The sequence below is a fragment of the Mesoplodon mirus genome (genome assembly GCF_964341445.2).
Source record: "Mesoplodon mirus genome assembly, chromosome: 9".
NCBI lineage: Eukaryota > Metazoa > Chordata > Mammalia > Artiodactyla > Ziphiidae > Mesoplodon > Mesoplodon mirus.
This window is the reverse complement of record NC_138985.1, coordinates 95,972,288-97,125,720: the sequence shown is the minus strand read 5'-3', so window position 1 is coordinate 97,125,720 and position 1,153,433 is coordinate 95,972,288. Positions and strand designations below refer to the sequence as shown.

At 39.7% G+C, this 1,153,433-nt stretch overlaps 3 protein-coding genes and 1 pseudogene across 5 annotated transcripts; 1 reads left to right on the top strand and 3 right to left on the bottom strand.

The window, feature by feature from the left end:
- The first annotated feature begins 25,525 nt into the window (after positions 1–25,525).
- SLC35B4 (solute carrier family 35 member B4) lies at positions 25,526–64,319 on the top strand. Its single transcript, XM_082632958.1, has 10 exons — positions 25,526–25,901; positions 48,792–48,905; positions 51,730–51,832; positions 53,011–53,060; positions 55,660–55,741; positions 55,956–56,016; positions 57,531–57,640; positions 58,995–59,070; positions 62,437–62,512; positions 63,360–64,319. Exons 1-10 carry the CDS (start codon positions 25,825–25,827, stop codon positions 63,604–63,606), a joined length of 996 nt encoding a protein of 331 aa, XP_082489084.1. The 5' UTR covers positions 25,526–25,824; the 3' UTR covers positions 63,607–64,319.
- A 47,333-nt stretch (positions 64,320–111,652) lies between these two features.
- On the bottom strand, positions 111,653–230,597 carry LRGUK (leucine rich repeats and guanylate kinase domain containing). Of its 2 annotated transcripts, none has more exons than XM_082632944.1 (20): positions 230,253–230,597; positions 224,552–224,659; positions 220,453–220,534; positions 209,446–209,546; positions 205,733–205,814; positions 195,957–196,081; positions 187,431–187,574; positions 182,002–182,082; positions 179,501–179,587; positions 178,054–178,160; positions 172,956–173,075; positions 160,773–160,869; positions 156,351–156,464; positions 154,120–154,321; positions 153,397–153,492; positions 132,914–133,056; positions 124,918–125,006; positions 122,954–123,073; positions 117,407–117,555; positions 111,653–112,563 (listed from the first exon to the last, which is right to left on the bottom strand). In XM_082632944.1, exons 1-20 carry the CDS (start codon positions 230,571–230,573, stop codon positions 112,433–112,435), a joined length of 2,499 nt encoding a protein of 832 aa, XP_082489070.1. In that variant the 5' UTR covers positions 230,574–230,597; the 3' UTR covers positions 111,653–112,432. The 2 variants fall into 2 exon arrangements, with proteins under 2 accessions (XP_082489070.1, XP_082489071.1); XM_082632945.1 differs by having other exon boundaries at positions 132,914–133,053.
- Positions 230,598–263,209: 32,612 nt separating this feature from the next.
- On the bottom strand, positions 263,210–1,078,984 carry EXOC4 (exocyst complex component 4). Its single transcript, XM_082632942.1, has 18 exons — positions 1,078,858–1,078,984; positions 1,059,229–1,059,418; positions 1,047,854–1,048,048; positions 1,026,664–1,026,848; positions 1,015,608–1,015,717; positions 990,845–991,088; positions 969,108–969,282; positions 851,286–851,431; positions 845,301–845,389; positions 705,250–705,346; positions 502,011–502,230; positions 431,806–431,942; positions 406,292–406,447; positions 378,245–378,423; positions 334,680–334,821; positions 325,388–325,566; positions 322,091–322,250; positions 263,210–264,665 (listed from the first exon to the last, which is right to left on the bottom strand). The coding sequence occupies exons 1-18, from the start codon at positions 1,078,941–1,078,943 to the stop codon at positions 264,428–264,430; spliced, it is 2,928 nt and encodes a 975-aa protein (XP_082489068.1). The 5' UTR covers positions 1,078,944–1,078,984; the 3' UTR covers positions 263,210–264,427.
- LOC309810346 (large ribosomal subunit protein P1-like) lies at positions 982,176–982,548 on the bottom strand (annotated as a pseudogene). Its single transcript has one exon. The product of its transcript is annotated as a large ribosomal subunit protein P1-like (transcript).
- Positions 1,078,985–1,153,433: the final 74,449 nt, after the last annotated feature.

Here is a 1,153,433-nt window from a genome sequence, read left to right as displayed (position 1 = left end):
GTCATAAAAGATGCTTGATATGATTTCAATTTTCTTAAATCTACCAAGACTTGATTTGTGACCCAAGATGTGATCTATCCTGGAAAATGTTCCGTGCGCACTTGAGAAGAAAGTGTAATCTGCTGTTTTTGGATGCAATGTGCTATAAGTATCAATTAAATCTCTCTGGTCTATTGTGTCATTTAAAGCTTCTGTTTCCTTATTTATTTTCATTTTGGGTGATGTGTCCATTGGTGTAAGTGTGGTGTTAAAGTCCCCCACTATTATTGTGTTACTGTCGATTTTCTCTTTTATAGCTGTTAGCAGTTTCCTTATGTATTAATGTGCTCCTATGTTGAGTGCATATATATTTATAATTGTTATATCTTCTTCTTGGATTGATCCCTTGATCATTATGTAGTGTGCTTCCTTGTCTCTTCTAACATTCTTCATTTTAAAGTCTATTTTACCTGGTACGAGTATAGCTACTCCAGCTTTCTTTTGATTTCCATTTGCATGGAATATCTTTTTCCATCCCCTCACTTTCAGTCTGTATGTGTCCCTAGGTCTGAAGTGGGTCTCTTGTAGGCAGCATATATATGGGTCTTGTTTTTGTATCCATTCAGCAAGCCTGTGTCTTTTGATTGGAGCATTTAATCCATTCACATTTAAGGTAATTATCAATATGTATGTTCCTTTGACCATTTTCTTAATTGTTTTTGGTTTATTTTTGTAGGTCCTTTTCTTCTCTTGTGTTTCCCACTTAGAGAAGTTCCTTTAGCATTTGTTTTAGAGCTGGTTTGGTGGTGCCGAATTCTCTTAGCTTTTGCTTGTCTGTAAAGCTTTTGATTTCTCCATCCAATCTGAAAGAGATCCTTGCTGGGTAGAGTAATCTTGGTTGTAGGTTCCTCCCTTCTATCACTTTAAGTATATCATGCCCCTCCCTTCTGGCTTGTAGAGTTTCTGCTGAGAAATCAGCTGTTAACCTTATGGGAGTTCCGTTGTATGTTATTTGTCATTTTTCCCTTGCTGCTTTCAATAATTTTTCTTTGTCTTTAATTTTTGCCAATTTCATTCCTATGTATCTCCGCGTGTTTCTCCTTGGGTTTATCCTGTATTGGACTCACTGTGCTTCCTGCACTTGGGTGGCTATTTCCTTTCCCATGTTAGGGAAATTTTTGACTATAATCTCTTCAAATATTTTCTCTGGTCCTTTCTCTCTCTGTTCTCCTTCTGGGACCCCTATAATGCGAATGTTGTTGTGTTTAATGTTGTCCTAGAGGTCTCTTAGGCTGTCTTCATTTCTTTTCATTCTTTTTTCTTTATTCTGTTCTGCAGCAGTGAATTCCACCATTCTGTCTTCCAGGTCATTTATCCGTTCTTCTGCCTCATTTATTCTGCTATTGACTCCTTCTAGTGTATTTTTCATTTCAGTTATTGTATTGTTTATCTCTGTTTGTTTGTTCTTTAATTCTCCTAGGTCTTTGTTAAACATTTCTTGCATCTTCTCGATCTTTGCCTCCATTCTTTTTCCGAGGACCTGGATCATCTTCACTATCATTATTCTGAATTCTTTTTCTGAAAGGTTGCCTATCTCCACTTCATTTAGTTGTTTTTCTGGGGTTTTATCTTGTTCCTTCATCTGGTATATAGCCCTCTGTCTTTTCATCTTGTCTATCTTTCTGTGAATGTGGTTTTTGTTCCACAGGCTGCAGGATTGTAGTTCTTCTTGGTTCTGCTCTCTGCCCTCTGGTGGATGAGGCTATCTAAGAAGCTTGTGTATGTTTCCTAATGGGAGGGACTGGTGGTTAGTAGAGCTGACTGTTGCTCTGGTGGGCAGAGTTCAGTAAAACTTTAATCCACTTGACTGTTGATGGGTGGGGCTGGGTTCCCTCCCTGTTGGTTGTTTGGCCTGAAGCAACCCAACACTGGAGCCTACCTGGGCTCTTTGGTGGGGCTAATGACAGACTCTGGGAGGGCTCACACCAAGGATTACTTCCCAGAACTTCTGCTGCCAGTGCCCTTGTCCCCACAGTGAGCCACAGCCACCCCCCACCTCTGCAGGAGACCCTCCAACACTAGCATGTAGGTCTGGTTCAGTTTTCCCTGGGGTCACTGCCCCTTCCCCTGGGTCCCGATGCACACACTACTTTGTGTGTGCCCTCCAAAAGTGGAGTCTCTGTTTCCCCCAGTCCTGTCAAAGTCCTGCAATCAATTCCCACTAGGCTTCAAAGTCTGATTCTCTAGGAATTCCTCCTCCCGTTGCCGGACCGCCAGGTTGGGAAGCCCGACGTGCGGCTCAGAACCTTCACTCCAGTGGGTGGACTTCTGTGGTATAAGTGTTCTCCAGTCTGTGAGTCACCCACCCAGCAGTTAAGGGATTTGATTTTACTGTGATTGCACCCCTCCTACCATCTCACTGTGGCTTCTCCTTTGTCTTTGGATGTGGGGTATCTTTTTTGGTGGGTTCCAGTGTCTTCGTGTCAATGATTGTCCAGCAGCTAGTTATGATTCTGGTGTTCTCGCAGGAGGAAGTGAGAGCATGTCCTTCTACTCCGCCACCTTGTTTCCTCCTGTGTGAGAATTGCTCTTTTTTCTTACAGAACGATGTTATGGAAAAACCCGAATGAACTTTTTGGCCAACCCAGTATAATTAAGAGAGAGCCGGGCTCCCCAGCCAGTCTGGTTACATCCCTCCCTCCCCTGAATCCCACTTTTTATTCAAAGACCCCACCTCTCTACCTCTCATAAATCCTCCTCACACACCCCAGCCCCCCTGGCTCTCATGCTTTCCTCTTTACTTCCAAACCACCTCCAGCTCACCCCAGGCCACTTTCCTGCAACTAGGAAATCTCCTACAGGGGCGTCCTGAGTTGGTTTTAAGCCATGCTAGACACGTATCAGCATTTCTAAGGACTGTGGAGGCCATTAGCTTAAGGGAAGTGATTTTTCCCATTTGTATTGAACAAGACTTGATTGTAAGCAGAAAAATCTCTAGGAGAATCCGAAAGGATGGAGGAGAAAGCAGGAGAAAGTGGAAGGCAAAGTTCTCCCCTGCTTCGCAAGACAGAATGACACCTGTCCTGCCAAGGCAGGGAGGGCATAACTGCTCAGTACATTCACTCAGGAGGAAAGAAGTGTCACAGGTCACGGGGGATAGGAGTGGCTTGTATTCCAGTCCTCCGCAGAACCTGTGGTTACTCCCCAGCAGCACCACGAGAGCAAGGCTTCCTGCAGGAGTTCTGAGAATGCCATTGAGCACCCCACACCTCTCTCTTCTCTGGGAGCCAAGGTGGAAGTGCACGTGCCTGACCAGGCAGCAAGCATGGAAGAGAGGCGTGTTTGGTCGCTTCACTGATCATCCAGGCTCCCCATGCCCAGGTGAGGCTGACTTCCCCAAGGTCATATCACACCTCCAAAGAGGAATGAAGCATTAAAGGATCTGGATTCTAAACGGAGCTGGTGTGCAGTGAGCAGCTGCCCAGAGCCCCCTGGGGGCCCCGAAGCCTCCTGAGGCTGTGGGTTTGATCTGGCCACCGTGAGACCCGGTGCCTGGAGGCACAATCAGCAACAGCTGTCTCACGCAGGAAACAGAGACTTCTCCATTAACCTTGGCTGTGCCTTTCATCTGATGCATCTTAAGGTGGACAGAGGGTGGAAAGAGGTTAAAGTTAATTGAGTGCATCCCATGTGCTGGGAGCATTACGTATATAATATCACTGAATTCTCGGGCTTATAATAGATGATATGATTCCCTTTTACTGGTGAAGAAACAGAAGCTGCAGGTTTTTAAACAACTTGCATAAGGTCACAACATCTAATAAGAAGCCGAGTCAGGGTTTGAAGCCAGCATCTGATTCCAAATATGTGGTTACTTTTCCCATAACTCCACACAGTTTCCCCTTCTTCAGTGTTTTATGTTAAAATTAGAGCCCATTAACTCTTATAGACCAACTCTACGTTCTTAAATTAAAGCTTGGTAGAGCTTTCATAGATAGAGCTTGATAGCCTCAAAAAAATCATTTGCACACACACAAAAATTACACATACTGAACTCAATTAAAATTACCCCTCCACCCAATGCTCAGAATGCTGCCCACATCCTGCCACTTTCATCTCTGGATTTATTTACCTCTGTGCATGTTCAGCATGACATCTGACTGTGACATCTGACATATGAGTCAGATAGAATTTCTCCGCAAATGGAGCAGGACATTCTCTTTTAGGGAACTTTATGGTCCAGGTTTCACCTCAGCACAGGCTCACCTAGGCAGCCACAATGCCCAAATCACACTGAACTTTCAACTCTGTCATTCACCATTTCGGGAGCCAAAATAAACCTATCTGTGTAATTTTTTCCCATAAAATGTAGCCTCAAACAGCAAATAGACCTAATTGCTTCCCTTTTAAAGCACATTGCCCAATGGGCTCCCTTTGGCCACCCGGTTAATGAACTCTCCGCACTGCCAGGTGAAGAACCAAAAAGGAAAAAGGAGATCTTTGATTAAAAAGAAAGAAGAGGGCTCCCTTCATCATTACCCACCTAGTGTGGAAAGTCTGCACAAAGCATCTGAGGTGGCTCCATTAATGCTTTCTTTCAGAAAAGGTACTTCTTAACTGGCACCTGGCTTTTTTGGTCTTGTATTTCTCCAATAACATCTGGGTCTGTAAGAAGATGGCGGGGGGGGGGCGGGGGGGGCTTCCTCAAAGAGAAGGAATAATTTGCAAATCAAGGGAAGTTAATGGGCTCCAGAAACTTTGTTCTTTTATCATTTCTTCTCTCCCTTGTAAGTGGGACCAAGGGGTCTTCCCTTGCTTGCCGAGCTGTTGGACAGAGAAAACCTTCTGCAAAAATGAAGCGGAGTATCAACTCTCTGAATATCCAAGGCAGTGTTCAGGATATGGGGAGAAAAAGCCAAACCCAAATGTCCTCTCTGTCACACAGCCTCACAGCATGTCCCTGGAGGTTTTGTGTCTGAGACTGGTCCACCCCCCTCCCCTATCACTTCCTGGCCACCCACAGCATATGCTCAGTAAATATTAGCAAAGTGAGCTTACTTGATGTATCTCTTTGGTGTCTCAGAATAAGGGAACCTTATACATTGCACATGTAGTTTATGTCTGCAGCATGTTTTTAATCTCTTAAAATTCTTACCCTTACAATAGTCCTATGGGATACACTAGTGAACTTCTCTCCAATTTACAGATAGGAACACTGAGGCACAAGATTACAACTCGAGGAAACTTCGCATTGCAGGAACCAGATTTAAAGCTAGAGCTCCTGAAATTTTAGAACTATCTTGGGACCCATGGTCATCTCCTACCGGAGTCCAAGTTTTATGTCTATAAGCTCCTTGCCTTCTACTTTACATAAACTTGTAGAAAGTTGTAAAGGGATTATAAAGAAACTTCGCATGCAGAATTGGATATATGTATAAAGTAACGATCTCATCCTAGGGAAATCTGTAAATCCAGGTCAACTCCCCTCTGCTGATGATCACAGCCACCTGAAGTCTCTGGCACAGGCTGTTTGCACAATGTATACTTCGACTGGCTGTATGTCTCGCTGTTCCAAGTAGCCAGGAGAGTGGAAGAGGTGCTTTGCTGCTGTGCTTTTTCTGCCTTCCACCTGGTTAAGAATCTTAATGGCTGGTAATGTGTTTTCCAACCTAAGTTTTCAATGATTGTCCTCAACCTGTAAGTTGCCGAAGCCTCAAGAGGATTCAGAGGTTTCTCCCCTTTGGTTCCTTTATTGGCAGGTGTCAGCATCCTTTTCATTTATTGTCCTTAATGCAGAGTCAACAGTATGCCAGGTAGCGATATGGGAACCTGGAGGAGGCGGACACCATCCTTGGTGGGGGCCTCGCGAGAGCTGCATAGGAGATTTGAGAAGCAGAACAAGCAAGTGACTTGTTGTCTTGGGAGATGAGGCCACCATATGCTACTCGTCATGTGGGAAGCCTCTGAAACCACTTCATTTAATCAAGGGTGGAGCAGCCAGAGACACAAAACCTCCAGGGACACGCTGTGAGGCCGTGTGACAGAAAGGCCATTTGGCCTTGGCTTTTTCTCCCTGTCTCCTGAGCACTGCCTCAGATAGTCAGAGAGGTGATGCTCAGCTTCGTTTTTGCAGAAGGCTTTTCTCTGCACAACAGCTCAGCAAGTAAGGGCAGACCTCTTGGTCCCATTTACAAGGGGCAGAAGAAGTGATAAAAGAACAAAGTTTCTGGAGCCTATGACTTCCCTCAATTTGCAATTATTCCTTCTCTTTGAGACCCTCCCTCCCCCTCTCTCCTTATAGATCCCGATGTCATTTGGAAAGGTCAAATCATTTTGGGAAGGTTAAGTGTAACATCCAATGACATTACTGCTGCTGGTGATGCCACAGTGGATGGAACAGGTAAGCCCCTTGCCCAAAGGAACTTACGTTCTAGTCAAAAGAGACATAAAATATGTGATATATGATATGATATGATATGATATATGATATATTTCGAGTGTTGATAAATACGCCTTAAAAATAATGAAGGTAAGGGGCTGGAGGGTAACGAAGTGGCGAGGGTACTGCTTTTGTAGAAGGGTCGCCAGATGCAGTCTGTCTACAATTTGGCATTTAAGCAGAAAGCTGAATGCAATGAGGAAGTAAGTCATGTGGATATTGGAGGAAGGAATATTCTAGGCAGAGGGAACAGCAAAAGGCAAGTCTCAGCACTGCTCAGCATCACCTTCAGAAAAGGAACAGAGATTTGCCTCCTCCAGTGAAGGCTGAGAAAGCTGAGGTCCAGAGAGAGAGGCAAGGGACCCTGCCCAATTCCTAAGGTTCCAGGGTCTGGAGGGGAGCAGGGTAGAGACCCAGAGGTCTGGCTGTGGTCCCTGGTCCCTGCCGCTCAGGCAGGTAGCTGACAACCTGAGCCTGTGTTCAGAGCTGAGCTGTAGCAGCCTCTGTGGTTTTCTGAGACCTGTATTTCTCGGACTAGGAAGGTTTTCTTTTGTCTGTAAAACAGGGTTGAATTGTGTGTGTCTCTGAAAATGGCAGCGGAAAACTTGGTAAGTGGTCTTACTTATACAAAGTAATCCTCTCGTCCACCTCCACTCTGCCCGTGAGTAGGCAGCAGGCAAAACATAACCAGGGCTCTGCACTTCATACACAAAGTGCCCATTACCCTCTCACTAAATATTATTTTTTTGCAAAAGCTTTAGCTAAATTACAAGCCGCTTTATAGCCTCGATACACCCCACTGTAGGGTATATATTATACTGAGCTATAAAATGTGTTGAGGTTTCTTGGGATGGGAATAGGTATAAAATTACAGTCTATTATTATTATATATTTCTTTTCATTACTCGTTGTTGTATTTCTTAGGTCTAACCAAAATAATTCTTACTCTGCTGACAGTTGGCGACCGTCAGATATGAGTAGATGGTCCCTGAGTTCCCCCAGATCATCATTTACGGGTCTCCACCATTCAGCTCTTTTAATCTTTCTTCATAAATCCAGTTTTATAAGTCCTCCATCACTCTTGTATCTTTCCTCCCAACACTCACCCCATTTATTGGTACCCGGCTGGTAATTAGATGCTCAGAGCTGAGCACAGTCTTCCAGGTGGGGTCTCAGCAGGGTCGTCTGTTACTCCAAGTATTGCTTTGCAAATCCATTTCTTTTTTTCCCCGAGCCTCACATTTCACTCCAGACAGGATAAGCCAAAGAGAGCACAAAGGAGAAAAGCACAAATATTATCCAGACCCACTGAATGGGTCCAGGGAGGGAAGATGACAAAGCTGGGCTGAGTTCTACTTAGAGCCCGGAAGCAGTCACAGGAAGATGGTATAAGGAGAGCAGGGATCCATTTTCTCCTCCATCTTCAGCAGCAGAGACATTTTGTCTTAAATGTCATTAAACTCTGAATGGGGCTGAGCTTTCTGAGGTCTCTCCTTCCAGAAGTTACCAGAAGCCTCCCCTACAGTGAGGTGAGATGCAGGGAGGAAGGTCCCATCCCACAAGCACGCTGAGGACACCACTCAGCGTTGTCCACACCCCTGACCACCTCCTTCCTCTCCCAAGGCACCTCAAGGGCACTTTCCTAGCTACTCGCTCACCATGATCTGGGATTCATTCATTTTTTCATCAGCAGGAGAGAAAACCACAACAGCAGATAGCCTGGATGAGTTCGTATGAATCAATCACACCTCTCTGGCAATTTTTTTAGCTCTGTTTTTCCTCTTCTTGGGTGCCTACCACAGCCCCGTATGTAAAATTTATCACAGAGGAGGTATCTGACAGACACTTGGGAGATGGCCCAAAACAGTGGATTAGAATGTGGTTTTTTTTGTTTGTTTGTTTGTTTTGCAGTACGGACCCAGCTGCTCCGCGACATGTGGGATCTTCCCGGACCGGGGCACGAACCCATGTACCCCGCACTGGCGGGCGGACTCTCAACCACTGCGCCACCAGGGAAGCCCTAGAATGTGTTTTTAAACCAGACAGCACTGGGCTTGTTGCCTCATCCTCCTATCAGCCATGTGATTTGAAGTAGGTTACTTCACCATCCAGGCCTCAGTTTCCTCATGGATAAGACAGAAGCAAGCATCTCACTGGGATTCTACGAGATGTGAGAGGACATAAGTAAAGCCCCTGATATATAACTGCCATTTATACAATTTTAGCTTCTCTTCCCTGGAGGGAAACCCGATAACAGTGGCTGGATCTTGTAGACCTCACAATTCCTCACGCTTACAAAATTTCTGTAATCATCTCTACTTTAGGGAAAGTTAGTGTTTGGAAAGGAAAAAAAATTCAAAGAATGCAGTTAGTCTAATCCATTAGCAAGACAGCACAGAAGTTCATAACCTAGCTTTGATCTGCAATTTGGAGGAAGGAGTTTCCAAATACTTAAGGGATCATTTCTCCTCCTTGATGTGATGTTGGAATTTAACTCCCATTAACCATTACAGGCTTAATGAGTCTCATCCAGGGGAAACATACCTTCTAGTGCTTAATGAACACAAAATAAAACATTTCCTTTTATCTTTGACATCTACCAGAGGCATTTGAATAATGATATTCATATTCATGATGCTTAAGACCCTTCCATCAGCTCAGAATTGTCACTAAGGCTTCTATAGAATGCCAGTAAGGACGCCAAGATCTTTTTGATGATACTGTGGTGTGGAAGCTGTTGCTGCAGATGAATCATGGGGTCCCAGGTCAATAGAAGGTAAAAAACATTCTACAGTAGCTGTGTCTTTCCAATCAAACCAATGGAATTTGGTGGCCTTGAAATGATAACCTCCAAATAGAGCCCAAATCACCTTTAATCCAGCAGGGACGCTCTACCACCTGATAAGATAAAAACAGGACAGTGGCAATAGTGAAGGCCATTCCTCAAGCATGAGGTTCTGCAGTTTGCCCAGCTGGGACTAGAAGGGGCAGGCTTGGGGGTTTAAAAAGGACTGGGGAGGGACCAGCACAAGTAAAGACACAGAGGTGGTACAGGAAGTGGGGGTAGATGGTTCTAGAACAGTGCTGTCCAATAGAACTTTCTGTTCTGTTCTAATATTCTGACAACGAAAATGTTCTCTAAGTCTCTCCAACATGGTAACCACAAGCCACACATTTCTACTGAGTACTTGCAATGTGGCTAATGTTACTAAGAAGTGAGTTTTCCATTTTATTTATTTTTAAAGTCTTTAAATTTACATAGCCACACAGGGCTAGTAGCTACCAAATTGGTCAATGCAGTTCTAGAAGAAAAAGTGAGGGGAAACGTTCACAGCAAGAGGGCCACAGATCTGATGCTATGCTTTGGACATTATTCTGTGGGTGATGGGAAGCCACTGAGGAGTGTTAGTCTCGAAAGGACTAGTGGTCAGATTTGCGCAGCACTGTGCAGGACACAATGCACACAAAGCACGGGGTGCCACAGGGGCTTTTAAGCCAGAGTCCCAACTCAGGATGAGGTCGGGGGAACTGCCTGGAAGATGAGGTCGCACCTGAGCAGAATTGAAGAAATGAGCAGACATTTGCCAGGTGGTTCTAAAGCGAGGGCTTTGGAGACAGAAATAACAGATGCAAAGCAGCAAGGCTGGACAAAGGTGGACAGTGCATGCTGGTGGGGGGCCCAGGTGCTTCTCGTAACCCAGGCCCCAGTGCATGGGATGGAGAGTATGAAATGAGGCTGGGAAGATAGGGTGAGAAGGGCCCTGGAAGGAAGTTTGGTTTTGTTTTCTGTAAAGATATAGGAGATCAATGAAGGCTTTTAAATAGAGAAATGAATCTTAGGTAAGTAACCTTGGGTTAACTATCAACCTCTCTGAGCTTCTATGTCACTGTTTGGGGATTGCAAAACTACGGATAATGAGATCCACCTCAAGGGTCTGTCTGTGTAAGGACTGCCTGCAGCCAAGTAGTTTCACATAGACACTAGTTTCCTAGAATCCCCCAGCTGCCTTGTCAACACGTGGCATCTCGGGATGAGCTGCAGCCTCCTTTCTCAGCTGTTGCCCCCACAGGCCTGATGCTGAGCAGACTAGAACTTGCTCTTTTCAAATCCACCCACCCCCCGTACCACCCTCCACCCTGTTGCATGAAACTGTGGGTGTTGGGGGTCTGGGGGAGAAAACCAATGCTGACTCTATAACAATAACAAAAAGAGCATCTGTATTGTTACAGGGTTTGTTAATAACGAAATGCCGAAACTTTTATTTTTAACAAAAACCCAGACTACCACATTGGTGCCTCAGGGTAAACAGAGCTGATATTAATTCTGGGTTGTTTTGATTTTGCATGAAAGAACTGCCTTCCCTCACCCTTCCCCTTAAGACCAAGCTAAAGCAAGTGGGGTAGGTTTGTTAAAGACGGAATCTTCCAGGTCCACATTCAGAGAATAATTATTCTCCAGCAGGAGATCAGGGACCAATGCTCCACTTTCCAAGGGCATGATGCAACTTTCAGCAATCAGAGCAGTGTGAGGAAAGCAGGATGCAAAAACCACACTTGGAAAAAACACCCGTTGACACATCATCGAAAACTTTGGAAAATATTCTGCGTAGGAACAAGCTTTCATTGTATTAAAGAGGTGGGTAGGAACAAAAACCCTCCTCTGCCTTGGAGGTCCTCTGGCCACTCTCCTCTCCTCGTTAGTGCTCACAGAGTTATTTGTTCTTGATAAGCCATCTGTCGTGGCTGAAATAAAAAGTAGAGCAATCTAAAGCATCCTGGAGGAAATCGGTCCTGGACAAGCAGCTGTCCCATGTGCTGACCCTGGTGAGGCTGTGCCGTTGACTTTAGGCTGACATTAGGCTTAAAGCTCATCTTCCAGTTACCTTCTCTGTACTGTTAGAACTTGTTGAAGTCAGTGCAAAATGGAAGAGAAAACTACTTTCTGCTAACAGTTTAAGAGATATAGACTGTAGCTCTGCTGGAAAAATAAGCCTGGGGAGAATGAACTCTCAGGACATGATTCATAGTGGGAAAGAGCATGTTCACATGCCAGCTCAGCCAGTAACTGCCCTGGTGCAGGTTATTCAACCTCTCTAAATTTCGCTTTCCTTGTCTGTACCTATAAAGTGAGAACAGGTGGGGTCAGCAGATGCTCTGAGATGGGAGCAGGAATGGGAACGTCAGCATCAGGCCCAGCGGCTGGAGGCCAGACTCACCATACACACCACTCTCTTTTGAAAGCTGTGTGGCTGACAGGGTCTTGGTGCTCTGGCCTGGTGTCAGGCCTGAGCCTCTGAGGTGGGAGAGCCGAGTTCAGGACATCGGACAACCAGAGACCTCCTGGCTCCATGTAGTATCAGTTGGCAAGAGCTCTCCCAGAGATCTCCGTCTCAATGCTAAGACCCAGCTCCACCCAACGGCCAGCAAACTCCAGAGCTGGACGCCCCATACCAAACAACTAGCAAGACAGGAACACAACCCCACTCATTAGCAGACAGGCTACCTAAAATCATACTAAGTACACAGACACCTCAGAAAACACCACCACATGTGGCCCTGCCCACCAGAAAGACAAGATCCAGCCTCACCCTCCAGAACACAGGCACCAGTCCCCTCCACCAGGAAGCCTACACAAACTCACTGAACCAAACTTACCCACTGGGGACAGACACCAAAAATAACGGGAACTACGAACCTTCAGTCTGTGAAAAGGAGACCCCAAACACAGTAAGTTAAACAAAATGAGAAGACAGAGAAACACACAGCAGATGAAGGAGCAAGGTAAAAACCCACCAGACCAAACAAATGAAGAGGAAATAGGCAGTCTACCTGAAAAAGAATTCAGAGTAATGATAGTAAAGATGATCAAAAATCTTGGAAATAGAATGGAGAAAATACAAGAAACGTTTAACAAGGACCTAGAAGAACTAAAGAGCAAACAATGATGAACAACACAATAAATGAAATTTAAAATTCTCTAAAAGGAATCAATAGCAGAATAGCTGAGGCAGAAGAACGGATAAGTGACCTGGAAGATAAAATAGTGGAAATAACTACTGCAGAGCACAATAAAGAAAAAAGAATGAAAAGAACTGAGGACAGTCTCAGAGACCTCTGGGACAACATTAAACGCACCAACATTCAAATTATAGGGGTCCCAGAAGAAGAAGAGAAAAAGAAAGGGGCTGAGAAAATATTTGAAGAGATTATAGTCGAGAACTTCCCTAACCTGGGAAAGGAAATAGTCAATCAAGTCCAGGAAGTGCAGAGAGTCCCATACAGGATAAATCCAAGGAGAAACACGCCAAGACACATATTAATCAAACTATCAAAAATTAAATACACGCAAAAAAAAATTAAAAACAGCAAGGGAAATGCAACAAATAATATACAAGGTAATCCCCATAAGGTTAACAGCTGATCTTTCAGCAGAAACTCTGCAAGCCAGAAGGGAATGGCAGGACATATTTAAAGTGATGAAAGGGAAGAACCTAAAACCAAGATTAATCTACCCAGCAAGGATCTCATTCAGATTCGACAGAGAAATTAAAACCTTTACAGACAAGCAAAAGCTAAGAGAATTCAGCACCACCAAACCAGCTCTACAACAAATGTTAAAGGAACTTCTCTAGGCAGGAAACACAAGAGAAGAAAAAGACCTACAAAAACAAACCCAAAACACTTAAGAAAATGGTAATAGGGACATACATATCGATAATTTCCTGAAATGTAAATGGATTAAATGCTCCAACCAAAAGACATAGACTAGCTGAATAGACACAAAAACAAGACCTGTACATATGCTGTCTACAAGAGACCAACTTCAGACCTAGGGACACATACAGACTGAAAGTGAGAGGATGGAAAAAGATATTCCATGCAAATGGAAATCAAAAGAAAGCCAGAGTAGCAATTCTCATATCACACAAAATAGACTTTAAAGTAAAGACAAGAGACAAAGAAGGACACTACATAATGATCAAGAGATCACTCCAAGAAGAAGATACAACAGTTGTAAAAATGTATGTACCCAACATAGGAGCACCTCAATACATAAGGCAAATGCTAACAGCTATAAAAGAGGAAATCGACAGTAACACCATAATAGTAGGGGACTTTAACACTCTACTTTCACCAATGGACAGATCATCCAAAATGAAAATAAATAAGGAATCACAAGCTTTAAATGATACATTAAACAAGATGGACTTAATTGATATTTCTAGGACATTCCATCCAAAAACAACAGAATACACTTTCTTCTCAAGTGCTCATGGAACATTCCCCAGGATAGACCATATCTTGGGTCACAAATCAAGCCTTGGTAAATTTAAGAAAACTGAAATTGTATCAAGTATCATTTCCAACCACAACACTATGAGACTAGATATCAATTACAGGAAAAAACTGTAAAAAATACAAACACATGGGGCTTTCCTGGTGGTGCAGTGGTTAAGAGTCCGCCTGCCAATGCAGGGGACGCGGGTTTATGCCTCGGTCCGGGAGGATCCCACATGCCATGGAGCAGCTGGGCCCATGAGCCATGGGAAAAAAACATGGAAGCTAAACAATAAGCTACTAAATAACCAAGAGATCACTGAAGAAATCAAAGAGGAGATTAAAAAATACCTAGAAACAAATGACAATGAAAACACGATGACCCAAAACCTATGGGATGCAACAAAAGCAGTTCTAAGAGGGAATTTTATAGCTATACAAGCCTACCTCAAGAAACAAGAAACATCTCAAATAAACAACCTAACCTTACACCTAAATTAATTAGAGAAAGAAGAACAAAAAACCCCCAAAGTTAGCAGAAGGAAGGAAATCATAAATTTCAGATCAGATATAAATGAAAAAGAAATGAAGGAAATGATAACAAAGATCAATAAAACTAAAAGCTGATTCCTTGAGAAGATAAATGAAATTGATAAACCATTAGCCAGACTCATCAAGAAAAAAAGGGAAAAGACACAAAACAACAGAATTAGCAATGAAAAAGGAGAAGTAACAACTGACCCTGCAGAAATACAAAGAATCATGAGAGATTACTACAAGCAACTATATGCCAATAAAATGGAAAACCTGGAAGAAATGGACAAATTCTTAGAACAGCACAACCTTCCGAGACTGAACCAGGAAGAAATAGATAATATAAACAGACCAATCACAAGCACTGAAATTGAAACTGTGATTAAAAATCTTCCAACAAACAAAAGCCCATGACCAGATGGCTTCACAGGCGAATTCTTTCAAACATGGCCATCATCAAAACATCTACAAACAAGAAATGTTGGAGAGGGTGTGGAGAAAAGGGAACCCTCTTGCACTGTTGGTGGGCATGTAAATTGATACAGCCACTATGGAGAACAGCACAGAGGTTCCTTAAAAAACTAAAAATAGAACTACCATATGACCCAGCAATCCCACTACTGGGCATATACCCTGAGAAAACCATAATTCAAAAAGAGTCATGTACCACAGTGTTCATTGCAGCTCTATTTACAATAGCCAGGATATGGAAGCAACCTAAGTGTCCATTGACAGATGAATGGATAAAGAAGATGTGGCACATATACAGTGGAATATTACTCAGCCATAAAAAGAAATGAAATTGAACTCTGTAGTGAGGTGGATGGAGTCTGTCATACAGAGTGAAGTAAGTTAGAAAGAGAAGAACAAATATCATATACCTGGCACAGAACTGCTGTTTAATACTTGCCAATTATCTTAAAGGATAATTATCTTAATGGTCTTCATTCATTTGACAGGTATATTAAGTGCTACTATGTACCAGGCCCTGTTCTCATTGCTGGAGGTGTACACAAAGTCCCTGGCTTCCTGGAGTCTGCTATCTAGTGGAAGACACCGAAAATAAAAAATAAATCTATAAAGAGGTAATTACCATCATGTTAGGTAATGGTAAAATAAAGAAAATAGAGCAGGGCAGGGCCAGATAGAATGTCAGAATGTCTGAGGAAGTACCATTGAAGCACAAAACTGAATGAAATGAGGAAGAAAGCCATGGATGTATCTGGGGGAAGAGTGTTCCAGGCAGAAGGAATAGCAAGTGCAAAGGCCCTGGGGCAGGAATGTGCTCAGCATCCTGCAAAAAAAGCAAGGAGCCCAGAGTGGCTGGAGAACAGATACACCGGGAAGAGTGGTAGATGAGCAGAGGAGAGGTACCAGGGGCTGGGATATATCTGGAGTGTTCTGAGACGCCTTGGTGGTTTCATGTGTGTTTATCTTGTCTCTCTGATGAAACTGAAAACCTCGTGGGTCACTGGAGCAGAGAAGTTATGACTCTGGTCTCTAGTATCAGACAGGTCTGGGTGTTAACCAAGTGCACAACTTTATATCACCTTGGAAATCTCTCTTAATCTCTCTAAGCCTCAATTGCTTCCCCTAGAAAGTGGAGATCATAATAGTGCCTACGCCTATCTCATTGGATTTTTATGAAGATTAAACGAGATAATTTGGGAAAGGTGCCCGGCATTCAGTAAGTGCTCCATATGTTAGCTATTATTATTGAGGGCAGCAGACCCATTCTCTGCACTTGTCCTTTATCCATCAACAGATCTGTATGAAGCTCTTATCATGGGCAAGCCTTGTGATGTATAATCCCATAATTCCTAGCATTGTGTTGACCACATAACCCAACGCCTACTGAATTTTTGTAGACTTACAAAACAGCAATAGCTTTCTAACCCAGCAACCAGCTGACTGACAACTCTATTCGGAACCCAAGAACCAGAAGGAAAACAAAATATGTCTTTAAATTCCCAAAACACCTGTTAGAAAGATTATGCGCTAAAGCTATAAACTTGAATCATGCAGAGCTCTCTATTTCTAACTTGTTTTTAAACCCAATCACGTGGCCAGTCAGTCGGGTTTCTTAGGTTAGAGAGAGTTGGAAGGGACAGTGGCCACCCCAACATGCTTAATGTAGCTTAATGTATACAGAGCAACAGTGCAAAAGAAGATCAAATTAAAACCATAAAAAGCAGGGAGGAGAACTCAAAAAAAGGAATACAGGAATCTATTCACTCCTTCATTCGTTTATTCAATAATTCATTCACTCAACAAATATTTATGGGTGGCTATTGTTGGCGAGGCACTATTGTTGAGAGCTGGGTGCACAAAAGCGGCAAGAACCTCCTACTTGCCTCACAGAGCTTGCGGTGTGGCGCGGGAAGATAGGCAAGGAAACAATTTCAATAGTGTTTAGTGATAGACAAGGGCGAGCACAGGCCACTAGAGGGCGCCGGAGGAGCATCGATCAGCCTTCATCGGGCAGAGTTCGTTTCCTGGAGAAAATCGGAGGCCATTTAGTATCAGGGCGCTCAGAGGCCGTGGTTCACCCAGTGACTCAGTAAGAATCACCACACTGCAATAATGGATGCTCGAAACCACAATGTTCACTGCACAAGATAAGGACAGTCAATGCTCCCTGTATTAAATGTGATAAAGCAGGGAATAACATGAAGATTTCCATTAAAAATTATTTCAGTACAATTTTCAGTTCTAAAATTGATGCATTATCTGGAAATTTGCTTAGCTGGAATCTTGCCCTTGTGGCACTAACATTTATTTCCTAGTGATATTATACCTATGAGGAATTATTGTTAGGCCATAGTTTTAAAGACAATGTGTATGAAGCATACTATATAATATTTTGTCTTGTACATAAATATTAGATAAAATATCTACTTTGTTTTTGTTTTTTTCACTATCTAGTTATGGGAAAGGGTTTAGGAAGAAGTATCCTTTGGTATGGGAGTCCTGTGAAAGCTTGGCGCTATTTTTCTCTTTCAATGTTTTTCTTGTGGTAAAAAATAACATTTTAATGCAATATTTCAAAAAATCAAAATCAATGCAGAAAAATCCACAATGAATAAAATAACTGTTTTAAATATAGGCAGGTGGGTGAGGTGAATGTGCAAATTGAGGGTTGGATCCTGGTGTTTTGTTTTGTTTTTATTGAGGTACAATTGATATAAAATGTTATATTAGTTTCAGGTGTGCAACATAGTGATTCCTTTGTATACATTGAGAACTGATCACCATAATAAGTCTAGTTGCCACATGTCATCATACAAAATTACTACAATATTACTGACTATATTCCCCATGCTGTACTGTACATCCCCATGACGTTAATTTTATAACCGGAAGCTTGTGCTTTTTGATCCCCTTCACCCATTTTGCACCACCCTCCCAACTTCCCTCCCCTCTAGAAACCACCAATCTGTTCTCTGTACCTATGAGTCTGGGTTTGGTTTGGTTTTGTATGTTTCTTCGCTTTGTTTTTTTAGATTATACATGTAAGTGAAATCATGTAGTATTTGCCTTTCTCTGACTTATTTCACTTAGCATAATACCCTCGAGGTCCATCTATGTTGTTGAAAATGGCAAGAACTCATTCTCTTTTACAGCTGAGTAGTGTTCCACTGTGTGTGTGTGTATGTGTGTGTGTGTGTGTGTGTGTATATATAAACATCTTCTTTCATCCATTGATGGGAATTTAGGTTATTTCCATATCTTGACTGTTGTAAATAATGCTGCATTGAAAAAGCTTGGTACTATTAATCCTACCAATCTAAAACATGAATCTGAAACATGACATGAGTCAGTCAGTTAACTGGACTATGTTTCGTAGCTAAGTCATGACCAATTGTCCACTTCTTCAGTTTACTCAATAATACATGCCATTGATAGTCAGTGAAGTGCTGTTTGTTAGAGCAAAATATTGGAAACAACCTAAAGATCCAACAACAGGGAACTGGTGAAATAAAAGACAGCACATCCATAAATAGAATATTATGCAGTCATTAAAAAGAACAATACAACACTAAAATGGAACGTTCTCCAAGATGTATTATTAAAGAAAAAAAATGGTGTCTGAGTGAGAAAAAAACCTACATATTTTGTAGTAAATGGAAGAATGCACAAAGCATTAGTGACAATGGTAGCCTCAAAGCAGGGGTGCTGGGTGACGGAGGTTCAGGAAAGGGAAGGAAGTTGTTTTACACTGGGATCCTTTGTGCCTTTTGAATTTTGTACCATGTGCATGTGTTACAAATTCAAAAATAAATCTACAAAAAAATTTTTTAAATGAAGAAAAAGTAAGAAGTGTCATCAATCGCAAAGGGAACCTATTTGGGTGAGATGGTGGAGCAGATTGCGCAGGTGCAAGATGCAGGCTGGACAAGGACTGCCTCCTTCTCGTCCTGGCTCTGTTGCTTAGGGCGTGCTCCGGGGTCAGAAGCCATCAGCCCGCAGAAAGAACCTGGCTCAAAATTCCATGCTTTAAAAATGTGAATTCGAAGGTCTTGAATGCACCTTTCTCCAAAGCAGATATACAGATGGCTCATGAGCACACGAAAAGATGCTCAGTGTCACTAATCATTAGAGACTTGCAAATCAAAACCACCATAAGATACAACCTCACCACCCACTAGGATGGCTACCATTTTTAAAGAAAAAAAAAGGAAAAGAAAAGAAACCAGAAAATAAGTGCTGGCGAGGAGACAGAATACAGGGAATCTCTGTGTGCTGTTGGTAGAAACAGAAAATGGTGTGGCTGCTGTGGAAAATAGTATGATGGTTTCTTAAAAAATTAAGGATAGAATTACCATCCGACACAGCAATTCCATTTCTGAGTATACTCCCAAAAGAGCTGAAAGCAGGGTCTCAAAGAAAAATTTGTACACCCATGTTCATAGCAGCATTACTGACAACAGCCAAAAGATGGAAGCAACTCAAGTGTCCGTCAACTAATAAATGGATAAACAAATTGTGATGTATACAGACAGTGGAATATTATTCACCCTTAAAAGAGAAGGAAATTCTGACACCTGCTACAACATGGATGAACCTTGAGGACCTTATGCTAAGTGAAATACACCTGTCATAAATAGATAAATACTGTGTGATTCTATTTCCATGAAGTACCTAGAGTAGTCAAATTCATAGAAACAGAAACTAGAATGGTGGTTGCCAGGGGCTGGGGGGGGGGGGAGAAAGTAAGGCTGAATGATTGTTTAATAGCTACAGAGTTTCAGTTTTGCAAGATGCAAAAAGTTCTGGGGATGATGGTGGTGATAGTTGCACAACAATGTAAATGTATTTAATACCAGGGAACTGTGCACTTAAAAACAGTTAAGATGGTAAACTGTTTGTAATATACATGTTACCACAATTAAAAATTAAATTAAAAAAATTTGAATTTGAATGTACCCAGACATGGATTACACCTTCCGATTCCCCAAAAAACTCAATACGTTCTGCACAGTTTCACCATTTACCTCGAAAATCAGTTTCACGTTGACCTCACCTGCCTAGTCCCACATGCATTCAAATTTGTGAGCCTTAGCAAATATATTTAAACATTTTGACCCTCAGATTTTCTCATAGGAATACTAATCCCCATCTACCTCACATAATTGATGGAGGGGTAGATGGGCTCTGTGCAGAAGCATTTAGAAACTGAAACAGTCACTGCGATGTGCTGTGTTCACCCCTGGGGAATAGCAGATCAAAGCGTGTTTCAGCAGGTGGGTTAGTAACATAGCTTAATGCCTGAGATGGGGAAAAGGTGATGGAACCAGGGTAGGAAAATCAAAATGAAATGACCCCATGGGTTCGTTTTATTCTCTTAAAATATGATCAGTTTTCCTAGGATTGGGGAAGGTGAAAGCATAGTAAGTAACTTAGAGACACGTCATACCTGATACAAACACTTGATTTTCTGAAATCATTTTTTTCCTAAAAGTGGTTTAACAGTATCTTTTCCTCATAGTGAGATTTGCCACCTCAATTCAATAATACAATTTAACAAACATCAATTCAGCAACAATGAAGGGGAAAACTGGGAGGCACACAGTCCAAGTAGACATAGTTCTTACCATCAGGAGCTCACCCATAGCCCTGAGCACTCAGGATTATTTCTTCAGGTGTTTAACCTGCTTAGTAGTTTCTACCATAGCAGGTACCCTTTTCAACCCCTCACCGGTTTTGCGTATGAGTTTCTTAAATAGGAGCTGGTTTTCCTAAAGGTCCTTCATTCTCCCTCGCTCCCTCCCTCTCTCTCTCCCTCACTGCGTCCCTCCATCCCTCCGTCCCTCCATTCCTTTCTTCCTTCCATCCAAACTCAGTGAGCATCTGCTATGAGCCAAACGCCATAGAGATATAGAGGGTACCGTGGCTAATAAGACAAAGTCCTTGACCTCATTACCACTAACATTCTGGTCAAGAAAATTTCCTTCCTGGCCAAAGCTCCATGTGCCTTAACTACAGTACTCTGAAAAAGGTCATCTGTCTTTGAATAACATCCCTGAAGAAGCTAGATTACATAAATCTGTCAACACACTGGGGCATTGCTTGAATCTGACCTGTGAAACAAGTAACAAAAATATTTGACTTTATAAATAATACCTCACGTATATTTATAGTGTGCCTTCCCCGTGCACAGCTCCAAGCATCTCAAGATTTATGTGATAGAGGAGAAAATCATCCTCACATAATAGATATGAAAACGTTTTTTTTTTTTAATCAAGTGACAGATCTCTGTAGGAGTGTCAACTTGAGGACACTTGTCAAGCAGTATCCCACAGGAGTCATCTTACTTAATTTTTTGTCAACACCTTGGTTAAGTGGATTTAATAAATGATTCAAAATATGTCTGAGTGGCTGGAGCTAGAAGCAAAAATGGCTTTTAAGACAACCTTGACAGCTTTTTCCTGCTGACAACACAGGAGCAAAGATGATGAACATTCCCAAAGCAATAGGTCCTTCCACACAAGGGAAGCGGATTGTGCGAAGGTTTAAACACGTTGAGCCCAGCTGCTGTCTAAGATGTCGCTATTCATTCAAAGATGCTAGAAGTTTGAACTCAGAGGGGAAAGCAGAAAAAAGCCTGGGAGATGAAGCCTTGCCTGCACTTTGTAACTTTGGTTTTACGATGAAACAATTAAAATATGGACGTTGAAATGACCCTAACGCCCCCCACCCCCACCCCATGGGAGTCTCAGTTGTCGATTTACAGCCTCCCAGCTCAAAATCCACCCCTCACGGCCCTGCTTGTGATGCTGGAGCTGGATCCTCTGGACATTTCCCCTCTGCCAGGTGGCACAGTGTGGACCTTCATCATGACGGCACTGCAGGAACACAGCGGGAGGAGGGGCCTTGTCTTCCTGGCTCTGGTGCTTTTTCCTTTCTTCTTGTTCCTGCAGCATATAGGACATCCCGTGGCACTCGCCTCAGTGGATTCAGTGGTACCCTTCCAGGAGGTTACCAGGAAGTTTTCCAGAGCCCCAGCCAGCTTCCTGGAAAGTACAACACCCGATGACTTGGCCAGTGCCCCAGCCGGACCCCAGAGGGTGGTTCACGGCTAGTTTTATCATCATCTTATGGAACTTCTCTGCTAGTTAGTGGGCTATAGCTATGCCCTCTTCGGTAAAGCCTGAGTCTCAATTTGCAAGAGAGAAGGCCCTCTTCCAAATTTGTTCCTTCCTTGAATAGTCTGCTTCATTCCTAGGTTGTAGTTACTATTCCTATAATCTTGGGAGTTCCTTAACCCATTATGTTAACTAATCCTCTGTTACTGTTAACAATTCTTTATATTAAACTTTCCTTGTTCGTTACTGTATGATTTCTGTTTCTTGACTAAGGACCTTGATTAATCCACTGATATCCAACAGAAATGTGTGTTGATGTTCACCACAAGTTATGTACAAGAAATTTCATAGTTGCTCTCTTCACAATGCCCAAAATGTCCATCACCAGGAGAAGAGATAAATTGTGGTACATTCATACAAGGGAATGTTATCCAGCAATGAGAATACATGAACTACAAGCACATGCAGCAACTCACATGAACTGACCAACATGTTGAGTGAAAGAAGCAGAAACAAAAGAAAATATTTTGTATGATTCCATTTATGTCAAGTCGAAAACCAGGCAAAACTAATCTTTGTTGCTAGAAAGTAAAAATCGGGGTTATTCCTGGAGGGGATTAGTGATTTGAAGGGGGCACAGGGATCTTTTGGGGTGCTGGTAATGTTCTGTTTCCTGGCCAGGGTGTTGATTATACATCATTGTTTATGCAAATTATTGAGCAGTATATTCTTGATGTGTACATTTTAGAAATGAGTCAAGCTGAAAAATATTATATATTTATTGAATTTATGAGGTGTGAATTATTTGACTCAAATAATGAAGTCAAGCTCACTCATTCATTCATTCAACAAAAAACGTATGTACATATGATATACCAGTCATGTATATAATGCTAAGGATCTAGAGATGAATTAGTTATTCTTGGTTTCTGTCCACAAAGGGGCATGGTCTAAAGGGGGAGACCAACATGAACATGTATAACTGCAATACAACATGATTCATGGACTGGTTTATGTATGGATGGGGTGCTAGAGATATAGAGGAGGGAACTGTGAATGGTGCTTTGAAAAACTACACACAGAAAGGTGATGTCTGAGCAGGGACCTTAACCCTGTACAGTGTAGAAGTATCTACTCACTCCTGTGTCCCCCATTGCCATAAAAGGATGAGTAGGAGATGGCCAAAAAGAAAAGGGTTTTCAGAGCAAGCAGAACAGCATGTGCACAGATGCGAATTTTGAAAGTCACTATAAAGTCAGAGAACAGAGCATTTAATGTGGCAGGAGTCCAGGTAGCACTGGAAAGAATGGCAGGAGAGGAAATTACAAAGGTAAACTGAGGCTTGATGGTGACATGTTTGCATGCCTTCTACAGAGTGTGAATTTCAAACAAGGAGCCAAGAAACATTGTATAGCTAGTCTCCAAAGATGCCCTTCCCCCACACACAGATGATGCCTTTGCTAGTCCCCTCCCACAATGAATCTGGGTTGGCCAATGGAACTAATAGAATTTGGTGCAAGTGACACTGTGTGGCAGTGTCACACACTGAGGCCACTACAGCTTTTGACTTGATCTTTTGGAATGCTTGTTCTAGGGGGAGCTAGTCATCTTGTAAGAAGTCTGGCTAACCTGAGTCCACAATATTGTGAGGAAACACAGCCTAAGAGAGGCCATGAGGAGAGAGCCATTCATCAGCCCAGTGACGCCTTCGGAAGGCTCCAGCCTTAGCTGGCATCTGACCACAACGGCATCCGAAACTCCAACGGAGAACGGACTAGGTATATGTCGAACGTTGTCAACATACAGAACTGTGTGAGAGAGAGAACATCTTTTTGTTCTATACTACATTTTTTTTTTTTTTTTTTTGCGGTGCGCGGGCCTCTCACTGTTGTGGCCTCTCCCATTGTGGAGCACAGGCTCCAGACATGCAGGCTCAGTAGTTGTGGCTTACGGGCCCAGCCGCTCCGCGGCATGTGGGATCTTCCCGGACCGGGGCACAAACCCACGTCCCCTGAATCGGCAGGCAGACTCTCAACCACTGCGCCACCAGGGAAGCCCTATACTATATTTTGAATCACCACATTTTGGGGTGGTTTGTTACACCGTACTAGTAATTGGAACAGACGTCTTGGAATAGCAGCGTGACATAAAGAGTTTGAGTTTGTTTTTGGAAACAGTGTGGCGACAGCATGGAGGATGAGTTGAAGAGGGAAGAGGCTGAAGGCACCAAGATATGTTAGGAGGATACGTAGACATCGATGTAAACTGAAAGGAGAGGCTGGAATCTAGAGATACTCGTGAGGCAGAACTGACAGAATGTAGAGATAAAATAAATGTGTGATGGGAAGGCAAGGAAGACTGTGAATATCTTTTAGGTTTTTGCCCACAGAGAACAGATGGTGGATAATGTCCTTAGTAGAAATAAGGGCCCTATGTGGGAGGGTAGATAATGAACTGTGTATATGCTGTTGTTGAGGGGTTTACAGGGATTTATTGGTGAAAATGTCAAATAAGCAGTTGGAAACTTTGATTTAAGGCACACAGGAGATTGGGGCTGTACATACACGTAAGATCTCAGTTACATATGGTGATGGTTGAAGGTATGGAGATGAGATCACCAATAGAAAGTGTTCAGGGAAACGAGGAGGGACAAATGATGGAGCTCTGTTAGGAAGAACTCAGTGGGCAGAGGAGGAAAAGCCCAAAGAGAAAACTGAAAAAGATAAGTCAGAGAAGTAGAAAGAGAAACAGGATGCTCGTGTCTTATGAGCAGAGGGACAAGAGAATGCCAAGAGGATGGAGCTTTCATTGTCGAAAGCTGTGGCAAGATCAAGTAAGGCGAGCCTGTGGTATTTGGTTTGGACCATTGAGAGGTCATTAGGGCTCTAAATGAGACTACTTTCAATAACCTGGCTTTGCTGAGAGTAAAAAGCAGAGACCGTGAATATAGATTACTCTCGAAAGATATTCAGTGTTAAAGTGAAGGAGGACAAGTTAGTTTGTTTGAGCCTGACTGTAGGCTACAGGGAAAGAGGAGCCTGGGTGGCTGGTTGGCTGGCCCAGAGTCCCTGAGCCAATGAGACGGCTGGGATGGAAAGGTCTCCAGAGTCAGCTGGTTTATAGGCATGTGCTCTTCAAAGTGTGGTTGAGAAATCTGTAGCATCACTGACACCTGGTAACTTGTTGGAAGTGCAGAACCTCAGGCCCTACAGCAGGTCTAGTGAATCAGAACCTGCATTTTAACAAGATCCCCAGGTGATCATAGCTTTTAATCCTCACAACAGCCAGGTAGATGGGCATTACTGTTCCCATCTTTACCTATGATGAGAAAGCAGTTGCCTGAGATAGCTGAGCTGATTAGTGGCTAAGCCAAGATTCAATCCCAGAACTTCCCGAGTCCAATGTTCTTTTCAAAAGGTAGAGAAGGAAGTTCAGAGAATTTCTACTTTCTCCCAATTCAGGAGAATTTTCAGATACTAGAATACTTCTAACGATCAAGCAGTCTCAGGTGTGTACCTCTAGTGCCGTCAGCTGTGAGTTTACCGTGAAAGTGCTGGACGAATCCCTTTCAGAGCCCTTGGCGGCCTCTTAAGAAACAACATTAACAGCGTTAGAACTTCACTTCCCAGCAAGCCCCGCGGCTTGCTACCGCGCGAGGCATGACGGGCGCCTCGCCTGTCTCTCCTCTCCGGTGGGGCTGCCGGGCAGAGGCGAGTTACGACGCAGCCGGACGTACGGGCGCGCAGCATTCTGGGAACTGTAGTCTGGCCCGGACTCGGACATCCCTTCGGATGAATGGGGCCCCGGCTGACGGCTAACTACAGCTCCTCACCGGCAGCGTTGGTGGCGGCCGCCGGGAAAAGGGAGACAGCAACGGCCCCGGGACAGCAGCACTCCGGGACGGTGGTGATGTTCAGTGCTGCGGCGAGGCGGCAGCCGGGTTTCCTGGGGTAGCAGTCTAGGCGGGCGCTTCCTCTGCGCGCTCGCTCCCCTTACCCTGCCCCGGCCATGCGCCCTGCCTTCGCGGTGGGCCTGGTTTTTGCAGGCTGCTGCAGTAACGTGATCTTCCTAGAGCTCCTGGCCCGGTGAGTGAACCCCGCCTGTCGCACTAAAGAAACCGGAGGAGGGGCGCCCCCACGCGCAGTACCCCCCCCCACCCCGAGCCGGGCGGGTCCCAGGGTGGGACCGCCTGCGCCCAGTGTCTGCCCTGGGCTGCTTGGGACCCCGTTGAGTCGGCTGCACCGTCATCCTGCGCACCGTCCGCTCTCCCGCCCAATAGTTTCTCAGCATCCCTCGAGGGGAACACTGGGGGTGTTTGCTGTCGTCACCCTCTTTTCACACTCTGGGGGGATTGAAGCCTGGAGAGTTTTTTTCCCAAGGTCGGCAGGGAGCTCGTGGCGGAACCCAAGGTTCCTCCAGCTCTTTTCTCGATCCTGCTAACGCCATATATATGACGTGAGCAAAGCTTGGACTTAAAAAGCAGTCTGATTTGGTACACGCTGCAAAGAAAGTTTCAGTTGTTTTAAGTAGCCTGCAAAGAAGTTCTTTTATTGGTCTTAGAGATGGTTGTGAGTACTTTGCCCAATATACCTCTCGCGGATGTAGTAGAACGAATTCTTATGCTGAAGGTCGGTCGAATTCACCGGGGATAGCCTTTCCAGCATTAAGATATTACATCAGGAAGCTTGCATTTTGAGGTGTAGCTTTATAAATCAAGAATGGTTATGACACTTTCCTAAAGGGATACCAGGGTAGTTTTATTGAGGTGGCGCGCAAATAATGTTGAGTAATAATGTGCAAAGTTCATTGAGTAGAAGCTGTTAGAGAAAAGACAACAGGTGGACTCTAAAAGCTCAGGACTGAAAATCTCAGGGGTTTCCGTCTTCGGCTCTGTCATCCCCTGGCTGTGTGACGTTTTCAAGTTATTTAGCCTCTCTGGGCTTCCTTTTTCCATCTATAAAATAATATCTATGGTGCTGTTTAGCACCATGTTTTTAAATCTGCACATTATCTCCATTGACCATCAGAACAATCTTGTGTACAAGATAGGTCAAGAATTATATTCTCTGTTTTACTGAAAGTGAAACATGTCCCAGGAAGTTAGGTCGGCTCTTACTACTTGTAAGTGGCAGAACCAGAAGTGGAATCCAGGAATCTAAACTCCTAGTCCAATACCTTTTTCAACTTTCCTGTTATTTTTGAGCTTGAGAGCCCTGAGGCTTTTTTTTTTTTTTTTTTTTTTTTTTGCGGTACGCCGGCCCCTCACTGCTGTGGCCTCTCCCGTTGCGGAGCACAGGCTCCGGACGCTCAGGCTCAGCGGCCATGGCTCACGGGCCCAGCCGCTCCGCGGCACGTGGGATCCTCCCGGACCGGGGCACGAACCCGCGTCCCCCGCATCGGCAGGCGGACTCCCAACCACTGCGCCACCAGGGAAGCCCAGCCCTGAGGCTTTGGTCACCCAATTCCTCCTGTGGTGCCTGCTAGAAATGTATTTTATTTTCATGATAACATTGATTAAGTCACTCTGAAGCAACCAGTTTGCTTAAGGTAAACTCTGTGGGATTAATTTTTGCGATTACAGAGCTTGAAATGTTAATGTGCAAAAAGTGTTGATTAAAATCTTTCATTTGTCATTCTCTGGAGTAGGCAGTGAGGGATGTGAAAATGAAAAAAAGATGTATCCTGTCATTTACAGTACATTCACAGCTGTACCAGCTGTCAGCTGGTACACTTCAAAGAAAGGTCACTTTGGAAATTGGTTTAAAAATATAAAAATGTGATAAAATCAGGCCAGCCATGGAAATGAAGGTCAGAGAATAATAGTGTAATGTTTGTGTTGAATATGCCATTGAATTAAACCTTGCCAAAGGCTGTATGACATCAGAATATGTTATGTTAGTAACTTAGGGCCTTTTTAAATTTCTTTTTTAACCAGTTGTGAGCCCTTAGCTAAATTACTTGGTCTCCCTGAGTCTGTTTTCTTAGCTGTGAAAGGGCAGTGATTGCTTTGCCAGCTTCACAGGGTTTTGAAGGATTAAATGAGATGCAGGTGCAAAGCCTGAAGCTCGTAATAGGTTCCCCTTCTAACAACTTTTGTTTCAATATACATATACCCTGTTTTATGAGCTGTTCCTGAAAAGTTGTGGGTAAATCTAACTTTACAGGATGTTCTTCTGCATTATTGGATCTTCTATTTAGAATACTTCGAATAATTTGTTTTAAAAAAAACCCCCAAAACCATCATTCCTTATCTTTCTTTCTTTTTTTTTTTTTTTGCGGTACGCAGGCCTCTCACTGCTGTGGCCCCTCCCGCCGCGGAGCACAGGCTCCGGACGCGCAGGCTCAGCGGCCATGGCTCACGGGCCCAGCCGCTCCGCAGCATGTGGGATCTTCCCAGACTGGGGCACGAACCCGTGTCCCCTGCATTGGCAGGCGGACTCTCAACCACTGCACCACCAGGGAAGCCCTCCTTATCTTTCTTGTACATCTGAATGTTTGCATACAACAATGGGTTTTCCATAATGTGGTAAGGGGTACATTTGTTAGTTTAATGAGTGGTACCCCAAACTGAATAGCGGCTTTGTCCTGATTTGCTTGGGCAACTCCAACTTATCATATTTCAGATAAAGAAAATAAGAGCTGGCTGGACCAGATGGTCTTCGAAGGTTTTTTGTAGATTTGGCTTTCTCATAATTTGTGACTTTATCTTGGGACATCACAGTGGAACGCTAATAAATTTTTATAGAGCAGGAACTGTGCTTCTTATATAGCTTCCTTGGAACACTAAGTATGAATTGAAATGCTAAACTGACTTGTAGGGAGAAGTGAGCATTTTTAACCATTTCCCCCCAAGTTGGAGAACAAATTTAGGTTTTTCTTTCTGATTTCATACTTATAATTGGGACCTATAATAAAATATAAAGCGCCCATGCAGTGTACAGGGCAGATGTGAAGTAATGAATGAGTGCCTTGATCTCCCTTCTGAGAGAGTTTACATTCTACCTTGGAAACAAGATACACATCAGCTCACTAACTAGGCGAGGTGTCTTATGTCAGGAAAACAATCTGAAACATTTTCTTTTTCGCATTTTATTTTTTCATCAAGTGCCTAATGTTGAATCAAATAAGGAAGTTTTCTAAATCTAGAATAAGAAATACAGAAGCCATAAACTATCTGCCTAATTCTTTCTCTTCAGAGTTGCTTCTTTTTTAAAAAAAGTAAAAAGTTGGATTCTTGCCAAAGAGAATTCAAAGAGAAGCTGTTTGCAGTTAGTGATTATAATACCTGAGGAATAAAGTTCAAGAAAACACAGCTACTGAGCCTGCGTGTCTGGAGCCTGTGGTCCGCAACAAGAGAGGCTGCGATAGAGAGGCCCGCGCACTGTGATGAAGACTGGCCCCTGCTCGCCACACTAGAGAAAGCCCTCGCACAGAAACGAAGACCCAACACAGCCAAAAATAAATAAATAAATTTATTTAAAAAAAAGAATTATTATTTTTTAAAAAAAAGGGGGCTTCCCTGGTGGTGCAGTGGTTGAGAGTCCGCCTGCCGATGCAGGGGACATGGGTTCGTGCCCCGGTCTGGGAGGATCCCGCATGCCGTGGAGCGGCTGGTCCGTGAGCCATGGCCGCTGAGCCTGCGCTTCCGGAGCCTGTGCTCCGCAACGGGAGAGGCCACAACAGTGAGAGGCCCGCGTACCAAAAAAAGAAAGAAAGAAAACAAGCAATTCAGGGGAAAAAGATCTAGGTTTGTACTCTGAAGTTTTAAAGTGACTTATTCAAGTTAAAATAAATAGTTCTATTGGTAACTATACAGCATTGTGTTCTTTAAAAGCTCTGTAAGTTGATTTTTTAAAAAATTATGTGAGTACATTAGGGAGATATAAAAATCCTATGGAAATAGAAACAAAGTAGATTAGAATTGTCAAGGGGAGGGGGAAATGGGGAGTGATTCCTAATGGGTATGGGATTACTTTTGGAAGTGTCCTAAAATTAAATGATGGTAATGACTGTACAACTCTAAATATAATACTAAAAACCACTGAATTGTTAAAAAAAATAAGAAGAAGAATGATAATAATAAGGAGGTCTGCAAACACCATTTATTTGCCAGGTGGCCCTGGGAGACTTACCTAATTCTGTGCCATTTGGCCCCCAGTGTCTTAGCAATGAAATGGGCATAATAATAGCTACCTCCATAAATAAAGATAAAATTAAAAATTATTATGATGCCTTTTATTTTTTATTTTAATTTTTTTTTTTTTGCTATACGCGGGCCTCTCACTGTTGTGGCCTCTCCCGTTGCGGAGCACAGGCTCCGGACGCACAGGCCCAGCGGCCATGGCTCACGGGCCCAGCCGCTCCGCGGCATCTGGGATCTTCCCGGACCGGGGCACGAACCCGTGTCCCCCGCATCGGCAGGCGGACTCTCAACCACTGCGCCACCAGGGAAGCCCTATTTTAATTTTTTTAATGTTTTCAATAGCTTTAACTTTTTTATACCTTTGTTGAAGTATATTCATAAATAAAGGTTGGACACATTTAATGTATACAAATTGATGAGTATGCATACACTTATGAAACCATCATCATAATCAAGGTAATAAACATATCCATCACCTCCAAAATTTCCTTGTGCTCCCTTTTTTTTATGGTAAGAACACTGAGCATGAAATGTACCCTCTTAACAAATTCTTAAGTGTGCATTACTGAATTGTTAACCATATGCACTACGATTTTCAGAGATCTTTTGAACTTATTCACCTTGTATAACTGAAAACTTATACCCATTGAGCAAGTCCCCATTTTCCCTTCCCCCACTGACCCTGGCAATCCCCATTCTATTGTCTGCTTCTGTAAGTTTGACTGTTTTAGATGCTTCATGTAAGAGGAATCATGCAGTCCTTTTGTCCTTTTGTGACTGACTGACTTCATTTAGCATGCCTTCCATGTTGTTGCAAATGGTGTCATTTCCCTCTTCTTTAAGGCTGAATAATATTTATTGTATGTTTATACTGCATTTTCTGTATACATTCCTCTGTCCATGGACATTTCAGTTGTTTCTGTATCTTCACTAGATATTGCAAATAGTGCTGCAATGAATATGGGGACGTAGCTATCACTTCAAGATCCTGATTTCAATTATTTATTTTTAACACTTTTTAAAAAATTGAAGTATAGTTGATTTACAATGCTGTGCCAATCTCTGCTGTACAGCAAAGTGACTCAGTTGTACACATATAGACATTCTTTTTCATATTCTTTTCCATTATGGTTTATCCCAAGAGATTGAATATAGTTCCCTGTGCTATACAGTAGGACCTTGTTGTTTGTCCATCCTAAATGTAATAGCTTGCATCTACCAACCCCAAACTCCCAGTCCATCCTTATCCCTCCCTACCCACCTTGGCAACCACAAGTCTGATCTCTATGTCTGTGAGTCTGTTTCTGTTTCATAGATAGTTTCATTTATGCCATATTTTAGATTCCATATGTAGGTGGTATCATATGGCATTTGTCTTTCTCTTTCTGACTTACTTCACTTAGTATGATAATCTTTAGTTGCATCCATGTTGCTGCAAATGGCATTATTTCATTCTTTGTTATGGCTGAGTAGTATTCCATTGTATATATCACATCTTCTTTATCCATTCATCCATTGATGGACACTTAGGTTATTTCCATGTTTCGGTTATTGTGAATAGTGCTGCTATGAACATAGGGGTGCATGTATCTTTTTTTTTCACACACACACACACACACACTGTATTCTATTTTTACAAGAGATAAACTGACACCAAGCATTGTAAACAGATGACCACAACAAAAGCAGCAATGATTGCAATTACCAAACACGAAACACACTCACACTATGTCATAATATTGACATTCAGTCCAGTATTCCTCCACTGTAACAGCTCCTTTACTTTGCAGTGAAAATTGATTTGTATATTTTTTGCCTCTGAGTCCTTGTGGGATTTTTTTTTTTCAAACAGAAAGTCACAAAAATTATAATCATCCTCATCAGTTCACTCAGTCCCATGTAATTAATTTTTTTTATCTTGATCTTTTCTTAGCACTTTCATGAATTCATCAGTTTTCCATTAGAGTTCTGAAAATGCTTATTCATTCAGTTCAGCAGTAGAGTCAGTTACCAGAAACCTGTACTTGTCAGAGTCTTTTCCATGAATTCCTTGAAGATGAAACCCTTTTATAGGAACATTTTTGCAAAAGCATCAGAGTACACCCAGAACTGTCTGTAAATGACAAAAGACTTAAAAATGACCACGGTTAAAGATTTGATGAAAGTTCATAATAATGCAGTTGACAAGGAAATTTAGTTATTTCTGAGATATACATTTTAAAGTAATAACTAGAATTATGACTTATAACATTATACCAGAACATATAAGATTTTTAGAAATTTCATGTAACGTCTGAAACATATTAACATATTTCCATACAAATAACGCAAAGAAAGTTTAGTATTAGTTGCTTTGTTTGTTTGTTTGTTTATACTGCAGGTTCTTATTAGTCATCAGTTTTATACACATCAGTGTATACATGTCAATCCCAATCGCCCAATTCAGCACACCACCATCCCCACCCCACCATGGTTTCCCCCCCTTGGTGTCCATACGTTCTCTACATCTGTGTCTCAACTTCCGCCCTGCAAACTGGTTCATCTGTACCATTTTTCTAGGTTCCACATACATGCATTAATATACGATATTTGTTTTTCTCTTTCTGACTTACTTCACTCTGTATGACAGTCTCTAGATCCATCCACATCTCAACAAATGACTCAATTTTGTTCCTTTTTATGGCTGAGTAATATTCCATTGTATATATGTGCCACAACTTCTTTATCCATTCGTCTGTCAGTGGGCATTTAGGTTGCTTCCATGACCTGGCTATTGTAAATAGTGCTGCAATGAACATTGGGGTGCATGTGTCTTTTTGAATTATGCTTTTCTCTGGGTATATGCCCAGTGTGGGATTGCTGGGTCATATGGTAATGCTATTTTTAGTTTTTTAAGGAACCTCCATACTGTCCTCCATAGTGGCTGTATCAATTTACATTCCCACCAACAGTGTAAGAGGGTTCCCTTTCCTCCACACCCTCTCCAGCATTTGTTGTTTGTAGATTTTCTGATGATGCCCATTCTAACTGGTGTGAGGTGATACCTCATTGTAGTTTTGATTTGCATTTCTCTAATAATTAGTGATGTTGAGCAGTTTTTCATGTGCTTCTTGGCCATCAGTATGTCTTCTTTGGAGAAATGTCTATTTAGGTCTTCTGCAAATTTTTGGATTGGATTGTTTGTTTTTTTAATATTGAGGTGCATGAGCTGTTTATATATTTTGGAGATTAATCCTTTGTCCATTGATTCGTTTGCCAATATTTTCTCCCATTCTGAGGGTTGTCTTTTCATCTTGTTTATGGTTTCCTTTGCTGTGCAAAAGCTTTGAAGTTTCATTAGGTCCCATTTGTTTATTTTTGTTTTTATTTCCATTACTCTAGGAGGTGGATCAAAAAAGATCTTGCTGTGATTTTCATCAAAGAGTGTTCTTCCTATGTTTTCCTCTAAGAGTTTTATAGTGTCTGGTCACACATTTAGGTCTCTAATCCATTTTGAGTTTATTTTTAGTATGGTGTTAAGGAGTGTTCTAATTTCATTCTTTTACATGTAGCTGTCCAGTTTTCCCAGCACCACTTATTGAAGAGACTGTCTTTTCTCCATTGTATATCTTTGCCTCCTTTGTCATAGATTCGTTGACCATAGGTGCATGGGTTTATCTCTGGGCTTTCTATCTTGTTCCATTGATATCTATGTTTCTGTTTTTGTGCCGGTACCATATTGTCTTGATTACTGTAGCTTTGTAGTACATAGTCTGAAGTCAGGGAGTCTGATTCCTCCAGCTCCGTTTTTTTCCCTCAAGACTGCTTTGGCTATTCGGGGTCTTTTGTGTCTCCATACAAATTTTAAGACGATTTGTCCTATTTCTGTAAAAAATGCCATTGGTAATTTGATAGGGATTGCATTGAATCTGTAGATTGCTTTGGGTAGTATAGTCATTTTCACAATATTGATTCTTCCAGTCCAGGAACATGGTATATCTCTCCATCTGTTGGTATCATCTTTAATTTCTTTCATCAGTGTCTTTTAGTTTTCTGCATACAGGTCTTTTGTCTCCCTGGGTAGGTTTATTCCTAGGTATTTTATTCTTTTTGTTGCAGTGATAAATGGGAGTGTTGCCATAATTTCTCTTTCAGATTTTTCATCATTAGTGTATAGGAATGCAAGAGACTTCTGTGCATTAATTTTGTATCCTGCAATGTTACCAAATTCATTGATTAGCTCTAGTAGTTTTCTGGTGGCATTTTTAGCATTCTCTATGTATAGTATCATGTCATCTGCAAACAGTGACAGTTTTACTACTTCTTTTCTAATTTGTATTCCTTTTATTTCTTTTTCTTCTCTGATTTCCGTGGCTAGGACTTCCAAAACTATGTTGAATAATCGTGGTGAGAGTGGACATCCTTGTGTCATTCCTGATCTTAGAGGAAATGCTTTCAGTTTTTCACCATTGAGAATGATGTTTGCTGTGGGTTTGTCATATATGGCCTTTATTATGTTGAAGTAGTTTCCCTCTATGCCCACTTTCTGGAGAGTTTTTATCATAAATGGGTGTTGAATTTTGTCAAAGCTTTTTCTGCATGTATTGAGATGATCGTATGATTTTTATTCTTCAATTTGTTAAAATGGTGTATCACATTGATTGATTTGCATATATTGAAGAATCCTTGCATCCCTGGGATAAATCCCACTTGAACATGGTGTATGATCCTTTTAATGTGTTGTTGGATTCTGCTTGCTAGTATTTTGTTGAGGATTTTTGCATCTATATTCATCAGTGATATTGGTCTGTAATTTTCTTTTTTTGTAGTATCTTTGTCTGGTTTTGGTATCAGGGTCATGGTGGCCTCATAGAATGAGTTTGGGAGTGTTCCTTCCTCTGCAATTTTTTGGAAGAGTTTGAGAAGGATGCGAGCTAGCTCTTCTCTAAATGTTTGATAGAGTTCACCTGTGAAGCCATGTGGTCCTGGACTTTTGTTTCTTGGAAGATTTTAAATCACAGTTTCAATTTAATTACTTGTGATTGGTCTGTTCATATTTTCTGTTTCTTCCTGGTTCAGTCTGGGGAGGTTATAACTTTCTAATAATTTGTCCATTTCTTCCAGGTTTCCATTTTATTGGCATAGAGTTGCTTGTAGTAGTCTCTTAGGATGCTTTGTATTTCTGCAGTGTCTGTTGTAACTTCTCCTTTTTCATTTCTAATTTTATTGATTTGAGTCCTCTCCCTCTTTTTCTTTTTTTTTTTTTTTTTTTTTTTCTTTTTGCGGTATGCGGGCCTCTCACTGTTGTGGCCTCTCCCGTTGCGGAGCACAGGCTCCGGACGCGCAGGCCCAGCGGCCATGGCTCACGGGCCCAGCCGCTCCGCGGCATATGGGATCCTCCCAGACCGGGGCACGAACCCGTATCCCCTGCATCGGCAGGCGGACTCTCAACCACTGCGCCACCAGGGAGGCCCTCCCTCTTTTTCTTGATGAGTGTGGCTAATGGTTTATCAATTTTATTTATCTTCTCAAAGAACCAGGTTTTAGTTTTATTGATCTTTGCTATTGTTTTCTTTGTTTCTATTTCATTTATTTCTGCTCTGATCTTTATGATTTCTTTCCTTCTGCTAACTTTGGGTTTTGTTTGTTCTTCTTTCTCTAGTTCCTTTAGGTGTAAGGTTTGGTTGTTTACTTGAGATTTTTCTTGTTTCTTGAGGTAGGCTTGTATAGCTATAAACTTCACCCTTAGAACTGCTTTTGCTGCATCCCATAGGTTTTGGATCATCGTGTTTTCATTGTCATTTGTCTCTAGGTATTTTTTGATTTCCTCTTTGATTTCTTCAGTGATCTCTGGGTTATTTAGTAACGTATTGTTTAGCCTCCATGTATTGTGTTTTTTTACATTTTCTTTCGTGTAGTTCATTTCTAATCTCATAGCATTGTGGTCAGAAAAGATGCTTTATATGATTTCAATTTTCTTAAATTTACCAAGGCTTGATTTGTGACCCAAGATGTGATATATCCTGGAAAATGTTCTGTGCGCACTTGAGAGAAAGTGTAATCTGCTGTTTTTGGATGCAATGTGCTATAAGTATCAATTAAATCTCTCTGGTCTATTGTGTCATTTAAAGCTTCTGTTTCCTTATTTATTTTCATTTTCGGTGATCTGTCCATTGGTGTAAGTGAGGTGTTAAAGTCTTGCACTATTTTTTTTTTTTTTTTTTTTTTTTAAATTCTAAGACTAAATTGTTATTACAATGTCTTCAAAAAATTATTAATAGAATGCTTTCATAATTATCTCACATAAATATTTAGGTAAATAGCTATGAAATAGCTGAATTTTCTCAAACTGTTAAAATATTATTTCTAAAGGTATATTTCAGGTTAAGAAGGATTAAGCTGCAGAGATATAACGTTTAATGATATTTCTCAAGTGATAAGAACTTACTATCAGAAGCATGTAATATATTAGTACCCTCATTATGAAGTTCAGATTCTCCAGCAGAAAATGCTCAGGGAATATGTGAGTGATGATAATTTTTTTTCTATGTCTATATTCCTATAGCATTTCTTATCATGATGTCATTGTGTAACTGCATTTAAAGTGGGCTCTTAGGGACTTCCCTGGTGGCACAGTGGTTAAGAATCTGCCTGTCAATGCGGGGGACACAGGTTCGAGCCCTGGTCCTGGAGGATCCCACATGCCGTGGAGCAACTAAGCCCATGCACCACAACTACTGAGCCCGTGTGCCACAACTAGTGATGCCCACGTGCCGAGAGCCCGTGCTCTGCAACAAGAGAAGGCACCTCAATGAGAAGCCCACGCACCGCAACGAAGAGTAGCCCCCACTCCCCGCAACTAGAGAAAGTCCGCGTGCAGCAACCTAAAGTCTTGCACTATTATTGTGTTACTGTCGATTTCCTCTTTTATAGCTGTTAGCAGTTTCCTTATGTATTGAGGTGCTCCTGTGTTGGGTGCATATATATATATATTTTTTTAATTTTTATTTATTTTTTGCTCTCTGCGGGCCTCTCACTGTTGTGGCCTCTCCCGTTGCGGAGCACAGGCCACGGACGCGCAGGCTCAGCAGCCATGGCTCACGGGCCCAGCCGCTCCGCAGCATGTGGGATCTTCCCGGACCGGGGCACGAACCCGTGTCCCCTGCATCGGCAGGTGGACTCTCAACCACTGCGCCACCAGGGAAGCCCTGCATATATATTTATAATTGTTATATCTTCTTCTTGGATTGATCCCTTGATCATTATGTAGTGTTCTTCCTTGTCTCTTCTAACATTCTTCTTGTTTTTTTTTGGCGGGGGGGGTACGTGGTCCTCTCACTGCCGTGGCCTCTCCCGCCGTGGAGCACAGGCCCCGGACGCACAGGCTCAGCGGCCATGGCTCACGGTAGCTGCTCCACAGCATGTGGGAACGCCCCGGACCGGGGCACGAACCCGTGTCCCCTGAATCAGCAGGCGGACTCCCAACCACTGTGCCACCAAGGAAACCCCATTCTTCATTTTAAAGTCTATTTTACCTAGTGTGAGTATAGCTACTCCAGCTTTCTTTTGATTTCCATTTGCATGGAATATCTTTTTCCATCCCCTCACTTTCAGTCTCTCTGTGTCCCTAGGTCTGAAGTGGGTCTCTTGTAGGCAGCATATATATGGGACTTGTTTTTGTATCCATTCAGCAAGCCTGTGTCTTTTGAATGGAGCATTTAATCCATTCACGTTTAAGGTAATTATCAATATGTTTGTTCCTTTGACCATTTTCTTAGTTGTTTTGGGTTTGTTTTTGTAGGTCCGTTTCTTCTCTTGTGTTTCCCACTTAGAGAAGTTCCTTTAGCATTTGTTGTAGCGGTGGTTTGGTGGTGCCGAATTCTCTTAGCTTTTGCTTGTCTGTAAAGCTTTTGATTTCTCCATCAAATCTGAATGAGATCCCTGCCATGTCGAGTAATCTTTGTTGTAGGTTCTTCCCTTCCATCATATAAGTATATCATGCCCCTCCCTTCTGACTTGTAGAGTTTCTGCTGAGAAATCAGCTGTTAACCTTATGGGAGTTCCGTTGTATGTTATTTGTCGTTTTTCCCTTGCTGCTTTCAATAATTTTTCTTTGTCTTTAATTTTTGCCAATTTGATTCCTATGTGTCTCAGCGTGTTTCTCCTTGGGTTTATCCTGTATGGGACTCACTGCGCTTCCTGGACTTGGGTGGCTGTTTCCTTTCCTATGTTAGGGGAATTTTCAACTATAATCTCTTCAAATATTTTCTCTGGTCCTTTCTCTCTCTGTTCTCCTTCTGGGACCCCTATAATGCGAATGTTGTTGTGTTTAATGTTGTCCTAGAGGTCTCTTAGGCTGTCTTCATTTCTTTTCATTCTTTTTTCTTTATTCTGTTCTACAGCAGTGAATTCCACCATTCTGTCTTCCAGGTCACTTACCTGTTCTTCTGCCTCAGTTATTCTGCTATTGATTCCTTCTATTGTATTTTTCATTTCAGTTATTGTATTGTTCATCTCTGTTTGTTTGTTCTTTAATTCTTCTAGGTCTTTGTTAAACACTTCTTGCATCTTCTCGATCTTTGCCTCCATTCTTTTTCCGAGGTCCTGGATCATCTTCACTCTCATTATTCTGAATTCTTTTTCTGGAAGGTTGCCTATGTCCACTTCATTTAGTTGTTTTTCTGGGGTTTTATCTTGTTCCTTCATCTGGTACATAGCCCTCTGCCTTTTCATCTTGTCTATCTTTCTGTGAATGTCAGGCTGCAGGAGTGTAGTTCTTCTTGGTTCTGCTCTCTGCCCTCTGGTGGATGAGGCTATCTAAGAAGCATGATGGGAGGGACTGGTGGTTAGTAGAGCTGACTGTTGCTCTGGTGGGCAGAGCTCAGTAAAAGTTTAATCCACTTTACTGTTGATGGGTGGGGCTGGGTTCCCTCCCTGTTGGTTGTTTGGCCTGAAGCAACCCAACACTGGAGCCTACCTGGGCTCTTTGGTGGGGCTAATGACAGACTCTGGGAGGGCTCATGCCAAGGAGTACTTCCCAGAACTTCTGCTGCTGGTGTCCTTGTCCCCACGGTGAAACAGAGCCACCCCCTGCCTCTGCAGGAGACCCTCCAACACTAGCAGGTAGGTCTGGTTCAGTGTCCCCTGAGGTCACTGCCCCTTCCCCTGGGTCCCAATGCGCACACTAGTTTGTGTGTGCCCTCCAAGAGTGGAGTCTCTGTTTTCCCCAAACCTGTCGGAGTCCTGCAATCAATTCCCACTAGGCTTCAATATCTGATTCTCTAGGAATTTTTCCTCCTGTTGCTGGATCCCCAGGTTGGGAAGCCTGACATGGGGCTCAGAACCATCACTCCAGTGGGTGGACTTCTGTGGCCTAAGTGTTTGCCAGTCTGTGAGTCACCCACCCACCAGTTATGGGATTTGATTTTACTGTGATTGCGCCCCTCCTACCATCTCACTGTGGCTTCTCCTTTGTCTTTGGATGTGGGGTATCTTCTTTGGTGGGTTCCAGTGTCTTCCTGTCGATGATTGTCCAGCAGCTAGTTGTGATTCTGGTGTTCTCACAAGAGGGAGTGAGAGCACGTCCTTCTACTCCGCCATCTTGGTTCTTCTTCCGATCTTCTGACACATTAATGTTGATCACTCTCTTGAGTTCCTCTGCAGATATTCCAGTTTTTTGCTGTGTTCAGTGTGCTCTGAAAACTCTGGAGCACCACACTCCAGAGGCCCCCCTTTCCACATGCTGCCTCTCCCCTTCTTCACAGGTCCTACGCATGTATCATTTTGAATTATAGCTTTGTCCAAGTATTTGCCCAGGAGTGGGATTGCTGGATCATATGGTAATTCTATTTTTAGTTTTCTGAGGAACCTCCATACTGTTTTCCATAGTGACTGCACCAATTTACATTCCCAGCAACAGTGTAGGAGGGTTCCCTTTTCTCTACACCCTCTCCAGCATTTGTTATTGGTAGACTTTTTAATGATGGCCATCTGACCGGTGTGAGGTGGTACCTCATTGTAGTTTTGATTTGCATTTCTCTAATAATTAGTGATGCTGAGCGTCTTTTCATGTGCCTACTGGCCATGTGTATGTCTTCTTTGGAGAATTGTCTATTAAGGTCTTCTGCCCATTTTTCAATTGGGTTGTTTTGTTGTTGTTGTTGAGTTGTATGAGCTGTTTGTATACTTTGGAGATTAAGCCCTTGTTAGTTGCATAATTTGCAGATATTTTTTCCCATTCCATAGGTTGTCTTTTCATAGTTTTGTTTTGTTTTGTTTTGCTTTTATGGTTTCCTCTGCTATGCAAAAGCTTGTAAGTTTGATTAGGTCCCATTTGTTTATTTTGTTTTTACTTCTGTTGCCTTGGGAGGCTAACCTATGAAAACATTGGTATGATATATTACAGAGAATGATTTGCCTATGCTCTCTTCTACGAATTTTATGGTGTCATGTCTTATGTTTAAGTCTTTTTTTTTTTTTTTTTTTTTTGGCTGTGTTCTTCGTTGCTGCACGCGGGCTTTCTCTAGTTGCAGCGAGTAGGGGCTACTCTCTTTTGTGGTGTGCAGGCTTCTCATTGCAGTGGCTTCTCTTGTAGCAGAGCACGGGCTCTAGGCACATGGGCTTCAGTAGTTGTGGCACGTGGGCTCAGTAGTTGTGGCTTGAGGGCTCTAGAGCGCAGGCTCAGTAGTTGTGGTGGACAGGCTTAGTTGCTCCGGTGCATGTGGGATCTTCCTGGACCAGGGATTGAACCCATGTCCCCTCCACTGGCAGGCAGATTCTCAACCACTGCGCCACCAGTGAAGTCCCTTTATTAATGTTTTATAGTTCTCAACGTATAAGTCTTTCACCTCCTTGGTCAGTTTTATTCCTTGGGGTTTTGTGTGTGTGTGTGTGTGATTTTTGAAAGGTATTGCTTTTTTACATTCCCTTTCTGATATTTTATTGTTAGCATAAAGAAATGCAACTGATTTCTGAATGTTAATCTTGTATCCTGCTACTTTGTTGAATTCATTTATTAGATCTAGTAGTTTTTGTGTGGAGTCCTTAAGGTTTTCTATATATAGTATCATGTCATCTGCATATAGTGATAATTTTACCTCTTTCCTTCCAATTTGAATACGTTTTATTTCTTTTTCTTGTCTGGTTGCTATGGTTAAGACTTCCAATACTGTGTTGAATAGAAGTGAGAATGGGCATCCTTCTCAGATTTTAAGCAGGAAGGCTTTCAGCTTTTCACCATTGAGTATTATATTGGCTATGGGTTTGTCATAAATGTCTGTTATTATGTTGAGATATGTTCCTTCTATACCCACTTTGGTAAGAGTTTTTATCATGAATGGATGTTGAATTTTGTCAAATGCTTTTTCTGCATCTGTTGAGATGATTATTTGGTTTTTGACTTTTCTTTTGTTAATGTGGTGTATTACATTGATTGATTTGCCTGTGTTGAACCATCCTTGTGAACTTGGGATGAATCCCACTTGGTTGTGGTGTATGATCTTTTTTATGTGTTGTTGGAATCAATTTGCTAATATTTTGTTGAGAATTTTTGCATCTATATTCATCAAAGACATTGGCATGTAATTTTCTTTTTTTGGTGGTATCTTTGGTTTTGATATCAGGGTGATGGTGGCTTCATAAAATGTCTGTGGGAGTGTTCCCTCCTCTTCAATCCTTTGGAAGAGTTTGAGAACGATCAGTATAAATTCTTTGTATGTTTGGTAGAATTTGCCTGTGAAGACATCTGGTTCTGGACTTTTGTTTGTAGGGAGTTTTTTTGTTTTTAAGGTTTTTTTGATATGGACCATTTTTAAAGTCTTACTGAATTCATTACAATATTTCTTTCTGTTTTGTATTTTGGTTTCTTGGCCATGAGGCGTGTGGGATCTTAGCTCCCTGAGCAGGGATCGAACCCACACCCTCTGCATTGGAAGGTGAAGTCTTAACCACTGGGCCACCAAGGAAGTCCCTGTAGGGTGTATTTTTATTTTATTTTATTTTAATTTAATTTATTTTTTTGTGTGTGTGTGGTACGTGGGCCTCTCACTGTTGTGGCCTCTCCAGTTGCGGAGCACAGGCTCCGGACACGTAGGCTCAGTGGCCATGGCTCATGGGCCCAGCTGCTCCGTGGCATGTGGGATCTTCCCAGACTGGGGCACGAACCCGTGTCCCCTGCATCAGCAGGTGGACTCTAAACCACTGCGCCACCAGGGAAGCCCCGTGGGCATATTTTTACATTGCAGATTCTGTTTTGCTTCTAGTGATTGGTCTGTTCAAATTATGTATTTCTTCTTGATTCAGTTTGGTGGGCTGTATGTTTCTAGAAAGTTGTCCATTTATTCTAGGTTGTCAAATTTGTTTGCATATAATTGTTTATAGTATTCTCTTATGTTTTTTTTGTATTTTTGTGGTATCATTTGAGCTTTCTCCTTTTTCATTTCTTATTTTGTTTATTTTGGGTTCTCTCTCTTTTCTTCTTGGTGAGCCTGGCCAGAGATTTGTCAGTTTTGTTTACCCTTTCAAAGAACTAGCTCTTGGTTTTATTGATTTTTTTCTATTGTCTTTTTACTCTCTATCTTATTTATTTCCTCCCCAATCTTTATTATTTCCTTCCTTCTGCTGACTTTAGGTTTTATTTGTTCTTCTTTTTCTGATTCTTTTAGGTGGTAGGTTAGATTGTTTCTTTGAAATTTTTCATATTTTTTGAGGAAGGCCTGTATTGCTATGAACTTCCCTCTAAAACTGCTTTTGCTGCATCCCATAGATTTTGTATGGTTGTGTTTTCATTGTCATTTGTATCAAGGTAATTTTTTAATTTCCTTTTTGATTTCCTCGTTGACCCATTGGTTTTTTAGTAGGATGTTGCTTAGTCCCCATGTAATAGTTTTTTTTTTGTTTGTTTGTTTTTTTTTTTGCGGTATGCGGGCCTCTCACTGTTGTGGCCTCTTCCATTGTGGAGCACAGGCTCCGGATGTGCAGGCTCAGTGGCCATGACACACGGGCCTAGCCACTCCGCGGCATGTGGGATCTTCCCGGACTGGGGCACGAACCCGTGTCCCCTGCATCGGCAGGCGGACTCTCAACCACTGCGCCACCAGGGAAGCCCGTAATCGTTTTTTTAATTCTCCCTCAGTTCTTTTTCCGGTGGTTGATTTCTAGTTTCATACTGCTGTGGTCAGAGAAGATGCTTGAAATAATTTCTATACTCTTAAATTTGTTGTGGTGAATCTTGTGCCCTAGTATGTGGTCATTCCTAGAGAATGTTCCATGTGCACTTGAAAAGAATGTGTGTTCTGGGATTTTTTTGGATGTAATGTCCTGCAAATATCAATTAAATATAACTGTTCTGTTGTATCATTTAGCATCTCTGTCCATTGATGTGAGCAGGGTGTTAAAGTCTCCTACTATTATTGTATTCCCATCAATTTCTCCCTTTATGTTTATTAGTATTTGTTTTATGTATTTGGGTGCTCCTATATTAGGTATATATATGTTGACAAGTGTAAAATCCTTTTCTTGTATTGATCCTTTTATCATTATATAGCGTCCCTCTTTATTTTTTTTTATAGCTTTTGCTTTAAAGTCTATTTTGTCTATGAGTATTGCAGCTCCTGCTTTCTTGTCATTTCTGTTTGCATGAAATATCTTTTTCCATCCCCTCACTTTCAATCCATGTGTGTCCTTTGCCCTAAGGTGGGTCTCTTGTAGGCAGCATATTGTAGGCTCTTGTTTATTTAATCCAGTCTGCCACTCTATGTGTTTTTTTTGTTTGTTTGTTTGTTGTTTTTTTTTTTTTGCTGTACGCGGGCCTCTCACTGCTGTGGCCTCTCCCGTTGCGGAGCACAGGCTCCGGACACACAGGCTCCGCGGCCATGGCTCGCGGGCCCAGCCGCTCCGCGGCATGTGGGATCTTCCGGGATCGGGGCACGAACCCGTGTCCCCTGCATCGGCAGGCGGACTCTCAACCACTGCGCCACCAGGGAAGCCCCACTCTATGTGTTTTGATTGGAGCATTCAGTTCATTGACATTTAAGGTAATTATTGATACATATGTATTTATTGCCATTTAAAATTTTGTTTTGCAGTTGATTCTTTGTATCTTCTTTGTTTTTCTTTTTGTGGTTTGATGCTTTCCTTTTATGCTTGTGTTCTTTTTGGTTTTTGTGAATCTATTGTATGTTTTTGATTTGTGGTTGCCCTGTTATTCAAGTATGTTAACCCCCCTTCCTGTATCTGCTTGCTTTAGATGGATAGTCATATAGGCTCAAGCATATTCTAAAAAAAAAAAAAAAAAAAAGAATCTGCATTTTCTTACACTCCTTCCCCACATTTTATGATTTTGACGTCTTTTTTACATCTTCATGTTTATCCTTTTGCTGTTCCTTGTGTTTATCATCACTTTCACAAGTAGGTTTTGTTTTTTCTTTTTGATCTGTATTTAAGTGAGTTACTTTCCAGTTGTGATTTCCTCCTTCCTGTATCTTCTTGCTTCTTTTCTGTTTAGAACAGACCTTTCAATATGTCTTTTAGGATAGCTTTAGAGTTGCTGTATTCTTTTAGTTTTTGCTTGTCTGAGAAATTCTTTATTTCTCCTCCTATTCTAAATGATTATCTTGCTGGGTAGAATATTCTGGGCTGCAGATCTTTCCCTTTCAAGACTTTGAATATATTTTGCTACTCCCTTCTGGCCCTCAGTGTTTCTGTAGAGAAATCAGCTGATAGCCTTATGGGGGTTCCCTTGTAATTAACTCTTCATTTTTCTCTTGCTGTCTTTAGAATCCTCTCTTTAACTTTTGCCATTTTTATTATATGTCTTGGTGAAGGTCTGTTTGGATTCATCTTGTTTGGGACCCTCTGTGCTTCCTGTAACTGGGTATCTGTTTCCTTCTTTAGGTTTGGGAAGCTTTTAGCCATAATTTCTTCAAATACATTTTTAACCCCCTTTTCTCTTTATTCTCCTTCTGGAATCCCTGTTATATGTAGATTGGCATGCTTTATATTATCCCACAGGTCTCTTTTATTGCTTTCATTTTTTCTTTTTTTCATTTGGCTTTCTGTCTGCTGTTTTGATTGGGTAATTTCCATTATTCTATCTTCCAGATCACTTATTCTTTTTTCTGTATTATTCATTCTATTCATTGCCTTTACCTCAGCTTTTGTCTTGGCAAACGAATTTTTAAATTTTTCTTGGCTCCTCCTTATAGTTTCTAGTTCCTTTTTACAGTAATTTGCATTTCTGTCAATAGCCTTTCTTAATTCTTTCAGTATTTTCATTACCTGTTTTTTGAACTTGGTGTCTATTAGACTGATGAGGTCTGTTTCATTGTTTGTTCCTTCATGGGGATTCTCTTGGTCTTTTTTTTTTTTTTTTTTTTTTTTTTTTTTGCGGTACGCAGGCCTCTCACTGTTGTGGCCTCTCCCGTTGCGGAGCACAGGCTCCGGACGCGCAGGCTCAGCGGCCGTGGCTCACGGGCCCAGCCGCTCCGTGGCACGCGGAATCCTCCTGGACCGGGGCACGAACCCGTGTCCCCTGCATCAGCAGGTGGACTCTCAACCACTGTGCCACCAGGGAAGCCCTCTCTTGGTCTTTTAACTGGGAGTAGTTCCTCTGCTTCTTCATTTTGCTTGTATTTCTCTTACTGTGTGAGTTTAGGAGAAACAATTATCTACTGTGGTCTTGGAGGGCCATTTATATGCGGGAGTGTCCCTGCGTAGCTTGTGTGGGTTTAATTTTTTTTTGGCGTGCGGGCAGTTTTTGGTTTGGGTATTTGCTGTCTCTTTCCTCAGCGTGTGCTGGCTTTGTCCACACAGCCAACCCCAGTCCTCTCCCCGGGGTCTGACCTCTGAAGCCTGAGCCTCAGCACCCAACCCTGACTCTCCCCAGTGGACAAGCGACCCAAGCTGGGGAGTGCTGGCAGCACTGACCTTCTACGCAGGTCTCTCTCCGCAAACAGGGTGCTGCACTCTCCTCCGAGGCTCTGAAGCTCCTCCTCTGTCCCAGCTGATTTTGCCGCCCGTGAGGGGACTTCCCCGGGTGCAGGAACCTTTCCTCCTTCACAGCTCCCCAAAAGGGGTGCAGATCCCATCCGGATTCCTTTCTCTTTTTTTCTTTTTTCTTTTGCCCTACTCAGTTATGTGGAGATTTTCTTGCCCTTTTGGGAGCCTGAGGTCTTCTGCCAGCGTTCAGTAGATATTCTGTGAGAATTGTTCCACACGTAGAGGTATTTTTGATGCATTTGTGGGAGAAGGTGAGCTCCGTGTCCTACTCCTCTGCCACCTTGATACAATCCTATTATGATGCCTTTTACAACATCCTATGAAGAATACACTTTAAAAGTGAATCATTTTTCGAAATAGTTTATTTTTAACTTTCATACAGTCCTCATATTCTAGATCATGTTTGCTTAAAGTGAGGCCTCCCACATTCATTCAGTTGCTTGGGTGAAAGCCAGACTCGGTGCCCAGAGGTTGTTGGTGTGAAGATGAATTGGACGGTCCTCTAACCATCCCCACAGGGCACTGGGTTCCTACTGTCGCATATTCCGTGTGTGGCAGGGATCAGGTCTCATTCAATTGGCAGCTCCCTCTCAGCCAGCACCTACCTGCACACACAATAGGTTCTTGATAATTACTCTTTAATTGAATTGTCCTAAGCTTTCAGGAAAGAGAAAATGGAAAGGAAAACAAGAAGTATAATGAGCTCTTTTTGGACTAAGTCTTGTGCTTGGCGATTTATGTATATTTTCTCATTGAATCCTCACTATGACATTAAAAACACATCACTTCTATTTTACAGGTGAGAAAAATTGCTCAACATAAATGTCTTTAAAAGGGTTCCTATACTTAGATTGAAGGTATCCTAGTGTTTTAGTTTTTGCCTTTTTCCCTCTGTTAAGTGCATTTCAGGGACTGGCTTATTTACTCTACAATAAACCAATGAGATAGGCCCTAATACTGTTCCCATTTTAAAGATAAGAAAACTAAACTTAGGGTAATAAACTTCTACTGTCATAAGGTTAGCAGCATAGCTGGATATCCTGCATGTCATTGTGTGCTTTTAAGCACTGTGGACTGGCTCTCAACCCTGTGACAGCAGGTAAGAATTACCTGTGCATCTTAAACACACACACACACACACACACACACACACACACACACACCCCTACCTTTCCCCAGACCTACACTAGTGGTTTTCAACTCTGGATGCACATTAGGATCTACTGGGAAGCTTTCAAATCCAGAGCCCCACCCCACCTGGGAGGGTGAGGCTTCTCAGGCTTATGGTTATTACAGAGCAGCCTAGCCAGGGTTGAAAAGCACTGTGCTAGGAACTATCTGGAACTAAGATTCCCTCTCCTGTCACTCATACTTAGGCTAATGGTTTTGATTAGCTCCTAGAATGAGAGAAATGTCTTACATGGTTGTTTATGGATTCCTGCAATGTTTAGCCCTGTCCCTCACACATAAGGAGTGCTAAAAGAAAACGTTGAATTGGATATAGAGCAGTAGTTTTCAAGGAAACCTTCATAGGTAGTAGAGCCTAAAGTGGAACTCTTGTTCCGCTTCCGATGGTAAGCACAGCTCTGTACGGGAATGGCTTAGGCTTAGCATTGTTTATTTTTATACCTGATGGGAGTATTTAAGAATGTGATCCTTGGCATTGCTGTTTAATATTAATACCACCAATAGAGAATGGAGTTGTTTTTAATAAATAGCATTATAGTAATATATAATAATACAATTAAATCCCTCTAATCACTAGGTTTGGGTAAATGTCTTTGGTTAAGATGAAAATGCAGAACAGGGCGCTATATTTCGTAATATGGGATCATTGGTAATGTGGGAACTCTGGAGGCCTCAGGAGAACAAAGACAACCGCTCACTTTGTCCTTCTTCCAGTGATTGGGCAGTGCCTCATGGAGGACAAGCTCAAGAAAACCACAACATTTGAAGTAACCAACTTTCAGAGTGCCTCAAGAGGGATTGATATCAGAGGAACTTTTTTACCTTGTAGATTTGCTCGTAACAGTCACTGTGGAAGATTCCCCAACCCTTAAGTAGACCACTGAAGAGGTGCCATTGAATTCCACGAACGTTTGTTGAGTCCCTGATGCGTTTGTGTTAAGGGTGGTGGAGACTAGTAAGACAGCAGCGGTGCTCCTCAGTCTTGTCTTCATTATTGCCCCTCCCCCGGCCCCCTCCAAAGACCCTTTGTAGACATTTTTTCCTAATCATCCCTCTGCAGGTACACTGTATATGGACTTATGTCCTGTACATATAACCCTTGCTTTATACTTAGAAAAATAGTAGGATTCCGCCCCCAGCCCCCCACCATTGTTGCCCCCATGGGGATTCTGTCTAAGGTAACATCCCTGTCATTACCACTGGGTAGGAGTCTTTGATTGACAGCAGTCTTGGAGATATCCTGGTTGGGAGGATATGTAAACATTACAGGAGATCTGAGCATGTTTCTCTCCTTGGGCCTTGTGCCCAAGCTGACAAGGATCTGGACTAAAGCCCTCTTGGTTAAGTGAGGATCTCAACGAGAACCTATGACCAACTTCCTACAGTTTACTGGGAAAATTGTATCATAGTTCTAGGAATGAGCGTTATCATTCTTACTCATGGCCTGCTCTACCTGTGGAAGAGTAAAGGGAGAAAGCTGACGTTCTTCTCTGTGGGTCTGTTGCTAAGTGTGTGTGATCCGTGGGATATGAAAACGGAGATAAAGAAGGACAATGGGTAACAGAAATCCATCTTCCCTGTTATTCTGAACTATGAATAAAACAATTCTTAGTGCTCTTTATCTCAGTTTTCTGTGTCTTTTTTTTTCTTTTTATTATTCACTACACAGGAAGCATCCAGGATGCGGGAACATCGTGACATTTGCACAATTTTTATTTATCGCTGTGGAAGGCTTCCTCTTTGAAGCTGATTTGGGAAGGAAGCATCCAACTATCCCAATAAGGTATGGCACATTGAAGTCTCATTTTAGCCTTTTTTTTTTTTTTTTAAGTTAAGAGCTTTTCTGGTACCTATACAAAAGGAATATGAGGCATCGTTTTATAAGATTGGTATCAACTATATCAGTAGAATAATTCATTTTCTGAATTTAATACATTGTGACACTGCAGGGAGCCTATTCTTAGAATAAAATTCCTGCCACGACACTTAAAGTAACTCTCATGGAAGCAACTATATATATGTGTGTGTGTGTCTGTCTGTATCTGTCTGGTATATGGTCAAAGGCCTGGTGTGACAACCAATTTTTAACCAGTTATGCATATTTTCCTCTTGTTGGTAAAGTTATCACATATGTTAAGAGTGGTATCGTTGTTACTTTTAAAAGACTAATGGCTTTTGGAGATAGAGGTAGTAGTTACACAACACTGTAAATGTACTAAATACCACCGAATTGTTCACTTTAAAGTGGTGGATTTTATGTTATGTGACTTTCATCTCAATCAAAAGAAAATGAACGGCAAGCTAAGGTAAAATTGTTGCTTCCAGACCTGCATCCATTAGTCCAAATTTGCATAACTATACTCATGGGGCCAAACAGAAAACAGGGCAGATCTTATAACGAACAGTGTATTGAAAACAGCATTCTTGCTGTGAGAGACTAGAAATCAAAGTGTATTTTTTTTTTTTTTTTTTTTTTTTGTGTGTGGTACGCGGGCCTCTCACTGTTGTGGCCTCTCCCGTTGCTGAGCACAGGCAGCACAGTTTTATGCTAGATATCCTGCATAAAACTTTCTGCTCCCAAGACCAGCATTGATATCAGAGTAGGAACCCCAGCATTTTTTGATTCCTCTGGCCCTTTCCCTCCTCCTTCCACTATTTCTTTCTTCTCTGGCTGCCACTAGCGTAGTTCAGGAACGTATTCACTCTCGCCATGACTTCTATAGTAATAGCCTGGTCGGCTGACCTCCTGCCTCTCACCTCTTCATCCCTCCATTTCCGCTTCCTACCATTGTATCATGACACCCACTCCACATGCACTCAGGTCACCATTAGATTCAAAGTGAAGCCCAAACTCCCTAACCTGCCCTTGGAGGCTCCCCATGAACCTTCCCTAACAACCATGCTCCCTTGTGTGCAATTCGTGCCGGCTATTTTATTTTCTATCTGGGAAGCCCTAATCAAAATCTTGGTTCGTGTCATTCATCCCCATGAGCGATTTCTAGGCAATACTATGTAGGCAGCGATGTGGAATAGTTGGAATTAATTATCCTGAAAGAACTTGATGACCTCTATCTCCAGATGGCATCTTTTCAAGGTGGAACTAGGAAAATTGGGCAAGAAAGCTTATGAAATCACCAGTAGTATATTATTTATAAGCTGTGAAGTAGCTCTCACCAGTAACTTTGCATGTGTGTATTACTGTGTTCTGCGTTCATTGTAAAGCTCTTCAGACTTTGCAGACTGCGTTCATTTAGCCCTGGTGTGGCTGCCTGTGAGGGCAGATAGCCCCCTACCTAGCCCTGGTGTGGCTGCCTGTGAGGGCACATAGCCCCCTACCTCACCAGGAACACAGAATTGGTTCTTGTCAGGGAAGATAACTTGAGACTCAGTGCTGTCACCTTCTCCAGATGTGCAGAGGTGGAAAGGATGGGGATCTGTGCTCAAAGACTTCCGACATTTCCTGAAGAATATGGAACCACTTATTCACCTTTGCCATGCATTCTTTTTTTTTTTTTTTTTTTGTGGTACGCGGGCCTCTCACTGCTGTGGCCTCTCCCGTTGCGGAGCACAGGCTCTGGACGCGCAGGCTCAGCGGCCATGGCTCACAGGCCCAGCCGCTCCGTGGCATGTGGGATCCTCCCGGACCGGGGCACGAACCCGTGTCCCCTGCATCGGCAGGCGGACTCTCAACCACTGCGCCACCAGGGAAGCCCCTGCCCTGCATTCTTTAGCCATGTAATTCAAATATTATTTTTCCCTTTTTGAATGTATTAGGTTGAATCATATGAAATTGCTGATGTTCAACCCCTTTTGACCTACCAAAAATGGCATTTTAAGTGGTTTAAGCTGATATGTATGAAAGGCATCTTAAAAATTAATTAATTTATTTATAACTTGTTATTTGTGTTCATCCCTTTATCTTTCTAAATGATTAGAGTTCCTGGATTTCTTTTAGTTTTTGCTTTTTATTATTATTTAAAGACCTATACATTCTCAAAAAACAGGGGTCCTAATTTTAAATACAAATCTATGCAAGTCAAATGATGCCCTCATTAATTTGGAGGCCACTGGTTCAAAAGGTGGGATAATTTTAACAGTTGCTAGGGTGAAAGTAACCCTTGACTTAGCACATCTTTTCTTTAGAAACAGTGAAAATTAATAGTATAAACAAGTGTATAGAGGAAATATTTGAGAGAGTTGAACAATTTTTAAGTTCTTTAGAGCTACATGAAAATTATATACAAAGAACTGATACAATAATAAAAATTATCCATTGTGGATAAAAAACCTATTGCTGTCTATCAGGTAACTCTTTTCGAAGCCTCATTTATAGTTGCTGTACGTACTAGAAAAATATTAAAATAGTGTTTCTTGGAACACATTCTTTTAGCCATAATTTCTTCAAACTTTTTCCATGTTATTCTGGCTTTGTGAAGTATTTCCATATGTACTTGGTGCTTGACTTCACATTATAATAGTGACACGACCTTTCAATCCAGAGGAAATAAGCACAATAGTTTTTTAACCAAAAATATGTATTTCCTTCTCTACTTGATTTTCTTGAAATCGTGGCTGCTGTGTGATGAGCTGTTGTCTCTGCCTCTCAGGTACTACGCCGTAATGGTGACCATGTTCTTCACTGTCAGTGTGGTGAACAACTACGCCCTGAATCTCAACATTGCCATGCCCCTGCACATGATATTTCGATCTGTAAGTCTGCCGGCTCCTGTGTCATGTTCCTCTGGAAGGTGCAGCAAAGTGGGTCCATTAAACACATGACAAAAGTAGAAAGGGCCTATAAGGAGTAAAGTCTAGGGTGTAAGAATAGGTCTCATGGATGAATAAGCAGAGGCTGGCTTTCTCTGAGAAGTAGGGCAAAGAGAGAAATATGAAAGTGGATGGTTTACTTTTACTTATCAGAGGTCTTACAGGTGATTAATAAAAGGAAAGTTAAAATTTCCCTGGATAACAGATTTTACCTTTAATTTTCTTCATCTGGTGAGTTTTATATTCGTTCTTGCTATGAATGTTATTTAACTTATTTCTCATCACTTTTTGTTTCTTCCATGAAATTACGTTTACTTCTAGTACATGATATAGATACTTCTCTTTTCTGATTTTTTTTGAAAATAGAGACTTCAGATAATTACGTAAAAGGAAATTCTTGATGAAGGTAGGGTTTCTCCCAAAGCAGCAGAGGTTTTCATCTTTGCCTCATGCATGGGAGAGCTAGTTTGTATATAAATAAGAACAGAGTGTTCCCTGAAGAACAGGAAAGAAACTCAAGAGGGAATATAGTTAGGATTGCAGAAGAATGCAAAATGGGTAAAAATTGGAATTACAGCTTTTCTGTGTGGCCTGAGATTTTTGTGAGATGGAATGTGCTATCCCTAAAGCCACTTTCCAGAGCTGATTATAATGACTAAGATGACCTTCAGAGCACTGATCCCAGAATAGACTTTCAGTAGACACTTGCTGATTGATTGACAACTTTCCAGACAAGAGACAGATCCCTGCACAACTTCATTCAGTCAGACTGTGGGTGAGGAGAAGCTTATTAAAGGCTCCTATAAATTAGATGGGAAATTTGACAAAAATAAGCCTATAACATACTTCATCCCTGGTAGCCCAGCTTCAGCTTTGACCCCTTATTGAGAATTGATCATTTTTATTCTCATTGTCAACTTGAAAATGTTGTATTATTTTACGTGTAGATTGTTATGGTTTGTAACTTCTGCCATCCTAGCAACATGGTGTACCTCACTGATCATTCATCCTGACCTCCTCCTTTCCAGCTATTTCCCCCACCTTGCCCCTGTTCATACTTATCTTGAATTGTGTTATCTTCTTTCCCTAGTGCACTAAAACTCCATTGTCTCTTTTCACAGGGTTCTCTAATTGCCAACATGATTCTAGGAATTATCATTTTGAAGAAAAGGTAAACAATACTCTTTTATATTTTGTGTATAGGAGGGATAAGCTGAGCCCCAGCCATAAGCTCATCTGGATTCCTTTTCTCATAGTGATGATAAGTTTGTACTTGGCCATCTGCCTTGTTTCTTACTTCTGTCTGTGACAGTGGTGCTCATTCCTGAGGCAGTGGACCAGGTAAGAGGCCCCACCTGTGGCTCTGGAGCAGCATATTCTCTGTGTAGAATTAATAAACTCTTGTCATTGTTGAATCTTTAGTACCATACTAATCTACGAAGCCAACTGATCTAGAACTTCACTGTGGTCACCACTGTCTACATGTGACTATTTACATTTAAATTTAAATATTAAAAAGTAAATAAAATTAAATATATAGCTTCTCCATCTCACTAGTCACATTTTAAGTGCTCAGTAGCCACATGTGGCTAGTGGTGACCATCTTGGAGAGCCCAGATGTGGAACATTGCCAGCTTCACTGAAGTTCTGTGGGACAGTGCTGTCCTAGGAAGTGTACAACATAATGAGCTAAGAAATAGTCATACATATTATAAAGAAAATTCCTAACAGAGGCCCAAGTGGCCAAACAAGATGCAATGAAAAGTTTCAGGACCGTTCTTTGTAGCTGTCACCAGTGGCTCTCTCTGGGTACGGTTCGGAAATATCAGAAGTATCTGGGATGCTCTTTCCAAGCATTTGTCTCTCACCTTCATTCGGAGCCTCACTCCCAGGGAGGAGAGGTGTGGGGCAGAGACAGCCCACGCAGTCTGGAACACTTCTCAGGGGGAAGTTCATCCTCACTGTTCAGACCAAAATCGTGCAAGTTGGTGCCTGCTTTTCAATGTATTCAGTACCCAGCCCGAAGTATTAAAACTCTCTGTACCAGCTTGGAAAGTAGGTGTCAATTCAGTGTGGGAAGCTAGAGTTTTTAAGTAATAAGGGCTGTGTCATGAAAAGGCTCCTTATCATGAGTTCTTTGTCTCCTGAGGCTTACGTATTCCCCAGATAAGCACCATTGTAGTTGATTTCTAGGTTCTCTCTATTCAAGCACACGGAGGTAATGGTCAGGTTCATTATCTCTGAAGTGACCCCTGTGCTTCTTGGTAATGCAAAGTTCACATTGGGACAGACCCGTGGTCTTTCCAACCTTTGATTTTGGCGCATAGCAGGGATACAAAAGAACTTATTATAAAAGGAATGTATTCTCCTGACATACCCCAAATGTCGGGGGCCTTAAACATTGCAGTTTTCCTTAAGAGCTTGTTTTTTTGTTTTTTTGTTTTTTTGTTTGCTGTATGGGGCCTCTCACTGTTGTGGCCTCTCCAGTTGCTTGTGGAGCACAGGCTCCAGACGCGCAGGCTCAGCGGCCATGGCTCACGGGCCCAGCCGCTCCGCGGCATGTGGGATCTTCCCGGACCGGGGCACGAACCCACGTCCCCTGCATCGGCAGGCGGACTCTCAACCACTGTGCCACCAGGGAAGCCCAAGAGCTTGTTTTTAGTCTGTCATCTTGAATCTCTCTAAGTCTTTTTTGACTCTCTCCAGTCTATATCACCCAGAGAACAGGAATTTCCCTAAGCCAACTGTCTAATATCATGGATTAGTAATTATCTCCTTTTGTTTATCTTGAGTAGCACCCGTCACGTTTATAGTGTGTTCCCTTCTCCAGGATTTGAAGACCAAATCTATATTCACCTTAACCATGCCCTTCATTATTGTTTAGGCCTGAATTCTAGACCTCTCTCTCTGACCTTTGCAGACTGAAGAGTTCCCTTACGTTTCTACCTGCCTGCAGCAGTGCCTGTGTCCTCGGCCGCCCCTCTTCTCTAGCGTGGTGCTCTTGGCCCCTTGCTCGGCCCCTCAGCCAGTTCCGCTGGCCTTTTTCTGAGGCGCTGTGACCAGAACTATACAAAGTATTTGGGTAGAAAACTTCAGATGTAAGGTTTTAACTTCTTTTCATTCCTGCCTGAGGCCTTTTGCTTTATCACCAAGAGCCTGAGAGGGATGTTAATTGATACTATTTTAGTTAATGTGAAATGCCACTGTTATTACTGCTAATAGTCCTATTAGGTTAATATTACTTGCTTTATCCAACTATGCCAACATTTAAAAACAATATTTAAAAGACATAAAAACAATACCCTCCCCTGAAAAGGGACAGTTGAATTCTTTTCTGCATGTGGAGTCCTGCGGCTTGTCCCTGGTATTCCTTCCGTCCTTCCTCTGCGTGCTGTGTCTCCACACTCAGGTCTGGGCCCCAGAAGCCAGGAAAAGCAACAGGCATCCCTTAAGATCTATCAGGCTTTCATCTGGACTCGAGAGCAGGATGGGCTGTCATGTCTGGCCTGTCTTTGTTTTCTGATGAAACAATCTATTGGTGCACAAACTATGGGAAACAAACCGTCTTAAACACCACCAGAAAGGGCGTTGTTTAGAAACTAGTCAGCATCCTGATTCTTTCACGCAGAGACTTACGTGGACTCTGCTGGGAAGTGATCCCCTTGATTGTGCTTTGGTGATTTGTACTCTCAGGAACCATCTGACTGTCAACATCATGTGGAAATTTGTATCTGTGCTTTCCTGAGGTGCTCTTTTTCTTATTTTTGCAGATACAGTATATTCAAATATACCTCCATTGCCCTGGTGTCTGTGGGGATATTTATTTGCACTTTCATGTCAGCAAAGCAGGTGGTAAGAATCTGTTCACAAATGATTTCTATTCACTACTTGCCTTGGGGGCCCAGGTACTTATTAATGATATAATAAATGTAAATGCTCATGTAATCCAAGAATTTAAATCTCTGAAAGAGAAGAGGGAAATGGGTAACATAAATATTTCCCTTGTATCGAGGCCCCTTGAATGTAGTTCTGGTCTCTGTACCTCGTATTTTTTCTTATTTCCTAGACTTCCCAGTCGAGCTCGAGTGAGAATGATGGATTCCAGGCATTTGCATGGTGGTTGCTAGGCAAGTACAGTAATTACAATAAAGCTAATTGCCTCTGCAGTTCTGTTTTCAGAGGTTTCTCCTAAGGGATATGTTTCTTGGCAAGAAGCTTCAGCTAAACAAATTATGCCATAGAAGAGAGAGGCATCTGGGATTATATATCTCTGAACCTTAGTGTTCAAGAAACGAAAAAAAAAAAAGTCTGTATTCATGGTACCGTGTTCTACAGCATGGATGCTTTCTTGGTTGCCACTGGTGTAGAAAGAAAAGTCTGTGTCTAGTTGCCCGTCACACTCTTTGAGAGTGGAGTATCATCCATTTCTTTATGATCTGTCTGCTGAGCAGAAGCTTCTACAAAAGGAGGGCACATTACAGCAGTTGACTCTAAATTTCCAAGGGACCCATCTCTAAATCTTAGATTTATTTTCCTCATAAGCTGTTCCACATGGCAATAATGTTCCCAAACCTGACGGATCATCACAATCTCCTGGGGAGTTTTTAAAAATACAAATATCTCTTTGTTGAATTAATTAAACAACTCCTATAGAGCTTTGCCCTTGCTGCGTATGATAGAGAGGGGAAAGTTAGTGATGGCAATAAGATATTGAGACTGACCAAATGGAAGAAAAGTAGCAATGAAAGAACTGTATTCTCCTCGCCTCTTGACTTTGAAACTTTATCTCTTTAGGTTGTTGTTCTTAACATAGAAAGCTCTTTATCAGCTATTAGAAAGATACCTTATCCAATAAGAACTTGCACAAGATATGAACACACAATTCATGGGGACACAATTAATGTTCAGTAAACTTACGTTCAGCCTTGCTAGTCTAGTAATCAAAGAAATGCAAATTGAAACCAAAATGCAGTACCTTTTAATTTTGGTCTCTTATGTTGGCAAGATAATAAATGATTATTCTCATGGCTGCTGAGGATGCAGTAAGGCAACCATTTCCATATAAACTGTTTATGGTAAATTGACACAGCCTTTCTGGGAAAAAAAGTATGTGTATGTATTGAGTTTTTAAAATGTCTACAACCTTTGACTCAGTAATCCCCCTTATGAGAGTTTATCCTAAGGAAATAATCAACATTTTGTTTAAAGATTTATGTACTAGGATGTACATTGATTTTAATGATGAAATAATTGGAAGTAATCTAACCATTCTCCTATTATAAGACATTTAGGTATGGTACATCCACATGATAGAATAATATGCAGCCATGCTTTTGAAAAAATTTTAATGAATGACCTGATGGAAAATCCAGGAAAAAGGTCGTGAAGAAAGCAAGATATAAAATTATATATTCATTATGATCCTGTCTCAGCATAAAATGTCTACCTAAGTATATATACAGAGAGAGATAGCAAACTGTTTAGGACTGGATGGTAATATTGTGGTTGATTTTTATTTCTTTTTAAATTTTGTACATGTTCCACATTTAGTGTGTAATGTTTGTAGAACTTAATGTTCTTTAAGAAAAGATCTGGAAGTTAGCAAATGCAGGCATCTTGTAACTTGATGTTTGCTTTTTAGGTATCGGGGCGCTGACTTTCGCTCTTCTGATGTCAGCAAGGATGGGTATTTTCCAAGAGACTCTGTACAAACAATTTGGGAAACACTCCAAGGAGGCTTTGTTTTATAATGTAAGCAATTTCTTGAACCCAGGGAAGATGAAAATTATTGAGTTGTTATTGTTACTGTAATATGTTGTTTCAAATGTGATATGTCATCCTTCTCATGTAGTTGAAGGATCAATTTATTATCCAATAAACTGTTTGGGGGCGCACAGACTTTGGCACTTTTAATAGGCTGTCACAGTTCTCTACATGAGGGGCTCATCCTCAGTCAGCGTGGACAGAACATGTCTGCCAGCCAGGAACAACCCCAAGGGGCAAGGAACCCAATGTTCCTATAGATGAAATCAAGTTAAAACCAATATGGAAACCTAGAAAGGGAATAGAAGTTTCAGAAACCCCATGCCAAGGAGAATATGTGCGGGCAGGCGTTTGGGAGAGTTGGGGAAGATGGGATTTGAGGAGTAAGTCCCTCAGATGGGCTTTAGTCCTTTGATGGAGAGATTTTTAATTAGTTAATTATATATGCTTTCGCTTCTTGTTTGAAACTGCTGATCTAGAGCCACCTCCTCTAACTTTCCTCTTTCTCGTTCGTCTTTTCTGTTGAAATAATGCCGGGCTCCTCAAGGTCATGGTGATATCATTGCCTCCAGATTCAGTAATCTCAGGGATTCCTTCCCTGCCAACCGTTTGTACTGAAGTGGCAGACAAGCAATTTGAGATATTTACTTAGAACTAGAGTATGCGGCTGAGAACTTAAAAAATAAAGGGACATTCCGTTTGGTTTCCATGTTTCTTTTAGCATGGTACCTGGTGTATAGTTAACTGCTTGGTAAATGTTTACTGTGATTCCTTCTTATTGCGGTGGTAGTAGTGGTGGATTGTTGTCAAGCACCTTATCTTTGCTTACCTATTGTTTCCCCTTCCTCTTCAATCTCTTTTTATTCTTGTCTTCATTTCTTTATCCCTCACTTCATATTGTCCTCCAATCTCTTTTCCCACTAGTTTCCTGAACTCCCTAAAATCTGCCTGCACATTCCATATAATGTTTAAATCCGTTTTATTTGTTGAACCGTTCTCAAAAATAGTAAAAATGTAGCAGATCCTTCGGGCAGAATGACTGTGTGTTTCAATTTTCCATTCCCTTTTGTTGAGGAAAGGATGCTGGCTCTATTTTTTTGTTTTGTGTGTAATGACCATCAGACTTCAAAGGGCAAGAACTGTAATTTGGGGGTTGATATCATGCCCTACAATGTAAGTGGTCAGTAGCACTGGATACTTTTAACTTAATAAATAAGTCTGACTTGCTTTTCTTGATATTGCTTGTTAAACAACTTGTAAAACTTTCAGTCATTGTAAAGATACTCTAATTCTTCTATAATGTTTTTGCATTTAAATTTACATGAAATGTTTCTTCCCCTAGCATGCCCTTCCACTTCCTGGTTTCATCTTCCTGGCTTCTGACATTTATGACCATGCAGTTCTGTTCAATAATTCTGGTGAGTTTGGGGTTATCTAGTAGAATTACCTAACAGTTTCAGAGGCAGCGTCTTCATTTTACTCTCGACTTGACCACTGCTTTTTTCATGATCTTATCCAAATCATCTGTCACCCCGGAAACAGTCCCCTTTCCACCTTCCTGGAATATAGTGCCATTAATCAGTGGTTGCAGCAGCAAAAGCCTTTATAGGCACTTCTCAGTTATTTGCAAATGAAGCAAGACAGTATCTTCAAATTTTCTGTTTTGCTGTGGAATTTGTGTTTGCATTTGAATGTGGAATGTATGATGTTCTGAGAATGCAAACAAACAGTAATAATACTGCAGTGACTGGAGCCGTGAGAAGTTGGGCAGCAGTCCAGCTTTTTTACTCCTGTTCATCCGTCTCTGCTGGGAAAGGCAGTCTGCTCACAGATCCAGGCCGAGCTGCCTCTGAGCAAGGAGGAACAAAAATGATGACAGGGCTTTTTCCTAGTTACAGGGCAGATAGGCAGCAGGAGTGAACAAAATTAGTTCAAATGTCTACAGTGTAAGTTAGCTATTACTTTTTTTTTATTTTGCGGTACGCAGGCCTCTCACTGCTGTGGCCTCTCCCATTGCGGAGCACAGGCTCCGGACGTGCAGACTTAGCGGCCATGGCTCACGGGCCCAGCCGCTCCGTGGCATGTGGGATCTTCCCGGACCGGGGCACGAACCCGTGTCCCCTGCATCAGCAGGCGGACTCTCAACCACTGCGCCACCAGGGAAGCCCCTAGCTATTACTTTTTAAAGTATTTAATAAATTAGCTAATAATTGCCAGTTAACTTGAAATAAATTACTGATATAATCCTATTATCTACCAAAAGACATAGCTTGTTATTACAGACAAATGAATACACAAGGAACAAATACACATTTTTAAAATTAAGTCTTCGTGTTGCTCAGACCTAAAATGGTAAGTGTATTTTGTAGAATGACAGTAGGTGCTGAGTAAACATTTGTTTGCTATCTGGTCACAAGTTGTGAAGTTGTGACTGTTCTCTGTTTGAGTTTGCAGAATTGCCTGTCCCGTTTGCCTGCAAAAAAGTGTGTGATGGTGGCAGCGTGTAAGAAAGTTTTTAAGGCTCTGAATTACTCAGTAATTTCTGACTTTTTTATTGAGGTATAATTGACATATAGCTGATTTTTGATGCAGTGGTTTTTAAGGTCTCTTAGAGTCCCCACATAGCAAAGGGCTATGGAAATAAACACATTATCAAATTCCTTAGGATTGATATTGATTTAGTTACTAGAATGCTCCTTCTAAAAGTCACAGGGATGGGTATTTTTATAAAAATTTTTTTAAGGTCTGCTTTCAAAAAATTGAATCTTTAGAATCATTCCTAAGTGAAGTCTACATTTTTTTCTCTTGCTTAAGTGTCTCAGATGAACGTGTTGTCCTTGAATATTCTAAGGGAACTGTACATCTGTCTAAATACTTTATGTCATACTGATTGTCTTTCCTCAGCAAATTGATACAGTGAATCTCTGGGGTTATTAAACAGTAATAACATTTGTTAACTTTCTTTTCAGTTCAATACTTGCTAAGTGTTTCAAAGACAATAGAATACCAAATTATGGGGATTTCCCACTAATCCAGACATATAATTTTAATAAATTATTTATATATATGAATTTTTATTTTTTGCAAAAGAAAATTAATGTTCATTTACTGACCAGATCTCAACATCACTTTGTTACACTTTCCTCAGTTATGCTGTATAATTCAAGCCCCACAAACAATTTAGCAATATAAAAAAAACTGACCCTTCGAGGATTACTATGTCCTTATTCTCTGATTTTGGATATTTTATTTCCTCCCACATATTTAGTGTGCAAGTCTCAGGATATAAAACTAACATAAGAATGTATTTAAAGGAAGGAAAGTTACAGTTCATCACCCTACACGTGAGCTAATTTCATTTTACCAGTTTCCTTCCTGACTCTATTCGCATACATTCTTACATAGTCGTAATCCTTGTGTAGATATAACTTTATACTTGCTTTTTCACTTTCATTCTGTGTTTTTTATATGACTATATATAATCTTTACGATTTTTTTTTGTCAAGTATATAATGCCTCACCTAGTTTGCTTACCTTAGCTTACATAGTCCTTGCTCTATCATTGGACCTTTAGATGGATTCAGAGTTTTTCCTTATTATAAATATGACTGCAAAATATATAAAACTTTTTTCTTTTGAATTAACTAGGATTGATTCCTAAGAATAAGAAGCAATACTTTTTTTTTTTTTTTTTTTGCAGTACGTGGGCCTCTCACTGTTGTGGCCTCTCCCATTGCGGAGCACAGGCTCTGGATGTGCAGGCTCAGTGGCCATGGCTCACGGGCCTAGCCGCTCCGCGGCATGTGGGAGCCTCCCGGACCTGTGCACGAACTTGTGTCCCCTGCGTCGGCAGGCAGACTCTCAACCACTGCACCACCAGGGAAGCCCAGAAGCGATACTTTTATGGCTCCTTAATACATATTGTGAAATTGATTTTTAAAATAACACCAGGGCTTCCATGGTGGTGCAGTGGTTAAGAGTCCACCTGCCAATGCAGGGGACACAGGTTCGAACCCTGGTCCGGGAAGATCCCACATGCTGCGGAACAACTAAGCCCGTGCGCCACAACTACTGAAGTCTGTGCGCCTAGAGCCTGTGCTCCGCAACAAGAGAAGCCACCGCAATGAGAAGCCTGCACACCGCAACGAAGAGTAGCCCCCGCTCGCCGCAGCTAGAGAGAAAAGCCCACGCACAGCAACGAAGACCCAACACAGCCAAAAATAAATAAATAAATTTATAACAAAACAAACCAAAACAAAAAACACCAATTTATACTATCACCCACTGAATGGCTGCTAGTTCCACTACCACCTTGCCAGATTAGGATATTATTTATAAATGTTTAATTGCTAACTTAATAGATATAGAATGGTACAGCCTTGTATAATTTAGAATTCTTTGATTAAGGATTGAACATATTTCCAAATGGCATTTAGTTATGGGTTATCTTACCTCTTGTGTTAACTGTCAGTTAAGACCACATCATTTTGAACCTCTCTGTGTTTCACACTCTTTCTCTGTAAAGTGGGGTCCTATTCAGGTGAACGGTAAAGTTTATTTTAAAAGTAAAATAAATTATAATTTGTTTTAAGAAACCAATGTAATGACTCTTGAGGCTGGTGTAGCCTTGAATCAAGGCAAGTAAGTGGTGTATGATCCAAATGTATTTGCAAGAGAAATAACGCTTCTATTTCTATTATGTTCATCTGTGTTACTTTGTTCAAAAAGATGAAAACATAAGCTGTCCGAAGTGATACAACTCTCTCTTCTCTTCATCTTTGCAGAATTATATCAGGTTCCAGTCGTTGGTGTGATAGTGCCCGTCATGTGGTTCTACCTCCTCATGAATGTCATCACCCAGTATCCTTTGCACCCCTCTGCCACATGGCCTTTGCTGTGGTATTTTGGCATAGGAATGTTTATTCTTTTCTTCTAATGGTGCAGTGCCATGAGTTCTGTTTTTGCCTTGATCTCTTCTGCGGTAAGCAGGAGACAGACAGGCCCATCCAGTGAGCTCCTTTGTTGCGGGAAGAGGTGGGGGAAGAGATGCTGGTGGTGTGGAGGGTCAGTAGGCCCCAGGGCACCAGGAAGGAAAAGCTCTGGTTGGAGGTGTAGAAATCAATGGGTAATTAAGGATTAGTATATGACAGAAATGTGCTGTGATTTCTACATGGAGTTTTCCAGTGTCCTAGGATATTTCACAAGCTGCCACAAAATCCTGCAAGAAATTTCAAATTAACTAAAACCTAATTTTTAAAATGGCTCTTTGGAAACCACTGTTAAGTCCATTATAAAAATCATTGAGTCTTTGAAACAATGAAACAGATTGAGATTGACCTCATTCCTCTGAAGTCACCTCATTCGTTTGCCCTACAGAGTTCTTTTTGGGAGGAGGTGTGACCACCTTTATGGAGAGTGTTACCTTCTGTCATTACTGGGGAGGTGACTTCTCTAAACTCTGGCAAGAATCCAGGATGAGAATAATAGGAGGCTTTCAGGCAGTTTCAAGTTAGGATCCACAAATGGAATGGCAGGCCAGGAATTCTGCAGGATATTCTATCAAGGAAGAGTCTCAGGGCAGCTGTAGCCAAGCCCCATGTTTTTTGGGTCCTAGAACATGAATGTTGAAGCCAAGAACCATGCCAGAAGGTTCTCCCACTGATCTCTGGGTTGTCTACAGAAAACCACCTTAACCCTGCCCCTCCAGGTACGTGTGCATCCGGGGCGTCTTCATCCTGACCACAGAATGCGCCTCCCTCACCGTTACCCTCGTCGTGACTCTACGCAAGTTTGTGAGCCTCATCTTTTCCATCTTGTACTTCCAGAACCCTTTCACTCGGTGGCATTGGCTGGGCACCTTGTTTGTCTTCATTGGGACCCTAATGTACACAGAGGTGTGGAACACCCTGGGAACAACCAAAGGCCAGCCTCACAAGGAGGCCAAGAAGAACTGAGGCCTTCCTGGAGTAGAGAGACCAGAGGCTAGTGAGCCAGGGGCTGGCCACCATTTCACCTTGGTTAATGCTGAATCACCCCCCATGTGCCAGAGAATCCTCAGAGGGATGGACTTCTCAGATTTCTCATGCCTATACAGACCAACATTTGTGGACCCTGAATAGGAGCCCCCAACCCTGAAATAGGAAAAAAGAACAGTTCTCCACTGTTGAACAGCCTTTCCATTTGTTGTTTCTACCAAAATTTCAGCACTGTACTTGCTTATTGAAATCTGAGTCCCCAGAGCTAGTAGTTTTACATCCACGGTCTTGGACAAGGTTAACCCTGTCCTGATGATTCTCTGCTGTAACAGTCTTTATCCTCCTGTGGCCTTTCCCCTTATTCCATCACCCTGCCACCCACAGCAGCACTTTTCAGGCAGATGCTCCAGGCACCCCCCCCCACAACCAGGAACAACCGAGTGGCCGGGTGAACCGACGCACTGGGATGCTGGGGCTGGGATTTCTCCCGTGTGTTGGGAAAGAAGCAGGTGTCCCTGGGCACCCTGGTGACCCTGGGGCAGGACTGGTGGGAATCCTTTCCCACTTTATTCCTTTTTTTGTTTCTATGGAAAAGTCATATGCTTTCACACCTTTTGCTTTCTGTACTTAGAACAAACCTGCGGCATCTCTGTATGGCACAGTGTTAATAAGAAAGAAAGGTTGTGTATGAATTGGGAAAGAGAGACTTTTTCTGTCTTCTCTCAGTTTTCTGGTTCATTAGCCTCGAGCTGAGATGGTGACGCCAGGATGGCCCAGGAGAAGCTGGCTGTGGGGGCAGGGGCACCCAGAGAGCACAGACAGGCACTGAGGGTGGGCTCCACGTGGGGGAGGTTAAGCCTTTGAAATGCTTCTCAACCAGAGAGGGTCAGCTCCACCAGGCAACCCTGATAGTTATGACCAGCCAGGCTAATGAGTGAACCAATATATTCAGTGGGTGTGGTGTATCAGTCAGGCCAAATCACAACTAAAATGGAAATTTTTTGGGGGGGGGATGTCATCTTAATGTTCTTGATCGGTATGGGAGTGTGTATGTTTTATCATATGTATTAATAGAAACATGCCCCCCTTTTGCTAATCATTTCAAAGGTCTGGTTTTCCTCCCGTGGGATAACTTTGAGAAAGAAGAACAGTGTCAGGATGGCACATGTAGGTGTGTGTGTGCTCTCGTGTGGTTTGTGATCACTTGGGAGAAGAGGAAAGCGTGACAGTGTTTTTATTTCCTTCTCCTTCACTCAGTTCGGACCTTCATTGTCTCACCCAGGTACGTGCTCTGGAGGCCGTCAGACTTACCAGCCCATCTTTTTGCACACAGACAGAGGCCTCTCCTTCTGCGCTGGGTTCAGGTTGTGTTCTTATATCGAGATTTGGCTCTCAGGGCCTCTTGAGCTCACCCAGGATGTGGTGTGTTTATTCTACTATCTGGAGCTATTCTCTGATGGGTCTGTGATAAGTGTCCTAGGACCACCGGGTTGCTTTGGGGAAGTCACTTAGGCTGCTCGGGTTTTTTGTCACATAAAATGTGGATGCTGTTTCTCCACCGAAGTCACAGGGTGTTCAGATCAATTTGTCGTTCTGGACATTGACAGCTGTCCAGTGCCAGTGAAGGTCTATACTAAAAGGTGTGGAATTAGGTGTGAACTTGTTCATGGACTCAAAAGGTACTGTAGATTTCCTCAGACTGACGGTGCTATAAATACCATGTGTTAGATATCCTCTTAAAAACAAGAACAACAAAAGCTACTTTTCTTATTGTTTAATAGAAGAACCTGTCCCCAGGGGCTATTTGATTGCTGCATATCTGGAGTCTTGACAGGATAACTCCTAACAGGATAGAGCCTTACATGACGTAGTATCACTCTTTTTATGTTGATGGGAAATATTACAATTTTTAGTTACTGAAACAGTGTTGATGTACACAGACAGCATGTAACTGGGTCCACGAGGTTTTAGATTCTGGCTTTAGAGTGTGTGTGTTCCTCAGTCTGAACACCTCTGCTGGTCTTATTAACAGGAGGATATGTATGGACAGATTAAAGCACTCATACAGTGAAATAAGCGCATGTAAGAACAGAATGTCTGAAATGCCCTGGGAATTGGTTTTTTTCTCTAGTATTTGGTTATAAGGAAATAAATCTAATAGACACTAGTTAATACTTTTTTAAACAATTTATTCCCCTTGGTTAACTTATTTTTCAATCCAAGTTGAAACTGATTTCAATCCCTGTTAAAAGAGCAAATAGACCATTTTATAGAGGGTCAGACTCATCCCTAATTGGAGGAGAAATGTCTATTAAATGCCTTTCATCTTTCTCTGGGTCAAGACCATGTAATTTTGTGCCCCAGAGATAGAGGGTTTAGTTTGTTTACAAGAGAGATTGGTGTTTAAGGCATCCAAAACTCTACCCTTAGAACAAAGATCAAATAGCAAATGACCAGCCAGAAAATACAGTGAGTGAGAGAGAGAGAGAGAGAGAGAGAGAGAGAGAGAGAGAGAGAGAGAGAGAGTGTGTGTGTGTGTGTGTGTGTGTGTGTGTGTGTGTGTGTGTGTGTGTGTGTGTGTGTGTGTGTGTATACACCTGTATACTTACTTCACAGCTTGACCAGAGTCGTGAGGTACCAGGAGAATATGGCGGATACTTGAATTATTTTATTTAATGTGTACAGAACCTTTACCACAGTTCTATTGTCATATGATAAATGCTTTTTCATTTTTTATTAGGAATTTATTTTTGATCCTTTCTTTTCTTTTTCATCCAACTAAAACCATTAATGCATTTGATAAGTTTCTATCTAGTTCTAAAGTATTTAGACACAATCCAAATAGTTTTTTCCTTCTTCGTGTCCAGTTATGCAAAATGAATATGGTACTTTAATTGGGTCATTGTGTCGAGTGAAGAAAAACCACGAAAGCTGAGCTGATCTGTGCCACCCCTACCAAACCCCTTCCATTCTTCTGGGAAGGTCACCTGATAATTTTTAAGGATTCTAATAAATATCTCGCGGTCATTCCCTGAGCACGTTTCCTCCCTTCTGCATATTTTTTTCACTTCTGATCCCCCACTTCCAGTTTCTTCAGCAACCTCTGGTCACTCGCGTAGTTTTCTACTGAGCAACACCTATAATCTTGTATCTGTTTATGCCTCTATTCTTTGGGGGCCTCTGGGTGTTTCTCTGTGGGTTTTTTACAGGGTATACATATCTGTGTAGCATGTATCTTATACATTGTTACAAGCATTGATACTAGGGGGGTGTGTCCATAAGGATGTGAATATCTGGCAGAGTATGTGAATGTGTGTGTAGATGAATATGAACGGGATGTAATGTAATGTGAAAATATTTATATGTTCTGTTGTAGCTCAAAGTGGGGCTGAGAATCCTTACCACGTTCCTGTCTGTATTTGGAAAGCAGCAGTATCTGTATTTTGCTCATTTGTACCCTGCCTCTAGCTGACTTCTCTCTCAGTGCCAAATGCCTGTGGTGAGGGGAGGTGGAAAGCATTAGGTCAGGAGTAATTGTAAACCAGTGAATTAGCTCTGGGCTGGTGGACATGCTCATTGGTGGACAGCTGGCGTATGAGACAATGTAGCAAAGACCTGAGCATCTCCACAGATGCACACTTGAGAGGACCCCAACGTAGAGATCTGAAATCAAGATCCTACAATTTGTTGTAGTTTGTTTCTCTTTGGCTAGGAGTAAATAGAATTATGAGCATTTTGGTCTCAATAGCTTTATTCTGAAAAACGTGCATGGAATTTACCTGTGGCAGTTCAGTCTTGGGTTGAAAGAACTGTCAATATAGATAAAATCCATTTTTATTACAGATGTGTGACCTTTGAAAACGAGTATAAACAGTGTCAGTAAAATAACTAGTCATAAGCATTGGAATATGTTCAGTGTGTGCCAGGCTGGGGTGGGAGACTCTGTAGTGTGCTCTCTCTTTCTAGCAGCTTCCTCACGGTGGACATTGCAGAGAAGGGAGGGACCAGGGTATGACTTTTGTCCCATGAATAAATAAACCCTTACCAAGATCTCTTATTCCCTCAAGTTCCTGAGAAACCTTCTAATGGTTCCTGATACCCATTCCCACTCTTCATCAGTTGATTAGCAAGAAAACAAATTAGACGAAACATTCCTAAGATTCTAAGCCAGAGAGAGAAGGAGGGAGTTGTGGGTATTCGGCTTTTTGTCCTCCAGTTGCCTGGTGGGAGGAGGGCAGAGCATTACAAATTTAGCACCTTCCATCTATTTGATGCTCAGTGCCAGCAGCTGCCCTCAAGGTACCATTAAAGATGCTTAAAAGTTTTTGTAGTAGGCTGCCTGGGGTGACCCTTACATCTCCAAAGCTGGTATAGTTGGTTTGCATCAGCTGATGCCTAGAGCTCATTGTCTTTTTGTCTCCTCAGTATCATACTGAGACATTCCTCTGAGCTTTACCTACTTAAATCACTAAGATGTTGCAAAATGTCCTCAATTTCAATCAAGTAAGGCAAGCTGTGAGGGTACCAGAGATAGGTGAGGGGAAGAGCTTGGTCTACATTTAGAAGAAATAAGACCCATATTTTTTAAGGGAAAAGTTGTAATAGTTCTTTGGCACATTGGATTATTTATAGTTTTTAAGATGTAAAGAAGATTCCCGTGAACGGAGAGAAGCAGTAGTTATTCCCCAACGTGATAAAAATGTCTTTGTGTATCACTTGCAATCACAAATCATTTCTGTGTTAAGTTGCTTTCATTCCAGAAAATGGCATCATCCTCCAAAGAAAAAGGGGATGATTTTTAAGTAGGATTTCGTAACAGATTATGTGTTGTGGGGCTGGGGAGGGATGATGGGGATTTGATTTATCCAGCCTCCGAGCTCTTCATTCATATTGTGATTTAAGAACAGAGATGGGGGAGGAGGGGACTAGACAGCAGCAGAGTATGTAGAACAGCTAAGACATTAGTGAGTATTCAGATTTTGAGCTGTGTAAATATCAGATGTCGGCTTCCAGTCTTACGAGTTATTTGAGCAGAGTTGAGGAAAGGGACATTTTGTGAATAAAATGTTTTGCCAAACAAATTGAATGAGTCTTTTTACCATGATTTCTTATAAAGAGCTATTTTCTACCTTCAGAAACAACTCATCAGACACCTGGTTTTTTATCTGGAATTGTACAATCATTGCTTTTTAATAAAAGTGATAAATTTCTTGCAGGTGTTTCCAGTCACCATTACCTTTCAAGTGCTTGTGTGCAGTTTCAAAAGCTCTACAATTTTTGCCTTGTATAGTGGTGGGACATTTTACTACAAACGATGGTAAGCAACGTGTCTTCTAATGCCTGGCAGCTGGATCAATCACAAACCACTTCTCAGGCTACAGGTCAGTTTCTATTTAAGAAATTTAAAGAGGATTGGCTTACTTTGGGAGATTTTAGAGGTTCATGGCAGTAAGTTTCTGTAGCAAATCTCTCAAATCCTCTTTGCCTTAATAGAAACGTATTTTTGTAATGTCACAATGGCCGGCTCTCTTTATCTTCCATCTGGTGCCTTTAAATGAATCTTTTTTTTTTTTAAACATCTTTATTGGAGTATAATTGCTTTACAATGGTGTGTTAGTTTCTAAATGAATCTTAATGCAAAAGCAACTTTCAAAGCAGTTTACCACACCCAATCTTTTTTTTTTTTTTTTTTTTTGCTGTATAGTTGATTTACAATAATATATTAGTTTCGGGTGTACAACATAGTGACTCAAAAGTTTTATAGATTATACTCCATTTATGGTTATTACAAAATACTGGCTGTATTCCCTGTGCTGTATATATATCCTTGTAGCTTATTTATTTTATACATAGACGTCTGTATCTCTTAATCCCCTACCCCTATCTTGCCCCTCCCCCTTCCCTCTTACCACTGATAACAGCTGGTTTATATATCTATATATCTGTGAGTCTGTTACTTTTTTGTTATATTCACTAGTTTTATTTTTTAGATTCCATATATAGGAGATAACAAACAGTATTTGTCTTTCTCCGTCTGATTTATTTCACTAAGCGTAATACCCTCCAGGTCCATCCATGTTGTTGCAAATGGCAAACTTTCATTCTTTTGTTTGGCTGAGTACTGTCCCATTGTGTATATACACATCTTTATCCATTCATCAGTCGATGGACACTTAGGTTGCTTCCATGTCTTGGCTACTGTAAATAATGCTGCTATGAACATTGGGGTGCATGTATATTAATGTTTTTGTTTTCTTTGGATATATACCCAGGAGTGAAATTGCTGGATCATAAGGTAGTTCTGGAGCTTTTTTGAGGAACCTCCATGCTGTTTTCCACAGTGGCTGCACCAATTTCCATTCCCACTAACAGTGCATGAGGGTTCCCTTTTCTCCACATCCTCTCCAACATTTGTTTTGTATGGTCTTTTTGATGATAGCCACATTCTTACAAATGTGAAGTAATATCTCATTGGTTTTTTTTTTTAATTAATTTATTTTATTTTTGGCTGTGTTGGGTCTTCATTGCTGCGTGTGGGCTTTCTCTAGTTGTGGTGAGTGGGGGCTACTCTTCGTTGCGGTGTGCAGGCTTCTCATTGCAGTGGCCTCTCGTTGCGGAGCTCGGGCTCTAGGCGCGTGGGCTTCAGTAATTGTGGTGCACAGACTCAGTAGTTGTGGCTCACAGGCTCTAGAACGCAGGCTCAATAGTTGTGGCACACGGGCTTAGTTGCTCTGTGGCATGTGGGATCTTCCCAGACCAGGGCTCGAACCCATGTGCCCTGCATTGGCAGGCAGATTCTTAACCACTGTGCCACCAGGGAAGTCCTCTCATTGAGTTTTGATTTGCATTACTAATCTGGTGATTAGTGATGTTGACTATCTTTTCACATGCCTGTTGGCCATTGTATGTTTTCTTTGGAAAAATGTCCATCAGATCTTCTGCCTGCTTTTTAATTGGGTTGTTTTTCGATATTGAGTTGTATGAGCTGTTTATATTTTTTGGATATTAACCCCTTATCAGTCTTATCATTTGCAAATATCTTCTCCCATTCAGTAGATTGTTTTTTTGTTTTGTTGATGGTTTCCTTTGCTGTGCAAGAGCTTTTAAGTTTAATTTTTGCTTTTGTTTCCTTTGCCTTAGGACACAGATACAAAAAAATATTGCTATGATTGATGTCGAAGAGTGTTCTACCTGTGTTTTCTTTTTGGTTTCCAGTCTTACATTTAGGTCTTTAATCCATTTTGAATTTATTTTTGTATATGGTGTTAGAGAATGTTCTAATTTCATTCTTTTATGTGTAGCTGTCAAGTTTTCACAGCACCACTTATGGAAGACTGTCTTTTCACCACACTTACTGAAAAGACTGTCTTTTCTCCATTATGTATTCTTGCCTCCTTTGTCCTAGATTAATTGTCCAGAAGTGTGTGGGTTTATTTCTGGGCTGTTATGTTCCATTGATCTATGTGTCTGTTTTTCTGCCAGTACTATACTGTTTTGATTATACCTTCATGCCCGTTCTTCTTTCTCAAGATTGTTCTGGCTATTTGGGGGTCTTTTGTGTTTCTGAACAAATTTTAAATTTATTCTAGTTCTGTAAAAAAAATGCCATAGGTATTTTGATAGGGAATGCATTGAATCTGTAGAGTGCCTTGGGTAGTATGGCTATTTTAACAGTATCAGTTCTTTCAATACATGAACATTGTACATCTTTCCATCTGTTTGTGTTTTCACTTTCATCAGAGTCTTATAGTTTTCTGAGTACAAGTCTTTTACCTCCTTAGGTGGGTTTATTTCTAGGTGTTTTATTCTTTTTGATGCAATTATAAATGAGATGGTTTTGTTAATTTTGCTTTCTAATGGTTTGTTTTTAGTGTATAGAAATGCAACAGATTTCTGTATATTAATTACGTATCCTGCAACTTTACTGAAATCATTGATGAGCTCTAGTAGTTTTTTGGTGCTCTCTTTAGGATATCCTATGTATAGTATCATGTCATCTGCAAACAGTGATGGTTTTCCTTTTTCCTTTCCAGTTTGAATTCCTTTTCTTTCTTTTTCTTGTCTGATTGCCATAGCTAGGACTTCCAATACATTGACTAAAAGTTTTGAGAGTGGGCATCCTTATCTCATTCCTGACCTTAGAGGAATAATTTCAGCTTTTCACCATAGAGTATGATGTTAGCTGTAGGCTTATCACATATGGCCTTTATTATGTTGAGGTATGTTCCCTCTATACCCACTTTCTGGAGAATTTTTATCATAAATGGATATTAAATTTTGTCAAAAGCTTTTTTTGCATCTGTCAAGATGATCATATGCTTTTTATTCTTCATATGGCTTTTATTCTTCAATTTTTGTTAATGTGGTATATCACACTGATTTTCTGATACTGAACCATTCTTGCATCCCTGGGATAAATCCCACTTGATCGTGGTGTATGATTCTTTTCATGCATTGTTGGATTTGGTTTGCTAGTATTTTGTTGAGGATTTTTGCACCTGTGTTCATCAGTGATATTGGCCTTTGTTTTCTTTTTTTTCTGGTATCTTTGCCTAATTTTGTTATCACGGTGATGCTAGCCTAGTAGAATGAGTTTGGAAGAGTTCCTTCCTCTGCACTTTTTTGGAATAGTTTCAGAAGGATAGGTGTTAACTCTTTTCTAAATGCTTGGTAGAATTCACCTATGAAGCCATCTGGTGCTGGACTTTCGTTTTGGGAGAGGTTTTTTTTTTTTGATTATTGATTCATTTAATTACTGATACTGTCCATATTTCTAGTTCTTCATGGTTTAGCTTGGGAGATTGTATGTTGCTAGGTATTTGTATGTTTCTTATAGCTTGTCCATTTTATTGGCATATAGTTGTTCACAGTAACCTCTTATCCTTTGTATTTTGTAGTTTTGGTTGTAACTTCTTTTTTCATTTCTGATTTTATTGAGTTGATGAGTATAGTTAGAGGTTTGTTACTTTTGTTTATCTTGTTTATCTTTTCAAAGAACCAGCTCACATTTTCATTGTTCTTTTCTATTGTTTTTTCAGTCTCTATTTCATTTATTTCTGCTCTGATCTTTATGATTTCTTTCCTTCTACTAACTTTGCATTTTGTTTGTTCTTATTTTTCTAGTTCCTTTAGGTATAAAGTTAGGTTGTTTGAGATTTTTCTTGTTTCCTGAGGTAAGCTTGTATTGCTATAAACTTCCCTCTTAGGACTGCTTTTGATGTGTCTCATAGATTTTGGATCTTTGTGTTTTCATTTTCATTTGTCTCCAGGTATTTTTAAATTTCTTCTTTGATTTCTTCAGTGATGCATTGTTTAGTAGCATATTGTTTAACCTCCATGTGTTTGTGTTTTTTGCAGTGTTTTTTCTTGTATTTGGTTTCTAGTATCATAGCATTGTGGTTGGAAAAGATGCCTGATTATTATTTCAGTTTTCTTAAATTTACTGAGGCTGGCTTTGTGGCCTAACGTGATCTTTCCTGGAGAGTGTTCAATGTGCACTTGAAAAGAATGTGTATTCTGCTGCTTTTAGATGGAATGTTCTATATACAGCTGTTAAGTCCATGTGGTCTAATGTGTCATTTAAGGCCAGTATTTCCATGTTGATTTTCTGTCTGGATGACCTGTCCATTGATGTAAGAGGGGTGTGTTACTACCATTACTGTGTTACTGTAAAATTCTCCCTTTATGTCTGTTAATATTTGGTTTATGTATTTAGTTGTCCCGACGTTGGGTGCATATATAATTACAATTGTTATATATTCTTGGATTGATACCTTGATCATCATGTAACATCCTTTTTGTCTCTTTTTACCATCTTTGTTTTAAAGTCTGTTTTGTCTCAGATTAAGTATTGCTACCCCAGTTTTCTTTTGATTTCCATTTGCATGTAATAACATTTTCCATCCCCTTATTTTCAGTCTAATGTGTGTCTTTATATCTAAAGTGAGTCTCTCTTAGGCAGCATATATACAGGTCTTCTTTTTGTGTCCATTCAGTGACTCTATGTTGTGTGATTGGAGCATTTAGTCCATTTACATTTAAGGTAATTATTGATATGTATGTATTTTTGTTCCTTTCTTCTTTTGTTCTCTTCCCTTGTGATGATGACTATCTTCAGTGTTATGTTTGGATTCCTTTCTGTTTGTTTGTGCATGTACTACAGATTTTTGGTTTGTGGTTACCATTAGCTGTATGAATGTAGATATATATATGTATGTGTATATGCATATATGTGTATATACACATATATGCGTATACATATAAATAAATATGATTAAGTTGCTGATTTCTTAATTTTAAACACATTTTAATAACCCTGCCTTTTTACTCTCCTCCCCTCATAATTACTGTTTTGGGCATCATATTTTACATCTGTTTGTTTTGTGTATCCTTTAACTGCTTACTGTGGATATGTTTTCCTATTTTTGTCTTTTACCCTTCCTACTAGCTTTGTATGTGGATGATTTCCTACCTTTACTGTATATTTGCCTTTACCAATAAGCTTTTCCCTTTCATGATTTTCATGCTGCCTTTTCTTTTTTGCTTAGAGAAGTCCCTGTAACGTTTCTTGTAAAGCTGGTTTGGTGGTGCTGAACTCTTTTAGTTTTTGCTTATCTATAAAACTTTTGATCTCTCCATCATATCTGAATGAGAGCCTTGCCAGGTAGAGTATTCCTGGCTGTAGGTTTTTCCCTTTAATCAATCACTTTAAATATATTGTGCCACTCCCTTCTGGCCTACAGAGTTTCTGCTGAAAAGTCAGCTGATATCCTTATGGGAATTCCCTTGTACATAACTTGTTGATTTTCCCTTGCCACTCTTAATAGTCTCTCTTTATCTTTAATTTTTGCCATTTTAATTACAGTGTGTCTTGGTGAGGTCATCTTTGAGTTGATCCTGTTTGGGACTCACTGTGCTTCCTGGACTTGGAGGTCTGTTTCCTAAGTCAGGAATATTTTCAGCTATTATTGCTTAAAATATGTTCTCTGCCTATTCTTGCTCTCTCCTCCTTCTGAGACCTCTATAATGCAAATGGTAGTATGCTGATGTTATCCCAGAGGTCTCTTATCCTCATTTCTTTTTATTCTTTCTGCTGCTCAGCTTCAGTTATTTCCACTACTCTGTCTTCCAGCTCACTGATCCATTCCTCTGTATCATTTAGCCTTCTGTTGATTCCTTCTAGTGTATTTTTCCATTTCAGTTATTGTATGCTTCATCTAGTTCTGTATATTTTCTAACTCTTTCTTTGTTCAAAACTTCTTATAACTTTTCACTCGGTACTCTCAAGTTCTTTGATTATCTTTATGATCCTTACCTTGAACTCTTTCTCAGGTACATTGCTTATCTCTACCTCACTTAGTTCTTCTGGGATTTTTATCTTATTCCTTTGTTTGGAACATGTTACTCTGTCACCTCATTTTGTCCAACTTGCTGTTTTTATTTCAATGTATGGCAGGTTGGTTACATTTCCCAACCTTGGAGAAGTGGCCCTTTGTAGGAGACTTCCTATGAGTCCAAGCAGTGCATGCCTCTCTGGTCACCAGAGCTATGTGCTCTAGCAATGCCCCCTATGAGGGCTGCGTGGGTCCTTCTGTTGTAGTGAGCTGGCTACTGTGAGAAGTATGATAGGCATGGCTTGCCCCCGCTCTGGTTGGTTGCCAGGCCCTGCCTCATGTGGAGGCTGCTGGCCACTGGTTGTTAGGGCCAGATCATGATGCAGCTTGCTGGGAAACCCCTGAGAGCCCCAGGGCTAATGCTGGCACACTGGTGGGTGGATTCGGGGTCCAGGAGATCTTGGGACTGATGCCCATCCACTGGTGGGTGAAGTCAGATCCTGGGGCTAGTTGCAGCCCACTGGTGGGCAGAGCTGGGTCCTGGAGTCTGGCTGTAGAGCTTTGGGTGTCCCAAAGCTCGTGTTGGCCTACTGGTAGGTGGGGCCAGGGCCTAGCAGGTCCCAGAGCTTTTGTCTGCCTTCTGCTGGTAGATGAGACTGGTCCTGAGGCTAGTGGGCAAGGCTAGCGCTCAGCCAGTTCTAAGTCTAGGGCCTGTGCACTTGTGTGTGGGACTGGGTCCTCTGGTGGGCAGGGCTGTGTCCCCTCCCAGTTAGTTGCTTGGCCTGAGGTGTCCCAGTACTGGTGCCTACAGGTTGGTGGGTGGGGGGGTAAGGCTGGATCCTGAGGCTAATAAGCTAGAGGGAGGATTCCAAAATGGTGCTTGCCAGGACCAGTGTCCACATGGTAGTAAGAGCTCCCCAAAATGGCTGCCACCAGTGTCTTTGTACCCAGGGTGTCTCCAGTTGCCTCCTCCCTCTCCAAGATCAGCAGGTATGTCTGCCCCAGGTCCTGGAGCATGTGAGATTTTGTGTGTGCCCTTTAAAAATGAAGTCTATATTTCCCACAGCCCATTGGGTCTCCTGAAAGTAAGCGCCACTGGCCTTCAAATCCAAATGTTCTGGGGACTCATCTTCCCAGTGCAGGACCCCCCAGGGTGTGGAGCCCTCTGTGGGGCTCACATCCCTTGCTCCTTCGGGAGTACCTCTGCAATTGTAATTATTCTCCCATTTGTGGATTGCCTACCCAGGGGTGCGGATCTTAACTATACGGCGACTCCACCCCTCCTATCCATCTGGTTGTTCCTCCTTAATCTCTTTAGTTCTAGATCTTTTCAGGTTCCAGTATTTTTCATTGATAGTTGTTCTGTAAATTGTTTTAACTTTGGTGTACCCATGAGAGGTGAGTTCAGGGTCTTTCTACTCTGCCATCTTGAGCCTGTTCCCCAGTCTATATTTAATTATGTTAGTTAGTGGCCCCTAGGTACAGAACACTAAAAGGATAAAACAAATAGATTTGCACTAAATATAGCATAATTAAAATTCATCTCTTTAAGAATCAGCACAGATGGGGGAGACAAGATGGCAGAGTAGAGGGAGGTGAGCTCAGCTCCTCTCATGAGAACACCAAAACCACAACTAACTGCTGAACAACTATCAACAGGAAAACACTGGAACCTACCCAAAATTATACCGTACATCCAAAGACAAAGGAGAAGCCACATCGAGATAGGATGGATGTATTAGCAATAAAAGCAAATCTCATACCTGCCAGGTGGGCTACCCACAAACTGGAAAATAAATGTATCGCAGAGGTTCTGCCACAGGAGTGAAAGTTCTGAGCCCCACATCAAGCTCCCCAGCCTGAGGGTCTGGTATCAGGAGAAGGAGCCACCAGAGCATCTGGCTTTGAAGACCAGTGGGATTTGATTGCACGAATTCCACAGGACTAGGGGAAACAGAAGCTCCACTCTTGGAGGGTGCACACAGGGTCTCATGCACACCAGGACCCAGGGGAAAAAGCAGTGACCTCAGAAGATCCTGGGCTCAACCTAACTGCTGGTATTTGAGGGTCTCCTGTGGAGGCAGGGGGTGGCTGTGGCTCACTGCAGGGACAAGGACACTGGTGGCGGTAGTTTTGGGAAGTGTTCACTGGCGTGAGCCCTCCTAGAAACCACCATTTTCTCACCAATACCTGGCCCCAGCCTGTAGTCTCCAATGCTGGAACACCAACCAACCAACAGGGTGGGAACACAGCCCCACCCATCAGCAGACAGGCTGCCTAAAGTCGTCCTGAGCCCACAGCTGCTTGCTAAACACCCCTTGACACAGCCCTGCCCACCAGAAGGACAAGACCCAGCTCCACCCACCAGCAGGCAGGAATCCACCCACCAGGAAGCCTGTACAAGCCTCTTAGACCAGCCTTATCCACCAGGGGGCAAACAGCAGAAGCAAAAAGAACTACAACCCTGCAGCCTGCAGAACGGAAACTGCAATCATAGAAAGTTAGACAAAATGAGATGGCAGGGGAATATTTCCCAAAGGAACAGATAAAATCCCAGAACAACAACTAAGTGAAGTGCAGATGATTGATTGATAGGCAATCTACCCAAAAAAGAATTCAGAGTAATGATAGTAAAGATAATCCAAATCTCAGAAAAAGAATGGAGGCACACACTGAGAAGATAGATAAAAGAAATGCTTAACAAAGAGCTACAAGATCTAAAGAACAAACAGAGATGAACAATATATCTGAAACGAAAAATACACTAGAAGGAATCAACAGCAAAATAAAAGGAGGCAGAAGAATGGATAGGTGAGCTGCAAGACAGAATGGTGGAAATCACTGCTGTGGAAGAGAGGAAAGAATGAAAAGAAATGAGGACAGTGTAAGAGACCTCTGGAACTACATTAAATGCACCAACACTTGTATTGTAGGGGTCCCAGAAAGAGAAGAGGGAGAGGAAGGACCTGAGATAGTACTTGAAGAGATAATAGCTGAAAACTTCCCTAACATGGGAAAGGAAATGCTCACCCAAATCCAGGAAGCACAGAGAAACGAAAGGAGGAACACGCCAAGACACACAGTAATCAAATTGACAAAAATTAAAGACAAAGAAACAATATGAAAAGCAACAAGGGAAAAGCAACATATAACATACAAGGAAAATCCCATAAGGTTATCAGCTGATTTTTCAGCAGAAACTCTGCAGGCCAGAAGGGAGTGGCACGATATATTTAAAGTGATGAAAGGGAAGAAACGACAACCAAGAATACTCTACCTGGCAAGGCTCTCATTCAGATTTGACAGAGAAGTCAAAACTTTACAGAGAAGCAAAAGCTAAGAGAATTCAGCACCATCAGACCAGCTTTGCAACAAATGCTAAAGGAACTTCTCTAGGTGGAAAAGAAAAGGCCACAAACAGAAAAAAGAAAATTACGAATGGAAAACTTTACTGGTAAAGGCAAACATACAGTAAAGGTAGGAAATCATCCACACACAAATATGATATCAAAACCAGCATTTGTGCAAAGGGATCTTATAAATGCAGGATATTGGAAATTCATTTGAAATTAAAAGACCAGCAAGTTAAAACAGCCTTGTATACACATAGTCTGCTATATCAAAACCTCATGGTAACCACAAACAGAAAATCTACAGTAGATACACACACACAAAGGAATCTGGACACAACAATAAAGTTAGTTATCTAATCACAAGAGAACAAAAGATGAAGGGGAGAAAAAAGACCTACAAAAGCAAATCCAAAACAATTAACAAAATGGCAATAAGAACATACATATTGATAGTTACCTTAAACATAAATGGATTAATTGTTCCCACCAAAAGACAGACTGGCTGAATGGATACAAAATCAAGATCTGTATATATGCTGTCTACAAGAGACCCACTTCAGATCTAGGGACACATACGGACTGAAAGTGAGGGGATGGTAAAAGGTATTCCTTGCAAATGGAAATCAAAAGAAAGCTGGAGTAGCAATACTACACATCAGACAAAATAGACTTTAAAGAATGTTACAAGAGACAAAGGCACTCATTAATGATCAAGGGATCAATCCAAGAAGAAAATATAACAATTGTAAATATTTATGCACCCAACATAGGAGCCACAAAAGGGAAAATTGAAAGTAACACAATAGTAGTGGCGGACTTTAACACCCCACTTACACCAATGAACAGATTATCCAGACAGAAAATAAATAAGGAAACACAGGCCTTAAATGACCAGATGCACTTAATTGATATTTATAAAGCATTCTATTGAAAAGCAGTAGAATACACATTCTCTTCAAGTGCACATGGAACATTCTCCAGGATTGATCACATGCTGGGCTGCAAAGCTAGCCTCAACAAATTTAAGAAAATTGAAATCATATCAAGCATCTTTCCCAGCCACAACTCTATGAGATTAGAAATCAACTACAAGAAAAAAGAAAAACTGCAAAAAACGTAAGCATGTGGAGGCTAAACAATATGCTACTAAACAACCAGTGGATCACTGAAGAAATCAAAAAATACCTAGATACAAATGAAATGAAAGCACGATGATCCAAAACCTATGGGATGCAGCAAAAGCAGTTCTAAGAGGGAAGTTTATAGCAATACAATCTTACCTCTGGAAACAAACAAACAAATCTCATCAAAAAACCTCACCTTACACCTAAAGCAGCTAGAGAAAAGAACAAACAAAACCCAAAGTTAGTAGAAGGAAAGAAATCATAAAGATCAGAACAGAAATAAATGAAACAAAGAAAACAATAGAAAATATCAATGAAACTAAAAGCTAGTTCTTTGAAAAGATAAACAAAATTGATAAACGTTTAGCCAAGACTTATCAAGAAAAAAGGGCTTAAATAAATAAAATTAGAAATGAAAAAGGAGAAGTTACAGCAGACATCACAGAAGTACAAAGGATCATAAGAGACTACTACAAGCAACTCTATGCCAATAAAATTGGCAACCTAGAAGAAGTGGACAAATTCTTAGGTACAATTACTTAAGACTGAACCAGGAAGAAACAGAAAATATGACTAGACCAATCACAAGTACTGAAATTGAAACTGTGACTAAAAAACTCCCAACAAAAGTCCAGGACCAGATTGCTTCACAGGTGAATTCTATCAAACATTTAGAGAAAAGTTAACACCTATCCTTCTGAAACTATTCCAAAAAATTATAGAGGAAGGAATACTCCCAAACTCATTCTTTGAGGCCACCATCACCCTGATACCAAAACCAGATAAAGATACCACACAAAAAAATTACAGTCCCAAATCACTAATGAACATAGATACAAAAATCCTCAACAAAATACTAGCAATTCGAATCCAACAACACATTAAAAGAATCATACACCATCATCAAGTGGGATTTATCCCAGGGATGCAAGGATTCTTCAATATATGCAAATCAATGTGATACACCATTTTAACAAATTGAAGAATAAAAATCATATGATCATCTCATTACATGCAGAAAAAGCTTCTGACAAAATTCAACACCCATTTATGATAAACACTCTCCAGAGAGTGAGCATAGAGGGAACATACCTCAACATACTAAAGGCTATATATGACAAACCTACAGCTAACATCATACTGAATGGTGAAAAGCTGAAAGCATTTCCTCTAAGATCAGAAACAAGACAAGGATGTCCACTGTCTGTCACCACTTTAATTCAACATAGTTTTGGAAGTCGTAGCCATGGCAATCAGAGACGAAAAAGAAATAAAAGGAATCCAAATTGGAAAAAGAAGTAAAACTGTCACTGTTTGTTTGCAGATGACATACTATACTTGAAAATCCTAAAAATGCTACCAGAAAACTACTAGAGCTCATCAATGAATTTGGTAAAGTTGCAGGATACAAAATTAATACACAGAAATCTGTTCCATTTCTATACACTAACAATGAAAGATCAGAAAGAGAAATTAAAGAAATAAACCCATTTACTAGCTCATCAAAACAAATAAAATACCTAGGAATAAACCTATCTAAGGAGACAAAAACCTATACTCTGAAAACTGTAGGATGCTGATGAAAGAAATCAAAAATGGCACAGATGGTAAGCTATACCATGTTATTGGATTGGAAGAATCAATATTGTCAAAATGACTGTTCTACCCAAGGCAATTAATTTGTGACAAAGGAGGCAAGAATATACAATGGAGAAAATGTGCTAGGAAAACTGGAAAGCTACATGTAAAAGAATGAAATTAGAACATTCTCAAACACCATATACAAAAATACATTCAAAATGGATTAAAGACCTAAATGTAAGACCAGATACTATAAAACTCTTAGAGGAACACAGACAGAACACTCTTTGACATAAATCACAGCAGTATATTTTTCAGTCTCCTAAAATAATATAAATAAAAATAAACAAGTAGGACCTAATTAAAAGCTTTTGCACAGCAAAGGAAACCATAAACAAAATGACACCACACAGAATGGAAGAAAATTTTTGCAAATGATGTGACCAAAAGGGATTAATCTGCAATATTTACAAGCACCTCATGCAGCTCAATATCAAAAAAAACAACCCAATCAAAAAATGGGCAGAAGACCTAAATAGACATTTCTCCAAAGAAGACACACAGATGGCCAAGAGGCACATGAAAAGATGCTCAAAATCGCTAATTATTAGAAAAATGCAAATCAAAACTACAATGAGGTATCAGCCCACACCAGTCAGAATGGCCATCATCAAAAAGTCTAGAAACAATAAATGCTGGAGAAGGTATGGGGAAAAGGGAACCCTCTTACACTGTTGCTGGGAATGTAAATTGGTACAGCCACTATGGAGAACAGTATGGAGGTTCCTTAAAAAGCTAAAAATAGAGCTACCATATGATCCAGCAATCCCACTCCTGGAGATATATCCAGAGAAGATCATGATTCAATAGGATACATGCCCCCAGTGTTCACTGCAGCATTGTTTACAGTAGCCAAGCATTGGAAGCAACCTAAATGTCACTGACAGATGAATGGATAAAGATGATGTGGTACACATATACAGTGGAATGCTACTCAGCCATTAAAAAAGAATGAAATAATGCCATTTGCAGCAACATGGATAAACCTGGAGATTATACCAAGTGAAGTAAGTCAGAGAAAGACAAATATCATGTGATATTGCTTATATGCAGAATCAAAAAAAAGATACAAATGAACTTATTTACAAAACAGAAACAGACTCAGACTTAGAAAACAAATGTATGGTTACCAAAGGGGAAAGGGGGGAGGAGGGATAAATTAAGAATTTGGGATTAACAGATTCACACTACTATATATAAAATAGATAATCAACAAGGACCTACTGTATAGGACGGGGAACTCAATATTCTGTAACAACCTAAATGGGAAAAGAATTTGAAAAAGAACAGGTATATGTATATGTATAATGGAATCACTTTGCTGTACATGTGAAACTAACACAGCAGTGTAAATCAGCTATAGTCCAATATAAAATTTTTTAAAAAGAAATCACACAATTTAAAAAAAAATCAGCACAACTTTATCAGATAGACAGGACTCAATGTTCTTAAACAATACTAAGCCTGTAATTGCATCTTTGGAATGGTCTCAGCTGCTTCTGAAGCCCCTTCACTCTGAAATATAGGCATAGAGGGTGGTAATTCTAAAAAGTTATGAACCACAAGCCTAAAAATAAGTAGCCCTTTGGGAGACTAAATCGTGGTTTAACTCCCCAGCAAAATGTATGATCTCATCAGTGGAGCAGTCTTCTATAGCAGGGGTCCCCAACCCCTGGGGAACTCTATTAGGTTGGGTTAGGGTTAGGAACCCTATTAGGAACCAGGCTGCACAGCAGGAGCTGAGTGGTGGGGAGGCAAGCAAAGCTTCATCTGCTGCTCCCCGTCGCTCACATTACTGCCTGAACCATTGCTTGCATCACCACCTGAACCACCCTGTCCATGGAAAAACTCTTCCATGAAACTGGTCCCTGGTGCCAAAAAGGTTGGGGACCACTGTTCTATAGGGTACCCTGTGATTCCAATGCCAGCAGCAAGACATAACTGCAGATGCTGCAGCAGTGTCTCAGCCTTAGATAGCCCTCATTAATAAGGGCTCAAGCACGCAGGTGGATGTCAGAAAAGATTCAGTTTCTTTGTCCTCGTCTTACATTCGGCATTCAACTATCAGAAATAAACACAGATGAATGAATGGAGTGTGTATCAAAACTTTTCTTTAAAAGAAAAAAAGCACATCTGGCTATACAAGTATTTAACAGTCAAAGGTTTTCAGTGATGTTCTTTATCTGCAAATTAACTTAATAAAATCATCCCATCATCAAAATTATGTTCATGTTTGATTGTTTTTTAATCAGCACTTCAAGAACTTAGCATCTGGCTTTATTATATTGCATGTGACTACATGGTGCACAGATGCTTTCTGAAGCTGAGGGAGCATATGATGATAATTATTGGAGGTTTATTATTTCCTATAATAGCTTCAAGTGAAGTTTACTGCATGAACACACTCCTTTCATGAAGGCCACACATCTATATCAATTTCCCAGAATCTTTAACACTGTTACAATAATGGGTTTCATTCCAACAACTAAATGGCATGAAATAGTAGCAATAGCTAATGTATATTTACCATGTGTGAGGCACCTTGCTCCACTTGTATTAACTGATGTAATCCTCATGACAAATCACTGAAGTTAGAAAATTACCCTAGTTTCTTAGGCACAGAGGAGCTAAGTTGCCTCAGATACTCATATGTGGGATTGGAGTCTGAATTTGAACCCATGAAGACCAAGTCCAGAACCTACACTCTCATCATCACTACACTATGCTAGCTCTAGAATCTTAGTAAGAAACTGACCGAGCTTCCTTTGCCTTATGTCTCTCTGTTTGGTGTTGATCTCTATACGTCAAATGTCAACAATTAGTCTTGAATCTGTTTTCTCACCATTATGTTAACCTGTGTCTTTGAATTCATCTTATTATCTTCTTTTCCTCCCAAGAGTTTATGATCTGTTCTGTGATACAAGCAAGAACAAAGTATTGATACAAAGTATTGATCAGGGGGATCAGAATGGCAGAGTAGGAGGATGTGGGGCTCACCTCCCACCACAAACACATCAAAAATACATCTACCTGTGGAAAAATGCTCACAGAAAACTAACTGGAAACTGGCAGAAGATCTCCCATACAACCAGGGTTGCATGAAAGATTCTCACATAATTGGGAAGGACAGGGAAGAAACATGAGGTGGGGACCTGTACTCCTGGGAGGAGACTAAGAGGAAAAGGGGGATTGCAGGGGTGGACACACGTCCTGGGGAGTAAGCAGGTCAAGCCACAGACTAGGCAGCCCAACCCTGGGGTCCTCTGCAGTGGAGACAAGCCCCTTTGGCTGCTTGGAGAACCCCTCGGACAGGTGGAAAGGCTGAAGGAGCCTAGAGTCCACTTATTGGGAGTGAGTGGGTGCTGACTTGCCACCAGGCAGGGCAGAGAGAGGTCTGCCCTAGCGGCTACCACCTTGCCTTGCTCCCAAATCCAAGGGAAGTGAACACCCCAGCCTATTCATTCCATGTCACAGCCTGGCACTGGATCTAGGGTGGCCAGGTCCTGGGAAAAGATCCAACCTATTGAGGTAAAGGTGGCCCAGGGGCCTGGGGTGTGGTCCAGATGGGGAGGGGGTGGGTATTGTTGGTGCTTACTCAAAGATACAGAAATTAGTGCATTTCTACTAATTTAGAGAAATTTAAAAAACAATCCTGTTTAAAATTGCCTTAAAAAAATACCTAGGAATAAACTTAAACAAGTAGGTAAAAGACCTATATTCTGAAAACTATAAAACATTGATATTGATGAAGGAAATTGAAGATGATTCAAAGAAATGGAAAGATATCTTGTGCTCTTGGATTGGAAATATTAATATTATTAAAATGGTCATACTATCCAAAGCAATCTACAGATTTTAAAAATCCCTGTCAAAATACCCAGAACATTTTTCACAGAACTAGAATAATCCTAAAATTTATATGGGACCACAAATTGCCAAAGCAATCCTGAGACAAAAAGAACAAAGCTGGAGGTATAACCCTTCCAGATTTCAGACTATACTACAAACTACAGTAATCAAAACAGCATGGTACTGGCACAAACACAGTCAAATAGATCAATGGGATAAAACAGAGAGCCCAGAAATAAACCCATGCACCTATGGTCAATATGCAACAAAGGAGAGAAGATTATACAATGGAGTAAAGACAGTTTCTTCATCAAGTGGTGCTGGGAAAGCTGGACAGCCACATGTGAAACAATGAGATTAGAACATTACCTCACACTATATACAAAAATAAACTAAAAATGGTTTAAAGACTTAAATCTAAGATCTGAATCCATAAATCTAGAAGAGAACATAGGCAGAACACTTTTGACGTAAATCATAGCAATATTTTCTTGGATCAGTCTCCAAAGGCAAAATAAAAGCAAAAATAAACAACTGGTACCTAATTAAAAGTTTTTGCACAGCCAAGGAAACCATCAACAAAATGAAAAGACAACCTATGAAATGGGATAAAATATTTTCAAATGATGCAACCAACAAGGGGTTAGCGCCCAAAATATACAAACAGCTTATATAACTCAATATTAAAAAACAAAACAGTCCAATCAAAAAATGGGCAGAAGACATGAATAGACATTTTTCTAAAGAAGCCCTACAGATGGCAAACAGGCATATGAAAAGATGCTCAACATTGCTAATTATTAGAAAAATGCAAGTCAAAACTACAGTGAGGTACCACCTCACACTGGTCAGAATGGTTATCATCAAAAAGCATACAGATTACAAATGTTGGAGATGATGTGGAGAAAAGGGTACCTCGTAAACTGTTGGTGGGAATGTAAATTGGTGTAGCCACTATGGAAAACAGTATGGAGGTTCCTTAAAAAACTGCGAATAGAACCAGCGTATGATCCAGCAATTCCACTCCTGAGTATATACCTGAAAAAAATGAAAACAGTAACTCAAAAAGATACATGCACCCAAGTGTTCATAACAGCCTATTTACAATAGCCAAGAAGTGGAAGCAGCCCAAGTGCCCATCAACAGATGACTGGATTAAGAAGATGTGATACATACACACACACACAGGGATATTACTCAGCCATAAAAAAGAAAATTCTGCCATTTTCAGCAATCGGATGGACCTAGAGAATATTATCCTATTGAAATAAGGCAGAAAGACAAAAACTATATGATATCACTTATGTGGAATATAAAAGATAACACAAATGAATGTATATACAAAACAGAAACAGGTTCACAGGTAGAGAAAACAAACTTGTGGTTACCAAAGGGGAGAGTGAAGTGGGGAGGGACAAATTATGGGTATGGGATTAATAGATGCAAATAACTATTGTTATGTATATAAAACAGATAAGCAACAAGGATATACTGTATAGCACAGGGAATTATACCCATTGTCTTGTAATAACTATAATGGAATATAATCTGCAAAAATAATCACTATCCTGTACACCTGAAACTAACAATATTGTATCAACTATACTTCAATTAAAAAAGAAAAAACCTCTGGGTTTTTTTTGCCATAAAATGCTACTTTGTACACCCAAAGTTGATTTTTGAAATCTTAAAAAATAAAGAAGAAAATAAATACCAGTGAAAACAGGACTCTGAAACAGTTCTGCTTCTTAAATGCTCACATCAGAATGTTCCTGTTATTCCTGGTACCTGAAGCACATGACTTTTGGGTTAATCAACATTATCAAATGTGCAGTATGGAAGCATAGGTAATTAAATCACAAAGCCTTTATCAATGATTTGCCTAAGTAGCTGTAATTTACAAAATGTTTAATGTATGTGTTAATCATTCTTTTAGTTTCTCCAAGTTCTGTCTCAGAAAGCATTTAAATTATGTTATCTCATCTACCTGGATAAATGCCATCCCTGAATTACACTTTGATAATAAACCTTCAACCATTATAAGAGTTTTATAAGATCATTACAAGAGTTTTCATTTTCAGTGATTCAGTATCTCTGGCACAAATGGAGTTTAATGCATTATACATTATCCACTGGATTGCCTAATATCCCCTTTTCAAACAAGAATAAATGTTATAGTATTGCTCAAATTTTAGTACTGGAAAATATTTGTCTCTGCAGATGTGTTTGCATATGTAATTTTGTCAGAAAGTAAAAACTTACCTGTCATCCATTTCATACAAATCTTATCAGAATTAGGTTTAACTACATGTAATAGAAACCCAAACTACAGTAACTTAACCTAATGGTTTATTTTTCACAGGAAGTAGGCAGGTTGGGGCTGGTTCAGCCACTCAAGAAAGTCACCAAGGAAAGCAAGTGGGAGCTTCCATAAAATGGCACGTCTGCAAAAGCCCACATCTGCCTACTGTTACCAGACGAGCAGCTATATGGCTCCTGTTTCATTTCTGCCTTACACATCACACGGGTACATGTCATTAGAGGGATCTGTCCCAGAACACTGTTGGCAAAGATTCTGTGGACTGTAGATTCCAAGACTCCCAAACAGGGGAGCCATTAGGATTAGATGGGGAAACAGCTGAATTGCCAGCAGGCAGGCCAGCACAGTGTGTCCCACGGCTGGACTATTAAACAATAATACTTAACTTCCAGACCAACAATTCGAGTAAAACAGCATGCCTCTGCCTAATAAGATGCAACATCCCTCACACAAATGGACATGTGCTCATTCTTTCCCTTTAAGTCCCCAGATCCATTTCTAGTTTGGTCGAAATTCCCCTTTGATATCCTGTAACCTAAAGCCAAAATTTAAAGTTAACCACCACATGTCTTATGTAAAATGAAACAGGTTGAGGGCTGGGGATTTGTTGCTGAAAATAAAACTAATTTGCTAATGTTAATACACTAACATATTCTTAACAATGCAAGGAGCAATATAGGCAGGCTGTTAGTCCTCATTTTAGCTACTGTTTGTGAGGCCATCATTGGTATTTATAACTTTTTATTCTACTCCTTATGCTGTGTTCCCTTTGGTCAAGGGTCTTTACCTTGTGGAATGACCCAAACCTTCATTCCTGAAGGGTCTGAGCCAGTTGCTGCCTCCACTGGTGGTGTCTTCCATTAACTTGTACCTCTGGGCATGTAAACACTAAGAAAGTTTCCCAGAGGATGCCTTGAGTCGCAAACATTTTTTATCTCCATGATGTGGCAGGACCTCTGTTTCCCCTTCATAATCAGGCTCAATACCCACCCTGTCATCCCCCACCAGCAGCGATAACAATCCCCTACTTTGCCTATGGCTTCAGTGACATTAACAAGTCAAAAGTGACCAGATGGCAGTTTCAACTCAACTGAATCTGTTGCATTCCTTGGCAACGGCATTCCTCCCTTGGGACCTAAAACTTGTAGACCGACAGCACTTAAAGTTGTGAGAACACAAAACACACATTTTACAAGTGTCTGGTTAGGGGTAATGGTGTGAAACCACTTCACATCTACCTCCTAATTCTTGGACCCATGTTTTCTCTCTGTGGGTGGAAAGGGAAGGTGTATTGGTTGCTGGTTTAAGCAGATACTTGCAGGACAGCAGGTTTTAATTGCTCTTGTAATCAGCCCACATTGAGATTGAACCAAACGCAAACCAGAGCCTTTTTTTTTCTAGCTGTCACACAAGCAGCCAGGGCTCAGGTGTTTGTTCTGGTTTAGAACAGCTTGAGTGACATGGAGTTGGCCTAGCTTAATCTGTCTGTCTCTGCATCTTCCTCAAATGCTACTTAAACACATGCAAATGAAACACACACTATTTACAGTGTTTCTGGTGTAAAAAATCCTGAAAGTGACATTTTTTCTTTTTCTTTTGAAGGCTCCCCGGTCCCCCCAACCCCCTCTCTTTCTTTGGTGGGCCCATTTTAAATGTGTTAAATCTAGGAAAAGATGTCATCAAAAGGAAGAAAACAGGTGGGGAAGAAAGAGATGAAAACACTCTTTGACAGTTCACTTCTGTTTTGCAGCTGTGAGAGCCGCAGATTTGAATTGTTACCTCCCTCACCAAGCTAATTAATTCTCTTAAAAAAAAAAAAAACAACAACCCACATCTCCTTCCTTCAATCAATGTCAACAGCCAATTACAATCTTTCATCACCCGAAGTGCAATAACACGAACGTTATCAAGGAAGGAAACAGTTGGACCGACAAGATGAGCAATTCACTCCTTTCTTAGTCTTGTAATCACATGGTCGGCAGCAGTTTACAATAATATACACCCAAGTTTGCCAGTAAATTACTCTAGAAAGGCCTAGTGTAAATTCCCTGTCATTGTCATGTCTACTTTTGGCACGGAAGCACGTGTCTTCCTACAGGAGGCACAGGATGCATTAAGATCAACTCCTTAGAGAGCTTCTTCCTCATCCATTAACCACTGCAGAAGGTTGTTAATCACGTAAAGAGGGGCACCCTTGGTGGAATATAGAATCATGAATGGCATTTAGGGGCATCAGAAAACCAAGACAGCTGACGGTGACAGAAGGTATTTCACCGATGCTAAGACTAGCACTTTGCTGTCACGTGCTGGACGACAGAAGGCTTCCTGCCTTATGGGGATCAAGTATTTGTGGATGTGATTTGGGTTTTTTCCCTAACGACTTTGGGAAGCCCAACTTCGTTATCGGTGCTCAAAAACCACACTCCCCACCATCCCAGGGGGTGTGAGTGTAATGGGTATGAATTTTAGATCAGAAGCGGGATTGTGAAAGCAATGTCACATATAATTGATACAAAGAAATGGACTTAAAGAACCGATTCCCAGCCCCCATCCTGCCAGGCTGGTGGGAGTCGCAAGTTGTCTTTGCCATGGCTCCCACATCTCCCTGGGGTTGAACAAAGACCCAGGAGGCTCATGTGATGTTTAGAAAATGAATGGGGGGGGGTGTTTCTGAATTTCTGGTCATTCTTAATGGTGAGGTCCCTGAAGCCTGGTGACCTTGCATCTCCAGTACCTGCCCTGGAAACCCTGTCTTGGTGTCCCCTTGGCTGTGTTACTCTTAGCATTTCTGTGGGTCCAAATGCCTGACTTACCTCAGGTGCAGGAGCACAGAGGCTCTGGAGGGGGAATTAGAGCCAGGCAAAGGCTTTTAATGGAGGAAAAGAATGGAGAGGCAGAGGCAGATCAGGGCTCAGAGAAACAATGTGTGCAACTGTAGATCTTGTTCCTCCTGCCTTGGGAAGAAGGAACGGGGGCTCAGTTTAGAGCCTTCTGTCTGCCTGGAATTCTTCTAGCTTCCAAGAGGACTTGACCACCCTGCCATTAACTCCCCCTCCCCCAGACTGGGGATGGTGCAGCTGGTGCCCAGTGGGGTCTGGGGGGCCCCTGGCATCTGCTGATGCATCCACGCCAATTCCTTGATTCTAGATCCTGAAGGAGGATTTCTCCTTCCTGAGTGGCTACAGGAATTTCGGCCAATCTTAGAAGAGCTTATCTGAGAGCGATCACAGATCTGTTTTCAGAGTCGCTCTACTGTGGAAACTGGAACACACTTCTTACTTTCCTAAAGCCCTCTTCATCATTTCTGCCAGGGCTCCTCAACAGCCCTCATGCCAAGAGGACTGTGATCCTAGAACTGAATAGCCCAGGAAGACATGAAGATCAGGCCTAACATTAACCAATGCTGGAGTCACACACTTTTGATACAGGATCAGATCTTGACAGTTAACAGGTAAGTCAACGAAATCAGAATATTTCTTAATGAAAACATATATCCCAAATATCTGAATCATCCATAAGTAGCCAAAATATAACCACTGTAGACAATTTATGGAAGACACGAATTATCTGAGCTCAGCATGCTTAGTGCCTTGTGCTTGACAATCTCCCACCAAGAGTGAATGAAAATACATCTATTTCAAATCAAAGATGTACACACTCTGCTGTGGATACTGCATGTTGAGTTCATTTCACATAGCTAAAGCATAGATTCCACAAACACGCTTCACTGAAACAGTTCACAGGCATTCAAAGGTGCTGGTGACAAATCTGTGCCTCTGCCATTTCCAGTACCCAGACTGCCTTGGTGGATGTGGCTGGCGGGGCATGCCAACTGCTTGTTTTGCAGGCAGGAATATATGACGATAACGGAAGCTTAAAAATACACGATCAGGGCTTCCCTGGTGGCACAGTGGTTAAGAATCCGCCTGCCAATGCAGGGGACACGGGTTCGAGCCCTGGTCCGGGAAGATCCCACATGCCACGGAGCAACTAAGCCCATGCACCACAACTACTGAGCCTGCGCTCTAGAGCCCGTGAGCCACAACTACTGAGCCCGCGTACCACAAGTACTGAAGCTTGCGCACCTAGAGCCCGTGCTCTGCAACAAGAGAAGCCACTGCAATGAGAAGCCCGCTGCAACGAAGAGTAGCCCCCACTTGCCACAACTAGAGAAAGCCTGCGCACAGCAACAAAGACCCAACGCAGCCAAAAATTAATTAATTAAAAAATACACAATCAACAAGTTATTGATAATGGACTATGAAGGATTAAGAATTCTCACTAATGTGTACTAAAGTGTACTATAATATAATCAATTATATTCTAATTGATTGTTGACTGTCAACAATTCACAAGTGCTGCACCAAACTATAAAAATACCAACCTGGAAAACCTTGGAACTAATTTCAAGGCACTTACAGTCTAACGTGGCAGTTATACTTATTGGTGGTCCCCATCACCCATAGACAACTACTGAAAAATATTGGTATATTTCTTTCTAACGTTTTCTATGCCTAGATACCATATACCAAAATTCAGATAATTAAATATACAGTTTTATGTCCATCCTATTTACTTCCCACCATTTTGTATGCAGTTCTTATATTCTTTCAAAATCTGCAGTTCTTATATTCTTTGAAAATGGGAGTTTTAATGACTTCATGTCATTCTATTATGTAGATGCTCCATAACTGAACAAATTCATTATTGTTGAATATTTAACAATAGTTAACAATAGTTTCCAAAGTTACTTTATTATAAATAGTGATGAACACCCTTGTATATAAATCTGTCTGCCTTCATCAGATTCCTTTCTTAGAATACATACCTCGAAGTAGATTTATTGGTCCATAGGCTGTGAACATTTCTATTATAGATTCGTAAAGACATATGGCCAAGTTTTAGTGGCTCTGTAATTCACATAATTCATTAGGCAAGTATTTTTTGAGCAAGCTACTAATGTGCAAGGTATGGTGCTCCACCACTAGGAGAATATTGGTGAGCAAAATCAACGGAATCCCTACCCTTACAGAACTTATAATCAACTGAGAGTCTAGACCTAACCTGAGAACAAGAATCTTTGTAAATTTAATGTTAAGTTTCATGCAGAATTAAGAGCTTTGGAGAAGGTAAAAAATAACATAATGAAAACTTTGGCTCTCAAAATGCCATTTATGCAAATAATTCCAACAAATTAAAATTTGCTAAGCGCTATAGCAGCTGTCAGATTACTCATAAATTATGTAATTACCCATAAATTATGTGTTCAGTTGGTTAAGGTTATGGAGGAATATTAGAAATTGGTTCAACTCCAAAGGATGCAAGGAGAAATGAAAAAAATTATTATTGTACTTTCACAATTTAAACATGAAAATGACTAACTCATATGTCAAAGGAGTTGTCTATCTTTCCAAAAAGTTATCTAGGAAAAATTGCCCAAAATGCTAGTAATGGGAAAATTTTAAAGGAAGGGTCTATTGGAAATTTCTATATAATGTGATGGGTTGAGCTGACATGGATGGGTCCCCCCCTGTTCCAAACCCATAGATATTCTGGGGGAAAGTGTAACAAGGAAGGGAGGGAGGAAGGAGAGAGGAAAGGAGAAACGTTAAGCTATGAAATAGGAGAACATATTTGTTATATATGTATATCCTTTATATATATATAAAATAAAGACTATCCAGCATTTATAAAGAACTCCTAAAGTAAATAAGGAAAAGACAAACAACAGAACAGAACAGGAAAAAAAGATACAAACAGTATTTCACAGAATAAAAAACATCCATTGGCCTCTAAACATGAAAGGATGCTCAATCTCATTAATAATTAGGGAAATACATCCTAAAACCAGAGTGATGTATCATGTTACAGTCATCAGATTGGCCAACACTTAAAAGTCAGAAAATGGCGTGTGGACAAGAAGTATATCAACAGGAACTTTTAATATACTGATGTGGAGTGTAAATTGGTACAACTGACTTGGAAAAGAATTTGATGTTATCTTTTAAAGCTGAAAACATGTCTGTCCTGGGACCCAGAAATTCCACTCCTGGCTCTACTCAATGAGAAGCTCTTGTACAGGTGTACCAGCTGACAAATCCAAGACTGTTCATAATAGTGCTGCTTGCTTTGCAAAATAAAAATAAATAAATAAATGGAAAAGACCAAAATTGTCATTGACAAGAGAATGAGAAAATGGAAAAGTAATGAATGAATGAACTGTAGCTTTACCCATCAACAAAGATGAATCTTGAAGACATACTGTTGAATGAGAAAAGCAAATCTCAGAAGATGACAAAGTGAATGATAGTATTTTCATAGCAACATCAAACAATATGTACTATGAAAAAAACACAAGGTAATGGGAAACTGAAAATTGAGGATCGTGGTTATCTCTGCCTCCTGGGGCTTACATTTAATAAGGGGAAATATACAATAAACAAGATAAATAATGAAAATGAATGTTAGATGGTGAGAGTGCTGGGGAGACAAATGAAGCAGGGAAAGGGGGTGAGGGGATGGGGGCTTTAGACAGATTTTACATGGGTTGATCAGAAAGACCTAAGACAGTGATGTCTGAGCAAAGACCTGGAAAGGTGAGGGAGCGAGCCGTGTGGTTATCTGGGGGAAGAGTGTCTGAGATAGGGTTACAGCAAGTTCTCAGCAGTAGCTTAACTTCATATGTGCGTTAGAACCAACCAGCATCCTTCACCTTAAAGCTACCTTGCCTTTCTGTTTTTCCTTCTTTTGTCTAGCTTTCTGAATCATATATTGACTGGGTTTTTAAGGACCTGCCCCCCAAACAAGCAGAGTTATTATTTAGGTAAAATTATTGGCCCAAGAAAAAAATCTTTATTTGGCAGAATTCATAGTTAGATCAGGAATTCTGCTACAATTTACAAGTACTGTAATTTCAGGAAGAATAAATGGGATCTCTGTACCTAAGCTCAATGATCCAGTAAATAAAGAATTTAAATATTCCACAGTGGCAGTTGAGAATACTTCTGATTTTACAATTGGTAGGAAGTACTATAACTTATAGGAGTTAGAGAATTAGAGGTATGTATTAGATAATAGGATTTTCAAGAGAACATTATAAACTAGGGTGAAAATTAGATTTGGGGCTTTAGTATCTGGGATTCTAATTTAACATGCTGTGAAATTCACCTCATCAAATTGCTGAACTAATCTCTCATGCCAACAACTGCCCAGGTTAACAAAAAACCTGGAGCTTTTCACATGTTAATAAATAGGAGAAAATATAAAACTGCAGACCTTTCTCCTCCTTAAATGCAAGCAGGAAGTACGTGACCTTAGCTGAGTCACTTTGATTGCAGGGAGGCATTCTAATTAGTGAATCAAATTGCTCTCATCTTTCATAGTTCTTGTTCAACACAACTTGCTGCATATGCTTTTTAGAAGCAGTGATACCACAGATTCTGTCTTGGTGCTCGGCTAATTATCATATCGAGGAGCTGTTATTTATGTGTTGATTTCATCATCTTTCTAAACAACACCTTTTGCTATCAATACAGTTTGGGATTGAGATGTTTTCATTAATCAGGTACTTCAGGGAAGAGATTTTACACGTGACCACTTCTCCAAAAAGTATGAACATGATATTATATGATGCTTATGCACTTGGAGATCTGAGTGGCAAAAATGCAGCATCTCACCAACATTGCCATAAGTCTTTGTGTAGGGGGTTTGATATGGTTTGGGAGAAGAGGGTCAGGTCATTCTCTGGGTGCCCTCACACTTCCTGCCCCCCACAGGGACTCTGCTTGAGTCCCGTACTGAGAGAAAGCACCTGAGTGCAGAATTCTAGGTGGTGTTGGTGTTCAGTGGCTTTCAGTCACAGCCCAGGTTTCATTTTTTCCCCTCATTTCTCTTTTAGTTTTTGGCTTATTTGTTTTATTAAGGAGATAAATACTGTGTGTATATAAAACTATTCCATAAATATAAGCCTGTATGTGTGTATTATATACAGAGATATGTATTATTTTAGTGAGTTTTTCTCTATTTGTATTGTTTTGTTTATATTCTTATCCTATTTTGCAGTTTATTTAATCTCTGTGTTCTATATTTTGTCTTTTAAAATATATTATTACACGTCCTAATGTAACACTTCTAAAATACTTATTTTGAGCTTTTAGTTTAAAATAGTTGTTTCACTTTCTCAAATGTTTTTCATTTAACAAGCCCATGGAGAAAAGTCCATATGGACTTTTTACTATGGATTTTTTTTTTCTTATTTGAGTTTTTATTTTTTATTTCTTGATTTTTAAATTCTTGTTCTTAAGCTTTTATGTATCTCACTAATTCAATTTTTAATCTTTCTATATTTAAATTATTTTATTTCTCACATTGTATGAATAGAAGTGGAAAGACTGACCCCACATGACCTACACATAGCGTGAGCACATCAATTATTATCTACATTAGGAGGCTTTTGAGAACGAAAGGAAGCCCTGTTAAGAATTTTGCTGGCACAACAGGTATAAACTGTGACAGCCCCAAGCAAACTGGGAATTCCCGTAAGGGAATTTTTAGGTCCTCCCCCACCTCAGCATTCCTAGGCACCATGAAACACAGCAGCATTTCTGGTTTTCCCTAATAGATTCTTCATATCTTCCAAACGTGTTGCCAAAAGTACTTATAAAAATAAAAACAGCTAAGATTTATTGAGCATTTATCATTCGACAAGCACTTTATATGAACACTTCTGGGGGGAAGAGGGTGTGAACTTCCCCTGAAGGTAGATGTAGTTTCTTCCCAAACTGGGATGGTGTAGCTATTCACAGTATGCCCTTCCTGTGCTGATGTGAGTTTCTGAATGCTCAAACACAGTGGTCTCTGATATCCTTCCCAGGGGATTTGGGGTCAGCCTTGCCAACAACATGCTACCACACAAGAGGGAAAAGTCAGAGGGATGGTCTACTGGCAATGATCGCTCAACAGTCGGGGCTGACTTGGTGAAATAATACATAACCATAGGGAGGTGGCCCCAGAGGGGCCCCTTGCAGGCTGTCCACTTACTCTGTACCTTTTTCTAATTACGTATCCTTATGCTTCTTTGTAGTTTGACTATTCTCCCTGTTGACAAAAGGAATTTCCTGGTACATGCAGTTTTTTCCTCTCATTATAAGGCACCTGGGGAAGATGGCTAATGCAAGGGTTAGCCCTAGTGGGGCTTCTTTTTAAAATGGGAGAACCAGGGACTTCCCTGGAGATGCAGTGGTTAAGAATCCGCCTCCCAATGCAGGGGATGTGGGTTCGATCCCTGGTCAGGGAACTAGATCCACATGCATGCCACAACTAAGAGTTCACAGGTCACAACTAAGGAGCTCGCCGGCCACAACTAAGGAGCACACATGCCACAACTAAGGAGCCAGTGAGCTGCAACTAAGGAGCCTGTGAGCCGCAACTAAGGAGCCCACCTACCACAACTAAGACCTTGCACAACCAAAAAAACAAAATTAAAAAAAAAAGGGAGAACCATATATCTGCTGACCACCTTCTCAGACAGAGCCCTAACTGGACAGCCATGGCCCTCTTAAGATTGCCAGAAGTTTAGAGGAATCCATCCTACTCCCAAAAACAGACCTTAGTTGCCCCTGAGGAAAAGCTGGTCTCTTGCAATAATTATCACTATCATATTTTATGGAATCTAAGATGTTACAAATTATACACCATCATTTTATATTCCACCAAGAAAGAAAAACAATGCTGCCAATTTGGCTATGGCATGCCATCAGTTTAAAAATGTGCCCTTAGTTTTAAAATATTAAAATATTTAATATTGAATTAGTCAATTCTAATTTATCAGTTAGAATTGAGGAAACACTTTCTTTTTCCTTCAGTTTTCTACCACTTGATTATTAATTCTCCTCCAAGACCCAACACAGAGGGTTGGAGACTTGAGGCTGGAGACCACATTCATTACAGCGGGGTTCATTACAGCCCCTACACCGCTACCCCACCCCCAGGTCTGTGAAATTACATCTCCATCAGTCCCTCCATGACTGAGCCCGGCGGTGGAAGAGACGGAGACTTGAATGAGTTGCCTAAGGTCACACTCCAAGCTAATGGCTGAATCAGGGTTTGAACTCAGGAATTCTGACAGCAGCCTCACATAGCTAATAACCATTATATCATAGCACCTCTCCACATATTTAGACAGGGCCTCTCAAAAAATTGCTTTTTTGGGGATGGGATGAGGTGGGTAGGGATTGTGATTTTATATTACACAGTCTACATTGCAGGACATTATAAGAGATAGCTGTGTCAAACTCAAGACTCTTCAAGGCCTGTAAGGTATGGAGAATGTGGTCCACATGTTCAGACAGCACCCCCTTTGGGAAAACTAGGAAAGAAATGTCCCCCAAGTCTCATTACCAAGAAAGGCTGTGCTTGTGGTACTGGCACAAAAACAGAAAGATAGATCAATGGAACAGGATAGAAAGTCCAGAGATAAACCCACGCACATATGGTCACCTTATCTTTGATAAAGGAGGCAAGAATATACAGTGGAAAAAGGACAGCCTCTTCAATAAGTGGTGCTGGGAAAACTGGACAGGGACATGTAAAAGAATGAGACTAGATCACTCCCTAACACCATACACAAAAATAAGCTCAAAATGGATTAAAGACCTAAATGTAAGGCCAGACACTATCAAACTCTTAGAGGAAAACATAGGCAGAACACTCTATGACATAAATCACAGCAAGATCCTTTTGGACCCACCTACTAGAGAAATGGAATTAAAACCAAAAATAAACAAATGGGACCTAATGAAACTTCAAAGCTTTTGCACAGCAAAGGAAACCATAAACAAGACCAAAAGACAACCCTCAGAACGGGAGAAAATATTTGCAAATGAAGCAACTGACAAAGGATTAATCTCCAAAATTTATAAGCAGCTCATGCAGCTCAACAGCAAAAAAACCAACCCAATCCAAAAATGGGCAGAAGACCTAAATAGACATTTCTCCAAAGAAGATGTACAGACTGCCAACAAACACATGAAAGGATGCTCAACATCTTTACTCATTAGAGAAATGCAAATCAAAACTACAGTGAGCTATCATCTCACACCAGTCAGAATGGCCATCATCAAAAAATCTAGAAACAATAAATGCTGGAGAGGGTGTGGAGAAAAGGGAACACTCTTGCACTGCTGGTGGGAATGTGAATTGGCACAGCCTCTATGGAGAACAGTATGGAGGTTCCTTAAAAAACTACAAATAGAACTACCATATGACCCAGCAATCCCACTACTAGGCATATACCCTGAGAAAACCATAATTCAAAAAGAGACATGTACCAAAATGTCATTGCAGCTCTATTTACAATAGCCTGGAGATGGAAACAACCTAAGTGTCCATCATCGGATGAATGGATAAAGAAGATGTGACACATATATACAATGGAATATTACTCAGCCATAAAAAGAAACGAAATTGAGCTATTTGTAATGAGGTGGATAGACCTAGAGTCTGTCATACAGAGTGAAGTAAGTCAGAAAGAGAAAGACAAATACCGTATGCTAACACATATATATGGAATTTAAGAAAAAAAAAAGTCATGAAGAACCTAGGGGTAAAACAGGAATAAAGACACAGACCTACTTGAGAATGGACTTGAGGATATGGGGCGGGGGAAGGGTAAGCTGTTACAAAGCGAAAGAGAGGCATGGACATATATACAGTACCAAACGTAAGGTAGATAGATAGTGGGAAGCAGCCGCATAGCACAGGGAGATCAGCTCGGTGCTTTGTGACCACCTGGAGGGGTGGGATAGGGAGGGGGGGAGGGAGGGAGACGCAAGAGGGAAGGGATATGGGAACAGATGTATATGTATGACTGATTCACTTTGTTATAAAGCAGAAACTAATAAAAAATAAATAAATTGTAAAAAAAAAAAGCAAACCCATTAAAAAAAAAAAAAGGCTGTGCTGTTTCTGGGCAACGACTTGTCTTTATCTTAAGGTCACCATGAATCTTGAACCTGTGGAACTGCTCGTGCTTCCTTCTTTACTGTGACTACTAGGAAGCTTAATTTTGTGACCCTCCTCCAGCAATTAGGGCTTGCACTTGACGTATTAAAGCATCATCTTCTTTCTCTTTGCCTCAATATCCTTACTTTTTCATGTGTTATCTGATTGAATTGAATGCACCACTGTACACGTCCTCAAACCTTTTTGGAATGCAGTGGTAGACCATATATAAGTACATACATACATATGTTCATCTTTATGAACTCTTGAAAATTTTGTGCTTCCTGGAAATTGAAACATACATGTCCAGGTTAATATGGCAGCATATTACCAGCTACCTATCCTAACTTCCCATTCAATAAATAATGAAACACACTGCCCTTATAAAATCCAAACAAAATAACAGTAACAAAAGTAACTGGTACTAGGAATGAAATCTAAAGTTAAGTTCATATAGAAAGTCTTGGAATATTTATTGAGTGCAGGATCCTGGGAGAGTAGAAAGAAAATATATCCTGGGAAAAGCAGAATAAATATTTTAAAATGTAAAAAGAGTTCCATCCGCTCTCACCTCTTATTTTTCCTACTAGAATACAGAAATAAGATTACTCCATTACTGTAGGACTATTTTCTGAAATGCTTCCCTTCCCTCACTCTCCCTTCAGGCTTTTAGATTAAGAATTTGACAATAAGAAAGTAATCATATAAAAGAATTGGTAGTAAATATTGACATGACTGAAAAGTCCAGAGAGAAATAAAATAACATTAAGTATTGAGTATAAAGCCAAAACATCTCTTAAAGATTTATTTGGGGAAAATAGAAAGAGGGGTGAGGGTCTATAAACTGAGTCTACAATTCCTAATTAAATTTATAACTGTGGGAATGGAAAAGGCAGGGAGAATTACAAACATGTTAAATTCCATGATATACATCAGGGTAGGGAAAAATATACCTTCCAAATTACTATAAATGAAAAGAACAAAAAAATATATAGCAAAAGACATAAACCAATAAGTGAAATGGTCATAAAAGAGTCTCAAACTGTCAAAATTTAAGATGAAACGATAGAAAAAGGACTGAGCTCATCGGTATTAAAAAGAAATAAAAATAGTTTTGCTCCACAACTGAAGTAAAAGGCAGAAACCCAGACTGAGTTAAAAAAGAACATCCAACTGCATGTTTCTTACAACAGTGAGACCAAAATCAAATCACATGGAAAGAATAAGAGTAAGAGGATAGAACAAAATGTATCAGGCAAACAGAAATAAGCAGAGGTGACACTGATATTATCAAAGGAAAGTTCAAAGCAAAAAGGATTCGATGAAACAAAAAGGACTCTTTTAGGAACCTTTTATATTGAAACAAGGTGAAATCCATAATTATGAAATAACAGCCCTGAGCATTTATGAGCTGGTTAACATAACATCAAAATCTAAATAGCAAGAAAACTTAAAAACTATAAAAAAGCAAACAAAATAAAAACATTTTTATAGCGAAAAACTATTTGATATGTAAGAAGAGACAGAAACATAACTACAGTGAGATACTATAATACCAAGATCGTTTACGACAGAGCAAGTTGATAAAAATAAGAGGATATATTTACTCAGCCATAAAAAGGAACGAAATTGTGCCATTTGCAGAGATGTGGAGAGACCTAGAGACTGTCATACAGAGTGAAGTAAGTCAGAAAGAGAAAAACAAATATTGTATAATATCGCTTAAATGTGGAATCTAGAAAAATTTCCATCATCACCAAAAGCTCTATTGGACAAGCACTGCTTTTAGAGAATAGATTTCATGATCATACATAAGCAAAAGCTTTATAAGAAAACACAGTTAAAATCTCTATTTAAAATAAATCTTCTCTATTTAAAATAAATACAGACCAATGACAAATTGGGATGGATATTTAAAACAAATGGAGACCCCATAGTTAATATTTAATAGACAAAGCTCTCACAAAAATATAAAACACTGACATCCCAGGATAAAAATGTAACAAAGATATGAACCAACAGTTCACTAAGACAGAAATACTAATAAAAAATAAGCATGTGAGAAATATTAAACCTAATCAATAAAATAGCATTTTTCAACTATCAAATTAGTAATGATAAACAATTATGTGGGAATGTAAACTGGTGCAGCCACTATGCAGAACAGTATGGAGGTTTCTTAAAAAACTAAAAATAGAGTTACCATGTTATCCATCAATCCCACTCCTGGGCATATACATGGAGAAAACTCTAATTCAAAAAGAAAAGATTCAAAAAGATCAACAGATGAATGGATAAAGATGTGGTACGTACATACAATGGAATACTACTCAGCCACAAAGAAATGAAATTTGCAGCAACGTGGATGGACCTATAGAGATTATTGTAGTACGTGAAGTAAGTCAAAGACAAATATCATATGATATAATTTATATGTGGAATCTAAAAAAAATGATACAAATGAACTTATTTACAAAACAGAAATAGACTCAGACATAGAAAACAAATTTATGGTTACCAAAGGGGAAAGTTGGGGGGTGGGATAAATTTGGAATTTGGGATTAACAGATACATACTACTATATATAAAAGAAATGAGGAGGACCTACCATATAGCACAGGGAACTATATTCAATATCTTGTAATGACCTATAATAGAAAAGAATCTGAGAAAGAATACATATATTTTTATACATATGTACAACTGAATCACTTTGCTGCACACCTAAAACATTGTAAATCAACTATACTTCAATAAAATAAAAATTTAAAAATATAAACATTAAAAAATTATAATATAGTTTATGCTAATAAGAATGTGGTGAGATGGTCAGTCATCTGCTGAAGACAACAAAAAAATTGATACAATCATTCTAGAAAAGCCCCCACTCTATCTTCCGGGAGCAGTGGTTCTCGATCCTGGCTATCCAATTGAATCACTCTGGGAACTTTAAAAAAATACAATGCCTTAGCCCCCATCCCCACAGATCCTATTTAATTGGCCTGGGATGGAGCCTGGACACTGGTGTTTTTTAAACTTATGGAGAGAGTGACTTGCCAATCCAGTTGAGAACCATTACTCCACAGATAACTTCAAGGTCTAGGATACAATAGAAATCCTACTTGAATGTGGGACCTGAAGAGCAGGGGTCCACTGTTTGGCTTCCCATATAGAGCTCTACCAGGCAGCCAGCTGACTGAGCTCCCAATATATCCATGTTCTGGGAACTCAGCAAAGAAAGAAGACTGCAAGGGTGTCAAGGCAGAGGGGGCCTAAGACAGACCCCTTGACCCAGATTGGCACAGCAGAGCAGTTGGTTTCTTATGTGCTTTCACAAAGAGAATCAAAGTTACATTAAAAAAAAAAAAGTCAACATACCTGGAATGGTCAAAATAATAGGGATGTGTCAGCAGCTATAGGCATGGTCTCTGGAGAGTAGGCAAGACCCAAGAATTTCTCATTAATGCAGGAACCAGATGCCTCCCGCTGATGCCTTAAAACTCCATAAACCCTTAGAAGTTGGATGAAATCCCAGGTTAAAAGCAAGAGAGAAGCAACAGAATTGATTGAGATTGCCCTGAATTGATAGGGAATAAGATTAAATTTCTTTCACTTTGGATTTGAGCTTAAAATTAAGAGTTTGTGGCCTGAGGTATTTGTACTCACTACACACACACATCATCCAGCTTAATCATCAAAAAAAATCCTAACAGGCAATCCTGTTATAATCCTAGGTTTATGGATGAGAGCACTTTCAGATAGAAAGCAATTTACATTTCTAACATTTTTTTGCTTTATATACTTTGATGTTATATGACCCAATTCCTAAGCGTTCATGACTGTTATACCTTTGTAATGGGATGCACCTGTTTTAATGTAAAAGGGTGTTTTATGTATCGTTTAATGATTTTCATCTTGACCTCTTATTTTGTCTGATTATAAAATCACTACCCTACTGCTTTTTAAAAAATTTGTGTGATGTTTACTTTTGATGCTTCTGTAAGCATGCTTTTTTTTTTTTTTTTTTTTTTTGCTGCATTGGGTCTTCATTGCAGTGCGCGGGCTTCTCATTGCGGTGGCTTCTCTTGTTGCAGAGCACGGGCTCTGAGGTGCACAGGCTTCCGTAGTTGTGGTGCATGGTCTCAGTAGTTGTGGCTCGTGGGCTCTAGAGGGCAGGCTCAGTAGTTGTGGTGCACGGGCTTAGCTGCTCCGCGGCATGTGGGATCTTCCCAGACCAGGGCTCGAACCCGTGTCCCCTGCATTGGCAGGTGGATTCTTAACCATTGCACCACCAGGGAAGTCCCGGTAAGCATGTTTTTTATTTACCACTAACTTTTCCACGGTCAGCAAGTAATCTGGGAAGGGAGGGAGGAAGGAGAAAGAAGAAAGGAAAGAAGGAAAGGAAAGGGAAGGGAAGGGGAGGGGAGGAGAGGGGAGGGGAGGGAAACCCAATCATAGTGAGAGGGTGTTTTTTTTAACATTTCAGTATGAGTAAGTAGGAAAAAAAAAAAACACTAAGAAAATAACAGTTCGGGGACTTCCCTGGTGGCACAGTGGTTAAAAATCCACCTGCCGGGCCTCCCTGGTGGCGCAGTGGTTGAGAGTCCGCCTGCCGATGCAGGGGATACGGGTTCGTGCCCCGGTCTGGGAGGATCCCATATGCCGCGGAGCGGCTGGGCCCGTGAGCCATGGCCGCTGGGCCTGCGTGTCCGGAGCCTGTGCTCCGCAACGGGAGGGGCCACAACAGTGAGAGGCCCGCATACAGCAAAAAAAAAGAAAAAAAAAAAAAATCCACCTGCCAATGCAGGGGACATGGGTTCGAGCCCTGGTCCGGGAAGATCCCACATGCCGCGGAGAAACTAAGCCCATGCGCCACAACTACTGAGCCTGCGCTCTAGAGCCCGTGAGCCACAACTACTGAAGCCCCTGCTCAGCAACAAGAGAAGCCACCACAATGAGCCTGCGCTCCGCAACGAAGAGTAGCCCCCGCTCACCGCAACTAAAGAAAGCCCACGGGCCTCCCTGGTGGCGCAGTGGTTGAGAGTCCGCCTGCCGATGCAGGGGATACGGGTTCGTGCCCCGGTCTGGGAGGATCCCATATGCCGCGGAGCGGCTGGGCCCGTGAGCCATGGCCGCTGGGCCTGCGCATCCGGAGCCTGTGCTCCGCAACGGGAGAGGCCACAACAGTGAGAGGCCCGCATACCGCAAAAAGAAAAAAAAAAAAAAAAAGAAAGCCCACGTGCAGCAACAAAGACCCAGCGCAGACAAAAATAAATAAATTTTAAAAAAATGAAAATAACAGTTCAAATAATACAATTAATATGACTGAATTAATATATACCTCAAATTTTTGTACCCTACAAAGAAAACACCTTCCTTTCAATACTCTTTCATGGTAAAACTCATGGTAAGCCAGGAATTAAATGAGAATTTTTTCCAATTTTTTTCCCAATTTTTATCTGCCAAAAATCTACAGCAAATTTCACACTTAATAGTGAAACATTCGAAGTATTCTTTTTAAAATCAAAAGTGAGACAAGGATGTCCTCTATCACTGTTTCTACTCAACATTGTATTGGAGGTTCTCTCCAGGGAAGTTTTTAAAAGAAAAAATAATGACATGAAATTATAAAAACAGAATAATAATAGGAATGTAAAGAAAGGGGAAGAATTGTCATTTTGTATGATATCTGCATGGAATCCTGAAATAATCTGCAAATATATTGTCAGAATATATAATACACATGATAATTATAGAAATGAATTGCATTCCATACACCAGTCACAGAAAATATAATCTTAAAGAATACTCCACTTAAAATAACCAAAATAAAAGGTACCTAGGAATAAACCTCACTAAAGATACATATATACTTTATGGAGAAAAGTATATAAATTTATTAAAGGAATTAAAGAAAACGTACAAAAGGGAGCATGTTTAGAGAAGGGGAGATTCAATATCATAAAGAAAACAAACCTCCTCAAATTTATGAACTAAATGTAATTCTAACTAACTTCAAATAAGGCATTTGCAAGTTTGATAATGTCTAAAATTACTTGGAAAGCAAAATGTGAAGAATAGTCAAGATAATTTTAAAGAAAATCAAAGTGCATAACTTGTCCTACCAGGTTGTAAGTCTTATTATAAATGTATAGTAAATAAAACAGTAACATAGAGCAGAGAGCCCAGAAACAGACCCAAACATTTATAGAAATAATATGAGAGACAAGGTCTTACAGATTAGAGAGAAAAAGAGGTGGAACTAGAAAAAAATTAAGTCCTACCTCAGAGCATACACAAAACTCTATTGCAGGTAGAGTATAGACCTAAATTGGGAAGGCAAAACTTTTTTGAAAAAAGCATTTAGAATAATATCTAAGAGTCTATAGTTACGACTATGGCATAGGGAAGGAACACATAAGACATAAAAAAGCACAAGCTATCAAGAAAAAGTTTGAAAAATTTGGCCATATTAATAACTTTTACTCATTAAAATATAATCTTTTTAAAAGGTGAAAAGATAAGATACAGCCTTTGAAAAGATGTGCAATTCATATAACTAAAGGATTAATAAACAGAATATATAAATAAATCCTGCAAATTGGTAAGAAAAAGATAATAACCCAATTTAAAACTAGACAAAACATATAAATAGGCAACTCACAGAAGATGAGCCATAAATGGCCACTAATCTTATAAAAAATGTTCAACTTTGGAGAAATCCAAAGTACCACAATGAGTTTACATTAACACCTATTGGATTAGCAATAAAAAGATTGTCAATTCCACTCATTGCTGAAGATGTAGAAAAATAAAAACTCTTACATATTTGTGAGGGCATAGTAGAGTAACCAATGTCTGGTAAAGTTAAAGATTTGTATACCTATAACCCAGCAATTCCATTCCCATAGAAGAATTTTTTCAGCTGCACCTTTTATAGTAGAAAAAAAAAGTGAAAACAAATTTAGCATTCATCAACAGGAAAGTGGATAAATTGTGGTATATTCTTACAGTGGAATAGTACACAGCAGTGAGAAACCTTAAAACTAAACCAACACAATGTTCATGGATTAAATCCATAAACATAAAGTTGAGAAAAAGTTAATTGATGAATATATACAGTATAAAATAAAGTTTAAAGTCATGGTGAACAAAAGTGTATATTGCTTAGGGTTAGAGGCATATACCAAAGTCTTTATCAAATAGAAGAAAGTCTCTATTCCTAGATTTTTATCATGAATGGGTGTTAAACTTTGTTAAATGCTTTTTCTGCATTAATTGATCTGATCATGTAAATTTTTCTTGTTTAGCCTGTTATTATGGTAGATTACATTGGTTGATTTCAACTAGTGAATCAGCATCCCTGGGTTAAACTCTACTTGGTCATGGTGTGTAATTCATTTTATGCAGTGCTGAATTTTATTTGCTGAAATTTTTAAAGGATTTTTTGCATCTATTCATGAGTGATATTGGTTTGCAGTTTTCTTTTTTTGTACCATCTGTCTGACTTTGGTATCAGAGTAATATTTGCCTCAGAAAATAAGTTGGGAACTGTTCCTTCCTTTTTCATTTTCTAAAAGAGATTATGTAGAATTGGTATGAATTCTTTTGTAAACATTTGGTAAAATTCTCCAGTGAAAGCATCTGGGCCTGGAGATTTCTTTTTCATAATTATGAATTCTTTAATTCAATTTAATTATTCAATTCCTATATCAATATTTATAGGGTTACTCAAATGATCTATCTCATACTGTGTGAGTTGTGGTAGTTTGTTTTTGAGGAATTGGTCCATTCCATCTAAGTTGTCAAATTTATGTGTGTAGAATTGTTTGTAGTATTCCCTATTATCCTTTTGATGTCTGCAGAATCTGAAGTTTCATCCCATTTCACTTATAATATTGGTAATTTGTGTCTTCTCTCTTTTTTCTGTCAGTTTAACCAGAGAAAGGTTGTCAATTTTATTGATCTTTCCTAAGAACTAGCTTTTTGTTTTACTGCTTTTTCTCTATTACTTTTATGTTTTCATTTTCAATGATTTTTGCTCTTTGTTTCTTTCTGCTTATTTTGGGTTTATTTTTATTTCCCAGTTTCTTGAGGTAGGAGCTTATTGATTTAAGAATCCTCCTCTTCAGTTTCTTTTTTTTTTTAACATCTTTATTGGAGTATAATTGCTCTACAATGGTGTGTTAGTTTCTGCTTTATAACAAAGTGAATCAGCTATATGCATACATATATCCCCATATCCCCTCCCTCCTGAGCCTCCCTCCCACCCTCCCTACCCCACCCCTCTAGGTGGTCACAAAGCACCGAGCTGATCTCCCTGTGCTATGCAGCTGCTTCCCACTAGCTATCTATTGTACATTTGGTAGTGTATATGTCCATGACACTCTCTCACTTTGTCCCAGCTTACCCTTCCCCCTCCCTGTGTCCTCAAGTCCATTTTCTAGTAGGTCTGCATCTTTATTCCCATTCTGCCCCTAGGTTCTTCATGACCTTTTTTTGTTTGTTTTTTAGATTCCATATATATGTGTTAGCATACGGTATTTGTTTTTCTCTTTCTGACTTACTTCACTCTGTATGACAGACTCTAGGCCCATCCACCTCACTACAAATAACTCAATTTTGTTTCTTTTTATAGCTGAGTAATAAATAGAACTACCATATAGTTCCATGTATTTTTTAATTCCCTTGAGACCATAGATCTCTCTTTAATTCTCCTAGGCCCATAGATTATTTAAGACTGTGTTGTTTCATTTCCAGATGTTTGGAGACTTTTCTATTATCTGTTATTAATTTCTAGTTTGATTCCATTGTGGTCAGAGAACATACTTTGTATGATTTGAATTCTTTCAAATTTGTTAGGTTTCTTTCATGGTCCAGGGTATGGTCTGTCTTGGCAAATGTTCCATGAGAACATTCATGAAACACTCTTGAAAAGAGTGTTTACTGGGTTGTCACTGGAATGGAACGTTCTATAAATGTCAATTAAATCCTACTGGTTGATGATGTTGTTGAATTATTATATACTCTTGGAGATTTTGTCTAATTGTTCTATCAACTGTTGAGAAAGAGATGTTGAAATATACAACTGTTTCTCCTTTCGGTTCTGTCAGTTTTTGCTTCACATGTTTTGTAGTTCTGTTCTTTAGTGCATACATAGTTAATCACGTTATGTTTTCTTTGTGGATTGACCCTTTTATCCTTATATAATGTATCTCTATATCTCGTAATTTTTTTTCTCTGAAGCCTACTTTATCTGATACAAATATTACCACTCTTCCTTTCTTTTGATAATGGTTGCATGATATACGCAAACACTTTTCCATTCTTTTATTTTCAACCTATGTTGTTAAGTTTCAAGTGAATTTCTTGTAGACATGATATAACTTGGTCATGTTTTTTTTTAATCCCCTCTACCAACCATTGCCTTTTAATTGGTGTATCTAGACCATTTACTCTAATGTAACTGTTGGTATGGTAGAGCTTAAGGCTGCTTTTGGTATTTTGTTTAGTTTTTTGGTTCTCTGTTTTCTATTTCCTGACTTCCTGTGTGTCACTTGAACATTTTTAAAATTCCATTTTTATTTATCTATAGTGCTCTTGAGTGTATCTCACAAAGTAGCTTTTTTAGTGGTATCCTAGGTATTACATTATTCATATGTGACTTATCACTGTCTCCCGGTGTTGACATTTTAACCATTTGAGTGAAATGTAGAAAGCTTACCTCCTTTTAAGTCCCTTTACTCCTGCTTATAATTGCCTTAAATTATATATATCTTCTACATATATTGAGAACCACATCAGACAACGTTATAATTTTTGCTCAACCATCAAACATAATTTAGAGAACTCAAGATGAGGAGGAACTTCTATTGTATTTATCCATATTTTCACTATTTCCACTGTTCTTTTTTTCTTTATGTTTCAAATTACCTTCTTTTATCATTTTCATTCTGTTTCAAGAATTTTTTTTTTTTTGGCCATTCTTTTAGGCTAGGTCTGCTGTCAATATATTCTCTTAGTCTTCCTTCACCTGAGAATGTCTTGATTTCCTCCTTCATTCCTGAAGGACATTTTTACTGAATAGAGAATTCTAGATTGACAGGGTTTTTTCTCTTAACACTAGAAAATGTTGTTCCATTTCTGTGGTTTCTGGCAGTACTATAGTTTCTGAAGAGAAATATGCTATCACTTGATTTGTTTTTTCCTTATAATTAAGATATTGTTTCTCTCTTGCTGCTTTGAGATATTTTTCTTTGTCTTTTTGACAAAGTTTGATTATGTGTCTTGTTGCAGATTTATTTGGGTTTTCCCTATCTGGGATTCATCATCTTCTTGAATTTGTAGGGTTTTGGCTTTTGCAAAATTGGGGCAATTTTCAGTACTAATTTTTTAGCCCCATACTCTTTTTTGTTCTTCTGGATCTCTAATGACATAAGCATTAGATCTTTTCATGTAGTCATACATGTCCTTGGAGCTCATTTTATTTTTCAGTCTATTTTCTCTCTGTTCAGCCTGGGTAACTAAAACTGCTCTGTCTTCAAGTTCACTGATTTTTTTCTTCTGTCCTCTCTGTTTTACTGTTGAGTCCATCCAATAAGTTTTAAAATTTCAGTTATTGCATTTTCAGTTCTAAGAGTTCCATTTGTTTCTTCTGTATGTCTTCTATTTCTTTTCAAGACTTTGCTAAGATTGTCTCTCTTTTTCAGTTGTTTCAGTCATGTGCATAATTGCTTGTTGCAACATCTTCATCACAGCTGCTTTAAAATCCTTGTCAGATAATTCCAAGACCTGTTTCACCTCTGTGTTGGCATATGTTGATTGACTTTTCTCATTTAAGTTAAGGTTTTCCTGATTCTCGATAAGTATTTTTTTATTATTATATCTTAGACATTTTGGATAGTATGAGACTCTGGATCTTATTTAAACCTTCTGTTTAGTTGACTTTCTCTGACACCATGCCAGTTGGGGAGAGAGCACTGAGTCATTACTGCCAGGTGGAGGTAGAAGTCTAAGTTCTCCACTTGGCTTCTCTTGACACTTAGGGTGGGAAAAGTGGGAATGATGCCGTATTAATGCTGAGCGGGTGTGGAAGTCTAGGTCCTCACATGGCCTCCATTGACACTGCAAGGAGATGGGTCAGTGGTGAAGGTGCTGGACCTCCACAAGACCTTCTCTGACACCACCTGATGGGAAGAGGAAAAGGTGCGTCATTACTACCAGGTGAGGAATGGCAGTCTAGGTCCCTAAGTGGCCTTCAATGATACTCTGAGAGGGGGTTCTTATTAACACTGGGTGGTGGTAAACATCCTGGCTCTCCACAAAAATTTCCCTGATACTATCACAGCAGGGAAGAGAAGGGGAACATTGTTACAGCTAGAAAAGTGTGGAAGCCTTTGCTAACAAGGGTGAGAAAAAGGATGGGGCCAGAATTTTATTCACAGTATTTAGCTGGAGTAAAGCAGTCCTTGTCTAAAAGGTTTCTGTGTTGCTAGTCTGCTCCTTTCCTAGTTTTTTAGCTAGAAAGAGCAGGCTCTTTGTTGGAAATTTTGTTGTATCATTAGTGTTTTGGGGTTGTAGCTTCTCTAGCACCCATTTTAGGACAACTAAGGCAAAAGGAAACCCAGGGAAATTACCATTATGTCATTATTCAGGTCCCAGGGTCCTCAGGTGGTCTGCCTTCTTCCTTCTAAATCTCAATCTTACCTTTGTTTTATATATAATTTCTATGCTTTTAGCTGTGCTTAGTAGGAGAAATTTTTTTAAAAAGCATCTCTTCCATATTGTTTGAAATTGAAACTATTATTTTTATATCTTCCAGCATGTCTGAAATATTTCATAATAACTTTTAAAAAGATTAGATGATGCTGGTGAATCCCTGGGGCACAGCGACCCACTCTCTGCACCCCTACTTTTCCAGAGAGCATTGCCTCCCTTCTCTGGCTCAGCCTTGTACTCTCCTCCACGTTCCCCCTCCCAGCCTCTCCCACCCCAAGAAAAGAACTTTAACCAGCTCCTGTTGAGAACAGGGCTAGGTGGAAGATAGGAGTTAATAGCAAATCGTGTTACACCCAAAGTTGAGTTACGGGAAAGGGGATTATCAAAGGAGGTTTTGATATTTTTTAAAAAGGAAAGCATTAGAGGATTTTGATATTTAAAATATTTAACAATTAGTGCCGTACTATGGGAAGGCTCTTGTTCCCAAGAATCACCATGCACAGAGGATTCAGAGGAAAGACGATTTACCCATCCAAAGGGGTGCATTTCAGTGTTTTAACAACCAGCATAGTCTTGCTCACACAAATCAGCCGAATACCAGCCTCGCCTATAACTGCTCAATTTTTCTTCTGCAGATGGCAGGAAGTGAAACCACAAAGACAATGAAAATTGCTTATAAACCTTTCATAATCAGAGTCAAAAAAGGGTGAAATAAAAGAAATACCTGGGCTTCCCTGGTGGTGCAGTGGTTGAGAGTCCACCTGCCGATGCAGGGGACACGGGTTCGTGCCCCGGTCCGGGAAGATCCCACATGCAGTGGAGTGGCTGGGCCCATGAGCCATGGCCACTGAGCCTGCGCATCCGGAGCCTGTGCTCCACAATGGGAGGGGCCACAACAGTGAGAGGCCCGCGAACCGCAAAAAAAAAAAAAAAAAAAAAAAAAAAGAAATACCTGATACTCTTTATTCCTTCATATTGCTAAAGGAAGTTGAGGTATCATGTTGGTCAGAAGTTAAATGGAACTCTATAATTTTTTCATAATGAGAAGAACAAAATATTTCAATCCTGTAAAGTATACACTAATGTTATAAATGGACACATTGAAATTTTAAGAGCACAATCTTCATTGGCTTTATCCCACAATCACTATGCATATAGCAAGGCAGAGATCTTGGGAGACTTTGCCATCTGATATTTCAGAGCAGGAAGCAGCTAGAAAATTCATTCATAGCTGTGGGAAAAACTGAAATTCCATTTATAAAAGCTAAGAATAACTTACATTTTAAAAAAGATAGACACTATTCAAAGAATCACAAAAGAAACTGAGAGAATTAAGGCATATAGAACATTCTTTTGTAGGTAGTTGGTTGAGTGAGGAATAGCCAGGCTCCATGGCCAGGTGAGACAAAGGGACTGGACATGATCAGAGCAAGTTTTCCATGTTAAGATCAAACGTCAGATACGGGTCTACTTGCGGCCCTGAGGGATTGGAGGCAGGGTGGGTTTGGTGTTGGAACCTGGGCGACTGATGCCTGAGATCGTGTGTCTTCTGTGTTGGAGAGACCCTTTTTCACATGGAAATACCTGTTCATGTAGTGCTGTAAAACATTAAGCAAAAAAAGATACAGTATGTATAGTTAACCCCTTGGTACACTAAGCAAAGAAAATAAACATTGCATGATGTAAGAACCAGAATAACTTTTAGAATTCATTCATAACAAACTATAAGAAATAAATGACACCCAAATAAGAAAAATAAGGGATGAGGTTGAGAATATATCATGTGCGTGGCTGGACAAACCTTGGGCTGGGTAGCCTTGCCCAACGACCAGAAGGTTGCTACAGCAAGCAATTCCTATGCTACTCTTCTACCCTGCTCATTCATACCCTCTGTAATAATGCCCTGCACGATATTCCTTTTCAGTCATATGTGAGTAGACTTAGCACAGACACACACACACACCCTGAAGTCCTTCCTAGAGATACCTCATCTAATGCCCTTTAAGATTGGCTTGTTCACCAAGGAGGAAGACACCAAGGATGAACCACAGAGCTAGGTTCCTCTGGGGACTGTGGAAGCAAGAGGAGTTTGGAAGGTAGAGACTGAAGGTGGAAGCATAGTGGCCACAGAGGAAGCCGAATTCTCAGTGGGGAGAAAGCAGTGTAGGAGGGATTGAGAGAGTGAGGCAGAGGATTCTACAGGAAGTGAGCAAAATGGCGTGACCTATAATAAAGATCGGGAAGACGCAGCGTATTAAACAAACCAATGCAATCCAAAATGTGAAAGGCAAAATGGACCTTTTTAAGGTATATTTAGAGCAAAAATGGCATACTCCTTGAGAAGATGATATCCCATTCACAGAGGACAAAAAAAGATAAAAGGGGCTTCCCTGGTGGTCCAGTGGTTATGACTCCACGCTTCCACTGCAGGGGGCATGGGTTCAAACCCTGGTTGGGGAACTAAGATCCCCACATGCGGCGCGGCCAAAAAAAAAAAGAAAAAAGAAAAGGCTCCTCCTTATTTTCTACTTGTTTTTCATCACAGAGATATTTTTTTAAGCTGGAAAGGGTAACAAAAACATCTTAAGCAAATAAAGGCCCCAAAGAAGAAAGAAGACAGTAGAAGAGCAGGCCTCCCTTCCACATCAGTTCCCTTGTCCACACCCAGGTAAGCTACCTCCCAGGGTGCTGAAATAACTGACAGAAGTAATCTTAGAGTGTCTGGTCTTTGAGAATTCATTGCAATGAGAAAAGTACTGGAGGCAAATATTGCCATTTAAAAAATGGAAATAAAGATCTACAAACCAGCACACCTGACTTTAAATCTCAGCAAATTCCAGTTTATTAAAGAAATGGTTTGTGCATTCAGAAAGAACTGTAGTGAGTGATAAGTGTTGGAAGGGATTTGCAAAGAAAAATTATTTCAAATTAACTTAATTTCCCTTTTACTTAGGGAGGGGTCAACAATCTATAGCCCATAGGACAAATCTGGTCTGCAGCCCATTTTAGTAAATAAAGTTTAATGGAAACCAGCCCATGCCCATTCATTTACATATTGTCTATGGCTGTTCTCACACTGCAATGGTAGGGTTGAGTAGTTGCAAAAAAGTCTATATTGTCCACAAAGCCAAAAGCATTTACTGTCTGGTTCTTTACAGAAAGCTTGCTGACCTCTGAGTTAGAAAATACGACTGATATAACGCAAGGCATGCATCGCAGTTTCTTGTGTGAATGCACTAGAGAGACGTGAGTAAGCGTCACAAAGCAGGTAGACTCTCCCTGGAAGTCAGTGTCCAGAGACTTGTCACAGGATGTTTCTCTTAGCCAAGTCCTGGGTCCCAATGTTGACAGCAACAATGACAAAGGCATAGGTGGCATGTTTGCTAGCTGAATAGAAATCTATAAAGTAGTAAAATACGGAAGATGAATCAAGACCCCAAATGATCTAATCAAGTTGGAACATGGGGCTGAAACCAAAAGGATAAAAAGCTGAAGATAAAAGTTGCATTTATGTAAAAAAAAAAAAAAATCAACAGCACATATACTGGATGATATAAACTTGGTTTGGCAGTTCGTATAAAAAAAAAAAAATGAGGGTTTAACTGACCCAGAGCCAGTAGTGTGATATGATTTCTGAGAAAATCACCACAGAAAGATGTTGGCAAGATGGCAGGTTAGGAAGCTCCAGGCCCTTGTTCTCCCAGGGAAACATTAAAAGAAAAGCTAGAGACTAGCTAAAATAACTTTATAGGAGCTCTGAAAATCAGTCAGTGATCTACAGCAACAAAGTGAACGCCCAACCATGAAAAAACCTCATTAGCAACGGTAAGAAATCTCATGAAGTTTTTACTCACCTTTGCCCCTCCCCCTCCCAAGGGGTTGAGGTACAGTTTGGGGGAAGAGAGGCCTGGCTCCCAGTTCCCTCCTGAGAGCCCATCTAGGGGCAGCCTGATTGGCCTCTGTGTCACCTAACTCATAGCCCAGATGGCTAGAAGTGGCACAGCTGGGATCTCAGGCTAGAGGAAGCCATAGGAAGCAGTGGGCAGAGCTCCTGGAAAACCCTGAGGGGGCACAGACCTAAAGACGCCTGGGACAAGAGATTCTTACTTGAGGAACACCATAGAACAGCTAAGGCCCCAAGAAAAAGCAGGAGAAAGATGCTTAGGGAAATTAATACATTCATTTCAAAGCATCTGTGTATACTGGGGAACTGGGGAAAAGCACACACAGAGGTCAGGGAAAGGGCATGCCTGGAAAGGGACTGAAAAGACCTTGAGCCTTCACACTGGACTGATCCTGGGCTCAGAACATGCCCACCAATCAGTGACGGGCGTCCCCTGCACGGAGCCAGTCTACGTCCTGGGAGAGGTAGCTGCTTTTTCAAATGCCCAATTTTCAACACAAGATCACAATGCATATAAAGAAACAGGAAAACCTGGCCCATTCACATGAAATAAATCTCCAGAAACTATCCCAGCAGAAAACAACCACAATCTTTTATGTGTATAAAAATTTACAATCATAATACCTAGCAGATATCTAGCACTTTACTTCTTACTTACACCATACCCCACCTTGCTGGTCCTGTATTATTATATTATGTATTACATTATAATATATATATATTACAGTAATATAGGATATTACTATACTATTGTGGGACGGATATTATTGCTAAGGCTCAGACATTAATTGATTTTCCCAACACTGCACAGCCAGACAATAGTAGAAATGGAACCAAAACCCAGGTCTTCTGATTCCTAATGCAATGCTCTTTCCACAGCCCTGCCCCATGGGTAACAGCCCCCCTTTGCTCTGGCCAGACTGTTTGGAATGTAGTTTTCAACTCTAAGTATCCCATTTATAAGGAAGGATACAGGCAGAGGAGAGAAAATGAGATGGGAAAGGTCTGGGAACACGACCTGTGGGAAGCCAGAACCATGATGAGCTTTGGGGACATGTCTGTTCCAGGGCTCCTGGGTTCCCTCAGGCTCTGAAGTGGCAGCTCACAGCCTTTAAAAGGGTTCCCAGAACACTTCACACATCCTGTGAGATGACATAGTATGTCTACTTGAGAATTGGGGATTATATCCTAGAACTTGAGTCTTGGGACTTGTAAAAAATTAATAAAACAGAAACCTCCATGAAATGGAGCTGGGAGACCAGAAGGGGGAGCCTCTCATGCCCTGCGACCATAGCAGAGCCCCAAAGGAAGACGTCTCCTCTTTCCTGGCAAGGCCTCAGTCAATGAAAAGCCATGGACTCTTGGTTTACTAAAGCTCTCCCAATTCCCTTTCCCTCTCTATAAGAAGCTTTCTCCTTCCTTTGCCCTGTGGGGCCTTGCATGTGGCTCACTGTGGTTGTAAGACCCCGAAGTGATCACTAATCAACCCATCTTGGCTGGAGAAACACCTGGCGGTCTGTTGATTTCAGGCCAACAGATTCTAATGTATTGCTTCTGTCCTCCCTTCTGAGGAAGATGCTGGAAAATGCCCTATCTCGGTCGGCTGTCCTGAATACAGCTACACCTGAAGAGGGAGCCCACCTCTGAAAGGGTTAGAAGGTGCCTGATTCAGGACCTTCCTTCTGGAGATGCCACCTACTGTGTCCTCTTGTCCCTGGCGACCTAACACGTCTGTACTCTCTTTCTGGCTCCTGTGGTCACCTGAGCAAGCAGGGGATCCTCAAGTCTTCTTCCGGTCTCAGGCAGACCACCCCACCCCCCACAGGCTACTAATGGTGGCTCCTCTTAGCCTCCAGGTCCTAGAGAAGTCCCCCCAATTTATTCATTCCTCTATCAGTTGCTCACAGAGCCCCATAATGGGTTACTCTCTCCCTTTTCCATTTTCACCTCTAGCCCCTCAGTCTCCCCACACTGTTTAAGGTCTTTACTCAATGTTCTTTGTGAACATTGCCAGAGACAAAAATGCAATGGCCATGTTGTCTGTGCCAGGAGACATGCATTCACAAGTCTGTTGGGGAGCAAGGTGTAAAAAGGAGGTGAAGAGGAGGGGCTGGCCTGATTCTTCAAACCCCAAACCGCCAGGATTCTGCCAGACCCTCAAAGCAGGAGACTGGTCAGTGATATGAAAACTTCCCTGCGTTTCTTCGCCTTCACTGAATGCAGCCCAAGTTGCTAAAACCTCCTTTCGAGAGCACGTGCCCCTCATCCCAGAAAACCCCTGCAGGCAGTGTGGTCAGATGGGCAGAGCAGCAGTCCACTCTAAGTAGCTAAGTAACCTTGGGCACATTCCTGATCTTTTTTAACTTTGTTTCTCGTCTATTACCATGGGGGATAAATAACCCATCCTGCCTCAAAGGAGAGATTCTCACTTTAAACACTCATTTAATTTAAAAAAATCAGAAACAGAAAGACAGTGGGAAATAGATATAGTTATAATATTAATATTTATATGAGAACAATATGTAAATGACTCATACCTTTTAGGGCCTGATCCTCAATATCACCTATTGTTGATTCTGGGTGTGAATAAATTCTGTCTTCTGGAGGCCGAAAAGGCAAGTCTTTTGACCACGGACAAGACTCAAATAATGCAGAGTATTTCATGGAATCACTGGACTCCATGCCACTGAAAAATGAAAAATGAATATATCTTTGAGATGAAATACCATTAATGGCCATATGATCATTGGGTTATCTTTGTCAAATCATTCAGTAGTTTGCGAACATATCTCTGTTGAGCTAAAGTTTTCAATGATACATAGGTACCAAGACCTATTAGCAGCTGATATGTTAAGTACTGTACATATTAGCATAAACTTCTCATCCATTATACAAAACATCACTGAATATCTTCTAAGAGCAAGGCATCCTGCGAGGTGCTGGAGTCTATAAAACAAGATGAGCCAGGCATTGATCCTAATTCCTAGGACTTCAGAAACAAGTGCAGTTTATATAGGGCAGTCCTTGCTATTTCAAGGACAGAGAAAAATGAAAGCGTGTTGGGGGCCTGATCTGGACCACATATTGGGCATACCTAAGGCTAGTTTTTTGTCCTCCTTTTTAGGACAAGGTTGGGGTGTGACCTGGGTGCCTGAAGTCTCTGCATCTGGGCCAGTGGGCTTCCTACCAGTTGGCTGCTCTCCTTTGGGCTCCACCTGCTTCCTGGCTTCCTCTGGAGGAAGCAGCTCCACTGAGGCAAAGCTCATCCTGCAGAGGGAGCACTGTGAACAGCTGAGCTTTGTTCATGGCAAGATTACACGTTATTTCTTGTATTCATTAATTAGCTTTTGTGAACTATTTACCTCTTTTCTTCATTTCTCTTTTGAGGATCTAAATGTTTTCCATATCAATTTGTGTGAATATATATGTTATAATATATTATATATTGAATTGAATATATTACATATTGAATTATATATTATAAATTGAATATATAACATATATGAATATTATATTCAATATATTATATATGTTAGATGTTACATATACTATATATCATATATAGTGTCCTATATGAGTTATTAATATATATTTTATATAGCTTCCTGTTTTCCTTTTTAATTTGTTTTGGACCTAGAGCAACTTAAAATGTTTATATAATCAAAATATATTCATCTTTTCTTCTGCGATTTTACTCATTTCTTTAAAAACATTTCATTAACACTTTAATCAGCCTACTAAATACATATAGTTAGAATTAAGTCATATAGAAGGGCTTAAAATAGAAAGTAACAGTGACCCCAATTTCATTCTCCTGAGAGCCAACCATTCTTAAATGTTTTTAGATATTCTGACAATAAACTTTTTATTTCTAAATAACATGTCACTGACTTTTATTGACTTGCCAGTTTTAAACATATATTTGATAGAGGTTTCTGCTATGATCAGAAAGGATTTAGCTAACTTAATAACCTCCCCCCGTTTTTCTCCCCACAAACAGTTCTATCACTATTTTCAGTTCCTACATTGGTCAGATCTACATCTTCATGTATCATATTTAAAAATCCCCATTTCTTGTTCCATCAACAGCAGATGATATATACTCACTTGCCATCTCCACCTCCTAAACTTTGTCACTGGAAATTTTTACTGTCAAAATTGATTGTATTAAGTTTTTTTTAAAAAATTATTTATTTAATTATTTATTTATTTTTGGCTGTGTTGGGTCTTCGTTTCTGTGTGAGGGCTTTCTCTAGTTGTGGCAAGCTGGTGCCACTCTTCATCGTGGTGTGCGGGCCTTTCACTGTCGCGGCCTCTCTTGTTGCGGAGCACAGGCTCCAGATGTGCAGGATAAGTAGTTGTGGCTCACGGGCCTAGTTGCTCCGCGGCATGTGGGATCTTCCCAGACCAGGGCTCCAACCCGTGTCCACTGCATTGGCAGGCAGACTCTCAACCACTGCACCACCAGGGAAGCCCTGTATTAAGTTTTGTATTCATAGTTATGTCTTTTCATAATTTAGCTAAAGGTTGATTTAAAATGTTGAAAATCAATAGATAATTGTTTACTGCAAAGCCTAGTAGTTGGCTATGATTATGCTTTCTTCTCTGTATCTCCAACGTAATGATTCCCATCTCAGCAAAGAAGTATGAGTCTAGGATCAATTTCAAGTTGACCTCCACTTGTTCACATTCCACATTTAACTTCAGTTCATACGTAGCAGTAGCAAAGGCTGATCCAAATTGGGTCTATGCAAGATAAAGCCTGTCATTTAAGTGAGGGTGTCCACATCTTACCAGGATGATGTTATGACTACCAGAGATGTAAAGGGTAGAAGCAAGTCTCAATGAGGTGTTCCCAGGAGCTCTACCACTGGAAACACAGTACAATTAGCTCTCTGGGCCTGTCCTTGACCCAGGATGAAATACAGTGGGTGGTGTAGGCATACTAAGGGGACACGTCCAATGTGTCTGAATGGCAAGCAGAGGCTGCAGCTCTTGGGTGGTAGTTCATGGCTGGAATCCAGAACCAGTGCTCCTGGAAAGCTTCCATATTGCTGAGCATGGACATGGGCTGCTCGCTGGACCTAAGCTTCCTATCAACTACAGCCAGGAACGGATGGCACCAACATTCCCAGGCAGGGATACTCCAGGCCCAGCTGCTCCACGGCACATGGGATCCTCCCGGACCGGGGCACGAACCCGTGTCCCCTGTATCGGCAGGTGGACTCTCAACCACTGCACCACCAGGGAAGCCCTGGAAGCCGTAACAAAGTACCGAGGACTGAATGGTTGAAAGTCATTGTCTCACAATTCTGGAGTCTAAAAGCCCAAGATCAATGTCAGCAGGGTTGGTTCCTTCTGAGGCTGCGAGGGAGAGTCTGTTCCAGGTCTCTCTACTAGCTTCTCGTGTTTTGCTGGCAATCTTTGATCATCCTTGGCTTCTGCATCACCCAAGCTCCCTTGCTGTGTGTGTGTGTCTATGTCCAAATTTCTCCTTTGTATATGGACACCAATCATATTGGATTAAAGGTTCACCCTTCCCAAGTCTGACCTCATCTTAACTAAATGCATCTGTAATGACCCTACTTCCAAATAAGGTCACACACTGAGGTCCTGGGATTAGGACTCCAATATGTACATTTGTGGGGAGTTGAATTATGTACACAATTCAACCCAAAACACATATGTTTTGGTCTCTTATTTTTGGAAAAGAATACCTCTTCATTTAAAACACACACCAAAAAAGGGATCACAGAGCAAGTTCTGCCTTTCAAACAATTACTTTTTTTTTGTATCAAAGGAAGTATTAAGAGTAAATGAAAATGCTTTGAAAGTCAGGAGTCAAAAAGTGGCTGGGTTGAAAGGCACATGTGTTACCATGAGGGAAGGGTCAGACTTGAGCGAACGTCTGACCCACCCTTTTCACTGTGGGAACAGATGATAAATAAGCCCACTGCAGCCTAGTAGGCATTTTTAAATTTTTTTTTAAAATTCTGCTATGGACTGAATGTATGTGTCCCTACCCCGTCCTGCCCAAATTTATATATTGGAATCCTAACCCCCAATATGATGGTATAAGGAGGTGAGACCTTTGAGAGGTAATTAGGTCAGGAGGTGAAGCCATCATGAATGGGATTAGTGCCCTTATAAGAAAAGACTAAAGACACCTTGCTTCCTCTCTCTGTTTTCCACCATGTGGGGACACAGCAAGAAGCCAGCCATCTGCAAACCAGGAAGAGGACCCTCGTCAGAACCTGGCCACGCTGGCCCCCTGATCTAGACTTCTCAGCCTCCAGAAGTGTGAGAAAGAACTGTTTGCTGGTTAAGCCACTCAGCCTACAGTAATTTGTTATAACAGCCTAAACTAAGATATTCTTTCTCTCACTGTACTCCTATCAAGCTACCTAACTGTACTAAAAATCCAGAGTGTGAATAAATCCTCAGAGATCTACAATTTCAACACTGTCATTATAATTCGTTAACTAACTATAATCTAGAGTCTCTAGTATCCAGTGAGATGTGCAGACTTGGGTGGCCATTTAGTGGGGCCTGTTGTTTTTCATCATCAAATTTATGAAAGGAAACCCAAAGTGTTACAATAATACAAAAACTCAGAAATAAAGGAAAGCATTACTCCTTTTTTAAATTGACATTCTCATTATGACACATCACCCTCATAAAACATCTCTTTGCTGTGGCAGACTTTTTAAATGACATATTAATATTTTAAAGTTATATGAATACTTCAAAAATTATAAAATGCTCATTGTTGAAAATATCGGGAAGAACAAAGAAAATAAAAATCGGCCACAATCCCACCACTAGAAGATAATAACTGATACTATTTTGGTATATATCTTTTTAGTGTTTTTTTCTATACATACACATGAATATATTTAAACCTATATTATGCTGGATATACATGTGCACCTGACTTTTAACACACCATTTATATTATAAGCATTGATTTGTATTTAACTCTTCATAATTTATCTAAAATTTGTTTTAACATATAGAGTGATGTAAGAAACTTAATTGTACCTATAGGACCAATTTTTCCCATTTACTGAATATTTATCAAATTCTCATGGATTTTTAATAATTTTTTAGGATAAAAAAATAAAACATATATATCCTGTGCAGACGATTTAGAAGTTACAGAAAAAAAGATAAAGAAAAAAATAAAAATAACTGATAAATCTAGAGGAAGAGTGCTTCCAGTCACTCTTGTCTATTTTGTTGCCATGCATTCAGAGAGACCAAACCCACAGACCCCTTCTAAAGAGTTCTTTACTTGATTCTCTGTCACTGCTCTGGCCACAGATGATTGGATAAAGGATGGTTGCTTGACCTAAGGGCAACAAATCTATAGACCAGCCTGTTACCTATGAGGGCTCTGGCTAGAGATTCTAGTCAAGAGTGGCACCCGTAGCAGATAGTGATTGACTCAACCAGCCAGATCTTTGCTTGGGAAGTGTGGATTCAAGACCTACAGAGACGTAGTCAATGGTAGTGGCAGAAACAGCTGAAGTAGAAATGGAATGTAATAGAATACCCACAAAAGCCAAGCACTAAAATCAGTGGTGAAGGGTCTGATCTGGTCTATAAGGGGTTTAAATATCAAAAAGGGAGTTATTGAAAAGCTATTTGGTAGTTTATAGATTTAATGGAAAACTAGAGAACCAAGTTTTTAAACCTGGCAAGAGCAAAGGTAAGCTAGGTGCCAAGAACACAGCCAAGTTGCAATACAGGAAGAGACTGGTAGACACCATTGCTTGCGCTCCACAATGGATTCTTGATTCTTCCACCACTGATGACTTGAATGATCTCTAACTGCCCCTGCATCAGTGTGTCACTCCCTCAAGTTTCGAAGTCCCAAAGAGAAGCTTCTTAGGTTCCAGTGAACCTAGGTTATAAGCCTGTGCCCTCCCTAGAGGGCCAGGATCTATTCTATTCAAATTCCATAGTGGGAGTTGGGGCCCTGCTTCCCAGCTTTAGGAATTCCCTGAAGTCTAAGGATGAGTGCCATCATTTTAACTAACCAGCAGAAAATAAATTATTCTATCCAATAAAACTCAACTCACCTCTTTTCAGAAGGTCCAAAGGGAGTTTTAAAGTAATCTCCATCAAGCTCAAAACTTTTCTTTAGTTCTAAAGCTGTAAAATAACGTAGACTGTTGATGATGGGTGCTGGTACTAGACCCCTGAAATTGGAAATTAAAAAAAAGATCCACAGAATTTTGTAATAATACCAAGCATACACACATGTAATACCTAAATACTGACCTTTACACGTCCCAAGTAAATGCAGATGCCAATAAAACCTATTTGGAATAATGTAATATATACACTCATAAGCATTCACTTCAGAGCTTGCCTTAAACACTGGCATTATTACATTCTGATTTGTAGATTAAGCAAATTTGTATTTTTCTGAATATTCCTTATCAATTAAGACGTTAATATAGGCAGATTTTCTTCCTAGTGATTAGTACATATTCAATTATAAACGCTCATTCATTTGTTATGTGAAGTCTAGCAATATATCAACTGCTATAAAAACTGAAATAGATATTTTCCAGTTTTGTTTATAATCTAATGCTTTGAAATAATACCAGAATAAAATATTTTTAAAATTCTAATATTGTACTTTCAACTGAACTCTAGCATAAAATATCTATTTTTCATCTATACTAGCCTGTTTCCCCAGAGTGACTTGAAAAGAATCATTAACTATTTTTAGTGAATATATCCTACTGCTATTCACTCTAGACTTGCTAAGTAGAGTTGCTATGTGCAAAGTAACCCGACTGCATATAAATGCATGAAAATTCAAAGCATCCTTCTGCCCTAGTATAACCCATTTGGAGCTCAGATTTAAAACAGCTTAGTGTCCACAGTGTTTCAATAGGCATGGCCGCTCTGCTGGTGAGAAGTCACACAGGCCCCAGCTTTAGCTGCTCTGGGGGACAGTGCCCATCTCCTGGCTACCACCCTCCCATCCCCCCAGTAGAACTTTGTATATTCCACACAGCCTGCCTTTTGAATCAGACTATCCAAAGATAGCTTGCCAATGTGGAGAAAATTAACCACACTTTTTTTGCTATATAGCAGACAAAGACAAAATTTATATTGGTTAAAGATTTTTAACAGATAGCTTAATATTGCAGACAATAAAGAGAAGTGAAATTGAAAAACATTTTTAAATGGCTTTTTTATTCTGCTTCCTCAACTCACCGCACTTTAAAAATTTCTTTAAAACACTATAATTAAGGTCTTGTCAGTGCTCTTAGTGACTTTCTGAAAACAGGGATTTCACTTTATTACTCAAATTTTCTAAAAGGTCACACAGAAAAGAGAATTCAGAATACTGAAGCCTATAACATTCATGAGAAAATAAAACACAAACATTTCATAAACATTGTGGTTATTCATTTTGAGTGAATCTTAAAGTCTAAATGTGCCTCTTCACATGTAATAATTAATAGTACAATAATTATTATAGCCACTAATATCTATGAAGCCTCTACTATGCATCAGGGACTAAGTGAAACATTGTATATTAAGGACTAAGAATTCATGGCTTAATAAAGATAAATGGTCCCCATCCTAATGGAATTTACAGTTTAATGTGGAAAGGAGACATTAAACAAATGATCCCACAAATCATTAACTACTATTTTTTGAGATTCATGAAGGACAAGTATAGGATATTCAACAGGATATAATTAACCTTCCATCATCAAAGCCTTGGCAAAGGCTGATATTTATATTCAAACACTACCAGAAATATCACTCTTTGCAGTCTTCGAAGACTGCAAAAAATCATCAGTTTCTAGTAGCTGTTGAGTATATTGTGCCTTTAAAAATATATATAAATGAAAGGGAAATACAACTTCTAGTACTATGTTTACTATTGAACCACTGGGTCCATTTTAGTACAAAGGTCCCTGTTTGTGTTGATGATTTAAGATTCATTTGGTATATTTGGATACTAAAAAATCAATTTAAAGATGCCCAGGTGTAAATAAATGTGATAAATCAATACCTTTGAAATAGGAATGTGTGATGAGGAGGTGTCTTTCCCATTAGGGCCTGCCGGGCTGTCTCATACTGTCTCGCCATAGACTCTCTTTCCTAGGCAAGAAATATGATTTAAAATTATATTGATGTTAAAAATACGTCAGATGATTAAAATAGCTATAATCATTGTCTTCTTGCTAGAGACTGCCAAATGTGTGGAAAGAAAAAGGGAAAAAACATAGGCCTAAAAAACAATATTTGTTCAGTGGAAAGAAAGAAAACTTTATAAATAAAATAGAAATATTTTTATGAAGACTACAATTTAATATGTAAACTTTTATCTGACATCTAAATAATAATGAGGCAATTTTTATTAAGATATCATGTTTATATATATATTTTTATCTTTCTAATGAGATTATCCCTCAAGGATACAGACTATTATTGTCTTTTTAGTTTTACCAGATCTTAGCACACCTAGTAAGTAACTGATTGAATATATCCAACAATGTTAAGTATGATCCTGAAATAGGACAGACTGGGAGGTCTTCCTCCCGTGTTTCACCAACACCCCATCACCATCACTAAATACTTGGCGAGCATTTGATTATGGGGATACAAAGATACAAAAAACATAGTCTTGGGACTTCCCTGGTCGTCCAGTGGTACAGAATCCACCTTCCAATGCAGGGGATACGGGTTCGATCCCTGGCCAGGGAACTAAGATCCCACATGCTGCAGGGCAACTAAGCCTGTGGGCCATGGCTAGAGAGCCCTCATACCACAAATACTGAGCCTGTGCACCTCAACAAGAGAGACCATGTGCCACAACTACAGAGCCCACATGCTCTGGAGCCCGCACGCCACAACTAGAGAGAGAAAACCCACATGCCACAACTAGAGAGACACCTGTGCACCACAACAAAAAATCCTGCATGCTGCAACTAAGACCTGATGCAGCCAAAAAAAAAAAAAAAAAAAAAGAAAAGAAAAAAGAAAGAAAAGAAAAGAAAGAAACATAGTCTCTGCATTCAAAAGGTTTATAATCTGGTGTCAAAAGGCAACTGAATAGAGGAAAAAACCAAACATAGCACATGCTGTTTTATAACTATACATGCTGTTGAGAAATTCTAGGTCAAGCTTTTGAAATTGTTCCTTAGACACATGACACAAGAGCTAACATGCAGACTCATTAAACACAGTCTCTCAGGTGGATATTTGATTGCCAAGACCACTTTACTGTTCCCCTGACCATTATCTCTGTGGTTCTGTGTAAGCATAATGAGGAGAAAATGTCTGCTGGGTAGGAGGGAGGGGATTTATAATGGGATAAGAAAGGAAGAAACAAACTCTACTTACATTTTACCACTTAAAAACTGTATTTTAAATAGCTCCATAAACACATCTAAATTGTCTCATATTACTATAAATGTACTATGTATCAACTAAATCCACTGTCTTATTCTCATGTTGATTTGTTATTATTTTTCCCCCAAATCACTCTATACTAGTATATACATTTTCTATTGTGATTTTACTTTATACCATCCTTATTTTTTTCCTATATTGATCCTTGATCTATATTATATCATGACTGGGAAGATGACAGTGGTAGTGGAAGCACAGTTTTTGGACCTTCCAGAATTTCCACATAAAAACAGATATAGCAACTAAATAGCAAAATGAAAACATATCAAACATTTACAAGAAAACTAGGTGACAAGCTCCCCTCAAACCCCCCAATACAGGTGACAATAACCACAACACCTGCATGGTATCAGTGTCTATGTAAGAGGAAGCCAAAGAAAGAAACAGGGTGACTAAAAGACCTGAGAACAGGAGAGCCCCAAGATAGCTAAGAAGTATTCACTAGGAAGCATAGCAGGACAATTTGGAAACCACGGCTGAAACATAGGAGGGGTTGTTTCCATTCTAATAGTAGGTAAGAATAAGGGGTCCACAGTAAGTTCTGCAGGAGCTGGATCAACTGTGAATTCTTGAAACTAATCCACTAGGGCTCCCTTCTAAGAAAGGGTTTTACACTAAAAAAAAGGCTGATGGAGGTGGAATAAAAATTAATTGGGAAAGAGCAAACAGAGACATAGGAAAGAGGAAATCTAGACCAAAGCGGGAGAGTGGAACAGAGCCAGGAAATCTCAGAAGGGAAACTGCCATATACCTTACTATTTGAAAAAACCACCTTCCTTCTAAATGTTTGAGAAAATGAATTTCACATAAAAATGAGAAATTTTCCAGTCAAATCCAATGCAAAGTTATTAATAAGAAATAAGAGGAAAAGGAGAATCACATCTCTGTACACAATGAAGGGGAAACAGATAAAATCTGTAATCTACTATTTCAAAATAAACTAAAAGACATTAAGAAAATGACACAAAACATTAAGGAACAAATAAATTACAATTTTACAAACTCACAAATGAGGTGCTGGAACTCAGGAAAGAATTAGAATATACGGGAAAAAGTTGCTTAGGAAATGAAAACTAAACTAGAAGAAATACAGGAGTGAATAAACACAACAAATAATGACTTGAGAGAAATAGAAAATGAAGGAAAAATTTTAACCTCAAAAAGAAATGAAGAAAGAGGTAAAAAGATTCAAGAGAAAATGACAAATATTTAAGATAGACAAAGAAGATCCAACATATCAACAATAAGAGATCTTGATAAAGTAAACCCAAACAAAGAAACAGGATAGATACTAAAAACTACAATTCAAGTGTAAAGTGTAACAGACTGTTATCAACAGGCAAGAATGCAGGAAATATTTTTCCCACAGCCCTTTCTGTATCTAGTAGAGAATAAGTTTAAGCAATAAAACAACTAGAGAGACACTGACCTGAGGTCTAATGATGAGTATTAAGTATGAAGGTATTTGATAACTAAGACAAAATAAGAGTTAAAAGGGAGAGAGGATATGAGGGCACACTCTGATAGTATAGTTATAACATAATCACAAACAATGGTGGGAGGAACATTTGTAAAAAAACTTTTTGATAAACTGTTTTCAGTTTTTATAATGGGTGCTGGTAGTATTTAGTATTGTTATTCTGAGACTCTTCTGTGTGTAATGTGGTTAAAACAAACGAGAAATTTAGTAAGATATTATAATTCTATCATCGCCTCTATCTTTGAGAAGCAGGACTCTCAGTGTGGAGAAAAGAAAAAATATGTAACAGAGAAGGAGTTAAGTAAAAATCCTGAAGTCTTGAATCCAAATTGGAAATATTAACTTGAACTCATGAAATATTTTATCTATCCACAGAATAGGCCTAGAAACAATGGCCACCCCAAGAGCAATGAGCATTCCTAGCAACCATGATGTGTTCTTTCTTGTACAACTATCTCTCACGTGAAGAAACCAAGACTTCTTGGACAAAAGACTGATTCCAGGTCTAGGACAGGTAATGAACAAAAGAGCATAGAATATCTTGTCATACCAACCAGCAAGATGGGTCATGTTAAAAGGACACAGGTGTCAACCTGCAGAAGCTCTAGCTGGCCAAAGGTAGAATAATTTGAGTTTCGATAAGGATAAAAAATGCAGTGGGTGGATAGCTTTCAATATGCACAAATCAAAATCACAATGATTACAAATAAATGATATTTAAAAATTAGTTGGTCACCTTCAGAGAATAACAGGAAACCAATTCATTATCTTGAAAAAGGCACTTGGACTGCTGATCCTACATGAACTGTACGACCTGGTAACTAGGTGGCAGATAAGAGAAGTATCTCTTTATAGTGTTATTCCAGATAATAAATATAGTGTTGAACACCATGCCTTGAAAAGTGTACTGAGGAGAAGAAAGCACTTTTCTTTTGGAGTCGAAATAGACACTTCTAAGCTGTGTTACCTCTGACAAGCTCCCTGAGCTGACCCGCCCCACAGGAGTGAAAGAAAATAGTGCTTAGTAGATGTAGGGCCCAGTATTTTGTCATTACAGGTCCACTTTCTCACTGGCCTTCGTATCTTTGGGTGCTTTTTGATTGCACTGGCCTTATCTGCCACACACATATATTCACTAAATTGGCTTTGAATGAATTGGTCATTCAGCAATTTGTTTTCTAGAAAATTGGCTTTCAGTAACTTAGCCTGCCTCAGGAGTAAGGCTGTCCCCTAAGGAGATCAGAGGAGCTGGTTGGGGAAACAGATACAATTGAAGTTCTGAAAATCAAGCTTCTCCTAGAAGGCAAAGACCTACTCACAATAATTCCACAGCAAAAAATCTTCACACAAACACACACATAAATATACACTTACCCAACCAGTTATGACATGTGGCTATGTGACTACCCAGGAAGAGGGCTGGTTTTCAGAAGACACATACAAAACCAGCTCTGTTATTTTGTAATCACACCTTGACATGCACGTGGTGACAAACCACACACAAGGAAAGAGTAGAATATTAGAATAGAGGGGGTAAACTGAAAGACCTCACATACGCAGTAAGTTTAAGGTAGGTTTCAGGAAGAACGCAGTGTTCAACATAAGTGGAAAGGGTGCTTTTGAAAGAAACAGGACCAAAAAAGCATTGACAATGGGAATTCTTATTTAGTCCATCACTGTCAAATGGCTCTCTTGATACTTTCTACAGGTAAATATGAACACATTAAATCTACAGTTAAGACCCCAAAAAAGCACAAACATTTCTATCTTTTTTTTTGGAAGATTTATGATATAGGTTTTTGACAGAGATAGTTGCAATTACTTTCCTCAATCCACCATAAAGTTCCAAAAATACATAGGGATTTATGTTGGGAAAGTAAATGAATAACAACATCTCCTAAGGGTTGCTATAAGTGGTACATGAGATAATTTACACAAAAGCCCTTTCCAAACTATAAGTGACGTATAAAGGCTATTTATGGCCTCCAATATAATCATAATATCTCATTAAAGCTTCTGTGGTGATGATCTTAAAAAGGTTTTGCTCATTTTGCAGCATTATAATGGCTAGGCAAGAGGTTAATAACTTACGAAATATCTTAAAATTTGATAAATACTTAAAATTTCAAAATAGCATTGAATTCATAATCTTTACAAGAAAACGAGGTACTAAAAATAATCTTAGGCAAGTTCACCCCACATATACGACAGTGGCAATTAAGTACTACCTTTGCTCTAATTTTTGAGGGGTGAATCTGTTGGTTCTTGGGGGATTTGATTTGCTTTTCTATGAAACTACTCTGTTACATTATACCTCCACCAGTACTGGCAGGCAAAATTACCAGAACCTCAGGCTGCAAGGGGTTTGAGCGCTGTTGCCATCATGGATGAGAAACTGCCCACCCTTTAACACAGGACACAGTAGGTTTCTACACTAGGCTCTAGATGCCCTGGATTATGGGGGCTGAACAGTTTCTCAGGGAGGTGACTACAGGTAAGGAGTGGCACGGGACATGTCAAAATTTCATGAGAATTTTTGACAACACGTGGTCCACATACCTGCTCCCCTCCCGCCACCAAGGTGGCCCCTCTACTCTCGCATTGCCTTTTTATCATACCCTCCACTCTCCAGTTCCCCCATACTGTTCATTAGTTTTATATTGAGATGTCGGAGATGAATTACAGCTGAGAACCCACTGTGTGCGTGTTGTGTGTTTTTCATCTGTTCCTCTGTTCTTGCTCCTGGGTACCTGAGTGCCCTTGACCATAGAAAAGCTATCTTTAGGGACTTCCCTAGCAGTCCAGTAGTTAAGACTTCACCTTCCAATGCAGGGGGTGTGGGTTCCATCCCTGGTTCGGGAGCTAAGATCCCACTTGCCTCGCAACCAAAAAAACCAAAACATAAAACATAAGCAATATTGTAACAAATTCAATACTTTAAAAAAAATGGTCCACATAAAAAAAAATCTTAAAAAAAAAAGAAAAGCTACCTTTAATTAGGCCTGAAAATTTTCTAACAGGTAATATTCAGATTTGTCATATTTAAATAAATCATGGATACCCACTAACAGGCAGAGGGTGTGACTCAACGGTGTGTTTCTCATCGGTGTGTGTGATGTTGTGCGACAGGACAGTCTAACTGGGACATGAGCTGGCTCTGGTTGTCAAGACACAGACTTATCATTAAAGAATAAAGGTGGCCAAGGATGTGTGCTCTGGAGTTTTTACATTCTGGATATGCCATGTCCTGGGAGATTAAAAGAAGACCTTATATTTGAAAGTCTAAGCTCCAAGAAGCATAAAGCTGTACAGGACAGCAGGTGCAGAGAGAAAGTGGTAGACTGACTTGAAAAGAGCTGGGTTTCCCAGGAATGCAAGGACAGAGGCTGACGGGCTCCATGTCGAGTGTGCTCCCAGGGTGTGGCGAGATCTTGGGGGTCGGCACTGGGTGAACATACGAGCAGGAGAGGATCTGGAGAATACCAGAGCCCCTGGCTCAGAATGGAACTCAGGGTTTCAGACAAGGAACATCTCCATGGTACCCATGATAGTCTGGAGACCAGAGGCCCTTCCCTAAGTTTCTAGGATGACATAAACCTCAGGATGCTTGAACTTAATCCAAAGAATGGGAGTGATCCCCACTCCTAATGACTGATATCTGATTTCCCACAGATCCTGGTAGGTGGGAACAATTCCAGATTTAATTTATTTTGGATAAATAAATAGGGCATTTCCTGTACTCCAGTATCATGATACAAATTTATATTATTTTTAGATGTTTAGAGTGCACCCATCCCCTGCTGCTTCTAAGAAGCCAGAATCTGTATCAAGTGGCCCTGCCTTTTGCCCTGCCACAGGTGACAGGACAAGCAGTTTAATTTGATCTGTGTGGTATGGCTAAGAAGTCCAGCTGTGCCAATTAGACTGCTTTGCTTTCCACAATATGAATTAAAGAGACAGAGAGAAGTGGCCAGGAATTGTGGGCATAGAGCCACAGGCAGAGAGCCATGGTGAGTCAGGGCTGGCACGTGTACAAATGACTTCAAATTATGTGGGAGGGAAGCTGAGTGAGTGGAGGAGGCCAACCAGGAGAGAGAGGACAACAGAGCATGGGAAAAATAGAAGCAGAGATGAGAGGAACTTGATGCCTTTGGGATGCACCTTCCAATCCTATTTCTGGTTCCTGTGAGATCTGTACTTCATCCCTGCTCACGATGCACTGTGAATCCACTCATCATATTTTTTTTAATAACGGAACTACCTCTTACTTAAGCTGACTTTAACGGGTATCTGTTCCTTGTACTTCAAACATCCCATTCTTGTGACTTAATCAGAGCAGAATGTATAGCTATGCCCATGTACACCACGGCCCTAGACTTTTCATCTGAAGTAACCAGTCTGATTCTCGTGACCACGGCCTATGGTTCTGACTTTAGAAGACAATGTGATTATTTGCTTAGAACAGGCAAGGCTTAGGGAAACACGACCAAGGAGTTGACAACCAAATCGGAAGTTCTGTCACTTCTGAGGCAATGGCAACGATTTAGGTCTCTGTGTTCCCAGACCATCACAGAAAAAACATTACAAACAGAAAAGAGCATGACCTAATATGAAGGTAGGCCAACTTCCGCATATCCTGACTTCTCTGAGTTCTCAAAGAACAGGATCCAAAATAAGTCACAGGATGGGTCTAAGTACTGCAAGGTTATAAGACATGGACTCTTTGAGTGGATTCACTTTGAAGGCTCAGCATAAGAATACTCAAGATTATATCCCAACAGTGAAGCAAGTTTTCCCTTGAAATACATATTCTACAGTATCAATTCTATGTAGATCTTTTCTATGCTTGTTAAATAGGAGAACTGAGCGTCAGAACTTCCACTAGGAGCCTGGGGGAAAGGTACTCAAAAAAATCTACACTGTATATTCTGTTTTTAGAACCCATGCCTATTCTTAGAGGTGTAGAAAGAGGGGGAAAAAACTTGTCTTCAGCTGACACCAGTCAGAGGACAGTTTTGGTGGAACTTATTAGTCTTGAAATATCCAATGCCCTTTTTGTCTGACTTTTGTAATGCTCAGTTACAGCTTCCCTCACCCCTTTATCCCTTCTTACCGTTGGCATGTTTTTGCCTGAAAGTTTGGCCCATAATTTCACAAAGTAGTTTCTGTCTGAAAAATCCAGGGACTCAAATTCACTTGAAGCTGTAAACTTCTCAGAAGTCTTTTCAGGTTTCAGCTGAGGTTTCTTAATATCTGCTAGGGAAAAAAGTAAAGTTTAAAATAAAAGGCATAAAATTGGATAAAGCAACTTTCTGAAGTAAGAGAATGTTTTATATCTGGATTTGCCCAAACACAACAAAGTGTATACTTAAAGTCTGTGCCTTTCAACTTGAAAGTAAGATAACTAAAACTTTATGTCTCAGAACACGATAACAATAATAATTATTATTGAAAATTATAAAGTCAGCCTGCAGCACCTAGTAGACATGTCCCGGGAGTACCCTTAGTGTTCAAATAATACAGACTTATGAATGGAATTAAAGGAAGTAAAACTTAACAAAAACAATGGCTTTCAGATACTTAAGTGAAAAGTCCCCTTTATAATTACTTTCCATTTGACAAAATTGTCCTAAAAGGCTAAAATCATCATCATCATCATCATCATCATGCAACACTAAGAAAAAACTTTTTAAAAGAATGGAGTGGATGATGAGGTAAGTATTTAACAAAATTTACAAATGTCCAGAGACCTAGAATATAAAGAATCTAAATTTCTATCACTGCTCATGTATAGCGGGCCCAGGTGTACATACATTTGGATTTATTAGGAACATCAACACTTTCAGTATTGCTATAAAAATGCCAAAATAAATAATCTCCACATCTACGCTAGCCTATATGGCTGACTGAGCAGATGTGGGAAGCTATCCCCACCCAAGACAAAATAAACAGTGGATAATATATAACAGAAATTTGTTTTTATCACATAGCATAACTGAAACCAAGCAAGAAAAATTTCCAGGTGCTGGAAGTGAAGTGAAGATTCCAAGTCAGAGGAGTGGAAATTGATGCCAAGAGGTCAGAGAGTGCCTCAGGGGCTGAGGTTTCTGGATTGAGAGGCAAGGCCAGTCCCTGTGTGCTTAATGTACGAGACCTGGCTCTCTATTAGGCGAGATGTTGGAAAGGGAGAGTCTGGAAATCTCAGCCCACAGACCTCAGGACTTAGCCTGGGCACAGTCTCACCTGGACTGAGGGTGGAGACACCCGTGGGAAATCAGACCTCTACTCCTGGGCTGTGTGCTGGTATGGAATCTGAAATTGAACTCCTACCAAATTGTGTGGCAATCCCCAGCTGATAAAAAGAAGGTACAGGGCTTCCCTGGTGGCGCAGTGGTTGAGAGTCCGCCTGCTGATGCAGGGGACACGGGTTCGTGCCCCAGTCTGGGAAGATCCCACATGCCGTGGAGCAGCTGGGCCCGTGAGCCATGGCCGCTGAGCCTGCGTGTCTGGAGCCTGTGCTCTGCAACGGGAGAGGCCACAACAGTGAGAGGCCCGCGTACCGCAAAAAAAAAAAAAAAAGGTACAAGTCGGACTTCCCTGGTGGTCCAGTGGGTAAGAATCCACCTGCCCTTGCAGGGGACACGGGTTCAATCCCTGGTTTGGGAAGATCCCAAATGCTGCAGAGCAACTAAGCCCATGCACCACAACTACTGAAGCCCACATGCTCTAGAGCCTGCGTGCCACAACTACTGAGCCCACGCACCACGACTACTGAAGCCTACACACTCTAGAGTCTGCGCACCACAATTACTGAACCCATATACTGCAACTACTGAAGCCCGCATGCTCTAGGGCCCGTGTGCTGCAACTACCAAAGCCCGCACACCTAGAGCCTGTGCTCTGCAACAAGAGAAGCCACCGCAGTGAGAAGCCTGTGCACCTCAACGAAGAGTAGCCCCCACTTGCCGTAACTAGAGAAAGCCTTCATGCAGCAACGAAGACCCAGCACAGCCATAAACAAAAAACAACAACAACAAAAAAAAAGTAGGTAAAAGATATTGCAGACAAGTAGAAGTATTGAACCATGGTAGGGAAGCCTAAAGCTCCACAACCCAGCACCAGTCTTGAGAGAGGGGGAGAGACTCAGAAGATGCAACAAATGGGCGAATCCACAGCCAAGGAATTCCAGGTGATAGAGTATTCTGGAAAGGAACATTGAAGTAATTATGTTCATAACAATCACAGAGGTAATAGGACATGTTTATTATGTGGAAACATACTCTGCTAAATCTTCATAATGGAAAAGCCATTCAACCCGTATCGGTTGAGCACCTACTATGTGCCAGACAGCACTCTGGGTGTTGGGACAGAGCAGTAAATAAAATGTCCTTGACCTGTGGGACTTGCATTCGAATGTTGGAGACAGACAATAACACCAGATAATGTCAGGTAGTAGTGATAAGTGCGATGAAGGACCAGGCAGGCAGATAAGGAGACAGAGTGAGAGACTCCTCTAGCCAAAGGAAGTCCTCCCTAAGATGGTGACGTCTGCACAGTGATCTAAAGTCATAAAGAAGGAAAGCATTCAAATATCTGGGGCAAAAGCATATCAGGCAGAGAGTGTGGCTTTGTATAAAGACCCAGAAGCATGCTTAACACAACTGAATTACAGTAAAGAATTCAGCATGGCTGAAACAAGGCAAACAAACAAACTAACAACCAAAAAAAGAGATGGAAGGGCTGAATCTTATGCTCATTAACAAACAAACAAACAAACAAAACCAAAACACTTGTCCTCTTGATGGGACTCTAAGAACAGAGCATTGTGAAAAAGACCAGATGAATTTGAAAAAAAAAGATGAAATGTAAAGAAACAGAAGCTATATTTATATAATTTCCATAGAAATGACCCTCTCTATGTATAAAAGCTTATTTAAAATATAGTATATACTTGTGTCAGGGTTCCTTCTCCCAGCTTTCTCAGACGTAAGCCAATTGTACTATGATGTAAACAAACCAAGTTCTATCTGATGATACAACGCAGCTGTAATTCAACAGTTTAATGTCTTAATGGTTTCTCAGCAACAAAACAATTTGGGTAAAAATAATGTGTTTAGATTACTATTAAACTACATTGTAATGCTACCACTTTAGGGACTCGGACTCCTATAATAAAGAGTTTCATACAGTTCTTAATATAGTTTCAAATGTCTTAATACATTAATGAACAAGAGATCTTACTTCTCAATTAAAAAAAACAACCCAGTTACCAGTGTTATAATACCCTGCAACCAAGTTTCTTAAAGTAATCTTATTCAAAGTATCTAAAAGTCAACCTTGAGGCAACATTAAATTATATATATAAGTTACTGTACAGTCCACAAAAATTACCAAGTTCTTCAGTGTATAAGCTAGTTACATTTACTTAAACACTTACAATGAAGCATAAGTGAATTTAATGATGCATGACAGATTTTCAAGTTATTTTATGGATTGGTATCATTACCAAATGTAAGAAAATATAAATGAAATATCTGGAACAACCAGAACTACACCTCAAATTAATTCAAAATAACTTAGACCTTTTGTTTAGAATTATATCTCTTTGCAGTCAAGTGAATTAAAATAATATTCGTATAAAACATTTTAAAAGAATAACCACAGAATCCAACCAAAATAACAAATGCAGTAGAAGCCATGCACCTAAGATAAAACATTTGTGTATATTTCATAACACATTATGACACAGACTATATAGGGCCCTTTACTGCAAAAAAGAAAGGAGAAAAGAAAAGATGCTGATGATCTGATATTACAGGCACACAGCCATTTCAATAACTAGTAATAAAATTAGAATTTGGGGGTCAGATTGTGTATATTTTGAAAAACAAAAATCCCTATTTTGATAACCAATTTTTCTACAGCAGTAAGGTTACTTGTAGAGCAAAGCAACTAAGTCAATCTCCTGTCTAAAAACATGAGATCAAATTAATATTTAAATAAAACTTTGCCAAAAAAAAAAAAATCAGCACCAGCATTTGCCTCTCTTTGAAAACACTTAGAAATGTATGACTTGGAAGTAGGCTTTAATTTTCATACAAAAGTTCTCAGATAGCCAGAATCATTCAGTTTTTCCCACTCAAATGGGGCTTAAAAAACGTTTATTTTGGTAGTAGTGAGATTTTTTTAAATTAGCAAGAGTAATTTATACTACCCTGATTAAATACATATACATATGTAAAATGTAAACAGCTATAAAAATCCCTGTAAAAGTCTCAATGCTGAAATATGTAACCATAAAAAGGACCAAAAGCAACTTAAAGCATAATAATCTGCTACACAATTTAAAATATTTATTTATTTTTAATAGGATAGTTACATAATTCACAGTAAGGGAAACGCTCAGTTCATTAGAAAGTATTATCACAAAACTGAAGGTGCCAAAAGAAGCCATTTTTTCCAGGACAGAATTAAATCTTATAAGTCTTGACTATGTGTGCTTCTGAGAAAGGAATAATAGCAACTAGAAAAATAATCATTTCCATAATATCCATAAAAATTTTCCATAGCAAAATAAGCTTTTATAGTAGAAAGCTATCATATAGTAATAATGTTCATGCTAAAAATGAATGCACATACTAAACTATTCTAACAGTAAAGTGCTATATTCTTGAGTGTCCGATCAAAGGAATAATCAGCTATTTAAACAGAGAACAGATTCTACATCAGGACAAAGGAAGCATGTGAATGTGCCTTCTCACACCGAAAGAATGAGGTACAAAAAGAATGCTTTTTTCCATTGAACTTCATACTTTGAAATGTCTTCAGTAGAGCTGAACTAATGGGTTAAATATTTGGACACTGCATAGAGGATGTCCTAAATAAAACATATAACAATAGTACCCTGAATTTCAGGGTTTTTTTTAAATGAATGAGTTTATCATGAAGTAGTTAATTGACACTTTGAAGGAGAGAGGATGTGGGTCAGATGAATTTCAAAAGTGGAGATTTGATGCATAAGATCTGGATGTGTAGAGAATTCGGGATAAGGAGAGAAGGGAAGGGTAGCTATGGCTGACGGAAAATAGGACAGAAACATTCAGGCAGCTGGAACACAAACTAAAGGCTTCCCCTCCTTTGAGCGGTATGTTTGATAACTAAATTTCCGATGTGACTTCCACCCAACCCTACAGCCCCACCTCTGCTAAGTGTAGTTTTCATCTGCAAGAGCTCAACCTTCAAGAATGACATTTTCAAAGATGTTGTTTCATTGGTCACTTCTCAAGCAAAGACATCTTTTGTCTTTCTTCCCTTTGCTATCTTTGTCCTTGGAAACCAAGGGTCTTTAGATCTGGTAGCATGTAGAAGCCAGTCTCTGTTTCAACCTACCACAAAGAGAAAACAAAATGCCCGCTATCTGGTAGTTTATTCCTGAGTCAGGTAACTTGATGCCCTTTACCATTTAACCAAGATGAAACACAGAATGTAAATGCCTTTGATATTATCAATGACATAAGAACAATAAAAATAACAGATAACATTTACTGAGCATACTATGTTCTAGGTGCTATTACAAGTCTCTTCCATGTGTATCACATGTCAATTTCATAATAACCTCGGAACTGATGTCTCCTCACTCAATTCTCCAAGCAGCAATGCTACCTGTGAATGTGTGTGAAAGAATCTCTTGATCTCAGTAACATTTTCCTGAACTGCAATTTCTTTCCAATAGAATCCTAATTCTGTTTAAGGCCCTTTATTCAATTAAGGTTGTCAAAATTTTTAAAGGATTTTCAGAGAAGACTGCACCATTTGCCAAATATTTCCACCAGTCCTTTCCAATTAAGGATAAAACGCTACTGGGACTTCCCTGGCGGTCCAATGGTTAGGACTTCGCCTTCCAATGCGGGGGGGGGAGGGGCGGCGGTGCGGGTTCGATTCCTGATCAGGGAGCTGAGATCCCAACATGCCTCGTGGCCAAGGAACCAAGACATAAAGCAGAAGCAATGTTGTAACAAATTCAATAAAGACTTTAAGAATGGTCTACATCAACAACAAACAAACAAAAATCTTTAAAAAAAAAAAGGATAAAATGCTATTTAAAAATTTTTTTTTTTACTGCTTACATGTTAATGCTAACAAACAGTCATATAAGTACTTAGTATGTGCCAGACATTGTTCTGGGTGTTTTTCAATATATTAACTCATTTAATCCTCACAATAATCTTTTTTTTTTTTTTTTTTTTTTTTTTTTTTTTTGCTGTATGCGGGCCTCTCACTGTTGTGGCCTCTCCCGTTGCGGAGCACAGGCTCCGGATGCGCAGGCCCAGCGGCCATGGCTCACGGGCCCAGCCGCTCCGCGGCATATGGGATCCTCCCAGACCGGGGCACGAACCCGTATCCCCTGCATCGGCAGGCGGACTCTCAACCACTGCGCCACCAGGGAGGCCCCTCACAATAATCTTGAGGCAGGTACTACTATTATCTCCATTTTATATTACATGAGACCTTTGTAAACTGCTCAAGGTCACACAGCTAGATTGTACTGGAACTGGAATTTCCAATGAAAATTTTGACTCAGTGTTATCTGAAATCATGAATTTCTAAGGTTAAAAACTTTTTAAAAAAGGTCTCCAGCTTTTGCTAATCAGGACTGCTCCCTCATCATCACCTTTGAGATGAAAGATTTGGTGGTCTAACATTATTTATCATCAACACAAAGAAACAGTCTCTTCTTATTCTCTTTTCTGAATGCCTGGTCAATAAAGAAATGTGATTTCTAGAATGATGTCTTTAAATTCATTTATGGACAGACTGTGATTTGTAGGCACCTTTATAGTAACGAGGTGATTTTCAGTGTTGTCGTGGAACAAAAGGAAAGGGAACCAGCTAAGGACTTAGTGGTTAAGACACTATCGATCAAGACTGTTTTTTTTTAGCTTTACATAAGAACTTTATACTATGCATAAAAATTTTCAATATACCTTATCCAGAGTCCTAACACTGACAAAGAGCTTAACTGTTAATACACTGAATCCTTCTATTGTCACAGAAAATAATTCAGTATAAATCACGTCAATCCATCACACCTCACTTGAAGGCAACCTGAGCAGGGTAGTACCTGGTCAGTAGGCCTCTAAGAACAGAACCATAGCAAAGCTCCAGCGCACTCAGTACAGGGTTTTTCAAAAACTGCAGGCTGCAGACTAAATTGTGAAATCAGTTTAATAGGTCATGACCAGTGTGTTAAAGAATTAAGATTGAATAGAATAGAAAGTATCAGAATTTATCACCACAGTGAAGGTATTTCATTATATCTTTGTTTCCTATGCGTGTAGGTCTGTGTGTAGGTCATGATATTATGAGCTGTATCCCTAGTTACGGATTTTGGACTAGAAAGTTTCAAAGCCACTGATCTAATGAGTACTAACTCTGCAATTTTCTAGTACTAGGCTCTCTATTTAATAAAATAGGCTGCCGGGTTCTTCAGAGCAAGCCAGTAGAGCTAGTTGTAGTGAACAGATCACAGATTATAAAAGGAACCTTAAATTTCAGCCAGTCCAACTAATCACCCAACCTAAGGAGACTTTCTGTGAGATTCCCATCACAGAGCATCTAAGTTATGGGGAGAGCCTGTCTGCTCCTCTGTCCATGACTCTGATTCCTAGAAAGTTCTCATTAAGCCAAATCGAAATAGAATATTAGGGTGCTGCTTCCACAGGACAGCTTTTCATATGTGGAAATTTACTTCTATATAACTTTTGATGAATAAACACAGGCTTGTTGTAGAAAATTTACAAAATACTAAAAAGCATAAAAGAGAAAATAAAAATTACCCATAATCTAACAACCCAGAGCTGACAACTGGAACCATACTAGCTGTACCTCCTTAACCTGCTTTCTTCTTAATAAGTAACAAATATTTTCCTCTTCCAAAATTCTACAACATGATTATAATGGCAATATACAGCTGAACCAGAACTTTTGGCCCATAACTTATTTTTGAAATCCTATTAGCTGGCTTAGTTATTTCCAGTTTTTATTACAAAGACATTAATATGAACACCCTTGTACATACCTTATTTCCTTATAATTGTTGGATTAGAATTGCTAGGTTAAAGACATGCAATATTTGAAGGCTTTGACAGGTACTGTAAAGCTGTCCCCAGAAAAGCTGTGCTCATTTACCTTCTCAATGATGACAGAGAAAGTGCATTGACCCTCAGCCTCACCAAGAATAGGTATTTGTTTTCCATCTTTGCCACTCTGGTACCCAAAAAAGTCTATTCTGTTTTGACTTACAGTGATAGTGAAACTTAAATACTTTTTGACATATTTTTTGGCCATTTTTACTTCCCCTTTTGTAAATTACTACCAAATTACCCTTTGTCCAATTATCTTTTGAGGTTTGAAAAGAATTGATTTAGCTCTTTAAATATTTGAAGAAGGCTCTTGCACCCAGTGGAGTTATCATCTCTGTTGATTCGAATACTAAATGCCAGACTTCTTTTAAAAAGCTGAAGACTGTATTGGCTAATAGAATGACTAAAGTCCACAACGTTCTTTTTTCTTCCCATAAAGATCACTTTGCTGAGGCACATAGCATATGAAAGTGATATGAACTTTGTTTGTAAATGTAGATGGAAAATGACAATTTTTAAATATTTATATTCTACAATTAAAAAGCAGAAGTTCCCCTTATACCGAGAAAAATCAATAATAGCTGTTAAAAACCTCTCACCAAGGGAGGAGTTGGTCATCTTTTCTATTCCTTTCCTTGAACAACAAACAAAATGTCCAGCTGCACTGAATCTGAGACGTTTATACGACCAAAACACAAACACGAACCTGACACCATCATGGACCCCAGGGAAGGGCGTTAGAACTTCTTCCAAGTCAAAAGGGAAATTTGGCATCTCACTTTGCATTAGAACCCTAATGAAAATGCGGCCCCAAATGCCTTAAGGAGCCTCAGAAACAGCTGCCCGAGGAGGAGACCAAGGAAATTTCTAAAGTGTTTCCCCTAAGTGAGGTGGTAGTGCCTCTAAAGTGCCCCCCACACAGGTCATAAAGGTGGGTGGGTACCCTGATTGTCCTCCTCTTCCACAGTCTGCACTCCCCCTACATCCAGTCCAAATATCTCGAGTCTGCCCGTTCCTGCCACAACGCCTTATTTCAGGCCCTTACCTTCCTGTCAGGACTAATGCAATAGCTCCCCAGCATTCCTGCTGCCGTCTAAATTGCCCTCTTTAAAGTGATCCCCTACGATGACTCGAAACAGATGCCCCTAAGATAGAAAAAATTTCACCATTCAATGGCTCCCCATTGTCAGAAGATCAAGTTTCCAATCTCATGAGCACAGCACAATGTGCCCTCTGGAGCTACGTACACCTACCGCTCTCCTGACACCTCGGTCCGGAAGATGCTATGCCTGCTCTTCCCTCCACGCTTAGGCATATGCCATTCCCTCTTCTGAGACCTTCCCTTCCCTCCCATCAGTCTGCTGACTGCTCTGCAACCTTGAGGACTTGGCTGAAAGGATGACTTCCTCTTGGAAGCGTATTCTGATCTAGTTCTCACATCCCGGCCTGAATTCAGTGTCCTTTCTCAGTATTCTTATCTTTCTGGAAAAGTTAATAAATGAGTTTCCTTCTCTATTTGATGCGAACCCTATCCTAGCGTGCTGTGGGGCCTCCAGCTGCCCTGATCACATGTAATGAACCCTCCTATCCGTCTCTCTTGAGAAGAGAGAGCTCCTTGAAGTGTCCTCACCATCTTACTCTATGTAGAAACTATCACAGTGTCTGGCATATATGAAGTACTCAATCAATGCTTGTTGGAGGACTTGAACTAACTTAAGAAAAATAAGTTCTGAGATGTTAAAAAATTCACCTTATTCATTTCGTCTTGGACAGACCAAACAAATCAGAGGGAAATTATTAGTATAACATAGGCTCTTCATTATACAAGAAGAGTCCTGCATCCTGGATTGTAAAAATATCCATTTCCTCTACTGCACTTGAAATAACACTTGACATACACACAATTTTTGTGGACACATGCTCTTTGTGTAAGATAAGACACATTTATACAGGCATGTAGTCATCAGTTACATTTTTAAAATACAGGATGCCAAACCCAGCTTAACATGTTCACATAGTAAGTACTCAATAAATATCTTGTAAATTCTTGAGAGCCGAATATTAAACTGGTTGCTTTGCTTATGGTTATTCTCTTTTATGTGAATGCTAGGGTTCACAGGATTGAACCCAATGAGTATATCTACATGTGCCCTGTCCCCAGCCAGAGTAAATGGGCTGCAGGATGGGCATCTGACCCACGCTGGGCCAATCAGAGTCTTTCCCTGAATAGAACTGTTTAAATCTTAGGACCAAGGAGCATGTGAGTTAACCCCTTTCTGGTAGTGGGAGGTGCCAGATATAAAACCAAATGTAAAATTTAAGAGCTACTGATGGTCATATTCCCTGCCATGTGCAGAAACTGATATATAGTCATTTATATCATAGAGATGAAGTCAACACGGAGCAAAAAACAGAGATGAGAAATGATAAGAGTCTTGGAGATGACAAGATTCTAGGAGATGACAAGGGTCCAGTAGATGATGAAAATACTGGAGATGCTGACAGTTCTGGTTATGTTCAGAGATGGTCCCCAATCTCTCTGAGGCTCTGCTGCCCCTCTGCCCTCCCCAGAGTTTGGCTGAGTGACATACTCCCCTCTCCCTTCTAAAAGATCCACATAAGCTGGCTCAGGTTGGATTCCTGCCACTTGCCAGCAAAAGAATCCTGATGGTATGAATAGATAAATAAAAAATGGATTCGCTTCAGTTTTCTCCCTAGTAATTCTTTTAACCAGCTGGTTTGGTAGAACGAAGGCATGAGCTAATTTACGTGAGGTTCCCCTTCAAAGAGAGAAGGAAGGTGTCCATTTCAAACAAAGTAAGTTTCAGGCAGGATAAGCCAACGCAAATCTGAAGCCCTCAGATCACATGTCATGGGCGTAAAAAACCTGTCCTCTTCCCACAAATTAACTGTGGGTTTGGAATGTTTGTGGGAGAGACCAAGACCCAGAAACTGCAAAGGATTCCTTTCTCAGAGTTCTTTTTGCTTCTGGACCCCTTGATAACGCAAGAAGCATGAGAGAATTTTCTAATCTAAAAGTGAATCTTCCTAATGAATAAAAGAAAGCTTAATGGCAATTCAGCACTGCTTCAGCCAGAGCCTGAAGTCATGTTGGAATGTGTCCAAGTCTGGCCACAAAGCCTCCTTGCTGGCACCAACCTTTCAGACCAGCTCTCTCTGCTGGAGCAGGGGCACCACTTGCTGGTGTACCCCACCCCAGGGCTGCTCTTCCAGGCTGTGAGGGTGAGCCACAAAAGAGGCACACATGTGCAAAGATTAACTGCCTTCTAATAATCCAATGGGGTGCCTCCCATCTATGCTGACTAGGGGTTGCAGAGGGAAGCCAGTGTACAGACCATAACGCCCTGGCCATAGCTTTCCATTCTGGATGGCACTGCTTTAGAGGGCACAGACGTTCATGACCTGGTGGCCCCGGGACGGCTTACACCTTGGTGCTCTGACTGCCCCGAGCTCACAGCCTTCCCTTCCAGTTGCCCTGCTCCCCAGCAGATGCCTGATTCTGGGGTGCTCCCCTGTTTCCGGGTGCCTCTCTCTTTGGCTTGCTGCCTGGAAGCACCGTCCCCTTGAACAGAGCTCTCTCTGGTCTGACTGGTCCCCTGATGGGCTTGAGTCTCTTTGACAGGCTGCTGGGCGGGGGCCACACCATGCTGCTCTGGGGGATCCGAAGCAGCCTCTCCCTTCTGAGACCTTCCCCTTCTATGAACCTCTTTTTCTTCACCTTGGATGCTCCCTGGCAGCAGAAGCATCCGGTGCTGACTCTGCAGAGGCCCCCTCACTCTGGAGAGGTCTTCTTTGTGGGGGATGAGCCCCTGGAGTTGGTTGATCACCGCTGAGGGTAGTTGTATTTTCTTGAGATAATCCTCCAGAATTGTCTCTTTTCAAAGATGGTCCTTTCTTGGACATGGCTACTTTCTGAACCAGGTCATTTGCGAGGAGGTTGGCATGGGCCTTTCTTCTGGAATAATGTACCTTTCCCCTTCTCTCTTCCTGTATCTGGGCATATTTAGGCAATGGTTCAGCGTGGGATGGTTCAGGAATGGCTGGCATATGGACTTTTCCTCTCCAGTCCCCCTGAGGGCTCTGAGGAGGGCTGCAGTTAGGGTGGCTGGGGGCCTCTGGGGGAGCCGGCTTACTCTGGGATTCTGGCTGCAAGGATGCCTCATGGCCTCCAGGTGGCACTCTTTTCAGCTGTGAGGGCCTTTTAGCTGTCTCTGTGGATAGGGTTTTTTCTTTTCCTAGCTCCTGTCTGCTGTACTGGCTCTTGGTTTGGGGGCAAGGCCTGTACATCTGGAATCTTCTTGCTGGAGGAGTAGCCTGCCTTGGGAGCTTGCCTCTCCTTTGCAGGCCTCAAATCATGAGGAGCGGCCCCTGTGTTCTGAGGCAGCTGTTCTGAGAAGGGAGCGGGAATTCAAGGGAGCTTGACTGCCTGAACCTCCCCTTCCTCGGGCGGATCGGGGGCGGCCTGTGGCGCCAGCTCCTGCACCGGGGGGCTGATAAGGGGAAGCTTCACCTCCCTTTCTCTTCCTGGACTTGCTGGGGACTGTGGCCCAGATGGGGGCTCAGGTTGTGTGGCTCTTTGGAATGGGGGTTGCTGGTGGGAGGAAGTTTACTGGGGTCTCCTTCCTGAGCTAGCGGGGGCCTGGGAGAGGGAGTCATAGTCTGATCAGAGGCTGTTCCGAGAGCCTCCTGTCTGCTGGGTGAGGAGAGTTTGGGTGTGCGCCTCCGACTCTGGAGAGGAGCGAGGACCCGGGGCTGGGGCAGCCTGGTGGGAGCCAGCCGGCTTCTGGGAGGCAAAGCCACCGGGTCTCCCCTGTCCTGGGTCTGTGTGGTATTGGTTGCGTCCTGGGGATGTGGCAATTCTGGGTAAGGAGCATCAACCCGAACAACTTCTGCTTTGGGGATTCCCTCCTCCAGAGGCTGTTGAGAATCTCCCAGAGGTGGTCCAAGCTTCTTGGCCTCGTCGGGACCAGAAGGATCTCTTGGAGGATCGTGATGGGAACTGCTGGGTGGAAGACTGGCTGACCCCGTTTCCTCATCCTGGGTTCTCTGGAGGCTAAGGGATGTTGGGTCAGATCCCTGTGGAAGTTCAGAGCGGAGAGGGCCAGCGGGGGTTACCTTGGCCTCCCCTGATTCTTCATCCTGGTCCAGCTGAGGGCCGTGGGCTGATGGTAGGTCTGGGTGCTGAGAAGGCCCTTGGGAAGGGGTGATGGCAGACTGCCCCCCTTCACCTGCTTTCACCTCTGATGTCCGGGCCTCATTCCCAGGGAGATCTGTGGTTACTGTTTTTGAAGAAAGATCTGATTGTGGAGCATCCGCTTCCGTCCAGTTTGGGGATAAGTCTTGGGCCTGCTGGGGAATACCAAGCACTGACGAGCTGGGCTGCAGCGGAGGCACAGCGCTGACCTGGCTATTGGGAGAGAGCTCTTTTTGATGGGTTGCTCCCTCCTGAGTCAGCTCCTGGTTCTGGGAGGGAGCTAGGCTCTGACTTTCAGGGACCTTTGCAGGAATCTGCATTCCAGAGAGATGCTCTGTTATCTGGCCATCTGCTTGCAGTTTCGCCAAGCGCCTTGGGGATGGAACCAGGTGTGCTGGCACCCCAGAGGCAGTGTTCTTGCTAGAGGCAGCTCCTGCTTTAATATAAAAAGAAGTTAGCTAAAAACATCTTAACAAATATGACGATGTAACTTCAGAAATTAATAACCAAAAAGATCTTTTCTTTTTTTTGATGCACCTGGGATCTTGAAAAGAATAAAATTACACATACCGAAGAATTTAACCGTTCCTTCTCCGTGGGGATACTAGTGCCTATAATTCACTTATTTAGTGGAATTAGAGCAATTTTTAGTCAACTGAAAACAGAAACTTTTATGAATAAACACAGAGAGGCTTCTTCACAGAGCCAAAGTTTATATCTAGGTCTGAGAGTGGCCAGAAAATTTTCTAAGTGAATGAGATTTAAAATTTCACCACCTTAGGGGTCAATGCTGCTTTTCATGGTAGAAACTAGAGGATGGATAGCTAAGCCAGATGAAGTCCCATTTGTTTCCTTGTTTACTGGCCTTTTTCCTTTTCCCATAAAGAAACTGCGAGCTCTGTGAGGAGTCATGCCAGTTTACCAGTACCTAGCAAGGTGCAGAAGCTCAGCAGGCACTCAGTAAATAAGTGATGAATGGAGGAAGGAAGGAAAGAATAGATCTGATGGAATCACAAGGCACCATGGCTCAGGGAAGCTGCTCCTGAGGATCCACCATCCAAGCTGCTACCCCACCCCACCCCCAGGGCAACCGCTTCTCTCCAAGTACTACCCAGGCTTCAAAAATGGGTCTCAGGGGCTTCCCTGGTGGCGCAGTGGTTAAGAATCCACCTGCCAATGCAGGGGACACAGCTTTGAGCCCTGGTCCCGGAAGATCCCACATGCCGCAGAGCAACAAAGCCCGTGTGCCACAACTACTGAGACTGCACTCTAGAGCCCGTGAGCCACAACTACTGAAGCCCACATGCCACAACTACTAGAGCCCGTGAGCCACAACTACTGAAGCCCATGCGCCTAGAGCCCGTGCTCCACAACAAGAGAAGCCACCGCAATGAGAAGCCCGCGCGCCGCAACAAAGAGTAGCCCCCGCTCGCCACAACTAGAGAAAGTCTGTGCCCAGAGGCAGAGACCCAACGCCGCCATAAACAAACAAACAAACAAATAAATAAAGTTATAGAAAAAAAGAAATGGCTCTCAGAGGCCACTAGCCATGCCAGTGTTGCAGAAGGGGGTTGCTTCCTTTAGTCACCACCACGGGAGCACGTTCTTAGAGTGATTCTGGTCTCCTGACACAGTCGCCCCAGCAGGCACTTGTTTAGGGTAGAAGCCCTGGTATATTCTGGTGACCCGTATATCATCGTAACCCAGTCCTTAGGACACAGCTCTGAAATGCTAGTGGTCACTTCAGAGGCGGCACACCAGTCTGGAACAGCCTTGAGGAAACTAGTCTCAGCTTACTCTGGGGGAGACCTGATACTCAGAGAGTCCAAACCGCATTAGATCTCTGCAGTGAGCCCAGGGTGATCTATCCCCAGAAGCCAGCCAGGCTCCTGGCCACCAGCCCTTCTCTCCCCAGAAAGCAGGAGGTGCTCGGACTACTCCGGGTTCTTCCTGAACCTCCTAGCCTGGGAGTGTACCCCGAGCACCCAGTCAAGCCAGATGTCTCCAGGGACCAGGAGGAGAGGGGGAGAAAGGAAAACCTTACCACTTGGTGGGGTTTCTGAGAGGCTGACCTGTCCGCCATTCGGATCGCACAGTTTACAACAGTTATAAATTCAAACACAAACTTAGTCAAGAAACAAGGTTAAAATAAAATGTGAGAACAGTAAAAATATCTAGACTAGGCAAGTTCACAGAGACAGAAAGTAGATTAGAGGTCACCGGGGGGGCTGGCCGGGGGTGGGGCGGGGTGGGTGTTGGTTATTTTGCTCAATGGGTATAGAGTTTCTGTTTGGAGTGGTAACAAATATTTAAAATAGGCAGTGAATATAATTAATGCCTTTCAGGTGTACATCTAGAATGGCTAAAATGGAAAATTTTATGGTTTTTTTTACCACAATAAGAATGTATTTATTTTAAAAAATAGAAAAATATAAGAATAGTGAAATCCAATGCTGAAGGTTCTTTCCATCTAAGCCCTCCTGGTTTCCTCTAATCAGACACGAGTTTTTCCCCCCACTTTTGCAATTTAACAATTCACATAATTTGCCAAATGATACCATGACCTTTGTTAGGGACAAAGGCACCACTTTATGGACTAGTAAATTGCTCAATTTTCCCCTATTTGACTCATCATCACCATCATCATTTTTCTCTATCATTAGTCAGAATTCTAAACAATGATTTTCAAATAAAATTTTATTTTATGATCTCTATAGCGAGAACTCAGAGTGGTGGTTGGATCAGCTTTTTAAAAGCTTTGCAGGAAGTACTATTCCAGAAATCTGTTGTAAAGAGACAAATGGAGAGTAAAGGCATGCCACAGACTGAGTTCTGAATATAGTGAGTTTTTCCTTATTTTATAGACATAATATTGTTTACTCAGGATTGTTTTAAATCTTCCTGCTTTAGAAATGAATATTACCTGCATTGTTATAGGGGGAAAAAAGACAATTCTGTACCTTAATTGATATACATTTTTAATTAACGGTAGATCTTGAGGGTTTATAATCACTCTGTACCCAAAGATCCTGAGGGTTTATAATCACTCTGTACCCAAAGTTACTATTTTATACACGTATCTAATGGAAATTTAATTAGTCTCTCCTCTGGTGAAGGTGTGCACTTCTGGGTCCAGGCTGATGGGCCACTGTACTCAAATCTGGATAAACATTGGGCTTTCTTTCTTCACTTTATTCCACTCTCATCATTAAGAGGAGAATTTAAAATTGCAGTCTCAGTTACAAATTAGTAACATGAAATTACTAAAGATAAAGCTATGTATTATTACTTCAAATGTCTGGCAATCATTTTCAGTTTTCACTGACACAGGATTACTGCTTCTATGAAAACAACGCCACTGTCCATCAGATTTCTCTCTGTACTGAAGCTGAATATACAGATGGACGGTCTAGCCTAATGAGGGAAAACCTCAACTCTGGAAGATCAGATTCTAGAATGTTCCATAATATTATATATAGTTGTTTGGGTTTTGTTTCTCAGAAATGGGAGTTCAAGTGATTTCTCTAATCAAGTTAATGATTATTGATGAAAGTTAGAATGCAAAAGTAAGGCTTCCCATTTCCAGTCCAGTTTTTTAATTGCTCAGACAAAAAAACTGGCTTTCATAGAATTGTAAATATTTTTGATTTCAATTTCTTACCTTTGACAGCTTAGTTATACATAAAACTTATTCCAGTATACTAAAATTATGGATTTTTGCTTCTAGGGATCCCATTTACATTTATGTAAGTTATACAAGTCTTTATGTAGATATAGCTAAACCACAGAACCTAAAATCAGAGTGACCCAGCTCAGAGGGGAGGCCAAGAGTTGAGAGCCGGCCAGGCCTGTGGCAGTGACCCTCTGGGGCTCTGGGCCCTCCTCAGGGAGTCACGAGATTCATTTTGAGGTGATTATGGTTGGGCTCTGCTCTCCGGCAGTGCACCTGTTAACATCTGGCCCGCGTGTACCTCACAGCCCCGAGACTCAGAGGGGCCGCTGGCTCTACCCCTGGGCCACCAGAGACACTTACAAGTTTATTAATAAGGACTATGTTAATTACAATTTTAAAATACTTGCATAATATCTGGCCTCCAGAAAAATCACCTTATGTGCAAATTTATCCTTAAACTATCAACTGAAAAAAAGTAACTTCCTCCACAGATGAACTGTATAAATAAAATAAAGTGTTTGGCTTCTTAAGAAAACACATTAGTTTACAAACAGTAAACTTGTCAGAAAAACTGGTGTCTATTGAGGCCAATGATTTGATATTTTAAGTACAAACCTGCCCATCTACTTTTAAAAGCTGGGATTCAATTAGGCAGTAACTGGATGGACCAGTTTCAGGTATTAAATGTATCTGAGAATGAGAACACTCTTACTTACAAATTCCATAATTCATACTTTTCATTAAATCAGACAGGTCTAACCTAATTAGTCCAAATAAATGAAGCTTCATAAAACCCTTCAAAACAGGAGTCTATTTTCCTATGCGCACATTATCTGGTCTGTTAATTTGCCAAATGGCAGCTACAACCAGTACTCAAGTGTTCCTGATGGTTGCAGAGTAAGACAAGCTGGGGGCCGCACCCCGCTGCCGTGGAGGCTGAGTCTTGCTCAAGAACCACAGTTCAGAGGTGCCCTCAGTGCTGCTGATGGAAAACCATGCTTGTCTCAGTTGCTCGGAACTGCTCAGGCTCAGGGGACTGACTCAGGTTTCTCCAGACCCCCGAGGGGCTGGTTTAAAAGCCATGGCACCAACTTATTAATTTACAATGGGAGATGGGCCTGGCACAGGGATGCGGCAGGCTGCTCTCACCTAGGGGACAGCCCCATGGGAACAGGTCCATGCAGGGGACCAAATTAAACATCAGAGGTTGCCGGGCTAGCAAAGATTTAAAGCAAAGGGAGCCAGAATTCCTCAAGAGAAACTTCCATGGAGCTTCCATGGAAGCCTCATTAGATACACTGCGCAACTGGACAGGCTCAGCTTTCTAAAGAACAGACCTGACATGGAGGAGGAGGCCGTGTGGGATGAACACCGCCCAACACTCACTGGACGTCCCCCTCCGCGACACAGCACAGCCCTCCCTCCGCCAGAGGGGCCCACTTTCACAGCACGCCCTTTCTTCCGGTACTTTCTGGTTACTTGTCTCCTAGGAGACGCATCTGGAAGGAAAACCTCGGTCATTATCTGTTGGTTGTTACCATTTTCACACCGACGTCATTCCAGAATTCCATGGGCACCTGATCTGGAGAAAGTGTGTAGAACTGCAAAGCAGCACCATTAGTTTGAACTCCGGCAAAACCATGACCGGGCCTGCTTCTGCCTGGTCAGGATGCAACGTGGCCAGCAAGATCCTACGTGGGCAGAGTCACAAAGGCTAAACCACACGTACACACAAAGCTGTGGAGTATCTGCACAGCAGCGGCACAGCAGCAAGAGTCTTACGTTATATTCTACATTATGTGATATGTGAATGCAGTTCAGTCCACTGGGGGGACATGCTTTTTATTATTATGATACTGGTGGTAAAATACATGTAACAAAATTTGTCATCTTAACCATTTTTAAGTGTATGGTTCAATAGTGATAAGCACACTCACATTGCTCTGCAACCAATTCCCAGAACCCTTTCCGTCTTGCAAAACGGAAACTCTGGGCTTCCCTGGTGGCGCAGTGGTTGAGAATCTGCCTGCTAATGCAGGGGACACGGGTTCGAGCCCTGGTCTGGGAGGATCCCACATGCCGCCGAGGGGCTAGGCCCGTGAGCCACAACTACTGAGCCTGCGCGTCTGGAGCCTGTGCTCCTCAACAAGAGAGGCCGCGACAGTGAGAGGCCCGCGCACCGCAATGAAGAGTGGCCCCCGCTTGCCACAACTAGAGAAAGCCCTCGCACAGAAACGAAGGCCCAACACAGCAAAAATTAATTAATTAATAAACTCCTACCCCCAACATCTTCTTTAAAAAAAACAAAACAAAACAAAAAAAACGGAAACTCTGCCACTATTAAACAATGTCCCTGTTTCTCTGTCCCCCAGCCCCTGGTAACCACCCTCCTTCCTTCTGTCTCTATGAATTTGCCTACTCTGGGTACCTCATATAATTAGAATCATGCAGTATATGTGTTTTTGGTTATTTCACTTAGCAGAATGTTCTCAAGGTTTATCCATGTTGTAGCGGGTGTCAGAATTTCCTTCCTTTTTAAGGCTGAATACTATTCCCTTGTACATATAAACCATATTTTGTTTATCCATTCATCTGTCAATGACTGCTTGGTTACTTCCACCTTTTGGCTACTGTATTGTGAATAATGCTGCTGTGAACGTGGGTGTACAAAGGCTGTGCAACACCTTGCTTTCAGTTCTTTCGGGTATATAACCAGCAGTGGAATCACTGGATCATACGGTAATCCTATTTATAATTGTTTTGAGGAACCACCATACTGTTTTCCATAGCAGCCACACCATTTTACATTTCTAATTTCTCCACATCCTTGCCAGCACATTTTCTATTTTTTGTTTTGTTTTGCTTTTTCATAGTAGCCATCCTAAGGGGTGTGAGGTGGATTTGGGGGGAAAACTGTTAAATACATCTCAAAATACTCATGTACTGAAATTCTAGTTTAGGGCTTTAGAATTCCTAGATTCCAAGGAGATGCACGCATATATCCCATGTCATTTGCTGTGCATGATTCATGAGGCAGGTGGGGAGCATTAATGCCATCTAACAAGACAGAAGCTCAGAACAGCTAAGCAGCCTGTCCCAGCGGGCAGCAGGGCCAGGACCAGGCTCACATCCCCTGACCAGTGCTCTTCCATTATACTCTATAGTGCAACATTTTGAGGACTATGGAAATGCAAAGAAAGGGGGAGAGAATCTCTTGGATTGGGACAATGGTGTCAAGCAGAACACCACCTCAGCCCCCTTAGAAGCCAAACTTCCAGAAGGTGGAGTTCTGAACTGTGGGGATGACCCATACCTACTATGAGTAGGTACTCCAAGGTACTGCCCAGCGTGTCCTTAAAGGACAGTCTTGTGAGGTCCATTATGCTCACCTTGACAAGCAGAGGGACTGGTCCAGAGGGATGATTCATGCAGCTTATTTGTGGGGACCAGAGGAAGTACAGGGATTAAAGAGTCAGAACCAGCTTTAGCCTAGTTGATGAGTCCCCAAATAACAACCCACAGATTTGTTTTCCTTTCCATGACAAACAAAAGGGAGAGAGCAGTACCTGTGGTTGGAGCCAAACTCTTGGCAGTTGCCTCAGACAATCCAAGGTATTCTCTAATGAGCTGACTCAGATTTTGGTAGGCAACATCCAGATCATCTACAGTAAAGAAGAGAATGTATGTTAAAGCAACAGGATTATATCAACATAGAGCCAATCTGTGGTGATGATTTTTTAACTAGATCTACTTTTATGAATACTGTGGTAGGCAGAATTCTAAGACCCGATGACACTTCACCCTTGTATAATCACCCACCCCGGCCCTACTTGAGTGTGGGCAGAAGCTATGAACACGATGAGCTACGACTCCTGTGATTACGTTAGGTTATGTGGCAAAGGGATTTTCACAAATGTAATTAAGGTTACTTATCAACTGAGTTTGGGCTAATCAAAAAGGAGATTATCTAGGTGGGCCTACTCTAATCACATGATCCCCATAAAAGGAGGTTTTCTGGTTGCAGAAGAGGAAGGCGGAGACTCGAAGCATGAGTAGGATTTGATGGGCTATTGCTGGCCTAAAGATGGAGGGGGCCATGTGGGTAGGACCTGAGAGCAGCCTCAAAAAACTGAGGGTCACCCTTGGCAGATAGCCAGCCAGCAATCAGGGACCTCAGTCCTACAACCACAAGAAACTGCATTCAGCCAACAATAAGAAGGTACTTTAGAGCAGATTTTTCCCCAGTAACCTTACACTTCAAAAATAAAACTTTGCTGAAAGTTACTGACCTGCATTGACTACTGCATCAAAATATCCTGGATATTTCTGATTAATTTTAATATAAAGGTCTACTCTGGAGACAGCAAATTCAATCTCTAGACGACTGAATAATCCTTTTCTCCTCAAGTAGCCCTCATATTTTTTCTTGTCCATGGGTACCACCAGGATGTATCGAGGCTCAAAATAGGAGTGTTTTAAACTTCTTACACCCTATGCATTTAAAGAAAAGATAATCAGTTGGAAACAGAGACCAATTTAGAAATCATTTAGGAGATACGTGACAACATGGGTATACTACGTAGTGCTGTACTGAGGAAGTTAGTTTACCTGTATAATGAGCTATTAGTTTCCTACAAATATCCCAGGATTAGGTTACTTCTCTCTGCTCATCAAATATCACATTATCGCTGGAAAAATAAGAATTGGTCCTACCTGGGTATCCTCTAACTAATCATTCTAATGCATATGACTCTTAAAAGAGAAAACTGCTAGAGACAAATAGGTATGCTCACTGCCTCTTTATTACTGAAAAGTAATTTCAATTCTACATTTCAAAAGGCATCCTTGCAGCCCCAGGAGATAGAGATCTTACCATAGAGAAAGGCTCCTCTGTTACCCTTTTGTCATCAACTTGGGCCCTTCCTGTTCCTAAACCAGCAACCTGGTTGGCTGGTTCCTATCATATCTCACAGCCTGTACCCAGAGCATGGGAAGGCCAAGCTCATGATACCCTGCTAATCAGGAGCCCACACAGCCAGGGAAGCAGTGGCAGGTAGTGCTCTGAGGATCTGGAGGGCTGGGTCAGGACTGCAGCTCTCCAGCTTCTGTGACTCTGTGCAAATCCCTCAAGCTCCCTGAGTAATCAGGGTCCTCATCTGTGAAATGGAAGAGCTACTCCAAATGGACTCTAAAGTTTCTTCCATCTCAATCCTACCATCAATAATTTAATTCAGTGTTCAAAATCTTTGTTTTTGAAAATTCAGGGGGAAGAAATACAGGCTCTTTTCAAAAACAATGTCTACAAGAGTCAATGACAAGGACAGTTGGGAAAAATGGTTTAGCTGGGAAGAGTCAGGAACAAAGCCTGGTTTATGGACTCAACCTCTTGGAAATGAGTAGGAGAAAGCTCTCAGGAAGGAAAAAAGTAAAACAGGAGCCAGAACTCAGAACCATTAAACTGGAAAAAGTTAAACACAGGAGCTGGTGAGTTTCTGCACTCAAAGTTGCATTAATTTTTGTTTCTGCCTTGTCCAAGGAAGACATTTTAGGGAAAAGGTCTTTTTTTTTGGCTAATTAGCATAGAAACAAGGTAAACCTTCTTAAGGATGTACAACCAGTCAACTGCAGAATGATAAGAATTGCAGGATTTTGAAGTTAGGAAAATTAATGAACTGGAAGAAACGTGACCAGTTTCACTGAAGCAAGGCAACACTTAGACCAATACAAAGGGCCAAAAAGGAATCCCAGTCTCCTGCTCTTCGAAGTCAGAGAGGAAAAAAGTTTTAAGGGAGATTCAAGTCGATAGTAAAGGAATACCAAAAAACCAATCAACTGTCTTTGAAGATCTCAAACAGTTAACAAAGCCACATATTTTTAAAACAAATGAGTAGGAAATTTCTGGTTTTACTCTGGAGTTGATTTTGGAGAGACTTCTGTATATTCTAATTACAGAAGATCACTGGGGGAAGATACTGAGGAAGAGAGAAAGATCTCCTGAAATCTGCAAGTCTAAATTGCTCAAAGTATGAAAAGATAGTAACCAGTGAGCAGCTGGAATCAAATGGCAGCAAGGCCCATGCATCTTCCCTGGAGAAGAAAGGGACAAGGTCAATGGCAGGGCCCTGCCACTGTCCTGCGTGGACAGGGAACCAGTGCTACACCCTGTAGGAGACATTTTATCTGATATCACTTATACAGAGACCAGTGCTCTAAAAAGAAAAACGGATAATTTAGTGAGGAAATAACTTAGAAAATAAATCCTGAGTGGCAGTTTTACTCCATAGCATTTGGGTGATGTCTAGTATTGTAATCTAACTCCTGTCATTTGAATTATTTATATCTTGCTTCCCCTAAGCTAATTACAAACTTAAAATCTCACACATCTGTATGCATTCCTCTTGGGCCCAGCAGTGTGTGGCCTACACATTGTAGATCCACACACTGTAGCCCCTTCCCCAATCGCAAATATATATACACATTTATGCATTAAAAAGAAATCGATTGAATGGAAAGGACTTACTTCTATTTCCATATGAACACAGCTTGCTAAACCATCTCTTGCGATACCTTCTATGGTGTCCCTACTTAATCCATACTTGTGATTACCATAATTAAAGGTTAGAATGAATTTCCCCTGCAATGTAAGAAGTACAAAGATTTTCCTATAACAGCTGCCATCATGGAATTTAATATAAATAAAATGATTTGATGTCTTACTTTTATATGATTCCATAAAACGTATAAATATTAGCAATTGTATAAGGATGACAATGGGTTGATGAAACTTAATACCAAACTGTGATACAGAAATTCATTCAGAATTCCCAGCTGGCCAAAAAATATGAGGCTTTTGGAAGTAATCAGCTGACCAAATGTTAGAGCAGAGTGAAGGCAGTGAAGCTTATGATAAACAGATCATTTTGCTTACTTACCCACTTCGTGCCAAACCTGCACTATAAACCTTCATTACTGAGAAAGCAAAACTAATAGCTCACCCTTTGCCTCAGCTATTTAGGCTATTCCAGTACACCAGGTCTCCCCCAAAAGCTTCCATTCTCAAGTGCTTTGCATTCCCAGATAAGCCTGAAGGCCATGAATTACAGCGACATCCATAAACCTTTGCATCCTGAGATAAGCGATGAAAAACAGACCCATCCTGCTTTTCCTTATAAACACAGCTTTTTGCTGAAACTGCCCCAAATGTATTCAGCATCAGTACTGTGTGCCCTCTAGTCATCTGAGGTACAAATACTGCCTTCTGTCTGTATTCTGGAAGCCCAGTTCTTCCTGAAACTGTAGTCTTGGGCAAAAAAAAAAAAAAAGAAAAGCAAGTAGAAACGCATCTCTCAAAATCGTTTGAACTGGACTTCCCTGGTGGTGCAGTGGTTAAGAATTCACCTGTCAGTGCAGGGGACACGGGTTCGAGCCCTGGTCTGGGAAGATCCCACATGCCGCGGAGCAACTAAGCCCGTGCGCCTCAACTACTGAGCCTGCGCTCTAGAGCCCACGAGCCACAACTACTGAAGCCCGCGCACCTAGAGCCCGTGCTCTGCCACAAGAGAAGCCACCGCAATGAGAAGCCCGCGCACAGCAACAAAGACTAGACCCCGCTCGCCGCAACTAGAGAAAGCCCGCACGCAGGAATGAAGACCCAACGCAGCCAAAAATAAATAAATGTATTAGAAAAAATTGTCTGACTTTTCCTTTGATGATACTATATTTATTAAACAACAAGATTTAATCTAAACTGGGACGCTGATGACAACAGAAGGAATAAAAATGTGGACATCCTTGGCCACCGTGACTCCTCAGATAACATGATTTTGAAATAAATAATGAAGTGAAAACTCCCAAGGCCGAATCCCATCAATTGAAGCCCAGCAAAAGGCAGCGCCATCATTAAAAACAGTAGCAGTCAGGGGTCTTTGATACTGCCCTGTGCCTCCTGGCCCAGACGTTCCGGAGATTTGTGTGTGTGGCTGGGGGGCGGGCTGCCTGGCGGGGGGTGTTAGAAGGCCAGGAGACATACGGTGTCCCTCAGGAGGGTGGGTCTCCGGGGGATGTGTCTGTTGCGGGTGATGAAGAAAACCCCCATCCACCATAATCAGAAGACATTTATGTCATATATTCTATAAGTTAAAGGCCCAGCAATAAATATCCTTTTACTTTACTCCCTCAAGGTCATACTGTGTTCTTTGGGACAATACTGTGACTCCTTTCCTTTTACTATCTATACTATATCTATATAGATAGACACCTGAATCTCCCGTCAGGTATGACATAGTTTATCTTGTTTACTGTGACTCACTCTGTTTTCATAATGTATATTTGAATCACTTTTCAGATATATACTATGAGTTCGTTTACTTGCGTGTACAAGGGCCTCCCTCTGTGGATCCCAAAAACATCTTCTGGAAGGATGTAAGTTTGGGAGAAATCTTGCACTGTACTTGTGTATATACAACAGGCCTTGTTCAACTGATTTGTTAAGAATTGAGATGAGTGGCCCCCAGCTTCTGGAGGGTGATACTCCTTTCACCCCTTCCTGCCTGTGGATTCCTTAATAAACAGCAACAATCATATCTCAGAGACCTCCAGATCTGTGATCTTATTGCCACAAGAATAGAAGAGTCTCTGCAGGTAAGTGACTGTGTATGTGGCCTTAAGAAGGGTTCACGTGTCTGTGGGCACATGGGGGGATGATCTTTGTTTTGGGGGGGGTGTGGAGTGTATATGGAAGCATGTGCTAGTCTATGTGTACCTGTCAGAGTGGAGAGGTGTGACTGTCCACAGCAGGCATGCCGGGGTGGGGTGTGCCCGGGCTGTCTCTCAAAGGGTACTGTGACTTGGGAGGGGGCAGGCTGGCTAGGGGAGTGTGCGTGGAGAGGGGCTGTGTGTACAGAGGCTGAGTGTGTGGGCGTGGGTGGCTCAGCTGACAATGTGTCATGAGTTTCTAATCTCTAGGTTGGTCTCTCTTCACGAAACTGCCTCAAGCTCACTTGAAAGAAAAGAAGATCTGAAGCAAAATTCCAGTTGAATATGATGATGCCCTCACAGTGAAGTAATATATGTTAGCAGAAGCAGGAAAAATGAGTACTTCTCAAACACACAAGCACTCCCATAGAGGGTGTAAAACTAGAAGACTAAATATAGTACAAAAGTACAGTGATTTCTCAGACTAGGAACTGAACCAGACTTACTTGATTACAGATATGATAAGGTATGAAACATCAGAGGAGCACATGGGTCATTGAGAACAGTGGAACTAAATCAAGAAAAAATGCCCCCGACTCTAACAAGAGAAATTAACATCAATTTTGGGAACCAGTTGTCTTTCAACCCGAAGAGTCCTAAGAGAATGCTTCTTACTAATATCAAGATAACTCCTCAGGTTTCTCTTAATGGCTTTTAGAAATATAAAGTCTCAGAGTACCCTTGGTACATAAAACCGAACTTCTAAGACATAGCCCTAGGAGAGAAACTCATAAAGAATTTCCAAGATGTTCTTTTGACAAGATTAAAGGGAAAATGGCCTAGGGATTATAAGGTTTTTTCACTTGGGTTTCTCTGTGAATGCAAGAGAAAATACGCACCATGTGTAAAGCTGGTCATTCAAAATTAAACTCGTGGCAACTGCAGAGCCTATGCTTAAATGCTCCACAGTTATGAGCACTGAGGTATAAGCCAGGTCCATTATTTGGGGATGGGGCAGAAAAAGGATGGAGGATGGAGAAGGGGAGGGAGGGGAGCAGGGATGTAGCTGTAAGAGTATCACTGGTTGGGGCTTCCCTGGTGGCGCAGTGGTTGAGAGTCCGCCTGCCGATGCAGGGGATGCAGGTTCGTGCCCCGGTCCGGGAAGATCCCACATGCCGCGGAGTGGCTGGGCCCGTGAGCCATGGCCGCCACTGAGCCTGTGCGTCCGGAGCCTGTGCTCCGCAACGGGAGAGGCCACAGCAGTGAGAGGCCCGGGTACCGCAAAAAAAAAAAAAGAGTATCACTGGTTGGATGGTCATCTTTCAAAAGCAGAAGCATAGACTAGTCCTTAATCCCATCCTTCAGGAAGCTTCAGGGAAAAAAAAAAAAAGAGTGGTGTAGGATTCATTTGGTGATAGAAAAAATGATAATATAAACAAAAATAAGGCCCACGGTGAAGAGAAAATAAAAGGCTTACAGATTCATCGGTAGTGATGAAGATAAGAGATGTTCTTTCTGTTTAACTGAAGTCATGGGTGAATAAGGTTGCCCAGAGCTCCAGTGAAATGGACTAGGGCAGGGTAGTTATCCTCACCTAGGAAAGACACAGACCTCAAAGAAATGAGGAAACTTCTCCTGTCTACTGTCCAGAGCTTCCACATGCATTAATGACCTCCAGGACTTAGGACTTCTCACACAGGGATGTTATGGTGGAAGGTCAAGTCTGTGTATGTGTCCAGGGAAGACCAACTGGCTGGGACACACCAGTGTGAAATGGTGTTTAGGGTCACAACAATTAGAAAGCACCAGTGATAACAAACAGAGGGAGGGGTCTCTGGACAGAACACGCCAACCCTGGTAAGTGCTCAATTCACAAGCTTGCTGCATCACATCAAGTCTTTGGGAATTGTTTATCTTGAGTAAAATCTGATCAACAGAGCAGCACCTGATAAACACAGATCTCAAGATCTTTTCACGGTGCTCTTTCTTCCATTCTCTTAAAACGTCGATTTATTCAGTGTCATTGGAAATTTACAATATTTTCAGTGTCATTGGAAATTTACAAGATCATAAAATAAAGCAGCATGTGAACAATGATGTATCAAATGGTTTAAGAAAAAAAACAACTCAATAAGAACACATCTCTCAGGAAAAACACAGATATAATTCTCTTTCTTATCACTATTTCCTAATATTTCTACCAGATAACATATATTTCTTGTGCATTAAATATAAAAAGCAGTCTTACCATGTTTAGCATTTCATCAAAAACTTCTTGAGAGATAAAATGATAATCAACCCGATCCCCTTCTCCAAAGTAAGGCAGTCTTGTGGTGTGACAGGCCCTGAAAACAGAATGTAGATAACCTCGTCTCTTTCTACTAATTTGAAATTCAAAATGGAAAAGGTTTTGGTGTAAAGTATGTTTTTAAAAATTAAAATTGATCCACAAAACATAAAGTAACATCATTCTGAACACCCTGAGTTCTGGCAGTGTTAGCCTACATTCACTTGCTATACTTCATAGGGATTATAAAACCTTTTGGATTATCGACACCAAATTTTCACTCATGGTTCTTTATCACCTTCTGAATCACCACCTCTGACATCACATCATAATACTTTAAGAAGTATAACGGTATTTATTATCCATACACTTTCCACCCAAGTGCTTTCATGCTCTCTCTGATCTATGGGGTTTTTCTGTAACGCGTCCCTCCCCGTTCCTCTGCCAGGTTAGCCCACTTGTCTTCAGGACTCAACTTAAGGGTCACCCCCAAAAGGCCTTTCCTGACCCCCTGTGGCTGGGTTCTGCACCTCTTCTTTACCCACCCGGAGCCTCAGTGCCTGCCACCAACTCCTCCCAGCCCCTTATTCAGGGCCCCATCTCCTCCACTGCTTGAGGGCAGAGACCAGCTTATTCCTCATTCCTGCCACACTTATCAGTACTGTGTGCGAGCCTCCCACGGGAAGCCATGATTCCAACACTGAAGGCATTCTCAGCTCAACCAGAGAGGCCTTTTCTACCCGCTACCTGAAATAGCATCCCTACCCCAGCCCACCACGCCCCCAATTACTCTCCATCACCCAAATTGCCTTCTCTTATCTATTTTTTCCCTATCTTCTCCAGCAGGACATACAATTCATGAGGAGAGGACTTTATCTTGTTGATCTTATTGGCCACTGCATTCCCAATGCCTGGCCCACAGTAGGCATTTACTAAATATTTGTGACATGAATGAATTAATCGAACATGTGAAGTGGATGGCAGCTGTGATGAGCTCCATTTTAAGATGACTATAAAAATGACTTGCCCGAGGCCACAGAGCAGGCCAGCATCGGTCCCAGAACTAGACTATGGGGCTCCCATCTAGCCCAGGACTGTTGATTTCAGACCATGCTGACTTCCCAATGTTAAGTTCTGGGAACGCAAACTGATTTTTAGATTACCCTATGGTTTTAAAACAGGAGATGCAAGTAGCTAGACACTTGACATGCTATTTCATTGACTCCTCACAAAAAGACATGAGGTAGGTGCTACTGTTTTTATTTTACAGATGATGAAACTGAGGCACAGCAGTAAAGTAACGTGACTAAGTAACAACCACAGGATGACACCAAAGTCAAGTCCTTTTAGTATCACACTAAGAGGGTAAACTCACAACCTCAGAATCTTCTCCACGTCAAAGTCAAAGACAGACAAACTTTTCTAATTCATACCGCTGTTCCCCTTCCTTAAAATCAAGAATTAGCTATACTATAAATGTAAAGGTCTTAACATTACATTTAAATTGTATACACAGGAAAGAGCACATTTTAAGAGAAGGCTGTCAAAACACCATGACGTTTGTTGTGCTGTTTGCATGCACTGGAATTTCTTTATACCCCTTGGCAGGGACCTGAGACTTTCTGTCTACTGGTGTCCTTGACAGTCAGGACAGATAACTCGCTGACTTGGCATCCTGTACCACACACCCTTAGCATAGCCTATACACGCTGCACTGAATTTGCATTTTCCAACAAAGGAACTGAGTAGCAGGGATTTTTTCAGAATTTCTAAAAGGAAGACAAAGCAAAGAAGCAATCTGAAGCTTCTAGGCAGGTAAATAAAGAGATGGCTTCACTGACATGGAGAAAGCTATGACAGAACCAGCATCCACTAGGGAACTTTCTATTAAGAAGGACCTAAGATGACCTGCTGTTTTTTGAATCTGTCATCCAATTTTCACATATGGAAATGTTCGCTGTGTAGTATGCTGCCCAAATATGAATGTCTTAAAAAGGAAATACTTCATAGTGAAAGCAATGTTTCATTAAACTCAGAAAAACATGACGCCAGATTTTAAACGAAGAAATTTGCTCGGGCCCTCACCTTCAACATTGTTCCTCTCTCCTGTCTAAATATAATTTCAATTGTAATTTACATTTCCATGAGTTTATTATTTACCAGTTAAATCATGGTAAATTAATTAAATCATGGTTTGTAATGGGAGCCATACTCCCTGTTAGTTTCATTTAACAGACAAAAGAGCTGTGTTAGCGATTAACCCCAGAAACAACACAGGCACTGAAAGTCTAAGGGTGAGTCAGACATTCTTAAAGGCCAAGTCACTGGCCAGCTGTCATTGAGGATCCTAACAAACCAAGTCCATGGAGAGGAGCAGATGATCAGGAGGGAAAGGAATCTGGAAGGCCAGGCCAAATAATGAAATATTACTAAATCCAGGAAAATGTAAGAGGAAGAAGAAACAATGTCTAAGAAGAGCTAGCAGGCAGCTGAGGAAGTAGAAATGTTTTCAGTGTGATTCAGAAGCATGCAGATTTAGAATCTCAACTCTGGACCAGATTGCTTCAAGAAATAATGAACTTGTTACTGCAGATATTTAGGCAGAGGCTTGGCTGTGAGCACATCCAAATCCAAGCACATTTATAGCATGCCATATTGTTAGTAAGGGAACTCTTTCACTGGGTGTCCACAAAAGCCCAGGTATTCCTAGGGCATTTGGTAGGCAAATTAAATTGGTCCCAATGCCCAATGCAAACATATGTCAATAAATTGCTGGACACAATTTAAGAGATCACAAACAGAGAAGATTCCAGCACGTACTGTGTCTGAGTATCAAATTCCAGGAAGCCACTACTCTGTCCACTTTCCAGTAACTGCATACCACTTTCTAATTCATGCCATTATCACCTGTCACTATATCCTAACCAGTCTCCTCATCTCCAGCCTTCCCTCCCCAAGCCCCCTCCCAAACTGCCCACAGGGGACACTTTCTAAAATGCAGTGTGATCATGACACTCCCCTGCTTAGAGACCCCTTATGATCAGACCCCTGTCTGTTTTTCTGGTCTTCTGCCATCTTCCTCCATGCTTCAAGCTTAGCCACACTACAGTGTACTTTCCATTAATCAAATGTGCCAGGCTTCCCTGGTGGCGCAGTGGTTAAGAATCTGTGCCAATGCAGGGGACACGGGTTTGAGCCCTGGTCCAGAAAGATCCCACATGCCGTGGAGCAACTAAGCCCATGTGCCACAACTACTGAGGCTGTGTGCCACAACTACTGAAGCCGGCGTGCCTAGAGCCCATGCTCCACAACAAGAGAAGCCACCACAATGAGAAGCCTGTGCACCACAACGAAAGAGTAGCCCCTGCTTGCCTCAACTAGAGAAAGCCTGTGCGCAGCAACAAAAACCCAACGCAGCCAAAAAACTCAAATGTGCCTGTTGTTCTTTCTGCCTGGATCTCAGGCACCCATCCCCCCCGTCTCAAATCTCACATCCCACTTATCTTTAGTTTCTCCTGTCACAGAGGCTCTTTACTTCCCTCATCATAGCACCCATCAAACTGTCTTGTTAGCATTTACTTATCTAATCTCACAGTAGAGTGTAAGCTGCCAGGAGGGCAAGACTCATGTCTGCTTGTTTTACAGTTTTATCACTGGTACAATGCACATGGATGGTGCTCAAGAAACACTGACTGAAGGAATAAATAAACCATTCTACTCGTCTGTCACACCTGTATAAAGAGACATTAGATTAGATGGCACTTGGGGAGCTATAGCTCATACCATGTCATTTAGCTAAATAGCGGCAGGCTTTTACTTTACCGTATTATAGTGCTAAAAATAAAATATAGTTAGTGGTCAAGATCATGAAAAAGGTTACACAAATAGAGATTGCTATAAAATAGAGATCTAAGGAAGAAGTATACTGTTTTGCTTTCGTGACTATTCAGATCACTTTCAAGGCCTTAAATCTGGAAGATAAACAGGCGTGCTGGTATTGTTTTCTGTTCTCTCATTACCCAGAACTTTTCTAGGAAGCCACTGATTTGTATGGTACTATTAAGATTGGAAATAAATGGAGAGACTCCGAAGGCAGAAAATGCCTATCTCTAGGCCACTTATAACTAATACAAGTAAAGAAAGAACATCCAACCTATTTCTAAAACCAAGAACAAATAGTAAAATCAGATCCTTGGACAAGAGCACAATCTCTCAGCCACTCCAATATTTGTTATACCACCGAGCCATGTTTCTAATACTTACACATCGGATATGCAACTTAGCATGTGAAAATTGCATTGAATGTCTTGGTCTTGGGTGAATGCAATTTAAAAAGGAAAACAAAATGCTTGGAGAAAACAAGATAAATAGGAGGGAAAGAAAAGATTCAAGGAAATGGCAGAGAAATGAGACTGTATTCAGGCCTTTTTTTCCATTTAATTAAATATCAATAAAATATATGTTGGGTAAAGAATAAAACAAAAGATAATTTAAACAAGAGCAATCACCAGTCCCTCACATCAGGAAACTTGCACAAGCCTCTTAGATAGCCTCATCCACCAGAGGGCAGAGAGCAGAAGCAAGAAGAACTACAATCCTGCAGCCTGTGGAACAAAAACCACATTCATATAAAGATAGACAAGATGAAAAGGCAGAGGACTAGGTACCAGATGAAGGAACAAGATAGAACCCCAGAAAAACAACTAAATGAAGTGGAGATAGGCAACCTTCCAGAAAAAGAATTCAGAATAATGATAGTGAAGATGATCCAGGACCTTGGAAAAAGAATGGAGGCAAAGATCGAGAAGATGTAAGAATGTTTAACAGAGACCTAGAAGAATTAAAGAACAAACAAACAGAGATGAACAATACAATAACTGAAATGAAAAATACACTAGAAGGAATCAACAGCAGAATAACTGAGGCAGAAGAACAGATAAGTGACCTGGAAGACAGAATGGTGGAGTTCACTGCTGTGGAACAGAATAAAGAAAAAAGAATGAAAAGAAATGAAAACAGCCTAAGAGACCTCTGGGACAACATTAAACGCAACAACATTCGCATTATAGGGGTCCCAGAAGGAGAAGAGAGAGAGAAAGGACCTGAGAAAATATTTGAAGAGATTATAGTTGAAAAATTCCCTAACGTGGGAAAGGAAATAGCCACCCAAGTCCAGGAAGCACAGGGAGTCCCATACAGGATAAACCCAAGGAGAAACATGCCGAGACACATGGTAATCAAACTGGCAAAATTTAAAGACAAAGAAAAATTATTGAAAGCAGCAAGGAAGTGAAAAGTGACAAATAACATACAAGGGAACTCCCATAAGGTTCACAGCTGATTCTCAGCAGAAACTCTACAAGCCAGAGGGGAGTGGCATGATATTCTTAAAGTGATGAAAGGGAAGAACCTACAACCAAGATTACTCTACCCAGCAAGGATCTCATTCAGATTCGATGGAGAAATCAAAAGCTTTACAGAGAAGCAAAAGCTAAGAGAATTCGGCACCACCAAACCAGCTCTACAACAAATGCTAAAGGAACTTCCCTAGGCAGGAAACACAAAAGAAGAAAAAGACGTACAGTAACAAACCCAAAACAATTAAGAAAATGGTCATAGGAACATACATATCGATAATTACCTTAAACATGAATGGATTAAATGCTCCAACCAAAAGACACAGGCTTGCTGAATGGATACAAAAAGAAGACCCATATATATGCTGTCTACAAGAGACCCACTTCAGACCTAGGGACACATACAGACTGAAAGTGAGGGGATGGAAAAAGATATTCCATGCAAATGGAAATCAAAAGAAAGCTGGAGTAGCAATACTCATACCAGATAAAATAGACTTTAAAATAAAGAGTGTTATAAAAGACAAGGAAGGACACTACATAATGATCAAGGGATCAATCCAAGAAGAAGATGTAACAATTATAAATATATATGCACCCAACATAGGAGCACCTCAACACATAAGGCAACTGCTAACAGCTATAAAAGAGGAAATCGACAGTGACACAGTAATAGTGGGGGACTTTAACACCTCATTTACACCAACGGACAGATCATCTAAACAGAAAATTAATAAGGAAACACAAGCTTTAAATGACACAGTAGAACAGATAGATTTGATTGATATTTATATGACATTCCATCCCAAAACAGATTACACCTACTTCTCAAGTGTGCACGGAACATTTTCCAGGAAAGATCACATCTTTGGTCACAAATCACGCCTCAATAAATTTAAGAAAATTGAAATCATATCAAGCATCTTTTCTGACCACAATGCTATGAGATTAGAAATGAATTACACGCAAAAAAACGTAAACAAACACAATCACATGGAGGCTAAACAATACATTACTAAATACCCAAGCGATCACTGAAGAAATCAAAGAGGAAGTCAAAAAATACCTAGAGACAAATGACAATGAAAACATGACCATCCAAAACCTATGGGACGCAGCACAAGCAGTTCTAAGAGGGGAATTTATAACAATAAAATCCTACTTCAGGAAACAAGAAAAATCTCAAGTAAACAATCTAACCTCACACCTAAAGGAACTAGAGAAGAAAAACAAATAAAACCCAAAGTTAGCAGGAGGAAAGAAATCATAAAGATCAGAGCAGAAATAAATGAAATAGAAACAAAGAAAACAATAGCAAAGATCAATAAAACTAAAACCTGGTTCTTTGACAACATAAATAAAATTGATAAACCATTAGCCAGACTCATCAAGAAAAAGAGGGAGGGGACTCAAATCAATAAAATTAGAAATGAAAAACGAGAAGTTACAACAGACACCACAGAAATACAAAGCATCCTAAGAGACTACTACAAGCAACTCTATGCCAATAAAATGGACAACCTGGAAGAAATGGACAAATGCTTAGAAAGGTATAACCTCCCAAGACTGAACCAGGAAGAAAGAGAAAATATGAACAGACCAATCACAAGTAATGACATTGAAACTGTGATTAACAATCTTCCAACAAACGAAAGTGCAGGACCAGATGGCTTCACAGGTGCATTCTATCAAACATTTAGAGAAGAGCTAACACCCATCCTTCTCAAACTCTTCCAAAAAACTGCGGAGGAAGGAACACTCCCAAACTCATTCTATGAGGCCACCATCACCGTGATACCAAAATCAGACAAAGATACTACAAAAAAAGAAAATTACAGACCAATATCACTGATGAATATGATGCAAACATCCTCAACAAAATACTAGCAAACAGAATCCAACAACACATTAAAAGGATCATACACCAGGATCACATGGGGTTTATCCCAGGGATGCAAGGATTCTTCAGTAATGCAAATCAATCAATGTGATACACCATATTAACAAATTGAAGAATAAAAACCATATGATCATCTCGATAGATGCAGAAAAAGCTTTTGACAAAATTCAACACCAATTTATGATAAAACTCTCAAGAAAGTGGGCGTAGAGGGAACTTACCTCAACATAATAAAGGCCATATATGACAAACCCACAGCAAACATCATTCTCAATGGTGAAAAACTGAAAGCATTTCCTCTAAGATCAGGAAAAAGACAAGTATGTCCACTCTCACCACTATTATTCAACATAGTTTTGGAAGTCCTAGCAATGGCAATCAGAGAAGAAAAAGAAATAAAAGCAATACAAATTGGAAAAGAAGAAGTAAAATTGTCACTGTTTGCAGAAGACATGATACTATACACAGAGGATCCTAAAGATGCCACCAGAAAACTACTAGAGCTAATCAATGAATTTAGTAAAGTTGCAGGATACAAAATTAATGCACAGAAATCTCTTGCATTCCTATACACCAATGATGAAAAACCTGAAAGAGAAATTAAGGAAACACTCCCATTTACCACTGCAACAAAACGAATAAAATACCTAGGAATAAAGCTACCTAGGGAGACAAAAGACCTGTATGCAGAAAACTATAAGACACTAAAGAAAGAAATTAAAGATGATACAAACAGATGGAGAGATACACCATGTTCTTGGATTAGAAGAATCAATATTGTGAAATGACTATACTGCCCAAATGCAATCCTTATCAAATTACCAATGTCATTTTTTACAGAACTAGAACAAAAAATCTTAAAATTTGTATGGAGACACAAAAGACCCCGAATAGCCAAAGCAGTCTTGAGGGGAAAAAATGGAGCTGGAGGAATCAGACTCCCTGACTTCAGACTATACTACAAAGCTACAGTAATCAAGACAGTATGGTACTGGCACAAAAACAGAAACACAGATCAATGGAACAAGATAGAAAGCCCAGAGATAAACCCACGCACCTATGGTCAACTAATCTATGACAAAGGAGGCAAGGATATACAATGGAGAAAAGACAGTCTCTTCAATAAGTGGTGCTGGGAAAACTGGACAGCTACGTGTAAAAGAATGAAATTAGAACACTCCCTAACACCATACACAAAAATAAACTCAAAATGGATTTGAGACCTAAATGGAAGACTGGACACTATAAAACTCTTAGAGGAAAACATAGGAAGAACACTCTTTGACATAAATCACAGCAAGATCTTTTTTGATCCACCTCCTAAAGTAATGGAAATAAAAAGAAAAATAAACAAATGGGACCTAATGAAACTTCAAAACTTTTGCACAGCAAAGGAAACCATAAACAAGATGAAAAGACAACCCTCAGAATGGGAGAAAATATTTGCAAACGAATCAATGGACAAAGGATTAATCTCCAAAATATATAAACAGCTCATGCAGCTCAATAGTAAAGAAACAAACAACCTATTCCAAAAATGGGCAGAAGACCTAAATAGTCATTTCTCCAAAGACATACAGATGGCCAAGAAGCACATGAAAAGCTGCTCAACATCACTAATTATTAGAGAAATGCAAATCAAAACTACAATGAGGTGCCACCTCACACCAGTTAGAATGGGCATCATCAGAAAATCTACAAACAACAAATGCTGGAGAGGGTGTGGAGAAAAGGGAACCCTCTTGCACTGTTGATGGGAATGTAAATTGATACAGCCACTATGGAGAACAGTATGGAGGTTCCTTAAAGAACTAAAAATAGAATTACCATATGACCCAGCAATCCCACTACTGGGCATATACCCCAAGAAAACCATAATTCAAAAAAAGTCCTGTACCAAAATGTTCATTTACAATAGCCAGGTCATGGAAGCAACCTAAGTGCCCATCGACAGATGAATGGATAAAGAAGATGCAGTATATACAATAGAATATTACTCAGCCATAAAAAGGAATGAAATTGGGTCATTTGTAGAGACGTGGATGGATCTAGAGACTGTCATACAGAGTGAAGTAAATCAGAAAGAGAAAAACAAATATCGTATGTTAACGCATATATGTGGAACCTAGAAAAATGGTACAGATGAACCAGTTTGCAGGACAGAAATTGAGACACAGATGTAGAGAACAAACGTATGGACACTAATGGGGGAAAGTGGCAGGGGGGTGGGGTGGTGGTGGTGTGATGAATTGGGAGATTGGGATTTTCATGTATACAGTGATGTGTATAAAATGGATGACTAATAAGAACCTGCTGTATAAAAAAATTAAATAAAATTAAATTCAAAAAATAAATAAATAAAATAAGCAAGAGCAATGACTTGCCCCTGAGGATGTGCTCTGGTTTTACCATTTGTTTTAATTAGAAAGTTGCTGCCTATAATAGTAGTACTATCTGACTTTCTCAATGCTTGAAATTACTAGCTCCTTAATACCTTTTCTTATCCAGTGATATGCTCTCTGATCCTTGCTTTGGTGAATGATGTTCTATTGAACAAGCCCTGACCTCTGCCCCCATGAGGGTGCCCGTGCATGGTTAGGCAAGGCTCCTGAGCCTGTGAGGGCAGTGGATGCATGAGTGTGGGGTATTTATGGGTGTCTTTCCCCTTGCCGCTAATCCCATCCAGAGAAGAAAAACAGCAGTGGCAACAGTGACAGTATAGGAGCAGGAAGCTAATTTTAGGATTATGTTTTGTCATCTTGTGCCTCCACACAAACTGCATATGATGCTAACTGAGGTCTGAGTCCCCGACCAGATTACAAGTTTCATTAAGGCAAGGGCCTCACCGATCTTGTTCCCACTGTATCTTCAGGAGCTATCACATGGGAAGAACTCAATAAATATTTATTGAAAGAATGGATGAACAAATGAATGAATCCCTTCAGCTCTCCATGTATCCATCAGTGGAGGTTGGGAAAAACCACCTATGCTTCTTACCACAGTTACTTCCCACTAAATTTTGCATATAATACCATTAATTCATTCATCCATCCATTCAATCACTTAGTCTTTCATTTAGCAAATATTTCTCATGCATTTATTAAGTTCCTAGCCTTCTGCTGAACAATGAGAACTCAGTGGTGAGCAAAGCTGACATTGGTCCCCACCCTCACTGGGCTTACAGTCGAGCAGGGGAAACAGGCATTAAATACATCATCCCAAGCATGACGGATAGACATTCTAATAGGGGTAAAGCAGGATTTAATGAAAATGAACATTGAGGGGGCCTATCCAGGTGAGAATGTTGAGGCCACTGGATCAGAATCTTGATGATGAGTTAATAAACACCCTTAAGAGCACATCTGGCCCAGCGTGCCTCAGAGCGCATATCAAAAACAAATATGAAGGATAGGCTATGAACCATTTGCAACAGAATTGGTGTCAGAGATGTGAAAGGACTTCTAACCAGGGAAAGCTTTGGTTTATGTAAGTCTTTATGCAACCAAAGTCTTCAGCAAAGCTTTGGTTTGCTGAAAGGTTCCAGGTTTACACATTAGCACGATAGTCAGGATACACCTTTTTGCCCTAATTTGATCGTCCATTCACTGTGCTCCACTTATCTTTTGAAACAGGTTCAGTACCGCTGTATGAGCATAATGACACTCTGTACTTTTTAATTCTGATATTAAGTTTTAATTTATTTTGGTTGCTTCAGGGTGTTTAGAATATATTAATGAGTAAATTATTCTATAGTATTTGTATTCTAGAGTTGTTCGAATGAGGGATGTAATTTTAGATCTCTAGATAACTGGACCTGTTTAAAATAGTATTTACATTGTTTGAATATGTGTAGCTTAAGGGAAGGAACCTGTATGCAACAGCATTAGAAAATAATTCGCATTTCTTTTTCTTGCTGTCCTATATATCTTTGCAGTCACATTCTCAGCTCACTGACAAACATCACTTATCTAACAGTAATGTCTTTGCCATACATAAAAAAATAAAAGAGGAAACCAGTTTAAAAGGTCACAGCAATAACTAAATCTGAGACCCAGACACCTTTAAAAAGTCTGTAAATCCAGCTGAAGATTTTCTAGGATGGTTCTAGTCTTTTGGATATATTCTGCTATTTTAACTGAGTCATTAGGGAACCACACAGCAAAATATCTGCTCCAGAAAACTGAAAGTGTATTGAATGCTAACCTGAGGGAAAGGAAAAGGAAATCTTTTGCTGCCATTTCTCTTTCCTTCCTTCTGAAATATGCCTCAAAAGAGAAAGATCCGCGTGGAAATAAAGCAGCTGACATGCTGGCAGCGTGAGCTCCAACAGAGATTAGGAGAGGCTGTCACCGGTGCGCAGACCCACCCACCATCATCACAACATTGTGATTCATGCTGTCACACCACATGGCAAGAGGAGGTGCCCGTGTTCCAACACCACAATGCTTGATTACGACCACGTGTATTTTCAAACCTTGGAGCGTGATTTCGGCTGTCACTGAATTAAGTAAAACATTTGGAGGATTAAAGTAAAAAAAAAAAAATAGGGCCTCCCTGGTGGCGCAGTGGTTGAGAGTCCGCCTGCCGATGCAGGGGATACGGGTTCGTGCCCCGGTCTGGGAGGATCCCATATGCCGCGGAGCGGCTGGGCCCGTGAGCCATGGCCGCTGGGCCTGCGCATCCGGAGCCTGTGCTCTGCAACGGGAGAGGCCACAACAGTGAGAGGCCCGCATACCGCAAAAAGAAAAAAAAAAAAAAAAAAAATACAGTGAATATCACAGTGTAATAACTGGCAAAGAAGCTCATAAGCCTTCTATGTACATTTTAATGGCCAACATTAGCAATATCCGACATTTTACAGCCTTACCAGCCAATAAAGAAACTTACCCGTATCTGAAGTAAGCACTGAACTGTCTGCAGAGGCGGTGAGCGAGTTCTCGTTGACCACATGCTTGAGGACCAGCTAATACCAACATGGGATAAGGGGCGTCCAGACTAGGAAGGGTGCTGCAACAGGGCAGAGCAGACATGCATATTAATGCATCCAGTGTGTAAAGTGTCCATGTCACAATCACAATTAATCCAGTAATCCAGCATTTGCTATATGTAGACACTCTATGGAAGGATGGTCCTACTTTCAGAAGCAAGTCGACTGCAAAATAGCAAAAAAATTTACCTTAACAGGATTTTTTAAAGAAAAAATATGGTAAGAGATATTAATTCTTGGTTGATAAAGTATTCCCCGCAAGAACTTCAAAATGAAAGAAATAAGACTGCCCTCTGAGAGGTAAACTTTAACATCTGTATCTATCGAATTAGAACACAGATGTGAAACTAACACAACATTGTAAAGCAATTATACTCCAATAAAAAAAAAGAATACTCATGTGTAAAGAAAACAGTAATCACACTGAAATTTACCTGAGCAATTACTATATGCCAGGTGCTATTCTAGGCATCTTACATGCATTACCTCATTTAATTATCACAGGAAGCTAATGAAGATGATTCTATCATTATCCCCACTTAACACATAAAGAAACTGAAGTACAGAGAGGTTAATTAACTTGCTCAAAGTAACAACTAATAAGTAAGAGCTGATACATGAATCTCGGCATGGCTTCTGGTCTAAAAGACCAAAGGACTAATTTATATAAAATCTCTTGCAACATGCAGAGCTGAAGTGTTTGGGTTCCACTCAAGACACAAATTCTAGAAATATGCAATAAAATATAATATTTTGAAAAAAATCATGGTTGAGGTATAGATTCTGTGAAGAATGGGGGCAATGCAGCATAATTTTTCAATCTCTCTGAATACTCACAGGAAAACAGAAAAACTTGAGAACAAAAGCCCATGGAAAACGTGGATAACAAACCAGATGAAAAGCCACAAACCCGCAAGACTTTTATGGCACTGGAAGCTGGGCAAGAGGAAGAAGGAGGAAGCAATGGGCAGCGTCAGAGAACAAGGGAACCCCAAAACAATGGGTATCCAGCAGAAAGCAGGCAGGCTGAAACTGCAATGTCCAAAAGCCTACACGTGAATGCTCATAAAAGCTGTATTTGTAGCAGTCAAAAACTGGAATCACCCCAGATGTCCTTCAATGGTTGGTTAAACTAATTGCGGTGCATTCATACCAAGGAATACTACTCAGCAATACAAAGGAATGAACCATTGATATATTCGACAGAGGCTAAGTTAAAAAAAAAAAAAAAAAAAGTCAACCCCAAAAGGTTATACATATACTCTATGATTCCATTTATATAGCCTTCTTGAAATGACAGCATTACAGAAAAGGGGAACAGATTATTGGTTGCCAAATGTTAGGGAAGATGAGCAGGAGGGAGGTGGCTGTAGCTATAAAAGGGAAGCAAAGGGTTCCATGTGACAAAACTCCTGTATCTTGACTGGAGTCATGCTCATATGAATCTACACATGTGATAAAATCGCATAGAACTAAATGTACACAGGAGTACATGCAAAACTGGTGAAACTTGGGCTTCCCTGGTGGCGCAGTGGTTGAGAGTCCGCCTGCCAATGCAGGGGACACGGGTTCGTGTCCCGGTCCGGGAAGATCCCACATGCTGTGGAGCAGCTGGGCCCGTGAGCCATGGCCGCTGAGCCTGCGCGTCCGGAGCCTGTGCTCCGCAACGGGAGAGGCCACAACAGTGAGAGGCTCGTGTACCGAAAAAAAGAAAAAAAAAACTGATGAAACTTGATAAGGTTGGTGGCTTGTATCAATGTCAGCTTCCTGGTTTTGATATTCTACTTTAGCTAAGCAAGATATTACCACTGGAGGAAACTGGGTGAAAGATATCTAGAATTTCTCTGTATTATTTCTTACAACTGCGTGTGAATCTAAAATTACCTCGAAATAATTTTTTTAAGTAATTAAAGGAAAAAATTTTGAGAGAAAGTGACAAATATTGAGGATAGGCAAAGGAGACCTTCCTGAAGAAGAAAACCAAAGCTAAGGAACAAATATTAAAGACTGTCATTCAAGAAAACCTTTCTGAAATTAAAAAAAAATAATAACACTATACAACATACCTGAGAATATTAGCCTAGAACAACTGGGCTATAAATGTTGTAACAATAATACCAAGACATAGTCTAGTAAAATTACTGGACTTAAAAAAAGCTGGGGGGATTATTCATCTAGAAAAAGAGAACACATGATTTATAAGGGGAAGAAAATTAAATTGTCACCAGTTTTTTGACAGCAATATTTTGCACTAAAAGAAAATGGAGAAACCCTTATAATATTCTCAAGGGAAAAAGTGTGAGCCATGGACTTTGCATATAGCAAAAATGACTTCCAAGTGTAAAGGGCAGAGAATATTATCAACATGCAAGATTTCAAGAGATACTGATTCCACAGCTCTTCCTAAGGAATCTGCTAGAGAACAAGCTTCATACAACCAAAATGACTCAAGAGGAGGCATCAGTTGTAAGGGCTGGCAGTGAGCAATAAATATGCCATTACCCAGAAAACTAAGACTAAATGACAGCAAAGGAGAAAGTATAGTGTGTGATGGATATATGTTCTGACAATATAAATACAGTACACTATTTTTGAAATGGAGTGATTGATGCTTATATAAAATATATACAGTAGGCAAATTCATAGAGACAGAAAGTACACTGGAAGTGACCAGAGACTGGGAGTAGCAGGAAATGGGGAGTTACTGCCTAATGTTTACAGAGCTTCTGTTCAGGCTGATGAAAAAGTTTTGGAAACAGATGGTGGTGATGGTTGCACAACATTGTGAATATAATTAATGCCATTGAACTGTACACTTTAAAGTGGTTAAATTGGCAAATTTTATGTGTTTTATATATATATATTTTTTACCACAATAAAAAACAATGGGGGAATGGTTAATGGGAGGAACATAGACAAAATATGTTTTTCATGTTTTCAGTAATTATTACTTCTGGTATTCTGATACTGTTGTGCTGTAATATGGGACTTTAAAAAAGAGCAATTACGGGATATTCTAATTCCATCTTCCTCTGTGTCTTTGGTGAGGGAGAAAAGGAGATATAGATGTAACAGAGATGAGATTAAGTAAAAGCTCAACTATAGTCTTGAAATTGAATCGTACCAATACGAATTCAGGAGGTGTTTTACCATCTGTCTATAGATGGATCTATCTAGATACAGATTAGATAGATATAAAAAATTGAACAGATGTAATAGGTAGGTACAAAGAGGCAAGATGGGTGGATGGATAGATAGAAAGAATAGATAGATGGATCAATGAATGGAGGGAAGGAAGGAAGGAAAGAAGGAGGGGAGGGAGGGAAGGGAGGGAAAGGAGGGAAAGGAGGGGGAGTAGGAGGGAGGGAGGGAGGGAGGGAAGGAAATATATTCCTAGCTCTGTCCACTAAAAGACCTGGAAACAATGATCAACCCAGTGCCACGTTTGTCTCTAGCACCCACATTATGATTGGGAAATACCATTCCTCACTGAAACAAACCAGGGCTTCTTGGAGAAATGGCCGATTCCAGAGTTTGGACAGGGCTTGTACAAGATCAGCCCGGAGAACCCTGTCATAGGTGAGAGCAAGAAAGCTATCACTGACTACCAGGCCAGAGTCAAGGTTCTGCCGTGTCATTTCAATATTGGATCCTCACCCCAATCCCGCCAGAAGAGGGGACAGTGATTCCCCAATATCACAGCCTAAAAGTCCCAAGACCAAGAGTTAGGGTTCCTGACTCCTGGGGCTGCCAGGGAGCTGTGTCCTGACCCAGAGTGGGCAGGGCATGGCACCCCTGCTCCTGCCTCCATGAGCTTTTCAGAGTGAGCCCTGCTCTATCCCGGAGCATCTGGGGCTGCTTGGCCATTTGCTCTTCTCTGCCTGACAGCCAGAAATGATCCAGAAATACGTGTTTATCAGACATTGCTGTAAATTTCTTTGATACATATTTTTATATAAATGTACCCTAAATCATGAAACAACTAGCAATCTCATAAACTAGAAAAGAAATACAATGAGGACATAAATGCCCTTCTTTTAAATCAAATGTGCTTTTCCAGATGTATGCAAATAAATGATAAATCATTTCACCTAGAGAGCTACCATAAATATATAAAACTGTCAACGTCTACATTATTAAATTACATGTAAAAAATCATACCCTGGATGCAAAATAAAACATTTTCTCTCTGTGGGAAACCAACCGTGTGAAGTACAGGAGCAGACCACATGAAGAAGAGAAGCCATTTATAACCAAGAGATTTTACAAGGAATTTTAAAACGCCTTTGGGCATTGATAGAATTTCTGTATTATACTTATAGCGTAAATGGCCATCTGCTCCAACAGACTGTTTAAAAAGATATGGAGAAATCCTGGTAAATCTGTCTTCGAACTCAGAGGTGAGAGATTCTGTTCCTGTGTTCAACCAAGCTGGGTGACTTCTCCCTGCTAGGCTGCCTGGGGCTCAGGGCAATCACTGTAAAGACTGTTTCGGGTTTCCCTTAGGTGAAGAGGGCCTCCTTCTAGGGATCTCTAACGTAGAACCTGCGGTCTTGGGCGCTCTTTGGCAGGGGTATCTAGCATTCACGCACAGCTAAGGAGAAACTGACAATGGATAGAGATCATCACAATTCTCTGTTAATGAGTCTAAGGTCTGTGGTTCTATCCTACAGCAGAAAAGTTAGCAAACTTTTTTTCTTTTTCATTTCACCATCCTATGTTACAGGCTAGCCACCATTCAAGGGTCCAGATGAAAGAGGGAAGTTGAATCTACTCATCGCCACACTTGGGAAAATGCCAACAAGTGAGCCCCATATTCAAACCTGTGATGATAATATATGCTATATCTGAGACTACACAGCCTGTTAAATAAAGACCTGATCCCCTCCCTCAGAGAGGTGAGAAAGGAATGGGTCACAAAATAGAGGGCTAGGGAAATGATGAGGTTGTCCTGTGCTGGCTACCCCGAGTTCTACGCAAAGGGTCCCTAAGGAATACCTGTCAAAGATCCTCTGTGGCTGCATCATGCTGTTGAAAACATGGGTCATGTGATCTTGGGCCGCGACCACTTCTGGGGGAGGGTTGTATTTATTCACTGCCGTGACCTTTTCCGGAATTAGAAATGCAAAGGGAAAAGAAAAAAATTCGTTTTAAAAGGAAGACAAGCCTTAGATTTTCTTTAATGAAATGTCCTAGACATGCGACCAGGAATCTGTGTTCTGTCTTCATGTCTACTCTAACTTTCCTAAAACCTAAAGAATAATAATTATTTTAAAGTGTTGAGCTGCAGCCCCTTGGTCACCTATTTCTTTATACTCCCTGGTTTGAAAGGAAAAAAGCAAAACCAAAATCAAAACCTCTAAAGTCTAAGATGACCTTTAATATAGTAAACATTTCAACTTTTAGTATGAAAAGAAATAAAATTCGTAGTTCTAGATTCCAGGTAGTTGTTACTGCAGAATTTTTCCTCATGCCATCATGCCAAGAACTATTCCTACGGTCTCAAATTCTACTAAACCTCCCCCTCTTTTAGTGTAACTTTCTCTTTTCAAAGATATGGGCCTTTTCCCCACAATGGACAGTTCTCCGTCCCCCAGCTTTGTCATCCCACTAAATACACTATTCTTGTCTACCGTACCTTTATCTAATGCGTGGTTTTAAATGTTATTCCCTTCGCACAATGTTAAAGGGAAAGAGAAATCTAATAAGTGCCTTTGAGTGAGAGAATGATAACAGACATCTGCATCTGTAACTATTTTTTAACCAAGATTTCAGAAAGGCATTTATGAACTGGAATATCTGCCTCTTTGCATATTTATACCTGCTTTTTCATTCCCATCTCAAATTTGCATCCAGTGTAAGAAACCCCTCGTTAGTGGAGATTTCAGCTGACACCAGTCATGACAGCATGACAAATTAGCTTCCACAGGTATGGAAGGGGCTGGCAAGTGCTAGCATTCAACGTCTGGTTACTCTCAACTTGTGTCCAGAAGAATCATTATCTTAAAGAGTAGAATAAAGGATTTAAAAATCAGAGTATTGATTTGAGTCCTTTTCGATGATGTGGTAGAATGACATTATAATTCACTTCATTATTAAGTGAACTTTTAGAGTAACACAGATAGGATCACACACCCTCCAAATATGATAGCTATCATCCAAACTAACAGTCGGCTATACTGTTGCCAGCCTATGTACACGGAGGCTGCTTCTGTTTCCCACAGCCAGTCTCCTCTCTGTACCAAGAGCAGGGCTTTCACTGCATGTGTGTTGACGCTCAGCTCTGCAGAGGGTTAAACAGATCCTAGGACAAGGAAACGCCCCCTAAATAATGAATGTACATACTGTTATGTAATCATTTATGGATTGTATTGGTCTTGCAGCAGGCAGCATGAGCTTTTGAGCCTATCAACTCATAAACACAGGAAATGATACGATTACATACCTTTTCTTCCACTTTTATCTTCTTCTGATCTAATTCTGTTAATCGAAGTAGCATAAAGATTACGAAGGAACAATAGTCAGATTTTTCCTGTTTAAAATGTCAAGAGGGTTAGTCAGTTACCTTCCTTTTCCACTAGCAGTCTACTTTCATGAGCTTAGGGCTTTCACCTACAAACGCTGTCATTCACTCATTCACACACACACACACACACACACACACACACACACACACACACACACCCTGCATAGGTCTTTAGGGCTTTCACCTACTAACGCTGTCATTCACACACATACACACACACACACACCCTGCATAGGTCTTTAGGGCTTTCACCTACTAATGCTGTCTCACACACACACACACACACACACACACACACACACACACACACACCCTGCATAGGTCTTTAGGGCTTTCACCTACTAACGCTGTCATTCACACACATACACACACACACACACCCTGCATAGGTCTTTAGGGCTTTCACCTACTAATGCTGTCACACACACACACACACACACACACACACACACACACACCCTGCATAGGTCTTTAGGGCTTTCACCTACTAACGCTGTCATTCACACACATACACACACACACACCCCCTGCATAGGTCTTTAGGGCTTTCACCTACTAATGCTGTCTCACACACACACACACACACACACACACACACACACACACACACACACACACACACACACACACACACACACACACACACACACACACACACACACACACACACACACACACACACACACACACACACACACACACACACACACACACACACACACACACACACACACACACACACACACCCCTGAATAGGTCTTTACATTTTCAGCTTACAAGTCCCCTTATATTACAACTCAAATGCAGACTGTGCCTTGTAACTTATAAGGCTTTTCAAATGGGTGATCTTATTAATCTCCCTGTGAGATAAGCAGGACAGTTCTGATTATCTTCATTTCTAAAGAGAAAAACAACTAAGGCTCGGAGAGGTGAAGTATTTCATCTAAGGTTCTATGGCCAGTGATCCAAACCCTATCGTCTAATTCCAAAGAGTTTCATTAACTTCTCATTATTTATTACTTTGTATTGTTTTATATTAATTTGTATCATTAATTATGAATTAGTTTTACAATAATAAAATATTCATTTATAGAACAACCTCCATATTACTCCCTATCATCTTCTGTGTTAGGATTACCTGCCTTTTAGAAATATAATTACAGTTATTTTGTATTAAGAAGCTACATCTCGGGCTTCCCTGGTGGCTCAGTGGTTGAGAGTCCTCCTGCCGATGCTGGGGACACGGGTTCATACCCCGGTCTGGGAAGATCCCACATGCCGCGGAGCGGCTGGGCCCGTGAGCCATGGCCGCTGAGCCTGCGCATCCGGAGCCTGTGCTCCACAATGGGAGAAGCCACAACAGTGAGAGGCCCGCGTACTGCAAAAAAAAAAAAAAAAAAAAAAAAAAAGAAGCTACATCTCTTTGAAGGGAGAGATATTAAGTGGGTGATGCGTTTTGAGGATGAGAATATACATGAAATGAATATACAATGGTACCTTTTGTGTACTTCAAACTGCAAATGTGGGGGAAGTTTATATATAAATGAGTTAATATGTGAAAGGGTTTGTGCTATTTATTTATGCAAACACCTAGATGCTTTTTTATGGATCTGGAACTGGGAGGGATGGCCACTTTAAACCCTTTCTTTCCCGGGGATGCTTTTAAACTGCCTGCCACTATTCTCATACCAAACATTGTTTTTATTTTTAGATCTTATTTTTCATTTTTGATTTTGATTTTTTGCCGGCCCGGACACGTTTCTCAAGACACACACAAAAAGAAAGGTACTCAGAGATACATACAAATTCAAGAGTCTATGGAAAGGCGAGTGAAGGATATAGATAGAAAGGGGAATGAATGACATATGCACAAAGAGGGAGGGACAGAGTTGAGGAGAAAGGATCTATCACTAGGGGAAAAAAAAAAGAGAATCCTGAAAAATTCTGAAAGTTTGATATCCACAGGTGAAGAACCAGTAGGAAATATATGATTTTTTTCTATAATCATTTTACAATGCCAATTTTACAACAATCCCCAGGTGAATTTCTTTAAGTGTCTAATCTTAGACTTTCCCGTTATAAAGTAGGAACCACGTTCCATCTACACCTCAGGCATTGTGCATTCGTTCACGTAAAAGGACGTTGCTCTACAATCTCAATAGTTCCTGCCTGAAAATCTTTATTACCACCCAGATGAGTCCCAAATGACCACACAGAGTAGGCAACCAGTATTCAATTTCAGGCTGTACATACACCTATGGTGGTACATAGGTGCGACTTTGCTTACACCTTCGAAGAGAGAATGAAGATAAACACACCTTATTCACATTCCTGATGTTCTATCAAAAGCACTTCATAAAGAAGAATTTCAAGAAAGTCCTCATCCCACTCCCCTGCCCCCAACATAAAGGATGTCTCACCCGAATTGGATTTCTTAGAAGACTGAGAACTCGAAGGAGACGTAGGTTTTCAATGTATTCTATTTCACCCAGCTCAGCAATCTGTTGAATCCAAAAACAAACACACACACACACAATATAATCAACAGACTAAATGCACCAAGACAACAGAGAACATAATATAAGAGGAGCTACTTTGGATCCTTTAAACTCAACTTGTTTTAAAATTTTCTCTTGTGACTATCCAGCTTTTTAATGAGAACTCCACAAAGCTACACAGGACAAGGGAATTATTGCATGTTCCTTCAGTAAATGAAAACTCACAGCCACATTTTCTTTTTTCCTCTCTGGATAGAGAACAGTGAGGTAGATGTTCCTCATCTCACCCACGTTTATCTTAAGGCAGAAATAAGATAATACAAAGAATCAGAGAAACTGCAAAAAATGCACGCAAGGGCTACATGCTTCTCCCCATCACTATTCTGCCTAGGCTCCAGCTCCCCGATCTCCCTCCCCAGCACTGCTTCTGCTGGTTACTGTGGTTATCTGTGACAGGGGAAGCCTTCTTACTGCATGTACATGTGTAGCTCTATCATTTTTTCAGTGAGATAATTGTTTTACAAAAAGGTGAACATGGGAGATTGTATGACATATTTTTCTTTTTTTTTCTTTTTTTTTTTTTGGCGGTACGCGGGCCTCTCACTGTTGTGGCCTCTCCCGTTGCGGAGCACAGGCTCCGGACGCACAGGCTCAGCGGCCATGGCTCACAGGCCCAGCCGCTCTGTGGCATGATGGGATCTTCCCGGACCGGGGCACGAACCCGTGTCCCCTGCATCGGCAGGCGGGCTCTCAACCACTGCACCACCAGGGAAGCCCTGTATGACATATTTCTTGATGTGAATGTTACATGACTATTCACCTTAAAATTCTTTGCTAAACTGTACGTTTATGTGTTATACACTTTTTTTGTATAGGTAATGTTTCACGACGTTAAAAAGTAAGAGGGAAAAAGGTTGCTTGATAGTTCCTTAATTTGAGCAGGGATAGAGCTTGGGTAGCAGCAGGCCTGAATTCTCCACTAAACTAAAGACAAACAGTTTTCCTTAAATGTCCTGTAATTCGCATAATTATAATCTTATTTCAGATGGAGATGCTGAACTTTTACAAAAAATTAATAATCACTTTTTCATTTCTATTTCTCCCCAAGTCATTTCTGCATGCATGGTAAGATCACTCCAATAGCAGAGTCACTAATAGTTCCTGAGTTATCCAACCACAAAATGCAGTTGAAATGTAAGCTATTCCCAAAGCTAAATCAGGGGAGGAACACATGTGCCATGTTCTAAGGATGCCATTTTCAAAGACATAATATGAAAGGCCAATTCCGAGTTACAATATACAACCTGCACACATTAATCTGGTTACAGCCATGTTATGCTTTTTCCATAAGATGACTAGACTCTCCATTAAACTGCCATTTGGATCATCTACAAGAGAAAAGGATCAATTTTTAAATATTGTGCTGTTTGGGAAGGTGGAAGAGTCACTTTGGTTCACAGTGCTCAATCAATCAATCGATTGATTCCCCTCTAGCCTACAGCTCTTGTGTTTGGACCTAACACAAATATTAGGAGGAGATGTTTCCTCGCAGCCAACACGTCTCACCAACGCATCCTGGCCACGTGCACTTGCAGACATCGCTGGTGGGAGTGGATGTGTTACACATGCATAAGCTATAAACCAGCTATCCCACTTCAGGAGGTTTATACTGAAAAGATCATCAAACAGACAAAAATTAGATACGTGAGCATTTGGTCTAACGTTTTTGGTAAAAGTTTAAAATTTTCTCAATTCTGAAAAATTCCATCATTATGTGATTAAATGAGTCATGGCACAGTCCCACAATAGGAACATTAGGCAACCGTTTTAGAAGATGGTAACATCGATGGTGCTTAACATGGAAAGAGCTTGTAAATGCTGCGAACACTATGAATAGAATAATCACAGACTATGTAGAATATTATCACTAAGATGTCCGGTGGGATGAGCCAGTCTTTTAAGAGTCAAATGAGAGGGATCCAGCTCCCCTCCCAGTCCTTTCAAAGGTAGGATGAAGTGGGCAAGGGCAGAGGGGAACACACGTGGAGGCACCTGGCTGCCAGTGCCCACCTCTGCTGAACTGGTGAAGTGCACCAGGCACGGACCATCCTGCGTGCGCCACCCACCCCGTCCTGCAGACCTCACCCGGCAGCAGACCCACCCTCACGTCTTCTCTCTTCAAATGCCAAGACCCAAGGCTGTGTGTGTCACAGGCAATCACAAAAGGTGTACAGACACAACACCCCCAAACCACCTGAAGTGAAACACTGCCAGAAAGATTATATTCTGAAAGGAACTTCAGCCATCTGATGCCGAGAATGTCATACCAGCAGCGCTGACCCCCGGATTCCGGTCTACCCTTCTTCCCTGACCTCCTCTGCCCCTGTTGGCTACTCCCCACCAAGCAGAAGCCTCTCAACTTCCACTATGTCGGGAGAAGTTGGCTCCCCCTTCTTTGACATTTCCTTTTAAGCCATGCTCTCCAAGCCTAACCATCCAGACCTAAAGAGGCCTGTTAAGTTTTTTTTTTTAAATACATGCTAGAGGGCTTCCCTGGTGGTGCAGTGGTTGAGAGTCCGCCTGCCGATGCAGGGGACGCAGCTTCGTGCCCTGGTCCGGGAAGATCCCACATGCCGCGGAGCAGCTGGGCCCGTGAGCCATGGCCGCTGAGCCTGCGCGTCGGAGCCTGTGCTCCGCAACGGGAGAGGCCACAGCAGTGAGAGGCCCACGTACCGCAAAAAAAAAAAAAAAAAATACATGCTAGATAGATAGAGAGATGAAATAATGACACTAAGTAAGACTCAGAAGTAAAACAGCAGTCTCTATGTAACTCCCAGACCAATATTTTGCTTCTAGAAGAAAAGGCTGAGGTTGTGATAGAGTTAACGTTTTGGGGGATAAGTTTTAAATGATAGAAATGACTTAAAATCTAACAAGGATTGTAGAATGGAGAGTGACAAAGGCCCCCAAATCACCAGCTCATGATGAATTTGCAAAAAAACTTAAAAGAGATGTTCAAATGATCATGTGAAGCGACGACAATGTTTCAACAGCTTATACCAAGTAAATAATACTGATAAAAGTGCTCCCAATAAGATAATATTCCTAACATCAAGTTAATCATATGAGAAGCAATAGCTATGTTATGTTTCTCTTAAATGATAAATTTTCCATCCTTGATATACAGTATTCTCAGTAGTGCTAGAGAAATCTCTGAGGAAATCTTTGGATGGCTCGGCTTACAGAATATTTCACATACTGTTGGTTGTTCCCCAACCTTCCCAGCGGGGAGTAAGGGAATTGTGCCATTGTTATGGACCCAATCGTTGCCAAAGGATCCCTCCTTTGGAACGTGTGGCCACTTTTTTCTTTTTTAATGGAGTCTCTTCAACATTTGAAAATTATAAACTCTGTTCTTCCCTAATGATCCCCCTTTTTTTCTTCAACTATTTCAAATGTAATTTGAAAAGTCTCCTGGAATGGAAGAGAACACCATACTATTCATGAGGTCTTTCTAGACCTGTGCTACCCAATATGGGAGTTACTAGCCCTATGTGGCTACTTACCACTGGGAATATGGCTAGGATAAATTCAAATGTACTGTAAGTGCAAAATACACAATAGATGTCCAAAACATAGTATGAAACAACAGAATATCTCATCAATAATTTTTATAAACATTACATGTTGAAATGACAATATTTTGGATATATTGGGCTAAATAAAGCAAAAAACTAATTTCACCTGTTTCTTTTTACCTTTTTATTGTGGCTACTAGAAAATTTAAAATGACACATGAGGCTCACGTTATATTTAAGCCAGAAAGCACTCTTCTAGATCATGACAACACCACACACTTTTCTGAAGGGAGGGCCATTAGCATTTCATTTAATGTATTAGCCTGCAGGGTTAAGAACACTGACTCTGGAGGCAAATCATTCTGTTTGAACCCTGGCTCTGCTATTCGCTGGATATGGTATAACTTTGGACAAGTTACTTAACATCTCTTTACTCCAGTTTCTTCATCTGTAGAATAGCAATAATAATAGGGTTATAATGAGTATTAAATGAGATGATATATGCAAAGTGCTTAAAACAGTGCCTTGTGCATAAATACGCAATGCAAATCTCTGCATTATTTTATGACTGTAATTGTCATTATTATTACCATTACTCCTTTTCCTAAATCCTGAGATGCACTGAGTTGAAATGTAATGAGTGCATTCTGCCGTTTGAACACCACCTGTATGTATCTGCAAACCATTTTAATGGTCATTTCATGAAAAAGACACTAAAACCATATGAGACAGAGATTGTGCTGACTTCATAAGACAGGTGGGACTGTGAACAAAAGTCACCCACTAGAATTAACCTTAGGAGTTAACAAACAATTTAATATGCAAGTCAAGTGAAAATGAGGAGGAACAGTTTTTGCCTGTGATTAAAAATCCACTTCTTCCCAGACCTAAAGATTGCCTCCTTTTCTTGATTTTTAGAAATCTAACAGCTAATGGAAGCTCATTGGAGAAAGAGTCATCAGACCCAGCTGTTAAGCACCAACACAGCCGAACAGAGAAATATCTCCACAGGAACGCATCTCACTCCAGCTAGGATCTATGTCTCTTTCAGGGTTAGCCAAAATTTTCATTTTCAAGAAGAAATAACCATTCGTCTTCCTTATGAAATCTTTCCCCAAAATATGAAAAAGTATTCGAGATGAATAAAATCACAATGTAGATCTGATTGCATAAGAGGTGAGTTATAGGTACCAACTTAATACACCATGATTAGGAGCACAAATGCTTTATTAAAAATAAATGTGATTAAGAGTGAAAGCCAATTGATATAATTGGTGAAGCAATGTGTACATTAAGCCAGATAGGGTAATTTGAGTAAGTCCAATCCCCAACTCATTCGGGTTGGGAACGTACCCTATTGTTACAAATAGGACATAAGAATTCGCTTCCTGTGTCTCTTCTCATTAAATGGGGCACAGGCAACACCAGCCTGAACACCAGCCTGAGGCTACTCTCTTGTCTCTAATTTCCCTCCTCTGACACGTCAGACATTCCTAATGCCATCTTTCTACCCCAAATTTCACACGAGTATATCTACTTCACAAAGTCATGTGCACCTGGTTGCAGTTTAAACCTTCAAAACAATGTAATTAGGAATCTTCAAAAATTAAGAATTAGTACTTATTTAAAAAAAAAAAAAAAAAGCAGTCCTTCAACAGTTGCTCCAGGAGGTTTTCTAGAATAACTTTTCTGAGCTGGCACTGAATGTGACAGCACTTGAGAAATAATCATAGACACTAAAACCAAGACATATAAAGTATAATATGACATTACCTTATTATCCTCGAGGTTGATCACTTCCAAGAAGTCGTGACTCTCTAAGCCTTGGAGGCTACTGATCTGATTGTGGCTCAGATCCAGGATCTGCAGGACCCTTAGGTCATCCAAACCTGTGATCTTCTCAATCTGGTTATTGCTCTGAAATTGATAAAATACACTTAATGTCCTAAAGGGAAAAGTGTAATGACAAGTTTTCATCCTGGATACTGCCCCAAACCTCTTAAAATCAGTAAGACATTCTTGTCCCCCTTCCCATTCCCATCTTTCACCTCCCTAAACACATATACATACACCCCAGAAAGAAATCCCAGTCTTTCAGCTGGAAGACTCAGAACATAATATTTTCACTAGAGGTAAAGCAGATGAATGTTTGAATCAATAGGAAAGACAAAAGCTAGGTAGTATAAGCTTTTGACATTGCTAACCTCAAGCTTAATGGCAGCATAGCTCCAAGCTTATCTTTAGAAATGTAAATTTAATGCAATTCTTTCATCACCATCACAGAAAACCACTTGAATACTGTAACTCCCACATACACTCTGTTTTCAGAAATATTCTGAATATAATCACCTCATATCATGAGGACTGTAGTAGTCTGGTACATGCCTCGACTTATTCACGCTCTTGTACAGTTTCCACCTCTTGAATCCAGGATAGACCTATGACCTGCCTTAACCAAAAGAATATGGCAGAAGTGTCCCGGTTCCAAATCTAAGACTTAGGAAGGCCTGGCAGCATCTCCTCTTGTGTCTTGGAGCCCTAAGCTGCCATGTAAGAACTCTAGCCACTCTGTTGGAGAGAATCTATGGAGAGGTCACCTGGAGAGGAGCCCTGAGACTAAACAGAGAGGAGAAACCCAGCCATTGCAGCATCCTGGCTGAGCCCAGCCCCCAGCCAATCTGCTAGCTGGACGTGGCAAGACCAGCAGAACCACCCAGCTGGGCCCAGCTCAGATTACAGAACTGCTAGCTAATAAATGGTTAACTAATAGAATTTCTCCACACCACTACACTTGGGGTGGCATGTTCTACAACAACAGATACATAAAAAAAGTTCTTAAATAATTCACGCTTAAGCATCTTCTTAGACAATACCATGAAACAGAGAAAGATAATAAGACTTAAACACTGTTCTTTTTCCCAACACCCCTGTACCCATAACAACAATTTATAGTGATAACAATAATTTGTATTTTCTTTTTTTTTTTTTTTTTGCGGTAGGCGGGCCTCTCACTGTTGTGGCCTCTCCCGTTGCGGAGCACAGGCTCCCGATGCGCAAGCTCAGCGGCCATGGCTCATGGGCTTAGCCGCTCCAGGGCATGTGGGATATTCCCGGACCAGGGCACGAACCTGTGTCCCCTGCATCAGCAGGCGGACCCTCAACCACTGTGCCACCAGGGAAGCCCAATAATTTGTATTTTCTTGTACATTTCCCAACATTCTCAAAATTCCTTGGGTTCTTTAGCCTTTGAGGTATAAAACTATGCCACAGTAAAGTTAAACTTTGAGAATCACAGTAAAGTGTAATTTTGAGGTTTCAATTAATGCCACATTATACCCATCCTTAAACATTTTTTTTGGCCACACTGCGCACGCAAGATCCCAGGTCCCTGACCAGGGATCGAACCTGTTTCCCTGCAGTGGAAGTGTGCAGTCCTAACCACTGGACCACCACGGAATTCCCCCATCCTTAAACTTTTAAAACTTTTACTAAGCATTTTAGAACTAAAAAATTAAATTATAGTATTCTCTACCATCTATAATATTTTTCCTGGTACATGTTCCCAATGTATTTAATGGTAAGAGTTCATTTTCACTCAACTTTTCATAAGATTTCACTTCAATAATGAGCAGGGTTTATGTTCATTAGTATAATTCTATGGCTGTTTAAAATATATTAATAGAATATTGATAATCTATAAAACTGAATGATAGTACATGGGGGTTCATTAAACTATTCCTTTTATTTTTATATATGTCTGAAAAATTCCATAATAAGCAAAAATACTCATAACTCCATTTGCCTAAGTCAAATTTCCTACGGTTCAAAAAAGTTCTAGAAAGTGTAATAGAAAGGGGAAAGAAAAAAACTACAGTAAACTGAACATAATATCCTTATTAATTTAACTTATTGAAATAAGACCTCAATATCCTATTTAAAATATACCCACAGATCAAATTTATGTATAATACACCTCTTCCCCAAAGACCTTTGAAGTGCTGTACATGTGGAAGATGAACTGTAATTCTTCTTTAGAGCGTCCCTTATGGCTTTCAAAGTGGTAGATGCACAAGAGCAGATTGAGGCATAGAAAAGTTTTATTAGATAATCTATGGTCAAAAAAGAAAGCAGAACCGAGAAATATTACGAATCAGAATTTCCGAGTCAAAGTTATCTAGTAAAACCCTTTATCCAATGATGAAAAACTGATACATCTCTTCTCAAAGTGCACGTCTACTGCCTGCATGAACAGTTCTTCTTGCTTGTTCTATCATGATTAGCAGGGAAAAGGGGGCCTTTAGAAACTAAAATGAAATGAGAAATATTCTCAATCTCCCAAGTTGGGAGGGAAAAAGAAAATGGCTTTTACTAAGACAAAATGATTTTTGAAGTTTGGAATGTATTGTCCTTACTTGCTAAAGGAGGTGGTTGACAGAGCAGACCATAAGTGAACCACATTTCCCCCTAATATTTATGGTAAAAGTTGATGGAAGAGGGACTCCCCTGTTGGCACAGTGGTTAAGAATCTGCCTGCCAATGCAGGGGACATGGGTTCGAGCCCTGGACCAGGAAGATCCCACATGCCGTGGAGCAACTAAGCCCGTGTGCCACAACTACTGAGCCCGTGCTCTAGAGGCCGCAAGCCACAACTACTGAGCCTGTGTGCCACAACTACTGAAGCCTGCGTGCCTAGAGCCCTCTTGTTGCTTTGCAACAAGCGAAGCCACCACAATGAGAAGCCCGTGCACCGCAACTAGAGAAAGCCTGCACGCAGCCACGAAGACCCAACACAGCCAAAAATAAATACATTTATTAAAAAAAAAAAAGTTGATGGAAGAGAATTAACAATTGGTTTGTATAGTGAATTGTTCTTTTTTCTCTAAATTGTAAAGTGAATTACTTTCAGTAGTAAACCAACTGGATTACTGATACCACAAATCTTTTAAAAAGTATTAAAAACTGCTGAAACAAATGAGTATCATTTTATTTTATGAATTTTATTAATATATGGAAAAGAAAACCTTCTTATTCTCAAAAAGTTTAAGGAAAATGAATGATGGCATATTCTGTATTTTCTAGTTCATCTTGGGTGAGGAGGGTGGGGGTTGGGAACAATCCACCTAATCTACCTGGAGGAAAAATAAGTCTTTTATGCCTCTTCTAAAAGCTACTTGAGATGAAATTATCAACACAGATTATTTATTTAGTTATTGAAACAAAGTCTTAGGATGAAAGTGCTATGTGATGTCATTCTTAATAATCAGTTCAATTCTCATTCCCTTAAGCACACCCCCAATCTCTTTCCACATATCATGCTCCACTTAACGTTAATGGGAATGCCAATGCAAAAAGATATGTAAATAAAAGGATAAGGTTCTAAGAAGCTGCAAATTGAATAGAATATCCTGCCAATAATCCTTCAAATTATCATAATTTTAAAATGTGACTTTCTTTTATAATTTTTAAATTTGCAATTCAGCCTACCAAATTCATTTTCATTTATGCTTTGCTTACATGGCTTAGTGGACAGAAAACAGAAAAACTCAGGGAAATTATTAAACCTTTCCATGCTTCATTTCCAACCTCAGTACTGGGAACCAGTACTTTACCCTCACCTAACTTATTGTAAGAAGTGAAGGTTCTTGAAAAAGCACTTCAGGCTTAACACATAGCTAACCTTCAGCTGTCTGTGGTTAATAAGACAGGAATTGTACATTGTATATGTCAAAAATTTGCAGATAACCCGAGATGTCATTTCAAACAACAATGTTCAACACTCACCTGTGGGATAGTTCACGTAAAAAATTAATAAGCTACTAGCCTCACGGCTTAAAATCCCCCCTGTCCACCTCATGACAGATATAATAAAGAACCCCAAAGCCATCCAAGGGTAAGAAGTGAGAAGGAGAAGGAAAGGAAAAAGAAAGAATCCTAGACAATCTACAAACTATATAATCACCCCAAAATTAATGAGCTAGACTGTTATTTCAAAAATAGTGTATATATCTTTGGAACAACTATGATCCTGCTGATTTTAAAATAAATTGTCTGTATTTTCATTCAGTCAGAGTCACACTGTCATACAGCTTAAGAAGCATGCTCTTTATGGGAAAAACATTAAAAATTTTAACTTCTTGATGGGAATTGTTCATTTATTCTCAGCACTAATTCTGGTTTTCTAGAATGGGAAACTGGCACATAGTGATATAAAAGGACTGCCAAATTCAGTGCCCGGTGGTTCATTTGAGAGCAATGAAGTTTTAACTGCAATAAATATTATGCTTAAATATGTTTAAATGTTATTTCATCAATAAGACATTAAAATATATTCTATTTTTTAACATCTTTAGTGGAGTACAATTGCTTTACAATGGTGTGTTAGTTTCTGCTTTATAACAGTGAATCAGCTATACGTATACATATAGCCCCACATCTCCTCCCTCTTGTGTCTCCCTGCCACCCTCCCTATCCCAGTCCCCTAGGTGGTCACAAAGCACCGAGCTGATCTCCCTGTGCTAAGCAGCTGCTTCCCACTAGCTATCTATTTTACATTTGGTAGTGTATATAAGTCCATGCCACTCCCTCACTTCGTCCCAGCCTATCTACCCACACCCCACGTCCTCAAGTCCATTCTCTATGTCTGAGTCTTTATTGCTGTCCTGCCCCTAGGTTCTGCAGAACCATTTTTTTTTTTTTTTTAGATTCCATGTATATGTGTTAGCATGCAGTATTTGTTTTTCTCTTTCTGACTTACTTCACTCTGCATAACAGACTCTAGGTCCATCCACCACACTACAAATAACTCAATTTCGTTTCTTTCTATGGCTGAGTAATATTGCATTGTATGTATGTGTCACATCTTCTTTATCCATTCGTCTATCGATGGACACTTAGGTTGCTTCCATGTCCTGGCTATTGTAAATAGAGATGCAATGAACATTGTGGTACATGACTCTTGCTGAATTATGGTTTTCTCAGTGCATACACCCAGTAGTGGGATTTCTGGGTCATAGGGTAGTTCTATTTTGAGTTTTTTAAGGGAACTCCATACTGCTCTCCATAGTGGCTGTATCAATTTACATTCCCACCAACAATGCAAGAGGGTTCCCTTTTCTCCACACCCTTTCCAGCATTTATTGTTTGTAGATTTTTTGATGATGGCCATTCTAACTGGTGTGAGGTGATACCTCACTGTAGTTTTGATTTGCATTTCTCTAATGATTAGTGATGTTGAGCATCCTTTCATGTGTTTGTTGGCAATCTGTATATCTTCTTTGGAGAAATGTCTATTTAGGTCTTCTGCCCATTTTTGGATTGGGTTCTTCATTTTTTTGATATTGAGCTGCATGAGCTGCTTGTAAATTTGGAGATTAATCCTTTGCCAGTTGCTTCACTTGCAAATATTTTCTCCCATTCTGAGGGTTGTCTTTTTGTCTTGTTTATATGTTTTCCTTTGCTGTGCAAAAGCTTTTAAATTTCATTAGGTCCCATTTGTTTGTTTTTGTTTTTATTTCCATTTCTCTAGGAGGTGGCTCAAAATGGATCTTGCTTTGACTTATGTCATAGAGTGTTCTGCCTATGTTTTCATCTAAGAGTTTTATAGTGCCTGGCCTTACATTAAGGTCTTTAATCCATTTTGAGTTTATTTTTGTGTATAGTGTTGGTGTTAGGGAGTGTTCTAATTTCATTCTTTCACATGTAGCTGTCCAGTTTTCCCAGCAACACTTACTGAAGAGGCTGTCTTTTCCCCATTGTATATTCTTGCCTCCTTTACCAAAGATAAGGTGGTCATATGTGCACGGGTTTATCTCTGGGCTTTCTATCCTGTTCCATTGATCTATATTTCTGTTTTTGTGCCAGTACCATACTGTCTTGATTACTGTAGCTTTGTAGTATAGTCTGTAGGCAGGGAGCGTGATTCCTCCAGCTCCGTTTTTCGTTCTCAAGATTGCTTTGGCTATTTGGGGTCTTTTATGTTTCCATACAAATTGTGAAATTTTTTGTTCTCGTTCTGTGTAAAATGCCATTTGTAGTTTGATAGGGGATTGTACTGAATCTGTAGATTGCTTTGGGTAGTAGAGTCATTTTCACAATGTTGATTCTTCCAATCCAAGAACATGGTATATCTCTCCATCTGTTTGTATCATCTTTAATTTCTTTCATCAGTGTCTTACAGTTTTCTGCATACAGGTCTTTTGTCTCCTTAGGTAGGTTTATTCCTAAGTATTTTATTCTTTTTGTTGCAATGGTAAATGGCAGTGTTTCCTTAATTTCTCTTTCAGATTTTTCATCATTGGTATATACGAATGCAAGAGATTTCTGTGCATTAATTTTGTGTCCTGCTACTTTACCAAATTCATTGATTAGCTCTAGTAGTTTTCTGGTAGCGTCTTTAGGATTCTCTATGTATAGTATCATGTCATCTGCAAACAGTGACAGCTTTACTACGTCTTTTCCAATTTAGATTGCTTTTATTTCTTTTTCTTTTCTGATTGCTGCGGCTAAAACTTCCAAAACGTATGTTGAGTAATAGTGGTGAGAGTGGGCAACCTTGTTTTGTTCCTGATCTTAGTGGAAATGGTTTCAGTTTTTCACCATTGAGAACGATGTTGGCTGTGGGTTTGTCATATATGGGCTTTATTATGTTGAGGTTAAGTTCCCTCTATGCCTACTTTCTGCAGGGTTTTTATCATAAATTTGTGTTGAATTTTGTCGAAAGCTTTTTCTGCATCTATTGAGATGATCGTATAGTTTTTATCCTTCAATTTGTTAATATGGTGTATCACATTGATTGATTTGTATATATTGAAGAATCCTTGCATTCCTGGGATAAACCCCATTTGATCATGGTGTATGATCCTTTTAATGTGCTGTTGGACTCTGTTTGCTAGTATTTTGTTGAGGATTTTTGCATCTATGTTCATCAGTGATATTGGCCTGTAGTTTTCTTTCTTTGTGACATCCTTGCCTGGTTTTGGTATCAAGGTGATGGTGGCCTCATAGAATGAGTTTGGGAGTGTTCCTCCCTCTGCTATATTTTGGAAGAGTTTGAGAAGGATAGGTGTTAGCTCTTCTCTAATGCTTGACAGAATTCACCTGTGAAGCCATCTGGTCCTGGGCTTTTGTTTGTTGGAAGATTTTTAATCACAGTCTCAATTGCAGGGCTTCTGACTGGTCTGTTTATATTTTCTATTTCTTCTTGGTTCAGTCTCAGAAGGTTGTGCTTTTCTAAGAATTTGTCCATTTCTTCCAGGTTGTCCATTTTATTGGCATATAGTTGCTTGTACTAATCTCTCATGATCCTTTGTATTTCTGCAGGGTCAGTTTTTACTTCTCCTTTTTCATTTCTAATTCTGTTGATATGAGTCTTCTCCTTTTTTTTCTTGATGAGTCTGGCTAATGGTTTATCAATTTTGTTTATCTTCTCAAAGACCCAGCTTTTAGTTTTATTGATATTTGCTACTGTTTCCTTCATTTGTTTTTCATTTTTTTCTGATGTGATCTTTATGATTTCTCTCCTTCTGCTAACTTTGGGGTTTTTTTGTTCTTTCTCTAATTGCTTTAGGTGTAAGGTTAGGTTGTTTATTTGAGATGTTTCTTGTTTCTTGAGGTTGGATTGTATTGGTATAAACTTCCCTCTTAGAACTGCTTTTGCTGCATCCCATGGGTTTTCGGACATCATGTTTTCATTGTCATTTGTTTCTAGGTATTTTTTAATTTCCTCTTTGATTTCTTCAGTGATCTCTTGGTTATTATAAAAATATTCTTAATAGTTGCTAAAAGTATGCCTTCCTTTCTCAGTGTTAAAGTCAATCTTTTTTTTTTTTTTTTTTTTTTTTGCGGTACACGGGCCTCCCACCATTGTGGCCTCTGCTGTTGCAGAGCACAGGCTCTGGACGTGCAGGCTCAGTGGCCATGGCTCACGGGCCCGGCCGCTCCGCGGCATGTGGGATCTTCCTGGACTGGGGCACGAACCTGTGTCCCCTGCATCGGCAGGCAGACTCTCAACCACTGCACCACCAGGGAAGCCCAAAGTCAATCTTTTAAAAAATGAAATTTGTGTACCACATTAGGAAATCATTTTACTTTAGCATGAATTATTCATCACACACACACACGCGCACACACACACACACACAGCCACCCCAGATATGGAAAGGAGCAAACAGAACTAAAGACAATGACATTTCATGAAGGAATTAGCTCTTTATAAAACTGAAAAATCGTAACTATCATTAATATATTTGCTAAGACATTAACTAGTACTTCTATAAAGAATAACACTTTTTTTAGACTCACCAGACAAAGTATTTTGATCGGTAACATTCCTAAGCCATTAATGGTTGTGATCTTATTCTTGGCCAAACTAAGGTGGGTAAGACTGCTGCACAGCTCTAGTCCGTTGATTTCAGCTATCTCATTGCCTATACACGACTATGTTTAAGGAAAATGGTATTAGAAACATTTGGAAGAAAAAATGAATTAGTGTCAAATCATCATTAGAAAAATCAGGCAACAGCATAAATAAAAAAGTACTCTATGCTAATATAGGATGAATGCTATATCTTAAAATGATATTTTTTTCATATAGAAGTTAATAGTGCACCAGGTAAAATTAGTTTGTTTTTTTTAAAGGCATAGCTTTTGAGTGTGCTCAGTTGCCTTTGTGTTCATATGTGACTCATTTAATCAGTGAGGAAAAACACTTCAGAGTGGTCCAACGCTGCCACCTTGGCAGTGTTTTTTCCTTGGTTCCTTAATGGTCTCCATGAGAAACGCTTGTACTTTTCCACAGGCAGAACTGAATCCAGGGTTGCCCTGGAGAGGCACATGCACTTTATCATCCCCATAACCAGGGAAACAGCCCGGGAGGTGTCATCTGCAGAAAATGGGTGATACTGAGAGGAATAGCCTTTTCTTCTATCTGTATTGGCTTCTCTTCTCTTTATAATAAATGAGGCCTAAACTCAGCCTTCTTTTCCTCATCTGTTGATTTTCTATTTATTTTAAAATTTAACTCTTACGTTTTGTTTTCCATCCTTATAGTCACCTAAAAGTGCAAACTCAAAGTCACCAATTCTACTTACCTCTCTCTATCCTCAATCTTTCTGGCAAATTTCTAGGATTTAATATCACTTCTCCACCCAAGCTCAGTTTTCCCTCCCAAGTAGCATAAAATATCACCATTTTCTCAGCCACTTGTAATCTTCAGGGCGTCCAATCATCACCAAAACCTGGCATTTTTGCTTTAAAACATTTCTTCAAATATGTCCTTCCTTTTCATTCACCCCTCTGCCAACTTAATTCAGCTTTAGCACCAATGGATACCTCTAACATCCATTTCTTCCTGCCCTCAAGTCACCTTACACACTGTAGTCAGGTTAATTTTTTTCAAAATATTGACTGGATATCATGCTTCAATTAAAAAATTCTCACAGGACAAATTCCAAATTCTTCACTCTGGCATTTAAGGCCCTTTACTTTAAGCAAAACCTATTTATCGAATTTCATCCCCATAATAATCCAGTGAGAATGCTCCAATTCTGCCAGGTCAATCTTCTCAATAGTTCTGGAATATACCCCTTGACTTTCTTAATTTTTTTAAATACTGCTTTCCTACTTATTTCTAAACCCTACCCATTCTTCAGGACTTAATTTGAAATTCCACTTTTTAAAGTTTTTTCTCTTTTTTAACATTTGCATTAAACCAACATCTTAAGTATTTCTTTTTGACAACCTCATTTCCCTACTTCTATTAGTTTTTAATTACATAAGTAAATACAGGTGACAGATTGGGAGAATATATTCACAACATATATAGTATACAAAGAATTACTATCTAGAAAACATAAAGAATGACAATAACCCAATAGAAAATGGGGTAAGAATATATCCAGGAAATTCCCAGAAGAGCAAATCCTAGCAGCTAACATAATAAACATATGAAAAGACACTCTGCTTCACCTGTAGTAGGGAGAAAGCAAATTAAGATGCTATCCTTTGCCTACTAGTTTGGCAAACATTTTCAAGCTTTTGAAGAACAGATTCTTTCATACTACTGGGTGAGAGGGTTCATTATGGTATAGCCTCTCTGGAGGCAATTTGGCAGTGACTATTATAATTGTAAATATCAGATCAATTCCAATTCTTGGTATCAGCTCGAGACAAACTCTTTCTTCCTCAAAGCCTTTTCTGGTCAACTTCTAACACCCCACCTATAGAGATTAATCACAGAATCAACAAATTTTTTGGGGGGGAAAGGAAGGGACTGTAAGTATCACAGAAACATACATTTTGACTCACAATTATTTGCAGTTATCCTAACTCTACTACTTACTAGTTATGTGATGTAATTTCTCTCTGCTCAGATTTTTCATCTGTAAAATGGAGACAACATCAGGCTGCCGTGAAGGCCAAAAGTTACATCATGAGAAAAAATTTAGAAAATGTATGTAAGTGAGTTGTACAAGTACCTCACAATTATAAGGCATTGTTATCGTTACTAAATTACAAGCAAATGAGCCCAAGGAATCACATCCTCTGCCTCTTGGCCAGCAGCACAAAAAGGAGGATTCAGGCCAGGACTGATTCTGAAAGAACAAAGCCAGAGACAGAGTTTAATTAAGAAACTAAAAGCAATGATGAGAAAATATTGCCAAATGAACCAGAAATTCCTTGATTTTCCTCACTGGTTCCAGATTCAATCCTTGGGCTGAAGCATAGCTCGGCTTGTTGTCAACATGCATTTCAAAACCACTTTCATAAAGCTTCCTGCCAGACTAGCTCTACAAATAGACACTTATGCTCACAAACATGATTCTTCTTTCTGCTTCCATTTTCTTTGGGCTATTTAAACAATCACTCTATAGATGAAATAAAATATCCTCAGTGTAGCAATCTTTGGTAAGAAAAATTAAGCACGGAAAACTTCAAATGGCCATTTGTCTTAATCCAGCAGAGGAAGCAACAGTCTTTAAGTCCTATTTCAGGAGCACTAGTGTCTTGGTAGCTCAGCTTCAACAGAAACGAAGATACTCTGAATTATGACAGAGAGTAAAACAAATGCTTGTGGGTGGCTGAGTCAGGAAGCACTCCCATGGGAAGCAGGCAAGGATTAGAAAACTAGAAAACAGGAATCTGGACACTGTCAAGAGATAATGGGAACTGAAAAGGAAAGCCTGTTGACTGTGTATACAGTAATTTTCCAAGACATTAGAGGCCATTCCCTTGGTGCATCCAGCTTACTCTCTAGCTTTGACTAGTAGGGCAAGTCATGTTTTATGAAATTAGTATTGCAAGGGCCAAAAGGAGGAGGAATACAGATGCCCCCCTGCAGTCATGGCCATGGCTTCTGCAGCTGCCACTGCCATCGCGCACAGCACTGGGGCAAAGGGTAAGGAGCTGACTGAACATCTCTGCTGAGAAATAGGTTCATTTCACCAAAACTGTCTCCTATTTCCCAACTCTTCACTCTCCTTTAAATTTCAAGGAATTTTAGGCACTATAAATTACAGGTGACCCTTGACAAACAGGTCTGAAATGTATGGGTCCACTTATACATGGATTTTTTTTTTCACTAAATACATACTACAGTGGTACACCATCTGTAGAGGTTGGTTGAATCCACTGGTGCACAACCGTGGATACAAAGGGCTTACTGAAAAGTTATGTGTGGCTATCCGATTGCTCTGGGATCAGTCCCCTAACCCCCACCATTATTCAAGGGTCAACCGCAATCAAGCTCGTAAGAGTACTTTTCACAGTGGCACAACGGCTTTCCCTGCTAATTACTCCCACGGTCACATCATATGTGACTGCCAGCAATGCCAACAGTCAATATGAAGGACTGGTCCATCCAGAGCTCTAAGTTCAGGAATACCTTTATCTCTCCAATCTCCCATTTTCTTAAGAACTTTCATGAAATGCTACTTGCCCTTCCTCCTAACATTATTCTTTCATGTTCTTTCATAAGTCTTGGGACTTTCCGATAAGAAGAAATATAATTAGATAAGCCACTAAACTATTACAATGAATTAGCTTATTGAGTTAATCCTCTTAGGTATAGTTTAATTTTAAAAGGCTACTATCAGGAGAAAGAGACTCAAAGAATACAAGATCATCATACTGCATTCCAGCTCTAAAATTTTATGATTCTATGAATAAATCTTTTACAGTGGAATGTTAGATCCTCATGGAAACTGAGTGAAGGAATCCAAAGGCACATAAGCATAACTTTACAGCTAGGGAAAACCCCAACAATATATTTTTACATTTTGGCGATGCTGTCAGCAGTTCACAGTGCTTGACATGAATTATTCACTAGTCAGCATTTGCTCTTATTCATTTGTCTACAACCGTAAAATATGGGCCGGGTGTACAGAAAACAGTTACTAAGAAATAAATAGGAAATCCATCACAATTCTCTTAGTGGAAAGAACCACAATGATGACTTTAATCAAAACTAATCCTGAAGGATCTATATCACCTTACCAGTGAAAAATGTTCTTCACTATGGGAGTGAATATCTTTAAGAAATGAAACATGCATACACTTCAAATGGCTATGTGATAAAAGTAGTAATTATTCAATGAATTGCAACATGAGAAGAACAATGGAATGCAGAAGACTAGTCTCAGCTCAACCATTTGCCAAATAATATCGGACGTTTCCCTGAGTCTCAGGCTCCTCTCCCATAAAATAACAGCACTAGATGATCCCTAAAGTCCTGTCTGGATTTAAAATTTCAATAAATCACTTTTTAAAAACTTCATGATTCTATAATCATGGAATAAATTCCAATGATCAATTAATATTTATAGGTAAAAAATAAACTGCATCCTTTCTTAAGACTAAATAAATATACTAATCCTCAGCAAAATTTATCCTCTTTCAATTTGGGGTGATTATCAATTAATCATCAGTTGCCCACCTACAGAAGGAAAAAATAGCATAATAAGATTAACTTAAAAAGTTGATACTTTATAGCTAAAGCTTCATTCTAAGGTATTAACATAATCTACTACAGCCACATTGCCAGCACTACTAGCTTGATTAACTGATTTGTTTTTCATTTTCAATAACTGCTTTCAATATTGATAATTATACTTCTCGTTTAATTTTATTTTAAACAAACGTGCCATTTTTTTTCCCTCAAATAGAAAACACAGATGCTCACAAAGGAAAGCTTGAGTAAATACAAAAAGTTTAAAGAAAGGTAACAGCCAAATTTCTAAAGCATTTAAAAAAGGACAAATGGAATGGCAGCAGATGAGAAAAGCATGACATTCAAGATATAACAGACAGGACTGATTAGCTTAGAGCTGTGGATCTCAAAGTGTGGTCCTCAGACCAGCAATGCCAGCCAGCATCATCCAGGAACTTGTTAGATACGCAAGTTCTCAGGTACCACCCCAGACCTACTTAACCAAAAGCTCTGGAGGGTGGGGACCAGAAATAGGTGTTTTAACAAGCCCTCCAGGGAATTCTGATAGAGCTGGACTTTGACATTTGGTAACTAACTGTTTTCAAGGAAATTAATTTCTAAGTTTCAAATTTTAAAAAATGTTAATGAAGACAGGCACATCATTGGCCATACATGGCCTGCTTTTATTAACTTTTAAAACTCTGATGAATATTCTTGAAACCACCACCATTCCCAGCCCAAGAAGTAGAACATTAGCAGTAAGTTACATCTACCTCTGCACACCTCTCCTGTCATGTCTTGACGGCTCCCTCTCAGAGATAACCCCTAGGCTGAATTGCCTATTTCTTCTTCCCTTTCCCCTTTGGTTTTATATCTAAATTATATTTGGTTTGGAATTCCCTGGTGGTGCACTGGTGAAGAATCCGCCTGCCAGTGCCGGGGACACGGATTCGATCCCTGGTCCGGGAAGATCCCACATACCACGGAGCAACTAAGCCTGCGTGCCACAACTACTGAGCCTGTGCTCTAGAGCCCACGAGCCACAACTACTGAGCCCACACACCGCAACTACTGAAGCCGGCACGCCTAGAGCCCGTGCTCCACAACAAGAGAAGCCACCGCAATGAGAAGCCCGCGCACCGCAAGAAAGAGTAACCCCCGCTCGCCGCAACTAGAGAAAGCCCGCGTGCAGCAACGAAGACCCAACGCAGCCAAAAATTAAAAACATTTTTTAACTAAAATTTTTTTTTTAATTTTAAAAAATTTAAAAAAATTATATTTGGTTGTATTAACAGTCAACTTTACTGGTGCATGGAGATATATACAGTTCATTCATTTTCACGACTATATATATGATAATGCTATTGTATCAGTATACCATAATTTATTTATGCTCTCTTATCAAGGAATATTTGGGCTATTTCCAATTTTTGCTATTACAAGCCTCCAGGTACACGTATACTAAACTTCCTGTATATAGGAATGAAAGTGCTAGATCATAGAAAACGTGGATGTTCAACTTTACAAGATTGCACAAAATTGTTTTCCAAAGTGGTTGAACTAGTTTCACACCCATAAGGAAGAAAAATAGAGATCCTCTTGACCTATGTGTTCTCCAACACATGGTATTTTTAGATTTCTTACATTCTGTCAACTGAATGGATATGATATAGTATATTGTGAGCTTGACTTGCATTTCTCTGAATACAAATGAGGTTGACATGTCTTCGTATGTTTGTTAGCCTTTCTGATTCATTTTCTATAAAATTATATTTACACATCTTCTCCCATCTTCATATCCAGGAACATGCTATAATATATTTCCCTTTAATTAGGTCTTTAATACCCTTCAATAAAGTTTTATTATGTTCCCCCGACAGGTCTTATTCATCTTTAATAAGATAAATATTTTTGTAAATGGCGTTTCAAGGTTGTGTTTTCTGGTTGCTTGTTTGTGGTGCAGAGTAATGCAATCGATTTCTGTTTATTGAAGTCATATCCAACTACCTTGTTGAACTCTCAAAACTCTATTATTTCTAGTAGTTTATTGCAAGTTCTTTTTTATATTCTGTAGACAATCATATCATTTGCAAGAAATGACTTTTTCTCCTTATCAATCTTTATACTTTGCTTTCATTTCTTTCTCTTATGATGCTGAGTAGGACCTCTTAAACAATGACGGTTAGAAGTGGCAAAGGCGGTTATCTTGTCTTGTATCCTTGATTTTAAAGAGTGCTTAGAACATGTCCCCAGTTAGGATAAAGTTTGTTTCAAATATTTTTGTTGACATTCTTATCAAGTTGAGGAAATTCCCTATTACTAGTTTACTAAGAGTTTTTATTGTGAATGAAGAATGGATTCTATTAAATTTTTTGCATCTATTGAGCTTCTATATCTATTTATCATATGATTTATTTCCCTTAATCTGTTCATGTCATTAATGACATTTTAAATTTTTCTGAAGTTAAACTATCCTTACATTCATGAGATAAACCTAACTTGGTCATGGTATATTATCTTTTTCATATACTGTCAGATTCAGTTTGCTAATATTTTGTTTAGGATTTTTACATCTATGTCACAAGTGAAATAAGCCTGTCATTTTCTTTTCTCTTACTGTTCCTTGTCTGGTTTGGGTAACAAAGTAACCTCATTAAAATGAATTGTGAATATGCCTTCTATTTTAAATCTTTGAAAGAATTTGTTCATTTTTTAAAGGTTTGTTCTTGAAAGTTGGGGGGTTTTGTATGCAGATTTTTAATTTAATTGATTTTAATTTGTAATGAACTAGTTTTATAGTTGTAGGACTACTCAGGGTTTCTATCTCCAAGTCAGTGCTTTGGTGTATAACATTTTTCTAGGGATTTATCCATTTCACCTAAGTTTTTAAATGTTCTGGCATTAAAAAGTTGTTTAGAAATTCTTTTTTATCTCAAAGCTTTTAAGTCTTTTCAAAACTCTAATTACATAATTATACACAATATGATATGCCTGAACGGAACAAAAGAAAGAGGCATAGTTAGTACTGTTTAAAAATTAGCCTACTCTCTTTTCAAAACTGTAAGCCATCTAAGAAGTAGTTTATGAAGGGGAGCTAGTTCTGGGTATTTGTCTTTGCATTTTTAAAAACAAAGATGAGGAATTGTGCCACGGTATTTACATTCTAATTATGTGTCTACGTTCTGAATTCCAATCGGTTCTGATGTAATAAAACTTTTTACACTTTGGAGATAAGACTCCATTGTTACATCTAAAGTCAAGTTTAAAAAACCCTGATTCCTTCCTCCATTGACATTTACAAAGTCACAACAGTTCAGCTTTTTACATGGAAAGATAAATTTATGTAGAAATTAAGACTTTCATGATAGAAATGTTTTAAAATGCATCCTCCATTTTCAGTCCAAAATACTGTGGAGTTGTTTTCTCTGGCAATTCCATGCTTGCACATAGAGTATTTTCTGGGAGATAGAACTCCAAACTTCTGTGTCACCATTCTGACTCAGGGTACACTGAAGAACAGAAGGAGCTCTGGATGCTCAATCCCTTTTGTCTGGTTGGAGTTTAGGGGGGCAGCTGACGTCTAGACCAGTGCTCCTCAAGCTTTAGTATGAACTCACATCACCTGGGGGTCTTGTTAAAAATGCAGATTCTGATTTCAGAGGTCTGGGGTAGCATCCAAGAGTCTGCATTTCTAAAAAGTTCCAGGCAATGCTGACACTGCTGGTGGTCCCTGGGGAGCATTCTTCTAGATGGCCTGAGATGAGTAGATCTCTGAGCCAGACAGCTTCTGGGCCGTCAGACTCTATCTCTTTCCAAATGCAATATATGCAACAGTCAAGCAGAAAGTGCAGGTTCTATGGACGGGTGCCGCTAATGTGTACTTTTAGTTTGTCATCAAAACATTTCATTTTGATCATTTTCTCATTCGGCTACGTTCAAGAAAACTTGCTCATTTCAAGAGCACCCTCTAAATGTCCACTAATTGCTCATTTTCACACACAAGTTCTAAAGAGAGTGATGTGATGCTTTAAGCTTTCCATCATATACAAATAAAGCATTTTTCCTACAAAATATGTCTTCAAGGAAACGTACCTTCTGTTCTCCCCACATCTCGAGAGCCTCATTACTAGTGTGTACTAGCTGCTGCCACATCCCTGGAATGAGGCACCCGAGGGCAACCAATTCATTCTCCACTCTGCCCTGAAAAATCCTCAGGGGGGGTAGAAAGATACTGAGAAAGAGAAGGCGCTGCTCCCTTATCACCCAGAGAACACTGGTCTCTAGGGTAAGGAAGAGATTCAAGCTCATTAAACTCACAGATCCCCAGTCAACCCCTTAGGGTCCAGAAGCTGGAGTGTGTCTATGTTAAGGTAGGTGCTCTGTTTGCACAGGAGCCTGGCTCATGAAACAGATATGTTCTTGAAGTTGGCTGCAAATCAAAAATTGTTGGTTTTACTTTTTTAAAATTTTTATGAAAGCATCATTTGAGATACACTAGAGAGGACTGCTAGTTAAAGGGAGCTTAGTGTGAATTCTTTTTTTTTTTTTTTTTGCAGTACGCGGGCCTCTCACTGTTGTGGCCTCTCCCGTTGCGGAGCACAGGCTCCAGACGCGCAGGCTCAGCGGCCATGGCTCACGGGCCTAGCCGCTCCGCGGCATGTGGGATCTTCCCGGACCGGGGCACGAACTCGTGTCCCCTGCATCGGCAGGCGGACTCCCAACCACTGCGCCACCAGGGAAGCCCAGTGTGAATTCTTTTGTAAAATAAATAATCACTAATTTTGGCCGTATCTGGATTTTCTGATACTGAATTTACATAAAATAGGGCCCCAGTTTAAGCAAATTTGAAGAAAGGAGTTGGGTAAAACAGAACTTCTTATCTGGTTCTAGAATTAAAAATAAGCCTATGTTTATCAGAGAATGACTGTCTTCTTAGCTTTTCAGGTGTAAGATGTTCTTGGCAAGCTCTGATTTGCACTCTTACTCCTTGGTCAGTAAAATATCCTCATTTTGTGAATATCAATTCTTAACCGTTTAAATGAGTCACACATCTCTAGTAAATTGCCTATTCGGCACTATTCCAGGTCATCCAGTACACATGTATTAATGGGCCTCTTAATCAAACTTTCCCCTTTAATCATTCAAAGGATACTGTCCAAAATTAGTTTCGTGAGAGAGTCATATGCCGACAAATCACACATTTCCGAAATTTGGTTGTAGGAAAAATCCACCTTCTGATAAGAGAAAGAGAGCAGGATGTTATACTTTATTTCTCATTCATCTTAACCACACAATTACTTGCACAACAAGTATGTATGTTCTGATGAGGGGTTACAATTCATAGTTGAAAATACACGCAGGCTAACGTACTTCCTTTGTGTTTAATCGTTTCCTAGCTGGGACCCTCGTCTGCCCATTTTGAGAGGTACTAAGGGGGAGACCCTTCCCCATGGCTGGCGCGGACAGCTGCGCAACAGAAACGCTTTCTGTTTCTTCAGTCACTCTCCCCATTTTCAGCACTTATTTTAAACTTTCTTGATCTTCCTTCAGAGCTTACCTCAGTTTCACCCTTACTAACCACCATGTCTTCATTTTCACTGACGCCCAATAGCCTGTGTTCATTTAGTTTATATGCACACCTTGCTTCCTGCTTCTTTGCCTTCTCTGTTTCTGGCTCAATTTACTCTCCTGTGTCACCCCCTAAAGGCTAGAAAAGTCTTTCTTATTCATCCCTCAGGCCATACCTCATCCACTCAGCACCCTTTCTCAAACTTGACTATCTTAGGAAAGCATTTTCAACAATATTGGTTGTTCCTACTCAAAAATATGAGAAAGAAAAACAACATTAAATAACTTTAATTATTCACCTACTGGCAAAAGATTAAAAAAAATTTTTTTAAACACTGCATCAATGTGCTAGGCACATGGTAAGCATTTTCTGGAAAACTATCAAGCAATTATAAAATAAGTACTATTATTATCTTCTTGTGCCCTTTAAAGCAGTAATTTTACCTCCCCCCACCCATGCACTAAGATTATTTTTATCCATGTATTAAATACTTTAAATACTAAAAACTTTAAATACTGGACACTAAAAAAAACTTTGAAAACAGCTCAAGTGGCAAGTGTAGAAAATTGGTTAAGTTGATTACAATACAGCAACAAGACTGCATAGTAAGTAAAATACAAGTATGTGAATTATGTGAAGAAATAGAAATGTGCAAACAAAATCCTGTTAAAAAAAATCAGAAACAAAATTTTATGCATATACAAATTGCAACTATGTAAAATGCATTCCATGACTTAATTAAAAAGTCAGTTTGGCATGATAAAATGAAATTACTTATTTGCTTTCTTCTTCTATATAATAATGATGGGCTAGAAATAAACTTATAATTATCTAGGTTTACTTATAGCTGACATTTTTCCATCAACACCTTTCATTCTTGTGCCACAGCTTGTGTGTGCTTATGATACCTATCTAACTACACACCTGTTGGGACTATATGCCAATTCTGTGCCCTCCATGCACTTATGATACTGGGCTTGTTGAGAGACCTTAAAAGGGTTATGATATTGCCCCGACTCTCACTGGGAGTTCCACTGGAACCCAGAGCTTGTAAGAAGTGCCCATCAATCAAACGAACCTTCTTCACCTACTAAGAGCAAAATCATTCTAGGAAATACAAAAAGGGTACAAGTATAAGCTCCTGCTCTTTGGGACATGTATGCTTTCTTTGGTTGGTGGCACAAGGCACATAGATAATAAATGAAACATAAGCAGAACTTTCCAAGAGGGTGAGACATTATATACAAGCGCGATTTACTGGAAAAATGGGCTTTGGGTCTCAGACACGGGGTTCAATGCCAGCCCTGTGACCTCCCAGCAAAGGTTAAGTAAGTTATTTAACCTTTCTGTGCTTCTGCACACTCATCTGTAAAATGGGACCATCCCAGCTGCCTCACAGTTCTATTGGGAGGATTTAGTAAGATCCTGCATTGAAAACATTGGAAGGCCTCAATCATTCCCCTCCCAGGTTCACAAAGGGTTCACTTAGGGTTCACACAGGGTTCAAGTACCTCGTCAGGGGCACTCTGGCACTTTGCAAGCACCTTCCTAAAGTTACCAATACATTTGCTCTTAATTCTCTAGGAACTTAAACATTGAGGTATCTGCCATAACGATGGAAACACATCATTATACATTTGTCCAAACCCACAGAACGTACAACACCAAGAGTGAATCCTAATGTAAACTGTGGACTTCAGATGATTATGATGTGTCAGTGTAGGTTTGAGTGTAACAAATGTCCCACTCTGGTGGGGGATGTTGATAATGGGGAGGCTGTGCATTTGTGGGGGCAGGAGATATATGGGAAATCTCTGCACTTTCTCCTCAATTTTGCTATGAATCTAAAACTGCTCTTAAAAAAAAGATGGGGTACCTGATTTGTTTTTGTTTACTTGTGCAGTCTTTTGGGGAGGGGGTGAGGCAAGGTTGTGAATGAAAGAAACTCCAGGCAAGTTTTTCCCAAAGAAACGGGTCACGCTCTTGCCATGGCTGATTTCACTGGGGCTTAGGGCAAGGCAGAAGGGGACAGCAAAGGAGGGAGAATCAAGACAGCTCTGCAAGAACAATTCCTGATGACCTGGAGACCACAAGGCCCCATACTAAGGACAAATAGGCACCTTGTGTGGCTTTTCTGGATAAAGGAATGTCACCACAGCAATAACTGTAATTTCAAAGGGAAAAAACTCACTACTGATAAAAATGTAGCAATGTGAAATAACAGAAGAAAAATTAAGAAAGCTGTCTCACTGACAGTATGGAGGATGTCAGATTCTTGATTTCAAAGACTCATATTTGTGCAAGCTCCAGCACAATACCTTGGATCTACATTAATTTGGCTTGTAAACAAAATTAAATAGGTAATAAAAGGAAATCATTGATGTTCACTCCTTAAAACAACTTTTTAATGAAATATTTGAGTCCAATAGAAAAATACTCATCCCAAGCTGTGGCAATGGTTCCCAAATTTGTCAGCATGTTAGAGCCACCTGGGCAGGGTCTTTTAGAAATTCCCACACCCAGGCCTTACTCTGGACCACTTGAACCAGAATATCTGGCAGTGGGATCCAGGCATCAGTAGTCTTTAAAACTCTCCAGGTGATTCCAGTGTGCAGAAAATCAGAGTACCATTAATCTATGACCTCTCTGCTTACATGTGGTCCATGGACCAGCAGCAATGGCTCATCAGGAAGGTTGTTAGAAAGCAGAGCCTAAGGCCCACCTCAAACCTACTGGATCAGAATCTCATTTTCACAAGAACGCCACATGACCTACACACACATTAAAGTATGAGACTCAGTGCTCCACAGCAGAGTAAGCTGCTCCATCAACCACCATTCACAGAGTTTCATTCTGCCTCAGAAATGCAAAAGCAAGTACAGAGAAGCAAGAATGAAGATCTGAAATCACTGCTTTCTAAACAAAAGTAAAGGTTGGATCAATAAAGAAGGCAAAATTTAAGCCCCCAGGAAATTTTTACAGAATTTTCAGGTATAAAATTGTTCTGCTATAATAAAAATACACAAACAATAACTAGTATTTAAATGAAGCAGAGAAAAGGGAAAGAAGTTAGTTCATTGGTTTGGACATTAGGTTTTAGCAAAGCTTCTGAAAAAGATAATCTCTTGAAAGACCATCTCCCTTTTCTAAAATAAATGATACACAAATCCTTCTCCTTTTTTATTTCATTTCTCCTCTGTCTTATTCTCTCTGAATTCTCTTTTAGTGCTGTTTTGCTCATTAATGTATTTCACAAACCAGTTAACACATGTAATTAGTGTATTAATAAAATCTACCTTGAGATTTTTGGGTGGCTTGAAATTGAAGAATGTCGTCAGTTTATTCTGAGAAGCATTAAGTTCTAGAAGATAAGGCATACAGCTCACACAAGACAAATCTGAGGGGTAAAATGAATAAAGAATAAGGTAAGTCAATAAAATAAAACTTAGACAAAGTCATTAAAAACAGCATACACTATATCAGAACATTTTAAAACTATACCAGTTGCAAGCACATCTTAATTATTCCAGATGAGTGAAATAAAAATAGGAATATGCAAAACACACACACACACACACACACACACACACACCATAGAAAATGCACCATGAGCCCACAATTTAACCTTCTTTTCCAGGGCCCCCCACTGGTCCCATCCCCATCCTCCATCACAACCAGGAAAGAAATGACCGAGGCTTCCTTATGGCCCAGCTCACTCTCCCCTGAGGTGCTAACAGTCAATGCTTCAAAAATGCCAGCCTTGGGGGAGACCTGCAAGATGGTGGAGGAGTTAGACGCAGAGACCTTCCTCCTGACAAATACATCAGAAACACATCTACAGAACACCTACTGAACGCTGGCAGAAGACCTCAGACCTCCCAAAAGGCAAGAAACTCCCCACGTACCTGGGTAGGGCAAAAGAAAAAAGAAAAAACAGAGACAAAAGAAAAGGGACTGGACATGCACCAGTGGGAGGGAGCTGGGGAGGAGGAAAGGTTTCCACACATTAGGAAGCCCCTTCGCGGGCGGAGACGGAGGGTGTGTGGGGGGAAGCTTCAGAGCCACGGAGGAGAGCACAGCAATAGGGGTGCAGAGGGCAAAGCGGAGGATTCCCACACAGAGGATCGGTGCCGACCGGCACTCAGCCTGAGAGGCTTGTCTGCTCACCCACCGGGGTGGGCGGGGGCCGGGAACTGAGGCTCGGGCTTCGGTTGGATAGTAGGGAGAGGACTGGGGTAGTGGTGTGAACACAGCCTGAAGGGATTAGTGCGCCACGGCTGGCCGGGAGGGAGTCCGGGGAAAGGTCTGGAGCTGCCGAAGAGGCAAGAGACTTTTTCTTCCCTCTTTGTTTCCTGGTGCTCGAGGAGAGGGGATTCAGAGCACCGCTTAAAGGAGCTCCAGAGATGGGTGCGAGCCGCGGCTATCAGCGCGGACCCCAGAGACGGGCGTGGGACGCTGGGGCTACTGCTGCTGCCACCAATAAGCCTGTGTGTGAGCACAGGACACTATCCACACCTCCCCTCCTGGGAGCCTGTGCAGCCCGCCACTGCCAGGGTCCCGTGATCCAGTCACAACTTCCCCATGAGAACACATGGTGCACCTCAGGCTGTTGCAACGTCACGCTGGCCTCTGCTGCCGCAGGCTCGCCCCGCACTCCATACCTCTCCCTCCCTCCGGCCTGAGTGAGCCAGAGTCCCCGAATCGACTGCTCCTTTAACCCTGTCCTGTCTGGGTGGGAACAGATGCCCTCAGGCAACCTACACACGGAGGTGGGGCCAAATCCAAAGCTGAACGGGGGGGGGGGGTGGGGGGGTGGGGGTGGGGAGCTGTGCAAACAAAGAGATAAGGGAAATCTCTCCCAGCAGCCTCAGGAGCAGTGGATTAACCTCCACAATCAACTTGATGTAACCTGCATCTCTGGAATACCTGAATAAACAATGTATCATCCCAAATTGAGGTGGTAGCTTTGGAAGCAATTATATATATATATTTTTCCATTTTCTCTTTGTGAGTGTATGTGTGTATGCTTCTTTGTGTGATTTTGTCTGTATAGCTTTGCTTTTACCGTTTGTCCTAGGGTTCTGTCTGTCCAGTTTCTGTTACTTTTCTTTTTTGGGATAGTTTTTAGCACTTCTTAAAATGGTGGATTTGCTTTTTGGTTTGGTTGCTCTCTTTTTTTAATTTTTAATAATTATTTTTTATTTTAATTATTTTATTTTTTTCTTTCTTTCTTTCTTTTTTTCTCCCTTTTCTTCTGAGCCATGTGGCTGACAGGGTCTTGGTGCTGCAGCCGGGTGTCAGGCTTGTGCCACTGAGGTAGGAGAGCCGAGTTCAGGACATTGGTCCACCAGAGACCTTCCGGCACCAGGTAATATCAAATGGCGAAAGCTCTCCCAGAGACCTCCATCTCAATGCTAACACTCAGCTCCACTCAACAACCAGCAAGCTACAGTGCTGGACACCCTATGCCAAACAACTAGCAAGACAGGAACACAACCCCGCCCATTAGCAGAGAGGATGCCTAAAATCATAATAAGGTCACAGAAACCCCAAACACACCACCAGACATGGTCCTATCCACCAGAAAGACAAGATCCAGCCTCATCCTCCAGAATACAGGCACCAGTCCCCTCCACCAGGAAGCCTACACAACACACTGAACCAATCTTAGCCACTGGGGACAGACACCAAAAACAACGGAAACTACGAACCTGCAGCCTGTAAAAAGGAGACCCCAAACACAATAAGTTAAGCAAAATGAGAAGACAGAAAAACACAAAGCAGATGAAGGAGCAATGTAAAAACCCACCAGACCAAACAAATGAAGAGGAAATAGGGAGTCTACCTGATAAAGAATTCAGAGTAAAGATAGAAATGATGATCCAAAATCTTGGAAATAGAATGGAAAAAATACAAGAAACAGTTAACAAGGATCTGGAAGAACTAAAGAGCAAACAAACAATGATGAACAACACAATAAATGTAATTTAAAATTCTCTAGAAGGAATCAATAGCAGAATAACTGAGGCAGAAGAACGGATAAGTGACCTGGAAGATAAAATAGTGGAAATAACTACTGCAGAGCAGATTAAAGAAAAAAGAATGAAAAGAATTGAGGACAGTCCCAGAGACCTCTGGGACAACATTAAATGCACCAACATTTGAATTATAGGGGTCCCAGAGAAGAAGAGAAAAAGAAAGGGACTGAGAAAATATTTGAAGAGATTATAGTTGCAAACTTCCCTAATATGGGAAAAGAAATAGTTAATCAAGTCCAGGAAGCATGGAGAGTCCCATACAGGATAAATCCACGGAGAAACACACCAAGACACATACTAATTAAACAATCAAAAAATAAATACAAAGAAAAAATATTAAAAGCAGCAAGGGAAAAATAACAAATAACACACAAGGGAATCCCCATAAGGTTAACAGCTGATCTTTCAGCAGAAACTCTACAAAACAGAAGGGAGTGGCAGGACATATTTAAAGCGATGAAAGGGAAGAAACTACAACCAAGATTACTCTACCCAGCAAGGATCTCGTTCAGATTCAATGGAGAAATTAAAACCTTTACAGACAAGCAAAAGCTAAGAGAATTCAGCACCACCAAACCAGCTTTACATCAAATGCTAAAGGAACTTCTCTAGGCAGGAAACACAAAAGAAGAAAAAGACCTACAATAACAAACCCAAAACAATTAAGAAAATGGTAATAGGAACATACATATCAACAATTACCTTAAATGTAAATGGATTAAATGCTCCAACCAAAAGACATAGACTAGCTGAATGGATACAAAAACAAGACCCATATATATGCTGTCTACAAGAGACCCACTTCTGACCTAGGGACACATAGAGACTGAAAGTGAGGGGATGGAAGAAGATATTCCATGCAAATGGAAATCAAAAGAAAGCTGGAGTAGCAATTCTCATATCACACAAAATAGACTTTAAAATAAAGACTATTACAAGACGCAGAGAAGGACACTACATAATGATCAAGGGATCAATCCAAGAGGAAGATATAACAATTGTAAATATATATGCACCCAACATAGGAGCACCTCAATACATAAGGCAAATGCTAACAGCCATAAAAGGGGAAATCGACAGTAACACAATCATGGTAGGGGACTTTAACACCCCACTTTCACCAATGGACAGACCATCCAAAATGAAAATAAATAAGGAAACACGAGCTTTAAATGACACATTAAACAAGATGGACTTAACTGATATTTATAGGACATTTCATCCAAAAACAACAGAATACATTTTCTTCCCAAGTGCTCATGGAACATTCTCCAGGATAGATCATATCTTGGGTCACAAATCAAGCCTTGGTAAATTTAAGAAAATGGAAATGGTATCAAGTATCTTTTTCGACCACAACACTATGAGACTAGATATCAATTATAAGAAAAAAATCTGTAAGAAATACAAATCCATGGAGGCTAAACAATATACTACTTAATAACCAAGAGATCACTGAAGAAATCAAAGAGGGAATAAAAAAATACCTAGAAAGAAATGACAATGAAAACACGATGACCCAAAACCTATAGGATGCAGCAAAAGCAGTTCTAAGAGGGAACTTTACAGCAATACAGTCCTACCTCAAGAAACAAGAAATATCTCAGTAAACAACCTAACATTACACCTAAAGCAATTAGAGAAAGAAGAACAAAAAATTTCCAAATTTAGCAGAAGGAAACAAATCATAAAGATCAGATCAGAAATAAATGAAAAAGAAATGAAGGAAACAATAGCAGAGATCAATAAAACTAAAAGCTGTTCTTTGAGAACATAAAATTGATAAACTATTAGCCAGATTCATCAAGAAAAAAGGGAAAAGACTCAAATCAATAGAACTAGCAATGAAAAAGGAGAAGTAACAATTGACACTGAAGAAATACAAAGGATCATGAGAGATTACTACAAGCAACTATATGTCAATAAAATGGACAACTTGGAAGAAACAGACACATCCTAAGAGAAGCACAACCTTCTGAGACTGAACCAGGAAGAAATAGAAAATATAAACAGACCAATCACAAACACTGAAATTGAGACTGTGATTAAAAACCTTCCAACAGGGCTTCCCTGGTGGCGCAGTGGTTGAGAGTCTGCCTGCTGATGCAGGGGACACGGGTTCGTGCCCTGGTCTGGGAAGATCCCATATGCCACGGAGCGGCTGGGCCCATGAGCCATGGCCGCTGAGCCTGCACATCCGGAGCCTGTGCTCTGCAACGGGACAGGCCACAACAGTGAGAGGCCCATGTACCGCAAAAAAAAAAAATAAAAATCTTCCAACAAACAAAAGGCCAGGGCCAGACGGCTTCAAAAGCGAATTCTATCAAACATTTAGAGAAGAGCTAACACCTATCCTTCTCAAACTCTTCCAAAATATAGCAGAGGGAGGAACACTCCCTAACTCATTCTATGAGGCCACTATCACCCTGATACCAAAACCAAACAAAGATATCACAAAGAAAGAAAACTACAGGCCAATATCACTGATGAACACAGACCCAAAAATCCTCAAAAAAATACTAGCAAACAAAATCCAACAGCACATTAAAAGCATCAACCACCAGGCTTCCATTGTGGCACAGTGGTTGGGAGTCCACCTGCCGATGCAGGGGACACAAGTTCGTGCCCTGGTCCAGGAGGATCCCACATGCCGTGGAGCAGGTGGGCCCGTGAGCCATGGCCACTGAGCCTGCACATCCAGGGCCTGTGCTCTGCAGTGGGAGAGACCACAGCGATGAGGGGCCCGCGTTCCGCAAAAAAAAAAAAAAAAAAAAAGCATCATACACCATGATCAAGTGAGGTTTATTCAAGGAATGAAAGGATTCTTCAATATATGCAAATCAATCAATGTGATACATTATATTAACAAATTGAAGGAAAAAAAACGTATGATCATCTCAAATATATGCAGAAAAAGGTTTTGACAAAATTCAACACCCATTTATGATAAAAAAACCTCCAGAAAGTAGGCATAGAGGGAACTTAACCTCAACATAATAAAGGCTATATATGACAAACCCACAGCCAACATTGTACTCTATGGTGAAAAACTGAAACCATTTCCACTAAGATCAGGAACAAGACAGGTTGCCCACTCTCACCACTATTATTCAACATAGTTTTGGAAGTTTTAGCCACAGCAATCAGAGAAGAAAAAGAAATAAAAGGAATCCAAATCGGAAAAGACTGTCGCTGTTTGCAGATGACATGATACTATACATAGAGAATCCTAAAGACACTACCAGAAAACTACTAGAGCTAATCAATGAATTTGGTAAAGTAGCAGGATACAAAATTAATGCACAGAAATCTCTTGCATTCCTATACACCAATGATGAAAAATCTGAAAGAGAAATTAAGGAAACACTGCCATTTACCATTGCAACAAAAAGAATAAAATACCTAGGAATAAACCTACCTAAGGAGACAAAAGACCTGTAGGCAGAAAACTATAAGACACTGATGAAAGAAATTAAAGATACAAATAGGTGGAGAGATATACCATGTTCTTGGATTGGAAGAATCAATATTGTGAAAATGACTATAGAACCCAAAGCAATCTACAGATTCAGTGCAATCCCTATCAAACTACAAATGGCATTTTTCACAGAACTAGAACAAAAAATTTCACAATTTGTATGGAAACATAAAAGACCCCAAAGAGCCAAAGCAGTCTTGAGAAAGAAAAACGGAGCTGGAGGAATCAGCCTCCTGGGCTTCAGACTATACTACAAAGCTACAGTAATCAAGACAGTATGGTACCGGCACAAAAACAGAAATATAGGTCAATGGAACAGTAGAGAAAGCCCAGAGATAAACCCAAACACATATGGTCACCTTATTTTTGATAAAGGAGGAAAGAATATACAATGGAGAAAAGACAGCCTCTTCAATAGGTGGTGCTGGGAAAAATGGACAGCTACATGTAAAAGAATGAAATTAGAACACTCCCTAACACCATACACAAAAATAAACTCAAAATGGATTAAAGACCTAAATGTAAGGCCAGACACTATAAAACTCTTACAGGAAACATAGGCAGAACACTCTATGACATAAATCACAGCAAGATCCTTTTTGACCCACCTCCTAGAGAAATGGAAATAAAGATAAAAATAAACAAATGGGACCTAATGAAACTTAAAAGCTTTTGCACAGCAAAGGAAACCATAAAGAAGACGAAAAGACAACCCTCAGAATGGGAGAAAATATTTGCAAATGAAGCAACTGACAAAGGACTAATCTCCAAAATTCACAAGCAGCTCATGCAGCTCAATATCAAAAAAATGAAGAACCCAATCCAAAAATGGGCAGAAGACCTAAACAGATACTTCTCCAAAGAAGATATACAGACAGCCAACAAACACATGAAAGAATGCTCAACATCACTAATCGTTAGAGAAATGTAAATCAAAACTACAATGAGGTATCACCTCACACCAGTCAGAATGGCCATCGTCAAAAAATCTACAAACAATAAATGCTGGAGAGGGTGTGGAGAAAAGGGAACACTCTTGCATTGTTGGTGGGAATGTAAATTGATACAGCTACTACGGAGAACAGTAGGGAGGTTCCTTAAACATCTAAAAATAGAACTACCATACGACCCAGCAAACCCACTACTGGGCATTTACCCTGAGAAAACCATAAGTCAAAAAGAGTCGTGTACCAGAATGTTCATTGCAGCTCTATTTACAACAGCCAGGACATGGAAGTAACCTAAGTGTCCATCGACAGATGAATGGATAAAGAAGATGTGGTACATATACACAATGGAATATTACCCCACCCTAAAAAGAAACGAAATTGAGTTATTTGTAGTGCAGTGGATGGACCTAGAGTCTGTCATACAGAGTGAAGTGAGAAAGAGAAAAACAAATACTGTATGCTAACACATATATATGGAATATATAAAAAAAAAAGGTTATCGAGAACCTAGGGGCAGGACAGGAATAATAATGCAGACATAGAGAATGGACTTCAGGACACGGGGAGCGGGAAGGGGAAGCTGGGACGAAGTGAGAGAGTGGCATGGACTTATATACACTACCAAATGTAAAACAGATAGCTAGTGGGAAGCAGCCACATAGCACAGGGAGATCAGCTCGGTGCTTTGTGACCACCTAGAGGGGTGGAATAGGGAGGGTGGGAGGAAGACGCAAGAGGGAGGGGATATGGGGATATATGTGTATGTATAATTGATTCACTTTGTTATAAAGCAGAAACTAACACACCGTTGTAAAGCAATTATACTCCAATAAAGGTATTTAAAAAAAAAAAAAAAGCCAGCCTTGGAGGAACTAAAGCCTGAGATAATCCTCTTGATAATTAGCCCATAAATAACTGCATTAGGTGTTTTCAGAAAGACTAAAAATGCCATAATTCGTTCTTTTTTATAAATTAAGTTTTGTTTTAGATGGACTGAATCTTAAATCTCATTAATTATTTGAAGCGGTTTAAATTATTGCTATTATTTTACTTTGATTTTGGGCTGCTTAAAAAGTATGTCTGAGTTTTGCATTTTATCCCAAGCCAATATTCTGAACCTAGAATACTAAGTCAAGGACTATTGTTAATACTCGCCTCTAATGAAATTATATACACGACATAAAAATAGTGAAGCATTATGTTACTTTGTCCTGCGACTTTACAGCAGACGGACTTTGGGACAGCAGGAGGATTAGGGAAAGGCTCAGGAAGAATCACATGACAAGGATTTACAGCCCCATCTCTACCTGTAACTTCCTTCTCCATCCGCCTTTTTTTTTTTTTTTAATTTTATTTATTTGGTTGCACTGAGTCTCAGTTGCGGCAGCGGCTCCTTAGTTGTGGCATGCGAACTCTTAGTTGCAGCATGCATGTAGGATCTAGCTCCCTGACCAGGGACCGAACCCGAGCCCCCTGCATTGGGAGCGTGGAGTCCCGTCCACTGCGCCACCAGGGAAGTCCCTCCACCTGCCTTTTAACTCTAGATCACACAACCAGCGATCAAAGCCCCTCAGAACATGGCCTCTGGAGGAGAACAGAGCCTCCACACCTGGAGCCCAGCAAAGTGCTTCTACCCTTCACCAGGTGACAAAGTCACCCCCAGGCCAGGAGAAGGAAGCACAGCTGAGTACTGGGGCCCTGCCCTGGAGTAGGTAGAGCCAGAAAGGTGAGGGCCCCCTGACCCCATCCCCCCAATAGCTTTCCTTCTCAGGGTCGCGGAAGCCAGAAGATCTCCACCAATTTGCACTTTATTTCTCTGGTCTAAACCACAGCCTTCTTTAGCCTGTCTTTTTTATGATATTGTTCTAGGAGGGCCAGAACACTGAGACATCAACACTTTGGTGGGAATTCATGAGCAAATCCAGAAAGGCTGCCTGTGAGAGGAAAGCTAAGAAGAAACTGTAATTGCTTTACAAGTTTTGCCTATTTGTCCCATCTGAGCTCAGCTCCATATCTGTCAATGGTGATCTCAACCCTCTTAATTTCCACGGGCCCCCATCCCCCCTTGGAGCTGATCTTTCTGTGGGCAGGTAAGTGCTGTACCATGGAGCTCTGTCTTGAAGCAAAAGCAGCAGCTACCACTTGGATGGTGAGTACATTTCACACTTTGTAGATGCTCGATGCTTTCGAATCACTTTGATAGGAAAAATCCACCTTCTGGGTTGCTGGGCTTCTAACGCTCCCTACTTGGTGTAGTGACCTCCTTGTCCACCAGATGGCAGGAGCTCCTCATGTCTACAACTGTGGTTCTCAAAGTATGGTCCTGTACTGGCTTCCAGGGAAACTAATCAGAAATGGAAATTTTCAAGTCCCACCCCAGATCTACGGAATCAGAAAGTCTGAGGATGGGGCATAGGCATCTATGTTTTAACAGGTCCCCTCCCGGTGATTCTGATGCAAGTTGAAATCTGGTCCATATCAGGTCATCAATAAAGCTGTTCTCTTGAAAAGAAAAATATATACTGTGCCTTACACACAATAAGTTCTCGAACACTTGATGAGTTAATAAAGGAGGACATAAAAGACTGAAGGAGACTGATCTGAAGAGGAAAGCTTCACTTGCTACCGGGGACTGCTTGCTCAAGGGGCAAGGGTGTGAAGCCACATCTCTTTCCCCTTCGCCGAGCACAAAAGATTGCTGGAGTCTCCCCAACCCTGCAATCCCTTAACCAGTAAATGAAACCAATCTTGGAGGTATGGGGTGTGGGGAGAGCGCCTGCCAGTAACACTAAAAATTCTTTCCGATGATAACATATCTGGCATTTGCCTTAAATAACCCTGGGAAGGATGGATGAAGCAAGATGGGCCATGGGCTGATAATTGTTGAACCTGAATATTCATTACAAACCTCTCTACTTGTGCACGTTTGTAATTTTCCATAAAAAAGTTTTATGAAACTAGAAAAAAAATGAACAAAAAGCCTTTTAAAACAGTAGCATTTTAAGAATTAAAATATGCTAGAATGCTTCTTAGCCATTGAAAAGAGTGAATTTTAATTATTGCAGTCAGATGGGAGGAAGAAATCAGAGAAGACCATATCAGCAACACTTAATCGTCTTCAAAAAAGCTAAAGGGAACAGAAAGGTGATCAGTGAAGAAAGAAGCAGGTCAGAAATTTCAAATAGGGTCAGAAAATTAGAAACGAGGATCAAGCTTTGGAGAAAATGTGACTAATTTCATTCAATGTGAGCAAGGTATCACAACAGATACCTTATATGGAACCACAGATGGCAGTTAGACTTGTAAGAACCCACTAACTATATGGAGACAGCAAAGAGAGGGGGAAAAAATAAATTTCTGAAACTCTGGTGTTCAAATAAGAACAGAAGTAGCTAGCCAGGCTTAAGATGTAGATGCAAATGCAAAATAAAGAAAAGCATCCATTAAAGGGGGAAAAAAGAACTAATTCATCTACACTGAATAAACTAAAAGAGGGAAGGAAATGGGAATCATCAAATATTCAGGAGGCATTAAAGAAGTAATGATCCATCTCTTGAAAGGAAAAAGCAAAGCAAACATTCCATCTGATGCGCTTTAACATCACTGAGTGGGTCTCAACCATCGCATAATGTAGCATGTTTGCTGACCTCTGCCTTTTTCTTTTCTCACCAGTTACAGGTGCTTTTTTTCCATGGAAGACAGAGGATCAATGTGTAAAGTGATCCACAATAGCGCTTATATCAAGTTTGGTAGTATTAAAGTATATTACATTCTGCAAAGCTTAAATTTTGAAATAATTCAGCAATCCACTGACTTACTAGAATGACAATTACATACCTTCAATTTTATTTACTGAAAGATCCAACTTCTGCAGGTGAATGTATCCACAGAGGATGCTAATGTCAATTAAATCAAGGTCCTGAGAAAATAAAAGGTAAAAGATTTAATGTTGCTTTAACAGATGAGTACTCAGGCTTCTCAAGACATCTGGAAATAGAAGTTGACAGAAAGAAATTCAGAATTTCCTTTGAAAGTACAGTAGAAGTGAGAGCATAAAATCTGAAGCCTACTACCAATAGGGTCTCAAAACAGACTACAAACCCCATCAAAAAATGCATTCTTCTGAAGGAAATAATAGCTTGGAAAATTAGTGTTAGCAAGAACATAGACAACATGAAAAGGCAAATTAAAGCAGTGTTTATGAAGACCTTTAGAGCAGAGTTTTATATTTTAAAAAAAACACACACATAAAAGCAATAAAGCCAAAGCCTTTATGTAGTAGAAGAAAAGAAAAAGCAAATGCCTAGAATTCAAATGAAATGTTAGAATAGTTCACACCTAATCGAGTGATCATTAATAACAATACTTCTTACGCCTCCTCAGGCTTCAAAGCTCTCTCCCAATAATCTCATCTGATCAAACAAACCTGTGAGATCTGTAGGGCAGATTATCCCCAGTGTAGGGATGAGGAATGTGAGGTACAAAGAGGTAGGTAAATAGCCTAAAATCACTTAGCAAGTTAGCAATACAAAAGCAGCTCCAAGTCTCCTGAATCTTTGTCCGAGATCCCTTCCATGAAATCTTCCATCGAGTGAACATCACGAGGGGCTGGAGGGGAATTTGGTCCCTTGGAACAAAGACTCATGTCACTGGTTTATGCTGTGATGTCAGAGTCAGAAAAAGCCAACCAATAAAGTGTCATGATAAGCAAGTTCTCAAATATAAGAATGATAAGAATTTTCATAAAGGCCTCTAGAACAGTAATAAGTAAATTACTGATGACCTACTACATACAAGGCATTAAGCTTGGCATGATGAGAAACACGTACAATGCTGGACTAGAGCTATATTTTGCCTTTAAGAAACTTACGACTTTGGGTAGGAGAGAAACGGTGTACACGAGTAATTAGAGAAAGTTAGAAAATTATGTGTAACATAAGTAAGACATAAGGTGTGAAAAATCACTAACCTGGCCAACCCTAAGAAAGTGTATTCAGTAAGACAGGTTATTAGGGCAAAGTAATTCAACATGTAATATCTCAAATGTAAGGAGGTCAGTGCCAAAGTAAGAAGCTTCGGTCCATCTAGCTGAAATAAGATTTAAAGGATTGTGCTTTGTTGTAGATCAATTTAAGGCGTAGCACTACGTATATACGTAAGGGTACTGATTGAAAAGGACTTGTCTACAGATGTACCGCTACTGGAATTATCTTCCATTCCAAAGCCTAACATGGTGCAATGCGCACAGGGTGCTCCCTGTACATTACTGCCTGACTGGCTGAGTCATCCATAAAATGCTGCAAAGTAAAAATAGTAAAAGATTAGATCCTTTGTATGCTGTTCTCAAAGGACATGCTATGAAACCAGCATGGGTAAAAAGGGCTTAACATTTTTTGGACAGTTTACTAGTTCAAATACAAGATAAAACAGCCTTGCTATGAATTATATACGCTTGAGGCAAATTAGGGTGCTGTAGCAAAATTTCAGTGTGTTTTTTTCACCTACATATCTGCTTTTACTCTGTGGACCTCCAAGGAGTAGTTAATGCTTTACAATACAAGAAAGCAAAAGAAATAAATTATTTTTCTAGGACTATAAAGAAACAAAATGAGGAAAGAAGCTGAAATACTCTGAGTACTCTGCTCTTACAGCTTCTCTTATAATGAAGTTAGAGTCAAGATTCTGTGCTGGACCTACTAGAGAATGGACTTGAGGATATGGGGAGGGGGAATGGTAAGCTGTGACAAAGTGAGAGAGTGGCATGGACATATATACACTACCAAACGTAAAATAGCTAGTGGGAAGCAGCCGCATAGCACAGGGAGATCAGCTCGGTGGTTTGTGACCACCTAGAGGCGTGGGATACGGAGGGTGGGAGGAAGGGAGATGCAAGAGGGAAGAGATATGGGAACATATGTATATGTATAACTGATTCACTTTGTTATAAAGCAGAAACTAACACACCATTGTAAAGCAATTATACTCCAATAAAGATGTTAAAAAATAATAATAATTCAAAATTGATAATACACTTAAGTGTGGAAGATAAAACATTAAGCCCTCTAGAAGAAACTAAAGGGAAATATATTTATGATACTTCTATAGGCAAAGATTTTTAAAATTGGACACAGAAAGCACTAATCATAAAAGAAAAAATATTGATGTCACTCAAATTTAAGAAATTCTTTTCATTAAGAGATATCATTAAGAGAGTCAAAAACCAAGCCACTGGGAGAAGATAATGTGTACATCTGACAAAGGATACATATCCAGAATATATATCCACAAATTAATAAAGATGGACAATCCAATAAACATATGGGCAATAGACTACAACAGGCATTTAGCAAATCTAAATGGCCAATAACATACAAAAAGGTACTGCAATAAAATACCACTATACTCCCAAATATTCTTTTGCCACTGGTTTCATCAAAAAAGGATACAGGGCTTCCCTGGTGGTGCAGTGGTTGAGAGTCCGCCTGCCGATGCAGGGGACACGGGTTCGTGCCCCGGTCTGGGAAGATCCCACATGACACGGAGTGGCTGGGCCCGTGAGCCATGGCCGCTGAGCCTGCGCGTCCGGAGCCTGTGCTCTGCAACGGGAGAGGCCACAGCAGTGAGAGGCCCGTGTACTGCCAAAAAAAAAAAAAAAAAAAAAAAAAAGGATACAAACAGGGACTTCCCTGGTGGCAGAGTGGTTAAGAATCCATCTGCCAATGCGGGGAATGCAGGTTCGATCCCTGGTCCAGGAAGATCCCACATGCCGCAGAGCAACTAAGCCCATGCACCACAACTACTGAGCCTGCGCTCTAGAGCCTGCGTGCCACAACTACTGAGGCCCATGTGCCTAGAACCCATGCTCTGCAACAAGAAGAAGCCACTGCAATGAGAAGCCCACGCACCGCGACAAAGAGCAGCCCCAGTTCGCCGCAACTAGAAAGCCCACGCGCAGCAACGAAGACCCAATGCAGCCAAAAATAATTTTTTTTTTTTTTTTTTTTTTTTTGCTGTACGCGGGCCTCTCACTGTTGTGGCCTCTCCCGTTGCGGAGCACAGGCTCTGGACACACAGGCTTAGCGGCCATGGCTCACGGGCCCAGCCGCTCCGCGGCATATGGGATCCTCCCAGACCGGGGCATGAACCTGTATCCCCTGCATCGGCAGGCGGACTCTCAACCACTGCGCCACCAGGGAGGCCCCAAAAATAAATTTTTTAAAAAAAGGATCCCCCCCAAAAAAGAAATTTACAGTAAAGAATATATCAATATACCATATTTTAGTTAAAGAGAACTAAAGAGAAACATTTCAGAATAATTTGGAAAAAATACATGTTTTCAACTTCATGTCATATATAAATGTAAACAAAATAGATAATATTGATAAAGAAATACACAAAAAAAGATTCTGTGCTGGTATCAAAATCTTGAAAATTGATGAATAACAACACATTTTTCTCTTTCATAATAGGTACCTTATAGAAAGTGAGCTATAGCTCACAGCTACTGATTTCTTGACATATTTAGGGAGGAAAAGTCAATACAAAAATATTTTGTTCCCTTGGATTCAGATATAAATTGTAGTCCTGGCACTGATCAGAAAGAAAATTCTTCAAGAGTTTTTGATTGGTTTTACAGAATCAAATTCAACCTCCTGGAAGGAAAGCATTGATTACAATAAAACAGACTGCTTAAGATGAAAGAAATAGACCGTGAAGGAAATGAAAACAAAGGAACTTGGCGGGGGGCAAGGGGGCTGATTATTGGACTGGCCAGGGCTCTTTGATGTCAAACATAAATAACTCATCGCCACTCTCCATCACATGCAAGACTCTGAGATTTGGGGGCCACCAAAAAAGCTATGAGTACCAGAGAAAATGGATGTGGTCCCACCAGTGTCGAGATGTAGCCAGCCAATGGTGACCTTCTCATACTCACTGATAAGGTCAGACTGAGGTAGACCTGCTCAGTCCCAGAGCCTGAGCGCCCCAGTTCGCAGAGTTTCTCAGCCACGACCTCCTCTCTCAGGACCCCATCAAATTCTCCCTGAAAAAAAACCAGAGAGGTGGACAAAGAAAGGACTTCCATTAGAAAAGAAGTAATCCACCTCATCATATCCAGCACTTATTTACTATATTACATATCTGGGAGCTGAGTCTTCCAAAATTTACCCCCCCCCCAAAAAAAACTGTGTTGTTGGGACTTCCCTGGTGGTGCAGTGGTTAAGAATCCGCCTGCCAATGCAGGGGACAAGGGTTCGATCCCTGGTCCGGGAAGATCCCACATGTCACAGAGCAACTAAGCCCATGCACCACAACTACTGAGCCTGTGCGCCTGCGAGCCACAACTACTGAGCCCGTGTGCCACAACTACTGAAGTCCATGTGCCTAGAGCCCGTGCTCCACAACAAGAGAAGCCATTGCAATGAGAAGCCCGTGCACTGCAACGAAGAGTAGCCCCCTCTCGCTGCAACTAGAGAAAGCCTGTGCACAGCAACGAAGACCCAACACAGCCATAAATAAATAAATAAAGGAAATGGTAATTTAAAAAAAAAACTGTGTTGAAGACCTATACATATTACATATGATTAAGAAAATATCGATCAAATCAATGTATTGCTGCTGAACTTGCAGATGGTTGCTTGTATTAGGTATTCAAAGCAGAATTCACACAGTAGCAGTAGAAGCGTCAATATTAGTGATGATAGCTACGTTGATTTAGTGCTTCTGTTCTGGGCACTGTGCTAAGAGCTCTCAATGGGTCCACTCATTTAATCCTCCTGACAATCCTGAGCGAGGTACATTTAGCTCCATTTTACAAATGAAGAAACTAAGGCTCACAGAAGTTAACTTGCCTGAAACCACATAGCTAGTATGTGACAGAGCCAGAATACAAATCCGAATCTGTCTGACTCCAGGGCAGTTCTAACCACTACACTTGACTGCTTGCCCACAACCCAAAGGATGATTACATTAAATTAAGGCAATTACTTCTCTACATCTGGTATTCCTGTTGGAAAAGACAGGTCCTCAGTTCACTTTGGACTGGCTAATTTTGCTGGATTCATACAATTTACAAGATTAATTAAAAGGGTAATATCATTTGTAGAAGGAGGTTGGCCCTTAGTGTATAGACACCATGGACCAGTGGTGGCCCAACACACCCCTCCCCCAATAATGACAGCTAGAACAGATAATAGATGGACTAGTGCTGTGTTTGTGCTGCCTTCAGCTCCACTATGACCAAGACACTAACATCAGCATGAGGACACAAAATACAAGTAACCACATCAGTCACGCCAATATTACTAACCAATGTAACTGGTATATGGACTATGATGGCAAAATACTCTTTCAGGTCTTCTGTATTAATTCAAGAACCAATGATGCTGCTCAGGCTTCTAGTACTAAGGACATAAGTATGCAGGCTTGTGCTACTGTAAAGAGTTTTCTTTCCTCCCCAATTTCCACTATCCCAGAGAAGCAAATATCACTCACATGGAGATATTGCACAGCTGCTTTGAACCCCAGATCCGCCATTTTGGATATATGACTTTGGGAGATAAAGTTTTCTCTGAGACTCATAATTTTTCATCTATAAATAGGATATGTTATTACTTTTTCTTAATGTTTTGGAGAGAATGAAAGATAATTGTGAACATAAAGCTCTTAGCATGGTGCCTAGAACACAGCAAGTATCCCCAATAAATGGCAGCTGTTAGCACAAATTGGTGAGTTCAGAAATTCCACATCTTAATGTTTCATTCATCCATACCAATCAACCTGCTCTCAAAATGGGGGAAAGAGACCTACTTTTCTAAACAAAGTTGCAATTTTTTATAGTAGGCCTGGGAAGGAATAGAGGTGAGAGAATATTACCTTCCCTCCCAAACTTTCCATGTGGCCCACCCCCTCCATTTCCTGGAAACGAGAAACTACAGAATCCCTTATTTACAGTAGGTGGACATCTGTTTTTCAACACAGCCACTGATACAGAGACTGGACACACTGTCAGCACTGTCCCAAAGCCCCAAGGCAAGACTCCTCACGGCCTCCCCCTCACACATCCTTTGAGGTTCCTGCCATTTGTCAGGGTCATGACTCTCCCTTCTGGACTTTGGTCATCTTCAGACCTTGACCAGCCCTATCTGTATCTTGGGTGGTTTCAGAATCCCTAAGGAGGGCCACTCAACACCCCGACCATTCCAAGTACATGCACACATACATGTTCCTTTATTTTCTCAACTCCAGACACCTTAAAATTGATCTCTTGAATGCACAGCTCCACCTGTCCCTGTTTCCCACGGTGGTTAGTGGCCCTAATATTTCCCCCAGAACATGCCACAGACCTAGCAGTCACCCTAGACTTCCAATATTCAATTAGTGTTTCATCTTAAATATTTTAAATACGTATTTCTCTCTAGCTTCCTTTCCATTCCCATTGCCTTAATCCAGACTCTTCTCTCTTCCCCAGAGATACTGCTCCTCTTTGCACTGATCTCCCTGCCTCCAGGTTTACCATCTTCTTACCTAATCTCCCTCGGCCACAAGAGCAGTTCCCTGCTGCTTAGAGTCAAGTCCACAGTCCCTACAACAGCACAGAGCTCTCCCCAGTCTGGCCCCCACCTCATCTGCCTTTCTGCTCTCACCTATAACCCACCACTTGGAAAAGCTGCCGTCTGCCTGCCCACATACCACCTCTGCGCCCAAGTAAGGGTTTACTTCCCTTCCAGTCTTCTGCCATGCCTGCAACCCGGCTATCATCTGTACACATCTCTTCATAGGATGAACACTCACTCTTCTCTCACCTTGAGACCTGGGACCATGTATGTCCTCCGTCACACTCTCCTCTTTTTCTACCATTACTGTAGCTATTATGTATTACATCTTTAATTTTTTGAGAGCCTGCACTGTATCAGACACTATGTTGAGAACTTTAACATAGACTTTCCCATTAAATTTGATGTTCATAACTATCCAATGAGCAGGCATTATCATCCACATAAAGTTACTGGCAAAGAGTGGTTTTCATGCAGCAGAAACATATCACAGGCCCAGACATTTCTTCTGCCCTGTTTAGTCAGAGTACTTCCTATATAGTAATCATTTGTGAATGTCTGTTCAAAGAAGGCTAAATTAATGAAGTCACTTGATGGGCTGTAGTTAGTAGACAAGAACAGGTAAGTTACTACTTGTATTAGTAACAGTATAAATAATATATTGTGCTAAGTAGTTTACACATAGGATCTCATTACATTTTCACAGCTCTCCATGAGGTAGACAGTATTATAATTCCTGTAGTGCAGATGAGACACAGAGACTATGAGTAACTTGCTCAAAATCTCACAACAAACAAAAGGCTTTATACAAATTCCCTCTTTTCTGCCTTTGAATTCCAAAGGCAATATTCTGAACAGCTGGTCTGCCCTAACTCCCTCAAGTTCATTGAGGCTAATTACATTACAAGCACTTAATAATCATTTTGACCATCAGAGCATTATAAGTCTTAATCAGGCTAGGATATGGAAAATAAATCACTGAACATAAAAGTCCAAATGTTTCCTCTTAAAACTTTTCGGTTTATTCAGCATATCAAAACATATGAGACACTATAAAAAGGTAAAAGAGAATGTGAGAACACAAAACAAATATTAATTTTAGACTATAAATAGAAGAAATCATAAACTTTTTCCACACAAAAGCCTACAAGCCAAAAAGGATTAACTAGTTCAAGTCAACCCCCTCCCTCTATGGTTTGTTAATGGCATACTGAAGACAGATTAACAATGGTACTAATGAACCCCACAGCTGAAGAACATGCATTAATTATAATAATCTGGTGATTCATTTGTTAATTCCTCTGGGGTGGAAGCCATATAAACATCTCAAAGTTGTAAAAACATCGCTACAGTTTTCCAGTAGTCACTGTTAAGCATGGCAAAGTAAATCAACAAAAGATGAACAAAATAAGTAATAATTTTCTGTGGCCCACTTTAAGCAAAACTGATGTGTAACTAGGCCATGTAGAAGGAGGTAGAAGAAGACAAAATGGGGGATGAGGGTGGAAAAAAATGGGCCAAATGTGGAAAGTGAACAAAAGGACATTACAAAAGAAGGGAACCCAAGTGGAGACACAATGTAAGTAGTCAATGGCAGAATCAGAGTAACAGAAGACACTGCAAGTTACAGAGCGGAGAACAAGAAAAAAATAAGGCAAATGAGGAAAGGGGATGGTGAAAGAGAGCAGGCATAACAAAGAGAAACCTGTTTGGTCTCAAGGGGGAAAGAAAGGTAATTAGGACAAGGTGCAATGATGCAGAGGGGATGCCAGAAGAATATCACAGAACAGGATGTTGGAAACTTTTTATTTCTCTGTATTATATCTACTTCTGAAAAGAGTTTTAAGCAATTTATACTGTGAAGGAGGAGGAAAGGGAAGAGAAAAACCTAATCTAAAGAAAAACTACTGAAATTAAGAAAATACTGAATTAAGAAAAAAAGCTATGTTTCCTGGCAGGCAAGACAAAGAGGAAAACCTAACAGTTTATCAAAAGAAAGCAAATCAAAAGAGTGGATATATGTATAACTGATTCACTTTGTTGTACACCTGAAACTAACACAACATTGTAAATCGACTATACTCCAATAAAATTTTTCTTTAAAAAGAAATAATGTATTAGAAAGCCAAGAGAAAGAAGTGACATGATGTGAAGTGGAAAGGGATAAGAAGGCAGGCAACGGCTAAGGAAGGAACAGGATGCTAATAAGTGTAAGAAGTGGAATTGGGTCATGTTTAGAAGAGGTATTGTAGAAAAGAGGGAATCTGTATTGGTGTGAAAGGCCAAGCTGCCAACGAGGCATTACAGGTGGGATGGTACTAATGAACCCCACAGCTGAATAACATGCATTAATTAGAATAATAATCTGGTGATTCATTTGTTAATTCCTCTGGGGTGGAAGCCATACAAACACCTCAAAGTTGTAAAAACATCGCTACAGTTTTCCAGTAGTCACTGTTAAGCATGGCAAAGTAAATCAATACAGGTGGCATTACAGGTGGGAATGTTGGGCACATTCCCCACATCCTGAAATACTCTCACAGTGAGCAGTGTGTGTTGTTTGTATAATGCATCATATACCCCTGGCAGAAGTAATATATAAAAACTTTCAAGTCACTTGGTCTTTGAGGAAGCACTTAGATTATTTCAAAAGGGTAATTTTTTTTTTCCTAGAGGAAGGAGGATGAAGGGATTCCTTCATCGGGGAGAGTGTTCGAGTAGTTCACAGTCATGAGGAAAAGGTGCAGGGGGTGCAGAAGTAGAAGTCTGTCTATTCACAACACTGTCAAGCCATAACTCCCACACAAATAGATACTTTTCCTCAACGATGCTGTGTAACTTGACTCTTAAGAAATCAAATGTGCTAACGAAAAATAAAGGATATACTTGAAGATACTTCAGGCAAAGGGTGAGGAAACCGGGTAAGAGAAATGGGAAGGAGAGAGGGGGAGTCTCAGAGCAGTAAGGAAGAGGCGTTCCTGGAGGCAAGGAGCCCTAGGAACAGGCTCAGCCAGCAGGCTGGTGAGGGGTCCGACCGCTGAAGAAGGAAGTGAGGGGGTAAGGGGTGGGGGGAACGCACACCTCAAAATTCACCATTTCGGACTCTGAAGACTCCTCGGACTCCACTTTGCCCTCGCCCTCTCCCTCGCCCTCTTCCTGGTCTTCGTAATCTCTGTCCACGTCCGACTCTTGATAGCGGTGAATGAGCTGCTGGAGTAGGTAGGAGGAGGCTTTGCGGAAAGTATTTTTCGGTCTCTGCCCCATGGGAAAAGGAGACCAGCAAGACTGACGTTCCTCTTCTGAGTGCAGCAGTTTCGACTGGGCTCCAGTTCGTGAACTGCTCACGCCTCCCTGGAGACAGGAAGGCTTCGGCAACTGGGGATCCCTCCCGGAGGTCGCCATCTTGTTTACCGGGATTGCCTAGGAGACTGACGCCAGGTGAGGAGGCGCCGCAGGGGATTTTGGGGGCTGTAGTCTCCGCCCCTCCCTGCGTCCTCGCTTTCAGCTTGCGCTGCCATTGGTGCACGACTTTCCTTTCCTTTTTGTCCGTTCAATCGCTGGCTTTTTTTTTTTTTTGCTTGTCTTTCTCGTTTTTCACCTTTTTTCTCTGCACCCCCTTTTTTGTGTTCAACTGTTTTCTCTCAACCTCGAGGTCCCTCTTAGATATTTTTCATCCCGCCCTGAGATCACCGGTGAGCACCCTATCCTACTTCATTCACGGAGGCTCTTTACGCAGAGTTAGTGTTAGATGTCTCTAAAGCTGTCTGTCGGAAAGCTAATAACACTGAAATTTTACTCTATGCAGAGTGCAGTGCGCATAAATGAAATAGAAGGCATGGTTCCTGTCCATATTGCGGATAATAAAGAGAAACTACCAGACAACGACTGAGAGTTGGTTGGCAATTAACTTACAGTTTTACACCTGAATGATAAGCCATGTCCTTAGGTAGAAAAACTGGCAGTGGTCTAACAATCCAAACAGAGAGAAAAACAAACGACTGTCTAACTGACACTGTATCTGAAAGCCTCTGTAAAGCTATTAGCATCGCATAAATAATTGCATGTCAATGACCTGCATTGGTAATTAATTTTATCTTGTTGCATAGGTTCTCTTTGCAGTTTTCTAAAATACTCTTGCAAGATTTCAAAGCATGATTTTATGCTAGCGTGATTCCATGTGACCCAAATCCCATAGCCTTGAGCTCCACAAAGTAGACACTATAGAAAAGCAGGATGAAAATTATAGTAACTATTATTGCCATAGTGATGACAATAGAGATCCTTGTGGGGAAGTCACCCTCATCCTCCTGGCCTTACAGGGCCTTTTCTCCATGCTTCAGTGACAGCAGTTGCAAATACAAAATGATCCTGTCAGTAGCTGTCAGGGGAGAAGGAGAAAAAAATTCTTATGGACACCATCCATTGACTGTTATCTTTCTCAGTGCTTGAGGGCCCATTAAAACTGACAGAAAGCTTTCAGAATTACCTTCCTTCATTATCTTGCTAGTCATAAATGTAAAAAGGCCATAATGAAAGTATCTCTTTCTGCTAGGCTCATCTTACTGCTTGCCTGCTTTTTTCCCAGTGGATTAAAAACTCCTCCAAGGGATTTTTCTCTACCCTCACCCCCATAGGACCTGGCTAGCTAACTGACATAAGGACGAAGGGGGCAGAAAGTATAAAAATGGAAACCCAGTGTGTTTTTTGTAGTTTTCAATAACGTAATCAGCATTTTCAGCAAAGCAAGCTTTGCCAGTGTCATTCTATTGAGAAAAGTGTCTTAAGGCAGAGTTAGTTAGGACCTGTTAAAGAGTAAATTTCAAAAAGTTAAAAAGATGATTATCATACAAAAATAGAAACACGTGTGAAAGATTTTATTCAACACGTTAATTTATGAGGGAACCAGTAAGATGTTAACAGGGTATTCAGAGTCCACAAACAGAGACATTCTGAAATAAGTCCACTAGGTTAGAGATGAAACTGGTTTATGCCCTACAGGACATTAAACTATAGCCTCTGGAGTTATTTCTAAATGTTTCTCTCTTTTTTCTAAATGTTTCTAAATGTTTCTCTCTTTTCATCTGCACATCTACTCTCTGTCTATCCCCATTCAACAGATGAGGTAACTGAGGCCCAAAGAATTTAAATAACTAGGCCCAACGACAAGCAGTGGTGCTGAAATCCAAACCTAGAATGACCAACGCCACTGTCTACCTTCAACTACTGCTTTTGCAGGTGGAAAATGTGAGGCAAGATAAAGGTACACAAGATGTCTCAGAAAAAAAAATGTTATCAGCTAATGTTCTTAAACATAAATAAAAGAACTCAGAGAATAACCCTCTCATATAGAATCATAGCATGTCAGAACTAGAAAGAACTTAAAAGCCCACCTTATCCCAACTCTCCCTTTTATAAAAGAAGAAACTGATGGCCCTCCAAGGATAATGACTTGCCCAAACTCAGCTGACTTGTTAGCAGCCAAGCAGGAATTAAAGTCAACACCTCTCCTTGCTCAATCTTTGCTGTCGCTAGTTCACCAAAATGCCCGCTATGCTGGAACTGTATGAATAGAATCCCCTAATTTAGAATTCTGGGCATCAAAACAGAAGGCATTCTCTCTATAAAAGTTACTTTACCAGGTAGAGAAGACAGAATTAGGCAGAGGGAGGGAGGTGAGGAGAGGGAATATTTTGTCAACAGTCTTCCTATTAGCATAAGACATCAATAATTGCTTCTATTTATTCATTGCTTACTGTAAACCAGGCCTGTGCTAAATGCTGTAGATATGTCTCAGTTAATTATTCCAACTTCTCTCCAAAATAGGAATTGATATCCCCATTTTACAAAGGAAACGAATGATGCTCAAAAAATGCTAAGCAAGTTGCTTAGTCACAAAATTTGTATCCAAACCAAAATTCCAACACAAGTCTTCCCGGATCCAAAGCCCCTGATCTTAACCATTAATACTCTGCTTCCTCCAGAAGTATGAATTAGTTTCTCAGGAAGTAATTGTGAGGCACAGAGAGTCTGGCCCCGGTGAGGTACTAAAGATATGTGTGTCTGTCTGTCTGTCTGTCGGGGGCCAGGCAGGAAGACCCGAAGTTTCTGAAGCTAGGGAAGTACAACGGGGGTGGGCAAAGGCAATGGGATATGATAATCTAGGAGAGCAGGGTCTTCTGTGGTAGTTCTGGATCCTTACCCACTCAGGTGAGAGGACAGAGAAAGTGGAAGAGTATGACCATGACACTCAAGAGCTCCTCTCTTGAGAGGACATCCAAGACAGGCTATTGAAAGGGGAGAATCAAAGGGGTAAAAAGCTTAAGTTTAAAGGAGGGTGCTAACTACCAGCTGCAGCTACTTGGTAGATTTACCCTGGCAGTATTATTTACCCTAACCCCTAACTTTTCTATGTAGAACAAGGCTCTCCCCCAAACTGGAGCCAACACCCTGATGTAAGACCTTACTTTATTGAGAATGAAAAGAAAAGGCAGGGATGAACCCTTTGTTTCCTGTATCTGGGAAGAGGATCTTCCCAGGAGTATAGACCATGGGCAAAGCAAATAATGTATACCCCGTCCCCAATTCTGTGAGAGAAAAAAAAGGTTGAACAGTACTTCTCAGGTATGTTGAGACGGCAGCACCTTGAACTCATGGTGTTTTTGATAGAACACTTAAATTTGCACAGAGTATCATGAAATGCGGCGAGCAGATAGGCCACAGAAGGCACCACTGATATGATGACAATGAAAATAGAACCACAACTAACATTTATGAATAGTAACTATGTGCTGGGCACCCTTATAAATACTCTACATAGATTAACTCATTTTATCCCTACAAGGACCCTACAAGGTAGAGGTTAATATTATCCCCATATTATAGATGAGAAAAAATAGGTATAGAGAGGTCATGCAAACCACTCAACTCATTTTGTCACACAGTGGCAAAGCTAGAACTCAAATGGAGAGTCTGGTTTCCAGCCCACATCCTTAATCGAAACACTGTGCTTCACTCAATCGCTTTAGTAAAACTTTATGGGGGACATTACGGACTGAATTTGTGTGTCCCCCTCCCCCAAAAGTCATACGTTGAAATCCAATCCCCAGTGTGATGATATGAGGAAGTGGGGCCTCTGGGAGATAATTGGGTCATGCGGATAGACTCGCATCAATGGGATAAGAAGAGGCCAGAAAGATAGCTCCCTCTTTCCACCATGTGAGGATACAAGGAGAAGGTGGCTTCTGCAACCTGGAAGAAGGGTTTCACCAGAACCTGACCTTGGACTTCCAGCCTCTAGAACTGTGAGAAGTAAAGTTTTGTTGTCTATAAAATCAGTCCATATACTCTCCTATAGCAGTCCAAACTGACTAAGGGAGGACCTTAAATTCGATGCATTAATGTCATATCCTTTTACATTCTGTTATTCCTTTCTATGAAGAAGGGATGATTATTCATAAGGAAGGAAGTTTATTATCTAATAACAACTTAGTGAGTCTACAGACACTAGGCAGATAATTATATAAATAATCATTTATTTCAATTGCCATAAGGGCTAAGAAGGGAAAATACAGGAGGCATGAGAGCATCACCTGCAGCCGCCTTGACTCAGTATGGTGTGGACAGATCCTTCAAACTGTCAGACAGACACTTGGAGCCCTGTGATGATTATCAAAAAAGTTGGGGAAAGACAGTACAACAAATGAGAAGCTTCATTTGTCATCTTTGCAGAAATCAGCTGTCTTCAGATTATGATGATAGAAATGAATTGGACTGGTAGGGCCTGATAAAGTCCAGGGAGGACTTGACTGAGCCAAATTGTATCTGTTCTAGCAAATATCAAGTATTTTGGGGGGTGTCCTACTAATAGATACCCTGGGGATCAGACACTTGTGTTGAGATCAAAGACAAAAATTGCAGTCTAGGAAGAGATGATCTTAAAAGCTCATAGACAAAGGTAGAAAAATCAAGCCAATGAAGAATTCTTTGCAAAGGAATTGCAAGCATGGGGTTATGAATAAAATCTGAACAGAGGACTAGGTAAGGATTACTGAGAATTTCTAGCTCAGATTACATTCACAGACAGAAAGGTGGATTTCATCAGGGAAGTCACAACAACTTAAGATCAAAATGGTTAAAATGATGACCAGAAGGGACTATATACAGTCTTTTGGAAGAAGATATGAGGATGTGAGGATGTTATGCTAGGACATTCAGAAGAAGATCAAAGAAGACCAGAAGGAATTCAGGAAGAAATCATCACAGAAGGGATAGAAAGGAAAGGGCGTCTGAGAGACATGAGGTTTAATAACCAAAGCCTCCCAATGGCACTAAATAATGAAAACAGAAGGAAGGGCAAACAGAAGTCAGGTGAATGAACTGTGCGAGAAATGCCACCACAGCCATACACTTCAAAAAGCACAACATACTTCATCTAGTTAAGAGCAAGTTTGCAATGGTGGCGCTTTGTGGGAAAGCAAACCATGCAGGCTGTGATGTAAAACACAGGAAATACCCAGATCATTATTATCAGCAATTAAATTATACAACCTATGTAAGAGGGGTCTGTTTCAGGTGCTGGGGATATAAAAGTTAAAGTCTGTATCTCTTTAATCAAGAGATTTGCATTATTGTTGGGGCAGCAGGATACAGAGATTTTCTAAATGAATTAAAAGTACACAGGAGAGGGCTTCCCTGGTGGCACAGTGGATTAGAGTCCACCTGCCAATGCAGGGGACACGGGTTCGTGCCCCAGTCCAGAAAGATCCCACATGCCACGGAGCGGTTGGGCCCGTGAGCCATGGCCGCTGAGCCTGCGCATCCGGAGCCTGTGCTCTGCAACGGGAGAGGCCACAACAGTGAGAGGCCCGCGTACAGCAAAAAAAAAAAAAAAAGTACACAGGAGAAAGAAAGTCCTACCTGACTGATTTCTAGTTAATGTTATAGGCCCTCAGGGAGGGACTGAGTTGGAGGCAACATGACCACCACTTTCCCTTTACCACTCTTGGAAAATAGGACTCACTCCATGAGGTGGATAAAGCAGGGCCCCAGGCTGGTCCATGGGAGTGGTCCTTTGAGATCAAATCTGTGTCCCAAGACAGGGATGCTCAGAAGCTTCATAGATGAGGTAAGAGTTGAGTTAGGTCTTCAAGAAAGGAGGAGAAACACAGGAAGAGGTTCTGGACAGTCCCAAAATGGGAAGTGGCATAAACAGAGGCAAAGAGGCTGGCCTGGATGTTTCAGGAAGAATCTCTGAGAAGTCACTGAAATTGAAATAAAACCTGCTCACAGGAAGTTGGAAAGATGGGGGAGGGTGCTGCCTTCCTGGGAGAAATGGAGCATGAGTGAAGAAGTGGATGAAACTGCCTCATGTGTCAAAATGTCTTAGCAGAACCTAGGCGATAACACTTTAAAAGAGGGGGAGAAAAGATGGGCCTGGTGAGAGATTCTGACAGCCATGAGGGGAACGCAGGAACCTTATAATTCATGTAATGGACAATTTCACATAGATGATGCTTTCCCATGAGATTAATAGGAGACTCTGTTGGTCTCTGATATACTGTGTATTTTGGGTACTTTACACAACATATATCTACACCTTATGGCCAAACTTTCTTAGTTACCTCTCTTCACTGAGGGTCCCTCCTTTCCTTGCAAAAAGTGCCTTGTCCATAGTAGATGCTTTATAAACATATATTGACTACACAAAAGCTTGGCTTTACAGTGAGAATGTGGAATGTAGCTGCCACTTCATTCCTCCTGAGTGAAATCACATCTGTGTAACTGAGTCTTTGGAATTAAAACAGCAGGATGCCTGTCTCAGAACAGAGTATCTGGACTCTGAAACTGCCAAAGAAATAAAAAGACACAAACCAGCATTCAAAGGGTCTAATAGGACTTCTTTAGAGTCAGACCTGGCTAATCAAAGCCAGTCCTCATGCCTGCCTCCCAAGGTTACAGGGAGAGTTAAATGAGATGAGTGTGAAATTGGCTGACTCACATTCAGCCAATGGTGTGAGTGGTAGATTGTGGTGGATTGCAAATATGGCCACCAATTCTTCTTATCCCTGTACACAACCCTTGCAGTGTGACTTGAGCCCCTCCCATCAAGTGGTAGAGTCTACTTCTCCACTCCTAGAATCTGGGCTTGGCCATGTAACTCGCTTTGGCCAACAGAATAGTAGCAAATGTGGCACCAGCAGAGACTTGGAAGTGCTTGGGCTTTGGGATGCTGTGATCACCCTGTGAAGAAGCCAGAGCCAGCCTAGTGGATAATGAGAAGTAATAGCCTAGCTCTCTGGGGCCTTGGCCAGCTACTCCCATTGCCAGACATGCAAATGAAGCCAGCCTCGGTCATCCAGTACCAGCCACCGACCTGCCAACTGATCTAAGATTCCTGAGGGAACCCAGCAAAAACCAGACCAGAAGAACTGCTCAGTCAACTCAAAAAATCATGAATTAAATAAATGGTCATTTTAAGCCACTAATATCTGGGATGGTTTGAAAAGGCAGCAAAAGTTAATATGCAGTGCATGAATTGCCTACACTCTCACCCAACTGGTTAGTGACAGATTGAATTTAGAATCTTTATCTTTGACTCTCATTCAAGTGATTATTTTCATATTGGCCTTTGCTACTGTCAGTATTATCTTCCATCAAAAACAAATATTTGCTGCTATAAAGCCCAAAGGAGAAGCTGCAAATCTTTCCAACAATGCAGGTATATTAGTTAGGGTTCTCCAGAGAAACAAAACCAATAGGATATTTATATAATATTTACAATAAGGAATTGCCTCACATGATTAGAGAGGCTAGAAGTCCCAAGAACGGAAGTTGGCAAGCTGAGACTCAGCAGAGCTGATGATATAAATTCCAGTCCAAGAGTAGAAGAAGACAGATGTCCCAGCTCAACAGTCAGACAAGCAGAGTTCCCTCTTATTCAGTCTCTTTGTTCTGTTCGGGTCATTAACTGATTGAACGAGACTCACCCACGTTAGGGAAGGCAATGTGCTTTACCCAGTCTATTGATTCAGATGTTAATCTCAGCGAGAAACACTCTCACAAATGTATCCAGAATAATGTTTGACCAAATGTCTGGGCACCACATGGCCCAGTCAAGTTGACATGTAAAATTAACCATCATAGAAGGTGACACTTATGGGTGGTTTCTAAGTAAGGTATGGAAAGAAAGTCCTTTGGAGTCTGTGAAAAGGAACAAATCTCACATCTTTTACTGTCTTTGTACCAACCACCCTGTCCAGCCAAGTGGGCTTGAACATCAGCCTCCACTTCATGCCCCACTGTACGGGGAGCACTCTTGCTCTCCTTAAGATCTATGATGATGCAAACCACTAAGCGTATTAAAAAGTCTAGGATGTACACAGAAATGACAGCAACAACAATAATAAAGCCACACTTGCATGAAAAAGTACAAGTAGATAAGAGGTAGCTTTGGAATACTTTTCCCTTCAAATGAAACATTATATATTCAACAGTAGAAAGAAGATGGTAAAGAGAAATCATACCTTGAGTCATGCCACAGGGCCTTTTAGTGAGTCATGGGACTCCGTAAAGAGTCTTGCAGACACAAACAGCTCTGAATACGCATAGTATTTTCATGATAAATAAATGGAGGCTTAGGGCATTTTTCAAAGTTCATTAATTAGTGAGTTCCCCTCAAGCAGCTCTCACTCTGTCATTTTTTTTTTTTTTTTGCGGTACGCGGGCCTCTCACTGTTGCGGTCTCTCCCATTGCGGAGCACAGGCTCCGGACACGCAGGCTCAGCGGCCATGGCTCACGGGCCCAGCCACTCTGTGGCATGTGGGACTTCCTGGACTGAGGCACAAACCCGTGTCCCCTGCATCGGCAGGCGGACTCTCAACCACTATGCCACCAGGGAAGCCCTGTCATGTTTTGATTTTTGTTCCTGACCAAGTCACGTTACTCAAGAGTCCATCTTGACTGTGAATTCATTCAGAAAGTGATTTATGGGTTTTATAAAACTCTTTTGCATAAAAATCATCTTGGAGAAATCTGACTTTAACTATTTAGTTACTGAGTTACTTTTTATATTATGCCTTTTAAAAAACTGTGGTAAAATACAGATAACATAAAATTCACCATCATAACCATTTTTTTTTTTTTTTGCAGTATGTGGACATCTCACTGCTGTGGCCTCTCCCGTTGCGGAGCACAGGCTCCGGACGCGCAGACTCAGCGGCCATGGCTCACGGGCCTAACAGCTCCACGGCATATGGGATCTTCCTGGACCGGGACACGAACCCGTGTCCCTGCATCGGCAGGCAGACTCTCAACCACTGCGCCACCAGGGAAGCCCCATAACCATTTTTAAGTGTACAGTTCAGTAGCATTAAGTATATTCACACTGTCGTACAATCATCACCATCATCCATCCCCAGAATTCTTTTCATTGTGCAAAACTGAAACTCTATACCCATTAAATAGTAACTTCCTATTTGCCCCTTACCTCAGCCCTTGGAAATCACCATTCTACCTTCTGTCTCTATGAATTTGACTAGTCTAGGTACCTCATATAAAGTACAATCATACAGAGGATATGGGGAGGGGGAAGGGTAAGCTGTGACAAAGCGAAAGAGAGGCATGGACATATATACACTACCAAACGTAAGGTAGATAGCTAGTGGGAAGCAGCCGCATAGCATAGGGAGATCAGCTCCGTGCTTTGTGACCGCCTGGAGGGGTGGGATGGGGAGGGTGGGAGGGAGGGAGATGCATGAGGGAAGGGATGTGGGAACAGATGTATATGTATGACTGATTCACTTTGTTATAAAGCAGAAACTAAAAAAAAAAAAAAAAAAAAAAAGTACAATCATACAGTATATGCCTTTTTGTGACTGGCTTATTTCACATAGCATAATGTCCTAAAGGTTTATCCATGTTGTACCATGTGTCAAAATTTTCTTCCTCTTTAAGGCTGAATCATATTTCACTGTATGTATAGACCACATTTTGCTTATCCATTTATCTGTCAGGGGACACTTGGGTTGCTTCCAGCTTTTGGCTCCTGTGAATAATGCTGCTATGAACATAGGTGTGCAGAGACCCTGCATCCAATTCTTTTGGGTATATACCTAGAAGTGAAATTGCTGGATCATAAGATAATTCTATTTTACTTTGTCATGAACTGCCATACTGTTTTCCATAGCAGCTGTACATTTTACATTCCCACCAAAAGAGCACAAGTTTTCCAATTTCTCCATATCCTCACCAACACTTGTTATTTTCTGTTTTTGTGTGTGTTTGTTTTGTTTTGTGTGAAGGTAGCCACCCTAATTGGTGTGAAGTTGTATCTTCTTGGGCTTTGGTTTGCATTTCTCTAATGATTAGTGACACTGAGCATCTTTTCATGTGATTATTGGTCATCTCTATATCTTCTCTGGAGAAATATCTACTCAAGCCCTCTGCCCATTTAAAAATCATGTTGCTCGTTTTTCTGTTGTGGAGTTGTAGGAGTTCTTCATATACTCTGGATACTAATCTTTCATCAGATATATGATTTGCAAATACTTTCAATATTTCCTCTCATTCTAAGGGCTGCATTCGCACTCTGTTGATTATATACTTTGATGCACAGTTTTTAATTTTGATTTTAGTCCAATTTATTTATTTTTACTTTTGTTATCTGTGCTTTTGGTGTCATATCTGAGAAACCACTGCCAAATCCAATGTCATGAAGCTTTTGTCCTATGTTTTCTTCTAGTAGTTTTATAGCTTTAGGCCTTATGGTTTGGGCTTTGATTCATTTTGAGTTAACTTTTATATATGGTGTAAGGCAAGGGTCCAGCTTCATCGGCATGTGGACATCCACTTTTCCCAACATCATTTGTTGAAAAGACACTACTACTTCTAAAAATATTTTCAATTCTTAAAAAAAACAAAAAACAAAAAAAACCTGGGGCTTCCCTGGTGGCGCAGTAGTTGAGAGTCTGCCTGCTGATGCAGGGGATGCGGGTTCGTGCCCCGGTCCGGGAGGATCCCACATGACGCGGGGCGGCTGGGCCTGTGGGCCATGGCCGCTGAGCCTGCGCGTCCGGAGCTTGTGCTCCGCAATGGGAGAGGCCACGGTGGTGAGAGGCCCGCGTACCGCAAAAAAAAAAACAACACAAAACACAACCCCAAGATTGTCTCTTCAGGCAGAGAGCATTAACACTATAACACTATACAAGATGGGACTGACAATAGGGTATGCACTACTGAGCACCTGATCAGTATTAATTTAATAATCTGTAAGACATAGACACTGGTTAGTTTCCCTTTCTCCCTGTCCCTTCTGTTTCCTTCCAATCTTTGTATCCCTGGAGGGGCTTACTCCTGCAGACAGTATCACCTGGATCCCTTGCCCTCTGTCTTTTAATTGATTTTGCCCAATGGAAGGTAGAGGATAGGGGACAGGCGAGAGAATGGTCAGAATTTCCCTCACACCTGTATCGCTCTGTGACCGTGGTTCCTGTCCGAAGGTCCCTTTTCATGGCTTCAACTAAGCCATTGTTTATATACCATTCAGCCATAGAGCTATGTTTACAGTTTGAGCATAGAAGTAAACCCAGGGGTGGATTACATTAAGCAATAATTTATATCAGAGGCTAACAAGAGATGGCACAAATCTGGGACTATCCAAGTATTCTATTCCTTTAAATCTTGCTCCTTTAAGTCATCTCTCAAAGGAATCATGTCTTCCCTTGTCTCATTTCTCTTCTATGCATTTGAATCTAACTGATGGGCAAACACAATCCACACCAAAGCCTGCCTCAGTTATTGAACTAGTCTGACTGGTCCGGAAAGGACCTCTACTATCTAGCTATCTACTTGAATTAAATCATTCTGTAAACCACCCCTAGAATTTTATAATTTAGGGGTGAATCTTACGCACATGTAGTCAGTATAGCATTTCCCACACCTACCATCTACCATTATTGCTGATTCAATTCATAAGACAATGCTTCTGTACTTACAGATATCCCCAGCTACCTCCGGCCAGCAGCTATCAGGATTACACCTTGGAAGAGAATAATCAGCGCTCTACTTGTGGGATATTTTGTAAACCCAACCTATTCCAAGGATGACAGTCTTCACAACTTACCAGGTTACAAGGCTAATTCTTAGTCCTCTGCCATCTCAAAAACTACTCTTTATGTTAACATTTTAAAGAAATAAATGGATATGGATCATAGTTATAAATATAGGTGGAGAGATCTCCTCCATGCCCAATCAGTTCATACTTATTCAAATAACGACTAGGAAGCTAGGAGACAGGACTTCCAAATTTGATTCCTATCTCCCCATCCAACCATTTCTCAAAGAAGCTACCAAGCCTTCTTAGACAAACCCTAAACAATATTTTATATTTTCATTATGCTTGTTTTAAAAAATGAAAGTAAAAAGACAAAGTATTTTTCACCCTGGCAATAAACCTGCACAAGCAGAGAATTAGATGTCAGAATCTTTAGTAGCAGCTGCATTATTTAGCTGATGAATTAATAGGAATTTGTAGGAGAAGAGGTAGGATTTAAAGTTAAAGCTGAATAACAATTAGGTTTTAGTGTCATTAAAATTCTACTTTCAGCTGCTACTAATTTTCTTTTTGACCACAAAAGACATTAGTTTTTCTGAGTAAAGAGGAAAAAAATCTATATTGTTTTACAACACTACCCACTGAAGAGGCTGCCACTGTAGTAAGAGGAAGTCGTTTGAATTGTGTAGACAGGAATAGATGAACAGAAGACAGGAAGATTGAGAAAGGAAAGAATGTGCTGAGATGCTTGCAAATTTAGAAAGCATGAGCAAACTTAGAATGGAAACAGTAATACTGTTTCTAGTGGTAGGAAAACAGATGAAGGAGAGTAAGAAGAAATAGCACCTGGATCCCTACCTTGACATAGGGGGCAGAGAATACTGGACACCAAGGTGTCCATTATTGAGAAAAGGATCAGGTGCTTCGAAAGGGAAGATTGGGGGTGTCATGTGAGGCCAAAGACAAGTCCAGTTAATGACAAATTACAGTGTGGCTATTGGTTTTAAGCCTTAAGCAAATTTCCATCATTCAGATACTGGTTGGTATTTGGTACTTACTTGGGGAGAAGGACTTGGATTTATAGCATGGTTATGTTTTACCACCCTTCCTCCCCCCCCCAAAAAAATGCTGGTATACTATTCATGTTGCCATGACTATCCCCCCACCTAACTCCTGATTAGCAATATTAAATATGGAAATGAAATACATTTCATTGTTAAGCAGGTCCATTAATGTATTAATTGAGAGAAAAAGAGCATAAGCATTTTAATTATGTGACTGACTGTAGAATCTGGGCTGTAAGCTGTCAAAATTACGATTCTGAGCTCAACCATTCAAACACCGAACCATCTAAAGAGAGGACACACCATAGCATGAGTAATGTGTGGAAATCCCAAAACAGGGACTAGGTTTACTGCCAAACCTCAATCAAGACTGTTTAAAAAACTGGACATTCTTCTTGAAGGAAGTCTGGTAAACACACAGCTCCTGAAGAAAAGCAGCAAATTGAAGAGAGCTGACTCCATACATTTTGATCCACTCTACTAGAATAGAGGAACAAGGACTCCCTCTCAAGGAGCAGCAGTTAAAAACAGAGCTGCCAAGAGAGGCTGAGATAAGAAAGGAATGACTCAGCAGGAAGATGGCAGCCGCTTCAAAATTAAATGTGGGTCAGAGCCTCATTCCTTCCTACCCTTCCTAAGGGCTCCTCTGAGGGCAGTTCTGTTAGCTTTGCAGTCACCCCTTAAAGACAAAAATGAACATTCCATGACCACACCAGAGCATTAAAAGGGGTCACAAGTCAGTTAGCAAATGGCAGTCTCTCTTCAGAATTTACATTCTAAACAGAAGCTTTTGTTCCTGGAATTTCTCTTAGGGAGACAAGATAAATAAGAAAAGGTGCCTATGCTAACCCTTGGTCTAGTAGGAGAAACTGAACTAAGTACAGATGATTCATCAAGATGGGTGAGGGTTTTTTTTTTGTTTTTGTTTTTGTTTTGCGGTATGCGGGCCTCTCACTGTTGCGGCTTCTCCTGTTGCGGAGCACAGGCTCCGGATGCGCAGGCTCAGCGGCCATGGCTCACGGGCCCAGCCGCTTCGTGGCATGTGGGATCTTCCAGGACCAGGGCACGAACCCGTGTCCCCTGCATCGGCAGGCGGACTCTCAACCACTGCGCCATCAGGGAAGCCCAGTGGGTGAGTTTTGTAATACAATGTGAGATGGGTGAGTTTTGTAATACAATGTGAGAGATGCTAATGATGGAGCCATGGACCAAGAGCTACGGAAAGCAGAGTGGGCTGTGGCTACCTGAGCCCTTTTAGAACCCAGCCATTCTCACTATCGTAGGCTAGTGAACAAGCAACAGTGTCAAATCGAGTGAGGAGAGAAAGGGCATGCCCATGTTTTCCCTTTTGTTTGGGTCCCCTAATTCGCTAGACTGATTCTAGACGCCTCCCTTCCTCAGTATTTATGAAAAATACCTCATTGCCCCTGTTTCTCAGGAGACCCTGTGGAACTGTAAGTTATTTCATGTGTTTCCCCTGAAAACAAATCTAGGATGTCACCCCCACCCCTGGCAAATTAACAAGTAGCTGGCCCACCCAGTATTGCCACCATTTCTAACACAGATAAAGGAATTTCACAAGAAGGGCACCTGGTATGTGGCAGGCATTATGCTAGGTTCTTTACATACTCTCTGTTTTCTTAATATTCACAACAATGGGAATTTCTATTCCCATTTTACAAACCAGAAGACAGAGTTTAAGAGGTTAGGTGACTTGCTTAAGAGTGCATATGGCCAGGAGGTGGAAGAGCAAAAAACATAAACCTAGGTCTCTGACCCCAAAGCCTAGGCTCTTTCTACCACATTCTGTGCATCCCATGGAAAACGGAAGTATAATTAAGTACCAGTGAAATCTCTTAAGAGGAAAAAAAGCTGATTAGTTGAACAAGTAGAATTAAAAACTGATACCCAGGTTGGAGCATACCCTATTTGCAGACCTAGCATCTATCACCCCCAACCTCTGCTGCACCCCTCCTTCCTAATAGCACTTCAACCTCCTCCAGGAGCCCTGCCTTCCAGAAGCCAAGTGCTGCTTCCAGGAGGCTGGCCCCATCCAGCGGCAGCCCCTGCTGAGGGCCTTGATTCATTTCAGTCAATCAGAGTGTCCTGTTCCTTGCTGGTGACTGATTTAGGTTGATCACATGGCACTTGTCTGGCCAATGGTATGTCTCTACTGGAGGGGCTTCTGGGTTTCCTCTAAAAAAAAAAAAATGGTTCAGAGGCAGAGATGGTCTCTTCTTACGTGGATTGGTGACACTCCCACATAGGGCTCTTGGAACTGTGTTAGTATAATATCACCAACCTTTGTAGTGGTGGGATGGGGTCAGAGGGAGCCTGGGTTTCCTAAAATGGCCACCTTCTGCCCAGGCCAAGGACCACCTTGTGTCTTTCATTATTTCCCTTGAGGACGGAACTCACTCTTGAATGTTTCCAATGGTTAACCCGTTACTTGAGCTATTTAGTGCTTTTTTTTTTCCTTTTGGTAGAATCTGGGGCAGTTAATAACTTCCCATTCATTTCTGTTTTGTAGTTTAGAGAGCTTTCTCTGTGAAATGCAGAGCAATTTCGCAGAAGCCGTAGGAAACTTCTCTCCCCATGTTCTTTTATAAGATCAAACAGGTATCTGTCAACAAAGGGCAGTCAACTTGGGCTCGAGCTCTTTAATGTGATAATGAGATAATGCCGGGTCTCTGATTTCTCTGGGGCTCTTCAAGGGTCTGCCGACTGCACCCCACATGCACCTCTTCTCCCAATTTGGTCTCCTCCCACGTGTCTCTGTCAAATTCAAATGAATTTCTCAATATTCTCTGTGTTCTTTATACTCTTAAATTTTCACACTACAACTTTATGCTCATAGGGTGCCCCAGATTTTTATCCTTAAATTAAGGATACAGTACACTTAAGCCAAGTACAAGCCAAGTACAGTTTGGTGATGAGATCGTATGAGCTCTGTTCACTTTTACTTGCTTAAGTATTCCTGAATACTTAAGCAAAGGAGTTACGTATGGTCAGGTATGAGTTAAGTATATGCTTCTACTACGCCTTACTGTTGAATTTAACCAAGGCTTTTCTTACTCTGTTTTAAAGAAAGTACTTTTTCATTCTGGTGCTAAAAGCATCCAAGGAGTCTTCTTCCCAGATGCTGCTTCTTTTGTCTCTTTCTCCTGATGCACCAGTTAAGAATACTTTGATGACCAGAGCTTCCTCTGTCAGAAAGCTCAGTCCTCACCAACTAATTAACTCTCCAAAGAAAGCCAAGCTGCTGTGTCTGTCTTTGCTTTCGTACTCTCTTGGTGGCTCTATTTCTGCTTCCTCTTTCCTGCTGTGGCCCAAAGAGCAAAGCAGGGAGATCACCCTCAGGGGCTGCAGGGCCTCAGGCTTGAGTTCATGCTTTTGTTTTTCCAGTTGGTAGAGACCTTCCTTGATAAACAGCTATTTATTTCATTACTTCAGCCTTCCACAGGGAGGGATGACATTGCTAGAAGCAAGCTTCAGGCAGTTTTTTCCACTAAATGTTTTCTTTGTTAATAGTACTTTAAAGAAAAACAACCCATATTTGAATATATTAGAACAACCTTCAAATGGATTAACACTGTTTTTTTTCACATTTCATTTCTTGTATAGTAGAACTGTTATTTTTCAGCTGGCTTCAAAATTTCAGTTCTCTTATCTAGGTGAATGATGCCATATTTTCTTCCAAGTTCAACTGGCTCCTGGACTCCTCTGCTTGGGGCCCTCACAGTCACCCCAAACTCAGTGTGTACAAAGGAACTGAAACCGAACAGGACCCGTGGGGCCTTTCTGTCCCCCCGTTTCTTGACTCCAGCCTCCACGATCTTCCAGGAGTCCCAAAGGGCAGATTCCAACAGTTGCTAATCCAGGAAGGGAAGGGATGCAAAGAAAAAGGAGGGGCAGACAGAAAACAATAGTGCAGCCTTGGTTCCACCTCAAGGGATACACGTGACAATGTCTTTAAGCCCTTCATAGAATTAAAACCCAGAAAATGGAAGAGGTCAGCATTCTCCATACTAGAGAAGACCACCTGGGGCCACACTAAAGGAACCAGAGAAGCTCATCAAGAAGATCACCTGAGACCAGATTAAAGGAGTACAGCCCCCCACCACCACCACACACATACCCTAATCTTATCAGCAATCCCACCCTTGAACCCTTGCTATAAAACTCTTCACCAAACTCCCCTGGGTGGGACACATACTTTCCGAGTGCAGGAGCCCACCGTGTCCCCCTTGCCTGGCAAAGCAATAAAGCTATTCTTTTGTACTTCACCCAAAACTCTATCTCCGAGAGTCGATTCGGTACCGGTGTACAGAGGCTGAGCTTTCGGCATCAGAACCCCTCAACTCCCCCCACACTGGAAGGAAGTTCCTCACTAAATGTGTAAATGGCACTACTGTCCTCCCAGTCACCAAGCTCGGAATGTTGACAACATCATGGTCAATTCCTCCCTCTCCCTTCCGCTCCACTCACGAACATTTGCCAGGTCAACATAGACTTTTACCTTCTTACTTCATCCCCTGTTCTCTTCTGCTGCCACTTGCTTGTCTCAGTCCTTCTTTTCTTCTTTTTCAGATGATCGGCGCAGCTTCTTACCGAGGTTGCTGCTTGACTCTCATTTCCCTAAGGAGGTGTGGCCAAGTTCATTTTCCCATGGAGGCTCCAATCAAGTCACTTGGCAGCACACGACCTGGTTCCCCATGACCTACGGACTAAAGGCAGACGCCACAAATCACTTCCTGCCCAAGTGGATGTAAAACAAATATAAACACAACATACATCAGCTGAGAAGCAAACTCCCCCGGATAAAAAGTTTCCTGGCATTCCAAACTCTCTATGCCTGACTCTAATATAGCTTCCCCCCACCCCCCGCCGGCTCCAGACTCTTGGTTCCAGTAAAACTGAACTGTAGGATGCTCCCGAGGTGCGAGCACATTCTCAACGGAATGAGCTTGTGCTCTTTTCTCCACCCAAGTTTCTCCTCTCCCATGTCTAAAAATATCGTCCTACAAATCTGTGTTGGTTTGCTAGGGCTGCCATAACAAAGTGCCACAAACTGGGTGGCTTCTTAGAACAACAGAAACTTATTGGGTCACAGTTCTGGAGGCCAGTCCAAAATCAAGGTGTCAGCAGGGCCATGTTACCTCTGAAGGCACTAAGGAAGGGTTTGTTCCAGGCCTCTCTCTTAGCTTCTGGTTAAGTTCCTTGGCTTGTGTCAGCATAATTCCAATTTTCATATATATATATATATATATATATATATATATAGAGAGAGAGAGAGAGAGAGAGAGAGAGAGAGAGAGAGAGTGTGTGTGTGTGTGTGTGTGTGTACTTTTCCAAATTTCCCTTTTTTTTTTTTTTGCAGTACGCAGGCCCCTCACTGTTGTGGCCTCTCCCGTTGCGGAGCACAGGCTCCAGACGCGCAGGCTCAGTGGCCGTGGCTCACGGGTGCAGCCGCTCCACGGCATGTGGGATCTTCCCGGACCGGGGCACAAACCCGTGTCCCCTGCATCGGCAGGCGGACTCTCAACCACTGCGCCACCAGGGAAGCCCCAAATTTCCCCTTCTTTAAGGACACCACTCACATTGGATTAAGGGCTCACTTTACTCCAGTATTACCTTATCTTAGCTATTTACATCTACAATGACCCTTTTCCAAATAAAGTCACATTCTGCCGTACTGGGGGGTTAGGACTTCCTCATATGAATTTTGAGGTGATACGATTCAACCCAAAACATCATACTTATAGCCAAGCTCAGATGTCACCTCCTTATGGAAGCATCCTGGATGTACTCTCCATCTCCCTATCCAAGCTTGACATAATCTCTATGCCTCTTTGATGGCCTTTGCCCTAAGTAACCCCTATAACTTTTCTGTGCTTTATGACATGAGCACTGGCTTTGCATCTGGTTCAGGTACTTGAATGGGCTCCAAGCTATATTTTGAAGGGAATGTTGACACTGCTTGCAGGGTCTCTAGTTCCCACATCCATTTCTCATCTCCCTCGGAAGAGGCAAGAGAAGCATATGTACTTCAAAGAGGGCTCTCCTTGGCCCTGGGAACCTGCTGTGTGTGATAAGGGGGTGTCCCAGTGGCAATTCCCTGCCATGACAGTTGTCCCCAAAACCAGTGCTGGAGTTTTTTATTTTGGCTGCGTTGGGTCTTTGTTGCTGCGTGCGGTCTTTCTCTAGTTGTGGCGAGCAGGGGCTACTCTGTTGTGGTGCGTGGGCTTCTCATTGCAGTGGCTTCTCTTGTTGAAGAGAACGGGCTCTAGGCATGTGGGCTTCAGTAGTTGTGGCATGTGGGCTCAGTAGTTGTGGCGCACGGGCTTAGTTGCTCCACGGCATGTGGGATCTTCCCGGACCAGGGCTCGAACCCGTGTCCCCTGCATTGGCAGGCGGATTCTTAACCACTGTGCCACCAGGGAAGTCCCAGTGCTGGAGTTCTGAAGACAGTACAAGCTCAAGGTTGTACTTGCAGCTGCTCCCAAGAAAAACTGAGCTTGCTCTGAACCATGCCCGCCTGCCAGCAGCTCTCCCAACCAGAGCAGTTAATTTGCTATTTAAGATGCACATCTTGATTTCTCTCCACAGCCTGCCCAGCCACATTTTGCAGTTTTGATTAGGAGATAGCGCCCTGTGTGCAAGAATTGGGCCGGGTCACACCATTTAATAAAGTCATCATGACTGATGTGAGCACTACACACAAAAGGAAACAGGAGTCACACAGCTGTACTCTTTGTGGCATGAGATCATGCAGCTTCCACTTGGGTAGAGACCTTTTTGATGTCACAGGGTGAGGGATTAAGTCATAATTATGTAGATCTAAATTACTTTCCAGCAAACCCACTGGAGCTTCTTCATTAGCATCCCAGCAGGCTTTAATTCCAGCATAAGACTGATCACCCTTCAGCTGCCCGACATCCAGCCTGCAGAATATGTTTGGAATTAAGCAGGGACTTTGGTTGCAAAGAAAATCAGGTGCTGTTTCTCTACTTTTGTCTCGGACTTGATTTCGATGAATAACTGTACAGCCTCCTTTCATGATAGTGCTGGGGATGCATGTTTGCCGGGTTCTACACATTTGACTTCACTGCCTCAGGCTCACAGCACTGGAATCTGAGAATGCAGTAGTTATTAGGACCTTGGATATCCCGGATCACCTGAATTTTCATTTGGAAGGCAGTACAATTCCAAGTCAGATTTCTTCCAGAACCTTTTATGACTAAGGTGGCCAACTGATATGATCATGAACATTGTCTAGGCCCAGTCAGACTCAGAATCAGAGCTGTAACATCTTAGTGTCTTTTTCAGGGGCACTGAAATAACCAGGAGGAGAGACTTAAGGATTACAGGTATCTGCTAGGAACTTGGATGTTTCCATCCCATATCAGGTTGTGGCAGGTGATCCCTGGTCAAAGTGCAGGATGCCTTGGGATTGGTGAGTTGACCCTTGTCTTGTGTCACCCAGGAGCTTGTTTTAGCAAGGATGGCCTATGAGCCAAAACCACTTCCTGCACCTTCCACTGGGGGGAACCAAGGAGACTACCTCCCAATGTTAGCAAGATTCAATAGCCTTGTTTTTCGGTTTTTCTGTTTGTTTGTTTTTTTTGCGGTATGCGGGCCCCTCACTGTTGTGGCCTCTCCCGTTGCAGAGAGGGAAGCCCTCAATAGCCTTGTCTGAGGAGACTTCAAGGTGGTCCCTGGAAGATATGGACAGTGAGATCTGCTTTTCTCCATTCAGGAGGGAGCTAGGCTTTCTCATACTCACCTTAAGGGATCCATTACAAATCAGTTACAGTGCAACACCTTAAGGTGTTACAGATACATTTTTTTCTATCTGTAACAGGGAATATTCTTCAGTTTACCTTAACTTGGGTAATGTTTAGCCCCTAAGAGAAGCATAGAGGAGATGACAGAGTTGGGAGGAACATTCCAGGCCAGTAGATCCTCCAACCAGAATTAGCTAGTGGGCTTAAAAAAGGAACATACTGCCAGGTCCCACTCTACACCTACTGAGTCAACATCTCCAGGGGTTGGGAGTTGGATTTCTTCTTCTTTAAGCTTCTATCAGGCTTAATTTTGATTGCAATACTTTTCCTAATTCTTCTATGTGGTTTCTGGTTTCTGCTTTTTGTTTTTATCTTAGCTTGTTTATGTATGCATGTCATAATTCCAGAGTGCTTCAAATTCTTTCTGGAAAACAGATGGCAGTGGTAGTGATGGGTGCCAAATTCTAAGTAAAATTGAAAACAGAGGTCATTCACAAAAATCATCTACCCACTGGAGAAGGAAACCACATTCATCACCTATGATAAGTGGCCATCTATCTTTGGTTGAAAACTTTAAGTGACAAGCAGCTCACTAATTTAAAATGTGACCTGTTCCACTGTGGGCTGCTCTCACTGTAGAAAGTTCTTCCCTGTTTTAAAACAAAATTAGCCCCCTGGTAACATTTCTCTAATGACCTTAGTTCTTTTCTTTGATTATTTTAGAGGACTTTTCCTCTCAGCATGTATTAGTTACTACTTGGGACATAACAAATCATCCCCAAACTTAGCTACTTAAAACAACAATTTGTGTGAGACACACAGTTTCTGAGGGTCAGGAATCCAAGAGCAAATTACCTGGATGGTTCTAGCTCAGGGTCTCTCATGAGTTATTTGGATGTCAGCTGGTGTATTTACAGTCAACTCAAGGCTTGACTGGAGCTTCTGATTTGCTTCCAAGGTGACCCACTCACACGGTTGCTGGCAGGAGGCCTCAGTTCCTTGCCATGTGGCTCTCCCCATGGGGCTGTTTGAGGGTCCTCATGACGTGGCAGCTGGCTTCCCCCAGAGCAAGTGATCCAAGAGAGCAAGGCAGAGCCTCAGTATTTATAGGACCTCATATGGTCACACACCATCACTTCTGCCATTGTCTACTCAGTAGAGTTGAGTTGCTTACTGCAGCCCAACCCAAGGGGAGTGGAATTAAACTCTGCCTCTTTTAAAAAAACAATTTCTCTCTCTTTATGGATGTTCTCTACTTGGTGAGACATTATTCTTATTCTTCCCTTTAGTTCGTTACACATGGTTTTCTTTAGTTCTTTGAACATATAGCTGATTGAAAGTCTTTATATAGTTAAGTCCAACATCCAGGCTTCCTCAGGGATAATGTCTATTGACTGCTCCCTTTCCTGTGTATGGGCCATACCTTCCTGTTTCTCTCATAATTTCTTTGTTGAAAAGCGGACACTTTTGTCCTAAAAAAGTTTTTTTATTGAGATATATACCATAATATTCATACTTTTAATGTGTACGACTTCAATGGATTTTAGTATACAGGCATTCTTGGGTGATACTGTGGGTTCAGTTGCAGACCACCGCAACAAAGCGAATATAGCGATAAAGGCAGTCACACAAAATTTTTGGTTTTCCAGTGCATATAAAAATTATGTTTATACTATACTATGGTTATTAAGTATGCAATAGCATTATGTCTAAAAAAATGTACATATCTTCATTAAAAAATACTGCTAAAAAATGCTAACCATCATCTGAGCCTTCAGCAGGTTGTAGTATAGCATCAAAGATAATTGATCACAGATCACTATAATAAAATAATAATGAAAAAGTTTGAAATATTTGAGAATTACCAAAATGTGACATAGAGACATGAAGTGAGCAAATGCTGTTGAAAAAAAATGGCACCAACAGACTTGCTTGATGCAGGGGTGCCACAAACCTTCAATTTGTAAAAAATGCTGTATCTGTGAAGAGCAATAAAGCGAAGCATCATCTTCCTCCTGGATTATATTAGTCTCCCTGTCATCCACCTTCCAATTCATTATTCATCTTCTTCCCAGGGTAATATATCTCCAGTCAAAACCTGATCCCAATTTATTGCTTAAAATCCCTTAGTGGTTACCCCGCATTCCTCAATGAAAACACTAAAAACACATTCATATCTCCTACGTGCCCCCAAGTCCCCCTCCAACCGCATGTCCCCCAAGTCCCCGCTAACAGCCATAGCTACTTCTCGTTCCTTCAGTAAGCATGGTGCTGAACTTTTTAAAACCTTCTTAAGCTCCTCTCTTCTCATTCCACAAAGAAAATAATGGGATTTTATTTTTGTTGGTGGTTCCTTTTTATTTGGATTTGAGGTGCATTTTAGAGAACTTGGCTCCCTTTAAAAGAGCCATTCATTAAGAAAGGGTAGGCTTGGGGACAGGATGAAACTTTCTAATCAGTAAGATAAGAGCTAATCATGCAAATGAGGGACCTTTGTAGCTTTACTAAGTCAGAGCCTGCAGCTGTACATTATTAATAAGCTATGGGCTGGTGGCATGGCCCTAGATATTAACAGGATAAGTTAGATGGACTTTAATTTGGGCATGATAAGGGTATAAAGCTCTACGCCCCTAGACAGGGAGCCGGTTTGCACCAGCAGTAGGGGTTAGGTTTGGGGGGCTCTCTCTACTAGTTCATGGTTCCTAACTGTAGGCGGCTACAGTGGAGCACTTAGTGGGTCAGAAAAGCACCATATCACTGGGGTTGAGCCCAGCCTTGTTTTCTGTGGACCTAGTTAGTGTCTTTGTGCTCTGAGGCAGGTTGGGACTAAAGCCTGGCTCCTGCCTTGCAAATTCGAGTTTTAGGTCCCAAGGTCATACGGACCACTCAGAGCAAAGTCACGTCCACAACTAGGAAAATGACAATCAGTAGATGTCCTATTGTGGGGAATTAGAAACTGACACTAACGCAGCATCTGCAGGGCGAGATATTAATGAGGGGCAGGATAGCCCGAGCAGGTGGCTCCCTGAGGAATGCTGTTCCTCAAGGCCAGACCCCAGGGCATCCTTCCAGAATCTGTTCTCCAGAGATGGCTGTGGCAAACTTTTTAAGTCCTGCCATCTAAATCTGACCAGTACCAGAAGGTTGGTTAATTACCAAGAGAGGGGCTAGAAGTGAGTGGTGAGATGTGTTCAAGACATTAGCTTGGCTGCTGAGACTTCATAGGCTTTACCGCCTTCTCATGAATGAATTGAAAAATAAGTAAGCCTAGTACTTGACAGCTGTGGACTTTGGACCCAGTACTTTGGGTCCTCGATCCCCCTTAATTATGGAGAACTATGCCTCCAGATCTGACTAGAAGGTGATTCTGATCCTGCTGTCAAAACGTTGCGCTTGCCTGAAGTGAACATTCCAACAATGGTGGTGGTCAGAGAGGAGGGACAGAGGGTGGGGACGTTGCTGAACTTACAGAGCACGTTGAAAGACAACTTTTGTCCTTGCTTGCTAAATGCTGTCTGTGGCCTGCTTACTTCGTAGCATACCACCTGCTAGCAAAGCCATGGGGAGGAGGTATGCTGCTCCTACTTACTTCTTATGGTTGAAGGCTACTAATGTGTACCAAAGGAAGCTGACAAATAGGAATATCAAATTGGTTTAGATCCATGCCATGGCCTGAATGTTTGTGTTCTCCCCAAATTTATATATTAAAATCCCAATCTCTAAGTGATGGTATTAGAAGGTGCTTAGGTCATGAGGGTGGAGCCCTCATAAATAGGATCAGTGCCCTTATAAAAGAGACCTCACAGAGCTCCCTAGCCCCTTTCACCACGTAAGGACATGGTAAGAAGGTGCCATCCATGAACCAGAAAGTGGGCCCTTACTAGACACCAAATCTGCTGGTGCCTTGATCTTGGACATTAGCAGCCTCCAGAACTGTGAAAACTAAATTTCTGTTGCTTATAACCTACCAAGACTCTGGTATTTTAGCAAGTCTCAGCCAGAAGGGACTAACATAATCAGTCCTCAATCGACGTGTGGAACATGGGGCAAATTACTTAGATACTCTTTCTTGCCTTCTAAACTCTGAGTAGGGTTTGGGACAGTGTGTAACCATCACAGGGGTCTGCTGGGGCATGACCTGCACCACAACTAACTGTATCTAGGAAATAAGGAAAGGTAAATGCAAGAAAATTATAACAGTTAATAAAACTGCAAAACTTAAGGACTTCTATAACCTCTGTGAAAATACCTTAACATTTGCTATATTGTAGATGAGTGAATTGCAGCTCTTTAAGTGCCAAAAAGCCTAGTACCTTGTGCTTTATTAGTCTCTTAAAACTGGCTGAGTTGACAGCATCTCAGTGTTATGTTTTCTCTTTTCAAATTGCAACTTCATACCTCCTTCAAAACCATTAACATTTACTTCCACTGGGACACCAGAGGAATATAAGGAACTCTGTGCTATTGGAGAAGAGGGTAGAAAAACAGAACATGCTGGTGCAAACCAGCTCCCTGTCCAGGGGTGTAGAACTTTGTACCCTTATCATGCCCAAATTAAAGTCCATCTAACTTATCCTGTTAATATCTAGGGCCATGCCACCAGCCCATAGCTTATTAATAGTGTACAGCTGTAGGCTCTGACTTAGTAAAGCTACAAAGGTCCCTCATTTGCATTTTTGGTGAATGGACCTGTTGCTGTCAGAGGATAAAAGCTCAATGCTGGGGACTGGCGCTGAATGGCACTGCTATGGAAAGCTTCCAAAGACAAAAGGGTCTGGTCCATTGAGATGATTAGACCCCAGTGAAAGTGCAGAGGTTTCAAGCTTTAATAACTGTTAATTATAACAGATACTAATTTTTCCTCTTTATGTACTGAATATAGAAGCTTTCCTATGAATAGTTAGAAACACTGAACTAAGACCTATGTACATGGCGTACTAATATTACAGGAGTGAAAATAAAGGAAGGAGGCAGAAAAAGCAAAAGACATAAATAAACTGGGGGCTCTAGGGTCACTCCTTGAGCGAAAAACACATCCTTGTTGCCTCCATCTCTAGGACAAATGTGCTGACTGAGCACCTGACATTGGCAAAGCACCACCTCTTCTCCCTTGAGCCTCCGAACTTGGCTCCTGTGCCCATCACTCCACTCAAACAGTCCTCTTTGATGTAATAACTTCACTAAATCTTTGATATCATCCTTCATTAAAACTCCCTTGATCTTCCCGTTCTCATCTTTGTTATGTGCATTATTCAGGATAGGCAAGGTTATGATGCAGTAACAAACACTCCCCAAATCTCAATGGCTTAAAACAAGAAAGATTCATTTCAGGCTTACATCACATGTCCACTGCAGGTCAAATGGAGCTCTTCATCTTCCTCCCTCTGGGACCCAAGCACACTGAGTGGTCACCATCTAGAATGTTGCTAGATGCTGTGGCAGAGGGGGCAGTGCTGTGGAGGCTTGCACACAGGTAATTAAATGCTTGGGCTGGGAAGTGACACACCTCTACTCACAATTCATTGGCCACCTAATCTTATGGTTCCAGCCAAACACAAAGGAGCCAGGAAATGCAATCCTACCATATTCCTAGAAGGTGGAGAACAGGAAACATTGAGAGTCTAATTAAAAATATCAGACTTTTATCTCATATAATGCAGTAATAAACCTTCCCTCCAAATGCTGCATCCATGTAATCCCAAGAGATTCAAAGATCCCACGTATCCACTGACTCCCAGCAAGGTTTAGAATAAATTAAAGAACATCCAATGTGCTGGGCCTCCTCCCTGACTAGTTTTCCCTCTTGACTAGTTTTCATAACGATACTCTGCTGATCCTTCTTATATTTCTGAGAGTTTTCTTTTTTGCTTAATTTTCTTTGCTTTCTTCCAAACTGTAGCATTTGTCAAAATGTACCCCTTCACCTCAAGTCACCCCATCACTACCCTAACTCTACACTTTCCTCAAGACCATAGTCCAGCTCCTACCCCTCCATGAAGTTGTATCCGGCTAACAGTAGTCTATAATGTTATTATTTTTTCTGAATTCCTCAAGTACTTAGCCTAAACCACATAATGAGCTTTCAGCACCACGCTGGCTTGCAATATTCCACAGTTGAGTCCTGTCTGTTGCCCTGTTCTTTCCACGTGACGGTCCCGTGTTTGAAGGCAGGGCCTTGCCTTCTACTTCTTCGCGTGGCAGCCTAATAGGGTGGGGGCACATTTGGGCTCTAAATGCAGGCTCTCTGGAACTGGCAGTCAAAAGACCTGGGTGCTGGCCCTGCCTCAGGCACTAAGCGTCTCTCCTCTGTTCCTTAGCACTCCTCCCCTGACCCCTCAGAAAACTGAGATGGTTGGGACAAAAGTTCTCCAAAGTTCTATCCAGGTCTTACAAATCCACAACTGGGCAAGTTACTGAGAAATCAGTTGACGTCATCTCCTCATCCCCAACTAGAATGGATACTCCCTCCCTCTGCCGCCCTATGGGAAGGTTATCTGGAGCCTGTTCCTGGAGCCCAGCAGGACAGAAAAGAGGGAAGCGGGTGGAACTCCCTCAAGCAGGCTATTGTTTTGAAAGGTTTAAGCCTTGGGAAAGGACCTTGGATCTCCCAGTGGCAGAAAGGAGAAGAGATTCTGGCATTTGGAAGAGAGAGGGGAGAACTGTCCAACCTGGAATGTTGAATCCCCCAAAGCGGAGTAGAGAAACAGGGGCCGTAGATTCCATGGTGGCTCCAACCTGCGCCCAGCTCAGTGCCTCCCAGTGGGCAGGACGTGGGTGGGGCTGACGGTGGGGGGATCACGCGTGGAGGCTGGTCACTGCAGCCTCAGAACACTGGAGGGGACCTCCACATTCGGAGCTGCGGCACCCGAGGGCAGCTGGCATCCAGAGCAGCAGTGACGAAGAGATCAGGACACACTGATGACCATATTGTCTTCATGAAAGCCTCCCCTTCCCCTCCCCAGGAAGAAACCACAATAAATTACTGCGGTTGGACTTCTGCTAAGAATGGTAAGTGAGAGCTCAGAGCCGGATTTGATTTTTAAAAGTGACCCTTTTCTCACCTCGATTTCACAGACCAGTTTGTGAACTTAGAGATCCAGGATCCGACATTCCTCAGCATAGGTGGGCAGAGTGACAGACAGCAACGTCAAAGCCCAGGCAGGCCATTTCCTCTGTTAAGGCCTGGTCCCTAAACGGTACTGGAGCCTTCAGAGTTTAATGAGATGCGCATAATACTTTGGTGGGCAACCAGATGCAAACTCACTAATAGCTGTTGATAAAAAGGAAGCAGGCTTGAGAACCAGACACCAAGGGCAGTTGTCCTGCGTGGGAGAGGGGGCTGAAACAGTGGAGTAACAAAATCAGGAATGACTGTTGGGGGGTGGGAGGGTGGCTTTTCAGGCTTCCAAATCCTGGTCTCCACCTGGCAAAACCAAGGCCTTTCTAAAAACAGGGCCTGTCAGGGTGGCTGTACCCGTATGCCACATCAACAGGGCAGGTTTTCTAGATGTTGAGTCAATAGCACCTCAAAGAGACAAGATAATATTATTATTAGAATATTATTGATCCTGTATATGTAATACTTATTATGTGCCAGGTATTGAACACCCACATTCTTTTCTAAAACATCTTTTACTTTACAGAGCAACAGTGTTGGATAGGAGCTGTTATTATTATTATTATCCCATTTCACACATGAGGAAACTGAGGCTTGGGACATTTAATAACTTGTACAATAGCAAACCACTTGTAAAAGGCCGAGGTGACCTTCTGAGCCAAGGTAGAGCAGATTCTAAAATCTGAGCGTTTAGCTCTCACCCTCCTGGTCACTCCATCACTTGGCCGAGGTGTGGGTCCTCTCCCATCTCCAGCTGGCTGGGCTCAGCCCCTGGGCCAAATGGTTTTGTTTCCAAGAGTTATGTTGATATACTGGCCGAAGGGGTGGCCTCAGGCAGTCGGGGGCTGAGGAGAAGCAGGGGAGAGAGACAGGTGGCCCCAAATTCAGTCCAGGAATGTGGCTCCCTCTAGAGGCCACAGGAGAGGACAGAACAAATGGAGGCATCAAACTACCAGAAAATGTCATTTGGAACTCAAATACAGCACGTGAAGTACCCTCCCTTTGCTACACGGGATGAGGGGGTTCGGTTCAGGATAGAGAAGAGAGGGGTTCCAAACATGGACTCTGGCGTCAGCATCTGTCTGGGGTCAAGTCCTTAATCTGAGCCTCTGTTTCCTTACCTCTGTAAAGCAGGGATGATCATAATACCTACCTCATAGGATTATTGTGAGGATTAAATGGAAGTACGCGTTAAAGCATTCAGCACAGCACCTGACACATATTCAGTCTTCAATAAGTGGTATCTAAAATAACATAATAGCAACCATAAAATAAAAACAGTAACAAAAAACAGGTACTAAGGGTTTCCTGCTCTCTCACAGCAAATAAATCCTTGTGGAAGAAAACTCAGCTTGGTAGGTAATTAAATAAGTTTGGGATGAGGAGATTGCCAATTTTTCTCCTCCTAGACTATCTATTTGCAAAGTCAGCAGGAATCTGAGGCCACATTTCTAAATGAGATTGAATATAATGGGAACTCCACTCACCCGACAGCACCTGACTTTCTTTTCAGTTGTATGTACATAAATAAACTGTATATACATGAATAAAATACATGTGCTGCTTTTACAGCTCATTGCGTTCTCTCTTGGGTTCCTAGGGACCCCTGTTCCAGGTGTGTGAAAGTTCTGGTGATATTTTTAAATTACAGACATAAGTCTGTGGCCCAGGTATGTGAAAGCAAGTCCTCAAATCACACACATTTCCCTTTGAAAGAAATTTCCAGCTCAATTCCAGGGGCTTCTGCATCTCTTGATAATTAACTCTCTCTCATTACACCCCAGCCCAGTTGGAATAGGCCAAGCTGTTTTCAGATGTGAAGCTGTGGTGGGTTTCCCACTACGCTCCTCAAAATTCCAGGCAGGTCTTGAGCCTCAGCCAAATTAGGGCAGCCACCTCCAGCTGTGTATATCTCATTACAACTTCCATCTCAGGAAGAATCTTGGCTGTATTTCACATCTGGTCATCCGCTTATTAATTATGTACTTCTTAGAACAACTGTGCCTAATTAGGACAGAGTCAAGACCTTTGCTGAGTCCAGTCATTCTTTGTTTTCTTGTTCTCGGCATCTCATTTCTCTCCCTCCAAATTATGCCCAATTTGTTTTCCATCCCTGCCACATGAAGACAATTGCTCTCAGGTGTGTGTATTACCGCACACGCTCTGCTTTTCAAAGCTCCTTGTTTTCACATCCTGCTCGAAGGACGGCCACTTCGCTGGTTTTCTCATTGCATGTATCTCCAATGGAGTGAGTCTAGCTTGTGCTTGTGGGACCCTGGTTACCCTCTGTTGTTTACTGTGAATTTTCTGTGCCCTGGTCCTGGGGAAGCAGCCACAGCTACGTCTCTGAGCAAGAATCCTGAACGCAATGGCACTGGTACATTCATGGAAGCTGTGAAGCAGGAATCCATTTGTTCCATCAACTTCCACGCTCTTTGCTGGTTAAGGAGGGAAGAGTGAATAGTGAGATACAGCCCAGGGCTTCCAGAAGGGCAAAGCTCAGAGAGAGTAGAAGAGGGTCGGGCTGAAGATTTCAGTCCTCAGTCCTACCAGATGTCTTCCTAAACGAAAGGGGAGCCTTGGGATATATGGACTCTGACGAGGGCAAGATTAGAGTGGAAGTCCCAGCGCCATGTCACAAGGGACTGTCTCTTTTGCTTGCCATTGCATGAATCCGTATCAGGATTTGTTATTGCTGTAACCGGCAATCATGTCCTTTTGACCGACAATGAATGCCTTAGCGCTAAGACATTCATGGATATGACTTGACAGTAAGAATGATCAGGCTTTGGTTGCCAGTTCAACTTGGCTGTATTTGAGGTTTTCTTCTGAAGCTATTTGAAACATAAATTAATGACTGTCAGGCCGAGAAAACATTCAGGCAAGAACTATGTCCTGGAGAGAGGCTGGGGCTTCTGTGAGTGAGGTCACTCTGCCCAGGGCTGTAATTCCAGGTGGAGAGTCCCCGCCAGATCCTGCATGACTGGCTGTCTCAAGGGTCTGGGCTGTGGGAGCTTAGGCCTGGTCCTACGACTGAAGTTGAGCTGATTTGCCTACTCGGAAATGAACTTGTCTTTCAGAGCCTGGAAGCAGGGGTCCTCTTCGGCCAAGGGCTCCACGAGGAACGTATATCCTTGTTCCTCATCTGATCAGCAGAGATGTAATCACGTGTGAGAGGGAAGCAGTTCTACTTGGGCAATACGACTAAAAACACCTCATGGTGAAGTAGGAATAAAAACACTGTACAAGGATGAAAGTCCCTGAGAGAAACTGTAACCATAGCACAGGTGTACATGAGGGCTCATGGGGTGAACGGCACACTATTATCCAGAGTATTGTTTACAGATTAAGAGGTGTACTGATAAGTGATAATAAGATAATCAAAAGTAACAAAACACTGCAGAAGAAGAAACCACTATCAGCAGTTCTGGGAACACGGATTTACCAAAATCTATCAAGAGTTGGACCCTATCCTTTGATTGAGTACCTCTTCTTCAAGGAATTTATTCTAAGGGAGGCTGAGTTGGGAGAGACTCCTTTAGTATTTTCCAATCCCTTGAAAGAAAGTAGTACTGGCGACATGGTTGTGGGACAGCATGCTCAGTACCAGAGAGTAGGTGACAGTGACCGTAAGAGAAGGAAGCTCTCTCTGGGGCTGCTCTTGCTTGTGGAGCTGGTTCTCTGATGACCGGGCTGGATCTCACCTCAGGGTCCTCCTTCCTCGTGCTCTTGTCTGTTGTCCACCTCCAGACCCTGCCTCATGAGCCCTCTCCATGGTGCTGACAGTGGTATAGACAGTATCCCACGCTTGTCCATCCCATTTGTCACTTTGTAGAAGAGCGAGATAACAGTTTGCTTTGGCTTAGTGCCCTCTCTGGGGAGGCCTTTTTAGCTGCAAAAGCACATTTATGGAGTGGTCTTCATGGCTGGAAACAAACTCTTGTGGCTACATATCAGTGTCAGTTGATGCTGGACCTTGCCTTTGGCAGACCCTGGCTCTCTCTAGTGGTGTCCGATCATGGCTGTGAACAACACAAAAGCAGTCTCACAAAACATCCCCAGAGTAGGACCATAGCAAGTAGAAATCTTCACTGTGTCCCAAAAGGGGGTAGGTCTTGAGGTAGCTGTGCCATCTCCATCTGCATCCATGTGACCATCCACCGAGTGTGTCACTGGCTATCCTTGACCTGTTGAAGAATAATGACTGATGCACCATCTTGCATAGAAATTCGGGACAAAGAACCCTAGATCGCTTTTTCTGTGCAGAATTGACATTTTTCAATCTTATCATCATTGTAAGCAAAGCAGGGATTTCACTTTTCTAAATGCTCCTCCGAAGCAGCTCATGTGGCCATTTGTCTGCTGGTTCTCAGTGGGTTTGGCATTCTACTCTGTCCAACCCATGTCCCTTCCCACATCCAATCAAATGATCCTAAGCACTCCCTCATCCCACCCTGGCTCTTCTGGCCTCCCTATCACCACTCCAAGGTTCTTTGTCTAGAGTGGACCGGAAGGGGAAGAAAAGGCACAGGAGCTCTGTGGGCAGGCCACGGCCACTAAGGGGAGGCTTGCAAACCACAGTGATCAGCTCTGATCTCCCCTGGTCTCCCTCTTCCCACCCCCACTTCTCGGGGAGACTACTTCCAGTGATGTTGTTTAGGGACAGTACATTTTTCCATGGTCATCGCCCATATAGATTCAACTTCTTCCCAATTGGGCCTCTGAAGCTACACAGATTTACAACATTCCGTCCAGAATCTCCTGGAAGACCGTCTTCCAGCTGCCTGCTGAGTTCCCTTCACAGCCGCCCCACTGGCCCGATTTCTAACCCAGCCCCGAGTGCACATCTCTTACGATTTTGGTTACAGTCCGATTCCCATCGCGTCTTAGAGGTAGGTAACAAGGGTGTCCTCATTACTAAGGACCTGCCCCCCTGTCCAGCAGCATTTGGTACATGTTAGGCTCTCAGGGAATGTTTGCTGAATAAATACAAGAAAAACAATACTCAACATTTAAGCTTCTCAAACCATTTTTTAATTTTCTGCTTTTCCCAACAAGACCTAAGTTGTACAAACAGGTGTAAAATTCTGAACCATCAGGGCATAAGGCATGACCTCATGTGGTCCAAGTCCTTTCCACTCTCCTTTCCACGTGTTTTCAAGTTGTGTCCCGCTCAGGGCATTGCTTTCTTCTGTGATATATGAGCTATAGGCAGGAAGAGATCTTGGAGACATGGGGACAGTGGGGAAGGCGAGTGTGCCAGAAGCAGCGAGCTCCCACACCAGCTGAGAGCACTTCAGAAACAGCCTCAGCTGGTGGGTGCACAGAGGAGGAATGTTATGGCTGTTCCGGCTTCCTTGCACTCAGCTGGCAGGCCTGGGCTACTTTCTAAGATGAGAAAGACCTAGGGGCTCCCAAGGAGAGTAAGCATTGAAGAATCATTCACACCCAGACAATGTTTCAAGTGTAAAAAAATTCTCTAACCATCATTTTCTCTTGGAGAACAGAGGAGAAAAATCAAGAAGAGGGTTGAATCGCCTTTCCTTCTTTCATTTACGTCATTAATTTGATGGTGCTTGGTGTTGATACAGCAGAAAAAAAAAAAAAGGCATCAAACCAACCTATCACCTGAGTCCAGGCTACTGCATACAAAACTCTCCCAAGGATTGAGATAAAAGGATTTTTTCTCCCAAGCCCTGAAGAGGTCCTGTTTCGGTCAGGGAAATTTGTTGAAAACCGCAGCTGAGAAGCCATTGGCAATAGAGACAGAAAGCAATGCACATACACTTATCTCATCGAACTGTAAACTGACAAGGTCAAGACAGTAAAAATCCTACTGTTTATGTAATAGAACCCTATTAAGTGATTTTAGGGAGGGACTAGAACTTAGGAACAATCTACTTACCAAAGATTGCTGGGCATTAGTCCTTCATGCATTCATTTTTTGCAGAGTTCAATTCGACCCAACCTTCCACCCCGTCCCACCCTAGGCCCTTTGGAATTGACTGCATCAAAGTTAAATGTTCAATCCAAACATTCTGTACTGTGCAGTCCCTTTACAGTTTATATGAAAAACCAAAACTAAAGAGAAAAGAACCCTTACAACTTCTCTCCACTCAAGCATCAGTGTAGAGGAAACTAAGTCAGCTCAGAGTATACAAAATAACATACCAAAGAAAGGAGTATGACCAAGGAAACACAATGACCAGTCCCCCGCCCCCTCCCGTGGTGCACCCCATTACACCGTAGTTATTTTCTTATCCTTGGTGGCTTGCTTGATGGCCGCCTGCTCGCAGATGATCTCCTTGAGCCGCTGCAGCCGCATGTTCTGGGTGGTCTGGTCTCCCACCCCCGTCTGGCTGCGGTGTAGCAACGTCAGGGCGTGGATGTACTCCAGCTCCGTGTACTTCACGCCCTGGTCCACTACCAGGTTCAGGAGTTCATCGGCCGTGTTGTACAGCATCTCGTAGTACTGCCTGAGAAAGCAAGACACAACACTGCTCACTGGCTCCGTGGTCAGCAATCTATGTGGTTTCAGTGGTAATGAATGTGCTATTTATAAACTACTTAGTTTATCTATTCAATAAACATTTATTGATCGCTAACATTGTTCTAAGCCCTATGAATGTGATGGAGAGCAAGACAGACATGATCTCCATCCTCCTGGAGCTCACTTCATGAGAAGTCTAAATGAAGACCCAGGGAGACCTCTCATCAAGGTCTCAGTTCACTCAAGACTTTCTCCTAATTCTGCATTTGCCTCAGGAGATCAAAAGAAAGGGAAGTTGGGGTACAGAAGCAAGAGAGAGAAATAACCATCTGGCAGGCATTGCTAGTAGTTTCTGTCTCATTCAATCCCTCATTCATTGACTCATTCATTGGAGGCTCTGTGAAATATATGGTTTTCTCCATAAAGTGGGATAATAATAGTATCTCTGAAGTTACAGTACCTCCTAGGTTATTGGGAGAACTAGTTAATCCATATGAAGTACTTAGAATGGTGCCTGACACAATTCTACCTGCTCCATAAACATTAACTATTATTACTGGAAATATATTTATAATAATATATTAATAGTAATGTAATAAAAGTAATAGTAGTATATACTGATGAGCAGGACACAGCCCCTTTCCTCAGATAGCTCAGAGACAAGCAGGAAAAGGTAGTGAAAAGCACAGAAAACTGCTAGCAAAGTTCACTTCCATGTACTGTGTCATGTAACCCTCACTACACCTAGGGCGCTATTACTCCCTTTTCTCAGATAAGAAAACTGAGGCCCAGGGAAGTTATAAGACTTGCCCAACGTCACAAAGACATTTGTGGCTGTGACAGGATGAACCCAGGTTTCTGACTCTGAAGTCCAATACTCTTCTTCACGGACAAAGACAAGAATATTCCAAGTGCCCGGAGTGAGGTATCAATGCTATGAATTTCCAGCAGAGGAAGGAGGAATCACACCATGTTGAAGGGAGGTGAAGGATCAAGGAAGACTTCAAATGGGGTAGGATACTGTCAGGCAGGGCTTCCAGGAAGGAAATTCTAGATTAAAGGAAAAGAGAAGAGATGAGCACAGACAGGGAAGAGTAATCTGGTTAGCCTGGGGAGTGCAGCTGAAGAGCGGAGAGTCATGGGAGAAGGCAGTGAAGGACAGAGGTAGAGGGTCTAACGTCAGGATAGTTAAGTCAATAAAGCACCCCCATCTGGGGCCCCAAGGTCTGCTGAGAACAGAGGCACCGTTCCAAGCTGTGCTTCCGGAAGGTTGACGTGACAGCGGTATGCAGGATGGTTTGGGAGAGGACCCGGTACAATTCTAGCAAAAAGGAAGGGACTTGAGAGCCATCCGGCTCAACGCCATTGGCCCAGGTGACGGAGAGAAGAGTAGTGCCTTCTAATGTAAGGGAAGCAGGCATCAGAGTGAACGTGCCGTGCAGAGAAAACATGAAGCTGGGAGCCAAGGACGGAGAGGGCTGCCACCTGCCAATCTGAACACCGACATGATGCCACTACAGTCCTCCCTGAGTCTACTGGGCTCTGAGGCCATGACTTGCCCAGCTACTACAAATGCCCCGGGAGGTAGAGTTCAGTGCAGGCTCTGAGCCAGTGATGCTATCATAGCCAAAGGCAGTTTACTTCCTCCTCTCCTCCTCACAGAATAGGTAGCTCTTCCAGGATTGAGGGGACAGAAAAAGGCAGTTTGCCCAAGGCAACTTGGGGGGGGGGGGCGGGTGAAGGGACCTTTCAGGATCACTCGCTCAAAAATCTTGTACTATTGGACTTGGGAGCCTTGGGATCTTGGATTTCTTCTTCATCAGGAACATCCTGAAAAAAAGAATATCCTATGGGAGAACTAAGCCATCTTGATGGTAAGGAATACATTCTGGGAGCTTGGTAATTTCAAGAGTACTTTATAAACTGCTGCTACAGTGGGAAAGTGGTAAGAGCGCGGGCATCTTTTCACGTGGCTGGTTCATTTTCCTGCGTTGCTAAGCCGCCTTTTCCAATTAACACTCTTTTTAAATGGGGGAAATAATACTCTTTTATGACTGCTTCCTAAATGGTGGCAGGAATAGCAGGTGCTCGTCTTAAAGTGGAGAGTTTTTGAGTTACTCCTGGCAGCAAATAGCTCAACATCCTTGTGTAAAGGGTCTTCTTGGGGCTAGTCTTCTGTAGTGGTTTCAAACGAGTGTTCACTCTAACCTCATGGGACCACATATTTAGGAATCACTGGTCAACGGTAACTTGAACATAGACAGAGGTACTTCTGAAAGAATAAGTGAATGAACTCTAACTTCCAGAGGTCTTGAAGCCCAACATTGGCTACAGTCAAGAATTGTTTTGAAGCTTTATGTTAGCATAAAACTCATGTGAACTATTCCTCCTCCACAATACCTCTGCTGTAACAAAAAAGATACTATTTTTAGGGAAAACTTGCTGCTGTAGGAGAGTGCATCACATTTATCCCATGGCTTCACATGTCCCCTGGCACACCTTGGCTTCCTCCCCCATACCAGCCCCAGTTTTCAGAAACGAGGTCCTACATCCTCTAATTCTTCTTATCTTAGATGCACAGTTGAGGGAGAGAGCTGTCCACTTAGGAAACTACCTAAGCAAATGTTCAAAACATTGTTCAAGAAAAATACATGTTTGAATCTAGAATTGCCACATGGAATGAGAGAGAACTGGGGGCTCATGGTTCTTTCAAAGCTAGAAGGGACTTGATAGCTGCAGTTCCAGAATGGTGATTCTTGAACTATAGAGTTACTGGGAACTTATGAAAAGTACAGATTCCTGAGGCCCCATCCCCAGATACTGTGATTCGCAAAGGTTTGGAACCAGCCAGGACTCTGAGCCAGAGTCTGTTTGATGGAGGAATAGTTACAGACCCATTCTCATCTGCTTGAGCCAAGGATCTAAAAGCATTAGGGAAGAAGACGGAAGCAGTAAGTGGGGTTGTGATGCTTTTCGCTGAGATTAAACCCAAAGAATTGGGTTTCTTTGTATTATGATGTTGATATTTTCATCTTTCATTTTAACAAGTAACACTGAACCCATTAGACCAAATGAAATTGGATTTCTTTTGAAAAATCTGATGAATTGTTTCCAGGGATACTGGCTGGTTTTCTACAGAGACCGCTGTTCCATGCTGGGAGCAGACAACAAAACAAAGATGCCTGGATTTCTAGTCCTGGAGCCTCCAGCGTGATAAGTGATAAAGGGCATGCCACTTAAGTTCTTAATGTTTCAATATCCTCTGTGCAATGAAGACCTTTATAAATCCCAGAATGACACTCTGAAGTGGACTGAGAGACTAAAAGAGTCCTCAAGAGCCTCAGATGAACAGTACCCCAGAATTGCAAGGCTGAGTTATTAAACAAAATTGACAGGTAACTGATGGTGTATTTTCTATAGTTAGGGGGAAAAATCCCCATAACCATGATGATATATTAGATCATCAAGAAACATAGGTATTTAAGACAGAATGGAATCCATTCATCTTTCAGAATAGTACCTCAGAGCAAAGACTATACTAAATCAGCATAGCAAGAGTTGTACTTGGAGGTGGAGAAAGGGTGCTACAAGGTGCTCTAAGGAGAAAATATTTAGGAACATGCCTCAAACTACACAATTAGAATGAGCTTCCATGGTAAACACTGACACACTGAAATGAACATGTAACCCAACCGGAATAAATAATCTATCAGGTCCCAGGGAAATGAAAGCTTGATCTTTATCATCACAAATTAAAGCAGCAGCCATGGCTTCCAGGGCACCACATTTTATATGAGATAGCACTTGACTTAGCTGCCTGGATGGGACCAGTGAACACATATTTGATTTAAACCTTTCTTGGCTCATGCCTTGTAGAGCAAGTTTCTTCATAGCCTGTGATATTCAGGGTCCCGTTGCTAGATGTGGACCAAATATCCCATTCCAGAAACCAGAGATCCACGTCCCCCTTAGGGATGGAAAATTCTGTGAGGAGGTGGTTCTTCCCTGTGGTTTCTCTCTCCCTTTGCTGTGGGCCTTTGGGCAGAGTTCCCGAAGTGGAGAGGGAGGGGAGTGCAGAGACAGCAAAGTGATGTCACATAGACTGGTCTCACAGTCTATAACATGACAACGTTTAAATTTTGTTCAGGTCCAAACAGATAATTTCCTCATATCTTCCTCACGTTTCCTTTATCCACAGACTGTTCTTCCTTGTGTTTTTTTCTTCTTATTTTACTTTAATGGTATTGCACTGCAACTTTTTCTCCCCAGTGATTCTATCTGAAAACATTCATACCAGTAAGGGTATGAAGGGCATTTTGATAAGTTGGGCAGATCTTCTTTTTAAAGCGTACAAATAAAGTTTATTTTGCTTTTCTGTGATTGGAAAATTAATACATGTGCCACATAAGATATACAGACTCTACAGAAAGATTAAGTGGAAAAAAAATTACTCATATCATTCCATCATAAAGACATACCACATTTTGGCATTTCCTTCTAGATTTTTTTCCCCACATGTAGTATCCTACCAATTTCTTTCTTATAGTTGAAATATTTAGGCTGACACACTATTGGACACTTCGGTTTTTTCCAATTTAAAAAACTTTCTTTCCTGAGGACAGGTTTCCAAAGCAGAATTAGTGAAAAGGTAAGTATATTTTTTTAGGACTTTGGCAACGTCACCAAATTGCTTTCTAAAAAAGTTGTATCAGGCTTCCCTGGTGGTGCAGTGGTTGAGAGTCCACCTGCCGATGCAGGGGACATGGGTTCGTGCCCCGGTCCAGGAAGATCCCACATGCCACGGAACGGCTGGGCCTGTGAGCCGTGGCCGCTGAGCCTGCGCGTCTGGAGCCTGTGCTCCACAACGGGAGAGGCCACAACAGTGAGAGGCCCGCGTACCGCAAAAAAAAAAAAAAAAAAAAAAAAAAAAAGTTGTATCAATTTATCTTCGTACCAACAGCATATGACAGCACCTGGCCCCTCATATTCTTTTTTTGTTAATTAATTAATTAATTTTGGGCTGTGTTGGGTCTTCGTTGCTGCGTGCGGGCTTTCTCTAGTTGCGGCGAGCGGGGGCTATTCTTCGTTGTGGTGCGCGGGCTTCTCATTGCAGTGGCTTCTCTTGTTGCGGAGCACCAGCTCTAGGCGCATGGGCTTCAGTAATTGTGGCACGCAGGCTCAGTAGTTGTGGCTCGTGGGCTCTAGAGCGCAGGCTCAGTAGTTGTGGCACATGGGCTTAGTTGCTCCACAGCATGTGGGATCTTCCCAGACCAGGGATTGAACCCATGTCCCCTGTATTGGCAGGCAGATTCTTAACCACTGTGCCACCAGGGAAGTCCCCCCTCACATTCTTTTAATTTATATGAGGTTGAAAAATTTTTTATCTATGTATCAGTTTTTAACGTACATGGGTATGCACACACATGTATAAGCAAATTGTCGATATCTTCGTATCTTTTGCGTATAGTGTTTTTCTTCTATTTCAGAGCGCTTCATAAATTTTTACAGGTATGAAGCAAGGAGCGTTCTAGTCTCTCATCCCTGGTTCTCCCTCCCGCTTTGCCATACTCAAAGTTATCACTGTATCTCTAAAAGCTACTGGAAACAGATTCAGTTCTCTTTGTCAAGTGAGGGAAGAAAGCCCTAATAAGACCAGTTATTCCCTAGCCAGGCACGCCTCATTCCTATAGCTGTAGGAGGTGCATAAAGTCTGCGTGTGGGGATGAAAGGAAGGCACTGACTGGGGGACTGTCCACAGCTCCACCATCTGCCCCCTTCTACTGGATGGTGTTCAGATTCCTAGATCCCCAAATGGAAACTACATTTTCCACAGATATACAGCTATGTCACAGGCTGGGTTTTAGAATTCGTCTTGATCGTAGTAATAGTTAACAGTAATGTTGAACTTTTAGATGCATTAACATATTCAACCCTTTGAAGTAGCTTCTGAGATCACCCACATTTTACCGATAAGCAAACTGAGCTATAGAGAGTGTGAGTGATTTGTTTAAGGTTTCAAAATGAAGGACTCTGAACCCTATACTTGCTTTAAAGTCACTGTAATACAGAAATATTTGAACCTGTAAAGAGCAAAAGTACTAATTACAAAGGATACTTGTCTAGCTAATTCATTTTTAGTCAGGATTTAGGAAATATGAATTAAATAAAATTCACATTCAACTCTGCCTTCCACTGTAATGGAACAAACTAGTATTGTGGCAGTTCAAAATTCATTTATACAATTCACAGTAATATTTGAATAACACTGGATTTGATCTGGGAATTCACTCTAAACCAAATAATGAAGTCATGCTGTATATTCAGCATTCAAGAGTTACAAGAAAGGGCTTCCCTGGTGGCGCAGTGGTTGAGAGTCCGCCTGCCGATGCAGGGGACACGGGTTCGTGCCCCGGTCTGGGAAGATCCCACATGCCGTGGAGCGGCTGGGCCCGTGAGCCATGGCCGCTGGGCCTGCGCGTCCGGAGCCTGTGCTCCGCAATGAGAGAAGCCACAACAGTGAGAGGCCCGCGTGCCGCAAAAAAAAAGAGTTACAGGAAAGACTTCTGGCTTCCTCATTCTGTCACCTCTCTCTACTCCTCCCTTTGTGCCCCTCCAATCCGGTAATGGACAAGGTGCCCTTTTTTTCCAAAAGTTGGCTGCCTTTCTGATTCATTACTTCCTCGAGGAAGGGGGATAATTAAGTCATTTCATTGTGAAGACTTTCTCATCTAGTCCTTCCCAAGATAACGATAGTATTAATGTCAATAAGAGAATTAGGCTCTGAAGCTGACTTAAAATGTAAGTTTCAAAGGAAGAAACATTTACGTGAATATAACTTAGCATCGACTGTAGCCCCCCAAATTCTTTTTAGCCAATAGTTGCAACATTATGAGCAATTTAATAAAAACCCAGGAGTTGATGGGTCACTAAATTGTCAGGTAAAAACATTCAACTCCGGGCCTCCCTGGTGGCGCAGTGGTTGAGAGTCCGCCTGCCGATGCAGGGGATACGGGTTCGTGCCCCGGTCTGGGAGGATCCCATATGCCGCGGAGCGGCTGGGCCCGTGAGCCATGGCCGCTGGGCCTGCGCGTCCGGAGCCTGTGCTCCGCAACGGGAGAGGCCACAACAGTGAGAGGCCCGCATACCGCAAAAAAAAAAAAAAGAAAAAAAAAAACATTCAACTCCTGTTTTCTCTACTCACTCAATGGTATACATGGTAATAAGCAGGGAGACGGAAAGAGAAAAGAAAGGAACTGAATAATCCATAAACTAGATAATCATCCCATGAATAACTGAGAGGTAGTTATAGCAGAAAGACTTAGAGAAGTAAATACTCAAGAGATCAACTAAGCTCAGATTCTGGTTAAGTCTTTCATTCCTCCCTAACTAGCTGTGTGACCTTGGACAATTGCTGTCAGCTTTTCGAATCTCTGCTTCCCACGTGAAAAACAAAGAGGTTACAGCAGATGCTATTTAAGCACTGGCATTAAAACCTTTACAGCATCCTCTGCTTAGTCTTTTTTTTTTTTTTGCTGTACGCGGGCCTCTCACTGTTGTGGCCTCTCCCGTTGCGGAGCACAGGCTCCGGACGCGCAGGCTCAGCGGCCATGGCTCACGGGCCCAGCCGCTCCGCAGCATGTGGGATCCTCCTGGACCGGGGCACGAACCCATGTCCCCTGCATCGGCAGGTGGACTCCCAACCACTGCGCCACCAGGGAAGCCCTGCTTAGTCCTTTAAAATCACGGGCTTCTAGCAGAATTAGCTGATGCTGATTTTCCCTAAGCTATGAGAAGCAAGAAGCAGTAGTGATTGAGTCGAAAACATTCTGAACAAGTGTAAACTTAGCTCAGAGGTACTTTCCAGACCAGTAATAAATGGATGGTAATTCTGTGTGTCAGAAGAATAAATTAGTTTATTAAAAAATATAACATAATTGCTCTCATTTGTCTTCCCCTTAAAAGAGCTTAGAGTTTATTACAGACATGATTGAAAATTCTAATTTGAAAGAGTTGAAGTTATTTCCATTTCAGGAGTGAGAAAACTAAGGTAGAGAAAAGCGAAATCATTTTCAGAGCGTCAGTGGCAGAATTAGATCTGTACTCTATAGGGGGATAAGTTATTAACACTCCTTACAAGAAGTTGTGCAGTTTTTTTGTTCTCACCAGGACAACCTGAAGAGAGGTAAAGAAAGGCAAAGGTAAAGAGGGGTGAAGAGAGGTAAAGAATGGTCTTTAGGAAAAAACTGCATAAATTCCCTCAGCTGGTGGCAGCAGAAACCCATTCAAGAGGTAAAGAGAGCCCAGGAGTCTGCTGCTTGTAAGGCTTGCAGAGGCTTCTTTGATGGGTCGTCCACCTACATTTTCTCTGTATAATGAGGCACACACACCACTGCCTCCATCAATGGCACCCATGCTTAAACGGCGGTTATCTATTGGCCTAGTTCTGATAACCGGCCGTGCTTCAGCAGGACGAGGGGCGGGGTGGCAGTGTCTCTCCAGGGGAGATCTTAAAATGTAAAGTCATCTATCTGCCTTCATTCCTCTCAGTAACGGACCCTGCTATTTTTGATAGCAGTGGCCAGAGACCTGCTTTATTTCTCTTCAGAAAATACAACCACTCAAAGGAATTCCTCTGAGAACCAGCCCTTTTTGTGATGATGACCCTCTCTCCCGAGCTCAGTTACACTTGCTGATACGGGAAGAAAATGTCTTTTTGTTTTCTTCGCTGGAAATGCTGTTCCCCACCTTTGGAACACATTCTGAATTTATAAGTATCTGCGGTTAGAATTTTCTCTTCGACAACTTAAGGATTCACATGTCACTCTCTGCTACATCAGATAATTTTTTAAATTAAGTTTCCTACAACAGGGCTAGAGGAAGAGCTGCATTTTAAATTCAGTACAATTAAAACTGGGTCTCTTTGGTCTGGCACTGCCTTTGGTCAAACCCCATTTGTATGAATAATTATTCAGTCCATTAAGAAGTCTGCTCAACTACTTCTCCCATTTTGAAGGTTTTAATACATAGTGATCGGGCACATTTCTGTTTGCACTTGCCAAAGCAATTCTGATGGAGTCATCTTCTGATGTTATCAAATAATGAAATATGAAAGAGTGAACAGAATTATCCTCCTGTTCTGTGATTTTTTTATTTAGGTCCTTCATTTTACTTTCATAAGTGTGTTTGTCTCATGCTCCTGTGAATGCTCTTCTGATTATCAAAAGGTGAGTCCAGGTTAAGGAGAGCTATGCTGTGATGAATATCACTGAAGAGAGTCTTTTCCATTAAAAAAAATATAATTTATTGAATATCACGTTAGAGTCTTCTCAATTAAAATAATAATTTATCTAATATCATAGGTGGATAAAAGGGCATAGTATTATGTACTTTGGTGGCCTCAACACTACAAACTGTACCAATTAGCACAAGGCCCTTGTATTGGATATTATCTATATTTCTCAGATTAGCAATCCGGGAAATAACTGCTGAGATATGCTGAATAAAAATAATTCAAAGGCCCTATGGGTTTTTCAGTTTTAAGTAATGAAATGGAATGATCAACTTTTCAATAAATAATGCAAAGGATCTCTTCAAAGGAAAACCCAGTATTATTATTACTAATGCTTAGGAAGCTCTAATAACATTTTAAATGCTAATATAATATACAAAGGTATAGTCCTTGGTTTCAAGAAGCTTTTTTTTTTTTTATCTACACTTAAAAAAAAAAATCCAATCCAGGCCCAGACCAAAGGTCTCTAAGACACCACGCAAATGTTTTAATTTAAAGTAAAATAAGTCCTGGTCTTGCTAGCCAGCCTGCCTGCTAATTGTGCTACTCTCTTTCGGTACATGAGAAAGAAGAGTTGAAGGGCCCTAGACAAGGTACAGAAACCAAGGTTTCTGCTTCAAGTGACGGAGAAGTGAAGCGGTAACAGGTGCTGGGTTACTGTATTTATAGATGGAGATTCTTCTCTACCTGTAGTGCTTGGGGAGAAAGGTCAGTGAGGATAGGCATGGACTGTGTGGTCTGATGGGAGAACATGCCCATTAGACTATTAAGCCCATGAGGCCAGGATGATGGACTGATTCTGGTAAGTGCCAGTTAGTTGTATTCTTTAGCTACTGACTCTGCCCCTAGCCAGCTACCTCACCAGTGTGTTAAGACAAAAACTCGGTGAAGCTGAATGGACAGTTCACTCAAGCCAGTATCCCTGCTGGGGGTTTAAGATGCAAAGATTGCTATTCAGCCAGCAGTCCACTGAGTTACTCAAACCCTGACTCCTTACCCTTTGGTCCTAGGCAGAGACCCTACTATGCCGCTCACTTTTGTTACAGGAAGTTTCTCTACTTTGCCAAGACAAAAGACTGTATCTTTTAGGACTGAAAGGCCAGAAGGGAAAACGGTTTTGGCAGAGGGACCAAAAAATCAGGGGATTATTTGAACATATGAGCATATGCCAATCAGTAGGTCCCAACGGCAAACACTCGAGGGGGTATTCACTAAACCCTTAGGTTATTTACGAAAGGGAGAAAAGCTAAACAAACCAAAGCTACAAAATGGGCCACCTGAGATTCACGGACATGTGACTCAGAACGGATGTCAATTAGAAAAATAACAGACTAAATCAGAAGGAGCTAATGGAAATATGTACCATAACCAGCAGGGTTTAATTAAAGACCCAAATACTCCGACAAACGTGATGGATAGCTTTGGATAGCAATATGAATTTGGTGGATGTAAAGACCACTGTGGCTGATATATATTTGGATGTCAGTGAACCATTTTATACAGTGCCTCTAAAAAACTGTAACTAGCAAAATGAATTTATTCTGAATGGCTACCCCTGATAGGACACAGACTGAAAAACAAACAAAGGGTAACAATGAAGGCAAATCAAATTCAGAAGAGAAAGCATCTACTGAATGCTAAGGACACTGCCTTATAACAGTGATCTCACCTAATACTTTAATTAATGTGCAAGAACTACAAAGAGTGCTGAAAAGGTCAAATGCTACTAAATGGGGAAAGGCCGGGAACAGCAACAAAGTAATAGAAATAATGTAAAGGACACCAGAGAATTTAGAATTATGGGCAGCTAATAACGAAAGGAGATTTATCTTCGAAAAACCCAAGTGAATATGTCTGGAAGAAATTATGATCTCCTATATTCAATAGTTGGGAGAAACTTTAGAACAGGACTGGTAAAAATGGTCCATGAGGGTGTGCGGGGGTCAGGGCCTTGAACCAGGGCATTTTTTTACTTACTATTAAAAAAGTACCCGTTATAGGGCAAGAAGGTGATGATAATCCCTGTCTTTGTTGTAATTCATAGTTCTGTGTTGCTTTATACTATAATCCACTTGAAATAAAATCAGAAAAGAGTATCAAATGGGATTAAAGGGACTGAAGACTGGAGGAAAAGAGAAGATTAGAAGAGATTCAGTCCAATTTTTGCTCAAATGTCAGCTTATCAGTAAGTGAGGTTTTCCCTGACCACCTTAGGTAAAATGATAGCTGCCCCATCCTCGTCAAGCTTTGTCCTTTTACTTAGCTTCTCTTCTTTTTAGCCTGCATCCCCATCAAAAGATATATATATTTCCAAAATATAGTTTTAACATATATGTGGTATATTTTAAAAATATGTGCATACACACACACACACAATTAGAGACACAGCATAATACAGTGGTTAAGCTCATGGACTCAGGAGTCAGGGGCCTGGGTTTGAATCTCAGTTTTGCCTCTTACTATTTGTATGTTCTTGGGCAATTTATGAACCTCTCTGTGCCTTATTTTCTTCATCTGAGAAAGGAAAAAGTACATGGGGTTGTTACAAGGATCAAATAATGAAGAACAGTGGCTGGAACAGAGTAAATGTCATGTAAGTATTTATTACATAAATTAATGTCTGCCTCCCATCCTAGAATGCAGGCTCTCTGAGGGCAGGGTTGGATTCTGTACCATTCGTTGTTACCCCCTGGGCATCTAGTGAGTGGTGAATAAATGAAAAGGAAAGAATGAATGAGAGAGCTAACAGTCAGTAAATTTCATTAAGTGATAGAGCACAAGGTAAAAAAGCAGTCCATGATTCTTTGACCTTGGGAAGGGAAGAACTATGAATAACACAGGTGCTCTGTGTAACAGGTTGAGGGGTATTATTCTGATGTAATTCTGAGAGGGTGATGTGGATGTTTGCAATGAAAACAGATTGCAGGTGAAAAAGGGGAGGGCACAGAGGGAAAACATCTGTTTTTGGCGAGTCATCTGCAATTCTCCCCAACTATTCTTTCATTCGCTGGCAGAATTAGACATGAATCTCGTATCATTTACTTAACCTGTTTGACCTAAGAAATTTCTTAGCCTGTCTGAACTTCAATTTCTTCATTTATGCAATACAGTAAATAATATAACATCACAGGGTAGGTTTGAGGATTAAATCAAACAACAGGGTAGAATACCTGCTCTGTAAAAATGGTAAAAAAAAAAAAAAAAAAAAAAAAAAGCAAAAACAAAAACAACAAAAAAACCCCAGGTAACTTTTATTGTACCAGCCACATATATATTATCTCTTTGGAGCGTACTTTACCATAATTGTGTGAGGCATCCTATCCTCCACATTGAAATGATTTTTTATTAATCTTTTCCTGTCGACTCTTGGCTCAAAAGAGGGGTTTCTTTTCTAGCCCTTTTTCCCCTTTCTTTCTAAGATTGGTCTTATGCTTTTAATCCCAATCCCTCCCATTGCCTTTAGGATCTTGCTGGGGTTTTGTTTTCAGCTCCTGTATCTAGTATCTACCCCTTTCACAGGTTCTTTTATGTCTGCCTTCAGATATCCTTGTTTCTCATATTTGGACAAAAACAAAACCAAACAACAAGCTCTAAGCCCTTCATGCAATCCTGTGTCCACTCTATATCTCATCTCGTCTCTGTTCTCCCTTTCATTGTCAAATTTCTCAAAAAAAATAATTTGTATTCGCTATCCTTCAAAAGCCTCCACTTTGTCTGAAACTATATTCAAAAAGGTCACTGATGACATCCTAGTAGACACAGTGGTCTTTCCCCTCGACAGTTTCCATCCTGGACTCACCGTTCTTGGAGCCAAGTGGTTCAGGCTCCTCCCCCAACTCCCTGAGCTCCTTCCTTCCCTTTAACGGCTCCTACTGTCTGCCCACTGCAGGCCTTCCTCCCAGTCAGGGGCTCGCCCTGCTCTTTGTCCTTCTCTCTCTGCTTCCCAAAGTCTGTATATGAGATGGTTTCTCTCTCATGATCTGGTCTCTGAATAGATCAAAGCTTCATTTTCACTGATTTGCAGACATTTCTATCAGGTGCCCTTATCAGGTGGCCTCCCTAAATTGCAAGTTTTGCTTCACAGCACTATAGTTCGCAAAACCTCTGGATGTCAGTGTCACTTTTGAGTCTTCGCTCTTTCTTTGCCTGATGATCACTGGGTCTATCAGTGCAACATCTTATATATTCATTTCTTCTTACCAATCTCATTATCATAGATCTTAACTATTTTACGCTCCTACCTGAGTCTCTCACAATCACTAACTCCTCCTAGGTTAATCTTCTCCAGTTCTACCTGCATCAGATCACTATTCTGTGTTAAAACAACAACTTGTGTATTCACTAGTGCCAATAGGATAAAGTCCGAACTCCTAACACTGACATCCAAAGCCTTGGATTTGGTGCCAATCCCACCTTTTTCCCCCACTTTTTTCCTCTATCAACCTTCTATTGAAGCCAGACTGAGCCATCAATGCCCCTTGAACATATTTAGTTCTTCTGGGCTCTGGGTTTGTGTATTCAAAGCCTAACCTTCAAGACTGCTGAAACCCCTATCCTCTATGAAGCTACCCTGAGCAATTTCTTCCTTCTCTGTTACTTACGGATGCGTCACCCATTTAACATGTATCATCCACAGTAGGATCTGTTTATTTAAAGTACAAAACAAAACAGAGCAACTAAGATTCTTCTGGAACTAGAGATGCAATTTTTTAAAAAGGTGTCAGGGTATTTAGTTACTACCTGTGTGAACTTGCACAAGTTACCTCTCTGGGCTTCAGTTTCCTCAACCATGAAATAAAGATACTGACAATATCCACCTCATAGGGTTGTCAGGAGGATTAAACTAGTTAATATCTGTAAAGTGCACATAATACATAAGCGTTTGTTAAATAAACAAAATAAAAGGGACAAAAAGCGTACAGTGCAAAGTCTCTCTCCTACTCCTGTCCCTTAGCCATCCACCCGGTTTCCTTTCCTGGAGACAATCGCTGTTAGAAAGTTTCCAGGGTATCCTTTCAAATACATTTTATATTCATTACATATACAAGCATAGTTGTGTGTGAGTGCGCATGCACGTGTATGTATGTGTGTGTGAACTGTGTGTGAGCATGCGTGTGTAGGTACCCACACACAGCACACATATTTAAAGAGAAGTGGTGTTTACATGCTCTTCTACAACTTGCTTTTTCCACTTAATGTATCTTAGATGTGGTTCCATTTCAGTACGTATCAACCTGCCTCATTCTTCTTAATAGCTGCAGAGGATTCAATTATATGGATGTACCGTAATATATATTTATTATCTTTTCCCAGAATGCAGCCTTCTTGATGACAAAGACTATGTCTTAAGACAAAGACTATGTCTTATGACTCCCTGTAGCATCCTCAGTGCTTATACAGTACCTTTCAAAATTCTTTTTTTGTTTATTTGCTCAACAAATATTTAAGCATCAATGATGCACCAGGTAGTATGTTGTAGGTACTGTGGATGCAGAAATGAGTAAAGCACAGTCCTTGCTCTCCGGAGATGCAGTCTGGTGTGACACTGGCCACGTATTTACAGTAATATGACAGCAGCTGTAATAAAGGTACAAATGAGACGATCTAAGATGACCAACAGGAAGGGCTGTGTACTTCTTAGATCAGTCAGGGAAGGCTTTTTTGAGGAGACGTTACGAGGAGGCAAACATGAGGGAAGGAAAGAACTCTTAGAAGTGAGGGAGGCAGAATGTGTGAAGTGGGTGGGAAGGTAGGAAGAATATGGTATTTGGGGGGAACTACAAATGGTTTATCCCTCCCCAGAGGGCAACGGGTGTGTGGAGGGGGAAGGAGGGATGAGAGGTTAGCAAGGTAAGCTAGAGCCAGATGACAGCGGACCTTGTGTGTCACAGTAAAGACTGGACTTCGTGGGTGGACCAAAGAAAGGGATGCAGGGTGTGACTGTTTTAGAGTTGTTAGCCTTTTGTTTTGCCCAGGTTATTAAGACAGAACTATTATCATCTATTATTACCAGGACTCAATAAAAGAAGGTATTTTAATACTCCTCAAGCAGGAAAGAAAAAATCTCAGAACAAAAGGGACATGTTTTCTTTTATGAGAGACTCACAAACTCACTAGACTGTCATTATTTTTCTCATTTTCCTAAGGAAGACAATGACGGTCTAGCTTCAGTTCCCACGCTGACATTTGGGAACCAAAGCTGTAGTTGATGGGGAGGAATCTGAAGAGAGGATTTTTGGAAGAAGTCAGACATGATGACAACTGGGTTTTAGAAAGACCTCTCCAGGTCTTTCTGTAGGTGGAAGATGGACAGTTGGAGAAGCTAGAGAGCCTTCAGGCCGTCGGACTACCCAGCTTCTCCTTGGTTTGCTCAGATTCTCCTCTATCAGGCCATATCCATCTTCTAGGTTTCCTCACAACTCCTGTTCCCAAGCTTGTAGCTGAACAAAATCAACCTCAAAGAGAGAGAAGGGCGCCAATATCTTGATAGGAAAATCCAGGCCCTCACCTCTAGTAGCTTTTGTTCAGGTCACGACTGGCATGAACTATTACAACACCCACTGCCGGGCTGAGATGAGGCAGAGAGGAAAGGGAAGACAGGCAGTAACAACAGAAGAAAGCAGGAGGGGTACCGTTTACCAGAAGCTACCTTCTATCCCTACTCCTCCACTGGTCTGGTTGAGGGAGCTCAATGTGAGGGAGAGAGGATTTAAGACACTTACAATTACATATAAAATCATAAATTAGGAGGAAGGTCACTATCTTGTTTAATCTCTTGACAACCACACACGTTAGGCTTGATAACCTTAGTTGGCAGATAAATAGAGGGTCTGAGAAGAAGGTCAAGTTCTTCGTGAGACTGACCGTAGATTCAGACCCTGGCCCTTTGGATTCTCTACTGCAGTTATGGGGAGCTTCTGGGGACACTGATACTGGGAGCCTCATATTACGTAGCAAGAATTGTGGCACCAGATTCTTAGTTTATCATCGGGATTTGAGTTCCTAGAGGGTGTCTGGAGACATAATAGGATAAAATTAACCATAGGAAAATTCATTCTTAGAGTCAGCAGAGAAAATCAGGCCTTGAGGGATGGAATAGCAATTTTTTTAAACTGACCCTTTCCATTAAAAAGACTAATAGTAAGACTGATGAACAATGCCTTTCTCCTAAGTCTGTATGTACAAAGAAAAGGGCCTTTGATGGGGAAAATACATATAGCATTTGCATTCCTTTTTTAGGAAGAAAAAAGTATCAGATTTGAAAAACCTCCCAGAAAGGGCAAGTTCTGAGAGAAAGGTCTTTGAGTGTGCTTAATACTTCTATTTAAATGCTAATGCTAACCTATAGCCCTGGACCACACAGAAACTAAAGTTTGCAAAGAGCAGAAAGTGAATTTAAAATGAAAACTTAATTTCTGGAATAAAAGATTTTCTTAAAATTTCTGCAGAGAAGCTAACACACAGAGTTTCGTGACAGGAATACCCCTCTGATCAGAATGGAAACCAGCCGATGACACAGCAGGTGAGTTTAGTGGCCGAGTGAGGGCTGCCTCCATTGTAAATGGGAGTCTCCCCTCAAAAGGTTTGCCTTTGCAGGTCAACGTCTGTCACAAACTGTGCCTGCCCAGAGGTGGTGCTTTTTTCCCCTCCCTTGTAATGGCCCATGCTAAAGGGAGTGCTGGTGTTTGCAAGGGAAGCTGGAGACCAAGAGAGGAGAAAAATGAGGCCTGGGGTCAGGTGGCCCAGAATAGCCGGGAGGACACAGAGTGCACAGAGATGGGCTCCTGAGAGGTTCAGTATTGCTTTACTTCCCATGGGAACTAACAGTAGTGAATGCAGTGACTGAGGCCCTGAGTGCTGAGGAAATGTCTGTTCTGAGATCAGAGTTCGCAGAGGCTGGGACACCCACATGGCTGCATGGCGGCTGTGCAGGGAACCGAACGCAGAAAAATAAAATCAACCAAAATCAGGAAATACCTGTCCTGGGGGTAGTGACTAAGAAAGGGGTACAAGGAGGTTTCTGGGGTGATTCTAATATTCTCTGCTTTTATCTCAGTGATGGTTATCTGAGTGTATTCACTTTGTAAAAAGTAATCAAGGGCTTCCCTGGTGGCTCAGTGGTTGAGAGTCCGCCTGCCGATGCAGGGGACACGGGTTCGTGCCCCGGTCCAGGAAGATCCCACATGCCGCGGAGTGGCTGGGCCCAGTGAGCCATGGCCGCTGAGCCTGCGCGTCCGGAGCCTGTGCTCCGCAACGGGAGAGGCCACAACAGTAAGAGGCCCGCGTACCACACACACAAAAAAATAATAATAATAATCAAGCTGTATAGTTAAGATTTGTAAAGTTTACTGTATGTATATTATACTTCAATAAAAACATATTACCTTCCTTTTCTCGCTTCTCTCCCTACTCCAAACAAAAAAGAAAAGACAAAGAGAGCAGGCGATAGGCCAAGTGTTGGAGTGGGTACCTGGGTTTTTAATTCAGTCTCATATCCTAACATTAAGACAACTGCTAACTTTATGAACCGTGAAAACATCCTAACTAAAAGAAGCTCATCACAAAAGATCACATGCTGTATTTATATGGTATATCCAGATTAGGCAAATCCACAGGGGCAGGAAGTAGATTAGTGGTTGCCAGGGGTGGGGTGGGGGGATGGGAGTGACTGCTTGTGGGTACTGGGTTTGTTTTTGGGGTAATGAAAATGTTCTAAAATTAGCTAGTGATGATGGCTATACATCTATGGCTATATTAAAAAAAGTGAATTTCACACTTTAAAAGGGTTAGTTAATATTTGTGGTATGCAAATTCTATCTCAATAAAGCTATTATAAAAATGCTAATTTTATGAACTAGAACCTTGACTTTTTAAAAAAATATTTTAAAAAAATTAATTTATCTATTTTTGGCTGCATTGGTCTTTGTTGCTGCACGTGGGTTTTCTCTAGTTGTGGTGAGCTGGGGCTACTCTTTGTTGCGTTGCGTGGGCTTCTCACTGCGGTGGCTTCTCTTGTTGCAGAACACGGGCTCTAGGTGCGCGGGCTTCAGTAGTTGTGGCTCGCGGGCTCTAGAGCGCAGGCTCAGCAGTTGTGGCGCACTGGGCTTAGTTGCTCTGTGGCATGTGGGATCTTCGTGGACCAGGGCTCGAACCTGTGTCGCCTGCACTGGCAGGCAGATTCGTAACCACTGTGCCTCCAGGGAAGTCCTAGAACCCTGTCTTAACTCTACAGAAGACGTACATCCACAGCCAATACTGTTGTGATGACTGATCCATTAATCAAGACATTTGCTGCAGTTCCATGGTCTTCTGTGACATTTGCAGAAAAGATTCTATAAGCTGCCAGATACAGAAACGTTTTCACCAGCTCACATTTTCATTAAGTGTCCCGAAATGAACTAAAGCCATTTCTCAGGGTTCCACACTTTTGTAGGTTCTGTGACTCCCCAGCATCTTGGCACTAAATGCCTTTGAACTCCCTCCATCCCCATTCTCAAGAAAAATTTATGACAACTCATAATAAATAACCTCCACTAGAAAAACAGGTTAGAATTGGGAACAATTCTATGTGTATGATTACAGAGTAATAGAAATATAATTGAGTCAAAGATCCACTAATGATTATACTAATGTTTTTATTAAGGGGAACAATGACTACTTATTTAACACTTGCTATATGCCAAATGCTTTAAGGTTTACCTGATTTCATCCTCACAATCGAGCATCACAAGGGCTAAATACCTAAGGTCAGCAGGCTGGTTAACAACAGCCAGATCCCTATCCTACCTCCCCCAGATCATTCCAGAAAAACTCTGAGTTGGGCCACGAGAAAACAAGTTACAGCCAGAATCAAGCTTTGGAAGACAAAAATGTTTACTCATAATCAAGAGACTCATTATGATCCTATTTGTGACAGCCCTATATAAACTGTAAAGGGCTAATGCAAATACACATATCTGGCAAGAATACATGAATATTATTTTAGCCTGGGCATCAGATGGGGGAAAAAAATAGAAGCAGAGGTGCAGATGACTGCTCTGTGAAATAAAATTCGTATTTTATGGCAAGACAAGAAAACTTTAAACATAAAAATTCTCTGCCCTCTGGCTTCCCCCCTCCCCCGCTCCACTGTGCATTGTGTATCTGTATTATGTATTGTCCAGACCTCCCCCGTCAAGCAGGAATACCTGCTCAACCATAAAGAGCAACGTTCTCCCATCACCAAGACAACTCCTTGAAAGATACCATTCCTTCTTGAGCTTGTGAGGGGTCACAGGTCGCACCATGATGACACTTAGATCTGGATTATGTAAACTGTCAAAAATACATCATTTTATGTACAGCCCTCTGTCTCAAAAAACTTATATAACTGTGCCTTGACTTCTAATGGGTGTAACAGTTCACAGAGCTTTCTGAGATGCTCTTCTCAGGTTATAATCCTCAAATTTGGCTCAAATAAGATTTTCCATTTCTTTCTCAGATCGACTGATTAATTTTCTGTCCATGGCTCAAAGTGTGACTGTTGTGCTACCTTATGCTAAATTAAAGTGAAATTTGAGACTTCTTGCACTCATCTGCTTTTTCACACAGCTGACCTTCAGATCTTTATTCCTGGTAATGAGTGACTCCTCAGGGTTGAGCTGAGGCTGTACTAGAAAGGAAGGTGTACGCTGGGATGGGGACAGATTTTACAGAAAAAGTATGTTGATCTATAATGAGAAAAGTTGAAAGTTATTTTAAAAAGCAGCAAGAATAGCCTGGACTCCTGAACCCAGTTTTCCACAAATACTGTAGAATAAAGTGGTAGGAAAGAGTGAGAGGGCTCATTCCATTTCCTCCCATCTGCTACCTTCAGAATTAGTGTCTCATAATTTCCAGGGCTTTCAAAAATCTAATGAACTTCCACAGTGCTTCACATACAGTCTAGGGGGGCTCTGTCAGCAAGCAGGATGGGGCCTATGATTATTCTCCCGTGGCCCCAGGGAAATGCTGCTTTCGAGACCTGGGATCAGTATAGGAAACGAAAGGAGAGGAAGGTGGCAGAGGGGAGTGAAATCAAGTCCCCCTAAAACTGAATTCCCCTAGTGGGTTTATGATGAACCTCTTTTTTGTTTGTTTGTTTTCGGCCGTACCATGTGGCACACAGGATCCTAGTTCCTCGACCGGGGATCCAACCTGCGCCTCCTGCAGTGGAAGCAGGAGTCTTAACCACTGGACTGCCAGGGAGGTCCCTATGATGAACCTCTTCATCTAAAATTTTATTCCCTTTCTTGTTCCGTCCCTGTTCCCCTCAGGACTGAGGAGTATCAAAGAAAAGGGGGGACTGAAACCCAGCAGGGCTCTATGGGGTCCTCCTGGGTACAAAAGCCCCTCCGTATACTCTGTTTCCTGTTTGTAGAAAAAGGGTTTGGTTTCCTAGACCTTCCCTGAGGTCCAAAGAGCAGACTAAAGCAGTTATCAGTTAGGGAAGTGAGGGAACACAGAAGCAAAGGAAAAGCAGTCAAGCAAGAGTAATGATAGTTTAAACAATAGTTCAGCGATAAAACAGAGTCCTAGCTCCTCAAGGGATATACATAACAATCTGACACATATCTTTGAGTTGTTCTGTAGAAACAAGGACCCCCACCCCGGTAGATAGAGGAAGGTGACTACATGCTGACCACTAGCACGTAGACTCCAGACTGGACAGAACCAGAGGTTGCTGATTAAGATTCACAAAACATCACCCTATTACCCCACCACCAACCAATCAGAAGAAAGTCTAGGAACTGCAACCCTCACTCCAAATACTGCCTTTAAAAACTCTTTCCTGGGGGCTTCCCTGGTGGCGCAGTGGTTGAGAGTCCGCCTGCCGATGCAGGGGACATGGGTTCGTGCCCCGGTCTGGGAGGATCCCACATGCTGTGGAGCGGCTGGGCCCATGAGCCTTGGCCGCTGAGCCTGCGCGTCCGGAGCCTGTGCTCCGCAACAGGAGAGGCCACAACAGTGAGAGGCCCGCGTACCGCAAAAAAAAAAAAACAAAAAAACCCCTCTTTCCTGAAGAGGAGTTTGGGTCTTCTGAGCACAAGCTGCCCATTCTCCTTGCTTGGGGCCCTACGATAAACGTTGTAGTTTCCTTCATCACAACCCGGTGGCAGTAGACGGGCTTTGCTGCGTCGCAGGTGAGCGGACCAAAGTTTGGTTCGGTAACAGGATTATTTGAGGTAATCCACAAGTCAGAAGTAGAGTTAGGATTATGCCCCCTCTGCCTGGACCCCCAAGTTACTGATCTAGTCACTAGTCCATGCTCCGTCATTGATCAGGCCAGTGCTACTCACCAAGGTTAACCTAGATACCCTGCTTGAAACCAGCACTACAGTGTTGAAGCTGCGCACTCAGCAGGGTAGGGTGGTAAAAAATAAGGGAGAAACAAGTAAGCCGGCAGTCTGTCCTTTCTACAGTGAGACTTTCTGGCCAGTTTTCTGCCTCTTCTCTCCTCACTTCCCCTTCAACACCTTGTCTAAATTCACAGGCACAGGTGGGAACTAACCTGCTTACCCACACCCCTTCCCCCCAACAGAAAACCCTCACCTAACCTGTAGCACTTCTTCATGTACCTATTACACTTCAAAACCAAAGGATGTCACAGTCTAAGGTTGTGCTGGGAGATGCTGCACATTCCTTCTGGGCCTGGAAGGAACTGCTGTGCCTGGAGGTCCCTGAATGTCCCAAACCAGGTAGCTGGGAGTGTCCCTCCCACTCCAGGCTTACACTTCTGTTGAGAATCCGCTTTACTGGCACGATTTCTAATGTTTTCAAAGGGAAACATTTCAAGTGTGTGTGTGTGGGGGGGGTGAAACAAACATTGGTTTGTGACCCAAATGTTCCTGCAAATGTTTTCTCAGACTGGGAGGTGCAAATGTTTACAAACCATTTGGGCAGGGAAACTGCAGTGACGTGTTTCAGAAATAGTTGCTAGGGGAAAAAAAACTGAGTGCTACCAAGTGCAGCCAGGATGTCCCTAAGAAAAATGCCCATGTGGGGGACTTCTCTGGTGGTCCAGCAGTTAAGACTCCAGGCTCCCAATGCAGGGGGCCCGGGTTCGATCCCTGGTCAGGGAACTAGTTCCTGCACGCCGCAACTAAGAGCCCGTATGCCGCAACTAAGACCCGGCACAGCCAAATAAATTTTTAAAAAAGAAAGAAAGAAAATGCCCATGTGTTCTTTTATAGTCCATGTGACAGTGCAGACCTGATCTCAGAGGTATCTATTCCAATCCTGGCCCTGCCACTAGCTCACCAGTGATCATGATCATACCACTTAATCCCACTGTACCTCAGTTTCTGTATCTGGAAAACTAAATGGATTAAAACTAGAATAGATGACATTTAAAAACCATCCCAATCCATGAGGGAGACTGAAGTAGGCAGCAGGGGCAGCATTATTAATATTATTTCCATTTTCTAGGGAAAGAAATTTAGGCGTGGAAAGATTAGGCCCCAGGTCACACAGCTAATCAACAGCAGAGCTTTAAATCGGTTTCTCCTAAGCCCAAAGCCTGGAACTTTTCTATCACACCACACAGGCCCTCAACAGTTTTTCTGGCTCGCTGGCTTCCTGGGTGTCTCTATGCTGAACGACAGTGTGCCCAGTCATAGATGGCCTACATTTGTTATTTGTCCTCTCACTTTCTTTTTTCCTTTTTTTTTTTTTTTTTTTTTTTAAACCATGCATTGTGTCACTCAATCTGCACTGGAAAAAAAAAAAATGTGCTTTTTGACAAGAGCACTGAGCACCCTGGGAGTGCGGTAGCACGGTGCGGCTTTATTTCAGTGCATACTCAGTGGAAAGTAATAGTGGCTTCATTGTAGTAAAAGGCTTTATTGTGCTTTGTAATGAAGACACAAAGCACTTAGTTGAAATCAGTCTTTTAAATAATCTGCTTTATATTCTATAGCGGAGTCGCAGATACAAGGGAATTCAAAGTGATTTCTACAAACCAATTTATTCAAAGAAGCCATACTCGGGAACCTCAGTTTTGCCCAGGGACTTTCTCCTGGGTCAGGGTTTCTTATCTTCTCCCTTTTCCTACTGTGTTTATGGTGGGCATTCTCTGATCTTTCTCAGTGTTTATCCTACTTGTGAGAACTGGTAGATTTCCCCATACAAACCATTACATATTACATGATCTCAATCAGGGTTTAAAAATCCTATACCATCTACCTGTGTATACATACACACACACACACACACTCACACTCACATGTGCACAACAGAATACAAGACAGTTAGCTCAGTGGGAGGAGAAGATTTTAAAGTCTTTAAACAAAGATTATAACTGTTGTTGGACTGCACAAAGATACAGAGTAATTAAAAAGCTCTTCAAAGAATGGAATAAGTCCATTAAATCCAGTTAAATAATTTTTCAGAAACACTGCAAGAAACACTTCTTGCTGTTTCGTTCTCTCACAATGAACTGAAGGAAGAATATCTCATTTTCTAAATGGAACTTTATGGAGTTTTCAATAAGTCCCCTCAGCACTTATCTAAATCTTTAATTAGTTCTATAATATACTGATGATATCGAGCCTAATTAAATTTATATAGATAAGGCGCAATGAAATTCTAACCAAGTGAGCTGGAAAGCATATATTAAATAGTAAATTTAATGGTTCAAGCTGATAACTACAATTTTATATCAAAAAATTAAATTCAATTTACATGTTGTATTCAAATTGATTTTGAGTGTGCAAATTATTGGAAAAATCTCTTGAATATATCAGTAAAATTGCTAATCCAGCCTGCTTAAATATCAGTTATTAATGTCTGCATTTGCAAATAAGCCACACACATTTGCATTTTTACTGCATATAGTAAAAAAATTATCTAAACCTTATGCCATTTCATTAAGAATACTAAGTGGTTTTTCTTTTGGCTGCATGTATAAATTAAGGAGGCAAAGAAATGACTATTGGCTCTAAAGAAGAGAGAGTCAGCTATTTATAATACAGCAAGGCAAAGATGATATATATATTTTGCTGACTAAAGCAGTTTATGTTAACCTTTGGGAATAGCAATTAAGATGGTAAAATTCTTCCTTATACAGGATCAACTGGAATGGAACTGTACACAAACGTCTGACACCATAATCACAGGTAGGGGTGGATGTATACAAATTTAGTGGTGTTTTCCATCAGTTTGGGGAAGGGAAATGCCTTATGTTTATCAGAGGGTAAAGGTATATACCAGCTGATCTCATTTCACAGTTCAGCCAAGGAATATGCTTGGGAAGCTGTATTAAATATTCACTTGACTGGTCAAAGAGACGGCCCAGTTACCTATACCATATGCATTGATTGATGATAGTACCATTCTTGGTTTCCATGGGTGACTGGCTACCCCTTAGAAGCATCAGCATTAAACATGCATAAGACATACAAGTATATTGAAGATATGACAGATAATGTTACTTGAGTCTCAGTGACCTCAGAATTAGCTGTATATTTGTAAAAATGTGTGCAGTAATTACTCTGGACCAGCCATTATCTGCTTTTCCCAAATATACCTTTTTATTATTATTAGATTCCATTGGTTAGAAAGCTATCCTTGAAATAATCAAATATTTACTAAATATCTATTATATGTCATGTGCTTGCATTACGGGAGATACAAATAATATGCCAATGACTGTAGAGAACAGAAAAATGAGTGTCAACTGGAGCAGTCAATCATTCCAAAACAGGTGTGGGAGGGTGATGCATTTTGAAGAGGAGGAAGTTTAAGAATAAGTAACGACAGCCAGAACAAAGGCATGGAGACTGGACTATGAATCACATGTAAGGAGGACTGTGGGATCAGTGGGAACAGAAGATTCTGGAATAAATAATGGGAGAAGAAGCTGGCCAGTTAAGAAAGGACAGTGATTAGCAGAATTTTTATTCACACCTGAAAAGTCTGTGCTGGATAGACTATTTACCAAAAAAAGTCACTCTAAGGATTGAGCAAAAAATTAATTTCAGGGAGCAGTATCACAAAGGATGACGGAAGGGAAGAGACTAAAAGACATAAACATCAGCTGCAGGATTGTTGCTTTATTCCAGATGTGATATGGTAGTGATGGTGGGAACAGCAAAAGAGGAATCAAACTGAGCACCATTTAGAGGAAGAAAGAGTCAACACGGACGTGAACGCTTGACATGAGAGATGGATGAGCCATGGTGAGGTGTTAGACATTTCTGTAATGTAAACTCTAAGGTTCAGGGATGGGGAGCAGAATTAAGGTTCGGATTTGGCACACTGTGAGCCTGCTCTTAGAACCAAATCCAAAGTGAATGAACCAATTATTAATATCTGAAAACTTGGAGGAAGAATTGCTAGGACCAGAAAAGAGTGATGAAAGAGAATTAGGAGCCAATGACTAACCGGATTTGCCTCCTGAATGGAGAATGCTGTCAGGTTTAGGAACGGGAGCTTGCTTTATGAAAGAAGATGAGCTCTTTTCGAACGTAAACGCTTCAACTAAGTGAAAGCCTGTGTATTCTGAGACTCTATGCCCATGGTCATTCATTCTATTGGGACAGCTAAGCAAAGCAATATGAATATCTGGGGAGGGGTTGTCAGTTCTGAATGGAGGACCATGGTGGTGGGCAGTGAAGAGGGAGACAACATTCTCAGGCCTGGGCAAGTTTGTATCATTTCATCATTAGCATGATTGTCTGTTCCGATCCCTAACTTTCTGTTCAGGATGTTCCAAGGATGACAGAGGGCCGAAGAGAAAGGATTTAGAATTTCATAGCGCCTTTCGAAAATTTGGTAAAACCATGGACTATCTTGCCAGAGAAAATTGACATCCACATAAACACAGATTTTGCACATAATTTAGGGGTGTTTATGGACCTCCTGAAGCTCCATCATGTACTTCAAGTTAGGATTATATCGTTTATACTCTGAATACCACACATACACACAAACATCTATATCTAGAGAGACACTCACCTCTTCTACACGAACACGCACCATACTCATGTGCATGCGTATCTATCTACGTATCTATTAATATGGCTGCATGTAGCTCTCTTTCACCCATTTCTACTTCTGATTAATCAGGATCTCTATTCAGACCAGATGGAAGCAAAAGAGTGGGGCAATGGAAAGGTGGGTGGATCTTTCCATGTTGTAGCAAAGAAAATGAAGGAAGAAATCTCAGTATCACCAGAAGTAGCAACACAGGTTATGGGATTTATTTTATGGACACATATATGGATATCTTTCCATGTGCACCTGGAGTGCTTTGAGGCTGCTGGGTAAGCAAATGTTCATTTATCTTGATTCTTAGGGTCCTGACCTAGAGCCAGTCAAGCTCTAGAGAGGTCCTGGTTCAAACATATAGCCCAGGGATCTTACAAAAGCCCCTCATTATTGCTGCTGGTGACACAGACAGGTTGGTAGTGTCCTGTGTTGTGCCTACTCTGCTTGGTACAGGCTTCTCGCTACTTACTATCTGGGAAGATGAGGGCTTAGGGGCCCTGGAGAACAGCAAAGGAACATAAGGCAAGAAACAGTGAAAGAAGTAAAACAGAGATGAGAAGGCAGAGATAGGGAGAGGTGCAGAATCAGAATGTTTTGCAACTGATTTCTCAAAAAAGATTAATTTACCCACATAATTTAGCTCAGCACTCTAAGACAAGTTAAAAGATATGGAAGACAAATTAGAGAGGCCAACAACTTCTGAAGAACTGACTACATGCAGTGGTTCTCAAAAAGCAAAAATGCAAATACAGATGCCTACAGTATCAATAGAGCACTTGGGGAAAATATTTTTATGCCACAGAGCTGGAATTAATAAAGGCTTAGATCTTTCTATGTGTTCACTGGATCTCCACGGGAGAAGTCTCAGGTTGCTACATCTTGGGCTGCACATTAAAATCCTAAATCTGACATGTGAAAGTTCAGCAATGTCAGTCCACCTGGTGCAGATGAATGAGTTCAGACAGTCCCCATCTGCCAGATATGCTAATTCTTACACAATCAATACTGCAACTCCTTAGCCTCATAGTTCTCAGACAGGTCTCAGAAAATGTGATGTCTGTTCCACTGTGCAGCCCACAGTGGGTGAAGGAGGCTGATATTGCAGTGGATTTTGTTCTCATCTTGACCTTTTAAAAGTAGGTAGTGGAAAGACAAGTTAACATATTTTAGTTTCTTGTTATTCATGGTGCTAGGAATTTTGAAAAGAACTCCCTAGGTTCAGAATCAGTTGGTCAGTAGTAAGACGCTGAGGATTACTCTTTTATAATTGGAATACTGGAAACAAAAACATGTGCTTTTTCAAGAACACCTGGGCTATAGGCAGGGAATAACAATGTGTAGAAAGTCACAGGAAGTCTTCAGTTTATTTGGTTGTGACATTTCATTCAACTAGAGCAACGGCTCTAAGGGCATCCAGAGATGAAACAAGAAAGATGACGCCTCCCCTCAGGACCAACAAAGCCCCCGAGGAGGGATGGGGATAATCTACTTCCACATTGTGCCTAAAATGTTCACGGCAAAGTATATAAAGCCACGATGCTAAAGCTATAGGAACACTGTTCTGCCTCGTTGCCTTAGTCTACAATGTGAAGAGCAGAAAGTTAAACACCAGGCCTTCATCGCCATTGACTGATGACTGACACATGTTGTAACTCATTGAGATGATACATTTGAACTTTTTTGAGTTTCTCCACCAGGGAAAACACTCCAGACATTCAATTATTATTGAATTGTAATCCTATAATGTATTTTAACCATCATCTCATGCTTTTTGATTATCTGAACCTGATTTCTTTTTGTAATTCAAAGTGAAGAAATAAACTTACCCCAGTCTCCTTCTGTGAGGAAGCCATTCCACTGAAATTCCCTTCAATGGAGCTCCCTAGGATCCAGCTCAGGTCAATGTGATAGCAGCTTGCTGTCTTTGATTGGGGAAACTTGGTCAAAACCACTGATATCTTCTTTCTTTGGTCTTTATCCTTGCTACCTTTCATCTCTCCCCTTGTTACTATATTCACATTTCAAATGAGAATTAAATTCCTCTACCGTGCCCCCTAATTTGATTCCCTTTTCAGTCATGTCTACCAACTCTCAAACATAAAAACTGGGAAACCAGGCACTGGCTACCCTTTTGCATGTTGCACTAGGAAGAAAAAGAATTAACAGTTGCCCATATCCTCCTCATATTTATACTAGGTACTTCTATTTGCAGTTTCATTTAATCCTTAAAATCACCCTAAAATGTAAACAAATCATTTCCATTTTAGAGATAACTAAAGTGTTCAAAGGTTAAGAAACTAGTGGAGGTTATACAGCTACTCGTAAGTGGTAGAGTTGGGATTCAAACCTGGGTTTGCATTTTGTTTCCACTTTACCAAGGTACAAAACATGGAAGTTTTGAGAAGAGATACAGAATCCTTCTCTCTCTGTAGAATCTACATATTATGGAAAAGCTACGGATTATCTAAAGAGAGGAAGGATATTTTAGGATCTATGAATTATATAAAGCTGTTTATTCAAAGGGAAAAAAAACTCACTTAGCCGTTCCAAGGATTCAGATCTGATACATAAACCAGAAAGAAGGAAACTATATATCTATATCTCAAGGGAGGATTGCCAAGGAAGGAAATTAGATTGTCTCTATAGTCTTTTTTTCTGAACTATGTCTATAATTGAACTGAGTACAGAGATAACACAGACAACTTTTCTTAGTCCATTGGTATGAACACTTATCAATTAAGAGAAAGATGAGATTAACAGTTGCCATGCTCAAATCTTAGGTTCATGCTGAGATACAAATTGCCATTTTGAGGGAACTTCTGCCACGTCAAGTCGGCTGACGAGTGGCTGCAGGAAGGCAGCTTTCCATTTTTGTTGCCAATGACTGGTTTAGGGGAGGGTATGTGATGCAGTTGGGGCCAGTGAGACATGAGAGGAAGTCTACTGAGGGACTACTGGAAATGTTTCCTTGGTGACAAACCTAAAGCATAGGAAGGGAAATATTCTTTTCCACTGGATATTTCTATGATGCTTGGAAATGTAGGAACCAGCATAGGACCGCTGAGGGGGCTGTGGAAAATGAAGCCAACACTCCTTGAAGAAGGAAAAGCAAAGAAATGGAAGAACCTGGGTTCTTAATGATGTCAATGGGCCACTGAATTAGCCAACCCTCAAGGCACCCTACCTTGGGACTTCATATGATGGGAGATAAAACATTTTTTTAAATAAATATTTTAAGTCATTTAAGTCAGGGTTTCTTGCTACATGCAGTCAAAAGTATCCTAATAAACCTCTTGATGTGAAAGATAAAGATATAGCTCACCTCTAATACTTCTCTCCTCTTCCTATATTTTATCATTTTAGTGTGAAAATGCTGTTCTATTTATTTATTTATTCATTCATTCATTCTTGGTTGCGTCGGGTCTTAGTTGTGGCACGCGGGATCTTCCTTGCGGCATGCAGGTTCTTTCGTTGCAGCGCAGGGGCTTCTCTCTAGTGGTGGCCTGTGGGTTTCCTCTCCATAGTTGAGGCGCGTGGGCTTAGTTGCCCCACGGCATGTGGGATCTTAGTTCCCTGACCAGGGATCTAACCCGCGTTCCCTGCATTGGAAGGCGGATTCTTTACCACTGGACCACCAGGGAAGTCCCTGAAAATGCTGTTGTTAGTAATTTAAATAAACTACCTAAACCATTATTTTTACTTCTGCTAGTTTCCTGCCTGTGCCCACTTTTTGAGATGAAGCTATTAATGACCCTTTTTAAAACTGTCCTCCCGCTACTATCCCCATACCACCCTTCACTCTACCCCCGTCTTCCATTTCCTCGCAGCTACATTTTTACTGTTGCCTGTGCTGTCCTGCAAACACAATCAAGTCTTTCATGCTTTGTCTACATTATTCATGAAAAACTATAAAAACATTTACATTATTGTGTGTTCTAAGTACTCTTCTGTGCTCGGCTTGGTGCAGTTAGGGATATTTCCTGCTCCACCAGTCGGTCACAGCCCTTGGGCCTCTCAAAGAGGAGCGCTCTAGAAGTTTACTTTGTATTTGGACCATAAATTTCTTGTATAGTTTTTTTTCCCCCTGAAAATTTCCAGTTGACTTTCCTTTTTCTTGCATTACTTGTATTTATCATACTTAGATTTCCCCCCCACTAACTTCTCAATCCTTCTATCTATTTTCTTGAGGCTTTCCCCTCCCCAGAGACCTTTCTGAGGAGTTGTATCTCATTACTGCAACTTGGACTGGTTCTCTGCGCCTGCTTTATGGCTGCCCTTTCACTATTTTTCTGAGTGGGAGCAAATGTTTTTTAAATATTACATTTTTCTAATTTTTTGGTTTATTTACTCTCTTTGCTCAAATATACACTTAATTAGTTCCTCAGGAAGAAGAACATGAGAAACAAACTTTCTGAATCCTTATAAATCTGAAAATGTCTTCATCTTGCCCTCAGAATTGGCTGATACACTCTTTGGATATATACTTCCAGGTCGAGATGGTTCTTTTACAGAACTGAGAAGATACCAGTTCATTATTTGCTAGCACTTAGTGCTGTTGATCGCAAGTCTGAGGCCAGCTGACTTTTTTTCCCTCCTTCTCTCCCTCTGTAGCTTTTAATGACTTTACTTTTGGCCTTCTGATCATTCATGAGGCTGTGTTTAGGTGAGGCTGTTTTTTCATTCACTGCACTGGGCGCCCAATACGCTCTTTTACTATGAAGACTTGTGTCCTTCCTCAGTTTTAGAAAAGCATTTGTACTAATTCTGCAGTACTTCCCCTTCCCCTTCATTTTCTGATCTTTCCCTGGGACTCCAATTAATTGGATACTAGGCCTCTAAGTATAGGTTCTTAAAAAGCCTCTTCTCTGAGTGGGAGGGAGTTCTGCCTTCGAGTTATCATGTGAGTGGTGCAGAAAGTAGTGTTAACAGGTAGGTTTCTCTCTAGGGTAAGCAGGTAGGGTGCCAACTGTCAGGCTGGGGACCTCCTTCTCCGATGCCACGATGAGGAGGGTTTATCCTGGGGTTCCAACATCCACGCCAGAGCCTTGACTTTCCTTAACTATTTCCTAAGATGGCTCTTTCAGGAATAAATTCTGGATGCCACCATGTTGAAAGGGTGAATAAAATAGTGCTATATATGTAATCATTTATAAAATTGTTACTAATCCCTCTGTTCTCAGTTTTTCTTGGCACTTTCACGTTTTTTGGGGGTGTGTGTGGCAGACTGTTGATTATGAGCCTGGAACTTCTCCAAAGCACTCACTGCACTTCCCAGACTGAGGTTTACCCCCACTGGTTTAACCAGTGTCCCATCTTCTTCCCATCTTCCAGAAATCTGTTGACATCATTTGTTCATTGGTAAATCCCTTCCTATTCTTTCTCAATTGTGGATTTATTCCTTTTTGCTTCTCTGGGAAAGTACAGGCGTTGGTCTGCCATCTTGAACCCTACATATTATTTAAACTTCATGAGCTTTGTTAAAAATATTGGAGACGTCATTGGCAGTATAAGAGAGTACTTGTTTTGTCACGCCCTAAAGATGATAAGATCTTTAATCTTTGCCAGTAAGAATGGCATCTCATTTTAAATTTTACTGTTTTTATTACTAATGAAATTGAATGTTTTTCCTAAATAGAAGAGTCATTTGTTTTTTCTTGTTTGTGATTGTTTGTTTATGTCCTTTTCTGGCCAAGTTATGATAATTGTGACATTTATGATTTTTTTCCATTTTCCTAGAAGGATGTATTGGAATGCATAACTTTGAGCATAGTGTCTTCTCACTAATACTTGACTGCATGCCAAATTGGCCTGTATTTGAGGGGAAATCAGATGTGGAAGTGTCAAAGAGAACACACTCGGAGGTCATGATGTGATTTGTTGGTTGTGACAGTCAGCATCTGGGAGGTCAAGTCTACCCAGAGAGTACCCATCCTCCCTCACCCAGACCTTGTGGGCACCCCATCATCACCCTGAATCCTTCCCTGTCCAGGCAGACGTGTTATAACACCTGTTGACAGAGGAATAATAAAAATACAACCTGTTGGCTAATATATATATATATATATATATATATATATATATATATATATATATATATATGAGATGATGCAAAACATTTTAAAATAACTTTTAACGTACGGCATTGAAATTCAGTGTACGGTCAGGGAGCATAGTATTGCTTGGTTTTCAACTTGCTTTCATCTCCAGAAACAAATAAAGAAGAGAGATGCTGGGCTCTAACGTGCTGGCTCTTAAAAGTGCAGGATTCTTTGAGTGCCCAGGGCCAGCCTCACTGAGAGGCCCAGCTGCTTCCACAGGTAGCAAGGTGACTATCACACCCCATTCACCAGTGAAGCGATGGTCTCAGCTGGCATCATTGCTGGGAGGGTGGTAATGAGCAGTGACAGTAAAGGGTGTCAGATGGCTCTGCGCCTGGGGTTGGCGAACAGCTTCTGCCCCTTGATGTGGCACGGAGAGGTGCCCATCAGTCCCATTAGCAGCAGGATGACAGTCGCAAGGGCAACAGCTTGTATGTGATGGTGATGACAGCAGCCACAGTGAGAACAGGCTGGCAGCTGCCACAGACACCCCAGTGGCAGCCACTGGACAGTGACAGCGGCTCCCACTGCAGAAGAAAGTGGTGACAGACATAAGGCAACACATACCCAACACTTGCATGTAATAGATTGAAAATCACTTTCAATGTATAAAAAACTGCTTTCTAGGTAATGCGGGTATGAGAAAAGACTTCAGTATGCTTCAAGATGCCTCTGACAAAAGGTGCCTCTGTTAGAAAGATGCCTCTTTCTAACACCAACGTCAGAGGACCTTATAAAGGGCCTTTGTCACCATCTCTGTATCAAAGATTCTGACTTTCAGCTTGCAAGGGGTTAGTTTGTTTCTAAAGAGGCTTGTGTTTCTAGATGGGCTGTACTCTTTGTTGTCATCAGGTGGCAATAAAGAGTCATAATTTATCATCCCAGACGGTTTGGGTTACTTGGGAGATCAGACGTTTGGTATTTTAAATCACGACTTTGTAACTAAACTCACTGTCAGCTTGTTAAAACAACCTGAACTGAGAGATGCAGTGAGAAACAAAAACGTAGAAAAGACAAAGCTTCATTGCAAAGACAAAACAAAAGAATGCCCTTACATTTCTTTAGCTTTGCTTAACTTAATGGATCTATAATGAAGTCTTAGCTTCATTTGCACAGAAGTTTCTTTCTCTTCATTAGACGCCTCTATTTTAACTTCCGAGCTGTTATTTCTTCTGTAGCTTCTTGTAGCCCAGCTCCTTTGCTATAATAAGAAAGTCTTCTTCCAGCTGGGATGGCAGTATGTATCAGATTTTGAACCAGTAATACCTGTCTCTTCCCTCCCAGTGTGATCTATTCTTTCTCTACCTGGAAGTTCTTTAGTCCTAATTAGCTCCATCTCCAGGACTAATAAAAGCACCCTCTTGCACAGAGGCAGTGTTACAAATTTTGTGTCTGTTTTTCCTTAACCAGAGAGAGAGAGAGAGAGAGATGGGGGGAAGAGAGAGGGAGAGGGAAATAAAAGGGGGGGAGGCTCCCTGTCATTCTATACCATTGCTCTCAATTTTTGTTCTTATTGGGGCTTTTTGGAGAACAGATTTATTGAGATATAATTCACATGCCACATAATTCACCCATTTAAAGTGTACACTGGTCAGAGATATACAGATCCTCCCTGTCTACCTGGCATTTTAAGGCTACTTCTCTACATGATTATACTGAACTCTGGGCTCAGGAGGAGAACCCATGGAGAAATCCTCATTGGAGATGGAAGCCTAGTAGCAGAGTTAGCACTTAACAAGGTAGTAATGACATTCAAATTCTAAGCCTAGGCATCTGCTCTGTGCCTACCGGTTCAGGAGTCCAGCCACCCTCCACACTGGGGTGACCTCAGAACCCCATGTTCTCCTGTTGAGGACTTGACTTTCCACTCCTTAGTAACAGGAGAAGTTCTCCCCCTACAATATCTCCCTCTCATATAATCACAGTTCTTATATTTTGTTTTGACTTAAGAGTTTAGTGGAATTTAGATGGTAACTAACTGTGTTATCATTTCTACTTTAATTTACTTGAGAAAAAAAGATTCAAACTGATGTGGGCAGAGCAGATATTTATAGCTTACAGAGAACATGGCAATATCAATACTAAAAGCTAAGAAAACTAATAACGTTTCTGGGCTGACTTAATAACAAGGACACGAGTATGTGTAGATGATGAACAGAAGTCGTAATTATTATCACATAGTAATTTCTGTTTATAAAGATGTGTCCAGCAGCAATGTTATTCTGGTTAGTCTTAGAGAAGGCAAACATTAAGGGGAGTGGGGTTAGCATGACACCCTTAGAATTTTATCAGAAACTGGGAGGGAGGGAGGGTTCAAACCACAGGATGAGGTCCCTTCTCCTCCGGTTGCCTGTCAACTGCCCTAGGGCATCACGGGTTCCGATGTGAAGGTGACCTTGTGAGTGCTTTTGACAGTAGCCTGCAGGAAGCATCAAGGTCTCCAGGAGGGAGCCCTGAGTGAGAAGTCAGGAAATCTGGGCTCTAGTCCTATCAGGATCATTTACTGGCCAGTTACTACATCTCTCTGAGCCAGTTTCCTATGTGTTAAAGGAAGCGGCCAGGTGATACCATTTTGAAGTCCTACCTAGCGAAGCCTTTGTAGAAAGGTTTCTGGGAAGACAATATGATCTAAGAAGTCTGAGAGCTCATCAGAACTCTTCTTACCAAATTCTATTTCTGTTTTTTTTATTGAAATATAGTTAATTTACAATGCTGTATTACTTTCAAGTGTACAGCGAAGTGATTCAGTTATACATCTATATATATATACACACACACACATATATATGTATTCTTTTTCAGATTCTTTTCCATTATAGGTTACTACAAGATATTGAGTACAGTTCCCTGTGCTATATAGTAGGTCCTTGTTGTTTACCTGTTTTATATATAGTAGTGTGTATATGTTAATCCCAAACTCCTACTTTACCTCTCTCCGCTAACTTACCAAATTCTAAACTTCCCCCTAACCCTCTACTGCTTTCTCTTTTCACCAATCTTATCGAAACTGTAGTCAGTTTAGACAGTTCAGGTTTTGCTACCGTCTCCTCATACTCTTGGTTATCTTTCACTGTCTTTGAGACCTAGACAGGGAGAGAGGGAGCTGGGCTCACTTTCTTTCCTTCCTTTGCACATGAGACAGGAGCTAAATTAATTCACATTCATAGAAACTTTCAACTTCTCAGGAGGACTATAAATGCAGAAATACAGATTACTGTTATTTCTGGTAATTTCAGCATTTATTATTGATCCAAGTGACAGAGGACAACAAATGAATATATATTTTAAAAGATTTTCTTTTCTTTTGATAGCAATCACCTTGTAAGTTTTATTTTTGTATGAACCCCTTAAACACTGAAAACACCCACATGCCACATTCAGGGTTAAAAAAAAATTCTTCCTTAGAACCAACTAAATCTGAAACTATATAGTACAACACACTATAGTAACCAAACTCTCAATTTTCTTAAAGGTATAGTTTAAGGAGAGCAGTAGCATCCCAGAACTATACTTTGTAACCTTCTTTTTTTTTTTTTTTTCTTTTTTTTCAGTACGCGGGCCTCTCACTGTTGCGGCCTCTCCCGTTGCGGAGCACCGGCTCCGGACGCGCAGGCTCAGCGGCCATGGTTCACGGGCCCAGCTGCTCCATGGCATGTGGGATCTTCCCGGACCGGGGCACGAACCCGTGTCCCCTGCATCGGCAGGTGGACTCTCAACCACTGCGCCACCAGGGAAGCCCTGTAACCTTCTTTTTAATAGCTTTTGGTTCTTGACAAAGTAACCCTTCAGCTGTCTATAATATCCTCCCATTCCTTCTATATCTCACCTCTTTCAAAGTACAGCTCAAAAACTGCTTCTTTTGCATTTTTCTCTAATTATTCCAATCCACTCTGAATAATGTCCCAGCAGCACCTCTATCTAACTCTTTCCATAAAATAATTTTTAATTGTCTATCTTCTTTGGCATATGATAAACTCCATACTTTATTGGCCATGCCACTCACTTATTAAATTTCATTCATCCAGCAAACTGCTATTAGATGTAGTAGTTATCTCTTTTTGTTTATCCAGCATCCGTCCCACTTCTTTTGGTAACAGAACCTTTCCTCTTCTCTGGAACCCGTTCTATGAGGTCCAGGTTGGACAGATCAATCCTTCACAATAGGTGTGGATGCGTGATTGGATTGCCCAAGCAGAATGCTCCATTCTCCCAGGCCACAGCAATTGGCTCAGAGATGGATAGGGCCCATCAGAGTCCCTCCAGGAGATTTGCCATATGGATGTTAGAGGAGAGAGGGTATCTCTTTCCCTAAGATTTCCAGCTATGAGTATGATGTAACTTTGGGGCTACTATTTTGCCACATGGGGAGTGAGGCTATACAATAAAAGCCTAGCAGATGCAAACAGCAGCAAGAGTTTGACAGAAAAAATAAAAGATTGAGTCCTGGTTTGAATCCTTGGACAAAATCAAGTCTAAAACCAATCACCCCTTGAATATCCCAGTTTCATGATTCAAAACATTCTCTTTTTTGGCTTAAACTAGTTTGGATTTGGTTTCTGCTCCTTACCACTGAAAGAATCCTGACAAATACATGAGATATTTACTGTACCAAGCGCTGAACATCTAACCTAGGGCCTGAAGTTTCGATACAGTGCTAGCTAAATTTCAAAGATAACCCCTAATGAACCACGCCTTACCATATTCATGTCTTTGCGTAGTCTCCTCCTATACTAAGTCTGGGCTAGGCCAGTGACTTGCTTTAACTAATAGAATGTGGTAGACGAGATACTGCACCAGTCCTGGGTCTAGGTCTTAAAAAGGCCTGGAAGCTTCTACTTTCATGCTTTTGGGAGTCTTCTTACTATGTAAGAAGTATGACTACCCTGATGGAGAAACCACATGGAAAAGCTATATGAAAGGGAGGAATCTCTGAGACTACATGGGGTTGGGGGAGGGATCCAGCCACCTGAGCATCCCAGCTGAGCCCAGCCTTCCAGCTATCCCCACCGGACATATGAGGCAAACTATCTTGGATGTTCCAGCCCCATGTGCCATGAGATTACAGCCATGCAAAACACCCCAGGATGGTCCAGCAGAAGAACTGTACAGCTGAGCCCTAGTCAATCTTGTAAATCAAGAGACCAATATAATGGTGATGGTTCTTGGTACTAAGTCTTGGGATAATTTATTATATAGCACAGGATAACGGAAACAAATGTATAGATCCAGTAATTAAGTTTTCTCAGCTATGGGGAGCCAAGCTTTAGGGCATGCAATCCAGCCAATTTTGTTTTCTTTTTAAAAAAGTAAAATTCTTGATTAAAGTATTCTCTATAATTGATCAAGATAAAGAGATATGATGTATTTTTTTATATCAAAACTTCAATAGTGATGAGTAATAATGTAAGACTCCAAGCTTTACTGAGGATTGACAGGATTAAAAGCTAAAGTTTTTACTATGTATGTATAGAACAATCAAGATTCTAAGTTACAGAGACGGAATTATCGAAGGGATTCTGGGTAAGTCATAGATGATTCAGGAAGACCGAAGAATCAGACTTGGAAAGCGAGCAGGGTAAACAAAGCTAGGCACAGTCGGGTTCGAGGCCAAAATCACTCCAGGATCACTCTTCAAGGACAGTGTCTTGAAGATACCACCACTGCTGCTGCTAAGCGTAGAACACCACGTCTTAACTCTGCTGCCAGCAGAACTGGATGTTGACCGTGCCATGGCCACTGCTGCTGCTGCTATCATGTCACAAGACTCTGTATCACCTCTGCACTCAGAGTCCTGAGCTCCCTGATGAGAGTTTCGAGCAGGTGCATCTGATCGGCCCAGTCAAGGCTGGGTCCCCACCGAGTGACCAAGCCTGGACTCTGGGTTTTTATAATGGAAGATGGGTTCTGCCTCCTTCCAAGGCCACGTTCTGGGGAATTCCCTAAACACAGAAAGAGATGTAGAAGCTAGGTGGTCCACAAATGACAAATATCAAGCATATATCACTGTTTTATTTTCCTTTAAAAATGACTCGGTTTTCTATTGATAGCACAAAAGACGTAACTTCTTGCTTCCCTCTCCTTTCTGAATACATTAAATTCATTTGGAAAGAAACAATAGCTTCTTAAAAGCTATTTCAAGACAATTTCATCAGTCATTGTATTACCATCACACGTAGATGTTTTACTGATACTTTGGGAATTGAGGCTTGCACTTGGCAGTAACCCCTCTCTTCCTGTGCTGTCTGGTCTAGCCTTCCCCCCTGACTTGGACACCCTCTAATGCTGCTGCTGGGCCAGGTCTCTTGGAGGTCCCATCCCCCATCCTGGCCTTGCTGGGCCCAACAATGACTATGATCATTCCTAGACAGGCCTTAGGTGCTGTGCTAAAATCCATTCTCATAGTCTTTCTGGTTTTCTTTTGTTTATCCCTACAGGCCTACACAATAATCTCTCCTTTCATTTTCCTTCAGGGAAGATAAAAAATTGTTACCCTTCCTTCAAAAGCCCTTTCAACCAGGAATACCCCATCATCATTGTTCTAATAGAGTCTACAAGATCATTGAGGCTATGGTATATCTTCTTGAAATACTAATGCATTACATTGTCATGAGCTGTAGAGCACAAGAGCTAAAATGCAGACAGACCTGGCTTTGAATCATGGTTCTGTCATTTACTAGTTGTGTACACCTTGGGTTATTTAATCTTTCAGAGACTCAATTTTCCCATTTGTAAAACGAAAACTAATAGCTAAGCACACTAAGTTATTATAAGGATTAAATAAGATAATGTGTATAAATCACATAAGCAGAGTGCCTTACACAAAGTATGTACTCAATACAATAGTTGTTATTAGTAATAATAACAAGAATAAAATAATAAAAATATTTACTTTAAGCAATTTGTTGTTACTACCTAGTTTTATTTATATGTGGAAAAATGAGATGCTGTGACCAAATTACAGAGCTATAAAAACTTTATGATGCGGCATGAAAAGAAAATGAGGCATTACAGTTAATCAGATATTCTGGCCTATACTGAGAAATCATATTGAATCATCAATTTTTAAAAGCCAGAATACAGTAAAATATACGTAATGCTAAAACTATAGTAAATGCAGTAGTCTTCTTTGATGAGGGACAGGATTTTCTATTCTCAGGGGTAGACATCATTGCACTGAAAAAACACAGAGGTCCCAGGTGGTATGATTTTTCATACAGAAGAATTATCAATAACAAATTCTTAACTGCTCTTCTATCTGGTTCTAAATATAAATAATATTTTAAAGAAAGAGATTAATATGGGAAAGGGAAAAACAAACTTATTGTTCTAAGAAAAGGATAGTCTGATATAGGAGATTAAGCAAACCTTTGAAGTTAGGGTTTATAATGGCTCACTGATCAGGCAGGAATGGACAAGACAGATTAGACAGAATAGAAAGACGTAATATTAATATTAATTATTTGAGTTAAAAAGAACTGTGAACATGTCTAATGTATAGTTCATGGTTTTAGGGGTGAGCCAGCCTTAGCGCCAACAGCAGGATATCTGTGTGTGATCGTTAAGTCACGCTGGCCAGTATCTGCCTGGGCGAAGGATCCCTTTTAAGATAGTGGCCAAAAGGAAATTTGTCTTTCATTCTACAGGTGAGCTAACACAGGGGTGGATATTATCCAAACAGATCTGCACAGGTCCTGTGAGAAGAAAGGGATCTCATGAAAGGAGCTGCAGGTTTATTGGAAAACTGCATTTTTTTCTAACTTAAAAAAAGGAAAAAGAGCTGTTAGAGACTCTTTGGCTTCAGGGCCCAAATTTAAACATACGCCATTGGTGAGAAGCCTCAAAATGCCTGAGAGGACATTCTTTTCCTCTGCACACAACAAAAAGTAAATATTTAAGGCTCATTAGAGGAACTGGCAAATAGCTGATAGCCAATAGCTACAAAATTTAACGAAGGCAATCAGCTCCCCGGCAGACATATGCTTCCCTTGTTCAAATGTTAGTTATGTGTCATTATCACTTCAATACTTTCATCCCTGGAGAACTAGGAAACCAAGAAAGGAAAAAAAAAGCAAAATTTCTGAAAACTGAAAAATAAAAATTCTTCGATGCTATATAATTAAAGTTAACAATAGAAACAGACCCACCGCCACATACATGCAGCGGAGAGAAGCTGAAACTTCAAACGACTGATTTATCACAGCAAGTAATTACTTTATGTTTCTCACAAACATTTGAAACCTATTATTACTTTCACAGTGGCACACATCAACAGAAGACTGTCACCTAAGGGAGAAACGGGGAACTGGGCTGTAATTAATTACTGGTCGAATATATCATGAAGGCTTTAATGTTGTCAATAAAATGCTCTAGCCACTAAAAATCCCCAACCTCTCCCTCCCTCCTCTGTCCCCTGTACCCCAAAATGTTTAATCAGCGTCTTTGTGAAACAGATTGCCAAAAGGAGCATGAGATGCGGTATTAATGCTCGCTGCAAAGTTGAGGCCATTGATCCGCTCCTTCCCTTGACCCAGGTATCAAGAGAGAGACGTCAATCAAGAGCTGGCCTCTCATACCGCCCCCCCCTTCTTTTTTTCATTTGACTCCCATCTCCAATTGAGAAAAACAGAAGGTGTGCAATTCTTTGGAGAAATTTAAACATGTGGATGCCAGGCAATGGAAATCATTACAGCAGCAACTGAAGCTTATATCCTTAAAGGTTAGAACACAAAGATTAAGAGTGCCTCCAGGAAAAAGTGAAATGGCTGATCTGAATAAAACCTTTCCATCAATTGGAAAACCACAGCACAGCAAAGGAGATGAAGAGCTACAGCAGATGTGACATTTATATTTTTGAGTACCTACATGTTTATTTTTTGAGTTATTGTTCAGAGCCTTATATGACCTTTATAGGTCATGCAAAAAACAGTAGCCAGCTTCTCTATCTGTCTAACTCCCCAGTACGTGGGGTGAGCAAATGCTACAACCATGATCTTGACTGTGAAAAGAAACAGGCCTACAATGCTTCTTTCTTCATTCATTCATTTATTCATTCACACACACATGCATTAGTTTGTCCATCCTGTCAACAAACATTAAAGTGCCTACTGTACACTGTATACCTCAGAAATCTTTATAGTATCTTTATGGAATTAGATGGCAGTTAACTACCCTCCTTTTAAAAGCCTTTTCCTCTGATGGTCTCTTTGGAGAGCCAGGAGTCGAGGTGGAGCTCTAGACCCCTGAACCCCATCTCTGGCTGCACATAGTGCAACTTGGGGCAAGTCTTATCTGCAAGATACCCTAGAGTTGATCTTCTAGTCAAACCCTTATTTTATAGATGAGGAAACTTCAGCCAAGAGAGCTCAAGTGACAAGTGCACAAGTTTATGCAAAAATCATGGGTTGAATTTGTTTACCAGCCACCCATTAGATAAAAAAACACTGTTTTGTTCACCCTGAAACTTCCAAGAACACAACGTGACTCTGCCTCAGAATAATAATGGTGACTCCGTAGGGGTTTTAAATGATGATTTAACCTAATCCATAAACGTGCTTTCAGGTAATCTTTACTTTCACTGTCTGCAGCAGGAGAAGAAAAAAGAGTAATGGGGACTGAAGGAGAATAAGAGGCTGAAAGAAAAATGGCCTGGATATTGTAGAGTCTCAAAGACCATGAGGTTAGGCCAGTATTCCTCCAAGAGTGCCCCAAACTACCTGCATCAGGATCCCCTGGGCGCTTGTTAAACAAACTGCAGATGCCCGGGCCCCACCTTCAACCTTCTAAGTTGTAATTTTTAGGAATGGAATCAAAGAATTCCACCTAAACCAAGTTCCCTAGGAAATTCTTATACCCTCTAGCTTTTGAGAACTGGTTAATCGGCTTGGTGTTTTAAGAGTACAGGCGTATGTACTTGGGATTTATGATAGAGTTTACCAGTGATATGAATCGTGTACTGGTTCTAAGTTGCGGTATGGTTCCAAGAGCATGGTCTTGGGCGTCCAGTGCTATTGCTCCAGGACGGGTGTTTGGAAAGCGGGCAGACGACCAACAAGCAGCACCAAGGACCTAATGGCTGAGCAAAACCAGCCCCAACACATTCCAGCATAAGAGGGATCTGCAGAGTCCTCCAGTGACACTGCTAATTAAAGCTAATTACATCTGCCAAGACCAGAGCTCAATGGAGACACACAACCAGAAAAAATAAAGGAAAAGAAAATGTTTGAAAGATGAGAGCCTAATTGAAAAATAAAATCATATTTTAATTAAACGAAGCAAAACAGAAACCCAGTATTTACCAGATGACAGCCCTGATTTCACATGGTTAAGAACATTCAGAGACTTTGGGGTTGGACTGACCTACGTTTGAACCCTGAATCTTATTATTCTGTAAACTGGGAATTTACTTAGCCTCTTCAGGCTTTAGTTTTTTTCAACTACATATATAGTTTCAGGGAGGATTCTGTGAACTAATGTAGGTAAAGCATTTCTTATGGTTCGTGTCATTTACTGAGTTCGATTATATAATAGTAACAATAATTACCCTTTCATTAAAATGGTAATATATCATCATCGTCACTGGGAGAAACTAACTAATTTAGGCCTCTAGGTGATTTACACTAAAGGTACTTGATTTCTAGAAGCTCTCTTTGCTTTAGTGAAAGTTAGTCTGGAGTCAAAGGTTTACAAGGCTAGGTACATGTTTATTTCTTGGTAACCTATCTGTAATTAGCTATGGATGCTCTCTGATACGTGCACGGAAATTCATATTCATCAAACATACCTGAAAACTCAAATGACATTTTTGAACACTTCAGATTGCTTACTATTACGAAGAAGTAAAGGAAAATGAAACCAAAATTCAGAAACCAAAAGCAAGCAAAATAAATCATGGCAACTAGTCACAGGAACTTTATAATGAAGTGGGGAGGAAGAACACATTAATAAAAAGTAGAGCAATAAAATATTAAATGATGGGTACAAATGAAGAACCATATTGATATAATGAGGTATTAATTACAGAGTACAGAAAATCGAGGTGGGGGAGGAAAGAGATTATAAAGTGAGAAATCGATATGGACCTGGCTGTTAGGGGGTCTGAGAGAGCAAAAGGGCCTGGCTGGGTGCTGACCACTGAGCTCACTGTGGCCACCTGGCCTCCTTTCAGCACTGTGGTCTTATTCTCTTAGACTGGCAAATGGTGTTAGGCAAAGCAGGGGTTGGGAATGGAGAGAAAGGCTTTTTGTAAAAGATGGAACAAGAAAGGGAGTGCAGGGCTTCCCTGGTGGCGCAGTGGTTGAGAGTCCGCCTGCCGATGCAGGGGACACAGGTTCGTGCCCCGGTTCCAGAAGATCCCACATGCTGCGGAGCGGCTGGGCCCGTGAGCCATGGCCGCTGAGCCTGCACGTCTGGAGCCTGTGCTCCACAACGGGAGAGGCCACAACAGCGAGAGGCCCACGTACTGCAAAAAGAAAGGGGGTGCAGAAGGAAGTCTGGCCTTGATATGGTTTGTAAGGGGTTGTAGCTCTGCTTTTACCACTACTGCAATTGTGCCTGTTTCCTACTTTTAAGCATCAAAATTAAACACTCCATCTTAATTTATAAAACAAGACAGGTCAGCTTTCAGCCTCAAGTTTTTCAGTAAGAATTCTAATAGAGTCAATAAATGGTCATTCATGGGCTTTAGTCACAGAATAAGCTTAATGCCTTTCTAGAACAATGCAATCTTTTCCTGGTAGAAAATGGTCTCACTGGGTGAATTAATTTAATTTCCGCACTATGATGACTACAGAGGTAGTGCAGGGGATATAAATAGCACAATTTGATGACAGATTCTGGACAAGTCACTTCTGATTTCTGTTCCTTGGGATCTTTACTGGAAATAATAACACCTGTCATCTATGCTAATCTCTGAATCATTCCAATGCACGACCACTGGCTGCCAATAATCTCGAGGAACCCTAAATTACACATTGACATTACATATGTACAAGGTATGGTGACATTAATTGAGCGTAATCAAAAGAAATCTTACTTAATCAAGGCCTCACACATCAGATAGTTTATGAGAAATCAAACACCAGTACTGACAGGTATTACTTTCTGAGAGCCTTCTGAGTACTCATTGCTTTATGGGGCTCTCGGGGGATATGAAGACCACTAGGCATATCCACTTGCCTTCAGAGAGCCCTAATCAAGCAATTGATTATCAATTAATTGTTAGAATGTATGGAACCTACTATAAGTGCAATAAACATAGAAAAAGGAGATCAGTAGAAAGTGGTATGGTTAGAAATAGGTATGGTCAGAAACAAAGTCAAATAAACTTTAATTAGGGGGATGTAATGCTATTTAAATCTACTCAAAGATATTTACGAAAATTTGCTCAGAGATCATGCCATACACATTTTTGTTTTGTTACTAAATTTTATTAACTGGCATACTTCCTTAAAGCTATTTAGCCCATTATATTTCCCAATTTACTTGGGTACTTGGGAAAGTCAGGGCTAGTTTTGCATCACCATTAAATTCAAGAGGTATAACAGAATTTTTAGTGGCATCATCATTAAAAGAATTTTGGTAGCAGACTAATCTCTCCTACAAAATCAATCACAAATCCACATGGTTAATGATCTTGAGTCAAAAATCTGGAGTATTGCAGGTAAAGGGTGGAAAAGGTATAGGTTACCCCCAAATCAGAAAGGCAGTTAAGACTAATGGCACAATAAAGTTGGGGGAAAATGTGAAAATGATGTGAAAAAAAATTTTTTTTTTTTTAGAAACAAAGTTGCTCTTCAAGCAAGGCAAGCAAAGAAACTTTTACAAAATGCGGGGGTGTTTCATATTTTCAGCTGAGTCACCTCTGAAGCTTACCCCCCCCTCCTGACTCATCAGAGTGACAGGGAGTTAGGGGACCACAGGTCTGTCGAGATGTCTGTGGGTGCTTCCAGCAGATGGCAGCATGTCATCGCTAATCCTTATCCGTCAAAAAAATGCCCTGGTCACTCCAAATAGGAAAACCCATAACTCTTCCTGCAGAAAACCAAAATAATGTTCCTGGTACAACAGGTTTGTAGGAAGCAAGTGTACCTAAGCAGCTCCCATGGAAGGAATTCAATATTCTGAGCTACGCCACAGGTCATTCCTGGCCTTAGAGAAAGTACAAGGTCAAGGATAAAGCCGGGATCCAAAACTGATACATTTAAGCTGGCTTTGTCACTTGCTCTGTCACCTTGAGGAAAGCACCTGAACAGTTTACCTCAAAGAGGAGTTGGAGAAATTAAAATGAGAAGATGCTTTCATTTACTGAGAAGAAAGATGCTGTATCCATTTGTGGGTAAAGTACTATTGCAGTGCAGGCAGCCCTTTCACACGCTGTCCTTTTCCGGCTCTTGTACTGTGGGACCATTCCTTCCCTATCCTCTTCAGGGCTTCCTCTTCCTTCTCATGCCCTTTACATGCTGGTGTTCCGCAGGAGATGGTTCGCCATCTCCTCTAATAGTTTTAAACAACAATCCCATGCTGATGATTCCCCAAACTGTTCAACCCAGGCCCCTCCCGTCCTTCACTCTCCTCCAAGCTTCTAGCTTACACATCCTGTTGCACATGAGCCACCTCCACTCGGAAATCTCACAGGCATCTTACACTTGTCACGTCCACTGATGATCTTCCTTCCACAAAGCCTATTCCTCCCTCTTCCTGTAGGCGTATCTTATTTGATGGTACTGGGACCCAGCTAGAGAGCCGTGTCAGAGAGTGGAGGGTCATCCCTGACTCATTTTTCTTTATCTTCACCATTCAATCGCTCTTTAAATCCTGCACATTTTAGCTCGTTCATACGTCTCATATCTGTCTCCTCCATCCCCACCAGGACTGATCTGGTTCAGGCCCTACACACCTCTCTCTTTACAATCACCTTCCAACTGGTCAGCAAGGCCTCCAGTTTTATTGCCCTCAAGTCCATTTCCTATACAGCTACTGAACTAATTTTCTTAGAATACAAATCTGACCATCTCACTCTTCTGCTTAAAGCCCTTTAGGTCACCAACAGAATAAAGTTATCACTCCACAAATATTTATTGAATGCCTACTACATGCCAGGTATTGTTCTTAGCCCCGGGGCTACAGAAGTGAACAAGAGTCCTTGCCTTCTGGAGCTCACAGACAGACAAGGAACAAATAAACAAGTAAATATAAAATATATTAGATGGTGATACATGCTGCAACATAAATCAGGGTAAGGAATATAGGGAGTGCTGGTGGGAGAAGAAGGAATGATTTGAAACTGTAGAGAGAAAGCCTCTGATAGGGTGGGGCTTATCCTGAGCTAGTTCTGATTTCTCCTCAGGTCTCATATTTTATCACTCGCTTCCCTTGAGCATCTGCTCCAGTCACTCTGAACTGCCCTTTCTGTTCCAAATGGCTCTCTCGCTACCCTAGAGAATTTCATTTAAGATTAGTATTAAGTATCACCTCCTCCAAAAATTAATTCTGCCTCCATCTCCTCTCTCTCCAGATGGGTTAGGGAAACTCAAAAAAGCGTTAGATATTTCCTTTATGAAGTTCCCCATTAATGTGAGTAAAAAACTTGGGCTACTTACTTCCTATGACTTAACATTTAGGACTTTCAAAGCTTTAGAGCTCAACCTTTAAAAAAAATTGAGGTATAATTGACATATAACATTATATTAGTTTTTCTTTTCTAGAAAAAAAACCCAGCTTTATTGAGATGTAATTCACATACCATACAATTCACTCATTTAAAGTGTACAATTAAATGTCTTTTAGTATATTTACAAGGTTGTGCAACTGTCAGCACAATCTATCTTAGAACATTTTCATCACCCCAAAAGGAAACCTTGTACCCATGTCCCCATTTCCTTCCAACCCACCTCCTCTAAGTCACCACTACTTACTCTCCTTTCTATCTCTATAACTTTGGCTACTTGGGGCATTTCATATGAATGGAGTTAAACAATATATGGTCTTTTGTAACTGGCTTCTTTCACTTGACATAAAGTTTTCAGGGTTCATCCATGTTGTATCATACATCAGTACTTTAGTTTTTAGTTGAATGATACCAATTGTATGTATGGATTTATCACATTTTATTTATCAGTTGATGGTTACCTAGCTTGTTTCCACTCTTTGGCTTTTATGAATAATGCTGCCATGAAAATTTGTGTACAAATTTTTGTGGAGATGTAAGTTTTCATTTCTCTTGGGTATATGTCTAGAAGTAGAATTGCTGGGTCATGTGGTAACTCTATGTTTAATTTTTTGAGGAACTGATGAATTGTTTTCCAAAGCAGCTGCACCATTTTATATTCCTATCAGCAATGTATGAATGTTCCAGTTTCTCCACATCCTCTCTGACACTTGCTATTGTCTCTTTTTGATTATAGCAATCCTAGTGGGTGTAATGTGGTAACTTATTTTGATTTGCATTTCCCTAGTAACAAATAATGTTGAGTATCTTTTCATGTGTATATTAGCCATCTATATATCTTCTTTGGAGAAATGTCTATTCAAATCCTTTGCCTATTCTTTTTATTAATAATTTTATTTTTCCCCAGTAGTTTTAGATTTACAGAAAAATTAAGAAGATAGAACAGAGATTTCCCATATAACTTACCCCCAGATTCCCTATTATTAACATCTTACATTAGTATGATACATTTATCACAACTGATGAACCAATATTGATACATTATTAACAACTAAAGTCCATAGTTTATTCACATTTTCTTAGTTTTTACCTAACATCCTTTCTCTGTTTCAGAATCCTATCCAGGATACTACATTACACGTAGTTGTCATGTCTTCTTAGGTTCCTCTTGGCTACAATAGTTGGTCAGATTTTCCTTGTTTTTGATAACCCTGACAGTTTTGAGGAGTACTGGACAGGTATTTTGTACGATGTTCATGTATTCGAATTTATTTGATATTTTTTCTCTTTATTATATTCATGATTTATGCATGTTGATGCTGACCTTGACTGCCTGGCTGAAATACTATGTGTCAGATTTCTCCAGTATAAAGTTACTCTCCCCCATTCCATATGTACTCTCTGGAAGGAAGTCACTATGTGAAACCTACCTTAAGAAGTGGAATGTTTGGCTCCCCTACCTTTATTTTTTATAAGTTTACTTATTTATTTATTTATTTATTTATTTAGGCTGCATTGGGTCTTCGTTGCTGTGGGTGGGGTTTCTCTAGTTGCAGCGAGTGGGGGCTACTCTTTTTTTTTTTTTTTTTTTTTTATTTATTTTTATTATTATTTTTTTTTTGCGGTATGCGGGCCTCTCACTGTTGTGGCCTCCCCCGTTGCGGAGCACAGGCTCCGGATGCGCAGGCCCAGCGGCCATGGCTCACGGGCCCAGCCGCTCCGCGGCATATGGGATCCTCCCAGACCGGGGCACGAACCCGTATCCCCTGCATCGGCAGGCGGACTCTCAACCACTGCGCCACCAGGGAGGCCCAGGGGGTTACTCTTTGTTGAGGCGCACGGGCTTCTCATTGTGGTGGCTTCTCTTGTTGCACAGCACTGGCTCTAGGCCCACGGGCTTCAGCAGTTGTGGCACACGGGCTCAGTAGTTGTGGCACGTGGCTCAGTAGTTGTGGCTTGCAGGCTCTAGAGCGCAGGCTCAGTAGTTGTGGCACACGGGCTTAATTGCTCCGCGGCATGTGGGATCTTCCCGGACCAGGGCTCGAACCCGTGTCCCCTACACTGGCAGGTGGATTCTTAACCACTGTGCCACCAGAGAAGTCCCTCCCCTACCTTTAGAGTATGGTAGCTACATAATCTATTTGGAATGCCTCTGCACAGATTTGTCTCTTCCTTGTTTACCAATGTATTCAATCATTTATATCAGTATGGACTTATGGATATTTATTTTATACTTTGGGTTATAATTCAGTACTACTTTATTTATTTTCTTACTCAGATTATGCCAACTTTGCCATTGGGAGCTCTTTCTGTTGGTTCCTGTGCCTCTTTGACACAATGTGTTATGTGTGTGCATGTTTTTAGTGCTTCCTTACTTTCTGGTACTACAAGATGCTCCAGGCTCATCTTGTATATTTCCTGCTCCAGTCCTACAATCAGCCATTTCCCCCAAGATCCCTGCTTTCTTTTTTTGAAGAATAGTACTTAGAAACCAGATTCGGGTTACTAGGTATGCTCATTGCTACTGAGATATCTTTATCTAGTCTTTAATTAGATTATTTGTTTTTGTATTATTGAGTTGTAAGAATTTTTTATATATTCTGGATATGAGTCCCTTATCAGATATATGATATCCAAATATTTCCTCCCACTCTATTGGCTGTCTTTCACTTTCTTGATTCAATCTCTTATTGAGTTAAACAAATACTGGTGTATTGTACTTCTCCATATAAACCTATGTTCAGAGGCGGCAGTTCAGGTAAGATTTTTTCTCTCTTTTGGTCCCCAGGTACCAAATGGTTCCTTCTCTACCAGTGAGATTTTTCTGGTGTCTTCTATGGAGATGCTCCTGCTTCACAGTATGGGCACTATACATGGGAGATATAGAGCTTCACTGGTTAAGTCAGCATATATAGAACAGCTTCAAAGCTAACCTGGAGCTGCTGGAAGAGGGACTGGGGCTAGAGAGGGGTGGGGCACCTAGAAGCAGAGAGTGCCCATCATTAGAAACAAAATCACTTGGTTAGTATCCCTCTAAGAGTGATCACAACTCTGCTACATCATGGGAAATAGATGATGAGTACCTATGCTGGGAAGAGCAGGGCTTTCTTAGTGACCATTCAATGAGAAAAGAGAGGCTGCCAATTTGGTCTTTTATACCTCACACTAGAATCACTCTAATTGCATTTTTGTTTCCTCTGAATGCTTCAAACCCTACCATGGAATTGAGGAGTGAGCAGCTTTTCCCAAATACATTTGAAGCTTGTTCCTACACTAGGTAAGTTGTATAGGGCAGATAAAGGAATGCAGGTCTCCAAATATGCTTAGAGGTTTCAGTATGTCTATTCACTATCCAACAACAAGGATATAAGAGATTATAATTTTGATTTAATGTGAAAATGGGAAGTGGTAGATAGGGGACTACAAATCAAGTACCATTTATTTAGGGAATGAAGAAAAATTTAATACACTTTGATATTCATTGACAGCTTACAAATTAATTTTCCAAATCCAATATCATCTGTTCCTGAGTTCCATTAAGGTAGGCAGTGCAATTTTCATCAGAGAAGTTCAGTGATTTACCTAAAGTAACACAGCTCCAAGCTAGGACTCTAGCACCTTAAGAGTGGTTTGACTCCCTCCACTGTGTTCTTGCTAACATACTACTACCTAAGTGCCCCAGAATTGTTTGGAGTACTTTGTTTTCTGGAATAAAAAAGAAATTTTAAAAAATGAAATAAGTGGAGGGCTTTGAGGTTTTAAGAAATGATTTCCTGTAGCACTTTCAACAGAAACTGTATAGGCAGAGTGCAAAGAGGAAACCAAAACTGGAAAAAGAATCTTAAAAGGTCGAATGGTTTAAGAGGGCAGCCAAGGAAGCCATCTCAATTTTAGTGTGTTCTTGATATATGGATCTAAACACAATCTGAAAAGACTAACCTAATATATTTTTGACCCAGAGTTGACCCAAACCCAATCCTAACTTGCAGAAGGAAGAAAGCTGAAGTTAAAGGCTTGAGGCCATCAATCTTGTGGCATATCTTAGATGGAAAACGTCGGCAAACTAGCCAAGAAAAGGATTACTGACCAAAAGTGAAGGAAAACAGCTAACAGGTAGGAGTATTCTAGATGTACATAAAAGAGTGTGAGTTTAAATATAATGAAGATCCTTTACATTGGAAAAATTCTCTGTATATGAACTGCCTATGTTTATACACACACACACACACACACACACACACACACACACACACACACAGTAATATCTTTTTTTTTTTCCAACCAAGATATTCTGAAATTTACGTGGAAAACCAGTGCAGGAAACACTGGAACACGGAAAACAATGGAATATTGAGGAATGGCCAAACTTCTCTCATGAGGAATCTAAAAATACAAAATGTGACTGCCTGTATTCTTCAGCATTCTCCAGAGAAACAGAACTAAATGGATGTGTGTACATAAAACTGTATTACGTATATACACATACATCTATATCTATATATATATAGAGAGTGATTTTTTATTGGGGTTATAATTGACATATAACATTATATTAAGTTTCAGGTGTACAACACGAGTCAATATTTGTACATACTGTGAAATGATCACCACAATAAATCTAATTAACATCCAGGAAAGAAAAAAAAGGAATGCAGGTCTCTTATCAAGTCCACTAGGGGCTGATTTTCCATCCTGAGCTAATTTAACCAACCAGCAGCATTTGACACAGATGAAGACCCTCTCCTCTTAAAACATTTTCTTCACTTCTGGGACACAAACCTCTCCTGGTTATTTTCCTACTTCACTGTCTGCTCCTTTTCAGGTTCCTTTGCTGGCTCTTCTCCAGTATTCCAACATCTACACAGTGGAGGACCCAAGGACCAACTCTTGGTCAGCCTTTCTTTTCCCTCTGCTTGTGTTCTCATTGAGATCTCACCTCTCACTCTGTCTCATGGCTTTAAAATCCCATCTATATGCTAACAAATCCCAAACTCCTATTTCCAGCCTACACCTCTTTCCTGAGCTCTAGATTTGTATATCCATCTCTCTCTTCTTTACCTCTATTTAGGTGTTTAATAGGTATCTCAAACATCGTATTTCTAAATCCAAACTCTTGATAGCCCCTTCGTATTTGCCCCCTCAGCCCACCCCCTCAACTCAACCTGCCTTTCCATGGTCTGGCTCAATTTCAATAAATGAAAATTCCATCCTTTGAACTGCTCAGAACAAAAACCTTGGGGGCATTTATTCACTTCAATCCCTCAGCAAATCCTGTCATCTTTACTTTTTGGCTCTAGATGCGCAGGCTCAGCGGCCATGGCTCACAGGCCCAGCCGCTCCGCGGCATGTGGGATCCTCCCAGACTGGGGAACGAACCCTCGTCCCCTGCATCGGCAGGCGGACTCTCAACCGCTGCGCCACCAGGGAAGCCCCATCTTTACTTTTAAAATATATCCTAATCTGACGATTTCTCATCCTCTCCACTCCTACCATCTTAGTCTGAATCACCAATATCTTTCACCCAGATTACTGCAATAGTTTTCTAACAGATCCTTCTGTTTTTGCCCTTGTCTGTAACCTCCCCTCTTCAGGAGAAATGGAAAATCGTCTATTTTCAACATAGCAGCCAGAGCGATTCTTTTATGCTATAAGTCATATTATGGCATTCTTCTGTCCTCACCCCTCTAACAGCTTCCTACCTCACTCAGAGTAAAGGTCAGTGTTATTATAATGGTCTTCGAGATCTCAGCTTCTTAGATTAAACCTCTGACTTCAACTCCTACCTTTTCCTTGTTCATTCACTTCAGCCATACTGGCCTTTCTACTGTTCTTTAAATGCTTAATATATGCCTCCCTCTGGTTCTTTGCTCCTAGAGCTCCCTTCCTCGTAAGCTCATCTAGATATCCACATGGCTTGCTCCTACTCTTCCTTTAGGCCTTTCCTCAAATGCTACCATCTCATTAAGGACTTCCATGAACACTTGAAAATCACAGGTTACCTTCATTATACCCTGGCACACTCTATTGTCCTTCTTATGTCTAATTTTTCACCATAGCACGTATCATCGTCTGACATACTTTGTATTTTACTTATTTGTTTGTCTGTCTTGCCCACAATAATGTAAGTTCCACAAGGGCAGGACCTAGAGAGAATGCACGCTCAATACATATTTGTTGAATGAATGAATGAATAAAAGGATGAGGAAGCTTTCTTATGTGTTAGAACCTTACCACTTCCTGAACCTTAGCTTTCATTTCCTTATCTGTGTCAGATTAAAGAATGAGAGATACCAGTCTAAAGAAAACCAAAAGGACCACAAAATCAAGGAGAGATAATAGAGGCAACAGGAGAGAGAAAGGAGAAAAGAGAGGCAACTGTAATGAGAGAGATAGATACAAAAGGGAGAATGGGGGAAGAGATGGAAGTACTAGGAAGAGAACTCTGGGATTTATTTTTTTGTTCAATAATGGCTTCACTTGAACTATAGAGACTGCCAGATCTACCCTGGGGATTTCAGTGCCCATTCAGACTTCTCCCATTACTGCTGGACTCCTGGGTTGCTTCGAAGCACAAGACAGCTCAGGGTAAGATGATCTCTGATGAAGGCAACTAAAGAGCACACTCTTAGAGGCCTTCTACTTTCTAGTTAGTCTGTAGTGATTTTCCAGGACAAAGCCTCTTTTTGAGTCTGAAAAATCAGCGGTTGGGTCAAAAGGGTCAAAACCATAGCAGAGAAAATTACCATAGGGGTCAGGGTCTCTCTGCAATTCTGGTCATGTTATAGGTTATCTTGATCCTTTGCTTATCCAAGATTTATCCCTATTAGAGATTAGCTGGAGCAAAGGTGTGTCTGAAGAAAGAGACAACTCAACAATACCACTGAGTAGTGGTTTACCACTACTCAACAATACCGCTGAGCAAAAGAGTCAGCATAAATGGAATCAGTCCAGATCTCTCATTTCTTTATTACGGAAGGGGTGTTCTATGTTCCACTGGCCAGGAAGGCTATGAAAGTAAAAAAACTACAAGAGCCTTGCAACTTCTTGTTAAATAAGTTTTCTGACACGTGGCAACTAGTGATTAATTACTGTGTTAGAAGATAACATTCCTATAGAGATTTGCTGGAAATACAGATGCTGTCTATGCTTGACTGGACATTGCTTAAGGAATGCTGAGACACACTGCTGCTACAGTCTATTATTTCTGGCTATTTTGGTATCGCTGTTATATTTATTTTACATAGCTTCACATTCAGTAGAACTGATAGAGCCCATTTCATAAAACCTGTCCCTACCAAAAACAAGAACAGAAAAAAATAAGGCTATGAAGTGTGTTTATGTATATATGTATGTATGGGAGTGAGAGAAAATGAAGGAGAAAGAGACTATGAACAGTAGGGACGTAGTACTCCTTTTTGTGACACTTTCTCTCTACAAAGAAAGAATTGCAAGGGAGATGCTCTGTTTCTCATAAGCCAATAAGAAAACTGACCCACGTCAGCTGGTTAAAACCTTCAGGGCATTAAAGATAAACTAAACTTCGTCATTATCCAAATTCTTTACCACAGAAAGAAGTCTTGATTTGATACCTAGTCATTCATCCAATACACAAAATGAGCACTTACTCTGGTCCATGCACCTAGGAAACAGAAAAAATCTGGGCTTCCTGGAGCTTACAAGTCTGGTAAAGATGTGTCTTTTGGGGCTTCCCTGTTGGCGCAGTGGTTAGGAGTCCACCTGCCAATGCAGGGGACACGGGTTCGAGTCCTGGTCCAGGAGGATCCCACATGCCGCGGAGCAACTAGGCCCGTGTGCCACAACTACTGAGCCCGCGTGCCTAGAGCCCGTGCTCCACAACAAGAGAAGCCACCGCAATGAGAAGCCTGCACACCACAACAGAGTAGCCCCCTCTCGCCACAACAAGAGAAAGCCCGCACGCAGCAACAAAGACCCAACACAGCCAAAAATAAATAAATAAAATAATTAAAAAAAATTTTTTGTGTCTTTTGAGCTGAGATCAGGACAGAATCATCCAATGCTATATACTTAAGCTAGCCTATCTCCTCTCATAATCCATTAAGAGTAGTAATAGCAGTACCTCTCCCAAGAGGTCACATTTCAGCTTATACCCACTTCTTTGGATACCACTCCCAAATCCAACTGTGAAAGGCATGGTTTTGCTGAAGAACTGCTTTGCCAGTATATGGCCCATTGATGCCAAACTCAATACTGCCCAGTCAACATTTCATTATTCAGATGCTAGTGTTTTTACATGTGTTCGGGCCCCATACTGTCTGCCAAAAGCTGTGTTAATTTACTTATTTCAGCTAAAAAAAAAAAATCATTTAAAAAAAGGATGATTGAATTTAGGAATTACATTCCTCAGAGAATTAATAATGCTTCTCTGTATCCCTCAGGCCTCCATGTTCTTATCTTACCCTTGTCAATGTTATTATGAATAGACTAATTCAATAATGAGATCCTTCCCCATCAGAGAGACCAAATAAATGCAGCACTCAGTCACACCTGGTTTCCCTAATCTGAGCAAGGAACGCTTTCCAACAAATTTAGCCTAAAATAGGGAATTTAATGAACACACACACAAATAGAAAGAAAGACAGGGAAGGCGGACAGAAAAGCAGAACAACAGGGTAGCAGTGGAACAAATGGAGTGACAGGTTGGAGAAGACAGGTTAAAAGTGAAGATACATGGTTATACGATTTCAACACAGAGATCCTAGCATAGATGTCTTAATAATTGTCCAAGTAATAGAACATTTCATCATCCCCTTCAGTGTCTCAAGAATTATTTCAAATTTTCTTGAACTTCTATAAGAATCAAAAAATCAAGTGAAAAGACACAGAAATACTAAATATTAGGTAGGAGCATTCTGGACTATTAAAAACAAAAGACTTCCTCGCCATAAAGGAGTTCATGGAATAATTCATCTAGGTATAATCGTCAATAAAGCACCAACACCATAATCATTATCCATCCTGTTCAAAACTGAGGTTTTCATTACAGCTCGAAAGGTCCACTGATTTAAAAAAGGTATGGCTAGTGTTGATACCATAGGAAGAGAGAATAAAATTAACTCTTGTATTTGAAAAAGTGTATTATAAGGAAACACTAAAAACTGAGATCAGCAATCCTAGAAAAGAGAAAGTGAAAATGCTATTTAAAAAAGAACCTTCAATTACATAAAGGAACAGTGCGAATAGTGATGAGTAACCATTTTCCCCCCAGTGAAAAAAAGAAGGGGGGATGGGTTTCAACTGGGAAAGATAGAAGAGATGAGGAAACAGATTCATGTAAAAATACATTCAACACGTTATTTAGGATGAGAGAAAATGTAAAAGATCCAAATATCTACAAATCTGCATATACATAGGTAAATAAATTATGGTTTACTTACTCCATGGATCATTTGTTCAGGTGTTAAAAATAATACTTTCAAGGGATATTAATGGATACGGGAAAAACCATGCTTTCACAGATTATTATTGATATAGGAAAATGCAATTAAATGAGTAAGAAACCCATTAACAATTTTGTAAAGAGAAATGATATGCATGCCCATGAGAAAACTCACCTAGACACACAGCACATGTACAAAAACCAGGAGAAAGTATATCAAATATCATAGTCTCTAGATTAAAAGTTTGACTAATGTTTATATATTCTTCTTTATATTTTATGTTACATATTTTATGCAATGAGTATATATTACTTTTACAATTAGAAAATAAAGTTACTAAAGTTCTGTAGTAAAAGAACTTAGGTTAGACAATCGGAAAAATTACCTGTTTAAGAATTGTTAAACATCCAATAGAATTTTAGAGAATTACCTTCTCTACAACCAAAGTACATCTATTTGTTCCATTTTTTTCCTTTTTTTTTGAAATTGACCTATAATTGACATATTAGTTTCAGATGTACAACATAATAATTCAATATATGCATATATTGTGAAATGATCATCACAATAAGTTTAATGAACATCCATCACTTCTGTTTCTTTTTTTTTTTTTTTTTTTTTTTTTTTGCAGTATGTGGGCCTCTCACCGCTGTGGCCTCTCCCGTCGCAGAGCACAGGCTCCGGATGCACAGGCTCAGCGGTCATGGCTCACGGGCCCAGCCGCTCCGCGGCATGTGGGATCTTCCCGGACCGGGGCACGAACCCGTGTCCCCTGAATTGGCAGGCGGACTCTCAACCGCTGCGCCACCAGGGAAGCCCTCATTTTTTTTTAAACTAAGTTTTTAAGTACTAAGAACCCATTTTTAAAAATGACTTGATAGACAATGAGGCCTTGGCTTTGGTACAGGAACTGAGCCCAATCTTTCCTCCTACCTTGCAAAGTCCAGGTCTGCCTCCCGAGACATGGTGATGTTGGTCAAATTCTGCTGAAGGACAAAAATGTTCCTACACATCTTCTTGATGCCAGACTCACTGATGCGCCTGAAGTACTGGGCGCCGTTAATAAGGATGCAGGAGATCAGGTGTCCTAGGCCTGAGGGATCAGCACAGGGCAGTGGGGAGGAAAGAGAAGACGGATTAGTGCCATCTTGCATAAACCGACACAGGATTTCTCTCTTCTACTGATCAGAAAATTTAAATGACCGAGGAAAACTTATTTCTGATGGTTGGACCAGCTGATCTTACAATGATTTCAGAGTATTTACACAGTGCCCAAGTAGTTACAAATGGGGAGACTTTCTGCTCTCAAAAAACCTGGTATATCTGCAGCTCCAGCACTGCCATATACAGTTAAAGCCACCATTCCAGGGCTTAGAGTACATGCCAGGTTGTTTTAAACTATTGAGTGCAAAGAACTCTTGTTTTTCTGTACAGTTATTTTAAAGCGGAGAAGAACACAGGTAAATATGATGATCTGTTTGGTCTCCTTTTCCTCCTACAAAACAGGTAGGGGTGTACTTTTGGCTCAAAAGTTGATTGGCAACCTACATAAGTAAAAATAAGAAAATGGGCTATTGGCATTAATGTTACTACACCTCAACACTGACAATGGAGTGTACTTCTAAAGTAGTAACTGGAGAGAATGCAATCAGAAACAAAGTGCAAAGGAAAAGCATATCATGCAGTAACTGTGGAGCTCCTACAAGACACCTGTGCACTTCTCTGGGGTATCGTAAGTGATTTGTTCTCATCGCCAAAGGACTGTCTTAAGGTCTATGAAATTCAGCAAAGGGCTGGGTAGTACATCAACAAACTAGGAGGTCCCATTCAGGTTATCCTAGGTAATGAAGTTGAGGAATGCTGGTTGAGAACAACCCAAGGCACATGTGGGTTACCATTCTTAGAAGTTAGACTTTAATTCTAAATACTTGGAAATAAGTAAACCTCTCTTCCTTCTTTTTCTCTTATTCTTACAAAGTTGGACTCTGGCAAGATGTTCTCCCCAGAATTCTAAAGTTAGTCTGACTAGTCACAAGCGGTCTACTATTTTTGTCTCAGGGCGTAATTTCAGGGTCAATGGCTCCTTCTGTCTTCAGAATGAGTTTTCCCTTGATTCGGATAAATATAGAAAAAGGACAGGAGAAGGCACTGTCTCTTGCTTCAGCTACACTCACCCAGTGTTGCTTCAAGACCACAAATTCGCGTGTATGTGCTACTATTTGAAAGCGAAGTAAAAAGCTTTTCACTCGAAGGGAAAGAAACACACACATGGATTTTACATTTAAAGCAAGACAGTTTATGTGAACAATCTCTGTAGGTTATTTTGCTGTGATTCTCCTGAGCCCGTAACTTCACGCAGAATTTTGTTCTGCAGTGCTTTAGTGTGGTCTGCCCTACGTGTAGGCTATGAGGCAATGCAATGCTTGTAGAGAATAATAAATAAAGAAATAAATGTATACACCAATTAAGTATAAGCAATTATAATAATAAACCAATTAAAAGTTGGCTGCTTTGTATTATCACTATACATCAGGAATTCGAAAAAATATCTGTGATTAAAATACTCCTTAAAAAAATAATAAAATACTCCTTCTTGACACACCAAGAAGACTGAGACCACTGCCACCTCCCCAACTTGGGAAACTCAATGTTATATCTTTTGAATTTAGAAAGTGATATCACAGAGGGATAGCTAGCTTTTTAAATAGGAATCCTCAAATTTATGATTTTTTTTTATAGTTAAAATCTCTTCTATGTCAGAGGATTATACCTGTTCTCAAGATGTTGCTGCCCAGCAGAATTAGATGTTAAGAAATGTCTGGTCAAAATGAGGAAACCTCTGGGATGTGAATGTTGATATGTGGGGCTTGGAAGAGCCACTGTCAAGAGCCTGAGGGGAATTCTGTGTAGTCAGGAAAGTGATTTCTTAGATGTGCCCTGTACCGTCAAGCTACAGAGTATGGCTGCAGTCTCCAATTCACAGAGCCATGGGGCTAATAGCTAACCTTTTCATACTTTCTGGCTAAAGTCTTTTAGGGATACTCCCCTTCAGAACAGATCTCCATCACTATAATTTAATGGGAAAACAGAATTTTTTTAGGGGGCAAGGGGTCCACATTTGCTAGAACAGAACCATTTCATAAAGCAAGACATGGTCATGCGTTGACACTCTCTTTCCATCTTTAGGCTGCCACAATCCTTTGCACTAAATACCTTCTTAATTGTTTTAAATAACACTGGCTCAATTCTGTGAGATGCCACAGATTCTTCTCGCCCCCAAGTCCACATATAAACCAAGCAGAACAAGAAAAAAAGGGGATATAATTTGAAATCCTAAAAGGGGTCCTTTGGAGGAATTCATCATGAAAATGATTTGGCTGGCAGTGCATTTTTTTCAGTGTTGAAGGTGAATGCCTTTGGAAAGGACTGTCTTTCACACCCTTCCTTACTTGCTTGGCCCTGAAGGCATTTATGGATGCAGCCTTCTTAAAACTGCTGCTCATCAGAGGTTTCTGGTTTTTTTTTTAATTATTTATTGATTTATTTATTGGCTATGTTGGGTCTTCACTGCTGCATGTGGGCCTTCTCTAGCTGTGGAGACCAGGTGCCACTCTTCGTTGCGGTGCGTGGGCTTCTCAGAGCGCAGTCTCAGTAGTTGTGGCACATGGGCTTAGTTACTCCGCGGCATGTGGGATCCTCTGGGACCAGGGCTCAAACCCGTGCCCCCTGCATTGGCAGGCGGGTTCTTAACCACTGCGCCACCAGGGAAGTCCCGAGGTTTCTGTTTTTTCCAGACAACAATTCATTCTCTGAGAGAAAACTTCCCCTTCCAGTGATAATTTTAGCCAATGAGGGGGATCTTTCAGGGTTGTCTCTGTATGGTGTGTGTGTGTTTCTTTATCCTTTATGAGCTCCTCTTGAGTTAATCTGTGGTCCACTCCACACATTTACCCAGCTCTCATGAGCAGCATGTCAAGGGGGCAGCCTGGCTGCCATCTGCCTTATCTCAGATTAAATCTCCTTATGAAGAAGGAGTGGCTGGAAGCCATATTGTTGCCTACCTAGACACACACGCAGAGGCTAGGTACTGCAGCTTTAATCCAAAAGGAAAAACAAACAAAAAATCAACAACCTTTTCCTACAAGTTTTGAACTTCAGTGATAGAGAAAATCAGGAAAACCTTCACCTTTCCTTCCTCCCAAACTCCCAGGGACAGAGGCAGGGTCTGACCTTCAAATATATACTGGAACTTGTGCTGCTGGAGGCTGGCACTCATGGCCTCCTCAATGGCGCTGATGTCTTTGTTGAGCTTGACCACCAGAGGGTCATAATCCATACTTTCCACATTAGCGACAATGGCATAGTTCCCCTCCTTCGCAAGAGGGATGAGATAGTGGAAACAGTGAACCCTGAAAGGGAGAGAGATGGGGAAAGCAGTTAGGAATAACCCTTTCTGATGCAAATAACCATCTTCTTGTGAAGAGCACCCCAAAATTTAAGACAGCAGTGGCCCTGTACATTTTTATGTATCCCTCCCCCTTTTCACCAGAAAGCCTTCTAAGTTATTCTATAGAAAAAGTGAGTGATCTCAAACAAGTCAGCTTCTGAGATCCTCGCTTGTTTAATCCATACATTGGGAGTGCGGAGTAGGTGAGCTCTAAAATCCTTTCCACGACAAGATTGTTTGCCTAGAGTGAAAAGCATTATCTCTTTCAAGCAGATAGTGTTGTAGTGAAAATGAGAGGCAGAGGTCACAGATCTTTGAAACTTTGGTTTCAATTGCCATTTACTAGCTATGTGACTTCAGGCCAGTTACTTTCTCTCTCTAGGCCTCAGTTTCCTTATCTGTAAAATGGGGATGATAACAACACTTACCTCATAGGGTGCTCCAAGGAGCTACTACATAGAAAGAGTATAGAGCACAGGGACTGGCAATATTATATTTATTATTGTTAATCTATTACTTAACCAAAATACTTACTGAACATGTATGAGTGTGTTAGAAATTGTGCTAGGCCCTGGGAATGTAAGACACAGCTTGTGCCATTAAAGACTCCACAGCCTAATGGGGATGACCAAGAAAAAAATGACCAAAAGATGACAGTTTCTCACTCAGAACCATGTGTACCCAGGGTGCCACGGAAGTTTGCAGAGGAAAGGTTCAGAACAGGAGGTGATACCTGTCATAGAGGACATATCTGAGTGAGCTTGAGGAAGGAGTACATTCCTATGTTGAAATGCCCCGAGTCAGTCTGATAATGTAAAACTCTTAGGTTCTTTTTGGTAGTATCACTAACTGCCAAGGAACTCTGAGATGGGTAAGGATTGGCTACTCCATAACCCCTGTATTAAGCTATAATAAAAGACGTTTCAGGCCAAATAATTCTACCATTCATACAGGTATTTATTAAAAACAAACATACAAAACCCCTGCCCCATCCGTCGGCAGGCATAGTTGAAACAGGTTGTTCTGTAAGCTTAGTGATTGTTTTAGGTTCTCTGTCTGATCTTGACATGGAAGGTTGACTGGAAGTAGACATAATGACAATTCAGAGTTAGGATTCTCTTATGCTTAGAGTTGGCATCAGGTAACAAGAAATATTCCTAAACAAACGGCCACAGCCTTGGGCATCATCCCTAATGATGCAACTATAGGCTTAAGCATAATTTTTCTTTTTTTAAGTCAGGTTTATTGACAGATAATTTACAAACAGTAAATTCACCCATTTTATTGTACAGTTTTATGAGTTTTGACAAATGCAACCAGTTGTATAAGCATCAGCATAATCAAATTATGGAACAATACCATCACCTCCAGAATTCCCTTGTGCCACCCTTGAAGTCAACCCCTTCTTATACCCCAAGGCTCTTGCAGCCACAGCTCTATTTTCAGTCCCCACAGTTCTGTCTCTTCCAGAATGCCATATAAATGCAATCATACAGCATGTAGCCTTTGGGGTTTGGCTTCTTTCAATCTGAGATTTATCCATGTTGCTGTTCATTCCTTGTTATTGCTGAGTGGCCTCCTGCATATGGATGTGCTACCATTTAACCCTTCACCAGCTAACATCTGGGTTGTTTCTAGTTTGGGGCGATTATGAATAAAGCTGCTTTGTGTATAGGTTTTTGTGTAAATATAAAATTTCCTTTTTCTTGGGTAAATATCTACAAGTGGGATTGCTGCATCATATGGTAAATATACGTTTAATTTTATAAGAAACTGCCAAACTGTTTTCCAAAGCAGCTGTGCTATTTTGCTTTCCTACTACCAATGTACAAGAGTTCCAGTTGCCCCACATCCTCAAAAGCACTTACTGCTGTCAGTTTTTTTTTTAATTTAAGCTTTATGGAGGTATAATTGACATTAAATTATAAGATATTTAGTGTATGCCATGGTAATTTGATATATGTACACCCTGTGAAAGGATTCCCTTCATCTAGTTAATTAACATACCCATCACCTCACATATTTAGCCTTTTTTTTTTAACATCTTTATTGGAGTATAATTGCTTTACAATGGTGTGTTAGTTTCTGTTTTATAACAATGAGAACATGAAGTACTACTCTCTCAGCAAATTTCAATTATACAGTACAGTGTTATCAACTATAGTCATTCTGGTTTACATTAGATCCTCAGACCTTATTTATCTTAGAGCTGAAATCTGTACCCTTTTACCAGCCACTTCCTATTTCCCTCATTCTCCAGCCACCACTTTTCTACTCTGTTTCTGTGATTTTTTTTTAAAAAAAGATTCCACATATAAGTGATACCATGCAGTAGTTGTCTTTCTTTGTCTAGCTTATTTCTCTTAGGATAATGTCCTCAAGTGCTTATCAATTAAAAAAAAATTTTTAAGTCATTCTAATAGATGTATAGTGGTGTCTCATTGTGGTTTTAATTTGCATTTTCCTAGTGACTAATGATGCTGGACATATTTTCATGTGTTTATTTGCCATCCATACATCTTTTTTTTTTAAAGATTTTTTTTTGATTTGGACCATTTTAAAAGTCTTTACTGAACTTGTTACAATACTGCTTCTGTTTTATGCTTTGTTTTTTTGGCCAAGGGGCATGTGGGATCCCAGCTCCCTGACCAGGGATCGAACCTGCACTCCCTGCATTGGAAGGCGAAGTCCCAACCCACCAGACTGCCAGGGAAGTCCTGCCATCTATATATGTTTGTGTTCACATCATTTGCCTAATTTTTTTATTGACTTGTTTTCTTATTATTGACTTTTGAGAGTTCTTTATATATGCTGGATACAAGTTGACACGCATTTTGTAAACATTTTCTCCCAATCTTTGGCTCGTCTTTTCATCTTAACAATGTCTTCCAAAGAATTGTTTTAAATTTTGATGAAGTTTAATTTATCAGTTTTTTCTTTTATGGGTGGTACTCTGGGGGTCAGCTTTAAGAAATCTTTGCCCAAACAAAGTTACAAAGATTTCTTCCTATACTTGCTTCTAGGAGTTTTATAGTTTGAGGTTTTACATTTAGAGCTATGATCCATTTTAAGCTAAGTTTTACAAAGGATGTGCTATATTTTTATAACCTGCTCATGGAAGGGAATCCAAGTATCTTGACTACTAGTTCATTTTCATGATAGGTGATCACCTTAACAGTTGCTAATCAACTAATGATTAATTTTGCCAATAAAAACTCATTCTGACACTCATGTGCTAATTATTAAAGTATATGGTTTTGATCAGGATACCAGTAATGGCATCAGTTGCAGTCCCCCCAGAATGTGACATTTTTGATATAATGAAAGTTGATCAACCCTGGAATGGGATTCATGCCTAGGGAAATTGATTGCTACTGTGGTTGAAATTTAAACTAAGTAACTCTTAGTTGAAAATAAAATCAAGCCATTAATGCTAAAGTATTTTTACAGTAAATTATAGACATTACAACCTCAGATGATGGGAAGACCATATATCAATACAAAGGCATGAGGGTGTGAATGGAGGACAGTTTTAAGGAATGAACAGAAGTTCCTTTCAGTACATACAGATCACATTACAGAGGCATGAGGTGAGCTTGGGGAGATGGGCAGGGACCAGGTCATCATAAGCTTTGAGGCCATCTAAGGACTCTGGACTTTATGTGAGAAGTCACAGGGAGTCTTAAGAGGATTTTAAGAGGTGAAATTATATAATCAGATATGAACTTTGGCAAGATGACTCTGCACAGTATAAAGGGTGAATTAATGGTGGAGAATGGTAGAAATTAGAAGTAGAGACTACTTAGGAAATTACTATGAATTGGAGGTAAGTGCTTATGAGATCCTGAAGTGAGTGGCAGAGAGGAGAGATAAAAACTGTTTTAAGATATTATCTTCCTCTCCCAAAATGATTAGAGATGAAAAGAAATTAAAATAGTCATTGGCAAATATCAAATTCAGAAAAACGTTTTTTTTCTTTTTTTTTGAACTCTGGCGTGTTGTTGCTGACCTTAACACAACTTTGGCATTACGGTTTTCTGCAAATATTGCTGATTACACAGCGGGATGGTTGATTTTCAGAAAGTGCACACTTAGGATACCAACAGCGACAGGCAGTTACTGTTCAACCCACTTAGAACCCTCCTGATGGTGAGAGAAATCAGCTGATAAAGGTGACATTCTTAGCATCTTAGACTCAAATGGCAACTTAATTTTCTTCTTCTAAAGTTCAAATAGAAAAAAAAAACCTCAACAATTTTTAATGGTCTCACCATGTCTTTCATCTCTTGGGGTTGTCACATGCCTTATGATTCAAACTGTAAAAAAGCACTGCTTAGTGGTTAAATGTGACCTACAGTGACACAGGTAAAATGTCACATGCTCTTTGGATGGGTCCTTCAACACAGAACCTACTGGATTTGAGAACCCTTTTCTTTTCTTTTTCTTTTTTTTTTTTTTAGTGAAACAAATAAAGTGTTTATTAGGAGGAAAAAGAGTATGTGTGGATAGACACACAGGTGGGGAGAACCCTTTTTGGTTTTAACTTTAACAATGTTAAAGAAAAAGATGGGCTATGGATATAAAATATTTGAGGAAATAAGAAAAATTTTGGGGATTTGAAGTTGTTCTGGACTTGCTAGCTTTCCCCATTAATTTTTTTCCATTAAGTTTTTTTTGTCTATTCTATCTGTGCTCTCTTATTATAGTGGCTTCTCAGGTAAAAGTGCTAGAGACAGTGCCTAACTAGCCACTTCTTCATTGTACCAGCTCCTGGACCACAGGGCCTAAGTTCTAATTCTCCTTTACAGCGGGATGGGGACAAAACAAACCTTAGCTGATGATGATGACAAGGATGATGCTGGCCATGCAGTCTTTGTATCTCTTAAATACATGTCATGGACTGCCAAGTGAAAATGATCTCCAAACCAATTCATTTTCTTTTAATGAGCAACAGGTTTTGTTTGGGGAACCCACACTTACTTTATCTGGGTTTGATTTCAAACCAGCTAATTCTCAAGAGTCACTGAGCGCTTATTATGCAGCAGGACTGTTCCAGGTTCTGGAGCCAGAGCAGTGAAGGAGGCACACCTGATTCCTGCCTTCTATGTGCTAATGGTTTCTTCCACAGTCACCCACCGTGGGTGCCCAGAGCACTTAGCCATCTCCTCTATTCTAGCTTTGGACAACTACAGTAATGTTTTATTTGAGATTTTCCTTATTCATTTTCTATCATCAACTGTACAAACAAACAAAAGCTTGTTACTGTGACAAGGAATGAATAAAATGTGTCAACATTCACTATCTGAGCCCTACATGGAGGGTTCTGTCTAGTTTTTTGTACCATACTTGAACAGGAACAAAGACAATCTGGAGCACATTCATAGGAAAGCAACCTGAATGTTGAAACCATGTTAAATGAAGACATAAGGAAATTTAATTTGGAAAAAATAAGCATGTTTAGTGTTTTCATTTAAAGTCAGGGAAAGATAATTCTGCATCCAGGACTCTAAAACTCAGTCTTTTTTTTGTTATTTATTCTTAAAATGATCTTTTTCTGTTTTTAAACTAATGATGAAGGAGATATAGCAATAGGTGTTACAGCATTGAATGGTTTCTTGTAAAGTTAATAAACAATGACTAAAATATGTTCAGCATTATTAAGAACAGTACTGCCAATATGTACAAAAATAGAAAGGGCAGGATAGAGGTCAAGGATTGAAAAGATCTTACTCAAAGACCTTTGAGTAAGGCAAAGATGCCTTGAAAGTATCCCACTTGGAATTAACTACACTACAAGCTGATAATTCCAAATGAAGAACACACCGTGAACCCACACAGCCAATGGTATAAATTCCAGGAGCTGTGATAGTAATTAATTTGATGTTCCCTTGTTTTTCTATGCAACCCAGGTAACAGAGGCATCAGAGTGTTACTGGGTGTTTTTTTTCCCCCATCGATTGCGTTTATCTTATTCACAGAAAATACCCGATTTATTTCACTGTCAGCTTGTAAATAAATAGAAAAGAAATCTAAAACTTATCATAAAACAAATCAGAAATCATAGAGGAAAAGTTTTTATTTCTCAACAACTGAATGTAAGAAATAAGATCAGAAATAATGCTGAGTAAAATAGACTCGAAATCTACCATGCTACTTCAGTTGCCCTACTCAAAGGTCTTCACAAGCAATACAGAAGTAACTCACCGGACAAGATAATGAAGAATGAAAAAAGCAAGCACATACAAAAGAAGTGACATCAACAATACATTATCAAGTAAGCTTTGCCTGAGCACACCTGCAAGATAGCCAAGTTCTAACAGGAGTCCAAACATACGAACCAAAATCCTAATTACATTTTTAGAACCTACATCTACTAAAGACTCGAAACAAAAAGGCAATACTCTATCAACTTTAATAATGTCTCACAGTAATACAGAAGAAAATGTATTACTATACACTTTCTGATCCTGAGGTTTTTGACCCTGATATTTCAAAACTATATATCCAACCGTCTATTTGACATTGGTACCCAGATGTCTAATAAGCATCTCAAACCAAACATCACCAAAATGGAATTCTTGATTTCTACCCCTTCCCCAACCTTTCTCAGTCCCTCAGTCTTTCTCACCTCACTCAATGGTCTTGGCATCCACACAGTTTTGCTCTGTGGTTTCCCTGGAGTCCTGGCCCCAAAGCTGTGGTTTTCCTGGAGTCCTTTCTTTCTCTCACTGCCACCAGTCCTGCACCCAATCCAATCTATCAATATATCAGCTCTACCTTGAGACCATGTCCCAAATCCAACACTTCTCATGCCTTCACCTCTGTCATTCTGGTGCTCATATCTGGTCTTAACTGACCCCTCTGCAACTTTTTTGCATACAACAGCCAGAGTGATCTTTTAAAAATGTGAATAAGTGAATGCATGAATGAATATCTCCCCCTTCTTAAAACCTTCTAATAGCTTCTTGATGCACTTAGAATAAAATATGAACTCATGCTGTACAGCAGAGAATGGCACAACACTGTAAATCAACTACACTTCAATAAAAAAAATAAAACAATCTGAACTCTTCACATGGTCTGTAAGACCCTATAATGAGTCGGGATCCATGACCCCACGTGATCAGGCTCCAGCCCGCCTCTTTACCTTTCCTTCCACTCCTCCCCACCTCCTTATTCACTGGGCTACAGTCATACTGGATTCCTCTCTGTTCCTCAAATCTGCCAGTTTGGTTTTGTCTCAGGACCTCGTGAGTGCCCCTCCCTGCCTGAAACTCTTTTCCACTAGGTCATTGGACAGATGGCTCCTTCTTGGTACCTTGTCACAACTTCCCTGACCATTTTATTTATGAAACAAAATATCAGATCCCCCTTTCTCGTCAACCCTAGCCATTCTCTGCACTGTTCAGTCTAACAATAGCTACACGTGGCCACTGAACACCTGTAATGTGACTAATCCAAATTTTGACAGGCTGTAGTGTAAAAGATGCAGTAGATTTCAAAGGCTTAGGACAAAAAAATGCAAAATAGATCAATAATTTTTATGTTAATTCCATGTTGAAATGATAATATTTTGGATATACCCGGTTGGATAAAATATATTATGATTTACGTGTTTCTATATTTTCAAATGGAACCGTTAGAATATTTAAATTATTTATGTGGTTCACATGTGTAGCTCACTTTATATTTCTATTTGATACCGTGGTTTAATTCCATTCTGCTATTTTATTTTTTTAGTTACACTAAGCTGAAATTTCCCTTTTTATTTACTCACTGGCTGTTCACCCCAATTAGAATGTAGCTCTATGAAAGTAGGGACCTTGAGTGTTTTTGTCATTGTTGTATCCCAATTCTTAGACCACTGTCTGGAACAAAGACGGCACTCAATAAATATTTACTGAATGAATAAATAAATGATTGGAGACTTTCTAGTCTTTTCTTCCTACCATTTCCAGAGGTGTGATAATAGAGTCTACCAAAGCTAATCAGAATATTCTACACTTCAGGGGAAGAAGCAAGAGTCCAAGAATATCATATCTTGGAAACTTCTTGAATTATGATTGAACTTAACGTCTTCAATTGGGTTTTAGGTTTTTTTTTTTTTTTTTTTTTGCGGTATGCGGGCCTCTCACTGTTGTGGCCTCTCCCGTTGCGGAGCACAGGCTCTGGATGCGCAGGCTCAGTGGCCATGGCTCACGGGCCCAGCCGCTCCGCGGCATATGGGATCCTCCCGGACCGGGGCACGAACCCGTATCCCCTGCATCGGCAGGCGGACTCTCAACCACTGCGCCACCAGGGAGGCCCCGGTTCTTTTTTTTTTAATATTTATTTCTTTATTTGGTTGCACAGGGTCTTAGTTGTGGCAGGTGGGCTCCTTAGTTGCAGCTCCAGGGCTCCTTAGTTGCGGCTTGCCAGCTTCTTAGTTGTGACGTGTGAACTCTTAGTAGCAGCATGAATGTGGGATCTAGTTCCCTGACCAGGGATCAAACTTGGGCCCCCTGCATTGGGAGCGTGGAGTCTTATCTACTGCGCCACCAGAGAAGTCCCGGTTTTAGGTTCTTAAAGAAAGGGATCGTGGTTCTGGCATCCGTATACTCTCTTCTTAGTATAGATTAGCATAGTACCTTACTAAAAATATCAATGGCAATAAAGTCATCATAGTTGAAAAGCTACCATATTTTGAGCACTTACTCTGTGGCAGGCATTGTACATATTACTTATCATTTCATTTATAAAATCTCTAAGATAGAAATTACTGTTCCTATTTTTAAGAGGAGGAAACTGAGTTAGTAAAGTTAATTAACTGACTTAAGATGGCCTAGCCATCTGGTCTAGACATTCCACTAGATCATTCTGATGTCATAGGCCATGCAAACTCCAAACCACCATATTCACAATACACGATGTGCTTAAAAACTTTAACAGTGACTAACACTAAAAATCATTTTCAGTGTAAAAAAAGGACATCTATAATACGAGCCAAAAATAATAGTGATACTCTCCAGACATAAGCGAGTGATTTTTGACTCACAGTGCAATTAAATCACAGTCTTGTGCTTGGCTGTGTCATACCTGACTTCCAGGTGTAGGACGAGCAAGCAGCGGTCAGCCATATCCTGGAAAGATTTTGCAAGTTCGCTCAGAGTCTGCACGATCTGCTCTGACACTGGTGGGAGATCCACGTTCACGTGGTTATCTTGAGCAGGAGACAGATCTGAAAGAAGGGGTGAGGACAAAACACCAATCATTTCATTAGATGCCTACAGATATTTTTTGAAATGACATATGATTTTGTTGTTCATCATGTTGTTTTTATCAATTTGGCTAAGGCTAGTGTTGGCAGCATCAGACATCTGAGACATGACAGACTATTTCGGTACTTGATTAAACATAAAAGCCCAGCTGATTGTCTTGCATCAATTCACAGAATGACAGAAACAGGAACTCAGAGTTGGAAGTGAACTTAGTAATCTAGCCCAACCATGTGGTCTATGCTTGTGTTATGTGTACATCTTCAAGTGGCTGTTCAGCTTCTGGTTGCACACCCACACAAATGTTTGTGAAAGGAAACTCAATTCCTCTTGTGGCCCCCATTCCATCTAAGAAAGATACGACCATCTTACATCAAGCCATGTCTGTTGTCATTGACGTCTAATCATTGGCCCTGGATCTGCCAACTTAACAATCACTCCTAACTTGTGTCAGTACTTCAGGTACTAAAGATATCTCTTTTGGCTTCCCTGAAGTCTTCTCCTTTTTGGGCTAAATGTCCCCAGACTTTCAACTATTCTCCAAATAATCCAACTGAGTCATTTTATAATTCTCATAATTCACCAAAAAAAATTCCAATTGCTCTATATTTCCCTTGAAATGTGGGACTTAGGACCAAACATAATAAATACCACAGAGTGGTCTGACCTGTCTAGAAAGAGTGATCAATTCCCTTGTTCTAGAAGCCATGCTCCTTGCGTGTAAGCCTAGAATCTCCTGGGGTGGTGTGGGGCGAGGGAACAGGATGTGCTGCATTCTCCTTAACTCAAACAGAGCTTACTTACAATCGGCTAAAAGCCCTAAAAAGGTCTTTTTGGAAAATTTGATAAACCTACCTTCTCTATCTTTTGCAAGTAATTGATAAAATATTTAATAGCATTTGGCCATTTTCTACAGGAAAATACTAAATAGCAAAAATGTGAACTACATTTCCTTATGTCTAGACTTCTGTTGTGTATCCAGTTCCCCATAATTTCTCAAAGATCATCAACAATAATTTGGCAATTTAATTCAAAAGTTCTTTGAGTTCTCTAGAGCCTCAAAGGCTGGCCTTGAGTCCCGTCTCCACTATTTACTTATTATTGTGACCAAGAGCTAATGACAAATTCTTTCCGCCTCAGTCTCTTCTGTAAAATGGAGATAACATACCTTCAGAAGGTTGTTGGGAACACTGAATAAGTTACAGCTGTTGGGAGTACTGAATGGGTTAATGTAGATAAAATACTTCGGACAATAGCACATAAAACTCACTGAATATTAATATAAATAATAAACACAAGTACTAATTATTCTTTAGCAAGTGATTTGTCCAGGTTAAGAGTCCTAAGCTTAATTATAGCAACAACGTACTTAAAAGATAATTCCATCCACCTTGAGGTTCAATTTCCATTTATTAGTATCTTTTGCTTTCCCATGTGAAAATTCTTCTCCTTCTCAGAGGATGCAGTGTCATTGGATGAAGGGCTCCCTGGACTTAGGGGACATGGGATTTGGCGAGGCACTACTGGCTAACTTGGGAGGTGTCCACCTTACAGAGCAGGGAGTCAACATATGTAGTGGAAGGCGTATCTGCAGTTGTGGGCTTTCAGAGCTGCATCTATTCCTAGACTCAGCCAAGCACAGAGACGAGCCTGGAGAGAACGTCAAGAATTAAAAGGTTAAGTTCTCCTCCGTGGAAACAGACTTCAATAAATTAAAATATCATGGCAAACGCACACAAAAAAAGAATTTTGTTCAAGGGAACTGACGTGTAAGGAGGAAGGAAATATAGTCATGGATTAAACTTATTACCAGCCTTGGCATCGTCCGAGATGTTCGCTAACTCGGTCTGCAGGACTGGATGTAGACACTGCTTTCCTTCTAATGCTATCATTATTCAAGTTGTTTGACTGCAAGGTGAGATTACTGCCTTCATAATGTTTTCTTCTGGCAGACTGGATGAAAGCAACTATAAGTGACACTAGTCTAATATTTCAAGGCATTTCAGCGCTTTTGATTCCTCTGTTGCGTGACACTACCCGTGCCATGAAGAGCAACGTATATATCAATAAAAAAAGGGAAAGGGGCTTCCCTGGTGGCGCAGTGGTTAAGAATCCGCCTGCCAGTGCAGGGGACACGGGTTCGAGCCCTGGTCCCGGAAGATCCCACATGCCGCGGAGCAACTAAGCCTGTGCGCCACAACTACTGAGCCTGCGCTCTAGAGCCTGCGTGCCTCAACTACTGAGCCTGCGCGTTAGAGCCCATGCTCTGCAACAAGAGAAGCCACCGCAATGAGAGGCCCACGCACCGCAACCAAGAGTAGCCCCAGCTCTCCGCAACTAGAGAAAGCCCACACACAGCAACGAAGACCCAGTGCAGCCATAAATAAATAAATAAATAAATTTAAATAAATAAATAAATAAAAAGAGGAAATCAGACCCTAAGGAAACTGGGCTCATGGTCCAAGGTCTAAGGCTATACTAATCTCCCAACCTACCAAAGGCATTTTGGACAAATTTCACCAAGTTAAAAAACATTCCCTTTCTTCTTACAGAAATACGTAATTTCATCATGTGTAGCAGCTGACTGGCCAAACTCTGCAAATTAAAAAAAAAAAAAAAGAATCCAAGTAGAGTAAGTTAATAGCCAGGAAAGCAGTCTACATAAAACTTGCAAGGTAGAGGTGAGGTAGAAGTAGTTTAGAATAGCAGCATGCTGTACATTTAGCTAGACTGTAATCTACAGCAAAAATAACATTTTAGTAAAGCACATGAAAACTGATGCCCAGGGCTCCACTGAAAAGCTGGTCTGAGAATTCCTCAGGGCTCTCTGAAATTTATGTAGTTTTCTTAACAAGAAGGAATATACTGAGAAAAGAAGTGCTGAGCATGGCAAAGCCAACACAAAACAATTACCTAGCTCTCAAATGTCAAATGGAAATTCACAAAAAAGCAATGCTGAGTGAATCTGCTTGGGAGATTATAGTCAAGATAGGAGGTTACTGGACACCCACACACATACACACACACTCTTTCAGAGGTTCATGGCTGTGTATTTATCTCAGGGATTGCTCTTCACATTGGCGAAGCCCACATATATTAGGCTTTAACAATATTAGTACTTGATTATTTTATTAAGATACGCACTTTGAGCTGTTTTTCTACTACTGGGGATGGGGCACATCAGATCATTCAAAGTATCCTTGTTCCTCTTACAACCACTGTATAAAAGCATGCATCTTTGAGATGCCTAACTATTTGTGGCAATGTGACTGTGGCTTTCTGTGCTAAATTGGTGGGTTTATATGAGGATGCTGAACCTTGGTCTCTGGGGCAGACACTGCTTGTTAGCTGAACCAACAGATATGGCCAATGCTCTCTTGTTCACTCCACAGTAGACTATGAGAAGCTAAATGTCTGCATTCCCAGCCTTGCTTGTGGCTGGAGGTGGCCATATGCCAATGCCACTGTCTGGCCAATGACCCTCTAGGTAGATTCTTCTGTGGCAACCTGATCTAATCCTGGGCTAATTCTGCGACTCATCTTTTGACAGGAAAACAGAACAAAGTACAGACTGTTGCCACTAACATTTTCTGGATTGTAATCCCCCAAAAGTCTTCACTACCACCTGTCAATCCTTCACTAGGACTTGGCTAGTTCCTTTCTCTTCCTCAGCAACTTTCCCAAATTCATGCTGTGCTCCCCAGGCCCTTTGTCCTTCCCACTCTCTTAACTCCTCTCTTGAGCAATTCAGATTCTTTTTTTAAAAAAATATTTTATTTATTTATTTATTTATTTTTGGCTGCATTGGGTCTTTGCTGCTGTGCGTGGGCTTTCTCTAGTTGCGGCGAGCAGGGGCTACTCTTGGTTGCGGTGTGCGGGTTTCTCATTGTGGTGGCTTCTCTTGTTGTGGAGCACGGGCTCTAGGCGCGCGGGCTTCAGTAGTTGTGGCACGTGGGCTCAGTAGTTGTGGCTCACGGGCTCTAGAGCGTGCGCTTCAGTAGTTGTGGCACACAGGCTTAATTGCTCCACGGCATGTGGGATCCTCCCGGACCAGGGCTTGAATCCGTGTCCAGTGCATCGGCAGGCAGATTCTTAACCACTGCGCCACCAAGGACATCCCTCAGATTCTTATTAAGGCTTCAAAAGGACTGTCAGCATTTGCTTTCTCCAGAGTCTTGCCTTCCATTAATTCTTTCATGTGCCATAATCTGATTTCTGCTTTCACCTGTTTATTAGATAATTATTCTGATAATAGTCACCAATGGTATCCTAATGGCCAAATCCACTGGGCACTTTTCAATCCTACCCTCCATCCTACCCTCAGAAAGGCTCTCTGCTACATGCCACAGGACTGCCCATTTCCTTCTTGAGATTCTGTTTTCTTTTGGCTTGTAGGCACCACAATTCTCTGGGTGTCCTTTCATCTCTCTGCCGTTGTGTTTTTTTTGTTGTTGTTGTTGCTGTTGTGGTACGTGGGCCTCTCACTGTTGTGGCCTCTCCTGTTGCGGAGCACAGGCTCCGGATGCACAGGCTCAGTGGCCATGGCTCACGGGCCCAGCCACTCTGCGGCATGTGGGATCTGCCCGGACCGGGGCACGAACCCGTGTCCCCTGCATCGGCAGGCGGACTCTCAACCACTGCGCCACCAGGGAAGCCCTCTGCCATTGTTTTAATAATTTCCTTCACTGGATCCTCTTCCTTTAGCGCACCCATAAATGCTGGGGTTCCCAGGGATTTTTTTCTCCATTGGTCTCCCTTGCTTGTCATTCTATATGCTCTCTCTGTGTGAGCTCATCAATTTTCATGGTTTTTTGCTATTATCTTGGAATTGTTGACTCCTAAACTACATTCGATCAACCGTCTGCAAGCTATCTTTACTGTACATCCTGCAGGCCTCTCAAATGCAATGTGTTCAAAACTGAAGTCTATCTTTAGCATCTGCTCTTTATCCTGAATTCTCTTTCTGTTGGTGGTATATAAATCTAGGAAATCTCAGCTGCAAATACTGAGAGTAATCTCCTCTCTCTCCTTTCTCACTCCCCTCAGCAAGGAATAATTTCTGCCAACTTTATTTCCTAAATGTTTTCTTAATATATTTTGTCGTTTCTATATCTGCTCACTTTCTTGGTGGAGCCCTCATCTCTTCCACGGACTACTGCAGTAATCTCCTAACTGATGTCTTTGCCTCAATGCCTGGCCCCTACCTTACTTCAATTTTCCATATTTAGCTAATTAAATATACGTTAAACAGTTATTTATCTAAGACACAAAATTTGACTATGTCAATTACTTGTAAAAACAGTATCAATGTTTCCCATTGCTTATACCATGAACCTCCTTAGCAAGGCTTTCCATGATTTTGGGTTTCTGCCCAACACTTCAGTTTTTCTCCATCTTTCATCACTTTCTCCTTCCTCTCCAACTTCTCTCTTCCGCAACTCTGGGCCCTTTGACCTGCCACCCTTTTAAAGCAAATTCCCTAAACATATTATGGTGTTTTAGGATTCTATACCTTTGATGGCTCTTATTCCTCTTTCTGAACTATTCATGCTTTCTGGCTCAGAAAGTCTTTCTCGATTCTCCAGGCAGGGTCACTTGTTCCTCTGGTTATGTTTTTCACACAGTTCTATTAGTTATCATATTCCATTGATATTACCTGTTTATCAGTATGTATCCCTACCAGATCATTAACTCCTTCAAGTAAGGGATTTTATACACACACAAACACAAATACACACACACACACACACACACACACACGCACCCACATTTTCAGGGCCAGCAGAATAACAGGAGGCATTACAGGAGCTTGATCAAAGCCTTTTTAAACAGAACAAATGATTTAATTGACCAATATAACATGACAAACAATTACTGTTCATATAGTAACAGATTGATAAAGATCAGGCAGGAGAAGGAATGACTTGCCATTTACAACTATAACTTTCACTTTAGTTTCTTGAGTATATCCTAGGGACAGAGTAGGGATAGGGAAGTAATTTATTACAGCTGGTTTCCTGGGCTGTCTAGGAATCTTGCAAAAGTACAATTTAAGACAATTCTGGCCAATCCCTACAGCCTAAGTACTTTTTCTATAAATTGTATTGTCTTTAGAAGTCACCTTGATTTCATGAGTCCACCTTCCTGAAGCCAAGACTTGGGGGTCTCTCTCTTCTATCGAAATAAAATCCCTGGCATATCGAATACTCAGCATCTCTCAAGGAAAGCCATATATTAACTGTCACGGAGAAGCAATCAGCCTAGGACATTAGGATGTCTCAAGTGGTTCCACATCCTAATATTAACCAGACTGAAATCTGTTTAGGTCTTAAAATTAGTCAAAATTGAACTCATTCAGACCCAGAAGAGCATCTGTTTTCAAGGATGCAGCTGCTACGCTTTCAATGGCAACTTACTGTGACTTCTTTATCATAGGAGGATGTCCTTGTGCATCTGCAATATTATCTAAAATTGTTGCAATATTAGCTTACACTAGTATCAGCTGTCATGAAAGTGATAAATTGAAAAAGGGAAGATGGTCATAGCAGGAAAAGTAAGGTTAACTCTGTGAATTCAAACTTTTTAGAAGATGGGAAAAGACAATGAAGAATGATCTCATGAGATTTTCTCACTGGAAAACAGTTTAGAAGATCAAATTTTGGTATAATCGTTATTTCTGACTCCTCTTCCTATTTGTACAGATACCACATAATGATCTCTGCTTGAACCTGCGGTAAAATTGTTTAGTTTTCAATCTTCAGTTTTCCTATTTAGAAAATTGTGGTAATAGGACCTTCCTAACTCCTAGAGCAATGTATTATTAGATTTTGGAAATAATTTTGAGATCCTTTGATGCTGTAATCTGGCACACATTATAAAAAAATAAAATTAAGGATGCTGATTAGCCTGTGACACTAAGAACTCCTGGGGTTTACAGAGTCAATGGGGGCTGTGACAGGAGACCCCCATCTAACCTCTTTTTTCTCCTTAAATACCTATGGGATATGCTACTATCAAGTCCAACACTAGGGTAGGATTTAAAAGTGTCCTACACTATAATACCACAGTTCCAAGTTGGAACTCTAATGCCAGCTAGCTCTATCCTCAGCCTTCTTAACTTCTCTGCACCACTATCCCTACTTTTTATTCATTCCCTTAAATTATTTGCAGCATATGTATGTTAACCTTCCTCCACTCCAGTGCTTTGTACACAGTAGGCACTTATAAGTATTCTTTTTTTTTTTTTTTTTTTTGCTTAAAAATATGGAACGCTTCATGAATTTGTGCATCATCTTTGCACAGGGGCCATGTTAATCTTCTCTGTATCATTCCAATTTTAGTGTATGTGCTGTTGAAGCGAGCACTATAAGTATTCTTAAATAAATTATTTATCTATGAAACCTACCAGCTTCTGGTATGGATAGGTGATCTTCACATGCTAAAGTATCTACTGTCTTATTAGCTTCTAATTTGAATTTTCTTACGATAGAGATGTTCTTCCTCCTTAACTAAGCCAATTACTCCGAGCTAAAATTTCATGGTGACTCTTCTGATCACACTTTCTCTTTCCTGAAACACATTTTTAACACCTAGCTACTCTTTGCCAACAGTCCTAGCTTTAGCCCCTATTATCAAGTCATATAGTCACTCTTTCCCACTCTCCTAACAATTTAGAACCTAGCTTTAAGTTATCTGTACATAAGTATGGGCCTTATCTAAGAAACATGTTTGGTAGGTTCTCTCCATTTTGCTTCCTATTTCAGAAGTAATGGTTCTTCTGTCCCCAAACAGTAACTACCTCTTTTCAGTCCCGATTACTTTAGAAATTTTGGGTTTAAACTAGCAAAGTCAATTGATTTTGAAAACCAAAATGCTGACTCAAATTGCTCCTTGACCTATAAAATTATGCTTGTAAAGTATGGGGACATATTGTGCATTATTCAGATTAGGACCTGTATGTACATGCATACACATGTGTATAACCAGCTCTGGAAATACAGCCTGCTCTATGAAACATCACACCCAACCAACGAATCCTTTTGTATCTCATAGCCATGCATCAAGAATGCTAAGCCTTTTCACTGCTGCTTCTGGAAGGGAGCTCTTTTTTGTCCACCCTTATAGAGGAAGAAGGGCAAATAAAAGAGATTTTTAGAAACTGTAACATGTAAACATGTTACATCTTTTCCCACTATTAATCATAAGACGATGAGCAATATAAATTCTTAGTGTTCTTTGGAACCTCTCCCTATCAGTCCCCTCTCTCTCCTCTGAAATGTCCTCTAGTCTCCTAACTATAGATAGTAACTCTTTGGGGCTGAAAAAATATGCCTGTCCCACTCAGTGCCCAGCCCAATGTCCCAGATGTTCAATAACATTTATTTGGGAATGTATTATTATAAGGCAAAAACAAAAACAAAACAAAACCTACACCAAAAGAACCCGAAGACCAGCTTTTACAAAGAAATTGCACTTTTGCCATTTGCAGCAACATGGATGGACCTAGAGATTATCATACTAAGTGAAGTAAGTCAGAGAGACAAAGACAAATACCATATGATATGACTTATATGTGGGATCTAAAAAAATGATACAAATGAAGTTATTTACAAAACAGAAATAGACTCACAGACACTTAAACTTATGGTTACCAAAGGGGAAAGGGGGGAGGGATAAATTAGGAGTTTGGGATTAACAGATACACACTATTATATATAAAATAGGTAAACAACAAGGTTCTACTGTATAGCACAGGGAACTATAGTCAATATCTTGTAATAACCTATAATGGAAAAGAATCTGAAAAAGAATATATATATATATATATATATATATATATATATATATATATGAATATATATGAATCACTTTGCTGTACACCAGAAACTAACACAACATTGTAAATCAACTATACTTCAATTAAAAAAAATAACTTGCACTTAATTTTATGGATGATGCTTAAGAGTAATTTTCATCTCTGTGAAACCATACTCTTTTCTATTGTTTCCCAAAGGAGTAAAATTTATTCTTCCACTTTTTAATCACCTCTAGAACACATTTCTTAACAACCCCAAGCTTCGTTTTCCTCATCTCTACAACTCGGAGAGTTGTTGTGAGGACCAAATGGGGAAAGTGGTCCCTAACACAGCACCTGCCACAAAGCTAGGGACCGTCCCCTGAACTCTAGTAACTCTCTGCCCCCCATCTTCTGGCCTCACCACTTTCACCTTGCACTGTTATTTGCCTACAGAATCCCTGGTAGATTGTGAGATCCAAGACAACAAAGGCAATAACTTATTCTTCCTAGCGTCTCTCATAGTCTATAGCTCTTCTTTATATATATATAATCAGCAATAATGCCTACTGAATTTAATCTTCAAGTTAAGAACAAACCAAAGAATTTCATAAATTTTTTTCCCATTATATCTTCACAATGCTGTTAACCTATGTTTTCCAAATAGTTTAGTAGCCTGTGACATTATTCTATTTCAGGGTAAGAAACTGAAGCTCCAGAAAGCCTATGAGTGTTTGAAACTGCAGAATTATGCCAAATACTGACCTATATAGGGAAAGCAAAGGAGATTTGTGTCAGGCCCATTGTGAAGAACAAATCAAAAGTAAGAACCAAGGTAAAAAAGGAGAGCTGTTTCCTTAGGCTACCACAGGAGAGAGGCCAATTCTTAGCCAACAGTTTATCCTACACACCGCAGAGTTCCACAGTGGGAAACTCACATCCAGTTACTCACGCAACAGTGCTTGATGGTCACAAGCTTGAGCAGGCCCTGGACCTCCATTACATTTAGCATTAGACTCCTATCTCCATGCAGTGCAAACAGCACACACATGGTTTTTACACCTTGGGAATGTCAGACCTCAGTCTCTTTCAGTCCTGGGGGGAAACATTAAGATGGATTTTTCTTTTATTCCAAATAATCGTCCCTGAGGCTTGGTAAAAACCTAATCGTCTACTAAAAAGGTGTGTGGTATGGCCAATTCAGGTCCTGCCAGATATGAAAGAGAAATGGGGGGAAACGTTAATGAATAGCTCCTGTCCTTCTGTTGAAAGACACTATTGTAGAGCTATCTTAGATTTCCATGGACTTTGTAAGCCTTTTGTATTCCTGTAAAACCCTGCATCAAAGAGCATCTTAAAATGTTAATAAATACTTAACCAGATATTTTGGTGAAAAAATGACACAGATTTAAGTTTTAAGAGAATTTTAGAGGCAAAAATATTATACAGCAAAGTGATAACATTTATGCATGTGTTCAAACAGGATCCTTCCAGCTTTGCACTTGTAAAACTTCCAAAGAGAATAAGGGGATGGCTTATTCACTAGGTAAATTAGAAACATTAGGTCCATTTACAAATGGTAAAACTGAACCAAATGGAAAGAAAGCATGTAACCCAATATGACAGCAAAAAAGTGCCACAAATAAAGATAGAACTAAAGGAGTTAAAATGAAAATCCTATATGTCATCTCTCTTCATTTTAATTTTTTCTTTGCCTCTTTTCCTGAGTTTCCTGCTCAGGCAGCTGCATCATTCATAAATCTGGGCCAAGTTGAGAAATAAACATTACCTTCTCGACTGACAGCAAGTACAACCTCACTTTTATCTTCGTAGCCCCAGCATATAAAGCAGTTTCTGCAACCAGTAGTCAAGTATCAAGTTCAATGAACAAGATGGTACCCTCTGGAGACAGACCTGAGTTCAAATTCTGACTTTCTCATATACCATTTGGGTGAACTTCTCCATCACAGATTCTCCACTTGTAAAAGGAGAATCCTCATACCTACCTCATGGGATTCTGGATATTAAATGAGAAAATATATAAACAGTTAGAATAGCGTCCGGCACACAAGGGCTTAATATATGGCAATTACTATTACTACTACTATTACATATTCAATAACGATGTGTTGAATGAAAAAAAATGACAAAAACCCAGTATTCTTGGGGCTTCCCTGGTGGCGCAGTGGTTGAGAGTCCGCCTGCCGATGCAGGGGACACGGGTTCGTGCCCCGATCCCGGAAGATCCCACATGCCGCGGAGCGGCTGGGCCCGCGAGCCATGGCCGCTGAGCCTGTGTGTCCGGAGCCTGTGCTCCGCAACGGGAGAGGCCACAGCAGTGAGAGGCCCGCGTACAGCAAAAAAAAAAAACAAAAAAAAAAACACCCAGTATTCTTCTCCTTTATCTATAGCTTCAGGTAAAGGAACGATTATACTAGCTTTATGCATTTAATGGCAAAACCTGATGAGCTACTATTACTGCAGAGAAAAACAGGTAGAATTCTAGAAGCACTGGTCACTCTGATCCTATTGCTATGTGGACAACACAGACAACTGACCTAACTGCAAGACAGAGTTGACCCGGCCACCAAGCACACAGACGATCACGGAGACCAGCTGTGTAGTTGGTGACAGCTCCCTTTGAAGCAGGCTGGAGGTAAGAAATATGGAGGGAATTAACTTGCTAACACACAGTGCAGGGTTTGCAGATATAAATCTTGCTAAGAGAATTTCTACTCAGTGAGAACAAGCGTGGCCACCTCTCCAGGATGCAGTGAAAATAACAGTTAAGTAGCTCCCCTTTAATTTCTCTTGGGTCAGATATACCCTGTGCGGGCTAAACTGATGAATGGGTGCCACACACCTATTGACTAATGCCTTGTGAAGGTTCATAATATACAGCCATATTTCTGTCTTTATACATTAGTAACACATGAATACTGTTCACACATCCATTCTGGTCTTGCCATATAATCCCTAGGATAATTAACAGTTCACAGAGATGCTTCCAGAATCAACTATCTAAAAACCAAAAGATTAATAATCTGTTTTTATGTCAGTTAAGGGTAAGCTACATAGAGAAGCAATCATTTATCTATCAGGTGGTTATATAATTTCAGGATATTGCCTGAAATCTAGATAATTTTATTTCCTGAAGTAAAAGAGTATGGTTCTCATATTAATTATGAACCTGATTTTTCTACCTACCACAACATTTCTTTGGGGTTAACTACCTATGTTTAGGTTCAGAAAGTAGTGGTTAAATTCTGACTCAACCACTTGACTCAACTCAACTGAATAACCTTGGGCAAACTGTGAAAACTTTGAATTGGAGCAGTTATCGTTTCAGCCTCCAAAGGTCTGTGTAAGGATTCAATGATATAAAACACAGAAAGCTTTCAGAACAATGTTTAGTACGTAGTAAGGGCTCAGTAAATCTATGCTATTATTGTTGGATCTCCTAGTGGGAACTCTGGAAGAGTGAAACTCCTAGACTCATCTCCTTACTCATCAAAACACCTTGCAAAAAACCAGACAGCTGTGGGCTTAGTTGTTCCTGTGGCTAACGGACAGAAAGGAAATGACATGTTGAGATATTAAGACATTCAAACTGTAAAAACTCATGACATTTTGACCTTAAAATAAGGAACTGCAAAGGTCTGAGAACACTACAGAATTCTCTCAACGTTCAAATCAGTGGAGGCATGCAGGAGGAAAAAAAGGATTCAGGGTGGCAGGCTTAAATTTGCTCTTTTCATCCACAACAAGGGGAGAATGATTTTCTTCAGGGCTGCAAATCCAGTAAAAGAGGGCATTTCAGGCAGGCATGAGGAGGTGGCAGTTTGGTGGGAAAGCAAGGAACGACACTCAAAAGCAGCTTGGGAGGAGAGCAAGTAGTCTTTCTCACCTTATTTTGAGGGAGGAATGACAAGGATCTCTCTTTTCAAGAAAAGGATGTCCCCAGTACTTGCTTCTTTAGCAAAGTGAACTGGGGTGTTATCTTAGGAGTTCAGAAGGATATTCAAAAAAGCTTTGAAATTGTGTTTTTGAGAGATCAGGTCTTCCTTACTCACATAGGGCCGGAAAGGTACTATTTATATTTATATTTTGAATTAGCATTTATTTCATGGTCACAGTTTATTTTCCCTCCTGCCAAAGGCACGATGAGGAGAGAGAAGAAATACACATGAGTATGTGTCCATGTGGTAGAGGTAAGGGAGTAATGATGATGAATCCATATAGACGCTGAAATTTTGACCTGAAATGATAGATATTGCGATTTCACTTGAAGAGACTGAAATTGCGTTATAAATTATTTCAACACGCACATAAAGACACTGACAAGTCAGGTCTTCTATTAAGGCTAAAACAGCTGAATCGGGCTTATTTTGGAAAGATGGTTCCTATATTTACCACCATAGGAGACTTGTTATTTTATTTGCTTTCTTGGGACTATGTTCCCTTTGGTACCACCCTAGATTAAATTTACTGTAGAAAGTGAGATGGGCAAATACACTGTGCCCTTGCCTGCTGTCATCTTGGCATCATCCCCAGCCCCTTTCCTGGAAGCAAAGGAATGACATTTTCCAACTTCTTGCCCGTAGGGTTTGGAGTTTAGATTCTGCCAGTGAGAGGCACTCCCGAAAGATGTGGAAGGCGAAAAGAAAGGCAGGGCATCATTCTCCTCTTGCAGTGGGAGAAAGATGCTCAAGCAGATGGCCAGTAAGAGGCTTGCGGCAGCTTCCAAGAGAGCTTCTGCAACAGCTGCTTCCTGACTGCAGGCGGGTGAAACCACTGGCGCGGTTCCTGTATTTCTTCATTTCCCGGCAAGCCAGCCGCTCGTTTTCCTTGCTCTTTGCTTCCTTCCAACTATTTTCTAAGCCCTTTTAGCAATTTTTAAAACATCCAATTCCTTGTATTCAATTCCCTCTTGCTTGAAATCCCTAAAATGGCTTCTGTTTTCCTGACGCTGAGCCTTGATGAATAAATATAACCTTCTGCTCATGAGATATTTCTGAGCTAAGGCAACTCAGATCTCAGAGCACATTGGGAGCAGAAAGGAGTGGGATGAAGGGTCACCAGGAATCCCCGGGCCACCCTTCCATTCTCTCGGTTTTGCCCTCCTCTGCCTCCATCGGAGAAGCTCCTCTTTCATTTGTTACCCCTTAAGATTTGGCAGATTTTGCTGCTAAAAGAGCTGTTTGCAAACCACTGCCCTTGAAGAGGAAGGATCTGGTCACAAGCAAACAACATCCCACTGTACCGCAACCTCCAAGTACCAGCCAAACATTTAAATTATGGGATAAAGGCCAAACATTTAAATTATGGCACAACTCCTATAGAATGGGGATGAGTGGCAGGAAGAACTATACAAGTAATAAAAATAATATTTACCTGGAAACAAATGACTTGCTTTCCGTTATCATTTTAGTTACACGAACTGTAGGATAATTTTTTGGGTACTTACTGAGTACTGAACAAATTATAAATTGCTTGCATTCTGACTAATGCACGCCAAGATTCCCTGGCAAAGTAGATTCAATCTTCCCTTCAGGAAATGTTTCACAGAACCATTTTGCTGTCTAATTTTTCAGAAAACTGTGCCGTGGGGTTTTCTGCAGTTTTCTAAAGAAATCACAGATTAAAGGTATAGGCTCAACAAAGTAGACTTCTTTATTTTCTTTTATTTATTTATTTTTGTCTTCGTTGGGTCTTCATTGCCGCACACGGGCTTCCTCTAGTTGCAGAGAGCGGGGGGCTACTCCTCGATGTGGTGCACGGGCTTCTCATTGCGGTGGCTTCTCTTGTTGCGGAGCACGGGTCCTAGGCGCCCGGGCTTCAGTAGTTGTGGCACACAGGCTTAGCTGCTCCACGGCATGTGGGATCTTCCCAGACCAGGGATTGAACCCATGTCCCCTGCATTGGTAGGCAGATTCTTAATCACTGCGCCACCAGGGAAGTCCCTAGACTTTTTATCTTAGCGAAGTCACTCAGTTTGGAGCTGCTTTCAATGACTATATAAAAGTTTCGGCTTCATACTGAGGTATCTTCTAAAATATTCCATGTCCGTGGGAACACTAAGCATGTAGCAACTTCTGGGCTCCATGGCTTGGATCACCAGCCCTTTGGCAACCAGGGTAAAGGCCTGAAGTTTAGAAGGAACCATCTAGGTATTGACCCATAAAGGCTTAGATGTCTTGGTTCTTAGGCTATTCATCAGAACACTCACTTTTCAAAAGTGAAGAACATTCTTAATTTTTACATCTTCCTCTGTTGGATTGACTAATAGAATTTAATTTTCAGAGAAAAAACAAGTGATTTTGGTAAATCTTGGTTTGATAAAACATAAGAGCTAAGTTGAAAAACATATTCACATCTATTTGGAAATTAAACATACACATTTGAGATTGTGGCTAGACTTGTCTCTGCCCACTAACTAGACAAATATATGCACAGTGCCCCATTCTCTCCATTATAAATGCTGTCCAGTCTCTTTTGGTGGCTCTTGGGCAGCTATGATGCTTTCCTTTGCCTCCTGTCCGTCATCACATTCTGTTCTAGGTGCCAACAATCATATCAGTTCCAGGGATCATTGTCAAACTTCTGTCTATAGTTTCTAGACTTTCTTCAGCTTTCACTGTTTTACGAATAGGCATATCGGCTGTAATCTGGTGTTCTGTCATATTTTACATGCTCCACATTTCCTCAAATTCAGCAAGTTTCCTTAAACACCCTAAGATAATATATTTGAACTCCACTTTGGAAGACAGATGCCACCTGATGCTTTCCTCACAACTGTTTCTTACCACGAGTTGTCCTACCCTTTCGTTGGAAGAATAGTCCCCTTTCTAAGTAAGACAGAAACAAAAGAGAAATAGAATAGTTGTGCTTTCTGTTAATGACCTTCACTAGTTTACTAATTGTGGGCCTATACATTTCCTGTTTTCTGTGCCTAAATATCCTCAGCATCTCTAATGACCAGCAAGTCATTCTGGGTTTTGCCTCCCTGACTCTTTACCTAAAGGCTCACCTTACATTTCGTGTGCCTGCTATGCACTCATCTATGATTCTTCTATGCGAGCTAATCAGAGAGCTCTCTGGATGCTGTACAACAGTGTGGTGGTTAAAAGTACAGACTGTGGAGGCTTCCCTGGTGGCGCAGTGGTTGAGAGTCTGCCTGCCGGTGCAGGGGACGCGGGTTCGTGCCCCGGTCCGGGAGGATCCCACATGCCGCGGAGTGGCTGTGCCCGTGGGCCATGGCCGCTGAGCCTGCACGTCCGGAGCCTGTGCTCCGCGGCGGGGGAGGCCACAGCAGTGAGAGGCCCGCGTACCGCAAAAAAAAAAGTACAGACTGTGGAGGCATATTGTGGAAGCTCAAATTCTGGTCCACCACTTGATAACTTAATAGCTATGTGTCCTTGGGTAAGTAATTTTACCTCTGCGCCTCAGTTTCCTGGTATGTAAAAAATGGAAATAACTACGGTATCTACTTCATGGGTTATTGTGAGGATTAAGTGTGTGTGTATATGAGTGTGTGTGTGTGTGTGTGTGTGTATTTTAAAAATACACCTTGGCACAGAGTGTGTTTGATACTATTTTTTGTTGAAATTACTTAGCATTATATGGTTCAAATTTTACACTGTATAATCTCTCACCCCTCAATCATGAACTATATTTATATTCCCTTTGATAGGTTCTAACCATTGGATCACATCTATATATTTTTTTCCAAATCTCTGAAAATGTATTTCACTTTCTTTGCTGTGTGAACTCTGATTTGGTAAAATTCTCCAAAAACTATTATAATCTTTACTTTTTAAATTTTCTTCTTTTTGGTCAGAATTAAGTACAGAATATTTAGTCTCCATATTTTTCCCTCTTGAGAAGGAAAATCTTCTAAAAGACAAGTGGAGAACTTACATCTCAGCCTATTTTAGTTGAATTAGACTTCTGAAAACATCAAGCTAATTGAAACCTCCCATCACGACTATCAGCATATCGATGTCACAATTATATCAAGAAAGCATCATCCATAGTCTGTATCTCACCGAGTGGTCTGTAGTATACTTTTATAACAATATTACTTGCTGCTTCTTTTTATGTTTCTTTCACTCTTCAACTGAATGTTATTTCTAACCTCTCCTCAGAGAGGTGAATTTTCATAAAATATTTCTCTCATGTTACCTATTAGCAAGGATGGTTGCTAAACAATTGTGATAACTTCCATGTGAGATACAGAACTCAAAATAGATGTAGAAGAATTTCTACAGGGTTTTAATTTCCTTGGGCACCACAAATGGTCCATTTTGTACTGTGCCATTATTTTACATGAAAGCACTGTACATACAGCAAAGATGTTTATAAGTAATTGCAAAATCAGTAGTAGAGTCAATTCCCAATGAAACTTATACAGGATGCCACATTTTAATTTTAGTTGGTAGCATTAATCTCCTCCTTCATTAAGCCATTCACAAGAACTTTTGTTGTGATACCAACAATACTAAGTTGAGTTACTTCAGATATACAGGTTGCCAACAAACACATGAAAGGATGCTCAACATCACTAATCATTAGAGAAATGCAAATCAAAACTACAATGAGGTATCACCTCACACCAGACAGAATGGTCATCATCAAAAAATCTATAAACAATAAATGCGGGAGAGGGTGTGGAGAAAAGGAACCCTCTTGCACTGTTGGTGGGAATATAAATTGACACAGCCACTATGGAAAACAGTATGCAGGTTCCCTCAAAAACTAAAAATAGAACTACCATACGACCCAGCAATCCCACTACTGGGCATATACCCTGAGAAAACCATAATTCCAAGAGAGTCATGTACCACAATGTTCATTGAAGCACTATTTACAACGGCCAGGACATGGAAGCAACCTAAGTGTCCATCATCGGATGAATGGATAAAGAAGATGTGGCACATATATACAATGGAATATTACTCAGCTATAAAAAGATACAAAATTGAGTTATTTGTAGTGAGGTGGATGGACCTAGAGTCTGTCATACAGAGTGAAATAAGTCAGAAAAACGAATACCGTATGCTAACACATATATATGGAAGCTTAAAAATAAATAAATAAAGGTTCTGATGAACCTAAGGGAAGGACAGGAATAAAGATGCAGACGTACAGAATGGACCTGAGGACACGGGGAGGGGGGAAGGGTAAGCTGGGATGAAGTGAGAGAGTAACACTGACATATATACACTACCAAATATAAAACAGATAGCTAGTGGGAAGCAGCCGCACAGCACAGGGAGATCAGCTCAGTGCTTTGTGACCACCTAGTGGGGTGGGAAAGGGAGGGTTGGAGGGAGGCACAAGAGGGAGGGGATATGGGGATCTATGTATACATACAGCTGATTCACTTTGTTATACAGTAGAAACTAAGAAAATATTGTAAAGCAATTATACTCCAATAAAGATGTAAATAAATAAATAAAAGAAAAAACATGCTTTGAACTTAAGCAATTCTGATATTTCAGGTTTGTTAAAATGTCATTATACTTCTTTTATTAGGTAAGGAAGCAACTTAAATGATAAGAAAGAGAAATAAAGGACTTTCTAATTCAGAAATTAGAACACATGTCCAAGACTCACCAAAATGGATTTTTTAGAAGGAAATAAAGCACTACAGATGAATGATTGGTAAAAAAAAAAATCTTTCATATGAGGAAGAGGAAATCACAGATGGACAGACTCGTCATGTACAATGAGGGGTGCTGAAGAATGAGAAGTACAGAATTTGAGAAGAAATCAGTTAGAGAAGCAGAGTAAAATGTCCTTTTAGTTTAATGAAAAGTAATGTGGCTCCGAGATCAATACCCTAGCTCTGTCACTGGCTAAGCATAGTGCACACTGTTTTGCTTCAGGTTTTCCATCTGTAAAATGGGAATAAAGATGTTGCTTTCTAATTAGCTCAGAACATGGCTGTGGGGATTAACCAATGGATGACTGCAGTGTAAGTTACAAATGTGTAGTGCTAGAGAGGTTCTGCTGGGGACACAGAAAGAAGTCAAAGAGAAAGGAAGAAAAGTTTTAAATACACAGAGTAACTCAGAGCTTCTTTGGTACCCCTGGCCTGCTCACTTCAACAAAGACAGGGGAGATGCCCAAGGAAGCTCAGAGAGTGGCGTAAACTCACTGAGATGAGCTGTGATCAGCAGGCCTGACCACACTCCCCCCAGCTTAGCAGACACTAATGTGGGAGAGGCTCCCTCCAGCTCAGCAGACACTAACGTGGGAGAGGCTCCCCCCAGCTCAGCAGACACTAATGCGGGAGAGGGCACAGTTGCCACTGGTGAGGAGGAGCCAGCTGAACACTTAACTAGTTTTTCATTTTGTGAATTAACAGCCTTCATGGTGTGTGTACTCCAAACAGTAAGAAACTGTCTCCTTAGAACTGCCTGGGGTACTCCTCTCTGCCTCTGCAAGAAGGCATACGTTTCACATGGAAATTATAGCACTTTTAAGGAGGCAGTAACTCTTCCAAAAAAGGTTTGTTTCCAATTAGTTTGTGCAAACATCGTGCCTTAAGAAAACGTACTCCCTTCCTCCTTCTTTCCTTCCTCTCTTTCTCCATCTTACAAAAACAATTCTCCATAAGATTGTATAGATAGATATATCTGATTTATATAAGAGCCCAGATATGAGCCGGGAATATTTTTTAAAAACCAACAACTCTGAAGCCCTATTAGTCCTCTACAACAATAAAGAGAAATCAATCTTTTACGAGTCAAGCCTTGCACATTAACCCTGATGATCAGGTTTCTCCATTTGCCAAGGTCCTCGAAACCTTATCTCCCCTGCAGAATTCCAAAGCCAGGCCTGGGCCTCTGAGGCCCATCATCGTATTTCATTTCTCTGGGGTTTGTAACCACTGTAGTTCACAAAGGACTACACAGTTAGGGCCTAGGTTCTCTTTTCAGCCTTTAACCAGCCTCTCCACAGGTGGTTCCTAAGAAAGATGGGTCTGGGGAAGGCCATTTAGAAACTAGAGTCTTCCTTCTGGTGGTGGTTGTTTGCTCTATGGCTGATAATCTTGAACCAGTGAAGTGTAGACTGATAAAACTAAGTTTAAAAGCCTGAGAGAAAAATATGGCTGTTTCTTCAACTTAGCTGGCTTTCTGTTTTAATATAAAAAGTTAGTATCAGGGAGACTGTATTGTATACTGTCGTAAAGAACTAGATGAGGAGCCAGAAGACCTGAGTTCTACGACTGGTTCTTTTACCGATTTTTCTAAGGGAGTTTTGGATTAATTTTCTTCCCCCAAGATTTATATACTGCCGATTTTCCTAAGAACTTGTTCTTTCTCATATATTCTCTCATATTAGAGTTGCAGATTTTAATTGAAAAGATTTCACAGGGGAGTACATACATAATAGAAACAATCTCATAAAATATATAAGACAGGCTGCTATTTCTAAACTTACTCTTAACATTCATCTCTTCAAGTCGAGCTACCCCTTTCTTCTTTTCTCCATAATCTTCGATATTTCCTAGGTGGCTGTGTTAAAAATAAAACCTCTGCGTAATTGAACCATGTATCTGCATTCACGTCTTATGTAGATAATGGCCCCACTAGGCGCTAAGGCCCCAAATGGCCTGCATCCCGGATCTTCTGTTCACCACTGAATACCCTTCCCCAGGCCTGGGCACAGACTGAAGGGACAGGCAGGTTGGTGTCAATTTCATCCTCCTCTTTCCCTTCATGGGAATTCTCATCTCTTTCTTTTTTGATACTTAAATATCATGGATTCCTCTCTAAGAATTTAAGTATAAAATCGGTCTTTTCCCCAAATCCTTGACACTAATTATCCCCGTTTGGTGCCCACGGCCTCCACTATTTGTCACTTACTTTAAACTCCTTGCCTTACTTGTAAGAAATGCTTCTGAGCGCTGGCACTTCTTTTGCCCCTGGACTGTCTGTAGTCTGAAGAGAAGTTCCTAAGAGTTCCAAATTCCTGTGTTCCACTATGGACCATAGTTTGTAGTTTATTATAGCACAACAGTATATAAGGGAGGCTGATGGTTTTCTTGTTGGTCAACTGGCATTTATTAAACACTGAGAGTACACTGTAAAATGTGCTCTAAACCTGAAAGGCATTCCCAGAGCTGGTCTTTTTTTTTTTTTTTAAAGTCTGAGCCTTTTAAATACTGAAGGACCCACTCCCCCACAAAACAGGAGCCCCATGACAACCTTTTGGGGATATCTGATGTAGGGGAGTCAGATGAGGCACAAGGGCAGGGAGTAATTAGCTGGGGCCACCTGGAGGAACCAGGTGGAGGAACCAGGGGAAGTGGCCACAGGCTGTGGTGCTGGCTCCTCACGGAATCATCTCTTTGTTTGTATGATGCCTGCCACCCTAGCATCGCAAAGCCATTCCTACATGTACCGCATGTGAAAACATATTGAAAGCCTCTTTGGATCACAATACATCTGTTCTAAGAGGCTGAATGAGTGATGCCAGGGGAACATTAACTCAGAATTTCCTAACTCGAGTGCAATTAAAATCTCAGCCACAGTACGGAATTAATGTAGCCCTTTGCATTTTAAATACATATTTTAATTAAATGACACCCATCTGTAGAATATGAGACTGCATTTTTATTGAAGATTTCAAATGATATAATCTGTTCCTATGAAGCGTAAATGGCTTGGTTCATGTTTCCAGAAACCTCCAAAGAATTACATAGATCTGGCATAAGCACATGTGGTAACACTCAATTTTGCTTAAATTTAAATGTTTAACTTGTGTTATGTGTTGTTTGTGTGATAAGATTTAGATTATGTACAAAAGTGACAGAAAATAAGAGCACAGCCCTTTCAACGTCTTGGACCATTTCTCTGGAGAGTCTGTCAAAGGAGACACAGGGTCAAGGGCGGTGCCTCTCAGCCCCAGCTAGAGCTATGCAGTCAGGGTGATCATCTTTTAACTCATTTAACCTAATGAGAAGCTTCACCTAGGTAAAAGATAGGTTAATGAGCCTAACTACTAAATTACAGACAGGACAGCTACCTGGGAGCTGCACAATTATTTGTGACAGAAATGATTTGGGGTAGGTGTAAAGTTTCTCAGGAAACTGAACCGCACCAACAAGAAGTAGAGGGCAAATGCACCCTTTTCTCTCTAGAGTATGTTTGTTTCAGATTTCTTTTTTTTTTTTTTCCTACCTGTATTTCCACATTAAGTACATTCTTCAAGAAGATGAAGCCCTAGAGGAGGCAGGAGGTAACCTGGGTTCTACATCTGGCTGTGGCTCCACGTTGACTGGTGACGACGCAAGAGTCAGCCAGCTGGCACTCAGTTTCCTTGTCCATCAACTACAAGCGGATGGCGAAGTGGTGTTGAGATGAAGAGTGGGGGTACCCGGGTCTGATGGTACAGATTTAATCGTGCCTCCATCACCCTCTGTTGCCTCTCTCAGCCTCAACGTTGTCCTGTAGGAAGTGAGGGTAACTACCACCTCCCTCACAGGTTGCTGTACGGACTAGATGCGAGAGCACCGTGGAGACCTTAGGACAGGGCCTGCCTCAGTCTTGGCTGGTGTTGAATCAACGACAGCTACAGCTGCAAGCGAACTGTCAGGACTCACTCTTGGGAAGCCTGGGAATCACACTGTCCTAGGTTCCAGTCCTGGCTTTGCCACTTACTACCCCTGCATGCTTGTAGAGACGTTACTCAATCTTTTGAGCCTTATTTTTAGCATCTTCAAAATAGAGACAACGATGCTTACTATATTAGTTTCCTATTGCTACTGTGACAAGTTACGACAAATGCAGTAGTTTAAAACAACACAGATTTATTATCTTCCAATTCCAGAGATTAGAAATCTAACATGGGTCTCGCTGGGCTAAAACTGAGGTGTCAGAGGCTCTAGGGGTGAATTTGGTTCCTTGCCTTAGCTAGCTTCTAGAGGCTGTCCACATTCCTTGGCTTGTGGCCCCCTTCCTCCATCTTTAAAGCCAGCAATGCAGGGTCGTCTTTCTCTCACTGCATCCCTCTGGCCTACTCACCTGTCTCCCTCTTCCACTTTTAAGGACCCCTGTAATTACACTGGGCCCACCTGGATTACCCAGGATAATTTCCCTACCTTATTTAAGGTGAGCTGACAAGCAAGCCTAAGCCCATCTGCAAACTTAATTCCCCTTTGCTGAACATCTTCACAGGTTCTGGGGATTAAGACATTGACACCTTTAAGGGGGGTGATATTCTGCCTACCACACTTACCGCCACAGCATTAAGAAAGTTAGAAATAATATTCTAAAACTCCCAGTACAGGTAAATGTTTTGCTAAGTTTTACGTTTTGATCATAAAGAAGTAGGCTTCAAGTTCTGATCATATACCTATAAACACTTGTCTGTTAATAGCCAGAATATTATTACAGCACAGTACCTGGCTGGCTCTCTGGGTTAATCTGTTGGTAGCAATTGGAGGTAAGTAAAATCTTCTAGCATGATTATTATACTACACAGGGATTTGCCTCAAAATCTCTGTCATATGGTTTGTGGAAATATCTTAACAATACTGAATTATATATAATATTACTTATGGGGTATAATGTTATATCTCTAAATATTAAACATACTTGAATTACTTTACCAATTTTTCTCGTGCATTTATTTATGCATGCATGCACGCACATATAACATAAGGGCTTAAATTTTTTCATTGTATCTAAAAAAAAAAACCTAAATCAAATTATCAGGGTTCTACTATTTCCCATGGAATTATTGCTGATAAACAGAATCTAGCTCGACCTAGTCTATGTCAGGCATCCTATTACTTTTAGCTATCTAATAGTCCTTATGAAACCAGAAAACATCTTGGTCAAGATAGTGTATCCACAAGCAAGGCAGAATGTAGAAGCAGCCTCCTGGGATCTTATTACATATAGATAGTAGAGCAATTATTATCTCACCCAAACCCAAGCAAATACTTTTGGTAAAATTTGGGTTTGGTGGAGAGTACTAGGAACAAGGGCAGATTACATAGTTTCCATAAACTTCACAGGAGAAATCGTGGAAGCCCAGATTCCAAATGACATTTGGAAGGTCTGTTTTTCTCTAGTTTTTGGATCTCAGGAAGACTGACTGAAACTTTGTGGACAATACGCTCTTCTTAGATTGGGTCTACCTAACATGTTCATATAGTAAATTATTCATTAGAATTGATTAAAACTTAAAAATGAGGGCCCAGGGACTTCCCTGGTGGCGCAGTGGTTAAGAATCCGCCTGCCAATGCAGGGGACATGGGTTCCATCCCTGGTCCGGGACGATCCCGCATGCCGCAGAGCAGCTAAGCCCGTGCGCCACAACTGCTGAGCCTGCGCTCTGGAGCCCACGTGCCAAAACTACTGAGCCCAAGTGCCACAGCTACTGAGGCCCGGCGGGTGCCTGGAGCCCGTGCTCTGCAACAAGAGAGGTCACTGCAATGAGAGGCCCATGCACCGCAACGAAGGGTGGCCCCCGCTCACCGCAACTAGAGAAAGCCCACACGCAGCAACGAAGACCCAACACAGCCAAAAAAAAAATACATAAAAAAATACATAAATAAATAAATTTTAAAAAAAATGAGGGCCCAGCGAGGACCTTTACTACTGTAATCTTTTTTTTTTTTCCCTGTGGTACGCGGACCTCTCACTGTTGTGGCCTCTCCCGTTGCGGAGCACAGGCTCCGGACACGCAGGCTCAGCAGCCATGGCTCACGGGCCCAACCACTCCGCAGCATGTGGGATCTTCCCGGACCGGGGCACGAACCCGTGTCCCCTGCATCGGCAGGTGGACTCTCAACCATTGCGCCACCAGGGAAGCCCTGTAATCCGTTTTTGAGCTCCCTTTTTATTTTAATCAAATCTAGATATGCACATAGATTAAAGAGCCAAGTAGGTTTTATAAGCTTTTTCATTAGGTGACAACTTTCAACTCTTAGTCAGTTTCCTTGGTGCTTATCCCTGTATGGTTAAAGAACTTGTCTACTTTGCTACTTTCTTAATTTTTCAGGTTTAGGTGTTTATTTGTTGCCCTCCCACTAAGAAAGATTAGGGTTTAACTCCCTCCACATATGCACTCTCTTCCCATTACTTTCTCATTCAGTTGTCTCATAACTGTGGTTAGATCAGTATTTCATGTTATTATGACTAGATAAATGCTACTGACATCTAGGGCCATGCAAGATGCCACATTTCCCCCTGCACAATAGGTTTGTTTTCTCTGGTGCTTATAACAGCCTTGTTATTTGTTTGCTTAGTTTTTTTGTACTTGAGAGATCGTTCAACCTCAAACACTTCTCTCTCAATAAATCCAAACACATTGGGTTTTCTAGCAACATCACCTTCCTGAACAAACCTCTCCTGTGACCTTCTGAATCATTCCTCTGGGGTCTAGTTACTCCCTATCTATGCCTGTTGCCATATTGGCACCTCCTGCCATGATCATTTTTTGGGGGTTCTCTCTCTGTGTTGGAATCTCCATTACTTGTATACTATGCCTTCCTAATTTTAGGTAAACTCTTTCAGTTTGGTAGATTCTGAGGAAGATTGCATGGAAAGTAAGTTTTTTGAGACTTCGTGTGCCTGAAAAGGTTTTCTTTTTCCCTCACACTGAACTGATAGTGTGGTTAGGTATATAATTCTAGGTTGGAAATACTTTTTCTTAAAAATCTAAAAGGTATTTTTCTATTGTCTTCTAGCTTCCAGTGTTACCTTTGAGGAGTTATTGCTTTTCTGCTTCTTGATTCTTTCTATAAAACCTTCCCCCTGCCCCCACACGCCCCCACACCCTGACAGTTGTAGGAGTTTCTTTTTATTCTGAGGGCTCTGCAATTTTGCAGTGATTGACCTGGTGGGAATCTAGGTCTATTTTCATGCACTCTGCTGGGCACTCTGGGCCCTTTCAACTTGAAAATTCATGTTGATCCAGCAATCCCACTCCTGAGCATATATCCAGACAAAACTATAATTCAAAAAGATACACACACCCCTATGTTCATAGCAGCACTATTCACAACAGTCAAGACATGGAAACAACCTAAATGTCCATCAACAGATGAATGGATAAGGAAGATGTGGTACATATATACAATGGAATACTACTCAGCCATAAAAAGGAATGAAATAATGCTATTTGCAGCAACGTGGATGGACCTAGAGATTATCATACGAAGTGAAATAAGTCAGAAAGAGAAAGACAAATACCATATGGTATCACTTATATGTGGAATCTAAAGTATGACGCAAATGAACTTATCAACGAAACAGAAACAGACTCACAGACATAGAGAACAGACCTGTGGCTGCCAAGGAGGAGGTGAGGTCAGGGAGGGATGGATTGGGAGTTTGGGATTAGCAGATGCAAACTACTATATATAGAATGGATAAACAACAAGGTCCTACTGTATAGCACAGGAAACTATATTCAATGTCCTGTGATAAACCATAATGGAAAAGAATATGAAAAAGAATGTATATATGTATAACTGAATCACTTTGCTGTACAGCAGAAATTAACACAACATTGTAAATCAACTATACTTCAATAAAATAAATTTTACAAAATAGGCTTTATTATTATACCTAATTTGTAGATGAGAAAACTGAGACTCAGAGATTAAAAATCATGTCCTGTAGCCCATAACCAGAAATAACAGTGTTTCTATGGGAGAACCACACTCAGAGCTTCTAGCAGTCAATTTACAAAATAACTTCTAGAATATGACACATTCATTAGTCAATGAGTGAGTACTGGTGCCAAAACAAGTACTGAAGGAAAGGTTGTTAAGGAAAGGAATGACAAGTCAGAGTGGAAGGTCAGAAAGAACATTTTCAGTAAATAACATCCACATTTAGCAAGAGAAAATTGATATAGACTTAAATATACTGCTTTAAATAAGGAAGTTAATGGCCAAACATATTGTAGAACTCCAAAGGTCATCATACTGTTTAATCCTAGGGGAAGTTCTTAACAGAGATAAATGGAGGCCTTGGGAGGAACTTTCCTGTGCTATGTGACTGTTGCTATCAGTGCTTGAATTGAGAGGGGAAAGAAAGGGAACGGAGAAAAAGAGCTGGCTCATTTGCAGACACAGATTTACCAGCCAGTTCAGCAAATGGAAGAAGGGTAGCAGGTTTCAGGCCCTCACTGGAAGCACTTTGTTAATTTAATTCAATCTGATGAAACATTTACTGAGTCCCTGCTATGTTCAAGGAGATACGCCTTGAATTGGCTTTATTACTGACACTGATAATTAACACTGCCCTTGTCAACATCTGTATCAACATGAAGTACTACTCACTAGGCCCTGTGCAGCACTCCTGGGTTAGGTGTGATTTCTACCTGGCGCTTTGGTGTATAATCTAAGCCAATATGGAGTACTGATGAGGGAAAGAAGTCTCAGTACTAGCTGATCTGGCAGTGGTGGCAGGCTTGTTAACTAATTCACATGACTAATTCAGTGTGGAAGTAGAAAATTAAGTGAACTGCAACATGGGTAAATGATCCCTATAGAATTTAAGCTAAATAGCTAGTTTCACTATTCTTGCTTCTCATCCTTTCTAAGTATAGTATTGGGATGCATTTCTCAACTGTTTAGATGTTTCAAATGATTCTGCTGAAGTAATAGAAACTCTGTGATAATGAAGTCTTTTTGTTGTTTCACGATGAAAGTGAAACCTTAAGAAGTGATCCTTAGTAAAGGGTTGGTATACAAGGGAAATCATGGAATAATCCATTACCGCAACAGTGGACATAGAAATTACCATATTAGCACTTAAGAATCTTAACTTCTATGAGGTACATATATATAATGGAATACTACTCAGCCATACAAAAGAATAAAATAATGCCATTTGCAGCAACATGGATGGCCCTAGAGATTATCATACTAAGTGAAGTAAGTCAGAAAGAGAAAGACAAATACCATATGATACCACTTATACGTGGAATCTAAAATGTGACACAAAGGAGCCTATGTACAAAACAGAAACAGACTCACAGACATATAGAACAGACTTGTGGTTGCCAAGGGGGAGCGGGGTGGGAAAGGGATGGATTGGGAATCTGAAGTTAGCGGATGTAAACTATTATATATAGAATGGATAAACAACAAGGTTCTACTGTATAGCACAGGGAACTACATTCAATATCCTGTGATAAACCATAATGGAAAAGAATGTGTGTGTGTGCATATACATATATATATATATATATATATATATATACACATATATATGTATTTATAACTGAATCACTTTGCTATACAGCAGAAATTAACACATTGTAAATAAACTATACTTCAATTAAAAAAGAAAATCTTAAATTCTTAATCTAAAGACCAGAATGGCCTGAACTCCTTAGATCCTTATAAGAAAAATCCTACTTTGGACTAAGTCATACTTTGCCATCAGAATTTTACTGAACATTACAGACTATAGCTAATAAAATTTTAGTATGTTAAAGTTATGGCAGATGTTTTAAATTAATGCATATTTATTTCTTATTTTAAAAATTCTACCATTTATGGCATTAGTGAAGTGCCAGTATCCTGTTCACCTTCCTAGGGATATTCAGGGCTATTGAGACATTTAATAGTCTATAGTTATTCTGCTTTTTAAAAAATAAAACAATTTATAAGACATGTAACTGAAAAAAGTCCATAGGAACAATCAACTCAATGAGACATGTTACAAGTTAGTCCCTAATGAACAAAAGAATGCAGCTGAACACAGACAGAATCCTTTGATGCCTCTAAAAGGCCCAAGAGCTTCAGAGCTCCTACTGGCTCTGGAGTTGGATGGTCTATCATTCTTCTTATAGTTTTTACTAAAACCACAGTGCAGAAGTTTCTTCATTTCCATATCTCCTGATACGGAAGTACAAGTATACAGAGAAAGTCATTTTAATGAGAGCTGAGGTTTAACCTTAAGTTTCACTCACTGTGGCCCCGAATAAACACACTCTGTGCCTGTGTTCAAAGGCCACATGGATCTTGGAAGGCTGTTAAACGTTAAGTGCTCAAAGTTGAATTTCAGACGCAATGTACCAATGATCCCTTGGCGGTGAAATTAAATGATCAAGCAGAATGGGCCAGTTATCAACAGGAAGGATAGGAGAAGGGGGGAAACTGGAGGCGGACTTGGGGGTTTCACACTGAGCACCATCATGGGCAAATATGGACAGTAAAATGAAAGAGTCGGAAATGAAATATTCTTAGGATGGTTAAGACTGAGGCAACGAGTTTAAAGAGAGAAGAAACAGAAGGAAAAAAACTACTATTTATTGAGAGATCACTGTATAGTAGGCACTGGACAGGGGTCATGCATACAAGAGTTGACTTGATCCTCAAAGCAATCCTGTGAGGGATTTAGGACACAGACAATATCAGCGATGATATCAAAAGTGCTTTGTGGGGCTTCCCTGGTGGCGCAGTGGTTGAGAGTCCACCTGCCGATGCAGGGGACGCAGGCTCGTGCCCCGGTCCGGGAAGATCCCACATGCCGCGGAGCCGCTGGGCCCGTGAGCCGTGGCCGCTGAGCGCCTGCGCGTCCGGAGCCTGTGCTCCGCAACGGGAGGGGCCACAACAGTGAGAGGCCCGTGTACTGCCAAAAAAAAAAAAAAAGTGCCTTGTGCAAGGCCAAGGCCATGCTCCTCTGTTATGTTGGTGCTGAGGAATAGAAATAAGGCAGGATTGTAACGTTAGATGTCGGTCTTGCCTCAATATTCCATGGGTAGGGCTGGGTCAGGGGAGAGAAAGTCTAGGCATGGTGCTGAAGAAAAGCATCTCTCCCCGCTTGTTTGTGGGAACAGGAGGTGGTGGGAAGAGCTTCTGGCCACTGGTGGCGCTTGTGGCAGCCATCTGTCTGTCAGTGACCCCTGTTGTGCTTCGCAGATAGAGGCAGATCCAGCAGCATATGCAAAACTCTTTTGCGGGGGCATTTCTCTAGCACACTTCCAAGATTTCTGTGAGAAGCCCAAAGGCTGTTGGCTTGAGCAAATGCGTTAATTGGGCTTGTGGTACCTTTAAACAAATAATACGATGGTGGATTTTTTGTCACATTCCCTCTTTCAGAAGTAGACATGACAGAAGTTCTGAACATTTCTCTCTGGGTAAAGTTTGAGCAAATATTTTTCTTCATAAAGCTGATCCTACAGGATGGCCTTTATAATTAGTGTACGAAAAAAGACTCTGATGTTATTTCTGTTTTGATACTTACAATAATAATCCATAAATCTTAAAATTAATATTTCAGTGAGAATTTCTCTCTACACGGTCTTTCTCAGTATGCTGGCACCACTATTTAAAGGCTGTAGCATAAAAGGTCAAAAATCTTGTCATCATTTCTTGAGTGAAGTTCTCTATTTCCCTAAAAATTGTGCAACAGACTCTCTTGGAGAAAATGGACAGGTCCTCACTAGGCCCAAGGAGAGAGTTTCCAATAAAGTCAGAGTGTATGTGGCCACTTTATTCTGATCCTTTGTTCAGGTTGTCTCACCCAAATCTCCCAGAGATTCCTCAGTATAAAGAGAAGAGACTTGATCTTAATTTGAAAATAGAACTATTCCATGAAAGTGGCCAAGATAAAACCTGGGATAAAATGTAAACACCTAAAAGTATGTGTCATGGATCTTTTAAAAATCATTCACTTGGAACCACAGGTAGCTGAATTTTTTCAGACTTAAAATGTTAAGATTCTCAATAATGAGCTATATATAGAAAGAGATATTGTTTGAACTGGCAATCCCCCCCACCCCAGGTGTTAGGCTAATGACTTTATCATTTTCCTTTCAGTAAGTTTCTCATATAAAGACAATCTTTATATACAGAGACCCACGTACATAGCTTATCACCACCTTTCCTGAGGTTCAGGAATACAATAATTCAAATAATACCTTTCCTTCTAGCAACATCAGGCTTCATAACCTCACCTTTGCTGTACACTGTGTGTTTTCGCAGAATGAGGTTCCAAAGAGATACAGAATACACAAATATTGGAAAATAAAAAGAAAGAAAAAGAAGAGAGGAAACCCCAATTGCAATTAAAATGCAGTAGTCTTCCACTGCATATCCCAATGCTAGTTAATACAGACATTTCCAATAACTTTAAGTGGTGATTGTTGAAAAAAAAGAAATCAAGTTTGCGTTTCTTAAAAGACAAGAGGGAAGAAAATGACTTGTCATATCTGGCTGGTTCAGAAATATAAAATCCAATTCTGAAGAAGTAGAGATAAGAAAAGTGCTGTGGAAGTGGCGTCAGCTCAGCAAACACTAAATAATGAACAATGCAGAGACTGTCCAGCATGATAAAATACTCTATTAGAGGGACTGTTTTTAAATGAGTGATAATTGTGGCACATCCACAGTGAAAGGTTACTGAATTTTTATCTGTAGCAAGAAGCTTTTGACAGACTCGCTGAAAAGTCACCTGCAAGTAGCACCTCCTTTAGATGAATTTGACCAAAGGGGTTTTCCAGAATGTAACATCTTTCTGACATTTATAGGATTTTTGCTTCCTTGAAGAATCTGATCAGATTTTCTTGGTTTCTAGAAAAACATTTAGGTTTTTCATTAGTCTTAGAGAAAAGTCATTATTCTTCCTTTCATAAAAATTGGATTACGTTGTTAGTTAAGAACTCCAGTCAAATTCACCTAGGATTCAACGACCAGACCTCAAAGATGTTAGTACACAGAATTCACTGCTATTCATAAACAACACTGTGCCTTGGAGACCTATACCTGATATATTCCTGTACCTCATATGAAGAAGAAGGGAGTTCTACATTTTTATTGTATAGTTTATAAGAGTGGATATAAATTACAATATTGAATTTAGGATAATAAAGTAAATGAGAACCTTTCCCTAAATACACGACTATAAAATTTGGTTTTAAAATAGATCCTTGGCAGGGGGGTGAAGGTTTTCCAGCTTCGGTTTCTTACAGCAGGTGAAGGTCAAGACCACCCCCTTTAAAGTGCATCCAGTGTCATTCATAGACGCATTCGGGGATGCAGCATGCCATTTATCTTGCTGTTGTGATTTTGGCAGACAGCTAAAGAATAGCATTATCCCGGGGAGGGAAACAGAGGTGCGCTAGTTTGGTGTTCTGAGGCACACGAGCAACAGGCGATTATGTTGTTTTTCTAGACACTGTGGTCTGCACTCTGAGAACAGGAGGGTTCAATCTAGATTTTGTCACCGTCTCACTTTGACCTTGGGCCAATGGCCAAACTTCTGTTTCATGATCATGCTTTGTAAAACTGAGAGAATAAAGGCTATTAACTGCAGCTTGAGGCAGGGATAAAGGATTAAGAATGAATGATTATAAAGGTCCTTGAAAAAGTATGAAATGCAGTCTAAATGTTGAGTGCCACTGTCATCGTGGCATCCTCTGGGACTGTCACATGCGCACACATTTGCGCATACCGTCCCTTTGCTACACTTTCCCGGGGGCTGGCAGACTGCAAAGGGTCTTTGTGTGCTACTGATTAATAAGTAAGCTGTCTGAAAAAGCAGATTCAGTTTACATCCAAAAATGTTTTGGAACATTTTTCTAAATCCAATCCCACAAAGCGATAGGGATTTCTTCCATTCAGTCCAGGCCAGCCCTCTATCCTCTTTCTGTTTCCCCCATCAGGATTCATCCTTCCTGGTCCCCTACATTTGTAGTATACCCACGCTTAGTTTCGAGGGTGAAGAAATTAAAAGGCACACTCTTCTTCTAGTGAGAAGTTCACGAAGTCATGGCTTCATGTTGGTAAGGGGGCTTATCTCACATTTTAAAGCACCCAACTATCTGAGGGCTTTTCCAGATAAGGGCTTAGATTTAATAGCACAATCAATGCCTTCAGGTACAATCTTTCACTTACTTCTCATTCATTATAAGAGGGTTTTTTTTTCCTGTGTGGAGGCCAAGTTGGTCCCCTCCGATTTCTCGTTCAAAACCTGCTGCCCTAGTAGCCACTTCCCCACACCTCCGCTCAGGGTGTCAACCCGCGTAATTCTGCATTTCCACCCTCTCCTCCGTCTGGCTCTGCTATTTCAGCATGCTATTATAAAGCCCTCTCTTGCTTTCCACCTTCTTCTGCCTCCCCTTTTCCCCCGAGATTTTCATTCCTATTTCTTCTTCCTGTTTCCATGTTAGAGTTTTGTTTGAAGATACAATCATTCAGCTGGAAGCTCCCAGTCATCACACTTAAGCCATCCATGATATTACCATATTTTCATAAAATATTTCCCTTCTGGATACAAATGTTGGTTGGCATTTTCAAAGAAACAGCCACATAATTCTTTATGAGTAGATACTTAAAACTCCAAAATTACATCAGGATGCCCACAGCACTAGCCCTCCATAGCTTCACAACTGATAATCACCTCCTTGCTGAGGGAGGTAGGGTGTTGTTTTCTAATCAGTACTTGGCACAGGACAATGGACTCGACAGATGACCAGCTGATTGACAAGAAGGAACTGTATTTGGTTCTGGCATGTTTTTTCAACAACATCGGAACCCTCTTTTCATAGTTTTGAAAAACAAAGGACAGATATTAACAGGGTTTTAAAAGAAACCACAAGACTTGAGATAAAAGAGAACCCTGAAGGGGTGGGAGAAGGTGAAGACCCAGTATTCGGGGAACAGTGCAATGAGTGAGAGCCCCAGTGATAGGACTCATAGTAGTAATCCAAGGAACCCCATATTAAGTTCCCACTCTGTGTCTCATGCTTAGAATTCCAAGTTCATCATCTCATGTAATGGTTACACGAACCCAAAGAGGAGGCACCATCATATCTACTCAACAAGTAAGAAGACCTATTTAGTTCAGAAAGGTGAAATAATTTCCCTCTGGTGATACAATAACTTGCCTCATTTGTCCCCAAGTGTACTTGACTTCAAAGTCAAATATGTACTATAAGCCTCCAAGACTAAGGGAGAAGCATGGGAAAGAGTCTATGAATTAAAAGAAGAACACAGAGGTTTAAGAGGGAGGCAAAATGACCATGATCTAGGAGCCATGTGAGTGTATTCAATGAGAGGAAAGGGAAAAAAATAAGAAATGTTTAAAAAAGGGACTTAACCCGTGTTATCAGTACTTAAGATGTACTGAGAAGAAAGGAACATGGGAACCCCATGGGTCAGCCTGAAGCTTGGATGATAATCAGTAGTAACAGTGCAGAGTACATCAATGTGGAGAAGGAGCTGGAGGGGTCCAGATGTTTTTCCTTATAAAGTGAGAGAATAACCAACATCTCCATTGTTTGTAACAACGTGGGTCTCAGAAAGTTCCTAAGAACAACCAGCTGAACACCCTGAGCACAGGGACTTTCCACACAATTCTTTCTTCATGAAGATAAATTTCAATCAGCTTATAAGTAACAATAGAGTACAATTAAGACTGAAAATGAACAAAACTGAATCATCATAAAATTGTCGTTTAGTGTTTTCATTCCTACAAAACATATGATTAATTCGGAAATGGGTACAACATGGAAGTACATTTGCACACTTTTCAAAAAAGCGATAAAGGCTCACACAAAAGTAAAAGTGGTGTCAATTAGATAAGATCAAAACAAATTCCAGATTGGACAGTAGGTGGGAAAGCCCTGAACAAGGTATTATTCCAGTGGTAATGTAATTTTCTTAGTAAACAGTATGCTCATGAAACTAACCAATGACAATGAATTTGGAAGTTGTCACCAACTGAGGAAGATGAATGATAAGAGTGAAACCACAGAATGAGAGTCAGCTGAAGAAAATGACAACGAATAAGACCAAAAAATGATTATGGCAGAGAAAGCCCAACCTCGAAAAGAGGATTCGAGATACTAAATATGTAGAGTTAGGCTAAGCAACTGCTGAGGAAGAGCTGTCTGATAACAGTCTACAAATATTTGAAATGTGTAAATACTGGAGCAGGAGAGAAATTACCATACACGGAGTTTTAATTAAAAATAATCAGATGAAATCATGACAGAAAAATTCTGGCTTAATGGTTTGACAAAAGCAAAGCTGAAACGGGACAATGTCCCAGGAGATCTTGTCTAGGGACATTTTTATTCTCATTTGTGTCAAGGCAGAAAAACAAACAGCAAGGGGAGGGAGTGGGAGTCTGCATTTTTATCTTCCATTTGCCATTAGGGCAGAAAAAGCCCATGATAGAGAGCTCTATTCATATTCAATTCCTATTCCATCTTCTAGAAAATGTTAAATCATAGTTGGCAATGTATAAAGGCCTCCTAGTTGGCGAAAAAACCATATACTCGAGGGATGGGGGGTGTACAGACACCTGGACCTTGTCCATCTTTACTCTCAGTGATATAATTGACTTGTAAACACTTCTACATTCATTCAATTGGTTTGGCAATCACAGCCTTTTGTGTTAAGAGAGACACTGATTCCTGTGCCTTTCTCATTTCACTGATTTGAAAAAGGTAAGAGGAAGGTTTTTATTTTTAATCAGACCTGGGGGACAGTTTGGCTAACTAGGAACTGCTAAGCAGAAGTGGGCAGCTGTCCTGACTCTAGTATAGACACGAATTACAACACTCTGAGCCTGGTGTTCTTGTCTGTAAAATGGGAAGTCATGCTAACCCCAAACTTTTGAGACTAGAACTGGCAAAATAACTATAAAGCATTTCCCAAATATAAGAGCTCTAGAAATTAAAGAAGAAATTCTGGAGGGCTCAAAAATCAGTGGGTCTCCACCTTGGCTGTTTGTTGAAATTGCCTGAGGAGACTTTTGAAAGCACGGCTCTGGGCATCTCCCGCAGAGAGTCTGACCGGAAGCTCAATCAATAGGTCATCCTAATATAAGCCAAGGATGAGAACCAATCCTTTAGGACAGTGGTTCTCAACCTCTGATGTGAATGGTTTGGGGATGCCCAGGCCACACCTTGGAACAATTAAATGAAAATCTTTGAGAGTGGGGCCCAGCATCAGTATTTTTTAAAACTTCCCAACTGGGCTTCCCTGGTGGCGCAGTGGTTGAGAGTCCACCTGCTGATGCAGGGGACGTGGGTTCGTGCCCCGGTCTGGGAAGATCCCACATGCTGCGGAGCGGCTAGGCCCGTGAGCCATGGCAGCTGAGCCTGCGCGTCCGGAGCCTGTGCTCCGCAACGGGAGAGGCCACAACAGTGAGAGGCCCACGTACCGAAAAAAAACCCCAAAAAACTCCCCAACTGATTACAATTGACATGCAGCTAACTTTAAGAATTGGACTCTAAAAGGACATTTGTCAGGAAATAAGTTTCACTTGTAAGTGGGTTTTGAGTCAACACTGCACATTAGAAGGACCTAATGTAAATGGGTTAAAATAAAACTTTATTTTCGGTGAAGAAAAATTCAGATAGCTCTTTTAATCTCAGCATGGCTTTGTCTGAAATTAATATGTTTGTATTACATTTACTAAGGATTGTTTAGCACATGCGGCAACTAAGAAGTAGCTGCAGGCCTGAATCGAGTGGCTCAGGGCAGAAAAAACATCTCCTTCGGTAGGCCTTTCAGACCCACAAGATTATAATCTTTATCAACTGCATAATTGTTTAAGGTGGAGGACGACTATTTTTTTAAGCAGCTATTCAACTTGTCCAAACATTGGGCTTATAATAGATGCATTCATTATGTTAAAAAATGGTCACTAGAAAGAGAGACAAAAGCAGTTTGTGGTGGGAAAGTGTAAAGTCGATCTAGAGTTCAGAAAGAACTGTCTAGAGGGGACTACATGAATTGGAGGCATAAAAATCAATCCCAGAACAATGTGACTAGTGATAAGTCACATTGATAGGAGTTATCCTTGATAGATGCGATGAGAATGTTTCTATCTTTGTGGTTTTCCTTCCCCAAACCCACGAGCCCTGTCTAATCATGAAAAGCGATTAGACAAACCCATATTGAAGGACATTCTGCAAAATATCTGACCAGTATTCCTTTAAACTGTTAAGGTCATCATAAAGAAGGAAAGTCTAGGAAACTTTCACAGTCTGAATGAGCCTAAAGAGACAATGACTAAATGTATTATGGTATCCTAGAGATGGGATCTTGGAACAGAAAAAGGACATCAGATAAAAACAAAGGAAATCTGAATATAGACCTTAGTTAATAATAATGTATCAATATTGGTTCATCTGTTGCAGCAAATGTAAGATGTTAACAGCTGGGAAAACTGGGTATGAGATACATAGGAATTCTGTATTACCTTTGCAACTTTACTCAAAATCTGGAAGTATTCTAAATTAAAATTTTTCTTTAAAAAATCCATCTCTGGACATATTAACATTCATCAGTGAACTGAGGTGTGGAATTACATTAGTAGCTGGAATCTTTGAGAATTGTGAGGGAAGTGTAATGATTGGACAGCAGCCAGGTTTGAAACAAGCAAAAAAGAAGCCATAGTCATTTCATATTGGTTGACTTGAACATTTCTAAAAATAATTCAATCAAGTAATAAAATAACCAAATTGCAACAGAAGTCATCTGATGGTGTGCAAATCTGCCAATAATATGAAATTACATTCCTGCAGTAGTGAAGCATATGCCCTATCTTGTGCCTATGCTGTGAGAAATAAACGATTCTGAACAAATTATATAAATATAGCATAGGACAGTGTTTACCAGTTGTTCCATAAAAGAAAAGTTCTGTAAGATGCTCTGGGGTGAGAGAATTCCATTGATAAAGAAGTTTGGGAAACACTGCATTGCTGTAATTACTCCGTTGACATAAAAAGACTTTAAAAGTTTTACTGTATGCAGGAACTATATTTAATGTTCTTTAACCTAATGTGTCTCACTCAAGTGTATTTGACCACTAAACTCTTTTCTCTTTAGCATCAATAGAAAAAATTTTGGACAAAGCCAGGCCTAACACATACTTCTCTGTCAGGGGATTTGGAGACTGAACAAGTGAAGTATTTATCCATGTCTTGATATAACTAGATGGACATTTCAAGTATGTTTCAAAAAGCTAACTGTATGAACTGGCATTATTTTAGAACTTTATCAGTAGTGACCTAAGTGTTGATCTATAGCACAATCCAACAGAACTTTCTGTGATGATGGAAATGTTCTACAACCTTGCTAATACAGTGGCCACTGAACATCTGAAATGTGGCTAGTGTGACTAAGCAAATGAATTTTATATTTCAGTTAGTTTTAATTAATTTAAATGTAAATAGCCACACAAGGTTAGTGGCTGCTGCCATAGGAGAGTGCAGTAGCTAGAAGACATTCTGTTAACATGATCACAAGACAGGTAGAGTTTCTAACTTCGATAATATTTGTAGAACAAAAAAAGAGGGAGAAAAATTAGTAAGATATTTTGTTACAACTAAGATGAAATTCAAAAAGGGATATGTGCAATAGTTCCATATATTTAAAGCATAGAAAGTCTGGTTACACACAAGACGATGATCAGAAATGATCACAAGTTGACTGTAGGAATTAAAGTGCTTTCATTAAAAAAAAAATATGATGACCTTCCTGGATGGTTTAATAGGAATAGGGTATGAATGGAACCGTTATCACTGCCAGTACTTAACCTTGGTAATGGTCAAGACAATGATGTAGTAGAGAGAAAATTAAAGTGGCAGTTTGAGGGCTTGTTTCCATACCAGTTCAGGCAGAGACATGCAGAGTGACCATTCTGAAGCCTTGATTCCTCCATGTGCAAAATATCTGAGTTAGACCAAATGATTTCTAAGATCCCTAGTAATAGTTCTGCTTTAAGAAAGAAGTATAATTTGCACACTTATGTGTCACTGCAGCATTATTCACAATAGCCAAGAAGTGGGTGAAATCTGAATGTCCACTGACAGATGCCTGGATAAAGAAAATGTCGTATATCCATACAACAGAATATTATTCAGCCTTAAAAAAGAAGGGAATCCAGTCATATGCTATAACACTTTGAGGACACTAGGCTACATGAAATAAGCCAGTCACAAAAAGACAAATACTGCATGATTCCACTTATAAGGGGGCATCTAAAAGTAGTCAAACTCATAGAAATGGAAAGTGGAAAGTGATTACCAGGGATTGGGGGAGAGGGGGAAATAGGGTATTTACTGTTCAGTGGGTACAGGGATTCAGTTATGTGAGATGAAAAAGTTCCAGAGATCTGTTGCATAGTAATAAATACAGAGTTCACACGACTCTACTGTACTGCACACTTAAAAACAGTTAAAATGGTACGTTTGATGTTATGTATATCTTACCACAATAAAAAAAAAAAGAAGTATATAAATAACCGCATAACTAATACTGCAATTCATGAACCTATTCCAGGAACCAAAATTATGAGATTTATTTGACCCTGTGGTTTTGCAAAAAAAAAAAAAAAAAAGATTACAGTATGACTTTTTATTATCAATGCACGTGGGCACAGCAAGAACTGCGGTCACAGGAGCTGAGGGAGCCAGAAGGGGATACAACTGGTGTTGAAGGAACTTGCAACATGGGCCACATTCACAAAGGCTAACAGTCAAACCACCATTCGAAACAGTATAAGCGAACTTGGGCCTGATCTGGGCTCCTACTTCTGCTAGATTTGGTTGCCCTGGACTCAGAGACTGGGTGGGACCCTCAGGCCAAAAGTTTTTAATATCCAGAGATGGGCAGGTAGAGACCAGGGAAATGTTTTCAGAAACATTAAAGTATTTCACAGAAAAAATACTCAACATTTAATTTCTGAAGAATAGGACAGAAGAAAGAGGTTTAGACTGAAGCAAAGGGACTTGAATAAAAAACAGATGACCTCCTCGATGGTAAGGTTACTTAAAGAGCAGAATATATAATCAAGGGAGTTTTAGATTCTCTAATCCTGGAGAGTTTTTTTTTTTTTTTTTTTTACAGAATCCGAGAAAGAGAGGAGGCGCCCCCTTGAGGAAGCAAATGCAGTCAAAACAAGCTCTGGAGCCCCCTTCAAGTTCTCTGTACTCTATTCTTAAAGGCAACACATCCTTAAAACAAAAGGATAAAATATAAAGAAAATCATTAGTGTTCCAATTGAATACACTCTTAATTTTTATCTAGGTCACAATTTGCTGAGAATTTTCTTAACCATAACAGTTAATCTCAGACTTCTTACTTAGGATTGTTACAAACAGCAGATATTACAGAGACTATTCTGTGCCTTTACTACAAGGTTGAAATTGTGATCAATGAGAGAAGATATGTATAAACCTAGATCCTGAATGCCCAGTGCTACATATGATCCTGTTCAACTTCCCTGCACTGAAAGCATATTTGTTAAAACAGACCCTGAACATAAAGAGATTCTAGAAGTGGGAGTGGGAGACTGAGTCGTGAGTTGTGGGCAAAGAGTCAGAAAACTAGGCATATACAGAGAGAACCTGAGAGACCCATGAGAGGAGGTCAAGTCAAGTCTTCTCTAGGACTGTTTCAGGAGCTGTTGGTAAAAATGCTCTTTTTGTCTGGGATCAAATAATCTTGGGGCTGCTGGTAGCCAAGGATGTTGCCATACGAAAAGGTCTTACCTGAGATGGAAAGCAATAAAGGGAATACACCAGAAATAGAGAAAGTGGGGGAGAGAGAGCAGGTGTGTAAACATGTCTGTTACATGGTGTTATCTTGTGAACCTCTGGATCCAGCCAGACCTGAAGTCTTTTGATTTACCAGTTTTATAAATCGATGCATTCTTTTTCTTTTAATTGGGCTGTGACTTTCAACAGAAAGAATCCTAAGTAGAACAGGTTTAAGGAAGGCTGGGCAGGGGAATACCAGGAGAAATGGAGCAGGAACCATGGACTGTGAAAGTAAGAGCAGTGCCTCTGGTGTAGTCAGGATCTACATGAGGTGAGGAGACTCTTTTAAATGTAAAGAACACAGGGTGATGCTTAGGCAAATACTAAAAGAGATGGAAAAACTGTCTTTGAAAAAATGGTCAACTCTTATCTCCTGGGCAAGTGGCCAGCCATGCTCTGCCACTAAAATGCAATACTCTCTTCACTATGACATGAACTATTTCAGGTGGAGGAGAATACTGCTATTAATATCTAAAGAGATTTTCTACTATGAAAATAATTTTCTGCAAACTTCCTCCATTCCATTCTATTAGTAGCTTCTTAATTATAATAAAGCATGGCAGCTACCATACGACATAGTTAAAGGATGTGGACAAAAAAAGAAACTTCTACGCCTCTTTTCCTGACTTGTCCCCATCCTGAGTCTCTATGAGTGCTAGACAAAAGTCTGGCATTTTCTTCATGCTATCGAGTCTCCAGACTTGGCAACACTTTTGTTGAGGTAATCATTTGGTTCACTTTTCAAAATAATAATAAAGAGCTGTCCTTTATTCCCTTTCTAAAGTCACACTGACATGGAGCAGTCAAAGTAACCCATTCCCTGCTTTGTTCAAATTATAAACATCAGTGGGCATCTCTCCTGGGAATTCAAAGACTAGACGCGTGTGGGTGAGCAAGGCATGTTGTTAGCAGAATAAACCAGGTTTGCTGGATGCTCTGTTTTTACAAAGACAACGTGAGTAGTGATTACAGTTCACTTGGGTTTTGCACTGATCGTCAAAATGCTAACAGTCACTTAAATCACTCACTGGCTGGAATAATCACCCTGAAAGGAACTGAGAGGGTACAGCCTATAAAACGGAGCTGAGCACATGAGAGGTATTAATGGGCATGGTACGAGAGGTCCTTGTCAGAATAACAGAGGTGCTGGAAGACACGAATTAGACATCAGCTGTACTAGGGACTCTCAGTGATGTGAACGTAACAGGTAAATGGTGCAATTACAAAGTTGACCATAATTCAGAGAGCATCTTTCTCTTTCTGAGAACAGCTGAAGCCAGATTAGACTGTGAATCACTCAGTGGCTTGCTGTGGAGGCTGTGTCCTACTTTGCCTTGTGGAGCTCTTTTAGGATGGACAGAACAGAAATGTGGGAGGCTATGCTGCCAAAATCAGAGACTGCATTATGAAATACTGGACTTTGATGGCCACCGAACGAGAGGACTCCTTCCCATCATCACTAACAAACCAACCCAAGCAGCCCTACATTTGCAAGAGTCAAAGGAAACTAGGAAAAGAGGCATCTGGTCCCTTTCAGAGCTGTTTATTTTGCAACTAGCAAAAGGGAGTCAGCTCTTGTTGACTTTTTTTTGGTGGAGTCGGGTCAGTCTGGGAGATAAAATGGCTAATTCTGACTACTATTTGTGACAGGTTCCCTGATATGAGGTCGTTATAAAGTTGAAAACCTCTCAAGGATACCTACTTAGGCACAGTCTGCTCAGACCTGATACTGAGTCCAAACTATCCTTAGTAGGTGAATACATTTCTAAGAATAAACATGTACAATTTTATCATCAGCTAAAAGTACGATTTTAAATACTAAAAAGTGCAAAAATAAGAGTATAAATAAAAAGTAATATTTTAAGAAGATTTCTAAAGCAGAATACATAATCTCAGAAGCCCCCTCCTTCCATCTGCTTTCCTCACCCACTGTTGACCCCCAGAACAGCTACACAATCAGCATGAGATCATAAGTAAGTGAACATTCAAAGGTCTCCTAGACTCTGCCCATGGGGCCTGTGTTTCAGGGCATAATTTACTCTGGTTTATTTCATCCACATCTTCTCCCTCTCTGGGCTGGAAATCATGGTTAATCAAGCAATAATAACTTTTCAAGAGACAATGATAAAAAATAACTTTCTTTGAAGTTCACAGTCCAAATAATACAAGCTTTTTCCTTCTAATAATCTTCTAACAGTTCACTCTAATACTAACTTCAGAGCTGATTCCGTTTCTTTCATGTTCTTGCTGTTACTTTGCTTTTTTCTATCCTGTTTTCTGTCCCTCCATTCATGCATTCAAATCTCCCATCTCCTTTATTCCTTCTTCATATCATTTTTTCTTTACCTTTAACTGTTTAACACTTCTGAACTAATGCTTTTAAAAAACATTTGTGCTATACTTATTGAATAAAGTTTGTGTCCCAAAGTTTTCAAATTATTTTTGAAATAATTGGTCATTGGTCCTTGATAGAAAAAGGTTTCCCATTTTTACTTCAGACCCTATTCCTTAATCTCCTTGAAATGTATAATGAGGTTATGTTTCAGCCATCTCTTTTCCAGAATAAATGTGTTTCTCATTGTCTCTGTTTTCTAGCAACTTGATCACTTCTATTATTCTCTTTTTAGATACTTTTTCACTCATTTTCTATCAGTTAAAATGAAAACATCAACCGCGTGCTCAGCTTTGAGCTCTGAGACACAGTTTCTACCCTTGAGAAGTTGTAAGAAGGACAAAATGTATTGCTTTCTGTTCTAAGACACGGTGGTTCAATCTTACACAATCCAGTGTTTCTAAGGTTTAATGTCAAGCTACGTTAACATGGACCTTTTTGGCTTCCCACGCCCCACATGGGGAAGCTGAGATGACTTCCTTTCACAGAATGACAAAGTACCAGAGGCTCAGCACAAGCAGAATTCTTGCACAGATCTTCCAACAACTCGGACATGTCTCCTTATGGCGATGTGTAGACACACTCGCATTTCAAATGAAAGTATTCAGTCTAGTTCCTCAGCTGTCCCCACAGGAACCACCCTGCTGGTACTTACTCTGGGATGTAGAAAGGTTGGAGAAAGCCGACTTTGTTCGACCTGCTAACCATTCCAAGCTCTCATGCATGTTGGCCAAGGCTTTGAGGTCGCTGACATCACGGAGGATGTCCTGTGGAGGGATTAATTTATCACCCAGGTTCCCAATAAGAACTTCTGACTCCTTGCCAAAGGCTGCTCTGCAAGACAAATCAGAAACACACTTTACTTATAGCATGGAAAAGATAGGGGTGGACAAGACATTCTAAGGCATGTCTAGCAAAATGGTTGGTATCATCACTATATTACAGCGTGCTATTTTTTTTTTTTTTTTTTTTTTTTTGCGGTACGCGGGCCTCTCACTGTTGCGGCCTCTCCTGCTGCGGAGCACAGGCTCCGGACGCGCAGGCTCAGAGGCCATGGCTCACGGGCCCAGCTGCTCCGCGGCACGTGGGATCCCCCCAGACCGGGGCACGAACCCACGTCCCCTGCATCGGCAGGCGGACTCCCAACCACTGCGCCACCAGGGAAGCCCCAGCATGCTATTTTTCCTAGGTTTAATTTTGTGAGAACATTATCTTATACATAAACTGGCTTAAAATTACTCTTGTAGGAGAAAGAGTTCATGGAAGAAGAATGAAGTGACTCTGATGCTTGTACCTTCAACCAGCATGGGCCTGACCTATACAGTGATGGTTCCTGGGGACGGCTTTGGTGCCTGCTCTTTTGTAGGTTTTTCCCTTACCTCTTCTGCTATGGAAGTTGAAGAACAGCTTAGGGTGTTAAGTATATACATGGTCTGAAGGTGATTATAATGTATAAAACAAACACATTCACCTGGCAGCTTGAAAATCTTTTCAGCTGTTCAAAAGCAGAGGGCACAGCCTCTTTGAGAAAGCAGATTATAGTTGAGATGGATGACAGGCCTCATTCATTCATTCATTCATTTACTTGTTCTAACAAGGATCTGAGGCAAGGAAGCTACACAGCGTTAAGGCATTCATTATTCGGACAGAGAAACGAGTATGAATCAATGAGGGATCCTTTTACTGCTGAAAAAACATAATCAAGTAGATTTCACATACAGTCCAGTGTCTTCATAATGTTTTATGTTTTGGGGGGCTTGAAAAATCACGTTATGTGGGGTTAGAGAAGAATGACTTTGGAAGGGAGCCTAAAGACCATATGGCACAGCCAAGGCACAGATGGAGACATGGAGGCTGATGTTCTGCCTACATGACACACAAGAACTAACCCATAGTTCTCTTTCTTTCAAAAACAGGGCTGAAATGATACAAGATGACTGAAGATGTTAGGGAGAAAAATCATGTCTTTTCAGCAAAGTTATACAGAGGTGGGTAAGCAGAGATGATGCTGCCGGAAGGTAGAACAGGTAGCTGAAGAGTTTTCTGTAAGTCCCAAAACTTTTAAAACTCACCACACCTTACGTTAATAGAAGCAAGGGCGTTATTTCAATAGAACAAACCAAACCAAGTTTCAAGCAAGCAGTGATTATTAGCAGCTGACACATAGTCAGAATGATGCTTAACTGACACATAGGCATTTAGTGCTCAGCACTACAGCGCTCAAGGCTGAAAGAGGTTAACTGCTCTGAATTAAATGCCTATTCAATTATTATTAAATGCTACCAAGTAGTGACTCATGATAAGGCTTCTTGCTTCAACAGAGGGTAACATTTTTTATGGGAAACTCACGATTGAGTTGGTTAAGTTGTGGCTACGAAGGCAATAACAGTGCATTGGACAGAGCATGGGAACCCCGGGTGTGCAAACAAACCTTATTCGGGGGTCCTGTGATAGGGCTTGGGTGGAGCCTGAAAATCTACACTTCTGACGAGGTTTAGTCTCCTTATCCGGGAAACATGCTTTCTTTGAATAATAAGGGTTAGAGCACAGGCTCCTAAGTCAGGCAGACCTGGGTTGGAATCCTAAATCTGCCACGCACTCACTGTGTGAGGCTGCTTAACTGCCCTGAGCGCTGTTAGCTGGGGGTCATAGTACCGACCTCATATGAAATCATGTAAGATGTAGATGAGGTGATTTAAAGATCTTTACTGGGAAAATTTCCGTTATGACAAAAGGAGAGAGAAGAGTATATAAATAATAACAAACTTCCATATAGCCATTGCTCAGCTTCAGTTATTAGCAACTCATGGTGAGTATTATTTCATTTATCCATACCTACTCCCCATCCCTCTTGGAGTATTTTGAAGCAAACCATTCAGGTGATGTGAAGTGCATAACACAGTGCATGGAACTGGGTAAAAGCTAGTAAGTTGTAGTTATTATTATCCTTAGGTCTGCTGAGACGGCTGGTTTATTTAGCATCAACCCAGGGTAGGCTGTGACAAATAAACTGAAATAGATGAGTGATGAGAAGTAAATAAATTAGATCGCAAGGGCTAGTTTTACAAATGGAACATCATAGCAAATGTCACTGTGTCTCAGAGTCCAGACTTCTCAGAATCTTTAAGAGGTAAGTCATTGTGACAGAAACCACCAGTTGCCTACCCGGCAGCCATGTTCCCATGCCTTCTCAGTCAAAGGACCTTCATATTGCTGTGGTAAGCAAGGTACCCAATGTAAAAACAAAATCAACCAAACCAAAAACCCTGCTCAATTTCCCAGCCCCTCTTGTTGATGCAGTGGGTCAATAAGATATAAACTGGAATCAGGAAGTGGGCTTCCGAGAAAGTTCTTCCAAGCAGTCTTAGTTGGCAGGGACCCCTTTTGCCTTCCCCTTTCTGGAATTCAGCCAAGGTAAGTGAAGCTGTGGTAGCTCTTCTACAAATACCAGGTGACCTTGAGTATGAATATCATGCTGGGAATAATGGCGCCAAAGACAGGAGGGCATGGGGGCACCGATGACATCATGGAACTGCCACACGGCCCCAGACGAGACATTTCTGGGCTTCATGTTATAGGAGAGAAAATGAAACCTTATTTGTTTAAGCCACTGCCATTCCAAGTTTCTGCTAGTAAGCAGTGAAATGTAATTTCAACTGACACAATTATCTAATTAGCATAAGTGATGTCATCTTCAGAAAACTTTCTCTGAATTTAGATATCCCTAAAATTGAGTTACTGGGGAAAGCAAAACAATATCTCTTCCATGATTTGAGCCCAGCAGACAGTTATAGTATCTTCCCCTTGGCTATCACTCAGTCAAGTTGTAAATATTTAGTTTTCTTAATCTGTCCTTATATATCAACTCTCCCAGCCCCTTAATCATCTTTGATAGCTATAACACAAAAAATGCCTGTGAGCTGGGTGGTTAAAAAGCAACAAGGGAGGCAAACTGCCTTTGAAAAACAGGCTTGGAGCCATTTTTATGCATGTAGGTGTAACCCTGGGTGGAATGTGACAATCAAGACAAATGTATTTATGTAGCAGTCTAATCTACTTATGTGGGATCTCTGGGACCCGGGCATGTCTGCCGTGTGCTGCCAGCACTAGACGTCTATCCCATTCCCCTTTGGCTCACAGAGATTTGCTTAACTTCCTCCGACGGGAAGGCAATAGATGGAGAAAAATACAAACTGCCTCGTGTTGAATACATAGTAGACATCTCATTTGACAGGAATCCATAATCACCCCCTAAAAACCTGGAGAGAGCACCAGAACCATGACGTGGAGAATAAATGATTGACAGCAATAACCATTTCACACGAAAAACCATTCCTTCGAGGATTTGTGTATGTCAAAGAGTTTGGTGGACGGGTTTTATGTGTTACAATAACCTTAAGGGGATGGCTCTAGCTGCTCAACTACAGATTTTTTCCTAAACCCTCTAATTTATTAAATAAATTATGGCATATCCACACTGTGGAGAACTATGCAGTCATTAGAAATTACATAGTAGAAAATATTTGATACCATAGAAAAAATGTTTGATATAGTTTATTTTTAGCCATAATATGAAGTTGAGTAAAAAAAACTGTAGGCACTCTATATTTAAAAAGAACATAATTATATATCTATATGAACTGAAAAAAGATTGGATATCTATATACCAAAATGTTAACTGTGTGACTGGATCATGCTTTGTGTTTCTCTGTATTTTCTATACTTTCTCCAATGAACATGTTTACCAAAAACCTGAAAGCCCTACCACAAATGAGAAAACCTTCCAGATGGACGCATCAAGCATTTTAACCTGGAAAATTGGAGGACACGGGTATTACAGTTACTTGAGCCAAACTGGAGGCAATGGTTGGTTGGTCTAAAAGCTGGTTTAGACCGTGGCTTCAGGCTTGCTCAAGATGCAGTTAGAAGGGAACCCTCCTGCACTGTTGGTGGGAATGTAAATTGGTGCAGCCACTATGGAGAACAGTTTGGAGGTTCCTTAAAAAACTAAAAATAGAGTTACCATATGATCCAGCAATCTCACTCCTGGGCATACATCCAGACAAAACTATAATTTGAAAAGGTACATGTACCCCAGTGCTCACAGCAGCACTATTTACAATAGCCAAGACATGGAAGCAACCTAAATGTCCACTGACAGATGAATGGATGAAGGTATGGTGTGTGTGTGTGTGTGTGTGTGTGTGCGCGTGTATACACACAATGGAATACTACCTAGACATAAAAAAGAATGAAATAATGCCATTAGCAGCAACATGGATGGACCTAGAGATTATCATACTAAGTGAAGTAAGGCAGACAGAGAAAGACAAATATATGATATTATTTATATGTGGAATCTAAAAAAATGATACAAATGAACTTATTTACAAAACAGAAATAGACTCACAGACATAGAAGACAAACTTATGGTTACCAAAGGGGGAAGGGGGGTAGGGATAAACTAGGAATTTGGGACTAACAGACACATACTACTATACATAAAATAGATAAACAAGGACCTACTCTATAGCACATGGAACTATATTCAGTACCTTGTAATAACCTATAATGGAAAAGAATCTGAAAAAGAATAGATATATATGTATTTGTATAGTCGAATCACTGTGCTGTACACCTGAAACACTGTAAATCAACTATACTTCAATTTTTAAAAAATGTTCTCAAAAAAACCAAAAGAACAGATGGCAGTCAGTGTGCACTGTGGAGGTCTCATGGCTAGAATGACTACCCCCCAGCATCTGGGTTAGTACTGTTTCTTCTTTCTAGATCTGAATTTTCACTTAGCCCTTCATCTGCTGCTTATTACGAAAGCACATTATTTAATGAAGATATTCAATATGTTTATGTGAAATGGGCAGCAGAATAATCATTATCTGGAGAAGGTGAAATAAAAGGCATTCAGTCATGGCCTAAAGATTATCTATATACCCAGGAACAGACATCAGAGACCAAAACTTGTATGTTTCAGGCACTGAACCTATGTGAGAAGTCACCTTTATTATCAGTAGGCCAACATGCTCACGTAGAAGCCTAAAACACTGAAGGAGTGTGTGAAACCTGTTGAGTTTAATTTTACCACACAATTATAATCTTTAAAGAGCTTGAATCTGACAAGAAATCATTTAAGAGAACTTTGCCAAGAGTGTAAAACCTGTTTAACTTAATTTTGCCACACAATTATAATCTTTAAAGAGGTCGATCTGACAATTCATTTAAGAGAAGTTTGCCAAAGATGTGAAAACTGCCTCCATTTAGTCTTTAAATAATTCTGTTATTCCCTGAAATCTTAGGAAGGAAAAAAAAAAGTGCACTTTCAGCAGACTAAATGCACTTATGAAAGAAACATCACAAACAGTTTCAAAGTGACTGATTTGCAGATCTGGGTTACATTTGACCATAACATACATGCTCAGACACTGTCCCTCTCCCCAAATCTTCTACTACTACTTCCCATTGCTGTCCCGCTGTAAGATAACTGCCCCAAGAGCCAGGAAACACTGTACAAAGGGCAGTCCCCTATGATCCAGAACAGAGCAGGGGAAAGACACGGGCTGGCTCAGGTGGAGAAGCAGATGACCAGATGCCTTGTGTCCTGGAGGGGGCAGTGCTGTGCCCACTCTGAGTACGGAATTGCTTTCCTTGCCTGAAATGTCTCCAGGAGAACCACTACCAGGAGATTTATTCAAGCTCTTATTCGCAATCATGGTATGCTATTCAACAATGTTGCTGGCCAAGAAACTTACTGGGAGAAATGGCTGATGCAGGATTCAGCTATGGTCCAGTTGGGAGACAACATGTACAAGGCTGGAGTGCTGGGGTACTTTGACTCAGGAGACCAATATATAGTGCTGTTATTTATTTGTTTATTTTTCCAGTAACAAGAAAGTATAGGTCTGGGAATCCAAGGATTAGAAGTAGGAATGGCCCCTCTTCTCATTACTAAAACTACTCATGGAGGTTCTGCTCCTGTTCCTACAACTTTGGTCTAGAGGCACTCAGGAAGGAATGCTTCCACCAGAAAATACAACAATGACTAAATTATATGGGTAAGAGAGATTGTGAACCAGCTATTTTGGGCTTCTCACACTACTGAACCAACAGGCAGAGAAAGGGGTCAATTTGATGGCTGGAAGGACTGACCTCAATTGCCAAGGGCAAAGTGAGTTCCTTCTATGAAGTAAAGGCAGAGAGGACTACGTCGGATTCACTGGAACCCCTTTTAGTATTTCCAGGTCCATAGTAACAGTCATGGAAAAACACCCATAGCAGCCGACTAAAGGAAGAACTGCCAAGAACTCAGCCTTTTTCAGGAACAAAGGCTCAGTTCAACACAAATAGGTAAAACACTCTGAGCTACTGAGTGCTGGCAGAGGGCAAGGGCAACATGGGATGGATGGTAGAAGAAGGAAGTAATAAATGTCACCAATTAGAGAAATGTGACCAGTTATAGAAATGGAGGCTGCAGCAGCCTTGCATTTTTTTTTTTTTTTGCAGTACACGGGCCTCTCACTGTTGTGGCCTCTCCCATTGCGGAGCACAGGCTCCGGACAGGCAGGCTCAGCGGCCATGGCTCACGGGCCCAGCCGCTCCGTGGCATGTGGGATCTTCCCGGACCGGGGCACAAACCCGTGTCCCCTGCATCGGCAGGCGGACTCTCAACCACTGCGCCACCAGGGAAGCCCCGTGCCCTGCATTTTTATGCATATACTAATCAAGGGTTTCTTTTTGTTTTCCACTTCCTTATTTTTTTTTAAATTGAAGTATAGTTGATTACCAATATGTGTTAGTTTCAGGTGTACAGCAAAGTGATTCAGTTGTATATATATATATATATATATATATATATATATATCCTTTTTCAGATTATTTTCCATAAGTTATTACAAGATATTGAATATAGTTCCCTGTCCTTATTGTTTATTTTATATATGGTAGTGTGTATCTGTTAATCCCAAACTCCTAATTTTTGTGGCAAAATATACATAAAACTTACCATTTGAATCATTTCTAAGTGTACAGTTTAACGGCATTAAGTACATTCACAATGTTGTACAACCAACATCACTATTTCCAGAACTTTTCCATCTTCCAAATAGAAACTCTGTACTCATTAAAGAGTAACTTCCCATCCCCTCCTCCTTCCAGTCCCTGGGAACCACTATTCTATAGTTTGCCTCTATGAATTTGCCTATTCCAGGTACCTCAAATAAGTGGAATCATATATGTGCCTTGGTGTCTGGCTTATTTCACTTATAATATTTTCAAAGTTCACCTGTGTTATAGTATGTATCAGAATTTCATTCCTTTTTAAGGCTGTGTATTTCATTGTGTGTACATACCACATATTGTTTATCCTTTCATCTGTGGATGGACATCTGAATTGTTTCCACCTTTTGGCTACTGTGAATAATGCTTCTATGAACATTGGTGCACAAGTATCAGTTTGAATCTCTGCTTTCAATTCTTTTGGGTATATACAGAGAAATGGAATTGCTGGCTTATATGATAATTCTATGTTTAACATTTTGAGGAACCACCAAACTGTTTTCCAGAGCGGCTGCATCATTTTATATTTCCACCAACAATGCATAAGGGTTCCAATTCCTCCACATCCTCATCAAAATCTACTATTTTCCGTTTTATTTTTAATTTTATTTTTTAAAATAATAGTCATCCTGGGGGCTTCTCTGGTGGCACAGTGGTTGAGAGTCCGCCTGCTGATGCAGGGGACACGGGTTCGTGCCCCGGTCCGGGAAGATCCCACACGCCACGGAGTGGCTGGGCCCGTGAGCCATGGCCGCTGGGCCTGCGCGTCCGGAGCCTGTGCTCCGCAATGGGAGAGGCCACAACAGTGAGAGCCCCGCATACCTCAAAAATAATAATAATAATAATAATAGTCATCCTAATGGGTGTGAGGTGCTATTTCTTCTACTATTTTACATGAGGAGCTGGTAGTATTAACTTTTCATTCTAGTTCAGAGGTCACCATATATGAGGAATCACACCTGCCTTGACATGGGACTGCAGAGATCCTAGACTTGAGATGAATTCAATGATGGATGAGGCTGACTCACCCTTGTTGGGGAGAGAGGGAGAATTCCTTTAAATGATGAGTAGTTACCTTGAATTGGGCAGAAGTACCAAGTTTTAATGGATACAGAGTAAAAAAGGGGTGAACCCTGAAAGTCCAGGCTTGTTCGCCCTAAGATCCATTCCTCACCTTTGTTGTGATCTGTATCAGGGGGAGGCAGGGGTTGACTCCTGCCAGCTGTTTTCCAGGTTCTCAGCTGGGTACTGACAATGGGAGGCCCTGATGGGAAACTGAAGGCTAAAGGGAAAGGAGAAGAAGTCAGGGCATTGCTATTCCTCTCCCTCCCACTCTGCCTTGGGTCATGTCTCCAACAGCAGACACACCTCCTTTTTGGCTCTAGCTCCTACCATGACCCAAATTCCTTTGGGTACCTTTGTGCTCCAGTAAATGGCTCTTCCCTTTGGAAAGAGCTAAAGGGAGGCAAGGGCTCCTTGCTGTCGCTAATCTACAGGTTCTCCTAATGTCCTCTGTTTGACACTCAGATCCTCATTGACCTGTAATAACAAATTCCCTACATTTAATTCCCCCTTGAAGGAATTTATGGGAATACTTGAAGTGGTTTCTGTTTTCTGGATCAGACCTTGACTTATACTAGACCTAATAAGATGTCTGACCATATCCACTGCAGCTGGAACTTGATTAAATTCTTTGGCATGGGATTAATTAGTTCTGTTGTATAGACAGAGAAACTGAGACATGTTAAGGTAACCTGTAAAGACCACTTAGCCATTATCTGTCAGAGCTTAAACTGATGAAGGTTATAAAAAGGTCAGGTCACCTACCTAGATTCCTAATAATACCGAGTGATTCTTACTACATGTGACAATGACACTTCCATCTATCACTCCTGCTTTTTACAACTGCTCAATCTTCAACACTTCCAAAACCTAATTTGTCTGTGTCAAAAATAATGGAGGTGGTACCATTCTGATGGGTTCTTTAATCAGGTTTTTAAAAACTTTTTCTAAAATGATCTTGGCTAAACCCTCATAAATAGGAAGAAATAAAATAGTCCAGTTACCTTGATTATAATATTACTTTTTTCTTCCTAGAAACTGCTAAACCTCATCACTAAGTCTACCCTTCAATAGTTTTCATCACACACAATCATGTGAGTAGCTATTTTTCATATTTAATAAGTAATTTCTCCTCTTCAGAAATCTGTCACCTCCTTCAATAATCACAATCAAAGATTTTCATTTGCTTTCTTTGCCTACTGTCTGTCCACGATTTAGAAACTTGCAATACTCTTAATATACTTGCTATATATATATATATACATACATATATATGTATGTATATGTGTGTGTATATATATATATATATATATATATATATATATATATATGTATGTAATGTTGCAGGGGAACTGGGGTTTCTACTCAGAGATGTCAGCCAAAGAAATTAATCATGACTATTATTAAGGTGTGTTGGGGGGTGGCCACCAGCTTGTCCCCTTGTGCTTTTAAATCACCTTGTTCACTGGGACAGGCATAAAACACTAGACTTTTGGATTTACAGTGTGCTGGCACTGAGAAGGATCTCGGTAGTTAGTCTAAACCAGTAGCTATAACCCTGGCTAGACATTAAAAACTTAACTAGAGAAGTTTAAACAAAATACCTGATGCCAAACTCGACCTGCCAAAATTCAATTTTAATTGGCATGGGTGGGGCTCGGTCATGGGCATTTTTTAAAATAATAGCTTTACTGAGATAGAATTCATATACCATAAAATTTACCCACTTAGTATGTGCAGTTCAATGTTTGGTTTTTAGTATAGTTACAGAGTCACACAATCACACAATTAACTTAGAACATTTTTATCTCCTCCAAAAAGAAACCCTGCACCTGTTAGACTTCCCATTTATCCTCAACCCCAGCCCTAGGTCACCACTAATCTACTTTCTGTCTCTATAGATTTCCCTATTCTGGACATTCATATATAATTCCTATTAATATAAATGGAATCACACAATACGTCATCTTTTGTGACTGGCTTCTTTTACTTAACATGGTTTCAAGGTTCATCCATGTTCATGCATACAGTAGTACTTCTTCTATTACCAAATAGTATCGCATTGGATATATCATGGATCTATCCCATTTTGTTTATCTGTTCATCACTTGGTGGATAGTTGGGTTGTTTCCATTTGTTGGCTATTATAAATAATGCTGCTATGAACAATCACATCTAAATTTTTGTGTGGATGTTATGTTTTCATTTCTCTTGGGTATATATACCGAGGAATGGAATTGCTGAGTCATATATGGTAACTCTAACCCTTTGGGAATATGTCAGACTGTTTTCTAAAGTGGGTGCATCATTTTACATTTCCACCAGTAGTACACGAGGGTTCCGATTTCTTCACATCCTTGCCAACACTTGTGATTACCCATCTTTTAAAATTATAGTCATCTTAGTGGATGTGAAGTAGTGTCTCGTGGTTTTGATCTTCATTTCCTTGATGGCTAGTGATACCGAGCATCTATTCGTGTGCTTACTGGCGATTTGTATACCTTCTTTAGAGCAGTGGCAATTCTGACCCTCTGATCTTTCTTTTTTTTTGGCTGCGCCGGGTCTTAGTTGCAGCACGCAGGCTCTTTGTTGTGGCTCACGGGCTCTAGAGCCCGTGAGCTCAGTAGTTGTGGTGCAGTCTTAGTTGCCCCGTGGCACGTGGGATCTTAGTTCCCCGTCCAGGGATCAAACCCACGTCCCTTGCATTGGAAGGCGGATTCTTAACCATTGGACCACCAGGGAATTCCCTTTGATCATTTTTTAATTGGGTTATCTGCCTGTTACTGAGCCATACATTCTTTAGCAGATATTTACTAGGAATCCACCACCCAGGCCCTGTCCTAGTTCCTCTGGGGGGTTCAAAGTCCACTAGAATGATTTTGTAATTTGCTAATACGCCATGACCCACAGTTTGAAAAATGCTGCGTTAAAGTCTGGCTCTGTGAATGTGTTCCTTGATTGTGTCTCCCAAAGATGGCTAACTTCTATCAATCATTTTATAGAGAAACCCCCCCCCCACCTTTCCAATGGGGAAATCTGGCAGTCACTACCTTAAACAAAAAGTCAAGCTTGGCATTGCCAGTAGTAGTAAAGCCAGACTTTATATGAAGTGACATAGAGGAAAGCATGAAACACCACCTACATGAGTATTCCTGACAGATATGTTCAGTCTGGATATAATCACAAAGAAACTTTTAGCTAAATTCAGATCTCTACTTGGTAACTGGCCTAGACTCTTTATCAAAGGATTCCATGTCATGAAAAAGAGAGGGAGCTGATGAGACTGTTATAGATGAGTGGAAACATATTATAATGTGTAAACCTTGACTGGATCCATGACACCTTTTTGGTAATTGGGGAAATTTGACTATAGACTGTATGTTGGATAAACTTTGAATGAAGGCTGGTTTTGTTAGGTGTGGTGTGGTGGTCAGAACAATGGCCCTTCAAAGATGTCTATACCCTCATCTTGGGAACCTATGATTATGTTACTTTATAAGGCAAAAATGATTTTGCAGATATGATTAAGGTTAAGGACATTGAGATGGGGGGATTATCCTGGATTATCTGGGTGGACCAAATCTAATCACAAAGTGAAGAAGCTTTCCTAGCTGTGGTCAGGGAGAGGGATGTGATGATGGAAGAAGGCTCAGAGAGAGGCTAGGTTGCTAGCTTTGAAGATGGAGGAGGAGGCCACAGACCAGAGCATGACGTTGGCCTCCAGAAGCTGGAAAGGCAAGGAAATGGATTTTCCCCTAGAACCTCCAGGAAGGAACGAAGCCCTGCAGACACCTTGATTTTAGCCCAATGAGACTTGTACTGGACTTCTCGCCTACAGAACTGTAAGAAAATGGATCCGTATCGTCTTAAGCCACTGGTAATCTGTTACGGCAGCAACGTAAAGCACATGGTAATAATGCGGGTGAGTAGGAAAATGCCCTTGTTCTTGGGAGTGTCATGCTAAGAATTTAAGACTAAAAAGTCATGATACCTTTAGCCTACTTTTAGATGATATGGCAAGAGGGAAGTGTGTATATATATTTGGAGAGGAAACTGAGAGGGGATGGCAAGATGTTAACAGTCGGTAAATCTAAGTCAGGGTATCTATGCAAGTCATTGGACTGTTATTTCAACTTTTCTATGGGTTTAAAACCTTCCAAATTAAAACAAGTTTAAGTGTAGGGGAAAAAAATCAGAAATGAGAAATAGATGGAAAATTGATGCACGTTTCAAAATCAGTATCTCCCCTGCCCAGAATAGTTCCTAGAACAGCAGTCTCCTAGGAAGTGCTTCCTAACTGGATCTCTTGACAGTACTCTTTAAGTTTCTTCCCAGTGTGCTGAGTTTCGGGAAACAAAGGTTTTGTACGAGGTACAGCATAACTTGTATGGTGAGAATTTAATGCACTAAATTAAAAACGTAAACAATATGACTAAAACAGTCAGAGCTCTTGAAAACTGTTCACGCTGTTTTCCTTTCAGATCTGGAGAGAGAAAATTCAGCATGACAGCCAGTTGTGCTCTGACATGTTCAATCCACGTAGGCATAAGCGCAGAATTTCTTCGGTCATTTCATCTTTCTGTCCTTGTATAGGAATTCTGGAGTAGTTTATGTGCTACGTTCTCATGGGTGAGCACAGAAAAGCTATCATGCTCAAAGAAGTCTCTTCTAGAAAAGAAAGGCTGGAGGTTTACCAAGGTGGTGGCAGGGCAAAGGTCTAGAGACTGAAGCTCAGGCACCATTCTGCTACAGGCAGTTTTACCTCTACCTGGGTTCCCTGCCTGACAGACACAAAAACATCACCCTTTTTATCAAAAGCCTGTATAGGCTGGGCTGGTGGCAAAACATCAGGGTTCAAACAGTGAGCCTCCAATGAAAGGCCAAGATTTTAATCACAGGTCAACAGAAGACGACTAGGTGATAAGTTCAAATACTACATTACAGGAGATTCATTATGTAGAAAAAACAACCCTGTTCCTATTTGACTCAGAACTGCATAACTCATTTGACAAGAAATGCTTTAAATTTTCTCTACAATCATAGTTTTAATTTAAGTTGCCATTTTTCTTCCTGGGAAGCATAACTTTTGTCCCTTTGCCTGTATTAGTAGTAACATATTCTATACATTAAACAGTTAGCCTTTTTATTTGACTAACTTCCAATCATTAATGTAAAATTACAGCTCAGACTGTAACAGGCAAAGGTAAACAGTTAAGTATCTTCACCTTGCTATGAACTGAGATGTAGTCCCCCAAATTCATATGTTGAGGGTCCCAACCCCAAAACGATGGTATTTAGAGATGGGATCTTTCGGAGGTAATTAAGTCATGATGAAGGTGGAGCCTTCATGATGGGATCAGTACCTTTTTTTTTTTTTTTTTTTTTGCAGTACGTGGGCCTCTCACTGTTGTGGCCTCTCCCATTGCGGAGCACAGGCTCCGGACGCGCAGGCTCAATGGCCATGGCTCACGGGCCTAGCCGCTCCAGGGCATGTGGGATCCTCCCAGACTGGGGCACGAACCCATGTCCCCTGCATAGGCAGGCGAACTCTCAACCACTGTGCCACCAGGGAAGCCCGGATCAGTACCTTTATAAGAAGAAACCCGAGAGAAATCTCTTGTTCTCTCCTTGACCTGTGAGTTCACAGCAAGAAAACAGGCCTCTGCAAGCCCGGAAGAGAGCCTTTATCGGGAACTGAATTGGCCAGCACCTTGATCTTGGACTTCCCAGCCTCTAGGACAGTGAGAAATAAATTTCTGTTGTGTAAACCACCCAGTCCAGGGTATTTTGATAAGGCAGCCCGAGCAGACTAATACACACCCTATACTCTAAGACTCCTTCTATGCTATCCTTACTCTTATTTAACTCCTTTACTTGTATATCAAGGAGTACATGAGTACAGACGTACAGTCTCCAAGCATTTATTGAGACACACTGTTGTGTGTCTCACTCTAGGCCTGACATTCAACAACAAAATTCTAAAGCAATGATGCTAGAAGCATGCTTGTCATTAACCCTACTCCTTTGATAGTGCTGAATCCTGATCTGATCAAGGACCCTGGTTTCAAAAGCCTTTACAGGCACTTTCTGCTTTTATGACGATGTTTTTCTGGAAAACAATAATCATCAAGGAATTGACCAAGGTTTCTTATCAAAACAGCTTTATAATTGAAAGTTGTGATTCTGAGATATCAAAGAACTGATGAATGCTTACCAAAAATATGCCAAAAATGTAAACATACTAAAACCAGAACCCTTAGTAGCTAAAAAAATAGAAAAAGTATATTCAAAATTCTATAAAATGGGCAGAATGTACTAAGTGTACTGATTATATAAAGGGTTCCAACCTATTCTAAAGTGTAAATACACAACATAAAAACACAACTTTACTGGACATACAATATGACCTAATATGCTAGTTAAAGCGTGGGTGTGGGTGTGCGTGCACACCCACACACACTCACAAAACCAGCCTGTTTGAGAATCAAAGGTTGTCATTTACACAAGGGCTTAATCTCCAAAATATACAAACAGCTAATACAACTCAATAACAAAAAAACAAACAACCGAATTGAAAAATGGGCAGAAGACCTAAACAGACATTTCACCAAAGAAGACATCCAGATGGCCAATAGGCACATGAAAAGATGCTCAACATCACTGATTATTAGAGAAATGCAAATCAAAGCTACAATGAGGTCTCACCGCACACCAGTCAGAATGGCCATCATTAAAAAGTCTACACATAACAAATGCTGGAGAGGGTGTGGAGAGAAGGGAACCCTCTTACACTGTTGGTGGGAATGTAAGTTGGTACACCCACTACGGAGAACAGTATGGAGGTTCCTCAGAAAACTAAAAATGAATTACCATATGATCCAGCAATCCCACTCCTGGGCATATACCCAGACAAAACTATAATTCAAAAAGATACATGTACCCCTATGTTCACAGCAGCACTATTCACAATAGCCAGGACATGGAAGCAACCTAAATGTCCACCGACAGATGAATGGATAAAGATGTAGTACATATATACAATGGAATACTACTCAGCCATAAAAAGGAATGAAATAATGCCATTTGCAGCAACATGGATGGACCTAGAGATTATCAGACTCAGTGAAGTAAGTCAGAAAGAGAAAGACACATGCCATATATCACTTATATGTGGAATCTAAAATATCACACAAGTGAACTTATCTGTGAAACAGACTCACAGACACAGAGGACAGACCTGTGGTTGCCAAAGGGCAGAGTGGGGGAGGGGTGGATTGGGAGTTTGGGATTAGCAGATGCAAACTATTATATATAGAATGGATAAACAACAAGGTCCTACTGTAGAGCACAGGGAACTATATTCAATAACCTGTGATAAACCATAATGGAAAAGAATATGAAAAAGGAAGTCCCACCTCTGCTGGGACTTTCAGAGCTGTGCAGTTTTTCTGCCAGGAGCCACTGTATATATATGCATAACTGCATCACTTTGCTGTACAGCAAAAATTAACACAACCTTGTAAATCGACTATACTTGAATAAAATAAAATTTTTAAAAAAGGTTGTTGTTTACAGATGAGGGATGGAGATGCAGAAGAGTGAGGGAACCTGGCTAAAGACACATGGAGAATTAGGGGTGGGTGGGGTAGGAGCTCAGGGCTCAGTCTCAGGGTTTTCTCCACATTCTGTGCCTCCCTTTTTGGTACCAAGTAGATGAGTACACTGATACACCTGTATGTAAGTACAGTGAAAAGTTCCATGAAAATCGATACTAGGTAACAACAAGCAAAGAGCGAATTGGGAAGCAGCACATTATTTTCAGGCTGATGGCACTGCTCAGAGTTCTGATTCAGATTCAACTTGGAATAATGTTGCACTTGAAATGCTCCGTTAGCTTGGAACATGAATGCATCTTTCTTTAGCCAAGCCACTCAAATAAGCCTGGCTACTTTGTAGGATGTTGTCCAGCAACACAGGATATAAACAATAAGGTACCAGGTTTTTTTTCCTGTAGGTGCTGGGACTTTCAGAGGTGCGCAATTTTTCTGCCAGGAGCCACTGTAAGTTATGCATTCCTAGAAATAGCAATAGTTTTCTATAAAGAACATTTCTTAAGCTTCAAAACAGATTATCAACATATAGGATTAAAATAACCAATAGTTACTTACTATAAGCTAAACATATACTTTGGTTTTTCAACTACCAAGAGTTATTATAGATTTCAAAGTCAAAATTTATACAGCACTGAACTTCCTCAGAGACTATTCCAGTTTATTGAAGATTCTGGTTATTTCTCAAATTGCCATACAATTTCCTTTTGAGAATTTTAAATCTATTCAGAGCAGACACTAAACAACTGATCTCAAGCAATGGCAATAATTCTGAAACTGAGCAACTAAGTGTCATGTCTTCAAGGTAGCTCTCTGGGGAAGGGATTGAGCAATTGGTGGGGGGTCTTAGGAGGAAGACAAAGAAAGATATGGGAATCTCTGGGGCAAAGTATACTACAGAGAGGAGTAAATGCTTCACATAAAATTGGCAGAAAACTAAAGATGGCTTAAAATTAAGATTTTTTCAGGGATTAAAAAAATGTTAGAATGATAGTGTATTTGTGAACAATTGGTGAACTGGCAGTGAATACTAACAGGGTTTGAGAACATGTGGAAGACTTTTTAAGCAAGTAAAAATTTAAAAGCTAAGTACTAATTACTCATGGTTAAATAACCGATAATGATGAACAGTGATCCCCTGTCCCACCCCCCGGCCTCACCTCAGTCTTATGCCCCAGAAAGAAGCACCTACAACTTTTAAAAAAAAACAATTTCTGTTTCTAATTCTTCCAGTGGTTATATCCACCACTGTATATAATCTGTGGAAACTGCTATGCATTGCTACATTCATTTTAGAATTTTTATACTGACCTCCTGCTCCGTGGATGGGTGAGGAATTAGCTTACTTATGTCCCCTCTTCCCACGCCCCAATCATATCAATTTCCCCTTCTCATTGTCGTTACATTATTATTTTTCATTTTTCTACTGGTCTCTTTTTAACATATTTACATATTATCTTTACCTCTAGCAGTAGTACCCACCCTGCTCTAAGTTGCTCATTTGCTTAACTCCCCCAAAGGCTGTGAGCTCCTAACCCAGGAGGGAAGCAGGGTGAGATGCAGAAAGGGAGAGGGTTATGGGGAGGAGATGCTGGAGGAGTTGATACCTGAGCTGTATCCTGAGAGCCGAACTGGATAGGTACAGGAGGCAGGGGTGGGATGAGCAGAGGGCATCAGGAAGAGGAAAGGGCATGGGCAAACACATAGAGGGAGGAAAGAGTATGGTAGACTGGGAACAGGAGAAGGTTTAGTGAGATAGGGGTGAGAAGGCAAGGGGTCCTTCATCATCTGGCAGGGAAGTAAGCCTGCAGCAGGGAGCAGCTACCAGTAGAGATGGCATTAGGGAGAGAAGAGCAGGCATGGGACTTTTCAGTGGTGGGTGTGCACTGTCTCGTGTCTGCCCCTGTCTTAGGAACACCTCTTCTTGCTCCTACCGCAGACAGATGACAGGTATCCTTGCCACCATCACAATGGCACAGAACATCATTCTCAACCGCACTTTCTGAAGGGCTGAGTAGGACTAAATTAGAGGGATTCATTTTTTCTTTTATTGAGACTCCAAATGAGAGAAAGAGGAATGGTACTGAATGTACATCTAAGTTAAAGAAAAATAAATAAATAATTCCACGATCTAAAATTAAACAAAAAATAAAATGTAGAAAATACTATATTAGTGAGTTCTTAATGATACTAATAGATAACTATAATCCTCAAATAACCGTCTCAGTAGGCTAGCATTTATGCACTGTATAGAGGAAATTTACATTTTTTTTCATTTATTGCCAATTGTATGCTAACAAGTCATATCATTTTGATATAATAACAAAGTGCCTAATTCAATCATCTTGAACATTAATTGATATGTTTGTAGCTGAGTCTCCAGTTAATTACCTGTCTTTCTTGTTTAATTTTGAGATTTAAATCTACTTCTCATCCAGTCTTGCCTGTCAGTGTCCTACATACGTCTATGACCTTCATCTTGTGTAACTGAGGGGAAAAAAAACATCTTAGCAAAGCATTTGCTACTCCTGTACTTATTTAATATATTCATATTTTCTGATTCATCTTTCCTTTTATAATTATATTGTTAAAGTCACATTAAGCCTGCAGACGTAGTGGAATAAATGTCTCTATTCTAATAAACATTTGTTCAAGTGAGCTAAAGTCTTTTTTTTTCCTGCATCAGATCTTTTACTTATTCCTTCAAATTTTTCTAAAGATTCTTCAATGGCTGTAGCTATCTAGAACGTTTTAACAGTCATTGCTTATATTGTTTTGAGATGCTTTAAATTTCCAAGTGGAATTTGCTGAAAATTATCTGTGCTCTACTTTCCTTCCTTCCTTCCTTTCTTTTTTCTTTCTTTCTGGCTGTGTTGGGTCTTCGTTTCTGTGTGAGGGCTTTCTCTAGTTGCAGCAAGCGGGGGCCACTCTTCATCGCAGTACGCAGGCCTCTCACTACCACGGCCTCTCTTGTTGCGGAGCACAGGCTCCAGACACGCAGGCTCAGTAGTTGTGGCTCACGGGCCCAGTTTCTCCGCGGCATGTGGGATCTTCCCAAACCAGGGCTCAAACCCGTGTCCCCTGTATTGGCAGGCGGATTCTCAACCACTGCGCCACCAGGGAAGCCCGATTTTTATTTTTGTAATGTTTATTGTTTTTTATTGAGGTGATTTTTAAAAATAAATAAATTTATTTATTTATTTTTGGCTGTGTTGGGTCTTCGTTGCTGTGCACAGGCTTTCTCTAGTTGCAGCGAGCAGGAGCTACTCTTCGTTGCGGTACACGGGCTTCTCACTGTGGTGGCTTCTCTTGTTGAGGAGCACAGGCTCTAGGCGTGTGGGCTTCAGTAGTTGTGGCACATGGGTTCAGTAGTTGTGGCTCGAGGGCTCTAGAGCGCAGGCTCAGTAGTTGTGGCACACGGGCTTAGTTGCTCCGCGGCATGTGGGATCTTCCCGGATCAGGGCTCGAACCTGTGTCCCCTGCATTGGCAGGTGGATTCTTAACCACTGCGCCACCAGGGAATCCCCTGTGCTCTACTTTATTAGTACTACGTTTACATTGAAATACATTCCCAGGCTTACTAGATTTCTACTTCTCTTGTTTAATCTCAGCTGGATGAAGAAATTTAAGAGGTGTAAAGACCAACCAAAGGCAAAAACAAAACAAAACAAAAGAGATTAATTAATGGCAGTGCTGAGGACTAGAACTCAGGCCTGTGAGCTTCCAAAAGGAACATGCTACTCTCCATGTAACTTTCAGGGAGGCCACTGAAAGCATTTTCTTCCAATTAAGGCATTTGGCTCACCACTCTTTATATTTTAGGTTTTTTCATTTGAAGAGTGAATGATCCTTCCTATTTTTAAATTCAATTTCATTCAGTCAACATTTATTGAAGGTCTTTGATGCACTACTAGGGTCCACGGAAGGTTAAAGTACAAACCTGCTTTCTGCTTCTATTCTGACTCTTTTTATTAAACATCTAATATAGAACTCATGCCAAACAAAGTCTTGGGAATTGCCGTGCTCTTTGAAAGTTCTTTAAGTACTCTGAGTTCATAGTTTTGTAAAGTGACAAAAATCAGTCTTAACATATCACTCATTTGATCCTCCAGATGAAATAAACAGTTCTCTTCTAAATAACTAAAAATGTTGTTTAGTTTCTCTTCCTTATTCAGGTGTGTATCACATACTATCTAAAACCTACATAATTTGTTTTATATCATTTTTATATTTTCATCCCTTTTGTATCCTTCTTTCTTTTTTCAACAATGATTGTTTTTTCTTTTCTTTGATTAGGCAAACATAAAGCTCAGAGGAAAGATGAAGAAAGAAAGAAAAGAAAGAAAGACAATCAGTTTTTTAAAATTTAATTTAATTATTTTTTATACAGCAGGTTCTTATTAGTTGTCTATTTTATATATATTAATGTATATATGTCAATCCCAATCTCCCAATTCATACAAGACAATCAGTTTTAAAGCACTGTACATTCCTGGTTTCAAAACAGTCTTTCCCTCAAATATCTGGATTTCTGTTACCAACCTGTTACTGGAAGGGAAAGAATGGGCAACAATATAATACATGAAATATAATACAATTAATTCTAATAATAACACACTAAACCTAGGGTAAAAGCACCTGTGTGGTAACTTTCTGCAACATTATCAAATTATGATTAAAATATCAGTCAAGAGTATGATGATCAATGAAAATAAAGGCATAACTCAAATATCCAAAAGTACAAATTCCTCACCTAATTTAAGGCTGGATGGTCACTCTGAGCTAGCTCTAGGAGCCAGACTACTTGGGCTCAAATTCTAGCTCTGTCAACTTAGAGGCTCTGTGAATTTGGGGCAGTTATTTAAGTTCTCTGCACCTCAGTTTCCTTATCTGTTGAATGGGAATAATAGTGCCTGAAACCACACAATGTTGCCATCAAATATGGGCACTGTCAACTTTGATTGTAATAGATTACACAATCTTTCCAGAAAACTTGATTCTTTAACATTCATCTTTCTTCATGCTGGAGCTCAAGACTAATTTGTAAGTTTTATATATTCTTTGGCTTTTATCACCTGAATACTCTTGTCCTGGTCTTGCCAATCACATCTATCCACTTCAGGATTTTCAAACCTGGCTCTAGGGAAATGACTCTTATTCTTCCAAATTCTGGGGCCTTGAGTGAAATGGGGGTAACAGATTTGGGGGAATAGTCTCTAATGCACAGGGCCTCTCCACCCCCTTTACTTCTTCCAACACCTTATCTCTTCTGTTAATTACATGACCAGAAAACAGGACTGCTTTTATCAGTGGATATTCATTGATTTCAAAAGGATAACTACACACATATATATGACAGGTGCAAAGATAATGGGCTAGAAAGCCTGCTTTCAGCTTCTTTGGGAACAAAAGGATATTTGCTATTTTTCTATTAAAGTCCTGGCCTGACCTATTTTTTTCCCTTTATTCGAAGTTAAGCCAGGAAATAATACATTTTATTTTTTAGTTAAAAAACAAGAATAGAAAAGGGCCTCGTTTAGTAATGAAGGGAGCATAACCTTTATTCAATGCAAAGGACACTGGATTCTATATTCATCTGGGCGCCAAATAGCTCTCTAAGCTTTCAAAACTAATTACAGGAAGACAGTGTGATTTTTCAGTCTTTTTAGCTCATGCCATGCTCTGTGGTACTCTAATGTGTGAAAATCAAGGCTCTGTAACTCTACCACATTGGAATATCAATGAAGAGTCTTCCCCTCTACTTACCTTTGCTTTCAGGATAGAGAATATGACAGATTAAGAGAAAAGAATCAATCACATACAAAACAAAATAGATCTAAAAATTATTTTTCTTCTCTTAAAGCAAATAGAATTTGTTTTCAAACCATGTCTGTTCGCATGCAAAAACGTGGACAATTATCTCAGTCATAATGTTCAGCAAAATAAACCGGATACTATGGTGAAATTTATATAAAATTCAAGGACAGTCAAAACTAAACTATGGTGATAAAAGTCAGAATAGTGGTTACCTTGAGGTAACCTTCTGGGGCGCAAGAAAAGTTCTGTATTTTGATTGGGGAGGTGGTTACATTAGTAAAATCACACATGACATTTCTTTGAGTTATATACCTAAGATTGCATCTTACTTCATGGATATAGTAATTCACCAAAAAATTTTAAAACTATGTTTAATTTGCTTTGCCTTCAAATTTAAGATGGAAGGTGATAATGCAGTGAGCAAAAAGGAAATAAAGAAAGCCAAGAACTTAATTCTAGCTCTTCTAAATCAGAAGCATGAGGTGGTATACAGACATTCATCTCTGGATTAACTTTCTCTTTTCTGAAATAGGGCTAGAAACCCTTCCTCTTAACTCTAAGCTATTGAAGATAACTAATAAAACTGATTGAAAATCTCTTTGCAGGCATAAAAGACAATAAGCCTAGGAACAACAGGAAGAAGACTTACTTTCAGTCAAAGTAACCTGAAAAGTTGGGGGAAAATAATTATCCTCCAGAAGTTACTTCTAATACAATTACTCAGGTTATAGATGTATTAAATAAGTACACTTAAAGATCAATAGTGGGACTATGCTTACCCAGACCTCTTAGAAATCTAGCAGCAGGAAAACATGATGGTAACATGGCCTGACTCTCCCCTAAGGTCAGTTTGATTATTCCTAGTTGGCACTCTAATTATGTCTCAATAATTCTTTACCTCTTCTGACAGAAAAAATCATGAGGCTACTCTCTGCTACTATTGCTATGACAACATGATCTAAATTAAGAAGTGTAGAGAGCAGGGATAGGAAATATAATTTTAAGAGTGTGTAACTTATTTCATACGCTAGGGAAAAACATACTCATCACAGTACAAGTTTTAAAGAAAAACATCTCTGTGACTTTGGCATAAGAAAGGATTTCTAAATAGGAAACAAAATGTCCTATCTGTTAAAGAAATAAATTTGACTTATTAAAATTTTAAGTCTGTTTATTAAAAGACACCATTAAGAGAGTGAAAAGGAAATTTGTAAAGTGGGGGAAGATGACATTATCTATCTAACTATCTACCTACCTACCTACTACCTATCCATCACAAAGGAGTTACATCCAGATATATGAAGAATTCCTACAAATCAATAGGGAAAAGACAGACAACCTAATTAAAAACTGGGCAGTAGATCTGAACAAATATGTTGTGAAAGCGGATATTCAAATGGCCAATAAATACAGTAAAAGTACATTAAAATACGCTCAACTGTATTAGTCATGAGAGAAATGCATATTAAACCACACTGCGACAGCTCTACAAATCTACTAGGAGGTCAAAATTAAAAAGATGGAAAATATCAAATATAGATGAGATACAGAGCAATTGGAACTTTCGTACACTGTTATGAGAGTGCAAACTCTTACTACCAGTTTGGGAAACTATTCGGCAGTGTGCACTACAACTCAACATATGGATATGCTATAAGCCGGCAATTTGACTCCTAGAATGTAAGCAATAGAAATATATACATATGATTACCAAGAAATATATAGTAGAATATACAAAGCAGCACTATTTGAAAGTTTTAAATTAGAAAGTACCCAGGTACCCAACAGGAGTAAAATAAATGAATGCATATATACACACATAAACATTCAAATAATACAATATTAAAAAATATCTGGGGTGTACCCATATAATGGAATACAATATAAAGTACAGAGTAATAAGGACCTATACACAAGAATATGGATGAATCTTGTCCATATAATGTGGAACAAATGAAGCCAGTCATAAAAGAATATATAAGTGCATGATTCCATTTTAAAAGAATCCAAAAAAAGATTAAACTAATCTATGTATTTAAAGGTCAGATACGGGTAATTTTCAGAGAGGAAAATGGTGACCATAAGGAAGCACGAGAAGGCTCACTATTGCTTTGTTCTGTTTCTTATTGCTATTATTCTGTTTCTTGAACTGGATACTGTTACACAATGAAAAGTATGAAAATTTGCCAAGCTGTGCCTTTGACATGTGCACATGTAAACTACAGGTAACATAAGCAGAGAGATGGAAACTCTAAGAAAGAATCAAAAGGAAATGCTAGAAATCAAACATGCCATAACAGAAATGAAGAATGTCTTTGACGGACTTATTTAATAGACTGGGCATAACCAAGGAAAGAATGAGTAAGCTTGAAGAAACATCAATAAAAATTTCCAAAATCGAAATCCAAAGAGAAAAAAGAATGAAAAGAGAACAGAATATCCAAGAACTGAGGAACAAATTCAAAAAGTTATAATGTATGTATAATGGGCATACCAGAAGGAGAAGAAAGAGAGAAGGAAACACAAATATTTGAAGCAATAATGACTGAGAATTTCCCAAAACTAGTGACAGACACCAAATCACAGATCCAGGGAGCTCAGTGATCACCAAGCATGAAACAAACACACACACACACACACACACACACACACACACACACACACACACACACACACACACACACACACACACACACACACACACACACACACACACACACACACACACACACACACACACACACACACACACACACCCTATACCCAGGCATACAATACTCAAATGGCACAAAATCAAAAACAAAGGAACTTTGCAAGAAGCCATAGGAAAAAATTACCTTACCTATAGAAAAACAAGAATAAAAATTACATTGGACTTTTCTTCAAAAACCATGGAAGCAAGAATAGCAAAGTGAGATACTTAACGTGTTAGAACAATCATCAGCCTAGAATTTTGAACCCTATGAAATTACTCTTCAAAAGTAAGGGAAAAATGAACACTTTCTCCAACAAAAATTGAAGGAATTTGTCTTCAATAGACGTGCCTTACAAGAAATGTTAAAGAAGTTCTTTAGGGAGACTAGGACCTACATTAAAAAAGGAAGAGAATTAAAGAAAGAATCATTGAAGGTAAATAAAATCTTCTATATCTCTTATTCTTAATTGATCTAACAGGTAACAATTTGTTCAAAATAATAACAGCAACATTATGTACAGTGATTATAGCTTATGGATAAATGCAGTGAATGGCAGCACTGTTATACGGGATGGGAGGAAAGAATTGGGACTACTTTGTTATAAGGTACTTGCATTAGTTATAAACGTATGTTGCAAATTCTAGGGCAACCACTAAAAAAAGAAGTTAAGAAAAAAGAAATATAATATATATACTAAGAGAGGAGAAAAAGTGGAACTATACAAAACACTCCGTTAAAACCAGACGGCAGAAAAGCACGATCCATTGTTTTAAAAATCATTAAGACTGCCTCCATTAAAATTAAAAACTTCTGCTCTACGAAAGACTCTGTGAAGAGAATCAAAAGACAAGGCATACACTGGGAGAAAATTTTTGTAAAACGCCTATCAATTAAAGGACTGGTATCCAAAATATACAAAGGACTTTTAAAGCTCAACAATAAGAAAACACATGACCCAATTTAAAAATGGTAAAAGATCTGAACAGATATCTCACCAAAAAAATATATATAGTTATTAAATAAGCATATGAAAAGATGCTTAACATCATATGTCATTAGGGAAATACAAATTAAAACAATGAGATCACTACACACCTATTAGAATGTACCAAATCCAAAACACTGACAACACCACATGCTATCAAGGAGGTGGAGCAGCAGGAACTCTCGTTCACTGTTGGTGGGAATGCAAAATGGTACGACCACTTTGGAATACAGGTTGGCAATTTCTACAAAAACTAAATATACTCTTGACATACATCAATGTGATCTAGCAATCACATTCCTTGGTATTTACCCAAGTGAGCTGAAAACTTACATCCACAAAAAACCCTGAACACGAATGTTTATAGCAGCTTTATTTATAATTGCCAAAACTTGGACGCAACCAAGAAATCCTACAGTAGGTGAACGAATAAACAAATTATGGTATGTCCATACAATGGAATGTTATTCAGAGATTAAAAAAGAGCTACCAAGCCACCAAAAGACATGGAGGAACCTTAAGCGCGTACGGCAAGGCAAAAGAAGCGAATCCGAAAAGGTTATGTATTGTATGATGCCAACTATATGACATTTAGGAAAAGGCAAAACTAGGGAGACAGTAAAAAAAAAAATAATAATAATGGTTGCCAGGGGTTGGAGGAGAGGAAGCCTGGGGTGAATAGGAGGAGCACAGAGGATTTTTAGGGCAGTGAAACTATTATTCTGCGTGATACTGGAATGGTTACCTTCACTGTAACTAATGAATGGGTACACTCATTATACATTTCTCAAAACTCATAGAATGTACAACCCAAAGAGTGAACCCTAATGTAAACTACAGAGTTAGTTAATAATAACGTATCCATATTAGCTTACCAATTTTAACTAACATACCACATTACTGTAAGATATTAAAAATAGAGGAAATTGGGCTTCCCTGGTGGCGCGGTGGTTGGGAGTCCGCCTGCCGATGCAGGGGACATGGGTTCGTGCCCCGGTCCAGGAGGATCCCACGTGCCGCAGAGCGGCTGGGCCCGTGAGCCATGGCCGCTGAGCCTGTGCGTCTAGAGCCTGTGCTCCACAACGGGAGAGGCCACAACAGTAGGAGGCCCTCGTACCGCAAAAAAAAAAAAAAAAAATAGAGGAAATTGGGGGTGGGGGTGAGGGTGAGTGACGGTATATATGGGAACTCTGTGTTTTTCACTCAATATTTTCTGTAAATCTAAAACTGCTACCTCATGCAAATAAAGCCTACTAATTAAAAAATAAATTATGCACATATAATAGTTTTCTTATAACAATATAACTAGCTGACAAGTTTTTCTGAGATAATGTGAATGATGAGGAAGAAACCATAAATTGGAAGACTTGAGGTTAAATTACAGGTGAACTTTTAAGTCTCATGATTTTGAGAAAGTTTTAAACGGCACTATAGCAATTTTTCATAATAAAATGTTGGTAAAAATATGGCACCATAGTGTACGGATATGGTTAACTTTGTGAACAGTAAAGACCTATTTATCTATAGCTGCAACCCACATTCTGAGAGAGATGAGCCCACAGTTCTATGATGACTTAAAAGTAAAATATTGGTCACTATTTCTTTTATTCTTTTTCTGGTCTTTGCTTCCTTAAAGTGCTTTTACTTTATTTCTCTCTTTTTTTTTTTTTTTTTTTTTACTATTTATTCATTCACTTGGATAGCAAAAGACAATAAGAATAAACCTATTTTTAATGTGACAAAATATTACCTCCACTTTTCCCCCCTACTTCACACAGCTCTAAAATGACAGAGGTGAAAATATTTCACTGTGGCAAGCGAGCCATGTGAAAATGAGTAGCTTCATCAAATTAGGCTACATTTTCATGGCTAAGTAAAAAATTTAAATTGTGCAAAGGTAAAAGTTGAGTGATAAAGTGGAAAGCGAGACCTTACTTTTGTCAAAATAAGTAGAAAACAATTGGATACACTATACATGAACAAACGTGGGAAGCACATATATATTTCCGGAAAGTTCAACTAACAGTTCTATGAACTAAAAGAACATGCTAAGATCAATTGTAACACACTTATGGGCAGGAACTTTACATTATTAATGGTCATGTTTCCAAGGTATGGCACAGAACAAGGGCCATACAGCTTTGTTGAATAAATAAATGAATTAATGACTAAACTATGAGCTTCCCTAAGAAGGGATAATGACCTACAAAGTAAAAAATATTTTAACTTGATTTAGCAATGCTCCAAATTTGATTCACATCAATCCATTCCTTCTAAAGTTTTGAGCACAAGCCATACTTGCACAGGAAATGGGGCGTAGTACAATAGAAATGGACTTTACTAAGTTCAGTTTATTGCTGTCTGATATTTAGAAATGGCCAAAATTTCATGTAGGAAAGAATTAGCTAAATGGATATTTTTCTTCCCACATTTAGTACAACTTAGAAAATAGACCATTTTACCTTATGAAATCTTCTTCCTCTTCTCTCTTTGGCCTCAGCTGTTTGGGTTGAGCCATGTTAATCCAGTTTGGTAGAGATTTCAAGAGCCTGCTGATATCATCATCTTTTGCCCAAGATGCACTGATGACAAGTTTTTCTTCTGACTGGACAATGCCCCTAAACATGACCAACAGAAAAGACACACTTCAGGACACTGCCTGGCTTCCAGTTAGCATTTTCCATCCACCTTTGCTGTGGAAAAAAAGATACTATGCCCACCTCTCCTATTAAGATAATCCATTACCTAGTTGGAAGCATGACATCCGTGAATAGGCCACTTTGTGGAAAACATCATTCCTAGATTCCATTTTTAGTTTCTTCATTGTTGAGTAATTGTGAAACTAATAATATTAATTAGTTCCCCTTATCATAGTTAATCCCTTAGAATAAATGAAAGTGTATGGTAGGTTTGGGGGGTGGGGGAAGGTAGGGATTCTTTCGAGAAAGATGTTGAACAAATAAAAAGTGGGTTAGGGCTTCCCTGGTGGCGCAGTGGTTGAGAGTCCGCCTGCCGATGCAGGGGACACGGGGTCGTGCCCCAGTCTGGGGAGATCCCACATGCCGCGGAGCGGCTAGGCCCGTGAGCCATGGCCACTGAGCCTGCGCATCTGGAGCCTGTGCTCCGCAACAGGAGAGGCCACACCAGTGAGAGGCCCGCATACCGCAAAAAAAAAAAAAAAAAAAAAAAAAAAAAAGTGGGTTAACCATACAAAAGAGTGCAATTAAACAACAACATAAATGATACCTGAAAGGTGATGGAAGTGTTACAAAAAGTTGTTCTCTGACCTCTTGGTTTAAACTACCAATTAGCTCTACTTGAAGGTGTTTTTTGAACCATGGATACCCCTCTATTCAAAGTAAATCTACCATCACAGAGAAATCTTCTGCCCCTGATGTCAGGCAGAAAAGTCTTTGATTATTGCTCTCTCCAGTGGGCTTTGACAAATGACCTAGAGTGACAGGCTTCAACTCCTTTAATAGGGCCCATGGGTGAGCTATTAACACGGCTCTTTCCAAAATGTACCTGTAAATTCACTGTAAACGTTCAATTTCAACTTAACTAAGAAGCTTCCCTTTCTGTTCAACATTTCTGTCACTATAACTAATTTCAATGGTCTAAATATTCCCCTCAGCAATTCTAGGTGACAGAATGACATTTATTTATGAAGGGATTGCTAATTAGCTGGCTAGTCTTCTGAAGTTGACCAAGACTATAGGAGCTTTTCCCCTCCATCACAGGCAGGAATTTATGTTGGTATAAGGGTTATACTGAAGAACATGCTGTGCTTCTAAATATACAATATATACACGGTGTATATGCTTGGATGTATGGTAAAATCTCCTTTACCCAACAGACAATTAATGTTTGTAGACAGAAGTTGTTGATGCTTAAAAACCTTGACTCATGACAACCTAACTTGAGGTAACAAGATTTCATGATGTAGGGAGCAATACTACCCTGGTAATCTGAAAATAAGCTAGAATAAATAAGAGAACCATAGTTGAATTCTTCTAACTCACTACAAGCAAAAGTCTTCTAATAGTAACTATGGTCAGCAACACAAAAATTAGACTACAGAACCTTCTTCCCTGTGATCTCTCAAATTACTCTGACTGATATCTTCAATTTCTGTTTTGTCTTTGTTATTTTCTTGCATCTTTTCTGCAATATTTATGGATTAATCCCACAATATAATTTTTACACTCTTATATGTGGGGTGCCGGATTCAGTCTTACAGAATGGTACCATCTAAAATTTATGCTATTCCACAGCAGAAGAATCCTCAACATTCTTTGGGCATTCTTTTTACCTGTCTCTGATCGACCTCCTCTCTCATTTGCTCTATGGCTATTTTTTTTAATATATACATATTTTTTGAATTTTATTTATTTTTTTATACAGCAGGTTCTTATTATCTATTTTACACATATTAGTGTATATATGTCAATCCCAATCTCCCAATTCATCACACACACCCCACACCAGCTTTTCCCCCTTGGTGTCTAGAAAAGGCAACCCTCTTCACTGTTGGTGGGAATGTAAAGTGATACAGCCACTATGGAGAACAGTACGGAGGTTCCTTAAAAACTAAAAATAGAACTACCATACGACCTAGCAATCCCACTACTGGGCATATACCCAGAGAAAACCATAATTCAAAAAGACACTTGTAGGACTTCCCTGGTGGCGCAGTGGTTAAGAATCCGCCTGCCAATGCAGGGGACACAGGTTCGAGCCCTGCTCCGGGAAGATCCCACATGCCGCGGAGCAACTAAGCCCCTGCGCCACAATTACTGAGCCTGCGCGACTGGAGCCTGTGCTCCGCAACAAGAGAGGCTGCGATAGTGAGAGGCCCGTGCACCACGATGAGGAGTGGCCCCCGCTTGCCGCAACTAGAGAAAGCCCTCACACAGAAACAAAGAGCCAACACAGCCATAAATAAAAATAAAAAATGAAAAGAGGCAAAATTCCTCAAAAAAAAAAAAAAAAAAGAGAGAGATCCCACAGAGTTCCCTAGCCCCTTCCGCCAGGTGATAATGCAATGAGCAGTCTGCAACCTGACTCTTCCAGCACTATGATCTTGGACTCCAGCCTCCAGAACTGTGAGAAATAAAATTCTGTTGTTTATTAGCCACCCAATCTTTGGTATTTAGTTATAGCAGCCCAAACAGACAAAGACAACCTCTATATGTGGTCCTGATACCTTTGTGGGCCTCTCAACTTCAACATTTGCTTGTTGCTATGGCTTTTAGTTCCTCCTTCATTTGAGGCATGTGGAAAATTTCCTTTCTTTTGAATTTGGCTACATATTTAAAATATATTCTTAAAGATACATATTTTTATCTGGACTTTCTATGTATTAGGACTTTCTATGTATTAGGAGTAGGAAAAGGGTTTCCTAAATCTCTCCACTCCACACTTCTAACTGAAGTCAAAATTCAGTATTAAATCAATTGCAGTCAGGGTTCTAGAACCACTGTTTCCCTGACACTGCTGTACCAATTTGTGGCTATTTTTTTTTTACCTTATACTCTGATTATTCAGAAGCATCTGATACTTTTGACTATTCCCTCCTTAAAATATTACTCCTCTGGTAACCACATCATCATCTTCTCCTAGGCTCTTTCTTAGCCGAACTGAGGGTTCTTTTCCTCTGTCCACACTTTACATGTTGGTATTCCACAGCATTCTGCATGTCTCACTTGGGCAATCTAATCTTCTTGCCAGACATGACCCACCTGTATTCCAAAGACTCCCAAATTAATATCTTCAGGGCTGCCCTCTCTTCTAAGTCTCGGATCTGCATATACAAAGGTTAACGGGAGAACTGAACTTGGAAGTCCTACCAGCTATTTAAATTAGAGTCAAAGGAGCTCATTTATTATCCACCTTTCCGTCTCCCACTGAACATCTAGTATTCCCTATTTTGGTCAACAGTTCAACCATCCATCCTGTTATTTAAGTCAGGAACTCGGAGTCATCCTCATTACCCATAGATACCATAACCTCCCAATTCCATCTGCTTAGTAACTTATAAATCTGTTGTTTCCTGTCCAGGTTCACTGCCCTTAGCCTGTATTTAGACCCTCATCATTTTTCACTTGGACTTGGCAGTAACCTTATAAGTGGGTGTCTTGCCTGGAGCTTCAAGACCATCAGTCCAACTCACCAAATTAGTTGGAAGAATCATTTTTCTAAAATTGTACAAATGCAGTCATGTTTTTTCCTTCTTAGAATTCCTCACTGATTCCTAATTCTAAGACCAAGTCCAAACCTAGCAAAGCATGAACATCTACCTTTTAAACTTCATCTCCTGCTACTGCTTTCCTCTTTTGTCTCTGTTCACTACTCCCAGTCAAATCCCTGCCTGTGTTGGCTGAACACCCTATCCGCAGTGAGTATTCTAATGGTTTTTGAAGGGGATATACTGTTTCCTGCTTGTATGTATTATCTCTGCCCAGAGAGCCTTTTTCCATCTTCCTTGTTTGCCTCTACTGATCAAACATTACCTTGGCTCTTCCCTTGGGACAGCTGAGTCTTTTCTTTTGTACCATATCACCCTTGACCTGAGGTTTTCAATCTTGACTGCACCTGGAGAGCTTAAAAAAAAACAAAAAAATACTGGATGCCCAGGCCACTTCTAAGACCTAGTAAATCAGAATCTCTGGGGATGGGACCCAGGCATCAGAATTTTTAAAAGTTTCCCAGGTGATTCCAATGTACACTCAAAGGTGAGAACCACTGCCTTGCACATACCTCTGCTTTCAGTGGTCCTAACACACTTCTTTACAAGTTGGCATCCCCTACTAGATGATGAGTTCTCTGAGGACAGAGTTGATTTCTCATTAGCTTTTGGGGTCCTAGCGCCTAGCACAATACCTGGCATTTGGAAAGTGTATAAGAACTGAACTGGACATAAAAATAAGCCCTCTTCAGTTTTAGGAGACTGGGTAACTAATTAGCTAAAACCATTTTAGTGGTTTTCCTTTACTATTTCTCTGCACTGAACGACTCAGGTGAGCCATCAAGCCATCTGACATTTTGACCAAATTACAGATCACTTTGCCATGGTCTCTCCATACCTGTCTGAATACAGTACAAGTCAGAATAATGAATACAGGTGTGTCCCCTTCTGGAAAAAAAAGAGTCCAACATAAAAAAGTCCTGACTCAAGACAAATGAACCAAGGAGTGATTATTGTCAAACCTTCCCCTTCACTTATTCATAGGTGGCCTATTACTGGACAGTCTCCTCAAAACCTCACTTCCTCTGGGAGGACTCTGTTGACTATGTCAGCCTACACTAATCTTCCCCTTTGGAAAGCAAATGAATAAAAGCCTTCCTTTTATACTTACTGTTTATAACCTCATAATTAGGACTCTGTCCAACACAATGGGTTGGACAAACTATGGCCTGTCTGTCAAATCTGCCCCATTAGCTTACTTTGTATGTGTTGTAAGCTATGAATAGGGTTGACATTTTTTAATGTTTTTTTTAATCAAAAGAAGAATATTTTGTGACATGTGAAAATTATATAAAAGTTAAATTTCAGTGTCCATAATTACAAAGAACTGTGGCTGACCAGTTCAATTCCTCTTATACCCACACTACAAGTCAAATTCTGCCCCACAGAGTTAGAAGTCCAAACCCAACTCAGTTTTTTTTGAGCCCATCCATCCTGGCCCCCATCTGCCCCAGGGTTCAGGAAACAGTTTGGGTCTGTACGTGTGAGATGGTACTGTACGTTTTTGGGATCTAGAATTTTTCATTTTAGCACTCGCTGGAATGAAAAAATTAGCTTAGCGGGATACTGTGTTAAAGGTACTCACATCATTTACTTATGTATTTTTTTAAGACTGGTTTAATTCAATAATATGGTATTATATTACTGCCTTCACTAATATTCATAAATCCTGTCTTATTAAAAAATAGTAATCCAAATTAACTAGCATGCTGCCTACCTATATATTGCCCTCAACAATAAATTCATATTGTAATGAACATCAATCCCAAAAGCAATTCCAAATATTCTGATTTGAAATATTAGCATTGATTAGCAACATACGATTACCCTAAAGGGAATTTTTCATTCAAATGGCAAAGCTCCCCATCCTAACTAATTGCATTTATTAGTTTATAATTTTGAGATAAATGGGATTATGTGGGTTACAAAATTCCAGGATATATCTAGATAGCCTCAAAAAAGGAGAACTAAATCTACAATAATTATTCCACAAGAGGAGTAGGGTCAATCACCACTACCAGGACCATAATCTACTAATTAATTCACAGCTCAATGGGCCACAGACAAAGCCATCTGTGAAACTATTTGTACCTGTTCCCAGGAGGAAGAGGAAAATAGGTATACCCCTTGGAACAAGTGATAAGGCTGCTATGGGAAGAGTCCATCCTCTAGACACAGCTGAGTGAACTTCATTCAGAAAACATCTGCTGGTGTCGACTGGCTCTGATGTGCACTGCTTCCTCTCTGGAACAGCTGGGAAATCCAAGTGTGCCTGGTCCCTGGATACAGCTGGGGTGCTGAGTCTTTCATTAGGTAAACAACCAGGGGCAGGTGGGGCTAACTGGATTCAACTGTTTGGTGGCAGCCTGGGCATGATGTTTACTTTCCCAGACTGAATCTTTCAGACACTTCAAAAACTAGGAGCCAAGCCAGATAAACAAACCCCAGACAAGGCTGGTCCAAATTAAGCTACTGTAGTCAATTTTCAACTGTGAACGACTGGACCTGTAGCTGGCCAAACTGCAGTGCAACGTCCAGCAACACCGTGATCATGACAATGACGGATACAGAAATCAAAGCTGGTACTATGCTGCTGATTAAAACAAAACAAACACAAAAACAAAACTAAAAAATCTCTTAAGATAAGATGGAGCAGAATAAATAGGAAGAGCAACGAAACATCAGGTTGTCTTTCACATCACACTCATCCTAAAGAGAGCTTTATGATGCTATGTATTTCTACCTTGGAATCACAACTTAAGAAACATCTGATAACTCTGGAGATAGTTGATGGGAAACAGAAACAATTCAAGAGGACCCAGGGAAAAGGACTTGGAATTTCAGAGCTTACAGGAGGTAACCTTTGGGGATAATTTAATAACAACCTTTAAATAGAGAAGCTCTCATATGAAGGGTCATAATTGTTTGATATTTAAAAAACCAAGAAGAAAATAATTATAGCAGAGTGGATCAAGAATGTAAAATTTCTGAGAAATTTATTTTGTTTGATACTTGATTATTTTCTATTAATGAGTGTAAAAATCCATTAAGGCAGGACGTTGCTTAGTTTATTCACTTCTGGACTCTTAGCTCTAGAGTAACGATGGACTCCAGAAATGCTTAATAAATAATTACTGAATAGATAAAGTAACAGACTGAATGAATGAATGACTGATATTACTGAAGCACAAAATAGCAGGGATGTAACAGATGGCATAAAAATACTTTTTCGCCATCTTCTTAGGAAATATCAACAATATTATCAATGAATTAATTTAAAAGTAAATAATAACAAGAACACCACTTACAGAAGCAACAATAAATAACATTGGCTGAGACTTATTAAGTATTTACCACGAACTAGGCATTCTTCTAAGCACTTTACATATACTAACTCTTTCAATCCTGATTACAGCCCTGTGTGGTAGGCACTGTTATTATTCCCACTTGACAGATGATATACCAAGTTACAGAGATTAAGTAACTTGCCCATGTCTAGTGGCTGATGAGGGTAAAGCCTGAACTGAGCCTACAGTGACTGTTCTGGAGTCTGTGCTCCAATTATAATGTCTCTCTGAACGATTTGAAACTTTGCTTGAGTTTCCCATTTCCTCTTTAATTCCACTGTCTCTTCTTTGGGCTTCAGAGCCAGACTTAGCTCCTCAGGCACGTACAGCCATCTGCATACTCTGTGACCTGCATACCCTGTGTTCATACATAAATGGTATGAACCTTGCTGAACCTCTGCTTTCTCATTTGTAAGGTTGGGAGAATCTAACCTGCAGAAGTGTTGTGACTGACGAGATTGAATCGATGACTATAAAGTCCCTTGCACAGTGACCATGTACTTTCCAGAGTGCGTATTTCCATTCTAGTCCAGTTTGCTTTGCTTCAAACTGACTGCAACCGGCTCCTTGCTGATCACGGCAGACTGAGTTAGGTGCGGGGAAATTAAGACTGGCTGTTGCTAGGGAATTCGTGGGACACCTGGTTGGGTGGGCAGCATCTGTATTTGGCAGGAAGGCAGTTGATGGGCACTAGAAAAGGAAAGCTATTCACTTGATCAATAAACATGAAGGAAAGGCCTGAATGCAGATATCATGCTAAATGTTGGGACAATTATGTGGAAAACGACATAGTAACTTCCTTCTAGAGCCCCAGAGTTGAGATCAGTAACACATACGAGAATCACTTTGGGGACATTTTTGAACTACTCTTGCCCAGGCCCAGGGCTCTGTGGGCCTAGCTAGTGTGGGAAATCCAGGTTGTGTGTTTTAAGATCTCCCCAAATAACTCTGATGTGAGTCCACAGTTGAAAAACGGTGTTTGAGAGAGAAAGACATGTAAACCAACAACTGGTCAAATAACACATAATAAAGAAATGTTAAATTGCAATACACTGGGATAAATATCAAAATAGTTACGGGTAATAAGTTACAGGAGCACACAGTAAAAGCTCTCATTTGCTGAGTGTTCTCTATGAACCAGATACTGTACATATTTTATAAATGTTCTTTTGTATCTCTTCACTATTTAATAAAAATGAATGTATCAGTGGTAGGTGAACCAAGAGAGTGGGTTGGTTCAGTTTGGTTCCTACAGCACAGTTTCAAGAGGCAAACCGGAAGACAGGCTGGCATGGAGCTTGCAGAGGGTTTCTCTGGCATATGCCCTTGGCTCTTCTGAGGTTCAAAGGTATTTAGCTGGCAAGGATAGCAAGGCCAGCTCAACTAGACTCTCATTCATTCAGGATCCTGGTCTCTGTCTACACAGGAAACCCAAAGGGCTTCACAAGCCTTCACAGCCTACAGTGTCTAGTCTCTGCTCTTTGGCACAATGGTGCCGCTGAGACCTTTTAAAGATACCACTCTGATGACAGACGAGGTAGGTCATCTTCCTTCCCAAGACCTATGATGGTGCTCCTGTACTTAATATGGGAAGTTAAAAAAAAAAAAAAAAACAACTCTTTTCTGCTTATTCTTACCCAACTACATTGTCCACCCCAGTCATTTTCATTTCTCAACCCCTCCCCCACACATCATGTCCCTACTGCTTGTTCATCCTCTTTGGTCTGTCAAGAATTTCCTCCTTCACTCAGTAAACATGTTGAGGGCCAACAAGGTGTCCAGCCCTGTGCCAGATCTGGTTTCTGCCATGGCTGATCACAAGTTTATCTCCACGTCGCTCTTCCTTCATGCCCTGGCATGAGTTCTCAGGCCTCTTTGGAGAAGTAGTAAAACGTGGACCCTGGGGATGGTTACACCTTCCCCTAATAAAAACATGTTTGTGTCTTATATCAACTGAGCCTCTAAGATTAGAAGATGTTTTATTTGTATTTCCTACCAGGCCCAACACAATGCAGGAAGGCAAAAAAAAAAAAAAAAAATTGATTAATGAACTGATGCTAAATTGGAACAGACAGAAACTTAAAAAAAACCTGTGATTTTCCATTGTCAAATGACTATTCTGGGACACATAAGCTGCTGCTCGTACCTCAGGACAAAGAGGACGACAAAGGGAGAGAAGCACTCAGCCTGGAAGTAGCAGACCAACAGACCAACTGCCTGATCACTAATGTGGACCTCCACAGAATTCACAGCTGAGTTCTCCTTTAAGCCCCAAGGGGTGTGACTAATTAAGAAAAAGACTTCTAGTCCTCACCTCACTTTTAGGAAACCTCTCTTTATCCAAAGCATGTAACATGACATCATGATATAGAACAGGCTTTCTCTCCAGAGTGAGGGGCTCAGAGAAAGGTGAGATGTTTTTGACCTTTCCTCAGATCTCCAAAGTCCCAGGGGACACTCAGGTTCTCATGGTAAACTTGGAAAACATGCCAGCTCTCAGCAGAGGGCATTGTGAGCTTATGGACTGGATCCTTCCAGTAAAAGATATCTGCTGAGAAAGAATCAGATTGCAATGTTTCCCTGCTGCCTTCCTCCTTCCTCAGTGTTACAGCATTTTGGATCATTTGAATTGTATATGGATTTCTATTTAAGTCAGTCATTTGCTGGCAGCAAAACTGGAACATTTCCTGTTTTTCCTGTCACTGTAATCAGGATTTGGCTGTCCAAATTAGGACTGCCCTAATTACTCCTCAGCAGGTGCCAATCTGGGGGAGGGCAACAAATGGGAAGAGAGGAAGTAAGGACACTTTGCATCTTCAGACTCATACAATGAGGAAACACTTTCTTCCGAGCCTGGAAAACCTGATTAAGTAATAGGTAAAAGGCACCATGGGGTTATATGTTGTGTGCGTGCGCACGCTGTTGTGTAACAACTACGTAAATGATTTTCTATTTAATTCCCTTCAAAGCTTCACAGAATTACTTTTCCCAGCCCTGAGATACATTCATCCAGGGCCTGTAATTCAGCAACTGTGGGAGACTACTACAGATGATACCCTGTATAAGGAATGATGTGATAAGTGGGCACCAATAAGTGGACATCATTCCAGAGAATTTGGCCATGAGGGATACCAAAGTGGTATAGTCTCTTCAGGGAAGGGTCATGACACTTGATGACCACAATATACCAAGAACCAAAAGCAATGGGTATTTTCCAAGAAAAAGTAGTATAATAGAGACAGGTGCATTGTTTGGACAAAATGGTGAAATATAAATGACCGAGAAATAACTCAATTCCTGTGAGAAGGACAGAGCATGGTGAACAGACCACCTGTGCTCCTGCCTAAAGCCAGTTACTACACTTGTTGCATTGCATCCCACCCTCAAACACAATTTCAGCAATTTGCCCTTTCTTTCCGACATCAATAATTTTCCCTTTCTCCTAAACAATTTCCTTCAAATATAAACATGCACTATTTCTATTTAAGCTAACACACAAAACAATTAAAAAAAAATCCTTCATGTGGCCTCAGTTCACCAGCTACTACCCCATTTCTCTGTTCCCCTTCGCAGCAAAACCCACTGTGAAAGTTCTGCCTACATTTACAAGTTCTCTACTCCTAGATTCTTTTTGTAAGCCCATGTCAATCCAGGCTTCCTGCTTACTAGTCCATAGAAATAACTCTTGTGACAATCACAGTGACCTCCACGTTGTTCAATTTATCACTCAATCAATGCTCAGTTCTAATGCTTGACTGAATAGCAGCACTGGGACCGGGGATCCCTTCATCCCTTTACTTGGTTTCCAGGACTCCACATTCTCTTCATCTTCCTCCTACTTCACTGACTGTTGCTTTCCAGTCTCCTTTGCTGGTTTCTCCTCATCTTGCAAACTTCTTAAAGTCCATAGTCCTCTTCTCTGTCATATTTATATTCAATCCCGTAGAGATTTCATGCAGTCCATGGTTTTAAATACCATATATATACACTCTTTATATGTTGATGGCTACCAAATACATATCTCCAGGGCAGACTTCTCCCCTTTTGATGCGCATATCCAACTACCTACCCCATATCTCCATGTGGATGTCTAAAAGACACTCCAAATTTAAATCCTGATCCATTGCCCCCAGACCTTCAGTGTCCTCCATCTCCATCGCTGACAACTCCAACTTTTCACCATTCAAATGAAAAATCCTGAGTCTTTTTGATACCATTCTTTCTCTCACACTCTGTATCCAATCTGGCAGGAATTCTGTCGCCTGGCCCTTCCAAATACAGTTGATCCTTGAGCAACGTGGGAGTTAGGGGTGCAGACCCTCCTGCACAGTTGAAAATCCACAAACTGCTATCTCTCCCTCCAAAACAAAGGATTGATAAGTGACTCACCCAAGGGCAGGAAGCTGAAAACAGTTTGGACAGAATCAGGAGCCAAACCCTAGTTCTTTTGATTCCACATGTTCTTTCTTTTTTATTGGAGTAAATTGCTTTACAATGTTCCGTTAGCCTCTGCTGTACAACGAAATGAATCAGCTACATGCATACCTATAGCCCCTCCCTCTTGAATCTCCCTCCCCTGCCCCCATCTAGGTCATCACAGAGCACTGAGCTGAGCTCCCTGTGCTATACAGCCGGTTCCCACTAGCTATCTGTTTTACACATGGTAGTGTGTTTATGTCAAACTTAATCGCCCAATTCGTCCCACCCTCCCCTTCCCCCTGTGTCCACATGTCCGTTCTCTATGTCTACGTCTCTATTCCTGCCCTACAAATAGGTTCATCTGTACCATTTTTCTAGATTCCACATATATACGTTAATATACGATATTTGTCTTTCTCTTTCTGGATTCCACATGTTCTGATCTCTAATCAAACACAAACTTTTCCCCACACTTAGTTAATTTAAAGATGTGTAAAATGAAAATACAGGGCTTCCCTGGTGGCACAGCGGTTAGGAATCCGCCTGCCAATGCAGAGGACATGGTTCGAGCCCTAGTCTGAGAAGATCCCACATGCCACGGAGCAACTAAGCCCATGTGCCACAACTACTGAGCCTGCGCTCTAGAGCTCATGAGCCTCAACTACTGAAGTCCGTAAGCCTAGAGCCCATGCTCTGCAACAAGAGAAGCCACTGCGATCAGTGAACTATGCGCTGCAACAAAGAGTAGCCTCTGCTTGCCGCAACTAGAGAAAGCCCATGCGCAGCAACAAAGACCCAACTCAGCCAAAAATAAATTAATTAATTAAAAAAAAAGAAAATATAGGTACTATATTTATTGAAAAAAAATCTGGGTATTAGTGGACCCATGAAGTTCAAAGCTGGGTTGTTCAAGGGTCAACCATATATTCAGAATTCAATCAGTTCTCACCACCTGTGCTGCTACCAACCAGTATGAGCTGTCTTCATTTCTCACCTGGATCACTACAACAGGCCTTCATCAGTCTCCCTGCTTCTATCCTTATCCTCCCACAGCCTAGTCTCAATACTTATATTTTAAAATAAAAGTTAGATCATACTGCTTGTAAGCATAATTTCTGCAATGGCTCCTATTTCAGTGAGAGTAGAACTCAACATCCCTAAAGTGGCCTACAAGGCCCTACATGGTCTGGCCTTCTGTTCCCTTTCAGACATCCTTCTAGTACCCTTCTTGCTCACTTTACCCCAAACACACTGGCTGCCTTGCTGGTCCTGAAAAGTGTCATGCAAAGTCTTGCCTTAGGGCCTTTGCCCTCTGCCAGGGCACTCTTTTCAGATATCTTCTCTAACTCCCAAAACTCCTTGAAGTCTTTTCTAAAACCTCAACTTTACAGGGCTTCCTGGGGCACCCTATTGAAGATTGCAACCTCCTTCTCCTACACTCCAGACTCTATTCACCCTACTCCATTTTTCCCTGTAGTACTTCTAAAATTCTTTGTAGGTTTATGTATTATATTTACTGTCTATCTCCTCTGTCCCATCTCCAACAGAGTGTAAACCCCATGAAAGCAGTATTCTGTTTGGTTCATTGCTATATCACAACCTCTGGTTTAAGTACTCAATAAACATTTGTTAAATGAATGAAATTCTAGAAGCCAAGTAAATGAATGTTTACTTGTTTTAGGATGGAGTAATTAACTGTGTCAAAAGTAACTGAGATGATATAATATTCTGACAGGTTTAATAAATTTAGGCAAGAACTTTGGGGTACAGAAATAATTCAGAGCATAGAATTACCGAACCACTGCCGATAACCTTAGAGGTAACCTGGCAGATGGAAAAAAATGCCTGAGAGCAAATGCCCTGATGTACATAAAAGAAAAGAAGGTAAATTACAGAAACTGGGTGAGTTTAGAACTATAGGCAAAATTCTAGAAAAGACTATTAATGATGGTTTTTGAACAATTAGGAAGTGGTACTCACTGGGAGCCAGGAAGACCTCACAATGAACAAGTCATATGACTTTGTTTCTTTCCTAACTGGGTAACTCACTGACTTGAAAGAAGAAATCGTAGATTTGGCTCAAGGTCAAGAGACCCTGTTTCCAAGGGTAATTTGTAAGCTGCCTAAGACAAGAGTTCTTAACAAAGAGTTTGGCAGAGCAGGGAGCAGCGGGTCCTAAAAGTGAAGGGATGAGAGGATTCCAGAACAAATAACTACGTATTGTCCACTGCTGGCTTGTACATGCCCAATTTGGGGAGACATAAGAAAGGGTTAGCGGCATTAAAATGATCAGAACTGGGAGAACACCAGTAAGAAATCTAAGTCTCTTATAGAGTGAATGATGCAATATAGGGTGTGGTCATAGATGGTAGTAAAGGTAATCTCTGTCATCATCATCATTGTCATTATCAAAATAGCAGCTAATCATTTGGGAGGTGGGGCTTAATATTTTGTTAAAACAGTTCTAAAAGGTTGACATTTTCAAAACAATCCTATGAGGGAAAAACTATTATTATCTTTTTTCACAGATGAGAAAACTAAGGCACAGAGAGGCTGAGTGACTGTTCAAGGTCATATAACTAATAGGTGAAAAAGCTGGTATTCAAATTTAGGCCCCAGAGACTGCTCTTGAACTAGAGTCCGGATTTATTGTTAGAAAAACACATGAGATCTTTAGTTGAGTGTCCTGTGAGGAGCAGCTTCAGTGCACGTCCGAAGCTGAGGTGTCGGCTGAGCCATTTCACGAGGAGCTCTGGTCTGAAGGGCCGGGACGAGGCCTCTGCACGGGGCCTGCTATGAGCAAGTGAAACAGACTAAGCACAAAGAGAAAAAAGGTGGATGGGCTAGGCCTGGAGTGAGACTGCCAGATTTATGTCCTTTCCACATGAAATGTGGATCCTCTAGCAACAGGAGTAATGGAAGATTTCCCTAAATCTGCCTTCAAGCTTTTCCTTGATGGATCTGTGTGAAGAGAGAGGACCTTCAAGATGGTGGAGGAGTAAGACATGGAGATCACCTTCTTCCCCACAACTACATCAGAAATACAGCTACATGTGGAACAACGCCTACAGAGCAACTACTGAATGCTGGCAGAAGACCTCAGACATCCCAAAAGCAATGTGGCTGACAGGGTCTTGGTGCTCCAGCCAGCTGTCAGGCCTGAGCCTCTGAGGTGAGAGAGCTGAGCTCAGGACACTGGACCACCAGAGACTTCCCGGGCCCATGTAATATCAATCAGCGAGAGCTCTCCCAGAGAACTCCACCTGAACGCTAAGACCCAGCTCCACTCAATGACAGGTAAGCTCCAGTGCTGGACACCCCATGCCAAACAACGAGCAAGACAGGAACACAACCCAACACATTAGCAGAGAGGCTGCCTAAAATCATAATAAGTTCACAGACACCCCAGAACACACCACCAAATGCGGTCCTGCCCACCAGAAAGACAAGATCCAGCCTCATCTATCAGAAAACAGGCACCAGTCCCTTCCACCAGGAAGCCTACATAACCCACTGAACGAACCTTAGCCACTGGGGGCAGACACCAAAAACAACGGGAACTACAAATCTGCAGCATGCGAAAAGGAGACCCCAAAAACAGTAAGTTAAGCAGAATGAGAAGACAGAGAAATACACAGCAGATCAAGGAGCAAGGTAAAAACCCACCAGACCAAAAAATGAAGAGGAAATAGGCAGTCTACCTGAAAAAGAATTCAGAGTAATGACAGTAAAGATGATCCAAAATCTTGGAAATAGAATGGAGAAAATACAAGAAACGTTTCATAAGGACATAGAAGAACTAAAGAGCAAACAATAGTGAACAACACAATAAATGAAATGAAAAATTCTCCAGAAGGAATCAATAGCAGAATAACTGAGGCAGATGAATGGATAAGTGACCTGGAAGATAAAACAGTGGAAATAACTACCACAAAGCAGAAAAAAGGAAAAAGAATGAAAAGAATTGAGGACAGTCTCAGAGACCTCTGGGACAACATTAAATGCACCAACATTTGAACTATGGGATCCCAGAAGAAGAAGAGAAAAAGAAAGGGACTGAGAAAATATTTGAAGAGATTATAGTTGAAAACTTCCCTAATATGGGAAAGGAAATAGTTAATCAAGTCCAGGAAGCACAGAGAGTCCCACACAGGATAAATTCAAAGAGTAACACAGCAAGACATATATTAATCAAACTATCAAAAATTAAGTACGAAGAACACATATTAAAAGCAGCAAGGGGGGCTTCCCTGGTGGCGCAGTGGTTGAGAGTCCGCCTGCCGATGCAGGGGACACGAGTTCGTGCCCCGGTCCGGGAAGATCCCACATGCCGCGGAGCGGCTGGGCCCGTAAGCCATGGACGCTGGGCCTCCACATTGGGAGCCTGTGCTCCGCAACGGGAGAGGCCACAGCAGTGAGAAGCCCTCGTACTGAAAAAAAAAAAAAAAGGCAGCAAGGGAAAAGGAAAAAACAACACACAAGGGAATCCCCATAAGGTTAACAGATGATCTTTCAGCAGAAATGCTGCAAGCCAGAAGGGAGTGGCAGGACATATTTAAAGTGATGAAAGGGAAAAACCTACAACCAAGATCTCTACCCAGCAAGGATCTCATTAGGATTCAACAGAGAAATTAAAACCTTTACAAACAAGCAAAAGCTAAGAGAATTCAGCTCCACCAAACTTCTCTAGGGAGGAAACACAAAGGAGGAAAAGACCTACAATAACAAACCCAAAATGATTAACAAAATGGTAATAGAAACATACATATCGATAATTACCTTAAATGTAAATGGATTAAATGCTCCAACCAAAAGACATAGACTGGCTGAATGGATACAAAAATAAGACCCGTATATATGCGGTCTACAAGAAACCCACTTCAGACCTAGGGACACATACAGACTGAAACTGAGGGGATGGAAAAAGATATTCCATGCAAATGGAAATCAAAAGAAAGCTGGAGTAGCAATACTCATATCAGACAAAATAGACTTTAAAATAAAGACTATTACAAGAGACCAAGAAGGACACTACATAATGATCAAGGGATCAATCCAAGAAGATATAACAGTTGTAAATATTTATGCATCCAACATAGGAGCACCTCAATACATAAGGCAAATGCTAATAGCCATAAAGGGGGAAATCAACAGTAACACAATCATAGTAGGGGACTTTAACACCCCACTTTCACCAATGCACAGATCATCCAAAATGAAAATAAATAAGGAAACACAAGCTTTAAATGACACATTAAACAAGATGGATTTAATTGATATTTCTAGGACATTCCATCCAAAAACAACAGAATACACTTTCTTCTCAAGTGCTCATGGAACATTCTCCAGTATAGATCATATCTTGGGTCACAAATCAAGCCCTGGTAAATTTAAGAAAATTGATATCATATCAAGTATCTTTTCCAACCACAATGTTATGAGACTAGATATCAACTACAGGAAAAACTGTAAAAGATACAAACACATGGAAGCTAAACAATACACTACTAAATAACCAAGTTACCACTGAAGAAATCAAAGTGGAAATCAAAAAACTGCCTAGAAACAAATGACAATGAAAACACGACAACCCAAAACCTATGGGAGGCAGCAAAAGCATGTCTAAGGAAGTTTATAGCAATAAAATCCTACCTCAAGAAACAAATAAAACCTAAAATAAACAACCTAACCTTACATCAAAGCAATTAGAGAAAGAAGAACAAAAAAACCCCAAAGTTAGCAGAAGGAAAGAAATCGTGAAGATCAGAGCAGAAATAAATGAAAAACAAATGAAGGAAACAATAGCAAAGATCAATAAAATTGAAAGCTGGTTTTTTGAGAAGATAAACAAAATTGATAAACGATTAGCCAGACTCATCAGAAGAAAAGGGAGAAGACTCAAATCAATAGAATTAGAAATGAAAAAGGAGAAGTAAAAACTGACCCTGAAGAAATACAAAAGATCATGAGAGATTACTACAAGCAACGCTATGCCAATAAAATGGACAACCTGGAAGAAATGGACAAATTCTTACAAAAGCACAAACTTCCAAGACTGAACCAGGAAGAAATAGAACATATAAACAGACCAATCACAAGCACTGAAATTGAGACTGTGATTAAAAATCTTCCAAAAACAAAAGCCCAAGACCAGATGGCTTCACAGGAGAATTCTATCAAGCATTTAGAGAAGAGCTAACACCTATCCTTCTCAAACTCTTCCAAAATATGGCAGAGAGAGGAACACTCCCAAACTCATTCTACGAGGCCACCATCACCCTGATACCAAAACCAGACAAAGATGTCACAAAAAAAGAAAACTACAGGCCAATATCACTGATGAACACAGATGCAAAAATTCTCAACAAAATACTAGTAAACAGAATCCAAAGCACATTAAAAGCATCATACACCATGATCACGTAGGGTTTATCCAAGGAATGCAAGGATTCTTCAGTATATGCAAATACATCAATGTGATACACCGTATTAACAAACTGAAGGAGAAAAACCATATGATCATCTCAGTAGATGCAGAAAAAGATTTGACAAAATTCAATACCCATTTATGATAAAAACTATCCAGAAAGCAGGCATAGAGGGAACTTACCTCAACATAATAAAGGCCATATATTACAAACCCACAGCCAACATAATTCTCAATGGTGAAAAACTGAAACCATTTCCACTATGATCAAGAACAAGACAAGGCTGTCCACTCTCACCACATATTATTCAACATAATTTTGGAAGTTTTAGCCACAGCAATCAGAGAAGAAAAAGAAATAAAAGGAATCCAAATCAGAAAAGAAGAAATAAAACTGTCACTGTTTGCAGAAGACATGACACTATACATAGAGAATCCTAAAGATGCTACCAGAAAACTACTAGAGCTAATCAATGAATTTGGTAAAGTAGCAGGACACAAAATTAATGCACAGAAATCTCTTGCATTCCTTCACACTAATGATGAAAAATCTGAAAGAGAAATTAAGGAAACACTCCCATTTACCACCGCAACAAAAAGAATAAAATACCTAGGAATAAACCTACCTAAGGAGACAAAAGACCTGTATGCAGAAAACTATAAGACACTGATGAGAGAAATTAAAGATGATACAAACAGATGGAGAGATATACCATGTTCTTGGATTGGAAGAATCAACATTGTGAAAATGACTCTACTACCCAAAGCAATCTACAGATTCAGTGCAAACCCTATCAAACTACCAATGGCATTTTTCACAGAAGTAGAACAAAAGAAGTTCACAATTTGTATGGAAACACAAAAGATCCCGAATAGCTAAAGTAATCTGGAGAAAGAAAAACGGAGCTGGAGGAATCAGGCTCCTGGACTTCAGTCTATACTACAAAGCTACAGTAATGAAGACAGTATGGTACCGGCACAAAAACAGAAATATAGGTCAATGGAACAGGAGAGAAAACCCAGAGATAAACCCACACACGTATGGTCACCTTATCTTTGATAAAGGAGGCAAGAATATGCAATGGAGAAAAGACAGCCTCTTCAATAAGTGGTGCTGGGAAAACTGGACATCTACATGTAAAAGAATGAAATTAGAACACTCCCTAACACCATACATAAAAATAAACTCAAAATGGATTGAAGACCTAAGTGTAAGGCCAGACCCTATAAAACTCTTAGAGGAAAACATAGCAGAACACTCTATGATATAAATCACTGCAAGATCCTTTTTGACCCACCTCCTAGAGAAATGGAAATAAAAACAAAAATAAACAAATGAGACCTAATGAAACTTAAAACCTTTTGCACAGCAAAGGAAACCATAAACAAGATGAAAAGACAACCCTCAGAATGGGAGGAAATATTTGCAAACAAAGCAACTGACAAAGGATTAATCTCCAAAATATATAATCAGCTCATGCAGCTCAATATCAAAAAAACAAACAACCTAATCCAAAAATGGGCAGAAGACCTAAGTAGATATTTTTCCAAAGAAGATATACAGATTGCCGACAAACGCATGAAAGGATGCTCAACATGACTAATCATTAGAGAAATGCAAATCAAAACCACAATGAGGTATCACCTCACACCAGTCTGAGTGGCCATCATAAAAAATCTACAAACAATAAATGCTGGAGAGGGTGTGGAGAAAAGGGAACTCTCCTACACTGTTGGTGGGAATGTAAATCGACACAGCCACTATGGAGAACAGTATGGAAGTTCCTTAAAAAACTAAAAATAGAACTACCATATGACCCACCAATCTCACTACTGGGCATATACCCTGAGAAAACCATAATTCAAAAAGAGACATGTATCACAATGTTCACTGCAGTACTATTTACAACAGCCAGGACATGGAAGCAACCTAAGTGTCCATAGACAGATGAATGGATAAAGAAAATGTGGCACATATATACAATGGAGTATTACTCAGCCATAAAAAGGAATGAAATTGAGTCATTTGTTGAGACGTGGATGGACCTAGAGACTGTCATACAGAGTGAAGTAAGTCAGAAAGAGAAAAACAAATATCGTATATTAACGCATGTATGTGGAACCCAGAAAAATGGTACAGGTGAACCGGTTTGCAGGGCAGAAGTTGAGACACAGATGTAGAGAACAAACGTATGGACATCAAGGGAGGAAAACCGCGGTGGGGTGGGGGTGGGGGTGTGCTGAACTGGGCGATTGGGATTGACATGTATACACTGATGTGTATAAAATTGATGACTAATAAGAACCTGCAGTATAAAAAAACAAACAAACAAACAAAAAACTAATACTAAACTTTCTTTGGGTTATTTGTATGGAAATATGTTAATATAAATGTTTCAGACATTACATGAAATTTATAAAAATCTTTTATGTTGTGGTATAATGTTATAAGTCATAATTCTAGTTATTACTTTAAAATGTACATCTCAGAAAGAACTAAATTTCCTTGTCAATTGCATTACTATGAACTTTCACCAAATCTTTAACTGTGGTCATTTTCAAGTCTTTTGTCATTTACAGACAGTTCTGGGTGTACTCTGATGGTTCTGCAAAAATGTTCCTATAAAACGGTTTCATCTTCAAGGAATTCATGGAAAAGACTGACAAGTACAGGTTTCTGGTAACTGACTATACTGCTGAACTGAATGAATAAGCATTTTCAGAACTCTAATGGAAAACTGATGAATTCATAAAAGTGCTAACAAAAGATCAAGATGAAAAAAAATTAATTACATGGGACTGAGTGAACTGATGAGGATGGTCATAATTTTTGTGACTTTCTGTTTGAATAAAAAAAAATCCCACAAGGACTCAGAGGCAAAAAATATACAAATCAATTTTCACTGCAAAGTAAAGGACATGTTACAGTGGAGGATTACTGGACTGAATGTCAATATTATGACATAGCATGAGTGTGTTTCATGTTTGGTAATTGCAATCATTGCTGCTTTTGTTGTGGTCATCCATTTACAATGCTTGGTGTCAGTTTATCTCTTATAAAAATAGAATACAGTGTGTGTGTGCGGGGTGGGGGAAGAGACATGTATCACAATGTTCACTGCAGCACTATTCACAATAACCGAAACATGGAAATAACCTAAGTGTCCATCAATGGATGAATGGATAAAGAAGATGTGATATATACAATGGAATATTACTGAGCCATAGAAAGAAACGAAATTGAGTTATTTGTAGTGATGTGGATGGACCCAGAGTCTGTCATACAGAATGAAGTCAGAAAGAGAAAAACAAATACCGTATGGTAACATATATATATGGAATCTAAAAAAAAAAATGGTTCTGAAGAACCTAGGGGCAGGACAGGAATAAAGATGCACACGTAGAGAGTGGACTTGAGGACATGGGGAGGCGGAAGGGTAAGCTGGGATGAAGTGAGAGACTGGCATGGACGTATATACACTACCAAATGTAAAACAGATAGTTAGCGGGAAGCAGCCGCATAGCACAGGGAGATCAGCTCAGTGATTTGTGTCCTCCTAGAGGGGTGGGATAGGGAGGGTGGTAGGGAGACGCAACAGGGAGGAGATATGGTAATATATGTATACGTATAGCTGATTCACTTTGTTATAAGGCAGCAACTAACACAACAATGTAAAGCGATTATACTCCAGTAAAGATGTTAAAAAATATACTAAAAGTTATGGAGTGGAAAAAAAACAAAAAAAAGAAAAACATATGAACCCCTGAAGTACTGAGGAATATATGGTCATCAATCTCAAAGGAAGTCTCAAGAGGTATGCCCCCCAAAATTCTCAACTTAGCCCTGTCCTGTTGAACATTTAAAAAAATGACATACACAAAGAAACTAAAAGATTGCTAATAAAATGAAGAATGACATGGAATCTGGAGGGATAGCTATGATTTTTTGATGACAATGAGGATTCAAAAATATCTCAATAGACTGAAATGATGAGCTAAAAATAACATTAAATTTAATGGCTACATGTGAGATCTTGAATTTAAGTTAAAAAAATAATCCCTACAAATATAGCTTAGAAAAGATAAGGTTAATTTCAGTGACTATTTCTTCTTATATCTCCTTATTCCTTACAGCCAACCAGTGTCCATGTCCTACAAATTTACCCCCTTAATTTAAGTTTCTTGGTCTGCCCCTTCCCCTCCGTTTCCCCGGCCTCTCCTCTAATTCAGGCACTCTCTGCCTCTCTTCCCTCCACCTCCACACTCTGGCCTTTCCAATCCATCTTACACAAAGCTCAGAAAAATCTCCCTAAAGCACAGGTCTTTCCTGGCATTCCCTGTTTACTGACCTTCAGTGGTTCCCACTACCGAACTTTAAAAGGTCACGTTCCTTGAGCCTGGCATTCAAAAGACTCCATTTTGGCTTAGCCATCTTTTCCAAAACCCAAACATTCATCACTTGCTCATCCTTTTCCTGCTCTTCCCCACCTCCTTGACATTGTTGTGGTTCCTTCACTCCTTTAGCTCCTTCAGTTTAAATCCTCTCTAAGTCCTCCTCATTCTTCACAAACTCTAGGTTTGTAACCTTCACCAAACCTCTCTTGTCCTCTTTAAGTAATTTCTTCCTCTTAGAGCATGTCATCATTACCTATCTTACCATATTTCCTGTCATAAATTGATGCTGTGGATACACGTCTGATTTCTTTGTCCCCTATTTTCCTTTCTATCCTCAACCAAGGACGTAGCTCATTAAAGGTATAATCTGTAACTGATGGACTTCTTTATTCCTACACACTCACATGCAATGATGTGTGTCTGGCATTGCGTCCTGCACAAAGAAGGCAGTGGTTTTGCTGAAGAACAAGAGCACACTTGCAACACTGGGCTCAGAGTGGAGTACTCCTTTTTAAAGATAGATACTACCAGACTAATGGCAACAGAGAAAGAAGAGTGGGATGGTTTGCAGACCCAGGACGTATCAGAAACCAAGGATGTTCTGTCTAGGGGAAAAGAAAAACAAAACAAAACTACTAAATGGACCATGATAGCCATCTTCACATATTTGAAGGGTTTTCATGTGTAAGGGTGAAACTGATTTGGAATCACTACAGAAATAAGAACTATGTCCAATCTGAATATTGTTTCAAAACAAGAAACTGTTCAACGGTGACCACTCCGCTTTGTGGAATTAGTAAGCTTCCTATCACTTGACTTGTGAGGCAGGATCATAAATGAGGAAAAGGTCACCTACAATAAATAAGGTGCCAAGCTATACAAACTTTTAAAAAGATTTCTTTCAAAATAACAAGAACAATAATATATAAATGACCATCAGTGAGTCTATTGTCAATTTTGCCATATCTTGGGCAGGTTAGGTAACATCTCCATTATAATTAATACTCACTGGCATTATTATTTGTTAGAAATTATGGGTTGCCCTTAATGAAATATAAGAAAAAGAAGACATGCCTTGCTTTAAAAAAAAAAAAAAAAAAAGAAGCTTAAAATTCAATGCAGCTTAAAGTAAAAGTAAATTTTTAAAGTATGTTATTTGACTGTCATTTGGTAGATGTGACATTGGTACAACCATTTTGGAGTTAACTCTGTGGCCCAGAAATTCCACTCTTAGACAACTAACACAAGGGCAATGGCTTTTTAAATTTTCGTTTGGGTATCTCTTAAAGGAATTTTGAAAAACTGTATTCTCTTCCCCACATTTTAAAATTGAAATTTAGTTTTTTTTTAGCATGAGTTTAATGGTTACAAAATATTAAATTTTGGCACATTATAAATATTGACTCTTTAAATCACTATTTTAAGTGTAACCAATAGAATCTCAATACCGTAGGGATTTGAAATCTACCATAATACATTTAAAATATACAAAAATAAGCTCTTTTTTAATGGCTAGATATTTTTCATTTTTCTCTTTGAGTTATTATTTCTATTTCATTTCCTCACCAAGTTTTATCCTAATGGAATATATCTTTATGCTTGAAAGTACTTTACCATTACTCTACTTGTAGTTTTCTGCAAAAAATAAATTATTTGTACAAATTAAAATCTAAAAAATTTAAATTAAAATTTTCTTTACCAAAAGACTAAATGTTAACATATTTTTTGTTTGAAGTGCCATTAGAATGATCATTTGGTACACAACTGCATATAGCATACTTGTTGATTATATGTATGCTTTTAACCTAAAAGTATTATCATTCTTGATGAAGAATTATTGAACAAAAAAAGTAAAATATTATTGGGAGTGCATCTCTCTGGGTTTCTTTTATTTATTTGGTTCTTGTAACTGTGGGTAAATATTACTTATTGCAGGAGTGAAGGAGGTTAAGCATTAATCTATGTTGTATTCCTTGGCCAGATTAATCTTCCCTGAACACTGCTCCCTGGTTTACTTATAATGGCTCCTTATCATCTACTAGTCAACATCTAAATTTCCAGGTCTTATTTTTTAAGATCCTTTGTTATATGGTCTTACTTTTCCTATTCAACATTACTTCCTACTACCTTCTCCTAGGAACTCTGTTCAATTCAAACCTCCTCCTCCTTTACTCTCCCTCTGAATATCAGGCAACTACGTTTGTGCTTCCTCTTCATCCCTGCAATGACCCTGTTTATTCTTTCCACCTCCCTAAATCTCACCCATCTTTCTAAGGTCCAGAACCTAACTCACGTTCTGTGAGATCTTTCCTGACTCCAATCAGCCTGTCACTCTTTTTCGTGTTTTATTCCTTCTGCTCTTATAGTCTGTATTGTACAAGTAGTACCTGATGATATACTATACTGTACCCATCTATCCTTAATTATACATCACATAAAATTTAGTATTTTATTATACATTCTTTTCTTCTCTAATTGTTTCATGTCTTGTCAACCAGACCATAATTTCTTCCTATGATTACCTTTTTACAAGAAGTCTATGATCTTTTCCACAAGCTCAAAGAGATTTGTGAACTCAGAGAAAAGAAATCAGAGCGAAAACTAAACGTTTTCAAGTTCATAACAATGATTTTTCATTTCCATTGATGCTAAACAGGGTAACCATCCTTTCATGACAGTAGGAAGGCTATAGGTCAAACATCAGGAGGCATATGTTTGGACAGACTAAAAAGGAATCATATTATAGATTATTAAGGGTTACTAAGAGTTCAAAATTGCTTTACTTTAAAGATCTTTTAGAATCACAAGAGGGGCTAATCAAGATCCAGAATTTCCTTGAGGAAGACACATCTTATGATTCTAGGCTTTCATAAAAATCAAGGCTGACACTTCATCTAAGCCACCCAAAGGCAGTCCTAAGTGGCTTTGTCCCTTTGTACCTTCCATTCCCTCTGCTGGTATGACTATACATGTGTCTAGGAGACTATTTCTTTGGTACATGTTCTCATCAGGCCTCTTGACAAACTCAAGGATGGTCCTTTTCTATAATGATGGAAAGTTAGGCTATAAAGGCAGTATCAGCCACCACTCCAAAGGTCAAGTTCTAAATTGACGTTGCTTAGCTTCCAACAGAAGCTCTACCTGTAGGCTGCAGTGCAGGTGTCCTTGTACTCCTGTAGCTTCACGCATACCATGTTGAGGAACTGATCCGAATAGGCACTCAAGTCATGCATCAGGTTCATGAGGTCTTGCACTGTCTTCTCTACAATGATTGTGCTCTGGAAAAGAACACAGAGAGGACACAGAAACTCATGAGTGTTTTGACTCAAGTAATGTTCACGACAAGGAAGGGCTACTGAAAGGATGTGATCACTTAAGACACTTGAGCTTTCCTAGAAGGATGTGACATTTAAAAATACTCCTGAAAAACAACAACAAAATAAATATCTTACATAGTGCTGATCTTCCAAAGACCTGAGAAAGTGTTTTTTATGGAAGGACACAGGACAGGGAATTTCATATTGATTTCATGGAATTCTTGGCATCTACAAGATATTTATGTGGCTTTTAAGAAAGAAAATGCATATTCAGTTGGAGCCTGATTTATCACCCCCAGGGTTATACTTTGAGATTAGGGACTCATGACAGGCAGCATAAAGAAAAAGCCTTCTAGGATTTGTTTTTTAAAGTTTCAAAACCATCAATCTATTAAGAATAACAACTAACATTTGTATTGTGCCTTACAGCTTGTAGAATGTTTTCACATATACAGCATATGTTACCTCACTTGAAACTCACAGAATAATCATGATAATCGTGAACACTTATTAGATTCTTACAAGTGTGAAGCTGAGCTAGGCACTCTACATGCTTGTCATTTAATCCTCTCAACACACCTACCTATCTGCTGAATCCCTTAATCATCCCCACTGTAAAGAGGAGGAAACAGGCTTAGAAAAAGAAAGAAACAAAGCAAGGGCTCCAGACTTTGCTCTTTTAACTATACCCTTCTGCCTCAAACTTTTTCTCATGAGATCATAGTATTTCCTGTTGTCTTTGTCACTGTAGAAGCAGTGTCCAAAGTGACTCAGACATGTTTTTAAACTGAATTAAAGAATATCCAAGGGTAAAATAAGCCCATCTTAGACACTGATAGTACTGTGCATTAAATTGGTGTTATATCTGAAAAGAGGCATAGTCAATAAATTCTAAATCTTTGGTTAAGAAAAGACAGAGTTGTTTAAACCATTACTTCATGCCTCTTTTGAAAGAAGCACAATTACACTGGAGTAAATATTAATCACATGCTTGGAAGCTTGGAATCCTTTGGTCAATAACTGGTTTGCTGAATATGTATTTATTTATATAGAATTCCATAAGCTATGTAGACTTAGCCATAAAAGTAAACATAAAAAAATTTTTTTCCAGCCTGACACTAACCTTTGAAATAATCAAAGGCATTTTATTATGCTTAAATACAGACTATGGGGTACAGGGTTTGGGTTAGCTTTTTTTTTTTCTTCTAAAAATAAAAAGAATGGATAAACGTGTACAGCTTTTCTCAACACAACAGAGGATCAGTCTGAGCTATGAGCTTACATATGCATATGCTTACTCAGGACTATTTGGTTCTAGAGGTTTCTTCTTTCCTTCTCCTCTCCCCACACTCCAAGTGAAATAATCAGAAGGTGAAAAGGAAGGAGCAGTTACACTGTGTAAGGCAACTTCATAGGAAACCAAGTTACAGTCTCTATAGAATCCCCACAAGTTCAACTTCCTTTTCTGTATTGATTTTAAGATTAAAGCACTGCAGCTTCACCCTGATCCATAATCCTGTTCCTCTGTGTTTGTGTGTGAGTGACAGGAATTGATTCTGCTTAGCTACATGTCCCCATGCTGCTAAGAAGAATCAAAAATCCTCATCCTGATTAAGAACACAGGATATCCTGCAACACATGGACAGCAATTAATAAGGGAGAGTAGAGTGCAGCCATCCTAACAAAAGCCGTTTGAAATCTGACAAACACTGCAGGGAAGATGAGCACAAGGAAATTGCTCAGATTATTGAGAGAAAGGGCCTGGTTCTATTCCCAATTAGGCTACTGATAATCAACTCTGGGGCAGTTTTGGGTAGCCCCTTCCTTTCTGATGGCTCCATCTAGCCTTCTGGTAACCAAGGATAATTTGATGGCTCCTCTATTCTACTGGCGCTCATTGCTCAGTTGGTGTCTTGGTGCTTGCAGACTTGGGGAATACTGTGTAACTGTTCCAGGTCATCTTAGGTGTGTTTGTTCTTCCTGATTAGATGATCAACTTCTCAAAAGTGAGACGGGTGTTCTTATTTTCTAAAACCTTCCCATCCTTCCCTTCCTTTGCTTGTTTTATAATTTCTTAGGATCTTTAGGACAATACTACTAATCAAAGAAACAGGACTAATAATGTCGACCCATATAAATAATGTGAGGGATGTCATATATGTGAGGGATACGAGAGACAGGCATCTTTGCATTTGGAAGTCTCTTTGGGTAGTTCAGATTGGTCTGTATTTATGCCCGTGTTTTTGGGTGATGAGAACTGTGCTGATGACAGACGGAGAGGAAGGGGAGATTGTAGGCACAGAGGAATATCCCCTGGAGATAAAGGTTTTGGGGGTAAACAGGAAGTACCTGCAGGGAATGATTAGCCTATGTGATGCTATATGATTATATACAATGTTCCAGCTATTTGGTTGGTTTACCTTGTCACGGTAGCACTCTGGATCATCAATCACTACATTCTCTTCAAGGGAAATGACACTGTAGTTTGCCAAATGATGCATATTTTTTACAGGGGAAAAAAGATTCCATTTTCCAAGAATTTACAACAATTTCCAAATCAGTGGCTCTGACAGATAAATACTGAAAATATCAAATTTCTAACAAGGTCAATCCTGTTTTTATTTATTTGATCCCTCTGGCATCACAAATGATTTATTGTCTCATTATTAATTTGGGGAATTACCAATGTTGACTATAATGACTTCATAATAAGTAAAACCCTGATTTTATTCATTATAATTTCTATTAAACATATCACAAATGATTGATATTTGTTTAAAAATAACTCAATTCTCATTTCTTGCAACCTATTACCAGGTAATAAGTCTGAGAATGACATGAAAAATGAGAAAAGGAAAAAAAAAATCCCAGGATAGCTGAGGCAATTAAAAAAAAAAAAAACCCACTGCTATGAAAAATAAACAACTGAAGTTTCTTACAGGGATATATCAGCAATCTAAAATAAGAGGACAGTATATAAGGACCAGCTCTTTGGTTCTGAACTTAAAAATTTTAATGAATGAATGAATGAAGATGATTGGACACTGAAGACCTTGTCCATTTAGCCCAAGCCCTAATGGGGTATGGCAACCACTGGTTCACTTCTTTATTTACAGTCTCTTCTGTCACACTACAAAATCCTTTTGATCAGTGACTATACCTTCATATCTCTACTGCCTAGTAGCAAGGTATCTGGCACACTGAAGGCGCTCAAAAGATGTTTATTAGATGAATTAATGCACATTCAGAACACAGTGAAAAGACAGATTTAGAGTATAATTTTAATGTAAAATAGTGGGTCAAAAGCCTGATTTGGTAAAGTGGAATCAGACCATGGCCTCTTTGTTACTACATTACTGTACCTTAATTCCCATGGTTCTAAAGACTGAACATTTATTACAACTAAAAGTCTTAGACTTTGCTACCAAAACATCCCTAATTTCACTTGACTGTATTATTTTCTATAATGGCAATCCATAAATATATATACACACACAACTTAGGAAGTACAAACTCATAAAACTTTAGTTTGGAAAATGCAGTCTCTGTATGTGTGCTGTTTTAGCCCTTGAATCAGGGATGGTTCAGAGACGCTGCAGAGAACCTAGGGTCCTGGAAAACTACTTTAGGAAGAATTTGAAAGAAAACATAGAGTAAATCCATTCGTCACTTGAGACACACCCCACTACACCATACATATACACCAGCAACTGTGGAGGGAGAGGGCTTCACGAATGTCTGACGATGACAACAATGTTTCTGCTTATGGGGACATATCCAACTACAAGTCACCAAAACTTGTCATTCCATATTGTCCTTCCAATTACCATCAGCTCTAAGTTGTGGTTGGCCATAAATGATAACAACTACAATTGAGTTATTTTAAACTACAATGACAGTAATGACAGAAATCAAAAGGAAATTTTGCTGTTTTTTTATCTATATTTTGATTTGCGTGATGTTTAAAATATTCTGAATGGGTTTGCTCCTTTAATAAGCTAACTGGTAAAAGACTATGCATCCAGGGAGTTGGTGACTGAGGAAACTGCCACGTCTATGCTCTTCCTAATCATCCTCCACCTCAAAAGCTGAGTAATCTTTTAAAAAGTTATGTCTGGGCTTCCCTGGTGACCCAGTGGTTAAGAATTCGCCTGCCAATGCAGGGGACACAGGTTCGAGCCCTGGTCCGGGAAGATCCCACATGCCGCATAGCAACTAAGTCCGTGCGCCACAACTACTGAGCCTGAGCTTTAGAGCCCACAAGCCACAACTACTGAGTCCACGTGCCACAACTACTGAAGCCCGCACGCCTAGAGCCCATGCTCTGCAACAAGAGAAGCCACCTCAATGAGAAGCCTGCACACCACAACAGAGTAGCCCCCGCTCAACGCAACTAGAGAAAGACCGCGTGCAGCAACGAAGACCCAGTGCAGCCAAAAATTAAAAAAAAAAAAAAAACCTTAAGAAAAAATGAATCTTCCAAAAAAAAAAAAGTTATGTCTCCCACAAAAATGAGTGCTTATGTCCATCAAAAAAACATGAACACAAGTCCTCATAGCAGTTCTACTTATAATAGCTTAAAAAAGTAATAAAAGTGGTCCTTATGTCCATCAATAGTTTATGGGCAAACGAACTGTGGTATATTCATACAACGGAATACTGCAGAGCAAGGAAAAAAGGATGAACTATTACTACACGTGACATGGACGTGCATGCTGAGCGAAAGTATTCAGACACAAAGCAGCACAACTGTACGGTTTTGTCATTACTATAGTTCAAAAACAGGCAAAAAGTAATCTCTGGTGATAGGAGTCATAACAGTGGCTACCCTTGGAGGCGGTGGGTCCTGAATGGGAAGGAGAGAACCTTCCAGGTGATGGAAATACCTTGAGTGGGTAGCTATTGCACGAGTAAAAACATGTGTAAAATTTTTTTGCACTTGAGATTGGTGCACTTCACAGTTTGTAAATTTAACATCAAAAGAAAAAATTTAAAGTTCTACCTGATTATGTCTCTACCAACTTAAAGCTCTTTAATGCACTAGGTCCCATATTCTTCATATAACCCATAGGGCCCTTCATGGCATGGCTTCTGGCTACCCCTCTAGCCTCACTATCTGCCATTTTCCTCTTGCTTGTCTAACATCTGGCTATGTGGCATTGCCTCAGTTCTTCATTCTCATTCCAGGGTTTTGCGCTTGCCTGCAAAGTCCTGTCCCTTGTCTTCCTTTCCTGGAGTACTTTTTCTTATCTTTCAGGTCTCATCTAAAAACTCCTTTGTGTGGGAAGACTCTCCCTAACCTTCATTAGGTCCTCCTGTTAGAAACACCTAGAACATATCTATCTATCTAGCCATCTCCCCCAGAGATGGTTCTGTTTCACTTGAGAACCCAGATTAATACCCACTGCAAGGGAGGAGGGGGGAATACTGACTGGGAGGGACATCTGGTCGGTGGTTACATGCACACATGTTAAATCTCAATTTTAAACAATTTATGTCCAACCATCACACAAATGAATAGGCACCCCTTCAAAAATTTGTCTGAGACTACCATCTGTGAGTGTGTAAGTCCTCTATTATAATGGTTTTCACTTAGGGTATATTTTTAAAATGTGAACATGTAGCAGTATTGTTGGCAATATTACCATAGACCACTGCTATAGATGAGAACTGTTGAGAAGGCTTGGATGTTTTATGGGGAAAGAGCTGGGAATTTAATGAATTGACTAAATAGATACATATTTATTAAGCAAATATTTCCTCTATGCCGAATACTAGGCTAACTTAGGAGATCAAAAGCCAGATGAGACAAGTTTCCTGACCTCCTGCCATCTTAGATATTAGTAGCAGAAGACACACGAGTTCACAAGCAAGGACAATAAAGGCTCATAGGTGCTGCTACCTTGGGCATCTGTATATTGAGCAATAGAATCTCGGAGGAGGAAAGAGTTAATTGAACTGGGGTCGAAGGGGTGGAGGGGGTCCTGAGAAAGAGGAAGTTACAACTGAACTGAGTCCAGAAAGATACATAGCAACTTGTCGATTGACAAAGATTGGGGAGGGAAGCACTTCTGGTAGATGGAGCAGCATGAACATGAAGTGGTGTGGGATTCGGGGAATTGCACGTGGTTCTTCACGGCTGGGGACGAAGGGTGTGCATGTGTCTGTGTAGACAGGGTGGGTAGGCTCCGAGAAGCAGTACGAAGCTAGATCCTCAGAGTCTTTTGACAACATATACATACATGACACCTAAATATTTCGAATATCCCTTCCCCACCAAGAAAATACAACAAATTAATCCAATCCGATGTCACTAATCACTAGATGATCCACTCCAAGTGTAGGAAGATAATTTCAAAAGGTTCCATTCTACCATTCAGAAAAAGACAAACAGACTTATATAACCAACTGGGAAATACATTCGGAGCTCTGGCAGCCTCAAGCGTTAGGTAGAATTTGTAAGTAGGCTTCAACAAAGAAAATATGAGGTCAAATTTTGGGCAATCAGAAAAACTATATCCCTTTAGAATGCACAAAAGTGGTCATAAAATTTATTTGCCAAGTGAAAACTTGGAAAATACATATGATGTAAATTACAAATAGTATTTATTTTTAACATTTTGAGTAGAGGATCATTTATGGTTGAATAAAATCTGTGCCTAACATATCTTATAAGTACAGCTGGCTTTTTATGAGGTTTATTTAGGAGGTTGTGACTTCATATTCAGAACAAAACAAAATAGCAGGGAAGGGGAAAGAAGTATACAACGGTTGTGCTTAATTAGACTACGAAATCCCAAGGGCATCTTTGCTTCCCAAGCTAAAACTAAATAATAAAGGAATGTTTGTTGACTTACATACATCAAATCAATATAACTCTATGGACAGGTTATCAGTTCCCTTTGATATGTAATGGAACCCAGAGAGGAGAAATAAATCAACGAATAGGTGAGCATTAGCACTTGTAAGAAATATCTCCAACTCCACCCTTCCGCCCCCCATACACACACATACCACACACATAATTCAAAAGCACTTTAAGGTTACTATCCTGCAAACGACATAGTGTTACATGTTAGGAGGGAGACAGAAGTATATTAGCAACAAAATTAGCAGCTACAGTACTTCATTTCTTGCCAAGCAATGTTCTTGGTATAAAGCATGGCCTCTTTTCCCAGGGGATGATGATAATCTAGTTGGGATAACATCATTCAGAACAAGAAGCAAGTGGTTTTCCAAGAGATGAAAGTGCAAAAGACAATGGAGGAGAATAGGAGTTGGGGAGCCTGAACTGGGATCTGGAGGAGGGGTTAGGTTTGGATACATGGAAAGGAAGGGACAAGGTATTTCAGGCTAGAGAAAAGAGGTAGGCAAAGCCTGGGGATGAGGAGTGAGCTGGTCACAAATAGCAAAGAGAAGTCAAGGGTGGTTGGAGGATGAGAAAGGGTTGACTGGACAGTGGGGAACCAGCTTGTGGAAGGCCTGAGTGACAAAGCTGAGAGCTTTTTCCTGCAGATGGAGAGAAGCAGCGCAGTGTATTAGGTAGTGGAGCTCAGAATCCTAATTCCAGAGCTGAAAGCAACTTGCTATCCACAGTCAAATTCTCTTAAGCCACGTAACAATTATGGTCCTAGATGGAACACTAGTTTGGACAAACCAGTTGTGAAGAACATTTCTGCAACATTTGGGAAATTTCAAAATGGACTAGATATTACATGATATTAAGAACTTACTGCTAACATTGGTAACAGTGATAATGTTATTTTGATAAGGAAATGCTCTTGTTCTGCAGAGAAGTAATACTAAAGTATTTTGGTATAAAATAGCTTGAGGTCTTGGTTTACACAAGAGGAGATATATGAAGCAATAGTTTTCAGACACTGGAGAAGGAAAATAAATGAAGCGAGCCCTATGGATGCCCCAGCTGGTGTTTCCAGGCCATAATGCAGGAAGGTGATACTTAAACAGTGCCTGGAAGCCTTGCTGAGCTGAGACAGAACTTGGAGTTTTGGAACATTAAGGTAGCTAGAGTTTTATGAGGTAAAATAGTGGGGAGGAGGGAGCTGCACAAAGAAAGGGGAGAAGGAGGAGGGAGGGAGGAGAGAAGGAGGGAGAAGGAGAGAGATCCAGGGAGGGACAGAGATCTCTGTAGATCATCAAGAGTCCCCTCAAATCTTTGGCTGAGTTCTGATCTGTGCCTGTGTAGCTGAAACGCGCAAGGCTGGTGAAAGTACTACCTGGAAAGAGCAGGTGGAATTCCCAGAGTTCACACAGGGGCAGGAATGGTTCATGTTCCCACCAGCTAGAGTGGGACGCCCAATAGATCTGCTGGAGTCCTCAGAAAGGTACTGGCACCATAGTGAGGCCAAGTTAACCTTGGACTAAAGATTGTCCTGGACATGTTGACATGTCTAACAAATCCTAGAAGGAAACCTTGAAATAAATGCCATAATTCTAAGTCACTAAAATGTGTCCGAAACAAAGCTCAGCAATATTTAAAAGACTACAACAGAATCCAGTATCCAATGCTGTACCCAAATTACATGTCCAGCACCCAAATAAGAGAAACAGACCCAGAAAGAACACAGAGAATAGAATTAGTAGACAAGGAGGCTAAAATAACCATTACTAATATGCTCCTATGTTCAAGAACACAGAGGAAAACATGAACATGACAAGAAGAGAAATGGAAGGCATGGCAATAGGAACTATCCAACATAAAACACAGAGGAAAGATGAAAATGATGGAATAGAGAGTCAGTGAACTGTGGGACAACATCAAGCAACCTAGTATACGTGCAACTGATGTTCCCAAAGCAGGTGGGGGGGGGGGCAGAAAAAAATGATGGCAGAAAAAGTCCCAAATCTGATGACAACTATAAGCCCACAGATCCAAGGAGCTCAACAGATCTCAAATAGAAGATGACAAAAACTACAGTGAGACACATTATAATCAAATTGCTAAAAACCAAGGATAAATAGAAAAATCTTAAAAACACCAAGAAAAAAAAAGCAATGAGATTTGAAAGGAAAAAAGAAGAATTCAGGTCTTCTGATTCCCATTTCAATGTTCTCTTTACTACCCCATACTGTGCCTTCTCCCGGCAAAAATGGTGTCAGGTGAAGATGGACCTGGCTGGCACATGGGGGTTGACGGAGGTACTAGAAACAAGTACTAGAAAAGCTAAGGGAGAAGAGCTTCAAGTAAGAGAGGTAGTGTAAGGGCTTCCGACTTTTAAGAAATAAACCAGCCACTCACAAATCCTCCGATGGAGAAATAAGAACCTCCAATGGAAGACTTACTCCAGGTCATAGTCTCCCCAGGAATTTTATTTCCCAGTTGTATATTCTGAAACATTCTCTTTCTGTTCAAAGGACCCAATATTATTCCATGCTCTACAGTCGATATACATTAAAAAAGAAAAAACCCAAACTTTCTTTTCCTTAACCCAACCAATACAAGTTTTTTTTTAAGGTAATTTACTCAAAGAAAAAATTAATAACAGGAAGCCACATAACAGTAAAAAGGCACGAAAAAGAACAAATATAGATAAGCTTATAGAAAACATACATTCAAAGATAATCAAATTCTAGCCCTTTCTTGACTTGATTAACAAAGGTAAAATACTCAAATACTGTACCCTGGTTTCCTGTCTTATTTTGGATATACCAGCAAATATAAATAGCATGTATATTATAATATAAATGTGAACATTAGAATGAGCTACCTACCCATCATCCATCTGTCAATCTATCCAACATTTACTGAACACCTACTATGCATTACCTCATTTAACTCCCTAATACATTTTATTTATATAATATGTATTTACTATCTATAAGATGGCTACTACTATTCCTATTTGATAGTTGGGGAAACCCAAATACTAAGAAATGAAAGAGTTGTTCAAGGTCACACAACTAGAAAGCTGTAGTTCCAGCCAGGATTTGAACTCAGGCAGCCTGAATTTTTAGTTGCTTCCAGAAAAAACACAGAAGTGCTAAGTGATGAGTTAATTTTTCCAGGCATTCCACAGTGCCCGGTGCAGCACAGTCAAGGTGAATGAGGACTGATTCTGGAAGGTTACTGTGACCTTCAGATGACAGTTTCAGCGTTGCGACTGGTGAGACCAGAACCAGGTTTACAGGAAGCTGTGAAGGAGCTCAGCAAGTGGATGGGATGGAGTTAGGGCAGGAAGTAAAGACTGGACCCTCCTGGTCCTAGGCTCTCCGGGATGACCAGCCATCTGGAGGCACAGGTCACTCCAATGCCAGCAGCCAAGAGACTCTTCAGTGACAGTTTTAAGCCAGCAAGGGCTCTAATCTCTTCACACTTTCCTGATACCCTGCCCTCTTAAACCACCCAGAACTGATACCTAAGACAAAAGGTTTGGACATAAGGACATGAGACTGCCAGACAGGCTCAGGCTAATAATTCAAACTGTCTCAAACTTATCTTTCTGAAATTATATTTTCGCAAAATTTTCCATGCCCTGCCAACATCATCACCAGTGCATTTTCTAACACCCTTCTTCCTGAGAACTCAGAGTACTTCATAAATATCTCAATCAATATCCCAACAGATTGTGAGAAAGTAGAGCAGTCATTATCCCTATTTTTTAGCAAGTCTAACATTTAAAGCAATTTCAAGCAACAAGTATAACAGTTCGAAAGAGGTTTTTAAAGAACTCGAGAACACCAAGCTGCCACCAAAGGTGGTCTTAAATGCCCGTATTTGTTTATATTTCTCAAGTTCTCATTCAACTCGGACTACTTTCTATCAGGTTGCAAAGCACCGGCATTCACAGAAACCCCTTTCTTGACGTAGCGGTATTATTCAAGCCTATTATATGATTATTTTGTCCTTTTAAAGATCACCTGTCCCCAGTCACTCCATTTAGTGCCAACAGACAAACAAACCTGGAAATTCACAGAGCAGAACCTCTACAATTCTTTTCCCTAGCAAAGGCAAGGTCTCTCCAGCAGGAGGTTCCAAGGACCCACAATGGGGCACAATTCATTAGGGAAGACCTGCAAATATATAAATCAACATGACAGAGGAGGAAGTCCGGCTGAACCCAGTGGGAGATACAGGCTACACACACATTTGTTCCACTCTGTGCAGGCTCACCTGCCTTTGGTGGCTCACACCATATAATCATCAATTATGCTGACAAGTTTGCCTTCAATTCATTTCAGCCTCAGTTACTCAGGCATCTCAGAAGTGAGAGCCGGAGCCCTCTGAGGAGGAGAATGAGGAGGGTGCTTGGCTTCCAGGAAGAGAACATATGGAATTATTTGGGGGGAGAGAGTATGTGAGGAAGCATGCAAGCGTGCAAGCGGAAATTTGTTCAAGGGTAGAGATCCAACCCGGTTATGGCTTATACCGGGAGGGACTCTTTGAGAAGAGCTCATGAATTTCAAAAAGATCTTGTTTTTAACAAAACTGGCTGTTGTAAAACCAGCATTCCAGCTCATTCGATAAAGTTAACCGTTCTACGTGACCTCTGCACGCTGAGCAAAACAGTATCCACCGCTGGGCAAAAATCACATCACCGTCCATCAGGAGACCTGGGCTGCAACACTGACTTGTAACACTGACTGCCTTTGGGGATACTGAACAAGTTACTCTCTTTTCTTCACTTGCAAGGGGGGTGTGATAGTCTTCATGACCCACGGTGGCATCTCCAGCCTGCCCACCGTAAAGTCAATTTGAGCTTTATCTCATTTTCCCAAGTTTAGGAGATGAGTCATTAACACTGATCCTAGATTTTAGTTATCAAAGCACATTATTTGTGCCTATACGAGATTAGAAATGACCAAAATGCATCTGATGAACTCAATGGCATCCTGCCAAAGTTTGCATGAAAGGAATAGTAATAGAACCACCCACACTGCCCAGGGAAGCAGCTTTTCTCCTGAGTCCAAAAAACAGTTAGTGGTTAAAAATCAGAATATCGGAGCTTTGATGTATTTCCTTCTAAGAGAATTTCTTCACACAGGAAACGCCCACGCCACTGGGAAAGATACAGCCAACACTTACATGTACAATAATTTCTAGACTTTAGGATTTCAGCAGCCAGGAAACATAAGTGGATCAACACAGATCCAACTTTTTATGGTGCTAAGTTATGATGCTTAAAACAAAACCAAAACAGATCACCTACACTATCACTGTTTTTACAGAAGTATGATAAAAGTATGAGTATTTTAACACCAAAAACTGGGAGGAAAATAATATCAGAAAAAAAGGACGGTTCTTGCCCCAAAAGTAAACTTAAAGATCTTCTCTCTCTTTCCCTCTCGCTCACACACTCACCTACATCCCATCTCCCCATTACCACCCCCACTACATTGACCTTGCTTTACCCATTATCTGTGGATGCCACTTTGGACTGGCTGACCCAGGTTAGTGGATTGGGCTTTGGGGACCACAGCTCTAGGAGGGAGGTGTTAGGTATCATTAACAGAGTACTTGTTTTACAGGTCACTATGTCTGATGAGCCATAGATGCTAAGGGACATGGTTCAACTGCTGTGACTGTTTTCAGCTTTGGGCTGGCGGGGTGGGCAGTCATCAATCCACCAAACCAGGGTTTTGTATTCATTCTGGAGTCTCTTATGAGACGAAGGAGGAGAACAGAGACAGACTCATGTGTTTTAAAAAGTAGGAGGAATTAAGCACACAAAGATTCAGCTGTCACGGTTTTATCTTTGGGTTGTAGGTATAAAATTTCTTACAATATGAAATGAATACAAAATTCAAAAGTACTAAATGCAATAATAAAATCGTTCAACAGCCTCTTACTGTGGGTAACTTAGGAGGCACTTGAAGAACATACAGATATAATTTGGAAAGAAAACTCTAACGGTTCACAAAATTACCACTGTTCCCATGTAACTGAAAACAATAGAGCCTACCGCAAAATATAGACAGAGCATTCAAATCATTTTAATGGTTTCTCATTTTTTTCTTTTAAACTCTCTGCTCCTTTTATCACTAAGATTTTTTTTTAATGAAAAGTGGAATGTCCCTGCTGCCCATTTTCTTCTTTTATTGTTTCCCTTTTGTTCTAAAAATGAGGGTAAAATTAAATGCTTAGATCACTAGAGATTTCCAGATGGTCAGACAAATGAGTACGGGGCTCCTAGGCTTGCGTTTTTCATAGATATGGACATGTATCTCTCACTCGGTCTCCATGGCTCTTGTTCAATACAAATTTGATTTAGCCTAAGTACCTTCAGTAAGTGACAACCAAATGTCTACCTAGAATGAGGGGCAAAATTGGTTTCACTGCTTAAATTAAAATGGGAAATTTCTATGCATTATAAAGTATCCCTTAATTTTCTTGGTTTGTATATCTAAAATAAAATAGAAAACGTTTATATTTATACACTTTAATCTTTGCAGACTATTGTGAAATGTAACTGTTTTTCTTCCTATTTATTTGTCTCCCTTCCTGATCGCCACCTTTTCTCCAGGTTATTTCATTAACGCTTTTCCCGGTTCCCTGGAGCTACTAATCCTGTGTTATAACCCCAGGCCATTCTTCCTCTTCTTTTATTCTCCTGTGTTCCTTTGCTATTCTCCTTTCTGTCTTAAACTTTCTACCACACAATAAGCCTGTGGGTAAGGGCTGGATAGCAACTGGAACTGTTTATTCTCTTAAATAAATATGCATATATTTCTTATGATATGCCAGGCATTCTTCTAGGTGCTTTTAAAATTATTAACTCATTTAATCACCGTAGTAACTCTATGAGGCAGATAGTACTATGATCTCCACTTGACAGATGATGAAACTAAGGCATAAAGCCCAGGGTAACACAACTAGTGAATGGTGGAGCCAGACTCGAGGCCAGTCAGTCTGGCATCAGAGCCCTTGTTCTTAAGAAGAAGAAGAAGAAGGAGAAGGGGAAGGGAGCTGGAAAACAGAGGGAGAACGAGAGACATGAACAAATGATTCATTGGGAATGAGAAGGATGCAGGGAAGGGCAGCTTAAAAGTAGCTCTGGAGTCATTGTAAAAATCTGGGCTTGATGTTCACACAGGACTCTGGAGCAGAGACACGTATGGCAGGCATGACCATGCTAGTGGAAGGGTGTTGCCGTCTTGAAGATAAATGGTAACTGAAGTGGCTCAAGATCATCAGTGACTGGAACGCTGGCAGCAGGTAGACTAGAACAGCCTGACTGGTCATGTGCTGGTAAATGGTTAGCAACCTGCTCTTCAGGGAGCTGAGGGAGTCCCAATTTGTAATATTTGCTGGTTTCCGTTTGTAAACACTCCCACTACGGCCGATTTCAAATTGCCAGTGTGATGTCACTGAACTCAGAGGTGGGAAGAGATGCACAGTAACACCCCTGGTAATATAGTGTTGCTGCCATCACCTATGATAGGAGCAAAAAACTAATAACAGAGATACTAGTAAAATGTAAAATAATCAAGAAGTGTTGAGTTTGAGTAGTTATTACCTGTGTTTTTAATATTATAGAATTTACTTTTTTTTTTTTTTGCGGTACGCGGGCCTCTCACTGTTGTGGCCTCTCCCATTGCGGAGCACAGGCTCCGGATGCGCAGGCTCAGCGGCCATGGCTCACGGGCCCAGCCGCTCCATGGCATGTGGGATCCTCCCGGACCGGGGCACGAACCCGTGTCCCCTGCATCGGCAGGCGGACTCTCAACCACTGCGCCACCAGGGAAGTCCTAGAATTTACTTTTTAACAATGGCTGTGTTTACTAACTGGCTTACAAGATTTCTGAAAATTTAACAGCCAACTCTCTGGAGCCTACGGGAGCTAGGTCCTGCCCACCACTGAGCGTCACCACCCAAACACATCCATTCTCAAATAAGTGGGTGGATCGTCATCTGGAGACTTGACCTTCACAATGTCCCAGATTTGCCACACCAGGAAATAAATGCAGGAAGAGGGAAACAAACAAAATGAAAGAGCTTTTGAAAAACCAAATAGCCACTCTCATCTGATGCAAGGAGACAGGGGCCAGTGTGAACAAGGGAGTTTGAGAAGGTAAGTTCAGAGAAGGCCTGAGCCTACGTTCTCTAACATGTCATAGGTCATGAGTAGCAAACAAAAGACCATGGTGGAAACCAGCCACCCAGCCTCACACTCTCTAAGTGAGGTCCTGCATCTTCATTCTCTGTTCTACGTAGACGCGTTATTTGCGGGAAACAAGACGTAAAGGAGGAGTAGACTAGGACATTCATGAAATGATAGGCCTTAGGTAAGCAATAATGCTAAACTGTATAAAAAGAAGATTCAGGAACATCACGAATCCTATTTTAGTATTAGAATCTAGATATGGCACTGAGAAAAATGTAAAGCTAGGATACAGAGAGAAGAAAAAGTCAAATATCACAGGGAACTAGCAATCTTTGGAGAAAGCCAGTCTGTTTCACTGACCAAGGTTTCCCCATAGTCAAGCACAGTGCAGTACAGTCATATTCAGTAATTTTTTTCCTCTAAATGAATTTCCATCCTATCTGTTCCACGAGGTGACTGTCTGAAATTCTTGTCACTTGAATACAAAGCGATGCTTGTGTGTGTATGAAAACCGTCTGCTTTTTTCTTTGTTACTCAAGATTCTAGTAATATTTGAAAATTCATGAGCTTACAAAAGAATGCACATTTAAGATGTTGACCTCCAGCTCTTCATATAACCTTACTAGGTGTAGTATGACATAGAATTTTATGTATAAAGTACTTATCAAATGCTTGTCAAATTGGGAAATTAGTGTAAGATCCATCTCATTACTCCGAACTGCCAAATAATGGGCTGTTTTGCTAACTGACACCTGAACATATAATTATAACTGGCAACCCTACATAGCAGAGCAGCTTAGGTCAAAAAATCAGCGAGCTTCCAGATCCCGAGTGGCAAACTGCGGATTGAACTGGAAGTTAGTTAACACAGTTCTCACTTTCATAATTGCTAGGAGGAAGCACAGCTGTAAGCCCCAGGTTGGCTTTGGTAAAGCCAATATTGAGATTAAGGCCCTTTTGGTTTTATTGAATACTGTGCTTTTCCTCCCCCAGCGTCCCCTTACTCAAGCGATAAGGATTTCCTGCTATAAAATTCTAGTTTAGAGAAGAGAGCCCACCTTCCTGCTATAGTTGATGTGGTACAGCTTGGATACAGAAAAACAGAATAACTGTGTTTAATGAAGAAACTTTATCAACTTCTTTTTCCAAAACAATCATTTAGTGAATATTGTTGAGCATCTACCATAAGGAAGACACTATGCTAAGGAGATACGCACATAGAAAGGGAGCGGGGGAGACTAACCTTTAATAAATACCTCCTGTATGCCAGGGATTATGCTAAGCAGGGCCACATGCTTCATCTCATTGAGGCTTCACAGACCTCATATCACAGAAAAGACAGGGAGCTTCAGAAAGGTGAAGTTCCTTTGCCCAAGATAGCAAAGGGTGGGGCCCAGAGCTGCCCTCAGACTGGTCCTACTCCCAAGCCCAGGCCCTTTCCATTATACCACATGGCAACTTAATCATAAATTCTCAGGCAAGGCCCTGGCAGGAGACAGACTACAATTTAGTTTTAAACTTCTTGAGGAGGATGTAAAAGATATATACACAGAGACTGAGCGACTCATAAGAGGGATACATGAATGCTGTTCATCACAGCCTGAGATGCTCTGGAAAGGTTTTACAGAAAAGTTAGCATCCGAGCTGGGCCTCCAGGGAAGGTAGGTAGAAAAGGCAGATCTTAACAGTCTGGGGAGGTAGGAAAGAAGGGGTCTGGGTGTTCCATCTTCCTCCAGTTGCCTGAGAGGAGGAGCAGGGCAGAGCCTTATGAGTAGAGGCATAGGAACAGGGATGAGAAAGATGTACTTAGGGGAGAATTTACTTCTGGGTAAAGAAAGCAGATTGAACATACACATCTATTCTCTCTCCCTCCCAAAATCTCAACGAAATGACAGTAAGGAGATTATTTTTGTCCAAGACACAAGCCTATAAGGATAAAGAAAATAGGAAGGAGAAGACAAAAGCAATGCAATATTAGAAGCTGGAAAGCAGATCAGAGTGGTAAATGCTTCTAACAGGCTCAAGAAAGTGGAATCTTATGTCAGTAGTAGGAAAAGGTGAGAAACAATCCACTCTCTACTGCAACTTCCCGACAGCCCCAGGTCCATCTGGTCATGAGGGCAAAATAGAAGGAGTGACTAATATAAGGGTTAGTTGAAAGTCTACTTAAGAAAGTAGTCAGATCCACAGATTTCCCCTCGCCCCCACTGGGTAATTGTCTATCCTTCACTCTGATAAAAATCTGAAGGTTTATTCCTTGAAAAGAGTAAAACAGAAGGTCTCTGGACTCAGAGGCAGGATGACAATTAAAGATGGAAAAAAACAGGGGAAGTAAGTGAATTTATGCATATCAGATGCCAAGAATCCCCAGCCCTCTTCCATCCTCTTCCTATTTGGTTCTCTGGATGCTGGCAGTGAGGCCTTCAGACAGCAGATCAGAGAATCTTTCTCTGTGGAACCTGGTCCAAGAGAAATGACCTAAAGATACTGTCATTGGAAGTGTCCCAAACAAATGGCCCAGTCAAACCTTCAGGGTTCTATGACCCCAGCCTAAGCCAGGAAGTGAGATTAGAAGAATAAATAAAAGCTAAAGAACTTTAACCCTTAATATTTGAGAAATAGAAAGGATCCCTTTGAACCAAACTCTTTTACTAAATAGAGTTTAAAGTACTTTAATTTACTTATAAAAGGAAATTCTTGTTTTTTACCTTCTGTGTTCTTGGCAATTATCTGATTACCTAATTGATGAAATAAGCTTCAATTCATGCTGCTTTGAAAGAGAAGGCCATTAGCACACATGCTTTCAAGATCCCTGGGAACTATACAGTCAGATAACACACCGAGTGCAGTGCACAAAGTTATAATCTTCCTTTAATTGAGTTAATCAATACACACTTTTTGCCTAGGTTCTACTGAAAGGACCTGGTTTCTTTTAATATGGACACCCATCTCTGAGGCTTCTAAAAATTAGTCTTTGGCAGGTTTAGGTAAGTGATTAGAGTTTTCCACTGCTATCGTACAGGTCAGACTGTGTATCACGTTTAAGTGCATGTGGCAATAATCTTCTGAGAGACTAATTTCTGTGCTGTCACAGGAAACTTGGGGCGGGGGGCACTCTAAGAATATTTTTCTCCTTTTCTGCTCCCACTCGTAAAAGAATAACTGGATCTTTGGTTCCCCGGGAAAGGATTAACAGCTGCCTTTTGCTTCAAGGAATTCCCGAAAAGAAAATCTGCCATCGGGGTCTCTGGGAAACGGAGCTAGACTGCCTCAGTGGGAAAGGGAAGGAGGTTTTGTGTGCTTTGGAAGGATTGGGACAGTGATGGTAATGACAATAACAGTGAACTTTCACTGGGTTCCGACCGGTGCCTTAGAAAGCGTTCATATTAATACTTAAGTGAGAAATTTACACAGTAATTTACTTAATCCTCGCAACAACCCTGTGAAGAAGGTACTGTAACTGCCATTTTATGAAGGAGAAAACTGAGGCACAGAGAGGGCAGGAACTGTGCCCAAAGCCACGCAGCTAGTAAGTGGCAGAACCAGGACTTGAACCCAAGCAGTCTGGCTCAGAGCCCACTGGCTGCGTCACTCACAGTGGAGCCCTGGAGTCTGGGAACGCCTGGACTGGGGAGCCGTAGCTTCCATAAATGGCAGAAGCTGCTGCTATACAGTGCCCTGACAGGCAGCAGGATCACTGATGACATGGAGCCCAAGATTGTGCTATAGACTTGAGAGTCCCAGCACGAGGTCCAATGGTTGAATATGCTTGGCACAGGTAGAGATACTGCAGGGCAAAGAAGAGCCAAACGTTTTCAAATCAGCTTTAGGAGCTTGCAAATGAGCCTCTCAGCAAAGACTAGGATGGACAAAATCCATTTCTGTAGACATAACACGCACATTTCTCTCTTCATTAGAGAAGGCTGCACAATCCTTGCAAAGCTCTAGAACTCAAAGTTTCAGAGCACACATGGGCTTTCCGATCCAGAGATGAAGCAAAATGAGTTCTTCTTTGGAGGGAAGAAGATAAATCATTAACCTGGAAGGTGCTTGTCAGAGCTGAGACTTAGTGGAAGAAGGAAGTAGCAACGTCCCAGATGAACCGACCCCACTGCCCACCCAATACCACCTCACCAGGAATGGTACAGCGGTCTCATCAGCATGGCCTTTCTAGCTGGCATTACCTCTTGCCTTCTTCCCCCATGATCCACAGCTGCACTGAACTCTACACCCCCTGCCACATCAGGGCCTTAGGGCCTCCTCTTCCCAATACCTGAAATGGCCACCTCTCCTGTCTCTGCTTGGTACTCCCCTACTCAATCTGCAAGTTCAAATGTCAGCCCTCTGGCGAAGCCTTTCCGGACTTTTCCTGAGTTGGTCCTTCATTCCTTTGTGCTCCCACAGTGCTTTGGACAACCCAGGACTGTAGAATTGCTTGTTTGCCTATCTCCCAACCATTTCAACAAAACTAGACCTTGAGACACATGAGGCCCTGCATATACTCAGTGGCTAGTCAGCTTCTGGCCCCCACTAAGCCCAATGCCTGAGGGAGGCAGTAGAGGTCCTAGAGCCAGAGGCAAGAGTTAGAAAGACCAGGATTCAGCCCCGACTCTGCCAGTGACTTGCCGTGTGACCTAAAGAAGTCACTTAATTTCTCTCAAGCTCATCACTGTTGCAAAGGTTAAATGAGATCACATCTATGAAAAGCATATTGCTCGAGGCCCCTCTTCATAAATGATAGTATAATGAATGTAAGTTTGCTGAGAAAATATTGAGAAATAAATATATTCTTTTTTTTTTTTTTTTTTTTTTTTGCGGTACGCGGGCCTCTCACTGTTGTGGCCTCTCCCGTTGCGGAGCACAGGCTCCGGATGCGCAGGCTCAGCGGCCGTGGCTCACGGGCCTAGCCGCTCTGCGGCATGTAGGATCTTCCCGGACCGGGGCACGAACCTGTGTCCCCTGCATCGGCAGGCGGACTCTCAACCACTGTGCCACCAGGGAAGCCCAATAAATATATTCTTTATTAAGAAAATACACACAGCCAAATAGATGTCTCCAAGTTCACAATGAGGGGCCAATAATAGAGGTACTGGAATGGAGCAACTAACTAGGATATGAGTATTTCTATAGAGGAATGAACAAAAATAAACATGAAAGTGCAAAACATGGGACGTAATCGGGTCCAATTATATGTTGGGAATATTAACATAAAAGAACCGTTCCTACACTGAACTTATACACATTTCTAAGTAAACTACATGAGAGGACTCTCAAGGTTTTCATCATAAACAAACTACATTTATGTTTTCACCTGTTTGTTTCAATGCATTGACAAAGAATTTCTTAGTCTTCATTTCTACAAATATAAGGTTTCCATTTTTTTAAGGGAATGAAAACAAGAAATTTACAGAAAATAGAAATCTTAGAAATCATCTCAAATCTGTTTGGGCAAATGAAATTAGTCAAGATAATAACTCTGTCCTGTGAAATTTATCTAGGAAAAATGTTGAAGTATTATATAATGGTAAACATCTTTCAAATTACATCCATAATAATCCTTCACTATTCACTTTCATTTTTCAGGAAAAGTTTCTCAAAATCCTAATTCCTAACAGGTGGTTTACTTATTTCAAAATAATATTTAATAAAACAAAATTTCCATACAACCATATACTTTATATAATTTATATAATTTCTTACACTCCCATCTCTGATGCTTTTTAAAAAATATATTCATACATTTCTGTCCATTGGAGAAGACTCCACAGGTCTTAATGTAGCTCCATAATGACACATTACAAATTAATGACTCATTACAAATTAATGTTGCATCACTATTAATATCGACCTTTCGGTTTAGCAATAAAGCCATGTCCTTAAAGGCTATCAAGGCAGGCAAAGCAGTTTTCACTCCATTTAAATGTTTCCAAACCAGCATGTCACTTTATGATTTTATAAAGTTTTTCTTATGGAGATTAGCAGCTATTAAATTTCAAACTTTGAGTAAAAAATAGCAGTAGATTCTTACTGTTCTCAGTTTCTGCAACTGCTAATTTTCTGCTTCTTAAAATAATGTGAACCAGAAAATCAGATAGACAAATTTTTCTAGAATAAATAGGCTTTGACTAAGGGTGTATGGGTAAAGCACATGGGCTTTGGTACCTACCTTTATTATGACTGCTGTTTATGTAACTCGGAAGCTTTCCATTTTGCTTATACTAACCAACTTTTGGTACTTAATTTTCTTAATCAGTCAAGTACTTAGAGGAAACAAAATGCAAGAGCATCACTATCCTTGTCAACAACAGTAATTCAGGTGTGAAAAAATTACATGAGAACTTCGATAAATAAGATAGGATTTATGACAGATATATTTTTCATATACTTGTGTTAAAATTTAAGTTTCTTGAAAGCAAAGCCTGGTCCTAGGCTCTAGGCTCATGGGCTTCAGTAGTTGTGGCACACGGGCTTAGTTGCTCCACGGCACGTGGGATCTTCCCGGACCAGGGTTCGAACCTGTGTCCCCTGCATTGGCAGGTGGATTCTTAACCACTGGACCACCAGGGAAGTCTCCATCTATTTTTGTATATCACACAGTACCTAGTGCTGTGCCCTGTATGTATAGAGTTAGCAATCAATTATTATTTACTTCTTGAAATAACCATAGGAGTAAAAGAGCCTTTGATATTTCATCAAGTGCACCAACTGCCTCCAGTGAGGATGAGAGCAACGCCTGTGGGCACACCTCCCTATCAGAGCACAGAATGGGGAAGTGGGTATAACGACAAGGTAACTGGATGGAGAAACCAGAGGAGCGACTCAGGGCTGGGGAAGATAAGTGCTCCGAGAGGACCTCTCTCTCCACTGTCCCCAGGCCATCAAGTATTATCACAGCATATGAGGACTAGCTGTCCATTCCTTGGGTGTCTGCTCTCAGGGTTCCTGCTCTGAGGAATCTGATCATCGAGCCTCACTCCTGCATTTTTACTTCTTATCATGTAAAACTACTAGATCCAAAAGGCAGGACAACATTTAGGTTTCCACAACTGGTAACCTAACTTACTTACAAAATCCAAAATTCTAGTGACAGGAAATCTGTCTATTGTTCTGGAATTACCTATACTAACCAAACCCCTCTGCCTTTCCTAATCTGAGTTCAAACATCTCAAAGTCCAGAAGAAAAGGATTTGACAATTTATTGCTTACCAATATGCTATGGATTGATATGCAAGTTACTAAATACTAATATTTGTAGGAAAAGTTTGGGAGCTGGTAGAATTACCTAATAATTTCAACTTTTGTAAATTAACAAGACCTCCTAAAACCTTCCTAATCCAGAAGAAGCAGTGCAGTCAAGTGAGGAGAACATGGAATCAGGGTGAGAAGAGGAGATCTGGATATTAGATCCTGACCTACCACTTACTAGCTGTGCTACACTGACGAAGTCATACATTTCCTTGTCTATCAAATGGAAGAAATAAGGTTGTCACGCACATGATACCAAGGCCCTAGGTAAAATGCCATCCAAATATTCACCAATCTCATCAATTTCCATATATAAATCAATGGACCTAGTCAAATCAAGTTTCAGGAACCCATGAACAAATAGCCACACAATGCTCTGATGCATTTCATCACAGCAATTTATGTGAAGTTGCCATCAGAGATTACAGTAGAGATGGCCAGCCATCATCAATAAAGAACTGAAGATGGTGACAGGAGTAAGTCCGAGGCATGAAGAGGAGAAATTCCAGAAACAACATAACTAGATGTAATTACTATTGCTACTAATACCATCCTAAACATGTGCAAGTAGAAAACAACTCAATGGCCACCTAATGCCTTTTGTGAAATCTGTTTACTCATGAAGCTCTGCTTGGCCAGTAGATTCCAGGAGAATTGTTAATTGTCACAACTGTCAGTCACTAGTATGTCAGAGCTTCACAGTTGGGCATTTTTCCAAAAAAGAAAGCCATCCCAAACTAGACGGCATCCTCTAACACAGCCTTTATTTTCTTGGCAAAGTGTTTAAAGGAAATATAATACACAAACAGAAAAGTCCATGAGTAAAAAGCATAGAGCTTGATACATTTTTACAAAGTTCATCCATCCATACAACCACCACCTAATGAACAGGAGAGCACTGCCAGCATTCCAGAAGCCTCCATTATTTACTCTGCCAGCCACTGTCCTTGCCCAAAGATAACCACTGTCCTGACTTGTACTCCCACCCTTTGACTCCTTTGACCTGTTTCTGAACTTTATTTGAGGAAATAATACAGGATATAAACTTTTGTGTATAGTTATTTGGCTCAATACTGTGTCTGTGAGATTCATCCATGTTGTGGTATTTAGCAAGAGTCTGTTCTTTTTCATTGCATTATATTATTCCATTAAATAGACATACCATAAATTATTTATCTATTCTCTTGTTTATAGATATTGGGTTGTTTCGAGTTTGGCTATGAACATTCTAGTTCATGCCTTTTGATGAGCATATGTACACAGTTTTATTGGGTTTACACCTAGGAGTGGAACTGCTGGACAACAGGATATTTATTTATATGATCATCTTTAACAGATACTGCCAAAGAGTTTCCAAAGTAGTTGTGTCAGTCTGTGCTTCTACTCGCAGTGTGTGAGAATTCTAGTTCCCCCATCCTTACTGCATTCAGTATGATAGTGTTTTTTAAGCCATTTTGTTATACGGGCAGTGGTATCTCAATATGGTATTTTATATTTCCCTTAAGAATAATGATGCTAAACATCTTTTCATATGTTTATTGGGAAAGCTTAGTTTCATAAGTGCCTATTCAAATCTTTTGCCCATTTTTTATTGGGTTGTCCATCTTTTTCTTACTAGTTTGTAGAAATTCTGTATATATTCTGGACATGTATCTTTTGCTGGAAGTGTGTAGTACTAATAGCTTCTCTCACTCTATGGCTTGATTTTTTTACTCCCTTAAAGGTGTCTTTTGATGAACAGAAGATCTTAATGAAGCTCAAAATTATCCATCTTTTCTTTCATCACTGTGCTTTTTATGTCTTGTTTAAGAAATCTTTGTCTAAGTCGTGAAGATATTCACCTACAAAGCCTTATTTTTATTTTTTATTTTTAAAAATTTATTTATTTTTGGCTGTGTTGGGTTTTCGTTTCGTGCGAGGGCTTTCTCTAGTTGCAGCAAGCAGGGGCCACTCTTCATTGCGGTGCGCAGGCCTTTCACTATCGCGGCCTCTCTTGTTGCGGGGCCCAGGCTCCAGACACGCAGGCTCAGTAGTTGTGGCTCACGGGGCTAGTTGCTCTGCGGCATGTGGGATCTTCCCAGACCAGGGCTCGAACCCGTGTCCTCTGAATTGGCAGGCAGATTCTCAACCACTGCGCCACCAGGGAAGCCCCAAGCCTTATTTTTAAATTCCAGTTGGATATCTAGTTGATCCAGCACCAACTACTAAGAGGATCACCCTTCCCCCATAGCCCTGCGATGGCACTTTGGTCATAAATCAGGTGTTGGTCTGTTTTTGACCCTCTATTCTGCCTCACTGGTTTCTCTTTAATGTAAAAAAAATTGTGCTGATCTCCTCCTGGGGTTATTTGTAAATACTTTCAATATTCATTGATAAAGAAAATATCTAATGAGCCAAAGATACTATGAATTCAGTAACGCTTATAGATCATATTATATTGTTATTATAGCTTTTATCTGTATTGACAAATAGTTCATTTTTGTCTGAGATGTAATTATTCAGATTCATGATCCTTGTAAAAACTGAGAAACCCTCAGCCTGGTAAATTCTGCTTTAGAAGTTAATTTTTAAAAGCTTTTACTCACAAATCTTTGCCCTAATATAACTTCTCACCATTAACATAAACCTATCACCACCACCAAATGTAAAAAGAAACAGGTATGTGTGTATACATCTATCTATCTGTAGTTTAAGAAGCAACCTGGACTTCTTGTGGAGATCCTTGAAAATCTTAGGAGCAGCCGTCAGTTTCTCAGCTGAAAGCAATGATTTAGCTTACCTAAAGGGAATCTTTTGTGCCGGAACTAGGATTTCAGTTACTTACTCCATCAATCAGTTGAGCAACCCAAGAAATAAAATGGCTCAGTTAATGAAGACTCCAGGAATAAAGTGCTTTTTTTTTTTTTTTTTTTTTTTGCGGTATGCGGGCCTCTCACTGTTGTGGCCTCTCCCGTTGCGGAGCACAGGCTCCGGACGCGCAGGCTCAGCGGCCATGGTTCACGGGCCCAGCCGCTCCGCGGCATGTGGGATCTTCCCGGACCGGGGCACGAACCCGTGTCCCCTGCATCGGCAGGCGGACTCTCAACCACTGCGCCACCAGGGAAGCCCAAAGCTCTTTTTAACAAAGCAGGACAGAGGGAAAAAAAAAAGGACAAAGAAAACTAAAGATATGAACCATGTGGGCCAGTGTTGGTGTGTGCCTTATGGCTGTATCGGAATGTTTCTAAAGTTATGCAAACAACAGCTGATCAAGTTCCCTGTTTCATGACCTTGCCTCCTCTACCCTTCATTATCTTCACATGCCAACTACCTCCCTCCAAACCAGTGTTTCTCAAAGTGTGGTCCAGAAACTTCATCAACATCGCCCTGGAGTGCTTGTTAACGTTGTGGATTCTTGAGCCCCACTCTGGATCTAGAGAATCAGAATCTGTGCGGCGGGGCCCAAGAATTTCAATTTTAAAACAAGGTCCGCAGGCAATTTTGTGCACCCAAATTTGAGAACCACTGTTTCTGGTCCTATTGTAGCTTTTTCTCAGTTCCTGAAAACCACTGAGGATCTCTTCTACAGCTTAGTGCCTACCCTGCCTGAGCACAGGTCTGCTTTAAAGGAATCTTCCCTTTTCATACCTCAATTCCTTTTTTGACTTGAGAATAGATGGAGAGAATTACTCTCAGCTAAAGAGAATCAGGGGTTGCTCGTGAAGGAGATGGCAGTTAAGCTAGTAATATTTGGATAGCTGGAGATGGATGGAAGGACATTCCCAGTAGAGAGAACTGAAGGAATAAGAATGTAAAAGCAAGAATGCTCTCAACCATGCATGGGTGACAGGGAGCAACTGAGTTGAATTATCTCTAGTTACACAGTATAGAGAAAGAAACATACATGTTGACATCATGTGTACTATGCATATAATACATTTAGGTAGATCATGAAAATATATGTATGTGGACACTTTTATAAAAGTTTATAGTGTTTTGTATAGGGTATTATTATTGCATGGACCTAAAAAATTTAAATTCCAGCTCTGAAACCTGGAAATAAAGAGGAAGAAGAGAAACAACATCCATAAGCACCTAAGTATTTTGGCTCTATACTAGACACTTTACCATTTGATCTTCAATTCACCATTTCTCTGAAATATATTTTCCTTCGTATGAAACCAAAACTAGTAGACATTAAGGTATTTGCCCCCGCATAGCCGCTATAAGGGCTATGGTGGAGGTATGGGGGAGGGGGGAGACTTGCTTTTAATTTGTTTTGTATGCTTCCTTCTTCTCTTTCACAAATTGCCAGAATTAAAGTTTTTCATTGTAAGTGGCAGGTTTTTGGAATGAGGAATTGCTGGCTCATTTTCATCACTTTCTTCCTTGGAACTTGTAGTCTGATGATCTCTCATGCTCCGTTAGCTTGACTATATCATATGTTGAAAGGCTGAGGAAAATGAGGCTTAGAAAGGGACAGCGAGCTGTCCAACGTGAGCCCGTCTGTGTAACCAGATGTTCCCCCTCGTGCAGCAGTCCTGAGGCATATTTCTGACTCACACAGCTAACAGCTTGGAGTTGGGCTCCTCTCAAGGACATATGGGCACTGGTCTACAAGCTTTGGATTTTTGTCAAAGGGAAAAACTTATCTATGATGCCGTTGGTCTTCAGAATTCTGTCTAAAGAGCCAGCATTGCATAGGGCGAACCATATGAAATTGCCAATATTTGACCTTGTGTGACCTACAAAAGAGGTGATTTCATAACCTGACAGAAGCATTCCAGATGTGTTCTAAGGAATGTTTTTTCTAGTTGGCTTCTGGCTCTGCTTTCTAGATGATAATACAACTATTTGTTACAAAATTTCTTGCATTTTAAAAAGCTTCAGCATACAAAACAATAGCAACACTGACTATTACATCTTTAAGTGTTCAGAGCAATTTTCATCTAGCATCTTATTTTATCTTCACAATCCTGTACACCAAAGGCACACACAAAAAATCCCATTCTTCTTCAACTCTCAAAACTCCTTCATGAATCTCTTAGGTTAAGCCATTTGTTCTATCTCTGGAAGGATTCTGTGGCTTCACCCTCTTAACAAAATAAAAGCCAACCAAACTCTCCTAAGTGATGGAAGATGGCAGGAAAGCAGCTCACTAGTCCTTGTCTTCAGTATGACTTCCTTCTGGCACTGACGACTGGAAGTCACTACCCTGTGAATAAGCCCATTTAGGTCTCCAACACCAGCTGCAAGTAGGAGATTAAAGTAAATAGAAAGCCAGGCACTGCTGCAGTTCCAGTGTGGGTACGGGATCCAAGAGATACTCATCCATTGACCAAACAGCAGCACTTTCAAACCCAGTGGGAACCTGTGGCTCCCTGCTGAGAAACAGACAGACACTAACTTTGCAAGCAGATAATTCGTCTTTAGATGGTTGTCATATTCAGAAAAGCTCTTCGAGAGAGGTGGTGGGAGGAGTGGAAGGGAAGCTCCTGGCAACATGGCCACATCTAAAAAAAAGCTTATTCAGGAGCCAGGTGGCACTGAAGATTGATGTAGGAAGTCCTGTTACCTTTGGGATGCACGCTTGAAATGTAGCAGTAGCTGGGGTGCCATTTACCTCTAAGAGCAGCTGGGGTCGGGGAGAGGACAGCGCAAACAATGGGTATAGATTTAACTCAACTGAAAAGGATCAATGAGACAAGTGGAATAAGGTCTTTGAGAAACAAATTGGTACCACTGGGTGGGGTTTTGCAAGGTTTCGGGGGAACAAGAGTCAAGGACCCAGAGAATGCCAAAGACGGCAGCAAAGCAAACTGCTGGAGTGGATGGCTGTTCCAAAATAAGCAACTGGAATTTGAAACGCACCCTGGGATTGGACAGCAAGCTGCAACAAGATGTCACTTGCTGTTCAGAACAGATGAAGCATAGAGATGCCTAAGATGGTGACACTCTTCTGACTAACTTGAAAATAATTTAATATTTACAGGGTTTGGAAAGTGCCATGGAGTAAAAATATAGGGAAACTCTCTGATGTTTGTGAACTGAGCAGAACACCATCCCATTTCTGAATCCACATTTCTTGAGCACCTGCACAATGCCCAATCCCTACCCTCAGGGAGTTTCCAAAATGTGTGATTCCAAAAGGCACTCAGCACCTCTTTACCAGAGCCATCTGGCAAATAAAATGAGGTCTGTTTAGTCTCAAGGTATTAGAGGACAATCATCCAGGTAGATCAAGTGGAGATATTATTTTTAAAAGTCTCTATTTCCCCACTGCATTTCTGGCTTTAGATAAGAACCGAGCAAGCAAGGAACTTGAATCAAGAGGTGTTAAGAAGCCTGGAGATGCAGAAGGGAAACAGCGGTCTGTGTTTCACACAATTTACATTAATTGGCCATTCTCCTACCAATTCAAATGTTTGGTTATTTTTATAAATACGAGTGATACTTATAGGGTACAACAGCATAAAGGTATAGCTGATGATAAAAATCATGCATTTATTCATTCAACAGACTTTTTCTGAGCTAATACATGTTAGATACACCACTAGGAGATGCACATGCAGTGAGAAGACAATCTCTATATTCAAGGAATTCACAGACTTGTGGGTGACAGAGAAGTAAATAAGCCATTACAAACAGGTGATGTCACACTGTTGGTAAATGGCAGTGCCAGGAATACGCCTGGGCAGTGTGCCCCAGGTGCTCAACCAATATGATGTTCTCACAACTCTAAGTCGCTACATCATCACATATATATTTTCTCATTTACAATTGCACCAATAACTTAAATCTGTATAGAGCTTACATACACAATGTACTTTGATATGCATTACTCAATTAATCCCCTTGCTGATGCTATAAGGGTCAAGTTAGTATTATTTCCATTTTGTAGATCAGGAAACAAAGGCTTAAGGAAGTTAGGCTTCCTGTCAAAGGCCATACAGCTAGTGAGTGGCAGGTCTGGGATCCGACCCCATGTCTAATTCCAAAGATCATGTTTTTTAACTATGCGGGGCAGATGCTTACAAATCAATATTCATGTACGGTTTCCCTCTACGAAGTGCTTTTGTATGTTCCAGATCATTTAATCTTCCAGACAACACTGTAAGGTAAATATCTCAGATTACAGGCAAGGAAATTGAAGCTCAGAGATATTAAGGCATAGGATCCATTTACACAGCTGATACGTGGTAAAGCTAAAGGCTTACAAGAAGGTGCCAGACTCTAAGTCGATGCTTTTCCCACTAGAGTCTACACATGTGATAACCGTTCACCAACATTGTTGAGTGTGAAGGGAAATGCTCTGACGGACAGAAAACAGGGAGCTGATTTAACGCCTACTGTCCTGTCACTAGTTGCTTCCACCCTCTCCCCAAAGAAAACGGTATAAACTCTGCTTTTCAGAACCGTTCATCATTCTACATTAGGTTGAGTACCAGTACATCACCACTTGGGCACTTGGTGCAGAGAAAATGAACTTGGAGATTTGAAGGTGACAGGCTAAAATATGGATCCCAGGGCCCTAGACACAAAGCTCCTATCTCCTTGTGCTGGTATCTTGAGAATCGAGACCAAGAGTCAGTCCTGCTTGCCCAGTAAGTCAAAGACATGGGTGTGGGTGTTGTTTAATCTTCTTTTCATATCTTACTAGGCAGAAGAAATCTTTTAGGGTACCTGCTGTAGAGGAGCAGTTAAAATTCACAGGCGAAACTAAGTTGGTTTTCTGGCTTAGATTACTAGATTATTCCAGAAAGGATTGAGAAGGGTTGAGAGAGGAGTATAAAGTGGCAGAAAGACTCTCCACTAAATGCCTGGGAAAAGTTGAACATGAGAAGCAACTGTCCACTTCTCTTTGCTGGTAGAAGGAGCTGATCTGCTAGTGCCTTGGTACTAGGAGTGGGGGGTTGGGGCATTTACAAGTCCATTATCAGCTAGAGGGCAGGGCCATGTTATCTCCTTCCTTCAAAGGAGAAAGACGTGGGGACATTACGAGAGTCACAAGAAGTAGGGAAAATATACTGCACAAGTCTCTAGCTGATGGTTTAGATCATAAGGCTTCTTCCTTTTTTAATTAATGCCATCAGGCAAGTTTTTTTTTTCTTTTTTTAAATTTGTTTCTAGGGAGTAAAGGAAAGGGATAGTGAGTAAGGAGGATACATCCAAAAAGCAATGGCTAAGAGGGACTATTGGAAGGTAGGGGTGAGGTGGGAGTTAAGAGGGCTCCAAAGTTTCATATGCCTCAGGGTCCCACACAGTCTCTCCATTTTGCTGATGGCTGTGCTTGTGTTTCAAAAATAAAATATCTGCTGAGTGGATTAAAGGAGTGAATTGAATTCCCGAGGCTCTGATTACCTTTCCCTCTGCCAGCTGTTATCAGCAACGATCAGTAAGACTGTCAGATCTGATGTAAACTTTTTCCCTCTTGCACTCTTTTTAGCTTTAGAGCATATGAAGTACAGGATTAACTTTTTCTCTTTTGAACAGTTGAGCCCAGGAGGAGAACGTGCTGGAAAAACACCTCGTAACCAGAAAACCAATAAGAGGGGGCATGTGTGTGTAAGGGCTGCTGTCCTCAGAGTCTCCAAAGGCACTTCCCTCCATGAATCCCAGGTCCCCACGTGCCTTGTGTCCACACTCAGCTCTACCTGCACTCACCCTGAGAAACAGGAAGCAGGACCACCAGCGTCTAAGAGAGGCAGGTGTGAACTGACACGGCTGGTCTGCCTTTAGGAGGCCTCTCCCTGCAGTCAAATGGGATGGACCGTTTCACACACACGCTCTCCTAGGAACGCTCCTGGTGAGGGCTGTTTCTTCCGCGTGTACCACATCTTCTCGAGGTTCAACATTCTGCCTCCACTAGGCAAACGTACACAGTGTACCCACCAGGGACTGGGGACTGTCAGGACCTGCGAAGGAGAACCTCTGTGCTCACGGACAAGTCAGGAAAAGACTGCAGCTGGAGGCTGAGCTCTCTCCGAGGAGGAGGAGGCTTCTCCCCAGAAGCCTGAGGTTGGGAACAGCGTGTAATTCACACATTCTGCTTGGCTAATATGAACCGGCAGGTTCTTCTGAGGTTAAACCTGGTTAGAAGAGGTGGGGAATATTAGAACAGGATCTCTGTGCCCTCCAGAGATGAATACAAACATAAGCACATGGTAAGAGTTCAATAAATGCTTGTTGAACTGGACCAAATGGAATCAGGATGTCCGGGGAGTAGCAACAGGTGTGAATGCTTTGCTGGGCCTCAGGTACGCCTAAGCCTGATGCTAAGCATCTTAGATATTCGGGCAAAGAAAGATTTTCTTTCCCCACAAAAGAGAGGGGGCATGATTATCAAAACAATGAGGCCTTGACAAAAACAATAGTAAGAAGAAAGAAGCAGACGGCAATAGAACCCAGCTAGCTACATGGAGCAGGTGTCCTGGCTGGTGACTAAGCATGCAGTTATCTTTGGTGTCACGCTAAAGGATGGCATTGTTCCCAATACCTTGATTGCCTAACACACAGCCACATTGCACTTTAATGGGCACTCATCTACCTTAGGCTAGAATCATTTACTGGATTCTGAACATCAGGAGAAAAAGACAGGTAATTGACTAAATCTAGCTTACGGTAATTTAACCACCTCTCAGATATCCCAGACCTTTCAGGAGGACTTAAGAGCAAAGGTACCAGATTGTCTTTTAATTTATTTGTTTACTGTTACATTTTGTGTTCTTAACAAATCATTGGTCCCTAGGTCAATATGAGAGTACTCAATAAATATAAACTTATTTTGTGTGAAGTCATGATGTGCATGGACTTTGGGCAACAACAGATGTTGCTATTCCTGTCTCTTAGAAAGAATGCTTTCCTCAAAGAAGACTCTAAGAGTTTTGCTTGTTCCCTAATCTCCATTCCAAAGACCGGAGTCAGAAAATGCTGAGGGTTTTTTTTTGTTTTTTGTTTTTTTTTTAATGAGAGAGAATATACTTTAGAAAGAATTGATTAAATTTCATCACTTCGCTGTACAGTAGAAACTAACACAACACTGTAAAACAACTATACCCCAGTAAAAAAAATAAATAAATAAAAAATAAAATTAAAATATTTCAGTCATCTTTTGGGTTACGAGCATTTAGAAAAGGAAATGCTGGGCCTCCCTGGTGGCGCAGTGGTTGAGAGTCCGCCTGCCGATGCAGGGGATACGGGTTCGTGCCCCGGTCCGGGAAGATCCCACATGCTGTGGAGTGGCTAGGCCTGTGAGCCATGGCCGCTGAGCCTGTGCATCCGGAGCCTGTGCTCCGCAACGGCAGAGGCCACAACAGTGAGAGGCCCGCGTACAGCAAAAAAAAAAAAAAAAGAAAAGAAAAGAAAAGGAAATGTTATCTAAGAGATATCAGGCATTCACTAAGGTGTTATGTAAATTTTCTTTTCTTATAGGATTACTAGACTGAGTGATCTATATGTCTTCATTTATCTTGAGGTCTATCCTTTTGGTAAAAATATGGGGTGGAAGACAGGTCATGGAGTCAATTATTAGCAGGCAGTTGAAAAGCTATACTGAGAAATGGTTGCTTAGTGGATTCTAAAAGGACATCCATAACAGATTATAGTCCTTGGAAATAACCTGTACAATAATTTTATCGATAACTTTGAGTAAAGGCATATAAGATTTACTTACTAAATTTAAGAAAAACAGAAAACTGAGACTGCTGTTATTACTACTGATGACAAACACAGAATTCAACATCTTTCTGATAAGCAGGACACCAAATCTATGAAATTTAAGAGCAACAAATATTTTTCATTTAGATTCCAAATTACTGGCTTTGTTATTAGCATAAGAAAAAATAAAGATCTGAGGATTTTATCAAAAATCAATAGGAATTAGAAATTTGATCAGATTCTTAGAAAAATAAAAGCAACAACCAAAAATTGTGGGCTGGATTAGCAGCAGTAAAATGTCCTATCAAAAAAGTATTTGTGGGCTTCCCTGGTGGTGCAGTGGTTGAGAGTCCACCTGCCGATGCAGGGGACACGGGTTCGTGCCCCGGTCTGGGAGGATCCCACATGCTGAGGAGCGGCTGGGCCCGTGAGCCATGGCCGCTGAGCCTGCGCGTCCGGAGCCTGTGCTCTGCAGTGGGAGAGGCCACAACAGTGAGAGGCCCACATACTGCAAAAAAAAAAAAAAAAAAAAAAAGTATTTGTTGGGACTTCTCTGGTGGCGTAGTGGTTAAGAACCTGCCTGCCAATGCAGGGGACACGGGTTCGATACCTGGTCCGGGAAGATCCTACATGCCGCGGAGCAAGTAAGCCTGTGCGCCACAACTACTGAGCCTGCGTGCCACAACTACTGAGTCCGCGCACCTAGAGCCCGCACTCCACAAGAGAAGTCACCACAATGAGAAGCCCGCGCACCACAACGAAGAGTAGCCCCCACTCACCGCAACTAGAGAAAGCCCGTGCACAGCAACAAAGACCCAACACAGCCAAAAACAAATAAATAAATAAACTTATTTAAAAACAAAAAAGAAGTATTTGTTGACTAAAAAGTTAAATATTTATGCTTGGCAGACCATAGCACTGTATTTATTTCTAGGTATTGCATTTTGAGAGACATTGGACGTTATCCAGAGGAGAGTAATCAGGATGGTGAGAATTCTAGAAAATTCTTTATATGAGGAAGAGTTGAATAAACTAGAACTGTTCAATTTAAAGAAGAGGAGGCGGGCCTCCCTGGTGGCACAGTGGTTGAGAGTCCACCTGCCGATGCAGGGGACACGGGTTCGTGCCCCGGTCCGGGAAGATCCCACATGCTGCGGAGTGGCTGGGCCCGTGAGCCATGGCCGCTGGGCCTGCGCGTCCGGAGCCTGTGCTCCGCAACGGGAGAGGCCACAACAGTGAGAGGCCCGCGTACCGCAAACAAAAAAGAAGAGGAGGCTAACAGGAGATATGAGTTATCTTGTAGAAAGGAAGCAAACTTGTTTTGCCAATATTTCAGATGGCAAAACTAGAAGTAACGGACAATTTCAAACAGATTTTTGGTTCAATTATAAGGAGGAACTTTGTTTTAAAAACAAAGAAAGGAAAGGAGGCCAGAAATGGAGTGGTGAGTTTCCTGCTAAGGTTGGCATTCAGCAGAGGCTGCATGGCCACCTAGCAGGGCTGATGCAAAATGGATTCTGATACGGAGGTGGGAGTCGGGAGAGGCAGCCTAGATTTCTTTTAAGGGGTCTCAGTTCTCAACATCACATGATTCCATAAGTCTGTTCATTTGTGAGTGTGATATTTCCCAAAAAGTACTCCTTCGAACATCAGGTCCTTGTGATAAAACTCTTGTGAAAAAAATTCTTTGGGAAATAGTATATACTGTAGCCCCCTCTGCAATGTGCTATTATAAAAATTTGATTTAATGTTAAACTAATTTTTTCCCAAGCCCATTTTACCTTGGAACCAGTTATCACACAATACCTATTAATATGCCATGGAACTGGATCCTTTGGAACACATTTTGGGAAATGTTAGCCTACACTATAAGAGTGTATTATTTTCACCTTAGAATACCTTAAAGTGCACAGATATTAGAACTTCTATGTCTGGTCAATGCCAAGCTTTAGACTGAAAATATGGAAGTTATGCAGCATCAAGAGAAAATATTACAATTTTCTGCAAGTTTATAAAGAGAAGTAATGTGCATATCACAGGAACTGGTAGTGTTCTGTTGATTTAGAAGAACACAAACAGATCAAAGAAATTGACATTCTACTGAAAAATAGTTCCTCAACATATTTATATGATAAGTTATTCCTTTGAACACTATGCCCATGAATAACTCACATACCCTTAGTTACAAGATATTGAAAACATTAATATTTCATATGCTGAGGTGCCTAGAGTGAACATTCATAGTAAGTATATTGTCAAAAAAATAAAACATGGTTTTTAGAAAAAGAAACCCTTATCTTTTGTTTCATAGTGTATTAATTTGGAGAGAATGCAAAAGATTGGAATAATTCATTCAGTCAACAAATACCTGAGAACCTACTATGTACTAGGCATTAGCAATGCAATGGTGAGCAAATCAAGACACTGTATGTGCTTTCAGGAACTCATTATTTAGGGAAGAAGGAAGACAAATAAACCATTATGATACATTGTGCTAAGAATAGTGATGGGCTGGAGCTGAGTCCTTTTGGCTCATAAGAGTGAATTGTTAAATTTTTACTACTTTGGCAAAGGAGTTGTTAAACCCAGGCATTACTAAACACATATTATTGCTATTATCCGTGCTCTTGAGGTCATCTGTGTCCATTGTATCCATACAGTAAAAATTCCATACAATGGTGTTCATTTCTTTTCAGCACTGCATTCAGTACCATGTTGGAAGATTAAAACTGGCCAGGGTTAACTCCTGGGCATATATCAGGACAAAACTATAATTTGAAAAGATACATGCACCCCAATGTTGGTGGGAATGTAAATTGATGCAGCCAATATGGAAAACAGTTTGAAGGTTCCTCAAAAAACTAAAATTAGAGCTGTCATATGATTCAGCAATCCCACTCTTGGGCAAATACCTGGATAAAACTATAATTCAAAAAGATACGTGTACCCCTATGTTCACAGCAGCACTATTCACAATAGCCAAGACATGGAAACAACCTAAATGTCCATCAACAGAGAAATGGATAAAGAAGATGTGGTATATATATACAATGGAATACTACTCAGCCATAAAAAAGAATGAAATAATGTCATTTGCAGCACCATGGATGGACACAGAGATTATCATACTAAGTGAAGTAAGCCAGAAAGAGGAAGACAAATACCATATGATATCACTTGTATGTGGAATCTAAAATATGATACAAATGAACCTACCTATGAAACAGACACAGACTCAGACAGAGAACAGACTTGTGGTTGCCATTGGGGAGCGGGTGTGGGGGAGGGATGGACTGGGAGTTTGGCATTAGCAGATGCAAACTACTATATACAGAATGGATAAACAACAAGGTCCTACCATATAGCATGGGGAACTATATTCAATATCCTGTGGTAAACCATAACGGAAAAGAATATGAAAAAGAAGGTATATATATATATATATATATATATATATATATATGTATGTATGTATGTATGACTGAATCACTTTGCTATACAGAAATTAACATAACATTGTAAATCAACTATACTTCGGTTTTTAAAAAATGGCCAGGGTAGGGATAGCTACACCATGGAAATTAACAAAACTACAAATCAGGGCTTGATTTATGGATCTCCCTCCCACTCCCCACTTTTTTCCCCAGAGGGCTGCTTGTTAAATAGTTACCAGGACACCACTGTATAAAAACTACTTTCAAGTCCCCAAGGTTCAGGTTAAAATAGATGAGACCTTCATTAAAAGGAAAAAACTACCAAACAAGGTTTTTGAATCCTGGTATCCTTAGCTTCTGAAAGGCTCTCCTGTAACAAAAAACCCTGACTTTTCCCTGAACATATTTCCACTCAACGAACATGTATTAAACATCACATGTAAGACATTAAGGGGTTAAGAAAATGCCACATATACTTTTGAGGACAGTCACCAGTCTAATTAGAAACTTTATGTTATACAGAATATACCATTCTATCTAAGATACAATTATCTTCCACCGTTGTCCCTTATGAGACATGTTTACAAGCTAGCTGTATTAGTGTAAAAAATATGGAAACTGGGAAAGTTTCAACATAATGTTCTTTGAGTCTAGCAAATCCTACCTGGAAAGTTTAAAATTTTCACATGAGATTTATCTGGAGAAAATGCTAATTTGAAAAGGTACATGCACCCCAAAGTTCACAGCAGCACTATTTACAATAGCCAAGACATGGAAACAACCTAACTGTCCATTGACAGATGAATGGGAAAAGATGTGGTATATATACACAATGGAATATTACTCAGCCATAAAAAATGAAATAATGCCATTTGCAGCAACATGGATGGATCTAGAGATTATCATACTAAGTGAAGTAAGTCAGACAGATAAAGACAAATATATGATACCGCTTATACGTGGAATCTAAAAAAATGATACAAATGAACTTATTTATAAAACAGAAACAGGCTCACAGATATAGAAAACAAATTCAAGGTTACCAAAGGCGAAAGGGGTGGGGAAGGATAAACTAGGAGTTTGGGATTAGCAGATACAAACTACTACATATAAAAATAGAAAAACAACAAGGACCTACTGTATAGCATATGGAACTACATTCAATATTTTGTAGTAATCTATCTGAAAAAGAATATATATATATAAGTATAACTGAATCACTTTGCTGTACGCCAGAAACTAACACAACATTGTAAATCAACTATATTTCAATTAAAAAAGATGTTTTTTTTTCACGTAAGAACACTTAGATGGGAGACCATCCATAATACTGATCACCCCATTGACTGCCAGGGCTGATGTAAAAGACATCAGAGACCACAAGGGCATCATCTCCTCTCTCCTATATGATCTTCCTGAAGCTGGGTACTCAGGCAAAAAGGGCCATTTCTGATTTCTTCCCTTTGCTACGGCGATACATTGCTAGGGTTTCAAACTAGGACCATAAGCCTATGAACATCTCCAGGTGCAGCCTACATCCCAGTGTGGGCTCTCGGACGACTTGTAAGGGTTTTGCTCCCAAACCCGTAAGTTCCAAGGTCCTGTGATACAGTTGTGAGAAATAATAAGTGAATCCTAACCCTCTGCTCCTCCAGGAAAACTACCCTTGCTAATGTTAATAAGAGTCATCAGGAAAAAAGGCTATGTGTACCGTAATTCACAGTGAATAAATCTTATTCATCCATATTACCTCATTTACCTTTCTAAGGGAGGCATGACAAGTGCTAGCCCTACAAAGTTTACAAATAAATATACAAGTGATGAGACCCACTTAAGACCACATTGTGATGATAAAGGTTTTAAGCCTTATGTGAAAACCCAGCTCAAAATCCAGCAATCTTGCCGCTCTGTCAGGGGTCAGTGGTCTAAACTATGGTCTTTGGCACACATTTAGCCTGCCACCTATTTTTTAAACAAAATTTTACTGGAACAGAGCCACATGTGTTCATTTATGTACTATCTGTCCATGGCTACTTTCTTACTACAAAAGCAGAAGAGCATGGACACTTTCAGTCCAACCTATAGTGGAGTGATCCAGAGGTATTGGGTACCAGACAGGGGCTCTCCAGGCCCAAGGTACCAGCAGGGGATGCATGTCACCTACACATCAACCACAACTCAGCTAAGGGTGGTAGGAAGACTGGGCTTACAAGGTACTTGACTAACTTCAGGTTGGCCTTTGATTTCTATTATCAGCATTTTGAGGTTTACACGAAACTGAAGAAAAGAACTGAACAAAAAGATAGAACTGAAGGCTTAAAAGATTAAATGAAAGCCTAAGGTAATGAAGCAAGCAGGTGACAGGACTAGAAATGGATTTTATGAAATTCCAGTCTCAGCTTTCTTCTTGCGTTGTCTTTTTTCAAATTTCCTTTCACTTTATCCCCTATTTCTTTGCTTCATTGAAGACCAACTACATAGATACTGAATAAGTGTGCTGTCTTACTATTTTTTGCTATAAATGACATTTTCCCCTGTGTGTTTACATGTATTCTATGGGGGGAAGTGAGGGGCAATTATCATAGAATTCATTGCAAAGTCTGTTGGTTTACTATGGTGAACAAATGCCTGCCTTTTATGTTCTTTTAAATCCTATAAGGCTGACAAGTTCAGCCAGTCAACCAGAGACACTCCATTCCTCCACCACCACCACCACCATTCCACCCCCCGGAAAAAAGAAGAGTGCAGCATCAGCACTCTGACACCACTGCAGCAAAGACCAGATTACTGAGACCCGTGTTCATGGCATGATTATAAAAATGGACCTTTAATCTGTTAAAGGAAGCAAAGCTTCCTTTACACCTCACTGCATGGCAACCCAAAGTGTGGAGTTTTGTTTCATCCAAGCTCCAAACGGGTACTAAGAAAGATTCGATCTGTTGGGTGACGTGGGTGGGATGTGTGTTAAGTGTCTGTGTCAGGGAGAAAGCCCACCAAGCCCTACCAAGGGTTTTGACTTTCCAAGGGAATCAGACACCAGATGGTCTGGGATGAGTCTAAGCCACAGATCGCTTGAGTCCGTACACTGGGAAGAGGCTATATTACTAACCCAGCTCTCTGTCTCTGCTGGTTGCCCACACTGCGGCCTCAATACATTTTGACCGAATGGAATGGCCCCAGTGGGCCATCTGCCATACGATGACCCAGGCAACAGGATGTGCGTGGATGATGCAAATGCAGCACCCGCACTAGAAAAACAACATAAAGCATATGCCTACCTAGTCAGAGTAGGCCTCCATGTCACCTTTCTAAATAGGTAACGGTTTAGTCACTCTATTTCATATAGAGAAAATGCACAAGCAATAACAAGCTAAGTTCCCATCATGCACAGTCTACTTATACAGATTTCAACTTCAAGATACACGTTTGAATTTACAGTCTTGAGTTAATGAAAGGCCCCCTAAGTTAGAAAAAAAGAAAGAAACCCGTATGAGAAAGAACCAAATCTATTACAATCAAAGTAGAAAATCTAGTGTGGTTTTAAGGTAAACACAGATATTTTCAAGAGTTAGTTTCGAGAGGGCCGATAATGAACTTTTTTAGTCAAAAATGGGCTTCTGAAGGGGATTTTAAGTTCGGTTGTGAAAACTGAGCGGAATCTGAGGAAAAGGATAAAGCAATGTTATTACACCTATAGAAGCAAGGCAGAGAGGTCCGGCCAAGGACACGGAGAAGACAAGTGAGCATTAAGGACTGTGTGTATTCAAACTGGTAAGAAAGGAATGTGTGGTATAATGAAGAATTGGCCAAATTAAACTGGTTAGCTAAAAATGTAAAAGGGAGTGTGTGTATATGTGTGTGTGTGTGTGTGTGTGTGTGTGTGTGTGTGTGTGTGTGTGTGTGTGTGTGTGTGTGTGTGTGTGTGTATATACATATATAGTTTGAGGTGATTGTTGGAATTAATGGAGGTACAGGCAACTGAAGATAGGCAACTGAGCAGTTTCTTGGTAGGATTGTTGTGATATCCTTACCTTAAGAAGTAGTTATGAATAACAACCTTTGTGTAGAGTAAGAATGGGCCTAAGAGGAGAGAAAGCTATAGCAGGAAAGGCCTCGCCAATCATGGATAGTATATTCCCTATCTCAATAAAGGCCATCTTTCTAGTCAACAAATTAAAAAATGTGGGATCACAGTAGACCCTGACTTTCCATCCTCAACTGAATCAGTGGCCGTGTGATTCTACTGCTTAATCTCCTTCCTGGTCTTACATTTCCTACAGCCTAATTTCGGGGATTGATCTTCTCTTTAAAAATCTCTTTTATTGTAAAAAAATATATATATATTTCACAATAACATATATATAAGAATTTTTATAATATGTATGTACACTTTAACCAATAATCATAATGCAAACACCCAATGGAATTACAAACCTGGTAAAGAAACAAAACCTTCCAGAACACCAAGCACTCCCCACCCCAATCAAAACCTTCTCCCTCCCCATCTGAGGTATCTTTTTCTTTTTTTTTTTTTTTGCGGTATGTGGGCCTCTCACTGTTGTGGTCTCTCCCGTTGCGGAGCACAGGCTCCGGACGCGCAGGCTCAGCAGCCATGGCTCAAAGGCCTAGCCACTCCGCGGCATGTGGGATCTTCCCGGACCGGGGCACGAACCAGTGTCCCCTGCATCGGCAGGCGGACTCTCAACCACTGCACCACCAGGGAAGCCCTGAGGTATCTTTTTTTTTTTTGCTATTCTTTATGACTGTACTTCTTAAATATGCATCCCTAAACTGTATAGTACCATTTTGCCTGTTATGAATAGAATAATAATTTACAGTCTTTTGGATCTTAATTTTTTTGAACATTATTTTGTTAGATTCATCCAGGCTATGTATACCATGCAGTCCATTCATTTTCACTGCTGTACAGAATTCCATTACAAGCATACATGACAATGTATCGATATCTATTTCCCTTACTGCGCTGTTCTATTTCATGCCTCCATATCTTTGCTAATGCTTTTTCCTCTATTTTGAAAGTTCTCCCACCTTTCTGTACTCAGCTTAAGTATCATATCCTTTATGAAATCTTTGTTGAATGACCTCTTTCTCCTGAACTCCCAATGTTCCCGGTACATATGTAGATCATGGCAGATGTAACACTGATTTGGTAATACGTCTGCCGCTTCTATTAAACAGTAAACTTGAAGGCAAGTGTAGCTCTGTGTCTTACACCAAGCTGAATGCTGAGTATCCACATGAAGCATGTTGGCTAAATATGTGAAAAAATAGATAACTTTCAAGTATAACACTTCATGTGCTCTACATCAACAAACAGATTAAAAAGGTGAATCAAGTACACTGGCCTGAGGTTCATAAGTTTGGATTCTAATCTTCCCAAAGAGCACCAGTCACTATAAAATTGGGGTACTGGCACAAGTCCTCCATGGCTGATATCCTAAAACTCAACAGTACTCTTAAATGATTACCAGCTTTGCTCTTCATTCTTTGTTGATTTCCAACTCTTGCGTCCATTTCTCCACTACCAGCAGACAAATAGGCAAGTGCTAACCAACCTTGCCAAGGAAAATCCAGTGAAAATGAACTTACTAAGAGCATACATTTTTCACCAGAGCACAATTTTCAAAGCAATATGCTGCACTGTCATTATCTCATTACAGTAATTTCAACACTTGCTCCTATTAACTTATTAAAAAACATTTTAAATCATTTTCTTCATTGCAGGCACAACAAACTATCTCATTACCCAAATATGGATCACTGCCAAATGACATGGCAAGGGATGTGATAAAAGAAACACATACAGGAAAGAGTCATAGTTCTGAAAAAGGTACACATATAACAATATATAACTGCAAACCACTGCTTGCCAAATTAGAAGTGTTTTTTTTAAATTGTTACCATTATGCCACAACAGTGCTAAGACATTATGCCTCTCACGTTATTCTAAGTCCTCTAGAGGGAAAAGATATCTTTATTTGGCTTAATATTTTTTTTTTTTGCATAATATCTTGGTAGAGCACAAATTAACTTCTAACCATTTTATATATGTTCCTAACACTGTAAAACAATCCTATTTAAACATGTGGAAGAAAGCCTTCAAGTTTTAGAAATATATACACATCATTTCAAACACACTGTCTAAAGCAGGGGTTGGCAAACTACAGTCCGCAAGCCAAATCCAGTTGTTGCATTTTTTGGTAAGTAAGGTTTTGTTGGAATACAGCCATGCTCATTTATTTACATATTGTCTAGGGTTGCTTTTATACTACAATGGTACAATTGTTCAAACAGAGACCATATGGCTCACATACCCCCATGGAAATATTTACTATCTGGCCCTTTACAGAAAAAAGCTTACTGATCCCTGGTTCATAGCCTTGTTGCTCAAAGCATGGTTAATGAACCAGCAGCATCAACATTCCCTGAATGCTTATTCAAAATGCAGAATCTCAGGTCTCAACCAGACTACCAGAATCAGAATATGCATTTAAAAAAGATCCCTGGTGATTAACATGAATATTAAAATTTTAGAAGCACTGGTCTAAAGAACACAGTCCTAAAGACAAATAAAATTACTAAAAAGAGAAGGGCTTACTACTAGAGTCACAGCATTTTATTACCAGACAATAGAGGGGAGGGCAGCTTGCAAAGATTTTTATAAAGATAAAGAGAAGGAAAAAGGAGGTAGGTTGTAAATTATGGAAAGCATTAATATTGCATATGAAGGGGAGAGATTTCTAGCATCAGTTTATACCCCTATAGAAGATGGGACAAGAGCAAACTACTTTACCCCAGATGGTTAGGTTTTTTTAATAAAAGAACCATTACTGCTGAAAGCAGGTCTAGGCGCCATGTTACTCTCCCTAGTGCAAAAACAAGTAAATAAGAAACAAATTTGCCGATTTTGACCAAGTCCATCTTGTTGTCATATACATTTCCTTTTTAAATACTCCATTTTCCCTGTGTAACAGGAAAACGGTTTTTCCAATAGGGCAAATGGATTATGATTTGCTCCCTGAAAATAAATATGCTATAAAATCCACTCTAAATTTCTATTTTATCATGTGTTATTTGTGTTCCATTTGTAACAGGCTATATGCTGTCATTTTGGGTTTACTTTATCCAACACTATGAGGATCTGACCAGAGATGAATACCATTTCCTCTTATTTTTTTTTTTTTTTTTTTTCTTTTTGCGGTATGCGGGCCTCTCACTGCTGTGGCCTCCCCCGTTGCGGAGCACAGGCTCCGGATGCGCAGGCCCAGCGGCCATGGCTCACGGGCCCAGCCGCTCCGCGGCATATGGGATCCTCCCAGACCGGGGCACGAACCCGTATCCCCTGCATCGGCAGGCGGACTCTCAACCACTGCGCCACCAGGGAGGCCCCCATTTCCTCTTAAAAGTTACAAAGCCTGATCCATCATTGTGTTTATTCCTATATTCTCCAATTGGAAAGTTTCACCATATCCAAACTACACACTTCCGAAGAGAAAGAACAATACATAAAGAAGCACGAGAACCATTTTGTGACCTTTCCTTCTAGTCAATGGACAGCAAAATTCAGCCCTGTGAAAAACACGTGTTAGAATCAGAATCCTCACTGGAAAAGCAGCTCCATGAGCGAGCAAAGAGATGTCAGGCAGTAATTTGAGAGGGAAAGTTACTGCTCCTTTGATAACAACTTTCAGTTGCTTAGAAACTGTTACCTTCTGCCCCCAAACACACCCTGCTTTGGGCATACTGGACTTAGCAGGTAGAAAGTTTTTTTTTTTTTTTTTAAAAAGGAATCCTTTGTTGAAGAGCTTTGAGGCTGGACCATCTTTGATTTCAGAGGCAACAAACTGACTTCTGTCACAGAAAATTTATACCTTTTACTATGTCCCGATTTTCCAATGAAATCTTACAAAGAAGGAACGTGGCTGCTACTTTATGGTCTTTTTTCAGAGCATCATGGGATGTTATAGCTAGAAGGACATTCTGAAGAGGCACAATATCCTTTATTTAGATGAGAAATTGAGGCCCAGAGAGGTCACTGCTCAAAGTCACAAATTGGGTGGCACATCACCACGATATCCACTCCCGCAGCACTTTTCATTTAAGTCTTTGTACTTCTTAATGCTTATACCAGTCCAGTGCCTGGTATACAGCAGGCATTCAGAAATTGTTTGTTCAGCTGAATAAAGATCCCTGAATTCCAGTCCAAAGTTTTTTCCACTGTACCATGCTTGTTCATGTTTAACAATGGACTAATCTTTTATCTTCCAAAAGAACCAGAAGTCACATTTCAAATTATGCTTTTACACAGATATAATGAAATCTTTAAAAGGTGGGGTGGCAAAGAAATTAGAGGCTACAGCATGACAGACATTTTACAACCTTCAGATGCCAACAGCAGGGGGCCCACCCAATTCCACCCTTTTCCCCCACCGTATAATGGCAATTATATTCCAGGGTGAATAACAGAATTATCTAAATGAAACCAGGAAGGTTTAAAAAAAAAAAAAAAGCATACATCATAAAAGGATTAGCTGCTCAAGGACTTGGGAGTTGGGGGAAGCAGGAAGATGGATCCAGGCTGACAATTTCATAAAGTAGCCATCAATTATTTAAATCATTGTGACTTTTCAGACAGCATGAGAAAAAAAAAAACACTCTGAAATTCTGAAAATGATAAATTAGGAGAGAGATGCTTGTTATTTGGTTTTGGAGTGAAACATGCTCTGCCTTTAGAGGAAGGAGCAAAAGGAAAAGTAAAATCATCCTAAATCGGAGGTGGTTCAAGATGATACTTTTCTGGAAGTTCAGCAGAACAGAGTATTTTTCTTATAGTATAAATGTTGGTGCTGTTAAAAATCCAGTGTAAATAAATTATTCAGTACATGAAAGGGTAGCAAGCTTTAAATAATACTGCAGGTAGAAAAGAAAGAGAAGTGTGGGTCAGCAGGAGAGAGAACTGGATTCTACTGCTAGAGTTACCACTTATTAGATGGGTTTCCTACGATAGGACACTACACCTGTTGAGCTTGACTTCACTCAGAGTTGGATTAAAATTCTAGCTCTAAAATTCTACTGGAGTCTAGTTTTTACATGACAGAGAATACCAACATTAGCTGGGGAATATTCATACTGAAGCTTAACCACACACAATCAGTCATTTACCAAACAGAGTTACGACTTACAAAGAATATTTGTCCCCTGTACATGAGTTTGGTTACAACATTCCTTGTTTGCTTTGTTATATTTCTGTCATCTAAGTAAACCAGCCTATGCCTATTATGTCCAGGACCTGAAAGAAATAAGGAAGTAAAATTCAAATAAACCTAAAATGTTGGCCAGTACTTGAACTATTTGCATTTGCTAAACTAGCTCTAAAGCAGTTGATTATTTCTAGCCAGGTACAAGGTCTGCAATAGGGTTAGTATTCATGAGGTCAACCTGGTCAGTAGTTTCATAAGCTTATTACCTTGGTTTTCCCTCGATATACCTAGTTAACAGTAAAAATAGCTTTGAATCCAGTCACTTACGATTATTTCTATACAACTACTCCATAAGGAAGCAGACATTATAAATATATTACTAATCACATAAATAATGACTGCATTTTAGACAAATATAAGTACTACAGCAAGATTTTTAAAAACAAAGATAAACAAATGGGACCTAATGAAACTTCAAAGCTTTTGCACAGCAAAGGAAACCATAAACAAGACCAAAAGTCAACCCTCAGAATGGGAGAAAATGTTTGCAAATGAAGCAACTGACAAAGGATTAATCTCCAAAATTTATAAACAGCTCATGCAGCTCAATAGCAAAAAAAACCAAACAACCCAATCCAAAAATGGGCAGAAGACTTAAATAGGCATTTCTCCAAAGAAGATATACAGACTGCCAACAAACACATGAAAGAATGCTCAACATCATTAATCATTAGAGAAATGCAAATCAAAACTACAATGAGATATCATCTCACACCAGTCAGAATGGCCATCATCAAGAAATCTAGAAACAATAAATGCTGGAGAGGGTGTGGAGAGAAGGGAACACTCTTGCACTGCTGGTGGGAATGTGAATTGGTACAGCCACTATGGAGAACAGTATGGAGGTTCCTTAAAAAACTACAAATAGAACTACCATATGACCCAGTAATCCCACTACTGGGCATATACCCTGAGAAAACCATAATTCAAAAAGAGACATGTACCAAAATGTTCATAGCAGCCCTATTTACAATAGCCCGGAGATGGAAACAACCTAAGTGTCCATCATCGGATGAATGGGTAAAGAAGATGTGGCACATATATACAATGGAATATTACTCAGCCATAAAAAGAAATGAAATTGAGCTATTTGTAATGAGGTGGATGGACCTAGAGTCTGTCATACAGAGTGAAGTAAGTCAGAAAGAGAAAGACAAATACTGTATGCTGACACATATATATGGAATTTAAGAAAAAAAATGTCATGAAGAACACAGGGGTAAGACAGGAATAAAGACACAGACCTACTAGAGAATGGACTTGAGGATATGGGGAGGGGGAAGGGTAAGCTGTGACAAAGTGAAAGAGCGGCATGGACATATATACCCTACCAAACGTAAGGTAGATAGCTAGTGGGAAGCAGCCGCATAGCACAGGGAGATCAGCTCGGTGCTTTGTGACCGCCTGGAGGGGTGGGATAGGGAGGGCGGGAGGGAGACGCAAAAGGGAGGGGATATGGGAACATATGTATATGTATAACTGATTAAATTTGTTATAAAGCAAAAAAAAAAAAATAAATAAAATTTGAATTAAAAAAAAAAAAAAAAAGAATCCGCCTGCCAATGCAGGGGACACAGGTTCGAGCCCTGGTCCAGGACGATCCCACATGCCACAGAGCAACTAAGCCCGCGCACCACAACTACTGAGCCTGCACTCTAGAGCCCGCGAGCCAAAATTACTGAAGCCTGCGCACCTAGAGCCCGTGCTCCGCAATGAGAAACCACTGCAATGAGAAGCCCGCATGCCACAATGAAGAGTAGCCCCCACTCGCCGCAACTAGAGAAAAGCCCGAGCACAGAAACGAAGACCCAACGCAGCCAAAAATAAAATAAATAATATAAATAAAATAAATAAATTTATAATAAAAAAAAAAAAAGAAGGGAACAATTGCCAAGTTTCACTAATGGGTTGTGGAAAGTACAGACAGAGAAGAAACATAATCCAGTTCAGTTTGCCTCTAACAGACTGTGGAATTTGGGGGCAAATCTCTGACCATAAGAAAATCATCTCCAAGAGGAAGAGAAACAGAGACAGCATCAGCAGTCAGACAACCCCCCTGGCTCAAATGTTGGTCTGAAATTCAAGGTCGTGCCTCTGCTTCCATACCTGGTTTTACTACCATCATATGCTGCTAGCCTACCAGCCAAGGAAACTGATGGAATTTCCTATCCCTGCCACCCCTCTCCATTGCTTTGCTCTATGTATGTATCACAGTTGGTGGTCAATACAATCTCCCCTTGTTACCTCCACTCACACCATGGGCAGAAAACAGCTTTAATTTACAGACACCAGTACCTGAATATTGTGAGCACTAAGGGAAGCCTATCCTTTTTGTCTAAAGTTGTGCTTTGACTGTATACTATATGTTTTTTGAATGGTACAGATTCTGGCACATCAAAGCCAGGAAAAGGATGACAAATATACAAGGTGCCCTAATTGTTTGCTATCTTCATATTTTCATGACTTTTTCAGATTTTAAAGTAAATACCTGGCCATTATGAAAAATATATATATATACTTGGACTCCAGAACAATAAAGAGATGACAATACAAATCACTCATAATCTCCTAACAAAGAAAAAAATACTATTTGTCTTTTAGAATTTTTCATGTGTGCTTGTGTTTATTTACATTATGGCCATTATATTGAATATACATTTTTTTCATTTCCTTTTTTCACTCGACTCTGTATTGTAAATATTTTTGCAAGTGTTCAAATTATTCTTAAATACAACTTTTTATGACTGGCAAAAAAAAAATAGTTACCCAAGGACTAATTAAAATCATTCACCAACTAAATTGTAACATTATAAATTACAACTTCTCTCTGATTGTTGTTTTGTTTTTCACTTAAGGAGAAATCTTTAAATTTCTCTTATGTTCTATGTGTCGACAAGTTTCTGATCACTTGCAGCTTGCAAACTTCTTGTTATCCAGGGTGCTGGAAAAAGTTCTTTCTGTATTTACAACTTGGCCCCTCCACCTACACTCCTTCCTAGTAATTCCTCTAGAAATGAAGAGAACCTGCTCATCGAATCTAGCCTCTGAGCTTGTGTTATATCTTTACTAAATGCAGGTCACTATGCATTCAAGAAGGGTGTGCACGGACCAATTCTTGTGCATTCCATCTCCCAGGCAGTAAACACTCTTTCTCCACCTTCTTCACCACTGACTGGTGAATAAGTCAGGCTCCAAATGGCTCAGTAGAGCCAGCCAGCTAACATTCAAATGTGCACAAGCAGGAAACAAGAGTCCTCCTCGTGGCCCCCTGGCATCTCTTCCTGGAAGCTGAACACAAAAGCTCTTCTTGAAAGACACAGGCTTAGCTCTTGACAAAGCAGGATTCCATTTGCCATGGGGCTAGTTCCTTTGGGTTTAGCTCTTTCTATAAGAAATCTCTGGGGGAGGAACCTCAAATCCCAGAATAAATTTACTTGTTTTTAACTCTGAAGGGCCTGGTGAAAGAATTATATCTGTTCTTTCGTCCTATTAATCCCAGATTTCCAGACAATTAAAAATCCCTATGCCTTTTTTCTTTTTTTTCTCCTGGGTAAGATCTGTTTTTTCACCCTTAAGTGGATTTTCTCCCCTCCTATTAAGTTGTGAAGGAGCCTGCCACCAGTGAATTCCTACGACTCTCTCTTTTTTTTGTAATAGTTTTTTTGGGTTTTTTTGTTTATTTATTTATTTATTTTTGGCGGTGTTGGGTCTTCCTTCATTGCTGCACACGGGCTTTCTCTAGTTGCAGCGAGCAGGGGCTACTCTTTGTTGAGGTGTGCAGGCTTCTCACTGCAGTGGCTTCTCTTGTTGCGGAGCACAGGCTCTAGGTGTGCGGGCTTCAGTAGTTGTGGCTCGCAGGTTCTACAGCGCAGGCTCAGTAGTTGCGGCACACAGGCTTAGTTGCTTCACAGCACGTGGGATCTCCCTGGACCAGGGATCGAACCCGTGTCCCCTGCACTGGCAGGCAGATTCTTAACCACTGCGCCACCAGGGAAGCCCTATGACTGTTTCTTTTCAGACAGAATATTTTGGGCCACCTGACTCATGCTGTAGCTGTAGCAGAATGTCTTCAGCAAGTTGGTTTTATTATTTTTTTGGTGGTGGGGGGAGAGATGGGTGGAACTGGAGGGAGGGTGTTTTCCTGGAAAAGAATGCTAAGTTTTTTTTTTTTAATGGAACTTGAGTACGTTTTAAAATAGAACCTAAGAGTAAATTTAAGTATTTTTACTTTTGCCTTCTTCTTAGATTCAACAGTTTACTTATATTCATACGTTTATTAAAGCACTTACCACATCATGTACTTGTTAATTTGTGAGTCTGTCCTCACCACCATCCACAACCCCCCTCATCCGCACGACTCCTCTACACAGTTAAAAACAATATCCAACTGATCTGCAAACTTATCACCACACAAAAACCTGTATGTGGATGTTTACAGCAGCTTTACTTGTGATGGAAGCAACCAAGATATCCTTCAATAGGTGAAGGGATAAACAAACTGTGGTATTTCTGTATCATATATCACATCCATAATCCATACCATGGAGTATTACTCAGTGATCAAAAGAAATGAGCTGTCAAGCCATGAAAAGCCATGAATGTTACTCAGTGCTAATTTAAAGAAGCCAGTCTGAAAAAGCTAAAAACTGCATGATGCCAATTATATGATTTCTGGAAGATGCAAAACTATAGAGACAGTAAAACGATTAGCGATTGTCAGAGGCATCGGGAGCGGGGACAAATGCTGAGTAGATGAAATAGAGGGAATTTGGGGGGTAGTAAAAATCATTTTGGTGATACTCTAATGGTAAATACATGACATTAAGTGTTTGTCAAAACCCACAGAACTTTAAGGCGCAAAGAATGAACCTTAATACATGCAAATTTGAAAAAATTCATTTAGGAGGCTAAGGGATCCCAGGATGAAGTGCGGAATGTGACAAAACCATGTAACTTTATCACAAATGTATAAAATAACCCTCTTGAAAGGAAGGTGGGAGAAAAAAGTGCCGACCCAAGTAATTTTGGAAATTAGTAGAGTTTGTAAAACTACAGGCAGAAGGAATTGCACATAAGGACTGTGACTGGTTGATAAAGTTGTTTCCCACAGGGCGTGGATTATCGATTCTGATATTTCTATGCATGTAAGCTGGGATCGAACAGTTAGGGAAATGGGTGGTAGGAGCCAGGTTCTTCCACTGTTGGAGAGGAAGGCTACAGATAAGCAAGAGGAAGAGGCTAGAATGATCCATATGGCAACGCATTTGAGTCAGAGACATCAGTATTACCTCAGTTTTAGCTTAATAAGTGGCCACATACAGAAATATATAGATAGATAGATAGATAGATATGGATATATACAAGGGTTAGTACACACAGATTTCCTTTCTCTGTCAGCTGAGAGGGCCTAGAAGTAATGATGCCCAAGCAGCAACAAGCATATCAAATCCCCAGATCTTGGTTGCCAATACTATTCTCTCTAATAACAGGAACTGGAGCTGCTTGGAAAAATGTCTGATTCTAGAACTGGGGCAGGAAATATAAAGATGGAGGTTGGAGCATCTGCGAGTGTCAGAAAATAAGTGCTAAAAAAAAAAAAAAAATCACAAAGATGGTGACACAGGAGCTCCCAATGGCCAAAGCTGGAACAAGTTGAGCAAGAAAATAAAGATAGTATTGGATTATATAATCTACTGTATACAATAAAAATCCATGAGTTCATACTGACATAAATAAATGATTGAATAAATACAAAAAATGGGAGGAATGAGACAAATCTTTCAGGCAGAAGCATTCCAAATCATTTATGCAGATACTCCATCCTCAAGGAGGTGTAGCATAACTCCCCACTTCTTTTCTTTCTCTCCCCACCCCTGAGTGTGTGTGCTGTGCATAATGAATCCCTTCCAAAGAGTAGACTATGGAAAGCAGAGGAAAAGAGTGACTTTCTAGTGGAGAAATCTGACAAAACACAACCTCGGCCAGGCAATCAAGGTTGACAGTGACGGTGATAAGTCAAGCTGATAGCATACACACCTGATGTGACATGATGAGAAAGGCGCTTTACCTCTGTGGTCTTCCTCCCCCAAACACACACCCCTAGTCAAATTATGAGAAAAACGTCAGACTAATCCATATTGCAGGACATTCTACCACATATCTAACCTGCTGTCAATGTCATTTAAAAAAAAGAAAGTCTGAGAAACTGTTACAGCCAAGAGGAGCTGAAAGAGACAATGAAACATAATGTGGTGTCCTGGATGGAGTCCGGGAACAGAAGACATTTAGGTGAAAAACAAGGCAATCTGAATAAAGCATGGACTGTAATTAATAGGAATGTGTCAATATGGGTTCATTAATTGTAACAAATTCACCATACTAACATAAGATACGAATAAGAAGGAAAACTGGGTATGGGGTGTATGGGAACTGTACCATCTTTGCCACTTTTCTGTAAATCTCAAACCTTTCTAAAATAAAATGTTTATTTAAAGAACCCTAAAATTTAAAGCTACTTTCCTTGGCAAACAACATAGGTTTACTTCTGTATACCCTGTACCAACTGTAAGCCAGAGGCCATACTTTAACATAACTGCTGGCAATTTCCATTTAACTCATTCAAGCAATGGGTGCCTACTATGTGCCAGAGATTTCTTTTGGCTCTAAAACAAAACTTGGAAAGGATGGAAGAAAAAGGGATACTTCTTGTTCCAGAGGTAAGAAATCTGCATCCTGTCTAGCCCTCTCTCGCTCAGGCAAGCTGCTCATTCTAGACAAAGCCTTGGAAGCCAGGGGCAAACACAGCAAGCAAGGTCACCAGAGCACTTCTGCAAGCACCTGATAGGCAGCCTTGACCTTGGAACAACCAAGGGGAGAACAAATTAAAAAACGCTTTGTGGAATAAAAAGGAAGAAGCAATTAAGCTCCTGTGGTTGAAGTGGGGCAAAGAGAAGTAGTGTGTGTTGGATGAGGAGAGTACAGAATGGCTATCGTTGAAGTGCAGTTATCTGAATTTGACTTTGTGGCTATTTGCAAGTGAATACCCAGGGTATTCAGGACTCCAGAGATATGACCATCCATCATGGGAATAGCTGTAACTATGGAGGGAAAAAAAGCAGATAAAAATGAGGAAGAAAAAGAAAGGGAAACTAGAAGCCTAGATGGAGTTTTTTTTCCTCCTCAAAAGGCTGTATTTCCAATATGTACAATCCAAAAGAGACATAATGACATAGATAACCCGTAATAAGTTAGCTGTGTGTTGCCTTCTCCCCAAAGCAGGACTTTAACTGACAGAGCTCCTGTGTGTCTAAAAAGGTCATAAGTGAGAAAAGTACAGTCCAGTCTTTAAACAAGTATGAACATGCTGCAGCCAAATGGCTGCTCTTGTGGACAGAGGTGATGAAAGACCCCATCCAGTGGCTGCCGGTGAGGGCTCAGAGAGGAAAACCTGATGACGATTTATGAGCACAACACTTATCCCAGAAAGTAAGCCCATGTGGTGTGTTTGGTCAATCATGACAATCAATCAGAAGAATGACTTCAAATCGGATCAAAAGGTTGAGGTCACCAAACCTCAGGCAGCCATGAGGTTACTACCTGAAGCTTCTGTCTGGAGAGAAATACTCACCGGAAACTGTCTTCCTTTCAGAGCTGGATTACTGGACCCCTGCCTTGGCTGGCCTCTCTGACCCCAGGCTCTCTGCCTTCTAATCTTGACTGTGAACTACCAAAGCCCACTCTGTGTTCTGAAACTTAAAAAAAAAAAAAAAAAAAAAGAGCATCGATGAGAGTGTACCCTTTTGCGGCTCTGTTAGAAAGGAAACAGTTCCGCCAAAGTTTAAGACCTCGGTGGGAGTCCTGTGCCCTGTGAACCTTACTTCTCACTCTCCATTCCTTCACTCAACTAGACTAATCCCATCATCTCATGAACAATCCTTTGGTGTCTTCACTTAGGTTATGTTCCTTGTTTGGGTCACTTTCTACCCCACCTTCTCCATTTCTACATATCCGACAATGTCCCAGTTCAGGATCCACCTCTTGGCTAAAGTTTCTTGGATCCTCCAGCCCTCAGCTGAATCCTCAACTCTTAAACTGCAAATCTTCTGAACCATCACAGTCAGTGTTCAGGTACCAAAGGTCCTCTACTGTTCTCACATCCATAGGTGTGAGGAATTCTGATTCCCCAACTAAACCAGAAGCTCCAGAGAAGTGGGAGCCATGCTTTAAATTTCTTCTGCCTCTCCACATCTCCTTGTCCGGTGATAGCACAAAGCAGGTGTGTAATGAGCAAACATTTATCATTTAGTTGCATTAGAATTTCAACAGTGGAAACTATTCAACTGTGTTGTGTCACTCTTGTTATAGTTGACAGTTGACATGTCAGAATTTCACCAGCCCATCTTAGAGTGTTTAAGCTAAGATAAAGTACACCCAACGTTGTGAGTAGGACAGGTATCCTTGAAAAGCACGAAGAAAAACATCTGCTTTATTTGAACAGTTCATTTTAAAGGGCCATTTAACTTGCAAGCTTAGAGAGTCTTCTTTCTCCCTCTTCCTTTTCTCACTAGAACGTCTCTAAGCAAGAGCTGCACTATCCAGACAGGGCAAAAATGACTTAGGATAAGAACCTCAAAAATTCCCCAAGAACAGCAGTTCTCTGTCTACATTCATCCAGCTCCCACCAGTAATCTTGCCAGATCAGCAATTCTGCTGCTCTCAAGAATGATAACTATCATTTGCTTGGGCTGTCAAGCCAGCCTTTTCTCCCTTCTTGGTATCTTTTGATGGGATGTTTTTCCTCTTCTCTTGTATTTAATGAAAAGAAATAAATCTGAGAATACCTTTGTTAGCAAGTAAAGTCAAATCTATTTCAGGCAAAGGCAGCTCTCTAAAGATCTGAGCGACAGAGTAGTTAATGTAGTTCAGCCCCCGTCAGCAGATCTGTCATAAGCCATTACCTTCTCTCCTGCTTATCCACCAAGGAGTGGACCGAGGCAAGATCAAAGCAGACAGCAGACAATCAAATGTCTCAAAATACTTACCCCAAATAAGCCCTGTTACATAGAACAGTCTAGGTGACAACCAAGATGGCCATTGGTGCCTGCCTTTACTTAGAAAGTAAATTCAGAATCCTCCTTTAAAACCCAAGGCTTATCCCTATATTGATGTCATTCTGAAACAGCCTGGTGCTCAGACAAGTTTCTTAGTACCAAGCAAAGCTGGTAAACAAGTGTCACTAACTGTAATTACTTTCTCATTCAGCAGTCCCTCATGACTCCTCTATCCATGTGGACAAGCCCTTCCAGCCTGTTGGTTTTAAACTGACCTCATAACCCAGATATAATAAATGAATTCTTGAAAAGTTGCATCTAAATTAAAATCTGCCCAAACACATTATGAGAATTGATGGATTGCTGAAGAAAACATCTGGAATTTTAATGGACTTAAAAAAATAAAGACTTCAGATAATTAATGATTCTTATACAATATATGGGGTTGGCTGCAGATGATTTTCTGCAGACAAAAGAAAAATAATTTCTTCGTTTCGAGCCCTTCTGGGCTTTCTCCAAAAGCCTAGCTGGCTATACTATAGAGAAGTTAGTTGAGAGGAAGATGGCGGAAGAGTAAGACGCGGAAATCACCCTCCTCCCCACAGATACATCAGAAATACATCTACACGTGGAACTACTCCTATAGAACACCCACTGAATGCTGGCAGAAGACCTCAGACCTCCCAAAAGGCAAGAAACTCCCCGCGTACCTGGGGAAGGCAAAAGAAAAAACAGAGACAAAAGAATAGGGACGGTACCTGCACCTCTGGGAGGGAGCCGTGAAGGAGGAAAGGTTTCCACACACTAGGAAGACCCTTCAGTGGCGGAGACTGCAGGTGGCGGAGAGGGGGAGCTTCGGAGCCACGGAGGGGAGCGCAGCAACAGGCGTGCGGAGGGCAAAGCGGAGAGATTCCCGCACAGAGGACCGGTGCCGACAGCACTCACCAGGCCGAGAGGCTTGTCTGCTCACCCCCCGGGGAGGGCGGGGACTGGGAGTTGAGGCTCGGGCTTCGGAGGTCGGATCCCAGGGAGAGGACTGGCGGCGTGAACACAGCCTGAAGGGGTTAGTGCGCCACAGCTAGCTGGGAGGGAGTCGGGGAAAAAGTCTGGACCTGCCGAAGAGGCAAGAGACTTTTTCTTCCCTCTTTGTTTCCTGGTGCGCGAGGAGAGGGGATTCAGAGCGCCGCTTAAAGGAGCTCCAGAGACGCGCGCGGGACGCGGCTAAACGCGCGGACCCCAGAGGCGGGCGTGAGACGCTAAGGCCGCTGCTGCTGCCACCAAGAAGCCTGTGTGCGAGCACAGGTCACTCTCCACACCTCCCCTCCTGGGAGCCTGTGCAGCCCGCCACTGCCAGGGTCCCGGGATCCAAGGACGGCTTCCCCGGGATAACGCATGGCGCGCCTCACGCTGGTGCAACGTCACGCCGGCCTCTGCCGGCGCAGGCTCGCCCCGCCTCCGTGCCCCTCCCTCCCCCACGGCCTGAGTGAGCCAGAGCCCCCGAATCACTGGCTCCTTTAACCCCGTCCTGTCTGAGAGAAGAACAGACGCACTCAGGCAGCCTACACGCAGAGGCGGGGCCAAATCCAAAACTGAACCCCCGGAGCTGCTCGAACAAAGAAGAGAAAGGGAAATCTCTCCCAGCAGCCTCAGAAGCAGCGGATTCAATCTCCACACTCAACTTGATGTGCCCTGCATCTGTGGAATACCTGAATAGACAACAAATTATCCCAAATCAAGGAGGTGGACTTTGGGAGCAATATATATTATTTCTTCCCCTTTTCCTCTTTTTGTGAGTGTGTATGTGTATGCTTCTGTGTGAGATTTTGTCTCTATAGCTTTGCTTTCACCATTTGTCCTAGGGTTCTGTCCATCCGTTTTTTTTTTTTTTCCTGTTGTTCTTGTTTTTTTGTTGTGTTTTTTACTTAAAAATTTTTTTTTCTTAATAATTATTTTTTATTTTAATAACTTTATTTTATCTTACTTTATTTTATTTTATTTTATCCTCTTTCTTTTTCTCTTTCTTTCTACTTTTTTTCCCTTTTATTCTGAGCCGTGTGGATGAAAGGCTCTTGGTGCTGCACCAGGAGTCAGTGCTGTGCCTCTGAGGTGGGAGAGCCAACTTCAGGACACTGGCCCACAAGACACCTCCCAGCTCCACGTAATATCAAACGGCGAAAATCTCCCAGAGATCTCCATCTCAACATCAACACCCAGCTTCACTCAACGACCAGCAAGCTAGAGTGCTGGACACCCTATGCCAAACAACTAGCAAGACAGGAACACAACCCCACCCATTAGCACAGAGGCTGCCTAAAATCATAATAAGGCCACAGACACCCCAAAACACACCACCAGACGTGGACCTGCCCACCAGAAAGACAAGATCCAGCCTCATCCACCAGAACACAGGAACTAGTCCCCTCCACCAGGAAGCCTACACAACCCACTGAACCAACCTTAGCCACTGGGGACAGATCCCCAAAACAACGGGAACTACGAACCTGCAGCCTGCAAAAAGGAGACCCCAAACACAGTAAGATAAGCAAAATGAGAAGACAGAAAAACACACAGCGGATGAAGGAGCAAGGTAAAAACCCACCAGACCTAACAAATGAAGAGGAAATAGGCAGTCTACCTGAAAAAGAATTCAGAAAAATGATAGTTAAGATGATCCAAAATCTTGGAAATAGAATAGACAAAATGCAAGAAACATTTAACAAGGACCTAGAAGAACTAAAGAGGAAACAAGCAATGATGAACAACACAATAAATGAAATTAAAAATTCTCTAGAAGGGATTAATAGCAGAATAACTGAGGCAGAAGAACAGATAAGTGACCTGGAAGGTAAAATAATGGAAATAACTACTGCAGAGCAGAATAAAGAAAAAAGAATGAAAAGAACTGAGGACAGTCTCAGAGACCTCTGGGACAACATTAAATGCACTAACATTCGAATTATAGGGGTCCCAGAAGAAGAGAAGAAGAAAGGGACTGAGAAAATACTTGAAAACATTATAGTTGAAAACCCTAATATGAGAAAGGAAATAGTTAATCAAGTCCAGGAAGCACAGAGAGTTCCATACAGGAGAAATCCAAGGAGAAACATGCCAAGACACATATTAATCAAACTATCAAAAATTAAATACAAAGAACACATATTAAAAGCAGCAAGGGGGCTTCCCTGGTGGTGCAGTGGTTGAGAGTCCGCCTGCCGATGCATGGGACACGGGTTCGTGCCCCGGTCTAGGAAGATCCCACATGCCGCGGAGCGGCTGGGCCCGTGAGCCGTGGCCGCTGAGCCTGCGCGTCCGGAGCCTGCGCTCCTCAACGGGAGAGGCCACAACAGTGAGAGGCCCGCGTACCGCAAAAAAAAAAAAAAAGCAGCAAGGGAAAAACAACAAATAACACACAAGGGAATCCCCATAAGGTTAACAGCTGATCTTTCAGCAGAAACTCTGCAAGCCAGAAGGGAGTGGCAGGACATATTTAAAGTGATGAAGGAGAAAAACCTACAACCAAGATTACTCTACCCAGCAAGGATCTCATTCAGATTTGATGGAGAAATTAAAACCTTTACATTCAAGCAAAAGCTGAGAGAGTTCAGCACCACCAAACCAGCTTTACAACAAATGCTAAAGGAACTTCTCTAGACAAGAAACATAAGAGAAGGAAAAGACCTACAATAACAAATCCAAAACAATTAAGAAAATGGGAAAAGGAACATACATATCGATAATTACCTTAAATGTAAATGGATTAAACACTCCCACAAAAAGACACAGACTGGCTGAATGGATAAAAAAACAAGACCCATATATATGCTGTCTACAAGAGACCCACTTCAGACCTAGGGACACATACAGACTTAAAGTGAGGGGATGGAAAAAGATATTCCATGAAAATGGAAATCAAAGGAAAGCTGGAGTAGCAATTCTCATATCAGACAAAATAGGCTTTAAAATAAAGACTATTACAAGAGCCAAAGAAGGACACTACATAATGATCAAGGGATCAATCCAAGAAAAAGATATAACAATTGTAAATATTTATGCACCCAACATAGGAGCACCTCAATACATAAGGCAAATACTAACAGCCATAAAAGGGGAAATTGACAGTAACACAATCACAGTAGGGGACTTTAACACCCCACTTTCACCAATGCACAGATCATCCAAAATGAAAATAAATAAGGAAACACAAGCTTTAAATGTTACATTAAACAAGATGGACTTAATTGATATTTCTAGGACATTCCATCCAAAAACAACAGAATACACATTTTTCTCAAGTGCTCATGGAACATTCTCCAGGATAGATCATATCTTGGGTCACAAATCAAGCCCTGGTAAATTTAAGAAAATTGAAATCGTATCAAGTATCTTTTCCGACCACAACGCTATGTGAGATATCATCTCACACCGGTCTGAATGGCCATCATCAAAAAATCTAGAAACAATAAATGCTGGAGAGGGTGTGGAAAAAAGGGAACACTCTTGCACTACTGGTGGGAATGTAAATTGATACAGCCACTATGGAGAGCAGTATGGAGGTTCCTTAAAAAACTACAAATAGAACTATCACACAACCCAGCAATCCCACTATTGGGCATATACCCTGAGAAAACCATAATTCAAAAAGAGTCATGTACCAAAATGTTCACTGCAGCACTGTTTACAACAGCCAGATCATGGAAGCAACCTAAGTGTCCATTGAGAGATGAATGGATAAAGATGTGGCACATATATATAATGGAATATTACTCAACCATAAAAAGAAACGAAATTGAGATATTTGCCGTGAGGTGGATGGACCTAGAGTCTGTCATACAGAGGGAATAAGTCAGAAAGAGAAAAACAAATACCGTATTCTAACACATATATATGGAATCTAAGAAAAAAAAAGTTATGAAGAACCTAGGAATAAAGACACAGACCTACTAGAGAATGGACTTGAGGATATGGGGAGGTGGAAGGGTAAGCTGTGACAAAGTGAGAGAGTGGCATGGACATATATACACTACCAAACGTAAAACAGATAGCTAGTGGGAAGCAGTGCATAGCACAGGGAGATCAGCTCGGTGGTTTGTGACCACCTAGAGGGGTGGGATAGGGAGGGTGGGAGGGAGGGATAAGCAAGAGGGAAGAGATATGGGAACATATATATATATATGTATAACTGATCCACTTTGTTATAAAGCAGAAACTAACACACCATTGTAAAGCAATTATACTCCAATAAAGATGTTAAAAAAAAAAGAAGTTAGTTGAAATATATATATGTTTTCACACACACACACTTTTTCTATCCTCCTCTTCTTGATTTGCAAAAGGCTACTGATAGAAGTCTGGTTAACCAGGGACTTTCTAAGAAAACCAGCCAACCAGACAAGGTCCTATTTCTTCTCCATCCGGAGATAAGACTATAAAGATATTTGTAAAATTCAAGTTGATCATATTACGTGCTTATTCTGCCTGTAAATAAAAATCATCTCTCATTTGCTCACTTCACAGCCTTTTTCATCAACAGTTATGAGGGCAAGTTCCCTGGTAGCATCATGTCAGTAAAGGCAGTACTTATAGATTAATCACAAGCATGAGTTGGTCAATTGCCTGTTCCATGACAGCATTTAAAGGAAACGTCAGAATGGGTACGTTTAGAAAGTGAACACTCTTAACAAAGCAACTACTTTCCCACTTAATTTATTTCCCTTTATGTTCAGATTTCCTAAGTAAGATATTATAAACCATGGTAAAGTGCTTAGGGAATGATTGGGAATTCATTTCTGGGATGGCTGAAAAAGACTTCAAATTACCAGGTTTGGTTATGCTATGAAACCAATTCAGTAAAGTGTTAACTGTAGAATCCTGATGGTGAGTGTGCGGGTGTTTTTTTTTTTTCCAGTCTTTTTAGATGTTTCAAATATTCTCACGATAAACTGTGGGGAAAAAATTGCTGGATTCTTATGTTGGTTGTCTAATCATGTATGAAACAAGCTATTGGTAAAAACTAGTGAAGCCTTTCATTTAATAGGAAATATTTTTCATTTCTGTAGGTGTAAGCATCATTCCCTTTAATGCTAATGGATTTTCTGAATGATCATGTGGGTGTGTGGACCAATAATAATAACAATTATGAGACAACAACTCAATATGTAGAGCAGTTCAGAAAGCCCTGCTGAATACATGATTTCATTGTACTCCTCACCTGAATCTTATGAGGTTGCTTGAGTTAGCATCATTCTCATTCCATATGAGGGACATGAAGTTCAGGGAAGATAGGTGGCTTGGGCTTGTCTAAGGTCACTGGACTGACAAGGAGACCAGATCCCCATTTTATATGCTTTTCCCACCATGCCATGATGAAATTTACATTTCCTGAATGACTAGGAAGAACCACAACAAAAATTCTACAAAAAATAAAAAGTATTAAACTAGTAATAGAATTAATCATACAAAAAGACCACAACTTGATAAGAATCTGAAGACACAGATGAATGTTATGAGATTCCCAAAGTCCCCATTAGTACTGAAAGACTTAATTTGCTCAGCTATCTCAGAAGTGGACAGGTGAGTGTTGAAAGCCACAGTGACAATCTGAACAACCAAAGACAAGAACAAAGGCATCTTCTACTGCATCTTCCTCAATAAAACCTGAAGCAGGGGCTTCCCTGGTGGTGCAGTGGTTGAGAGTCCGCCTGCCAATGCAGGGGACACGGGTTCGTGCCCCGGTCCAGGAAGATCCCACATGCCGTGGAGCGCCTGGGCCCGTGAGCCATAGCTGCTGAGCCTGCGTGTCCAGAGCCTGTGCTCCGAAATGGGAGAGGCCACAACAGTGAGAGGCCCGCGTACCGCAAAACAAACAAAAAACAAACAAAACAAAACAAAAAAAACCTGAAGCAACCACTAGTTGGTTGGTTACTTGAGGCCTTCATGTGTCATGAAGAACCCAAACAATATTGATGGTGAATATTTTATCTTACTTGTATTTTACCTTTACTAAGTAAAATTCAAAGAAAATCAAACCCCCACACTGTGTTAGTATTTCTTTCAGTTTAGATAAACACTGAAGAATCAGATTAGACCCCAAGGCATCTTGGTTCTAAGACTTATTTTAGCACAGTGAGACCATTAGCACCAACTCTCAGAGCTTACAGGGGAGAAAAAAAAAAATCAGTTGATCAGCTGCCTTTTCCATTTAATGATTTTCATGATGACTTCCTACAGACCTTAAATGGGACTAATCTATTCAGGCTAATAAAAGCTAAATCTATTCTGCACCATGGAGTGCCGTGGCAACAACTGGCCGCAATGCAAATACCACTGAAATCCAACATTCTTCATATTAACATAATTTGATATGATGAAACCATATGCTATTGCTGCTGGCCACACTTCCCTGGGAAACCAACAAGAGGTTACCGGCAGTACCTTGGCTTAGCTGGGGAAATAACAGGCTTGGGCTTCAGTGTAATTATCTCTGGCAAATCATTACACTGTAAGCAGCTGTGTCTACCAACTTTCAGTAAGGCTTAACCAGAGCTCCAGCAATCACTCAACCCACCAAAAACTTTCATTTGGAACCTTCCTGACACCTAAACTTTAGGCCACCTTGGCCCTATTGCCTTAACAGCAATACTTCTACACTGCTTCCTGCCAGAGGGTTTTCAAGGAGAATATAGCAAGTTGAATATGTTGCATTCTATATAATTTGCTTCCAATTATTAGCTGTAGTGGGATGAATAGTGTCCTCCCAACATTCCACACACAATCTCAGAATGTGACCTTACTTGGAAATAGGGTCTTTGTAGATAGAATTAAGGTTAGGGTTGAGGTGAGATCATGCTGGATTAAGGTGAGCCCTAAATCCAATGACAGTGTCTTTATAAGAGCCAGAAATGGAAAAATGGAGAACATGGGAGAAGCCCATGTTAGGATGGAGGCAGAGATCGGAGTTATGCTTCCAGAAGTCAAGAAGTACCAGGACCACCAGAAGATGGAAGAAGCAGGGAAGGGTCTTTCTCTAGAGCCATTGGAGGGAATGTGGCTCCTGGCCTCCATAACTATGAGAACATCAATTTCTGTTTTTTAAGCCACCTAGTTTGTGGTAATTTGTTATGTTTGCCCTAGGAAACGAACATAGTAGCTTTTTTTTTTTTTTTTTTTTTTTTTTTTTTTGCAGTACGCGGGCCTCTCACTGTTGTGGCCTCTCCCATTGCGGAGCAGATGCGCAGGCTCAGCGGCCATGGCTCACGGGCCCAGCCGCTCCGCGGCATGTGGGATCTTCCCAGACCGGGTCATGAACCCGCGTCCCCTGCATCGGCAGGCGGACTCTCAACCACTGCGCCACCAGGGAAGCCTATAGCAGCTTTAATGGTCATAAATACTGCATGCTGCCTCTGCTGCTAACAAATGATCAGCGGGCAAATCCAGGAAAAAGAGAAAGGAAGTGAAACAATACCATCTCCTGCTGTCACTCTAGGGTAGTGGAAACAGAAGTTATAGGTGGGCGCTAGAGCACAAAGAACAGGAGTGAGTAAGCAGCAAGTTAGTGATAAGAGGAGATGCAGGCTGAAATCTACAAAGAGATGGCAGGGGTGCAGAGGCACCGTCAGTACAAATCAGAAGTCTATGAAGGTGAGAGTCAGGGAGCAGGCGGGTAGCCAGTAACAGAGCGGGCAATGCTGAAGTCCAGGTGTCTGTGACACGGGCAACGAAGGTGATGTGTTCTACCACCATTACTCCGCCCACACCTTAGAAATGATGCCTGTGTTCCTAGGACACAGATTTTATTATTCTTGTTTTATAGAGGAGGAAACAGGTATGGAGAGGTTAGCAATTTGGTCCTGATCACAAAATTATCCATTGAAATGTCTGGGGTTTCAATCTATTTGTATCTGATTCTAAGACTTATGGATCAAGCTTGATTCAAAGTATCAAACAGAGCCCTCTGTTACAAACCTAAGTGAATTAAAGAATGCCTGAATTATAATTTTTTTGTACTTCCTCTCAGGGCAATAACTGATTCTATGGAGTAGAAAGATCCAGGCCAGCGGCATTAATTCAGGCTGCATATGTTGGGATCATCTGGGCAGCTTATAACACCTGCATGCCCAGGCCCCACCCCTGACCAACTGAACCAAAGCTCTGGGATGGGATCTAGGTGTGTTCAGAAAGCTCCTAGGTGATTCTAATGGGTATTGTTGAGAACCACACCCCTCCAGGTAGCCGGGGAAAGCACAGGAGGATGAGGAAGAGATGAGAGGGTGGGGTTTGCAGGCCGCCTCTAACCATCTGACTTCTCAGATGTGCTCTGACACATACTGGGGCAATGAGGAAAATGAAAATATGCTTTAAATGTTTTAAGATTGCCTAAAATTTTTGACTTGCACAGCTTATGTTTTTTTTTTCTCTCCAATGATGGGGGAACATAAGCCAAAGCACTAGAAAGCTGTCTCTGTCTCACATTGCCCTACATGAGCCAGAAAACGTAGTCTCATCCTGTGTATAGAAAGAACTCTGCAAAATTCAGCAACGTGCTAGACTAGGAAGCAGCTTCTGCTGCTGCTGCAAATATTGTTTTTACAATTTCTGTGCCTGTATGAAACAAAGCTGAATAGCTTTTTGAAGTTAACTACTGTTGTTTATCTCAAGGCTAAGAGTCCACAGTGTTAGAGCCCCATTTCCTAACCTCCAGCTGGAAACGCTGGTATTAAGGCAATGCTTCTAAAAGTTCTGTCTCTATTAAAATCAACTAGAGGGCTAGTTAGACCAGAGGTTCCTGCGCCCCATCCCGGAGTGGAGTGAGGTTCAGGAATCTGCATTTCTCACAAACTCAGGTGATGTGGATGCTGCCAGTCCATGGATCACACTTCATGTTGCACTGGTACAAGGCCGTGCTTCTCAAAATCTAATGTACATACATATCACCTGGGGATGCCGTACATATGCAGATTCTGACTCAGAGGTCTGATGTTCCTGTCCACAGACCACTAAGTAACAAGGATACCGGGTATTCCACTGGGAGATAGGGGAAAAAACTTTACTTGTATTTTTTGTTCATACAGATGTCCATTCAGCTATGTGATAGGTAAGGGATTAAAAAAACTTAAGCATTAGTCCCCCCTCCCCTTTTTTGGGTGGAGACACTAAGGAAGAATAAATTACATCCCCCAAACAGTGATAAACTAGGGAACTGAGGGAATTTTTCCTCATGTCTAACAAATGAACAGTTGGTAGACGCCTGTTACATATAAGGCATGGGGGAGTATCCACTTCAAACAATCAATTGTTTCCATAGCTCCATGTCCGCAATGCCAGAAGATCTGACTCAAGAGCAATAAGGAATTTCTCTTAATGGATTTCTTTAATTGGAGTCAGTATACTTTGTCTTGCAATGGATGGAGCCATTCTTCAGAAAAAGTGATGGTAATAGAGGACTCGCAGATGGTAACAGCATGAAGTATAGTCCATCCTGCTTCTATCTGGGAGCATCAGAGGCATAAGAACTGTGACATTTTAATTTAAACATTGTCATGAATCTTAAACCCAAGACCATGAATCTGACACCATGGGGGCAAAACACGCACACCCATGCCCCTGTACTAAGGAAGTCATCATTCATTCATTCATTTTCATCCACTCAGCCATTTATTCAACATTGCCTTCTCTATAGCAGGCATGGTTGCAGGAGCTGGGGATTTAGGAGGGAACCATCTGTAACAAGTATCCGAGCTATTCCATCTGTTGGAAAGTGGTTTAGACACTGAGGCAAGAAAGATGCATTGGTTTTACACTTCTACTCCTGTGAGGCAATATACGGATTTAGAGCAGTACATCTCTGGCTGTGGTGAGAGTCTGGTTCCAAACTCTCCCCCCATCCCCCGAGTCTGTCACAGATGGATACTTTTATAAAATGAATTACTAGAAAAAAGAAATTTTTAAAAACCTGGTGATAAAAACACAAGTCCCAATTTTTTACTGTTAGGTTCAACAGACAATGTCAAATTGCTAAAAAAAAAAAAAAAAAAAAAATGCTTCCTCTCAAACTCTGCCCATCTCATAGCAGACTAGTAACAAATAGGTCAGAGCACGGGAGCCAGGGTTAGGTCGCCTGGGTTTGAATTACAGTTCTAGCGTTGCGAGCTAGGTGACTATGGATGGCCAAGTTAGCTAATTTCATTGTTTCTCAGTTTCCTCCTTATAATAAGAATGCCACCTTCACAAAGCTGTTGTCAATGCATATAAAACACTTACAAGTCGGGCTTCCCTGGTGGCGCAGTGGTTGAGAGTCCGCCTGCCGATGCAGGGGACACGGGTTCGTGCCCCCGGTCCGGGAGGATCCCACATGCCGCGGAGCGGCTGGGCCCGTGAGCCATGGCCGCTGAGCCTGCGCGTCCGGAGCCTGTGCTCCGCAGCGGGAGAGGCCACAACAGTGAGAGGCCCGCGTACCGCAAAAAAAAAAAAAAAAACAGAAAAACAAACAACACCAAACAACATTCACAAGTCAATACGTATAAAGCACTCAATAGTGTCTGGCTCACAGTAGATGTATTAAAGCGCTGGTTGTCGCCATCACTACTGTTTAGTATTATGAATGGTAGCATTACCACCATTAGACTTCCACTGTTACTACTAGAACCACGCTGCTCTGTCACTTTGGGTATCTGCACAGTTGTGTCACCTATAAAATGGTGCTTGTAAGTTCTTCCTTCCTATTTCCTTCCTTCCCTCCTATGAATTCGGTGCCTAGAAAGTAAAACTACCAATGCAAAACTACGGTATTGCCCAAGTAAATGCCCCCTTATAACCGACTGTCTATCCTGACCAATGTCATTTCAAAGAGGAAAGGACAAAATGTCCTGGGGTTTTCTGCCTCTGCACCTCATCAGATAAGTAGATGGAAGCAGCACTGAGACAGCTGTCTGTCCACTCTCTCTGGAGAATCCAGTTGGGCTGATGCTTCATGACACTGGGTGGTGCCTCCAGGGAAAGGCACGACCCTTTCCACTCTGTGACCAAACAACAGTCTAGCCGAGGGAATGACTTTGAAGGACACGTAATTGAATACTTAACCCGCCTGCATTTTTCACACATACACATATTTCTTCAAGCTCCCTTCTTAACTATTGTTTTGTACTCTCAGCTAAAATGGTGGAGAATAACTTCTCCATTATTTTTCTTTAGTTACGTATAATTAGCTGAGAATAAAAATATCAAGGTGACACTGAAACACTTTTAAGAGACACTGAAATTTGAGCATGGGAAATTATGTTTGAAAACAATTTACAATCATTATAAAGCAAGAGACTTTCTCAAGATGGGAAAGGAAAATAACCACCTCCTCACTTGCTTTTTTAACCTCATAACTGAGAATATTAAACAAATTTACTGATATGGTCTAACTAATTTGCATTCTCATAAAATTTTTATGAAGAAAGAGAGGACAACAAAATAACAAAATAAGAAAGCAGGTGTTTGGGCTCTGTAAACATATTTGGAGGTTGATAACTTGCATGGCCTTAGTTTTAAGACTTATTCACTTACATATAACTATCATATCTTGACAAGGTCAAAGAGAGAAGAGGTAAAGTTGAAGTTCTTACATAGCCTCAGAACGGAGTAACTGACTTAAAGAACAAGAGGCGTAGTAACATGTACAAATGGCTGGTGATGAGGTTAGGAGTGACTTGACAAGCACATCGGTAGGCTGCCCAGAGATGCCATTTAGCCAGCAGTGTGTGGCCCTGACATGGCCCAGACTGTAGTCAACTAGTGGAGTTTTAATCTGTCTTTGTTACTCAAGTTGAAAATCATCATGTTTAATGAGCCAGCATCTTTAGTTCCCAGATTCACTCTGTAGTGCATTATTTCTTTTAAATTAGTACACTAAGCATATTAAAGTTGCTCTGTACAGCATACGGCATGACACTTAAGGGATATACATACTGAGAGGTTTTCTGATGGAGAGGATGTTAATGATACTGTCAGACATAAGATACATGTAAACAAGTTTTTGTCACTCTCTTTCCCATCTTCCCACTCCGACTCTGCAGTTAAGACTCTCAAAATTTATTCACTGTGTCCATCCACCCACCCACCCACCCACCGACACACATAAACATTCATTCAACAAACTATCGAGTGTCTTCCTACTGTCTGATACTGTACTATACTTTTGGAACTTAATTTCTAGTGGGAAAAGATAGGAAATCAACAAGCTAGAAAATAAATGATTATAATTGTGCTAAGAAGGAAAAAAATTAAAATGTTAAAATAGTGACTAACTGGGGAGATCTATTCATGATCCTAACAAAAACCAGAATTCCATTCAGATGACTAACTGAAGAAATATTAATGAAGAGATGACTGACAGAGGTACGGGCAGCACTGAAAGAAGCAACAAGGGATGCTGAGGCACCCAGAGACCAATAACAGCAGAAAGCTATCATCAAGGGCCAAGGAGGAGAGATGGTATGACCAGTGTCCAGTGAGAGCTGAAGCCATACAGGAGGTGTGCCTGCCAGGACCTCTGGTTACAGAGGGAGGCACCCAAAGCCAAAACTATGATCCAGGGCTTCCCTGGTGGCGCAGTGGTTGAGAGTCTGCCTGCCAATGCAGGGGACGCGGGTTCATGCTCCGGTCCGGGAAGATCCCACGTGCTATGTGGGATGGGCCCGTGAGCCATGGCCACTGAGCCTGCACGTCCGGAGCCTGTGCTCCGCAACGGGAGAGGCCACAGCAGTGAGAGGCCCGCGTACCGCAAAACAAACAAACAAACAAACAAACAAAAAACTATGATCCAAAGTGGAAAGGAAGGAGATAAGAACCCAACATCTTTATCCTTTTACCCTCCAATCTCCTGCTGGTGCTTCCTATTGGCAGAACCTGATCACAAGTCACTTGGCAAGGGAGTTTTGGTGGTAACAGTTCATAGAGTTTGGCTTCAGTGTTGAGAACAGACAGATTGGGAGCAGGAGGTGGGGGCAGGGGGGGGATGGAGAATAACCAAGGAAGGGGACCTACTTAGGTAGGACAGTTAGGAAAAGCTTCCCTGTGGAGGTGACATTTGAACAGGCACCAAGAGAAGAATGCCGGCCATGCAAAGAGCCAGTGGAAGAGTAATTCAGCAGAGGGATGGGATGATGAGCACATGCCTTTGCCATTCTCCCTTCTCTGCATCCCATGCTCAGTACAGATCTTCACTAGGAACACATCCAACATAAACTCAGGCAATGCAAATAAATACTTTCCTAGGTGTGACGCTATTGTTCAAGTTCTGGGAGAAGTGAATGCCTCTATTCTATTTTCTCAATACCATAGAAGAATTTGCTTATAAAAAAAGAATGCTCACAACTAGGACATTCCCCTGTGAAAGGGCCAGCATTTCTATTCATTCTAATGTACAAAGAAGGAAGAATCAAGGAAGACATATATAAAAGCAGGTAAAGGCAGGCAACTGAAGCAACTATGTATATATATCACTTATAGAACTTCTCTTTGAAGATCTCAAGTCTTCTACATTTTGAGATATCCTCATACCATGCAACTTACATAAAACTATGCTATTGTACCCATCATTCTCTTAAGTGAAGAAACACTATAAAGATTCAATTACAGTGTAATAATAATTAACGTATAGCCAGAATTGAAACTCATAGTAATTTTCTTTTAGTCTTATATTTACCTCTAAGTCACTGGCTTAAAGCATATAAAACAAATACCTCAAGTCTATTAATCCACACATCTGAGAAATTATCTTATTTCTGTTGTCCAGAAACCATTTCTTTATACAATGAAAGTAAAATTTTCATATTGAGATGATCATCACTTAAATTAATAAATGATCTGACTTTTAAAAGCCAGTTTTTTGGGTGGGTTCAAATGCACTGTGAGGTAGCCAAGTTATATAGGGTAAGTCAGCCCTCAAATGGTACAGAGGGTTTACTGTTGGTAATTGAGGTTAGGCAGAATAACTTCCTTCCTATAAGTCCTTCTACTCCAGGATGCATTCACCATTGGAAAGAGAGTTCTTTTCAAGGACAAATTCCAGGCCAATAATGAAGAGTTGCCTGAATGTTAATGAGACTCACCATCTCCCATATTCAAAGCTAACCACTTTTTTCTTACAGATCTTCAGGAATTTCCATTATCTCTACACTAGTCCTTAATTTCCCTGGTGCCTGTTTAATTTATCTCCTCTTGTTTTGTCCCTGATGAATATGGAAACAGATGGTAACTCTCCTTCTTTTTTCAATTTGTGACTCTTGCCAAGTCAATGAAAACTGCAGGTAAAAACAGTAAGTTCAAAGGATGTGATTACCTGTAGGAGAGGCCGCTGCACCCCCAGCACTTTCATGGTGTCTGCGTTAGCTAGGATCTTCAGGGGGTCAGATGTTTTCGTGACTCCTTCAATCTCCTTGTTGATCTCGGCCAAGACCTGATTGAGGAAGATGTTTTTGATGTACACGGTGAGAAACTCTCGAAGAGGACACTGTTTGGCTGGGCCAAGTCCCAGGGCGTGCTCTATCTCCTGAATGAATCTGGAAGACAAACAGAGCGCAACCACTGTTAAATGTATCAGAAAGATAGCTACCGAAATATGACCAAACACACATGGGTATCTCTGGCTTTTGCTGCTTCCATGGAGAGATGTGGGGAAATTACCAGAATTCTAAACAAGAGCAGGTCACTCTATTATCCACCTACAGATGAGTTTTTTCTAACACAAGTTATTTCACTTATTCAATAGAAATGGGATGAAACAGAAACAAAAATTCCACACTAGGGGGAAAAAAGGAGAGACAAAAATATTTTTTATTAATTCAAGAAGGAAATAAGAATATAAGAAGCAAAAGAAAGCATGATAAACAAAAAACCAAATTATGATGCAAAGCAAAAAGTACACTGCAAATACTGCATATTTCTTATTAGGATCTTTATACGTGTAGATAGAACTTTTAAAAAGAGAGAAAAAGAAAGGAGAGTATTTAAATTTATGATGCTGTTGGGAGGTTATGAAAGGAAACAGGATGGGAGGTGGGGGCAAAGGAGAACTTTAACCTTATTTGTAATGACCAATTTCCTTTATTAAAAACACTTAAAGCATACATAGCAGAATGTGAACTGTCAAAACTCAGAGATGAGTATGCAGATATTTGTTATGTTATTCTTTGTACTCTTCTACACTGGCAGCTCCTGCTTTCATGGTTCTGATATGCACAAATGGAAGTTACTAAAGTTTAGTGAATAACACCAGTACACCAAGATTTGAATTCCAGTTACCACAGTATGTTAACTGTGAGTAACTGCATGAAGTACAAACTCTAGGGCTTCGATCTAGAAATCTCTATGTAAATAATTAATGTTTATCATAATCAATGATAAAACATGTCACTTCTTTCAAAGTCAAGCAGCGATTGGTCACTGCACATCCGTTACGCAGTTCATGGACAGACAGCAAAGTGTGTAGCTGTGTTGTCTCCTTGTCTCTCAGTGATAGACCCATGTGACAGTTTATAAAAATGGATAACTGAAAAAATGAATTGGTCTAAACACCTAAAAGTACAGGGGAAAAAAAATACCTGAAAGTAACACTGGGAGCGAAATTTGAACTGAATGTAAATGGATTTACAGAAGAAATAACTGACCCTGGGAACATCGACACTGGCCCCATTTGAGAGGTATCTGCAGCCAGAGTAAAGGTGAACTTACTGACCTTAAAAGAGAAAATGGCTGTGATAAAAGAGATGAAGACATCCCAGAGGAAGGGATGTCAGCAAAAAAATGTTACCTTAAAGGAGCCCTTGGAGATGTTTCACGACACTGAAAAGCAAAGAATAAAATGCTGGCAGCTGATCTAAACTGAGAAGGAAGTATGACATTTCACCAACACACAGAAAAGATGCTCACTGTGTATCAGAAAGTACCCAAAAAGAAGAAGGTGGCAAGCACTGTTCAAATTACTCCTGGTAAGATTTATAAAGAAAACACTTTACTTCTCAGTGTTTCTAATGTTACAGTGTATGAATACATATTAGTTCTATTTTTCATTTCTGTATATATTTGTAACTGACAGTAGAGAATTTTTAATGTTTTCACAAAAAATTTTAAAGTCATGAAACAATTGTGATTTTCCCCATTGATGAATATTGCTATGCATGGTGAGTTTTACAGTTCCACAATGCTTTGCAAAGTAAGAGTGGCCTTGTACTTTAAATTTTTCTCAAAAGTGTAAAAGCGAAATAAAATGAAACAGAATCATATGAAATAAAGATGAAAAAATGAACAACTAACTGGGAATATATATGTGCAACTTATGTCACAGATGACAGTCAGTAAAAAAAAAAAACCAAAGAACATAGAAAAATGATCAAAAGACATGAAACGACAATTTACAGTAAGTGACCATTAAACACACCAAAAGTTTTAACTTCATTCATAATCAGAAAAATGAAAAGTAAACTATACTGAGATACCATTTTTTTGGTAATTAATGTATTTTTATTATTTGTTTATTTATTTATTTTTTTAACGTCTTTATCGGAGTATAATTGCTTTACAATGGTGTGTTAGTTTCTGCTTTATAACAAAGTAAATCAGCTATACATATACATATATCCCCATATCTCTTCCCTCTTGTGTCTCCCTCCCTCCCACCCTCCCTATCCCACCACTCTAGGTGGTCACAAAGCACTGAGCTGATCTCCCTGTGCTATGTGCTGCTTCCCACTAGCTATCCATTTTACATTTGGTAGTGTATATATGTCCATGCCACTCTCTCACTTCGTCCCAGCTTACCCTTCCTCCTCCCCATATCCTCAAGTCCGTTCTCTACGTCTGCGTCTTTATTCCTGTCCTACCCCTAGGTTCTTCAGAACCATTTTTTCTTTTTTTAGATTCCATATATAAGTGTTAGCATACAGTATTTGTTTTTCTCTTTCTGACTTCACTCTGTATGACAGACTCTAGGTCCATCCACCTCACTACAAATAACTCAATTTCATTTCTTTTATGGCTGAGTAATATTCCATTGTGAGATACCATTTTTTATACCCATACATCAGCCAGATTCCAAAAGTCTGAAAACACACTGTCGGTTTAAGTGTGGACAAAGAGCCATTCTCATATATTGCTGATGGGAGTGAAAAACATTACAACCCTTATGAAGGGCAAACTGGCACTATCATCCAAAATTACAAATACATTTCCTTTGACCCAGAAATCCCACTTCTGGGAAATTCTTCCGACAGCTGTTATCTAAATATGGATGAGATGATCTATGTACAGGGTACAGAGATCAGTGTAGCACTGTTTTTATGGCAAAAGACTGGAAACAATGTAAAAAATCCATCAATGAGAGATCAGTTAAATAAACTATGGTGAATCTACACATTTTGCAATACTGGGCAGCAGCCCCAACTCTCAAACATGGAAGCTTTTGATGCACCAACATGAAAAGATCTCTAGGATATATATTGTTAAGTGAGAAAAGCAAGGTATTTAGCAGTGTTCATATTTACTATACTAACCTGCATATAAGAATTATATAACCTCAGTTATTTAATTTATTATAAAGACATCCTGGAGGGATTCACAAAAAACTAGTAAAAGTGAGTACCTACAGGAAGCAGGGATGGTGGTGGGGCCTGGCAGAGGACTGGGAATATACCTTTCAATTTTAACTTTTTATAATCATTTGATTGTTTTAAAAACTGTGAATATATTAGCTACTCAAATAAAATTAAATTAGTGTAAAAATTATCGACATTTATCAAAGACTATATTTCATAAATTGCTTTCCAATTAGACCACATTTAAAGTTTGGTGTATAAATGTTCCTTACGTTTAGCCGTTTAACCTAATGAAGAGTTTCCTTTACTTAATAAATAAATACATCATGGTTGTTCTTCCATATCACCAGTGAAACATTCCATTAATCTCTGTGGCATGTGGGGGGGGGGGGAAGGAAGGAGAACACAGGGGATAATCACAGTCACCCAGGAAAGTGGAAATTGAGAAGCCATGACAAACAGCAATGAGGTTTCTTAATTGATGTAATCAACATGGAAAGGGAAATAAAAGCCTGACCCAAAACAAGATATAATAAATCTTTAAGAAGAGAATGAGTAGAAGAAGCCAGGAAAAAAATGAAGAAATAAAGAGTACATAGTTAGTTAACCATGGCTATAATTTTAAGATCTCCAAATACCACATCGTACTATGTGGCCTCCTTCTGATCTCATCTAACCCTCAGAGAAACCATCCACCCAGGGGCATCTTGGTCCCCTTGGTCTGACTCTGAAAGACAACCACTGTTATTAATAACAAGTAAATATACCAATCATCGGAAACCCTATTTATTCTTTTCAATGGGACTTAGAAGAAGAGTTTTCTGAGCAGAAGTACTTTTTGCATTTGCAAAATCTTTACCAGTTATTAGGAGGAGATTTTTAGTAGTTAACCTGCTCCTAAACAAAGTGACAGAGGCTCTAAATTATCCACTTTTTCTTTTTTTCTAGTCCCTTATTTGTCTTTGGTGCCCCTAAAACATGAAACTGCTCTGAGCAGCACGGATGGAGGCGCTCCCATTACTTTCAGCTGAATGATCTCTTTCGAATACAAATCATTTATTCCCTAAAGCACACACATCAGTCTAAAATGACACATTCAGGTTGAAGGTGTCATCTCTAACTTGAGGGGACCCATTCAACATGTTTCCAAATCTGCTTTGGGAGCTGTGAGGGTCCTCACTGTTCAGAAGGCATAAAACATGCAGAAGAGAATGAAAGAGAAAAATAAGGGCTGTCTCACCAGCCTCTTCTTTTCTCTGGAAAAAATGAGAAGCGATCACATTACATGGCAAAATGCCCTTTCTTGGGCAGGAAGGACACAGAGTAAGAACCTTCCTAGGCATCCAGGAGGCGAATCACACTCACAGTCACTGCAGAGAGGAAAGGTTTAGGGAAGTGGAGTGGCCAAGGGCAAGACACGTAAAGTAGGTATTCCTGGGTCTGGATCTTGAATGTATAGTCTTGGGCAGGTTACTTAGCTTCTCTTCATCTTATTTGTGTATTCTGTAAAAATGGATATAACATGCAGGATTTGTTTTGATGACTAAATAAGGAAATAAAAGTTAAGCGCTCAGCACAGAGGTTGACATAAAGTTAACTGCTAATTAAGTCGTGGCTGCTGCTATTTGTATAATTACTCTCAGTACACAAATCCTGATGAGCTTGGAGACTAGAGCAAAGTGTGACGTATTTTGTCATTTTTTTCACTTGCTCCTTTACTTTCCCGTGCAATTATCCATAATTGGCAATATGGGCCATTAGATGATTACTTTGACTATTTCAGCAACACGTGGATGTAGGAATGACCAAAACCCCACGTGGCCAGGGGTCAAGTGTAAATTTCTCACTGACGCATCCTCAGTGCATAATACTAGTCCATGGCTGGTACACAGTAGGTTCTCAGGAAATAAATGGTGAATGAAATAAAATAGAATAATAAAATTGAATAAAATTAATAATATTGAATAAAATTAATAGCTCCTTTAATTTCAACCCATAGTTCCTAAAACTAGGGTGTGACCTCTCCAATAAATAATGCCCTTCTCCCAAGGATGTGGACTGGAGGTCCAAATAAAAGATTCATAGAAAAAGAAAGAAAGAAAACTATCCCATATCGCCACCACAGATGCCTTGGACTGAAAGAGTATTCTCTAGTCCTTGCCCACCTTCTCACATTGTTTTTTGCTTTATGCAATATGGTTGTTCACAATACTTCATATTTGCCCTTTCACAGAGGATAATACTCATAATAGTAAGATTCATTCCATCAATACATTATTAACCCAAACATCTATTAGGAAACATTAATGCTGCTTCCTGGTTTTATTACAGATAATCCTACAGTGAACATCTTCATTTTGCTTCTGTTGAATTATTTCTACAAGTTAAAATACTAGGAGTAGCTCCTCATCATTTTTCATGGGCTAGTCTATATTTTATTTCCCCCAGATTCCCAAAGTATGCTGCATGGATCCGTTCACCTATTAAGAACTGTAAAAGTAATCTGTTGAATGGGAGATGGGAGAGTCAGTCACGGGTATAGAGGAGATTCATCAAAAAGCCCTGTCTTCCAACAATGCTCCTAATCAGCTTTATAGAAGTAAGAAAACATTGAATTTTGAACAGTGGAAAGAATCTCATTAGGAAAGAAAACACTTCAAAGTTAAGATGGAACACAGATGGAACCCTGTCAAAAGGGTATTATCTAATCTTATGAAGTGCTTTCACACTAGGGATATCCTATCCTTGTAAATGATGAGAAGGCAAACAAAGCACAGGTACATCTGTGTATATGGAAAGAGAGAGAATGAGAATCAAAGAGGAGGATCTACATAATGCTATAGGAGGAGTATCTAATTATAGGATTTGAAGAAACTTATTCAGATCAGGCTCCCAAACCTCAAGCTGTAGAGTAGGATAAACCGAAAAACACATAGTGTAGGCAACGTATTTTTACTGCCTTTGAAAGTCTACAGCATGGATCTTATTTCCTAAATTCTAATGTTGCCATTTGTAAACATTTCACCAAAGGTTTTATTTTCAGATTATCATCAACCAGTGGGCCTCCAAAAATCTGTACATATGCAGTACCTATATTTTAAATTTACTCTTCCTTATAGCAAGTATGTGTCCATTGGAATGCATACATGAACACACAGTACCCACACCTGACCCAGTATTTTCAAAATTTTTATACTGATTTGATTTCTATCCAGGAAAATTATACTAATTAAAATTTCATTCAAGCTTCCCAAGCCCATTCCTTAACCCAGACTCCTCATCACAAATTCCATCTTATTGTAAAGCTCCATTTCTTCCATTTCATCTCAGCCAACAATTACGGCTGCCACCAGCTGGAAGTACTCTTGAACAAAGAGGACCTGTACTGTATTTTAGAAGTTGCAATGAGAGCAATATTCAGTTGAATGAAAATACTTGCTCACAGTGTATAAGTATTCCTTATATTCACAGCCTAGTAGTTTAAAAAATTCTACAGCCAACATTATCAGTAATGGGACAAACTGACATCATGTGCCATATGACATGATGCAGAGAAGAATACAGCATCACTTCTCTGCTATTCTTGCCAAAAATGCATAACCTGATTCCAATCAGGGGGAAATAAAGTCTTTCCATAGAACCAAAATACAAAATTAAGGGTACAAATTTCAGAAAACTCAAATTCAGAATTCTGGATTTTGGAGTACAAGGAATTCATTCATGGCTCTCCCACAAACAATGTCACTGTTCATTGATAATTCTGTTTGTTTGGTTTTTTTTTTCTTCAGTGATATCTATTATACTAAGGCTTTATTTATTTATTTATTTATAATAGATCTTTATTGGAGCATAATTGCTTCACAATACTGTGTTAGTTTCTGTTGCACAACAAAGCGTATCAGCCATATGCATACACATGTCCCCATGTCCCCTCCCTCTTGAGCCTCCCTTCCATCCTCCCTATCCCACCCCTCTAGGTCATCACAAAGCAGAGAGCCGATCTCCCCGTGCTATGCTGCTGCTTCACACCAGCCAACTATTTAACATTCGGTGGTGTATATATGTCCATGCTACTCTCACTTCACCCAGCTTTGCCCTCCCACCCCATGTCCTAAAGTCCATTCTCTATGTCTACCTCTATTCCTGCCCTGTTACTAGGTTCATCGGTACCACTTATTTTTTTTTTTAGATTCCATATATATGTGTTAGCATATGGTATTTGTTTTTCTCTTTCTGACTGACTTCACTCTGTATGACAGACTCTAGGTCCATCCACCTCACTACAAATAACTCAATTTCATTTCTTTTCATGGCTGAGTAATATTCCATTGTATATATGTGCCATATCTTCTTTACCCATTCATCTGTCGATGGACATTTAGGTTGGTTCCATGTCCTGGCTATTGTAAATAGTGCTGCAGTGAACATTGTGGTACATGTCTCTTCTTCAATTATGGTTTTCTCAGGGTATATGCCCAGTAGTGGGATTGCTGGGTCATATGGTAGTTCTATTTGTAGTTTTTTAAGGAACCTCCATACTGTTCTCCATCGTGGCTGTATCAATTTACATTCCCACCAACAGTGTAGGAGGGTTCCCTTTTCACCACACCCTTTCCAGTATTTGTTGTTTGTAAATTTTTTGATAATGGCCATTCTGACTGGCATGAGGTGATATCTCATTGTAGTTTTCATTTGTATTTCTCTAATAATTAGCGATGTTGAGCATCTTTTCATGTGCCTCTTGGCCATCTGTATGTCCTCCTTGGTGAAATGTCTATTTAGGTCTTCTGCGCATTTTTTAACTGGATTGTTTGTTTTTTTGATATTGAGCTGCATGAGCTGTTTATATATTTTGGAGATTAATCCTTTGTCTGTTGTTTCATTTGCAAATATTTTCTCCCATTCTGAGGGTTCTCTTTTTGTCTTGTTTATGGTTTCCTTTGCTGGGCCAAAGCTTTTAAGTTTAATTAAGTCCCATTTGTTTATTTTTGTTTTTATTTCCATTACTCTAGGAGATGGATCAAAAAAGATTTTGCTGTGGATTATGCCAAAGAGTGTTTTTCCTATGTCTTCCTCTAAGAGTTTTATAGTGTCTGGTCTTACATTTAAGTCTTTAATCCATTTTTTTAAACATCTTTATTGGAGTATAATTGCTCTTTAATCCATTTTGAGTCTATTTTTGTGTATGGTGTTACGGAGTGTTCTAATTTCATTCTTTTACACGTGGCTGTCCAGTTTTCCCAGCACCACTTATTGAAGAGGCTGTCTTTTCTCCATTGTATGTTCTTGTCTCCTCTGTCATAAATTAGGTGACCAAGTGTGCATGGGTTTATCTCTGGGCTTTCTATCCTGTTCCATTGATCTACATTTCTGTTTTTGTGCCAGTACCACACTGTCTTGATTACTACAGCTTTGTGGTATAGTTTGAAGTTGGGGTGCCTGATTCCTCTAGCTCTGTTTTTCTCTCTCAGGATTGCTTCAGCTATTTGGGGTCTTTTGTGTTTCCATACGAATTGTAAAATATTTTGTTCTAATTCTGTGAAGAGTGCCATTGGTAGTTTGATAGGGGTTGCACTGAATCTGTAGATTGCTTTGGGTAGTATAGTCATTTTCACTATGTTGATTCTTCCAATCCAAGAACATGGTATATCTCTCCATCTGTTTGTATCATCTTTAATTTCTTTCATCAGTGTCTTATAGTTTTCTGAGTACAAGTCTTTTGCCTCCTTATGCAGGTTTATTCCTAGGTATTTTATTATTTTTGCTGCAATGGTAAATGGGAGTGTTTCCTTAATTTCTCTTTCTGAATTCTGTTTTCAATGTATACTTTTGTATATAATGTATATCATTATCTAAAATATTTTAAACATAAAATATTTTAATTCTTTTCACTTTGATTATTCCTGATTTTGTCATATTACCACACACATGTTTTGGTAGTTTGGGCTGAATCATGTACACAAAATATTTACCTGATAGGCCTGGGATTTTTCTCCTGATCCCATGTATTAGAACCAGTAAATATGTGTGATTTATCCCTCTGACCTCCTACATTCTGCAGAATCTTGCAATATATCATTTCCACTAAAGTAACTTCTAATCCAGTCTTGCCTCTCCGCAGAGATGTACCATGCTTACCTCCACCGAGAAGCTCTGAATCTCTCCTACTGTATAATGGCTTTAAAGACATTAAACAAAATCTGAACCATCTCCTCCCTTTCATTTAGTTCAAGGTTTCTATGTGAAAAGTTATGAGACATTTACAGGACTATAGAAGCTCTGCTTAAGTTGTCAAGCATATTCAAAAGTAAGTCCCCATGTCACCATTCTCATGGTCAAGTTTAATATATGTACATTTCATAATGTCCCAGGACACAGATATTTATAAATATCTACATGAAAAACTTAATTAGCAATAAACAGTGATGCACTATTTATGACAGGGATACAAATAAATCATTTTGTTCTTTAAAAGCCAGAATTCTGAATATGAATTTTTTGAAACTGATTTTGTGTTTTGGTTTTATGGAAAGATTGCAAACAACAGCACTAACCACCACCCTATAGCCTGAATGACACATTAGTTATGAGAAGACAAAAAAAAAAAAAGCACATTTTCCCTCAAATCCAATAAACAAATAATCTTCAGAGCCAGAAGGAGAATGAAACATTGACTGCCAAACAAATGCAGAACGTTTCTGGAGAAGTATGGGCCCATGTGAAAAGATGCCAAGCAGCACTCATAAGAGTCCTGTGTGCTCTTCCTTCACATCACTCTAAGGGAAACAGTGGGCTTTTATGAGAACACAGAACTCTCAAAACCCCTACCATCCTTAACCTGTATGAAAACAATCAATCTACAGCCCAGAGTAAAATCCATTCTCGGACACAAGTCCATCCTTGCACAAAGAACTATGTCCAGTTAGCTGTACTCAGGTAAATGGGCCTTTGGAATCAAACTCAAGTGAGGCCAGGCAAAGGCTGGACACAGCTCAGTGCAAAAAGCAGCTGCCCAGCAAGTATGGCTCCTTTACAACATATTTCTTACTTAGTCAATTACTCTCGGATATGACATTTAAGGCACAGAGCAAAGTGAGAATAACTTGAGCCAAGAAGGAAAGAAGCCTCAGAGGAATTGATTGGAGATATATTCAACTGACTCAGATTATCTGACTCGAAAAAGATCATTTAGAAATGATTTACAAGGGACTCATTCAGAAACAGCAGCAACAGGCTATTTAAGAGCATAAATCAGTGGAACATGAAAACCGAAGAAAAATCCATAAAGGTTAATGCACTTTGGAGCACATTTGCCTCTTAATTCATGGGAGTAAGTCACCGGCACATCAGGAAGAATCTCCTTCAACAGTCTGTAATTGTTCATGCTGAGTGTAACTACTTTCTGTGACTTTTGTATCTGAAGATTTTCTGGGTAAAAGTGCAAAATAAGCTCATCATCGCAGAGCCCAATCATGGCCTCAGTCCATACCCCTAGGAGACAATTTGCTGAACTAATGAAATAAAAAGGGATTTGGGTGCTCTATTTGTAACGAGTGAAATTCATGCTTAGGACTAGAGGAGAAAAGAGGTAAAAATCATTAAGTAGAGGGAGAAAAGAATATTATCTACAAAACTTGAGCTCTGCGGGCTTGTAAACAAATTTAACTTTAAAAAATCTTACCATGAGTATATTGCAAGTGATTTGTGACTACATTTAAGTGTTCCCTCCAGACTGAAAAGCACTTTAGGTAGAATGAAGTAAGCCTCTTTATAATGACAGCTATTTATATTTTTTAAGCATATAATTTGGAAATTGAAATAACCCAAATGCTAACTCTTAATATTACGCAATCTTTTTTTAAACAAAAATCATGTAAATAAGGACTACTGATATAAAACTCAGATAAAATGATAACCCTGCTTCTTCCAGTAGGCCTGGAATTCTGTTTTTATGCTTTTCATTTATCTTGTTTACAGTAAAATAACCTTTCCTCTGTATTTTTTAATGGAAGATAAGGCTGTCAGGAAAATTTTCAAGAAAAAAATCTCAACTTATTACAAAGTGTCTATCATATCACCTGGAAACTTATGTGTAACATATTAAATATACTTTATTTTAGGTGGTTCATATCAGTCTGGCAAATTTCCTCCCTGTTGCTACGTGAGTAGAAGCAGTATTAATAACTGATTACATCTATTGAGTTCTCACCATGTCCTAACTGAAGAGCTTTATATGGATTATTTTAGGTAGTTCTCGCAGCAATTCCCAGAAGTCTGCCCTATTATAATAATATCTGTATCTTACATATGATCCATGCAGGACTTCACTCTATCCATTGTACTTTTCTAACATTACTGTCTCCCGGATGTTTGCCCCCGGGGTTAGAACTCTTGAGGAGGACTGGTGAGCGGAACACAATCAATAGAATCCATGCGGAAAACCCTACTAGCGTGTCTGTTGATGTAGTGGATGGAACCTTGTGTGGATTGAGAGGACCATAATATTGCTAAATACAAATATTTGAATATACCAAATTATTTCTCTTGAAATATAATACATCTGATCTCCAGTCCTAACTTCTTTCCCCAAGCTCCTAACCTGCGTTTGTAATCACCTGTTAGATACTTTCTCTGGGTATCCTCTTGTTAACTCAAACAATGTCCAAAATGGAACCTCAGAGCTGCCCTCCCATTATTTCAATCCTCTCTTTCTGTGTTCTCTATTTTTGCACCATCCCCATTCAGCTACCCAGTCTTCTTGCTACTCATGCAAGTCGCCTCCAGGCTTAGAGACATTTTCTTTATATTATTTCTTGATTCACTTCTTTATTCCTTCACTTATTTAAGCAATTTCTATGGAGTGTCTACCTTACGCCATGTACTGTTATAGGGGATAAAGCGTCCACAGTGAAAGCATCCTGCCCAGGGGCTGTTGTGCCCATAGCACATGATATGAATGGTACCACCTCAAAGAGTTCCACGCCAGAACCTGAGAAAACATCCCTGTGTCTCCGTTTGTAACACCTGGCACCATACTTTAGCCTTTCATTAAATTAGATGATGTAGATGAATGGACGGAATTTGATATAAGGTAATTTATTTCCCAGGCCTCCCTAAAACAATCTCCTAAGTGGTTTTTCCATCTTTCATCTCTTCTTCCTTCAATGTAGCTAACATACAGCTACTATATTAATTTCACTAAAGCACAGATTATATAACTACTTGCAGTTTTCACGAACATGCCCTGCTTTCTTACCTCCAGGTCTCTGCCCATGGTGGTCCATTTGCCTAAACACTCTGCCCATACCTCTTTTTTCCAAATGTCATTTGCTCTACAGCCACTAGCTCAGAATTACTTTCTCCAGGAGGACCTGTCCCTCAAGTCTAGGTTGAATGCCTTTCACTTTGCCCCCCCATAGCACCTTAGGTCCACAGAATATTCCTGTTGAGGTGTCTGTATTCCCTCCTAGTTTGTAAACATCCTGAGGAGAGGGGATGTGTCTTGTTCCTGTAGATAGTGTTTAGTACCTAGTAGGTAATCAAGAAATAAGTAACGTATTTCTACTTCCAGTCATTAGCAAACTTTGTTTTCTGTGTCTTCTCCACATTAAAAAAAAAATTCCTTGTCTTTTTTCATGATGCCCATGTGCTCTACTTCTAGTTCATCCAGGCATTTTCTATATTGTGACAAATAAGCTAGAGTGGATGTTTAAAAAACTGTCATTTTCACTATAACCTCCCTTCAAGGACCCATTCAAAGCTCACTCAACTCGAAGTTTTCCCTCATCTCTCTCTCTTTTTTTTTTAGTATAAATTTATTTATTTTTGGCTGCGTTGGGTCTTCGTTGCCGTGCGCGGGCTTTCTCTAGCTGTGGTGAGCGGGGGCTACTCTTCGTTGAGGTGCATGGGCTTCTCATTACGGTGGCTTCTCTTGTTGTGGAGCACAGGGTCTAGGCACGCAGGCTTCAGTAGTTGTGGCGCACGGGCTCAGTAGTTGTGGCTCACGGGCTCTAGCACACAGGCTCAGTAGTTGTGGTGCACGGACTTGGTTGCTCCGTGGCACGTGAGATCTTCCCGGACCAGGGCTCAAATTCATGCCCCCTGCACTGGCAGGTGGATTCTTAACCACTGCGCCACCAGGGAAGCCCTTCCCTGATCTCTTTAAGCCACTTTATTAATTTGAACTCCTTTACTTCATCACATAGCATTAGCCATTCTCCTCCCTATCAGAATTAAGCTCCTTCAGAGCAGCAACTGTGCTTTGTGCATTTCTGAATCATACTCGGAAGCACTTAACACTATGTCAAGTACAGTGGACACAGTCAATAAATGCTTTAAGAAATGATAATATTATGTTTCTGTCACAACTTAGGCTTGTCTGAAAGGCCAGTGCTTTTTTGAAGGGTTAAAATGCACAGGTTACTGTAAGGCTATGTTTTAGGGTATAAATATGGCTGGCTAAACAAGGTGAAAAAAAGAATAGAGAAAGTGAAAGAAAAAAGAAAAGACTGTGAAGTTAAATGATGCATGCATTATGTGAAATCTATTAATATGAGGCCTTTTAAGGCAAACCACTAACAAATCAAATCCTGATCACATTCCTGGTAATGTGAAATCTACTGAATCTGGCCTAAACTGAATACTACTGCTGCATCAATGACAGAAGTCAAAGCTTGGATGTATATCATGTGTCAAAAACATGAACTGTGAGCCTGCTGGGATAAAATTACAGTATATATATATTATTCAAGTTTTCATATCCTCTGTAAGGCTAAATCAGAATTTAAAATTCTGCTCACAAATCTGAGATGCAGAAAAGCAAAGATTATTACATTTTTATGTAAAACAATACAGAAAAAAATAGAGCCTCTTGTCTGCAGATTATTTGTAGGTTAATATCTATCAATTGTAGAGGCATTAAAATGATGGAATACACAACATTTCTGAAGAAAAACTAGACCCTACAGAAGGATTTCGATTACAATATTATCAGTTTCTGCAGAACTGATATTTCTCTGGATTATGCTGATGACAAATATCTAAAACACACAGAAGATAAAAGACCTGTCCAACAGTCAGTGTCTGCAATCAGATTACTCCGTTCACTGAGTTATACTCTTGGGCTGATTATGGCTACTAATTGTAGCTGAATATACCAGAGACAGAAAAAGCCTATGGAGGTAGTTTGAACATTAAGAAAAAAAAAAAGCCAACGTCTGCCCTGGTTTCATCTGAGAAATGCTTCCTGTTTTCAAAGCAATGGAAAAACTGTAATGAAAATATGATTTATCAACGTAAAAATATGCGGTACATCTTATGGAAAAATTAATTTCAGAAAACTACTTTGTTTCATATTAAACTTTTGAAAAAATATCTAGTCCATCAGATTGGCTGCAAATTCCCTCGGCTCTGTGTGTGTGTGTGTATGGATGTAATTTGCTGAAGGTCACACTGCTATCAAGTTTTAAGATTGTGTCTTGTACCTCGATCTGGCTCCTAATTAGTTCATCATTCTTTCTTCTATATCATATCCTAAAAATGGCAAAACCCATATGCATGGAAATTCAGAAGAAAGTAAAATAACTGGTCACAGATTCAATGATTTTAGAAAATTTCCCAATGTGCTCATTTCCAAAGATGGAAAGACATATTTTTCACAACTTAGTTTTAGATATTTTGGTAGTTTTAAAAACATTGGCGAAGTCAAATACATACAAGTTGGGTGGAAAATTGAATGGGCAAAATACATGTATTAAAAAGGAGAGACATGACAGGAACCTCTACTATTGGTGTGCTTCTATAGGAAAGGATTCCAGAATGTGTTGTGACATGGCACCAATGCCATACACAGGCCTGAGGAGCTGCGAGAGATCTGGAATTTTATGAGACTCAATCACAGTGTTAGGCCAAGCACAAAATCTGCGTCTTTTGCCTCTTGGTTCAATGTTCTATTTTTCAATGACAAAAGTGAAAGAGTAATTAGACTATGTGGGTTTCTCTTTAACCTGGTTGGCCATTTCTCCTCACAGCACAATTACCCTGCTAATGAGATTAAATTTGGTTTAACTAGGGGATCATTCCACAGCAGAGCACCCCCCCCAACCCCGCTGACTCCAGTTCCCAAAGGACCCATCGTTTTGAGGTTGCACCCATCTAACATTCATTGGCCTTAATGAAAGCCAGATGGAAGAATCGGGTAGGCACAGTTGCGAAAAAACACAAGGGCTTTTGTTTATATTGAAAAAGAGCCTCATTTAGTCAATCTGAATCTTCCTAATACCCAGTCAAATATTTATTAATGAGTATCAGCCAGAAAGTCTTATTTGCATTCATTTAAACCATAAATAATTCAAAGTAGATTTCATTCCTTAAGTCATGGTTTCAGAAAAAAAAAAATCCTCAACAGCATGCTAAATAAAAAGAAACCATTAGTGAAGTAAAATGGATTAAAAGTTGAGGGTGGTACATGTTTTGCCTACCCTTGGTCTACATGGATTGCTTCTCAATAATACATAAATCATAATCCTGTTATATGCACCTCAATAGAGGGGACCCAATGAGAAACAGGATTATAGGGAATATATCTGTGCTGTCAGGCTGGATTGAAGATCAGTTCTGAGCAGATGTGGGTATCCATTTCTTCACTCACCAAACATTTAGTGTGCTAACTGTACAACAGGCCCCAGATGACAAGAAGGAAAAACGGACAAAACATAGAACCTGCTCTTAAGAGAGCTCAGGCTGAGGCAATGCTGAATCCAAACTGTAATTAACACCAATGTGGGAACATGAAATAAAATTAAAGGATTGCAATCAGCATTGAGAGAGACAGAGTAGAGGGGAGAGGAGGTGGGCTGCACAGGATAGAAAATATCAGAGTGTATTACATATATTAATGGTAAACACTGATTTGTGTAATCTTTATTTTACTTATATGTATATGTGTGTATTTATTTATTTAGTTTTTTTTAACACCCACATGTAGGAGTGTATAAAATACAATTTTTACTGTGAAAAGAAGTATGTAAGCCACTGATCCAGAGAGTAAAGAACTTAAGAATTATACTCTAGACAAGCTAACATCACTCACTGTACCAACCACTTCGTAATTTGCTTACATACCTCATCCCCCTACATGACTCTAGGTTCTTTGAGGTAGGATATTGGTCTATCACTGCATTCCCCTCAGTGCCTAGCATAGCATATTGGCAGAAGCTCAGTGTAAACTTTCCCACATAAAGTGGTGCATGAAACCAGCTCTGAAAATGGCCACAATACATGCCAGCCAACTTAGGTCTGTGATTAACTGAGCATATGTGAAGAAAATGTATATTCATTTGCTATTGGCCAGTGTTTATGATCATTCTATGCTTGTACCTTCTCTACCCATGACAATTAGATCTAACATCATTTGTGCAAGCTCTAATTAATTCATAGTTCTTCCTTTAGGAAGCATTCAGAAATTACAAACAATATTGCTGCTAAGACAAATTGTGCCTCTTATTAGCTGGGTAGGCAGTGGGGTAGGGGGAGGGAAGTAGGCCTACTGATTATTCATAAAGAGCAAATATAACATAACCAACTAGAGAACATAAGCACGAGGGGATGGTAGTAAATAATGTCTATCTCATAGCCAACAAGAAGAAAAGCATTGCCAAATACACTCCATGCCTCTCATCTCATTGCTACCCTTGGAAATTAGCACAGGAATAAATAGCACTGTTAAGAAAGCAATAACAAGTAGAAAGAGAGCCACCTTCATGCTCTTGAGTCACCCTGGCCCCACGTGCCATGCCTTCATCATCTGCCCTCACTATGTTAAAGGATCCGATGGGCGTCTGCCATGCAGGTCGTGGCTCTTGGCCAGTTGTCATGTAACAATTCTTTTTTGCATTTGAAAAAAAGATAAGCTTGATCAACTTTGACCGTAATACTGAGCCATTCTATTCCCCAAGGTAATTTTTGCAAGTTATAACACTGGAAAGGAACAAAAGCATGAGTGATCTTTAAAATTTTATATCTTTCTCTCTGACTTGAGAAGTTGTGCATGATTGACACTTTGTAGTATTTTTACCAGAGGATAGAAGATGCCTGCCTGTTAGGTCTCCACACTGTGAAAAAGAAGTTTTCATTAGATGTCAACACTGTCAGTTACTTGGGTCACCTAAACCTTGAAAGCAATGACCAGGAGATGCCCAAGAAATGTTGAACTTGAAATGAATGAACTTTTTTTGACTATCGATCCCCTAAGACTGTTTGAAATTCTGAAACAAAAGGAAGAAAATCATATCATCAGAGGACTGAAAATTCAGTGCAGGAATATTACCTAATATGACTATTTTTTAATACTGTCTTATGAGGAAAATAAAAGAGATGTTATTAAAAGAGCAAAACTTTTATTTTAAAGTTGTGCCTCTTTCATTCAGAGCATTCTAAAGAGAACCAAAGTGATTATTTTAGGTCTTGAAGAAGAGAAAGAAGACTCCTTTCCTCTTTGATCAGCTAATTTTCTAGTAGAAGGTAAAATGCAGAAGGAATCAGAATAATTAGAAACTGGATCACTGAAGGATGTATTTATTTTCAAATGTACAAAGCAATACATATATCTACCTATCTAATCTAAATATGATATTAAGAGAAGGCAAAAGGGATGAAAACTAAATAATAACCATAATGTTTCAAATCTGTTTCCAGAATTTGAGTCACTTTCATATTCATTACCTAATTTTATGCCACCAACATAGTGTAACACTGGCACTGTTATCTGGGGAAGTAATGTGTTTGTGAGTATAAGTGTAGAGAGGAAGGAAAGAATGTAAGATGGATGGATGGATGGATGAAGTACATTCCAAAAAGCTATAGCTAGCTGATTCAATAATTTCTTTGTATTTAACCTACTCTTTGGAATGTACATCATTCCCTTTAATGAGATCAAGTAAGGAGAAAAGGCAACAAAATCATCTCCGAACAGGTCCCATCTCTATGACTGGTCTATAGTTCTGGTCTATACCCTCTTCTAGACTCTTACAACTGTCTCTGAACCAGTCTTTCCCAGCCCCACTTCACTATCCACCCTACGCTCCACCACCAGATTACTCTACGTTAAAGATCCCTTTCACAGTGATATTCCATTTCTCAAAAACCTTCAATGGCTTTGACTTCCATCACATGAATCTAAAATTCTCTCTCTGGTTTTCAGGGTTGTCCTACCATCTGGCCCCAAGAGGTTCCCACATCTCTGCAGTATATTCATTTGCTCATTATTTCATAAGAACCCAAAATTATTCCTGCCCTGGACTTTTCACTTATGTTTTTCCACTCATTCAGAGCACACCTCATTTCAGTGAAGTTTCAGAATACCCATATTCAATATATATGAAATCGACAATACACGGGTTGAGAGAGAGGGCAATGTAAATACTGTGAGGCATTCAGCCTGCCATTCTACTGGATAAGAATAGGTCCCAGGATAAGCAGGACTGGGAGACACGAATCCAGGTCTCTCAATCCGATTTAGCTCCTGGTTCTTTTGGTGTCAGCATCTAGCCACTCTGAGTGTGACTCTGTAATCTGGTATTTTAAAATTTGTATTTTTAATACACTATGATGCCTATTATTCATAAGATTAATACTTCTTTTGGAGCTTAACCAAAGAGGAAAACAAGACCTGGAGAAAAACCTAGCTGCATTGTCTTTACCATGTTGAGAGACGGTAGTTAATCTATAACTTGCTAAGTGGTTTTCATAGGTAATCATGATGATATCCGATTTTCCCCTTAGGTGCAGGAGTAGATGCTATAGATGCTAACACCCATAGATAACTGAAACTCCATGATATGGCCTACCTAAATTCCACCTGTCTTCTAAAAGCTTAGCTTTGGGCCTATTGTCTCCAGGCTGCATTAATCTCCCTCTCTTCCCTAGCTTTCACAGACTAAGGAACACAATTATGTGTTTATACCTCATCTTTCACTGTCTGCTGTTATTTCTCATGTAATCATCTCTTCCCAACTATATCTTCATTTCTCTGAGTACAGAGACAGTGCTTTTATTTTTTTCTCTATTTCTCATGGTTCCTAACACAATGTGCCACACACGTTAAGAACTCCATGGTATGATCTTTTGGACGACATCATACACAGGGTTGGGGTCAGACACGCCCAGGTTGGAATCTCAGCTCTCCAGGTATTTAACTGGAGGACTTCCCTGACCCCCACGCCCCCAGACCCCTAATCTACAAAATGGGGAAACAATACCTCCTTATTGTAAAGTTGCCAGTGATGTATGTATTGAACTAATGCCTAATATTCACCTTATAATGCATATAAGCAAAGTACCTGAAATATAGTAGCGCTCATTATATGGTAGGTAATGCCTCTAACAATTAATTCATTTGTTTACTTGTTTGCAAATGTGCCTATCAAATAAATGATAGAGTATTTGTATCATGAAAATTCGGCCATCACTGAGTGTCTTTTTTTTTTTTTTTTTTTTGTGGTACGTGGGCCTCTCACTGCCGCGGCCTCTCCCATTGCGGAGCACAGGCTCCGGACACGCAGGCTCAGCGGCCATGGCTCACGGGCCCAGCCACTCCGTGGCATGTGGGATCTTCCTGGACCAGGGCACGAACCCGTGTCCCCTGCATCGGCAGGCGGACTCTCAATCACTGTGCCACCAGGAAAGCCCCCATCACTGAGTCTCTTTTTTTTTTTTTTTTTTTTTTTTTTGTGGTACGCGGGCCTCTTACTGCTGCGGCCTCAACCGTTGCGGAGCACAGGCTCCGGACGCGCAGGTTCAGCGGCCATGGCTCACGGGCCCAGCCGCTCCGCGGCATGTGGGATCTTCCCAGACCGGGGCACGAACCCGCGTCCCCTGCATCGGCAGGCGGACTCTCAACCACTGCGCCACCAGGGAAGCCCACTGAGTCTCTTTAAGTAGGACTTCCTTTGAAACTTTTAAGAACTCAGTTTACAATAATGGAGCTTTCTAGAGTCCACTCGGAGCTTACTAACCATATCCATGTCTGTATAGTGTTTAGAGCTGACAACACCCTTTCATACACATTATCAGTCTTTCCTAACTTGCAAACAAGAAACGCCGGAGACCTTTTTCATGCAAAGCAAACCGGCAGCACCTCGTGTCTATGGACAATAACCCTTCAAATGTACTCCGGGTCTCTGACAGCGCTGGCCCCTCTGCCTGGGCTGCCCTCCTCCAGTCACACAACTCTCTCCCTCACTTCAGCCAGGTCTCTGCACACGTGTCCTTTTCTGAAGAGGTTAAGGAAGGCCTGACATCTACAACAGTTTCCCAACCACTATCTCCTTCAATTGCCTCTTTTTTCTTTTTTTTTTCAGAACTTATCGTAACTGGATACCATATATATCTACTTCCTTATTTGCTTATTCTCCATTTGTCTCACTGCAATGTAAGCCCCAGGAGGGCATGAAGTTAGGTTGGTTTACAGGTAGATACATAGAACTATGTGAGTGGAAAAATGTTGCCTGCTGTATCAGTAGACAAAGGATGTGCAGCCATCAAGCCACTACATTACAGCAGCCCCGACGGTGAGCCCTGAGGAGACTCAGGATGGAAAGAGGATGCCCCCCAACTAGCAGTCAGCCACTGCAGCCACCCCCAACGACTGTACCCTGAAGAGACTCAGGATGAGAAAGCATGGGACGCTGGCCCCAGAGAGCTGATTTCAATGAGCCCAGACACTTGCATCTTCCTGGACGTAGAAAAGCGCTAAATTCCTTAACTTGAGATGTCTGGTTTTCTTTAATTAACAGTAACCTTTTGATGTTTTGACTATCCTGGCTCCTTACCTCTTCAGAACAGTCCCTCAGAGCTATCTGAGAGGCTATGTCCCGGGCCTAAGTCCTCAGCAAATCTGCCAAATAAAACGTAATTCTCAACTTTTCGGTCATGCGTTATTTTTGACAACCATAAAACTGCATAAGACACCGCAGGTGCTCGACACATACTTGTTGAATAAATGGAAACTTGCTGGGTTCTTGTCTAGTTCTAGCTGTGGACTCCAAGAACTAGAAATTCTAGGAGGTGATGGTTCCCCCTGAACCGATCAGTGAATGAATGGAAGCACTATCTCGACCACTTCTCCCCGCCCCCATCAGAGCCATAGCACCCAGTTGTTCCGAGAAGAATAAAGCTGCAGGGCTTATCTGCTGCCCTACTCTCATACTTATTAGCCCATCCTACGTGTCCCCTGACCTTCAGTGGTGCCAGGCAGCAAAACTGAAATCTGTGAAAGAAAAAAAGTGCTTATGCAACATGGTGCTCTAGACCGTGTCACCTTTCTTTCATGACTCTTTAAGACTATTGTTTGATTATCATACCCGAAACGTAAGGAAAGAGCACGGGTCTAATGACATTCCCTGGGCAGAATACCTTAAATTTTTTTTTGGAAAATTATCACCAGTAGCACATTCTTGCATGTTCCAATCCTGCAGCTCTCAATCTGGCCCCCTGTAAAAAGTAACATATGCTCATAATAAATCTTTTAAATGGCTCTATTAATAGAGTGGCTGCAGTGACAGTTTTATAAATGGGCCCCATCTTTATGTAAACTGTGTTTTATTAGATTGCATTATAATGATTTGTAATAAGAATATAGAGATGAATTCTGAGAGCAGGAACTCCAAATGCTCCTAAGCCAGTCAGGGGTTTCAAAGCCCATGAATTCTGTGTGGCAGACTGTGCATTCCGGGAACAACAGACATCATCAGATTAGTTTTGCTACAGTTGTATGCTTCTCCGCCTGCTTTTTCCAATCAGATAATAACAGTCTCATAACTGGCTTTGTGTCAGTCAATCCAATTACTTCCTATTTGGGATGTGCTGACACTCCATTAAATCGGCAGACAGACGACAGTGTCTTTCATTACCCTCCGACTGGATAATTAGCTTCCTCGGTACATAACTAGGGAAGGAGCCCATCTATATAAAGTCAGGTGTCTTCCAAATAAAACCAAAGACACAGATCACTGAAAATGATCTTGTTAGCCTAATGTTATGTCAACGCCATGCCTAAAATAGGCAAAGCCATCTAGTTTGCCCTTCAGCCAACTTAGGAGCCTATCTGGGCAGCCTTGATCAGGAGGGGGGGCTTTCATCATATTTCCACTAGAGCCTTTCCCCCCCAGAAATCGACTGGTATCCACTCCAGGAAAAGTACCACTTTAGTCTGGAATCCAAATGAGATCCCAGGGATCCCAGCATTTCGTCACCTTTGGGAAAGCTAAACTGTTCTTTCATCTGACCTGATTTCATTAAGAAATTAAAGGAGTATGACACTCATTAAAATAAGCTGCTTATGGAGAAAGTTAAGTAGAATTTAACCTAAAACCTTGAAGGCTGAGGACTGGGTAGCTGCAGTAAATTAAAATACAATTTTAAGAATTTTAACGAAGTTATCTTATAAATCTTCATAGGATGCTTACAGTACTATTTTTTTTTCCCCTCCCTTTTGCGTCTCCCTCCCACCCTCCCTATCCCACCTACAGTACTATTAAGAAAAAGAAATTTTAAAGAACCATCGCATATCTTCCATATTCTGCACTCTATCTACCATAATGATCAGCATTTAACAGGTGTCCCATAAACTCTCTATGTATCAACTTAAGGATGTTTTAAAGAAGTTGTTAATACTCATAATTTTCAAAAGGAAAAATCTGATGTAGTTGGTGAAATTAATGCCCCGAAATATCATGAGAGTTTACTACTAAGAACCCACATGGTTGACAAAAAGAGACCCTTTTCCAATCCTTTTCCCTCTTGGAGCAGCTATGACACAAAACTCTATCATGGTCAAATTATAACTAGATATTTGGCATTTCACATCTTCAGTGGGTTAGAACCCCAGGAATGAAAAAGGGAAATTAATATGGAGACAGCACGATGTCATGGAAAGAACATGGCCTGGGAATCCAACTACCTGGATTCCAACCTGGATGCCCAATCTATGACTGTGGAACCCTGGGCCTCAGTTTACCGATGAGATGAACTTCACAGATTCTTCGCATATGGCCCCCACCTTACAAGAGTCAATATGGAATGATGGCGTGATTTGGCCCTTTCCTCAGCTTTCCTAGAACCTAAGAGTAATTCCCTCAGGACCCTAAAAGGGACCTGGAATATCACTGCTATCTCATTATGAATATTCATTTCCAAAGGCCACAAAGACTAATAAACTCCCAGCTGCAGGGAACAGTGGGTCAACATACTAAAAAAGCACTAAAAGCAAGGAGACATTAATGTGTTGAATCACTAAAGCAGACAACTTTATAGCCCTTTAATGAGGATCATATTTTTTCCTGGTTGTGGAAACAACCATGGTTGTGGCTAAAGGGAAAGGCAGGCCCATTAACCATGTTCTCCCCTTTCTAAGTGTCTTCATTCCTTATTTATTGAGGGTAATAGTTATATTCAACAATAGTTATATATGAACTTGCTTGTGTAATACTGATTTTTTTTTAAGTTATTTGAATACACAGTCTCTTTGATTGAACACTTGAAGCACTCATAATGAGTAGCTACTGTGGAAAAACAGAGGGATCAAGAGTGATTAGACTGGGAGATGCTCAGTCAATGGAGCCAAAGAGCTCTGATATTGAAGAAGTGAAGGTGATCAGTGGCAGTTGCTTGTGACACATTCAGGCTGTTATCAACAGCCTGGACAGTGCCCAAGGACACTAATACAATGATGGAAGGATCACCTGGGCTGGAAGCATTGAAACCTGAATGAGTTAAATTCAAGGCAGTGCCCCTCAGGTGCTAAGAGGTGGAATAACGTAGTGACTAAAGTTCAGTATCAAGAAAAAGGTGATTTAATTTTGAGACTTTACAAACACTAAAAATTAAGTAAGAATTCCAAAGCAGAAGAGAGAGGCTCTGCTGCCAGGCTCCCTAGGGAGGCCAGGGTGTGTCAAGGTCTTTAGTAAGGGTGACAAGGGGCTAGGCTGCCAAGGGTTTTCTGAATTAACTCACCACTTAAAATGGGAGAGAAACACTTAGTCTATGACTCATCTGGACAGCAAAGGTGAAAATACCACCCTAAGTACTGAAGTCACCTGAATGTATATGAGATGGTATCTCTAAAGGGTACTGAAATATTTTTAAAGGTAAAGAAGAAAAAGGGTGGGGGTGGGATGGGAGAGAATGCCTCAAGAAAGCCATGTCCACTTTCACCTTTCTGGCGCCAGTCCTGTGGCTGTTCCAAAGGTGAGAACCCTCTGGAAAGACAACTCCCCACATCTGGCGCTCTCTACACTAAGGAGGCCCCCTCCAGACCTACTCAGAGAACCTGAAGTTGACTATTCCTTCAGATACCTCCTCCTGGAGAGCTATAAACACATATTATTTTTATACACTTCTTTTCAGAGCAGCAAAATTGTCTCAGTTTTTACAGCTCCATTTCCATTTGGGGACAAAAATGCACATTCTACAGTAGCTCCACTTATGGCTTCCTCATAGCATAGTAACTTACAGTTTTGTTCCTGTGAACAATTTTCTTCTATAGCAGTTTTTTTTTTCATTTTCCATATTTTCAAAAAAATGAAAATGCCTTAGTTGTAAATAAAATAATCACACTTTCTATGGACAGTGTGAAAGGTACCCTTTGGGGTATTTTAAATGATGAACCGTTATAGGCTGTTTAATTCTGATCTGAGTAGAAGCAAATGTGAAAGCCCCAAAGAGAACATCCAAAACTATGGGAGGGACAAAAGGAACAGCAGCAGATTCCCTCAACCAGGGTCCTTAACCTGGGGTTTGTGAATCGCCCGATGCTGTGTAAAACTGCACAGGTCTGGGCATACAAGTATTTCTCCAGGGTCCACAGCTGTCACCAGATTCTCTAAGGTAGCTGTAACCACCCCTTCCCAAATTCCCCAAACCACAAAATTCCCCTAAATAGAGTCTCATCTGCATGGAAAAAAACAATGTTCAATTTAGTTTCCACGCATCATACATAAGAGTAAGGAAGTAACCAGAGGTAAGTTTTATTTAGAGCCACAGATGTTTGCTTTCTGTATCTTAGACAACATTTTTATTTCATAAAGATGAAACATGTAAAGAAACCTGATCAGCTGTAGAAAATATAGTTGGTGGTGGGAACACTGTGTGGACTGCAGCTCTGGATTCGGACCCTGGTTCTGCAGCAGCCCTGCTGCTCAGCTTGGAGCAAAGCCAATGAGCTTTTCTGGGCCCTGGTTCAGAACTACTGGAAGCAGTTAACCCACCCAAAACTTAATTTACTAACTCACTCTCACTGAGATTGTTTTGAAATATTTTTACAAACCAAACTGCATTTATTAAACAATAATTTGTTTCTCCTTTTAAAAATTAATTCAAATTTATACAACTGCCAACAGAGCTTCTGATCAGTGCTTTGACCCCTTTGTCTAACCATGCAACCAACAAATATTTATTAAGTTCCTAGCATGTGGGAAGCCTTATTTGGGAAGCTAAGTACACATAACTGAACTAGGGTAGACCCAGCCTCCACTTCTATGGAGCCTACAGTAAGTGCTACATCTTGAGCTGATATAACACCAGCCAGGATATAAATAAACCTATTTGTAATTTTGCAGCCATATCATGCGTGCATCCATACTCACGAATATACTGAAAATAACTTGTGAAGCTTATCACCGACTTCACAGACTTCTAGGAGCTGAGAATCCAGGACAGTCAGCTGCTGAATGAGATCAGCTGCCAGCTTCCTGCTAGTTCTAAAACGTTAAGATCTTACCATATACTAAGTGGAGAAGACAGGACCCACAGTTCAATACCAGTCCCTGACTATCCAGCCCTGATAAAAATGATTCTTCAATAATGAAAACATTCCCACATCTCCCCAATCTACATAAATGTCTTTTTTCACTAAAACCTAATTATGTCTATAACTAAAGTAGATATTTATAATGATAATTCAATTTATGTAATGTACATCTTCCTCCATGCTTCAGAGAGTTGAGTTTAAATGCCCTTTTTGATTACTAATTATTTTCTAAGTGAGTTAATGCTGGTGAAAGCTATTGGGACCACATGCTGGAGGATGAACGTTCTGTTTATTTGACAAGCAGGCTCCACAGAGCCCCCCATAGCGTGCACCATGAAGCTCTACTCACAAATCTCAAGCTGGAAAGGCTCCTTTTGTGAAGCTGAGAACGTTTCAGTCATGATCTCTTCCCTGCAGTTACTGGCTAGTTGTAAATCCTAAGTAAAAGAATAACCCAGGGCTCCCCTGGTGGCACAGTGGTTGGGAGTCCGCCTGCTGATGCAGGGGACACGGGTTTGTGCCCCGGTCCAGGAAGATCCCACATGCCACAGAGCGGCTGGGCCCATGAGCCATGGCCGCTGAGCCTGCGCATCCGGAGCCTGTGCTCCGCAGTGGAAGAGGCCATTAGGGGATAAATTATATGAAAAATTTGCCTGATCATTTATTTCAAATGGTATGCATGTGGCCACTCAGAAAATAAAAATGATGTAAAACAGGGCTAACATGTGATAAAGGCAAAGAGCTTCTACATATTTTCTACCCATTGTGTAAGCTGTGTAAGTTCTATCACTTTGGTGCAATTTGAGGTGTTACGGTCATCACCTCCACAGCCCCAGGAAATCGAAGAATGGTTTTTTGCATCATTTGTTTCAGCCTACTCAGTGCTGAGCAACTTGTATAAGTGCCCCCAGTGGGATGGGCAGAGGCTTTAGCAGCTTCAAGCTGTAGGACCTCTAGGCAACCTTAGGTTACCTAAGGGTAAAGACATCTCTCAGACTTTTCCAGTGAAAATCAATTCATCAAACCCCTTTCGTGTCTACACTCCACTGCATGCTCTATTGCTCCTAAAAAAGCTTGATCCTCCTCCACCTGGGGTAACTGCAGTTTGTTCAGCAGGCACTGACTCATTGCCCATATTGCGGACCGTAAAGTAGGCTGACTCTTACTTCTGCTGGGAAGATCACGTTGTGTGAGACATGTGCTCATCACTTACCAGGCTGGAGGCAGCTCTGGCCTTCCTCAGGAGGCACATCGCTCTAATGGCGTCAGGTGGGTTACATGAGAATATGTATTTCTCCTAATTATGTTGTCAGTGGGCTGAAGATCTTGCTGTCCAGAAAACGTAGCAAGTCCCTGGACCCTTTAAACTAGATGATCAATTTGTTGGCTACATCTAAGATGAAGAGTTAGAAACGAAATACAGTAATACGGTTGTGATGGTTCAAATGCACAAGCTTACACATAAAAGCTTTCACTACTTTCAACAACAGTGTATTCTTAGAAACTGAAATATCAATAGAAAGAAAGTCTTTTCTCATTATTCTCCACAACTGACATCAAAGTAACATTTTCCCTTTGAAATGGATAGACTTAGACTGATTAGTAGACCTGCAATTATTATAATGGTAACACAATCCTATAACCAAAGTAAATAACTGAGGTATGGAGTTTCTGTAATTTGACCATGGCTAGATCTAGGTCAACACTGGGCCTAGAACCCAGGACTTTCAAATCCTCTTCTGGTCTTCTTTCCAATACACTGCTTTGTTTTGCTTTATTATTAAATGGTAATCCCATATTGTTAGTGTGGCTGACTATAAAATTATATTAGAAAGTTTGCTGGAAATTAATAATTGAACAAAATTAAGAGATGCAAAAGAAAAATATGTGCCATTTTGTGTCTGGGTGGGGTGAGGTAGGGAGACATGGCATAGAACTGAATCAAGGTCAGCAAAATACAAAGTGGCACAAGGTAGAGAGTTTCTATATAGCCTTAAGTGTGAGGAAAATGCGGTCTCAACCCAGTGTTCCAGAACTTTTTTTTTTTTTTTTTTTTGTGGTACGTGGGCCTCTCACTGTTGTGGCCTCTCCCATTGTGGAGCACAGGCTCCGGACGCGCAGGCTCAGAGGCCATGGCTCACGGGCCCAGCCGCTCCGTGGCACGTGGGATCCTCCCGGACCGGGGCATGAACCCGCGTCCCCTGCATCGGCAGGCGGACTCTCAAGCACTGCACCACCAGGGAAGCCCCAGAACTTTTAAAATAATTTCCTTCCTTCCTTCCTTCCTCCCTCCCTCCCTCCCTTCCTCCAAAGTAGCTTTAATCAAGATATAATTCACATACCATGCAATTCACCCATTTAAGGTTTATAATCCAATGGGTTTTAGTATATTCACAGAGCTGCGCAGCCATCACCATAATCAACTTTAGAACATTTTCATCACCTCCAAAAGAACCCCACACCCATTAGCAGTGATTCTCCATTTCCCCACAACTCCACCCCACCTCCAGCCCTAGGCCACCACCAACCTACTTCCTGTTTCTATACATTTGTCAGTTCCCGGCTTTTCATATAAATGGAATCGTACAATAGGTGTCTTTGTGACTGGCTTCTTTCACTTCGCATAATGCTTTCAGAGTTCATCCATGTTACAGCATGGATCTGTACCTCATCCTTTTTTATTCAGAATAATATTCCACTATATGGATATACTTTGTTTTATTTAACCGTTCATCAGCTGGTGGATGACCTTGCTTTTCAACGTGTTAAAAATCCCTCCTCTGGGCTCTTCCTTAACTTACAGTCCATAGCTAACACTATTTTTATTTTTCATTCATAATCACTAATGGAATAGTGACTGAGGAAACCAAGGCAATCCAAAAATGAACTGAAAGCCAGATTAAAGATAACTGAAAGGTCATGGATTGGTGTGAATAATAATCTAATCAATGGTAAACCAAAAGTGGAATACCAAAAGAAAGCAATGTGGATCTCAGGAACTAGGCCATACATTATCTAGGAATGGGCTGGTGTGTAGGTTCAGTGGCATCACCACCGAATAGTGACTAAACAGAGACAGCGGGTTTCACAGCGCTTTCATTATGATTTCTCAGTAGGTCATTAGCACAAGGCAATGTCACTGTTGGAGCTACTCACTTGCCAGCTCCTGTGTATTACACATCTTTGAACCTCCCCCAAAGCCTAGAATAGCATCTGGTCCAACTGGAGTTAACAAATATTTATTAAATGATCACATATTCCAGCTTCAGGGTTTCCTATGAAAATGCCAGAACCTGCCCCTGCGCTGGGATCTCACAGCAAACTTTCTAAGAGACATCTCTTTCAGGTCACTGCAGAGTATGAAGACATTTGATCTGTGGAATTGTACTTAAAATGACTGATTTGTTTTGTGTTGAATAAACATGTGAACCCAATGGCTCAATCAGTTCACAGGTATTTGCTGCGTATCTACTATGTGGCAGGCGTTGTTCTAGATACTAAGGGCCCAACAGACAGAGATGCTAATGCAGCTTACATTCTGGTTAGAGGAGACAGACATGACACAGACACGTATCAAGTAGTGACTGATACTATGAAGTAAAATAAAGGAGACTCGGAAATGGGAAGTGATGAGCGGTTGCTCGTGTACATAAAATAATCAGGGAAAGCCTCTGGAGAAGGTGACGTTTTAAACAGAGACAAGAAAGTCAAAAGTGATGCATTTTCTGGTGCTACAGCATTCCAGGATGGGGGAAGAGCAAGTGTGAAGAGGAAGAACATATTTTTTGCATTTGAACAACATAAACAGGGCCACTGTGGGTGAAGCAGGAAGAGGGAGAGAGTAAGGAAAGATGACACCTGAGAAGCTGGGCTGGGGGGCAAGTTAAGAGAGCTTTAAAGGCCATTGGAGAAAAAAATCCGATTGAGTGCCACGATCTACCTTGTGTTCTACCAGGATCACTCGAGTGGCTGCCATGTGGACACGGAGTTTAGCAAGCAAGAAAAGTAGTAAAAGCTTCAGACAGTAATCTACTGAAACAACACAGATGAGGGATTACGGTGGCCTGGATCAGGGCGCAAGCAGCAAAGGTGGTGTATGGGCCTCCCTGGTGGCGCAGTGGTTGAGAGTCCGCCTGCCGATGCAGGGGATACGGGTTCGTGCCCCGGTCTGGGAGGATCCCATATGCCGCGGAGCGGCTGGGCCCGTGAGCCATGGCCGCTGGGCCTGCGCATCCGGAGCCTGTGCTCCGCAACGGGAGAGGCCACAACGGTGAGAGGCCCGCATACCGCAAAAAGAAAAAAAAAAAAAAAAAAAAAAAAAAAAAAGGTGGTGTAAAGTAGCTAGATTCTCTATATAGTCTGAAGGCAGAGCACACAAGCTTTGCCAATGTCCTGTTGTGTATGGGGCATAAAAGACAGAGAGGTGTCAAGCATGGCATGAAGAGTGGTGGTCTGAGCCAATGGAAGGATGGGGCTGGTGTTTACTGAGATGAGTAAGACAATGAGAGGAACAAGTTTGGGGAGAAATTAAGAGTTTTGTTTTGGACAAATTTAGTTGAAGATGCCAATTAGACATCTAAGTGGAGAGATCAAGTAGGCAGTTGGATATATGAGTCTAGAGTTGAGAGGAGAGACTGACAGAGCAGATAAAAATTTAGGAAATATTAGTGCATAGTTGGTTTTTAATGGCATGAGATTAGGAAGTGCATCTGAGGAAAAAAGAGGAGAGGTCCGAAGACTGAGCCCTGAGATACCCTAATTTAGAAATGGAAAAGACACGGAAAGGCCACAGCAGAGAGGGAGAGGAAGAACCCACCAAGAACCTAATAATTATAGTGTTTTGAATATATATGAACTTTATTCCCTTTCCACTAGGATATTCCCTAAAATGGTTAAGAATAAGAGCATTGAGAAGAAGTATCAAGGTCATGCCACTACTATCTCTGTGACCTTGAATCAGTTATTTAACTTCTGTGAGCCTGTTGCTTCATCTACAAAACAGTATCACATATATGTTGAGGGATTAAATGACAGAGCCCATAAAAAGTACTCAATATAGGACCTGACAGAAAACACTCAATAAATATTACTTCTCATTATTGTTAGCCATGAATTCTTCCTCTTTTATGTCTAAAGCACTTCCCATCTATATACTGATCATTTGCAATTTATTTACAACCTTGAAGTATAATGGGAACTACTTCTGTGTTTATGTCTTACATTGTCAACTAAAGTGTAAGCTATTTGAATTCAGAAACTGGTTCAACTTCTTTATGTTCTCCACAATTCAGAGCACAATACTCTGAGCACTGCAGAAGCTTGAATATATGTGTGTGTGTGTGTGTGTGTGTGTGATATACATATATATATATATATATACACACACACACACACACTAGTGGACTAATTTCATTATTTTACATTTTTGACAAGGCAAAAAAGAAAATAGGTCTTTGGGGTTTTCTTCTCCATTTGCCTGGATACTTGGAAGGGAAAATTTAACATGCAGCAACTAATATGTTCCTTAGAGATCCATAAACCATAGCCAGGATGATGAAGTCATCACTGTTAAATCTTACCTGGCCTTTTGTTGGATGGGGGAAGAAGCGGCAAACAACTGAATAAAGATCAGCAAAATGTAACATGTAGACCTTCTATGCAGCCTTAAGCCTGAGGAAAAATGCTTTTCCAGATCTAGTGTTCCTAACTTCTCAGGTACTAAAGATGCTCTGAGAGCTTTCATCACATTTCTGCAACAAGTGCTGATCTAAAAGACTCTGACACCTACTTTTTGATTAGCTAAAATGAAGCCTCTGGAAACTTCAATAAGAACATCGATGCTTTGAGGATGGCCCACCCAGTCCCTTTCTCAGGGAAGAATCCATAATCCCCAGAAAGATAGACTCTTTGAAACTAGTTTTTCTGTTGCACGGCCCTGTCTTTACACAAGTTGATTGGCATGGTGTCCAAAGATAGCTGGCAAAGTGGGGTAGCTGGGTCAAGTAACATGCACACTGCAGAGGGAAGACACATAGACTCCTCTTGTTCAGGCCCCCAGAGCTTCCCTGGTTTCTGTCCTTCCAACAGAGACCTTGGATTCTATCAGATACTCTACTTTCCTTCCAAAAAGTTTCCTTTTTTTGGTGTTGGTTTCTTTTACTTACAATTTTTAAAAAACCATCATTAATATACGTGTATATTGGAAAGAGTATGAGATTTGAAGGAAGAAGACTTTTTAGGGTTTCTAAAGTAAAACCAAGATTATAGAACATTTGCTCATTTCCTTCCTCTATCTCTTCCTTTGACCTCTTGATTGGTGATGGAGGTAGTGGCTTTCTCTGGCTGAGGATGGAAGAGGCCAGGCAGTTTTGAGAAAGTAAGTATGTGCTTAGGGAAGAAGGAAGAAATATGGGGTGGTTTTTGTCCAAGTCATCCCAGTTCCTTCCTCTCTTGCCACTCTTCCTATATTACTCAGTAAACAAAGAATAAAATGCCTAAATTATGACACAGTGTAATAAACCAGACATATGGGAAGGAAAAAATCCAGTGAGAAAATTTTTCGATTCTATAGCAGTGCCACAGAAAAGAGTGACTGAAAACCTAAGATTTGGTCAAGTACCTATATTATTTTTTTTAATATTTAAAAGGGAGCATCACAACTGATAACTAAAAATGATTAATGTACAAGTATAAGCTGGTTTTAGCCACAACACTTCTGACACCCAATGTGTCAGATTTTTTCCAGCTCTCCAGACACCAACTGGATGTCAAATGATTCAATTCTGACGCTAACTCCCTAGAGTTAGCACAGATCCCACAAGTTAAAGGCTCAGTCCTAAAAGACTGCTCCCACTTCACAGGCCAGTCACAAGCCCCAGGCCTTTGATGCTTTTCACTGACTAGCTAAATCAGGAGCTAGGCTGTGGGAACAAAGACCTCCCCTTTGGGTTTGATAATTTGCTAGAACAGGTCACAGAATCAGGGAAAACAATTAACTGACTAGTTTATTACAAAGCATATTATAGAGGAACAAATGAAAAAGTACGTAGAGTGAGGTCCAGAAGTGTCCCAAGCACAGGACCTTCTCTCCCAGTGGAGCTGGGGTACAACACCCTCCTCACACGTGGGTGTGTTCACAAACCTGAAGGCTCCATGAATCCTGTTTAGTAGTTTTTTGGAGGCGGGCATGGTTGATAAAATCATTGGCTGTGGGTGATTAACTCAATCTCCAGCCTCCCTTCTCTTTGAGGAGGCCGGGGGAGGGGGTGGGGGGGCTGAAAGCTCCACTAGTCATGCCTTGGTCTTTATGGGCTCCAGCCCCCATCCCGAAGCTACCCAGGGGAACCCGGCCACCAGTCACTTCATTAGCAAAGAAAAGACACTCTGGGGACTTCCCTGGTGGCGCAGTGGTTAAGAATCCGCCTGCCAGTGCAGGGGACATGGGTTCGAGCCCCGGTCCGGGAAGATCCCACATGCCGTGGAGCAACTAAGTCCGTGCGCCACAACTACTGAGCTTGTGCTCTAGAGCCCACGAGCCACAACTACTGAGCCCGCGTGCCACAACTATTGAGACTGCGTGCCACAACTGCTGAAGCCCATGCACCTAGAGCCCGTGCTCCGCGACAAGAGAAACCACTGGAGTGAGAAGACCACACACTGCAACGAAGAGTAGTGCCCACTCACTGCAACTAGAGATAGCCCACCTGCAGCAACAAAGACCCAATGCAGCAAAAAAATAAATAAATAAATTTATGGAAAAAAAAAGAAAAGACATTCTGTCATTCCAGAGAGTCCAAGGGTTTTAAGAGCTTCGTGCCAGGAAGCTGGGACAAAGACCAAATAAATATTTCATATAGTAGCACAAGGAATAATACTAGAATTCTAAAAGTTAATTCTAAAAACTGCTTAGCTAAATAGGCATAGAAGACATAGTTTCATTCTAACAGTGGTGGCATTTGGGGGCTGATCAACAGAGGTTCTTTCTCCAGATCCCCTTTTGCTCTGACGCAGTAATATGGGGGATGTCTAGCTAGGGTTAGAGAGACAGTAACTGGTGATTTAATTTAGTCAAGTTAGTTGGTCCTATGGGAACTAAACTCACAGTCCTGGTCTCAAACTGTGCTCCAGTTAACTACAATATACTATTCTGGGGTCATGTAACTGCTGATAACAGCTTAGAATTGCACAACTGTTCAGAATGAAAACCAGCAGCCACGCAGTTAACTGCATTGGGGAAAGAAAAAAGCATTTTTTTAAAAAATGCCTTCTTTTTTCAAAAGTTAGCCTGAGTGCAGCTGTGATTCTTGAACAGCTTGTTCTGAACCACATGGCCTTCCAGCCTCCTATTCTTCCCACTATGTTCCACAGCTTCCCCGAAGCAACTCTTCAGCATACTAAACTTGGGATTCTTTAACAGCAAGTAACACTTTTCTCTCTTTAATGGGATAATTGAGCCTTCTGACTTCCACAGCAGACGCGTTTAAGATCTAGTGATGTCATTTAATTACAGACTCTGAAGAAACCTGAAAGCATCGTTATAACTAGCCTGTACTGGCAGCTCCCCGATGGAGCCTACCAGCAACGCCATGTACAAGAAGAACAGACTGCAGGGAGGAAAAAAGAAGAGAAAAAGGTACAGGTCAAGGCCTGTGCTCCATCACCTGAATACTGATGTCTAAAGGTCTCCATATATCCATCAAGTTAAATGGAGATAAAAATCAGAAAGGCAAAGACCGAGGGTCCAAATTACAAGGCAAATTAATGATCAGGTCAATATACCTACTGAATTATTATTAAGGTGTATTTTTCTCAATTAGAGTGATCAAATTAAGATATCAAAGGTACATTTTTCTGTCCTCTTAATGGTCTCTCAAAGTCTTAACCACTACAGTTCAATAACTACTATGCACTTGCACTTGACCTTTTGCCTAGTTAAGAGAGGGATGAAGCAGTGAGAAAGTGCTTTAAGAAAAAAATTAAATGGCATAATTAAAAACTTTATTGATTTGAATTAACATAATAACTGTTAATAATATTTTCATTGAAAATGGAAGGATAGATAAAATGGATTTTTTAAACTAATGATTACTATTCTTTAGGAACATAAGGATGGGGATGGGAAGAATTTATCACATTCCTAAGTTGTCCAAAGAAAGCAAATCAAAACAAGTCAAAAATAAATACACATTTCATCTACTGCATGAAACTTTCTCGTGGTACTCACCACCATAAACTAATGAGCTGAAAAATTAAATTGTATAGGAGAGTTTAGCAAAATTTGAAAACATCGTAACCCCAAATCTGTATTACCTCCTGTTACTGAGAACATATATCACTGGCATATCATAAGCAAAGGGAGAAAAATTAAGCTTTCTTAGTTTGTGAAAATCTGAACCTTCCTCCCTTCCAAATAATTTACAATTTTTAAAACCACCTACAAGCAATGATCCTATATACTAACTCTCCACACAGTTCACACTTTATGAACACTTTATTGCATTCACACTGAATGCACACTTCATTATGCTACTTAAATGCAAGAGTTCAAGAGCACAAACATGGATGAGTAACTTGCCAAGGTGAATGAGATGAACACTGGCCTTCCGCCACTAGGAGTCATATAAAATTCACTGTTCATAAAAGCAGTTATGTCCTAGGGGAACTGCAAGTAGGATAATGGCCAGGGCCATGGCTTGATATCATGATGTCACACACAGCAGTGCTTCATATGTAAGCAAAGTCTTCATGGGTATTAGATATGATCCTTTCTTCCATCAGTCAGCCACAGATAATCCCTGGTCTCTGGGTCTCTTCAATCAAAGCTGGTCTTGGCAAAGAGTTTAGGAGCTCTGAAACTTAAGAATGCTGTGACGATGTGGAGGCTCTAACTACCCTATGACTGGGCAGGGGCTAAAAAAGTAAAGTTTTCAAGGGATACAGTGGCTCATATCCATGACAGAAGATAAGAGTTACAGAACGTTCTTTAAAAAAAAATCATTTATTGAATACTGTGAACTATAAAAATTGCTACATACATTCTATATTTTATTTATGTATTACTAACCTTCATAATATTCCCATGAGATAAACATCCTCGTTTTAAAGGTGAAGCACAGTGAAGCAACTTGTCCAAAGTCACTAGGCAAATAAAAATGGCACAGTTGGGATTCAAACCCTAGTCTGTCTTAACACCTGGGTCTTTCCACTTTGTCACCCTCTACTCTCCAATGGCTTGAGCCAGGGACCAGAGCAGGATCCACTGGTGGGTGGCTTTGTAGCCAGAGGGCGGGTCTGTGGAAAGTTATCTTGTCTGTCTGTATACTCCACACAATACCATCAAGTGCTTGACACAACGTCCCTCTCCCCACATGCACAGTATAATTGTAGTTACCTACGTACCCAGGGCCGGGAACATTTAATCTAAACACAATAATCCCTGGCATTCATTTAACTGGATTTCAGTGACAAAAGAAAGTGTTTCAGGGGACCCATTAAAGTGTGGTTTGCCCCAGGCTCCACTTCTACTATGGATGATGCTTTGAAGAAGTTTCCCATGTTGGGATCATTTTTCTGCCCTGATTTGAAACTTATCCTTTGACAGTTTTCAGCCTGCCTGATGTGAGTCTCATCTGTTCAAGTAGATTACTGCAAATGAGACTCCTTGCCTGGTGAGATCAACATGCAGGGAGCATCAGATAATTTCTAACTGAATTTTGCAACACTTTGATTAATGTTAATGCCCTCAAGGCCCCAAGGATGGGTGCGTTTGTGTGATTTGAAATAATCCAACAATTTTATATAAAACCAAGAAGGGATATTTGCTTATTGGTAAGCCTAGAGGCCCAGGTATCTAACTAGTTTAGATCCCAGAATGATTGCATCCCCTCAGAGGTTACATTTATTTTAGTAAACCTAGGTACATATAAATATAACATTTGCTCATGTAATTTTGACAAATAACTGCCGATGTCTGGATTGATGACTTCCTCTGAGCTAAGGAAGCTCACATGTTCTCAGCAAAAGCTTAAAAGAAGTTACGAACACAGACAATATTGCAACCCTTGGCAGGCTTTTCATATTGACCCAACTTGGTTGTATTCTCCCCAAAGATAAATTAGGTGGAAAAACTCATACAGGCTAGGATTACAAAGGAACAATAAAACATATATATATTAGAAGCCACAGGAGAATGAATAAAATTAGAATAGGTTGATTCTGACAAAACAAAAGCTTTTTTTGTGTTGTCACTCATTAAGTGGCATGTCTGGAAGGAGGTATTATTTGTGTTTTATAGCTGGTGAAACTAAATATAAGTTAGACAAGTTGCCCGAAGGAATAAGAGCTGTAAGTTAAGAATACAACTGGGAGTTGAGGTTCTACGTCCCTACCTCTCCACTGATCACAGTCAGGTAATGCTCAGCCCCATATGGGAGACTCATGTAGGTAAAGGAGGCCCACTATAAGACAAATTCTCTGGAGATGTATCAATTTTTCCCACAAGCTTCAGCTATGGGGGTGGCTAGGCTTCCATCATATGGAAAAACACCAGATAGAATCAACAGATTTTAGAATTGAAAAGGGTCTCTGCATTCACTGGTATTTCAGTTCTTTTATTTTGCAGATAAAGAAAGCAACCCAGAAAGACTGAGCTATATGTTGGAGGAAACACAGCTAGTAAGTGGCAGAGGTAGATCCCAAACTCGGGTCTACCAACTCCTGGCCCATTTTCAGAGAACGTCACCACAGAGTGAACAAACCATCTTAGATTTCAGAACCTACAGAAAGCCGATTTATTCTTATAGGGAATCCAGGAACCCCGAGAATTCTGGTCTAATCTAGAGTTTAATGACCCCCCAGGCTGCTAACAAATGAACCAAATAACCTAACACAGCCTTCCAAAGTTTCCAGCTTCCAACAGCCTTTTGCCCAGGCTGTTTTGAATTCTACATTCAGAGAGGGTCTTTTTGCTTCTTGACACTTTATATTTCCCTTATATAAAAAGAAATACTAGCTAAGAGTCATCATTTTCTTTTAGAACCAAAGTGTTAGGGGGAACATACGCAAGATGTTCTACTCTTGTCAGTGTGGCTAAGGCATGGCCAGTGTCGCACGCTTCCAAAAACCAACAGATGATCATCTGCTCATTTTAGCGATGTCATATGTGGAGCCACCATGAAGCAAGGTGTATTCTAGTCAGAGCAATCTTCAGAGGCTCAAGCCTTCAGTGCTTCACACTGCAGGGGGCAAACGTTAATAATTCCTAGTTTTAAAAATACCAACGTGCTAGCAGGGGCTGTGGCAGCCGTGGAAGCGCTCCACTTAGCTCTCCCTCTAAGGGAATGTGCTGTGAGGAGCACAGCTGACTGTAAGCCTTCAGACCCTCTGGGTGTTCATGGCGGCCACGTTCTCCAGAGTTGCTCCCAGCCAGTGAGCGAGCATGGCAGGCATAGCTGAACTGGGCCGTTGCGACCCAGTGCGGGATTCTTTACGAAACTACCCTGCTCCAAAAAGAAAAAAAAAACATTTTTCTTGGGGATTATTAACAATAATTCTGGTAGACAACCAGTAAACCTGGGGGCGTTGCTAAGTCCAATCAAGAAGTTGACTCTATTAACATAAAAGGGCAGTTTGGAAAAAAAAAAAAAAAAAAAAAAATATATATATATATATATATATATATAAAGGAAGAAATTTGTTTGGTGACAAGCTCCTAAACCAACTTATGAGCTCACAAATCCAACATAGCTCGGAGGCTGCTGATACCATTAACGCTTCCCTTTTCCATAGTTACAAAAACAGAACAAATCAAAAAACCTCTCATTGACTTGGTAACACTGTCAAATAAAATGCTAAAAGTGTGGCTTTTTTAGTTCGTAAAAAGGAATCATAGGAAGAAGATATATAAAGAAAAATAAAGAAAATGAAGGATTTTGGGGGGAAAGCATGTTAACTATGAATGTTAAGGCACTTAAGGGTACTGCTTGATGACTAGAAATAGAAACATAACGAGTTGTAAAAAAGACTGTAGTGCGGGCTTCCCTGGTGGCGGAGTGGTTGAGAGTCCGCCTGCCGATACAGGGGACACGGGTTCGTGTCCCAGTCCGGGAAGATCCCACGTGCTGTGGAGCAGCTGGGCCCGTGAGCCATGGCCGCTGGGCCTGCGCGTTCGGAGCCTGTGCTCCACAACGGGAGAGGCCACAACAGTGAGAGGCCCGCGTACCGCAAAAAAAAAAACCAAAAAAAAACCTGTAGTGCCCCATTACTTTTATGATAATATCACTTGCCAAACAAAACCCATCCTTCCGGCATCCAACCCCTGCTCTTCCAACCTACCAGAACACACTGCTCTGCTTCCGCAGTAAATCAGGATACATCCTCCAACCTAGACACCAAGAAATCTAACTGAAATTTCCCAAATGATCCAAAGGCCTAGTGAGTTCTGAAAACTTTCAAGGAATAGAGTTTCTAAAATATTTGTACCTTCTCTTTTTTTCCCTCCACTTTGCTTTTTATTGTATCATAAATCCACACCTTCTCACCTAGCTCTACAGCAAAAATAAGAGTTAGCTGTATTGAGAAAGCCATTTAAGGAAAAAAAAAACCTCATTTTTATAGACAAGGCCATTAAATGCATAGTATTTAAACCTCTCACTTATACAATGAAGATGACAAGTAGACATAAATTTTATAGTATCTAAAAGCAAAACCCTGGGGCCTACCAAAACAAAATTACCTTTCTAATGCAACTTTGCAATGGAAATTTAAACTCCAAAGGTAATTTTGCATCCAGGGTACTTATGGATATATGAATTACACTCAAAGAAATGACTCAATACAATTTGTTTGATTGCTTTATCATTCCTCCATTATATCAGATCTTCTAAGGCAGCAGAAAAGATCATAAGGATGTTTGAGGATTGTTCATTTGAAGATACAGGGGAGGCCAAATCCTATCACACCTATTATGGAAAAGAGCCTGACCATGAAATCTTAATTAACACCGTAGCAATTTACTTAAAAGTCTCTGATGCAGCCCATGCAAGGCTAAATCAGAAGGGAACTGCTGTTGGCATTTTAGAAGAATTAAAAGAAACAAAATCGACACGGCAGAGGCCACATTATAGACTAAAGCAATTATTGCTTGGGTATTGTTTCTGCTATGTGATAGAATGAAGGGAAAATAGCTCTGAAACCTTGGTTAGACTATAACTTTCAGAATTAGTAACGGTGGGACGACAGTAAGTGAACCACATCTTTCTGACTCTATCCCCACCTGAGAAATAGTGGAAAAGTCTTAAATGAGATAATATCTCAAATTAAGTCCTGTTTAAAGTTAATAAGGGAATCATGAGGAACTTGGTTTACATTTTTTCTCATTAATTATCCCCTAAGATCTGAATCAAGAGGTAGGGAGGATTAATGGCAACTTGAGTTAAAACTCTTACTCTATATATTTTGGACCTTTCCTTTGTCTTCATCACAGCATGTCCTAGGAAGAGTGCCTGGAATTCTCATCAATCAAGTATACTTTTATGAGCCTTTCAGGGACACTTTCCTTTTTATAAATAAGTGACAAAATAAAGAATGGATGTTACTAAATATCTAGGCTGCAAATAGCAAAGAGATGTGGGGGAGATTTAGTTCCAGGGAGAACAGAGTATCACCTGGTTAAGGTATGGGACCAAGACAATCTTCATAATGACTCATAATAAAGGTGCTATATATGTCTAGCTATATGCTAGAGACAGTTTTCAGAACTTCACGTGTATTTAACAAGCTTAATCCTTACAAAAATCATTTAAGAAAAGTTCATCATTATCATCCCCATATACCAGATGAGGACTGAAGAACAGAGGTTTAGTGACTTGCTCAAGGTCACACAGCTAATAAATGACTAGGCCAGGATTTGAATCTAGACAGGATATTTTTAAGTCTGCATTCTCAACCATATGCCACATCTCTCATCTATACTACTCATTGGCTTCTTATTGCAATTCCAAATCAGGCCATCCCTGATTCCACCAATAATCATAATACTGCCTTATTCTTCAGAATGGCATTCACTAGGAATGTGAAAGCACTTTTCAGCTCTAGAGTAGCAACGTCTCACATGACCCTCTGCAGGAAGTATTTTTACTATACATTGTGGTCCAAAAGGAGACCTTCAGATTGTCTGAATCAAACCTGGATATACAACTCAGTAATAAGGCTTTCTGATAATTTCTTCCAAAGATATATCTATAAAAGCAAAGTCAACTGACAAAAAAACAAATCTCAGTAGAAATTCCGATAAGCACTATGTTCAAAGAACTCCTTGATAGGGAAAAAGAATCATTAAAGATCCTAGTAAAATCATCTTAAACCTATCATTTTAGCAGACTAAATATAAAAAAATCAATCACAAAAGAAAATTATTTTAAAAAGTCTGAAAATATAAATTAAGTAATTTTCTTGGCCCTCAAGTGGTCCTTTATTTAGGACCACAAAATTAAAGCTTGTGCACTTTTTCATTTTCACTTTAGTTCCTTTCCAGAAGGCTAAAGACGCCTTCCTGTTACAGGACAGTTTTATTTCATATTTTTAATGTGGTAATGAACTACACATAAGTATTCCTAGATACAAAGCAATTAGGAGGACATCAATAAAGCAGGGAACAAATTCATGGCCCATAACTTGGAATAAAGAAACAAAGAAAATCATACTATGTTAAGAACACCCATTTGAAGAGCCAAAGCAATAGGCTTTGGACTTAATCCAAATTATTTGGCATATGAATAGGTCTATTCTGAGCCAAATGTTAGCTCTTGAACATGTAATAACTCTTAAGAAATAATACGTTGATGACTTAAGAGGAAACAAATCAAATATGAATTGAGTTTTTCATACATTACACATGATTTTAAAAATTAGAGAGGAGAGTGAATGAATCTTGTCCATATTCACAGAGGAACCCAATCCATCATTCACATGCTGCAGTCCTTCATTCACAAAGAGGTCAATTAGCCTTCTCTGGTGGTCCCTTTTTCCACATAAAGGAATTGAACTTGGGGCAACAGATGCCAAATGTCTGGAACAAGGGACAAGATGTTCAATTAACTCCTGAAAGATGACTGAATAAATTAATATAGAACTGAAACTAATGTACATTTCCTGTCAGTGCAGCTAGTATTGGAAAGGGAGAGGAAGAGGAGTAGTCTGCAAGGAGGATGCTGCATTGTTGCTTTATTGAGCAACAACGTGACGATACCGCCATTTTTATTCCTAGCCACCAAAGGGTGGAATTAGAAAAGAGAATGTGACAATACAGAAGGAGACAGTAAAAAAAAAAAAAAAAAAAAAAAAGAAATCAAAGAACTCCATTTCCTCAGGCGGCTAACCTATGCCTTAAAATCATACATACTTGCAACTTGAAGTCCCCTCTTCCTTTAGTTTTCTAACCTAGCTAGAGTTATGTCTCTATTTCGCCCTATTTAAGAGTGCTTTTCATCCATAGAATACCCATAAATGTCCAAAGTACCTTAAGTCCACTAAGACCGTAAGCAAAAAGAAGATAGATGTATTTCCTTCAAGAGAACTGATGATATAGTTTTCTTCTAGCACTGAGTCTAATTCTATACTCCCTAGAAATCCTTTTCTGAAGTTTCAAGAATGCCAAATTTCAGTTTTTCTTTTGTGGACACTACAGCATCCCAAATGGTCTATAGCCATGACTTACCCACATTGAGTGAGGGTTCCATACCAGTCCTACTATATCGTATGTATTTATGGACTTAGGACATTCAACAGAAGACTGAATGAATAAGCTTGTGGGATTATGGATGCCTCACAAAAAACATGGACAAGGAAAAGATCTCGTATACTTTCTTGGATATTTTGATGCCTTAACTGTGTCACAGTCCTTTCTATTGTACTAAATCCACAGAATGCTATAAGGGAGAATATATCGCAGAAAACATTAGTGTAGCTATACATATATTCTTCCAGATGCACCTGCTACATATTTGGCAGGTAAAATAAATGTCTTCTTGTCTAACTTCATTAAGGATGACAAACTAAAAGACAAGAGTACAAGGACAATGCTACATTGTGTACCCAGATTAAGGAAGCTCTGTGCTTGCAGATCACCCTGTGGGATTATCAAATTGACTATTTTACTGAATAGCTTAACAAATGGCTGGAAGTCATTTCTCCATGACGCAGGCTAAGAATGATCAATGTACACTCTTCTAATTTATATATATGCTTAACGCATGGAGGCTGTGCATTTCATCTATGCTGATTTCTATTCCTTTTCCCCAATGGATAGGCATATTGCAGATTAAAGAGATTAAGAAACCTTGGCATGCAACACTACATAGTAAAGAATTTAGGAGGGAAATGAAATTCCTCACTTCCTACAAGACAAACTAAGTGAAAAAATCCATGTAAATATTGTCTACCACTTTTTAAAACTGCCACAATTATGATTCCATAAAGAGTTAAATCTTCTTAAAATCCATAGACCTGGGGTTCTGGGGTAAAGGCACTGCTCCACCTTATTGCCATATATCTGAGTCACTGCTGTAGGTAATAGACTTTAGTCAGGTTATCCATATTTTCATCACTATTTAATCAACTAATAACAGGGTAGGGGTAAGCTGAGTGGAGGATTAGAATCCTCAGGGAAAAATATCATAAACTTTGAAAAGACATCATGAGTTACCCATAAGCCTCAGTGATTCCTGAAATTGGCCCAGGGATGAGATTCAAACAGCCCATTTAATTCACCTAAAAACATCTAATTCACTAAAGCCCACTGGAAATATGAACTCAGAACTGTTGTCCATAAGTTAAGGACCATATACTATAATATGCACAAATAGAGTAAGAAGTTAGGCTTGAACTAAGTGGATTTTTAAAATTGCTTCTTTCTAAAAAATTAAGTTAAATGTCCTCAAGTTTCTATGCTTAATATCCATGGTCAATAGGCCACTGACTATCAGCAACAGCTTGAGTTAAAACAGCACTGGCATAAGAATAATAGTAATAACCTCAACAGGAGCTAACATTTATTAAATGCTTACTATGTACAGGGCTCTGTCTAAACTAACTATATATATATTATATATATAATGTTTTATAAAATATATATATAATATTTTATAAATATATACGTATATATATAAAACCTCACTTTTTTTTTTTTTTGCAGTACGCGGGCCTCTCACTGTTGTGGCCTCTCCCGTTGCGGAGCACAGGCTCCGGATGTGCAGGCTCAGCGGCCATGGCTCACGGGCCCAGCCGCTCCGCGGCATGTGGGATCTTCCCGGACCGGGGCACGAACCCGTGTCCCCTGCATCGGCAGGCGGACTCTCAACCACTGTGCCACCAGGGAAGCCCAATCTCACTATCTTTGATTGCCTTCTTTTTCCAACATCTTTATTCAATGTCATTCTACTTCCTACTGGAACATCTTTAAACCTTTACAAACACTAGGAGTCCACAGCTGGTAAGGGGGCTGCATTCATTTAGAAAACAAGTGAACCATTATAGTAACACATATGGAATTGGCTAAGCATACACTTTCTGCTCATGCCTAAGAATAATTCAAGATATTAGTCTGTATCTTCAGGGATGTTGATGGTCTGCACCCCTGCAGCCTTCCCACCTCTGCCCTGGCTGGTGAGCTCATGGGTAGAGAATCATACGATGAGGTCAAGACTGTGTGGCCCAATCTGCTTTCTGATACCACTCAATATCACACACCATTATCCTTAATCCCAACTACGTGTTTTGAAAATAATGTGTCTTTGATCATGAGGGGACCTGATGTAAGAGAGAATGGCTTAATGTAAACTCAGGTCTATTATTGGGATTGTGGGTGTGGGGAGATTAAAACCACCACCGCCACAAAACAAAACAAATCTCAAACTGGTAATGGATGGCAGACCTATCTTCTTCGACACTGCTACCCGCAGTATTGTCCATTTAGGTCGGAAGGGCTGTGGACAGGGTGGTGGTGGAGTTGTGAAGGGACAGCGGGGGTGGCGGCTTTTTTATGTGTGACGATAAGGGCAAGGAAAGGAGAGCCAGCGCCTCCAGGAATTGTATTATCAGCTTACTGCTGACATGTTAACCTCCAAAATGCAAAAGTTAATTAGAACCCACAGAAAAGTATCCAGAGATGTTAGCAGCTGTGGAAGGTAGCACATTTGGGGATCTGATCTGCTTGGGTAAGCAGCATTTCCCCGGCAGTCATCCAGGAAGCTTGAAAAGCAAAAACAAATAAAAGAAAACCTGGTAGATCTACAGATGATCAGGCTCTGTTCCAAACCTACTACGTTAGATCCCTTCTCAAGGGGGGCTGACAGGAGGGTAGAAGTAGCACGGGGAACAGGAATCTGTACTTTTAAGAAACTCTGCAGGGAGTCTTACTTTGTCGTGTTTGGAAAACACCGCTAGCCACATCAGTGATGATACCTCGGGTTGAAAAAGATTGAACTTCCGCACATGACCTGAGTGGCCGTGTCTCTAAAATAGGTAACAGAAACTGAGTGCGTAGCTTGTAAAAGAGTGTTGTTTTCAATCAGAAAGGGGCTGAGAGCCTTCTTACGCTTCTTGGCAGGTGTTGATGAGGCCCAGGCATGCACTGGGGAAAGATGACGTGTGATAAAAGCAATCCGAGGGCAATACAAGATTCCTTGGTGTCCCATAAAGGACCATGGAGTAGCCTCCCCATTTAGGCTCAGTGTAACCCTGAGGTAGCTATTATCCCTATGCTCATTCTACAGATGAGGAAACTCAAGGCCAGAAAAGTCCACTGATTTTCACAGTCACCCAGATAATCAGGCAGGAGGGCAGTGCTATACAGGGAAAGGAGCAAGACTCTAGAAGTCAGGAGAATGAAGTTTCCACGCAGGCTTGCCATGAAATTGCTTTAGCACTCTGGGCCTCAAATGTCCTTATTTGTAAAGTAAAGGGGTTCGATTAGATCATTTCTAAGGTCCTTTAAAATTTTAACCATCTATGATTTTAAGCTATCCCAAGCAGGCTTTCTGCCCCATGGCTTAGTTTCTTTTCCATTATATATATATATATATATATTTTTTTTTTTTTTGCTGTACGCGGGCCTCTCACTGTTGTGGCCTCTCCCGTTGCGGAGCACAGGCTCCGGACGCACAGGCTCAGCGGCCATGGCTCACGGGCCAAGCCGCTCCGCGGCATATGGGATCCTCCCAGACCGGGGCACGAACCTGTATCCCCTGCATCGGCAGGCGGACTCTCAACCACTGCGCCACCAGGGAGGCCCCTTTTCCATTATATTTGACTGCCATGTTTATAATGATATTCCGCAAAAGGGGCATTGAAAATCTAGGTTAGGTTCTACTTCAGGAGCTATCCAAATTTAAGGTTTATGTATGAGAATAAATCATTTTAATTAATGCACAGCAAGTTCTTTAGTAAAGATGGAAGACGGGGTGGGGGGGTAGCTAGAGGTTTGAACTCAAAGTGAGACAAATTCTTTGTGTTCTAACACATAAGCTACAATGATAAGTGGTATGTTCCATGAGACCAGGTGTGTTAGAGGCTGCTATGTGAGATGAGCCTAAATATAACCAGGGCTGCAGTAACAACTCTGTCTGCAAAATGCATGCCCGGCATAGCCTGGGATGCAGAGCACATACTAAGTAGGAAACGTCGATGTGCAGAACGGCTGTATAATTGTTGAACTCGTGCCTCATATATTCAGTTAATTTTGGCAACTGATTTCAGTTATGGGAAGGGGGAAGATGGGGAGGGGGTGACTTCTCCTGTCCTTCAACTTCCCAGAAATGTATTAGAAATGACAGCCTATGATTGCTGCAGACAGTATCTAATTAACTGTCATTATAAAACACATGTCAGAGCCTGGGGCCTATGAGGGATCTGATGTCTAATTTCTCTCTAGAATAATAAGAGTCTCCTTTGAAACAAGCTGGTGAATGAATTTTGTTGTCTTATTAATCAACCGATTTCAATCTGACCCTCTATTTCCCTCCCATACCTTATTCTTTCCCGCTGCCTTCCCCTCCCCTAACTACTTTGGAACTCATATTTTAGACAAGTGATGGATTTAAAACAACTTCTGTCACCTTCTGCCTAAGCAATCTCAATAAAGATCCAGTGCAGAAATATGATATGGAAATGGAAGCTGTTTGTAAAAACTATTAACTCAATAATGAAACAATTATTCCTGAACAACCATGAAAATTACTTACAAGCTTTATTTTCTCTCATTTTGCCATACCGCAGATTGTGATTCTATTTTCATTTCTATTAATTAGAACAAAGAACTTAATCCTTTTCTGCTGCTATTATGCAAAAACAAGCATGGTTATTAGGGAGCTATCTAGTTACCAATTCATTTTATTTAGGAATGAGTTGCAGAGACGGAATCATTACTGATGTCCTCTGACTAGAGGGGTTAAGACGAAATGCGGCCTGAATCAACACAGAAAGTAAATAATTTCCCTCAGTTCAATATTCCATTCACAAGATGACTCACCTGCTTCCCCAAATGGATCCATGACATTCTGCAACTAAGCAAGGAACATTAACAGATGTGGTCGAATGAAACAAGAAAAAAGACTGTCATTTGACAGAAGCTGTGTGAGATCCTGCATATAACACGTCCATGGTAACTCCCACTCACCCCCTACAAAACTGGTACAATGCACATCCACAACCATGGAGAATGTGCTGGGAGTGGAGGCCACATTCTGTACCTGCTTAATATGTGTTACTGATAATGATCAAAGCAGGGTTTTTCAAACTGTATCATAACCAGCATGGAATGGATTGATATCTGAGGGAATAGGATAGAATAAAACAGAAAATATCAGAGTGCATTTTATGTGGTCATATTATCATTATATATATATATATATATATATATATATATATATATATATATATATATGTACGTAAGAATGTATGTATGTATGTCTGTATACTGTTGGTTATGGCCAAACTTTTTGAAAATCCTTGGACCAAGGCTAAGAACTTGGTCAACAAATATTCATTAAATACACAGATGACCTCAAAGTAAATTCAAGTGGCCTCATGCTTGTCAGCTACTTAATTTAACTTCAAACTCTACTCATTAGACATATCTGCTCCCATCTTTCTTCAGTGTGGGAATGATCCTAGTGTCAAAGGTCTAAGGATAAACCCATAACTTCTTAAAGTCAGTTCCAACTTCTATTGAAGAATTAGCCGAGATGTAGGACACTGGTAAATGTTGAAAAGCTCCATTATGTGAATTACTGAAATGTAAAATAAGCCATAATATTTTATCTAGGTGATCATAGCAGATAATTATGTTCTATTTTTAAAATGCTATGCTCTTCACTACACAGTCAGAAGCAGTCACTTAATTGTGACAGAGAGCCAATAAAATCCACTAATCTACCTATACAGCAGATATTTACATCTGCCCATCAGAGTACTAAGTAATTATCGTACTGAAACTCAAATCTGACTTTTCCTACATTAGCTCTGCTGCAATACCTTGTCCAGAGTCTTATGTGGCTCAGGCCTTAGAGGCGGAAAGTGGCCCAGAGGTAAAATAAGGCTAATGGACTTTGTGAACTGGATTGCTGTATACAGAGTCCCCTCAGGACAAAGTACTTCATTTGTCCATACGTCTATCCATCTATCCAACTAGTATTTACTGAGTGATAACTATGGATCGGGCATAATGCTAGGTACTGAGGATATGTAGATAAAACTATGTTTTTGTTCTCCTACAACTTACTATCTAATAGGAGGATATCAACCTGTAAACACATGAGTGCATGAAATATTAGAGATTCTGTGATGCAAATGTATATACCGTGTATGATGGAGAGGAAAGGAAGGAGCAATTAGTTCTCAGGAAGGGCTAATCCGAAGAGAGCTGACTTTAGGTAGGATGGTTGGAGAAGGAGCGGACATAAAACATTTGGTTATGAGTGAGACACAGAAGTAAAGCAGAGCAAAGCAAAATGAGACCCTGCAGACCTGGGGTCAGATCTTGCAAGCTTCCTGAAAGAGTTTGGACTCTACCCAGAAAGTGGGGAAGGGTAGGTAACAAAGTAACTGGCTGGGTGTTTTAGAAATATTGCTCTGGGAGAAAGACTAGAGCCACGACCTAGATGGGTGGGATTGGGGGAGGGAGGTGGGAGGGAGGTCCAAGAGGGACGGGATACAGGTACGCATACAGCTGATTCACTTCACTATCACAGCAGAAACTAACACAGCATTGTAAAGCAATTATACTCCAATAATAATAATAATAAAAAAAAGGTCACTGACTATGAACCTCTCCATTCAGGGTTTATCTCCTCAAAATTATGCAATCTATCGCCCTCCTAATACTCTGAGGTTATTTCCTGTCTAGAATTTATCACCAAAGTACCTTACCTAAGACCACCTTTTAAAAAGGAAAAAAAGGTATTCCTCAAGATTTCCCCTCACTTTTATGTTGGGATAAAAGAAATTTGATGTGAGAACATTTATTTCATACATTCATTATACTTCTATATAACCAAAGCACTGTATAGGATATCCAGAAATAAGACACCTATTTTCTAGATAAAAGAAAATTTAGGTTTGGTGCATGGGTGATATTTCTCATCCTTAACACCCAGCCTAAATGTCTTCTCCGCCAGGGAGTGCACCCTAATCTCTTGGTAACCTTTTAGGGTTGTCTGGAAGATTAATTAAAATGTCTAGTATAGGGCTTCCCTGGTGGTGCAGTGGTTGAGAGTCCGCCTGCGATGCAGGGGACACGGGTTCATACCCCGGTCCGGGAGGATCCCACATGCCACGGAGCAGCTGGGCGCATGAGCCATGGCCGCTCATGAGCCTGCGCGTCCGGAGCCTGTGCTCCCCAATGGGAGAGGCCACAACAGTGAGAGGCCCGCGTACCACAAAAAAAAAAAAAAAAAAAAAAGTCTAGTATAGGCTAGGTATATAGTTTGGGCTCCGAAACTGTTGCCTCCTTGTCCTCCTCCCTTGACAAAGGGCTGGGACCATATCTTTATTTCTTAGAGTGCCTAGGAAGAAGCAATACATTAAATATATGCAACATATACTTGATGGCTGAATGGATAAATGAATGAATGATAAACGAATGAAAACAAAACATTAACAATAAATCTCCAGCAGCAGAGTTCAATTGCATTAATAGACTCAAGGGAGAAAGACTTTTGGACATGGACATGTCCCTGGACCCCCTCATATCAAATCATGGAGATGACAGTCTCATGTCTTTATGGAAGGACAGTTAGGGTTATGACATGGGAAGAGTCAATCATGTGATGTAATTTTGTGGATTTCTTGGAAGTGATGAAACATGTTGCTGATTAGATGGAGAGTCACTGTGAAATATCACGTACAACTGCCTACTGAAGGTGATTTATGAGTTTCAGTCATTACCCACCCTTTCCCCACCAACCACACCACTGTGGTTCTAGAGGTTGCAAACAGCAGCTTCTCTACTTCTGGCTGAGACTTGGTTCTTTAGAGTCAGTTTCCCACAGGGGCCAGGCATGATGCTTTTATATGTAAAAGATGCTAATCTTTCAGGATTTTCATGAGTAATTAATCAATGTAAGACGTCTTGTTTACACATTGCTGGAGAAGATGCATTTAGGCTACCTTCTTTAGCAATACAGGCATACTACAAGACAGAATTTTCTATTAGGAGAAAACAAAGAAATTTTTAAGGAGAATTGCTTCCATAGTACCTTCTATACATAATGATAAACTGTTCCATAAAAGGAAAATCCAAAGCTTCTGGTGAAAGACAAGCAACATTATTTTTGAGATGTGAAGCTACTGAACCCCTTTGTTCCTTTCAGTTTGGGAATTTATTCTTCAAGATCCTCCTCCCACCATCACACTTCACGCCTCACCTAAAAATATGGACATTGCAATTGATATACTATTTTATCATCAAGTGGTGGAAGTTGTTTGGGTCACAGTTGCATACAATTCTTAAACATACATAAATCTATAATGAAACTGCTTAAAAATAAATTAAAAGGTAAGTTCTAATTGGTACTTCACTTACAGATTATTCTTGGTTTCAACCCTAGTCCTAGATTAGAATCCCCATTGGTAATGCATCTGGAATTCACTTCTTCACATCAAATCCATGTGAAGGCTTGTCAGTGGCACCAAAACTTATTTCATCGCAGCTTAAAATAAAAATCTACTCAGTTATTCTCAAATTGCATTGGAAACATATTTAATGGTTATTCTTTAATTCATGCTGTTGGAGACAATGTCTTAGCGACTTAGCTGGTAGGATTCTCTCCTTTATTTACACAGGAAACGAGCAGTGAGCCATAGGTTATAGCTATGCTGAGAATAATTTAATTGCCTCTAACATGTTACTTCAATCAGTTGTTGCCTTTCCAAAGTATCTTGAAAGATGAGCGAACCCTCTGTCTTGTCCACACAAGTTTTTTAGAGCAGTCTGCACTAGTGGTGGGCACTTCCTCGGCCACCTTAATAGCTGTCACACAACACGCTGGCCTGAAAGTGCCAAGCGATCTCTTGACGGTGCGCACACTCTCTGATGATGTCTCCACAGCAGCTGAGAGTATCACCTGACACCCCCGTCATGTAGGGAGGAGACACACTGCCACTCGTCTATTCTTTGCTACTCCTCCATTTTTCTTCTCCACTCCTCTTTAATCTCTTTAGCTTTATTTCTTCCATCTAACCTTAAATATAGGTCACCTGTATTTTTTTCACTTTGTATGCCCACCCTCAATATCATTTACTGTAGTAGCTACAAGTCATCATTAACACCAACGACTAAATACAAAGTTTATGACCAGTACTTCAGACCCCAAATCTCAACTGCCTGCTGCATCTCCACAAGCATGCTATAGAGGAAAGTCAGGTTCAAAATGGACATGATCACTAGGTCCACTAGCCCGTCTCTCCCAATCCAAACCCTTGCTCTTCCTACTGTATTCCACATCCTGGGTGATGGCATTCCCATTTACCCAGATGCTCAAATTAGAAAACCTGGAAGTCAGCTTTGAGGTGTTTTCTTCATTTCTCAAATCCATCTCCCCTCTCTGTCCTTGCTTTAATTACTGCCACTGCCTCGGTTCAAGTTCTCATCATTCTGGACCCTGTTTACTACTAAAGCAACCAAGCTGCAACAAGAGGGAATTCTCCAACACAGAAATCCGATAAGACGACTCCTCTGCTTAAGGCCTTCCCAGGCATCCCCAGGGCTCCGACACAGCGAGAACCAGTGCACACTCCCTGTGGCATGCAAGGCCCTCCGTCATCTGGTGCCAAGTTGTCTCCCGTATATACCTTGTCAGATTCTTTAAGGACTGTAATATCTTTGCCCTTGACTTCTGCTCTGCCAGGACTGCCTTCTACTTTTTGGTAAATTCTATTTTCAGTGCCTGAAGCCCCTCTTCTGTGAATCTAACTCAATCAAGTCAAGCGACCACTCCGTTCTTGGGGCCTCCACATCTCCATTTACTGTATGGGTCCACAATCCCCTCTGCTAAACCCTTATGACCAGATGTATTTCAGAAATGAGAAGTTCAAAATTTAGAAAAAGTTATGCAGGGCATTTACTATCAATTACGTAACAACTCCAAAAGGCCACATAGAGCCTCGTATCAATTCAGGTCAGTTATTAGTGCTAAATGAGCCTCATGCAAAAAACCTTTCATTTTTCAGAGCTTTTTGGAATTTGGAACTCTTGTACATTCTGCCAAATAGATGTGACCTTCTCAAAGTCAAGCGATATCTTTTTTATTTTTCAAACTCCAATGCCTGGTATAATGTTTGGCTTATTATTAGCAAAAACATCCTTGCTAAATAAATATCTTATTAGGCCTGCATTGGCTTCAGCTTGCTTTTAGTGTTTACAAACAAAAATATTAATAAGCTAGTAAGCAGTATCATAAAAGACCAAATTATGCTTTACATTAAGGACTGTCATGTGGAAAGTCTACTTTAGAAGATCTTAGAAGGATTAAAAAGATATAGTAGAGCCTAGTGTTTCAGAGCCTGGGTTCTGGAACCAAACAAGCCTGGGTGTGTATCCCAGCCCTGTCAGCTGTAGAATAATAGGCAAGTTGCTTGACTTCTTGAAGTCTTAGTTTCCTAGATAAACGATATCACATAAGCGTCTACGTGATAGGACCACTGTAAAGATGAATGAGCTAACACATGCTAGGTGCTTCGTATAAGTTACGTGATTAAAAAAATAGTTAACTCATGATTATAATAACATTTACAAGATTTTTAATTGAAATAGCTACATGAGGGATCATGTATAGAAGGCTGTACTTGTTGATTTTACCAAGCTTATTAAAACAGTGATCAACTCTTTCTAAACATATAATTTGGTTACTTTCTTGATGTCTCATCATCTTGGCACAGGTGGACATATTTAAAATATAGATGATGAGGCCAGAAAAACAAAGGCACTTGCTATAACTATATAGAAAATGATTCTGTTCTGGAAAAAAGGGTGGCAGATATAATCGGAGTGGAAGGCTCCCTGTGGTGACTGCTAATAGTCCTTCAAACCTGGAAGCTAATTCTGAAGAAAAATTGGTTCCTTTGGATATTAAACATTCATGATAAAGGGAATAAGGGAAAAGTTCAAAACTGTCTCAGATTTGCTTTGTTATCCTGGAAAGAGGATTGATAGATTGCATTTAGAGATTTCTTTCCTCATTAGAAAATAACCAGAAGTTTCTCTCAAGTAAGTCTCCTTTTTTTCTTAAATGTTAACTATTTCCCTTAGTTGTTAATAAAAAGAAGAATAAAAAGAAATCATTGGTCTTTCTATCTGCTATGTGGCTCAAGGCACCATGTGTGCAGACAGATTTTAAACTTGGAATAAAAACCAGACACAGGGCCTCCCTGGTGGCGTAGTGGTTGAGAGTCCGCCTGCCGATGCAGGGGATACGGGTTCGTGCCCCGGTCTGGGAGGATCCCATATGCCGCGGAGCGGCTGGGCCCGTGAGCCATGGCCGCTAAGCCTGTGCGTCCGGAGCCTGTGCTCCGCAACGGGAGAGGCCACAACAGTGAGAGGCCCGCGTACCGCAAAAAAAAAAAAAGAAAAAGAAAAAAAACAGACACAACCCCAGGACAGGAAGATCTGATGGATCAAAAACGTGCCTGTTCAAAGTCTCTGAGAAAAACGGTACATTAATTGGGAATGAAACTTTCCATTTGACTAGCCTAACCACTGGGTACGTGGTTGGCAAATTCAGCCGCTGTTAAATACCAAAATTTGGCTTTCTTGGCAATGAAAGCCAAATTCTCAGTGTTTACAATCAAACCAACTTATTTTTAAACAACTACGCACCAGGTCTCAGTTCGCCCCTTAATATGCATTCTCACACTTAACATTCTCATCATGTTTTGTGGTAAACACTAAAGTAGACGTGGAAAGTGATGTTCAGATAGGTTAATTAAGTAACTGGCCTGTTTGTGGATCACACAGCCTTGCACGTGGCCGGCCAGTCTCTGGTGTATCCGACAGCAAAGCCCTCGTGTTCTCCACTTGAAGAGAAAGCATATAAGGCCTCCTCCCCAATGTCTTCATCAGCCTAATTCCTCACTGATTCTGAAAGACTCAGTTTAAATGTCACAGCCTCTGATATGACATCCTCTTTTCTATGTTCCCAAACCTCCTCTCTATATTTCTTCTATAGTACTTAACACAATATTCCAAAATTATCCATTTACTGATCTGACTTCTTCATGAGACCTGGGCTCTCTGAGAAGAGAGGCCTTACATTTTTCCTCCTGTACACAGTGAAGTGTCTGGTATATGGTAGTCAATCAAAAAGTATTTGTTGAATTGAACAGCTATCATAAATTCAGCATCACATTTTAGGGAATTCCTCATAGTGTTACCATATAGCTAATAGACACTACCTTCCTGTGAGCCAAATACAAATTTCACATGATAACTAAGACTCCCTCTCAAAAAACCACTGCAGTACTTCCATTTTTGCCAATTATGGTTCATTATCTAGCCTTGGTGATGTTTTCAACTAGATGCTTTACATATGTCGTATCATTTGCCTTTCTCTCTAGCCCGACAAGGCAGAGACACCACTTACAGCCCCGTTTCATAAATAAGAAGCCTGAGGCTCAAAAATTGGCAATTTACCTGAAGAGGTATGTTTAAAACCCATTTCTGTGTGGAGCCAAAGCTAAAACCCTTGAAATAGAAAAGAAAGTTTTTGATGTGAATTAGAATCAACACTAAGAGTATATTGCAAATCTTTCAAGTTGGTATTTTAGAGAGGAAAACTAGTTTTAAACAAAATGAAGGAAAGGAACAGATAAGAATCGAGCCCTCTGAATAGGTGGGAGTGTACATGCAAATGAAAGGGGACAATTACATAAATAAGAGTTCCCAGCTCATCATGAGATAAGTGGTGGAAATTTTTTTTAAAACCATCAAGTGTCTGACAAAGAGTGGGAGGAAGAGGAAACCTATAGAAGAATTGTGAAAATGAGAGGATGAAAAAAATGAAATGGAAAAAACTCAACTCCATTGGGAATCTTACTTTAACTCTAATGAAAGACTTGCAGGCTTGAGAAAGTCTATAAATATACTAAGTATCATGGGTGATCATAACCAAGCCATCTGGGCAGTCTGTTATTAAACAAATGCTTCAGAGAATTTGTGTATTTGAAGGAGAAGTGCCTTTGTTGGGTCTTTGCGAATCACAGTCAAGTATTAATTTTCCCCCTCTTTCCTCTAGAGTAGGTGATAAGAAGGTCCTGAAGGCAGGGAAGGTTTTCCTTAAAGGGTGAAAATGTATTCTTCAGTAGATGAACCATACGTAGCATCGGATGGTGGTTTGGGAATGTTGACCATTATACTCTAAAACTGTATGATTTCCAATTACAGTTTGATATTAAAACAGCTCTGTTAAATTTTAGCCAGTCCAAATTCCACTGAGGTAGATACTTTCCGACTACCATTCTAATGAAACGTCACTACTATTATTTTAGGAAGCATATTAAGTTGAAATTTAATTTAAATAGAGAGCGAGCTGCTTTCCTTTAAAGAATTACACTGTTCCCTGTGTTAAGCAAATAATAATTGACACAAGTACATACAGTTATAATTAGCAGGGAATTTAATTAAACAAATATGGCAACATAACCAGATGCATGACAAAGTAATTGTAATAAGCCTTGCCAATGTATTCTTCCCCATTTCATAGTTCTTACATAGCAATTATAAAGCTATCTCTTTTTTTTATAAGCACAAAAATTCTAAATATGAGCCTCCTAGAAGCCATATTCAAGTAAAAGAAAAATCCTACTGAAGGGGGAGCACTGGAAAATGCAAATGATAATTTCACTCAGAACTCCTGATAAAAGTTCAGGTGATTTTAATTCTTTAGCTCTGTCTGAACTGCACCAGACTTCATCCTTACTTCAGCCTTATGGGGTAGTATCCCTAACCCAGGCAGAGACAGAATTATTATCTATTTTTAAAAGCCTGATTTTACATAATCTCCTAGAGTAAGTTCTCTGTCCTTCGAAAAGAAAGCAAGTCACCCAGAAATCACATTCCAATGTGAGGCCCAAAACAGTCTCAAAAGAGAGAAGGGGTAATAAATTACAAAAGGGAGAGAAACTATGAATCACAGGTAAAGTCTATAAAGCATACATGCTTACTTAACACTGAAGAAAGAAAAATGATAGGTTAATCTGACATTTTCCTTACAGAAAAGATTATAATACAGAGGAAGATGATTAATGCAGAAAAGAGAAAATGCTACACAAAGATCTTAAAATACATTCCCTTTCTTATCTTATACTTACAGAAACATGATGCTTTCAGTGATTAAGAAACAAATGATTTGCCCATGGTAAAAGAGCACATCTAGAGAGACACACACAACTTCTAATTCCGTAGTCTATCCTTGTTAAAAGTATTCCATTAATCTTGGGTTTTCAAAATGAGAATAAGCCACTTTAAAATCCTATCTCCTCTGCATACAAAAAGATTCACCTATTCAGCTTCTAAAATTTTACCTAGCACAGGTTACATGTGATAAATTCAATCAAGAGGCAGGTGCCTCATGACTATATCTGTTAGAGATCTCTTCCATCTAAATACTAAGTCCTGAAATCAAGGAGAAAAAATAGTGATCCTAATTAGACATAACATCCAGTTAAAGTGTTAACTCTCCCAAAACAACAGGATACGCTCATTTTACAGGGAAAAAAACCCCAGACAAAAAAGCCCCAAAACTTATGTTCACAGTGTAACATAAAGACAGCAGCCAATAGCCTAACAAGTCCCACCTACCTTGATGTAAGACTTCATAGGTTATAAAGTTTTCACACATCTTACCTTATCTGCTGATTATAACAACTGCAATTACCTAGTGATTAGTATCTGCTTTTAATAATGCAGCATCTGAGACTGGAGAGGTTACATGTTCTGCTCAAGATCACCTACCTAACAAATGGCACACCCGGGATTCAAAACCAGATCTTTGGGGTTTGAATTTATTGTCTTTCCCACCACTTTGCAGATGTCACACAAAGAAGAAAGGCCTGTATACATGTATAATAAATCTCAACAATCCAGATTAGCAAAAGCTTGATCAATATCAAGCTACTCCCAGCTGGGTGGGAAGAGCAGTGAACTTCTCTTTATCTTTCAGGCAATCTGGGGTCTGCCCTAGCTGTGTCACCCCTACTAGCCATGGGGCGTTCACAGAGTTAACAGCCAATCTATCCATCAGTTCACTCTTGTAAAAAGAGAAGAGCTCTGAAGTCTGTTTCCAGTTTTACATTCTAGGAAGACACTGGCAACTGGCTAATACTAGAGTCAACCTCTTTTCCTTATAACTCTGGCAATAGTACATTTTATCAAGGGAGACTCATAGCAAATCTTTCAAAGTAGGCTCTTAAGCACCCTTAAACTCTCACATACGCTAGAAAATACAAGGCTTTTTATGAGTTTCATGAATCTGTTTCAGATACTTTAGAAGAAAGAGCGTTATCCAAGCTAATTAAATCATTTCATCGTGTGGACCTAAGCAATTGTGATTTTTCCAAAAATGCTCCTTAGGGTATCTTCTGCTTACATTTTGTTCAAAATTTCAGAGGTAAATGTCAACAGAAAACGCTAATCTGGTGCTTCCCTGGTGGTGCAGTGGTGAAAAATCTGCCTGCCAATTCAGGGGACACGGGTTAGAGCCCTGGTCTGGGAAAATTCCACATGCCGCGGAGCAACTAAGCCCATGTGCCACAACTACTGAGCCTGCACTCTAGAGCCCGCGAGCCACAACTACTGAGCCCATGAGCCACAACTACTGAAGCCCGCGTGCCTAGAGCCCATGCTCCACAACAAGAGAAGCCACCGCAATGAGAAGCCCACACACCGCAACGAAGAGTAGCCCCCGCTCAACGCAACTAGAGAAAGCCAGCGTGCAGCAACGAAGACCCAATGCACCCAAAAATAAATAATAAAAATAAGTCTGTAAAAAAAAATGTTTATCTTCCTTTAAAGACTTCTTAATTAGGGAAGGTTGAAGCCCTAGTAGATTTATCATTAATACTAAATTCTTAAATTATCAGTTTGTTTATTACTCTCTCCCTGACTGCAGATATGCTGATGCATGGCAAATTTTGGTGCAGGATTGTGAATCTGCTGTCTTGTTTTTGCCATCAAGTTGTAAAGCTGGGTATGCCAGGTCAAATAATGATAATGGAAAATCCAAAAGATGATACGGCACTGTTTATTCTGTTAGCATTTTGTCGTATCAAATATTTCTCAGAGTAGAGACCATTTCCTAGGCCTTGGAAATATTTTTGTCACACACAACTTTCTGTCATCTAGGAAAAAAGACTTCCTTTAAATCAGCCTTATAAAACATTAGACACATTGTGTGACATTCAAACTTTTTAAGGAAAGACAGTTTTGTGTCAACTGGAGATGAGAGAGGGACGAAAGCCAGGAGATCCAGGTCCTGCCTTTGCTACCAATGTCTTCCCTAAATGAGGCCTAGAATGGTGCAAGGTCAAACCAGCTGGGCAGAATGGAAGTCTGGTGTGGGGTGATATTGGCAAGAGAGGTACCAGCAGCAGAGACTTGTCCTGGAAGACACTGGATTCTAAGATGCATAGAGGACAGGTTGCCAGTGACTGTACAGCCCTCTCTCCCCTCTTCTCCCCCTACTCTAAGAATGGACATTCTATTAAAAGAAAATATTCAGATGGTATATATCCTTCCATATCCCAACACTAAAACAATATTTTGAAAGAGTTTCTGTGTTAGAGTACTACACATATTCAAATGTAGTTCCTGTACAAAGATACTACAAACCTAGCAAGAACAGGGCCTTCTCAGTGCCTCCGTTGTACAAATCTGCTTTGACTCAATACCGTGTGCTGTGTCCACAGGCTCGCGGAAGAGGCTCACTGCACAGAACTGAGCATTACAGCCGGATGTGTAGAAACAGAGGGTACTTCCCAGTGATCTTTCCTGTAAGGGATTTGACTTGTCCTGACATGTTCATCTTTGCTCAGACTGGTGCTGACTTGGACAGGCAATGATTCGTGCTAACCTGTACCCTGCTTCTTCTCATTTTGATTTCTGTGTCATATTCCTCATGAAAAGAAAGAGGATACTTCGAGACTGAACTGGAAAGTGGAAGAAGGCTACCAGGACCTTCCCGCTTTACCTTCCTTCTACTGTGCTCCCTCCTCCCTTCCCCTGCCCTCACCCCACCCCCAAAGTGCAAGGGCTGATGCTCTTTCTCTGCCTCATCCTCATCAGAATTCCAACTCAGCAAGGCCCTTCTTTTGCTTGCTGTCATGATGAAAAGGGGTCAAAGACTCAGTGATTCTAGGCTGTAAGTATCTGATGACAGCTTTATGTGTAGGATTAAACAGTGCTGGTAAAGACAGAGGTAAGTGGCTCTGGAGTCATACTACCTGACTAGTTGTGTGTGTAACCATAAAATGTTATGTAAGCCTGTTAAGCCTATATTTCTTCATCTGTAGAATGAGGAAGCTCATAGAATTGTTGTATTTAAATGAGATAATGCATGTAGAACCACTTTGGATCTGTATGTGGGACACAGTAAATACCCAGGGAAGCCTAGATACTATGTTATTACATCATTAATGTTATCAGCATCATCTCATCATCATTTGTTAGCCTCTCCCAGAGAGCCATTAGAAGATTGCTTAGAGAAATAATATCTTAATCCAATATTCTATGAAAAAAAAGTTCTGTGGTCATATACATTTGGGAAGTGCCGGTGTAACAAAACTAAATGGACTTTTTTTCTTACTGTGGGACTTTTTAGAATCTTTATTGTTCTAAGAAGTAATGAACTACCTAGAATTGGATTAATAACAGTATTTTCCAGTCTTATTCTTATTGGCTTATGGAACTCTTTACTTGCCCAGAACATCTTTCAACATCTTGCAAAACAAGATAATTCTCCAGAACACAATTTAGGGAAAAGTGCCCTAACCTAGAGGATTTTAACGGCATAATTTCAGGCACGTTATTTCATCATATTTAAAACTGCCCACCCTCTGAGTATGCAACTGGCTCTTTTCCTTATGTTTCCTCACCCTCCAGAAATACCTCCAAACTTTAACATTTATTCCTTAAGTACTTGAAACTGCCAATGCACTTTAAGTCTTGATTTTCCCCAATGAACAACATGACCTTTCTGCTCTATAATCTGAAGGTTGAAAAGGCACAATGTATCCCAGAAAAAAAAAAACTATATATAGTAGTTAGATTATCAAATTTCAAAGATTAATAAAGAATCCTTTGGGTATCTGGGAAGAAAAATTAATGCTACATTATACACACTCACACACAAACACACACCACACTTTTCAGTGTATAACTATATAACATTGTATACCATTAGAACTTTATACCATGTTCTGTTTTATTTATTAAAAATGTATATACATACATAACATGGGGCAAAAAGGAAAGAACATGTGTTCATCACCAATGTTCCCACTGCCTTTGTAACATGTTTCACTACAGAAGCTCCCTCAGCCTAAGTGTGCCTGTTGGTTTACACGTCCGCCTCTCCTGCAGAGTGGGACACACCCACAGGTACAGAATCCTGGCCTTTTCATCTTTGTACCCCTAGCGCCCGAAACGGGGCCTTCCATCAATATCCACTCCACTCAATAGATAAATTATGCACTGATTTAATCATTTTATACTAACGTCGTGACGTTCTGCCTGGGTCACAGTCATAAGTGGTACCATTAAAGATATTTCCTAAATAGCTCAGTAATTCAGAATTCTCCTGACTGAACAGAAAATAAAAGCAACCTGAAAAGTAATCCTTCCTTAATCTCTCTGGGTAAGAGAGCAGGCTCTGGAGCCAGACAGCCCGACCTCTGATCCCTGCTTCATCACTTACCTTGCTGTGCCAGGCAAGTTATTTAAAATATTTAAGACTCAGTCTCCTCAAAATGAGAATAAAAATAGTACTATAGTAACCGGAGTTCTCCAGAGAGACAGAACCAATAGGATGTGATATAGATGGTACTGAGGAAGACACTTAGGAAGAGGCATTCAAAAGCAAATTGCTCTGAGGTCACTGAACAAATATTTAGCTAGAATCCAGATCCATGAATACCTGGTCTTTACCAGATCTGCAGTATTCCAAGAATGTTCATATAAAAGACTTTTCCACACATTACACAAGACATCTCATTACAGGATTATTCTTTTTTTTAAATCACACAATGGAATTACATGGCCAAAAAAAGCCTCCCTTAGAAGAATCCATCAAGTAGTTTTGACTCCAAAATCTCTCAGGAAAAAAGCTGTTGATAGTCTTCTTTCCCATCTCAACCTGGGCATTCCCAAAGCTGAAGCATCCTCATGACACTCCTTTAAACATCTGAATCACAAAGTGAACAGAGTCTACATCTTTAAAAAATGAGATGCTTCATATTTTTTTCTAAAATTGCTTTCTTCCCCTATCTTCTTCAGCTCAGCAGAAAAATCCCAAGCAATTTAACTAGAGCCACAAAATGCAACTTATGTTCAATGGCTTACCTTCAACATTACATCACTTCCCCACTACGATCACATTTTAAAGTGAGGATCCACTAACTTCACACAGAAGGAGATGATGCTGGAAGAAAGAGTGGTCTCATCTGTATTAAGGCTGGATGTTAGTATCTGCTTATGCTCTCCTTCCATACAGAAAGCAAAATCTTGAACAACCAACTTCACAGATAGATTTTCTAATACTGTACAGTGAAGCTAGGGGATATATTTAGTCCATCAGCACACATTTTAAAAAAGCAGCCAGACAGGGGCTTCCCTGGTGGCACAGTGGTTGGGAGTCCGCCTGCCGACACAGGGGACGTGGGTTTGTGCCCCGGTCTGGGAGGATCCCGCATGCCGCGGAGCGGCTGGGCCCGTGAGCCATGGCCGCTGAGCCTGCGCGTCCGGAGCCTGTGCTCCGCAACGGGAGAGGCCACAACAGTGAGAGGCCCACGTACCGCAAAAAAACAAACAAACAAACAAAAAAACCCAGCCAGACAGTGGTGATCTTGCCCATTGTTCCCTCTCATTCTAGAAGCCTGAATTCAGTATTTCCATGTATAGCTCTAAGAGTCACCATTTTTTACTACAGTAACAGCGATTCTCCTAAATTAAATAATTAGATCACACCCAAATACTTTAAGCTAATTTTGGTCATTGTTTTTATGTAACTTTACAATGTGTTTTATACATGCTTTTCAGAATTTCTTTCCATTTTCTGCTTTCTGGGTTACACAATGCTAGAGAAAAATCAACCACATCATTTCTCCTAATTCTTGGATATGAAATACTTTCTGAATTCTATGTCATTTCCATATTTTTTTTTCTTTCCTTTGCTTAGAGCAAAAGATTCGTGGTTCCTAGATCATGAAACATTTTCTGTGTTTGCGCATAGTGGCATTTTTTAATGGAGAGGATCCAAAGCTTTCACCATATTCTTAATGGAGTGTAAGCCGAAAAAAAACTAAAGAATTACCAGTGCTATAGAGGTTTATTACATTAAAAGAGTCATAGAGTCACAGACTGGTTATCATGTAAAAGGACTTAGAGATAATCTCAGACACAATCAAGATCAATACCTTCATTCTACAGGTGGGATAATGGAAGTTCAGAGCAGTTAAGTAAATTTCAAAGAAGTTTTTTAAAAAAACTTACATTATAAAAAAAAAAGAAAGCCTGCATTCTAGAGCCCACGAGCCACAACTACTGAGCCCAACGCACCTAGAGCCCCTGCTCCCCAACAAGAGAAGCCACCTCAATGAGAAGCCCGAGCACCACAACGAAGAGTAGCCCCCCGCTCGCTGCAACTAGAGAAAGCCTACGCGCAGCAACAAAGACCCAACGCAGCCAAAAATAAATAATTAAAAAAAAAAAAAAAAAGAATTACAGTAGTTTGTAGTAGTAGTATCTTCATTTTAGTCTCCCTTTCCTCTGACCATTCCTTAAGTGGTTATTAGGGATATTCCCTAAGGTGTCACCCAGTAATTTTCTTAATTAACAAACTCCCTAGTCCATTCAACTACTGTCATGGCTTTAATTACCACACAAATACCACTAACTCCTTTACATTTAAGTTACTGCAAGGTAACTAACTAATGCATCCTTCCAGATATTTCTTCAGGACCAAATGCCACAAGTTCAAACCTAAACTTGACATCTTTCCCCAGAAACCTGCTCCTGCTCTCAAGGTCTCTGTTTCAGAGAAAGGCACTGTCATATCCCCAGCTGCCCAAGGCAGAACTGGCACCCTGTCCTCACCCCCACTCTTTCACCTCCAACAGCCTGTTCAAAATCTGTCAATTCTGCCGCCAAGACTTCCTCACACTAGTCTTACTGAAACAATCTTATTTTAAGACCCCGTCATTTCTCAACCAAACTATTATAATAAGCTGTTCTCACTGTCTTCAGCTTTGCCTGGTTCAAAATATCCTTGATGCCGCTGACACATTACTGTGGGCATTGAAGATGTGAGGACTAAATGAGTTAGTACATGTGAAGAGCGTGGAGTCAAGCTGGTACACTGTAATAACTCATCTCCTCCTCACTCTCCTCCACCTTTTTAAGTTCAAATCTGATCCAATTATTCTTCTGATCTGAACTCCTTCAACACTCCCCAACTCACAAAGTCTAAACTTATTAGCCCTAAACACAAGAAACCCTCAGGTTCCAGTGCATTCACCGAGCCTCCACATACTCCCAGCTCTCCAGGTTCAGTGAGTAACTTGTAGTTCAGCCAAGGTGTGAGCATCTTTCCAACTTTACACAATCCACATGTTAAATTCTCAGGCTAGAGTGTGCTTCTTTCCTTGTTCACCTGGAGAAATCTTTGTCATCCTTTAAGATTCAATATAAATAGTTGCTGTGGTCTGAATGCTTGTGTTCCCCCAACATTCGTATGTTGAAATCCCAGTTCCAAAGGTGATGGTATGAGCAGGTAGGGACTTCGGGAGGTGATTTAGGTCAAAAACAGTACTAGTGCTCTTATAAAAGAGACCCCACAGAGCTCCCAGTCCCTTCCATCATGTGAGGACACAACAAGGAGTCTGCAACCTGGAAGAAAAGGTCTCACCCAAACGCGCTGGCACCCTGAACTCAGATTGCCAGCCTTGAGAACTATAAGAAATAAATTTCTGTTGTTTATTAACTGCCCAGTGTGGTATTTTGTTACAGCAACCTAAATGAACCAGACAGAGGTGTAATGGTCATAGAGCCTTTCTGAGCCTTCTCAGACAGAGGTCATTTAATCCTTCCGTTGCATCTCTGCAGCATGAATGACATCTTGCTGTATCTATTACATATCTCATTTCTAGAGTTTTTGTTTGCTGTTTAGATGTAATCTAAGCTCACCCCTGAATGTTTGTTAATATAATCCTTTACTTAAAAACATCTTGGGCTTCTCTGGTGGCTCAGTGGTTGACAGTCCGTCTGCTGATGCAGGGGACATGGGTTCGTGCCCCGGTCCGGGAAGATCCCACATGCCGCGGAGCAGCTGGGCCCGTGAGCCATGGCCGCTGAGCCTGCGCGTCCGGAGCCCGTGAGGCCACAGCAGTGAGAGGCCCGCGTGCCGCAAAAAACAAAACAAAACAAAAAAAACACATCTTGTTAAGTATCTACCAAGTATCATATGCTTGGGTATCCTAGTGATATAGCAGTAAGTCCCAGGACTGCCTCAGTGAGATTGCCACCACCACTGTAATCTGAAGACTACAGAACTGGTAGTTATTTCAGCTTCTTGGTGTTCGTATTACCACTAGATGAAAGTTTCCTATATTCATAAGTTTAAGCTGAAAAGATACAGAACACACAAAGCAGATTCAGAACACACAAAGCACATTCTAAAGAGATTAAGTTCTTTGATCTTTGAAAGAGATGGTCAACATGGTAGAGAAAAACATCAAGAGTATTCTGCAGGATAGGGATAAGAGGACTGGTGTCAGAGAAGCAGAAGGGACCAAATCCCAGGGAAAAGAAGCAGGCTTCACCTATTCGGGGCAGCACTAGCAAAACATGGGGCCAGATGCAAGCAATTATGTGCAATAATGTCTGACAGAGCAAGCTGAGAGTTCAAAGGTTGAGACAAATTGTAAAACTGAGACTGGTGAAAGATATGCAAAATCTCCTAAGGCCAGCAAAGCGTGGCCTATTTATAGCTCACCTTCCATGGAAACATCCATTAAGTTAACATTTATTTGCTGAGCAAAGCTGTTCATGACTTCTCTCAGCCTCTCTCCCCCATGAAAAACATTAAAAATACTTGGATGACTTCCGCTATAGACTGAATATTTGTGTCCTCCTAAAAACCATATGCTAAAACCTAATCCTCAATGCGATGGTATCTGGAGGTGGGGCTTTTGGGAGGTGATTAGGTCATAAGGGTAGAACCCTCATGAGTGGGATTAGTGCCCTTACAAAAGACCCCCCAGAAAGCTCCCTTACTCCTTCTGTGATGTGAGGATAGATGGCCATCTATGAACTAGGAAGCAGGCTCTCACCAGACACTGAATCTGCCAGTGCCTTGATCTTGCAGTTCCCAGCCTCCAGAACTGTGAGAAATAAATTTCTGTTGTTTAAGCCATTCAGTCTATGGTATTTTGTGTGGCAGCCCAAACGAACTAAAATAGCTTCTCACTGTTTCTACCCTGTCATACTCCTATGGCATTCTGTACTCACTCTTTTTTTTTTTTGTTTTTAAACAGTGGTCATGCTTGTAATTACTTGTTTCATATCCACTTTTCCCACTAGATTGTAGGCATCCTAAGAGCACAGACTATGTCCATCTTGATATCCCTAGCATGTGCATGGTGCTCACCACAGAGTGATTGCTCAATACCTATTCTGAACGAATGAATGAAAGAATGCGCAAACCAAAGAACGTACAAATGAAATAACAAACAACACCCCAGAAAGACAGGTGCTATTGGTCCCATTCTATTATGAGAATATCATCACTCTGAAAAGTTAGATGACCTGACCAAACTCAGAGACGGTGAGCAGCAAAGCCAGCTGTAAACCCAGAATGATTCAGTTTTTACCACCCATGCTCCTTCCCCTTGATCACACAACTTCCCTTAGGTAGCAGTGCAATAAGAGAAAGCAAATGCATTAGCTGAATTCCTAAGCATTGTAGAGACATAAATGAGTCCCCTGGAAAAGGAACACTAACTGGAAGAAAAGATTTTAGATACTGGTCTTAAAGAAAATAAATTAGAAAATTCAGGAGATATAACAGAGTAGCCATTCCATGTGAAAGGAATAGTATATAAGAGAGCAGTGTCAGCTCTCTTGAAACAAGTTAAAATAGAAAATCAGATATAAGTATTTTGCAGTTGTGTTTTAAGATAATACGTAAAAACCAGTGTGACAAAAAACTGTATATGAAACTGTGGTTTTGATGGAAATGAAGAACAACAAAGAACTAACAAACGCTCAGACCAAGATTCTGTTACATATGGAGGTATTTGCTCACTTACATCACCCACCTAACTTTTGCTTTCCTGCTTTAATTCAGTCCCTGAAAACCAATTATACTTGAATGGAATGGAAACCAAGCAGTTTCTTAGAAGATCTAACGCCCTCTCACATGCTGACAAATCAAATTTGGTTGGAGGCAAAGCAGCAGGGAAATTTCAAACTATTTTGGGCTGTGTGTTTTCTCAGGTCTTTCCCTTGCTAGCCCTTCTCACGCCGGATATCTGACTAATTGGAACTCTAGATTTCAAGCAGAAGTCTTGAGCTGCAATTTGGTACACCTGCTTAGAAATGTGACTAGAATCTCAAAGGATTCAATTGTAACATTTGGGAATGGTGAACACTAGTGCAATTACAAATAACTACCAGGGAAATGCTAATACATGTCACTTTGTTGGGAAAGAAGAAAGACAGGATACAACTTCATGGAAGCAATTAAAAGTGCCTTTGTGACCATGAAATACACTGGCCTTCCAAATATTTTTATGGTCTTCAACGAAACAAGAGATTCAAAGGATTTGGTAAACCAGTTGAGGGGAAAAAGCGCTTTCTGTGAGATGCTCCTTCTCAAGGTTAATAGATGTCTGGGTATGAAATACAAATGACTTCTCTCCAAGTGATCTGCCTCCTGCATTTTAGGAAATTTTACATTCTCCAATAATTGATTTCCTGAAGTCTTCTCACTGACAAAGTTCAAAACAAGTTTATAATCCCCTCACACATCCACTACCCACCTCTCAGGTCCTACACTGTCTTATTTAAAAACTGGACTCTCCACAAAATGAAGTACCAGAGGCACTTCTGCTTTACATATGAGATTCATTCCAGAAGAAACCAGTGGTCTACCAATGATGCTCTGGGTCTCCATCCCGGGAAGTGCATACAAAATCAAAATAGCCAAAGACTTCCTGAGAAACTGGAGTTCAGTGGACACATTAGAAAAAGTGTTTTAGGCCAATGATTCTTAAACATATTGGGGTCTAAATATACTTGAAACATAAAACACATTTCCATCCACCACTAATAACAATGGCTCAAAATTAAGGACATAGAGAATCCACAATCTTGGGGGAAAGGAGACAATGGAGGCGGATGCAGGACGGAAATAAAAGCCCATGTGATTTGAATCTCCAGATAACTGTAATATAAAGTCTACCTTCTTTGCTGATGACTAGAAAATCACAACATTAGGCCTTCACTTAAGGAAGTAGCTTTCCTTCACTGCAGATAAATTTCCAGCAATCTCATTTCAGTTCCAGAGGCTTGTCTGTTTAGTATTCATGGCACTAAAATCTACTGGCAAAGAAAAAGCCAACCAACCTCTATGAAGGCCAATGGGGGAAGGGAGAGAGTATATTAAACAAGTGGCTAGAATTCATCTTTTACTGAATCTCAAGGTACTATAAAAGGAGACTCAATTTAGTATGAAAACAAATTGGTCACTGATTTGATGTTAAAATACTAGTTCACACTGGATCCTGCTCAGTGCTAGAACTAGGGAATTTTAGACATAATATTAACCCTGTGAAGTCTGACCAGCTTAGAATTACGTACGACTGAACATTCAAAACAAGTCATAGTTTTAGAGTCCTTCAGTCTGATTATACATAAAGCTTTTTAATATAGGCCATCATCATCAGGATCCAGAGACATGAGTAAAATTGTAAAGTAGGCCATCTGGGGAAATCTCTCCCCCTTCCATCACCTCTTTAGCCTGCACTGAAGTCTATAAGCTAGGGCAGGGAGTCTGGAAAAAGAACAAAAAACAAATTTAAATTTTGGAAGCGTTCTCACCTTTCCCTGATAAAGGTGGTTTACTATGCTTAGACGTTTGTGCAAACAATGTGGTTTGTGCTGAACACCTGCTTTCTTTCTTGTAGTCTGGGATTTGGGGTGCTAGGCAAAGGGTGCCTACATGACCAGGTGGCTAGTCCCTGACCTTGGGCACTGAATCTCTCATACATGTTGCTGCATTTCTGTTGCTGTGATAAGGAGCCCTGAGTGATTTCATGGGGGAGAGAGAGCATAAGGAAGCCAGTCCATGAATTCCTGAAGACTATGTGTGCCTTTTTCCCTTATCAGCCAATTGTGTATCCTGACTACATCACTGTAATAAACCTTAGCCATAGGTACGACTCTATGCCAACTTCCATGAGTCCTACCGAATCTTCAAACATAGGAGTGACCTTGGGGACTCCCAATGGAACGATGAAACGACTTCCCAATCCGGGATTTCATGTGATTCCTCTTGAGACAGGGATTCATTCATTGGTAGGTTTCACAATGCCTCTCCTGAAGCTTGTCATAGATTAGTTATAAGGTATACTAATGAAAAGAATCATTGTAAGTTTCTAGGATCTGAGGTCTTCCTTCAAAAGTGTATCATTTTTAACAAGTACCCTTTTGAAGAAAATATCCTCAGGCTCATTATCTAATCCAAAGTATTAATTCTGGGGTAGAAATCTAAGGCCAGGTAGAAAGATGTTACTTTAATAACTGATCAGTGCAAGAAGTATTTGTGGGGGAATTCCCTGGCGGTCTGGTGGTTAGGACTCTGCTCTTTCACTTCCTAGGGCACAGGTTCAATCCCTGGTAGGGGAAATAAGATCCTGCAAGCTGCGTGGCATGGCCAAAAAAAGGATTTGGGGGAAATACAGGTTTTGTAGTACTTCAGCTCACACTACACCAGCAGTTCCTAGATCTGTCAACAGGGCTGGCCTAGCACAAAGGGGAGGTTTAAAGGACATACCCATAGGAAGAGAAAATCGACTGGTCTCCTAGCCTCTTTGTTTAGATGCTTCTTTTTCAGTATGAGAACAGGAAGCAAAAAGTTAGTGAGCCGTTCTAAGTCTGAAAGACTAAATTTTCAATCAGGATGTAGCTGTTGCAATTATGTGGTGATGGCTGATAGGCAAGAAAATAATTAATATTCTCCCTCGTTGCTGGTTTTTCTTGCTGAATTATACAGATTTTAGACACTGCCTCGGAATAGGAACAATTATGTTGAGCTGGGGGGAAGGGGGGTAATGAAGAGGCTAAGTTAGGCTGCTTGCTCTGTCTGATCCTGTGAAGGGTAAGACAGCTCAAATCATCTTTACTTCTGAACAGAGTAACTCAATACATAAGGGTCTAGAAAGATACATCATCATTTTGCCAACATACATTTCAATGTATGTGAATTTCAAAACCAATTCACAAATTATTTCATCTGACCCTCAGAGCGTATCAATTTCCTGTGTCATTTTAAATAAATCATGTTACTACTAATCCTCTTAGAGTTATTATTACAAGTTAAACATGCCAAATTTATTTCATATAAGAAAAACAAAATAATAACAGCAATATAAATCACCACCACCACTGCCATTAAGAGCAACATGGGGAGTTCCCTGGTGGGTCAGCGGTTAAGAATCCGCCTGTCAATGCAGGGGACACGGGTTTGAGCCCTGGTGTGGGTAGATCCCACATGCTGCGGAGCAACTAAGCCCGTGCGCCACAACTACTGAGCCTGTGCTCTAGAGCCCACGAGCCACAACTACTGAAGTCCACATGCCTAGAGCCAGTGCTCCGCAACAAGAGAAGCCACGGCAATGAGAAGCCTGCGCACTGCAACGAAGAATAGCTCCACTCGCCACAACTAGAGAAAGCCCGTGCGCAGCAAAGAAGGCCCAACACAGCCAAAAGTAAATAAATTAATTTAAAAAACAAGAGCAACATAGCACTTAGCATTTATTCTTTCTACTAAGTATACAGCTGTCTTGATATTCTGGCCTAAGTTACTTTCAATAGCAACTGCTTCTACGTGTGTTCACCGCAATGCATTCCAGTATTATATAATAATTTTAAAAGAATAGGTCTTGGGCTTCCACGGCAGTGCAGTGGTTGAGAGTTTGCCTGCTGATGCAGGCAACACGGGTTCGTGCCCCGGTCTGGGAAGATCCCACAGGCCACGGAGCGGCTAGGCCTGTAAGCTATAGCCACTGAGCCTGAGTGTCCGGAGGCTGTGCTCCACAACAGTGAGAGGCCCGCGTACCGCGAAAAAAAAAAAAAAAAAAAAGAATAGGTCTTAATGTACAGCAATACTACTGGTTTAGAAAACTGAATCAGTAGCAATTTGGAGTCAATCTAACTTAAGGGCTCAGAGGAGAGAAGTCTCAGATCTTCAGAGCAACAAAATGCTACTGGAGAATTCACTACACGCATCCAATTTATATTACTTCTACCACAGATTTGGAGGTGCAGGTGCTATTCTAAGTGCCTCCTGAAACAACATATCTTTTGTCTTGATATATGAGTCCTAACCCTTCCCAGATGTAGTTGTACTGGGGTAATGTCCGTCTTCGGAACCTGTGACTCTCTCTCCTCAACCTATTTTCTCCTCTCCTTCCCTTATTCTCCTTTGGTTTGTCTTTCTCCAAAGTGCTTCAGTGAGACCCTCTTTAGAAGACAGAAAATTGTGTCCTGACTTGCAAGAACCATGGTAGAATTTATTGCCATCAGCCTGGCAGTTGAATGAGGAATTATGGGAAAGATGAGATGCATCTCTGTGACTGTGAAATTTTTAAGCAACAGATGAAAAGATTTCACCATTCTGTTTGAATTCTCTCTGTATGAACCTTTGTCTATTGTTACAATCCGATTTCGCTGAAGTTTCCTCTTCAAAAATGAACACGGAATTTTAGAGCAACCAGAGAACCTTCCAGACCTCAACACTGAATGCCAAGGCCAAGTTTTACTGGAAAGCAAAATATCTGGCACAGAAAAAAGTACTTCCTCTCACTGGCACATGTGCATGTAATTCAGCCTGTGGCAGAGATGTGCTGTGGCTTAGTGGGTCAAAAAGATACTAGGTAGCACTGGGAAAATTTATGATGAGTAAACGAATGAAGGAATCTGTGACTTACTTAGTCAGGCTACCATTTTTTGAGTAAAAAACTGGAATAATATTTCTTCATCTACAATAAGGTTTTAAGGTAATACTTAACTAACAAGATAACGGAAGCTCTCTATATAACTTGGAACTGGCAGTAATCCTAATTTAAAAAGAGCTGTAGTATGTTTAAAACAAAATCCTGCATTGGTGCTCACTGCCTCAGCCTTTTCTTATCTCTGCAAAAGGAGGTCAGCCTTTAATGCAGACTCCCAACTATGGTTGCAGACTCCTGGGCAGCTGGCAGGTTACGGTAAGTGATCTCAAAATCCTAATGCACACCAGATATCATGGCTAAATAAAAAATAGGTCTTGTAAAGATTAAAAAAAAAACAACAGTGGAAAATTAACTACCTAGGATTTTTCTAGATTGATTAAATATCTGAAAAAAAAATTCAAAAAGCTAAAATAGATCCAAAGGAGGGCCTCTGGAGTGTGGAGTTCTGGAGGTTGGACCCGTGTGGCTGACAAGGTCTCGGTGCTCTGACTGGGTATCAGGCCTATGGCTCTGAAGTGGGAGAGGTGAGTTCAGGACATTGGTCCACCAGAGACCTCCTGGCTCCACATAATATCAAACGGTGAAAGCTCTCCCAGAGATCTCCATCTCAATGATAAGACACAGCTCCACTCAATGAACAGCAAGCTACAGTGCTGGACACCCTATGCCAAACAACTAGCAAGACAGGAACACAACCTCACCCATCAACAGAGAGGCTGCCTAAAATCATAATAAGGTCACGGACAGCCTAAAACACACCACTGGATGCAGACATGCCCACCAGAAAGCCAAGATCCAGTCTCATCCTCCAGAACACAGGCACCAGTCCCCTCCAACAGGAAGCCTACAAAACTCACTGAACCAACCCTAGCCACTGGGGGGAACAAAAACAATAGGAATTACGAACCTGCAGCCTGTGAAAAGGAGACCCCAAACACAGTAAGTTAAGCAAAATGAGAAGACAGAGAAACACACAGCAGATGAAAGAGCAAAGTAAAAACTCACCAGACCAAACAAATGAAGAGGAAATAGGCAGTCTACCTGAAAAATAATTCAGAATAATGATAGTAAAGATGATCCAAAATCTTGGAAACAGAATGGAGAAAATACAAGAAACGATTAACAAGGACCTAGCAGAACTAAAGAGCAAACAAACAATGTTAAACAACACAATAAATGAAATTAAAAATTCTCTAGAAGGAATCAATAGCAGAATAACTGAGACAGAAGAATGGATAAGTGACCTGGAAGATAAAATAGTGGAAATAACTACCGCAGAGCAGAAAAAAGAATGAAAATAATTGAGGACAGCCTCAGAGACCTCTGGGACAACATTAAACGCACCAACATTCAAATTACAGGGGTCCCAGAAGAAGAAGAGAAAGAGAAAGGGACTAAGAAAATATTTGAAGAGATTAAAATTGAAAACTTCCCTAATATGGGAAAGGGAATAGTTAATGAAGTCGAGGAACTACATACAGCCCCATACAGGATAAATGCAAGGAAAAACATGCCGAGACACATATTAATCAAACTATCAAAAATTAAATACAAATAAAAAGTATTAAAAGTAGCAAGGGAAAAACAACAAATAACATACAAGGGAATCCCCATAACGTTATTAGCTTATCTTTCAGCAGAAACTCTGCAAGCCAGAAGGGAGCGGCAGGACATATTTAAAGTGATGAAAGGGAAACACCTACAACCAAGATTAGTCTACCCAGGAAGGATCTCATTCAGATTTTACGGAGAAATTAAAACCTCTACAGACAAGCAAAAGCTAAGAGAATTCAGTACCACCAAACCAGCTTTACAACAAATGCTAAAGGAATTTCTCTACGCAGGAAACACAAGAGAAGGAAAAGACCTACAATAACAAATCTAAAACAATTAAGAATATGGCAATAGGAACTTACATATCAATAATTACCTTAAACGTAAATGGATTAAATGCTCTAACCAAAAGACAAAGACTGGCTGAATGGATACAAAAACAAGACCCGTATATATATTGTCTACAAGAGACCCACTTCAGACCTAGGGACACATACAGACTGAAAGGGAGGGGATGGAAAAAGATATTCCATGAAAATGGCTATCAAAAGAAAGCTGGAGTAGCAATTCTCATATCAGAGAAAATAGACTTTAAAATAAAGACTATTACAAGAGACCAAGAAGGACACTACATAACAATAAAGGGATCAATCCAAGAAGAAGATATAACAATTGTAAATATTTATGCACCCAACACAGGAGCACCTCAATACATAAGGCAAATGCTAACAGCCATAAAAGGGGAAATTGACAGTAACACATTCATAGTAGGGGGCTTTATTTAACACCCCACTTTTACCAATGGACACATCATCCAAAATGAAAATAAATAAGGAAATACAAGCTTTAAATGACACATTAAACGAGATGGACTTAATTGATATCTATAGGACATTCCATCCAAAAACAACAGAATATACTTTCTTCTCAAGTGCTCATGGAACATTCTCCAGGATAGATCATATCTTGGGTCACAAATCAAGCCTTGGTAAATTTAAGAAAATTGAAATCATATCAAGCATCTTTTCCGAGCACAACGCTATGAGACTAGATATCAATTACAGGAAAAGATCTGTGAAAAATAAAAAAACATGGAGGCTAAACAATACACTATTTAATAACCAAGAGATCACTGAAGAAATCAAAAAGAGGAAATCAAAAACTACTTAGAAACAAATGACAATGAAAATACGAAGACCCAAACCTATGGGATGCAGCATAAGCAGTTCTAAGAGGGAAGTTTACAGCAATACAGTCCTACCTCAAGAAACAAGAAACATCTCAAATAAACAACCTAACCTTACACCTAAAGCAACTAAAGAAAGAAGAACAAAAAACCCTCAAAGTTAGCAGAAGGAGAAAAATCATAAAGATCAGATCACAAATAAATGAAAAAGAAACAAACAAAACAATATCAATGAACAATAAAACTAAAAGCAGGTTCTTTGAGAACATAAACAAAATTGATAAACTATTAGCCAGACTCATCAGGAAAAAAAGGGAGAAGACTCAGATCAATACGATTAGCAATGAAAAAGGAGAAGTAACAACTGACACTGCAGAAATACAAAGGATCATGAGTGATTACTACAAACAACTATACGGCAATAAAATGGACAACCTGGAAGAAATGGACAAATTCTTAGAAAAGCACAACCTTCCAAGACTGAACCAGGAAGAAATAGAAAATATAAACAGACCAATCACAAGCACTGAAATTGAGACTGTGATTAAAAATCTTCCAACAGGGCTTCGCTGGTGGCGCAGTGGTTGGGAGGCCACCTGCCAATGCAGGGGACACAGGTTCGATCCCTAGTCCAGGAGGATCCCACATGCCATGGAGCAACTAGGCCCGGGAGCCACAAAAACTGAGCCTGCTCAACTACAGCCCGCGCTCTGCAACGATGAGTAGCCCCCACTTGCAGCAACTAGAGAAAGCCCACGAGCAACAACAAAGACCCACTGCAGCCAAAAATAAAATAAATAAATTTATAAAATAAAATAAAAAAAGAATTCCTCAAATTTACCTCCCTCCCTCCAACCTGTCCCAGTTCTTGGGGTTTTCCTTGTTTAAAAAAAAAATTAAAAATCTTCTAACAAACAAAAGCCCAGGATCAGATGGTTTCACAGGTGAATTCTACCACACATTTAGAAAAGAGCTAAAACCTATCCTTCTCAAACTCTTCCAAAATATAGCAGAGGAACACTCCCAAACTCATTCTACTAGGCCACCATCACAGTGACACCAAAAACAGACAAAGATGTCACAAAGAAAGAAAGCTACAGGCCAATATCACTGATGAACATAGATGCAAAAATCCTCAACAAAATACTAGCAAACAGAATCCAACAGCACATTAAAAGGATAATACACCATGATCAAATGGAGTTTATCCCAGGAATGCAAGGATTCTTCAATATACGCAAATCAATCAATGTCACAAACCATATTAACAAATTGAAGGAGAAAAATCATACGATCATCTCAATAGATGCAGACAAAGCTTTCAACAAAATTCAACACACATTTATGATAAAAACCCTGCAGAAAGTAGGCATAGAGGGAAATTTCCTCAACATAATAAAGGCCATATATGACAAACCCACAGCCAACATCATGCTCAATGGTGAAAAACTGAAACCATTTCGACTAAGATCAGGAACAAGACAAGGCTGTCCACTCTCACCACTCTTATTCAACATAGTTTTGGAAGTTTTAGCCACAGCAATCAGAGAAGAAAAAGAAATAAAAGGAATCCAAATCAGGAAAGAAGAAGTAAAGTTGTCACTGTTTGGAGATGACATGATGACATGATACTATACACTGAGAATCCTAATGAAGCCACCAGAAAACTACTAGAGCTAATCAATGAATTTGGTAAAGTTGCAGGATACAAAATTAATGCACAGAAATCTCTGGCATTCCTATACACTAATGATGAAAAATCTGAAAGTGAAATTAAGGAAACACTCCCATTTATCACTGCAACCAAAAGAATAAAATACCTAGGAATACCTACCTAAGGAGACAAAAGACCTGTATGCAGAAAACAATTAGGCACGGATGACAGAAGTTAAAGATGATACGAACAGTTGGAGAGATATACCATGTTCTTGGATTGGAAGAATCAACATTGTGAAAATGACTATACGATCCAAAGCAATCTACAGATTCAATGCAATCCCTATCAAACTACCAATGGCATTTTTCACAGAACTAGAACAAAAAATTGCACAGTTTCTATGGAAACACAAAAAACCCCAAATAGCCAAACCAATATTGAGAAAGAAAAAAGGAGCTGGAGGAATCAGGCTCCCTCACTTCAGACTATACTACAAAGCTACAGTAATCAAGACAGTTTGGTACTGGCACAAAAAGAGAAATACAGATCAATGGAACAGGAGAGAAAGCCCAGAGAAACCCACGCACATAATGTCAGCTTACTTTTGATAAAGGAGGCAAGAATATACAGTGGAGAAAAGACAGCCTCTTCAATAAGTGGTGCTGGGAAAACTGGACAGCTACATGTGAAAGAATGAAATTAGAACACTCCTTAACATCATACACAAAAATAAACTCAAAATGGATTAAAGACCTAAATGTAAGGCAGACACTATAAAACTCTTGGAGGAAACATAGGCAGAACACTCTGACATAAATCACAGCAAGATCCTTTTTGACCCACCTCCTAGAGAAATGGAAACAAAAACAAAAATAAACAAAAGGGACCTAATGAAACTTAAAAGCTTTTGCACCACAAAGGAAACCTTAAACAACACGAAAAGACAACCCTCAGAATGGGAGAAAATATTTGCAAATGAAGCACCTGACAAAGGATTAATCTCCAAAATTTACAAGCAGCTCATGCAGCTCAATATCAAGAAAACAAACAACCCAATCCAAAAAAGGGAAGAAGACCTAAATAGACATTTCTCCAAAGAAGATATACAGATTGCCAACAAACATATGAAAGAATGCTCAACATCACTAATCATCAGAGAAATGCAAATCAAAACTACACTGAGGTATCACCTCACACCAGTCAGAATGGTCATCATCAAAAAATCTACAAACAATAAATGCTGGAGAGGGTACAGAGAAAAGGGAACCCTCTTGCACTGTTGGTGGGAATGTAAGTTGAAACAGCCACTATGGAGAACAGTATGGAGGTTCCTTAAAAAACTAAAAATAGAAGTACCATACGACCCAGCAATCCCACTGCTGGGCATATACCCTGAGAAAACCATAATTCGAAAAGAGTCATGTACCACAATGTTCCTTGCAGCTCTATTTACAATAGCCAGGACATGGAAGCAACCTAAGTGTCCATCAACAGATGAATGGATAAAGATGTGGCACATATATACAATGGAATATTACTCAGCCATAAAAAGAAATGAAATTGAACTATTTGTAGTGAGGTGGATGGACCTAGAGTCTGTCATACAGAGTGAAGTAAGTCAGAAAGAGAAAAACAAATACCATATGCTAACACATATATATGGAATCTACAAAAAAAAAAAAAAAAGGTTCTGAACAATCTAGGGGCCGGACAGGAATAAAGATGCAGACGTAGAGAATGGACTTGAGGAGATGGGGAGGGGGAAGTGTAAGCTGGGACAAAGAGAGTGGCATGGACTTACATATACTACCAAATGTAAAACAGATAGCTAGTGGGAAGCAGCTGCATAGCATAGGGAGATGAGCTCAGTGCTTTGTGACCACCTAGAGGGGTGGGATAGGGAGCCTGGGAGGGAGACACAAGAGGGAGGAGGTATGGGGATATATGTATATGTATAGCTGATTCACTCTGTTATAAAGCAGAAACTAACACACCATTGTAAAGCAATTATACTTCAATACAGATGTTTAAAACAAAACTAAAATAAATAAAGGCTGTGAGTTGGAATGACCGCATCAAAAACAAAAAAGTAAACGTGTAACGTGAGAAACATTTTCTTACTATTTGCTACCTTACCATGAACTACAGAGCAATAATATGCCTTTAGGAGAGCTGACATAATGTTTTTAAAATAGCTATTTTTTCCTATTATAGCAGTTAGAAATTTTCTTTTTTTTTAATTGAATGAAAGATTCTTTAAATTCCACAGTGCTTTACAATTTTCAAAAGTGTCACACGCATGATTTCATAGAATCCCATCATAACCCTTTTTCCCTTGACCCTATATTGCCCCCCCACCCAGTAGCCACTAGTTTGTTCTCTAGCAAATCTATGAGTCTGCTTCTTTTCTGTTTTATTCACTAGTTTGTTGCATTTTTAGACAGAAATTTTCTATTAACATAATTAGAAAACAGAAAAGAAAGAAGTAAACATATTCATTCAAAAAATATTTGTTGAAGGGATATATTCTCTGCCAGATATGTGGCACTGGACATGGGCTAGACACTGGTGGAAAAGACCAGCTTGAATCCTTTCTCATAAAACTTCCATATGAGAGGGAGACAATCAAAACCAAGTAAAGAGATCAATAAAATAATTCTGTACTGTGATAAGTACCTCAAATTTACAAAAATAAATAGATAACAATGAACAGGAGGCAACAGTTCTAAAACAAACCACAATTTTGGTCTATTTTATTCTGGTCTCCTTAAAAACGTTTAAGTGTTTGTTCATAGTTGTAATCATAGAGCACTTTATATCCTATTTCTTTCATTTAAAGCTCTCTCATGAACATTTTCTATATCATTAAACATGCCATGTGACTATAAATGTAGTAATAGTTTTTATTATTAAATGTGCTAACATTTACAGGGCGCTGTATACAAGGCGCTTTCTATAAGCTAGCTCATTTAAGCTTCATAACAAGCCTATAAGATAGGTTCTTCTACTATCCTCATTTTATAGACAAAAAATAAGACAGTAAGTTTAACCAACTTATTAAAGATTACATAGTTAATTTAAAGCACTATCTAAGATTCAAGCCAGGCAGTTGGACTCACATCTAAGCTCCTATCACAGAATTAAACTAAACTGTCTCAACGGCTGCATAATATTCCATCACTCTTATTTGGTACTTGGTGCTCAAACTTTTTGTAGGGTAAAAATGAAAACAAGGTAAAAAAAATATGGAGTGACAATGGAAGCAACAAGAGAGAAAAAAAAAAAAGCAGAGAGGTAGAAAAAAGTTTTCGTTGGGATGTCTAAATAAAATGGGTCAGGAGGGAAGAGGAAAATAAGCTTTCAAAAATTATTCCCTAGGCAAATTTCTGAAAATATTTAATCCAGAAGTAGTTGTGTATTCAGAATCACTTTTTTTAAAGTAAAGAAACAAGGACTTCCCTGGTGGTCCAGTGGGTAAGACTCCACGCTCCCAATGCAGGGGACCTGGGTTCAATCCCTGATCAGGGAACTAGACCCCGCATGCCACAACTAAGAAGTCTGAGTGCTACAACTAAAAGATCCCGCTTGCTGCAACTAAGACCCGGCACAGCCTAAATAAATAAATAAATAAATATTTAAACTAAAGGAACAAATGCTTATTATGTATTACTTTCACGGTGAAAGCATCAGCTAGAGCCTTCCCAACATTTGAGATGGTGGGCAATATTCCGGAAAGTATTCAGCCATCAAATGTGTCCAGGTTTAGCTGCATTTGCAATTCCTTGGCCTCAGCTAATCCAGAGGGTACACAGAATCTTCTGAGGGCCTTCACACAGTCTTATAAGAGTGACAGACCCAAATCAACAATCAGCACTGGTTTTACTTGCTGTAAGTTCTATTATACATGTAGCAGAGATTCACATATGCAAAGGCAACAGTGGTGGAATAATATATAACCGTTTGTAATATTAACAACTATTAATAATAATTCACACCAAAGCTCTAGTTCCACCTGTGACTCCTCATCTTACTGTCCAATGCCCTTGGGTGTATATGTTTTATTCAATACTCTTCCATCCCCACACCCTAGCATCACTATCATTAATTAGATTTGCATTTATTGAGTAAAGATCACACTTCACACATTTCATCTTCCCCTAATCAGTCTTTTTTTTTTTAAGCTTCAAGTAAAAGTGATCCTCTATTAATAGAGTTAAGCGCTTGTGCTTTGAAATCAGACTGTCCTGGATTCAAATCTTGGCTCCATCACTCACTTCTGATTTACAAACCTAGGTGGTGGGGTGGGGGTATGTGCAGAAAGTTTATTATATTATTTCCTGTACCCAGGGAGTCTTCTGTAATGCTCTGTACATAGCAGATGCTCAATAAATATCTGCATATTATATTCCCCCGTATCTAAATTTTCTCTGTATATTTAACCAGATCTAATGCTCTTCTACATTTTTTTTTTCTTTTTGCCTCTAGGAAATATATACCCAGCAGATGTTTAACAGCTACGTACCGGCAGTGAATGAAATGATGTTGGTACATAATTTGGTTCTAAAGTTTATAAAGTGCTTTGACCTGACAGAAATAGTGCAAATGAAGTCTGTAAATGGACATAAAACATGAAATATCTGTCTCACTACCCTATCTTTTTTCCTTAGATTTCTCTCTCTCAAACTAGAAATTCCTCTGTTTTTTTCCTTCCCCTAAAAGGCAGACAATACCAACCTTATACGCAGCAGTCAGGAACGGGGTGGCTCTGATTTATTTAGTACTTCCAGCATCAAGGCACAAAAATGTCAAAGTAGCTCAAAACCAAAGATTAGACTCATTCACCTAATGTGGATAGCTTGTTCATTAAGGCCCGGTAAATGGACAGGGATACCTGTCAATGGTGGCCACGAGGAGCAATGCCCGAATTACGGCACAGCCATACGGTTTTGAGCTGTTTCATGGTTTTGTAAAGGATGGGATCTAATGTCCAAAAAGATCCCATTTCTGAGAGAAGTTCATCCACTACCTTCCTCTGGAGCTTTGATACATGACATGTCACAGTGCTTCTGAGTGGGCTTCAGCCAGCGGTGCAAAAACTGATGACACGAAACAGGTACCAACAATGGCACAGCTGCTAATGGGCGCGTTTAAATCAACGTCTATTCTTCCCATGCCATCAGGCAAAGCCCCTTTTACTGCTCTAAAACAAATACAGCTTAATTTTATTGCCTGCCTGGCTTTGTATAATCTTGACATGTCCTCAGTCAAACACGACCCAGTCCCTCAATCAGGCCCTATTTTTCTGGAGATGGGAAAACTAGAGGAAGCTAAAGTAATTATTGAAAACTCATAAGCAGCAGCTTCAGCCTAATTACCTTGACTTTCTTTTTAAAATTTTTCTATCGATTGTCTCTTGTTAATATACAAGTATTGACCAAGCGGGTAGAGCCTGGTGCTACTGTGATAAGAACAGATGCCGTTGGGAAGCAAAATGTAATTAGGAGACCCAATATTTCTGCTCTTCTTTTTCAGAAGCACACACGTGCAGCACAGACTTTGGTTGGAGACCCTCTTAAGAATCACCAGCAGCATCTACACAGCCAGGATCTTTGTTTGATGCCTTTGCTTGTCTGTTGTGCCTTTGCCACCAGGGGGCAGCTGGGAAAAAGAAAAACAACCCCTTTTTCTTTGTTCCTCTTCTAATGTTAAAATAATGTATTTCCCTTATTTTCAGCACATAATCTACTAGAACTCCCTGGTCAACAACTCCAGGGGGACAAGCAACCCAGGAATGAAGGTGACATCCTTTGGAGATGCGTGTGTTGTCTTTTAAATGCTGTTGTATTGAAAGTGTCGACTTGAAAACACCTAAGTAATATTGGGTGAGCTGCCCTGAATATTAATGTATCATTGACAAATGCTTTTATCAGTTCCTGATTCCTTTGTCAGGGAGAAATGTGAAGTTTTCTTGCTGTAGAATATGAAACTCATTTAAAAAATAATTATTTCTCAAGCACTTTATACTTTTCAATTTCTCATATATCTAAGTTTTCAAGAACATTAATAATGTGTTGTAGGTTGAAAGTCTTAAATTGCTATTGAGGTCTACCTCAATATAAGCAAACACAATTTAGTAACATTGGGTGGAAATCAGTTTTCTTAGGAGACAAGAAAACCCTGATGTATCAGGGTGTCATGTTGCATTCTGCTTTATTTCAGCTTTTAAAGCAACTCTGAGAAAATCAATAAAGCAGGAGCAGTTAGCAATGACAAAGTAATCAGAAATATCTAAAAGGGGCAGTTCTCAAAAAATAAACCTTGGTCACAAATTCTATTACATATTCCAAAAGGAAAGAAGCATTCTTAAAGAAGGCCTGGAAATAGCCATAACAACCAAGTGAGCAGTGCAGAATCCAAGAAGCATGGGTGAAAGTGATAGGAGAAGGCAGCCAATGGATCCAAAGGAAAAAATGAATGAAAGAATCATTAGACTAAGGAAGAGGGTTAAGGACTAGTAGACAACTGAAATGGTGCACTCAACAGCAGAAGCAGTAGCAGAAGCAGCAGAAATAGTTTAGTCCTCATCAAGCATATTACAATAACAACGAAGGTACCTCAACCATAAAGTAAGAAGTTTACAGACTTTGGGGGACAGTTCGTGAAAGGGCAAATGGATTTCTAGTAAAATAACTTCATCAGCCTCTGAGGGCATCACTGTCATCAGCAAGTCACAGGCATAAATATATAATCAATCCAAATCAACAAGAGGCAAGCAATTCATTGGAAGGTGCTGGGAAACAAAGTCATATTACAGTCTGTACAACTGTACTGCATAACAACATCAGATAATATCACAGACGTTCATCCAGGACATAGGTTTCAAACATGCTTTAGTGAAAGATCGGTTCAGGTACTTTCCGTAATATTTAAGATTCAGTAATGAAAGCTGAAAAATATCTTTAGGATTTTGAATGAATGAATTCCAATGAGTAATACTGTAATCTGCATAGAGCAGGATCAGAACACTTAGACAACGTTTCAGCAGATCAGGATATATTTTCTGAGTGCCTACTATGTCCCAGACAGTGGAATTCAAAGGCAGATAGGACCTGGTCTTTCTTTCTATAAAGGTCATTGTCTAGTGGAGAGAAACACTCAAACAATTATGATACAGAGTGACAGGAACGATAATTATCTTAGGAACAAGCTGTTAACTAAGCCAGCCAAAGAAAACAAGGGGGAGGCTTCATTTTAAAAAAAGGTTATATTTAAGGCATATCTTTAAATGTATTTGAAATGACCATCAGAAGAACAGCAGGACTGTAAAGAGAGCAGTGTGTAAAGAGAGGCCTTAGCATCCTTACATCAGCTCGGGCCTCAGGTGGAGAGGGACAAACCAGCGTTGACAAGGGAAAACCTGTATTTAGAAAGACAAGGGTGGGAAGAGATACAGACACTGCTGGGAAGATACTATTGAAGACAAAGGGAAAGGCAGACAAAACGAAAGAAAAAAGCAGAGTCATCTTCCAGAAACTGTCTTAATGACAACCTAGTCAAGGTACAATGGAAAGAGCTATGGATTTGTTGTCACATGACTTGGACAGAGTCCCAGCTCCACTATTTACTATGTATGTGACTGTTTCAACCAGGATTCTTTCAGCTACAAGTAAGAGAAAACTGGCTAAAAGTGGTAAACAGGGTTTTACTGTAAGAAACAGAAACCAGTATAGTTATTTTAAGCAGAAAGGGAGAAATCTGGTACTTGTGGTATCACAGGAAGGGATGGCGGAGCTGGATTGAAGCTGTGTTTCCAGGAATTATTTGAAAGTAACACTAAACAACTGACCCCACCAGGAACTACTAAACCTATCCCTATTAGGAAAGTGAGGAATTAAGAGGCTGCCCAGGGCTTCCCTGGTGGCGCAGTGGTTGAGAGTCCACCTGCTGATGCAGGGGACGTGGGTTTGTGCCCTGGTCCAGGAAGATCCCACATGCTGCGGAGCAGCTGGGCCCGTGAGCCATGGCCGCTGAGCCTGCGCGTCCGGAAAAAAAAAAAAAAAAAAAAAGAGGCTGCCCAGGCTACAATCACCTCTTGATAGCCATGAAACTAGTCAGTGATTTTTAACGTTGTTGCAAAAATACCAACATCTCCATTCTTCCTCCCAGAAAACAGCCAAGCCACAAAAAATAACCTTCACCTCAGTTTCCCCTTCCAAATGTCACATGAATGCACCTAATAGGAAGAACCTAATTCATCCCCTGAATTCTGAGGCAGGGAGATCAGAAATGCACTCCTGAGGGCACACCAAGTGGAGGTGGGAATGTTTTCTGAGTGCCAAAGCACCACGTTCACAAGTAGATTAAACAATAAAAATAACGACTGGAATTCAGGACAAGAATTCCAAAGGCAGGGCATTTTCAGAATTAATTCAGTGTTAATTCAGTGTTAATTCAGTGTCTTTACAATGTCATTAAGGACTCAGGGTCTTTCCATTTTTCTATTCTTTAGCATCAGAGGCTTGTCCCTTTTTGATGGCAAAACGGCTGCTGCAGGTAACACATGCACATTGGACACTGTTGACGGAAACAAATGGGCTTATTTCTTTCTATTATCTTTCAGTCAAACAGAACCTTTCCCCAGATGCCTCCGCAGACTTTCTCTCAGACTTTCTGAACAGAACTGTATTATTTATCCCATGGCCCAGACCATCACTGGTGAAAGAAACAGCATTAACATGACTGGCCTATAGATAAATCATGATGTACCCTGAGAGGCAGGAAAAAAGACCCTTCCCTGAGCATGTGGCCTTGCAAGAGAAGAAAAATTAGCATTTGACAGCTAGCAAGAAGGCGGGTAGGCAATCCTGAGGTGCAGCAATCTGTTTATCTCCAACTCTCATTGTCTTACTTTCCTCAGTTCTAACACAAGGATGTTAATATCTGCCTCCTCATCTAACAGGGCCATCATTCCTATGGTACCTATGCCTATGATTTAACAGGGCCATCATTTCTATGGTAACCTATGCCTATGATTTAACAGGACCAGCATCCCTTATGTACCCTACGCCTATGATCCAAGAGGGCCGTCATTCCTGGAAGATCACATAAAGTGACATATGTAAAACCTCTACAGACAATGTGATAGGTTATCGTCATTAGCACATGCGGGAGTGAAAAAGGAGACTTTTGTTCTCAGAAAGTACCACTCTGTCTGGATAGCGTTAATTGAAAGGGCAAATAACTGTCTTGAGGAAAAGCAGTTTGCTGAGATGAGTGTTTTCCAAGCATTTTATACTGTCATTATGGAAAAGAGGGCTGGATTCTATCTGAAGGAAGACAGTCAATAAACCATGAAACTGCCCAACAGTATTGGAGTGCTTCCAGAGACAGAACTTTTTTGTTGTTTTTACGAGAGATGGTCTTGAGCAGTGTTGCTTGGTTGATGAAGCAACCATGTTTATGAAGCATGTTAAGCATTATACCAGCAGGTAATAATGGATCAAGAGCCTGAAGTTGAGAGGACAGGGCTTATTATTAATACACATGCTAATATCCATGCAGGTTTGATATATAAAATTTGTGGATAATTGCAAATTTCAAAGTCCTAGAGTTTTCAAAGGGTCATACCTGTTGCTTAAAGGGTACAAGCTAATGCATATCAATTCCTCCTATCAAGTTCAAGCTCTTTTTTGTACACTCAGTGGAATTTCATCTCCTATGGTTGGATGAGGGTAGCAAGGATTACTGCCTATTAATATGCTCATAGTATCCTTCTGCTTGCACAAGTTAATTCACTGAATCGAATTACACTATAATATGAAATATTATTATAGAATTGATCTCATAAATTGATGTAACTTTTCAAGGGAATTTCCCTTAATATTCTCATTTATTTACTCTTAATTTTACTGCATTAGAGTCCTACACCCTCAAATACAATGAGCCATTATATAGGTTTCTCAGCCCCACAGTAACATTAAAGATGCAATTATATACACTGGCTATGCCTAGAATTTTGTCATACAGATGTTACGAGGTGAGAAGAAGTTTGACCTGTAGAATATTACCCTCCTGAAATGATAGAGAAGTTGTACAGGAAGGCTAATTTGTTATATGGTAGCTGTGTAATGAGCCAACTTGGCTAGGCTAACCTGCATTTCTCTGAATTCCCTTCCCTATGTGTTTCTGGTTAAAATGGGCTACAAGGGACATTCTTGCTTGAGATTTGAGGGGTGGAAGTGAAGCAGTATTCACTGTGTCTTATAGATTCCAGAGGTTGGGCTCTTAACGCTGATTCTGGTTCAACCCCTTGGCATAGGACACTGTTGGGCCCACAACTCCTCCACCTTCCCCTTGGACCCTCGTACAGCTTCTTTGACTCCTGTGCCAGGTGTGTCTTTAGCTCAGTGATGAAGGGGGCACCTTCTCCTGTAGGACACTCATATCATCAGAGTTGGAGATGGTGAGAACTCACACAAATTCACACAAAGGTTACTTTATAACCCTCTCTCCTCCTTCCTATCGGCCCTGCAGACTTCAAATTACAGTAAGAGTTGTAAAGAAACTGTTTAACCAGAGCCCACAACTGCATAAGATCAAGTCCCTGTAACAAATTTTTTATTACATGTGTGGTTTTATATAATACACACACATACCTACACATGCTTCTGCTTTTCTGATTGAACAGCAGTAATTTAATGCCATAATTAATTTGTTGGAATATCATTTCATGGCATACTGTGCATAAAGATCTTTATTTTGAAGAGAAATGACTAAAGGTAAGCTTTTTTTTCTTAAGTTCCTGCAATCCGGTAGTTGACAGATGTGTGGAACCATTAAGAAATGAAGACCTAAGGCTTAAAGAGGAAAGAAAGATTACTACACATTTAAGAGAGATTTCCATTTGAAAAAGTTCAAAACTAAGTTTTAGCATTAAAAGCTAAACCTCATTATCTGCTAAATTTTGCTTTCAAAACTTCCTATTCTCTCATCATTCTAGAAAGCTTTGGCATTGTAATATTTGAAATGTTGATTTTTTTCAAAACACACACATTAGAGAAAATGATAAAATGAAAATAGCATTAACAATATGTTAAATATATAGATCTCTATAAGGGGGGTTAAGAGCAGCATCTATTGTGCAAAGGGATCAAGTAACAAAAGTCTTCTAAAGAAAAACTAGCTAACACTCATATTTCATATAAAATGAAATTTCACTAAAAGCTCAAGCCAATTTTATGAGTTTTAGATGTAATATTTTACCTCAATAACTATTCTATAGGAAAACTCTATGATTACCTCCTTTGTACTGATGAGGAAACTACGACAAGAGCAAGAACTTTCCTAGGATCCCCTAATAGGAAAGTAGCAGGACAAGGCATTTTGCCAACTCCTGAACTCATACTCTCAGCCAAAATGCCATGCTACAATTTTTAAAAGTTATACAAGATGTTTAGAAATAGAAATACTGCTTATAATAATCAATTACTCAACATGTAATGCCTCTTATCTCAATGTCTTACTCAGATTCCCTAACTAAACCATCTAGTTTAGTCTTCTCTGATCAGAATGTAAGCTTCCTGAGGCCAAGTCCCTACCTTCAAGACACTTCAAGATATTTCAGAGTAACATGCATATAGACATGCCTTTTATGAATCAATGGTTTGTGGTATTTAAGTGCCAACTGGTATAAGCCTCTTGATGGCATATACTTTATCTTCTACTTCCTTGCATCCTCTCAACTACACACAATGCTTTACTCTTCAAAGAGCAGATACTCAGTGAAGTCCTATTAATTTTAACAGTCAACTGCTTTTTTTTTTTTTTTTTTTTTTTTGCGGTACGCAGGCCTCTCACTGTTGTGGAGCACAGGCTCCGGACGCGCAGGCTCAACGGCCATGGCTCACGGGCCCAGCCGCTCCGCAGCATGTGGGATCTTCCCGGATTGGGGCACGAACCCGTGTCCCCTGCATCGGCAGGCGGACTCTCAACCACTGCGCCACCAGGGAATACTCCAGTCAACTGCTTTTTAATCCGGCAACGTAAGGCTGAAGACAAAAACATATTTTTTCACTGAAAAAAAATCTATAAAAATGATATACAGACTCATTCATCAAATTGCTTAACTCTACAACAAAGGCGTCCTATGTTGAAGCTTAAAGGTCATTTCAGAACAAATCCAAGAAAGTATCATAAACAATAGCTAGAAGATGTATAGAACTTGTTTTTGTGACTCAAGGAAGCAATACAGATTCAAAATAATAAAGACTGCAAAAGGGTTTTGATAAATTACAAGTACACATTCATCCTCGAGAAAAAAAGACAAGGTAGGCTGATGTCTCAAAGTTCAATGTTGTCCTTTCACAAAATGTCTTTTGTTGCCCTGTTAGAAAAAGCATAGTCCTGTACTACAATGGGTATTGTTACAAGACAGGAGAGGAGGAGTGTCAGGTCTCAGAGGACCACGTGTAGTTTGCATTTATATTATTCTGTATAGTCTAGATGGCACTTTTAGATCTCAGGTTTTGTTTCAGTCTTCATCTGGACCAGGTAGTTTTGTTCTTTTCCCCACCTACAAACTGTCAAAACAAGCCATATATTTCATAAATGTGTTCCACATATAAAAAGGAAAACTCATCCAGAGTATTTTCATCTCAGTTACGGGGGAAAAATTCAGACGGAATGGAAGTAACAACGTGGAGATGGAAGGCAACTTCCAGGCAGGCTGGCTCAGATGGTGCCTAAGCTCCTTTCTGCAGTATCCCTGGAGACATAAGTAACATTATCTTCAAATCAGAAGAAGCTAATAGTTAAGATAATTTCTAATAATTACTACTTTAGAAAAAGATTTTAAGTCATGTTCTACTACAATGATGTTCTCAAAACACCAAAAATGCATATCCAAAATGATCTATGCGAAACAGGTCATAGTGACTGGAACAGCACAGCTTTCGCAGAAATGCAGAGCCTGTAGTTAATCTCTGCCGAATGCCTTGTAGCAGGAAGCTCAAATAGCAAGAAGTTATCAGTTTGTCATTCCATTATCCACACCTTCAAGTATAAAGCTGATTCTGCTAAGAATTCTTCTTGTCTTTTAAAATGTTGCACTAAGCATTATACTGTTTATATATATATAAATATATAAATATATATAATAATATATATAAATATATAAATATATACTATATATATTACAGTATACATTATACTGTAATGCTAACCACAAAGGTAATGATGCTGTACATTTAATTTTTCCAGCCTTCATGTGTCTGCCAGCATTACAAATGAGTCATTAACAGTCTCAAATAGACTGACATTATTGTTCGCTACTGCTGAGAAATCTCATTTCTTTCAAGACAGCAGGAGGACAGTTTGGGTTTGATAATGGTGATGCACAGAAAGCACCCAGAGTTAAAAGAATCTAAAACTATACTAGCCCAACCTTCTAGGTTATTTATTTTGTCACTGAACTCAAAGGCCGAATGGCATATTTCATCAAAAGGTCCAGGCCGGGAAGATAGGCTCCAGCCTACAGAAAACATGGCAATTGTCTCTAACAACAACAAGAGATTTGAAAAACCTCATCTTTCCCTGGCATGGTTCAAAATACGGAACAATTTGCTAGACAAAGGCCCAGGATGTGCCTGCCATGCATTGCAACTGGCCAGAAAGGCATCTTCGAAGGTACAAACACACTCTGGTTAAATTATATCCAAGCAACCACAAACCTTAAGCTACTTCGATCCATGTTGACTTTGGAAGTCAAATAACATGAGAAGAATCCACGTAGCCTAGAACTTTTATGGCAAAAATCCTCCTTCCAAAGAGCTTCAGAAAAACTTAGTAAGCTTCATAAGGTAGCATATTTATACAAGAAGAGGAATGTCAGAAAAAAGCTTAGCGGTGAGGGAACAGCAAACAGCCCAGTTTAGCTGAAGCATATAATCTTGTGGAAGAGAAATGGGGATAGACTGAAAATGCTGGCAGGGACCTATTATCAAATGCCTAGAGTTTCTTGATAATTGTATTCAATTATAGTCAATAAAGATCTGTAGAAGGTTTAAAAGATAGTGAAAGGATTGGAACTGAGCCTGAAAATGAAAATAACAGCACGGAGTAGGACACAGGAAAGACCAGCTAATGGACTATTGTAATTGTCCATATGCAGCCAGAACAAGATTAATGACTGTGGAAATATTAAAAGAATAGCAAACCAAAGAGCAGGTCCTAGAATAAAATCTATAAGATTTAGATGATAACTGGTAGTGGCAAAAAGAAAGATAAATATTATGCTTGTGGCATCCATGGCTGAAAAAACAGAAGCTAGAAAGAAAAAGAACAATTCCAGAAAGATGAAAAGCTCTTTGGACATAAGTGACAATGGCATATGTAGCTAAAGATGTCTAGAAGGCAGTTTATAATGAGGATTCTGGATTTAGGGAGAGAAAGTAGAGTAATATTACATAAATATAATGGTAAAGCAGGGATATAAGATCTCTGGTCTAGATTATATAGACTGGAAGACCTATTTAGGTTAATACTTCAGGAATAGGAAAGAGAAAGAGAAAATGAGCAGTCACAAAGGCAGGAAATAAATACAGGGCACAGTTCCAACCACGAATATTCATGAGCTTAAAGAAAAGGGTTTTACCTATCTTGAACTAATAAGACAAGGAGAAAACAATGGGGAGAGAACCTGTTGGATTTAACAATTAGGGGGTTATGAGAGTGATCATTAAGACCAGTGGTTCTCAACCCTGGCAGAATCAGAATCTTCCAGGAAGATTTTTAAAAATATCAATAGGGAAGCATATCACTGACGAATTAAATCAGAAATAGTCAGGGTGGTTCCCAGACATTTGTAGTTTTTAAAAGCCATCCAAGATGATTCAAATGCAGCCAGGTTTGAAAACCCCTGTTTTAGACAAAATGATGAAGTAAGAATACATGAAAAGAAAGAGGAGGAGGAGGAAGAGAAGGAGGAAGAGGAAAAGGAAGGGGAAGGTAAAGAGGAAGAGGAGGGAGAAAGAGAAAAGAACAGAGTTGGTGGGTGGTAGAGAAAAGGAGCACAGCCTACTCTATGGATAAACTTGGTGTAGAAAGGAGGGCAGTGTTTTGAGAAGATCTCAAGTCGAGAGGTTTCCTGAGGATCAGGAGAGACTGAGCATGTTTGTAGGTAGAGGGAATGAGACCAGTAGATATAGAGAAAATAAACATCCTATGGGCATGGAGAGAGGGTTGGGCTGGGGTGCAAAGGGAACAATAAAGCAAGATTCTGGAAAATATGAGAGAGAGGAAACAATTAAAAGCACAAATGGAGAGCTAAACTTAGTGGCAAAAGAAGATTTATTTCTCATAGAAAGGAATAAAGGAAGAGAAGTAAGAGGAAGATAAAGAGCAATTTTTGAGGTAGCGTGGAGCAGGGCCATGCTAAGAGAATCCTCTTCAGATGGTCTCAACAGGAAGATTAATAGGGTAGGATTTGGGGATTCAAGTAGAGAAGGACCACAACATCCTAAAAGGTAAAGCGCTTAAGACCCCATTTAACTGAGGCAGGTAAACTATCTTCGAATGCAAGTAATCAGATTTCTTATGAGAAAAGCCAGGAAGATGACTGGATTACATGGAGAGGACTCAGATAAACTTGTGAATCGTCAACAGGGCTCGAATTAGAACTCAGACACCAACTGCTTTGCAAAAATAAGGAAAAAGACTGAATGAACCAAAGTTTCAACTGACATCTACATTAAGTCTCAGGAAAGTTAAAGATTTGATCAAAGTTTGGCGTGATGAGTGGCTTTAAAGCAGTTGACTAACACTAACCTATACTTTTAAGAAATACTGACAATGAATTGAGAATCACAATTCGTTAAATCCCTTAAAATTTCAAAAAGTTGCATGAAATCAATACAGGAAAATTAGAATGTCAAGGAATCTCTGGATTTCTAGAAGGCATACAGAAACTAAAAGAAACTAGAAGACAGAACTCTAAATACAATTTTTCCAATAAATGGAGTCTAACAAAAACAATCAGAGATTATCTAAAGTTTCAACCTGATACCTATGTTGGAAAAAAAAAAAGAATTAACATGAGATAAGTGAACTTCAAAGATTCCACTTACATTCTGCCAGGTCCTGTTTAAATAAAACGGAAAACCAATTTATGACCCATCACCATCTCCCTGCTTAATGTGATAATGACTGCACAGGCTTAAAAGGTTTCATTTTAAATTCTTTCTAGTACTTGGGATGTTCCCATCAATAATTTGAGTTTTTAAGTGTCACCAACTCTCACCCTGGGCTGCTAACGGAAGCTGTCCCCATGATACAATGAAGCTCTCCTGTGGATAACAAACAACCTACCTGTACAAATTTGATCTGCCGTGGGCGCTATTGTCTAGTGCTTGGCAAATGGTTTGTATAAGAATCCATTTATTGAGTTGAGCAGAAATGAAATAAAGCCTGAGAAGTGACAGAATGTCAATTATGGAGTTGGTAAAATAGCCCTTTTAAAAAGTTGTTAACTTCGGCACTTTTTTGACTCTACAAATTTTATTTAAATATCATATTGCTCTGTCACAAGCCATGTCTTGAAAAATAGCAAAAACTATTTGGTGAAGAGGAGAAAAATAATTCTCTTAGGCAATTATTTCTCGGGGCTTCACTAAAAATGAGTTAAAATTTGCATTTCAAATGCTATCTACATGACATGTTTAAAATAGAGGGCAAATAAGCAACAATACCTGCCCCCTCTAATCAAATAACAGGTTACATGTCTCTGTCATTTGCACAGTATCTTGGGGAATTAGAAGAGTCCCAATAGATCACTACAATATATCTACAGATATATGGTGGTTTCCAAACACTGAAAAGGAAGTCACCATAGACTTATAAAAATTAAAGCTTAGGGGGAATTCCCCGGCAGTCCAGGGTGAGGGCTCCACGCTTCCACTGCAGGGGGCACGGGTCTGATCCCTGGTCAGGAACTAAGACCCGGCAAAAGTGCATGGTGCAGCCAAAAAAAAAAAAATTTTTTTTTTTTAATTTAAAACTTAGGGACAATAATAATTAAAAAATGACATTCACATTTGTCAAATGTAATGACAAAACCTCAATGTAGGATACTTAGACTTGGCAAGGAAAGGCAATAAGAGGAAAACACTCAGGTACATGGAATAACAACATGCAAAATGTGAGCTCTGATTTGCAGAATACTTTGATATAATTAACTCCTTGGTTCCTTACAAATATGCTAAGAGGTAGATAAAGCAAGCTTTTTATTTTAATTTTTTTGAGTTTACCCCAATACTTTATTTTTTTTAACTTTTATATTGGAGTATACTTGATTAACAATGTTGTGTTAGTTTCAGGTGTACAAAAAAGTGATTCAGTTATACATATACATGTATCTATTCATTTTCAAATTCTTTTCCCAATTAGGTTGTTACAGAATAATGAGCAGAGTTCCAGGGTGCTATAAAGTAGGTCCTTGTTGGTTATCCAATTTAAGTATAGCAGTGTGTACATGTCAGTCCCAAACTCCCTAACTATCCCTCCCCCCAACCCCATCCCAATACTTAATTATTATTTTTTTAACATCTTTATTGGAGTATAATTGCTTACAATGGTGTGTTAGTTTCTGCTTTATAACAAAGTAAATCAGCTATACGTATACATATGTTCCCATATCTCCTCCCTCTTGCTTCTCTCTCCCAACCTCCCTATCCCACCCCTCTAGGTGGTCACAAACCACCGAGCTGATCTCCCTGTGCTATGCAGCAGCTTCCCACTAGCTATCTATTTTACATTTGGTAGTATATATAAGTCCATGCCACTCTCTCACTTCGTCCCAGCTTACCCTTCCCCCTTCCCATGTCCTCAAGTCCATTCTCTACATCTGTGTCTTTATTCCTGTCCTGCCCCTAGGTTCTTCAGAAAACTTTTTTTTTTTTAGATTCCATATATATGTGTTAGCATATATAATTAAAAAATGACATTCATATTCTGACTTACCTCACTCTGTATGACAGACTCTAGGCCCATCCACCTCACTACAAATAACTCAATTTCATTTCTTTTTATGGCTGAGTAATATTCCATTGTATATATGTGCCACATCTTCTTTATCCAGTCATCTGTCGATGGACACTTAGGTTGCTTCCATGTCCTGGCTATTGTAAATAGAGCTGCAAGGAACATTGTGGTACATGACTCTTTTCGAATTATGGTTTTCTCAGGGTATATGCTCAGTAGTGGCATTGCTGGGTCATATGGTAGTTCTATTTGTAGTTTTTTAAGGAACCTCCATACTGTTCTCCATAGTGGCTGTATCAATTTACTTTCCCATCAACAGTGCAAGAGGGTTCCCTTTTCTCCACACCCTCTCCAGCATTTATTGTTTGTAGATTTTTTGATGATGGCCATTCTGACTGGTGTGAGGTGATACCTCAGTGTAGTTTTGATTTGCATTTCTCTGATGATTAATGATGTTGAGCATTCTTTCATGTGTTTGTTGGCAATCTGTATATCTTCTTTGGAGAAATATCTATTTAGGTCTTCTGCCCATTTTTGGATTGGGTTGTTTGTTTTTTTGATATTGAGCTGCATAAGCTGCTTGTAAATTTTGGAGATTAATCCTTTGTCAGGTGCTTCATTTGCAAATATTTTCTCCCATTCTGAGGGTTGTCTTCTCGTCTTCTTTATGGTTTCCTTTGTGGTGCAAAAGCTTTTAAGTTTCATTAGGTCCCATTTGTTTATTTTTGTTTTTATTTCCATTTCTCTAGGAGGTGGGTCAAAAAGGATCTTGCTGTGATTTATATCATAGAGTGTTCTGCTATGCTTTGCTCTAAGAGTTTTATAGTGTCTGGCCTTACATTTAGGTCTTTAATCCATTTTGAGTTTATTTTTGTGTATGGTGTTAGGGAGTGTTCTAATTTCATTCTTTTATGTGTAGCTGTCCAGTTTTCCCAGCACCACTTATTGAAGAGGCTGTCTTTTCTCCATTGTATATTCTTGCCTCCCTTATGGTCATCATAAGATGACCATATGTGCATGGGTTTATCTCTGGGCTTTCTATCCTGTTCCATTGATCTGTATTTCTGTTTCTGGGCCAGTACCATACTGTTTTGATTACTGTAGCTTTGTAGTATAGACTGAAGCCTGGGAGCCTGATTCTTCCAGCTACTTTTTTCTTTCTCAAGATTGCTTTGGTTATTAGGGGTCTTTGGTGTTTCCATAGAAATTGTGCAATTTTTTGTTCTAGTTCTGTGAAAAATGCCAGTGGTAGTTTCATAGGGATTGCACTGAATCTGTAGATTGCTTTGGATAGTATAGTTGTTTTCACAATGTTGATTTTTCCAATTCAAGAACATGGTATATCTCTCCATCTGTTTGTATCGTCTTTAATTTCTTTCAGCAGCGTCTTATACTTTTCTGCATACATGTCTTTTGTCTCCTTAGGTAGGTTTATTCCTAGATATTTCATTCTTTTTGTTGCAGTGGTAAATAGGAATGTTTCCTTAATTTCTCTTTCAGATTTTTCATCATTAGTGTGAAGGAATGCAAGAGATTTCTGTGCATTAATTTTGGATCCTGCTACTTTACCAAATTCATTGATTAGCTCTAACAGTTTTCCGGTAGCATCTTTAGGATTCTCTATGTATAGAATCATGTCATCTGCAAAAAGTGACAGCTTTACTTCTTCTTTTCTGATTTGGATTCCTTTTACTTCTTTTTCTTCTCTGACTGCTATCGCTAAAACTTCCAAAACCATGTTGAATAACAGTGGTGAGAGTGGACAACCTTGTCTTGTTCCTGATGTTAGAGGAAATGGTTTCAGTTTTTCACCACTGAGAATGATGTTGGCTGTGGGTTTGTCATATATGGCCTTTATTATGTTGAGGTAAGTTCCCTCTATGCCTACTTTCTGGAGGATTTTTATCATAAGTGGGTGTTGAATTTTGTCAAAAGCTTTTTCTGCATCTCTTTAGATGACCATATGGCTTTTCTGCTTCAATTTGTTAACATGGTTTATGACATTGATTGATTTGCACATATTGAAGAATCCCTGCATTCCTGGGATAAACCCCACTTGATCAGGGTGTATGATCCTTTTAATGTGCTGTTGGATTCTGTTTGCTAGTATTTTGCTGAGGATTTTTGCATCTGTGTTCATCAGTGATATTGGCCTGTAGTTTTCTTTCTTTGTGACATCTTTGTCTGGTTTTGGTATCAGGCTGATGGTGGCCTTGTAGAATGAGCTTGGGAGTGTTCCTCCCTCTGCTACATTTTGGAAGAGTTTGAGGATAGGTTTTAGCTCTTTTCTAAATGTTTGACAGAAGTCGCCTGTGAAGCCATCTGGTCCTGGGCTTTAGTTTGTTGGAAGATTTTTAATCACAGTCTCAATTTCAGTGCTTGTTATTGGTCTGTTTATCTTTTCTATTTCTTCCTGGTTCAGTCTTGGAAGGTTGTGCTCTCCTAAGAATGTGGCCATTTCTTCCAGGTTGTCCATTTTATTGGCATATACTTGTTTGTAGTCATCTCTCATGATCCTTTGTATTTGTGCAGTGTCAGTTGTTATTTCTCCTTTTCCATTTCTAATACTGTTGATTTGAATCTTTTCCCTTTTTTTCTTCATGAGTCTGGCTAATGGTTTATCAATTTTGTTTATCTTCTCAAAGAACCGGCTTTTAGTTTTATTGATCTTTGCTACTGTTTTCTTCATTTCCTTTTTATTTTTTTCTGATTTGATATTTATGATTTCTTTCCTTCTGCTAACTTTGGGGTTTTTTTGTACTTCTTTCTCTAATTGCTTTAGGTGTAAGGTTAGGTTGTTTATTTGTGATGTTTCTTGTTTCTTGAGGTAGGACGGTATTGCTATCAGCTTCCCTCTTAGAACTGCATTTGCTGCATCCCACAGGTTTTGGGCTGTTGTGTTTTCATTGTCATTTGTTTCTAGGTATTTTTTGATTTCCTCTTTGATATCTTTAGTGATCTCTTGATTACTTAGTAGTGTATTGCTTAGCCTCCATGTGTTTGTATTTTTCACAGATTTTTTTCCTGTAATTGATATCTAGTCTCATAGTGTTGTGGTTGGAAAAGATACAATTTCCATTTTCTTAAATTTACCAAGGCTTGATTTGTGACCCAAGATATGATCTATCCTGGAGAATGTTCCATGAGCACTTGAGAAGAAAGTGTATTCTGTTTTTTTTGGATGGAATGTCCTATAGATAACAATTAAGTCCATCTCGTTTAATGTGTCATTTAAAGCTTGTGTTTCCTTATTTATTTTCATTTTGGATGATCTGTCCATTGGTGAAAGTGGGGTGTTAAAGTCCCCTATGATTGTGTTACTGTCAATTTCCCCTTTTATGGCTGTTAGCATTTGCCTTATGTATTGAGGTGCTCCTATGTTGGGTGAATAAATATTTACAATTGTTATATCTTCTTCTTGGATTGATCCCTTGATCATTATGTAGGGTCCTTCTTTGTCTCTTGTAATAGTCTTTGTTTTAAAGTCCATTTTGTCTGATATGAGAATTACTACTACAGTTTTCTTTTGATTTCCATTTGCATGGAATATCTTTTTCTATCCTCTCACTTTCAGTCTGTATGTGTCCCTAGGTCTGAAGTGGGTCTCTTGTAGACAGCATATATATGGGTCTTGTTTTTGTATCCATTCAGCCAATCTATGTCTTTTGGTTGGAGCATTTAATCCATTTACATTTAAGGTAATTATCTATATGTATGTTCCTATTACCATTTTCTTAATTGTTTTGGGTTTGTTATTGTAGGTCTTTTCCTTCTCTTGTGTTTCCTGCCTAGAGAAGTTCCTTTAGCATTTGTTGTAAAGCTGGTTTGGTGGTGCTGAATTCTCTTAGCTTTTGTTTGTCTTTAAAGGTTTTAATTTTTCCATCAAATCTGAATGAGATCCTTGCTGGGTAGAGTAATCTTGGTTGTAGGTGTTTCCCTTTCATCACTTTAAATATGTCCTGCCAGTCCCTTCTGGCTTGCAGAGTTTCTGCTGAAAGATCAGCTGTTAACCTTATGGGGATTCCCTTGTATGTTATTTGTTGTTTTTCCCTTGCTGCTTTTAATAGTTGCTTAATATGTGTCTCGGCATGTTTTTCCTTGGATTTATCCTTTATGGGACTCTCTGCACTTCCTGGACTTGTTTAACTATTTCCTTTCCCATATTAGGGAAGTTTTCAACTATAATCTCTTCAAATATTTTCTCAGTCCCTTTCTTTTTCTCTTCTTCTTCTGGGACCCCTATAATTCGAATGTTGGTGCATTTAATGTTGTCCCAGAGGTCTCTGATATTGTTCTCAATTCTTTTCATTCTTTTTTCTTTATTCTGCTCTGCAGTAGTTATTTCTACTATTTTATCTTCCAGGTCACTTATCCGTTCTTGTGCCTCAGTTATTCTGCTATCGATTCCTTCTAGAGAATTTTTAATTTCATTTATTGTGTTGTTCAACATTGTTTGTTTGCTCTTTAGTTCTGCTAGGTCCTTGTTAATCGTTTCTTGTATTTTCTCCATTCTGTTTCCAAGATTTTGGATCATCTTTACTATCATTATTCTGAATTATTTTTCAGGTAGACTGCCTATTTCCTCTTCATTTGTTTGGTCTGGTGAGTTTTTACTTTGCTCTTTCATCTGCTGTGTGTTTCTCTGTCTTCTCATTTTGCTTAACTTACTGTGTTTGGGGTCTCCTTTTCACAGGCTGCAGGTTCGTAATTCCCATTGTTTTCGTTCCCCCCAGTGGCTAAGGTTGGTTCAGTGGGTTGTGTAGGCTTCCTGATGGAGGGGACTGGTGCCTGTGTTCTGGAGGATGAGGCTGGATCTTGTCTTTCTGGTGGGCAGTACCATGTCCAGTGGTGTGTTTTGGGGTGTCTGTGAACTTAGTATGATTTTAGGCAGCCTCTCTGTTGATGGGTGGGGTTGTGTTCCTGTCTTGCTAGTTGTTTGGCATAGGGTGTCCAGCACTGTAGCTTGCTGTTCACTGAGTGGAGCTGGGTCTTAGCGTTGAGATGACGATCTCCGGGAGCGCTTTCACCGTTTGATATTACATGGAGCCGGGAGGTCTCTGGTGGACCAATGTTCTGAACTTGGCTCTCCCACCTCAGAGGCATGGGCCTGACACCCAGCTGGAGCACCAACACCCTGTCAGCCACATGGCTGGAAGGCTTTGGAGTTTCATGAAAACAGTCCTCCCTTCTAATACTTTAAATCTGACTCAGTCTCACTGTGCAGTATACCACGAATAACTCTATGCCCAGAAAATGGACAACTTGGTAATCCCCAGCTCCTTCCAAATCTCTTAAAGGTATTGGTTATTTTGTAGTCCTCCGAAGAAATGGAGCACACGTTTTAGATGGAGAATCCCAAAGCAAGCTTTTATTGTACCCACTCTATAGTTCAGAGAACTCTGGCTCAGAGAGGCTGAGTAACTTGCTCAGAGGTAACTAGAGTAAGTGCTGGAGCCAGGATTGAAACTGAAGTATTCAGTTAACATGCCAAATCCATGCTAGTCCACGATACCAGTGAGTGTTCTATTTCCTAGACAAATTACTATTTTATCTCTTTATCCTCTTTCTCTGCTGTTTTGCAATTTAAGCAGTCCAAGAAGTTTATGATTTTTTTTGATCGTATCAGTCCAGTTAGCACCTATTACTTTACAAAGAGTCCAAGGATAAAGGACTGTTTAAAATTTACGTCCCACATAAACAAAAGCAATAAAAAGGGGAATGGGGGGAGTTAATGCTTAGTGGGCAGGATCTCAGTTTGGGAAGAGGAAAAAGTTCTGGATTTGGGCAGTGGTAATGGCTACACAACAACGTGAATGTACTTAATATCACTGAACTGTACACTTAAAAATGGTTAAGATGGCAAATTTGAGTTATGTATATTTTGTCACAATAATGAAAATAATAAAACATTTCTAAAATCACACTTACACTCTTTGATTAAATTGTTGTAAGAAAAGTAAATAACTATAGGATGAAATCTACTACTGTTTTTCTTTATCTATGTTAAATATGCTGCTCTTCTATTTAAGTGTGACTCATACATTAAGTAAAATCTGAAGTAAAAAGAAAAAACTAAATCTCATTTCTCATTTGAAGAACTAGATTCGCTTTGTAATGATTCTCAAGTACGTCTTGTGAAGTCAAACGAAATCTAAGAGAGAAAAGGAGAATATTTAATCTTACTAAAGGCTTATGTCTTTCATAGCATTAACATGAAATGACTAAAGCTCACCATAATCTGTTAATGTGAGTTAATCCATACAGAACAGGGAAAAAATCAAGAAAGCACATAATTCTAAATCATTTAATATTCAATATTGTTTTTTTTGGACACTTCTTCCAAAATGTTTTGGATTGCAAGCTCCATGAGCATAAGGACTGGTCTTTTTATTCTTTTCTGCATGTTCAGAATTTAGCAAATAACAAAATAAATAAGGTACAAGGATATATTGTACAGCACAGGGAATATAGCCAATATTTTATAATAACTATAAATGGAGTATAATGTTTAAAAATTGTGAATCACTAATTGTACACCTGAAACATATATCATAAATCAACTAAACTTCAATAAATTTCTTAAAACTTTTAATAAATAAAAGAATTTAGCAAAGAACAGTAGGAAGAGAGGGAGGGAAGAGAGGTGAGAGAAGGAAAACTAATGGTTTATAAACACATCCAAACAAGTATCCAGAAAACTTGGGATATGCCAAATCTAAAATACGTGGTAGTTCACCAAGTTGACTTGATTTTATCAAAAAGCTGGGTTTTTTTCCCTTGGAGCCATGCTCAGCAGATACGGCACCATTAATAACATCTTAGCTATCTATCATTTGTCTGAAAGGAAGAACAGAAATTTAGAACAATTCAGTAAAGGGTCATCATAGGCAGGTAATCCTAAAACTCTGTACTTGGGGATTCTTCTTGCTAACCTTTAGGATTTCCCCTATAAGAACCTTGTCCAGGTAGAGAATATAATTTGAAACCCATTTAAAAAGATTCCCATTATTGTTACCAGTAATTGTTACCCTGTTTCCAATCATCTCATTTGTAGTATATACGTCAGAAAGAAGGTCACTAAAAAGATGCTTTATCTGCCTTTAAGATCTATAGTGTGTTTTTTTTTCCTTTTTGCAATTTCTCTTGCTTTATGGTTGTTAGAAATAGCAGCATTCTTAGAATAACAGAAAATCAAAGACATGCTGTTATTTGGTCAAAAGCCTACATCATGTATTCCCTTCACTTAAACCTAAGAAAAGTAATCACAATAGTCAATGATTATTCATTTGAATGCTATAACATTTAATTTCTAGAGGTCAATTACTTTATATCTTCCCCTGGGAGGTTTCCAGATTAAGATTTAATTAATCTTATTCCATTGATCAAGAGACTAAGCTATTTTTAGACCCAGAAAAGGAAATTTTCTTAGTCTTCTGTAGTAAGGGGAGAGCCTATCTCCTGAATTCATGAGAGTATTTAGAAAAGAAGAATCATAAAAGTTGATTTTGTTTCAATTCTTTAAAAAAAATTTTAATAAAAAACATTTGTATGAAGCTAGAAAAAGAAGACTTGTTAAGTCATATATAAGAATCTATAGCTAACTAAAAATAACATAAGGAAAGTCTGCGTAAATCTTACTGCACCCCAAGGGACCAGGAAGATACCCCGTAGGTAAGCACTCCCTTCCAGGCAGGCCAGATAACATCATTTCATTAGGAAGCACGATGAGTCCTTTTCACGACTCCCTAATATGCAGGGAACTGACATTAATGTCTCTTCCTAGCTAAATTAGTATTTACCTCGAAGTATCTTCTATATATTTCTCTCTTCCCCATTCCTTCATACAACAGTCTGCAAGATTTGTCAAGTCCAAATCCATTGATTAGTGATGAAAAGCAAACAGTAGTGCTTTAACAATTATGCAATACACTAGTGCAATTACTGTCTTTTAAAAACAATATTTGTTTTTAATGGCATAGCATATATTTACTCAACAGAAAGTAACCAAGCCACCTGTCAATCATTCCCACATTTCTTTTTATAGCCTGCCCCAAGTTTGTAGTTAGAAATGAAGTTTTTTGCATTTATTATCTGTAACTTCTCTTGAAACTAATTCTAAGGAAAAATAAAGGGAGAAAATTCATCAATAACCAACATTATCTGAGAAACTACAGGGTTTATGGAACTATGTTCTTGTCATCCAAATATCTGAAGGGTTGTTTTGTGGAAGAGGGATTAGACTATTTTCCTTAAAAACCCAAAGGCTAGAACTGCCATGGGCAGGTAAGGCTTTTAGAAGACAGAGTGTTTGCCTTAAAAAAAAAAAAAAAAAGTGCTTTTTAAAAGGCAATTTTACTGAATGATGAAGTAAGTTTCCTCAAAAGGTTGAGAGTTCATATTAATAAAGGTCTAAACATTGGAATGGACAAAATTCAAGATAAAGGGATACCATAGAGCAGATCATATCTTAGAATATCCTCAAGGTTCTTAATAAAATGGCCTGTACATAAAAGTCATTCTTATTATTGTTATAAGCTAAGTAAAAAGAGGGTTAAGAGCCCAGAAGGAGTTTATAGAATAGACACATTTTACATCATGTTATAGGGGGACATAATGTAGGTTACAAACAGCTAGAAGGCAATGAAGTAAGGAAAGTTTGCACCTAATAATATCAAGACAAACTGTCAGAAAATACAACCATTTTTTTCCAAAGACAGAAAACCCAGCTCAAATCTGACAAGGGAAGGTACTCTTTGGTTCATTCAATATAGTCAAAAAGGTTTGAGACAGTATATAACTTCCAATGTCATCTACGTCCTGAAATAAAAAGCTATCTTCAATAAACACTATGTGGCAACATCAATGGAAAGTCTCAGTAAAACTTTCCCCAGTACGTACTGTGGCAGAAACAATTCTTTCAAGACAACTCCCTAGCAAACAGTTATTTTGGGGAAAGAGTAACTATGCTTCTTACTGCTGAAGCTTCACAAAGCCACTAAGCAAAGGTTTAGCTCCCCACGTCACTTTCCCTTTTTCCACCTGATGCACTACCATAAATTTTCAACATAAGACTTTAAGGTCTAATTAAAAGGTTATAAATATTGACTTGAGCTGCAGCTCCTTCTCATTCAGATATGTTCTGTTGATTAACAAGGAAAGTAGCATTTAGGGACAAAGAAAGAATCGGATATTCACATGTTATCAAGTTAATAAACTGTCAAGTGGCAATTATTTAAAGGAACTTCAACAAAGATTGTAAAATAAAAAAAACAAAAAAAAGAGAGACAGAGAGAAAGAATTCACCTGTAATTAACTTAAGGCATAAAAGTTAATGCTTAATCCTTTCGGTGTAAATAATTCAAGAGGAAGTATATACAAGTGAAAGTGATAAACTTTCATTGAGATAACAACAATCTCTTGATGATTTTCCGTTTTAGAAACTTATTTGTTAAATTGTTTCCACTGAAAAAAATTAGCTTTAATCTGACAAAGTGTAAATGCAATAAATGTATAAATTTAATACAACCATCTCATTTAATTCTCAAGAAACTTTATTTATCTAAATTTACAGGTGCAGAAATGGCGCCTCCAAGAATTTAAGTTACTTAGCAAAGTCACAAGCCAGTCACGGAAAAGCTGGTATTTTAAAACAAGTCTGTTTTATACCATTCTTATAATCAGTCTACTCTAGTGCCATGCTCCAGCTTACAGGGAATCTAAAATATCATATGGGAATTAAAACAAACAACTGGAATCAAATGTAAAGCAGAAGGAATGTAAGTAAAGCCAAGACAAAGATTTAAGAATGGGTGAGAAGGGACTTCCCTGGTGGTCCAGTGGTAAAGAATCTGCCTTACAATGCAGGGGACATGGGTTTGACCCCTGGTCAGGGAACTAAGATTCCACATGCTGCGGGGCAGCTAAGCCCACGTGCCACAACTACTGAGCTCGCACGCCTCAACTAGAGCACCTGCGTTCCACAAACTACAAAGCCCACGTGCTCTGGACCCCACGTGCCACAACTATAGAGCCCACGTGCTCTGGAGCCTGCGCACCACCACTAGAGAAGAGAAAACCCGCACACCACAACTAGAGAGAAGCCCGTGTGGCACAACGAAAGATCCCGCGTGCCTCTACAAAGATCCTGCATGCTGCAACTGAGACCCAATGCAGCTAAAGATAAATAAATAAATGAATAAATAAATAAATAATAAATCTTTAAAAAAAAAAAAAAGGATGAGAAGAGAGAGATGGAGGAAGGGGGAGGTATTCATGGAGAGGAGGATATTGGCGTTGGCCCCTAACAGACTGCCAAGATTTCAACAGGTAAGGAGGGACAGAATGGCATTCCAAACATAAAGGAATTTGAACAGAACAAGTAAATAAGGAAATGTAAAATTGCAGGGCTTACCAGAGACCTGTAAAGTGATGTGCAGCTTGGCTCACAGCCATATTGAAATACAAATTCCTGGTCAGGACTTGGACTTGATTTGTGTCAGCAAAGGGGAGCCATTAAAGGCTTCTGAACAGAGGGCTTGTATGTTACAACTCAACAGCTATCAGTATAGAGTGTGGCCAATGATTCCTTGACTCCACAAATAAATACGTGTCTACTATGCCCCAAGAGCATTTGATAAGTATTGATGGATCTCTCTTTGACGTGTTTTTATTTGGTTGCTAGGAAAATCATTTCTAGTGTTTAGACCTATCCCACCATCTACTTTGGTGGGTTCTCCTTATCTGTTTTACCTCTACACACTGGAGTATGCCAGGGATCAGTCCTCAGACATTTTCTCTTCTTTGTCAGACTCTCACTCCAGAAGACCTTGTTCATATCTATGATAAGGTTTAATACCATTATTTTTGATGACTATCAAATTGATCTCTGCAGTCCATCTCTCTCCTCAACCCTAGATACCCCCTGGATGCCTACCAAACATCTAAAACTTAACAAGGCCAAATTGAACTGGGTTTCTCCTTCCAAATCTGCTCCTATCTGAGTCTTCTCCATCTTAGTAAATGGCAACTCGATTTTACCAAATGCAGATGACACTTTCAAGTTAAGAGTCTTCTCTTTCATGCTTCTCATGCAGTCTGCTAATAAACCCTGTCAACTCTACCTTTGAAGTACAGCTTAATCCAAGTCACCACTATCTCCTGTCCACATCAGGGGTTGGCAAACTACAGCCCAGGGGCCAATGACCTAGTAGTAAATAAAGTTTTATCGAAACATACCCATTCTAGTTCATTTATATATTTTTTAAATAATATTTTAAATAAACTTATTTATTTTTAGCTGCATTGGGTCTTCATTGCTGCACGTGGGCTCTCCCCAGTTGCATCGAGAGGGGGCTACTCTCATTGTGTTGCATGGGCTTCTCACTACGATGGCTTCTCTTGTTGCACAGCATGGGCTCCAGGCGCGTGGGCTCAGTAGTTGTGGCGCACGTGCTCAGCTGCTCTGCAGCATGTGGGAACTTCCCGGACCATGGCTTGAACCCGTGTCCCCTGCATTGGTAGGTGGATTCTCAACCACTGCGCCACCAGGCGAGCCCTCATTTATATATTGTCTATGCTGCTTTCATGCTCCCATGATGCACCTGCGTAGTTGCAACAGAGACTGAATGACCTGCAAAACCTAAAGTATTTGCTAATTCCCGGTCTGGATTACTACAATAGCTTCTAAGGCCTTCTCCCTGCTTTTGTCCTTCTGCCTCCCCATACTCCATTCTCCACAAAGCAACCAGTGAAAACGTAAAATCCTGCTGTCCAATATGCTAGCCACTAAGCACGTGTTGATATTCAAATTAAAATGTTATTAAACAAAAAATTCTGTTCCTTAGGTACATGAGCCCCAGTTCAAGTGCTCAAGAGCCACAAGTGGTTAGTGGCTACCTTACTGAACACTGCAGATTTTTAAAAAATTAATTCATTAATTAATTTTTGGCTGCATTGGATCTTCATTGCTGTACGCGGGCTTTCTCTAGTTGTGGCGAGCAGGGGCTACTCTTTGTTGCGGTGCACGGGCTTCTCATTGCAGTGGCTTCTCTTGTTGCAGAACACAGGCTCTAGGCGTGCGGGCTTCAGTAGTTGTGGCACGCAGGCTCAGTAGTTGTGGCTCGCGGGCTTAGTTGCTCCGTGGCGTGTGGGATCTTCCCAGACCAGGGCTCGAATCTGTGTACCCTGCATTGGCAGGCGGATTCTTAACCACTGCACCACCAGGAAAGCCCAACACTGCAGATTTTTGAACATTCCCATCATCACATAAAATTCTGTTGTTCAGCATTGCCTTAAAATCTAAGGTCATTTCCCTCTACTTCTCTAAACCCTCCAGTAATTTCTTTTTTTTTTTTTTTGCGGTACGCGGGCCTCTCACTGTTGTGGCCTCTCCCGTTGCGGAGCACAGGCTCTGGACGCGCAGACTCAGCGGCCATGGCTCACGGGCCCCGCCGCTCCGCGGCATGTGGGATCCTCCCGGACTGGGGCACGAACCCATGTCCCCTGCATCGGCAGGCGGACTCTCAACCACTGCGCCACCAGGGAAGCCCCTCTTTTTTTATTCAATGTCAAAGTCTTGGCTAAGGCCTACTAAGATCATCTCCTACCCCCAGTGCCCAACCACTTCTCTGTCCCCATCTCCTCTCACTCTCTGCCTCACTGTGCTCTAATCATATGGGTCTTCACAGTGCCATCCAAATGCCAAGCATGCACTCGTCTCAGGCACTCTGCCCCCAGTGTTCCCTCTGTCTAAACATCTGTCTCCAAATATCTGCAGGAATCATACCCTGACTTCCCTTGGCCTCTGCTCTGACAGCACTTTCACAGAGATCCCTTTCCTAACTAGCCTATTAGTTCACTTTATCTGTCCTTATGGCATGTGTCACAGCTGACCTATTATATCTATATTTTATGATTCACCAATAAAATGAGACATATTAATAATTATTATTAATATCTGTGTTTCCCCACTAGAGTATGAGCTCCAAAAAGCAGGAATTTTATCTGTTTTGATCTCTGACGTATCCCCAGAGACTAGAACAATGCCAGGTACACAGTAGGAACTCAATAAATATTTATTGAATGAATGAATGAGTGAATGAATAAATGGGAACACCCTGTAGAAGAGGCTCCAGAAGAATTCAGATGTAAGAGGCTCTGCTTTGAAATCTGCCTCACTGACCTATCTTCCAGATGTGGGTTTAAAATTTTGTCTTTAATATGATACCACTTATATGTGGGATCTGAAATATAATACAAGTGAACTTACAAAACAGAAACAAACAGACATAGACAACAAAATTATGATTACCTAAGGGGAAAGGGGGTGGGGGAGGGATAAATTAGGAGTTTGGGATTAGCAGATACAAACTACTATATATATAAACAACAAATCCTACTATATAGCAAAGTGAACTATATTCAATATCCTGTAATTAACCATAATGGAAAAAAATATGAAAAAAAAATATACATATATATACACACACACATATAACTGAATCACTTTGATGTATACCAGAAACTAACACATTGTAAATCAATTATATTTCATTAAAAAATTTTTTTTAATTTTGTCTTTTACTTCCACCAAACCTTAGTTTTGCTGAGATCTCTTTTCAGCTGACTTTGGAATAATTGTTAAAGTGAAATTTTCTCAACAGGTCCAATTGAGTCCTCTCTGCCCCAAGCTGTTCAACAAGAAAGGCTGTAAGACTGGAAATATCAGCTTGGGAAAACCAGATCTGACTTAGCAGCCCAAGGCCTCAGATTAAATTTACCAGCCCAAGGGCAAAATTTAGCATTGTTAAATCTGCCAGCCTAGGTTCATTATTAATCATGATAATGGGGTTTTCAATTCTCACATAAGTTAGATTGACATGACTAGTGATTACATGTAAGATTTTTTTGTTTATATAAGTCAGGGCTTTGTTAATTTTGAATAAGTCATTATGGAAAGAAAGTAAACTTCTTTAGTAGTTCAAGATATTATTATTATATTATTAGCCATAAAGTCATACGGCTACCCAGAGGGAGATACTATTTCTCTTGTTTTAAACTGTGTTCTGCTTCTCCACCCTAACCACCTCCTCCTAGGATTTAATGAAGGAAACACATAAGGGGTGGAAAGGTGAATGCAACTGCTCAAGGTTTAGTGAAAGCTGCTACAGGGCCAGTTGGTACCAGATGCAGCAGGGCTGAATTTGTTACGGACCACCTGGCCTCTTCTCCCTTCTTTTCTGTCCTATAAGACAGACTTTTTTTTTAATCTAAATTTTAATTTTATATTGGAGTATGGTTCATTTATGATGTTGTGTTAGTTTCAGGTGTACAGCAAAGTGATTCAGTTATATACCTACATATATCCATTCTTTTTCAGATTCTTTTCCCAAAGAGGTTATTACAGAATATTAAGTAGCGTTTCCTGTGGTATACAGTAGGTCCTTGTTGATTATCTATTTAATATACAGTAGTGTGTATATGTTAATCTCCAACTCCTGATTTATCCCCCCCACCTTTCCTAAAACAGACTTTTTATTTTTGCCAAAAACCCCAATTCAGCTACTTTAATGGGCAACAGATAAGTAGCACAAATATATTCGCTCATCTGACAGCTTTCATCTTGCTAATCTGCAACAAATGAATTCCAAAGCAGGTAAATAATTTAAGATAACTAATGTAAACAGAGAAGTAACATTTCACTCATAAATAATACTCATAAGGGAAGGAATCTTTATTCTCTGAGGCATACGCATAAAAGCAAATCTATGAGATGATCGCTGACCTAGGAAAAGGTTAAGAACAGCTTAAATAATAAATGCAGAAGTAGAATTCAGACTGACATAAATTTATTTTTCCTGCTACTGCTTCCATATGGCAATAATCCAATCTGAGAAGCTGAATTTATGTGGTCAGGGCATAACTCAAAAGCCTGCTTGTTTAAAAATTCAACAATTTAGGGTAGTTGGGAGTAATGATATTATACACCACTCTGCATTTTGAATGGCAGGGAAATTTTACATTGATTTTCACAGGAGAAACTTAAATGAACACTCTAGTAAAAATTAATGGATTATCTTCCCTTTCCCAGTGACCTTTAAAATGCTTAAAATTCAAGGTGATGTACCTAACGGTTATCACCTCTGCTTACTGCATCAGTTATATTATATCAAAGACCTGAAGTTTCAATAATGTTTCCAAATTGGCTACTGATAGAGACATATAATTGCTCAAAGCAGAATCTAACAATAGCCAGCTTCCTTTTCCTTTTCCATTTATTTCTTTTTTAACATTCCTCATTCTGCAGAATCTTGATTTTCTTCCTAAAGGAGAAAGAAATTAACTATTTTCCTTCATTGAAAGAGCCTCTGATTTCCCCCCTGAAACCTAGATAAAGGTAGAAGCAACAGGAATTTAATGAACTCAGGTAAAGCAGCTGATTATGTGTGGCCAAAGAAACTGTTTTTCTCTAGTTTTTTGGTGTTAACCTCTCAAAATCAAAGTGCATTATCCGTAGATGTCTAACATTTCTGGCAATGCAACAATGATTTTAACACAAGTCTCAAATGGGATAATAGGTAAAGCCTGTTTAGCAAGAAATCGTGAAGTTACCTTTTCTATCTTGAGTTCTGCCCTCTTCTTTTGGGCCAGAACTCACATGAAGTTGCCAATTTCACCAGATGCATAACTTCATCTATGTATCTTACTTCCCAATCAATATGTTCAAACTCTATTCTGTCAAGAACGAGAAGGGTCTGAGTTTTTACCCTACTCACAAGCTAAGAAGTTAGCATGTCATAGTTTCAAGGATGCTGGCCCAAGAAAAAAGCTCCGTGGGTCAGAGACAAAGTACATTTCATTACTTTCAGCAATAATAGGAGCCAGAGTATCATCACTTCTTTGTTCAGGTTCCTTGAGGCCCAAATGCCATGGAGCCATGTGATGAGGGTCAACTAAGTACATGACACATAGCGGGTAACGGGACAACAGGGGAATCCTGAGGTTCTTTATAATGGGCTGCAAGCAAACCTGCCCAATCTTTGCGCCCTGGAGGGAGCCATTATTTTTGATACTGGACAGTAAACAACCATGCCCTTTGCTCCAGAGGAGAGACACTACTTCTTCTTCCAAGGCTGTTCACTGTACAACTGTCCTTGAGAAGATAATCCCCCCAAAAAGGGTGCCATGTTATTCTGTCCACGAGATGTGGAGACACAAAAGAAACCCATGGAAAACTGTCTCCCAGCAAACATCTTACCATGTATACCTTCCCAGTGGTTACAAGTAGGAGAGACACTCGACTCAGTAGGAGGTCAAAAAAAAGACCTGGCTGACTACAAAGGTTCAAAAATTTCCTCCATCTTACATTCAGCATCATATTATGTCTGCTTCTTTCTGTTTCTAAATCTTACAATGGCCTATATACAACGTGATAAAAATTTGGTCTCTGACATAGTAACAAAATTAGGAATAGGAATGAGACCTCTTGACTTGCAAACGTATCAATGTTTGTGCTACACCACACTGCCTCTGTATTAAAAGAGATTCTCTATTTTATTAATGGTTCCAATTATCAGTTTTGATTCCTAGCTCTTTCCCTAAGGATATTATATGAGCCCCAAATAGGTAACACTCAGAAAGTATGCTTGATGATGTTTCAAAGTATTTTTCTCTATAATAAGCTCCTAAGAGTATGGAAAATAGTAAACTGCAAGGTGATGCCACTGCTGATAAATGTGCAAAATATGGTTGTGTTTCTTAATCTTGATGAAAAAATGGAAATGAACCTCCACATTTTCCCATGTCTACCCCAAACCAAGGCCAGTCCATTAAGTTAGTGACAAGAAGAATGAGGTCTCTGAATTTCAAGTTCTCCATTTTCCCTTAATTGGATGTAGATGGTAAATGCAAGGGCGTGTCTACCAGAAGCAAAAGGAACAGAACAAAACACCAACCCTGACATCAAACGCCACTCAGCTGCATATTTACTTAGGAAAATTGAAGGGTCCTATCTAATGCTAAGTTCTATTTTAGCCCCAAATTATTCCTTCTTAAAATTATCAGATAAATTTAAGCCCTGACCAACACTGCATGTTTTGAATGGCAGTCAAGTCAATCTCAAGTTACCCATCCCCTTGCTGGAAAGTTCATTTTTCACATCTCCAAGCCGTCTACATTCTGTTTATCTACCACAGAAATATGGTTTGGTAAACACCACAGCTGGGCTGTCATAAGGATGCAGGGTAAGAAAAATACTGTTCTGATTCTCTTAAAAGTTCTTTTTCTCTGATATTTTAACAGAAAACCACTGAGGCAGGAGTGCAAAATTTACGTCATTGTCAGAGATTACTAGTTTTACAACTCGAAATATCCCCGAGTAACTATTTCTCTTCGTTTTACATGAATAAGAAAATAAAATGGCTCCAAATTCAGACCCTAAGGTGAGCTGGTTTGTGCATCACAGTTTCCTTGTGAAAGTGGTCATTTCCTTACTGACATCTCATTGTTGGGATGGCTCACGGGCATCACTCAGGAGACAAGTCCCTGCATCAGTTGCATATTTAGCAGACTTAATTATTAAAATTCTGAAGTATTTGTATTATATTTCAACCTATCATTTATTAGCAAAATAGGTGTTATACACATTTTTACAGCTAAGGAAACTAAGACTCAGAGATATTAAGTGAGTGGCCCAAGGCCCAGAAATAATCCTTTATTGGTGACGTACTCTCAAAATCCCATAATTAATCCTATTTCAGGGGCAGATTCACTTATTCAAGAAATAATGAAAGACCATCCTAGGCACAGGAGTTAGGAAATGGAGATACAGGGAGAACAAGGGAGGCACAGTCTTGAGTCAAGAGGCCCACGGTCCACTGGTGGTGATGGGGGAAGACACATTAGGCAATCATGCTCCATCAGTCACAGTCCCATACGGTAAAGGCCAATAATTCTGAACTCCATTGCAACCCATCATTTCATTCATTCATTTATCCATCATTTCTTGTTCACTTTCTATCAAGCACTACACTGCGCAGGGTTGGAAAACAGAATGCTAAACTGCAAACTTTTATAAAACTCTGGCTTATTACATTAAAAATAATTATTTCTTGAAAAGGGGAGCATCATTTCTCAGGTTGTCAATTCAATTTAGTGGGAAATCACCAAAATCCACTTCAAAGAAATGCCTTTTTTTTTTTTTTTTTTTTTTTTGCAGTACGCGGGCCTCTCACTGTTGTGGCCTCTCCCTTTGCAGAGCACAGGCTCTGGATGCGCAGGCCCAGCGGTCATGGCTCACGGGCCCAGCCGCTCCATGGCATGTGGGATCTTCCCGGACCGGGGCACGAACCCGTGTCCCCTGCATCGGCAGGCGGACTCTCAACCACTGCGCCACCAGGGAAGCCCAAAGAAATGCCTTTTATATTTATAGTCTTATAGTGTTTTTTTATCTGTTACTGTATCCTATTAAAAATAACTTAGATGACTTTTTAAACCCTTTGTTTTTAAAATGCTAAGCTTCAAACTCTGCACACAAACAACAGCAGCAGATGGACACAGGTTTGAAGGCATATTGCAACTAAGATTACAACTAACCGGAAGAAGGCTGATGGTAAACCAAATGGAAGTCAAAGTTCACACAACTCAAATCTGCAGCTTGCTGGAAAATAAATTACTTCTAACCTACAAGGTCTTCCTGCTTTCAGTTTCTTTACCTTTTAATATACCTGGAATGCCTACCACCACATTATTTTTCTGAAAAATTCCTCGACATATCATGGTTTGACAAGAAAATCTCCAGTGGCTCCAAACTGACTGGAAGATGGTTCTTTAACTTGCATTAAGGGCCCTCCACAAATCCAGTCCTATTCTCCCCAAAATGAGCCTTTTCCCAGACAAAACTGGTCCTCCCACTGTCCCCAGAACACGCCTGCTCCCATACAAACATTCTCACTATTTCCTCCCTTGGAGGATAGTTATCCTTCCTTTTCAGCTAATGTCCACTGAACACTTACTAGGTATTAAATGTCTATTTTATTTAAGTCTCATTACAATACTATGAAGAATGAATTATTATTATCCTAATTTCACATTTCAGCATATTGAGGCTTAGAGAGGTTAAGAACCTACGGTCACGTAGCCAGTAAGTGGGCAAGCAGGGATTTGAATTGAGGTCTTTACTTTTGGGGCCCAAACTATCCAACCACTGCGGTGCAATGAGCAGGATTATCTGATGGTGGCCCCAGCGCTCACACAGTGTCACCTGGAAGACAAACTAGCTGGGGCAAGTGAACACCTTTTTCCCAGCAGAAGGGACTGTACTTCAGATCAGTTATCCACAGCCCTGGTGGCTTCCTCCCTCAGAAGAGGAAACTGAAACTTGCCATGGGTTTGAAAGCATCTAGTCCAGCAGATGGACTTAGACAACTTCTGTAGACAGCTGGGACATCAAAGTGAACTGTCTGGAACCAAGCAGCCTAAGTATTCCTCCAATGCCAAGGCTGCTTTCTCATTCTCACCCTATGGTAAGGCAGAATGACAAGAGAACTCAAACCCACACTGCAGGCTTGCAAAGCCCAAACCCAGTATACATCTCTGTGGCATGATGGGAGAACTGGGGGAACTGTGCCGTCCTTTTTTCTCGTCCTGACTTAGCTGTGTAAGTTTTCCATTTCCCTAGTAAAACCTATTCCTTAACCCATGCTGGGTGAGGTTGCACAATCAGTCTTGAACCCTGCCTGGCACATAATTAATGAAGACCTCGATGGAAGCCACTAGACACAACCACCACCTATGATGCCTTCTGGCATAAACCTTACCCACTCCTTCAAAGCTGAGCTGAAGTTCCATTTATTCTGTGAAGAAGTGCCTGATTCTCCTTAGTGAAGGGGGGATCCTTGGGCCTCCAAGAATCCTATAGCAGAGGTTATCCTTTGGTCTCTGTACAAAGCACACCTTTGACATACATGTTATTAGTTATGGCACCTTTTTCACAAACTCAGGCAGACCTCAGAGATATTAGAGGTTCAGTTCCAGACCACCACAATAAAGCAAGTGTCACTATAAAGTGAGTCTCATGGATATTTTGGTTTCCCAGGGCATATAAAATTTATGTTTACACTACACTGTAATCTAGTAAGCGTGCAGTAGCATTATGTCTTAAAAAACAATGTACATACCTTAATTAAAAAACACTTTATTGCCAAAAGAAAAAACAATACTAAGCATCATCCGAGCCTTCAGCTAGTTGTAATCTTTTTTGCTATAGTAGCATCAAAGATCACTGACCAAAGATCACCATAATGAGTCAATAATAAAGAAAAAGTTTGAAATATAGCAAGAACTACTGAAATAAGACACAGAGACGTGAAGTGAGTGAGCAAATGTTGGAAAAACGGTGCCAATAGACTTGTTAGATGCAGGGTTGGCACAAACCTTCAATTTGTAAAAAACACAGTATCTGCAAAGCATAATAGAACAAGGTATGCTTGTATGCATTTAGATTCCAATGAAATTGTAACCTTTTCCCAAAGGTCGGGGAGGGGCCCTATATATTTAGTACCTTCAACGGGCCCAGTGGCAACCCTATATACAACAGGGATTTAATGCCTATTTGCTGATTGTGTGTGTGTGTGTGTGTAACTATGTTTTGTTCTTCAGAAGGTAACATTTCATTCACTCATTAGATAGATATGAGCACCTACTATATGCCAAGCACTGTGTTGGGCACTGGATTTACAAAGATACTGTTCTGGCAGAGGGAGCTCATAATCTAGCAGAAAGATGGCTATATGAACGATGTGTAATAATAAAATTACACAAAACCATGGGGTGGAGTGGGGAGCAGAACATGCAGAGCTTCACTGACAGGGTGAGGGAGGAGCACACATGCAGAACATGCACATTTTAGTAGGGTCCTGATGAGTAAACCAGACTAAAAAGCAGCAAGCTTCTACAACCAAATGAGAGAAACACAGCAACTCTTTAGTTATTAAATGAATAATACTCATTTAAAAGGAGAGGATCCCTATCATCTGTAAAATTATAAAGCTTACCTAATGATCACAAGTTCTTTCGCCAGTTATTAACCTTGAATTACACACACAAAAGGGTAATTTAACTGATTTCATTCTTTGGCAGCAGTCACCCGAAAGGATAAGAAAGAGCAGTGAAACTTTCAGAAGTTCTAATAATTCATCGTTGTCTGGCCTTTTTTCTTCTGTGTGTGTGTGTGTTTTTAAGAGTAAAGCTGAATCTGTGGAAAATATCAAGTAGAATTACTTGCTAACAAGATTTAAAAAAATGTTAAGTGAATGAAAAAATAATTTGTTTCTTTGTTTATATCTGAGTCTAAGAAACACAGAGCTGGTGTAAATTATAGGCAATTGAAGAAATATACTTTTAAAGAATTTCCAAAATTAATGTAAAACAAACTCTTTAATTATAAAAAACACTCTAGAACAAAGCTCCAATTTGGGGGTATTTTCATTTTTATATCTCATGACAGGAGTCCAGATCTATATTAAAAATCGTTTAAGTCTTCAAGTCAAATAGCCATGGCCAGATGTGAAAAGTGCATGCAGTTGTCCCCAGAATTCGTCCCTTGGATACTTGGTTCTGATACAAAATCCATGGATGCTCAAGTTCCTTATATAAAATGGCATAGTATTTGCATACATCCTAGCCACATCCTCCCATACACTTTAAATCATCTCTGGATTACTTATAATACTAATACAGTCTAAATGCTATGTAAATACAATGTAAATGCTATGCAAATACTTGCCAAGTATGGCAAATTCAAGTTTTGCTTTTTGGAACTTTCTGGAAATTTTATTTTTTTCAAAAATTTTCAATCCATGGTTAGTTGAATCCATGGATGTGGAGGGCTGACTGTATTTTTTCTGAGAACAGGGAGAATTTCTCACACAGATCCTTCTCAACCTGTGTTCTCCTCTCTCAAAATTGTCTAAATCCATGTTTGTAAACAGGTTGTGTTCACATGTAAGTCTCTGCCATACAGAAGTATTTCAAGCTCTATAACGAGCCCTTGCAACTGTTCAATTTGTTTTTCCCACCATGTTGAAAGCCCTTTGATGGTAAGAGTCCCGTGTCAACGTTTTCACGGCTATGTCCCCAGCACTCTGCACACAGTAAGTATTCAATAAATATTTGCTGAATGAATCACTAAATGAATAGAATACATCTAGAAAAAGAGTATTTAACAAGTATCATGCTAGAACAAACTTCTCTGAGGGTAGTAGAGTAACAGTCTTTGAGAACTTGTCTATAATATTTTCAAGCAGAAAAAAATTTCTTGATTGGCACTTGGTATGCTTTCTACTATACAAATGTGACTCAAGGCAATGCTAATTGCTTTAATGATTCTGCATCACCTATAAATGGTTCTCCCCATCTGAACAGGAGTAGTATGCATATTGGATAGTAACTTTCCTATGAAGAAATATGCTTTCTAGAGAGAGAATGTGAGTTACCATGAGAAGTAAACTTCCTAGTTTCATCTGTCTACACTGAAAATACCCTTTCCTCCCCAAGTTCAATAATTAAAGGCACTGGCACCCTAGCACCCACCTTTTTCTTCCCCTCCCCATGCTCTCTCTCTCTCTCTCTGAATGCCCCTAACAGTGAAGAGAAAACAAGTAAGCAAGCAATGTCTCGTGAAACAACACGCAAAATGCAGAAGTAAGAGGGGGTCATCTTCGAATTCAACAAAATTAATTAGGACTGAAAGTCCCTAAGAAGCAGCTTAAGAAGTAAGAGAAAAATGTTGATTACAAAAGAAGACCAGGGACAGGTCAAACATCTTTTTAAAGTCCCTACAATACTCAGTCAAAATATAGGGGTCTTCATGTTTAAGACTCTAAATTACTCCAACTTTTAACTTAGAATTTTTAACCTTGGATATCTCCTGTTTGTTGAACTCCAATATTACTACCTCCCACCCACCCCACCCACCAAAAGTCATTAGAAAACACTAATGATTTCAATGACTACTCCAGGGTCGGAGGGAAATGGTTAGAGACCAGATCCATCTTTGCAGTCTCAGGTGAAGAAAGACCATTTCCATCTGGGAGTGTTCAGGGGTGGCAGCAAGAAACCAGAGGACAATGAGACCTCTGAAGTCCTCAAATAACTGTTTTGGCAGTTCAGAGCCTCAAAGACCCAGCACAATGTTACCCATAATTGTTATTCTCTGCCTTCTAGTCTTCCTCTAGCTCTAAAACCCAGCAAGAAACTGTTGCTCTTTTGTGAAGATCAAGATAATTTTCGGAAAAAAAGTCCGAAATGGAGAAAAAAATTAATGGAATCAGAAGGTTTATACCAGAAAATTTGGAGATGAACAGATACAACCATTCTACGGAGGAGAAAATGAGGCCCAGAGATGGGATGCCTTGCTCGAGATCATGTAGCGACACAGCAGAGGCTTAAGTCCAGAGTCATTTATTCCTTTCTAGTCCAGAATTATTATTTTTTTATTATATTATGACAGTGATTATGATATGAATGGGAAAGAGAGCTAGAGTTGGGTTCCGAAGATGAGGACTCTAATCCTGGCTAAGCCTTAGGTAAGTCACTTCCCCCCTAGATCATTTCCACTCTGTCAGATGCTAGCTAACTGACAAGAGTTATTTCCTAAAGTAACACTATATATTTGAGTGTACAATACAGACCATCCAAGGGGATCTAGCTAACAGTATGCTTTCAGCAGCAAGCGAACACAACAGTACAACAGACAATCTATCTTCTCATACAGCAAGAAGTCCAAAGGCAGGAGTGCATCAGGAATGGGAAAATCAAGGCTCTTGCCCCTGTTGTCTGTGATTCTCTTGGCTCTTCTCTCCTTCCCTGTCAACTTGTCCTTAGGTTACCTTCCCTAAAAATTGCAAAAGAGGGAAAAACCTCTCTCCCAACTGTAGAATAAAAATCCTTCCTTTCAGTCGATTAATAATTTGAAATTTATCCTCTTCTTCACTAGCTGAGCTCTTAAGAGCACCTAAACAAGCAGTGTCAGAAGTAATCAAGGGCCATTATGATGGACCTAATAATAAGCACGTACACCCCAGGCTGACAGTCTGAGTTCTTGAAAATGTACGGGGTCTATCAGTATCTAGCTGAGTCTATTTTCCCTATAAACATCCATGAATTGCGTAATACCATGTACTTTTTATGAGATACTCAAAAGTGATCGTGTGTATCTTATCAGTGGGTTTCAGTCTGTGCATCCTGCTAGAAAAATCCATGAAACCCGCAACTCTGAGTTTCACTAAATCTGTTTCTCTCTCATTTCAGCCTGAGCATTGCAATCGACCTCTATAGGTGGCAAATTGACATGTTTAGTGGCCCAATGCAGACAGATTGAATCTGAAAAGAATACGGCAATAAGAAGGAAGCAAGGCATCAATAGCATACAGTAAAGCTCTCGCCAACGACAGTGATGATGTAGGTGAATGAATGAGCATTTGTTAAACTTCTACCATCGTGAAAATAACCTATTATTTTCCTGGCTGTGCACTGAAACGCCTCCATCACCAACAGAACAAGTCAGTTAAAAATGATACAGTTTTTTTTCTATCACTGTTGTTCTACGTGGACAGTGTGGCATATTGTACTCCCACCCCCTGAACTCCACCTTACCAATAAATAGTGTGCTTAATTTACCCCTCTCCTTCCGTCATTTTGTAACATGTTCGATATACTGGTGGTGGTGGCTTTTCCTTTTTATTTTTTATTTTTCTTGGCTGTTAAAGTTCAGCCTGATAGAGATTAATTTTAAGCCTAACATGACACGGTTGTCTGACTGAGGATTGCTTATAAAAAAGCAAATTAAAAGAATGGGGCAGTCATGTCAAAGTAAAACAAAGGAAAAAGAAATTAGTAGCAGCTGCACTGCAATACACTTCTTTGTCGCTCTGACTGCACAACAAAAAATAGTTGAGGTTACAGGATAGGTCTCACATAGTAGCATTTTGTATCTGCACCTGCCAATTTATATCCCAACTAGTTTCCATGTCTAAATCATCGCACCCATACAAACAGGAGCCACGGCAGCTGCACTGACCCAGGACTATAAGCAAGAAGAGAAGCCACAGGAAGGTGCCTAAAAGATCAGATGATAAGCATATCCCCAAGGTCTGCCCCAACCTTTGAGGTGAGCCCCACCACCACCTGTGCTGGTTCTGCTAAGCTTCTCCCCAAGTGCTGTGGACTAATGGCTTGTGTCCCCCCGAAGTTTGTATGTTGAAGTCCTGATAACCCCCAATGTGATGGTATTTGGAGGTGGGAAATTTAGGAGGTAATTAGGTCACAAAGGTGGAAACTTCATGAATGGGATTACTGCCTTTATACGATGGGCACTGTATCTTGTGAAGATATAGCAAGAAGGTGGCCCCCTGCAAATCATCAAACATGCCCTCATCAGACACTGATCTGCTGACACCCTGATCTTGGATTTCCAGCTTCCAGAACTGTGAGAAATAAATTTCTCTTGTTTAAGCCACCCAGTCAATTGTATTTTTGTTACACCAGCCAGGACTAAGACATCAAATATTCTGTCCTAAATGCCTGACTATAACCACATGCAATGTTTTATTTAATTCACAAGTTCTTTTATGGCTAATATAAATTTCTCAACATTCACAGGCAAAGTACTAAGAATCTAAAAGTAAATGCTCTTGTTCATCTGCCATTTGATGCTAAGAGGATAATGGTGACCAAATTGAATATGCCATGATAATAAGTCTGTAATAATAACAATAACATGAACAATCATAATAACAGTTCACTTAACGCACAGAGTGTTTACCATGGTCCAGGTACTTGTCTAAGTGCTTTACTCAAAAAATTCCTATGAAGTAGGTTCTATCGATATCCCCATTTAACTGATGAGGAAACTGAGTCAATGAGAGATTAAGTCATCCGTCCAAGGTTTTGTAGCTAGGAAGAGATGGGCACCAAGGCTATCTGTTTACGGAGCCAGAGGTTCTTCACTACTACACTAAAATCTCATACTTCCCTAAGAATGAAATAGAAAACAAATTATGATAGTGATTCCATCACAGAAAATCTTCAAAACAATACTAAACTCATATAGGCAATGATTAGATATAATACCCGAGCTACTAATCTGAGGCTTGGCCATACACACATTAAATACGATTATGCCTCCTTCTCTTAAGCCAGATGTAATCAAAACCTTCATCAGACAAGAAACAAGGTGTCTTTACAACTTGGAAAATAACAACTCTAACCTGCTGGGGCAGAGCCTGGTGACAGGCCACTGCTGATAATCAGCAGAACTTTTCCCTGTGGCTTCATCAGTTAACGTGTGAAACTGTCTTCCCCCCTTTTTATTTTTACTTTTTTTCCTCTTGATGTCATCTCCTGAACACTCTTCCTGCCCCAAATCCATATACCTCTATAGCATCCCCCACCAATGTCAGCCTTGGCAGACACTGCCTAATTATAACTGGCTGTCCCTTGCTATTACACCCACTACACGATTAAAGAGGAAATTGCTTATCAGAATCACCACTCTGAAGATACTGCCCATTAAGAACCTTCCTGTTGTTACTGAGGGGAAAGCAGTCACTTGTGATACCACATCAGACTAAACATAACAGATGCAATTTCTTTTGAAGAGGTGATCAAGCCTAATACTACAAAATGACTGCTCTGAAAAAAGGCAACTGAATCATGAGCAAACTTACAGGTTCTAACATTACTAAATGCTGACATTTGGTAACGTATTCTCATAAAGAGTGTGACCATGGGTGATGGTATAGTAGTGGAGCTATGGGGTGAAGGGGTCAGACAGAGCAAGGTTTAACTACTGTTACCAACTCCTATTGCTTACTGGTTGTGTATCTTTTTTTTTTTTTTTGCGGTACACAGGCCTCTCACCACCGCGGCCTCTCCCGTTGCGGAGCACAGGCTCCGGACGCGCAGGCTCAGCGGCCATGGCTCACGGGCCTAGCCACTCCGCGGCATGTGGGATCTTCCCGGACCAGGGCACAAACCCATGTCCCCTGCATTGGCAGGCGGACTCTCAACCACTGCGCCACCAGGAAAGCCCTGGTTGTGTATCTTGAACAACTTACTGGGACTCAGTTTCTTCAACTTCAAATGGGAAATAATGGTAATAACATAGGTTGCTATGGGACTTTTGAGAGAATATAGAAAGCACCTAGTACAGTGCCTGTAATAACATAAAACCTTCTCCCCCACCAGAATTTAAGCTCCAGGATGGCAGAGATTCTTGTCTGTTTCTCTCCAGAACAAAATAAATGCTCAATAAATATTTAATGAATAATAAAAGAATAAACATATTGACTGCTTCTTTCCTTTTAGCCATGTTGATTAATGTCAATTCCTTTTTTTCAGTGATGTACAAAGAAATGTTCTTACTAGGACTGGGTAAGTTACTGAATCCAATCAGTATGTCCCCATGAAGCCATCCAAAATGTTTGTTCTTTCCCAAATTTAGCACTGAAAACTAAAGAAGAGTTTGTGATAAAAAATGCCTTAAACTCTTCATTAATTTTAGTTTCCTATGTCACAAAGAATTCCTTTTTCCTGTATTGACCACCAGTCTACTTTTTTTGTCTTCTTCTTCTTATGATAATTCTTGTACATTGGGAGATTCACCTGCATTGTAACAGAAGAACTAACAGATCTCCAGTGAGAAGTAGGATTGTCTTAACTGACAGCTGTGTGGCCTTGCCCTAAAACTTCTGTGAGACTGAAGGTTTTCATTAGGTTCTATCTTAAGGATTTCAAAAAATCATTTTGTAAATAACATGAACTATAAAGCACCACACAAATTTCAGCTATTATTTCTATTATTCCATTACCTAAGTAACTGACCATTGTCACTTAAGATAATCGGGACTAGTCCAAAAGATGGCAGAAGAGTAAGACGTGAAGATCACCTTCCTCCCCACAAATACATCAGAAATACATCTACATGTGGAACAGCTCCTACAGAACACCTACTGAACTCCGGCAGAAGACCTCAGACCTCCCAAAAGGCAAGAAACTCCCCTACCTGGGTAGGTCAAAAGAAAAAAGAAAAAACAGAGACAAAAGAATAGGGACAGGACCTGCACCTCTGGGAGGAAGCTGTGAAGGAGGAAACGTTTCCACACACTAGGAAGCCCCTTCACTGGCGGAGACGGGGGTGGCGGGGGGAAGCTTCAGAGCCACGGAGGAGAGCGCAGCAACAGGGGTGCAGAGGGCAAAGCGGAGAGGTTCCGCACAGAGGACCGGTGCCGACCGGCACTCACCAGCCCGAGAGGCTTCTCTGCTCACCCGTCGGGGTGGGAGGGGACTGGGAGCTGCGGCTCGGGCTTCGGTCAGAGCGCAGGGAGAGGACTGGCGGCGTGAACACAGCCTGGAGGGGGCTAGTGCGCCACAGCTAGCCAGGAGGGAGTCCGGGAAAAAGTATGGAACTTTAAGAGGCAAGAGACCATTGTTTCGGGGTGCAGGGAGAGGGGATCCCTTCCCTGTCTGCCCATAGAAGGCAGAGCACCACCTAAACGAGCTCCAGAGACGGGTGCGAGCCACGGCTATCGGCGTGGACACCACAGACAGGCATGACACGCTAACACGGCTGCTGCAGCCACCAAGAAGCCTGTGTGCAAGCACAGCTCACTATTCACACCCCCGCCACTGGAAGCCTGTGCAGCCCACCACTGCCAGGGTCCAGTGATCCAGGGACAACTTCCCCGGGAGAACACACAGCATGCCTCAGGCTGTTGCAATGTCACGCTGGCCTCTGCCGCCGCAGGCTCACCCCGCATTCCAATTATAACTATCATACCCCTCCCTCCCCACAGCATGAGTGAGAAAGAGCCCCCTAATCAGCTGCTGCTTTAACCCCCTCCTGTCTGGGAGGGAACAGAAGCCTGAGGGTGACCTACAAGCAGAGGTGGGGCCAAAACCAAAGCTGAACCCCAGGAGCTGTGCGAACAAAGAAGAGAGAGGGAAATCTCTCTCAGCAGCCTCAGGAGCAGCAGATTAAATCTCCACAATCAACTTGAGGTATGCTGCATCTGGGGAAAACCTCAATAGACAACAAATTAACCCAAAATTGAGGCAGTGGAATTTGGGAGAAATTGTAGACTTGGGATTTGCTGTCTGCGACTGACTTGTTTCTGATTTTTATGTTTATCTCAGTATAGTTTTTAGTGCCTGTTATCACTGGTGATTTGTTTACTGGTTTGGTTGCTCTCTCTCTTTTTTTTTTTACTACTTTAAAATTTTTTAATTTTAATAATTAAAAATTTTTTAATTTAAATTATTTTATTTTATTTATTTATTTTCTCCCTTTTCTTCTGAGCTGTGTGGCTGAGAGGGTATTGCTGCTCTGGCCTCATGTCAGGCCTGAGCCTCTGGGGTAGGAGAGCCGAGTTCAGGACACTGGACCACTAGAGACCTCCTGGCTCCATGGAATATCAGTCGGAGAGAGCTCTCCCAGAGATCTCTGTTTCTGCAATAAGACCCAGCTCCATGCAACAGCCAGCAAGCTCCAGTGTTAGACACCCCATGCCAAACAACTAGCAAGACAAGAACACAACCCCACCCATTAGCAGAGAGGCTGCCTAAAAACATACTAAGTTCAGAAACACACCAAAACACACCAAAACACACCGCCAGACGCAGCCCTGCCAACCAGAAAGACAAGATCCAGTCCCACCCACCAGAACACAGGCACCAGGCCCTGCCACAAGCCACTGAATCAACCTTACCCACTGGGGGCAGACACCAAAAACAACAGGAACTATGAACCTGCAGCCTGCAAAAAGGAGACCCCAAACACAGTAAGTTAACCAAAATGGGAAGACAGAAAAATATGCAGCAGATGAAGGAGACAGGTAAAAACCCAGCAGACAAAGCATATGAAGAGGAAATAGGCAGTCTACCTAAAAAGGAATCCAGAGTAATGATAGTAAAGAAGATCCAAAATCTTGGAAATAGAATGGAGAAAATACAAAAAAAGTTTAACAAGGACCTAGAAGAACTAAAGAACAAATAAAAAATGATGAACATCACAATAAATGAATTAGAAATTCTCTACAAGGAATCAATACCAGAATAACTGAGGCAAAAGAATGCATAAGTGACCTGGAAGATAAAAGAGTGGAAATAACTACTGCAGAGCAGAATAAAGAAAAAAGAATGAAAAGAATTGAGGACAGTCACAGAGACCTCTGGGACAACATTAAATGCACCAACATTTGAATCATAGGGATCCCAGAAGAAGAAGAGAAAAAGAAAGCTTCTGAGAAAACATTTGAAGACATTATAGTTGAAAACTTCCTTAACATGGGAAAGGAAACAGTCAATCAAGTTCAGGAAGCACAGAGAGTCCCATACAGGAGAAATCCAAGGAGAAACACGCCAAGACACATATCATTCAAATTATCAAAAATTAAATACAAAGAAAAAATATTAAAAGCAGCAAGGGAAAAACAACAAATAACATACAAGGGAATCCCCATAAGGTTAACAGCTGATCTTTCAGCAGAAACTTTGCAAGCCAGAAGGGAATGGTAGGACACATTTAAAGTGACAAAAGGGAAAAACATATGACCAAGATTACTCTACCCAGCAAGGATCTCATTCAGGTTTGATGGAGAAGTTAAAACCTTTACAGATAAGAAAAAGCTAAGAGAATTCAGCACCACCAAACCAGCTCTACAAAAAATGCTCAAGGAACTTCTCTAAGTGGGAAACACAATAGAAGAAAAGGACCTAAAAAAACAAACCCAAAACAATTAAGAAAATGGTCACAGGAACATACATATCAATAATTACCTTAAACGTGAATGGAATAAATACTCCAACCAAAAGACACAGGCTCGCTAAATGGATACAAAAACAAGACCCATATATATGCTGTCTACAAGAGACCCACTCCAGACATAGGGAAACATACAGACTAAACTGAGGGGATGGAAGAAGATATTCCATGCAAATGGAAATCACAAGAGAGCTGGAGTAGCAATACAAGGAAGGGCACTACATAATGATCAAGGGATCAATCCAAGAAAAAGAGATAACAATTATAAATATATACACACCCAACATAGGAGCACCTCAATACATAAGGCAACTGCTAAACAGCTATAAAAGAGGAAATTGACAATAACACAGTAATAGTTGGGGACTTTAACACCTCACATACACCAATGGACAGATCATCCAAACATAAAATTAATAAGGAAACACAAGCTTTAAATGACACAATAGACCAGATAGATTTAATTGATATTTATAGGACGTTCTATCCAAAAACAGCAGATTACACTTTCTTCTCAAGTGCACACGGAACATTCTCCAGGATAGATCACATCTTGGGTCACAAATCAAGCCTCAGTAAATTTAAGAAAATTGAAATCATATCAAGCATCTTTTCTGAACACAATTCTATGAGACTGGAAATCAATTAGAGAAAAAAACGTAAAAACACAAACACATGGAGGTTAAACAATAAGTTACTAAATAACCAAGAGATCACTGAAGAAATCAAAGAGGAAATCAAAAAATACCTAGAGACAAATGACAATGAAAACATGACAATCCAAAACCTATGGGATGCAGCAAAAGCAGTTCTAACAGGGAAGTTTAAAGCTATACAAGCCTACCTCAAGAAACAAAAAAAATTTCAAATAAACAATCTAACATTACACCTAAAGGAACTAGAGAAAGAAGAACAAACAAAACCTAAAGTTAGCAGAAGGAAAGAAATCATAAAGATCAGAGCAGAAATAAATGAAATAGAAGCAAAGAAAACAATAGCAAAGGTCAATAATACTAAAAGCTGGTTCTTTGAGAAGATAAACAAAATTGATAAACCATTAGCCAGACTCATCAAGAAAAAGAGGGAGGGGACTCAAATCACTAAAATTAGAAATGAAAAGAAAGTTACAACAGACCGCAGAAATACAAAGCATCCTAAGAGACTACTACAAGCAACTCTATGCCGATAAAATGGACAACCTGGAAGAAATGGACAATTCTTAGAAAGGTAGAACCTTCCAAGACTGAACCAGGAAGAAATAGAAAATATGAACTGACCAATCACAAGTAATGAAATTGAAACTGTGATTAAAAATCCTCCAACAAACAGAAGTGCAGGACCAGATGGCTTCAAAGGTGAATTCTATCAAACATTTAGAGAAGAGCTAACACCCATCCTTATCGAACTCTGCCAAAATATTGCAGAGGAAGGAAAACTCCCAAACTCATTCTATGAGGCCACCATCACCCTGATACCAAAACCAGACAAAGATACTACAAAAATAGAAAATTACAGACCATTAGCACTGATGAATATAGATGCAAAAATCCTCAACAAAATACTAGCAAACAGAATCCAACAACACATTAAAAGGATCATACTCCATGATCAAGTGGGATTTATCCCAGGGATGCAAGGAATCTTCAATATACGCGAATCAATCAATGTGATATACCATATTAACAAATTGAAGAATAAAAACGATATGATTATCTCAATAGATGCAGAGAAAGCTTCTGACAAAATTCAACACCCATTTATGGTAAAAAAAAAAAAAAAAAAAAAAAAAAAAAACTCTCCAGAAAGTGGGCACAGAGGGAACCTACTTCAACATAATAAATGCCATATACAACAAACCCACAGCAAACATCATTCTCAATGGTGAAAAACTGAAAGCATTTCCTCTTAGATCAGGAACAAGAGAAGGATGTCCACTCTTGCCACTATTATTCAACATCATTTTAGAAGTCCTATCCAGAGCAATCAGGGAAGAAAAAAAATAAAAGGAATACAAATCAGAAAAGAAGAAGTAAAACTGTCACTCTTTGCAGATGACATGATACTATACATACAGAATCCTAAAGATGCCACCAGAAAACTACTAGAGCTAATCAATGAATTTGGTGAAGCTGCAGGATACAAAATTAATGCACAGAAATCTCTTGCATTCCAATACACTAATGATGAAACATCTGAAAGAGAAATTAAGGAAACACTCCCACTTACCACTGCAACAAAAAGAATAAAATACCTAGGAATAAACCTACCTAAGGTGACAAAAGGCCTGTGTGCAGAAAACTATAAGACACGGATGAAAGAAATTAAAGATGATACAAACAGATGGAGAGATATACCATGTTCTTGGATTGGAAGAATCAATACTGTGAAAATGACTATACTACCCAAAGCAATCTACAGATTCAATGCAATCCCTATCAAATTACTTTACAGAACTAGAACAAAAAATCTTAAAATTTGTATGGAGACACAAAACACCCCGAATAGCCAAAGTAGTCTTGAGGGGAAAAAAGGGAGCTGGAGGAATCAGACTCCCTGACTTCAGACTATACTACAAAGCAATAGGAATCAGGACAATATGGTACTGGCACAAAAACAGAAATATAGATCAAAAGAACAGGATAGAAAGCCCAGGGATAAACCCACGAACCTATGGTCAACGAATCTTTGAGAAACGAGGCAAGAATATACAATGGAGAAAGCACAGTCTCTTCAATAAGCGGTGCTGGGAAAACCGGACAGCTCATGTAAAAGAATGGAATTAGAACACCCCCTAACACCACACACAAAAATAAACTCAAAATGGATTTGAGACCTAAATATAAGACCAGGCACTATAAAACTCTTAGAGGAAAACATAGGAATAACACCCTTTGTCATAAATCACAGCAAGATCTTTTTTGACCCACCTCCTAGAGAAATGGAAATAAAACCAAAAATAAATGGCACCTAATGAAACTTAAATCCTTTTGCATAGTAAAGGAAACCATAAATAAGACGAAAAGACAACCCTCAGAATGAAAGAAAATATTTGCAAACGAAGCAACTGACAAAGGATTAATCTGCAAAATATACAAGGTGCTCATGCAGCTCAATATCACAAAAACAATCCACCCAATCCCCAAATGGGCAGAAGATCTAAAGAGACATTTCTCCAAAGAAGATATACAGATTGCCAACAAACGCATGAAAGGATGCTCAACATCACTAATCATTAGAGAAATGCAAATCAAAACTACAATGAGGTATCACCTCATACGGGTGAGAATGGCCATCATCAAAAAATTTACAAACAATAAATGTTGGAGAGGGTGTGGAGAAAAGGGAACCCTCTTGCACTGTTGGTGGGAATGTAAATGGATACAGCCACTATGGAGGACAGTATGGAGGTTCCTTAAAAACTAAAAGTAGAACTAACATATGACCCAGCAATGCCACTACTGGGCATATACCCTGAGAAAACCATAATTCAAAAAGAGACATGTACCAAAATGTTCACTGCAGCACTATTTACAATAGCCAGGACATGTAAGCAACCTAAGTGTCCATCGACAGATGACTGGATAAAGAAGATGTGGCACATATATACAATGGAATATTACTCAGCCATAAAAGGAAACGAAACTGAGTTATTTGTAGTGAGGTGGATGGACCTAGAGTCTGTCATACAGAGTGAAGTAAGTCAGAAAGAGAAAGACAAATACCATATGCTAACACATATATATGGGATAAAAAAAAAAAGGTTCTGATGAACCTAGGGGCAGGACAGTAATAAAGATGCAGATGTAGAGGATGGACTTGAGGACACAGGGAGGGGGAAGGGTAAGCTGGGACGAAGTGGGACAGTGGCATTGACATATATACACTACCAAATGTAAAACAGACAGCTAGTGGGAAGCGGCTGCATCGCATGGGGAGATCAGCTCGGTGCTCTGTGACTACCTAGAGGGGTGGGACAGGGAGGGTGGGAGGGAGATGCAAGAGGGAGGGGATATATGTATACATATAGGTGATTCACCTTGTTATACAGCAGAAACTAACACAACATTGTAAAGCAATTATACTCCAATAAAGATGTTTAAAGAAAAAAAAAAAGGAGAATCTGAACTTCAGGTTGTCAAATCTGTCAGCAACAAAAATGATAGCAAACATTTTTCAGAAATAAGAATTTGGGAGTTGAGAAAAAAATAAGAGGTTTCTATAATCTACTTTAAAAGAATTGGCTGTGTTGGGTCTTCACCGCTGCGTACGGGCTTTTTCTAGTTGCGGTGAGTGGGGCTTAGTCTTCGTTGTTGTTTAGAGGCTTCTCATTGCAGTGGCTTCTCTTGTTGCAGATCACGGGGTCTAGGCACACGGGCTTCAGTAGTTGTGGCACACGGGCTTCAGTAGTTGTGGCTCGCAGACTCGGCAGTTGTGACTCACAGGCTCAGTAGCTGTGGTGCATGGGCTTAGTTGCTCTGCGGCATGTGGGATCTTCCCAGACCAGGGGTCGAACCCGTGTCCCCTGCATTGGCAGGCGGATTCTTAACCACTGCACCACCGGGGAGGCCCTACACTGGTTTTTAAAAAAGAAAGAAGAGGCAAAGAATGGCCACTGAATGTGTACACACACACACAAAATATTGTAAGAACTCTGGTTTACCAGGAATGGAGAGAGTGAAAGCCTGAGATATGAAAGCAATTCCCGTGTCATGGACTGAATGAATGTACCTCCCCAAATTCATATGTGAAGCCTTAACCCCCAATGTGATGGTATTTGGAAGTGGGGTCTTTGTGATTAGTGTCCGTATAAGAAAAGGAAGAGCCATCAGAGCTTCTCTCTACTGAGGACACAGTAGATAGAGACAGCAAAAAGAGGACACAGCAAAAAGAGAACCAAATGTATAAGCCAGGAAGAGGGAACTCACCAGAACCCAACTAAGCTGGCACCCTGATCTTGGACTTCAGCCTCCAGAAATAAATTTCTGTTGATTAAGCCACCCAGTTTATGGTATTTTATTATGGAGGTCCTAGCTAAGACAACCCCGTCATACTCTGTCTCTATATTCAGTTAATTGGGCCTGAGAGTCTGCAGGTGCAATCTCTTTGGAGAAGCAAACAACTCTGCACCTGCCCTCACAGAAAGCTGGTCCCAGACCTCCACACAAGGAATGTTAATGAAGCTTCCCATCCCTGCAGGGAGGCTTTTCCTCCCCAATCTGAGAAGGAATCAGCAAGGTCTGGACATTTCTGCGATTCTTATCCCCAATCTGAATTTGAAAAATGTTGCTTCTGTCAGCAAAGAAAGAAAAACAATATAGGCATCTCTTTTCCCTGAATCCACAAATACTTAGGAAGCTGTCTTTTTTTCTACACTGTGTTTCTTTTGACCTTCAGTAGTAAAGAAGCAGTGATTACTGGAGAGGCTGTTAAACGATCTATGATTTCATCCTAACTTCATTATCCTCTCCATCCCCATCCTCCTCCCAGCTCACCCTGGTGGCCACAGTGATAAGCATCAAGCTCTGTGCCATCCTGCACAGGAGCCACAAGCCACACGTAGCTAGTAAGCACTTCAAATGCGGAGAGTCCAAACTGAGATGTGCTTTAAGTGTAAAGTACACAGTTCTAAGATTTAGTATGAAAAAAAGAATGTAAAATATATTAATAATTTTTCTGTGGCTTATGGGTTGAAATGATATTTTGGAGGTCTTGGGTGAAATAAAATATATTACTAAAACTTATCTGTTTCTCTAGACTTTTTAAAAATATGATACATACTATATTTCTATTGAAAATAAGTTACATTTGTGGCTCATATTTCTTTTGGAGAGTGCTGATCTGTACGTTCATTAGTCAACCAAAGCCATGTCTAAACTTGACATTCATTAGTCAACCAAAGCCATGTCTAAATTGTATATGTGTATAAATGTAAATAGAAATACAAATATACATGTGTTAATCACCTTTGTAGTATGCTTTTGCAACTGATAAACCCAGTTTGTAAATTCTTATAAAGTACAAGGAAGGTAACATGCTGGAAAATGTTGAACCAGATGTTTTCATCATAATAATTTTATCATATTAAAGCTAATGGAACTAATCAACTTAAAAGGTATACACACATATATATTTTTTCATACACACAGATCTGCATACATACATGCACATGGTGGTCATAAAAGTGGCATTAATTCTAAATAGTTGGTAGGAAAATCCATTCATACACCAATAGAAAGGACAAGTGACTACAACACTTTTATTTAAAATTAAGCTTGATCATTTCTAAAGTTCTAAATGCACTGGAACTTCTAACTAAATGCTATCTTGTAGAAAATATAATTTAATACACAAATAAAAATCACACACAGTCAGCACAGCAAAGCCTCAGTAGCAGCAGACTCTTTACCAGTGCCTAAAAAATGCTTTGATTACTAGCTTTTGATCTTGTTTAATGGTGTTAATATTCTCCTTCATTAAAACCTTTAAGGTGATATTATGCTTCAACTCAGCTCCAATTCAAATTATCCCATCTCAGACTGTGAATTATGCAATTCTATTACACTCTGCACAGAATTTTTTGAGGACGTGTAACAGCTATTCAGATAATGGAACATTTCTAGACTCTAGGACTACATTTTAATTTTAATTACTCGGGGAAAAATTCAACTTGGAAAATTAAGACTTTCTAGGTATTTTTAACCCTTTGGTGTAATACCACTTGCAAATTCAAGATACTATTTTTTTTTTTTTTTTTTTTTTTTTGCGCCACGCAGGCCTCTCACCGCCACGGCCTCTCCCGCCGCGGAGCACAGGCCCCGGACGCGCAGGCTCGGCGGCCATGGCTCACGGGCCCAGCCGCTCCGCGGCATGTGGGATCCTCCCGGACCGGGGCACGAACCCGCGCCCCCCGCATCGGCAGGCGGACTCCCAACCACTGCGCCACCAGGGAAGCCCCAAGATACTATTTATTTTCACTGACATATATCTCTGCATTCTGATTCTCCAATCTACTGCTTACCTGGCCCTTTCTGTTTATTTCACCAGGTAAGAATATGCTGTAAGATAATTGCTATTTTTAATTAACGTAGGAGAATTTAAACATCCAAGTAAGTGTTAGTCTTTCCAAAGTACCTGCCTATGGATGTTAGATATTTACTTCAGAGATGCTGCCACTGTTAAAAATAGTATAGAATTCTATTTTAGGAACTGCCTTAAATAAATTAAACGGTAACTTTTCTTTGTCTGGTATAGAATTTTTGACCATTTAAAATCATTCAAACCTCAGCCTAATGAGTGAAGTAGTAAACAAATTAGGAACTATCATTTGCTGTTTAAAAAATATATTTATTAAAAATATAGGGACTTCCCTGGTGGCACAGTGGTCAAGAATTGGCCTGCCAATGCAGGGCACACGGGTTCGAGCCCTGGTCCAGGAAGATCCCACATGCCACGGAGCAACTAAGCCCATGCATCACAACTACTAAGCCTGCACTCTAGGGCCTGCAAGGCACAACTACTGAACCCGTGTGCCACAACTACCGAAGCCCAGTGCCTAGAGCCCGTGTTCTGCAACAAGAGAAGCCACCACAATGAGAAGCCCACGCACCGCAACAAAGAGTAGTCCAGGCTCGTCACAAGTAGAGAAAGCCTGCGCGCAGCAACAAAGACCCAACACAGCCATAAATAAATAAATAGATAGATAATTTAAAAAATACATATACACACATAAAATATATATAAGTATATATAAAAAATATATATATAAAGCAATTGTACTTAATTTGGGGGTCCTTAAATTTGCTCTAAGGTAATTCCAAAGGAAGATTGTTTTCTTTTAATGTTTGTAACAACGGCAGCATTTTTATATTTAAAAAAAAAAAACTCCTAAAGTATTTTTATGGATAAAATTCAATTAGATTATTAAATCTGGAATATTTTAAAAATCCGTCTATTATCATGTTTCTAACATGTTGACTCAAAAATCAATTGCAATGACAAGTCTACCCTACTTCCTTTTACATTCCTAGCTCAGCATCATAGGATTAGTCATATTAGGTATGACTAATATAAGAACACAATTGTCCCCCTACTATTATGAATTCCACATAGTGCTAGCATTAATACTCCCTTGCACTGATTACCCTAATGGGTTCTTTTTCTCTACAACCAGGGCTGTGGATTCTCTCCCCAAATCTACAATCTCTATTAGCTTTCTGAGGTTTCCTTCTCAAATTACAATATAACTACCTCTAACTGCCCTCTTGCAATTAAACTTTAATTCATGTTAAGTCTAGGATTTGAATTCGATCAAGTTAAATTTTCTAACAACAGATACTATTAAGTTAATATTTAATATTGGAGAAGGGTTTTTTTTTTCCTCTATCAACTAACGAATAAACTAAAACAGAGAGTGGTCCCTGCAATGTTCCCTGGACCACAGTGGATATCTAAGTCTCCATATAAAAAATAATTACCAAGCCACAACCTCTTTCAGGCAATAAAACATAAATTCAGTAAAATAAACACATGTGGACTATTATTATTGTTATAATATGATTTGACACATGCATCTTGGCCAGGACTTATTAGGAAAATAATGACTGTAGGCTCAAAATCACGAATCCAAAGGTTGAGTATTTGACCATGTGTCTCCCCAGAGATTCCCCTTTACCAATGAATAAATGGAAACAATTTCCTGCAATTTTGGAATATGTCAAAGCTCATGGAGTAAATCAGAGACAAATCCAGGAAAAGAGTCCACAACCAATATCTTTCAATTTCTTTTGTTCACATACAAAGTCAAGATGACTTTGACATAAAGAACTTGAATCAACATAATACAGAATTCATTTACTGCAGCTTCTGTAAATTGTATCTTTCAAAAAAAGTCTCTTAAAAGAAGAGTAATTTTAAAAGAGGGGGGGGTTCTGTTAACATATGACTTTGTAAAATACTCCATGTTATAGCAATCTCTTTGGCAATATACACTTCAGCACATTATAGTTCAGAAGAGTCCTGAAGTTTAAAAACAAACAAATAACTCTTAAATTTTATTTAACCAAGGATTTTTTTCCTCCTAAAATTCCATTTTCTCTCTTACTAGCCATGACTCCAGTTATATTTCCTAGGGCACTAGTGTCCTGGGGAGCACAGTTTGGCAAATGCCGGTGTTGAAAAGTATATATGATTGAAAGAGAAATGAACATTGTGCCAGATTAAATTTAAGGAACATTCTATATGACTTTAGCAGCTATTTAGCTACGTTGGACCTCAGTTTTCCTAAAAATAAGTGTCATAATGTATCTAACAACTATACAATGCAAAATTAATTGCTCTAATATATTTTCCATTGCAAAGGCAAATCATAAACTTTATTCCTTAAACCAAAATCCAACACTTAGTGAATGTGTAATGTTTCAGACTCTGCTGGAGCTTCTAGAGACAGTCCTTACATGAAAAAGCTCACATTTAGTTGAGAAGGCATACACTTAGGTAAATCATTACAGGGAGCTATAGAGGAACAAATACTGATTCAGCCTAAAAAGGGTCAGGCACAGAAAGCTCTACTGAGGAGTGGACCTGAGGGATGAATATCAATTTGTTCCAAGGGCTAAAGGGGAAGGGCATCCCAAACAGAGAGGAGTTTAAGAATATGAATCTTTAAACAGCCAAAACGTAAATATATTCCTCTGTAAACACATTTCACACTAGCCTCTTCCATGTATGTTCTAATTTCACCCTTGCAAATATTTATATCCTATCTATCACTGTTGATACTAAACAATAACGGCACTTTTAAAAAGCAAACATGGGTTAGTGCACAGTTTTATAGAAATAATACATGCATGGCATAAGAACTGATAAAACACATGCCTACTTTTATTGACTAATTTATTAATAATGGCCCGATTTTTAATTTCCATATTACAGACACACAACACACACAAGTAAATTAACCATCAACCTCTAAACTTTAACATTCTTTGCAAAATCTCAATACACGGCCTCAAAAACCATCAAGAGAGAAAAACAATGGCCAATATATGTGACATAAGAAAAAACAAGACATTAGATCCTGGTGCAGAGTAATTGTCCACTGAATATAGCTCTTTTCATAAGCTTAAGAGATAGTCTGTACTGCTAAAAATAAAGTTGTACAATATCTCTATGCATCTTAAGTCGCAACTCAAACGTGAAGCCACTCCTTGAAACTAGACACGATTTTTTTTTTTTTTTTTTTTTGTGGTACGCGGGCCTCTCACTGTTGTGGCCTCTCCCGTTGCGGAGCACAGGCTCCAGACGCAGAGGCCCAACGGCCATGGCTCACGGGCCCAGCCGCTCCGCGGCATGTGGGATCCTCCCGGACCAGGGAACAAACCCGTGTCCCCTGCATCGGGAGGCGGTCGTTCAACCACTGTGCCACCAGGGAAGCCCGACACAATGATTTTTTAAAATAGCTTAAGGCTTTGTTTTTCCCCATGGAGAGGCACTGATACACAGAGCAAGAGGGGAAAAAATGAAAGCATAGGTTACAAATGTAAACTTAATCTTTTTTTTCACAGAGCATTTGAGCTTTTTTATGACGCATTAAACTTATTTGCATTGTTCCTTTGTTCTTAGAACACACAGGCAGTTAGCACAACAATTTTTTTTTTTTTTTTGGCCACACCGTGGGGCATGTGGGATCTTAGTTCCCAGACCAAGGATGGAAACTGAGCCCCCTGAAGTGGAAGCATGGAGTCTTAACCACTGGATGGCCAGGGAAGTCCCAGCACAATACATTTTTAAAACAGATAATTTCAGTTTTATGGTATAGCTTGTTATAGTGAGGGAAAAGAAGGCAGGCTCCTGAGTTGCTGAGCTCTGGTTTCTGAACCATAGTTTACCATTAACTAGATGTGTGACCTTAAGTTCTTATAACCTTCAGTGATCTATGGGGGAAGAAAGGGAATAATAATACATTTACTTTACAGAGCTATTTTAAGAGTTAAATGAAATGTTTGTTAAAGTGTCTTCCCATTCCTTAAGCTTAAAAATAAGCCACTTCACCTCCGCATTTGATTTCTTTTGTTTCCATGAATGAGAACAAAGATAAGAACAATAGAAACAAAGATAATGACAAAATATAAGGAAGCCTAACCAGTCTAGGGAAAGGACCATCTTTTCATCTCTCAAACTCTGAGGGTACATTAAAATTACCCTGGGAGCTTCCCAGGTCCCAGGCCTTAACTTACAGTATCAGGCTCGCCAGGAATGGAGCCCAGGAATGTGCACTGGTTTTAAAGTTCCTCGGTAATTCTGATACAGCCAACTCCAGACCTGTGCTTAGAAAAAATTTCCTAAAGCAGGTAACAGTCCTAGCACAAAGTTGGTACTCAATAAATGTTTATTAAATAAATACATTACATGTGATTGACTGATTGAACCATTTGTGACATCATTTAAAAAGAATTTCTGATCACTACACTAATAATGTCCCAGGCACAGGACGCTGACAAATAACAATTTTTGCCTTCAGAGTTTAATAAGGGAGGCTGACATGTAAACAAATAAAATAAAGTTGTGATAAATGCAACAACAGAAACACAGCAAAAAGGAGACTGGGATTAATGTGCTGCTCTAAAGTAGCTACTTTCAAGAAACCAATAGATTATGTTAGTTCAATGTCAACAACAACAACAAAACCTAAAAGATTATATAGAAAAGAGACCAAATTTAAGGGGGACTATCAATTGGTTTTGCATTTACAATGTCATGCTTTTAAATGCTCCTTGATCAATAGTACATTTTAGTGTTTACCTAAGAAACAGTACAAATGTGGAAAATACCCACCCATATTTATGTGTTAATCTTCATATAAGACAGTATTATTTCAAGCAATCCCTAATACAGATGCATTTCAGTATAATAAATGAATCTGAGGGGCTTCCCTGGTGATGCAGTGGTTAAGAATCTGCCTGCAAGTGCAGGGGACACGGGTTTGAGCCCTGGTCCAGGAAGATCCCACATGCTGTGGAGCAACTAAGCCCGTGAGCCACAACTACTGAGCCTGCGCTCTAGAGCCCATGAGCCACAACTACTGAGCCCACATGCCACAACTACTCAAGCCTGCGCACCTAGAGCCCGTGCTCCGCAACAAGAGAAGCCACTGCAACGACAAGCCCGTGCACTGCAACAAAGAGTAGCCCACGCTTACCGCAACTAGAGCAAGCCTGTGCACAGCAATGAGGACCCAGTGCAGACTTTCTCTAGTTGTGGCGAGCAGGGGCTACTCTTCGTTGAAGTGCGCGGGCTTCTCATCGCGGTGCCTTCTCTTGTTGCAAAGCACGGGCTCTACGCACATGGGCTTCCGTAGTTGTGGCGCGTGGGCTTCCGTAGTTGTGGCTCATAGGCTCAGTAGTTGTGGCGCACAGGCTTAGTTGCTCCACGGCACGTGGGATCTTCCCGGACCAGGGCTCAAACCCGTGTCCCCTGCACTTGCAGGCAGATTCTTAACCACTGTGTCACCAGGGAAGTCCAGTCCTTTGGCTTTTACCATAATATGATTGGATGCATGCAACATAATTGGTCAGATAAGCATAATTCAGATACCTCTAGAATTGCATGTCAAACTTTTAAAATGCTGAGACAACGTACTGGACGTCACCAATAATGAAGACCAGAAATGCCGTTGTCACTGACAGTGTAACAATTATCAGCACAGGCTTATGTAAGCTGTTAAGGGCTTGGTTTTGTCCCAGCCATTAAATAATCATTATGGCAGTAAGTCTTCTCAAAGTTGATAGGTTAGCTGGGAGGAGGCTCAGCTCCTGAGGGTAACAGGGTCCCTGTCTTAAAGTAGCTTATAAATGTCATGGGGAGAGACAGATTAACGAACAAGTCAGGTAAAGTGTCCCTGGGGAGGAAACGCTGAAGAATTTAAGGTGCTGAGGTGGGGAAGGGCTTGGCATGTGTGAGAAACTGAAAGGAGGCCAGTGTGGTTAGAGCACAGCTATGGCAAACCATTTATAACATGTGATACAAGGATTCACATGAGTGATATATATGGGCATCTCTGCACCGACCCCTGGAAAGCTCAGACACACATAATGGTCTGCCTGTGACCAGCGGACTAACACCAAGACTGGTTCTACCTGAATTTTTGAGCCACAGTTTCCTTCATTTTCCTATTTCTCATACATTATTAAGTTGAGCTTACGTACTTGTATCTTTATAAGCCACCTTAAATCCTTTGTGTAAAAGGACAGCCTATAAACATATGAATCTGTTTGGTGAGATGAAGCATTTTATTCACCAGAATTCCTTCAAGACAAGGCCTACAGCTGAGAAGGCCAGGCGTCCAAGGAGGCAGGGTTTGCCTGAACAGTGAGAGGAGGAAGAAGAAGGCAATGAGGAAACAGCACGGTGAGATGGGGCCTGGGGACACGTGTTTAGCAGCTCTTGAGACTCTTAACCTTGGGGTTTGGAAAAGCTACATGCAGGAGGTCTTTTTTTTGGGGTAACACAAGAACTTTTTATTTATTTATTTTATTATTATTATTTTTTAGCATCTTTATTGGAGTATAATTGCTTTACAATGGTGTGTTAGTTTCTGCTTTATAACAAAGTGAATCAGCTATACTTATACATACAGCCCCATATCTCTTCCCTCTTGCAGGAGGTCTTTACAAAGTTTTGCTGCAAGATGAATTTTCAACAGTGATTTCTCTCCTCTTCAAGAAAACTGGTGGTAAAGATCTTCATTAATGCACAGGTCTCATGGTTAAAATGGTATAGTAAGACTGGGCCATGAGACTGCTCAGGTTTCTGAATTTTATATGTGGTAGGATAGAGAGATGCAAGAGGAACTGGTTGAACACTAAAGAAGGAAGCTTAAACTGATCAGGGAAAAGTATTTCATTAGGGTCACAATCACACTACTATAAGATTTACTTACCAAGAGGTTGCTGATGTGTTGGCTAGTTTACTTAGAGACTGAAACATAGTTTCAAGACTGGATTTGTTTTCCAAACTACTTGACTTATGTCAATAAATCTGGAGATGAGAAGGACTGAGTTGCATATGAATAAACCATTTAGATAAATAGTAATAGAACAAAATATACATAAGGAAAGAGGGCATTTGAACAATTTCAACATATACACAGAAAATTGTGAATGCTTAACTGGTAGAGGAGATACCACTGACATCTTTTGGTTTCTCAAGGATTCAGAGTGTAATAAAAATGTCAAAACTTTCACAGAGGAACCAATGAAGCATCGCCTGACAAAGAAAAATGGGCCTGGACTGGACCAGGGGGCTATGCCTTCTGAAATGTTTAAAATGACAGACAAGCTAAATTACATTTAAAGGTTTTATTTTTCTAAGGCAGACAAACTACATTTTTACTGATACTGAAAGATAATTTACTTGCTTAAAAAAATATATTCAGGCCTTGTTTTTCTCGTTCCAGAGCTTCCCGTGCCATTTACAACAGAGAATACTAATGACTAATAAAATTGGGCACCATTCCTTTTCTTATCAGTCTCAAAGGAGCAATAATCACCACTGTACTGCCATTTCCAATGTAAAGTAAAATCACTAATCCACTGGGACTCAAAGTAAAAAGCTGCAAGATACTGTTTTATTGCTGCCACTTTTTTCAATATATATTTTCATTTTGTGGAAGACTTCTACTTAATTAAACATATACATTGATCAAAGGAAAAATGCATGTAGATATGTACATAATATAACATCCGTTCTATACACTGTGTGCCTGCACACAGAATTCCATTTTTAGCTGGCTTCACAAAAAGGCCAGCTTTTTCAGAGTTAATCTCGCTGTAAAACATACTACCTACTTCCTGATTTTGGTGAAGATCCCTATAAAATTATGCAAAGGCCTCAGGACATTTCTATGTGCATTACAGGGTGTCTAAATCATGCTTCTAACTCTGAGTTCAATGGCACGTAAAGTGATGCTAAATAGTTCTACTCTGGACAAACTATTTTAAGAGTGCTTTAAGGCAAATATAGATATCCTTTAAGCCTACTCTTAAAAATTTTACATATGAGACTTCCCTGGTGGCACAGTGGTTAAGAATCTGCCTGCCAATGCAGGGGACACGGGTTCGAGCCCTGGTCCGGGAAGACCCCACATGCCATGGAGCAACTAAGCCAGTGTGCCACAACTACTGAGCCTGCGCTCTAGAGCCACAACTACTGAGCCCATGAGCCACAACTACTGAGCCCATGTGCCACAACTACTGAAGCCCGCACGCATAAAGCTTGTGCCCCACAAAAAGAAAAGCCACCGCAATGAGAAGCCTGCGCACCACAACAAAGAGCAGCGCCCGCTCGCTGCAACTAGAGAAAGCCCGTATGCAGCAACGAAGATCCAACACAGCCAAAAATAAATTTAAAAATAAATTAATTTAAAAAATTTACATATGCCTGTACACACAGTTTGCTGGATTCATACACTAGTATCTTAAGATGTAATTAAAATACTTATGTTAAATAAATACCCTTATCCAACAAGTTTTTTTTTAAAGTCATATTTCATGGCAACTAATTAATAAATAGTTAAGATAAAATAATGCACAACTGCTTGAATGTATGTTAAGGCCAGATTGAAAAATTTAACTAGTTTAGAAAAAGGTTAGTACTTGTAATAACAGTCAGATCCTGAGGTGTGGGGAACAAAGGTGCTAAGAGGCAACAGAGAGAGAGGGGCAAGTGCCAATATAGAAATTTAGAACTCAAAATATATGGAACAATAAGGACACCAGAGAAACTCAATTGTTAAACTTAACATGATTCCAAAGCATAACTACTCTTTGCCTAGAGATTTATCAAAAATGTAGGAGCCCAGTCAAATCTCAGTTTGTGCTAGCTGATTAGATGGAAACCATACTCTGCTGACTGTACATAGCTGCATGTATTAATTAGCTCAAGTAACTGCCACAGTCATTGAGGACATCTGCTCCACATATAGTACCTGTTGATGGAGTCAGCCTAGATACCTTGTTCTACTGCTAGACTTCAACCTATCAAGCTATGGCTAATTGTACCAAGGGTAAACATCTTATCCAATGGCAGCCAATCCAAAGGCTGGCTACAAGCTAAGCTCAAATTCCTACTCTCAGTAAGCTGAAATTGAAATGAGGTAGTTAGGGGGAGGGGGAAAAAAAAGGGCAACTAAAGGATTACAATGTAGAGACATACTGGAAATGTCATGATGAGTAAGCTGAATTTTTGAAACTACAATGAGGGAAAAGTAAGCATGAAAGTTAGTTGAGTAATTTACTGGAAGACAATATTTGTGAGCCAGCTAGCATTCAGATTCTTCTGTCTCTTTTTGCTCAGCTTGAAAATGTTTACCGTCATTCTCATTTCCCCTGCATTTTTTAATAACTTCCAAGTACATCACATACATGCCATAACACCTGCAATAACCTGAATGAGTCTCCGTTCTTTGCAAAGAAAAGATCCAACTAAAAGACTGAGCAGAAGTTTTGCCAATGGATTATAAAATTGAGTTAAATCTCTAAGTAAGCCGTCCTCTCCCTCACTGTTCTTATCCATTTGATCAGATTACCCTTGGAGAGAAGAATGAAGACGGTAGTAACAGCCTCACAACCAGCATTCTTAACAATTTTATAATCAGTAACTTCTTCACTTCCCACCTACCTCTCCACAGTCTCCTCCCCAGCCCCACACACTTCCCTTCTCTTTCCCATTCAGACTCACTTAGAAGACTTCACTTACTGTTGACAAATCACAGTGATTGCCAGGTGTTTGAGAAATAAAATATAGTCATCTTCAACAAGATGTTGCAGACTATTTGTCACTACAGATACTCAGAAGATCAGAAGATTTTAAGAATATAAAGATTTTTCAATGGTATCACTAATAATATAAAAGCTCAAATTCCACCGTTGTCATTGTCAACCAACATATCCCATTTCTAACAATTCTGAGACGTCAGCCATAATGTTCCATATCTCCTATTTCACTTCCTCCACTCTTCCCCTCCATCCACCCCCACTACCAAGGCTCCCAATCAAGTAGAACTGATTTTATGCCATGTCTGCTTTTACCTTTTTCCTACGTGATAAACCATTCACTTAAACCAAAAGGTAAATAGGATGTGCTTAATCTCTGTCCTCCAAATCCTTGCAGACTAAATATGTACTAAATATGTACTTCAAGGAGATGTCACACAGCTTTCTATTACTACCATTCATTAAATCTTCATATTCTTGGTCAAATTTTTATTATATAATATTCAAATATAATACTTACAAAAAAGTGTAAAGAATAATGAATACCCATGTAGTTGCTACCCAGTTGAAAAAATAAAACAGTACAGAGTTAAAGCGTTGAGTGTAATTACACTCCTTTTCCTTCTCCACTCCCACACCCAGAAGTAACCATTATATGGACTTTAATGTTTACCATTCAAAATGCCTTTATATTTTATATATGTATGTATTGCTAAAGGGCACAAAGACATATCCACTTGTACAGTTTCTTATGTTTTTCAATTTTATATAAATGCCATTGCACCATATTCTTCTTTACGTTTGGGAGACTGATTCACCTCTATATATAAAGCTCCCATTAATTCCTTCTTACTGCTGGATAGAATGGGTAGTTTTTTATTGCTGTAACATATCAATGTATTTATCAATCCTTCTGCCAATGAATGATTAGGATGTCTCCAGTTTTTTGCTATACTAACTAAGGTAGGTTGTATTCCACTGGTAAGTAATCTATCTGTCTGCTTTTAATATCTTATCTTTGGCTTTGGTGTTCTACAGTTTTATTTTGCTGCATGAAGGCATGGGTTTCTTCTATCTTTCCTGCTTGAAATTCATTATACTTCGGGGATCCAAGGATGTATGTCATTTAAAAATTCTGGAAATTTCTCAACTTCTATTTCCTTAGATATTGCCTCTTTCCCATTCTTTCTATTATCTTCATTTGAAATTTCTTTCAGATATATGTTAGAACTTCTTATCTTGTCCGTTCCATTCCCATACCATTTACAACAGAGAATACTAAGGAAGAAACCACACCAAAACTTAGTAACCACCACCATTCTGTGGTTCGACCATTCACAGGGCAGAGCAGAGTGCACCGTGTTTGTTCCAGGATGTCTGGCATCTTAGCTGGGAATACTCAAACAACTAGTAGTGACCCAAAGAGTTGGGACTGAACTCTCTATATGGTTTGGTATTCCTCAAAACATTGCAGCCACAGGGGAGCTGGGTTTGTTTCCTGTCAGGGTTCCAAGAACAATTATTTCAGCAAACAAGGTAGAAGCTATATAGCCTTTTAGGACTTAAGCCTCTGAAGTTACATAACAGGATTTATGCCACACACTCAGTTCAATCAGTCACAAGCCTGCCCTGTTTCAAGGGCATGGACTCCATCTCAAGATAGGAGTCCAAGATAGCCCAAAATATACAAACAGCTCATGGAGCTCAATATCAAAAAAACAAACAATCCAGTTAAAAAATGGGCTGAAGACCTAAATAGACATTTCACCAAGGAAGACATAACAGATGGCCAAGAGGCACATGAAAAGATGCTCAACATCACTAATTATTAGAGAAATGCAAATCAAAATTACAATGAGGTATCACCTCACACTGGTCAGAATGGCCATTATCAAAAAATCTAGAAACAATAAATACTAGAAAGGGTGTGGTGAAAAGGGAACCCTCCCTGCACTGTTGGTGGGAATGTAAATTGATACAACCACTATGGAGAACAGTATGGAGTTTCCTTAAAAAACTAAAAATAGAACTACCATATGACCCAGCAATCGCACTACTGGGCATGTACCTGAGAAAAGCCATAATTCAAAAAGAGACATGTACCACAGTGTTCAATTGCAGCTCTATTTACAATAGCCAGGACATGGAAGCAACCTAAATGTCTATCGACAGATGAATGGATAAAGAAGATGTGGTGCATATACCCAGTGGAATATTACTCAGCCATAAAATGAAATGAAATTGAGTTATTTGTAGTGAGGTGGATGGACCTAGAGTCTGTCATACAGAGTGAAGTAAGTCAGAAAGAGAAAAACAAATACCATATGCTAATGCAGATATATGGAATCTAAAAAAAATTTTAAATGGTACTGATGAACCTAGTTGCAGGGCAGGAATAAAGAAGTAGACATAGAGAATGGACTTGAGGACATGGGGTGGGAGGGAGCAGCTGGGGCGAAGTGAGAGTAGCATCGACATATATACACCACCGAATGTAAAATAGTTGGCTGGTGGGAAGCAGCAGCATAGCACAGAGATCGGCTTGGTGCTTTGCGATGACCTAGAGGGGTGGGATAGGGAGGATGAGAGGGAGGCTCAAGAGGGAGGGGATATGGGGACATGTGTATGCATACGGCTGATTTGCTTTGTTGTACAACAGAAACTAATACAGTATTATAAAGCAATTATACTCCAATAAAGATCTATTTAGCAAAAAAAATGATAGGAGTAGCATCGAAGAATCTGTGGTCCTTTGTAAAAGGGCCACAGTATCCTACATATTTTAACTGTCTTTCCTATTTTCTAAATCTTTTGTCTTTATACATTGCATTTAAGTAATTTCTTCAGATGTTTTAAATAGTTTGCTAATTATCTCGAGTGTGTCTAATCTAATATTTAAACCATAAATTAAATTCTTAATGCAAAGATTAAAATTTCATCCTTAGAAATCTATTTGGCTCTTTGTTAAGACTGCCTAGTCTTTTTTTGAGAGCGTCTTACTCTGTTATCATGTTTTTGATGCGAATTTTATTTTTTAAACCTTTGAAACATACCCTTTTTATGTTCAACAATTAGTAATTCCACTTCTAAAGTTATTGGGAACTAATTCAACTGCTTATTATCTCTGCTTGACTCCAGCTCATGGTTACCTATTATTTGGGGTTGTGAACTAGGAAATTTTATCCATGGGGAAGAACCAAGGCCTAAGTTAGGCACATTCCTGTAGAGAAGAATTGTTTGCTCTGCCAGGACAAATTTTTTTATCATCTTCCTTTGCTGATGAGTGGATTTTTTCTGTTTTCCCCTTTTACTGAAGGCGTAACCCATCAAAAATTCTAGGCTTTATATGGTGGTTTTAATTCTAAATCCCCTCTTGTATAGGGCCAAGGTCCTGTCTCCAGTAGAGATGCAGCTGTTAAAACTCAAGCCTCTTGGTTAGTGAGACTGACAAATGCCCCCAAGGCAGCTGTAATATCAGTATCAGCTTACTGTTCTGGTTTTTCAGTTTTCTCTTTATTTTCACCCCCAAGGGATCTCTTACTCTCTAACAAGGTCAGCAACACATTTAAAAGAAAGTTTATTACACTATATCCAGCTTTTCTAACTGCTTTGTACTGGCAAAATTTCCAGAGTTTTTAGCCTTCAACCTTGCCAGAAATCAAAGTCCCTTTATTTTATTTTTATGTGGTCATTGTTAATATTTTTTCTCCCCCATTTCCTTTGACCTAGAACCCACACATTTGTCACATATTGTGCAAAACCTTTTTACTTCATCAAACCCAATTATTACAAAGGTGATGTAATTTGGCATTTTTTAAATGACCAATCCTTAAATTGAAAATCAAATAAAAATATGGTAATTTTGTATTAAAATTATTTGTCTTTAAAAGCATATCATATAGAATGGATAAACAACAAGGCCCTACTATATAGCACAGGGAATGATATTCAATATCCTGTGATAAACCATAATGGAAAAAAATATTTTAAAAAATGTATATATATGTATAACTGAATCACTCTGCTGTACAGCAGAAATTAATACAACATTGTAAATCAACTCTACTTCAATTTAAAAAAAGGGTATCAAGTTTACATTTAGTGTAGTTAAACCATAATTTTGCATCATTTGCAAAGTTACAAGAGTGCATGAAAACTCAAAGAATAAAGTTTTCTGGCATTTAAAATAAATTTTAAATTAATGAATGTAAATTTAATACATCATCACGAAAGATGAATATCTTTCATTTGTAAAACACTATTTCATAGTTTACATGTAGTCGTGCCAAAAGGCAGAAAGATGATATGACATTTAGAGACATCTTTTCTGAGCTACAATTTCCTTGTATGTGTGCTAAGTAGTATGCACTAGTTAAGGTTTGTTAAAGCAGCTAATTGGATAAATCATACATGCTAATACTGGCAGAATAATACATCTTTAAAATAGCAAGTGTGATTTGTTGACTTTCTAAATGATCTAGTACAGCTTGCTACACATGTATAAACAAACTTGACTGTGCACTGTGATCATTTGCTTAATATGCTATGTTTCAATAAAAAGGGGGAAATTTCTATTTTCTAGGTATTTTATTTTACATCCTTAGATGTATAGGTAAAATATTCACCACTTTTTCATATCTTGATGTTAATATTTATTACCTGATTTTTATTTCCACATGAAAAAATAGTGTCATACAAGTGACAACTATTTTAACAAAACTGGCAAAACTGCTTTCCTTGGTTCAGAAATGCCTAAAAATCTCATGTGAAGTCCCCAGAGTTGGGTAAAAGAGACAGTATGTCGTGTAGACCAGAAAACTATACTAGGAGTAGGGCTTTTAAATTAGGATTTTTCTGGAAATTATTTTTACAAATTCTAACCTTAAACAATACTTAATGATCAGTGAAAGAAGAATAATCACCACGTTTTCTTTGATTCAAAAGCTACAGATATTAGTTCTAATGGCTCAGATGACCAAATGATAAACCACTCATTCTTCTATTGCCAGTCTCTGAACAGTTTAATATATACGTACATGAGATCATGAGCCCTATCATATGAACAAATGCTGGATATGAAATCAGCACACTGTGAGTGAAATTAACAAGTCAGATGTAGAATAAGCTGCAACCTTGATACTGATCAATTATGCCCCAAGCAGAGCAATCAAGGAGTGCTATCTTTGAAAGTAAGCCTGTTGACCTGAAAGAATGAGAAACAACACTCCGGGTGATTTTACTCCTTCTAATCTGTCTGATAACACTAACAAAATATGTCAGCTGGAATGAGCCATGTAATATAAACACAGGGAATGAGAAGTGAGGCCCCACAAAGACAGGCAGAAAAGAAGAGGAGAGATGACAATCAAAAGAGTCACAGTGCTCAGAAAATCAAGGTGGGGAAAAAAAAAAAAAAGAAAGAAAAGAAAATCAAGGTGGGAAGGGTGGTCTTTCAAAGGGGCTCTCATACTTTCTCCCCCTCTCATATAATGACAAAGTCTCTGCAAGATCAGAACACCAACTCGTTTAAAGAAAAGCATTTCATGGTGTTCAATGCAGAGGGGAAATCCATACAGCCTCTTGTCATCTGGGGACCAACTCCTTTCCTTCAAAAGCACGTAATGGTGCTTGAGAAAATAACAGTGTGCTCCAGGACCCCGCAGGTGTAGCTTCTGAATCATTTTGACTGAGAGCTTCAGACCCTATATGGTGGTAAAAGGGTTTGATCATAAACACTACCTTATATCTGGTACAGGACTAGTACACAATGAAATGATAACATGTGCATGAGAAAGGTGGCTTATGAAATTGTTCAGTGTATACACCTCTTCCATAATGCCACCCGTGGCTACCAGGGTGTTTCTTTAGTAAACATTATGGTATGAACCTAGTAGCATACGAATTCTTAGTAGGGCAAAATGGTTGGTTTTTGTATTGTAAGACACAATGAGCTTTGAGCTTTACCTCTGTGACTCAACTTCTTCATCTACAAAATGAGGATAGTTAACAGTGCCTGCCTCATGGGTCATAAGTTTTAGGTGTAAGGATTAAACAAATGAATATATGTAAAGTGATTAAAACAGTACTAGATTTATACCATTCCATAGTTGTTAGCTATTCCAATGGTATTATTATCTTTACCATGCTTAACAGACTTATTTCTATATCATTTATCCAACTTGTCAATTTTCTTATTTTTTAATGAGCTTCCATCTCAACCATTTGGATATAACATCCCTCCCAAATAGGAAATGGAAAAGTACGTGTTACAATACATGTGTATATTTAAAAATAAACAGATTAATTTTTAATTATACAGATGACATCGATTTTCTCTATTATATACAACTGAATATAGTACCCAGCATATCACTTCTTTTGAATAAAGTTGTTATACACCTGTATGATACTTCTCATGTACTAGACTTTTCTTTAACATTTTATTTTGAAATAACTGTACACTTAGAGGAGAGTTGCAAAGACAATATAGAGAGTTCCTGTATACCCTTATTTAACCATTGTGTAATTGCCAAAACTAAAAAGTCCATCTTTGTATAATACAATACTATAATCTATAGACTTTATTCTGATTTCCCCAGTTTTTCCAAGAATATCCTCTTTCTGTTCCAGGGTCTACTCCTCGATGTTTCATTGAGTTGTCATGTCTTAGTCTCCTCCAGTCTATGATAGTTCCTTGGTCTTTGTCTTTCATGATTTCAAAACTTTTGCAGTATACGTGCTCGTTATTTTGTTTCTTTGATGTTTTCCCAGGATTAGACTGTGGTTATGGATCTTTGGAGAGGATACCACAGAGGTGAAGTGCCCTTTTCATCTTACCACATCAGGGCATACATGATATCAATATGCCTTATTACGAGTGCTGTAAACACTGATCACCTGCAAGGCAGTGTCTATCAAGTTTCCTCACCATAAAATTATTTTTTACCTTTCCAGATACACCACAAAATTATTTTTTACCTTTCCAGATACCCTGGTTGTTAGAAGTGAGTCACTATGTCCATGGCATACTCTAGGGCAAGGGAATTGGCTTTGCCTCCTACTGGAGGGAAGAGTATCAAAGAATTTGTGTATCTATGTTAAAACTGTTGCAGGAGAATGGGGCACAAGAGGATGGTCATGTCCCAGGTCTCCAGTGAGTCCCTGGGACAGGCCGCCAAGTGACAGTCCTTGCCTTTGTGCAGGAACGAATTCAAGAGTGAGCCATAGAAAATTAAAGCAGGTTTATTTAGAGATACACATTCCATAGGCAGAATGGGGTTGTCTCAGAAAGTGAGAGCAGCCCCCAAATAAGGGGTGGTTAGTTTTTATGGGCTGGGTAATTTCATAGGCTAACAAGTGGGAGAATTATTCCATTATATTGGGGAAGGGTCAGGGATTTCCAGGAATTGGGCCACCCTCCACTTTTTTTTTTTTTTTTTTTTTTTTTTTGCGGTACACGGGCCTCTCACTGTTGTGGCCTCTCCCGTTGCGGAGCACAGGCTCCGGATGCGCAGGCTCAGCGGCCATGGCTCACGGGCCCAGCCGCTCCGTGGCATGTGGGATCTTCCCAGACCGGGGCACGAACCCGTGTCCCCTGCACCGGCAGGCGGACTCTCAACAACTGCACCACCAGGGAATCCCCGCACCCTCCACTTTTTGATTTTTTCTGGTCAGCCTTAGAACTGTCATGGCACCTTTGGGCGTGTCATTTAGCATATGTATTACATATGCTAATGTATTACCATAAATGTATAATGAGGCTCAATGTCTACTGAAAGTCGAATCTTCTGCCATCTTGGGCCTAATGGGTTCTAACTAGTTTTCATCCTATCCTGTTTTTCTCAACAGCTATGTCATGCTTTAATGGCTGTGCCCTGCCTTGTTCCCTCCTGTCTCAAAACCACCACAGTAATTAATAAATACTTCGGGAGAGATATTTCAAGGCTATACAAATAACCTATGTCTGTAATTTAGGTGTTTTTCAAAAGCCATTTTTACATATATCATTTTCTTTGACCTTCATAAGAATTCCTTACCTTATGAAGAGATAAGCTGAGCCTGAAAAAGATGGGCTCGGTTCACTATAAGGAAAGGGTAAAATAAATGCCCAAGTTCTTGATAAGACTGTTAATCTACATGGCAGTGCTAATTCTGTTGCTCAGTATCAGCACTGGAAGATTTCACTGTCCAAACAGCAAATGGGGGCAAAAGTAGGCATGCCCGCTCACTGGGATTAACTCCCTTTACTGCATACTAAATAAATTTGAATAACAGGAAGTAAAGCAGGGCAGAAATAGACACACAAATGTAGAGAACAAACATATGGACACCAAGGGGGGGAAACTGGCGGGGGTGGTGGTGGTGGTGGCATGAATTGGGAGATTGGGATTGACATATATACACTAACAGGTATAAAATGGATAACTAATAAGAACCTGCTGTATAAAAAAATTTTTTTAATTCAAATATTCAAAAAAAAAAAAAAGAAAAAGAAAGTAAAGAAGAGGGCTGGGCTGAGACAATTAAATGTTTGATACCAAAGCTATGTGTACACCAAATCGCCATTCCCCTTCCAAATTGAAAGTATTGCTTACTGACCTAAGAATGTCTACTTGATTCTCTTTTGCAATAAACTAGACTCTGAACAACCTAATCAGTTCTTCATAGATATCTGAATCCCAATGGGGGATATAGTTTAGACTGAATCCTAAGATACGAGTTTTAGATAAACCTGTTTTCTAACTATTGAATCAAACTTCATTCATTCTTTCATAACAATTTTAGAAAATATCTTTAGTTAATACCGTTCATACCTGAAAGTTTGTAACGCTGAAATTCTAAACAAAAAAGAAAGCCTAGATAGAATACTTCACAACTTTTAGGTAATATTTATAAAGCACTTTTACATATATTTCCTCATTGCATCCCTTCAACCATCTTGAGATCAACAGAAAAAAATGACCTTATTTCCATTTTCCAGATGATACTTCTAAGGTTTTAAGTCAGTTTCTGGTAGCATAAGGACTTGAAACTAGATAGAACTATATTATGCTGTAATTCTACATTTGCTCTACATGGATGGGTATTCACTCTTTTTATTTATATCTGAATTTGCCTGAGCATACCTGGATGTATCAGATCATTTCTTTTAGAAAAAATGCATTCTTGGATTCTATGTCAGAGCTAGTGAAACTTTTTTAAATCACATTTTTTTCAAATCATAGAACATATGTTCATCTGATTAAAACAGAAAATACAGAAAAAATTAAAAAGAAGAAAGGAAAAATAATACCCAGGGATAACTGCTTGTTATTTGTTTATATTACCTCCTAGTAATATTTAATAGTTAAGATCATACCGTGTCTATAATAACAAATTCACTTGAAACATATATACTTTTTCCTAATAAAGGCTCTCTTCATGGACATTTGTTAGTGTTTACCACTAATAAGAATAGCAAAAAGCTATATGATGCTTATGTGCCAGTCACTGTTCTAAGTGCTTCCCATATATGAACGTATGTAATCTTTATCTCAGCCCTATGAGCTAGGTATTATTATCTCCATTTTAAAGAACAGAAAACTGACTTCATGGCTGTATAATAGAACACTATCTGAAAATACCATAATTTAGTTAGCCTTCCCACTATTCCCTGATGTTCAGGTTGTTCACAATTTATAAAACATGGTTAATGTTAAGTTCTGACCCTGCATGTACTATTAACATAAATGTATGCTGCTTTGGCTCAAACTGTGGATTAAGTAAACTAAGAAGTGAAACATACTCTTTTTATTAGATACTTCTGAGTAAGTGGTACCAAAATAAAAGGTAATAAAAAGCAAGGCAGCCTTTATATTTTCAAATATCTTGGCTTGCCTAAAACACTGATTGTAAGTCTCATGGCCAGAAACCCACTGAATCACATTTTTGCCTGAAAAACAGTCATTATTGGTGATATCACCTTCCCTCCATGATCAAAACATCTGGTGGTACGGTTTAGGTAAAGGAAATTGTGACATGGCAAAGCAAAATTACTCATGTATCGTCAGTTAAAAAAAAGCCAGCTGGATCAGAAAGATCACCTATCTTAAAACTAAATAAAACGTTCTAAAGTCCTTCAGAAATGTTTCTCTAAACTACAGTGGGAGGACCTAAGTCCATATACTAACAATACTGAATGTAAGCTGAGGCCCAGTGAATGGGCACACTTGCCTTGCTACTGACAGTCTGGAATTGTTTATAGGGATAAGGCAGTTGTCCTATTTTGTCATAAACACAGATTTCTTTCTCACTACAGATACAGAGAGAACATTTCTTTTTAACTGAAAAGAAAAGTTTCCCTTCAAAGCAAGTTTCCATCATTCAAAAAGATACTTGGTGCGGAAATGCCCTTTACCTGCTTTATTTACATGAGAAACATGGCAGAAAGAGTCTTGCTCTCCACCATCTAATTTCTCTAAGCTACAGTCATTGATTCTTTGTAAGTTTATTTATTCAAAACAACAGCACAAACAATTCTTTTTTCTTGGGTCAGCAGCTTACTGAATGAACATCAATCATCAAAGGAGACGGGGCTGAAAGGAAGATGGAAGCCCATTTTCTCAGAGATTGATTTTTTAAAGCCAAAACACACAGGCATAAGCAGGAGGCTATTTACCATCAAAAAGGTTCAACTTGAAAGTCACAGCTAAAAACCAGGCACTTGCAGGACTGCCCAGTTTCCTTGAAATCTTAAAGAATTTTTTTAAGTCACATATTTTTTTATGATGGCCTGTGAGAGTTTGATTACTTCACTATATAGAACCCACCTGCATAGCTTAAAACGAGGGGAGGGGAGGTTCCAAAGGAGAGAGAAGTGGATCAATGTTGGTGTTTATTATAATGATTTTCTAATTGCTTTCTCTACTCTCTTATGTTATGTATTTAGAGTGGGGAAAGTTCATCAAAGACCTCTTTGATTAGAAGCTTAAATGTATTTAAATAACTATCTTTTGCATGTTTTAGAGGTGATTTGCTCCATAGGTCCTAGCAAAATTTTTTATTTTATTTAATTTATTTTTTTTACATCTTTATTGGAGTATAATTGCTTTACAATGGTGTGTTCGTTTCTGCTTTATAAAGTCCTAGCAAAATTATCCTTTGAAAACCTTGATTTGCTTCTTGCTAGGAATTCTGCTCAATTATTTTTCCTTCCAAGGTGGAGGTAGAGAGTTCTTGCCTCAAAATGAAGTCAGAAGGGTCAGTATTCCTGAGACTAAAAACTGCAAAAAGTAATTGGTTTATATCCATTTTAGACCCAGTCATGTCAGAGGAATGTGTTTCCTTCCTATAGCTTTTCTGGAGATTTATGTAAGGTAAGGAATGCATTAGACCAAGCATGTATAAACTATTGGCCTCCTATTTCAGTAGAATGTGCTATGCTCTTTATTTTAGATATTTTTAAACATTTGCCATATTGTTAAATCAATTTTAGGAGAAAATGTGAGGTTTTCAGTCCAGGATACAAGCAAATAAAGATGAAAGAAAATCTCATATGCCTGGGTTGGATGGCTGAAAGGACCCTGTGTTATTACTATTTTCTCTCAAACTGAGACAAAATTTATTTCAGTTAAGAATTTGATATCAAAGCTATCAATCACCCTCTTGTCTGAGGAATGAAGTGGGAACATCCATTTGCTCTCCAGATGTAAAACAGAGATTTTTAGCCTCTAATTCACAGGGATTACACTTAGAAATAAAGGTCAGTCCTTGGAAGGGAGAAAAATAATTAATTAATTCATTAAATCAATATGAAGGACTTTTACCTAATTTTTTAAAAACCCCACTACTTAACAATGAGATATGATTTGTTAACCATTCTAAACTTTCTTTTCACTCCCACACTTAGATCATAGACAAATTAGCAAACTCATGTTGTAAGGTATATATTATCATCTACAGCCATTCTGAGTAGTCTTTTAGCATCAACATTCTACAGGATGTTCTGCACTGAGAAAATGAAACATGTAGGAGAAAATAAAGGCCTGCCACAAAGAATGACTGGCAATTTCAACTGCTTATAAAGCATTATAGTTAATATAATGTCTATATTCTGTGAGGATTAGTGCAACTCAAGTGAAGCTAAAAACACTCCTCAGGGCCGGCTCTGGGGCATGCATGATACAGCAGCCTCAGTAGCTGGGAACATCAGGCCGAAGGCTCTGCTCTCAGTGGCTGTGTGGTGGCCATCTGCAGTGAGAAAAAAGCTCAGAGGCCTTCAGAGGTGGGGAGAGGGATATATTAGATCACAATCAGCTACGAGAAGCAGAACTTAAAGACAACACTGTTTGTGAAAATGCTTTGAGACTGAGTAAAAGCGTGATTTGGAACAAAGGTGGCAAAAGGAAGAAAAGGGCTTTGTAAAATTCTAAAAACAAAATGTTCTAAGTGGTGTATTCACATGCAGTATGATGGTCCATCTCCAAAAGAACAATTTATGGGAGAGAAGCATCAGACTTCCAGGGACAGTAGGTGAAAACATGTCCTGCTTGTCCAAGGTTGCGAGCATTGGAAAAAAAAATACTCCAAGGCAAGGGCCTAAGTTATTAACATGTAATAGATAAGAGGTATTTTAAACAAAAGTCCTGAGATTAGTTTGAACATATAAAGAATAACCAGAACAATATAAAAATAGATATCCAAGGGAAAGAAGTAACTTCAGATCAACCAAGCAGGAAGAGTGGGTGGAAGTTATCCAGAGCTGGTTTGGTGACACAATGTGAAAATTTTAAAGGGGAAAAAAACAAAAGGAGAATGAGATCAGGTGTGGGATGAAATTTATGACTCCCCCCCCCCAAATTTTTTTTCAAAATAAACATAACCTTGAGAAATCAGTCACTTTAATAAAGGGGTCAGCATGAGGGAAACAGTTGGGAGTAAATTGCATTAAATTATTTCCCTGTGAGTGAACACACAGAGTAATAAGCTGTGAAGAGCGTAATTCTGTACTTACATCGTGTTTTGCAGGCAAAGTGGGAAATTGAGAATTACTGAACCTTGCTTAAGTTCTTATCCAAATGAGTGTTTCAATTAGTTAACTAAGATTCCATCTAGTTTTAGAACTGGATTTAGTATGTGGAATAAAGCGGCCCATCTATGGTGCTACAAAATGGCCCAGCAAATTTGTTATACATGGGATTAAATCTAACCAAAGAAGCCTATTTGTATTTATACAGCAATATTATTTAGGTAAGATCTTTTAGGTTCCTCCACGTATACATAACGGCTTTAATGAGATATAATTTCCGCACCATTAAGTTCACCCTTATTTTAAGGTTATTCTTAACTTGAACAAAACGGGAGAAAACAGAGCCTTATTAAGACAGTCAATGAAAGTTTAAGAGTACAATTATAGTGATGCATTTTAAGCCCAGTTTACTGTTGAACACATAATAGGACATTAAATAAACATTCTAATTCACTAAGTGATGAAGGCTCTCTAAGAAGTACCTACCAGTGAAAGAAACAAACAAAATACACAAAATGTTTAAGTTAAAACTAACAAGAAAAAAAAAAACCTCAAAAAACCAAAGCATTCTATTTTGATGCCATTCAGCAGAAAGGGGAGGATTTAAGAGTGATTGTTTCCTTGGGTGGCTTTGGAGTGGGAAAAAAGGAATAGAGCTTTCATTTATCTTTGTAACCATCAAGGTGCTTAGCACAGTTTTTTGCACACAGTGATGACTTAAATATTTGCTAAATTAAACTGAAGAATGAAGGAAGCTGGAATATAGAAAGAAAGCAAAAGCCAAAGTAAAAAGCCAGAAAAAAGCAAACTTTCACACACGAGCCTGTAATCCCAAATTGAAGCTTTGGAATTTCATTCTTATGGTTGATAACTTGGATGACAGTCTTTTTTTTTTTTTTTTAATTGCACGCAATACATTTGACCTCCAAAAATCTCTACTATATATCCCTTGTTGGGAGATCAGGATGGAGCTGACAAAGATGAGAAGTGTCTACTGATGAAATCATGGAACAAATCTAGCCCAGTAAATCATCTGGATAAGGTACTCTGATCCATGGATTTGGTAGCAGGCTTGTGCAATGACAAAGACATGGGGATTTGTCATCTGTTCCCATAAACAGCAACGCAACTTAACCGTAACAAAGATGTCAATAAGAATCTTGTAATTCTTTTCTCTAGAACTTAAAAATGAGGAATAAGGGAAACACTAAGATTTACCAAACTAATTAGTTTTGTGTCATGCATAGGAAATAAGGAGTTCAAATAAAACAGAATAATATTCTATAAGGATAAGACAAATATTATCAATATGAAGAAGAATTACCATAAAAAAAAGGAGGCTAGACCACCAAACCTTGGAGACTGATCACTTCGATCTCATTCCCTTTGTCTCTGTTTCTCTCTCTCTCTCACACACAGACACACACGTTTACTATATTTTTGTACCCCCAAATGACAACTGTATATGAATTTTCAAAAAGCTTTCTATAATTATGCATAAGAACTTCCGACTGCAAATAAAAGGTCTTAATCATAGACAATCTTTTCACTAGTGAAAATTATCAGGAAAACAGGAAAGTAAATAGTTCAAGGGCATACATGCTTGGGTATCAGATAGATATTTAACACCCTGTAAATTACTATATTTACTTAATAAAAGAAAAGTAAGGCAACCTTGGGGGAAAAGGAGAAGGCGATAGTTAGTAAGTGCCTTACAGGAAATTAATGAACCACAGAAAGCACAGTACCCTCCCCTTCACTTTGTCTAGATCCCATCCCATCATGAATGCTGTATTCAGTCCTGTTCCTACACATGAAGAGGGACAATACTTTACTGAAAAAGAACCAAAGAAGGGCAATCCAACTATGTAAAAGAAAGAACTGTTAAAATTAGGACTATTTAGCCTGGACATTATGCTAATGTGACATATATTTAATGGCTGTCACAAAAGGATTAGATCTATTCTATGGTGCTCTCCAAGATATGTATAACTAGATCTTCCACTTCTTTAAAAAATAAAATTCTGAGCACATTCTAAATGTAATGTACTATGCTGTGGTAGGTGAGGCAGAAGATACAAAGGTGATCAGACAAGAATCCTACTCTTAAAGAGCAGGTAGTCTAGAAAGTAAATTAAGATACAAAGTTAGAATATGAGTATCATCTTGTATCTGAAACAGTGCCTTGTGTATAATGGGCACTCAATACATTTTTTTTTTTTTTGAATGAATTGCAACTCTCATCCCACTGATCTTGTGACCCTCTGCTTGACTGAGTTGCATTAGCGGATCTGACTCATGTGCTTTGACAAAGCTGCGGGCTCATGGAGTAGGCAACCTTCCCAATGTCACTATTCTTTATTCACGAGACAGGTATAGATAATGCACAAGGCAGAAACTCTCAACTGCCAGAGAAGAGAACCAAATAGTGCTATGTGAATTTAGAGGTTGAAATTAGAAGTAAAAATTACAAGGAGGCAGATTTCATCTCCATCTAATAATTGAAACTGTCCAAAAAAGGAACAAGTATTGAACTCCGGGCTTCCCAAATCAGAATTGTGCCTTCTGAAGGCTCTCATCAGAGGGTTATTTTACACGGTTCCCCACTCCTAAACTGTTATCTGAAAACACAGTCCAGGGCTATTTACCTTAGCAGGGCCATCAGGAATACAGTCTGCTCTAAATCAAAGAGTCTACAAAGTAGGATGATCTATTCACACTGGAAGTAGACAACTAGTAAATCAGCCCTCAGAATCTTCCAGAATAAAGTCAACTCTCCCCTGATCGAGAACCACAGGCTTACACACAGCCTATAATGTATTTCCATAATACACTGCCTGGTTGTTATGGGTAACCTGGGGTTTTCTAAGGTGGTTTAACCTATCCTTAAATAGAACTATGAAGATAAAAAGCCTTCATAGATTGATATGCTATTATAAACGTGTACAAATATACCATTCTAGTTGATGCTAAATAAATTTTTATCTAGAGAAGCAACATTGGATTATAGAGACAGATCAGTATGAACTCTCTTGAATATCATATGATACACAATAAAGTTATGACTTTAGCAAATGACTTGGGATGAAATGAGAAAATCCTTTAACATTTATTTTTGTAAAAAAGGTAAGCTTGCAGTTGATGCCTCTGTTTGGTGTTGACTCTGCTTATCATTTGCTAGTAGCAAAACACAATCACCAAACCACTTGTCTATGACTCTATTACCATAAAGATAAACCTAAGCATATCCCTCTACCATCCATTTATTTCTTAATAAATACTCAATAAAATAAAATTTAATTATATTGATTTTTAAAGGTTGAAAAATAAAAATGCAATATAAACAACACTAAGTATTTCGTGTTTATTGAGTTGTATGTACTCTACTTTGCAATACCTCACTTTATTCAGCACTCTTCTTTTAAAGATGTTAAAAGTTTTAAGTAATTTACTTTCAAGAAAAAGCCCTAGCAATGTATCATGAGGTAAACTGGCATGACCACAGGGAATCAAAATGGAGGCACACTCAAACCAGTAGTGAGTGACTGGAGCTAACAGTTCAGTAGGAGCCTTGATTGTGTAAACATTTTTGGGACCTTATAATTTAAAGCAGAATTATCAAGCTGGCAACCTATGAACCCAAACCAGAGTGCTGACATAGTTGGTATGAGACTCAGTATTTAACTTTAAAAAATTAGATGACAATTGAATATATGAGGATTTCACATGAAAACCAAACATTAGCTGGACCTGAGTACAGGCTGGCCCCTTAAGATGGAACAAGGGTCCTCCAGTGTGCCTAAGTCATTCATTTATCAGTCAAGCTCCCACTGGCGTGTAAATTTGCAACCATTTATTTCAAGGAACGAATGTCTAAAGAAGGAAATAAAAGCAAAGCTAATACAAAAATAACCTGAATAATCTTGGAATATATACACATTTAAACACAGTTTTGAGTATTCATGAGTTAACTCTTTCTGGACTTCAACCATGAAATAGAATAGCTCTACTGACCAATGACCATGTTGAGCGTCTGCCTTGCAGATATTTCACTTATGAATAACTGACAGGGTCATCTTAAAAACCTCCAAATTAATAATAAATTGATAATGAAGGAATTGGGAAACAACGTCCCCCGTCCCTACCCTCCCCCCAAAGTCCAAGAGTTTTCCATGGATGAAGCTGGAGGAAAACACTAACCTGATATTTATTTAGCCCAAGAAATCAGGTGTTATACACTTTTAAGAACAGTTTCTTAATTGAATTGTTAATTTGGAGTTGATATCTTCTAAAATGTTGCTAATATGACTGAGTCTTTTCCCTCTCCCAGTCTCATTACATTCTGATGCCAGTACCAAGCATAATGTTAGGCACTGTAATTCTGCCTTTATTAGATTCAGGTATATAAATGGCATCCCAGTGAGCACAGTGAATTTTGATCACTATTTCTCCACTCAAGTTGTATTCATCTTCCTGCTAAAAGAATGATCACTGAGTTTTACCACAAGCCCAAGGGACCCATTATTTATTATTTTACTTTTTTTTTTTATTTTTATTTTTTTGCAATATGTGGGCCTCTCACTGCTGTGGCTTCTCCCGTTGCGGAACACAGGCTCCAGATGCACAGGCTCAGCGGCCATGGCTCATGAGCCCAGCCGCTCCACGGCATGTGGGATCTTCCCGGACCGGGGCATGAACCCGTGTCCCCTGCATCGGCAGGCAGACTCTCAACCACTGCACCATCAGGGAAGCCCTATTATTTTACTTTTTATGGTGTGGAGTAAATAAATAGCATTAAAGCACTAAATTCATTCACAGAGATGAACTGTATTAATAAACTGGAGAAATTCTTTAAATCAAGCCTCAGTTGCTAATAGGCTCTTCATAAAAATGCAGAAAGCATTCATTGTAACATGGCAGCAATAAACGGAGGCAGCTGGGTTAACAAACAAATATTAGAAGGCAAACATTTTAGGCGAGGCACATAAATGGCATATAACCGAATCATGAGGTTAAACACATAAACCTCACTTAATAATCTGTCATTTTATGTAACTGGATTGTAAAAATTCATACCGTAATGTAATTATCATAATAGAAGAATTCAAAATAAACTAAATGTATGAATGTGTGAAGAATTCAGCAACCCTGACCCCTCCCCTAAGATGTCCCTTAATTACCGTACATTTTGTCTTATTCGGCTTGTCTTCTATTAAAAGCCCATTCAGCAGGGAATGTGTGTGCATTTGTCTTTTGTAGTATATATAATCCACTCTCATTTCCATCTCTGATTTCTAGGGTCTCATGCAATTGCTGTAAAGGATTTTATAGCCACCGATCCTTTGGGATTTTCTTTCCCCATCCCTCACGTGACTTAATCATTTAAGGCAAGCTACGACTCTGCATTTTTCCCTTGGCAGATTTAAACTCAGAGCTTGAGAGTGACACAAATTCCTTGCCCCCATTGGACTTCATTACAGAGGGTCAGTGTGGGTCTCAAGATTCCGGCCCCGGGCCTCCCTGGTGGCGCAGTGGTTGAGAGTCCGCCTGCCGATGCAGGGGATACGGGTTCGTGCCCCGGTCTGGGAGGATCCCATATGCCGCGGAGCGGCTGGGCCCGTGAGCCATGGCCACTGGGCCTGCGCGTCCGGAGCCTGTGCTCCGCAACGGGAGAGGCCACAACAGTGACAGGCCCGCATACCGCAAAAAGAAAAAAAAAAAAAAAAAAAAAAAAAAAAGATTCCGGCCCCTTACTAGCCTAGCATCTGTTCCTCCTTATACAATGCTGCACCGACACTACCCGCGTGGCTGTATCTTAACAATAGGAATGATAATGAATTTTCTGTGCCAATTATAACATTCATTCAGTATTATAAGGTGGTACAATACAGATATAAAGAAAAAAGAAAATGAGTATTAACAGCAAAGTATCACAATAAGTATTTAAAATCATACTGAAGAGGATTACCATAGAAACTATAATCAACATATAAAAGGTGGCAAGGAGAAAGGCATGCCTGTTGTCTCTTTGTTTTTTTGAGATTTCTAAGCCAATCAGAGATGATGGGATGCAGTATAACACACACAGAATGGAACAGAAGGCAGAGCCAGGTGTACAGAATAGAGTCAGAGGTCTGAATACAGGGGAGAACTTCCAAATGGAGGCATATTAGGGTACAGCGAGACAAAGCAATGATGTGTGTGGCTAGCTAGACCAAGTAACAATCTGAGTCAGGGCACAGGAACAATGAATGGAACTTTTCAAAATAAAGGAATAAATGGAGAAAAGGCCAAGGAAAAAACATACACAAGAGAAAAGGCAGGAGAGCCAAAGTCAATTGTCCATAGAGTCTACAAGAACTAAAAGGGAAACTGAGAAAAGAAAAAAGAATTATATGTAAGTATCCCAAGAGTCAATTTAATAAGCCATATCAATGTTTCAGGGATTTGGGGTAAAATCATCTGCTTCTTTCCAGCCATACCCAGTAACTTCTTCATTTGACCCTAAAAGTTGGTACAAACCAAGTGTACACAAAGCTAGAGAGAAAGTCTAGGGCCAGATATTTGGTTCTTTCATGTCAACTGCTAAGATAAGAGGTGCTGACGCTGTCTCTATCCCAGCTTCTCCAAAATCATGTCCTGTTAAAACTAGGGAGGGTGAGATGGTGGAAAGTACTAGTGAGAAAGAAGTAATGAGCACAGTTTGGGATTTCCAAAAGGTAATAGTTCTAAGATTTCAGTGCGCTGACATTAAATTAGGGAGCATATCTCCTGCAAATAAGTTTGTAAAAGCTGACTGAGTGATCCATTCATTTGTTCAACCTTCTTCATTTTGGAATTATAAGGCAATAACAACATGCTAGGCTTGGAGATAAGGACTTGTCTCTCTAAAGACTGCTTAAGTGATTCACTATGATTGAGGGTGATGGACAGCTCAGCAGCATTCGACCCAGTGGCTCACTCTCCTCAAAACACTTTCTTCACTTGGTTTCCTGGGAACCACTTTCTCTTCGCCTTTTGCTTCCTTACCATCTGTTCCTTTTGGAACTTCCTTTGTTGGTAGCTCTGTATCTACCTAACCTCTCTGCACTGTAGGTCTTGATCCTCTGACATCTTTTCTTCTTTACCTATGCTCCCTCCAAGCAGATCTTATCCAGTCTCATGGCCTTACGCAGCACTGTAATGTTGATGACTCAAATTTCTACTTACTGTCTTGCATGCTGACCAATACAGTAGCCTGAACCACCTGTGGCAGTTCAAATTTTAATTTAAGCTCATTAAAATTAAGTAAAATAATATATCAGTTCCTCAGTTGCACTAGCCACATTTTAAGTGCTCAGTAGGCACCCATGGCTAGTGGCTACCATATTGGAGAGTGAAGTTATAAAACATTTCTATCATAACAAAAAGTCCTATTGGACAATGGCTGGTCTAGTTCTCACTTTCTGTCTTTCCAGTCATGTATTCAACTAACTACTCAACATATTCACTTCGCTGTCGGACATCTCAAATTTAGCATTTCCAAAACTGAACTCCATCTTACCCTTCAACTAGCTCTTCCAACAGTCTTCACTCTCTTTGGAAAGCACATCTTCTTCCTTCTTGTTACTTAGGCCAAAAATCTTTGAGATATGCTTGACTCCTCTTCTTTTTCATACCCATATTCAACCCATTGGCAAAGCTTCATAAGACATCCAGAATGTAACCACCTCTCAACTCCACAGCTGTCAACCTAGTTCATTCAGATCATCACCTCTCAGCTGAATGACTGCAATGGCTTTCTACTCTCTGCTACTACTTTTGCCCCCTACAGATATTCTTCATATGGCAGACAAAGCAGTACTTTTAGAAAAGTTAAATGAGATTATGACATTCATCGATTCAAAACTCTCCAACAGCTTTCCACCTCACTCAGGATAAAATCCAAAGTCCTGACCACCATCTACAAGGCCTGAAGTAATTTTGCCCCCAGCATCTCTCTGCCCTCATCTTTGACAAAGTCCTTTCCTTGCTCACTTGTCCTCAGCTACTCTGGTCTCAGGGGTTTTGTGCTTACTCTTTCCTTTGGCTAGAATGCTTTTCTCCCGGATATCTCATGGTTTGTTGCTGAATTTCATTCCAGTCTTTGCTTGGACATGTTCTCTGAGCACCCAATGGAAAGCAGCATGCTATTTTACTCTTTCTTACCCTACTTTTCTTCACAATACTTACCACATCTGGGGTATTTTATACTGGTTTATTGTCTGACTTCTCCCATTAGAATATAAGCTCCATGAGAGCAGGGACTTTCTTTTCTCCATTGCTTGGCAAATAATAGGAGCTAAACAAATACTTGTAAAATCAAAACAAAAAATTCTATCATTGTGATAAATGCCCTAACAGAGGAATGTAGAAAAAGAATGTTCTCCAGATCCATCAACTCAGTCTGCCAGTTGGGATGACCTAAATCAGGCAAATACTATTCACAAATAGAAAGACTCAGGTACAAACATTCAAGAGAGTATCCCACTAATAACAAGTTACATGTGAGGAAGAAGAGACACTTAGGGAATCAAGAAAAGAAAGAAGAAAATTCCAGGGGCTCCTGTTCCTGACAGAGGCAAAGCGGTCTTGCAAGCTGGGTGGCTCAACAAATACCCTCCAGCCAGACTGTGCTGTGGTTTCCCTGTCTGCTTGTTAGCAACAGGCCAAGAGCACAGAGTCAGAAATGGAATCAAACTATAACAATCCAAACATTTGCTGGGCAGCTAGTAAATGCCAGGACCTTTCCCATATATCATTTTAAGTTGACACTTAGAATAACACTGCCAGCTCCTTGTTATTTGCTCCATTTTATAGGTGAGGAAACAAGCTGAGGTGATTAAAGAATTTGCCCGAAGTCACAAAGCTCGCCAGGTGAGAATTTTAACCTAAATGTGACTCCAGAGACTCTGAAAACTGTGGTAAAATAATGCATCTACTGAGGGCAGAGTTCCAAGTAACAAGGTAGGAATCAACCTTTGAACCAGACGCTACAATGACAAACAAGCATCCACTCAAATCAGTTATTTGCAATTTTAATGCTCATCACTAAAACCGATCGTGAACTGTACTACCAGAAGTTGAGATAACTAATCTCCAGGAAGTTACCAAAATTTCATAAGAAACTTCAGTCTTAAAAATAAAATGAGCTTTCCCCAATCTCATAGCTACAAAGCCAAATTAGGTAAAACACAAAACAAAAACCCCAAAACCTATATGAAAATAAAATGTTTCCATAAACAAACATAATAAGAAAGAGGACATTCTTCAGAGTCCTTTCGGGTTCCTCAGAAATGAGAATCTTCTCTCTAGACCTTCAAAAAGCTTCAGTGAGTCAAGGCACGCTCATGGCATTCTTCTCAGACTCTGAAGAATCTTATCTTGTGTGTCAGTCCTTCTATCCTCCCTCTCTTTTCAACCATCCTCTTCTACCTCAAACATACACAATTACATTTTACTGGAAATTTCTCTTTTAAAAATAAAAATATTTAGAAGATTCAGGGTAAAGGAACATACTTGCTTGTGTGTTAAACACAGGCCAATCAGTGAACATGGTTCTTCATTCGGTGTGCTTTGAATGTTTCCTAAAATCCAGTTTTCCACATTAAATTGTCCAGGATTTGTGTCTATGTCATCACAAATTCTTTTTTTATGATTTTTAAAAATTAATTAATTTATTTATTACTTATTTTTGGCTGCATTGGGTCTTCATTGCTGCGCGCGGGCTTTCTCTAGTTGCGGCGAGCGGCAGGTACTCTTCGTTGTGGTGCGTGGGCTTCTCATTGCGGTGGCTTCTCTTGTTGCAAAGCATGGGCTCTAGGCGCATGTGCTTCAGTAGTTGTGGCGCACGGGCTCCGTAGTTGTGGCTCACGGGCTCTAGAGCTCAGGCTCAGTAGTTGTGGCACACTGGCTTAGTTGCTCCGCGGCATGTGGGATCTTCCCGGACTAGGGCTTGAACCCGTGTCCCATGCACTGGCAGGCGGGTTCTTAACCGCTGCGCCACCAGGGAAGCCCTCTATCACAAATTCTGATTCGTCAGAACAGCACTGAGGGCTTCCCTTCAACCCTCCGCCCCCACATGCACACAGGTGCCCCAGCTGTTTGTCTCTCTACACCCCATATTAACCTCTCTCCCCACCTCAACACCAGCCTCCCCAGGCACCGTGATGTGGGAATCCAGACCTGTATTCAGGAAGCCTTGTTACTGACACACCCCAGCTAGGGTGCCACAGAAGCGCCTGTTCCACACCCACTGCCAGAAACATCCTGTTGCACCTCCTTGCACTGTTGCAGGCTCCGTAACCCCAGAGGCAAGTCGAGTTTGATCCTCACCTCTTCCCTCCAGTCACGGCCTCTTTGAGTAAGGGGGGAATCTGTTTTGACCCATGGTAGTGCCAATGTGCAAGAGAAAGATAAATGCCCTCTTACCCAAAGAAAGGGGGTTCACCCAACATGCCTTAATAACTAAGAAGGGCAAGAAGAGAGAGTAGGGTACAAAGAGAGAGGCAAAATGGAGAATGAACGACTCCTTTGTGCCTGTCAAAAAGGGGCCCACATATTCTCTCCCAAGCCATAAAGGCATTTCTGAAATGCATTTATGATAAAAAGGCCTTCTTACAACTTATTTTCCATTCATACATTTAATGGGTTTCACTGCCCTCCCTATATTCACTGCACTTCCTCTGACATAAAAAACCACTCCGAATAACCCACACTGGGCTTCTGTAGTATATCAGATTCAATAGTGAGTCACTATAGTATGTATTTGTGGAGGAGGGAGGAGGAGCCTCACCAGTGCCTAAAACACAACATGGTTCTTTAGGTAAAACACCCTAAACATTATGATGGAAAGGCAGCACATGAGATGACAAAACTATAAAGTAAAAGGGGAATAGCTGACTGATTCAGGTATTTTGTGGGAAAACATTAAAGAAAAGCAGTTGATTGTAAAGGCTATTTTTAGCCTATTTGATGGCAAAGTCTAGTTAGGCAGAAGTTTGTACCAAATGCACTGGTTGTTGGAGTTCCAAGTATTTGAAGTAGAAAACTTCTGATCAGGTATCATCGGAGGCACAGTGTGGCATAATGGAAGAGCCAGGAGACTTGGGTTTTTTTTTTTTTCCCAGGCTCTGCTTTTCACTACTTCTATTATCCCAGGTCAGTCACAAAGCCTTTCTATACTAGCTTCAGTCTCCTCTCAAGTTGAATATAGGGGCTAGACTAGGTGATTGCTAACCTTTTAAGAGTCAATTTCCTGCATAAAAATACCTTCTACAGATCACGCATAAGTGTGAGCAGTGGGGAGGCAGTCTTCTCCTCTTTCACAGGCTGCTGTTCAATTTGGGGGAAAAAACAGCTTTAAAGAGTAACCAGATTACAACCTCAACAGCTGTTCTGGGAAAGCGGGATTGCCTGCCCGTGCTCACTCCTAGTGCTGTCTGGCAAGTGGATAGTGAAAAATGGCCATGTCGTTCGTTCTTTAAGATGTGTCCTAGAGAATACTAACTTCAAAATAGATTTCTTGAGTAACGAGTTTATCGTTCCCATAAGCTTAGAAAATGTCGCATATGCTATTTGCCTCTGGAAATTCACAGTGAACCCTGTAGAGTAAAGGCTCTGAAAAGTTCTGCAATAAAGAGTTCCTCGTTTTAAAATCAAGCGAACAAAAAGTACATTACAGTTGTATGGCAGTAAAAAGGATCAACTAGAATAGAGCTTCTTAGGAACAAGAACTGTGTCTAACACCTTTTAGCCACGGCCCTTAGCACAATAGCTGATATATGACAATGTTCACATTTTTTGAAAAATTGGAAAAACCTGGAGCCTGGAAATATGGCTAATGTTTTTTATTAGGTCTTGTCTAGCTAAGTAAAAAGTAAAATGCATTAAGAAAATGCAAATGTAAAAGTAAAATATACAGCAACAATAGTTTTTCATGAGGACAAAAAAGTAAAATGGAGCCAATAGGTTCCATGGAGTACTTTCCTCAAGCAATAAGGGGGAAAGCCAGAGACAAAATATACTGCACAGGGCTTATAAAAGTATTATGTTCCACAGGGGCTCAATAAACATTAGCTGATGTTTCCCAGCAGTGTCTGTAACTTATTTATCTAGCCACTTAGGTTCTCAATGCCTTGATTTCCCTGTCTATAAAATAAATAAATATTTACTGTAAAGTAAAAACAGCAATCTATACTCACTGAGGACTTAGGAGGCTTAATTTATGCTTCAGAAGCATTTGGGAAAAGGCCGATGATGGATGGGAGTGTCAATCACCATCACCATCACAACTGCTATTGCGGTAAACAGGTTAGAAAGGCAGCGTGCCAGCTCGCCTGGCTCCCGTGCTTCCAGTTGTGGGAGAGGTGTCCTTTTTATAAAACTACACACTGCTCAGGTTCTTAGGGCATAGAGAGAAAGATAAGAATTGCTAAGTCAATAAAACTGGATATAGCTGAATTCTAATGATTTACATTAATCAAGATTTCCTTTATTAATCTATAACAAATATTTTTACCCAAACACTACATATAAATTAAATTATTTCCTAGAAGAACCAAGATATAACAGCTTAAAACATTTTTTAAGGTATAGGTCGAGGCTTTGAACACAGAGTTGAGACAGAAAACAAAAAAAATCACTGATTAGGATCTTGACTGTATACCACGGGTTCCTAATCCATCAGTTTGTAAGTTACTTAAGAACAGAGATTGTGGCAATCACTTTTACAACCCTAGTGACTGGCAGAGTGTCTGGAATACATCAGGTACTGAGAAAAGGTTGAATGAAAGAATGGATGAATGCCCATGCCTCAATGTTTTATTAAGCAATAATCAAAATCTCACCAGCTACGTAAAGGCTCTCATAATGATTCAGTTGTTTGTAAAATGCTTTAAAGAAAAATTTTTAAATTTTACTATCCCCATTAGCATAAGCCTGAAAGGTAGGGGAAGAGAGGGGAAAAAAGACAGCATCTATATATTCTACAAAATGTCCACCAGCTTAATATATGACATGGCTATCAATCTGTACACCAGTCACCCCAATCCATTCTGAAGAAAAATCATTGCTTCCACCATAATACACTAGAACAAATTTATAAATGTTAATAAAATTTTTAAAAGGTCAGGTCACTACTTCCTGTAACATATGTCAGGGGGAACCTAATACATCCCAGTATCAGGTCACTGGCAGGACAACTATGACATTAAAGAACGGAGAAAATGAAATTTTTTCTCTTTTAAAGTTAGTTAACAGGCACATCCGTCTGTTCCCCCCTTGGCTGCCTGGTATGGAGCAAGCATTGTAACAGGAAATTTATTGAAAAATACCATTAAATCAATATGGCAGAGCGCTCTACTTTATATGGGGCTATAAAAGTCATGGCTATGGGAAAGCTGAAGGAAACAAATTGGCACTGAAAATAAGAACAGAAATGTTTTTTAAAAGTAAATGGATTCCTAGAATTTACAAACTTAGTAGATCAGGTAGCAAAACCAGCGTCTTAAAATTTGCCGTGTAACCTTTTCTTCTTAGGCTAAAATTAGAACTAGTCCTCTTATTCAAGAATCTAGCTTGAAAATGACAAACAAAAGTAAGGGTTCTGGCTGAGTTATCAGAAGTTACTTTGGAAGGGGTAATAAAACTGGATTTATAGAAAAGAGTCATAGCAGGGTTTTATTTAGTAACAAATGGAGATGTTATTTTTTGGTAGATCATCCATGAGATTCAGAAGTGAGGAATGAAATGTGTTATCAAATAATTCTGCAGTAGAGCAAAATGTGTTCTGAATATCTGAGAAGCAAATGCTGAAAATACAGTATGTGTACATCATACTGATATTCTGAATAGATTTTTTAAAAAAAAGTCCTAGACCAGGCCTGACTATTCAATATATATATATATCCATGACATATATATAAATAAATTACATATATGTATATATGTAAAACCTATGGTTTCTAAATGTTGCACATAAAATATTTATATTTATATATCCCAATTACCTAAACGCATAGAATATACTAGAAGCACTGCTTTGGGTAGTCTTAGAATAATTTAGTTCTACAATTAAAAGGAGTCTTGGAGATCAACTGGTCTAGTATCCACATTGGCATTATTAACTTAGATGTTTACAGTAGTTTATAATGCATATTTATCCATATATGTATTTGATCCTCAGAAGAATCATGTGCAAGAGAAAAAGTCAACTAATTTACACCAGATCACTCAGCTAACCATGTGCAAGTCCAATGGGAAGGAGAAGGACACATAAGTAAACAAGCTCCTCGCTTAAATTAGAAATGGGAAAGAAATGCACAGAAAATGAAATCAACCCGTTTGGATCACTATGATAAAGGTATAAGTGTCTACGAATAAAAACAACAAGCAGCGAAAAAACTCAATTTAACAATTTGCATGATAATGCACATGCCTCAGAAAAGGAAACAAATGAATTACATCAGGTTGCTATTGGGAATAAAGGGCAGTACATATCTATTTAATACAGCAGAGAGTCCCCCATCACTGTACAACGGCCTATGTACCTTTTATGGTCAAGATGCATGTGCTTACAAAAAGGAAAAACAGAGACACCATGAAAATCACTTTGAACTTGGCCTGCAGGTTGTTTCTCTGCATCTCTTGATGTGGTTTTGTCTTGTTTTTTTCATTACCATTATCAAATAGAAGGAAAAATCCCCAACTTGCATGGCAGCTGAGCCTACAGAGATGCATTTTGTCACAGGCCATTAATGTTCATCATTACACAGCTTAATGCAGTTGTCTGTTCCCTTTAGTGAACTCTGCATAGATTTATCTTTGACTAATGCAGCCGAGGCTAAGGGAAACTACAAAGGTCTCCGGATTTGTTTGTCTTTATGGGATAGCATTTTGAAAACATTCTGGGCCACAGGGACTCTACAGAATTGGAGATGGTAATATGTCTTTCTCCCATCACACTGGCTCTAATAGGTAATGGCTGTTCACAGAGATAAAGATCTGGGTACTCAGAGGCACCTTTGTTCAGAGGTAGAAAATTGTCCTTTTGGGACTGGAGCTCAGAAATCAGGAGAAAAACTGTATTCACGGACACACATTTTCTTACATCCTCTGATTCCACAACCCTATCTAAGGCTCTGAAACTTCATTCATTCATTCATTCCAACAAACATTAACTGAGACCTAGTATGTGTCAGGCACCATTCTAGGTGACAGGGCAGTAACAGTGAACAAAAGAGACAAAAATCCTTGCCCTTGAAGCACAATTTACATTCTTAGTGGGAGGAGACAGGCAATGAACCAGATAAAAGATACAGTACATAGACAGTGAGAAGGGAAATGAAGAGCAAAAAGTAGACCATAGTACAATCTTAAATAGGAGAGCCAGGGAGGGCTTCGCTGGGATGGTAACATCTGAGAAGAGCTCCAAAGGTAGGAAGGTGGTGACTCACATGAATGGCTGGTGGAGGAACCGTGCAAATGTGCTGCTGTTCAAAGGTTCAAGGAAAAGTTCAAGGAGACCACTGCGGCTAGAGGGAGTGATCTACAGAGAGGGCTGTAGAAAATGTACTCAGCATCAACTGGTAGGGGCTGATTATGTAGGGTCTTGTCAGCCATTGTAAAGAATCCTGGTTTTTATTCTGCATGAATTTCCATTGCAGAGTTTTCAGCCAAAAGTGACTTACATTTGTTTGTTTGTTTGTTTGTTTGCGGTACGCGGGCCTCTCACTGTTGTGGCCTCTCCCGTTGCGGAGCACAGGCTCCGGACGCACAGGCTCAGCGGCCATGGCTCACTGGCCCAGCAGCTCCACGGCACGTGGGATCTTCCTGGACCGGCGCGCGAACCCGTGTCCCCTGCATCGGCAGGCGGACTCTCAACCACTGCGCCACCAGGGAAGCCCGTAACTTACATTTTAACAGGATCACTATGGCTAAAAGGGAGGAGAGCAAGAGATCAAGCACGAGACCAGTTAGGCGCCGACTTCACTCATCTCGGCAAGGGATGATGGTGGCATAGACCAGGGTAACTCACGATGGTGGCGAGCATTGGTTAGATTCTGGGTAATTTTAGGGAAAACCAATAGGATATGCTGATGGACGGCTTTCTGGGTGTGAGAGAAAGACATGACTCCTAGATTTTGGGTCTGAACAACTGAAAGAATGGTGTTGCCATTTATCTAAGTGGAGAAGACTAAGGGGCAGCAGTTGGTGAACAGATGGTGCAATATGTTGGGATCTCAGTTTTGGACATGTTAAAGCTGCGATTCCCATATGACACAGAAACAGAAATGTTAAGTAAGCTAAAAAACATAATAAGGCTGGAGTTCACTGGAGCAGCCCAGGCTGGAGATATAAATTTGGGAGTCAACAGCTTTATATGGTATTTTAAGCTCTAGGAGGAGATGAGATCCACAAGGGAAATGAGTGTAGATCAAAAAGAGAAGGTGGCCAAGGACTAAAGCCTGGGTACCATAGGCTAAGAGGTCCGGTGGGTGAGGAAGAAACTCACGAGGAGCCAGTGAGGTGAGAGGAACACCGGAAGGGTGCATTGTCCTGGGAGAGAAGCCAGGAAAGTATTCTGAGGAGGAAGCAGCAATAGCCGCATCAGATACATGGACAGGTTTAGTAATGCGTCAAAGCAGCTGGCCACAACAGTGGAGGCACTTTGTCCTAACCAGCAGGAAAAGTGTAGATCAGGAGAGAATGCACAGAAATGGAAAACTGAGGGTTATATTTATCCCATGCTATCCCTTTTTCGATTTTAATTTCTCTATTACAAAAAAAAAGAGGAAATTAAGAGTCTTACACATGTCATATTTTACTTTTGAGAATTGTGCATGTCTGTGAAATGTTTTGAGGACTTAGTAAAAGGCATAGGAAATCTCACTCTAAATAGAGTCTACTAATACATTTAGCACATCACCTGTTGCCATCTTGTATCTACTCCTTAGTAAGTCTTCCGGAGCAAGATTAAAAAAAAAAAAAAAGAAAGAAAGAAAAAAATTCTGGTATTATACTGCTTTCTCAGTAAGGCAGACATCATGTTACTTTTTCCCCCTTTGTTTTATATATGTACTTATTAATTTATTTTGAAAGAGAGAAGGAATGGGACAAAGAAATGGAGGAAGTGTCAAACAGGCTCTCATTTGCTAAAAAATGTTCAAAACTATTATCCTAGACTAAATAACCGAGGACAATCACTGAGTAAACTAATCCAACCCTTCAAAAATGAATGGCATATTGAGATAGGATTAAATGCCCTGCTCAGAACTGCTCGAGGCAAAGTTCCCAAAGACACATAACCTCTATATCTAGTAATTTCTCTTTCTTCTTTTTGATTTCTCTGCAGCTTTTTAAAATAATTCTCTTCTCCTCTAAACATTCTTGCATGGTTTCCATAACTGGCTTTGTCCTTTGCTGTCTGATCACTTCTCTCATCCTCTGAATGTTCTAAGATTAAACTGACCTCAGCTTTCAACTACCTTCAAGGCTTAAAAATCACCTCTATGCAGAGTACCACAGGGATTAAAGAGCTTGGATTTAAACATTACCAAGATTTCTGTTTGAATCTCACTGTAAAAATTACTAGTTGTGTGACCTACAGCAAACTACAAAAATCTTTTCTGTGCCAGTTTCCACATCTGTAAAATGTGGGTATTAGTATGACCTGCTTCAGAAAGTTTTTGTGAAGTTCTCATGGAGGTTAGATGAGCTAATCCATGAAACGTTCGTCACTGAGATTGGCACAAACTGAGCATGCAAAAATTATTGGCTAGGGCTTCTCTGTTGGCGCAGTGGTTGAGAGTCCGCCTGCTGATGCAGGGGACATGGGTTCGTGCCCTGGTCCGGGAGGATCCCACATGCCGCGGAGCGGCTAGGCTCGTGAACCATGGCCGCTGAGCCTGTGCGTCCGGAGCCTGTGCTCTGCAATGGGAGAGGCCACAACAGTGAGAGGCCCGCGTACCGCAAAAAAAGAAAAAAAAATTATTGGCTATCACTGTGACTCCCAAATACAAATTCCCAGCTCCAGACTCTTTTGATTTCAAGTTTAATTTCTGTGGCCGACTGGAAGTAGTCATTTGACTCCCTCAAACTCTTTGTGAACCAAAGACAAAATAATTAAAGGACATCAGAGGTTAGAGAAGATCTACTGTTGCATCATTAGTGATTCAATTATAGCAAACCATTCAATAAACGTTAGCCTTGGAGAGTGATGACTAAAATGGTCTTTCAGTAATGGAAATGGAACTTGAAATAGTAAGAAGATCTACAAAGTGTTTCACAATCTCTTTAGCCTCTTCCTCATACAACTATATTACTCCATCTTCTTTGCCTCTGGTCAAGTTTCATTCTTACAGCTTTTAGTAACAGTACATTTACTCAATCATCTCCATCCACGTCAAGGATCACTGGTCTAGAAAATGTCATATGGAACTTCAGAACCCCATGTTTCCAAGGCATTTTCCTTTTCTAAAAAACGTGTATATAGTAATATCTTTTAAGTAACAGATCATTTCCATTTCAAATATTTTATCTTATTATTCTAAGAACTGTTTTGGAGGTAATACTAACAGAACACTCAGCACCCAAACCTGTCCCCTTCTCATCTGTAAGAACATTCTAAAGTATGTTGTCACACCAAATGCCTGCTGGACTGGTAGCTTCACTGTGTATTCTTTAATGGATCCTCTGTATTTCTTGTCAAAACATAAACCACCCAATAATTTACTTTTAAATATAACTTCTCACTGCCATCAAAATTCTCTTTTATTTCACAAATATATAGCTCCTAACCATAAACAGCTAATAAAATATATCCATGGGACCAGTAAAATGTGTATTTTACAACTTCTGTGTGAGCTTTCCACATTCTTTGTAGCTATAATCTTTCTACTTTTGCCCGGAATAAGGGGGCAGAATGCCACAATGGCTCAGGTTTTGGAAGTAGTTACTAAACTGTATAGAATTCCTCCTGTATTGCTCAATGACCAAACACAGTAAGATGGGTCTATGGTTCACTGTGATTTTGTGCTTCTTTCCCACCGACAGCAGCTCTTAAAGTAGTAATTCTCAGTGCCTCACTGTGTGAGGCCACAGCTGCTCTGCAAACATGGAGCAACAGAGACTTGAGAACACACATGTGAATTGGGCTGACCTCCGTTCTCCCTCGCTGGGATGCTCCTGAAGCCCTCTCCCCTACAGCAATCTCAGGTGCCCCTCCTAACCACGCCCCCCCAACCCCACAAATAGCCTGGCGGGATTGAATGGTGCACCGGGAAGCAAAGGAAAATTCATGCCAGACAAATGTGAGCTCAAATCTATAATTTACCACGTGGTACTGTGTTCGATGACCTTGAGCCAATCACTCTGCCTCTTTCTCAGATTCCTGATTTTTCAAATCAAATGACTGTTATGAGATTTAAGACAAGACGTGAAAAGTCGTTGGTATACACCAGAAGCTTAAAAAAATGAATCATGGCAGTCCCCTCCCTGCAGGCTGTGTGGCCAGCTTCTGCAGCATACAGATCTACTCCTCCCATCAAAGTCTGCACTCAACGTCAATGAGGTGCTTACTGTGTATCCCCACAGAATAAAACTGGAACTGCGTCTCCACATAAAGGAATCAGAAGGAACAAAGTTAAGAGAAGAAGAAAAAAGAAACAGGAAAACGCTGAATTGCCCTCAAAGGTTTACTATTCTTCTGATAGGATGCTTTTAGAATTTGCAGAGTTCCACCAGGCCCATTCAGTAGGGAATTTATCTTTTCCATGGCTTATAGAGATCAACACAAAACAAAAACAACAGGCATTGAAGTGCTACATGCCTGTAATCAAGAGGTCTTTCACATAATATGGCAGAAACATTATCTTAGAGGGATAGGCATCTGTACGATCATTCCTGCTCCCCTGCCGTTTACTCTTTTTAAAAAATTATTGTAGTAAACATAGGCACACAGATGTCTGTCTCTGTCTCCCTGTTCCCCTTCACCCTAGCTCACAGGCAGTAGTTTTCCCATATTCAACTTTGCTTGGAAAATACTCTGTAAAGAAATGACTGAAAACAAATTAGTCATTCTGCAGTTTATTGATTAAGCCACACTAAATCAGGGTCACACCGGGTGTGCTATGGGGAAGGGAATCAATCAATTCAAGGCTGCGGAAAAAATTAATGAAAACATGTGCAGAAGACTCAGTCCTTTTTTACCTCGTTTTGAACATTCAGGCTGTGAGTCCTGAACATACTGCCCAAGGGCAATAACAAACCCTACAACTGGAAAAGGGAAAGCATGTTATTACCTACATGATACTGAAGGTGGGTAGCAGACAGGTGTTAGCTTCTTGAGTTTTTGAGAAATGGATGCTAGGAAAAGAAGACTTATCCAGAAAGGAAGACAGTTCAGTCATACTTTATTACTTATTTCTGGAAAAATCCATGTAAATGAAAGCTGCAAAACAGGTAAATGGCCATTTCCCCATTTAAAGTAAAGCAAAGAGGGTTTCTCAGGAAGCAAAGTTGTAGAATGCTCATACAATAAAAAGAACAGGAAAGTGACTGCTAGCTTTCCTTAATGTAGCACCAAATGGTATGTCAGTGAGACCACGTGAGCCTATTAGGTTACAATCTTCAGGGTGTGTGTGGGAACCACCTAGAGAGCCTATTTAACACGCGGATCCCCCATGCCATGCCCAGAGTTCTGAGTTAGCAGGTCCAAAGTAAGGACCAAGAATCCACATTTTTAATAAGCTCCTCTGCTGATGTGGATGCAGGTGATTCTCAGAAGTCACTTTGACAAACACTGTAAAATTATGAAATACAACCAAAATAAGCAACAATTTTGCTTTGGAAAAAAAAAAGAGACAAATTCAAATAACAATACAAAAGCATCATTTCCTCTTGGAACAAGGCTAGATGACAAGGCTCTTTGAGCATCCTTAATATTTATTCACTTAGTGAATGAATGAGTAAATATCCTCATAGTTAGGTAATAGTTACCATTTATGGAGTACTTATGTAACCCTCAACTTTGTGAAATAGAAAGATAAAGAAACCAAGATTAAACAACCTGCCCAATGTCACACAATCAAAAAAATTGTGGAGCAAAGTCTACCCTACACCACGGTCTCAGTTCCTATGCACTTTGAAGAGTCAGTGGCTAATGGTTTGAGGGCAGTTTTCCTAAGAGGGGAGAGCACAGTTGCTTCTGTCCTGGAGAAACCAGCCCCGATAATGGCCTTTTGCCCCATGTATCTTAATCAGATAAAAAGCTTCCCAGAATTCTAGACACAGGACAGATGAAGGTAATCTTTGACCCACTGGGATTCTGTAAAGCCCTAGAAATATACTGGGAGGGGTCCTATGGCCTGTGAACAACTGGTTGCACGTTCAAGCCACAGTCATGGAAGAGCAAGGGCCAACGACCAAACAAGTTCATACCAGCACAATCTGGTGACGGTAACATGGAACCCCTGAACTTGACAGTCAAGGTTGTAGACCCACAAGAGTCTTCACAGACGTGTGTGGATCTCTCCCTCTCTCTCACTGCCTTTTGCACGTGCCCTACTCTCTAATAGGAAAGTCCCCCCACCCCAACTCCTGACTAAGTACAATTCATCCTCCAGGTCTTAGTTAGGACATTGCTTCTTTTAGGATGACTTCCCTGACTCTCAAAGAGGGGCGGGAGTGTTAGGCACGTCTGATTTACTCATACTGGCTTGCACAGGCCCAAGCACATGTACCGGTCTCCCTGAAGCAGTTCAAAGTGCCTAAAGGCAAAGACCATGACTTGATTTCTTCTGAAAGCTCAGACCAGTGCAGACCATTAAAAGATGTATTAAAAACCCCACACATCTCTTGGTTTCAAGTTTTTCCATGGAGGCTCAGTACCATTCAGTTATCCCCAAACATTGATTCCACACTCAACCAAGGCAGCGTCCACACTGATGTCTCAAATAATAGTGCTGACTCTTGTTAGATGAGAGGAAACTAACAAAACACACTCCCCCACAATAATATATTCAGGAAATTGAAGATCATTTCTGCTTATAACTGTAATTTATATTAAAAGTATAATGACCCTCTATAGTGAAAATATATTTTCAAATTTGGAACATCACTGAAATTCCATTGTGTTTGTCAAGCGGGTTGGGATAGATTAATATAGAACGTACAGGGATGTTCAAGATCCATGCTAAAAAAAAAAATGCTCTCAGTAACAAAATTCTAAGAACTTCTTAATAGCTATGAACGGCAGTCTCTTCTTAGGGGTGAATGCTAATTATGAGCAGAAAGAAATTGATGTCAGTGACTCTTTTGCTGGACTTCATTCATTATCATTAAGTTAATAAGAAGACAGAAGTGATCAGCAGATATGCAGTTGTGATCTATGCAGTTGGCATGACTTATATTTTTGTTTTTGTTTCTTTTAAGTACGTCAGTTCCTAGAAGAAATGTCATTTTTTAAAATAGATCTTTATTGGAGTATAATTGCTTCATAATACTGTGTTAGTTTCTGTTGCACACCAAAGTGGATCAGCCATATGCATACACATGTCCCCATATCCCCTCCCTCTTGAGCCTCCCTCCCACCCTCCCTATCCCACCCCTCTAGGTCATTGCAAAGCACCAAGCCGATCTCCCTGTGCTATGCTGCTGCTTCCCACCAGCCAACTCTTTTACATTCGGTGGTGTATATATGTCCATGCTACTCTCACTTCGCCCCAGCTTCCCCCTCCCACCCCACGTCCTCAAGTCCATTCTCTATGTCTACGTCTTTATTCCTGCCCTGCAACTAGGTTCATCAGTACCATTTTTTTTTTAAGATTCCATATATATGTGTTAGCATACAGTATTTGTTTTTCTCTTTCTGATTTACTTCACTCTGTATGACAGACTCTAGGTCCATCCACCACCTCACTACAAATGACTCAAAGAAATGTCATTTTAATATCTGCCACTTCTGATGATCTCCTTGGCTGTCTTCGTATCTTCATGGCACATGTTAAGTTATATGAATGAGCTATTTTTTCCCCCTAAATGTCATTTGTTATTTGAAATACTCTTCTGAATTCTTTTCAAGTCCCCAAATCAGAAATTCTCCACCCGCCCCCCCCCCATGATTTAATTCCTAAACCTGGAAATCAAAAGTAAAACACAGGTAAATATTATATAAAACTTTGAAAGAAATCACTAAAAAAAACTGTACTACATAATTTTACAATATTCTAGTTGCTGTTAATTAATTGGGACACCTTATAGAGAGAGTCATGCCTGATTCAATTAGTTCAAGTAACTGTCATTCTTGTTATTTTTGGAAATATTTTCTACTAAAGGTGGAAACATTTTTAAACAGGTAGCTATCTAGAGGCTGCCTCTCTTTTTATTCCATAAGGTTCACTATAGCCCTCACAATGAATTTGTTTAATGTAAATGTGTCTGTAGAGAGTAATTCCATCTATATTCTGCTATCATTTCATTTGCACCATTATTTAAATTAATGGGTCATTCATCATTTTACTAGATGTTTTTTGTATTTCAGGGGGCTACTGTTACCTTCTTAGTGTATGTATTTGGAATTTAAAAATAATTCTCACTATTCCAGTTACATACTTTGGATACTTTTCTACTGTTTCCAATCCCTAATTTCACTATTGTCTCTGCATAGGGAGAAAAGAAAGTAGCATATTCTATGTACTAATATGAAAACTCCCAGAATGTTATCTTTGTCACTAAAGCTTAAAATTCAGCCCTTAATAATTTAAGTGTAGGCAATCTTTCTCCAACTCCTTCCATACTTCAATATAGGAGCCATATATCCTATTACTTTACCATGAATAAACCCCAAGCAACAGGAAAAAGAGTTGCTGGTCCCAGTACAGAGATAAGAAGAAAGGGGCAGATATTCCACACATTCCCCCCACCCCACTTCAGTTTGCTTTAGATAACCAACAGCCTCCAAATGTTACGGCCTCTCAGACCATTAAAAATGGTAATCCATTTAAACGATCAATTTTCAGTTTCTATGACAACAGCCTCTACAAATATCATTTATCCAGACCTTACTGTGTTTCAAGTACAATTCTAAGTAATTTAGGTACATTGGCTTGTTTTCTAACAATCCCACTAAGCTAATGGCATTATTCCTATTTTAAAAATGGAGAAACTGACACTTACTGATGCTCAGTTACTAAAATGGGAATGGAACTTAGATGGCTGAATCTCAACAGTATTTCTGCCTTCAGGGCTAAACTCACTCACAGCTCTCAGAATTCTAATGAACTTAAGACCCTCCTGTAAATTCCTACTAAGGCATATTCTTTCATGCAGGCTTGATTTTTTATAAACCCTTATTCACACATGCATAGAACCAGTGCTGGAATGACAGAGATCGCCCAGTGCACTACTCGATTTCTTATTAAGAAAAAACTCCATATGCTAGAAACCCTATTTTATGAGTCCCAAAGGGGAAAAAAACCCATGTTATGTACAAGGAAATTCATTTCTTCCCATGACTGCCTATATCTTTCCTGACTAGATTCTTAATTACCTCCTATTCACCCTGACCTAACAAAATTGAGTCTCTCCAGCCCTGAATTCTCTTCTGCCCAGGGCACTATGATGCCTTTACTCTCACCCCATGCCAGTATAAAGACAAGAGCTCAGAACAGAGAACACCCCGACTCTCACACATTTCTCGTTTGTTCACTTCAAGTTCTGTGCAGTTCAGAAACAGGGCAGTTGTTTCGAGAGTGACAACAGAAAAATGCTCAGGAAGTTGGGCTTCCTTATTCTTATCTGTCAGAAGAGAGGAAAATGGAGCTATAGAGGGAAGAAAATTCAGCTACACAGGGAAAGGTATTTGCTGAGATTTGGAGAGTTTACAAGCAGTGAGGGGATGTTTGCAGAGCTGAAGACCCTGGGGGGTGGGGTGGGGGGTAAGATTATAGAAGGTATTTGCCCTGTTAACCTGCCAGAGGGGAACGAAAGTTCTAAAAGGTAAATGAATTGCTACGTTTGTGTGCAAACGAAAAACAGTGCCAAAATAGTACAGAGCAGCCTTGTATACACTTCGAAAAATGACTTTGAGACACAATTTTATAAATGAAAGCACATGCTGGTATTAGTGGGCATTTTCAACTGTGACAGGCAAATACACTGAGAAACATTTGATCCTGGTAAAGTGCAGAGTCTTGCCTTGGCCTTTAGAAAAAAAAGCTTCTGAAAGCTGGGTTATGGTTTTGGATTCCAAACCAATTCCATGTAACAGAGAATCTGAAAGCATAGTATCTACCTACAAATATAAAACATTATTATTGTTAATATTAACGTTTTCCTTCCTCTCTGAAGTTTCCATAGAAGACACCCTCGGGCCCATCCAAATCTACAAGAAACACTGCGTACAACTGGTCCATGATAGATGCAAATATATCACTTCAGTTTTCACCACTCTTAAAGGACACAATCTCACTCATTTTGCTCTCTTCCTAAAATGTACTCTAATTAGAAAATTAGAAAATAGTAAGCATTATTAGTTATAGTTTTAAATTTTTCAAGTTTCTTTGCCCTGGAGACTTTTACTCCCTGTTTTTCTTCTTTTCAACCAGGAAAAGCAGAGTTACTGTTTAAGTCCAAAAAGGGTCCACTTTCATACAGTGCCTGGCCTGTGAGTTTTTGAGATAATGTCACGAAAGCTATTTTTATCTTTATATCTGTAAGTGAAAATGAGGATTATGAATGAGAATTTGGAGAACGGAGGGTCACTCAAAATTCTAATTAAAAAAAGTAAAAATAGGGTTTCCCTGGTGGCGCAGTGGTTGGGAGTCCGCCTGCCGATGCAGGGGACACGGGTTCGTGCCCCGGTCCGGGAGAATCCCATATGCCGCGGAGCGGCTGGGCCCGTGACCCATGGCTGTTGAGCCTGCGCGTCCAGAGCCTGTGCTCCGCAATGGGAGAGGCCACAACAGTGAGAGGCCCGCGTACCACAAAACAAAACAAAAACAAAAACAAAAAAAAGTAAAAATAGGCAATTGCTCTGAGGCCAACAGACAATGAGGAACTGAAGGCCATTGGTCCTGGGGCTGCTTTTCCCTTGTCGGCGCCACCGTGTCTCCACTTCTCTCTTGCTACGTCTCCTCCCTGAGCCCTCTCCGGCTCTTCCCCCGCTGTTCCCCCTTCTCTCTGGATCCACGTCACTCTTTCCTTTCTCTTTAATTTCCCTTTGTTACTTTCCACTCCTCCCTTTGCTCCATTCCCTCTAAGTGGCTTAAATGCAACTGCGATGTTTTGGGTTTTTTTTTTAAACAATTGTTGTGTTTATTAAAAAAGTGCTACAATCTCTATATTACGTTGAAGACAAATTTAATAGCTTATATTTCTCTACGAACAAAAAAAGAGAGAAAAACCTGCAGTTTACCCATATGTAGCCTTCAGTTTCTCTGGGAGTAATCAGAAGAAGAAACTCTCCACCATGTGCCACTTATCTTCATTAAAAATACACTGTACCTTTAGGCTGTTTGTGAATGTGATCACAATTCACTCCCTCCCCGTACATATACATTTCACAAAATACATCCTTATATTCTGAGTACTTATGCTGGTAGCTTTTCATCTACACTGAGACCATTAACTGTGGATGTCATAGGGAAAATGGCAGTTATAAATCATCAACATTAGGGCCAAATTACCTAGAAAAGGAAACCAACCAGTTTTTCTGTTTTATCTCTAAGCTAATAATGAGAATTGACTTACCAAATAGCATCTGCCTACTTGAGTTTTGGAGTTACAAAGTAAGGTCCTTGTGGGCAATTCTGGTATCAGACAGAAGTCCTCAGAGTAATATTTAAAATCATCCTATTCAGTGAACAAGCAATCTGTATCTTCATATTATGGTTTAATGCTATGAGGCTAAATCATACTATAAGTGATCCAAAGCCTATTTTTATTAGAGTCAACAATCCCTTTCTTATGATAATGCAATAATTTTTCAGACTAATGAATCATGATGTTTTTCTGAAAATGTTCAATTCAAAACAAACACAGAATCTGTAGTGCTAAGAGACTATAGGTGTTGATTTTTTAATCATTTTGTTTTGATTTTTAATTTTTGGAAGATATATCATCCTTTTCCTCAACATTTATTCAAGTTTGAATGAAAAGTTCTTGCTTCAGTTCAGAGTTTTGATCTTCTTGGCCGTGATGTGTTTCTTGGCCAAAATCCTAATGAGATTAAGTCTCCACGCACACTGTCAATCATCGACATCAAATGCTGGCAGTGAGGAGAAAGTGACTTTTTATTACAGAACTCTGAGGCCCTCTTTGGGGAGAAAAAGGGGGAAACATGGTGAATGACTTCCTTCACTTTTCCTTCTTTCTCACATGGGGAGTACTTAGAACATATTCAAAGAAATTTTTATGGTCATGATAATTAAATCAGCAAAGAAACACCCTCTCTCCTTTTTTTCTTGCTTTGGGGACACATAAGAAATGTCCACTCCAGAAATCAAATGGACCAATCTCAATACTAAGAAAGCTTTATTCATAAGCTAAAATGAGAAACTTCTTCCTACCGTAGGATAAAATAACATAGAAAATAAGAATATGTCTCCTGGCTTTTCTCCCTCTTTGAATTTCTTGTACTACAGTTATTTTACATATTAGAGTCAATTCCCCCAAACAGTAAATATCCAGCAGGGTAGGTTATTGATTATATTTATGATAAGAAAACTATTCCTGACTTGGGGTCCAACACAGTATCATAAGTCAGCCAGAATTATTAGTATAAAATCTTAATATAAGACTCACTTCCCTGTTCCAAGGCATAATTACTGTAGTAAGGGACCTTGAAATGGCCACTCCATTAGTTTTAAGTGGTATTAATTAGGATTTATAATTTAGATCCTGTGTAACACACAGACACAAACATTGACCGGGTAAAGTTTTGGCTCTTTCTCTAAGAAATTACCAATTTGAAGATTAAAAATATGACTAAGTAGTCTTAAAGGGCACATTTTTCATTCTAGAAAGGACATAAGCAACCTCAAGTTGCTGCCAGTGTGAGGAACAACTGAGTTTAAAGCTCCATTTCACAAATTAAATTCTGGCTGCATTTTAACTTCAAGACTTTTTTTTCCTGCACAGTGCCAGAAATACATTCCAGAGCCAATGTTCTCAAGAGAAAACATACAGTATTTAGACAAGCAGTAATTCGCTAGTAATGTTTCCACATAATTATTTCACACACGATTGCTAATCATGCCACGTGAGGGAAATCTCTAAACTAGGGAACATATATTGGCCATAAAATTAAATTATCAAACTGATAAATAAAGGAAAAACAGTCCAATAAAAGACTCATTCTAAGCTGGTTCAGAGTATTAAAAAAGTCTGTTTTAGATACTTACAAGAGGGTAGAAATCTGGAACATTACCAAATCTTAGAAATATAAACACTTCCTTTCTCTTATCCCTGAGATGTTTAGCTAAAATTATTTTTCCCCAAAGTAGTGATATAATATTCAATCATTCCCCAGTCACTTACCATCATAACCTCTAAGGGCTAAGATCTTAAAAAATTATTTAATGAGGTCAGTTCCAATAGTTTCCCCACCAAACTACATTCTCCATCTTAATACCCTCTCATGCCACTAATGGGCAGCGAGGGAGGCAGGTTAGAGCAACACCAGAGCTTCTGAGGGCATCCTCTTGTCGAGAAGCAAGACATTACATTCAAAGCACCTCCACTTCCCACCTCTTGCTCAAAAGGAAAGGCACAGAAGGTGGTGATTCACAGTTACTAGTGAGGTTCACACAGAGGAAAGCCAGAGAAACACTCAGAGCAGGCACACCTCTCCCTGCCTTCTTCAGAAACACAAATGAGCATGGAAGAAGTCAAGTGATAAATAATCTTTAGCGGTAAAAAAGTAATGCTTCACACATGGCAGGATCTGGCAGAGCATGTTATGGAGCCAGCTCGTGAAATGCTTAGCTATGAAATGAATTCCAGTTGGCTGGATATGAACCCTGTCACATATATTGAAAACTAGATGAAACATAACTAAACATAATGATAAAGAGCAATGAAAGTGGCGCTGGAAAAGTAATCATGAAGCTTCAGGCTTGTTTGATGATTTTGTCAATATATGGAGAGGAGGAATTCCACGGAACCAGAAGAAACCTCAGGGGGATTTTTGCAAACATTGGGAAGAAATTATACAAAGGGTTTGCAATATCAGTATTTTGAAAAAGGAGAGAGGGTACTCTTTTAAAATAATAAGCTCAAGAAAATGCTAAGCTAAATTTTAAACCTTAAAATTATTTTCCTTTATGCATGGTATACCGAGACTTACCACACGACAAAAAAAAGTCCGCTCAATATTCACCGCAATCCACCACAGAGAAAAATCACTCATTTCTTTCTCTTCCTGATATTTAAGGCAGGCGATGGAAAGCACAGGTATATTAAGAGAAATGAATTAAGAAAAATTAAATACTTCTATTGTTTTCCTTTCGTAAATTGTTTCTGGCATTGTTTCCCCACAACTTCACGTTTTTAACTGCTCCTTAAGCAAAATAGTTGACTTTTGAACAACCCGGGTTTGAACGGTGCAGGTCCACTTACACGTGGATGTTTTTCAACGGTAAATACTACAGTACTAAATGGTCTGAGGATGGCTGGATCCCAGAAGGCAGAGGAACCTGGATACAGAGGGCTGACTATAAGTTATAGGCAGATTAAACTCCACATTGTTGAAGGGTCAGCTGTGTTCAACCAGCTGTTCACATTCTTTTTAGAAAAGTATAAACACTAAATGAACAAGTGAATTTTAAAAATCTGAAGAAGAATGGATATATGTATATGTATAACTGAATCATTTTGCTGTATACCTGAAACTAACACAACACTGTAAATCAAACATACTCCAATACAAAATAAAAATTAAATTTTTAAAAATTAATAAAGTTTCTGAATCAAACTGCTAATCATTTACTCAAACGTATCCAAATAAACATATAGATGTGTCGACTCTTCCTCATATAAGAGTTAGGGTTAGCAAGATGATACAAACAAATGGTCTGGGTATGTTAGAATTGTTTTCCTCTCCTCTTATGGCTCCTACTCTGTCATTCTGCTTTAAAATAAGGAACAAGGAATGTATCATATACATTAAGAGATATAGGGCTTCCCTGGTGGCGCAGTGATTGAGAGCCCGCCTGCCAATGCAGGGGACGTGGGTTCGAGCTCTGGTCCAGGAAGATCCCACATGCCGCACAGCAGCTGGGCCCGTGCGCCACAGCTGCTGAACCTGGGCTCTAGAGCCCGCGTGCCACAACTACTGAGCCTGTGTGCCACAACTACTGAGCCCGTGTGCCACAACTACTGAGCCCACGTGCTACAACTACTGAAGCCCACGTGCCTAGAGCCCATGCTCTGCAACAAGAGAAGCCACCGCAATGAGAAGCCCGCGCACCACAACGAAGAGTAGCCCCCGCTTGCTGCAACTAGAGAAAGCCCGCAAGCAGCAATGAAGACCCAGTGTAGCCATAAATAAATAAATAAATAAATAAATAAATAAATAAATAAATAAATAAATAAATAAATAAAAGAGATATATGCATTTAAAGTCCATTTGTAATAGCAATATGGAGACTAGAATATTTGAGAATATGATACTTATCATATCTCATTGAAAAAAACAAGAGCTCACAATGGCAGGAGTCACTGGAGAAATAATGTAATGCCATGAAATACATGGAATGCATGCTTTCCAGAAGATAATGCCAACAGAGAATGTTCATAAAGAAGCTATTCCTGTAAGTAGCACAAGGGTTCTTGAAAGTTTTCATTTCACTTCATATCAAGATTCAAAGCTAATAGGGAGATCACAGTGTTCTATTCTAAAAATACCCAAGTGCTAATTCTTTCTTGCAATAGAGACATCCCTAATCTGTGTACAGAAATTTTCTTTCACATAAATTAAATTTTATTTTAAATACGCTTGAAAATTTACCTTGGGTAAATTTATATAATAAAAATTCTTAAGTTATGCAAATAATTACACCTAATTAACCAGTTAAATTCATAAAGTTTTCTTCTAAGTCAGCCCAACTATTTTCAGATGCTTATCTTTTAGAAGCAAAACTAAGAGAAGGGTATAGTGATGAGACTAGACCACCATGACGAAGTACTCTGAGGTTCTGCTCTTGACTTGGCCTGCAATGTCTCTGGGACCCAGAGCTAGTCATATTGTGTCTTTTACTCTTCATTTTTTTTAACAGAAAAATCCTTTTTTCTAAGCCAGCAGGAGAATTATGGTTATGAACTACTTCCGTGGAAAAGTCCTAGAGCCTGAGAAACCTCCTATTTTAAGGGTTTTGAATAGAGGTACACCCTTGAAATACAGAGTAGGAGGTAAGGGCTCTGGGGTACTTTTGCCTAGGCTTTAATCCTGGCCCTTCTATTTGCAATAGGGTGATCTTGGTCAAAACACATCAACTCTCTAGGACTCAGGTTCCTTCCCTATAAAATAAGGATAATAATAATCCCTACAACATAGAGTTGCAGTGAAGAATGAATTCGATATACAGGTTAAAGCATTTAAAACATAGCTGGGTATATCACTAGGGCTCAATAATTTTAGTTATTTTTATTATTATTTACTTGAGACCTTTACGATACACAAGCAGATTGCAAAAGTGATACTCAGAACATATGCTCAGATGATCAATTTCATTCCACATTGCCCTAACATTCCTAGAATTCAGAATGTTTCAAAACTATTATTTACTCTTTTATATAGAACCTGAAATACAAGGATCCAAGATGTATGCTCATTATTCTTCCTGGGTACAAGTAGGAAACAATATTAGTGTTCCAGAAATGCAATGTTTGCATGGCATCAAACTTTTGGTGGCAAGCTGGATATGAGCAATGCTACCAAAATCACTAGGACTGCATCAATAAACTGATTCCTTAGGACTTCAGTAATAGTTTTCTTGGAGTTTGCTGGGATAAGGAGCGTAGACAGCATTGATCCATTAAGGACCACGCCTGCTGCCTTAATGCCTTCCCTCAAGTAATTCAATCATGTTTGTTTGGGAGAGACTTTGAGTTATCTTAGGGACAGTCAAACACCACCTTTCTCAGGATATGCTAATATATTTAAATTACAGAGGGGCTTCCTGATTGCATTAGAAATGCATCCGTCTTCCCCTTCTTGTCTGCGCAGAGGGCATGCCACAGGCTTCATCACAACCAAATGCAAACTTCTTCTAGGCTGGGGTTGCTAATTATATTTAGAAGAGCAACTGGTTTCTTTCTCAGTAGTTATTCACTATCCACCAAATAATATCTGAAACAAGTGTAGCACATATAAACATGTTTCATCCAACCCCCAGGATGTTTAATACAAGAATGGGTTTGGTAGAGAGTCTACAAGACTGAGAAGAAACTAAAAGGAAAAATAAACTGAAAATTTAGAAATATCAAGGCCTATTTTTCAGAGAAAGCAGAAGAAAGGAAATGAGATATAACTAATATTTGGAAGAAAAAATATCTAGTTCCCAGCAGTGCAGTTCACTTAAATTGCTAGAAAGGTTTCAAAATGGCAGCAGAGGCTCCCTTCCTCTCCCCAGTCCAAACTATGAATAAAACTTCCTGCAGACTCTCCAAAGCCTATAACAAAATGCTCCTAACATTTACATCTGTAATGGTTTTTCTCCTCAAGAGAAGAGAAAATATGGAGAAATAAAATTTTGACAGCCTTTGTGATGTTCAGTAAGTTGGAAGGATGTTTGCAAACCTGAGAGGCTTGCTGTCGCACCTTTTCTGACAGGCGACGTTAAACAAATGTCTCACATAGGAAGTACCTGTGGTGTGTGTGCTAGGGTTTGGGGAGGGGAGGAGAGAACACGCTTTATGTGCTGTCATGGGAAATTATTGGTCTACCTTAAGGAGTTTTACAGATGATCATTTTAAATCAAACACAGGCAGCCTCTCAGCTAACAAAAGCACTAAAGATAGCAAAAGAGGTGACTTTCTCTCTGCTTCATCCTCATCTCTACAATGACCTAAATAAGAATAAGTTCTCCTTAAATAACCTTACGACAAAACACATTTGGAAATTTTATAATTTATCTATTCGGATATCAAATAACTATCTAAGCAAAGATCTTAAGTTTGAATACAATGCAACTCCCTTTCTCATCCTTATTCTTCTCCTTCTTCCCAAACATCACTAGTAATTGTAGATGTTACCATTTTCCCACGATAGGGCAGTTATTTTTCTATTCTAACATTTTCACTGGGTGTGGGTATATTAATATCAAAATAAGACTGTGTCCTGCCCTGAGCCATCCCAAGATGATGTGTTAAGTACTGTAATGAAAATATGTCTAAAGCAAGATACCTTAAAAAATTCAAAAGGAAATCTCAAAAAATTCAAAAGGAAACTCAACTCACATCTTGCAAGGGCGGGTGAGTGTTAAGACCAGTAAAAGTGGATAGAGAAGACCAGCCATGACTGAACCTGAAACAATAAAGTGTATGCCAGATAATGAGAATGAGTAGAAGGTTGGCATGGGTGGGTAGATTTTGGATAGAAATAAATAAAGGTGGGTAATAGCATGACAGACCTAGGAAAAGGAAAGGTCTAGCGAGGGTCTAAAGTATAAAAGGTGAGTGTAAGAGCTGCATGGATAAGGTCAAGAAGGACTTACACTCTGCAAAACGTCGTTCCGACTGCAGCAGCAGACAACAGGAAATCACAAAGAAGAGGGAAGCAGCACAATCATTCTGGTAGAGGTATGGAAGACAGATTAGAGAAGTTTAAGTTTAGAGTGATGGGAACCAATTAGAAAGCTGAGAGAGTAAAGCAATGGCAACAGGTATGGGAAGGAGAGAATGGATGTGAGACATAATTATGAAGCAGAAGTGACAAAAAATGGATGACAGTGCATGAGTCAGGTAAGGAGGATAAGAGCTTTCGAAGTGGATGCCAAGATTTTTTTGGTCTGGACCACCAAAGAGCTGGAGGCATCCATCTCTCAGGACAGGCAATACAGGAAGATTAGAAGCAGAAGAAGAGTTGGCATAGGATGTAGGTATGCAGAGGGGAGTAGAGGTTGGGGATGGAACATGTAGACAGATAATTAGTATTAGTTCAGTTTTAGACCTGAACCTGCTTCCCGGACCTTTGGAGACAGTTCAGTTTGGAGGTACCGTTTTGAAAGTTATAGCTAAAAATACTGAATGGGTGAGATAATGGCAGAAAAAGCAAAGAAGAGTCTAGGAGAACATGTGTTGAGTGAGCAGGTAGAGAGAAGGGAAACTTAACAAGCCTGAGAACAATGATATGAAGAGGAACAAGAGGCCACAGAGAGTGGTGCCAGAGAAGCCAAGAAGGAAAAGGTTGAAACACAAAAGCAGGATCAGTTGTGTAAAATAGTAATGAAATCAGGTAAGACAAGGCTGAAAAATACCCTTGAGATTTGGCATTGAGATGGTGACGGGTCTGGGTCAAGAGTGTGCAAATGAATGGGCAGGGAGGGAAGGAAATGAAGAGTACAGCATATACTTGAACAGCTTAGTAGTAAGGAAACAGGAAACTTAAAGTGATAGGTTGGGGATGGGTGTGTGTGTGTGTGTGTGATATGCAGGATTAAGAAAAGAGATTTTATAAAATGGTTGAGCATTTTTATGGGTCCCACGGAAGGAGCCAGTAGGGAGGAAATGACTGAAGACAGAGAAGTGATAGGAAATAACAAAAAGAACAAGATCCCAGAGGGCGTGGAGGGAAATGGGACTAAGACTAGAGGAGAAACTGCCTCTGAAAAAGGAAAGGCCACGCAACGAGATGTACCTCTACAACAAATAAAGGCCTAAGAGTAAATAGGAAAAATTAGGGAAATTTAGCACTGCTGGGATAATGGACTTCTTTGTCATGGATCTTCTTCTATTCTCAAATTACTACAATGCTTTAATAAGGAACAAAGGCAAGGACAATGTCTGGCACACATGAATCGCTCAATAAATATCTGTTGAAAAAAAAGGAGTAAATGAATAAAAAGTAATTAACAGAAAAATCTGATTAAACTGAAGAATTTCCCATGAAATTTCAGTTTATTTTAAGTACATTCAACTCCTAGTGAATGTCGGAGTTGCATCTCGAAAAATCAACACATCAATCAAAAATATGTAAAAGAGAAAATGTAATGAATTAAGGCTTATAAAGAATAGGGCTTCCAACTTTCAGAGAAGGATGTTGGGTCCTTTTTATTCTTCAGTGAAATCCTCATTTCAATTTTCTTGAAAGCGTCAAAATAAGAAAGAAGTGTAGATTCACTCAGATGCACTTTTGAGCATTGATGCACCTCTATCAAACCCGCTCAGCAATTCTAATTTCACTTTAAAGAATCGATTTAGTAGCCTCTTTTCATACAATTTTCTTTGCTATCCTTATTTCCACTCTGACATTTAAAAAAATAAATAAAATATGCAAACGAGATACTGATGGCTTTGCTGATGCCAGCACCCCCAAGCACACCGGGCACAGCAAGAGAGCTGCCCATGGGTGGCAGGCATCTCTGCTGACAGGGAGTTCTCGTGGCCACAGGAGAGGCTGCAGATGGATTAAAACTCAGAAAATAAAGTGGCTATGACGAACATGACTGGACAGAATATACTATATTCTAATAACCGAGTAGCTAAAGTGAAGGCAATGAATAATGGTAATTAACAATAAGCTCAAGATAGTATAAAGAGGTTAAAAACACGTATCTTTTAATAAGCAAGAATTAAAATGCAAGACTCCAAGACCTACTAAAAGAATACTTAATATCCATCAAGTTTATTTTGTGCTTTTAAAACCTGCCTACCCACTTACCAATGACTCATTTGCTCAAAACATTTTTACTGACTGTCCGTTATGGACCAGAACCACATGATTTACCTCCTCACTACAATTATGGTAGAGCCTCTCAGCTGGGCCTCAGCCTGCTCATTGCTTGCTGTGATATTCCTACGTATTAATGTTTGCCTAAGAATGTTGACTTAAGTTGCCAACTATCTTTCTCTGAGAAAGATAATTCTTAATTCTGGGTTATATGACTTTTTACTTTTCTTCGTGTTGAAATTCTTGTTCTTTATTAAAACTGGCAAATTATGTTGGTTCCAATTATTTTTTCACTGACTGACTCATAAATCCCAAAGTCCGGGAAATACAGAGTCAATTAATTTTATCTTCCCAGGCTTTTACTTCCAAGGACACAGTATATATTCATTATCTAAGTAGTCTGGCTTCTGGGCACCCTGGCTCACCACCTAGCCCACCTAGCTAGACCACGCCCCAGCTGTCCCCACAATTTCTTACTTGCGTGGGTGGCTCCTTGGTCCCACAAGATAGGAAAGCAAAAGATTTCTTGAAAAGTTGTTTTGAAGGAGTTTAAATTGTAAGCAGGTCTTCGGACCATAAAATCCTAAAAAGTTCTCATTTACTCCAAAACAATAATTAAACATTGTGTTTTGATAACTGCAGATTTCACTGGTATACTGATACAGTGACTGACATAAAGAAACCAACTACTGCTACTACTTCCAAAAACATGGTAACTGACACAGACATAATGTTACACCAAAGAAGCCAGACACCAAAGAGGACTTATTGTAGTATTCCATTCAGATGAAGTTCAAGCACAGGCAAAACCCATCTATCTACAACCAAAGAAATAAGAATGACTACCTATGAGGGATGGCTATCAACTGTCAACAGGAGGAAATCTTCTGGGGCACCAAACATGATCTATATCAGTGTTTCATATATTGACCTGGGTCATGGTTACATTTTGGGACACAAATGTAAAAATGCATACAAATATATGAAAATATATATGTAAGGATTTGGACACATTAATGTATTAGGTTGGCCAAAAAGTTCGTTCTGGTTTTTCTGTAAGATGTTCAGAAAAACCTGAATGACCTTTTCGGCCAACCCAATTTGTCATATCTCAATAAGAATGAAAAAGGAAAAAAAAAAAAAAAAGAAGATTAGCTTTCAAAATATTTACAGATTTTGAATTCATAGAGCCCAATTAAGTAAAATACTTCAATATTCTTTCACTAAGGAGCAATATCCTAGAAAATTTCTGGCATTACACTTTTTTCTTCTTGCTATGTGTCAAATACTTTCTTACCTATTTACAAGGTGGTAGCTTACAGGAATAGGCTTTAAAGAATACTCAAATGAGTTTAATAATAATAATCACTAAGTAATTAAAATTCTCCCAGAAGTACTGAAAACTACTCACTCGAGGACATCAAAAACTCCAGTATCTATTTCAATTGCAAAAGAAAAGAAAGGACAAACCCAGCATTTCCACGTTCAAATCCAATGCTCTTACCAAAACATTAAATTAAGGTAATTAAAAATTAAACCTTCTCTTATGGTACTTCCACCTTGATTCTTTAAATCTGGTTGTTCTTGCTTCTCTTGCTTGAATCAAAGAACACTCCTTTCTCACTTATTAAATAACAAAGTCTCAAAAAAATACTGTGCTTAGTTTGAGGTTTCTTTGTGTTTGTTTGTTTTTAACTACAAAAGGAAAATTAAAAGGGTTTCTTGACCATGAAATGGAAAATATTTCACTTGCTGTATGACGTGTTTAAAAAAAATAGTAGGCAGTATTAATAATTAAATGTTCAAATGACAATTACTGAATGTAAGAAAGTTGATAATGACCAAGCAAGAGCCCTATAACAAAGTATGCAAAGCAGAAATAAGAGAACAAAATGGATGCGGGGAGGGGGTGTTTTCTGAGAAGCAAAGGGAAGGGTAAAATAATCTTCCAAATGATACAGAGAAACAGTGTATAGCCAACACCCAGAAGGAATATAAGTTATTAAAGGGAGAGACCACGTTTTTCCTCTAGGTATTCCTATGTTATTTTTGATACCAAGTTACATTATCAATTTAGGTTTCAAAATCAGATGTAAATGGGCCTCCAGCTGGATGGAAACATATTTCATTGAATGCTGAATAAGCATATTTTGGCTACTGCAGTCCAAGACAAATACATGTTCAGAATACATAAAAAGCAACACACCAATTATGTAAACATTTTGCTCTGAAAAGAATCTCCTCTACAGTCTTTCATATGTACGCTTCCAATAATTTTAATTGATCATTAGAAAATTTAATTGATAATGAGAAGAAAATCTGCAACTAGAATATCAGCTTAAATCTAGGTCAAAATCATGGCAGCAGTCATGATGATTTTAGGTTTACTTGAAAATATAGTTTTAGTCCCATATTAGCTTTACAGCAGAAGCAAGCATGCCTTCTTTTTGCCTTAAGAGTCACTGTAAGGGTTAACTTATAATCACATGTACCAGTTACTGGCACAAGGAAACAAAAAAAGGAAAATACAAAAACAGGAGCAGAGAAGAAAAAAAGACAGACAGTAGAAGGAACTCCATTGTAGAGAGGGGTGCAGTTTCTCTAATAATTGCTCTATGTACAGTCATGGTCTGAGTGTCTCTTACTCTGTGTCGGAAAGAAGAAAGTCAAAGCTGTAGACACAGCCTTGGTCAACTATAATGCCTTGACCTGGTCAGTGATAATCATGAGCACTAAACTGAAACATAAAAAAGGAACCCATATGAGCAGGATTGGAAGCAACACTTCCATCCAGAGTTCCGAAGCGGCATAGTATATTATAAAGAATTCCAATCATATATTTAAAGAATGTTGACCTCACAATTCAGCATCTTGTTAACTGCATCTTTTGATTAAGCATCTCTAGGAACGATACTGTCTTCCGAGGAAAACTTTCCTATTTTTGAATTGCCTTACTCATTAGAAAATTCTCATTATGTAGAGTCAAATCTCTCTACCATCCAACCAACTAACTAGTTCTAATCCAGATTTAGAAAACAACAAAAAACAAAACCACTTTATTTCTTTTAAGTGGCACATATATTTGAAATTAGGTATCAAATCCTCTGTTTTTCACTAAGATTTTCAGTTCTTCCTACTGTTTCTCATAAGGACCGGCCTACACTTTTCTGCTAACTAGACTGGCTTGTCTTACCTCTCTTGACATTGTTGTTGAAGTGTGCATTGACATGTTGGCTGGAACCGTGACTGACTCTCCAATTTACTCCATTAATATAAAATTGCCAGTTAGTTGCAATCAGTGTTCAGGCATATATCACACAACATATTTTGAAAATACAAAAGTAAGAGAAAGCTTAGAAAAAAAATTTATAATCCCCAAACATTACTTAGTTTGAAGACTAAAAGCATTTAACATTTATTATATAAATTCCAAAGCAGTGACTCAAATGTGGGGTTTGAAATCTAAATATACCACCCCTCAAGTGTTTCACAGGCCTTCACAGGTCAAACAGTCTGAAAAGATAGCAAGATTTTTCATAATTCTGAGGACAAGGAAAAAAACATTGTGTTTCATAAAAATGCAATAAGACAGCAAAATTTCCTCCCATGCGTGAATAATGTATGACCTACAATGTTATTTGCTAGACTGTCTAATCACCAGCATCTTTCAAAATGTCTATATAAGCTTTAGCTCATTAAGAACAAACATGTATCGGTATAAAAATATCACATACCTGTGAACACTCAGAATAATATTCAGCCAAATACCAATGCACACATCAAACTGACATGGGTGGGCTAACTTTTGTGCATTTCTCAAGAATAAAAAATATTGGGAAGGGCCTCCCTGGTGGCGCAGTGGTTGAGAGTCCGCCTGCCGATGCAGGGGATACGGGTTTGTGCCCCGGTCTGGGAGGATCCCATATGCCGCGGAGCGGCTGGGCCCGTGAGCCATGGCCGCTGGGCCTGCGCATCCGGAGCCTGTGCTCCGCAACGGGAGAGGCCACAACAGTGAGAGGCCCGCATACTGCAAAAAGAAAAAAAATATATATATATTGGGAAAAGAAATACAGAATTACTTCACTCTATGACATTCACGCTAACTCCAATAATTAAACACACACACACACGCTATCTACCTATCGATCTATCTACCTATCTATCGATCTATACCTATCTATTGATCTGTCTACCTATCTATCTATCGACCTAACTTTCTAACATCAAGAAAGAATCCAGGGGCTATGGTACCCTTGTAAATAAAGTTTAAAAAAAATCTAACAGAAACAGAAGAAGCTACATAAGAAAGCTTTTAAAGCAAGGTTTCTTCTATTAGAAAAGGTTTTATAATCTTGAAAAGGGCTTCTATAATTCATGAAAGAATAAGGCAAAGCTATTTTATGCAACCATAAGCTTAGAAAAGGTGAAAGGAAAAAGTATCTGTTTCTACTATATAACTGCTATCAATAAAAACAAAATATGAGGCAAAGTTAAAAGAACTGTAGTTTAGGATTAATGCCATAAAAAAAACCAAATTTCTAAATTCACCTCAACATTTCTATATTTCATCCTTTAACAAACACTTTATAGTTACAACAGAGGTAAATCAATGATAAAAAATGTATACCATTTTTAGGTACAAAAGAAAAATTGATCTATTTCAATATCATTACTAAAAAAAAGTCCCTTTATATTTTTACTCATATCTGATAAATTCACTTCAAATCAACAAATATTTGCTAAGCACTTCTATAAGTTACCTATTAATTCTTTAAACACATATTTACTGTGTACCCCATTCATATAGAAGGTAAATCTGAACCACCACTCCCTTTATTGTGGAAGCAGTGTTAGGAAAAGATATGAGAAAGGGAAGATCACAAAGGGCAGAAATCCAGGATATTATAGGAAAGCAGACACGGAGTTCTGAAGACCTAAAACAGTCTTACCAAAGTAGTTCACTTATAAGCAAGTTAGTACCAGAAAAAGTTGAAAAGACCTTTTGTGCTACAGCATGTTTAGACTAATAATGTATATAATTCATAGCTGTTAAGTAATTATTCCTGAATTATTTCCTATAAAAAACAGATTTGTTGGCAAAGCTTATTACAAAAAAACAAAACAAACCACAGGCCTCCTGCAAAGCAGACCATCAAACCATACTACTTCCTTAGGAGAAAACAACAATTTATAGTTCAGCTGCAACTACTGAAAAACTCTCATGTATCTGGAATGTCACACAGGATAAGTCCTTCATAACATGTTGATAGAGTAGCGGCATAACAACATTTGCTCAGTATCTGTGGATAATACTGTCAAATGTGGCTATACATCAGAGAGTTATTTTCCATTTCAGGAGATGTAACTGTTAGGAGGGCCAGAGGACTTTCACTATACCAAACAGAGGAGCTCTAATGGCTTCACCCTTAAAAAGAGGGCTTCCTGAGTGTCCAAACTACAGTAAGATGAAGTCTTAGAAAATAGTTTTTACCTACAGCCATTCTCTCAGGCTTTTAAACAGTTCCCTATACTGCTGCTAACTGGCAGCTTCTACAGCTGACAAGATTAACGTTTAGCAGGTATTCTTCTCCATAATTATGGACAAATATGATTAGACGGTATGATCACAAGTACTTGTTGTTCCTACTGCTGTTTGCCCGAAGAAAGGCACACAGACAACTAGAGAGATACTGGCTATCACCAAAGCCCATGTGACCAGGAAAGTTTCATATCCCTAACTGACCTAAATGCCAGCCTACTCCTTACTGACCAATAAATACTTTTGGTTCTACCCAGGAAGAGTTTCACTGCTGCCTGATTTAATGAAGTGTGGGTGAAAATAAATAGTGAAAAATGCTCACAGCCTGGATATTGAATACTGCAGCTGTGTTCAAAGAGGAAGCATCAGTGACATTTTTGCAACTTTAAATACCATCACCATCCACCATGTCTCCAGCCTCCTACCGCTGCCAAGTCACCCCAAGACTGCAAACATCTGTTCTTTCAATTATCTCATAAGAAAGTACTTCATAAATGCAAAGCGTTCATTATTCTAAAGAGCCAAACGCCTTTTAAAAGCTGGTTGAAGCAAATAAGCAAAAGAAACAATGCACTGTCATTTGGACTTTTCAAATTTTAAATGCCAGGCCTTTGGAGTCCCTAAATATTATAAAAGCATTCCCCCATCACAAAATCACAAAACTTTAAAGACAGAAAACAAAATCCAGACCAACCAACTCCTCTATTTTATAGCTACAGAAAACTAAGACACACAGTGATTTGGCCAACATCAAAAACTAAAAAGTGGTCAATCACTTGTATCCCCTACTCTGCCCACTTTCAGTGGTCTATCTTCTCTATCATGCAATATACATAACTCCTTTTCATTCAAACAATGACTCCAGTGCTAAAAGAATGATTAAATAAGTCATTTAATAAATTAACTTCCCGAGTTCATTCTAATTGCAAAATTTAATGTACCTTCTCTGCAGTAGATAATTAAGGTTAAATGAGATCATGATGGTGAGACCCTAATCCAATAGGGCTAGTGTCCTTGTTAGAAGGGGAAGAGACTATGTGAGAACACAGTGAGAAGACTTGTTTGGACTCCTGTGTTCTCACTTCTGACTTGTCCTGGCTCTAAACACTTGGAATTTTTGTTTCTCAAACCCTGATGGGCTGCATTAAATCCCACCGCCTTTCTTTGATGACTTCACCTTTAAAACTCAAAGCCTGCAGATATGAGATGGTGAGTAGTACAACAGTCAAATACATGACTTTGTTTTCATTAGCAACACATTAGTAACAGTCTTCCCTAATGTGCCTAATTGTTCCAGAATGCATGCAATAATAAATGCATACCGTAAAAAGAGAGAGGTAAAGCTTTAGACTGTTTTCTAAATACTTCAGTTAGATGCCGCAACCATTTAGATTTTTAAGGTAATAATTCTGTTTTCACCCTTTTTTTGCTATATGAAAGAACTGTATTAACAAATCTAAGGCGCAAATAATATTTTTAGGTTTTTAGAGAATAAAGAATAATAAGAAATAAAAAAACATAGGGAAAAATAAATTCTCACTCCCTTCCCTCCCCACAAAATCCCCAAATATAGCAGCCACAAAGTAATTTCAAAGTTCCTGAAATGGCTAGATTATATATTAATTGTAACTAAAAAATATTACTCTATATCAAACTGTGGTTGATACCTCAATAAAATGCACATTTTATTGGTAAAGGTTTATTTACATTTAGATCATGGTTAATAATAACCATGATGTAGTTATTCAAAGATAGAAATTTTTGAAAAAAAAATCTAAATGCATATCAGACCTAGACAAAAGAAAGGAAATATGACATTAAAATTTCAACATTAATGTTAAATTAATCTTCCTTCTGTTCCCCCAATTCAAGGCCTTTAAAATAAAACCCATTTATTACAGTGAATCCATCCATTCCTCTTAAATGTTTCCAGAGAAACTAAAAAATAACAAATATGTCAGTGGGAGCGGCGGGTAGGGGAGCAGGTATTAGTCCTACCATTTTCTAGGTCTATATATTAGTCAAAGTATTTCAGGATCTACCTAGGTATGGCTAGAAATCTTTTTATTTCAATACGCTTTTGTTCATTTTAGACCCACAGGCAGAAAAATTGATTAGATGACCTCTTGTCATTAAAAGCTTACATTAAGGGTTTAATTGCACACAATGTCTTGTTAGACTGAGTAAAGCAAGCAAGATAAAGATTACTGTACCTCATCTTTCTAAAACTTCACTCTCTAAGAGACAAACTGCTGGTTTCTTAACTAGAAAGAGAAAATAGTAAGGAAAAGCATTAAATAAACAAGTCAAGGGGCCAGCAGAGTTAATGGGTAGTGAACCAATTGCAAGTCGGTATATTTGCCTCCAGAATCTGGTATGGTTTCTTAGTGTTGAGACTGCAGTGGTTATGAGAAAAGTACAAGAGTAAGTTTGCAAGGTTACCAGATCTGGGACCTTGTACGATGATTTTATAGGAGGACAGTATAAGTAACTGCTAAGAATATATAAAACAGCATAATGGGAATCTGCTATGTGGTCTTCTTAGCAGGATGATTCAGTTTCCAATACTGAAAACCTTTAGGCTGCAAAGAAGGACTGCCAGTTGAATAAAAATTATGAAAAGAATATTTTAAATAAATGAAGTATAGAAAACCCATACGCAAAGTTTCAGGAAGACAGAGTACAAGATTTGCTAGACAAAGGGGAAGAGCAACAATGAAAAATGAAGGACCCACACACTTGAGGGTTTCTCCCTTCCAATAAAAAACACTTGAGTTTACCAAGAGATAGTGTAAGAAAACAATGACATACTATTTAAATAGATGTTGGCTTGTGATAAAAGCCAACTTGTGATAAGCCCCTTCCAAACTTACTCTCTGAATATGATGTAAGTTATGAATAAAGATTATTATAATCAATTAGAGAAAGAAAAACTGGGATGGAAAAATAATGTGAGTCACTCCATACAAGTAGAAACACATTAGGAGGCAAACTGGGTAACAGGATAGGTAATTGCTCAATAATATCAAACTGGTTTCAAGAGAAGCTGTACCAATTTACACACTGTGTATAAGAGATCCCATTGATCCACATCCTCTCCACTAATTGGTGTTTTCAACCTTCTTAATTTTTGCCACTCACACAGCTACGAAGTGAGCACCTTTAGGCAAGGGTTTGATCTTATTATTATTATTTTTTGGTTCCACAGGACCTGGCATAGAATCAGAGTCCAACAAATAACCTGTGAGTCAAACTGAGGTAAAGGAACCTAGATTTGAACCTAGATAACTTGTTGTGGTTTCCATTTTTAATTTCAAAATTTGTGCTTTTTCTCCATCTTTCAATTCTTCTACACTATCTCTCCCACTATGTTATATTGTCTTTGAAATAATAAAATGCTAAATCACATTCACTTTGAACTAGCATGGAAAAAAAATAAATAAGCAAGGGGCATTCCGAAGGACAGAAAATGATCTCTATACATATTTTATTTAAAGAATATCATAAAAATAAAAGTGACTATTTCTAAACAAGAGTCCATATCTAATTCAGAGAAAAGAACACATCATAAGCATTTAATAAACACTTCAAAAAAGTGTTGATTATGAATAAATGAATGACTATAGGAGAAATGAGAAATGTTTTATGATAACTGTTAAAATGAAACAGTATGATAATGAACACTGATTCTTCTCATTATCAAAATGAAACTTCTAAACTTCATTTATTTGTTTGTTTATTTATTCAATTTTTTGGCTGTGCTGTGTGGTTTGCAGGATCTTAGTTCCCCGACCAGGGATTGAATCCGGGCCATGGCAGTGAAAGCCCAGAATCCTAACCACTAGGCCACCAGGGAACTCTCATAAACTTCTAATCTTTAGAAGAAACAATAAACCCAATAATCAGCCAATGCTGAAGCATAAAAACTAAAAAAACAAAAACAAAGACAAAACTAACAACACTGAAAGATCTTAGTCACTTGAAGTTCCATAATCCCATTATGAGCATTCAGCTGAGGCTCTATAATGGGTCTGAGAAGTAAGGTTAAAATCTGACCCAAAGGCTAATTTAAAGTCTCATAATGATCACCTGCTTAGGAAGGAATTAATTCACCTTGTAGACCACATAATAGTCTTGTGACTTCCTCAACTATTTGCATTATGCCACAAAACTTTCTCCAGTTCTCATCAATAATAAATTAAAATACTGAATGAAAGTAGAGACCAAACTAGTGAGTAAAACTAGTAGGAGTATTATCAAGCCTTAAAACAACTCTCTAGTGAAGCAGCATAAATATAATAGTAAAAAAGAACTGTCAAGAATACATTAAACTCTATCAGTATTTTACCAGAAATGCATTTTATTAAGTGTGAAATAAGTATGTATTTTTTCCATTCTCTTAACTTCGTGTTTAAAAAGATAAAATAAGTTTATGGGAAAAAAATCTCTTGAAAAGTGGTTACTGACAACACTGCTAAAGAAACTTCTAAAGGATTTCTTCCAGAGTTAAAAACAAATGTAAACGTAAGGATTCCATTTATTGAAGACACAGCAAAACTTGGCAGTAAATTATGGCGTTAAATCTAGGTTAGAAGATGCCTATAATGATTAAGCTATCTTTCCATTTTCCTAATAATTAGCAACACTAAGTAGAAATCAATTGTAATTGGAAAAGACAGTAAGTACCAAACTAATTACCGAAGTCAGCTGATATATATGATAGTTGTTAGTTAATTTAGAAATTCTAAATGTTGTAATTTACTTATTATATATTCATATATATACATACACATATATAATGAATTATATACATAAATTCATTGATTTATATATATAAATTGATATATACATATAAATCAACTAAATTTACAGGGGAATAGTTTTAATTCTCTTAATTCCATGATTCTTAACTCACATGAATTTACTTGCTGCTAAAACTTTTTTTTTTTAAGGTTAGTGATGTTTCTTCAAAAATCTCTTATTTTTAATTGTGTGAAAGTCAGATATTTTTGTAGTTCAACTTATACATTTGTGTTTTCACATTTAAAATTAATTGGGTAAAATACTCCAGTATAATTTTTTAAACTGGTTACCTAAATAAGAGATTTGAATTAAACTAGTTCTAATGATGTCAATTTAGTAAGTGTTGGTTAATGAGAAGGTAGGATAATTCCAGCAATAAACTGTTTCTGTTTTGGAAAAGTATATACAGTATTATCTCTGGCCAGTTCAGTAGCATTTGTTTAACTGTTATACCAAATGCCTCAAATATTACACGAGTTACCTAAGAAAGTTAAGGTGATGATCTGAGGTACCTAACTTTTAGTGAGCCCAAGAGTTTCTGGTCCATTGTATGAATATACAGCAAAACTAAACACTGGCTCATTATAGAGAAAACATACAATTAATATTATATTGTATGTCTGTGTCCCCAAAGTACCCTTTTTTGTTGTACTCAAAAACACATAACAGGTAATTTGGGCTTCCCTGGTGGTGCAGTGATTAAGAATCCACCTGCCAGTGCAGGGGACACGGGTTCGAGCCCTGGTCGGGAAGATCCCACATGCTGTGGAGCAACTGAGCCTGTGCACCACAACTACTGAGCCTGCACTCTAGAGCCCACGAGCCACAACTACTGAGCTCATGAGCCTAGAGTCCATGCTTCGCAACAAGAGAAGCCACCACAATGAGAAGCCTGCACACCACAACTAAGAGTAGCCCCCACTCACCGCAACTAGAGAAAGCCCGTGCACAGCAACAAAGACCCAACGCAGCCATAAATAAATAAATTTTAAAAAACACACATGTAATTTACCATTTCTTAACCTTTTTCAGGTGTACAGTACAGAAGTGTGAACTATGTGCATGCACATTATTGTGTAACATCTGTAGGACTTTCTCATCTTATAAAACTGAAACTTTAGATCCACTGAATAACCACACCCCTTCCCTGCGCCCCCCGCAAAAGTACCTTTTTAAAGGTATTTAGGGCTTAGAAGGTTTTTAAATGAAGTATCACATATTCTTATTTTCTTAAATCACAGTATCACAACAAACTGAGCATTTTAATAGATTTCATTCTAATCACTAACAAGTTTTATCCTTCAATATATAAAACCACATATTTGATTGATATAATGCCTTTCAGTTTTTGTAAATCATATTTGTTCAGAGACCTGCCAGTTCTCAAAGGATATCTGAGTCATTAGTTTAAAACAAACAGATCATGGTGCTGCTATTTTTTCCTGTAAAGGGCCAGTAAGTAAATATTTTAGGCTGTGTGAGGCATATGGATTCTGCTGCAAATATTCAACTCTGCAACTAGAGCCCCCAAACTGTTATGGGCAATACATAAATGGATGAGCCTGACTCTGGCGACAAAAATTTATTTACAAAAACAAGGGACAGGCTAGATTTCTCCTGTGGGCCATAGTTTGCCAACCCCTGAAATAGTTAAAGGATAGTGACAAGGAACAGGACAGGGACAGGGAGTAGTTAAGAAAGAAAATCAAATAAATGTATTTATGAAGAATTACTCCTGAGACCAAGTAGCTACTTAGTAGGGTTGACATTAATTTTCTATTGACGAACTTTGATTGTGAGGTCCTATAATATGGAAAAAGTTCTTTTTATGACTTGTTTCAATGCTGACTGACCTACTGGCATTCAGTACATTAGCATAAATAATGAAAATATTGATCTTCAGTAAGTACATAGGACTTGACTTACCTTAATAATGGATGGAATATGACAGTAATATTTCTGGCTCCAGGTTTGCAGACAAATTTTGTTCCTCCACCTTCAATTAAGTTGTCATCAGGACCCCCTTTCAGAAAAAAAATAAAAGACAGATTAGCTTATCAGAACTTTTGCAAAGAAATAAGCCTATCAGATGTATGTTACACTATCACAAGGAAGATCCTCTGTGAAAACAGCTGCCTTTAATATTTACAAAATTATTTTATTTTGAATGACTTGATCCAGTCTTCCTCATTAAATAAGCAATTTCACTCTGGAGTGAGAACGTGGAAGCACAGTAAGAATAACTGTATATTTAAAGAAACAATGCAAGGGTACAACCCAGTTAAGGTTAAAATTTTGATCTGTAATCACCACTGTCAACCTTGTACAGCACGGCACATGAAAACTTCAGGGGAAGGAAGACGTGCCATTCAGACTTGTCTAGGGCTCGAAAGGTTGGAACAGAGGCCCATATGAACCTAACCAAGCATATTTCATCAAATCTAAGACCTCACTAGTTGTCAGATACACTATTGTTGTAAGTAACACTAAGAAAAAAAAATCCTGCTAACTAAAGTATGCAACGCTTCCTTATTATTTGGAATCTCCTTTTTCTCTTATTGAAAAGTTCTTTACAGTTTAAATACACAGAACTAGGTTAAATAATTCATAAATAAGTAAATTTAAGGATTTATTAAGGTTTTTAAGATAAAGAGGTATTTAGCCAAGATCTCTCATACACATATAATGAGGAAACATAAGAAAAGCGGGTTGGTTAAGGTATTCTTAAAACTATGTAATATTCAGAGTCCAGCTCTTCTGAATGGCTCTAGACTTGTCACTATCTTTGTTTTCTAAACAATTTCACTAAGTGGATTTCTTGAAGGAGCACATCCAGTATTTTACTCCAAGCTGCTGATACCAATTCTGCAAGGTTTAATGTTGACATGTTCTTGATACTATTAGGTGTGCTTACAACAACCAAGATTAATACTCTTTTGTCAAATGGTCCTTAAGAGGTTCACTAATTGAAACACTGAAGGGTCATGATGTGAAGAATAACCACTCAGCTCACACGTACTGAGGCAAAAACAACTCATTATGACTATCTTCCGGTCGATAGCCATTAAGATGTCACTGATTTAAGATATATCCTAATTTCAGAGTTTAGAACGGGACAAATGTACATCCTGGGGTGTTGGGAGAAATGTTCCCCTGCCCCCGCTTCATGTTTCTATGCATTAGGATGAAGCTCAATTAAAGTAATCCCTGGCCTCTGTCCATCTTTTACCCACTCAAGGGAAGTGAACTAACTCCTTTGGTAAAATTGAGAAGAAAAAGCTGGGCATGCAGAGCTCAGCAACCCCCTTATTCCACTTTAGAAACCAGAATGCCTGTACAAAGTGAGCATTGTCTCACTAAGTTTAGCAATGAAGGTCCTACCTTGTCAGAGAAGGATAAAGTGGTCCAGTACCTTCTATAAGTGAGTAAGTAAATTTGTCTAATTTTGATGTTCAGTCAGCAAACTCATCTGGCTCTCTTAACTAGGCTACATCTTTCAGTCTAGCTTATATCAACATAAAAGTGGTATTTCATCTTCCACTTACTTACTTATATTATTTCATAACAGTGTCAGAACTCTGACAGGAAAGGTAGATGCTATTTAATAGACTTTCTCAAAACCCTAACAATCTACACTTACAATACTGCATTTAGTTTTGCTAAATTAAAGTTTCTTTTTAATTATAGTTCTCTGCATGATACCAAACATAAATCTCACCTGATATATTATCTGCCTTAATGGTCTCTGAGGTATCTTGGAAATTGACTGATAAAAAACATGTGAAGCTTTAGAAATCCATAGCCTGGGGCTTCCCTGGTGGCGCAGTGGTTGAGAGTCCGCCTGCCGATGCAGGGGACACGGGTTCGTGCCCCGATCCCGGAAGATCCCACATGCCGCGGAGCGGCTGGGCCCGCGAGCCATGGCCGCGGAGCCTGTGTGTCCGGAGCCTGTGCTCCGCAACGGGAGAGGCCACAGCAGTGAGAGGCCCGCGTACAGCAAAAAAAAAAAAAAAAAAAAAAAAAAAGAAATCCATAGCCTGGATCATCAAGACTTCCCAGAGGCATCAGAGTCTAGACAAATCCCATTTGGCTCAGTCATTTCCACCCACTAATCAAAGGATGGTTTTTCTTAAGAAAAACAGAAACTGTAATGGCATGTACAGCTCTAGATTCAAAATCATGAGCTGTTTGTTCTCATTTGGAAAAAAAATCCTCTTGTATTGTTATATTTGCATTGGAGATATCAGTGTTCTGCTAAGTCAGTGATTTTGCTCAGTTAAAAGAAAAGCAAAAGGAGAGCATCAACACTACAACAGGCACGACTCCTTTAATAAAAATCTTCCTCAAAAGGAGACGCAAGAGGGAAGGGATATGGGAACAGATGTATATGTATAACTGATTCACTTTGTTATACAGCAGAAACTAATACACCATTGTGAAGTAATTATACTCCAATAAAGTTGTTAAAAAAAAAGGTCACGTGGTACGGTTACAAACAAAAATTAAGAATAAAAATATCTTCTTTACTAACACTTCTCTTTCTAAGATCGTAAAAATCGAGTCAGAATTGAATCACCAAGGAAACGTGCGCACGTGTCGAAGAAATCAGGTTATATTCTGCACTCCAGGAACAACATAAATGACTTCCTGCAATATAAATAAATCTACACACAAAAAATAATGCAGTAATCTACTCAATATGAGCATTTTTTTTTTTTTGCGGTACGCGGGCCTCTCACTGTTGTGGCCTCTCCTGTTGTGGAGCACAGGCTCCGGACGCGCAGGCTCAGCGGCTATGGCTCATGGGCGCAGCCGCTCCGCAGCATGTGGGATCTTCCCGGACCGGGGCACGAACCCACGTCCCCTGCATCGGCAGGCGGACTCTCAACCACTGTGCCACCAGGGAAGCCCAATATGAGCATATTTTTAAAGGACAAATATGAGTTGGACTGCATGATCTCTAACGGTTTCTAAAAATTCTGAAGTTTTCTGATTTTAGATACTCAATAATTAAATACAGGCCTGATTACCCCAGCTCCAAACTGGCATCTTCATGCACACTGAACACACTGTATGCATGACCACCTCAGTGCCTTGGTCCACACTGGGCTCTATCTGGGGAGACCTCACCCCTCCTACCATTCCTTTAGGACCCAGGTCTAGACCTAAACTGTCAAGTGCCCCTCTCCCAATGTCCAAAACTCCATTAACAGTGACTTTAGAAAATAAACCATATAACCTTAACATAGGTCTTTTCTGTTACTGTCACTTGCTTTCTAGTTCTTAATTTTCCCCAGTTGGAATATAACATCCCAGAAAGTACTTATAAAAATATATATATTTGGTGAATGAAGGAAGGAGAATCGATGACCTAACTCAGTAGAATGTTATTAGAATTAGATGAGAAACTATATGTGCAAGTCCTTGGTGAACTGCCAAGAACCTAACAAATGTCAGCAATGCTCTCTGTATCCCTAAAGGCTTACAGCTAGTAGATGTGCTTCATCAACTTTTGTTGATGACAATCATATGGGGAACACAGATAAAGAAAAATAAAGATGCAATACCAAAAATAAGGCACGACAGCCACTAGAAATGTCAGTGGGAGGAAGATTGGGCTGTGAAAATAAAGGCATGATGACAACGCATCAAGCTAGAAACTAATAGTTTCATTTGTTCTAAATCTGTGTTAGCTACATAAAGGCTATAACCGATTCACACAGTAGGGTTAAACTAATTAAAAAGTAAAGATTGGGCAGACTTATTAAAAAAAAAAGAAAAGAAAGAAAAATTCCCCTCTCTACCTCAACCTACAACCAAAATTCCATCTACAGGAAGCTTGTATGCTTTTCCAAGCCCATTACCAAGTGCCATCAACACTGCATTTGATGTGATTTCCTCTTCACAGACTACAAGTCCAAATCTAGCTAACTAAATTACTAATAAACAGCACCAACCCAGTGAAAATAGTCTTGAAAATGAAGCTGTCAGGACCACAAGTAGAGGTCATGGCCAAAGACTGTATGGTCTGCGAGTCTCCATCCTCTGAGGTTTATTCTAGCTTTTCAATATTCTGCATGAGAAACAAAACTCGCCCCTCCTCACACGCCTTCCGTTAATCAAGTAATCTGGGAGCTGCCGTCATGAATGTTCTCAGGGAACGTGTTGCTCAATCCTGAGATGAGCGGGGGATGGGCCGGTGCACCTCCCTCCCCTTCATTCATTATGTTCACAGTAATCCCTGCTGTCCCAGGCCAGGTAACAGGCACCAGAGAAAATGCTGAATGATGACGGATGGCTGGAAAGAAAGGGGAACTGACAGCCATATTACAAGTAGAATATATACTGTGCAGAAAGGAGGGGACAAAATGCTCCAGTCACATTGCCTGGTCCTAACAAGGAGGACAGTGGCTGACGGGCTCCCTCAGGTGACGGGCAAAAGGCACCAGGGCCACCCAGTGACTGCGGGGATGACAGAATCTTAGTGCACGCAGGCTAGACCCTTCTTTTAGGATTTATTTACTTATAAGTCATTAGCTCCTAAACTTATATATTCCTTGATTCTTCCCAGCTAGAAATTGATGTAGTTTATAATGAACATAGTCATGTTAATAAAACACACAAAAAAAACCAAAGTCTCAGAAAGAAATGGAAAGGAATGTTCTCCCAGAGAGGACTACATACCGTACAGTGGGAAGAATGAAAAAGATTTGTGTCAGACCCCGGATCTCTACTTATTAGTAGTATAAGTATGATAAAAATATTTAAATTCTCTGAGTCTCAACTTTCCCATTTATAAAACACAGATTGCAGTCAAATCTTTCAGAGACTTGTGATGATGTTTAGGTAAGATAATGTACTCCAGGGCATTCAGTACAGAATTTGACACATGGTACATCTCAAATAAGTAACTGTCTACTTTTTCCCTTTAGAATTACCAAGCAGTTAAGGATCTAAATGATCACACATACACACATAAACACATACACATATATCATTGGAACATAAACTGAAAAAACAAAAGGTTCAAATTCAAAAAATGTTATCCTTGCTACTTTAGGCAACATCGTACTAGTCAATATCATTAGTGAGACCAACTAAAACACTTTTGTCTTATTTTAGGGTCAATAGAATTGCAGTGAAATTTTTAAAAATTGCCGAGAATACTTAGAGCCTGACAACAGGAAATTAGTCTTTCTCTTAATTTTTCAGTTAAAAATAATCAATATTAAAGTATAGATGTTAAAATTACGCTTGCTCTGTGCCAGGAGCTTAGATGAAAATAGTACAGAATTTGATGGCCACTTTTGTTGAACCACAGAAAGCAGTATGCCTCATCTGACATTTTGAATGTGTTCTGGATGTAAAGTTGGCCTTTCCACATAAAAAAGAACCACAGTGAAGGTGAACTTTTTTTTTAAACATCTTTATTGAAGTATAATTGCTTTACAATGTTGTGTTAGTTTCTACTGTATAACAAAGCAAATCAGCTATACATATACATATATCCCCATATCCCCTCCCTCTTGCGTTTCACTCCCACCCTCCCTATCCCACGCCTCTAAGTGGTCACAAAGCACCAAGCTGATCTCCCTGTGCTATGCGGCTGCTTCCCACTAGCTATCTATTTTACATTTGGTAGTGTATATATGTTCATGCCACTCTCTCACTTCGTCCCAGCTTACCCTTCCCACTCCCTGTGTCCTCAAGTCCATTCTCTACATCTGTGCTTTATTCCTGTCCTGCCCCTAGGTTCTTTAGAACTTTTTTTTTTTTAGATTCCATGTATATTTGTTAGCATACGGTATTTGTTTTTCTCTTTCTAACTTACTTCGCTAGGTATGACAGTCTTTAGGTCCATCCACCTCACTACAAATAACTCAATTTCATTTCTTTCTTTTTTTTTTTTAAAGAATCAATTTAGTTGTAGAGAGCGGGGGTTACTCTGTTGCGGTGCGCAGGCTTCTCATTGCAGTGGCTTCTCTTGTTGTGGAGCATGGGCTCTAGGTGCACGGGCTTCAGTAGTTGTGGCTCACAGGCTCTAGAGTGCAGGCTCAGTAGTTGTGGCACATGGGCTTAGCTGTTCCACGGCGTGCGGGATCTTCCCGGACCAGGGCTTGAACCCGTGTCCCCTGCACTGGCAGGCAGATTCTTAACCACTGTGCCACCAGGGAAGTCCAATTTTGTTTCTTTTTATGGCTGAGTAATATTCCATTGTATATATGTGCCACATCTTCTTTATCCATTCGTCTGTCAGTGGACACTTAGGTTGCTTCCATGTCCTGGCTATTGTAAATAGCGCTGCAATGAACATTGTGGTACATGACTCTTTGAATTATGGTTTTCCACATAAAAATTAACCACAGTGAAGGTGAACATTTTTTTTGATTAAAGTATAAATAATTTACAATGTTGTGTTAGTTTGAAGTGTACAACAAAGTGATTCAGTTATATATATATATATTCTTTTTCAGATTCTTTTCTATTATAGGTTATTACAAGCTGAGTATAGTCCCTTGTGCTATACAGTAGGTCCTTGCTGTTTACCTATTTTATACATAGTAATGTGTATCTGTTAATCCCAAACTCCTAATTTATCCCCTTGCCCCTCGCCCCCGCTATCCCCTTTGGTAACCATAAGTTTGTTTTCTCTGTTGGTGAGTCTATTTCTGTTTTGTAAATAAGTTCATTTGCATAATTTTTTTAGATTCTACATATAAGTGATATCATATAATATTTGTCTTTGTTTGACTTACTTCACTTTGTATGATAATCTCTAGGTCCATCCATGTTGCTGCAAATGGCATTATTTTATTCGTTTTTACGGCTGGAAGGTGAACTTTTCTATAGCAAATATTCTGCTTCACAAATACTTTCTAAGGATTATGAAAATGCATACAGGACTTCCTTGGTGGCACAGTGGTTAAGAATCTGCCTGCCAATGCAGGGGATGCCTGGTTCGAGCCCTGGTCCGGGAGGATCCCACATGCCACTGAGCAACTAAGCCCGTGCGCCACAACTACTGAAGCCCTCGCACCTAGAGCCTGTGCTCCGCAACAAGAGAAGCCACCGCAATGAGAAGCCTGCACACTGCAATGAAGAGTAGCCCCCGCTCGCCGCACCTAGAGAAAGCCCACACACAGCAACAAAGACCCAATGCAGCCATAAATAAATAAATGTAGAAAAAGAAAATGCATACAGTACAATAAATATGGAATTCCTGATTGCATCAATAAAGAGGGTCTTTAATTCGCTCTAGGAGCCAGCTGAATGGCCTGAGTTCCCTAAATTCACAGCTGTCACCTTGCCAGAGGCATTCATTTAGATTAAGTTCTTTAGCAAATGCCTATCCTTAAAGCACAAATTATCATTATGACTTAATGCTGTTGCTGCTGCTACCAGCAGCACCAAACTTGTAACAAGGGTCTGTACATGAGCTTGGTGCTAGATTAAGAAGAAAACAGGACTTCCCTGGTGGCTCAGTGGTTAAGAATCCGCCTGCCAATGCAGGGGACACTGGTTTGATCCCTGGTCCAGGAAGATCCCGCATGCCATGGAGCAACTAAGCCCATGCACCACAACTACTGAGCCTGCGCTCTAGAGCCTGTGAGCCACAACTACTGAGCCCGTGTGCCACAACTACTGAAGCCTGCGCCACCTAGAGCCTGTGCTCTGTAACAAGAGAAGCTACCACATGAGCAGCCCGTGCACCGCAACGAAGAGTAGACCCCGCTTGCTGCAACTAGAGAAAGCCTGTGTGCAGCAACAAAGACCCAGCACAACTAAAAATAAATAAATTAAAATAAGTAAATTTTTAAAAAAAGAAGAAGAAAACAAAGACAAAATACTTATTCTTACCCTCAAATGACTTACTATTACAGACAAGTCAAGCAAATCAGGATTGGTGATGATATTCTACTGCTACTGGGTCTGGGAAGAAAATCCAGGCAACAAGTCCCTTTGAGCAAAGGATCATCTTTTGGACTCAACTCTTACCTAGTGTATAATTATTATCAACAATACTTTTCACATACTGTTGTTCATAGATGTAACTCTTGTGCCTAGAATAATTTCTGGCACATCATAAGCACTTGGCAGATGTTCATTAAATAAATATATGAATAAGCATGGATAGCACAGGGAACTATATTCAGTATATTATAATAACCTATAATGGAAAATAATCTGAATACATATGTATATAACTGAATCACTTTGCTATATGCCTGCAACTAACACAATATTGTAAATCAACTATACTTCTTTAAAAAATACATGAAGCTGGGATGAAGTGAGAGAGTGGCATGGACTTATATATACTACCAAATGTAAAATAGATAGCTAGTGGGAAGCAGCCACATAGTACAGGGAGATCAGCTCGGTGCTCTGTGACCACCTAGAGGGGTGGGATAGGGAGGGTGGTAGGGAGACGCAAGAGGGAAGAGATACGGGGATATATGTATATGTACAGCTGATTCACTTTGTTATAAAGCAGAAACTAACACACCATTGTAAAGCAATTGTACTCCAATAAAGATGTTTAAAAATTAAAAAAATTTTAAAATACATGAATAAGCAAATGAACAAACAGAAAATGATAAAGAATATCTCTTTTAGACCAATTGAATTCTAAGTACAAACCACACAGGATCAAGCAGTTGTATTTTGCATAGAGTTTGCTCACTGAGGAATCCATGTTTCAATAAAGTGCTGAAAAAGTATATTGATTAAGATGTTATTTGTAGCAGACAATCTTCCAAATAGAAACAAATTAGTTATTCCCACTATAAGTAAATAGCTTGCCTATATTTCAATGCTCAATTATATTTTATTCCTGGATAGCCTAATGTTGTATAATTAAGACAAGTACAAAGTATTACACAGGGAGTAAGAAGAAGGTTAAGAGGGGGGAAGGGGACTGATATTTATTAAACATTGACTAGGAAACTGGTGTTTGTATTCACTTAATCCTAATAATATCCCTGTAATATTATTACCTAACACAGATGAGGAAATGGAGACCTGTGAGGGGCTTAGGGGGATGTGCCTTGCTCAAGGTCCCACACACGGTAGGTTCAGCATTCAAACAATTTTTTCCCAACTGTATATACTACAATGTGCTTAATATCATTTTATGGTCCCAAGAAATTCATAGGGTGAATCAAATGATGTAGATGATGGGTCACAGAGGAAATTTCTAAAATAGGGAGCAGTTAAGCCCTGATTTTACAGTGGTTTGACACGTAAAATGCACTTTCCATGTAATCAACACTAAATACCATGGTTGGTTATCCAAGTCAAGGCACACAAAGCCTCTTTGACCAAAAATGTAGATGAAGCTTAAGAAAAACAATATTCTATGGATAAAACCCTCATGTAGACAATGTTTCTGGAGGAAACACATTTAATGGTCCGAGGCCAAAAATAACACTTTCTAATACAGTCCCAGCAGCAAGAAGCAGAACTCTACTTTTCCCCCTTTCTCCAGACTTGCCAGTAGAGGATATAAGGGGCCCTCTACTGGTGAGGACTCCTTGGAGGTCCAGGAACATGAAGGTAGAAGAACAAGGGTTGGGACCTTCAGGGAGGGAACTCGGATAATCTGCTTGTATTAATACCTAAAACACTGGTATAAGCTGATTTTTATTCTGTTTCTCCTTTTAAGTAAAAAATTCGAATAGCCCTTCTTTGCTTCTTCTTTTACTGTTACTACAGGTCGGTTCTACATGTCTATTCTTTTGAGGCCCATACAGTGTTTTATGTTTTTTTTACTTTAGTAACAAAGGAAAAAGGGAAGATGAGGAAGAATGACTGGAAGTTTGGGATTGTCATGCACACACTGCTATATTTAAAACAGATAACCAACAAGGAGAGCACAGGGAGCTCTGCTCAGTAGTCTGTAATAACCTAAATGGGAATGGAATTTGAAAAAGAATACATACATGTATATGTATAACTGAATCACTTTCCTGTACACTGGAAACTAACACAACATTGTCAATCAACTATACTCCACTATAAAATAAAAATTTTTTAAATAGACAAAATACAGTGATACTATCATGACAAAAAAATGTTTTGAAAAGTCTCAAAGGTCTCACAATAAAATAAGCACTTCTAGTGTGTAAATTTAGTTAATTTTTTTCTTTTAACATAAAACCTTGTCTGTATTTCTTTTTCTTTTCAGCTTTATTGAGGTATAATTAACAAAACTGTAAGATATTTTAAGTTTACATTGTGATAGTTTGATACACATACCCACTGTGAAAGGATTCCTCCCCATCCAAAGTAACACAGCCATAGCTTCATATTTTTTGTAAGAACATTTAAGTTTCATTCTCTTAGCAAATTGCAATTATACTATACCCTTGTCTCTAATAATGTTGTCCTCAGTAATTCTTGAAAACACTGAAGCATGAATTTTGGGCTAATAACTTAATATGAACCCATAACTTAATAAGAACCCATAACTTAATATGAACATGGCAAACCCTGTGAGAAAAGCAAATGATGCCAGTGGGTTCTTTTGGTACTCAAAAATTATAATACAATAGGGATGACATGCATCACTCAAGATACCATTATTCCCTGTCATGAGCATTGTCAGTCATCGCCAACTGAACCAGAATCCATGGGTGTTCTAAGCAGCCACAACAGTTGTTAGGAGTTGAAACTTACCAACCCTTTGAACAAGAAAAACCATGTCTCTTGCTCAACATTCTACCCTCATCAAATCCAAAACTAAACCAAAACAATCAAATAAACAAAATGCTCTCCTGGACGCTGTCACAGTACTTTTATTACACAATATGGGTCTCTTAGGGGTGGTGTGAAAAAGCAAAGAATTAGGGGTTCCTGATGAGTAAATTCATGCTCAATTTCCTTACTGGGGTGGAGGCTTAAGGTGAGTGGGGCTGAAATGAGCTAATCTTTGAAAGGAATGGGAGAAAAAAAAATATTGATGAAGGAGTCCTTGATAATCCTATACTGCTGAGGGCCCAGGTGAGAAGAAATAACTGGAATTTACAGCAACAGCATATAATATGGAACATTCTAGAGCAGAAATAAGTGTGGAGAAGAGAGACTCTGAGAGCCAGAGTTAAGGATTTACCAGCTGGATGTGTGAGAAGGCAATGGGGAAAAAAAGAGTTGAAGGTTCTGGTAAGAAAAACAATTCAGGTGATGAACCACAGATGGGTCAAGGCTTGATAAGAAAAGAAAGGAAGTTTGAAAGAAACTTGAATAAAGTATATGGTAGAAGCTGACACTTGAGGGTCTCTATAAGGTCAAAGAACATTCGAGGCTAGAGTGAGAGGGAGAGATTTGAAAGGAACAGGAGGCCACAGAGAGGGACATACTGAGAATTGTTTTTGTCCTCACTTTCCCTGTGGTCACAATCACAGGAAGCCCTCCCCTGAATTAGAAATGGGGTGGTGAATGTGGGGGGCAGTTAAGTTTGATGTTTGGTAGTTAAAGAATTAGGCGGCAGCAAAGTTTGGGAGTGGGGGTAAAACTCAGTACTGAAAGAAAGAAAGGAAATCCCACGGATCTGAGCCCAGAGGGAAAAGGGAAGTTCCTTTTCGTTCTCCCTAGAGTCACTCATAGGTATAAGGTATAATGTAGGGAAAGACCACCTAAATTAGGGACTGCCCAGCGATGGATCATTGTGAGAAGGACAAACCACATGTGTCTTGAAGCATAAAGAATAGTAGAGTATGTGCATGTGCAGTATCTTATTTTTTGGAAATTTCAATGTGAGCAGGCTGCTAGGAAGCAAATAACTCATCTGAGTTATGTTTCAAGTAAGGCAATCTCTCCTACATTTTCGGTTGAAGACCCTGAATAATTCTTATAAAGAAATAAAAATCGTATCTTGTAGTTCAAGAACTGAACACATTCTAGATCCTAAGTAACAAGTGAAATTTATAACAATCTATTATTTTGGGGGTGATCTCTTGGTTTAAAGAAGAGAAGGAGAAAAAAAAAAAACAGTTCCTTAATTATCTTCCTAACAAATGAGAAGAGGTTTTGGAGGATAGGATGACAAGAAACAAAGAGAAATGAAGCAACAATTTTTAAGGTTAATAATAGCTCATCCTGAGCCATCTGTAAAATGTTCACCTGGAGCTCTTATGAGCATAAGTCAAAAAAAGTTCCATTAGTAACAGTACTGACAGTTTCTGTAATGGAGTCTGAGATGGCATGTTCTGTGAAGAGCATAGCGTGAAGTATGACCAACTGCCACAGGACCCAAAGTCATTGCATGCAGATTTTTAAATCGTTGATCAATAAAGCACCAGGGAACTTTGACCACTGTTGAGGAGCATTCCTACCTTAGGGACATTATCCTCCAACTCACTTTATTTTAAGGCTACGTCAGGAGACTGCATTGATCCTTTTTTCTCTTTCCACTCTTTAACAGATGCCCTAGTTTTAATTATCTTCAATCTATTAAATTTATTTTAGTGGCTAGTTGGGTATATCTAGCTCAGAGATTCTCATATATGTAAGCTGGAGCCTGCAACCTTACTTATCGTGTGCCTGGTTTCCTAGCATAATGTTTTCAAAGTTCATTCATGTTGTAGCATTTATCAGTATAGTACTTCATTTCTTTTTATGGCTGAATAAAATTCCAGTGTATCTACACACCACACTTATCTATTTACCAGGTGATAAAACATTTGGGTAGTTCCACTCTTTGGCTATTATGAACAATGCTACTATGAACACCCATGTATAAGTTTTGTGTGGACATATGTTTCCTCTTCCATATATACCTAGAATTTGCACTGCTGGGTCATATGCTACATCTGTGTTTAACATTTTGAGGAACTAGCAGACTGTTTTCCAAAAAGTCTATGTCTTAATGCTCATTACTGTTTCATTTTTAAATAACTAATTATTTAAGATAAAATCTGAACGTGGGGGGGATGGGGTGCTGCAATGGTCAGCACACAGAGGAAGTATAAGTATCTTGTTCTCCAGAAGAACCCTCTCCCACCAGCCCTAGACCCCCGCCTCCTGACTCCTGTAGGGGTGGCCCTGTCTGTTTCCATCACTAAGGAAGCATTACCAGGTGTCACAGGTGGTGGCTAGGGCAGAAGAAGCATTTGGGCATTGGTACAGCTGGGTAACTATCTGTACTACCTGTATTGTTTCAACTAAGTGTCTGTGCTGGTTCATCACCCACGATTAAAACAGACAATAAGGTTTCTCTCCTCACTCAGTTTTCAGGTTGCAGAAGATTCTACTGTTCACTCAGTCGTCCTTGTTAAAATAAAGCAAGTGATATGAAGGTCGACAGAATGCAGTGAAGTTCTCTAATCAGATGAGCCCATCTCAGTGTTGACCTAACACGTATGTTTGACCAGTCAGGAGCCTTCTGATGATGTCTTGTCAGCTGAGTGGTAGATTTATGGGGCAATTAAGCATCAAGCTGAAAACACACTGAGACCATCAATCTTATTTTGCCTGTGAAATGGCCTACGGTGGAGTCCAGGCCACTGGAAAGGCTTAGCGCAGAAATAGTTCATTTGGAAGAAATGCTATTGTTAAATGCTATCATTGTCTTCACACTCAGAGATATGCTTAAATCTAAGTACTCCCAAAGTTTGAAAGGAATTATTTTGAAGGGCTTGATGTAACAGGTACAAAGAATAATAACCCCAAATGACTTTGAGAAGTAAGAGAGACAAAGGTCTCTTCAAATACAAATTAAGAGTCAAAATACAAGTGGCACAACATGGTAGCATTTAGCTCACTGACAAGGATAATCAGTGCTGGCATCCAAACAGAAACAACATTATTTCATGGCTCATTGGAAGCATCTGGATTACTGAAGCACAGGTGGCTTCAAATATCTTTACCAATCACTGTTTAGGTTTAATCAGCAATAGTCAACCTTCCAGGCACTCTAGGCAACAATTCTTGCAATATTCTCACTGAATCAAAACTGGTCTTCCAAGTCAGCTAAACGTGAGCAGTGACATGATCAACACTCAGAATTAGAGCTGGCACAGTCATTTTTTTTGTCTGTTGCTGTATAAATAGAGCACAATATAGGACTGTGCACACCCAACGTTCAGCCAATAATTGATAAAAAACAATCAGTGTTTTACAACCTATTTAGACTCTCCATTCCTTGCAGGTCTCAATGTCCAATATACTTTTTTACCATAATGGAATACGAGATTGATTAAAAAATGAAATACAGTCCTCTCGTTCATCTACAACTGAAATAATGACAATTATTTTTAAAAATGAGCCCGTTATGTTTGAAATCTTGACCTCTGTCCTTAATTAAATGCAGTAAGTTCAACATCAGCCACCCACCAAAAAGTCGTGAATTTGTAGTGAATTTTTACAATCATATTTGCTCCACATTTTTCTGGCAAACATATCTTGAACTTATTCTCAAATTTTAAATTTTCCATTTGATCAGCTGTGATTGTTGAAAAGCACATACCTTAAGTGTTAATATTTTACACACTCCTTGATCCCAAAATTTCTAGGAATTTCCTCCTAGGCTCAATAGAAAATAATATCATGGGTGAACTTAAGATTTGACAAACTAGGATGTTTATCACAGAACACTATATTAAACTTTAAAAAAATCACTTAAAATGCAAAACAATAATTGATTACACAGATACACACAAATATGCATATGTATAATTGACACAAACATTTACAGATATAGATATCTATTACTGAAATATGTATGATTCAGCTATTAAAAATATACAGGGATTCCCTGGTGGCGCAGTGGTTGGGAGTCCGCCTGCCGATGCAGGGGACGCGGGTTTGTGCCCCGGTCTGGGAGGATCCCACATGCCACGGAGCGGCTGGGCCCGTGAGCCATGGCCGCTGAGCCTGCACGTCCGAAGCCTGTGCTCCGCAACAGGAGAGGCCACAGCAGTGAAAGGCTCACGTACCGCAAAAAATAAAAAATAAATAAAAAATAAAAAATAAATAAAAATATACAGATACTGCAATAAGGCAAGAAAAAGATCTAAAAAGCAGGAGCCCATTATGGCAAAAAGTTATTAATTAAAATAATATTGTGAGATAAGCCTGTATTATGTGTCTCATAATTGCAATACTGGAAGTCTTTGCTGATCTGATTCTCTTTGGCTCTCACCTCTGCTGAATCTTGTTCCTGGATCTTTTTTTCCTGTATATGTTGTGTATTGTGTGTGTGTGTATGTTTCATAAGATCATTCCCTTAGAAATTTACCCTGAGCAATTATTTGAGGCCTGGTTAGAAGGTATGTTCCACTAGAAAATATTAGTGATAGCTTCTACTAGTTTACCCAAGGGAACTACCAACCTGGAACCCATTTTATTTTATTTTATTTAACATCTTTATTGGAGTATAATTGCCTTACAATGGTGTGTGGAACCCATTTTAAACTAACTTCTCACTTTGAAATTTTCTCACGTCACCCAGAGGATGTATATTTTAGCAACAAAACTGGGTTTCTCTAGCAATTTTTCCTCCCTTCAGCCTATGCCAACGTAACCAACTTTCTTTTGGTCCTTTATAGGAGGTGGAGAGATTATGGAAAAGAGATGGTATTTCTAGATGATCCATATCCTCTAGGTGGAGTTTAGGGGTATGTTCTACTAGATACCCTGAGTTGGGTAGGTTCTGGGTTTTGTTTCTCTTCTGTGCCTTGCAAGTTCACTTGGGTTTGGCAAATACCCTCAGAGTGAAAACTAACCTTGATAGTACTTTCTCTAGTATCTCTCTGCAGTCCTTTTATTTTTTTTGCTTCAATTATCCTAACTTTCTTGCCAGCTCATCAAAGCAACTTAACACCTTCTAAGTGTTTTATCCAACATTTAAAATTTTTTCATGGGAAGTTCAGGGAAGGTACCAGTCATACTGCTAGAAAGAGAAGTCTCCACACAATCTACTCTTTTTTTTCTTTTTAAACCCAGACAGAAGCCCCTGCCAGTAATTTTTTTTTTTAAGATGTTGGGGGTAGGAGTTTATTAATTTATTTTTATTTATTTTTGCTGTGTTGGGTCTTCGTTTCTGTGCGAGGGCTTTCTCTAGTTGTGGCAAGTGGGGGTCACTCTTCATCGCAGTGTGCGGGCCTCTCACTATCGCGGCCTTTCTTGTTGCGGAGCACAGGCTCCAGATGCGCAGGCTCAGTAGCTGTGGCTCATGGGCCTAGTTGCTCCGCGGCATGTGGGATCCTCCCAGCCCAGGGCTCAAACCCGTGTCCCCTGCATTAGCAGGCAGATTCTCAACCACTGCGCCACCAGGGAAGCCCCCACAATCTACTCTTTAAAGAACAGTCTACAAATAACTTCCCCTCTGAATTCAGTTACTCCAGGGAAAACACCTTTGGAGTCTATTCAGATATCCCTAGCTCCTGGCTGTTTGTTTTTAATCAATTTTCACAGTTATCCTAAGATAAAAATTACAAGTAATACAAGAAAAACAAAAACAGAATAAAAACAATAAATATAGCTCCGGCCTTAAATGTTATCAATTAACTTTATATAGTGAAATATAATGACATATAATAAAATGCAATTTGATATAGTAAATTATAAGACCAGACAAGGAGAATGAAGTTCTCTTTCCAACTTTGATATCAAGTAATTATACGGCAGTAAGTTGCTTAACCTCTCTGAGCCTTCTGTTTCTCATCAATAAAATAAGGAGAATGAACCACATAGTTTCTTCTTGAAAAAACCCTTCCATCTATGAATTTTTATTTTCTAGATTATAAAATTTCCTTTACATCATATTCTGCACATTGGTTTTATTTACATTTTATGATACTGTATAACATACATACCTTTATCAAGTAGAAATTTATGCCAATTATTGTAATCACTGAGGTATCATATGCAATAATTCTAAATGAAAATGAACTGTATTTTTGCTTTGGGAAATTAGTTACGCTTCAGGAAAAAATAATTAGTATCATTTTGGGCTGACATTTTTATACCATCTAATTATGACTATCTTATGCTCTTTTTCTTTTATAGGAAGCATCTTAGATTCTGCCTTGATTACCACAAGAATTCCCCAATGCAGAGAAATAAAATAGGCAAAATTCATGGCATGTCTGTGCAATTTTAACCTAAAACCTTTCTCAATTTTTCACCCCAAAGCAGATATCAGAACTTTAATCACTATAGTCAATGGTTTTCAAAAAAGCAATTCTGAGGGAAATATATTTAATAGGAAAACACTTTTAAATGAATTCAAGCTATAACAGGAATTACAGCATTTTGTGCCTAGGAGTGAGCTCATGGTGATATAAACCTAACTAAAAGACATAGTTCATGACACCATGTTATGACTGGGCTATAAAAAAGAATACACCAAAAGTTAGAGACAAAGATATTATAAAATACACCAAAAGAATGAAAAACTAGCATTCCAAAAAGAAACAACTATTGCTGTTGAGTTTGTAAACCAATTTAGAGAAACATAATAAAACCCAGGGAAGATATGTGAAGTTGCAGTTGTTTGGCAGAGAAAATATGACATTGTTCCTCTGCAAAGTAGCATGATATTAATAATACGAGAAAACAGATTGGCAAAGATAACATGTAATATAGAACTCCTAATATTGGTATTCAACAAATACTCCATTTGGCTGATCAAAAATAGTGACTCAATCACATAACAAAGGAACTACTTATCAACATTTTCTAAATACATCATATAAAATTATTGCTACAACCTCTTCTTGGAAAAGTTTTCTTTTGTATTTCTTTAAAGACTGGTGAATCTGCTTTTTAAATGTTTTTCCAAAGTCTAAAATATAGACAAGGCTTTTATTAAAATAAAATGCACAGAAGAATGACTTGTCCCTCAGGAGGGAGCAGAGAGGCAGAGGTAGGTTACTAACAAAAAAGCTCTGAAGATGTGAGACAAAGCGACTTAGGTCTAGAAATGGATGGTCCATGGACACAGCTTCAGTGTAAACATTTTTTTATCTCAACAGTCAAGCACCAGTCCAGCAATAGAGAACTCAAGAGAGACTAGAACAAAACAAATGGGAGGTGGATTAAATTCAAATCCATTCAACAAGTATTTATTAAGTACCAAGCATGTACAGGTACCAGGTGAGGTCTTGGCGATAGTAAGAGTATCATCAACCTGTGGCTGCTCATGTCGAAAACCCTGGAGTCATCCTGTCTCTTCTATTTTGTTCATGCCTCTCGTCCAATCAATCCATCAGCCAATCCTGGCCTTCAAAACAGTGAGTCCCAGCACTTCTCACCTCCCTCACTGCTACTACTTTAGACTAAGCCACCACCATATCCCTCCTGATTACTGGTCTCCTAACTGGTCTCCTTGCCTCCATCCTTGCCCCCTTTCAGGAGATTCTCGACATTCAAGCCAGGATGATCCTGTTAAAATACAAGGTCAGTCCAGTTACTCCTCCCTTTAGAATGCTTCCTATCTCATTTGAAGTAAAAGCCCAATTCCTTACAATGACGCAGAAGACTCTACTATCTGCCCCTGCACTTTTCTGAGTTCGTCTCCTACTATTCCTTCCATGTCCCAGTCTGCTCCAGTCATACGGCCCGTCTTACTGTCTGTGAACACACCACGAATGCATCTTCCTCAGGGCCTCTGTCCATCCTGTTCCTTCCACCGGCCAACACTCTTCCCAGATCTACATAGCTCACTCCCTTAGCTCCGTCAGGCCTTTATTCAACTACTTCCTTCTGAGGAAGCCCTTCCCCAGTATGCAAAACGAAAGTAAAATAAAATATGAATTAATTTAAGTAATAAATTTAGTCAGTAGAAGGCACATATTTCTATATACCAGTAACTATAAGCCTATAAAAAACTAAGTTGCTGAAATCTGGCCATGGTGATATAAATCTGAGGACAATACTACACAAGGAATGCCTACTAAAATGACACACTCACACAAGCACACAACTGAAGCATACATATAAAAAATTGAAACCATATATATATAAATGTCTGAGCCAGCTTTCTCCTAACTTTCTAGCCTCAGTATTTTCCCATGTGATTAAATATTCTTCAAGAACATGATTATTAAAGACTGCATAACATTGTAGGGATGCAACAAACATTCACCCTTCAACAATTAGCAGAAAGCCTGCTGCATGCCAGGCACTGTGGTAGGTGCTGCAAAAAAAGAGGGATCAAAAAAGATATAGCCCATGCCCTTATGGATTTAACCATGGGGTTATCAGATAGACGTTAAGCTACCACACAAATAAATATGTAATTACCAATTGTCTTCTATGTTATGAGATCGGAACAGAGTGGCAGGAGAGACCATGATACCTGTATAATATGTCAATAATCTCTATAGTATCTATTAGGGGCTAATTTACTTCAAGGTCAGATGGAGTGACATTTACATAAAGCCTGAAAGATGAGTAGGAGCTGGTCTGTAAATTATGAGCAGAGGAAGGAGTGTTCTAATCAGAGGGAAGAGCATGTGCGAAGGCCCTGGAGCAAGAGCTCAGCACATTCAAGGCACTGAGAGCACTGACCCCAGTGTCAGAAGGCTAGTGAGGAAGAAGAGTAACACGGAGGGAGAAGGAGGCAAAGTCAGATCACACTGGGCCTGGTAGGTCATGCTAAGGAAAAGAGAGTTTTTAAAATTCTAAGCATAATGTGAAGCTGTTAAAGATTTGGGGCAGGAGAGTGATGTGATTTAATGCAAATATAAGAAGATCATGGTTTTTAAAACCCAGATGAATTTCTAACACAACCCTCTCCTTAATTTTTATCCTGCCATAGTCTTGCTTCAAATTGCCTCTTATATCTTCTCCAAAGCAAATTGAAGTCTCCTTCAATTCTCTCTGCCAAGCAGCACACAGAGTCTGCAGCTCCTGGGACCACCATCAACCAAGCTAAGGGTGACAAAACCTCTGGCCATGAGCCCACAGCCTACTGCACCTCTCATTCCTACGTCATTCACCAATCTCCTTGGACAGTAACTATCTATTACCCGCCTGCTCTCCTCCTAATATTCTGAATTCCCTTGCTCCTGGTTCAGATCCTACTTTTCTCCAATCTCCAAAACTCCTCACTATTACCCCTGGTCTTCTCCCATGAACACCATTTCTTCACGGGTCTCTGAAGTGTTGGTTATTTCCTTTCTCACAGGCAGGAGAATTGGTGCTCTAGACTGTGTGGTCCCCCAAATCAGCTTCCAGACCACTGCATCTCCAGCACTTGAATAATAACTTCTTAAAACTTCTGACACTTCTGGGACTTCCCTGGTGGCGCTGTGGTTGGGAATCCGCCTGCCAGTGCAGGGGACACGGGTTCGATCCCTCATCCAGGAAGATCCCACATGCCGCGGAGCGGCTAAGCTCGTGAGCCACAGCTGCTGAGCCTGTGCTCTAGAGCCCGCAAGCCACAACTAGGGAGCCCATGAGCCACAACTACTGAAGCCTGCGCTCTAGAGCCTGTGCTCTGCAACAAGAGAAGCCACCGCAATGAGAAGCTCGCGCACCGCAACGAAGAGTGGCCCCCTCTCGCTGCAACCAGAGGAAGCCCACGTGCAGCAACGAAGACCCAACACAGCCAAAAAAGAAAAAATTTAAAAAAAATTCTGACACTTCGGGGCTCATCCCACTGTGCTGGGTCACCCTACCCTATCCTCTTTCGCTACTATTTAAGAATTTTCGCTCATGATTCATGATCTGCTTCTTACCTGAAGTTCTTCCAATATACAGGATGATGATCTCAACATTCATGTTCACAGCCCATCAAAAACAGGGGCCACTGAGAACTGTGACATTCTCATCTCCAATGACCTCCTTCATTCTACCTCAGCCACTGTGGTGGACACAGATGTGCACTATCGAGCAGACAGGCTCCAGCTGTCAGCCACCTCAGGTCTGCCATTTCAGAGCCTCTCCTCTGGAGGCTCACATCCAGTGACCGAGCTAAGCAAGAATATAAAATCCCAGCTACTTCAGCTCAAGGCAAGACAATTCTCAGGGGCAAAATTCACCCTGTCGATCCCTGCTGTGTTGGCTGAGGCTCTGAGGAGCCTCCAGGTTCACTTTTCCCTCCGCTAAATCCTAATTCCGCCCCAAGCGCTTTCACAGGCGATGACTCCCGTAAGATACCTTGCACCTTTGACTCTGTTTCAGCATCTGCTTCTGGGGAAGCCCACCTGCAACAGCTGCCCACGCCCTCAGTTCCCACCCAGATTCATCACTATCTATTACAGCTCTAACTATAACTTTCTCACTCTGCTCACACATTCTTTAACTCCATCACGACTTCCAATCTAGAGGCCCTTTGTCTTTCTCCCATTTCATCACCTTTTTTAATCTTTCACTTTCCTCCTCATTCAACCAAGATCTCATGATGCATAAAACAAGGACCACTCTTGCTACTGATGTCATCACTCAATCTTCTGTCTTTTCATGAAACCAGCCTGATAAAAGCCAACCATGGAGAAGCCTGATTACCTGCCATCTCTGGGTTTTCACCAACCACTGCCATGGAGAGACACCAAATGAGGTATACTGGCTAACAAAAATGGGCCCTTCAACACTGCTGAGCAAGTCAACTACATTTTTTTTCTGGATAATTCATCTCCCCCTGTCCACAACAATATCAACCCTTCCCCACTCTCAAACCCTCCAACCCACTACTTTCTCCCTCACTCTTACCAGATGACCTTGCTTTTTATTTTACTGAGAAAGTAGATAAACTTGGACATCCTTCATCTTCTCTTTTCCAGAAAAACAAATGTTCCTACATCTATGAGCCACTCTACTTCTTCTAAGCATTTCAGAGTTCTCCCAACCTAAAGCTAACACCTAAGAGTCCTAGAACACTTTTAAGTCTATTACGTACATGAAAATGCAGGCCTACTCAAAATAACCAAAGTGAATTGATAGTACACATTAAATCCTGACAGAAATTCAATTTTATTTATTTATTTATTTATTTATTTATTTTATTCAATATTATTTAGCCAGGTGTGACAATAAAGTAATAAGACAACTTCCATAAATCAGATTTATTTTTTTCAAAATTTATTTTCTTATTGTTTATAAAACAATAAATTATTTCTAAATTTTAAAATGTGAAAAGAATGGAAAGCATAATAAGAGAATACAAAATATGTGTGTGTGTATGCACGTGTGTGTGTGAGAGAGTGAGAGAGAGAGAGAGAGAGGGGCTGGGGGGAGATCCGGTGAGAACTAAAGACTGTCAAATGTTTATTATATACATATTTATATAACACAGCCAGGTGATTCCGCCTAGGGGAAGGCATCTTTGCCCTATGACATGAATCTCAATGAAAGCTGTATCTCTACAAGAAGGAAAGTATTAACGCCAACTCTTTTATTTCTTGAAGATTCTACCTCTAAATAATTTGCTGATGAATCATCTTTCAGAGAAGCAGGGACACAGTGATGACTCTTTACCTTGGTGAGGTCACAAAAGCCTTTCAGAATCTGGACTGAACTATGGATCTTCTCAGAAAAAAACACACATACACATGGAGACAAAATTTTACAAATAATTCCAGGGGGTACACAGACAGCCTCACGACCAGAGACCCCAGGTGTAACAGAATTAGTAGACTTTCTAGAATGAGAAAGATCTGGATTCAAATTCCAATTCCACTACTTCCTCTCTCTGTGTCTGTCCCTGGTCAAGGCATTTCAACTTTTCCAACTTCTATTTACTTATCTATAAACAGCATAATAAAACATTCCTTGCCCTCAAGGACTTATGATAAAGAATAAAATTATGTGTGTGAAGCTCTTTGTAAAATTTTTGTAAAGCACAGTGTAAATGATAATTATTGTAACATGGAATCAGTTACGTGTTTTGCTAATCCCCACGACGAAGAAGCTCCAAGAGTCAAATACTCAGAGGAAAGCAGGTTCAAGTCATAGTTTTATTGTCAGGTATTTTTTTTTTAAAAGGCGGGGGGTAGAAGAAACGGGAAATGTTTAGGTTAGAGGAATGCGAGTGTGGGGAGGAACATGCCTGTTGTCTTCAGATATGTGAAGTGCTACATGATGAAAAAGGTTGTAAAATTGTATTCAGTGGTCCTAGAGACAGTATTAGGACAAACAGAAACATGACGTCTTGCGTTATCCTGCTGGAAGATTATGCGTCTTCTGTTGACTAATTCTGGATACTTTTCGTCGAGTGCTGCTTTCAGTTGGTCTAATTAGGAGCAGTACTTGTTGGAATTAATCCTTTGGTTTTCCAGAAGGAGCTCATAATAGAGGACTCCCTTCCAATCCCACCATATACACAACATCACCTTCTTTGGATGAAGACCGATTGGCCGTTGGTGTGGTTGTTGGTGGTTCATTCTGCTTACCCCACCATGTCTTCCGTTCCACGTTGTTGTACAGTATCCACTTTTCATCGCCCGTCACAATTTGTTTTAAAAACGATTTCATTACATTTCAGCAGAAAATAGCACACGGAAACATGGTCAAGGTTTTTTTCGCTTAACTTATGTGGAACCCAAACACCAAAGTGATTCACATAACCAAGCTGGTGCAAATGATTTTCAACGCTTGATTTGGATATTTTGAGTCTGTCGGTTATCTCCCAAGTGGTATAACATTGATTGTTCTCAATTATTGTTTTGATTCGATCGCTATCAACTTTAACTGGTCTACCCAATCCTGGAGCTTCGTCCAGTGACAAATCTCCAGCACAAAACTTCACTCCACTTTGGACACGTTCGATCAGTCAAAGCACCTTCTCCATACACTGCACAAATCTTTTTGTGCATTTCAGTTGCGTTTTTAACCTTTCTTGAAATAATAATGCATAATATGCCGAAAATGTTGCTTTTTTTCTTCCACCTTCAATATTAAAATGGTTACACAAAAATTCAACAATTTTGATTAAGTCTTTTTTTAAAATGCAAGCTGATATGACAGCTGTCACATACAATCTAACAAAATTGTTTCGAATGAAGTTAAAGATAACTAAGTGCTACTAGAGCCATCTTACGGGAAATAAAAGAACGAACCTTTTGGTCCACCCAGTATCTCTCCTCCGCTGACTTCTACACACTCCCTATGCTTACCACACAACAGACAGAGAGTAGAGTAATTGCTACAGCAATTGCTCTCAGAAAATTATTAAGAGTTTCCAACTCACAGCAGGCACAATATACACATATAAGTGGAATATGCTAAGTTCACAAAAGTGAAAAACCCATTTGGTATAAATTTCTGAACCAAAATCTTGAACAACTATCCGTTCAACTTAAGTATGGAAATATTTCATACCTAAAATAATATGAAGGAGTTCTGTATTTTTATATTGGATTTCATAGAATAAAAATGATTTCTTTTCTACCACATCCTTTTAATGGGTAAACCCTAAATGAGGCAAAATATATAATTTTGAGTTAGAGTTTCCAGAATTTCCATGGAGCTCAGGACAATATTAAACACTTGTCAGAACTGTAGATATTTAAGCAAGTACGTACACTTAGTGTTTAAAGATGCATATTCAGGGCTTCCCTGGTGGCGCAGTGGTTAAGAGTCCGCCTGTCGATGCAAGGGGACATATGGGTTCATGCCCCGGTCCGGGAAGATCCCACATGCCGCAGAGCGGCTGGGCCCGTGATCCATGGCCGCTGAGCCTGCGCATCCAGAGCCTGTGCTCCGCAACGGGAGAGGCCACAACAGTGAGAGGCCCGTGTATCGCAAAAATAAAATAAAATAAAATAAAATAAAGATGCATATTCAGGCATGCAGGAGTAAAATGACATGATGTCTGGGAGTTGCTTGTAAATACTTCAGCAAAGAATTAAAAAGAAAAATATAACAGGAGTTGAAGAAAATAAAGTAAACCGTGATAACTGTTGAATGTGGATGATGATTATACATGGAAGTCATATATACATACATATAAGTATGTATAATGTGTGTATACATACACACAGTACATACATACACACAAACACACACACACACACATTTCCCCAACTTTTGAGTTTGTTTGAAATTCTCCTCCCCCCCAAAAAAAATAAATAAAGCTGCCAGAAGTACACTACAGAGGGTCTCTGACGTAAAATGGTTTGACTTACGTGATTTTTTTACTATGATGGTGCGAAAGCAACAGGCGTTCGATAGCAGCCGTACTTCAATTTTAATTTTGACCTTTTCCCGGGCTAGCTATATGCAGTACGATGCTCCCTTATGATGCCCAGCAGAAGCAGTAAGCTACAGCTCCTAGTCGGCCACACCATCACAAGGTAAACAGCCAACACACAACCATCCTGTACCCAGACAACCATTCTGTTTCTCACTTTCAGTTCAGTATTCGATAAATTACATGAGATATTCAACACTTTATTATAATACAGCCTTTCTGTTAGATGATTTTGTCTAACTGTCAGCTCAGGTTAAGTGTTCTGAGCATGCTTAAGGCAGGCTAGCCCAAGCCGTGATGTTCTGTAGGTTAGGTGTATTAAATTCATTTTCCACGTACAATATTTTCAACTTAAGATGGATTTATAGAGATGTAACCCCATCATAAGTCGAGGAAGATTTATAGGTATATTTAACACAGAAAATGTTTATTAATTTTCCCTGGATCCACTAGAGTTAGTAAACTCCCTCTTAAATCCAGTTTCAGCATGTCTGATTACTACATACATATTTATTATTATTAACAACTGAAGGATACTAACACAATTTAACTACTCAAGCCAAAACTGTGGACAGTACCCTCCAATTCAAAAGTACTTACTTAAAGCCACAGACCTTCCCAGGGTTCTTTTTTAACCTTGCACAGATATCTTCACTGTATTCACAATATTAATTGTTCTATTACAGGAGACTCCCTTGAGGTAAACACCTGCCTTTAGTCATTTTAGATTTCTTTTGTTGAGTGCTGGCCTGGCAAATAGTACACACTCAGGAAGCCATGATTTAGGCAAAGTAGAGGCTTGATAGCATGACACAATGTGTAACATCAGAAGCATTAAGTTTAATAAGAGTTGCTTCAGGGTGGCATTCAATGCTCTCAAAAATACCTAACTAAAGAAACAACCTGACTTAACATATGCTTCCAGTACCCCTCCAAATCATAAGGCAGGCTGAAAGCAAAATATCACAATTGGGTACAAATTTCTTGCAAGTTTCGCATAACTGGAGAAAAGTTTTACAATTCTGGGCCCAGAACAAATGATGGTTCTGCCAAGCTAATCTTATGTATCCCATATTTTATGATTTTATTTCATCTTTATTCTCACTGCGTTTTCAGACAGTTAACTATATTGCTCTCTCTCTCTCCCCAGGAACTGTGGCCATCTTGAAGGCAAGGTCTTTTTATCTCCTAGTTAAGTGTTCAGTAATTGATGAACACAATAAATATAACACCATTTTGAGAATGCAGAAAGCAATGACCACAAACTCAAACGGCATTATCAAACATACTGTTAACCTAGACATCTTTGAGGAATATAAGAGAATTCCTGTCTTTTGCCTCCATTTACCGAACCAAAAACCAGTCCCAGTCTCAGATTAAACTGTTCTATATTAAAGATCTAGAATCTAGCTTAAAACAAACTCCCAGGAAAATTCTGCTATGAAACTTTGAACATCTTCAAGTTGGAGCATATTCTACTAAAAATATCTTACCAAAATAAATCAAAGGAAAATTTCCTGACTCCACTTAAGTCAGTAAAAGATGACTTAAAATTTCTTAAAATCATTCGTGCTTGCTGCCCCTGCCCCACATCCTTACCTAGCAAATAATAAATTCAAACTTCAGAACCATGATTGTTTGCTTTCCTAAAATCTATCTTTCTACTTAAGTTATATGTAGTTTTATGAAATGGCCCATTTTCTATCACTCCGTGAACAAAAGAGATGGCCATACAGCTACATTCCAAGCATAAAGCGAGTTCACAAACACTGATGCAAATCTGTCCATTATGAACATTTGCATTTCTACTGTTAATGCTTTTTTTTTTTTTTTTTTTTTTTTTTTTGCGGTATGCGGGCCTCTCACTGTTGTGGCCTCTCCCGTTGCGGAGCACAGGCTCTGGACGCGCAGGCCCAGCGGCCATGGCTCACGGGCCCAGCCGCTCCGCGGCATATGGGATCCTCCCAGACCGGGGCACGAACCCGTATCCCCTGCATCGGCAGGCGGACTCTCAACCACTGCGCCACCAGGGAGGCCCTGTTAATGCTTTTTATGAGAAGCCTATAAAGTGATTATAGTTTCTGATCTTCTTAAAGCACAATAGAGAAGGAAATATTAGAATGATCAGAGAGAATGCTTGTGGTAATACAATTTCACTCTGATCTCTTTCATGTACAACTCCTCAGAGATCTTGAAGGCTCCTCTTGGCACACTGTAATTATTTATTTACTAAATTTCTGAGCTTGGTGCCATGAAATGGATTTAAATATTGTTATGCAGATGATGCTTAGGTACAACGTCCTTTTGATGCTGCTTAATCTATTTTTACTTCCAGTACTATCTTGTCTAAGATTCAACACCATGTGCTCTGAAATAAGTTGTTCTTCAATGTTTCAAAACCTGATTTATTAGTTGTTCGCATTCCATCTGCCTCCAAAAACTGCAACGTGCCTTTACTTTCGCTGGCTGCACAAAAGGTTGAGGCTCAGTTTTCCTCCACTTCATCATCTGATCAGCATATCTGACACATGTGTTAAGCTCTCCTTTCAACTATATAAATCACTTAAAATTCACACTTTTTTCTCAAGATCACGCCAGTACAGCAGGAGCTTGACTAATGCATTTGTCATCTTCCATATTTACTAATGTTTCAAAAAACTGGTCTCAAGAAACTGTCCTTGCTATTGTAAAAAACTGAAGCCAGGCTGAAACACCGATGCTTGCCCAAACTGGGAAAACAAATTATTATTAGCAAATACGGATTGCATGATCCACAGCTAGGAAAGAAAAGGGACCAATGGTAGGGTCTGTAAATAACTACAACAAGAAATAATAACAGGGGCTTCCCTGGTGGCGCAGTGGTTGAGAGTCCGCCTGCCGATGCAGGGAACGCGGGTTCGTGCCCCGGTCCGGGAAGATCCCACATGCCGCGGAGCGGCTGGGCCCATGAGCCATGGCCGCTGAGCCTGCACGTCCGGAGCCTGTGCTCCGCAACGGGAGAGGCCGCAACAGTGAGAGGCCCACGTACCACAAAAAAGGAAAAAAAAGAAATAATAACAGATGGAATAATCTGAGGGTGTGGGAATTTTTAAGGAGAAGAGAAAGAAAATGGTCTGAAAGAGGCAAGGAAGACACCTATCACATCTATGTGACAGAAAAGAGCCACCATTTAAAACAGCAAGTAGGGGAAGTAGGCTTTCAAGGGTGAGAAGGGTTTTAGTTCTAATTGCTCTAGGAAGAAGGTTAAAAGAACATTCAGGGCTTCCCTGGTGGCGCAGTGGTTGAGAGTCCGCCTGCCGATGCAGGGGACACAGGTTCGTGCCCCAGTCCGGGAAGATCCCACATGCCACGGAGCGGCTGGGCCCGTGAGCCATGGCCACTGAGCCTGCACGTCCGGAGCCTGTGCTCCGCAACAGGAGAGGCCACAACAGTGAGAGGCCCGCGTACCGCATTTAAAAAAAAAAAAAAAAAAAGAACATTCAATAAAGACATCTGAGATACGAAGGATTTGCAATGATGAGACGGGTAAATGTATTGGACGGAGGAGGGAAAGAGAGATGTACAGAGTGGTATTGGGGATAAGGGGCCTGAGAATGTCAGACAACTGGGGACCCTGCGCTTGCTGTGGCAACTGACATGAATGAGATACTGGGCATGACGAGATGGACAGACTGCAGAGATGAGGCAGTAAGAATTGTGGGGGATTAAGGGCCATTGGAAGGAACAGGAATTTACACAGTTGTGAGGCTCTCACCTTCACTCTTTCGATGGTGGTATGGAAGCTACCCTTGTGAAATAGTCTTAGTCAATGAACAATTCTCAATCCTCATCTTTCTTATTGGATCTAGCAGCATCAGTTGGCTCAATTAACCATTCCTTTCTTGAAAGAATTTCTTCACCTAGCTTCCAGGACCTTGATTCTCCTTCTTACCCAGTAGTCAGTCCTCCATTTTCTTGCTGATTCCTCCTCGTCTTCCTGACCTTGTATCACTTGACTACCCCAGGGCTCAACCCTTGAACCCTTCTCTGCTCTAGATACCTGCCATAGAAGATTTCATTTAACCTGGTGGCTTTAAATAACATCTATATGCCAATGACGCCTCAATGCCTATCTCCAGTCCAGACCTCTCTCCTGAGCTCCAGACTGGTATGTCCAAGGGACTCCTCGGTACCTCCACTGGAATGCTAATAGGAATGACGCAAATTTAATACATCCCAAACCAAACTCGGACCAACCTCCCATTCCCTGCTTGCTCCTCCAACAGCCTTCCTTATCTCAGTAAAAAAGAATAAAGTACTGACTCAGTCTACAACATGGATGAACCAGAAAAACGTGATGCTGAGTGACAGAAACAAACACAAAAGGCCACATATTGTATAGTTTCATTGATACTGAATGTTGAGACTAGGCAAATCCACAGAGACAGAAAACAGATGAGTGGTTAGCAGGGGCTGAGAGAAGGAGGGATGGAGAGTTGACTGATGATAGACAGGGATTTCTTTTTTCGGCTGATAACAATGTTCTGGAACTAGACAGTGGTGATGGTTGCGCAACTCTGTGAACACACTAAAAATCACTGAATTGTACACTGTAAAACTGAATATTATGGTATGTGAACTTTAGCTCAATAAACACATTTAAAATAAAATAAAAATAATAAAAGATTACAGGAACTTTGCTTTGTTTGCTCTTATCTTATCTCAAGCGCCTATAAGAACATCTGACAATAGTGGGTATTCAGAAAATATCTGCTGAGCAACTGATGAATTAGTCTCTAAAGTTCATGCACATATATATACACCGACTACTATTTTGCTGTTCTCTCTTCTTCATATCTAATGATGTGTGAAAGAGGAGCAGATGTAAGACCGAAAGTCCATTGATCTATCTTGAAATCAGCCCTAAAAGTTAATGGAAATATGAAAAAAGAGCTAAATAAGAAGTACCAAGTGTGCCAATTCTTTAAGTTCAGAACTCTCTCAAGTTAAGGCAACTCTGATTATTCAGGTATTTGTACAACACTGCATTAAAGGTTTAAAATAATTTTCTGTAGAGCACAAAGGGTAACTTCTAAATAAATCCACAGGTAGCCGTTACAAAACAGTTTTGTGTACAGGACAGTGAGAGAAAACAACAAGTCTAAGATACGGTATCATCAAGGAATGTATAACCTACATGGGTAGAAAATAAATATCCAAGTCCTAAAACTTCCAAAGACAAAAGAACGGCAAATAAAAGAATAAAATTTGGTAGCAATTGAAAAAGAATCTCATATCCAATATTCTTAATTTTTTAAATCTGGCATTTTTTTCCAATGTGGAAAACAACTTATCATCAACTGGGATAGCAATAGATAGTCAATAATTATTTTTGTTTAGATGACTATAACTCCGCAGTACATCTTAAAACCTAGGAAAACACATTTCTTGACAGTCACACACACTTATTATATATTTTTTCTAAACACATAAGAAAGGAGCTCATTTTCCACTTCCCATTAGCAGGCAAAGAGATCATTCCTAATAGCATGGGGTTCCCAAGTGTGCCACTGCCTGCGGCACTCATGCCAAGGCACAGAACACTCCTCTCAAGAAGAAAGGCCCAGTTGAAGCTGAAGTATCTGATTGTCTAGATTTCACCCTGCCATATCCTATTCCTCAGCCTGTTCACCCATAATCTCTTTTAGATGGGTTTCTCTCCCTTCTCATCATGGCAGCATTGTTTCGTCTGAAATTCAATCACAGATGAATTAGACTTTAGGAAACATTCCCATTCTAGCTCTACAGTCACACCAGAAACCCTAGACCCTGTGTTTATTTTGTTACAGCTTTTAGTTCTTGCATTTCAATGCAAAATCACTTTCCCCTGGACAATGCTACTGATATTGGCAAGAGAGCACAAGGGGCTGCCACACAACTCAATTGCCAATAGCAACCAGGGAAACTCAACCCTCAGCAGACATTAGTAATCATGGGAAAAGAGCCAGAACTTTAATCACAATTCTTTCAAAAAGAGCCAGGGATTTCAAAATGCTGTTATTCTAGGATATGACCCTAATACAGTGCTTAATCAAAGCCACTGTCAGGACAAGAATAACCTGCAGACTTTAATAAAAACCAATTTCATAAGAGTCAGTGTGTCGGCATCACGTTGGACCCAATTCAGCAAAATTCTAAAAAGTTTGCATCTATACACATTCTATAGATAAGATTTGTTTATGATACCATAGTGCACTTCTATACTTGAAACTGTGTATTTATATAAATACACACACGTGCACATCCACGTATACACTGCCATTTAGGCACATAGTCACAATTAAGGTTACATAGTCAACAAAAGCAACGCAAATGTGAACCTGGGTAATTGGTGACCAGCTGGGTGGGCAGGTGCAGGATCTGGATTGAATTGCCCTCGTGTCCCAGAGATGATCTAGAGGCTTTCTTCAAACCGGAAATTTGGGACAGAGCATTTCTGGTGCCAAGGCTCTGTTGGCAAGAGACACAAGTCCCAGATGTTCACAAAGCTATGAAGCTTGACTTAACTCTGCCACCAGCTCTATTTTTAGGCTACGTCCCGGTGAAATGGCAAAGGCCATGATCGTACCTTAAGATACAGCAGCTGCCATGATTGCTCCTGTAGAGAGCACAGCAGAGCTGTTCTTTGTCATCAGAGAAGGAAAGAAAAGAGAAGCAGGGCACCGCTAGCCCATCCTGTCTGCTATACTCTAGGGCTTTTCTCTTCTCCCCAACTAGAAGAAACCTGGGAAAAGTAGCAGGGAGTAAGGGGGCATGGAGAGGAAGAGAGAGGTTGCACTGAAATGTTTTGTATATTTATAAAGAGGAGCTCCACCAGGGAATGATTATTCATACATACATACATACATACACACACACACACACACACAAAATGGTGGGATATACGTACAATTCAGAGTGGTTTATAATCTATTAGAATCGAAGGGAATGTGTTCACTCTTAATTCTTAAAAAACATAGGCCCAGGGCTTCCCTGGTGGCGCAGTGGTTGAGAATCTGCCTGCTAATGCAGGAGACACGGGTTCGAGGCCTGGTCTGGGAAGATCCCACATGCCGCGGAGCAACTAGGCCCGTGAGCCACAACTACTGAGCTTGCGCGTCTGGAGCCTGTGCTCCGCAACAACAGAGGCCGCGATAGTGAGAGGCCCGCGCACTGCAATGAAGAGTGGCCCCCGCTTGCCACAATTAGAGAAAGCCCTTGCACAGAAACGAAGACCCAACACAGTCAAAAATAAATAAATTAAAAAAACAAACAAACATAGGCCCATATGTGTGTATGTACATACATGCATACATATATGCATATATATATGCACACATATACACATACAGACATCTCCAACACTTCCACAGACTGCCTTCTATCACGAGATATTTCCACCAGATCTTTCTACTAATAAAAGGGCAGAGATTCCTCGGAATAGAAATAATGTAACTATGAGTGAATATTCCAGGCCAGTGACACCAATAGACATCAAAATCAAGCATTTCGATGAACTGAAAAACCAATCTGAGATTTTTTTACCCCTGAAAAAACACCCCAAACACAAAGAGGTCTCTGATAAAAAAGAAAAGAACATGCCAAATAAATTATTTCTTAATTCAAAAACAAAAGCAGCATATCAACAAGGGAGAGGCTGGGCAAGGGAGTCTACATCTGTCACACTTCTATTCACTGTTACCAGGATAATCTTTAGGGGATTAGTCCCAGGATCCGTGATTCACAGCAAACCTGCTTTCAAATGTGTATTGACAATATTTAATTATATACTTTCATGGCATAATCTGTATGTAGTTGATGCTTCTATAGAAGCTAAGAAAAAGGCTATTTCGCAAATGTCTATTCCTATCTGATCAGACGAAGGTTCGAAATATTAATAAGTCAACCCGATGATTAAGCTAAGACTCTTCACTGGTTGGAGACACAGATGCACTTCTGGCCCACAACGGGCTGTGGAGGAACAAAGGGATAAGATGGCAAAGTTGTAAAGATGCTTATTTTCTTCTGAATCAGACTGAATTTTTTTTTTTGTTTTTTTGCTTTTGTCTCCTGAATTATGAATTCTTGGAACATTGGAGGGACCCACATGTAAATACTGAAATGTTTTCTAAATGATTTTCTAATTATCTGCCTTTTTGGAAAATTTACAACATTGATTCTCTCCATTAGTGCAGATAATAGAGGGTACACAGCACCTAGATGATTGGACAAGTGGGAAACTACAGCACCCTCGTTTCACTGAAGAAAACAAGTTTACACAAATAACAATACTTTAAAATAACATAGTTGCTAAATGTCCAAATTGCTTTTGCAATCACACTCTCATCTGAGCCTCATAGTAGTGTGTTACTAAAGCAATTGATGAGAAAATCAAGATACCAAAGGGTGTAGCACCTTGCCCAAGATCCCTACAGATGGTTAGTGGTTTAAAACAAACAAAAATGCTAGGCTATGCAAGGAACGTTCTCAAAAGTCAAGGGATCTGTCTAGTTTCCAATATCTGTCTTATAATTAGCTAGTAATGTGATATTTAGGGGAAATAATGTCAAGTTGGAAATGGATAACTAACAAGAACCTGATATATAAAAAAATCAAATCAAATCAAATCAAAAAAATGTCAAGTTGGACATGAATTTGTACTTTGTAGAGTAAGAATCATACCACGTTTTCTCCAAATATCTCATCACAGTTACCAAAACAAATGAAATAATAAATAAGAGGTAGGCTTTTGGACACAAGAGAGTCCACATAATTTCAACATTTAACGTCAAGCTGGTTCCCCTTTAAGGTTTCTGGAAACTCTTAGATTCTAAAACTCCTCTCTCAGCTCAGGCTGTGACAGTTTTGCCTCAGTGACACCCAGAATGGTCAATATGACTATCCTTGGTTTGAGGAGAGTCTCTTAATCACTATCCCCCAACTCTACTTGTTGGAAAAATATAACTTATTTTTTATCTCATGTACAGCTAGGTATCACAGGAATTGTTTTGATAAATGCATTTTAAGAAATTACTAAGTTCTACTACATCTTTATGTAACCACATAAAATGTGGATTCTGATAGGAAATTAAAATGCACTTATTCTTGTTTTAATATTTAATCAGAATAAAACAAAACCGGTTTATTTTTGTTTGCTTAATAATTTATTGTATATTGTTTTTAAGATGTATATTTTACTATGTTTGCTCTAATATGCTTGCTCATCTATTACAGAAACACACTGTTACAAGAATTTTGGAAAAGTGAGGTATAGGAGTTGTGACAAGTGGATGTAGAAAGAAAAGAACTGTCTTTTAAAGCCAATCCTTCGATGCATGGGAAACGCAGAACTGAAGAATCTAAAACCAGGAGGGTTGCCTATAATTCAAGAGCTTCCATCCGTACAGATCTTCTCTGATTATATAGATCTGACCACTGAAGTTCATCAGCTATTCTTTTCAATCCTGACTCCCAAAGCTGAGCTGATTCCCATTATATAATTACATACACATTAGTAATTCAAGGAGCAAGACGGCCTATGGCTGAAAGATTTCTAGCTGGATTATCTCAGGCTCTGAAGGTTATGCCTGCTGGGTAAGGATTACCAGAGTTAATTTCAGATAGTGAACTGGAGATACCCAGGCTAAGGAAGAAATGCCAGCGTCTACAACCAGAACAATAAAGCAGCATCTCCAAGCTTGCCTTGACAAATCTCTCCTTGCCTAGATGTTATTCATTCTCCTGCTTCACCTGTACAATACTTACCTATAGCACAGAAGTGGTGATTGTTTAGAAAAAGTGGTACTTTTTCTCTCCTGTGTTTCACAACAAACGAAGGCTGAGAAGAATTACTGAGACCAAAATGAGAGACTTTCCTAATTTTTTGAAGATGTAATCCCTTTGATTAGTAGTAGTAGTTGGATGGATCTTTCAAGGCCTCATTTTTTCCTAATTTTTCGAAGTTGTAATCCCTTTGATTAATATCTATGATTTTTGAAGGACTCTCTAGGAAATCCCAAGTGTGTACATTCCTGCATGCAATATAGTGGCCGAAAGGGAATGCTTTCCAAAGGTTTCTTAGGCTGCAAAGAACTCAAGTCCAGATCTTGATATACTTTTGTTTGGCCAAAGAATAATCCCAGCAGGTGAATTTTAGAGTTTGGAATGGGAAAAATGCCAAAAACTGGTTAGCACACTCAACAGACCCAAGAGACTCAAATTATATTCTCAGGATACAACGTCACTGCCACACATCTTTGTATCTGAATCCACCTTGTTGCCACAGCACAGGGCAAATGAAAGCAAATGAGCCAATTCTCAAATCTATATTCATTAAATCCTCCAAAACCAAGTGTCATCTTTCATAATCCAGTCAGCTGCCAGTTCTGTCCAGCAGTGTACAGATCTAAAAGAACTCATGTCTGCAAACAGTTAAGTAAGCCCCTTAACAAATTCATATCAGCAACTTAGTTCTAGAAGGCGTATTTTTCAAACAAATATATACAGTGTTAAAAATGAAGGAAAAGAGGCAATGTTGCTAGGAAATAATGACTATATATTTTTTAAATTAGTAATTAAAATGGAATTACATCAAAGTAGCTGAAATGGGAGCAGAAAACTGCTAGGCCTTCATTTCCTTTTTATTTGGACCTCTTATTTTATATAAAACAAATAGAAGAGAATGGCAAAAAAAGGCAATCTTTGTTACTGTTTTACTTAATGGCTAATAAATGATTATTCTCCCACACAGAAAGCCATAAATAAGCAAGCCAGAAATACTGAGACAAATGGCATTTTGTTTGTGTTTTAGGATGCTATTTAATATTTTAAAAGGATGGAGTGGGAAGAGTCAGGTAAGGAAAGAGAGAGAAAAGAAAATCATTCATTTTGTGTATGTGGTATTTAATTTCCTTTCTGGATTAAACTGAGGATCTGGGTCTCATGAATCTAAATGCTGCCACATGGCCCAGTTCCTAATGATCGGTCTATTACACTATAGTTGGATTTATTTGAACAATTAAATGGCTTGTCCAAAACAGAAGGCATACCTGCCTTCCAGTAGATAAAATACACTAATTCCCCTAGGGGATGAATATAGGGCAAGAACACAAAGAAGTGTGCCTAACAATGGTAAAAATGTCAGGAAACAGAAAATGTCAAATCCGCAAGGGAAAAACAAGCTCAATCTCTGGTTCGAGTTCAGGTACCACTTTTCTGTGTGATGAAATTATACTCTACAGTCCCCCCGAGGGGAAAACATCGGCTCGAACTAATCAAAGTGTAGTGTTTGGTGAGTTCTCTTTTTTCAAAGTTCAAAACAAAAGCAAAAGCAACAACATAGCTTTCATGTCATTGTTGGCAGGAAATTTAACTCTTCTCAGGATAACTTTTCTTTGGAAAAAACTGAACCAGAAATGAGAGTTGCACATTTCTGAGTCCCTCTTTCTGATTCCAATTTCCTGCCTGGTAGGCTGGAAGCTAAAGAAATATGGAGGAAAATTTAACTGTTAATTACATATTCAAGCCATCATCTGATTTTGCTGATGGGTTCAAACAACGATGCTAAAACTTGGACATTTTACTTGATGATTTTTGTTCAGTCTGACACGTAAACACCTTGTAAAAGACAAATGCTTTGAATAAAATTGTCTGCAGACTCCCCACCTTTCCAAGGCCAGTCTAGATCAGTTTCAGTGTGAGCACTGGAGTTTCACTTAGTTCTCAGGCAGGCAATTTCCCCCAAGAGGTCCAGTTTTCATTATGAAACTCAAAGGCACTGCCAGCCTCATTCAGTCTCCAAAGCACCATAAATAACGCCTGATGGAGGCAACTAGTCTTTATTCTTCTGGTTGATTTTGCAATCATAAGTGTCTGGCCTAATAAAAGTTAGATGAAACAAGTATTAAATATTTAACTTTCATGGAATCCCATCAACCTCCTCTTAGATATGAAGGCCTTGCCTTTTGCACCACTTCCAGTTATATTTTGATATTGCATCAATTCCTTGTCAGGATGATATATTTTCACTGCAATAAAAGTGGGGTGAGGAAAAAAGAGAGCTAATACAAATGTATTTCTCAGTGCAAGGAGGCTGGTAATGGAGCTGAGGTCAAAGCTGGGGTCTAAACACACACTTCTAGGCAAACAACAATGTGTCACAGACTAAGTACTAGGATTTTGTCAAGTGTTTCAGGATTTCTAAAGAGAAAACTTCTCAGAGAGGCCTTCCCCAGCTACCCTAACTAAAATTTCCACCTTCCCCGTTGATATTTCATGTCTCCCTTTTCTTTAATTTTCCTCCTTCACATTTGTCATTATTAAAACATTATACATTTCTTATGTTGTTTCTCATCCATCTCCTCTTCTAGAACATATGCTCCACCACGGAAGGGATTTTTGTCTGTTTTGTTCACTGCAGCATCCTCGCTGCCCAGAGAAGTGCCAAAGAAACTATTTGTTGAATGAATAAATAAATGAATGAAATGAAATGACCCAGAGGGACAAAGATCAGAAATATTAACTACTGTGCTTCACATTTCACTTTATTAATTAAACCCACACAACAGCCTGTTTTACAAATCAGGAATCTGAAATTCAGAAAAATAAGTTGTTCAAAGTTACTCAGATAGTAGGTAGCTGCACAAGGATTTACACAAAGTTCTTTATGCTGCACCACACTGCCTCCTCTTCAAAGAAGAAATGAGACTTGAATTGCTGAGTTGGGCCTTTGTGTGAGTGAGGAGTGAAGGTGGTAATGGAACCAGCATAAGAAAAAGCAGGAATGAAAATTCAGGAGCATCAAATATTGCAGAAAGGCAAAAACCTAGAATTTATGCTGAGATTTATATTCAAAAAGATAAATCAGAGATAGACTCTGCAGGGCCTTAAATGTCAGGACCTGCCTTTTTACAAATGAATACTTTCAAACTTTATTTTTCTTAAACAGTAGAGCTTTTCTTTGTCATTTGAAAGCTTATATAGAAATCTGATATATTAAGTAGATAAAAGTCTGAGAGAAAATTCTAGAGACAAGAAGGCAGGTTAAGGGAAAACTGCAATAGACTACCAACAAAGGCCTGAAAAACAATGATGCAAGTGGAAAACAATAACAAATGCCAGATTTGAAAAGTATTGTAAAAGAGAAAAAAAAGAACTTGGTGACAGATTAGGCAAAGATAATTGCCAGAGAGGACTAGCAATTTTGGATTCCAACTACATTGAGAATGCTGTTATCTTGAGAGAAAAAGGAAATTTAGGAAGAAGCAGGTTTTGAGGACTATGGCTTTAGATGAGTGTGGTCTCCATATATCCCTACATGTCGAGGCCCCCCAGTTTCTGTTCCCCAATTCTCTGTTGTTCTTCTCCTCTCCCTGAACGATCAAATACACAATCACGGTATCAACTACCACCTGAATACTAATAACACCCAAACACATGTATGGTCCTGACCTCTCTCCCAAGCTCCAGACTTCACCTGAGTACCTCATACATTTCAAATTCAACAATCTGAACTCATCTCTACATCTGGCCTTCTTCTGTCAAAGCTAAACCTTCTACTACCCAATTTCCCATGCCAATGGTCATCTCACACTTCTCCCTGTCCTTTATACCTTCTCCTTCCTCCACCCAATCAGTCAAGAGGGAGTGAAGAAGTATTTTCAATTTTACTGTACACTTTTCTGCATTATTTGAGTCTATACAGTAAGTATATGTAACTCAGCTTAAAATCCATACATTTAACAGAAAATAACGTGTTGATGAAGATGTAGAGAAATTGGAACCTGTGTGTGCTACTGATGAGAATGTAAAATGAAAAACAATATAGTGATTCCTCAACAAATTAAAAATAGAATAACCATATGACCCAGTAATTCCTCTTCTGGTATATATCCAAAAGAATTGAAAGCAAGGTCTCAAAGAGATATATGTACAACGATGTTTACAGCAGCATTATTCACAATATCCATATATTATTACTTACATAGCTAAAAGCAGGAAGCAACTCAAGTATCCACCAGATGAATGAATAGGTACACAAAATGTGGCATATACATACAATGGAACATAATGCAGGTTTAAAAAGGGAGAAAATTCTGACACATGCTACATGAATGAAACTTGAGGACACTATCCTAAGTGAAATAAGCCAGTCACAAAAAGACAAGTATTATATTATCCCACTTATAGAGACTAGTCAAATTCACAGAGACAGAAGTTCTACCTTGCCAGTGGCAGGGAGGGGGAGTAATAGGGTGTTACTGTTTAATAGGTACAGAGTTTCAGTTGGGGAAGATGAAAAATTTCAAGAGATGGATGGTGGTGAATGTACTTAATAACATTGTACTACTACACACTGGTTAAGATGATAAATTTTATGTGTATTTTACCACAATTAAAAAATTTTAAATTAAGTCAATGAAGCAACTCAAGAGACCCCAACTATCTAGTAATGATAAATAGTAGTACTTAAAAAAAAAAAAGAGTACTTAAGCACCAAAAGATATTCATACTATGTCTATGCCTTACTCTATACTCAAGAATGGTCTTTTCTTATGCAAAGAAATGATGCATTACAAGAATAAACAAATTATTTACTGTCAGGTCCTACATTTCCATTTCAGAAACAAAAAGCCAACTTATTATACTCTATGCTAAAGCATCCCTTCACTGTTAATCAAGTTTAAATAAAACTACTTATGGATGGCTGGAGACCTAAAAGTGAAGTATCAGTATACCATTAATATTTTAATTGAACCATGAATATTCATAGCCATTTATTTCTTTAAAGAACAAGATAACTAAATTATTCTAATATGCAAATTTCAGTCCTGACAAGATATCTTACCTTCATCTACATTACAAAAACCAGTGCATTTTGAGCCCATTCATTATTTATGTAATCCTAGAGTTTTCTGGGTTATTATGAGCTATTGAACATATGCAGCATTTTCTCAGATGAGGGCAGAGTACTTGTGGTGTTCCAAAGTCATTTTGCCCTAAGCTGCCTGGAAGAGTTGTATTTGCTTTTTTCATGACTCCAAACTAATTTCAGCGCCACCCCCAACACCTGTTCTTCACTAAAAGCCCAAGGGAACAAGGAGAAGGCAATGTTATTAGAGATTTGTTTCTTTGTTTTTTTTCAATGACCTGGGAAACTCCAGCTCTAACATTGCAAAGAATGCTTAGAACTTTGACAGCTACGCCAACGGTCTTATAAACTGACAGTTCATCACTTCACTTTTTAATTATAAAAAAATGTATGCAAGCTGAATGATAATCCCCCAAAGTGAAGCAACTCATTTTGATGCAAAGGTACACACAACCTATTAATCCAAGGAGCTACCCAAAGTACCTCACCATAACAGGATTATATGTATTTTAAATCATGTTTTTATTTCAAGTGAGCCAAGATGGTAAGAAATATAATGGCTATAAGAAATTCTCATTCTAATTTTGAGATATAAAAATATATCCCAAGTTAAAAAACCATGTGACTGGAGAATAATAGTCGCCAGTAAATAATCAGCAACGTGGGAACAGGATTCAAGGATCTGGAGCATCAAATAATGTAAAAAGAGTCCTTTCTAAGGCTAAGAATGGCCAGGTAAATCATGAAAATCCCCCTAAGTAAGTATTTGATGAGAGGTGAAGCTGAGTTCAAAGAAAGAAATATGGCCAAAAGGGGGGATGATACAGAACCACAGCCTTCCCTTTCTTTGAATCCCATGTTACAATCCCATTACAAAAGATAAATACTACAATTTCAACAAATTAAGACAATATAAGAATAACAATATCAAATGTATATACTGTGTTGGGAAAATCTGTACCTATTGGGGGGAATATGACAGGAACACCTGTACTCTTCTGAAACTCTATAATCTCCACCTGCTGATTTGTCTCCAGTGATGAACACATACTTTTGTGATATGATGGCGCTAGTATTTCACCATGCAAGAATGTCCTTCCAAATAAACCAGAGGGATCCATCTTAGTTTCTTCTTCCTATAGTCTGGGGTTTTTTTTTTTTTCCTTTTTTTTGGCCACGTGGCTTGTGGGATCTTAGTTCCCCGACTAGGAATTGAACCTGGGCCCCCAGCAGTGGAAGCACAGAGTCCTAACCATTGGACCACCAGGGAATTCCTTTGGATTTCGCACACATACACATTTTCTGGGGGAAGTCAGAAACTTCTTGACGTTTACAGGCAACTCATCCAGACTGCGAGTGGGGTAGGAAGCAGTATGATTAGAAGCAAGAGTACTGAGTAAAAACAAGGAGATCTGGGTTCTTGTACAGATTCCATGACTTAAGTTGTTGTGCAATCTTAAACCAGGCACTTAACTTTGGGGGGGCGGGGGGCGGGGGGGTCTCAGTTATCTCCTCTATAATGTAGACTAGACTTTGTCCAAGAGACCTTCTAACTTTATAATAATCATTGGAATAATCTGTAGGAACAGCTGGCTTAGGGACAGTTACAAGGTGATCCAGGAAATTACAAAGTGGCATTTTTGTAGTTCAAAAATTTTTCATAAAGAAAAATATTATTAAAGAGGAAAAAAAGACAAATACAAGTTTCTTACTTCATCAATTGTTTCCTAGCTTCCTAAACTCTTATGAATGTATTAAGTAGACTGAATATTTAAGGGTGAGTGGAAGTAATATATTTTACTTTTCTAATCTAAAATATTATCCAAACTTTAACAAAGATGTGTCCCAGCTCCATCATCTGTATAATTTATTCTTTTTGATTATATTTATCTTTAAATTACATTGTGAAAGAGACTGCCAAATCCAAGCTTCTGTGCCTACAAGTATGTGAGCATCTTCCATTTATTAACAAATGAAAATATATATCCAACCTAGAGCATATTATCTTTTTCTCTCTCATTCATGCACTCACATACACACAAATAGTGAATAACAGAACTAGAAAGTAAAAAAAACAAATTAAGGTAATTTACCTTAGCATCTTTTTAGAAGCAGAAATAAATGTCTATTATCAGCATCACAAGAATTAGGTGTGTTACAAGAAGATTGTTGTACAATGCCAATAATTACACAAAGGCTGAATTAATAATTAACGTGACTATGGATATTTTAAAGGTCATCCTCTTATTTGTCATCGCTGAAGTTAAATGCATGGATTAATTTGCCCTAAACCTCAAGGACCTCAATAAACACTTGCTGTGTGATGAAAGGACTCTATGGGTGCTAAGGCCTCAGTTACCTCTCCAACAGGACACTGCAGTCCAACATTCTGTCTCCATGTTGGTAACCAGTCTTCATTGAGACGGTTTCACGGTCTCATTTCTCACTTGTGAATGTTTATTTTTCTACTGAGACTGCCTAAGATCACCTCTAATATTATCAGGGTGGTGACTGTTCCTTCTCCTTAAGAAACCATCTTTAAAGAGCTGGGGTTATTGGGATCTGTTCCTTTGTTCATTTTGATTTTGCTGGCTGTAACTAAACTGGCCAAAGTAAGAGAATGTTTTCAATAATTCACGCTCAACGAACAGATGCCCCCTATAAATGGGTTAAACGAGTTTTTTTAAAAAGGCACAGGAATATACTACATAATGGTAATTTGACTGTGACGGAGACAAGGGATTAAAATTAAAGAGACAAGCCAACCAATCACTTTTCTTAAGGTGTGATCTGCCAATTATCTCAACCAACACAGATCCTAATATTATCATTCTAGGCCATATGTGTAATTCTCAGGCAAAAAATAAATCTTTTAACAAGTCTGTAAGAACTGTTGGCACACATTCATGCCAGCCTGCACTAACATCTTGAGAATTTTCTCTATTCCAAAAAAATATATAATGAGGGGGAAGTAGAAGAGGTGGGAGAGAACCTCACCATAAACGTGATTTAGTGTTAGGTTGAAAAAAGAGGTAAAGATCCAAGTGATTCTTTTTAAATTTGCTAATAGATAGTAAGAAAAATGCTGGCGGTGCTCACCACTCACAAGCTGAAGGAGTGTACGGAGGTCCAGAACACTTTCAATATTCACTGTGCCCATCTGTCAGCAACACAGTCACCGAACAGAACGGGCAATTACCAAAGCCCTTTTCAGTTATCATCTGTCAACCACATCTAGTCTTCCTGCCAAAAGAAATCAGAAGTGAGGAATGCAGAAACAGACTGGCTTTATGGGACTGAGGAGGAGTTCATTTAAGATGAACCTGGAGGTGAAGAAAGGGAGAGGGGAAATTAGAGGACTGTTATAACCACTCCCCAGAATATGTCTGAACTGTACACCACTGGGCATCAAAGCAGTGTGGAAGGAGAGAGGCACCACTATGATATAAACCCACTTTGCTTTACTGTGCTTATTACAACTTCAAATTCAAGAAATTGTCTACTTGGGCTTCCCTGGTGGCACAGTGGTTGAGAGTCCGCCTGCCGATGCAGGGGACACAGGTTCGTGCCCCGGTCCGGGAAGATCCCACATGCCGCGGAGCGGCTGGGCCCGTGAGCCATGGCTGCTGGGCCTGCGCGTCCGGAGCCTGTGCTCCGCAACGGGAGAGGCCACAACAGTGAGAGGCTCGCGTACAGAAAAAAAAAAAAAAAAAAAAAAAAAAATTGTCTACTCATTCCCAGAACTTATTCTTTCTGACACTGAACATACAAGATTGACCTCTCTCTACAGCCGTCCCATTCCTATACCCTACCGCCAAAGCAGTAAAATTTTAAAATCAAGGAAACCATTAATTCACATAAACATGTATTAAATGTTTTCAACATCTGAAGTATTGTATGTGCTATGGCTCCGTAACTATCTTTGAAGGCGAAGGGGACCTCTGTTTAAAGTTAATGCTCTACTACAAGTCAACACCTCTCCTGTCCACTTTGTGATCAAGCTTTCTAGTCTAGATGTAAATAATGTGCCCTGAAAACACAGTACAGAGAATGGATCAGAATTAGAGAAAACAGTAGGTGTACAGTAATGTGAGTGTGAGGTGATGAAGACTTGCACAAGGTGGGAAAAGGGAGATTGGGAAGCCATAAGAGGTAAATCTAAAGCAAAGAGGAAATGACAAGATTTGGTGACAGGTTAGATCTAGGAGATAAAAGAAATGTAGTACCTCTGAAAGTACATATAATGAATACATACTAACTTCCTTTTGGGGGAAAAAAAAATCACTTTAAAACTTCTCAGGCTGAGAATTTTGCACATCTCTTTCTTTTCAACAAATGTGTATGATCATAAATACAAGTATTTGATTTTTGGTGAGCACTTCACTGACCTACAATACGTTTGAATATAATATTCCTTCTAAAAGCTTGCTTCTAACAGATTTCTTATCACCACTGAAGACAAAAGATAATATTTCAATTTCAAGAGGCTCCAAACCTTCAACAAATAGCATCTCTGCAGATGATATCTTTGCAGATGCATTTGGGTGCCAAGGCCAGAGGCAACGTTCTAATAAGGAAAAAATAAGAGCAGCCAGCGTGAGACAAAAGTGCAATATTGACAAGAGTCAGGACTTGGACATTTCAGGGAAGCCATGGTCATGCTGATCACGAGCTTCATCCTTCATGCATGTGAAGAGCAGACATTTCAGAAGAAAGGCAGTGAGCAGCAGTGGCAGGTCAGCAACCGTTTTAGACAAACCGACTGACAACAGAAAGAAAGAGCCCTGACCTTAATTATACTTCAGAAAAAATCGCCACCTTACTTAGTACTAAAACCAGGGCAATCAACAAATATTTTTATTCAGTGTCTATAAGTGAGAGTAACGACATGGTTATTTTAAAATGCCTGCTTTCAAGGAGCTTACGATCTAATTCAAATGATTCTAATCTAAATTGAGCGTAATTCTCTCCCTAAATATATCTTTAAAAGCATGTGTGTGCACGCATTGGTATATGTGTATATAAGTATTGAAATACTGTATTTGTGTACAGTTTTTATCTATGTAAAAATTGTTTATATAATCATATATATGACTATATAATTATATACATATGTATACACACGCATGCAGACACACACACACACTGTGGCGCATTCAGGAGCCAGAGCTACCTCTTCACATGCTACACACTTTCCACTTATTCACATCAGACACTGATTATAGATAATAATGTATAATCACCCACACTATTAATGAGAGCAGTGGCTTATTAGAAGTCTTACCTAATAGCCAATGATATTAAGAAGTACTTTGAAAAACAAAATGTCTTACATGTGCTACATAATAACTCCAATAATTATAACATGTAACCAAAGGTATTTTAAAATTTTCCAAGGCTCAAGATTAGCTTCTCACAGCAGAAGTAAAGTCCCCAGCATCTTTAATTCATAATTAACACAGGAACATACAACCCTGAAGGCTACAAATCAAAACCCAGGTTGGCAGTTAAAGGCCCAGCTCTAAGTCCATGAAGTTCTACAGGACTGTGTGCTCTGGGGTGCATTACCACACTTTCCTGGGTCCCTAATTCCCCACTTATTAGAGTTGCCTCTGATGATTCCTCAACTGGATGGGCCCAAGTAGAGGACCAGAGGTGAGGACTTGCCAGAGGATAAGGCAAGCACCACCCTATCTCCACTATCTGTCACTGAAACTGGTCCTTCCTCCACTTTTCTAAGTAGCTCCATGGCTTATATGGACTGGTGCCAAAAAACCCCCAAATAACTGGACTCCTATTTTTCTCTGTCCATAACTAGTCAATTCCCCGCTCCAGATCTCAGTTTAGAGACACTTTAAAAATGAGGTTCCTTCCAGCTCTAACATTCTCTGTAAACTTTTGAGTATTATATACATCAAAGACTAGTACTGGCTTTCTTTTATTAATCAGAAGCTCTAAAATCAACATATTAACTATATTCAAGATCTAATGTTCATGTATTATGACAGCCACATATGGCCACACTCTTGTTTTCACAATTAGTATAGTTTCAAATTACCCTACATATAGTAAGTGCTTTATCATATGGTCATATCCTTAAATATTATCTTACAATCTGGCTAGGGCTTCATGGTAAATGGAAGATATCTAACTGAAAAACTCAAAAATAATAGGCCGTTTCCCCAAAACATTCCACATCTTCATGGTGAAGAAGTGAGTTTATTAAATTGGAAATTTTCTAGTAGTTATGAATAGGAGGTGGGGTCGCAAGCCATTTTGAGTCACTATAGATCATATTCAGATATCACTATTCTTGGATTATTCATCAGCAATCAAAAGCATGCTGTTTCAGCGGGATGGCATTTAGAGATGTCCCCAAAGTTTCCCCAGACTCCCAACGCCTCTTCAAATCAGTAGTATATCTTCCCTAAAATTTACTATTTTATTTTACTAAAAGTGATTTTTGTGTGCCAGAAGGAATTCCTTTTATTTTTTGTTTGTACTTCATTCTGCCATAACTTTTCAATGGCTAGAAATCTCTCATATACATACACAGAAACTATCAATTCTTCTTGTTTATGTTGTTCAAAGTAAAACGATTATCTAAGCAACTTGGTTGTTTATTATTCTTGATATATTGCTATCTTTATATTGAGTAAGCTTGTACAAGCTTTCTTCCCAATGCTTATTGATTTTTTAGTTCCAGTTGTCTTTTCCAGGCAGGTTCATGTTTGAGCCTATTCAATTATTCACTGCTTTGATTCAGATTTACTGTTTGCATCGCTGCAAATTTGGAACAGAAATTTAGACAGCATTCTAGACAAGAATTTAGGCTTTAATGATGGGGAAACAAAAGAAAATAGACTGGAATGTTGTGTTAAAATACCTTTAAGCACAAACAAGTATGACCATTCGAATAACTTCCTGGTTGCTTTAATATCGCCTGAAAAAGTCTTCATTTGTAAATACTACTGCTTTTTCCATTAGATTCTCTCCATCATCTTCTAGTTCATTTTCAACCAATGGCTCATTAATGCAGAAAATCTCCACATCTACTTTTTTCGGTGAATCCTAGTTTTCCACTGAATTTCCTTCTAAAGGTATTAACTTTTATGAGTAATGTCTATACTCACTGGCTCCCTTCTGTCTGTTGACACTGGTCTGTAGGGAACATCAAAGGGCTTATCTGGTCACTATTCTGAGTCATGCTTGTCTCCTGTGAACCGTTACATGATGCAGAGCCACAAAAGTAATCACTTAATAATCCCTTTAATATTGTACCTTAATTGTTGATATATTTAAGTTGGATCTTCCATAAGTTACTTAAAGGCAGGGTTCTGAAACGATTCTAAATTCTACTGTCTACGCGGGAAAGGCCACCTGGGATACTCAATAGGATAACAATTGGAAAGTGCAAAGAAAACAGTTTTTAAATTAGCTCCTCTAACTAGTTGCAAATTAAATCATTTTTAAACATTAGTTATCATAATCTTATTTCTTTTAAATCCCTATTTAAAGGTGGCTTATACTGGGCAATTTTACTTTGGTGATTAACAAGCCTACGTCCCCGTGAAGCAGAGAATCATGCCGATTTTAGCTGCTTCATAAATCTTGTTCCCAACCACTAGGTGGAATCAGTCACTTCACTTGCCACAACATGAAAACTATACATCAAAAAGATGTGGAGGAGTCAGTAAAAGTCCTGGTTTCATCACTTCCTAGAAGGGAGACATGGCTGTGTAACATCTATGTGCTCCAGCTTCAAGCAGGATGCAGACCACCCACCTCATGGGGTGGCACAAGCACCATCTTCATCTGAGTGGATACTTATTTAAAATGTAGGTTTTAAAATCTACATTTTAAAATGTAGATTCTTAGGCCCAGATACCAGACCTGCCAAAGCAGAATCTGAGGGTGGAGATAAAGAACCTTTTTTTTTTTTTACCAAGTATCACTTGGGGTGCACTGAAAATCAAGAACCACTATGGCAAAGGAGCAACACGTGCTGAACAACAGCAATAAAGCAACTCAGAGAACTTGACTGTTAATCACGTCTCTGCCACCAAATGGGCTGGTACACTCAGAAAAAAAACCTGCTTTAGGTTTTACTCTCATAAACTCTAAAACGTGGCTGAAGTGGATGATCATTAACTGCTGAGGCTGGAAGACCTCAGACTCCCAATCCCCAGTCTAAAGAGACCTGGCAACCTGGTATGAAAAGTCTGCAGAGGTTCTAAATACATGAGGTCATCAGTACTCACACAGTGCCATCAACTATCCATTTCATACCGGGACTAGTAACTTGACTTCTATAGACCAAATTTGAACCGTCAAGTATTTCCACTTAATCCACAGAGGCCCTTTCCTGCCAGCTAACAATTCAAATTCAGCAGCATTGCCATCTTGGTACAGAGGAGTTATACAACTATTTGATATTTTATTGGATTTTGTCATTATCTTATAAAAATAAGTGGTGAAAAGGAAAAAGTGTGTACACTGGTGATCAGCATAGGTCTTATGAACAAATTCGAGTTGAGACAGAGATGTAAAACATTAGTTGTGCAAATCTCTAACAGCTGCCACACGTACGCAGGGAGAAGCCTGGAAACTTGAGGATTCATTTACAAAGGAAAAAAACAGTATTAATCTTCATGCGTGAAATGTAGAAGACTCAAAAAACTGAAGAGTTATTGGATATTTTATACTTCTTTTGGCTTTTGGGAACAAAACTTAATGTCCACCATAATTTCTGTGTGTGTGTGCACACATATATACACACATACACATATATATATTTGAAATATAATCCACATATATTTTGGGGTTTTCCCCCCCAATGTTGAATCTTCCTCATTCTTTATTTTCTTATTAACACTGAGTTAATGCATGTTTAACTACAAAGTTATCTATCTCTACTCTACTTTGAAAACAATTTGGTATCTTCTCCAGTTGAAAATAACTACCTACTGGTGTCTGATATCAAATTTCATTCACCTTTCTGAAGCTTATGTCATTTCTTCCTACTTTCAAAACTTAATCTGTTCTCTTATCTCTTATGCCCTTTAGACGTATCTCATACCTTTGTTGTTCCCTTCATTCAAGTCCTGTAGAGTGACTGAAAACCCACTACTTGCTTTCATCAATTGTACCAAGTGTTAAATATTTCCTCACATGATTAAGCTTCTTTTTCTTTATCACCTCACAAGTCATTCTATCACCTTTCTACTTATCCAAGGCTCTATCTTATTATACTTTGGCCTTTTAAAAACTCTTTATTAATTATTCCTGGTTCTCAAAGGGAGTTCCAAAATCATAAAGTTGGTATGTTATTGTTCTTACATTGCCATCCTCTCCATCTTGAAAACTGGCTCTCTCAAGTTAGTTTCCCTAGTCCTTTTGATTAATTTCTTTTTCCTACACAAAAAAATCACTGGGGATGCCAGACTTATTATAAATGTGAATCATATCATCAATCTATTCACGCCATACACTGAACACTCTTATAACTCAGACTGTACCTGTTCTTCTAAATCAAATTTTCAATAAGCACCTTATAAATATAAATTGTTTTAAGACACTAATCACTTAAAAATTAGTATGGCCTACACATGTCCTTATGAATCCTGTCCTTTCTTATACACACTTAATCACTCTTCTGTTTTGCATTCCCAAACATCTCTACCATTATATTATACCTGTCATGCTTTTTTATGTGTAATTTGTTTTGGCAATCCTATCTACCCTACTAAGCGATAAGATGCTCTATAAGAGGGTATCTAGCAAAGTTCCTTGCACATAAATGGAACTCAAAATAAATTGGTTGAATTAGTGAGGTCACAAAGTCAAAGCAGAAGTCAAGATGTTCTCATAATTTACATTTTATTTCCAAATGCATTAAAAATTTTAATGTAGGGCCTCCCTGGTGGCGCAGTGGTTGAGAGTCCGCCTGCCGATGCAGGGGATACGGGTTCGTGCCCCGGTCTGGGAGGATCCCATATGCCGCGGAGCGGCTGGGCCCGTGAGCCATGGCCGCTGGGCCTGCGCATCCGGAGCCTGTGCTCCGCAACGGGAGAGGCCACAACAGTGAGAGGCCCGCATACCGCAAAAAAAAAATAAATAAATAAATAAAAAATAAAAAAAAATTTTAATGTAAAAAATTATAAAATTAATGAAAGAAATCATGAGAAAATTCCTTGTATTATAACCATATAGTGCATATATATAATTTATATTACATAATTTATAATATAAATTCCTCATATTGTAACCTTATAAGCCAGTAGAAGTCTTTTATAGCTGTGTCACAAAGAACCCATAAGAGAAAAGCTTTAATACATTAAACAAAATAAAAATCAAATATTTCTGATGACAAAAACTATGGTAAGGAAAGTGAAAAGATAAATGGAAAAAAAAATTGGAAACTCATATCTCAAAGTCCTAAATTACCTGATAAAGAATTCCTACAAATCAATAAAAAGGGGAAAATGATACAATTAAAAATTATTCAAAATACAATGAATAGTTCACAAAAAGAGAAATACAGAAAGTTCTTAAATTTATGAAAAAAGTGTTGAACTTCACAAGAAAAAGTCAAATTCAGGGCTTCCCTGGTGGTGCAGTGGTTAAGAATCCAATTGCCAATGCAGGGGACACAGGCTCGAGCCCTGGTCTGGGAAGATCCCACATGCCGCGGAGCAACTAAGCCCATGCACTACAACTACTTAGCCTGTGTTCTAGAGCCCGCAAGCCACAACTACTGAAGCCCATGCACCTAGAGCCCATGCTCCACAAAGACCCAATGCAGCAATAAATAAATAAGAAAGGAACGAAGGAAGAAAGGAAGGAAGGAAAGAAAGAAGGAAGGAAAGAAAGAAAGAAGGAAAGAAAGGAGGAGTCAAATTCAAACTAAAACAAAACGCTTTTTTACATATCAGAATGGGAATGAGTCAAGAGTTTGGTAATATAACGTGCTGATAAGAATGTGAAGAAATAGCATCAAACAGAGCTTAGCTAAAGTTTAAATTGGCCACTGCCACAACAGATGGGCATACTGCCACTACAGTGGGCATGCATTATGGTAGTGCCCGTCAAAATCACAAATGTATATACCAACTGACCCACAAACTCCACTTCCAGGAATTTATCTTTCAGATATATTCACACATGTGCGAAAGGACATTCATATTGCAGCTCTGTTTGTGATGGTAAAGGATTAGAAACAAGCTGAATGCCCATTAATAGAGGATTAGTTACATAAATTATGATACATCAATACAATGAAATAATCTCACCATAAAAAGGAATAAGACAGAAAGCTCCATGATATACTAAATTAAAAAAAAGCAACGTTCAGAACAGTATGTACAATGTGCTACCATTTACGTAAAGTAAGAGAGAAAAGAATATAAATATATTTGCTTATTTATGCAAAAAGTATTTTTGAAATGAAACAGAAGAAGCTTATGATACCAGTTGCCTGTCAGAAAGCTAACAGGGTGGCTGGTGTTAAAGGTTGCAGGGAGATGTTTACCATATACATTTTTAAACTTTGGAATTCTGAGGCATGTGAATTTATTACCTATTTACATTGACTTTTTAAAAATAGAAGTTTGGGTTTTTTTTTAAGGTAGCACAGTATATCAAAAGGTTCAAAAGACAGAGGAAAAAAAGTCAAGTGACTTTATTCTCACATCAGCACTTTAAAAAAAAATGCACAAATATGTAAAAACTTTTCCATTTTTCCTTGACATTCTCTGTATGATTCTATATATAAGCCCAGGTTTGTTGTTTAAAATATTTTAAACCTTTAGTCTAACATAAACCCATAAAAACATAATCTTCCAATATAACAAGATTACCTACAGCTAGCCATAAAATCTTTAAAACATAGTTTATTGAAAATGTTTGCCAATGGCAGTCATTCTTCATTCTTTCCACAAGTATTTATTGAGTGAGTACCTACTATATGGAAGACACTGTTCTAGATAGTAAGGATAAAACAGAAGAAAATAAGCATGGTTCCTGCACTTGTGGAGCTAATCTGGTAGGTAAATAAACCAAGTAACTAAGGTTAAATATGCATCTTTAATCAATGCATATTGATTATGCATCATGACCCAATGATGCTTCTTGGTCAAGAAAACTAAACAAAACTTGATTCTGAGGATTTATTAGCAATAGCTTAAGAATTTATCCACCAAATTGAAGATCTGAGTTTTGTTAATCCTAAGCCCATTTTAGCTGACCTTTAAGTGTTGACTACATGTTAAGCCATGCTGTATGTGTACTCTCATACATCATGCTCACAAGCACCCTATGAGATAGTATTTCCACTATACAGATGAGAAACTGAATCTTGGAAGGGTTAAATAACTGTAACTCTAAAGCTCATGAAATAACTACTCTCACGTACTGCCTCTTGTGTGATTAATTTCTGGTCTCTGACTTAAACAGAAAATATAACGTACAGATGAGTTTAAAGTTTGGCCCTTGGCCCTCTCACTCCAAATCCAAAACATAATTCCTGGCATTAAAAGGCTATAAATCTGAAATTCATGAAGATATGGCTAAATTAAAATCATGCTAAAAAAAATGGAATCTATTATCTTCACTTCATTTAGGCCAACGCATTTACATACCTTCATAAATGATGACTTCATATTCCTTATTTTAAAAAATTACACAGTATATCTATAGCCCCCACTGAATTGTCACTATTTAGATACTAACATTACTGCATTCTATTTTTGATATCTATCCTTTGCACTCGAAGGGAACTTTATCTATATCTTGTGCTACAGTTATTTAAAAACAATTGTCAGCACAGTCCTCGGTTTCACCCAAGGCAGTACTGAGAGGCTCTCAAAGTGTGGTCCTGAACCAGCAGCAGCTGTATCACCTGGGAGGGAACTCATTTAACATGTAAATTCCCAGGCCCGAAGAGACTAGAGTTGCCAGATTTAGCAATATCAAAACAAATGAGATGCCCAGTTAAATTCAAATTTCAGATAAACAACGTATTTCTTTTTCAGTGTAAGCATGCTTCAAATACCACATGTGAAATACGTTAAATATCAACTGCTGTGTATCTGAAATTCAAATTGAACTGGGTATCCTATATTTTATCTGGCAACTCTACACCAGATTTAAAACCTATTCAAAAACTTTGAAGGTGGACCCCAGATTTAAAACCTATTCAAAAACTTTGAAGGTGGACCCCAGCAATCAGTTTTGAAATGTCCTCAAGGTTAATTCTGATGCATGCTTGAAGTTTGAGAACCACTGGCTCAGACGTAACTCCCTCCCTGCGCCATTTCTAACCAAGTCTGTGTCTAAGTTAACTCCTTTGAGTGGGCAGCATCTGTGAACAGCCAACATATTCATTGAACAATATGGCCCAGGCACCATTTTAAGTACTTTCTTAAGGCCCATAAACAACCCCATGAGGTAACTACTATTATTAACTATTATCATTTCACAGATGAGAAAAGTAAGAATAAAAGAGATTAAGCCCAGGATCCAGCAGGCTTGGGAGAGCCACCCAGTTGATGATCTTCCCTATCGACTCTACCACGCGTGCCCAACCCTTGAGATTAGCTTCTCCCTTGCCTCCTAATTAGCTCCAGTTTGCTATGGTTCTGAATGGGGAAAGTCTTTCCCAGGGTCACTAACTGGGATTCTAATTCAAACTAAAAATGGTACAACTGGGCACCCCAATACTACTATTCAGATTAGAGATTTCTATTGCAAGTCCCCACTCACCAGATCAGAACCCTGGGTTACCTGTAGTTGGCTGGGTGAAACCTGAGTTCGTGGAACTCCTTGAATACTGCAATTCAGACAGCTAGAACTGACCTTAGCAACCTCAGCTCACAGGCCTCAACTTGCAGTCCCATAACAACCTGGGGCTCAGCCCTAGGTTAGGATGTAATTCTACTCTCAGTGACTTGCTATAATCTCTTTCCTCTTTGTCCTCACATTATATGTCAAAAGCCTAATACAGTACAAACCTCGAAACATTATTAAATGAATAGTGAAAATCATCCTGTCTGCTACTAGTCACTCACCAAAACTCAGCATTTTGACTGGTCCTGACCTTCAAAATGGGTCATGAAAAGTTGGTTTAGTAAGGTACAGTTCAAAGTACAACATAAAGTGACTAAAACATCTTTATTACATCTGATTTAATTTCTTATTTAAAATAAATGGAGAAAGAGGGCAAAAAGGTGGTGGGCAAATGATCTTTCAATAAAACTCAATTTGAATCATACACAAGTCAACAAAAATAAAACGAATTTTCAGAAACTTCATTTTTTTTCTCACAGTCTCTTTCAATTTCACATGCCATTAAAAATGACCACTAGGGGCCTCCCTGGTGGCGCAGTGGTTGAGAGTCCGCCTGCCGATGCAGGGGATACGGGTTCGTGCCCCGGTTCTGGGAGGATCCCATATGCTGCGGAGCGGCTGGGCCCGTGAGCCATGGCCGCTGGGCCTGCGCATCCGGAGCCTGTGCTCCGCAACGGGAGAGGCCACAACAGTGAGAGGCCCGCATACCGCAAAAAAAAAAAAAAAAAAAATGACCACTAATGCCAGAGTGTGACAACCCACCAGTACAAATCAAACAACTGAAATGTAACTCCATTCTATAGAATTATGCCCCCCAAAAGTAACTCACAAGGAAAATTCAGACGGACAAAGTGGCTGATGTCAAAAGACAGAGGTTTCAATGTGCAATTAATTCAATACCTGGCAATTTTGCAGAAACAAATTTCTGTCATCACCCAATTTTGCATTCATGTTGAAAGTATAAGCAAGTATATTTGAACCACTGTGTCTTAAGGCCCTATTTTGCAAGATCTTCATCTACTATAGGAGTTGCCTCATTTTTTTTCCAACTAACTTAGGCCACCTACTTTTACCAAATCCATTTCCATGAAAATACAGACAAGACAAACCACGTACCAGACACCTCCCATTCAAACCACACACAACTAGGCTCCAGCTGGTGCAGATCCAATTCAACTGTTCACGGGGGTTTGGAGAAAACGGCTTTTAACAGATCAGTGCACTGGTCTTTAGGTTCGTAAAAAGAACTAAAGCCTCTTAATGTTTCTACACAAGCAAACCCATGTGACCCAGGCAACGGGAGAAAAGAGGAAACAGAGTGACATGTGAAATGGAGGATCAGTGGAAGAATAAAACTAGAAACCTCCCAGCCAAGAGCAGCTACAAGGCCATTAAACTCAATGCTTACAGATGTTCATGGGAGAGAATGTGGCCAAGTTGGACTTGCTTTTTGAAAACATACACTTCTTTGGCTTACAAAAAAAAAAAAAAAAGCCCCATTTCATTCTGGACATGTTAATAATTAAAAAACACAGTTTTCCTTCCAACACTTCGTTCGGTCTCTTTCAATTTCATATGCCATTAAAAATGACCACTACGGCCAGAGTGTGACAACCCACCAGGATGGATCAAGCAGCTGAAATACAGCGTGTAGCCTCCTGAACGCCAACCGCAGACTGTCCTCCTTGGCCTGCCACGGCCAATTTAAATTTTCTTTTTTAAAGCGACACTGAATGACCAAAATGATTTCATCCTCTTTCCATGCCTTCGTGAGTCGCCAGTCTATCCCAGCAGACCAGCACACTCCTAAGGAGTCTTTCTATTATTAAAGTTAATTAGTCAAGTATTCAGCTTGACCACAGGGGGGCTATCGATACAAAAATGTGATGACTGGGACTAAAAATTGAAAGCTTTTATTAAGAGGCACGAGGATTACTAAGGAAACATTAAGATCCTTTTATGTTAGATTTCATAAGTAACAAGGTCCCAGTATGATACATGAACCTATAATGCATTAGTTGTATCATTAGAAACTACAATGACCCAATGCCCTCAAACCTTCTTTCAATTTATTGCCTTAGTACAAAACAAGACTATTTCAGCTGTGCTTATCTGAAACTAATTGCAATTTTCCAGCTCTTCACACACTTATGAATACAGCTATGGCTAAAATAAAGCTAATATTTTTCTTGGTAAGAAAGAACTCTCTGCTTGTCAGGGGTCTGTCATTACTGCTGACGCAATGAGACCTAATAACAAGGACACGTCTGGAAGCGAAAGATGAATGGGATTTAGAGGACCACGTGAACCAGCAGTTCACAAGGCAGCAGTTTCAGGAGGCAAAGGAACCTAATGATGTAGAACTCAGGCAACAGAGAAGCACCATGAGTGTCTAGTCTAGAGGTCAGCGTGGCCTTCCTATCATCAGAGCAGAAACCCAGCCCCGGGCCTGGGCAGTCCAGAACAGGACGGCAAAGTTGACCGAAAGAGCAAAAGCACCCTTCACACAAGTTCCACTATTTCTTCACGGTGAAAAGGAAATGGACAAACGCAAATAGAGTCACCACTCCAACTAATGAGGAATGGCCAAGGCAATCCAATATTAAAGAGTCAAAGAATAACATTTAAAACGGATGGAAATGAAACGTAAATAATTTCTAGGGTTTCCGAGACTCTGTCCTGCATGGTACGGGTGACAGACAAGTAGGAAAAATGGCTTCTTAGAAAACCTTGACTTTCCTGTGTCAACTGGATACCCCCCTCCCCAAGGTGGTGCTGGAGGCCTGGGCAGTATGCCTCCTTGTAACGGAAAATGTCCTGTGGTGATAGGCCCAGTGGAGCAATCACCCTTCCAGGGAAGGGGGAATGAATCACACCTTGAGGGTACCCCTGACCCCTCTCAACAACCCTCCCTCCCAGCGTTTAAACTTTGTGCCCTCCTAGGCCTGAAGATATTTTATGCAAAGAGTTCTTGGGCCCCTGAAGTCAGGGAGCGGAGTGCTGACACCTTGGCTTCTGGGACCCCGTCCTCTCCTTGCTCAGCAACCCCTCCAGTTTAGGTCGGGCGAACAGAGGCAGGAGTGGCAGCTGTCCCCTCTCCCCAGGGATGTGCCACCTTTAACGATTGCCTCAGAGCCCCCTCCCAGCCAGGGGAGAGATGGACCCCTCCCTTGCTCAGTGCCTCCTGGGCGGGGCCCTCACCCCAGGGGTCTATATATACATTTGGTAAGCCCACCCCTCCCATGTTGCATGCAGGCTATACTCTAGAGGCAAAGTATAGCCCTTCCCCCTGTAGCCTCTGCCCTGCCCACCCCTGCTGGAGTGGTGGGGGGATGACTGAAGCGTCATCCTAGGTGGATTTTGTGGAGGTGGGAACAGGGGCATTGAAACTCTAAAGCAGTAGACAATCCCCAGATACCATCGGTAGATTTGGAACTGCATTTGTTTTTCATTTTATATGCATATCTTTTAGGGCTGTAGATTTACTTTCCTAATTGGTTTTCCATAGCTTATTCCTGAGCACAAAATGATAATAGTTGATTTACACGTCACCTTTTTGACTTTCCAAAGCCCTTTTACAACTATTGGCATTTACCTCACCCCGGCCTTTGCTGGTAGCGTTACCTTTTCTGAGAGACCAGAGGCCCAGAGAATTCGAGTGTGAGCTAGGACTAGAGAAACTTGGACCTTCCACTGCGAGGCTGGGAGGCAGAAGTTTGGCTGAACGAGTGTTAGTTTCACAAGGGGGAGGGTGGGGGCCGGGGTGGGGGACACTTAAAACCTGCAGTTACTGAATCCCTTCTCCAGGCCGGGTCTTGCCTCAACCACAGGGGAGCTGGCCCTGCTTTGTGGATAAGGGAGCACGGACTATCTAAATCCTCACCTCCCTCTTTTTTCTTTTCTTTGTGTTTGGATGTTTTCACAGGTCTCACTGATACCAAAGGGAAAGAATCTTCATTAAAGTCTATATTTCTTCTAAAAAAAAAAAAAAAAGAAAGGAAACCTTGAGGGAAGAAAATGAATTAATTAAGGGGTATAGGGAAATACGGGCTAAAGAAAATACAGAGGAACAATCATCTATGGTACAAAACTGGGTTTATACAACTTAAAATATTTTCAAGGGTGATTTTTCACCTTATTTGCAAAGACAGATGGTGTTGAATGGCTACCCAAGGCCAATCCAGCCCCACTTCCCAAAATAGAGACTAAAGTGCCAAATGCTTCCTTTTGTCAACCTTATCTGCATAGAGGAATGGTCGTGTCACCAGACATAAGCCGAGGTGACCTGAAAAACCTTTTATGTTTCTGACAAGAGGACAAAATCACACACCCCATCCCTTACCCTCCTGCCTCAAGCATGAATATAATGACTATCACTGCAGCAGCCATCTTGTTACCAGACAAGAAGCAAAAGAATTGTACAGAATCAGCTGATTTCATTGAGTCATTGAACCAACTGCCAATCTTCAGACTTTTTATGTAAATAATAATAAACTCCTGCTGTAAACAGGTTTCCTGTTACTTACAAGTGAATGCATTCCTAACTGACATTTGCTGTACCCTAAAATTTAACCCCTGTGGAAGATGCAGTCCCATCATGTCCCTCAATGTAAATAGTTATCCTTGACTGACAGGATTCTGGGAAATCTTTATTTACTTCCTTCACTCACATGTGTTGTCTAAATTATTATTATTCTATTAAGCATTATTTGGTTAAGCAGAAATTAGGAATGAATATTCAGTTGACACTAATGCAGCCATGTAACATAGTTTAACACAAAAGAAAGATTGAAAAAAAAATAAAAAGATTCCAGTCTCACAATAAGAAGCCAATTCTCAGCTTATAAATCTATACATTCAATATATTCCCAACAAAAGACGATGGGCTATGTAATGGAACTTGACATGCTGACTCTAAACTTCATGTGGAAGAATAAATACCAGCCAGTAGTATTTTTTAAAGAAAAAAATATATGTAGGAGAAGTACTTGTCCTACAGTTTTCTAAGGACTATAGCACACAGCACTGAATCGGCACGGGCATGGGTAAACTGCTAAATTATCATTTCTACAGAGCCCAGAACCAGACCCATATACCTAAGAGTAGGCATCTGAGGAAGTATTAACCTTTTACTAGTCACTGCACCTTTTTCCATATGGTTCTGGTGGGACTGGTTGTGTTTTTATATGACTTCATTTCCAGGACACAATGAGGGGCAGCTGACCCCAACTGAGATTTCTGGACTAGAGGCCAAAAGAGTCCATCTCTCTCCGGGGAGCTGAGAAGCTCAGGAACCAGTTATAAAAAGTCTACAGAGAGAAAGAAGAATAAAGCTGATATGTAGAGACAAGAAGAGATGAGAAATGAACAGAAAGAGAATGAAAACCTGATGGCATTTTTGAGACACTGGTCATAGTTGTTCCCAAGGCTCAGCCACATTTCCTGTTCTGGGGTTCTGAGAGAAAGCCCACTCTCCTAAATAATTACCCCTTTTCTCTTAAGCTCACTAAGCTGGCTCCTTTTCATCTGAAATCAAGAAACCCTAATTATACATGTGGGGACTAGTATACATTTCAAATCACTGGAGAAAGGCCAGGATTGACCAATAAAAGGTGGGGGGGGGTCACTGATTTCACATCTGAAAAAATTAAGTTCTAGGTCACATTTACACAAAAATAAATTCCATATGTATTAATGACCTAGATATAATAAGGAAAAATTTAACTATGGAGTATAGAAAAAAAAGTGTTTTTTTTTAATATTGAGGTAGGGAAGGTTTATTTAAACAAAATTAAAAATTAAGAAGCTGTAAAGAAAAAAAAGACAGTAACTGACAAAAAATTTTAACTTTTGTATAATGACAGAGACTATAAAGGATTAAAAAGTGAGCAGCACACTGGAAGAAAATGATTTTGCCACACTTATGAAAGTGTATATGTAATATATACAAATTAACAAGAAGTACGGAAAAATGGTCAAGGGGTAAGAACAGGCACTTTGGAAAGAAAAAATAGAAATAGAAACATACAGCAAACGCAAACCAAAGTTTGGGGTAATTGGTTTAACTGCTTAAAATCATAGATCTGATAAGCATTTTACATAATTACTGTATATTATATTTCTCCTCCTAAGCCCTTTAGTCTTAAAACAGTACAGAGGGCCAATGAAGCTGGTCATATGATACCCTTGGAGGTACCAGAGCTGAGTGCAGACTTTCCTTCCTCTGTCCCTCACGCTTCTCTTGGAGACAGTCATCAGCAGCATTCCCCTTCTAAGCAACTGAAAGTTTATGAGATGATTTGAAGAAGTATCAACAGTATTAACCGTCAAATATCTTAAACAATCAGGATTCCATTAAACAAAATTTATCTCTCATATCTCTTCAATGAGCATAACCACAGCCTACGGGGACTATCAGAAAAACATAATATATGTTTATTAATTCCTTTAAAATTGAAAAAAGAAAAAAAGGAATAGAAATTTAAAGAATATGTATAACATTTGTAATTGCTAAGATTATTGTTCTACCATTAAAGGGAAGAGGGGTTAGCTTAAACACATTTTTCCCATTAAATTAGCCAATGTTTTACTCCCTGAAAATGCCTCAGGTATTTCATGAACTTAAAAGAGAGCATTATTCATACATTTAATTGAAGAAATTGATTATTATGAAGTTGTACCTAGAAAATGAATGCAAATTAAAATATGCAGTAACTCCTTTAATTTCAAGTTATATCTGAACTCTAAGGAGCCAAAATTCTAATGCTGTTATTAGATTTTCCTTTTATACATTTCCTGGGAATTACATGTATAACAGATTCCAGGGCAAAACTGTTTTTACTAAAAAAAGAAAAAAGAGAACCTAAATGCCAGCTAACACTTCCTTTCAGGAAGCATTTCACTGTGGGTGTTTTAACAGATATATTTTGGCTTTGATCAAGGAATAAAAAGCAGATGAATTAACAAACATATGACAGAGGTCAGAAACAATGCGTGAGGGGAAAACACTTATCATTCTAATTCCCCACGCACGTGCTCTTTTAGGTACAATGAAGAATGAACTGTTGGATTTAGACAGTGTCAGGAGAATTTTCTTTACTATTCAGAGCTCCGTAAAAATCATGCAAGTTTTATGCACCACACACCTGTATCTCAACATCCTGACAGGTTCTAAGAGTATGAATCTAACAACTCTATTTATTCAAAATAAAATTCAATATTTTAAAAGTTCATGAAAAATGGAAAGCTTTGATTTTAAAATCAAATCATTAGCACTGGGCTCATGAAATCCCTAGGCCATTTACAAAATGCATATGGCATGTGTCAGATAATGGGCAAAGAACCAATAAGCAACCTAAGATTTCTGTGTTTGTTTTACTTGGGAAGGAAGAGAGAGGCTAGGTGGTATTTAAAGAAGTGTGATGACTACAGCATTCTAAGAAAGTCAGGCTGAATAAAAGCCATATTATTTATGTCGAACATGGGTATCTGTCTCTATGGTCAAACACCCCAGTTAACTGTTTTAGGTTAGCTACTCTCTTCTGAAGAGATAGATGACCAACACTGAGGTAGAGGCACTTAGAAACTCCAAAGGAGGCCCACCCTCTATAAATCTAACAACACTCCTTTTCTCTGACTTAACTTCATTCACACTCATTCACTCCCTTGCTGCTGAAACAGAGAGGGAAGCTGGACGTGTCTAAGAAAGCCCTGGGTAGGGAAGCTGATCCAGTCCTTGGGTATCAGGAAGGTTTCCTTGCTGGCTTGGCCCCTTTCCTTCTCACTTGCATCACTGCAGATTCCCCCAAGACCAAGACCAAGACCTCAGTCCTCTGCTCTTGAATCCCCCCACTCTTTCAGCATTTCACTCATCATTTCCACCAATACCCACAACAAATACTCCATTAGTGCCTTAACTCCCTCGTGTACAGCCCCATAACTCTTCCCAAAGTGGTTGATTCCTATCATAATACTCCCTTTGTAGGTCTCCACCATTCAAGTAGAAATGCTTCTCTTACACACAAACTCATCCCTACCGTGGTACTTTGTTTCTTTAAAACACTGACACGATATGTCTCATTAGATGTAAAGTTGGGACTTGACTTTTTCTTCCTCGGCAGCATGGGAGTCATGAATTTGGCGGTGACATGGGATTGAAGATGGAGGTGAGCTGTGGGGAGCTAGTCATCTTAAAATGGGGAGAAAAAGGGACGGAAAAAGTAGAGCAAGAAATCTCCTTTCAAAAATAAGAATTAACTCTAGATACGTAGGGAAATTCCATTTAGGATAAGAATCAGCGACAGGAAACAGCCAGAAGGGACTATTTGTACTGAAATACAAGCCATTAACTTGAGTCAAGCTAACAGCAAATGACTGCAGTGGCAACTGCTGGCTGCAGATAATTAGTTTAGAACCTATTTGAACATGAATATTTTATCATGCAGCACAAAACTCGTTATGGAGAAGAATTAGAGAGCCAGGACGTCTGAAGGCTCTGGAGAGGTGATCTGTCAGGTCCCAGTGAAGAGCCCTCCAAGAGAAAGCAGGTTTAGTGATTCAGCGAGACTGGGTTTCATTAAAGTTACAACAATCCATTAAGAACATACCTGGCGACAAGTTGAAGAGCACAGGTACCAAGCTACACTGCAACAACTTAACTATGGGCAACACCTGACAGGAAAAATGAAGTCCATGAAAAATCATGGGATTAGCATTTTCTCAGTGATGCACACACCCCACTTCTATCAGAAACAACCTAATCTGGCCAATTCCGTCATAAGAGCATAACTACCTTATATAGTTACATATAAAAGGTGAATATTCAAAATTCTGAAAGTTCAAAAACGCAATTTTCATGCTATAAAGGAGTATGCCGAACTGGAATTTTTACTTCAAAAAGTTGCATGTGGATTGTATGTTAGAATAGCTAACCATCATTGTTAAGAGTCTTATTTGCATTATCTCATTGAATCCTCAGAATTACCTATGAGGTAGGTACCACTATTGTCTGTATTTTGTAGATGATAAAATAGCAAAGAGATGCTGAAGTAAACTTGTTTAAAATCATGTAGCTGAAGGAGCACAGCCAAAGTTTAAACCCAGGCAGTCTGATTCCAAAGGCTGTGCTCTTTCTCTCTGTATGTACTTCAAGTGACCCCAAGACCTCTAAATATAAGCCTAGATTCTTAGAGGGGCAAGGTTAATGACTTTGAATTTTACTAAAAAAAAAAAAAAAATTAAAAACAGGGGCACATAGGTATTATTCAAAAATATTACTATTATAAAGAAATGTAGCTTAAAAAGAATAAAGTTAGAGGTTATCTTTGAAGATGAGACTTGAAATGTCTTACTTTGGAAAACAGTTAACACATGGCTAATGTACTATACTCAGTGACCAGCAATGAAAAATGGCATTTTAATGATTGCTAGTTTTACAATCTATTTATATGCCTCAGTCTATACACTGTGTTAGAAGAGCCACATCTAACACAGTCCCTTAGGCTGATGGGGATTCAATAAATACTTGTTCATTGTTATTTAGATAAATAACTTGCCCAGACCATTCTGTGTTATAGGAATTAATCCATACCCAAGGGGCATTACGGGCTAGATTCAATTTTTCCAATAATTTTACTTTTTTTAAAAAATTGATTTATTTTTGGTTGCATTTGGTCTTCGTTGCTGCACACGGGCTTTGTCTTAGTTGCAGCAAGCGGGGCTACTCTTCATTGCTGTGGGCAGGCTTCTCATTGCAGTGGCTTCTCTTGTTGCAGAACATGGGCTCTAGGCATGAGGGCTTCAATAGCTGTGGCACATGGGCTGAGTAGCTGTGGCTCGCGGGCTTAGTTGCTCCGCGGCATGTGGGATCTTCCCGGACCAGGGCTCAAACCCATGTCCCCTGCATTGGCAGGCGGATTCTTAACCACTGTGCCACCAGGGAATTCCCTATCCAATCCACTGTTTTCCCAAATATTTTTTCATCCATAGCAGTCTTGTTAGTTTCTATATATTTCATGACATACCACTGTGCCTAAGGGGAATTAGAAGATGAGGAATCTTATGATTGTTAATCCATCTTTTGATTCTACACACACTTCCTGCATGTAAGTTGCAAGGCAAAGGGTTTTAAAAAATTAGTAAGACATGATTCCTGCCCATTAGGGTCTCTCACAGTTGACTTGTGGAAAGAAATAGATAAATAAAAAATTGTAATATAATGTGATGATGGCTAATGTATAAGGAGCTAATGGAATAGGGAAGAGAAGACATTAAACTGTGCCTGAGAGATCAGGTGGAACTCTATTGATAAAAAGTGACATGCAGGATGCTCACCTGTAGCATGACAGGCAGGCCTAGGAAAAGAGCACATTCAGGTACAGTAATGAAGAGGAAATGACAAGGGACACAAAACCCAAAACCTGAAATGAGCCCTGTGATTGGAATTCTGGTTCATGGTAATTTTGTTAGAGGAAAAGCAGTCAATTTGGTTGCATGGTTTGAAGCATAGATCATGCAGGTCAGTGTAGATACTGGCCTAGCACTGGGTGAAGGCTGGAGGACAGAAGCAATGAAATTCTCTAATGGAGATCAATTTATTTTGAAATTGACAAAGATGATAACAATTCTATTTTGGGTGTAAAGAGCTTAGGAACCTAGCATTTAAACGTATTTTTCATGAATCTTATTACTCAAACTTTATTAACAATAAAGACTTCTAGAGAACAGTATTCAATGATTGAGAACTAAAACTTAAAATTTGATCAAGCTGCAATAATACCGTCTCTGAGCATTTTACAGCTTTCAGAAAAAGGCCTGGGCTGCATTCCTACAGACATTACCACTTAGCATGGGATAAAGTATTACTTAAGAAAGGCTAGAGATTATCGTACTAAGTGAAGTCAGACAAAGAGAGACAAATACCATATGATATCACTTATATGTAGAATCTAAAACGATGATACAAATGAACTTATTTACGAAACAGAAACAAACTCACAGACATAGAAAACAAACTTCTGGTTACCAAAGGGAAAAGGCGGGGGGAGGGATAAATTAGGAGTTTTGGATTAACATACACACACTACTACATATAAAATAGATAATTAACAAGGACCTACTGTATAGCACAGGGAATTCCACTCAATATTCTCTAATAACCTACATGGGGAAAAAAAATCTGAAAAAGAATTCATGTATATGTATAACTGAATTACTCTGCTGTACACCTGAAACTAACATAACATTGTAAATCAACTATACTCCAATATAAAATAAAAATTAAATTAAAAGAAAGATAACCTGTGAAATTTTTCAATATACAAAATGAATTTTTACTTTCACACAGCTCACCTCTGTATTCTTCTAAACAGCATGTTTCCTAAAGAACTTACATAAGATTTATTTAAAATTTGTATTATATATATAATATAAAATGGGAATATTTATAGATCTACATGCAATCCACTTATTAGGTAAAGGAAAATTTAAGCACCATAGAAGAGACATGGGTGGGGGCAGGAGGCACTGGTGGGTGACATGCTACACGACAGATAAAAACCTACCAGAACTTCTAATTTTCCAACAGCAAGATAAAACCTGAGATCACCTCTCACTGTGTTGGAAACAACAGAAAATCAGACTGGGCCATACTGCCTCCCATCCCTTATTCCTGGTTCCCATTATCCATGTCATTTCTAGAAAAGAAAATTTGGGTCTGGTAAAGTGGGGGAAATAATTAAAGGTAGAAAATCATATTAGAGGTGGACCTTGAAAGACAGACCAGATTTTACTGAGTAGATACAAATTGGGTTTGGAAGGGAGAAAAGGATTCTAGGTAGAAGTACCAGCACATTCAAAGGCACACAGATGGCAAGTAGGGATGAAGCACAGCAAGTAGTTCAGGGAATGGAATGGGAGGAAAAGGGATAAGAAGAAAACAACAGCTGGCAGAGTAGACAGGTAGCACAGTAAAGAAGTCTCAAAAAGGAAAGTTAACATATTTGGAATAATATTTCAGGACATTCAACACATTCTGTAAAAGCCAGAGATAGCAAATTTATTTAGTGGATAATTAAACATAATCCCAATGTGAGGGAGGAAAAGGCTTGAATTAATTGAGGCACTGGGAATGAAAAAAATAAATGACAGGCACATGGTAATATAACAGTATCTTTTACATGCATCTCACACTTCATAAAATACTTTATATCCAGTATCTTGTTTGATTCTTATAATAATCCTGTAAAGTAAGTAGGATATAAAATGCTGCCCCTACTTTATCAGTCAAGAATCAGTGCCTGAGATACTGTAACTTGCCCAATGTTCCCTACCCGCTGGTCAATGGCAAGAGTAGTATTAGAGCTCAGTGCATGTTAATCCAATATCCTTCAACTACTCAAAAAGCTAATAGATCAGACATGAGGAAGGCTAAATTCTGCTCCTTCCTTTCATAGTTCAAACACATTTTGTTCAAATATTTAATAAAAATTTTAAAAGAGATGAATAAACATAGCACCTTAACGTAAGATGTGCCTGATCTCAGAAACATTTAAATATGAAAAACATGATTTTTTATTATAAAGAAAAGGTGGTGTTTAGTACTTTGCACCAGACACTGTGATACATTCACGCAGGCGGATTGGGCTGGCTGTGTTGATTAGCTGTGTAGGATCACAAGTTGGGGGAACTCTCCCTCCTGTCCACCCCCAATCCAAGCCACCACTGAGATTCAGCAAAAGGAACCTAAAGTAACTGTCCAATCTGCCACATGATCCTAGGAGGAGGCTATGGTGGAAAGGAGGCAATGCCTAATGTATCTGGCTTCTGAAATCATTTCATTTATCAATAATTATGCCTCGGGGGACTTCCCTGGTGGTGCAGTGGTTAACAATCCGCCTGCCAACGCAGGGGACATAGGTTGATCCCTGGTCCGGGAAGATCCCACATGCTGTGGAGCAACTAAGCCCATGCGCCACAACTACTGAGCCTACACTGTACAGCCCGCGAGCCACAACTACTGAGCCCACGTGACACAACTACTAAAACCCACGCGCCTAGAGCCCATGGTCCACAACAAGAGAAGCCACAGCAATGAGAAGCCCACGCACCACGATGCAGAGTAGCCCCACTCGCCGCAACTAGAGAAAGCACGCGCGCAACAACGAAGACCCAATGCAGCCAAAAATAAATAAATAAATATATTTAACAAAATAAAAAATAAAATAATTATGCCTCGGGGCTCCCCTGGTGGCACAGTCAATAAGAATCCACCTGACAATGCAGGGGACACGGGTTCAATCCATGGTCCAGGAAGATCCCACATGCCGTGGAGCAACTAAGCCCGTGTGCCATAACTACTGAGCCTGCGCTCTAGAGCCTGCAAGCCACAGCTACTGAGCCCACATGCCGCAACTACTGAAGCTCGCGTGCCTAGAGCCCATGCTCCGCAACAAGAGAAGCCCACGCACCACAATGAAGAACAGCCCCCACTCGCTGCAACTAGAGAAAGCCTGCAGGCAGCAACAAAGACCCAAATCAGCCAAAAGAATTAAAAAAAAAAAAATTACGTCTCAACTTCCCTAATATGTGGGTATCAATAAAATACGTCTGGTTAAAAGTTTCCAATGTTCACTACCCTGTAAACAAGAAGTACCTTTTTATTTTTACACGACAACAGTAGCACAAAGACATCTTCAATGATTTCTGCCCTAATAAAACAGCCGCTTTGAAGAGAAGCTAAAACATTTAAAATGCAATGTAAAACAATGCAAGCTGACACTTAAACCAATAACTCTGTCTGGAGCTTAGCGAAGAATTTTTGAGGTCTGAAAACCATGGTTCAATGGACCCATGTTTTGGTTTTTTTTGTTTTTTTTTTTTACATTTCTGAAATCAAAGGTTCTTACTGATATAAAACAACTGCAATACCATGCAGTCAGAATGCAACCAGATTTATTACTTTTTATATGCAATAAAAATGCAAAATGGCATTCACAATACCATTATTCCTGAACCATGAAAATATATTTAAATTCATCATTACTTTTAAAGATGCCCCAAATGATCTAATTCTATCTTCAACTGAAGACTCAAGAAAATAAAAAAAATAATTTCCCTCTCCACTCCACAGTCAGAAATGGATACACTGCTCCCCGCTGTTAATGAGGTGACAAAAGGACTACTGCTATAGTACTAATGCACTCAGTTAATGATTTTCCCCCCCATGGTAATTACTACAATAACAGTAACTCATCCCAAACTTCAGCATTTTAACACTGGCATATTATTTCCATTTCCATATTTAGTTTGCTTACCTCTTGGACAACTTTAAATGAATGAAAATCAGCTAGATTACAGGTGGTGAAAAGCCCCAAAGAAACACCATATGGAGATTCCATATGCTTTGGCACTATATCAGCATGTGACAGAATCCTGGAATGTAACTTCAGAGTAACTGACATTCCCTTGTATCAACTCTCTGTACTGGTGCTCTAGTACATTCACATTTAAACCTTGTGCTAACATATTCTATGTCAAACTACTGAATACAGTAAATCAAAATGCACAGCAGTTACTTTTCTCCTTCCAAAAAAAGCAAACAGAGCAATTTCAAAACAACTAAAATTACAAAAACATTATCTCCCTATACTCTAGAGCGGAAAATTACAAGAGGAAACTTCCCTTCTGAAGAAAAACCTGGGAAAAAAAATCAAATGGCAAAGCAGTGAGTAGCTACAGCAGTACAGTTGATGGCAGCTGCACAACTGAAAAGTCTGCAAAGTAGAGGCATTTCTTACATAGCGAGAGTCTTTTATAACCTATAACTCAGGAACAGACTGATGAATTTGCAACCATGCTTTGCACCACACTATTCATTATAAAATTATCAGGAAACACTTCTGTGATAGGGTAATGTATGAGTCATGGTTTAACCAGAGAAACAGAACTAGTAGGAGATACAGATTAAAAGATTACAAGGAACTGGGAACCAGCTAGGGAAGTCCAAGATCCATAGGGCAGGCACTAACCCTCAGGCAGGGGCTGAAGTTGTTGCCACAGATAGACCTTCTCCTTCAAGGAAGCTGCAACTCTGCCTTTAAGACCTTTTGCTGGTAGAATCAGGACCATCCAGATATCTAGGATAATCTCCCACCCAAAGTCACCTGATTACAGGCTTTACTCATATCTACAAAAGACCTTTATAGCAGCACCTAGATTAGTGTATTATTGAATTTAAGCACTGTAGCCTACCTAAACTGACACATCAAAAAGAACATACCAGGTAATTATTTGGAATCTGGCACCATGCCCTCATTTGTGCGGTTAGACAACAGTAGACAGCACTACTGAAGCTGTATCTCAGCTAAGTTTGGGTGCTTCTGCTTTCTTTTTTAATATATATAATTCATAAAAATGTGTGATAAAGTACAAAAACTCTTAAACTAATGATGCTGCTGCTGGTAATAAAAAATAGGAAGGTCGACCAAAGGACAGACAGCAGAAGCAAAAAGAACTACAATCCTGCAGCCTGTGGAACAAAAACCACATTCACAGAAAGATAGACAAGATGAAAGGGCAGAGGGCTATGTACCAGATGAAGGAGCAAGATAAAATCCCAGAAAAACAACTAAATGCAGTGGAGATAGGCAACCTTCCAGAAAAAGAATTCAGAATAATGACAGAGAAGATGATCCAGAACCTCGGAAAAACAATGGAGGCAAAGATGGAGAAGATACAAGAAATGTTTAACAAAGACCTAGAAGAATTACAGAACAAACAGAGATGAACAATACAATAACTGAAGGAAAAACTACACTAGAATGAATCAATAGCAGAATAACTGAGGCAGAAGAACGGATAAGTGACCTGGAAGACAGAATGGTGGAATTCACTGCTACAGAACAAAATAAAGAAAAAAGAATAAAAAGAAATGAAAACGGCCTAAGAGGCCTCGGGGACAACATTAAACGCAACAATGTTCACATTATCGGGGTCCCAGAAGGAGAAGAGAGAGAGAAAGGACCAGAGAAAATATCTGAAGAGATTATAGTCGAAAATTTCCCTAACATGGGAAAGGAAACAGCCACCCAAGTCCAGGAAGCGCAGTGAGTCCCATACAGGATAAACCTAAGGAGAAACACGCTGAGACACACAGTAATCAACTTGGCAAAAATTAAAGACAAAGAAAACTTACTGAAAGCAGCAAGGGAAAAATGAAAAATAACACACAAGGGAACTCCCATAAGGTTAACACCTGATTTCTCAGCAGAAAGTCTACAAGCCAGAAGGGAGTGGCATGATATACTTAAAGTGATGAAAGGGAAGAACCTATAACCAAGATTACTCTACCCGGCAAGGACTCATTCAGATGGAGAAATCAAAAGCATTACAGACAAGCAAAAGCTAAGGGAATTCACCACCACCAAACCAGCTCTACAACAAATGCTAAAGGAACTTCTCTAAGTGGGAAACACAAGAGAAGAAAAGGACCTACAAAAACAAACCCAAAACAATTAAGAAAATGGTCATAGGAACATACTTATCGATAATTACCTTAAACGTGAATGGATTAAATGCTCCAACCAAAAGACACAGGCTTGCTGAATGGATACAAACAGAAGACCCATATATATGCTGTCTACAAGAGACCCACTTCAGATCTAGGGACACATACAGACTGAAAGTGAGGGGATGGAAAAAGATATTCCATGCAAATGGAAATCAAAAGAAAGCTGGAGTAGCAATACTCATATCAGATAAAATAGACTTTAAAATAAAGAATGTTATGAGAGAAAGGAAGGACACTAAATAATGATCAAGGGATCAATCCAAGAAGAAGATATAACAATTATAAATATATATGCATCCAACACAGGAGCACCTCAATACATAAGGAAACTGCTAACAGCCAGAAAAGAGGAAATCGACAGTAACACAATAATAGTGGGGGACTTTAACACCTCACTTACACCAATGGACAGATCATCCAAAATGAAAATAAATAAGGAAACAGAAGCTTTCAATGACACAAAAGACCAGATAGATTTAATTGATATTTATACGACACTCCATCCAAAAACAGCAGATTACACTTTCTTCTCAAGTGCGCACAGAACTTCTCCAGGATAGATCACATCTTGGGTCACAAATCAAGCCTCAGTGAATTTAAGAAAATTGAAATCATATCAAGCATCTTTTCTGACCACAACGCTATGAGATTAGAACTGAATTACAGGAGAAAAAACGTAAAAAACACAAACACATGGAGGCTAAACGATACTTTACTAAATAACCAAGAGATCACTGAAGAAATCAAAGAGGAAATAAAAAAATACCTAGAGACAAATGACAATGAAAACACGACAATCTAACACCTATGGGATGCAGCAAAAGCAGTTCTAAGAGGGAAATTTATAGCTATACAAGCCTACCTCAAGGACAAGAAAAATCTCAAATAAATAAGCTAACCATACACCTAAAGGAACTAGAGAAACAAGAACAAACAAAACCCAAAGTTAGCAGAAGGAAAGAAATCATAAAGATCAGAGCAGAAATAAATGAAATAGAAACAAAACAATAGCAAAGATCAATAATACTAAAAGCTGGTTCTTTGAGAAGATAAACAAAATTGGTAAGCTATTAGCCAGACTCATCAAGAAAAAGAGGGAGAGGACTCAAATCAATAAAATTAGAAATGAAAAAGGAGAAGTTACAACAGACACCACAGAAATACAAAGCATCCTAAGAGACTACTACAAGCAACTCTAAGCCAATAAAATGGACAACCTGGAAGAAATGGACAAATTCTTAGAAAGGTATAATCTTCTAAGACTGAACCAGGAAGAAATAGAAAATATGAATAGACCAATCACAAGTAATGAAATTCAAACTGTGATTTAAAATCTTCTAACAAACAGAAGTCCAGGACCAGATGGCTTCACAGGTGAATTCTATCAAACATTTAGAGAAGATCTAAGACCAATCCTTCTCAAACTCTTCCAAAAAATTGCAGAGGAAGGAATACTCCCAAACTCATTCTACGAGGCCACCATCACCATGATACCAAAACCAGACAAAGATACTACAAAAAAAGAAAATTACAGACCAATAACACTGATGAATATAGATGCAAAAATCTCAACAAAATACTAGCAAACAGAATCCAGCAACACATTAAAAGGATCATACACCATGATCAAGTGGGATTTATCCCAGGTATGCAAGGATTCTTCAATATATGCAAATCAATGTGATACACCATATTAACAAATTGAAGGAGAAAAACCATATGATCATCTCAATAGATGCAGAAAAAGCTTTTGACAAAATTCAACACTCATTTATGATAAAAACTCTCCAGAAAGTGGGCACAGAGGGAACCTACCTCAACAAAATAAAGGCTATATATGACAAACCCACAGTAAACATCATCTCACTGGTGAAAAACTGAAAGCATTTCCTCCAAGATCAGGAACAAGACAAGGATGTCCACTCTCAACACTATTATTCATCATAGTTTTGGAAGTCCCAGCCTCGGCAATCAGAGAAGAAAATGAAAGAAAAGGAATACAACTTGGAAAAGAAAAAGTAAAACTGTCACTCTTTGCAGATGACATGATACTATACACAGAGAATCCTAAAGATGCCATCAGAAAACTACTACAGCTAATCAATGAATTTGGTAAACTTTCAGGATACAAAATTAATGCACAGAAATCTCTTGCATTCCTATACACTAATGATGAAATATCTGAAGGAGAAATTAAGGAAACACTCCCATTTACCACTGCAACAAAAAGAATAAAATACCTAGGAATAAACCTACCTGGGGAGACAAAAGACCTGTATGCAGAAAATTATAAGACACTGATGAAAGAAATTAAAGATGATACCAACAGATGGAGAGATATACCATGTTCTTGGATTGGAAGAATCAATATAGTGAAAATGACTATACTACCCAAAGCAGTCTACAGATCAATGCAATCCCTATCAAATTACCAATGGCATTTTTTACAGAACCAGAACAAAAAATCTTAAAATTTGTATGGAGACACAAAAGACCCCGAATAGTCAAAGCAGTCTTGAGGGAAATAAAACGGAGCTGGAGGAATCAGACTACCTGACTTCAGACTATACTACAAAGCTACATTAATCAAGACAATATGGTACAGGCACAAAAACAGAAACATAGATCAATGGAACAAGATAGAAAGCCCAGAGGTAAACCCACGCACCTATGGTCAACTAATCTATGACAAAGGAGGCAAGGATATACAATGGAGAAAAGACAGTCTCTTCAATAAGTGGTGCTGGGAAAACTGGACAGCTACATGTAAAAGAATGAACTTAGAATACTCGCTAACACTACACACAAAAATAAACTCAAAATGGATTAGAGACCTAAATGTAAGACCAGACACTATAAAACACTTAGAGGAAAACATAGGAAGAACACTCTTTGACATAAATCACAGCAAGAGATTTTTTGATCCACCTCCTAGAGTAATGGAAATAAAAACAAAAATAAACAAATGCGACCTAATGAAACTTCAAAGCTTTTGCACAGCAAAGGAAACCATAAACAAGACGAAAAGACAACCCTCAGAATGGGAGAAAATAACTGCAAATGAATCAACGGACAAAGGATTAATCTCCAAAATATATAAACATCTCATGCAGCTCAGTATTAAAGAAACAAAGAACCCAATCCAAAAATGCGCAGAAGACCTAAATAGACGTTTCTCCAAAGAAGACGTACAGATGACCAAGAAGCACATGAAAAGCTGCTCAACTCACCAATTTTTAGAGAAATGCAAATCAAAACTACAATGAGGTTTCACCTCACACTGGTCAGAATGGGCTTCATCAGAAAATCTACAAACAACAAATGCTGGAGAGGGTGTGGAGAAAAGAGAACCCTCTTGCACTGTTGGTGGGAATGTAAACTGATACAGCCATTATGGAGATCAGTATGGAGGTTCCTTAAAAAACTAAAAATAGAATTACCAGATGATCCAGCAATCCCACTAATGGGCATATACCCAGAGAAAACCACAATTCAAAAAGACACATGCACCCCAATGTTCATTGCAGCACTATTTACAATAGCCAGGTCATGGGAGCAACCTAAATGCCCACCGACATGATGAATGGATAAAGAAGATGTGGTACATATATACAATGGAATATTACTCGGCCATAAAAACGAACGGAATTAGGTCATTTGTTGAGACGTGGATGGATCTAGAGACTGTCATACAGAGTGAAGTAAGTCAGAAAGAGAAAAACAAATATCATATATTAACGCATATATGTGGAACCTAGAAAAATTGTACAGATGAACAGTTTTTCAAGGCAGAAATTGAGACACAGATGTAGAGAAGAAACATGTGGACACCAAGGGGGGAAAGCCGCTAGGGGGTGGGGGTGGTGGTGTGATGAACTGGGCGATTGGGATTGACATGAATACACTGATGTGTATACAATTGATGACTAATAAAAAAAAAATAGGAAGGTCATTACTCTTGCCCAAACACTAGATGTCATCAAACACAAGATTTGCCAAGTGATATAAGTTTAATAATCTCAAACTTAGAACTCTATTTTTTTAATTAATTAATTAATTAATTAACTTATTTCTTGGCTGCATTGGATCTTTGTTGCTGCACGCGGGCTTTCCCTAGTTGCAGCGAGCAGGGGCTACTCTTCATTGTGGTGTGCGGGCTCCTCATTGCGGTGGCTTCTCTTTGTTGCAGAGCATGGGCTCTATGTACGTGGGCTTCAGTAGCTGTGGCGCACGGGCTTAGTTGCTCCGTGGCACATGGAATCTTCTCGGACCAGGGATTGAACCCATGTCCCCTGCACTGGCAGGCAAATTCTTAACCATTGTCCCACCAGGGAAGTCCTAGAACTCTATTTTTAAAAAAACCTTTATCATTTAAATTCATGCAGGAAAAATTACTATTATTATAAATGATGCCCATAAATATATAATAAAACAAGCCTAAAAAGGGACTGGTATTTAATCCGACTGAGCACCGTACATTCTGCTATGAACGGGGTTGGGTCTAGAGTTAAAGATTCTTGTTTAGGGAGCACCTACTATGGGTCTGGCATTCTGCATGATGCTGGGGTCACAGTGGTACACCAGGGAGACATGGTGCCTGCCCTCAGAAAGCTTATTTGGTAAATATGAATAGTTTACTACTTAACCTCTCTTCCTTACCAGGGTAGGGCTGTTTAATACCTAACAAAAGTGACAAGAATTTCCTAAAAAAAAAAACATGGTTTCAATTCAAATATGAAAATGTCGTACAACATACTTCATAAAAGCTTTGATTCACAAGAAAAAGTCAGTTGAGATACAAAATTCATTGGTTTCTTACCACGTATGGCTAATGGAAAATAACAATACACAAATATTTCAAAATTAAAACCATCAAGGAACAGATATGACCGAAGAAACATGAATTGTAACAAACAGTACACCAGATGACAAAGTCATGTTAGCGGGCAGAAAAGGTTACTAGGCTATTATGTAACGGAAATCCAGGATGAAAACTGTGTTCTAGACTTCAGCAAAACATCTGCCAAGATTTCCTGTTCTGGCCTTGGTTAAAATATACATATAAATATAAACAGAACAGTAATGTACTTAGGTAGTTTAATTAAAGTACAACACCAAAAGAGACATAAGTGAATAAATGTCAACCTAAGGTTCTTTAGTGTCAAACAAGCGTTCTGTCTTTGCTCTTGATTTTGGTCAACATTTTTTTTTTCCCCAGTAATACGCAAGAAAAATACAGCCAAAACGCATATCCTATTCATGCAGGTCATGAGCTTGGGAGGACAGAATTAGGATTCCCAAAGATCATCACAGTCTAGACCTATGCACCCAAGCTAAGATGGAGAAAATTTAAAGAATAAAGACCAAGTTCTAAAAGAGAGCAGAAAAATCAGCCATGTGACTATCGAGTGGTATTGAGAAAAGGCAAACTTATAAGGACAGAAAGGCTGCCAGAAGCTGAGAGTAAGGAAGGAGACTGACTATTAAGGGGCACTGGGGAACTTCTGGGAATGACGGAAATGTTCTACATATGGATGGTGGTGATGATTACATGATTGTATGCATTTGCCAAAACTCATCAAATTGTCCACCTAAAAAGAGTGAATTTTACTGTATATATCTCAATAAATTTGATTTTAAAAATAATAAAGCAGACAGATATAGCTGTAAAATAGCACCAGTGAAGAACCTGTTACAGCAAAAATAGAAATGAGACTTTTCTGATAAAAAAGGAAAATAAGGAAACAATGAACAGGCTGGGGAAACAACACAAACAGGCCTGAAAGAGTTAAGCAATCTTGGTTATTCTTTAGCTGTTACTACTAACAAACACTTGTAGCTAGACTTGTCCTTCACAAAGCTGACTACTCTGACTCCATATGAATTACCCTCTGAACCCGGCATTTCTTCTCCCCCTACACTCCCTTGTAGCACTCTTCATTTCAGAAAGAAGGTCACAGCTGATAACTTCAGGGATACCAGACCCAGTTGCTGAGCCACCCGATGCCAGCTTTGGCCAAGAATTTGCAGAAGAAAAGAAATGCAAGACCTTCATCACTTTTGATCCTTATCATATACCCCAGACTGCGAGTCCCACATATAAAATCTTCTCCGATTCCCCAAAGAGAGAGGAATGGTTCTTGAGGCATTAGACTACTGTGCCTTCCCTTTGCCTGGCAAAGAAAATTAAAAGCCTCTCTCTATTTCTTATCTTCCAATTCTCTGTCTCCATATTTTTATTCGGCATCGGTGCACAGGGAGCCAGATTTGGCAACAAACCCTAACAGTCAATATGAATCAACAGAGTGCCTAGCTCTAAAATATATCTAGAGTAATATTAGATTACATTAGCAGATATACAGTATCAAGAACAAGAAAAGTAAATTGTCCATCTCTCCTCTGGACAGGGGCAAATCTTACCTGGCAAAGAGTTTTTTTTGTTTTTTTTTTTTGTTTTTTTTTTTTTTAAAGAGCTACTTGAACCAACAGAAATAGTCAAGAATGTCAAACAGAACGTCAAGGGCACTGGAAACCTAGAAATATAAACTGGAAGCTGAGGGCTTTCACCTGAAAAAGAAGAGGCTCATTGGGACCATGCTGCTAATCCTCATGTATCACAACGGCTGCCATGAGAGACTGGGATTAGACATTCTCTGAGGCTAGATGGGGGTCAAAGCAGGACCAGTAAATTTAAGCAATAGAGACTGTAAAACTCCTTGAAGAAGTAATGCAGAGAGAATTCAAGTATCAGAAGAGTGGTCAAACAAGATGCCTTTTAAGACCCTTCAATATTTATTGAAAATAGTTCAAGTGAGTGATGAAAAAAATCTGAACTGGGGAACCTGTAGCAAATATGGAAAGGAAGATAAAAAAAAACTGCTTGAATGTAAAATCTAAATGATTCTATGACTATGAGAATGTGAAAAAACAAGAGAAAGGGAAGGTAAATCAAGTTATGATATTTAATAGGAAAAATGAAAGAACCTAATAGGTATTAAATGGCTATTTGGTATCAAGTGCTGTCCTAGGTATTTTACACACATCTAATCCTCAGGATAACCCACCGAAGTAGGTATTATTACAAGTCCATCTTTAGAAAAGAGGAATTGAGGCTCAGAGAAGTTCAACAACTTGCTCGACGTCTAGAAACTGGACGAGCTAGGATTCTTACTTGCGTTTGACTCAAACGCCTACACCATGTCCACTGAACACCAATGTAAGTCCCAGAGGTAGAACTTAGTTACCTGGAAAATTAACTTTTGAGAGATACTTTGTTTCTTAATGATGCTAACAAATGAGGCATTATGATACTTTTTTCTCCATAAAGCAGGAGTCCTGACCTAAAGTGTAGAAGAGGGGAAATCTCTCTCTCATTTCTGTGTGTCTGGCAGAGACATAACTGTCACACACAAAAATAGTTTAAGTAGCCTTTTTTGCAGCAACTTTTCAAACATCAAGCATATGTACAGATTCCTTGACTTTTAAAAGTCCAAACTGAAATAGAATTAAAAACAATAATAATAATCAGAACAAAAGGGAAAGAGGTACCCTCCTACTCATTCAAACCTTATCTCCCTCTTAATTTGATGTATGAGATACAAAGCTCTGAAGCATGCTGACCAGGAAAAATAAGGAAGGAAATCTACAAATGGAAGATAACAAGGTCCCGTCCCGTCCCGTCCTGTCCCCCGCCCCCCCCCCCCCGCCACCTCCGGCAGCCAATCAACCCAGCACATCAATATCCTGTTGCTTTAGAAACAACATAAAAGGTCACTGCTTTAATTCCCTTGATTTGGTTAAACCTCACATTTGACAAAATACCATCTAACAAACTTATTGACATGGTCCTGGAGAACAAGAATAGAGGAAAGGGGGGAAAATGACAGTGTAGAGGTTCTAAAATTTCAGTTAAAATGTAGAAGAAAAAGGATTTAGACACTGTGGGGTGACCTAATTTAATTTGTTATAGGACCTGATAAAAATGGGTTCTAAAGTCCTTGATCCTGACTGACAAAGACAATTTCAAAACAAAGATACCTGAATCACATAAGGTAAATCAGTGTCCTACTGGGAAAACAAATGAATGGCGGAAGTTACTGTAAAAGTCACTTTTCCAAAAGGAATTGTACTAGATTTCAATTTAACTTGATCTTTAAATGATTAGGGGTCCAGAAGGAAGACAGATAAAACAATGAAAACATTAGTCCTAGACAGGCTGTGAATATGAACCTTAAGCATGTATTTTTCAGTCTATGTGGGTATAATTTTCAAGTTTGGTTGCAGGCATAGATGATGAAGACTCCTTTGTTCTCTTCAGGAAGTATGTACTGAGTTCTGAACACTTTCATTTTCCCAGAGCACAATTATTTGGATGCTAAAAGCCAGGCAAAAAATATATGTATATAATAATAATAAAAATGTAGCCCCTAGCCTTTACTACTTAACTTTGTTCAGAAAGGTATAATTCAAAATTTTCTAAGTAATGCTATTTCTTGGAGAAATAAGATAAACCTAATTTCATTTACAGGCTAACTAAAGACTGAGGGTCCATTTATCATTTTTAAAATGTTGCTGGCTAGCAGGTAAGATTAGTTTCTGTCACTCACAGCACTGTCAAGATGACTCAATATGATTGCAAATTCAATTTTTATGGCCATATTTGAACAAATAATAAATGTTCCCATAGAGGCTTCAGTCTGAGGATCTCAAAGAATTTGACTGATACAGAGGATAAACGACAAGCACACTTCTAGCAGGAGGTTCATTTTATAATCTCATCCTACTCTTTTCTAAAGAAGATCTAGAAGCCACTAAAATTATTAAAGCCTGGATAAAAGCAGTATAGAAATAAAGCTTAAAGGAAGTGAGATTATTGTAGCTGAAGAAAAGACAGCATAAGGATAATCTAATAATAGTTATTAAATATAGGAAAGCTTATTGTATAAAGGATAGGTGAAGCTGCTCAGGCGAGCAACTCAAGCAAAAATGGGAATGAAGGAATCACCTAAAGAAAGGAGCTCGCCCACAGTATAATCATTAGCTACTGAAAGTTATAAAAATAATCCTCTGAAAATTAACACTAGGGAACAGCAAGTATATAACACCTTGGGTGGAATCAACAGAATTAATTAAATTATATCTGGATAGTCAAGATAATCTACTGAGCTTCCAAAAAAATATACTGAATTAAATAGAAACAATAAATTAAATAGAAACATAAAAAGCTGCTTTAGGGAAATATCTTAAACCATTCAGGATATGCAATTTACATACAAAGTGAATTTTGGAAGAGTTACAAAAAAATCTGATTGCCTGCTTAAGTCATTACCAAAGAGGACTAAATATGAAAAAACAGACTGCAAAGCCAACCAAGAGTTCAAGGACAAATCTAAAAAGCTCAAGTTTCCCAAAACACTCAAGCTGTTATGTCTGTGGTCTAACTAAAAGGAAGGAAAAATTTATTTTTATAACTTTGGTCATTTTATGGCTCTCAACTGGCATATTTCTATTTTAAACACACATAATATTATTAATATTTTTAATCTCTAAATTTTATTTCTGATTCCATCAACAAATTTGAGAAAAACAATTCAAATTTTTCTGAATACATACAAGAAAAATAAAACTGGTACTGATAATCAGACAGAATTTAATGTCATTCATTAAATCAGTTTCAAACCATTTCAAAACATTTTGTGGACAATTTTAAATAGGCATTCTCTGGTTATCCTCAAAAAAAAAACAAGAGATAACAAGTGTTGTTGAGGATATGAAGAAATGCAAATACTTGTGCACTGTTGGTAGGAATGTCAATTGCTGCAGCCACTGTATAGAAAACCATATGGAGACTCCTCAAAAAATTAAAAATAGAAATACTATATGATCCAGCAATTCCTCTTCTGGGTATATATAAAAAGAAAATAAAAACAGGAGAGCAAAGAGATAAATGTACTCCCAAGTTCACTGCAGCATTATTCACAATGTCCAAGACAGGGAAACAACCTAAGTATCCCTCAACAGATTAATGGATAAGAAAAGATGAATGGATAAAGAAGATGTGAGGGGTGTGTATGTATATACATGTGTGTGTATATGTATATACATAAACACACACATACACAATGGAATATAATTCAGTCATGAGAAAGAAGGAAATCCTGCCATTTGCAATAACATGAATAGACCTATGCTAAGTGAGATGAGTCAAACAGAATGTGGAATCTAACAAGGCCAAACTTGTAAAAACCTTGAGTAGAATGGTGATTACCAGAGGCTGGGAGTGGAGAATTTGGGGAGATGCTGTGTAAGGATCTAGTAGATAAGTGAAGTCCTAGATCTAATGCACACCGTAGTGATTTAGTCAACAAAACTGTGGTGGTAATCATATTGTAATACATTAACACATCAAACCAACAGGTTGTACACCTTAAACTTATAGAATGTTGTATGCCAATTATATCTCAATAATAAAAAGGAAAAAATAAATAAATGGGTATTCTCTAAGCAACATATTATCTCAAAGTAATTTTAAAAATAAGTTTATAACTGAGGCCTCCAGCTAGCAGCCATACTCTCCAGCCCCAGTCAAGTCTTAGATGACAACAGTCCTGACCAGCATCTTAATTATAATGTCATGAAGCAGGAGCCACAACCATCTAGCTAAGCCACTCCTGAAGTCCTGACTCATAGCGAGGTAATAAATGTTTGTTGTTTTAAGCTCCCCCCCTCAAAAAAAATTATAAAATGCACTTACACTGTGTATTAAGAGACAAACTGATATGAGAGTTCAGGACCTTGGATTCTCCTAGGAATCAGAAGTGCATGAGCACTACAAGAGAGCCCTGAGCCTCTGCTTTCCTCACTGGTAGCCCTTCACTCACATGATGCAAAAATAATGTCTGGACAAAATTTCTTTCCCCCAAATTACTCCCAATGCTACCTAGAATTTTTTACTCTATCATACTGCTGAAACACCCACCAAGTAAAGGCCCAAGAACAAAGATAATTATTCTTTCAAATACAAATATACCTGGGTGGATGATTCATACCTAAAATTTTACCTATTTATGGGGCATGATGCTTCATTATTCCTAAGTGTTTATGGCCAATAGCTTTCAAATTTATTAGAGAGATGCTAGCCAGTAGTGCCAAAAATTGGAGTAGATAACAGTGATGGACATTCGGACATGGCAAATTAATGCAAGTGTCGTTTGGGCACAGATTCTTAGAGATGGCATACCTAACTTAGGTTTCCTGTGTAGTACACAAATTCTCCATTGTTTGAAAAAGTGGGGAGAATCATTTCCAAAAAGCAAACAAAGACTATCATCAGCTTAATCATGCCAAATTATTTCATGTAGACATAAACATTCAAAACATTCAAAAGAGCCATCGTTTTCCTTATTGTTACCTATTTTAATGTGAAAACTTTCATGTTCCTAGAATTAAAAATATAAATGTTAGTAATGTCAGAGAAAGGGAAATAGCTAGAGAGAAGTGCTTTGATTCATTATGTAAAAATAGCCCATACATCAAGGGATTCCAAATTTCAAAACAATATTTTTTTAAGTTTTTTGATGAGAAGTAAATGGAAAATAAACTGATTCCTGCAACAAAGTCTTTCTCTACTTTATCACGGGAAGCTATCAGCTTTGCAAGCGAAACTGTCCAAGTCCATCAGGTCAATATATTGTCCCATGACATGCAAATTGATAACTGCTGGCAGGAACCTTGCAGAATAAGAGACCCAAAGGTTCTGAATAAGGAAGAAACAGTAATTTACCAGAAAAACACACACATACAGATATACAATGAGCTATGCATTAGTAAATGAAAGCACAGGTTTGGAAATTATGTTTGTAAATTTGAAAGTAAATAAAAAGGCAACTTAGCAATTTAGCAATTGGTTATAAAAATGAAGCCAGGCATGGAAAACTTATTAATGTTCTTTTAATAGTTTTCTGAGGTAACAAGAACTATGATGGGGTAATCAGATGGAGTTACCCTGGTTTTTAATATGTTTTCTTCTCCTGGGCACCCAGTACCATATGTTCCTAAAAAATTTCCATTAGTGGCTCACTGACAAATGGGATAGAAACAGTATTCTAAGGCTGGAGTTTGAAGGAAAAAAAGAAAGCCAGTGGCAACATTTAGATGATGTGTGGTTTACCACAGATGACATAATGACAAAAAGTAGGCATCAGGATAAAATTGCAGCTCCTGTAAGCAATTGCATCAGTGAGGCAGGTGCTACATAAATGATAACAAGTAATGGTAATAGTAATAACAAAAAATGCCTTATGTTTATCTAATGCTTTCCTTTTAAAATACTGAAAACTACTGACAGGAAATGGCTAACCACTCCTCCCAGGGTTTGGAGGTTGCTGATAGTGATTATTTTTAAATACCTGAATTATAGAAAGGTTTATCAAAGAATCATAAAGCAAGAAGGGATTCTGAGAGATTATCTACAGCAAATCCATAGCCTCTAAAGCAGATGTGCCCCTCGGCATGCCTCCTTAGAACTTTCTGGGAAAGAGTCTATAAATTCTCAGGTCTAGGGATTCATAAACTTCATTGAGTGATGAATTTCTTCCAGACAGACAACTGAAAATTTCCATATCCATGATGGGATCTAGGGAAAGTTTTTCTGCTTATGAAACCATATTATAATTTCCTTTCCTATACAGAAAACTATGTCACACACAAAAAAGGAAAAACTCCCAATTATTAAATTGTCACAACTTACACAGATATTATGGTTAGCTTTTAGAGAGAACCTATGTCTGAGACAAATGGCTTTTTCTATTATTGATTAACGGGTACTATGAGAGCCTGTCTTCCCTTAAGTCAGCAAAGAATAGAATGCAACTGAGACCCGGAACTCTGTTAAGAATGAGTTAAGTTCATTTTAAAGTTCAGACATTGGCAGCTATGCAAAATGAAAAAACACAGCCCAGGAGGTAAGGTTAAGGACAAAATGAGATACAGAAGAGATAGCTATTTGTATCAGATACCAGCTGACAACAGTAGAAGAAAAAAGTCTCTTTACCTAATCAAAGCATCACAACTGCTTGAAGTAGGTCAGAATGAAGAATGGGGTGATTCCCATTTCCATGCAGAGTAGGACACTCTGCCACTGCCTTCTTTCCCACTCTTCGTAATTATAAGATGATGAAGGGAGCGTGTGTGTATAAATATAAGATTGTTCTTTCCAGAAGTAATGGAGTAAAGCAAACCATGAGTACAAGGTACATGGGTAGAAGATAAAGACAATTAAGTAAACATTTCCGGAATAGAGGATAACAGAGCAGTATCGGTTTATATTAAAAATGTACTGAATAGGGCTTCCCTGGTGGCGCAGTGGTTGAGAGTCCGCCTGCCGATGCAGGGGACACGGGTTCGTGCCCCGGTCCAGAAGGATCCCACATGCCGCGGAGCGGCTGGGCCTGTGAGCCATGGCCGCTGGGCCTGCGCGTCTGGAGCCTGTGCTCCGCAGCGGGAGAGGCCACAGCAGTGAGAGGCCCGCGTACCGCAAAAAAAAAAAAAAATGCACTGGATAAAGAACACTAAAAGAAGAGAAAAACATACACATGCAGCAATTTCACTGAGACAAGTGTGGCAATGTGACCCTTTCCTGATACATATATTATATATCCCTAAAGAAAATTGAAGTTCCTTGAGAGCATGGACACAATTTTTTAACATATATTATAAATTCGATCATAGAAAAAAAAAAAGGAAAAAAGGACCAAGTGTAAAAGATTTTAAGGAGAGGGAAGGAGATCTTTACTAAGCTATGGATGAGGAGAAAACCGTTTAACAGGAAATAGGGGAAAACAACTCTATTCCAGCTAAACATTTTGGTAGGGTTCTTCCATGAAGGATGATCCATCCATTATCATCCTTTATGGAAGAACAACAACAACAAAAAACCAGCAACAGGGAATTCTGAGAATTCACAATCTGTGCTAAGTGAAAGATTGCACTTATTTTCCAGCTCTTGTACCACAGTGCAAAAGGATTTGGATTCGGACTCAGAAGATCTAGGTCTGAATTTTAGATCTGCTGCTTACTAGTTATATGACCTTGGACAAGTTACCCAACCTCTGAACCCAGTAGCCTCATCTATTAAAAGTACTCTTATGGCCTGTCCATTACAACAAATTATGTGAAAAAAGCAGGGAAAGTTCTTGTAGTTGTTGGTACTAAAGAAAGGGAACATTTATTTATAAAAGAAAACAAAATGAACCAAAAGAATGGCCTACTGTGATCAATATGTAAAACTTTTTATAATTACACCTTCAAAACAGTTCACAATTAAACTTGAGTACTGATATATCTTAAGTATGGACTCTATTTCCACAGATTTAAAAAAATTTTTTATTCTATATTTGAGTAGAGCCTATTAACAATGTTGTGATAGTTTCAGGTGCACAGCAAAGCGACTCAGCCATACATATACATGTAACCATTCTCCCCCAAACTTCCCTCCCATCCAGGCTGCCACAAAACATAGAGCAGAGTTCCCTGTGCTATACAGTAGGTCCTTGTTGGTTATTCATTTTAAAATATAGCAGTGTGTACATGTCCATCCCAAACTCCCAAACTATCCCTTCTCCCTATCCTTCCCCACTGGTAACCATAAGTTTGTCCTCTAAGTCTCCACAGATGTTTTGAGAAAAGTAAACTGGAGAGTTGTACAGCACCATTATTCTGCTTGAAGACAGTATTAAAATCCACATGTTGAATTACTTTCAGAGGAACATGGAGGAAAAAATCCAACATGACATTCTACTAGATCTGCCTGGCTAAGCGTGCAAAGATCATGGTAGCTGATTCATTAGGGAACAAAGAACCTGACTAGTAGAGATACTTTTCTCTTGGTAAGAAAATGAACAAAATAGAGCACAGGTGGTATTCTATTTCCACAGATAATGTAGACTTAAAAAGATAAAGTACAGTACACGAAGAGGGACATGTCCTAGTTTGCCCCTGCCTAATTCCTGACTACTAATACGTAGATGTGAGGGCAAGAGTTCAAGTGCTCATCTTGGACAGACAGGAGACATTAGGGATGGAGCACACGTGATGAAGAGTCTGGGCCCCTGAGGACATCACGGATCAAGGCCACCACGCCAGGACGTCACTGCCAGACTTTTATGTGAAAGAGAAATAAAATTCTATCTTGTTTACACCACTGTTATGTTGAGTCTCTGTTATCTATAGCCAAACCTACTCCTATAGCCAAAAGAAAGATGTTTGGCAGGAAGTCTGTCAACTTGATAAGAAGAGTTTTTAAATGGACTGACAGTAAAATAAAGAAGTAAGCTCATGGGCTTCCCTGGTGGTGCAGTGGTTGAGGGTCCGCCTGCCGATGCAGGGGACGCGGGTTCGTGCCCCGGTCCGGGAAGATCTCACATGCCGCGGAGCAGCTGGGCCTGTGAGCCATGGCCGCTGAGCCTGCGCGTCCAGAGCCTGTGCTCCGCAGCGGGAGAGGCTACAACAGTGAGAGGCCCGCGTACCGCAAAAAAAAAAAAAAAAAAAAAGAAGTAAGCTCAGATAAAATAGTTAAGTAACATGGGAGACAACAGGTGACTGGAAAAGTAGTATGATGAAGTAATACTTCGCTGAAATAAAAAAGCTGGTTAGAAACAATACTGACGACCCTACTTGTCTACGCTAATGACCAGACAGCATAGTCAAAGCAATCTCCCAAGTCGATAAGTGTGATCTCCTAAGAATCACTAACACTTTGGGGTTGTAAACAGAGAGAGAAAGACAAAGAGAGGGGGTGGAAGAGAGAAGGTAACAGAGGGAGGGGGGGAGGAAGGGAGGGAAATATCTAGTAAAAAGTATGGGAAACAGTACTGCATATAAAAGACAATTATAACTTATTGAACACTCACTCTGAGTAAGGGGCCGGTAGCCATTTCTCTTCAGTTGCCCTATATAATCCTCATAACAACCCAACTAACCCCTATTATTATAGATCAGGAGAGTGTGGCTGGAAAGAGTGAGTAACTCAAAACGCTAGTAAGTGGAGAAGCAAGAGTCCTAACTCAGAGGCCTTTGTCTCAAAAGCCCACAAGTTTCCATTCCATGATGCTGCTGCTTCAACGTTCTATTTCTGAACAAAACTAACTGGACTCAAAATAGAAGTAAAACACCCAATTGGGCATAACAGACAAGAGAAATAAATGTGATAGCACTCTATTAATCTGAGGCATTGGGAAAGAAAGAGATAGTGTGATAGTAACAGAAAATTTGGAAAAAACTGAGTATGTTCGGTTTATAACAGCAACAAAATATATGCTGGAAATACTTAAACATGCAGTCACTAATCTTAGAAAAAGATAACAGCATGTTTAGAAGATAGATATATACGATTCCAGGGCTAGAGTCTATAAAAGAAAATAAAAATCTACTAAAAAGTAAAACTAATTTTTTAATCAGATGAAAGAACTGGTATTACGTTACAAATATGCATTACACTGGCTTCCATAAAATAGTACCAGAGTCCTGATCCCCATGCTGTCCTTAGTTTGAATGCAAATCCTACAATCCTCTGAGAGAATGTTGGTGTAAACGCTGGTGTCATCCTTGCTTTCTACCATGTTTCCAATGTTAGTGCTCATCCTAAGTGAAGTTAGAATTCACAATGGCTGTGGTTACTCAGATAGGACTGTAAGCATCAAGGTAGGATGAATTTCTCTTAAATGCAATCCTTAGAACACTATTTGGGATAAACATGAAAAGCTATCCCAACTACCTCATAGTTTTCCAGTTTCCATCCCCAAGGATAGTATATTTTCAGTCAAGCAGTTCTTCAGCTGGATATGAATGACTCAATGAGACCAAAGGTAAATATGCTGTTTCTGTTGGCTGACTTGAAATTGCAAGGGAAGCCATCCTCAAGGTCTGTTTATTTCCTTCCTTTGTTTGATTCAGTCTGACTGACTTTGAATGCTAATGTAACACTACTTCTGTGTGTGTGTGTGTGTGTGTGTGTGCGCTAGTGTATACACATGTTAAAGTAATTCAATACTACAAGGTTAAACTGCAGAGAAAACATTTCTCAGCCCTTGATTAAGGCCTGCATTAAACCATCAGACCCCGTCACAAGCCTTGCTGATGAGTAGCTATTTGGACACACACAGAGCTGTGATTTCCATCCACTTTACTAATCAGCAAGTTCAGATTTGCTGTTAATGTGACACTGATGAACAGGAATGATGCTAATGTGACAGTGATGAACAGAAATGACAGCTCAGGGATGATTAAAATTAGCTAAGGCTCTTCGACCCAGGACAAAATGAAGGGGCTTTGGAAACAACTGCAGCCAAACGTGCATCTCTGAAACAGAAAGGAAACACCAAAAACATATGCTTACTGATTACACATAAATTTGAGCAAATAAACCCTGCAACGTGACATCGTTTAAAATGTAGGCAGTCGCTATTCAAGTCCTACACTAAATCAAAAATGACAATAAAAACATGACTATACAGAACAAAAGTGCTGAGCAAAACAAAAATGTCAAAAGGTAGAGGGTATGGTTTGATTATGAAAATACAGGGCATACTAGAGACACAAACCAAGTGCTTACTGGAGCTGAAATAAAATTCTCTGATCGATGCTAATTTGGGAAAAGCATTCTCAAATGCAATGTGGACTTCACGCACTTATCATTCTCAAACGCTTGGAGTTAGGCATCTCATCTACGGCCTTCAGGACAATGACCTCACCTTCCTTACCTTCCCTTTTCTCACCATATACTCCCCTACCACTAGGCCAGATCAGTATATATGGGAAAACTGAACTGGATTTTTAAGAGTCAAAATGTACTCCTGGCAAAACTGAAGGAACTAGTAAGGTATGTCTATTTTCCAATAGTCTTCTTAATCCATCCACCAATATTTCTAGCAGCACAGTATAGCTTCAAAAAAAGCAAAACTAAACCAGATCTACACAGAGATGGACAGCCGGCTGTGGTATTACTACAGCTTTTTATGGCAAGAAGCTGACCATAAGTAATCCACGCTGTACAGGCTACCCCCAGAGCTAGAGTAGAATAGGATACAGATGTCTTTTTTTTTTTTTAAAGTAAAAGTCCATTAATACATTCTGCCACTGTAAAATTCTAAATAAAGTAACCGGATTCTCATGTTGACAGCATTGAATTTAATTCCTAAAGACAGATTTACTCAAAACATAACCTGCACCAATGAGACGTTCTAAAAGGGTTGGCATGCACAAGCTACAATGCCCTGGCATAGGCCCTCATTCTAGCCCTCAGGATCAAGAAGTATTTCAACACAAACATTCATATATATGAGGTTCTACAAAGAAAAAATAAGTATGTTATCTGTCAAAAACATGAGTCTCAGAATTCTAGTAATATTTAGCTCAGGTTTTATACAATGTTAATATTGCTAGCAATTGAAACAGTCTACTGATAAACACTAAACAGAAATGGTTAAGTGACCTTCTAAGAGTCCAAAAATCTATAGATAAACCAGACACATCTTACAAGCATTTCTGAAAAGAGGTAACAAAGGAGATCAAAGAATAAGATACACTGCTTAGAGCTTCTGTAATCAGATACTGAAAGTCAATCAACACAGGCAAATCTTCAATTACTATATTCCCAGTGGCAATCATTGACAGGGCTGTTTCTGGGTCATACTTCATCCATGTAATTTCACCCTGAAATCTCCGAGAAGAGACTATTTTCAGAGAGAATCTCTCATTTTAAACTCTAACTATAATAACATTACTCCTTTTTTAGTAAACAGTCTTTTCTCACACATAATATAATTGTCCAAATTATCCTTTATTAGAATTCCTTTTCAAAAACAAATTTTCTGAAATTATCTGAATTACCTTATTGCTTCTAAATAAGTCAATTACATATTCCTGCAAACAAATTTATATTGGAGTAAATAATTCATTTTTTTCCCTTCTGCTAAGGTTCAAAATCAAACACGGTTTCCAAACCTAAGAACAGACGATGCCAATTTATATCTTAGCCACACCAAAGTCCCATTTACTTCTAAAAGTAAAGAATACCAAATACAGGCTTTCTCCTAGGTCAATGTTTTCTTCTAGTTTTGGGCTTTGTTTTCTGGCATTAACTTATGACCATAGCATCACGTATGAAAAGCACTCAGCACTCAGGAAAACTAATCACCTACTAAACTAAGCTCTACCTCCTGGTCAGTGTGCTTGGTTTCTTGGCTCCTCTCCGTTTACAGTGGGAGAAGGCAACTGATACTCACTTCCTAAGAGGGCTTTCCCTGAAGCAATTTATCCTAAATCTTGTCATTTTGAACCCATTCCTCCTTTTATTTTTCTAAAATACTGAATTATGATGGGGCATATGCTAATGAATATAGTTAAAGAGTCAAGTTGAGGCTAAGAGAGAGAAAAAGTTCAGATAACTTAGGGCTCCCCAAAATGAGAAATAATAAATACTGGGTACTTGTAGGCCTGCCTGCCACGCCTCTATTGCTCAAAACTAATTTCTAAAAACTGAGTCTAAGGGGTTTTCTTTGTTGTTGTTGTTTTGGATAAAAAAAACTATCACATTACTAAAAGTCAGGTTCACTGAAAAGAAGCAGTACAACTGAATTCTCAACTGCAGCTCCAAGAAGGATCCATATCCTGAGGACTAGTACATTTTTCACATGAAAAAAATTTTTTTCATGTCTTTTTCTTATTGAGGTTGATAGACCTGCTCTCAAGCCTTGCCTTGGTCTCAAAAGAAGTGGTAGTGCCACATGCCCTGACAATAGTCTTTCTTGGTTTTATTACAATGTTTCTTTGTCTCCCCTCCAACTTTCACCTACTTTTCAAATTTAACAAAAGAATACAAATTTAGTTAATGAATCTGTAGTTAGAAGCCAAGTAGACTATACTATAAATCAAAAATGCTAAACATGAAATGGTTTATCACATTAAAACTGATTAAAGATAAAACAAAACATTTTTTTTTAAAACCTGACTAAAGAAGCATGGATACTCTCCAACATGGATGGTTAAGATTCCATTTGTTTACTTTTGTTTTTATTTTCATTACTCTCAGAGGTGGATCAAAAAAGGTCCTGCTATGATTTATGTCAGAGAGTGTTCTGCCTATGTTTTCCTCCAAGAGTTTTACATTTAGGTCTTTAATCCATTTGAGTTTATTTTTGTGTATGGTGTTAGAGAATGTTCTAAACGTAAAAGCTTTCGCACAACAAAGGAAACCATCAACAAAATGAAAAGGAAACCCACAGAATGGGAGAAAATATTTGCAAACAAAGCAGCTGACAGGGATTAATCTCCAAAATAAACAAACAACTCATGCAGCTCAATATCAAAAAAAAACAACCCAATCAAAAAATGAGCCGAAGATCTAGACATTTCTCCAAAGAAGACATACGGATGGCCAAGAGGCACATGAAAAAATGTTCAACATCACCAGTTATGAGAGAAATGCAAATCAAAACTACAATGAGGTTATCACCTCAAACCGGTGAGAATGGCCATCATCAAAAAATCTACAAACAGGGCCTCCCTGGTGGCGCAGTGGTTGAGAGTCCGCCTGCCGATGCAGGGGATACGGGTTCGTGCCCCGGTCTGGGAGGATCCCATATGCCGCGGAGCGGCTGGGCCCGTGAGCCATGGCCGCTGGGCCTGCGCATCCGGAGCCTGTGCTCCGCAACGGGGGAGGCAACAACAGTGAGAGGCCCGCATACCGCAAAAAGAAAAAAAAAAATCTACAAACAATAGGGACTTCCCTGGTGGCACAGTGGTTAAGAATCCGCCTGCCAAAGCAGGGGACCCGGGTTTGAGCCCTAGCCCAGGAAAATCCCACATGCTGCAGAGCAACTACGCCCGTGAGCCACAACTACTGAGTCCGCGTGCCACAACTACTGAAGTCCATGCGCCACAACTACTGAAGTCCACGCGTCTAGAGCCCGTGCTCCGCAACAAGAGAAGCCACTGCAATGAGAAGCCCGCCCCCGACGATGAAGAGTAGCCCACGCTTGCCGCAACTAGAGAAAGCCCGTGCACAGCAAGAAAGACCCAAAGCAGCCAAATAAATAAATAAATAGATTTATTTTTTTTAAATCTGCAAACAATAAATGCTGGAGAGTGTATGAGGAAAAGGGAACCCTCCTACACTGTTGGTGGAAGTGTAAATTGGTCTAAAAATAGAGCTACCATATGACCCAGCAATCCCACTCCTGGGCATATATCCAGAGAAAACCATAATTCGAAAGGATACATGCACCCCTATGTTCACTGCAGCACTATATACAATAGCCAGGACACAGAAGCAACCTAAATGTCCATCAACGGAGGAATGGATAAAGACGATGTGGTACATATATACCACGGAATATTACTCAATCATAAAAAAGAGCAAAATAATGCCAATTGCAGCAACATGTATGGACCTAGATATAGTCATACTGAGTGAAGTAAGTCAGACAGAGAAAGACAAATATCATACAATATCACTTATATGTGGAATCTAAAAAACTGGTATAAATGAACCTATATTTACAAAACAGAAATTGAGTCACAGATGCAGAAAACAGATTTATGGTTACCAAGGGGGACAGGGGGAAGGGATAAACTGGTAGATTGCGATTGATGCATACACACTACTATATATAAAAGATAACTAATAAGAACCTACTGTATAGCCCAGGGAACTCTATTCGGTGCTCTGTAATGACCTATACAGGAATGGAGTCTAGAAGAGAGTGGATATATGTATATGTATGGCTGATTCACTTTGCTGTACACATCAGAAACTAACACAACATTGTAAATCAACTATCCTCAATTAAAAAAAAACTTTTTTTAAATATTCCATAAAACACCAATGGCAGAATCTGTGGTTCAGGAATGAACTTGGGAAAGACCATATAAGTGCATTTACAGTCAATAAAATAAAATAAAGATATCTCCTCATATAAAGATAACATCAGCTATATATTTAAAGGACATGAATAACAATGGATACCATACAACTAATTTTAATTAAAATCTTTTCCTAACTAGAAATTTCCCTTTTCCTACAGTTTTGCTTTGCTACAGAAAATATGTATATTAAGAGGTATCTGCATGTATATGGATACTAAGAACTGTCTATTACTCCACCCAAATGTTCAGTGATTACAGTCTCTACTAGATCCTGCCTCCTTGAGTCTTGCCATGATGGATGTCAGAAAAGTCACATATCCTTTTGTGCTTTAGGAAAAAAGATCAGGGTAAGCCCCTCCACTACACTCAAGGCTATGCAGTTAATATGCCAAAGCACTTGACATCATTCCTGGCTTACTCACAGATGCTGTGCCATGAGAAAGTGAATCAGATTCACATCCCTCATCTCCTTTTACCTTTGACAAAGCTGTATATGTGTCAAACCTGTAGCCTTTCTCTGTCACTGCTTTTAACATTTTTGTTTTCTAAACCCCCAGTTCCCTCCATTTATACCCAACTACTGGGACTTAGAAATCATATAACCAACTTTCTTGGATTAACCAAAAGTATACAAAGTAAACATACATGTACTTTAATTTCTCTTTATGAGATTAGTATTCAAGGAGGAACAAACATACCTCCATTTTCTTAATATTTCTATTTTGTCGATGGCAAAAGAAAATATGCAGGCATTCAAATAATTTACCTCTCTTTTTCTAGGCTATGATATCAACCCACTCTCATGTTTGAAACTGCCACTTCTTGGCAAGGAAGCATAAACTGACATAGTGAGTTCTGGAATCTGATGGCAGCTCTCCCCAGACTGTATACTTGCAGGTTATGTCGGTCACATTGTTTTTTAAGTGCTTTGGCCCTCATTTTCCACATCTATTCCTATACTTCTAGAGGATTAAGTGAAATAATGCATGTACAAGGCTGGCACATTGCAAACTCCAATATATGTTAGCAGAGAAGTTGAAATGTTTCTCTCCAATCACAAAGGAAGCTCCAGATTACTATTCCTGATCATCCCTGCCAATTTCATTGGCAAAGACCGAATAATCCTCCGAATAGAAAAATGATGATCTACATATGAATCTGAATCTCCAGATAAAAGTGGTATTTTTAGCATACTTTCTCTAGTTGTCTTTATTTTTGTTCTGAATAGATAATCATGTCTCATAAGTAAACAATGATGCCACATGGAAAATGAACATTGGCATTTGAATTTATGTATAACTCACCAAAAGTTTGCATAAGTAGTAGACAGAAAAATTACAGAATCAGAAAGTCACAGGTTTGAATCCTTGTTCCACAATTTACTGAGTTATTTTTGATGTTTAGTGCTCCATCTACAAAATGGGATGATAATACTTAAAACTCATGGATTTATTACCACAGTCAAGTGAAGTGATATGACTGAAGCACCTGGCACAAAATAAGCTTACAAAATGTAAGCTCCCTCTCCTGATAAGCATGATGAATTTAAATTGCAACCTCTTCCCCAGCAAAGTTACCTTTCATCCCCAAGGGAGCAAGGATGTTTGAGTGGTAGGGATTTATTTGTGGAAATCTGTTCTTAATATTCTTCTAGTTACATAAACAATTATGTACTAATTACACTGGGGCTTTATTTTTTGAAATAAAAGGTACAACATACACCATAAACACAATAAAAATCCAAAGAAGAGGAAGAAGAGATAATAAGGGAACAGCTGGTATAAACTGTGCACATCATTCAAAGAGGTAATGGGGCCCATAGAGTTTTTCAATAAAAGCAAAGAGAACACTAGGTGGTAAGGAAATGGATACTTTAGATGTGGGGAAGCAAAACATATTCACTACTCTTCAGGATGCCAGGGGAGGCTTGGATAACATCTCCTGTCTTAATAAGCTATACTCCATTCCCAGCTGTTCATAACAATGACAGAGTTCACTGCGGCAGAGAATCCACATACAAAAACTCCATAGTTCCTAGAGCCAGAGGTGCAGGGCAAATGCTAAATCATACATCTGTTGGTGCTTGGATGTATAAATGAAGAGGGATTAAAAAAAACACACACACACAAAAAAAACACCTTACACATCCAGGATCTTTCTTCTCCAATAACTGTCAAACTTATGTATATTTTCTAATCTATTTTTTTTGTTGTTGGCTCTGAGCACTTTTTAAAACATCAATCAACTTTATTTTTTAGGGCAGTTTTAGGCTTAACAGAAAACTAAATAGTATGAAGACTACCCATATATCCTCTCAAGCTGAGCATTTTTAAGGGCCCTGGCTCATTTAAAATAGTCACTCAGAATTTGAATGAACCAGTAAATAAAATGACCAAAGTAGAGAATTTGAGACCCTATTTAGATCTGCATAAACCAAGTGATGGTGACAAACAACCTAAAACCAATATAATGATCAGTCACCAGAAAAAAAAAAAAACAGTACACCTGCAGATTTAACCAAACCTAAACAGGGCATCACTAAAGCCAAACTCACAATCGCAGTAATGAATAAAACATTTAAAGTGTATTTGTGGACTTCCCTGGTGGCACAGTGGTTAAGAATCCGCCTGCCAATGCAGGGGACATGGGTTCGAGCCCTGGTCCATGAAGATCCCACTTACTGTGGAGCAACTAAGCCCGTGCGCCACAACTACTGAGCCTGTACTCTAGAGCCCGCAAGCTACAACTACTGAGCCCACGCACTGCAACTACTGAGCCCGCGTGCTGCAACTACTGAAGCCTGCACGCCTAGAGCCCGTGCTCCACAACAAGAGAAGCCACTGAAATGAGAAGCCCACACACCACAATGAAGAGTAGTCCCCACTCACCGCAACTAGAGAAAGCCCGCACACAGCAACGAAGACCCAGTGCAGCCCAAAAAAATGTATTTGTAACAATCAGAATTTTCACAACCAGTTAACAACATTAACATCTCCTTAACCTCCATATTTGCTAAGACTACAAGTTAACATTTCATAATGGACCTTTCTCCAATCTAAAGGACTCTGAATGTTCCTGAGATCAAGGCTCAGAGCGTCTTATATGTTTATTAGACAGTTTCTTTTAACTATGGAACTGATTCCTCTTGTTTTAATAAGATGAGGTGCTCTATTGGGTCACGCAGATAGATTAAGCAAAAGATTATTTGGAAAGTCATCACTACTGCTAGGAAACAATTACAAGGATAATAAAGTGCAGAGGTCCTCCAAGTGTGGTACCTAACTTGTTAAAAATGCAAATTTTGGGGTCCCACTCCTGACTGGATAATGAATCAGAAACCTTGGGGGGTGGGAGGTACATACCCAGTAGCCTGTGTTTTTAACAAGCCCTCCAGGTGATTTTGATGCAAATAAAGTTTAAGAATGATATAGTCAAGGATGCTTGACCATGGGAAAAAAAAAAAAAAGGAAATGAGAAATGAACAGTAAATATGTGTCCCCACCACCTTTTTTTCCTTTTTCTTCCCTGAAAACAGGAAAGAATTTTGATTATTTTTAGAACAATGTCATGTTTCATTTAGGAATTTGATGACTGACTTGTAGGGCTTGCTACAGTGGCCTACACAACAGAACATTTTCAACTACTACCATTTTCTCAATTGGATGCAATTCACAGTTTTCAGGCATCACAAAATGAAATGAAACCCTTTGCTTTACCTACATACAGTTTTTCCCTTGTATACAATCTGAAATTTATACTAACTAGGGTTTTTAACGTATCTTTTTTCTTTAGTTTTCCAGAGGCTTTCCAACCTTTCCAAAATACCTTCCACTATACTGCCTAAATCTTCTCATTCCTTTACCTATAGCTCTGGATATAATACAGCAGACATTTCTAAGGAAGATCTGAGATAATGGTCTCTATTTGTACGCTTGGGGCCCAGGCCCTTAGTTAACAACATAAAAGGCCCCAACGATCACATGACTTAAATACGTGCTATTTACTTCAAATCAACTAGTTCTATGCAAGAAAAATCCAGTCGATAGGGATGGTTATTATGGCTGTATTATCCCTGTAACTTTGCTCCCTTGTTTATTGTCTTCTCAATCTATTTCCCATTAAGTCTCTCCAGTAAAATTAGTTATATTCTTACTGCTGATTCTACCTAATATGTCCAGAGAAGTGAAAGGCCTTTGTGAACTGATGTGCTCAAGTAGGTAGTCACTATACATTTGTTTGCTGCACCAAGCTATATCCCAGTAAACTCCTCTCTTGAGAAATAGATTGTAGGACCAATGAGAAAAGCTTTATAGAATCTTAGATCATGTGTTTAAAAAAATTCTCTGCACATCAGTTTGATCTTTCCTCTTAGTCCAGTGAATCATTGGTTTATTTCAGGTGACTGAACTTCTACCACAAACAAATTCCTAACCTGGCATCAACTTAAATACAGGAGAAGTGTTCAACATTTATAAATGAGGTTAACTTATTTGAGCAAATTGGAAAGAAAAAAGAGTAGGGACTCTGTCAGACTGATTTGTGCTTTGGTCTACACCACGCCCCCAAAATAAGAAATTTCTCAACAGTTTGGGTAATAAAATGGTATTGGTCTCTCAAGTTAAGAAAGAGCCAATTATCGGGGAAAGGAAAATAATGCACCAAACATATGTCTCTTCTGGCAGAAGAAGCTTAAGAGCCTGAAGTCTTAGCAGCATTATGGGCCTCATCTCTAATGTGTAAGAAGTCAGCCCTTCAGGAGTAAGAGGCAGATAACAGTCTCTCTCTGGAATACTCGCTCAGGAAGAGTACTGATCAGACACGCAGGAATCCCTTTAGAAAAGGAGAGGCCTTCATTTGAGGTCCACGGATAGAATTCAAGGAGTATAATGACCTTGGATGGGGAAAACATATCTGTAACTTACTAACTGCTAATTGAAATTTAGCATTTTCTTCAAGTATGATTTTAGGCAATAACTACAATAATATGAACATATATGTAACACTGTCACCAATAGAAATCAATAACATTTTCATATCATATTACAGTTGTTGCAAGTAGTTAAAAATTACACTAATGCTCGTAACTGTTTTGAAATTATGGTTTTATTAGACTTTGCCATTAGATATTGTTATTTATTACAACTATTTCAATATAGTTGGTTCCTTTTGTACTTCTATGCAATTTTAAGGCATTTATCTCATTCTAAGAAGGGGTTCATGATTCAAAAAAGGCAAAGAATTCTACTTTAAAAAGAAGGAAGTAGGATGGAGAAGAGAGAATACTCCCAAATAGTCCCAGAAATTCCAGCATAAACCCCATCATGAGGAAGAACTTTCCAAGAAAAAACAGATGCATATTGTTCTCTTCTGAAATCCACAAACACATTAGGAAACAATACCAGCTTATTATTCTCACTTGGAAACTACAATAAAACCTTTAAAAGGTTGAGATGTTTTATTTACTCTAAAGAGAAATACGTTTCACCAATCGGTTTGACCTTTATTAACCTAGCAACAGTGGTTGCTCTGGGAAAGGAAAAGGCAGCTCAGGGAGAACTCAGCTAACTCATCTTCAGGAGCCACATTTTCCTCTGTCCAAAATACTATCTACGGTACCACTGAAGTGACACTATCAGGCACTCCAAATATGGCCCTTATGGTATGCAAGTAGAAACTAGCATATAACCTGTGGAGGACAATTAAACTGGCTAAATGTCACACTTAAAAGATGGAACAGGTCAAAGCTCTCTGTTTGTATAAAAAGGATTTCAAATGCCTGACAACAGAATAACTTTCTGAAATCCTAAACAGGACAGTAAAACAATCACAAACCAACATCTTTATAATTATCAAGTATGTTTTTTTTTTTTTTTTTTTCTTTTTGCGGTATGCGGGCCTCTCACTGTTGTGGCCTCTCCCGTTGCGGAGCACAGGCTCCGGATGCGCAGGCCCAGTGGCCATGGCTCACGGGCCCAGCCGCTCCGCGGCATATGGGATCCTCCCAGACCGGGGCACGAACCCGTATCCCCTGCATAGGCAGGCGGACTCTCAACCACTGCGCCACCAGGGAGGCCCTATCAAGTATGTTTTGATAGTTCAATCATCGTGCATAAGGGATATTCCTGAAATAGTGGTTTATAAGTCAGATACTTTCAATATACTAAGAAAGAGGTCGTTATCGAAAGGAATCTTACAGTAAGATTTGAGTGGTCTGGGACCATGCTTAGGAAAAACATGACACTAAACTATCTCAACATTGCATGGATCTACCCAAACTAACTTATAGGGAGCTGTTAACCACTAATATATTTAAATCCTTACTGAATTCAAGATGTAGCATCTGCTTTAACAGAGGTATGCAAGAGCTAACTATCGCCTCCCATTTATGTTACGAGATTCTAAACTTTTCTTTCTGGCATGATGTTTTCCTCTAAATTATGCCCAAAGTGGGTAGTCTCAGGCAATCAGTGCATAAGAAGTTGTGGCACATTATAGTTACTAGCTGGAATTTTAACTAAGGGTAAATAACAATTATCACTACGATGAAGTTTTAGAAGTATTCCTTTGTGGCGTCAGGCAAAAGCAAAACACAAAGTGGAGAGTGAAACCCCAGTAGGCAACCTGACTTGGCTCAGAAATGAAATGCTGCAGACTCCAGTTTATGAATGGTACAGTTTATGAAAAGAGTTGAGAACAAAACATTTGACCATGGCTTTCATATGGCCGTGTCATAGATCATGGGCAGACAGGCTCCTGTTTTACTCTAGTCACTCATAAAATGAAACTACTTAAAATCATGTGTGCGCAAGGCCCTTACAAAGGGATGTATCCGAGACAGATTCTGTGCATTTTTTTTTTTTTTTTTTTTCTTTTTGCGGTACGCGGGCCTCTCACTGTTGTGGCCTCTCCCGTTGCGGAGCACAGGCTCCGGATGCGCAGGCCCAGCGGCCATGGCTCACGGGCCCAGCCGCTCCGCGGCATATGGGATCCTCCCGGACCGGGGCACGAACCCGTGTCCCCTGCATCGGCAGGCGGACTCTCAACCACTGCGCCACCAGGGAGGCCCAGATTCTGTGCATTTAAAATGCTCGGCAGCTGACAAGAAATACCTTTTCCCTTTCTGTTTTCTACAGTACTGTGCCACCTACCTTTTTTTTTAATCTGCACACACAATTATGATTCAGTTGAAAACAAAGATAGTGCCACTATAATTGTGCCCAATGAGCCCAAAATATTAACCTTTTATTTTCAAGTATGGCGTTCATTACTCCCTCCTCCAATGCAGTATATATGATAATGTATTATTTGTTATTCAGAGGGGAAGAGTTCCATATAAAATGAATGACTTCAATTGCCTTATAAATAAATCATTGATAGATGTCTTGGTAAAATAAATTGAAGGAGCATTTCTGTTTGATCACTCCATCATCTTACTGTCTTTGTCTACAAGCAGAAGTTGTTCTTATGTATTTCCTAAAATTCATTATATGTGAAGTCCATAATGGTTGAAACTCAAACAAATCACACATATTAGGCACCTCAGAGAGACTCAAAACACGTTAAAGGCATGAAACTCAGAAAAGATAATGGTGGCCCACACCTGTAGATTGGGGGATTGTTTGTATGTTGGTTTTGGGAAAGCTTTTGCTAGCTTGACTATTTTAAAAATTAAGCTGTAACACATTAGTAAAGGTTGATACTAAACTTCATTTTCACTTCTTAAAATTTACTAAAATGGCTGAAGAGGATGAATATTAGTCCTGATGAAATGTCTTTGCTGATTTTGATTTAATAAATAGGATCATTAGATAAACTATTTAAATCCATTTTTAAGGAAAGCTGAATCCACAGCATTATTATTGCATTGTTAAAGTTACAAATACTATATGAAACAGAACTGGAATGAACAACAAATAATAAACACAGTATATTTTGCTCTGGGGTGTAATTCTAGATTATCCTTCATTTTTCCCATTACTGTTGAAATACCTTGGGGGCAATACAAATTTCTAAAACTATAGAAATAAATAAGGAACGCTGATTGTTTAAGAGAAAGTATTTTTACATAGAAATGACAAAAACTATTTTCATTGAGAAAATCATGAAAGAAAAAGCTTTTTTCTCATGTGCAGAGTGATTTACAAACAAAATCTTAATTACAATCATCATGAAAGATGAGGTAAAATAAAAATCATTTAATTTCTAAGGATTTCAAATTTTCATCTAGTGTTTCTCATAGCAAAAACAGCTCTGGAAGAATGATTAAAATAACAGTAGTAAGTGTATTCAATGCAATAAAAGTTAAAGCCTGGTTCATAAAAATGTCACTGTGCAGACTTATAAACACTGTTATTTCCAGTAGCCAATATTATTTAGGTGGCTCAGTTTACCATCCAAATCATGTAATGAGCACATACTAGCCCTGAAGGGTCAACATTCCACATAAAATCCTTTATTTTATACACCATCACCAACAGTAATCATCCTGCATCTGAAGCTTATTTCCCATCGTACTAGGGCTATCTTCAACACATACTTGGTTAATTTTTATGGCTAAGTGGAGAAAGGCACAAATGAAACTCAAAAACTTCCCTCTCTTGCTGAGCTTGTGGTGGGGAGGGAAAGAGAGTGAGAAAGGGGGGAAGACAAGAAGCAGGGACAGACAGAGAAAAAGATAAAGAAAAAAAGGAGAGAGGTGAAGTAAGACAGGAGGAATGAAGGTAGGACTTTCGGAACTAAAAGGGAGAAGAATTAGCAAGAGCAACAGAAACATCACCCATAATTCATGTAAACTAATAACGTGCTACTTGCATTTAAAATGTAACTTCAATAACCATTCTTCTTCATTGGACTATATATTTTATCTTTTTTAAACATTCTGCACCAAATACTGTATTTGGTGCAAATAAAATTTGTACAATATTTTAACTGAGCACTGTTTTTCCCCTTTTCTCAAAGCAGCTTCATCAATTGACAATTTCATCTGTCAACATTTCACATCTCAGTAAAACAAGGGCCCTGAAATCCAATTCCTTCACACTCAGATGCTACTGAATTCCTTCTACGGGCTAGATTCTGTGCTTGTCCCTGAAAACATCAAAATGAGTAAGTTTCTTTTTATGGCTGAGTAATATTCCATAGGGGTAAGACAGGAATAAAGACACAGACCTACTAGAGAATGGACTTGAGGATATGGGGAGGGGGAAGGGTAAGCTGTGACAAAGTGAAAGAGCGGCATGGACATATATACACTACCAAACGTAAGGCAGATAGCTAGTGGGAAGGAGCCGCATAGCACAGGGAGATCAGCTCGGTGCTTTGTGACCGCCTGGAGGGGTGGGATAGGGAGGGTGGGAGGGAGACGCAAAAGGGAGGGGATATGGAAACATATGTATATGTATAACTGATTAAATTTGTTATAAAGCAAAAAATAAAAAATAAAAAATAAAGATGAAAAAAAAAATGAGTAAGTTACCCCCACTGAATGAGACAGACACAAAAAGGTTAATAAAAAAGAATTTGGTAAGTATATTAAGAGACATCCACAGGTCTTCTGGTGCATCCAAAACAAGCTTGTATCTGGTTAAGAATGAAATTTTGCCATTTGTGACAACATGGATGGACCTGGAGGGTACTATGCTTAGTGAAATAAGTCAGAGAGGAAGAAATATACTGTATATTTTCATTTGTATGTGGAATCTGAAAAATAAAACAAATGAACATATGTAATAAAACAGAAACAGACTCACAGATACAAAGAACAAACTAGTGGTTACAGAGGGTGAGGGGAGGGGCAAAATAGGTGAAGGGGATTAAGAGGTACAAACTATTAGGTATAAATAAGTTACAAGGATGTAATGTGCAGCATAGGGTAGTCAATTAATTATAATAACTTTGTATGGAATATAATCTATTAAAATATGAAATTACTATGTTATATACCTGAAACTAATATAATACCGTAAGTCAACTTTACCTCAATAAACATAAACAAGTAAAATAGATATATATTCAGTTTCTCAAATATTCAGAACTAGCTTTACAATTCTGCTCGTTTCCAATTAATTAAATAAATCTTTCACATATGTTCATTTAAAAATTAAAATAAAAATAAATACAGTGTTAAGCTGTTGGGAAAAAACGCTTTAGCCTTTCTGACATAGTTTTATTTTATTTATTATGGTGATGGTTGTACAACTGTGCACATCCTAAAAACTACTGAATTGTACATTTTAAATGGGTGATTTGTATGGTCATGTGAATTATACCTCAATAAAGCTGTGTTTTAAGAAGTAACAGAAAAAAAGATGCAAAATGTCAAAACAAAAACAAAAAAAGCTCCCTAAAACCTTCTAGTGCTCATAGAGTTGCTGAGACTGTCCTATGACCCATGTCAGAGACAGTAATTGCAGTAGTGATGCATCAAAATCCTTCCAGTATTTTATTTATTTTTTTTAACTTCCAGTATTTTTAAAACACTGCCATTGAGCAATGATTCAATTCAAAGATGTATTGATGAGATGTCAATTAACATCAAAGACAAATTTTCTATACAGACTGATGAAACCACAGTTACAATAAGGCTCTTCAATGGCATATTTTCATTATTTTGATCATGATTTTAAACTGTAAGAAGACATGCTGTTGGCAAATTCTTTAGCAACTGGCTGTAGTAGAGCACCTATTTTTGCTACTATAAAAACCTGCCTTGATGAAAAACAAGTCCCACTGGAAAATTCAGTGTCCTGTGCTACTGATGGAGCAAACTCCACAGTCGGAAGATGTAAGGATCTTATTGCCTGCCTAAAGGAAGTACATTCTGAAGTTCTTGCAACACACTGTATTGTGCATCAATATTAACCAATTGCAAAAAGATATTCATCCAGTTCTTTATCCCTCTCACAGTTTAATAATTAAAACCAACAGTAATATAAAGTCATACCACAAAAAAATGAGCAGCTAGTAATCACAGTAAACTATCTTTAGAGATGTATACAAAAGAAACAACACGCTCTAAAAAATTTATTCTTTTCACAGTGTAATAAGAACTAGAATTTAATACTTGGTTTATCAATCTGAACTTCTCAATAATAAAGAATAAAGTAGGGATGGCAACAAATAAGTTTGGAATATTCTTAGTCTACAACATCAGAGAAAATTTTCTTATACACAGAGAATATATTGAGTAATTTACCATAGTATAATGAACATAAAATACTGAGTCAAAAATAATCCACAACCTCCTGGGGCACCCAAATTTTTCTCATTATAGTGCCAGGTTCTTAAGTCTAAGTCCTCACTTTCACTGCTATCTAATCAACTCAAAAAAGTTAACCTATACCTTGTTACATAGTTCTGTATTTTTCATTACCCTTCTTTTAAGAACTCTGATGCATCTTGTTGCCTCCATGGACAGTTTATAAATCTAGACTAGGTAGCCTCTTATTAATAATTTAGATACTGAAGGAGTTATCTGGTGCTGCACAGAAGTACCTCGTCAAATTTTCTACAACATTCATTGTAAAAGTGAATTTATATGAAGGAAAAAATAGCTACTTGCTTTAAATATACGGATGCTCCTCTGAGTTGAATGTTAGAACTAAATCAATCAAATTGAATTCCACATTAGTAAGAAATTATTATCAATATCATTAATACATGTAAATCACCTAGAGCAATGTCTGGATATAAGAGACACTTAATAAAGGTTATGTATCACACTACATACATAAATTAACAAGCATGATATGGGACACTGGGTCAGCCACAAATGTGCCAGAAAAACACCATTCAATGCAACAACCAATTGTGTCCCCTGCCCAATTACTGTCCAGCAATTTGGAGAACAAAAAGAGCTCACATATACCCAGCAATTTCATGAATCCAGATACTAATCAAGAATTGGAAGTAAACCAAAAAGGCTGCTCAAGGGACAAGGTAGATGTTACAAATTTCATAAGCCTTAGTCCTCACCTCAGGTCTATTTATTTCTACTTTACAGAGAGCAACACAGTCTTATATCCAATTTCTACGTCTCAAGAAAAGAATGAGAACAAAGATGACTAGAAGGAAGTAAGCTAAGAGCAGAAGAAAATATCGACAATAAGAAAAGGAAAGGGAAGGGGAGGGGAAGGGGAGGGGAAAAGGAAGGGGTGAAAATTAAATTAAACTAAACTAAATTAAATTAAATACCAAGAACACAAAGAGCCAGGATGCTGGATGATTTGGATCCAGGACAAATGGACTTAAACCTTTGTATAGTATTCTGTTTGAACTTCATAATAATGACTCGAATTTATCAATAAAAGTTATCTTATACTTAAAATATTCTCTTCAAAAAGACAAGAAAGACATGAAATATTGTAAAAAGCTTTTTTGGGGGGGGGGAAATCTTTTTTTTAATTTTTTTAAATATAGAAATAATACCAAACACAGGGCTAAAAGCTGCCAATACTTTCTCTTCAGTTCTAACTGCCTCCCTAATTAAAATATGTATTTGCACACTGCAATTTAGAACTGTAAGATGGCTCTGACCTGCCAATCCATGTGAACAACCAAACATCACAACTACTGCATCACCAGGAGTATCATAACACAGTCACTACAGCTTCTGCTGTGATTAGTACCACTCTGTCCATAATGCACTTAACAAACTTTGATGACAACACTAATTGGTCATTTGCAGCCCTGTAGGTTGCATGATCACCACCCACAGTGCATTACTGAAAACCACTATAACTGTGTGATTCATTTTAATGTATGCTTTTAAAACAATGCTATTGCTCGTATGCCTCCAGTGTTTAGATTTCTCAGTAAATAATCTCTTATAGTACTTCATTTAATCCTCAGAGCAATTCCACAAGACTATATCATCACCTTTTAGAGATGAGGAAATCACATCTCTTAGAGATGAGCAGTTAGGCAACTTACCTGAGGTCACCAAGCTATTAAGTGGAGGAGCTAAGGTTCAAAGCCAGGTGCACCAAAGCCTTGCAGATCAATGTTCAGAGCAGCAGTATTCAAAATAGCCAGATAGTGGAAACAATCCGAATGTCCATCACTGATGAACAAAATGCAGTATAACCATGTAACAGAATGCTATTCATCAATACAAAGCAATGAACTATTGATGTGTGATATGACACAGGTGAACCTCAAAAAATTAGGCTAACTAAAAGAAGCCAGATACAAAAGACCATATAATTGTAGGATTCTACTTATATGACATGTCCCCAAAGGCAAACCTATAGAGCCAGGAAGTAGATCAGTGATTGAGGTTGGGGTAAGTATTTGCTGTGAACAGACACAAGGGATCTTATTGGGGTGATAAATAATGCTCTAAAATTGGACTGTGATAATATTTGTACAACTCAGTAAATTCATCAAAAATACTGAATGGTACACTTAAAATGGGTGAATTTTATGTTATTTTAATTATGCCTCAATAAAGTTGTTACAAATAAAACAGGTGTATCTGACTCTGAAAGCATGCTATTTCACCAGGAGGAAAGAAGAGGTGTAAGACGACAGGGATCTAGTCATTCATGTGGGATAATTTATAATGAATTTACAGGGTCAACACTGAAAATACCTCATAGGTTTTAAAGATAAGCCCTTCTTTAAAAAGAGAGGAAATGCCACCTCTGACATTAACTGCAAGGTTTACTTGCAAATAGCAAAAAATCCAAGTAAATTGCTTACGCAAAACAGAGGTTTATTTCTCTCTCCAATCTAAAGGTACACAGTCCAGGGCTGGAACGCTGACTCAGGGTCATCAGGGACGGAGGCTCCTTCCTGCTCAACCAGCATTAGTGCTTGGCTCCCGATATCAAGGTGGCCTCAATCCTGGATGGCTGTTGAAACTTCAGCTACCACACCCAAACTTCAAGCAGAGAGAAGGAAGAAGCGTTTATAAATGGGAAACTCCCAGCTGAGTCAGCTCCTCTTAAGGAGTTAGTTGTCCCAAAAGCCCTATCCAACTACCTCTGCTTATATTTCATTGGTCACACCCACTTGCAAAGGACAGTTGGAGATGTGTTTTTTAAGCTATGAACATTACCATCTAGAATACAACCAGAAAGGGGATTTTTTTTTTAGAAAAAGGAGGAGAAGCAGGCAGGTAAATGTATTCTGACTAAGCAACCAGCAGGTTCTGTTAGATTCCCTTTACAATTGCTCAAGACCAAAAATAATCAAAAGAAAGTATGGAATAAAAACTCAACACTAATACACAACTAAACACCTAGCACAAAGACAGTATCTTTGCATAGTATTTTATTCTTCTCAAGAATGTGGTGTTCCTATTATAAGCATCTAAACTGACTATTCATTTTTAATACAAAATTAGAGTCTGCAATCTCTATTGGAATAACAGTTTGAAAGCTAGTCCTTCATCCTTTCCTGAAACATTCTCCCATCTCCAGCTCTGCAATTCATGCATAAACCCAAATGAACGAGACTTCCACAAACACCCAATTATAGAGCCTGGTAATTGTTAATTTGTTACTATAGCTACAGGTTTTATGTCATTTGATGGGAATGTCTCTTTTCAAATTGCTCTAGGCCCAGGGGAAAAAGTATAAGGTTGATGATCTCTTAATGCACGTGCATAATTCTATTAGGTTTGATCTTCTCCAGGGAAAATAAGATAATTCCTAAGTGCTACGGTATTAAAGAGGCAACAAAAGTAGCTGGTCATAGACAATAGGGCTATCCTGATTAGCACCATCTTTTCTTGTTTTATTACCAGGTTTGGAGGAGAGGTTCTCAAAATGAGTTCCCTGGACCATCAGCACCACATAAGAACATATTAGAAATGCAAACTCGCAGACTTCACCCCAGACCTACTGAATCAGAAACTCAGGAAATGGGGTGCAGCAGTCTCTGTTTCAATAAATCCTCCAGGCTTTCTGATGCACCCTAAAGTTGGAAAACGCTGTCTCAGGATACACCCCATATGGCACTTCTTTCGCTGAAAATACATAAGTTTTCAAGGACAAATAAGAAATGTCATTACACATTCAATTAGGTACCTCTGTGGCCATGGATAAAATAACTGTATTTCTTGATTTCGGATTTTAAGAGGAGAGGAATTATAATGTCCTACTTTATACCTTAGTTTATACCTTACTACTAGCTGCTGGTGATGGGGGAAAAGTCACCTAGTCATGCTAGAATTCTTCCAGCCATGCTCAGCTATGGAGATAAGCCACCATGGTGGTAATCATTCATAGAGGTCTTGAGGAATAGAAGACAGGAGTGATTCTGGTGCCTTTTACAGGAAAGACCACAGGTTAGGCCACATATTGCTAGACAAAACAGCTATGCTGTATTGGCATGCCAAACGTATCTTTTCTTGAGAGCACATCTAAACAGAGCGAGATTCTGATTTCTGGTTCTGCTGTGGTACAACCCACAGCAAGTTATTGGACATCTGTTCTTCCCTTCTAAAAAGTGCAGATGCCCACGCACAATCTATCCAGAAGGGATACTGTGATGATCACAGTCTACAAGGCAAACTAATTTTAGGAAGAAAAACTGGAGCCAAGTTGCTACTTAGTAATGAAAAACTTGAAACATTAATTAGAAGACAATAGAATCTTGATATTTTATGTTAAAATCTTTTTAGACTGCTAAGTAAGCTGAACTACTCAAACTAATTGAGGATGTTCATTATTCCTTATTTAATGTTCTTGTAAGTTGAGAAACAAAGTTTATAAGGACTTGAGACATTAGAATAGATTACCCAGTGAAAACTGTAATAACTACTTACTTAAGAATCTTTTAAAAATATCTATCCACCCATCTGAAAGAAGTCATAGCATCAAAAATATTGCTAGTTTAGTGAGTTTAAAATTATTTTTAGAAAAATAATTCTTTCCCCCCAAATTAAACCTTACCTAAGTGTCAGACTATGGAAGAAAAAAAGTATTTATAATCTAGAACATACAAAAAGTATCTAAAAATCATTAAAGAGAAGTAAAAACAGACAACCCAATAAAAAGTAGGAAAGGGATTAAGATCAAAGAGTTTTCAACTCTATAATAATAATAGTAATTCAGTGAAAAAACTACCTTGTCAAATAAACGTAGAAAAAGATATTAAACCTGGCTAGAAAGCAGGTATACACTCCAGTCAAGTTTTGTAAAAATTGATATCAAGTGATGTCAAAGATGTAAAGAAATGGACTTCTGAAGTCAGTGTGAACTGGTAAATTTTTTGGAAAGTAGTTTATTTTTTTAATTAATTTTTTTGGAGTATAGTTGCTTTACAATGTTGTTAGTTTCTACTGTAGAGCAAAGTGAATCAGTCGTATACACACACACACACACACACACACACACACACACACACACCCTCTTTTTTGGATTTCCTACCAATTTAGGTCACCACAGAGAATTGAATAGAGTTCCCTGAGCTATACAATAGGTTCTCATTAGTTATCTATTTTATAGTGTGTATGTGTCAATCCCAATCTCCCAATTCATCCCACCCCCACCAAATGTAGTTTAGTAGTCTACACAAATTCATATTCAAATTCTGAAGAGACTTATCCTCTTACCCAAGAGTTTCCCTTCTAAATACCTATTTTAAAGTATTCAAAAGTGTTCATAAAATTGTTCACTACAACATTTTTGAAATAGCAATTTGGAAAATGTGTATATGTGAGATCACTTGATACATATTATAAACACATAGAACAGGAAGTAGAAGGATAAACACTAAATTCCTTACAGTGGATCGTCTGGGCAGGTGAAAAGGAGAGGTTAAATGGTTTTACTAATGTTTACAACAATTTCATGTATAAAATTCAGTCAACATGAACAACAATTTCACGTATAGAATTCAAAACACACAGAATTTTACAGAGGAACACTTGAAAGAAAAAAAAATCTTACACTGAATCCAAACATATAAAATAAAAAAGCAAAGACCTTAAGCCTCCCTGATTGGAGGTTTCAAGGGAGGACTGAGAATCTTGACTGTCAATTTTCTAAACCTTTCCGGGCATCTAAGTGTTCTAGAACAAACAGTTTTAAAACCACTAAACTCTATTAACTCAGAAGATACTTCCTATTCCCACAGCAGAATATAATGTTTTGAGGGATTTAGTATCACTAAAACCATCCAAATTTCATTTACACACATGACTGTATTTAGATTACTCAATCACTACCATGGAGTTTTACCTTCAACTTAAATCAATCATACATAAATATCAAGAAATGTGTCTTCCTAATCCATTTAGATGTTCTAAGATGTAACCTGTCATCCAATTGCCAAATATAAGGCAACTATCAAGTAAATCAACTTCTATGGAATAAGTATTTTTGAAAATATTTCTTCAGCATTATCTCCCATTTCAAAGAAACTCTATTTGAGGAAGACCATCTGCAAGTATGTAGACATTCATTGAACACACAAAGAAGGGACTTGTTCATTCATCCTGTACTAAATGCCACTGATGGGCAACGACTGCATGGTGAGTAAGCAGGAGACTTCAGCAGTGGTTAATGGCAATTAAGTTGAACACAACCATGAAAACATAGCAATTAGGACCCCCAGAGAGGGACGTGGGAAGTCATCCAAGCTACTAATCATTTATAACAGTTTTTACATTATTTAAGGGAATCCAGCTACAGAACCTCAAGCTTTTGTTATTATACTATCAAGCTTTTGTTATTATACCATCAAGCAATTAGAGAGAAATCTGAAAACATTAATGTGATTTGCAATAGCACTAAATTCTTAAAAGAATCGGAGTGAGTCTGGAGTCCTCTCAGGAACATGGGAGATTCTGCAATTACCTGGGCCTCAAAGAAGTTTCATAAAAGAGATGGAGAGAAATTCTTGGTGTTACCTGTTAGAAAAAGATGGCATTATTTATCCAAAGATTGTATTTCACTGACCAATCACAGTGGTTGCAAAAGTCATACAATTCTAACTTAGAAACCTGCATTCAGGAGCAGACTATTAAATCATTAAAATAAACCCACAGCTTTGGATATATCGGGCTCACAGACAAAGGTATATAATTCTCGAAACTGACAAAAAGGTTTTGTCAGAAAACCTTTTTGTAGAAGCAAAAGCAAACATTTGATTATGGTTATTGGGAGTCATTAAGACCTCATCTATGTGAGTTTTTTAAAAAGCTGATGGAGGAAGATTTTTATACTTATAAACCTTAGTTATCTGTATGTCCACCCTCTCCCTAACTTGTTCGACACTCCTCATGTCTCACGAGCTGTGCTTCTTCAACCAAGACTTAGTCCTGAGCTCTCCTTTGCATTTATCCCTACTTTTCTAAAAAGCCCAGCAACGCCGGATTTTCCGTCTACCACACAAATGACTCAGATACTTCAATTCCTGATCTAATCTCTCCCAGTCCACTGCTTTGAACCCTGAGGGTTCAGCCTTTCATTTCACTGGCCAACACCAACCCTCATGTTCATAAAAATCTAATTTCATAAATTAGATTGATCGGGATCCTAAGAAAATGGATTTCTTTTCCCTACTACTTCTGCTAGAAGAGGATATCCTTATCAAATCAAGTATTTCAATGGGAAATGGGATTAAAGAAGATCAGAAACTCAATAACAATGTAATTTTCCAAGTACAAATTTCAATAATTAGGTATTTACACGTTTAAGTTAAATATTATGTGTACATGTATAATCATAAAAATATACATGAGTCAATCACTATTAAAGATTGTATCATACTTAAAGTGAAAGCCTTCTTTTCTAATCATCGCCAGCAAAGGTTTTTAAGTATTCTTCCAAGTCCATCGTTCACCACTATACACACTGAACACACAGCAAACCAAACGAAGCAGAAATGTTGCCAGTAGAACAGCTGACACCCTCACCCCACCCCTGGGAATTCCAGAATGTAATAAGGTTATTACCAATTGTAAGCCTCTTAAAGCAAATCAAGTTCCTTAAATAACTGATTGAGCTATATCAGACTATAGTTTTTAAAAACCTAACATTAGAGGAAAAAATCCTAGAATCCTCCTGGTTTTTCCACTCCACTAAACAATAATCCTTGCTTTCTTTAAAATGATTCATATTAAATTACTATGCTTTTCTTGATTAATTTTCCCAATTTTTATAAATTTATTTATTTCTGCCTACCTTTGATATTTAAACATTTGAACATAGGTATGTATGTATTTAATTCACACCTGTTACAAAAGGATATCATTTTATGTGCTTTTATTGAAGTTATTTGATTGTTTTCTTCTATAGATAATAAGGCTTAGTTGGGAACTGTATTTTTATATGTACTTGTGAATGTGCATACACACATACACATGATAGTCGTATTTTACAAACCTAATGAAAACTAGGCAACTTCTCCCCACCTTCCCCACAAATCTGCACACACTGATGGGGTCACTGATTCCCTGTAAGCCACCCATGCACCCTTCCCCCAAACCCATGCATCTGCTAATTCATCTGCTTGAATCCCTATGTTATGGATTTGGAAATGTAGAAACATTTTCCAACAACAACAACAAAAGGTCTATAAACATAACACTATAAATTCTTCAGCAAATATTTATTAGACACCAAAAAAGCATATAATCATCAACATCCAAGCACGTGAAGATCAGCATTGAGGCTGACGGCTACAAATCTGACAAGACCAACTCTTCAGCCTCTGACTGGCAGTTTTTCCTCCACCTCTCCCCAAGATTAAACTGCAGCCAATTGTCATCCAGCCAGTGACGGATGCTCTTCACCAAAAAAGGAAGGAGGATTAAGCAAAACTACAAATAAAGCTGAGGGTCCACAGTGGGATTGCAACTAGATCAACAAATCATGTTCCCAAATCAGAGAGGCTTTAGAGAGAAAAATGTAATGACGGAAATCACTGATTATAATAGATGTCACATGGTCTCCTCCATTCATGGTCAGCACAGTCCAGAAATTGCTTATGAAGCTGTTTTTAAAAACAACCCTCAAGAGTCTAACAGAAGCTCCTACCGTCCTCTATGGAAACAGAAAAATCAAATCTGGGAGAACATGAGATAAACCAGATTCACACAGGCCTGTCCACAAATCTTAACCCCCAACCTCCATCCCTGGCCTAGGAAGGGACCCCTTCACCTGTGTTCATCTTAGCACTGGAAGGCAATGGTTGCCATGATGTCAATAAGCAGGCCGTCCATAAATAGTACACATCAACAGCTTCAGATACACAGAGCACCATCATAAGCACAAAAAAACAGTGAAGAGAAGGACTGGGGATTTTAAAATACTGACAAGGTCCCTTTACTTAGGAGTCTTAGGAACTAATGGGTGAAGAAGGGAAAGACAGAAAGCTACCCTGGCAGAGTGAGCTAACACAAAAGATGCGTTGCTCCTCTATTTCTCAACTGAAATTAGATGTCTAAATTAAGAGAAGAGAAGGTGAAAAATATTTTCCAGAATGAATGAATGTTCATTATGTCCTATCTCCTTAGGGAGCACCAATTATGCTGATGACAGAATCCACTTTGGTTTACAGGAGGTCTAGGGTTGCCTTACTTCTTACTAGACACCTAAGCTTGACAAAGGTCACTTACCATTAAATGGTAATCCATGCCTTGAGATAACTCACTACCTCGACTGTGTCTCAAGTGATTTAAAATAATTAAAAACACCAATGAAGATAAATAGACTGCAAAAACAGCAAACCACCATTTAGAAAAGAAACTTCCTTTTCTAATGAAAGAAATTTTGGTTTGTCTCCTACGCATACAAACACTTTAAATATTTGTTCAGCCACTGAATATCTAGAAGAAATTTATTGGAGAAAGATTGAATAAGAAGTAATAACAGAGGAACAAAATAAATTGCTGTGTTTCTAAAACATATTCCAAGCAAACATTTATAATAGATACTCTGCATAGCAAATAGGCCACTAAAGAATCAGGCATTTCAGGTTCTTGCATTTTCAGATTTTTTGTTCTTCCACTTCTCTGAATTTTCCATTGCCTTAATAGCAATCTCAGATTTAAAATCAAAAGACAATTTTTTTTTACATATAATTTCACACTTTCCCACCCCCGCTTTGCTGTCAAGTATCTGACCCTGGTTTGATAATCTCATTTCCTGAGAATCAAAAAGCTGGAAATTTAAGCTTCCTAGAGTGTTAATTGCAGCCCTGCTCCATTGCTAATCAAAAAATTGGATGTTTTGCATGAAAATGCTTCTCTAATTAATTCTCAGTCATAAATAGCCCTGGTTTTAATAACCCCTCCTTGATTGGATAGCCTTTGAAGAGACAGTGCAGCTAATCCGCTAAACTAGAAAAAACACACGCAGAGGAAATGATAAGTGGGCTTACAAGGTATGAACCAGATGATTGCATTAATACTGTCAAACCAAAAAAGTGAGTCTCCTTTCCAGGCCTTTCATGCCTCACCCTGCACCCCAAGTACGATAAACCATGAAACTACGAATCATCAGCAAAGGCAACTGCAAAGAGGTCAGACACCAAAAGTCAAATCTTTTCACCTTCCTTCCATAAAACAGCTATTCCTATCATTTGTGTAAAACAGGTTTCCCTTGACATTTTTTTCCCTAGAAACTGGAGATCCAGTGACGTCCACTTGTCACGTTGCCTATTTTAATCAGCCAGCGTTTTTGCTCCCACCTTTCCCTCTGCTTCTGACTGACAATATATTATCATACATCTCAAAGAGGTGCTGAACTGAATTTTCATTATCCCAAATGTCAAGATTCGTTTTTGTCAGTGGAGAACACAGCTGGTCTACACCAGCAGCCCTCTGAGTAATTCAAATGGAACAAGTCACCTATACATAACTTCATTTTCCCTAGACCAGGTCTTGCATTCTGCAAGTTTTAATTTACAGCTTGTCAGTTTAAGATACCATTTGCTGCCATGGCGGCATGCAAAGAAAAACAGAAAGTCTTAATTAGCAGCACTTTGCATTAGTCCTATGATTACTAATAAGGCAACAACTGGGAATTTTTAGCTTCAGAGCATGACTTATTTAGCACTCACTCACTCCTGTTTAATAATATTACACAAACGTTCAGAAGATGCTGGAACTATATAGATACACAATAATCAGTACTTTTAGTAAGCACTGTTTTTAACATATGAATGAATATAAATATACATGGCTCTACAGTTGACTTGTAAAATAGTTATGTCTATTTTCTCTATACTTAAAAATGCCATAGAGGTAAATATTTTAAAAGTTATTTCAAAAGAAATTGGGCTTCCCTGGTGGCACAGTGGTTGAGAATCTGCCTGCTAATGCAGGGGACACGGGTTCGAGCCCTGGTCTGGGAGGATCCCACATGCCGTGGAGCAACCAGCCCCGTGAGCCACAACTACTGAGCCTGCGCGTCTGGAGCCTGTGCTCCGCAACAGGAGAGGCCCACACACCGCAATGAAGAGTGGCCCCCACTTGCCACAACTAGAGAAAGCCCTCGCACAGAAACGAAGATGCAACACAGCAAAAAAATTAATCAATTAATTAATAAACTCCTACCCCCAACATCTTAAAAAAATAAAGTAAAATAACAGAACAATAGGTCTGGACTAGTTATTAACAAGAGAAAAAAGATTTGAGATGGATTCTAATTTGAATTTAGAATGTTCAAATCCACAGCTACACAATACATCAATAAGCTATTGCATTAAAAATCTACAAGCCACCACAATAAAACACCATTATACACTCATTTGAAAGTCTGAAATTAAAAAGACTGACAAATCCAAGGTTGGCATACACTGCTGGTAGGAATATAAAATGCCATACTCACTTTAGAAAACTGGCATTTTCTTAAAAAGTTAAACACACACCTACCATATGATCTAGCAATCCCACGCTCAAGTATTCCCAAGAGAACTGAAAATATACATCTCACACAAAGACTTATCCATGAAAGTTTAGAGCAGCATTATTTGCAACAAACCAAAACTGGAAACAACTGAAACATACATCAACAGCTGGAAGGATAAATAATGTGATATACCCATACCTACTGTGTATATCCGTACCACAGAGTACTACTCAGCAATAAAAAGGCACAAACTACTGATATATGCAACAATATGAATGACAAAGTTATTATACTGAATGAAAGAAGCCAGGCACAAAATGGTATGATTCCATTCATGTAAAATACAGAAATTGCAAGCTAATCTCTTGCCATAAATCATTTCAATAGCTGCCTGAGGTTGGGAATTGAGGGAGAAACAGACTACAAAAGGGCACAAAGAAACTTTTGAGTGATGAAAATGTCCCGTATCTGTGTACACACCCATCAAAACTCATCAAGTTGTTCATTTTAAATGAATGTAGCTTACTGTACGTAAATTATCTCAATAAAGTAGAGAAAGGCACAAGCCATTTCAAATGCAAGTTATTTTGCAAACTTTATATAATGAAACTCTATTAACTGTTCATCTTTATCATTTATTGGTTTTGCAACTTTGTTCAGGTTAATTAACTTCTATAAGCTGCGGTTTCTTAGCCATAAAAAATTAGAAAACAAGGCCTACTTGACAAAATGATTATGAGAATCAAGTGATAATTATGTATATACTTAAAAATGCCATCTCGGGCTTCCCTGGTGGCACAGTGGTTGAAGAGTCCGCCTGCAGGGGACACGGGTTCATACCCCAGTCTGGCAAGATCCCACATGCCGTGGAGCAGCTGGGCCCGTGAGCCATGGCCGCTGAGCCTGTGCGTCCAGAGCCTGTGCTCCGCAACGGGAGAGGCTGTGACAGTGAGAGGCCCGCGTACCACAAAAAAAAAAAAAAAAAGCCACCTCAATAACTTCACTCTCTTCTCTCAAATAATATTAGTGTCCCTTATCTCCCTTCTTAATATAATCTATGATATATTTGCTCATCTCTCAAGTACTATTAACATACTGGACAAAGCTCTAAACTTGGAGAGAAAAGACCTAAGCTTCTGTCTAGTTCACCATTTGGTTAATGTGTAACATTGAACTTCTTTTCATTTTTAAAAAGCCTGAATAATTATTGGGAACTTACTATATGCCGGACACTGGACTAGAAACTTGGTATGTAAGGTAAACACAACTGACAAGGTTCCTGCCTGTGTAGAACTTTAAAATAAGTAAGTACACATTTCAAACAAACAATAACGAGTAATTAGCTGAATAACTATAAGCGTGCCATGTGCTACAAATAAGGAACCTAACCTTGTCCAGGAAAATTTAAACAAACAAAACAAAACAAGCTTCCTGAAGGAAGTAATAGCTAAGAAGATGAAAGAAGATACTCCATGCAAAATTTTTTAGAATACTGATTTACACATGGTAAATACTTAATAAGTATTATATAAAAATATTTTTATAAAGCAAAGAAGTACCTTAAAGATGACAACTATTTATCAAGGAGAAGGAGAAGATAGGGGCAAACCAATTCCAAGGAAGGAGGCCTCAAGGCCTGAATGAGCTTGGCAAGTTCTGAGAAGTCCAGTAGAAGGTCATGAGAAGTCCAACAAGAAGGCCATGGTGAGGAAAAGGGGACAAGAAGAGGCTGTGTGTAACTGGTGATCAACTCATACATAGTAAGGACATGGGGTTTAGCACAAGGGACATAAGAAATCACTGAATACTTTTAAATCACTCTGGTTCCAGAATAGCCAGTGGTTTGGAAGAATTTAAGGCAGAGGCAGTAACAACCAAGAGGTGATCGCAGTTAGAACCTGGGTAAGGCAAGAGCCATTTATCAAAACAGTAGATGGGTTTGTCACAGTAGATGGGTTTAGGAGGTAGTATCAGTAGGGTCTGGTCACAAACTGTGTAGTACAAAGGTGGAAGACAAGAATGACTTCTGAGTTTAGCAACTGGTAAGTCAACAACGCCATTTAATGAAATCAGGTACACTGAAAGAAGAGCAGGCCTGGGGGTGATGGGGAGAAGGGGAGATCATGAGTTTGATTTGGACATGTTCAGTGTCTGGTGCACGGGAGACAGCCCAGAGAGGGAACAGGTTCTGTACAGCTTGCCTTAGAGGGTTATCATGATGATGTTTTTTATTGTACATATAAAGTATTATAAAATTTTTTTAACCTCATCTCATACTGTAAAGTCTACAGAAACGTATTAGACCTCCATCCTTTCTCAAAGTCCCTCTCAGCTTCTAAGTCACAGAGACCTGGAGGGGCAGGGAATAATTGCAAGACTGACAGCTCAAGTAAATTTGGGGTCAGAAGAAAAAAGGTGGTTCTTTTCCTAGCTTACAGTAAGGGAACTAGTTTAGCAACTTCCATCCATTTGTCTAAGGGAATGTTTGGAAGTCTAAAAGGAAGAATCTTGAAGTATCAAGACTGGGTAGTATATTAATTTTCTATTGATTTCTATTAATTTTCTATTGACAACTTACCACAAATTTAGCAGTTTAAAACAACAACCATTGATCAGCTCACAATTTCTGTGAGTTAGGAGTCCAGGCATGGGTTAGCTGGGTCCTGTGCTCAGGGTCTCACTAGGCTGAATACTAGGTGCTAGCCAGGGTTGCACACTTATCTGAGGCTTGGGGTCTTCTTCCGAGCTCATTCAGTTTGTTGGCAGAATCCAGTTCTTCGTGGTTGTAGGACTGAAGTCCTCGTTTTCCTGCTGTCTGTTGGACAGGGGTCACTCTCAGCTCCTAGAAACCACCTCAGGTCCTTCACATGGCCCACTCTTCTCACAAGAATTACTTCTTCAAGGTTAGGGTCTGTACTGCATCTTGTCTCTTTTAAAGACTCACTTGATTAAGTCAGGCCCACCAAGGGTAATCTCCCTTTTGATTAACTCAAAGATAAATCATTAGGAACTTTAATCCTATCTGCAAAATCCCATTACAGGTGCAGTATGATGTAACCTAATCATGGGAATGATACTCTATCATATTCACAGATCAGGCCCACACACAAGAGGAGGAATTCTAAAGGTCACAGGTCATTGGGGTCAACTTAGAGTTCTGCCTACCACCAGTGAGAATATCAGTAAGATACATGAAATAAAGATGTAATTCAAAATAGAAAGCCACTGACCAAAGAAAAGAAAAAAAAAAGGCAAAGAGAGGAGATATCTTTATATTCCATCAAGTGATGACAGGTTAATAGGTGATTTCTAACAATAAAGGCCACCCAAGAATTCTGGGTAAGACCGTATATACACAATCAGGACTTCCTAGGAAGAACACAGGGTCACATTACTATGAAAAGCTGTAGTACTATAAATCAGTGAATCGGGAAATAGCCTGTAAACTGAATACTCATATTCAGAAGTAGGGAGACCTGAGAGATTTTTTTTGTTTTTTTTTAATAAAGTAGACTACACATCCACCAGAAAAGAGAAAACTTAACAGGCTGATAAAATCACATTAGTGAGAATGTAGAATAATGAAATTCTCATAGAATTTCTCATTAATTTCTGTAACTGTAAAACGCCTGTTAGTATCTTCTAAAGGTAAACACGTGCTTAGCTCATGACCCAGCAATTCCACTCCTATATTAATTCCCAAATGAGTGCATATGTACAAAATTCTTCATAGCATAGTTATGTATCATAGCCCCAAAGTGGAAATGACAAATGTCTATTAACAGGGGGAATGAATAATTTGCCCTACAATCATACAATGGAATATATAGCAATAAAAATAAACTATACCTTCAATAACATGTATGAATCTCCAGACATTATGCTGAGCAAAAGAAGCCAGATACGTAAGACATAGTATGATTCTATTTGTACAAAGTTAAATAGGCAAGACTAAGTGACAGCATTAGTATGAGAATTATCATTACCTTGAGGGGGGTGAGGCTGACTGGGAAATGACATGAGAAAATCTTTTCGGTGCTGGTTATACGATTTATATATATATATGCAAAATTTTAGATGTATATTCAAGATAAGCACACTTCACACTTCATTGTAGGTATATTCTACCTCAATACAAAGTAAAATAGCATGGCAATAATAAAGAAAATAAGGTAGAAAAAAAGGAAGAACAGAAAGGATTCAGTTCCTAGGCTCATATGTTAGAGAAAATTTCTATTTATATAATTTATATCATTACTTCTAAAAACATTTAAGGCAGTGACAAATTTCAAAGTGTAAAATAAAACAATTATGGCTAAAGATGAAGCAAACAGCATCTAAAATTGAGCTAATTATTCCCCTTGGGGCATTATATTTGCCTAAAATTGTCCTAGAAGTGAACGTTAAAAAAAAGAACCATACTGACTGATTCGGGGATAACAAAGGATTTCAATTCCTTAGGAAATAAGACCAAATTCTGTATCTATTCTGAGGAAACTACATCTACTAAGTTAATCGGAGTAAACAGTTTTGAAATGATCGGAGTCAACAGCTCAAATTAGATGCTAAAAGAATTTCTGTAGCAAAAGATCTTCTCTTGAAAATTTTTTTAAATGACTCATGAAATATTTAAGAGTTCAAATTATTGATTCCAACAGATTCCAGAAAGAGCCACAGAATCTACAAAGGGTAGATAATCATAAACGAGTGAATGGTTTGTCCCGTCCACAGCCTCGCTTTGACCAGTCCTCTTTCTGTAGCCACTCTGTGGAGAATAACGTCCACACACAGTTCATTGCTCACCTTCCAGGCTAAGTCAAAAGTTCCCCTTTCAGATTAGCTGTAATTGTTTTTGTTTCTTACTTCATTTCAGTCATACATCGTTTGTTGTTTTTAAGAATTTATGTTGTTTTCAATAGATCATTTCAATTTATTTCCCTTTATGGTACTAATTTGAGCTCTCTGCTACCTCTAGGATTTTTTAGGTTAAAAGTTAGAGTATAACTTCTTTTATTTTTCATTTTCACAAGTAGCAAGGAAATGATTTAAAACTGGAGGAAAGAGGAAGGCAAAACAACAAGGTAAATAAAACATTGCCAAATGCTCAGATGTAGTTAATTCATAAACAGAAGTCATGTCCATTCCACTTTAGCCTCCTCCTTTTTTTTTTTGCCATAAACTAATCATTCTGAATTATTTGTGTAGTAAAGTTCAGAGTTAGTGTGACGAGATCAAAATAACTTTGAAGAGAAATGGCTACTTTCATTATTGCCATGAATATTTATCTCTGGGGAGGATATAAATGGGAAGAACAGATCACTACAGAGTCACTAAGTGCAGCCCTTGTGGTTAGAGATATATGTAAATTCCACCCAGACTACTGCAGTGGATGCCACTTAACACTGTAAGATTGGGAGGATCACTGAAGTAAACATGGTTTCTCAACCCTCTGACTAAAAGGCCTTTTGTCAAAGAAAACAGAAAAGAAGCAAAAGAGTTTCTAAGGACCATTATAGGAGATTCTACTTAAATTTACTTGTCCATTAGCGTGCTTATTCATTAATTTTAAAATAATTTACTGAGTGCCTCCTATGTGTGAAGAATGATGCTAAGTGCTGGGGGTGGGGGATGGGGGGGCAGTCACAAATAAATTAACATTTATTCAGTGCTTAGTATGTTCTAAACACTTTACACATATTAACTCATTTCATCCTCACTATGGCCCTAAGAGATAGGTATATTATATTCACAGTTTATAGAAAATGAAACTGACACACAGAAGGGTTAATTTGCCCAGTCACCCAGATAGGAAACCTGGCTGCAGAGACCACACTCTGAACTACTAAGTAGTCCTCAGACCCAGAACAGAGAGTGACTGATTGGCTGAGACTCAAGAATCTAGAGCTTTGGACAGAATGAAGGTCAGAGAGAACACTGAGCTTCTCTTTACAATTGAGAAAACTGGTAAAGTGACTTGTACAAAATCAAAAAACAAGTTATTACGAAAGATGGATGGTAGCTTGATTTTAATAATAATAAAAATACAGGAGATACCTAGAAATAAAAATTAAAGAATTCATATTCTTCAGAGACTTATTAGGGCACTAAAGTTAACAGATCAAATTCTAGAAAGGAGAAAAGCAGTATTTGCAATTTAAAAATAGAAAGAGGAGGAGGGAGGGGAAAAAACTCTAACTCCAATACTCTGCACTTAGGAAGGGGAATGGTAATGCGTAATCGAACATTGCGGAATGCCTTAATCATGAGGGAGTTGATAATAGATATTCAATAAGTTAGTTTAGCTAATGTTAGATTATATAGATCTAAACAAACCTAGAAGAGAAACATGAAAATATGTACTTTAAAAAGCTACCCTCGCCGCTAACACTCCATAAAAACTACTTCTCTTCTTGCATTTCCTATCTTAAATAACATCATGATCTACCCAAGTCACCAGATTGGAAAACTGGGAACCAAGCCTATCTCTTGCTCAATCTCCACACAGAATGAGTCATCATGTCCAACTGACTCTACCTCGAAATTAGCTTTTGGATCTATTCCCACCTCTCCATCCTCACTGCTATTACCCTCCTAAAAAGCTGGCATATGGGCTTCCCTGGTGGCGCAGTGGTTGAGAGTCTGCCTGCCGATGCAGGGGACACGGGTTCGTGCCCCGGTCCGGGAAGATCCCACATGCCGCGGAGCGGCTGGGCCCGTGAGCCATGGCTGCTGAGCCTGCGCGTCCGGAGCCTGTGCTCCGCAACGGGAGAGGCCACAATAGTGAGAGGCCCGCGTACTGCAGAAAAAAAAAAAAAAAGCTGGCATACTCTTCTATAAGCTTTCACCTGAAACAACAATACAATTTGCCTTCTTGTCTCCAACCTCACTGCATTGATTCTCCTCCGCAAGGCACGAGAATACTTTTACTAAAATACAGATTTGATTATGTGATTCTCCTGCTTTAAATCCTTAGAGGATTCCTTAACATTCACAGGACAGAAACCATGCCTTCTTGCTGTTATACCAGGTCCCCTGAGATCTGCCCACCCATCTCCCTTGACTGGGTCCAATATTTCCTCAAGGCAATACCTACAGTTAGTTCCCTGGAGCTCTCACACAGCTGTGTGTTTTACATCCTCTCCCTACTTGCAGTGAGTGCCCTTCCCCTGGTCAGTATGGTTAACTCATCTTTCCAATTTCAATATAATGATTCCTCCTTTGTAACAGCTTCTATGACTCCCTCGGGAATGTTGTGTTTTCTCCTCCATGCTCCCCCAGGTACTTCTAACATTTATGAAAACTGTCTCTGTTTGCATGTCTTGCCTTCCATGGCACCTAGAACTCTCCCATATGTAAATGTTCCAGGAGCAGTGCCTAGAATATGGTTGGCCTAGAAATGTTGATTGTATGTTGTCAACTCCAATACATCAATTACAAGAACCTTAAGAGGCCGGGTAAGTATCGCTACTTTCACTACAGCAGCTGAGTAACCTGGGGCTCAGAAAGGTAAAGTGACTTGCCTAGTAAAAGCAAGGTGAGTAATAGGTACTCCTCCCACTAAACCACAAAGCTCCCCTAGCTACTCAAAGCACGAACAGCTGCACCAATGTTCCACATATGAACCTCACTAACCAACTAAACAGGGATATGTAAACGAGTTAACTGGTGCGGAAATCAGGCATTAATGTGCAAACAAACAGGGACTTATTTGAGCTAAGTGGGCATGAATATGCAAATGAACTGGCTGCACTTCAGTAGATGTCATCACAATTCTAGGAATGAACATCCTATATTATGACTATTACAGTATTCATGTAGCATTCATACAGACTATCATAAATTACCGTAATACGGGATTTTCAAGTTTAAAACTGTGGTGAAGCCAAAAGTAACTTGATGCGTATTTTCATCCACACCACAGTTACAAGCTGGAAATCCAATGTGAGCACACAGAACTCTGCCATCTCCATACAGAAGCAAGCTGCCATTTGCAGCCTAAGCCGAACAAGGGACTTTGGAATTAGGTTGGGCTGGTCCTTCGCGATCCAGACGCTGCCAATATCTCAAGTTGAAGCTACCACGCACGGCCTGATTTTGATATTGCTACCATAGTTGCATTTAAAAGTTATTTTTCCTATAGGATTTTTAATAATAAGCTGGCAAGGCTATACTGCTTGAACACTGCTCAGAAAATCCAGTGTGATTATATGTAGCTTTCGCTCTAGTATAATCATCTTTTATATTTCTATCATCGCCAATACACCACTGGTTCCTATCAATTCTTCATCTCTTAGCTGTTATGATGCACAATGGCCAAAGCCATTCACAACAGCTTTGGTGTCCTTTCTGTCATCTCTGGTTCCCAAAAGTGACAAATTATAATCAGTAGAGATCAGTATACATGAACTGATTTCCTTAATTAACAGAAAAAGTTACATCCAATTCATGTTATGAAACAAGAAAAGCCTATACTCTCTCACTTCCAAGCATTTATCCCTCCATGCCCACTGCCTGAAATGCCCACCCCTTCTTTCTTTATCTGGAAAGCTTCCTTTCATCCTTTATAAGCAGCTCAAACCTTAAATACTTATGAAAACCTCCCTGCCTTTCCCAGAACTTGTACACACATCTCAGTTACATATATATACAACTCCATCATAGCACATATCACAGGGCTGTGATCACTTACTTGTATGCTGAATTAATTAGAACATAAGTAGGGCTGCAAGTAATAAGAGAATCAAACTACTAGTGACTTAAACAAGACAGTTTCTTCCTCTCTCACAGAGAACTCTGGGATGGGATGGTGGCTCTGGTCATCAGAGTGTGACACTCCACGGTCCCAGAAACCCAAGCTCCCTGTATCCCACTGTTCTACCATCCCTACAGTTCGGCCTCACCTGTGCGGTCTAAGATGACTCGCCACCATGCTTCGTTCACACTGTGTGTATGAACATCTTCACACAGCACACAGGTACCGGGCTGGGAGAGAAGGAGAGCCTTCCCTTTAAATGTAAGACCTGAAGTTATGCATATCACTTTCACTCACATTCTACTGGTTAGAATTATGTGTCCACGGCTGGCTGCAAGGAAAGCTTAGATATGTTTATATTTTGGGGTGGCCATGTGTCCGGCTAAAAACCAGGGGCTCTGTTAATATAGAACAAATGCTGGGAGACAAGTGCCAGGCTCTCTGTGACACATTCATGGTCCCTTTCTATTCTTCTGACTTTCAAATGCAAAAATCAAAACTTGGTTCTGTTCATTACTGTATCCTAAAGGCCAAGTGAAGTGTCCAGTATGAATACATGTGATAAATCTGTACCGATTCAATAAACAACCAGAATTCCTAGAAAATACAGGAAAGAAAAGTAGAATAGCTGTTGACCTCGCTCAAGGCTAGGTTCTGACACCCAGATGGAGGATGAGGGAGAGGAAGGTGTGGGTCAGTGGGGAGGGAGCCCTCCTGACCCTGAGGTTATCTTCTCATGAACTCCTTAAGGTACAGGACTAGTTCAATAATCATTCACAGCTTCGGCAGGGACACAGAGTGTCAGTGGAATGCTGCAGGCCCAAGAACCAAGCCAGAGGTCACAGAAAACTCCAAATTCGGTTTAGACTTCTAAACAGGGGCATTACACTACATATATGGTTTTGTCTCTGGACACTTAGAGGCCCTTTTAAAAATTATTATATTTCTACTTTTAATGAAATGTATTATATATATGAGTATCTATGACATTTGTATGGTTTTAAAAATAATAAAACAAGCAATACCATTTCCATCACTTAGCTTAAGAAACACAACACCACCATTATCCCCTTCAAGCCCCATGTGCTCCTCTCTTTGATCATATCCTCCTGCATCCTCTCTGGAGGAGATCCCTTGCCTGAGTTTTATATTTATGCCCCCATCTTACCTTTCTCACATTTTCATCATATAAGGAAGTACGCCGCAAGAAGATACTATTCAGTTCTGACTGCTTCTGATCTTCATGTAGATGGAACTAGACTATATATATTCCTATGTGATTGCTTTGGAGACTCAACCAAGCTAATATATAGCAGAGTTCATTCATTTTCACTGTTATAAAGTATTCAGCCATGTGGAATCATGGCTATACTGATTTATAATTCCTTTTTCCTGTCTATGGCATTTGAGTTGTTTCCAGTTTTCTGTTATTCAAACAATGCTGCTATGAGCATACTTGTCCGTAGGTTTTGCCTTTCACATCTGAGTTCTAACTCATCAAAAATTTATTTTCCTAATGATATGAGGTTCAAATCTAATGTCTTTTTTTCTTTATGGATAATCAATTGTCTTAACACCCATTATTGATTAGTCTGTCCTATCCCTACAAATCTGTAATGTCATCTCTCTCCCGATATCAAGTTTTCCATTGCGTAGAAGTCTGCTTCTGGGAGTCTGTAGTTTTGTAATGGTGCCTTGGTGCCACACAGAGGAAGGGGAAAGGAGCAAATGGAAGGGGGGGCATCTAAGCAGGTGGGGCTCTGAGCCCCCAACCCCACTTAGTCAAACCATTTGAATTATGAAATAAGACTTAAACAGAAGACAGGTCCTATGATTGAAAAATGAGTTTAAGTCTACGGCCATACCACCCTGAACGCGCCCGATCTCGTCTGAAAAATGAGTTTAAAAGCACTAGATTATGAGTTCTAAAGCACATTCTACCATTAAAATCTATTTTTTCATTTTCTAGACATCATACTATGTGCATGTTTACATCAATTTCTTCTGAATTTTGGTAACAGATCACTTTAGATAAGGTAATCTCTAACTATTAGCCTTCCTGAAGGACCCAACCTTCATTGTGAAAATGTAAAATTACCTTATAAATTGTGTCTTACTGGGACAATGATAAATCTGTTATGTAGCATTCTCACTAGTTTCTAATAATTACTTTCCTCACTATATACTATAAATGTTTGTGGTCTTCTCTATCTTCTAAAGGAGCTCAGGTCAGAATTACTAGTTGCATCATATAAACTACTAAGGTTGCCAAAATATAACTTCTTATGGTCCTAGAGAAAGTCTAAGAAAATAAGGAATAATAGCAAAGCTATCATCTTCACATTATTAAAAAATTAATGTGAACCAAATGATGAAAAATATAAGAGAAGCTAACATTCAAAATTCTCTGTTACATCATGTTAGAAGTTTCTGGTGTTTTTTCATACTTTGGTTTAAAAAAAACCTTTTAATTGAAGTATAATATAGATAGACATGCATACGTATCACTTTTAAAACTCAAATATGTATCTCATTTAGCAGCATTCCCTCTTCTCCCCTATCTCTGTATGGATGAATGAATAAATGGGTAGAACAAAAGTTTTTTAAAAATAAGATGATATATCATCAACTAGTTCTGCACAATGACCAAGGGTCATTTCTCAAGAGTGAGGCTCTTAGACTTTACTAAATAAGGCTGTGTGATGGCCACTTTGTACTCTCATGATCCATTTTCTCATGATCTTCCACATGGTTCAGCTACCAGTGGTTTGTCCACTGGGTAGAAAGGATGTTTTATGAACTAGACTTATTCAGAAAACAAATCCATTTTATATAAACTAAATCCACAAAAGAACATTTTAAAATAAAATAAACATCTATCTGGCATAGATTAAGACTAAGGGCTAGTATGCTCAATAACAATTGTGGCATAGGAACACTTTTATTTCCTATATGATTTGAAATAACGCATTTGCCTGCTCATGACCTGAGGAAACTATATTTATTACTTACTACTTCTTAGGAAAAGATAAAGAAATTAGCACTTATAAAAATTGTATTATAATTTCATATTAAGACATATCTTACATATAAATTATGATCTGTCTTTTAAAAAGCAAGAATATAAATATACAAAAGGAGGGGGAATCAATTTTCATACACTATTTTACAACCTAAAACAGAAGAGATAACTAAGAGATTAAGGTTATTTTGAAACAATTATGTGCAATTTTAACCAAAAAAAAAAGTATTTTTCCCCATGTCGCTTGCATATTGTTACTCAGTTATTAACAAAGTCATTAAGCAAGATTTTAAAGACTACAAAGAATTTTCTAATCAAATTTCATGAATATAAAGCTTTACAAGTGCTTCTTATATATAAGGCTGTGGAACAAAAGGGTGGTATGTGTGAAAAACTGCTGTACCTCACACTTCAGCCAAAATGTCCCTGAAAATGTGTGCATAAGTGAAATCTTGCTTTAAATGCTCCATTATAGAACAGCTTGCTACTTAGGAGACTCCTATACTAAATCCTCCTATAATAAATTCTTCTGTAAAAAGGATAATCAACTCATGCTTAATCTATTTCAAATATTGCCTTACCTTAGGGCAAGCCACCTCCAAGGAGATTAATTACATACGATACTATTAAGTATTCACAACCCCAGTTACCAACAACCCAATAGAGAGAAAAACTCAGAAAATTCAGGTCAGGTCAGTATAAGAGCCCAGTTTTCCCTGATGTCAGTACTTCCATATTTACTATGTAAAGCAAATCCTCTTAGAAAAGTCAATTCTCAAGTGGTTGTAGCTTTACAGACTATTTCAAGTGGTTGGAGCTTTACAGACTATTTCAATGTCAGGGCCATAGAAATGCCACTCATTTAACTAATTGGGATAAAAATGACACTCTTAAAGGTAATATGATTGAGTACAAATAGAAGTACTAAGTAGCCCCAAGACAGAGAAGAAACTAGTCAAAACTGAGTATACATTTCTACTTGGATTGGTGACAATTAATGTACTCTACCTATTAGTGAGTTTGATCACCTTTAAAAATGAGCAAAGGGCTTCCCTGGTGGTGCAGTGGATGGAAGTCCGCCTGCTGAAACAGAGGACACGGGTTCGTGCCCCAGTCCGGGAAGATCCCACATGCTGCGGAGCGGATGGGCCCGTGAACCATGGTCGCTGAGCCTGCGCGTCTGGAGCCTGTGCTCCGCAACGGGAGAGGCCACAACAGTGAGAGGCCCGTGTACCGCAAAAAAAAAAAAAAAAATGAGCAAAGACAAAGTACAGAACTCCTAGTCTGTTTATTAAAGCTCCCGCTAGTGTTTCTCAAATAAGTAGGCCTGTACATGCAAATAAGGAGATATGGAGGAAAGAGGCCTCCTTCATCATATATTTTCGAAGTGCCTAATTCAAGCCAAGTATTGTCCTAGGCACTGGAACGCATTAGTGAGTAAGGCTTGCATTCTGTGTAGAATATTAACAAGTTGACAAGATGTACATATTCTTTTAAGTGTTATGAGGAAAATAAAAAACATGCTGAGGTTAAGAATGATAAGATGTGGGGAGGGGAGATAGGATGCTGGAAGAGATCAGGAAACAATCATGAGATTTGGGCAGGAGACCTAGATCTGCAAGTCATCTGCACCTGGCCCCAAGCAAAGCTTGGTTTTGGCTGAGATCATCAGGGGAGAGTGTACAGAGGGAACACAGGAAAGCTTTCAGGACCAAACCAGGAGACACTCCAAAGAGCCCTTGAGAAGGCTCAGAAAAAACATGAGAAAGAGAAAAGGAAAACAGTTGCTGAATGAGCAAGTGAGATGAACACAGAAAAGCAAACACTGAGTCTGCCAAGATGGAGGTCACCGGTGACCCTGAGGTGAGCCGACCCAGAGAAACAGTGAGAGTGAATGGGAGGAGAAAATGAGAGATAAAGAGAGGGATGCAGCTCTCCTCATTTCACAACGATAAACTTTTTTTAAAGCACCATTTTAATTTCAATCAATTATAGCTATTCTAATTTTTCCAGAGTTTTGATATCTAATTTTACAATCACAATATCCCCTCCTAAAAGAGTCAGAACTGATAACAGCTCTATTTTTCAAATGAGAAAACCGAGGCACAGGGGATTAACCAAAGACCCTGTTTTGGTCATGGGCAGCAGTAAGTATTTTGACTTTTTTTTTTCCAACCCTCATGACACCATGTGTTCATCAGTTACCATATTCTCCTGAAGAATCACACATTAAAACTCAGACACTAGACTGCCACTACCTCTTGCGAGAGCACCGGAATCACAACTAACTGCTAAACAATCATTGACAGGAAGACACTGGAACTAATGACCAAAAAAGATACCCCACACTCAAAGACAAAGGAGAAGCCACAATGGGACAGTAGAAGGGGCACAATCACAATAAAATCAAATCCCATAACTGCTGGGTGGGTGACTCACAAATGGGGGAACACATACCACAGAAGTCCACCCACTGGAGTTAAGGTTCTGAGCCCCATGTCAGGCTTCCCAACCTGGGGGTCTGGCAATGGGAGGAGGAATTTCTAGAGAATCAGATTCTGAGGCTAGCGGGATATGACTGAAGGACTTTGACAGCACTGGGGGAAACAGAGACTCCACTCTTGGAGGGCACACACAACGTACTGTGCACATCAGGGCCTAGGGGAAGGAGCAGTGACCCCATAGGCAACTGAACCAGACCTACCTGCCAGTGTTGCAGGGTCTCCTGCTGAGGCAGGGGGTGGCTCTGTCTCACCATGAGGACAAGGTCACTGGCAGAAGAAGTTCTGGGAAGTACTCCTTGCTGTGAGCCCTCCCAGAGTCCGCCATTAGCCCCACCAAAGAGCCCAGGTGGGCGCAAGTGTTGGGTCGCCTCAGGCCAAACAACCAACAGGGAGGGAACCAAGCCCCATCCACCAGCAGACAAGCAGATTAAAGTTTTACTGAGCTCTGCCTAAAAGACCAACAGCCAGCTCTACCCACCACCAGTCCCTCCCATCAGGACACTTACACAAGCCTCTTGGATAACCTCATCCACCAGAGGGCAGACAGCAGAAGCAAGAAGAAATACAATCCTGCAGCCTGTGGAATGAAAACCACATTCACAAAAAATAGATAAAATGAAAAGGCAGAGGACTATGTACCAGATGAAGGAACAAGATAAAACCCCAGAAAAACAACTAAAACAAATGGAGATAGGCAACCTTCCAGAAAAAGAACTCAGAATACTAGGGGCTTCCCTGGTGGCGCAGTGGTTGGGAGCTCACCTACCAATGCAGGGAACACGGGTTCGTGCCCCGGTCCGGGAAGATCCCACATGCCGCGGAGTGGCTGGGTCCGTGAGCCATGGCCGCTGAGCCTGCGCGTCTGGAGCCTGTGCTCCGCAACGGGAGAGGCCACAACAGTAAGAGGCCCGTGTATCGCAAAAAAACAAAACAAAAAAAAACAACAAAGAACTCAGAATACTGATGGCGAATATGATCCAGGACCTCGGAAAAACAATGGAGGCAAAGATCGAGAAAATGCAAGAAATGTTTAACAAAGACCTAGAAGAATTAAAGAACAAACAAACAGAGATAAACAATACAATAACTGAAATGAAAACTACACTAGAAGGAATTAATAGCAGAATAACTGAGGCAGAAGAACGGATAAGTGACCTGGAAGACAGAATGGTGGAGTTCACTGCTGCGGAACAGAGTAAAGAAAAAAGAATAAAAAGAAATGAAGACAGCCTAAGAGACCTCTGGGACAACATTAAATGCACCAACATTCGCATTATAAGGGTCCCAGAAGGAGAAGAAAGAGAGAAAAGACCCAAGAAAACATTTGAAGAGATTATAGTCAAAACCTTCCCTAACATGGGAAAGGAAATAGCCACCCAAGTCCAGGAAGTGCAGAGAGTCCCAGGCAGGACAAACCCAAGGAGGAACACACCAAGACACATAGTTATCAATTTGACAAAAATTAAAGACAAAGAAAAATTATTGAAAGCAACAAGGGAAAACGACAAATAGCATACAAGGGAACTCCCATAAGGTTAACAGCTGATTTCACAGCAGAAACTCTACAAGCCAGAAGGGAGTGGCATGATATACTTAAAGTGATGAAAGGGAAGAACTTACAACCAAGATTACTCTACCCAGCAAGGATCTCATTCAGATTCAATGGAGAAATCAAAAGCTTTACAGACAAGCAAAAGCTAAGAGAATTCAGCACCACCAAACCAGCTCTACAACAAATGCTAAAGGAACTTATCTAAGTGGGAAACACAAGAGAAGAAAACAACCTACAAAGACACACCCAAAACAATTAACAATATGGTAATAGGAACATACACATCGATAATTACCTTAAATATCAATGGATTAAATGCTCCAACCAAAAGACACAGGCTCGATGAATGGATACAATAAGACCCATATGTATGCTGTCTACCACAATCCCACTTCAGACCTAGGGACACATACAGACTGATAGTGAGGGGATGGAAAAAGATATTCCATGCAAATGGAAATCAAAAGAAAGCTGGAGTAGCAATACTCATATCAGATAAAACAGACTTTAAAATAAAGAATGTTACAAGAGGGCTTCCCTGGTGGCGCAGTGGTTGAGAGTCCGCCTGCCGATGCAGGAGACACGGGTTCGTGCCCCAGTCTGGGAGGATCCCACATGCCGCGGAACGGCTGGGCCCATGAGCCATGGACGCTGAGCCTGCGCGTCCGGAGCCTGTGCTCCACAACAGGAGAGGCCACAACAGTGAGAGGCCCACGTACCACACACAAAAAAAAAGAATGTTACAAGAGACAAGTTAGGACACTATGTAATGATCAAGGGATAAATCTAAAAGCAGACGTAACAATTATAAATATATATGCACCCAACATAGGAGCACCTCAATACATAAGGAAACTGCTAACAGCTTAAAAGAGGAAATCGACAGTAACACAATAATAGTGGGAGACTTTCACAGCTCACTTACACCAATGGACAGATCATCCAAACAGAATATTAATAAAGAAACAGAAGCTTTAAATGACACAATACTCCAGATAGACGTAACTGATATTGATAGGACATTCCATCCTAAAACAGCAGGAAGATCATATCTTGGGTCATATCAAGCCTCACTAAATTTAAGAAAACTGAAATAATATCAAGCATCTTTTCTGACCACAACACTATGAGATTAGAAATCAATTACAGGGAAAACAATGTAAAAAACACAAAAACTTGGAGGCTAAACAATACATTAAATAACCAAGAGATCACTGAAGAAATCAAAGAGGAAATCAAAAATACCTAGAGACAAATGACAATGAAAACACGACGATCCAAAACCTATGGGATACAGGAAAAGCAGTTCTAAGAGGGAAATTTACAGCTATACAAGCCTACCTCAAGAAACAAAAAAAATCTCAAATAAACAATCTAACCTTACACCTAAAGGAACTAGAGAAAGAAGAACAAACAAAACCCAAAGTTAGAAGGAAAGAAATCATAAAGATCAGAGCAGAAATAAATGAAATAGAAATAAGTAAACAATAGCAAAGATCAATAAAACTAAAAGCTGGTTCTTTGAGAAGATAAACAAAATTGATAAACCATTAGCCAGACTCATCAAGAAAAAGGTGAGAGGACTCAAATCAATAAAATTAGAAATGAAAAAGAAGTTACAACAGACACCACAGAAATACAAAGCATCCTAAGAGACTACTACAAGCAACCCTATGCCAATAAAATGGACAACCTGGAAGAATGGACAAATTCTTAGAAAGGTAGAACCTTCTAAGACTGAACCAGGAAGAAATAGAAAATATGAACACACAAATCACAAGTTATGAAATTGACACTGTGATTAAAAATCTTCCAACAAACAAAAGTCCAGGACCAGATGGCTTCACAGGTGAATTCTATCAAACATTTAGAGAAGAGCTAACACCCATCCTTATCGAACTCTTCCAAAAAACTGCAAAGGAAGGAACACTCCCAAACTCATTCTATGAGGCCACCATGACCTTGATACCAAAACCAGACAAAGACACTACAAAGAAAGAAAATTACAGACCAATGTCACTGATGAATATAGATGCAAAAATCCTCAAAAAAAACACTAGCAGAGGCTTCCCTGGTGGCACAGTGGTTGGGAGTCTGCCTGCCAATGCAGGGGACACAGGTTCGAGCCCTGGTCCAGGAAGATCCCACATGCTGCGGAGCAGCTAAGCCTGTGTGCCACAACTTCTGAGCCTGCGCCCTGGAGCCCACAAGCCACAACTACTGAAGCCCACGCGCCTACGGCCTGTGCTCCGCAATAAGAGAAGCCACCGCAATGAGAAGCCCGTGCACCGCAACGAGGAGTAGCCCCTACTCGCCGCAACTAGGGAAAACCCGCGTGCCACAACAAAGACCCAACACAGCCAAAAATAAATAAAATAAATTTATTAAAAAAAAAAAAAAAAACACTAGCAAACAGAATCCAACAGCACATTAAAAGGATCATACTCCATGATCAAGTGGGATTTATCCCAGGGATGGAAGGATTCTTCAATATACACAAATCAATCAATGTGATACACCATATTAACAAATTGAAGAATAAAAACCATATGATCATCTCAATAGATGCAGAAAAAGCTTTTGACAAAATTCAACACCCATTAATGATAAAAGCTCTCCAGAAAGTGGGCACAGAGGGAACCTACCTCAACATAATGAACACCGCATACGACAAATCCACAGCAAACATCATTCTCAGTGGTGAAAAACTGAAAGCATTTCCTCCAAGATCAGGAACAAGACAAGGATGTCCACTCTCAACACTATTATTCAACATAGTTTTGGAAGTCCTAGCCACGGCAATCAGACAAGAAAAAGAAATAAAAGAAATACAAATTGGAAAAGAAAAAGTAAAACAGTCACTGTTTGCAGATGACATGATACTACACATAGAGAATCCTAAAGATGCCACCAGAAAACCAGTAGAGCTAATCAATGAATTTGGTAAACTTTCAGGATACAAAATTAATGCACAGAAATCTCTTGCATTCCCATACACTAATGATGAAAAATCTGTAAGAGAAATTAAGGAAACACTCCCATTTACCATTGCAACAAAAAGAAAAAAATACCTAGGAATAAACCTACCTAGGGAGACAAAAGTCCTGTATGCAGAAAACTAAGACACTGATGAAAGAAATTAAAGATGATACCAACAGATGGAGAGATATACCATGTTCTTGGATTGGAAGAATCAATATTGTGAAAAAGACTATACTACCCAAAGCAATGTACAGATTCAATGCAATCCCTATCAAAGCACCAATGGCATTTTTTACAGAACTGGAACCAAAAATCTTAAAATGGAGACACAAAAGACCCCGAATAGCCAAAGCAGTCTTGAGGGAAAGAAACGGAGCTGGAGGGATCAGACTCCCTGACTTCAGACTATACTACAAAGGTACAGTAATCTAGACAATATGGTACTGGCACAAAAACAGAAATATAGATCAATGGAACAGGATAGAAAGCCCAGAGATAAACCCTCGCACCTATGGTCAACTAATCTATGACAAATGAGGCAAGGATATACAATGGAGAAAAGACAGTCTCTTCAATAAGTGGTGCTGGGAAAACTGGACAGCTACATGTAAAAGAATGAAATTAGAACACTCCCTAACACTATATACAAAAATAAACTCAAAATGGATTTGAGACCTAAATGTAAGACTGGACACTATAAAACACTTCGAGGAAAACATAGGAAGAACACTCTTTGACATAAATCACAGCAAGAGATTTTTTGATCCACCTCCTAGAGTAATGGAAATAAAAACAAAAATAAACAAATGGGACCTAATGAAACTTCAAAGCTTTTGCAAAGCAACGTAAACCATAAACAAGATGAAAAGACAACCCTCAGGATGGGAGAAAATATTTGTAAATGAATTAATGGACAAAGGATTAATCTCCAAAATATATAAACAGCTCATGCAGCTCAATATTAAAAAAACAAACAATCCAATCCAAAAATGGGCAGAAGACCTAAACAGACATTTCTCTAAAGAAGACATACAGATGGCCAAGAAGCACATGAAAAGCTACTCAACATCACTAATTATTAGAGAAATGCAAATCAAAATTACAATGAGGTCTCACCTCACACCAGTTAGAATGGGCATCAACAGAAAATCTACAAACAGCAAATGCTGGAGAGGGTGTGGAGAAAAGGGAACCCTCTTGCACTGTTGGTGGGAATGTAAATTGATAGAGCCACTATGGAGAACAGTATGGAGGTTCCTTAGCAAACTGAAAACAGAATTACCATATGACCCAGCAATCCCACTTTCAGGCATATACCCAGAGAAAACTGCAATTCAAAAAGACACATGCACCCCGATGTTCATTGAAGCACTATTTACAATAGCCAGGACATGGAAGCAACCTAAATGCCCATCAACAGACAAATGGGTAAAGAAGATGTGGTACATATATACAATGGAATATTACCCAGCCATAAAAAGGAACGAAACTGGGTCATTTGTAGAGACGTGGATGGATCTAGAGACTGCCATACAGAGTGAAGTGAGTCAGAAAGAGAAAACAAATATCGTATATTAATGCATATATGTGGAACCTAGAAAAATGGTACAGATGAACCAGTTTGCAGGGCAGAAACTGAGACACAGATGTAGAGAACAAACATATGGACACCAAGCGGGGAAAGCGGCGGTGGGATGAACTGGCAGACTGGGATTGACATATATACACTAATATGTATAAAATAGATAACTAATAAGTACCTGCTGTATAAAAAAATAAAATTCAAAAAAAAAAAACTCAGACACTATATTGAAGCTAAATGTTCTTTAAAATGAGTACCTTTCTAAGCTACCATATGACTTTGTGAGCAGTACAATGAAGCAGTGGAGGGGCTCAGAACAACAGGACATCCGTGATTAACGCAGACACATGAACAAGTTTGACTTCCAGCTGTTGCCCTGCACTCTTGGGAACAGCACCCCGACGTCCTCAGCCCAGCTGCCCACAGCACGCAATGTAATGAACCACCTGTAGACAGTTAGAGCCAACTGAGATGGGTTGATGATACCAAAGAAATCTCATTTTTTCATTCTTTTTTCCCCCTTGTGTGTTGTTAGGTAGAACATTTTTTAATTGTATGATGAATTAGAAGTGTTGACAGGAGCTTAACTTTTGTCAGATGTGAGCCTTTTAATGTTACTTTGATGGTCTATCTTTACCACTCTCCTACCACAGAAGGAAGAGCTGACCTCACGAACCAAACCACTGGGAAGCGAAGCCTGCAGCTTCGTGGCTCTAAGAGAAGAGATGAAAATCTCCTGCCAATCTCTTATGATGTGACTGAACTATTTAACTATGCCTTTTCAGGATAAGGTGAAATGCAGATCTCACTGTGGTCCTCGGACCAGTCAGATTAATAGAATAACTGAAAAAGAATGACCGTTTTTTATGGAAAAAAGATGTGATTCCCCCCCAGCTCCTTTTTTCCTGCTGCAATATTAAAAGCATTCATCAGAGAAACTTTGGTTCCTGAATGAAACTCCATGAAACTTGCACAAAAACTGGTCAGCTGATACAGCCTCTCACCAAGCACGTGATGTGTCAGCTCAGCTCAATTATTTTTGATGATTATTATGAACATGATATGTTTGCTAGCTACTTTCTCCCCTCCAACCAGAGATAAATGCTCCTATTTTGCTCAACACTGGTACGTACAATAGCCTGTTGCTTGAAAGTTCCATATTTCAACTAACTTTTTGAAGGATGGTAAAGTTCCTAGATTACAATGATTCTTCGATTAACCATTCTCACAGAATGAGAGTCCTCTGTAACTTAGTTGGATTTTTCAAAGTTTTTCAATTATATACAGCAATGTTGTCCTAGGCCAGACAGCTCAAGGGCAACATTTCTATTTAATAAAGCCATGTATAACTGCAAAGAACAAAAATGCATCTACGTATAGGCTCTACTTCGGCTTAAACTTAAAAGCTAATGCAAACCTCTGAAGCTGATAATGGCTGTCAGTGGCCCGATCTCCTTTGGGGCCTCCTTCCTAACCTGTCACCTAATAAGCTGTCCACCCTACTTTAGACCTCTGCCATCCTCATTCCTTCTGTCAGTGAGTCCATCAGTATTTACTGAACATTTACTATACCAGGCACTGTACTAAGCACAGGGGATAAAACAGTATGTCCCTCATGGAGCTCATAGCTCTGTGGCAGATCCACAATCCAGTGTGGAGAACGACATAAGAAAGGGAACAGTAAAGATGTGCACACACAGCAGGGGCCACGAGCCCGGAGAGAGAGAGAAGGAAAGAGAGACAGAGAGTGTGTGCTTTGTTTTGTTTTTTTTTTTGGAGGCGGTATGTTAGGGAGAGGAGACACCAGCGGGGAGGGCTCATCACAGTGACCAACTGAAGTTGGAGAGCTGAGCAGGGTTTCGCCCAACGAGGAGACAAACAGAATGTATACGAAAACTCTGAAGTGACAAAACTAGAGATAACAACATTTGGAGAGAAGGAGGAACGCATAACATTTACTGCGTGAGGTCCTTTTCGCAGCACTTTTCATAGCTTACTCCCCTAACGTTCACAACAACCTCTTGGGGGTAGGCACTGTTTAGAGATACGCCCATTTAGAGATAAGGAGGCACGGAGCTTCTGAAGCTAGGAAATGGGGAGCTAGGTTTTAAACGTAGGCAGTACGGGCCCAGAACCCTCTGCTCTTCACTGATTGGCTGTACCGTCTGTCTCTCAAGAGGTCATGGACCACGGGTGGGGTTGGGGATGGGGCACAGCTACAGCAAAGCGCAGAGTGCTCACTCACCGTGCTCACTGGCTACTAAACAAAGAGGACTCTGGTATCTGTCATTTATCCTCGTTCAGTAACGAGGCTGGAATACGAGTGAATGACAAGTTGCACTGCTGTCCCATTAGTTACGTGGTCTACCTTTTCATCTCTCAGCGTCAAGTGAACAGCTTTACTGCGGTGCAGGCTGCCTGCTGCAAGTCGGGGAGGCTGTGTACACGTATGTAGGGACGGGGCTGTTCTCTGTACTTCCCACTCAGTTCTGCTGTGAACCTAAAACTGCTCTAAAAAATTAAAATTTTTAATGAATAAAAAAGGAAGTGATCAGGATTCAAGCTAAAAAAGAAGAAGAAAGGCTCTGTGTGTCCTCACGAAAGGAATTTCATATACTAGAAGCCAGGTGGAGAGAAATTTTGGAGGTAAACTTAAACTACTCCTTAGGTCAATTCTGAATTTATAAGTAGGACACTGTGCAGTCTATTTATCGCTTGTAAAAATAAAATACAGAGTGTGTGTGTGTGTGTGTGTGTGTGTGTGTGTGTGTGTGTGTGTGTGAAAAAACCTGTGGGGTTTTGGGAAACCAGAAAAAAAATAAAAATAAGTAGGACACTGTGATGGAACGTGGAGATATGGAAGAGCTCTCCAAACCTAGGTAATTTTCTACACCCCCTAAGTGTCAGTTCAAGTATGATCAGTCCTACAAGAATGTGTGTTCCAAGACTATCATTTCCTTCCAAGCCTTGCAGTCCACCCTATACTGCCAGGAGGTAGTTCCCTGCAGAAGCCCAGGTCACCCTCCTCTTTCCCTCCTTGTCTGACTGACCATACAGTGGCTCTCTCCTTCATCTGTTCCAAGCCTAACTACGCTCTGTACTCCTCCACTTCAAGACTCCAAGACACACACTTCATGTTTTCTAGAACATACAGCAATACTTTAATATTAAATAAAATGCTTGTAAGCTAATTCCCTTTCCCTTATATCTTCAAATGTATTTCTAGGCTTTTAATTCTGGTAACTTTATGTCTGAGCTGTGGAATTATTACTGTGATATAACTATGAGACAGCATAGCAGAGTCTTTGGAAAAATCTACAGGTATTTACTGATAGATTAATAATGAAGGTGAAGGTAGGAATGACGAGGCGATAATCTTTTAACTCTAAAAGGCTGGCTAGTTGCTTCCTGATATTCTATTGTAGAATCATGATGAGTCTTAAAAACTAAATATTTAATTGTCTAGGCTAATCACTACAAAATATCCCAAGTGCCTGCAATGCATCAAAGACAGTGAAAGTGTTCCTCTCCATCCCTCATGGAGAAAGTCCATAGTTCTAAAATAATTTAAAGAATCTCTCCCCTCTCAACTCCTCTAGCAATTTTATCCATACCATCCACTTAGTTGTTACCACTGACTGCCTTATATTGTTATTGATATTCATTCCTTACTTTCATAACTGGATCTTAAGGTTTTTCTCTTTTATTTCCCTGTACTCAACAACTTCCATCCCTTCCAGTGCTTGGATGTCTTGCACTTAGCAGACCTTCACAAATCTTTCTTAACTGATCACATTTACCATGATTAGCACCCTTTTGGTCACAGGAAAAAATGTTATTAGTGTGATTTTTTTAATTTAAATAAATTTACTTATAGTTTATTTTCTTAATTATTTTCTTCTTCAGATTCCAACATTTTAGTAACCACACATGAACATCAAATATCTTGCGTGTCAAAGTTATGTTGATCAGAACGTACTGTTTAAAGGCATCCTTCTTCCCTTAAGTAACAACAGAGACTGCATCTGTACTTTTCCAAATCTCAAGTACCCCTGCCATATTCCAGAAAGTACTGAAAACAATAATTAAAATAACAGTGGCAGCCACAGAAGACTGGCATTCCCTTAGACTGTGACTGGAATCACGTCTGCCACCTCTAAGCAAAAAGGAACTGCCCTCATTTCTTTTCACACTGAGTTCCCACTTGAATGGTAGCAGGTCTATAAATCCTGAGGCCACAGTAATAGTTTTAGCTGCTTGGCAGCTGATGCTGGGAAATGATAGAAGAAACAGATTACCAGGTCTTTCCATCTTTGCTATCTTGAAAGAATCCTGTGAATGCAGACCTCAAATTCACATGCTATAAACACTTCAGATCTTCCTCCAGAAAACTAATTTTTCTGGAGGTCGATTACCCACCTTGAAGCTCTCCACTCCGACTGTACAGCTCCCTTCTCTGTTCTCGCAAATAGGCACTCATACTGATGGCATGGGAGGATGACTCGAACCTGCAACGAAACGCAGCATAAACAGACGATTAGGTAGTAACCAAACAGGTGGTGTCCAGCTCTGTATATTCCGACAGTATTCTACTCCAGCCCATGTGACGCTCCCTAGTGTTCCACGACCAAGACGTTCTGGCTGTTCCAGGCCAGGGCAGGCTGCCATGGACCTTGATTTGTGAATGATATTCCTGCCTAAACACTCCTCCATGACGGTATTTGGACATTCTGCTCCTTCTCTATTTCAACTGATACACTCGATCTTGCAACTTTCTTTTCCCTCCAGATCCCTTGCCAGGATCCCTACACACACAGCAACAGCCGTATCCTCTAATGGCATTCTGATTTCGCTCCTAGGCAGCTCAAAAGACCTCAGTGTCTGCCAGCTGCCACCACAGAAATACGGGCTCCTCAGAGCTGACCCCTGGCCTTTCTAACTCCCCCAGTGAGAGGACTAGCACAATGGGTTGTGAGAAATGATGTTAAATAACTATACCAGAGAAACAAGGCATCTATGGTCTCTCCTTAAAGGTCCTCAAAAACAATATACTTTCTAAACGGCTGCCAGGATTCTTACCGGCCACCTGTAATTCTTAGAAGGATTTCTCCTGTCAGCCTGTTATCCTGACAGAAAATCTCAGGTTTGAAATGTAATTGCTTACCACATCAAAGGATTTACGGTTTGATACAGTCATAATTTTGCCTGTTTTTTTTTTTTGGTTGTTGCTGTATTTTACCACATAAAATGCTTTCAAAAATACCAAGCTACAAAATGTTGTTCACACCTCCCCAGGGACTGCTTCAGAGGTTAGAAACATGGGGGATGGGTTCATGATACAGAACATGGCTTTAAAAGCTAGGGCCTCCCTGGTGGCGCAGTGGTTGAGAGTCCGCCTGCCGATGCAGGGGATACGGGTTCGTGCCCCGGTCTGGGAGGATCCCATATGCCGCGGAGCGGCTGGGCTCGTGAGCCATGGCCGCTGAGCCTGTGCGTCCGGAGCCTGTGCTCCGCAACGGGAGAGGCCACAACAGTGAGAGGCCCGCGTACAGCAAAAAAAAAAAAAAAAAAAAAGCTAAAACAATGACTACAAAATAGAAAAAAACAACAACAAATCACAGTCTTAAAAGTAACTTGCGGGCCTCCCTGGTGGCGCAGTGGTTGAGAGTCCGCCTGCCGATGCAGGGGATGCGGGTTCGTGCCCCGGTCTGGGAGGATCCCATATGCCGCGGAGCGGCTGGGCCCGTGAGCCATGGCCGCTGGGCCTGCGCATCCGGAGCCTGTGCTCCGCAACGGGAGAGGCCACAGCAGTGAGAGGCCCGCATACAGCAAAAAAGAAAAAAAAAAAAGTAACTTGCAGGTAAGGAAGAACAACAAGAACCAAAAAAAACAGGTAAAATTACGACTGTATCATCAAACTGTAAATCCTTTGATGTGCTAAGAAATTCCATTTCAAACCTGAGATTTTCAAAGTCAGGATAACAGACTGACAGGAGAAATCCTTCTAAGAATTACAGCCACTAAGGGGTAAACAGCAACACAGTGAAAGAGCAACAGTGATAATGGGATAGATTTCTGGCCACAAGGAAGGAGCACCACCGTTTTCTTAATTATGCCTTCTTTATCGGTTCTTTGACAAGGAAGATGAATACCAAGATGAATGTCAGTCTGAGGGAAACAGCTGAGTTACTTGATCCTTTCTCTGCACCCTGCCAAGAACTAAGAGGGCACAAACAGCCAGAAGAAAGGCAAAGCGTGCAGTACTTCAAAAGTGTCACCTGCCAGTCAAGTGCTGATGAGAAGCCACTGACCTCCAAAAAGCACGCTGACAGCTATTGATCAGAAACAGCAAGAGAAAAAATAAACTCTTGAGCAAAGAACAGAGAGGCACACCATATACAATAAGAAAGAGCTTAAACACACTTAATTAACCTTGGCTAGGGACAATTAAAGAGAGTAATAAGGTTCTTCACAGATGTGACAGAAACAGATGACAGCTTGCCAAAATCTGAATCCTTTATGACCTGAGGCATTTTCACTACTCAGGAATCCTTTCTGCGTTTGCAACAAGTCACAGATGGATAGAATTTTACAGCAAAAGAGGCATGAGGGATTAGCCAGTCTCACCTCCCCACTTTACAGCCAAAGGCACCGAGGCCACTGAGACAAGAGAACTGCCCTGACTCATATGGCTCATTAATGGTGGAACCAAGCCTAGAAATGGGCAAATTTCTAAGAGTGGCCTAATTCTGTGCAGGTGATGAGTTTTTATTACTATGTAATAATAACAAATGTGGAACAATTACTTATGTTCACTTATTCATTTCCAGTAACTTATGTTTTCCAACACCGCAATTTCAGGATTGGCTAAATGTCTGAAAATGTTTATGTGGTCTCAGGTTGCAAGTTAGGGGTGAGGACTGACAGCATGAAATCTAAACACCCCGAAACCTGCTTTCTGCAATAGGCATAGACTGAGAACGGTCAGTTGAGCTTGAAGAGGGTTGGGTAGGACCGGAACGGGTGGAGGGAGGAAGGGAGGGGAGAGGGGAAAGAAAAGGCCTAACCGTAGGCCTTAGGCAGTATCTGAGGCAGTCTTAGTTGCCGCCATCAAACACCTTTCCTCCCACTATCTGTCTTGTTCGCTGGCACAGGCCCGATTCTATCTGGGCGTCTGCGTCCTTGCTCCCTCTCACTAGGCAGGGTGCTCAGGAGAGGGGGCTCCCTCTCCAGCTGCAGACCTATCACTGGAGATGAACTCTGACTGGTTTAAGACTATCACCATGGTCTACTTCCCCTTGCCAGTGACTGGTTTAGGAATGGGCCTCAGACCCAGGTCCTATTAGTTTTCTTGAGAAAAACTTGCAGAGGGGCTTTGTGACTGGCAAAAAATATTAATAGATGGATAATTAATCATTAATAAAAACAGATTTGTAATGATATAGTCATTTTGGAACACAGTATGGCAGTGTCTTACACAGTTAAATATAGTCCTACCATATGATCTAGTAATCATGCTCCCGGGTATTTATCCAAATGAGTCAAATACTGACACTGACACAAAAACCTGCACATGAATGTTTATTGCCGCTTTATTCATAACTGCCAGAAGCTGGAAGCAATCAAGATGTCTTTCAATAGCTGAATGGAAAAACAAGTGTGGTACATCCACACAACTAGTATTACTTAGCGATACAAAGGATTCCACAAAAAGCCACAGAAAGACATGGATGAACCTTAAATGCATACTGCTAAGTGAAAGAAACCAGTCTGAAAAAGCTACGTACTGTATGATTCCAACTTTAAGACATTCTGGAAAGGGCAAACTATAGAGACAGTAAAAAAGATCAGTCATTTCAAGGGGGTAAGGAAAAGAAGGAGGAATGAATAAGTGGAAAACCGGATGTTTGGGGCAGTGAAACTATTCTGTAAGATACTATAATGGTGGATATATGACATTGTGCATTTCTCCAAACCCACAGAACTATACAAAGAGTGAACCCTAATGTAAACAATGGGCTTTAACTAATAATGGTGTATCAATATTGGTTCATCAATTGTAAATAATATGCCACACTAATAATAAGAGGAGAAACTATGGTGTTAATAAGAGGAGAAACTATGGTGTAAAGGGACATAAGTGAAATCTCTGTACTGTCAGCTTAATTTTTCTGTAAACCTAAAATGGATAAAAATAAAGCCTACTAATTAAAAAAAAAAGGGATTTGCAGGATGAATCACACACTATTTCCTGGGAACCACCATTTTTATTGGAGTGGGACTGAATGCAGAGAAATGGAAAGGGCTGAGTCCTTGATGATACTGTACCGGTGAATTAAAGAATCCTCTCTATTTATTCTTATGTATGAGATAATAACTTTCTATAGGTTAATCTATTCATTTGGGGTTCCATGCTACTTGCAGACTAAAGCCTTTTAACTGATACTGCATCCAAGCTCTGAATAAAACTGTTTAAAAAAAAAGAGAACGCATCCAATAAACAGAATGGATTTCACTGCAGTGTGGGCACAGTAAATCTCCTCTCCTCTAGACCACAAGATAAATGAACTGTTGAAACTTTCCTTAATGATTAAGAACTCTATGAATCCTTGACAGAAAACAAATCTCAAAAGTGCCAAGATTTAAATCCTATTTCTACCACTTGCTAGCCGTGTGAATTTGCATAATTTCCTTAACCTCTTGTGCCTTGATTTAAAAAAAAAAATTTTTTAAAACAAATTTTATTTTGAAATCATTAAGTTTATAGAAAAGATGCAAAATAGTACAGGGAGTTCCTGTATACCTTTCACCCAAATCTCTCCCTAATGTTAATGTCTTACATAATCGTGGTACATTTTGTTGCATCTAAGTAATTAACACTGGTATGACACAAAACAACAGACTTTATTTGGATTTCACAAAATTTTCCACTAATATCCTTTTTCTGTTCCAGGATACCACATTGCATTTAGATCACACGTAATTCTGATAAATAGATTGGGGTTTCCAATGAGCTTTTTCTGTGCCATGTATGTGATCCAATAATCCCCTCTGACGAGTGCTGAGGAGAGAAAGTCATTGACCATGAGAATCAACAATACCCAATACTGCATAGGTAGTGTTTGGTAGCCTTTGATTCCCGAGGCACTGTTAACTCAGTAGACTCTGTAGTTGGCTTTGCTCCCAGGAGGGTAGTGTGAAGTTTCCTGAGAAGCTTAAGAGCTGATCCTGATTGAGAGTCCCTTCCTAACCTCCACTAATACCATGTGCTCATCTCACACATTTTACTACATGGAACTATCATCAATTATTTACTTGTCTGTCTTCTTTTCTGAATTATGTTTCTGTGCATGTGCCTCAATTTTTTTTAATGTCTAATAGAGGATGAAAAATAGAACCTATACCCATTAGATTGTTAGAATGAATAAATACATGAGACAATTCATGAAAATGGCTTTATGCCTTGGCTAGCACTTAGTAAGGACTCAGTAGGCATTACCACTACCCTGCTGCCCAAATTTGGTATAATCTGAATCAAATTATGTTTGATTGAGATTCTTCTGAGAAACTCATTTACTACAGTGCCTGGTACATAGTAAGCACTCAAGCAATGGTAGCTGTTATCGTTATTATTATTAATGTTAATAATAATATTAACTGTTAGCTGTTACCAAGTGACATATACTTAGGGTATGTGGCCAGGTGAGTGTAGCTAATCGTAATTCGAAAAAAACAAGTTCCGGGCTTCCCTGGTGGCACAGTGGTTGGGGGGGTCCGCCTGCCGATGTGGGGGATGCAGGTTCGTGCCCTGGTCCAGGAGGATCCCGCGTGCTGCGGAGCGGCTGGGCCCATGAGCCATGGCCGCTGAGCCTGCGTGTCCAGAGCCTGTGCTCCGCAGCGGGAGAGGCCGCAGAAGTGAGAGGCCCACGTACGGCAAAAAAAAAAAAAAAAAAAAAAAAAAGAATTTCCACATTGTTCTTTTACTAAATCAAGTAAAACCCAATACTACTTAGCTAGAGAGATTTGTGTGACTTTATTAACAAAGGTTCTTTCTTGGCACTTGGGGCTTTCCAAAGGCTGAAATATTTCATTTCCTTTCATTTCATATAAAATTCCCCAGAAACAAGGGGAAAATTTCATTTCTCTTCATTTTATATGACTCCCCAGAAACAAATTCCAGAATTATTTATTAAAAGTTCTAGATAGTCCAGTAACCATATTCCAAAATAGTCACCTCCCTTACAGAAAACGGAAGTATAGAAAGTTGAATATATAGTCACTTCCTATCAATTATTTCAAATCAACTTTAAATGGGTGAAGTAATGGCTGTCAATAAAGTGGAAAACCGTTCTACTGGGATCTAACACATCTTGACACCTATCTTACCAGCAGGGAGATACTTACTTGAAAAGAGAATTTTTGGGCCTTTGAGGTTTCTTCTTGGCAAAAAAGGCTGCACACTCGCGCCCAGTGCTGGCATAACTTAGTTGAGCTGAGGGTTCAGAGGCTGCACGAGTATTTTTCATATCCAAGTACTCAGTCAACAGCATCTGTACAAGCAGACAAACAGCTTAACACACACATTTATGATGTGCTATTAAGAAAAAGCAATTTTAAAACCATGAAGACCTAATTCTAAAACCTCCTTGACATTCAGAAGGATATTAACCTAGCTATTCATATTTCTAGTTGTAGACCTAAGGGAAGATTCATTATAGCCAGAAAGTCAGCAATTTGCTACCTACTCCTAAAACTGGGAACAGTGTATAGTGAGCATTTATACATGGGGGTAAAGGGAACATTTTTACTGAGGGTCTACTGTGTGTCAGGCACTGGGCTGGGTGACTTAATCAACATACTCCTTTAGTCATAATTTAATCCTTATTATTCCAAATTGCAACAGCAGAAGCAGCGATGCCGTGACATTTACTGAGGGCTTACTATACTGCAGGCAAGGGGCTAATCCATTTAGATATTTTACCTCATTGAAAGCACAAAACTTTATCAGGAAAATCCGTTCTCAGGTCATAGACAAGGAACTGGACCCGCACTCTAACAAACCGGCCAACCAGGTTAGCGTAGCCCACAGCAGACTAAGTGGTCCTGACCTGCAAATTATTTCTAGGGCCCACTACTCATCTTCAGAGTTTCAAAGCAACAAAAGCAACAGCTTTTTTGATCACTACTGCCAGCAGGTCCTGTTTATAAAAATCAATCCACTTTAGAGCCTCAGGGGTTTGGGGGCCTGGGCTAGAATCAGTTGTACTATTTCTAAGACAAGTGTAAAAAGTTCCCACTGTTGTGAAAGAAAATAGCAGATCTGGAACAGAAATCACCATGGTTCCTAAGATGGTCTAACCCAGGACTAAAGTGTATCAACTCAACTCATTTCTATAATCACTTGCCACATTTAAAATTTTAAGATAACCAAGTGGTATACAGTACATGTAGACAAACAATTCTACCCATGACTGAAGTGAAAGCTTTTCAGAATCAGGGTCCCATATAACTATTATTCTTGCATATATGTATATAATCATTCATTCATTCAATAGAGATGTGAGGGCCATATCAAGCATTATCATCAAAACATTTATGAAGCACACCTGTGAATATATTGCTCCAAGTAAGTTTTAAAGCCAATTATGTCTATATTATAAGCACATACACATTACTGAATACTTATCAAATATCAGACATTTTAAAAACATGACCTTACTCAATCCTCAAATCTATGAAGTAAGTATTACTAATTGTAATTTAGAGATGAAGAGACTGAAAATTAGTGGTATTAAGAAACGAGCCTATACGCATGTGTGGAGGCAGGAGCTAATGGGAAATCCCTGTACTCTCCCCCTCAATTTTGCTTTGAACCTTAAAATGCTCTTTAAAAAAACTCCAAAGACAGGGGGAGGGGGGAGGGAGGGAGGGAGGGGAGGGGGGAGGGAGGGAGGGAGGGGGAGGGGAGGGGGGAGGGAGGGACTAGCCTAAGGCCTTATAATTACACAATAACAGGCCAGGATTTCAACTCAGGTTTAGTTGACTCCACAGTCTGTTCTCTTCCCCATGACACTCCATTCTCACTAAAAGCATAAAAACTATCAATGAGAATGACTATGGGTGGCAGTAAATGGACTTTATTTCATTTTCTGTACAATAAAGAGTTCGCTGGGAAAGCATAAAACATGTTAAGAGATTCGTCAATGTTTTTTTATTTATTTACGAGGCCACTGGAGTATTACTCAGCAAGCTGATGAAGTAATATAATGACAAGTACTATCTCTGTTACTATATCACCGAAACTGCACAATAGTCAGGGAGAATACTGAATTGGGTCTCTACTTTAGTAACAATTCCAGTGATGGACTCAATTATTTTGTAGATTTGGCACTGATGCTAATAAAGTTTGCAGGAATCTGTGATCAAAAGAAGGCTAGTAAATCAGAAAAGAATTTCAAATTGTTGATATCTTTCAAATTTCAACACAGAAAGATGTCTACAAATGCCCTGGTTTCACTCAAATGGTGGTTATTACACCAATATGACAGAAGTATGTTTCTACCAAAGCTTGAAGACACACTCACTACACCAAGTAATTCTGTCGAGGTAATTATTGTCCTAAAATTCAATGACTGCCCTTTTACAATAAAATATTGACTGACCAGGACCTAACTAAGCAGCATCCTTATATCCAGGTATTTTACGATCACTGTTCCTTTTTCTCCACATCAATGAAATCCCCTTAATTATTAGCTCTCAGGATTCTTAGTCCATTTCTATTCACCAGCTTCTCCCTTTCCATCTACACAAATGTACTATTTCTACCCTCTCCACAAAAATCTTGCTTTGGTCCTCACGATCTATAATCTTATTTCCTTTTTATCTTTCGGTTCTAAACTTTAAAAAGCAGCCTCCACATATATTATTTCTCTTACCATGATGTGGTTTTTACCCCTCATTTCTCTCCCAAGCTCCAGTCCCACATCTGTGACTGCATGCCTGACCTATTCACCTATTTCACAGATAAAATCAACCCTAAATTCTGAAACCTAGATCATCTTCCCATAACATCAGTAATTCCTTCTGCCAACTTTGTTTTTTAGTATTTTCTTAATCTCACTGATCTCCAGGTTTAAAACTTCAGAACTGTCTTTAATACATTTCCTTATTCTTTGTATCCACAAAGGAGTTAGCGTCCAAGTTCATTCATCACTCTCCCTCAACTCTATGAGTTTGCCCATTCTGGTCCATTCTGACAGCCACCACCTTAGTTCGCCTCACGCAGTGTTCCTCATTTAGTTTTCTGCCTCCCATCTCTTACTCTTCTGATCCTCCTACATCCTCAACAGAGTGATATTCCTAAAACACAGCTGCTCCAAAAAAAGGGGTACAAATGAATTTATCTACAAAATAGTTACAGATGTAGAAAACAAACTTATGGTTACTAGGGGGTAAGGGGGGGAGGATAAATTGGAAGATTGGGATTGGCATATACACACTACTATATATAAAATAGATAGCTAATAAGGACAGATATAATAGATAACTAATAAGGACCTACTGTATAAGGGAACTCTACTCTATACTGTGTAATGGCCTATATGGGAAAAGAATCTAAAAAACAGTGGGTATCTTGATATGTATATGTATAACAGCTTCACGTCGCTGTACACCTAAAAGTAACACAACATTGTAAATCAACTACACTCCAATAAAAATTAAAAACAAGAAATAAACAAAAGAAAAAACACAGTTGCTGCCACCATCACAAGGCTCCTCATCATCTACAACTATCTGACCTCAACACTCCAATCATATCTTATTCTCCCTAACATGAACCCAACACTCCAATCAAGATCACCTAGTTAACTCTCCCCTGAATATGCCAGGGCCCCCTCCTTTCTGGAAGGCCTACCCTAGATTACCCTCTCTCCTAACTCCTAACAGACCCTTCCAAAAAACCAGTTCCAGGGCTTCCCTGGTGGCGCAGTGGTTGAGAGTCCGCCTGCCGATGCAGGGGACACGGGTTTGTGCCCCGGTTCGGGAGGATCCCACGTGCCACGGAGTGGCTGGGCCCGTGAGCCATGGCCACTGAGCCTGTGCGTTCGGAGCCTGTGCTCTACAACGGGAGAGGCCACAGCAGTGAGAGGCCCGCGTACCGCAAAAAAAAAAAAAAAAAGTCTTTAAAATTATTCCTCCCAAACTGCCTAAAATTATTAGCTATTATTTAATGAAAAGACACCTCACCATTGATAAACATGAGGATTTTTTTATATTCCTTAAAACGTTGTATTTCTTCATTTCCACCAGAGCCATGCAACATATCAGTGAATCAAAAAATATAGGGAACCACTGAATTTTAAAAAGCATGGGAGGGCCTCCCTGGTGGCGCAGTGGTTGAGAGTCCGCCTGCCGATGCAGGGGATACGGGTTCGTGCCCCGGTCTGGGAGGATCCCATATGCCGCGGAGCGGCTGGGCCCGTGAGCCATGGCCGCTGGGCCTGCGCATCCGGAGCCTGTGCTCCGCAACGGGAGAGGCCACGACAGTGAGAGGCCCGCATACCGCAAAAAGAAAAAAAAAAAAAAAAAAAAGCATGGGAGAAGAAGCCTTGATGTATATATCGTTATATGCAAATTAGAGACAGTCTCCAAAGTAGAAAGAGTCCAGAGTACAAAAATCTACCCTGTGAGTAAAGTAAAAAAAGGGACGGCTGCAATTTTAACCACAGGCTTTGCAATGTTTGTTTCCTTCATTGTGTTTGCCTCTTTTCCCTAATAACATTCACCACCAGTTGAAAAATACTGCTTTAAAACAGGTAAAGTTTTATGTTGACACTCAAATTGGTAAAAGTGCATTTTTTAATATCTCAAAGAACAAATAAGCCCCTACTTCTAAGATGCCTGAAATGTGTTTGAATTGTGTTTGAATTACGCTAAATCATCTACTACGAAGTCTTGACACAAACACCAGATGCCTGAAATTAAAATATAACCATATCATTTCTTGGTGATTCTACATCATTGTGGATAATGTACTGCATCTTCCAAATTGTACATAAATATCCTAAGCACTCACGGATGAGTTCAAATTTCCATTTTTATGAAAAGAAATAAGCTAGACAGCTTGTCTTTTGCCTGGGGGAAATCACCCAAGATTGGAATTCTGGGGCAAAGGGCATTACATATAATACCAAATACATTCTGCCCACAGAAAATCTGTAGAAGATAATGCCGTATGTGTTCTTGCTGCCTCTAAACTCCTTCATATCTCATTCATTTCTTTCTCTTTTTAAGTACCAGGAATTGCTATTTCTTGTTCATCAAGAGTTCAAAAAATTAAAAGTCATAGTTTGTGTTTTAAGTTTAACTTAAAAGGTATTTGTAAAACTGAAGATAAGAAACATGAAAACACAGTTGAAAAGCACCTGAAAACTCTATATACACCAGTGATATCATGATTCACTGTATTTTTTGAGTATTGGTATGTTAGATGGTTCTGTGGCAGAAGCAAAGAAATATGATGCTTTAATAGAGCATACAAATTGGAGTGGTCAGGCATCTCTTCTGCTATAAGACTGATTAGCAGTTGCTAAGATGATAGTCAGTAATCCCATGATATATAAAGCAAAGCCAAGATTTTGAGATTTATAACATGCTCTGACATTGGTAATATCATTCTGAATTGACCCCTCATTTACCATTTAATCCTCTTTATTTAACATATTGCCTATGGCTGCTTGTGGTTATACACATAGAATTTTCTAAAAATACATGTGGGATTTACAGACTTAGAATTAACACATTTCCTGTCTTCAGCCTCTGCATTTATCCAAGTAGCTACTCACTGAAACACCCAGATCCTTCTAGATACTTAATGTGGTAGATCCTTTTAGTATCTTCCCAGCTTCCAAAATCTTCGCCTCATCTAAGGACGGTTCCCCAACCACACAATGGACTTGGGTAGCCAGGCCTGGGATCCCACCCTCTAGGTCACAGTCTGCTTCACCAGGGAAACAGCCAACCCTCAATTAGCCAATCAGATTCTCTCTCCCAGGAACGTGTTAGTGGGATATGGTCTGTGCTCGTCAATGTAAGTGAGGAGATGTAAATACTTTGGGGCAACCACCTTTTTACCATGTGGATGAAAAATCAAAGACAGCCAATCTGCAGAGAGAGAATAAAGAATGAACCAGATGACCAGAGAGAAAGGGGAGACCCACAGGAGAGAGATTCAAGGGTTGCAACCTTAAGTTATCCATAGTGCAAAGGTCTCAAATCCAGTCGCTGATAAGGTCTTAGATTCTCTACCCTTGGGTTCTACAATATATCCTTATAGCCTTTAGTATTTTTTCCTTATGATAACTTGAATGAGTTTTTGTTTCTTCACTAAGCTATCTATGGATAAACAATTATATACTAATATGCATCCAGTGACATTTGTATCACAAATACTATTTTTGTAAAACACTGGTATCTTATAAAAACGGGAGTAGTGGTTTGCACAGATTTCAATCTCTGCAACTAGGAAACCAATTCTCCTGACTACTACCTTCAAATGTTTGATGATTTACAGCAAAGCCATACTGTGTATGTGTCCCCCTACCTGCACCCACCCCCCACCATGAATCTGAGAACTAGACTGCTTCATGACAGGAGCAATTCTAAGGTGAAAAAAAAACCCCTTGAGCTCCCAATATGAAGTAAGGCTCAACTTTCTTGTGCAATATCTTGACTGTGCCTACAATAAATATTGTAATTTTTAATAATTTGCTCTTTTAAAATACAGATGCCCAGGAGTTTTTCTCCCAGGAACAGCAAAGTAGCTTCCTTGGACTATCCCTCATACTGATGATAATTAGAACAGCTGAAAAAACATATTAAAAGAATAAGAATTTGAAGGCCTTGGAGAGGAGCCAAATTAGGCAGAAACTGGTGGCTATGACCCCTGAGAGAAGAAAGGAAGCACACTAGTTCCTCTGGATTCTTCCCAGAGAACCCTTTCCAGCACCCATGGAGCAAGAGTAGAACCAAGCAGAAACTAGTCTCACTGGATGGTGGAGGCAAGGCCTGGCAAAGGGAGACCAGGAGGCCCAGAATTTGAAAAGAGAGATCCAGAGGTGGAGGAGGAGAAAAAGCAGGGTAATATACCCCTCAAACTATCAACTTGATTCCAGAAAATATTAAAGAATAACACTGAAACAAAGCAACAGTATTTTCTAAAACTAGGACCACCATTTAAAACTATTACAAACTATCAGATTTCCCCCGTAAGGTTGCTAATGGATGAAATATTAGTGACAAAGAAAAAACAAAAGAAGTTATCTTTTGAAAATAGCAGTCTCATTTCCCCATTGTATAAGGACTAAAGTATTCTGCAGTAAGAAAACCAAAAGAAAAATAAACAGTCATTCTGCAAATGGAATGGCTGCCTGCTTCATTATACTCATTATCAATGGCTATTGTATCATTAAAACTACTATGTATGGTCTTGTGAATAGTTCCTTAGTGTTCAAAGTAAAACAGATGATAAAATTCCAAGACTACACAAGTATTTCCTGGTCCCCTGTCAAAGCCCTGACAAGCAGAGTCTCAAAGAGCTCACACTTACCTCCCCCCACACTCCCAACAGAAGAGCTTTTAACAAAGAAACCCCGGTTTTAGATAGCTTTCAAAAGAAACTTTTCATTTATTTTAAATTAAACGTATTTACTTAATATGTAAAATATGCAAGGTATTATCCTGGATATAAAAACAAGACTAAAAAAAAAATCCTTCCCTAATATTAAAACAAGTGAATTTTACTATATATAAATTAAAAATTTAAGTGAATTAAAAGCCAAATCAATCAATCCATCAATCCTTCCCTCAATGTGCTTATACAGACAAACATGAATGACTACAATACATGGGAGAAAGTGGGAAGCATCAGGTCAAAGAAACTGTTGTGAGCATTTATAGAAGGACAAGATTGATCCCAAGTAGGACAATAAAAGAGTTTCAAGATCATAGGACATAAATAAAATCTTATAATGTGTAAAAGGCCAAAAAAATGGTAGAAAGAACAGAATAAATAAACAGTGCTGGGGAAATTCCGGGTGTCTTCAGTGAACTGCAAATAGTTCAGGTAGCATAAAAATGAAGTCTGAGAGGTAAGCCTGGAAAGGTGGTAAATGCACCAACTTCTCAGGGCCTCTAACACCAGGCTCAGGTACTGAAGTCAAGTACAGAATGAGGAGTGCAGTAAAAACCTTTCAATAGGTAAATAAAATGTTGATAAACACACTCTAAGTAAATTAATCTGCTGGCATATACAATAATAGATTAGAAGGCAATGGGATTTGGGGAAAAATGAATGATTAAGGTAATAAACTAAAGGGAGGAGGACAAGAAAAAAAACTACCATGATAGTTGAAATTAAAAAAAAAAAAGATTTTAAACTACAGTAGTGGTAATGAGATTTTACAATTAGGGATACATTTGTGAGTTGATGCAGAGGAAAAAAATGAAAAAATTTAAGCAGGTATTCTACTAAGGAAAGAAGAGAAATTTTAAAATGCTAAAAGATTGCACATGTGAGGGACTAAAACACTGTGGTTCAAGAACAATGATCAGGAATGCAGGAAAAATGAGCTTGATAGGGACAATAAATTTAGTTTGGAATATAATCCCTTGTGAAGCATATGAATATTCATGCATACCCTCAAATATATAATTGTGAAAGGGGAAATAATGTTGATGAGATTTCCATGATTTATACACTAATTAACTTCCATTAGGACTGTTAAGTGTTTTTCTACAAGTTCTCTGAAGGATACTGTGAAGGACATATATCTTCGAATATTTGTAATCTGATTTTATCCCATAATATTTTTAAAATAGCTTTGTTGAGGTACAACTTATATACCATAAAATTCACCTAATGTCCTGTATGGCTGAACAGCTTTTAAGTAAATGTATACAGTTGTGTAACCATCACTACAATCATTACAGAACACCTCTAACACTTCAGAAAGTTCCCTTATGACGTTACCTGCAGGCTTTTCACAGGGACTTTTATCAGACAGAGAAAGTTCCTTTCTAGTTCTAGTTTGCTGAAGGTTTTTGCTTTTGTTTTGTTTTTTTTAGTCATCAATGGGGTCAAGTGCTTTCCTGTGTCTATTGAGATAATTATGAAGGTTTTTCCTTTATTCTATGAATGTAGTATATTACATTCATTGATTTTTTTTTTTTTTCAGTACGCGGGCCTCCCACTGCTGTGGCCTCTCCCGTCACAGAGCACAGGCTCTGGACACGCAGGCCCAGCGGCCACGGCTCATGGGCCCACCCGCTCCGCGGCATGTGGGATCTTCCCGGACCGGGGCACGAACCCGCGTCCCCTGCATCAGCAGGCGGACTCCCAACCACCGCACCACCAGGGAAGCCCTGATATTTTTTTTAATAAATCCCACTTAATTGTGGTATGTAACACATACCACATACATTCATACATGTGGTATGAATCCACATGTTGATGGATTCAATTTACTAGTATTTCGTTTGAGATTTTTGCATCTGTGTTCACAAAGGACAGTGCTCTATAGTTTCCTCTGCTATCTCGAATGTTTATCAGGCTAATAATGGACTCAGATGTGTTGAAAAGTGTTTCTCATCTCTGTTTTCTGAAAGAGGTTGCAAAGGATTGATACTACTACTTCTTCAAATGTTTGATAAAACAGTTGTGTACTTATGTATGTGTAGGAAATTTTTACATTATTTAATTTATAGGCAAAATTTGAAGATATTGTGGGTTCGGTTCCAGACCATTCCAATAAAGTGAGTATCGTAATAAAGCGAGTCACATGAATTTTTTTGGTTTCACGGCGCATGTAAAACCTATGTTTACACTATACATGTGCAAGAGCATTATGTCTGAAAAAGTGTACAAACCCTAACTTAAAAACTATGCTGTTGAACGTACAGCACTGATAGACTTGCTCAGCACTGGGTTGCCACAAACCTCCAATTTTTAAAAAATGCAGTATCTGCAAAGCTCAACCAAGCAAACTGCTGTAAAATGAGGTATGCCTGTATTTGTTACAGGACAATTTAGATTTTCTATTTCTTCTTGAACCAGTTTTGAAATTTTGTTTCTTTCTAGGAATTTGTCCACTTCATCTAAGTGGTCTAACTGGCATAATTGTGGTCTCATTGGCATAAAGTTAGTCATTATACTCTTTTTAACATCTATATGGTCTACAGTGATGTCTCCTCTTTCATTCCTGATTTCGGCATTTTTTGAGATTTCTCTCCTTTTTAATTTATAAGTCTAGCTAAAGATTTATCAACTTTTTATCTTTTCAAAGAACCAACTTTTAGTTTCATTACTTTTTTGTACTGTTCCTCTGATTTTTATTTGATTCTTCACTCTAATCTTTATCATTTTTTCCTTCTGCTTGCTTTGGGTTTGATTTTTTTTTTCCCCTCCTTTTTCTAGCTCTTAGGGTGGAAACTTTGATTGTTGATCTTAGGTCTTTCTTCTTACACCCATGGTGTATTCAGAAGTTTGTTGTTTTACTTCTAAATATTTGAGAAGTGCCAAAATATCTTCCTGTTGTTTATTTAATTCTGTTATGTATGGAGAACATACTTTGTGTGATTTCAATCCTTTTAAATGTATTGAGACTTAACTTCATAGTCTAGTATATGATCTATCATGGAGTATATTTGACGGACATGAAAGAATCTGTATTCTGATGGTGTTAAGTAGGGTGTACCATCTATGTCACTTTAAGTCATGGTGCTTGATAGTGTAGCTCATGTTTTGTATGTTTTCTGTCCAGCTGTTCCATTAATTATTTTAAAGGAATATTGAAATCTCCAACTATAAGTGTTGAATTTTCCACTTACTTCAATTCTCTGTTTTCCCTCCATGCATTTGGGACCCCACAGTATTTTCATGATTTTTTATTTATAGCTTACCCACAGAAAATAGAAGACAATAAGACCATGCCAAGGGAAGACACAGAAGTGGTCTCAGTGCCCAAAGGCACATTCCTAACTGCGGCTTCATTCTCTGCCCATTTCACTAAAAACGTATTTTAAAGTTCATTCTACATATTTACGCCTCTTTCTCCCCTTTTCTCATCAAAGTTGACACAACCTCCATGGTTTTCTTACACCATTACAAAAATGTTAGCTGCTGCTACAGTTTTACTCTGTACTACGACTTGCAATTTTCATCAGAATATATTAATGACTCCTTTTTACCATTACACAGTCTTTCTCGGTCTTCTCAATCCCAATGACCTCTATTACTCTTTGACATTCTTTCTCCGTTGGAAATACTCCATCTCCAACGTCTCTAATTCTGAATTCTCCTCTCTGACCACAGTGTTTTACCTCCTCCCAAAAAATACATACACCTCTTCCTTCTTAGTTTGTGCTAAAATTCTAGAAAGACTGGTCTATACATAGGAATCACTTGGAGAACTATTTTAAAATAAAGATTCACGCACCCCACCTTAGAAGAGCAAATTGAGAGGACAATTCAGAAACACAAAAAGTCTGTACTTAAAACCAGTTCTACCACTTACTAGCAATGTGACCTTGGCAAGTTACTTAATCTTGCTAAACTGTATCTCCCTCAACTGTGAAATACGGGTAATAGAATCTACTTCACAGAACTAATATGAAAACTAAAATAAACAACATACATAAAATGCTTGGCTCGTAACAGGCTATTATTATCTCTGAGAATAAGGCTCAGAAATTTGTTGTTTTTTTAAAATGTATCCCAGGAACCAGGTAACTAAGATATTACCTCTCTGTGCCTGAGAACCTTGGTTCCTCATCATTAAAACAGGAATAATATTACCTACTCCCACAGAACTATCATCAGGATTAAATGAGTTAATGCTGTAAATCACTTGGAACATAACCTGGGGCACAGCAAACACTTTATAAATGGTATTAAATAAATAAATAAAATTATCTCTATATCCTCCTCATCTTCTCACTGATATCATTCTTCTCCTTCTTCTTTCCTCCTCCCCTTCTCTCTACAGTAAAGATCTCAATCACTAAATTCAGGCTCCTGCTAATATTCATCTCTAAACTTTAGAAATTTCTTCTTTCACTTCCCTGAGATTGACGACCACATTTTTCTTCTTAACTATCTGAAGTTCGATATCCTTACTCTTGCTCTTGTTCTCCTCCATTTGAGTTATATCTTCATTTCAGATGATTCCCAAATCTCCCTCTACCATCATACTTTCTCCCAAGCACCAGAGATGCACTGTCATTGCCTGCACGCGTGTCTTATCACAGTAAGAAAGTGAAAACAGCACAACAGATATTGAGAGTACCAGGGCATGGGGTCAACAAACATCCTGACCAAGCAAACTCTTTATTATCACCTCTCTTCAAAAGGAGGAAGAGGGGGAAAGAAGGAAGAAAGAAAGGTCCTCTTAGTTTCCCTCTTTGTTACCACCACCGTCATTTCTTGGACCTCCCAGGATCACAATCTGTAGTTCGCTGACTCTTCTCAGGCTTGTTCTCCAAATCAACTGCCAAGTCCTATATTATACCACACATCTTAGGTCCATTTCCTCTTTTAAATGTTTTCATTCCTACCCTCATGTCTTTAAATCTGATCCTCATTATCCTTCACACAGCTTAGTACAGCAGCCTCCCAAACGCTCAGCCCACCTTACACCTCTCATGACAATCTATCCCACAACCCACTACGCTCCCTAACACAGAGCTCAATGTCATCATTCTGCTCAAATCCTTCAATGGTGTCCTCCTTGCAAGCAAAAGAAACCTGTATATCCTCCTGTCATTCAGCACCTTCCACAACCCAACTGACTTCTGCAGCCTTATTTCCTCTTAGTTGTTTTTACTTAATTACCATTTAGTTAACCTAGATAATTTCCTGTTCCATAAATAAGTCCCAAGGGTTTTTGTCATGTCTGAGTTTATCCTTTTTTCCCCCTGCTTGTAACTACCTCTATCATTAATCAAGCATGGGAGAATGAGTTCAAGAAAGTGAATTTAAGCATTAACTTGATTGATTTTTAACAAATTACACGTTCACCATCCACATGTTACTAATCACAACCCACATGCTCAATGGAGATGCCAACCCCAGGCATGAGGAAGCAGAGGCTGGCGTTACACCTTGGAAGTTTTATCTTCTTATGGTGTTATCTCTACCTTCTTTTCTCCCACAGTGGTTTTTTATGTTACTTACCCTTAGTCTTATGATAACAACTAGCTGCCTCTATCTTCACAACAGATATAAATGTGTAACGGGCTGGCAGGTAGAACAGACTTTTCTTAGCCTCTTTACTACCTGAAGGTCAATATTCCATCAGTAGGCTGACAGACAAATTGAGACGATCAGACAGACAATCAGGGAGCATATCTCCAAAAGATGCTGGCTTTTTCTCTGGTTTTCACATCTTTACCATATTCATTTTAGATTAACACCAGACATTAATAATTCGTATCTCACAGGGGGGAAAAAAAGTACATGTGTGAAAATTGTGGGGGAGAAAAAAAAAGCTTCTGATTGATCCAGCTCATATTTTACCATTATATGTGTGTATGTATATATATTTAACTTTCCCTCTGTTTATCTCCTAAACTCCCAACAGAGAGAATAAATATGAATAAGCACACTGTGTGAACAAGCCACGGTCCCTACCTTCTGGGAGGTTACCATCTATCTTACCTGTTAACTATGGTATCTCTCTCCCATTAAAACCCACACTGTAGTTTGTATCTCTCAAGGATTTTATCTTGTGGTTATTTGCCTTCTCTCCTGCCTCTCAGTGCAAGCCATGCCTTTTCTTTGTGTCTCTGTTAACATCTAGCACAGTGCCTTGAACAAAGTAGATGCTCCCTAGTAGGTTACCTAAATTGAAAGTAAGATGTTTGAAAGGGCAGCTACTTATTGATGTTTTACATTCACAGACGAGCTCCTTGGAGTAGAACTGTAACACCCATGGTGAAACTTCAGGCTTTTTGGGGTACATTAATTTACTCACATCACAGGAATACCATTTATTAAATTTCTGCTCCAGTGAGATAAGTGCTACCCTAATGACCTGAAAGAGTTAATGCATCTTGGAAAAGGCCCAAATTGCTCTCTGGAGACAGTTTATTCAATTAAGTGGCTACAACCCAGAATTTTCAATTAGCAGTTCAGTTACTAGAGACTCCTTCATACTGGTTATCTCTTATCTGTGAACAATGACACACCTACAAAAAAGCAGTGTTTGCTTATAGTTCATTCAAAATGGATTATTTAGGAATAACAAGTGCAGATTCAGACTTGATTAACACTTATTTTGTACCTACTGAGTGCCAGGAACTACGTTAAGTACATTTCCCTTAGGATTTGAGGGGAATATTGTTAAGACTGGGAGATAATGAGATTGAGGCACTGAGAATACAAAGCACAAGGACAAAGCAGTTCCTTTCTTTAAGGAGTCCACAAAGATGATTTCAACTGGATTCATCTAAGGCTCTTCAGAATCTGGTTTCTGTCTATCTGATCCCATTTTACACCCCTCTGTACAAATTGTGTATATGGTAAATTCAGTAAGGTACTCACTGTTGGCATACATGCCTGTTATAGCTACCTAGAATGATCTGCCCACTCGCCTGAAGTCTAGCCTTCCTTAAAGAGCCAGCTCCTACCAAATACACAAAACCTTCCCTGACCAATCTATTAAGTCATCTCTCTAAATTCCTACAGGACCCACAGGTGAACCCAGATTTGGCAATTAATCATATACTGCTGGATAGTTAACTTTACCCCTACTTATCTCAAACTCCCAACATGACTTGATGAGAAGGCACTTTGTCTGATACTTCCCTGTATTACCATAGATTCATGCCACACTGGAATACCTTAACTAAAATCCTTTAAAACTGAAGGAGCAACTTAATATCACTCATTTCTATACTTAACTCTTGCATCTACAATAAAGATTCCATCTATAAAATAAGCAAAAGTCTTGTATCTGAAAATGATGAAATTATATATATATATATATATATATATATATATATATATATTTCCCTTAAGTAAGATACTAAACTGATTAAAAAAAAAAAACTGTTGACAGTTTGGTTAAACAAAAGTAATCCTGTTTTATCAGTTTTGTGGCCAGAAAACAAATTTCCAAATCCATAAGAGGCCTGTGATTATTATATGCTATTTCTACTGAAATATTTTATGTTAATTCAAAACATGGGACTAAGCCATTTCATTTACCTACTACATTTGAGGTTAGCCTATAATTTAAAAGAGTAACCAATTAACTGCACTGCTGGTTTAAGTAAGTAAGTAAACATAGAAACTCTAGGGTCCAAAAATGGAGAACTACTTCATCGATACTTCTGGCGTCGAATTTAATTATTTCAGATCAATTTTTCTATTTAAATTTATTTTTCCCACATACTACTTTGTTTTATTTTTATCTTTTATTTAAAAGCAATATATGCTCATAAAAATTTTACCTGGTATGGAAACATGTAAAGATTCAAGTATTCTTTAATAATACTGTTCTATACAATATATTTTAAAGATTTGCCTTTGTTGATACTTTCATTATTTTCTCCTGTCATTCCTCTAAATGCTAATAAGCAGTGTTCTGCACAAAGTACCTATGAAATGCATTATATGCATCTATCAGAGAGCCCAATTCTACAGGCAAGTGAATAAAACCTGACAGATTGGCAGCATATGGTCCAATAGGATCCTTTAAGCTTTTAACTATTTACTTCCCATTTTCCATACATCATAGCACATCTCAATTTGTTGATTATGCTACACTGACCTGCTCCAACACATTTACCTCTTCCCTTCTGTCCTCACAACCCAAGGGCACTATCTCAATAGCTGAAACGCATGAAAGTTTAGAAAGAAGTTGCATACCTGAAAAATTTCTCTCTCCAAAGTGTACATCTTTTCATTTTAACTCTCAAAAAGACTACCAGGGCTTCCCTGGTGGCGCAGTGGTTGAGAGTCTGCCTGCCGATGCAGGGGACACGGGTTCGTGCCCCGATCCCGGAAGATCCCACATGCCGCGGAGCGGCTGGGCCCGCGAGCCATGGCCGCGGAGCCTGTGTGTCCGGAGCCTGTGCTCCGCAACGGGAGAGGCCACAGCAGTGAGAGGCCCGCGTACAGCAAAAAAAAAAAAAAAAAAAAAAAAGACTACCACACCCCGTAGAAGAATGCAATTTAAAAAAATGCATATACTCTATGCTTTCACTTATATGTGGAATCTAAAATAGAAAACAAATGAGTAAATATAACAAACAGAAACAGAATCACAGATACAGAGAACAGACTGGTGGTTGCCAGAAGGGAGGGGATGAGGGGCAGGAGCAAAATGGGTAAGCAGGATTAAGAGGTACAAACTACTAGGTATAAAATAGGTAAGTTACAAGGATGTAATGTACAGCACAGGGTATATAGCCAGAATTTTATAATAACTTTACACAGCATATAATCCATAAAACTATCAAATTACTAGGTTGCACACCTGAAAAAAACATAATATTGTAAGTCAACTATATACTTCAAAAAAAATGCATTGTGGTAGGATGATTAACCTGATTCCTTACAACCTGAGAATGAATGTTTGTAAACATGACTTCAGAACATCAGAGAGAGGGAGGAGCCTAGCTCTCCTAGTTATGCAAATTGCTACAGCTCCACCTAATTTATCCTTAGCCCTATTCTACCACTGGGTAACTAGCTCATACCATTTAGCAAATCATAGGAAAGAAAAAGACAGCATGCTATTTAAATACCAACCACGTTAACTCAGAAGCAATACAATACAATTCATGTACCTCATGTTCTCTGCTAATTGCTTAAGACATCCAGCTATGGAGAAGACAGCAACAGTAGCCAGGCCCTAGTCTTCTGTAAATGCCAGCTCTTAATAACAAACTCCAAAAAGGTCTTAATCGCATTTACCAAGAGCTCATGAACTTTAAAAGTTGTTAATCAGATTTCCATGTAAATGGAATGACGATTAAAGGTTAAGTACAGATTTCTGAAATTTCAGAAGTTAGAATATATTGTCCTTCACAGGGGAAAAAAAAAAAAAAACGATCAGTCTTGACAGGAACTAAACATCTTAATTAAACGTGCAGAAGTACCATGCTTATTTTTACATGAAGTTCTATTTTCAAATGTCAAAGTTAATCATGCACTTGACTAAAAACGTGCAATATTCACTCCGCCAGAGAAGAACTGCCTTAGTATTCTTTTCTGAGACAACATCTGCAGGTCTCCAAAAATTTCTCTGGAGCCTTATCCCTGCCTTGTGCTGTGTGAAAACCTGAGAATCACAGTGAAATGCCTTCTACAGAGAGATCTTAATTGCTCTCCATATAAGGAGTAATCGAAAGCCACACATTTTCAATCAAGACGGCTTCATATTTATGTGGCTCAGGAGAAACACGAGGTGTTTCCTCCATAAATTTGCTGCACCTGTGTCCCTGGAGTGACATGTTGACAAATGAACATGACATCTCCTCACACTCCAATAAGAATTTATGATTCTTTGAAAGAATATATTTGATCAATTATAGTGTCATCACAGTTGAAAGCAAAACCACGTCTTTGGAGTGCACTTCACTGAATTTGTGAGTGTTTGTATTCTGCAATAGGATAAATGGCAGATCCCAAACCCCAGATCAGGTCCTCATTCCAGCTTTAATACTCAATCTCAGATTCTCCAGCTTAAGAGGAGCTGGGTACAACCACCGCTGAGTACATAATGACTAAGATAAACAGCTACATAGTGCTCTAGACAAAGTATCTGCAGAACTCAAAACTGTAAATCGTTTGTAGTGTACTACCTAGCCAGTAAAAATAATTATTCTTTGATCTAGGTACACATTTAGGGAAGGAAAAATATCCCTTCTGCAATCCAACTCTTTTTCTGCTTTTGTCTCTGATTATACTTCTAATTCTCCCTTCTTTTATTCCTTCTAAACGTCTGAGAAAAGTTCAGTGTTTGCTCAATACAAAGTACCTACAACACACTTAAAAGGAAAAGCATGGGTTCTTAGTGTTACCACCAGAGCTACAGCTACCAGTCCTGTTAGAAGTATTTCTAATAATCGTAGTATCAGGATTACTTTTCTCTAAAGAACCAACTAAAACTCATGCATTTTTTTAAAAATCCGTAAGTGAAAACGTAACACAATATACTGGTTAGCCAATTTAAGGTGAAAAAAAGAGGAAGCAGAGAAGAATTTTTAAATGGCTATTTTGGAAAATGCTTCTGCTAAATTATGAGGTCCTTTTAGCAGCATCTGTAGTTGCCTCTTGAGGGCTGGAACAATGGGATACACCAACTTTGAACTAGAAGAGGCTCCCTCTTCTAGGGGATAGTTTCAGAATTTTACATTTGACTCAATCCACCTAGTGTAAGACTTTTAATAAGCAATCTGATTGAAAAAATGACCCCACTCAATATGGGGAGCTCTAAGCTGCAAGAAGGTGGGTGTGCTGAGCTACCACACTTGCTTCTTGCTAGTGCCCCTTTGTCACCAACAGCACACAGTAAGGCACCTGATGAAGAGTTACAACATTAGTCTGTAAGAATTTCAGGAGAAGTCTCATTTCCCCCAAAGAAGCATACACTGAGTCTTACTGGGTATGTGTGTGCGTGTGTGTGTGTGTACATGCGCACACGATGAATAGCAACTGAATTAATGTTTTTTATGAAGATGAAAACCGTAAGCCTGGCCTCATTAGTACCCTGTTCTCCTAAAGTCGTTTTACCCAAAAAGATAATCAGGACAGGGCATCAATAAAGACAGAACACAAAATTCCTAGGAACTGGTCTTTAAAACAAGCCCATACAACCATTACCACCACAATATCCACCACAGGCCTCCTGTCAGACTGACGTCTCCAGTGTCTCACAAAATCAGTTAAGCTCATTCCAATAGCTATGTCTTTATTCATAGAATTCTACTAATTTGAAAACCCGTCTCATTCCCCTCTGCTACATCAAATTCAACTGCCTCTCAAGGCCCAGCACAAACATCAACTTTTCACTGATATTTCTATTCATTCAACAAACATTTCTGAGTGCAAGGCACCGTACATACACAGATGCATAAGACAGTTTATGCCCCAAAGTAGTTCGTAGCATTGCTCAATGGTCTTCCATTCCTTTGAACTATAGCATTTAGTTTCTCTGTTGGCTTACACAAATAATTCTGTAGATAAAATTAACATTTAAAATATTATAAACATGACACCAAAGTATATATTCAAAAAACGTACCACTAAAGCAGAAGAGCTTCCAGCTGCTGACTCGACTCTTATCTTTGTTCTCCATATTCTCTGGCTTGTTGCTGTAATTTCCTTTATTCGATAGTACTGATGAGTGCCTTCTATGTGCTAGGCACTAATGTAAGTACCTTCATTTGTCACCTCACTGGCTATGTGGAGTGACCCATTTCTCCACATCACTTATCATGTTCTTCAACCATGGGCTCTGATACCTGATTCTATACTGGTAGCAGCTGCAGCCCAATAGTAAGCTCTGAGAACTGGAGAAGGCACATCTATCTACCTTCAAGTACAAGATGATTATCTGCACCATCCAGAGCAGCTAGTGGAGCTCAACTGATGATGTCTCCTAAGTTTTCTCTTATCAGAGACACTGATTAGACAGAATAGAAACTAGTTTGCTATTATTACACAATTTACCAGAGTAACTCCAACGGAAGTTCCTCTCCCTCCTGAGGGTGATCAATTACATGATCACATGAATGTAAATGATGATGGTGTGCTCCATAAAGGCAACAGAACTTATCATTCCTGAGAGTGATGTATTTCCATGTGGGGAAGATATAATAATTAGTGACTATTTTGTTGGCCTTGGTACAGCTATTCTTTCTTCTGGACCTTTGAAGCCATTATCTAAACATTTTCTAGCCGCATGTTGACCCCTCTGGAATCTGGTGACCCATATGAATATGGTGATTCTACGATTCAGTTACAGTAACTCGTTAATAACCACATATAGGCTGAAATACAGTAGCTTTCATTTCCTTTGCATTTACCTTCAACTGAAAAACACATATTTCCCATTAAATAATAGCTTCCATGGAAAAAGGCAGAATATACCTAGACTAAATACAGCATGTAGCACAGCAACCGAAGACATTCCAATTTAGCCCAACATGGAAGGAAACAGACTGCTCACAAAATTAATTTCTTATAATTTACATTCACAGAGAATGAAGCTATTATAATCAATAATTCTCAGATTAATAAATAATATAGGTTAAGATTTGGGACATGATAGGCAGGGCAAGAACTGCACCGCGTATGTTTCTTAGAATTCTGTTACTTTTGATGCTTGAAACGTCGCAAGGACCATAAAGAGATCATTCAACTTTTAAGTCAAAATAGCAGTAAGCAGGGAGATCAGCTCCGTGCTTTGTGACCGCCTGGAGGGGTGGGATGGGGAGGGTGGGAGGGAGGGAGATGCATGAGGGAAGGGATGTGGGAACAGATGTATATGTATGACTGATTCACTTTGTTATAAAGCAGAAACTAATTTAAAAAAATGTTGCAAACCGCCCCCTCCAAAAAATAGCAGTAAGGTAAAACTCATAAATCTATGGAGTGTCAATTATGCATATTATACATGCAGTTTTTTTAACATCTTTATTGGAGTATAATTGCTTTACAATGGTGTGTTACTTTCTGCTTTATAACAAAGGGAATCAGTTATACATACACATATGTCCCCATATCTCTTCCCTCTTGCATCTTCCTCCCTCCCACCCTTCCTATCCCCACCTCTAGGTGGGCACAAAGCACCGAGCTGATCTCCCTGTGCTATGAGGCTGCTTCCCACTAGCTATCTATTTTACACTTGGTAGTATATATATGTCCATGCCACTCTCTCACTTTGTCCCAGCTTACCCTTCCTCCACCCCATATCCTCAAGTCCATACTCTGGGAAGTCTGCATCTTTATTCCCATCTTGCTCCTGGGTTCTTCATGACCATTCTTTTCTTTTGAAGATTCCATATATATGTGTTAGCACACGGTATTTGTTTTTCTCTTTCTGACTTACTTCACTCTGTATGACAGTCTCTAGGTCCTTCCACCTCACTACAAATAACTCAGTTTCGTTCCTTTTTATGGCTGAGTAATATTCCATTGTATATATGTGCCACATCTTCTTTATCCATTCATCTGTTGATGGACACTTTGGTTGCTTCCATGTCCTGACTACTGTAAATAGAGCTGCAATGAACATTTTGGTACATGTCTCTTTCTGAATTATGGTTTTCTCAGGATATATGCCCAGTAGTGGGATTGCTGGGTCATATGGTAGTTCTATTTTTAGTTTTTTAAGGAACGTCCATACTCTTCTCCATAGTGGCTGTGTCAATTTACATTCCCACCAATAGTGCAAGAGGGTTCCATTTCTCCACACCCTCTCCAGCGTTTATTGTTTGTAGATTTTTTGATGATGGCCATTCTGACCTTGTGAGATGATATCACACTGTAGTTTTGATTTGTATTTCTCTAATGATTAATGATGTTGAGCCTTCTTTCACGTGTCTGTTGGCAATCTGTATATCTTCTTTGGAGAAATGTCTATTTAGGTCTTCTGCCCATTTTTGGATTGGGTTGTTTGTTTTTTAATGCTGTGCTGCATGAGCTGCTTGTAAATTTTGGAGATAAACCCTTTGTCAGCTGCTTCATTTGCAAACATTTTCTCCCATTCTAAGGGCTGTCTTTTCATCTTGTTTATGGTCTCCTTTGCTGTGCAAAAGCTTTGAAGTTTCATTGGGTCCCATTTGTTTTTGTTTTTACTTCCATTTCTCTAGGAGGTGGGTCAAAAAGAATCTTGCTGTGATTTATGTTATACAGTGTTCTACCTATGTTTTCCCCTAAGAGTTTGATGGTGTCTGGCCTTACATTTAGGTCTTTAATCCATTTGAGTTTATTTTTGTGTATGGTGTTAGGGAGTGTTCTAATTTCATTCCTTTATATGTAGCTGTCCAGTTTTCCCAGCACCACTTACTGAAGAGACTGTCTTTCCTCCACTGTATATTCTTGCCTCCTTTATCAAAGATAAGGTGACCATATGTGCGTGGGTTTATCTCTGGGCTTTCTATCCTGTTCCATTGATCTATATTTCTGTTTCTGTGTCAGTACCATACTGTCCTGATTACTGTAGATTTGTCGTATAGTCTGAAGTCAGGGAGCCTGATTCCTCCAGCTCCGTTTTTCGTTCTCAAGATTGCTTTGGCTATTCGGGGTCTTCTGTGTTTCCATACAAATTGTGAAATTTTTTGTTCTAGTTCTGTGAAAAATGCCAGTGGTAGTTTGATAGGGATTGCATTGAATCTGCAGATTGCTTTGGGTAGTAGAGTCATTTTCACAATGTTGATTCTTCCAATCCAAGAACGTGGTATCTCTCTCCAACTATTTGTATCACCTTTAATTTCTTTCATCAGTGTCTTATAATTTTCTGCATACAGGTCTCTTGTCTCCTTAGGTAGGTTTATTCCTAGATATTTTATTCTTTTTGTTGCAATGGTAAATGGGAGTGTTTTCTTGATTTCACTTTCAGATTTTTCATCATTAGTGTATAGGAATGCCAGAGATTTCTGTGCATTAATTTTGTATCCTGCTACATTACCAAATTCATTGATTAGCTCTAGCAGTTTTCTGGTAGCATCTTTAGGATTCTCTATGTAGAGTATCATGTCATCTGCAAACAGTGACAGCTTTACTTCTTCTTTTCTGATTTGGAGTCCTTTTATTTCTTTTTCTTCTCTGATTGCTGTGGCTAAAACTTTCAAAACTATGTTGAATAAGAGTGGTTAGAGTGGGCAACCTTGTCTTGTTCCTGATCTTAGTGGAAATGCTTTCAGTTTTTTACCATTGAGGATGATGCTGGCTGTGGGTTTGTCATATATGGCCTTTGTTATGTTGAGGAAAGTTCCCTCTATGCCTACTTTCTGCAGGGTTTTTATCATAAATGGGTGTTGAATTTTGTCGAAGGCTTTCTCTGCATCTATTCAAATGATCATATGGTTTTTCTCCTTCAATTTGTTAATATGGTGTATCATGTTGATTCATTTGCGTATATTGAAGCATCCTTGCATCCCTGGAATAAACCCCACTTGATCATGGTGTATGGTCCTTTTAATGTGTCGTTGAATTCTGTTTGTTAGTATTTTGTTGAGGATTTTTGCATCTATGTTCATCAGTGATATTGGCCTGTAGTTTTCTTTCTTTGTGACATCATTGTCTGGTTTTGGTATCAGGGTGATGGTGGCCTCGTAGAATGAGTTTCGGAGTGTTCCTCCCTCTGCTATATTTTGGAAGAGTTTGAGAAGGATAGCTGTTAGCTCTTCTCTAAATGGTTGATAGAATTTGCCTGTGAAGCCATCTGGTCCTGGGCTTTTGTTTCCTGGAAGATTTTTAATCACAGTTTCAATTTCAGTGCTTGTGATTGGTCTGTTCATATTTTCTATTTCTTGGTGGTTCAGTCTCGGAAGGTTGTGCATTTCTAAGAATTTGTCCATTTCTTCCAGGTTGTCCATTTTATTGCCATACAGTTGCCTGTAGTAATCTCTCATGATCTCTTGTATTTCTGCAGTGTCAGTAGTTATTTCTCCTTTTTCATTTTTAATTCTATTGATTTGAGTCTCCTCTCTTTTTTTCTTAATAACTGGCTAATGGTTTATCAATTTTGTTTATCTTCTCAAGGAACCAGCTTTTAGTTTTATTGATCTTTGCTATCGTTTCCTTCATTTCGTTTTCATTTATTTCTGATCTGATCTTTATGATTTCTTTCCTTCTGCTAACTTTGGGGGGTTTTTGTTCTTCTTTCTCTAGTTGCTTTAGGTGTAAGGTTAGGTTGTTTATTTGAGATGTTTCTTGTTTCTTAAGGTAGGATTGTATTGCTATAAACTTCCCTCTTAGAACTGCTTTTGCTGCATCCCATAGGTTTTGGATCATCGTGTTTTCATTGTCATTTGTTTCTATGTATTTTTTGATTTCTTCAGTGATATCTTGGTTATTAAGTAGTGCGTTGTTTAGCCTCCATGTGTTTGTATTTCTTACAGAATTTTTCCTGTAATTGATATCTAGTCTTATAGCATTGTGGTCAGAATAGATACTTGATACAATGTAAATTTTCTTAAGTTTACCAAGGTTTGATTTGTGACCCAAGATATGATCTATCCTGGAGAATGTTCCATGAGCACTTGAGAAGAATGTGCATTCTGTTGTTTTTGGATGGAATGTCCTATAAATATCAATTAAGTCCATCTTGTTAATGTATCATTTAAAGCTTGTGTTTCCTTATTTATTTTCATTTTGGATGATCTGTCCATTGGTGAAAGTGGGGTGTTAGTGCTTCCTAGTGTGTGGAAACCTTTCCTCCTTCACAGCTCCCTCCCACTGGTGCAGGTCCTGTCCCTATTCTTTTGTTACTGTTTTTTCTTTTTTCTTTTGCCCTACCCAGGTACATGGAGGAGTTTCTTGCCTTTTGGGAGGTCTGAGGTTTTCTGCCAGCGTTCAGTAGGGGTTTTGTAGGAGTTGTTCCACATGTAGTTGTATTTCTGATGTATTTTGGGGGAGGAAGGTGATCTCCACGTCTTACTCTTCTGCCATCTTGAAGCTCTCCCCGCTATACATGCAGTTTTAAAGGTGCAGTCAGCACTTTCCTATCCGGACAGTCACCAGCTCAGCCTTATCTATCGGTACTGGTTCACATATATATCTACCACTTGAATTTTCAGATTCATCAACTGTGAAAGAGCTTTCAAAAAAACCTAAAACTCTCCATAATAAAAAGGTTCTCAGGCAACAACTTTAGAAAATAAAGTTTATTATTTTGTCTCATGTGTCAATAATACTTGAACTAAAAATCAATGATATGAATCTAGATGGTGGTATTCCTAAGCTTTGTCATAGATGAGCTGAAAGTTACCAAGATAAAAATTCTATTAAATAATAATCACATATTGCCACCTTAGAAATATGCTCTATTCTTAGCAGGGAAGGAGTTTGGTGTTTCATAACCTTCAGCCTAACAACGAACCAAAGCAAACCTTCTTAAGGAATAAAGGTAGTTTTGGAGAAATAATTTAAAACATAATAAAAAACAAGGGGTTGTTTTAGTACAGAAAAAATTTCCTTTTAGAAATGAATTAAGGAAAACACCTCCTTATCTATTGGAAACTGAATATTTAGAATGTTTTCTGTCCAGTTATATGTGAATAGGGCTAAAAAAGTAACAGTAGCCTCTCTCTAGTTTTCTTTAAGATTGACATTTAAAAACACCCTGAACCACACAATTTAGAACTTAATCATATATTGTCTTGAAATGTCAGTGCTGTTAAAAGTAACATTAGGGGCTTCCCTGGTGGTGCAGTGGTTGAGAATCTGCCTGCCAATGCAGGGGACATGGGTTCGAGACCTGGTCTGGGAAGATCCCACATGCTGCAGAGCAACTAGGCCCACGAGCCACAATTGTTGAGCCTGCGCGTCTGGAGCCTGTGTTCCTCAACAAGAGAGGCCGCAATTGTGAGAGGCCTGTGCACCGTGATGAAGAGTGGCCCCCACTTGCCGCAACTAGAGAAAGCCTTCGCACAGAAACGAAGACCCAACACGGCCATAAATAAATATATAAATAAATAAATAGGAGAACAAACCACTCAAAAGTCATAAGGAGAGTGTGTTTCCTTTAAAAAATAATAATAACATTAGTTTGATCTCAACTAGGATGCAATCTAAGAACAAACATTGTCTTATACTTTTTCTTTATCTCCTGCGTTATCTACAGAGGTTGCTCAATTCAAATGACACGAATAAAGCACTTTTTACATAGAAAGGAAATCATCCTGCTTTCAAAATAAAGTTGTGCATTTAACATACAACTCTTAACTGTATAAGAGTTACATACTGTAAAGAAAACTTCTTAAAGCAAAATATACCCTCTTTGCTAAAACAGCTAATTACCAAGAGATGATGCTTTTAGTATATAGAATATTCTCTTTAAAGCATGTTTTAAAAGTTACTTATATGTTTATGATAAGTTTTCCTTAGAAAATTTTGTTAAAATAGGAAAAAAATTAAGGAGGTTCTCTGGATGCTTCATTAATACGTAACCCAAAAGTTGATCACTAATTTCAGATAAATAACTTTTTAATTAAGTGAAACTATCAAGCTTGAAACCTTCAATACAGATTTTTAAAGGATTAAAAATCTATACGTTATTTTCCAAGAGCAAATGTAAAGAGAAAAGGTAAAGATCTCTTTCGACAGTACCTTGAAAACAACATAAAGTAAGTGCAATTCCAATAGCATAAGTAGCATCAGTGTTCCATGCTATCAATTATCACCCAGAATGTTTACTATGGAACTTTCTACTGTATTCCACGACGAATCTGGTCAACCAATGTTATTAAAATCATTGAGCACTACTGTAAGAAGAAATACATCTGCTTTCATATAAAAGGATTTCTATAACCCTGCTGTCTTATTTATAAGTTGCAGTGATTTTTATACTCTCACAGCCTACTACAGATTTTTCTTAGTGATGTATGTTAGGCTCTTTTAAAGCCTCGTTCATATTTATGGTTTATTCTCCTCCCAGAAAAGATCCATTCCATGTATATGTGTCATGATAAACTTACAGGCTGACAGAGGGTAGACACACGTGGAGTTTACATAATGGAAAGGAAATTGATAAACAATCAGTGAGGCCATTATAAGGTACTTTTCACATAGAAAAAAACAGAAAATGGACTAGAGAACTGAACTAAGCTCACGTGACAGAATTTTAAACTGACATATATTTCAAAGTGTCCATATATTGCTCATTTGCTCAGAGTAAACACAAAGGTTAGTACCTCACATATGTAACATTTTGTTGGCTATTCTGTCATTATTCCTAAGAACATGTTTCCACAGTATGCATTTGTTAGACTGTCAGCTGCTGTCAACAGCCCTTAATGGTGGAGAATCAAAGCAACCCACTTGAAAATAAATTTTATAGGGGAAAAACCCCTCTTATCTAGAATCAATGAGCATTAGCTACTCTGGACATATGTGATGGGCAGAGAGCTGAAGGTTGGGTGGAGTATGAAGAAGGCGGTGGTTGAGGTTGGCAAGATGACTCTTGGCCCCTCTCTACGCCTGGGCTGTGCCACTGTTCTGCCTCTTTGGTCACCAGCTTTCCCCTCAGACACAACATGTACTGCTTCTCATCACCATACGTAATACTTCCCTGTATTTCTTAGATTCTATAATACAGATTTTCTCACATTATAACATATCTAAAATAATTATGTCTTTAAAAATAGTTATCAACAGTTGTTTTACAATAGATGTACACATTTAAGGTACTTTTCCTTTTTTCCCTAAAGTTCTTAATGTTTTAGATAAAGGAAATGAAATATTCACTAATACTGCTGCTATAGGGACTTTTTTTTTATTTTTATTTTTTTGACTGCGTTGGGTCTTTGTTGCTGCGTGCGGGCTTTCTCTAGTTGCTGCGAGTGGGGGCTATTCTTCTTTGCGGTGTGTGGGCCTCTCATTGCGGTGGTTTCTCTCATTGTGGAGCACAGGCTCTAGGAGTGCAGGCTTCAGTAGTTGTGGCTCTCAGGCTCAGCAGTTGTGGCTCTCGGGCTCTAGAGCACAGGCTCTGTAGTTGTGGCACACAGGCTTAGTTACTCTGCAGCATGTGGGATCTTCCTGGACCAGGGCTCGAACCCATGTCCCCTGCCTTAGCAGGCAGACTCCCAACCACTGTGCCACCAGGGAAGCCCATATAGGGACTATTTCTAAGCTAAGCTCTATCCCTCTTCCCTCCTCACTGCTTTTCTTCTTTATTTCATTTTATTCTGTCTTCAGCTGTTTCTTTCATGTGAAAAGCTGGGCTGTTCAACAAATCACAGTGCACTGGACTGAATATTAGAGCTTCACCTCTTCTCAGTAGTAGGAGAAAAACATTTAAAAGCAACACAATAAAGTGAATATACTTAACACTACTGAGTTGTACACTTAAAAATGGTTAAGGTGGTAAATTTTATGTTATCTGTTTTTATCACATTTGAAAAAAATTCTTAAAAAGTTAAAGTAAGACAACAGGTCATTCTGGAATCATCCCAGTATACAGCTGTCTTCTTGACTCAAAATCATTGACCTCTTTTCACCACATCAGTCAGGTATGGGCTGAGCAGGTCTAACTGATCAACACACTGTAAGCTAGCAGCATGCTGGAGACCTTACTCAAAAAAGGTTGGAATTGGTGCTCCATTTCACATTCTCTCCTTAGCATGGCAGTTCACTGATGGGCAGCCATCATGTCAAATCCATAAGTAAATCGTCTGACTCAAAGTTTTTAAATAATATATGCTTGGAGGTATACAAATATACAAATAGGAAAATCTACAAATAGGGGAAAAAAGTGAAATTTTTTAATACTATTAGTCTATCAAATGAATGAAAGAAAAATTCATTTGGTCAAGAATGCAACGAAAATGTCTTATATTAATAAATAAAATATTAGTGAATTACCTAAATTAATAGTCATATTAATCTGTGTTTAAAATAGACATTTAAAATCCCATGTAAAGCTGAAGAAAGTAAGATTAAAAGATGATCTTGCCCTAAGTTGCAAGTCAACAGGAAATCTATAAGTAGAAATGACAAACCAACATCAGACTTTCAAGTTAAAATGTAAAGACGGTATTTGGCCAGTAGTACCCCACACAATCTCTCCCACATACTCATTAAAATACCTATGAGTGCAAAAGAAGACAAAAAACAACTCACAATGCCAAAACCCTGAACCCACACACAACTACTACCAGAATCTTTAAAGACTTTCCACTAAATACAGGTTGATGGAATAGGGATTAAAACCTACACCTTTTTGGTTTAAACTTAATAGTAACTGCTGCACCAATGGAAGGAAATTGAGTCTGCTCACGTGGAAATAGGTACAGGAAGCCTTTCCCACTCTCCCACTGTCTGTACTCTCCAAACCAAACAAAACTGGGCAACCATCCACTGTTACATAGATGCTGGCTTGAGAGGCACAGCTAGCCCTCCTGCTTACCACCCGACACAAACACTTCTTATCCGATATCCACTGGAAACAGCACTTCAAACTCATCAATATGCTACAAAGTAGAACGAGACTGGCAATGGAGCTCTGACAAATAGAATCTCCTTATGTAAGACTGTAGATAAAGACAAAAATAATCATGGAAGATGCATTTATGTTTATTATAATGAGTCGTCTATTTTCTATGTACCAGGGAGTCAGGTAGTAATGGAGGATGAAGATTCCATCTCAAGGAAACAGATTTGCATTATATGAAAACTAGGAACTGAGCTGGCAGACATAAACATGAAATTGCCTTCTAGCAATAAAACTCAGAAAATGATTTCATTAGTACCCAAATGTTTTAATAGGTTAAGAAGCAGTCTTCATATTGGAACAGTCAGCAAAAATTGGGTCTAGAGGAACTTGCTCTCATTTGAGAATGAGTAAACAGGAAAAAGAAAAAAGAAAAAGTGAGGAAGAGATACAGTTCAAGAAACTAGAAACAAGAAAGTTTCAATAAATTCTGGCATCTTCAAGTAGCACGTAAGAAGAACACATGGCCTCTTGCAATAGTAAAAAGAAATCATTAAAGAGAAAAAAGGCTGAAAAGACACCAGGATAAAATAAAAACAAAGGAAAGATGAGAAAAACTACAAAGAAAATAAAACATCATAGCAGAAGAGAGAGCTATAATGAAAGGACAAAGGTAATCAGTGATAGTCCGTCAAGTACAGAGGTATAAAAAACAAACTGGAGAAGTACTTCCAAATGTAGAGGGGAAAACAACAACAAAGGTGGAAAAGGTTGAGAACAGATGATATGGAGATTTGAGAACAAGGTTTTAGTCCAAGAATTTAGAAACAACATTTTTTTAAAAAGATATATGTGTACACGCACGCACACACGCACACACACACACACACACACGCATACACACACACCCTAAAGTATATTTTGTTTTGGGGGAAAAAAATACCATGAATAAAACAAGAGTTTACCACATTTGGGGGAGGGTGAGCAATGAAATGACCTTTTTCTAGGCAGACCTAATTTGTGAGGCAAGTGAAAAGAAAAATAGGTAGAACTAAGAACTTACAAAAAGAACAAAAATCAGGATAGCTTTATACCTTCTGCAACACTACATGACAGAGAAGACTATGGAACAATGCCTACAGATTTTTAAGGGAAAAGTGCATGCCAAAAATAATTTTTTCTCACATTTAAGAAAGCTCAGAAGACATAACCTGTGAGAGTTCACAAAATAAGGCACCATTGTTCTCGGGAGTGTATTAGTTTCTTAGGGTAGCAGTAACAAATTACCCAAATAGGGTGGCTTAAAACAACAGTAATTATTCTCTCACAGTTCTGGAGGCCAAAAGTTTGAAATCAAGGTGTTGGTAGGCCATGCTCTTTCTGAAAGTTCTGGAGGAGGATCCTTCCTTGCCACTTTCTAGTTTCTGGTGGTTGCTTGTAGATGAATCACCTCAATCTCTGCTTCCATCATCACATGGCACTCTCCTTGCATGTCTTTTCCCCCTTCTTATAAGAACACTAGTCTTTAGATTAGTCTGGGCCCACTCTGATACAGTATGACTTCATCTTAACCTGATTATAACTGCAAAGAGCCTATTTCCAAATAAGGTTACATTTACGGGTACTGGAGGTTAGGACTTGAACATATCTTGTTGGGGGTACACAATTCTATCCATTATTGTGGGACAGCTTTAAGACATACTTTAGGCCCAACTTTAGGTTGAGTCTTCCCCGCCCCAGTGTTAATAACCCAACTGGACTACGTGTAGCAGGGTGCATTGTGCAGTTCAAGGGCAAAGCGCAGCCAGAGAATGCTTACCACACCTGTGCCTCTCCTCTTCTGCCCTTCACCTAGAACCACTTATTTTGAACCCCAGTCAAAATATTTTAGTTATCAAATTACCCAAAGATTCTACAATCTTTGACATAAGACAGTAACAGCGTTATTCTTTCTACCATTAATTAATGGTAGCTCAACTCTTTGAGACACATTCAGGACAATATTCCAGAAGAACTACCAAAATGAAAATTGTATTTTCTCTATGAAAGTGAATAATTACATAGTGTAACATATTAGCCTTTTTTTTCATTAACTTTTCTCTCATCTAGGTCTTGTGACTATGCCTATACTTGGTATGCTTAAAAATAACTAGGATATCAGGAATTCCCTGGCAGTTCAGTGGTTAGGACTCGCCGCTTTCACTGCCGTGACTAGGGTTCAATCCCTGGTCAGGGAACTAAGATCTCACAAGCCACGCGGCACGGCCAAAGAAATAATAATACGGTAAGTCCCCTACATACAAACCTTCAAGTTGAGAACTTTCAAAGATGCAAACATGCGTTTGCGTGTCCAATCACATAAGTTAGTTCACGTGTCTGGCGTACATTATCACATGCGTGCATCCTCTACAAGCGGTTATGCTTTTGTGTACTTTACTGTACAGTACTGTATAGAGTGCAGTAGTGCAGTATCTTTATTTCAAGCCCAGGATATCCAGAAGCAAGCGTAAAAGCAGCAGTGAGGTAGCTGGTATTGCTAAGAAGTGTCAAGCAATAACAATGGAAACAAAAGTGAAAATAATTGAGAGAGTGAAGCAAGGCAAAAAAGATGGTAGACGTTGTTCGTAATGAAGACCTGATGAAACTGGAGGCCCAGAGAGAGGATGAAGAGAGACAAGAGGAAGAAGTAACTGAAGAACTGAAGAGATTCACAATGCAGGAAATGACAAGGGGGTTTTCTTTATTTGAGGAGGCGCTGTTAATGTTTGAGGCATAGGACCCACATGTAGAATGGAACACGAAGGTTGTAGCAGCCGTTCAGAATGCAGTCCAATGCTACCATGTCATCTATGACGAGGAGAAAAGAGCTACGACCCAGATATCACTGGATCGTTTTCTCAAGAGGGTAGATAGAACAGAATCCAGCAAGGAACCAGAACTTGTGCCATCAATGTCACGCATGAGTGAAACTGCAGCTTGCCCTCCATCTCCTATTGGGGATGATCCTTCAGCTCTACTATCTCCCACCTCCACTCCCTCCTCCAGTCAGTAACTCTTTGTGCCTGTTCACTCAACACCAGCCCCTGTATGCCAGCTGTTGTACTGTATTACATTTCAAGGTACTGTACTGTAAGACTAAAAATGTTTTATTTATTTTCTGTGTTTGTTTTTTATGTATTATTTGTGTGAAAACGATTATAAACCTATTACAGCACAGTACTATATAGCCAATTGTGTTAGTTGGGTACCTAGGCTAACTTTGTTGGACGTACGAACAAATTGGACTTAACGAACGCACTCTCAGAACGGAATTCATGCATATGTAGGGGACTTACTGTAATAATAATAATTAAGGATATGAACTCAACTATGCTTTTAAAAATCAAAAGTAAATAAATATAAGTGAAAGTTAAAATTTACCCCTGGGATGTAGGATTTGGGTGATTTTTAAATTTTCTACTTTATGTTTTCTCCACTTTCTAAGCATGTCTATAATGCATATGTAACTACTTTTATAAACTGAATAACTGCATAGATTTTTGCATTCCCACTATGATGACAATTTTGTGATTTTTTTTTTTTTTTTTTTTTTTTTTTTTTTTTGGCTGCATTGGGTCTTCATTGCTGGCCGCGGGCTTTCTCTAGTTTGGGCGAGAGGAGGTTACTCTTTGTTGTGGTGAGCAGGCTTCTTATTGTGGAGGTTTCTCTTGTTGCGGAGCATGGGCTCTAGGCACGGGCCTCAGTAGTTGTGGCAAGCGGGCTTAGTTGTTCCATGGCATGTGCAATCTTCCTGGACCAGGGCTTGAACTCGTGTCCCCTGCATTGGCAGGCGGATTCTTAACCACTGCACCACCAGGGAAGCCAATTTTGTTATTTTTAATGAAGCAAACATTTGGAGAAGAAAGTCCGCTAAAATGTAAGAACAATTATTATTTCTAGGTGCCGGGGACATGGAAAAGTTAACTTTCCTTCTTCTATTTTTATGAATTTACCGAATTTTCTATAATGGTCATGCCTTATTCTTACAATAGGAAATAATAGTATAAGAGAAAATGGGGGAGTCCTGGGGGACTCTGCGGAAATCACAGAGAGCGAACCAACCTTCCTTTCTTGTAAGATCTATATATCCTAGTAGGGAAAAAAGCAAGCAAAAGTCCTTGATTGCCTAAAACAATGTGTAGTGAAAAAGGATCAACACTGATGTTTTCATGCCTCAATATGCTTTAGAAAATGATATATCTTCTAGAACATAATAGTGCAGAGTCAAAATACATCTGAACCCAAGGAATGATGAAATGCTGGGTGGACCTGGCCAGACTCACTTAAAAATGGAAACATAAGCTACCAAAGCAAAATGAAAATGATTTTTCCCCTTTAGTACTTGACTCGTGGTTAAAAATCCAACACTAAACCTACCAGAATGTCTCTGTGTTTTCGAAGGGATAAATAAACATATGGAAATGTAACTGCAGCCTAAGGAGGGCAGCTGGCAAATAAAGTGTCAGAAACAGGTTTAGAAATTTATAAGTTGAGGCTGAGTTGTAGGCTGATTCCCACTGCCAAACTTGAAGTTTACCACTTGACGATTTGTCACTCTACATCCTCAAAAATAGTCCCAAATCAAGTATATTATCACTATTCATGTGAAAAAAGTAGGGGTGGTCCTTAGTCTTCTCAGTTCCTGCTGGGTTCAGAGATCTAGTCCATGGCTTCTGACATTATCTGTGAGGATGGATCAGTTTTGATACTTTCTCAAAACACAAAAAGAGTAAAATTTTAGAAAGACAATATGAACAAAACCTAAGCTCCAATTTTATTTTTATTATTCAATTCAACAGACATAAAATTACTTTGTCCAATCACTAAGAATTTCTAAATGTTTAATCTCAATCTCTATATTTATGAGGGCGAGTATAGGGCCCAGTGAGTATACTGGCTGGTGTGACCAGGTTAATACCAGGTTAGTAGCACTAATCTGGTCAAGCAAGAAACTGGCATCTAGTCACTAGTTAATCGTGAGCACATGAGAGAGGAAGCCATCTTCATTTCACAGACAAACCTGCTTTAAAAGCTGGGAGTAACCATTCTAAACACAAACCAATCACCAGAGAGAATTTTACAACACGAAGAATGGAGCAAAAATTACAAAAGCCTATCTCTCAATCCTAAAATCTGGACAAAGTCCCCTTTTAAATGAGAAGACCGTTGTATCGACAGTCTTGGATTGTGATTATACTGGGCTGAGAGAAGAAAAGAGTTGGTCCAGCTTCACTGGTCTCATGTACCTGCAGAGAGAATGCCGATGCCAAAGAAACAGAATGTGTGATGCCTTCAAACTCACAGAGACTGAACACAGTTAGAGTAAGAGTAAGGGCTCTATCTGAGACTTTACCGGAAAGAAAAGAGAGGCCTTCCTTACCAAGATCGCTACAAAGTGTCCCGGTTGACTCAGTCATCTCTTAGAGTTAAAGAGACAATACATCTGATGTCAACACAGCTCCTGGGAAGGCAGTTGGTACAGGCCAGCGGCTCACAACGATAGCTGCATGGTAGAATCACCTGGGATGATTAGTGTAAACAAACAATCACTGTCCAGGCCTCCAGTACAGAGCCGGGGCATAGTGGGTTTTGTTTGGTTTTAACTCCTTAAGACGATTCTAATGTGCAGGCAAGGCTGAGAACCACTGAGGTCGCAGAAAGAGCCCAGGCACAGACATCAAAGCTGTGGATTCTGGGCTTCCCTGGTGGCGCAGTGGTTGAGAGTCCGCCTGCCGATGCAGGGGACACGGGTTCGTGCCCCGGTCCGGGAAGATCCCACATGCCACGGAGCGGCTGGGCCCGTGAGCCATGGCCGCTGAGCCTGCGCGTCCGGAGCCTGTGCTCCGCAACGGGAGAGGCCACAACAGTGAGAGGCCCGCGTACCGCAAAAAAATAAAAAATAAAAAAAAAATAAGCTGTGGATTCTATGGCTGCCCTTAAAATTTTTCAGTTGTGTTGCCCTGTACAAGTCACCTTGTATTCCAAAGCCTTACTCTGCACAATTGTAAGGAGTTTCGGAACGCCGGATGTGTGTTAGCTGTAAAGCACTTTCCACGTGTTTCAGCAATCCTTTTACAAATATAATATTTACTAAGAGAGTGATTTCAGGGACTCTTAATAAATCTGAAGATCAGAAACCTATGACTGCATATGCACAGTTGAGTAGCTTCTATAATGAGTTTAGAAAAATTTCAATTTGTCAGAAGTTGAAAACTGAGAAATGCTGTCTCTTAGAATCAAGTACATGGTAGAAGGAACTTAGCAATCACTATACATATGATCCAGAAATATGGAAAAAATATGCATATACAAAATCATATTCATGTTCCCAAAGTTCTGCCTAATTTTTTTTTAAAAAGTGCCCTATTTAAAATAAGAATTCTATATGCACATAGTTTATCTCTAGGCAAATATACATGATTAAAAAGAGCCCCACAGGGGCTTCCCTGGTGGCGCAGTGGTTGAGAGTCTGCCAGCCGATGCAGGGGACACGGGTTCGTGCCCCGGTCCGGGAGGATCCCACATGCCGCGGAGCGGCTGGGCCCGTGGGCCATGGCTGCTGAGCCTGCGCGTCCGGAGCCTGCTCCGCAACGGGAGGGGCCACAGCGGTGAGAGACCCGCGTACCGCGGGAAAAAAAAAAAAAAAAAAAAGAGCCCCACAAAAGTGTGAATAGATCTCACCCAGTCCTATAACTTGAAAATACAATCTCTCAGCCCGGATCTCTCCCCTGAGCACCCAGAAGCATATGCCCACCTGCTAGCTCTGTATCTCATGTCTCACAGGCACCACAAACAATATGGCCCAATAAAGCCCTAACTCTCCTCTCCCTTTCCCCAGTCTCAATGTGGCTGGCTCCTTCTCATCACTGAGGACTGAATTCACATGTCATCTCTTCAAAGAGAACTTGCTGACCACCCTAGCTTGAAGAAGACACCTCCAGAACAAATCACACCCTACAGCATTGGTCCCTTAATGCTTCTTTTTCATAGGAACACATCAGGACGGAAATCATCATTCGTATGTACCCATGTATATATGAGTTTACTGCCTCCAACCCCCCTCTAGGATGTAAGCTCCATGGAAGAAGGAACTCTTCTCTGTCCCAACAGTTATGTTGTTCACTGCCATGGTCCCGACACTAAAACATCACCTGAATAAAGTCGGTCCTCAATAAATATGACTCTCCAACTAACTATGCCTAAATAGAGGCAAATGGAAGGAGAAAGATTCAAGAAGGTTAGGAGAAAAGGAATAAACTACTCACAGATGGTCAGGCTCTTTTAGAGTTCTTTTTTTCACACCTGAGACCCCCATGTACCCCTATATAAAGACACTCACTTTGGTGCAAAAAACATATTCAGACTAATTGCTACTCTCTACTCTGATCCTTCCTTTTCCGGTCTCCTGGAGCCTATTACACTGGCTCTCATCCAGAATCATCCTTGCCCCTTTGGAGTAAAAAGTCCCTTGGCCAGCCAGCTTGACTCTGTCATTTGGCTCTTCCTGAAGACAGTGCTCAGCTTGAACCCTTGGCCAACCACAGTGAGCGAATGAACTACACCCCACTCTGATGCGGACCTGGTTCTCAGCATACCTTTTTGGCCAGGATATCAGTACACCCAAGTCTCCTGGGATCAAGAGAACAGAACGTGATTATAATTCCCTGAACCACATGGCTCCTGTGGTCTATCATTTGTCACCAGTCCTGGCACAATGGCCAACATAAGGGAAACTCTCCACCCCAAGCTTTTGTTGTCTGAGCACCATCCCTATTGCAGGGGTTTCTTGTTTGCTTTCTGTGCACAGAAGACAACATCTCACTTAACCACCTTCCACTCTGAGGGGGCATTTTCCAGCTGACCTTTCTGGGACTATAATTTTGAGAGACAGGGATGAAGCCCCAGGGCCCTTAGGTACTATGCTTGGTTCTGGGCCGTCATCACAGCCAAGAAGACAGGGAAACTTTTCCTGAAGGTCACTGTTACCACCCACGGACACCCCCCAACAGAGGGCAAGCCTACAGGTAGGCAGCTGAATCTGTAGAGCAGCAAAGAGTAGCACTCATCCGGAGTATCTGCTGAATTCTGCACCCTGGTGCTTGACCATGGGAAGGGACACAGAGAAGTTTTTAGTACTTGAGTTTCCATCACTGGAATGAAGTGACAACAGACTCTAGGGCAACTGCACTTCACAGACCAAGTCCTTACCTACAGGCCTGATTTCTTTTTCTTTTTAATAAATTTATTTATTTAATTTTTTTTATTTTTGGCTGCGTTGGGTCTTCACTGCTGCACTCAGGCTTTCTCTAGCTGCAGAGAGCAGGGTCTACTCTTCGTTGCAGTGCACAGGCTTCTCATTGCGGTGGCTTCTCTTGTTGCAGAGCATGGGCTCTAGGCGCGCGGGCTTCAGTAGTTGTGGCTTGCGGGCTCAGCAGTTGTGGCACTTGGGCTCTAGAGCGCAGGCTCAGTAGTTGTGGTGCACGGGCTTATTAGTAGCTCTGCGGCATGTGGGATCTTCCCAGGCCGGGATTTGAACCCGTGTCCACTGCACTGGCAGCTCCTGCGTTGGCAGGCAGATTCTTAACCACTGCACCACCAGGGAAGCCCTACAGGTCTGATTTCTGATTCCATCCAAGGCTACCCGGCTGCTCTCTGGTAAAGAAACCAGCGATGAGCTCGCATTCTACACTACACAGGAGAGAGTCTGCCAAGAGGTCGGTGTGTCTGCTGTTCATCTTTCCCCTTGCACTGGGCCTCTCCTGCTAGGACTTCCTGGAAAACCACCCTTCTGCTTCTAGCACTACCTACATTTCGCACACCAGGTCTAGCCTCCACAATCATTCTATGCCTGGGATCCTGGACAATGCATCACCTCTGGAAGAACTTAAAACTCACTCCATGCCTTTCACAGCAACTAGCCCTCTCACAAGCCCCCCATTCCCACAGACATGCACTTGGTATAACAGATGACATTACCATTATCCACCTCCTCTGATTAGTGGTGCTCACCCTTATCTTTCACTGCCTTATCAAGCTTCACTACAAGCTTCCTATTGGACTGTCAGCACCTCAGACTCAAATGGGCTTAGAACAAATCCATCTTCTCTTTATGACAAGCAGTACCACCGTTCTTTCAGTTAGACAAAACTGATTCCTCGGTCAACTTTAATTTATTCCTTTCCTCCCTGTCTGGTCAATCTTTGAGTCCCCCAGATGCCTTCTCCTTGTAGTCAAAATCCATTTACCCCGACCTCCTCCATATTTCACTTCATTTAGTTTGCTCTTCTGTCTCCTCGATCATAAACCAACCCCTCCTTCTCTACTAGCTTCTCTCCTTCAGCTTATAAATAAGCCAAATACCACTCCTGTTCAGCTCCCCTTGAGCCCCTTCCCCATCCCCAACAGACTGAGCAATCCCCGTTTCCACAGCACTTCAGCTCTGTTCTATCGTTAAGCGCATCATGTGATCACAATTTACATGTCTGACTGCCCACGAGTGAGGGCTGTTGGAAGCAGAGATTCCAGCTTTTTCCACTTTAAAACCCTGAAGTATACTAGATTTCAATAAACGTTTACTAAGTGGATAAATTCTCCCTGTATTCCTTTCTTTCTATTCTCACGGTCCTTATCCTGTCCCTCCTCCTCTCACACTAGACTTTCAAAAGGGTCTTTTCAATTGGCCTTGAGTTATCCCCTCCAACTCATCAGAAAACTACATCCAGCACACATCCTTTCTAACACAATAATTTCATAATATCAATTCCAACATTTAAAACACACACACACAAAACAACAAACAAACAAAAAAGATCTCCAATGCTTCCCACTGCTCATGGCAAGCCTTGTCCGCAGGTTGATCAATAGAAATTAAGAGATCTGGAAGAACGGGGAGTTGGGATTTCACTTCACAGCTTTTCCAAGATTACGTACAAAAGGAGAACTCTGCCAGCAGTGGTGTCTGTACTCTCCTCCAGGCGGTTCCGGGCCTCCCGTCTCAAGAATATCTATCAGTATGTATATTGTGTTTGCATACGTGCACATACCTACACAGACACACATACCGCACACACAAAGCCCTAACGATTTTAGTCAGAATGAGCCCCACTGTGCCATTCACCAGCCCTATCCCTCAGAGAATGACTGGGGTCTTACAGGGAGTGATAAATGCCTCAGTAAGACGTTAGAGTGAGAGAGTGACATGGACGTATATACACTACCAAACGTAAAATAGCTAGCTAGTGGGAAGCAGCCGCATAGCACAGGGAGATCAGCTCAGTGCTTTGTGACCACCTAGAGGGGTGGGATAGGGAGGGTGGGAGGGAGACGCAAAAGGGAGGGGATATGGGAACATATGTATATGTATAACTGATTCACTTTGTTATAAAGCAGAAACTGACACACCATTGTAAAACAATTATACTCCAATAAAGATGTAAAAAAAAAAACAGATGTTAAAAACTCTTGCTCCATAAAATATAAAACTGAACATTTTTAGCTGGGATTTCTAGACCCTCCATGGTTCAGCCTCAACCTACCTGGACAGGATTTCCTCACATGCATGTCTCACACATGCACAGCCTCTGTGCTAGTCCATTCAGGACAGTCCCTCCCCCACACACTCCCCTCCCCATACTTTCCTGCCTCTACCTTTCCCTGGTACCGCTTCCCAGATCTTACTTGCTTACTCATCCGTAATACCACTTCTAGCTTGAAGCACCTTCCAATAACTCAGTGATCTCTCCTTCCCGTTAACTCCCCTGGTACCTGGAGTCCATCTCATTTATTTGGCAATTACCACTAGCTGCTAAAGTTACAACTTTTGAAATGGAAGATTTTAACCAGAATCTCCCAGTAGTACTAAAATATCTCCACGGTCAAGTGATGAATATTGATGACCAAATGTAGCATGAGGAGTTAATGCTAAGGCTAAAAGTGCTTGAAAGGAAGAGGGAATTGAATGGGCAGCCAGGGGTAGAGTTAAAGGTGAGAATAACAACAGAGTGAGAGCCTTCATAAGAGTACAGAGTTGATTCTAGTACTTTCCTCTGTATCCGTTAATAGGTCATCCAGGAACAGTAAGACTCAGTGAAAACATGAAGAGAAATAAGATGGCCCTTGCAGTTTCCAGGAACTACAATAATTTTTTAAAAAGTCAAAAAGGTAGTTGATGTGACCTATGCAAGACCCTAGCCTGGAAATAGTTAAAGTTTGTGGGGCTGGGAGAGGGTGGCCAGTAAGTGATTACTCTATTGGATCACTACACGTGCTTTTAAAAATACTTTTAAATGAATACGTTTAATTAAAAGGAAAAAATAAAGAGGGTGTAACTCGCTAGAAGCGTTGTGTTAACCTGAGTTTGGTTTCTCTGAGCTGTCTGAACTGAGCGATAGATGGAAGACTTGCCCACTGAGTTACAGTCACACTGATTACTTTATTGTTAGAAATCTCTAAACACTCCACAATTCAATAAGGAGGCAAATCCAGGGGAAACACAAGAGAAGTCAACTGGGCTGAGAGACTGATAGACTCCCACTGCATCTTTGCTTCTTTTGTGTTACAGACTTTATGTCTTTTAATAAGTCCTGACACATCCATGAGTGTCAGGCCAGTGATACTTTTTTTTTTTTTTTGGTCCCAGTTAATCATGTGTCAGGAGTTAGAAGGTAGTTTCACGTAGTATCACTGTCCTCATAAATACAAACACACACACAAACGCATAGGCAGTATCTCATTGGTTGTATGATGCATATTATTTCACAGTTTAACATTGCTCAGATTGAGAGGGGTCTTATACATGATGACATATTAGAACTGATGAAACAGGATACATTTCCTCTAAACTTGACTATAAGAACTTAAAGGCATAGGGACACAACAGATTCAAACACTGACTGAAATGAACATTAGCGAGCTAAGCCAACCCACCTCCTTTCATAAGACACACACACACACACAGTCAGAAGGAAAAATAAACCTAGAATCCAAATCTCCTGATTCCCAGTTATTGCTCTTATGTTCTATAAGCCCCTTAGCAAAAAATATTGATGAACTGACCCAATGTTACATGTAAACAAGAGGAAATCAAGAAAGTTTTTGAGATGAGGAAGACAGGAAGAAAACAATTCAATATGCCATAAGCATTGCAAGATCAAGGACAAAGTCCATTTTGCTTATTATGATATTCTGAGTGCCCAGCACAGTGCCTTGCAGATAGTAGGTATTTTATAAGTTAATTTCTGAATGAATGTTCTGAGATGAAAAATCTGGCTGTTGAACTTAAGGTAATTAGCAGGGGGTAGCTGTAGTACACAGCAGTGTAGTCAGAGGACCACATCATCAGAACCTCATGGATGCCTGTTAAAAATGAAGATATCGGGCTTCCCTGGTGGCGCAGTGGTTGAGAGTCCGCCTGCCGATGCAGGGGACGCGGGTTCGTGCCCTGGTCTGGGAAGATCCTACATGCCGCGGAGCGGCTGGGCCCGTGAGCCATGGCCGTTGAGCCTGCGCGTCCGGAGCCTGTGCTCCGCAACGGGAGAGGCCACAACACTGAGAGGCCCACATACTGCAAAAAAAAGAAAAAAAAAAAAAAAGAAGATATCTAGGCTCTTCATGGGCTAGATGAATTAGAATTTCTGGGTTGGGGCCCCAGGAATCTGGACTTTTAAGGAGCAATCCATGGTGATCCTCATGTCCATTAAAGTTTGAGAACCAGAGTGTAACAGAAAATAATGACCTGCACTGGAGGCAATGGAAAGAAAGGAGAAAACATCACAGAAAATAAAAATTTAAATCTAAAGAACATTGGTCTTTAGAGAAAGAAGAGACAGAACTTGGGCGATGGGAGGAAAAACAAGGGAAAGATAGTTATAAGCTAATGTAAGAACCATTTAAATATAAATGTACAAACGTTAAAGAACCAGGAACTCTGAGGAGCCCTGGGATGAAGGATTAATTCCATCAGTGCACAAGAGGGCAGGAGTACCATATGAGACATCATTTGGATAAGTAAATAATTAACACAGGTAGGATTAAAATTCCTCTTGGGGAAACCAATAAAGAACAAGAAACACCTTATGTAGTTTCACAAATGACTCTTCAAATATCTATAGACAAAGACAGATCTGAACTAAATATGGGGAAAAGTGAAAAGTATCCTGTTACAGTCAGCTAAAACTTATGGAAGAGAGTTGGAGGTAGCAAATTCATTCATGCTACTCAAATAAGCCAGACATGAGAAGACGAACTTTTAAAATTATCAAGGCGGGAAAAAGAGGAGGAAAAGAAAAATGCTGATAAAAATGGAGTGGGGTATGGAATTAATGAAGACTAAACTAGCTCAGAAACTGAAGTGATTCTTTTTAATTTGTCTTTGACAAGAAAAATGAAGAAGACATATTTGTATAATTAAAGAGAATGAAGACTTTGCAGAAATAGCGACTGACAAAAAGCAGATGGGGAACACTTGACAAAACTGAACTCATACCAATCAGTAGGCCCAGATGATGGGAAACTAAGCCTCTTAAGGGAATTCACTTACACACTTGAGAAGTCATTTACAATCATTAAGGAAATATCACAGAAAAATGGTGAAACAGAAGATGTGAAGGGGGAAAAAATTAGATAATGAAATATCTATCAATCTTAAAGTGGTTACAAAGAGACATTATGGAAAATGTTAGTGATAAATGAGTCACAGGTATGAAATGTAAAGTTGTGGGGAATACAGTCAGTCACCATGTAAAATCTTGTATGGTAACATATTGGAACGAGACTTGTCCTGGTGATCATTTTGAAATGTATAGGAGTATCAAAAATCAGTATGTTGTGTAACAGGAACTAACATAGTGTTGGAGGTCAATTATACTTCAAAAACAAGCTCAGAGAAAAAGGGATCAGATTTGTGGTTACCAGAGGCAGGGGGCTGGGGGGAGGGGGAATTGCATGAAGGTGGTCAAAAGGCACAAACTGCCTGATATAAGATAAAGAAGTACCAGGGATGTAATGTACAACATGATAAATATAATTAACACTGCTCCATGTTATACGTGAAAGTCGTTAGGAGAGTATAAATCATAAGAGTTATCAACACAAGGAAAAAAATTTTTTTCTATTTCTTTAATTTTGTATCTATATGAGACGATGGATGTTCACTCAAGTTACTGTGAGAATTTCATAATGTATGTAAGTGAAATCATTAAGCTGCACACCTTAAACGTACACAGTGCTGTATTTCAATTATACTTCAATAAAACTGAAAATAAGTAGAAAGAAAGAAAGAGGGAGAGAAAGAGAGAGAGAAAGAGAAAGAAAAGAGAGAAAGAAAGAGGGGAGGGAAGGGGAGAGGAGGGGAGGGGAGGGGAGGGGAGAGGAGGGGAGGGGAGGGGAGGGAAGGGAAGGAAGGAAAGGGAGAGATAAAGAGAGAGAGAAAAAGAAAAAGCGAGTGGTAAAATCAGTGACCTTAGGGCCTGAACCAAGATGGCAGCATAGAAGGATGTGCTCTCACTCCCTCTTGTGAGAACACCAGAATCACAACTAGTTGCTGGACAATCATCAAAAGGAAGACCCTGGAACTCACCAGAAAAGATACCCCACATCCAAAGACAAAGAAGAAGCCACAATGAGACTGTAGGAGGGGCACAATCACACTAAAGTCAAATCCCATAACTGCCGGGTGGGTAACTCACAGACTGGAGAACACTTATACCACAGAAGTCCACCCACTGGAGTGAAGTTTCTGAGCCCCACGTCGGACTTCCCAACCTGGGGGTCCGGCAACAGGAGGACTTCCTAGAGAATCAGACTTTGAAGGCTACTGGGATTTGATTACAGGACTTCGACAGGACTAGGGGAAACAAAGACTTCACACTTGGAAGGCACACACAAAGTAGTGTGTGCATCGGGCTCCAGGGGAAGGAGCAGTGACCCCAGGGAAAACTGAACCAGACTTACCTGCTAGTGTTGGAGAGTCTCCTGCAGAGGCAGGGGGTGGCTGTGGCTCACCATGGAGACAAGAACACGGGCAGCAGAAGTTCTGGGAAGTACACCTTGGCGAGAGCCCTTCCACAGTCCATTATTAGCCCCACCAAAGAGGCAAGGTAGGTTCCAGTGTTGGGTTGCCTCAGGCCAAACAACCAACAGAGAGGGAACCCAGCCCCACTCATCAGCAGTCAAGCAGATTAAAGTTTTACTGAGCTCTGCCCACCAGAGAAACAGTCAGATCTACCCACCACCAGTCCCTCCCATCAGGAAACTTGCACAAGCCTCTGAGAGAGCCTCATCCACCAGAGGGCAGACAGCAGAAGCAAGAAGAATTACAATCTGCAGCCTGTGGAACAAAAACCACATTCACAGAAAGACAGACAAGATGAAAAGGCAGAGGGCTATGTACCAGATGAAGGAACAAGATAAAACCCCAGAAAAACAACTAAATGGAGATAGGAAACCTTCCAGAAAAAGAATTCAGAATAACGAGAGCGAAGATGATCCAGGACCTTGGAAAAAGTATGGAGGCAAAGATAGAGAAGATGCAAGAAATCTTTAACAAAGACCTACAAGAAATACAGCAACAAACAAACAGAGATGAACAATACAATAACTGAAATGAAAACTACACTAGAATGAATCAATAGCAAAATAACTGAGGCAGAAGAACATATAACTGACCTGGAAGACAGAATGGTGGGATTCACTACTGGAGAAAAGAATAAAGAAAAAAGAATGAAAAGAAATGAAGACAGGCTAAGAGACCACCGGGACAACATTAAATGCAACAACATTTGCATTATAGGGGTCCCAGAAGGAGGAGAGAGAGAGAAAAGACCCAAGAAAAAATGTGAAGAAATTATAGTCGAAAACTTTCCTAACATGGGAAAGGAAATAGCCACCCGAGTCCAGCGCAGAGAGTCCCAGGGAGGATAAACCCAAGGAGAAACACGCCAAGACACATAGTAGACAAACTGGTAAAAATTAAAGACAAAGAAAAATTACTGAAAGCAACAAGGGAAAAACGACAAATAACATACAAGGGAGCTCCCATAAGGTTAACAGCGTTTCTCAGCAGAAACTCTACAAGCCAGAAGGGAGTGGCATGATATACTTAAAGTGATGAAAGGGAAGAACCTACAACCAAGATTACTCGACCCAGCAAGGATCTCATTGAGATTCGATGGAGAAATCAACAGCTTTACAGACAAGCAAAAGCTAAGGGAATTCACCACCACCAAACCAGCTCTACAACAAATGCTACAGGAACTGCTCTAAGTGGGAAACACAAGAGAAGAACCTACAAAGACAAACCCAAAACAATTAAGAAAATGGTCATAGGAACATACATATTGATAATTACCTTGAACATGAATGGATTAAACGCTCCAATCAAAAGACACAGGCTTGCTGAATGGATACAAAAACAAGACCCATATATATGCTGTCTACAAGAGACGCATTTCAGACCAAGAGACACATACAGACTGAAAGTGAAAGGATGGAAAAACATATTCCATGCAAATGGAAATCAAAGAAAGCTGGAGTAGCAATACTCATATCAGATAAAATAGACTTTAAAATAAAGAATGTTACAAGAGACAAGGAAGGACACTACATAATGATCAAGGGACCAATCCAAGAAGAAGATATAACAATTATAAATACATATGCACCCAACATAGGAGCACCTCAATACATAAGGAAACTGCTAACAGCTCTAAAAGAGGAAAATGACACTAACACAATAATAGTGGGGGACTTTAACACCTCACTTACACCAATGAACAGATCATCCAAAATGAAAATAAATAAGGAAACAGAACTTTAAATGACACAATAGACCAGATAGATTTAATTGATATTTATAGGACATTCCATCCAAAAACAGCAGATTACACTTTCTTCTCAAGTGCGCACAGAACATTCTCCAAGATGGATCACATCTTGGGTCACAAATCAAGCCTCAGTAAATTTAAGAAAATCGAAATCATATCAAGAATCTTTTCAGACCACAATGCTATGAGATTAGAAATGAATTACAGGGAAAAAACGTAAAAAACTCAAACACATGGAGGCTAAACAATACGTTACTAAATAACCAAGAGATCACTGAAGAAATCAAAGAGGAAATCAAAAAATACCTAGAGAAAAATGACAATGAAAACACGATGATCCAAAACCAATGGGATGCAGCAAAAGTGGTTCTAAGAGGGAAGTTTACAGCTATACAAGCCTACCTCAAGAAACAGGAAAAATCTCAAATAAACAATCTTACCATACACCTAAAGGAACTAGAGAAAGAAGAACAAACAAAACCCAAAGTTAGCAGAAGGAAAGAAATCATAAAGATCAGAGCAGAAGTAAATGAAAAAGAAACAAAGAAAACAATAGCAAAGATCAATAATACTAAAAGCTGGTTCTTTGAGAAGATAAACAAAATTGATAAGCCATTAGCCAGATTCATCAAGAAAAAGAGGGAGAGGACTGAAATAAATAAAATTAGAAATGAAAAAGGAGAAGCTACAACAGACACTGCAGAAATACAAAGCAACTCTATGCCAATAAAATGGACAACCTGGAAGAAATGGACAAATTCTTAGAAAGGCAGAACCTTCCAAGACTGAACCAGGAAGAAAGAGAAAATATGAACAGACCAATCACAAGTAATGAAACTGAAACTGTGATGAAAAATCTTCCAACAAACAAAAGTCCAGGACCAGATGGCTTCACAGGTGAATTCTATCAAACATTTAGAGAAGAGCTAACACCCATCCTTCGCAAACTGTTCCAAAAAATTTCAGAGGAAGGAACACTCCCAAACTCATTCTATGAGGCCACCATCACCCTGATACCAAAACTAGACAAAGATACTACAAAAACAGAAAATTACAGACCAATATCACTGATGAATATAGATGCAAAAATCCTCAACAAAATACTAGCAAACAGAATCCAACGACACATTAAAAGGATCATACACCATGATCAAATGGGATTTATCCCAGGGATGCAAGGATTCTTCAATATATGCAAATCAATCAATGTGATACACCATATTAACAAATTGAAGAAGAAAAACCATATGATCATCTCAATAGATGCAGAAGAAGCTTTCAAGAAAATTCAACACCCATTTATGATTAAAAAAATTCTCCAGAAAGTGGACATAGAGGGAACCTACCTCAACATAATAAAGGCCATATACGACAAACCCACAGCAAACATCATTCTCAATGGTGAAAAACTGAAAGCATTTCCTGTAAGATCAGGAACAAGACAAGGATGTGCACTCTTGCCACTATTATTCAACATAGTTTTGGAAGTCCTAGTCACGGCAATCAGACAAGTAAAAGAAAGAAAAGGGATACAAATTAGAAAATAAGAAGTAAAACTGTCACTCTTTGCAGATGACATGATACTATAAATAGAGAATCCTAAAGATACCACCAGGAAACTACTAGAGCTAATCAATGAATTTAGTAAAGTTGCAGGATACAAAGTTAATGCACAGAAATCTCTTGCATTTCTATACATTAATGATCAAAAACCTGACACAGAAGTTAAGGAAACACTCCCATTTACCAGTGTAACAAAAAGAATAAAATATCTAGGAATAAATCTACTTAGGGAGACAAAAGACCTGTATGCAGAAAACTGTAAGACACTGATGAAAGAAATTAAAGATGATACCAACAGATGGAGAGATATACCATGTTCTTGGATTGGAAGAATCAATATTGTGAAAATGACTATACTACCCAAAGCAATCTACAGATTCAATGCAATCCCTATCAAATTACCAATGGCATTTTTTACGGAACTAGAACAAAAAAATCTTAAAATTTGTATGGAGACACAAAAACCCCGAATAGCAAAAGCAGTCTTGAGGGAAAGAAACGGAGCTGGAGGAATCAGACTCCCTGACTTCAGACTATACTACAAAGCTGCAGTAATCAAGACAATATGGTACTGGCAGAAAAAGAGAAACATAGATCAATGGAACAGGATAGAAAGCCCAGAGATAAACCCACGCACCTATGGTCAACTAAGCTATGACAAAGGAGGCAAGGATATACAATGGAGAAAAGACAGTCTCTTCAATAAATGGTTCTGGGAAAACTGGACAGCAACAGGTAAAAGAATGAAATTAGAACACTCCCTAACACAATACACACACAAGAAAACTCAAAATGGATTAGAGACCTAAATTTAAGACCAGACAGTATAAAACTCTTCAAGGAAACCATAGGAAGAACACTCTTTAACATAAATCACAGCAAGATCTTTTTTGATCAAAGCTTTTGCAAAGCAAAGGAAACCATAAATAAGACAAAAAGAGAAACCTCAGAATGGGAGAAAATATTTGCAAACGAATCAACAGACAAAGGATTAATCTCCAAAATATATACACAGCTCATGCAGCTCAATATTAAAGAAACAAACAACCCAATCCAAAAACGGGCAGAAGACCTAAATAGACATTTCTCCAAAGAAGACATCCAGGTGGCCAAGAGCACATGAAAAGCTGCTCAACATCGCTAATTATTAGAGAAATGCAAATCAAAACTACAATGAGGTATCACCTTACAACAGTTACAATGGGCATCATCAGGAAATCTACAAACAACAAATGCTGGAGAGGGTGTGGAGAAAAGGGAACCCTCTTGCACTGCTGGTGGGAATATAAATTGACATAATCACTATGGAGAACAGTATGGAGGTTCCTTAAAAAACTAAAAATAGAATTACCATATGATCCAGCAATCCCACTACTGGGCATATACCCAGAGAAAACCATAATTCAAAAAGACACATGCACCCCAATGTTCATTGCAGCACTATTTACAATAGCCAGGTCATGGAAGCAACCTAAATGCCCATCGACAGATGAATGGATAAAGAAAATGTGGTACATATATACAATGGAATATTACTCAGCCATAAAAAGGAACGAAACTGAGCTATTTGTAATGAGGTGGATAGACCTAGAGTCTGTCATACAGAGTGAAGTAAGTCAGAAAGAGAAAGACAAATACCGTATGCTAACACATATATATGGAATTTTTTTTAAAATGACATGAAGAACCTAGGGGTAAAACGGGAATAAAGACACAGACCTACTTGAGAATGGACTTGAGGATATGGGGAGGGGGAAGGGTAAGCTGTGACAAAGCGAAAGAGAGGCATGGACATATATACACTACCAAACGTAAGGTAGATAGATAGTGGGAAGCAGCCGCAGAGCACAGGGAGATCAGCTCGGTGCTTTGTGACCGCCTGGAGGGGTGGGATGGGGAGGGTGGGAGGGAGGGAGATGCATGAGGGAAGGGATGTGGGAACAGATGTATATGTATGACTGATTCACTTTGTTATAAAGCAGAAACTAATAAAAAAAAATTTTTTTTAAAGCCCATTGACAGATGAATGGATAAAGAAGATGTGGTACATATATACAATGGAATATTACTCAGCCATAAAAAGGAACAAAATTGGGTCATTTGTAGAAACGTGGATGGATCTAGAGACTGTCATACAGAGTGAAGGAAGTCAGAAAGAGAAAAACAAATATCGTATATTAACGCATATATGTGGAACCTAGAAAACTGGTACAGATGCACCGGTTTGCAGGGCAGAAACAGAGACACAGATGTAGAGAACAAACGTATGGACACCAAGGGGGGAAAGCCGTGGTGGGGGTAGGGGTGTTGGTGTGATGAATTGGGTGATTGGGATTGACACGTATACACTGATGTGTATAAAACTGATGACTAATAAGAACCTGCTGCATAAAAAAAAAAAAAATCAGTGACCTTTTCTCCCATACAGATTGTGAGCTCCAAGAGGCCAGAGACACTCTTCCTCACTATCCAACATTAGGACCAAGTTTGCAGCAAACAACAAGTGACCACCAGATAGTTGAACATGTGTACATTCAGAGAGCTAGAAAGTGATGCTACCAAACTTTTCCATTTCTTCCAGGCAGAAAATTGTACCACAGAGAAAGGTTATAGCTCATTTTTCTCTCACGTATGAAATAACAGCAAAAGGTAAAATACTTGAACATCTGGTGGGTAATTAAATCATCAACCATAATCAGAATAAAAACGTAAAAACTCTAGCAACATAAATATAGTAGATTTGAGAAACACAAAATGAAAGCCAAAAAAGGACAACATATACCATAAATTTGAGCAAACATTCTCAGTACTTTATTTAAAAAGAAATCCTCTAATGTATTTGCAGGACATGCTAAGTTTAAAGAGAAATAAAATATAAACAGAAATCCTAAAGACTACCTTTATTATGATCATTATATAATTTAATGATTCATGGTAGCTCCTCACACACACATTCCAATACAACCCCCAGCCACAAACACTCATGTCTATTTTTATTAATTTATCCTCAATTTACAGACAGGGCAGCCAGGCAAATTTACATAGAGGCATATGCTTTCAGGAGGTTGACACTAAATTAAAAAGAAGAGATCTCAATCATAAACATAAGCCAAAAGAACTATCGGCTGCATTTCCTACAAGCTAAATTAAAAGGGGAGGGAGACTTCATTGTGGGGTCACTTCTTGTGTACAGCATAGTGCATTCCATGTCGTGCATGTTAATAACTACACACTGATTAAACAGAACTGAAAGCCACTGAACTCACATACAAAGGCTGTTTACTTCACACGTTAGTCCTAGTCCTCTTATCAGGTTGCTAAAACTGACCTCTGCCGCCTTAGTAAAGAAGGATTAGGCCAGTAGACTATCTCGTGAGGTTGGAATGATATTAGGCTTTTTATTTTTTTAATTGGCCACACTGCCTTCTCTCAGGAAAAAAAAAGACAAAGAAGAGAAAAAGGAAAAGGGTATTGGTCTTGATTATGGGGAAAGTGTGTTTCATCATTTATGAGTCTTAATGCCACATGAGGAGTAAGGGAGAATGACTCAAAGGTAATAATATCATTCATATGCGTAACAGTAGCGCTGGCCTAAAGAGGACAGTTACAGTCAAATTCAGGATCTTCTCATCAGAAGGCCAAACTCAGGATGGATAGATGGGCAAGTACAGACATGCCAGTTGAGAGAGTTAGAAGGACAAGGAAGGCCCAGACCACTTAAGGTTTGACCAGTTCATATCCAGTTTGTCTGGATGCAAAAAAAAAAAAAAAAAAATTTTCAAAAACAATCAAGCTGATATAAGAGCACCATCCTCTTAAAACAACTGTCAAGAATAAATTGTCTCCTTTTAACAACACATGAAAACACGCTGCTTAAGATAATTCAAACACTTACGCTACCCTAGGAATAAAAGATCAACAAGAACAAATTAAGACATAGTTTCCATACCTTGGCTATTGTGAATAACGCGGCAACCTAAGTGTCCATCAATGGATGAATGGATAAGGAAGATGTGGTATGTATGTGTATATATCACCTGTTTTAAGTATCATTTCTTTTAACCGATCTTTATTGGAGTATAATTGCTTCACAATACTGTGTTAGTTTCTGTTGTACAACAAAGTGAATCAGCCATATGCATGTACATATCCCCATATCCCCTCCCTCTTGAGCCTCCCTCCCACCCTCCCTATCCCATGCTTCTAGGTCATCGCCAAGCACAGAGCTGATCTCCCTGTGCTATGCTGCTGCTTCCCACTAGCTAACTGTTTTACATTTGGTAGTGTATATATGTCAGTGCTACTCTCATTTCATCCCAGCTTCCCCCTCCCCCCACCCCAGGTCCTCAAGTGCATTCTCTACGTCTATGTCTTTATTCCTGCCCTGCCACTAGGTTCATCAGTACTTTTTTTTTTTTTTTTAGATTCCATATATATGTGTCAGCATACAGTATTTATTTTTCTATTTCTGACTTACTTCACTCTGTATGACAGACTATAGGTCCATTCACCTCACTACAAATAACTCAATTTCGTTTCTTTTTATGGCTGAGTAATATTCCATTGTATATATGTGCCACATCTTCTTTATCCATTCATCTGTCGATGGACATTTAGGTTGCTTCCATGTCAGCTATTGTAAATAGTGCTGCAATAAACATAGGGGTACACGTCTCTTTTTGAATTATGCTTTTCTCAGGGTATATATCCAGTAGTGGGATTGCTGGGTCACATGGTAGTTCTATTTTTTAGTTCTTTAAGGAACCTCCATACTGTTCTCCATAGTGGTGGTATCAATTTACATTCCCACCAACAGTGCAGGAGCAGTTCCTTTTTCACCACATCCTTTCCAGCATTTATTGTTTGCAGATTTTTTGATGATGGCCATTCTGACCAGTGTGAAGTGATGCCATTGTTAGCCTAATAATACCTAATTTATCTGGCAACCTAGACCACTGAGAACTTAATAGGAAAGAAAAAGGGACGTATCCACAGCCAAAATTTACTTATGTTACAAAATTCAAAGTTACGAACTCAACCACTTGATGCTAGAGAGTGCTGTTTACTTATCCTACACACAATTCTAACCACCTTGCTTCCTGCCTTTGCAGTTTATACCACCGTAGTTGGGCAACTCAGAAGGCAAGAGAAGCCTGTGTGAGACAGACACGATAAACAGCTAGATATGAAACCTACAACCACAGAGCAAGGGAAAAAAAGACACATGGCATGGAAAGCAGACAAGGAGATAGAAAGTCATGGAAGTCTGGGTCTGATTCAAAGTGGGGGCAACACCGCACCTGACTCCAAAGGCGATAAGGTGACCACTGACACACCACGAAAGAGTCAACAAGGGGCAGGTCTGCAGAGTTCAAACGAAGCATCACTTAACCAGGTTCAAAATCATGGCCTTCAGTCATTAAGAAAAGTCCCAATGTGTTCAGGATTTTGTGACAAAAGGGACTGAAGGAGTTCAGAGCATGTCACCACAAAATATGCCACTCTGGCATATTAACTTCTTTTGAGCCAAAGGCATTTAAAAAACAGCAAATCTAAGAAAAACACTTGGATCTTCCTTCTTTTTCTTAAAAGCAAGAGATGAAATTCTTATATGAAAGATGTCCTCTCTATACCAGAAGCAAAGTAGCATTCTTATCATGAAGGACGAGAAGTTGAGACGCAAGGGATTCTATACAAACAGACCATGTTAAAATAATTCTTACCGGGAATTCCCTGGCTGTCCAGTGGTTAGGACTCAGCACTTTCACTGCTGGGGCCTGGGTTTGATCCCTGGTCAGGGCTCTAAGATACCGTAAGCCATGCAGCGCAGCCGGGGGGGGGAAAAATTCTTATTTTCCTTTGGCCTCCTCACATAGTTGAGTCACTTTTCCATAATGGCCTCTCTTTGTTCAACCTAATATTAGAAAGCAAATAGGTTTTGCCACGTCTATGAGTCTTCATTTCCTTATGAGGGTTCCCTTACTGCATAAAACCAACTTTAGGGCTTCCCTGGTGGCGCAGTGGTTGAGAGTCCGCCTGCCGATGCAGGGGACACAGGTTTGTGCCCCGGTCCGGGAGGACCCCACATGCCGCGGAGCAGCTGGGCCCGTGAGCCATGGCCGCTGAGCCTGCGCGTCCGGAGCCTCTGCAACGGGAGAGGCCACAACAGTGAGAGGCCCGCGTACGGCAAAAAAAAAAAAAACACCCAACTTTAAACAAATTTGGATGTTTTTCTCCTATTAATCTGTCTCTGTCAGTTTAATGTTCAGACCCAGCCAGGGACCCTGAAGAAAAGGAAAACTTCTTCCTCCCCTACAGACCCAATTTGAGAAATGTATTATACAAAATTTTCTGTTTAAAAATGTTAAAATACAACCTTTGGTGCTTTAAAGGGATGAGATTTTGTTTTCTGAAAAATTAAGCTACACTGAAAATCAGATTCCTAAACAGTGCTAAATTAATTGGGCATTACCAATGTCTTTTTAAAGAAAATATGATTCAGTAGTTAGGAGTTTACTTACAATATAAAGGAATCAGTCTTCATCAGAACAAAGATAGCCATTTAAGCAGAAAAAGAATAAGGATAAAGCTTTAATTGCAAAAACAAAGAGCCATATGGATCTGTCTATTATGACAGCACAATCCTGAGGTCTGTGAAAAGGCACCTCATTTCAGTCCTGGCACACAAGCCTTAAAAAATGGTTAAACAAGCTCAAAGCATCTTTGAAGCAACATCAATGGTGCATTGGGTTTCCGATTTTTTCTTCACTGAATTAAAAGTTAATAAATGTTCCAGGCAGTTCCTCTGCCTTCCTTAATCCACAACCCCAGCCAAACTCTAGGAAATAAAAGCAGCCGGAACCATCACTTACAGTCTAGAGGGTTTGCAAAATGACATGGTGGGGGAGCTTTGAAGTTTGTAATAATAGAAAGAGAAATATACCATGAATGCCAGAGGGGGGAGCTCAGAGCAAAGGGAAAGATCATGTTTATAATAGGCAAGAAAGGGAAATTCTGAAAACCTTCTGAGCTTTTTACACAATATCCTTTTTTCTCTTTTTTTCAGTGTTCTCTTTTGAAGGGTGAGTTCTAATACCCTTTGAAATAAACAATCTTTTTTCCCCCATTTTTTTTCTAGGTAGAGGGAAAATAAATAAAAGTACTGCTGAGGGTTATGGGTTTAAACAATGGGCAGGTGTCTGAAACTCTGCTTTAGGGAAGTCTTCTGCACACAGCCTCCCCTCTCTAATCAGTTTTGTTTGCAAATGAACCTACACAGTAGGATTGGCATCTAATGATGCTGGAGGCACAGTGAAAGAATTAGCCCAAGACCATTATTTTAAAGAGGTGTTAGGCCTCCTCCAGGTTCCTTTATATGTTTACTTCTAAAGACAAAATGGAATTTTAATAGGCTCTTTCCATAATTAAAGAGACTGTCTTTGTGTATTCACTGACCTTTTAACCACTAAGGAAATACCAACAAGAAAGGAGTCACTGGCCATTATCTTTTCCTAGAAACAGCTTCCAAGTATAGACAGGTTTGCATAGACAACCAGGGTCAACCAGCGCCCTTCTTCCAGATCTGAATTGTCAGCATTCCTTTTAACTGAGCTTTTAATCCTGAACAGAGACAAAAATGGCATTAAAATAGGTACAATCAAACAATAAAGTGTTCTGATTCTACAGGGAAAGTTAAGGCTCCCAAATCAGTGCCCAAAGAAAATCTTTAAAAGAAATCAGCATCTCTTTGTATCTGTTAGTTACTGCCACAATAATACTGAGTAACAAACCACCTCAAGACTTAGTAAGCTTGCTCACATATATGCTGGTTATCTGGGATTCAGCAAAAGACCTAGTCCAAATGCACAAGCACAGTTCAAGCCTTTGCTAGTGGTATATCTGTGAACCTTGCACTGCCCGTGGTAAGCCACATGTCTAACCCCAATACCAATGATAGCAGGAAGCATATTGCTCTCATAGAGGCAGGGCCGCGTGGTGGTGGAGCGGGCTGGGAATGAATACTTGCTGAACAATAATCCAATCTACCATATCCTCAGATTCAGGCTGCTAGAGGTTTTTTTGTTTACCCACACCTGATATCCTGCTGGCATCCTGCTGTTAATGGAATACAAAGGTCTTGTCACTTACACCATCTAGGTAAAAGAGACCTTATTTTATAAGCTTAGCATTTACAGGACTATTAGAAAGTAAGAATTAAACATGAAAAAAAAACTTTAAAATTGGGATTATACTGTATTTCTGAGTATAAAAGGACATGATTAAAAGCTTTATTAGCACCTCAGTAATCTGTTGACTAATAAATTTTCCACCTTACATCAGCATCAACTATCTTTTATGCAGTACTAACTTTGCATAAAAATAGCCTGCTAGGCAGCAAAATCACAAAGCAAAGAGAAGGCAGGAAAGATTTCCAACTTTGATAACGTAAGTAGTAGGGGTGGTATTGACAGAAACCGGCAGAGAATGGAAAGCACTTGACAGATTTACAGCAGCTATGAGCAAGTCTTTACAGGAAACAACATGTGAAGATAATTTTTAAAGGCTCCGATTATCCACATACATTTAAGAGTTAACTTGTCAACCACCTAACCAGTTAAATCCTACTGGAAACAAGATGTGGAGTGGAGACAGCTAGGGTAGGAGGGTGTGCGTGCATGTGCTGTATGTATATATGTACACATATGTATGCATATAGCAAAACTTTATTAAAGCGATCCAAGGAACCCCAGGTTCAGATTCCACTGACAACTACTGAATGCCTACTATGTGTTCCACAGAGTATCTCAACGTATACAAATCTACGTTGTAAGGAATTATTATTATCCACATTTTACAAATGAGTAAAGTTAGCCTTGGTGAAGTTCTGTGATTTAAAGATGGCACAACTAGTTAACCATGGAACCAAAATCTGAATATAAATGTTCTAAACAAAAGCCTGGGTCTTCTTCCCTACCACCCCACGCTAATCCAAAAAAAAAAAAAAAAAAAATCCTTTATTTCTTACCTTAGCAAGAAGGAAAATTTTTATATTTTCTTACCCTTAACTCCAAATAGTACAGGGATGTAGTAGATCAGAAATACAATTAGGCCCTTAATAGCCTTATGATCCTCCCTATGATATGTTCCACAGATTTGGACAAATATGACCAAAATTCATAATAATCTACTAAACCTGATACCAGCTATCAATCAGCTGATGAAAAGTTACAAAAAGGGGTTAATCTCAATACCTTCAAATAATGTCTTGATATTCTGTTTCCTGGAATGAGTTGTAACTAAAGTAATTGAACCAACTGTTTCCCATAAGGCCTTATAAAATAAAGGCTTTGTCAAAGGAGGTGTAATATATATTTTTTGCCTTCAAAGGCCCTAGATTTCCACCTACAGCCTACAGCCTACAGCCTTTGCACAGTGTGTCTCGACTTCATTATGGGTCCAGTCTATAAACCTATCCATCAGGGCACACAATTCCACTTAACATGCAAATGTGGCTCCAAGAGCATTGCCTCCAGTACAGGCTAATCTATGCTTACTTACGCTAAGCTACATTTAATTTATACGTATATTACTCTGGAAGAGCAGAGTATGGAGGAAAGACTGATAAAATGGATTCTTCCACCCACAAGGGTGATTAAGAAAGAAAGGAATACTAGTAAATAGATTGCAAATCTGCAGTAACTTGTCTCACTTCCAGATAATTAGTTGTGAATTTTTAAGGCAAGTGACTCACAAGGGAGGGGACAAATTTATTGTCTTCCACAATCTAATAATCCTGGCAGCTATGAAAGTTATCTATTTATTGATGGGCAACTGTAATTTATCTTCCCTAGGTAAAATGCAGTTATTTAAATGTTTCTCTCCTTTTATGAATGCTGGCCTCAGCAGCAAACATGTAAATGACTTCACAAGAACAAAAAACACTCACTAAACGTCAATAAACCCCCAAAGCAAAGCTGCAAAACTGCCAGAAAATGCTGTACCAGGTCAGCAGTGGACCAGCAAACTCAGGAAGAATTGTGAATTCAAGACAATTGTGATGGTAAGATACTGGCGAGGAAAGTATCCTAGCTGTTGCTCTGCCGTTAACACTGTGACCTTTCGGAAGTCACATGACTTCTCTGAGCATCATTTTTCTCATTAAAACAGAGTTATCTGAAAAGATTCATTCATTCAGAAACACATACTGAGCACCTAGTATTTTATAGCCCTGACCTCAGAGGAGTGGATACAGCAGTGAGCAAAATGCCTGACCTCAGGGACCTTCTATTTCAGTGAGAAGATGAATCCATTAGAATCCCTCGAGCCCTAAAATTCTGTTACCTTTCAAAACTTCAGGTAATAACTCATACCAGTAAACGTGATGCCCAGAAGGGCAGGAAACAAAGCACAGATAAACTTATTTATTTATTTTTGGCTGCGTTGGGTCTTCGTTGCTGCACGCAGACTTTCTCTAGTTGCAGCGAGCAGGAGCTACTCTTCGTTGTGGTGCGTGGGCTTCTCATTGCAGTGGCTTCTCTTGTTGCGGAGCATGGGCTCTAGGGCTCAGTAGTTGTGGCTCACAGGCTCTAGAGCACAGGCTCAGTAGCTGTGGCACACAGGCTTAGTTACTCCACGGCATGCGGGATCTCCCCGGACCAGGGCTCAAATCCATGTCCTCTGCATCAGCAGGTGGATTCTTAACCACTGTGCCACCAGGGAAGTCCTGATAAACTTATTTTTAACAGTATGTCACTTAATTTCAAATAACATAAGCAATATAGTGGGAATATAAAATTGTGCAGCCAACTGGAAAACAGTTAGGCAGTTCCTCAAAAAGTTAAAAATAGACTTGCCATATGACCCAAAACTTCCAGTCCTAGGTTAACTGAAATTGTAAATATATCTTCATGCAAAACCATGTACATGAATGTTCATAGCAGCATTATTCATAACAACTAAAAAGTGGAAACAACGTAGATGTCCATCAACCAATGAACGGAAAAATCAAATGACCATACAACGGGATACTATCAGGCAATCAAAAGGTATGAAGTGTTGATACATGATGTAACATGCATGAACCTTGTAAACACTACACTAAGTGAAAGAAGTCAGCCACAAAAGATCACGTATTATACTACTCCATTTATATCAAATGTCCAAAATTGATGAATCCATAGAGACAGAAAGTAGACAAAAGCTGAGGAGAAGGAAGAATGGGAATGACTACTAATGGTGGGTTACTGCCAATGACCAAGTTCCCTTTGGGGATGATGAACAATGTTCTGAAATTAGGTATCGATAACAGATACACAACCTTATGAGTATGCTAAAAATTACTGAATTTACACTTCAAAATGATGAATTTTACGGTATGTGAAATATATCTCAATTTTTTAATCTGGAAAATTTTTTTAATTATGGAAAACATATTGGGCTCAATATCTAATAAAATCATTTACCTTAGCAAAACTTGGAAAATGGCTTATTGAAATACAAAGTAGAAGATTTGCTTTAAAAATACTTAGTGAGGGCTTCCCTGGTGGCACAGTCGTTGAGAGTCCGCCTGCCGATGCAGGGGACACGGGTTCGTGCCCTGGTCCGGGAAGATCCCACATGCCGCGGAGCGGCTGGGCCTGTGAGCCATGGCCGCTGAGCCTGTGTGTCCGGAGCCTGTGCTCCGCAACGGGAGAGGCCACAACAGTGAGAGGCCCGCGTACCGCAAAAAAAATAAATAAATAAAATAAAAATACTTAGTGAAATAGTTTAAATATTCAGATTATGATTTCACAGTAACTTTTACACTTGGTCATTATTTTAGGTCCAAGGCAAAAACACTGTTAAAGTAGATTAAAAGACATGAAAAGTCATGTTTCTATCAATTCTTTCTCTAATATTCTAAGACTCCATTGTCCCAGTACCCTTGCACCAACTAAATCAATATACTCTTTCTTTCTCCTTCATCACTGTTTTTCTTAATCCATATTATTAATTACCGCAATCCCCATTCCCAAGTCGTCTCTGTCTTGGTTCACACTTTCCCTGCCTCTTCAGACTTTCCAAAGACATCAATAGTTCTACCATCCCCCCTAATCAGCTTTTGACTCATATCAAGTCAGGGTTCTCAGATACACACATCTGTATAACATTCATAAGGTAACTTTTGGTTAGTGAAGAGGAGGAAAACACAAAAATTAAGAAGATATTCATTGTAAGCAATTTTATCAAAATTAACTTTAAATCCTGGTATAACCCATTCAGAACTAAATATACACAACAAGCACCAATAAAATGGTTGTGGACTAACAAGAAAACACACTTAGGTAGAATGTAGCTGAAGGAACCTGGAAGTTAGGTTAAACAAGTCTTAAAGCCACAACTATTAAATCAGTTTCCTGATTTATAATTTCCACAGCAGCAAATTTCTGAACACTAAGTTTATGCATACTTAGGCAAACCTATAGAAGCTCCAGGGATTTTTAGAAGAACCGTATGAGTGCCTACATAATAAATATAAAATATTAGCACAGAGTGAGCACCATTTGTTCTGAGTTCCTTCTTCCCAAGGTATGTACTCCAGTTCGTGGCACAGGCTATGGCTGCTTGGAATAACAAATGGCATTTAGACGTCAATGAAGAACAAAGTCAAGGGTGAAGGACATGTTAGTAATTCTCTGAGAAGTCCCAGAGGGAGAAACTCCCTAAAGCTCAGTTTGGTTGGCCCTGACCAGAAACTCACCTGCGGTTGAGGAATTTACATTCTACTACAGGAGACTACAGAAGGGATAGCTGTTCCTCACAGCAGGCCAAGGAATTAAAATTGGAAATTTTTAAATTAGGACATTCTCTATGCTGAGGTTTCATAATCTGTAGACATACAAATCACTGCCAAGTATGATCCAGCAATTCTGAGTACTGCATTTTAAACTTCCATTAGGCTGGAGCACTTTCACCAAGATCCTATCAGTCATAAGTTGAGAAGTTAAATACCCTATTTCTCAAACTCCTGAAAGCATCACAGACTGAAAGCAAATAATTTGCAAACACAAGGTGGTTATGTCTCTCATCCTTTTCTGTAATAAGAAAATCGATTCTCTCCTCAAAATCTACCAGCAGATTTTTCTCTTTCTTTTAATCAGGATTATTAAAGGTAGTATAATTTCTCTACCTGGGAATCTCAATCTGAAAGGAGGAAAAGCTGAACAGTGGATCCCCACGGTGTGTATGTGTGTACTGCCCTCACCCCTCACCCACCAGAAACACAGTAAGAAACTATTTGGCCACCAGCCTTTTGAACCCTAATCTCTACCATGGCAATCGATGGAGAGGACTGGCCAAGAGAGTCCCCTAAGGCAAGATCCTGATTTCCAGAGTTCAGTGGTTCAACCTTCCTACGCCACCCCCATGTTCTCCTGCACCCTAACCCACATGTAACCACTAGATGGCAAAATGAGGTTGAAGAGTAACTGACACAAACTAATCCCAGATACAAAATGCTGTTTTCCCTATTGATTAGATGTTAAAATTCCTTCCCCCACAAAAATTAAAGCAGAAGTCCATTTCCACTCTACTTCCTGTTTTGTGAACAGCAGGTGAAGAACCACAATGTTTTGCATGCTGTAAGATAATAGTTTCCAATTATGTCAAAATGTCAGGGTTGTTGATGAAAATGCATAGAGGTGAGCAAAATGCCTGAGACTTAGCATACGGAGAGTAAACAAAATAGTAACATAGTAGGGGTGAGACTCATCCTATTCAGGGAGGCATTCCATGGATAAGCCTAGCCTGGAAAGTTGGCTAGAAAAACAATTACTCCTTATCCCAACCAAAATGTTCCTTGGCTTATGAGGCATCCAGTACACAATCCAAGTTCATGACCCACAAGAACTGATTATCTTGAAAGAATGAAAGAACTCACCTCATCACCTCTGACGTACCTCAAGGAACACACACATACAGCAGCATGGAGAGGCACAGCGGGATGCAGGGAGTTAGTTCTCTGGAGTGTATAGAGCACTAGGCAGAGTTTAGAGCCATCTTTTCAAAATGAACCCAACCACTCGTTAGCAGAAACGGCAGAGACCCACACCATGGACCACACTGTCAATGTGAACCGCTCGGTTCCCTGTGTTGCTTTGAGAGAGGAAACTTCTGAAGTTTACCAAGAAGCTGACATCAAAAGTGTTCATGAAAGTCAATCTGGACTGAATGACATGAGTGCAATAATTCAATTCAATAATAAGAACCTCTATATTACATAAGGAAGCTGATGATGGCAGCCACTTGTTTAAGGCAGGAAAGAAACACAAACAATTAACAGTTCTAACAGTTCTTTCTTCACCGTGTGTACACAAATACTGTCTTTAGAATTGCCTTTGGCAAGGCAATAATAGCAAGTCAAAGGAACGGTTTCCACAATTTCTATAAAGTATTTCTGAAAGGAAGGCAAAGGGAACCAAGTATTTTTCGTTTTCCACAGGAAAAGTAGCAGAAAATTGAGCCATGTAAATAAACTTACCATAAACATCCAAACAGAGACTATTATTATCCCACACTTCATAAGCAACAGTTATTTGCATGTAATTAATTTGCTTACTTCTGGTGCCTCAGACAATGTAATATGCTTATCAGCTTCGTTTCTAAACAATAAATGTTTAACTCTTCCTTTTATATTTATAAGGAAATATTTATCTTGCTCTTTCCTTGACAGATTCAGAGCCGTCTGCAGGCGTAACGCACAGAACTGCTTCTGTGGCGGTTACAGACATAACCCCCAACTGGGGCATGATGTCACCAACTTTAAAGTAAACGTGGAATTAACCAAGGTTGAATTCAGTTAACAACTCTATTATCCGGGCAGGCATCTTGACCAGTGATATATTCTGTGTGAAAAGCGTTACCAGAAACAGAAAAAAACACGTAAGGGAAAGAGGCAGGGGAGGGGCACAATCAACACTAAATCCAACTACTAAATCCTGTCCTCCAGGGAAAGGGCAACTCCCTACCAATGTCCCCCAGTCCTCTGCAGCTTTCATGGCTGCTCAGCTCACTAGCTTCAAAGCCTTTCTCCCTAGAGACCCATAACCAGACTCCATGGAGCACATGCCCCTCTCCCAAAGGGTACCATGACAGTGTGTTGCCCCACTCCTGAGCTCTGGCCTTGGGAAAACAGCACAGCTTCCTACACTGGAACTGCTGCCATGACTGACTTCGTTTGCAGCTATGAGAACTCCCCTAACCTGGTCTGTGCATTGGCCAACCTAGTTACTAGAAGCTTCGTTCCCCAGGGATTTTGGTAGTCATTTGCCACGTCATGGGTTCAAGATGATAAATGTCCCACCTATTGATCCCTCCCTTATTCTTCTCTTTTCTTGTTTTAAGGTTAGCTTCCCTCTGACAGAAGGTAAGCAATAAGAGTCAAGGTGATCACATTTTTTACGGAGTACTGACTGACTATATTCATAGTGTTAAACCTTACGTCAAATATACAATATTCTAAGAGCCAAAAAATGATGTTACTTATGATATTTCTGGCATATCTCTGTATGAGTAATACTTGTAGAGTGAAGGGTTATGCAAATAAATAATAAATATCCATTCATTCAATAATGACTAAGTGCCTACTATGTCCAAGGACAGTGCTAGGTACAAGGTACATAGTGAAAATAAGGTAACCACATGGTTCTCATTTTCAATGAACTTAATATCGAGCAGAGAAGAAACTGACAATTGTATACAAATGTGTACACATGTACACACGAGTGCACACATACACGTGTGCACATACACACACAACTTCAAAATGAGCAAAATGATGTAAAGGTAGGATAAAGAGTGCTATAATATAAGAAAACTACGGATGGCTTATCTAAGACAAGAAAAAAAGATAAGATAGAATATCTAAGCCAGTATTAGTTTTTACCTGTGGTTCCACGCCTCTGTATTATGAAGTCTCCAGAACAACTTTAGAATTAATCTCTAGAGGAATTCTCACTTCAAAGAAAATTATTTAGCTCCTCCTTGGGTTATTCCATTTGTTCTATTACTTTCCCTAATGATATTTTCAAAATAAGACTAATTAGTTCCTTTTCTTTGAAAAATGTAAGCATTTCCCACAATTTCTTTAGTAAGATAAAGCTTCACATATTTCTCTAAAATTGTTTCTAACTACAGATTTTTTTTCTATCATTATAAAGAATGAGATTCCTAGTGGTTTTTTTTAATTGCTCCTAAGTCCCCAAGGGACTTTCCACCAATGAACACTTTAATCATCTTTCTCTAAGTTGAATGTCATTCTGAACTGGGTCATTTTGAAGAACTGCATAAGCCAGTAAAACATACAACCTATATAACCTCCATGTTAAGAAAACGCGGTTCTAAAATCAGCCCAATGCAGTTTAACTATAATTTCACTGGCTTCCAACTAATTTAAGCACCATTTTATTACGTAATACTAGCTATAGGCAACACAGAACTCTTATATTGGGTAACCTTTATATTATGCAATGCAAGCTGTATAAGTACCCTTTTTATTACATAATGTAAGCTATAGGGAACACAGAGTTCTTATATTAAGTACCTTTTTTTAGTATATAACACAAACTATATAAGCACCCTTTTATACACAATGCAAACTATAGAGAACACAGAACCTCTAAGACCAACCTTAAATACGGAAATGTTCAAATCACCCCAGGTAAGGGTGACTTACTTATCTCAGGAGAGCAAATAACTTCACCAAGTTGTTTTTGTTTTTGACCTCAGAGCTGAGCTTCTGTTTTGACTTGCTTTCAGTTTTGCATACATCATTGTAATTCCTGCCACCTACTTTATTTAATAAAGAAAGGCATACGTGGCCCGACTGCCTGGCCTGCTTACAGGGCTCAGAGGCACAGGCAAAAACGATAAGTCCAGAAGCATGAGTCAGGACCTTAGCATCAGTCAGAGTCAGTTACTTCCAAACAAATGAAATTTTTAAATGGCCTTAAGTAAAGCTATCAAGCAAAAGATAAAGATCACCTCATGTAAGTTGCACATAGTACTTATTTCTTACTTCTGCCTAATATTATAGGTGGTCATTTACATGTCCATCTCCATCAGTAAATTAAAAGCTGACTGAAGGCAACGATCATATTTCTTCACCTCACATCTCTAAGGTATCCTGACAAAAATATTCAATGACTATTCAATAAATTAAGGAATATAATTGGCCTTTGAAAATGAACTATGTAGACATGAGGGGAGGAAAAGAAAGGAGTAGTTAAGGATTTTTTTTTTTAATGTTTAAGTACTATACTCATTGGGTTCTCATTTCAGCTCTCTAGCTGAAAGTAACAGAAAACAACTCAAAATATCTTAAACAAATAAGAGAGGAATTCATCATATAAATTTAGAGGTGTCTCCTGCACCTCTAAGGGGGAGAGGGGAGGGGAGGGGGAAAAGGAAAAGCACTTGATGACAGTTAAAAAAAAAAAAAAAAAAAAGACTGGAAGCCACCTCTTTCCCATGGATCCTCTGAGGTAAAACCAGCCCTGGCCAACCCCTTGACTGCAGCCTGGTAGGACACCCTGACAAAGTAGCCAGCTAAGCTGCCAGGACTGCTGACCCACAGAATCCTGCAGATAAATAAATGTGTGTGCTGCTTCACATCACTAAGTTTGTGGTAATGTGTAAGGCAGCCATAGAAAACCAATACAGTAGGTCTGGGTTGGGGCCTGAGACCTGAGATTCCCCACTCTGAATAGCAGTAGTACTCATCTGACACCAACATATGCTGTCCTCCGTTTGGGTTGACCTTTCAAGTTGCTCTTGCCCCAGTCAGACTACAAGATTCTTAAAACACCAACCATGTTCACCAAGGCTCCCAGGACAGTACTCAGTAAACACCTGAGTATTGGCTGTGTCTGATCATGCCACTGTTTCCCTCTTGGTATCAGTCATTCAGACTTCAGTTTCCTTTTTAAATCTGCTTCACATCAAAACACCTTAGACAATGTGGTAAATTTCTTTACTGTCGGTTCTTAGAACTTACTTAAAAAAAAATTAACTGATATTATATATTAGTTTGAAGTGTACAATACGACTGACTCTCTCTCTCTCTCTCTCTCTATATATATATATATATATATAAAAGATCACCACAGTATGTCTAGTTAACATCCACCACCACACAGTTACAATTTTTGTGTCTGTGTGAGAACTTTTAAGATCTACTCTCTTAACAACTTTAAAATATACAATACAGTATTATTAGCTATATACCCCCATGCTGTACGTTATATCCCAAGACTTATTTACTTTATAATCGGAAGATTGTACTTTTTGACCATCTCACCTATAAAACCTAATTCTTTCAATGATGAATACGAACTTGAAGAACTGGAGGATTTCAAACTTGCCTCTATAAGTAAGCCTCTTATCTGTTCTATGCTATGAGCCTCCTTTCCTGTTGTTTCTTGGCATCTTCCGAGTCCTAATGATCATACATCAGCTCATCTGTCCCTGTACTGTTATTCCATAATCACCAACATTTTCACTAGATGATTCCTCTGATGTCCCTCAAATTAGAACCTCCTTGTAATTTCCTTGAAGTCACTACTCTACCTTCTTTAATTCTGCCTAGACCTCCTGCTACTTGAAATGAGTTATTCAGGAGTCTCTTCTGTCTCTTCTTCTGCCCAACACTCCCTGAATTCACTCATACCAGGAACATTATATTGAACCACTTTCCATATTGAATATCACTTCTAAACATAGTCAAGGATGACCTTTTCTCAACACTGAAAATATCTATCATCCTTACAGTACTTCCCCATAAGTGTTCATTCTTGTTTCATTTTTAATTAAAATTCTAAAAGCTTCTTATGTATGAGGGCTTTATCTAATCCCATATCCTACTTAAGAGTTTGCTATAAAATAGCTAGGCAATCAATTACAATGGTCTCCCAGCCCCAGAGTATATTCACCTTATATCTAACCATAATCACAGTAAACCTAACATCAGTTTTAGGTAGTGAGTACATATCGTGATTCAAAGTAGGATAAAAGAAAATGTAGAATCCCAGGAATGATGGCTATAACAGAAGTTCAGGAAGTGGATCACACATATTTAGCAAAGTTTTAACCAAAGGTTCTGTTGTGGCTCCTTGAAGATTGTAGCCTCCATCCTTACCCCAAAAGAATCAATGTATGGACCCATTTTTTCTCACCAGGGCTTCACCAACTTGTGTAAATTTTAGATATTCTTCTCAGTAATTTCTAACACGTTTTTCAAGAATACTGACTTCAATTCAATAGTATCTTTGCAGTACAACATGAAAGTAAGAGACAGATTATTCAGTGTTCTCCAGAAACCAACACACAAACAAAGCAAGCAAAAAGAGCTAACTGGCCAACCTTATGCTCCAAGATACTTTTCCATTCCTTTCACATTCAGATCAAGCAAGAGAAACTACAGTAATCAATACTAACATGCTAGACACTAATGTACCACATCAAAAAAAATGTTGAGTTTGGGATCCTACGATATTACAGCCTACAGCTTATATAATGTTAAACACGGAGCCAAGAAAGAAACCAATACATGAATTCTGTGTGAATTAGTTGTCCCTTGTCCTGGACTTCATGGTACGTTTGATGACATTCTCTCCATGAGATGAGTAAAACTGATAAAACTACTAAGAGGAGATGAAAGGGGGGTGAGAAAAGTTAGGAAACAAGAATTCGTAAAAAAATGGAAAAACTTTAGTTAGTAATAGTATAGGCTTCACTCAAAATCAAAAATTCACCTCTAGACTGATGCCAGTGAAAAGAAAATCAGGCAAAAACTGGAAGTGTATTTAAAACATTCATGTATCACATGGGCAATCCAAAAATAAATTTAAAACTCCTTGGTTTTTATTTCAAAGAAGTTAATTCACTCTAAAATGAAATTTTAAGTGAGAGTAAAAACACATGGAGCCCAAAGGTACTGGTACTGGTAAGACAGGCTGGTTGAGCATGACTGCAAGTAATGGGAGATATAATTGATGAAACCATGATGTTAATGTTAAAAATAAAGAGGCAGAAAAAATGTTGCAACTATGGCATGGTGTTTCCCAAGTGTCTTAAATCTTTGGCTCTTTTCTGGCTGCAACGGACATCCAATCTAGCTTGGCCTCCTGGTCACTACATGTTTTTCTGCTCTTAACTACAAACCAGATCTTCTTACCCCACCAACCTTTTCTTTTTTTTTTTTTTTTTTGCAGTACGCGGGCCTCTCACTGTTGTGGCCTCTCCCGTTGCGGAGCACAGGCTCTGGACGCGCAGGCTCAGCGGCCATGGCTCACGGGCCCAGCTGCTCCGCGGCATGTGGGATCTTCCTGGAACGGGGCACGAACCCGTGTCCCCTGCATCGGCAGGCGGACTCTCAACCACTGCGCCACCAGGGAAGCCCCCTACCAACCTTTTGATCATAAAACTTTTCAACACCTTCAGTGTTAAAAAGGGTTTTAGCTGACATGCAGTCAGACCTTCCATCTTCACATCCTGCCCCCTCTCTCTCTCTGAATCCTTCCCGACAGGAAACTCCCTCTCTCCCAAAATAGTGTATTACAATATTGGATGGCTTATTATTGGTAAGCACTTTTACTGGGCAGGAATCTTACATCCACTCTTTAGCCTGAGTTTAGTCCTCTAATAAAATAGAATTAAAAGAATTACTTATCTATATGGGAACTGTTCAAACATTTAAAAGGAAATGACTCTGTCTCCACCAAATCTTTCATTTGCAGCCCTGTGAATCCCCTCCCTTATATGACACACTGTGTATGCTTTTCTTCAATCTCAGCTTCCAAAGCATAAAAATCACACATTCGCAAAGACCTCGTCATTCATACTGTCTAAATTCAAGTGATCTCTCAGTGTGACCAGACGATGCATTTAGTCACCCGCCTTTTACTTCTTCACTCATACAAAGATGTTCCCAAGGCTCTTCCTCTCTAATAGCCCACAGCACTGCCTCCATCAGGGCAGGACCCGGCTCACCCCACGGAGGGCACTGACCGTGCACTACCATCATTCCTCCTCCCCTCCAACACTGGCTTCTGCTCCCTCTCTCCATCCCTCCCTCTTTAAAAACTGAACGCTGCCAACCTTTCAGAATCTTCCAGATTGGTTTTCCTCAATATTTTCCTCTCAAATATCTGGGAGAGGAGGGGCCATGAGGAAATACTAACATTCATGGACCATGAGTTAGGAGCTTTGCGTGCACTTCGTACACACTTTCCTCAACCGCTCCATCTTTTTGAAGGTTTTCCCATAAGGTGTCTCCATGCTGAACAAAGTTGCTCCTTTTAAAATTAAGGTATATTATTCATGCACCTACCATATGCAAAATACTGTGGTTGGCAGTGGTACAAAGATGAATAACCCATTATTCCCTCACCCAAAGGATCTTAAGAGTTAGAAAGAGAAAGAGCCATATATGCAAATAATATAATGTTTTTAACAAAGGAGAAAGGAGAGAAGATATGAATAAAGTAGCAGTCACTCTCGAGTTTCTAAATCAGAACAGTGTTGCTGCAGTGGCACTTAGAAATTCCAAGCTGTTCACATGAATCATGGTCAAGTACTGTATCAAGTCTGATGCACAGGCTAAATAAAGTTCTTTGATCCATCTTTCCTTTTAAGCTATTGCCTTACTTCCCTCCTTCAATTCACTGGCAACCTTCTTAATGTGTTTTACTCTATCTCACATACCACATATTGGCTTCCCTCCTACAATTTAAATTTGAACCTCACTTCTAAAGTCAAAACTCCATCCTCTGAGAATATTAATGAGCTGATTACCAAATAAAAGGTTTTGTTGTTTTTATACAACAAGACCACATTCCCTCCCTTTCGGCAACACCTGACATCGTTGACAACCCTTACTTGGTATCTATACTAATATATGACTCTTCAACTTATACCTTTTCGACCAATCTTTATTTCCTGTTTCTCCTATCTCACCAAAATGGAAGCATGAACCAAAGCATTCCTGGGATTTCCATTTTCTTATTCTTCCTCAGAAGAATTTTCTGCTCTCACCATATCAACTATCCTTTTGCTATAGTTGCCTGTATATATAAACATATAGAGATACAGGTTTTATATACATATATATATATACACACGCACACAAAAAAAGATAATATAACAGACAGCTATGTATCTACCATGCTTTAACAAATGCTAATATTTGCCTTACTTGTGTCATGTCTTTCTTTTTTTCATTATTTAAGAGGTAAAATGATAAAAATACAGCTAAAGCCCACTCTACCATCTCTTCCCATTTTTTATACTTTGATTATACATATATGTATTGAGAAACAATACATACTAACACTCTGTATGCTTTAAAAACTTGTACACAATGTTCATAGCAGCATTCAAAATAGCCAGAAAGTAGAAATAATCCAAATGCCCATCAAGAGATGAATGGATAAAATGCGGCATATCCATACAATGGAATAGTATTTGGCAATTAAAAGAAATGAAGGACTGATACATGCTACACCATGGATGAACCTTGAAAACATGTTCTATCTGAAGGAAACCAGTCACAAAGGACCACGCACCATACAACTCCACTTACATGAAATGTCCAGAACAGACAAATCTATAAAGACAGAAAGTAGATTGTTGCCTAGGACAGGAGAAGATGGGACATTGGGGGGGGGCGCTGGCAGCTAAGGATTTCTTTTAAGGGTAATGAAAATTTTCTAAAATTGATTGTAGTGATAGATGCACAACTCTGAATATACTAAAAGCCACTGAACTGTACACTTTAAATAGGTGAATTGGATGATATGTGCATTAGTATCTTAATATGGCTGGTTTATCATATATATAAACATAGCATACACATATTAGGTTACAATTATATTACATACATTACATCCATTTATAATAGTTATATTATATTACACATATATATTATTTGCTTAGTACTATATTTATTTAGTACAACTAGTTTATCTTAACTGCTCCAGTGCATGGGGAGATAAATTACACTACATTTATCACCTCCTGTACTTTTTTTTTCTATTTGAAGTATTGCTACAATGAATATTCTTGTACATGTCTCCTTGTTTTACACATGTGACAACTTTCTGAACCCTAAAAGTAGAATGGCTGAGCTGTGAAATACGCACATCTTCAACTGTACCAGGTATTTCCAGATTGATCGCTAAAAATAAAACAGCAATTTATTCCCAGCAGTCATATACAAGAGTTCCTGTTTCTTCCCATCCTTGCCAGCACTTGGTGTTAGCAAGCTTATTAGGTTTTGCCAATCAATAGGTGTAAAATGGAATCTCACCAGGGTTTTACTTTTCATTTCCCTGATTATTAGTAAGGTTGAGCATCTTTCCTAATTAACCATTCAGTCTTCTTCCTCTGCGAATTGCCTAGTCACATCCTTTGCCCATTTTCTAATGAGCAGTTTGTCTTTTTCTTGATTTGTATGACTGCTGCTGAACTCTGGATACTTATCTTTCATCACATAGAAGAGTTGCAAATATATACTCCCATTCTATGGTCTGTCTTTTCATCTTCTTTTTAATGCCTTTTGTTAGTGAAGATTTTTATGTTAACGTATTCCAAAATCAGCTGTTAACCTTATGGGAGTTCCCTTGTATGTTATTTGTCGTTTTTCCCTTGATTTCAATAATCTTCTTTGTCTTTAATTTTTGCCAATTTGATTACTACGTGTCTCGGTCTGTTTCTCCTTGGGTTTATCCCGTATGGGACTCACTGCGCTTCCTGGACTTGGGTGGCTATTTCCTTTCCCATGTTAGGGAAGTTTTCAACTATAATCTCTTCAAATATTTTTTCATTTCCTTTCTCTCTCTCTTCTCCTTCTGGGACCCCTATAATGTGAATGTTACTGCGTTTAATGTTGTCCCAGAGGTCTCTTAGGCTGTCTTCATTTCTTTTCATTGTTTTTTCTTTATTCTGTTCCATGGCAATGAATTCCACCATTCTGTCTTCCAGGTCACTTAACCATTCTTCTGCCTCAGTTATTCTGCTATTAATTCCTTCTAGTGTAGCTTTCATTTCAGTTATTGTATTGTTCATCTCTGTTTGTTCTTTAATTCTTCTAGGTCTTTGCTAAACATTTCTTGCATCTTCTTGATCTTTGCCTCCATTCTTTTTCCGAGGTCCTGGATCATCTTCACTATCATTATTCTGAATTCTTTTTCTGGAAGGTTGCCTATCTCCACTTCATTTAGTTGTTTTTCTGGAGTTTTATCTTGTTCCTTTATCTGGTACATAGCCCCCTGCCTTTTCATCTTCTCTATCTTTCTGTGAATGTGGTTTTCCTTCCACAGGCTGCAGGATTGTAGTTCTTCTTGCTTCTCCCAAAGTATTCTTTAAAGCACAAAGCAAAAGATATTTTTGCATACTTGGAGAAATGTGAATATGGACTGTATATTAAATATGATTGTATCAATATTAAATTGTGTGTGATAATGGTACTAAAGCCATGTAAAAGAATGCTCTTAGTGTACGAAGATATAGGCTAATATATTTATGAGTAAAGTGTGATGTGTGCTATGTCATGTGTGTTATAAATACACACAAATATTTCTACAAATTTGTACAGATTTGTGTATACATATGATATATAATATGTATACATTCACAGAGAGAGAGAGATTAAATACTGGGAAATGTTAAGAAGTGGCAAATCTAGGTGAAGCGTATATTAGTTTGTTTTTTTTTCATATATTAGTTTTCATTTTACTATTCTTTCAGTAGTTTTCAATGTTTCAAATTTTTCCCCAGAAAAAGCTGGGGGTAAAAGTTATATTGCCTCTCCTGACTTACGTCTTGAACTACTGCTGCTTTTGGACATTTCATCTTAGATGCTGATTGGTTTTTTTGTTTGTTTTTTTGTTTTTTTTGCGGTATGCGGGCCTCTCACTGTTGTGGCCTCTCCCGTTGCGGAGCACAGGCTCCGGACACGCAGGCCCAGCAGCCATGGCTCACGGGCCCAGCCACTCCGCGGCATGAGGGATCTTCCCGGACCGGGGCACAAACCCGTGTCCCCTGCATCGGCAGGCGGACTCTCAACCACTGCGCCACCAGGGAAGCCCCTGATTGTTATTTTAATAATAACCTAAGATAAATACATTTTCCATATAGCCTCTCTTTCTGACTTTCCTACTTCTAGTAAGTTCTTTTAGCATCTACTTTCTCTACTATTTAGACTCAAAATACTGTAGTCAACTTGCAGGATACTATTAGGTTGATAATTAATAAATACTACAGTAATTACTTACTGAAACCAATTTTACTCATTTTTACAATTATAGTTGAAAAATTATTCCTCCCAAATAAACCAGTGAGTAGAGAAAGAATGTATAAGTCTGTCAGGGAATAAGCTTATAAATCTGTGAAGGATAAGGTAAGTCACAGGAGAACTTTTAAAGAAAGCTAATCCAAAGACATTCCTCAGCAGAGAGTGGACTGACGTGTTCCAATTTCCAACCTCTTAGAACAAGAAAACCATCACTGGCAAGACATCTTGGAACCACAGGGTACAGGTGATAAGGTATCAGGGATTCTCCTGACCCAATGACCTTGGCTGCAAGTCATCGACCTGCAAAGCAGATCTCTAAACCTGCCAAGAAAGTGGTGATGTAACACAGAGCATCTGCACATGCACCCCGGCACTGTGCAGTATCCCCAGATTCTGGGAACCTCTCAGGGCTACAACCAAGCTGCCTTGACTTCAGGAGAATCTGACAACAGTTGGCACAACCCAGAATCTTTCCTCAACTTGCTTTCAATGAACATTTATTTAGTGCCCGTGATGTGCCATACACACCATTCTGCATGATGAGAGGTAAAACATAAATACAACATGGGCCCTGGGTCCAAGAAGGTCACAACGAAAATGGTTAAGAAAATACAAAATTACCACAGAGAAACAGAAATGTATACAATATACAGACCAGGAAGTCGATCATTGTTTTTAAGGAATAGGTTATCCACACAGGGACTCTGAAGGTCTCCCAGGTGGACCAGGGCACCACCAGGGCACATCAGCAAGAGTAAAAAGCACGTACACAGGCAAAGAAGAATGAAAACCATGAAATGTTCTGGCCTGTTGCATGCACTGTAGGAGGATAAAGGGTAGAAGGTGAGAGGGAAGCACCACGACAGAGGAGAAGCTCGTGTCCACCACACAAAGAAGATCATGAGAGGCAAAGCTGAAAGGTTTCTAGCCAAGAGTCAACTATGTGTGCAGAAGAAGGGGTGTGTGAGTGTGTCTGTGTACATGACAGTAGTGAAGTGACTGTGATTAGTACATCTATTCAAAGGAAGTAGCAGTTACTAAGCACCAAAGTATGTGCCTGTCATTCACTCATTTAATCCTCTCAATAGTTTCATGATATCTATATTAATTCCCTCACTTTACAAAGCAGAAGTCTAAGGCTTAAAGAGACTAAGAAATTTCTCAAGGCCACACAGCTGGTAAGCAGCAAAGCTCCATTTCTCTCCCCCGATTTCATTAGTACGTATTAACTACTGCTTCATTCAATCTCTCAGAATTATTGCTCCAGACTCTCCCCTGTGTGACCCATGTGGAAGCCAGATCAAACATCCTAATACGCTGCTTTCAAGTTATTACTGCTGTGCTTAAATCATCTCAATGATCCCTTACTAACTATAGGAAAACATCCGAATTCTAAAATTTAATCTCTATCCTCCGAATTCTCAAACTGGGACCCCCAGAAAACAGATCCTCTGGGACACAGTTTAGAGTACGGAATGTTCACGAAGGAGTACTCTTGGGATCAACACCCACAGCTTCCTTTCAGGTAAGTAATGGAAGCCAAGTGGAGCAGAGGGAGATGTCAAGCCACAATAAAGGCCAAACGACAGCATCAGCTGACACTGGGGGGAGCTATGGAGGTAGGATGGCCCTTCAGTGTTGTCCAGAATTGGGCTGAGATGGCCTGGCCTTTCTACTCTCTCACTGCTCAGTCAATGTAAGCCAACCCAAGATGAGGCATCTTGGGTGATGTGGCCCAGACTTCTGAAGGGGCTGATAGCTACAGTCCTGGGCATCAACATATCTGGTCTGATCTACAATACAATTATCAACAGTCCCCTATTTAAAACGTTTCAAAGGCTCCACTGCCCTTCCAACAAAGTCCCAGCTCATTAAGCATGGCCCACAAGTCCCAATGGGGAAACCAAGGTTTATAAAAATTAAGTCACTTGTACAAAATCCCAGAGCCAGCTGAAGTGGCTAAACAAAGTCAAGCTTCAATCTGACATCAAAGTCACTTCTAAAGTATCCATAAAATGCCAATGTGAGGGTATGGAAGGAGAATCAAGCTCGGGATGTCTAAAGAAAGACTATCTACAGCAACGTTTTCCTCAGGGCAGTTTTACCACCTATCTAGGTCCCAACAAAACATAACTATTAAATAGAGTGAATTAAGAATGCTCCCTGATAACTCCTTTGGGTGTAAGCACTAAGCAAAAGGACAAGGAATTTGGTTTTGAGAAGGCCAAATTACCAGTTTCGGCATAACCTCCATTGAAGCTTGTAAGTCCAAAGAAAATTCAATGAGCTGTGCAAAAGGAAAATAGCTGAACTCAGTAGAAGGAATCATTCTGAAATGGCCCTTCAGTAGATGGAGCTCTCCCCTCTGAACTGATGCTGAACCACAGAGCAGGGAAATCTGAAGAGCTGGAAATACAGTCATTCAGACAAAGGTTCTGAACATTTGCACTGATTAAAATGCCAATCACCCTTCTCCTAAGAGCACTGGCATTAACTCTGGTGTGCCAGCCACATTTCAACCCTGAATAATGTTGTTATTAAACATGAACTGAGCACCAACAATGCCTTCAGCACCTCTAAGAAAGAGACAGAGTCCCTGCCTAGTACTTCGCCGTCAAACAAGTGTTTTGAGGAAGACAGCAGAATGACTGTAAACCACTTCTGGATTTTATTGTCATGGCGTAAATAAAGAAACCCTCAAAATTTATCTCTCCCCTTAAATTTTAACACAATTTGGGAGTCTGTTTACAGAAAAATGCCCTTTATAATTGCTTCTTTTTTCTTATGGTTACTGTTGTCATATAAATTAGGCTTATGACCAGGCTCTGCTTTAATTAAGAGGATATTTGATTCTACATGTTGGTTTGAGATTAACATATAATTGTGCGGTTGCAGAATTGGGCTATCCTTAGATGCTAAAAAGCCTTGTACCTGAATATGGAAAAAGAATTAGACACTACCCCCAAATAAAGATGGAAATATTAAAATATCCAAAAACATTCCACAAAAAATATGTCTAATCCTCCAAACGCCCCACAGCAGCACACCACGTTTTTACTGGCTAACTAATGCCGGCCCACCAACTGCTGGCCTAAAAAAAGCTGAATTCTGAAGTACTCAGCAAGTACGAATCACAAATACTGCACAGCCCAGAAACTCTTAAAGGCTTACGATTAGATTGCCTGCTGCAGAGCAGGACTAACTTTGACCAGCAGCCAAGTAACAACCTCAAAAACAATACACCCTACAAACAAGCTCAGTAAAAGACAGGTGATTATTATTTAATGATTCACTTTAAGATTTGGGGTCTTACTTGTTCCTTTCAAAGGCCATACTTAGAATTAAACTGTATTATTAGAGAGGAACAAAATACTTGCAACTCAACATGAAGGGAAAAAACTGTTTTGTTATTATGATTTGCTTTGACTTTTAGAAGGCCGAAGACAGCAGGTAAAAACACACATTCAAGTATTTCAGTATAAACAACACTGCATGAGTTCCAAATAAACTATCATGGTCCACTTGACATTGGGACACAGCTTATCCTAAGCCAGCACGCTTTTGTGACCTTGAAGATAAGTCTCTCATAATCTGATCATAATTTTCACCTAGAGGTGCCTTCACTGGAGTAATTGATGTTGGGATTTTTGTTCAAACGACTTTGAGAATGTCAATTCATGTTTAAATGAAATGTAAAGACCAAGAAATTGTTCGACTTTTGCTGATGCTGAGTCCTGAAAACATTAAATCAACAGATACACAATCTGTGATAACAACTACTTAGAATTCTGCAAGTGTAAGGATGTGCTAAAGGTACTGGCAGAGGTCAGGAAAAGCATAGGAAAAGGGAAATGTCTTTAAAATGCATAAATAAGAATATTTCTATTTAACAATAAAAATTCGCAAGTTTATTTCTTTTTTTATAACATCTTTATTGGAGTATAATTGCTATACAATGTTGTGTTAGTTTCTGCTGTATAACAATGTGAATCAGCTATACGTATACATACATCCCCATATCCCCTCTCTCTTGCGTCTCCCTCCTACCCTCCCTATTCCACCCCTCTAGGTGGTCACAAAGCACTGAGCTGATCTCCCTGTGCTATGCGGCTGCTTCCCACTAGCTATCTATTTCACATTTAGTAGTGTATATATGTCAGTGCCACTCTCTCACGTCGGCCCAGCTTACCCTTCCCCCTCCCCGTGTCCTCAAGTCCATTCTCCACATCTGCATCTTTATTCGTGCCTTGCCCCTAGGTTCATCAGAACCATTTTTTTAATATTCCATATATGTGCGTTAACATAGGGTATTTGTTTTTCTCTTTCTGACTTATTTCACTCTGTATGACAGGCTCTAGGTCCATCCACCTCACTACAAATAATTCAATTTCATTTATTTTTATGGCTGAGTAATATTCCATTGTATATATGTGCCACATCTTCTTTATCCATTCATCTGTCGATGGACACCGAGGTTGCTTCCATGTCCTGGCTATTGTAAATAGAGCTGCAGTGAACATTGTGGTACATGACTCTTTTTGAATTATGGGTTTCTGAGGGTATATGCCCAGTAGTAGGATTGCTGGGTCGTATGGTAGTTCTATTTTTAGTTTTTTAAGGAACCTCCATACTGTTCTCCATAGTGGCTGTATCAGTTTACATTCCCACCAACAGTGCAAGAGTGTTCCCATTTCTCCACACCCTCTCCAGCATTTATTCTTTGTAGACTTTCTGATGATAACCATTCTGACTGGTGTGAGGTGATACCTCATTATAGGTTTGGTTTGCATTTCTCTAATGATTAGTGATGTTGAGCATCCTTTCATGTGTTTGTTGGCAATCGGTATATCTTCTTTGGAGAAATGTCTGTTTAGGTCTTCTGTCCGTTTTTGGATTGGGTTCTTTGTTTTTTTGATATTAAGCTGCATGAGCTGCTTGTAAATTTTGGAGATTAATCCTTTGTCAGTTGCTTCATTTGCAAATATTTTCTCCCATTCTGAGGGTTGTCTTTTGGTCTTGTTTATGGTTTCCTTTGCTGTGCAAAAGCTTTTAAGTTTCATTAGGTCCCATTTGTTTATTTTTGTTTTTATTTCCATTTCTCTAGGAGGTGGGTCAAAAAGAATCTTGCTGTGATTTGTGTCCTAGACTGTTCTGCCTATATTTTCCTCTAAGAGTATTATAGTGTCTGGTCTTACATTTAGGTCTTTAATCCATTTTGAGTTTATTTTTGTGTATGGTGTTAGGGAGTGTTCTAATTTCATTCTTTAACTTGTGGCTGTCCAGTTTTCCCAGCACCACTTACTGAAGAGGCTGCCTTTTCTCCATCGTATATCCTTACCTCCTTTATCAAAGATAAGGTGACCGTATGGGTGTGGGTTTATCTCTGGGCTCTCTATCCTGTTCCACTGATCTATATTTCTGTTTTTGTGCCAGTACCATACTGTCTTGATTACTATAGCTTTGTAGTATAGTCTGAAGTCCGGGAGCCTGATTCCTCCAGCTCCGTTTTTCTTTCTCAAGATTGCTTTGGCTATCCGGGGTCTTTTGTGTTTCCATAAAAATTGTGAATTTTTTTGTTCTAGTTCTCTGAAAAATGCATTGGTAGTTTGATAGGGATTGAATCGACTCTGTATATTGCTTTGGGTAGTATAGTCATTTTCACAATGTTGATTCTTCCAATCCAAGAACATGGTATACCTCTCCATCTGTTTGTATAATCTTTACAGAATTCTCAAGTTTATTTCTAATGACATCACAAACTATTAAAGACAGTGCTTTAATAGGTAAAGTGATCCAGTGAGGATTTACAATCTATAGATGGTTGAAAGATGCTTTGACTTCCTTATGCTTGGTTAATACTTAATAAACTATTTAAGGCCCTTTCCTTTGTGTCCAGAAATGACTTTATAGATGTAAGACATGAAATTGAACTGTTTTTATAAAAGAGGATACGAGTTTACACTAATATACACACATTCGTTTGCCAAGTTCCTTTTGATATAAAAGATGGATATCTTTAAGATGGTTGACCATAACTTATTCACACAGGTAAGTAATTTATGATCTATAGCCAAAATAAAAAACAAAGTTAACTGACCCAAAGATAGCTAGTATTTATAACTTCAGCCTCTTAAGATCATAGCCCCATTCAATGTAATACCAGTCCTAAGCTTTAGTAAAACAGGATGAGAGATGTTGACCCAGCACAGTTTAAATGATCTAGAGCTATAGATGCTAATGTAGGTTTCAAACAATAAATTTTAGTACCATCTTTAGGGGACTTTTTTCTTCTTTTTTTTTTTCTTTATTGCAGTATAATTGCTTTACAATGTTGTGTTAGTTTCTGCTGTACAATGGAGTGAATCAGCTATATGTATACACATATCCCCTCCCTCTTGGACCTCCCCCCCACCAACCCACCCATCTAGGTCATCACAGAGCACCAAGCTGAGCTCCCTGTGCTATACAGCAGATTCCCACTAGCTATCTATTTTACACATGGTAGTGTATTTATGTCAAACCTAACCTCCCTTTCGGGGACTTCTGACATACCTATCCAAACAAAATACAAAATAAGACAGTTGACAGATCCCCACATATGCACTATGTGAAACACGTATAGAGCCACATGCAGAGAAGAAATTCACACAAGTACAGACATACATTTATCACTCTTAAGGTGTTTTTGATAACCCTAAGCAAAACTCTAATTTCCCTAATATAATGCTTTTTTCTCTAATACAATGCTTTCTTCTCTGCCTCCTCTGATATCCTATAAGATATAAGTCCTGATAAGAAGAGCATGAGCTACCTTGAAACACATGCCCAACACATTACGATGATTCCTGCAGGCTAGCTGTATGGTGCTCATGGATATAAAGCCATTTAAAAAGTACACTCACTGTGTACTGGCTCGGCAGGATGGGCTGTCTGGAGGTAAGGAAGAAATGAGAAGGTGATAAGCAGGCAGGCCCAGGTAAAATATCATTTCATTTCTTAGCCCCGAAAAGAGACTCCCTGCAAATCTATATGCTTAGTCTCTATGTCTGTATTTGTAAAACAAGGCAAATAACTCTGAATGTTCTCTTAAGAAAATCATACAGATAGATTAATTAACAATGATGCAGAACCAGGAAAAGGCAAAATTCTTTTAAAATGTTAACTCACATCACGTTTAGCGGCAAGTGAGGTCCAATAATTTCTAGTTCTTTCCTTCAATTCCCCACTCTAGCCCTGTAAGGCTAACTAAGCCAGAGCTATGAAGAGCCAAGTAATATTTCCAACACTTAGAAAGCTGGCCAAAAGTAACATTCTTCAGAATACCAGATCCCTGGGGTAATTAAAACATAGAGAAAAGAAAGGAGGAATTAAATGAATGACCACAGCCTGCTAAATGAATAAGGCTGAAAAAGGCTAGTTGGTGATAGATATGTTCCACAGTAAGAAAAGTTGAGCAGGGGTCAGGATGAGGATAGAAGAAAGCATACCCACTACTCTGAGCTAGTGATCTCGAAAGGTAATAATGGAAATGCTCAGAAAAGCCAAAGCAAGTCAACTCCTCTGGCCATTTCTGGAAACATTTTGAACATAAACAAAGAAATGTGGCCTCGAGCACCTTCTGCCTCTCAGAGCTGGTGACACTCCACATGACTGCTTTGAGAAGACGGGGTAAGCACTGTGCTGCGCTGCAGCACGGAGCACAGACATTACATGCATCTCTGCCCTCGTGTGTGCAGCAGGTAGGTTCTGCACAGGGAATGAATTAAGTGAGAGTAAACCAAATACTCCTAAAATTCTGGTATTTTTAGGCCATCACAATGGTACCTCTGTAGCAGGAAAACAAAACCTCAATAAAGTGGCAATAAAGCTTGATCATTCTGTTACTGTATTTTAGCTAAACACTTATAAATTTGCTAGTTGATTGTACAATCCCTGATGAGCAATGCAGAGGCACAGCCTGTGAGTAAGAAGGACAATGATTTATCTATATACTAACCTACTGGGAGGTTTATCTGATTTTGATTACACTTCTCTTTTTATGCAGTCACTCAAAATAGCTCCAGCAACAGAAAACTGTCTACATAAGGTGGTCCCAACACAGGCTATATATGGTGCTTCAGAAAGGGCTTTTGGTCTTATAAATAAGGTGTTAAATATTAAAATATGCAAAGGTAAATAAGAAGAATCATTGATACCTGTTTGACCACCTCCTCCTAGCCCCACAGTCCCAGAACCCATGGCTAGTGTCACCATTCTATGAAAACATATAGAATTCACAAATGGTAGACTGAAAAGAATGTAGGAAGCAATCTAACATTCCAGCAGACTATTTAGACTTTGGTGTCAGACTGATTTAGGTTCAAACCCAATTCTTGCCACTTGTCAACCAGGCAGTAAAACATGGACAGAACATTGAAATGTAGGTAAAATGAGATCATCACAGAGCTTAGAACAAACGAAACCTTAAGTAAGGAACGCCACCACTACACCACCACCACCTACATCATCACTATCAACACCTCTACCATTACCACACCAACTCCATCATCACTGCCAATACCTACATCATAACTGCATAATTACTGAGAAGACGAAAACAAATTAAATGAAACCAAGTATACATTTAGAAATCAATTATTTAGAGTGATCAAACATCCTACTCAACTCACTTAGTAGGATTATTGCTAAAACTGGACTCAGTAAAGAGAAACACAGAAGCCCGAGGTCAAAGCCTAGTCAAGAAGAGGGGTAGGGCTTCCCTGGTGGCGCGGTGGTTGAGAGTCCGCCTGCCGATGCAGGGGACATGGGTTCCTGCCCTGGTCCGGGAAGATCCCACATGCCGCGGAGCGGCTGGGCCCGTGAGCCATGGCCGCTGAGCCTGCGCATCTGGAGCCTGTGCTCCGCAATGGGAGAGGCCACAACAGTGAGAGGCCCACGTACCGCACAAAAAAAAAGCTGGGTAGAGGAACCGAACTAAGGTTTGGTCGAGGAGAGAGTCTTTGTCAAATCCAAGGGTAAACAATCCCAGAGTGAGGGCAAGAGTAGTTGTCCTAATAAAGAACTTGAGGCTCACTGCACACACTCTGGGACATGCATATTGCAAGCAATGGACCGTTCCCTCTCTCTGTCCAAGTTCACGATTATAATACCACTTTACATTCCTATGGCATATGACATTTAATGAACCATGGATACATTCATTTTTATCAATTGATACTGTCAATTGATAAATGGCTGTTGCCTAAATGAAGACTTTCTTTACAAGCAGATACAAAACTAATTTAAACTAAAGTGAACTATGAAAACTGTATTTTATTTATATGCTAGAATTCTAATAATAGGTTTCCTTCTCTGAAGCTCCTTCTAGCTGTAAGAACTTCACCCTTTGTATTTTATCAATATAGCAAAGAAACTACAGGAGGCGAAAAGAATCAAAAGAAATTTCAAGAAATACATACCCTCTTTTTACCACTAAATTAAAAATACAATCCTAGAAAACGTTAAGGGTAAAACCATGTTTTTAATGTTTTAAAGCAAGAGAGACCCGGGACTTTCCTGGCAGTTCAATGGTTAAGACTCCATGCTTCCACTGCAGGGGGCCCAGGTTCAATCCCTGGTCGGGATCCTACATACTGCACAATGCGGCCAAAAAAGAGAGAGAGAGACCCAACAGGTAATATAATGGACACAAATATAGTTATATTAGTCCACAATGCTCAAAAATTACTAAGCATTGGAACATGTGCCATAAATACAAAAAAAAGTATTTTTCAAACCATGATCTTGTTAGGGTTCTGTGGAGGTACTTGCGCCATAGCTCATGGAGACATTACTGATCGTGCAAGAAAACAGCATGGGATTTGGAATCAGAATCTCTCCTGGGGTCAAGTTTACTTTTTCCCCTGGGTAGCCATGGGACTTTGTCTACATTACTCTCAGCTTCAGTTTCTTCACCTGTGATGTAGGAATAAAAGGAGATAACTCACATCAAAGAGGTTTGCAAGGGCTTCCCTGGTGGCGCAGTGGTTGAGAGTCCGCCTGCCGATGCAGGGGACATGGGTTCGTGCCCCAGTGTGGGAAGATCCCACGTGCTGCGGGGCAGCTGGGCCCGTGAGCCATGGCCGCTGGGCCTGCGCGTCCGGAGCCTGTGCTCCGCAAAGGAAGAGGCCACAACAGTGAGGCCCACGTACCACAAAAAAAAAAAAAAAAAAAAAAAAAAGAGGTTTGCAAGCAGTAAATCACTGTTCAGGTATTACCTATACTGAGAACACAAAAGCAGACTCACGTTCGAGATGTTTTTCTAAGTCTTGACATGTTTTGTCTTTAAGATAATATGTATCTTGCCTACAACCTCAGCATCTAACACAGTGTCTTGCCCACAGCAGGCACACAAATATTTGCTACGTTGAGGTGGATGGATTGGTGGGTAGATGGATGGATGGATGCAATTTCTCTTTTCCTTGCTCAAAATTTATAATCCTATTACCATCTTAGGGTGGTGCATTTGTCCCAAAAGGCAAACAAAAATCACATTCAGAAAACAGGAGATTGTAATATTAACATTTACTAGTAATACTTATATTATTTTACCATGATCTGAATAAAGAAGCCACAAAAAGGAGAAATAATTTTATTTTTTACATTTTCCACAAATATGTGTTATTGGTCTTATGATTATTATTCCAGATCTTTTCCCTCTTCCTTCATGTTTAATACAGGTCACGGCCTATATACTAACATAAAATTATAAATTTTCTTGACATTTGTTCTACATACCTCATTAGAACTTTACTACCAAATCAGCATTGTAGGATGTTTATAAACAAAGTTTCCATAGACTCAAAACATCGTAAAGTCTGCCTTAGACAAAATAAAGATACAATACCTAACTTCTGACTTTTTCACTCAGTCTCTTATTCAATAAATATTTCTATGCTCCAGGCACTAAAAATACAGCGGTGAATCTTTTCAACTAATGGCGCTGGGAATACTGGATATCCACAAGCAAAAGAATGACGTTAAACCCTTACCTAACACCATATACAAAAATTAATTAAAACTAGATTAAAGACCTAAACATATAAACCTAAAACTATAAACCTTTTAGAAGAAAACACAGGGCAAAAGTTTTACCACATTGGATTTAGCAGTTGAGCATTCTTGCACATGACAGCAAAAGCACAGGCAGCAATAAATAGGCAAACTGGACTTCATGAAAATTTGAAAAGTACGTGTGTCCAGAAACAATTATCAATGGAGTAAATAGACAACCTAAGGAAAGGGAGAAAATATGTGCAAATCATCGATCCGATAAGGGATTAATATTCAGAATATATGGAGAACTCCTAAAGCTCAACAACAAAACAAACACCTGATTCAAAAATGGGCAAAGGACCTGAATAGTTATTTCTCCAAAAAAGATATACAAATAGTCAATAATATTGCACATGAAAAGATGCTCAACATCACTGATCATTAGGGAAATGGAAATGATATACCACCTCACACTTGTTAGGATGGCTACTATTAACACACACACACACTCACACACAAACACACACAGAGGACAAAACAAGTGTTGGCAAGGATGTGGAGACACTGGAACTCTTACACACTGTCCAGGGGAATGTAAAATGGTACAGCCACTGTGCCAAAAAATTAAAAATAGAAATTACTGTATGAGCCAGCAATTCCACTTCTAGGTATATACTCAAAAGAATTAAAAGCAGGATCTCAAAGAGATATTTATACACTCATGTTCAGAGAAGCAGTTAATCACTATTCAGGTATTACCTATACTGAGAACACCAAAGCAGACTCATGTTATTCACTATAGTGAAAAAAACATGGAAGCAATCCAAGTGTCCACTGACAGATGAATGGATAAGCAAAATGCAGTACATGCACACAATGGAATAATATTAAGCCATAAAATGGAAGGGAATTTTGATATATGTTACATCATGGATGAACCCTGAATACATTATGCTAAGTGAAATAAACCAATCACAATACTATATGATTTCACTTATATGAGGTAGTTAGAGCATTCAGAATTAGAGAAAGAAAGCAGAGTGATGGTTTTCAAGGGCTGTGGGGAGGGGGGAATATGGAGTTATTGTTTAATGAGTACAGAGTTTCAGTTTTACAAGGGTTATCAAGATAGATGGTGGTAATGGTTTCACAATATTTTGAATGTATTTAATACCACTGAATTGTATACTTAAAAATGGTTACGATGATATATTTTACGTTATGTGTATTTTGCCACAATTTTTAAAAATTGAAAAAAATATATATATAGCTGAACAGGAAAGTACACAGGGCTTGAGAGAAGTCCACAACAGAGGTACGTAATCCTTCTTTGGAGGTCCCAGAAAGGCTGACATCAAAATTGACAAATGAAAGATAAATGATAGTTAGTCAGGGAAGGAAAGTTGAGAAAAAGTATCTTAGGCAGAGGGTAAGTTAAGGGCGAAAGTTTGGGGGCAGGAAAGAATAGGACCCCATCAAAGAACTCAAGTGAGATGTAAAAGCTGCCAAGGCCAAACTCAAGGAAGGCCTTATAAGCCATGCCAAGGAGTCTGGACTTAATCTTCAGAGTTGGGACATTAAGGAACATAAAATGAGAGTAAAATGAGAGTAAATCAGGCTAGAAGCTCAGTTTACAGAATGGTACGGTGACCTGGGGCTAGTAAATGCCGTGCTGACCTAAAGCTGTAGACTTGCAGTGAGAGGGAAATTAGAGGGTTTTAGAGATGTGAATGAGGTGGAATTATTAAACTTTAGTGATCAATGTAGGATGTTTTTAAAAGATGTGGAGCATCTGGAATGGTAATATTCAGAAGTCACTAAGGTGGAGAAGATAGCTGGCTTAGCACCTAGCACTGAGTTAAGCAAAGACACAGGACTCAATAAATAATGTTGGCATCACCATAATGGCCAGTTACTACCATAGGCCAAATTCATTTCTACTATTGTGGACAACCCACAGAGAAGTTCAGAGCTTGAGTTCTAGGTCAAATGTGATGCCTAGCCAGCAGTCCTTCCATAAATGCAGTGGGATCACAGGAATTAGGGGGAAAGGATACTGAAGAGGCAGGAGTAGTGACCACAGTTCTTTATAGACTTTAAACAGCTCCCAATCTCTCAAGATGGGAAACGCTAAAGGATGACATGCATGTGGTTCCCATGAATAAAAAGACTTCTCCCTTTCTTTCAAGAAATATTAGTGTCTTGCCACTCAAAAAGTGTGGTCCACACAGCACTGCCATCACCCAAGAGTATGTTAGAAATGTAAATTATCGAGCCCCACCACAGAACTACTGAATAAAAGTCTACATTCAAAGAAGATCAACAGGTGATTTATATGCATGAAAGCTTGAGAAGCACTGAATTAGGGATCTGTCCACAACTCACCTCCCTAAAGCTAAAATAAACACATCAGCCTTGCTGCCCCCATAACTGAAGGAGTAACTCAACAACAGCCTTCACATTTTGCAGCTTACAAAGCAGTACACACTGGTACTTAATGGCAATTAGCACGAGTCAGAAAGTAACTACAGGGTATATGCCCAGTAGTGGGATTGCTGGGTCATATGGTAGTTCTACTTTTATTTTTTTAAGGAACCTCCATACTGTTCTCCATAGTGGCTGTATCAATTTACATTCCCACCAACAGTGCAAGAGAGTTCCCTTTCCTCCATACCCTCTCCAGCATTTATTCTTTGTAGACTTTTTGATGCTGGCCATTCTGACCGGTGTGAGGTGATACCTCACTGTAGTTTTGGTTTGCATTTCACTAATGATTAGTGATGTTGAGCATCCTTTCATGTGTTTGTTGGCAATCTGTATATCTTCTTTGGAGAAATGTCTATTTAGGTCTTCTACCCATATAGCTGATTCACTCTGTTATACAGCAGAAACTAACACACCACTGTGAAGCAATTATACTCGAATAAAGATGTTAAAAAAGGACTTCCCTTGTGGCACAGTGGTTAAGAATCTGCCTGCCAATGCAAGGGACACAGGTTCGAGCCCTGGTCCGGGAAGATCCCACATGCCGTGGAGCAACTAAGCCCATGCGCCACAACTACTGAGCCTATGCTCTAGAGCCCATGAGCCACAATTACTGAGGCCCATGCACCTAGAACCTGTGCTCTGCAACAAGAGAAGCCACCGCAATGAGAAGCCCGCGCACTGCAATTAAGAGTAGCCCCCGCTCGCCGCAACTAGAGAAAGCCCGTGCACAGCAACAAAGACCCGACACAGCCAAAATATAAATAAATAAATAAAATTAATTTATTTTTTAAAAAGATGTTAAAAAAAAAGTAACTACAAGATTTCCTGCATTCAGTAGGCCAGAATACTTAGGCAAAACTAATATAATTATGTTTTCTTCTTGTTTTAAATACTTTCCAGAGAAAAAATTCATTTCCACTACACATGTATTAGGCAGAACAATAGATAATTTACATTCTTATAACTCATCCCCAGTTTTCTAGTTTCCCAAAGGGCTATGCAAAGTCCTTAATTATATGCTAGTCTGGAACAACTATTTCATTAGCTAATTTTCTGCCCACCCCCTTTTGTCAGGTGAAACTGTTACCACAGCTCTCAGTGGAGGCACAGTTACTGTGTTTTGGATAGTGATTTGCCTTAAAAGGGGTAATTAATATTCCTGCTCCAAAATAAACACCACATCTATTAACAACAATGCATTCAGGAATAGATTAAAAGGTTGAAGAAGCTAAACTTACATCAAAATTCAGACCAAGAAAAAAAATTCATGCAAAAATCACTGTATACACTATTTAATACCTTGTTATTTTAAAAACATCTTCAATTAAAAAGATTTGCACTGATGATTTATCCTCTAATTACTAAAGAACACAAAACACTATCCATCTATGACAGACCAAATTTTAGGGTAGCTAAAATCACTGAGAGGTTAAAAAACTGACTGAATGGACAGAGAAGAAAACAGATACTTCCCTATATCTGGATCAATATTAATACAAAAGCCACTACGAAGAGGCTCCATCTCTTCAGACTGCCCAGTAATCAAACGTGCACTTGGCATCAAGGAACAATATCCTAAACAAACAGCAGTGGTAACTGGGATTCTTAGGCACATCCTAGAGTGGTGTGAAAAGTCATGGCAACCATTCCAGTTGGTTAAAAGAACTTGAAAGACATTTTTCTAACTTGTACTGCTCCCTGCACAACCTGGTGAAGAGTTTCAGAACCTGACTTCAGCCATAAACCTCTGGCTACAAACAGCTCAAGTCACCAGGCCGAGGTCTCACACTTTTCATTTTCTCTGTCCTGTTTTCATGTATGTTTTAATTCCTGCATTTGTTCTTCCTTCCTTCTTTCTTATTCCCCTAGCACACAATTCCTGTTCCAGAATACCCACTAATCTACCAATCTGTATACCCCATCTATCTCTATACTCATCCTCTCATTATCTAGTTTTATTAACCCATCATGTCAACACCAAACAGGAACAAGACGGGTGAGGGAAAGAAAGGAGGGCTCGAGACAAACCTTAGATAGTTGTTATGGCCAACAAGCGCTAAAACTAGGAGAAAGAGGTCAAGAGAACTTCCTCAGAGAGATCTGGCTTTGGTTGCTAAAACGATGAAATGAGAAACCATGAACTAGACTCAATGCTCTGACATTGACATGCTGCCGTAAACAAGGCAAACAAAAATTCCTAAGAAAAAAATGGAGAGAACATTGTTAAACCTCAACCTCCAGTCAGTACTGTGACTCCTCAACAATAGATTCCATACAAATATTAGAAATTTATTAAAGGGTTGCCCCAGCTTAACTAATGCCAAGTGAGCAGAGGGACAGAGTGAACAACCCATCAAACCTAGTAAAGAGATGTATCTATAGGAGGTGATTGGTAAGAAACTAAGAAAATCTAAAGTTTCTATTCTTTAGGGTCCAAGATCTTCAAGTAGCTGGATGTACAAATTTCAGGACTAAGCCTACTCCAAGGTCTCATCATGTCACGTCTGATCAACCCTAATAGCCATCTAACTGCTTCTCCTGCCTCCAGTCTCCCCATTTTTCTCCAGGCTGCTCGCAGGCCTTTAGTGCCACTAACCGCTGCCCCTGTGGCCCCAACTGTCTTGAACGTCCACTCAAAATGCATATAAAAGCACTATTATGCCTAACACATAAATGATATTCAGTAAGTGTCCGTTACTACGAATCCTTAGCTGACATTCAAGATCCTCAAAAATCTGGCCCCTACTCACCTCTTTGAACGATGACTATGCCCTTATAGGAATTATCTACTGCAAACAAAGGGGGAGACTGACTCACTGTAACCAGCAATGCCATACACAAGATATCTCTATTTTCCCTGCTTGGAATATATGCCACTCTACCCTCCTGCTTTTTCCATCTCTTCACTCCTACTCTACTGTACAAGCTCTCTATCCCCAGGAGCAGTTCGGCTCTAATCCCATCTCTAAAAGGGCCCAACTTCACTCCTGGGATGTCCAAGAGCTTATTTTCTCTATACCATGTGCGTGCTGTGCATCTTTCTGTGAATATAAAGTGCTACTTTAAACTGGTGAGATAAAATTTCTGGAATGTATAAAGATGAGTTTCATAACTGAAGCAACATCTCAACATGAAAACTCATTGTGCCCAAAATTCCAACTATACTGATCGTTATGTCTCTAGGTTGTAAGAGAGAATCTTGCCCTCAAATGAACAAGTAAGCAGAGAGCTTCAGAGTCCCTGACAGTGTCTTATTTCTTGACCTCAATGTTGATTACATGGGTATGCTTAGTTTGTAAAAACATGTGAAAAATATACACTTATGACATGTATATTCTTGTATTTACAAAAAATACAAAATAAGCAGGTGGAGAAGGTGAAAGAAGAACCTAAGATATATAACCTGTAAAGAAATAAATTCATTCTCAAATACTGGCCTGGCAGCCATGTCAGTAGTCCCAGGCACCTAGTTATCTCCAAGGGTATTTAAGAATGCTTATCTTTAGTGGTTTAAAAGCTATTAATCACTTTTACCCTTTTAACAAGGTGTAGCTCAGCTGAAATAAAAACTATAAACTAAAAATGTCAACATTTCAGAGGATAATACCATCATAATTTATAGAAATACCAGGAGGACCGGCTAATTAAATGAATAAAGCACTTTGGAAATGTAAATGGTATACAAATTCTAAATGATGATGATAATGATGGTTGAGTTATCTGTATTTTTACCCATATAAATGTAATTTAAAAATAATAAGCACTTCGGGGCTTCCCTGGTGGCGCAGTGGTTGAGAATCTGCCTGCTAATGCAGGGGACACGGGTTCGAGCCCTGGTCTGGGAGGATCCCACATGCCGCGGAGCAACTAGGCCCGTGAGCCACGACTACTGAGCCTGCGCGTCTGGAGCCTGTGCTCCACAACAAGAGGCCACAATAGTGAGAGGCCCGCGCACCGCGATGAAGAGTGGCCCCCTCTTGCCACAACTAGAGAAAGCCCTCACACAGAAATGAAGATGCAACACAGCAAAAATAAATTAATTAATAAAAAAAAAACTCCTACCCCCAACATCTTCTTTAAAAAATAATAATAATAATAATAATAATAATAAGCACTTATATACCGCTTTACCTTCTCTAATCAGCTTAGAGATACTAATCAAGCCACAGGTCATCCTCTGAAATACGTGCAAATAATTCCATATACAGAAAATGGAAGCGAAATCACTAAGTTAGGCTCACACTGAAAGGAACTAAAGGGAATCCAGTTCTCTTTGGTCCCTAGGACTTCAGTTGAGAAGGTGGAACATGAGGAAATAAACAAAAGAGGACAACAAAAAATCAACTTTGTTTTGCTTTTAGCTCCCTTTTTAATACTGGCTTCAAGAAAGAAAGCATTATTAGGGTATGTCTGGAAAGGAAATGTTATTAAAATGACAATCTGGCCCCACTATGTTTTAGTACACATAGTGACTAAAGCACGCACATAAATAAAGCAAACGTGGAGTGAGTGTAAAATAAAGAAAAAGGTTCACATGCAAGTGTACAAGGTCACTGAGATGCGGGATCAAAAGCAATTGTCTGTAACCATACTAGAGAAATGCTGATATAACCCTATTTCCTAACAGGACCATGTACACATACGTATCCTTTCATTTATACTGGAGTCAATTGAAAATGGCACCCAAGCTTAACTATGAACTAAAGCGAGGAGATAGCTTGAGCTATGTGAAATAAAACTTAACCTGGGAGGTTATAGCCCGTATGTACTTATGATATTCAGGTCCATCCTTCTTGTAGAAGATTCCCAAGACTTTATGTGTGGGAGTTCTGGCCTGGAAGGTCTGCCTAATTGCCTCTACAAATATTTTTTTCACATTACGACAAGCATGTTAAGCCTAATACGTGGTAAGATACCATAATAAAGGGAAGGAGACAAAGCCAAGTTTATATAATTTTTGAAAACAATGGAGACAATATATCATGGTGGTTAAGTGTTTAACTGGGATTAGACAAAGCTGAGTTTAAATCTCTGCATCACCACTTAATGGCTGGGCAAGTCACTTAGCCTCTTTAAACCTCACTTTTGTCACCTCGAGAGAAAGAATAATAATGGCATTATCAATGTGGGCATTAAATGGGATAATGTGTATAAACTATAAACATGTGGTAAATGCTCGATAAATGCCAACTGTAATTTGTACACTTTTTCATTATTAATGGGGAAAATAGTTCAGAGGGAAGAGAATGGTGTATCTACACTAGAGGAATGGCAAGTACAAATGCTCAGAGGTAAAGAGGATGAATTATGAATATTGAAAGATAAGTGAAGACGGCAGTGTGGGAAGATACCAAGTTAGCATCTCCCCATGACTAGGGCACCTGTCAGCCACTGGTGGGGAACCCTAATGCCCAAGATGACGGGAGGAACCCCCAAGTGAACTTGTAGGATGTGGCGGGACAGAGGGGGGAGGAGAAGTGGAGGCCAGACAGGATTGGTGCCCCGGAGGCCAGGGATATCAAGAGAGGCAAGCGGGAGAGACCCTCAGGGAAGAGGGGGAGAGGAACGGAGGGTGACTGCCTGGCCCACTTGGGCCAGGGAGCCTGTGGCTGGGGGGAGCCTGCTGAGTTAGAAGGCCAGTCCCCTGTCCTCCAAGGTCCCCCCTCCCCCCAACCACATTGGTCCTGGGGGCATAGGAGGGAGGCCGGGGAGATCAGAAGAGGCAGGCAGGAGGGGCCCTCCAGGACCGGAAGACCAGGAGAGGAGAGGATGGGGTTTGACTGGCCCACTCAAGCCCCGGAAGCCTGCTGGGCTCCTAGCTGAGGTCCCCTGCCCACTGACACCAGGGGTAGGAGGCACGCCTGGGTCCCTTCTGTTCCTTGACCCTAAGCCCCACCCCTCGCAGCCCCCAGGGCCTTTTCCAGCCCTGTGGGTCCTAAACATAGGCTGCGCACAACACCCAAACCTCACCCTTGCTTAGGCCCCACCCTCCACAGCCAAGATCTTTCCCACAACTTTTTCTTTTCTTTCTTTCTTATTTTTTTTTTCTTTTCCCTCCTCCTGTTTTTTACTATTGTGGTACTGATGTACTTCCTGGTTGTTGATTCATCTATAGTTTTATTTTTCTATTCTTTCTAACATATCTGTTTGTTACCCAGTCTAATTTTGTTTTTTACTTTGTTATTGTTCTCTTTTTTCCTCTTTTTTTTTTTTTTTTTTGGCCACCCCACACAGCTTGCGGGATCTTGGTTCATGAGCCGGGGGTTGGGCTTAAGCTCCGGCACCGGGAACGTGAGTCCAAACCACTGGACTAACAAGAGAACCTCAGACCCCAGGGAATATTCATCAGAGTGAGGTCTCAGGGAGGTCCTCATCTCAGCACCAAGACCCAGCTATACCCAACAGCCTAGAAACTCCAATGTTGGAAACCTCAGGCCAACAGACAGGAACACAATCCCACTAATTAAAAAAAAAAAAAAAAAAAAAGACAGCAAAAAAATGTCACACATGTAGGAGCAAGGTAAAAACCTAACAGAACAAATAAATGAAGAGGAACTAGGCAACCTACCTAAAAAAGAATTCAGAGTAATGATAGTAAAGATGCTCCAGAATCTCAAAAATAGAGGAATGGATTGAGAAAATACAAGAAATGTTTAACAAAGACCTCAAATAAGGACAAACAAACAGATATAAACAACACAATAACTGAAATGAAAAATACACTACAAGGAATCAATAACAGAATGAGGCAGAAGAACAGATAAGTGAGCTGGAAGACAGAATGGTGGAAATAACTGCCGAGATGAAGAAAAAACAAAAAAGAATGAAAAGAATTGAAGACAATCTCAGAGATCTCTGGTACAACACTAAATGCACCAACATTATAATTATAGGGGTCCCAGAGGAAGAGAAAAAGAGGACACATGGGAAGGCAGCTGAAGAGTAAGAGGCAGAGATCACCTTCCTCCCCACAGATACATCAGAAATACATCTACATGAGGAACTGCTCCTGTGGAACACCTACTGAACGCTGGCAGAAGACCTCAGACCCCACAAAAGGCAAGAAACTCCCCATGTACCTGGGTAGGGCCAAAGAAAAAAGAAAAAACACAGACAAAAGAATAGGGACGGGACCTGCAGAAGTGGGAGGGAGATGTGAAGGAGGAAAGGTTTCCACACACTAGGAAGCCCCTTCGCAGAAGAAGACTGCGGGTGGCGGAGGGGGGGAGCTTCGGAGCCGCGGAGGAGAGAGCTGCAACAGGGGTGCAGAGGGCAAAGCAGAGAGATTCCCACACGGAGGATAGGTGCCAACCAGCACTAACCAGCCCAAGAGGCTTGGCTGATCACCTGCCGGGGTGGGCGGGGGCTGGGAGCTGAGGCTCAGACTTCGCTAGGATCACAGGGAGAAGACTGGGGTTGGCGGCGTGAACACAGCCTGAAGGGGGCTAGTGCGCCACAGCTAGCCGGAGGGAGTCCGGGAAAAGGTCTGGAGCTGCCGAAGAGGCAAGAGACTTTTTCTTCCTTCTTTGTTTCCTGTTGCCTGAGGAGAGGGGATTCAGAGGCCTGCTTAAAGTAATTCCAGAGATGGGCGCCAGCCGCAGCTATCAGCGTGGACCCCAGAGACGGGCATGGGACGCTGGGGCTGCTGCTGCCGCCACCAAGAAGCCTGTGAGCAAACACAGGTCACTAGCCCCACCTCCCTTCCGGGGAGCCTGTGCAGCCCGCCACTGAAAGGGTCCTGTGATCCAGGGACAACTTCCCTGGGAGAAAGTACAGCACGCATCAGGCTGGTGCAACGTCACGCTGGCCTCTGCCACCGCAGGCTCAGCCCGCATCCATACCCCTCCCTCCCCTCACCCTGAGTGAGCCAAAGCCCCTAAATCACCTGCTCCTTTAACCCCGACCTGTCTGAGCGAAGAACAGACACCCTCAGGCGACCTACACGCAGAGGCGGGGCCAAATCCAAACCTAAACCCCGGGAGCTGAGCGAACAAAGAAGAGAAAGGGAAGTCTCTCCCAGCAGCCTCAGAAGCAGCGGATTCAATCTCCACACTCAACTTGATGTGCCCTGCATCTGTGGAATACCTGAATAGACAACGAATCATCCCAAACTGAGGAGGTGGACTTTGGGAATAAGATATATTAATTTTTCCCCTTTTCCTCTTTTTGTGAGTGTGTATGTGCATACTTCTGTGTGAGACTGTCTGTATAGCTTTGCTTTCACCATTTGTCCTAGGATTCTGTCCGTCCATCCTTTTTATCTTTTTTTTTTTAACTTTTCAAAGATTTTTTCATAATATTCTTTATTTTAATAACTTTATTTTATCCTCCTTTATTTTATTTTATTCTCTTTCTTTCTTTCTTTCTATTTTTTCTCCCTTTTATTCTGAGCCGTGTGGATGAAAGGCTCTTGGTGCTCCAGCCAGGAGTCAGTGCTGTGCCTCTCAGGTGGGAGAGCCAACTTCAGGACACTGGTTCACAAGAGACCTCCCAGCTCCACATAATATCAAACAGCGAAAATCTCCCAGAGATCTCCATCTCAACATCAACACCCAGCTTCACTCAATGACCAGCAAGCTACAGTCCTGGACACACTATGCCAAACAACGAGCAAGACAGGAACACTGCCCCATCCATTAGCAGAGAGGCTGCCTAAAATCATAATAAGGCCACAGACACCCCAAAACACACCACCAGACGTAGACTTGCCCACCAGAAAGGCAAGATCCAGCCTCATCCACCAGAACACAGGCACTAGTCCCCTCCACCAGGAAGCCTACTCAACCCACTCAAACAACCGTAGCCGCTGGGGACAGACACCAAAAACAACGGGAACTACGAACCTGCAGCCTGTGAAAAGGAGACCCCAAACATAGTAAGATAAGAAAAATGAGAAGACAGAAAAACAAACAGCAGAAGGAGCAAGGTAAAAACCCAACAGACCTAACAAATGAAGAGGAAATAGGCAGTCTACATGAAAAAGAATTCAAAATAATGATAGTAAAGATGATCCAAAATCTTGGAAATAGAATAGAGAAAATGCAAGAAACATTTAACAAGGACCTAGAAGAACTAAAGAGGAAACAAACAATGATGAACAACACAATAAATGAAATTAAAAATACTCTAGAAGGGACCAATAGCAGAATAACTGAGGCAGAAGAATGGATAAATGATCTGGAAGATAAAATAGTGGAGTTAACTACTGCAGAGCAGAATAAAGAAAAAAGAATGAAAAGAACTGAGGACAGTCTCAGAGACCTCTGAGACATTAAACAGACCAACATTCAAATTATAGGGGTCCCAGAAGAAGAGAAAAAGAAAGGGAGAAAATATTTGAAGAGATTATAGTTGAAAACTTCCCTAATATGGGAAAGGAAATAGCTAATCAAGTCCAGGAAGCACAGAGAGTCCCATACAGGATAAGTCCAAGGAGAAACACACCAAGACACATGTTAATCAAACTCTCAAAAATTAAATACAAAGAAAACATGTTAAAAGCAGCAAGGGAAAAACAACAAATAACACACAAGGGAATCCCCATAAGGTTAACAGCTGATCTTTCAGCAGAAACTCTGCAAGCAAGAAGGGAGTGGTAGGACAGGTTTAAAGTGATGAAGGAGAAAAACCTACAAATTAAAACCATGACAGACAAGCAAAAGCTGAGAGTTCAGCACCACCAAACCAGCTTTACAACAAATGCTAAAGGAACTTCTGTGGGCAAGAAACACAAGAGAAGGAAAAGACCTACAATAACAAACCCAAAACAATTAAGAAAATGGAAAATAAATAAGGAAACACAAGCTTTAAATGACACAATAGACCACATAGATTTAATTGAAATTTATACAACATTCCACCCAAAAGTGGCAGAATACACCTTCTTCTCAAGTGCACATGGAACATTCTCCAGAACAGATCACATCTTGGGTCACAAATCAAGTCTCGGAAAATTTAAGAATATTGAAATCGTATAAAGCATCTTTTCTGACCACAATGCTATGAGATTGGAAATCAATTACACGAAAAAAACTGTAAAAAGCACAAATATATGGAGGCTAAACAGTGCACTACTAAGTAACCAAGAGATCACTCAAGAAATCAAAGAAGAAATTTTAAAAAACATAGAAACAAATGACAATGAAAACACGACAACCCAAAACCTATGGGACGCAGCAAAAGCAGTTCTAAGAGGGAAGTTTAAAGCAATTCAATCTCACCTCAAGAAACAAGAAAAATCTCAAATACACAATCTAACCCTACACTTAAAACAACTAGAGAAAGAAGAACAAAGAAAACCCGAAGTCAGTAGAAGGAAAGAAATCATAAAGATCAGAGCAGAAATAAATGAAATAGAAAAGAAGAAAACAATAGCAAAGATCAATAAAACTAAAAGCTGGTTCTTTGCGAAGATAAACAAATTTGATAAACCTTTAGCCAGATTCATCAAGAAAAAAAGGGAGGACGCAAATCAGTAAAATCAGGAATGAAAAAGAAGAAACCACAGAAATACAAAGGATTATAAGAGACACTACAAACAACTATATGCCAATAAAATGGACAACCATGAAGAAATGGACAAATTCTTGGCAAGGTACAACTTTCCAAGACTGAACCAGAAATAATTAGAAAATATAAACAGACCAATCACAAGTAATGAAATTGAAACTGTAATTAAAAATCTTCCAACAAACAAAAGTCCAGGACCAGATGTCTTCACAGGCGAATTCTATCAAACATTTAGAGAAGTGCTAACACAAATCCTTCGCAAACTCTTCCAAAAACTTGCAGAGGGAGAAGCTCCCAAATTCATTCTATGAAGCCACCATCACCCTGGTTCCAAAACCAGAAAAAGATGTCACAAAAAAAGAAAATTATAGGCCAATATCACTGATGAACGTAGGTGCAAAAATCCTGAAGAAAATACTAGTAAAGAGAATCCAACAGCACATTAAAAGGATCATACACCATGATCAAGTGGGATTTATCCCAGGGATGCAAGAACTCTTCAATATACACAAATCAATGAATGTGATACACCACATTAATAAATTAAGGAATAAAAACCATATGATCATCGCAACAGATGCAGAATAAGCTTTTGACAAAATTCCACACCCATTTATGATAAAAACGCTCCAGAAAGTGGGCATAGAGAGAACCTACTTCAACATAATAAAGGCCATATATGACAAACGCACAGCAAGCATCATACTCAATGGTGAAAAACTGAAAGCATTTCCACTAAGATCAGGAACAAGACAAGGAAGTCCACTCTCACCACTCTTATTCAACATAGTTTTGGAAGTCCTAGCCACGGCAATCAGAGAAGAAAAAGAAATAAAAGGAATACAGACTGGAAAGGAAGAAGTAAAACTGTCACTGTTTGCAGATGACATGATACTATACATAGAGAATCCTAAAGATGCCACCAGAAAACTATCGTAACTAATCAATGAATCTGTTAAGGTTGCAGGATACAAAATTAATGCACAGAAATCTCTGGCATTCCTATATACCAACAATGAAAACTCAGAAAGAGAAATTAAGGAAACACTCCCATTTACCACTGCAACAAAAAGAATAAAATACCTAGGAATAAACCTGCCTAAGGAGGCAAAAGACTTGTACTCAGAAAACTATAAAACACTGATGAAAGAAATCAAAGATGACATAAACAGTCGGAGAGGTATACCATGTTCTTCAATTGGAAGAATCAATATTGTGAAAATGACTCTACTACCCAAAGCAATCCACAGACTCAATACAATCCCTATCAAACTACCAATGGCATTTTTCAGGTTTTTATTTTAAAGAAAAGGGCATGGCTCTTCATGGCATATGCTTTCCCATCTGTCTAGTCTTCTGATTAATGATCCCAGGAGATGAACAACACCTCTTCACATATACTGGAAGGGTGTTTATATGTAGGTAGAAGAAAATTATAAGAGTATTTTATATTAAAAATGCATGCTTTGGGCCTTCCCTGGTGGCGCAGTGGTTGAGAATTTGCCTGCTAATGCAGGGGACATGGGTTCGAGCCCTGGTCTGGGAGGATCCCACATGCCGCGGAGCAACTAGGCCCGTGAGCCACAACTACTGACCCTGCGCGTCTGGAGCCTGTGCTCCACAACAGGAGAGGCCACGACAGTGAGAGGCCTGCGCACCGCGATGAAGAGTGGCCCCCGCTTGCCACAACTACAGAAAGTTCTCACACAGAAACGAAGACCCAACACAGCAAAAATAAATAAATAAATAAATAATAAACTCCTACCCCCAACATCTTCTTTTAAAAAAAGAAAAAATGCAAACTTTCTTTCAAGTGAGCATGTTAAATATCCCTATTTCACTTTAGGAATTTCACCTTTACCCTTCCACAAGTAAATGGATTTTTCATCATCTCCAACTGCTACTAGGTTTAAAAAAAAAAAACAGGTGGAAGTACTGCTCTTTCACCAGCAACAATAATATAAAGACTTGGTGGGGCTTCCCTGGTGGCGCAGTGGTTGAGAGTCCACCTGCTGATGCAGGGGACACGGGTTCGTGCCCCGGTCTGGGAAGATCCCACATGCCGCGGAGCGACTGGGCCCGTGAGCCATGGCCACTGAGCCTGCGCGTCCGGAGCCTGTGCTCCGCAATGGGAGAGGCCACAACAGTGAGAGGCCCGCGTACTGCAAAAAAAAAAAGACTTGGTGACCATGGCAAAATTATACTAATTACTACAGACTAGCTGGGCATCTTCAAATTGAGTCTCTCAGAAGTACTTTACTACCATAAACGGACTCAATTATGGCAATTTTAATTTCATATTCTTGTAGTTCCTCTTTTCCATTTTTATCCTCTTGTAACTTTGCTGGTCTTTAAAAAGGGCACTGTCACCTTTGGTCAGATCTTTTTTAATGCTAGATTTGTAACATTCTCTTGAAGCTTGAAATTAAAATTTCTTTTCCTACCAATTTAGTCCCTTCCCACTTGGCAAACATCTTTTTTGATTCTTGCATCTCTAATGGAGCTGAAAATTAATATGACTTTTTTGCTTAATTCTTTGATTATGCAAAAGAATCATCAATGAAGTTAGCATGATTCTTTCTGTATAGTAGCCCAGAGTTATCATAAAAGCCTTACCTTACATTTCTATAGCACCTCATCTCCCAGAGGACCACAGAACACTTCACAAACTACACTCAGAGAACACACCTCCACACTGCTCACTGGCAGCTGTCCGTAGGTGAAATGCATGCTCTGATTAACTAGCATTTACTCGAAAGAATACCATAATAGCAGCTTTAATGATTCTAAAGAAAGACTTCACACTCAAAGAAGGTAATTACACACAAAAGATATTACTGAAAGAAGTGGAGTTAATTTACAGCAAATGTGGTTCACTTATAGCAAGATATGAAAGAAAACCTTCTTAATAAGGATAAGAAAATCAAAATGAAAAATCAAACTGTAAAATCTTTTCTTCCAAAGAACTAAGGGCAGTTTTTGGATAGTTTTGGCTTAACTTACTATCAAATTTGTCACCATTCTTCCAAAAGTACTGTCACACCCACAATAAAAATGATGCCCATGAGCGAGCATCATTATCTAGTAACAAAACCATGATAGTCTCAATTATTACTGGTTTCTCTTGCCAGCATTATTTCATGCCCCTTACTTGGAAGCCCAAGCTAATCTGTCTAGCCAACAGAAACCCTGGGGATGATTTAAGTGCCATCCAGTGTAAGAGAGGATGAACTGGTCTCCTGGGAATGCAGCAGTCTTTCAAATCATCACCATAACAAAAGTTTTATGAGCCCTTTGCTACATGGCTTTTAAATCTACAAAGTTCATCACGTTTACAAAGCATTTAAAATGCAATCCTAAATCAACCAATCAACGGATATGTAATTGGGTATATCTACTACTCATTCATTCAAGAAATACTAATTAGCTGCATACTGCATATAAGAAGCAGTGCCAAATTCTGAGGTGGGGCTGGGGCGGGCCACAATTAATAAGTAATAGTCCCATCCCTTCTCTCAAAAGGCTTAGAGACTAGTTGAGAAAAAGGAATTAAAAACTGAAGGTGGGAAAGCACTGTGAGAAACTGAATGACGTGTAGGAAATGGTCTTCCAGGGGACTTTTATCTGATTGAGAAGGAAAGATGAAGATTCAGAAGAGAAAAGATATATTGGGTTGGCCAAAAAGTTCATTCAGGTTTATTGCGAGACGGGAAAACCCGAACGAACTTTTTGGCCAACCCAATATAACTATGAGACACGTGGAATGAGTAGTAAAACAAGAAGAGCAGTGAATTTTTGAAAGGAAATGCTCAGGGAATGCTTCCAGAGGAGGTGAGATAGAGCAGACTGGAGTATATTAGAGAAGGTATTCAGGGATGGGGGCAGACAGTGGGAAAGATGTGCAGTATCAACAAATACTAGTGTGAGAAAGGACAGTGTCATATTTGGAGGACAAAGAGAAAAACTAATTTAATTAGAACAGCATGTCTAAAGGAAGAGAGTAAACTAAACGGAAAAATAGGCTTTGTCCAAATTGTGGAAGCACTTGAATGACAAAGAAAAAAAAAAGCCTTATCCAACAACCTAATTAATACAGGGAAACGCAGACCATTTGTAATAAACCTAAATTTCAATTTGCATTTCCAACTTACTTCTTTGATTATATAATGATGCTACTACAAAGACTGGCACATACATCACCACCATACCTTAAGGAGTCAAGCTTTTCTTCAGGAGCCCTGAGTCATCCAAAATCTTGAAATGATCACATTTTTACAGGACAAAGGAAGAGTCCACAGTCGCCTAGCCTGCTGAATATCCTTTTTCCTTATATGAAAATCCTAGGAGGAACAGGAAGGATAGGACTGGTATTCACTCCTGCAGCTCTTCCACTCCCAGAGCACCCCAGGGAGGCCACCTTGCAACCCTACTGGGTTATTAGGTGTCTTTGAAGAAGACCACCATGATAATCCACACACACAGCAGCCCACTCTATCAAAAGTATCCGCCTTCGGTAAGGGACCCTACTGACCCTACTGGTGCTGTGTCCCAAACAGAGGGGAGTAATTCTCTAAGATGAGGCTGGGTTGTTGCCGGGTCAACCTCAGGGCAATGAATCTCCAGTTGAGCTTATGTCAATCAGCAGAGCATCTAAAATGGGCCTGGGTGGAGAAAAACAAGAGGTGGTATTTCTTTCTGATCACAGCAGGTGAACAGATCGTCAACCAGGGCCCAGAATCAGAGAAGAAAGAAAGAAAAAAGCCTGTGGGGATATTCACTCTATTTCCCGACTGATACACAGTCAATTCTGTCAGGATCAAATGGCCAATGAAATTCAACCCCACTTTCCTAAGGGACTATCCTATGACCCAACAGTTTTCACTGTAGAAATATTCCCTGACATTTCAGTTTACATTCTGTATTTCTTGATTTCTTTCTGCTGTGCTCATCTTACTACTGTGGAAAGTAAACCATCCCTTTATTTCATATTTAAATTTTTAAAAATTACTGTAAAGCCTCACCCCCACTGTTCCCAAGTTTATCATCTACATGTGAATTTTCACTAAAAAGCACCTGAGCTATCCATTTTGATTTTTGTATTCCTTTTCCCACTAGAGCAGACACTGCCATACTTGTTGATCACCTGATAAAAACAGGGTTGACAATAAACAAGTAGTTAATTTTATTTTGGAGCCTTTTTTTTTTTTTTTTTTCGGTACGTGGGCCTCTCACTGTTGTGGCCTCTCCCGTTGCGGAGCACAGGCTCCGGACGCGCAGGCCCAACAGCCATGGCTCACGGGCCCAGCCGCTCCGCGGCATGTGGGATCTTCCCGGACTGGGGCGCGAACCCGCGCCCCCTGCGTCGGCAGGCGGACTCTCAACCACTGCGCCACCAGGGAGGCCCTGGAGCCCTTTTTGATGATCTCTCTGTGAAAATGCTTGAGTAACCCCCTAGAAGTGCTCTGTATTAAACCAATGCCAACTATTGAGGAGTCATAACTGAGTGACTAACTCTACAATGACGCTCTTTCTTCAGCGTCATCCTATCTCTGAAAAGGTTAACGTCTCTTGCTTCCGTGCTTGTTCCTCAACAGGCCAGTTCTCCAAAAAGCACTGAAACTTGCCCCATCTTGAGTCCTTCATCACTGCAGATGCTCGGCTTGGGACTCCCACCCGTTTGTCTTTCTTTCTGGTGTACACGTGTCTGACACTGAAGGCAGCAACCCAGATGCTACCTCACCAGAACCGGGGAGACGGGGATGATCAGTCCCAGCTCCATGAGGAGATGCTGTTTCGTGCTGCACAGCCCAAAATAGTGCTGGCCTTTTTCATTGCCATATCATGCTGCTAACACATACTTAATGTGCTGTCATTTATCACCCCCGTAAGACTGGCTACTTCGTGCTGAGCATCCGTCATCTGCTGCAGTTCACTGGGAGGCAGCCCTCGTTTTCCTTAGATGGAATCATATCGAACCGGTGAATTTTGTGGTCATTGTTCACTTTGTATTTTTTTAAATCCTTCCAAGCTTTTAGGTAGCTAATCAAAAAAGGGTCATGCCACTCACTACTGTGTCACTTTGGCAACACCAACAAATACTTCTGGGAAGACCAGAACTACTAAAAAGAATCAATAAATCTGCACCTTTGAATGCTAGAAAATTTGCTATATAATCTTAAGGATAAAAAAATTAAAATAATTTTGAAGAAAATTCCCCTGCGAAGGGCCCAGGTTTTTTCAACACCTGATTGTATTACAGGTATAGATTTGGCAGCAAAACTGTAATCTAAAAATGTACATAAAACATAAGTGGTGAATGAGATGCTGTTAAACAGTTTGAGAGAGATCTCTGAGTAACAGTTTCTTAAGATCCTTTAAGCTAGGAAAGACTTTTTTATGGCTATATATAATTTCTGTGGCTTCCCATTAACCACATTCCCTGGAGTTCTAGTGGCTATGAGAGGAGAAACAGGAGAGTGTATCAGGAAACTCTTGGTGTCACCATCACTGACAAGTTCTCCGTCATGATTTGGCCACGGCGTAAGCTAATGCAAGGTTGTGAGGGAAATAAACCTCAACTCACCTCAACTCCAAGGTCTTTTGCTAATGGCTGGCCCAATGTATTTTTGCCCTGCTCGCTCTGCTTCTTCACTTCCTTTGAGGCTCACTTCCCTATCTGTTAAAACAGGCTTTTACTCCCTCTTCAAGGTGTCTGTCCACATCCCCTAAGGAATGGTCAACTCTGAAAGCCACCATCCCTAACCTGAAGAGCACTTGGGTCCTGCTCACAAATTTGCTGCCATATCACCCACATATAATGGAAAGATGCAGAAGCAAAGAAAGGCAAAGCACGGCATCACTATAAGAAGCTCCAGTCTCTAGAGACTATAAAATATGTTGCTTGTGGCAACAATGGAGAGCTGATTAAATGGATGAACTACCGAAGGAAAGCAGCCCTCGCTTCACTTTTACACTCATGAGTTTCTGAGCTGGTCCATTTGCATAGCTTCAGCTATTACCCTCAGGCAGATAGATGATCCCTAAATTTCTATCTCCTGCCCCAACCTCTCCCCTAGCCTCCAGTGCTCCATCTCTAGCTGCCTGTAACACAATTCTATGGAGATATTCTGCCAATGCCTCAAATTTAACAGGCACAAAGCACCACCTTCCTGATCCTAATAACCACGCAGGCTCAAAACTTCACCCTGACTTACGGCTCTCCATTTATTAGAGTAAATGGTAAGAGGTTCTGAAAATTCATTCTTCTTTCAAACTCTCTCTAATCTCAGTCCTCTTTCTTTTCACTGCCCCTGCCCTAGTCTAGCCCTTCCTCCCTGTATTGATTGAACTTGACTTCTAATTGGTATCTCTCCATCCACTTCCTTCTCCACCAATTCATTCTGCACACTGTTGCCAGATTAAACAACCTAAATATATTACTTTCACCATTTCACTCTTCTACTGAAAAAGCGTAACAGCTACTATCATCTATGAAGTAATCATGCCCTCCCCAAAACAATTTAAATCTGATTAAGCCTCTTGACCTAAGTTAGGGACATCGATAAATAGCAAATGACACAATGGGAAAGCAATCAACAAAAGCCAGAATGTGGGAAATTACTATAGGACAAATGATCTGGCTTCTTCAGTAAATAAACTTCAAGAGGTAAAAGTGAGATGCAGGGGAACTTACACATTAAAATAGTTTTAAGAAACTTACCAAACACACTGAAACCTTATTTGAATCCTGATTCAGACAAACTGTAAAAATACACAATTATGACATTTGAGACGACTGGAAATGTGAACACTGACTGGATATTTCACAGTAAGAAAACTATGCTTTTAGGTATGATCATGGTTTTTAAAAGGAGACCTTATCTTTCAGAGATTCACATTGGAATACCGATGAAACAATACTCTCTCTAGGATTCTTTTTTAAATAAGGGAAAGGGAAATGGGCAGGGGTAGAAACGAGACAATTGTACTATAAATTGGTAACATCAGAAAGTGAATTTGGACAATGGGTGCATGGGGGTTCATTATACATTTCTATGTATTTCTGAACACATTTGAAATTTTCTGTAATAAAATAAAAAGCAAAAACAAAAAACCGTAACGGCAGCCCACAGCCAAAAGAGGCAAGCCCAATCTCTTATTCAAAGATCTCCCTGCTGGGCCTCCCTGGTGGCGCAGTGGTTGAGAGTCCGCCTGCCGATGCAGGGGATATGGGTTCGTGCCCCGGTCTGGGAGGATCCCATATGCCGCGGAGCGGCTGGGCCCGTGAGCCATGGCCGCTGGGCCTGCGCATCCGGAGCCTGTGCTCCGCAACGGGGGAGGCCACAACAGTGAGAGGCCCGCATACCGCAAAAAAATAAAATAAAATAAAATAAAAATAAAATAAAATAAAAAAGATCTCCCTGGCACCCCAAATTATTCAATCTTATTTTGGTAACACTTCCCCCCAAAAAAAAGCTAACCAAAAAAACCTCCATTCTTCCCAGCTCTCTATAATACTATGTGTATTACGTATTCAACCCTAACCATGTTAGGGTGTGCCAAGTCTCTCCTTGTCCATGAACTCAAATGCTTTAACGCATTCTGACCTTGTTCTTCTATGATCTCCTCTGAAATTTTTCCCTGGGACCATAAACAGCCCTGTATTATTGTTGGTTATGTTTTTGTCTTAACTCCCTGCGAGGTTAAAATAATTTCATAAATTCCTTTTACATATACATCTTAAAAAAGAAATACCTTTTCCCCTTAGTTAAAAACAACAAATTTCCATTAATATAAATCTGAAAAACTCATACAGGTAATAAATAGGGGTGGGGAGAGAAGAAACAAAGAAAACAACTCTTTTCTTAATAAAAAGACAATTATTAAGATTCTGGGCTTCCCTGGTGGCGCAGTCATTGGGAGTCCGCCTGCCGATGCAGGGGACGCGGGTTCGTGCCCTGGTCCGGGAAGATCCCACATGCCGCAGAGCGGCTGGGCCCGTGAGCCATGGCCGCTGAGCCTGCGCGTCCGGAGCCTGTGCTCCGCGACAGGAAAGGCCGCAGCGGTGAGAGGCCCGCGTACCGCAAAAAAAAAAAAAAAAAAGATTCTGATATAACTGTTTCCAGTCCAAAAACTTCTTGACTGAAAAAATATATTTTTCAATGTTCTCAACTACTCAAAAAAGAAATAGGAATTACCTATGTTTGCTGTCTTTGGGCTGCTAACTCTAAATAAAGTTGAATCAAAATCTCTAAATGGACATTAATTACAGCACAGTCATTTGGTTTTTCTCTTCCCTTTAACGTATGCATATATTAAAGCATTTCCCATCTTTATGGCACTTCAACATGCTATCATCGTTTGCTATATGTCATAGAACACACATTCCCTCCTAAATATGCCACAGTGATGCATCTTTCTAAATAAAACTAAACTCACTTTTTGTAAATTTCTCCCACCCCCCTTAAGACTGTCTTCTAATAGTCTTGGTTTTAATATGACCAAGCCTGTAATACTTGCTCATCGTAGCTCTTAACCAGATTGTGCATTAGAATCAGTTGGAATCCTACTGAAAGAGGCTTTTCAGATGTGGGATCCACAGGTAATTCTGACTGGGAGAAAGGGAGGAAGAAAGGAAGGCTCAGTGACAACTAACAGCTGTGATTACCAAAATATTCAGAACATTCAGATTGTCTAATCTGAAGCCATGGCGAAAACATAAATGAAATAATTTTCTTGTCCCTATAGGGTAAAGCAAAGGCTTAAACCAATTTTAGTGCATTTAACAAAATATCTGGCATTTTAGAACTGGAAAACCCAAATCTCTATTCAGTGACTGCTATTCTTTGAAACATGAAATCCTCAATTTTCACAATTTGAAAATATGTATACATATATAGGTGTAAATATACTACTTTATATACATACACTTAGTAAAATGCCTAGTGAGACATATTCCTCAACACAGAGTCTTTATTTTAAAATTATAAGAACTAAGATCATTTCAACTAAATGAATCAACTAAAAGTATCACAGATTCTCAAGTGAAATGGCAAGACGTCAAAGTCCATGCCAAAGTAGGCGTGTAAATCACTGACTTAAACATTTAAAAAGAAAGCTAGGGGGACTTCCCTGGTGGCACAGTGGCTAAGAATCTGCCTGCCAATGCAGGGGACATGGGTTCGAGCCCTGGTCCAGGAAGATTCCCACATGCCGTGGAGCAACTAAGCCCATGTGCCACAACTACTGAGCCTGTGCTCTAGAGCCCGCAAGCCACAACTACATGCCACAATTACTGAAGCCCACGTGCCTAGAGCCCATGCTCCGCAACAAGAGAAGCCACCGCAGTAAGAAGCCCACGCACTGAAAGGAAGAGTAGCCCCTGCTTGCCACAACTAGAGAAAGCCCGCGTGCAGCAACAAAGAGCCAGTGCAGCCAAAAATAAAAAATATATAATAATAATGATAATAAAATAAATTTATAAATTAAACAAAAGAAAGCAAGCTAGGGCAAGCTGAGTTCTACATTTGACTCTTTGGTGCTATAACCATGATTTTAGAACTCTTATCTCAGTTTCTCCAGCTCTAAAATGGGAACAATATGACAAATGGTAAAAACAGAAAGGACAAAGGGATTCATAAGATGCAAGAAATCATTTTAGTGCTTGAGTCTAAAGTGACAGATAAGTGAAATTACTTAAGAATTTCATAAACTCACTTGAACCAAGTAATTCCACGAAAGAGCTGTATTTTCCTAAATGTATTTTAAATGGTCTTTGTTTTAATATGATTGAAATGGTAAGATTTGCTGAGCCTGATAATCATTTAAATATTCTCTAACCAATTAAGATCAATAGGCAAGGGGCTTCCCTGGTGGCGCAGTGGTTAAGAATCTGCCTGCCAATGCAGGGGACACGGGTTCGAGCCCTGGTCCGGGAAGATCCCACATGCTGCAGAGCAACTAAGCCCGTGCGCCACAACTACTGAGCCTGCACTCTAAAGCCCGTGAGCCACAGCGACTGAGCCCATGTGCCACAACTACTGAAGCCCACGTACCTAGAGCCCGTGCTCCACAACAAGAGAAGCCACCGCAATGAAAAGCCCCCGCACCACAAGAGTAGCCCCCGCTCGCCACAACTAGAAAAAGCCTGCGTGCGGCAACAAAGACCCAACGCAGCCAAAAATTTTTTTAAATAAATAAATTAAAATAAGAAAAAAAAAAGATCAGTAGGCAAGAATAAAATCTTGATTTTTATCTTGTGACAAAGACCCAGCAACAATAATCTAATGCCAGTGTCTGATGGATTATTCTAAAAGCAAACTTACAAACCTTACAATGTTGTGGTGGAGTAAAGATTGCCAAGAATTCCTTGCTACTCTTCCCACTGAATGGACTCTATTTTCCCTCCACTTTGACCAATAGAATGTGGCAGATGTGACACCATGTAATATACAAGGCAGGGCCTTAAGAGATCATCAGCCTCCACCTTTACCTTTTTGAATGCTCCGGACTGGAAGCCAGCATTCATGTAAGAAGTCCAGCTACCCTGAGACTGTCATGCTATGAGGTCCTACGGAGAGAGAGAGAGAAAGCTTCTAACCCAGACCAGCCTTTAGCTGAAGTAGCCAAGTGAATGTTCTCAGTTGATGCCATGTAAAGCAGAAGCATCACCCTGCTGAGCCCTGAGTGAATTTCTGACTCATAAAACTGAGAGCAAATAGAAGCCATGAAGTTTGAGTAATGTGGTATGCAGCAACAGACAATCAAACCAAAAGAATTATAACTATACTCAAGAATTTAGGCATACTCTCAAGTTACTTCCACAATCAGAATAGGTTTAAGAAAAAGAAAGTTTTTTTTTTAAGTATTATCAATTCAGGAATATATCATCATTGTTGTTCTAAAATCTTCTCAGGTAGGCAAAAGCAGTATCGGTGAAGCAATGCCAGTTGCTTTAATTTCACTCAAATCACATAATGATACTGTACGTCACATTGTCCCACCTATTATCATTAATCATCACCACTTATTATGGCCTCTTGGTTACTAGCAACCCCCTTGCTTGGGCCCAGGTGCACCAAACCTTGATAAGCACACAGCCTCCTCAAGGACTAAGGCTGTTTAAAACACCAGGGGCAGTACAAATCTGCCTTGGCTTTCAGTGGGCCACCCTCCAGTATCTCAGACAAAACCAAACAAAGAGAGGGACTTCCCTGGTGGTGCAGCGGTTAAAAATCCTCCCGCCAATGCAGGGGACATGGGTTCGAGCCCTGGTCCCGGAAGATCCCACATGCCGTGGAGCAACTAAGCCCGTGTGCCACAACTACTGAGCCTGTGCTCTAGAGCCCGTGAGCCACAACTACTGAGTCCATGCTCTGCAACAAGAGAAGACACTGCAATGAGAAGCCCGCGCACCGCAATAAAGAGTAGCCCCCGCTCGCCACAACTAGAGAAAGCATGCACGCAGCAACGAAGACCCAAAGCAGCCAAAAATAAATAAAATAGAATAATTTTTTAAAAAAACAAAGAGAAAAGCTTTGGAGGTAGTGGACTGTAAGGAAGCCCTGTCATTTCTACCCTTGGGTCCTCTAGACCAAGACCCAATCAGACCCAAGCAGATACTTCCTGGGCAATTAGAAATTTAAGGAGAGCAGACTTTCCACCAAATCCACCTAATTCTGGGGCATCAGCCACTGAGCTACTATTTTTTAAAGTTTGGCCCAGTGTATTAAGATATCCATGACATTCACCACAACTTTCCCTGGGCCTCAGACACCCTAGCACTCTGACTTGTGCAACCGCCACACATGCACGGGGAGCCAGAGGAATCTCCTTGGCTGCCCATCATTTCCTGCTTTAAGTAGTAAACATAAAACAACCTACGGAGAGTCCTGATGCTATAGAAGCTGACTTCAATTTAGAGGAAGATTTCTACTTTAACTTTCACATGCTCACTTAATTCTATGCATTGGGCAGCATACTATCCATTGACCAGACAGAACAAAAATTCGGGGAGCAAGCACCTTCCTGGAGACTCAGTGGCCTGGCCGACAACATGACTTTAATATGCCACCCAAAACAGAGGCTATCAAAAAGTGTTAAAGGTTGAGAAGTGAAGAAAAACTATTTCTGCAAGAATAATCTCACAAGTTATCTGGCCTAGAATACAGCAAAAAAAAGCTAGTTTTACTTTGAGGAATGGAATCCTCAGCTAACCAAAATATCACATGAAACAAAAGCTAAGAATAACCTAGTTTCAGACCTGAATTCAAAATAGAAATTGCATCTGTTTCCTTGAAAAACTCCTCTAGGTCATGGATCAGTACCAATAAGATTTGTGGATTTTCTTACCTGACAGCAAACTTCAAGTTCTCTCTGCATGAGGTTAATTTTATCACTATTTAGACATTTAAGTGGCAGTTAACACAAGCAAAATGATTTTCCATTCTGTCTCTGTTAAGCTCCAGAAAGAGAGATCAGGGCACTAAAAAGTGAAGTGACTCGTGGTGTCACTGTCAGTGGTTCAACAGTGTAATTACAACCCACAGCCTCCATCTGTAGAACACTACTTAGCACACTCGGGGTTACACACTTAAGCTGACAATGGCTAAACGGGCAGTTTTGTTTTGAAAAGAGATGTGAATTAAAAAATGAGATTTTTTTTTCAGAATCGTAACACCTGAAAGATAGGTTTGTTCAAAGTGATCCTCTTATTTCCTCTGTTATGTTAAATCCCACAAGAAATGGAGTATTTTGTGTTTCTAGTGTACCTCAGTCTTAACACACTTGAAAATGTGCAGCCAACGGTATGACAGGCATGTCACCAAGTAGGTGACATTTCGGAAGGCGCTGCTGCTACTCAGAAGGGTAAAAACATGTATTTCTATTATCACAGTTCTAAAGACTGTGTAAAACTGAAAAGGGAGTTCAATGGTGTGTGGTCACAGGGATGACACCAGGAGAAAACTCTGACACCCTGTTACTAGGATAGCGACAGCCGTGTCTCCACACATGGCTGTCTCCAGACACAAACACGCAGAGACAAATGAGCCTTCCAGCTACAGGATGGATTCTGCCTGCCAGGGACAGCCCAGGTTCCAGTGGAGAAAAGCTGCCGAAGTCTCTATGTGATCAAAAATTATCTTCTTTTCCAAGATTTAGTAAACAAAAGAGCATTTCCATTTTTCAGCAAGAAACATTTTCGATTCAAAGAAACACTGAAATTCGAAGTCTAAACACCTGTAACCCCATTCATCATAGGATCCCGTCACCTTCATACATGCTGGTACATGCTAACTGCAGGCGTCTATTGTTTTCAACTATGTCTGTTCTCCAGAAATGATTTTAACCTAAAGAGCATTCCACCAACAAGTATCAGAAAACTAAATTGGCCCTAAGCATAAACCTCTGCATGCAAACTTAAACCAAAAGTCTTCTTTTCTAAGCCCTCCATGTTGGCAAATATTCTCCTGTGCTACTTCCCATGCCAGCTGGCTAACACTCAAGTAAAAACACACACTCTTGCCCACTCCCCTCACTTCACCAGCATGAGTTCTCTGTCTTGTGTTCAGCTTTATTCCTGAATACTTAGCACATAGTTGGCCCCAATAACTTAACACTAAAACATCACTAAAATATCTGTCATACTGGAAACCAGCACAACAAGTTGACTATGTGGTTTTATAGATTTTCCAAAAGACTCCCTAAAGGTTTACAAATCCTTCCCTCGATTCTTTGTATTCCTCTAACATGCTCCATGAAAGCCTGTCATTTGTTCTACTATTAGACAATATCTCAAGTAATATAACCCACAGACTCTCCACTAGCCTACACAATAGTTTCCTTGCCTTTGTCTCCAGCCTCTACACCCAGTCCTTTTCAGTGCTACCATATTAATCCTACTTCATCTCACCACATGCCAATCCAAATCCAAAATGGCCCAGTATCACCTAAAAAAAGGTCCTCAAACTTGAGCGTGCATACAAATCACGTGAAGGGCTTATTAAAATACAGACTGTATGGCCTCACTCCTTGAGTTTTTGAATCAGTAACTATGAAATAGGAACACAAATTTGCTTTTTTAACATGCTCCTAGGTAACACTAATGCTGCTGGTCCAGGAAACATACTTTGAGAACCATTGACCCAAAGCAACAGTTCCCAATTACAGGATCCCAAACAAATTATCAGAATCATTTTAGGAGCTAAAAAACAAACAAACAACAACAGCAACAAAAAAACCCCACAAAATCCAGTCCTTATCCACAGTGATCATTAATCAGAAGGTCAAGGATGGGACTAGGAATCAATCCAGAGGTAAATCTAATGCATACTCAGCTAGCTTCAGGAACCATTAACCTAAAGACAAATCACAATCCCCTTAGATGACACTTAAGGGCTTCCACAACCTGAACTCAAACCTACCTATATGAACTTATCTTCTAGTCCACAAAATAAACCCTCAGTTACAGCTAAACCATTCTTTCCTTACTTATCCGTGAATATCCTTGTCCATTCATTCCTTCTGTGCCACTTCCCAGTATCTCACTTGCCATTCCAGCTGTCTAGAATGCCATTTGCATCTTCTCTACCTGTGCAAAACCTCCAAGGATCAGCTCTTCAACAAACTTGAACACCTTTTTTGGTCCATTTAACATGTTTCAGGATGACTATATGACACACTGTGCCAACTACCATTCTTACATTTAGCAGCATTAGACCATTTGTGTGTCTGTGTCACTGCATATCCAGTTTATTAATGGGTATATAACCTAATATTACACTGTAAGAAATCTGTAAGTAATCTGTAACCTGAAAGAATTTTTTAAGGAACTAGAAAATACAGAAAACTAAAACCAATTTAAAAATTGTATAACAATTTTTATTACATAATAGTAATCATTTAAGATATGTCGTTGACCTCTTACTTTAAAATGCTTTATTCTTGAATCTGTAGATTAATAAAGATGAGTACAATAGAGAGCTAAGAAACAATCAACCAGAGGTTAATTCAAGTCATGACTAATATCACTCTTCCACAACATGTCTAAGAAAACACAAATTGGGGGCAGAAAAGTAGAAAAGAGGAGGAGAAAAATGGAGGAAAAGAAAGAAAGGAAGAAAGCAAAGAACACTGTCATACCTTGACCTCAAAACAATTAAACATAATACATGCAATGAAATGTTATTTCGACGTTAGACCCACCACCTTGTACTATTAGATCAGGTTTAGGTTCTTTATCTGTCAAATAGCTTATGCCAACAGGATATGTACACATGAACATGAAATAGCAACAGTATTGCCAAGTGTATGATTTGGGGACTACAAGTTACTCAGAGATTTAACACACAATTGATGCCTCTTTAGTGTCTTAAATACATCTTAAGGGTGAAGGCAGTGGGGAAGGAGAAGTGATTTCTAATGGATACAAACAGGGACTTCCCTGGTGGCATGGTGGATAAGACTCCATGCTCCTAATGCAGGGGGATCGGGTTCAATTCCTGGTCAGGGAACTAGATCCCACATGCATGCCACAACTAAGAGTTCGCATGCCATAACTAGGGGGCCCACATGCCACAACTAAGGAGCCAGCGAGCCACAACTAGGACCCAGAACAACCAAATAAATAAATATTTAACGGATGCAAACAAGGTTTCTTTTTAGGGTGATGAAAATGTTATAAAATCATATCATGGTGATGGTTGCACAACTCCATAAATATACTAAAAAGCATTGAAATCTATACCTTAAACAGGTAAACCCTGTGGCAGGTACATTAAATCTCAATCAAGCTCTTTAAATAAACAAACGAATAACTCATTCCATAATATGGAAGATAGGATCCCCAATCATCTTTTTTTTTTTTTTTTTTTTTGCGATACGTGGGCCTCTCACCATTGTGGCCTCTCCCGTTGTGGAGCACAGGCTCCAGACATGCAAGCTCCGGACGCGCAGGCTCAGCAGCCATGGCTCACGGGCCCAGCCGCTCCGCGGCACGTGGAATCCTCCTGGACCGGGACACGAACCCGTGTCCCCTGCATCGGCAGGCAGACTCTCAACCACTGTGCCACCAGGGAAGCCCCCAATCATCTTTTGAAATGACATGTGTGAAAGGTATATCTCATTTAATAAGCCAGAAACATACTTTCAACCATTTTTTCATTTCAATTTAATGTCTGATGGAACTTAAAGTTCCTTAGTTTATTATAAACATTTTTAATATGAGATAATGGGTTTTGTTTTCAAAAGTGTAGGAATTATACACATTTGACAAATCCATAGTAAGTAGGGCTAAGTAAGGCATATCTTACTTTGTTCATAACCATAATTAATTCTTCATAATAGTACTATAAATAGGATCCTAGTAGATTCAAAAGTTGTTTTAAACTTAGAACATTAGTCTTATTCAAATATCAGATATCAAAAACTTATTCATAAAGCATTTTATAACCTTGTGACAATAGGATTACATAGTCTATAACATACTTCCTAGGGCTTAATGTATTCAGGTTTTAAATGCCATAAGTACTGATACAAATAATTCCATTTGATAATACTATATTCTAATACTGTCCAATACATTTTCATAATACAAATATTTTTATTAGTATTTCATGGTACATCTCTTTCCATTCATATATTTTTAATCTGTCTATATCTTTATGTTTAAAATCTCTTAAGCCCAAAATGAGGAACTTGAATTAAAAGATGGGGATATATTCTTCAAAATGCCACTGTTGTAATAAAAGGTAAAGAAAAGCTGTAGAAATGTTCAAGCTTAAAGGAAACTAAAGAGGCATGAAAAGCAGATACAGTATCTAATGCTAGACTGGATTCTCTACTGGAGGAGCAAAAAAAAAAAAACAAAAAAAAAAACTGCCCTAAAGAACATCACTGGGTCAATCAACAAAACTAGAAAATAGATAACACAGAAAACACACACAAGTACATATATATAGAGAGAAAACAATTGAGAAAGTGACAAAATGCTAACAATAGTTGAATTTGAATTAAGAGTTATATGGGCACCCTTTGTACTATTCTTACCTTTCTAAAAGTTTGAAGTTATTTTAAAATTACAAAAAAAAAAACATAAAACGTATCTCTTGTAAACAGTATGGTTGGGTTTTTCTTTTTTTTAAACCAATCTGACAAACTCTGCCTTTAAATTGAAGTATCTAGTCCATTTACATTTAATGTAATTATTTACATGGGCAATATAAGTCTAACATGTTGCTATTTGTTTTCTATTCATCCTATCTTTGTTTTGTTCTTTATCTTTTCTTTCTTCATTGTTCTTTTTTCTTCCTTTCCTGCTTTTTTCTTTTGGATTAATCAAATATTTGTTCACTATTCAGTTTTATGCCCTTTACTGGCTTTTCAGCTATACATCTATTTTACAATTTAATGTTTGCTCTAGGGATTATAATATGCATCCTTAACTTACCACAGTTTACCTTAAACATTGTACCTCTTCATGTATAATGTAAGAAACTTACAGCAGTAGAGTTTCATTTACCCTATTCCCATCTTTTGTGCAATTACTGTCATACATTTTACTTCAAAATATATTATAAAACCCACATACATTACTATTGGTTTTGCTTTAAAGAAAAATTAAGAAATGAGAAAAATATATTTTATTTTTACCCACATATTTACCCCTTCTGGCCTTCTTTTTATTTTCCTGTAGATGAGTTACCATCTGGTATTGTTTTCCTTTAGCCTGAAAAACTTTCTTTAACATTTCTTTAAGTGCAGGGCTAGTGAAAACAAATTCTTTCCGCTTTAGTTAATGTGAAAATGTCACTATTTCACCTTCATTTCAAACGATTTTTTCGGTGAATATAAAATTCTAGATTGACAATTTCTGTATTTTACAGCACTTTCAAGATGACATACATCGATTTCCGGCTTGTATTGTTTCTGATGAGACATTAGTGAAAATCTTTATCACTGGTTCCCTGTAAGCAATGCACTCTTTTTCCTCTGGCTATATTTAAGATTTTTTTCTTTGCTTTTCAGCTACCTGATGATAATGTGTCTAGATATGGTTTTCTTTGTGTTAAACTTCCTTGGATTTGTTGAACTTCTTTATCTGTGGGTTTATGTTTTTCAACAAATTTAGAAATTTTGGGTCATTGTTTCTTCCAATAATTAACTGCCCCAATCTCTCTCCCTGCTATCCCTCTGTACTTCCAACCAGACAAATGTTAGACAGCATGATACTGTCCCACAGGACATTATGGCTTTGCTCATTTTTCTTTTCAGTCTATTTTCTCTCTGTACTTTAGTTTAGATTGGTTTTGATTGATTTTCTTCAAGTTTTCTGATCCTTTCTTATACAGCATGCAATCTGTTGCTAAATCCATCGGTAAATTTTTCATTCAGATATTAATTTTCATCAAATTTTTAAAATTCTGGTTATTAGTCACATTTTTCTGCTTTTTTACAAGTATAATAATTGTATGCTGCACAATGTGGATGCTTCATTATTGAGATACTAGATTATATTACTTTATTTACAGGTGGATCAGACTAATACTGTAGAGACTTGGTTTGGGGCTTTGTTACATGAAATTACAGTATCACGTACACTATGGCTAGAACGGCCCAATTCCTAAAACATCTGAGGTCACATATGAAAGCACAGGATGTTCACTAAGTTCTCCCCACACTGGCTGGTCTGAATTCCAACGTTTCTGAGCATTTGGCAACTTCTGCAATTGCCATTCAGCTCACAGTCCCATGGTAGCTATTTTCTGCCTTGGAGTGGGTGAAACTTCACATCTGACCAAAGGCTCGACACTACTCTTTTCAGATTTCTGAGGCTCCTTCTCTCTGCAACTCCCTCTCCTTCAGTATCCTAACCCACAAACTGCAGCTGCCTCCGCACCCCTGAACCCTGAACTCTGCTTCATCTACTACTTAGAGCCTGCTGATGTTTGTTCACTTTCCTATGTCATAGTTTGAAAGTGTCCCCAGAGAAGAAGCTAGGATGAATGTGAAAGTGACCTCATGTATTCTCTTCTCTCAACTGACCATGCTGATCGCCTGAGTCCACCCAGTTTTCAAGTTACTTATGGTAGGAGGTAACCACATCATGGATAGAACCAGAAGTCCTTAATTCTAACTATTTTTGAAATAGCTTTAAAATCTATTATCTTATTTCATCCTTAAAATAAACATGTAACCTGAAAAGCATATGTTTCCATGACAGATGAGCAAACCAAGATATAAAATATTAAATACCCAGTTTCCAGTCAATAAAGATATTTTATTCAACACACAAATATTCATCAAGCACCTACTATGGGCACATGGTAATTGACATAGCAGCAAAACAAACTCATGGAATATAACTGCAACCTATATTCTTTCTACTGAACCATCAATAAAGCACACAGACCATATCCAAAAAATTGTCTAATGAATGAATAACCAGGAATCAATCAATCCACCAAAAGCATGCCTATACTCTCAAAAATAACTACAATTTACATACATGATTTATTTTTTTCCTGCAAAGAATCCTATTTGCCGTGCAAATAATTTCATTTCTACACAGTTATATTTTTCAATTCCCTATATATACTTAATTTTTTTCCTATTAGTAGATACTGTCTAACCAAGTCACTTCTATTTAGCTATGTCAAATTTGCTTCAGCTAACTCTTAATCGTATTTCTCATTTTCATCTGGCCAAATCAAATATATTTTCCTGGCACATGGAGAGAAAATATAATAAAATTTCTAAATACCACCTCTGCAGCATCATACCAAACAGTAATATCATTCCTCCGATCTTCAACAGATCAATCAAAGTGGTACATTTATACCTTACAGGTTTATCTTTATCTCTTAAAATAAGCTCTTAACCTGTCTTTTACCCCAACATATGCAAGAGCTGACTGTAAGAAAATGGTCATAAACTTAAGCTACATATATGTTTATAAAATAGTGTTTAAGAACATTTTAATATTGATTACATAAACATATGACTAATTCCAGTGAAGTAAAATACATTACAACAGAAAGCCAGATACTATGAATCCTTGATTGCTACGTATTGAGAATCTCCTAATTTTAAAGCCTGGCCAAAAGAAGTTTGTTTAAGAGGTCTTTTGAAAATGATAGAAGTTCATAACATCAGCAAGCATCACCTTTAAATAGGAACACTACATGCTCACTGTTGATGATTAAGAGAATATTTTAGGTGGCTGACTTTTTTATGTTCCCACCTGTCGTTCTGAATCAAGATGGCACCCTCTGTAAAAGGATCTTACCTGCAGAACATCTTGGATCTTCACCCACACGTCTGCCATGTCATACAGTTTGACATCTTCCTGCTGAGTCAGTGGAGTCACAACAGTGTCTTGCAGGTATCCCAGGACAACGGAGTGTGCAGCAGCTACAGCATTAAACTTGTCAAACAGCAACTCCAGCAGTTCTAGAAGTAACCTAGTGAAAAACATAAACATTTACGTACAAACAGACACAAAATGGCTGACACTGGCCTGCAAGAAAAACATCAAACGAAGGTGAAGCAGCACACTACCGTGTAAACAGCTCATTAAAGTTCAACAGGTTTCATTTCAAACAGTTGTCTGATCGAAGTCACCTCTGAAAATTTATCTAAGTGTCTGTTTCCTCTGCTATAAAATGGACATGGTGAAGTCAAAGACAAGTATTATATGATCACTTATATGTGGGATCTAAAAAATAATACAAATGAATCTATACACAAAACAGAAACAGACTCACAGATGTAGAAGACAAACGTAGAGTTACCAAAGGCGGAAGGGAAAGGGGAAGGATAAATTCAGAGTAGGGGACTAACAAATGCAAACTACTATACATAAAATGGGTAAGCAATGGAATTTACTATATAGTGCAGGGAACTATAGTCCATATCTTATAGTAACCTATAATGGAAAATAATCTGAAAAAATATATATATAACTGAATCACCTTGCTGCACACCTGAAACTAACATCATATTGTAAATCAACTATACTTCAATTTAAAAAAATGGACACGGTGTAAAAAATTTAAAGACAATTCTAAAGTCCCTAAACCAGCAGTAGCAGCTCAATAAACATCTGATTCCTTTTTAACATAATTCAGTGATCACTATACTCTCTATTTATATAGGTAGTTTTTCTAAGGAATTCAGGCAATTTTTTAGACAACAGTTCGAATGTTACAGAGAATGTGTTATTCTCTAGCAATAAATTGGGCACTTTGGTAAGGACACTAATCCCTTTAGTCATGGAAAGCTGTGCTTACTCCCATTCAAATGTATGGCCTAACCTGCCTGAAAAAACTATACACCTGCCGAGCAATCTGACTTTAACCACAGGGAGCAGCTTGGACCTCCACATTATCTCATTTTTCATCTTGAGAGATGGACACATATTATTATATCAATTTTATATACTCAAGGACACAAAATGAGGTTGCAAGGCAGCTGACCCTAGAACAAAAGTTGATTTCCATGTCAGAGCACTGAGCCACCTACCTCTCTCTACAGTTTTACAGTGTAGATGTATATTCAGAGATGGCTCAGAGCTTCATGCCATGGATGCAAAGTAATTCCCCCATCACTGAGCCTAACAGCATCACTGATCACTCACACTTAGAATCATCCTTTCCTCCTCTGAAGTTGTATTTTATTCCACTTTTAAGGAACTTATCACATATGGCTCACATATGTGACTCAATCAATGTGGGTCACATTTATTTATATATAGACATTTTACCTCCCTTCCCCATTATTAGTCTTTTAGAGCAGGCACTGCTTTATACATCTCTGTATACGCAGGAGCACTCAGAACAGTGATCAGCAAATATTTGCTGAACGAATTTAATGTGTATACCATGAATGAGTACAGACAATTTTGGAATGTGACCTTTATTGTATAATCTGTGGCTCTCAGTTCACAGTTCCTAAGTAGACTTATAAACCAACCTGGAAAGTAGAAAAGGAAAGCAAAACATCTTGTCAGCAATGTCGATTAACAAGATTTTATTACCATAAATAAGAGGCTATAACTACAATCTCATCAAAACGTATAGCATAATATCTATTCCTATGGCTTCTTTATTGCCCAATTACTGTAATTAATGTGCCAATGTGACAGCCAATAATTATCTTATGATAAAACCCTAATATCTCTGACATTTTGATTTAGACAAGACAGAATCAATTAAAATGTACATATTCCTCCCAGTCTAGAATATACATATATAATCCAGAAATTACACATCGTATTTGTAAATAGGAGCCATTCTACCTTTGAATGATGATTTTTTAAAATCTTTTAAAGGTAAATTCATATTTATACTCACATTTACCTAAAACAATTCTTCACTTTCATCTGTGTTATATAAGAACTACTCAAAATCAGCAGAAAGAGGTACAAAGTACAGGAAGATGTATCTAACTTACAACTAATAGTTAATTCAGTATAGGTAAATAATCTGTGTAAGACTGGTATCTGGCATCATACAGAGAAAATACCTGATTAAGTAAGGTTCTACTTTTCATATAAAGATTTATGCCAAGTATGTAAAACCCTGTGGTTCCCAAAGGACAATCCACAGACCACAAGATACTTTTCAGTGGTAGACAGAAAAATAAGACCATATATTCACGTTTCACAAAGGTAAGTTTGTTTGATATTTTTGGTATTCTCTTGGTAAAAAAAATCTGTTATTTTCTCCCATGACTGCGGTTATATTGCCAAATGTCCTTACTTGACAAAATTAAAACGTAGTGGGCTTCCCTGGTGGCGCAGTGGTTGAGAGTCTGCCTGCCGATGCGACGGACGATGCGACGGACGCGGGTTCGTGCCCCGGTCTGGGAGTATCCCACATGCCCCGGAGCGGCTGGGCCCGTGAGCCATGGCCGCTGGGCCTGCGCGTCTGGAGCCTGTGCTCCGCAACGGGAGAGGCCACAGCAGTGGGAGGCCCGCGTATCACAAACAAACAAAAAAAACGTATTAACCTTATGCTATACCCCAACATTTCTGGAATGATTTTTTTTAATTTTTATTTTATATTGGTGTATAGTTGATTTACAATGTTGTGTTAGTTTCAAGTGTACAGTAAAGTGATTTAGTCATACATATATCTATTCTTTTTCAGATTCTTTTCCCACATAGGTTATTACAGAGTACTAAGGAAAGTTCTCTGTGCTATACTGTAGGTCCCTGTTGATTACCTATTTTATGTATAGCAGTATGTACATGTTAATCCAACCTCCCAATCTATCCCTCCCCCTCACCTTTCCCCTTTGGTAACCACTAGTTTGTTTTCTTTGTGCGTCTGTTTCTGTTGAAATGATGTCGATTCATGACATTCAGAAGCGTAAGGCATGCTGGTATCCAACTTCCCAGTGGCGTGAAGTTCTAGGTACAGGCCTACAAACCAGTAATAAAGCAGAAAACACGAAGAGGAGTGGCTCCTCTGAATGGAGGGGCTGCTGCCTGGTTATCTCCAGGGCCACTAGACTCCATGACTGAACACACCTCGGCTGCCACCCAAGGACAAGAGCAACTCAGCAACCAGGGGCAGCGCTCTGTTTAGAAAAGAGACCTAAGAAGGAACTGAGGTGTAAAATGAGATCCGTGGTATCTTAACAGTATGGAAATAGCAATCCCCAGATAAAATGCGACATACGACCACCTTCTGCCACACCTGGAGGATCAAGACCAAGATAGATGTGTTGTAGTATGACTATCAGAGCCATAAGACAGGCTACAGAGGGAAGAAAAAAAGAAGAGCCAGGCCGGAAATCAAGACACTCTATTTGCCGCTCTGCCTACCTTGAAACATCCACCAATTTCAAAGAGAGGGAAGCTCTCCTCTGCCTCACCACAGCACAGTCTCGACAATACTAATAAAACCCGCAGCTCCGACATTAAAACTTAAAACTTTTGTGCTGCAAATGATACCATCAAGAAAGTGAAAAGGCAACCCAAGAAATGGGAGAAAATATTTGCAAATAATTTACCTGATAAAGGATTTGTATCTAGAATACCTCAAGATTTCTTACAACTAGTAACAAGACAACCAAATTTTAAAATGGACAAAGGATTTGAATATGCATTTCTCCAAAGAAGATATATGAATGACCAGTAGGCAAACAGAAGATGCTCAACATCTTAGCCATCAGAGAAATACACATCAAAACTGGGAGACACCAGTTTTTGGATGCTTATAATCAAAAACACAGACAATACAAAGTACTGGTAAGGATGTAGAGAAATCTGAACTCTCATACAGCACTGGTGAGAATGTAAAAATGGTACAACTGCTTTGGAAAACAGTTTGGCAGTTCCTCAAAACATTAAACATAGAGTTACCATACATACCCAGCAATTCCACTCCTAGGTATATACCCAAGAAAAACAAAAACACACATGTGCACAGAAATGTGTACACAAATGCTCACAGCAGCATTATTCATAATAGTAAAATATTAAAATCGTAGTAAAATAGTAATAGCAAAATCATAAAGTGGAAATAATCCAAATGTCCATCAACTAACAAATGGACCAAAAAAACCCGAGGTATATTTATACAACAGAGAATTATTTGGCTATAAAAGGAGATGAAGTACTGATACATATTACAACATGAACCTTGAAAACATTATGCAAAGTGAAAAAAATCACAGAAGACTACTTTGTGACTTTGTGTGATTCTATTTATATGAAATAGCCAGAATAGGCAAATTACACAGATGGAAAATATGTTAGTGGTTCTTAGGTAGGTGGGAATTACCCACTACAGCATACGGGGTTTGTTTTGTAGGGGGGACAAAAATGTTCTGGAACTACAGAGTGGTGATGGTTGCACACGCTGTTAATACACCAAAAACCACTGTTTCAATGGGTGGTTTGTGTAGTATGTGTATTATATCTCAATTTAGCTGTTTTTTGTTTTTGTTTTTGTTTTTTAAATCATCAGCTGTGGCTCTGAGTCAGGACAGTGAGGGCCCAACACCTCCCCTGTGGTGAAATGAAAACATACAGGACAGTGAAAAAAGGAAACTGATGTCTCAAAAAGTGAAGTATTATGAACACTGACTCCTTCAGAATCTTACTACAAGGAGGACATTAGTTTTTCTCTGTTGGTTCACTTGTTTTTTGTTTGTTTTTCCTTCTTACATAAGTAACCGATAAAGAAACAGAAGATGCACATTCTTTCCCAACATTGATAATTCTTAACCTTGTAATTATGAGAAAATCTCTCAACTTCAAGTGTTCCCATCTGTAAAACCAAAGTATTAATTAATACCTGTTCCAGGAGCCTCACACAACTGATGGATGGATCACATTAGAAAATGGACAGAATTAGTTAAAAGGTAATTGTACTGTATTAAAGAGAGAGGAGGTTTCAGGATCCTTTTGTCTGGATTTCTGGCTTGAGCAACTCTGAAGACAATGGTTACCCTTCCTGAGAGAAAGAGAAAGAGAGAGTGGGGAGAGGGAGAGAGAATGAGAATGAAGTGAAGACAGAAACTGTTGAAAAGCAGAGCTGTTGGCTTTAGATCTAAAGATGTTAAGTTTAAGGTGTTACATACCGGTCCTCAGATATGCAAGTCTGGAGCTCAGGAGAGAGACTGATACTGGAAATTTACAAAGTGATAAATATCTGAGAGGATGAGATTACTCAGGGATAATATGCAGAGTAAGACAAGCAAGCCAACATTCCCCGAAATAGCAGCAGTGAAGAGATGTTCAGGAAGTAGCGAGGCAGGAAAACGATGACAGGAAGGAAAATTGTAGAAGACAGTGGAGAAGAGAATAGCAACAGAGCCAAGGCTACATGGCAGGCAGCTGAAGTAAAGATAGAAACGTACAACTCACAGGTCCCAGTGACCTTGGCAAGAAGGGTTTCAGGGGAGCACTGGATGCTGAACTCAGCAGTGGGATAAGGAGTGAATGGCTAATAAGGGAAAGACTCCAAGTCAATCACACACTTTGCAAAGGCTGACGGTTCCTCACCAACACATGCCCTCCTAAAAAAAGAAAATGAAAAAGCAAGTGACTCTCTCCCAATGCAGCAAGAATAATAGAGACCAAGAATCACTCACATGAACAAGACATAAAATGCAGTAGTCTGGCCCAATTTAAAGCTACCAGAAATAAACTGAAATATGCTGTTAATATTCACATACACAAGAGGGAAGGGATATGGGAACAGATGTATATGTATGACTGATTCACTTTGTTATAAAGCAGAAACTAATTAAAAAAAAAATTCACATACACTCTCTGGCTGCCCACGCGACACTAGACTGAGAAAACAAGTGTTTGCCTTTCAGTGCAGACACACTCAGGATGACCTGCACACACAGAACCCCACAAAAGTCATCCCCTGAACTTGAGGACACAGGGAGGGGGAAGGGTAAGCTGGGACGAAGTGAGAGAGTGGCATGGACATATATACACTACCAAATGTAAAACAGATAGCTAGTGGGAAGCAGCCACATAGCACAGGGAGATCAGCTCGGTGCTTTGTGACCACCTAGAGGGGTGGGAGGGAGACGCAAGAGGGAGGAGATATGGGGATATATGTATACGTATAGCTGATTCACTTTGTTATACAGCAGAAACTAACACACCCTTGTAAAGCAATTGTACTCCAATAAAGATGTTAAAAAAAAAAAAGTCATTCCCGACCCTACTCTGCCAACAAAATATCGACTAAATAAAAGAAGAAATAAAACATGACACAGCAACTAGCTCAGTTGCTTAAATCCTGTTAGGATCAAGGTTTTCACCACTGATCCAAAAGACAGAAGAGCAGGCAGAATCATTAAATTACTAGAGATTAAACTGAACTGAATTGAAAAGGCATCAGACAGGAATAAGCCTAAGAACCATAGAGATTAGAATTGCAGTTAATTGCAATTTCTACCAGTCAGAAGAAAATCGTGCATGAGAATGCGCGCGCATACACACACACACACACACACACACAGAGGCTATTTCCAGAGTCACAAAACAGTATGCAATAATACGCAATACAACACCACAGTCAGTGAAAGAAACTTCAATCCTGGGATGGCAATGTAGTATAAATGCCGGTATAAAGGACTGGCATTAGAAAGCTGGACTTGGTACCAGCTCTCTGCTGAACAGCCATGGGATTTTCAGTACATCATGGGACTGTTCCAAGTCTCAGGCTCCTCAAACACAAATTTCCTCAATTACAATTTCCTAGCCACAAACTGTGAGAATTAAATGCAATAATATAAGTGAAAGTATACTAAAAAGCAAGCTCAAAACAACAGTAAATTGATTCCTATACCTTTAACGGTTACCATCTAGAGAGGGAAAAGGGGGGAGGGACAAAAGATACTCCAGATGTCCCCATGGCCCAGCTGCATCTCTGTCCTTCCCCCAGCTTAGTGAAGTCCTGCTTGTATTCCATAAGATGCACTGGTATCATCCCAAGAGAACCCCTCTTTAATTCTGTTAGTTGGAGGTGGGTTCTGTCACTGCTCACTAAGAGAGGTCTAATTCACAGAGTAACAGCCAATTCCTTCATTTCCCTTTCATTCCACAATCCCTAAAAAAAAAGCAGGTGATCACAATGGACTGACAGAAGTGACAAAAGAGCAACATGCATGGCCTCCTGGGCCAGAGAGTAAGAACACAGTCCCTGTTTATGTGTGGTTATGGACCCACACCTCTCCCCCAACACATGGCCCAATGCCTAGAGTGGAGAAAACAGTTAAGTTGTGGGTGCCTGAGTACATATGAATAAAAGAATGAGCAATTTAGGGTGGCAGTATTTGGAGAAGTCCAGGACTAGAGCCACCAACCTGGGGTCCTCTGCATGGGGCCAGCAGCCAAAGCTGTCATGATGGACGAGAGCCCTTAAACGGTGAGGCTGGAGTGAGATAATGATGATGACAACGACGAGGACCACAACAAAGACAACTACGTCTTCACAGCCACACTGATGACAACAGGCCAGGCGCTGTGTGAAGCGCACATTTTATCCTCGGGAGAACCCTATGAGGAAGGTACCACTTTTATCCCCACATGATAGACAAGAGAACTAAAGCTCAGAGATAAAGAGAGACCAAAGGACTCAATTTTGGAGAATGTTTCCTTTAAAGGATGTTAGGGGAAAAAGTAATTTAAGAGAAGAGGCCAGGGTTATCAGTGCTATCAAATGCTACAGAAACCAAGGCTGGAAAGAGCATCAACAGAACAGTCTATCCTGCCTCTATTTTCTCACTGCCAACCAGTTTACCCCTGGTACTCTACTAAAACAATTCCTGCAAAAGTCTCAAATCATCATTTTGCTCATTCTAAGATATATACACTACTCTATATAAAATAGATAACCAACAAGGACCTACTGTACAGCACAGGGAACTATACTTAATATTTTATAACAACCTATAAGGGAGAAGAATCTGAAAAAGAATAGATACATACACATGTATAACTGAATCACTCTGCTGTACACCTGAAACGAACATAACATTATAAATCAACTATACATCTAAATAAATAAATAAATAAGACCTCTTCAGTCCTTATTCAACGAGGTGCAGTGCTTGTTTCTACTGACCACTCACTCCTCCTTGAAACACTGCCTTCCACGGGCTCCAATCCTATACTCTTTCACTCTCCTCCTTCCACCTCCCTGGTTGCGCCTTCTCAAGAATCTCTTCCTCAGCCTGTTCCTTAAATGCTGTCAACTCTTCTCAATCCTCATACTCTCTCTGGGTGAGCTCATTCACCACTTATGTCTTCGATCATCCACCCGCTAATGACTCCCAAACGTATCTTCTGTCCAGACGGCTCTCCTGAGCTGTAGACATCAAACCTAACACGTCTTAAATAAAACTCATCATTGTCCTCCCCAAACGTACTTTTCCATTTACCTAAGTCAGTGAACGGTATCACTTACCCCAGAAAATCATCCTCCCCTCCCCTGTTCCTCAAATCCAACCAACTACCAACCTCTTTTATTTCTACCTCTTTACTACCTCTACCATGGGCCCACTTTAGCCCATTGCCACTGTTACTCTGCTAATGCAGGCCTTATCATCTCTTCCCTGGATTTTTAAAACAACCCTTAGAGGAGACTCCTTTCTTCCAGTCCTTGCCTCTCTCTCTCTAGACTGTAAATTCAATGAGGGTAAGAACTATACCTGATTTATCACAGTATTCTAGTATTTGTCATAATAGTAAGCATATGACAGGCAATAAATGAGTATTTGTTCAAAGAAAGAATGAAACAATGAGCTCCAGCAGATGGGGGAGATAGAGACCGGATTACAGATAACAAGTGGCAAGGAAATATGTATTACTGACGGTAATCTCCTGGAAGGAAATTAGAAGACCACAACAAAAATATTTCACACAAAATTCTCCTCTCAAAAGATAACCTCATCAACATAAACATGAGAACGAAAAGAAATATAGTTACAAGCTGAAAGATGTATATGCATTCAGAGCTAACTTTAATAATACTGTGTTAAAATCTATTTTGTATTAAAAAACATGAAAGAGTCAAGAAGAAGCAAATATTTGTTCTTTAAACATACTTCCAATTACCTGGCAGGTTTTAAAAACAGGCTTCTTATAAATACAAGCAAAATGTTACCTATTCTCCCAGATAGCCTGCTAACTTCCTACCCATAGCTACTCCTATGTATCTCATCTTGGAGTGCCACCATGAAAAAAGGCAGAGAATTAAGGAGAAGAAAATGTTAAGGAATAGTCACAGTTGCACAAGTCAAGAAATGTCTGTGGTATAAAGCTATATCATCAAGCTGTGAAAAATGTTCAATATTTAAGGTGAGATTCAACTATCTGAATCTAAATTTAACATCCAGGGAAACTTGAATTAGTCATTTGGCTGGAAAATCCATGTTAGCAGCCAAGAAGCTGCCTTGCTTGGTCACAAAGTAAAGATACACACACAAGGTAGAAAATCAGCCCTGTTCTACTACTTATCTGCTGAGACCTTAATATCAGGTTTCTGCGTTTTCCCACTGACAGACATAGGCGTTAACCACAGAATATTTATTTCCCTACTTCTATGTTCTAAAAGATAAGAAAATACTGAACTCTGAGCTTAGGTTTTATATGAAAACTTAAAAGAAACTGATCATCAATTACTTCATATCAAAATGGTCTTAGTTTTACACTCCTGTATCTCACATACACATTTTCATAATAAACTTGGCTGAGCTAATATTTTTCATTTCAAACAGGACACAGATGCCATTTAATCTTCAAGGTTATCTAATACCTACTTCTAAGGGATAGAGATTAGTTTCACCACTTTTATTAATAACTATCTTCATATAAAGAGCAGTTACTATCTGAGGAGTGCTGACTAATTCTCCATCTGCACTATGAAAAGAATAGGAAAAAACTATTAGCAATATAGAATGAAACACAGTAAAAATAAAAAGAACCGCTCCTGGCTCTAGTAATTGCCTTCCTGTGTCACTTCCCCACTTGTCAAGTCAGCCTCTCATGCTCAGTTTCTGAATTCTTAGTAGATGACCTCGAACGAACTTCTAGTTCTAACGTGTGGCAAATTAGGGACTGAAATTAGAAAATAAACCCAGGCCCTTTTTCTTTGAATTAAAGTATTAGTATCATTCTTTCAAAAGCCTTTCCCAGGACAGTCTCCTCAACAAAAGATGATGAAAAAACTGAATAGGCATATGCAAAAGAATGAAACTGGAACACTCTCTTACACCATACACAGAAATCAACTCAAAATGAATTAAAGACTTGAACTTAGAACTGAAACCATATAACTCTTACATGAAAACATAGGAATAAGAGCCTTGACATTAGTCTTGGCAATGACTCTTTGGATTTGACACCAAAAGCAAAGATAAACAAGTAGAGAGCCACATCAAATTAAAAGCTTCTGCACAGCAAAGGACACCATCAACAGAATGAAAAGCAACCTATGAATGGGAGAAAATATTTGCAAACCATATATCTGATAAAAAGTTAATATCCCAAATGTATAAAGAACTCACACAACTCAAAAACACAATCCGATTAATGGGCAGAGAAACTGAATAGACATTTTTCCAAAGAAGACATACAAATGACCAAAATGTACACAAAATGGTGCTCAACATCACTAATTATCAGGGAAATGCAAATCAGACCATAAGGAGCTATCACCACACACCTGATAGAAGGGCTATCATCAAAAAGACAAGAGATAACAAGTGTCGGGGAGGATATGGAGAAAAGGGAACCCTTGTACACTGTTGGGTGGGAATGTAAATTGATGCAGCCACTATGAAAAATAGTATGGAGGTTCCTCAAAAAACTAAAAGAACTACCATATGATCCTGCAATCCCACTTCTGGGTATATATCCAATAGAAATGAAAACAGACTCTCAAAAAATATCTGCACTCCCATGTTTATTGCAGCATTATTCACAAGAGCGAAGACACAGAAACAACCTAAGTGTCCATCAATGAGTGAATAGATAACATACGCACACGCACGCACAACCCCATGCTTCCACTGCAGGGAACAGGGGTTTGATCCCCGGTAGGAGAACTAGGATCCCGCATGCTGCGTGGCTTGGCCACAACACACACACACACTGTGGACTGTTATTCAGCCATGAGAAAGAAGGACATCCTGCCATTTGCGACAACATGAATGGACCTTGAGGGCATTAGGTTAAGTGAAATAAGTCAGACAGAGAAAGACAAATACTATATGTTCTCACTCATATGTGGAACCTAAAAAAGCCAAAGTCAAAGGAACAGAGACTAGAGTGGTGGCTGCCAGGGGCTATGGAAAACGGGAGATGGTGGTCAAGGAGTACAACCTTCGAGTTATAAGATGAATAAGATCTGAGGAGCTAAGGTAAAGCGTAGTGATTATAGTTAATACTGTATTATATAATACTTGAAAGTTACTAAGACAGTACATCTTAAAAGTTATCACCACAAAAAAGAAATGGTAATTATGCGATGTGATGCAGGTGTTAGCCAATGCTAGGGTGGTCATCATTCTGCAATATTTAAGTATATCAAATCAACACATTGTACACCTTAAACCTACACAATGTTATGTCAGTTATCTCAATAAAGCTAGGGGGAAGAAAAGCCTTTCACCCATTTGAAAAATCATATTTCATCGTGATGGAACATTGGAAAAGTTATCCGCAAATCCACTTCCCAAAGACAAGAAAAGTTATGATTTTAGGTGTATATTCTTAGTACTTAGTTGTATACTGGTCTTAGTACAAGAACGTACAAGGTTTCTAGGGGAACTGTTTACGTGTCTCTAAGTCATCAGTCTGATTCTCAAGTGAGTCAATTAAGACTCATTTACTCTGTAGTGGCTGATCACACTTCTTAACATGTCCAGCTATCGCTGAGAGGCCTGCCATTGACCACAGCAGGGTGGGGGGGTGGAGACTGTACGGGTGCAGGAATGGATGTGTCAGCGTAAATACCGCCCTTTCTCCTGAGGAAGAACAAAATCAGGCCCAGGAAATGAGTTAGGACTGTCATCTTTACATAAGCCAGAAAGCAAACTTCCATGGAGGATACAGACAACTTATCCTCTTAATTCCACCACCAACCAGCTTTGTGAAACTGTCAAATTACTGCAGTTTTCCCAATTCCCTGGGTAAATCTGAGATTAATAATAATGCCCCTACCTGTGATGAGGCCAACAGTAAAGCTCACTCAGGTGAGATGCCAGATGGCAGACTGCTTTGCAAAGCATAAATGCTACAAAACTACAGAACCCCGTGATGTCTGTGATGTTATAAAGAGTGTTCTCAAATTTTAGCATGTGTAGAATCATCTAGAGACTCCTGTGGGCCCTGCACGCAGGGATTCCAATTTAATCACCCCTCCCCACAGGGATAATTTGCATTTCTAACTTTCAAGTGACATTGGTATTGCTGGTCCTTAGACCCCACTCTGTGTAGTACTGAGATTTTTTAAAAAATAAAAGTCGTTTCCTCTAATTTTAAAATTGTCTTCTTTGCATTTTTCTTATTTATTCATTCATTAAACTTCCTGGGCACTTAGTATGTGCCCAGGCCTAAATCAGGCTGCAAACACAAAGTTAACCCCCCTCTTAAAAACTTACAGCCCAATCTGATTAGAGAACATAATGATGATATGGGCCAGGAACGAGAGGAGCCCAGAAAAATAAAGTACAGCCTAAGATACACACAAAGGTGCTCTAATCATATCTGACCTCACTCCTAAACATCACCAAGGGAAGAATTTCATTTGACACACTTTTTTTTTTAGCAGCAAATAGCTCAGCTTTTTACTGAATGTGTTACTAAAGAGGTTTAGTCAAAAATAGCAAAACCCATGTCATCGTCAGACTCTTCGGATTCTTCTTTCTTCACTTCCACCTTCTTCTCCTCAGCTGGGGCAGCAGTGGGGGAGGGGGCAGGTCACCTGCCTCCCACCGCGGATGAGGCTCCGGATGTTGATACCGGCCAAAGCCTTTGCAAACAAGCCTGGCCAAAAAGGTTCAACATTTACACCGGCTGCTTTAATGAGGGCATTGATCTTTTCCTCCGTGACCGTCACCTCATCGTCATGCAGGATGAGGGCCGAGTAGATGCAGGCGAGCTCCAAGACAGAGGCCATGGTGCGGGCGAGCGCTAGGCAGGGGCTGCCGGGCGCGGTGCCAGTCGCCAGATGAAGTGAGGGCCTCACCCCCATGCAGCCTTAGCTTCCTGGGAAGGACGGAGCAGCTCAGCGGTAGCTGAGGAAAGCTGACACAAGTTTTTGTTTGTGGGTTTTTGCTATGAGAAAGATTCAGGGCCGGTTTGAGTGTGGAGTATCTTTGGATTATGACACCAGCAAGCACACAGAAAAGGAAAAGATCTAAGGCAGCTCCTACTATCTGCCAAATAAAGACGTGGCCTTGATGCAACACGAAGGCAGACACCTAAATAACGTTATCAATAACCTAAAATGTAGATTGTATCCGTCATTTCCTTAACTGGCCCCATCTCTAATATGAACCTCCTACAGCATGCGAAACAAGAGGAATAAAAAGCATTTTTTCTTTTACCCTGACAAATATAAAACAAAGATTTAAGAAATGTAACACTAAGACCTCTAGCACATTCAGCCAAGCTCCCTTTCTCCAGGGACTATAACCAAAGGACAACATAAGGATCAGAAAGACAGCTGTCCAACTGCACGTCTACCAAAGAGCTACGAACTTTACCCACATTATTAATTCACCTGATATGCTAAGAAGCTATCACCTATTGCTTACGTGGGAAAACTAAAAAAAAAAAAAAAAAATGATACAAATGAACTTATTTACAGAACATAAACAAAGTTACAGACTTAGAGAAGGAACTTATGGTTACCAGGGGGAAGGTGGGGGGGAGGGACAGTTAGGGAGTGTGGGATTGACATGTACACACTGCTATATTTAAAATGGATAACCAACGGGGACCTACTGTATAGCACAGGGAACTCTCCTCAGTACTCTGTAACAAGTAATTGGGAAAAGAATTTGAAAAAGAATAGATAGGTGTACATGTATAACTGAATCACCTTGTTGTACACCTGAAACTAACACAACATTGTTAATCAACTATACTCCAATATAAAATAAAATGTTAAAAAAAAAAGAAGCTATCATCAATTAATTTAAGTCTTACAAGAAAGTATGTAGATTTGGGACCAGTACTACCTTCCATGGTAATAAATTGTATATTTTAGTTAACAAATGGTGTAACAAGCCCCATATGTAAAGAAGTAATTCCTTTCACTTGTTCTAAAAGTATTTTAGTAAAGCTGCAGGGGATTATATTCTAGTTGAGGAATAGTGGAATTTCTTCCCTATGTCCCTGGTTCATCCTATTCATACTCTTCAGTATTTAATAGTTGGTGTATTTAGAGCATGTTCTCACTGATACATGTAATCAAAACTAGAGATTTAATCAAATGGAATCATAATCACTGAAGTTAAATTTACTTGCTTCCCGCTTGCTTTGATTCAAATTAACTACTCATCTAAATTACATCGAGGCCCTTCCTGATTCCAAGCATGTCCAGGTGCTACACGCAGTGCTTGGGAATGGCTACAAGAAGCCACAAGGACAAATGCTTGACCTTGCTTCAAAGCTGCTCTTAAATGATTTTTCTGTAAAATAAAATGACCAATTCCACCAAATCCTACATTTCAGATACTTAGGTGAAGAGTAACTAATAGAGAAAGAAGAGATGAAAGGAAATGCTACTTATTTGAAAAAGAAATACATGCCTGACTCTAGCCACAGATATAAAGAAATCATGAGAAATATTTTTTTCTCTTTCCATAAACACTGTACTTGTACCACAAAACTAAACTTGGGGCTTGAGCCTTTTGACTGTCTCATAGATAAAACCACTTTGTATGACTGGCCTATTACAACAGAATGCCCTCATTTCAAGTTCTGGACTCTGAATTTTTAAAGTACATTTCTCTAACTTTTAGAGCAATAATTCAATGTATCTCTACAAATCTAAAGCCTGCAGAGACTGAGAAATCGGGGGGGGGGGAAGTGGGGAGTTTTAGGAAATGAGGCAAATACCAACTATGAAAAAAAACATGACTATAAAGTGGATGATTCAATGTTAGAATTATTCAGCAAGTATCCATCTAACACTGACAATCAATTACATGACAGACACTTAGGAGGCAGAAACGAAAAGGGTATACAATCCATTGCAATACAACGTAATAAGTGTTAGGACTATTTAAAAGTAGCATGGCCACTCCTTCAGATTCCAGATCAAAAATATAAAGACTAGAAGAAAATTTGGGAAATTTTATTTATAATCTAAGAGTGAAGAAGACCTAAGTTCTGACACAAAACCCAGACGCTTTAAAAGAAAACACTGATAAATACAACCTCATAAAAATAAAAACAATGTATACATGATCAGATATCATAAAGTCAAAAGAGAAAGAAGCTGGAGGGAAATTAGAATATAAATCCCAAAGAACTAATTTTCTTGATATATAAAAAGTTCCTGTAATTCAACAGAAAGACAGACATACTGGAAAAATAGGTGTTCACTATTTTTCAGTAAGGAAATAAAACACTATTTCACCACTGTACTACTGAAAATTTCAACTTTTAAACAAGTCGGATTTTAGGATAGGATAATGAACCATCCTGTACCACCCTGATTCAATAAGTATCATTTATCACTAATCTTGTTTTAGCTATATCTACACTCACCCTCAACCCAGATTATTTTGAAGTAATATATCCATATATAACATAGATATCATAGCAATGAATTACTTTTTACACAAATAAGAAGTTTAACCTCACTCAAATTTTCTCTAAAAAATACAAATCAAAACCACCTTGGAAATACCATTTTTCACCGAGCAGATTGACAAAGATAAAAACATTTTGATAATACAATCTGTTTACTAGAGACTACAGGAACTCTCAAACATTATTAAAGACATGAAAACATGGTATTACCTCTAAGAAAAATACACTTGGCAATAATTATCAAAATCTAATAAACCACAAAAATCTCATCAACCAGCAAAGAACTCTGAAAATGGCACATCAAGAATCGGATGGTCTCCTTCTCACATCTTATATGTCAACGTCAAGGTAACTGCACCACTAGAAAAATAACTAGCAGGTGCTATCAAGTGAATGGAGCTAGATAACTACATCTTGTATACAACAACAGTAAAAGCTGCCTTACTTTATTATTTAAAATACACACACACACATCCCCCCCCAGACACAAGACACACCCTAATGCCCACCTACCCAGACCAGATTAGGTCCCCATGGTTATATGCCCTCATGGCACATTTTGCTTTTCCTCTGCAGCACTGATCACAGTTTGTAATAATACACTTATCTAAAGGTTCTCTTATTAATGCCTTTCTTCCCCTCTAGACTTTAAACTCCATAAGGACAGGGATCATGTCGTATTGGTGTGGCATTTGAGCCCAGTTCCTGGTCCATGACTGATATTCAATATAAGTGGAATTCATTCTTTCATTCAAAATATATTTATTATGGGTCTGGTGGGCTCTGTGCCTACATTCTGGAGATATGGTGCTGAACAAGGCAAACTAGTTCTCTCTTCTCTTGAAGCTTCCATTCTAGGAGTAGTCAGAAAATAACCAAACACACACACACACACACACACACTCTCACACACACATACACACCATAAAAAGTAACTTAATGAACATGATCCAGTTGATCTGCAAACATGTATTATGTTTTTCCACACTAATACCTCCAATCAGCATTTCCATTTGTAATGATTTCTTTTGATTGAAATAACTTGAGTAATACTTTAAATTAATTCTCAAATAATGAATTTATTTTTCACTATAACTTAATAACAGTTGCAAAATAAAGGGGGGGGGCTATAACCTTACTATCCAAACACAACTACTTTTAGCGTTAAAGCATATTTCTCTCCCGTTTCTTCCATGAATTTTTCCTCAGTATAACAGTGAGCACAGAATACGTAGTGTTCTCTGCTTTTTATATCAGACGCTTAATCTTCCCTCATTCATAACAGAGATCAAGGAACATCACAAAATGGTCTCCTTCCAAAAAGGGAAAAGGTCTCCCTGGCAGCCACTGTCCACTCATTCAATCCTTTCTGCCCTCTTCCAGACCAACAGTCTTACCAAAGTGGAGCAGGCCTCCAGCACCTCCCCCGTCTGCTTTCACTTTTAAACAGGACCATTTTCAAACAAGCCAAGTAGCTGTTACACACTTGCCAATCCTTCTCTTTTCCCACATTCTTCTCTCTCCCATATTCTTGACAAGGTATCACACCTTTGAGAAGATTTTGTTCCATGTAGTTTTCATGCTTTTCTTATTTGCTAAATAGTAAAGGACTTCCTACAGCTTTTTTGAACAAAAATGAAAACGCTCATGAGCTAAATTTTGGGAAAGAACCAATAGCTAGGCAGCAGGAGTTGAAGAAACTGGTTATGAACTGCACAGGCTGCAGGCCACACAAGCCATCTGATATTGAAGACATTGACTGCCTTTCTGAGGAAATTATGGGTAGCAGGTGGTTCTGGGAGATTTAAAAAGCCCTTGTTGGGCCTCCCTGGTGGCGCAGTGGTTGAGAGTCCGCCTGCCGATGCAGGGGATACGGGTTCGTGCCCCGGTCTGGGAGGATCCCATGTGCCGCGGAGCGGCTGGGCCCGTGAGCCATGGCCGCTGAGCCTGCGCGTCCGGAGCCTGTGCTCCGCAGCGGGAGAGGCCACAACAGTGAGAGGCCCGCGTAAGGAAAAAAAAAAAAAAAAAAAAAAGCCCTTGTTACCCTAATGTGTATCAACTTGGCAACCATAGTCGTTGAATATTTTCCTTTCATAGTAAACAGAGGTTTATAGACACTAGATAATGAATGAACAGGAAGACAAAATATTTCTCCTATAAATAGACAATAGATACATTGGGGGATCAAGAATAAAATAAAATAATATGTGGGTGACCAAAGTGATTTTTGAAAACTGTCTGTGAAAGTATTCTGGCTCTGCAGGAAGTGAAAGCAAAACAGAGTTCACTAGTCTGGTTCCTACTACTTTTCTAGCAAAATAGCACACAACATTAATTCTCTTTACATGAAGACAAATGAAAACAGGCCTGCAATGCATCACAACCAGAATATATTTAAGAAGATGATGCTGAACAATGAGACTTTTAGGGAAAGTTACAATTCTGGTGCCTACCCTCCGAGTAGCATTTATATGCTAACGATTTGGAATAGGTTATTTCATTGCAGGGCTTGGGGGGGGTAGTGAGGGAGAGAATCATTTTGTGAAAGAAGGATTCATGGTTCTTTTTGCCTATGCTCCAACTTCCTTTAAGGAAAACAGGCTCTTACACCTTTAACGTAAGATTTCTTGAATGGTAAAAGATAATATTAATAATAATGTAAAGTATTATGACTTTACTTCTCTCTAAAATAATGTCACTCACAACTCCCAGTACAGTTTTTTTGGGGTTTTTTTTGTTTTTTTGCGGTATGTGGGCCTCTCACTGTTGTGGCCTCTCCCGTTGTGGAGCATAGGCTCCGGACGCGCAGGCTCAACGGCCATGGCTCACGGGCCCAACCGCTCCGCGGCATGTGGGATCTTCCCGGACCGGGGCACGAACCCGTGTCCCCTGCATCGGCAGGCGGACTCTCAACCACTGCGCCACCAGGGAAGCCCCCCAGTACAGTTTAACACAAGGTATCATGCAAGCTTCAAGGATAATCTGACAATATCCTTTCTAAACTTCTAAACCTATAGAAGCAACAATGCTATCACTTTTGAATGAAGTTTCCCAGGTAATTAATTCTTGAGGAGTTTTAAAGCGTTCGTTGGCACACAGCTACTATAGACTAGCTCCAAATTATCAGCCATTTGGAACACCAACCCAAGAATTTAATCTTTGATTTTTGAAAAGAGTGGTTCCAAATATTTGCTTACTCTGTACTATTTTATCTAATAATAAGGAGTTTGGGCCCAAAATTTCAGATTTGTACATTTTATAAAATGGGATCACATTATAGGCATGAAATCAAGACAAATAGCTTGTTCACTTGCCAGTGTCCAATATATCCTACCTACAAAAGCCTTTAAAATACTGACAAAAAACGAAACTTAAAGAGGGAAAGATACCCTCCTGCTGACTCATTCTTCATAGAGAAACACTTATTATTTCCTGGGCAGTATGCTGAATTTCCACTTCTATTGCTGTAATTTCCACTTGTGAATTTTGGAAGGTGCCAAAGGAACGGAAGAGGTCAAAATCCTAGGAAAGACACACTGCTGCTAAGGGGACTGTAATGAGAACTACACAACAGTTATTGATCCGTGCCCTTTTCGTCTTATTTCCAGTATATACTATAGTCATGCTATTTCCCTGTGAAAGTTCACTGTATTCATCTAGGGACTTGCAGCAACTGGGCAAACAGCAAATCAGAATTCTGGAGTGTTCATTAGTAAGGAGGCAAAAGGTCTACACGAAAATCCAGGCAAAGAAAGAAGAAAAGCACAGCTTGGTTTAGAACCATGCCCAGCTTCTCTGGATCACAGTGTGAGTGATCAACGAACATGAAAGTTGAGAAAGGAACCCAGAATAAATAAACTTATGTGTCCACACACATACACAATTGCATGTAATGGTACCTACTGGCACTGCTCTACCAAGCTCTAACCATATAACGTCATCTAACACGAGCAACCCTGTAAGACAGGTACTGTTTTCCTCAGTTACAGAGCTGAAGTTCAAAGTCAGGTCTGCTCAGCTCCAAAACCCATGCTCCTCAAAACATGTGCTTTGAAATACTCTGTGGCATAAGAGGGGTGGAGAATGTTTTCTTCACCAATCATACTTCTGAATGAGGTTTACAAGAGAATTAATTTTTGAAGACTTCTAAAGTATAATTAAGATCACTATTATTTAGAAAAACAAAAGAATATAGAAAACGTAAACAGAATACATTAATTTCTTCAAAATTTTAAAGTGGGGAACTCCATACTAAGCTATTATTATTTCTCCTTAAATTTGTTTACCTTCTTTAAAAAAAAAAAAATTTAAGTCCTAAGTACAAACAGTAGAATTTCCTTCACGACGTGTCAACAAGATTATGAACTCTGTCTAACACACACTCTCTCACACCTCCCAGGAACACACATTATTTGAGCAACTCAGGCCCTACTTTGCCCTCTGTTCTCAGATAAAATTGTAGTTCCCATTGGCCTCTTCCCTTCAAACGACAAATTCCTGCCTTGCCCGTATCTGGTGTACATGGAGGGTTGGGGAATAGAACAGAGAAAGGGGAGGAGGGAACAAAGATCCATGTAGAGTTAGTCTTGGATTTTCTAGGAAAGCCTCGATTAGAAATATCTTCTCCCACCATCAGATGACATTACACTAGCGTGCCCTGAGCTCTGGTTTGGCAGACATGAGCTCCCAGTGTATCACAGTCAAGACACAGTTAGGATCAGAGGACAATTTCAGTTTTCCCCTTATGAAACAAGAAGTATGAGATCCAAACCTTATTAGTTGTTTTAAGTACATAAAGGAACTCCTGAGACTGACTTGCCTATTGGCAAATATCACTACACATTAAAGAAGAAAGCATGGGACACAGGAAACACCATGCACTTGCATTCAGCTGGAAGGCCAGCCACTTGTTCTGTGACCTTGAGCTAATTACTTCATCTCTGAACCCCAGTTTCCTTAACTATAAAATGTGGATACTAAGTAATCAGCTCAAAAAGTTATAGTGAGAATTAAATAATATATATAAGTTGCCTTGAATATAGTTAAGTGCTTAAGAAATATTCAATAATTGCTACATTCTTTCATTTGAGTATGGACAACATGCTTTAAAACTTCTCAACTACCTCAAAAACCAGCTGAACTATGCCTCTTCAAGCTGTTTTCACCAATCTGAGTTTGTATGGGCCCTAGTATACAAAGTTCAAGAAACAACATCAACCTAAGATATCTACTTACCCCACCCACCCTAGAAAAGGTACAGTAAATACAATGATCAAAAACACAAACCATGGGACTTCCCTGGTGGCACAGTGGTTAAGAATCTACCTGCCAATTCAGGGGACACAGGTTGCATCCCTGGTCCGGGAAGATCCCACATACCGTGGAGCAGCTAAGCCCATGCGCCACAACTACTGAGCCCGCACACCACAACTACTGAAGCCCACGTGCCCTAGAGCCCAGCATGCCACAACTACAGAGCCCACACGCCACAACTACTGAAGCCCACGCACTCTAGGGCCCACTGGATGCAACTACTGAGCCCACGTGCCTAGATCTCACACTCCACAACAACAGAAGCCACCGCAATGAGAAGCCCATGCACTGCAACAAAGAGTAGCCTCTGCTTGCCTAAACTAGAGAACTCCTGCACACAGCAGTGAAGACCCAATGCAACAACAACAAAAAAAAACCACACAAACCACACCCCCACCTACCTTGGCTGGTTCTCAGCCGTGAGGTTCTCTCCCCTCTGATAACCACTGTCAGCCACCTGGGTTGTAGACCTCTTCACAATTTGCTTCAGCTCCCGCTCCAAGCGTTCTTTGATCGCCTTAACTGTCTCTGGAATCTTCTTCAGTTTGGCCAGCCCCTTGATGAGGATGCCCATAAAAAGGGTGCTGTTCTCCTCTGGATCCAACTCCAAATCCTCCTTGATGTCCTGAAGGTTTATCTCCTTCACTGTAAAAAAATTAATAAATAGCCACAGACTCTATCAGCAAATCGAAAAACAGAATGGGTCTAAAAAAATGCAATCATTCCCTTAAAGGAATCAGAGAGGTTTTTCAATTAAATTTGAAATTAAATTATACTTAACACAGTAACTATCTAAGAATCACACACACAAAAAAGTTACGTTCCTCATATTAATACCCATCAATTAATAAGAGAGAAGCAATTAAAAGTAAGCAAATCTCCACAGACATTTTTCCACAGACTGCCATTTCTACAATGAGTCATTTATTAACCTTCACTGTTTATAAAATGCCATACTTGGTGCTGCAGGAGAATTCCAAAGAGCCAGATCATAGTCTAAAATTCCTATTTATTACTTAGAGATAAGTAGCTTGATAAAAAGACATTATACATACATGTGGAAAAGAAAAGGTAAATAAGTTAAAATTATAACCAATAAGAGAGATGAAGAAAAAGAAAGGAAAAATAATATGTACAAGTGAGACAAGACTGAGGAAAAGAGTAATGAAGAGTATTTCATAAAAACAAAAGAACAACATTCTATTTTTCTTTAAAAACATGTCCACCAAAACATCATTATCTATTGAAGACAGGTCTTGCTAAACCATGGAAGTTTTCTGAGTAGTAGTATAGGTCAAAAGTCTCTGCAGATGTTTAGACTACAGCTTTCATCCAAACCATCTGGTTTCAGAATGAAAGAAACAGCTTCTAACAGTGATTCTTAACCCCTGTAGGAGTTGGGGAGAGGGCAGGACTGGGACTTGAGACTTCTGTCACCTACTGAAAACCATAGGCCTTTCCCTCAAACTAACATGTATATACACAAAACTTCTCATATGACTTCAGGGGTTTCCACAACTACCAAAAGAACTACAGATTGAAAACCTCTGGCCCAAAAATAATTCTCTCATTTTAAAAATGGCTGGATTAAGACAGACAAAAGCAAAAGTGAATACAAGCCTAAAGATGGACCCTAACAAAGTTGTCCCCATCCTCCCCTCTCCTCTACCCCACTTTCAGGATATCACATTTGAAAGGTTTTTAAAATGTGATATCCTGAAAGAACATATACATTCTTTACTAGATTCAAGCTCAACTATACTACACAAACCACTCCAAGTTGTTTAACACCACTGGAGTGTTTTGAAATCTACTTATTTAAGGAAGAATGAAAATATCCCAGTATATGGAATAAGTCCTTCTAACCACTGTTTATTCCTTACGATTGATTTCTAAAACAGTGCCATTTTATTGAATTGTATTTACTTCCTACTGGAACATTGCATTTATTTATATTGTGAAAGACATATTTTTCTGTCTATTCAAGTATGTATAATACCTAGTTTTGTTCAATGCAAAATAGACATAAATTCTTTCAATTAAAAAAAAAGACTGTAAAAAATACAAACACATGGATGATAAGCAATACACTACTAAATAACCAAGAGATCACTGAAGAAATCAAAGAGGAAATAAAAAATAACTAGAAACAAATGACAATGAAAACACGATGACCCAATACCTATGGGATGCAGCAAAAGCAGTACTAAGAGGGAAGTTTACAGCAATACAGTTCTACCTCAAGAAACAAGAAACATCTCAAATAAACAACCTAACTTTACACCTAAAGCAATTAGAGAAATAAGAACAAAAGAAACCCAAAGTTAGGAGAAGGGAAAAAAAATCATAAAGATTGGATCAGAAATAAATGAAAAAGAAATGAAGGAAATGTCAGCAAAGATCAGTAAAACTAAAATCTGGGTTCTTTAAGAAGATAAACAAAATTGATAAACCACTAGCCAGACTCATCAAGAAAATAAGGGAGAAGACTGAAATCAACAGAATTAGAAATAAAAAAGGAGAAGTAACAACTGACACTGTAGAAATACAAAGGAGCATGAGAGATTGCTACAAGCAAATTCATGCCAATAAAATGGACAACCTGGAAAAAATGGACAAATTCTCAGAAAAGCACAACCTTCTGAGACTGAACCAGGAAGAATTAGAAAATATAAACAGACAAGTCACAGCACTGAAATTGAAACTGTGATTAAACATTTCCCAACAAACAAAAGCCCAGGACCAGATGGCTTCATAGGCGAATTCTATCAAACATTTAGAGAAGAGCTAACACCTATCCTTCTCAAACTCTTCCAAAACAGAGCGGAGGGAGGAACACTCCCAAACTCATTCTACGAGGCCACCATCAACCTGATACCAAAAACAAACAAAGATATCACAAAAAAGAAAACTACAGGCCAATATCACTGATGAACATAGATGCAAAATTCCTCCACAAAATACTAGCAAACAGAATCCAAGAGCAGATTAAAAGGATCATACACCATAATCAAGTGGGGTTTATCCCAGGAATGCAAGGATCCTTCAATATATGCAAATCAATTAATATGACACAGAATATTAACAAACTGAAGGATAAAAACCATATGATAATCTCAATAGATGCAGAAAAAGCTTTCGACAAAATTCAACACCCATTTATGATAAAAACCCTCCAGAAGTAGGCATGAAGAGAACTTACCTCAACATAATAAAGGCCATATATGACAAACCCACAGCCAACATCGTTCTCAATGGTGAAAAACAAACTATTTCCACTAAGATCAGGAACAAGACAAGGTTACCCACTCTCACCACTGTTATTCAACATAGTTTTGGAGGTTTTAGCCACAGCAATCAGAAGAAAAAGAAAAGGAATCAAAATCAGAAAAGTAAAACTGTCATGGCTTACAGATGACATAATACTATACATAGAGAATCCTAAAGATGCTACCAGAAAACCAATGGAGCTAATCAATGGATTTGGTAAAGTAGCAGGATACAAAATTAATGCACAGAAGTCTCTTGCATTCCTATACACTAATGATGACAAATACGAAAGAGAAATTAAGGTAAAACGCCCATTTACCATTGCAACAAAAAGAATAAAATACCTAGGAATAAACCTACCTAAGGAGACAACAGACCTGTATACAGAAAACTATAAGACGCTGATGAAAGAAATTAAAGATAATACAAACAGAAAGAGAGACATACCATGTTCCTAGATTGGAAGAATCAACATTGTGAAAAAGACTATACTACCCAAAGCAATCTACAGATTCAATGCAATCCCTATCAAACTACCAATGGCATTTTTCACAGAACTAGAACAGAAAATTACACAATTTGTATGGAAACACAAAAGACACCGAATAGCTACAGCAATCTTGAGGAAGAAAAATGGACCTGAAGAAATGAGGCTCCCTGACTTCAGACTATACTACAAAGCTACAGTAATCAAGACAGTGTGGTACTGGCACAAAAAAAGAAATATAGATCAATGGAACAGGATAGAAAACCCAGAGATAAACACACGCACATATGGTCACCTTATCTTTGATAAAGAAGGCAAGAATATATAATGGAGAAAAGACCGCCCCTTCAATAAGTGGTGCTGGAAAAACTGGACAGCTACATGTAAAAGAATGAAATTAGAACACTACCTAACACCATACACAAAAATAAACTCAAAATGGATTAAAGACCTAAATGTAAGACCAGACACTATAAAACTCTTAGAGGAAAATATAGGCAGAACAGTCTAGGACATAAATCACAGCAAGATCCTTTCTGACCCACCTCCTAGAGAAATGGAAATAAAAACAAAAATAAACAAATGGGACCTAATGAAACTTAAAAGCCTCTGCACAGCAAATGAAACCATAAACAAGATGGAAAGACAACCCTCAGAATGGGAGAAAATATCTGCAAATGAAGCAACTGACAAAGGATTAATCTCCAAAATATACAAACAGCTCATGCAGCTCAATATCAAAAAAACAAAGAAAGCAATCCAAAAATGGGCAGAAGACCTAAATAGACATTTCTCCAAAGAAGATATACTGATTGCCAACACACACAAAAGGATGCTCAACATCACTAATCCCTGGAGAAATGCAAATCAAAACTACAGTGAGGTATCACCTCACACTGGACTGAATGGCCATCATCAAAAAATCTACAAACTATAAATGCTGGAGAGGGTGTGGAGAAAAGGGAACCCTCATACACTGTGGGTGAGAATAAAAATTGATACAGCCACTATGGAGAACAGTATGGAGATTCCTTAAAGACTAAAAATAGAACTACCATACGACCCAGCAATGCCACTACTGGGCACATACCCTGAGAAAACTATAATTCAAAAAGCGTCATGTACCACAATGTTCATTGCAGCTCTATTTACAATAGCCAGGACATGGAAGCAGCCTGAGTGTCCGTCGACAGATGAATGGATGAAGAAGATGTGGCACTTATATACAATGGACTATTACTCAGCCATAAAAAGAAATGAAACTGAGTTATTTGTAGTGAGGTGGATGGACCTAGAGTCTGTCATACAGAGTCAAGTAAGTCAGAAAGAGAAAAACAAATACCGTATGCTAACACATATATGGAATCCAAAAAAAAAAAGGTTCTGAAGAACCTAGGGGCAGGACAGGAATAAAGACAAAGACAGAGAGAATAGACTTGAGGACACGGGGAAGGGGAAAGGTAAGCTGGGATGACCTGAGAGAGTGGCACTGACATATATACACTACCAAATGTAAAAGCAGTAGCTAGTGGAAAGCAGCCACATAGCACAGAGTGATCAGCTAGGTGCTTTACCACCACCTAGAGGGGTGGGATAGGGAGGGTGGGAGGGAGACCCAAGAGGGAGGGGATATTGGGATATATGTATATGTATAGGTGATTCACTGTTATACAGCAGAAACTAACACAACACTGTAAAGCAATTATACTCCAATAAAGATGTTAAAAAAAAAGAAGAGGGCTTCCCTGGTGGCGCAGTGGTTGAGAGTCCACCTGCCGATGCAGGGGACACGGGTTCATGCCCTGGTCCGGGAAGATCCCACATGCCACGGAGCGGCTGGGCCCGTGAGCCATGGCCACTGAGCCTGTGCACCTGGAGCCTGTGCTCCGCAACCGGAGAGGCCACAACAGTGAGAGGCCCGCGTACCGCAAGAAAAAAAAAAAAAGAATATAATCAACCATGAAGACTAGTCTGATAACCACAAAAAGCCTGTAAGGTCAGATAGAATTATTGGTGCTTTAAGGAAAAAACCTTGTATAAAAAAATTTAGATGAAATTCAGTAAGGCTTCACACCACCATTAGCACAAAATATACATCTTTCCAAACTAATAAACCCTAAATCACTCTCTTGTATGTACCTCTATTCTTATACTATGTACTCAACGTGTAGGTTTTAGAACACTTTAAAATTATAAATACTTTACTTCCTTTCCCAATTCTCTTATTTTTTTTAATGTTTGGTTATTTATTTATTTATTTTCACTGCGTTGGGTTTTCTTTGCTGCGCCCAGGCTTTCTCTAGTTGCAGCGAGCGGGGACTACTCTTCGTTGCAGTGCATGGGCTTCTCACTGTGGTGGCTTCTCTTGTTGCGGAGCACAGGCTCTAGGCGCGCAGGATTCAGTAGCTGTGGCACGCAGGCTTTAGAGCGCAGGCTCACTAGTTGTGGCACATGGGCTTAGTTGCTCTATGGCATGTAGGATCTTCTCAGACCAGGGCTCTAACCTGTGTTCCCTGCACTGGCAGGCAGATTCTTAACCACTGCACAACCAGGCAAGTCCCTCCTAATTCTCTTTTTTATTTTTGCTGAGGACCTTATCAAATGATGATTTCTTCAACTTGGTTTTGAAGATTTTCACTGACAGGACAGTTAAGACTCTGATGTTCCTTAACCAATTATTTCTACTAAAATTATTTCTACTAAAATGCTATTGGTCCCAATTGTTTCTTTTATACACACACACATATTCCTAGACAGTTAAACAGATAGATCAGACAGATAAGGCAGACAGATCGGTATATATCTGTACAGACACATATGCCTAAGTGGATATAAATCATGTCCATGTGGAATCATGGAAGGAGGGTTTAACTAGGACACTTTGGTAGTCATGAAAGGATTAAGTAGATGCTATCTAAGGTCTTTTCAAGCTCTGTAATTCCCTGATTCCATTAACTAGGGTTTAACTCTGGATATCTCTAGTTCCAAGGCTTATAGTTAATTATGTATACCTATATTATAAAAGCCCATTTAATAACAGATAAGCAAGGTGAATAATCCATTTATGCAGCTAAGTATCTTATAAAAGAAAACTACTTTTTTGTTTCCCAGTGAATATGGAAAGCAATCTGGACTAGTCCCTGGCTGCTTTCTTTTCTCAGTATGTTTGGTAAGAAGATCAGTAACACATGCCATGCCTATACACATATGTCATCAAACTGCAGAAGATAAGGGCCCTGGTAATACACTTAAATTTTTATTAAATATGCTATTTTATTTCATTTATCATTTATATTTATTCATGTCAATTAAAGTACAAGAGATAATAGTAGTGTTTACTATAAACTCCTATAGACGTCACTCCTTACACTATGCACAGGACATAAATTATGTAAAGTTCATATAATTGATTTCAATCTACAGAACTTAATTTACATGTTGTGTCCAAAAACATTACCCCTATTTAAGAGGAGAACTGTCTGCCACTACTGAACAGAATTCAATATAAGAAAGAACCTTCAAAAAATTACCAAGCTTAATTAGACCACAAAATATCCAGAGAATTACACATTCACAATGCTGCCCCCACAGATGGGAGCCTGGCCTCAGAACACTCTCAGTATTCTACTGTATGCTAACACATATATATGGAATTTAAGACCAAAAAAAATGTCATGAAGAACCTAGGGGTAAGACAGGAATAAAGACACAGACCTACTAGAGAATGGACTTGAGGACATGGGGAGGGGGAAGGGTAAGCTGTGACAAAGTGAGAGAGTGGCATGGACATATATACACTACCAAATGTAAGGTAGATAGCTAGTGGGAAGCAGCCGCATAGCACAGGGAGATCAGCTCGGTGCTTTGTGACCACCTAGAGGGGTGGGATAGGGAGGGTGGGAGGGAGGGAGATGCAAGAGGGAAGAGATATGGGAACATATGTATATGTATAACTGATTCACTTTGTTATAAAGCAGAAACTAACACACCATTGTAAAGCAATTATACTCCAATAAAGATGTAAAAAAAAAAAGTTACCACTTAAAAATAATTCTTATGCTTCTGATCAAAATGGCACTGTAAATTCATACTTGAGATATCCAATCTGCTCAAAACACAATTATACATAAAATATAAATTAAGAAATTAAAAATAGTGGGCTCAAAATTGAGAATAACATGTCTGTGGACAAGAAATGCAAACAAGTCGAGCCAGAGTGTGTGTGCAATGAGCTCTGGGTGGAGAAGCAGGCAGAGTCAACCAGGATTTGGCCCAGGTAGGGTTATAGAGACTTAACATGCTCCACTGGCCAGGTGAGATGACAAAATCCTCCATCAAAGGCTGCAAGCACAGCGCCAAACAAGCTCTAGACCTACAGTGGTAGGCTACTGGCCTCATCAAATCCTTATCCCCCATTTACATCCCAGTGGAGGGACTTGGTCAACTACTTATCTTAAATATCATTCCATTCTCCAATGAAAAATTACCTCTAACATCTTTTATTCTAATTAACACACCCACTGGTGCAGATTGGGAGAGCAGTATCGGATGCATTGGTTGCCTCTGGAGTACAGAATCTTGATTAGGGGCTTTCAAATGTTAACTAACTACCCCTAGAGTATGCATTCCTGATTAAGGTACTTCAAATGTCAACTAAGCACCCCTAAGGTGCAGATTAAATTACACCCCACTCCTGAAAGGAGACTGCCAAAAGCTGTTGCCAGCTGCTACGTGGGGCGATCATTTACATTGAGCTAGGAGATTTTACAGCCTCGGCACAGGGATAGTTTCAATTCAGCGGAATGGAACCTCACACTACAGTGAGTTTTGAAAACACAATGAATGTACACTGATCCTTCCATAGTGAAACTGGGCTAAGGGGGAAATGACGGCATGTTTGATTGGGGAGAATGTAGAGTGGAATACTCTATAAGGATAAAAACAAACAAAACTAACATCTATTGAATCAATTTTCCTTGGGACAGTACTTAATGTGCATTGTATCACCTAGAGCAAGGAGGATGCACCTTTGTAGGTCAAGGAGTAGCAACCAATGGAGAAGAGGCTACTAGAATATAACAGGGACACAGGATAACAGACGAGGGACAGATGAATAAATTGACAGTTTATATTAATATTCCCTAAAATGTATTAGACTGTGGTAGTTGTTAATGTATGAGTTTGTAAGTTCAACTGCCCAGGGCGATAGTATGTAGAAAGAACAAGAACTTGGCATCACTTTAGATTTAATTATCATGTCTACCACTTTCTAGTTGTGTGATGTCTCTCAAGTTATTAAATCTTGCTGGACCACAATTTCTTCATCTGTAAAGTGTAGATAACATTGTCAATAGAATTGTGCCTATTAATGAGATGACAACAAGACAAACTCCCAAACGTAAAAAAATGTATTTTTTAAAATTCTAGCTTTAGGAACTCCAGGGTTGCTGAAGACAAGGGTGGTGGCTTAGACCCCCATTTCTCAACATTTCCTCCAAAACAAACATAGAACAAGAAGAAGAAACAAAACTCATAAAAACTATGCCTTCAGGATAACCTAAAGGCAGAAATTGCCCCAAATTCAAAATAACTGTAAATAAAAATAAGAAAAAAAACCCCACCTAATCCCAGGAAGTAATATCTCATGCTCCTGCCCCACCCCTGCTTTGCCACAAGGTTTTGTTATAAGCAAAGGTAGAATATGAAAAACTATGACGAAGAGATTAATTAAAAGGGAGTTTGTGATGAGCCTAAGATTGATTTAAAACCATCAAAGTTTTAGAAAGACAAATTCCACCCTAAGTTTCAAAATACTAAAAAAGTATCCAAGCAGATCATAGCATGGACTATAGGGACTTAAAAGCAGACACAATTTGAAAGAGCAGTGTTTGAAAATACACAGCCCCTGAGAGAGAAATAAGACAGAAAGAAAAAGATAAATGCCCTTTGGCTATTGGATGATGAAGGGAGAAAGAAGCAAAAAGAGAAACAGGAGAGTCAAAATTCAGAGAACAAACAAGCTTCCCCCTCTGCCAAAGCAAAAAGTCAGCTAAAGTATCTGGAATTTGCTATAATGACAGAAGAGGGAGCCAATGAGCTAGGAATCCTACAAAACACCCCAATATCATAAAAATAAACAGAAAAAACAATGAACACATTCTCACGAGAGTACTACCAAAAAAAAAAAAACCCAACACACATCAACAGAGGAAAATTTTATCCAATAGAACAATCATGAAGGACAATAAAACTAGAAAATGACACTCCACGTGGAATTAATATACTCAAACAAGAATTTGGGGATATGAAAAGCCACCTTGAGTCAAAAATTATGACAGACATGGACAATCAAAAGCAAAGTGTGAGAAGAAAACTTACCAAACTCAGGAAAGAGACGGAAGAAAAAGACAAAATTATCTCAGATATGAAGAATAAAATACAAAATACCTATGGCAGAATACACTGAAATGAATAATTTATAAAGGATACTGAAGAAATGCAGGGAACCAAAGTAGAGGATAAGACAGAGATAAAAAAAGAAGAAGAAGAAATGAAAATACGAAAGAGAAAGTAGTAGAAATGGAAGACAGGTGAAGAAAAAATAACAGTGATAAAGAGGGAAAGCAAACAACAGAACACTTAAAATTGTAAACCAAGAAAACTTGGGAAAAATAAAAAAATAACTAATGTACAAAATGAAACAATAGTCCATTGGGTATCTTGGAAAATTAACAGCAAAAAAAAAAATCAAAACTTCAAGGCATATCCTACTAAAACTATTAGGTTCCTAAGATTTAAAAATCCTTAAGGCCTACAGAATCAAGGAACTTACAGGGGAAAAAAATTAGGCATCAGAATTTTCCTTAAGTGCTCAAAGGAAAACAACAATAAAATAGCATTTTATTCAATAATTGAAAGTGTAAACCAAAGAATTCATATCCCCAAGGTGTCCTTTAAGTATCAAAGCTACAGGGAAAGGGGAAAAAAAAAATGTTTTCAAATAAAGGAACTCTGCACCCATGGCCACTTCTTGAGGAGTTTTTTAGGTAATGAACTTCATTCAATCAAGAAATGACTAGGAAACTTCAACAAAAAGTCTAATGATGAACATTTAGAATATTTAAATGTAGATTTAATACAAAAACAAAAGTGTGGAAGGCAACTAAGCAAAAGTAGTATGTTGTCAAAAAAGTTAAAGTATGCAACTAAAAAAATGGCATTAGAGAGAGAAAGAGGAAAACAGAGTTTATTGTTTGTTATCTAGGCAACAGATGGGAATTAAAGGATAACCAATAAAAATAGAGAAATCTGAGAGTAAAGGTTTAACAAAAAAAAAAGGCTAAGAGCATTTTTTAAAGGTATACATTAAAAGACAACCACCAGGGGATAAAAACTGTCCTAAACAAAAAAATTCTACATAAGTTAAAGAGCAAAGAACACACATCTCAGAGAGAAAAAACATAGCATACATAACGTAATACACATATTTACAAAATACTATGATACAGTTGAGACAGAAGACATCAATCATATCAATATGTATCAATGGGGCTTCCCTGGTGGCGCACTGGTTGAGAGTCTGCCTGCCGATGCAGGGGACGCGGGTTCATGCCCCGGGCCGGAAGGATCCCGCATGCCGTGGAGCGGCTGGGCCCGTGGGCCATGGCCGCTGAGCCTGCGTGACCAGAGCCTGTGCTCCGCAACGGGAGAGGCCACAACAGTGAGAGGCCCGTGTACCGCAAAAAAAAAAAAATATATATATATATATACGTATATATATACATATATATACATATATATGTATATATATATACGTATATATATACATATATATACATATATATGTATATATATATATCAATGGATTCAACTCACCTATTAAAAAAAATTTTCAATTTGGCTTACAAAGCAAGGCCAAACTATATATGCTGTACACATATTAAAGCCAATTTAGAAAGGCTAAAAATATAGAATGAACAGTATGCCAGTCAAAAAGCATTAATCACAGCAATGAAAGGCATTTTCTAATGCCAAAAGGCACAATTCACAACGAAACTACAACAGTTATGACTATTTATTCATATTCCAAAACACAGAAATCACTGTTTTTAAACAAAAACTATAGGTGATGGAAACAGAAGAAAAACACTAAAAATAAGAAGAGATAGAAGACCTAAACAACATAATTAAATAAGGTGAATTTCATGAATATATATCAAATTCTACACCTGATAACAGAAAATGCACCTTCTTCTCAAGTACCCTGGGATATTAAAAAAGAAATTGATAATATATTAAGTCACAAAGAAAATGTCATAAGTTCTATAAAGCAGAAATATTACAAGCAACACTGAATTCAACACAATAAAGCTAGAAAATATTAAAAACAAAACAGACACAAAAGACCCTTTCACCTTTAAATTTAAAATTCTTTTATTGAAAACACTTGGATGAATGGGGAAATGAAAACTGAAATAAATATTTGTAAATGATAAGAGTCTATGGGATACACATCTAAAGCAGTAACGAGAGAACAATTCATATCACTAAATACTTTTATCAGTAAAAATGAAAGAATTAAAATACATGATTTCAATCTCTAGTGCAGGAAAAAAAATTAATCAAAATAAAGCACGAAGAAGGAAAGAATAAAGATAGAAGCAGAAAATAATGAGTTGGAGGACAGAGAAACAATAGACCTAATCAATAAATCAAAATCCTGGTTATTTCTTGGGAGAAAAAAAAACTAACACAATAGACAAACATTAGCTACTTTGATTAAGAAGAAAAGGGTGACAGCACAAATTAAAGATAAGTGACAAAAAGGAAACAAAAGAAAATTTCAAAACCATAAAAAAAATACTTTATAGACCTCTATGTAAATAAAACTGAATAAATGAAATTAATAATTTCCTAGAGAAATACAGATTATTACAATTGATCCCACTAGAAACAGAATGTTTAAAGAGAACAATTTACATTGATGAAGCCGAAAATTATTAAAGAATGAAAGTAAAAATATTAAAAAGTACCAGATCCAAAAGGTTCCACAGGGAAATTCCTAAATCTTCAAACACCAGATAATTCCAATGCTCCATCAATTGTTCCAGAGCATTGAAGATGAAGAAAAACATCCTAATTCCTTTTATGAAGCAAATTATTACACTGAAACCAAAATCTAGTATGATTTGAATCATGGGCCATTATTACCCATGAACATCCATGCAGAAATCCTAAATAAAATATTAGCAAACAGAACTCAATACTACATAGAGAAATTTTTTAAAAATCCATTAACGTATATTAATAAATTAAAAATAAAATTTAAAAATGGATAAAAGATGAACAAGTCAGCCCTCCTTACCTGCGAGTTCCACATCCACAGATTCAACCAACCATGGATAGAAAATATTGGGGGGAAAATAAATTCCAAGAAGTTCCCAAAAGCAAAACTTGAATTTAGATGCATGCTGGCAACTATTTACATAGGATTTACACTGTATCTACAACTATTTACATAGCCTTTACAATATATTAGGTATTATAAATAGTCTAGAAATGATTTAAAGTATATGAGAGAATGTACATAGGTTATATGCAAATTCATTTTATATTAGGAACTTGATCATCCAAGGATTTTGGTGTCCTCATGGGGTCCTGGAACCAATCCCCTGCAGATACCAAGGGATGACTGTAATGATAATTCACAAAAAAATTATGAAAATGGATCTTAAATATAAGAAAAATTGTTCAAACTCTTAGAGAAATGCAAATTACACAATATTGTGATAACCATTTTCACCTATCAAATTGGCAAAAATTTTAAAATATGGCCATACATTCTGTTGGCAAAGCTGTGGGGAAAACAATCACTCTCACACACTGGTAGTGGGAATGCAAACTGGTACAACTCTTCTGAAGAATTGTCAATACCTTAAAAAACTACATATGGGCTTATCTTTTCACTTAGCTATCCCTCTTCTAGATAGTTACCCTAATGAAATACCTCCAACAATATGAAAATACATAGTCATGCATCATTGCTTGTAATGGCAAAATATTGAAAACAACCTACATATCCATACATAAGAGAGTAACTGAACTATGGTAAATCAACACAATGGAGTACTATGCAAGTGTAAAAAAAAATCTTTATGAACTAAGGTGGAGTGATTTCCAGGATGTATTATAAAGTGAAGAAAAGAAAAGTTTAAGATAGTATCCTATCCTTAATGGAAGAAAGAGAGGTAGAAGAAAAGATACATATATCTTCTTTTTTGTGCAAAAAAACACAAGAAGGATAAACCAGAAACTAATGAGACTGATTAACTATACAGGATGGGTAGAAACAGAACAGAAGGAATGGGAGACTTGGGAATAGGATAAAAGAGAAAGGCAGGTGACAAGTCTGCATATCTGTTTATATAATTGACACTTAGAACATAATAATGTTTCATATGCCACCCCCAAATAAATAAATGGAAATCAACCAGGATCTGGGGGGAACCAAATAAAATACAAATATCAATAGTAAGAAATGAATCTAAGTGTATTACAAATAAATAACCATACTGAATGAATTAGGGAAGAAAAGAACTAGCCTAAGTAACTTTGAATTTTGACCACGTACCAGAAGCCTTGCCGTAAGCAAATAGAACTGTACACAAATACTGTACTCAAATTAATAAATCTGATTTTCACTGAGACATGAGTTGTTTTTCATGGGTTAGCAATCCTGAGATTGTATTATGTGTATACTAGGATTGTGCAAATAAATAAAAAAAGAAATGTACACATACACAAACATGAATTTATTTATTTATTTCCTAGTTCTGTCATCTAAGAAGGACTACAGTAATGACACATCAGTAGCAATGACTACAACTAGAACACAGATCTTGGTTACTAGGTATCATTCACTTATAAAAGAAACCAGAGCTCATTAGAGAACTGATTAATTCCAAGGCTAGGATAGGGAAAGTAAAAGTGAGCCAGAAATGTCTTGAGCTAACAGAACGTAAGGAAGTCTCCAACAAATGATGGTGGCATATTGGAAGGACACAGGAAGCAAGCTGAATGAGCTACCAGTGGCCAAATCTGGGACAAATTAAGCAACAAAATAACGATGGCAACTGATTATAAGTCACAGAACAAGATAAATATCCATGAATTCTTACTGATGTAATTAATGAATAAATAAATGCAGAAGTGGTAGTTACTCATCACAGGAGTTTCCAAATAGTAAATGTATAAAGAATAACAGAAGAAAACTACAACTTGGCAAAAGACCTAATAATTGCTGCAGGCAAGAATCATAGCTTGGAACATGTACTGCATTTGAAAGAAGAAAGAAATAGATGGTTGAGATTTTTAAAAATATCTCTATAGCACAGTAGGTACCAAAAAAGCAAAAAATAGCATCTATAGCTTCCTACACAGTGTAAGAGTAAATAACTGGTCAAAAATGAAGAGTAAACATCACACTGAATGGTGACATTTTAGAGGCATTTCCATTAAAGGCAAGACCCACACTATTGCCTCTGCTATTCAACTTTGTACTGCAGGTTTTCCTGCTACGGAAAAATTAACAGAGAGAAAAGGAAGGGGGGAAAAGTAACTTACATTTTTAAGAAATAAAGACAAAACTGTCCTCAACTAAGACATTATAACTGTTTACATACAAAATCCAGGAAGATATACAAATATATTTTTCAAATATACTCTTCTAATTTTTAAAAAATTCAGCAAAATTGCTAGAAAAAAAAGATGAACAGGAAAAAAAATTCAAACTTTTCAGAAGTATAACCAAACAAAACAGAAAAAAATACCATTTCAATAACAACAAAAAATATAAGGTACTTAGGAAAACATCTAACAAAAGATGAGCCACAATACTTATGGATCTAAAGAATTAAATGAAGTTCATAGATGGGAAGACAATAAAAGACATAAATTCTCTCAAATTACTATATAAATTAAATTCCAATCAAAATCCCAACAGAGTTTTTAATAGAACTTAACATTCTGATTCTAAATTGCATACATATGCAAGGGTAAAGGGCAAAGGGACTTCCCTTGTGGTCCAGTGGTTAAGACTCATGCTCCCAATGCAGTGGGCCTGGGTTCAATCCCTGGTCAGGGAACTAGATCCCGCATGCCGCAACTAAGGGAGCTTGCGACTAAGAAAGATCCCGCATGCCATAACTAAAAAAAGATCCCACATGCCGCAAACATCCCGTGTGCCACAACTAAGACCCGACATGGCCAAATAAATATTTTTAAAATATATATGTATATAAAAAAGTAAATGGCCAAGAATAGCCTAGATAATTTTGAAGACTAGGAAAATGGGAATACTCCCCTTGCCTGTCATCAAAATAAATAATAAAGCTATCAATATCAAAACAGCATGGTCTCAGTGCAAAGATAGACAACAGTCAAGTGAAACAAAGACTCTGAAAACCCACATATATAGAAATATGATAGAAGTAGTGCAAAAAATCAGTGGGACTGTGTACTGTCTTTGTAAGTTTTCTACAAATTGAAAACTATTTTTAAACAAAAAGTCTATTTAAAAAAAATTTTTTAAGTCAATGGGGGAAGGATGGACTACCAGTAAATGCTGGAATAATGGCTATGTGTAAAAAATTCAGTTCCTCATAAAATAAGTGAAAACAAATCCAAACAGCTTAAGAGACCAAAGAGACCTGTAAAATATTAAGACAGATAAATACTTTTTTATGAAATCATAGTTAGGAAAAGATTTCTTAAGACAGAAGAAATACAAATTATAAAGAAAAATACTGATATATTTTATTTTAATGTAGTTAAATTTAAAACATTTGTATAACAAATAAAAACAAAGATAAGCGATAACTAGGAGATACCTGCAAGCAACTCACAGTAAAATTATGAGCATCCCCTTGGCTTTTTTACATTTTAAGGAAGAAAAGAAAATGGTGTAATAAAATACTGTGCTAACAATAGACAATTCACAAAAGAGACCATTAGAAACCATTAGACCATTGAAAACCAGAGAAATGCAATCTAAAATTAAAAACACTAAGCCTGTCACATTTACAGAAATCAATTTGTAAAAATTAAAGTCTAACAAAGCCAATTTTAACAGCAAGAAGTAGAGAAACAAAAGCTCAGGCACTGCTTGGAGAATTCTGCATTGGTATAACTACTTTAAAAATCAATTGCAAGTAAACTTTAAAAGGCACAACATTCCTATCCATACACACACATGCACCATAAGAGCAAGGCTTCCCTACCTCCTGGGCATCATGGCACATACAGAAAATAATAGTACTTCTAGAGCACAGCTAGGGTATATGAAGGTGGCTGCATGTGGCTAGAAAGGACTTGCCGAGGGATTCTGACTGCCCCAACTGGCTATTCCAAAGGCTGAAATGTTTATCTTAGATATACTATAAACCATTCCAGGGGCTGGGAAACTCTGTCCTAGAGAAATATGTACAAGAATCTTCACTGTTGTAAGGTTCCCAATAATGAAAAACAAGAAACAACTTATACCTTGTCTATCTATAACAGAATGAATAAAGTATGATCTAGTTATATAATAAAATACTATGAGTAGTAAAATTAATAAACTAAAGTTACAGCACGTGAGAAAATCCAAAACTACAATGTTGAATGAAACACTCCAGGAGTAGAATGATACATATTGTATTATATAATTATAAGTTAATTAAGCAATTATATAATTTAAATTAAGTAAATTAATTTACTTAAGCCTTAAGATATTCAAAGGACAATACAGTTTGCATGTATAAACATAAAAGTTATATATAAATATAAATATATATAAACTACGTGCATTGTTTCTATTGGACAGATGCCCAAAATATGTACACATATACATACATACACATAGTAAAAGTATGAAAACATACAGGAAAAAGATGCAGAACAATTTCAGAATAGCAGCTAACCTCTGGGGTAGAAGGGAGAGGAAAGAATTGGGAAAGAAGTCATGAATTCATGGGAGCTGCAATTACACATGTAATGTTTTATTTTTTTAAAAAAGAATCTGGAGCAAATACAGAAAAATAGTAAGATTTATTAATCTAGTGGGAAGTACATAGGTGATGGTTATATTGATCTCTGATGCATGAATAATGTAATATTCATATTTTATAATACATATTGATTATAAATATTTTAATAAATACAGAATACAGGCACACCTTGTTTTATTGTGCTTCATTTTATTGTGCTTTGCAGATACTGCATTTTTTACAAATTGAAGGTTTGCAGCAAGCTTGAGTCAAGCAAGTCTATCAGCGCCATTTTTCCAACAGCATGTGCTCACTCTGTCACATTTTGGTAATTCTCACAATTTGTCTAAACTTTTTCATTATTATTATTATATTTGTTATGGTGATCAGTGATCTCTGATGTAACTACTGTAACTGTTTTGGGATGCCACAAACCACAGCCAAGTAAGATGGAAAACTTAATGAATAAATATTGTGTGTGTTCTGACTGCTCCACTGACTGGCTGTTCCCCTCTCCTCAGGCCTCCCTATACCCAGGGACACAACAATACTGAAATTAGGCCAATTAATAACCCTACAATGGCCTCTAAGTGTTCAAGTGAAAGGAAGAGTCAGTCAATAGGACAAACTTCATTGCTGTCTTATTTTAAGAAATTGTCACAGCCTTCCCAACCTTCAGCAACTACCACCTGATGATGACTGATGATCAGTCAGCAGCCATCAACTCCAAGGCAAGACCCTCTACCGTTTTACTTCAGTAAAAAGATTACAACTCACTGAAGGTTAAAATGATGGTTAGCATCTTTTAGCAATAAAGTGTTTTTTAATTAAGATATGTATATACATTGTTTTTTTAGACACAGTGCTATTGCACACTTAATAGACTACAGTATACTGTAAACATAACTTTTACATGCACAGAGAAACCAAAAACTTCCTGTGGCTCATTTCATTGTGGTGGTCTGGAAACAAACCCACACTACCTCTGAGGTATACCTGTATTTATATTCTGTATCTTTTTCCTGTTTGTTTTCATACTTTTACTGTGTGTATGTATGTATATGTGTATGTAGGCTGTACATGTGTAAATGCAGACTATATATATTGTTTCTATATATTGATCCATATGTCTGTTTTTGTCCCAATACCATACTGTTTTGATTACTGTAGCTTTGTAGTTTGTCTGAAGTCTGAGAGGGTTACGCCTCCTGCTTTGTTCTTTTTCCTCAGATTACTTTGGCAATTCTGGGTCTATATATTTATATATGTGTATATGTTACATAGTATTTATTCATATTTATAAACTATATTATTAAATACATTTTATACATTAAAATTAATATTTTTCATAAAATAAACTCGATCTTTCTTCATTTTTACATTTAGAAACATTTGAATTATTAGTTCTATTTTGTCTCCCTTGTATATATATTCCTCAACTCTACTTTTGACCAATCATAGAAGTCAAAGATATTTAATAAGAGCAAATGCAAGGATACTTCAGAAACAGTTGATTTAAAATAGTAAGGGAGGGGACTTCCCCTGGTGGTGTAGTGGTTAAGAATCTGTCTGCCAATGCAGGGGACACGGGTTTGAGCCCTGGTCCAGGAAGATCCCACATGCCGCGGAGCAACTAAGCCCATGCGCCACAACTACTGAGCCTGAGCTCTAGAGCCCACGAGCCACAACTACTGAGCCCGCCTGCTGCAACTACTGAAGCCCGCATGCCTAGAGCCCATGCTCCACAAGAGTAGCCACCGCAGTGAGAAGCCCATGCACCGCAACGAAGAGTAGCCCCCGCTCGCCGCAACTAGAGAAAGCCCACACGCAGTAACAAAGACCCAATGCAGCCAAAAAATAATTAATTAATTAATTTTAAAAAAATACCAAGGGAGGTCCTGTCCTGAGGACAGAAGTAACTCAAAACGTGTAAAGATTCTGGAGAATCAGATCTTCACTATTCTAGACATTTGAGTTCCAAAAAGAGAAACTTCATCTCCTTTTATGTTAGGATTCATAGCTCCCAACGCACGTAAAGAGAATTTTTTAAATATCAGACCCAAAATTCTTAAGATAATTATCAAGTCTCAGAACACGGTTTGATGAAATAAAACACACATCAAGAAAACAGCAGCAAAAGAAAAAAAAATCATTTCATTTGTGATCTCTTTAAGTTTTATTGCTTAACCTATGCTGGTTCCAAAAAGGAAGGAAGTAGGAAGTCCAATTTCATTATAGTTATATTCACAGCAATCCCAGCAGGAGTGTGAATAAAATGAATAAAGAAGCCACAGTGAAATGCCTGTGTACCTTGGGAGTAATTGCTCAGTCAAAATGTTCCAAAGGCAATTTGCCAAATAAAAAGACATAATGGGAATCCAAAAGCTTAAACCAACATTTTACTGTAAGTATTGGCTTTTCTCCACACTTCGCCCATCCTTCTACCTAAGTTATAGTTGAATTACTGTTTCTAAATTAGACTTTAGTTTCCCTGTATATTACAAAATACTGCGACTGATGAGAATAACAGAAAAAAGGCTTGCAAAATACATCTTTTACATATTCAGAGTGAGGACAGCATGAGGCCAGCCTCCAACAATTACCATCTTGGTTGAACCTGGACCAATCACTCAATCTCCCAGGATTCAGTTTCTACATTTGTAAAATGAGTTTTAAAAATAAGACTTGATTAACTGGAGTATAAGCAGTTTTTCATATATTTACTAGCATAGGTGCCCTCTTATGCAAACTGCCTGTTCATATTTTTGCCTATTTTTCTACTTGCTTGCTTCATTGATTTATAGGGATTCTTTATATATTCTGAATACTTAACATCTGTCAGATAAATGCCAATCTTTCCATGTATATAGACTCTTCTGTGAATTGCACGTTATTTGCCCAGTTCTTTATTATGCCATTGCTTTTTTTCATTATTATGTAAGAAAATTAAGTGGATGCTAATCATTTTCCTCTTAATGGGTTGCTTACTTCTGCCAATCTGTGCCTTGATTTTGCATTTTGTAAGTAAATGTTTTATTTTTTAATTAGATGATGCATAGACATATATAATTCCATACAACTTTTAGGATAACTTAAACACCTGATAATACACTTAAATAGTCACATAAATATAATAATCTTAACAGTGACAATATCAGTGTTGTCACTGATAATGACAACAGTACCTGCCCCAACTACCCTGTAGGACTGCTTCATCAGTTGAATTATGTAATGTATCTTGCAAACTATAACATGTAAACTATGATAAGAACACCTCTCGGGCACTTCCCTGGTGGCCCAGTGGTTAAGAATCCGCCTGCCAATGCAGGGGACATGGGTTCGAACCCTGGTCCGGGAAGATCCCACATGCCGCAGAGCAACTAAGCCCTTGTGCCACAACTACTGAGCCTGCACTCTAGGGCCCACGAACCACAACTACTGAAGCCCACGTGCCACAACTACTGAAGCCCGTGCGCCTAGAGCCCGTGCTCCGCAACAAGAGAAGCCACCTCAGTGAGAAGCCCACGCAGCGCAATGAAGAGTAGCCCCGACTCGCCGCAACTAGAGAAAGCCCACGCGCAGCAATCAAGACCCAACACAGCCAAAAATAAAATAAAAAATAAAATTAATTTTAAAAGAACACCTCTCATAGAAAAGTCACTCACAACTCTACCTCTAAATAAGACATCTGAAAAACGACTCATTCACAAGCCATCAAAATTCTCATTTAATTAATAATAATCTGAAAGTTTTCAGGAATCACCTCTAACTTTCATTTATGGCACCCCAATGGGAGATCTATTCTACCCAGGGATTCCCTGTTGTAACTTCCTCTATAAAAATGTCAGTTCTAATGGATTACACCCTCAATCCTACTATTTCACAAGATGAGAGAGGAGCTTTAAGAGCGTATGTTAAATTCCCTGCTGAAAATGACTATTACTTTCTAGGCTGCCTTGCAGAGCACTTCACAAATAGACTCTCGTTCATTATTAAGAATAAGACAGGGCTTCCCTGGTGGCGCAGTGGTTGAGAGTACGCCTGCCGATGCAGGGGACACGGGTTCGTGCCCCGGTCTGGGAAGATCCCACATGCCGCGGAGTGGCTGGGCCCGTGAGCCATGGCCGCTGAGCCTGTGCGTCCGGAGCCTGTGCTCCGCAACGGGAGAGGCCACAACAGTGAGAGGCCCACGTACCGCAAAAAAAAAAAAAAAAAAAGAATAAGACAAAATTTCTGTCCTTTATTATAGTATATTTCTTCAACCCCACACTTTTATATTTACTTAGTAACAGCTTATGCAGTTCTCTACATAATTTACATCTTCCTCATTTATACGCTCCCCTTTAATAATGTGACCTGGATTAATATAGTCCTAAAAATTAGAACTGCAAAGGCTTCACACATAATTTCAAGAAAGTCAAATTTTTATACATTGGCTCCTAAAAATAACTTAAGTCAGAAGATAGGTAGTGCAGAGTGTGATAAGCAGAATAATGATCCCTGAAAGATATCCATGTCCTAATACCCAGAGTCTGTGAATATGCTGCTTTACATGGCAAAGGAGACTTTGCACGTGAAATGAAGGTTAAGGACCTTGAGATGGGGAAAGGATCTTGGATTATCCAGGTGGGAATCAATTTAATCACATGGGCCCGTAAGAGAGGAAGAAGGAAGCAGAAGAGTGGGTCAGAGAGATGTGAGGTGGGAAGGATGTGACCCGAGAAAGATGTGACCCACCATCCCTGGTTTTGAAGATGGAGGAAGGGAGCCACAAGTCAAGGAAAGCAAGAGCCTCTAGGAGCAGGAAAAGGCAAGGAAATGGATTCTCCTGTAGAACCTCTGGTAGGAACATAGCCCTGCCCACAGCCTTCATTTTAGCCCAATGAGACCCATGTCAGACTTCTTACAGACTTTAACCGTAAGATGATCAACATATGGTGTAATTTGTTGCGGCAGCAATAGAAAACTAATACCTAGTTTTTGGTTGTTGTTTTTTTTTAAGATTTTTTTTGATGTGGACCATTTTTAAAGTCTTCATTGAATTTGTTACAATATTGCTTCTGTTTTATGTTTTGGTTTTTTGGTCACGAGGCATGTGGGATCTTAGCTCCCCAACCAGGGATCAAACCCGCTCTCCCTGCACTAGAAGGCAGAGTATTAATCACTGGAACACCAGGGAAGTCCCATAATACCTTATTTTCAGGAAAACAAACAAAATACTCTGGAACGCAGTTACTATTTGTCAGCTGTGTCAACTTAAACCATTAACCACCCTCAGTCTTGTTTTTTTTATCTGTAAAATGGGGCTAATAGTGCCTCTCTCATAAGATGGCTGAAGGACTGAATGAGTTAATTCACGTAAAGCACTTATTTCTACTGTTTCACAGATAGAAGGTACTAAAACACACCTTAACTACTGCTACTATTGACTTTAATCAATAATAATTTAATTACCTTCTTTTTCAGCCACCCCCCAGAAAAATCAAGAGATCGACAGTCTTCCAAACAAGTCAAGGAAATGAGCTTTTCTAAAAAGAAAGGTTTGTGCACGTATCTACAAGCCGTCTCCATAATGGTCCCAAGCTCCACTCATCTATCACACAGTTCTTCCAGAGTCATCCCCAAGAACAAAAGGACAGACTACTGAAGTCAAAGTGTCACTATGAACTCCACTCAGTGATAAAGGCTATTTACAGGGCCAGACAGGAAAAGTGCGCAAAGAGGAAGAGCTGTCTGATTAAAAATAATAGATGTTGCAAAATTAGTTTCTACTGAAATTTGCCATCACTGGCATTTTCTTCAGCTTATTTGGTATTTATATTTTTCATTTTCAAAATGCCTGACCCATCATCTCTTCATGAACAATTAAAATTTTTATTTCACTTGGCCATTGACTCAGCAACATTTATGTAAATTGATATAACCAGGTTAAGCAATAATTCACATTATAAAAACACAAAGATCTAACAATTGGTAATTTCCACAAAAGGTAGAGGTAAAATACAGATCAAAAGTATAGATGCATTTTCTATTTCATAATTCCACACTCTATACAGCTCAAAGCAGTGTCAAAATTCAAAGAACAGCAATATTACAACAGAAAGGGGGAGAAAACAAAACCTGTTAATTCCAGGAAGAAGCTTGAGCACAAACCTTTGTTAAGTGTCATAATAAAAATAAGTGTTTGGGTTTTAGAAAAAAAAAATCAGTAACTAAGACTAATAGAAAAGTTTATTATAAAGCAATTCCTATACTTTTCCTACAGTAAAAGCAATACTCTTCAAGATTCCAAGCCTGAATAACCCTCAATTTTAATTAAATTATATTTTATAAAGTAATATGCCCCAGCAATAATATATTGTTAGGCTCTCAAAAGAAACACTTCCAGTTAGTTGCACAAAACACATTGACTGAATCCAAATTATTTTTCTACCTCTGCATCATTTCAAGCTCTATAGGACTACAGAACTAGTAAGAACTAAGTTTTATCTGAAAAGCCAATGATAATCAATATTACCATTTTCTTTAAAAGGAATTGAGAAATTTAGCCGTCACACAAAGGCAACTGTGGGACAGCCCACAAAAAAACATCCAGTCACCTTCTCCCTAGCCCAAAGCTGCAACAAGCAGGGCAGGTGTTTGCAGAAGCCCAGAAGGTCTGAATCCAGCTGAGCTGAACCTTCTGATGGGGCAGGTCTGAGCCACTCCAGAAGAAGTCCCTTAAATCTTTGCATCCATATTCAAAGTACACCTTCCCTCCCCCAACTTTAAATATAGGCCAAAATGGCTCTCCTTTGTCTTATTCAACACAATATTAGGTTGCGCAGGAAGAAACAAGATTAGTTTGTGGATATGTCCTCAAAGCGCCTTGTGTGTGTCCGCGCACGCACACACGCGCATGCAGGCGCATGTGGACGTGGAGAGGCCACTGGAAGATGTAAGGAATCACGATATAGGGCAGGGGTCACACACTCAAAAGCTCTCACGGACCAGACCAGGAACGTACTATGTGCAGCAGCTGGGTAAAAGCTAACAGGATCAACAGAAGTTACAGCAAAACATCAAAACAAAAAGCATATGCTCCATCAAAAAGCATTCAAATTCAACTTCAGAAAAACAAGCAGTGCTGGTCAAACAAAACACAGCTGGAGTCAGCAGACAGGTCAGCTTCAGCTGTCAGTTTTTAACACTGATAATGCAATAGGCCCAACCAATCATCTTCTATCTTCTTCCCTCTGAGGGCGGCAAAAGGCGGATCACAGGCTCCAAGGCAGTAACCTCAGGCCCTCCCAACCCTGGCAGCACAGGCTTCCCCAGGCCTGGGCCCAGGAACCGCACAGCCCACCAAAAAGAAGTTGAGTGGCTGAAGAATTAAATACTTACCACTTGAGCTTCCAGGAGTAGAATACTGAGAGGTATCGAGGAATTTTCGAGGAGTAGGAACATTTGTAACATCAAGCAGAGGCACAGGAGAAGCATCTTTCACGAGGGAGCTGAAGGGGGTAAGTAGCAGTAGTTACTTAGCACTTTCTCCAAAATCAACTTAAGTCCCACAACATGCCCACCCTTTACTGCTTTCCTTCTGTCATGAACCCTCTTTATACTCTGACTTCAAATATCTCAAGTCTATTTCAAGTAAAGTGGTGGTCACAGACAGGGGAATAAAAATGTATTTGAAGGATTCCAAATATCAATATTTACATTTTTACCTTTTTATTACAATACTAGGTTAAAAAAATAGTTTAAGTATATTCTGATCATCTGAATGACCACCTTATAACCAAATTCTGCTACACAAGTTCAGTACCCCCTTTGTTTCTACATTAAAATTAACTTATCAGCAAAGAAAGATCAAATAACACCTTATCATGATAACTGAATGAAAGTTTAAGTAGTTAAGCCTAGATTATCTTGTGTTTTTCAAGCTGGACCTTTTTTTTTTTTTTTTTTTGACATATACTGGGAGTTCACTGCACTTAGTTTCCTTTAAAAAAAAGATTCATAAATTTCATCAAGTTGAGAATCGGATTTATAAAAGATGATTTAAGGAATCACAAACAGGTTAATTCAGTATTTGATTACCCATTTCACCTTTTCCAAAAAGGTCTAGCAACTCATCTTAATAATTAACTTTGGAGTCTCCAAAATAAACACATTAATTTTAAATGACACAAAGACTATAAAAAACAAATTTTCAAGATAATTCCCATTTATAGGCATCTGTTAAGTCCAAGAATGTAGGCAGTGCCAAGGCAAATAACACCTGTGCCCTACCCTGAAGAAACTGAATCATCTAATCACACTGTATCTCTAACAGAAAAGCCTCTCTAACTCATGTTCCAAGGATAGACAGGCCAAAGCCATAGCTCTCACCTCCTTCCAGTCCCAATAACATCACCAGTAAGAGTGGCTACCACGGAAGTGATTCTCAAAGTGGGCTGTAAAGGGAGGGCAGACAGAGGGGAGCAGGAACAAGACTACACCTTCAAGAAACCTTCCCCCAAATGCGAGAAAAAAAATGTGTGGAAGTTTGAACATTGACCCCCTACAGTGATATATCCCCATCTCCCTCCCACCACTCCTTTGAAACTTCCCACATGCAAGGTACATGTATATTTCTAAGCTAATAAAAAAAAAATGTTTCAGAAAACTTTGAAAAACAAACTTTAGGTTAAAAGGCAAAATTATCTTTCAAGATATTATTTTTATCTAGTGTTAACAATGTTTACAGCCACTGTCCTAGGCCCGGAGGTTAACTATGGCAGTCACTAGCTTCTCCCTTTTCACTTATTACAGGGAAGGGGGAAGCATTACTCCAACAAGTCTCAGCATCTGTTATGTGCTTGGCACTTCGCTCAGCACCGAGCATCCAAGTATGAGTAAGATATGAGCTATACCCAACTTCATGCATTTCCAAGTGTTGGAATCATTTGCAGACTAACGCGAAACCTCAAGTAAGGAATGAGACATAAAAGTAACAGAAATAGCATTTACCAGGATCTGAACTGACATAGTTCCAGTGACTCTCTTCCTCCAATATAAAGCTGTAAGTTCCTATTTCCCTACACTATCTTAAGAAAACCCAAAAGAGCCTTCAAATCCACTGACTGGCTACAATAGTCTAATCATAAAATCAATTGGATCAGATTTATCCATTCATCTTTTCTATACTGACTACTGTTGTATTCTCATTTTTCTCCTCAGCTACCTCTCCTTCTACCTGCATTTTACTCACAGTTGGAAAACTAGCTCTACACATCTCCCCAGCCTCTGGATACACACGCCCACAGAGACAGAGGATAACCACCGATGTTTACAGTGCTGTTACTGAATAATTAGGAAGAAGTTAATTTCAACTTTACATGATAGAAAAAAGATTTGATACATTTAATAAATATATCCATAACAGAAATGGAGGAGTTATTTTTAAAGCATTAATAAATGAAGGTATCCATTAGCAGGAAAGTCAGGTACATAGCTGCAATACTGCCCGCCAAGGCTGTAAATGAAGCAGCAGTTAGTACAGATGTGTGTGCACAGTGCTATGCATATCTGTAAGTACAATACACACTTCTATAAATACAGATGTGCACGTGATTCACTTTAGATTAAAACCTACGATCATTTTCTCAGTTTCAACCTAAACATGTATTTCAGTTAAATATAGGGTGATAAATGGCTTGCCATTTTAACTCTGAAAAAACATAACCTGCTGACTTTATTGTCAGAGCCAGAAGGGCCCTCAAACTCCATCAATAAACTCTTAGAAAGTCAATTTACTGTAAAACTATTTGCATAGACTCTCTTCTCTTTCTAAAATTTTCCCTTGGGCTTCAATTTTCTCCTTTGTACACACTAACCCAAAGGCAAGTAACTCTGGAAATGACTTCTGGTTTTTCTCTTGTTCTTTCATGGAAGGACTTAGTCTTAAGAGTTCAAGAGACAGGGAGCACACCCACTCAGGTAGTTACCTCAGACGTGAAACTCAACAGAAAGGTACCTGCTACTATAGAATATCACATACCTTAGTTTCCATTTCAGAAGAGAGAAAAGTTGAAATAAAGAAATACATACATCAGAAATAAAGTTGAGAAGTATTAATTAATACCTTCAAAGGGTTTTGAATCTCTCAGAGGAAGTATTTTTGAGAACAGAAAAATAAAATCAAAACTAGATTGTTCTTAAAAGGAAAGAAATAACAAATTTGGAGAAAATGTGGAAAAAAGGGAACCCTCATACACTGTTAGTGGGAATGTAAATTGGTGCAGCCACTACAGAAAGAAGTATGGAGATTCCTGGAAAAATTAAAACTAGAATTACCATATGACCCAGTTACTCCACTTCTGAGTATTTATCCAAAGAATACAAAAACACTAATTCGAAAAGATACATGCATCCTATGTTCACAGCAGCACTATTTACAGTGGTGAAGATAACGGAAACAACCTCAGTGCCCATCAACAGATAAATGGATAAAGAAGATGTGATACACACACACACACACACACACAATGGAATACTACTCAGCCATAAAAAATATGAAATCTTCCTCATTTGCAACAGCATGAATGGACATTGAGGGCATTAGGATAAGTGAAATAAATAAAACAAAAAAAGACAACTCTAGGATTTCACTCATGTATGGAATATAAAAACCAAACACAAACAAAATAAATGAGCAAACCAGAACAAAACAAATAACACTAATACAGAGAACAGAGTAGTGGTTACCAGGGGGAAGAGGAATGGGAGGAGGGCGGAAGAGGTAAAGTGGGTCAACCGAAGGGTGATGAATAATAATTTTTTGGTGGTGAGCACACTCTAGGCTGTAGCGTATACAGAAGTCAAAAGATAATGTTGCACATGTGAAACTTATATTCAATACAATGTATAAGCCAATGTTACCACAAAAAAAATTAGATTGTTCTTTGAGTTTCTAATTAGTATGAATCCTCTGAATAGCTTTATTTCAAAGAAATACTGATAGAAATTATTTTTCTTCTTAAAGGTCTATGATTACAAATTTTTACTTTAAATCTATTCAGAATCATTCATAGCCAAGTTGAAAAAGACAGGTGATGCACATAAAATCCTTCCCAGTATAAGATAGCCCCCCCAAAATCAGTAATTTTATCTTGTAATTGAGTGGTTTGCTATTTAATAACCACATGGTGGCAGACAGGAAAACTATAAAGCAAATTTAACCATACCAAAAACAACAACCCCCTACACCACCGTAACTCCTAGGACTTTCTGGCCATTCAACACTCATCCAACTAGTAAGGATCTACTTCAAAATGTGTCTGATTTCAGTATTTCAGGCCATGAAGTCTTTTTTTTTTTTTTACGAAGGGTTAGAAGTGCTAACAGCTTATTAAATATTTGCATTTTAATTATAACTTATTTCTGTTCCTTCACTTAATAATAAATATCTCCAATTATGCCCAAAATTCACAGCAGCAGGTCATTTGGTTGACTTTAGTCAAACTGAAACTTAACAGAGGTGAGTTGAACTTTAGGTTGTAAATCTAATAACTAATATATTCACCCTATAACCCCAACAGCTGGCACAGCACCTGTCAAAGAGCAAGTGCTCATATTTTGTCAAATCAAACTCAGCTGAGAAGTGTCTGTCAAAGATAATATGCCCTTCGTAAGAAAATGTAACAGAATAATGAATCAGGAATGTCTGACACAGTAATTCTCTATAGTTCTAAGATCTGCCTGAACGTACAGAAAGAATAATGATTCAGAGGGTAGAAAAGTCAAAAACAGTCATGGTCTTAAATGATAAACCAAGAGTGAAGACATGCAATACAAAATAAAGTGAAGCTAAAATCTAAGCAAAGCAGGAGGGCAGGGGGAAGCACTGAAAGATAACAAAAAGAAAACAGACATACATAAAAAGAAAAAATTAGTTAGGGAGCAAGAAATACAATGGGGTGATCAAGTATTAAACCAGGATGCATGCAACAAGTAAAAGGATTAACCATTTTTTAAGTAATTTTTATTGATTTTATCTGCTTATAAAGGTATTAAATGTTCTTTTTTGAAAATATAAAGAAAATGAAAATAATCTAATATAATTATAGTATAATGTCTTTCAAAATATTTAACAGAAAGGAGTCTGTCCATCCCTACACACACATACACACACACACACACAGACCTACTCATGCATACACACAAAAATGTACACATGCTTTTTCAACATTCTTTGGATCACCCTGAATAGAATATTAAACCCTAGGTTTTCCTTTTAACAGTAAACATGTTGCCATTTCATTAAAAGTAATCTTCAAAAGTATTATCAGGGCTTCCCTGGTGGCGCAGTGGTTGAGAGTCTGCCTGCTAGTGCAGGGGACCCAGGTTCGAGCCCTGGTCTGGGAGGATCCCACATGCCACAGAGCAACTAGGCCCGTAAGCCACAATTACTGAGCCTGCACGTCTGGAGCCTGTGCTCCGCAACAAGAGAGGCCACGACAGTGAGAGGCCCGTGCACCGCGATGAGGAGTGGCCCCTGCTTGCCACAACTAGAGAAAGCCCTCGCACAGAAACGAAGAGCCAACACAGCCAAAAATAAATAATAATTTTTAAAAAAAGTATTATCAATATTATTATTATTATTATTAAAGTAATAATACATGCTCCTGGTGAATATATTCCCAGTGCAGAGGGTATGAAATAAGTCTTTCTTTTCTATTCCCTGCCACCCCATTTCCATTTCCCATAGGTAATTCCTTTTATCATTGTTTTTCAGCATTATCCTTCCAAGAAATCATTTACACACACACAAATTTTTACATCTATATATAAAGGATATATATTTAAGTACATATTCTTTTAATTCTTACACAAATAGATTCATAATGTACATGCTGTTTTTCACCTGGCTTTTTTGAACCCAAGAATACACCTTGGAAATCTTTTCCTATCAGCACTAAGAAATCTTTCTCATTCGTTTTAATGTCTAGTATTACACAGCATGGATACACCATAATTCATTTAACCATAGTCCTCTTGAATATTGAGCTTGTATATTTTTGTTGTTCTGCCCAAAATGTTCCAGTCAACATCCTGTTACATGCATTTTTATGAAATGGTACTATTTTTGTAGGATGTGGACCTAAAAAGCCTCCCACATACATATTCTATTTTTTCCTAATGCTAATAAAGTTGCATCATGTGATTTTTTTAAACCAAGTTAGAATTTTTTGTACATAATAACAGGTAGGCAGCTAAATTTCTTTTCTTCACACAGCTGATTGTATCAACATGAATTACTAAATAGCCTTCATTTGCTTCACTGAACTGAACTACTGTTTAAAAATATTGAAGTTTCATATATCCTGGGGTCTGTTTCTAAATTCTATTTCCTTCCAACAATCTGATTTTGTGTTTGCATGTCTGTACTGTTTTGATTAAAGTAGCTTTATAATATACTTTAAAATTAGATAAGGAAATCCTCCTTTATAATCTCCCTTCTCAATTTATTTTTAAACAATCCTTACATATTTATTCTTCCATGTGAACTACAGATTTGACAGTTCCAAAAACCTCAACTGAGATTTAACTGGGACTTAACATCTTTATGAGCTAAGAACATGGAAAGTCTCCCCATTTATTCGGGTTTTGTTTCATAGCCTCCAAAAACCATTTTTATTTTTTCCATGCAGGCATGTATCCTTCTTTTATCAATTCCACTAGTTTCCCACTTCTACTTCAAAAATATCTGTTCTACTTTATATGTATAAGTGCCTTCATGTGACTTCTTTTGTTTCCTCCTTCAATAGAAATCTGTGTTTTCGTGTTTGTGTTTGGATACCAACCATTGGAATAGTCTTTGTATTTGGAGACACTCTCCATGGTCTGGGTCAAAGCAAAAAGGGAAGAGGGCCTGGCCCTTCTTCCTACTATACAAGCTGACATGTCTCAAGCTCAAAGAACTGGATGCTTCCAGCCAAGACTTTGAATCTTGAAGAAATAAAGGCAAGATGCAGCAACATTTAGAGATCATTCACTTGAGTTAAAAATCCAGCAATTGTAGGCATAATGCAGCAACCCAACCAGACCCTTCCTATGGCTTGTCTATGATGTATGCTTAGCTGCTGCATCTCCCTTGGTCCCTCCAGGGTTTTAGAGCCTGATTATACAGACTTCCTTTCCTTAGATTCTGTGACCTACTTGATAACTTTCCACTAAATTTCTTTCCTTGTTTTATTACCAGGACTGATTTCTGCTATTTGCTATCAAGAATGTTGGCTAAAACATCATTCTTTGCAATAAAAAATATGTTTTATTTGATTCTGTCTTCTCTAGTGACTTTTCAATATAAAAATCTTTAAATATACATATCTAGGTTAATAAACACAAAATTAAATGAATTAAACATTTTCTCTAATTATTAAAATCCAAAACTTCTGACGTCTTAAGAATTCAGCACACCTTTGCATCTCCTGCTTATCCAAATTTCCCAGTCTCTACTAACTTAATATGGTGATATAAATCCTGTTTACTATTTTTTTAACATCTTTATTGGAGTATAATTGCTTTACAATGGAGTGTTAGTTTCTGCTTTATAACAAAGTGAATCAGCTATACATATACATATATCCCCATATCTCCTCCCTCTTGCGTCTCCCTCCCACTCTCCCTATCCCACCCCTCTAGGTGGTCACAAAGCACTGAGCTGATCTCCCTGTGCTATGCAGTTGCTTCCCACTAGCTATCTAATCCTGTTTACTATTATAGAGTATTCTTCAACCACACAGACCTTCTTTTCCAAAAATAGTTTTCAGCTTATATTTTTGATCTTACAAAAATATTTTTCAGTTATTTATATGCAAATTTACATATTTAATGCTGTGCAGTCACTCCTGGCAGCAGTTTCAAACCACCTACAACTTTATTGTTCTCAAGTTACTGATTTTGCTTTACATCTTATAGTTCATTTTTGAGTATTTTTCTCAGAAAAAGAACACTAGCTTTTCATTTTGTGTTAATTTATATCTGTTTTGTCTCTGTGTTGCCTATGTCCACTTGGCTGGGTATAGAAATTTTTGGTCCCAATTCTTTCCCATTCAACGCCTTGTAGACTTTGCTCTGCTGTCTTCTGGCATTTCATGTTTAGCAAATCCCAGTGAGCCTGATTTTTACTCCTTTCTGTTTATCAGGACTAAGTTTAACTGTATAAAACAGAAGACCCAAATAGCCGTGGCCTGAGTAAAACAAAAGGACTTCCTTCTTCCCATATAAAAGATACAAACCCATTCAGAGCCATAATGGAGGCCCCATGTCATTAAAAAGTTCACGATTTGGCTTTCATCCTCAAGGTCACTAGTGTCCAAGACGATGGCATCAATCCATGCCCTCGACAGAAAGTAAAGGAAGGCAAGTGAAGAGTAAAAGAGTGACCATACCAGTTTAGTTGGCACCTTTAAAGAATTTTCCTGTGAGTCCTGATTCAACAGCTTGCAAGCAGAAGTCTCACGAATCACCTTTAGCTACACAGGAGGATGGAAAATGTAGCCTTTTAGCTGGACATATGGCCACCAAGAACAAAACAAGAGTTGTCCTTAAAAATGAAGGAGAGAGACTTCCCTGGTGGTCCAGTGGTAAAGAACCCGCCTTTCAATGCAGGGGACACAGGTTCCATCCCTGGTCGGGGAACTAAGATCCCACATGCCGCGGGGCAACTAAGCCCGCGCGCCACAACTACTGAGCTCGCGCACCTCAACGAGAGAGCCCATGTGCCGCAAACTAGAGACAGAAAACCCACATGCCACAACTAGAGAGATGCCTGCGTGCCGCAACAAAGAACCCACACTGCAAGGAAAGATCCCACTTGCCTCAACAAAGATCACACTTGCCACAACTAAGACCCGATACAGGAAAAAAAAAAAAAAAAAAAAAAAAAAGAGAGAGAGAGAAAGAAAGGAATTAAATACATCTAAAAAAAAAAAAAGGAGAGAATGGATATCAGGTGGGCAAATAACTATATCTGTCAGGGCAGGTAACATAATTTTTCTCCTTGGTGCTTAGAGTATTTGTTTTTGAAATTCATAAAAAACTTCATGATCATATCTAAGAGTAAGTTTTTCACTAAGTTTACCTTGAATCCTTTTGATTTGCAGACCACGGTCTTTTTTTCTGTTTAAGTTTCTTTCTTTACACTATAATTATTGCTACTATTTCTGTCTGTATTAGTTTGCTAGGGCTGCCACGACAAAGTACCACAGACTGGGTAGCTTAAACAACAGAAATTTGCTTTCTCACAGTTCTGGAGGCTCAAGATGTTGGCAGAGTTGTTTTCTCCTGAGGCCTCTCTCCTACGTTTGTAGACGGCCGTCTTATCACTGTGTCTTCACATGGTCTTCCCTCTTCAGAAGTGTGTGTCCAAATTTCTTCTTCTTATATGGACGCCAGTCATATTGAATTAGGGCCCATGCTAATGACCTCATTTTAACTTATTTACCTATTGAAAGACCCTATCTCCAAATTTAGTCACAGTTAGGTACTGGGAGTTAGGACCTCAATAACATGAATTTTAAGGGGACACAATTCAACCTATAACACTATCATTTTAGTGTCATTCTGTAGAATGCCTAAAATCATTTGATCACCATTCTCCACCTTTCACATTATCGTTCTTTTATCATCTTGCGTTTTTCTTCTTCACAATAAGAAAAGTTTTCCCTCGTTTCACTGATTTAATTCTTCTAATGTTTTAAAAAAGACTTAATTTCCCTATTATCATTTTGGTTTTTCCTTATATTTTGTTCCTGTTGTAGTTAGTTCTTTTTGCATTTCTCCCAATCCCATTCATATAGCTCCCCATTATCATTTCATAGAAGCTATATGCTTGCTGCATACAACCACAGAATCTCAGTCATGTTCAACAATAAGCACATATTTTTGTGACTGGCTGATTCAGGCTAGGCAGCTCAGCTGAACATGGCTCGATTCCACATGTCTCTCCGCCTCCTCCTGGGACCAGCGCCATCATGGCAATGGCAGACGCATGGCAGGGCATGCTCCCTGGCACAAGCGAATTTCAAGCCCCTCATGTTACATGCTAACAATCAGCAAAAGCAAGAGCCCAAAAATCAGAGAGAAGGAAATACACTCCTCCCACTCAACTGGAGGGGAAAGGGTGATAATTTTGAGCAAAATTCTAACCTACTACCTCATCTTGCATCTTTTGGGAAACTTGAGCTTAATTTAAGTCTCCTAAACTTTTCCTATTTTGCTTTATAAATCTTTTTCTTCAAATAAATGCTCTTCGAGACCTCAACTTAATGCTTTTTCCCTAATGCTTATTCTATAGCATAAGGGAAAATAAGTATTTTTCCCTTGGGCTTATAAGGGAGTGGGGTTATTTTGTTTGTTTTTAATTCTTGCACAGGTAGAAATCTATTTAGATCTTCTATTTACCACCAGACACTCTGGAAGGTATTTCCTTAGCACAGCTCCCATCCACCACTTTACTCTCCAACAAGATTGTATTCAGACGCAGTGCTGAAGTTAAGTCTAAGGTACATAACCCTTAGCTCAATTTGTGTGCCTAAGTTTTTCTAGTGCCCATCTGCAGAAAGAGATGGAAACTTCTTTCTTTGTCAGGATCTCTGACTAAACTGAAGCATCACAAAGTTGGAAATTCTGGTTTGAACAGAATAGGATTTTATAGGCTTCATTCCCAGCATGCGCTGCTTCCAGTGCTCCTCTCATCTATAGCCTGATGAAAAAGTATCAACAGTATATAGTGCTCAACTGCCCTCTGAAGAATCTTACGGCTATTTTAAAGGAATGTTGGAAGGACATATGATGTGCACAGCTATCTGATACATGTTAATAACGCCAACGTTCTACTGTCCTACCATCTGGTCTTATTCCCTACCAGGTCTCTCCTAACCTAATAAATGTCCTGAGTCCACCCAGGCCCTTCAACATAGGACTGTGCTACAATGAGTCCTGGCATTTAAAAAAAAAAAGTGCTCTCTCTAAACCCTCCCTAAACTACTCCAGAAAGAGGACTGTCCAAAGCTGAACACAGCCCTAAGTAACAGTCTTCTAACTTCATATTCATACACTTATATTTCTTAATTAGGCGGACTTCACTATCCAATTTAAGGATTTCTTTTCTCTTCCTTCTGAGATATACCAGAGGTCTCTCTGATCCAGTTACAGACCCACAGTAAATGTTTCTTATGTATCTTTACATAAAAAGACCACAAGAAATGTGCAGTGAGGGAATGAACAAACTTAGAATGTCAGCCTTCAGAACGTGGAGTATTTGGTATCATAAAACTATCTTACATTTTCAGAGACATGTTAAAAAGAGAAGTAAAATAAACTATAACAATATTCTGGGAAACAAATAATATTCCTTAAAATTCTACATGGCCACAAGACACTGTGGCAAAGAGCCTCTTTAACCAACCTCATCCTGCCTTTTTCCTTGTTCTGCTGCACAACTCGGCTAGTGGATTTGATGTACAGGTGCCGATGCAGCTCATCTATGAGAACTAAGTGGAGGTTCATCTTCTTGCTGTGAAGCTCCAGCCTAAGGTCACTCAGTCCTTCCACCTGAAGCAGGGGACCCTCCAAAGACTCGACTGCAGACACCTGAAAAGGGCAAAAAAAAAAAAAAAGATTAAGACAATGAAATAATCTAGTAATATTATAAATATGAAAGACTATCTTTCAAAAGATACTGTCGGGACTTCCTCAGTGGTCCAGTGGTTAAGAATCCGCCTGCCAATTCAGGGAACATGGGTTTGATCCCTGGTCCAGGAAGATCCCACATGCCGCGGAGCAACTAAGCCCATGTGCCACAACTACCGAGCCTGGGCTCTAGAGCCCGCAAGCCACAACTACTGAGCCCACGCACCACAGCTACTGAACCCCACGCACCCTACAGCCCGTGCTCTGCAACAAGAGAAGCCACTGCAATGAGAAGCCCGCGCACCACAACGAAGAGTAGCTCCCGCTCGCCGCAACTAGAGAAAGCCCGCACACAGCAGCGAAGATCCAACGCAGCCAAAAATAAATAAATTAATTTAAAAATAAATAAATAAAAGATACTGTCCAAAGAGTTTATGAGAACTTTATCAGCATACTTCAGACTTTCAGTATAATGTGGATAGGCCTAGTTCTGCTCTTGAAGGGTTTAACATTGGAGACAGATAATGCTGAAGAAAACAATCATGGTAAACATGAAGGCATCTAAAGCACCTCAGCAAAGCTGTACATACTATTTATTCCCACACACATTGCCTATCCATGGACACAAGTAAAATGACCTCCTACTGAAATAATTATAATGTTTATATCCTCACAAGAAGTCCACATACTAATGATTTGGATCAACTTTTAGTCAAACTTAGCCTCTTAGGACTAAGACTCAATAAAAGCACACTATATCAATTTTTTAATAATTCTCATGGCCATGATGAATCAGAGCTTGGTTAGCCTAAGGCTACAAGTGTATTTACAGTCATCTCTAGCTCTTTCTCATATTCACATACACACAGAGGAAAATGCATTTTTACATGAATGTTACAAGCAGACAACAGCAGTCATCACCTCTCCTTGGACTGACTCAGTTTGATAGAAGAAATGGGATTTGAAAGGTGAACAGAAGACAAACTATGAAGAGGGAGATTCTCTTGGCATAAAGTGCAATTTGGGAGATTTTAAGACAAAAAGGATTGAATGAATAAAAATGGTGTAGGAATACCTACAACAAATGGACAAGACGAGGGACTCAGGGAATTTGAAACAATTCACTTCGAAACCAAAGTGAGAACTGCAAAGGGGAAAAAAAGACAGTATGTATTATATAATCCCATTTATCCATGTACATAAAATTTTATTTATGTCTTTCTGTGTGTAAAGACCTTACATATTTTTCTTAAAGAAAGAACAAAGTGAAGAGGTACTATTCCTTGGGAGAAAAAAAGAAGAGAGAAACACAGACTGATAATAATAATGACAGTAGCAGTAGCAATAATAACGACAGAAATGGAGAAGAGTTGACTACAAGCTGAACTCAGGGAGAAGAGCCCGACCGAGCTCCCCGAAGGAATTAATGTGCAATGACTATTCCCTGCTTTGGTTATACATCTAAATATTCCTCATCTGTACAGATAAAGGCAGTAACTAATAACACTACTTAAAAAACCAAGCATTTATACAAAAACAATCAATAGATAATAGAACTCATGAAAGATCAGTGATCAAAAATGTTGATCACAGATCTATCCCAGTATAATGCAGTCACTTAGGAGAGTGTGGACAGTGAATACAGAAAGCTTTGTAGCTGCCAAATACAAACCGGCCTGAGATGGGGAGGAAAATGCAGTGGCTTAGCCACAAACACATCACTTGTTTTGTGATGTGCTATAATGAAATGTCAGCAACAAATAAGTTTCCTTAAGTTAACCAAGACAGAATCGAGGAATGAAAGAGTGACAAGCCCTGGGCCAGCTCTGCCCTCTGAAGCCTGCCAGTTCATTTTCACGCTGAATCGCAACCGCCCCTGCTATGAGAGCCCCGGTGCCTGGTGCGAGCTGTGGGCAATTCCAAATGGAAAGGCTGCCTCATGAAATGACCGAAGTGTCCCCAAGGAGGAAAAACAACAACAAATTCATTTACACGTGTGCTCTAAAATGGATTTTAACTCAGGTCTCTAGCAGAGAAAAGAGGATGCATTAACCTTTAGTGACATCAAGATTCAGAAAATGAAAAATAATTTGGTAAACCACTGGCCCATCATGTAGCCTTATCCCTCAAGGTAATTAAATCCAGCTGAGATATTTAAGCTTAAAAACCACCCACTGCACATCCACACTCAATTTGTTTGTAAGAATTTGCATGAAGATTTTTAACCCAAACAGCTCATGTTCCAATTACAAAACTATATGACGATGTCAACTTTCAAAGCCACTTAATTTTTCTTAAATGTAGGTAAAGCACTTAGCAACACAGTGCCTGGCACATACTGAGGGGTCCTCACATTATTTTTAACAGAACCTATTTACCATGTGGATAAAGAAACCTCGGAAGGTGTTTCCAACAACATGTTTTAAGGCAGCATTTTCAGTCAAGGGCTGTTTCCATCATGGAACTATTATTAACCACGTAGATAACAAACTTTCTGAATATGTTTTCTTGACCGAAAATACAAGTACAGTTACCATATATACAATCAAGAGTAGTCTCAGAACTTCAAAGATTTAAAAACCTTACCACAGATAGGAAAATAGCCCCTATTTCTGTATGAAGATACAGTGTTTTATTTTCTGGCCTTCACAAATTAAAGGTCTATTTATAAAGCTGTAATTATGAAAGCTAAGCAAGGCCACTGTCTTCCCTGACTCTAACCTTGCTTAGTGGTACTCGAAACAATTTGCAGCAAATAGTTGTCAATGCACAGATTTCATCCTTAGAACATCAGTTTAGAAACCTGATATTTATCTTCTGTGGTTTTAAGTAGCTTGTACCATAAAGCTCACACATAAGGAAAGCTTGGTGGGGCAACGGTCAATCCAACCATCACTGATGATTAATTCTGTTGTACTGGGGGGTCTGGTTTCTAGGCATTTCCTAACATTTAGCCTTTAATAGAGGACAAATCCTTAAATATCCATCTACAGTTAGAAATGTGCATAATTACTGATAAGAATGCCACCAAAGCATTTTTTTCTTTAATGTATGGGAAGTGGTCATTTTGTAAATTATTTCACTGTTTTCTAAATTTAATGACTGAAGAGCACTTTTTAATTAACACACTGATGAAACATCAACAGAAATTCAAGAGATGCAGCTGGATTAAAGTGGACAGCAACAGATTGATTCTTTGAGAAATCATCAAAATCGGTCTCAGAAATGTGACATACAACAATGAATACTATCACAAATAAATATTAAAATTACAGGACAAGACACGGCAGATGAGGCAGATGAAAGATCAGACAACATACAGTGGAACTGTTCACTGGAAAATGCTGTCTATACATCTACTCACAGATCAAAATATGATGAATTCATGTGTCAAATGATCTCTACTGTGACCTTCTAGAATTCTCAGGTATGCCACACAATTTTTTTTTGAATTTTTGAATTTTATTTTATTTTTTTATACAGCAGATTTTAACTAGTTATCTATTTTATACATATTAGTGTATACATGTCACTCCCAAACTCCCAGTTCATCCCACCACCACCACGCCCCCTGCCACTTTCCCCCCTTGGTGTCCATACGTTTGTTCTCTACATCTGTCTCTATTTCTGCCCTGCAAACTGGTTCATCTGTACCATTTTTCTAGGTTCCACATATATATGTTAAAATATGATATTTATTGTTCTCTTTCTGACTTACTTCACCCCATATGACAGCCTCTAAATCCAACCACGCCTCTACAAATAACCCAATTTTGTTCCTTTTTATGGCTGAGTAATATTCCATTGTGTTACTGCTGCATTGAACACTGGGGTGCATGTGTCTTTTTGAATTATGGTTTTCTCTGGGTATATGCCCAGGAGTGGGATTGCTAGGTCATATGGTAATTCTATTTTCAGTTTTTAAAGGAACCTCCATACTGTTTTCTCCACAGTGGCTATATCAATTTACATTCCCACCAACAGTGCAGGAGGGTTAGCATATATATGGGTCTTGTTTTTGTATCCATTCAGCAAGCCTGTGTCTTTTGGTTGGAGCATTTAATCCATTCACGTTCAACGTAATTATTGATATGTATGTTCCTATGACCATTTTCTTAATTGTTTTGGGTTTGTTTTTGTAGGTCCTTTTCTTCTCTTGTGTTTCCCACTTAGAGACGTTCCTTTAGCATTTGTTGTAGAGCTGGTTTGGTGGTGCTGAATTCTCTTAGCTTTTGCTTGTCCTTAAAGCTTTTGATTTCTCCATTGAATCTGAATGAGATCCTTGCCAGGTAGAGTAATCTTGGTTGTAGGTTCTTTCCTTCCATCATATAAGTATATCATGCCACTCCCTTCTGGCTCATAGAGTTTCTGCTGTGAAATCAGCTGTTAACCTTAAAGGAGTTCCCTTGTATGTTATTTGTCGTTTTTCCCTTGTTGCTTTCAATAATTTTTGTCTTTAATTTTTGTCAATTTGATTACTATGTGTCTTGGCATGTTTCTCCTTGGGTTTATCCTGTATGGGACTCGCTGTGCTTCCTGGACTTGGGTGGCTATTTCCTTTCCCATGTTAGGGAAGTTTTCAACTATAATCTCTTCAAATATTTTCTCAGGTCCTTTCTCTCTCTTTTCTCCTTCTGGGACCCCTATAATGCGAATGTTGTTGAGTTTAATGTTGTCCCAGGGGCCTCTTAGGCCGTCTTCATTTCTTTTCATTCTTTTTTCTTTATTCTGTTCTGTGGCAGTGAATTCTACCATTCTGTCTTCCAGGTCACTTATCCATTCTTCTGCCTCAGTTATTCTGCTATTGATTCCTTCTAGTGTATTTTTCGTTTCAGTTATTGTATTGTTCATCTCTGTTTGTTTGTTCTTTAATTCTTCTAGGTGTTTGTTCTTTAATTCTAGATCTTTGTTCAACATTTCTTTCATCTTCTCAATCTTTACCTACATTCTTTTTCTGAGGTCCTAGATCATCTTTACTATCATTATTCTGAATTCATTTTCTGGAAGGTTGTCTATCTCCACTTCATTTAGTTGTTTTTCTGGGGGTTTTATGTTGTTCCTTCATCTGGTACATAGCCCTCTGCCTTTTCATTTTGTCTATCTTTCTGTGAATGTGGTTTTCCTTCCACAGGCTGCAGGGTTGTACTTCTTGCTTCTGCTGTCTGCCCTCTGGTGAATGAGGCTATCTAAGAGGCTTGTGCAAGCTTCCTGATGGGAGGGACTGGTGGTGGGTAGAGCTGGGTGTTGCTCTGGTGGGCAGAGCTCAGTAAAATTTTAATCTGCTTGTCTGCTGATGAGTAGGGCTGAGTTCCCTCCCTGTTGGTTGTTTGGCCTGAGGCAATCCAGCACTGGAGGCTACAGGCTCTTTGGTGGGGCTAATGGCAGACTCTGGGAGGGCTCACACCAAGGTGTACTTCCCAGAACTTCTGCTGCCAGTGCCCTTGTCCCCACAGTGAGCCACAGCCACCCCCTGCCTCTGCAGGAGACCCTCCAACACTTGCAGGTAGGTCTGGTTCAGTCTCCTATGGGGTCACTGCTCCTTCCCCTGGGTCCCGATGCACACACTACTTCGTGTGTGCCCTCCAAGAGTGGAGTCCCCACACCATTTCTTAAAGGTAGAGTACTACATAATGAGCCAACCAGATGTATTTGGAAGTTTTCTTACACATATTTTCAAAAATAAATCCACGCGGGGAAAGGGGGAGGGAGGGGAGATAGATACTACCAACAGGGAATTTTTTCAGAGAACACCTACTATTATCTGACAGAACGTTAATGTTCTAACTCACCAGAGTTAGAAACTGCTCATACAGACAACAGAAATCTGTTTGAGCTGAAAACAAATATTTCTTTTAGTATTATGAAGATAAGCAAACATCTACAAAATGTTTTAACACATGATATTGAACAGGACAGTATGCTTCACTATTAAAAACCTATCCATTTAGGAAACAAGTTCTGAGAAATATTTCCTTAACTCAAAAAAATAGGTCAGGGCTTCCCTGGTGGCGCGGTGGTTGAGAGTCCGCCTGCCGATGGCGGGGACGTGGGTTCGTGCCCCGGTCCGGGAGGATCCCACATGCCGCCGAGCGGCTGGGCCCGTGAGCCATGGCCACTGAGCCTGCGCGTCCGGAGCCTGTGCTCCGCAACGGGAGAGGCCGCAACAGTGAGAGGCCCGCGTACCGCAAAAAAAAAAAAAAAATAGGTCAGAGGTACAGTTTAAATGTACATAATCAAGAATCGTCTGGTGTTTTCAAAAAAGAAATTTGCCTTGAGTTGAGAGATGAACCTACAACAAAGGAAATCTTTGTAATTAGAAACTACAAGTGCCCTTAACTTTTCTTTCCCAAATGTCTATTTCTCATTTTCATTTTAGTTTAAACTAGGAATGATGATTTCATAGTTAAGTGTTTGTCTTCTACCAGTCTTACTCAAGCTGATTAGGTAAAAAGGTCTAGTTTTGTGCTTTAACATGAACCAATGGAAATGTCTTTAAGTAACACCAAAGTCAGCCATTCTTAACAGCTGCTTCATTGAAAAAACACTGGAAAAGAAACCACTGATCTTTATTTTTTTGGTTGGGGGAGGTGAGACACACAAAGGTGAATGACAACTGTAACTGTTTCTAAATAGAACTAAGGTTCAAGCCAAAAAGCAAAAAAAAAAATCTTTCAAATTTAATCAAAAAAACCCAACCTGATAACTAAACCATCTGCTAGCTAATAAAAATGCTTATTTTGGCAACAGTGTTCCTTACAAAAAGCAAATGTGTTGCCACTGTTGAGTCCAAAACAAATATTTCCTTCAGGACTCTGATTATTACATGGTTCCAAAACATTCTAGCACTTTTCAAGAGGTCAGTACATCTCCCTTAAGGAAGCATTTTTCTAGTAAGACAACATAAATATCCTGAAAATGTTGCCTTGGCCCAACTTACAGATATAATAGAAAGATATGAAATTAGGCTATTCTAGAGAATCAATACCATCCCTTCCCGTAAGTATATAAAAAGACACAAGTCTGAACAGTCTCAACTAAATAAGAACACCAAAAATCTTTGGCTATGAACAACAAAAGAAACATGCCTTGGAACCTGAGATTTACTTAGCACCCAGGTCACCAGACTGCTGCCATGGGCCCCTGAACTGTGAGAAGGCAAACTCTGGTGTCTTCAGGCCCTTGTCCTCAAGACAGTACTCTACGTAGAATTCTCCACATTCAGGCTCAGGGGGTCCCAGATGGGCCCAAGAAGTCTCGCTCTGAATCAAGTATGATTCATACCCATCTCAACACAAGCAGGGAAGATGTTTCTCACAAGAATCCCAAATCATTCACTTACCAAACATTCCCATTTAGCTACACCGTATTTCCCAAAGCAGAGATTTTATTCTTTATCAGACAGAAACTGGTAAAAGAAACCAAATGCAAGTTTAAAAAAAACAAAAAAACAAAAAAAACGTGATTTTATGTATTAGTTTGAAATACGAAAACTACTGTTTTCATGAGTCAAAAATGATCAAATATCGGCTGTTTCAACCTAACAGTTTAAGGAGCCAGTCTGAAAGCTTTGATGCATCTAGGAAATCACTGTACTTTGTAGAATGTTGTGGCCCGTATAGAGCCCTAGGTATTTAATTGCATAGAGAAACTAGCAACAATTTTACTTGCAGAATATAGTATCATATTATATGGGATATAAAACACAAGCATGTGACCCCAAAGGATTTTGTGCACAAGACTCCTATGTGTTAGATATAAACTTGATAATAGCACTTAAAAACTTTCTTAAGGATAAATGTCATCCGCTCACTTGTGTTTATAGCATGACACGAGCTACCACATGTGGCCTAAGTAGAGGATGGCTTAGACCGCTCTGCACACAAAAGTGGTTGGTGGAGGGAGGAAAAGAGTATGGGACTTACAAGGGAGAATAAAGGGCTCAGGCTACTGTGGAGGTTTCAGGGAGTCCTAGGGGTCTAGAGGGAAAACAGAATCCCTGATCCCAGCTTCACTGGAGAAGACAGAGGTTTTTGGCTCCCTAGGGTTCAGCGTGGCCTCTGACTGAAGGCCTCAGGGCTATTGACAGTTTGGTACTTAAGACAGACTTCCCAAGAAAGCTGCATAGGGCAAGGCCAAGTGCCTGGAGGAAGAACACTTTTTTTTCCCCCTAACTCCTCAGCTTGTAGCCCATCAACAGCGATCAAATCAGGCCATCAAAAAAGCCCATTCTTAGAATAAGTCAGTTTGCTAACGTAATATTGATCAGCCGCATTCAGGTGCCCCGTCTTCTCCCTCAGGAAGCCCAATACCTATTATGCGGACTCAGCAGGCTCTCACCACTACGGACAGGATGCTAGCCACCTCCATTCTCCCTTCATTACTGCCAGGGTTATTGCATGTTTTTATTTAATAAACCTTCATCAGCTCAAATGGAGGGTTGTTAGTAGTTGAGGTAACAGCCAAATGATAATGCTCCAGAGAGATATCAGTGCTTGGTGGTGCATTAACAAAGAGAGGACAAGGGCTGAGGTCAAGCACGTGTCAATGTAAATGAGGCGATATTAGGTACTAAAGGCTTAATGCAATAGACTGCCTGGGAGATAATGGAATTTACAGGATAAAGCAAATGAGATGAAGTTATTGATAAGTGAAGGGAGGGGTGCCTGTAAAATAAAGTGCTGTCAAAGAAAAGGCCTTTGACTTGTGAATTTCTCCTGTAAAGGATCTTCAAATCTATCTTAGAAAACAAAACTCAAAAGAGATCAAATGTGCCTTCTAACTTCATCAAAGATCTCATCCTATGACTGCCATGAACCACTGACTTGTTCTAAAAGCATACCAGTCTACTAAACTATTCTTAAGCTTTTTTGAGGGTTCTCCCTTATTTTTGGTTTTCTTAAACATCAGGGCATTCTACCACATCTAATTCCCATATTTTATTAAGGCAAATCTTTTTTTTTTTCTCTTGTAAAGTATGGGCAACCGGGTCTTCTAAAATACCCATCCCATTAGCACAAGCCTCACAGAATGACAGTATCCGAGAAATGAAAGGTAAGAATTTTCTATTTTCAGGGGTCCTTAAAAGTTGTTAAGACTGAAGCCCCATGCCAATTTTACATATTAAAAAACAAAAAGTGAGGCCCAAAAATGTTTTTCTTAACCTTTTTCTTTCAAATTAGAAAAGTAATAGATGTGCAATCAAGAAAACTTGAAAAACAAATCACAAGGAAAAAAAGATCCATATTTTTACTGATCACATAAAATACATTTTAAACCGACTCCTTCCGATCATTTTCCACACAGAGTTTTTACAAAAATACTGTTACTTTTCAATATGCTTTTTTCATTTGGAAATATTTTGGGACCATCTGCCCATCACTAAACATGATTTTTAGTATTTTCTTGCTAGTCCATAATATGAATATTCCATAAATGACTTAAACCAACTCACTATACTTAGGTAACTGCTAATTTTTGTACTTCCATAAATCTTACTGTGATAATTAATTATCCTTGTATACATATTTTTGAACACTTCACAATTAAAATTCTTAATTCTTTCCTTAACATAATATTCAAGAAGGAGAATTCCAAGTCCAAAGTTATTTAGCGCTTCTGATGCATAATGCCAACTTAAGAGCATTATTTTGTTCTAAATGGACTTAACGGCTCTGCTCACAATCACTTTCCTGATGAAATTAAACTATACCTAATACCTTATAAGAACTGTAATTGCTTATGGAAAAGCTCACGAAAAAATCCTTCTTCGTTCCTAATTTTATGATGCCTTCAATTCTCAGTTCCCATTGTTACCAAAGACTCTTGGCCTCTCTGTACACTGGTGCCAAATCGAATCTCAGAATCTCAGAGACAGAGTCTGGGGTGAAGTAGAAAAGAACAGCTTTATGACTTTGGCAGGCAAAGGGGGCCACAGTGGGCTCCTGCCTTCAATGTGTCCCAACCCAGGAGGATTTGCTGAGGGTTTTATAGCAGTGGTTTGGGGCGGGGTGGCGGGGTGGGGGGAGGGGCGTGAGCTACGTGGCTCTGACAAGATTAGGGGGTGAGCAGGGCTTGCTCTCCCTTAGGTTCCTCTCAGGTGGTCTGTCTCCTCATCTTGATGAGCTTCTCTGGTCCCTTTAATCTCGCCTCAGGTGGTTTCTTGGCTGCTCCTCCCTTGATTAGCGACTGTTCAAATCTGCCCTTTGGAACTCAGGGCAGGTCATGGGGGCTGGAGTCTTGCCTACAGGAAACGGGGGACCGAAGGGCCTCATGCCCAGGAGCCCCACAGGGCCTCACTTGGTTTCACCATCAGCGCTCCATAAAAAGAGCATTGGAACTTGGGTTTCTACTCTACAATACAAGAGAAGAGACCACTGGGAAAGACAGTGTCATTTAACAAGTGTCCCAAAGTCACTTACCTCTGTCATCTTATTTGTTGTTTGCGGACAAGAAAAAGTTACAGAACGCTCTCCTCTTGTGAGATGGCAAAGGAGGTCTCTGAGAATCACTTCCGATCACTTAAATCAAGACACACGTTCTGCAAGGGCCCCAAATCCATTAGAAATGCTCAGCGCTTCTACAGCCCTTTACTAACATAACTACTAAAATCGCAAAAAAGAATGTGAGAGGAATATGGCTTTTTTTTTTCATTTTAAGAGCTAGGCAACCACAAGTAATTAGTATTGGGATGGATCTCAAAGAAAATAGACGTCCTTAGCAAGCTCCCCCTATCTTATCAAAGCCAAGCAAAAACTACTGATCAGCATTCTCAGACCACCACCAGGTTGAGAGAGGGCTCCCAGCAACAACAGGCGTTGCCATCTGCTGCCATTTTTACACATACATGAGGATCCCCACCTGGCCACAGACTGACCAGTCAAAATCCTGTTCGAGCAAATCCATACGTGAGGCTGAAACCAGACATAAGAAGGACGATGTCAGCAAAGGACTTGTGTGTTATTCTTGACTGAGATCATTCCTCCTACAGACTTGAAGTGTGTAAATGTAAGCACGTGCACCTATGGTTAACCTGATTACAACATGTAAGCATTAGTGATGGTAGAACCAGGAGAGAAATGCTGCTCAACATCAGAAGCCCCAGACTACCACTTTCTTTTCACCTGGCCCCGTGTGATAGTGATGACTATCATGCTACCTACACCACTGTAAATTTCTATACTGCCTTCTGTTTCACAAAGCACTTTACCTGTACAAAGTTTCATTTTTATTCTCACAACCATTCTATAATGTACACGGAGTAAGTATGTATATCCACTCTACAGAAGAGGATACTGGAAAACAGAGAGAAAGCGATGCATCTGTCTAACCTCACAAAACTAGTGGGTTGTTGGGTCAGGACTAGAATTAAGAACGTCTGGCTTTTCAACCCATTTTGTTTTTACTATACCATGCTGTACCTAGACACCACTTGTCAATAAATAAATGTATTGCCCCAATTTCAATCCATTCATTCCCGGCAGTAAGTCAGATAAGAACACACAGTAAAGATACAGAAATGAGAGCACCAAGATGACAGCTCTAAAGAGTTCCAAGTCAGCTCAAACCTGGAGATCATCTAATTTAGTCATTCAACCAAACTCATATTGACCAAATAATCAGGCTATAAAATCAGACTAAGAGCCAAATACTCATCAGCTCTATCCAAAAACTGCACTAGAGGACAGCAACAAAGTAACTTTAGTCAACCTACAACATTTCTACATAAAGGTCAATATTGCCATGTGATGTCTGCCTTACACAAATATTTGGTTTCAAATGTAAGTGTTAAGTCAAGGACAATTCGTTTTGGTCTATTGCATAGCATAGGCTATACCCTACACTTCACTGGTTCCAAATCTGTCTGAACATTGGAATCCCTTGGAGAATGCCAACAATTACTGAAGCTAGCATTCTACCCCCAGAGATTTCAACGTCATCAGTCTAGGGTGCAACCTGGGCTTTAGGATTCTTGAAGGATTCCCTAATGTGCAGAGTCTGGGAACCACTGCCCTACAGCCAAGTGAGCCAGCTGAAAACTGCTGAACCCTATGAGGTTTAGTGAAATAAAACAGAATTTCTATTTGCTTTAAAAGAGGCAAATGAAGAGCAGATAGAAAGAGCAAACTAACACTAAAAGAGAAGGAAAGCTATTACAATCAGCCAGTGCCTATCAAACAGTGTGGCTTTTAAAAGCCCCAGCCTTCAAAAACAAACATAAATGAAAAGGGCAATGAGCGGCAAGAAAAATAGTTACTACAAAGCCCTGTACTTTTACTCTCTAGGAGAAACATAACGCTGCCACACTAAAGCTACTTACTTAATTTGGGATCCAAAAACCGAGGTTACTCATTTTCTAACTTTATCTTCAGCTTTTCCGTCATCTTTTTGCCAAGAAAATCAGATGTAGGTGTTTGAGGGAATTCAGGGTTCCCAAATGCAACTGAAAGCAGCTACGGCTGACCAGACAATTAAAATAGCACACCAGACTACCCCACTCCCAGCCCCCGTATTCCTGGAACTCCTGTTGCACTGACCGTGATACGAGATGCTGTTCATTTCTTCATCATCTGTACCTTCCTCCTAGCACGTAAGCTCCTTCAAGTTTAAGGCCGGGGCTTCCCTGGTGGCGCAGTGGTTGAGAATCTGCCTGCTAATGCAGGGGACGCGGGTTCGAGCCCTGGTCTGGGAGGATCCCACATGCCGCGGAGCAACTAGGCCCGTGAGCCACGACTACTGAGCCTGCGCGTCTGGAGCCTGTGCTCCGCAACAAGAGGCCGCAATAGTGAGAGGCCCGCGCACCGCGAGAAGAGTGGCCCCCACTTGCCACAACTAGAGAAAGCCCTCGCACAGAAACGAAGACGCAACACAGCAAAAATAAATAAATAAATAAATAAAAACTCCTACCCCCAACATTTTCTTTAAAAAAAAAAAAAAAAAGTTTAAGGCCACCTTCACAGATCCACATACCAGCAACACAAGTAATCAACAAGGGCATCGGCACATTCATTTGTCCGTCTATCAAAATACGTGCCAACTTCTTTGCTGACAAATTATTAGTATAGAATACTGGCATCAGTCTTTCAGATGAGTATTCTACACTAGGAACAGATGGGCTTTAACGGTGGCTGTTGCATTATTGATCACTGATACTTTTTTTTTTTTAATCATGTAGGGAAATCTACATGGAATATTGAAACATTTTGCAGTCACTGAATCACTGTCGGGTTAGATCCAATACGTTCGCTAGAGTTTCGGCTCCTGATATTCCCAGTGCTTTCACCTCAATACCATTCCCAGAGTCAGGATAGGAAAAATCAGCCTTGTGAGATCTCAGAATCTTTCAAGCCAGATGAAAGGAATATGCACTTTGGCCCCTTTTCTCTTGTACATGAATCAGTGGATGCATGGTCACCCCTTGCCTGCCCATAATTTGAGAAAAGAGGCATTAGTTTATTTGCTGATGACACAGTTTTACTGGCACCAACAGGACCAACCTCTTGGTCCACTGGTCCTGCCATCTAGGCAATGACAGAAAGAATAACTGAACATCAACTACTCTGACACTAAAATCAACATTTGTTGATAAGTACTCTCTTATAGTGAACTGGCTTGTATCTGATTACAATACCCAAGAGATTAACACATCTAGTCAACTAAGACTAGATTTTGCAACAAACTGGTCTTGGATAGTTTACCAACAAATTACATTGCTCATAATTGGACAGTCAGTGGGTACCCATCGAACATATACTTGATGTAGGCCGAAGAGGTGAGTGATGACACAGAAACTGAAATTTGTTCATGCCAAATCCCAAAAATATGGCCTAGAACTCTGGGGTCTTGATCATCCATCTGTGCCTGTGTTAGAGCAGACTAGACTTGTTTTCCGAGAAAAATCCTATCTCTGCCTGCAGGAATTCCTTGACCATATAAAATGTGGAGTGGTCTTTCATTCAGGGCAAGAAGAAAAGGAATCAAAAATGCCTAACTTAGCCAGCCCTACTTCAATGCTTATCAGCTCAAAACAAGTCCACCTCAGATGGGTTTTTGAAGGTATAACATGATAGCAATCACTACATCCTTTCTTACAGTATCAGTAAACATAATCAATCAATTATAAATAACATTTCTAAGGTCTTACTATGTATACTGTGCATACTTTACATACATAGCTTAATATTTCATTTAATCCCTTCAACAACTCTGGGGGCATACAATTATTCTCAACTCCAGCTTTCAGCAAAGTCAAATTAAATAAGTAGCCCCAAGTCATCCAGCTAGTAAAGGTCAAAGCTGGGATTCAAGCACAGGTCCACCTGACCCACACTAAGACCCACCCCATTCACAGCCTTGAATGTTGTACAACAATTGCAAAGGCTCTTGTAAACTAAAAATATTACACATATACCTATTTTTATTATATGATCTTAAAAAACTATGCAATTAAATAGCTGTTTTACTCTCTTCACCCCAGATGTGGCCACATCTTCATAGGGTAAGTGAAATAATTCCACCATACCATTCTTTCAGCAAAGCACTCTGGGAAGAAGGCAGCCAACATATATATGTTGTTATTATAATTATCATAATAATCCTTATCTGACTATACAGCTATGGATTCTTTTTAAAAAGGCATATAAATTTTTAAAAAAAGACAAAATGATCAAGAGACATTCAAAGTCTCTACAATCTCAGGAAGCCTTAGAAATGAAAAATTTATTTTAGTCACAAGCCTTGTGACTGTCAGCTAAAGTGCTTCAAAACTACTCACACTGGCCTGGTTTCCACTGATTGAATGCAATTATGAATTGACTTCTATGGGTTGATAAATCAGAACTTGTGTGAGTGGTTTTCAAAGCTCATCTGTGCAATTTCAGTTCGATGCAGACTTCCACACAAAATTCTCCTTAAAAAAATAGTTCATAAAAATATTAACTATCAGGAAATACCTTCCTGGTTAGCTCATGCCACTGGGAAGAAGCTGCTGTTCTTACATTAATAATTCTTCCCAGAATTAATCAGTCATTGTACATTAGAACCAGCAGCTGGAGTGTTTTGAGTGATAATGAAACCTGTAACAAGGCATCTTCAGCCGTCTTTTCAAGACAATAAGGGAATTAAAATTTCAATTTAAATGCAGAGGTTTGAAACACGCTTCACTGGCAAAATTACTTCAATTAATGTGAGTGGAATACAAAGGACAAACTGCAGAAATGTGATGCAGCAACCAGAAATTATGTCATTAATGCGCTTGCATCAACCCAGCACAATGACTGCAGAGGTCTAATTTAAACTGTACATATCACAAAGCTACAGGCTACGGTATTAATCAAGTCTCTGATTTCAATGTGACGGATACAGGCTTCTTGTTGGATCACTTTTAGCTTTTCATAGGCTAACAGCAGCTGTTTACCTTGAAGGAGGAAACAAAAGGCCATGCCTATTTGCAGACATCCCCTGTCATGACAATTTATTTTATGCAATACTCAGGTTATCAAAAGACATAAATATCCCATCTAGAAGCCAAGTCTATAGCTATCAGCCCAGGCTGATGGTGAAATAGGAACTGCAGGAGCTGACAAGAGCCATGGGTCACCACTGATTTATTTACTCTGAATTTATTAACCTGAGTAGGGATTAAATTACTGGGCATCTGCACCTGCCTTAAAAATGCAAAGACAGGGCTTCCCTGGTGGCGCAGTGGTTGAGAGTCCGCCTGCCGATGCAGGGGACACGGGTTTGTGCCCCGGTCCGGGAGGACCCCACGTGCCAAGGCTGGGCCCGTGAGCCATGGCCGCTGAGCCTGTGCGTCCAGAGCCTGTCCTCCGCAACGGGAGAGGCCACAGCAGTGAGAGGCCCGCATACCGCAAAACAAACAAACAAACAAAAAAAAAAAACAAAAAAAAACGGAAAGATAAAATCTCTTGATAAAAAGATCTAAGCAAATCAGAGGGGTTTGAAAGACTACATTGTTCTGTCTTCACTTTCCTCTGATGTCTTTTAAAGGAAAGTACTTTTTCTTCTATTTTTAATTTATTTTTATTTATTTATTTTTGGCTGCCTTGGGTCTTCGTTGCTGCGCACGGGCTTTCTCTACTTGCGGGCGAGCGGGGGCTACCCTTCATTGAGGTGTGTGGGCTTCTCATGCGGTGGCTTCCCCTGTTGTGGAGCACAGGCTCCAGGCACGTGGGCTTCAACAGTTGTGGCTCACGGACTCCAGAGCGCAGGCTCAGTAGTTGTGGCACACGGGCTTAGTTGCTCCAGAGCATGTGGGATCTTCCTGGACAAGGGATCGAACCTGTGTCCCCTGTACTGGCAGGCGGATTCTTAACCACTGCGCCACCAGGTAAGTCCGCCTCTGATGTCTTTTAGCAAAGATTTCCATTTGGACCCTTGAGATGCCTTAAGTAGATTTTACTTCTAATAGCACATAACCATGGGGAAAGGAAATGTGATTATTTTCTCATATGAAGTCCAATCAAAGAGCAATTATAGACCTTACTATTTACTCATATACAAAATATCAAATTGAAGAATATTTCCAACCCTTTGAGCACATCTTAAATCCTACCTCCATGAAATCTTCATTGTATATTAGAATATGCTAAACCCCCTGGTCATCCAAGCCAACTACTTCCTCTGGAAAATGCAGAGGATATCAGAAACCTATCTCTCATAGGGTTGTTGTGAGAATTCAAAGTGTTAACAAATGTAACATACTTAAAATGGTACCAGCACACAGTGAGGGCTCAACACATATTAGCTATTATTATAATTATTGTTTTTGTTGTCCATTTAAATATTGCAGAAAGGAGGAGTTAGAAACTAGAGAACCTTGCCATTAAAAAAACAAAAACAAAACCTAACAAAAACCCCAAACCAGAGGAGAAAAAAATCAGACCAGAGCTCCTAGAGAGGAATTTTCCTTTTCTCTGTTTAGTGGTATCAAAGTCTTCCACAGAGTTACCCGTGTGGCTAATCATCTGTGAACTCTGACCATGTGAAGTACATTATGCTAAGTACAGGGTAGACAAAAATAGGTAGGATATAGTCCCTGCCCTCAATGACCTACCATACAAACAAAAGCAATTATATTTCAGTGAAATACACACAACTTATGGAAACAAAGAAAAGCATCTACTCGTGTCAAGTAATCTTGCCACAATAAAAATATATAATAATCCTTTTTAAAAAAAAAAAGAGAAGCATCTAATTACCTGGGACATTCAGAAACTTGATGAAATTTGAGTCAGGTCTTAAAGAATAAATCATCATTTTCCAAGCAAGCAGGATAAGGATTAGGTTCAAGGAAATTTACGATTCATAAAAAAGAAATCTATCACATCCCTATACATCAGCAACAAATAACTAGAAATTATAATTAATGAAGAGCCACTATTTTAAAAAGCAACCAGGAGCTGATAGCCAGAAGTAAAGCTAACAAAATACATGTACTGTCTCTAAGGAATACATTACTAAGCATTACTATAAAGCACATAAATTAAGACTTCAATAAATGAGAGATACCCTGTTCTGAAAGACCTGATATTACAAAGATGAAATTCTCCTAAATTTAATCAAAATACCATCACGCTTTTCATGGAACTTGACAAGTTGATACCAAAATTCATATGGAAGAGAAAAGGGCCAAGAATAGCACAGACAGTTCTGAATAGCAAAGTGAGGGAATGTCTTCACCTGCTATCAAGATATATTATAAAATTATAGTAATTAAAACAACATGGTTTTGGTGCAGATATAGACAAGACCAACTGAACAACAAAAAGAGCTCAGAAACAGAACCATGCACATGTGAAAACTTGGTATGTGACCAAGATGGAATTATAAATAGGTAGGAAATGAATTCAATAAATGGTCTGAGCCATGGGCCTCCCTGGTGGCGCAGTGGTTGAGAGTCCGCCTGCCGATGCAGGGGATACGGGTTCGTGCCCCGGTCTGGGAGGATCCCATATGCCGCGGAGCGGCTGGGCCCGTGAGCCATGGCCGCTGAGCCTGTGCGTCCGGAGCCTGTGCTCCGCAACGGGAGAGGCCACAACAGTGAGAGGCCCGCGTACAGCAAAAAAAAAATAAAATAAAAAAAAATAAATGGTCTGAGCCAAGTGGCTATATAGAAGGTAAAATTAGATCCCTAGTTCACACCATATATGATAATACATTTTAAATGGATTAAAGACAGTGATATAAGAGATTCTCTTTATGACAGTAGGATAAAAAACTTTCTCAAAATAAGTCACATGACAAAGGAAATAAAGAATGAAAAACATTATTGAATTAAATTTTAAAACTTTTTAATAAAAGACACCCTAAACAAAAAGATATACCACCAACTGGGAAAAGATATTTACAATCCATCTAACAGACAAAGGATAAGTATCCAGAGTACATAAAGAACTACAACAGAAAAAGAGGAACTTCTGGGAAATCTCTCTCTCACACTTACTCTTTTCTAGAGGTGACAGCCCTTCCTTCCCACACAACTCCCCAGGACCCCCCTTCCCCCAACCACATAGTTTTAGTTGGAACTGACAATCACAGTACCCAAGCTGCCTAAACTAGATCTGACCCCCATTTTTTTTTTTTTTTTTTTTTTTTTTTTTTTGGTGGTATGCGGGCCTCTCACTGTTGTGGCCTCTCCCGTTGCGGAGCACAGGCTCCGGACGCGCAGGCTCAGCAGCCATGGCTCACGGGCCCAGCCGCTCCGCGGCACGTGGGATCCTCCCAGACCGGGGCACGAACCCGTGTCCCCTGCATCGGCAGGCAGACTCTCAACCACTGCGCCACCAGGGAAGCCCATGACCCCCATTTTTGAATTAGAAGATTATTTTCCTCTGCAAAGCTGGAAAAATGTAAAATACAGCTCACAACCCTTCTTTTCTCCACACACCCAAACCCCGCCCACATGTGGAAGAAAGTCTATAGTAAAACAATGAAAAAACATGCAAAAACATACAGATGGCATTGCACATATACTCCTGTTCTTTTAGCAGACTGGTTACATGAGTAAAGCAATTATTTTACCTAAGCTAGCTGGAGCTGAATTTCTGTAACTTACAGCCAAGAATTTAAAGAAGTATTTAATGAGGTCCTTAAGTCAAAACAAAGAAAAGACAGTGCTCATTATTAATTAGCTCTTAAATAAATTAGCCCTTAAGGAATAAAGGCTAATCCTAAAATCTGAAACCCTAAAATGAACATAATTAACACCAAAATAAGTTCTAACAACCTATTTTTAATATACGGCACTTGCTTTAAAAGCAGGCCCACTACAAAAAATCATGATTCAAATAGATGTGTAAATGCTACACAAATATATATAAGCTTATCTATTCTGATTGCTCAATCTTGAATATTTAGCACATATATGCCTTCCTAACATAAACCAACAGCAAAGCTAAAGAGGTGACTAATTTTTTTTGTTGGACACCATATAGTCATTATTAAGGAAGATGACACTAAAGATACTGAAAATACCCAATTATTTTACCACTCCAAAGAAAAGACCATTATTAATCTCCCTCCACTGTGGAAACTGACTATTCACTATCACACAACCAGGTTTTAATATATGAGAGAATATCACGGCGCAACTCATCTCTTGGTTACCAAATTTCCTTTAAAGCTTCTCATGACGGACTTTGAGCAAAATTCTTCTTGAAAGTCTGAATGAATTAGAACCACTTAGAGGATTTAACCTGTTTTTCTCCTACTAATTCCTCTCAGTGTTTTTTCCCCCCCAGTGCTACAGCCAATCTAATTTGTTAAAACAAAGATAAGGGACTTTCACCTACTGTGAAAAGAAAATCCAAATACAATCCATTTACTCCTGAAAGTTTCTGTAGTCGCCAGACAACTGTGAGAAGGAAGTAGGGAAGTTTGTGTGGAAAGAGGAGGTGGAATGAGCAGCCCTTGCTAACAGCCACAGGCCCTAGGAAAGTTAGCGCTTTTAGGGAGCAAGATGTGTATTTTTGTTTTTTTATTCATTATCTTGACGCTCAGCCACATGTACCACCAGCTGCAACCTTCTCTGAATTTTCATTCCTAATTCAGAAAGTAGCAAAATGGGCTTCCCTGATGGCACAGGGGTTAAGAATCCACCTGCCAACGCAGGGGACACAGGTTCAAACCCTGGTCCAGGAAGATCCCACATGCCACGGAGCAACTAAGCCCGTGCACCACAACTACTAAGCCTGCGCTCTAGAGCCCGCGAGCCACAACTACTGAGCCCACGTGCTACAACTACTGAAGCCTGCATGCCTAGAGCCCATGCTCCGCAACAAGAGAAGCCACCACAATGAGAAGCCCACGCACCGCAACAGAGAGTAACTAGAGAAAGCCTGCGTGCAGCAACGAAGACCCAACGCAGCCAAAAATAAATTAATTAAATTAATTTTTTTTAAAAAGTAGCAGAATGGATGAAGATACAGGCTAAAGGCTAGGCTGTGGAATACTCCTGCTGGACAAAGTTATTCCAGAATTATTCCCCCCAAAATTGTTTTCTTTCTTATCAACTTAAAGGAAAAAAACAAAGCCCTAATGTAAATAGTCCTTCACAGAATTTTTGGAACATAGTTTATAAATCTCCTAAACTTCTCTCTCTCATGCAGATTTCATTCTTCAAAATGGGATTCATTAACTATCTTCCTCTGAAACTAAAACAAACACCTCTCATTACCATTCCAACATGACTGAAGTACTGGTTTCTTACCATTATACTTCTTGACGCTGTTCCAAAGGCAGACAGTGCAAACACTGACATTAGGAAGAGAATCGCCTACTATTGCAAACACTGACGTTAGCAGGAGAACCAGGCAGGCTTCACCTGCAAGCGCTCGTGAATGCCAAGAGGGCAGTTTGTCATGTGCTTCATGAAGAACAGAATTCAGAGAGAACAGAAGGAAGCACTCTATCTTAGCAGAAATGCCCAGGAGTGCAGGCTGTGCTCTTACCAGCATGTCGGTGGCACTGAGATAGTGCTTGCTGGCCATGCACTGTTCCAGCTTTTGAGGCACTTGCTTGATATTCTCGATTTCATCCAGCAGGTTCAGGACATGCTTGTGTTCAATTCCTTCAATCCACAATTTCCGAAGCTCATCTCGTTTGCAATGCAACAGCATCTTGCATGAAAGGAGATTCTCTTTTACCTACAACAGAACAGTTTCAATCTTGGGTCAGTCCAAAGTCTTTCCAGCCTAAACCCACAATTTGGTTAGTATTCTTCACCAGTACTGCTATTAAGTAACAGTTCCTAGTTATCACTGCCACTCATTCTGCTGTGGTTAATCTGCTTGTGAAATTCTAATCCTGGTTATGACACAGACTCACTTGCTCAGGTCTCCACTTCTCTGTATTTTCTCTCCTGAGAAATGAGAAAATTACTCAGGATACAGAGCATACACTCTGAAAATATGAAGTTCCACACCAAAGTTAATATATCTAGAAGGGAATGACTGATTTGAGAGTCCGTGCTATTATTCCTTCCCCATTCTTCCTGGCATATTTCCTATTCAGCTGATAGGTCACTTGGTCCATCCTTCTAGGTCTAGAACTTTAGCTGAAGTTGATAACAAAGGAAATGGACGCTCGTCTCAACTGACTAAAATGAAGGTAAGCCCAGTTTCCAGAAAAGAGTAGATGCTTCCAGAGACAGTCATGAAATAAAGGGAATTAAAACATACCAAGAATTTTTTCCATGTATTCTGATTTTAGGTATTAAATATGACAGTTGCAGGCATTCTCATAGATCTGCACAGTTTGCTGATCAGCCTAGGCACAGCCTGATAACACAGGAGGAGGAGAAGAGAAGCAGGGAAGGGTAGTCACCATGTACATAATAAGTGTATTTTCATGTTCTACCCTAATTAAAAATTTGATTTTTATAGCATGAAAAAATAAAAAGAATCATGACCTTTCACAATTCATAGAACTACTTTCATATACTTTTGACATTCCTTTACATGTATTTTTATTTAAATTAGAATTTCATGTTTGTTTCCAGTTTTGGTTTTGTTTCCTGTTTGAGGTAAAATTTATGCATGAAAGTGTATCTATCACTTGATGAGTTTTAGCAAATGCATACACACCTGCAATAATCCAAACCTTCGTCAATATATAGGACATTCCCATCACCCTAGAAAGTCTACCATGTTTTTAACAATTAAAAATCTGTCTTCTTTTACAACGTTTGGTGTGGTGGTACACAGACTCATAATGCTATGTTTTGGTGACTGTAAAACTAAATTTTGACATTTTTCCAGCAAACATGGAAAATACGAATTGAATGCTAAAATTAGAAGGTATCTTGAGACAGCATCTAATCCAATCCTACAACTTTAGGACAATATCTAAATCATACTTTTATCAAACTGTCCAATGTAAAAAGAGCCCTGAATAAACAGGTTTTGTAATCTGTCTTGATTAGCACAGAAGAATGACTGTTAGCTTTCTGGGGAGTTATAGACGCCTTTGACAATCTGTTGAAGAAGGTTCTAATCACCTCTACTTCTTCCATCAATCCCAAAGAGATACCAAAATAAGTCTATTTACTTTTTTAGCATAAAATACCAAGAAAAGAGAGAACAGAGAGGAGGGAACAGCAAGGATGGCAAGAAACCCTTGGAAGCTGGTAAGAAGAGGGCTGGCATCAAGTGGGGTTTGCTAACACTGAAAAGGAGGCACCAAGAATATTGAAGGCAAGAGTACAGGGTTGAAACTAAGTATCTTGAGCCCTCATCCAACTTCCTCATCAAACCACACAGACATGTAATTCCCTCCCCCACGGCACTGGCCAAATAGGAGGTTTACAACCTGAAGAAACTGAACTAGAAAGAATCTGGACCAGGAAGTGCCAGACAGCTGAGAGGAGGGTGTGAGGCACTGGACAGAAAACAGGAGGATGAAGTCAAAGTGGACCCACTGACAAGTAAGGTCCTCAGCTCTCCCTGGACCCTCAGCCTCCTTCCTGGGTTGGCTCCGGTAACACTCAGCTTGACTTTGAGCCCCAACACAGGAAACTTATGGCTTCCCCTGGGAAAAACAACCAAGGAAACTGCTGGGTCCCTACCCAATCATCGCTAGACAAGCCCCACCACGTGCTGTGAGCGCCGTCTCAGCTTTGTACTATACCTCCCTTCTCCATCCAAACAGTCAGCCAAGGATCACCACACAGTCAAGGAAAGCCTGTAATATGGAAAGACAGGCATCAAAACAAAGAAAAAAGTGCTGAGGGGAGTAGGGGAACAGAAACTAGGCAGGAAAAAGAAATTTTAAAAAGCTGTAATTAATATCCCTTGGGGGAAAAGATATTACATCAATGAAACAAGAATAGGATGCTATAAAAAATTCAGAGAATGAAAAACAGCTCTTGGAAATTAAAAATATGATAGGAAAAAAAATCCAATACAAAGGTTAGAAGAGACTCTTGAAATCTCCAAAGAGTAAGACACAAAAAACAAAGAAAGGAAAATAGGAGATAAAAGAAAATGGGGTGGTTGATAAGCGAGGTCCAAATAAGAACTCCAGGGGAGGAAAAGTGAGACAAAGTGGAGAAAAAATAATAATAAAATGGAAGAAAATGTTCCAGAGTAAAAGACATGAACTTTCAGATTGAAAAGGCACACAGAGAGTTCGAGACAATGGAGTGAAAAAAGAACCAGGGCACGTTATTCTGACTCGTAAGAACACAAGGATATAGAGACAATCCTAAAAGCTTTCAAAGGAGGAAAAAAAGCCATACAAAGGACTGTGAATCAGAATGTGTCTCAACAGCAACACTGACAGCTACAAGACAAAGGAATAATGTATCTTCAAAACCCTGAGAGAATTATTTCCCAGAAAAACTATCAATCAAGTGTGAGGAAAAAATAAAGACATTTTCAGGCATGCAAGCTCTTAAAAAATAAACCTCATATGCACCATATCTCAGCAAGCTACTGAAGAATGTACTCCATCAATATAAGAGAAAAACAAGAGGAGAAACAGAGGATCCAGGAAAGGGGGAAACCGATGCAGAACAAAGGCAATGGGATTTTACAATCATTAACTCCAAGGAAAACGAAAACAAAACTGCACAAGCAAAAACAGTATGCTGCTGGGCTTCCCTGGTGGCGCAGTGGTTGAGAATCTGCCTGCTAATGCAGGGGACACAGGTTCGAGCCCTGGTCTGGGAAGATCCCACATGCCACAGAGCAACTAGGCCCGTGAGCCACAACTACTGAGCCTGCACGTCTGGAGCCTGTGCTCCGCAACAAGAGGCCGCGATAGTGAGAGGGCCGCGCACCGCGATGAAGAGTGGCCCCCGCTTGCCACAACTAGAGAAAGCCCTCCCACAGAAACAAAGACCCAACACAGCCAAAAATAAATAAATAAACAAATGTGGGGTTTAAAAAAAAATAGTATGCTGGATGGTTTAGATGTAAATATTTACGTCGTTGTAATAAAATACGCACCAGCTATTTAACCAAAAACTAGGACACAACTATACAGAGAGGATGAGGGAAGAAGATGAGGTGGGGTGGGGGAAAGAGTGAAGGAGGAACCATAGCTGGGAGCTCATATACAATGTCTAAAATAGAAAGATCCAGAAAAGTAGTATAAGCATATTACTTAGAAATACAGAAATACAAATATCTGGGAAAAAAAAAAAAAAACTAAAAGAGTAAAATTCCATACCTCTGAAGTGTTGGAATTAGTACTTTGGTAGGATGAGGTAGGGAAATGCTGGTTTTTATCAGCATTTGTGGTTTTATTTGATTTTTTAAACACATTTCTCAAGGCCATTCCTAGATCCTCTAGGAGTTCTTGGTGCCTGGGTTAAGAACTCTAGCTATTAAATCCATTCTATGTTAAATTTTAGTTAAAATCTCTCAGAATCTAATTTCTGATATTCTACTTATATCACCTTGGTTCTATACTTCTCAGCTTTTCCCTCTGTGTGTAACGGTTACTATGGAAACTGTTAAAAATAAATTTTATGTCATACAACACCCAACTAGGCTCTGGATGCAGATAGTGGGAGATAAACTTACAGGGTGTCAGTAAAGCTTGGCAATCTCCCTTCTGATTGGAAAAAAAGACCATTATGGCATTTCACACTAGGATATATACAATGTAATCAGCTCACTCCTCACTTTTGCATAGTACATGGAGGAAAAAAGAAAATGAAGGTAGAATGTGTGTGTGTTTGGGGGTGGGGGAAATGGCATCAGGCTGTGTGGAAAATGAACATCACCAAAACCATTTCCTAAACGGTTTAGCCAAAGCTGCAGACATAAGAAGCTAAAAGAACTTTTAATACTAAATTGCCCTGAGGCCTCAGCGTTTTGATCAGAAAGTCAGTTATGAAGAAATGTTCTTTTAAAACTTGGGGTGGCAGGGGGAATAGCAGTCAGCAATAAAATGGAAGAAATGTGAAGAATCTCAAGATTATGCTGAGCAAAAGAAGCCAGACGCAGGAGTATACACGCTATGAAGTTCTGCAACAGGGAAAAATAATATATGGTGACAGATTTCAAATCAGTATTTGTTTGGAGCAAGATGGGGTTGGGAGTATGGCCTATAAAGAAGCAGGAGAGAAGTCTCTGGGGCAATGGAAACATATTCAAGGATATATGCGTTTGACAAAACTCACTGAACTAAAAATAATGCATTTTATTGTACGTAAACGCTAGCTCAATAAATATGATTTTTGAAACAGGGAGGGGAGAAACAGGGCTATGTCTATCAATGAATAAATGCAGGTAAATGTAAGAAAGGTACCATATTCCACCTAAATGTTTATTTCTCAAAGGCCTGTTCTTTTAGAAACATGGTGACGGCATTTTAATTCCATTCTAATTTAATCAGGATAGTTAAGATTCAAAAATTCTGTTACTCTGTTTCTTCCTTAAATAAATCCATGAAGAGTCAAGCTTTTCAAATCATGACATCAAAACCCAAGTAAAACTACCAAACGTAAGGTAGATAGCTAGTGGGAAGCAGCCGCATAGCACCGGGAGATCAGCTAGATGCTTTGTGACCGACTGGAGGGGTGGGATAGGGAGGGTGGGAGGGAGGGAGACGCAAAAGGGAAGCGATATGGGAACAGATGTATATGTATAACTGATTCACTTTGTTATAGAGGAGAAACTAATACAGCATTGTGAAGCAATTATACTCCAATAAAGTTGTAAAAAAACAAAAAAAAAACCCAAGTAAAGAAATCCTTCCTCAAACACAAGTTTCCTTTGCTTCCTTAGAATTCTAGTAACTTCATTTGCTCCAAATCACCTGTTCAGAAAAAGCAAGAATTTCAGTTTCAATAAACAAGAACTAAGTCACTTTAATTAGAGACTATTAGAAAAAGAGAAAATAAGGAACACAGGGCCCAAGAGGTCATTATGAATGGATATGTGAGATGACACAGAAAGCAGAGAGAATTTTGCAACCCTGCCTTGAGAAAGATCAAGAGAGAAGGAAATGAACTGGGGCCTCTGAACAACACGTTGGGACATGTGACAGAGGAGGATGCTGATGGAGGCACAGGGGAGGTGGTGGAGGCCCTAACTTTTAAGTCATAAAATCAGAAAAGCATTGAACTTGGATGAAGTATTAGGGGAGGAGGGGAATGCCTTTGAGTGTGCATATTATCTGTAATAAAATACAACAAATGTGCAAGCACTTCATTGATACTGTAGACTAGAAATACCCTGTAAAGTTCCTCAGAAGCAAGGGATGGTAAATGAAACTAGAAATACCCTGTAAAGTTCCTCAGAAGCAAGGGATGGTAAATGAAAATTAATGAAACAATCAACGTTATTCTTACTTCTAAAAGAACAGAGTATCATATTTTCTCTTTTTTGTAGTAAAAACAAATCCACATATAATAAGCATTTTCATGGGTATTATCCTAACACATGTCCAAGCCATTTTTTCCCACAGTCTTAAGAGAAAGTGCTTAAAACAAATGAACTGTAGAAACACTACTCACTGCTCTGTTTACAAGCCCTTTAGAACTAAAGGTCATTTTTTAATTACCCTCAAACTTCTATTTCTCATGCTTTTTGCTCCTTAGTTTTTCAACTTCCATTCTAAGGTCTTAAATTCTGAGAGGCTCCACTCAACCTTTTCCAAAGGCAATACTATCCCTTTGAGTTGCAGAGTCTGGATACAGAACACAAATACAGATACAGTTAAACTTAATGAAAAGACTGCCTTGTAGTTCTTGTGACCGCATTAATGATCCGGACCACTGCGTAGATTTTAAGTGATGATATCTCATTCTTGCCCACAGTTTGGCATGTCCATTTCTAGGCTTTTTTTCCCTCTCTCATACAAGCAGCTGGGATTTTCTATCTTATGCCTGGGCTTAAATAACTTCCTACCAAAACCATGTTGTCCTACTGTGACTTTCTTTTTTATATCAATTAAGGTTATTCTTCATTCTAATTCTACCTCACAACATATACTCTCATATAAAAAGTCACAAAATTATTTTAGTTAACTGTTAAGTAATGAATGTTACATTACTCAATGATCAAGCCCTAACAACTTCACTTTAACAATCACATATGGTTATTTCCAATTACAGGCAAGAAAAATGAGTTAAGAGCTCGATCAAGCACCAACAGAACAGCCGAAACTGGGGCGAAATGTAAAGCGTTTGTGCGCACATCACAACAGAGACTAGTATCTGTGTTTTCCCTTCAGTTTACCTGCTTCTAGGATAAGCATTAGATGGATACTTAGTATCTTTAAAGAAATCTGGTTATCACCTCATCTACTTAATACAGGATGGAAGAAACACTCAAATTCAAATACTACCAACGAGCGTACGGCCCAAGTTCCCAACTCATATCCATTCACGTTCATCTATTCTGGTGCTGCTGTAACAGTCATGATGACAGACACCGGTAGAAGCTATAAACTCTGAGGTTTTCTAACGCAGCAACATCTCATTTGTCCTCAACAGTCATAAGACAGCCCAACTATTTTACTTACCCACATAACTGACCTGATCAATCATACGCGGTATTTTATTTGCACATTTAATCTCGAAAAAATTCCAAGTGGACTTTACTGATATAAACAAGTTTGGAGCGTCAAAGAAGAGTCAGATCTATCTGTCAGCTCATACTATCCTCAAGGACAGAGATTCTACCAACAAGAATCCGTAAATGAAAGAAATACCAAAATGGGGAACGTAAACAGTTCCGTGTTCTCAAGCTTTAAAAGGTAACAAAGCATGAATGTGAACATCTTCATCTGCCCTGGCCCCCACGAAAATCTCTTCTCAGTACAGCAGCTAAAGTGGCCCTTTTAACATGTTAGACACATCGTGCCGTTCTTGTGCTCAAAACTTACAATGATTTCCACACACCCAGGGTTAAAATCAAAGTCCTTACAGTGATCAAGACCCCACGTGACCGGACCCACTCTGCCACACCTCACCCACCAGCGCTCTCATCTCCCTCTGCCACCCTCCCCACTTCTCACTGTGCTCCAGCTCCAACCTTGCTGCTCCCCCAAATTCCAATCATGTTCTTGCTTGAGGATCTTTCTGTACCTGCTATTCCTCCTTCCTGGGGTGGTTTTCCGGACTCTCCCTCACCTTCTTCTAGTGTTGGCTTGAATATAACCGCAGTGAAGCCCTCCCTGACCACTCTGTTCAAAACAGCAACCCCTTATTCTCATTCCTTGCTTTTTTTTTATTTTAAGCACAGCATTTCTTACCATCTGTTATACCCTCTTACTAATTTATAGCCTGCCTTTCTTGACTAGAAAGTAAACTCCACGAGGACAGGAATTTTTGTCTGTTTTACTCACTTCTATACCCCAGGACCTAGACCACTGCTCAGCACAAAACAAAGATTTTATAGAGACTAAATCATGTTGCTAAATATCATCTATTTGTTTTCCTGTGTCTTCCCACTAGCATGTAAGCCCCATGAGGACAGGGACTGGTATTTTCCACTACATGGAAATCTAAAACAGATTTCAGTATCGAAACCACCACCAGCACATAGCTGGCACTCAACAGATATTTACTGAGTGAATGCTCGTTCCATTCTTTTGGCAGAGAGCAGAAAGAAAACGTCAACTCAGATTCACACGTTCTCAACATCTTGCTTGGCTCTGAAATAATGTAAACCAATGATTACTGAATCATCCCCATTTTTACTTTAAAAATATACATACCTTTATTCCGTATACAATCTAAAGTGCAATTAAAAACCAAAACCAAAACTGACAGGCAAAGATTAGTGAGGAAACATCAGTGTTTCCTTGGTGATAAGAAACAGACTTTCACAGTACAAAACTGTCAAATTATACAATAAAAACAAATTCCCTTTCATTTTTCCCCAAAATTTTCTTCTCCCATGTATCAATTATCAAAGGTTTTCTTGAAAAGACATTTAGCTCTTTATTTTTCTCTTGCCAATATTGAGGCCAGTTCATAACACTGAGTTATGTGACATTTACTTTCTTTTTTTTTTTTTTTTTCTTTGCGGTACGCAGGCCTCTCACTGTCGTGGCCTCTCCCGTTGTGGAGCACAGGCTCTGGACTCGCAGGCTCAGCGGCCATGGCTCACGGGCCCAGCTGCTCCACGGCATGTGGGATCTTCCCGGACCGGGGCACGAACCCGCGTCCCCTGCATCGGCAGGCAGACTCTCAACCACTGCGCCACCAGGGAAGCCCCCAACATTTACTTTCTTGACAACTGTCTGACATAAAAAAAAAAAAATATTTGTTGTTTCCTTTTGCTCAAAACTCCAGCATACTTGAAAATGAGGAGGACGGTGAAAAGACTGGCTACTAAAACAAATGTGCAATAATCAAGATGAGACTCTCTTTTTCAGTACGAGCAAACACTCTTTGTTTGGGCAAAGAAACTACTGACTCAGAGTGATAGGGAGTCAAGGCAGAGACCACTGCAGTGCCTCCCTTGAGATTAGGACAAAGTCCTTCCAGTCAAGCACACTCATCAGAAAACACCAACACCAAGAGGTCCTTCAATCTTACTGTGATTACCCGAGGCAAAGCCAGAAGGTCAGCAGCTCTACAGATGCACTTTCTGACCCCTCTGGAGCTTAGTACATTGGGTGAAAATGGACTACAGTTCACTTTAAATCTAGAGCTACTGATCTATAGCTTTACCTAGTTTCACCGATAAATCCACAGGATGAACTCACCACTTGTAAAGGCTAAGAATTATAGAATTCCTTCTGAAAATGCCCAGTTCATTCTAAAATGTAAAGTGGTCACCACATTGCTTCAAAAAAAGGTTAGGAACCTACTGATTGTGGAACTGTACACTTCAAGGCTGAAACTCACATATAACAGCATTCTTAGAAGAATCATTTAGGTACCTATTACCAAATCATAAGGTCTAGAAGGCAGGGAAGAAAACATGTGAGGAGACCGTAGGCACGGCCACCACTGGGCAGGTACATCCAGAGAATCCCCGAACCAATCAAATAGCACAGGGCAGCACACTTCAAATGGTCTGTGCAGCCCTCTGGCCACAGAGGTGCTTGAGGGTCAGCTGCTGAGCGCTAAGGAGGTATGTTGGGGTTCTGCAAAATATCTCATGTACAAAGAAATGGGGGGCTACTGCTTAAAAGATGTCTGAAAACCAGCATCAAGGACCTCAGAGCAGGGAGACCAGAGTTCAAATCCTAAATTTGTTGAGTGGGGAACAGACATAATTCTGCCTGGCAAGGAATCAGTGCCCAGTAAGTAGGAGCAACTGTTATTTATCAGAGAGCAGTAATACAAGGTATTAAAGGAGTGACCCTCAAAATACATAGCCAAGAACCACATAACTATGATGTGACAGTATATAACCTTTATCTGATCAGTTCATCCCTTGACCAAATATAAAAAATACCCCTTATGAACCCACTTTATCCTTTAAGAGCTAAAGATGTGGCACCCAGGAACCAAAAGTTTTTCAAAGACCAACCACAGAAGGAAGGGGGGAGGGGAGGGAGGGAAGGAAGGAAAGAACAAAGGAACCAATTTCTGCCTTGCAAACCAGAAATAGAGACACAGATGTAGAGAACAAATGTATGGACACCAAGGCGGGAAAGCGGGGTGGGTGGGTAGTGGTGGGATGAACTGGGAGATTGGGATTGACATATATACACTCATATGTAAAAATAGATAACTAATGAGAACCTGCTGTGTAGCACAAGGAACTCCACTTCACTTCGCTGTACAGGAGAAACTAAAACAACATTGTAAAACAACTATACCCCAATTAAAAAAAAAAAGAAGAAAGGAACCAAGAAGAGGGAAGGAGGAGAGGAAGAGAGAAGGGAGAAAGAAAAAGAGTGAAAGAAAAACAGCTCCAAAATATGAAAGACAATTACAAAATAAAAATTAATGCATGCTTGTCACTACTAAAGAACAATATTCAAGAACTTCAGTATTCATAAATATTTACATTTAAATAATTTGTGAGTTAGATTTTCTTCTCAAAACCAACAAGAATGTACAATGACTGCAGAGAAATCACAACCAACTTCAAATGGGGTGACATACTCCAAACCAAAAATTTTTTTTATTTTCAACTGCTACGGCAATACACACACACAATGTGTGACATGAGCACAATAAATACATTTAATACATTATAACGAGAGCCTCTAACAATAAAAGGCCCTAGAGTCTTAAAACAGCTCCCCTTTGAGGCTTCCTCAAGTTGAGGCCATCTCCTCTGTGCCATTTCACACTGCAGTGAAAAGTAACGGCAGAGGGACTTCCCTGGTAGAGCAGCGGTTAAGAATCCGCCTGCCAACGCAGGGAACGTGGGTTCGATCCCTGGTCCGGGAAGATCCCAAGTGCCACTGAGCAACTAAGCCTCTGTGCCACAACTACTGAACCTGCACTCTAGAGCCCGCAAGTCACAACCACTGAGCCCGTGTGCCACAACTACTGAGCCCACACACCTGGAGTCCGTGCTCTGCAACAAGAAAAGCCACCGCAATGAGAAGCCCGGGCACCACCACAAAGAGTAGGCCCCACTCACTGCAACGAGAGAAACCCTGCACACAGCAAGGAAGACCCAACGCAGCCTAAATAAATAAATAAATAAATTCATTTTAAAAAAGGAAAAGTGATGGCAGAAGCTAAGGATCAGACTTAAGGGAGAAAAGAAGCAAGGCCAGATGCCCTCTGTGAGCCTCTGCATCCTGGCTTTCCAGAAACCTGCAAAACTCCTGCAAAGCATCAGTATGAATCACTCGTTAAGGCTGTTACCACTACCAGGGCACCTCCAAGCTATAACACCTGGACTAATGGTAGATGCAACAATCACCAGATATTAGAAGGATGGAGGCTTACCTGCTTTATTTTGTTTCGGGAGTTGGTGATGCGCTCTGTGATGCTCTGGTACGTGCGAATGGCTGTCGTCAATTCTGTGTAGTGCTGCACAATCAATTCATCCAGGTCACGATCACACTTCTCATAGGCTTCTTCAAGACGCCCCTTCTCATTTTCTCTGTCTTCAACATCATCACTGGTAGACAGGGTCCTGGTAAAGACAGAATATATCAAGCTGAGGCAAACTTGAAACCCAAAAGTAGACGAAGGATGAGTTAAGTCAATAAGAGCACATTCACCTCACTAACTAGGAAATGAAACAAGTTACTAAGAGAAAATAGGAAACTGCCTGCACAGCAAATTCCAGTAGCCTATCTAAATGGATTTATTGGTTGCCAATCCAAGGAGTCTCTCTCTTCACTTTTCCCCTTGGCATAATCAGATAACAGGCAGCATGAGCTCTGCAAGAACCTGGGTAGGTCTTGATTTGTTGGAGTGAATCCAAGCACTTGCATTCCCCTTACCAGTGACAAGTCTGGCCAATGAGACCTAAGGACTTCTAGGAGTAGTTTTCTTTTTCTTTTTATAAAATGATATTTTATTTATTTATTTATTTAATTTATTTTTGGCTACTTTGGGTCTTCGTTGCAGCGAACAAGCTTTCTCTAGTTGCAGCAAGCGGGGGCGACTCTTCGTTGCAGAGCATGGGCTCTAGGCGTGCGGGCTCAGTACTTGTGGCTCGTGGGCTCAGTACTTGTGGCTCGCAGGCTCAGTACTTGTGGCTCGCGGGCTCAGGTGCTCCACGGCATGTGGGATCTTCCCGGACCAGGGCTCAAACCCGTGTTCCCTGCATTGGCAGGCGATTCTTAACCACTGTGCCACCAGGGAAGCCCCTAGGAGTAGTTTTCTTGCAAAAAAGGTTAACAGGAAGCAGGTCCCTTTTCCCAACACTGGGTATTGTTATACAAAACTAAGATAATCATACATTAGCCATACTATAATCCTGGAAGGGGAAGCCAAGAGAAATGCCAAGCTACTGCCATTACATCATTGGGCCACTAAAGCAGCCAACCCACAGCTGCCTTATCGAGGGACTCCCTGTTAGGGGAGATAATAAATATCCATTGTTTAAGTCACTTTCGCTTGGTCTTCTTTTATATATAGCCAAAAGCATACTTACTATAAAATTGCTTCTACACTGAGGAACCGCCTTCCAAACAGTTCATTCAAATGACCTGAATTCAGTACAGAGCCCCCCAGCGGCCTGGAAATAAGGTCACAGTCATTCTAAAATCCACTACAACAGACGGCAATATCAGCTATACTACAAGGCAGTTCCTGCATTTACTATCCTTCCAACAGCACTAACAAGATTGATACGAATCAACAATAAGCAGGGAATGAGATAGATACTTATTAAAAATCTTTCAATAACTTAGCTTGATACATGAACCACAGATCTTGTTTCCTCTTTTACCCTTCTTGGATAATTTTTTTTTTAATTTAGTGTTATAATCAGTAACAAAGAAACCTTTTTCTCTTATCTGTTGGCTGCGGTAATTTAGTTTCATTAAATTCCCTCAGATTTGTCAGCTTATACATTCAGCATACTTTATTTCATTTATCTTTTTTAATTTAGGGAGGGGGTAGTTTAGGCTCTCAATGATGGATGCCATCAATTATAAGTCCATCATTAGAACTGCTTTCAGAGATGGTCTGTCAGCGAATCAGTCACATATCCCCTTCCAGATTTTTGCAAGCAAAATACTGTACAACAACAGTCTTCTCCAAAATGTCATTCAGAGTGAAAGATCTTAATTCATGAGTCACATAATATATAAAACTTATCTTCCAATTTAGAGGGCGATTCAGCAGGCCAGTCTCTGACTTCAATCTAACCTCAAAAAAGAAGTTTGTAAATGTGTTAGGGATGTCAAGAGATGGGGCCCAGCATGAAATAGGGAGCAGGAGGGATAGAAATGGAAAGAAAAGGCAAAGCCTGTGAGGGCTACAGGATACACTCCAGGCTGCACACTGGGAACCCCAAGACTTGAAGGAAGGCCTTTACCATGCCGGATCCTGCCCTCCTCTGTCAGCTGGTGAGCCTACCCCAGACCACCTCCAAGCTTACTTTCAGGCAGAAAATACCACACGAGCATTTGACTAATGAAGTAAGTCGGAGTAGAGAACTTAGGGGGAATTTGGTTTCAAAGAGAGAGCTACCAATACTATTTGCAGTATTTGGCTACAGGGTGGCTAAGCATATCATCCTGTTGTTTCTGTGATATATAACTTTGCTCTTTAAATTTGAAACCTTCCGGGCTGTTAATCTAAAGTAAAGCACAATCAGAAAATGCCTTCAATTTATCAAGTGTCCCAAAGGGAAGAGTTCCCAGATATTTAACTATTATTTCCCCCCTTTCACAGCAAACGGCCACAGACTTTTCAAAGCTACACTGGATCCGTTTTGCCATCTTTACGACGCTTTGCATGATTTCCTCCCCACCACCGTTTGTGGAAGGAAACATGCCAAGCATTTCACATTGTTTACATTAACTAGTAGAATTACCATCAAGGAAGATGTCAGGCTGAGAGAGAGGACACCTTCTCGGGCACCAGTGGTCACTGTAACGCATTACCACAGCATTAGGAATTATTTAGAAAACAGAAAGGGTTACTAAAATGAAGATGAGAAAGTTGGGCCTATAGGGAGTTTTAGCTCCTATTTTCATTTTCAGAGAAAATATTTATGTGAGGAAATAGCCTGTGCCATGTTTGCCCCACATTTGAAATTCATCCTCTTGATGTAAACTGGGCTGAATGACATTTTGCCTTTAGTCAAAAATACTTACATAGGAGAACTCTGAGAGGACAAAAACATTAAAGTTTTTTTTTTTTAATTAGAGCAAAGGAAGGCAGCGATAATAGCCACTGATATCTAGAGGCTGCACATTTTATAGAAAGTACGTTTAATCCTCAGAACAGCCCACTGGAGTGGGTCCTGTGGTTATCCTCCCTCTCCTTTTTTTTTTTAATAAACTTATTTATTTATTATTTATTTTTGGCTGTGTTGGGTCTTCGTTGCTGCACACTGGCTTTCTCTAGTTGTGGCGAGCGGGGGCTACTCTTCGTTGAAGTGTGCAGCTTCTTATTGCTGTGGCTTCTCTTGCTGCAGAGCACGGGCTCTAGGCGCTCGGACTTCAGTAGTTGTGGCACGCGGGCTCAGTAGCTGTGACACTCGGGCTCAGTAGTTGTGGCACACGGGCTTAGTTGCTCCGTGGCATGTGGGATCTTCCCAGACCAGGGCTCAGACCCATGTCGCCTGCATTGGCAGGCGGATTCTTAACCACTGCACCACCAGGGAAGTCCCCTCCCTCTCCCTTTTTGTAGGAGAGGCATGAGATTTGACCTCCCACTTCACTCCTCCATACTGTCAAGAAATGCGAAGTCTGAGACTTTATCCTACTTAGAAGCTAACAAGTTAGCCTGCCGCAGTTTCACGGATGCTGGGGTAAGTCACAAAACTCCCGGGTGGGTCAGAAGCTCAGGACTTTAGTCATAGCACAGCAAGTAACACGAGCAGCAGCATATTTGTAGCAGGCCACCTGCCCTCAAGTCCCACGGGCATTGGAAGGATGGGCCGAGATGGATGCCTACACATGCTGAGTTGCTGGAGAGGAACCCTGAGCTTAAACATGCCTGCCCTTTGCTCTGGAAAGGTTATCTCTATCTTCCAAACATGTCAAACAAACATCCTTGACAGTCTAAAACAAAGGGCACCCGTACTTTGCTCACAACAACTTCAGAAACACAACCTTCCCAAGGAGAATCGTCTCCCAACAAAAATGAAACCTAATTCATTGGGTTCCTCAGGGGACTGCATGGTGTCAAGCAATAGTAGACCATAAACGAAGATTCATTTCCAACCTGTTTTCTTTTCTGCAAAGTGAGACCAGAAATACAATGCCTCCCACAATAAACATCTGCAAAATGAATGAATGATAGACCATAAAAGCAGACTAACTCTAGGGAGAAAGTTCCCACACGTGCTACCAAAACGCAGCAAAATTCAGTGTAGGATTATCCTACTTTAAGCAAGTCACTTGACCTGAACTGAGAGCAGGGTAGAAGAGAACGTTTGTCATCTAGCTCACCCCGCCAGCCAGGTCAGGAACTTCTCCTCGGCCTTCTAAGCCTCTGGGCAAGGGAAACCTCACTGGCCCACAAAGCCATTCACTGCAATTTTGAACTGCTCTGCTTGTTACAAGGTCTTTCATTAACATAAAGCAAAATCAGCCTCTTTGTACTTTCTACCCATTGATCCTAGTTCCACCTTTTTCAGCAACATAAAATAAGTCTATTCCCTCTTCCATAAAGTCTCTCTTTAAATGGTAAAGGACTCTCAATAGTTTTTTTCCTCACATCCAGCACCTCCAATTTTTTCATCTGTTTCTTCCACAACATGGCAGCCCACCAGCCTTGTTACTTTCTTCTGAAGTTCCCTTGAAAATGGGTAACCCTCACACAGGACTTACATTAATCTAAGTGGTTTTTATATAATAATTTATTCCAGACAACACCTGTGGAGTAGGTGCCATTGTCCCCCCTCTTCTTGCAAATGAAGACTGAGTTGTGCGTTTGAAGCACAGAACTTTTAAGTAGCAGAGCCAGGCCTCAAACCTGGAGAGTCTGGTTCTTAAAAGGTTCCCTATCCTGCCTCAAGATGTGGTACTCAGAACTGACACAACATACTTCTAATATGGTGTGACCATCCAGACAGAAAGAGGTTTTATATCCCATAATACAGGCACTCTATTTCTAATCATGTAACCTAAAACTACACAGCATTCTTTTTGTAAATGTTGAGTCCAAAAATAATCCAAGATCCCTTTGACTTCAAGTACAGACAAACTAGCTCTCACGCACCCTCTACTTGGGAGATTTTAAAACTAAATACACAAATTTACATGCATTCCTGTGTCCCACATTTTGGGAAAAGAAGGTCAAAAGTGAGGCACAGGATATAAATTACTGAGTGTCTATTATACACTAAACAATGCAGTAGTTGTTTTGTACACATAGTTTAAGGTGACACTCAAAATGGTCTGGTGAGATAGTATCGCCACCTTTTTACAGATCAAGAATCAAAGGAACAGAGAGGTGAAGCTGCACACATGCACACAGCTAACATCAAGAATGAAATTAGGGGGCTTCCCTGGTGGCGCAGTGGTTGAGAGTCTGCCTGCTAATGCAGGGGACACGGGTTCGAGCCCTGGTCTGGGAAGGTCCCACATGCCGCGGAGCGACTGGGCCCGTGAGCCACAGCTACTGAGCCTGCGCGTCTGGAGCCTGTGCTCCGCAACAAGAGAGGCCGCGATAGTGAAAGGCCCACGCACCACGATAAAGAGTGGTCCCCACTTGCCACAACTAGAGAAAGCCCTCGCACAGAAACAAAGACCCAACACAGCAAAAATAAATAAATAAATGAATGAATGAATGAATGAATGAATGAATGAATGAATGAAATTAGGGCTTCCCGGGTGGCGCAGTGGTTGAGAGTCCGCCTGCCGATGAAGGGGACACGGGTTCGTGCCCCGGTCCGGGAAGATCCCACATGCCGCGGAGCGGCTGGGCCCGTGAGCCATGGCCGCTGAGCCTGCGCATCCGGAGCCTGTGCTCCGCAACGGGAGAGGCCACAACAGTGAGAGGCCCGCGTACCGCAAAAAAAAAAAAAAAAAAAAAAATGAAATTAAAGCTAAGTATACTTGACGCCAAAACCCATGCCCTTTCCGCTATACATGCTGTGAAACCTACTTTCCTGCCTTCAGCTCCTGAGCTGCAGGACTGCAGCCTAATCAAGCTACAGCCCACATTTCAAGAGAGGAGTGAACAGCTAGAGATGTCAACAGAGCACTTGGCAGCTTTTTCAGTAGTAAGTCTTGAATCTGGACAAGGTTTAAAAAGCATGAGCTAAAAGAAGACATGGAGCAGTGGAGAAACTATTTGAAGTTGCCATCCCAAGAAGCCTTCAAGTTACTGAATCATTCTTTAGAGCTTTTTCCATTCCTATCTCAAAATCATTATGCTTTACAAACTATTGCCAAGTTCATGGATAAACATAAAAGTGAAGATTCCAGTTAAGCTGGACACAGACGTCTCTGGATCACTAAGAATTTTTCACTAAGACAGCTCTGGCATTTGCATGATGAATTACATCACTAACCATGACTAATTAATCGCAGGAAGGAATTTATTTACCCAGTGGACTAAAAGGACCACAGTACCCATGCTAAGCTATTGTTAACAACACCTCGTAGGAACACGTAGGTTAAATGGTTCTAGTGAATTTACAACCACGAGCTCCAAGAAAGCCCTATAAACAAGCATAAACACTCAGGGGAAATACCTGCAGGTCTAAAATGAAATTTGTCAGTTTCCTTTTTGATACCAGCTTCTGTATTTCAGTGTAGCCGGTCAAGTGTTTTGAAAGGAAAATAACTACTCACTGTTAACTGGCTCCTTCTATGGAACAATTTTGCTTTCACTTTGGACTTAATAGAGTAATGGAGTCCAGACAGGAGAAAGTACACAAAAGTCGATATTACTCTTTAAAAAAGACAAAAGCAAGATCAAATAAAAGAAAAAGCACACCTATGAAAACAGGGTTAGTCACCCAAAGGTAACCTATCACTCGAGAAACAATAACCTCCAGTCAAAGGCAGAATAAGATGAAAAACACAAATCTAGAATACTACCATTAGGAATACAGCAGAAGTGTCTTACTTCTGACCAAATAATGTCAAACATGAGGCGTCTGCAACTTTCAAGCTCTTTGACCTTGGGCAGGTCACTTAACATGTCTGGGCCTGTTTCTTTCCTTGTCAAACAGACAAGGGAAGAGAACCTGCCTCACCAGGTTATCGTGAGGATTGGAGAAGTGTGTGAATGTGCTCTGTAAAATATAAAGTGCCCTCAATGCATGGGCTGACACATTATTAGGAACAAAATCAATCATTTGTGAATCACAACATTGTTAGCCCAAACCCCCTAAAGCCTCCCCCGGTGGAAAATTCCTGAGGATATTTATGAACTGAGATCAGCCCTTTTCTGTATATTCTTATGGTGCCGGGTACATTAAGAGCTTAGATAAAGCTAAATTATGAGCAGCAGCAAGATGCAGGATCTGAAGAGGTCATGGAGGGTAGTTATCTGCCTTAAGAAACAACTGCAACTAGACTATCTCACACAAAGAAATGTCAGTTCAAAAATCTATAGGAGGGCTTCCCTGGTGGCACAGTGGTTGAGAATCCGCCTGCCGATGCAGGGGACACGGGTTCGTGCCCCGGTCTGGGAGGATCCCACATGCCGCGGAACGGCTGGGCCCGTGAGCCATGGCCGCTGAGCCTGCGTGTCTGGAGCTTGTGCTCCGCAACAGGAGAGGCCACAACAGTGAGAGGCCCGCGTACCGCAAAAAAAAAAAAAAAAAAAAAAAAAAAATCTATAGGAGAGACAAGCAATAGTTACATTGACCCTATTTAGTCCATTTAGTCACTGAACAAATAGTTATGACACACCTACAACTTAGCAGGCATAGCTGTAAGTGGCGAGACACAGCTGTGAATATAAACCAATCCCTCCCTCGTGAAGCTCACACCCTGGTCTAGTGGGGGAAGCAGGCATACAACACGTGGAAGCTGGGAGAGCGAGGGAGCAGCTATGGAAAAACGAAGGCAGGGTAGGGAGAAGGGAGACTCTTTTACACAAGAAGGCCAGGAATGGTGTCTCAGATCAAGATGCCATTTGAACAGAGCTTTCTAGAAAGCTGGAGGGAGGGGGAGGGGCGCGGCTGGCACTACCTGGGTAAACTGATCCCAGAGACAACAGAAGACGCACAGGCCCTGAAGCAGGACATGTCTGGCCTGTTCAAGGAACAAGGAACGGTCAAGAAGTCAATGTGGCTTCAGAGAAGGGAGGAAGGATGACAATGATAGGAGACGAGGTCAGAGAGGAAGCCGGGAGCCAGATGAGGACAGCTTTGCGGGCTTCTACTCTAAAAAGTGTTCTCTGAAGTCACTTGGGAGTTAGCACCAAAGAAAAGAATGACAGCTTTCAACCAACAGTTAATGGTGAATAATGAGTAACAGTATTTACTTTCAAGTTTCATTTCAATCCTATCCCAGTTCTTTCCAAAAAAGATCTGAGATGGTTTGTATATACAAGAATGTGGACAATACAAATGAGAAAGAGGAACTAGTTAAAGACAAGCAGGACAACAATGCCATATAAATGTAAAACCCAGGTACACAGGTCATATGGACAAACGTAGCATGTATGAAACGAGCCCCCAATTTAACTTTGGGGTTCCCAGTAGCTGATGCAAAAAGAGAACCCTAGCCAATTATATATAATTCCCATTCTCAAAAAGACAGATTCCAGTTGCTCTAAGCAAGTAAACTTTAAACTAGTACTAAATTCTAAAAAAAAAAAAATCTTTCACTTAAAACAAGAAGACATGGACTTAGTGGCGCAGCAGTTAAGAATACACCTGCCAATGCAGGGGACACAGGTTCGAGCCTGGTCCGGGAAGATCCCACATGCCACAGAGCAACTAAGCCCATGCACCACAACTACTGAGCCTACGCTCTAGAGCCTAAGAGCCACAACTGCTGAAGCCCTCACGCCACAACTACTGAAGCCTGTGTGCCTAGAGCCTGCACTCCGCAACGAGACTGCACTCCGCAACGAGAAGCCACCGCAGTGAGAAGCCCACACACCACAACGAAGAGTAGCCCCCATGTGCAGCAACTGGAGAAAGCCTGCGCACAGCAACAAAGACCCAACACAGTCCAAAATAAATAAAATTTTTTTAAATAAAAATAAAACAAGAAGACATTACACAATATAGTGACCAATGTCCTCAACAACCTTCTAAAAACCAAGTAATAAATTTTACGTGGCCATTTCTTATAAGGCCCTTCAAGAACGTAACATTAAAACACAACTCGGACCTAAGAGATTTTCAAAGACTCTGAATATAGTCCAAAGTATTAAGCTTTCCAATGATTTTAATCTAAGAATAGAATTTAGGGAATTTAAGGACTAAATGGAACAAATCATGTTTCATTAACTTCCTGCTCTGAGCAAGCCTTTTGATAGCTGAAGCTGACCAGACAGCAATTCTCTGAAGAGAGTCCACAGTACAAGTATTTGGTAATGAAGGGCTAATAGAGGACTGTTAAACACTGTAAGACAGAAAAGCATGTAGTAAGACTGACAACCAGTTGTGAAAAATTAGCCTGACCAGGGCTCTTGCCTGAGCCTCAAGATAGCCAGACTGTCGCTCTGGAAGCATTTTAGGGTATTTTAACAAATAAGAGTGCCCAGAGTACCATATGTTATGGACTGAATTGTGACACACACACCACCTACCACCACAAAATTCATATGTTGAAGCCCTAATCCCCAACGTGACTGTATTTGGAGACAGGGCCTAGAAGAGAGGTAATAAAGATTAAGTGAGGTCATACAGGCAGGGCGTTAATGCGATGGAACTGGTGTCCTTCTAAAAAGAGGAAGAGACACGAGAGCCCTCTCCCTCCCCACACACTCAGAGGAAGGGCCATCTGAGGACACATGAGAAGGTGGCCATCTACCAGCCAAGAAGAGAGGCCTCACCAGACACCAACCCTGATGGTACAATACCGTGATCTTAGACTTCTAGCCTCCAAAACTGTGAGAAAATGTGTTGTTTAAGTCACCCAGTCTATGGTATTTTGTTATGGCAGCCTGAGCAGACTAATACACCACCCTATAAAACACAGGAGGCATTATTCTGGTTGGGTAAAATCTCAAGGCAGATGTTATCAGTAATCCCCCGCCTTAACCACAGCAACACAGGTTCTTCCCCAAGAAGAGTTAGCTGCCTGACAGAGTCTCAGATAACTAATTAACCTGCTATAAGAAATATTTAACATAATACACCTGAATTTTGGTGACACCTGCAGAATAATCAGCATTAAGCCAGGCTTCTGAAAACAGTTAATACACATAATTGTCTTCTAAGGGCATTCCTTGTTAGCATCCAGTGACCTCTCCTCCAGGAATAATAAAGATTAAACAATTAATGGAAATCACTTCAAGCAACTCTGAAAAACTAATTACAAGTAAGGCTCCACATATCCAGAAATCACTTACCAGGAAGCTACAGCTCTATAGATCAAAATCTACAGTAAGAATCAAATCTCCTCAGTGATCCCCATTCTGGGAAGTACTCAAAGTGGACCCCTTAGCAGATAAACTAGATGTCACTGAGCCCCTGCACTTTTTACTCATCAAGCACCTGAATCCCTCTATCAGTACGACCTTCTCTCTTTTTAGGACAATTCTTATGAATTTTTTAAATTGCATAATGGAAAAAGCAGAAGACAAGGAGCCATCTTTACAACATATTCTAACATATTATCATAAGGCCCAAACTGAGTATTTTTAAACTCTCAACAAATATTCAAGGGTTAACTAGTTTCTGAACCTCACTCCAAGTAGGACGAAAATGAACAATTAACTTACTGATCTTTCTAGAACACAGTATTCCTTTTTGTTATTGATCCCAACACAAGAAAAAAAGTCTAGAGCTGACATGATTCTTGAAAACGTGAATTCTATTTTCTTTTCCAAACTGCTTTTAACTAGAAGATATTAGGTTACACTATTAGATCCACTTAGCCGTTATTTCAGTGTGAGTCAGATTTTCTTTTCTTCGAAAATATGTAACAGCCATCCTAAGAAATGCCTGACAGTAACAATATACCTATTAAGTCAGGAGGGACACTAAATACAGTTCTGAGTAGTGTGAAGGTACAAACTGAAAAGGAGGAAAAGAGTTTACTAAGACTATGAACCCTAACCAAACAAGTTGAGAAGTCATCTTCAAAGCCTATTAAATGAAGCAGACCCCTTTGTATAAGAAGAATAGTCTACGAAGGCTTCCAATGAACTATAAAAACTCATAATTCTGGGCTTCCCTGGTGGCACAGTGGTTGAGAGTCCGCCTACCGATGCAGGGGACGTGGGTTCGTGCCCCGGTCCGGGAAGATCCCACATGCCGCGGAGTGGCTGGGCCCGGGAGCCATGGCTGCTGAGCCTGCGTGTCTGGAGCCTGTGCTCCGCAACGGGAGAGGCCACAGCAGTGAGAGGCCTGCGAACCGCAAAACAAAACAAAACAAAAAACTCATAATTCTGAGTTTTGTAAAAAAAAAAAAAAAAAATTACACATTAAATATATGAGATGTGTATCACTATATAATCACATAAGATATGGCTTCACTCAAAGCATAACCAAATCTACATTACACTTTTAAATCAGATTTTATTATATTCAATTAGACATTGCAATTGCTTGCTTCTGAAGTATGTCTTATTAGATCCCACAAAATACAAGGTAATCCCATCCCAATTGATAGCGATTCATAATGACAAGTCCCTCTGAAAAGGTTTTCTGATACATAAAAACAACATCCCCTAATTCACTACCAAGAGATTCACTTAATATCAAGTGACAGTAAACAATTTCTGCTTTAAAGTCAATTGAAAATTTCACTGGCATCTTGCTTCGAACAGCGCTTAGGGCCAATTACTACACCTGACACATGCAGTTTTTCTATATTGCAATTAACTCGGTTATATAAAACACTTGTGGGGACCAAAAGTATAAATCTTGTAGCCAACAGAGAAGGCCATTACCAAAATTAAGTAAAATCGCCTCTACCAAAAGCATACAACAGTCTAGGGTTGACAAAGTCAACTTAAAATCTCCCCCACCCTTACTGAACCAAACTCTACCTCTCTTTCACTCCCATTTTAAGCCCCATGTCCTTAAATCACTGTTTTCAGTCATCTCATTTTTCACCTCCAGTGGAATGCTTGTTACTATAACGCATTACAGCATTCGATCATTTTAAACGTGTATGCTATTTCCTAATGAGGAGTTTCTAGTGAGTTCCTCAGAAACTGTGTTTTATAAGACATTAATAGATATTATGTGGTAATAGGCTATTTTGGAAATTCTGGGTTACACAAATTGAAGGTTTCCTAACAACAGTCATTTTCAGGAGACTTTAATATGTTAATGTACAAGGTACCTCTGGGCGGGAGGTTGTCTGGGTAGGAGCAGGGTGGATAGAACTGGAATATATTATGCAGCATTTCTGCACTTTATTAAGCTACAGAACCTTGTCATTCCCACCACCTTCCCTCTCCCCAGCATATACATATATTATAAACATACATACACATGTGAAATTTTTATGGAAATTTTCAGACACAAAAATTGAGACTCATTGAATAAACCCAGCTTCAACAATTATCAACACATTCCCATCTTGTTTCATCTATACTCTCACTGACTCCAACCTTCTTATTATTTTGCAGCAAATCCCAGAAGTGATATCATTTTTACTGGTATGTATTTCAGTATTTCTCTGTTAAGAAGAGTACTTTTTTTTTTTTTTTTTTTTTTAATGCGGTACGCCAGCCTCTCACTGTTGCGGCCTCTCCTGTTGCAGAGCACAGGCTCCGGACGCACAGGCTCAGCGGCCATGGCTCACGGGCCCAGCCGCTCCGCGGCATGTGGGATCCTCCTGGACCGGAGCACGAACCCGTGTCCCCTGCATCAGCAGGCGGGCTCTCAACCACTGCGTCACCAGGGAAGCCCAAAAAGAGTACTTTTTAAAAAGAAAAATAGCCATACCATTATCTCAGCTAAAAACAAGCTAACAATGCTACTTGGTTTCTTGTATTTTCCCAAATTATGTCCTAAGGGCTACTCAAACTAACATTTATTCGACTCACCTGAGACTCTCGTTAAAAAGCAGATGCAGGTTAGGTGGTTCAGGTGGCGCTCAAGAGTCTGCATTTCTAACAAGCTCTCAAGTGACATTTTGAGTACAAAATAATGTCTCCCGTAATATTCAGCACAATGATAAGGCACCAAGTTTCCAACAGAAAAACACCTGAATTATGTGCCACGGTATTTTCTGCAAAGGCTTTGTAAAAACTTTTAAAAGAATAAATGAAAGTCAGAAAAGTTTCTAAGGATCTTGAAATACTTATTTTTCTTACAATGTCAAATGATAAGAGAATTTTCCCTTATAACTTCCTGTTAAATGATGAGTCTCAGTGTTTTTCAAGGTGAAAACCACAATGGACTGGCTACCATAAAGACCAAGGTCATAACTCATTTCATAGCTTGAAAGCAGTTAACAAAAACTTAAGGAGAAGCAGAGTATAAGACAATAGGGGAGGGCTTCCCTGGTGCCGCAGTGGTTAAGAATCTGCCTGCGAATGCAGGAGACACGGGTTTGAACCCTGGTCCTGGAAGATCCCACATGCCACGGAGCAACTAAACCCGTGCGCCACAACTACTGAGCCTGTACCCTAGAGCCTTGGAGCCACAGCTACTGAAGCCCGTGCGCCTAGAGCCCGTGCTCCGCAACAACAGAAGCCACCGCAATGAGAAGCCCGTGCACAGCAACGAAGACCCAACGCAGCCATAAATAAATAAATTTTTAAAAAAAGACAATAGGGAAGCAGAGCTCACCACTGCAAACTGCAGACGGCCAGCACAGGTTGCAAGCGTCCCAATGCAAACAAAAACAACAACCAACAGAGTCTAAGTACTATGTCACCCAAAGAAAACCCATTTACCAGCCACACTAGACCTCAATAAACGATACCATCACAGGCATTAAATAAACAAAAAGAACTATATTTTTTAAAATAAGTACATAAACAGATGCAAACTAGTTCCTAGGCATTTCTAAGAGTTCTGGAGGAAAAGTTCCTGAAAAAGTACTATACCAAATGAACTGTTTCATTAAATACTCTGTAAAATACTGCAAAATCAGAAAGACCACCAGCGCTGAGAAACCTAGTTCACCTTCGCGCCACAACTTCATTAAGCACATCTGGTTACCTTACTCTTCCTCTCTGAGCATAGGCAACCCAAAATTTGACCCATGACGATTAATCTTCTGAGATATTTTTTTAAATATGAAGCACTGATAGACGTCTACTGCTGGAATGGATGAAATAACAGGAAATAGATTTACCTCGCCATCTGAAACAACAAACAGAACAGGTTTCAAAACCTTGGACATGAAAGCTGTTCGAATTTGCAGAGCAGAGTCCCGGAGAGGAGAGAGCTACCGAAGCACCCTGAAGATCTGTGGAGGAGCTCCCTGGAGTCTTCCCCTGAGCATGCGTGGTAGAAAACTACTCAAGGCCACAAAAAGAACCACCTGAAAGCACTGCGAGAACAATTATCTGAAATCACACACAGCCAGAGTGAAAAATCTCATCACTCAAAGAGCACTGGGTGGAGTACTCAGAAGGATTTTGCCATAGTACTGAGACAAAATGGCCCTAAGCTAATGTTGCTGGGCTCCCAATTAGCAAAATTTAAAACAGGACCTTAAAGGGCTACACTGTTTCCAAGTAACTTAACCACATCCCAGAACAATGCTCAAGAATATTTATAGGAAAACAAAGATACCCAATGTCAGTACCCAACAAGGTAAAATTCACAAATCTAGCATCCAAAAAGTGGCAAGGCACACGGGGGTGGGGGTGGGGGGGAATTAATCAACCAAAATGACGACAGATGATAAAAATTAGCAAAGAACATTTAAACAGTTATAACACCTGTATTCCATATGGTCAAGAAGCTATGGGAAAGACTGAAGATATTTTTTTTAAATACCCAATCAAACTTCTTAGAGAGCAAAACCACAATCTAATAAAAACTACATTACATGGAATTAACAGCAGATTAGGAATTGCAGAAAAGATTAGTGAACTTTAACACACAGCAACAGAAACTATACCAAAAAATAAAAACCCACCAAGAAAAAAAAAAATCAAAAAAATAAAAGGGGGCGGGGGAGAACATCAGCATTCAGTGAGCTGTAGGACAACTTGAAGGGTCTTAAACTACTTAAAGGTAAATCTGACAAACGATACGTGGACTTACACATTGAAATCTACAAAAAAATTGCTGAGAGGAGTAAAGTGGAGAGAGATACCCTGTTCATGGATCGGAAAACTCATACTGTTAAGACATCAATTCTCCCATATTAATCAGGACATTCAATGCAATCCCAACCAAAATCCCAGCGGGTTTTATTCTAGAAATTGATTAGCTAATTCTAAAATTGATAGGGAAATGCAAAGGACCTAGAATGGCCAAAAAAAACTTTGAAAAAGTAGAACAGAGTTGAAAAGCTTACACTATCTGTCTCCAAGACTTATAAAAGCAGTAATCAAGACTGTGTAGAATTGTCATTAAGATAAACAGATGAATGGAACACACTAGAGAGTCAAGAAATATTGATAACTCCACACTGGCCACCTGGTTTTTGACAGAGGTGCCAAAGAAATTCAGTGAAAAAAGAAGTTTTTTAAACAAATGGTGTTGGAACCACAGGATATCCTTACAAAAAAACTGAACTGGAAAAAAATTGACAGGGATGCTGGAAGTGTTCTCTATCTTGACACAAGTAATGGTTACACAGGCAAAAATTCATTGAGCCATATACTTAATATGTGTGCACTTTACTATATGTATGTGTACCTTAAAAACAGAGACATTAAGTTATCGTGTTAAGTTTAGCACACAGAATAAGATCCCATATTTATCTTTTAAAATATTTCTATCTATCCATCCAACATCTCATACAGAGAGACAGAGACACAGAGAGAGATCTAAAATTAGGTTCACCTAATATCAATGATGGTAACTTATGGAGGATAAAGTTTGGAAAAATATTTTTTACTTTCATCTTCACGTTTTTCTGCATTTCCATTGTCTGAATACTTTATAATGAGTATGTACTATTTTTATAATAATGCAATGATTTTTAAAAGCTGAAAGCAAAGTTATTAACGATGGTTAATTCTGGGTGAATATGAGTAACTTATATTTCCTTCTCTGTAATTCTCTACCACTTTAAAAATATTCATACAGGGCTTCCCTGGTGGCGCAGTGGTTGAGAGTCCGCCTGCCGATGCAGGGGACACGGGTTTGTGCCCCGGTCCGGGAAGATCCCACATGCCGCGGAGCAGCTGGGCCCGTGAGCCATGGCCGCTGAGCCTGCGCGTCCGGAGCCTGTGCTCCGCAACGGGAGAGGCCACAACAGTGAGAAGCCCACGTACCGTAAAAAAAAAAAAACAAAAAAAATTCATACAAAGATATAATATTTATATTATTTTGTTATGCTAAAAAAATGTTAACTTTGTTATAATTACAACCGTTAAGCCCTGTAGGTACCTGGACAGGATTCACATAAAAACCTTAAAAACAAAAACAGTATTTTGGGAAACAGGATTTTTGGACAATGTTTCTCTTTGATGACTTTTTTTTAACAAGTCTATGTGATACGATTTTTATAAAGGAAAATGGGAAAAGTTACAATGACAAGTGTGCATAGAAAGAGAACAAAAAGCATAGAATGTTGAAGATCTCACATATATCCAACAACGGAGAAAAGATAATCTTTTCAACAAATGGTGTGAGAACAACTGGACAGTCACCAAAAAAAAATCAATCTAGACAGAGATCTTACAGCCTTCACAAAAATTAATTCAAAATGAGTATGAGACCTAAATATCAAACACCTAGAAGTTAGCATAGGAGAAAACTGAGATGACCTTGGGTACAGCAATGACTTTTTAGCTACACCAAAGACATCATCCGTGGATTTTACTAAGATTAAAGACTTCTGCTCTGGACAAGACAAATTCTCTGCCTAGAGAATAAGAAGAAAAGCCACAGACCAGGAAAAAATATTTTCAAATCACATATATCCACATACATGCAACAGCACTGTCTAAATGACAGTGGGGCACACACTTCCCTCTTAATCATGCAGTAGAGGAGAGTTAACAGAGACAATCATCAAAAATACTCGGTTTCTGGCAAGAGCACGGGGAAACAGGTACTCTAATACACCACTTGTGGGGATGTCAATGACCATCTTTCTGGAGGACATTTTGGCTCTGTCAAAACACAAAATGCACATATACTCTAAATCAGCTATTCTCTTGCCACTGCCATGGACTTACACCATGGATACACTGCCCAATGTACAAGAATGCTCATTGCAACATATTTTTAACAGAAGAAAAAATAAAACCAAAAGTATGTGTTAAAAAGTGGGGGGCGGGGCTTCCCTGGTAGCGCAGAGGTTGAGAGTCCACCTGCCGATGCAGGGGACACGGGTTCGTGCCCCGGTCCGGGAAGATACCACATGCCGCGGAGCGGCTGAGTCCATGAGCCATGGCCGCTGAGCCTGTGCGTCCGGAGCTTGTGCCCGGCAACGGGAGAGGCCACAACAGTGAGAGGCCCGCGTACCGCAAAAAAAAAATAAATAAAAGTTGATGACAATGTGAGCCTTTAACTGCCTTCAAACCTCCTTGACTTCTGTGAGCAGAGTCTGTCCACAAAAGCTCCGCTCCGAGGTTTCTATGAGGTCTCCTCAAGTCACAGCCCAAGTTTGTCTTCCAAATTAAACCAGCTATTAAAGGCCAACTTCTAAAGAGAAGAGAGTCACATGTAATTGGGAAGTAAATCACCTAACAGTAAGTGGCAGACACATTTCCCAATTAAAAATCTGACAAGACCTCACAAAAATAAAATAGCATCTCCAAAATGCCATCTTGCTTGTTTCCTGTTTAGAAGGGCTGCCTGCCCCAACTTCACACCAAACAAAAGGCTGGGGCGGGGGGGAATCACAGAAAAGTAGGAAAATGCTGTGTGGGTACCTGTGTGTGTCCAAGTAGTACATCAGCAGGTAATCAGGACTCTGTCCACCCAATTAGTTCCATTTTAAAGGGCCAGGGGCAAGACTTAAAACCAAAAGCTGTGGTTAGCAGCAGCCTCCAAAAGACGCAGTCCCAAACACCGTGCGTCCCCTCAACAAAGCACCGCATCACAACAGAACCTCTTCTGCAAAACCCCATAGTCCACCCTTTGAAACATCTGACCCTCCTGAAATATTTTTATTCAGCATTTTATAAATGGTTAAGAATTTCATTTATGAGGCTCAAGGCACTTAAATAACCCATCCACCAAATGGAACACTTCCATTACAATTACACTATACTTCTTTAAATCATTTTGACTTTTAAATGCTTTAAAGTGGACTATCACACTAACAAATTAGTTATCATTTAACTACTTGGTACCATGGCTGCAAATAGTGATGAGATTTGGTTATTCCCCATATATACTCCTACCCTGTCCTCAGGTCAAACCCTTATCCACCTATTGTCTTTTTTCCATTTAAAAGATGCTTGTAACAATAAATGCTGTTTATTGCTAATAGGAAGAGTATGAAAACATAGTGTTATGCTAATACATAATGTAGTATAGAAATGACAATTGTTATGTATCAGAACGGAATTGAAGGAGAATTTTTAACATTCACTATTCAAAAAGGAAAAACAACTGCTCGTTGATAGAAAAAGATAAAGCTAAACTAATCAAACTTTTCAAAGGACAGTGGACTCTATCACTAACAAGTAATTTATTTTGTGACAAAATGACAGGTCCAAGGAAACACGGAAGAGAACTGGCACGCACCAGATACATCTTCAGGGATGCTCAAATTTTATAAACATAGAGCCTAAAATGGTTTTCCTTTTTGAGGCTTGTTGCCAAAGCAACCAGGAATGCTACAGTCTTTGAGAGAGAATTTGAAGTAGAGGTTAAGGATAAGAGGAGGTAATCAAAGTTTTACGTGAGAATTTAGAATCATGAATACAATGCTGCAAGAAGGGTAACACAAAGAATACAAATTGAACAGATAGACAAAGCAGCAACTTCAGAGTCAGAACAATTTACTAACAGGAGATACGCATCCTCCGTTCTTTTTATTTTCATTTTACTGAAATGGGTTTGAAAGGGTTCTCCACCCTTATAATTTATTTCACTTAAAGAAAAAAGAGCCTCTAAAAGGTCGACCACTCCTACTCCCACCATATATAGTCTGGGAAAATGATATGCATAGAGGATAACGTGAAATTTGTTTTGTTTTGTTTTTTAAAGACTAGATCGGGATAGGAAGGCAGAACAAAAACCAAACACGGACGTGTGCTTTCAAACCCACAGCCCTTCTACCAGCTCACTACAGGCTCTTGTATTTGAGGCTGTGGCCATTCACAGGTGGTTGGAGGTGTCCAACGTGTGAGAACACAGTCTGCAACTCGTGACAGGAGTCTCCGGACTTCAGGGCCTGACACCCAGAAGCCCAGGGAACAAGATGCCTTCCACAGTGAGCGGTGCTGAAGGCAATCAACCAATAAATGTATGAATAAGTGAACACACCTGGCTTTCTCTACCAAGTCACAAACAGTGTGCTTTTAGGGCCCCGGGACCCTAACGCAAGGCTCTGGCCCTAAATTAGGAAAACACTGCGAGGCCGGGCTCCTCCCTCTAGCCCAACCCCAGAGAAAAAGAACTGCGGGGGCCCTTGGGAGGGGCTGAGGGGAGGCAAGGAGGGAAGGGAGGGGTCAGCAGGGTAGAACCCAGCTAACCCTTCTCCCTTCCAAAGCGGAGGTCGAGCCGCTGCCCCCGTCCCCTGACCCTGCCTCCCTCACCTGATCACAGAGATGAGCAGCCCCGAGGGGTCTTTGCTTTTGCTGACTGTGCTTCTGTATTTCCCACCAGCTCCTTCTGCCGCCATCTTGGTACCAGGTGGAGAGTGGCTGAGCCAGAAGGAACAGAGGGTAAACTCTGTAATTGACCTCTGGAGAGTACACCAATGGGAGAAGAGAACTCCAGAGTCACGGCACTGGATAATCCAATCGCTGAAGGGAGGAGGCGGGACTGAAGCAGCAAGTTTCGAGGGCCGACGCGCGCTCTAAGCATTCTGGGTACTGTAGTTTTCTTCCGCGTTTCCTGGGCGCGCAGAAAAACTGATCTAGTTGCGACTTGGTGAAATCTCCTCATGTCTTCATTTATATTTATTCTGATCGTGGGTTTTTTCCCAGTTTCCCTGCTTTTAGAATTTTATTTTATTACTTTTTAAATCAAATTTATCTGACATTGCCAAAGTGCTTATGTGGGGTATTTAAGTAGGGTAGGTGCTTGATGTCTATATACAAAGTTTTTACTTTAAACACAGGTGGTTAAGAAAAATCCAATAAAATGCGAAAATGAATAGACACAGAAATGCTTTTCTTTAGTATTCTCTAAAACTAAATGTTTATACATTCGTTTAATGCATGAGTTCGATTATTTTGATATTTCCAGATAATCCTAAAAAACATGCAAGCAGGAACACACAAATGGATATTGATAAAGAAAAGACAGAAAAACCGAAAAGCAACACTGACCAGATTGCATTCCTTTTCTTCCCAAGCTAAATAAAATATAGTTGGTAATGATGCACAGTTGTGCTTTATTAATATTTTTACTGTTAAGTTTTCATATGTCCTGCATTCAACTCTACTGGATTAGTCACTAATTCAGCAGATGAACTAAAAAAACGGTCAGAGTAAGAATAGAAAGTGCATAGATCGAGGAACAAGAAGAAAAGTAAATATTGAAAATGAGGGAAGGCAGTGAGTGATCTCCTTAGTAGAGGTGGAGATTAAAGAACTTCAGAGATGGATAGAAAGCAAACTCAGAGGTCCTGGAGTTAACAAAATAGCAAGCACAGAGAATGTCCACTGCTTTGATTAGGCAGATATAAGCTGGTAGAGGTTCACAGTGATTTTTTTAAAATAAGTTGGAAATATATATATATTTTTTTTTTCTTTTAGTGTTCCTTGCCTTTGGCCCAATAATTCCAGTTCTAGGGACTTTGATCCTAAAGAAACAGAGATACAGAAAAAATACTGAAAAATTTAAAACAGAAGTATTAAATAAATTATGGAATGTCCACAAGAGGATAGATATATTATAACATATAGCCATTGGAAATCACAATTTTAGTGAGTTTTAATGAAGAGAAGATGTTCATGATGTAAGTGCAAAAAGCAGGCTATAAAATTAAAGAACATATATATATACATATATATAGATAGAGAGAGAGAGAGAGAGAGGTAATTGGGCCTAGTGGCTAAGGATGCAGGCAGTAGGGAAAAAAACACATGATCACCTCAGTTGATACAGAAAAAGCTTTTGACAGAATCCAACAACCTTTTCATGATGAAACACTCAGAAAACTAGAAATAGAAGGGAATTTATTCAATGTGATACAGGATGTTTATTAAAAACCCACAGCTAATACTCAATGGTGAAAAAACTGAAAGCTTTCCAGCTATGATCAGGTACAAGACAATGATGTCCATTTTGCCACTTGTACTCAACAAAGATCTGGAAATTCTAGCCAGAGCAATTAGGCAAAAAAAAAAAAAAAAAAAAAAAGAATGAAAGGCATTCAAATTGGAAAGGAAGGAGTAAAACCATCTCTATTTGTAGACAACATGGTTGTACATATGGAAATCCTAAAGAAATTTTTAAAAACTATTAGAGCTAATAAATGAATTCAGCAAGGTTGCAGGACACAATAGCAAGACAAAAATATCAATAGTGTTTTTAGACAGTAGCAATAAACAATCCAAACAGGAAATTAACAAAACAATTCCATTTACAATAGCATCAAAAAGGGTAAAATATTTAGGAATAAATTTAACCAAGGAGTTGAAAGACTTATACACTGAAAACTACAAAACTTTGCTGAAAGAAATTAAAGAAGACCTACATAAATGGAAAGACATCCTGTGTTCATGGACTGGAAGACTTAATATCATTAAGATGTCAATACTCCCTAAAGCTATCTACAGATTCAATGCAATCCTTATGAAAATTTCAACGGTCTTTTTTCAGAATTAGAAAAACTGATCCTAAAATTTATATGGTACTGCAAGGAATCCCACATAGCCAAAACAATCTTGAAAAAAATAGCAAGTTTGGAGGACACAGACTTCTTGACTTCAGAACTTACCAAAAAGCTACAGTAATCAAAAGTGTGGTACTTGCAAAAAGATAAGCACATAGATAAATGGAATACAATTGTAAGTCCAGAAATAAACCCATACATCTATAATCAACTGACTTTCTACAAGGGTGCCAATATTATTCAATGGGAGAAGATAGTCTCTCCAACAAATGATGCTAGAAAAGCTGGATATCCACATGCAAAAGAATGAAGTTGGACACTGTCTTAGTCCATCCACAGACTGGGTAGCTTATAAACAACAGAAATTTATTTCTCACAGTTCTGAATCTGAAGAAGTCCAAGATCAAGGTGTCATTCATCATGGTTGTTTCATGGGGAATGCCCTCTTCCTAGTTCTTAGCCAGCACCTTCTCATTGGGCCCTCACATGGTGGAAGAGGCTAGGGATCTCTGTGAGGTGTCATTTGTGAGAACATTAATCCCTAATTACCTCCAAAAGCCCCCACCTTCTAATACCATCACCGTTGAGGGTTAGGAGTCAACATATGAATTTTGGGAGCGGGGAGAATACCACCCATTCAGACCTTGAACCACACATAAAATTTAACTCAAAATGCATCAAAGACCTAAATGTAAGAGATAAAACTCTTAGAAGAAAACATAAGGCGTAAATCCTTATGACCTTAGATTTGGCAGCGGATTCTTATGTATGACACCAAAAGCATCAGCAACAAAAGGAAAAATAGATAAGCTGGAATTCATCGAAATTTAAAACTTTTGTGCATCAAAGAACACTATGAAGAAATTTTAAAAAGACAACCCACAGAATGTGAGAAAATATGTGCAAATCATATATGTGATAAGGGTCTTATATCCAGCATATGGAAAGAATTCTTACGACTCAAAAGCAAAAGACAAAGCTCCAATTAAAAACTGGGCAACAGATGTGAATAGACATTTCTCCAAAGAAGATATACCAATACAAATGGCCAACAAACACATGAAAAGATGCTTAACAACAGGGAAATGCAAATCAAAATCACAGTGAGATACCACTTTACACCTACTAGTTTGGCTTTAATTTTTAAAAATGGGGAAGAAAACGTTGATTAAAAAAACCTTCAAACTTTGCTGGTGGGAATGTAAAATGATACAGCAGCTGTGGAAAACAGTTTGGTGGTTCCTCAAAAAGTTAAACATAAAATTACCATATGACCCAGCAATTCCACTCATAGGTATATATCAAAAAGAACTGAAAACAGGTGCTCAAAAAAATACTTGTACAAAAACATTCATAGCAACGTTGTTCATAATAGTAAAAAGGCAGAAACAACTCAAATGTCCATCAATAGATGAATGTGGTATAATATGTGGTATATGACTAAGGTATAAACAAAATGTGACATATCCATCCAATGGAATATTATTCATCTATAAACGGGAATGAAATACTGATGCATGCTACATCATTAATGAAACTTGAAAACATTATACTATACTAAATGAAAGAAGCCAGACACAAAGGGCCACGCAGCATATGATTCTGTTTACACGAAATATCTGGACTAGGTGAATTCATACAGACAGAAAGCAGGTGAGTGATTCCCAGAGTTTGGTGTGAGGTGGGGATGGAGAATGGCTGCTTTATAGACACAGGGTTCCTCTGGAAATGATGAAAATGTTCTGGAACTTAATAATGGTGATGGTTGCACAATTTTGTGAATATTAAAGGCCACTGAATGATACGCTTTAAAATGGTTAAAATGATAATTCCTATGTGTATTTTACCACAATAAGAAAATAAAGAATGTAGGGTATGCGGTAGACTGGCTAGATTCAATCCCAGCTCTCCACTTGCTTGCTAGATTACTTTAGGCAAGTTTCGTAATCTTCCTGTGCCTCAGCTTCCTTATCTGTAAAGCAGATGAGGATACTACTTCCCTTAGAGTGTTACAGTGAGACTGTGTGAGGTATACATGACCAGCGCTTTGTAAATATCAGCTGTTGTTACTAAAGTATGGTACTAATTTTGTTTGAAATACATCACTGGGTATTATGAAGTTGTTTTGAGGAGCAAGCAAAAGATAATTTTTCGTTGTTTTTTTTTTAAACACTTCACTGTTTTCCAAATTTTCTCTGAATAGGTGTTGCTTTTATAAACAAATTTTTAAAAAGAACTTTGTTTTTAAAAAGCAAGAATTGGATAAGCATCAAAAATGATGGGTTACTTTAATTACACACTGGAAATGCAATTACATGATAATTAAATCAACACACCCCAATTAAACCTTCATTCATTAAATTGTTTTCTCTTCTCTGTTCCACTTCCTTCACATCCCACCTCAGGAAATCTTTGTACCACTGTACCTTTCATCTTCAGGTGACAACCATAGCCTTTCACATTGCTTCTATTCTAGATGACCTTCTAAACTAATTCCAAACTTGCACTAAACTGTGAACAATGGGGAAAACAAAATTAGGAGAAGGCATAGTGGATCTGCTTGTTTGTAACCTTCAGCCTTCAACGCAGACTCCCAAACTCACTGGGCTACTTGGAACCAGCTAAGGTTTAGGAACATCTAACGCATTGATGATAGACTGCTCTGTGTGGAGGGGCTAACATGCTATACAGGGGAAGAAAAGAAAAGGAAATGACCATAAACCACAGCATCAATGCCCAAAGAATAAGAGCATAAATGCTTCAGATTTTTCAATGGGAAATAAGCAAGGAAGGCTAGGATGCTACAGTAGTCTTCATGGAATAGATGGGTTATAAGTCAGCTGGACCAAAAAAAAAAAGTACAGACTTAAAGCATCTGAGGAGGAGGAGACAGCCTTCTATAACAGGTTAAGGAGCAAAGTGAAAACATGCATCCTATGATAAGGGAATAATTTGACTAAAGTAAAGAACTCATAGAGAAAGAGTAGAGTTATGGGTAAAGAGACACACGGAGATCTGCTCAGAAAGGACCCTGAACCCCGATGCCAGGCATCGGATATGTTTGTGCAGTGAGGGTGAGAAGCAGTGTATGTTCAGGTCTTATTTTATGCTGTCTATTATATTGTAAACCAGGGCAGACTGTTTCTTATTATTACATTTGTAAATATACCCAGAGGCTCTTAAAGCCACAGGAACATCCAATTAAATTAAAATGCTTTGACCTCTTTGGATGAGAGGCTCTATATAAATCCAAGGTATTGATATTCGTATTATTGTGGATAAATGAAATGTGTGAGTGAGGCTAGCTCAGCAGCAGAATGGCTTCCCTGAGATTCATACAAAAAATAATGCCAGCCTTGGGTGTCTGCAGGACACCCAGCACAGATCCAGGAGATTTTAAAAAGAGTGTCTCATAATATAAGCCATGTGGGCAGAATTCTAAAAAGGAGGTGTTTCATGCCCCCATCAACATTGGCTGCTCACCCAAGATATAAAAATCTGCTTTAGGCATGGCTGAGTAAATCAAGACACAGCATACAGATTATAAACTGAAGGCAAAATTCAATGATGCTGGACTTCCCTGGTGGCACAGTGGTTAAGAATCCACCTGCCGATGCAGGGGACATGGGTTCGAGCCCTGGTCCGGGAAGATCCCACATGCTGCAGAGCAACTAAGCCCGTGTGCCAAGACTACTGAACCTGTGCTCTAGAGCCCGCAAGTCACAACTACTGAGCCCGCGTGCCACAACTACTAAAGCCTGTGTCCCTAGAGCCTGTGTTGAGCATCACGAGAAGCACACACACCACAACAAAAGAGTAGCCCCTGCTCACCACAACTAGAAAAAAGCCTGTGAGCAGCAACGAAGACCCAACGCAGCCAAAAATTAATTAATTAATTTTTTAAAAAGTCAATGATGCATCATGGAAAAAGGAACTGTTTTATTTATACAGGATTTGAATTTTATATCAGCTTTTTCAATTACTTTGGTTCATATAAATCTTACATAAATATAAGCTTAGATTAAGATATACACACATTGTATTCTATTTGAAGGCAAATATTATAAGTAGATTCCAATAGGCTGTATCTCTCACTGGTTGATTTTGTTTTCCGTATTCTCGGTCACATGGTTCAGCCTATGCTGTCTGATCCGGGAATTGTGGCCAAATCTTCAAGTTCATTTGAGTTTCTGACTGTTTTAGGAGGTTGGCCAAAAATAGTGTTTGCAACAACAAAGGACAACTTTGTTGAAAGGGGAGTGTCCTTTGTTTCTGTGGAATACAGCCTGACAGCTTGTAGCTAAAGCAGCAACTGTCCCCAGCTTCTCTCCCAGATTCCATCAATCAACAAACACCAAATGCATAGGATGTTCCAGGCACCATGTGTAGCCAAATACCTTTGGCTGGGTGTCCCCACCCAGATTTCCAACCAACGCCTCCAACTGAACCCACTTCTCCTACCCCTTTCTATCCTCATTGGCTTCTTCCTCTGTGTTTCCTGTTTCAATAAATGGCTCAAAAATCTCTTGACTGAAAAGACAACCTCCAGAATGGGAAAAAAATATTTGCAAATCCTATATATCTGATAAGAATTTAGTATCCAGAAAATATAAAAAACTTTTACAATTCAGCAACAAAAAGACAATCCAAGGTTTTTAACAAGCAAAGTTTCTGAATACACATTTCTCCAAAGGAGATGTACAAATGGCCAACACACATGTGAAAAGATGCTCAACAACATTAGTCATTAAGGAAATGCAAATCGAAGCCACCATGAGATACCACTTCACACCCACTAGGATGGCCATAATTTAAAATTTTTTGAAAAAAGAAAATAAGTGTTGGCAAGTCTGTGGAGAAATGGAACCCTAGTACATAACCTACGAGAATATAAAATAGTGCAGCTGCTAGGAAAACAGTTTTGTGGTTCTTCCAAAATGTAAACATAAAATTCAACATGACCCAGCAATTCTACTCATAGGTACATATACAAAAGAATTGAAAACAAGTGTTCAAATAAAAACTTGTACACAAATATTCATAGCAGTACTATTCACAATATCCAAAAAGTGGAAATGGCCTTAATGTTCATCAGTGGACAGATGGATAAACCAAAGGTGGTATATCCATACAATGGAATATTATTCATCCATAACAAGAAATGAAGTACTGATAGATTCTACAACCTGGATGAATCTCAAAAACATTATGCTAAAAACAAAAACAAAAAACCCATTATGCTAAGTGAAAGAAGCCAGACAAAAGGTCACATATGTATGATTTCTTTTTTTTTTTTAATTCTTTTCTTTTTTTTTTAAACCCCACCTTTGTTTATTTATTTATTTTTTTGGCTGTGTTGGGTCTTCGTTTCTGTGCAAGGGCTTTCTCTAGTTGTGGCAAGTGGGGGCCACTCTTCATTGCGGTGCGCGGGCCTCTCACTATCGCAGCCTCTCTTGTTGTGGAGCACAGGCTCCAGACGCGCAGGCTCAGTAGCTGTGGCTCACGGGCCTAGTTGCCCCGCGGCATGTGGGATCTTCCCAGACCAGGGCTCAAACCCGTGTCCCCTGCATTAGCAGGCAGATTCTCAACCACTGCGCCACCAGGGAAGCCCTGTATGATTTCTTTTATATGAAGTATCCCAAAGAGGTAAATCCAAAGAGAGAGAAGATAGATTAGTGGGTGTCAGGAGCCAGGAGGAAGGGAACATGAGGCATGACTGCTAGAGGTACAGGGTTTCCTTTTGAGGTGATGAAAGTTCTGGACCTAGACAGTGTTGCATACCATGTGCATGTATTAAATGGCACCAAACTGTACATGTTTAAATGGTTAATTTAATATTACAAATTTTACCCCCAAAATATATCTACCTATACCCGTATATGTACATGGCGTTTGTGGCCTTTGCTGACGTGAAGCAGTTCTGTGAGGTTTGCTTATCAACTAATGACTTAGTGATCAAACTTTGAACTATGGATTAAAGAAAATTTTATTATGCATTATATCAAATCTACCATTGTATGAGTAGAAATTAAGACTTTATGTATGGGCTTCCCTGGTGGCGCAGTGGTTGAGAGTTCGTTTGCCGATGCAGGGGACACAGGTTCGTGCCCCGGCCTGGGAAGATCCCACATGCCACGGAGTGGCAGGGCCCGTGAGCCGTGGCCACTGAGCCTGCGCGTCCGGAGCCTGTGCTCCACAACGGGAGAAGCCACGACAGTGAGAGGCCCGCATACCGCAAAAAAAAAAAAAAAAAAGACTTTATGTAGTTTATATATGCTGTAGTATTTCTTCTAATAAATCTCTCCTATAAACAAACAAACAAAAAAGGCAGGAATCTGATCCTTTTACTCCTGCCTTAAAAATCTCCAAGGACTGCCATTGCCCAAAGCATGGTTTTTCACATTGTTTACTAGAGAGCCAGCTCCAAGCTATCTTTCCAGCTTCCTTATCGATCAATCCCCATTATACCCTACTCTCTAGACATGTCCCAAATATTCCAGGTATTCTTTTTTTGGCTGCATTGGGTCTTCGCTGCTGCGTGAGGGCTTTCTCTAGTTGCAGCCATTAGGGGCTACTATTGTTGCGGAGCACGGGCTCTAGATGCGCGGGCTTCAGCAGTTGTGGCTCGCGGGCTTAGCTGCTCCGTGGCATGTGGGATATTCCCAGACCAGGGATCAAACCCGTCTCCCCTGCATTGGCAGCTGGATTCTTAACCACTGCATCACCAGGGAAGTCCCACGCCAGGTATTCTTATATTTCCCTTTTTCTTACTTACTTTTGCTCAACCTAAAATGTCTCTGAGGGCTTCCCTGGTGGCGCAGTGGTTGAGAGTCTGCCTGCCGATGCAGGGGACGCGGGTTCGTGCCCCGGTCCGGGAAGATCCCACGTGCCGCGGAGCGGCTGGGCCCGTGAGCCATGGCCGCTGGGCCTGCGCGTCCGGAGCCTGTGCTCCGCAGTGGGAGAGGCCCGCGTACCACAAAAACAAAACAAAATAAAATGTCTCTGAGCCTAGATACCACACCTGTTAAAATGTGGTTACCTAGCTTCAGGTTTGTTGAGATATTCAAAGATAATTAGATATGTTTGTAGGACACTCAGCATATGGGGTTTGTTTGTTTGTTTGTTTGCGGTACGCGGGCCTCTCACTGTCATGGCCTCTCCCGTTGCGGAGCACAGACTCCGGACGCGCAGGCCCAGCGGCCATGGCTCACGGGCCCAGCCGCTCTGCGGCACGTGGGATCTTCCCGGACCGGGGCACGAACCCGCGTCCCCTGCATCGGCAGGCGGACTCTGAACCACTGCGCCACCAGGGAAGCCCCATATGGTTGTTTTTAAGAAAAAATGTTTTTCAATTCACCTGGTTAAAATTCTGCTTACCTTTTAAGGCCAAAGTTTGTTGTCGAAATTCAGCCTCGGTACACTGGTGCTGGTTTAAATCTCCGAGACAGAGTTTTGGGTGAAGTAAAAGAAATAGCTGTATTGCTTTGCCAGGCAAGGGGCGGGGGGGTGGGGGTGGCCACAGCGGGCTAAGGCCCTCAAGACTGCATCTCCCACCCTGGAGGGGGTAATGAGGAGTCTTACCGTGTTCAAGGAGCAGGGCGTGATCAGCTCGGGGGCATTCTTCTGATTGGTCAGTGGTGAGGTAATTGAAAGTCAACATCATCAACCTTCTGGTTCCAACCAGTCTGGAGGGCTGTGCGCGTGTGGGCAGCATCCAGTTAATTTCTCCCACCTGGTGAGGGTTTCAGTATCTGCAAAACAGCTCAAAGGACATGGCTCAGAATATTATCTATAGTCCTGGAGGAAGAACTAAAGGTCCGTGACTTTGTTTAATGGCTAAAGTATTCTTATTTTGTCTTGCTTGACTGTTTTCCTTTTTTTCTATATTTTCTCATTTCTCTGATTAAATTCTTTTTTTTTTTTTTTTTTGCGGTACGCGGGCCTCTCACTGCTGTAGCCTCTCCCGTTGCGGAGCACAGGCTCCGGACACGCAGGCTCAGCGGCCATGGCTCACAGGCCCAGCCGCTCCGCGGCACGTGGGATCTTCCCGGACCGGGGCACGAACCCGTGTCCCCTGCATCGGCAGGCGGACTCTCAACCACTGCGCCACCAGGGAAGCCCTAAATTTATTCTTTGACTAAAGTTTTTCTACAGACAAAAGGCAGGCAGAGGACATGGGTGGGTGTCTATTCTGGGAGGACCTCGTAGGGTCCTTCTCGGTTACAAGGTCAGTAGCTCACCTGAGCACTTATGCATGGCACACGTGCACAACATAGATCCCTTAATTCTTGGTTAGTAGCAATTATGACAAGAGAATATGATAGTTATGCAGAATGTGTTTGTTTCCTTTAGTCTTGTTTGCAAAAGAGAGTGCAAAAACACTGTTAAATTCATTTTTACACACTTAGTTCTTCCACAGAGCAGTGGCTCAGTATTTGTTGAAACATCCTCTCTACCATAATATATAATGAGGCTGAGACTGAATCTTCCAAAAATACTTGATTTTTAAGGAAAATTACACCAGAGAGTCTGGTAAAAGTCACCACAGTCATCAAACTAATAACAAGTGATTTAAACACAGTATTTCCTTTAGCAATTTTAAAAAGACTTCACCATTTAGTTGAATTAATTCAAACTTAAGTTTCCTTTTGGGAATAATAACAAAAATAGAAACATTTTTGATAGATTTATAGATTATAATCTCATCTTAATATATAAAATCAGAAGGAACATTAAAACAATCAACAATATGATTTCATATCTGAAATTTTTCATACTGTCTGGAGTAAAAACCTCTAATGTGTTGTTTATATTTTTCACATATATAAGTAAAACTGTAGATAATACGAAACTCCATGTGCTTGTTCTGTAAAATTGCTTAGAGATGTTTATTGTGGAATGAAACAAATATCCAAAATAGCAAAGCATTTGAATTTTTATTTAATTAGTTATTTGATGCTTATTTTTGTCCTTAATTGGCTCATCAGTGATTTAGAAAACAAAACAAACTTGTACCAATCAGTTACACAGTGGCATTGTCCATTCCAAGATTTCAAGTACAGGTTTCCCCCACTATCCAAAATTAGAGTGTTCCTACAGAAACCTTTTGTAAGCTAAAATGGCCTCAAGGGAAGAAGCAATTACCTTCAGACTGATCTTGGTAAGGGATGCACAAAATAAATCTAGATAAAGCACAGATGCACACAGACAGAGTTCAAAGCTAAGGCAGCTTCATGCTGAGATGTTGAGTGTCATTCCCGGGGAAGGAGCTTGGCAGGACCATTCTCCCTGCGCTGGGTATGTGCTGCCTCTGTAACAGGCTTGCTGCAGAAGGAACGCAGAACGCTATTTTTGCTTTTCACTTCCTCTTCGTAAAAGTGAAAATCATCTTCGAATTTCTCAGATGCCGAAAACAGGTACCAATGTAGGTCTTTAATAAAAGCAAATGGGTATAAAGCAAACTTTCGAAGAACAGGGCACCTGTATTAATGTCTCAAGAAATTCAATCACCCTGAAATCACACTTCCCTTTGCAATGGCTTCTGGCTGCTACAACAGCATGACCATATTCAGCTCTTCTAAGAGGATCTTCAACCATCCACAGAGATCAATTTTATTTGTTATGACAATGCCCTTTGATACCCAGAGATTGGAAGGCATTACACAGGAACCTGATTCACAGATGGGATTATTCTGTATGGATTAAACATCTATTGAACAGAGATGATCGAGCCGAATTGATTCAGCTGATAAGTGAGAAACAGCAACCCACATGGTATAATTTGATTAGCTCTCCCAAACTAACTTGCCTCTATTAGTCCTGTTTCATAAAAAAACCCTTGCAAAAAAAACCATTATGTGTATGCAGAGAAGGGTACCACATTAAGACCTATTTATGTTTTATGCATATATTTTTCCCAACAGATATATAAGTACATATGCACCAAGAGATGTGTAAAAGATATTCACAACAGCATTATTCATAATATCCCCAAAGTGAGCATTACAGAAAAACACCCAACAACAGTGGAATGCATAAACAATGCCACAGCCATACAAGAGAACACTCTAGAGCAAGGAAAAAGAAGCCAGCTTCAGCTACACACAACAACGTGAATGGATCTCAAAAACACGATGTGGAATAAGAGAAGACAGACACACAAGAAGGCATACTGTTGAATATCATCTATATAAAGTTCAAAAACAGGCAAAACATACTCTACTGTTATAAGTCAAAATAGTGATTACCTTCTTGGTAAGAGGGGAGGGGAGGGGTACTGGTAATGTTCTCTTTCTGGATTAGGTGTAGTTCCGTAGATAGTAACTTTGTTTTATATTCTATCTATATTTTATTTTTGTGAGCTATTCTACTAACCTTTCTGAAGGTGACAGCAATGTACTGTCAAATATATTGTTCTCTTTTCTGAATGCGAATAGATATATTGAATTTATATATATTCTGAATAGATATGCTTACATATGGATTATATACCCTTATAAGAACACAAGAAGCTGATAATGTGATAATCTTGGTTGCCTCTTGATGAAGGAACTGGGTGGCTAAAGGGTAGGGGTGTATTTTTAAAAATTTGAACCATATAAATGTATTATCTGTTCAAAAAATAGTAATTAAAAAAATCATTACAAGGAACTTTACCTGACATAACATACATTGTTCTAACAGACAAATAATTTTGATATTCTGGCTTTTACTTACTTTTTACTTCTGTCACTAATGTCCTGCTTGCACAGTGCTCACGTTCGTTGTTCTGCTATGCTGCTGACAGCTTGTTGACTATTAGGCTCTATTCGAGAAATTCCAGGGTATTTTGTTTCCAATCATCTTCTTTCTTCAGCATTTTCTATCCATGTTCCATTTCAGACTCCAAAAATCTCTCCTAATATTTCATTGGCAATTCTGATACATTTATTTCAGAGCTCCTACACACAGTTCCTTCACTTTTACACACTCTAAAACTTAAAAATTTTTAATTAAATGATTGCTCAAAATCTCATCAAATCCTTTGGTGATGTAATAATTGCTCAGAAGCACCACTTTTATAAACACTTGTATGCACTAAGTCAAGGCAAAATAGGTGACATTTGTTTAACTTTACAGGTTTGTGAAATTTCCACACTTAATTTCAAAAATATTAAGTAAATAAATGCTCAGATATGCACACAATCCTTTAAAAACCATCATTACCACCTGCTACCTATTCAGTGCCAACATATGTAAATTAACAAATATGGTTTTCACCTGAGCACTGAATGCTGGGTTCTTTGGCTGCAGTGATCATGTAGAAAATGTACTCTTCTTTGAGGAAATGTAAACAGATTTGTTATATATGACGGAGGAGTATGAGTGCAAAGAAGGGCAAAACGCAGAGAATTATGGGAATGAATAAGAGGATGACGTAAACACCTTAAATAGTAAAAACTGTTCAATCCTAAACCTACTGAGTGACTTGATGAAATATCAGAAGTTCTAAAATAATTTTTTTAGCCATGATCTCATTTAACAGATGGGAAAAATGGAAATAGACACAGAGTAATCTGGAATATGTCTGTTCAAGGTTTTCATTCTTTTAATCCAGGGGTGATATTTAAAACGTTAAGAATGATATGACATAGGTACTGACCCATTAGAATGGACGACTCAGCCTTGGTCCTGGAGGTCATCTGTGGTGCCAGGAATTAAGTCTTCAGGTCCTGTAGTGATGGCTGTGAGAGGTATGCGAAAGAGAGCACATGGGGTGGGAGTGGGGTGCTCAGGCAACAGCCATTTACCCTCAGTAAATAACATTTCAGTATCAACACCCATGTAATTATGCTGTTGCCTATCAGCAGAATATCAACGCTGCTCTAATCCTAATGTTATCTCTAGTTCCTCTTTGATCTTTCTAGGTAGAAATAATTATTCCAGATTCCACCAAAAATAATGAGGGAACAGAAATAGTAAATGAATGACTTTGAATTTCCACATCCATTCAAACTGACTTTTAGGATAGAAGAACAAAATGCAATCTATGAACCTCAGTGGGATCCTAGATTTTCAAAAAGCAATAGCAATAACTGTAAAAGACATTTTTGAGACAGTTCTAGGATTTTAAATATGGACTGTATATTATTCTCTTTTCCTAGGTGTCATGATAGTACTGTGATTAGATAGGAAAATATCCTTATTTTTAGGAAATGTGTGTTGTAATATTTATGGGCGAAAAATCATGATTTCTGCAGCTTACTTTCAAATGGTTTAGAAAATAAGATATATATAAACAGATAAAGCAAATGTGGCCAAATATAGGCAACTCATAAGTCTAGGTATACAGGTTCTCATTCTTTTCTCCCAACTTCTCTGTAGGTTTGAACATTTTAAAAATAATACCCAGAAAGGGCCATGGTGTGGCTCAAAGCAGGTTCTTTTTTTTTTTTTTCGGTATGCGGGCCTCTCACTGTTGTGGCCTCTCCTGTTGTGGAGCACAGGCTCTGGACGCACAGGCTCAGCGGCCATGGCCCACGGGCCCCGCTGCTCCACGGCATGTGGGATCTTCCCGGACTGGGTCACGAACCCGTGTCCCCTGCATCAGCAGGCGGACTCTCAACCACTGTGCCACCAGGGAAGCCCAAAGCAGGTTCTTTTAACAGAGCTGCCAAGCAGAAGTGATACTTCTCAACAAAGGGGGAAGAAACAGCTCTGCAATCGCCACCACCCAGGGAACATGAATTGTACCAAAGCAAAAACAGAGGCCAAGAGACCAAGGGTGCAGTGCACCCTGAACAGAATGAGAGATGCAGCAGCGCTCTGCACCATTCTTGTTAACAAGTCGAGCAGGCAACTAGCAAGTAATTTGCAGAATACGTGGCCGGCAAATCTTCCCTAGAAAATAGGTGAAAAAAGATTCAGTCCTTAGCGGTGATGCTTTGACAGGCAAATGAATCTGCATTTGCAGCAAGAACAACATGGAATGCATAAAAGACGGCACAAACTAGACCTGAACCATCTTCTTTCAACGTACTGGTTAAGGTTTTTTTTTTTTTTTTTTTTTTTTTACCAAGGTGTTAGAAGATATGCTTTAGTATATGTTTAATCAAAGTGCCTAGAGAAAAATAAGCTATTTTCCTTACAGAGAGTGCATTCAGTCTTTCTCAATAAATCTTTGCTGCCATTTCCATAAAATTCTAAGATAAGGAATTTTTTCAAGGTATTATTACATTTAGGTACATGGACCCAAAGAGCCGCCTATCACAAGGTCTTTATTCCCCTAACCTGGTCAGGCAAACAAAAGCTAAGCGGCCCCCTTTGCAGAATCCAATTTCAACAGTCTTATTTCTGTCCAGGATGCTATGTTACATTAACATGAGGGACACCAAGAGTTTTAAAAGATTGGAAGCTGAGAAAGAGACTGGGAGAAACAAAACTGAGAGTGAGAGAGAGGAAAAAGTCATTAGTAGGAAACCCAGAAAGATAATGTGGAGTTGCCTAGAAAGTAAGGATTTGCTGATTGTAAGGGTGAGTCACACAGGAATGAGTGACTGGGGAAAGTACACACACACACACACACACACAGTTTTCACAAATATCCATAGGCCATGAAAATTCTATTCTCCCCGCAAAATCAGAATTGTTCTTTCTGCAATAGGAAGCGCCCCTGGATGACCTCTCCTTCACAGCCATCAACCCCACCTTCTACATCCTTCCATATCACTAAAATAAGAAAGCACAAGCATCAGCCTGCAGCAAATCCTAAAAGGCCTTTGGCATATCCCATTGGTTTTGCATCAAATTTATTGCTGAATTTCACTAGCGTCTCCTGATCCGGTTTATTGCTGATTTTAATCTTGTTTGTTTTGTGCTTCTGAGCCTACTGCAAAATACCTAATATACTCTTTGTAGCTAGAGACTATATAAATAAAATGTATCATAGCCCCATTATAACCACGCTCTATCATCCACATTACCCAGCACCTAGATAGTTTACATTTTTAATTATTTTCCCCCCAAAACTCTAAATTACTACAATGAATTTAGAAGTTCCTCCACCTCTCATTGGAGCAAGTAATTGAATACTCCATTATGATAATAGACCATTTTTCCTCCTAAGTGCTCATTCCCAGAGGGCTTTGTTCTGTGCAGGAAGTCCACAGGTGGTAGTTCTGAAAGGGCAACGTGTGCTGAGTACTCAGATAATAATGCTTTGTTACCTTGCCTTGGATCTTAAACTACTTTTACTCTAACAAACCCTCCCAGGGCTCTGCAGTCAATCGTATCAAGGGAGCACCATTCTTTGGGTAAAAAAGCAATTCCCAGTCTCTGGTGATGAGGATGTATCTTTACTTCCTGATACAGGGAAGGCATCTTTCTTACAGGAAATTTCATGGCCTGTTTTTAGGTGAAAAGGGTCAGAGAGTCCCTCCTGCACCTGCTGTTTCTCAAGCGCCTTCAGCTCAGAATAATCGATGTGCAAAAGCAGCATATTTGAGGGGGGCACATCCTGAACTCCTTCGTAGCCGGGACAGGCAGCCAACACCATGGTGAGGTTGGAGGGCTGATAAAGGGCCTCGCTGAACAGATTCATCTCCCCCTACAAGCCACAGGGGTGACAAATCAGTCCTCTGTCCTACACGTCACATCAGAAATCCCCTCTGAAAATAGAAATAAAAATCATGACCAAGGGGAGGAGGAGGAGCATCTGAACAGCTCTCCCTTCAAAACCCTCTGATTCCAGATCGCCTAACAACAGATTCCTCCTCTAGCTTTCAAAGCCCTCTACTGTATGGCCCCAGACTGCTTTTCCCACCTGGACTCTTTTTTTTTTTTTTTTTTTTTTTTTTTTGCGGTAGGCAGGCCTCTCACTACTGTGGCCTCTCCCGTTGCAGAGCACAGGCTCCGGACACGCAGGCTCAGCGGCCATGGCTCACAGGCCCAGCCGCTCCGCGGCATGTGGGATCCTCCCGGACCAGGGCATGAACCCGCGTCCCCTGCATCGGCAGACGGACTCCCAACCTCTGCGCCACCAGGGAAGCCCCCCCACCTGGACTCTTAACTACATTCCCCATTTATCTTAGCTCTACGTCTTCAGTTCATCTACCTGCTGCTACTAAGGTCAATTTCAGCTAGAAGTAATTCTTCTCAAAGCATCTTTCCTACGGGGCGCTACTTACCCGATCTGGGCATGGGAACCCTTGACAGAAAATGCCATTAAGGTCCCCTGAGTCTCTCGTCTATCCCTGGCAATACCTAATGAGTGTTCGTAACGGAAGGATTCATTGTCCACACAACAGTGAGAAATTTGTATGCGGTAACTAGCAGTTGATCTTCATAAACTCAGCTATAATTGATAGACGATGTCATTCTCTTGTATTTCTAATTCCTTCACACAAAAGGGCAATGTGTGCTGTGCACTCAGCTCAAAGGGAACAATCTGTTCCCTTGGGGCTGGGGTTCTGAGGGCTCGCCAGGGATACTAGAAGCCCCAAGATAAACATGGAGCTTCTTTCTGAATCTTGTCCTTTGCACCATGCAGCCCTTGTTATTAAAGTACACAAGTGACTAGCAAATAATTGGTAGAATATTTGCCGGCTAAGCACATCTTCCACAGCAAATCAGACAGATTCAGGACTTAAAGGTAATTCTTTCACAGGAAAATGCACAGGGGCAGGAGGGAGCTTCTGCAATGCTTGTCATGTTCTATTTCTTGATCTGGGTGGTAGCTACATGGGGATGTTCATTTTGTGAAAATTCATGCAGCTGCATACTTATGAGTTGTGTACTCTTCTCTATGTGAGTTATACTTCAATTAAAAAACTCATTAAAGGCAGAAGGGGAGAGGCAGCACGTGGAAGGGAGGGCCTCTGGAGTGTGGAGTTCCAGATTTTGGAGAGTAAAACTAACGTGCCTCAGGCAAAACAGTCTGTCAACAGAGACTCAAGGCTGGAGAGTCCAAGATCAATGTGCCAACTGATCTGGTTCCTGATAGACCTACATGGGAACCAGATGACTATTTTAAAAATTCATGCCATCTCCTGTGCCTATTAAAGTATGTGGGGCAGATGATGATTTCCATATAAGTGCTCAGTTCACAGCTACCACCAAAGCTTCTAAATCTTCTGCCTACTTTCAATAAAAACTTGTAATAAATCACAACCAGAAGAAGCAAACATGAATGTAAACTGAAGCCAGAAATGAATAAGAGCAAGTTCATTTTATTTTAGTGGCATTTCTTAGAGGTGATAAGCACAGTTTTCTAAATATCTGTTCAGGGTCTGAAATCCTACTGTATGTGTGTCCAAAATGAAATCAGTATACAAAGGGCAATCACATAAAATATATTCGTGTATTTCAGGTTAAAATTCATGATGTGCCATAATGTGAGATGTCTCATTGGTTTATATGTCTCTTAGTTTATAACCCTGGTGATACATTATTGGAAGACATTTGGAAGTGATAAAGTAAAGGCAGATTTTGTCATTTCCTGATAGAAACAATAACCTGAAAGTCACGCTGACTTTTATTGAGATTCTATGCTAGGTAACATTATAATAAGTATTTCTGTATCTAATTCTGTCATCTTAGGGGGAAAATCTAGAAAATATGTCAAATAATCTAACAGATAATTCATTTGATTGTTTTCATTTGTGTAGAAAACGCCAGAGTACGAAAGGTAACTTGTAAGTTTTCTTTCCTCCAGATTGTTCTCCTATCTGGACTCTAGGTATTGTTATATCACACAATTCTGGTTAAATTTCCTTTCTGTTTTAATTTTCCTTTAATTAATTTTTATACCTGATTTTTATCAAAATCTTATTTGTACTATAACATTGTCAATTAACTGTGTATTGAAGAAGTGAAGAAAATTAAATAGGGTTAATAGATTTGAAAAAGAAGCTCATTAAAGTATTAAAGAAAATTGAATATAAGTATATGTACTATTTGAAATTTTAAAGGAATGCTGATTAACTAGGTAAATGGACTAAATATTAATCAGTTTAAAAGTTATTGTTCAAAATCTGCTAATTCTATGAAATAGAATAATACAATTTATAAGCTGAACTTAAAAACTTAAGGAAATTATTATTCAGCCATAAAAAAGAATGAACTATTGACACATGTTATAGTGTGGATGAACCTCAAACATATTATGCTGAGTAAAAGAAGCCAGAAACAAAAAGTCACAGATTGTATGACTCCATGTATATGAAATGTCCAGAATAAATACATTCATAGAGACAGAGAAAATTGATGGTTTCCAGGGTCTGGGAGGAGGGGGAAATAGGGACAAACGGCTTAAACGGTAAGAGGTTTTACCCTGGAGTTACGGGAATCTTTTGGAACTAGATAGAAGTTGTGATTGCACAACATTGTGAATGTATTGTACTAAATACCACTGAATTATTCACTTTATTTATTTTTAACATCTTTATTGGAGTATAATTGCTTTACAATGTTGTGTTAGTTTCTGCTGTATAACAAAGTGAATCGGCTATACGTACACATATAACCCCATATCCCCTCCCTCTTGCCTCTCCTTCCCACCCTCCCTATCTCACCCCTCTAGGTGGTCACAAAGCACCGAGCTGATCTCTCTGTGCTATGTGGCTGTTTCCCACTAGCTATCTGTTTTACCTTTGGTAGTGTATATATGTCCATGCCACTCTCTCACTTTGTCCCAGCTTACCCTTCACCCTCCCTGTGTCCTCAAGTCCATTCTCTATATCTGTGTCTTTATTCCTGTCCTGCCCCTAGGTTCTTCAGAATTTTTTTTTACATTCCATATATGTGTGTTAGCATACGGTATTGGTTTTTCTCTTTCTGACTTACTTCACTCTGTATGGCAGATGCTAGGTCCAACCACCTCACTACAAATAACTCAATTTCATTCCTTTTTATGGCTGAGTAATATTCCATTGTATATATGTGCCACATCTTTATCCATTCATCTGTTGATGGACACTTAGGTTGCTTCCATGATCTGGCTGTTGTAAACAGTGCTGCAGTGAACATTTTGGTGCATGACTCTTCTTGAATTATGGTTATTTCAGGGTATATGCCCAGTAGGGGGATTGCTGAGTCGTATGGTAGTTCTATTTTTAGTTTTTAAAGGAACCTCCATACTGTTCCCCATAGTATCAATTTACATTCCCACCAACAGTGCAAGAGGGTTCCTTTTTCTCCACACCCACTCCAGAATTTATTGTTTGTACTTTTTTTGATGATGGCCATTCTGACTGGTGTGAGGTGATACCTCATTGTAGTTTTGATTTGCATTTCTCTAATGATTAGTGATGTTGAGCATACTTTCATGTCTTTGTTGGCAGTCTGTATATCTTCTTTGGAGAAATGTCTATTTAGGTCTTCTGCCCATTTTTGGATTGGGTTGTTTATTTTTTTGCTATTGAGCTGCATGAGCTGTTTATATATTTTGGAGATTAATCCTTTGTCCATTGATTCGTTGGCAAATATTTATTCCCATTCTGAGGCTTGTCTTTTTGTCCTGTTTATGGTTTCCTTTGCTGTGCCAAAGCTTTTAAACTTCATTAGGTTCCATTTGTTTATTTTTTTTTTATTTCCATTACTCTAGGTGATGGATCAAAAAAGATCTTGCTGTGATTTATGTCAAAGAGTGTTCTTCCTATGTTTTCCTCTAAGAGTTTTAGAGTGTCCAGTCTTACATTTAGGTCTCTAATCCATTTTGAGTTTATTTTTCTGTATGGTGTTAGGGAGTGATCTAATTTAATTATCTGACATGTAGCTGTCCAGTATTCCCAGCACCACTTATTGAAGAGACTGTCTTTTCTCCACTGAATATCCTTGCCTCCTTTGTCATAGATTAGTTGACCTTAGGTGCGTGGGTTTATCTCTGGGCTTTCTATCCTATTCCATTTATCTATATTTCTGTTTTTGTGCCAGTACCATACTGTCTTGATCACTATAGATTTGTAGTATAGTCTGAAGTCTGGGAGCCTTATTCCTCCAGCTCTGTTTTCTTTCCTCGAGACTGCTTTGGCTATTCAGGGTCTCTTGTGTCTCTATACAAATTTTAAGATTTTTTGTTCTAGTTCTGTAAAAAATGCCATTGGTACTTTTTTTTTTTTTTTTTTTTACAAATTTTTTTTGTTTTTGAAGATGTTGGGGGTAGGAGTTTTTAGTAATTTATTTATTTATTTTTGCTGCGTTGGGTCTTCGTTTCTGCGTGAGGGCTTTCTCTAGTTGCGGCAAGCGGGGGCCACTCTTCATCGCGGTGCGCGGGCCTTTCACTATCGCGGCCTCTCGTTGCGGAGCACAGGCTCCAGACGCGCAGGCTCAGCAGCTGTGGCTCACGGGCCCAGCCGCTCCGTGGCATGTGGGATCCTCCCAGACCAGGGCTCGAACCCGTGTCCCCTGCATTAGCAGGCAAACTCTCAACCACTGCGCCACCAGGGAAGCCCGCCATTGGTACTTTGATAGGGATTGCACTGAATCTGTAGATTACTTTGGGTAGTATAGTCATTTTCACAATATTGAATCTTCCAATCCAAGAACATGGTATATCTCTCCATCTGTTTGTATTATCTTTACTTTCTTTCATCAGTGTCTTATAGTTTTCTGCGTACAGGTCTTTTGTATCCCTAGGTAGGTTTATTCCTAGGTATTTTATTCTTTTTGTTGCAATGTTGAATGGGAGTGTTTCCTTAATTTCTCTTTCAGATTTTTCATCATTAGTGTATAGGAATGCCAGAGATTTCTGTGCATTAATTTTGTATCCTGCTACATTACCAAATTCATTGATTAGCTCTAGTAGTTTTCTGGTGGCATCTTTAGGATTCTCTATGTATAGTATCATGTCATCTGCAAAGAGTGACAGTTTTACTTCTTCTTTTCCAATTTTTATTCCTTTTATTTCTTTTTCTTGTCTGGTTGTTGTGGCTAGGACTTCCAAAACTATGTTGAATAATAGTGTCAAGAGTGGACATCCTTGTCTTGTTCCTGATCTTAGAGGACATGCTTTCAGTTTTTCACCATTGAGAATGATGTCTGCTGTGGGTTTGTCATATATGGCCTTTATTATGTTGAACTAGGATCTCTCTATGCCAACTTTCTGGAGAGTTATTATCATAAATCGGTGTTGAATTTTGTCAAAAGCTTTTTCTGCATCTTTTGAGATGGTCATATGGTTTTTGTTTGTTTGTTTGTTTGTTTTGCGGTACACGGGCTTCTCACTGTTGTGGCCTCTCCCATTGTGGAGCACAGGCTCTGGACGCGCAGGCTCAGTGGCCATTGCCCACGGGCCCAGCTGCTCCGCGGCATGTGGGATCCTCCTGGACCGGGGCACGAACCCGTGTCCCCTGCATCGGCAGGCGGACTCTCAAACACTGTGCCACCAGGGAAGCCCAGTCATATGGTGTTTATTCTTCAGTTTGTTAATATGGTGTATCATCTTCATTGATTTGCATATATTGAAGAATCCTTGCATCCCTGGGATAAATCCCACTTGATCATGGTGTATGATCCTTTTAATGTGTTGTTGGATTCTGTTTGCTAGTATTTTGTTGAGGATTTTTGCATTTATATTCATGAGTGACATTGGTCTGTAATTTTCTTTTTTTGTAGTATCTTTGTCTGGTTTTGGTATCAGTGTGATGGTGACCTCATAGAATGAGTTTGGGAGTGTTCCTTCCTCTGCAATTTTTTGGAAGAGTTTGAGAAGGATGGGTGTTAGCTCTTCTCAAAATGTTTCATAGAATTCACCTGTGAAGCCATCTGGTCCTGGACTTTTGTTTGTTGGATGATTTTTAATCACAGTTTCAATTTCATTCCTTGTGATTGGTCTGTTCATATTTTCTATTATTTCCTGGTTCACTCTTGGAAGTTTCTACCTTTCTAATATTTGTCCATTTCTTGCAAGTTGTCCATTTTCTTGGCATAGAGTTGCTTGTAGTAGTCTCTTAGGATGCTTTGTATTTCTGCAGTGTCTGTTGTAACTTCTTTTTCATTTCTAATTTTCTTCACTTGAGTCCTCTCCCTCTTTCTGTTGATGAGTCTGGCTAATGGTTTATCAATTTTCTTTATCTTCTCAAAGAACCAGCTTTTAGTTTTATTGATCTTTGCTATTGTTTTCTTTGTTTCTATTTCATTTATTTCTGCTCTGATCTTTATGATTTCTTTCCTTCTGCTAACTTTGGGTTTTGTTTGTTCTTCTTTCTCTAGTTCGTTTAGGTGTAGGGTTAGGTTGTTGATTTGAGATGTTTCTTGTTTCTTGAGGTAGGCTTGTATAGCTGTAAACTTCCCTCTGAGAACTGCTTTTGCTGGATCATAGTGTTTTTGTTGTAATTTGTGTCTAGGTATTTTGTGATGTCTCTTTTATTTCTTCAGTGATCACTTGGTTATTTAGTAACAAATTGTTTAGCCTCCACGTGTTTGTGTTTTTTACAGATTTTTTCCTGTAATTATATGTAGTCTCATAGTGTTGTGGTCAGAAAAGATGCTTGATAAGATTTCCATTTTCTTAAATTTACCAAGGTTTGATTTGTGACCCAAGATATGATCTATCCTGGAAAATGTTTCATGAGCACTTGAGAAGAAAGTGTAATCTGCTGTTTTTGGATAGAATGTCCTATAAATATCAATTAAATCTATCTGGTCTATTGTGTCATTTAAAGCTTGTGTTTCTGTATTAATTTTCTGTTTGGATGATCTGTCCATTGGTGTAAGTGAGGTGTTAAAGTCCCCCACTATTATTGTGTTACTGTCGATTTCCCATTTTATAGCTGTTAGCAGTTTCCTTATGTATTGAGGTGCTCCTATATTGGGTGCATATATATTTATAATTGTTATATCTTCTTCTTGGATTGATCCCTTGATCACTGTGTAGTGTCCTTCTTTGTTTCTTGTAACATTCTTTATTTTAAAATCTATTTTATCTGATATGAGTTTTGCTACTCCAGCTTTCGTTTGATTTCCATTTGCACGGAATATCTTTTTCCATCCTCTCATTTCAGTCTGTATGTGTCCCTAGGTCTGAAGTGGGTCTCTGTAGACAGCATATATACGGGTCTTGTTTTTGTATCCATTCAGCAAGCCTATGTCTCCTGGTTGGAGCTTTTAATCCATTCACATTGAAGGTAATTATCGATATGTATGTTCCTATTACCATTTTCTTAATTGTTTTGGGTTTGTTATTGTAGGTCTCTTCCTTCTCTTGTGTTTCCTGCCTAGAGAAGTTCCTTTAGCATTTGTTGTAAAGCTGGTTTGGTGGTGCTGAATTCTCTTAGCTTTTGCTTGTCTGTCACAGTTTTAATTTCTGCATCAAATCTGAATGAGATCCTTGCTGGGTAGAGTAATCTTGGCTGTAGGTTTTTCCCTTTCATCACTTTAAATATGTCCTGCCACTCCCTCCTGGCTTGCAGAATTTCTGCTGAAAGATTAGCTGTTAGCCTTATGGGGATTCCCTTTTATGTTATTTGTTGTTTTTCCCTTGCTGCTTTTAATATTTTTTCTTCATATTTAACTTCTGATAGTTTGACTAATATGTGTCTTGGCATTTTTCTCCTTGGATTTATCCTGTATGGGACTCTCTGCCCCTCCTGGACTTGATTAACTATCTTCTTTCCCATATTAGGGAAGTTTTCAACTATAATCTCTTCAAATATTTTGTCAGTCTCTGTCTTTTTCTCTTCTTCTGGGACCCCTATAATTTGAATGTTGGTGTATTTAATGTTGTCCCTGAGGTCTCTGAGACTGTCCCCAATTCTTTTTTTTTTATTCTGCTCTGCAGTAGTTATTTCCACTATTTTATCTTCCAGGTCACTTATTTGTTCTTTTGCCTCAGTTATTCTGCTATTGATTCTTTCTACGGAATTTTTCATTTCATATATTGTGTTGTTCATCATTGCTTGTTTGCTCTTTAGTTCTCCTAGGTCCTTGTTAAACGTTTCTTTTATTTTCTCCATTCTATTTCCAAGATTTTGGATCATGTTTACTATCATTACTCTGAATTCTTTTTCAGGTAGACTGCCTATTTCCTCTTCATTTTTTTGGTCTGGTAGGTTTTTACCTTGCTCCTTCATTTGCTGTTTCTCTGTCTTCTCATTTTGCTTAACTTACTGTGTTTGGGGTCTCCTTTTCACAGGCTGCAGGTTCCTAGTTCCCGTTGTTTTTGGTGTCTTTTCCCCAGTGGCTATGGTTGGTTCAGTGGGTTGTGTAGGCTTCCTGGTGGAAGGGACTAGTGCCTGTGTTCTGGTGGATGAGGCTGGATTTTCTCTTTCTGGTGGGCCGGACCGCACCTGATGCTATGTTTTGGGATGTCTGTGACCTTATTATGATTTTAGGCAGCCTCTCTGCTAATGGGGGGGGTTGTGTTCCTATCTTGCTAGTTGTTTGGCATAGGGTGTCCAGCACTCTAGCTTGCTGGTTGTTGGGTAGAACTGGGTCTTAGTGTTGAGACGGAGATCTCTGAGAGAACTTTCGCCATTTGATATTACATGCAGCTGGGAGGTCTCTGGTGGACCAATGTCCTGAACTCGGCTCTCCCACCTCAGAGGCACAGGCCTGACACGTGGCCAGAGCATCAAGACTCTGTCAGCTACACGGCTCAGACAGAAAGGGAGAAAAAAAGAAAGAAAGGAAGAAAGGAAGGAAGGAAGGAAGGAAGAAGGAGGGAAGAAAGTTATTAAAATAAAGAAAATTGTTAAAAATTAAAAAAATGTAAAAGTAATAAAATAAAGAAAAAAGACAGAACCTTGGACAAATGGTAAAAGCATAGCTATACAGACAAAGTCACACAGAGAAGCATACACATACACACTAAGAAAAAGAGAAAAAGGAAAAAAAAAAATATATATATATATAAAAAAGGAAGAGAGCAACCAAATCAATAAACAAATCTATCAGTGATAATAAACTCTAAATACTAAACTAAGATAAACATAAAACCAGAAACAAATTAGATGCAGAAAGCAAACCCCAAGTCTACAGTTGCTCCCAAAGTTCACCATCTCAATTTTGGGATGATTCATTGTTTATTCATGTATTCCACAGATGCAGGGTACATCAAGTTGACTGTGGAGATCTAATCCACTGCTCGTGAGGCTGCATGGAGAGATTTCCCTTTCTCTTCTTTGTTCCCACAGCTCCTGGCGTTCAGCTTTGGATTTGGCCCCGCCTCTGCGTGTAGGTTGCCTGAGGGCATCTGTCCCCATCCAGACAGGATGGGGTTAAAGGAGCAGCTGATTAAGGGGCTCCGGCTCACTCAGGCCAGGGGTAGGGAGGGGTACAGAAAGCGGGGCGAGACTGCTGTGGCAGAGGCCTGCGTGACGTTGCAACAGCCTGAGGTGCGCCATGCGTTCTCCTGGGGAAGTTGTCCCTGGATCATGGGACCCTGGCAGTGGCGGGCTGCACAGGCTCCTGGGAGGGGAGGTATGGATAGTGACCTGTGCTGGCACACAGGCTTCTTGGTGGCTGCAGCAGCAGCCTTAGCATCTCATGCCCGTCTCTGGGGTCCACGCTGATAGCCGTGGCTCACGCCCGTCTCTGGAGTTCGTTTAGGCGGCGCTCTGAATCCCCTTTCCTCGTGCACCCTGAAACAATGGTCTCTTGCCTCTTAGGCAGGTCCAGACATTTTCCCAGACTCCCTCCCAGCTAGCTGTGGCACACTCGCAGCCCTCAGGCTGTGTTCACACAGCCAACCCCAGTCCTCTCCCTGGGATCTGATCTCCGAAGCCTGAACCTTATCTCCCAGCCCGCACCCGTCCCAGCAGGTGAGCAGACGCCCGCACCCGTCCCAGCAGGTGAGCAGACAAGCTTCTCAGGCTGGTGAGTGCTGGTCGGCACCTATCCTCTGTGTGGGAATCTGTCCGCTTTGCCCTCCGCACCCCTGTTGCTGCGCTCTCCTCCGTGGCTCTGAAGCTTCCCCCCATGCCATCCCCCCGTCTCTGCCAGTGAAGGGACTTCCTAGTGTGTGGAAACCTTTCCTCCTTGACAGCTCCCTCCCAGAGAGCAGGTTCCACCCCTATTCTTTTGTCTCTGTTTTTCCTTCTTTCTTTTGCCCTACCCAGGTACATGGGGAGTTTCTTGCCTTTTGGGAAGTCTGAGGTCTTCTGCCAGCATTCAGTAGGTACTCTGTAGGAGTTGTTCCACATGTAGATGTATTTCTGATGTGTTTGTGGGGAGGACGGTGATCTCCACCTCTTACTCCTCTGCCATATTGAGGGTCCCCCCATTCACTTTAAAATGGTTAATTTTGGGCCTCCCTGGTGGCGCAGTGGTTGAGAGTCCGCCTGCCGATGCAGGGGATACGGGTTCGTGCCCCGGTCTGGGAGGATCCCATATGCCGCGGAGCGGCTGGGCCCGTGAGCCATGGCCGCTGGGCCTGCGCATCCGGAGCCTGTGCTCCGCAACGGGAGAGGCCACAACAGTGAGAGGCCCGCATACCGCAAAAAAAAAATAAAAATAAAAAAATAAAAAAATAAAATGGTTAATTTTATGTGAATTTCACCTCAATAAAAAACTTACAGATTAGACTTAGATTTTAATTCATTAAAATTTAATACATTCAACTTCAATTAAAAACCTCTAAATGTTTTTTTTATCTGTGCATCATAGCAACCCTCTAGGGCACACAGAGCAATCATACTTTCTTTTTGCTTTGAATGTAGGGGCTATAGATGGGGTCATGTTCATGGTTGGGTGCAGAGATAGGAGTATTCCCCTACGTTCTTTGTATGCAGTGGTTTATTGTCCCTGCCAGTCCAATTTCATAAGTTCTCCCTTTAAAAAAATGGAAGAAATGGATACTGCAAATAAAATTGCAATTGATGTAATCTGAGGAATTGTGTAGTCTTTGCCCCTGCCATTTGGTAAACCTGAATTCAACCCATTTGAGATGACTTGTCTTAAATTAACTCCTGGAAAGGATATTCTACAAATATTTAGTGATAGACTTTATACCCAAAGAGAAGGATTTTCAAGATATACCAAAGAGACAAAGCTACAGTAATTAAGACAGTATGGGATTGGCACAAAAACAGAAATATAGATCAGTGGAACAGGATAGAAAACAAAGAGATAAAACCACACACCTATGGTCACCTAATCTATGGCAAAGGAGTCAAAAATACACAATGGAGAAAAAACAGCCTATTCAATAAGTGGTGCTGGGAAAACTGGACAGCTACATGTGAAAGAATGAAATTAGAACACTCCCTAACACCATACACAAAAATAAACTCAAAATGGATTAAAGACTTAAATTAAGACTGGACACTATAAAACTCTTAGAGGAAAACATAGGCAGAATACTCTTTGACATAAATCACAGAAACATCTTTTTTGACTGATCTCCTGGAGTAATGAAAATTAAAACAAAAATAAACAAATGAGACCTAATGAAATTTAAAAGCTTTTGCACAGCAAAAGAAACCATAAACAAGACAAAAAGACAACCCTCAGAATGGGAGAAAATATTTGCCAAGGAAGCAACTGACAAAGGATTAATCTGCAAAATATACAAGCAGCTCATACAGCTCCATATCAAAAAAACAAACAACCCAACCAAAAAATGGTTGGAAGACCTAAATAGACACTTCTCCAAAAAAGACATACAGATGGCCAACAAACACATGAAAAGATGCTCAACATCACTAATCACTAGAGAAATGCAAATCAAAACTACAATGAGGTATCAACTCACACAGGTCAGAATGGCCATCATCAAAAAATCTACAAACAACAAATGCTGGAGAGGGTGTGGAGAAAAGGGAATCCTCTTGCACTCTTGGTGGGAATGTAAATTGATACAGCCACTATGGAGAATAGTACGGAGGTTTCTTAAAAAACTACAAATAGAACTACCATATGACCCAGCAATCCCACTACTTGGCATATACCCAGAGAAAACCACAATTCAAAAAAACACATGCACCCCAATGTTCACAGCAGAACCATTTACAATAGCCAGGAAATGGAAGCAACCTAAATGTCCATCGACAAAGGAATGATTAAAGAAGATGTGGTACATACATACAGTAGAATATTACTCAGCCATAAAAAAGGAATGAAATTGGGTCATTTGTAGAGTGGATGGACCTAGAGAGTGTCATACAGAGTGAAGTAAGTCAGAAAGAGAAAAGCAAATATCGTATAATAATGCATATATGTGGCATCCAGAAAAATGGTACAGATGTTCTTATTTGCAAAGCAGAAATAGAGACACAGATGTGGAGAACAAATGTATGGATACCAATGCAGAAAGGGGTGGGGTGGGAGGAACTGGGAGACTGGGATCGACACATATACATTATTGATACTATGTATAAAATAAACAACTGATGGGAACATACTGTATGGCACAGGGAACTCTACCTAAGGCACTGTGGTAACCTAAATGGGAGAGAAGTCCAAAAGGGAGGGGATATCTGTATGTGTATGGCTGATTCATTTTGTTGTGCAGTGGAGGCTAACACAACATTGTAAAGCAACCATACTCCAGTAAAAATTAATAAAAAAAAGATATACCAAAGAGAATCATTTGACATTGATGATTACATCTTCGTAGGGATATTCTACATGGTCCATAAGGAGGTGGACATGAAGTTCACTTTGTGATTTAACTGGAGATGTTTGCTGGTTTGACAAAGGAAACTATCTTGATGGTAGTGGAAGGAAATGAGCATCTCTGGAATTTGGGAAGAGAGAGAACAAATTCCAAGATCTGTCTACTTGAAAAACTTTCTCCAGCATTGGCAGAGTGAGAATGGCATGTAAAGTGTGAGCTTTGAGTAACTACAGACAAAAACTAAGAATTATTTGCAACTAATATGCATGTCCTAATACAAGAAAATAACTGTTCCAACATAGGCCAGCAGGGGACAGTGACAATGTCCTCTGCTCTGACTACATTCAGTGGTAGAAAGTGGATATGAAGTTTAATTAGGTTAAGGTTGCCAGATTTAACAAATAAAAATACAGGACATCCAATTAAATCTGAATTGCAGATAAACAGCATATTTTTAAAGTGTAAGTATATTCCATTTGTAGCTTGGATATATTTAGACTAAAAAAATGATTCATTGTTTCATCTGAAAACCAAATTTAACTGGGTAGCCTGTATTCTACCTAAATTAGGGAGGGTGTGTGGGTGTGTGTATGTGTGTGTGTGTGTGTGTGTGTGTGTGTGTGTGAAACAGTCTCAAAGAAGACGTGTAGCTCATCCAGTTTACACAGTCTTATATGGTAAAACAGGGTCTCTGTTCATTTTACACTAAGATGGTATGAAACGGTGAAATAGCAATCTGAAAGATTTGGAGTTTTCTTTCCTGATCTCCCTTACTGCCTCATGTCTTTTGTGCTTTATGGCCAGATTTCTTTTTTTTTTTTTTTTTTTGCAAGAGTTCTCAATATTTATTGAATAAATGAATAAAAAATAAATGAATGCATTATTGAATGAATGAAGTTAGCACTGTTATTTCAGAAAACTCTGTGAGGAAAAATGTTTAAATATAATAGTGATTTGTAATAGAAATGGATAAACACTGAGAAAATTTATTATATAATGAATTAAAAATCTACTTTTTGATTACTTCTATTGACCCAACTATGACAACAGAATATAAAAATAACACTTTAGTTAAATAAGCACTTATTAAATGATCACTTGTGCCAGAGAGTATGCTCACCATACAGTCACAATAAATATTTTTCAATTTTTAAATATATTTTAACATTTTCTCCTAATAATTTGTTGGTGCATATATGCAAGCTGCATGTATATTTAAATTAAGTAAAACAACTACTATAGAGTAATTACTATAGAGTAATCAAGTATTAGAAGTGAGAGAAAGTTTATTTTCTACAAGAATCAGTATGGAGTTTTTTCTTTTTCAAGTGGTGGTTCTTTAATTGGACTTTTTAAGGTATTATTTGGATTTATGGAGGCAAATGGAGAAAGCTTTTTTTTTTTTTTTTTTTTTTTTTTTTTTTTAGTTTCTGCTTTGTAACAAAGTGAATCAGTCATACACATACATCTGTTCCCACATCCCTTCCCTCATGCATCTCCCTCCCTCCCACCCTCCCCATCCCACCCCTCCAGGCGGTCACAAAGCACTGAGCTGATCTCCCTGTGCCATGCGGCCGTTTCCCACCATCTATCTACCCCACGTTTGGTAGCGTATATATGTCCATGCCTCTCTTTCGCTTTGTCACAGCTTACCCTTCCCCCTCCCCATATCCTCAAGTCCATTCTCAAGTAGGTCTGTGTCTTTATTCCCGTTTTACCCCTAGGTTCTTCATGCCATTTTTTTTTTTTAAATTCCGTATATGTGTGTTAGCATACGGTATTTGTCTTTCTCTTTCTGACTTACTTCACTCTGTATGACAGACTCTAGGTCTATCCACCTCATTACAAATAGCTCAGTTTCGTTTCTTTTTATGGCTGAGTAATATTCCATTGTATATATGTGTATGGCCAGATTTCTAATTAACCTCTTCTCTTTCTTATATTGGCAATCAACCTCATGGTTTATGTCTCCAATAAAACTGTCTTCTCCCTGTTTTCTTACCCTGCCCTGAGGTCTAATTTTGTTCAAGAGTCTTCTCAAAACAAGTAGAAAGTAAATGAGGACTGTCAACTTACCTCAACTGGACCAGGGTGGAGAAGTAGTGAAAATATGAAGCAAAAGAGAAGAAAAAATCACCTGCTTTACTTTCCTCTTTCTGCTACGTACCATAGTATACGGGACCTGCCGTGCCTGTGTACATTTACCTTAGAAACAAGCTTTGTGTAAATTAAGTAAGCCACTTGACCTCAGGTTTTTCAACTGTAAATAAAAATAATCTCAACTTACAACTGCAAGGAGGCTCCACTGAGAAAAGGATATGAAAGTCCTTTAGAAGATGTTAAGGGCTATGATTATGGGTTTTTTTTAATTATATATTTTTTCCTCTTGGAATACCACATCAAATACCTGCTTTGATTTCTACAAAAGAAACATTGTTATTATATTCTCTTCACCTTCACCCTGATCCCAACAACTAGTTAAAGGTGTTATAAACAGTGATAAAGAAACTTAACTAAGTGCCACCTCCGGCATAATACACTAGTACCTTCCAATTTCTTGAGCTAAGCCCCTTCATTGCGAGCAGGTGATGGTTGGAGGAGAAACAGTCTCTTTTTAAAGCTTCAGACGTATGAAAGGAAACGCTCTGGAGCTAAACACCAGGAAACGTCTATCAAAACACAAAGGAATTGACAAATTACTTTATAATATGCAGAAAAATATGCATTTGAATGATCATCTTTAAAGACTCTTTTTGGGAAAATAACACATTTATAGATGTTATGCAGGAGGATGGGTGACTGCTTTATTCTATTAAATTTTCCCGGAAAAGGAAACTTTAGGGACTCTAAAGATGCTTGGAAATCACACTTATATCTTCTCTCCTTATCTTACCCACTTCTTTTGGACTTTTGCTCTCAATAAGCATCACCTGTGTTGGGTCTCTACTGTGATTTTGTTTTGTTTTGTTATGTTTTAAAAACATCCTTCTTGGGTTTCCCTGGTGGCACAGTGGTTAAGAATCCGCCTGCCAATGCAGAGGACATGGGTTCGATCCCTGGTCCGGGAAGATCCCACATGCCACGGAACAACTAAGCCCGTGCGCCACAACTACTGAGCCTGCGCTCTAGAGACCATGAGCCACAACTACTGAAGCCCGTGCGCCTAGAGCCCGTGCTCCACAAGCTGAGAAGCCCGTGTACCTCAACAGAGAGTAGCCCCCGCTCACCGCAACTAGAGAAAGCCTGCACACAGCAGCAAAGACCCAACGCAGCCAAAAATAAAATTAATTAATTAATTAATTAATTAAAAACAAAACAAAACAAAACATCCTTCTTGTGGTCTCTTCTTTTCTGCCCCACAGAGATAGCTAAGTGTTTTCTAGCTGTTTGTGTTCTTATATCCCTTGGATACAATCCAGTTTTGTAAATCCAAGTTACAGCAATTCCCTACCTCTTAGAAAACGGGATATGCCTCTCAGGAACCCTTGTTGGAGTTCCTACAAAGACATTTAACACAATTTGTCAGTGTTAGTTGCCAGCAAAAGATTAGACCATAGGTCTCTAAAAGGGGATGGAGAGAGGACATAGAATACTTATTATATGGATTGACACTGCCACCCTCACTCGGTCCATTCAGCCATTTGTCACCACTGATATGCCAAGGGTCTTGGGAAGAGTGGAGATTCCACAGTCGAGATTGACAATGACCCCCATTCTTATTCACTCTGTTTCATAGAATTGTGGAATATTGCAATTTGCATGTATACAGTAATATAGTATTACAGATTATGTGGTTTAGTTTTAATCCACCAAATGAAGAAGTAACTTTAAAATATTCCTGCAGAGAGACCATAAATTGAATTGAATTTTGACAATGCAAGCACAAAGGGAGAACAAGAAATTGACAGAGCTGACACTTTCCTTCTCCTGGCTTGAGCTCTATCTCAGCCACATTACAGGTGAAAACAGTGATAATCTAACAGAGCTGACACATTTCTCTTGCTTAAAAATTTTGTTTCTCTGAAAAAGAAAAAGGTTTTTTTTTTTTTTTTTTTTTTGTGGTACGCGGGCCTCTCACTGTTGTGGCCCCTCCCGTCGCGGAGCAAGGCTCCGGACGTGCAGGCTCAGCGGCCATGGCTCACGGGCCCAGCCGCTCCGCTGCATGTGGGATCTTCCCGGACCGGGGCACGAACCTGTGTCCTCTGCATCGGCAGGCGGACTCTCAACCACTGCGCCAGCAGGGAAGCCCAAGAAAAAGTTTTATAACATAAATAAATGAAATAAAATCTATTTTTAAGCACTGTGTATTTTTCCCTTGATAATTTAATAGCCATATTAGTACAGCAGTATATGTATATAATGTAAAACTATTGATATTTTGCAATTGTAAACTCAAAGAATTGTTACTGACAGCTATATGTAACAACAAAAAAAAATTTTAGCAACCACTGGGTGAAAGTCAGTATGTTGGAGTTGGCTCATATAGGCTCATGAGAGCTGACTGTTAAATTTGCAGGAGTTTTTTTCATGTTATCTTTTAAATACAACTATTATTAAAATTTTAATTATATAAGTTTATAATAATATAAATTATGTTAAAAACAAAAGTAGGAAATATCAAAACTTACCTCTTCCTAATTATTTTAGTACTATTATTTTACCATTATCTATGCTCTTGAAGTTGTCTACATCTATTTTATCTGTATGGCAGTGTATTAGTTATCTATTGCTGAATAACAAATTACCCCCAAATTTAGCAGTGTAAAATAACAAACATTAGCTTACCAGGGCTCTAAGTTAGGAATCTGAGAGCAGCTTAGCTGGGTAGTTCTGGCTCAGGGTTTTTCATGAGGCTACAGCCAAGATAACCTTTGGGGCTGTAGCCATCTCAAGGCCTGACTGGGGCTGGAGGATTTGCTTCCAAGAATGTTAACTCACATGCCTATTGGATGGAGGCCTCAGTTCCTGCTACATGAGTTTCTTAATCAGGCAACTTACAGTATGGCAGCTAGCCTCAAAGTGAGTGATGAGATAGAGATAGAGAGGGAGAGGGAGAAAGGGGGAGGGAGGAGGGGGGAGAGAGGGAGAAAGGGAGGGAGGGAGGGAGGGAGGGAGAGAGAGAGAGAGAGAGAGAGAGAGAGAAAGAGAGAGAGAGAGAGAGAGAGAGAGAGAGAGAGAGAGAGAGAGAGAGAGAGAAGCTGCAGTGTCTTTTATAGCCTAATCTTGGAAGTAATATACCATCACCCCTCCCATATTTTATTGGTCACACAAACCATCTCTGGAAAAATGTGGGAGGAGAATAAACATTAGAAATGAATACCAGGGGGACTATCTTGGAGGCTGGCTAGCACAGGTGGAAATACAATATGTTACTCTGTATTTCTTCCCCACTCACATTCAGTGACATCACACTGATTGTTTGAAATTGGCCATGGTAGAAGTATTATACCACAGAAATCAGCAAATGGTACAAAATCAAGTGGTTGTTGTTCTTTCTTTGCATGTTACTTTGTTTGTTTTGCCTGGAGAACCACGTTAAACACTTCCCAACACTTCCCAACACTTCCCAGATTAGAGTACACCACCACACTGCAGTGTCCATGCATGCTGTGTTTACAAGGTAATGGGGGTGGGTACCCATCGGTATGAGCATGTGGTAGGGAGGATTAGCTGTAGATTAGTTGGGATGAGATGGGGGTTAAAAAAACAAGGCAGAAGTGGAAAAACCAAGATGGAGGAGGTAGGAGGTGGGATCAGGTGAGGGGCTGGTCCCTCAGTGGTTCTGAAGGAGGGCAGGGCAGTCTGCAGATTGCCACATGATCATTCTAAATGTCTAGGGTGAGGAAAGACTAGACAGATACTTACCAAGTATGACATGGTGAGGACCCAAGGCTCCTACTCCATAGGGGGGTTGACAGACTATCTGAATTTTGACCTTGAGCTCATTTCAGTGCCCTAAACTGAGACTGACAGGAATGATTTAAGATTGGGCGATCAAGAATTTGAACCAATGATTAAGGAAATAAGGAGAGAAACATAGCAGAGGAACGAGAAACAATGGGAATGGTCTTCTGGATACTGAAAGGCTCTTGCACAGAAGAGTGTCAGGATAATGACAGTAATGACCAGAAATGACTCTACCCTATGAGGTAAGATCTGTTTCAATCTTGATTCACTACTAGATAATGAATATAGGCTTGTTTCATCATCAATTTAATCATTCAAAATTCAACTTAATAAGTGATTATTTAAGGTCTGCTGTGTGCCACAGACTGGCCTGGGCTCCTGGGAATGGAGGCTGGGGTGGGAGGTAAGAGAACTATATTAAACAGTCTCTACATTACTGACTTTTGGGTCTAGTTTACAACATTGTAAAGAATCTCCAATTTTTTTCTGATAACAAATAAGGATATTGGAACTTAAAAGTTGTGGGGTTTTTTTTCTCTTTGGTAAAATATACACCACACAAAATTTAACCACTTTACCCATTTTCACATCACTATCCATTTTCAGAAATTTTTCATCATCTGAAACAGAAATCTGTAATTGTTAGACAATAACTTTTGTCTGACAGATATTCAAACTTTTCATATTTTGGATTGCTTTTATTTTTCTTTTCCTTAATTCCTTCAAAGTCTGGACATTAGGCTTTAAATATGGAATCATCAAATCACTAGCCAGTGTTAACTGAGCCTGACATGGATTAGAATGTTTTAAACCCAAATAAAACAAGGCATTAACCTACATTGTATAACTGCTGATAAATTAGAACTGAAAATTTAAAGACCAGTGAAAGAATGGGTTAATCAATTTAACTGCAAAATTGGAGGACAACTGGATGCAACCAGCCCAGCAATAAAGGCCAGTTAGTTCAAATGTCCACTGAACACAGAAATCATGTGGGCTGAAATAAGAATCAGAGCTGTAGCTTTCAGAATTTGGCCATCCAACTGTGTATGGAACCCAGATGTCCTACTCTGACTTGTAATCTGTCACCAGGTTGAGATAAATAAATAAATATATATATATACAGAAATAAATATATACAGAAATATATATATAAACAGAATATATATATAAACAGAAATGTTCTAGAGAGCCCAGCAGTCTGCCTACACCACCACCACCTCTCCAATGTCTAGACTTGATGGCTAGACCTATTTTATTTTCAATCTTAGGAATCATACCAAAGTATCAATACTATGGGAGGAGGGTTGGGAGGGCAGGTGGGCAGGAGAACGAGATATAATACAACCTCAGTTCGGTATTTGTCCTTAGTACTTCCTTAATTTTGAATTTTGTCAGAAGCAGTCCCTTAGACAACTATTCAAGTACAGTTAGTTTATTCTGGAGAAGCAGGGAACTCCCTAAGGGAGTGGGGAGGTGAGACAGGAACGGGAAGGCAGCCCATAAAGGATGCATTATCAAGCTAACTTCCACTTGGGTGACTGAAGTGTAATCCTGTAAGAAGCTCTGGTAAATGGTATAGAGCACACATCTGAATCATCCAAGGCCAGGGCTGAAGGACCTGGGGTATTGTAGGGGAGAAAAAATATTCTTCCCTCTACCATTCTGAGTTCTTAGTTGAGACCTCTGTAATAAAAGACAGATGAGCAAGAGAAAAACAAACAAGTTCATTAACTTGTTTAATGAACAAGTTAACCTCCTACATAGATGAGAGACACCCAGGGGAAAATGGTTAACTCTCTGAGGTGGCTTAGAACTGGGCTTAAATACCATCTTAGAGGCTTCCCCGGTAGCACGGTGGTTAAGAATCCGCCTGCCAATGCAGGGGACATGGGTTCGAGCCCTGGTCCGGGAGAATCCCACATGCCATGGAGCAACTAAGCCCTTGTGCACCACAACTGCTGAACCTGCGCTCTAGAGCCCATGAGCCATGGCTCTAGAGAAACCCAGAGAAACTTCTCCCTGCATTTGCTGTTTTTCAAGTACCTACAGCTCAAAATAATCAATATACCAAAGCAGCATATTTTGCAGTGACCTGTCCTGAATTCACACAGTCATATTTTGGAGTGGATATTCTGCTCTTTTCCAGTATTTATGTACCAACTCCCACAGTCACTGTTTGAGGGCAGTTCTCAGGGGTCGACTAAAAAATAGCATGAAATGTAAGTCTGCATTTGAATTCATATAAGTTGAAGAGGCAGACTGAAGGCTGTAAAACATGATGAACAGTTAGAATTTTATTCTTGAAATCAAGAATTTCATCTAAGAATTTACTCTTGAATTACTGGACAGTATTTTCAACATGGCAATGTTATCTAGCTTATGCTTTTAGTTAAGATTATTCTGGCTGCTGTGTGAATAATAAATCATAGGAGAAAAAGAGGTAAAACAGAGAAACCAATTAGAAGCTATTTTAAATTAGTAACTGGGCAGTAGATGGTGGGTGCCCGGGTTAGGGGGATGGCAGCAGATGTTGAAAGAAGCAGCGTGATTCAAGATATTTTGAATCAAACAGTATTGTAAGGAAAGAGAAAAGTCAATGGTGGCTCAGCTTTTTGACTTGAACAGCTAGGAGACTGACAGTGCTAATTCTGGAAAGGCAGGAGAGGCACAAGTTTGGGGGTAAAAATCAGAAATTCTGTTTCTAACCTGTTATGCTTTAGATATCAGTTAGACATACAAGTGAAGCTGCTAAGTAGGCAGCTGGAGCTAGATTTTAAAGAAATCTGGCTTGAGATATAAATTTAGGCCTAATAACATCAATTTAGGTGTCAAAAAACAACATTTAAAGCCAAGAGATCAAACTTGCAGTTTTAAAATAGTTGCAGAAGACATTCCTACCTCTGTGCCAGATAGCTTCTGTTTGCCCCTCCAGCCCCTCTCCTCTTTCTACCCTGCTTTCTGCCTCAAAGGGATTGATAGGTCTCTATGGAGCCATCAGTGTGCTCCCTGGACCTCCAGCTCCCAGTTGAGTTCCACCGGTGGGGGGACCCTTCCTCCACCCCCGGGAGATGAGAGGGAGGAAAGATGATGAGGTCCTTTGGTTGCCTCCTCATGGGGTCACCTCAACCAAAGGTCACTGCTACTCTTTCAAGATGGCTTCCTTTGTAATTGAGCAGGGTCCTCTGGGGCCTTCGGGGGGCAGGCCCTTCCCCCGTATCCTCTGGTTTAGCTCTCTGAAGTACCTAGATAACAGTAATGAATGCACATTTCCTGAGTTGTTTTACAGATGTGAAAACCCCCCACCAAATGGAAGATATTAACTACTTGATGACCATGAGCACATAGCCCCCAGACCTCCTGGAGCCTGAGGATCGATAATGTTAACCCCTGTGAAATCACCCTGTTACCTCACCATCAACCAATCAGAGAATTGTGCAGGAACTGGTCACATACCCTGTGACCCACTTCCCTCACCTGACCTTTAAAGATGCTTTGCTGAAACCCTTCAGGGAGTTTGGGGTTAGTGAGGGTACAAACACCCCATCTCCTTGCTTGGACCCATAATAAACCTTTCTCTGCTCCAAACTCCAACATTTAGGTTTGTTTGGCCTCACTGTGCATCTGCCACATGAACTTGCCTTTGCTAGCATGTTTAACTCTCTCTTCTGCATCCCGGCAACCTCCCTATTTTCCCTCTCAGGCTGGAAGCCAGGGTGGTAACAGCTTTGCTATAGCCTCTGACACTCTTGTACCCCCTGGGTTCCCACATCTAGTTCATACCTTTGTAAATAGTCCATATATTGAACGTTCCCCAAATTATACAGCTTAGTATGCCATGTGTTTCCTCTCGGGACCTTGAATAATATACCTCTTTTCTCCTCTTCAAAATCACCCCCAAAACAAGAATGAGAGAAGTGAACAGAAGCATAAACTCCCTCTTGTCATGTATAATCCCACGTCACACCCTAGGAAGATGGAAAATTGGATGAGGAATAAGAAATGATTTGGCAAAACTTAGGAAACTCAAGAATTGGGAGGATCCGATTCTTTGGAAGCAGGGGTAAGGCAAAGGGATAAACAAAAGAAGATTGTGGACAAGGCTGTTTAGCAACACGTGTGTCCTCACCTCTACTTCAAATCCAGGATAGTTACTCTCACCCACTCCTGCAGGAGATAAGAGATTTATTTTCTGGAGATTTTATTAAACCAGAGAGGGTCCCAACCGGTACCAAGAGGAATATTTCCAGGAAATAAAAATTGGAATGGATCAATTTCCTGACAAGTTTGACTATGAAGAAAATTTTTTGCAGTGACATTTTCCATTTCTCTGTGATTTTGTACAGGAAAGCTTAACTCTACCTTCAAAGAATATTAAGCAAAAGAAAAATGAGCATATTTTTAACTCCAGGTAAAACAAAAATTTGCACAAGAAAATAAATGTAATTTTGGCACATCCATTGCCTCAGCAGTGAACAATATTTATATAATCATTATACTGAAAAGAGATTTTACATGTAACTATGTTGGGAAGAAAAGGAGGTTTCTAATAAGTTAAAAAGAAGATACCTTATGACCCAGAAATTGCTCTTAAAATAACTTGTACTGTTTATTTGCACATATTCAAGGATATTTTTGATAATGTTGTTTGAAACAGCAAATGGTTGATGACACCCTAAAGGACAACAGGATTAAATCAATAGTATTCCAAACAATGAAATACTATTCAACCATCAGAAAGAAAGAGGCAGCGCTATGCATACTGATACTGAAAACATTTCCAAGATGTATCGTTAAGTGAAAAAAGCAAGATTCAGAGTACTATGAAAACTTTATGTAAAAGTGTGTTTGTGATTGTATATGTAGAGAATACTTCTAGAAGGAGATGCAAGACACAGGTAACATCGGTTGCCTCTGTGGAAGGGAACCAGGTGGCCATGGGATGGTGTGGAAGGGAGATGGATTGGGATGGGCTAAGAGAGTGGTATATTTTGTCATAAATGTCTCTGACATTGTTTGACATTTTTTAAAGTATGTGTACGTATTGTTGATTCCCCCAAATCAAAACTCAAGGCTCTTCCATAGTCACTCATGAATATGCAGAGCAGAGGATGATTTGAGTCACCCAATGCACAAGTGACGTCTAACAAGGCTACCCTCTGTCTTCAGTTCTCAAACTATAAACAAGTATCCTTTTCACCGTCTATCTAGTGCCATGTTTTTCTCATTCTTGTACTTTGTGTTGGTGATTTTACTGCATAAAATGGCCCCCAAATGTAAGGCACATGTGTAACTATTTCTATAGGTTGGGTTTCACCTAGAGTTGGAATTTCTGGATCAAAGGAATGAGAATTAAACTTTTTGAAAGCTACCTCCAAATTTTGTTTCCAAATTTTTCTCTCAGCCTCATCGTACGGAAACACTGATTACCCTTACCCTTTTCAATGTTGGAGATGATCAATCTTTTAAATTCTTACTAATTTGATGGGCAAATAATGCTACCTCATTTTAAAATTTCTAAATTTAATATAGTATTCATATGGAAAACTACACAGAAGTGTACCATTCAGTGAATTTTTGAAAACTGAATGCAAACCTGTGACTCAGTGCCCAGATCAAGCACCCTGCTCCAGTCACTATCCTCACTTTAAGGTTTCACTTTGAAGAGCATAGATTCATTTTGTCTGTTTTTCTACTTTATATATATGGAATTATCTAACATACACTCTTGTGTGTCTAGCTTTTTTGACTCAACATAATGCTTGTGAGATTCCTTCACCTGATTGCAGGGAGCTACAGGCCATTCGTGCTCACTGCTCTGTCTCACTGTGTATTTTGTTGATCTGAGGTAGAATGGTATTTAGTTTAGAGACGGATAATAGGGGTCTTTACAATATTAAATCTCCCCATTTAGAAACATACCATGTCTCTCAACTTATTTTATTATTTCATTATAGATAGTGCACATTTCTTATTAGATTACCTTCTAAGTACTTTATAATTTTCATTGCTATTATGAGAGGAATTTTAAAATTTCTATTACACATTATTACTGAATTTTAAGAACAAATAGGAAATGATTTTTATATGCTGATTTCAAATCTTGTCAAATTTCTGAACTTTCTTATCAACGCTAATAGTTTTAATTAATTATCTTGAAATTTCTAGTTAAACAGTAATTTATAAAAGTACAAATAAGGACAGTTTTGTTACTTTCCCTCAGTATTTGTGACTTATTTCTTTGTCTTCTGGCTCAAAGTTCCAGTACAATGTTGAATTCTGAGTGAATGTAGACACCTTTCCCTCATCCTGAATTCAGTGGGAATAGCCCCCACAAAGTTCCATGCTTGCTCTGAATTTATGGCAGATATCAGTTATCAAGTTAAGGGTGTTTTCTTCTTTCCTATTTTAGTATGAAGGTTTTTTTTTTATTCAAAATCAAATCTTTATTAAGTCTCCCTTGCATCAGAAGTCTTTCCCACTCTTCATTTTTTTTATTAGTTTCTGCTTTATAACAAAGTGAATCAGTCATACATATACATCTGTTCCCACATCCCTTCCCTCTTGCGTCTCCCTCCCTCCCACCCTCCCTATCCCACCCCTTGAAGTTTTTAATGTTAATCAGAAATAGGAAATGAATTTGAGCAGATTTTTAAAGCATGTATCAATGTTAATTTCCCCATTTGTTAATTTGGAAATTATATGAAAAGATTGTCCAATATTACAATTTCCTTATATTCATGGATTAAATTATAGTTGGATATGGTGAAGGTTAAATGTATATACATTATTACATTATTTAGGATATTTACTTATATTTATAGCCATATGATTTTTTTTTTTTTGGTTCTATGCTTTCTATCTTTTTCTAGTCCTGGATTCCTAGATTAACTTATATAAAAATTATGTTTCCTGGGCTTCCCTGGTGGTGCAGTGGTTGAGAGTCTGCCTGCCAATGCAGGAGACATGGGTTCGAGCTCCGGTCCGGGAAGATCCCACATGCCACGGAGCGGCTGGGCCCGTGGGCCATGGCTGCTGAGCCTGCACGTCCGGAGCCTGTGCTCCGCAGCGGGAGAGGCCACAACAGTGAGAGGCCCACATACCGCAAAAAAAAAAGAAAAAAAAAATTATGTTTCCTTATGGCCAACAGGCATATGAAAATATGCTCAACATCACTAACTCTTAGAGAAATGAAAATCAAAACTACAATAAGGTACCACCCCACACTGATCAGAATGGCCGTCATTAAAAAATCTACAATTAACAAATGCTGGAGAGGATGTGGAGAAAAGGGACCCCTCCTACATTGTTGGTGGGAATGTAAATTGGTGCAGTCACTATGGAAAACAGTATGGAGTTTCCTCAAAACACTAAAAATAGAGTTGCCATATGATCCAGCAATCCCACTCCTGGGCATATATCTGGACAAAACTATAATTCAAAAAGATACGTGCATCCCTACGTTCACAGCAGCACTGTTCACAATAGCCAAGACATGGAAACAGCCTAAATGTCCATCAACAGATGAATGGATAAAGAAGATATGGTACATAAATACAATGGAATACTACTCAGCCATAAAAAAGAATGAAATAATGGCATTTGCAGCAACATGGATGGAGCAAGAGATTATTATACTAAATGAAGTAAGTCAGAAAGAGAAAGACAAATACCATATGATATCACTTATATGTGGAATCTAAAATATGACACAAATGAACTTATCTATGAAACAGAAACAGACTCAGAGACATATAGAACAGACTTGTGGTTGCCAAGGGGGATGGGGGTAGGGGAAGGATTTATTGGGAGTTTGGGATTAGCAGATCCATTATTCAGAATGGATAAACAACTAGGCTTTACTGTATAACATAGGGAACGATATTCAATATCCTGTGATAAACCATAATGGAAAAGAATATGAAAAAGAAAGTATATATAATTGAATCACTTTACTGTACAGCAGAAATTAATGCAATATTGTAAATCAAGTATACTTCAATAAAATAAATTTTAAAATAAGAATTATCTGTTCTTCAAAAGTTTGGTAGAACTTGTCTATAAATTGTCTGGTACTGAGCCTTTTAAAGGATAGATCTTTGATTACCTATTCACTTACTTTTTTTTTTTTTTTTGCGGTACGCGGGCCTCTCACTGTTGTGGCCTCTCCCATTGTGGAGCACAGGCTCCGGACGCACAGGCTCAGCGGCCATGGCTCACAGGTCTCACCGCTCCGCAGCATGTGGGATCTTCCCGGACCGGGGCACGAACCTGTGTCACCTGCATCGGCAGGCAGACTCTCAACCACTGCGCCACCAGGGAAGCCCTCACTTACTTTTATAGTTACAGAATTGTTCAGTTTTCTACCTCTTATTTCTCCTTAAGTTAATATATAAATTTATTTTTTTTCTGGGAAATCATCCATTTCATCTATATTTTCAAACATAATGGCATAAAATTTACATAATCTCTTATAACTTAAAAAAAAAATGCTGGACCTTTAGTTTATTTGCTTTCTTTTTTCTAAGATTTACTATTTTTATTTTTTCTCAATTTGTCTTTATAAGAATTGCCAAAAAATTGTTTATTTTACTTTTTTAAAAATAATTCATTTTTTATATTGATAAAGTCTACTATATTTATATTCTGCTTCATCAATTTCTGCTTTCATTTTTATAATACTTCCCCTTTACTTTTGTGTTTTTTTCAAATGTTCTAGCGATGAATGACTAGTTTATTTTTAATCTTTTTTATTTTCTAATACATACACTTAAAGCTATAAATTTTCTTTGGCCACACCCCACAGATTTTAATATGTAGGGCTGTTGTGGCCATTCATTTCTCAATAATTTGTAATTTTGACATTGATTTCCTTTTTAAGGCAAGAATTATTAGAAATGTCTTCTGTATATCCCAGTTGTATTTTGGGGTAACTGAATTTCCTTTTTAACACAAGAAAATGCACAACAATGTGAATATACTTAACACTACTGAACTAGACACTTAAAAATAGTTAAGATGGTATATGTTGTATATATTTTACCATAATTAAAAAAATTTTAATGCAAAAAAAAAAGATAAATAGATTCCTGGGTGGGCTCAATGTAATCACAAGGGCCTTTAAAAATGGAAGAGGGAGTTAAAAGAACAAGAGAAATGGCTTTGTCAGAAGGACTTGACCCATCCTTGCTGATTTTGAAGATGGAGCAAGGGGTCGTGAGCAGAGAAATACAGCAGCCTTTAGAAGCTAGAATAGACCAGGAAATAGATTCTCCCCTAGAGCCTCCAGAAAAAATTGCAGCCTTGATGACACTTGACTTTTTAGCCCAGTCCCATTTTGGACTTCTGACCTCTAGAACTGAATTACAATAAATTTGTATTGTTTTCGGCTCTCCCCACAAACTGTCTAAAAGTGTATTTTTAAAAAAATCTAATTGAGGGCTTCCCTGGTGGCGCAGTGGTTGGGAGTCCGCCTGCTGATGCTGGGGGCGCGGGTTTGTGCCCCGGTCCGGGAGGATCCTGTGTGCCGCGGAGCGGCTGGGCCCGTGAGCCATGGCCGCTGAGCCTGCGCGTCCGGAGCCTGTGCTCCGCAATGGGAGAGGCCACAACAGTGAGAGGCCCGCGTAACAAAAAAAAAAAAAAAAAAAAAATCTAATTGAACAGATTTTAAGAGAGGCTATAATTATGCTAATTCTAATGAACTTTTATTACTAACAGTTAAATAAGCCCTAAAGTTAATATGAGATACTGTATTAGTATTAGCCTCTTTCTATATTTGATATAAAAGTAATTCTAGGGCTTCCCTGGTGGTGCAGTGGTTGAGAGTCCGCCTGCCAAAGCAGAGGACACGGGTTTGTGCCCCGGTCCGGGAAAATCCCACATGCCGCGGAGCGGCTGGGCCCGTGAGCCATGGCCACTGAGCCTGCGCGTCCGGAGCCTGTGCTCCGCAATGGGAGAGACCACAACAGTGAGAGGCCCGTGTACCGCAAAAAAAAAAAAAAAAAAAAAAAAAAGTAATTCTAATCTTCTTTATTGATATAAAATTAATCTAAGCATAGTGATATAAATGGCCGGGCATATAAGCCATAGGGAAATTCTTCCTGTAAGATACTCAATAATCTGTTCTCCCCTTGCCATCCTTTTGCACAACCATAGTGCAGATAGCACAATCCAAGGTTTTCAGTGAGAAAACAGAAGCAGAAGGAAGGTAAGCTCCAACCCTCATGATCTCAGTGGTGGACAAGGGGGTAGGACCTCCTAGGTCAGGGTTACTTCCACCATCCTAACTGAGCTCTCTCCAGAAGCCATTCCACACAGCTAGGATCAGAACACTAAGCCCTCCGGCACCCAGGCCCAAAGAGTAGAGCCTGGGAAATATTAACCTGAAACATTATTAAAACTTTCATCTGCAGTGTTTAGAACAATAATGAGAGAGTAAGTCCAGCAGTGAGAGAGAAAGGCCACAGTTCACCAGGCTCTTTGCCCTCTCCAGGGCTTAAGGGAATTTCATTCCTGGAAATGTGTACAGAGCCTTTGCCATTGTGTCCCAGATGTGTTCCACCTGCTTATCCTCTGAACTTTAGATTGCATTAGAAGACTAACATTTGCTTGTCTGGAAGGAGGCTGAGCCTCTTCTCCATCCTTCTCCCTGGCCATTTGAGAAAGGTCTGAGAGGGAGAATGATTCTTTTAATAAATGGAGACAGGGCTTCCCTGGTGGCGCAGTGGTTGAGAGTCCGCCTGCCGATGCAGGGGACGCGGGTTCGTGCCCCGGTCCGGGAAGATCCCACATGCTGCAGAGCGGCTGGACCCGTGAGCCATGGCCGCTGAGCCTGCGCGTCCGGGGCCTGTGCTCCACAACGGGAGAGGCCGCAGCACTGAGAGGCCCGCGTACCGCAATAAATGGAGACAGAAACCCATTTTTCCAACAATATTTTCGTCAATCTTTCATTTCACTATTTTTAAAAACAGAATTCAAAGTGATTTTCAAATTTGGTACAATTCCTCTGACCTATGATTCTCAAGTTTGTAAATTAGTGCAGGACCTTCTGGCTTATAAGGTGGGAAAACTGAGGCAGGGAGTTGGGGGCAGTGATGGAGTCCAAGTTACTCAAGATTAGAAAAAGGGGAATTTGAGGGAGGGAGGGATAAATTAGGAATTTGGGATACACACTACTATATATAAAATAGATAAACAACCAGGACCTACTGTATAGCACAGGGACCTATACTCAATACCTTGTAATAACCTATAAGGGAAAAGAATCTGAAAAAGAACATATATATATTTAACTGAATCACTTTGCTGTACACCTGAAACATTGTAAATCAACTATACTTCAATTTAAGAAAAAAGAGGGCTTCCCTGGTGGCACAATGGTTGAGAGTCCGCCTGCCGACGCAGGGGAAACGGGTTCGTGCCCCGGTCCGGGAAGATCTCACATGCCGCGGAGCGGCTAGGCCCGTGAGCCATGGCTGCTGAGCCTGCACATCCAGATCCTGTGCTCCGCAATGGGAGAGGCCACAACACTGAGAGGCCCGCGTACCGCAAAAAAAAAAAAAAAAAAAAAGAAAGAAAGAAAGAAAAAAGAAACGAAAAAGGGGAATTTGAGAACCTGTGACAGCATAATGAGTTGATGAGAAACTCATCCAGAGGCTTTCCAGTTTTCTCCCCTCTCTTCCCCTCAATGACTCCTTGGCATCCTAGAATAATTACCTCCTAGACTTAATCTAGAGCTGTCTTTCTATAAGGAAGAATATGAAGGTGAAGATGGAGTCCACATGTTTAGAGCTGAAGTAATTTTCTTTCCTACCCTGCCCCTCACCAAATCATGCAAATAATTTTGGGAGTCCTTGAGTCATGAAAAAACTTAAAATCTCCTTTTAGCAGTTTACATTTTTGGTGTTAACATGCTATTCCACATGTAAATCCTGAAGACAAAAATATTTGCGCCCAATAATTTTTATTAGGACTTTTATGACATACGATCTTTACAAACTACTTTCTTATATGTAATCTTCCTCAGAAAGCAGTTTACTTAAGAAGGCAGTTTCTGAAAGTTGTAAGTTGCTAAGAAGTTACTAAGGAAAATCATTTATGTGCAAAATAAGATATTGATCAAATGGTTGTAACCTGGAGTGAGCTCTCACATAAAAGAAAAATAAAACGCAAAGTGTAATGGCACTCAAGTGAAGAGAGATCTAGAAATAGAATTGAATACTAAGAGTTTTTTCCTGGAGGGCTGAAATGCCTTACCTGGTCATAATCTCCTCCTTTTCCTGCTCCATGGAAATAATCGATGAAGAGACCTGAAACTTATAAGGAACTGCTTCAACAGAAGCTGTGAGAAAGGGGAGTCATTGAAACGATTCTTTAATAAATAGCCAGTAGCTGATAGAAGCTATAAAAATAACTTTTCACCCTAAGGCAGAAAAGCCATGGACATGATCCTTCTGACATATTATATGACTTTAAAATAAGATTTAAGAGAAATCACAAAGATATTAAAAAATCAACTCTTGGGAAAACAAACTATGCTGGGAATGATCATGTTTAGAATTCATAAGAAATGAACTGAGTTTTGCCACATACCTAAGTTTTTGCCAACTATTGCCCAGAGATTAGTGCATTTGAAGCAAAGGGCACCAGAGATGGAATGCCAGTGCTCACTAATATCCACGCCTTTTCTATTCTACCTAAATATACTATGAGACCACATTCCCATTCCCAATTTACAGTTAGGGTGACCTCTTGACTGAATTCAGCCCTGGACTTTTTTTTTTTTTTTTTTTTTTGCGGTATGCGGGCCTCTCACTGTTGTGGCCTCCCCCGTTGCGGAGCACAGGCTCCGGATGCGCAGGCCCAGCGGCCATGGCTCACGGGCCCAGCCGCTCCGCGGCATATGGGATCCTCCCAGACCGGGGCACGAACCCGTATCCCCTGCATCGGCAGGCGGACTCTCAACCACTGCGCCACCAGGGAGGCCCAGCCCTGGACTTATGATAGTCACTGCTATGATAGCCTGTAAAAACTCTCAAAGCTCTCAAAGGTTCCCTGGTGGCCCAGTGGTTGAGAGTCCGCCTGCCGATGCAGGGGACACGGGTTCGTGCCCCGGTCCGGGAAGATCGCACGTGCCGCAGAGCGGCTGGGCCCGTGAGCCATGGCTGCTGAGCCTGCGCGTCCGGAGCCTGTGCTCCACAACGGGAGAGGCCACAGCAGTGAGAGGCCTGTGTACAACAGCAACAAAACAAAACAAAAAGCTGAGAGAGAGCATGCAACATAATGTTAGGGGTGGGCATGAGGAGAGCTGGGGCAAGAGAACTAAGCATGGCCAGGTCAAAGAGGGAGGTGGAGCAATTTAAGGAACTTGGAAATTATCTCGAGGGGAATGAGGGACCATTGAAGAGGTTTACAAGAAAATGCACTTTATCACATTTGCTTATAAGAATTACTCCAGCTACATTGTGGAGAATGGAATGGCTGGGCCAAGACTAGAGGAAACCCATTAAAAGACTGGTTTGTTGTGTTGCAAAATTCCAGGTGATAAGTTAATTAATCAATTTGTTCATTTGATTTACTTGTATTGAGTCCCATGCAGGGGGCTTAGGATACAATGGTGACAAGACAGACATGATTTCTGTCCTCATGAACTTTAAAGCTTAGAGAGAGAGAGCCACACACAGAGAGAGATTGAGATTGAATATTTAATGAAAAGATGATAGTGGCTGAGACTAGCCACAGTAAGAGTGGAAAGAAGTACTGGTAATTGATGAAATGCAGGAGTGGAAGAAGGAGAAGCCCAAGAGGATGCTCTGGTTTCTGGCATGAATGAATGGTACCACCGTTCATTGAGATAAAGAATAAAAGAATAAGACTAGGTTAAAAGAGAGAATGTGTTCAATTTTGGACTAACACTACCTGATTTCAAGACTTATTATAAAATACAGCAATCAAGACAGTGAGGTATTTGCATAAAGATAGATCAGTAGATCAATGGAACAAATTAGAGAATCCAGAAATAGCTGCACACATATGTGGCCAACTGATCATCAACAAAGGCCCAAAAGCAATTCAATGGAGTTAAGATAGTCTTTCCAACAAATGATTCTGTAACAACTGGACAACTATATGCAAAACCAAAGTTAGATCCATACCTTATGCCAAATTAAAAAAAAAAAAACTCAGAATGGATTTTAGACAGAGCTATAAAACTAAAAACTGTAGAACTTCCACAAGAAAATATCTGTAACTTTAGACAAAGATTTCTTAGATATGACACCAAAAATATAAAATATAAAAGAAAAAAATGGATACATTGAATTTCATCAAATTTCATCAAAATTAAAGAATTTTGAAAGAGAGAACCTCATCAAAATTAAGAACTTCATTAAGAGAATGAAAAGACAAGCCTCAGACTGGAAGAAAATATTTTAAGATCACATATCTGGTAAAGAATTTAGTTCCAGAATATATAAAGAATTGTCAAAACTCAATAATAAGAAAAGAAGCAGTTATATTAAAAATGGGCAAATTTTTGAGAAGTCACTTCTCAAATTTTTGAGAAGTCACTTCACCAAAGAAGATATATAGGTGACAGATAATCACATGAAAAAGTGTTTAACATCCTTAGTCATTAGAAAAATACAAATTAAAACTACAACGAGATGCCACTGCATACCCCCGTAGAATGGCTAAAATTAAAGACTGATCAGACCAAGTGTAGGAGAGGATGTGGAGTAAGTGGTACTACACAGACTACATACACTGCTGGTGGGAATGCAAAATGGTACAACCACTCTAGGAAATAGTTCGGCAGTTTCTTAAAAATTAAGCATACACCTTCCATATGACCCAGGCATTGACTTCTACATACTTACTGAAGAAAAATGAAAACATATATCTATAGAAAGACTTGTACACAAATGTATATAGCAGAATTATCTGTCATAACCCCAAACTGGAAACCCAAATGTTCAACAGGTGAGTGATTGAGCAAATTGTACTATGCCTATACAATGGAATACTACTCAGCAACAAAAAGGAATTCACTATTGATACATGCAGTAACAGAGATGGATGTCAGAATTATTGTGATGATTAAAAAAAAGCCAAGAAAAAAGGGTATATGCTATATGGTTTTATTTCTTCAAAATTCTACAAAATCCAAATGAATCTATAGAGACAGAAGGCAGATCAGTAGTTGCCTGGCAATTGACAGGGAGTGGAAGGAGGAGCTGGAGGGAGGGATTACAAAGGAATAAAAGGAAACTCTTAGCGGGTGACGGATTTGTTTATTATCTTGATTGTGGTGACAGTTTCATGGGTATACACATATGTAAAACTCTTCAAACTGTACACTTTAAATATGTGTAGTTTCTTGTATATCAATTATAACTCAATGAAACTATCAAAACACTTTAAAAAATAAAATTATATGGGTGGGCCTCATCCAATTTATTGAAGGCCTGAACAGAATAAAAGCCTTAGTAAGAAAGACTTCTCTCTCTTGACTATATTCAAGCTGGGATATCGGTCTTCTCCTGCCTTTAAACTTGGACTCAGACTGGAACTTGCACCATTGGCTCTCCTGATCTCTGGCTTGGGACTATAGATTTTGGACTTCTCAGTCTCCATAATTGCAAGAGGCCAATTCCTTAAGTAAATCTCAATCTCTCTCTATCTATCTCTCCCTGTCTCTGTCTCTCTGTCTGTCTGTCTGTCTCTCTATATATATGAGATACATAATTCTATACAATATAAATGCTCTCTATATATAATTGTATATAATTCTTCATATATAAAATAGAAAATATATTATAGAGAGAAATATATATATATATATATATATATATATATATATAATTCTATATAGGGAGAATATAGAACATAGAATACAGACCTATATTCTCTGGAGGACTCAGACTAATACAGAAACAGAGAAGGTAGACAGTTGGATCCGTCAAGGAGTGCTGGCTGACCAGGTGGTTGAATTGGAAAACAAAGAGACAAGAGAGTTGAGGAAAGATAAAGCAATGGAGGCAGGGGAACAAAGGTGCTGGGTGTGAGGGAAAATAGAAGGGTCAGGGAAGTAGAGTGGTCAAAGTGCAAACTAACAGATAAAGAGGGAATAATGGGTGAAGAAAGTAGTTGCCAGGAGGAGAACTTTAAAATGAAAGCTTTCAGATAAATACTGTATCATATCACTTATATGTGCAATCTAAAAAATACAACAAACTAGTGAATCTAACAAAAAAGCAGCAGACTCACAGATATAGAGAAGTAAACTAGTGGTTACCGGTGGGGAGGCGGGAGAAGGGGCAATATAGGGGTTAAGGAGTGGAAGGTACAAACTATTGGGTGTAAGATAGACTCAAGGACGTATTGTACAACATGGGGAATATAGCCACTATTTTGTAATAACTTGATAACTGTAAATGGAGAGTAACCTTTAAAAATTATATAAAAACTCTTAAAAATTAAAAGAAAATAATACGAAAGCTTTCAGAAACAGAGACATGCTAGGTGATGACAAGATCTAGGGATGTGACCTTGGAAGCAGATGGCTGAGAAAAAGTGGAGGTGATTTTTATTGGTATTGTGTGAATCAAGGAGCTGACTGACCAGGGTGTTGAGTCATCCCCGTGTTCTTGGTGAGAGGAAGATTCACAAGAGTCCAGACATGTGTTGCCAACTGATATCAGCATCTCCTATGTTCAGATTCTGCTACTGTAAGTGATGCAGAACCTCTGGAGAAATTACACTCCTAAACACATAAAATGATCATGGAAAATATCATGCCTGAAATATTCTGATCAGAAAAACCGTGTATTTACTTTTCTAGATGGTGCAGCTCCCCCCCCTTTTTTTTGGTCATTTTATGGTGTTTTTAGCCTTGCAAGCTATAGGACTATCAAAAGTCTCGTTAGAGAAGTTCCTTTCCTGTGATTGATTTCCCCTAATCCCTCACCTGACAGCTCTGCTTTAGCACAGCAACTTGAGGAGTTATGATTGGATGGATCCTATGAAATTAGGGCATTAGATTAGATCAGCGAGAGGTTCTGAACCTCTTTTTGATTGTTGACCTCTTTGGAAATTTGATGAAAATATGACTCCTTTTTGCAGGAAAACAAACATTTGTACACTTCCACACAATTCTGCGTTGGATTTAAAGGCCGTTCACAGACTGTCACTTAATACAACCTAAAATTGATTAATGTGGGTATCTTTTCAGTTCTACAATATTATGACTACAATTATACTACAAAATCATTTGGCTCATTAGCAAAAAAATAAAAAAGTGTTAATCTTATTGCAATCCTTTTTCCAAAACTTGTCTCAGATCCCTTTCTGTAATTGGTGAGGTCTAGAGCTACCATACAAATTCCTCTCTGACTGTAGCCTGATATTTCTTTGCTAGTGTGACCCTTCCGTGTCAGAGCACCTGAGAGTCAGGTTATTCACCCCAACAGATTTTATTTAAAAAGGATCAACCTCTTCAGCTGAAACAGCTGAGCCTGATATCCATTTGTGGACTGGCAACAGCCCAACCCCACAGCTGAAGTGGTGCAAGGGACACCAGAGACACTTAGCATCCAGCCAATTCATTCTGAATTGGGAATTACAAGCCTGAGAGTAGGGGGCTTGGCACAGAAGATAGGGCAGGGAATTGATGGGGTGATGACAGGGTCTCTGCTGAACACATTTGTGCCTGTGGTCTCAAGAGTGTTTAGACATGACAAGCCTAAGAATAGTCCACGGAGCGAAATGAGGAAAGAGAAAAGAAAAAATCCCCCTAAACAAGCAAGGAACAAGCAAGGAAGCTACAAACATAGACCATTATAAAAAATCATGTCTAGGGATAGCCTAGCCTTAATTTTTTTAAGTTATTCTTAAATTAAAATCAGTCAGCAAGCTGGTATCTTTCTCTTTCTTTTTTTTTTTTTTTGCATTACGCGGGCCTCTCACTGCTGTGTCCTCTCCCGTTGCGGAGCACAGGCTCCAGACGCGCAGGCTCAGTGGCCATGGTTCACGGGCCCAGCTGCTCCACAGCATGTGGGATCCTCCAGGACCGGGGCACGAACCCATGTCCCCTGCATCGGCAGGCAGACTCTCAACCACTGTGCCACCAGGGAAGCCTCTTTCTGTTAAAAGGTCACTGACCGTTTGCCCAAAGCAGCAGTAGGAGATCTGCTCAGTATCCAGAGTAGGTGCAAATTGTAGTCCATTTTAGAAAATAAGCGTGCTCTGTAAATCAGATTATTTCATCCCGCTCTTCCTCTTGGGCAGAAATTTTCCTTTATTCTGTTTCTCTCTATCTATGCCTTCTCTTTTTCTATGGCAGTTCATTCTCTCTCTACCTCTAACTATACTCTATCAAATTCCTAGAGTGGTGATATAAAAATTATACAGTTTATCTACATATTACTTTGATTTTATCTATTGCCCAAAGGATTTGAAGTGATTTATAATAAAGACTAAAATACTAGAAAACCACTAAACAATAGCAAAAGAATAAGAGCCAAGCAATATGTGGATTACAGCTGTGTCATAAAAATTTAGGCTAAGCAAAACTATTGCAGTAGATCCTAAAACATAGTTCTGAGCTCCCTGGAAGCTGAGGTAAGAAATATAATGACAGGAAGTCTTCACTACCTATTAAATTAAATATACCAACTTAAAAGGATTTTCCTACAATCAAATTCTAAAATGAATTTATCTGCCGTGGAGATATTCAACTGATACGATGAATTTAAATATCTTCGATTTTATTTGAGATATAGCAACATTTTTATACAGAAAGTTCTCAGTATATCCTTGATAAGTACCAAGGGGAGGATGTTAAGTCATGGATTTGTTAAGGTTTTTCTCAAAAGTAGCTTAAAGAAGCTTATCATAGGAGTGTTCTTTGTTAGTTTTTGACTTGGCATGAGGATAAAACTTAGGCTAGAGGATAATTTAGGCTAGAGGAATACCACTTAAGGTATGCTTCTTAGAAAATTCTTTTTAATTATCAGTCGTCTCCGGTGGGTAATTAACAGACAATGAATGGCAGGTAACTTGAGACCTAAAGCATAGATTGTCCACATTGTTGATAGAAGATTCATGTGCTGTATGTGTCTGATGTGCTGATGGCAAAGCTGAAGTTTGATTATGAAAACTAAGATTTATTTAAACTAATACTTGATTTATATTCTTGCCTAGATAGCAGGTCTTTCCATTTGTAGCCTGGGTAGGATTCAGGTGTATATGTAAAGAGTGCCAAAAATTCTCTCAGGAAACAGCTTTGGATAACTAAAATATCTCCTGGTAACTAAATTAAATAACAAAGTTGTTTAGTCTGGAAACTGGAGTACCTATAACCATGGTGACTATTTTGAAATTGGAACAATTAATTTTAGGCTTTTCTTTTTGATAGTGGTTAGTCAATGGGATTATTTGCTTTAGGATGATTGCTAAAGAGAGCAAGATTATGCCATTGCCAAAGAAAAGGATGCTTATGTTCCTGTTTGCTATGGGAGGAGAGACTGTATCCAGCTCATCTTGTATAATATACAGGTATGAGTTCCAGGGAATGGGAAGGAGTTATATAGTTGCTACTAAAAAGGAATTGGATCGCCCAGATCTGCTCTTCAAGAGTCACATAAGGGTGCTATTGAAGTGAGACAGAGTAGGATCAGATTTACATTATTCAGTTCAGTCCACAAGCCATCAGAATCAAAAGATTCAACATGTCAGCATGGTTGTTAGAACAAGAAGAAATTTGCATTATAGTTTTCCATATTGTAACACACACAAAAAATTTTCCTTTAGAGTCAAAGTTCACTCAAGTACCTTATTCTACGACTTAGCATTTGAGAATAAAGAGTTCCTTTGTTCTATACAAAGTTATTTGCTCTCTGTGAATATGATTATCCTATAGTCAATGAATAGTCAGGCAGAACAGAGGTTCTAAGAAGAATATAGTAATGAAAGACACTTCTTTGAGTTCCAGGATTTGAAAAACAAATCTAACCAATGTTGACAGCGTGCAATGAACAAAGGAGTATAATCAATATAACCATCTGGACCTGAGGTTCAAAGAAACAAACAAGCAAGACAAACAAACAAACAAAAAACCCCAGCAACACAAAATGTCTAGGTCTTAAAATAGACTATAAGTCAAGATTGGTTATAAGAGACACAGAAGGTCATTATATAATGATAAAGGGGTCAATTCATCAAGAGGATATAACAATTGTAAATATATTTTACATTGCAGCAACCCAACATTGCAGCACCTAAACATATTAAGCAAATACTAACAGATCTGAAGGGAGAAATAGATAACAATACAATAATAGAAGGGGACTTTAATACCCCATTTTCAACAATGGATAGATCATCCAGATAGAAAATCAATAAGGAACCATTGGACTGGAACTATACCTCAGACCAAATGGACCTAACAATCATATACAGAACATTACATTCAAGAGCAGCAGAATAAACATTTTTCTCAAGAACTCAAGAAACATTCTACAGGATAGATCATACATTAAGTCACAAAATAAGCCTTAGCAAATGTAAGACGATTGAAATCATATCAAGTATCTCATCCTATCACAGTGGCTTAAAACTAGAAATCAATAACATGAGGAAAAACGGAAAATTTACAAATGTGTGGAAATTAAACAACACACTCCTGAAAAACCAATGGGTCAAAGAAGAAACCAAAATGGAAATCAAATGACATCTTAAAAAAAATTAAAACACAACATAAAAAATTTATGGGCTGCATCAAAAGCAGTTCCAAGAGGGAAGTTTATAAAGATAATTACCTACATTAAAAAAAAAGAAAGATCTCTTGGGCTTCCCTGGTGGCACAGTGGTTAAGAATCTACCTGCCAATGCAGGGGACACAGGTTCGAGCCCTGGTCCGGGAAGATCCCACATGCTGCAGAGCAACAAAGCCCGTGCATCACAACTACTGAGCCTGCTCTCTAGAGCCCACGAGCCACAACTACTGAGCCCACATGCCACAACTACTGAGCCCACATGCCACAACTTCTGAAGCCGGCGCACCTAGAGCCTGTGCTCTGCAACAAGAGAAGCCACCTCAATGAGAAGCTTGCGCACCACAACAAAGAGTAGCCCCCACTCGCCACAACTAGAGAAAGTCCGCGTGCAGTAACTATGACCCAACACAGCCAAAAATAAATAAAAATAAAATAAATTAATTTAAAAAAAAGATCTCAAATAAACAACCTAACTTTATACCTCAAAAACTAGAAAACCGGGTTTCCCTGGTGGCGCAGTGGTTGAGAGTCTGCCTGCCGATGCAGGGGACACGGGTTCGTGCACCGGTCCGGGAAGACCCCACATGCCACGGAGCGGCTAGGCCTGTGAGCCATGGCCGCTGAGCCTGCGCGTCCGGAGCCTGTGCTCTGCAACGGGAGAGGCCACAACAGTGAGAGGCCCGCGTACCGGAAAAAAACAAAAAAACAAAAAAAAAAAACTAGAAAACCAAGAACAAAAACTAAGCCCAAATAAAAGATCAATGAAACTAAGAGTTGGTGTTTTGAAAAGATAAACAAAATAGACAAACTTTTACCTAGACTTACCAAGAAAAAAAGGATGGTTCAACATCCACAAATTAATAAATGTGGTATACTACATTCATAAATTAAAAGATAAAAATCATATGATTGGGGCTTCTCTGGTGGTGCAGTGGTTAAGAATTTACCTGCCAATTCAGGAGACATGGGTTCGAGCCCTGGTCCGGGAAGATCCCACATGCTGCGGAGCAACTAAGCCCATGTACCACAACTACTGAGCCTGCGAGCCACAACTACTGAGTCTGTGCACCACAACTACTGAAGCCTGTGTGCCTAGAGCCTGTGCTCCACAACAAGAGAAGCCACCGCAGTGAGAAGCCCGTGCACTGCAACAAAGAGTAGCCCCTGCTTGCTGCAACTAGAGTAAAGCCCGCGTGCAGGAATGAAGACCCAATGCGGCCAAAAATAAAATAAATTTATTTAAAAAATCATATGATCATCTCAATTATGTAGGGAATAGATGTAGGGAAAGAAATTGACAAAATTCAGTATACTTGTATGATAAAAACTCTCAAGAAATTGGGTATAGAAAGAATGTACCTCAGCATAATAAAGACCATATATGACGAACCACAGCTAATATTACACTCAGTGGTGAAAGGTTGAAAACTTTCCTTCTAAGATTAGGAACAAGACAAGAGTGCCCACTCTCACCACTCCTATTCAATATAGTACTGGAAGTCCTAGCCAGAGCAAATAGTCAAGAAAAAGAAGTAAAAGGCATCCAAATCAGAAAGGAAGAAGTAAAATTTTCTCTGTAGATGATATGATCTTATATACAGAAAACCCTAAAGATCCACCAAAAAGCTGTTAGAATAAACAAATTCAGTAAAGTTGCAGGATACAAAATCAGCATACAAAAATCAGTTGTATTTCTATATATTAACAACGAACTATCTGAAAGAGAAATAAAACAATCCCATTTACAATAGCATCAAAAATAATAAAATTCATAGGAATAAATTTAACCAAGGAGGTAAAAGATCTGTACACTGAAAACTATGAGACATTCATGAAAGAAATTGAAGACATATATAAGTGAAAAGATATCCTGTGCTCATGGATCAGAATTCCTGCTGTTAAAATGCCCATACTTCCCAAAGCCATCTATAGATTCAATGCAATCCCTATCCAAATTCCAATGTCATTTTTCACAGAAAAAGAAAAAAAAAACAGTCCTAAAATTTGTATGGAACTACAAAAGACCTCCAGTAGCCACAGCAATCCTGAGAAAGAAGAAAAAAGCTGGAGGCATCACAACTCCTGATTTCAAACTTTTCTGATACTGGCATAAAAATAGATACACAGACCAATGGAACAGAATTCAGATCCCAGAAATAAACCCATGCAGGTACAATCAAATAATATTCAACAAGGGATCCAAGAAGGCTCAATGGGGGAAAGGATAGTCTCTTCAGTAACTTGTGCTGGGAAACCTGGATAACCACATGCAGAAGGATGAAATTGGACCCCTATCTTACATCACTCACAAAAATTAACTCAAAATGGATTATGGACTGACATCTAAGACTTGAAACTGTAAAACTTCTAGAAGGAAACATCAGGAAAAAGCTCTTTGACATTGGTCTCAGCGACAATTTTTTGGATATGACTCCTAAAGCACAAGCAGCAAAGACAAAAATAAACAAATGGGACCCTGTCAAACTAAAAGGCTTCTGCACAGCAAGAGAAACAATCAGCAAAATAAAAGGGCAACCTATGGAATGGGAGAAAATATTTGCAAACCATTTACCTGACAAGGGGTCAGTATCCAAATACATAAGAAACTCATACAAAAGAAAAAAAGGATATGATTAAAAAACAGGCAAAGGACTTGAATAGACATTTTTCCAAAGAAGACAAACAAATGGCCAGCACGTACATTAAAAGATGCTCAGCATAACTAATCATCAGAGAAATGAAAATCAAAACCACAAGGAGATATCACCTCACACCTGTTAGAATGGCTACTGTCAAAAAGACAAGAGACAATAAGTGTTGGCAAGGCTGTGGAGAAAAGGGAACCCTGTGTACTATTGGTGGGAATGTAAATTGGTGCAACCGCTATGGAGAACAGTATGGATGTTCCTCAGAAGATTAAAAATAGAGATGCCATATGATTCAGCAATTTCACTTCTGGGTATACATGGGCAGGAAATGAAATCACTATCTCAAAGATAGTGTTCATTGCAACATTATTCACAATAGCCAAGCCATGGGAACAACTCATGTGTTCATCAATGGATGAATGGATAAAGAAAATGTGGTATATATATAGAGAGAATAGAATATTAGCCAAAAAAGAAGGAAATCCTGCCTTTTGTGAAAACATGGATGGACCTTGAAGGCATTATGCTAAATGAAATGTCAGAGAAAGACAAATACTATAAGTTCTCATTTATATGTGGAATCTTTAAAAAGCTGAATTAAAAGAAATAGAGGGGCTTCCCTGGTGGCGCAGTGGTTGAGAGTCCGCCTGCAGATGCAGGGGACACGGGTTCGTGTCCTGGTCCGGGAAGATCCCACATGCCACGGAGCGGCTGGGTCCATGAGCCACGGCCGCTGAGCCTGCGCGTCTGGAGCCTGTGCTCCGTGGCAGCAGAGGCCAAAACAGTGAGAGGCCCGCGTACCGAAAAAAAAAAAAGAAAAGAAATAGAGACTAGAGTGGTGGTTGCTAGGGGCTAGTGGGTGGGAGAAATGGGAAGATGTTGGTCAAAGGGTACAACCTTCCAGCTATAAGATGATTAAGTTCTGGGGATCTAATATACAGCATGGTGACTATAATTAACAATAATCTATTATATCCTTTTTTCGGATTAAAACTTAAAAAAAATAATTGGTATCTACAGGCCCTATTACTTCTGCATCCATGGAGGAAATTAATCTGCTTATGGAGATCCAGACACTGTATAAAGGTATCATCCCAAAGGTGTCTGGAGTCAAATCTGTTATAAGAATTGCAGATTTTCCTGGTTTAATGTGGATAAGAAAAGTTTTATGTGTGACCATTTCCTGTAATTAATCATCATTCAGGTTATTATTATTTGCCTATTTGCTTATGGAGACTGCTTAATAAAGGAAAAGACAGGAAGGGGAACTCTTTGTCACCAACTGTATTCCAGCTTCTATGTTGAATCCTTTGCATTTGTTGTCCATTCACTATTGACAACAATTCTACCATGTGGGCCTTATTATCCTCTTTTTCAAATTTGCAAGTTGAAGCTCAGTAAACACTCAGTAAACACTCCTTGTGAGAGGGTCAGAATTTGAATCCAGGTCTCTTAGACTCCAAAACCTACGTTTTGCTACTCTTTCCTGGTATGTAGGACATGGGATACTGGGAGAGGTGTTAGAAGACAGCGTGGCCACTTACTAAATATGTGATCTTATCCCAGTGCTGCCCATTAGAAACAGGAGGCTGGTCACATATGCAATTTCAAATTTTCTAGTAGTCACGTTTTAAAAGTTCAAAAAAAATCAGGTAAAATTCATTTAAATAATGATATTTTATTGACTTACCTCAGTATAGCCAAGATATTATCATCTCAACACATAATCAATGTTTTAAAATTATCCATGAGATATTTTACATTCTTCTTTCCATACTAAGTCATCAAGATCCAGTGTGAATTTTACCCTATTAGCATGTTTCACTTTGAACTGGCCGCATTTCAAGGGCTCAATAGCCATGTGAAAAACAGTAGCTACCATATTGGACAGTTCAGCCTCAGCCTGTATAACTTCCTCTTTTGTAAAACAGAAATACTAACCTGCCTCTCAAGGATGTCTTAAGCATTACATGAGATAATTTATCTAAAAATGTTCTTGAAAAAACCAGAATGAGTGTGGTAGCCTGAATAATGGGCACCCCGAAAGATTGTCTTAATTCCTGGAAGCTGTGAATATGTGACCTTCTATAGCAAAAGGGCCTTTGAAGATGTGATTAAGTCAAGGATCTTGAGAATGCGAGATTGTCTTGTATTACATGTGTGGGCCTGATATAGTCTCAAGTGTCCTCTGTAACAGCTCTGGAGGCAGGAGATCAGAGCGAGCAGTGGGAGATGTGCTGACAGAAGCAAGAGGGTGGAGTGATTTGAGGAAGGCGTCTTGAGTCAAGCTGTTGTAGGCAGCCTCTAGAAGCTGAAAAAGACAAGGAAATAATCCTCCCCTCAGAGCCTCCTGGGCAACCAGCCCTGCCAACACCTTGACTTTAGCTCAGTGAGACTGATTTTGGACTTCTGACCTCCAGAACTGTAAGATAATAAGTTGGTGTTGTTTTAAGCCACCAAGTCTGGGGTAATTTGTTACAGCAGCAATATGAAAAAAATACAACGGGCAGCGTAAGTGAAGTGTATCATTATCATCATGTGTTAATGTGTCATCATGTAAAATACATTTTAGGCTTGGCCAGAATTGGAGCTTGACTGTGGGTGGTGCAGGGGGGTGGATTAAGTGCGGGTGTTGGGCCATTGCCAGATGGAGGTGTAACTCCCCACCCTCATCCTCCTCTATTTGAGTTCAGAAACAAGAGGCGGTAGAGCTACTTGGGGAAAATGTATTAGACCCTATCCCCTTCCTTCTGAGTATGAAAGACATAAAGCCATGTGTGGTAGATAGTCCTCCAGCCTAGGGCTAGACTGCAGAACATTTAGGTCCCTGAGAGAGGATACCACAAAAGAAGAGGAAATCTGGGTTGGTGGCTGGACATAGCATGAGTGGATTGGCTGTCCGAGGATAGTGCTGGTTTAGAGCAGAGCCCGTGGACTTCGCACCCAGCCTTCCCAGCACCTGAGACCTCCATGGTGAAATGGCTTCGGACACAAAGAGCTGTGCCCCTCTGAGACCCAGGCAGTCACGTGGCTGGCTGCCTCTCCTGGCAGTCCATTGGGTCTGATGGAAGGGAACAGAGATGGAGACTCCAGGCCAGCAGGAGACTCAACAGGTCCCATTGCTGTTGGCTGACTCCAGGGCAAATGACTTCTCTGTCTCCTGGCTGCCATCAGCAGGCGAGCACTGAGGGGGCGTCCCAGGAGAAACTGCGGGGTTCCTGAGGTCCGCCAAGTGGGACTTGGTGGTGTGGCAATCCGGGGTTTTAACAAAAAAGGAAGCATCTTATCTTTTGTCATAAGATTGTGATACTTAGGTTAGTTTGGGGAGGTTTTGAGTCCTACATTTGCATCAGGAGCTAAGAAATGACCATGTGTAAGTGATCTGATGGGATTAGTGTACCTAAAAAATAGAGATTATACAGTATCCATTGACAGTGGGATTTAAAATGACAACCTTTCCAGGGGAGACTGTTCTTGCTTATCAAGGAAGATTCACTTGAGCAGACCACCTGTATATTTAAGAGGGGACCCCCTGTGGCATGAGGAAGGTGACGAGGCTACTCATGGTCAATCCTTCTTAGTATAGGGGTTGTCTCTGAGAAGGGGCAGAGAAGTTGACAGAGAAGCAAGATAGCTCTAGAAGGGAAACACAGGGGAAAGGTGGGAGGGAGGACCTCAAGGATTGTAGCGTGTGCTGGTAAGCTGGCCCCTTACTGTGGGCTGTCACCACCATCTCCAACACCCTCTCCCCAGGGATTAAGCCTTTAGTGTCCATTGATAATTTGAAATATCAGGGTGAACTTCAAGAGTGAAATCCTGGACTTTCTGCCAATAAGCCTAAGGGAAAGTTTTGCTGTAGGGCAATTAATAATGGAGAAAGCAAAAGAACTGTGAACATCTTTGCACCATCACCATGAGTTTGTGGACCAGTTATACAATTGATACAAATAATGCTCTACTTTCCGAAGCATTCAACCCTCAGTGAGACAGTCAGTGTCACCATTTCACTCCTGGCTCAGGCACTGCACCGTCTTGTTATCTAAAACCTCAAACAGGGTCATCTTAGGAGAAAAGGCTGGGAAATGCTCACATAACCCTTTTACTGCTGTCTTTTGCAAACAGGACTCCACACAAGCATCACTGTGTTCGTCAGACATTTGCCAAATTTCTACATACATAACCATTACCTGAATCTCTAGCAGCTGGGAAAGAAATCAGATTTCATAGGTTCAGACTGATAAGGTGGTCAATCCAGACTGACTTTGTTTTGAAACTAGATTCCCTTATAGGAACTGTGAGAGTGTAAATGTGTGCTAAACGTGGCACCAAAAGCCTGTTAGACGCAGCTCTGGACTTCACAGAGGTGTGAGCAGAAAGAAATTTTCTCAGTGCACCACCATAGAGCATTTTAACACCCTCTGTCTCTGTGGATGAAATACTGTCATCCTGTTTGGTCTAAAGCTTCTCTGTCTTCTTCCTTAATATTCAGTTTTATTCAGAGAAAATGATGAATGGTAATTTTAAGAGGGAGCTATCACTGGAAGAGGTCAGGTTGGAAAAATTAACTGCTCCAGGCTGCTGGTGCTCTTTATTGAGGAGACAAAGTGTATGCAGATGAAGACAAAGACGAGCTTCAAGTCTGAGGGAATGCTTAGAGCAGGTTGGTAAAGAGACTCGAAAAATCTTTTCTGATAGGAGAATGACAATTACTAGCTGCCACAGTGCCCACCTGCAGGCGGGGTGGGGTTATAAATCTCTCTTTGCAGCAGCCCCGACTTCAGTCCAGGACTCCTGGTGCAATTAAAGAAGCTCTGAATACACCCAGTTGCATGAAATGAAGTGAGAGAAGATTAAGTAACTGGAGGAAGAAGGAGAGGGAAGGAGAAGGGAATTGGTGACAAACAAGGCCTACAGGAGAGTGGCTTTCCATCAACTTCCTCTACAACTGTCTTCCAACTCTTCGCTGCTATTCAGCATTAATGATTCAAAGCAGCCCCAGAGTGCAAAAATCAAGTGAGGGTGGGGCTAAGCTCTGCCACCTGGTCCCAGTCACCTAGCTCGGTGGGTGCCTTCCACCTGCAGGCGAGGGTCCTGGCTTGCAGCAGAATGACTGGGCTGGTGCTATAGCCTGCTGGTGGACACAGAGGCTGGGACATTGAGCCTACCCCATCAGGGCCACTTGTAATTCAGGTGGTCAAGTCACAAGTTTCAGGGACAAAGCTGAAGATGTCAGCAATAGAACAGTCAGGAAAGACGTGAGGTACGAAGAGTATGCCGTGTAGAGAATACGGCCAAGTTTGTCCTGGTGCTGATGACACGTGTGGGACATGGAAATAGTTCTTTGTTCAAGTGTGACATGATGCAACCCACCCCAGACCCTCTGGATTTTAACTTCCTTAAAACTCTAGATCCTATTTCTCAGTAAGAGCTAGGTGCTATATTGGGTTGGTTGATGAGCTCAGACCCATCAATTTCAATATCCCCAGATTATGGCAAAATCGTTGAGAGGCCCCTTTGACTGATGGGCCTTTTTCTCTTCCATCATCACAGCATGTTGACTTGCCGTAATTAACTAACTTAATGTTAATAGCAAACTTCAGTGATGTATATCAGCCCTCAAACTCCCTGAGATCTTAGGAGGAAAAAAGAAGACTAATTTTTTTTTTCTTGCTTAACACAATCCCCTGGGGAAATCAGAAGCTAAGGAAAATTCCAGCAATGAAATTAAAAACTATTCCCTCAGTGGTTTAAGTCAAATAATAGGGAACAAAAATGGCTGTAATTTAACTGCAAGGGACATTTTACTGTCATTTCGGAGTTGACAATGCTGGGACACAATTGGCCTTCAATAAACGTTGAAAGATAAAGGGAGAAAGAGAGAGAGAAATTGAGAAATGAGGGATGGATGTGGGACATGGAAAAAAGGAATGATGACTCAAGTGTAGCTCTGAATTTTTAGGAAGGTAATGAAGAGAGAGACTAATATATATATATATATATATATATATATATATATATATATATGTATGTTGGAAAACTAATTGCTCACAAAAACTTTTGACATGTCAATAGTTACACTGACATAGATCTAAAAATCAAGGGGATCCTATAAGTATTTTATTACTGTGGGAGGGGTCTCCCAATATTGCTTGCAGTTATGATACTGAGCGCCACCTGGCATGGGAATAAGTAAGGCTTATCTTAGGTAAAGATAAAACCTACTAAGAAAAGTGTTCTGAAACTCTTGGATCAAAATGAGAAAACAACGGTATCCCATATTCTCAACCTTTAAAAAAATACATATATATATATATGTATATATAGTTTTAAATTAAAAGATTCAACTGTAGAAATCAGGGCTCACTTAAGACCCTTCCTGGTGATTAAATTAAAGCTGTCTATAACACTTGAGAAACCTATCTTTCTAACTTATATATGTATATGTTAAATAATGTTGACAGGTAATTGGTCCTAGTCCATGGTATTTTAGGTTAGGGGTTAGAATTATATACACTTTCATCGCTCTGCCAGAAATTCTAAGTGAAGGGTGTGACCTCATTCCATAAATATTAATCAAAACCCAGTTAAATATAAAATAATGAATGATGACAATCTCAAGTTCCTCTTTTGAACTCACCTGAGGAAGAGAAGAGTGAAAACACTGTAAAAATAGAATATAAAGACATTGGACCAAAGGAAGGGGAAGGTGGGAAGAAGAAAATAATGGGAAAGGCCTTGAGAGGCGATGAAGACTAAAAGAAATTCTAAGAAAAGTCATTGATTAAATGGCCAGAGCACCAACACAGAAGATGGCTGGCATGACACCATCAGAAACATATATCGCCGTACCCCAGAGAGGCAAAGCTCTTGCATCTGAAGCACGAAGTCTTATGTCCAAAGCCTTTACTCCCACCAGTGTTCTTTCTCAGCCACACCTTCTACATAATACAGACTCTGCCCTCCAGAGTGTAGGGACCTGAACATTCAAACTGGGCAGGGAGTGAATACCAGGGCTCATTCAACCCAACCTGCTTCCACAAACCCATGAGGTTCAGACAGGGCTTCCGGTTTTCTTTCCCAGCAACACCTTTCTCTTGCCAGTTCTGGTGTATATATCCTTAGACACTATCTCCCTCTCCTTTTATTCTATACTAACCAACATTCCTTCTCTTGCTTCCTCTCTCTTAACTTTTAAGGGCTTATATTCTATCACATTTTAGATGACTAGCTGTGGATTATAATTTGAGTATAAAGAAATAAATCAAGGTATTTTGATAGTTGTTGCAAGTGACAGACATCTAACTCAAACTGACTTTAGCACAAAAGGATCTTACTCGTTCTCATGTTGGAAAAGTGCAGACCTTCAGGTATGGCTGGGTCCAGGGGCTCAAACCACATCAAATCATTAGAACTCAGTTTTCTTCCTCTTTCTCATCTGTATTAACATCATTTTCAAGAAGATGTTCTCCATATGGGAGCTCCCAGCAGCTTCCAGCATCTATCTTCCTTATATTAATAGCTAGAAATATCTGCAAGAGCTTATCTTTCCCAATAATTCCATTGAAAATCCCAGGATCGAATTTCATACTGGTCACTGAACTAATTAATCAGTGTCATCAGCAATTGGAAAATGACGGGCCATGCTTGGGTCACATGCAAATTTCTGGACCTGCTGGGGGCGGTCAATCCCACAGAACTATAGAGACTGGGAGTGGTGTTGTGACCAGAAGAAGAGGAAGGAGTTTGGGGTAGGCACAAGCAATCAATGTCCACTATCTATGCTTTCTCTTCTTTTTCTTTTTCTGTTCGTTCCTGGAAACGTAACAAGGTCCTTTCCTGCCCTTTTCAGGAGCCACTTCTCCTACCTCCCGTTCCAATCGGAAGACGAATTTCTCAGCTACTTATCAACCTAAGCGATATACTCCTTATCCCCTGCCCCTCTTTTCCTTCTCCCAGAGCTTTCAAACCAAGTGAAAATATCCGGCCCCCACCCTGCCCAACATTTGCTGTCTGCTTTCAAGTTTCTCTAGATAACTTGCCTCTGCTCAGGTAATTTTTTCTTTTCTGAATACATCTGCTTTCCTCCAAATCATCTCACATCATTCTGCTGCCTGGTCCCATGCCTCATAATGCTTCCCTTTGCCCCGTTCCATCAGTGTCTTTGAACTTCTATGCCTAGAGGGCTTTTAACCTGCCAAACTGTGCTGACCTTAACACAGAGCAACACAACTATTTGTTGAACTACTGACCAAAAAGAAACAGTGTTTTTAAAATCCACAGGAAATTGGGGGATGGTGGGTAATTGACTATAATAAGTGATGGTAAAAATTGCAAAATTATTGCACGTGGATAAATGTATGAAATTATTTTGCTTGGAGTTCCAGGGTTTAGTAATTTGGTGGTGCGATAAGTATCCTGGGAGGTTATAGGGAAAATGCTGAATTTATAGGCTGGGCTTTCCCTCACAAAGTATGTAATGCTAAGGTTGCAAATTCAAAAGTCTACAGAAGCCTGACAGGTTGGCATAAATGAGAACAGAACTGGATCTCAGACAGTAGAGTGATGGGGATGATTGGGTGAAGTGAAACGTGCACGGCCCTTCTAACAGTGGTGTGTAGCGGTTTAAAGCACAGATTGTGGAACCAGACAGTCTGAGTTCAAATCCTGGTTCCACCATTTTTCACCTATGTGATCATGGTCTGAATATCTGACCTCTCTGTGCCTCAGTTTCCTTATCTGTAAAATGGGCTTTTTGGTTGTTTCCACTATTTGAGTACTATAAATAAGGCTGCAATGAACATTGATGCATAAGTATCTGTCCTGAGTCCCTGTTTTCAATTCTTTTGGGTATAGACCTAGGAGTAGAATTGCCAGATCATATGGTAATTCTATGATTAACTTTTGGAAGAACTGCCAAATTGTTTTCCACAGCTGCTGCACCATTTTACATTCCCTTCAGCAATGGAAGCTCGGTCCAATTTCTCCAAGGACATGTTCTTTAACTGAATTTCTGCCATTAATGGGCACACTCCGTATTTGTACACCCTTACTTCACATCTCAGGTTTCTGGGAGAGAAGAGGTAATGGGCCCAGCTTAGGATGGGTCAGGGGCACCCCTGTATCAGTAGACAATGGGGAGAGGGGGAGGGATCATATGATATATATGTGGTCATATGGGGGAGACATTGTGTGAACAGTCAACCCAGGAGGTTTGTACAATATTCAGTTTTCTTTTTTCTGAGAAGGGGATAATACTACTTAATATGCTATACCTGTGAAGATTAAATAAGATAATGCATATCAATTTTTTTGTAACTGCCTACCACTCAGTGGCTGAAGGATAGCAGCAGTGTCAAAGTATGCTTTGTGGGCGTGCATAGCTATTCTCTGTCAAGTGTCAAGTACACCCAGCTTTCCTATTACAAAGGAAACTCTCTGTTGTAGATTTATAAGTGAATTTATCCAAAGCAGTTTTCGAACGTATTTCTATTTTCAGCCTATATCACCTTCAGGGGCAACATGCTTCATTTCTTTACTACGTTCTTTGTAGAGTAGTAATTTGTTGTATTTGTCTGAAAACCGCCCCTTTTGAGCTCTTGAGACAGCTTCTTGGTTCTACCTCAGTGGCCCCCGAGACCTTCTCCACAAGGACTTGTTCACATTTCTGTATCCAAGTGAACGGGAATGTTTGCACAGGCCTTGGGCTTTCTTCCGAGTTGCATTCCAAATCACCTGTTCTCTTTATGTATCTTCACAGATAAGCTGATAGCCTTTTTCGCTTTATTGAAGTGTCAAAGTAAAATCACTTTTTACAGCATTTGAGTAAGTCGCTGCCTATGAGAAGGACAGAGATGCTGAACGGTTGCTTGGTGGGTCGGTGCAACCACCAGGTGTAGGCCTTCTTCCTGTTACTCGTCACCCACCACAGGTGATCCAAACTCATGTCTCAGTGAAACGACAAATCACCTTACCTGCCTGTGGAGTTACTCTGATCACAAACCACAACTCATGAATGCAAGAGTCTACCGATTCAGAATTTAGTGAATGCATGCACTTTTTACCCTCTTTGTTCCTTTTTAGATTAGGGGTACAATTAGGGACATCTGAAAAGAGATTGTTCTCTATATAAAACTACAGAGATCCAACTCATGCTCTCCCTCGGGCCCCACCATCTGAGTTAATCAAGTTAACCCAAACTCTGAGAACTACTACTGTGATGTGATCCATGTGTGACAACCGTGTATTTTTCCCACATACAGCCACCTCCCAATTATCTGCACAAATGCAGGGGTACGGTGGTGCAGATAATTCAAAACAGCAAACAGTCCAAAAGCCATTTCTGCTTGGCTTGAGAATATATTATGCAAATGTTGACAGCAAATTTACTTTCCTTATTACATTTTGCTTGGATTCATATTTAAAAATTGTTGGGCTTCCCTGGTGGCGTGGTGGTTGAGAGTCCGCCTGCCGATATAGGGGGCGCAGGTTCGTGCCCTGGTCTGGGAAGATCCCATATGCCGCGGAGCGGCTGGGCCCGTGAGCCATGGCCGCTGAGCCTGCGCGTCCGGAGCCTGGGCTCCGCAACGGGAGAGGCCACAGCAGTGAGAGGCCCGCGTACTGCAAAAAAAAAAAAATTGTTTGCATTCTCTATGAGTGTGTATGTGTGTGTGTGTGTGTGTGTGTGGTGTGTATACGGAGGTGGTAGGAATGGCATCCCTGGAATTCAAGAGAATCATAAAACCTTGGCACTCAAAGGAGCCTTACAAATCATAAAGCAACTTCTTCCTTCTTTTATTTAGAGGCAACCAAGACCCAGAGAGGTTATGTGACTTATGTGAGAACCGAAAGTAAGCTGGTGGCACACCAGGAACCGGACTTACCTCCCTCACTTGCTCATTCCAAGGGGAGAAACACACACTGTTGAATCGAAGCCCGACTGAGCTTTCTGGCCTTGTCAGGACAAACCCAAACACAGAAGCAATCTTGTTAGTGCTTCCAAAGGGCGAATCCATCTGCATTCTCACTTCCGGAGGCATAAAACTGCCTAAAAAGGCTGGATCAGGAGGCTCCACCTCCATGTGGACTAGATAACACCTGTTTTCCCAAGGCAGTTAATAGCCCCAGCGAGCTCTGGGCCTCCTTAGTACATGCTGTCGAGATTTGAATTTCTCGGCAAGAGCCAAGAGCTCTCAAGGAGGATCACCTGTCTTCTGTGTGAGCTGGGCGTAGGGAATTGCTGGGAGGTCACAAACATTGGAATAAGCGGATCTATACCTTGGGCAGTGTGGCGAGGGAGAGCAAAGCAAGCACTGTGTTTTGACTCGGGACTCCAGCAGCATATGCCAGCCTGATGGGTAACCTGGGGCTTGGCTGCCAGTGAGTTAAGCTGACCTTGAAATAACAGCTAAAGAGCAAACATGAAGCAGATAGGCAGGGCTCCACCTCTGGCTAAGGTCCCCAAGAAGTACAGCAGTGAGTCTGGAGAAAAGACATTCATAAGATCAACCAGCCAGCAAACATCAGCTCAGGTGCCTCTGGGGAGGTGGGTGGCTGAAGGGGACTGTGATGAGCTGTGCTGGGTTGTCACGCAGCAGCGCACTGATGTCCAAAGTGACTGGTGTCTGTGCCAAGGGTCATTATCAGCTAATGGCTCTTTGTAGCTTGGAGCAGACTGGCAGGAGTTCCTTGAGGTTCTCCTGTGTGGGCAGGTGTTCTTACTGCCTTGGGTCCCCCTGGAGCAATTCAGCAGAAGGCACTGGACCGTCTGGAGGTGCTTAGAGGCTGGCATGACATTGGAGGCTGGCTTCCAATGGGAATGGAACCCAAAGACTGAGGAAAGGCTCTGGGAAGGGATACAGGCAGTGTTTTCTTGGGCTTCCAGGCCGACATGTCGAATCTATCAATACCACTTGCCTGTCCTGTGTGCTTTTATTTTCTGCCAAGAATAAAGACAAATATTTACCTTTGAATGAAGAATAATGTCTGAAACTACTTACTGCGTGAAAGTTCTTTCTTTTAATCAGAGATGCATTTTATTAATGTTTTATTTAATGTTTATTAATTCTTTCTGGGCAAAGCCTTTTTCTCTGCTCATAGTAACATCTGCTTCAAACTGCTAGGATTGTCAATAATAGCAATGTTATAATACAATAAGTTACTAACAATAATACACAATAACAGTATAACTTTAGTCTATGAAATGTTAACATTGATGAAGTCGTTTGCATAGAATTTCCCATTTAATTCTCACAATAGCCGTGTAAAGTAGGTAAGAGCATTTTATTACTCCAGGGCTTCAGCAAGGTAAACTGGCTTATCCAAGGACACAGTGGACTGGAGATTGGGACCCAGATCTTATTCTTTTCCAGGTTCTATGGCTCTCCCTTTCACCCAGTAAGTAGCTTCTGCATTTAAAGGTAATACCAAATACCTGGAGAGAGGATTAAATGGCTTATGATAAGACAAAGTGAAAGCTACAACCTCAACCCCAGGGCTGGGCAGAATGCTCAGTGCATAGTGGGCAGAGCAGTGCTGCATTACACATGCTGCCCTGCCATTGGGATTGAGAATCTTCTATTACCAGCTCAGAGAGGACCTTAATGACCTACCCAGTGCAGTGAGGAGAGACCCAAGGGTGTGGGATTATTTTTAGTCTCATTTGACAGTATGTGAAGCTAAAACTATTTTGGAACCATTGTCCATATCCTTTATTCTCTCTCTCTCTCTCTCTATCTCACACTGAGATACAATGTATATGTAATAAATTTCACCCTTGTTAGTATGCACCTCTGAGTTTTGACAAGTGCATACAGTTGTTCAAGCCCCAGCACAGTTAAGATATAGACTTATTCCATCACCTCAAAAAAATCTCCCTGAAGATCAGCTTGGTGCTTTGTGTCCACCTAGAGGGGTGGGATAGGGAGGGTGGGAGGGAGATGCAAGAGGGAGGAGATATGGGGATATATGTATATGTATAGCTGATTCACTTTGCTATACAGAAGAAACTAACACACCATTGTAAAGCAATTATACTCCAATAAAGATGTTTAAAAAAAGAAATCTCCCTGAGCACCTTTAGTCAACTGCACACTCTACCTCCAGTTCCTGGGAACCCCTGATCTGTTTCCTGTCCCCATAGTTTTATCTTTTCCAGAACATCGCATAAAATAGAATCATACATGATCTAATGTTGTGGTTCTGGCTTCTTTTCCTTAGCATAATTCCATTAAAATTTATCCATGTTGTAGCATGTATCCGAAGTTTGTTCTCTTTTATTACTGAATAGTAGTCTTCAGGAAATTAACTCAGGCCAAGTTCAGAGGTAGGTTCTAAACATACAAACATGTTCTTTACTACTCTAAAGCCAATGGAATTAGCATAAGAGCAGAAATAAAAAGCCCATGCAGAAAAAAGTCTTTGCCTTGCCCTTTAACATGCTATTTTCATAGTTTTCTCCTCCAAGTGGTTTCTTTACTTTGAAGTTTTTATTAAGTGCCTTTTAAAACAAGGTATAATTTTAAAGATCACCTAATACAACCTAGTTATTATTTTTAAATAATTATTTACTTTTTATTAAATTATCACAGGTGGATAATTTAAAAAAATCAATTAGTGCTAAACGACATAACTAAAAACCATAATCCCCTGTCCCACCATTTCCTGACGCCCCGCATGCCGACTCCTCCACTTTCAATCCTTTTATTTGTTTCTCCTGGTTTTAACCTTCGTATCTCTAAATCATTTGCTTATACTAATAACGTTTAAATTATCCTTTCTGACATTTTCTATTGATTTCATATTATGTTAGGCGAAGATTTAGGTATCTTACATACTTTCTTTCCCCTCCATCCAGACTTGTAATGTAGTTACATCACAGTTAAAGGTTCAATTGACTTTTGTATTTACATTCCATTATTATGACTATACCTCCTACTGCACTATGATTCGTTCCTTTCTTGGACATTTTTTCCCTGATGTTAATGATTGCTTCATATTTTTCATTTCCTGTTTTCTTTGTAAATATCTAATTTTTCATCCAACAACCTCTCAATACAATTTTCCATACTGACATACTCATCAGATGATCTATCAATTACTTCTTTTTCCTGGAACTTTCTCTTCTTTTGCTCCAGTCTTGACTGGTTGCTCCCTGGACTTGCTGCTTTAATTCTAAGAATTCTCTTTATCTCTCTCTTGTGCTGGATCCCTGAACACCTGCTCCCCATATTTTCTTATGCTTGTTGTAATCCTTTTTGTGGAGTACATTTTTTAGTAGTTTCCTGAGAATGATTAATGAGAGGGGAAAAAAATTAGGTCATTTTACACCTGAAAATATCTTTATTTTACCCTCACAGTTGATAGTTTGGCTGGATACAGGTGGAAAATAATTTTCCTTCAAATTTTTAAGACATTTTCCCATTATCTTCTAATTTCTAACAATGCTGTTAAGAAATCCAATGCCATTCTGATTCCTGATCTTTTGTATGTGACTTAAAAACAAATCTCTAAAAGTCTTAGTCTCTTTATTCCTGATGTATTGAAATTTTACAATGATATCCTTTGGTGTGGGTCTTTTTTTATTTTTTGTAGTGATATTTTGGGGCTCTTTCAATCTGGAGACTCATGTCCTACAATTTTCTTGTATTATTTCTTTGATAATTCCCTCCCCATGACTTTCTTTGTTCTGTCTTTCTGTTACACCCAGATGTTGGATCTCTTAGTTTGAGCCTCTAATTTCTAATTGTTTCTCCTATATTTATCACCTTCTCTTTTTGTTATACTCTCCGAGAGATTTCCTAAACTCTTTCTTCTACCTTCTTATTTAAAAAAATTAAAAAAATTTTTGTTGTAATATTTTTAATTTTAAGAGCTCCTTTTCTCTGATTATTTCTTTCATTGTTCCTGTTCTTTTCCCATGGATATATTATTTCCACTATTTCTAATATTATCAGTTATATTTATTTTTTGAAAATAATTTTTTGCTACCTAACTTGTCTCTATTTCTTCTTGGTTTCCTTTTTTTACCCGTGTGTGTGTGTGTGTGTGTGTGTGTGTGTGTGTTTTATTTAGTGTCTTTCATATTGGAGGATTCTTCAAATGTCAAGAGATCCTTGGTTGTCAGTTTATATTTAAAAAGGAGCTATTAAAGAGCTGTTTGGAAATTCCATCTGTAGAGTTGAGCTTGCCAGCCTCGTTGTAGGTTGGTGGAGTAGTAAGCTGCTAGATTTTCATTGGTGGAATTCACCACTATCTGTATCTCTAGGTATTATTTTCCGGGACATTCAGTTATTCCAGAAAAGAATTCTACAATTTACGTTATTTGGGTAGAAGGTGGTGGAGAAAGGAGACCATAGCAATAAGGCTGGTTCCCAGTGTACCAGCAGCTGAATGTGGGGTAGGAGGTGAGGGTTTCACTGTGTGTTTAACTTCTTGTTTAGACTAGTGCCTATTCCAGACCTTCATCTGGGCT

What these genes read in the sequence shown, in the direction of transcription:
- EXOC4 (XM_082632942.1), bottom strand. Translation starts at nt 1,078,943, where the DNA reads ATGGCGGCAGAAGGAGCTGGTGGGAAATACAGAAGCACAGTCAGCAAA. An exon ending in TCAGTGCCACCGACATGCTG is followed by an intron (nt 1,026,849 to 1,047,853) that starts GTAAGAGCACAG and finishes TGCCCTTTTCAG; the next exon opens with GTGTCTGCAGTCGAGTCTTT. An exon ending in TCGGAGTGGAGAGCTTCAAG is followed by an intron (nt 705,347 to 845,300) that starts GTGGGTAATCGA and finishes TTTTTCTGAAAG; the next exon opens with GGGGTCCTGATGACAACTTA.
- SLC35B4 (XM_082632958.1), top strand. Translation starts at nt 25,825, where the DNA reads ATGCGCCCTGCCTTCGCGGTGGGCCTGGTTTTTGCAGGCTGCTGCAGT. An exon ending in TGCACATGATATTTCGATCT is followed by an intron (nt 51,833 to 53,010) that starts GTAAGTCTGCCG and finishes CTCTTTTCACAG; the next exon opens with GGTTCTCTAATTGCCAACAT. An exon ending in AGGAGGCTTTGTTTTATAAT is followed by an intron (nt 57,641 to 58,994) that starts GTAAGCAATTTC and finishes TTCTTCCCCTAG; the next exon opens with CATGCCCTTCCACTTCCTGG.
- LRGUK (XM_082632944.1), bottom strand. Translation starts at nt 230,573, where the DNA reads ATGGCGACCTCCGGGAGGGATCCCCAGTTGCCGAAGCCTTCCTGTCTC. An exon ending in CGATCAAAATACTTTGTCTG is followed by an intron (nt 187,575 to 195,956) that starts GTGAGTCTAAAA and finishes TATCAATTTCAG; the next exon opens with AGCAATAACCAGATTGAGAA. An exon ending in AGTGCTTACTTCAGATACGG is followed by an intron (nt 160,870 to 172,955) that starts GTAAGTTTCTTT and finishes TTCTGTTTTCAG; the next exon opens with GGCCTGTCACACCACAAGAC.